General features: G+C 38.6%; 3 protein-coding genes and 2 pseudogenes across 12 annotated transcripts; 4 read left to right on the top strand and 1 right to left on the bottom strand.

Moving 5' to 3' along the window:
- Positions 1-39,551: 39,551 nt before the first annotated feature.
- PLAAT1 (phospholipase A and acyltransferase 1) lies at positions 39,552-60,768 on the bottom strand. 5 transcript variants are annotated; one of them, XM_067034241.1, is made up of 7 exons: positions 60,613-60,768; positions 59,927-60,054; positions 55,122-55,223; positions 54,286-54,419; positions 53,655-53,793; positions 49,058-49,326; positions 39,552-39,803 (listed from the first exon to the last, which is right to left on the bottom strand). In XM_067034241.1, the coding sequence occupies exons 2-7, from the start codon at positions 59,928-59,930 to the stop codon at positions 39,702-39,704; spliced, it is 750 nt and encodes a 249-aa protein (XP_066890342.1). In that variant the 5' UTR covers positions 59,931-60,054; positions 60,613-60,768; the 3' UTR covers positions 39,552-39,701. The 5 variants fall into 5 exon arrangements, with proteins under 5 accessions (XP_066890342.1, XP_058920015.1, XP_066890344.1 ...); XM_059064032.2 differs by lacking the exon at positions 60,613-60,768 and adding an exon at positions 60,212-60,482; XM_067034243.1 differs by lacking the exon at positions 55,122-55,223 and having other exon boundaries at positions 60,613-60,717.
- Positions 60,769-92,763: 31,995 nt separating this feature from the next.
- Positions 92,764-93,480, top strand: LOC131757569 (stAR-related lipid transfer protein 6-like; annotated as a pseudogene).
- Positions 93,481-284,399: 190,919 nt separating this feature from the next.
- MB21D2 (Mab-21 domain containing 2) lies at positions 284,400-390,448 on the top strand. 2 transcript variants are annotated; one of them, XM_067035342.1, is made up of 3 exons: positions 284,400-285,031; positions 387,393-387,817; positions 387,908-390,448. In XM_067035342.1, exons 1-3 carry the CDS (start codon positions 284,821-284,823, stop codon positions 388,655-388,657), a joined length of 1,386 nt encoding a protein of 461 aa, XP_066891443.1. In that variant the 5' UTR covers positions 284,400-284,820; the 3' UTR covers positions 388,658-390,448. The 2 variants fall into 2 exon arrangements, with proteins under 2 accessions (XP_066891443.1, XP_058920006.1); XM_059064023.2 differs by having other exon boundaries at positions 387,393-390,448.
- Positions 390,449-451,248: 60,800 nt separating this feature from the next.
- On the top strand, positions 451,249-1,025,467 carry FGF12 (fibroblast growth factor 12). 5 transcript variants are annotated; one of them, XM_059064562.2, is made up of 6 exons: positions 451,249-451,447; positions 451,594-451,736; positions 816,910-817,020; positions 845,675-845,778; positions 1,005,055-1,005,253; positions 1,022,080-1,025,467. In XM_059064562.2, exons 2-6 carry the CDS (start codon positions 451,724-451,726, stop codon positions 1,022,196-1,022,198), a joined length of 546 nt encoding a protein of 181 aa, XP_058920545.1. In that variant the 5' UTR covers positions 451,249-451,447; positions 451,594-451,723; the 3' UTR covers positions 1,022,199-1,025,467. The 5 variants fall into 5 exon arrangements, with proteins under 5 accessions (XP_058920545.1, XP_066890339.1, XP_066890340.1 ...); XM_067034238.1 differs by lacking the exons at positions 451,249-451,447; positions 451,594-451,736 and adding an exon at positions 648,726-649,491; XM_067034239.1 differs by lacking the exons at positions 451,249-451,447; positions 451,594-451,736 and adding an exon at positions 649,729-649,933.
- On the top strand, positions 503,429-504,403 carry LOC131757251 (splicing factor C9orf78 pseudogene; annotated as a pseudogene).
- Positions 1,025,468-1,153,433: the final 127,966 nt, after the last annotated feature.

The following is a 1,153,433-nucleotide window of genomic DNA, read 5'->3' as shown; positions in this document are numbered from 1 at the left end:
CGGTGGCCAGGAGTAATTTTTCAGGACCGTTCTTTTATTTTAAAAGTGTTCATCTCTCTAATTTTATTGCAATCATTTTTCTCTTTAGATTCTGGTGAATGGAATCATTTTTGCAAGAATGTCCCCTGGGCAGAAATCTAGACTCGTTGAAGAATTTCAGAAATTAAAGTAGTTGCTATTGCATGAAAAGAGTGTGTATTTGTTATTTATTGCTGTGTAACAGATTACCCCAAAACGTAGTGGCTTAGAATAACATCATTTTTTTTTTTTTTTTTTTTTTTTTTTTTACATTGCTGTGGGTCAGGAATCCAGGTGTGCTTAGCTGAGTCTTCTGGTTCTAGGTCTTTCACAGGTGTAATGAGATGTTGGCCATGACTGCAGTCATCCTGAGGGGGAAGGATCTGCCACCAGCCTCACTCATGTGTTGTTGGCAGGATTCAGTTTCTTGTGGGCGGTTGGGCTAAAGAGTCTGTTTTTTACTGGCTGTTGGGCAGAAGCCACCCTTATTTCCTTGCCATGTAGGTCATTTCATAAGGAAGCTCACAGTGTGTCAGCTAGCTTCCATGAGCGTGAGCAAGCAAGAAGAGTCAGAGGGAGAGAGAAAGAGAGGGAGAGAGAGAGAGGTATGACCATTTTTTATATCTTCATCTTAGAAGTAACATCTTATCCTGTCACTTTATTCCTTTCATTAGAAGCAAGTTGCTAGGTCCAGTCCACACTCATGGGAGGGCATTAGACGTCATGAATACCAGGAGGTGGGCCATTTTAGAAGCTGTCTACCCCGGAGAGCATTCCTTCTGTGGCCCAAAGGGCATATCTTAGAGGAAGATCCCCTGCTTGGATATAGAGTATAGAAACAACAGGGGTCTGTACAGCTCAGAGTGGAGAAAAATGGAGAAGTGTGTGAGTTATCACTTGGAATTATTTGAGGTTGGTCCATCAGAAGCTGTGTGAATAATTTCAGGTCCTCCAGGAAAGAGATGAAATGGCATTTTCACTGTTTTGGGTACAGAGGCCAAAGTCAGAAAAAGAAAAAGTCCTTTCTTATCTTCTTCAAAAATACAGATGACCAAGTCACATTAGAGTGAAACAGTTCTTCTTGAGACCAGACCTATGTATTACTTGCTGGGACTGTTACAATTTCTGGACTGCAGATTTCTGGAAAGTGAAAAGGAATGGAGAGTAGTGAAACTTAGATAATTGCTGATAAGTAGTGAGTAAAATCAAGAGACTGCCTTTGACTATTATTTTTTGTTGCCCAAGCATTCTTAGGGAAGTTTCCAAAACTGCTTATTAACTCCCACAATGCCTTTTGGCTGGGTTAGTAACCAGTGTCTAAAATGACTATTTTACTTACATGGTCATTATATGATATTGGCTGAAGAAGGTAATTTTACCCTTCTCAAATACCTGAGAACTGTTGCCAACTTAAATGTTATTTTTGAAAAGCTGTATTCCCCTAAAGAAAAATCAATTCAGGAGGATATATGCTGTCTCAGAATAAGTTATCCTCTCAATTTCCAAATCTTGATCTTCATTCAGAATTTATTCTTTATTCAGACAACACTAGAAGATGTAAGATTCCTCGTGTGATATAAAGACTAAATATGTACTTTATGCCTGAAGAAAGGAAGCCATTTTCAGCAAATGTGTATAGTCTTGATATGTACATGCACACAAACAAATGTTTATAGGGTGATTTTCATATATACTAGCCAAATAGTAGATTAAACCATATGAATCTCTTTACATGTGACCATTTTTGACCAATAAAGATGGCCGTTTCTTATGTGTCAACTAATAATAAGGAAATTCTCTGAGAACTTCATTTGTTTCCTGTATTGTGTTATTTCATGTGTTTTTGGCAAGTTACCACTGAGCCTTTAATAGTATTGCCATTAATCAATACCTCCAATGTATTTACTTCTAATAGAAGACAGTGTGTCTTGCATCAGAAACTCCTTTTCTTTAGTAACAGCTTTAAAATTTACTCTTCCCTTTATACTGTTGTGTTTATACACCAAACTGGTATAGGTGGAGGGCATGTTATCTCATTTTCACTCCAAGATGCATCAAGAATATGTGTATATATCTCTAGTTATATCTGTTAAACCATTTCCCAAATGTTTCTCTCCCTAGTGTCTACGTGTTAAACTTTCAGCGGCAGTCAGCAACCAAAACACAGATGGACTAGGTTGTGATCTGTGCATCAGGGTGTGGAAAGTGCTGTGATTATGACAGCGCACACTTCAGCTTGGTCTTGGTGGATATAATCCAACAGGACTTCTTTTGAAGTGTGTGATCATCTTTGTGGACATCCTTGGCAGTATCACCATCATTTCCATGTGATTGATTGATTGAAACAATTTAAATATACAAGGGCATTATCCCTCTGGGGATAGTTATATCCAGGTCTTTTTCTTTCAGCCTGATCCCACATGTGTTCAGGAGACACACACACTCACACATACACACACATCGCGTGTGAGTTAGTTATGATGGAAATTACTCAAGTGAGGCATTAAGCTTAATTAAAACTAAGCATTAATTTTTCTTATCATTTCCCCTGCAGTTATTATGTAGGCATGTGTGGAGATGGACCTAATGACTGTGGGGTGTGTAGAAATTACTTCTTCTAATGCAGGGGGTTCACTGATATCCCTTTTAAGGACCCCATGTCTCCTGGGGTCTGACTCTTCACCCTTCTGCCAACAATCACATCACTTAACCATTCTGATGTTTATATTCACTTCTACCGGAGTGTGGGTTGGACGTGGTTTAGAGTAAAGTGAGATGAGTCACTTCAGCTGTTTTCTAGCAACTCCTAGAATAATAAAGACAAGGAAAGGCTACATAGGCTCCCATATTTCAGACCCAAAAGGGACTTTTCAAGACTAGCTGGTTTAAATGTCTCCTGTTATAAATAAGGAAATGAGACTCAGGAAGGTGCATACTTTTTTTTTTTTTTTCCTGAAGTCACGCAGCTGGTAAAGGCTTAACGAAGGAAGAAATTGAAACTGATGGTAAAGCCTTGAATTATGTGCAAATTGTGTTTATCCCTGCCAGATTTCTACACCAGGGTTACTTTTTACAAGTTGGCTATACCCCAAAATTCTTACACTCAGCAAAATCATAGACCAAATTATTTGGTCATTACATACAATAGCAAACCTAAATTACAAGATTCTCAGCAGATTACTTCTCTAACACAATAGAAGACAGTGCATATTTTATAATCTGAGTTTCGAAGATATGGTTGAAACAGTAGCTTACCTTGAAGATTGTTGTACATAAGAAAATATTTTAGGAGCTAATTTGTGGAACAAGAAGAGAATTGCTTTGTATTTCCAAAGTCTATTAGATAGGTATTTGTTTTACTTCCTTCTTAAATATTTTCTTCAAAGTTCTGTGAAAAAGTATGTTCATAATTAGAGATCTGTTATGAATTTTTCTGCCTCATACTTCATGAGAAGAAGCTACTTGTTAGTTTCCTCTTCCAAATCTAGAGTGAGTACCCATTCTCATTAATTATGTGGAATTTAGAACAAAACAAATAAACTGGATGTTATAAAGGACATAGTCTCTTCCTCCGAAGAGTTCGTTATCTGGTGGGGGAAAAAAATCATGCATAAAACTAACCCTAACATAAAGTAGATGGTCCTAAATTACATCACAGAGATATAAAATATTAAGGGAGAAAGGAGGAAGAAGGAAATTTTCTAATATTAATTAAACATGAATTTAGTGTATACTGGCCATAGTAACCAGGTACTTTGCACTTTCTACAGAAATACAAAATCTCATTTTATGTTCATACAATTCTCATAGGATTAGGGGCTCAGTGGCCTGGTCACTGGCCACTCTCTGCTCTGGGCATTCTCTGAACAGTTTCCAGTCTTGATAAGAAATGAATTAGCCCTTATATCAGTGAGACAACATATATTCTGGAACGATTCTCTGATGTGTGCATCTGGTCCTTTCCTCCAGTGAAGATGCTGTATGCCCCAAACTTCATCCCAGCAGTTATTTGGTTGGCCGGATCAGGCAGCCGGCAGCCTAGGAAAAGGTGGGAATTAGTTTTTCCCATAGTTCATGAAGGTGGCCTGTTAAGTGTAAGAACTGTGATAGTAAAGGCCCTCACAAAGTTCCATCCAAATTCTGTCGCCTTTTTAATAGATTTCTGGAATGAGTCCGTCCACTTTCTTATCATGTCTACACCCCCTCAACCAATACACACACACACACACACACACACACTCTCTTCTACCACTGGGTATTGTCTACTTGGTGCCTCTTTAATTGGTGACTGTGTGTATCCAGGTGCAGGAGCAGCATAAACACAGACCCAGGGGTGGAAGAGTGCAATGTTATCAACTCTATAATGTGAAGAATAGCCTCGTGATGTTTGAAGAGTTAGAGCTTGGCCTGAGGAGTCATGGGTGTAACATGGCTTTATCATTCCAGGCTTTGAAAATGGCTCATGCAGGCATTTTGCTGTCAGAACAGGAGGCATCTGTGGCCTCCCCTTTCACCTTGAAAACAACCAACATTGAGTGTGTGTCTCATCTCATCAAGTAGGCCACCTATCCCCCTTCTATCCCCTGACCGACAGGCTCACTGTTTGGCTCTGGACAGAATTCAACTATAATTGAAAGTGATAAATGTCACAGCAGAGGCTTGAGTAAAGTGCTACTGAGTATCAGTTAAGGGCGCCATGAGTGCTGCTTGAGAATGCTGGTAAAAGCAACAAAAAGGTGACTTATGCTGAGCTTTAAAGGATACATAGCTGTGTCACGTGGACAGTTGAAAACTAGAGTTGATATTTAAAACACGATTGTATATCTACCTTCTCTCCTTTATTTTGTATGTTGGATGCTTACTGGAAACTTTATCTCAGGAGTTGGGGATGCAGGGGAAGCAGAAAAGGAACCCTCCACCAGAAAGCTTCCCCCAGTAGTGTTATGTCTCCAAAATACAAATTAGTGAATATCCAAAGTGATTGCACCAGAGACTTTTACAATGGATTGGCTATTGGATTAGGGAAGGGGAAGGAATTGAAAACTGTTTATTTTCCCAGTATAGCTCCCTTACGTCCACTGCACGCTCATTTCTGATCGTCTCTACTCATATATTTTTTGGTCTAATTATTATCAATTAAATAAAGGTTTTATTGGCTAAGTAACTAACAAACAACCATAAACCCTATGATGTGATCCAGGCCAGTAGCTATATGTAGAGATTCATGAATTATTATTCTTAACCAGTGTTTTGATTGCAATATTAGACACTCAGTATTTGCGTGTACATTTGCTCTAAATTAACGTTAAAGCACTTAAATAATAACATTTTTAGGGATCTCTGCTATGGCTCAAACTTCAGGCTGACAATGGAGAAGGATGATATAACATCCAAGTAGCACGTAAAGATATAAAACAATAGAAGGCCCGGTTTCTATGAACACTCCAAGTACTGGGCCTTGAGACTTCCCTGGCGGTCCAGTGGTTAAGACTCCATGCTTCCACTGCAGAGGGGCACGGGTTTGATCCCTGGTTGGGGAACTAAGATTCCGCATGCCACATGGCACAGCCAAAAAAAAAAAAAGAGATTTACTCATACAGTTAAGAATAAAACATCAGATTTTTTTTCCTTTAACATACCTTTTTTTATTGAAGTATAGTTGATTTGCAATGTTGTGTTAATTTCTGCTGTACAGCAAAGTGACTCAGTTATACATACAATTACTTTTTTTTAATATTCTTTTCCATTATGGTTTATCACAGGATACTGAATATAGCTCCCTGTGCTATACAGTAGGATCTTCTTGTTTATCCATCCGGTATATAATAGTTTGCATCTGCTAATCCCAAACTCCCACTCCATCCCTCCCCCCAACCCTGCCTTGGCAACCACAAGTCTGTTATCTATGTCTGTGAATCTGCTTCTGTTTCATAGATAAGTTCATTTGTGCTGTATTTTAGATTCCACATATAGGTGATATCTTATGGTATTTTTCTTTCTGACTTACATCAGGTTTTATACTTTGTGCATAAATTTTTTCCCTCTGATTTTTCCTGTAATACTGTGGGGTAACTTCAGGCCATCTTCACGGCCGATGGTGTGGAGCACATCACAGAATCTTGAGGTTTATACAAAAAAAGACAACCATGAAGTTCTCAGCATGTCCCTTGGTGCATCTGAATGTGCAGCAACTGTTGGAAATTACCTAAATGTGCTAGCCTCTGTGTGGCTGCAAAGCAGCAAGACAGCTTGACTCCTCTCCCTGAGTACTGGGTGCCTGTACCTATGTCCTTCATGCCCTCAAACAACATCACTTCCCCTGCCTTCAAAGCAGCTTCCCTTGCTAACTCCCATGTTTTCTGCTTCTGAGGACCATTTGGTCCTTAGAGTCCATCTTTGAGGCTCAGAACCTCAGAGTGCTTTTAACTCTTTCCTCTTTCTCATTCCTGGTGAGACAGGCATTGTTTTAGTGGTGTGTCTTTTGGAGACTCTCTCCAAGCCTTACCCTTACTGTCTCTATTGCCTTAACCTGGTTTGTGTCATTGTGAATACAAATCCGGAGTGCTTGGGACACTTGCCAGACTTCATGCTTCTCATCATCAACACAACCCATGCAGGTCTTTTAAAATATTGTGCTTGAAAATGTAGTGGATTAAGAATGAGACAGAGCCTTGAGCTGGAGGACTCACATTCCAGTAAAGGGTATAGATATATACAGATGTAACTGCATAACACAGAATCTTCTGCCTGATAAGTAAGAGGTGCTCAATAAATTAGCTTTAAATAAATGAAAGTCCCAATAATACAGTCATCGTTCCAGTAGTTCAGGATGATAACTCAAGCCAAAAGGGAAGGTTTCAAAGGAAGGTTGCAATTTTAAGGATGGATAGGATGTATGGAAACACAAAGGAGGTGGGAGGGAATTCCAGGTGGGGGAATGGAGAGCCATGTTCAGAAATGGGGTGTTCATTGGAGAGTGCAGGGACCTGATAGCCAAACTGAGCTGGAAGGCTTCTCAGATGGTATCTGTGGAGGGGAAGCTGGAGTGCCAGGTGTGGGGGCCTTGCATAGGGGGTTCAAACTCTAAGACAGTTGCACCAAGTGCCTACTTGATTCATCCAAAAGACAGTGGCACTTGAACTTTGAATGCCCTTTCTCATACCCAATGCATTTCTGGAGGCAATATCAAGTCAGGATGTAAAATTTCTCTAGTGGCAGATGGCTTAGTAAGACTTCAGGGTTAGGCTGATTTTACCCTTGCTGTTCTTGATGCATGCCTAGTCCTGAGAAAACATCCTCTAGAGGAGCAATGAGGTACAGTTTTAGGTACATGGGTCCAGATCCACAGGTTTCCATTTTTATTCTTTGAAACATGATTGACTTGTTATAGTTCAAGTCCTTTAGGTCAAGGACTATGCCTTATTCATTTCTCTGTTGCTGTGCCTACCACGATACCTCAGAGCATTTGATGAAAATTTGTAGAATGCATTAAGTAAATGAGTGAGCCGCTTAAAATTCACAACCAGGGCTTCCCTGGTGGTGCAGTGGTTGAGAGTCCACCTGCCGATGCAGGGGACATGGGTTCGCGCTCTGGTCCGGGAAGATCCCGCATGCCGCGGAGCGGCTGGGCCCGTGAGCCATGTCCGCTGAGCCAGCGCATCCGGAGCCTGTGCTCCACAACAGGAGAGGCCACAGCAGTGTGAGGCCCGTGTACCGCAAAAAAAAAAAAAAAAAATTTCACAACCATTAGGAATAGCAGTCATTTTGGAGGCCCTTACCAGGTGTGGAGGCCTCGCATAGGGGGTTCAAACATTCTTTATGCCTTACAATTCTAGATTTTTGCACTTTTTTGTTTTTTTAAATCTGGGTGTCAGTTTTCCTGGAAATGTACAACTGTAGGGAAAAAGGCTGAAATCACAAAGTGCATATGTCAGAAAACGATCCAGGCTTCACATGCTTGCCATTCTCAGCTGGTCTTCTGCTCCACCCTCTGTGCTGAAAGCAAAAAGGCAGTACCTCACAGCCTGGTAGAAAACATCCACCCAAAGCATCCAGGCTCATCTCCCACCAGAACCTTCTCATCTTGTCCAAGACAATGTGGTTGTTAGTTTGGCTCTTTGGGTTTTATTTCTCATGTCCCTGACCTGTTGACAAAGTTTGAGCAGCAGTGTCCATGTCACTGGGGACTGGAAACCAAGAGAATGTGGGCTGCCGCCCATGTGGATTCGCTTCTGCCTTGCTTGACAAGAAGAGGCTGCAGGAGGGCTTGTTTGCCAAGTTCCCCACTCCTCTTACTTTGGCCTGTCATAATCCACCACCAACAAGACCCAGTTAAAGGAATAACAGTTCAAACAGAATTTTCTAAAGAGGGTAATATTTACTTTTTTATTCTTATTTATTTATTTTTTGGCTGTGTTGGGTCTTCGTTGCTTCGTGTGGGCTTTCTCTAGTTGCAACAAGCAGGGGCTACTCTTTGTTGAGGTGCGTAGGCTTCTCATTGCAGTGGCTTCTCTTGTTGCAGAGCACAGGCTCCAGGCTCCCGGGCTTCAGCAGTTGTGACACATGGGCTCAGTAGTTATGGCACATGGGCTCAGTTGTTGTGGTGCACGGGCTTAGTTGCTCCACAGAATGTGAGATTTTCCTGGACCAGGGATCGAACCCGTGTTCCCTGCATTGGTAGGTGGATTCTTAACCACTGTGCCACCAGGGGAATCCAGTAATATTTGCTTTTTTCTTTTTTATTGAAGTATAGTTGACATACAATATTATGTTCGTTTCAGATGTACAACATAGTGATTTGACATTTATGTACATTATGAATTGATCACCATGATAAGTCTAGTAACCATCTGTCACCATACAAAGTTATTATAATATTATTGACTAGGGACTATTTACTTGCTAAGCTGCAATTTTTACCATTGTCTTTATCTCTTTGGGTTCCCATACCAGCTCACATTATTACCCTGTGTTCTTCCTGGTGTATTGAAGCCAACAAACCCATTTCATCTCAAATATTGGTGCCACATCTACTCTCCCTATAATGTGAGAGCACCTGGCCCTTAGCTTTATGTCTCTAAGGGACTTTAAAACACACACGGGGAGCAAGTGTTGCTAGGATGGAATGAATCACAGGTGAGTCAGTACTTGACATTTTGCACCTTGTCACAATGTATTGTGTTTATAATGTACATGTTAATCTTCTTAATTCATTGCAAGCTTGTTGAAAATAAGGACTGTGCCTGATTCATTTATATCTTCCATGACTCTGAGCATAATGCTGGCACTTTATAAGCCTTAAATAAATGTGAACTTATGAATCAGTGGGTGAGGTAATGATTGAAGGAAAGAATGAGTGAGTGAATGAGTGGTTAAATGAATAATTGAGAGGATGAATCAGTGATTAAGTGAATGTATATCAGCAGGCTATTAAAATGAGTTCCTTTTAAAATATAAAAGAGGCTGGGAGATGTGTGTCATATATAACCAGTTATTTTTATGTTTTCTTAAACAGAGAAGGCCTAACTGTTCTCGTCTCATCCTTCGGGGTATTTAAATACTTGACCATGTATGGCATAATCCAGTTTATGGGTACATCACTGCTCTACTGGGTATGAACCAAAATAATTTCTTCCCAGTTCTAATTGCATTTATATCCCTTGTTTATTTGGGGGAGGCAGTGCAGCTCTTACACAGGATTTAATGTTTTATAAATAAATGACATTTCTCAAAATAGATGTCTACAAACTTGAGAACTTGATATAGCTGTGCATGAAACACAGAGCTAGAAATAAGTAGATGTGGCTCAGTTTCTAGGAGTGTTGTTTCTCTCTAGATAACCTGAGACACTTGACCTCCTCCAGCCTCTATTTCTTCAGAGTATGGAAAGAGTTTCAGGGGAGTCTAAATATAACTCAGCAGGAAATGCATCAGTCTCCAACTATGGAATATTTTTGGCAGACTAAGAAGAGATAAAAAGAATGAGAAGTCGATGAATTTGACTTTGAAGGACTCAAAAACTGGAAAAATTCCCACACTGGAGCTTTAGTTATGAACTTGCCCAGAACTTACACGTCATTAGTAAAGGATTAACAATTCTGTAAAAATGTTTTGAAAAGACTTTTGAAATGAAATGATAAAAATAATCATCTAAGAATTAATTAGCTATATGGAAGAAATATGTATAGGTTGAAAGTGATCTGCATTGGTTCAGTCATAACTTATTCTACAGTAAAATGATCCACCAGGCTCAGGGAACACTGTGGGGAGGGAATTATTTTACTGCTTTCCTGAGACATTTGAGTGGTAAAAGCAGGGACCACAGGACTCCAGCCTCAGTGGGCTATTGATTGCAAGAAGCATACACAGAGGCTAAGGGCCATCTAGGTGGGTAGAAACAAGAAATGGATTGGGAGTCAGGAAACCTGGGTTCAAGAACAAATTAGATCTTGCCCTTGGCCGAGCCTTTATCTGCCTCCGGGAACTCAGGCTGACTGATTTCCAAAGCCCTCGACAGTTCTCTGAAAACTGCTCCCAGAATAAAAAGTAATGCTGTCTTTGAAAAGCCCTGTTCCATCTCACCCTGCTTATATATAATTTTGCCATTCTGAGGGCAAAAGAATATGAGAAGGAAATGTAAAAAGACAGAGAAAGAACTGGAGGATGAGAGGGACACTGAGAAACTATTTGCATTCTCTGAAAATTACAAAAGCAGAATTTCAGCTCCAGAGTCTCCATGGATAGAATTGGAACCAGTCTACTCTGAAGCCATTCACTCTGATGGTCTAGACCTAAGTAAGAGTATCCTCCAAGGACCTTCACCTGGAAACATCTTGGCCTTGAGTTCACTCTCCAAGGGGCCAGAAATATTTTCATTTGCATCAATGTGGTCTGTAATATGCATAGAACCAGATTATGATTTAGTGCTCAGTCAATAGCTATGAAGCAGAGAAACAGACTTGGCAGCAAAAGGTATTGCAACGCAAGTTCCTGGAGCGTATCAAGCTGACTTTCATGTTTAAATACTTCAATTCCATAAATGTGAACTGAAAAGGAGTTCTATGTTTACACAAACCTTAGAAAGGCAGGTGATATACCAGAAAGAAGTCTGCAATGGGCTTACTTGGGGTGGGGATCTTGTTCAGTTTGTGAAAGTAAATGGACTCCAAGAGAACGATGTTGTGAACTCAATCCATGGATGAGGATGGAGAGACAAACGTGTTGAATGATTTGAGGCCTTGGCTTCAAATTTTAAGTATGAAGTTCCCAGAAGAACTTTCAGGCTTGAGAGTTCAACTATCCAGGCTAAGTCTACAGCTGCCAGAATTACTATGGCCAATAAGGAGGGTGTTTCCCAACTGACTGACTCTCATTGCTAATATGGAATTAAGTTAAACACTGGGAAAATCGTGATTTGGTTTTATTCTATCCAATGAGATGCTAAAGATGTTAGGTAAGTTCCTTTCTTCCTAAAGTGGGGAGAAAAGTAACAGCTGCTCCCTGACTACTTTCAAGAAGAGTGTTGGGAATGATAAAGATGATATGATGGCAGAAGCCTCACTTATGTTTACTTTTCTTTCCTTTTCAGCAACTACAGCTCTTCAGGATTTACCAGTATCTCATGCCAGATGTTGCTACTACCTTGATGGTCTGTTTAACAAGTAAGCTCTTTACCAAAGTAAACCATATTAGTTGTATTTATCCATGAAATTCTAGAACTATTCATACAAATAAGAGGTTCTGACAATGACACACCTTAACTACCAAGACCTCATTACCTGTGAAGTTTTTGCAAGTGGTGTTGGCAGTAAGTTGAGGCTTGAAGTCCTCAGACTTGGCGTTAATATGTCCTGATAGAAAATAGGTCTTAGCCTCACAAAACTGTCAACGCATTCTCAGTTCTTTGTAGCTTTGTGTCTTGTACAAAGAAAAATGTACAAGAAATCCGGGAAGGGAAATCTTTGAAACCCAAAGGTCATTTTCCATTATTCAGCTATGCTTCACATTGACGTGAAACCAGACTTTTGCTAGGTCTTTGACGTTTGAGAACAAATGCTAGCACTTTATTGTAGTGGAATTCTCTTAAAAGCAAGGTGTGGCTCCCAGCAGCTATTGATTATTTCCTTCCTTTGAGATGACACTGATAAAGTATTTCCTACCAAGGAATTTAGAGCTTGATACTAACTCTTAGTAAGTGAGAAAGGTGACTGCCTCAACAGAGAGCAAAGAAAAAGAATGATATACTCATCTCCTTTTCCTTGTTCAACAAAGGAAGTGTTACAAAAAATAACAGATAAAACATGCAGCAATGCAGGATATTACCAATCTTGAGAATTTCATGTAGCATCTTAAAAATATGAAAGTGATATTGAGGTCATATATTATATTAACCCAAAGACAAAATTTACTAGTGTCAGGGATGTAAGTAATATCAATTTTGAATCTTAGGGTTGAAATGTCTATTTATAGCCCTCTAAAATATTTTCTATGTGTTATTAATATTCACGTGACTGGATAATTTTGAATCCTTGATATTGCTTCTAGAATGTTTACTATTTTTTTAAGGAATTTGCATGATTTACTTGTGAAGATGGACAATGATGTTAAAAAGAAAAAAAGAATACCAGGATGTTCCAAGAGCTAAGCTAGCAGGCAGTAGCGTGAAAGTGAAGGCCATGACCATCCTCTGCCACTCCCTATCTCTGCGACCTTTGGAAAATTATTTACTAAGTAAATAATTGACTCATATGAAAGGTCCTTATAAGGTTGTGAGGATAAGATAACATACCACATGTAAAGTGTATAGTACAGTGCATCACACCCTGTAAGCACTCATTACAAGATGAATGATATTGTGCTACACCCATCCTTTTTGTCTTTTTCTTTTGAGATGACTAATTTGGTGGGCCCTTGAAAAGACTTAACCTGTGTAAAAGTAGACTGTTTGATTAGAAATTAAAAAACATGGGTGGTAGCCTTTCCACAGAATTGCCAGATGACCTTGAGCAAGTTGTTTTCAGCTTTTGCACGCTTAATTCCATGATACTGTTTATGAATTTGACTCCCAATGTGATGGGTATACTTTATGCTTTCCCATGGCAATAGCCTGCTGACTCTCATGCCAGTTGGTCATGCTGTGAAACTTCCCCTCTCATCTCAGAGAGAGTTTGGTGGGAGAGTTGGGATGACTCAGGGCAGGACCACTGTTAGCAGTGGGAGAGAAACGTCTCAGAAGGGTGATAGATCAGAGGCATAGTGTTCTACTTAAATGACAGCACTTTGGCAATTATTATTCAACAGATGTGTAGCTGGCTAAATAAATGGTGAAGGTGAAAAAAGGAGGGTGGAAACAGAAATTTTTGTTTGTTTTTACCACCTGCCTTCAAACACTATTGCTTTCCCATCCCTGCAAGTTCAGTCATCCTACAGGCAGATCATTTCCTGGTCAATTCTATGTATTCAAATGACAGCATCTTTAGATATAAAAAGTCCAGGTATTATAAATTAACATTTCATGTTTTCATCCAATTCAAAGTTTTCTTCCCCAGATGAAGCCTGACCTATGGCTTAGAGCAGGCAGTGTGAGAGAAGGCCATGGTCTCTATTTTCCTTTGTTTTCTACTTTCATCCCTGCTTCTGCGAATATAAGTGGCAGGAGCCTAGGAGTTCTTGCTTAAGTGGGGGTACTCTAGTTCTCTCCTGTCAAGTGCCCTCTAACAGGGTAAGCATCTAAACTCAGGCACTTTGCTCACTGGTGGGGCTCACTGGTGAGTTCTTGAGTTCTTCAGAGATTCCCAGTCCAGCGGTCTGGACTAGACCACTCCCTGACATGTGTGACGCTCTCTCCTCTGACCCCTCAGGATTTCTTTCAGGATCTGTACATATCACAAAGCCTTTTTCTTCTGCTGGGCCCTCTAGCCTCAGCTGAACAGCCCACTGGGCAGATTCCTTCCAAGAAAGCTCTAGCCTGGCCAATTCCCATCCCTTCTACTTGACGTACCAGATAGTAGATGTGTAGCTTGTTCTCAGTGCTGCCCCTTCTCTCTTCCCTTTGGTATTACAGGAAGGGGAATGAGAGCCATTCCCCACCCTCGCCATTTCAGGTCTCTCCTGAAGTGGTTTTTATGACCTCGCTTCATTTGTGTTGTGATGCTGGGAAGAAAACCACAGTTCTTGCTTCTTCTAACAATTCCCGTTAAAGAATCTCTTGATCATCTCCATGGTTTACTCTTATATAGTCTGTACATAGGTAACTGGAGGAGTGGGGATGGCATGCTTACACCCCTGCTTGAGATAGGAGATAAAATTTGTCAAAGTAGGTTGGGTCAGATCACAGAATCTTGACTGACAGGCTGATAACTGTGGACATTTATCTGCAGACATTAAGAGTCATTGACGATTGGACGATCAATGTAAAATCACTCTCACCAAGGCATCTACATTTCCAGGTTAGGACTTTGACTTTAAGCCTGAATTAGTATGGGACAAAGAAAATGCCATAACATTAAGCTAAGTGAAATAAGCCAGAGAAAGACAAATACTGTCACTTATATATGTAGAATCTAAAAAATATAACAAATTAGTGAATATAACAAAAAAGAAGCAGACTCAGATAGAGAGAACAAACTAGTGGTTACCAGTGGGGAGGGTGAGGATGGGCATTAAAGAGGTCGGGGTACAAACTATTGGGTGTAAGATAGGTTACAAGGATATATTGTACAGCATGGGGAATATAGCCAATATTTTGTAATGATTGTAAATGGAGTGTAACCTTTAAAACTTGCATAAAAATTTTAAAAAATTAATTTAAAAAAACATAATGAAATAAATCTATCTAGTACATTCTGTTGGAGAATGTTTAAATAAAGACAATTCTATCACATTATTTATTTATTTACTTGCTTATCTATCCACATCCTGCCTTGTTCCCACAAGATTTTATTTTATTTTATTAATTTATTTTTTTAACATCTTTTTTGGAGTATAATTGCTTTACAATGGTGTGTTAGTTTCTGCTTTATAACAAAGTGAATCAGCTATACATATACATATATCCCCATATCTCCTCCCTCTTGTGTCTCCCTCCCACTCTCCCTATCCCACCCCTCTAGGTGGTCACAAAGCACCAAGCTGATCTCCCTGTGCAATGTGGCTGCTTCCCATTAGCTGTCTTTTTTACAGTTGGTAGTATTTATAAGTCCATGCCAGTCTCTCACTTCATCCCAGCTTACCCTTCCCCCTCCCTGTGTCCTCAAGTTCATTCTCTACATTTGCATCTTTATTTTTGTCATGCCCCTAGGTTCTTCAGAAACTTTTTTTTTCTTTTTTAGATTCCATATATATGTGTTAGTATATGGTATTTGTTTTTCTCTTTCTGACTTACTTCACTCTCTATGGCAGACTCTAGGTCCATCCACCTCACTACAAATAACTCAATTTCTTTTCTTCTATGGCTGAGTAATATTCCATTGTATATATGTGCCACATCTTCTTTATCCATTCATCTGTCAGGGGACACTTAGGTTGCTTCCATGTCCTGGCTATTGTAAATAGAGCTGCAATGAACATTGTGGTACATGACTCTTTTTGAATTATGGTTTTCTCAGGGTATATGCCCAGTAGTGGGATTGCTCGATCGTATGGTAGTTCTATTTTTAGTTTCTTAAGGAACCCCCATACTGTTCTCCATAGTGGCTGTATCAACTCACATTCCCACCAACAGTGCAAGAGGGTTCCCTTTTCTCCACACCCTCTCCAGCATTTATTGTTTGTAGATGGCCATTCTGACTGGTGTGACGTGATTCCTCATTGTACTTTTGATTTGCATTTCTCTAATGATTAGTGATGTTGAGCATTCTTTCATGTGTTTGTTGGCAATCTGTATATCTTCTTTGGAGAAATGTCTATTTGGGTCTTCTGCCCTTTTTTGATTGGGTTGTTTGCTTTTTTGAGATTGAGCTGCATGAGCTGCTTGTAAATTTCGGAGGTTAATCCTTTGTCAGTTGTTTCATTTGCAAATATTTTCTCCCATTCTGAGGGTTGGCTTTTTGTGTTGTTTATGGTTTCCTTTGCTGTGCAAAAGCTTTTAAGTTTCATTAGGTCGCATTAGTTTATTTTTGTTTTTATTTCCATTTCTCTAGGAGGTGGATCAAAAAGGATCTTGCTGTTATGTCATAGAGTGTTCTGCCTATGTTTTCCTCTAAGAGTTTGACAGTGTCTGGCTTTACATTTAGGTCTTTAATCCATTTTGAGTTTATTTTTGTATATGGTGTCAAGAAGTGTTGTAATTTCATGATTTTACATGTAGCTGTCCAATTTTCCCAGCACCACTTGTTGAAGAGACTGTCTTTTCTCCATTGTATATTCTTGTCTCCTTTATCAAAAATAAGGTGACCATATGTGCATGGGTTTATCTCTGGGCTTTCTATCCTGTTCCATTGATTTATTTTTCTGTTTTTATGCCAGTACCATATTGTCTTGATTACTGTAGTTTTATAGTATAGTCTGAAGTCAGGGAGCCTGATTCCTCCAGCTCCATTTTTCTTTCTCAAGATTGCTTTGTCTATTTGCGGTCTTTTGTGTATCCATACAAATTGTGAAGTTTTTTGTTCTAGTTCTGTGAAAAATACCATTGGTAGTTTGATAGGGATTGCATTGAATCTGTAGATTACTTTGGGTAATATAGTCATTTTCACAATGTTGATTCTTCCAATCCAAGAACAGGGTATATCTCTCCATCCGTTTGTATCATCTTTAATTTCTTTCATCAGTGTCTTATAATTTTCTGCATACAGGTCTTTTGTCTCCTTAGGTAGGTTTATTCTTAGGTATTTTATTATTTTCATTGCAATGGTGAATGGGAGTGTTTCCTTAATTTCTCTTTCAGATTTTTCATCATTAGTGTATAGGAATGCAAGAGATTTCTGTGCATTAATTTTGTATCCTGCTACTTTATCAAATTCACTGATTAGCTCTAGTAGTTTTCTGGTAGCATCTTTTGGATTCTCTATGTATAGTATCGTGTCATCTGCAACAGTGACAGCTTACTTCTTCTTTTCCGATTTGGATTCCTTTTATTTATTTTTTCTTCTCTGATTGCTGTGGCTAAAACTTCCAAAACTATGTTGAATAATAGTGGTTAGAATGGACAGCCTTGTCTTGCTCCTGATCTTAGTGGAAATGGTTTCAGTTTTTCACCATTGAGAACAATGTTGGATGTGGGTTTATCATATATGGCCTTTATTATGCTGATGTAAGTTCCCTCTATGCCTACTTTCTGGAGGGTTTTTATCATAAATGGGCATTGAATTTTGTCAAAAGCTTTTTCTGCATCTATTGAGATGATCATATGGTTTTTCTCCTTCAATTTGTTAATATGGTTTATCACATTGATTGATTTGAGTATCCACAAGATTTTAATGCAACATACAAAGGCCACGAATAAGACAAGATATAATATATGAAAGGAAAAATCTAGGACAAAAGCAAGATGAAGTCAGAAAAATCAATTAAGAAAATTCATGTCTTGAAGTCCAATTTGACCTTCATAGGTTTAGAAGCCATTTTGAAATGAACTTGTTGTAGCTGCATCCCTGTTCTTTTCAGTAAGACCCACTCAAATTAGATGAAGAAAATTGAGGAAGGGACTTGTTTAAGAATCTAATTCTCAAAAAAATTCTGAGAACAGAAAGTTGAAAGCATCAAGGCTTGAGGAGGGCTAGAGTCCTCTTTCTTTATTTCCAAGAGACCATCTTCTGTCTTTCTTCTTCTTTCTATCCTTCCTGTTTTCATCTGACTTCTACTCATTCACTTGGCAAATGACCCCAGATGGTGACTACTGTTGAGTTTCCATAACCTTTCTGCGTGTCCTCCTACAGCCAATTAGCTCAGCCTCTCAGTGTCATTTGCAAATCGTTTGGAAAGAAAATGTATCAACTTCTCTTGGGTAAGATGCCCAGTCAAGGCCAATCATTTCTATGAGTAAAGTCATGTAATTCAGTTCCATTTGGGCCAATCGCTCCAGCATATTGGAGGAGGTACAGTGTACAGAGAAGAAGGTTGTAGGAGGGATTGTATCTGTTATAGAAATACCTCTCTTAAGTTCCATCAGTGCTTCAATGAGTCCTTTCTGGGTCTTGGTCCCCTCGGAGAATCTGATGGAAGGTAGAGATCTTCTCACCTTAAAAATCTCCTGAGGCACAATCAAAATTTTGCATGTAGTTTAGATGAGTTCACAAGACTCCTGAAATTTGACTTACGTGACTTGAAATGTCCATAACACAAATAAGCCAACTATTTAGGAGAAACATACCTACATAATATCCAAATGATGACCAACAGTTAAAAACTATACTTCGAGAATAGAAATTAAAAGCTGCTAAGCCCTCCCATACAGCAAGCTCTGTGCTAGGTTCAGTAAGGAACAGAAAGTGGAACGAGACAGGATTTCTTCCTTTAGGGAGCTCACAGTCTGCTGAATACATATGTAAATAAGTTGATTTAATGCCAGACATTCTGAACTATAGCAGCAATATGGGTAATGTGCTGAGGAAACTCTGAGGATATAATGATTAATTCTGAATAAAATATAACACTTCACAAGTTTTTATTCCTCTGCATGCAATCTGATAAATATATCATTTTAAAGAAACCTAGACAATTTAGAAAAGTTCTTCTAGTTGCTGATAAACTGTTCTGCTGCCTGAGCTTGTATTCCAGGGCTCCTCATTTTATTCTTTTCAATTCATGAGCTCCAAACCACTGCAATCTGCTGTAGAGCAGAGAACATGGGGCTTTACAGTCAGACAGACTTGAGTTTACATCACCACCATGTCACTCACTAACTATGGGTCTTTAAGCAAGGGTTCTACTTCTCTGAACATCAGTTTCTTTACTGGTAAAGAAAAATACCTATTTTGCATTGCTTCTTAAAGAAATAACGATAATGTTTATAAAACACTTAGCACAGCCTCTGGAACCTATTAGGGACTCTAAAATGGTTGTTATTATTTTTATTTTTATTTGTAGTCAAGTATACAGATTCCCTGTCAGAAAGTATTAAACATCTCTATTAGGGAAAAAGTTAAAATAATCTTTTTTTTTTTTTTTTTTTTTTTTCGGTACGCGGGCCTCTCACTGTTGTGGCCTCTCCCGTTGCGGAGCACAGGCTCCGGACGCGCAGGCTCAGCGGCCACGGCTCACGGGCCCAGCTGCTCCGCGGCATGTGGGATCTTCCCAGACCGGGGCACGAACCCGTGTCCCCTGCATGGGCAGGCGGACTCTCAACCACTGCGCCATCAGGGAAGCCCTAAAATAATCTTTATGTAAGGATTCTGTAACAATTGCCACAGTAATTGTCATAGTAATGCTGCATAAAAAACCACTCTCAAAACTCAGTGGCTTACAACAGCCATCATGGTTCTATAAGTTGACTACCATTCAGTTGATCTAGGTGGGCTTACCTGAGCCACTCTGCTTAGGATGTAGATTAGTTGGTCTAGGTCCAGGCTTTGGGTTTAATTCAGGTTTGTTCTACATTTTTCTTTCTGGGGCTGGACTGAATGGACAAACCTGGACATGCTATGAGTACAGATCAAAGACAGCAGAGCCAGAGAGCAAGCCCAGCCATGCAAGCATGCCTCAAAACTTCTAACATCTCTCCGGCCAGAGAAAATTACACAGTATATACCAAAATTAAGGGGAGATAAAGTATACTTTGCCACAATGAGGCCAATAATTCAATCTTCCACAGTCCCTGTGTAAAAGAAAAGACAGAAACTACAATGAACATCTGAGAAAGAGAAGACCAAAGAGGTAGAAGCCAGATGCCCCGAGGTGCAATTACACGTCTTTCCACTACCCACAGCCTCTCTATGAACTCTGTGGCCACATTCTACCTTGGATACTGGACTGCAGAGAGAACTCCAAGCACTGCGGCCTCTGCTTTCTATGGCCGCTGAGCGGTCTCCTTGCACCCCTCCCCCAGCATTGACCACGGTCCACGCTGTGTACCTCTTCTCTGTGGGCCCATGCAATGACTTCTGACACCAACTACCTGGAGTTGGGCCAAACCTCACAGGTTAAAGGACAGCCTTCACAGACTGCCTTCACTTTAGGCACCAGCTGTAAGTTTGGGGGTCTTCATGCCACTCACACTTCTGACGTGCTGGTTATAAATGTGGGCGTTCTCACTAGTCCCTCAGGTTCACTCATTTGCAGCAACAACTCACAGAACTCAGGAAAGTGCTATCCATCTGATTACAATTTTATTATAGCAAAAAATATAAATCAGAACAAATCAAAGGGAGAAACATAAGGGCAAGGTCTGGGAGGATCTCAAACATGACTCTTCCATTGTCCTCTCCCTAGGGAGTCAGTCTGCCTTACTCTCCTGGCACATGGATGTGTGACCATATGCAGAGTATTGCCAAGCAGGGAAGCTCACCTGAGCTTTGGTGTCTGAAGTTTTTATTGAGGTTTCATCATAGAAACATGATTGATTGAATCATTGGCCATGAGGTTGAACTCAATCTTCAGCTCTCTTCTTCTCTGAAGGCCCCAGCTCTCTAATCACAGTTAGTATTTTTGGCATGGCCAGCTCGCATCCTGAGTCATCTCATTAGCATGCACTCTCTTCAGGCCCACTATGAACAGAAGAGATACTCCTATCAATCAGGAAATTCCAAGGGTTTAGAGGATATATCCCAAGAAGTGGGGACAAAGGCCAGTCAAACTTTTCACTCCAAGGGTCCACCTGCGACAAAGGCTAGCCACATTCTTTATTACACACCCCATCTGTGTTTTCCACTGGATTTCAAGCTCTTTAAAAGCAGAGGAGATGTCATCCTCAACTTTGCATAACTCACAGCCGCTAGCCCAGCACCCTCCTGGGAAACACTGATTAAATTGATAAAGGTAAAGCTTTAGACAGTCAGAGAGATTTAGGATAAATGAGTTGGAAGAGCCTTTGGAGACCTTTTAGACATTCCAACACATTCATTCTATGCATGAGAAAATGAAGAACCAAAGAGTGTTTGTGATTACCCCAGAACACGCACTGAGCAAACGAAAGACCTGTTTTAGAGTTTTATTATCTAAAACTGGACACTCACTCCCCGCCACCCTGCCTTTACATGCATGAACACAGACCTAAGGATATATACCTCACTTTCTTACATCAAAGAAACCATTCATAAGCTATGAAAATGGGAGAAGTAACAGATGTAAAGAACTGAAACATCCTGACCTCCCCGTGCTTCTTTCCTGCTCTGCCCTGAGAAGTAAAGTACATTCCATTTTCATCAGTTTGTTAGCATATAAGGCTTCTGAGATGGATGTAATCATTTTTTGTGTGTGTGGTTCTGTTTAATCCCTGCCCATTGCAATCCCTTAAATGTTAAAAAATAAATCCTAGGACCAAAATATATTTTAACATCCCCATCTGGAGGGAAAATTTCTTTAAGTTCTTTTTGCTAACTAATTCTAATGTGCTCTAGCAGTCTTCCAATTACACACTTGTCCAGGAGGGAGCAGAACATACTTCTAGCATCTATTCTGGTACACTGAAGTTCTCAGAGAATGTTGACTAAGTGAATAATAGAGGGTTTTTTAAAAAATTTCCCAGCATACGAAGATTAGTCCAGTTAGATGCCTCCTTACTCTCTTCATCTTAACTCTCCACTTTTCCATCATCACTGAGAAATAACAGTACTGTTACCTGTGTGGAAAGTCATCTTTCTCTTTTACATACCATTCCTAGCCAGTCTGGTTGTGGTGAAAATATTTGCACTATGCAATATGGTACATGTATTAATTATAGAACTTTTGAACCCATTAATTTTCATTTCTGAAGATGAAACCAAAGCATGGAAGAGGCAAAGTCCGGTAGCATTGGACGTGCAGTTAGGCAGTGAGCTTACCTAGATGTAAATCCTCAATTCATGTTTGCTGAGTCTGAACCCTAACACAAGACTCAGGGTAACATGCATCTCAATCTTTTATTCTCAATAATGAAATTGTAACAAGGAAAAATGCATTTGTCTTTTCAGTGAGCTCAACTCATGCCTACCCGAAGCTGGCTCCATACCAACCAGCAGGACAGCTCCTTTCTCCCCCTTTGCTGTTGTCAGTCTTTTAAAACACCTGCTTCACCTGCATTGTGCAGGTCTGTGCATTTCTCTGTGTGAAGCAGCAGCCCTGGTATTGTGAGGTCTACAGATACAGGTCAAGTTTGGTTTCTTAGTTTTCCTTTCTGAAGGTGGTACAATAAACACCCAATGACACAGTTCAACTTGGTTTGAATATATATTCTAAAATTTTAATTAACCAAAGTTGTTTCCAGACTGCAAAACACCAGTGATGGGATAGAACACAGAACACAGTCAATGAGTGGAGTGCTGGAGTGAGGCATGTGGAGTGGGTGGGGAAAGATCTTCACATTGGCTGTTGATGTATAGATGTGACGTCTGGTTGACTGAATGCATGTATTCATTTGCTGGTGGTTTGGACATCATATAGACCAGGGGTCAGCAAACATTTCTTGTAGATGGCCAGGTAGTAAATATTTCGGGCCTTGTGGGCTCTGTGGTCTCTGCTGGAACTACTCAACTCTGCTGTTGTAGTGAAAAAGCAGTCAGAGACAACATGAAAAAAGTTAGTGTGACTGTGTTCCAATAAAACTTTATTGACAAAAACCAGGTGGTGAATCGGATTTGGACAATGGGCTATAGTCAACCAGTCACTGATATACAAGAGAGATTTGCTTAGTTTCAGTTTTTCAAATGAGTGTTAAAATGTTCATTGATGGTACCATTGTTCTGATTGAATTGAACAGTAGACTCAGGGCAAATCTCTTCATCTTCCAGGGCTTTAATTTCCTTAACTATAAATTAAGGGTAAGATGAGGTGAATTTAGATGTTCAAATATTTTTTTGACAAAGGCTGCCAGACTTCCAAAAGGAAAGGCAGAAAGAGCTGCTCTTTTTAAGGTAGGGCTTGTACAAATTCCCCTCACTCCACTGTCATCCGGAGGGCATCAGAGCCCCAGGGATCAGTGAAGGACAGATTGAAAACTACAAAACAATGTCTAAGACTATCATTTAGACCCCCAATTCAGCAATTCAAGTATTACTTAGAACATAGAATTCATTTTTGTTTCAAAACTAGATTTTTCCCCAAATTGGAGGGCACGTATTCAGAGAAGTGACCTTTTGATTGAATCTAGGAAACATGGTATAGCCCAAAGGGTGATGGATGGGTAGTCCTATCTCTGTCATTAACTAGCTATGTCATTCTAGCCTTCAACTTTTTTTATATATAAATTTATTTATTTTATTTATTTATTTTTGGCTGCATTGGATCTTCATTGCTGCACACAGGCTTTCTCTAGTTGTGGCGAGTGGGGGCTACTCTTCGTTGCAGTGCGCGGACTTCTCATTGGGGTGGCTTCTCTTGTTGCAGAGCACAGGCTCTAGGCATGCGGTCTTCAGTAATTGTGGCTCATGGGCTTGGTAGTTGTGGCTCGCGGGCTCTAGAGCACAGGCTCAGTAGTTGTGGCACACGGGCTTAGTTGCTCCATGGCATATGGGATCTTCCAGGACCAGAGCTTGAACCCATGTCACCTACACTGGCAGGTCGATTCTTAACCACTGCGCCACCAGAGAAACCCTAGTCTTCAACTTTTTTATCTCCCATGTAAGTATACTGGATTGGATACATTTTGGTGTTAAATTCTGTAATTCAGGCCTTCTAGTCTGTCTGTCCTCTTTGTGCAAGAAAGCTTTGTGACTGCTGATTGTTTCATTAGTTTATACTACAGACAGTAATTGAACATCTACTGTATGCAAAGCACATTTTGGGAGCCTAAAGAGCCAAGGATAATATGACTTAAGTCTTGCATTTGAGTTCACAATTGAAAAATGAATTTTATCTATAAACAGTTATAATAGTAGTAAAAAGTTTCAAGCTGAACAAGAAAGCTGATGAAAATAAGTTTATTTGTGGGCTTGATTATTGAAAAAACTGAATATTGCAAATGGATCAATCCAGACTGGGAAAGCCCAGGTCTTAAAAAAATATATTCTTCTGAGCAAATATCATGTGGCATCACTGTGCTAGGTGCTAAGGATTTGTTATATAGTCGAGTAAAGCAAACAAACAGAAGTAAAACCAAAAGAAACATTCCACATTCAAAGAACTCTCATCCCAGGGGTGGAAAATAAAAATATGTGAAGGAGTAATTGCAAAACAATGAGCTAAATGCAGCACTAGAGAGAAGAATAGGGAGCACTAGTTATGCTTTTGCCACTGAATGTAAAGATGTTTCAGATACAGTGATCTTAGAGGAAATAGGATATCTGGACCCAGAGGTGTACAAACTGGGGAACAGGGAATATTTCCCTATGACTGGAATATAAGGGCTTGGGAGGTCTAGCAAAAGATGTCTCAAATCGCTCCTTGAGATCAGAGTGTGAAGGTCTTCTGGGCCTGCCTGAGAAGTCTGAACTTAATTTATTAGCAAAATAGAAACACAGGGCTTCCCTGGTGGCGAAGTGGTTGGGAGTCCGCCTGCCGATGCAGGGGACGCGGGTTCGTGCCCCGGTCCGGGAGGATCCCACGTGCCGCGGAGCGGCTGGGCCCGTGAGCCATGGCCGCTGGGCCTGCGCGTCCGGAGCCTGTGCTCCGCAATGGGAGAGGCCACAACAGTGAGAGGCCCGCGTACCGCAAAAAAAAAAAAAAAAAAAAAAAAAAAAAAAAAAAAAAAAATTATAAACACAGACACTCATAAGCAGGAGAATGTTCAGATCCTCAGGAAGAGGCTTTGCTTGTGTGAGGAGAGTTGATTAGAGTGGGCACATTCAAACTCAGGACCCATGTTAGGAGACTTACGTTAGTCCACTAAAGAAAACACACCACACACACGTGCACTCACACACACACACACACACACACACACACACACACACACAGAGTTCATATGTTCCGAACTGAAAGGGATTCCACAGGAAATTGTCATCCAAGCCCTTTCAAGACAGATCACTTGCTCCAGATGGAATTCTGGACAAAGAACAATCTTGACTTCCTCTGCATTTTATTCATGCTTTGTCATTGCAAGAGGTGAACAAAATATGTCCTGGCAGTTACTGGCTGGAACAGCTTGCAAGATGAGGTCTCCTGGTTGTGATTAATTTTTTCCTACCAGCTGGATAAAAATAAAATTAAAAGTTCCATAAATGCTGGTGATTCTTTTCTAGTAAGTGCTTTCTGGACAACCAGAGTAATTTCTCAACAAATGTGAGTTTGGAAAGAAACTGGACTGGAAATGCAACTCTGATTCCCAGTTCAGTTTTAAGCTTTGAGAGTACCACGCTATGGCCCATCACCACCATCAACTGTATCACAACAGCATTTATCTTTTCTAAAGGAGAGCCATTTCAAAAACCCATCTATACAAACTGTAACTATGAAGTTTAATTTGTCTTTTCAAATACTTTTTTCTACTCTCTCACCATCCCTAGAATTGCAACTCACTGGTGAAGTGATTGGCTGAGAAGGAAACAACTGCATTACTCTAAAATTGAGTACTGAACGATAATTGTCATAGGTGGTAGAGCCCATGGGCAGGAACCTGCTCATGTGCACATAAGTACGTGCTATATTGAATGGTCACATGAGTCCTGTCCTAATTTGAGTCATCAAGAATTGTTTTAAGCACATACACATATGTCAAGATATTTTGTAAAAGGCTTTCTAACCGATTCAAATACAATTTGACCTCTTAGTAGTTTTATACTTTAGGCAAGTCACTTTAATCATTCTGTGCATTTTTTTGATCATCAGTGAGGACGAATGTATTTTCATGTTATTAGTCTTTCTTCTTCTCTGAATGGTCTACATTTTTGATCCATTTTTTTTTTGTTTGGCAGCTGTTACATTTCTTATTTATTTGTGAGTTGTTTATTCCTTTGTGATTTTTTTCTACTGCCTTTATGCATAAAGAGCGTTTTTCTCATTTCAAAATCAGATAGATCATCACTCATTTAGTTTTTAAATTTATTTTAATGCTTTTTAAATCTAATGTTAATTTTGGCATATAGTTTGAGGTAGAGATCAAACTAGTTTATCCAACTAGTCACTAGTTCTCCCAGAAGATTTTATTATTTAACATTCCTTTTGGTCATTTATTCAACCGAATATAATGCCACCTTTATCATACCTATATACATGTATATTTATGGTTTTCTGATATATATAATTTATATGTTTTCATATTATATTTATGTTATATATTAATTTATATATAATTAATTTGTTTCTAGACTGTCTTTTATGTTTCATTGATAGGCCAGCCTATTCTTTAATCTACTATTATACTTTAGAAATTATAGTTTTATAATGATTTAATAAGTAATAAGATTGGTAATCATCATTACTCTTCATTTTTCAAAAATTTCTTACTTTTCTTTCTTCTTCATTCTTCCAAATAAACTATAGAGTAAATTGCCAGGCTTTTAAAAATTCTCCTTTCGGATTTTAATACTAGGAGAAAAATGTATTTTTTTACACAATTTAGTGTTCACATTTAAGAACATGTCATGTCTTTCTTTTATGTCTCTTAGTAAATATTTGTAGTTTCCTCCATTATAGATCCTGCACATTTATTAAAAAAACTAATCCTATGCTTTTCATATTTTTGTTTATATTGTGATTGACTTTTTCCCATGATATTTTCTAATCAGTAATCACAGATACATGTGAAAGGTATAGTGTTGTTTATTGTATTTATTTTTCTACTCTGAAGCCTTTCTGAACTTTGCTGTTAATCGTTGATTTTTGAGTGTTCTACAAAGATAATTACTATTGTCTGCAATTAATAATGTTCCTTCTTTTCAATAGCTAAAAGGCTTATTTATATTTTCTGTTTTGGTGTACAGTCCAGAACTTCCAAGGCAATGTCAAGTAATAGTGGAAATAGCAGACAGTCCTACTCCCTCATAAAAATACTCCTAGTAGTTTTCAATTGTAAATATGATTTTGAATATTGGTTCAAAGTGAGCTACATCATGTAAAGAAAATACCCTTCTATTTCCAGTAAATCAAGACTGTTTTAAAATAAAAAATGGGAGATGTATTTCAACAAATGTCTTCCTATCACCTATTGGGATGATTATACTTGTCTTCTATTTTGACCTATTGCTAGAATGTATTACATTAATTAACTTATTATTAAATCATCTTCATATTCTTGAGCAAACTCTACTAATTTGTGGTGGATTACACTTTTACTGAATTGAATTTTATTGGTTTTTAATATCTACAGCTTATATGGGATTGATCTGAAATTTTTTGTGTAGTGTTTGGTTAGGTTCAGGTATTAGACTTGAAAACTCTTGGACTTTTTCTCTCTTTTGGAAAATATTTTATAAGTAGGAATAGTCTACTCCTTGACCATTTGCAAGAACCCAGTAAAATCATCTGGTTCCAAATCCTTTCTTTGAAAGAGTTAATTTTTTGAGGATTGATTTAGGTTGTCCTCTTTGTAAACTGTTTTTCAAAATACATTTTTTTTGCCCAGATAATTCTATTTCATCGATATTATTTTGTCTTAGCATAGGGTTTGGGATGGTATTTTCTTACAATTTTTAATGACTTCTACAGCTCTTTTAATAGCTTCTCATCTTAATCATGTTTATGTGTGTTATGTTTGTTTATTCTTACCAGAAATGTATTTTTACTGGTTTTCTTTAAATAATTTAAAGAATTATTTAATAATTCTGTATGCTTTCTATTTTCTAATTTGTTCATTTTGCTTTTCTCATTTTTCCCCTCTTCTTACTTTCTTTGAAAAAATTTTTAACGTTTGAATTGATTTTATAATCCATGTGTTTTCTTTTATTTTTGTGATATTAGAAAAGCATTCAAGGCCAATAATTGTAGTTTGGGTTACTTCTTTACATTTTCTTATGTCTCTAATTATGCCTTAATTTCCTCTTTGCTCCACTAGTTTCAAAAATAGTGATTTTTAACTTTCAAGTCGGAAGGGATTTTGTTTTCATTCTTCTACTCCTCTTTTTCTCAATAGCTTCCAAATGGACTTGGTTTCCTTTTTGACCAAACAGATCTTTAGAATTTTGTTTTTAATTTGTATGTGGGGAGATTTTTCATTTAAATTTGGTTACTAATTTCTAGTTTTATTGTCATGATCAGAGAAAATCTAGCCTGTAATATTTCTGCTTTGGAGAATTTACACCAGTTTTGTACATCATGTGTCATAAACTCTAATTTCTAATTTTCGAAAAAAGTCATAGATATTCGAGAAGTCAGTCTCATTGCTATTCTTAAATATGAAATGTAATTTACCATACAAAACCAGTTTTAGCAATTATATTATTCACATTCTCTCTGTTTTCATCCTCCCAGATTCTTTTTGTATAAGCTGTTTGTCAAAGATTTTGAGAGCATGCTAAGATCTTCTTTTAATTATAGTTTTTACAAATTTCTTCCTGAATTTCTTATAATTTTTCTTAATTTTGACATAGTATGTGGTAATGCCCTTGGCTTCTGTCACAACAAACAAGATTCTGTTTTATATTTTCAAGTTAATCTCTTATAGCAATTTTAAAATCATAGATATATTTTACGAGGATATATTACATTGTCTAGTACTTTAATTTGAATAGTAGCTGCAAAGTCCTTCTACATAAGTTGAGTTAATTGGAGCTGGATTAGTTACATCATAGTGACTTAAAGTTTGTGGGTAAATTCAAATCCCTATGTCAAACATAACTGATAATTTTAAATGAAAAAGTTTTATAAACATATTCTAACAAACATAGTCTTATAATAAATCATATACTCTCAAGGCTACAAGTCCAAAGTCCTTGGAACTACTATTAAAATATGCAAGCAATTTTATTCTGATGTAACATTAAAAAGTCTTTACCTTTCTTAACATCCTTTGACAGAAGATCAACTTTATGATGATAAGACGTAAGAAACGTACAGGTTTAATTTTTATGGAAACAGGTGTGAATATTCACTAACCTTCTTCTTATCAGAATAATCTGTAATGGCTTGCCCAGGGCTTGTCTTCCTAAATCACCTGTGCAAACCGAGCCCATTCTTTCAACTTTCCTCATCAATAGCAACTAACCAAGGAGGGCAACATTCACTTCAGTTCTTTATTACGTTTTCCAGTCAAAGCTGAATTAAAGAAGAGAGCCTTATCATTTTGTTTCTACACTGCTCATTTGTGCCCTAGCCTGGCCTGCTTTTCAGTTACTAGTCTGAGTACAGTGTGATGTGCACAGCAGTCAGCCCAGTTCCAGTGAGTACCAGGCCTTCATCAGGATGGACTTTTGGGGCATCATGTTCTTCCCAGCATCTGTGTCCTTGGGACTTGGAAAAAATGAAGTAAATGAAAAATCCACACAGCCATCTCCTGGGGGTTTTCTCATCACCAAGCTGCTCAGATTGCTTTATTTTAGGAGATGCAGCTCCCTCTTTTCTTCTGTCTCACACCCCTCTCAAGCAAGCCTGGGTATTCTTCCAGGAGGTGCTACCTCTAGTTATATATATATAAAGTGAGGCATGGATGAATATGAGGGTGGGTGTAGGTTGTGAGGGGGAAAACCGAGCCCTTGTGGCTTCAAAAAGTAGGGTCTGCTGTAGAGGGACAGTTGCCTCTGATTTCTGGTTGGTATGGACCTCTATGGAGTTGGGAGCCAATAGACCACAAACACTGGAATAAATGAGGTAGAGAGACTATAAGAGAAAATCTAATTTGTTTGTTTATAAATTTTGAGTATTGTAAGAATCATTTATATCATATCAACACTGATTAAATGCTATTGTTTCGGCCTGAAGGTGCTCATCCCATCAAAGAGCATATAAGGCACCGTCTACACAGCACCTGAAAGTTCTGATGGATACAGGAGTGGATGCGTTTGGGGGATAAGAACAGGGATGTTGGCACAGTGCATCCTGAGAAGTTGAGGGCTCCAAAGTAAAAGCAATGTGGGCAGGTGGGAGATAAAGAAGCCAGCAGATGTGCACGCTAGTTTCTCACTTCCTCTTTCTATTCGAGTCCTGGAAAAGCAGATACAAAGTCCCTTTCAGGTGGTTACAGCCTAGTGGATACATAAATGAAGACCATGTAAAGCAGAGTGATAGACACCATATAAAATATAAGTTGGTAAGGGAAGACTGGGGAGTTTTTAAAAGAAAGTGGTGTTGGAACTGGGCTTTTTAAGAAAAATTGGGGGTTTCCCTGGTGGCGGAGTGGTTAAGAATCCACCTGCCAATGCAGGGGACACGGGTTCGAGCCCTTTTCCGGGAACATCCCACATGCGGCGGAGCAACTAAGCCCGTGCGCCACAACTACTGAGTCTGCACTCTAGAGCCCGTGAGCCACAACTACTGAAGCCTGCATGCCTAGAGCCCGTGCTCCGCAGCAAGAGAAGCCACCGCAATGAGAAGCCCGAGCACTGCAACGAGCAGTAGCCCCCGCTCACCGCCAACTAGAGAAAGAAAGCCTATGCGCAGCAACGAAGACCCAACGCAGCCAAAAATAAATAAATATTTTTTTAAAAAAAAAAAAGAAAAATTGGAACTTGCGAAGACTGGAAGAATATCATCTATGCAGGGTATTTTATGAGCCAAGGCACAGAAGTGTTGGGCCTCTGTGGAAGCAGCAGGTTTGTGGTTTAACTTTCCTGGCACATAGGGAAGAGCAACCAGAGATCAGTTTAGAAAGGCTGATTGGAACCAGAATGTGGAAGGCCTTGAATGTCAGTCATTCAAGACCCTTGGACTTTATTCTTTAGGCAATGAAGAAGAATGAGGTGTCACCAAGAAGAATGACTGTTTATTTATTCATGAACGACACTAGACCTCAGGTAATAAAGCATCAGGATCTCTCTGGTGACCATTTACATGGGCTGGTCACTGCAGGGTATCCCAGCCCCAAGGACTCCTCAGTTGAGGTAACTCCTTTATGGAGTTTACCAGAATACGTTTAATTAACAGCTTCTAGGCTCAGCCTCTGAAGGAAAGATTTTTAAGATATCACCTTTGTCTTGTAAGCATTAGAACATATTTTAGAACATATGAGGATATATCAAAACATCTGAAGATGTATCCGGTATTTGCCCAACAGAGATAATTGATTCTGCAACGTGTGTGCCAAATTATAGGAAACATTCCTTTAGCATCTAAAAATACTGTTTGCTGTTTCTTCAGATATATTCTCACTTCTGCTGGTATCTGCCTTGGGCCTCACAATTGCCATTCTGTTTTCCGATTTTCAAGATATATACCGTGGGATGGAGGCACATGACATCCGTGACTCTCATGTGCAGTGGGACCAAATTTGCACTGTAATTTGCAGCTCAGTTACGCGGATATCCTCTCTGGCCACTGAATGTTGTGAGGCTATTCTCATTTACTAGAAGAGCAAATAACATGTCTCCATCGCACACATGCTAGCCTCTGAGTGTTTTCATGTTATTAGGGTCATCAGTTGGGTTCATTTGTTCTGTTCATATCTGGAACACCATGTTTGGATATTTTATTCTTCCATGTTATACTAATACAATAATTAATCCTTCAAGTTTATTTTTTAAATCATACAGTAGAGATCCTTTATAATATAAATTGTGAAGAGTGAGAAAAAATAAACTTATAGGGCAATCGTGTTCTGTCTGTAAGACAGTGGCTGTAAGGAATTTCAATTCAGTGGGCATCACTGGATCCAGGGCGCACTGCGTTAAAATTAAATTTATTAAGAAGTTATTGAGCCCATTTTTGGACCCAGCATTGTGAGAGACATAAAAGAAAGAGAAAGATTGACTCTGGCCCTCTACCTCTTGTTTTGTTTCAAAGATGAGCCATACCCAAGTGAAACGATGGCATGGCCACCTGAGGCAGTCCATGCTTGAAGAGAGTGTAAAATAGAAGTGGGAAGGACAGAGGAAGGAGGAGCTCTCCCTCGGTCAGGATCCTCCTGCCATAGGAGATTTCATGCAGGAGATGAAACTTGATCTGGGTCCAGAAGGATAGGCTAGATTTTGCTAAATGGGAGGCGGGTATAGTCCCCAGCCAGGACAACAGCCTAAGCACAGACAGAGAGGGCTGAATGACTCTCTTTTGTCTTAGAAATGGAAAGGAATGTAGGGTGGCAGAGAGAGAAAAATCAAAAGCAAGCCTTGTTTCACAGAACACCTGGAAAATTAGCTAAGACTGAGGCAGCATGCTGCGGAATAGGCACGGATGGAGGTAGGCGGATAGTGATGTTTTGACTCTATGCTGAGAACAATGGGAGTCCTTGAAGATATCGGGCAGGTTTTTCAGCGGGGCACTTAAGACAGATTCGTTAGATGACAGCGGGAAGTCTGTATGTGAGAGCAGAGAGGCTGTGGAGAGAGAAGCAGTTAGGAAATGAAAACCCGGACCATTCAGTCATTTACAAAACATCAAGCTCCAGGGTGGGCTTGGCACTGGGGTTACAAAGCTAAGATGTAGTCACCACTCTCAAGTAGCTCAGAAGCTAGGAGCGGAGAGCATCACAGAAGCAAATTCCAAAGCAGTGTGGCCAGTGCCTTCCAGGCTAACAGATGGAAAAGAGACCTCCCAGATCAGGGTGGTGGCAGCAGGAGGGAAAGGGCCAGTCTATCCACTACCATCTGACCCACTGCCGAATCTTACAGCCTTCTCCAGACCACCCTTTTACCTAGGGAGCCTATTTCACAACCCTAATAAAAGCTGTCTCCACTTAGGGGAAAAAATAACATAGTGTCACTTTGAAATAACCCCTATCAGAATAGAGATGAAAATCAAAGGTGAGCATTTAGACACTGCGGAAGGTCTGCGGCTTTAGTCCTAAAGGCAGCTCACCCTCTTCACAGTCATCCTACGTATTCTACACCCTTTAGGGTCTGAAAGGGGAGCTGCATAACTATTCTTTTGCTATGGAAGCAGCCATGGAAAGTTGTAGCTCTCTCACCTATTAAATAAGTGTATCTGGTGGTCAAGGTGTATCCTCTAATCCTTAAAAGGATTGGGCAGGTTCAACTTTCATCAAGCCATTAGATTTAGGGCTGGGAACATTGTTCAAAATTTTTTCACCTAGTTTCTGTCAAAATAAACTTGAACTTCGGTCCCCCTTTTGTTTCTTTAACTCATATGTCAATTTTACTGATAGAATGAACCCCAGGTAGCTTTTGCTTTGGGAGAATTAGAAGTAATAATATTATTAGATGAAAAATTTAATCTTCCCTCTATTTGAGAAGATAAAAATGAAGAGAGACACACAGGCTCCAAAGTGTCCAGTCTCATGTCTGCGACCCAGGGCACGTTTACTCTGTGTCTATTGTCAGGCAGTGGAGGGGACACAGGGCAAGAGGCAGTCAGATCTGATATGAATTCTGGCTGTGCCATTTATTTATTGGCATTGATTCCTTGGGCAAGGTACTGACCTTCTCATCTGTAAGGTGGAGAGAGTAATGCCAACCCTCCAATCCCAAAGAGTTGTTACAAATACATAAATTAAATTAGATAATAGGTGTTCTTTTGAAGTGTAAGGTATGCAAAGTATAAACGTAGCATTTCTTTTTCAACAATTCATCCTAACCATCACATCATGGAGGATTTCAATTTTGGTGGCAGCCCTCACCCAATTCTGTGCTGCCTTCTTTGTACAGGTAAAGAAATCTCTGTATGGCTCTTATTATTTTTCTGGGGAGATAAATAAAGGACTGACTCTCAACAGATTCTCATTTTTTTAGAGCAATCACTTTTATTCCCCCAAAGTGATACTGCACATGTCCTCTTTGGGGGAAATGAGAAATTCTTTGAAGACTGCATAGAAATGCTGTCAGTATCTGTAGTGTAGAAAGCAAAACATCAAATTAACTAATTTTGTCTCACATGAAGGCATTGTATTGTACTTTCCTAGTATTTTTAATAATCTGGTAGAGACTAGACCAGGTGACCTTCTAGCTCTAAAATTCAATGAGACCTTTTAGAGTGAAGAACTGTCTTCAGGAAGGCTTCCTTAATTAAGAGAGAAGGTAAGCCATTGTTCATTCTAGTCAATTCTTACCCTTTGAAGGTCTTCTCCTATAGTATTTCTCTTCTACTCAGTGTCACTAAATGACTTTACCTACTCAGTGAAAGGCTCAGGTACTATTTTTTAAGGGACAGTTTAAAAAAAAGATTCATGTACTGAAGTTCCTTGGGAAAAGCCACCGACCAAATTAAGAAAAAAATATGTTTATATACAAATATCCCATTGTACACAATGCACATAAAATTTCTCACAGTCAAAGAAATTCCATTTTTGAGACTTTATTTTTAAAAACAACCTAAAAGGAGAGAAAAAACTTGTATGTACGAAGGTTTTCATCATAGTATTATCTACAGTGGTAAAATATTAAATTCAACTCAAGTGTTCAGAAGTAGAGATGCTGTTTAAATAAATAGTAATATAGCAATTTGAAGAGATGTTATACAATCATTAAAAATGATTATTGAGAAGATGGTAGCTACAAACTGTATATGACAGAGTCTAGTATAAACAAAAGTGGAATGCAAGATTTGACCAATTCTATTATTATAAATGCATAAAAATTGTGTGTACTTATAAACATAGAAAAAAGAGACCCCCCCCAAAGTGGAAAGTAAAACCCATTTGCTTTCTAGAGTTCATTCATTCATTCCACAAACCATTATTTGACACCTTCTTTGTGACATGGGGCAGGTAGCAGTGATTTTTTTCTTCTCTTGATTTTGAGTACATTATTTTGTTATCATTTCAGTCTGGCAGTAAAATAATTCTAAGTGAATTGCCAGCCAGGATTGGACTAGGAAATCTGTGGAAATGAAAGGCTGTAAGCTTTTGGAGATTTCTGTGAACAAAAGCAGGCTCTCAATTCTCAAGGGAAAGAACCCGGGGAGCTGCTAGGCTTCGTGGGGCTGCAGAGAGAAGGGGCCACAGAGCATCAGTAATAAGCACCTTTAGAGCAAGGCCTGGGAAAACAGGGGGCGGCAGTGAGCAACCTGGCTGCCAGGGGAAGTGGATGATGGTTTAATTGTTTTTTCCACCTGATTTTCCAGGATGCCATCCTTCAAAATCAAGAGCTCTGGCTATTGATCAAGAAACAATTTGGAATCCATTCTAAAAGTCAATATAAGAACTGGCAAAAAAAAACTGGCAGAAGACCCAACCTGGCCTCCCACAAACAGGATAGATTATTCAGGCGATGGCACAAATGGATTCTACATCAACCAAGGCTATGAAAGCTCTGAACAGATTCCAAAAGAAAAACTCGAATTGCGAGGCCAAACCACAGCACAACATTTTTGGACCAGATTGTAATCAGAATTGTTAACAGCATCCCTCTTTTACCCAGAAACTAAAACACTGTAGAGAGGTGATGATAGTCTACCCTTATCTTTTCTTTCTCCATCTGAAGATTCAAAGTATCTTTTCTTTCTCCATCTGAAGATTCAAAGTGCACTTCTCAGTGTATTGAGCCTTGCAACAAAGGACCTTAAATATGCTTATTTTGACTGTATCCTCTACCATTGAGAAAAATAATGCATTTCCTAGAGTATCGTTTTTTTCCTAACAAACTTTATTGACAATGCATAGCATTATCCTGGTTAAAATGCACAACTTTTCACTGTAGTAAAATTAATAGTATGAACATCAATAGAAGAAAGAAGAATTGAAGGACAGTTTGATCTTTGAAAGTTTCACCAACATATTTTTACTTTCATCTATGGAAATAAAGGAATCTGAAAAAAAAACCTTCTCTCAATAAATTGTGACATGTTTACCTAACCTTATATTCATTTGCAAAGAACATTATGCATATATCTTTTCCCAAGGTCACAGAATTCCTCCTTTTGCTTCTTTATATGGTTTTAATAGAGAAACAAGAATTGAAATTTACTTCAGAAAATTCAGCTCTAACTGTGGTAAGTGTGGAAGTGGAGAATGATGGAGGTGTCTGATATAATTGCCTATAATCTTGGCTTGGGCACAGCTAACATCTAAGCAAACTCCACCGAAGCTGGCATCTCCCAAAGTATATTGTTTTGGGGCCTGTGAGCTAGAAGGTCCAGAGTAGATCACAAAGGTAATGAAATAAACTATTAAAATGTATTTTCGCTCAAAGAAGCATGGCACCTTTATTTGCTTTTTATTACTGACAGAGGAAAATCTCAAGTTCGAACTCCAAAAGTTGGCCCAGACTCAGCACTGCTCATCTTAAAAGAAGCAATCCTAGGGAAGGGACCCATAATGTTTTTATCTACAGCATGACAATTCTCAGGATGCTAAACAACTTAAGTTCCATTTCATCTTTTCATAATCTAAATCAGTTATCAGATACACATTAAGGACCATAAGAACAAGTACATGCTTTACAAATATATTCTGCACTTTATTACCTTTAATGTATATCAACCTCACTGTGACCTTGAGAGGATATTTATTCCTAGTGAACACTTTAAATTCCCTACTAGGCTTTCCTTGTAAGCATAAATCTAATTTTGCGAATTAAACAGATCTTTAATGTGTCATAGGCAATTAGTTAACCAGTCCCATTCTAAGAGTTCCCATTACGTGCCTAATGCTGTGATGCATGGATTCAATCATGTCTTTACAATTCTGAAATCTTTAGGATTGAAAAGATGTTTTCAAATTTCAGTAATTCATTGCTGTAAATAGTATTATATGCTTTTTACACAAACCAGCAGCATAAATGCAAATTCCTATTCAAACAAACATTTTATATTTATATTTTATTTTATTTTTAATCTTTTCTTGGATGTGCAGCTCTTGGAGAGTGACAATTTTTAAATGTATCTAATTTAGCTTATGATTAAGAAATACATGTCAACCTAAAACACAGCAGCTCAGGTTACTTGAGCTGAAATACCTGTATTTAGTAATTTGACCTTTAGAATGAAAAGATTCAGTTGATACACTATGATATGTAGATAGCATAAAAAGATTTTCTTTAATCTTTTTTCAACAAATGTACAGCCTACCCCCACTCAGGTTTTCAACAACCAATTAGGTATCTGGTAGGCAATGATCTTTACTTTACACATCTTTTTTGAAGGTGGGGACTGCACATGCTAAAGTTGGACTCTACACTAGACTTCATTAAAAATACATTCAGCGAAAGGTTAAGTAGTCTTGGGAAAAATGTTTGACGAAAGCACAATGAACATGGCCACATATCAAATGATCACCTATAGGAAAAACAAACCAGACAGCCTTAAGCGGCTCATCACCAAGAGTGGCCACTTTTTGAGAAGACTGATGGCTAACTTTGTGAGCTTACCTCTAAGGCTGAAAACTGCTAGAGACTTGAATACTACCTGTGAAAAATGAATCCATGAATTTAATTTAAAAGCACACTTTGGGCTTCCCTGGTGGCGCAGTGGTTGAGAGTCCGCCTGCCGAGGCAGGGGACACGGGTTCGTGCCCCGGTCCAGGAAGATCCCACATGCCGCGGAGCGGCTGGGCCATTGAGTCTGTGCGTCTGGAGCCTGTGCTCCACAACGGGAGAGGCCACAACAGTGAGAGGCCCGCGTACCGCAAATAAATAAATAAATAAATAAATAAATAAATAAAAATAAAAGCACACTTATGACTTTGCAGTATTATTCAGTATTGCTAGGACTGCCTTCTGGAGTGGACATGTTCAGAGTCCTCTAGAAGGGTTTGACTTGAGGATCCTCAGGATGTCCTCTGTGTTGCCAATTCCATTCCCTCACCCATAGGCCAGTGTGGAAATTCCACCACACCCCAGTCTCCTGTTTAGGGCTAAGATTTGTCCTCTGCAGTTATCTTTATTAAAAAGTAAGCACACACAGGGAGACAGAACACATTAAGCTGCTGCCAATCTCACCCTGATTAGACAATACTAGGAAAGAAACTTTTTTTTTCGTTTATAATTTTACTATTGAGAGTAGGACATAAAAGGAATATGAAACTGAAATTAGAATAAAAATTCAGGGATAATTTTGGATCATGCTATCAGGTAGGAGACACACCTCACAGAAGAATAGGGGAGGAAGAGAGTTTGGGGGTTTATCTGCAAACAGAAATGGTGCCATAAGAAAGGGAAGGGATTAGTCAGGGAACAGGAAGAGAGACAGGGTCTCTACTTGCCCTGATGGTAGCACATGACCCATTCTGTTATCATTATTCTTAACCCTGCAATTAGATTGTAAAGTATTTCTGGCCTGGGAGTAAAATCTAAATCAGTTTGATAGGTCCAAGACTTTCACTGAGTCATCTGTTTAGTTACTTTATCTACCATATTCCTGGTTCCCTCATTCCACCCCCAACCCCCTAAATTTACTTAAACTTTTCCTTTATTTAATGCAATACTTTATTTTTTTATTTTTTATTTTTTTAACATCTTTATTGGAGTATAACTGTTTTACAATAGTGTGTTAGTTTCTCCTTTACAACAAAGTGAATCAGTTATACATATACATATGTTCCCATATCTCTTCCCTCTTGTGTCACCCTCCCTCCCACCCCTCTAGGTGGTCACAAAGGACAGAGGTGATCTCCCTGTGCTATGCGGCAGCTTCCCACTAGCTATCTAATTTACATTTGGTAGTGTATATGTGTCCCTGCCACTCTCTCACTTCGTCTCACAATGCCTTTTAATGATGGCACAATAAGGATGTCATTAGCTGGCAGTGTTGTTTGTAGGGTAATGTTATCTGATATAATCCCAGGGTATAGAGACCTGCATCCACTTCTCCCCACCTGCTGCCGATAAGAATTCCACTGGAAAGTTATTAAAAAGTACTGTGTTTCATTCAACACATAATCAATAAAATGCAAGAGTAAAATCATGACACTCCTTGACATAGTAAAAGCCTTAAAAAGTAACACAGGATATTGTTTTCTAAATACGGCACCTTAAACCTACATTTAATGATCTCTTGCTAAGGTTAAGAGAGTCAAACTCTTGAAATACTTCAAAATCCAAAGGGAATGATGGAGCATTGTAGAAGTAACAGCCCACTCCAGCTTCTCACATATTCCTTACAAATGAGTCGCTTCCAGGGAAATCACTGGATCCGAAACACTGGAGCTGAGAGTTCCTTCTCCCATTCACCCCCTGCCCCCATCTACACAGGAGCAAGGAGATGGGTGTCCACCCTCAAATGGTTTATTAATCAAAAGTTTTTCAAGCTGCCTAACCAAATGCTAAATTTCCAAAATTCTTTTCTTACCAGAAAAGGAATATGAATTTTGAGGTCAACCCCCAAATTTGGGGCTCTTAACATTTTTTTTCAAAATCACATATAAAAGGTTCTTTATCCCTCTGGCAAATACAAAATAGTTACCCTCAGGGGAAAGGAAAACAGTATTTATAGAAGATAAATGATGATGTGATATTAAGATCCTCTGCTGGCTCACTCAAAAGGCTACTGCTTCTTACTCAAGCTGCCACAGGAAATCTATGCTAGTAGGGAGGAAAATTTCCACAGCTCAATGATGAGATAATACCAGTAAGCAATTTATTAAAGAGCCTGCCATCCATCATTGGAATTTGGAACAATAATGATACATTGAAAATAAGTATTCATCCCAAGTTTCTTTTCCTCCTCACAAATTCCTTCAGCTCCAATATCTCTTCAGTAAATTAATAGTATTTTGCTCTTAGTCTTTTTGGAAACAAGCCAAGGAAAGAGAAGGCACCAGCAGCAGCTGTCACAAACCCAATGGTACTTATTGCTCGGCTGGCCTATAAGGAAACAGGAAACAAGCAAAAAACACATCTTATTCTAAAAGCATCTCAGTGTCCTAAACCCCAGCTTTAGCTTGTTTCCTAAACTGAAGACCCATTTTAATGTAAAATGGATGAATTTAAAACTCAATGCAAAATCAGAATTCTGTATGCAAATGAAATAAATTTATAATTATTATAATTATGACAAAGATAGACATACACATAGGTAGAGATTCCTCATATTTTTATAGCTTCTGAGAGTTTACAAACTCATTATGCCACAATTCCTAATAATTGTCATAGTAAACCTGGGAGGTAGCATTACTCCTGTTTTGTAAAACTCGAGAAGTTAAAGGTGATTTGCCCAAGGGAGGTCGTACCACCAGGATGTTTAGATATAGTTTAGTCTTGAACCATGTGTTCTCCCCTATGAAACCCCTACCCACTAAACACATACTGGTTTGGTTGATTCTATATCAAGGTGAATATCGTGTGTGTGTGTGTGTGTGTGTGTGTGTGTGTGTGTGTGTGTGTGTATTGGTTGAGGGGTGTAGACATGATAAGAAAGTGGGAGCACTCATTCAAGAAGTCTATTAAAAAGATGACAGCATTTGGATGGACGTGTGTGTGTGTGTGTGTGTGTGTGTGTGTGTGTGTGTGTGTTCCCTGACTTAATGTCTGTTAGGAAAATAATTCAGGGATGTGACTTGAGCTAAATACCTATAGGCTCTTATTTGGTAGATACACTTTGTATTCTGATAAACAAACTTCAAGAGAAGTCAATACTGATGTTAACTATCATGTCAAAAAGTAATTTCTCATGTAGACAAACGAAAATAAACCACTCTCAAGCTCAACTGTCCATAAAGGAGCTCAGACATTTATATCTTTAAGGGTATTAATCATCATCATGATGATGGAACTGATGAATATTCATGGTTTCATGGCACTCAACTAATATCGCCTTCCATCTGCAGTGCAATTTTATGACCCAAAGGTCACATTCAGATACTTCAGAGTCATCAGGTATTCTGAAAACAACAGTTATTCTCTGGGAGTTAAGAATCGGGCTTTCAAATAAAGCAAAACATTTTTCCTAAATTACTCTGGAGACCAGCCCCAATGCTGGAAAGTGTGACCCAGCTCATACTGGAGCATGCCCTCTGTCTAACCCACAGCCCTCCACCACGGAGCCTGCCACCCCCTAACCCACAGTTAGGGAGGGAACATAATGTTCCCTCCAGGAACATTATAGCCAGGACAGAGCACAATGGCAAGAGTATTCACTTCATTACATCATCCTGTGGTCTGTAGGGATGAGGCCTATAATTATAACTCCCTGCTCTGTTACCATCCCCAGCTGCCAAGGAGAATGACACTGGCAAACAAGTGAAAAATCCTATTTTAATTTACAATTCTAATTTAATGTATTTAGTTGGTTGGTTATTTCTTTTATTTGTAATTTTTAATTAGTTGCTACCTAAGTTGCTTCCCAGGAGAGAGTCAGAATTCACTATAGCATAGAGCTACCCACATAGCCCATGTGGAGCAAAAGGGGCTGAGAGATACAAGATACCAGACAAAATTCCAAAGAGGGGCAGAATCAATAATCAGATGGAGTAAGGATTATAAACCAAGCCCAAACCTCATGCAATTCCAGGCAGATGCTGAAATTCCAAGGAGGGCTGATACAGGAAAATATGGCAGGCAATGCAAAAACAGGAAGGTGCAATTGGTATCTTTAAACAGAGATATCAAATGGCAGCAGAGGACAGCCCTGGGAAAATGGCAGGATCCTGTGGGTGGGGTGGCCCCAGCTAGACGCAGTCCTAACTCATTGGGTATCTTTCAGCCACTAGAAACATAACATGGGAGAGAAATCCCATAAATCTAAGAGAACTGGGGAGGGGACAGACAACCTAATCCTAACTCAAAATCCCCTGAGATTGCACAGGCAAGATACAATTATAATAAAGCCACTTCCAGCATACAGTTTCCCAAATCCCAAACATTTATTTTTTTCAAGTTGCATTCTAAATGGAAAAATCACATGTAATTTGGACAATCCCTTTGAGTTATGTGTAACGGGATCTGACCTGCAAGATTATAAAATCCCAGGATCTTTGTGGTGAGACAGCGTGAACAAGAGCTTTTACTTCATGGCTGATTTAGGATTAGAAGATCACCAGATCCCATCCTGCACACTTCATCCTTTACAGGGCTTTCGAGGTGGGGAGGGTACATTGTAAACATCCTTATTGTGAGGATCTATATACACATGTCCAGTGAAATGTTAGCTATAACTGAAGCAGCTGGGTCCAGACATCAGTGGAGCTGGGTCACAGATGACTGTAGGGGTTATCAAAATCCCTCTTCCTCCAAGACTCTAAGGCTGCAGTGCTATGCAAAGAAACACAGTCAGGGTGTACTGTCTGTCAGCTTGTCCAGGCCCATTCAAGGGTGCTGCTATCTTCCACAAAGATAGACACATTTTAATAACTTGTTTAGACTCGAACAGTGAGAAATGTTGATTTTAGGAAGTTGTAAAAATAAGGAAAAGACAAGCCACAGGCTGGAAGAAAACACTGGTGAAAAGGCATATTTGATAAAAGATTGTTTTCCAAAATATGCTAAGAACTCTTAAAACTCAACAATATGAAAACCAGCAAGCAACCTAATTAAAATTGGGCTAAAGATCTCAAGAGACACGTCACTAAGTGTGATATGCAGATAGCAAATAATACATGAAAAGGTGTCCAACATCATACATATTTAAGGAATTACAAATTAAAACGATGGAGATACAACCATGTACCTATCAGAATGGCTAACCTCCAAAATGCTGACAGTGCCAAATGCTAAAGATGTGGAGCAACAGGAGCTCTTGTTCTTTGCTGGTGGGAATTCAAAATGGTACAGCCACTTTGGAAGACAGCTGGGCAGTTTCTTACAAAACTAAACATACTCTTATCATATGATCCAACAATCATAATACTTGGTGTTTATCCAAATGAGTCAAAAATTTACATACACAAAAAACCTACACACAAATGTTTCCAGCAGCTTTTTTCATAATTACCAAAACTGGGAAGCAGCCAAGATGTCCTTCAGTAGGTGAGTGGAAAAATAAACTGTGGTGCGTACAGACAAGGGAATATTATTCAGCAATAAAAAGAAATGAGCAACCAAACCATGAAAAGACATGGAAGAATTTTAAGTGCATATTGCTTAGTATGATTTCAACTATATGACATTCTAGGAAAGATAAACTATAGGGCAGTAAAAAAAAAAATCAGTGATTGCCAGAGATTTAGAGAAAGAGGGAATGATTAAGCAGAGTATACTGGATGTCATTATACAGTTGTCACAACCAACAGAATTTACAACATAGAGTGAACCCTTATGTTAACTATTTAGGGGAAGACAATTTTTTCCTTTACCCATAACAAGTTCTCAGCTGAGGCTCTGTAATAAGAGGAAAGCAAACAGAAGTTTATTAACATGTATATCTCATATACTCATGGGAGAAATTCAGGGAAGAGTAACTCAAAGAGAGAGAACAAACAAAACACAACGTTAGTAAAAGGAAAGGAATCATAAAGATCAGAGCAGAAATAAATGAAATAGAAACAAAGAAAACAATAGCAAAGATCAATAAAACTAAAAGCTGCTTCTTTGAGAAGATAAATAAAATTGTAAATCTCTAGCCAGACTCATCAAGAAAAAGAGGAAGAGGATTCAAATCAATAAAATTAGAAATGAAAAGGGAAGTTACAATGGATACCGCAGAAATACAAAGCATTGTAAGAGACTACTACAAGCAACACTATGCTAATAAAATGGGCAACCTGGAAGAAATGGACACATTCTTAGAAAGGTATAATCTTCCAAGACTGAACCAGGAAGAAATAGAAAATATGAACAGACCAATCACAAGTAATGAAATTGAAACTGTGAGTGAAAATCTTCCAACAAACAGAAGTCCAGGACCAGATGGCTTCACAGGTGAATTCTATCAAACATTTAGAGAAGAGCTAACACCCATCCTTCTCAAACTCTTCCAAAAAATTGCAGAGGAAGGAACACTCCCAAACTCATTCTACAAGGCCACCATCACCCTGATACCAAAACCAGACAAAGATAATACAAAGAAAGAAAATTACATACCAATATCACTGATGAATATAGATGCAAAAATCCCCAACAAAATACTAGCAAACAGAATCCAACAACACATTAAAAGGAGCATACACCATGATCAAATGGGATTTATCCCAGGGATGTAAGGATTCTTCAATATACCCAAATCAATCAGTGTGATACACCACATTAACAAATTGAAGGAGAAAAACCATATGATCATCTCAATAGATGCAGAAAAAGCTTTCAACAAAATTTAACACCCATTTATGATAAAAACTATCCAGAAAGTGGGCATAGGGGGAACCTACCTCAACATAATAAAGGCCATATATGACAAACCCACAGCAAACATCATTCTCAATGGTGAAAAACTGAAAGCATTTCCTCTAAGATCAGGAACAAGACAAGGATGTCCACTCTCGCCACTACTATTCAACATAGTTTTGGAAGTCCTAGCCATGGCAATCTGAGAAGAAAAAGAAATAAAAGGAATACAAATTGGAAAAGAAGAAGTAAAATCATCACTGTTTTCAGATGACATGATACTATACATAGAGAATCCTCAAGATGCTACCAGAAAACTACTAGAGCTAATCAATGAATTTGGTAAAGTAGCAGGATACAAAATTAATGCACAGAAATCTCTGGCATTCCTATACACTGACAACGAATGATCAGAAAGTGAAATTAAGGAAACAATCCCATTCACCAATGCAACAAAAAGAATAAAATAACTAGGAATAAACCTATCTAAGGTGATAAAAGACCTGTACTCAGAAAACTATAAGACACTGATGAAATAAGTCAAAGATGACACAAACAGATGTGAGATATACCATGTTCTTGGATTGGAAGAATCAGTATTGTGAAAATGACTATACTACCCAAAGCAATCTACAGATTCAGTGCAATCCTTATCAAATTACCAATGGCATTTTTTACAGAACTGGAACAAAAAAATCTTAAAATTTGTATGGAGACACAAAAGATCCCGAATAGCCAAAGCAATCTTGTGGGAAAAAAAACGGAGCTGGAGGAATCAGACTCCCTGACTTCAGCCTACACTACAAAGCTACAGTAATCAAGACAATATGGTACTGGCACAAGAACAGAAATATAGATCAATGGAACAGGATAGAAAGCCCAGAGATAAACCCACACACCTATGTTCAACTAATCTATGACAAAGGAGGCAAGGATATATAATGGAGAAAAGACAGCCTCTTCAATAAGTGGTGCTGGGAAAACTGGACAGCTACATGTAAAAGAATAAAATTAAAATACTCCCTAACACCATACACAAAAATAAACTCAAAATGGATTAAAGACCTAAATGTAAGACCGGACACTATAAAACTCTTACAGGAAAACCTAGGAAGAACACTCTTTGACATAAATCACAGCAAGATCTTTTTTGGCCCACCTCCTAGAGAAATGGAAATAAAAACAAAAATAAACAAATGGGACCTAATGAAACTTAAAAGCTTTTGCACAGCAGAGGAAACCATAAACAAGATGAAAAGACTACCCTCAGAATGGGAGAAAATATTTGCAAACGAATTAACGGACAAAGGATTAATCTCCAAAATATATAAATAGTTCATGCAGCTCAATATTAACAAAACAAACAACCCAATCAAAAATGGGCAGAAGATCTAAAGAGACATCTCTCCAAAGAAGACATACAGATGGCCAAGAAGCACACGAAAAGTTGCCCAACATTACTGGTTATTAGAGACATGCAAATCAAAACTACAATGAGGTATCACCTCACACTGGTTAGAATGGGCATCATCAGAAAATCTACAAACAACAAATGCTGGAGAGGGTGTGGAGAAAAGGGAACCCTCTTGCACTGTTGGTGGGAGTGTAAATTGATACAGCTAATTTGGAGAACGGTATGCAGGTTCCCTAAAAAACTAAAAATAGAATTACCATATGGCCCAGCAATCCCACTACTGGGCATATATCCAGAGAAAACCATAATTCAAAAAGACACATGTACTCCAGTGTCTACTGCAGCACCATTTACAATAGCCAGGTCATGGAATCAACCTAAATGCCCACTGACAGACAAACAGATAAAGAAAATGTGGTACATATATACAGTGGAATATTAGCCATAAAAAGGAACAAAATTAGGTCATTTGTAGAGACGTGGATGGACCCAGAGACTGTCATACAGAGTGAAGTTAAGTCAGAAAGAGAAAAACAAATATTGTATATGAACACATATATGTGGAATCTAGAAAAATGGTACATATTAACTGGTTTGCAATGCAGAAATAGAGACACAGATGTAGAGAACAAACGTATGGACACCAAGGGGGTAAAGTGGCAGGGCGTGGTGGTGGTGGGATGAATTGGCAGATTGGGATTGACATATATACACTAATATGTATAAAATACATAACTAAGAACCTGCTGTATAAAAATAAATAAACAAAATTAAGAAACAAAGAATTCAGGCTTATATAGTATCTTCAACAAAGAACAATAAATTTGTAGAGAAATGACAGGACACAGGAAAGTGGTTCGCCTTCCAAGGGCAAGTCTGTGGGAAGGTAAACATACAGGAAACTAATGGTAAACAGAGGCTTGTGAGTAGTTTGTTATGTGGATACCTCTAGTGCCCTCTCTAGGCTGATAAGGGTCTTACATTAACCACTGGTTGTCCCTGATGATTAACTTTTGTCCTTCCTGGTAGAGTGGGGAGGAGGAACACCTTTGAAAATTTATGTCCTGCTTTTAGGCAAACAGGGGGAGGGCAGAGAGCTTTTCTTGAATCCGCTTCTACTCAGTTGTCTCTCAGTTGCTCAAAATAATCCTTATGCCAAAGTGACATATTTGGGGGTGGCATATTCTGGTTTCCTTCACTATGGACTCTGGTTGATGAGGATGTACCAATGTTGGTTCATCTTTTATAACAAATATACCACATTGCTGTAGGACATTGACAGTGGGGAAGGACACATATATGTGGGTGGGAGAGGGAGTATGTGGGAACTCTCTATACTTTCAGCTCAATTTTGCTGTAAATTTAAAACTACTCTAAAAAGTAAAGTCCATTAATTTTTAAAAAAATACAGAAAAGTACAAAGAAGAAAAAGATGAGGCCACCATCCTTCCACCTTTCTAACCTTTTCATGTATTTATAGTTTTTAAATTGGGGGAAATACACAGCCATTTCCCAAGAATACTGTTCTATGCTCAAGACCCCCAAGCCTTAAAGGGACCCTGAAAAACAAACCTAATATTAGTTATTATTAGTACTAACACTATTAATTATTGATAGTTAAATAAATTAATTAAATAAAAATAACAATTCGAGTGCTGTAGTTTTTTAGATCAACAGAATTTTACTGAAGAGTGTCAACAAAGATCTATAAAATTGCTAAAATACTGAAATTAAAAGTAGTCTATGAAAGTACACTTTTTATTGGGATGAATAATATGTAATGGAGTATGCTAAGAGACTTTAAAAATCTCTTAAAATCTATAAAACAACCTCACTTTATAGATTAGGAAACTGATAAACAATGTGTCCAAAGTCATCCAGCTATGAAGTGGTGAAGATAGGGCTCTAGCTCAGATCAGCAGAATTCCAAAGCTTAGGTGTGTCCTTAAGGCTGTCACTACACACTACACCATCTTCATCAGAACCTGCTAAAGAATAGTTATATTAGTTGTTAAAAAAATGGTTACTCTTTCATGGGTCTTGATCTGGGTATGAAACGTGGAAAGATGATAGATTACAAGTGAGAGTCAAAGCAAAAAGATGGCTCTAATTCCTTTTGATTTAACCACATTAAAAAAAAATACTGATTGAGTGCAGTGGACAACTTTGTCATTAACAAACTATATTTCTTAGCTATACCACTACTTTTCAATGCAAAGGTGAGCTGAAACTTGTGTGCACGTCCTCTGTGTTTTGGCTCAGAAGCAATTTATTGCTACATGTGAATAGAACATTCATTATGGTAATGTACTTCCTAATAAAAATGAATTTCCAATTAAATTATTTCTTAATAAAAACAAATGTATCTGTTCATTATGTTCCATCTCCCATTTTCCCAAGCTTTCGTGAGCAGAATTGTAACTTCATTCCTCAGAATAGACACTTATATAACAGATCCACCATTTAAAGATATTGGAAGCCTTTATATATTCATTTTCTCACACCACTTTAATAAATCTTTCGGTTAAAACATCAATGACGGAATTGGATTGGTGGGAAAACAGGTAGGGAAAGGGCATGCTTTTAATGCGGAATCTGACATACTACCGAATAGTGATGGTAAATAACAAAACTATAAGCTACTTCCTCTGGTTGGGGAAGTCCCCCACCAGGGACTTCCCTGGTGACACAGTGGATAGGACTAGGAACTCCCAGTGCAGGGGGCATGGGTTCAATCCCTGGCCAGGGAACTAGATCCCACATGCACACTGCAACTAAGAGTTCGCATGCCACAACTAAGGAGACCTGGAGCCGCAACTAAGGAGCCTGCCTGCTGCAACTGAGACCCAGCGCAACCAAAAAATAAATAAATATTTTTTTTAAAAAAAGTCAATTAATCCACTGAAAATCATCCAAAAGCTCAATGAATCAAAGGATCTCCTCAAAAGCACAACATTTCTTTGAAACTAGCATTGCAAGGAAACAGAAGACATTTACAAAGCCACCAAGCTATGGTATCAGTTAGCCTCTTTCAGCTAATGGAAAAGAATCTCACTGTTACCATCTATGTTTTCAGCAAATGAACTCCCACTCAAAAATGTCAGCGTTCTTTTCAGCATATTTTTTTCAGTATATAAAGTAACTGATTTAATTGCTGTATGGTGGGGTAATGGGAAAAAACTGAAGGACATAAGGCAATAAGAATGACAGAAAGCTATGGTCTTGACTCTGCTTCAAGTCCCTTCTAACCCAAATTCATGATATGAATGTTCTAGTCTCAGTGTGGTCATGAAATTGCTGCATGACCTTGAGAAACTCGATTCCCTCCTTTGTCCTGCAGTGTTCTCATATTTTCTTTTTCTTTTCCATTTGTTTGAGGCCTGAAAATTTGATCATAGTCAGTAGCTATTATTTTCCCAAACTTCCATTTCTCCTAGAGAAAACTCACCTGTTCTGAAACTCCTTCTCCATAGCGGAGCAAAGTCACAAAATGCTCACAGTTGTTGACAAGTAAGTCATACTCCACCTCCTGTCCAGCAACAAACTCTGACCGTTGCATGACTTCTTCCACGGGGAGTGGTGGGTATGTTTCATCATATTTATTGTTTATTCTGTATGTGTCATTTCCCACAACATCCTTCAAAAGCTGTATCTTCACCAGGGCCTTTCTGCTGAATACAGACTTGGCACTTGTAAACGGTGCAGAAATGCCATCATCTATAAGGAGAATTCTGGTTAGCAAGATATAGTGACTCAGCCCGGTGAACTCCACTGCCATCCTAACTTATCCTCAAACCAGAAACCATTTAATCTTACTAACAGTAAACGCTCATTCTCTAATTTATCACTAACACTTGTTCAATACTATATGAGTGAGAATATAAGAAAACTTTTTGAAAATCTATATCTATGACCCAGCAATTCCACTTCTGGGCATATACCTTGAGAAAACCATAATTCAAAAAGAGTCATGTACCAAAATGTTCACTGCAGCTCTATTTACAATAGCCAGGAGATGGAAGCAACCTAAGTGTCTATCATCGGATGAATGGATAAAGATGTGGCACATATATACAATGGAGTACTACTCAGCCATAAAAAGAAACAAAACTGAGTTATTTGTAGTGAGGTGGATGGACCTTGAGTCTGTCATACAGAGTGAAGTAAGTCAGAAAGAGAAAGACAAATACCTTATGCTAACAGATATATATGGAATCTAAGAAAGAAAAAAAAAATGTCATGAAGAACCTAGGAGTAAGATGGGAATACAGACACAGACCTATTAGAGAGTGGACTTGAGGAAATGGGGAGGGGGAAGGGTAAGCTGTGACAAAGTGAGAGAGTGGCACGGACATATATACACTACCAAAGGTAAAATAGACAGCTAGTGGGAAGCAGCCGCATAGCACAGGGGAATCAGCTCGGTGCTTTGTGACCACCTAGAGGGATGGGATAGGGAGGGTGGTAGGGAGGGAGACACAAGAGGGAAGAGATATGGGAACATATGTTTATGTATACCTGATTCACTTTGTTATAAAGCAGAAACTGACACACCATTGTAAAGCAATTATACTCCAATAAAGATGTTAAAAAAATAAAATAATTTTTTAAGAAATCGCCAAAAATCTATATCTACTTATCTTTTTGAAAATTCATAGAACAAATTGGGTGTGAAAACTCTACTTATTTTTGAGGAATAAGTTCTCTATCAATTGGTATTATTATTAGGGATCTTGGCGTATGTTTCTAACAAAGTACAGATAAGATCATTGCCCCCTTTTTCTATGATGCAGTCTATTTTTCAGCATTTGAACACTTCCAAACTAATACCATTGGGCTTAACAGTAGTGCATTATGATTAGTGCTCTTGTCCTGCATCTAAGCAGCACTCCTTACCCCCAGCTCTGTTTTTACACTTGTTCTTTTAATTAGACTTCACTTTTAAACCTGCAGGGGACCCCAGTCTTCTGAGGGGTCAGTTGGGGTCAGGCTGGGGCCCTGCCTTTGTTTTGTTAGTCCCTTTAGCCAAGAAACTAAGTCCTAAAACTAAACCTAATGTTTTAGTCCTAAAACTAAACCTAACTGTCCACTCTATGTGGCCCCTAGCTGTGCCCTACCCACCCGTCACAATGCCCCATGCCCTACCACTCCATCTTACTGCCTCTATTAGTAAGCATTGGTCTAGACCGCCTGAAACCTCTGTATCCTGGCATGCCGTGGTCAGCATCTGAGGCATCTGATTCCTTAGTGTTCAGCTTTAACACCAGGCCCTAGGCCCTCTCCATCTGCCCAAGACTGCTATGCTTGGCCATCATTCAAGTAAACCATGAGATGAAGGGTCTCTGTATAACCAGTGTTATGACACTTTTCCTTTCAGTAATGACTAAAAGCAAACTTTTTCTTCCACTCCTCTTTTTTTCTCTCCTCCAAAATCCTTTTCATTGGAGCAGCATTTCCAGTTAATTATCTTACACGTTGAAAGTTCTTACACATTACAAGTTCATAGGACACATATATCCTAGTTAGAATTATTCAATTTTTTTTTTGACTAGTTTGATGCAATCAATTTACTGATGAGAAAATCAAAGCTTGGAGAGATAAACTGGCTTGTGGAACATCCCACAAGTAGTTAACAGAAAAAGGAATTTAACTTCAGTCTACAGGATCAAAGCTCAGTGCTTGAACCACATTAAGATGGAGCTTAAGATGGGAAAAAAGAAAACAGCACAAAAACCTCATATTATTTTCCAAATGTGAAAACTGCAGAGATAATGTAAAGAATTGCTTAGCGTTAATTATTAGACTCTACAGAATGAATGGCTCTGTATCGTAAATGTCATTTTATTTGCCATTTCCACTTCCAATATTCTAGAACAAGAGGCAAATAGCTCAAAATCCTGCAAAAATCACTTCATTAACAGTTCTCAGAAGCTCTCAAGATAGTAAGACTTAGGCCTATAAACACTTCTTTATAAAGGTATCTTGAAGAAAAAATATTCTAGGCTATTTGTTATTTGCATATGTTTTTTCTTAATAGTTTGTGCCCATTTCTAAACCTGTAGAAAATACAGAAAAATACAGCATAAACACATAAATAAATATAAACTACCTATTATCCTGCCACTCAGAAATAACTATTATTATTATTTTGATGTATTTGTACTGTCATTTATTATCACTTGTATATGTGTGTGTATATTTCTGCATTAACATGTATGTATGTATATATGATTTCTTTGCAAACCAGGTACCGTATTACACAATGCACTTTTAATCTGGAATTTTCCAAGAGCTATCATACAAGATCATCTTTCATGCAATTAAAGGTGTCCAGAAATGATTTTTAGCTGTTAAAGTATTACTGTTTTAGTCTGCTGAGCACCCCATCTTACCACTGCTTCTTTCTTTCTGGAAAAGACTCTTTCTAGGCCAGTCATACTATCCTATTCCTGGACACAGTGATGGTTCAGTGATGGACATGGGACCCACACCGGACAGAGTCATTCTCCATGATTTTTCTAACTGCAGTGGGCAGGGAGTAACTCTCTCCTGTGGGTCACAAGCCTATAAGGATGAGAGCCTAAGGATGCTTATGCTCATCAGTTCAGCTTCTTAGACATAGCCTGGGATAATGAAGACAATATATAGCAAAAGAATGCAGATGTGGGATGGAGAATTTTGATAGTGTTCAAGCCCCTAGACCCGGGCATCCCTGAGGCCAGCACCATCTCTACTCTTTCTGTAGTTTCCTTCACTGAAGCAATGAATTTGCCTTTTTGTTTAAGTGAATTTGAATTTGATTTATGTTACTTGCAACTAAAAAATTCTGCCGAACACAGATACCTTATATCTTGTGGCTAAATCATAATTCACTTAACCATTCCCTTGCTGGCCATTGATCCATTCTGTTTTTTTAAACCATTATAAATGAGATAGAAGTGAACATTCTCATACTCAAATATTAAATAAGTATCTCTGAAAGTATTTCCCAAGAATAGATTCATAGAGGTAAAATTACAGGGTCAGAGCATATGAACTCCTTTAAGACTCTTAGCACATATTGTTAAATTGTTTTTGAGAACAATTTTATCAACTTATATTTCTGTCAACAGTATCCTTGTGTTCATTTCATTATACCTTTATCAACAGATTATCATTTTTTAAAATGTTGCTAATGTGAAAGGCATAAAATCTGTCATTTTATTTTATAATTCCTAGATGACTGAAAAGCTGACACCTTTAAAAATGGGTATTAGATTTTTGTCTTCTACAAACTGTTCACAATCTTTTACCCATTTGTTTGTTGGGATTTGGGTGTTGGCTGTTCCCTCAGCTTAATGAACTCTTTCCCCAAATATCACGTGCTGGGTTTCTTCACCTCTTTCAAGTTGTGTCTCAAATGCTACTTTCTCATGAGATTTTCCTGACCAGCTAATTTAAAACTGCAGCAGCCACAACTCCCCAGCACTTCCTATCCTGCTTCTATGATTTTCTCCATTATCACTTATCTCTAATCTAACATTACTTTCTGTATTTTGTTCATGCTCCCTCTCTCAGGCTTGCTCTCTCCCTCTCTCGCTCTCTCCCTCTCTCTCTGTCTCTGTCTCCCTCTCTTTCTCCACTAGAATGTAAGCTCCACTGTGTAGGGACTGGCTTATGTATCCCTAGCATTTAGAAAAGCCTTTGGCACATACTGGAAAATCTATAAATAGATGTTGAATGAATTGAAATAATCTATTTGTATTATATATAAAGACATTGTGACTCTTGTCATGTTTGTGGCAAATATTTTCCCCAGCTGATTATTTACTTTTTAACTGTGTTTTTTTAATCCAGAGGTTTAAAATTTTAATATTAATTGGCTTTTGTGATTTCTTCAATGGCACTTTAGTCTTAGAAGGTCCTTCTGTAAACCTAGATCAGTTGGATTTATCTACTTTCTACATTTTATTTCTAGTCTGTTTTATTTTATGATTTTGTTCATGATTCCTTCTTGTAACAAGAAAACTAAAAAGCTCCCAGGAGCTTCTGGAAACAAACCTTACCTAGAGGTGCTATGTTGATAACATACCCATCACCCAAGTACAGTGCCCAGTGTTGATAGCCAGGACGAAACACTTCAATCAAGTCACCTGGCTGAGGGTTGCCAGGATAGTTCAAACTAAAGCAATCATTAAACGCCATCTGCAATGACAGACACAAAGAAGATCTAGCTGATATGACTTGGCAAAAGAAAATCAGTTCAAGGCTTCTATAGAAACATGGCAATACAGAATTTATTGGGATTGCATTTCTTATTAAATACTTAGATTCACGCCACTGTCCTTTTCTTTCAATGATTCCTACACAGAGATATGTGTGCACACATGGACAAGTGGAGAAAGAATTTCTCTACTATTGCTTAATTTTCTACAGCAATGCTTCTCATACTGATTAACCCCAGGGCTACTTTATTATAATAAGCATTTCATGATAATATCTGTTTTACTATGTAAATGTTCAGTTCATGACTACACAAAAAATATAATAAAGCACTTAGCATGAAAAAGTCAGGATTCAGAAGCAGAAGATCAGAAGTCTTTCAGCTTTTCATATAGCGACTTAGTAAAATCAAAAAGAGGTTTGGGTGTTCACTAACATTCTGTGCAAAAGTATACTTTATCCTGTAAAACTTACTCTGTGCTTTAAGCGGACACAAGTTCCAGGCTCAGATGAGTGTCCAGTCAGATATTCAGGCATACTGTAGGACACAGGACCTTTCTTCCTTGTGCTGAACTGTGCTGTGCAGACCCAGGCACACTGGCCTCCACCTGAAACCACATACAAGTACCTGTGTCCCTGTCCTTTGAAGAAAAAGGCTTTTGCTTTAGTCTCCCAGGCTTCCTCTGAGTCTTAAAAGGCTGGCTCAAGAGTTAATGATTAGGAAAGGGGAAGAGGTAGAAAAAAAGAAAAGCTGTTGGGTGGGGAAACTGGTAACAATTTAGACTATAAATCAGCCAGATAGCAGAGTCACCAAAATTCCAGTTCCCTGAAATATACAGATAAATATCTGACACACATTCCTAAGTTGTTTTTACAGGAAGCAGAACCCCATCAGGTGAAAACTACTGACTTCAAGCACATAGACCCAGACTGGTTGAAATCAGAAGATTAATGATGCTTGAAACTTCACCTTGATGCCAACCAAGCTGAGAATTGAGCATAAGCTGATCACACACCCTGTGGCCCCTCCCTCACCTTGCCTTTAAAAACGCTTCCCTGAAAGCCATTGGGGAGTTCAGAACTTTTGAGCATGAGCTGCCCATTCTTCTTGCTTGGCACCCTGCAATAAATGCTGTACTTTCCTTCACCACAACCCAGTGTCAGTAGGTTGGCTTTGTTGCATGTCAGGCAAGGGGACCCAAATCCAGGTTCAATAACACACCCACTAAATATCAGTAAATGCCCTTTGTCATTGTGGCAACCACAAACACCCCCACAGATTTCCACCACTCTCCAACTGCCCCACTTACTGGTTGATTCTTCATTTCTGATTCCCAAAACAGTGCAAGGTGGTTGATGCAGAAGGGGGACAACTTGGAAGGTTGGGGAGTTCATCATATTGATGAGTATGTCTGAAAATTCAGTTTGGTGAATTTTTTTCCTTTTAAATCAGTACTTTTCAGAAAGAACATATAAGTCTCTGATGGTTGATTTTTATGGAACATTACATTTTCTATGTACAGCATCCAAGTAGAATGACTCAGTAAGAGGAAGTTATGTACATTCACTGATAATCAAAAGGAGATTTCATGCTACATCCATCTTGAATATCTAATTGACAACAGAATATTCCTCTGCATCTCTCACTCTAATGTAGATATGTATACTCATTTACAAAATAAACCCAAGTGCCAGAAAGGGAAACTTCCAAATCATCTGAATTATAATTATAATAGCATAGGCAAAGAGCTTGGGAATACAGACTATCATTTTCCTGGCACACTAAAAGTCTTTTTTACGACAATGAATATTGGGAGGGTGTTTTCCCAAGTATTTGTATGCCATCTGTTGAAAACTTCAGTCATCATACTGTCACAGAAATGAGGCCAAATGCAAGCTGTCCATCTGTTGAAAAATAACTATTAAAACAACTTTATGGAAACTATTAAGTCTAACCACCCTCTCAAATATGTTTGAGTCTTATTAATATGGCAGTTCACAATTTGGCCACATGGGCACTAAAAGGAAAAATAGATACTATACTATGATATAAACAAACACATTTCCCATGAAAAGGAATCAGCAAGCACACACAGCTGCCTGTTAGCATTCAGAGACCTAGCCAAGCTTACAATAATAACCACCATTTGAACAGAAAGTACTGTGTAGTGTAACGGTTTTTTCAAGTGCACTATTCAATTAACCCTAATTCATTTTTTAAAAATCTACCATGATTTGAGTTTATTATGTTATTATCCCATTTTACAGCTAAAAAGTGATATTAGCAAATGCCAACCTTTTTAAAATACTCCCTGAAACACCTGTATTATAAAATACGGAGGGAAAAATAACTAGCCTAGGTGTGAGAGACATGAGCTCTTGCTTCAGGTCTTCTACATGCTAGTTCTGTCACTTTGGGACCTAAATGTAAAACATAAAATTATAAAACATACAGGGAAAAATACATAAGAGAAAATCCTCAGGATCTAGGGTAAACAAAGAGTTCTTAGACTTGACACCAAAAGTACTATTCGTAAAAGGAAAAACTGACAAATTGGATGTCCTCAAAATTCAAAACTTTTGCAGCACAAAAGACCCTATTAAAAGGACAAAAAGACAAGCTACAGAGCAGGAGAAAATTTTTGAAAACTACATATCCAAGAAAGGACCAATATCAGGAACATACAAAGAACTCTCAAAACTTAACAATTAAGAAGCAAAGAATACAATTAGAACTTGAGCAAAAGATACAATGACACCTTTTATCAAAGAAGAGCCGCAGATGTCAAGCCATGTTAAACATCACTGGTCATTAGGGATATTTAGATTAAAAAACCATGATAGCACTACATACCTATCACAATAGCTAAATTAAAAAATTGTGACCAGAGAAAATGCTGGCAAGAATGTGGAGTCACTGGATCACTCATTCACTGCTGTTGATAATATAAAATGTTGCAGTCACTCAAAGCAGTCTGGAAATTCCTTTAAAAACTTAGCTTGTAACTAAAATATGGTCCAGCACTTGCACTCCTAGGCATTTATCCCAGAGACTGAAGACATTAAAGACTTATAGTTGCACAAAAACCTGTACATGAATGTTTATAGCATAATAGCCCAAAACTGGAAACAACCCAGATGACCTTCCATGGGTGAACAGTAAACAATTTGTGGTACACCCATACCACTCCTAAGGAATAAAAAAGAACAAACTATTAATAAATGCAACAACACAACCAAGGGTGAATTTCTAGAGAACTGTGCTGAGTGAAAAAAGCCAGTGACATGACATGTTATATATATGATTCCATCTATACAACATCTTGACATGACCTAATTATAGAAACAGAGAACTAATAATGGTTGCCAGGGGTTAAGGAAGTGGTAAGAAGGAAGTGGGTGTGGCTATAAAAAGGCAACATATGAAAGATGCTAGAAGTGGTGGAATGCTCTGCCTCTCCATGTGGTCCATTTCAATAACCTGCTTGTGATACTGCAGTGTGGTTTTGCAAGATGTTACCACTGGGGAAAACCTGGCAAAGGTACAAGGGATCTCTCTGTATTATTTCTTACAACTGCATGTGAATCTACAATTATCTCAAAATAAAAATCTTTAATAGTAATAAAAAAAAATCAATGTATTTTTTTTCCTACAGAGCACAGAAGAGGACCAATATGGGGAAATTACAATGAGGCAACTTTTAGCTTTATATGAGGAAAATTTCTCTTTTATTGAAAGTGATCCAACAATGGAATGGAGCACCTTGTACAGATATCAGTCTCTGTCACTGGGAATGTTTAAACATAGTCACAGTTGATAAAAATAAGATTTCCGGGGGGGGTGTGGCACTGGTAAGGTGAGGAGGCCTTTCAAGGTCCCTTTCACCTCTAGTGTTCATCTCATTCTATTTCCCAGAAACTGTGCAATCCTCAAATCAACAGCACAAAGTAGATGTAATTATTTCCCCAATTTTAAATATGAGGAACCTGACGTTCACAGCAGTTCAGGGACTCATCCAAAGTTACACACTGGGAAAGGGCAGAACCTACATCTGGACCCAGATTAGGCTACATCCAAGGTCAGGCTCCTCATCCTTAACTGCTTGTCCCCATGTGCACTATACCTCCTCCCTTGCTGACCTTTCTGCAGCCCTTCTTGCACGCTGTGAGACTGGGTAACAGTTGTGAGCTGATGATTACAATCACCTTTTTACAGGTGAGGAAACTGAGACTGAGATGAATTAAGTAGCAGAATTAAAAGTCACACAGGTAGTAATGGACAGAAATAGAATTCAATCCCAGGTCTGTCTTCTTATTCCAGACTGCATGCTCCTTCCTTACTCCACTGATTAACATCACTAGCCAAAGGAATTGCTACTAAACAATGTTTCATCTTTTCCCCCTTCTCAAATATTCATTAGATAGAGAAGCTGCAAAAGCATACAGAATGTATATTTCATAAGACAACACAGGAAGTTTTTTTTTTTTTTCGGTACGCGGGCCTCTCACTGTTGTGGCCTCTCCGGTTGCGGAGCACAGGCTCCGGACGCGCAGGCTCAGCGGCCATGGCTCACGGGCCCAGCCGCTCCGCAGCATGTGGGATCTTCCCAGACCAGGGCACGAACCCGTGTCCCCTGCATCGGCAGGTGGACTCTCAACCACTGCGCCACCAGGGAAGCCCAACACAGAAAGTTTTTAAACATTCATACGTGGAACCAGTGAGTAATAGGAAGTGGAGCCTTAGGAAACCCTTGCTCTTCTGCAGGGGAGGTGTCAAGATGAGAAGCTTCTAGAAGCATTTAGAAGGTTCCCAGACTCATACCTTAGGGAAATGGCTAAAACCTGTCTGCTTGGGTAATTTGATTTACATGGACATCTACCCATTCCATTCAACTGCAAATGTGTTATGTAGTGCTTCATGAACATGATAATACAGAACCAATTAAAGATACATTTTTAAGTCCTCTGCTGATATCTCTGTGTGTCACCTTTAAGGTAAAAGTACTTCGTCTGCACAGAATTGTTTGACTAGTTTATAATAAAGAGTGTCTGTAATCCTTGTACAAGAAATTTCCTGTTTCATGCCAAAACAAGCTTCCTTGTTTATAGCTCCTTGTTGGTCTCCCTGGATGCATCAAAAGAAATAACGGCCCCCTGCACAGATAGGGATAGGCTGATTAACCGCTGCTTGTGTCCCTGGGGCCACCTGTGTTACAAGAATACTAACAGCACTTTTTCACAAACTACTCCCAAGGATGCTATTGGCAGTCTGAAACATGAGCACGGGCTATCCCTACAGTCCAACAGTCTCCCAATTCAGTTTGGACCACTTCCCACTAAAGCTGCATTTTTTATCCATAGCCCTGCCACAATGAGATGGCTCCATGAAGCCCTGTGCTCCCAGAACGGCTAATTCACAGACCCTCAGAGCTGCCAGTATCCTTGCTCCAACATCTCTCCCTACAGTTGAGGGTTCCAACTCCCGGCCAAATGAACCATCCTGAGCCATTGCCCCCTCATTCCTCGCTTGGAATCCCTCCGTGGATCCCCTGTCGACTCCGAATCTCGCTCCCTCTGTAATCTTGGACTCCTTATTCATCCCTACATTCTGGGCAAATCAAACCATTATTCCTCACTCTCACCTGGAGTTATGTTGCTAATACCGAAACTTCTACCTGGAATGCGCTGCCCATTTCCAAATGACCCACTCTTAAGGATCCAGATCAGATGTCACCTCCTCCCCAAGGTCCACCTCCTCTCAGCCACAGGTGACGTCTCCTTCCGAGCTACCACTCCTCCTCTATCTATCGCCCATTGCGTTTCCTACACCTGCGTGAGTTACTGATGTCTGGGGAATTTTCTCTTCTGCTCCATGTGGAGGGCTGGTTCCTGTTTATCTCTGCACCTGCAGTTTGCTGCAGAGTGCCTGTCACATATAACTGCCCAGGGAATGTTTAATAAATGAAGGAACGAGGATCCCCAGCCCAGGGAGGACAGAGTGGCTGGGCTTTTCCAGCACATAAATTACATTAATAGTCCTGAATGCCAAAGTGATTTCACCATTCATAGTTCCAAAACCTAATATATTATAATAATAAATACTTATTATTCATACTCATTTCAGTGAGGACGGTGGATAGAAGGCCTTAGTAAGCAAGACGAGGTCCAGTCCTGGTTCTGCCACTTGATAGCTGTGTCACACGGGAAAGTGAGTCTCTCTTCACCATGGACTCTGTTCTCCCACTTGCAAAAAAAAAAAAAAAAAAACGGGGCGGGGTGTGGGGAGAGACATGGGTTAAATGAGACGCTCTCTACTGGTCCTTGGGGCTCTCTCGTTTGAGAGTCGGTTCAGCAAGGCTGTCGGGGTCCTAGAGGTCCTCCCTCCTCCTCCCCAGCACACCTCACTCTGAAGCCTGGGTTGTTCTCCCCACCGGTGGCAGCGGCGAGGGTCCCGGGGTCGCGCCGGCCACGCCGCTGCTGCCCCTCCAGCTACCGGCCGGGGGTCCACTCCGTCTGCGCCCGGGGGAGGGCACGGCGGCAGCGGCGTACTGTCGGTTACCAAGGCCGGCCTCCGGCGCCAACGCCACCCCGCCGCGCGGAGAGGCCCCGGCGCTCCGACGCTGCCGCGCACGCGCCCTGCTCCTGCCGCCTGGGCCGGCTTGCGCCACCGCCTGGGGACCCGCCCGCCCGCCTCCGTCCCCTCCGCACCCGTGGGAGAACCGACACCACACCTGCTCTCCGCCCGCACAGACACACACACAAACCCAGCAGCCGAAGCGCAGCCCCAGCGCCGTAACTAACCGAGGACACCTTGCCCCGCCACTGGGACGTTCCTGCATCAAACTTTCCCGGTACCAAGGGCTGGTCTAGGCGCGGCGGGTGTACCGTTAACTTGTCTTGTTGAGCACAGAAACGTTCGTGAGCATGAATACACATTGCGTCCACTAGGAGTGCGCCCCTCCTCACTGTACACAGATTCCACTGAGGCAGCAGAAAGGATCCTGGTCCCTGTGCTCCAAGAAAGCATCTCAGTCTAAGCCAAGGTGGGAGGAAGGAGTGGCCTTAAAAACCCTCCCTGCTTCCCACCGCACATACCTACAGAAGGTGTGCCCGGGAGCCAGCTCCGGCGTCCAGGACTGTGGGGGCACACGTGGACCCCACCCCCTTTGGACTCCTCCTTGTCACCCCCCTCCAGTCTAAGATCAACTTCAGAAGTGGGAGGAGGGAGGAAAGGAGGAGGGAAGGGTGCCTAGGGCCCTAGATGTCCAGGCACCAGTTTCTCCCAATGGGAAATGTACCTGGCTCCGTCTGATGGGGCCTTCCTTGAAGACACGACTCCCTCGGGCAGCCCATTCCCCTCCCCACTTGCCCTGCCCTGTCCCTGACAAAGGTCTGGTTCTAGATAGAGGAGCAGAGCAAGTCCCTTATTCTGCGAAACTTGCGACTCAGGTGCGCACTTGACAGGGCAGGGCCTAACTGACTCTCTTTCAGGCCATGGGCCAGCAGAGGCCTCCAGGAATATAACCGTAAGAGTTTAAAAATAAAGTTGGGGCTTCCCTGGTGGCGCAGTGGTTGAGAGTCCTCCTGCAGATGCAGGGGACACGGGTTCGTGCCCCGGTCCGGGAAGATCCCACATGCCGTGGAGCGGCTGGGCCTGTGAGCCACGGCCGCTGAGCCTGTGCTCCGCAACGGGAGAGGCCACAAGAAATAAAAATAAAGCTGGGCGTGAAGAGTATCCATTTTCTCCTTGCTAAAAAAGGGAAGCCAGGAATAACAAACCAGCTAAGTAAGGAAGGCCCGCAGACTGCTAAGTGAACTTTTTGGAGCACAGCACAAGGACTTGCCTTCAAACAAGTCGTAACCTAGATTTTTACTCTGATATAAATGGACTTTCAGCTAGAAGGAAGGATTTTTTCCCTACTGATTCAAAGGCTGAAATAGCTGTCTAATTTTATGTTGTTTTGTCCCAATGGGATAAGAACTACTTAATGATGCAGCCGCCTTTATAAAGGAATCAGGTTCCATAGTGAAGGTTAAGGGTGAATCTGCAGGGTCTGAAATTGGGGACTGGCTTTGGCATCTTTGGAAGCAAAGTACTAGAAAGACATTGAAAACATGTGGGATCTAGACATACTTATTGGTAAAGCAGAAACTCAAACACTACAAGAGGTTGTAGCTTTGTTTTTATGAGTTAATATTTTTCTTACATGTTCCCTATTTAATGTATTTTTAGTTATAAACTGAATCAGATATACCTTTCAATACTCTTTTAATGTCTCAAAGAGAGATCCATAAACATGCATTTGCTTTATGTTCTCCAACTATTTCAATTGAGTCATCACTGAAGGCAGTGGTTCATGATTTTATACAGGAGAGTTATTGTGAGCATTTTTAATGCCATCCTGCTTATGAGCTAAATTTATTATGTTTGCCAGGTTAATCTGTTTTCTCTAATCAGACACTTAATCATCCACGCTCCTCCCTGCATTATGGATTCATGAATCTGAACCTAGGAGGGTTGCTCAGTCAGGGCACAAGGATAAATTATCTTTTCATTTTGGGGGATATTTGTGATTAAATGCATCATGATAGAATCAAAATGAAATAAATCCTGTAATTTTACTTCTAGATCCCTGCAAGGTATAGATAAAATGCATTCAGTTAAGAGTAAATTCAGTTCGATAACTGAATGGAATTAGTAGGGGAAACAGAGAAAGCTTTGTCGTTCAGGAGAACTCTGAGTTCTCCCTTCATTCCTACAGATTGGAGAGATAGTTAATCATTCCTTGGCAGTACTCTATGGATGACCAGTATAGAATTAAAATTTCCATCCTGAAAGAATGAGAAATTAGCCTCGGGTATTAATAGCCAAAGTTTGTCTGAATCTGGAGTTGTAGTCCTGGGATGCCGAGGGCTATACATGGTATGTGATGGGAGCAGATGTTATAAAACAACCAAATAACTAATTCCCATTACTTTGGCTTTTATATTAAGTGAAGCACCACATGGATGACACCCTCAGCTGCTGCCTAGTTATGCTGAAATGGTTGAAACATATTGAAATAACCATAATGGAGATACTTTACTCATGTTTCTTGTAAAATGAATAGTCCAGCAAAAGCCCAGTGTTAACAAGAGTCATTATTTGCCTTTTTAACATATGGAGACTAAAATCAATTGGCAATATGTGAAGTTAGTCCTCAAAAGAACTCTGTTTTGTTTTGTTTTGTTGTATTATTTTTTTTTATTGAAGTGTAGTTGATTTGCAATGCTGTGCCAATCTCTGCTGAATAGCAAAGTGACTCAGTTATACACATAGAGACATTTTTTTAATATTCTTTTCCATTATGGTTTATCACAGGATATTGAATATAGTTCCCTGTGCTATACATTAGGACCTTGTTATTTATTCAAAAGAACTCTGTTTTTTAATGCATATTTTACAATTAGCAAAGCACTTTCATATCCTTTGTCTCATTGGAGCCTCACAACAAACCCATGATTACTCAGGTCCTGGCAGCTGCTCTGAGTCCTGATCTGTGAAGCTCCATACTCAGGATCTTCCAGGGAAGGGCCCAGATCAGGTCTCTTAGTCAAGAGCTCTTCCTCTACCCAGACTCCCTCTTTTATTAGACATTAAAAGCAAAGCCTTCCTTTTAGGTGAAGACCCTGCACAAATACAAGGTGAATGAGAGAGACTTCATGCAAAAATGGTCTTGTAAAGATCTCATGGCCTTAACTGAGATACTTGCTCAGATGATGCAGAGGTTTTTGGCTCCAGAGCATAATAAGTGGGAGTAGAGACAGTCAGTCATACAGTTCCAACCCTGCACCCCAAAGTCAATGCTGTAAAAGTAAAAGCTTTTTTCTCTGCTTGACTATCCAGGCAACATGTCTGCTCACACTGAATTTTGGTACGAATTGCTCAAGCCTCTCTCTTTCAATGGGCTTTGTACATTCTTGGTCAATATGGTTGGAACTAGAAATCTGTTTCCCTACTGAGTCCTCGTGTAGTGCACATCCAGGCTGTGTGATATCTTTGTGACTGCTGCTTCCCGATAGTTATGTGCATTTGAAATTACTAAACTTGGTGAGTTAAGCTGAGCCAAGTGTCTGGGGCAGTCAAGGGGACTGAATAATTGGAGAAATGATTGGAGAAAAGAATGATTTGATGGCGCCCAGGTCAGAGACACAGAAAACTATCAGCCTGTGGCAAGGAAGGAAGGACAGGGGTATGCCTTCTATAGAAGAAAAAGGACAATGGAAGACTCCTGACAGTGAGTTAGGAGTCTTGGGTTCTAATCCCAGTTCTACCACTTGCTAGCTTGTGACACAAGGCATATTCCTTAAACCAGACCTCAGTTATACGTATATGAAATGGGAAAAGTAATGACATAGCCTGCCATGTTCACAGATTTACAAAAAGGTCTTTTAATTATACAAAAAAAAAATGAATATGAAAAGAGTGCATTCAACCAATGATTTGTTGATAGATGTGACACAAGGGTGTCCTTGAAACTGACACTTACATCTCACCCTGTTCAGGAAGAGAAATGGCTAAATATATACATAATATTCGTGTTCTTGCTTTCCTATTTGCTTCTTTCCATTTTAAATTTAGAGCAAACTGTCTTATTCATTAATTGTAACATTTACACAGTATAAATATCTATCCCTTAAAAGTGATATTGACAAGGTACGTAGTTAAACCTTTATTGTCTTTTATTAGTCTAATAAATAAAAGTCCATTAGTAAAAAGAGGCCACAAATGTAAATGATTTCAGGGACTTTGCCCTAAGGGGAAATGATACAATTCATTTGGGAAAACGTAATTCTGACTTGGTCCTCCATAAAATGCTAAATTTCTGCACAAAATCTTAAAGCACAAGTGTTTACAGGACTCTTGGTGACAAGAAAAACGATAGTCAATGTGCCTTAACACTGAAATTTCCATATCCATGGAAACCTCTGAAGTTCTGTAAGCACAGGCACACCGCCTATGTATCCATTGAAGGTCTGAGGCAGTGATCAGTGAGTTACTATGCTGTGAAAAGCTGACAGATTCCTGGGATCTGCTCAGCACAGTCATGGATGTTTTCTCGCTGCTAAATGTAATTACAGAGAAATTCAAAAATCTCAGACATTATGAAGAAGAAAGATGTTTATGTATTTACATTTATATTATATATTTATGTTTATATTTACTTATATCTCTCAGAATACAGTAAATTAAATCAGATTTTAATTCAGAAAAGTCTTCAGAAACCATCAGAATTTCCCGTTCCCCCATTTGTTGCTACATTAGAAACTCTCTAGATTTCCCGTGTGTACAGACCCAGATATTTCTTGAATGTTGGGAAAGGTCACCGTTTTTATCAAACTGATTATTCCTAGGGCTTTAAATGTGTTCCCAGTCGGTGTTTCCTAATGTATAATTGTTTTAAAAACAAAAAGCACAATCATATTGGAAGGAAAGAATCATCTGCAGATTTCTGCAGTGTTTATATAACCAGGGACCAATATTTGAATAAAACAAGGAAGTAATACTATTCATATCATAGAGGCATATTTATACCGTGCTCTATTTTTTTAAATATATATATCATCTCATTTAGTATGTACATCAACTTAATTTTCCCTTGAATTGCCAAGTCCTGGATTTTTCTCAAATATTCTTCTACATTTTAATGACTTAGAAATGGTCTGAGTTTTGGCTGGGATACATTAAAACATGTAAAATTATTACTGAGTTTTAAAAAATACTTTGTGTTTTATCCTTACAGAAGTTTTCTATTAAAAAAGCTTCTTTTCATATTTGGTTCTCTGAAGATATGTTGTTCAATATGGTAGCCATGAGCCACATGTGGCTACTGAGCACTGGAAATGAGGCTTGTGTCACATGTTGAAATGATAATATCTGAATATATTCAGTTAAATAAAATATGTCCTTAAATTTACTTGTTTTTACTTTTGTAATATGCTTACTAAAATATTTTAAATTATATATGAGGCTAGCATTAAATTTCTATTGGATAGCACTGCTCTAATGAAACTATCCAGAGCCTTCAAAAGGGGTTTATTTTTGATCATTTCCTATATATCAGGCTCACTGAGTCTTGGAATTGACTTGTCATACTTTTCACCAGAATAAGGAGATAAGCAGCGGTGATTGCTTTCTTGCAAAAGAAGTCCTTTCAACCATCGTTTTCTTTCTGGGTCAAGTTTCTTTCATTTGCACCCTCATGATTCTCCTTGGCAAAATCTCAGCAAGCGAATGGACCCTCTTCTCCTTTGTTGTTGCTTCCAGAGAGGCAATGAGGCCTTTGTATATGCTGTTTCCTCTTCCTGGAGCACTCCTACCCACCCCCTCAAATATCTGCCTGACTTCCTCCCTCACTTCCTTTAGGTCTCTTAGTTGTCACTTTATCAGATAGAATTTCCTTTATTCACCTGTATAAAATATCACCCCATCATTCCCCAGATCCCTTATCCTTCGTAATTGTTCACCATAACTCTTAACTCTAGCTGACTTATATCTATTATTGGCTGTCTTTCCTCCTACTAAAATGCAAGCTCCCTGTAAGCAAGGACATTGTTTATTTTGTACAATATGAACCCCCAGCACTAGTACAGTGCCTGGTGCATAATAAACATTCAACAAACTGTTGTTGAGTGAATACTTCAGCAACTGAATGATATCAATCCCTCTGTCAGTGTCTCTGCAGTTCTCTTGGCATTCTCCTTGCTGCAAGATGGCTGCAGCAGCTCCAACCATCATGGCCTCACATAACCACCTGCAGAAGTAGGAAGCAGTAGGGAGAGAGCCTTCTCCACCTGCACTGGCTGCTCTCTTAAATAGGGAGAAAAATACCTCTCCTAGAATCTTCCAGCAGATTTCCCTTCATATGTTATTGACTAGAACTGGGTCAGGGGCTACTCCTATTCGCAAGAGAGGCTGAGAACGTTAAGTATTTGGCTTTTCTAGGCTTTAGGGACGGAAATAGGCAAGGGAGAATAGTATGACTAATAAAACCACCATGCTGATAAAATGCCGTACTTAGTATACCCCAGTTATATCACACAGCTTATTAGAAACTTGGTAAACCATGAGACCCAGAAGCACTCAACAGAGGGCTTTCACCCTGTAATGCCCCTGTTTCTTCCACCCTTCACATCTTGAAAATGTAGCCATTTACAGGACAGGAATAAAGACGCAGATGTAAAAATGGACTTGAGGACACAGGGATGGGGAAGGGTAAGCTGGGACAAAGTGAGAGAGTGGCATGGACTAATATATACTACTAAATGTAAAATAAATAGCTAGTGGGAAGCAGCTGCATAGCATAGGGAGATCAGCTGGGTGCTTTGTGACCACCTAGAGGGGTGGGATAGGGAGGGTGGGAGGGAGACACAAGAGGGAGGAGATATGGGGATATATGTATATGTATAGCTGATTCACTTTGTTATAAAGCAGAAACTAACACACCATTGTAAAGCAATTATACTCCAATAAAGATGTTAAAAAAAGAAAATGTAGCCATTTAAATGTGTTATCTTTCTAATTAAATTGCTGTTTCATTAAATGAAAACATTTTCATATAACTATGTGGAAAAAAATTACATACATAATTCTATTAGAGAAGGTTGCTAGAAGGGTTATAGCAAGGGGAGAACTGGGTTGATAGATGAAGAAAAATGGCCAAAGGACAAGAGGAGAATAGCTGAGAAAAGGTCTGCTGTGTTGATGGTAGGGCTTGAGGAGTAAGGACAGAAGCCAGAGACCATTTTCCTACTTGATTTCACACCCTTATTCATGATTTGCAAAAGAACTAAGACCAGGTTTTTATGTAACATTTGTAAAACAGACATCTGGAATGTCTTTTTCCCTTTAAATAATTTACCAAAGCTTGTTCTTGGCCAGTTGATGCTATAGCCCAGGACAGTGTCCTCCAAGTTCCAAGGGAGCCTGGAAAAAACACTAGGATTTTGATGCCCAGATAAGCTTCCCTCTTCAGGCCTTTCATGAATGATCAGTGGCTTAATGTATCAACCACAGCGTGAAGACATAATTCAGGCCTGAAATGTGGGGTAGTAGAGGAGACAGCAACCTGTACAGGACACCAAGCAGTGAGGGAGAGAGGAAGCGAGGAAAGCCTCCTTACCTTTTCTCCTCAAGCACTCTGTGTTCCATGCTTCAGTGCATGATGTGATCATAAGGCACTGTGTAACCCCACTGTTTTCTCCTGTAGCCAATTAAAGAGTAAGGAGAGCTTTTTACATTTGTTTTGGTTTTTTTTAAATAAATTTATTTATTCATTTATTTTTGGCTGCGTTGGGTCTTCATTGCTGCGCGCAGGCTTTCTCTAGTTGCTGTGATGGGGGACTACTCTTCGTTTCTGTGCATGGGCTTCTCATAGCAGTGGTTTCTCTAGTTGCGGAGCAGGGGCTCTAGAGCACAGGCTCAGAAGTTGTGGTGCACAGGCTTAGTTGCTCCGTGGCATGTGGGATCTTCTGGGACCAGGGCTTGAGCCCGTGTCCTCTGCATTGGCAGACGGATTCTTAACCACTGCACCACCAGGAAAGTCCCCTATTTACGTTTTGTAATGACATTTAGGATGACATGTGAGGCAGGCATTTTGAAAAAAATGATATTTGAATGCCTAGCCACTTATTTCTTTTTCAACAAAGCATGGATGAGAAACAGGTAAAATGGAATTGATAAAAAATCAGCAACTGCTGTGAAATCTTTTGTCATATGTGACATCTGAGATGAGGACACAGGCTTGTTGCCCCCCAGTTCACATATAATACATCTCATCAAGTTGGCACGTTCTCCAGTCTATTAGAAAATGGCTTTCAGTTCTTTCTGTGGAATGATTAACAAAGAACAGAAAAAGAGGTTGGACGTTAACGGTGAACACTTTGCTCTTGAGATGATTCGATTCTAGTCCTTGCTGGGTATGAACCCTTGGCCAGGCTGTGCTCTGAGAGGTAAGAAGGACAGATTGTCTAGTGGTGTGTCCCAGCTCTGCCATGTATAGCAGCGTGATTGTGTAGATTACTTAATCTCTCTCTTCCCCAATTATCCCATCTATTATGAAGAACTATCTTTTTAGGTTAATGTGAGGATTAAACAAATTAATAAATAGTAAACACTTAGAATAATACCTGGCAAATGCTATGTAAATGTTAGCCATTATTGTCATCGTTGCTACCCAAAGTAGACATGTGGTCAGCGCATGGAAACTTGGAAGAATATGGTGGTAATGGATCTTTGACTAAGCAGATTTAAGGACACAGGGAAAACATAACTATTTTATTTCTAAGTAAAAAAGAATCTCAAAAGAAATTATAGCATGATATTTATTTCCAAAGATATAAAAGACATTGCCTTATGTAAAACGGATCACAGATGCCCACATCTCTCTGGCTTGGACTATTCATAAAACTTGACTGCCTGAAAAATTATGCATATACATATGTATATGTAAAATTAGGCATAAAACAGTGACTTCCAGTTACTGAACTGCCTGGAAAATTTAGCCAGAAACCAGTCATTCAACCCAGGAAACTAGATCATTGAAATCAAGTTTTTGGCTCGAGTGATGTTTTTCTCTCTGTCCACACTTGTCTGATTGATTCCATTAGGACCACAGAACCAGTTGAACAGGTAGGTATCTTCTAGGCTACCTGGAACAGCCTCCTTCCCCCCTTTTTCCTTTATTTAGCAGATAACTAATCTTAACTTTTCCCAGGGCTTCCTGAAGCTCAGCTTCTTCATGTTAAACTTTGAATAGTGGTTCTCTGTGGTTTATGGCTAGAAGAAATGTCAAGAATCCTTGGGCTACGGATTTTCAGTATCTGTCTTATCCAGCTAATGCTGTCATCTTAGAAGCCAGAACCTGGGATTTTGGCCATAAACTACAGCGAGGTTATTTCCACAGCAAATTGACCTGAGATGGGTGGAGGGCCACAGACATACTTGAAAGTGCGTTGTGTGGAGAATGGGGCTGCCGTAAAGTAGTCCCCCCATGTTTGCCTGTGGGTCTCTGCAGTGCTGCCCCAGGACTCTTTAAACTCCTCTCTAATTACTCATGTTAAATGGTATTATGGTCTGTCATGAATATTCAGGTTGACCATTGGCGGTAACTCCTGAACTAGTTGGAAATAGCACTAATATCTCCAGAATGCCTGTAAACTACTGGGAAAAAAATACATAAAAGAGTAGAAGCAAATTTAAGGGAAAGAAAATACAAAAAGAGCTCTGCTACAGAGAAAGCATCCATTGCTTTGCTGAGTTACTTTTTCCTGCCCCTCCCAGTAGCACTTATCCATGTTTAACCTTCACGGGGCACCAGAATTGTTTCTAAGGCAGCTCTGATCATGTCACTCCCCTGATTAAACCCTCCTCTACCACCTGTGAGATAAAGTATAAATTCCTCAGCCACACACTTCCGCCTTGATGTCAGATCCCATTACACCTTTCAGACTTCATTTCTCACTTCTACCTTCCTCTCCCACCCTACCAGTCCCTACACCATATGTTCTAGCCACAATGAACCACTTAAAATTCCCTGACCATGACAGATGTCATCTTGTCTCCATGTCCATTACGTCCTATGCCTCCTGTTTCAGTGATAAAAGCTCCTCATTTTTCAAGCACCAGTTCAAATGTTACTACTCCAAAAACGAAGCAGTCTTTCCCTCTTCTTTTCTTTCACTGTACTTTATTTATAACTTTCTAAAACAGTACTTGTCAGATGTGCTTTTCTCTCTTTCCTAGTCAATTATGACCTCCTCAGAATCAAAACTATTGATAGTTTTGTAGTCTATTATTCATATTTGTGTCCCCAATACCTAAATCAGAACTACAGATGTATGTATGGTGGTTAATCTTAGCTGAACGAAAATATGAATGAGCTTGTCTTTGTTTTATTTTCTGTCTCCCTACAATCATCTGGCACTTCACCCCAGGGATTCATTTTGCTAATCACAAGTACCAGTTCTCTCTGCTCTGATAGCACATCCCAGCAAAACCTCAGATGTCAGTGAACGTAAGGTGACTCTCACTAACTCCTCCAGGGTAAATGAAGGATGTTCTGTGGAAGCTACTAACACAAAATTATAACCTGATAAAAACAGCTGCCCTGTCTCACCTGCTGTCATCTCTACTGTTCCAGAAACTGCTTGCAAATTTGGCTTTCTGACAACTCAGAAGCTGTTCAGCGGCCTCTCCGCTGATTTGCTTTCTGGCGGGACTGAAAAGGTACCAGCTTGTAGTCAGAGGGCCTGAATTCCAGTCTTGGCTCTGAAGCTTGAAATCCGTATGACTTCATGTAGGACACTTAGAGCTGTGTCTCTGTTTCCTCATGTGCAAAACAAGGAAAATAATCCTTTCCCCAGCCTTACTGACCTTGCTGGATTCTTATGAAGTTCAGAAGATGTAAAGAATTAGAAATCACTTTACAAAATAGAAAACTCATTAGGGGGACGGTGAGTACTAATACAGTATTATTTATACGTTAGCCCTGGTGATCAGTTTTTCCACCGGGGTTTTCTTCAGGAAGATCAAATTAAGTACAATGTCCAAAATACAGGAATTTCTACAGGAAGGTCAAACTAAATACAATGCTTGAGACATATTCTATCAGCCAGGTAAAAAACCAGCCTCTACCACCAGCAACCCAGGATCTTTGCTAGGTTGTCCCCATTCAAAGTACATTAACCAGTTGTCACCATTGGTACCATTGATATGTGAGACCACATGTCCAGACTCAGTTTAGACACATGAGACTAGAGATCAAATGAAAGCCATGTCCTAGAAATATCTGTGCACCTAACAGAGAGGTGACTACCTAACCTGTACGGGCATTTCTGATTATATCCCTTGAGCAATCAAGTGGTTCCATATCATTAGACATACAGCAGGACACAAAGTCTTATTCTGCTTAGAATAGGACTGTACATCTATTTTGATTAAAGTCATTAAAACTCATGTGGGATAACTGATAAGGAAAGCTGCCGTAGAGAAAAAGAACAATCCCATCCTCTGGGATTGTCCTACGTTCTCTTAACCCACAATCCTTTGAGGCAGATTGACAACCCTATTTCATATTTGAGGAAAATTAAGTCATATACCTAGAGAGTGTAGAGCGAGGGTTCAAACCCATCTCTGCCTGACTCTACAGCTTGGATGCTTTACTCTCAGCCAGGTTCTGGCCTATGTGAGGTCCACTAGCAGCTAGAATTTCCCTGAGGATTATTGAGAGTTATTTGGGTAAAAGTGTCAGGTGTTTGTTTACTCTGTATGGTGTACAGTCAACTTCAATAAATTGAGGTGAGAAGAAGCACCTGGATGATTATTTATTTTTTAGATTGCTGTCCAGTGGCTAATTGCCTATACAAAAACCTTTCTTTACTTCTGGTTCAGTAAGAACGCCACTTTTATTTGAACTGGCAATATGCCCATCTAGAACGTATAATTCCCAGGCTCCTGTAATGCTGTGTGTGGCTATGCAACTATGTTCTGAGCAGTGAGATGGTGCTGGAACCATTACGATGGAATAATTTTGTGGTATTTCCAGAAAAGGGAGTTAATACAGCTGGGAGGTACAACACCCTTCTTTCACCCTGCTTCTTCCTTTCTGTACATGAGCTACAGACATGGCTACAGCTCCAGTAGTTGTGTTGGACCGCGAATGCCTTGAGGATGAAAGCCAGAGGCAGAGAGAAAGAAGGACCCTGAGTTTCTCATTATTTTTGGAGCATTCATTTCAGTACTGAAGAGTCTATTCTACCTTCTTTTCTATTAGAAGAATAAATCCTGAGTGTTTCATGTTATTTTGGTTTTCCTTTTATATGCAACCAGAACTAATCCTAACTGAGAAAGATTACTTGGAAACTTTCTGGGTTTGTCTCTGTTCCATCAACATTGCACTCTAGATTAGCACTCCAACTATAAAGAAATTGTGTAATTAATTCCATTCATTTTGCTTGGTTTTTAATACAACTCAAAAAAGGAACTTTTGGGTAGAAAAAAAAGCGCTGAATTTATTGATTAAAATGAAATCTGGAGGTTCACTTCGTTTTCCTAGCTCTAATTAAAATCAACTAGCCAAGAGCTATTCGATTTGAATCCAACAAAGAGGAACCGTCTTTCCTCTTCAGTGCTCCCCAAGACAGGCACGCAGTAAGAGGTTTGTCCTTCCTTAAACTGTACTTCAAATATATTTTCTATACTATTGTGATAAATCTCCTAAGTCAACCATATTGAGCCTAGCTGTGTGAATTGATTATTGCAGGCCAAAAAGTCCAGCTGGAATTTGTCAGGGTCTAGGCTAAACCACAAAATGTATAAAGCCCAGGGCATTTCAGCACCTTGTGAAACGTACCCATTGAAAGTGCTCTGAGGAGAATGACTTCCGGTGTCACAGAGGTGACCCACTCCCCAGTGAAAACTTGTGAAAATTATATTTTAAAAAAGTAAAGCTCCTGGACATGGCCCTAAGAGCAAACAGCAGATGAAGAAACATCTATTCAAAAATACTTATGAAAATTCAGTAAGAGAAGTGAGAGTCTGTGGTATCTGAACCACATTTAGGCAGATCGTTTCTTGCCATAAATTCTAATTCTGTTTTTAAAATCTTAAATTATATTCAACTTTTGCTATTACATTTCCTCCCTTTGACTTGGATGCAAGAATCTTAGAGCTTAAGGAATGTAGAGTTCAAATGTAGCAAGCACCTCAACAAGTAAAATGCTTAGCATCGTGAATACTTAAGTAAGTAACCAAAAACTAAGAACTCCCATCATCACCAGGACCACCATCATTATCACCTCCACCACTACCCGTGGTGCTTGACTTCTCATCTGTGCCCCTCTTCTGCCTGGTTTCTTCTGTACTTTATTTTTATTTTTTATTTTTTATTTTTATTTTTTGGCGGTATGCGGGCCTCTCACTGTTGTGGCCTCTCCTGTTGCGGAGCACAGGCTCCGGACGCACAGGCTCAGCGGCCATGGCTCACGGGCTTAGTTGCTCCGCGGCATGTGGGATCTTCCCGGACCGGGGCACGAACCCGTGTCTCCTGCATCGGCAGGCGGATTCTCAACCACTGCGCCACCAGGGAAGCCCTCTTCTGTACTTTAATCTGAATTTATTTTTAGTTACTCCTGGTGTGTGTATGTGTGTGCACATCAATGTGCATGTGTGCCTGTATCTTTATACGTGTTTGTATGTGAATGGAAGATTCCTAAATCTCTTAAAGAAGTAGTTGTGTTAGAATCAACCTCATTGAGGAATACTACAGAAGTCTGTGATTAACTAAAAGTTATAATAGCTTTGCTAACAAACTCAAATGTGTTGTCACCCCTTCTAGCTGTAAAGTGTAATAGCTGTGAATGTCCACCTTTCTGCTCCTTTTATTGCCAGATGATTGTGTGAGGTGTCTCTGTTAGGCCTTGGAGTGACATTCAGCTTCCTGTTAGAAGGAGAAAGTGGAGAATGTGGTCTTTCTCTTTATTAGATATGTGATATTTAGGTGTTATGATTGTCCATTTTGGAATATAGCACCAGTGAGACTATTCATGGTCTACGTAAAATTTCAAATATATATCTTTTTAAAAAGCCACTAGGTAAGGAAGGCCCAGAATTTCTCAGGACAAAGAATAAAGGTTAAAACTGTTTTACTCTGTCTCACCTGATAATAATTCCCTCTTTCCCTCCTCCAATTCTCCAAAACAAATAAAATGAAACCTTAACTGAAGGTTCCTCTCAGAAAAGTTTAAACACGGTTTTGTTGTACTTGACTATCATTGAACCCCAACTCAGGCATCTGAATAATTATTTTCTATTTTTGTAACTCAATTAAGTGTTGACTAACTTCACATTGAATTAATCATTAAAGCAAAGCTCATTAAAATGCAGATATAAAATGTTTTGATTGCTTTCGAAGAGTAGGAAAATTTAAATTTATTCATCTCAATATTCAAAAGAAAGGGTAGCGTGAAAATATGTATGAAGAAAGTCAAATGACCTTAATGTGCCAAAACAAATACTTCTATTTTATAAATATTGGCATCTTTTACAAGGAGGTGAAGAGGAAAGCATTCCATTGTTAAGAGTGGAGGATGTTGTATTTTACTAAACTTAAATAGTGTTCCAATGAGTAAGGTCTATTTCGGTGGAAATTGGTTATACAGAAGAATATTCCATTTGTTCTTGGGGTAGGGGGGTAAAGGAGGTGAGACTATGGTCATATATGGGGAATGAAGTAAGTCAGCGAGGACTGGAGAAGCTGAAAAAAGACATCAAAGTATAGAGAATTGTACCAGGAACAGGAGTTTGGAGTAATGGATAATACATGAGCCTCAGGAACCCTTTGCAGGGCTTTTTGAGGTTAATTGAGATTGTGCACAAGTTTTTTTCTTTTTGGAGGGGTGTGGGAGATAATTATAATAAATAATAGCAACAACATGAACTACAGCAACTAATACTGCATATTTAAAATGTAGCATATAATCTTCTAAGTTCTTTTCAAATATAATCAACTATAATCTCACAGCAACTCTGCGAAGATGTATACCCCCCTTTCATAGATGAATCAACTGTACCCCTAGAGGTGCTGGGAGACAATTCTCTATGGGTCTCTCATGTTTCTGTACATCTTGTGAGCAGAGGCACTGGCTGCTTTTTTTTTTTTTTTTCCAGACTATCTATTCAAGGGTGCTTGTTAGAAAACAGGCTGGGAAAATAGAGATAACGTCTCCCTCAGGTGCAAAGGGTGGGTTTGTTCATTGTCCAGTGTAATAAAGATAACCTCTTTCAAGGCAAAGGTCAGGCAGACTTACTGCTCGTTATAAAATATTCAGGTTCCGTACACTTGATGTTCCTCTCCTGTGGACACAATCCATGGCACATGAAGTCATCTTTTGCCCTCCCATCACCCTATAATAATTGGGGCTCAGGGACCTGGCACAAATGCTGGCACTTTGGCTACTGCTGTTGCCATGAGTAATAAAGTTCTTTGTCTCTGACTCACAAGTCTCGTGTCTGCTGCCAGTATCCATGAAACTGTGGCAGGCCAACCTGTTAGCTCGCAAGTAGGGTAACATCTCAAACTCCTTAAAGTTCTGATAAGAAGTTGACAGCTTGTCCAAGGCCACTCAGCTAAGAAGTTGTGGAGCCAGGAACTGGACCAGCCCAGGTAGTTCCACTCCCTAGAACATGCTTCCCCCCACCATGCTATATTAAAAGACTCCAAGTGGCCAAAAGACATGGAGATAATACTCAACTATGTGTTACATTATAGAAAAGTTAATAAAATATATATGTATCCTTAATAAGTCAGTCCAGCTGTATTTGATATAGGCCGCCAACACTCAAATTTAGAGTGAAAAAATGTATCCAAAAATCATTGGCATAATTTGACATCAGGCAGAAAAGCTCTCTATCCTGTCCTAACCATTACAAACCTCCAATTCTCTACTTTTATCATTCTGCAGAGATGTAATTTAAAATATTGTATCATGCATGAAACCCCTCCTATTCCCTCAGTAAATCCTAATGTTACATTTCTGTGAATTCAGGAACATTTTACATCTCTCTCCAGAGTCAACACAGCAGAGTGATTAAAAGCATGGGCTCTGGAGCCAGACTGCCTCAATTCTAGTCTTGGCCCTGCCACTTCTTGGCTATGTAACCATGGGCAATTATTTTAAGCTCATTGGCCCTCATTTTCCTTTCCTATAAAATGGAAATAATAATTTTGACAGCAACTCATAGGTGTGTTACTACATCCCTATAGCTTAAGAAAAAATACCCACATATTTTCTATGAGGACACTTTGACTTTTTTTTATTGGCTCTGCAACGCACAACATAAAAACCTTGTGTTACAAGATTTAATGAGTTTATCCATTTAAAGCATTCTGAATACTACCTGACACTCATTAAGTTCTCGATAAATATCTGCTATCATTATCCATCTCTTATGTCCCTTTTCAATTCTCCCTGACTTCACAGCTACTTATGTGTGTTATCTGAGTGTCTCAGGCTTCTGCAGTCGGTAAGCTAGTTCCATCTGTTCTACCAGATATCAGTGACTCTGATCCTCTGCTTGATTGTTTTAGAAATGCAACAGGAAATCACAGCTTCTTCTCAATTACCCTCAAGGTTGTTTTCATGTTTCCATAATCAAGTCCTGATTAGAAATCATCCCCTCAATCAGCCTGAGCTCTACAGTTCCACAGAGGTGTCACTTGGATTTGAAACTCTGCCCCCACCAATACCACTGCCATCACAGGAGACCCAGTGGAGCTAGGAAGCTGCTGCACCCAATGTTGGTGGATCAGGAACAGTGAGCACAGAGATCCCTGCTGTCACCCTGATAAAGTGAAAATGATAACACACCTTCCGTGTGATACTTGGGTGGAGAAGATACCTTTAGCAAGGTGGCTCGCATACTTCAAGTACTGCAGGCTTCGGGGATGGAACAATTCTCTCCCCTGTGCATGTGTGGAAGACCAGCAAACTGGCGGAAGATGAGTTCTGCTCTCGCCACCACACAGACCCCAGGACCGACAGTCTCCTCTGGCTCCATTCCTGAGTCTGGTTCCCTGTGACACACTCCTTTTTCCTTTATGATACATTTTTTTTCCAGTGGTGCATTTTGTCTCACTCTGCATATATGTCTGAACGTAAATGACAAATGGGGTTCAAGGTTTTTTTCCAAAGAGATTATCAGCCTCTCTGTAAATCAGTGGGATATATAAAGATATTTTTGTAATTGCTGAAATTAAAAAGACTGACCATACCAAGTATTGCAAGGATGTGGAGCAAGTGGAACTCTCATACATTGCTGGTGAGAATACAAAATGGTGCAGCCATTCAGGAAGACAGTTTGGAAGCTTCTTCAAAAGTTAAACATCCACTGACCATATGATCCAGCCATTCCATTCCCTACTATCTACTCAAGATAAATGAAATCATATGTCTACATAAATAAAGACTTGCACATGAATGTTCATATCTTTATTTGTAACAGTCGGAAAAGAGAAGCAACCCAAACTTCCAACAACAGATGAATGGATAAACATATTGTGGGGTGTGTGTGTGTGTGTGTGTGTGTAGTCATTGAATAAAATATATGTTTATTTATATATAATATTTATTTATATTATAAATATTGTAATATTTATAGATAATATTTAATTATCTATATATAAGTATTTATAAATTATGTATAAATATTTGTAATATATTTTTATATATTTATACATTTATTACATTATACATATATAGTCAGTGGAATATTACTTAGCAATAAAAAGAAGCAAACTGTTGATACACACAACAGTGTAGATGGATCTCAAGATAGTAGATGGAGCTCAAGATAATTATGCTGATTGACAAAAGCCAAACAAAAGAGAGTTTGATGATTCCATTTACATAAATCATAGAGAGTGCACCTAATCTATAATGGCAGAGAGCAGTCCTTGTTTTCCTTGTGTCTGGGGAGTGGGGTCAGGGATGAGTGAGAGGAGGGGATTACAAAAGGCACTAGCAAATTACAGGGTTGTGAGTATGTCATCATTTTGACTTGACTGTGGTGGTGTTTTCATGGATGTCTACATTTGTCAAAATGTATTAAATTGTTCCCTTTAAATATATGAGGTTTATTGTATGTCAATCACACCTCAGTAAAAGCTATTTTTAAAAATGGATATCCAGGGAGAATGTGCCAGCTAACATTTTTCTCCAGAAACATCTGAGTTCTCTCCACTCCTACAGAATCAAAATACCCTGTTTGATATCCACTACTTAGTGTTTCTCAGGTGACCAGAAGCCAGCTCATTCAGGGCAGACATGGACTTACCTTTGGGTTCTCCATGAACCTTAGCACAGTATCTTGCCAACGTCACAGGCACTAAATATATACATATGAAATGAGTAAAGAATGAATTAAATAATTAATTGAATAATCAGTTATCAACCTTAACTGTCTTCATACAACTATCATTTATATGCAGCTCTACAATTGCAAACTTCTATCTCTCCAGGATAAATTCCTTTTTTGGACAAGCCAATACTTCTCACTCCAGATTATCAGGCAGCAAATCTTTGTTTGAGGAAGATCTATGAGTATAAAGGATGCAATTCATAAAAGAACCCAAGGAACACTATTTTTTTCTCCTCAAATAGAACATTGAGCTTTCCTCTTCAGTGTCTTTTCAGCAGCGTTAAAACTTAGAAATGTAGTTGAATACCTACTAGATTCAGCTGACAAAGTGTCTATCAACATTCAAGAATCTCACTGTAAATGGAAAAATACTTATAAATAAGAGGAAAGCTCTGAAACAGGAGACAAGAGCCTGGGGTTCTAATCCTGAGTCTGATTTTTGCTAGCTGTTTGAACCTGGTTAAATTGCTTCACCATTCTTGGGCTTAATTTTTCAGTACTTAAAGCAAGGGGGTGAAGCAAAATCACTCATGGAATTTTCCTATCCCAACCTTCTGTGATTTTGTGATTTCCAGGAAGGATCTATTTAGCTTGGACCAGGGTTTAAATGAACTCTTTTGGGGAGCGAACAGAATGATGTAGGCAGTTGAGGGATTAAGTGGAGAAGGAAAGGGTTAAATTTGCAGAGAGTATTTACAAAAACTCTTGCACATGGGTGGAAGCATTAAGAGCCAGTTCTTTGCCACTGAACTTTCTACTTGGAGTATACCTCTCATATCATATCAGATTATACCTCCTCCAGGAAAAATATATAGCTCTAGTTTTGTGTCCCACGTGGATAAAGTGTGTAATGAAAAACAACATGGCGATTTTGTTCTAAAGGAAGCATGAGCCACTCATTCTGCAACTTTTCCGTGCCTGTTTCATATCCAGGGACAACAGGCAAAGATTTGGCATAATCTATGTTCAGTCACTGTCAGAGACCAGAATTGCATTTTCTGCCCCTGCTTCTGCTTGGCAAGAGTCCTTTTTGTGCTGATGCCTAATGGGATGCGGTCTCCAGAGGAGTGATTGATTGCCAGGTGCAGGAGTGATTAAGCCAGTGCAACTGTGGGTCACCCCATCCCCACAGTGGAAGAAAAAAGCATGCATTTTCTATGAGAACACTGTAGCTTTCTTTGGCTTTGCAGTTCATGACATAAATACCCTAGAGTTGAAAAGAAATAATAATAACCTATGTATATACTGAGCAAACTGGGCTCCTTCATGAAAACAGAAAATGGGGAAAACAAGCTACTACCAGGACTTTGGGGCAATTTTTAATTGTAAGAGATTAAAGCATAATACTTATTTTAAAAGACTGAGTCACTAGTGGTGTCTTTCCTATGCTGTGCTTATTTAGCCAAATAAATGGGATGCGTGTGTAACCCAGTCATATCTCAACCATTTTCTCTGCCTTAAAACGTATCTCTGCCTGGGGGAAAAAATAAAAATAAAAAGCAAATTCATCTCTGAAAGTGTTGAAAAATATTCAAGATGTTTGCTGAAGACTTGAAGAAGAGAAAAAGGAGAATTGAATAAGTCAATATAGAGCATAACTTCCTAGTATCTTCTTTACCCATCTGTTCCCCAAAGTTTCACTTGCCTTCCTTCCAAAGTGAGACAGTCCAAAGTCCCATCTTATCATCTCTAAGGCCAGAATCTATTGGAGATATGTGGTTCTTTCCACCTCTTCTGTTTATGGCACCTTGAGGTTGGGAATATAGAAAAGACAAGTTCCTGCCACCAGACCCCCTGGCCCATCATACAGCGACAGTCCTGGAGAGGGCACCCAAATGAAAGCTCCTTTTCAGGGTGAGGAAGTAAGGCCAACTCAAAAGGCAGTGGGTCATGGCAAGGATGGGATACTGAGAGATGGGTCTTGTGAAGAATCTTATTCTATAGTGGAGAAAATTCTTAATAAACCTTGGACCTGGTTTCTGGGATGAACTCCCCAGTCTACTGTTTTCTATGGCCCCTAACTCTACCTTCTGGGAAGTTGGAGGCTCAAAGATTTTTACTGTCAAGAGTTTTTAAGGGGCTTCCCTGGTGGCGCAGTGGTTCAGGGTCCGTCTGCCGATGCAGGGGACACGGGTTCGTGCCCTGGCCCGGGAAGATCCCACATGCCGCGGAGCGGCTGGGCCCGTGAGCCATGGCTGCTGAGGCTGCGCGTCCGGAGCCTGTGCTCCGCAGCGGAAGAGGCCACAACAGAGAGAGGCCCGCGTACCGCAAAAAAAAAAAAAAAAAAAGAGTTTTTAAGACCAAGCTTACAGTTTTGTTTGTTTGTTTTAAGCAATGTGTTTTACTCAAAAGCACTAGACTTCTGATCTGTGTGTTGCCTGTCAATTCCATGTGCCAGTGACCAATGACCATACCCAAAGTTCTTTCCTGGACTTAGTGCTCCAGCTGGCTGTATTTCTTTTTTTCTTCACACCTATGTTGAATTCTCTCAACCTAATAGTTCCTTAAGCTGATCTAAAACAATAGGCTTTGGCAGGTAGGAAGCATTCTTAATATGATCTGTGCTACAGGACTGAGTTTCTTCATTAAACTGGTAAGTTCTTATAGACCTTCTCTGCTCAAAGCCCTTATATTTCTTCCAGTTTGGAATCCAGAGGCAGTGAGCTTTTCAGACCTAAATTTTTAGATGCTTATCACCTTTTATTTCTACTTACAAACCAGCCAATCCTTATACAGGCTTATTTCTTCTTTATAATATCTTGTTAAATGCACTAACACACGTAATGCACATGCAAACATTCTTGTTTTTCCTAATCTATCCCCCTAGAACTAAAGATTTAGAAGACACTTGTTCTGACTTCCAAGTTACTGAAGGTGACAATATTACCTAATATTTTGTCAGTGTGTAATGTGATATATCTGCTTCGTCCTGAGCAGATGCTTGACCACTAAGTCAAATCTAAATATTTTAGGGTTTTGTTATAGCAAGGTCCCACCTCCAGAATCAATTTCTGGTTGGTGTTGGAGAAATAATCCAATCCTGCCAACAAAAAAGAGCCTTCTATACCAATGTAGGAGAGAGCGAGAGAGGAACACAATTTATTATTGAGTGAACATTAACAGATTTCCATGCACATAAGGTAGAAAAGTGACTACAAAGTCTGAGCAGAGTTTCACTCAAATTTATACAGTAAAATGGTGGAAAAAGCAATGAAAACTGTTTTATCTTCTTGAGAGATGAAGGGGACGAAGCTTGTGACAGTCTTTGCTCATCTCATGAGAGGCCCCTGAGCTAATTCCAAAGGTTATTTGGCTCATGGCCTTGCAGATACCACAACACTGTAGAAACTGTAGCCTGGGCTTAATTCCTAGGGAGATTTACATTTATTCCAGAGGTTAGATCAAAACCTCAGATTCATTACATCTCAAAAAAAATACTAAGAAATGGGATAAAGGGGGAAATGGTCTCTTTGCCCTTTATAAATAGAGAAACTAATTTTCATTGATTCTTACATTAGTTAGGGTCATGATAATAAACGGATGTAATGGAAACAATGGCTCCCAAAGTATGTTTCTTGTTCACATAATAGTCCAACGTAGATGTTCCTGGTCTGCAGTTCAGCTCTCCTCCATGCAGTCATTTGGAGACCCATGCTGACAGTGCATCTGCCTTCTGCAACTTGTGATTTCTAAGATCACCCTGGGGTTGCCATCCCAGTTAGCCATAAAGGGAAAAGAGCACGGAGGAGACATTCCTATTTCTTAAAAGCCTTAGCTTACAAACGATAGCCAACTCTTGTGCTCACATTCCACTGATTGAGTCATATGGCCACACCTACCCGTAAAAGAGTCTGGAAAATGTGGTCAAACACTGCCCACAAAAATTAATGGCCAGAGGAAATTAAATTGGTAAACAGTTAGCCAGCTGTACTACAAGAGATTAGGCCAAGCGATCTGAAAGGCAGTTTATAGGGCCTGTAGATAAATTAGCGAAAAGGCAGTGCCTTTTAAAAGTGCTCACTTTTCTTATCGCTAGAGCAGCCTCTCCACCCACCTGGTTCACTCCTCCTCGGGTTACAACCTGGCAACACCACAGGCAGCGCTACTGTAACGATCTCTTCCGCGCCAAGTTCCTCTGGCTCATTTAGAAGTAGGTCTCAGTCTGGATGAACTTGGTGCCGAGGGAGTCACTCACGGTTGCCCTGGCCTCCACCTGTTCTAAATGGTCTGAGGTCTGAGTTCCCAAGAGCTTAGATTTCCCCTGGCCAAGCTTCTCTTTACTTCAGTTACCAGTCTCAGCCCTGTCAAACTTGTTATGATTTTGCCAGCCTTTTAGTAGGCTTGTAGATGTGAAAATTCCCACTGCTTCTCTCCAGGCATTCATTCAATTCTAATATCAGAGGACTGAGTGCAGGGGACTCTCTGGTCTCTGTACATCATAGAAGCTTCTCAGTCACAGCTACTGAAGCATTTTTGTTTGGAGATATGAATGACTCCCAATCTATTCCATCAGTTTCCCATAGCTTTCCCCTTTCTCACTTGTATTAACCAAGTATCTCTTTATTTTCTTTATTCTGATGCTTTGACATTTGAGGCCTTGCTGACACTGAAGGGACTGCTGCTCCCAGGCTTAGTTAATTCGGAGAGCGTAAACAGTTCTCCTGGGAGGGTGCCTTTTGAACACAAACCAACCAATCCACATCTCCAACCACCACCTTTATGGACACTCACACTGCTGGCTGCTATCCATCTGCCCTGATCACCCCAGGTCCAGTGAATTAGTCAGGGTTTTATAGAAACAGAACCAATGGTGTGTGTGCATGTATGTGTGTGTGTTTATGTATGAAGAGAGATAGAGTTTATTTTAAGGAATTGGCTCTTAAAATCTGCAGGGCAGGCTGGCAGGCTGGAAACTCAGGGAAGAGTTACAGTTTGAGTACAAAAGACAGACTTCTAGCAGAATTACTTCTTGCTCAGCGGAGACCAGTCTTTGTTCTAGTCAGGCCTTCAACTGATTTGATGAGGCCCATACACATTATGGAGGGCAATCTGCTTTACTCAAAGTCCACTGATGTAAATGTTAATCTCATCCAAAAAAACACTGTCACAGAAACATTGGAATAATGTTTGACCAAATCTCTGGGTACTATGGCTCAGCCAAGTTGATACATAAACCTAACTATCATAGCCAAGTAGCAGATAACTGGCGACAGCCCTTAAACCCTGGAGCCTGCTGAAATTATTCAAAATAGCCATTCTAAGCCTGCTTACCCTGATTCATCCACTCCATCCCACAAAAAAATCACAATAAAGGCTCTTCCCCATGTTTTCCCTCTCTCCCTCTACCTCTGATTGACTCTGGTGCTTCTCCACGTGGTCCCACAGCGTGGCATGCTGTGCCTCCTGTTTCTGGGGATATGTGAATATACCAAACTTCCTCCTCCATCACACTCACTTCCATGTCTATGTGTCTCAGCATATATGATTAGAATAAACCCTGTGTACCCTTAAAACATCCCTAAATAAGGTACTCTTCGTACTTTTCCTTCAGTAGAAATTTTATTCCTGGAAAACCATCTCAGATTCTGGAATTTAAAACCCTCAGCATTCCTATCATAGGTTGAATGGCTTTCTCCTGCAATGTGCTAGCTCTTGCCTCAGATCTTCATATTTTCAGGCTGGCAGCATAGTAGTATCTGGTACCCCAAGTATAAGAGCAAAACCAACCACTGTGTGCTTCTCCTCGTCCAAGAAGAGTTACACTCTGAGGCCTACCCATACTCCTATTGAATCTTGAAGCTATGCTGAAGTCTCCATGCCCTCCACCTTTCAAATACAATCAAATCATTCTCCAGTGCCCTAGCTTTTCTGTAAGAAAGATCTCTGTGGAGGTAGTATTCAGACTTCATCCTCACTGCTTCAAATCCAAAGCTTATGGTTTTAATTACCAATGGGTTGGCAGGGCAATGTTGGTTGATACACTTGAACTGGCCAGTCTGCTCATAAGCCCTCCTAAGAAGACACATCAAACCTAATTAGATAACAATATCTTTTTCCAGTAAGGATCCTGAACTATTGTCCACTTTTCTTCGAGCTACTGCCTCCAAATCCAAATCTAGATGTTGATTCTGGTTCCCAGGCGGTGATATATTTGGACTTTATCATACTGAACTCAGCCTACTGACTGAAAATTATGCCTCCCTCCATCCTCTCCTTCTCAGGGGAGAGGCTCCCTCAGTCCAAACCCAGGGAGGCTCTGCACCTGTGGTCAACTTTGGGAACAACTCTGGGTACTAAATACTTGGAGAGCTCCTATTAAATAACTTCCACTTTTCTCCCTTGTCCCTTATATTCTGGGTATCCATCTATCCTTCTGTCCACTAATTCACTCCCTCATTCAAAATTTTTCAGAATTACTATACGCCAGAAGCTATGTTAGACTCTTGGACTAAGACAGGGTCTACATCATCAAGTCTACAATGTAGTGGTAGGGAACAACTTTTAGAAAAAGAAAAATAGCATTAAAAGGTGGTGTGTGCTATAATAAGAAGTATGAACAGCTCACGGTGGGAGGCCACTGGTGACTAGCTGCTTTCCTGCCCACCTCCTTCAGCCCTCTAACTCCTCTCTGACCCTCTGCATTATCCTCTACCAACACAGTCGTCAACTCCTGAGCTGCTGTTTGTATCACCACTGACATGCCTTCCATTCACCCATCTTTTCTCTCTTTTCCTTGCCTGTGAAATGAGGTCCCACAAGAGACATATCAAAACATGGTAGTCATCCCACGGACAGGGCTTTAAAGCAGAATTCAAGTGGCTGAGTCTCCGTGTGGAAAATTTGTGTCAGGATAACGAGTTGTCTGTGCACAGATACTCTCTACTGTAGAAGAGCAGATGAAGCGAAATGCCTGCTGTAATTGCTCTCTTTGGGGAAATATATGGGAGACAGGACAAAGTGATATTACTACTCAGTTGGCCCAGCACCATGAATTTTAAAATGGTTATGTGAAAATACCAAAGAGGGATACATGGTATACTCCCACACACATACAAAAAGAGACTTGGACCAAACTGCTGGAAACTGTAATAAAAAGCAAGTACATTTGCCTGCATCACTAGAGCCATATAATGTGAATGATCAGGCATGTGTCAGAGTCCCTGGCCAAACCAGGCAGGGTCAGAGACCTTCACCTTGGGATGCGCTAGTGTTTGGTGGCTGCCTGACCCTCCCTCACAGAGATGGAGGCAAGCTGTCCAAGAGTGCTGATTAGAAATTCGTTCATTTATTAATTCATTTATTTATTCAGCAGTTATTCATGAAGTACCTACCATATGCCAGGTACTCTACTAGGCTAATGATACAATCCTGAACCTGAAGGATGTGATCTGTGCCCTCTTGGAGCTTATATTCTAGAAGCCACTAAGAATAGCTAGAAGCAGTCAAAGCTAGAAGGCAGTAGGATGTGATTGTACTAGTTCTAATGTTTAACTTTGATAAGCCAGGTACTAAGCAGTTTACTTGCATTCTTTCATTTAATACTCCTCACCATCTTAAGTTTAAGGTTATTATCCTCTCATTTATTTTGATTATATTTATTATCCTCATCTTACAGAGGAGGAAACAGAAGTTCAGAGGAGTTAAGCAACTCGCCCCAGTTCATATCGTTAGTAAGCGGCTGTCTTTGCCACAGTCGGTGCTTAGCCACTATGCCCTATGGGATTCCAAAACAAGAAAGCTGAACCAATGGGCTAGCAAGGGGACAGTACTCTGTTCCTCATCTTCCTTGAGTTAGACTTCAAGTCTCCTTTTCCCGTCATGGACTTGCCTTGACCCTCAGGGCTAACCTCCTGCTGCATTTCCACCCGTGAGCCCTGTCTCCCGTCTGCACCACCCTCAGGTAAGGCGCTCCACCACTCTGGGGAAATGCATTGCCTTGGGGAGTGAAGACCCAGGAACCACACCTTGCAACTCCGCAGGTTCACCAGGTCCTTGGACAGGACAAGAACACAGAGCATCCCATGGTGTCCATATATAATACTCCTACAGATAGATATACTATCGGATGCATCTGAGGCCCCAGGGAAAACAAAGCCTTGATCTTTGATTTTTCTTTTCTGCTATAATCTAAACCAATAATGCAGCTGAAGATAATGTAGAGCTGTATCAGGAAATCCTTTTTCACTTTGTGCTGAGCTTGGCTAATGGAGAAGTAACATAGCAACTGATTTTTTTCTTTCTCTGTCTTTGTTAGCAACTAAAACCAGAATGACTTATTTTTTTCCTCCTGGCTTCATTTAGGGATTTAAAAACCTTTTGTTCTGGTTCTCTGCAAAATTCTATTGTATCTTTGGGGAGAACGTCTCCTTCCTGCTTTATAATCTTCTGCTATCTGTAGGAAGGAACACGGAATAAACTTCTAGGAGAAAAGCAATCACCTCTGTCACTTGACAAGGACTGAAATGTGAGGTTTTGACAGATGACAAATTGATTGTGATTAAGGGAATTATTTAAGTCATGAAGGACAAACATGAAGGGTAAGAATTTTTCTGTTTACAGGCGTAAAGCTAAAATGAACCCACAAATTGCTCAACAGCCATATTTTCCAGTGTTTTTCAGAACACATCTCTCCTACTCCAGGCATAGAGGGAATGCTTTCTAGAAGTGACATTCTTGCCACTTTTTAGTTAATATAGTATTATTCAACAAGATCAGGAGAATTTAAGAGCTAGAAAGAAACTCTGAAATCCCCTAGTCCAAGGAACTCATTGTCCTGTTGGGGAAACTGAGGTCCAGAGAGGAATGCTGCTTGGCAGACGTTAACGGAAGAATGAGATTGCACCCTGGGCCTTGAATTTCCCTCAGTCAATCGTGCTCATGTCTGTAACCTCTGCTGTTTCCATATAATTCCTAGACTTGTGGTAGGAATTCCTAGAGTTGCTCCCTAACCAGACCAGCTGTGCCCAGATCTTTGTGTGAGCTGTAAGAAATACTTAAAATAATTTAATTATTAATGATGAAGAGATCCAACAGCTGCTGCTGCTGCACCTGAAGGCTCATCATTCTCACATCTTTAGTGATACCTCGTTTATCAAACAGCACAATAAGACAATAACTTCACCAAATGAAAAATACTGACATAAAGTATCTCAAAAAAAAATGCCCTTTTCTTTTAGAAAAAAAAATGTCAGAATGAAACCCATGTTTTCATAATGTAAAATTACACTTCTCCCTTTAAAACTCTCCTTTTTTCATGATACATAAAATATTGAAAGGGCCCAACTGCAAACTTAACCATTGGGAATCTACGTATATGTACACGTGTATCTCCATAGATTTCTTGAGGACTTCCTGGAATAATTTTGGCTGGAAGCAGATTAGAAAGAGGAAGAAGAAGCTAAGCTTATTTTCCATCTAAAAATTAATTTAGAAGATAGTTATAACCATACTTGCCTTTTAATTAGGTGTATAAATTTTTAATAAAATTAATAAATAGCAGCCACAGAGCAGCATTACCCAAAAAGTGGTCCATGGTCTAGTACTCCCATAAGGCAATCTGTTAAAAATGGATACTGTGGTCAAATGAATTTGAAAAATGCAAATAATATAGTCCCTTGAAAATTTACAATCCATATTAGCTTTTTATGGCTCTGAGGTGTCCTGCCGTCAAGACAAATGCATTTTCCAAGCTATTTTAATACAGAGTCTTTTTAATTTTTCATGGAACACATTTTGGAAAATCATGCCACAGATAATACTTTTTAAAAGATCAATAAGAAGTATTTAAAAAATTATGACTACATTGAAAACCGAGAAGTAAAAGCAAGCAAACTAGTCTTCACTTGTGGTAACTGTCAGGTCTAGACTTATGCTTTAAACAAACACAAAAGCAGGCATAAAACATGAAGTAACTGTTCTCAGACATTGGATAACAGGCAGCTCAAGAATCTGACTGTTAAGAGAAGAAAAAGTCATTAAGTGAGCCCTTGATGCATGCATAGCCTTTAGCCTGAGGCACTGTCTGCTGGGAGGGGGAGGGGAAGCCCAAGCAGTTTCACTGAGCTGACTGAAGAGCAGACATCAGAGTAGGGATGCTGAGGCAGCTGGGACTTGTGGGCCAGGGTACCAGGAGCAGGGAGTCACACAGAGAAGGAGCTCGAGAAATCCACCTATTGGTCCTCTTATCTTCGTCCAAATACAATTCTTACACACAGTGCAGCTCAGTGAGACAGGCAGAAAACAGCTACAGGGGTTCTGTGAGCTCATGGGAGGTTTTGGACTTCCCACAGAGCACGACCATCCCGAGTGAAGAGACTTTGTTGAACACTGTGGGCTTTCCCCTGGGAGCCAGTGGGACCAGGCTCTCCACTAAGGGCTGCACTAGACCCCACCTAACAAAGCTTAAAAACAAGCCTCCAAGGTATCCCGCTGATCTGGCAGTCAATTATTCCTGCCGTAAAAAAATTCAACATTCCTTCCTGGAAGAAAAACAACCAGACTCTTAAAAATGCAGCATTTCCAAAGTCTAGCATATAATTTTAAAATTACTAGGTAGTTATCTTAAAAAAGCCAAAAAGATGTGACCCATAACAGGGGGAAGTGAGTAGTAGTCAATAGGAACAGACCCAGAGATGAATGAGGGGTTGAAATGAGCAAACAAATGCTTAAAACAGCTCTTCTATTTAGGTTTATAGACTTCAAGGAAGATAGACATAATAAGTGAACAAATGGAAATAAACTGAAAACTCCCATTATGCTTGCAAGTACATATTATTCCTTTCAGCAAAGACTTAAAACCATCTAGTTATTAATTATCAATACTTTCTATAGGAAAGTTTTCAGTCTTATATTGAGATTCTGTACTTGAATTTTGCAGATTTTGAGGGTTTAAAAGAACCCCCAGAGCAGTTTAAAAAAATCCTATAAGCTGTGTCTGAAAAACACATAGAAATCATATCTAGACATATTAGAACTTGGCTGTTAATGGCAAGTTATAAATGATTCATTAGCTGGCAAACTATGGGGAGTCAAAAAGAATAGTTTCTTAGTGAGAAGCAATGAGAGAAAATATTTCAAAGCTAAAATATGAAGCAAGGGCAAGTAGTTGATAAAGATGGTCCACCATAGAAGAGTTTCATTAAAATTTCATCTTCAGTCAAAGCCAGCTCTTCACATTCCAGGAGACATTGGCCTCCCCAGATTTGCTCTTTCCAATTCGGCTGCCGGTAAGCATGGCAGAGCCCCAACTTTTGTAGACAAGCTTCTGTTGCAAATCTTATAAGATCCTCTAGATCTTGGGTCAGGAAGGTCAAACAGGTACTGCTAAATGAGGGTGTGTGTGTGTGTGTGTGTGTGTGTGTGTGTGTGTGTGTGTGTGTAAAGAGGTGTTGTGTCCTATAGCCTGTAGATTGTCCTTGCAGGAATGAAGTTCTAGCTCTACTCCTGAACACAGTGCTATAACAAGGGCAGGGTCGGGGACTGGGCAGAGCTGTGGTCCATCCTGAAAGGGATGGTATATGATCACTGATATGGTTTACAATCACTAGCACATGGTAGTAATAAAAAAGTAGGTTGACTTTTTGTTGGTTTTAGTATTTTTTAAATTCTCTGTAGGGATTATTTCCACTGCCCCCTCTCTCAAAACTTATCCCACTGCCTGAATAGTTTGCTTGTTACTTTCACAGGCCATCCTGTATTTAATCAGGCATTAAATAGTCAATTGGGATAGTGCTCTTACACTCTTTGCTCTGCAGCAGACTTCATTAAAGGACTGAGTTTATCTCCAGGGCTTTAATCTGTATTATATGGACTTATTTCTAATTGTCTTCAACAGATAAAATGTTCCCCTGCGTAGATTCTAAGAATGATTTTATAGAAAATCTGGTAAATTTAATACTGTTCTATTTATACAGCAACACGTAAATCATTTAAAAATTCATTTCATTTAAATCTCTTAGTGCTTTTCTATCCTTATAGACACAGATGGATATTATTATTTTCATTTGACACATGTTGAAACTAAGGCCCAGAAAGTGATTGTCTAAAGTACCAAAGTTCCTTAATGACAGTGAGGGGACTAGACTCCAGTTTCTTATTACCCACCTCTTTTCTTTTTACTGAATTATACTTCATCACTTATATGTCTATCCAAGTTAATTACCCCTTTTAATAAGAGACTATCAAGAAAAGTATTTTGGGGATATATGTATATGTATAGCTGATTCACTTTGTTATGAAGCAGAAACTAACACCATTGTAAAGCAATTATACTCCAATAAAGAGATTTTTTTTTTAAGTATTTTGTAAATTTAGATTTTTATCTTTAACATTCCCATTTAACCAGTAGGAAAGCCAGAGCTCAGGGATGTTAACCAGCTTGCAGGAGATAGATTGTTCATTGACAGGACACGGAGTAGAATACAGGTCCTCCATTTTGTTCATTGCACCACGGCCAACCTGGACTCTGGGCTTTTGCAGGATCACTGGTTTCCATAAGTCCTAGGAAAGAGAATTTTACACCCAGGAATAACAGAGTCATAACAAACATTATATAAGATAATTAGATCTCCTGGTGTCTTTGCTGCTTTAAATATCTTAGATCAAGCTGCAGTTAAATGCCCTAAGGCAGGGAGTTAAGCTCTATACCAAGACAAAGGTCTAACAACTAAGACGGGGAGTGTATCTTGTATGGATGCAAGACTGGCCCACCAAGAATGGCTCGCCTTGTGGCGTGAATGGAAAGGTAGGAGGAAGGGATCTGGAGGAAAGTCTGCTCTCCCTGGGCCAGAAGGATGGTGGGAAAAGGAAGGTACACAGGGCACAAAGACAGTTGGGGGTAGTGGGCAGACCCAAGTGTCCTGACTTCTCAGCTCTGGGCTTCAGCCTGCAGAGAGGAGCTGTATTAGTTAAGCTCTGGTGAAGCCTGAGAGCAGAGCGAACATTGTCCATTCCCATTTCTGACTAAGGAAAGAGATCCCCTGGTGGGCTGAATTCCACATACCGACCATGTCAAAATAAATTTGGCGATGGGTGGCGCTCGGGCGCTGGGGGCTAGCAGGGCGAGGGGCGAGGGGCGAGGGGCGGGAGGCAGGGGCAGAGGCAGGGGGTGGGGCGGGTCGTTAGGTCGCTCTCCCTGGAAGTGTAGTTTCTCCCTCCGGGTCTTTCTGGGGTGGGGAGGTTCTGGGGTACCTCCGCGTAGCTACCCCGCACGCCCTCCCCACCTTGGCCACGGCTCTGCGCTGCCGGTCTGCGCACGACAGGCTGAGGTTCCTTCGGCCAGTTTCCCGGGACTTCGAGAGGGGACCGGGCGGGGATGGGGACCTGGGGCACTGGCGGCTGCCGTTTCGGTCGCTGAGAGCCAGCCCTACAGCCCCAGTCCTTCCAACACGCTCGGCCTCCCCGCTTTCAGAGCACCCGCTCCCAGGATAAGACACCGACTCGGCCAGAGGGGCAGATCCCCCGACCACTTTTTTCCCTCCTCTTCAGCGCCTTCCCCTTGCCATCCCTGAGCCCGGCTTTCCTGGGTTTCCAGCCGGCCCCTCACCCTCAAAGCAGACGCGGAATTGGAGGAGGGATTTTGGCCAGGGATGGCACTTAACAAACTCCTTGGGGACCTAGATTCCCAGGCAAGAATGGCAGTGATCCAGTACGGATTGGGGACCCAGTCAGGCAGCCTAGAAAGAGGGAGATTATACAAACAGATATAAAGACCCACTTAACAACATGTGTGAACCAGTATACAAGGCTGGGACAGGATATGAGGTGCGAAGAATCCAGTTTCAACTTATCAGAAAAAGATGCCATCTCAATCTTGGTTTGTGTTTATTTTCCGCTGACCCTGTGGGTGAAGATATCCTTGACCATTACTGTATCTGAATATGTTCCAGCTCATCCGATGTTACATCACCAGGTTGAAAGGTATGGAGATCACCACAAGGATGTGGAGAAGAGTCCTAATAGTTATTAAAATTCTGGACTAGATCTACTGGGAAATGTAGATGGACTAGAAGGCACTTGCCCAACAAACTGCTCAAGAAGTTTTAGGTTACTATCAAGAAACATCAGGCTGGAAAGTGGTTAAGACTTCACTAATTTATTTGTGGATTTTTATTTTATCTTTGAGAAAAAGATAACTGTTTCCAGCAAGGCTTCTAAAAAATTCCTTGGAAATCTATATTGTGTTGAAGGAATAATTCCGGAATAAACATCTAAACTATCTGATTTCCTCTACAAACCTGAAAACAGAATTACATGGGACAAATCATTGAAAAGTGTACAGCATGGTACAAAAAATTGATTCGGACACATTCATGTGTCATACCATTACACAAAGTTTTGCCATGGGCTCAATATCCCCCCGAGACTTTATCGACTTAGTGTATTTGAAGCACTACAGAGGGAATATGGATATTGTCAGTTCTACCAGTGTGGATTTTCTAGCACATCCTCCATCTTCAAATTATATTTGTGGTTGTAACCATGCTTGTGGCTATATGTGTTCACCTCTGCCAGAGAACCCAGCGTATTCCAAACTAGTGATATTTGTCCAGGAAGAAATGAGAGGAAAATTGGCCCTGTCAATAATTTAAGCAACCATGTCTTCCAATTTAGTAAGCTTCATCCTCATTGTAAAAGATGGAACAAAGGCAAACAAAATTCCATCAGGACGTGGATGTCCTCATAATAGGCATTCATCATTCTTAAAGAAGAAATGAGGGGGCTTCCCTGGTGGCGCAGTGGTTGAGAATCCGCCTGCCGATTCAGGGGACACGGGTTCGTGCCCCGGTCCGGGAAGATCCCACATGCCGCGGAGCGGCTGGGCCCGTGAGCCATGGCTGCTGAGCCTGTGCGTCTGGAGCCTATGCTCCGCAACGGGAAAGGCCACAACAGTGAGAGGCCCGCATACCACAAAAAAAAAAAAAAGAAGAAGAAATGAGGTCATTTAAAATCAAGTGTGGCAGTTACTGCCTTTTACTTCTAAGTCAATATGCATAAATACTGTTACACTGTTCTAAACAGTATTCTTGAACAAACTACTGAAGGTACTTTGTGAAAATAAGAGCTCATAGTTGTACAAGAGAAGCATTAAATATAGTTTTAATCTCAAATAAATAAATAAATTTGGCAATACAATTAGATAGAGAAAGACCATGATATTTCGTTTCCCTAAGCAGCTCTAAATCCTCATTTAGAATACACCACATTATTTCTATTTAAATACTAAGCACTTTTAGATGATCTGAAGAAGCCCATGAGGCCAGGGGCTCCTATAGATGTAGAACTGCATTACCTCCTAGAAGGAAATCTCAAGAATGGCTGATTTTTTGAGGCAGATGACTTGCCCCAGGGCCATATAGCAAGGGGAGGGGAAACTCCACAGTAAAAGTTGGACTGAACTGCTTGTTTCAGGGGGCCAGAGAGAGGGCATAGAGACTCAGAAGGGTCTAAAATGAGAGTAAAAGCTAAGATAAGGTAGAGGCAGCCAGGGAGTATCATAGATTAACCAAGCCCAGAGAGAAATACTGGTTGATGGATATTAGCTACAATCAGTGACAAAGACAATGCCTCAGAAACCAGAGGAACCAGCAGATGGTACAAGGAAACCATGTGGATCTGCTGATTCTCCTTCCTTCCTCCATATCAAGATGTCACATAATCCCCTTTTCTCCACTCACACAAGCACCTCAAACTCCCAATCTTTTGTTGTTGTTGTTGTTAGACATATTCTTATTTTTTTAAACTGAGGTATAGCTGATTTGCAATATTATATAAGTTTTAGGTATACAGCATAGTGATTCACAAGCAGATAAAGTTAGAGAAACAGAAGCATGGGAAAGGCAGGTCGTGTATTTTGCCTTAAAGTAGAACGTTATCTCTAGGAACTGTTTAAATCATTGCATCCGATTAGAATTTTTTTTTTTATTTTGAAATTATCTCAAACTTACAGAAGAGTTGCAAGTATCATACAAAAACTTTTCCCCCTCTGAACTATTTGAGAATACGTTGCTGACATCATACTTTTTTAACCTCCCCACCAATGTTTCCAAAAAACAAGGAAGTTCTTCCCCATGAACACAGCACAACCATTAAAATCAGGAAATTCACATTGATAAATTGCCACCATTTCCTCCTCAGGCTCCATTCAAATTTCACCAATTGTCACAATAATGTCCTTTATCCTTTATAGGATACAGTTCGGAATCACACAATGCATATCTCTTTAATTATTTCTATTTGAAACACTTTCATGGCCTTGAAGTTTTGAGATTACTGCTTAGTTATTTGGTAGAATATCCCTCAATTTATGTTTCCTCACAACTAGATCTAGGTTATTCATCTCTGGCAGGAATATCACAGGAGTGATGCTGTGTTCTTCTCATCACATATGATCTTCAATTTGTTCCATTACTGTTGATGTGCACTTTAATCACTCAATTAGAGTATGCCAGACTTATCCACTGTTAAGCTGATCTTTTCCCCTTTGTAATTAACAGGCATTTCAAGGTACCTTGAAATTATGTAAATATCCTCTTCTTCCTCACACTTTCAGTTTATTCATTTATTGACTCATAGTCAACATGTATATAATGTGGCTTATAATCTTTTACTATCATTGTTTATTTTGATGCTCTGTGTCCTTCTGATGTGTCCACATCATTCTTTGAGCACTTCCTTAGCTTTCTAGCACAATCAGATGCTCTAAGCTCCAACACCTACCCTGCTTGGACCCATCAATTTTTATTCAGGATCGAAATGGTCAGGAGAGGAAGAGAAGGAAAGGACAAGCTGGCAAGTTCCAAGTTCAAGCAGACAAGCTAATTTCTATCCTCATTAGCTCCCTATCCAACGTGTGGAATTTAAAAGGAGACAAAATCAACTGCTTACCCTCTGCTAATGTGAATGGGAGTGTGAAGAAATTTAAAACCTTGCTACCTGTATCTTATAAGGGAGACTTGTGTTCACAGCTCCCTGAGACTGTCAGTTCTTGGTTGGTTACTTACGTTACACCTTTTGTTCCCTCTTCTGTAGTGTTTAGCAACAGATCTTTGAAGCAGAGCAGTAACATGAACCTGTTTTACGATCTTCAATAATGGAAGAACTGGTGACATGGTAATACTTTTCTAATGTCAGTTGGAGAGATGGCCACAAAAAGGAAGGTAGAATGGAGGAGTCACTGAAAAGGTAAACAAGCCCCAAACTCTGAAGTTTGTTTAGGGAAGAACAAGTGATGGAGAAAACCAAGACTTGTCCAGAACCAAAAGGAGACCTGGGCTTAAGAAACTTGAGAACCAGGGGACAGTGTGGCCTCCAATAGCAGCTTGTCACCACTTCTCCACTATTTCCTAGAGATTTTGAGCCAGGGGGCAACACTTAGTACTTCTGTACTCTCAAAGGAGCTGCTTTTTAAAATGAAAATACACCCTAGGAATAATAAAATTTTAACAATATTTCTTCTCTAGAGAATGACATTTTGAAAGATATACATTATCTAAGTTTTTACATTTCTGATATGTTGGAATTTTTACTATGTATTATTCTGTAATCAGAAAAATTGCAGACATGTAAGAAATAGAAAGAATAAAATAATGGATGAGGAACTAGGTAGTTTCATTAAAATATTGCATTTAGTTTTTTCCTTTTTTCTGAAGAGTAACATTATAATTAGTAAAATGTGTAAATCTTAGGTGTAGAACTGGGGAATTTTTACATTTGTATACTTTCCAGCAACTACCATCCAGATCAAGATAGAGAATATTTCTATCACCTAAGAGAATTTCTTCCTACTTCTTCCCAGTCAATCTCCCAACCAAGATTACCACCACTTTGACTTGTATCACATAGATTAGGGTCAGGAAGCAGCCTTCAGCTCTGACTTGACCACTAATGTATAGTGCAAATCTATACAAGTCCCTCTTCCTCTGTGTGTCCCAGGAAATAGACTAAATGACCTTTATGGATCCTTTCAGTTCTATTATTCCAGGAAAGAAATGATACGTAACGTCTTTTCCCCCAAGGGTCCTTAGTAAATGAGCAGTAAAAAGCATCTCCCAACTTCCAGACCTAACTCCATCTACTAAGCCAGAGGGCTTCTGTATAAATTAGTTCCTAAAGTTGAATCAAGTAGAGTTATTGAAAAGAAAAGGTGATATTGAATTCTGAAATATTAGATTAGTGCTTCATTCTTTTCTTTTCTTTTTACTATTTACTATACACCGAACATCACTCTGGCAGGCAATCAGCTCAGCTCGGGAGACAATGATGGTCACAGCAGTTCTTGCTCCTTGGTCTAGTGAAGGAATGAAAACACAGCCCAATCTCATTTAGTGTGGAATCTAAAAAAACTGAACTCATAGATACAGAGAATAGATTGGTTGCCAGAAGCTGGGGGTGGGGGTGGGCAAAAGGGGTGAAGGTGGTCAAAATTTCCAGTTATAAGATAAATGAATCCTGGGATTGTGTACAACATGGTGGCTGTAATTAATAATACTGTATTGTATATTGAAAGTTGCTAAGAGAGGAGATCTTAAAAGTTCTTATCACAAGAAAAAACTTTTGTAACTATGGGAAGTGAGGGATGTTAACTAGACTTATCATGGCAATCATTTCACAATATATACATATATCAAGTCATTATGTCATATACCTTAAACAAATACAATGTTAAATGTCAATTATATCTCAGTAAGACTCGAAGAAGGAAAAAAAAGAAACACAAGTCCAAGTGACTGTAATGGAAGGAAGAATTTCTCGGGGCCTCAAGAGAGAAACCAAGTTCTAAGAAGGGAGAAAACTCACTTTCAGCTGGGTGAAACAGGTGACGAGAACACCTTTATGGAGGGGGTTGCCAGAAAGCTGGATGAGAACAGGCTTTATGGAGGGGGTTGACCAGAAAGCTGGACATTGAATGAAGAGCAGCAGTTGGATACACAGAAAGTTAGTTCCAAAAATGTCCTAATCTCACAGAAGATGATAGACTCCATTCTCCAGAGCATTCACAGCATATTCTTTTTTCAGCAAGATTAATGGTTTTGTGCTGGGGTCTTCATAGATTTTACCTGATTTATATCTGCAAATAAACAAGTCCTCATTAGGGAAACTATATTTGTGTAACAGATTGACATCAACAGATCCTTCATATGTCATATCAACAGATCAAGATTTATAGAGAAAATCATGTGTCCAGAGAGCCTTCAAATCAGTGATTCCACTCACAACCCTCTAGGCTATGTTCTGTCCACCTGGAGGGCTCTAAGGTTTTCTGGTTGGGCTGGACAGTAAATGGCTTTCACTAATGCCACAGGAGTGGAGGAAAATAGTTCATCATAAATGCTGTCTCTTCCTTGTATTGCTGGTGTGAGACCTTCCATCATGATTTGACATTTGTGTTATTGACTCTGAAAGTACTGAGTGACCAGAGACCTCATTTCCTCACCAGTTTCCATGTCAAAAGCCATGTCCTGAGATCTTCAGATTCAAGCTCACTTGGGGTGCTCCTCTGTGTGAAAAAATCCCTTTATGAAGGCAATGAATCAGAAAACACATGGCTGAGGTCTCCAGCGAAGACTGGGAAAGGGCAAGTCACAATGATTTATTTTCTTATATCTATTTATTCATTTTAAATAATATGGTTTAAAAATTATTAACTCTAGATTACCCACAATTCAAATTGTATTATCTGAAACTCTTTATTACTAGTAAAAGGAAATCATTTCCTTTTTAATAAACATGTACCGAGCTCTACTTATGTGCTAGGAGTTGATATTCTATGAAAATGCAAAAGACAGATGATAGTTTCTCATTATTACGTATCCGAGTTCTTTGAATGGTTATCAAGCACCTTTTATGTCCAAGGCACTTTTCTTTTTTTTTTTTAACTTTTTATTTTATATTGGAGTATAGCCGGTTAACAATGTTGTGATAGTTTCAGGTGCATAGCAAAATGACTCAACCATACATATACATGTATCCATTCTCCTCCAGACTCCCCTCCCATCCAGGATGCCAAATAACATTGAATAGAGTTCCCTTTGCTATATAGTAGGTACCTAAGGCACTTTTCTAGGTGCAAGGGAAAGAGTAGGTGAGCCAGAGACCCTCGGGTGTCATCTCTTACAATTCCCCCATTTTTTAGATGAAGAAATCATAGCTCAGAGAGGTTATTTAATTTTGCCAAGGTCACATAGCTAGTAAGTTGCAAAGCCCAGAATGTTCTCTCCTAGATTAGTAGGTTTTTCCATTACCCCCCTCCCAAAAATTGCCTTTTTCATAGGAATAAAAGCAAACCTGACAGATGTTTTCCTGAAATAGGCCTATGGTTTGATAGACTAAGAACTGTTGACTAAGGAAATCACATTATCTCTTCTCAAGAAAACAGTATGGATGACATTGGATTCACCAGAACACAGAGTCAGTTTGCACAGGTTGGATGGGAGAGTCTCACTCACCCAGCTCAGTCCATTAGGAAAGAATACATATTGCTGAGAGCAGGACATTTTGCTATGGGGTTCAATTTGTAAGAATTTATTTATAACAAGTAAAAATGGAAAGAATCAGAATATGACTTGTTCCTAAAAGGGAAAATTGCTACCCATTGTGTAATGGCAATTACCCTAGGTCAGCTGCATAACTGGAACCAGAAATGGTTTGGAGCTAATCAGTACTTTTTTTCCTTCATTTTCTACCCCAGTCTTCATCAGTTGAAATGTGACTGCTGCTATCATCCAGGTATATATAAAATAGATAAGCAACAAGGATTTACTGTATAGCATAGGGAACTATATTTACTATCTTATAATAACCTATAATGGAAAATAATCTGAAAAATATAAACATATAATTGAATCACTTTGCTGTACACCTGAAACTAACACAATATTGTAAACCAATTAAACTTCAATTGAAAAATTTAAAAAACACTAAAGCTCTCTCAAAGTTCATATTTGGTCTCTAGATTTAAAATTCCCTTTTGCACCCAAGAACTTTCCTTAACACATAAGTGAAAGAACTGCTAATATTTATTGAGTGTTTACTACATTCTAAGCATGTCCTAAATACTTTACAATATTTTAAATAATCCCCTCAAACAAACATATGAAATGGGTATTTTTAGTATATCCATTTTACAAAGAGGAAACCAAGGAACAAAACCATGAAAATTTATCCCAGGCCATGCTCCTAGTAAGTGATAGAGCTGGGACTGGAACCCAAGCAGTCTTGCTTTATAGACAAATTCTTTTTTTTTTTTTTTTGGAAGTCCAAGTTTCCTCTTAAGAGGGAACCACAGGGAAAGGTGATCTTAGATATTGTTATATCTGGATGTGATGTCATGTTTGGGATTTCTGTCATCTTGCTACTAGCTCTAGGGTGAAGCAATGTTCTCTTTAACATTATGAGCTGCCAAATAAACTATAGACAAATTCTTAATCATCAGTGGTAACAATATATGTGAAGAAATAAATGAAGATTTGACCTTAACGCTTACAAGGGATGATAATAGCTCCAACTCGCTATTGGATCTGGATCAGGAGGTGGTGCACTGAAATATCACATGGCCGGCAGAGCCAGAGGACAGATGAAAGCCCTGGGCTAGGGAGTGCTGAGCAGCAAGCCATGGAAACTCACTTCTGCCAGCAAGTCCCACAGGCAAGCATGAATCAGGGTGAGGGTCAAGGCCTCAAGGCCCAAAGCTGTTCGGGCACTAGAGACAAAGCGAAGAAAGGAGTGAAGTTTATGCGTCTGCCCCATCCCGTCTAAGAGATCAGTCATCTATCAGCATTGTGCCTCCCTGCTTTTCCGTTTCTCAAAGGATGGGGTCACATCTGCAGGGGAGGCCTTGGTTGAGATGGGAAAATATTCCCTCTCTCCTTCCCACCCCACCCAATCAAGAGTGATTGAGTGAGCAGAGGATTCCAGACAGATAATAGGAGGAGGGCTGCAGTGCCCAAGGCTTGATTTCATTTATTAAAGATGCAAGGTTTATAGGTGGACCACCTGGTTTAATGGCATCCGGTTAGGGAAAACACTGACACCAGAGTAAAATTTGTAATAACACACTTTACTTGGTGGATTAAACAATCACATGCTCAGAGTAAATTTTTCAGTAACACATTTTACTCAGTGTATTAAACAGTTACACATGGTTTGTAGACTTTAGCTTAAAGAGTCTTTTAAGTGATACAAAAATTTCTAAATGCACATTTATTAAAATCAAGGATAAAGACCAGAATCAATAAAGAAAAAAATGAAATTATATTCTACTGAGCATAAACATCATTTATAATAAGAATTGGAAAAACAGCATTAAAGTTTTTCTGCTTAGTAGAATGATACAATTTCCACTTTCTGGATAATGTAATTGCAAGGTGGAAGGAAATTTTTACATATGAGAACCCAGAGCCTCATCTGCCCCAGGCCATATAATCTCTCTCTCTCTCCCCCCTCCACTGAGATGTGTTTGGCCTCACAGCGTATATATTATGCAAATGAAGTAATGGATGAGAAGACAGGAAACTCAGAAAAGATTTCTTGATTTATATTGGAAAGAGATAATATAAAATGGACTCCTTCCTTAAAAGATATCTTTGAACACCCCTGTATGCCCTTCCCCATCCCATTCCCATTCTACAAAGATAACCTACAAAGGTAATAGTCTTACCATATATGTATTTATTTCTAAAAATATATTGTTTAATATAGATGTTTTGAACATTGGGTAAATGAAATCAGATTTTACGTACTTTTCAGCAACATGCTTTGTACATTCCCTCTCAGTTCCTAAGGTACATCTGTGTAGCTGGAGTTCATTCATGTTTGTTTTTCTATTGGGTAGGATTCTACTACAGGCCTCATGCACATTTTCTTTGTTCATTCCCCTTTTGTGATGCTTTCTGTGAACCACCTTGTACATGAATCTTGGTGCACACATATATGAGTAACTTCCAAATATGTATCTGGGACTAGCATTGCAGAATTGTGAAGGATGCATGTCTTCAGCTGCACTCCATAATGTCATTTGCTTAATCAATTACTGAGAGAAATGAGCTAAAATCTCCCACAGTGATGATGAATTTTAAAATTTCTCTTCGAAGTTCTAGCAATTTTGGCTTTATAGCCTTAAATTGAGAGAAGATTCCCTTCACATTTACTGTGAATTTGTGAATAATGACATGTTTGAGTTTATTTATATTGCTTTATTGTCTTATTTTTGCTTTTTCTGTGGACTTTCTCCCTCTTTTCTTGACTTCTTTCTGATTTATTGAAATTATAGAGGATTTTTCATCCAAAATGTGATACAATTATGCCTTTCCCTATAAGCAAATCCCGTTGGCAATAAGACCTTTTGGCAATTCCTTCCATTAAGAAGTGAAAGAGAATCTAGTGCCAGTTCTAAGTCAAGGCCAGGGGTCAGAAAACTACAGCCCACTGGCCAAATCTGGCCTGCAGCCTATTTTTGTAAGTAAAGATTTATTGGAACACAGCAAAGCTCATCCACTTACATATTGGCTATGGATGCTTTCTTGACAAAATGGCACAGTTGAGTGGTCTAGTCCATAAAGCCTGAGATATTCACTGTGTGGATCTTTACAGAGAAAGTTTGTCAACCTCTGGTCTAGGCTTTCCCTCATTCTGTTGGAACTTGTCTAGTTGCCAAGTGAGAAGAGCATACTAGTCTGCTGGAGGATAAGAAACCACATAGAGCAGAGATGAGTTGTCCTACGTAAGATGGATTCAAACTAGGCAGCTCCCAGGGAAAAAGCACCTGATGACATCGCATAAGTGAACAGCTGAACTAGCCCAGATTAGCAGAACTGCCCAATAAATTCACAGGCTCATAAGCAATAACAAATGATTGCTGTCTTAAGGCACTAAGTTTTAGGCTAGTTTGTTACACAGCCATTACAGAAGGTTTGGTTTGGTTTGGTTTTTTTTACTCTCATTTTATTTTTCCCTTTAGCAATTGGAAGTTATATGCTCTATTAACTTTTTGAAATTCTGTTAGTACTTCTATAAAAATTTTAATATGCAAAGTTTAGTCATTATCTTTTCCTTCCTCATAAACAATGCAAGAACCTCAGATGACTTTAACTCTGATCAGCTTCCTCTCAACTGATATACTATTATTGTACAAAATTTTGGTTCTACCTTATTTATTTAATTCTGTAAGTTAGACATTATTACTATTAATTATTATCTTATACTGTTGATTTTTTGTTTAGATTTACTCATGTATTTATCTATGTCTTTGCTCATTATTCCTTCTTGTACCTCAAACCTTCCACCTTTTTGAATATCTTGTATTAAGAGTTGGTTATTGTCACATTCTCTTGGTTTTTTTAATCTGAAAATGTTTTAATTTACCCTCATTATTGGAAGATATTTTTATGAAATGTTCAATTTTGGAATGATAGTTATTTTCTCTCAATATCTTCAAGGCATTATTCCACTCTTTTCTGACTTGCATTTTTATTTTTTCTTGAGAAGCCAACTGCCATTTTAATATTCATTCCTCTTGGAAAATCTGCCTTTTCTCTCCATATCAATAGGTAATCTGTCTTCTCCCTTCTTGTCTTTGTGTTCTGCTATGCTGATTCTCTTTATGGATTTTTTATTTATACTCTTCAGAATTTTTTGTTTTCTGAAATGAGGACTGCTTTTTTTTTTTTTTTGCGGTACGCAGGCCTCTCACTGTGTGGCCTCTCCCATTGCGGAGCACAGGCTCTGGATGCACAGGCTCAGCAGCCATGGTTCACAGGCCTACCCACTCTGTGGCATGTAGGATCTTACCAGACCAGGGCATGAACCCATGTCCCCTGCATCAGCAGGTGGACTCTCAAGTACTGCGCCACCAGGGAAGCCCAGGACTGCTTTTTTAATACATTTGAAACTTCTCACATGTTAACTCACTTCTATTGCCTCAGTGCTCTTTTTTTGTACTTTAGTTAGAAGTATGCCAAGCCTTCTCTCTGTCTTCCATGTCACTCACTATTATATTTTCTGTTACTTTTCTTCTCTGAGAAGTGAATTTTTCTATCTTTCAGTTTACTGATTCTTTCTTGTTTATATTAAATGTGCTATAACATATATTAATTTTTTTTAATTTTTCATGGCCTCAAGAAGAGATTTCCATATCCATTAGAACTTACTTCCCTTTCCTCTGTCCCCTAGAGCCTTGCAATCATTTATATACCTTCTTTCTCTACTGATTTGACTGTTCTGGACATTTCATATAAATGAATTCATATAACATATGATCTTTTTGTCTGACTTCTTTCAGTTAGCATTATGTCTTCAAGAGTAATCCCTGCTATAACATGTATCAGTATTTCATTCCTTTTTATGGTTGAATAATATTCAGTTGTGTGGATGGATCATATGTTGTTTATTTATTCATCTGTTGATAGACCCTTGAATTGTTTCTACTTTGTAGCTATTATGTGTAAAATGGTTTTGATTGCTATGAACATTAATGTACAAGTCTTTGTTTGGATGTATGTTTTCAATTATCTTGGGTATATACCTAGGAAAGAAATTGCTGGATCATATGGTAACTTTATGAACTTTTTAAAAACTCCCAGATTGTTTTTCACAGAGGCTAACCATTTTACATTCCCTCAGCAGTATATGAGGGTCCCAATTTCTCCACATCCTTACCAACACTTGTTATTTTCCACTTTTTTTTTTAAATAGCTTTCCTACTGTCGTGAAGTGGTACTTCATTGTGGTTTTGCTTTGCATTTCCCTAATAATTAATGATGTTGAGCAACTTTACATGTGCTTATTGGCTTATCTTCTCTGGAATAATGTCTGTTTCAGTGCTTTGCCCATTTTTTTAAACTAGGTTGTTGTCTTTGTTGTTATATAATTTCTTTATATATTCTGGATACTAAACCCTTATCACATATATAATTTTCAATTATTTTCTTTTATTATGTGGGTTTTTTCACTTTCTTGATTGTGTCCTTTAATGAACAAAAGTTTTTAATTTTGATGAAATCTAATTATCTATTTTTTCTTTTGAGACTGTGCTCCATTGAAACCACCAGATTATAATGTGCCTAAAAAAAACTAAAAAACTGCATCCTTCATGTAATTTCTTTTTTTTTTCTACTTTAGTTAGAAGTATGAGCTTTATTAAATTATTTGAAAGGACTATTAGTTGCTCAAATAAGGAAGCGTTTAACTTTCAGAATATTCCTATAAATGAATCGAATGTGATAAAAGGTACAAAAGCACTATAAAAAGACAAAAAAGCACTGTAGGAGACCTTCAAGATAGTGGAGGAGTAAGACATGGAGATTACCTTCCTCCCCACAAAAACATCAGAAATACACCTATATGTGGAACAACTCCTACAGAACATCTACTGAACACTGTCAGAAGACCTCAGACTTCCAAAAAGGGAGGAAACTCCCCACGTACCTGGCTGTGTGGCTGACAAGGTCTTGGTGCTCTGGCCGGGTGTCAGGCCTATGCCTCTGAGGTGGGAGAGCCGAGTTTAGGACATTGGTCCACCAGAGACTTCCCAGCTCCACGTAATATCAAATGGCACAGATCCCAGAGATCTCCATCTCAACATTAAGACCCAGCTCCACTCAACAACTAGCAAGCTACAGTGCTGGACACCTTATGCCAAACAACTAGCAAGACAGGAAGACAACCCCACCCATTAGCAGAGAGGCTGCCTAAAATAATAATAAGTTCACAGACACCCCAAAACACACCACTGGACATGGGCCTGCCCACCAGAAAGACAAGCTCCAGTCTCATCCACCAGAACACAGACACCAGTCCCCTCCACCACCAAGCCTACACAGCCCACTGACCCATCCTTACCCACTGGGGGCAGACACCCAAAACAACAAGAACTACAAACCTCCAGCCTGCAAAAAGGAGACCCCAAGTGCAGTAAGTTAAGCAAAATGAGAAGACAGAGAAACACACAGCAGATGAGGAGCAAGGTAAAAACCCACCAGACCAAAAAAACTGAAGATGAAATAGGCAGCCTACCTGAAAAGTAATTCAGAGCAATGATAGTAAGGATAATCCAAAATCTTGGAAATAGATTGGAGAAAATAAAAGAAACTTTTACAAGGACCTAGAAGAACTAAAGAGCAAACAAACAATGATGAACAACACAATAAATGAAATTAAAACTTCTCTAGAAGGAATCAATAGCAGAATAACTGAGGCAGAAAAATGGATAAGTGACCTGGAAGATAAAATAGTGGAAATAACTACCACAGAGCAGAATAAAGAAAAAATAAATGAAAAGAATTGAAGACAGTCTCAGAAACTTCTGGGACAACATTAAATGCACCAACATTTGAATTATACGGGTCCCAGAAGAAGAAGAGAAAAAAAGGGGGACTAAGAAAATATTTAAAGACATTATAGTTGAAAACTTCCCTAATTTGGGAAAGGAAATAGTCAATCAAGTCCAAGAAGCACAGAGAGTCCCATACAGGATAAATCCAAGGAGAAATGCACCAAGACACATATTAATCAAACTATCAGAAATTAAATACAAAGGAAAAATATTAAAAGCAGCAAAGGAAAAGCAACAAATAACATACAGGGGAATCCCCATAAGGTTAACAGCTGATCTTTCAGCAGAAACTCTGCAAGTCTGAAGGGAGTGGCAGGACATATGTAGAGTGATGAAAGGGAAAAACCTACAACCAAGATTACTCTACCCAGCAAGAATCTCATTCAGATTCAATGGACAAATCAAAACCTTTACAGACAAGCAAAAGCTAAGAGAATTCAGGACCACCAAACCAGCTCTACAACAAATGCTAGGCAAGAAACATAAGAGAAGGAAAAGACCTACAATAATAAACCCAAAACAATTCAGAAAAAGGTAATAGGAGCATACATATCAATAATTACCTTAAATGTAAGTGGATTAAATGCTCCCACCAAAAGACATACACTAGCTGAATGGATACAAAAACAAGACCTATATATATGCTGTCTACAAGAGACCCACTTCAGACCTAGGGACACATACAGTCTGAAAGTGAGGGGATGGAAAAAGATATTCCATGCAAATGGAAATCAAAAGAAAGCTAGAGCAGCAATTCTCACATCAGACAAAACATACTTTAAAATAAAAGCTATTACAAGAGACAAAGAAGGACACTACATAATGATCAAGGGATCAATCCAAGAAGAAGATATAACAATTGTAAATATTGATGCACCCAACATAGGAACACCTCAATACATAAGGCAAATGCTAACAGCCATAAAAGGGGAAATCAACAGTAACACAATCATAGAAGGGCACTTTAACACCCCACTTTCACCAATAGACAGATCAGCCAAAATGAAAATAAATAAAGAAACACAAGCTTTAAATGACACAATAGACCAGATGGGCTTATTTGACACTTATAGGACATTCCATCCAAAAACAACAGAATACACTTTCTTCTCAAGTGCTCATGGAACATTCTCCAGGATAGAGCATATCTTGGGTCACATATCAAACCTTGATATATTTAAGAAAATTGAAATCATATCAAGTATCTTTTCCGACCATAATGTTATGAGACTAAATATCAATTACAGGAAGAAATCTGTAAAAAATACAAACACATGGAGGCTAAACAGTATACTACTTAATAACCAAGAGATCACTGAAGAAATCATAGAGGAAATAAAAAAATACCTAGAAACAAATGACAATGAAAACACGATGACCCAAAACCTATGGGATGCAGCAAATGCCATTCTAAGAGGGAAGTTTATAGCAATACAAGCATACCTCAGAAACAAAAAACACCTCAAATAAATAACCTAACCTTACACCTAAAGCAATTAGAGAAAGAAGAACAAAAAAGCCCCAAAGTTAGCAGAAGGAAAGAAATCATAAAGATCAGATCAGAAATAAATTAAGAAGAAATGAAGGAAATGATAACAAAGATCAATAAAACTAAAAGCTGGTTCTTTGAGAAGATAAAGAAAATTGATAAACCATTAGCCAGATGCATCAAGAAAAAAAGGAGAAGAGTCAATTCAATAGATTTAGAAATGAAAAAGGAGAAGGAACAACTGACACTGCAGAAATACGAAGGATCATGAGAGATTACTACAAGCAACTATATGCCAATAAAATGGACAACCTGGATGAAACGGACAAATCCTTAGAAAAGCACAACCTGCTGAGACTGAACCAGGAAGAAATAGAAAATATAAACAGTTGAATCACAAGCACTGAAATTGAAACTGTGACTAAAAATCTTCCAACCAACAAAAGCCCAGGACCAGGTGGCTTCTCAGGTGAATTCTGTCAAACATTTAGAGAAGAGATAACACCTATCCTTCTCAAACTCTTCCAAAATATAGCAGAGAGAGGAACACTCCCAAGCTCATTCTATGAGGCCACCATCACCCTGATACCAAAACCTAATAAAGATGTCACAAAGAAAGGAAACTATAGACCAATATCACTAATGAACATAGATACAAAAATACTCAACAAAATACTAGCAAACAGAATCCAACAGCACATTAAAAGGATCATACACCATGATCAAGTGGGGTTTATCCCTGGAATGTGAGGATTCTTCAATATATGCAAATCAATCAATGTGATACACCATATTAACAAATTGAAGGAGAAAAGCCATATGATCATCTCAATAGATGCAGAAAAAGTTTTTGACAAAATTCAACTCACATTTATGATAAAAACCCTCCAGAAAGAGGGAACGTACCTCAACATAATAAAGGTCATATATGACAAACCCACAGCCAATATTGTTCTCAATGGTGAAAAACTGAAACCATTTCCTCTAAGGTCAGGGAAAAGACAAGGCTGCACACTCTCACCACTATTATTCAACATAGTTTTGGGACTTTTAGCCACAGCAATCAGAGAAGAAAAAGAAATAAAAAGAATCCAAAGTGGAAAATAAGAAGTATAGCTGTCACTGTTTGCATATAACATGACACTATATAGAGAGAATCCTAAAGATGCTACCAGAAAACTACTAGAGCTAATAAATGAATCTGGTAAAGTAGCAGGATATAAAATTAATGCACAGAAATCTCTTGCATTCCTATACACTAATGATGAAAAATCTGAAAGAGAAATTAAGGAAGCACTCCCATTTACCACTGCAATAAAAAGAATAAAATACCTAGGAATAAACCTACTTAAGGAGAAAAAAGATCTGTATGCAGAAAACTATAAGACACTGATGAAAGAAATTAAAGATGATACAAACAGGTGGAGAGATATACCATGTTCTTGGATTAGAAGAATGAACATTGTGAAAATGACTATACTACCAAAGCAGCCTACAGATTCAACGCAATCCCCATCAAACTACCAATAACATTTTTCACAGCACTAGAACAAAAAAAATTCACAGTTTGTATGGAAACATAAAAGACCCCGAATAGCCAAATCAACCTTGTGAAAGAAAAACAGACCTGGAAGAATCAGGCTCCTGGACTTCAGACTATACTACTAAGCTACAGTAATCAAGACAGTATGGTACTTGCACAAAAACAGAAATATAGATCAATGGAAAACGATAGAAAGCCCAGAGATAAACCCTCACACATATGGTCACCTTATTTTTTATAAAGGAGGCAAGAATATACAATGGAGAAAAGACAGACTCTTCAATAAGTGGTGCTGGGAAAACTGGACAGCTACATGTAAAATCATGAAATTAGAACACTCCCTAACACCATACACAAAAATAAACTCAAAATGGATTAAAGACCTAAATGTAGGACCAGACACTATAAAACTCTTGGAGGTAAACATAGGCAGAAAACTCTGACATATATCACAGCAAGATCCTTTTTGACCGACCTCCTAGAGAAATGGAAATAAAAACAAAAATAAACAAATGGGACTTAATGAAACTTAAAAGCTTTGCACAGCAAAGGAAACTCTAAACAAGATGAAAAGATAACGCTTAGAATGGGAGAAAATATTTGCAAATGAAGCAACTGACAATTGATTAATCTCCAAAATTTACAAGCAACTCATGCAGCTCAATATCAAAAAAATAAACAACCCAATCCAAAAATGGGCAGAAGACCTAAATAGACATTTCTCTAAAGAAGATATACAGATTGCCAACAAACACATGAAAGGAAGCTCAACATCACTAATCATTAGAGAAATACAAATCGAAATTACAGTGAAGTATCACCTCACACCAGTTAGAATGGGCATCATCAGAAAATCTATAAATAATAAATGCTGGAGAGTGTGCAGAGAAAAGGGAACCCTCTTGCAGTGTTGGTGGGAATGTAAATTGATACAGCCAATATGGAGAACAGTATGGAGGTTCCTTAAAAAACTAAAAATAGAACTACCATATGACCCAGCAATCCCACTACTGGGCATATTCCCTGAAAAAAGCATAATTCAAAAAGAGACATGTACCACAATGTACATTGCAGCTCTATTTACAATAGCCTGGACATGGAAGCAACTTAAGTGTCCATCAACAGATGAACGGATAAAGAAAACGTGGCACATATATACAATAGAATATTACTAAGCCATAAAAAGAAATGAAATTGAATTATTTGTAGTGAGGTGGATGGACCTAGAGACTGTCATATAGAGTGAAGTAAATCAGAAATAGAAAAATAAATACTGTATGCTAACACATATATATGGAATCTAAAAAAAAAAAATTGTTCTGAAGAACCTAGGGGCAGGACAGGAATAAAGATGTAGACGAGGAGAGTGGACTTGGGGACACGGGGTGGGAGGAAGGGTAAGCTGGGACAAAGTGTGAGAGTGGCATGGAGTTATATATACTGCCAAATGCAAAGTGGATGGCTGGTGGGGCACAGCCGCGTAGCACGGGGAGATTGGCTCAGTACTTTGTGACTGCCTGGAGGGGCGGGATGGGAGGGTGGGGGAAAGACGCAGGAGGGAGGAGATGTGGGGATGTGTGTGTATGTATAGCTGATTCACTTTGTTGTGGGGCAGAAACTAACACACCATTGTGGAGCAATTATACTCCAATAAAGATGTTATTAAAAAAGAAAAAAAAGCACTGTAAAAATGAAAGGAATTATTTTCATTATCAGGGTACTAATATTGAAACTGATAACACTTAATAGCATAATAAGCACTTGGCATTTGCTTTTCTTCTTTGAGGCAATTTTAAAAGCTAGAAAGTAATATTTTGAAGATTTTCTCTAATTATTGCACCATTTCTAATTAACATCATCTCCTTTATATCTTGAGAGCTAATAAACTACAGTAGCATTCAGAGAAGTAAGAGCTTATTTTGTTTTTAACCCTTAGGAAATTATCAAGTTCATGTGCCAGAAAAGTCAGGGATGAAGCTACAGCATGTATTCACAACTCAGAACTTGTGCTGTGAGAAAAGGAAAAAAAAAGCTCCCTAGGCCAAATAATTAAGAAATGACTCATATTTGAAAAACTACCTGCCACTGCATGTTGGTATGTAAGTTGTACTCAATATTCTTTGGATGTGACATGGGGAAAATCCCCATTGTCTACATTAGCCTATACAGAAGTTTTGTTGAAAGCTCTCCCCAAGGAGTACTTCTGCACTTTGTCTTTGGCCTCATGCTCAGGGGTGGTAAATGGATTAACACAGCAGTTTCTGATGGTATGATGGATGGAGTAGGATGATTGATTTTCTAAACACCCTTTCCTTACTTGATGGATGTTTCCATTGTCATCTCTTCCCTCGGGGGTCTTTGTGTGCACAATCTCTCTTCTGAAATGAGTTTTCTCACGCTATTAGTACCAAGTGAATTTATGATGTCCTCTCATGCAAATAGCCTGCTATTCTGTAGGTAGAGTCTGCTCTGACAGTCTATGCAAAATGATGTCAATTCTCTGATCAACAGCTTCCACTGTATTAACATTTTAAACTATGGGACACAATTGAGCTCCAAAAAACAACACTTATTTTCTCCTAATTAGGCCCAAGTGTAGCCAAAACTCATCATCCATCTAGAGAAGCATTTACCTTCTTAGACATTTAGCTGAATCCTATGGCACTCCTTTGTTACGACCAGTATCTCCACCAATAATCTTACTGGGTTCTATCATAAATATCAGCTGGGGCCAGAGTATAAATTTTGATTACACTAATCAGAATGCATTTCTCCTCCATGACCCCTCTCGTTTGAACCCTGAAGCATGTGGATCCCTTTGAAGGTTGAGAAAAAGTTGTCAAGACTAATGAACAAAGACATCAAATTTGGGAGTAAGGGGTTTTTGAAAACAGTCAAAGATTTAGGTATAAGGTAGAGAATTTGAAAATAGCTACCATCCAGCTGAACCAATTTTTTTTCTCACTTTTCCTCACCTTCTTTATAAAAAATAATCTCTTGTATTAGAGAGCTGAGAAGAGGGTTAGGTGTTTAAATAATTGGGAATTAAAAATAATGGGTAGGTGACACAGGGGTAAATACTCTTGAAATTTGGGGAATCCCAGAACCAGCTTCCAGCTGAGGGTTTTCAGAAAAATTTCCTTTCTGGCAATAGTCCCTGCACACCTCAGCTTTGGGAGAGAAAATTAGGTGACAGAATAATGAAGATAGATAAGAGATGCCTGAAGATAGCCCCTTCCTGATTTTGTTTTATTTTTTGGTAATTCACAAATGGTGAGAAAGAGATTCAAAATTTTCATGCCCATAAATGGAATATGGAAATTTACTGAAGGTGAGAGCCATTCCCTGCCCAAATTTTCCTTACAAGAAGTGAGGAAACTTAGAGTGAAAAGGGTGTGAACCTAGGGGCAAGATGGGAATAGAGACACAGACCTACTAGAGAATGGACTTAAGGACATGGGGAAGGGGAAGGGTAAGCTGGGAGAAAGGGAAAGAGTGGCATGGACATATATACACTACCAAATGTAAACTAGATAGCTAGTGGAAAGCAGCCGCCTAGCACAGGGAGATCATCTCGGTGCTTTGTGACCACCTAGAGGGGTGGGTTGGCGAGGGTGGGAGGGAGGGAGACGCAAGAGGGAAGAGATATTGGGTTATATGTATATGTATAACTGATTCACTTTGTTATAAAGCAGAAACTAAGACACCATTGTAAAGCAATTATACTCCAATAAAACATTTAAAAAAAAGAGGGTGTGATGTTTCAGTCCCTGGCTGGACTTAAGTGTCACTCCTGGCATAGAGTCAAGGATGGCAGCCACATTCTCTTCTTGCCACAGCAGTCACCATGCAAGACCCAGACGACCGACAAAATATGTTAGTAGCAGACACACTGGAGATGTTGTCAGAGACCATGAGCTTACCGTTACTACTCCTGCCTGTCCCCACAATGTACATCTGCACAAGTCCAACACCATCCCTGAAGGAGATGGAGAGGAGTGAAAAACTTGAATTGACATTAACTTAACCTAGACTGACTTGGAAATCTACAAGAGGGGCTGGATGGTTTGTCTGCTTTTCAATAGGTTGTGTAATGCAAAGGGAGATCAAATTGAGCTGTAGAAGTAAAGTTCACCTTCCAAGGGGGGAAAGGGAGGGTAGGGTGAATTGGGAGATTGGGATTAACATATATACACTAATATTTATAAAATAGATAACTAATGAGAACCTGCTGTATAGCACAGGGAACTAACTCTACTTCACTTTTCTGTATAGTAGAAACTAACACAACATTGTAATACCCCAATAATAAATAAATAAATAAATAGGAAAAAACTGTGAAATTTAAGATGTTAAAATTTATGTTCCTTTGGTTCCTAAGGAACATTACAAAGTCAACAAAATGAAATAAGTCAGTCAGTCCTTTTAGAGAAAATGTGAATTTTCAATATGTGGGATTAGGAGAGATGGCAAGAGAATTATTGAAAAGTTTATTAAAATGTTGACCATTTTTAGAGAAATAACAGGTTCGGAAAAAGGAAAAGACTGGATGAAAGCCAAAGGGAACAGGAACTGGGACTGTTCATCATTGAAAAAGTAACATACTGTTAGATTTTTAAGAGCTGATTCTAAGAAAGCAAATTCCCATGAATTCAAGGACAATCTTAATTTTAATTGTAATCCAAATTAAGCCCAGATCTCAGAGGAAGAAAAAAAAGAATGCTGGCTTTGAAATGAAGAAGAAATAAGGATGAGCTAGCAATGAACTGCAGGATCTTGAAATGCCCAAGTCTACAATTTGCCTAATTTATATTTTAAGTAACACAATTCTGTCACAACATAGTTTGTGTGCTTCAGTTGACTCACTAGCAACTTATGGAAAATGGCAGAAGGATATTCCATGAACCCAGGCAAAGGCTATCTGCTGGAGGAAAATTATTGGTGTTGAAGCTGAATCCAGCCTCTGTACCCTGACACTAAATTAATTCTCAGAGAGAGAGTTTTGGATGAAGTAGAAAAGAATCACTTTATTGCTTTGCCAGGCAAAGGGGGCCACAGCAGGCTAATGTCCACAGTGTGTCTGGACCTGGAGGGGCTAGTGAGAACTTTTATAGCAACGGTTCAAAGAGAGTGTGATCAGCTGTGGACATTCTTCTGACTGGTTGGTAGTGAGGTAAGTGGGAGTCAGCATCATCAGCTTTCTGGTTCCAAGCAGTCTGGGGTCTAGCGCTTGTAGGCAGCACACAGTTAATTTCTCCCACCTGGTAGGGGTCAGTATCTGCAAAACATCTCAAAGGTATTGTTATGTGTATCCCTTGATGGGGAGCCAGGACCCTGCCTCAAGGCTGCACTATCATTTCTTCTGACTCTTCCTCTCCTTTTCTCCGCATCCCCTCCCTTCCCTAATGAGCATCTGTTTGAACCTGCCCATTGGAACTCAGGGAAGATCATGGAGGCTGAATGAAGCCTATTTCCTGTAATCAAGAAATGGGGACACAGAAAGGCTTGTGTGCCCAGGAACCCCACAGGGTTCTGCTCTGTATCAGTGTAAGATAAGGAATTTTCAATTACAAACAAATCTCTTCTGTTTAGATACTTCTCAAGGTCATGTTTTATTGAATATTATCATTTTATTTTCTGCACTCAGAAAATGTTAGTCTTCAAGCCTGTTTTCAGTGGCCTGTGAAGAGTAGAACAATAATTATTTGAAAATAATTTCAGCTCTGGATTTAATAACCAGAAACTCCATTTCTCAACATATACTAGAAGAGCAACTAGAATTTAACAGCTTGTCTTTTTGAAAATCCTAATTCCAAAATTGAATGCAGCTGGTTGGTTTTTATTTTTGTTTTGAATATTCTTCTTTTATTCATATATTCCAATATCTTTTTTCTGAAGACTAAGGAGGGGAATAAAATAAAATAAACCCCAAAATGTTACCTCAAATGAACTTCAGTTTAGACATTTCTAGCAAGTTAACTCCATTTGGTACTAAAAAGTGAAATTTACAGAATATTGTAAGGAAATTTCAGCTTCTATTGCCTCTCTTTCATTAGAAGGTAAGAGCCAGTTCCTCAGCTACTATTTTATATCACAAGTTTGCTTTTCTGAGCAATAGATTAAAAGCCTCTGGCTTGGGCAGAAATGAACATGTTTTTCACCATTGTGTGGAAACTATTGCAAAGCACTGAAGAAATCTTTTACACCTCAGTACTCTGAATAACACATTCCACGTCAAAGTATGCTCAATATCCAAGGGAGCATGCTGGAAAACAATACTACTAGATTATCTCCATCACCCACCCTTTCAGATATATTTCCTGAGTGCTTGAAAAATTAAAATCACAAAGAATTTTTCAAAGAAGAAATATCTTTGTCCTTTACATTTGTTTTCAAAGCCTTAACATATGGTGAGGGTGATAACTCAGTGCTTTATTATTATAATCGGTAATAACAAATGGAAAATGAAGTCCAAAGCAAACTTACAACAGAATGAATCATTGGTAAATGAAAAGGCTTTCAGAGGTAATCGGACATACTGGCAACCAGAGCAGCTTAGCTGCTTCTGATTCTCACTTCCTGTCCCTTCTCCTTCCTTCTACCCCAATCTCTGCTTTCACCTTCTCTTACTGAAACAAAAGCAGCTGCTCCTAACCGAACTTCCTGCCTCCAAAATCTCTCCTTCTAATCCATTTCATAGCTCATTTGTTTCCTCCGAACGTACTTTTACTATTTTAATTTTTTTTTAATGGTTGAATTCGATTTTTTTTTTTTAACTTTTAAATCCCTTCATGGGACTATCTCAAGCTAAACCTCATTTTAAATGAAGGCCCAGAAAGCTAAGATTAAAGGGCCATCACTGCAGTCAGCTAGTCCTTTCACAAAGAAGTTACAATGGCCTCATTAAGTATTCTATCTAGTGCTAAATTTTTCCTCTCATTCAAGTCTCTCTGCAGGCTCTCACCACCCACCCCCCATCTCTCAAACTTCATTTCCCATAATCTCAACTCCTATATCTGACATTCCTGCTTTCCTCCACTGTAATCCCCATCTAAACTTTCCCAAATGCGATAAATAATAAATAATTGGTAGAAATATTTTACCACCACTATAGAATAATTTGATTCAACTTCATGCACTGCAGAATAATCCTTTCTTTTTCTAAATACCTTTTTTGAAATTTCAAGTGACAACAAATGTCTAAAAATCTTTATATTTCCCTTATTTTCAATGGAAACAATATACACTTATAATATCATAATTAAAACCCTCATATACTCTTTTTAGAGTCCAGGCAAATAATTTCTCACCAAAATTGAGACTATTAACTAGAAATACGCTGCATCTATTACCCTTTCTGTTCTAAAACAGAGGAACCGTGTATTTGCAAACTCCATGAGAATGAATCTGATTAATGTAATAAAGTTTATTTCAGTTCAACAAACATTCATTGTTTACTATGTGAAAATGACTGTCCTGGCCAAATTGGAGAATACAAAGATGGCTAATGTACAGCTTCTGTCCTTTAAGAATATAAAATCAAATGGAAGAAAGAGATACAAACATGAATATTAGCTAATACATACACTGGAGGAAAAGAGAGATGAAAGAAAGATTTATTTTGGCTGAAGAGAGCACTCAACTATTCTTGGGGGAAGCAGGATTTGAGTTGGCCTTAAAGGATATGCAGGATTTTATAAGGCAAGGTGATCCTGACAGAAGCAAATTTTAGTGTATTTCCCAGAATCACATCGTATTGTAACTATTTAAGTTACCTCTACCTCAATAATAGTTCTTCCAAGGACTGTCCACTGAAAAAAAAATGCGCACAACCTGAAAGCTGAGAGTTATGTTTTATTCGGCAAACATTCTTAGAACTTCAAGCCCGGGAGATAGCCTTTCAGATAAAAGCTGAGAAAACTGTTCCGTAGAGGAAATGGGGGAAGCCAGGAGATATAGGAGTTTTTGAAACACCAGGTAGTCAGAACAAAAGGCTACTGTTAATAAAAGAAAACCACATATTAAGGAATTTAGCGCTTTTCTATGTATGGGAAGATGCAAGAGTCTGGGCTCACTGAAATCATTCCTTTGATATGCACCTCAGCTATTGGGGCTTGTATCCTGTGTTTTCTCATCCTGAATTTCTTCAGGCTGCACCGGTGGTGGTGGTGGCTGCAGTCTGATGGCTGCTAGATTGCAGGCATTCCTTATTTCCATCCTGAACTCCCTCGAGGCTCACCACTGGTGTGGCTGCAATCGTTGATGACTGTGACAGCTTTTGTTTGCTGATATGGCAGGCAATATTTTATTTCTCAGCATCATGGTTTACCTATTTTAAAACATTACAGCAATATTTTATATCTTATTAGATTTTTAGCAAAGGCCATAGTATATTGTAAGTTCTCAGGAAATATTTGTTGAATTACTCAATTGATGGCTATTAGGTGCTTAAAAATTTTCGGTGCCATGAATCTGTACCAGGAGTTCTTAATGAAGTTTCACTAAGGCTGTACCAAATATCATGTTCAAAATATTAAAAATACAAAAAAATTATATCTGCTATATCTGTGAAGGCTGATTCCCACCTGGTTCCCTGTATTTTAGTGGGAGTGTGGTCACAGTTCTTATGAAAGATACTGTACTGGGCACCATTGTACAAAGCCAAGACTTTCCAGGGCAAACCCATCTGGTTGAGACTTTTCTGCTCAGTGGAGAGTCTCATTCATGCTGCTTTGAGGGGTTGTGTGATGACATGGAAAGCACTGTGTGAGCTGGTATCTCTTAGGGACCAGTGTGAGGTTAGGGTGGTATTTGTGATGCTTATGACAGTCCCAAATGAAGAACCACCCAAAACCCATTTTGTCACGACCTCTTCTACCTATACGGTTTCCCAAAGAGGAAACTAGATTCAAAGAACATTAGCAGATGGAAAAAAAAATATTGCTTTCCTAACAGGTATGTGAGAGCTCCGTAACTCCCAATTCAGGGCCTTCTTGTAAGCTCTGCTAGAGTACTTGGGTTGTACTTTTTTTTTTTTAATTTATCTTATTGAAATATTGTTGATTTAAAATGTTGTGTTAGTTTCTGGTATAACATGGGTTCTACTTTGAGATAAGAATGGGGTGTCTGATTCTTTACCTTTGTAGGGCCTCAACTATACTCACACCCCTACTTCCCTATCGATACCCAAAAACTTTTGGGGCTTTCCGGCTGGCGGGTGTAGATAAGATACTGGAATGTCCCTCTGGGCAGAAACCGTTCCGAGAAAAAGGCCTGGAAAACAGGACATGTCTGAGACATGCCCTAACCGCGAGCAAACAAGTACGGCGGGGGGGTAAGAATGATTAAGCCAAAGAGTTTAAAGGTCGCCCCAGCCAACCATAACTCATGTGACTCAACCCCCCACCACAAAAACACGAAAATGTAAAGTAGGCATCCGACAGCTAACCAATCAAGGAACTAGAGCCAAGTCCCCACTCCGGTGGTCCGGAACAAACAAACCAATCAGAAAAACCCTCGATATATCCACACTTTGCATAATGAAAAATGAAACCTATAAAATGTATGTGATTCCGCTTTTACGGGGTTCCTCTTCGGCCTCCTGCGTGAGGACCAAGGAACCCCGGTGCACCGGCTCCTAATAAACCTCTTGCGTGTTGCAACGACTCTCAACTCTTGGCGGTTCTTGGGCGAGCTGGGATCCCTCGGAGACCGTTCAGGTCTAACACCTTCTCTTTAAATTCTGAGATCAGTATGTACTTTCAGGGAGAGAGATACGCAGGACAAGCCCTGCCATAACTTACCACTCAGGTGCAGATTTCAAAAGGATGGAAAAGAAGAAAGAAACCTGGTTAGGTCTGCATCTGCAAAGATGCAGACCCTGTTTATATCAGAAAAATGAAGAGAGGGCAACAGTCAGAGTTGCTAATCTTTAGGGGATATTGATAAACGTAACCCAGTGAATGTTCTAGATTCTGACCAATGGATCCACTCTTTCTCCCTCGAGGGAGCAAAGTTAACAAGGGTATGGGCATAGTAGGAGAAGACTAAGGTACCTATTCCCTCTATAGTACCTATTATGTTCATGTGCTGAAAAGCATTTTCAATTATACTTGTCTCCCCTGATTTTCATTTTTATTCATTCATTCATTTATTCAGCAAATATTTATCAAGTGTGTTTATGTGCTTGGCACTCTGGCAGACACTGGACATGCAATGGTGAATAACAATCAAGTTCCCTGCCTTAATAGAATTTGTAGTCTAATGAGGAATAAAAAGAAGCAAATAGGAGATTATAATAAAATCTAAAAATGCTGTGATAGAGAAAGTACAGGATGGTATGGAAAAATTTGATGGTATGGGGATGGCCAGGAAAACTTCATAGTGGAAGTAGTACCCAAGCTGACAATTGAAGAACAAGTAGAAGACAGTCAGGTTTAGGGGACATCAGGTGTTTTTTGGTCTGATCAGCATCCCTTCCTCCAACTTTGGGTATAGCACCCTGATTTCCCTTTGGGTGACTACCTCTCCCCCAGATTTAATTCATGTGGTTTGGATAAGGCTGATATCAGCCCCACACTCCAGGAGTCAGAGCATAGTTCAGATCTGGTCCATCAGAGTATTTCATCCCTCTGGTCTTCATTCTTGGTTCAGTTGCTTGCATGTTACCTAAGCGAGGCCAGTGAGATTGACTCCAAGGGCACATGTTGAAAACCATTGGATGAAAGGCCCTCTGGTGCACTGGAATTGCCAAACTAGTAGATGTAAGGCTGGAGCTTTGCAAAGACGGGTACCACATCACATTTTTGTCTGAGGCTGAAAGCAGGAGAGGGAGTGAGATGTACGTAGACCACCTCCATCTGCCTTCTATCAAGAAAGAAAAAGCTTCCTCAGAACCCCCACTGAAGACTTTCTATTGGTCTCATTGGCCAGAACCTGGTCATGTGGTCAACCCTGCTTGCAAGGGATGCTGGGAAAATAAGGAATAGGATTTTAACAATTGGCTGAGACCAGTCATGGTCCAAGTGATGGGCAGATTGCTGTACTCACCAAAGAACCAAACAAACAAACAAAAACAAACAAAAAACCTGAGTTCTATTAATAAGGATGGAGGGGAAAATGGATATTGAAAGGAAGTACCTGTAGTGGCCACAGTGTATGAAGATATTTTTTAAATTCATGATCTATGTATTTATTCTCTAGGGCTGCCATAAATACCAAAGACTGGGTGGCTTAAACAATAGAAATTTGTTTTCTCACAGTTCTGGAGGCTGGAAGTCCAAAATTAAGGTGTCAGTAGGCTTAGTTTCTTCTGTAGTTTCCTCCTTGTTTGCAGATGGCTACCTTCTTGCTGTGTCCTCACATGATCTTTCCTCTGTGTGTCTCTTTGTGTGTCCAAATTCCTGCTTCTTATAAGGACACCAGGGCCCATTAGGGCTCATCCTCATGGCCTCATTTTAGTCTAATCATTTTTTAAAGACCTACCTCCAAATATAGTCACATTAATATAGTCACATTTTGAGGTACTGGGGATTAGGGCTTCAACACATGAATTTGGGGAGAACACAATTTAGCCCATAAAAGTCTATAACATTAATTTGGTCCTAGAAAGTTTATAAAACGTATTTCTATTAGCAGCGGAGCAGGCAGGGTGTGGGGAATTTCTCCTCTCACTAGATCTTTAAAACGTTAAGAATTATTTAAAAATCACTTTAAGTTTATAAGAGGAAAAGATATTCATTGTTGCAGTGATTTGCACTGCTTTGATTAGTAATGAAGGTGAACACTTTTCAGGAGCATTTTTCTCATATAATTTCATCTTTTATATGCCTCTCAGTCTCACCCTGTTTCCAGACGTGGCATTTCCAGGCAGGTGACTCACTTAGTTGGCACTCAATGCCTGCTGTGCTCCTGTCCCTAGGACTTCTCCCAGTGTGGACTGGGAAACTCCACTCTGCATGCAGGCCTTCCTAGCTCAGAAGTGCTTGGGAATTAGCAGCCCTGGGACAACTTTCAACCAATAGGATATGGCAGACAGTGAGTAGATGCCTCTCCCTGACCATCCTTGGGGAGATGATTCTGAACATTCTTTCTATTGCCGAGGACATCCCAGTGGGACTGAACCTTAGTTCCCAATGGTGGTGGCCAAATCAACACACCAATGTACTGGCTTTTTCTCCTTTCATATTTGAACCTGCTCAGTTCCTTACTTCTGTCCCCTAGGTTCATCCCCACTCCCCCAAATAAATTACTTGTTTTCATGAATGTTTCGTATATCAAGGATATTAACATTTTGGGACAATGTCAACAGAGTTGGTAAGGGAAATATATCCTGTGAACTCTATGCCACACCAAGTTATATTTGAAATCAAGAGAAAATATTCTTGTATTTGCCTTAATACTTTAGAAATGCAGTGTTTAGCAGTATCCATTTCATATTAGTTTTACAGATAGAGTGCCATTTTGAACTGTATTGAGAACATGAGTGAAACAGTTTTTAAATGTATTTACTTCTTCCAATCCATCTGTTTTAGGTGGAGAGCAATTCTTAATCTTCTGCGTGGTCCATTTCATTTGAATTGCAGCTTTAATTTTGCCCAGATTCTCTACTTTTACTGATTATTCCTCCATAGAGAAGAAGGTCTATGCTTTTCCAGAATTAGCTTATATCCCAGGAGGAGTAGAGGGTGCATTCTGTCAAAATTGCTGGGTTCTTGCCCCAACCTTTAGGGTCCTTCAGCTTCAAATAATTCTGAGATTCCTGGAGGTATCATCTGATGTGACAGTCAGTCTTGAGGTGGGAAGTCCTCAGACATTTTACACTGAATTTAAACAGAGCAGACCACAAAGAAGGCGCTTAGGAATAGCTTATAAATAGAGATACTGAATATAATTCCTGTGGCAACAAGAAGGGCTTAATAACTGGAGATAAGACTGGAATAGAGGCAGTGATGAGTACAAAGATGGATTTATTACCCCTACTTATAACAGTCAAGGGAAGAATCTACATTTATCTTACCCTCCCAGATTATCTTTGTTTAAAACTCAGTCTAGTCACTTTGATTTGAAAATAATTAGCAAACATATGGTGTTCTCTAAGTATTCCCCTCCCCATGATATAGATTTTTCTCACTTGGCTGAATGTCAATGGGATTCCCCTGTAGTGACTGCTCCTTTCCAAGGAGGATTTCTGTAAGCAGAAAACCATGGTTGAACTGGGTGCTGTTTCTTATGTAATAGGATGATCTATCTTGTTCATCTATAGCTCCAGTCATACAGTTGTGAGCTCATTATGCCATTTTAACTGCCACTGATCATGATAATCACAAGTGTGACTTTGCAAATGTGTTAAATTTTAAGGATGTAACAAGGAAGTAATAAATCTAATCATTTCATCATTTCTTTATCATAATTTTAACTCTCCTCCTGGATAAACACGTAGAAATTAGTGTTTTGAACTGAGGCAGGAGGTATTGAACCATCTATGATATATGATATATATATATATATATTCTTTTTCAGATTCTTTTCCTTTATATATTATTACAAAATGTTGAGTATAGTTCCCTGTGCTATACAGTAGGTCCTTGTTGGTTATCTATTTTATATATGGTAGTGTGTATCTGTAAATCCCAAAATCCTAATTTATCCCTCACCTCCCTTTCCCCTTTGGTAACCGTAAGTTCGTTTTCTATGTCTGTGAGTCTATTTCTGTTTTGAATATAAATTCATTTGTATCATTTTTTTTAGATTCCACATATAGGTGATATTTTATGATATTTGTTTTTCTCTGTCTGACTTACTTCACTTACGTTAATCTCTAGGTCCATCCATGTTGCTGCAAATGGCATTATTTCATTCTTTTTAATGGCTGAGTAGTATTCCATTGTGTATATATACCACATCTTCTTTAAACATTCATCTGTCGATGGACATTTAAGTGGCTTCCATGTCTTGGTTATTGTAAATAGTGCTGCAGTGAACATTGGGGTGCATGTATCTTTTAGAAGTATGGTTTTCTCCAGATATATGCCTAGGAGTGGTATTGCAGGATCATATGGCAACCGCTGAACAATTTCTTATATCTGATTTTGCCTCAGGCTTCAGTCCTGAAGCTTGTTTCTGCTTCTTTTGCTCTGAGTTATGAATTCTTTCCTTGACTGCAGTTTACATTTACTTATTTAGGTAAACACTTCAACCAGTTCAACATAGTCCCAAAGATGCTCCACACAGGTGCAAGCCCTTAGGTCCATCATTCCTGCTAACTCACCTGCAGAAACAGGGAAGAAACCAGTCCAAGCAAGTCATGGTGGGGCTCCAGTCTTGAAGGGGGAACTTGAGAGAAAGGCAGTTCAAGGGAGTGAAAACTTGGTCTTTGAATGAAGTCTGGTCTTGTAGAAGCAATCAATGCTGAGAGATCATAGAGAAGATTAAAGGACTTGAACTTGGGGTATGCAAGGACACCCCTAAATTGTTCCTGGGAATGGCAGATTCTGCCATAAAAGAGACGGGGCAAACAATAAGCCCCCTAGTCCTATCTGGGATCCTACATCCTAGGTTAGAGGAAACTGACAAATCCAAATTTCATCAAAAGCAAGTCAGACCATATGACCCATCAATTCCACTTCTGGGTATACACCCCAAGAATTGAAAACAGGGACTCAAATAGATATTTCTACACCTATGTTCATAGCAGTATTATTCACAGTTGTCAAAAAGTGAAATCAACCCAGTGTCTATCAACAGATGAATGGGTAAATAAAAGGAGGTATACACATATAATGAAGTATTATTCAGTCTTAAGAAGGAAGGAAATTCTGACACATGCAACAGCATGGATGGACTTTGAAGATATTATTCTAAGTGAGATAAGCCTGTCACTAAAAAAAAGAAATACTATATGATTCTACTTATATGAGGTACCCAGAGAAGTCAAATTCATAGAACAGAAATGTAGAATGGTGGTTGCCAGGAACTGCAGTGGGGTAAGGAGGGAAACAGGAAGCTCTTGTTTAACTGGTACAGAGTTTCAGTTGGGGAAGATTGAAAAAGTCCTGGAAATGGATGGTGGTGATGGTTGCACAGCATTGTGATTGTACTGAATGCCACTGAACCATACACTTAAAAAATGTTTAAAATGGTAAATTTTATATTATGTAAGTTTTAACACAGTTTTTTAAAAAAAGAAAAATAAGTGAGTTGGGGCTGGGTGGGTGTGGGAGGAGTTGGTGACAGATGTTAACATCTGCTCTGTTTCCTAAGGGAGAGGGTCATCCCTGAGATGGAGGTCATTATTTTTTTCTCTCTTATTTTCTTTGTTTAAAAAAATTATTTTGTGTCCCTTATGACTTTTAAAGAGGGCTCTGTTTTTGTTTTTGTTTTTTTAATTTATTTAATTTATTTTTGGCTGCATTGGGTCTTCATTGCTGTGCACGGGCTTTCTCTAGTTGTGGTGAGTGGGGGCTACTCTTTGTTGCGGTTCACAGGCTTCTCATTGCGGTGGCTTCTCTTGTTGTGGAGCATGGACTCTAGGCATGCAGGCTTCAGTAGTTGCAGCACGTGGGCTCTCTAGTTGTGGCTCGTGAACTCTAGAGGACAGGCTCAGTAGTTGTGGCTCAGGGGCTTAGTTGCTCCACAGCATGTGGGATCTTTCCGGATCAGGGCTTGAACCCGTGTCCCCTGCCTTGGCAGGCAGATTCTTAACCAGTGCGCAACCAGGGAAGCCCTGGAAGTCATTATTGAATCTAGCTGTGAGGGGTAAGAGAAGACAGAGGAAAGTTAGCGGCGTTCAATTCTTCCTAAATATTGGCTCAAAAGTCCAGAAATAGGTGAATGGGTTCCACAAATATTCTGAAGTTGTTGCATTGATTAGCGAATCCTGTCTGATCTGTTCAAATGTCCACTAACATCTTTACCACATACACACAGACAGACATTACATGTGTGTTGCTCCTGGAATGCTTGTGTAATTCCATAGCTTACTAAGCCATGGGAATTTGCACTCACTATGTCCTTGGCTCATTAGCCTTCTCATCAGGGATGCCCTACTGAAGGCCCTCAGGTATCACATGGGTGAGTGAGTGGTCAGGTCAATGGGAGAAGCAGCACTAGAAGCAATCAAGAACTGCCAGGGCTGAAGGAAGCTCATAGGATTGCACTTCAGAGCCTCCTTAAGCTTGTGTTCAGTGGTCTCCAGATAGGCACACAGCAACATAGAATTTTGGCCTCCAAATTTAGCCAATATCTGCTCTTCAGCTTTGGCTTCAGCCTCAGCCTTTAAGAAGCCAAATAGCTGAACACCCAGTTGTAGTGTCATTCCTGGCATCTCTGAAAGTATGTGTGATCAATGATCATGAGATTGCCTAAGTTACCCTTATGTAATCAATGTATCAACATCAGTAACAGAAATACGGCACATCACTTATATATATTATTATGTATTGTTACAATTTTCACTTTCAAATATGGGTAAGCATGAGCCACAACTAAGGGGCTCACCTGCCGCAACTAAGGAACCCACGTGTTGCAACTAAGGAGCCGGCAGGCTGCAACTAAGGAGACTGCAAGCCACAACTAAGACCTGGCACAACCAAATAAATAAATAATTTTTTCTTTTTTTAATGGATAACCAACAAGGACCTACAGTATAGCACAGGGAACTCTGCTCAATATTATGTAACAAGCTAAGTGGGAAAAGAATTTGAAAAAGAATAGATACATGTATATGTATAACTGAATCATTTTGCTGTACACCTGAAACTGTCACAATATTGTTAATCAACTATACTCGGATATAAAATTAAAAGTTTAAAAAAAACCTAGAAAAATAGAAAAAAAATGGGTAAGCATTTTAAATGTAAGTAAGACTACAATTTCCTTGTATGTTTTAGTTTTTGAGATTCTGTCAGTTGAAGTATAAATATATATTTATGAATTCAGAGTAAAATGCTGCAATAATTAATGTTGATTGTGAACAGCACATTCATTTTATACTGAAAAATAATGAAAGATTTTTCAAAAAGTTAAAAAGATAGAGAAATATTCAGTTTGTCAACTTGCTTCAGTGAAACTGCATCATTATCAGTGACTAAATTATCAAGCACAGGAGTTGGAAGGAATGAAATCTTCACCTCAGTCATCGCTATCAGAAAATATAGAAAATTGGACATCTTGGTTGTCATGTGGTAGAGCAGTTGCCTGTACTGACAGATATAGTCCAAAAGATCTTGCTCTTCCACTCATTTCAGTTGGAAGCAAAGATCTGTTCACAGCCCAAAAGTGTGGTTCACTGACCACACATGTGATCTGAAAACTGACAGTGCTGAGAAATTATTGTCCCCATGGTTAGGTCAAACTCCTACATTTTGACAGCTGAAAATTTGAACAATTAAAATTTTTATAACATTCCAGATTTTCTTATTCTGAGATATTCACTCTGTGAAGATAAGGGTAACCATCATATCCTGATGTGCCTGAAACTGAGGGTATTCCTGGACACGGGATTTGATCAAATCAGGAGAGTCTGGGGCAAATGGGAATGAGCTGGTCACCCCAGTGATGGTGTTATATTCATCCTCAGCCTTGGATTTGACTCTATGTTGGCTTTAATATTTAGCCAAAAATCTGCATTTGGTGTATTTCTACCACTAAAATTTTGCAGTGTTTAGTCAACACACACACATACCAACTAATATGATGCTGACCACTTCTCAGCATAGGAGAAGCTAGGAGACCAGGTCTGGAGGGAAAGTGGAGGGCTAAGCAGTGACCCATCAGACCGGACGTGGGGTACCCAACTCCCAGCACCTCATGGACTGACCCCAAATCCCGGGGCCCCATGAATGAGCCCTGATACCATGCACGTCACCCATTTCAATACTCTCTACTCTCCTTATGATTCCAATGGTTGATTTTCCTACAGGACAAGGAATCTGCCTAGGTTTTTACTTCTTAGTCTGCATAGTACTCCAGTTTTTATTTGCCAGGCCCTATTCCCCGCCTGAGTCCTTTGAATAAATGTTTTTGTTAGTTGAAGACAAGTCAGTGCATTGCTTTGGAGTTTTCAAACATTGCCTAGATTAATGAGCCAGGACCAGTGTTCTGCTTCCTCATTGAGCTGGAATACAGTGCAACAGGTCAGTAGGTGTGTTTCTGTCCCTGAAATGGCTTCTTAGATAAAAGGTTATTTGGTTGAAACTCAACCTTCAATTTGTGAAGAAAAAAAGCTGGTCAAATGTCCCATAAGATGATAAGTCCCTATTTGGGGGATTTTAAAAGATTTCTTTTTCTAAAAAGGAAGAAGAAGATGTTGATGGGATCATGATAAATAACTAACATTCGGGCTTCCCTGGTGGTGCAGTGGTTGAGAGTCCGCCTGCTGATGCAGGGGACACGGGTTCGTGCCCCAGTCCGGGAAGATCCCGCATGCCGCGGAGCGGCTGGGCCCGTGAGCCATGGCCGCTGAGCCTGCGCGTCCGGAGCCTGCGCTCGGCAAAGGGAAAGGCCACAACAGTGAGAGGTCCGCATACTGCAAAATAATAATAATAATAATAACTAACATTTATTATGATAAAGTTCTTACTGCTTTGCTTGTATTAATCTACTTAATCCTCCTGGCAATTTAGTTAAGTACTGTTATTGTTAGATTGTATTGTACTGTTATTGTTAGATTATAACTAGTACTGTTATTGGTTAGGAAACTGAGACCACAGTCACAAAGCTAGGAATTTGTAGAGTCATGATTTGAACACAGGTACCCAAGCTCCTCTACACTCTGGTATTTTTCATAATTGATAGAATATGGTCTTTAATTTTTCAATAGCACAATTTTATAACTAGGGTGTGAAAGAATATTTTTTCAAATTGTAACTTTAAAATTAATTTTTCACTAGAAATGAATTTTACTCACCCAAGGTATTCCAAATAAAAATTTCATGTCAATCATGGAATGATCTTGAAAAGTTTTATGAGATTCAGCAACCAGCTACTTATGATTTGAATCAAGGTCAGTGTTCTCTTGGTGGTAAAAAAACATATAACCCATCCTACATAGCAAGAGGGGAGGGGAGAGGGTTGGGTGTAGGAGAACAGGCAGGGAGGTAAGTGGAAACCAAAGAAACTGAGGCTATTTGCTTAGAACATTGTTTCATCTAAGAGAAGAAAAAAAATCATGATCATATTTTTAAATGACTCTGAACCCATATTATAATAATGACTCAAAACTCATCATCTGAATTTTAGGCACAAAGTAGCCTTGTAAGTAGGCATCCTCAAAATCATCTGCCCATCACTCTAAACACAAACATACTTAGTATAATACAAAACACACAATGTTCTCTCTCCTTTCTGCTCTAACATTTGATTATTCTAAATCAGACTACTTCACTGCTTGACTACATTCTCTACTGCCCCAAACAGCAAAAAGAAACAAGTATTCAAGGGGCTGTTTCCTATACTGGTTGGGGTAACATCTAGCCTACAAAATACCTAGCCTATAAAATGCTATTACTGGTGATAAATAGATCAAGGTGACTTACCACCGTGAAAGTTAATAGTAATACCTCTGGCCGTATTAAAACTTGTTTGAGATATACAAAGCACTCTCATGGAATCATTCAAGCCTCGTAACAACCTGAGAGTTAGGAGCTAGTATCTCCAGCTCATAAACAAAGGGAGAAATAGAAATGCCAAGGGTCTCTTTAAAGTCACACAGTATTTTGATTACAACTTTGCACTATACATAGACTGATAATTAGACATGCACATTTAAAAAAAGAACAGACTCGGGCTTCCCTGGTGGCTCAGTGGTTGAGAATCTGCCTGTCGATGCAGAGGACGCGCGTTCATGCCCCGGTCCGGGAAGATCCCACATGCTGTGCAGCAGCTGGGCCCGTGAGCCATGGCCGCTGAGCCTGCACGTCCGGAGCCTGTGCTCTGCAACGGGAGAGGCCACAACAGCGAGAGGCCTGCGTACCGGAAAAACAAAAAAACAAAAAACCAGACTCCTTCATGTTTGTGATATTAGTGGAGGGCGTCAAAAGAAATAACCAATACTGTGGCATAAAGCTAACTTCAAAAGAGGCAAAGCAGTATTGAAAAAAATCCTGTCATTTATTCCTGTTGCTAACACTCTTTATGCCTCATAAGGACATGAGTAAAAATCTCAAGGCTTTGGGAATGTATACCAAATAGGTATGTTTTTATTCTCTCCCTCTCTCTCTCTCTCTCTCTCTATCTATATATAATTTAATGTTAATCTAGGCAGAACACCTGCATATAGAGTTTTATATAAATGAATGGTGCCCATGTTCAACTTTATTAAAAATTGATGTGCTTTGTGCATGGAGGTGCTTCATGGAAATATTCATGCTAATGGAAATGATTCAATGAAAACCATGTACTGTCAAGAGTGATATACATATTATTTATTAAAGAAAAAATTCCATTTGCTATAAATATAGAAAACAGCTATCCAGTTTTCAGTATGCCTAGATAACTATTGCCAGGGATGTCTCATTGTGTTGACTTCCATCTAGTACATATAATGCATATTAAAATTGAAAACTCACAGAACAAATAAATATTTTCTGTCATGTTTACATTTGGAAGGTAAAGGTCTACCATTTGGTTGAGAAAGGAAGATTCATGTGGAAATAACATCACTAATAGAAACAGAAATTCCCCAACCTAACTCATTTTTCCCCTTTTATTCTAACACTAGACTGGAGTGACTTGTCAATGTTGCCTGAAGTTGGAGCTCTGGCTGCACCTGTTATATTCACCGTTGGGTTAAAGAGATACTTTAACTTCAATTGAAAATCACCAGAAACCAAATAAAAAGTAATCAAGAACAGAATTAAGCTTGTTTCTTTATATTTATGTGTTTATATTTTTCTTGATATGTGCTTCCTGTTTTTGTTTATTTATTTCTTTTCAATAAACTTATTCAAATTTCTTTAGTCTCATATATTTGAACAAAATGCTATTCAAAAATATTATTTTCAGGTCCTGAGAAAAAGATACATTTATGTCAACAATAGCCACTACAAGATCACTTTGTTTACTATGACTAGAAACCTAAGAAATTCCAAAATATGTTATGGCATTAAAAATAAACCCATTACCTGTATGTCTGGGGTGGATTTTAGTCAGCTGGACATATGACTGTGAACTTCCCAGTAGTTCCCATGATTGATGCTAACTCACTAAATTGTAAAATCAAGGCTTTCATTTTTGTGTGTGTCAGAAATTACTGTAGTTGAGGGAAACATTTTTTCTTTGATTACTCATAACTATGACATTGCTCTTAGAAAAACTCAGACAACATTTTCAAGGGTATAAAAATCCATTACAGTCACAAAACCATGATATCTAAATTTTAACCCTGAAACTGATGCTCATAGTTTTTTTGTCTTTTCACAAAAAGGCTTTTTCCTGTTTGGAGAAAAAAAAAAAAAAAAGAGTCATTCCACAATCACATCCATGAAAAGTATATTATAAAGGTGGCAAGTAAAAAATGCATTATACTCATCATAGTACTGGATTCTCTATTCTCAGCATTGATGATTCACAGACATGCACAGATTATTCATCTCAGTACTACCCACAAAACCTAACATAATGCCTTGCACATAGTAGGTGCTTTATAAATATCTGATTATGTGTTGCATCCATAAGCTAACACTCTCCATTCTGCCAGTGTTCATAATGTTCTCCAGTTAGACTTGGGTAAGAGTAACATCTGCTGTGAGAGACATTTATTCACATGAAGTTGCTTTTGTACTGTTACCCTTGACAATACAAGGAGTTGGAATTTGTTGTCATATTTAGAACAATCTATGAGTTTAGAATTATAATGACAAGTAGGATGTAGCCCAGGAAACATGAATGGTCATGGATCGCAAAAAGAATGATAAATATTGACCTTAACTTAATAGATGTAGAATTAGCCAGGGTTCTCCAGAGAAACGAAACCAACAGGGTAAAGAGAGAGAGAGAGAAATAAATTTATTATAAGGAATTGACTCACATGATTATAGATGCTGAGAAGCTCCAAGATCTGCACTCAGGATGCTAGAGACCCAAAAAGTTGATGGTGTAGTCCCAGCCTGCATCTGAAAGCCTGAGAATTAGGAAATCCAATGGTGTAAGTTCTAGTCCAAAAGCTTGCCAGTTTGAGACCCAAGAAAAGAAAAAAAAGCTAAAGTTTCAGTTCAAGTTCAAAGTCAAGAAAAAGACCTATGTTCAAACTCAAGCAGTCCAACAAAAGGAGGTCCTTCTTATTCATGGGAGGGTTGGGCTTTTGGTTCTCTTCATGCCTTCAACTGATTGGGTGGGGTCCACCTACAATAGGGAGAGCAATCTGCTTCACTCAGTCTACCATTTCACATCTTAATCTCATCAAGAAATACCCTCATCAACATGCACAGAATGCTTGATCAAATGTCTGGGCATGCTGTGGGCTGGTCAGGTGGACACATAAAATTAAGCATCACAGACACGAAGGATTCCATCATTCCATTCCCCCATCATTCCATTTCATTGATAATTCTTCAACTTGACAAGCTTATGTGTAACTTTCAGCAAGGTCTTTATCTATGTTTTCTCAGTATATATATATATATATATATATATATATATAATATATACACATATACTATATATATTTTATATATACATATACTATATATATTTCTATTTAATTAATATTACTAAGAGATTAATTATCTCTCTCTTTCTAGAAAGAGAGAGAGAGAACAGTTGTAATTTTCAAGGTGCCATGGATGAGCTGTGAAGGATTGAAAAGTGTCTAAGAAAAAATCATTGCCTACAAGGTAACTTACATAATCACTGGGGAGAAAAAACACATGCAGTAGAAAAAATAGCTAATACAAAGTAGTCTGTTTTGTATTAGTACCACCTCTCATGGTTTTGTTTTAGAGAACATTTTAGCTTGTAAATAATCTTTCTATTTTTTTAAATTTTTTAATTTTATTTTTTTATACAGCAGGTTCTTATTAGTTATCTATTTTATACATATTAGTATATATATATATATATGTCAATCTCAACATATGTCAATCCCAATCTTCCAATTCATCCCACCACCCCCACCACTTCCCCTCCTTGGTGTCCATACATTTATTCTCTACATCTGTGTCTATATTTCTGCCCTGAAAACTGGTTTATCTGTATGATTTTTCTAGGTTCTACATATATGTGTTAATATACGATATTTGTTTTTCTCTTTCTGACTTACTTCACTCTGTATGATGGTCTCTAGATCCATCATGTCTCTGCAAATTACCCAATTTCGTTCCTTTTTACAGTTGAGTAATATTCCATTGTATATATGTACCACATCTTCTTTATCACTTCATCTCTCAATGTGCATTTAGGTTGCTTCCATGTCCTGACTATTGTAAATAGTGCTGCAATGAACATTGGGGTGCATGTGGCTTTTTGAACTATGGTTTTCTCTGGGTATATGCCCAGTAGTGGCATTGCTGGGTCCTATGGTAATTCTATTTTTAGTTTTTTAAGGAACCTGCATACTGTTCTCCATAGTAGCTGTATCAATTTACATTCCCACCAACAGTGCAAGAGGGTTCCCTTTTCTCCACACCCTCTCCAGCATTTGTTGTTTGTAGATTTTCTGATAATGCTCATTCTAACCAGAGTAAGGTGATACCTCATTGTAGTTTTGATTTGCATTTCTCTAATAACCAATGATGTTGAGCATTCTTTCACGTGCTTCTTGGCAATCTGTATGTCTTTTTTGGAGAAATGTGTATTTACGTCTTCTGCCCATTTTTTGGCTGGGTTGTTTGTTTTTGTAATATTGAGCTGCAAGAGCTGTTTATATATTTTGGAGATTAATCTTTTGTCTGTTGATTCATTTGCAAATATTTTCTTCCATTCTGAGGGTTGTCTTTTCGTCTTGTTTGTAGCTTCCTTTGCTTTGTAAAAGCTTTTATATTTCACTAGATCCCATTTGTTTATTTTTGTTTTTACTTCCATTACTCTAAGAGGTGAGTCAAAAAAGATCTTGCTGTGATTTATGTCAAAGAGTGTTCTTCCTAGATTTTCCTGTAGGAGTTCTATAGTGTCCAGTCTTACATTTAGGTCTCTAATCCATCTTGAGTTTATTTTTGTGTATGGTGTTAGGGAGTGTTCTAATTTCATTATTTTATATGTAGCTGTCCACTTTTCCCAGCACCACTTACTGAAGGGACCGTCTTTTCTCCATTGTATATCCTTACCTCTTTGTCATAGATTAGTTGACCATAGGTGCATGGGTTTATCTCTGGGCTTTCTATCCTGTTCCATTGATCTATATTTCTGTTTTTGTGTCAGTACCATATTGTCTTGATTACAGTAGCTTTGTAGTGTAGGTTGAAGTCAGGGAGTCTGATTCCTCCAGCTCAGTTTTTTCCCCTCAAGACTGCTTTGGCTATTCAGGGTCTTTTGTGTCTCCATACAAATTTTAAGATTTTTTTGTTGTTGTTCTGTAAGAAATGCCACTGGTAATTTGAAAGGGACTGCATTGAATCTGTAGATTGCTTTGGGTAGTATAGTCATTTTCACAATATTGATTCTTCCAATCCAAGAACATGGTATATCTCTCCATCTGTTTGTGTCATCTTTGATTTCTTTCATCAGTGTCTTATAGTTTTCTAAGTACAGGTCTTTTACCTCCTTAGGTAGGTTTATTCCCAGGTATTTTATTCTTTTTGTTGCAATGCTGAATGGGATTGTTTCCTTAATTTCACTTTCTGATCATTTGTTGTTAGTGTATAGGAATGCCAGAGATTTCTGTGCATTAATTTTGTATCCTGCTACTTTACCAAATTCATTCATTAGCTCTAGTAGTTGGCATCTTGAGGATTCTCTATGTATAGTATGTCATCTGCAAACAGTGATGATTTTACTTTTTCTTTTCCAATTTGTATTCCTTTTATTTTTTTTTTTTCTTCTCTGATTGCCATGGCTAGGACTTCCAAAACTATGTTAAATAATAGTAGCAAGAGTTGACATCCTTGTCTTGTCCTTGATCTTAGAGGAAATGCTTTCAGTTTTTCACCATTGAGAATGATATTTGCTGTGGGTTTGTCATATATGGACTTTATTATGTTGAGATAGATTCCCTGAATGCCCACTTTCTGGAGTTTTTTTTATCATAAATGGGTGTTGAATTTTGTCAAAAGCTTTTTCTTCATCTATTGAGATGATCATATGGTTTTTATTCTTCAGTTTGTTAATATGGTGTATCACATTGACTGATTTGCATATGTTGAAGAATCCTTGCATCCCTGGGATAAATCCCACTTGATCATGGTGTATGCTCCTTCTAATGTGTTGTTCGATTCTGTCTGAAAGTATTTTGTTAAGGAATTTTGCATCTGTAATCATCAGTGTTATTGGTCTGTAATTCTCTGTTTTTGTAATCTTTGTCTGTTTTAGATATCAGGGTGATGGTAGCCTCAGAATGAGTTTGGGAGTGTTCCTCTGCAATTTTTTGGAAGAGTTTGAGAAGTGTGAGTGTTAGCTCTTCTCTAAATGTTTGATAGAATTCACCTGTGAAGCCATCTGGTCCTGGACTTTTGTTTGTTGGAAGATTTCTAATCACAGTTTCAGTTTCGTTACTTGTGATTTGTCTGTTAATATTTTTTATTTCCTCCTGGCTCAGTCTTGGAAGGTTATACTTTTCTAAGAATTTGTCCATTTCTTCCAGGTTGTCCATTTTATTGGCATAGAGTTGCTTGTAGTAGTCTCTTATGAAGCGTTGTATTTCTGCAGTGTCCAATGTAACTTCTCCTTTTTCATTTCTAATTTTATTGATTTGAGTCCTCTCCCTCTTTTTCTTGATGAATCTGCCTAAATGTTTATCATTTTTGTTTATCTTCTCAAATAACCAACTTTTAGTTTTATTGATCTTTGCTATTGTTTTCTTTGTTTCTATTTCATTTATTTCTGCTCTGATCTTTATTATTTCTTTCCTTCTACTAACTTTGGATTTTGTTTGTTCTTCTTTCTTTAGTTCCTTTAGGTGTAAGGTTAGATTGTTTGAGATTTTTCTTGTTTCTTGAGGTAAGGTGATATGGCTATAAACTTCCCTCTTAGAACTGCTTTTGCTGCATCTCATAGGTTGTGGATCATCATGTTTTCATTGTCATTTGTCTCTAGGTATTTTTTCATTTCCTCCTTGATTTCTTCAGTGATTTCTTGGTTATTTAGTAACTTATTGTTTAGCCTCCATGTGTTTGTGGGTTTTACATTTTTTTCCATGTAACTGATTTCTAATCTCATAGAGTTGTAGTTGGAAAAAATGCTTGATATGATTTCAATTTTCTTAAATTTACTGAGGCTTGATTTGTGACCCCAGATGTGATCTATCCTGGAAAATGTTCGGTGTACACTTGAGAAGAAAGTGTTATCTGCTGTTTTGGGATGGAATGTTCTATAAATATCAATTAAATCTATCTGATCTATTGTGTCATTTAAAGCTTCTGTTTCCTTATTAATTTTCTGTCTGGATGATCTGTCCATTGGTGTAAGTGAGGTGTTAAAGTCCCCCACTATTATTGTGTTACTGTCAATTTCCTGTTTTGTTGTTTGTTTGTTTGTTTTTATGTGGTACGCAGACCTCTCACTGTTGTGGCCTCTCCCGTTGTGGAGCACAGGCTCCGGATGCACAGGCTCAGCAGCCATGGCTCAAGGGCCTAGCCGCTCTGCGGCTTGTGGGATCTTCCCGGACCGGGGCACAAACCCGTGTCCCCTGCATCGGCAGGCGGATTCTCAACCACTGCACCACCAGGGAAGCCCCAATTTCCTGTTTTATAGCTGTTAGCAGTTGCCTATGTATTGAGGTACTCCTAAGTTGGGCACACATATAGTTGTAATTGTTATATCTTCTTCTTGGATTGATCCCTTGATCATTATTATCCCTTGATCATTATCATTCCTTGTCTATTGTAACATTCTTTATTTTAAAGTCTGTTTTATCTGATATGAGTATTGCTACTCCAGCTTTCTTTTGATTTCCATTTGCATGGAATATCTTTTTCCATCTCCTCACTTTCAGACTGTGTGTGTCCCTAGGTCTGAAGTGGTTCTCTTATAGACAACATATATATGGGTCTTGTTTTTGTGTCCAGTCACTGAGCCTGTGTCTTTTGGTTGGAGCATTTAATCCATTCATGTTTAAGGTAATTATCAATATGTATATTCTTATTATCATTTTCTTAATTGTTAAGGGTTTGTTTTTGTAGGTCCTTTTCTTCTGTTGTGTTTCCCCCTCAGAGAAGTTCCTTTAGAATTTGTTGTAGAGTTGTTTTGGTGGTGCTGAATTCTCTTAGCTTTTGCTTGTCTGTAAAGCTTTTGATTTCTCTGTTGAATCTGAATGAGATTCTTGCCAGGTTGAGTAATCTTGGTTGTAGTTTCTTCCCTTTCATCACTTTAAATATATCATGCCACTCCCTTCTGGCTTGTAGAGTTTCTGCTGAGAAATCAGCTGTTAACCTTATGGGAGTTCCCTTGTATGTTATTTGTTGTTTTTCCCTTGCTGCTTTCAATAATTTTTCTTTGTCTTTAATTTTTGCCAATTTGATTACTATGTGTCTCAGCATGTTTCTCCTTGGGTTTATCCTATATGGGACTCTCTTTGCTTCCTGGACTTGGGTGGCTATTTCCTTTCCCATATTAAGGAAGTTTTCATCTATAATCTCTTCAAATATTTTCTCTGGTCCTTTCTCTCTCTCTTCTCCTTCTGTGACCCCTATGACATGAATGTTGTTCTGTTTAATGTTGTCCCAGCAGTCTCTTAGGCTGTCATCATTTATTTCATTCTTTTTTCTTTATTCTGTTCTGCAGCAGTGAATTCCACCATTCTGTCTTCCAGGTCACTTATCAGTTTTTCTGCCTCAGTTATTCAGCCACTGATTCCTTCTAGTGTTTTTTTCATTTCAGTTATTGTATTGTTCATCTCTGTTTGTTTGTTCTTTAATTATTTTAGTTGTTTATTCTTTAGTTCTTCTAGGTCTTTGTTAAACATTTCTTGCATCCTCTCGATCTTTGCCTCCATTCTTTTCCCGAGGTCCTGGATCATCGTCACTATCATTATTCTGAATTTTTTTCTGGAAGGTTATGTATCTCCACTTCATTTAGTTGTTTTTCTGGGAGTTTATCTTGTTCCTTCATCTGGTACATAGTCCTCAGCCTTTTCATTTTGTCTTTCTTTCTGTGAATGTGGTTTTCCTTCCACAGGCTGCAGAATTGTAGTTCTTCTTGCTTCTGCTGTCTGCCCTCTGGTGAATGAGGCCATCTAAGAGGCTTGTGCAAGCTTCCTGATGAGAGGGACTGGTGGTGGGTAGAGATGGGTGTTTCTCTGGTGGGCAGAGCTCAGTAAAACTTTAATCCACTTGCCTACTGATGTCTGGGGCTGGGTTCCTTCCCTGCTGGTTGTTTGGCCTGAGGTAACCCAGCACTGGAGCTTACCTGGCTCTTTGGTGGGGCTAATGGAGGACACTGGGAGGGCTCACACCAAGGAGTACTCCCCAGAACTTCTGCTGCCAGTGTCCTTTTCCCCACAGTGAGTCACAGCCACCCTCCGCCTCTGCAGGAGACCCTTCAACACTAGAGGTAGGTCTGGTTCAGTCTCCTATGGGGTCACTGCTCCTTCCCCTGGATCCCAATGTGCACACTACTTTGTGTGTGCCCTCCAAGAGTGGAGTCTTTGTTTCCCCCAGTCCTGTCGAAATCCTGCAATCAAATTCCGCTAGCCTTCAAAGTCTGAATCTCTAGGAATTCCTCCTCCCGTTGCTGGCCCCCCCGGTTGGGAAGCCTGATGTAGGACTGAGAACCTTCACTCTAGTGGGCGGACTTCTGTGGTACAAGTGTTCTCCAGTTTGTGAGTCACCCACCCAGCAGTTATGGGATTTAATTTTATTGTGATTGCACCCCTCCTACCATCTCTCATTGTGGCTTCCCCTTTGTCTTTGGATGTGCGGTATCTTTTTGGTGAATTCCAGTGTCTTCCTGTCGATGATTGTTCAGCAGTTAGTTGTAATTCCAGTGCTCTCCCAAGAGGGAGTGAGCGCACGTCCTTCTACTCCACTGTCTTGAACCAACATCTCAATAATCTTAAATATATATTTAATATCTTTGTCAATTTATGAACTGTTGTGAAAACCTTAGCCATCTGAGAAATGTATAAATTTGAAGTAGCTTTATCATTCATTTTATTTATAAATATAATCCAAGTGTTGCTCAAAATATTCAGAAGCCTCTAAAGAAGAGAACAAACAGCACTGAAAATTTCATCACTCAGAGTTAGTAACTATTAACATTTTTATATAACCGTCTGTGTTTTTCCATACAAATATAGATATAGATATAATGGAATTTCAATACATGCCATTTTCTGACCTGCACTTACATTGTTCTGCACTCAAAATACATTGAACAATTATAACATACTGTGAATATTTTTCTTGTGCATAATTTTTTAACATTCATTGTTTTAAAAGTCAAATAGTATTACAAAGCTTATAAAGAAAACCATTGCTTTCCTGAATACCTCCCCACACACTGATTCCCACTTTCCAGTAGAACCATTTTTTACATTTTTAGTTATTTATTTTAGCACATATCTCCATTTTTCCAAATCACAAAATTATAATGTCAGTTCTTGATTTTTCTGTTTTAACATGTTCATTTTATACAAAATGAGAATTTTATTCTTTTGCTTTATAGGTCTTTAAAAAAAATTATTTATTTGGCCTCACCGCACGACATACAGAATGTTAATTCCCTAACCAGGGATCGAACCCATGTCCCCTGCAGTGGAAGCACAGAGTCCTAACCACTGGACAGCCAGGGAAGTCCGAGAATTTTATTCTTTATACCCTCCTCCCTTTCTCTATCTCAGTCTCTCTCCCCAATATAGTTATAGGATCTTTCTTTTGGTTCAAACAACATCTTAACCTGCTTTCCCCTGAAAGCTGTGCCTAAGGCAAAGTTTTCCATGCTAATGTTTTATTAGAGGTACAATCCCAAGATGCAAGAGTGAGGAGGTAGAGTTAAAAAGGAAGGAAGCAAATGTAGGGGTGGTACACTCCTGAGCATCTCTAGCTTCATAAGAAACCTGGCCAGTTTCTTGGTCATACATGAAGACTCCAGAATGAGAGATTAGAACCATTTAACCTCAGAGCTGTCTGGCCTGGAGAAAGAAGGGTAAATAATTTGTTAGCTCCTTCCCTTCTGCTGTTTTTCATGAGTCATCAGAATTTGTCCAATGGGGTCTTAACACTGCCAGGTTGTGTTACCAGCCCTTCCGTAGGGATGTGCTGCCCAGCTCTCAACCCGGGGAGAGGCTGACCTTAGGTGACAACCTGGTAGCCAGGACTCTCCACTGAGCAAGCAGCCAATGTAGGAGGGTGACAGGAGATGAGGAACAAATCTGGAGCCATATAAACTGGGTCCCACACAGTCAACATTCAGTGTTTATATTTTTAAGTATTCAGAGTGGAGTAATACATTATTGTAGATTACATTTTCTTGTATAATTTAAATTTTTTCCTTCTTCTTAAAATTTACTTACTTTCTTTTCGTTGTTTTTATTTACCTATCATTAACTTATTCCTAAACCCTGACAGAATTGTAAATCTCTGTCTGTTCAAGCATATCAGATATTCTATCAGACATTTATTCTTCCACAGATACACTACTTTGGGCCCTTTGACCTCTTTCTCTATTCTCAACATGCTGCCCTCTAGACCTGTTTAGATCTGTTATTCTGGGATGTCACTTTCCCATCATTTTGAAATTGTCCTTTGATTCTTCCATATGTGGCTCCCTGTTTCCTTAGTTCAGCATCTTCCACTTTCATAGTTTATGTTCCAGTTTTGCTGGAACGAATCTTCTGGTAGCATTGTGGAAAAGATAATATCTTTGAGGTCTTACATGTCAGAAGACATGTAAAAAAAGAGATATCTATGTAATAGATATTTGTTGAGTACTTGGTATCTCATCAATTTTATCTGCTTGCTTGCTTTTTAATTTATTTTTAACAACCAGGGATTTTTCTGACTGATTGAGCTAAATATTGGGTTGGCCAAAAAGTTTGTTTGAGTTTTCTGTACCATCTTTCAACCCAAAAGAACTGACCCAGAAACAAAAATAAGTCTTACTGGGTTGGGAATTTGACTTACCTAGTTTTAGGAGCATGCTGATTACCCAGAAAAAGTCTTCAAATAAACTTTAAGAATGATATAAGAATAATTTTGAATATTGGAAATTTTTGAAAGAACTGAAAAAATTAAACAAACAAATAATAGTCTTTAAAACACAAGGCTGTGTTGCAGCTTGAAGATGATGTCATTTGAAAAATTTAGAGTTAGCATAGACAAAAAGTGTCACATTTTTGGCTAGCAAGCATCTTAACACCTCCAACCCCATGATTGAGGGAGTTTCTTACCTTATGAATTTTGAAGGGAAACAGAGCCAGATTTCTACTTTATTAGCCAACAAGACCATATAGTGATTTTCCCAGCCTCCTCTGCAACTAGAATGTGAACACATAATCTAGGCTGGCTGATCATGTCCACCAATGTGGGAATTTGAATCAGGACCCAGTGTTGCAAAGAAGAAGGGCCTAGGGAGAATCCATTTCATTGGCAGCAGTGGCAGGCTGGCCAGGGGTTGTACCCAGGATCCAGTGACCATAGTGAAGATAAGTTCCAGTGTCATCTGTGGCCGTAATGGCAACAGATTCCTTGATTAGTTCTTCCTTTTGTTCTGGCTTTGCTTTTCCAGCCTTCCTGATAACTACCCATATATATATATATTTTTTTAATTTAATTTTTTTTTGTGGTACGCGGGCCTGTCACTGTTGTGGCCTCTCCCATTGTGGAGCACAGGCTCTGGATGCACAGGCTCAGTGGCCATGGCTCACAGGCCCAGCCACTCCGCAGCATGTGGGATCTTCCCGGACCGGGGCACGAACCCGTGTACCCTGCATCGGCAGACACACCCTCAAACACTGCGCCACCAGGGAAGTCCCCCAATATATTTTTTATGAATTACTTTACTGTGGAAATCAGGCAGATTCACTTTCTCTTGCTTTAAACCGAAAACACTAATACTAAAACACTGTCTATGCTCTAACAACGACCGTTTAAACCACAAATACATTATTATTGGTGAAGATTGGAGTTCATCAAAAAGAATTGGAGTGGGGACTTCCCTGGTGTTCCAGTGGTAAAGAATCCACCTTACAATGCAGGGGATGTGGGTTTGATCCCTGGTCAGGGAACTATGATCCCACATGCCACGAGGCAACTAAGCCTGTGTACCACAACTGTTGAGCCCACGTGTCAACTAGAGAGCCCCTGTGCTACAAACTACAGAGTCCACATGCTCTGGAACCCACGCCACAACTAGAGAAAGAAAAAAAAAAAAAAAACCCACACCACAACTGGAGAGAAGCCCCGTGCGCCACACCAAAAGATCCTGCGTACCTCAATGAAGATCCCGCATTCTGCAACTGAGACCCGACAGAGCCCAAAATAAATAAAATAAATAAATAATAAATAAATCTTTAAAGAAAAAAAGAATTGGAGTGAGCTATATTAGAAGCTGAACTTAGGGGACATTGGACATGTTGGCCTATGGTCCTCTTCTCTTTGATCTTCAATGTAAAACTCTCCATATTTTTATGATGTTCAAATCCCCTTTGTTGTAGAGTATATTACTGCCTCCATTTAGGGGAAATAGTTAAAAGTGCCCTAGCAATTTTGTGACCCCAGAGCTTGCTGGACATTACTGAAGCAATGTATCTTTGGCTCCAGTGTGGAGAAAGAAGACAGATTCATCTCGAGTTTTTCAGGGTATGATGCCAAATGTCCACAGAATGACTCACAGATCAAAATGAGACTCCCCAAAATAGCCGTATTCAAATGGGCTGTCCATTAAGGTTGCATTTGTAGGCTTACACTTTCTCCTTGCCTGTGTCCTCAGCTGCTTGTCCTGTGATGTAGACTGTCGTAGTGGAGGCAGTGAAATGAATTGAAAAGGCTTATAAACGATGTTACAATATGGACAGTGGCCTCTATAAATCTTTGTGAATGCTTTCTCCTTAGAGCTGTGGTTGAGATGCTGAACCACCTGCTCCCATCATGCTCAGTGAGCACTATGAGGTCAATAAAATTTCCTTAGATTTTACAAGCAAGCCAGACAGTGGTACCCAGGGAGTTGTCAACTACTAAATGAGGTCCTTGAAGCTCAGGAAGAAAGGAGAGGAGCCTTGGTTGCCAATGGTGCTAAAAACCAATGGTGTGATATATAAACATAAAGAAAACACCTGAATTTACAAACAGCTCAATATCAAAAAAACAAACAACCCAATCCAAAAATGGGCAGAAGACCTAAATAGACATTTGTCCAAAGAAGATATACAGATTGCCAACAAACACATGAAAGGATGCTCAACATCACTAATCATTAGAGAAATGCAAATCAAAAGTACAATGAGGTATCACCTCAGACCAGTCAGAATGGCCATCATCAAAAACTCTACAAACAATAAATGCTGGAGAAAGTGTGGAGAAAATAGCCACTATGGAGAACAGTATGGAGGTTCCTTAAAAAACTAAAAATAAAACTACCATACGACCCAGCAATCCCACTGCTGGGCATATACCCTGAGAAAACCATAATTCAAAAAGAGACATGTACCACAATGTTCCTTGCAGCTCTATTTACAGTAGCCAGGACATGGAAGCAACCTAAGTGTCCATCAACAGATGAATGGATAAAGAAGATGTGGCACATATATACAATGGAATATTACTCAGCCATAAAAAGAAATGAAATTGAGTTATTTGTAGTGAGGTGGATGGACCTGGAGTCTGTCATACAGAGGGAAGTAAGTCAGAAAGAGAAAAACAAATACCGTATGCTAACACATATATACGGAATCTAAAAAAAAAAATTAAAAAAAAATGGTTCTGAAGAACCTAGGGGCAGGACAGGAATAAAGACGCAGACATAAAGAATGGACTTGAGGACACAGGGAGGGGGAAGACTAAGCTGGGATGAAGTGAGGGAGTGGCATGGACATATATACACTACCACATGTAAAATAGATAGCTAGTGGGAAGCAGCTGCATAGCACAGGGAGATCAGCTTGGTGCTTTGTGACCACGTAGAGGGGTGGGATAGGGAGGATGGGAGGGGGATGCAAGAGGGAAGAGATATGGCGATATATGTATACGTATAGCTGATTCACTTTGCTATAAAGCAGAAACTAACACAACATTGTAAAGCAATTATACTACAATAAAGAGGTTAAAAAAAGAAAAGAAAAGAAAACACTTGGCAAAATCCACTGTAGGTTGTTGACATGACTAAAAAATACTTAGAGTAATGTTATTAAATGTGGTTCACCGCCATCAACTTACTGCCCAATTGCTACATGTAATGAGAAGAATGTTGAGAGTCCTGGCTAAGCACACAGGCTTTGGAGCCAGGCTTCTGTCTCAATCCTGGCTTGCCTCCTACTAGCTGTCTGGCCTTGAATAAGTCACTGAATCTCTCTGAACCACAGTTTTCTCATCTACAAAAATTGTCCTTAAAAAGAATCAATTCAGAGTATTTTGAAGGTTAATAAAATAATATTTATAAGTCATCATACACATGCCATATACATAGTAAGCATACGACAAATTACAGCAATCACTGTTATGGTGGACAAGCTCAAGCTTGGGCCCTATTCTGTAGCACCTACTGGGCTGGTCTCTGGCTCTCTCTGTGAGTCACCTGTGGGGATGCGTCACTTCCTTTGTTTTGTGTTTTGTCAGTGACTTGCCTTTACTATTTGGCCCTATGTCTCATCACTGGTACACATGTTCCCTTCATTCTTAAACATGTCCAGTCCTGGATAGACAGTTTCCATTCCCACTTCGACTAGAATTTGCATTGTAACAGTCTGCATTCTCAGAAACAACAAACTAAAATGTGTTGCCCTGCCACTCTGCCATAGTGGCAGACCTTAACCTGTTTACTTTCTCCCAAATGCCACTCAGACCACAGCAACTAAGCTAGAGAACCAGTAGAAGTCCATCCTGGATGGGTTTCAGGTACTTTCTCTCCACCAGCATGGAAGGCTACAAATTGCCCTCTTTGCTTCTGACCTAGTAAACCAACCACTGACTGAGGCATTACAAAACTTCTAGTTTCTAAGGTATATGCAGATCAATTGTCGGGTTTATTCTCAACTGCTTTTGTTTGTTGTCACCTCCATCCAACCCCAAACTTGGCATCTCTGGCTTCTTTGGATTTGTTCTCTCTAATACTTATTTAATTCTGAGACTTCTCACGTTGGCTCCATCTTGGCTCACTCTTCTGGTCCCAGGCATTTCTAATAGGTAAAAAAAAATGCCCTTATCTAGTTTCACAGAAAAAAATCCCTGTCTTAAGTCACTCTTTAGGTGGGCATGCGGCTGTAAAGAAGACCGTTCTAGGAATCAGCTTATATGGATTCAAGTTGTATTTTTTGCACTTTGCAGCTATGTGACCTTGGCCACATGGCTTAACCCACATGAGTCTCCACATTTCCTCTGAAAGTTGCTGTTGATATTGCTAAAACTGTAATGTGAGAATCAAGTGAGATACATACACTGAAAATGTGCTTTATAAACTCCAAGGGAATTGTTCTTTTTTTTTTTTTTTTTCAAATTTGGATGTAACTTTATTGTTGTTAAAACCATTTCAGAGGTGGTGTTGTATTTCCACTGGAGGGTACATAATGTCTGGTTATCTCTTTTTTTTTTTTTTTTTTTTCATGAGACAATACATGTTTTTACTACATACAATGCATTCAATTTCTTTTTTTTTTAAACATATTTATTTGAGTATAACTGTTTTACAATAGTGTGTTAGTTTCTGCTTTACAACAAAGTGAATCAGTTATACATAAACATATGTTCCCATATCTCTTCCCTCTTGTGTCTCCCTCCCTACCACCCTCCCTACCCCACCCCTCTAGGTGGTCACAAACCACCTAGCTGATCTCCCTGTGCCATGCGGCTGCTTCCCACTAGCTATCTATTTTACGTTTGCTAGTGTATATATGTCCATGCCTCTCTCTTACTTTGTCCCAGCTTACCGTTCCCCCTCCCCATATGCTCAAGTCCATGCTCTAGAATTGTTAACCATTCAATACTAAATTAAAATTAAAATTTAAAAATGGCTTTAAAAAAGGGTCTGCCGGGAATAAGGGGAACTATAATCTCCCTTTTCCAAATTAAAGATCCATTTTTCTTAATATATATTTATTGAATTGGACCCTAATGCCAGAGCCTTAAAGCAAATACAAGTAACAATCTCTAGGCTCATAAAAAGAATTTTTGCCGCTTTTGTTCTTTGCATTATTATGAGCTTTTTAGCTTCTAGAACTTAAAGAAGTATTTATTAACATGAAAATTGTAAATCGCCTCTGAAAATTAGACTTTGGTTATTTCTGCATATAAAACACATTTGTTATTTTAATTAAGAAAACGTGTTTATACATAAGTCTTTCTTTACTCATATCCCTGATGACACAAAGCAGAGAGCAGTACCCTTCATCTAGCTTGGGTAATGGGCAAGTGCAGTTTCCCATGAAATGTGAGGTAGCTTGACCTTGGTAAAAAGTAATAGAGTGGATCATCTCATGCCAGGCAAAGTCACACCAGGACTGAATAAAAGACAGAGTTTTCCATTTGCAAGCGGGGATGCTTGACAGGCACAGATCAACTTCTGTTCATTCAGGATGATGTCTGACAGCTGGATTGTCATAGAAGGACCTCTGATCACTTCCACTCGGCTCCTTCCAGAACTAAAATGAGAGCAATTTTAATATTAACTTCTGTGTACTCTGTAAGACACTCTTCTTCTCAAAGCCTAAGGAAAGAATTGATTCAACTGAGAATCAAAATGTTTTCTAATTATCCTATCTGATAGGGAAATATAGAGCAATTAAGAGATTGATCCAGTTACACGGTATACACACTCCCACAAGTTACATAGCTAACTTGACATTTGCTGCTCAGTCCCAGAGCCTTTGTTCTCTCCAAAACCCTTTTACACATCTCTTCAGACAATTTGATTTATCATAAATTGTACTGTTGCCAACATTTCCCTGAAGATTTGATTTTTTCTTCCACTATGAAATTAACTCAGACATAACAAACACACGCTTGAGCCAGCGCTGCTCTGTTTATGTGTGTGTTGACTGAGGGTGTGTCACGCTAGGATGTCAACGTTATATACACTTGTGTGGCATCCCCTGTGTATCCTCAATCTGGACAATAGATGACAGAGTCTGAGACACTTTGGCCACACATCACAGGGGTGGCCAGTCATCTTTATTTCCCATGCCACCTTCATCAATTGATGGTAGCTGCTGGAAAGTTATAGTGGGGATTTTGAGATTGGGTCCAGACTCAGTAGGAAAAAGTGTTGTTGTACATTAGCAATGCCAGCTGAGGGCACAGGAAGGAAAAAAGCTGCACCTGTACCAGGTATGTACCTTCCCTGTGAGCACTCGGGACCTTGAGTATTGCAAACTTATCTACCAAGAGGACTACCATTATAATTCCTGTGTCAGAAGGTTCAGAGCCAGGAGGACAGGATTTAAAATGTGGGATGTTTATATAGCACTTTGCCCTTTACAAAGGGTTTTCTTCACGTAGGGTCTTATTTAATCCCCCCAACAATCCCATGAGGCAGATATCAATTTTTTGTCCCTTTTGCAGCAGAGGAATTAAAGCCCAAGAAGATGTAAAATGGTTAGCCTAAGGTCCTACATGAATCATAAATGGTAGACTCACTCCCCAAGCCCAGACTTTCTGATTCCAAGCCTTGGACCGGAAGGTTGTGAATCCACCGAGCCCTAAGTTTTCTCTAGAGTCAAACGGTGGACCTGAAGGTTTGGATTGGATGTGTACCACCCCTAAGGAACCTCTGGACCTCAGCAGAGAAGTGCATGGGTGGACTCGGACCAAGTGTGGACACACTCATCCTCTTCCTTCTTTTCAGACAGTCTTCTCTGTGAAAGCATTAGAACAGCTGTCATTACACAGAGCTAGAAGAGGCAAGGATGCCGCCAGCCGAGGCAGGTCCTCAAAGTGCAGCGACAATCGACGAGAGGGGATAGGGAATTGAAAGCACCAAGGTATGGGATCAGAAGGGCGCGAATAACTGAGGGTTGCAAGGCAAATTCAATAGCAAAGCACAGCCATCTATATACCCCTAAAGCAGGGACTTTGCATAGACATTGTAAAGCAGGGACTTTGCATAGACATTTTTCTATAGAACTGGGCTTCCATCTCCGCTAGTCGCCACCATATCTGCATCAGCGGGTTTATTGCTTGTTCCACAAAGGCACCAACTTCCCCTCCAGGGTTGCTTTTCCTAGCTTTAGGGAACAAACAGGGACTCCCAGTAACTGAGCAGGTCTCTGGAGCGATCTGGCCAAAGGCCATCTCCTTTTCTACGTTCATACCGTAAAGTCCAGGATGCATACCAAGGAGAGTACAATCGGACCCTGAGGCTTATGAGGGTCTTAATGGCACATTCCTCAGGGGGCAATGCTCTCCACACAAGGAACTGTTGCTAAATAAACTATAATGTGCTTTACTTCAAATGGGTTATACTGCTTCGTTGGTAAATGGATGTCAATCCGACTGCTCAGTCTTATTTCTGTAAGTAACAATGATGCCTTCACCACCTCTTTTCTGCAGCATGAAAATGGGGTGGCTGTTTGGAGAGAATTATCTTCTTCCTGAGGGCAAAATCCTAAATTCCTTTCCTCGGATTCTTGCCAAAAATTCTAATTAGGACATGCAAATATACTTCTGTAAACAAAGACATGAATAACAGAATTTTGATGCTTTGGGAAAGAGTTTGGATAAAATAAACTCCCTCTATGATTTTGTCCTAATGGCCCCCCAAAGTCTTGCTTTTTTGAAATTAAAAAAAAAAAAAATTTAAAGAAATTCCTCATTCTTATGTTGGAGAATGGATCATATGTTGGAGAATGACAAAAACTTACATGAGCGAAATATGTGTGCACAGTGATTTTGTCAACATTAGATCTAAGTCTCAAAACAATCTACGAGGTAGGTACCATTTTCCCCCTTTTACAGACGAGAAAACCAATGTACAGAGAGGCAAAGGAGTGACTTGCCCTAATCCAGACAACTGAAAAGCCGTCAATACAAAATGAAAATCTAGTATTCCTTATCCTCTGCTCTTTCCCTCTAGAACACTCTCAAAAGAAGTAAATGCTAACTTTCATGTACATAGTGCTTCACAGTTTATGAATCTTTTTCATTAAAATATTTCAATTCAAACATTTATTGAATCTACTAGTTTAACTCAAATATTTATTTTCATCTACTATGTGCTTGCCGGACATAATTCCAAGTACAAGCAATATGAGGTCCCTGCTCTATTAGTGTTTATATTATTGATTGGAGGGAGACAACAAATGAACAAGTAAGCAAACAAATCAGCAAAATAAATTCAAATGGTGATCACTGCTATCAAGAGAATGGAACAGAATAATGTGATAGACCATGACTGGTTGATGGTAGGAACGGACGATATACATGTGAAAAATTTAATAGCGTGGATGGAGGAAATGTCTTTGAAAAAGATGTCATACGAGCTGAGGCCTGGATGGCAAGGAACAAGCAGGGAATGTCAAGGAGAAGATTACTGTAGCCCTGATGTGGGAGAGATATTGAGCAATAGAGAGAAGGTCCACATTGCAACTTAAGGAGTAAGGGGAGAGAAATAAAAGATATTGACCAGACACACAGGGGCTAGATCAAAAAGAGTCTTTCAGGCTACTGTGCTAGGATTATATTCTAATTGTTATGATAACTTAGCTGGGTTTTAAGATATTTTGTTTCCCACAGTAATGAGTTGAGGTAGTTGTTATCCTTGTTTTACAAATCAGAAAACTTGGAGATGTTTGCAGATTTGCCAAAAGATACTCAACTAATAAGCAGAGAGATTCCTGTCTTCAGGATCCTGGTTTAGGATTATTTCTTTATCTTTTGAAGGAGGGGCTGGAAATAAACACACAAAGGAGGAAAACAGCACAACAGGTGACTGTTACGCTTCCATGAGTATAATAGTTGCGTTCCCTAGGCAGACTAGTAACTCCAATTATTCTGGGAAGTCCTACAACTATTTGGGTCCATCTGGAAGGAGATTTTAAATTTCTGGGGGTCTTGGTTTAGACTTAAGACAAATATTCTACTGAATATTTAGCATTATTGAATTTCTCCTGGAGTCTAATTTGCTTGACAGATTGCTTTGGGAAAGTAGCCAGTGAATACCAATGACTAGGGAATGAGGAACTGTCACAATCATCAAGCCACAGGCTTTGCTCCACTGCTCTCGCTACCTTAGCTTCCTATCCCATACTGCTGACTGGTGGATGGTAACCCACGAACGTATATGGCTAACATGGAAATTGTCCTTCCAGCATGTTCCAAAATCTAGCTCATTCATATATCACTCATATAATTATAGTCAAATTTTCTCTTTTCCTCACCCTCTCTAGGAAAAATTTCATGGGATTAATTACTCATTCATTTGTGGAGTGTCTACTGGCAATGGACTGGGCCCACTGAAGTGTTGGTATGTCAATATCACGGTCTGGGATTTTAAGGCTCTCACGGCCCAGTGGTCTCATATTTCTTAGGTCTGCCACCTCTTGTGACTCCTTTAGTTTTTATTGTTCTCTTTAACATGATTCCATTTCCTACAAAAGTATTGGAGATGAAACAGAAAAGTATGATTTGTGTTCTGCCCCATCCCCCTAAGAATATTACTAGTTGCCATTCAGACTTTAAGATCCTCAGAGACATCAAAGAGAGAAGATAGATATAGTCCCTTAATTGGTTCATTTCTGTATACTAAGGAATCACTGTGCTGTTTTCCTCCTTTGTGTGTTTATTTTCAGCTAAATGTCCCCACACCTTCATTTTTAAAAGTCCTTCCTCTGAAATTGGTTTCCCTCCTCTTTCTCACCTACCTTGCTTCCTAGCACTCCTGTGGCTCTTGTCCAGAAGAAAGCGAGATCACCTTTACTACTTAGAATTCCTGTCTTTTTTGCAATTAATTATGATTCATTGGCCTTTGATTGCTTAGCTTTGTCTCCTGAATTAGAAAGCCAAATTCCTTGATCCCTCTTCAACAAAATTTATACTATGTGTATTTTTATTTCATTATGTGGTTTAAGAAAAGGCTGGCAAGAAGCTCTTAAGAATGGCTAATATTCTAGCTGAATGGGAAAAACCTGTAAACAGCCAGGAATGATCGTGATTGTAACCTTTTCCATGCTTTTGTTGTTATGTTTTGTTAATATTCAGACTCAGAATGCTCTATGTGAAGGAGCCCTTAGAGATTATCTAAAAATGTCTTCATTTTATGCAGAGGAAACTGAGACATAAAACAGAAATATCTTAACCACAGGAACTACTATAACTTTAAACTGTGGAGAAAAATAACTACTCCATATACACAAAAAGTTTTAAATAAAGAGATGCTTGTAAAATTATTCCTTGGGTTTGTCTTATCATACCAAGTCCTATCATTCATTTTCTCCAAACCATCCTTCCTCTTCCTAGGTTTGCCGCGTCCATGACAACAGGGAGGCTGCCCCATTTGCACTCCACTTCCAGGCTGGAATGGCATCATCTCCAAATCCCAGTCTACTTGGCTAGAACCCTGAGAATCTACTTAGCCCTTGCCATCCAAGGGGCCAGGACAGGACAAGGGAAAACCTCTGCCTCATCTTCTCAATCAATGTCACTATCCTACTTCAAAAATATCCTATTCCCTGGAAAAATGAATCAATACCTGCCCCTCTATTCTCATCATGAGCAAAGCTTATCACCTGCAAATTGGACGCTATGGTTAACAAAACAAGTCCCAATTATACACAAGTTGTTAAACTCAGGTTGTTATATTCAAGTTCCTGGCCAGGTCCTCTTTTCCTCAAGGTGCATCCCTAGGGCTATGTTTACCCCTTTCCCAGTCCCAACTCATTCTCCTCTCCCTTGGCCTTACTACTGAAGGCTTAATAAGCCATAGGCAGAGGTCATACAAGTTGTAATGGTTAAGAAAGTATGTTTAACTTCTAGGTGGAGACCAGGACCCATCCTTGGCCAACTTTATTCTTGGTGATGCTTTCTATTCTGTTTTCCTCTGCACACTTCCTGCCTTGAGTGAGAAGACACATCAGACACTGGTATTTTAATATCTCTGTCAGGTGTTTGTTCTCTTCAAGAGAGATTGATATTGTAAGCCTTACTCTTATCCTTTAGTGCAGTGGTTCACACCCCTCACTGTGCATTAGAATCACCTGGAAATCTTTCTGGTGATGCCTGGACATCATCATGACTCATAAATCTGCATCTCCAGGGTGTGGAGCTGGGCATTAGCTTTGATAAAACCTCCCCAGTAGATTCAGAATTTTAGCCAGGGTTGAGAACCACTGTCTGGTTTAATGTTGTTCTTTGGAGCATTGTGAATACTGAGTGGGTGACATTTCTTTGAGCAGGGCTCTTCTCCTGGTGCCCTAAAACTATACCACATGAACTGCTACATATTCTGCTCATATTCTAAACAAGTTTTACTGAAAGTCTATAAGATTTAACATGAGTAACATTTTGACTTTTTTCTCAGGAGTTTCAGAAAGGACAATCAAGTCTGCAGTTGGTTTTTAGAAGGGAGCTTAAAGTATTCCACCACTTGGCCCTGGCTGAGGGCAAGGAAGGATTGGTAGGAGCTTGGAACAAATAGAAGTAGCAGAAGAAATCTCAAAGATGGGGCCAGACATCATGTCCAAAGAGAAGCAGGTCACAGATCCTGTTTGGTTCAAAGGCATGAGGCAAGAACTAGGAGAAATTTAGCCTATGGGAAGAGGATAGGAATAAGGATAGGATAGGAAGAGGATATGATAAGATGGACATGACAGGAATACAGGGCATGATTGGTTCATTCAAGGACTCCATCTAAGTATGAGGAAGGAAACGAAGGGAACTGGGGCTCAGGAGAAAGATGGCAATGGAGGCCCATAACAACTGGTCTGAGTAGAGGATAGACGTTTATTTTAGGCTGTCAAGCTTTGGAGAAAATGAAAACCCAAGTACCCAAGAGACTAGAACAGGAGGAGGCATGGGAATTTTTCAGCAGTAGAGAGATTTCTACTTCAGAGAGCTATTGAACTGGCATGTTGAGATTAATTCCAAGTCCACCAATTCCTAGGAGGAAGGTAAGTGACACACTGATCTGCTGTTCCCAAGTTGGCCCCAGGAGAGGGGACAGAGTAGCCAGCAGAGAGGCCAACTTTCATTATCAAAGCTGACATGGTGTTAGGCTGAGGCAGAGCCTGACTTCAAGGATACCAGTGGCCAAGGAAGTTACTGAGCTTGCCACAGGATGCCAGGTGGGAGCTACAGTCTTCCAATTTGGATATTATGTGAGAAATTGACAATGAAGACTAGAAAACTTGAGAACACATGGTGACAAATGTCTGGGTGACAGAGGGTTAAAAAATGCTTTATTATTATGAATGAATAAAAACATTTTAGCATTTATATGGAATAGCCAGAATATCACTGTGATGGAGGATGAGTTGGTTCCCTGTCACTGGAGGTGTTTTTGTTAAAGCTGCAAGACTGAGCACATGCTTTCCTTTGTGAGGCTCTACTAAGAAACTGCAGGATGTTCTGCAACCAAACAAGGACAGAATACAAAGAAAGAAGAAAAAAAGACATAAGAATCAGAAGAAGAACAGTGGGAAGTCTTAGGATGACAGCAGGAGTACACACTGTCCATATTGTAGTGAGAGGATGAAGAGTTCTGGAAAGATGGTCTTCAGAAGGAAGGAAGTAGGGGTGGGGGGCTCAATAGAATATAACAATATCAGATCTGGTGGAATGTTTGAAACATTTTAATGCATAGTCAGAATTTATATATTCACAATGATTTTTTTTAGCTATAACCCATGATAAAACTGTTAGGAAGATGGGGTTGGGAGGACCTAGAGTGTTTCTAAGAGCACTAAATTCTCATCCAAAGTTATAAAAAGTCAAGCGTTCATGTTTAAAATGGAGAAATAATGAAATGTGTAATATTAACATATTTACCAAAATAAAGATGACTACTGGAAGAAACTGCTGAAAGGGGTAAAGAGGAGTTCCTTTGGGGAGTGTGCAGCTGTGGGATAGGGGATTGTTATTTTTCATGAAATTTATATCAGTATTATTTCATTTTTGTTTTAACTGGATGCATGGATTACTTTGATAAATACAAAATTTAATAAGAGTAATTTAAGAATGTTTTTAAGTAAAAATAAAATAAAATAAATAAAAATAAAAAACAGAAGATACAGATAGACCTCTTGGTGATGGAGATGTTGAAGAGGAAATTTGAATGGTTAGCTGCACCAGAAAACAAGGGAGCTTTCTGTCCCTGAATGCCTGTGTTTCTAGGCTCTCTCTCCTTTTTCTTAACATAGTGAGTTTAGTCCAGCCCAGCATATGGGCTGAGAGGTTGGAGGTGTAGGTGGTCAGCTTAAGTTGTGTGGGGAGCACAGAAGGTTGGAGTAGGAAAAAAATCCCAACCCAGTTCACCCAAATACTCATGCTGAAACCCAAGTCTGAGTGCCCAGGCAGTATGGAAGCCCAATCCCAGAAATGTGCATGTGTCTGGGAAGAGCTATGAGGAAATGCCCACGTGTGCTCAGGTCGTCTGACGATGGTCCAGCTCTAGCATTGTGAAGTTGATTTTGATGGCACATTTATAATTTAAGAGACCAGTCTTTGTTCTCAGAGCAGTGCCTTTGTGGGTTTGGCATCAGTATTTCCACAGAGACTTGAGTCCGATAATCTCAGCCATATACAGGCCAGTGGTCACCATGGCAGTGCCAAGGAGTTAGGTACCTGGTCTTTACGTAACTCCTCGGATCAGACAAACCTACATTCAAGTCCCAGCTGTGTGGTGTCAGGCATTTTACCTAATCTCTGTAAGCTTTGGTTTCCTCAACCATAAAATGATGATAACAACTATTATTACCATGGAGATCCAGGCAGGGGGGAAATGAGGCAAGTCATGTCAAGTGATGGGCACAGTGCTCTGTGGATGTTAGCACTAAGCACTAGCTTTCCTGTCATCCCCGTCCTTTGTTCCTCCCCCTGTCTCATCCAGTTAGATGGTCCTGATCAGACAGGGCACTCTTCCAGCTTTCTTGAATGGTACAGAGCACACTGCCTTTTTTCAATACATGTTCATCATTACGGTGACCAGTTAGATGACACGGCCAATACTCTCCTTTCTGGCAATAAGACTCTCATAGAAAGAGCAGCAAAATCTATAGCCCTTCGCAGAAATGTGGTGCTGAGCCCTTCCATAACCCATCCTGAACACTGATACCCACACGGGGAATAGAAATGCTGGTTTCCCTGAGTACATTTAATATCATTTTATTCCTTTTGTAAATTAAGTATCTGCCCCTGTCCCAAGTTCTCCAGCTTTCTGGGGTCACTCTTTCTATTTATACTAAACTAGAAATGCTCAACCCCTATTCCATTTGCTCTGAAAGCCCAGGACATCATACCAATATTCTTGCTGTCAGGAGGGGTTTATGTTTCTCTCCATGTTCTTGGGATGCTTTATCTTCTTTGTCTCTTTGGATTTCTCCTGTTGAATCCTCAGTTCTCAATTTTATCTCACTCCTGCAATTACCATCCCCTTTTTATACCACTTTGCCCTGGCTAGGTAACACCCTTCTTTCATTCCCTTAAATCAACATAAATTCAAGCTATTGTGTATATCAAATTTGTACTGAAAATTTGAAGTCACCTAAGATTCTTATAGCAAACAAACTAGAGCAGCTCAGAAAAGGTTTTTGACTATACTAAAATTGTTTTTTACTCCTTCATTAAAACACTTTTTCTCTAGACAAGATTTCTAAAATGGTTGTTCATGGGCCAAACATATTTCACAGACATATTTTGTTAGCCAGCACAGTAACTAAATACATTTTTAATTAGTTTTCAACCTTTTAAAATGAGGAGCTTTTTCCAGATTTCTGGTTTTTCTTGAAAACCTGGAAGATCTGATGGTGCCGGGCCTCCACTTACACCTGGCATCGACTCCCTGAGGAGAGCAGCAGCTACCCTTGCCCTGGCCTTGCCCTCTGCAGTACTGTGGTCCCTTCCTGCATCAGCTCCCCCAGCTGTATTACCAGCATGGAGCCTGCATGGCTTGTAAATTTCGCTCTACAATTTCCTTATCTTTGTTTCCAGGGGGCTGATGTCTTTCTCCAACAAAAACTCTAGCATTCCTGTCTTTTATCTTGCAGAGCATTTTATTCTCTTTGAGGCAACCCTAGTCCTCTAAACTAACACTGCCCCCCATCCTCTCACAACTAAAAAGGCCTACTGAGATCCTCAAGATATTTTCCTCAATAGAATATATCCATCCTGATGTGAATTGTGCCACTCTTGTGGAGAGCAGGAAGCAGTTGTGGTCATTTGGTTTCTGAGTTGCTCCCAAATCATATGGTTCATAAGTGGCAAAGCCAAGATTCAAACCAGGTCCTCCTGATTCCCAGCTCAGTACCTCCCCACCCCCACTAATCCATCTTGATGGAGTCCATAAACTGGGAGAGCTTTGTTATGGGAGGCAGATTTAGAGAGGAAGTGGAGAAGGAAGCAGCTCTGCCAGCTGGTGTTCATGGGCATATATCAGCCTGTGAATCTTCTCCTCTTAGCAAGGAAGTAGGTGATCTGCTGTTCATTTCTAGAAAGTCCTTGGCTTTCTCTGGTGACTTTTTAAATCCAGAAAATTCAGGATGCTGAGGAACCCCAGAGACCTCCTAGCACAGCAACCCAATGTTTAAAATGAGAAAGTTGAGATCACTCATCCTTCTGAGCTGCTCAGATCTTCTTTTGAAGCAGAACATGCTCATTTTGCCTGTACTCAAACTGCTGGACAAGGTGCAGCAGGTATTTTGTCATAAATCTTTAAATAGACAATGCTCAAGATGGATTTGAGTAATGGTAGAAAACACAGCAAAACAACTTGGGTAACAATAACAGTAAGATACACTAGAAACCATTTTAATGTTTAGTGAACTATAGAGAAAGCATTTATGAATCTCTTAAAGTGCTGTCAGGCATTAATTTATTAATCCTCAAAGTAGTGCAGAAATTTTATTCAGAAACACCTACTCTCTTAAGGCCACTGAAGGCCAAGAAAAAGAAAGAAACAGTATCACTGTGAACATCTAGATTTGAAAAATAACTGAGCAGATTAGCAAAAGAGAGCATGGATGGTTTAACCCACATTGGTGTTAGAACAAGTGAGTGAAACAAAAGAAGATATCAAAGATCTAGTTTCAGCCTGCACCCACCATGAGTTAGAGTAATTCTGAGCCACAGCTCTTAAGGAGACTGAAGCAGAGTTTCTCACATTACCTGTGATGGAGGACCAGTTGTCCAGCACCCCGACCTAGGGTTTTCAGATTCAGCAAATAAAAATACTGAACACTCAATTAAACTTGAATTTTAGATAAACCTAAAATAATTTTTAGTAGAAATAGCAAAAACTCTCTACCAAAAAGAGCTTACAAAATTTTTTAAAATACAAAATAAAATTGTTTACCATGAAAGAAAGAATCAGCATACATAACAAGACTTTAATATAATAGAAAAATAGGAAAGAAACTATAAAATAATATGATTTAATTATTATTTTTGTTTGTTTGTTTTTGTGGTACGCGGGCCTCTCACTGTTGTGGCCTTCTCCCGTCGCGGAGCACAGGCTCCAGACGCGCAGGCTCAGTGGCCATGGCTCACGGGCCCAGCCGCTCCGCAGCATGTGGGATCTTCCCGGACCGGAGCACGAACCCGTGTCCCCTGCATCAGCAGGCGGATTCTCAACCACTGCGCCACCAGGGCAGCCCTGATTTAATTATTAAAGAGCTAAATGAAGGAACATAAACTATAATAAAATAATAGACTATTACAGAAAAATAGAGAGACTTGGAAGTAAAATAACTTCTAAAAAGAATAAAGGGTAATTGAATACTTAAAATTCATGAATGGTTGAAATAACAGATTAAAAGCAGCTGAAGAGATACATAAGTATACTGGAAGATGGACCTGAATAAATAGCCAAATTGCACCACAGTAAGATTTTTCAAAAGAGTAAAAATATGATAGATTATTGTCTTACTAGCAATCAGGAAGATATAAATAAAAATAGGATAGCATATGACACTTTGGAGAGTTAACATACTTGATAACATGAGATTTTAATGAGAATGTAGAGTAACAGGAACTTTAAACATGGCTGATTAGAATATAAACTGATACAATTTTAGAGAATAATTTGTCAACAACTTATATGCTTATACACTTACAGATTTATATTATCATTTGGCCATTCAACATTTAATAAATATTTTAGAGAAACTTTGACACATGAGTATTAGGATATTTGTTGCAATATGTTTGAAATAATTTTTTAAAAAGTCAGTACCTAGTTTTGAATCTATGGGGATAGGCTAAAACAATTTCAGCATATTTTACTCCAGTATTCATTTCCACTATTCAACAATTTCCTATCTTCCATTTTCTAAGCACTTTGTAAGACTGTACTTCCTTATCTACTTGAAGTTTGATCTGTCTATATGGCTTGCTTCTACCCAGTGAAAGAGAGTAGAAGTGATATTTGTCACTTCTAGGTAGGACATTTAAGGTCAGTGCAGAATTTCCTACTGTAAAAGACCATGGAAACATGCAACAAAATGAAGCCATCATTAGCGCAGGTCCTTGAATGACTATGGATGCACAAAGCTAACCCGTTGCTTGCTGTGGACAGACAGGTAGCATGATTGAGATGTAATATTTGTTGGTTATTTGTTCTCTAGGAGTATCTTTATTTCCCAAAGAGGAATCTGAGAAACTAGGCAGAGATTCTGAAAGACTCTTAAGGCTGTGGGTACAATAACAGATGTTTAAGGACTACAAAGGAATGGGGCCCTGGATTTAGGTTGTAACCCTCATGGATCATATTCTTGGAAAATTGAAAATAGCCCAGCCTTCACAGATGTTGAAGCCCAGTTTTAAAATAACTGAATTTCTGATGCAATTAAAGTGATTACTAGGGATTAGTAGATTTTTCAGCCATTCACAAAGCAATTGTAATACACTCTTAAAAGAAGAGAACATAATTCTAGGCTTTAAATTATCTCTTCTAGTTTAAGTATGCAACATCTGGCAGTCAATCAGTGATAAGCAGGCATAAAGGAGATAAGACAGTGTTAACTTAAAAGCCAAAAGAGTCAACAGTCAATAGCAACAGAGACACAGGGAATCCAGAGACTGGGTTTATCAGACACAAACTTTATCAGAGACTGGGTTTATCAGACACAAACTTTAGAATTATTTGAATAATATATTCAGGTACATGAGAAAAGACAGAAAAATTCAGCAGAGAATTGGAAACCTTAAAAAATTGAACATTCTGAAATTGAAAAATTGAATAGTAAATTAGAAAGAGCTGAAGATTCAATTAATTGTTATTAGATTAGAATAAAATATTCACACAGAAGCTCCAAGAGTCAAAACAAAAAAAAAGGAAAATGGAGAAGTAAGTATAAGGAATATATGATGCATCATTTCTTTTTTAAGAATCTAATAATACGTGATTTTAGAATCTCAGAAGAAAAGGACCAAAAATGAGGCAAAGAAATTATGTGAAGAGACAGTGAATGAGAATTTTTCAAAATTGATAAAAACATCAATCCATGAATTAAAAATCACTAAGAAACCCAATCAGGGTAAATATAATGTAAATTAAACATATGTACATTAAAGTAAAGATGAAAATTAAAGGGAAACCCCAGAATACTCAGAGGAAGAAAGGAACCATCATCTTCAAGGAGATTACAAAACAACTAGTATTTGACTTCTCAATAGAAATAATGGAAGCCAGAAAACATGGAACTTTAGAGTGAAGACACCAGGTAAACACTGTCTTTACCAATTGATCAAAGCTAGCATTCTAACAGGGAAGAACAAATCTGACTCCATATTGGATCTTTGTCCTGTACTTTAACCTTTGTATTCTACTGCTTTTACTACAAGTTAATCACTAAAGGAATGTTACCTATAGCTTAAAGGATACATAATGGTCCATCTCCAGGAATCCTGCCGCCCATGCCTGACCTTAAGGTAAAATACCTTCATTTAGCTCACAGAAAACATCCTGACCAGGCCCACCTGTGCATGGTTGCAGGAAAGAAGAAATTAATATGTCCCTTCTGGAGTCTGGCTGGAACCAAGAAATATTTGCAACAACTTACCGCCTTTTTTACTTTACGTCCTCACCTCCCCCTCTTTGCTCTATAAAAGAAATTAGCAACCAAACCCACGCAAGATGGTTCTTTGGGACCTAGTCCACCATCTACTTGGTCTGCTGGTTTTCTGAATAAAGTCACTATTCCTTGCCCCAACAACTCATCTCTCAATTTATTGGCCCATCGTGTGGCCAGCAGTAAGAGCTTGGACTCAATAACAACATCACCAGTCTTGATATATTGTACTCCATTATTATGATGTAAGGAGAGGCACTTCACATCTTTGACAATCTTCCTAAAAACTCATAACCCTAGTGATCATGAAAAAAACATCAAACAAACCCAAATTAACAGGAATTTTATAAAATATTTACCCAGTACTCTTCAAAACTGCTAGGGTCATGAAAAACAAGGAAAAGCAAGAAATTATCACAGAACAGAGGAGACAAACAGAGTATGATAATCAAATGCAATGTTGTGTTGTGGATTGGATCCTAGAGCAGATGAACTGCATTAGTAAAAAAAAAAAAACTAATAAATCCAAATTTAAGTCTGGAGTTTAGTTCAGAGTAATGAACCAATATTAATTTCTCAATTTTGAATAATGTGTCATGGTTATAAAGATATAATACCAGTGAAGGGAATATAGAACTCTCTATACTATTTTTGAAACTTTCCTATAAATCTAAAAGTTTCCAAAAGAAAAAGAAAAACATAATGGGATACTGCTACCCACCAAGCTGAATGACTATAACTAATGAGTCCTCAAATAACGTTATTTTAAGAGTAAATTTGTACAACTATCTTAAAAGACCATTTGGCACCATACTTTAAAGTAGAAAATAAGCATAAATTTGAAAATACACATGCCATTTGATCCAGAAATTCTACCTCTAGGTGTATATTCAACAGAAAAGTGTGTACATGGACCTCAAAAAACATGTATGCTGACTCAAGAGGGAAGAGATATGAGGATATATGTATATTATAGCTGATTCAGTTTGTTATAAAGCAGAAACTAACACACCATTGTAATGCAATTATACTCCAATAAAGATGTTTAAAAAAACTGTATGCTAATGTTCATAGCACCTTTTAAAAAAACTTTTAAAAAATAATTTATCCTTTTATTTTTGAAAAGTCTTTTTCAGCTTTATTGAGGTATTGACAAATAGGAATTATATATATCTAAGTTATGTGAATTGATGTTTTGATATATGTATACTTTGCAAAATGATTACCACAATCGAGCTAATTAACGTATCTATCACCTCACGTTACTATTTTCATTCTTTTTTTTTCTTCTCTCATCAGGTCGTATAAATCTTCACCTTTTCTTTTTTAACTTTATACCCATTGAACAACAACTCCCCATAACTCCCCCACCCATCCCCTTGGTAACCACGATTCTACTGTCTACTTCTATACCTTTGACTATTTAAATGCCTCACATAACGAATCATCCAGTATTTGTCCTTCTGTGACTGACTGCACTTAGCATAAATGTCTTCTAGGTTCATCTCCTTGTTGCCATAGTAGCTTTATTTGTAATAGCTGGAAACAAAAACTGGAAACAAACCTAAGGCCTATTTACAACAGAGTGAATAAATACACTGTGGTAAATTCATTTCATGGAATATTATACTCAATAAAAATAAATGAGCTACAGCTATATGTAACAACAACATGAATAACTCTCCCACTTGATTTCTGAGTCAGAGAAGCTAGGCACAAATAAATACATATTATGTGATTCTGTTTATACAAAGTTTAAAATGAGATTAATCTATAGAATTTAAAGTATGGATAGCGTGTCTGTGGGTTCTGTGAACTTGGGCAGGGAAGAAGTGTGATGTAAAAACCAAGGACTGGGCTTCCCTGGTGGCGCAGTGGTTGAGAGTCATCCTGCCAATGCCGGGGACACGGGTTTGTGCCCCAGTCCGATAAGATCCCACATGCCGCGGAGCAGCTGGGCCCGTGAGCCATGGCCACTGAGGCTGCGCGTCCGGAGCCTGTGCTCCACAACGGGAGAGGCCACAACAGTGAGAGGCCCGCATACCAAAACAAAAATAAAAACAAACAAACAAACAATTGTTGAATTTATAACATTCTTAGTTTTGCCTCTTTCTCTTCAAGGCCAATGAGTCATTGCTTCTTTTTCAAATAAAGCAAAATCCTTTAGCTCAATCATAGACATATCTTAAGATGAAAACAAAATTAACAAATAAGATCATTAAACAAGCATCTAGTTTATTGCGCAATCAAATTTCAATCATATAGGATTTACCCCTGATTTCAAAAGTTAGAATTTCTTCATACAAGTCCACCTCACACTCATCAAGAATAATAGATATTTGTATTCAAGGAAAACACTCTGGATATTTTGTTGTAGTTCCCCAGTAGCTGAGTATTACTAACGAGGCACAGGTGGGTGAGAATCCCTAATTAAGGGGGTTGGGGGGCGGATTTAAGTTATACATTGTAATCCTGAGAAGAGAAGGCACATTATTCCAAATCCTTCTCCAAAAACGTTGATACCAGCACACATAACACACAGCTGGCATTTCCCTTCATGAATCCCAGGAGCCATCTTTATTTCGCCCTTCATCCTATTGCAGCTTAATAATGAGGGAAATGACTCTTGTTTCTAATATTAAACAGGTAGCATTGAGAAAGAATCCCAGGATGGTGTGAGTGTCAACTGCTAGTTCTGAAAAATTTGTAAAATTGATTTATACAAAGTAGTTGCAATTACTTTATAAAAGTGCTATAAATAATAGATGTCCTTTTTTGGCTGTGCTCTGGAGATTAGATGCAGAGACCAACTTGTCCATGTAGCAGAGCTGATCTAGGACAGAACACAAAGCCTGGCCTGGGTCCCAAAATCTAAAATATGATGACCCAGACTTGGCTTGAGGTTGTATTTGTGTCAATTAACTATGAACCAAAAAGCAGAGCAATGAATAAAGATCAAATGTGAATTCAAGTGAGTGGATGTGGCTTCCCGTTGCTTCCCTAGCTCTCCTGGAAGTTCAGTGGCCAATGTAACCAGTGCAGAACATGAAATCTGCTGGGAGAGAGGAGCTCAGAGACCTGGCTCTCTCCCTTTGAGTGGAGGGGGAACCAGCTTAGCACTCAAGCCTGACCAACAATGCCTGAGGACATTTTTCTTCTGCTCAGGCTGGGGAAGGGCAGCACCAGCATGGAAGTATACCTCCTAATACATAAAGAAATTCTTGTCCTACTATAGTTACATGTTTCCTATTGCATCATCGGGGTTACTTACAACAGGACTAGCCATTGTCTCCCAAATACAGCCAAAGAGGGATTGCTTTGGAAGCCCCATGAGTCCAAAGGACAGCAACAAGGACCTATCAGCTTATGCACATGATATTCTTGTTATAACAGATTTTGTTTAGGTAGCAATTACTACTTGTTTAAGTGACACATGGTTGGGATTGTCACTTTTACCATTAAAGAACGCATTGGGAGTGAAAGTTAATGTTTATGAAAAAAAAGATGCAAATACTAAGAATAGGACTAAATCCTTAACTTCCAGGTGGGAATTATAAAAGGAGGCTGTCATCTTTATTAGAGATTCCCATAAGAACATAAAACAAGTGGACAGAAAGACAGACACTAATAGTCATCATAAAATAGTTATTATAAAGGAAGGATATAGAAAATGACTGGTTCTTATCATCACTGAGGATCAAACTAGAGCAGGATTATTGACATTTGTAACTGGATTATTCTTTGTTGTGGAGGGCTGTCCTGTGCATTACAGGATGCTTTGCAGCATCCCAGGACACTACCACATGATGCCACTAGTGACATCCCCTCATCATGACCATCAAAATGGTCTCCAATTATTGCCTGAGAATATTCTCAGAGTGGAGATCTCATAAAAGCCACCAACCTAGTGGGTAGGTGGATGGAGTTGTTAAAATGGATGCAGGGAAGAGGAAGAAAAGAGAGGCTGAAGCAGAATCCCAGAGATGGCAAAACCCAGGCAATATCACTCCCTGTTGGGAACCACTGAAGAAAGATCCAAGGGAATTAAGGAGGACTCTCTGAGAGCAATGATTAAATCTTTTTAAAAATATCACAGATGTAACAGGGAAGAACAAAATCTGGTTCCAGGTTGGATCGGTTTCTTTTACTTTAACCTTTGCTTCCCGTTGCTTTTGTTACTATGATCACTAAAAGGATGCTGTCTATAGCTATAAGCGTACATAATGGCCTCCCTCGGGGAGCTCTGCCCCTCTGCCTGAATGTTAAACCAAAGTGCCAGTTGTTCAGCTCATAGGGGAACACCCTGAGCCTGCCCACCTGTGAACGGTAGCAGGAAGGAAGAAATTAACACATCCCCTCCCCGAGGCTGGACAAACCAGGAGATATATTGCAAGACTTATGGCCTTTTTACTTTACCCCCTCACCTCCTACCACCCTCTGCTCTATAAAAGCAACTGGCATCCAGACCCCGATAAGATGGTACTCTAGGACACTAGTCCGCCATCTTCTCGAATGCCCAGCTTTCCGAATAAAGTCACTATTCCTTGCCTCAACACCTTGTCCCCCGATTTATTGGCCTGTCATGTAATGAGCAGAGCCAGCTTGGACTCAGTAACACAGAGAGTGGAAAATAAACATTTCTGACAATGAATTATTTAACTTCCAAGAAACTCCAGCCCCACCTAGAAAAAGGATGCTAAAAAATTAAAGTCCCACTTAGCCCTATCTAGGCAAAGGAGTAATGTTGTCAATGAATTAATTTTAATTTAGTTACAAACTAAAGAGCAAATTTGAAGAAGGTAATAACCTTAGAAATAAAGCCTCATTAGAGCTAATTATGATAAGGGTTTCCTTTTCAGAAGTGACCTTTTCAATGACAGGACACTTTGGATTAGCTAATGATATTTACTGTGGAATTTTCAAATGAAATGGAAACTGATTCTAAGATCTTGTGATTTACATAAAGAAAAGTGGTTAACAAACCAAGGTTAATCTGCCAAACTCATACAGTATTTCTGTGCTATTATCTGTGAATACTTCTTATGGAATTTGTTCATGCTAGAAGTTGTATCATCAATTCAACTCAGTTTAACCAGCATCTGATATAAGCCTGGGGGGATAAAGAGATGCTCAGGACAGCCTTCTTGGCCTCAATGAACTTATTATCTGGTGATAGAAATACTCTGAAATAAATTATATTAATTTCTTTCCAAGGAAATTAATAAGTTACAAACAAGGAATAAAAATGACCTTGGGGGCTTCCCTGGTGGCACAGTGGCTGAGAGTCCACCTGCCGATGCAGGGGACACGGGTTCGTGCCCCGGTCCGGGAAGATCCCACGTGCCACGGAGCGGCTGGGCCCGTGAGCCATGGCCGCTGCGCCTGCGCTTCCGGAGCCTGTGCTCCGCAATGAGAGAGGCCACAACAGTGAGAAGCCCACATACCGCAAAAAAAAATGACCTTGGAAATACAAGGAAGGAAGCATTTAATTTCAGCTGACTGAGGTTGGGGTGTGGGACACAGGGAGGTAGAGAGTTGGGTGTATTAATTAATATAGATTTGGAACTGAATCTTATAACTGGTAAGAGTTCAACAGTTAATGGTGGATGGTGGGCACTAAATAATATTATAGGTGGAAGGAACAGAAGTGGCAAAAACTGAGAGGTCAGGAGGCATAGGCTCTGTTTGTGGAGTGAAGAGTTAATCTATTATGACTGGAGTGTGGAATGTGTGATCACATGGTCAATGTTGCTAGAAAAATAGATAGGTTAGCTATGCAGAGGTTTGAATTCCAGGGTAAGGTATATATGATAACGATAAAACTTCTGCCTTATTACTTTGGATATTTTAGTTTTATTTATTTTTTAAATATTTATTTATTTATTTTGGCTGTGCCAGGTCTTAGTTGCAGCATGTGAGATCTTTTTAGTTGCGGCATGAAGGATCTTTTTAGTTGTGGTATGCGGGCTCTTAGTTGCAGCACGCAAACACTTAGCTGCGGCATGTGGGATCTAGTTCCCTCACCAGGGATCAAACCCAGGCCCCCTGCACTGGGAGCATGGAGTCTTACCCTCTGGACCACAGGGAAGTCCCTGGATATTTTAGTTTTAAATTATAGACTGCTCTCACTGCTTCCATCTCTAGACATATTGATTATTAATAAAGAGTATATTGTTACTAAATTAATGTTTTAATCTTTTCAAAAGCATAAATGCACCTGAGATGACTTGACTGGTAGCAGTTCCAGAATTTATATCATAAGAAAATGGCTTGTCAGTCCTAGCCTTGTTGTTGAATTTGTATAGCAAACACACTATTTTCACTAGAATTATAAATCCATTTGGAGTGGCTTTGAGGAAGACAGTGGAGTTTATAGAGGTACTAAACTTTTCTGAAAATCTGATTTGGGTACTACCATTATACTTGGTTAATTAAGAGTTAGTAGGTTAGGGATTAAAGAACAATGTGTTTGTTTATGCCCTATAACCAGAGATGAAGCAATACTTCAGGTAACAAAACTCAAAACATTTATTTTGTGTACACAGAGAATAGCAGAAAAGGGATATTTGAATATTATGGTCCACCTTCTCCAAAATGTCCATTGGCTAATAAGACAGAAAAAGCAAATACTTTATGTTATCAGATACTTTATATTAAATAAGTAAACATCCTTACGTTAGCCTCTAAACCTTTAACCTTCCCCAGCAACCTTTTTCCTGTGGAGTTAAGAATCAAGGTTTCAATGTAGTGTTGAGTTAATGTCAAAAAGAAACTCACAGATTTGTCAGGAACTTTCCCACTGAGGAGCTCACCTCTGAAAGCCCTTCTGTCAAGAGAGTTTGACCTATCCCAAAATAGTCTGAATAATCACTCCTCTAAGAAAACAAAAATGCCTTTGTGAAAGGTGTCATAAAAATATAGTTATGTAGATTTCAATATCATTGCCTTTGCTCTATCTATTAATAGCATATTTCTGAGATGCTTCATGTACACAAAATCTAGACAGGAGGTTAAGGTCTACTTGAATAATTGAACCTTCTACTGAAGTGTGATTGAAATAGTGTTCCTTATTGAATTATATCGTGTGTCCCATATACACCAGTCTTTTAATCATGTGCATCTATTATATGCTGCCTTGTATATATATATATATATATATATATAAAATATCAGAATTTGTCACTGGGATCATGCAGTATATATTCTTTTGTGCCAAGCTTCTTTGTTTCAGTATAATGTTTTTGAGATTTTTCTGTGCTGTGGAGTGTGTCAGTAATTTATTTTTTTTATTGCTGAATAGTGTTCTATTGTATAACTGTACCGCAATTTGTTTATTCATTAACCTGTTGATGAACATTTCGGTTGGTCCATGTTTTGCTTGTTATGAAAAAGGTGCTGTATACCTCTTACATAGGTATTTCTGTGAACATAAATGGAATTACTGGATCATATGATAGGTATATGCGTAACTTTTAAAGAAATTGGCAAATTGTTTTCCAAGTGGCTGTATAACTTTACACTTTCACCCGTAATGTATGAATCTTCCAATAGCTCTACATCCTCACCAATACTTGATGTATCAGACATTTTATTTTAGCCATTCTAGAGAGTATGAAGAGGTATTTAATACTTATTTTAATGTACTTTTCCCAAAATAATTAATGATGTTAATAATCTTTTCCATGTGTTTATTGGCCACTTATATATCTTCTTTTATAAGGTGTTTGTTCAAGTCTTTGTCCCATTTTTATTGGGTTGCTTGTATTTTTATGTTGAGTTCTTTATATATTTTGCATATAAGTCCTTTGTCAGACATGTGAATTGCAAATAGTTTCTCCCAGCCTATGGTTTGCCTTTTCATTTTCTTAATAATCTTTTTTCATGATACATTTTTAATTTTGATAAAGTCTAATTTGTTTTCTTCCTTCCTTCCTCTGCCTCCCTCCCCCCATCCTTCTTTTTTTTTTTTTTCACAACTTACAAAATGAATTGGTAAGCATTTTCTCTTCTCTAGTTTCTGAAAGAGTTTGTTTAAGGACTCTCTTCTTGTGTTATTCTACTTTCAGGGGTCAGATGCCTGAAAACAGTTCTTGCATATACTTTTTTCCAGTTTTATAATTGTTTGCAGCAGAAGGGCAAATGGCAAGGACATGATAGGTATTCAACAAATGGCAGGAGTGCAGAGGTTAAAAGAATGGATTTGGAGAAAGAAGACTTGACTTTGAAAACTAGTTACAGTTGCAGCACTTAATCTACTGGGGTAAAATACTTAGCCTCTCTAAACTCTAATTTCTCAATTATAAAATAGAAATGATAGTACTAGTCACTACCTCATAAGATTGCTTTGAGAATTCTATGAGAAAATACATACAAAGTACCTCCCGACATACCTAGCACATGGTAGATGCTCAATAAATATCACAAGTTGTATTATTATTCTCTTTCTTGTCCTCTTTCCTCCACCTACCCCTTGCCATCATCAGAGGTGACTTCCCATCACATACATCATTTTTTCCTTAAGATCTTCTGGCCTTGTATGGCCCCACCACTCCACTGATTGCTCACTCTGTTCTTCTCCAGCAGCCCACACACTAGTTCCAACTTGTACCAAATCATTTCCAAAAATGTCATTTTTTCTAAAAGTTTTAATTCCAAGTTTCACCTCTTTAATTACAACCTCATGTCTTTCCACCTCTCCTATTCTTCAATCCCAATTTCCCTGCTCTCCATATAGTTCTGCCAGGACCAGTTATAAACAGTAGGATTTAGGATAGCAAGACTGTCATTAAATGGACATAACTGCCACCAGCCTCATCATTTTTTTAAAATAAATTTATTTATTTTATTTAATTTTTTGGGGGGGGCTGCGTTTGATCTTTGTTGCTGTGCACAGGCTTTCTCTAATTGTGGCGAGTGGGTGCTACTCTTCGTTGGGGTGCGTGGGCTTCTCATTGCAGTGGCTTCTCTTGTTGTGGAGCACAGGCTCTAGGTGTGTGGGCTTCAGTAGTTGTGGCACATGGGCTCAGTAGTTGTGGCTCGCAGGCTCTAGAGCACAGGTTCAGCAGTTGTGGCACTTGGGCTTAGTTGCTCCACAGAATGTGGGATCTTCCTGGACCAGGGCTCGAACCCGTGTTTCCTGCATTGGCAGGCGGATTCTTAATGACTGCACAACCAGAGAAGTCATTTTTTTTCCTTTTTTAAACTAGTGTTTCCCTTTAGTCACTCAGCCTTAGCATAAGACTTACAGTCTGGTCAAACACATTTGGTCAGTCATGGCCTAATCAAGACATCTGCATCCTTCAGTAGGTTTGAAATTCCTGTAGTCCACACACAATTATCTAGTACATTGGGGAATCAGCATTCACTTCTACAAGTTTTACTCTGATGCTGTTAGTGCTCTCTTGGCAGGAGGAAGAATCTGAAACATTGAATGTAATCAGATTATTTGGCATCATGGCATTGATGGCAAGAATGTTGATGCTTTTTTTTTCTTGGCAGCACATTAAAACCTGAGGGAGTTTTTTGCCAGTGCCTCTATCCCAAGAATTTCTGATTTAATTGGATTGGGATGAGGCCTGACCATTAGTGTTTTTTAAATGTTGCCCTGATGATTTTAATATTCAGCCAGAGTTGGGAACCACTGCAATAGAGGGGGAAAACAGATTATTAGAACAGTTTCTCCTATCTAATCCCAATAACTCAATGATAGGAAACTTACTCTTCAGTGGTGTGATAGAGCTGGCTTGCAGGGGCTCATGAAAGCTGATTGTTAAAATTTCACAAATTTTGCTAGACAATTGCTATCACATTGGTAGATTGAAAGTGGTCATGTAGGAGCATTTACACATTGGCAAATACTACATCATGGTTTGCCCCCTGATTCGGATATAATACCCCAAAATGGGATTATTGGATGGATTAGAGCATAAACTTTTTTGCACATAAAGTAGCCTTGGGATTTTGTTGAGAGTCTTTAGTTAATTTCCCTTTCACCTTGAATCAGAAAATTATATGTAACTAAAAGCACTCTCCTTTTAATATTGTGTCTGATGAAAGTTTTTTTCCTCTGGCTCACCATGAAATTTCTCTGCTTCCTCTTCTTTTAAATAGAAATGACTGCCCAGGGTGAATAATAAACTTCATAAATAACTTCATAAACATGAACTGACAGTTAAGGAGAACACGCCACTTTCTATGCAAGTCTATTTACTCTCATTTTCTCATTGGTCTAATAATTTACATCTATTGATCTGTTAGATCTATTGATCTAATTTTCATGGCTCTCCAGACCTGCTGGCAATTCTTCCAGTACTACAACACAGGAGCTATTGTTTTCCATGGGTTTTATTGCAGGTGTGTAAAAGAAAATAAAACTTATCCAAGGCAGACATGATAGCACAGAATATCAGAGACTGAAATGGCCTTAGAAGTCATCTAACCCAAGTCCCTCATTTTGTAAATGGCCAGATGGGCCCAGACAGTTTAGATGACTTACCCATGCCCATACCTTCAATTTGTGGCAGAGTCAGAACTGTACATAATTCAGGTATCTTCACTTCTAAGCTATTTTACTTTTTTCTATGCCCTTGAACATCAAAGTGTGGTCAGCCCACCGGTAGCACTGACATAACCTGTAAGCATGTTAAGCCCTACTCCAGACCTACTGAAGAAGAATCTGTATCTCAACAAAATTCTAAGGTTATGTGTATGCACATTAAAGTTTAAGAAGCACTAATCCAACCAATAATTCCATTTCTGGGTTTACACCCAAAGAATTAAAAACAGGGTCTCAAAGAGAATTTGTATACCCGTGTTCATAGCAGCATTATTCACAATAGCCAAAAGGTGGAAACAAGCCAAGTATCCACTGATGGATGAATGGATAAACAAAATATGGTATAGACACACAATGTATATTATTCAGTCTTAAAAAGGAGCGAAATTCTGACACATGCTATAATATAGATGAAATTTGAGAACATTATGCTAAGTAATATAAGCCACTCACAAAAAGACAAACACTGTATGACTTATAGGAGATACCTAGAGTCAAATTCATAGAGACAAAAAGTGGAACAGGGGTTGCCAGTGCCAGAGGGAGGGGGGATTGGAGAGCTGTGATTTAAAGGGTTCAGAGTTTCTGTTTTGCAAGATAAAAATGAGTTCTAGAGACTGGTTGTACAACAATGCAAATATACTTAACTCTACTGAACTGTACACTTAAAATGATTAAGAAGATACATTTCATGTTATGTATATTTTACGATAACAAAAAACAATCCTCACTGTAAAAAAAAGAATCACTAATCCATACCAATTAGATTCTGGTTTTCTGTGAGGTTTGATTCAACAACTGAAGCTGATGTCAAATAGAGTTAAAACCAAGTCAGGAGACTATTGAAATGAGTTGAATAAAAATGTTTTTCATTTATTTAAAATTTATTTTGATTAGGCTTTCTGCTGGCTCGGAATCCTCACAACAATTTAATCCTCGTGTTGTTATTAGGGTGACCAATTTATCCTGGTTGGCCTGGGGCTCCCACTTTCAGCACAAAAAGCCCCACGTCCTAGGAAACCCCTCTGTCCTGAGCAAGTCAGGAGCATTGGCCACTCTGTTTATCGATGCATCTTAAAGGTGATGCAGCAGCTAAGCAGAGCTAAGATTCAAACTCAGATCTGACTGACAAAAGAACCAAAAGAACTCCAATTCAATGAATAAGAAAAAGAGAGGAGTGACCATAAAACCTTTCTGCTGATGTCTATGCATCATGATAAGATAATATCACTGTGATATGTCTCACTATAGTTTGGATTTAAATTTTAAAAATTTAATCTGTCATGTCAAATATTCTTAGTTGATTGGCTTCTCTGTCCCTATTAAAGATGTCATTATGACCATTAATATGCAGGATGCTGGTCATGGTAAGCAAAGACGAATTTTCGATTTATGTGTTGCATTTAGAATGACGGTGAACTACGGTGAAGAAAAAACAGGTAATGACCCCAGGCACAGAGTATCATCAGGGCTGTAATTGGTATTTGTCCAAAGCCTTCTTAACAAAGGACTTTTAATCACTGTAAAAAAACCAACCAAGCAAACAATCATTGTAACTGGTAGTAATGTTCAAAATATAGGCAGACAACTGGATGGGCAAAAATATTTGGATTGCAGTCAAGAGAATGACCTTATTTGATTTTCCCTACTGGGGTTCACCTGAGTCCTAATAATCCATTTAAGCTGAGAAATCTCAGACATTCACAGACTAACGATGCTATAAGATCGTGCTATAAGATGATGCTATAAGAAAACTTTGCCATTGCCCCATACTGCTGTGTTTATTTTCATTTCGTTTATTCACTGTGGTTAATAATAAAACCCTTAAGTCATGGGTAAAGGAAGGCAAGCTGGTGAGACCGTGTACTGCTCTGGTACCATCTCTGGATTAAGGTAGGTAGAGGATTGAGAGAGAAATCTCCAGGTAGTACCTGTGAAAAGACGACGATACAATGCTAGCTCCTGTGAGCCTGTAGAAAGAGAAAATGTAGCTCTTAGAGAGAGCTGGCCTTGAACAAAACAAAGAAGCAGCTCAGAAGTCTTAACCCAAGGCATCCCCCTTGTAGGTCCACTGAAAAATTCTCTTATCCACTTAGAGATAAACCCTGTAGAAATGAGGGCAGCCAAGTGAATGAATGATAGAATAGAGCTACTCTCAAACTTTTTCTTCCACAGCACCCTTAACAAATGATGTTCACATGCTGGTAAACTCCTGTGACTGCTCCCAAGGCTGTTCCAAATTTTTGGTGTGATTTCTGGAAATACACTCTTGCAAAATAGGATGCAAGTGAGTGACAGTAATGTTGCATGGATATACATTGATGTCCCTCAAATTTATTATACGACAAAAAAGACAGCTGTTGCAAGTCTTCACGCTTTAATTGTCAAGAATGATTTCTCTCACACAAAGATCTGTACATGTATGTTTATAGCATCATTATTCTCAGTAGCCAACAAGTGGAAACAACTCAAATGTCCATCAACTGATGAATGAATAAACAAAATGTGGAATATCCATGAATACTATTCAACAATTAAAAGGAAGAAAGTACCATAAACGGATGAATCTCTAAAACATTAGGCTAGATGAAAGAAGCCAGACACAAAAGAATATATTCTATGATTTCATTTATATAAAATGTCAAGCAAAGACAAATTAGACACAGAAAGTAGATTAGTGGTTGCCCTGCGGCTAGGGGTGCAAATGGGGAGGAACTGTAAATGGATATGAGGTTTGCTCTCAGGCTGTTGGAAATGTTCTAAAATTAGATTTTGGTGATGGCTGTGCATCTGTAAATATACTAAAATTCATTGAAGTGTATACTTAAAAACAGGAGAATTTTATGCTCTATATATCTCAATAAATTGCTTTTAAAGAGAAAAAAATTATTTGGAAAAAAAAATGGCTCCTGACATTTCTCATCACCAGTAGAGACTGGCCTTGCATATGTCTGCCAGAATCTCCTGCTTCCAAAGCTGCTCTCTGCCATCTCCTGGCACTTAGTTCAGGATTTTTAAAAACATGTTCTGTATCTCATCCTTTGTTGATAGAAGTGTGGCACCATCCTCTGTGGCACACTGTCACAGTTTTATAAATATAATCAACCCCATTACATTTGCAGGATTGCTTGAGTCTAAACAATCTAGAGACAGAGAAACCAGGAGGTATTGTGCTGGGTTTCATCTCAAAGACAAAATACAGGAAACACAATGTAAAATGTGATGTCATGACTTTTATCTGCTTTGTCTTCTTGGGGCATTTTCCCCACTGGAAAAAAAGATAATGATAATGCTTTCTGGACATTAGAGACTGTCTATATTAACAAATTTTGCATATGTGTGAAAAGACAGTATAAAGGTGATATTTTCTATTGACACTTGATATAAATAATATTTTATTGCAAATTACTTGAAAACTCAGTTTTCATAAATCCTTATTACCATACATAGCTCTGAAAAAATGTGATAAACAGAGTATAGATTTATAGTTGCTTTTGCAGTGGTACAGTGGTATGAAACAAAGCTTAGTGTGTCTAAATGTGACTTAGGTCACATCTCTGATTACATTTTTTTTTTTTTTTTTTTTTTTTTTGTGGTACGCGGGCCTCTCACCGTTGTGGCCTCTCCCGTTGCTGGGCGCAGGCTCAGCGGCCATGGCTCACGGGCCCAGCCGCTCTGCGGCATGTGGGATCTTCCCGGACCGGGGCATGAACCCGTGTCCCCTGCATCGGCAGGTGGATTCTCAACCACTGCGCCACCAGGGAAGCCCTGATTACATATTTTTTTAAAATCTAAAATGTAGAAGTTGAAAAGACACTAAAATATCATCTAGCCAATCTCCCTAACTGAGGGAACGCAGGAGTATGATAAGTAGTTTGCTCTGACTCTCACAGAAGAGTGAAGGCTATTCTGGATGTAGAGACCAGGTCTCCTGACTCACAATCATGAGCTCTTCCCATTATAACCATAATTCCTAAAGCATGCACAAGTAGGTTGCACACTGGATTAGTAAGAATAATAGAGGGGCTTCCCTTCTGAAGATACCTCATATTCAATTAGAAAGAATTAGGTAGAAGGGGCAAACTGTCATTCCATGGACTAAATCCAGTCCATAGACAAGTTTGCCTGACCAACAAGGATTGTTTAAACTTTAAAATTAATCATCAAATTTTTAAAATTGGCAGATTTGATATATAAATTCAGATTTCTCACTTTTTTGGTCGTCTTTAGAAAATGGAACTTTGGCAATGCTGGGCCAGCGGTCACTGGGCCGGAGTGGTGGTTGCCCCCTTTAGAAGGTGATTTCTCTTTTCAGTGTGTTTGTTTGTTTGTTTTTCTCTAACACCTGATCTGTTTCTTCCATTTTAATTACCCAGACCCTTATAGACATTCAAGTTTGTGACACTGAGTTAGGGGATCTGGGAATACTGACTCCTAAATTATATACATCAAGGTAGACCTTCAGAGACAGATGCGTGGAGCTTAGAGGCTGGCTCAATTCTTAGTCCCTCTGGTTGCATATAATTTATGCAAAGCACAACTGTTGGGAATACACATCAGCATCAGATTTATTAAGGATATTCTGAAACTGACTTAGGACTTGGTGGGTTTGTTTCAGAGAGAGCACTGGATGGATATCCTAGGACAGGATTGCTCTCAGCATCGTGGGGTCTGGAGTAAGAATTCAAATACACACCCATGTACCCGATGACTACATTTTTCAGAAGTTCCAAACTTAAGCTAACAGACTATTCAATGAAATAAGAATCTATATTCCACTGACAAATGTACCTATATGACATGAAGGCCAGTTTTAAATTTAAAATTCTCAGACACCTTGGAGTTCCAGACCAGAACAAGATACAAGGGATAAGCTGCAAGACCACAGAGCTGACCCCATCTCTTCCCCCATCCTCTATAATAAGGGCTTCTTGTACTTACGTATGGACATCCAGCCTTCATACCAATCTTGCCCACCCCACTCCCCTCAGGCAACATTTCCTGGCCACTCCCTGGGCCTAGGGAATCTCACACAGGTGGTTGGCAAGGATTGGTGAGCTATGGCCTGTGGGCCAAATCCAGCCCATAGCTTGTTTTTGTATGACCTATAAAGTCAGAATAGCTTTACATTTTTTAAAGGGTTGTAAAAAAAAAAAAAAAATACAAAGAAGAATATGTGACAGAGACTCTAAATAGCCTGCAAAGCCCAAAATGTTTACTCTCTTGCCCTTTATAGAAAAGCTTTGCCTACTCCTATTCTAAGGTCCAGGGCAGAGTTTCCTCTTAACTTTGATCTAAGAGCAATGCTACCCTAGGATAACCCAGGTACGTCTAAAACTCTCATGGAGCCAATTCAAAATCTACTTGCTTCCTCCAGAATCCTGCAATGACTCTGGAACCAGTGCTCTAATCCTCCAAATCAAAGAGAATTCGGATGGGGGTGGGGGGTAGAGGCAATGGGCAAACTAGCACCTGTGGAACACCTATTTTGAGTGAGGCACTGTGCTAAGTTTTTTACATACATTATCTTATTCAACCCTCTCAGGCCATCTCCAGTGAAGAGTAGAAACCTAAGCCATGCAAACACAACTGGTGAGTATGGAGACATGAAAAAGTCTTCTGTTCGTTGAAATTGGCATTATCATCAACAGCATTATTTTAGTTAAATTTGATGATGATGATGATGAAGAGGAGAATCAATCATTTCAAAAATAAGTAGAGTTTGAGTTAAGTGCAGAAATGAATCCTTTTTTTCCTTTCCACAGCAAAAGGATTCGAGAGCTTAGCTGAAGCTCAGCAGTTGATAGTTGAATAGCCTAGAGACCACAGTGATTAAATTCCACCTTTGCTTCTCCTCTGTGTCTCTCTAAGGAGGGAGACAGATGGTGTGTCAGGAGAAAGAAGATCATGTGGAGATGAATATCTCTGACCCTGGCTCAGAGGCAGCTTTATACGAGGTCTGGGGCCCAGAATGGAATCAAATACTTACATTAAAAGAGAAGGCATCGGGGAGTTGCCACATGATAAAGCCTGGCACCTTACCTGCAAACTGCCTGAGGTACTGTGATCTGCTATTTCCTTACACACAGAAAGCAGCACTTTCCCAAAGGAAAATGAGTTCTTCCTTCTCACAGAAAGGCACCATTTCAGATCCCTGAACTGAATTAAGAACAAAGGAACTTCAGAGAAAGTCACTCATGACCTTTGAGGTTTATCTGATTTTCTTATTCACAGCAATACAGATGGCTTTTTTTTTTAATAAACGAAGGCAAAAGCCTCACTATAATTGAATGAATCAAAGGAGTAAGAGGTTGATTTTTACTGGCTTTCTTCAGTAAGAAATAGCTTTATCTATTGCTAATACAGAAATCCTTGGCTGTAATCTAGTAGAGAATTGGGTGAAAAATTCCAAAATCAGAAAAGCACATACAATAAATGCACATAAGCTCATCACCCAGACTAAGATTTTATCATAGTTGTTTCAGATCTTTTTAAAACATAAAATCAGTTAAATACTACTTTTCAAGTTGAATTCCCCTTTCCACATTTCCCCAGAGTCCTGTTAAACCTGTTATCTGATAAATTACATTAGTAGAGTCTTAATGCTGAATTACTGTTCCTTAGAATAAATCTTATGTGCTCAAATATATTTGTATATACATATATATTTGTGTAGGACTGTGTTACATTCTGTTTTATGATATAATTTATGATTTGTGCATTTGTGTTCATTAGTAACATTGGAGTATAATTATAGCCTTTAAAAATGAGTTAGGTAACTGACCTCCTTTTTCTATTCTCTGAAACAGTTTGTATTTTAACGGAATTATTTATTCCATTTAGGTATAGAGAAATTCACCTATATAACTGTCTGATGTTGATAAGGTTTTTTACTATTAATTCAGTTTTTAAAGTTTTCAGTCCGTTGGCTTTTAAACATCTTCTTTGCTCAGCTTTTAAATTTGTATCTTCACCATGTTTAAATTTTTAAAATTATTGTCAAAGTTGTTCATGGTATTCTTTTGATGAATCTTAAAAATTCAGCTGTGTTTGTAATATTTTTCTTTCATATTTCATTTAGTATTTACTTGTGATTTCTAACCCTTTCTCAATTTTGTCAGATATGTTTGTTTTATTATTCAAATAATCAGCTTTTGACTTTTGATCATTTCTTTCTCTTTTATTCCTTATTTATGATTTCAACCTTTTCCTATATTCTTTCTGTTTGTTTTGATTTTTTTTCTTTTTTAGCTCCTTGAAACCGTATCCCATTTATTTTCATTATGCTTTTTAAATAAATGCAGCATCACACAATTTTTATATGTTTTGTTCAAAACTAAATATTTCACTTTTTAAATCACAATTACCTCTAACTTATGAGTTAAGTGTTGCCTTGCTTTCAAATAAATTTATTGTTTAAAATGTTTCAATACTTCATTGTTTTTGGTAATTGATTTCACTCTGTATGATATCAATTCTTTGGAATCTCTTGGGAGTCGCATAGTGCCATCATATAAGGTCAATTTGGGAGAGTGTCTTTTGTGTATGCTTGAAAATAATTTAGGTCCTTTGTTTGATGCTAAGTTCTATATAGGCGCTAAATTAAGCTAATTAAATGCATTATTCATATTATTACAGTGCTACTATTTTTTGTCCATGAGCTTCAACTTCTGAAAATGTATTAAAATTTCCCTCTGTGATTATATTAATGTAGTAAATTGCACTGATAGATTTTCTATTGTTAAACTACCCTTGCATTCCTGAAATAAATCCTGTTAGGCCATGATTTCTAAAAAATTCAATTTGCTAATGATTTAAGATTTTTTAATATGTTTATAAGAAAAATTAGACTGTGTATTTCCTTTATTCTAATATCTTTGCAATAAAATGAGTTGGGAAATGTCCCATCTTTTTCAGTTCTCTGGAAGATATTGAGTAGGATTGTTATTATTTTTTTTCATAAATGCTTAGAAGATTTATCAAAGAAACCATTAGGACCAGTTGTTTTCTTTGTGGGAAGGTTTTGGAAAAAAGATTCAGTTTCCTTGGTAGGCATGAGAATTCAGATGTTCTCTTTCTTCTTGGGTAATTTTAATAAGTTGTATCTTTCAATGAAATTATCAAATTGGCATAAAGTTCAAAATAATTTTACTATCTTTTTAATATCCATAGGATATATAGCCACATCCTCACTTTTATTCCTAAAATAAGTAACCAGAGTTTTCTTTTTCTTGATCAGTCTTGCTAAGAGTTTATCATTTGCATTGGTTTTTTAAAGAAATTTTGGCTTTTTTTTCTATTTCATTGATTATTACCTTTATAATTTTCTTTCTTCTGTTTTATTTGGGTATGATTTGCTATTCTTTTTTTAGCTTATTAAGTTAGAAAATTTACTTTCTCTTTAAAACATGAGTTATTTAAAAATATATGACCTAATTTCCAAGTAATTGGGAAATATTTTTTGTTATTGATATATAGCTTAATTCTACTGTTGTATAAAAATATGCTCTACTTAATTTTAACTCTTTGAAACTTGTTGAGACTTACTTTATGGCACAACATATGGTCCCTTTTTGGTAAAAGTTTCATGTGCACCTGGAAAAATACTCTGTATTATTCAGTTTATGGGTGTAGTTTCTACAGATGTCAATTTTGTCAAACTAAATAACCATGTTAGTCAAATCTTTTCTATTCTTACTATCATTATTTTTTTAAATCTGCTTGTTCTATTAGTTACTAAGAAAAATATGTTAAAAGCACTAACTATAATTGTATGGTTTTCCATTTCTCCCTCTAGTAATATCAATTTTTCTTTATATATTTTGAAGTTATTTTATTAGGTATATACAAATTTTTACTTTTTTCCTGCATTTCTTTGGGTAAAATTTCAGTACAATGTTAAATGAAAGTGGTAATAGCAGCATCCCTGTCATGTTCCATATCTCAAGTGGAAAGTTTTTAATATTTCACTATTAAATTTGATGTTTGCTATAGGCATTTTATAATGTACTTTGTCAGTTAAGGAAGTTCACTTCTATTCCCAGTTTGCTAAAGCTTTTTTTTTATCATGAGTAGAAGATAAACTTTATCAAGTAATTTTCTTTATTTCATAAGATCGCATAATTTTGTTTATTTCTATTGATGTGGTAAATTATATTAATTGTTTTTTAATGTCATATCACCCTTAATACCTAGAATAAACTTTACTTGATTATGATGTATACCTTTTTATATACTGCTTAATTTCATTTGCTAACATTTTCTTTAGGATTTCTCTCTATATTCTGTATTTTTGTTCTCAGGATTTTTGTCTATGGTCTGTATGTATTTTTTTCTTTCTGGTAATACTCTTGTCAGATTCTTGAATCAACACTATGCAGTCCCATAAAGAACTGAGAAGAATGCACCAGTTTTTAAATCTCTAAAAGAGTTTTGTGAGATTGTTTTTTCTTCTTTAAACATTTGGAAAAATTAGGCAATGAAGTCATTTGTATCTGGGATTTTCTTTTGTGATAGGGCTTGAAAAAATGATTTAATTTATTTAATAGATATAGGAGTGTTTAGGCATATTATTTTTCCCTTGATCAGATATGACAAGCTGCATTTATCAAGAAATTTGTCTATTTCATCTAAATTGTCAAATATTGGCATAAAATTGTTTATAATAGTCTTTTATCATCTTTTAAAATATCTGTAGTATCTAAAGTGATATCCTCTTTCACATTTCTTCTATTGATAATTTTGTAAATTCTCTCATTTTTTTATTGATCAGTTTTCTTAGTGAATTATTAATGGTATTAATCACTGCAAAGAATCAAATTTTGGAACAAATGATTTTTCTCTACTATATGTATGTTTTCTCCTTTACTGATTTCTGCTCTTATCTTTATTACTTTATTCTTCCATTTCCTTTGGGTTAAATTTGCTGTTTTGTTTTCAAGAATTTTAAAATAGAAGCTTAGAACATTGATTTTGAGCCTAACTTTCTTTCAAATATATGCATTTAACCTTATAAGCATCCCTATTCCTATTAGCACTGCTCAGTTAAAAATATGTCCTTATTTCATTTTTATTTCCTCTTTATCCCACAAATTATTTTAAAATGTGCTATGTAATTTCCAAGTTGTTAGAGATTTCTTATTGTCTTTTTTGTGGTTGAATTATATATTAATTCAACTGTGGTCAAAGAAACTATTTTGAATGATTTCAAACCTTTGAAATTTCTTGAAGTTTACCTTATGACCTAGAATATAATCAATTTTAGTAAATGCCAAGTATACTTGAAAAGGATGAGTATGCTGTCATTGTTATGTGCAGTGTTCTCTATGTGTTCATTATGTTAGGTTTGTATTTCTTTTCAAATCTTCTATACCCTTACTGAGTTTATCTTTGCTTGCTTGTTCCATCATATGTTGAGAGAAATGTGTTAGTGTCCCTTTATGTTTATAAATTTATCTCAGTTTAATTCTGTCCATTATTGTTTTGTATATTTTGAGGCTATAATATTAGATACTTGAAATTTTGAATTGCTATAACTTATTGGTGAATTTATCTCTTTATCATTATAAAATGTCTGTCATTGTCTATAGTGAGCTTTTGTCCATAAAACCTTCATCTGACATTAGAATTTTCACACCAGCTTTTTTGGTTAGTGTATACATGGTATATCTTTTTCCATTGTTTTACTTTGAATCTATCCATGTACTTGTATTAAAGTATGCATCATGTAAGTAGTATATTGTTGAGGTTTTCTTTATGAACTCTAACAATATTATCTTTTAATTTGAGTATTCAGTCCACTTACATTGAATGTAACTAATGTTTTTAATTAATGTATTTAATGAAATTAAGTTTAATGAAATTAAATACATTAATGTAGTTAGGTTTAATTCCACAGTTACTCTCGGTTTTCTATTTGACTCATTTTATGTTCCTTTTTCTTTTTCTTGTAATTTTTTTGATTAATCAAAATGTTTTATTATTTCATTATTTCTCCCAGTTAGTGGTTAGTTATATATTTCTTTTTTATGCTTTTAGTAGTTACTCTAGAGATTATTGCATGCATCCTTAAATTATTATAATCTAATACAATTTATCACTTTTAACTACTTCTCCAGTATTGTTAGAACCTTAGAATATGTTAACTCATTCTTCCTGCTCTTGCCGTTTGCATTATTTTTTCATGAATTTTAATCCTACCTATGTATTTTTAACCCTACAGAACATTACTATTTTTTGTAAAGTTAATATTCATTTGCCCACACATTTTTCTCTTTTCATTATTCTTTTCTTTGTTCTGTAAATCTGCACTCTCACATTATTTGTTTTAGTGGAGACTGCTGGTGACAAATTATTTCTTTATTTTACTCTTAAATATATTTATCTTTCACGTTTGAAGAAAAAATTTTGCTTAGTACTGAATTACGGGCTCCCAATTATTTTCTTTGGTTACTTTTAAACTGTCTTACCATTGTCTTCTAGATGCCACTATTTCTGTTAAAGGGTCAGTTGCCAACATTTTTGTTGTTCCTTTAAGGTATGTTTCTCTTTTCTATGCCACCCTTTAAAATCTTTTTTTAAAATTTGTTTTCAGCTGTTACACTATGATGTGTGTTGATGGAGTTTTTTTCATTTTTGTTTTTGTTAATCCTATTTGGAGTCTGTAGACTGTCTTCAGTCTGTGGATTGATGTCTTTCATCAACTTGGGAAAATTCTTGGCATTATCTATTATGTCCTCCAATATTATTTTGCTTCATTCACTCTCCTTTCTTCCTGGGACAGCAATTACATGTACGTCCTATTTTTTGACTGTGTCTCACATTTTGTTTACGCTCTTTTCACTATTTTCCATTCTTTTTTTTTCCCCTCTATATTTCAAACAAAGAAATTATTCATCTCTTCATTTATTTTATCTGTTTTCCCTTTATTTTATTCTACATAATAGTGAATAATGAGGTATTTGTCTCAATTCCAACATCTAGATAACCTATGGGTTTGCTGCTTCTCTTCCCACCTCAACCCTGAAACTTGACTTTGAGTTTTGGGTTTTATGGTCTTATGTCCTGGTATGCTTGCTTTATACTTTTTCTTTTAAGTGAGTTCTGGATATTATAAATAAAGAAAATACAAAATATTTGCATCTTTGTATGATGCTATCTTTCTCCAGATAAGGTGGGCAGGTACAATACAAACAAACAGATCATGATGATTCAATTCGGGCTTGAGATGTTTTCAGGTTGTTTCAGGTTTTTTGATGGTTTGTCTATTCATAGTCTGTATTTATACCTAAGACATGACCCTTCTGTCTTCCCAACCAAAAGTCTTATATGTATTTCAGTTCCCCTTATTCTTGGCAGATCCTTAACTCCCACTTTTCTCTTTCTGTCTTAGTCAGCTCAGGCTGCCATAAAAATACCATAGACCAGGTGGCTTAAACAACAGAAATTTATTTTCTCACTGTGTGGAGGCTGGATGTCTGAGATTAGGATGCCAGCATGGCTGGGTTGAAGTGAGGGCTTTTTCTTGGCTTACAGATACCTACCTTCCTGCTGCATCCTCACATGGCCTTTCCTTAATGCATAATGCAGAGAGCAAGGAGTCTTTCTCTCTCTTCCTCTTCTTAGGAGACCACTAATTCCATCATGAGGGCCCTGCTCTCCTGACTTAATCTAACCTTAATTACCTACCAAAGACCTCATCTTCAAATATCATCACATTGGGGGTTAGGACTGTGAATACAAACTTTGGATGAGACACAAACATCAAGTCCATAGTACTCCCCAACCCAGTAAGACTTTCAGATGCTCTGTTAGCAATTTAGCCTCTGAGCAGCCGCTTTATGTTTGGTTTCTCAGCCTCTTTCCTCACATATGTGCAGCTTAGGAATTATCAAATGCCTCCATGGAAAAGTATGTGCCGGACTTACTTCTCCAAAGTTTGTTTTTCTTCATTATCATGACCCCTCACATCATGGCTGCTTTGGTGGCTCCCTGGTGTTTTCAACATCTGTGTTGTGTATTTTATTCACTTTTACAGTTGTTTTCAGCAGGAGTTTATTCTAATACAAGCTACTCATTTTTCCCTATAAGGAGTAGCACACTCTTTGTTTTCTGAATTGCATGGGCGAGAAAGAATAGACAAATGCAAGAAAGACATTTTTTCCATGAATAAGATTATGTAATTAGCAGAACTTGTGTTTTGCTAGGAATTCAGATGCAGATTGTATTGATTCCTTTCTCATGCACTCTCTTTACTTCCAATCTTTAAGTTAATATCATTTGGGAACTATTTGATCAGTAAAATTTTACTTACCCAAACTTACTGAACCAAACTTGGCCACACTTGCTCAATGTGCAGCAAAGCCAATCTTCTGACACCAGGCTGTGGTAAAGCAAAATGTAACGTTTATTGCAGGGCCAAGCAAGGCAAATGGGCAGCTCATGCTCAAAAGACCCAAACTCTCCAATGGCTTTGAGGGAAGGATTTTTAAAAGCAACATAACAGTGAGTGTTGTAGGGTGCCTGATCAACTCATGCACATTCTTCTGATTGGTTGGTGGTGATGTAACTGGGTGGTATTTTGGGAATTAAAAACATCAACCTCCTGGTTCCAACAGGTCTTTGGTCTATATGTTTGTGGTCAGTATGCAGTTAACTTCTTCCACCTTGTGGGGGTTTTAGGATCTGCAAAACAGCTCAGAGGATATGGCTTAGGATATTATCTGTAGCCCTTGAGGAAGAACTAAAGGTCTTTGACTTCATTTTATGGCTAAACTATTATTATTTTGTCTCGCTTGACTGTTTTCCTTACTTTCTTCATCTTCTCCCTTCTCTGATTAAATTTGCTCCTTGGAACACAGGGAAGGCCTAGGAGGCTAAAGTTTTTTACAAACAAGACGTGGGGGACACAGGTGTTTTACAAACAAGAGGTGAGTATGTCCCTGGGAAGTATGTTTTACAAACAAGAGGAGTATGTCCCACAGGTTCCTGCTCAGTTTCAAAATTGTATATTTACTCTTTAATTCTATTTTATTGAATGCCATATAGATTAAAAAGGGAGGTTGAAAAATAAATTTAGACTAAAATGGCAAAGGATGTCTTTGATACACTCACCTCATTTAGCTATTATGAAGCAAGAGAAAAATTGGAAATAAATCAGCTGTACATAGAAAAACACAGATTTCAGAGTCTGGGACCTTATTGTACATTAGTATTACCGTGTTTCTGCAACACCAGGGTACTATGCTAAAAATAGATAGATGATAGATAGATAGATAGATAGAGATATGAACTGAAGAATACAAAGAAGAATATTTCAAATTTCTACTCATTATTCCAAGAATGGAAATTTACTAAACTTTCAAGATACTCTATTAGCCAATTAATTAGAACATTAATTAAGTGTCAAACTACTCTCAGCATAATAGAGTTCCAAAATATATATCCAATCTATAAGTAATGGACCATGCTGTTTTATTACTGTTACATGTCAACTTCATGTGCTACTATGCTATTTCTCACTAAGCTTCAACAAATTACTGTCACCTATACAGCATTAAGATAATTTCTTATTGATGATAAGTAGCAAGAGCAAAACTACTTAGCACTTGACTAGTGCTTTACATAGATCAATCCTTACTTGGCAAGTATTATCTTGTTCTCCTTTAACAATTAGGAAAATGGAGACAAAGAAAGATTAACTCTGGAGAGGAGAATTAGCAGGACTAGCTTAAAGAAGACATTTGCCTGGATAATCATCCCACTCTTGGAAGTACTTCCTAGGCCAAAATTAAATTAGACCATCAACCCAAACCAACCATTGAAATAAATAAACAAACAAAATAACTCATCTTTAATAAGGCTTTACAGATCTTTTTTAACACTTGACCAAGAAAGAAATTTAAGACTCCATTCCAAGGAATGGAGCCTTGAATTTCCAGGGAGATGATCTCCTTAGTTGTGAGGAGGGAGTATGTGGAAAATCCACTACTAGACAGGACAAGTATCCATGAATTATTATTGGGAAGACTTTTCATGTGCAGTGTAGTAACCTTAATATTGATGCTTCAGATTGAGAAATTAAGATTCTGGTTAGTATATAAACAGGATTAATTTTTTAGCAGATCTTTATCATTCCAGATTATGTTAGTTTGCTTGATGCTCATATATTTTTCATGAATCCTGGCAGATGTGAATGCTGTTACTCAAACTGTTGTTCACAGGAGATTAGGATAAGATCTCTGAAAGATTGTCTTGGCCCAGTCTTACATCATACTGGAGAATAGTCTTGATATAAAATTTTATTACTGCTGAATCTTATTGAAAGGATGGAAGTCTCAGAGATGGTGTCATTCAAGATTGAATAACTTAGACTTTGAGGATTACACTGATTCTGAATAAGCATGTGTGAGATATAGATTGATGAAAACTATAATAAATCATAGTTTTGATTTTTTGGGGGGATCAAAAGAGCTAAGATGGTATCACTGTGTATAAAGTTGAAATTCCCTCTCAAGAGAAATGACATTCCCATTGACAGTCATACTGAATGAGGTATAAATGATGGTAGGAGGTGGGACTTTGACTGGGGGAGGGGGGACACTATTTGCTTTCTGGGATTCAAAAAATTGGGCCTAGAATTCTGGAAAAGAGAGCACGATTAGGGGAACTTTGTGGGGTAAAGCAGGCTGCATCCTGTCACAGCTGCAATCCAGAGATTAAATAGCCTGGCTGACTTTAAAACAGTGAGACCACAGACAGCAAGACAAGAAGTTGCATAGTAGGGGGTGAGTGATGAGGGTTCCTATCTCAGAGCAGCATATACGTGTTTAAGTTATCTGTGCTATAATTTCCTCCAGTGACTGACAAGCCTTTAGTAGAGTCCTCTAATTGCTTTAGTGTGGTCTCAGCTCTCACCTTGCAATGGCAGAGTCCATGGTCTGGCTGAAGTGGTGCTGGGAGAGCAACCACCTGGACAACTGAGCAAAGATTTCTCAGGATTGCAGAGAGCAACACTCCAAAGCAGAAACTGGGGTGACAGACAGCAACCTGGGTGGAGTGGGAACATCTAAGCATTCCCTGGGGGTTTCTAGAACTTCATGGAGAGGGTAGGTTTGTTAAAGTCTGGACTTCCTACAGATAAGTGTAACAGAGACCCTTGATAGAGTGATTTTGGGAACTGCCAGACTAGGGAACTCTAGAATATTTAAAGAACGCAACAGAAATGCTTTCACAGTTAAACCACAAAGTACAGAGTAAAAATAAACAAAAACTTACTTCATTCTTTTCTTTTTTTTTTTTTTTTGATGATTTTGGGAGTTTTTATTGCTTTGGCTTTTTTTTCTCTGCAACATGATGATCAATTTTCAAATTAAGGATTTTCTTTTTCAGATTTACATTCCATCTGATTAGACTAATATGTTAAAACAAATAATTGTTCTTTAATGTTAGAGTCAAAGAAGCTATTTCCTTTCTTTTGAATTATAGATATTTCATTTCTTTGACCAATTATGATGAATAGTAAAAGTTATTAGCTATTGGCCTTTACACATATTTACTTTTAGCAGACTAATTCATGCACACTCATACACAAATGTACTTTTGATTAGCAATAATTTTGCTTACAGTTAAGTGTTTTATAATTAAGTGTTAAGCTAGTGTTTTTTCAAAATTCCCAGAATTTAGATTGTATCATAATAACATGCAGTATATATTAACAATACAGATTCCTGGGTCATACCTCCAAAAATTCTGATTCAGAAGGTCGAGACTAGGGCTCACAAATCTGCATTTTAACAAGCTCCTTGGCATTTATGTTGTCAATAATGTTTGTGAATCACTGCCAGAGGCTTGTTCATGTGTTGGACGTTTATCACTTAAAAAATTGACGGCTGGGCTTCCCTGGTGGCGCAGTGGTTGAGAGTCCGCCTGCCGATGCAGGGTATACGGGTTTGTGCCCCGGTCCGGGAAGATCCCACATGCCACGGAGCGGCTGGGCCCGTGAGCCATGGCCGCAGAGCCTGCGCGTCCGGAGCCTGTGCTCCGCAACGGGAGAGGCCACAACAGTGAGAGGCCCGCGTACCACAAAAAAAAAAAAAAAAAAAATTGACGGCTTTTTCACTCGTAGATGCTCACAGCTAAACAGTCAAGTTTTTTTTTTTAATGTGAACAAAAATTCAAGACCTGAAAAAAATGCAAGGAGAATCACACTTTTTACCAGTACACTAAAAGCACTTGTATTGTGCAATTTTAACCCCACTTTATAGCATTACCACTTGAGATAAATTCTTAAGTAACTTTGGCCAATTCCCATGCACCTATCACTGGCTCATACCTTACACCACTGCACCGTCTTTGAAACAGCTCCCTAGGAGGTGGAACGAAGGATTTATCCACTTTGTGCAAATCCTGAGAATGGATGGTTTCTTGTCTCTCCCTGTTCTCTGAACCCTCAGCCAGATTGGATGTATTCACACCATGGGATGATGGCTTTCCTCTCAGATGGAGAACTTCTAGCCAGTCAATAACATTTACTAATTACTACTTATCACTTTTATTTTCCTGTGGTGCTTGAGTAACATCTGTTATCACATTGGATTCACGTTATCACTCTTCAATTTTTTTCCTAAATGCACAGTATACATCCTGTGTTGGAATCTTTCTTATGGCATCTTGACTTACAGCTATTTGTGTGAAGATCTCTTTACTTCCTCCCTCCCTCCCTTTCTTCCTTTCTCCCTCCCTTTTTTCACCAGCCTCCCTTCTTTCCTCTCTTCCTCATTTCCTTTCTTTTTCCCTCAAAACAGCTAGGAGCTGTACAAACTGTCTCAGGGTCGCCCAGGGTTTGCTCCTCAGATCATTAACTCCTGGCACCTTTGGATCCTGCACAGGTGGGCATTGAGTCTGGGCAGTGAGAGGCACACATGGGGACCTGAAGCAAGGCACTGTCAGCTTGCCCCTGCAGGAACCTGGTCAAAGCTGGCACAGAACCACTGCAGCAATTGAAATGAGAGAATGGTGAAGCCAAGAGATTTTGAAGTCATGCACAAGAGATGCTGATACAGATGGTTTTGAAGAGATGAATAGGAGCTTCCAGGCAGACAAGTCATGGCAGGTCAGGGGACTCCAAGTAGAGAGACGAACATATGGAAAGAAACCAGCGCGTGAAACAATGGGTTGTATTCGGAGACCTATAAGCAGTTCTCTTTTGACAGAACATAAGATGTAAGAAGGTAATGACAAGAGGGCTATAAGAAAATCCTTATAGCTCTTAACAGTCTTGAAAACTAGTCTGGGGCTTCCCTCGTGTCTCAGTGGTTGGAAGTCCACCTGCCGATGTAGGGAACGCGGGTTCGTGCCCCAGTCCAGGAAGATCCCACATGCCACGGAGCGGCTGGGCCGGTGAGCCATGGCCGCTGAGCCTGCGCGTCCGGAGCCTGTGCTCCACAACGGAAGAGGCCACAACAGTGAGAGGCCCGCGTACTGCAAAAAAAAAGAAAACTAGTCTATTATTTGTTTAATTTTATGAATACTAGAATTTATTGTTTGTTTAATTTTATGGGGCTTTTTATGTCCAGTAAAGGCAAGCCCATGGCTGTCTCCTCCATCGTAGTCCAGGGCATGGTAGGCATCTTGAATGAAGGATGCAGGTTGTCAAGGGCCTTGTATTCCATTTCAGGAATCTCCCAACACTCTGTGACACTGGAGGACATGTGTCATATCTGCCTCATTCTCCTCAGTATCTAGCGCAGAGCTCTTCACTAGTAGATACACAGAGACTGTTTACTGAAAGAATGCTGAATTACCTAATCACTGGATTACATTGATTTAATGGAAAGGTATGGAAAGCATATATATGCTATGAGAGGCTGCTGCACTGTTAGAGAGATGTCAGGAAGCATGATTTGAATAATTTGAAGAAAAATTAAAGACGATTTTGACATCTAGCTACTTTCCAAACTACCTTGACTAGTCAAATCATTTATAACACTCAAACTAACTCATGCTATCAGATCTAGCCTCAGAGTTTCTTTTCTGGACTCTGGCATATGAACTTCCCAAGATATCAGAAAAAAACACTTGCTAATTTTTTATTTTATTTTATTTTTTCCTGAAGTATAGTTGACTTATGATATTATTTTAGTTTCAGGTGTTCAATATAGTGATTCAGTATTTTTATAGATTATATTCTATATAAAGTTATAAAATACTGGCTCTATTTCCTGTGCCGTACATTAGAGGTGAAGGGGATTAGGAGGTACAAATACTTGCTATTATTTAACATATATATTTAAAAATCAACAGTTATCAAAGTGGTAAGATGTTATGTAGCTTTTGAATGTAATTGTATTTAAAGACATTAACTGGTCATTGACATCTGCTTTTAGGTATAGTGTTGTCAATATAAGCATAGAAGTAAATGTGTCTGAGTTCCAACAAACTAATTATTCTTGCGTCAAAAACACAGGCCTTCTCCAGGTGTGTACTTATAGCTGTGACATCTCTGACAAAGAGTCAAAGAAAATGTAAGGCCTAAATAATGTAAAGGATACCATTTCATGTGTTTTATTTTTTCTTTTCAAAGTGTTAACATTCAGAATGAATGGATCTAGCCCAGAAAAGACACAAAAGCAAAGGAAACCATAAACGAGGCAAAAGGACAACCCTCAGAATGGGAGAAAATATTTGTAAACAAAGCAACTGGCAAAGAATTAATCTCCAAAATATACAAGCAGCTCATGCAGCTCAATATCAAAGAAAAACAAACAACCCAATCAAAAAATGGACAGAAGACCTAAATAGACATTTCTCCAAAGAAGATATACAGATTGCCAACAAACACATGAAAGGATGCTCAACATCACTAATCATTAGAGAAATGCAAATCAAAACTACAATGAGAAAAAAAAAACCAAAAAACTACAATGAGGTATCATCTCACACCAGTCAGAATGGCCATCATCAAAAAATCTACAAACAATAAATGCTGGAGAACGTGTGGAGAAAAGGGAACCCTACTGCACGGTTGGTAAGAATGTAAATTGATACAGCCACTGTGGAGAACAGTATGGAAGTTCCTTAAAAAACTAAAAGTAGAACTTCCATATGACCCAGCAATCCCACTACTAGGCATTTACCCTGAGAAAACCATAATTCAAAAAGAGTCATGTACCACAATGTTCACTGCAGCACTATTTACAAGAGCCAGGACATGGAAGCAACCTAAGTGTCCATTGACAGATGAACGGATAAAGAAGATGTGACACATATATACAATGGAATATTACTCAGCCATAAAAAGAAATGAAATTGAGTTATTTGTAGTGAGGTGGATGGACCTAGAGTCTGTCATACAGAGTGAAGTAAGTCAGAAAGAGAAAAACAAATACCATATGCTAACACATATATGGAATCTAAGAAAAGAAAATGGTTCTGAAGAACCTACGGGCAAGTCAGGAATAATGACACAGATGTAGAGAATGGACTTGAGGACACGGGGAGGGGGAAGGGTAAGCTGGGACGAAGTGAGAGAGTGTTATTGACATATACACACTACCAAATGTAAAACAGATAGCTAGTGGGAAGCAGCCACATAGCACAGGGAGATCATCTCGGTGCTTTGTGTCCCCCTAGAGGGGTGGGATAGGGAGGGTGGGAGGGAGGCGCAAGAGGGAGGAGATATGGGGATATATGTATATGTATAGCTGATTCACTTTGTTATACAGAAGAAACTAGCACAACAAGGTAAAGCAATTATACTCCAATAAAGATGTTTAAAAATAGTAAAAAAAAAAGAGAGAGACACAAAATGTTGAGATGAAAATCTGTGAATGACTCCATGGAGGTGCTTGAGATTAGGCAGGGCTTTTACATGGTTAATTAAGCCCATCAGTTGTTCTCTGGAATATCTCCTCCTTCTCCTCCTCCTCCTCCTCCTTCTTCTTCTTCATAAAAGCTTAAAATTTATCATTTACATGAAGGCTTAATAATTTGAGTAAGAGTAAGGCAGTCAACATCTGGCAGAAAATATGGAAAAATACCTGCTAACTAAATTATGTACTAGGCAACAGGATCAAAATCTCTCATTTCTCTAGGAATTGAGACCTATAGAATTAAATCTGACTTACAGATAGGTTTTCTTTGATCTACACTTGTTTTTTACCCCTCCCCACCAAAATAAAATCTGAAGCCATTTAAAACTAAAGATATTTTCCACAAATGTCTACTATTGACACCTCTCTTCTTCGATGACAATACAGGTCTTTATCTCCACGTGGCACATAACCTGGACCTGCCGTGGGCTTGTCCCTTTAGAGGAGGCTCACTCCTCCCCATCATATTTTACTGACCTACTTAGAAGCTTTTAGGTTTCTGGCCTGGCCTGGGTAGGCATTTGATCTTCTGATTCCTGTACTAGGTTAATGCTAAGGGGTATTTTTACTCTCATATCTCGAATCCCTGGAGTTGAATAATATATGTTGTACTTTTATCTGGCTAACATGGGTAATTTTTCTTCAGTATGTTATTATCTGACACTATAAATATTATAATTTAACATGTTACAGCTTTAATTAGGGATTTACTCCAATCTAATGAAATTTGCTTGTAGCAGTTTAATGTCATCTTCTTAGTACATATTGCAAATACCAAATTCTTCTAAAATATCTTTTCTTTTAACGTCAACTTTAACATGTGAGCAATGAGCCAGGAAAAGCCCCATTCAACAATTATATATATATATATATATATATATATATATATATATATATTCTCACATTCTTTTTTTTTTTTGTGGTACGCGGGCCTCTCACTGTTGTGGCCTCTCCCGTTGCGGAGCACAGGCTCCGGACGCCCAGGCTCAGCGGCCATGGCTCACGGGCCCAGCTGCTCTGCGGTATGTGGGATCTTCCCGGACGGGGCACGAACCCGTGTCCCCTGCATCAGCAGGCGGATTCTCAACCACTGCGCCACCAGGGAAGCCCCTCACATTCATTTTTATTCTGAGTGGTTTTCAAATTATAATACCGACTTGAATTAGGATTAATTTTTGAAAGGTAAAATAGTTGACAATGAATCCTCTGTTATGTAATTGGAAATCTGATGCTCACTCATGATAAATGATTTGGCCTACTTTACTGAATATTTGTTTAGCAAATGCTTATCATATTTCAAAGTCTCTGCGCAAAGGGCAATTAGGGAATATAAAGGTGAATGAGACATGGTCTCTGCCCTCCAAAGAACTTACATTCTGGTCAGGAATACAATAAATAAATAATTCAAGGCAGCTGGGCAAGGGGCATGCTAAAGGGCCACCAGCAGAATAGCAGACTCAAGGTCGGAACTGGGGTAAAGGTGCGGGGGGAGAGGGAAAGAAGCCAGGGTGCTGCCAGTGACCTGATGAGTATTAGAGAGTCTGCCCAGGTTTGGGACAGGATTCCAGATCAAATGGATGCTGAATGCTGCCCCAAAGGCCCTGGTTTCAGGCTCTGATCTTGTCAGTAAGATTTTTTTTTTCTATCAGCTTAAATAGCTTCATAAAAATGCAACTTGAAAATGTTAAAGGTTGGCCTCAAAAAAAATTAAAATACTAAGAAGAGAGATGAACTATAGTCTACCTTTCCGTTTGGAGCTGCTTTGACTTGTTTTTCATAAGGATTGGTGTGGGTAATCCAGGCAGGTGTGGGTTTGGTGGTGGCTGCAATATTTGCTAAGAGGAAAGATAATAATCCTCTTAAACCAGGTCTTCACAACACTGGAAAAATTGCCTGTTCTATAATGACTTTACTCTGGAGGTAAAATCAGCCAGATTTACTGTTTGGTATCATAAATAAAAACAAAAAACAGTAACTGTTGCACTAAAAATTTCCCTTTTCAACTTTTGCAGATTCTTCTATCTGTATAATCTGGTGACATTAGGAAATCTCACTTTTAATGATTAAGACTCATTTCCTATCTCAGAGGAAGGAGATAGGAATTAAAAGAAGTAGGGAGTGTCACTGATAAATGTGGTAGAATATAAGCTTTAAATTACAAAGCTACTGTAAAATGTCATTTCTGATTATACATTATTAGTGTATTCTCAGTAGAACCAGCTGGCCAAACACGGACAGGAGAAAAGTGGACAATATTATCTCACAGTGATAACTTATAATTGTCTTGTACTTTTGTTTAGTACATCTTTTTCCATCTGCTTACGTGCCTCTATTGGGCCTAGGTACTTGATGATTTATCTTTTGCTCACAGAGCTTAGGTCAACTCGTTCTTTTCTAAAAATTTATTTATTTATTTTTGGCTGCGTTGGGTTTTCGTTGCTGCCCTCGGGCTTTCTCTAGTTGTGGAGAGTGGGGCTGCTTTTCTTTGCAGTGGGACGGCTTCTCATTGTGGTGGCTGCTGAGCATGGGCTCTAGGAACGTGGGTTTCAGTAGTTGTGACACGTGGGCTCAATAGTTACAGCTTGAGGGCTCTAGAGTGCAGGCTCAAGAGTTGTGGCACATGGGCTTAGTTGCTCTGCAGCACGTGGGATCTTCCCGGACCAGGGATCAAACCTGTGTCCCTGGGCTTCCCTAGTGGCGCAGTGGTTGAGAGTCTGCCTGCCGATGCAGGGGACACGGGATCGTGCCCTGGTTTGGGAGGATCCCACGTGCCACGGAGCAGCTGGCCCTGTGCATCCGGAGCCTGTGCTCCACAGCGGAAGAGACCACGATGGTGAGAGCCTCGCGTACCCCCCCAAAAAAAAACCAAAAACAAACAAAACCAAAAATAAACCTGTGTCCCCTGCGTTGGCAGGCAGATTCTTAACCACTGTGCCACCAGAGAAGTCTCTCTATTTTTCTTTCTTCCTTTTTTTTCCTTTGTCATTTTTGGTCTTTTCCTAACACAATCAGTGAACTATCCCATCCATATTTATTTAGCATAATTAAGGCAAAGCACTAGAATAGATATACAGGACACAGTGACAGCAAGACTCAGTCCCTGCCTGCAATATGTTTACAGTGTGGGAAGGAAAGGAGAGAGGAGGAAGGAGGAAAAGTAATTCTTGCAGAACCTGTAACTTCCAAGCACTGTTATCTTAAGTAAGCCTCACAGAAGTAGTTAAACTTACCTGCATTATTTATAAATGCGTTCACAGAGAGGTCAGGTTAGAAAATGACACCACCCCTCCTAAACAGCCCTTAATCTAGTAGCTTTGTTTATCCCTTTCTTATTGCACTGGTAGATTTCTGCCTTCTAATATATTTAATTGTGTACATCTGTCGCAGAGACTATGAAATACATTTTCATAACTCCAGTTCCTGGCCTAGGGTCTGGCTCATGCTTGGTGAATATTTATTGAATTAGTTGAATTCAGAAGCTCTGATTTAATGTCTGCCTCGCTGCAGGGTTGGAGCACTTCCACAGAGGACACAAAACACCTTGCCATTAATCACTGAGCAATCTCCCAGGTCATCAGTTTTCCCCAAGAAAATACAAAAAGTGCAGGTTACTCTAGCTTCAATTGCTGGTGGATGCTCTGAGTGTATGAGTGTACCTCACTTTAGGAAAACCTAATGTGCTAATGACTGGATGGAAAAGGCTTTCTAAAAATAGAAATTTTCCAAGTTGGATTTCTAGTGCATTATGAGCTGTCCACTAATTGTCCTGGCTGTATCCATTGTGTTAGGCATGAGGGATAGCAGGATAAGACAGAGGAGGTTGACGTGTGAACCCATGTGTACTATGGCTACTTTCCTGGACACACAGCCTGGTCCCCGAGTATCAACACTGGCATTCTGACTTCCCCATGTCACCTAAGCTCAGGATTTGACACACTCTGTTGACTAAGCACATCCTTACCACCGTAAACTTAGGTGAAGTTGATGTTGCCTCTCTGAAATCATGTGAAAAATGTATCAGTGCTTACGCTTTGTTTGGGAATCATGTCGAACTCAGAGTCCACATAACCTCCTCCTGCCGTCTTTCCAAAAATCTCCAAGCTCCTCTCTGCTCATTTTCTTCTTCTGGACCCTTCAGTTCGTGATGTCCCAGCCCACCCCGCAAAAGGGAGAAATGGTGCAGAAATGAAGCAGTTAAGATCAAGGTTAGGTATCAGTTTTTGTGCTAATCAAGACATTCTCTCTTTCTCTGTATGTACGTGTGTGTGTGTGTTTTCCCTCTTGGTAGTCTCTCTCTTTCTTCATTTTCAAGACTACCAAAGTAAGACAGGCCTAGGATTACTCCCGTTTCAGTGCTCCCTGTCCTACTGAGACTCTGGAGCTTCTACTAGGTCTGCCTAAGCAGCTTACCAAGGGCCGGAGGTGAGAGTGAGCTGCCCCAGGTCCAGACAATAAAGGAGTGAATTATCTGTAGTGATAAAAAGTAATAATAAGGACAACTTTAAATCTGTTTATTATCACCACACTCCAGCAATTCTAAGCAATGTCTATAATCAAATATTTCTCCTGAGCTGGAAGGGGCAGACTGACTGTTCCCTGAGCCCAGCCCCTGATATACCTCTGGCCAGCCCGGCTCTGGAACTTAGAGAGAAATTCCCTTCCTTGGCTTGCTTTTCTCATGGAGGAATGGTAAGCAGAGCGGATGTAAGGCAGCACAAAATGTGATCCTTTGACCACTGGTGGTCTCTAGTTATTTAGACCATCAAACTGGCAGTTTCAAAGGAAAAAGAGATGAAACAATATACTTTTCATATATTTGAAATTATTAGTTTTCCCAGGAATCATGTTACAGCCTTCAAATTCCATTCCTAACCTCTACACAATGTGCTCTAATAGCAAAGTTGGTTGTTCCTCTCAATCAACAGTGTACAGTGTTTTTAAAAAAACCTATTTCCCCTTGTTTGCATGTTATTGATTTTGATAAAATTAATGGTGTTAATTATTTCTATTTCTTTGAAAACAGCTCAAAAGTGAGTCATTAAAACATTAAAACAGTCATTTAAAGGGGAATGTCAATACACCTGTGGTGAACCTGAAGGTGTGATCATTTTACACAAGTATCCGGAAAAAGGAAAATCCACACAGGAAGTAAAGAGTGAATATTTGAAAATCAAACATAACTGGAGAAGTGATCCATTTGCTCCCTGTCCCATTTTGTTGTCTATGAAACTGTCATTCAGTGGCGTAAAGCGATGAGATTTCACATCATTCTAAAACAGAACAACTACCTCTCCAGTATACCAATCACAGTTTCTTGCAATGAGCACAAAATAATGCTTTGGAATAGCAAGCCAATTGACTGATTTTGTTACTAAAATTGGATATGAGATACTATTACTCATGCATCTAAACTACTCAGGCATCAAAATAAGTAATTTTCATTACATATAGCAAAAAATAGGTATAAGTCACTCTATTTCCAAGAAGTATGTAAAACCAGAGGCAAAGTCATCAACAATATTTTATTTGGAGAGAAAACAGAATGAGTTCTTGGCAAGCTTGTCGAACAGTACTTTTTAGACATTATATATTGTCAATGGCATGTGATGTGATGGAGCAATCAGCATCTCATGGACATGCTAGGAGATGCCACACTTTACACTGAGATGAAAACATTTTTTTTGAGGAGAGTGTTGATCAGCGTTTGGTATATGTACTTTAATACGAAAAGTACTCAGTAGCTTTTTATTCTGATTATCCCTAAAAACACACTCTGTGGAAGAGAGATTTCTTATTTAGATAACACCTGATTTGTGAGCCATGCGGTAGACTGGAAATGGCACAATGGGATCAGAATTGAAGAGGCACCAGCTGTGCCTCTTCTGTGCAGCAGCAAAGAAGGGCTTGACCATAAGGATAAAAGAGAGTGCTCCTGGGTGCCAGTCCGTACACCAGTTTATTCACAGAGAACTGGTGGCTGTCAGTAACATACCTCCTGATCTTGATTTCATGTTGAAAGAAATAATGAAACCTATGACTGCAATTCAGCGGTAGACCTTGATTTTATGTGTCTTCAACCTGCTATTTAAAGAAATAGGCAGCAAGTATGAGACTCTCTCCATATATAAGTTTGCCAATTGTTGAGGGGAAAGGTGCCTACAACGAGTGGTTGACTAAGGTATAAAACATTTTTTTCATGGCATTGTTAAAATTAGCAGACTATCTCTGCAATTTTAAGTGACTTGCCTGAAACATATACAATAGCCTAATACCTTGAATCTATTATCCTACAGATAAAATATAATTTTTAAGGTTTAGGAAAATATATCACATTTATTAAAAAGACTGAATTATGATGAAGCCAGCTTTGCCGTCGGGGATTTGGGTCTTTCCCAGAATTGACGGTTTTTTCCTCCCAGCAAAAAAAAAATTAATAATATATAATAGAGCATCTTTTAAAAACACATCCAAATGCCATAGCAGAAGACTATAAGTACATTCAGAATTAAAGCAAGTAATAATTAACACTGCTGTATATTATATATGTAAGTTGTTGAGAGTCAATCCTAAGAGTTCTCATCATAAGGAAAAAATTTTTTTCTCTTTTTTGAATGTCATATTTATATGAGATGATGGATGCTCACTAAATATATTGTGGTAATTGTTTCATGATGTATGTAAGTTAAATCATTATGCTGTACACTTTAAACTTATACAGCATTGTATGTCAATTACATCTCAATAAAACTGTAAGAAAAAAAAGAAAGCAACTTGAGAATGGATCATTAATTTACTTCCTGACATCATCCAAGTTAAAGCATTCAGCTTTCCAGTTTGGGACATGATATTCCAAGTTAGTACATGACAGAATGTTGAAAGTAGCCTTCAATGAAATATCTCTCCATCTTGCTGGGCTCTTTACTGATTTCAATACCCATAATTATCGACAGAGTCACCAAACACTTGCTCTCATTTCTAATGACCTACAATTGTAAATTAGGACTTTTAATTTTCATTTTGTAAAAAAATTAAGAATACAAACCAAGTAGATATGAAATGTGACCAGCAGCTCAAGGTATATTTATCATAAAGCCAGGTGTCCATGTACTGATACTTTGGTGAAGGATAGAAAACTATATTGTCCATTATACTGATATGAAACAATTATTATGAACTTTTAGTTATTATACTTTATGTACTATTTACCTTATTGAAAAGATGCTTATAGAATGTTACATATGCACCTATATCTGTTAAAAGTTTGCTGATGCTAAAATGCAAAAGACACAGCTTCATTCTGCTGCAAGTCTGGACAAACAAAATCACAAGGAATTACACTGAGGTTTGGAATAAAACAGTCCTGGTAATAAAACAGGTTACTTTGACCTCTGCCTGCAGATCCCTGCAGAACCTCTACAGAGAATGGGAAAGATGGGGGTGGGGCTATAAGAGGTTAGGGTTCAAGGATCCTGGGTTTCTGGCCATTTCCCCTCCTCCATCATAATTTATTAGGATAATTTTAAATTTTGTTCATAAATATCAGTATTTTTTGAAAAAATTGTTATCTAAGGGAAGCTTTTGTAGCATTTATGCTAAGTCTTTTTTACTCTCGTGTTTTAATATCTAATGTTATTGCTTATTGCAGTTTAAATCATGAGAATGCTTCCTACTCTCATTGTCTATTGAAAGTTGGAATTTCATAATCATGCAGTTAAATTCTTGCAATGATAATAATTGTTTTGCAACTGTATATTTCTGGGCAGAACATTTTTATTGCATATGTCTTCATTCCAGTAATGCAAGGGTAAGCATTTGTTTCCAATAGAGTTGCAAGCTGTTCTTAATGTAAACATCAGTATTCCATCAACCTTACAAATCCACAAGCAATAGCACTTCAGTGAGCATGAGCATTCTTATCTCTATTCCTCCAGGGAATACATTTTCTCTCTGGTAATTTTGCATGTATTTTTAGGATTAATCGTATGCTTCTCTCACATTGGAGTGAGGAGGGGCATGCTCATTTATCATTAAGCATGCAGTCTGTCTTCTAACACTTAAAAAAAGAGAGGAGAAAAGGGAAAAAGAGAAAAAGAAAAAGAAAAAGAAAAGACCCTGCTGTCCAACTTCACTTCTTACAAGAAGTTTTCTAGCATTTTGGACCAACCCATGAGGAACAATTTCATCTCTGTCCATGGTAGCACATTCCAGGCTGTCCTCTTTTAGGTGACAGAAGGAAGATTAGAGAAGAAAGATATTATTTCTCCTGTCAAGTGACCAATCTAGTCCTTGGTCCTACCACTACTTTAGTATCTATAGTCAGCATTAAGGTGTTAATTTCTAGACTAGGATGGGAATCAAAGGGACTGGCCAGGGCAGGTAGCAGCAGGTGTTAGAATAGAGCCACTTGCTTTCTTTTATTTTGTCTCTGTTTTAAACATTTGAGCCCAATGCTCTTGGGCTCCTTTGTGTGTGTGTGTGAGCCCAAGAGCTCAGCAAACCATGTTACTAACACGACCACTCCCTAATAGTAATTAATAATAATAAATATAATTTAATAAGAGCATACCATATGCAAACAGCTGTGCTAATTACTTTCATATATTACTTCATCTAAAACAGTGATAAACCCTGTGAAGTAGGTGTTACTTCCTCTAATGTTCTGATAAGGTCATCAAGGATAGAGTTAAATAGCTTGCCTGAGACATACAGCAACTAAGTGTGGAACTGTCATCCCAATATGGGTCTTTGAGATTCAAAAGCTTTAAGAAATGTAATGTGATAGATCATTTTCCTAAGCCTTTATATTATTTGTTACACACACACATACACACAAATTTATGAGTCCTTCAAGAAGAAAAGCTATATAATTTCCTTCAATCAACATTAACTAAATAAGTTATTTTATTAAGCTCTCTAGGGCATGCATATGTAAGACATGGATCTTTTCCTCAAGCAACTCAGGATCTAGATATAGAGATTATACAGATGCAAAAGTAATCATAACCCAGCAAAAAGTAGTAAGTATCACAAAAGAAGTACAGATGAGGTTTGTTTGGTAGAGAATTAACTTGCAGCTAGGGAGATGAGAGAATTTTTATAATACCGACAAGATATAGCCTGATATAGAAATGTAAAAGTGGAGATACATATTGACAGGCAAACATGGATACCCTACACAACTGCACAGTTTAGAAGATTCCCCCAGCCTCCATCATACACAGGGCTGGCAAAGGCTGTGTGTCTCTGAGCAAATTATATTCTCTCTTTGATCTTTGTCCTTACCTATAAATTGAAGGGAATGGTCCACAGGACCAACACAAGGCCACATGCTATGGCTCTATATTCAGATGCTGCGTGGATTTGTTGCCAAAGGGAGAAGCAATCCAGGGGAGGGAGGAGAGATCTGTTATATATTCTTGAACAACTATTGCAAAGGGAGGGCAAGGTGGACTTTGTAAAGCTGAGAGAATATGGAAGCTCTCCAACAAGCCCAAAGAAAGGCCTGGTTCTGGGAAGAACCTGCCAATAGTCACGAAAGGATAATGCTTGATGTTCATCTTGTCCCCACCCTTTGGGGAACTGTATTCTCGCCTTTCCTTTCACTTACATGGTTTACAGGGTAAAAGAAATTACAGGGTAGCCTTTGAACTCAGGCTACTTCTTGGAGCCGTTTGGTTGGCTGCTTGGACTCAGATGAACTCCACCATTTCCATTTCTAAGGGGGATTGGGATGATACTAAAATTCAAGGAATATAAATGAAGCACCAAGCACAACACTGGTATGTAGTAGGTATCCAATGAGTATCTACTGGAAATCAAGAAAGATGTGCTTGAAACAAGAGAAGTGCATTTTCCAAATGATCTATCACCTCTTTTTCTGTTGATAACAATTCAGAGATTTGAGACTTTCTCTCTCATCAGTCACCATTCTTTTCACAAATTTTTGGCAAAATTTACTCTATAATCTCCAAAGGAAACTATGCCATAAAAATAGAACTTGAATCAATGGACAATTAAGTATCCATTAATAAAAATATGCAGACAATGTTCTTAGAAAAGTGCAAATGAAATAACATTAAGTGGAAAAGTCAAATAAAAGTTATTCTATACACTCTATAATTACTATATTGGTTACACATGGAAAGATTTTAAATGGGCCAAGGAATAATGTAAATGGTTAAGTAAAAGGAATAAAGAAAAAATTCCTTATGAAACTGACACTACTAAATTCTTTTTCTAATGAAAATATTATTGTACTTTTTTTCTCATTGCTAAAAACCCGAACCATGCAGAGAATGTAAAAATCCCTGAATAATCTCACCCCTCAAAGGGGTAACCACTTTTAGCAGACAGCTGGAATGTGTTCAGATTTTTAATGCATATATAAGCATACTTAAACGTATTTCTCCATGAAGGGAACCATATTCTGCATTCTGTTTTATATATTTTTTATTTTTAATATCAGTAGTCTTTTTACAATAATAAAACAATATAAGCTTATAACATCTTCAAACAATAAAGGGGAAATAATCAATTTTGATATAAATAATTCTAGAAGTGCAAACACAAATAACGAGGTATCGTCTTTTCCTTAATTGGCATCAAGATTCCAATCAGGTGGAGCCCACAGTTCCTAAAGGCAGCAGCCTAGTAATAAGACTGTGTCCTCCAAGGTCAGGAGAGAGGGCAATAGAGGAATTCTGATGGGGTGGGAAAAGGGGAGTGAGACTTTAGCCCCATCTGTCATTGTGTGTCTGACCTGTCAAGACAAGGCTCCATGGACTTCTCCACAATGAGGAAGGAAGGAGAAGTTGCCTCTTTTGTTAATTAAATAGATGTGGAGCCCAGGGAGTTCATAAGTGAACCGCAAAGAGGTAACTGGTGAAAAGCTGCCACGTATGTGCCAGTGGAACCCACAGGTTCAGTTTTGATTTTCTGAGTCTACCCCTACTTTCCAAGGAGACCTGCAATCCATATGCTCCGGGTCTCGAGTCTGTGTGCCTTCTCTCCCAAGGGATGTTTCTCAGCCAACAAAGGTTATTATTCATGATCCTCATGTCATTCCAGCTAATAGGACTGAGGTTTTCCTGAGGTCACATGGCAGTGCTGCTCCATCTTTGAGCCAGGCAGCCTGGAAAAATGCCTTCCCCTTCTGCTCTGTAACTACGAGAGTAATGAAGTAACTTGAACTTATGTAGCTCAGCATATGGCATTTCCTTGGAGAGCGGAATTGCGGGAACAGAGGCCTAGGAGTTAGCCTTTAGATAAGACAACCTCATTGAAGCCTCCAGGACACACTAGAACTGCTATTTTTAACACAGGCCTGGTGGGTTTGGGGACCTATGAATGCTCACTAGTGTAAGCATTTGCATTTTTTTTGAGACAATAGTCTAATGCATGCATCAGACTCTTACAGTGATTTGTAATGTCCTAAAATGTACGACCCCACCCCTTTTTAAAATAAATCCTAGACCTGCCATGCCAGACACTGTTGGTACTCTGGCCAGATTCCCTTGGATTCCTTCTACTGTTTCAGCACACCCTTCCCCTCAGTTCCATTGTGCTTTTGCTTCTAAAGAGTCCCACCTGTGACTCTTTTCAGACATACCTTGCTTACTCATGCAGAAAGCTGAATATCTATAGTTTACATCCCCTGGGATGGCCCTTGGCCAATGCCAGACTGGGGAAGAAGTATGAAAGCCGGCTCCCCTTCCCCCAGTGAGACAATCTGATGTGTGTTACCCTCCAGTGTGCCTATGGAATCAGGCTGGGGTTGGACGTGGCCAGAAATTGCTTCACTTCTTCAGCTTCCACGTCTGAATTCCCTCGCTACCTTGCTAGGTTCTCCTTGGATCACTGTCTTAATAACTCACTTACACACACTCCCTGTCTCAGAGTCTCCTTCTGGGGAACCCACCCTAAGACAGCTGCATACAGAATGCCAGCAGATGGGGGTCAACTGTCTCTTTGCCCCTGAATCTCTTAAAAATCACAGCCTGGAAGTGAGGTAAGTTGTCACTGACAAGTTACAGCCATAGTAAGAGGCAAAGAAAGACTATGGATAATCATTGGTATCACCTAGGGAAATTGTTTAAACCAGACCAACCTCCTGAATCAGAATCTTTGAGAACTGGGCCCAGGAATCCTATTATTAACAAATGCTCAAGGGATCTTATGAAGCCAGCCTGGACCTGGTGCAGTTAGAAGCATTTGGGAACCAATGGAAGAGATGATCTCTGTGGTCTGCTCCAGCTCTCAAAATTTGATTTAAGAATTTAGTTCAGTGATTCCTGTGTTAGTAATAATACAAATAGTCATATAAATAAAATCTTTATGTCAGAATATGTCAGCCCAGATTTTAAAGGGGGCAGTGGGGCAGGGTATCACTAACAATGTAAAGATTGTTTCTCTAACTCTACCCCTTTCTGCTATTGCAGATGCTCTATCCCCCTCGTTCCTGGTATTTTGGGGGTTCACTGAGGCATACACTCATAAACATCCCATTTCAGTTGCAGTGTTTTTCTGCTCTGCTTCTCAGGTTCTAGCTCCCACGTATGCTCCTCTTCCCTGGAGTGACGCATGTGTCATCTCTGAAACCCAAGGATTCCTCTAAGAACTATCATGGAGCTACTGTTCCCACTACAGCCTGCTGATGGCAATTATACTACGTCGTGCCAGAAGTGCCACCCCAAGTCAAAGCCACTAAGCCTGCTGAGAGTGCTGATGAAAAGGACCAGAGACATCACTAAATTCCAAGTAGGTCAAATGGGCTTCCTCTCATCTGCTAATTCAGATCAATTGCTGTTGATAATTCTGAGGCTGCACCAGAGTTGGGGGAAATGCCATGACCAATCAATGATGTCTGTTATGGGTACAAGAAGGAAAAATGATGGTCTGCCATGGATTTACCATCCAGTCCAAATCCCCTCTTTTAATTTTGACTGTTTGTTTTGTTTTACAGATGAGAACCCTGAAGCCCAGAGACTTACCCAAATTTCTACAAGTACAGCAGAGACTCTGATTCTCCCAGGCAGTATTTTGGTTGGAGGCAGCTGGCCAGTGTCCAGAACTTGAGGCTTGTGGTATCCTTCTGTGTGTGTGTATGTGCGTGTGTGTGTGTGTGTATGTCCCTTTAGGAACCCAGGCAATAATCCACACTACAATGCAATGCCTCAGTGCATAGTCTGTGTGGACTTTCCAGATATTTATCTATCCTTTCAAAGTTAAAAAAAAAAATCTCTATAAGGATTTATCCAGCAGCATAATCCCAGAACAACTACTTACTGCATTTACTAACAGTTGCTATTTCCGCTTTGATAAAGGGGCAGCTATAAAATAACACTTCCTTTGCAGAAAGTCTGTGCTGCTAGACAGATTAGGTAACTCAGGGGATTTGCAGCAGACGGTGGAGCCTTTAACCCCTGGGTCACTCTTTCATCTCTCATGCGGATTAGGCCTGACAGCTGTTCAGGAGCCTCTTTGGAAGGGAATGCCCAGCTGCTTGTCTTCAGACAATCAGCCCCAAGTAATGGAACTTTTTTTGAAAGTCTTAAATTATATTTTGTCATTTCTTTTACTCCAGTTGTCTGTAGTTCCACAAATCAACAGAGATCCACAATGCCAGGATGAAATTCAGTGGGCACAGAGCAAGGAGGCTCTGACCTCTGAAGCAGATACTCATGTCCGGCCCCAAAGCTCTGTCCACGGGCCACATGCAAAAAAGTTCACCACATATAATCCTGGGTCCATAGTAGGTGTTAGAAAAGCATCACGTCTTGAATTGAAGAAGAGTTTCCAATAGTGTGCCTTCTTCCCCACTTCCCTGAGTGATGCCCAGTGCAGTTAGTTGCTCTACAACTTGTGGGTTCAAGTTGTTCAATGTCTTGATTGAGTTTGACTCACTCAGAAATATAACAAAGAATTCACTTCAGAAAATATCAGTTTACATGGTGATTACTGTGATTGTTGACTTTATCATAGGAATGGAGATTTAAGTGGAAAAGAATATATCATAAATGGGATTTTTAAATATTATGGACCTAGAGCAATAATTCACATCTTTTTATATTAAAGCACACTTCATATTCAGAAACCCCTCCACCCAGAGCTGTGGTCATGCTTTAGTACTCATGGAATAGCAAGATCTTTATATACTTACACATCTCTGGAATCCATGTCATAACCCTCAGTCTCCCCAGTTCTCCATCCACCTCCTCCAGACTTCTCACAGATCAGAAGGCTCTGAGAGGGAGGATTTGCACATACGTGCGTTCCTACAGGTTACAGTCTCCGTTCAATAGCTGGTGGAGTCTCTGTTCCTACAATTATGCTTTATTTTCATAAATGTACAACAATCCTAAGAGTAGGGTGTAGAAAAAAAGCAAATCAGTGACAATTTTGCAACCCATAACTGTTCATTTATATTTATTAACAACCCAAATCTTTCCACAGGAGACTAAGACAGCTCAAATAATCCCTGTGAAATACTTGCTCTCTGATATTGCTGCTGTTATTGTTATTGTTATTCCTTCTACTTTTATAAGTATCATTAATAAATTGTTGGGGATAATCATAGAGTATTGTTAGACTCTTCTTTATTGAAGGAAGTATTTTGGAGAATTGTGGTATAATCGAGCAATCATTGGATTAATAGTAGAAGATCCATTCAGATTATTAGGCTGAGTATTTGGCCATGTGACATAACCCCTCTAAGCCTCAATTCTGTCATCTATAAATTGAAAAATGTAATTCCTGTTCCTACTTCACAGTATAGTGGCAGAACTCAAATATAATATATTAATGTACATGAATGAACCTTCAAGCTATTCAAGTTTTTTTGTATTACTTATAATACATGTTTTGGATTATAAAAATAATGGTAGTTTATTATGGAAAATCTCAAAGCTGTAATAATGTATAAAGTAAATTAATACAACTCATAGTCTCACAATTCAGAAACATCACCTGTTAAAATTTTGACATGTAGACGTTCACATTATTTTTTCTCTGCATACATGTTTGTGTGTTTTAAAAATTGAAGTCATATTATAAACATGGTTTTATGATGTACTTTTTTTACTTAAGATATTTTGGGTGTTATGGACACCCAAATACGTTCCCTCAAAATTCAGATGTTGAAGCCCCAACCCACAACGTGACTATGCTTAGAGAAAGACCCTTTAAAGAGGTGATTAAGGTTAAATGAGGTCATAAGGGTGGAGCTCTAATCCATGCATGACTGGTATCTTTTATAAAAAGAGGAAGAGACACAGGGATGCACACACAGAGAAAAGGCCCGATGAGGACACAGGCAGAAGGCAGTTATATGCAAGCCAAGGCCAGAACTGTGAGAAATAAATATCTGTTGTTTTAGCCACTCAGTCTGTGGCATTCTGTATGGCAGCCCTAGCAAACTAATACACTGGGCATTTCCTGGTAAATATTCTTAAAGAATTTGATTTTTTATTTTTATTTATTTATTTATTTTTGCGGTACGTGGGCCTCTCACTGTTGTGGCCCCTCCCGTTGCGGAGCACAGGCTCCGGATGCGCAGGCCCAGCGGCTGTGGCTCACGGGCCCAGCCGCTCCGCGGCACGTGGGATCTTCCCGGACCGGGGCACGAACCCGTGTCCCCTGAATCGGCAGGCGGACTCTCAACCACTGCATCACCAGGGAAGCCCAAGAATTTGATTTTTAATGGCTACTGATTCATTATTTTGATAACATTGTGTAATAAATTTTCTATTTTGTAATATTTAGGTCATTCCCAATTTTTTGTTATCACTAAGAAATTTTCTGATATCTTTTTATTTTGGCAAATCATTTTTTAGATTCAAAATACCCTCCAAAATGCTGTAGTATAAATTAATAAACTATGGGAATAAACTATGGGAATTCTTTGTACTATTTTTACAACTTTTCTGAGTTAAAAGTTATTTTTAAATAAAAGTTAGGAAAAGAGAGAAGGGGAGACAGAGAGAGAGAGGGGGAGACAGAGAGAGAGAGGGAGAGCACATAACAAGGCTAGAATAGCTCTAAATATTTATATGAGTATAATTCTGCAGCCAATATTATTTAGGTACAAGACCACACAAGCTTTCTTGGAGATCAATATTCTGATTGCAAATCCATCAATCAAACAGTGACCCTAACATAAATACTTTCTGTTAGCAGGAATTTGACAATTTGGTACAGAAGTAAGGGTGGGGGAGGGGAGAAGGATGTTCTACAAGAAAAATCTCTCTGAACAGTATTGCTCTTGCACTGAGAAGAGCAAATATAGGAGTGCAGGTAGGGTCCCTGTCTTTTGGTGATCTCTTCTTTGATTTTATAAGCAATGACATGGGCACCTGTCTCCCTATGTCCCCCATATTATGAAAAGATTTAACCCTGTCTCTATGATCAGGGTGGTGTTTCCTGAGGTTTTCTGGAGTTGTGAAAATTCAGTTAAAGTCAAATATTTACTAAGCACCTAACGTCTGCAAAGTTTTGTTGGAAGTTACGGAAATTATTAAGGATGAGTTCCTACCCTCTAGGTGGACAAACTAGTGAGACAGAGTAACAGAAAGGAAAACAAAGAGCTATCATAAAAACTGAAGGAAATAAGCCCACTGGTGGCTGGGAAAGTACTGAATAAACATTAAAGAGATCAGAGCATCAATTTTTCAACATCACTAATTTTTAGAAATGCAAATCGAAACAACATTCACACTGGTTAGGATGGCTATCACCAAAAGTCTACAAAAAACAAATGTTGGAGAAGGCGTGGAGAAAAGGGAACCCTCGTACACTGTGGGTAGGAATGTAAATTGGTGCAGCCACTATGGAAAACAGTATGGAGATTCCTCAGAAAACTGAAAATAGACCTACCATATGATCCAGCAATCCTACTCCTGGGTATATATCCAGAAAAATATGAAAACACTATTTCAAAAAGATACATGCACCCCAATGTTCATAGCAGCATTATTTACAATAACCAAGACATTAAAGCAACCAAAGTGCCCATCAACAGATGATTGGATTAAGAAGACATTGTACATATATACAATGGAATATTACTCAACCACAAAAAGAATGAAATTCTGCCATTTGCAGCAACATGGATGGACTTAGAGAATATTATCCTTAGTGAAATAAGTCAGACACAGAAAGACAAAAACTGTATATCACTTACATGTGCTGTCTATAAAATAATACAAAAAAATGTGTATGTGAAACAGAAACAGACTCACAGATATAGAAAACAAACGTGTGGTTACCGAAGGGGAGAGGGACAGGGAGGAGGGACAAATTAGGAGTATGGGATTAACAGCTACAAACTGTTATGTGTAAAATAGATAAGCAACAATGATATACTGTATAGCATAGGGAACTGTAGCCATTATCTTATAATAACCTATAATGGAATATAATCTGAAAAAATACTGAATCACTATACTGTACACCTAAAACTAATAAAATATTTTAAATAAATTATAATTTATTTATAATTTATAATGAATTAAATTCAATTTTTTAAAAAGACATCAGAGCATCATTAATGGAGGAGGTGTCATTGAAGGATACATAGGGTATTTTGCTAAGCTGAGTCAGAGGAAAATTTGCTAAAAATACCTAACATCTGAAAAGGAATGTCCAGGGTCAGGTGAGATAGGGTGCATGGGGTTCATTGTGGGAGATGAACCCTGGTGTGGGAATCATATGGATCTGGGATTACTAGGAAGCCACCAAAAGTTTTTTTATTCAGTTTGCATTTAAAGATTGCTGAAACAACTGTAAGGGATAAAAAGAGTAGAATAAAATATATCTTACCTTGTTCAAGAGTGATAGAGGAGGATTTGGTCCCTACTTCACTCCACCAAAACCCAGTTCAGGAGGAAATGTACTGAGCAGAGCCAGAAAGTGAGAGTTATGTGTCCATCACATATTATAAGGCTGTGTTATGAGATGATTAGACAAAAGAATCCACACGTTTCTGCTGAATGCCTGGCAGCTATGATTAATGTTTGTCAAGGCATGGAATAACAGTTCACTCTTTAATTGTGTTAATGCATAATGCATCTTCACTTGTAAGGTTTAATTCCTGCATCTGCCAAACACGCTGTGACTTTCTGAAAGTTACATACCCTCTCTGAACGTCGATTTTTTTTTCTCTGTCTAATATGGGTAATGGTACCTACCTCATAAACATCTTGTAAGCATTAAACGAGTTAATGCATGTGAAAGTGTTTAACTGTAAAGCTAATACTATTGTTGTTGTAATAATTCTTTCTTTCTTTGTTCTCTTAATGGAAACAACAGAAAAAATATTCTGTACTATTTTACCAGAAGGTGGCAGTATGTTGTTTGCTAGGTATATCTTAACCCTAGGGGGTATGTTTTTAGACACTTCTTCAGGCGACCGTGAAAATCTCATGGGGAGGTATATGAGTTTGATTCTTCTTTTTTGTCTTATTTTGGTTTGTTTTAGACTTATACTCTAAATATATAATATATAGAATATATATAGAACTAATATATAGAAAAATTACAAGGAGCAAATTCTTCTTAGATGCTCAATTAAGGAGAAAGCATTTGTTCCCTGGACCCACCCCTGCAGGATATGTGACATTCCAGGCCTCACATTTGTTTGTGGCTTTTTTGAATGCCATCGTCACTGCCTGGTATTGGAAGCATGGACTTGTACTTTGGTTTTATGGATCTGATTAACACTTTTATCTGATTGCCTTGTTTCCTAACTGCTAATCCACATCAACATAAGCAAACATGCGGCAACTGAACACTTTCTGGCTGCAGAAGTGATCTGCAGAGCATTGCAGAAGTGATCTGCAGAACCTTTCAAAAGTGATTGTATCCTTCAAGATCTTACAGTCAGTCTTGTTGGGAAGACCACGTATAAAAGGTCTCGAAAACAGTTACAAAATAACATAGCAACATGAATAAAGGAAGGTGCTACCTGATGAATATTAGAGGCCTTGCAAATGCAGAAATGGCCAGAGTGAGAAAGGTGATGAGGCTTCTGGAAGAAACGTGGTCTACATGTGATTTCAAATCAAAATTTCTTTGTGATGGTTCACAACCTATCCCACCCCACACATACCCCAAACAAACCCAACACACCCTGCACACCACCATTCCCCAAAATACTCTATTTATGTACATGATGTGTAGTCTTAGAATAATGTTTTCTTTTGATGTTGTTAAAATATATTATTTCTCATAATAATATAAGACAATTGTATGGTTATATTGAAAAACTAAGGCTTCAGAGAACAGAGAACATCTGTCCAAATATCTCTGTAGTATGTCTAATAAAACAAAATAGCTTTGTGGCAAGTAATTTTGTTGATAATGTAAAGATTTAATATATGTCAAACCTAAGAACAGCTTTAACCATCTTTTTAAAAAATTGCTTTCCAATTCTCAACTTGGATAACCAGTATTCCCTAGCCCTAGATTCGCTTTCCATCCTGACAACGATGATAGTACAATATTGCTGGTGCTGTAAAGAAATCCAAATTGACTATGAAGTATAATTTGATTGATGCTTTTTTTATTAATCAAACTTTGGAACAGTGAAAGATTTTTTTAATTTTAGGAATTATTTACCATGTGGCATGCGGCACATAGTCTTGTGCCTATGAATCTAAAGTTGACAGCACATTAGATTTGGTTTCATCAGGGAAAGACATAGACCTCAATCATATTTCAATCTAGGAAATATCCAAGTCTATAAAATTTTTCCTTCAGTACATGAAATGTGTCATTACCACTGCCACTATTTTCATTTCCAAATTTGTATAAAAATGTATCTGCTTTTTGCCTAAGATCCAGTTTAAGTGGCCTGATATTGCAAAATAAGGAGAAAAGATTTATTTAGCCAGGGATTTCTCTTGATTGTGAGATTAAACAAATAAGTAAACCATATTGAAAGAGCTAGTTCTAGACCGCCTGAGACATTTGCTAATGCACAAATTGACTTGTAAAAGGAATTTCTCTTCCCTGAATCTCATTTTATCCATCTGTACATAAAGGAGATGGCATAGACTATCTCTGAGGTCCCTGCCAGCTCTGACCTTCTGTGATTTGGGGAGAAGTCAAGTTCTGGTGCTTGACCTGGTTTCGGTATCGGGCCCCTGCAAGGAGCAGTGAGAGCCTTTTCCATGCAATCCTTTTTGCTGTATGTATTTATATTAGCACCAGAATTAAGCTAGTTGACTGTTCATTGCTCAATAATGAGAGCAAATATGAAGACTCCTTCCCCCTCCAGTTAGGAAGCACCATTCAGGCAGTGAAAACTGCATTTCCAAGCTGCCCAGATTCCCCAACAAATGTGGAAAAAAAGAATGCTGCCTCTGATAACGATGTCACCAAGCTAGGGCAATTATCACCCATGGGTCAGCAAAAAGAACATTTGCCCTAGAGTGATAGAGCTTCAGTTTGAGACCTAGCTCTGGTCCTAACTTGGTGTTAGTTCTTGAACCTGAGCTTTGGTTTACACATATTTAAAATTTAAGAATAACACCTAACTGCACTGGCTCCAGTGTTCCTCACTTAGGTGGCATCAGAGATGTGATTTTTTTTATAAAGATGATTTATTCTGGTATAAAGGTGATGATAAAGGTGACATTTATAAAATTCAACATTAATTGAGAATCCACAATGAGAAAGTGATATGGTTTTCAAGGATACTTCAGGTTGTTTGGGGGGAACAGGAGTGTGGCAGGCAGGCAAAAAAGTAACATAAAAAAGGTTACAACTGATAAGTCTGTAGAAGGAGTACAAAATGGCATAAGCAGAGACAACATGCATGTAATTCACTGCACTAACAGAGAAAAGAAGTTAAAACATAAGAAAATCTCAACAGACAAGAACCCAGTTCAGAGAAAAAAAAATGATAAAATCCAACAGCTATTCCTGATTAAAATCCATCGGAAAATACTTCAAAAAACTTCCAAAAAACTTCCCAAGATAGAAAAAGACCATATGCCAGGAACCAAAGATAAATGTTATAATAACATTAGAAACATTCCCAGTTAAATACAAAACAAGTTACAGACACACACCACAGTCCACTCTTATTCAGCACCATGCTAGAGATCTTACCCAATGGCATAAGACAAAATAAAGGGGCAAGCCAATGTATTAACTATGAAAAAGGAAAGTGAAAACAGAGTGTCATTATTTGCAGATAATATGATCAGCTACTCAGAAAATTCATGAGAATCTATGTTTTAAATTATGAAGATTAAGAGTTCAACAATGTTTCTATAATTAATATCAATCGCTTTCCTAAACATTAGCAAAACCAATTAGAAAATATAAAATAAAAATTTCAATTACAATAGCAACCAAAACTATAAATTTGCTAGAAATGCGAGTACTACATGATGTGTTAAAAATGCATAAATAAAGACCTGAATAAATGGAGAGAAAATCAGTATTTGTGGGAGGGAAGACTCATTGTCAATAAGCAGTTACAGGTGACAGTTAAAAGAACGAGGCAGTTAGTTCCACGCATGCTGACATGTAAAGATCTTCAAGACATTTTAAATGAAAAAAGGAAGTTGCAAAATAATATTAAAGGAGAGTATCCATGTTAAAAAAAAACATGTATTTTTATGTACAAGAATGTGAGTAAATGCCTAGCAAAAACTGATGTGGTTACCTCAGGGAAAGAGGCATAGGAAGGGATTCAGCTTTCTCTGTATTCCTAGAATCTTTTTTTAGCAATGTATATTTCTGTGTCACTTGTGAGAGGTATTAATACCAATGAGGAAAATAAAGGAAAAATGAACAAGAGGAATTTCTTAGAGCAGCTCTTTGAAAGATGAGGAGGAGGTTTTCAACAGGTGGAGACAAGTGGAAAAGCATTCCAGAACAGAGGAAACACCACGAGGAAAGGTGTGGGAGCACACACACAAAAGAGCCAGAAGTTTTGCCAATTCCCAATTCATACTGTGCACATTTACAGTTTACAGAGCACATTTCATCCAGCGTCTCTTGTGAGTAGCACTCTAATGTAGAAAAACATCAGTTCTGCTATATTCAGTATCCTATGATAAACCATAATGGAAAAGAATATGAAAAAGAATATATATATTTATAAAGGAGTCACTTTGCTGTACAGCAGAAATTAACACAACGTTGTAAATCAACTATACTTCAATGAAATTTTAAAAAATAAGAAAAACATCAGTTCTGGATTTGGACCCCAACTCTGCCACTAGCTAGCTGTAAGACCATCGGCAAGTTACCCAACCCCACTGAGTTTAAGTTTTCTCAACTTTAAAGTTGGGCTAATAAACGTACCTGACTTATAGTGACATCCTAACTAGAAGGCCAAAAAGGAGAGGAAAACTTGAAGCATAGCTATGTCTTTTAGGGCATTCTACCTCTTTTAGGGCATTCTAACCTTTTCTAGTCTTCTCTGAAATTTTGGATAATTTCTTCATCTATATGAAAACAGCATATTTTCCAATTTTCTATTGTGGAAATCATTATTGTTTTTAATATGAATAATAACTTTACTGGCCTCTTTCCTTTAGATGCCATGTGATGAAATGGCAATGGACTAGCTGTGTTTTAGAATCTGCATTAGACAAACACACACTGCGTTGAGCAGGGCTGTTCCTCTAATGAAGAGGAAACTGGTCACAGAAAATACTGTACAGAAGATTCCACAGCAATTCTTTTCTCTCTGACTGTTATAGATTAAAACCTTTCTCTCCTCCGTGAAAGAAATGGTGAAAAGGATAAATGAGAATTCATAAGGCAAGTCAGCTTCCAAAGGAAAAAAAAAAATCATTCCCAGATATGAAGGTAGACCTCCGCCAGCACAGCTGCAGGTGAGACAGAAGTCAGTCACCATGTTTAATATTTTAACAAGGACGTGAGCATAAATAACATTATGACAAAATGTAATTCCATAAACCAGAGAGGCTGTACCTGTGAGTTTTTGCATGATTAGGCTTTGGGACAATGAAGAAGAAAGGAGATAGAAATGCAGTCACAATTTGATTTTTATCATCTCAGAATTACAGGAGAGAAATGGGGAGCCAGTAGAGCATAAGAATTAGTGTTCAGTCTCCCAAGGGAATTATTTTTATGTTTGGAAAAAACCATACAGATTGTATACAATTAAGAAAGTACCTTCCATGAATTATGCATGTTGGAATTGAATCTTCCAAAAGCCAAATGGGAGATTCACTGATCTATAAGAACACAGGTTAACTTCTGAGTTAGCATCAGTTTACTTTTCCCATTGTTGTTCTTATATATTCTGCAACATCCACTCCTAGGTTCAGGAAAAAATTCAGTGTTCTCTACAGCTCCTTTTTAACTTTAAAATCTCCTAAAGGGCCTATCTAGCCATTATATAAAGAAGTTGATTAATTTTCAAAGATGTTAGTTAAGAATATTAAATGAGGAGCTGAATGAGTTTACTTTTCTGCTCAAAATCCCCCAAATACATGCATCAGGTTGTTCTCTTTGACACTAAACCTTATTGTTAAAGATTTCATATCAAGCTCTTATGAAAAAAATAGCATAATATGCACTAGAGTAACAAAATATCTGTATCTAATATTCTTAGTCTGTCCTTTCACACCTGCCCTGAAACTTTTTCTCTTTATTTCACTGCCCTTTCTTTCACAAGCCCGGGAGGTTCTCCAATAGCCTCGGGTTCCTCAGAGGGTACCAGGTTCCAGGAGAAGCTGAAGAACTCTTTCAGCCTGTGTCTCATTTGCATCCCTGACTCCTGGCTTCATCCTGTCACAAGGCCCTCTGTGAGAATGCCAGGGCCAAAGCATGAAAGTCCCCCAGAGGCAACAGTTACATTATACATTACATTTAGTGGCTATTTATCATGCTATCATCATCAAAATCATTTTTGAGAGGCTTTTGCTAGAGGCAGTATGTGATACAGAGTGCTTGCTATATTGACCTGTATTTCAATGGCTGACTTGGGAAATTTTTCTGGAGCAGTACGGTCCTTAAAGAAGTTGTAGAGTTAATAGATTATCACAGGTCTGGGTATCACCAAGTTGACTGGTGTGATCAATTCTGAGTCCAGCCATAACGTGGAGTGGCTGATGTTCGATCTGTCCAAATCTAGAACTAATATGATAAAGGTCAGGTTTGATCTTGTTGGAATCAGAGGAAAGTTCTACATAGACTCAGCCATGCACAGTAACACTGGGTCCAGCTTGTCATTTACAGATGCCTCTTCTTGCTCACGATGGGGATAACTGAGAGTGTACGAGTGGCTTCGTGGAGTCTCCCATCACACCTGAAGACAGAAGCAAACAAACTCACAGCATGCACTCTGCCAATAATAAGAAAGGAATACCGGGCTTGGAGAGAAAAAACATAAGCTTGAGTTTAGGTTTCATACTGACCTGCATATATCATGGGCAAAACTATTAACCACAATGAATTTCAATTGCTTCAACTGTAAGATGAGAATAATGATAATTACCTACTTCGCAAGGTTATTGGAAAGCTCAAGCTGGGTAATCATTGTGAAAATGCTTCTCATCAGATACAAAAATTTATACACACGTATTTGGAATTATTTGTGTTATATTAACATCTTTATTACTGGTGCTGATCAGCACACTTAATGTGTCTAAGAACGACCTGGAAAGCTTGTTAAAAAGCAGATTCTAATTCAGCAGGTCTGAAATGGGACCCAAGAGTCTGTATTTCTAATAAGCTCCAGGGTAATGCCAATACTGCTTGGTCTGGGGACCATACTTGACATTGCAAGGACTCAGGACAACTTAGGACCCTTAAAAGTGATGCAAGTCTAAAAAGCTTCCACATACGACCCTAGGAATACGGATCTGAACATCTTAGGTTATTTATTCTGTTTTGAACATAAAGGCAGCGTTTACTTGCACGGATTGCGTGTGCTGAAGGTGCAGGAGTCTGACACATAACCTCAGTTGTGGACGGTTGGCTTCTATTACCATAACCATTAATGCAATAAACGGAATATTGATGAACAACTTCTACACATTTTTTTTCCCGTTAGAGATTTTGCTTGGCCTAAATACTCATCTAACCTTTAGAGAAAATTCAATTTGGCAACTCGCTCTTGGCAGTCCCAAGAAATTATTTCCAGTAGAGAAGAGCTATGACTGGATGGCCTGAGATGGGCCTTTCCATTACACACATCCACCAAGCCCAGCAGCCTCTCAGCAGCTGTGCTCACTGTGAAATTCATCTTTGTCACAAATAGCAAATCACATGCTATGGAATATCACAATCTCATTATGGGATGTCATCTCACAGCACAAATACATTATTTTCACCAGATTTACAGACAGTGCGACCCATGTCACCTCCAGCCTGTGATGCATGGGCTTTCTCTGGATGTATCTGGATGTATGATTTACACATGGCAGGACCCTGACGGACGTGGACTGCAGCCAGCCCCAGAAGTGCTCTGGAGAAGGTTCCTCCTTCACGGTCTCTTAAAAACAAAACCTAGTGGTTGGAAAATGTTGTGGCACTGACGTTAAAGGAAAGAAATAGGGAGTACTTCAAAAGTCATACAGTAACACTTTCCTTTGCTTCTCATGTATTAGAATTTAGACCTCACAAGGGGACTTGGTGGAATTCACATGAGACCCCACTGGATGGGCCAGCAAAGAAACATCTGGTACTAAATTCCATTCTATAGGAAAACCTTTATTTAACAAGGCATCGTGTCTTACATGAGAAGAAGCCTGTGCTATAGCATTTTGGAACTTCTAAAGTGAGCAAGGAATCTTACCAAAGAATAAGACTTAAAGAATTACATGGAACCTTTTACTTGTGGCTACTTTATCTATTTGGAAAGAGAGGACCAAATCTCGAAAAGAAATGGAACAGTGTAAATCTCATGATGGAGAATTTCAGTAATAAATGCATCTAACACCCCTCATACCTTCTGTTCAGAGTTTTAATCTCTTCCCCACGTTGTAGTTGGCTGAACTCTGCTTGAATACCTGGGGTACTGGGGAGATCATCATCTCCAAAAATTTTTCTTTTTATTTCTGAAATACTTGGACTGTTAGAAAGTTCCTACACATTATGAGTCTGTGTCTCCAATTCCCACCTGCTGGTCCTGGTACCAAGTCTGGGTGGCTCACAGAATAGGTTTACCTCATCATCTTCCCAGCCCTCACCTCTCGAGAGTCTGCCTGCCACCACTGAGAACTCTAACAACTAATATCTCTAATGCTGTGTTGGTCCCTATGAAAAATTAATTTTATGAAGGAGTAGCATCATGTTCACATTGAATTTAAAATTTTTTTCAAAGTCAGTTGCATGTGCTTATCAGAAAGACAGAGACAGTGACAGAGACAGAGAGAGCAAAACAGAATACCAAGCAAAAAGGATTTACCATCCTAAATAAAGCTAGTGATTCTGTCTGCCATTTGCCCCAGTGAGTGCAAACCCCAGGATAATTTGAGAATCAATTTTCTCTGTTGGCTCAGTTCCCAGGTATCTCCCGCAGCAGAGGCAGCTTACCACAGTGAGCATGCTTTAATTATTTAAGATGACTTGTTTTGGTATAACATGGCAGCCAAACATGAGCCAACTACTTCATCTGGCAAACTACTAATATTTGGCAGGCAAATAATAATTTTAAACTAAGTGTAATAATTTTCTATTGCTGCTATAACAAATTACCATAAGCGTAATGACTTAACACAAATCTATTATTTTCTAGTTCTAGAGGGTCAGGAGTCTGAATTATGGGTCTTATGAGCTAAAATCCATGTGTCAGCAGGACTTCGTTCATTCTGAAGGCTGTAGGGTGGAATCATTCCTTGCTTTTTCCAGCTTCTAGAGGCTGTCTGCACTGCTTGGCTCACGGCCTCCTTTCAGCAATGGTATCATTTCAGCCTCCACCTCCATGGTCACATCTCCTTCCCTGACTCTTCCTGTCCACCCTCCCTCTTTTAAGGACTCTTGTGATCACATTGGGCCTGACTGGAACATTCTAGACTCATCTCCTCATCTCAAAGTCCTTAACTTAATCACATCTGCAAACTCCCTTTCACCATGTAAAATAACATATTCACAGGTTTTGAGGATTAGGATGTAGACTTCTCTTGGGAGTCGAGGGACATTATTCAGCCTACTACACTAAGTTAAGGCAGAGGCAATTCTGCACTTTGTAATATGTGTGCATTTCCTGACCTATAAAGATGGTGGGGTGAGGAAATCACAGGTGCCCCAGATTCTGATCTTAACATCTCTCCTCCCACTGCCTAACTGTGTGCAGGGGGGTAACTCACTTTCAGAGCCAGAAGTAGAGTGAGATGAGGTACCTAGGGAGCACAACATTAGGTGGGATTCACACTCAGGTGCCAACCTGTACTTGCACAGCCCGGAGAATGAGGGCGTCCTTCAAGTTCTAGGTGCTTTGCTGGACTCACCATAGGCCCCGCAACACTTCATCTGCCTATGGGGCCTACAACACTTTATCTATCTATGCCTTGGTTTCCTCACCTGTAAAATCAGAGTATAAAGTTGACAGTCATTACTCTTTTCTATCTCGTTTTCTTTGTTTTGCTTTGTCTCTTAAGAAACAATTGAACTAGTGGACATGAAAGCACTCTGTCAACAGTAAAATGCTATGCATATACTTGTGACAGCTAAAGTTTTTTGAAAGCATGAGGGTAGAATAGTGATACTTCTTACTTTTCACCCAATTAATGTAAAAGTTAACTCATGCAAACAAAAAGAATTAACATATATGTTTACAAAGATAAATCAGGAATGTCCAAAAGGAACTACATCAATTTAGAACAGTGGTTCTTCAACCTTGGCTGCACACTGGAATCACCCAGGCAGGGAGCTTTACAAAGTGCTGATGCCTGGGTCTCATCCCCAGAGACTCCCATTTAATGTGTGTGTGGGGTGCAGCCCAGGAACTAGGATTTTTAAAGCTCCGCAGCTGACTCTAATGGGCAGCCAAGGCTGACAGGCTCTAGTTAATGACTTCTTTAGAAGCCTCAGAAATGTGTTTTGAATTGATTTCAATTTTATGGAGAATAGAGAACATACTTTTTCTGTTTGCAGAATGTATTCCATAGAATCAACATGACAGGCAAAATTCACAAAATCATATTCTGATTCATACACAAAATTTTTTTTCTGTTAACATATAGGAGGCATCTAAACATCAAAATGTGAGTAAATGCTTATTTTTAACAAAAAAAATATTGTGGATAAGTTGAAAAACAAACAACAAAAAACAGCCTTCCACAGTGTCTCCTTTAGAGATTAAATCTTCTCTAATAATCAGTTCTTGATCTTGGCCCAGGCAGTAGTTCTAGATTTTGGTGGCACTTTAGAACCAACTAAGGAGGTTTTAAAACCTTAATGCCCTAGCTGCTCATTGAATCAGTTAAGTTAGAATCTCTGAGTGAGACCCAGGCATCAGATTTCTTCAAAAAATTTCTCCACGTGACTCCCATATGCCAACAAAGCTAGAACTCCTAACCTAATTCACTTAAAATCAGAATCAGTATGACTAGCATTTATTGAGAACAGGCCATCTATTATCAGGAACTGCACAGAGCTTGCTCCCTACCCTCAAGAGGCACCCAGTCTACTGAAGGAGAAAAACATGGCAACACATGGTCATTAAAGGTAAGAACAGATGCAGTGAGAGCGTTGAGGAAGGCAAGTATGCCATTGCTTCTTTGACAAGACAGGGGAAAGAGGAATCAAACAGACCACTGTGAGATTCAGCAACGGATTTTGTGAAGGTGAAATCTGAACTGGGGCCAAGGTGAGAAGGGCCATTCTAGGAGATGATGCGGCCTGTGCAGAGGATCAGAAACCCTAAAGAAAGTAATTGACCATATCATATAGGATTCCTAATTTTCTCAGAGTTAGCATAGAATTATCTAAACAATGCTTTCTTGAATAGAGAGCATTTTAGCACTCATCAAATTATTTAAACACAATTCTTGAAATACTTCTCAGCAATAAAAAAGGCACAACTACTGATAAACACACAGAAGGATAGATCTCAAGGGAATTATGTCAAATGGAAAAAGTCAGTCTCCAAACACTCTATAGCATATGATAACATTTATATAACATGCTTGAAATGACAGAATTATAGAAATAGAGAACAGATTGGCAGTTTCCAGGGGTTAAAGATGGGCAGGAGGAGGAGGGGGGTGGAGAGGAGGAATAGAGTGTGAATATAAAGGGATAGAAAGATAGAGATCATTGTGGTGATGGATTAGTTCTGAATCTTGATTGCAGGAGTTATATATCAATCTCAAATGTGATAAAATGGCATAGAACTACACGCTCACACAGTACCAATGTTGATGTTCTGGTTTTGATATTGTACTCTAGTTATAAGATGGAACCATGGAGGAAACTGATGAAGGATGCACTGAACCTCTTCACACTATCTTTGCAACTTCTGGTGAATCTATAATTATTTCAAACTACAGAGTTTTTTAAAATGAACTAAGAAACCAAAATAGATTGTTGCAAAAGAAACCCCATAATTCTAATGTTACTATGATTCAGAAAGCAGTGTAGGGCCTTGAAAAGAGAAACAAAACATGTCTTGGTTTTCTTTTTATTCCTTTACTCTATTTCTCTGTCCCTCCTCTTTGTTTTCCTTTTTTTCTTCCTTCTGTTCTCATACTTTTTTTTCTTTTTTCCTCCTGTCCTAACATCTTTCCCAAAATTACATCTTGAAACCTACATTCGAAGATTATTCCAAACAATAGAAAGAAGAGAAACAATAACAAAGGGCCTAAATGATAGAGAAAAGTTAGTGATGTTCCAGGAAGTCTCAGTTGTTATTGGACTACAAGCCCATTCTGAAAATTTAGTTTATAGTTTACACAGCAGGGCACTCATATGCTACTTTATTAATATGCTAACTTTGGGCTAAAATAAGAAGCAAATAACATCTCAATTACAATCACTTTAGCTTCTTTAATCTAATGGTGACCTATTAACAGCAAAGAACAAACTTTTGGGATGAGAATGAAAAACGCAGCTTAAATTGTAGAGTTTAGAATATTTATATATTTATAAAAGTAATTATAGATTGATATTTAAAACTATGTTTTGCTTAAAATTTGTTCATATAACAAAAATAAAATGTTTTTTTATGGTGAGAATTCCTATACTAACCCCACTAATATATCGAATAAAGATAGGCACCTCTGTTGTAGCTAAGTGCTCTTGAGAAACTACCTATAAAGCAAAGCACATTTTTCTTTTGATTTCCACGTTAAGAACAAAATATGTTTTTCTAGCAGTTCTTGCCAGTGAGAAGCGGAGTGATTAGAAGTTCCTCCGAGGATTGGAAGCAGGCCCAGGCCTCAGTCTGAACCCAAGCCCCAATGTAAGGAGGCCCTGCTCTTGACCTTAGACAGATGGTGAAACTCAGAAGTTTTGGCACCTTCTCCATGAGATACCAGTGCTATCAATAAATCATTCCTTGATCTTTAAATGTCATAGTTTATAGTTCTAAGTAAATAAGAAATATACACCTAAAATAATTCAAAGGGATAAGTGGGTTTTGTTCAAATAACAAAAAGGAAACAGAGCTTTTTCTTTTACAAAGGAAATCACATACTCCAGAAAACCTAAAAATATGTTTTAACTGAAATGCATCTGAATATTCCTTAAGGAAAAAGGAGTAGCTAATTACACTAAGAAATTTAATGAGATTATCACATAGCTTAATGGTTCTGGAGTCACAGTAGACTTTTTTTTTAATTGTTAGAGAAATCTGTAACTTTGCTGGCTTAAAGAAAATGGATAATGGCCCACTAGATTATTGGAAACCATTTTATTAAGTTCTTCCAACTCAAAGCGATAAAATGAAGTCAAGTCATGACAAATCTAGAAAAACAAGTTGTGAATTTAAAGAGGTACTGAGCCTTTCTGAAAGTGAAATATAAAGCAGATGTGCCAAGAGCTATACCTACGTTCAAAATATGAAACCGTGGACCAAGTTTCAAATGCTAGGATGCATGCACAGCCCTTCGTGCCTGAGTCTCTTGCTGACAGCAGTTTAATGTGATGTGATGGGGAGCCAACCGCAGAAGACCCAGAGGATCAGTTCTATCACTGGAGATCTTCTGTAACCTGGCGAGGACTTTCCTTCCAGGTTTTTTTCTTGTTATCTCCTGCCCAGCTCTCCTCACTCAATTACCCTGGATTCTCTCTGGTCCAGATCTCACCCAGTGCTCCCTGTTTTCTGTGCCTTTCCCATAGCAGGTAATATCTCTGCTGGAAAGGCTTCCTCACTCCCTCAGCATCCATTTGTTGAGCATCTGCTATGTGCCCAAAGCAGAGAAAAAGATAGATAGGGTCCTTGCCTTGGTAGAGCTTAACTGTAAGTGGGGTATACAGATCACAAACAAGTAAACAAAAAAACAAGATAATTTTGGATTCTGATAAGAGCTGTGAAGGAAAGCAACAGAGCAATGTGATAGAGAGTAGCTGGGGCAGAGAAGCAGGGCTTCAGGGAAGGCATCTCTGAAAAGATGACACTAAACCCAGAATTGAAGAATTAAAAGGAGCTTGCAGTACAAAGAACAGAAATAGAGCTTCCAGGCAGGAGGAGAGAAAATGTGATGGCTCTGTGGTGGGAGTAGAATTGGTAAATTTTGGCAATTGAATTGAAACAAAAAGGCCAAAATATAATAAGTGATTCCAAGTGAGGTCAAAGAGGTGGGATTGCATAGGGTCATGTGGGATCTATAAGGCCGTGAGAAGGAGGTTATGTTTTATTTTTAGTGAGATGAAAAGTGATTAAAGAATTTTAAACATAGGAATAATATGATCAAATTTATATTTTAAAAATATTACTCTGGCTGCAATATAGAGACAACATTTGACTTAGGGAGGTGGGAAATAAAAGCAGGAAGATCTGTTAGGAAATTAGTGCCATAGACCAGGGATCTGTTAGGAAATTAGTGCCATAGACCAGGTAAGAAAGAATGTTGCCTTGCACCAAGGTGGTAATGGTGAAGATTTGAAGAAAGTGAATGGATTCTAATAATAGTTTGAAGACAGAACCAGCAACACTTACAGAGTGTTTGGTCATGAAAGACAAGAGAAAATAAGCGATACAGATGCCTTTTGGTTTAGAGACTTAAAAACTGAGATGATAGTGGCACCATCTAATGAAGTGGGAAAGACTGGGAAAGAGAAAGGGTTGGGGAAGAAAATGGAATCATATTTGGGACATTGAAATACCTGTGGAACACCCACGTGTAAATGTCAAGGAGCAGTTTTTTGTTTTGTTTTTTTTCCCCAAGTTATTTATTTATTTATTTATTTTTGGCTGTGTTGGGTCTTCGTTTCTGTGCGCATGCTTTCTTTAATTACGGCGAGCGGGGTCTACTATTCATCGCGGTGGGCGGGCTTCTCATTGTCGTGGCTTCTCATTGTGGAGCACGGGCTCTAGACGCGCAGGCTTAGTAGTTGTAGCACACGGGCTTACTTGTTCTGCGGCACGTGGGATCTTCCCAGACCAGGGCTCGAACCCATGTCCCCTGCATTGTCAGGCAGATTCTTAACCACTGCACCACCAGGGAAGCCCAAGGAGCAGTTTTGATGACTATGGATCATAAAGCATAGAGTGAGTTCCAATCACCACTGGTGAAATCCCACCCATTCTGTTTTCTATCTACATTTAAATATTTGTACACTTGGAGCAAAAATTCCACTTCTGGGTGTCTCTCCTCCAGGAAATACATATATGTGTAAAGAGGCATGTACTAAGATATTTATTGTAGCATTGTTTGTGATAGCAAAAATTGAGATCAACCTAAATATTCACAAAAAAAAGGGAGTGCCTGATAAGCTACAGCATATCCATAACATAAAGTCTCTGACAGTAGTTGACAGAGAGTTCTAGTGTTGCGAAATGAGATCACAGTACTATACTTTCTAGTAAAAAAAGAAGTCAAGGGACTTCCCTGGCAGTCCAGTGGTTAAGACTTCACCTTCCAATGTAGGGGGTGCAGGTTCGATCCCTGGTCAGGGAGCTAAGATCCCACATGCCTCACAGCCAAAAAACCAAAACATGAAACAGAAGCAATATTGTAACAAATTCAATAAAGACGTTAAAAATGGTCCACATCCAAAAAAATCTTTAATAAAACAGAAGTCAACCTATAGAATTACATATAATATAATGTCATTTATGGCAAACAGTGGTATAGTACAAAGATGAATACATATGCAAACAAATCTATAAACATAAACTTACATCTGGAGTGGAGAAGAGGGTGTGGGTGAGGAACAGGACTTGGGCTCTTTATTCTACTCAAATATTGCTTGAATTTTTACCCAAAAAAATGTATAGTGCATAATTTTAATATTTTAAATAATACTTAAGCCAGTAAGTCCTACCCATTGACTTCAAAAATGACAGAATCATACTCCCTTATTTTATAGAAGAGAGAAACAAGGACCAGAGAAGCTGAAGTATTTTATCAAAATTGCAGAGCTGGTTGAGACTGAACTCAGGTTTCCTGATAGACTAGATTAGACTAGACTGCTTGGCTCTTACAGACATTAACTGTGTCTCAGTCAGCTCAGGCTGTCAGGCTGCTATAACAGAATACCGTAGAATAGATGGCTTATAAACAACAGACATTTATTTCTCACAGTTCTGGAGTCTGGAAGTCCAATAGAAGCCTGCCAGCAATGTCAGTTTCTGTGGCGGCACATCTTCCCAGATGCAGACTGCCGATTTCTCATTCTATCCTCACACGGAGGAAAGAGGGTTAAGGAGTTCCCTGGGGTCTCTTTTATAAGGGCACTGATCCCATACATGAAGGCTCTACTCTCATGACCTAATCAGCTCCCAAACACCCCACCTCCTAATACCATCACATTGGGGGTTAGGACTTCAAAGTATGAATTCGGGGGGGACAAACGTTCATCCATCACAACATGTTAGTATATTTTGTTAGCACATGTGCAGGTTTCATTTCATTTATTAAGCATATATCTAGCTGTAAGCTGTGGATTTTGAGGATAAGATGTATGTAGGTATTCTACATACAAAGAATAGATGTATATTTCTCTCTAGCTATAGGAGTAAGAAAAGAGGGATCCAGGGAATTTAAAGTAAGCCAGACAGTTCTTGAATAAGTAGGAATTCCACTAAGAACGGAAGGGCTGATCAGAACCTGGGATGACACATACACCAGGTAGAAAGAGAATCTAACAGTTTGGGGTAAACTGATGGACTAGCCTCATACCTTAAGGAAATAATTGACTTTAAAGACCCACTTCCCTCTCCATCACGTCCTGAGAGATGATGCCTCTCATGATAACTACTCATTAAATGAGGTCTTGAAGGTATAATGAAGCAAACAGTAAACTGAGGCAGAATTTTCTTGGGACCTTGCTGGGGCATAACCACCTGACACCTGTCTACCAAGAAGTGTTCAAAATCAGAAGAAAATCAGCATATGTTTTAGGGTTTATTGAACAAATGTCACTATAGAAATAAACATTCTGTTATTAGAAATTTGTATGCACTTAATGTAATTAAAATATTTTTATTGCAGTGAAAATAAATCTTACTGCCTGGATGGTTTTAAGTCTAAGAAATATATCAGCTCAACCACTGAGTCTTCCTTGCTGTCAACAGAAAGATATGCTTCCTCCTGCCTCAATTCCTAAAATGCATCCTTTGTATCATTCAAGCCACTTGCCACAAACAGCCTTCTATGGCAGCAGCTGTAAATATGTCCTCTCTCCCATTTCTGGTGTTGTTAGCTTCTGCAGCCCAGGAACCTTATCTTATTCATGGCTGTGTGCTTTGCAGCATCTATTATAGAGACTTGAAATTTGTAGATAGCAAGGAAATGCAACTTTAAAAGGTTTAAGAGCAAGCAGGTCGTAAACCAAAAGGCTAGAGCTGATGGCAAATCATACCATATACTTATCCTCTCCATAACCATTTAACTACATATTTAAAAATCAATTGACAGCAAGGACAGTCTTGAAAAGGAGACTTTTCTAAAAAGCAGTCTTGGGCAGTTGAGAAAGGGAGAAAGAGGGAGGGGCAGTGCCTCTTCATCCTATGTTATTTCATGTTTTTCACTATTTCTTAACCTTCATAACCCATATTTCTCCATCTCTTGCATCTACAAGAGTGATATAGAAACCCACACCCCCTACAAAGTCCTCCCCTCCCCATCACCATTCCCAAATGGGTATCTCACGTGAACTCATAAACATCCCTGTCAACGAAGTCCCCTGCCCACAAAGCTCCTTGATTGTCACGGGGTACCTCCCTCTTCTACAGCTGCCTCAGTCCTCGGCCAAGGCTCCTGAGCCCTTTCTCTTAGGACTCCCAAAGCTGCATTTTCAAGCTACCAGATGCATAAAGAGATAACGGGGTCCTCATAGATGCTGAGGAATCTGCCTCATTTCTCCACTACATTACTTGGATTCAAAGAAGGGATGCTTATATTTATTGGTCTCTTGCAGAACTTCAGAAAAGCAGTTCCTTCAGCTTCTACCTGGAGTCCTAACATTTCTCCTCATCCCTCCATCTGCTAGATGCCTGTGCAAACCTCTTCCTCATTTTCTTTCATACAAAAGAATAATCCCTTATGAAAATTCATGCTTGGAGAACATGCTCTTACCTCAGCTATGCCCAAAAGCTCTTAAGACCTCTCCCTACATCAGCCATTCAATGCTTCAGGCCTTGCCTTATCCTACCCTGACTGGCTAAAGAAGAAGAGCAGAGCCTCAAAATCCTCTGAGAAGTCATCCCAAATTAACCATACACTTCCTCCAGCTCTCATCCTAGGGGCTGAGAAACTTGCCCCTCCGGTCCCTTCTCAGTGCTCACGTAGGCAAGTCATCCAGCTCCATCCACAGTTCAGGCTCAGCCATGTGGAGTGGGGTTTGAGGAGTGTGAGAGTATTGAGAGAACCCTGGGTGGCTGCAAATTCCATGGTCCCTCATTCTTGTTTCAATTGTGCTGGGAAAGTAAATAATTCCCTAGTAATACTCCATGTTCCTTGACAGGCTTTCTGACAGGTCTAGGAGTAATTTTTTTCCCCCTAGGCCATATCTTAAACAGCCAACCTCAGCCTTTTCATAGGAGTTCAAGAATTCAAGAAATAGCATGGGTTGCCCATGTTCATCTTCTTTCCCCAGCACAATTATTCATACTTTCTTAAAACTTCTCTACGTATCATCCTACTTAGGGGAACACATTTCCGTGGCAGGGAACTCATGACTTCTTCAGTCAATCCCTTTTGTTTTTGGATAGCTTCAATAGTCAGAAAGTTCTTAAGAATCATGAGTCCAAGGGACTTCCCTGGTGATCCCCTGGTTAAGACTCCGTGTTTCCACAGAAGGGGGCACAGTTTCAATCCCTGGTCGGGGAAATAAGATGCCGTGTGCTGCACGGAGCAGTCAAAAAATAAAAATGAAAAAAATAAGCATGAGTCCAAAATCTGTCCTCTTACCTAGGTTCCAAAAGTTTACCTTAACTTATAAACTCTTAGCCTACTTTGTCACATAGTGAATACTTGATAAATAGTAAGTCTGACATGGGTATCATTCTGAAGTAGTTCACTAAAGTATACTAAGATCATGGATGTTGAAGGCAGACCGACCTGAGGTGAAGTTTAACCTGGGGTAAATTATTCCTTACACCTCAATTTCTTCATCCGTAAAATGTGGAAAATAATAACACTTACCTTACAGTGTTGAGAGGATTAAATGATATCATGCAAGCCATGCACTTAATACAGTGGCAACAGTAAGTTCTCAAGATATTTTGTTATTATTAATATTACCATCAATAATTTTTTCTGGCAATCCTCTCTTTGATTGAAAAACTATCAGGCATATCCACTAAAATGAGATGGACAGAAATAATCTGTTGTGAGAATTAACAATAGAAAACCTCCAATTGTTGGCAGGGACTCTATCTTAGTCCAGCTCTTGATCTCTTGTGCATAACATAGTGCTTTTCTACATCCTTTGGGATCTTGGGCCTATTTCACTATTGCTTATGTAGATGGATATCACAGTCTATTTCTACCAGTCAATGGTCATAGAGTTGGAAAGGTCTCGGTGACTAATTCTCTCCTCTATAATTTACATATATTGAAGCTAAGACTTATAGAGAGGGAATAATATGACCAAGGCCATCTGGGTTTTTATTAGAACTAGAACTAAAAAATAACTTCTGACTCCCAAGTTAGGATTCCTTAAATATCAAGAAATATATAAATATTCAACATCTTTGGATTTCTGAGCTCTGTTCTGTGAGGGTGACTAGATGTGTAGCCTCCCTTTATAGCTGCTAGAGGCATTTAGAGAGATATTGGCTATCCTTTCCTCCCCCTTCCCCACCCCACCCCCAGTTATTCCCATAGATTTTTCTACTGATCACCCTCTTAAATCATATTACTTAAATGAATTGGGCCTCTTTAAATGCAGGTGAAAGAAAACCAATGCAAACTAATGAAGACAAAGGAAAATTATTAGGAAGATTGGTAAAAGACTTCCAGAATTGAAGGAAGTGTTGACTTTGAATTTATTTATTTATTTATTTATGGCTGCATTGGGTCTTCGTTGCTGTGCACGGGCTTTTCTCTAGTTGCGTCGAGCGGGGGCTGCTCTTTGTTGCGGTGCGCGGGCTTCTCACTGCAGTGGCTTCTCTTGTTGCGGAGCATGGGTTCTAGGTGCGCGGGCTCAGTAGTTGTGACTCACGGGCTCTAGAGCACAGGCTCTGTAGTTGTGGCACACAGGCTTAGCTGCTCTGCGGCACGTGGGATCTTCCTGGGCAAGGGCTCAAACCTGTGTCCCCTGCATTGGCAGGCAGATTCTTAACCACTGCGCCACCAGGAAAGTCCCAGGAAGTGTTGACTTCGGAAAGGAAAGAAACTTCTGGGGTTCATCGACCTTTAGCCCAGAGTACTGCCATTAATGCAATGTGATTCCAACGACAGCCAGCCTCTGTCTTTTTTGTTCTTAGCTTTAAATGAGACATTGAAAAAGAGACATACAGACAGAGAGGGAATAGATAGGTCTAGCTTGGATCCAGTGTCTACCCATGGACCAGTTTGCTATTGTGAGAGTTGGAAGCTTACCCACATTGTGTAACTCCACTAGAGACCTCCTTCCCCTGGGTATGAAGGGCTCTAAATTAAAAGTATAGAATCTTTGTGAGCAAAGCAGCTGCCCCAAGAAGTATGTACTACATTCCATTATGTGTTTCCCCAAGCAGATTGTGAGTTTCTATTAGTCAGGGACTCTGTCAATTTCACCTTTATTCAGTATTTTCTTTGTGTGTGTGTGTGTGTGTGTGTGTGTGTGTGTGTGTGTGTGTGTGTGTTTGTGGTATGTGGGCCTCTCACTGTTGTGGCCTCTCCGTTTGTGGAGCACAGGCTCCGGATGCGCAGGCTCAGCGGCCATGGCTCACGGGCCCAGCCGCTACGTAGCATGTGGGATCCTCCCGGACCGGAGCACGAACCCGTGTCCCCTGCATCGGCAGGCTGACTCTCAACCACTGCGCCACCAGGGAAGCCCTATTCAGTATTTTCAAACAATCACCTTCCTAGCCTGTGTGTAATAAGTATTCAATGAACATTCATGGAATTGAATGTATTCGATCTGCAGTTTTTCTTGATCCTGACATACCAGTCCAAGCTGAGAACACTATGGTCTCCAACTAACAAGAGGCCTCTGTGTGTTTTTGGTCCCTTGGACAACACACATCATACCCAAGTACCCAACTAATGCGACTTGGCTCATACATAAGTAATACGTGTATCTTGGCTCTAAGAAAAACTGTCCCGATTGTGCTTCTCTCTCCAGCTTCCTGGAAGGATAGGACACTTCTTCCTCAGGCTACTTTCCTCCTGGAAACGTCTCTTCCTGATAGCCTGGCACTTGCCCACAGTTCTGTCTTCTGTGGTGGAAATGGAGCCCTGCTGTGCTCGGGTCATTAGGATTCTCATCTTCCCTCCTCATATGACAGACATCGGAGGACATGTTCTCGTCTCCTGAGAAAAAGCCCCAATTAAATATGCTCATTAGAGCCCTGTGATTCTAGGCTTTCTTCAAATGCATAACAAAAATGAATCAATTTCTGCTGACCTGAAGTCTGGCCAGAGAGTGCTTGGCCCTGGCCGAGGTGTGGGCTGACTGCCAGAACCTTGTGGGATGTACTAGGCAGTTTTCACTGTCATATGCCAGACATTCACTGCTGCCCCTACAGCTGGTTATTAGATGCTGGCAGGCAACTGCATAAAGAACCCTGAACAGAATATCACACTTTACCCAGAATCAGAAGATTGATAACAAATCAAGATGAAATTGAGTGCAAATCTGCCCCTTCTAGCCCCTCACTGGCCACATCTACCATGCCTGGCTGTCTAAGTATAGGCTGTGATGCATTGTGGTAAGGAGGAGGCGTAAGACAGGAGGTCAGAGCCCCCAGCTGGCCCACAAACCCCATCACTAACAAGTTGTATAATCTTTCAGCTTCAGGTGCCTCATATGAAAGAAGATGTCGCTAAGACCTTGTAGTTCACAGGCTTCAACTTAAGGTATGGTCCCAACCGACTTTACTGCCATTGACACCACCACTAGTAGCTAATATATACAAAATATTTGCTCTGTGTCAGACACTCTGTACTTAATTACTATGCATAAATTCATGTAATCCTTAGAACAACCCTTTGAAGGAATTTAGTAATATTACTATTCCTATTTTACAGATGTAGAAACTGAGATTTAAAGAGTGAAATAACTTGGCCAAAGTTACATCAGCTAGTCAATGACAGAGCTCCAGAACTCATGTTCTTCACACCTAGGGTACCCCAATACTGTCTCAGGTTCCAAAACCACTACGGTCATGCTTAGCTTCCTTTTGGCCTCCTCTGCCTCAAACACTTGGTTTCTCATCCTAAGTACATGATTTCATCTCCTGCAAATTGGTTCACTATTTTTGAACTCACTGGACATTTCTGGGGACTTTATTCCATTTAAAAATCAGCCCATCTTTGCCTTCTAAAAACCACCAAGGTATAGCTAGTCTGTATTTGCTCTGATCTCTATAAATTCACCCATCTATAATTTTCATTGGCAGTGAATGTGTTGCTTCATTAAGTCATTACTTTTATTATTATCATTTATCTCTTGGCCATCTTTTGCTATTTATGTCGTATCTTACCAATCAGATTGAATACCTTGAAGATGAGGACATGGATCATACTTCTTTGATCTATTCTTAGCCCCTGGCACAATGCCTTGTGCCAATCTTTTTTTTTTTTTTTTTTTTTTTTTTTTTTTGTGGTACACGGGCCTCTCACTGTTGTGGCCTCTCTCGTTGTGAAGCACAAGCTCCGGACGCGGAGGCTCAGTGGCCATGGGTCGTGGGCTCAGCCGCTGCGTGGCATGTGGGATCCTCCGGACCGGGACACGAACTCGTGTCCCCTGCATCGGCAGGCGGATTCTCAACCACTGCGCCACCAGGGAAGCCCCTTGTGCCAATCTTTAAATGTTAATTGGGTTTGGTGTAGCTTCTCTTCCAGCTTCAACTATACTCCTCATTAGGCGGTACCTGTATGGTTGCAGGAGCCCTCTTTGGAAACTATGGTAATAGAATTGTCAACTAGAATCCTGGTGACTTTCATTGTGCAGGCAAGACTGGGAAAGGGCACCCTGACCTATGCTCATGCCAGCTGAGGTGTGTTACTTGTGCCAGAGCCTCACTATGTCCTTATACCTCCGTGTGTCTGATGGGATCAGGGCAAGCTTTTCTGGTGATGCCAGCCAAGAAAAAACAGCTGGCAAATGTAGAAAAGCTGGTACCAGGCACCAGGCCCACTTAGATCAGTTTTCTGTGCCAGCTTCACATTTTGTATGGAGGCCTAAGTTGAGAGTAGGGAGTGACTATATCTTCTCTCCTCGCCAAAAGCTGGTCTGTGGGTTCCAGGTTCATAATGGTCATCTGTTGGGCTGTCTGTCCACAGCACCTGCAACTAAAACAACCAAATCCAGAGGTTGCCAAGATCTTGGCACTCCCAGGGTATAATAACAATGCCAAGAGTTGAGGGGGTAATGCATGTCCAAATTATCTTGTCCCCTCCTCTTGGAGTTTCCAACACCCTAGTGCTGAAGGAAAGCTGAAAGGTTTTCCAGGTGCATTGTATTTTACAAAGGTCATGTATTTCAGCAAACAGAAGAGATACAAAATGATTTATTTAATGCTAACATTAAATGAAAAAAGAAGAAAGATGGAGTGGCTTGATTAATAGCAGACCAGGAAGATTTCAAAGCACAGAATATTACCAGGGATAAAGCGGATCATTTCCCAATGATAATGAGACCAACCTTTAGAAGAGCTAAAAAACTGATAGAACTGAAAGAAGAAATAGACAAACCCATAACTGTGCCACCAGGGAAGCGCTGTAATTATCATATTTTTATTTGCTTATTTGCCTACTGTCTGCCTACAGCATATAAATCTTTAAAGGTATATGAATATTAGATCAAAATATTTTTTAATTGTGGTAAAATATACGCAATATAAAAGTTACCACTTACCAGCATATAAACTTTTTGAGGGCAGGAACCTTATCAGATTTTTCTGTACGCCAGTTCCAAGAAGAGAATGCGGCAGCTTCTAAGAACTCAAAATCTATTTGTTGAATTAATGAATAGAACATTAAAAGGAGGATAATTCCTACACTGCCTACTTCACAGAACTCTTATAAGAGAGAAAAACGACTCTGAAACACTACCCGCTTAAAAATAGAAAGGTATTGATGTTTTTATTATTTTCAGTGGATTGCAGCTCAGAGTTCAATGCTGATTAGTTAACGAGCACAGTTGAAATTGGGCTGGATGGATCAGGACAGCTTCCTCATAGGGACAGGGTCTAAATCGCTGCAAGGAATTGTACCTTGCCTGCATGCACATGTCTGGATCTAACTTTGAGCTCTTTCCCCTTGTGGCTTCACAGGTAATAATTTCACTGCTGTCTCTTATTAAGGATGTTCTTTCCCTTCCCCTCAGAAGAGCAGGCGGAGTTGGCATTTCTGAGGGAGCAGCCAAGGAGCATAACTCTAGGCACACTGAGATAATTCTAATGACTTTGTGTCTTTCCTCAAAAGGCTGGCAGTTTTCAGATCTTCTCTGCATTTAAATAATAACAGCATTCAGTTATACATACATACATATTCTTTTTCAGATTCTTTTTCCTTATAGGTTATTACAAAATATTGAGTAGAGTTCTCTGTGCTATACAGTGGGTCCTTGTTGGTTATCTATTTTATATATAGTAGTTGTGTATCAGTTAAACCCAAACTCCTAATTTATCCCTCCCCCGCCCCTTTCCCCTTCTGTAACCGTATGTTTGTTTTCTATGTCTGTGGGTCTATTTCTGTACACCTAAAACTAACACAACATTGTAAATCAACTATACTTCAATTTTAAAAATTAATTAAATTTAAAAATTTTTTTAAATTAAAAAAAAAAATAATGACAGTATTGAGGCCAAACTAGCAATGAACCTGTGGAAGGAGGAGCCCTTGGTGTTGCTGAGAATAAGGGATCTCGCTCACCGCTTTGAGTCCTTGAGGCTTGCCAGAGAAAACTGGCTTTCTCTTGAAACCTGAAGGCAAAACACCTTACCTAGGCAAATACAACTTACAGAGATAGGAATATTGGGGGTGGGGTAGGAGGTTAAGTAAGAACCCTGGATTCGTAGGTGCAAAAGACAGACTCAAACTGAAAAAAAAAAAAGTAAACAAAATGATGTACGAACCAATGCACAGTTTGGATGGTAAGGAAAATCCTGAAAAGGGTGTCGGAGAGACATGAGTCCCATCTCTGGACCTCACTGTGTGATTCTATACAAGTTATGTCCCATTATAACTGGGTTTGGCCTTCTGAAAAAATGAGAAATTGTTTTGGATGAAATCGTCTCTCAGTTCCTCTCTGGTTCTGCTATTCTTATGAAACCCATATTCTTCCTGTGAAAATCACAGAGCAGGAGTCATAGAGAGCCTTTGACCCCATTTGTTTAATCACCTTAACCATATTGAGAAGTTAAGACTTAGGACTCTTCCTGACCTTGTTTAATCCAGCTTTTCAATCAGGGTTCTTATTTGCAGAATTGGGGGTGGGGCACCACGTGACAGATTAAGTTAAAAAGGAGCTCATTGAAAGGCTAGTGAGCACCTCACAGAACCACAGGAAGCCTGAAAAAGCTGGAGAGGATGCTGGGCCTGGGGCCAGCCAGGGCTGCAGCCATCATGTAACCCATCCGGTGCCCTGAGGACCCATCAGTGCCACGAGCACTGGATGCCAAGTGGACACCACCGTACCCTTCATGTTTGACATGGGAGATCACAGTGTCAGCCCTGGGAGCTCCAGCAGCTGCTGCTACCACCTGCTTCTAGATTGCACTCTTGGCCGCACCTGAACCAAGCCAAGTCACAAGCTCCCAACTGGGTCTTGGTGGCTGGGACAAATGGCCTTCGCTTCTGTCATGTAACCTAGTTCTAGGTCCAGGAGAAATGGGAAAGTGAATATTTGGATTTTTCAACGTCTGCAGCGGAAGACAAGTTCCATCTCTCACCAAGATTTATGAGGTGGAAAATTCCACCACAGATGTGGAGGTTCAGATATGTTGCAGTCACAAAAAAAGATAAATATTTAAAACATCTAAAGTATTTATAAGTAGGAGAAGAATATGTCTCCATATAGTGCCCCATATCATTTAGGACTCCAACTTCTAAAATCTAGACCTGGAAAATAGACTACAAACAACTTCATCTGGCTCCTTTTGTTTTCCAGATGAGAAAGCAGTGCTTTAGAGAGGGATGATAACCAGCCCAAGTTCACGGCTGGACCAGAACTCAGGTTTCCTATTTGGGGGCCAATTGTCTTTCCAGTAGATCAGGCTGCCTTCCAAGACAAAAAACAGAATCCCTTCTTTGTCAGATTAGATTCAATGCCAAATGTTCACAAAACATATTTATTTTTGCACCTTAGCTTGATTTGACGTATTGCAGAGATTTTGAGATTAAACAGATGTAGACATGATTCCTCCCCCTCAAGTTTCAGATTCAAGTCATCTTTATTAACGACCTATCACAAGGGCAGACATTGAGCTGGTGTTTTCCTTAATGTTGCAGGAAGTTCAGGGATCTGTTTGGGCCTGAGGAACACCTGGTGATGGGGACTAGAGCACTGCAGAGCTTCTCTTGCAATCTGTCAGCTCTGCTTCTCTCTAATCATCATTTTATTCTTTTCGATAGATACCTCTGCATCTGGTCCTCTTGGCTGAAAACAAGATCTGCAACAGCTGTGAAGAGTTATGTTAAAGTGTCAGTAAATGGCCTGGCTCCCTTGGTCCCAGTACCATATTACCAAGGAAGAGAAAATCGGCCCAGGATGTCCATCCCTAGACCATCAACTGTAGCCAGGGGGTCAGAACCACATTGTACAACACAGCAGCTCCCAGAGTAACTAAAGGGATGTGGAGGACACTCAAGGAAAACCTGGGAAATGCTCAGACAAAATATTGACTTCGGGACATACATACACATTAATTTAACACTCACAGTAGCCCCATTCATTCACTTATTCGTTAAATATTTACTGAATGCTGCTGCTTTCTAGGTCCTACTTTAGATAAGAGGGATACAGCAGTGAGCAAAATAAGCAAAGAAGACAGAAAAAAAGGATAAACAAGGAAACATACTGTACATCAGATGGGTAAGTGCCACATAAAAAATAAAACAGGGTAAGGAATAAAGCTGGAGGTGGATGTATGTGCACACATACACTAGTTTAGGAAGCATGGACAGAAAAGGCCTCATTTAGAAGAGGATATTTGAGTTGAATTTTGAAGGAAGAGAGAGAGCAAGTCATGAGGCTATGGGGTAAAAGCATTCCTGGCAGAAAAACAAGTGCAAAACCCTCCGGCTGAAAAGTGCCTTGTGTGGTCGAGAAATAGCCAAGAGGTTGAATTGGCTCTATCAGAGAGTGAGAGAAAGAGTGTCAGGAGATGACGTCTATGAGGTGAGAGAGACCAGATGATGCCTGGCCTTGGGCACTTTAAGGACTGTGGCTCTTATTCTGAGTGAAATGGAAGGTCATTCAAAGGTTTGAAGACTAGAAGTAACAGAATCTTGCATATGTCTATTGTGTTGAGAGGGTACTAGCAAAACAGCATGGTAGTGAGAAGGCAGTCAGATTCTGGCTTTATTTTGAAGGTGGAACTGACAAGATGTGCAAATGGATTGGATATGAGAGATGAGGAAAAGAGGGGATTTAACGATGAGCAACTAGAAACGTAGAGTTGCCATGTACTATGATGGACAAGACTAGAGGAGAAGCAGGTCAGTGAGGTGAAGGAAACTAAGAGTCCAGCTGGGGGCATGTTAAGCCTGCGATGCTGCTTAGACATCCAGGTGGACCTTGAGGGGGCAGCTGGCTGAATGAATATTGACTTCATGTGGGAGGTTCTGCCAGAGATACAGATTTTGGAATTGTCAGTACATAGATGGTACTTAAAGCCTTGAAACAGAATATCGCCTTGAAAGTGAATATCAGTAGAGAAGAAATGAGGGCAGAGGAGTCATCCCCAGAGCAGTCCCCAGAGTAGGTCAAATCAGAGAGTGAAATGTATATGAGATATTGAAATCAAGAGTTATGATTAGGAATAGGCATAAGTTAAATAATTTACCTCAGATCTGGTGAGTGGAGGAGCCACTTGCCATTCCAGTCTATCTGATTGCAATGACTTAGCCATCATCAACCTTCTCCTGGTTGAAGATTCTCAGATGTTCTCTGCCTTCTGGCCTTCATTTTTCCTCCCATTACCGCTTTTCTCCTAACTTCCTCATCATAAAACACTTCCTACATTCACAACAGGAAGCTGAGGCTCAGAGAGGCTAAGAGACATCATCTAAGATCAAAAAACAGCTAGAAAGTGGAATCGTTTGCTACACAAGAGGTAGGATGAGAAACATGCCAAAGAGCCGAATTCCCAAATCAAGACGAAAATGCCTCCTGTGAAGGAAATAATAGTGGTGAAGGATTCAGACAGGCAAGAACAAGTTTTTATGGCAGCCCAGATGTCTCAGAGCCCCTTTCGGTTTCCTCTCATTTATTCACTGAATATTGTGTGATGAGGGGTTGGCAAGGGTGGGAACCTGGAAAGATTTAATAACAGTTTTTGTAAAGGTCATTACAAAGTGCTTTACAATTGTTCATCTTTATCTTTTAATTCCTGATTTTGAGAAACAGGAAGAAAAATAAACAGGAAAAGTACATGAAAATCCCCGACAGGATCCCATTGAATAAAAATAGTGCTGACAGGAAACAAACATCTTAAAACTTTAAAGGGGACAGAGGACGATATGGATTGAGAAATCCTACAGGACTGATTACTTTTCATTGCTATAAAAGTAATCAGTTACTGTTAAATGGAACCGTGACCAACATTTGGGTAACCGCTTATCACCTACTTGCACCCCTTTCTGCCATGTTAGACATTTCTCCCCAAACTGCTATCTGCCGATACCTGTAAAGGAAAGAGAATCAGACTTGGCAGGGCCTCTGTCCTGGTGGCCAAGTTATACCACCATATCTTGGCCTAGTAAGCAAGTGCCTAAAAATAATAGCTAACATTTATTGAGAGTTGCTGTGTGTGCTAGGCTATGGATTTTACATGTAAGATTTGAAAGGGGTTAGAAAAATTGCCATACCTGAAAAGTTTCTGCTTCATTCAAATGATTTCTACTTTATCAATTCTAAGCCTCGATGAGCTTTTAGTGCCTCAAATGTGAATTAATTAATCAGGTTACCCATAATTTATATGAACTTTTATAGGATACTACTGTATACAGGGTGTCCAGATTATCACTGTGAATGCAGAGGTGGACAAGACAGAGCCCCCCGGGAACTAATAATCTGGTTAAATATTACAGTTAGGATTTGTCAAACCTGTACTATATTGCTGTCTATCATGTGTTTCTTACTAAAAAAGACACGAATGCAAATCAGGAGACTGTATTCCTACTCCTTCTACCATCGACTTCATCAACTGTGAAGACTACAGGTGAATTACTTCCCCTCTTTGGAACACAACTGCATCTCTTAAAAGGAATGCTTTGGTCCCTTTTCCCTATATTCTCCTCCAAAGCTGACAATTTGTGAGTCTACTGCTATTTTATTTTTATTCATTCAACAAACATGTATTTAGCACCATGTGCCAGGCACTTCACAAATATTAACCTACCTATTCCGCACAGCAATCCTATTATGTAGGTACTATTATTATCCCTAATCATATAGTTATATTAACCCTATAAGAAAACTATTATCCCCTTTTACAGATGATGAAACTGAGGCACAGAGTCATTTTAAAATACTTAAGATATATTTTACTCTTAAGACACTTAGAATTTTTTACTTTTGCTTTGCTGAGGGATTTAAAAGAGATCTTTGAAATTTCGTTCTAGGTACAATTAGGTTATCATTTTTGTTTGCTACTTGTAGAACAACTGCAGTTATCCAGCAGAGACCGTGGAGCAATTAGGAGTCTGTGTCACAGTCACAAACACACAGGAGCAACCAATGGGGAACCCCTTTTTGTCCTTTCTGTCCTCTAGTACCTACATTCTCTCCTTCCCTCTCTGGAATGAAAGAAAGAATGTGGAAGTGCCTAACAGAAACCAGTTCATTTTACACTAAAAAAAACCAAAACAAAACACCCTTGCCTCTTTCCTTTTCTCTCTCCTTCCCTCCATCCCTCCATCTTTCCTTCCTCTCTCCTGCTCAGCCTTTCAATCCCACCACTTCTATAGAGATGCTCTTTCTGCCTTTCTAACCATTTCCTACGCAAAAGTGATCACCAATTTCCACCCTCAAACTATGTACCTGAACCACGTGATTCTAACTTCCTCTCTGCTTCTCCTCCCACCTACTTCCGAAGTCCGTTTATCTACAGTACTACTGCTGTGATCACCCTGCCACTGGATCCTCCACCACAGTCCTGAAATCTCTCCCCAGGGCTCCCCTTTCCTGCTACCATAGGCTGCCTCTCCCCACCACCTTGTCCCAGCCATTCCATCTCTCTATGTTGCTTGTGTGCTTTGAAATTTTTACGTAAAAGGACCCTGTAAACACCAGGCTTGATCTGATCTAAACCTTCTCAACCAATTTGACGGCACAGAGTACAATTTTATCATTGTGGGTTCATTGATATATTATCAAATGGTGGTCAAAAGACAGCAGTTTTAGACACAGCAGCATGTGCAAAGCAACAGTTTTTTACAAGTCACTTGATACTAATAATATTTAAAGTACTGATATTTGCAACTTTTCAAAAATCAAAGAGGAGGCAAGATGATACATGATTGTGACTCTCACTTGCATTATGACATCTTTCTTGAGCGGTCCGGATAGATGGTGCTGTACTGCTCTCTCCAGCATTGTAGACAACCTAGCTATGCCCAAGGGAGAGCCTCATTCGGGTGAACATCATCTATCAAGTGTGTCACGGGCTTCCCTGGTGGCGCAGAGGTTGAGAGTCCGCCTGCCGATGCAGGGGGCACGGATTCGTGCCCCGGTCCGGGAAGATCCCACATGCCGTGGAGCGGCTGGGCCCGTGAGCCATGGCCACTGAGCCTGCGCGTCCGGAGCCTCTGCTCTGCAATGGGAGAGGCCACAACAGTGAGAGGCCTGCGTACCGAAAAAAAAAAAAAAGTGTCACAGGGGTTTCAAAGTACTGGGGAAGGGGAAGGAGCATGGACTTCAAGTCAGAAGACTTGGGATTAGACCCAAGTCTAATCTTTTCATGTACATATAGTTTAACTTTGGGCAGCTCACTGCTTCCATTTAAATCTTGGTTTTTTCATCTGTAAAATGAAGATTATGGTAATATTTTTTATGGGATTATTAATCCCATATGGGATTATTATGGGATTATTAATCCCTGAGGTCCCTAATGCTTTGAAGTTCTAAGATTGCATGGTTCTAAGCATATTGTGAAAAATATCCAAGTATCCAATTTTGTAAAATTGTGTGTAACAGCAACAATTTCTAAACTCCCTACTAAGGGGCCCTCAGTGATGAGCATCACTGTACTAGGTAGAGTCTGAGGATATGAAGAGAAATATAAAACATGGGTCCTGCCCTCCAGGTGTTTTGATCTATGTGTGGAGAGAAAGATTGATAAAGATAACTAGCATGAATAAGTGGGAAATAAAATTATTCTAACTGTAGTTAGAACTAATATTCAGAATCATAGTTGAGAACTGGAGTGGTCATGGTATTGGCTCTAAGCTGAACTTTACAGAGTGGGCAGATTTTCACTGGAGGACAAAAGAAAAGACTTGGGTAGAAAGAAAGCAAATAATGCATGTTTGAAAGGATGCATGGAAAATATGTTTGGATAGTAAGAGTGGGACTATATTAAGAAGCATTTAGAGAAAGCCATGCCAAAAATTTCAGATTTGTTTCCATGAATGATTGGATGCCATTAAAGACTTTTTTGGGGCAGATAAGTAATATAATAAATGTACAAACCAAATAACAAGTAAAGATGATGAAAGATACACCTATCCTGGAAGTCTTAAACTTAGCAGTTTCCAGATGCAAGGGCTTGTTAGAAAATTTTAAATATAATAAAAGAAAGAAAGAAAAAAAGGAGTGAAAACCTCCTGCCTCTCATTTTCTGGTGCTGTGATCTGAGATCCATAAGCTGGAGCATGGGGAGGGAAGTGATTGCTAAGGTCACCAGGTCCCAAGCCATATGGGGCATTGCATAGTCATTCCAACTCCTTGAGCTACCCTTGGAAATGAACAGGCAGCCCTGTTAGACTGGTCAATCCATGGCCGAGTATCTGCTCCCAACGTTCACCCAAAAGAAGGCAGGACCTTCATGTGTGCCAGCCGACACTTCTGGGTGGTTTTAAAAGAGAAGTTTGGGGCTTCCCTGGTGGCGCAGTGGTTGAGAATCCGCCTGCCGATGCAGGGGACACGGGTTCGTGCCCCGGTCCGGGAAGATCCCACATGCCGCTGAGCGGCTGGGCCCGTGAGCCATGGCCGCTGAGCCTGGGCGTCCGGAGCCTGTGCTCCGCAATGGGAGAGGCCACAACAGTGAGAGGCCCGCAAAAAAAAAAAAAAAAAAAAAAAAAAAGAGAAGTTTGATGCTGAAATCTCATCAGGAGATGTGAAAAGATAAATGTGTCTCACTGAGCCTCAATCTCTCTGCTAAAACAAAATTAAGTTAAAATTTTAAACTAAGGCATCCGAGAAGTGTTTCAGCAGAAATTTGTAGCCGCAAGTGTTAGACCTGCAATTGCTCTTAGATGCCAACACTCATTTGTCAGATGGGGAAATCAGTCAGTGGAGAAAGAAATTTTTCAAGGTCAAATTTTAATAAATGACCCACCTGGGATTAGACCCCAGTTTTGCCGGCTCCCAAGCAAAGTGTCTTTCCAGTTCATCAGATGGCCTCTCACATTATTGCTTGTTGAATTAAAGAAGAAATTCCAGGCAATCTTCGAGATCAGTGTGGTAGTTAGTAATAATGAAGGTGGGAGTTGGAGTGGGACCTCTAGTTCCTTGAAATTCCCGTACCTGTAAGGTACTGTTTGTGAAAAAGACTCTCCAATTCTGCCAGTTCACTAGCTATTACTACGAGGCTGAGGAAGACCTTATCTTTGCTGATTATTCCTTGACAAATCAACCTCTAGACTTCTGGATATTGTGATAAAACCATCTTATTTAAAATCCAATTTCAAGTTATCCCTCCTTGCTCCCTATCCTCCTTTTACACTGCTTCTTTTCCCCGTGGGACTTAGGACTTTATAACTTACTATGTGACTTTGTATTAAGGTGTTTGCATATTACCTGACTCTTCACACTAGAATATAAAGATCCCCCAAGGATCTTTGCTTGGTTCACAATGTATCCCAAGGACCTGGAGTGCTCAATAAATATTTTGAATGAGTGACTGAATAACAACTGGATCTACCACTTACTTTGAAAAATTAGCATATTTTAAGTAGTGGTTTCTTATCTGTAAAATGGACAGAATAATTCCCACATAACCAGGGTGTTATGATGATCAGTAGGAGAAATATCTTTCACAGCACTGGACCCAAGGCCTAACTCTTTGACTGTTGGCTCTCTTGCACGAGATGTTTGAAATCACGGACACCCATCTCTCAGCCATCTTACTCCCTCACCAATTCAAACCACACCAGGTACTGTACATCTTCCTGGTAGATGCTTTTACATTCTTCCTGTGGCTTTAGACAGCAGGATGGGGCTTGGTGGCGTACGGGGTAGAGGCAGTACTGATACTGTGGGACCAGGGAGGAAGCACTGGCTTTAGAAACGGATCCAGTGTTGAGTCTTGCCTCTGCCACTTTTTAGCTATATGACTTGGAAAGTGTTCTCACTTTTCTGAGCCCCAGTTTCCTCCTATGAAGAATGGGAATAATACTTCACAGCGTCAATGAGAATAGCAGAGCATATAATGTTTGTAAATTACCTCTATAATCATAGATGCTTCTGAAAAAAATAAATGCACCTAGTAGCCCTGGAAAATTGATTGATTTATTAAAAAGTTGTCTTTCAGAAAGATGACATAAATCAGCATATCTGAATTCCTCTGTAATTGTGTGTTGACATATATCTCATCAGGGATTATGTATTAAGGAATTATAGAATTTTACAGCCAGGTTTTCTACTTACATTTCTCATTTTGCAAATAATGAAATATTGCAGAGAATGCTAGTATGAAAAACTCTATTTACTGAGGATTTTTTTTTAATTGAAGCAATTCATGGATGTGAAAATCCTTCTAGTTTTCAAGGCACTTTGTAGTTTACAAAACACTTTCATATCCATTGTCTCAACCAATCATCTTTGCAACCCTGTACATAAGTTAGAACTCCGATTTTATGCCTTCTGCACCATCCTCCCCATTTTACTCACTATATGTCCTTACACTCCAAACATACTGGACTTCTCCCCATTTGCAGATCATGATTTATACTTGGACTCTTTCTTGTTCCATACCTTTGCTCAAGCTGTTCCCTCTGATTGGAATGCCCTCTTTTTCCTAGTCCCCCAAATCTATTCTCTAAAGTCCTATCCATTTATCAAGGCCTAACTTGAGCCCTTTCCCTTCCAAAATCCTCCCCAGTTCCTTTTAGCAAATGTGTACAGAGGACAGCTGTAGCTTTTGCCTTTCTTTCTTTCTTTCTTTCTTTTTTTCTTTCTTTCCTTCTTTCTTTCTTTCCTTCCTTCTTTCCTTCTTTTCTTCCTTTCTTTCTTTCTTTCTTTCTTTCTTTCTTTCTTTCTTTCCTTCCTTCCTTCCTTCCTTCCTTCCTTCCTTCCTTCCTTCCTTCCTTTCTTCTTATGGTATCAATAAACCTTTGCCGAATGGTTTTAGTGGGAAAATAAAATGCAATGCCCACTTTTCCCTCTCTATGCCCTCCTAAGCTTTACATCACCACTGCTCACAAGCACCAAAGTTGGACATGTGGTCCAAGCCAAGCAAAAAGACTCTCTGCTGAGAATGTGAATTTGAATCATAGGGCAGAGAGCTGTTCAGTTGTGAGCTCTTGAGTCTTCTGTTATTCCAGTAGTAGAATCTTAAAGATATTATATTTCTGTCTTTCCAAGACCTTGTCATTATCAACTCTTCCTTCCATTCTGAGAACCATCCAGTTTCCCTCAATAAATTTTCCATCTTATTGATTAAAGTTTCTGTTGTAAGTTACCAAGGAAATGGAACTGTTATATTTTCTCAAATATTTCTAGAGTTCTTTCTTGGTCACCCTATTCTAATCCTCCTTTTTCTGCTTTAGATATAAGTTGTAGAGACATGCTCCTGCCTCTCCCATTGAATTATATGCTCCTCACTGGGGTGTGTATCTCCTTCAGTTCTTACTACTGTCACTTACACACTTGAGTCCTCAAAAAATGTCAGTTGAATTGAAGTTGAGGAAATGTATATTTTCTTTAGATTGGAAACTGATTCAAATTCTCCTATATTACTTAGTTCCAAAAGAGGAAATTTCTCAAATGCTGTGTTAATTGAATCTTAGGACTGGGAGAGACCAGTAAGTTTGATAGTTGTGATTTGATTATTTTAGTTTTTTTATTTTTAATAAAGTTTGCATTTCTTACTTTCTTTGACATTTTATCATCATAGATAAGTAAGAAAAGTTTTTGAAAAATTATATAGTACTTTACAGTATATAAAATGCTTTCATATACATTATTATATGTAATACTTACATCTAACTTCTTACCATGTCAGATGATGGAAGGTCTTATGGGCATTATTTCACAGGTGTGAAAGCTGATTATTCATAAAAGTTCACATACACGGCCACATAGCCATTATGTTGTTAGGATCTGTCCTATAACTCGGGTCTTACAAATCCAAAGCCAGTGCTTTTTCCAGAAGGACCATGTCCTTTTCCCCTCCAGCTATCATGCATCACAATAATTACCATGCTTATTGTTTTAACAACTAATCACATCTTTAACAGATGTACAGTCTTCTTGGTTTGTTTCACAAGTAGCATAACTATCTTCTCCCTACTTAAAAAATTAAAAGGAAAAAGACCTATGATTACAGCAGTCAGCAGAAAATTATTCAGGTAAGAATACTCATTAAATTCAACTGACTCTTTTTTCCCAAGTAAGTTGCTCCAGATTTAAGCCTCTGGGGAAGTGTTAAGTTTTTCCAAGAACTGTAAGGTATATTTCATACCTCACCTATTAGAATATTTTGTATATTACATCTTTCCCATTAATGTAGCAATATTAAAGAACTTAAGAATCCGTAGTTTTTAATGTTTTAAAAAACCAATAATTCAGTATATTATAAACTATACCCACAAATAGTTTTATAGAAATCTTATTATTTTATATTGTTCTGGATGAACTACCTTGGCTTTCACTAAGAAATATTTCCTCAAACATAGTCCTTAAAGGAAAACTAACCAAGTTGATTATCTAAGTTTCTCATATATTGCAGGAATCTAATATACATAGCTACGAATTGATTTTTATGTCCTTATCACCTCATCCATGTGAGGAATGAAGTACAAATAGATACCACTGGAATCATAATGGGCAAAGTGACAGTCATCCCAATCTGGGAGAATTACTCTTTCCCTCCTCCGGTGATCAAGGGCCAGACCACAGGCAGGATTGGTATAGACAGGAGCAGAGAAGGAATAGAAATGTTCAGTCCCTGGAAGAAGCAGGATAGACCAGAGAAAGTTGTGGAAATGGTAAAGGCACTACCAAGATTTTAACTTGCTTATAGGGCTTCCAGTCTCACATACATTTAAAGATTGTTAAAATACATCTCAGCTGTGTGTGAGGGAAAATAAAGAGCAGAACTAACAGCTTCAGATGGAGCCAAGAGTCTGGAGAACTGGATTCCCCAGAGAGGTCTCTAGTCTTAACAGAGCCCGTCCAGCCTTTGCACCAGGGTAGAAAGCAGGATGCATTTAATGTTGTTTTTTGATTTTTTGTTTTTTGCGTTACGCGGGCCTCTCACTGTTGTGGCCTCTCCCGTTGCAGAGCACAGGCTCCGGACGCGCAGGCTCAGCGGCCATGGCTCACGGACCCAGCCGCTCCGCGGCATGTGGGATCCTCCCGGACCGGGGCACGAACCCATGTCCCCTGACTCGTTAGGCGGACTCTCAACCACTGCGCCACCACAGAAGCCCACATTTAATGTTTTAATGGGATTTCTCTGTCTTTTCTGCTTTTCTTTTCAACTTTATTTCATTTCAGGCTTCAGTTATGATCAGATGGCATTTCTTTGTATTTTTCTTGGATTTTCTGGTTCTCTTGATATATAAAACCCCAGATGTAGCCAATATACATTTTTCAAACATTACATTAAAACTTCATTGTAACAGAAATAGATCCACAGACATAGAAAACAAACGGGAAGGGCGAGAGGGATAAATTAGGAGTTTGGGGTTAACATATACACACAACTATATATAAGATAGATAACCAACAAGGACCTACTATATAGCACAGGGAACTATATTCACTATTTTGTGACAACCTATACAGGAAAAGAATCTGAAAAAAATATATATATATATTATATATATGTCTGAATCACTTTGCTGTATACCTGAAACTAACACAACATTGTAAATCAACTATACTTCAATAAAAAAAGATAACATTTGACAACTAAAAAAAACAATTAATTATAAAATTTGATAAATTATGTCTCTCAATCTAATAAGTAAATCAATTTGTTAATTGGACTCTTGAAAATAATCCTCCATATGTAAAATAGATTGAGATATAAAGTGCATTTAATATTTTTAAAATAGGAGTATGCTGTTTTCTAATATATAAAATAGTAAATTTATCCTAAAGCATATTTGACATATGAAATGTAGGAAGGTAGAAAGGAAAGAAAGACAAGGGGAAAAAATCATATTTATTTAGTCTCTGATGTATGTGGTACATATTTATTTTACAAATGGGGAACTGACCTGCCTTTTATAGGGTGGTTGAATGAAGCCAGCTAACAGATGCTCTCTTACCCAATCACTTTTTTTTTTGATGTGGACCATTTTTAAAGTCTTTATTGAATTTTTTACAATATTGCTTCTGCTTTATGTTTTGGGTTTTGGGCCCTGAGGCCTGTGGGATCTTAGCACCCTGACCAAGGATTGAACCTGCACCCCCTGCATTGGAAGGCGAAGTCTTAACCACTGGACCACTAGGGAAGTCCCCCAGTCACATTTTAATAGTTTGTTTGTTTGTTTGTTTATCAGAAAAATGCTTATGATCAGCCATGAAACAAAGGAGGGAAACTAACTCCAGGCCATTAGTTCAGGAAATGACAACCAAGGAAAGAAGCAAGTTTCTGGCACAGAATGGTGAAGCTTCTCACTCTGTCCCATTCCCACAAACCAAAAAAGACTGAGGAAGGATGCCAAGCCACAAATCTCTTCTGATTTGGAAGATGCAGACTAAGAGGGAGAGGATTTAGCCCTGGGAAAATTCATGGAAACATCTTGTAGAGCGCTCCATATACCTTCCATCACCAGGGGCTCAATCTCTGCACAGGATGGGTTACTGAGGCTCGCAGCCAATCAGAAACCCCAACATGTGCTGAGCTCTGGTTGTGAGGTGCAGGTTCACAGGGTAGGGTATGCCCCTGACTGGGTGGAGGGGACCCCACACCCCAGTTAGGAAAAAATGAGGTCAGAAAGGAGAGCCTTTCTTCTTTTTGCCACTGCCTGTAGGTATCCAAAACAATGGATAGAACCTCTAATTTTATTAATAAATTAATAGGGCTTCCCTGGTGGTGCAGTGGTTAAGAATCCGCCTGCCAACACAGGGGACATGAGTTCGAGCCCTGGTCCAGGAAGATCCCACATGCCGCAGAGCAACTAAGCCCATGCACCACAATACTGAGCCTGCACTCTAGAGCCCATGAGCCGCAACTACTGAGCCCGTGAGCCACAACTACTGAAGTCCGCGCACCTAGAACCCGTGCTCTGCGACAAGAGAAGCCACCGCAATGAAAAGCCCACACACCTCAACGAAGAGTAGGTAGCCCCCGCTCTCCTCAATTAGAGAAAGCCCATGCACAGCAACAAAGACCCAACACAGCCATAAATAAATAAATAAATAAATAAAAATAAATTAACTAATTGAACCTATGAGTTCATTAATAAATTATTATGTGGAATCATTTACAAAAGAAGGATCCGAATGGGGTTTCTTGTGTGTCTGATCAACAAGAGTTGATCAACAAGGGCAGTTTGTCTCTGCCCCCCAAACCAAACTGCCCTTGTGTGAATGGATTGAGAAAGAAATTAACCATGGGTGTAGCTGAAGATCAGATGCAGGCAGAGGGGAGGCTGATCAGGACACCATAAATCTGTCTTGGTGCACTGCCCATACACCCACAGTTAATCTACCAAATGCTAACAATTCAATCAAAAGTATGGGAATGTCTACTGCCCTTCATCACCCAAGTAATACAATGTATTATCAAAAGTTTTGATCTTTGCCTTTTTCGTAGGTAAAATTTTATATATCATTGTGCTTTTAAACTGTATATCCTTATATAGTACTAGGAAAAAACATGGTGAACTTATAGAAAAGATAATTTTGAGATGAGAAAGTTCTTTTGAAGCATGAAATGAAACCCAGAATTATAAAAGAGTGACAAATTTAAGTATGTAAAAATTAAAATTTCTGAGTGTGGAAAAATAGCATTAAGAAGGTCAAAAACAAATGACAAAGGAAAAATATTATCAAAACACATAAAATACAAAAGACTAATTTTATTAATTTAAAGAAAGACTACATAGAAAAATGGGGAGAAGGGAATAAAAATATCTCTGAGTACGAACTCTGTTTCTCCTCCTTTAACAGTCAAATAATTTCACACCATTCTTGGAATGAAAGTCAGAATCCTTGTGTGGTTTACCGTCCCATGCATTATCTGGCTCCCCTCCAGCTCTCTAATTTCATTCCTTATCACTCTTCCCCTCACTTCCCTGTTCCAGATAGACTGGCCTTCTTCCAGTTTCTTGATTTCTTCAAGCATTCTCTCCCCCTTGGGACACACCCTCCTCCTTAAAAAATAAAAATAAAATAAAATCTTTACCTTCACAGACATTCAAATCTTACCTTAAATAACACTTCCTTAAAGAAGGCTTTTCTGAGCATTGCAACCCCCCATCTCAAACTGGATGAAGTTCCCTGTTATTTGGTCTCACATTTCCCTACCCTTTCCCTTCATTGTACCTATTGTCTACTATCATATATCTGTGCTGATTCCTGTATATCTCCTCCACTAGATGGTAAGTTCTCCAAGGAGTTGATCACTCTATGCCCAGGACTTAGCATATTGCCTGGCACAAAAAGCAGTTAAACAAATACTTGTTAAATTAATGCTTGTTTTAATGTTCTTACTCCTCAGATCAGATGGTTAAACATTCTGTATACAGTTCCTTTCTGTATTATTGCATTATCTCCCACAGTGATCATCAAAGTATGGTGAATCAGCAGGAACAGCATCACCTGGGAACTTGTTAGAAATGCACATTCTTAAGCCCCTACTTAGACCTACTGAATCAGAAACTTTCGACTGGGGCCCAACAATCTGTGTCTTAATAAGCTCTCAGGTGATTCCAATATACCCCCAAGTTTGAGAATCACTGCTCTAGGGTGTCACCAGCTTCAGTAACCAACAAACTGAAATACCAAATGGCTTAATCTTTCTAAAAATTTATTTCTCACTTGTGTAACAGTCTAACAGGTGTGATCCACAAAGTCATTCAGGGACCTAGGCCAACAGAGCTCTGCCAGATTCAACATGTGGCTTCCAGGATTGCCCGGAAAATTGTATCCAATGGAGGCATAAAGAAAGAGAGCCTGGAGATGGTGCACCAGCTTCTTAAGCATCACAGCTTGGAGGAGGTGAGGTTACCCTTCCATTTACACTCCACTGGCCACAACAAGTCACGTGGCCCCATTTCAAGGTAAGGGGGGTGGGAAATGTAGTCCTCTACTCGGCAGCTTCTTTCAGCAACAGCTCTATACCATGGAGGAGAATACAAGTGTCTGAAGGACAGTTGGCCATCTCCACCACAGTTATAGTATAAAGATGTCACTTTTAAAACTTACTTTTATATGACTAGAATTTTTGAAAGGCATATCATCAACTCCCTGACTCAGTGAAATCCTTGGAGGGCAGGCAGGCTCTAAGTCTCTCATTCTGGTTCTCATGGTGTGACTCACACATGCTAGTAAGAGCTAGGTCAGCCATTTCACCCATATGGTGGTATTTGCTCCATCTCACACATGGTCCTGGCTATAGTTTCGGTTCCTGATGCATTTCTTGTCATCTGGCAACCTGGATTTTCCATAGCCACTCCCCCATTACATTATAGCCACCATCATGGCATAAAAGTAGGCTCCTCCAAGCCTCCAAATGTTCCCTGCCCCCAGGCAGGGGAAGAAAATGGCTCATGCTGGTCAAGAAGGAGCAACAAGCAGGACACAGATTTCCCTCCTCTTCTCTCTTCTCATCCAACTCTCCAATCATAGGCCACCAAACAGAGATGCATTTGGTATTTAGGTTTATTGTTTTGAATTTTTGTTTATTTATTTATTGTTTTGTTAAGTAATTTCCAAAGTTCTGACGTACATGCCCAAAACACTAGTTTGGAAGACAAGGTAATCTCAATGACCCATCCTTCTTACTTTTAACTGTTTTCCTCTTATCAAGCTAGTGTAACTGTCCTCTCAGAACAGACTTGTTCCCTCTCAGATGTCTTATCAGCAGCTGGCAGGGATGGGGAGGAGGGTAAGGGAAGGCCTGTTACCTACCTACCAGTGAGAACCAGACTTTGGTTCTGACCTGCTCAATCTCTATCATTAATCCCTCATTTAAAATTCTCCAATAACATATATATGTGCACAAAACCAAATCCCTGTGATGAGATATCCACATGCAAAAGAATAAAGTTGGAACCCCTACCTCACACCAACTACAAAAATTAACTAAAAATGGATAGACAACCTACATATAAGAGCTAAACCCATAAAACTCTTAGAAGAACATCTTAGGAGAACATCTTCAGGACTTTGGATTTGGCAATAGATTCTTAGATATGACACCAAAAGCAGCAAAAGAAAAAATTTTAAAACTGTAGTTCTTAAATTAAAAACTTTTTTGTATCAAAGGACATTGTCAAGACAATGAAGAGACACAGGACAGGATAAGATATTTACAAATCATATATCTGATAAGGGTCTAGTATCCAGAATACATAAAGAATTCTTACAACTCAACAACAACAAGACAACCCAACAAAAAGATGGGCAAAGTATTTTAAAAGACATTTCTCAAAAGAAGATATACAAACAGTCAATAAGCACATGAAAAGGTTTGTAACATTATTAGTCAAATGAATTGCAAATCAAAACCACAATGAGATGCCATTTCATACCCACTAAGATGACTATAATTTACAACAACAACAACAACAACAGAAAATAACAAGTGTTGAAGATGCAAAGAAATTGGAACCCTCATACACTGCAGGTGGGAATGTAAAATGGTGTACCTGCTATAGCAAACAGTTTGACAGTTCCTCAAAAAGTAAATATAGAATTACCTTATGATCCAGCAATTCCATTCCTAGGTATATATCCAAAAGAACTGAAAACAGATGCTCAAACAAATGCATGCATATTCATAGCAGTACTATTTACAATAGCTAAAAGGTGTAAACAACCCAAATGTCTAGCAACAGATAAATGAATAAACAGATTGTGGTATATACACCAATGGAATATTATTCAGCCATAAAAAGAAATGAAGCACACTGGAACATGCTACAGTGTGAATGAACCTAAAAAACATTATGCTAAGTGGAAGAAGCAAGACACAAACGGTTACATATTGTATGATTCTATTTATATGAAATATCCAGGGTAGGTAAATCCATAGAGACAAGAAACATATTGGTGGTTGCCAAGAGCTGGAACGAGGAGAGGATGGGGAGTAAGACCTCAGTGTGTACACAGTTTCATTTGGGGGTGATGGTCTCACAACAATGTGAATGTACTAAATAACAACGAATTGTTCCCTTTAAGATGGTTAATTTTAAATTATATAAATTTCATCTCACTTAAAACAATATCTGGGGCCCTCATTCTTAAATCTCAACTACATTTTTATGAGGCCCTATTTAATCATTGGTTTAAAAAAACTAACATTCAAACAAAAAAGCATGCCTCTTTTTAAACAAAATTGCTTGTTAGCTGGTGCTATGATCTGAGCTGTTGGAAATAAAAATTCTGGCACTAAAGAGCCATAAGAAATATTTTCAAACAAAAATAAATAAAAGTATATTAATAAATTTGGATTTTTTTAAATCGCAGGTTAAAACGTTTCTTTTCTTGGGACTTCCGTGGTTGCTTAGTGGTTAAGAATCTGGCTGCCAATGCAGGGGACGTGGGTTCGAGCCCTGGTCCAGGAAGATCCCACATGCTGAGGGGCAACTAAGCCCACGTGCCACAACTACTGAAGCCCGCCCACCTAGAGCCTGTGCTCAGCAACAAGAGAAGACACCGTGATGAGAAGGCTGCGCAATGCAACGAAGAGTAGACCCCGCTCGACGCGACTAGAGAAAGCCCACGCCGCACAGCAACAAAGATCCAACGCACTCAAAAATATTTAAAAATTTTTTTTAAGTTTCCTTTCTTCTTAATACATGCTGTAAAAATGTTTAAAAATAAACTTACAACTTATTACAAGATACTAAGATAAGCTGAGACCTTATCTTAACCGTAAGACATAAATTATTACAAAACTACGAAAAAACAAGAAAAATGTATGACGACAGGTGGTGCAGGGCTGTATTTGGGTATCAGAGGTCTGGTATGAGCACAGTGAGAGATCTGAATTAATAGAGGCCTTCTGGATGTCCTGGAAGTGTGTCTGAAGTATATCGAAGTCAAAGTCTGTGTTACTGGGAGCAGCTCTGCCATGACTGGGCTCCTGAGCAAAGTAACTGACAAATCTGATGCTTACAGTGTGGTAGGTAACAGCTAGTCCTCAGCTACACCTGGACTTGTGATTGATCAGACATAATGATACCCACTGACTTGAACTTGAAAGGATGAAATTTACTGAAGATTGATATTTTTCCTCAAATCCTCACTGACTCTGGGGACGCAGTGTACTCGGCTTCATCAGAAGCGCTGATATATTATAATGTTATCAGCAGCGTTCTGCAGGGCATCCTTGTATCCTCCCTTTATTTTTGAGCTTAGACTGACAGAATCTTTTTCATGACCTTCATCCCTTGCCACTTTCTTCTTCCCCTTTCTCCTTCTTCTCCCTCTAGTTCAACAGATAGTTTTGTTGCCAAGGGTTGAAGGAGGATGTGTTCTAGTTGGTACCCATTGTTCACAAAATCAGACCCGAGTAGGGAGTCAGGACAGATCTTAAAACAATATGGGATCTTTTTTTTTCCCACCAAGTTTAAGCTAACTTTTATCCATCTATAATAATTGATGAAGATAATCTAGGCTAATGGATAAAAGAAAACCCAAAAGTTACCACTAGAATTTATCTTGGGTTCTCATTTTGATGCACTCTTTCCCAAGTATTAAAAGGGATAAATTTTAGAGTTTTCCTCCTTGCAGCATCTGAGAAATATAAATGAGGTGTGAAATGATAAGGGAGAAAGGTGAGAGGAAAAAAAAAAAGCTTTGGTCTAACCACAGGTAGAATAATCAACTTCTGAAAGATTCAGCATGAATATTTTTGAGCTCCTATCTTAAGCCAAGTAGTGACCTAGACCCCTGGAGTGGGTGGGACAGGGGATGCTAAAATGAATAAAGATAAAGAAATTATGGTCACTACCTTCTAAGAGACAGAATTTGAGCTGGGACTTAAAGTGCATGATTTTTGACAGTTGGCGAGGTAAAGCATAGTACAGCGAAACAGTAGTAAGCATACAATACCTGGCATAATAGACTCTTAAAAATTTAAGTTTGACTCTTGCTCATTTAGAGGCTGAGTACCTAGTCTGTTTATAGTTTTTAGTCATCTTAGAATTTAAGCTTTTCTTTCACTGGGACAGATTTTCACCATTCCAGCTTTGAACATATTTTGGAGATTCTGTATGGTCTTAAGTACTTTGCTGATTACAGCTGAAACTGATTCTTCCAGGCAGAGTAATTCATTCCCTCTTCTGAGTTCCCACAGTGCTCTGTTCACACCTTTATGGAGCAGAGATTACACTGTATATTAATTATCTGTCTCCTTCACAAGAGTGAGAGCTCCTCATGGACTGTGATTATATCTTGTTGAGACAGGGAAACATAGCAGTTAGGCATTTGGGTGCTCAGCTCATTCTGCCCAAATGCAAATCTCTGCTCCTTTTCCTACCTTGCTGTATAACCTTGGACAAGGTATTAGTTAACCTCTTTAGCTTTCAATTTCTTGCTGCAAATAAGAATGAACCTACCTCATGAGGATGTGTTGTGAGCATTAGATTAGATACATAAGGTACTTTCGACGGTGCTTGGCACACAGGGGGGCAACCAACAAATACAGGCTCTTATCCTGTAACCCACAGTTTCCTGCATGCAGTAAGTATTGAATAAAGTTTGTAGAACATGAAATGAATAAATTATTTTCCAAGAGCTGCCTAGATTGGGGAATAGTTTTTAGCCTATTTTTCCTGCCCAATTTCCTTCAGATGGAAAGAGAAATCCCCTTTCAGACTCAATGATGCTGCGGTGAATCACTCATTTCCCTTTGGTTTGGTGGGGAAGGGTCAGTCTCTGTTTCTTCCTCACCCTGCCCAGAAGCTGCTGGACTCAGCTGAGAACTGAAGAAGAGAGCAATGGTCAGAGGTACAGCTGAAAAAAAAAACAAAAGCAAAAACATCCTTGGCCTTTCAGTTCTCGGAGGGCTGCTTCTGATCATTCTCACGGAACAACGTACTGTGGTCTGGTAAAGAGGTTTGGGCAAGAAGTTTCGCCCATGGGCTTCCCCGGTGGCGCAGTGGTTGAGAATCCGGCTGCCAATGCAGGGGACACGGGTTCGTGCCCCGGTCCGGGAAGATCCCACATGCCGCGGAGCGGCTGGGCCCGTGAGCCATGGCCGCTGAGCCTGTGTGTCCAGAGCCTGTGCTCCGCAACGGGAGAGGCCACAACAGTGAGAGGCCCACGTACTGCAAAAAACAAAAAACGAACAAAAAAAAGAAGTTTCGCCCACAAGAAAAGTTGTTTCTATACATCTCGATCTTGTGAATAAATGTAGGTTACCACCTGCTCCCAAGATGAGTTAATGCTCCTCTTCTGTGCTCCCTTAATACCTAAAGCACAGCCATTACTAACCTCAACTGAGCCCATACTACATGCTAAGTGCTGTTCTAAACACTTCACATGTATTAACTCATTAAATCCATGCACAAATCTATGAGGTTGGCATTGCTCCCATTTTACAGGTGAGGAGACTATGATACAGCAACGTGAAGTAGCTTGCTCCAAATGACACAGCAATACATGGCAGAGCTGGGACGTGAACTGAGGCTGCCAGAGTTTGATGCACACGAACAGTATGTGAAACTGCCTCCGCACCTGCTCTGTCACTTATTCCCCTGTTGCGTAGAAATCCTTCAATGGCAGGTTTCCTTATCTGCCTCTATAACCCATGTGAGCCTCTTGAGGGCACAGTCCATATCCCCACTGATTCCCCAGCTCCTGTCACAGTGCATGATGCATAGTAGGTGTTCAATACACATTGAGTAAATGAATGAATGATTAAGCACATTGAGGCAGCGTTTTAGGCAGAAGATAATTTGTTGGATTTGAGTAAAGGATGGGAAGAAGAGGAATCATGCCTGCCTCGGGCTCCTGTAACAAGTTGATATCCCTTCAGAAGAAGCCTTAACTCTTCCAGATCCAATGGCCCTGAGATGGTGAAACTGGAGCCCTCCTTTTCATACCCTCAGCAAAACATTTTATACAAATCAGTAGGTAGGAATTTTGTTTGTTTGTTTGTGTTTGTTTTTTTTTTTTTTTTTTTGCAGTATGCGGGCCTCTCACTGTTGTGGCCTCTCCCATTGCGGAGCACAGGCTCCGGACACGCAGGCCTAGGGGCCATGGCTCACGGGCTTAGTTGCTCCGCGGCACGTGGGATCTTCCCAGACCAGGGCACGAACCCGTGTCTCCTGCATCGGCAGGCGGATTCTCAACCACTGCGCCACCAGGGAAGCCCAGTAGGAATTATTTTAACTGACCTTTTGCCACATTGGTTTCAGATCTCCATATGGAGCCTTCACTACAGTCTCTGAATGGTCCCTTGGCCTGTTCAGTGCCTCCTGGTTGGTTCCATTTCTCCATCTGCCATAGTAACTGAGATGCCAAACATCTGCCAAACTCTTTCAAAGGAAATAGTCCTCAGTGGCTGGATATACAGTATGTCCAAGAATTTGGCTTCTGACAGTCTCTGAAGAAGGCTTCCTGCACAAGTCTTCCTTCCTTCTTTTTATCTGAAGAATTGAGCTCCTTTTCCTGCCTTTGGTGGCTTCTCTCCAAAGATGTCTAAGGGCAGAACTGGGCCCTTCTACTAAGCTACCCAGCTGGCTACAGATTTCATTAAGAATTCGATGAGGATTCAAGATCCCAAGGTATTTTGCTGAAGAATAAATCCTGACTTGTTGCCAGGAATCCAAGGGTTTACAGCAGGCTTTTCATGAACTGAAACCACATTTTCTCAACAACCTTCCTCAGTTCCCTCTGGGAGATGGTGCCCCGCTCGGGTTGAAGTTCATTTCTTTCCAACTTCCTATGACCATACAACTGTTAAACAGAATGCCTTTCCTCCAAACAACACACACACACACACACACACACACACACACACACACACACACCATCATCTGTTCCAAAAACAGCTGCATCCCGGCCTGACTCAAGTGATTTTGATACACATGTAAGTAAAGTGAAGAAGCCTGGCACAGCAAGCATCTTTGGGTAACCATGGGAAACATTTCTAACATTAACCTTCATAAAATTGAGTTCGTTTAATGCAACATTCTCAGAAAGAATCTCAGTGTTATTTAATTTGTAAAGAAAAAAGACAAATAACCAATTCACTTAAAACAATTTTTTTTACTCTTCTCCTCCATGGTTTACTGACAGTAAAAAATGAAAATGACCCTTTCCGTTCACCTGGTATCATCAACCTCCTTTTTCTCATCAAATATTTATTGATCCTCAATATGCAGAGCACAGGATACTATAGGGGTTCTTACCCATTGTTCTGAATAGCCAACTTAGAGATAAAACTAAAGATGAGTTCATATTAATAATGGATGGTAACTAAAGTTCAATGGAGAGGTGGTACCCTATCAGGAAAATTTAGAGAAACTCATGAGACCATCTATACCAGTGGCTTTTCTAAAATTTTCTTTAGCTTCAAAAACTCCTCACATAAAATTCTATTTGGCAGTCTGCTACATCAAATAAAAGTCATTTCCTAATTGAGACAGCTGAGGTCCAGAGAGGATTCAAGATTGGCCAGCACCTCCAAACCAGTTCATAGCATTCCATTATGTCTAGTCCTCTTATCTGTAGTCACGAAAAGTTGTGCTTTCCTGCTGAATTACAGGCTCCATTATTGCAATAAGCTGAGTCTTACAATGCTGTTAATAGACTCTGGAGACTTTAAACTCTGCGTCCCGACTCCTGGGTCTTGGCCTCAGTTGCCAATAAAATATCTAATTAGGTTGAGCGCTATTATTCTCAGAATTTAGCAAATGTATCTATGGTTCAGGAAATCTTCTGGATTTAGTGGAAAATATTTAGATCCTGAAGCATTTCAAGTGAGACTGTAGTGGAATGGAAGTGAAAGAACGGATTGCTTAGATGGCAGTAGGAAAACTGGAATAGTAGTATTATATGAAGAAATATAACACTGTAGCCCTACCTTATACCATATTCAAACATGGGCTTCAGGTAGATTAAGGACCTAAATGCTAAAGATAAAACTATAAAGCTGCCAAAAGAATATGTAGGATATTTTTGTGAAAGGTAAAGAAAGTCTTCCGAAGGGACATCCCAAAGCACAAACCAAAAAGCTAAAAGTTGATGAATTTGACTCCATCAAAATTAAGAATTTCAGCTCAGTAAAAGACACAATAGACTGAGGACAGACTGGAAGAATGTATTTGCGACATCTGTAACAGTCAAGGGATGAATATCTAGACTATGCAAGGAACTCCTACCAATCAACAAAAAAAAGAAACAGAAAGGGCTTCCCTGGTGGCACAGTGATTGAGAGTCCGCCTGCCGATGCAGGGGACACAGGTTCGTGCCCCGGTCTGGGAAGATCCCACATGCCGCGGAGCGGCTAGGCCCGTGAGCCATGGCCGTGGAGCCTGTGCTCTGCAATGGGAGAGGCCACAACAGTGAGAGGAAGAAAGTACCTGGTCCAATATAGCACACCCAAAAAGCAATGGAATCTGGATTCAAGGTCTCAGTATCAGTTCACATTTTTCTTAATTTAATTTTTTTAACCTAACATATAATGAAATTGACCTTCTTGGTGTACAGTTCCATGAATTCTAACACATGCATAGATTCATATAATCACTACCACAATCAGTATACAGAACAGTTCCATTGCCCTGAAAAACTCCCTCATGTTCGCAGCCACACCCTCCTCCCACGCTGACCTCTGCACTTACTAGGCTTGTCTTTTTGAGAATGTGATATAAATGGAACCATGCAGCCTAGAAACTTTCAAATGGGCATCTTTCACTCAGTACAATGCCTTTGAGCTGTATCCATGTTGTTGCTTCCCTGTCTGTTTCTTTTTACTGCTGAGTAGTTTTCCATTGTATGGATATACTGCATTTGTTTTTCCATTCTTCAGTTGCAAGAAATTTAGATTATTTTCAGTTTGAGGTGGTTATGAATAGAGTTGTTATAAACATTTATGTACAGGTTTTTGTGTGAACATAAGTTTTCATCTCCTTAGGGTAAACACCTAGGAGTGGGGTTGTTGAGTTATATGGTAAGCTTAATCTTATAAGAAACTGCCAAACTATTGTCCAGAATGGATGTATCATTTTTGCCTTCTCTCCAACAATGCAAGCGAGTTCCAGTTTTTCTACATTGTCATCAAGACTTGGTAGTGTTAGTTGTTTTTGTAAATTAAAAAAAAATTTTAGCCATTCTAATAGGTGTGCAATGGTAATCTCACGGTGATTTCATTTTCATTTTCCTATTGCATCCCTTTATATGCTTATTTATCATCCATATTTCCTCTCTAGCAAAGTGTTTGTTCAAGTTTTCTGCCCATTTTTAAAATTAAGTTGTTTGTTTTCTTATACTTGAGCTTTAAGAGTTCTTTACTAGTCTACATAAAAGTATTTTGTCAGGGATAAGATTTACAAATATTTTCATTCATTCACTTGTCTTTCATTATCTTAATAGTGTCTTTCACAAAGTATGAGTTTTTTATTTTGATGAAGTCCAATTTATTTATGTATCGATTTTTTTAATGGATCATGCGTTTGGTGTCATGTTTTGTTTTGTTTTGTTTTTTTTCTGTACGCGGGCCTCTCACTGTTGTGGCCTCTCCCATTGCGGAGCACAGGCTCCGGACGCGCAGGCTCAGCAGCCATGGCTCACGGGCCCAGCCGCTCCGCGGCATGTGGGATCTTCCCGGACCAGGGCACGAACCCGTGTCCCCTGCATCAGCAGGCGGACTCCCAACCACTGCGCCACTAGGGAAGCCCATTTGGTGTCATGTTGACTAATGAACTCTCTGACTGAAGGGGCAGGGGCAGAGAGAAAGAGAGAGAGAGATTGGAAGATGCTACAGTGCTGGCTTTGAGGATGGAGTAAGGGGGTCACAAGCCAAGGAATCTTCTAGAAGTTGGAAAAGGCATGGAAACAGTTTCTTCCCTAGAGCTTCCAGAAGCACTGCAACCCTGCTGACACCTTGATTTCAGCCCAGTGAAACCCAGATTTCGACCTTCAGAAACATAAGATAACACATTTGTGTTATTTTTAACCACAATAAAAAGGACTCTACCTAACTCCAGGTCAAAAAAAATATCCTGACTTCTTCTAAAGGTTTTATAGTTACATGTTTTACATTTAGCTCTACGATTCATTTTGAGTTTTCTTTTGTATAAGGTATGAGGTTTAGGTCAAAGTTCATGTTTCTGCTTATGGGTCCAATTCTTCCATCATCGTTTGTGGAAAAGACCATTCTTTCTTCACTGAATTGCCTTTGGAACTTTGCCAAAATCAATTGGCCATATTTGTATGGGTGTTTTGGGGCTCTCTGTTCTGTTCCATTGATCAATGTGCCTATCATATCACCAGTCTATGCCACACTGTCTTAATTCCTATAGCTTTATAGTAAGTCTTTCTTTAAATCTGGAGCTGTGTGTGATTCTTCAGCCAGTTCCTATTCTGAGCCAACAAACTGCAAGGCACAGGTGGATCAGCCTTGGTGCCCTCCTTTTCTTTGCCGCCTGGAAGGTGTTAATAACATATTTTTTGGTGTACAAAGGGGTATAAAAGCAATGTACCTGGCCTACTTTCCAGCTCAAGAGAGAGAAGAAAGGCTGTCATTTGCAGTTTTTCCTCTGCCTGAACCACCTGGAAATTCCTGCCAAACACACTTACTACGTATTATACATTCATGCCATATATTTATCGAGTGCACTGTGTTGGGCACCACTATAGGCTCTGAGGAAGAACAGGAGAACAGGACACACATGGTTCTCCCTCCTGTGAGGTTTATGCCAAATGGTAAATGAATAACAACATGAGAACACTGGTTGACTATTCTCCAAAGAACTGCAATTGGGTCATGCATAAAAGAGTGACTCAGGTATCTTAGACCACATGGCAGGGGAATGATTCTCTTGAGAGATCTGAATGACAAGAGGAAATCGAATGGGTGAACATCGAGGGAAAGAGTATTCTGGGCTCTTAGTCTGAAGAGCCTTAGGTGAAGACAAGCTTGATGCATTTAAGCAACAAAAAAATGACTGGTAGAGCTAGGAAGGGGTGAGCCAGGGAGAGAGGTGTAAAATAAGGACTGAGAGGTAACAGAAGCAGGTTGAAGAAGGGCTTTGTAACTGAGACAAGAAGTTGGGTTTAACTCTAAGTGCCTTGGGAAACCATTAGAGAGTTTAAACCAAGATGGGTCATGTGACCAAAGACAGACCTGGGCTCCCAGACAAACAAATGGGGAAGGAGTCTCCCCAATTCCCATCCCCACAGAAACATGTTCCCTGCTCACATTAACCTGTTCTCTGTACAAGGGTGATGTGCATGAGATTCTAAAGAAGCCAAGTTCAGGGCTTCAATCCTCATAATTTGCATATCACCATTTCCTAGCCTAGACTGCAAGGGGACTGAGAGGACAGGGGAGAAGTCAGTCTCTCGCTGAACGGATGATTTGCCAAGGAACCCACTACCGAGGAGATCGGTCCCTGAGTCGGGGACAGGAGCCTGCTGTGTCACAGCCCTATGAAAAGTAGAAACAGAGACCCCTGTTCACGGGTAGTTGTTTCATCACAGCAACTGCCTCATGGTTTCCAATGTTCAGAAACAGTGAATTATGGAAATTGGCTTAAAACTGCAGTATAATAAAGAAAAGACCTACCTGGAAGGGTTTTCCAACTATGAGGAGTTATAAGCACTGGCTTGAATTTCTGAGCAGAGTTGTGTGCAGAGTCTCCAAGAGACTGTGTCCATTCTGTATATTTAAACCCCACTTTGGATAAATAACCACCTCTAGGGAAACATAAACACAGCACCTCTTCCCCATTATAGAGTAACAATTCCAACTCCACGTCATCCCTCCTACCACCAGGGGGTATATATAATTTTTATAGAGTTATAATCCATGTGATGCTTTCTTCCTAGTGCAGTTTTTTGCTTACCATTGTTTCACATACATTTTTCCATATAGTGGCACCATCTAAATATGTGCCATTTTACAGAGCTACACAGTGATGCAGTAGATAAAAATAGCTCATACTTACAAAGTAATTACTATAGTGTCAGGCACAGTTCTAAGCACTTTACCTATTTTTACTCATTTAGTGTTTCTTCCCTTTAACCCTCCAAGGTGGGTACCATCTATCTTAGCCTGGCTTCAAAAGAAAGTAGAGCCTGAAGCCAAGGGTTCCATAGGTTACTTTATTCAGGGTACAATCCCAAGGAAGCAGGGGTGAGGGAAAAGTGAAATGAGGTAAGGAAGCAGGAAGAGTCCATTTGAAGGTGGGTTATCAAGCTGGTTACCATCAAGTGTGATCAATTGCTCCATCTAACAAGACGGTCTTCCCATGAGACCATCCTGCAAAAAGCTACATAAATTGCACCTCAGACGTTCATACAGGGGGAGGAAGGAGGAACTGTTTATCCACCAGTTCCCATCTGTCACATGAGACTTTTTATTGCCACACACTTCGGGGTTGGCACATGTCACACTTGAGTATCAGCAGGGAAGCCTCAGGGTAGGTGACAAGAGGCAGGCTTAATGCCTCTTGAGGCATTAAGGGCTTAAGGCTAGGTACTCTGAGGGATTAAGGCTGGGTACTCTGTAGTTTGTCTGCACAAAGTCATGGAGTCAGTCAGAGCCTGCATAAGCCTGGTGGGGCAGCAATGGTGGAATATATAAGGGATTCTCTTATTGCACTGGTTTAGCTGATAGAACACAGAGATTAAGCATCTGCCCTAAACCCCTTAGCCAGTAACTGGTAGAGCCATGATTTGAACCCAGAAAGCCAGGCTCTTAACAATATGTTAAACTAGTTCTTTGATTTGGGGAGATCTGGGCTGTATTTAGCTCTTCACTGAAATGCCTCAGAGCATAACAGAAAGATTCTTGGACAGAAATCTTAGATTCCAACCCTGGCTCAGAACCTTGGATAATCATTTCTCTGTGGGTCTCCATTTGCTCATATGTTTTTGAAAGAGCTCAGACAGCATGATCTTAGAGGTCTCGAATTCTTAATCACACTCTTCTAAAAATCTTTGAACAAAATTTACAAATCTTTAGGATGTAAGGATTAGACTACTGGGTCACAGGTTAGGACCATTTTTATGACTCATGGTTTAAATTAGCAGATTGCCTTTGAAAAGAATCTTATCACTTTAACACACTTACTATATCTTCAGTGGATGAATGTGCCTCTTTCCTTGCCTGATCATTGAGATAAAATAAAATTATATATAAAATATTGAATTCTTGGTGACTTGATAGATGTGAAGTAGTGTCACTAGATTGCTTTGTTTTCTATTTCTTTAGTGACTAATTAAGCCAAACATGTCTCTAAGTGTTTTTCATGTCATTTCCTCTTGTGTTAATTTACTTTTAGCAAGTCATTTCCCCTCTCTGGAGGATCAGTTTTAACATCTCTCAAATGAGAAGGTCGACTAAGATCTCTAAGGTTGCTTTGAGAATTAAGTGAGACAATACCTACCAAAGTCCTACTTCAGTTCTCCAAAGGGAAGGCTTTTCCATCTTCGGCATTTCTACAAGTGTAGAAACCAGTAAGCATGTCCCTTGACCAGACTCTAAGACATGTCTTGGTCAACCAGATCTCTTCTTTCTGGGATGGTTCATATGTTAGTCCTTCCTAAAAGAAGGACAGATGAACTTAAATGACCAGCATGGTGGTTTTTTCCCCAAAATCTGAACAGTTTGTAATATTACTGTATGATGAGAACACATATCAAATGCCTTTCCCAAGGTAGTGGTTATCTCCATTGGCTAGGACTTCTAGTTTTTCTCTAAGCCTAGAGCTTCTGAAACACTCGACACATTTGTTCTGAACTTGTGGTGACCTACTTATTCTAAGTTTCATTCTTTTAGCAGCTGAGATTAAAATGGTCAAAGCAATGAAATCATTGTTGTCATTCTTTGGAGATTTAAAAGAAATAGGACAACACTCTCAGACACTAGGGGAGTTTGGGGCCTGGGGATTGGGAATCTGCAAGCAGATGACCATGTTTCTATTTTGGGACAGAATTAAAAGAAAAAAAAAAAGCAGGGGCTGATTCTTGAAGAGCTCCAGCCTCCTTTTTCTAAGCCTTTTCCTCCACTCTGCCATGCTCCTCCTCCTTGCGTTTCTCTCCTGTGAAAATCTATCTTCAGAACTAAATTAGGAGGCAGGAGAGATGGGTTCAAGACCATTACTGCCACTTGATAGCCCTGTGGATTTTAGTATATCCCTTCTCTTCACTGAGGGTCAGTTTCTTCATCTGTTCCCATGATTACAGTCTCTTTTTATTGATTATTCATGATCTCCCATCAATTAGTAAGTAAGATTCTTGAGTTAGATGCAATACCTTGTTTATCTCTGTGCTACCGACAAAGGCTCACTATGGAATTTGTCATAGAAAAGTGCTCTCTCCTTGTTAATATATTGAGTTTTTATAAATCTCTCCTTGACCCTGACATTGATCACCATCATTCGCTCTAAGATTTACCAGGTAGTTTCCTAGAGCTGCTGTAACAAATTACCACACAGTTGATGGCTTAAAACAATAGAAATTTATTCTTTCATGGTTATAAGGGCTAGAAGTCCAAACTCAAGGTGTCCACAGAGCTATGCTCTCTGAAAGCTCTAGGGAAGGATCATTCCTTGCCTCTTCCTAGCTATTGATGGTTGCCAATAATCCTTGGTGTTCCTTGGCATGAAATAACATCACTTTAATCTCTACCTCCTTTGTTACATGGCCTTCTTCCCTCTGTGTATCTGTCTTTTCATGTCTCCAAATCTCTCTTGTCCTGGTAAAGGCAACAGTCATTGGATTTAGGACCCCACCTAATCCAATATGACCGCATCTTAACTTAGATCTGCAAAGACCTTATTCCAAATAAGGTCACAATCATGGGTGCCAGGTGGATGTGAATTTTGAAGGAACACTATTCAACCCAGCACCTCAGGACATCTCTGTATCCTTACTCCTCCCATCCCAAATCTTTGGACCTTGTCTCCTGACCTCATCATGAAGAATCCTTCCCCCAGAATGACCCCGCTTACTGGAGTCATAATGAGCATATTCATTGTTCTTCTTGACAGTTGGCTCTCCCTCCTTCTATCCGTGTTCCACTGGAGCCTGCTGTCAGACTAACCGCATGAAAAGGACAGTTTGGTTGTCTTTGATTCCCAGCTCAAAACCTTTTTGATGGCCTCCATTACCTATAGCATAGAAGCTGTACTTCCTCAGAAAGACATTCACAGACTTTATCACCTGATGCCAACTCTCCTGTCCAGTCATAACATCACAACTCTCCCCCATGCACAATTCAGATTATCCTTTAGCTCTACCATCTGCCCTTTTCTCCTCTGTCTTCATGTCTTTCTCTCCATCTAAAACCCATTCTCTTGATCACAAGATGTATTATTCCCTTCACTCTTGACAATCTACCTCTTTTCCAAAGTCTACCAAGATCCCCACCCCCCACACCCAGGCAGAATATCACTTCTGCTCCAAACCCCCATAATATTTATTATGTCAATTGACACTTTTCATCCTTACATTATTTGTGATCATGCTATTTCTTTTTTGATTAAAACATGAGCCCTTAAGAGCAGAGTTCCTTTCTCATTCCCCAAGTTTCTGGTTCTTAGGAGAAGACTGTACATTTTGAAGAGAAGAAGGAAAGATTCTAAAGTAATAATTTTCAGAAGGTGCTTTAGGGGATATGCAAATATTTAGTATTTCATTAATAGTCAAGCTGATAAAAAATTAAAATGCCATCGTTACTCCTAATTTCAAATTTTCATATTTATAAAAACAGCTCATTTCTTTATACTAAGCAAATGCTACACATTTGAAGTTTGTTTTTTTGTTGTTGTTGTTGTTGTTGTTTTTGTGGTACGCGGGCCTCTCCTGTTGCAGAGCACAGGATCCGGATGCACAGGCTCAGCGGCCATGGCTCATGGGCCCAGCCGCTTTGTGGCTTGTGGGATCTTGCCAGACCGAGGCACAAACCCGTGTCCCCTGCATCGGCAGGCGGATTCTCAACCACTGCGCCACCAGGGAAGCCCAATGCTACACATTTGGATTTACCATATAAATATACATTAACACAATGTGTTTCTACCTTATAAGTCAGTTCTGGATAAGATTATTTTTACATTTAAAAAATTATGAAAACCACTCTAGCCTCGGGGTCCTGTATGGCCCTTGGAAATGAAGTATTTGCATTTCCTCTTAGATGCTTTTAATCCCCAGAACCATAATGATGGTTGAGATTTTTTTAATCCTACGTGTGAGATTAAAGAATAGAAATGCTCTAAGGCCAGAGCAGAAATGTAATGGACTTTGGAGTCACAAAGACCATTACAACTTTGCCATTTATTAACTGTGTGATTTGTGGGAAATTACTTAACATCCCCAAACCTGGTTTTTTCCTGTTCACATAGAAATGAGCTCTGACTCATAGGGTTGTTGAGAGGATTAAATAATACATCTAAAATGAATAACATATGAGACACTCAATAAATGACATCTACCTTAATTACAAAGATTAGTTCTGACGAGAGTTGTCTTTTGTTTACTTGTTTTTTTTTTTTTTCTTTGCCTGGTGAAATGCTGCTGTAATTCTAACATCAGCTAAGAGAGTGGATGAGAAGGGCCTTAACCTCTAAATTGCCCTAAGGGAGAGTTAGCTAATGAAAAGCCACAGGAGTGAATTATCTGCTGACTACACCCTTTTGCTGAGGTAAAAAATTACTTTTATATAGATATCCAGTTTGCTAATTATCTTTTAAAAATCAAATGAGAGCTCTTTCTAAAGTCCTGGTAGTGACCAAGAAAATGTATTAAAGGAAAAGTATCAAATTTTACCCAAGAATCAAGAAGAACTCATTCTGAAATAAAATAAGGACTTGAATACTTAATGTTTGGACTGACTCTGGAATAGATAAAATATTTTCTTGATGTGGTCCCCTCCTTTAAGATCTGGGTGGAAAAATTTGACAGATGACTCTGGGAAATAGAGAAACCCACTTCCTGAATTCATTTGGATCTTTAAGAGGAAATCAGTGACTGATTTCTTTCCTTACTACCTGGGTTTCAGATCGTCTTTTTCTCCTTTCATGAGGCTGCCCTTCTCTATTCTTTTGTGGACATTGGTACGTGTGGATGTTGGAGCCAAGAGTCTGTGTAAGCATATGCTCTGCTCTGTCCTGTAAAGGTCTGACTTCTTAGTCCTAGAGGTTCTTACCCACACAGCCAGCAACATCCATGTGCCTGTGGATGTACTTTCACTTTTATGACCAGAGCATCTGGAAGTATTCATGCCCTTATAGGGTTTTTCAGGAACTCTCCCCCTGCTACATGTTTTTTTCTCACAGTAAGTCCTCAGACACAGGATCTTTTTCATCTCCATTGCCTTAAAACTCAAAGAACTACTGTCTCTCCTTTTCTTTTTTTTTGTTTTGTTTTGTTTGTGTTACGTGGGCCTCTCACTGTTGTGGCCTCTCCCGTTGTGGAGCACAGGCTCTGGATGCACAGGCTCAGCGGCCATGGCTCACGGGCCCAGCCGCTCCGCGACATGTGGGATCTTCCCAGACCGGGGCACGAACCCGTGTCCCCTGCATCAGCAGGCGGACTCTCAACCACTGCACCACCAGGGAAGCCCTGTCTCTCCCTTTCTAAAGGTTCCCACCACTTCCCACTCTATCCCTTGGACAAGCCACCAGAGCTCTGATTTTAAATGTTTTACTACCAAAAAAGAATAGGGAAAAGATATTAGCTAAGAAAAATTATACAGGAAAGATGGAAAGTTTCTGGCATCTTGCAAAGTACGTAGAGCTAGTGTCCAGAGTTAGTGTTGATTTCTAACCCTTTGCTTTCTATCCTTTGCTTTCATTATTCCAATAAATCATGATCCAATTTCCACCCGCGGAAATTACCCTGCCACACTACATTCACACACACACGCGCACACACACACACACACACACACACACACACACACACACACACACAGAAGCAATCAGACAAAATAGATGTTCCTGGCTGCTATGAGTATACCTTTTGTCTCTGAAAACTCCAGATGGGGCATCTCTAAATTTTCCTAGGAATGGTTGACACAGGGCACTCAGTGCTATGGAGGTGACAAGACTCAAATAACTAGGGGATCAGATTATTTAGAGGGACTTTATTCTGCTCATTCTTATACCCAGATCTCTTACCATCCTGCAAACCCCACCATCAAGTTTGATTTTGAATCAAGCCAGCCCCTCCTTGGTGGTTCTTAAGTTGCCTAGCTTGGTGTCTCTGAGAAGTTTGCTGCTTTTTCCTACCTTCAAACTGCCAGAGGGTACTCAAATCACCAGCTGAACATGACATATCTTCCTGGTCCCCAAATTCTACTCAAAGATAAGGAACTTAAAATTCTATCTTTAGATGAAAATAAACACATGTATGTTGTAAATAGAAAGGAAAATTCTTATATTGGACTTTATGCAATTGCCAATATTCAACCATTTTTGACCTATAAAAATGGCAACTGCATATGGTTTAACCTAACACATTTTAAAGGTAACAAATGTTTTCTTTGGACTTTATTCTCAGGCCCAGGGATAAAACTTCTCTTTCCATTGACATTAGGGATATTTCAAATAAAAGTTTGAAAAGCAGCATTTTGCACAGTGTAATTTATTCAATGATTTTTGGAATATTCAGGGATTGTTGGAATAATTCTCTCTAACTCAGAAATGGCTAACTGTCAAACTAAACAGCACTGGATTCTGAGAGCAAATGGGAATGAATTCCTGTTTTTGAATTCTCTGAGAAGCATCAGCTTCTTTAGAGTCCTTCCATCTCTCACCCCACACCAACATTTTCCCCTTTTCTCTTTCACGGGTCTTGTTCGTTTGGATCTGTAGGTTCTCTCATTTTTTCCCCATTAACCAGAGCCTAAGAACTGATGAAACATAGACAAATCCACATCACATCCGATGTGTCTCCAGGTGAATCTCTCTATATACTTTCTCCTGGGAGTGAGGCAAACATAGTATTTTCTTAAAGGACTGAGAGGAGAAGCTGTGTTGGAGGAAATAAAATGTCTTTATGAAATGTTGGTGGGGCAGACTGGAGGGTGTCCAGAAAACCTTCACTTATTATTCAAGTCTACTTCTCATTTGCATTAAAGTTTTAGTCATGTGATCAGGAATCTCTTTCTCCCCTCTCAACCTCTCTCCTTTTTGTGTGTGTAGAATGTAAGTATTTAACTGAATGAGATAACCCTTCTAGGTTTGGCATTCCAAGACTCTACAACCTAAGAGCATTCACCCTGTTAGTAAAGCTAAGAACAGTGTAAAATTGTATCAGGTGGGCTCACCATCAACAGAGGACATCAGCTGTTGTCTTTGGGGTGGGGTCAACACATTCCTTTTCATATTCTACTGCATATTTGCTTTATGTGCCTAGGTTTCAAGCTGTTTTGCAAAGATTATTAATCCATGATATTCACTAAATGCAAAGGCAAGGAAGGTATTGAAAGTGCTAATAAGAAGAGGCACATGATAATTATGTAAATGAGGTAAGGTATATTTAAAATTTTTAAGTGGCATAATTCACAAGACTGCAGAAAATTTTCTGAAGACAAAGAGCTATGCACAAAGCAGGTGCAAGGATCTGTGTCTACCTGGGCAATCAGCAAGAATCATTAAGAGCAACAGAAAGTGACTGATGAACAAAATATCACTTGAGCATAGGACTCTAGTTTTAGTGGCAATGTGTTTATTCTGAACAAAGAAGGCCATGAGTTCGTAAAAGAATTTAAAGGGGAAGCAGGGTAAACTTGCTGATGAGATCTGTTACAAGCTATGAATAGTGTGTGGGATGAAGAATCTCAGTGAAGAGGGAGGGAGTGTAGGAACTATAACTACTGAAGGATTCCCCATACTTAGAAGAATTATCAAGGAAGGAGGTGTCCTGACTCAACAGATTTCCTGCATATGAAATAAATTGGTTATTTTTGGAAACAATGTTGAAGGAAAGGTATATCTGTAAGAAGAAGTGAATACTTGGCTTTAAATTTTGAAGATCACACTCACGATTGTATGTGGTAGAAGTGAGGAAGTGGACGATAAGTTTAAACCTCTTCTGTATTTGTTAAGGTAAGTTGCTAATTCCTGTTGGTTTAACACAATAAAGGTCTATTTCTCACTCATGTAAGAATTCAATGTGGGTGATGCTTGTGGGTGACATTTCAGGTGCAGAGAGCCAGAAGCTCTGTTTCTCATGACTAAGCTCTCCTTTAGATCCTAGAAGCCTCTCCATTCATTTAACAGATAGAGACAGGGGCTCTGGAAAAGGCACACCCACCTCTTAACCATCCCACCCAGAAGAGACACACATCACTTCCTCATGCTTCGCATTGGCAAGAACTAACCAGATGCCTCATGGTCCAGATGTACAGGAGAAGGAGCAAGAAATATAATCCCAGGCTGGGCATCACTTCCTAGTGACAAACTTACACTATGAAGGAGTCTTTGGGGGTCAATTATCTACCTTTGCTACACCTACTGATTCAGTTATGAACAAAAGTATTTACAACTAACTTTCAGAACCCAACCTATCTATGTATAAAGAAATAGGAAACTTCTGTGGTAGGTATTCAAAAATAGGAGCTATGACTCACAGCATTGAATACCTATAAAATGAATGAATAAAAGTAATTTTTAAAGGAACAAACTACAGTTTAAAGAAAAGAGACGTGCTCTATTTTAGACTGTAAATGTCTTCAAGTCAAGCTTGGGTAATACACGTGTGTGTGTGTGTGTGTGTGTGTGTATGTGTGTGTGTGTATGTGTTTATGGGCACAGTATCTCTTCCTTTGAGAAACGACTCCACCCTCATTCTGTAAATATCTTACTCACTTCTTGCAGTTAAAGGAGGTGGGGGAAGGACTGACCAGAGTCACTTCCTTACCTCAGGGCTTGCATGTGACCCAGTCCTGGCCAATCAAGCAGCTTCATCCCTCTGGTCACAGTAAGTTTTCGGAGATGAGCATGTGACCTAAGCTGGGCCAATCAGAGCTCACTTTGGTGCCTTTTCTGCAGAGGCTCTTTCTCTAGGGCCATAATCTCTAAAACCCATGTAAGCCTGGCAGACATTGTAATATTACATGGAGATAAACTAAGAATGAAGCCAATCGAGAGAGCTGATGACATTATTTGAATTCCTGGACAACCAAGACCAAAGTCCATTACTTGAACTTCCTGTTATATGAGCCAATAAATTTCTCTACTTATACTTTTTCTTACTTTTCTTAATTTGATTTATTTCTGATAGTAAAGCCTTTAAAATGAAAAATGTCCTAACTATGACACTTGGTTTGGAGTTTTCATATCTTTTCATCATATTACTATTCTAAACCTTTAATGGCCTCATTAATTGCCCACGAAGCCAAATTAAATCTCCTCTGCTTCATTTTCAGAACCTTCCACAAAAAGCGTTCACCTTCCTAATCCAAGAACATAAACCTTAGAATGCCCAAGCACGTCTTTCTCACATTGACATCTGGTTTTGGTCAGGTGTTTTAACCTGTCTCAACCTCTAAAATTCCACTTGTTAGCACAGCTCCTGTGGAAATTATTACTGCTCTGACGTCATGGACCAGGTCTCACAGACAATGGTAGTCAACATCGCCATCTACACCCTTACCTCTTGCAACAGTTCAATTCTTAGTGTGGTACAGAACCCATAAAACACTCAGCAAATACTTGTTGAACTACTTTTCCACAGTGATATTTATTTGGGATGCAGACATTAAAAGTTTGAACAGTCTTTTTTTTTTTTTTCTTTCTGAGAGGGAAATGACTATCTAAGTAGACAATTTGGGAATAAATTTACAGCTTGAAAAAGGTGCTGAATTGACTGAAGCCTTCTTGGAGGTTAGCATTAGGGTGACCTTTTTCTTTATTTCATTTTGAACACAGTTATAGCTCAGATAGCAATTCAGAGAGGGTTTCCCAGTAACTTATCTAAGTGGTCTCTTAAACATGAAAAAAGAAATCAAGTTCTCCACTAGGTCGTCACATGTTTTGGGAGGCAACCAGGAAGGCAGCTCAGCGTAGTGGTCAAGACCATAGAGTTTTACTGAAGTAGATACAGATGAAAGTCCAGGTGTGCTGCTTACATAATGTGGCCTTGGACGAGTTACATGATCAATTCAAACCTCAGTTTTCTACCCTGAAAAATGGGAATAATCCAATAACCTTTTATGGAGATCATGAGGCTTGTATGACATGCTGTCTGAGACTCAACAAGAGCTTGGAAATCACTAGCTATTAAAGACAAAGTTGTTGGGGAAATGAAGAGTCACGCAGGTACAGACAGTGGTTACCACAGGTCTGAAAACTGGACTTCGATCTCCATTTGGATGAAATCAACTAGTTATCGTGTCTATTTAAGGCACTGTAAAGGACTGGACCTCTACTGTGGGAAATGCTCCCTCTCCGGAGAACATCAAGAAGAAGTTGCTGGCATTCACCCTCCCCCTTCCATGACTTTATCATTGAACTGTTATCCCTCGGTGAATATGCAAGGGAACCCGCCTGAACAAACTCAGAGTAAAGTCTCCCAAGGAGGGCAATGGCAGGATTAGAATCCCCGGGGTGGAGGGGCTGGATTTCCGCTAACCCCATTGCCACTTGGAAATTCCTGTTCCCAAAGGAATTTCTTGCTAAAGCACTTGTTGCACTCTCCCCATGTGACAGCACTTCCTCCTTTAATGATCAGCTACATGGGCAGCTTTTCCCACCCAGCTCTGTGGTGTTCTCAAGTCCTGGAAGAAACAGATGCCTCCCCCGGCTGCCACCCCCCCGCCCACCCCACAGATGGGAGCCTGACCCATCCGGAAGTGACTTTTGACTTTTCACACTCTTCCAGTTCCAATATCAAGCAAGTGAGGCTTCTTATTTTCTACCTACCTCAGCCCTGCCTTTTGTACTTTTCTGAGGCCCTCTACCCTGATGATTGTCTTTGAGAATGTACACTCTTTTCAGGGGATATTCTTCCTCTGTCTGAAGGGATGTGACCTTATCCTGAGACCAGAGTGAAAAACAATAAGCTAAACCTTGTTACAGTAGATTAATACCCACTCTTGAAGGAGAAATTTTATTTAACAAAGACCATCAGTCAGTTCGTGTGATTACCATTTATCTTCACCAAGATGCTCCACGTCTATCTCTCCACACCAGCCCTTCTGAAATACACACAGGTACCTTCCTAGACACACAGCTAACCAGGTTAGTCACGTGCTGTGGAGGGTTGAACTCTGCCCTCCAAAATGTAATCCAATAGTCTGTGAGGCTATGGTTTGCCTGTCCTACAGGATTGTTGTGGAGATTAGCAATAAGCTGATCTCATACACAATAAATCTAAAGCATTGTGTAAATTTAAAGTAATGAGATTCTAAATCTTTAGACAGTTTCGGATTCTCCCCACCCTTGGAAATAATAGGACATCATCACAAGATAAATGTCCAGTTATCCACTCAGGAAGTTGAACTTTGATCTCCCTTGAGTCGTCCACACATCTGTGAATATCCACTCCTTGGTGATGTCCGTTTATCTAATACCTTTGATCAATAACCTCATTTCTCACCAGCCTCCCTTTTACTAGCCTCTTTGATAGATTTAATTAAAGTAATGCACTTTATGGAGATATGAGACCAGACACTTGATGATGTCACTTCCTGGTTTGGCTCCTCAGCTTCCCTTTCATAAAGCAGAAAGTAGGAGGGGCAGAGGGGGAAGATAGGTCTACTTTGCTTCTGCTCAATTCACCGTGATATGAAACTGAGTAAAGACTTGCTTGGCAGATGTCTGGAATCCTCTAATTCCTATAATTCTCTTAATTTTTAAAAATGTTATACTAGTCTCAGAACCAGGCACATCGTTTTGAGTGCCATAAAACCATCAGTTTGGGGAAAAAACCCATGGCTGGTGAGGTCATTAGTAGAAAACATGAATTCCTAGGTTAGCAAAAAGATGACTGACTTTAATGCAGGGATGGGGGAGGCTGGTAGTGGAGTAAGGCACAGGCAATATTTATTTCATAGTGACTTGCTAGACCAACAGCTATTCCTTGAAATAAGGGAGGGGCTTGGGGCATGGAAACGTGATGGCTGAAAGGAACTGTAACAAGTGGAATATAAAAACACACAACTGTGAAATAACAGGAGTCCTGGGTGAACTTGACTTTCTGGTGAACATGGTGGCTCCTATATGTACTTGCTTTCTGCATACCATTCCCCTGACCATGGCAATTTAATTATAGCACAAACCAAGAAATACCCTCGACTGAGTGCTAAAAGCAATGTTTTAATTTTATGATATATAAATCCCTGACCATCTTGTTCGGGGCATTGATCCCTATATGTTCATTGAAAGCCAGGACCTAATAAATTTCTTCCACTTATCAAAGAATAACATGACTTTTTCAAATATAAGTAATTGAAATAACAAAGATAAAGCATAGTCTCCTTTCTTAGGGATGGTAAAAATCTTTTTTTTTTTTTCTTCGGTAGGCGGACCTCTCACTGTTGTGGCCTTTTCCGTTGCGGAGCACAGGCTCCAGACGTGCAGGCTCAGTGGCCATGGCTCACGGGCCCAGCCGCTCCGCGGCATGTGGGAACTTCCCGGACCGGGGCACGAACCCGTGTTCCCTGCATCGGCAGGCGGATTCTCAACCACTGTGCCACCAGGGAAGCCCTAAAAATCATTTTTGAAGCGTCAACTGTAGCTTCTGAAAGAAAATGGCACTGACTTGTATGTGAAAGTTTTCTGTGTGACTTTGGAGGAGCCTCTTGATCTCTCTGTTTCATCTGCAAATGTTTTAATAATCTTTGGAATAAGTACTTGAACAAGTACTGAGTAATCACTAGCTAAATAAAAGAGGTTTTGATGAATGCTCTATATTTCCAGCCCAACTGAACCACTCCATGTTTCTATATACATCACACATTTTCCTGACTCTACACTTTTGCTTTTGCCATTTCTTCCACTAGGAAGTCACCCTCCTGTTTTCCTTGTTCTAATTTTACCCATTCTCTAAGGACAAGGTCAACTGTCTTTTGTGTTTTCAGCTTTTCCCAGCTTCTTTACCTAAAAGTACTGTTTCTGGGCTTCCCTGGTGGCGCAGTGGTTGAGAATCCGCCTGCCGATGCAGGGAACACGGGTTCGTGCCCCGGTCCGGGAGGATCCCACATGCCGCGGAGCGGCTGGGCCCGTGAGCCATGGCCGCTGAGCCTGCGCGCCCGGAGCCTGTGCTCCGCAACGGGAGAGGCCACAACAGTGAGAGGCCCGCATATCACAAAAAAAATAAATAAATAAAATAAAATAAAATAAAAGTACTGTTTCTTCTTCCAGACCCTCAAAGTTAGCACTTGTTCTTTACCTCTCTTATAGGTGTACAGAGCTTCATATTTTTATGTATTTATTGAAGTAAATGGTTTATGCCCTTCCTTCAGAGGGCAGGGACTGTGCATGATGTTTCTCAGAACATGGAATGTGATCAGCACTTAATATATTTATAGGGTAGATGTGTGATGGTTAGTGTTATGTGTCAGGTTGGCTGGGCCATAGTACCGAATTCTTTTATCAAACACTAATCTAGTTTTGCTGAAAAAGTATTTTGTAGAAGTGGTTAATATCTATAATCAGTTGCCTTTAAGTAAAGGAGATTACCCTCAATAATGTGGATGGGCCTTATCGAATTAGTTGAAAGGTCTTAAGGACAAAAATGAAGTTTTCTAGAAGAAATTCTGCAGGATCAAGTTTTGCTTGAGTTTCCAGCCTGCCAGGCTGCCCTACAGATTTAGGACTTGCCTGCTGTACAGATTTTGAGATTGTTAGTCCTCACAATCGCATAAGCCAATTCCTTGAAATAAATCTCTTTATGTATATATACACTATTAGCTCCATTTCTCTAGAGAGCCCTGACTGATATACATAAAGAGGTTACTTGCAGCACAATGTATCCAGTTTATCATTTAAATTAAGTGACTTACAAAAAAACTCATCTATATCCGTATAGACCGTTATTCTCCAAGTAACATTTTCTACTCAACCTGGAAAACAAATTTAAGTGACTTACATGAACTGTAAGCTCCAAGGGGACACGAATTTTTGCTTTGTTCAATGCTGTATTCCCAGTGCCTGACACATAATAGAAGTTCAAGAAATACTTGCTGAAAGAATGAAGGAATAAAAAAGACAGCTTTATGGAAAGTATCACTTTTGTCTGTGTAGTAGGTTTCAACTTGCCCTTACATACTTTGGCTCTTGTGCTGACATATATGGCAGAAAAAAATCCCAGTCCTGCCATTCGGTGTGTTCCCATAGGCAGTTACATGCATTCTTTGTATCAATGCATCATCTTTTTTATCTGAATGATTAGGATTTTGATCTGGTAGAATTCTGAACTCCCTCCTACCCTTCTTTAATACCTGTGATTTGAATACATGGCTATAATATCGTTAATTTTGCATCTATTTTTGTTATCATACACATTTGAATATTATTTATTATGTGATGATTGCTATTTCTTTCATGGCTCATCATGCTATCATCAATTACTACCTGAAATTTAGAAATTTGCTCTTCTCCAAAGTACCTAAAGAAAACTTCAGCCTAGATTTCTGGGAGCAGACTTCTTTTATATCTTGGTTGTAAAGAAATAAAAAGCCTCCTTAAGGCTTTTTGCCAAAACCACAATTCCTTGTCTTCAAGCGCTTTATAAACTGGTTATAAAGGCCCATATATACATTCATCCTGCACCTGAGCTTCAGAACATCAAACCTTTGCTTCTAATTTTAGGGTCAGAAAATTATTTTATAACTGTTTTGCAGCCTCTTGTAAATACTTCCTGGGGTACTTTCTTTGGGTACCTTTGTTTCCTCTCATCTTGAAGGGAAAATTTCTAGAGTCTGAACATACCTGCTGAGCCCTGGCTGGTCCCTCAGAGCCCAGAGGCCATCTATCTGTGCCCCAGGGCCAAGCTGCTGAGTGAGTTTCCACAGCAGGCTTTGCTCTATCCTGCCCCCCAGCAGAGAATAAGAGGCTATTAGCCAAGACATGCCAAGGAGGGGTTCTCCATGCACTTACAGATTCTCCTCTCTTGATTTCAGGTTAATTCTTTTAAAGCTAGGAACCTCAACAAAATTCTTAGGACGTCCAACTATGGAGTGTCCAACTGTGCAGGAAAAGACTGGGGAAACATAAACAAACAAAATGTGCTAGAAATTGTACTGAGCACAAGATTGCTTTGCTTGTCTTTTCCTATCAGAGTCACAGTCTCAGAATGTCACAGCTGGATGACACCTTATTCTATTCATTTACACTTGAGGAAAAGGAGTTTCAGAAAAGAGGAGAGGATTTTCCTCTGATCATGGAACTAACAGCAAAATCCAGATTCGCATCTGTCTCCTGACTTCTGGCCCTTTGCTTTTATCTGAATGTATTTATCCATAATGTGTATCTATATGGCTCCACCATCCCCCGCAAAAATTCTGAGGCACAATAAGGTGCGCATAACTCACATTCGCAGGGTAGTTTAAATAGACATGATTCATCGGAAATTAACTAGAGAAAGGGGGCTGTGGGGTTTTTTCTGTTCTTTTTTATATTTCTTTCCTTTCCCCCCCCTATTTTCTTTTGTTTTTCCACTAGATGATGTAGAAGCACTGGATAATTATTTAAGAGGTTTGAGGGTTTGTTTGTTTTCCTGCTTAGAAACTACTAACAGGGAAAGTAGAATGAGAAGACATGGTCCAGAAAGTATATTTATGGTTGTGTCTGATAATGTTGTCAGAGCTGAAGGAGTGTCAGCATTTTCCTTAAATGCCCTCTCTCCAGGTTTTGCAACTTGGAATTTAAAATGAGATTTGGGCCACAGCTAAACACGCTGGGTCTTGGACAAAGGGAAACAACTCCTTCTGTTCATGTACTGTGCTGGGCATAGTTGAAGGGAAAAAAAGCCAAGGTTTTCAAATAAACTTGTTACAGTGCAGGGCTTAGAGAATCATTTTTTGACAAACTTTAGAAAACAAAACAGGCATCATTACCATTCCCTGCTCAATTTTACAGGTCCACTCAGAGAACCAGCTTCTATCATTATATGAAGTATGTAAATAAATGTGTTCAAAGAAATCCCTTTCTTTTCTTTTTACTGAGAGCTCCTCTGAATGTAAATTTGGGTGTGGAATTTGTGTTTGATGTGTGGGACAGGTGTCTATACAAAAAGAATTTCTTTGTAGGCAGTGGAATGAAATTGCCTGCTAGATTGGACAGTAGGAAAGCCAGAAACAACGAAATCCATGGATATTTTAAGCCGAGAAAAAGAAAGACACAATCCTTTATCTTGGGAATTTATGTGAAAATGGATATAAAACACCTTGTGTTCAGGGTGCAGAATATAGTTCTGTTGTGAGGTGGATCCTGACAGGAAACTAGTTCTCAGTTATTGCATTAACTGAAAAAGTATCACAGTCTTAGGTTCTCAGAGCTGAAAGGCACCTCAGGGGTCAAAGTCTAGGCTCCTTACCAACTCAGTGACCTCTTCTGGTGTGACCCTGACAGATGGGTACAGGGCTCTCTGAACACCACCCGTGATGGGGAGTTTACTAATTCAGAAGACAGCATATTCTGTGCAGAGCGGCTCACGTGGATAGAAAATGCTTCTGTATCCTGAGCTGGAGCCTGCATTTCTGTAACTGCCACCCATCTCTCCTGGTTCCATCCTCTGTAGCCACACAGGAATAATATACATTAATTTCCCCTGTGACACGCTTCATTTAATTGCTCACAGCAAACCAAACCGAACATCTCCAGTCTTCACTGATAAGGTATTGTGCACCCTCCACCCCCTCCCCCCACCCCCTCCATCAGTACCTAACCCAGCACCCAAGGTACATACAAGACAGGATATGGATTGGTGTAGCGGACCCAGAGCCTGGCCTTTTGGCAAGTTCAAGGGCTAGATGGGGATAGTGCAGTGTCCAGGGATTGCTAAGAGGGGTCCCACAGTTTCCCCAGAACAGTGGATGAGGTTAAGTTATTTGTAAAGAAATAGGATTTCTAGGGCAATTATTCCATTTGCTTTTTTTTTGCCTGATGTGTGGAGGTCAAGTAGACTTAAGTTTCCCCAAAAGAAGAACATATTGAATATTTAGACTTAATTTTTTGTAAGTTATTTTGTCATAAAATTTATTCAACAAAGAGCCTTCGCTCACACTTTAAAAGACAGAGAAGAAAAGGTTTGTTTTGTTTGCCATGATGGAACTTGAGCTTTGGGAGCCTGTTTGTGTATGCGAAATGCTAGGTAAAGTGTAAAGCTTTCAAAAGCATAAGAGATGGTTGGTGTTTTTCTGGAGGCTCGGTGGTTGCTGATAACAGACCCAGGGAGGTCTGATGGAAAGAACCTGGGTCTAAACCAAAGACCTGAGTTTGGGGCCTGAGCCAGCCACATGGTTCATTCATTTACTTTCTCCTTTATCAAACTTGTATTGAACACTTACTGTGTGCCAAACACATTGGTGATCAAGAGAGACACAGTCTCTGCCCACATAGAATGTACACTTCTGTGAGGGAGACAGACAAGTTATGAGGCAGCTACAACAAAGTGATACAGTCAAAGGCAGAGTCTATAAGGAGTCTCCAGGACCTACACGGGTGTGGGGAGGGGGCGGAAGAGGTTCAGGAAAAGCCCTTAGCAGATGAGGGCTAAATAGATAGGTGACAGACAACAATTAGTCAGGTGACTTCACAAACATCACCATCTCTCTGAGCCTCAGTTTCTTATCTCTAAAATTGGAATAATAATCAAATCCTGCCCAACCTGCTTTATTCAGTAGGAGGTTGTGAGGATAAACATATTTATGTGATAAGTTCCTTGAACCGCAAAGTGTTCCATCATTGGAAGGAAGACAATTGTTAATAATTGTTATCAGATATTGTTATCTCCCATCCTAGAGTCCATTTTCTTCTTTCCACAGGTACAGATTTGGCTTCCTGGGGCAGAGAATAAAAGGACAGATTTGGGTGATTTATATGCAGTTTCTGCACAGCTAGACCACCCAGGCCTCCAGGGCTATTAGGGCACAGGGTTCAAGGAGAGGGTGAAACGAGTCCCCATGAACCATGTGAGTGTCAGAGGGGTGGGGCTTCACTCTGGGGTCACCTTGTTAGAACTGAATAAACTAAGTCATGACTTATCCACCCTGCTCTGGGGACCTCACTAACAATTCACTGGCCTAATCTTATAAGAGGTAAAATTAGCAATTTATCCCAGATGGGGTCATAGGCACCTGAATGACTTTGTGAGATACCCAGGAAATTCAGCTCTAGTCCTGATTACTACCTATTAGTGGCAAAAAGCTGTAGCTAAGTAATTCCAAATGTCAGCAATTCCTGATATATCGAAATTTAAACTTTCAAGATCAGTGAGTCCATTTTGCCCAAGGGCCACTCTCCTCTTGTTTTTTTACGAATCTGGTTCAATTTCCTAGCATTTTCCACACCCCCTCTGGTGGTCTGGAAACACAAGAAATATTTACTAAATTTGAAGTTAGTTTGAGAAATAGAACAGCACTGCCTCTACTATATAGGCAAGCCTCTCCTTTTCTGTGTCCCAGTTCTCCTATCTCAAAGTGAAGGTGCTGGATGGAATTTATCCCCCAAGTCCCTTCTGCTGTCAACATTCCACATGTCTGTGGTGTTTGCCTCTCTTTTTCCTGCCTACATTTTCAAATCATAAGAAGCTCAGGCTACCTCCGCTGGTTAGACTTTTATTGAAAATGGAACTGCCCAAGAAGGCCAGATCTTGTAGCCTGGGCTGCTCTCAGACCAGAGAATCTTTGTTTAAAATTATATTTTGTTAATCCATCATGTGGGTGTGGAGCTTGCTATTTTTACTGCATGGGCTGCACAGACCAGTTATTCATGGCTGAGAGTTTGAGAGCCATATTTGAAAACAAACAGCCCAGAAAAGCAAGTAGAAGGCTTCTCTCACAAGCTCATACAATTTGGGTGTGGGAAAGTAAGGGGCCAAGTTCTGCCTCTAAGTGGGACAGCAGTCTGGAAAGGCAGTGAGTTTCTTTGGTCTGTTTGATGCCACACAAGCAAGTAAAGGAATGACCTATCTTAGTGCTTATTTAGATGGTACACTCCATTGACCTTTCCTGAGTCATCTGTCAAAAACTCTAGAAACCTGGACTTTTATTACAGGTCCGAGACACTCTTTAGTATCTTCTAATAATTTTCTCTTTCTCTTTCTCTTCACCTTCCTCTCCATTTCCCTTCCTTCTCTTAGGCCATATAACATACACAGGGAAAAATAAAAGGCACACAAATAGAAACATTTCATTAAACTTAAGCAGAAATACATACATTTATAAGAACTCCAGTGATTGTTGGGAAACCATAGATAGCTTGCATTGAGATATTTAATTGTAGCAAGAATCAACTAAATGTTGACTTCCTGGACTTTGAGAGATGGTATTAATTTGTTCATTCATTCATTCATTCATTCAAACACATTAATAAAGGTCATAAGATGAGCCAGGAAATGTATTAAATGTGGTGTTTACAAAGGTGAAGAGACAGCACTCCCCCTTGAGGAGTTCACAGTCTACTAGGTTAAAAAGTCTCCCAAAAGGGGAGCCTCACTATGAGAACTGTCCCGTGACTGGTCATTGGCTCTGTTACTACATTAATTTGGAAGGATGTTAGATGGAAGCTGGCCATGTAAAGTGGTCTGGACCTTCTGAGAGCTTTCATTCTGCTATACAGCCTAATGAGAGGAGGCTACCCAGTCAGTGATTTTTTTTTTTTGTGGGGGGGGGGGAGTTTCTTACAGCTTAAGTAATTCCAATTTGGTGGATGAACCAATCTTTGGCAAAAACAAGATACTTCAAAAGAGATCTTTTCGTTTGGTTCTGTGGATTGTGAAGGACATCTAAATCTTTTAAAACTAATTATTTTAAATTAGAAGAGTAATACAAGCACATGTAAAGAATTGTAGAAAGGCAGTAATACAAAATAATCAGTCACTCATAGGTAATCACTGTTGAAAGTTTCTCTCTTTAACTCTTATCATAGTTACCATTAGAACTTCTACCTATTGATTTATCAACTTTGGGTAACATCTATTGACTCCTCACTATGGGATATGAAGTATTAAGTGCAATTGCAATATCATTCATGTGCCATCTTCCACAACATTCTCAGTTTTTGTTAGTTATATTTAATTATTACGAAGAATATCTTTGTAATTTTAATACCTCTACTTCTTGATTCATTGAAATTAGACTTCTATTTATTTCCTGCTATGTTTGGTTTTCCTGTTTTGTTTTATGATTATGATGTTTTCTGTATTTAGTTTGTAATTTGATTTAAAATAATTTAAAACCAAAAAAAAAAAAAGTCTCCCCAAAGAGCAATTCAGGAAATTACGGTCTGATCCTCTTTCCCTATTTTGCCAATCGGACAAGGGATATTTATATCATCTTATCAGAGTTGTATAAGAGCATATAAAAGGTATTTAGTTTACTATTCAGGACATTCTCCAAATATATAGACTCACTGAAGGTCAGTGATTCATAGAATTCACATCTGGCTGATGGAAAGTAAACAGAAAATGTAGAAGAACAGAGAGACCATTTGTTGACTCCCTCATTCAAAACATCCAAAACCCAGGGCTGAGGCACAATAAGGCACAATTCCTGCTAACTACTTGTTTTATCTCTATGAATATAAGTATCACAAGGGAGGAGCATTGCCTCATTCACATTTTTGGAAATTAACCAAGAAAAAGTGTCTTGACTTTTCTGCCTGAATTCTTTCCAACTGTATTAGGTTGGAGGTTGTTGCTTGCATGGGTGAACTAGGATCATTCTGATCTATGAAATGACTGTGCCTCAGCCAGCTGTCTCACAGATGCCTACCACTGATCATGAGAGAAGCACTGACAGATGGGAGTGGATGGATGTGTTGGAGTTCCGACCACTTACATAGCTTATCCCAAAGCCCAAGTAATGGTAATACCCTCTCAGATGAGAAGTCAGGGCAGCATAGCAGACCTGCAAAAGCCAGAGTTTTAAGTAGCTCCCTCGTCAGTTCACCAGCGTTCATGTGGACATGTATCCTCCCTCTTTAATATGCAGTAGGTAGGAAATCTTGTTTCAAAGAGAAGGAAACCAAAAGCAAAAGAAATTAACTGGTTATGCCAAAGTTCTTCACTCATCACTTGGTTCAATAAACATTGAGGACCTTCCTGCGGGGACAAATCTGAAGATGAGTAAGATGTAGTTCTTATCCTAGGGAAGCTCATAGTTTGAAACTTGCATTAACAATGATAAAGTAGGGTCAAAATTCATCAAAGGCATTTGAAAGTTTCTGAAAGGGTGCAGTGGAGGTTCTAAGGAGGAAAATGTTGCCATCAGCTTGGGGGAGGGTCTTAGGGAAGGCTTTCGAAAAAGGCGTGTTATGGAATTGGCTTTGGTATAAAGTTGGGAAGGGAGTAAAGAGGAGAAAAATCCAGGAGGATGTCAATACCCAGATCTGTGTTTTGTAAAAATCACCATGGCAACAATGTGGATAGGTTGGAAAGAGGAAAGAGTTAAGTTTATAACAACAATAGTAGCAGCTAACATTTAATTAAATATTTATTATATCAGGCATTGCACTTAGTGCTTGACCCACTTTATTTAATGTAATCCTTGAAACAACATATGAGACAGGAATTATCATCTCCATTTTATAGGGAAAGGCATAACAGAGCCTGGACGAAAAAAAGAGTTTGTATTATTGGCCATGAGAACCCAGGTAAGAAAAAGCTTTTATCTTATATCAGGGACTGTGGGATAGAGATGAGTTGGATTTTGGAGAATTAGGGAGGAAGATAACCTTTTTTTCTAAGAACAAATAGGTCTCCTTAGTGTCTGAGTCAAAAACCTCATAAACACTGAAAACACCTCTGAGATCCTATTCTGTCTAAAGGACCATGACTTAGTAGAATCTGTCTTGTCAAGTGAGTGTGACTCCATCTCAGGAACCATGTCCTTTGGCTTATCCCTGTCAACTGAGATTCTGGCACTCTGCCTGGCAAATAGTGGATGCTCAAATTGTATTTGCTGTATGAGAGAATTTTCACCTGTCATTCAACATTCATTGGAACCTGGGGCAATTCATTGTTCTTCCCCCTCCCCCACACCTACACTTGAGTTTTCCTATCTTTATATTGGAGGGGGCTGAACCGCATTAAGTCATTGTATGTTAAGTTTAATAGGCTGTTATCCAGGAAAAATTAATTACCTCTGGCAAAGGTTGGGATACTTTAGTGGCTAATGGGCGTGTTTATACGGGACGGGGTGTGGTGTGCACTCTTTTTTTTTTGACACGCTTAATCATATCATATTTAGCAATCTGTGCAGAAACGGCAGAAGATTGGTTTATATTCCTTAAGGCAGGTTCCTTCACCACCTAAAGGCGTTGGAGTTCTAGAGATGGAAACGCTCCCATAGGGATGCCCTCGCCCAGGACACCGCCCTTAAAATCAGACAGAGGAAGGCTCCCTTATGAACGCGCTTGGCAAGCCCTGCCCCCAAAAGGGGTGGAGGTAGAGAAAGAATACGTCTACACCTCTCTCGTCTGCCCGAGTACAGATTGGCAAGTGGCTTAGGCGCGCAGACCTCTGTCATTTATTTATTTATCTTTCCACTGGGTGCGCTGTCCCTTTAAATGGGGGACGCTGGTGCTGGCTCCGTAACACCGGAGCCGGCAGCTTGTTGATTTCAGAGCTGGTGAATTTCACATTGTTTCCACTTCACTTTCCTCGCCCGGGGTAGGCTCGGGTTGGCTCCACAACCGCTACCGCAGTTGCCAGCTAGGTCCAGGGGAGTGCAGAGACCTGCAGCATCTGGGCCGGCGTGGGGCCGCAGGGAAGGGTGTCGGGGCCACACACGCACTCTCGCTGCAGTCCAGATCCTTCTGAAGCCCGGACGCCCGGAGCGCACCGAGCCGGAACCGCTCGCCTAGACTCCCGCCCGCCAGCCCGCCCACGGGCCGGGGTCACAGCCAGGGAGCCGGCGAGGGGAGGAGGCCCAGGGGGGCTGGGGGGGGCGGGGGTGGGTGCTGCCGCCGCCGCGGAGCTGCTACTCGGCGCGTTTTGTATGAAGATGGCGGCTCCCACCGCCAGCAAGGCAGCCTCCCTGGGCTGTAACAACAAGCCTGCGTTCCCGGAGCTGGATTTCAGGTCGGGAGCTCGGGTGGAGGAATTGAACAAACTCATACAAGAATTCACGAAGCACGACCAGCGGGAATATGACGACCAGAGAGCACTGGAGATTCACACAGCCAAGGATTTCATCTTTTCCATGCTGGGTAAGGAGGAAAAAGAGGGAGGTGTGTGTGTGTGTGTGTGTGTGTGTGTGTGTGTGTGTGTGTGTGTGTGTGTGAGAGAGAGAGAGAGAGAGAGAGAGAGAGAGAGATGGGAAGCGGGGTAAAGAACCCATTCCCCCTTCTCGCGCGCTCTTTCCTTCTTGATTTTCTTCCCGGAGCCGCCGGGTGCCTGGGGTATAACCCATCTCTGTTCCGCCTCTTCCCTTCTTTCTCCGCGGCAACCTGAGCTGCCTTCCCTCTCCTCCCTACTATACTTTGTGTCGGGTCCCTTTTCCACCCCAGTTCGCTGGCTCTTTTGTTAATTTCTCACCGACTGGGGGCTGGAAGGCAGGTGAAGTGTTCGTGGTGAAACGTCTCACTGTTTGGGGGAAGCCCCTGGAAGACGCGCGGTCCAGGTGAGAACCCGCTGCGCCTGTCAATTAAGGGATTTGTCTCCGGAGACACGGACCAGCTCCTTCCCAACGCCGAGTCTCGGGTCCTCTCCAGAGCTCGGGGCGCGGAGACAGCTTGGGGCTCTGGCTCGGCGCCCGAGCGACAAGTTGCTCTCTAGTCTCTCTTGCGGCGCGGCGCTGTCAAGCCGGGCCCCCGGTGGCCAAACTTGTTGGGTGTTCCCTGGTAACCCGCTCAAGTAGGCTGGGCGCAGGGAGTTCCTGCAACTTTGATTTGCAAATAGATTTCCCACTGAAGCGGTCGGAAGCATTTCCGGTGCTTCTCCGGGCTTCTTGCTGAGCTCGGAATTCCTAATTCCCAGCTCGAAAATGACCACGCTCAGAGCTCTGACCCCGAGGAGCGCCAGCCCCTTCCTCTTTGTGTGCTGTCTATGCACGGGCCGAGAGAGCTGTCCTGGGTTTCGAACCCCGGCGACGTCCGGGTTTAGAATAATGCTGCCCCTCCCACCCCCCAGCCTGGCACCTAAAGGTCCTTAAAAGATTGTTTAATGTTGTGTAAAGGAAAATAATTGAGTCAGGCTGGGGAGACCGAACCCCTCCCCAGGTGTCCTGTAGTTCGGATTAGTGCTGTGAGTGTCCGCTGCTGGGAGCCTCCCGCGTAGCTTGCGGCGCCGCCAGTGCAACTCTGGCTGCATGCAGTACGTGGCCTGGCTGTGAAACACTCCGCAGAACTGGGGCTCCAGTGTAGCGCTGCCCTACCGCGTGTCTCTGTGCGTTCGACAAATACATTCTCAGGCAATTTTCCAGGTAGTGGGAAATTTAATTGAAAAAGGTCTTGGACCACAAAGGAAGACTGAGCTTTTGCCTTCCTCCTGCCGTCTACTTGGATTTCAGCCGGCTGTCTGCTGTCCTTGCTGGTTCTATCGTCGGGTATTACCTCTCGGTTTGCTTCCTCCCCACAGCCCAGTTTGGGGGTAATACAAATTGAACGTGTGCCGGCGGTGGGTAGTAACGCTTTGGGAAGTTGGATGAAGCATGTTAAAACTTGGGGCTGGATTTTACTTTTTGCTCCACACTCCCCAAGTGTATCCTAGTTGTGTATGGGGTTGAAAAGCTCTCCGTTGAGAGATTCGACCATTCAACTAATATTCAGATGAATTAAATGTGGGGTGGGTGTGTGTGCGTGCGCGCGCGCGCGTGTGCGCGTGTGTGTTTAAATAACTCCATAACCTTGCGATGGGAAGCTTACAAGCTTACAAAGCTTTCCGATCTGAAAACCAGCACAGTGATTGTCAGAAGGGTGAAGATATACAGAGAAGGCTCAGGGCAGTTATTTAAGTTGCTTAATCATGGCCTTTCTCTTTGACGTATATAGTGGAAGTCTGCCATTGTGTTGTTATAGCGCCGGCCTCAATTCCAATGTCTCCTGTCCTAGGTCGTTCACTAGGAAAAGGTGCTGGGTCACCATCAGTCAGGATAGTCACGGAACAGAAAATGGGAGGCTGTTGGGAGGGGTAAGTTTAAGTGCCCAACTCATGAGGAAATCCTGTGCTAACCCCACTGCTGGATACACTGATTTCTCAAAGCCTTTACGAAGGGTGAATTATTTAATTTATTTTGTGTTTAATGTCATGAGTGGCATGGTGTTGACAGGTAAACGAAATTCCCTTTTATTCCTTTTTACCCAGTTGATCTTGCAAGAGAAGTCTTTCTTGCCCCCTGGGAATTTGATGTTTCCACCTGCGGGAGAGAGAAAATTCAGGAGAATGTTGTTTAAGCCTCTTGCCCCTCTGGACACTAGAAGGCAGATGGCGAAATGAGCTTGCCTGTGTGTGGTGCTGCATTCATTTGTGAGTTGCTTGCTTTCTTTTAATGAGGTGCTGGTTGCTCTAGACAAGTGAAGGTTTGGCGACAGCAAGAGTCCCTGTGTGGATTTACTTTTCCTAAAGCGGATTTTCGCTTGGCTTGAAAAAACAAAATCTCTTTTTGTGCACTTTGTTTCACTTGCCACAGTCCACAGTCTTTCATGAATATGCGAATGATGTGTCTTAATGACCCTCAGCTTGTTAAGGTGTTAACAGGGGTGGCAGCAGGCCCTTATTTCTGGGAGTTTTTTGGGGGTGGGTGTGAGTCTTCTTGGCTTTGTTCTGCTTCTGTCTGAGCGGCACCTGAGAATTGTCAGCAGCCTAAAAACATTATCCCCTCACAGAGAACGAAATGGCAGAGGAGTTTAGTGCAAACCTCTTTAATGGAGCTGTGGATAATGCTACCTCTGTTTATAGGCAGCTGGCAGGGGCAGCCACTTTCTCTATGAGATCGTTAGCCTGGACTAAAGCCCCCTGCCCACCGGCTTCCCAGATCCTTTTTGTTTTATCGAGATTGGAGGCAACTTTACGCAGAAGGGCAAAGTTGCTGTAGGCCGTTGTCATAAACAATGACCTGTCAGCACCTGGAAACTTCACTGTCCTATCAAAGCAGGGGTCTGCATAGGCTGTGGAGTTGATCTGAGCCTGCTACTGGTCACCCAGCTGTCCAGGGTCTGTCCTGACCACCTCTGCTTGTCTGGAGATTCTGATTCCTTTGGAGGCAGGTATTTGTGGGAGTCATCTAGACTCACTATTTATTTCTCTACACCTTGGTCTTTTAGGAGCATGATTGCTGTTATTATCTAGCTAATATGTGAGAGCCCAGATTGTGGGAGAGGCTGGCAGTGCATAATAAACACCATTTATCAAAATTCAGGGAAATTGCCAGAGTTCATTAATATTTTAATAATATTTGGTATTTGCATAATGTCTCTGCCAACTCTTTTATTACCTTCATTCCCTGGTGAGGTCGAATGAAGACTGGTTGTGTCCCCATTGAACAGATGCAGAACAGGGGTTATGAAGAAGCTAGAAGAGCCAGGAAGAAGTAAGAAGTCGCTTTCCCTTCAGTCCAAATGGTTGGTACCATGGTGTGGTCATTAGAGTGGTTATCACTTACTGACTGCCTTCTCTGTGCCAGGAACTTCACACAACCTTAGGAGTGGTATTGCTTTCCCATTACCCAGATGAGGATATTGAAATTTACTAGGGTTAAGAATCATCCAGGGTCCCATGGCTAATAAATGGAAGAGATGTTGCTAAAACTCTCTTGCCGATTCTAAGTCTTTTTCTTTCTTTTTTTTTTTTTTTTTTGTGGTATGCGGGCCTCTCACTCTTGTGGCCTCCCCCGTTGCGGGGCACAGGCTCCGAACGCGCAGGCTCAGCGGCCATGGCTCATGGGCCCAGCCGCTCCGCGGCACGCGGGATCCTCCCGGACCGGGGCACGAACCCGCATCCCCTGCATCGGCAGGCGGACTCCCAAACACTGCGCCACCAGGGAAGCCCCTAAGTCTTTTTCTATCAAGAATTGATGTATTAAATCCATAGGGGAAGGGCTTTGTTTAAAAGAAAAATATTGTCTCTTCTTTCAGAAATTTGTTTCTGATTTCAGCTGTATTAGGGTAATCCAATCAGCATTTGACATGAGTTCTGGAGCCGTCTGAGTTGGAGTATTTTATTCAGTAGAAAGATCATTCGTTTGAATTTCAGGTTAAGAAACTGATGGTCATTAGAATAAAATGTTAAAATCTATAGTTCCTGTCTCAGTCTGCCACTTGCTGGCTAGGTGGTCTTAGTTTTTTCAACCATTAAACACAGATAATAGTATTTTCATCTGTTAAACATGGAATAATAGTAATGCACTGTTTCAGAATTATGTGTGTGAATATGAAGTTATTTTGTAAACTGAAAAGGAATGTATACGTGATTTTATTATTTATTTAAAGAAATGGGCATTGTTAGAAAATCTAGTAAACTTACACTGGAATTATTTCTGCAGCTTCCTATCAGAAAGACTATAGAGTATGATTAGAGGTGACCTAGGAGAATATAGGCTCTGGCTGGAGAGGGCATGATTAATTCCAACCCACATTGCCATTTGTTAAGTTCACACTGTATGCTGGCCCTTGTGCTAGCTACTTTGCATAAATATATTCATGTAATTTTCTTCCAGAAACTTTTTAAGGATAAATACCTTCATGCCTGTTTTAGAGGTGTGAAGTAGGTGGTATTAATCCCCCTTTAAAGATGAAACACTCAGGCTCAAAGAGGTCGAGTACTTATGCCAAGATCATACGGAGTTTGAGTTTGAACCCAAGTATTCCTGACTTGAAAGCTCATGTTCCTTCCACTGTATTGGCAATCAGTTTCTATCGCTCTTGGGCCAGACAACCGAAAAGGGCGCCACCCCGTGGGGAATGCTATACTCAGTACCCTGCTTAGCCTGCAGGAGCAGAGATGGTCTCTTTTGGCCTTTCTTACTTTCATGCGTTCAACAAATATTTACTGAATGTTATACTGTTTGCCAAGCAGTATGCAGGGTCCTAAGGATAAAATAATGAGCAAAAACTTTAATTCATATGGGCCTGTGGAGGCCCCTCCCTCTTCTGCTTTGCCCATCAACTTTAAGAGAATAGCTTGCTGACTCTTGTCTCCTTTCAGGCCCATGGCTGTGGTGTTTCTGAGTGCTGTGGGAACTACCATATTTTTAGGTACTTTCTATATCTACAGAGGAGGCCGTTTTGAAGCCCTGTCTTTCGAGTGTTTGAATGTCACTTTTCCTTAATGAATTCATCCAGCAATCTTTACTGAGGGAATTTATTGTGAATCTTTGCTTTGTGGGCCTCCAAGTCTTGGTACGTTCCTTAGTGTGCTAGTCACTAATGTGCTGTGGTATCTGTATAATGGACGTCATCTTTGAAGTCTGTTCCAGCTCTGAAAACATTACGCATCTGGGGCAGGGAAGTCCCTCTGAACATTTATTTTTGCTTCTGGTTTGAGTTGGTTTCAATTCTCCCTCCATGGTTCTGGGTGTTTGCTGCCCTTCATGACAGAAGAGCCCTGGAACCATCGATGATCCCTGGTCTTCCTATGATGCCTTGTTGGGCCACCCATTGGATAATGCATTGCTTGTGATGAAATAGTAGAGTCTCATGTCAAACTAGGAATTTGTCCTTGAATGTTAACTCTTTAGATTCTCCTGGAGCTTTTTAACAATTTGGAATCTCTGGTCCTGTTTTAGACCTATTGAATCTGAATCCCTAGAGATCCCCAAACTGGCGGCTCAGCACTCTGATGTTCTGTCCCGTGTTAGGCCTGATGTTTTTCATTCCCTGTCCAGTAGAGCTGCTTGTGCACACGATGAGCTGATCCCAGTTGACTTTTGAGACTAGAACTGGGCTGCTGTGTCTAATGAGCAGATATGTCTGCCAGCTTTGGTAAAGCTGGAGTCCTTCCCCCTGGGACAGAGACAGGGAGGCATAGTGATTGAGATGATTATTAGAATGATTCCTCTGTGTCAGAGGTTGTAATAGGGTTTCACATCATTGGATCTTTTCCCAAGGACACCATAACCCTTTGAAGTAAAGAAGTATGGAGAACTCTAGGATTAGAAAAATTCAGGAATTTGTCCAAGTTTACTCGCAAGTAAGTAGTGTAGCTGGGACTTAACCAAGATCAGGCTGATGCAAAACCCTTGCTTTCAACAGTGATACTATTCTGCCTTCTAGAGGGGCAGGAGAACTGGATTCTAGCCCCAACTCCTCCAGTTAACTTGCTCTGTGATGTTGGGCAAGTCACTTAACAGACTCTGAGTCTCAGAGTCTGAGTATGTAAGTTGGGGCAAATAATTATACCTACCTCCTGTATTCAGATGCATTCAGTTCTGAAGATGAAGGTACAAAAGTACATTTCTGAGTTCTAGTAAAGCTCTATTTTGTACTGTGTGGAATGTGTGTTACCCTAAGTCACCTAACCTTTTTTGGGCCTTTTTTGGGCCCACTTTCCAATTGTAGAACATACAAAGAAGAAAGTAAATCACCTCCAAATTCTAATTACTGTTAATATTTGATGTACATTTTTTCTGGATGTCTGTTTATAAGACACGCTTACGCCCACTCATACTTACATGCATACAGTTTTACATACATAATCCTATTGGGTATGTGGTGTTTTGTTTTTTTTTTTTTAGTAAATATATCAATGTGCTGTCATCTGCTACACTTTTGGAAAGGAGCTATAACCTGTGTTAAGATGTTTTTTTGCTTCTTTCATTCATCTTTTATTTCAAAAGAAGATTCTGTTCTGGAACTTAGAGCACATTCTGTGGTTTAATGATTGGGGAATGAAGAACGTTCTTGGTGACTTCTGAGGGTTTGGCCTGCCTTTCAATACCATTTCCTATTTGTGTCTTTGCATGTTTTACATGGTCTCATAACATTACCCGAATTTCTCACTTTCTTCTTTTGCTTGGGCTGTTTTCTCAATCAGGATTTCTTAACCTGGGTCCATGGAAACAAAAACTTGGAATCTGTGAAATTGATTGGGGAAAAATTACCTCTATTTTTATTGACCGCGAATTGCAATATTGCATTTCCTTTCATTATAAAAGTAGGTAACAGGGGCTTCCCTGGTGGCACAGTGGTTGAGAGTCCGCCTGCCGATGCTGGGGACACGGGTTCGTGCCCCAGTCCTGGAAGATCCCACATGCCGCGGAGCGGCCGGGCCCGTGAGCCATGGCCGCTGACCCTGCGCGTCCAGAGCCTGTGCTCCGCAACGGGAGAGGCCACAACAGTGACAGGCCTGCATATCGCAAAAAAAAAAAAAAAAAAAAAAAAAAAAAAAAGTAGGTAACAAACCATAGTAGTATTAGCAGTACCTCTGTTTTTTGCTTTTGTTGCCAATAGAAATCACAGATATTTTCACTTCACATTACAGATATTACAGACGTCTCAAAAAGCCATTCACTGCTGCTTTGAAATTATGGTAGATGTTAGACTTGCTGCTAGATTTTATTGACTACGTTAATAAAGAACCACATATGGTACTCTATCACAAATTTGTTTTTTAACTGCATTTTGTGTTTTAATACCAATTTTCTTTGAAGTCCTACGTAATCTTATCATTCATTTAAGTATACTTGTCGTTTTTGCAGGGGTCGCCAGGCTTTTCCAGCCTGTCAAGACATCTGTGTCACAGAAGCAGTTAAGAGGCTCAGCATTCTGACATCTCATCTCTGCTTTGTTTTCTTCTCCCAGCTCAAATGCCACTTGACTCATGAAGCTTTCCTATATCTCTCCAAGGAGAAAAGAAATTTCCCTTCCCTCTGTGTTCTCCTAATACCTGGTCCCCTTTCATAGCCCTTACCACATGTTCCCCATGCTGTAGGCTAAATAATCCCTGCTCATTTACCTTTGCAGCGCCCAGTGGGCTTACGTAAACAGTAGGTGCCAACAGAATGACTTCATGCATTTTAAAAGAGCCTTTCTGTGCATAGCTTCTTATTTCAGACTCTATTTAAGGCATGAGCGCTTTCTGACATTGTCTCTTTGTGGTTGCTCCCCTCATTAAGCCATATTCCGTCATCTTCTCTGGAGTCAAGAAAATCTTGATCTGATCTCCTCATGTGGTAGGGGAGTTTTTTCCTAGATTCCAGTAATAACATCCTTAAGACTTCTCATAGGGCAGTTTAAGAAATGTCCCAATTAATTGCTGTAGCTTGTTGACCAAGAGCGGCAAACCTTGGCTTGTGGGAAATTCCCCTTTCTTGTAGACCCTGACTTTTCTTCCCTGGGCATCCGGGGTACTTGTGAACCTCCTGCACTCCCACACTTGGGGCTTTAAAGGATGCATAGAAAGCATAAGTCATCTTTCTCATGAAGGTGTTCTTGTGCTTATCAGTCAACCTCCTGGTGTTTGGTTGCCTATTCTGGAATCCTAATTGCAGCAATTACTTATGATTATAAGATAATTTGCCATCAATACTTTATCTTTGTGCAGTGCTTTATAGTGTCAATACATATTAGCATCTGATGTGGTGTGGTATTATTCTTTGGACCAGCCTTTGAGAAAGGAACTAGTAACCCCCATTGATAGATGGGAATACTGAGACTCTGGGAGGTGATATGACTTAGTTGGAGGTTATAGAGTAGGTTGTAGAACAGAACTCAACCCAGATCTCCGGTGTCTTCTGCTCCAGCACATAGCCTGCAAAGAGCTTGTGGCTTTTCTACCCAGATATCTCTCACGGTTGCTGGAGTGTGTTCCCAGACCAGGCAAGGGTAGCAGCTTTTGTACCTCTCTGGTTTTTCTGCTCTCCACTGGGCCAAGGGTACATAGTGGCTAAGGCTGGCTGAGGGCAGCGTGGCTCAGTACATACCCTGTAGGCATGCATTCGCCATGTCTGTTAGCCTCGCATATCTGAGTGCCTGTGACAGCATTCACAATGGACTTGGGTGACTACTTGCCAGCTGAGTGATCTCCTTAAGGACAGTTCGTAATTATGCCATTATGTGAGGCCCTGTCTCCAGGAAACAGCTATCTGTTTTTCGTCCACTTAAGTGCCTTTTCATGAATTCCCTCTGCACAAGATAAAGAGACAGATTACTAGGGACAGTGCTGCTATGAATAAAGCTGGCACGGGGAGCTGTTGTTCAGTTTGTTTATTTTTTATATGTTTTTTCCTCAACACAGGAAGACATGATTAATACTTGTGAGTTAACTCAGTAGTGGGAGTTGGTGTAAGACTTGCTGAGGTTTTTGTTTCTTCTAATGAGTATCTGAATATCTACAGTGTGCATAGAATTAAGCATTCATTCATTAATTCATAAAATTCATTCAACATATGTTGGAGTGCCTACCGTGAACTAGTGTAATTACTGTGGTGAAGTTACTGTATTGTAAGAGCACAGGGTGGTGAATTAGAGAAACAAGGTCACTACCTCCATATGACTTGTGTTCTCTGGGGAATTCAACAAGATTTAAGCACGTGAGTAAATAGGGATGTGCGCTTAAAAAAAAAAAAAGCACAGACCCTTATGATGGAAGGTCACTGGGTAGGATGGAGTGAAGAGTGATAGAGAAGGCCTCTCTGAAGCAGAGACATTTGAACTGGAAAGATAAGAAGGACCTGGCCACCTGAAGACTGATGGAAGTGTATTCAAGTAGTTAGAACAGCATGTGCAAAGGCCCTGGGGTGGGTCCATTTGAAAGCAGCTTTCAAGGCTGCTTAAATTATACCAAGTCTGATTTGATCTCTACAAGGAGGAATGGTCTATGTTTGGACTAGGCCCACGGTGGAAGGAATGGGCTGCCTGCCTTGGAATATAGCGAGTTTCCTGCAGGTGGAAGTTTTCCAAGTGGGGCCACCCTTTGGCTAGGCTCTTGTTGATAGCATTCAGGGACTGGAGGAGAGGGGGACAGTGTAGAAAGGTTGGGTTACAGGTCCTCAAAAGGCCCTTTGTAGCCACGTGATTCTCTGATTTCACCTCTGATAGCCCTAAGCTAACAACAGTGAATTCTGTATTAGATGGCTTATGCGTCAGACTGCAGTTTTCATGGGAAAAGGATAAACCTGTATTTTTTCATCTGGACTTCCACAGTCTACAAAATACTTTCATGGGCATAATCTAGTTTTGACTTCTCACAACAAACATATAGAGTAGGTATTATTATTGTCTCTATTTTAACATAGGAAGAAAACCATGGTCAAGAGAAGTAACTCACTCAAGGTCACTGAATGGTTGAGGTGGAATCAAAATCCTTTGAAGTTCACCCCAAATTCTTTGTATTAGGCTGATTCTAGAAGCCTCCCTTATCCCATGCCACCTCAAGGTATGGAAGGAGGATTTCTGGTCCAGAGAGAGGCACTGAGGATCGGTAGGAAGAACCAAGCCAATAGAGTGCAGGTCTGCACGTGCCCGTTGTCGGTATGCAACTTGGCAGCACTTTTCTAGGCTGCTTAAAGATCACCCTTTTAGCAGCTGCAGCTGTTCCTAATAGCAGCTGCTTGTACGGATGGAGCTGTGATTAATAAAGAAATCTCAACAGTTTGTTCTCAACTCTGCCCTTGGTATGCGCAGCCTGCTTTAACACAGGCTGTGTTTCTGATCTGGAACAACAGAATCCTGCTGGCATATGGTGCCCCAGGAGCTCATAGCCCAGTTGTGAGAAGGGGCGGTCCCTCTAGATCCGAACCAGGGAGCCAAAGGCCCACCAGGGACTGGGTGGTAAGGAAGGTGCGTGTGGTGTGCCGGCGTGGTAAGTGCCAGCTAGTTCTTGATGTCAGAGTCAGGGATGCCGGGCAGTAGGGGGCTGCACTGGTGAAGGAGATCACCTCTCACCTCCCTTGTAGGTCAAACTGTGGCTGCCAGTTTATCACCTCTGATTTGGGATCTGAGGCCCCAGAGAGGGGCCATAGTTCATCCACTACTGTACAGCTAGTTTGGGGGCAGAATCATGGTTAGAACCCAGGGTTCCCATCTACTTGCTGTGTGTGTTTGTGTGTGTTGGTGTTACTTCTAGCATGCCATTTCCAAATAAATTTTCCCTTTGAATGAAAAACTGTGTAACTGAAAATAATAATAACCACACTCAAATAATGTCTACCATGTTCCAAGAATAGTTCTAAGTGCTTTATACTTTATATACATTATCTAAATTAATCCTAGCAACAACCCTATGAGGAAGGTATTATTCTTATTTACTGATGAGCAATCCAAAGCACAGAGAGATTAAGCAATTTGCCCAAAGTCACAAAGCTCGTGGTAGACTGGCAATTTGAACCCAGGAAACCTAGCTTCAGGCAGAAAATTGCAATTAACTATGGATCTTTTTTTATCTCATTAAGAAAAAACCCTTTCCTCCTGCAAAGTGGAAATCATTGATAGAATACTACAATTTTTAAAAATTTATTTATTTATTTATTTTTGGCTGCATTGGGTCTCTGTTGCTGCGCGTGGGCTTTCTCTAGTTGCAGCGAGCGGGGACTACTCTTCGTTGTGGTGTGTGGGCTTCTCATTGCAGTGGCTTCTCTTGTTGTGGAGCACGGGCTCTAGGCGCGCGGGCTTCGGTAGTTGTTTTTGGCTTGCGTGCTCTAGAGCTCAGGCTCAGTAGTTGTGGTGCACGGGCTTAGTTGCTCCGCGGCATGTGGGATCTTCCTGGACCAGGGATCAAACCCGTGTCCCCTGATTTGGCAGGCGGATTCTTAACCGCTGTGCCACCAGGGAAGTCCCAGAATACTACAATTTTAATGCTGTTAGGAAACTTGGAAGTTAGGTGGCCTGAGTTCCTCCTTCCTCCATTTAACAGAAGTGGAAACTGAGGCCCAGAAGGGAAAGGGGACTTGATCATCCTGAACACTGATTTCACTTTTGGGCAGAGTGGAGGTGAGTTAAATGTCTGGCAAGTGACTGCTTCCTGAGAAAGGTGTTTGCACCTAAGGCTGTCCACTCAGTAGCATCTGCTCCCTGGGAGCATCTGCCTGGGTTTAAAGTGACGCGGAATCACTTTGAGAGGGCTGTGCTTCTAGATAAGGAACATTTCCCTGCTACAGAGCTGCCTTGTAGTTGGAAGTTTTTTTAAGATATTAGGTGAAGAATGCTGAATAAATAACCTGGTGGGCACAGTGTATTTCTGGTGTGTCATGTTTGCTTTTTGTCTTTTGATTGTTCTTGTCTTTCTCTCTGGTTCCCCCTACCGCCCACCCCGTGATGTGTGTCCTTTTCTCATATCTCTGCTGTCTACACAGCTTTGAGTATCACAATGAATATTTTTGCCTCTGAACAGTCTGTATCTACAGTAAGGAAGGGGGCTGGTTGAGTAGACTGTGGGACGCTGGGTCCAGCCTATGTTTGGGAGGAGTTGAAGCTCCATGGGCTAGTAAGACTCCTGGCAATGGACCTTCCCTCTCTGCTGCTGGTCTGAGAGCTCAGAGCCTTAGGAGGATTTAGAGAGTTGTAATAGGATTTGAAGAATTATAGAGGAGTTAAGCTAGTGGGGATCTTCCTGAGATCAGTTCATCCACCCCATCATGTCGCTGGTGGGGAAATTTAACCCCACGGTGGACAGTAACTTGCTCAAGGTCACGCTGGTGGTGGTGATGGTAATGACTGTATTGGGAAACTCTTCCCTGCTGTTTATCAGGCATTGTTCCAAGTGCTTTGTAATCATTAACCCATTTAATCCTCACAACAATACTGCGATTGGTAACAATACTGCTACCATCCCCCTGCTTTACCTGTAAAGCAACTACAGCAGTTAAGTCACTTGCTCAAGCTGGTGAGAGGCTGGATTCAAATCTAGGCAGTTGAGCTCTTAACCCTGTGTACCTTTCCATAACATGAGCGCCATCACCATGCCAGGCGCTGTGCTCGTTGCTGGCATAAAACGGGAGGTGATGCTAAATGTTGAGGGAGAGGATGGAAGTGAGGGAATAGTGGGCAGAGTGGAGAAGAGGTTGGTTTGATTGTCCGGCCAGCCAGTTGCTAGTATGATTCTTCTGGCTCCTGGTCCAGACCCTTTTCATTCTATCATTTGGCCTTTCTTGGCAGCCCTGAGGACAAACATTCTTTTGATGCTTGTGGTTTATGTTTATTGAAAGTCCTTTGTGTGAAATACCATCTTATCCATGCCATCTCCTCATTTTGAAAGTAAGAAGGCGTGTCTCAGCTAATTGATTGATTTAAGGATCTATAAAGGTCAACTGGGCCCTTGATGCTAAGTAAATTAGGGCAAGTCTTATGAAGGTACAGGCTCTGCCCCCCTCTTTCCCCCCATGTCATTCCAGATTTAGAACATTTAATTAGGACATAGTTAATGTAGTCTATCATTGTGGGGGGAATGGGAGCTCATCTTTGTTCAGTGAAAGGCAGATACCACACGTACTCTTAAGATAGTTACTGTGAAATCAAAATTTATAAATTGAATTGGGTTTTAAGTGAACTAAGGGATCTGACTCTTTAGTGCAGTAAGTGACTACTTTTGGAAAGGGAATAATTTAAGTAAAAATTGGATCTAGTTGCCCTGCTTTGTAAGGGCAGATGTTTGTACGTTGACTTGACTTACAGCACTGAAGCACATTGGCTTCATGCTACAAAATCAGTCATTGGGATGAAATCACTTCTTGAAAATCTGGTGCTCATGATGCAGAGGATTGGAACTGGAATCCTCAGAGAAACCTCATCCCCAACCTACTTACTCATTTTTTCCTGGAATAAAATCTCAGGGGAATGGAGCATCCGGGATGGGCAAGCCCATCTGGACCAGTGTAGAAACTCATGGGAGAGAATTTTATCATCTCTGGTTCTTGGGGAAGAGGATGGATGGGAAATTATCTTTCTGAGTATCTTTGTGTCATTCAGGACCAACCTACCTCTGTTCCTGTCTCCTGGGTCCCATACTCTGTGCCGGCCCAGCCTTCTTCCCTGGGGATTATTTCTGCCCCCTTTTATCTGCAGTTTCTCCTTCATTACTGATTCCTTCTTTTTTTTTTTTTTTTTTTGCGGTATGCGGGCCTCTCACTGCTGTGGCCTCTCCCATTGCGGAGCACAGGCTCCGGACGCGCAGGCCTACTGGCCATGGCTCACGGGCTTAGTTGCTCTGCGGCATGTGGGATCTTCCTGGACCAGGGCACGAACCCGTGTCCCCTGCATCGGCAGGCGGATTCTCAACCGCTGCGCCACCAGGGAAGCCCCTGATTCCTTCTTAAACACTCACGTGCATTCTCCATATGCCTTCAGCAGAGATCTTTGAGAACTTCTGTGCAGCAAGCCCTCCGTGCGCAGTAGTGCAGTGGGGAACAAACCTTCTTATTTGGTTACAAGTCTGAGAAGGAGATGGACAGTGGAAAACATTGTAGGCTATGATTAATGCCCTGAAGGAAATACCAACCAGAATGGAACATGGTGCTGTGATTTGTCTTTCCTTCTCCAACTTGACATTGTTGACCGTTCTCTCCTAAACTCTTTCCTTGGCTTCCATCCAGCATACTCTTGCTGGTTTTCTCCTTTTCCTCAATCTCCATGTAAGGGACAGATTTGTATTTCTTTGTCCAGCCCTTGGTGATCCTTCTGTCTTTTCTCCCCTCACACTTTCTCTGATCCTCTCGTAGTATCATTTTCCATCTCTCTTGCTGCCTTCCGAGCCTGTGCCCCAGCCCGGACTTGACTGCCTCTTGGACAAGTCCGCTTGGTTGACCCAAAGGTGCCACTAATTGAGTGTCCAAAGTGAATCTGTCTGTGCTTCAAGCCTGCTCCTCCTGGATCAGCCACACCACCTTTCACCAGAGTCATAAGACGGGAACTTGGGAATCCTCCTGAGCCCCTCTCTCGTCCTCCTACCCCGAAGCTGAAAAGGACCTTAGGCCTGTCCATTCTGCCTCATCCTTTAGGCTCTGTTTTCTTCTCTCCATTCCCACTGTCACCACCTTAGTTAGGGTCACTACTGTCAGTTTCCTGGGTTACTGCAATAATCTCCCTGGGTTTTCTGCTTCCAATCCCTTAAATCCATTCTCCACGCTGAGTCACCTTTTAAATAGGCCTAAACCCTCAGGGACAACCCATCATTCTTCACAGTAAAGTTAAACTCAGCGTATTTTACAGAGTCTTTGGAGACCCAGCTCCCGCTCACATCTCTGGCTTCACCTCCTGCTACCCCTTCAGTTTCACTGTATGTTTCTTTTTTTTTTTTTAACATCTTTATTGGAGTATAATTGCTTTACAGTGGTGTGTTAGTTTCTGCTTTATAACAAAGTGAATCAGTTATACATATACATATGTTCCCATATCCCCTCCCTCTTGCATCTCCCTCCCACCCTCCCTATCCCACCCCTCTAGGTGGTCACAAACCACCGAGCTGATCTCCCTGTGCTATGCGGCTACTTCCCACTAGCTGTTTTACGTTTGGTAGTGTATATATGTCCATGCCACTCTCTCACTTTGTCACAGCTTACCCTTGCCCCTCCCCATATTCTCAAGTCCATGCTCTAGTAGGTCTGTGTCTTTATTCCTGTCTTACCCCTAGGCTCTTCATGACATTTTTTTTCTTAGATTCCATATATATGTGTTAGCATACGGTATTTGTTTTTCTCCTTCTGACTTACTTCACTCTGTATGACAGACTCCAGTTCCATCCACCTCACTACAAATAATTCAATTTCGTTTCTTTTTATCGCTGTCACTGTATGTTTCTTATACACCTGCTTGGAGATGGGCGCTCTGTAAGGTGCTGACACTGCAATTTCTCTTGAAGTAAAAGCCTAAACATTCTGAACAGGATTAGAAGAACTCAGTGCTCTGTTTCCTAAGGCCTTTTCAAGCCCCATCTCTAAACCTCAGATGTCCTCGCTCTCTTGGTTTCAGCCATACAGGTCTTTCAGTTCTTTGGAAATACCATATCCCCACCACTGAGGCCCTTTGCTGGAATGCACCATCCCTCCTCCTACACACCCATGCAACCAATGCCTTAACTTCTACTTCTCTAGATGATCTCAGCTCAATCCAAATGTCACTTCTCGAGGAGGCCTTTCAGGCTAGCCCAGGACAGGTCACATTCTCCTAAACCTGCCTTCTATCTTCATAGGTGTCTTAGCTGCACTGATCCATTATGAGTTTGCTGATGTCTGACGTTTCCCATTGTCATGAAGGCTCAATGATAGCTTATCTCAGAGCTATTCTTGCTTGCCTTAAACACAGTTGTTCAATAAACATTGCTAGTGTGGTTGGCTACTTTGCTTTTGTTCTTGAACTTGAACAGTTAGGTAGAACACAGTTCACAATAGGCATTGAGTTAGTCATTGTGTGCCGAGTTTTAAGGACATACCTTGGTGTGTTCAGGGGACTTTTCCTAGACTCCCACCTCTCTGCAGCTTATAGCCATGGAATTATAAAAATGTACACTTTAGAAATTATCTAGTTCAGTCATTTCCAACCTTTTCTAAACATGAGGGTCTTTTTTTTTCAATTAAAAATGATGAGGATTCAAATGGTAGTGGTTATATTTTTACTGTCAGTTATAGGAGAAAAATGAGTAGTTATAGAAAGCTACTATGAATTTAGCTAACCATGTGAATTACTTTGAATTTTTTCATAATAGCGTCTATATATACTTGCAAAATAGTAGTATGTAGGCTTGAGAGGTAGTGCTTAGTGGGCACATAGATTTCTAGCACCAATAACTCCATGCCCTTGTGGTCCCTTAGTTAGGAACTAGCCACTTGGTCTCGCCCTTTATTATGCAAATTTACATCAGATTTAGAACTGGTTACCTGTGGGTTTGGTTTCCCCTATATGTGTTTGATTTGACCAACATGGTGTTTTTAAATATTTAGAGCAAACATTTAACAGTTGGGAGATTTCTCACAAAACCAGATTTCCAGCTTGAAAAATGAGAAGGACTACACTTATTTCCTGTATGGCCATAATCTCCTGGTACTGAATAGCAGCTGTGTCCTTTAGAGGCACCACACTTTCTCCAGTTTGTCACAGTCCTCACTCTATCTCTGTCGCTATATAGCAAGTTCATGGTAGAATGGGGACTAGAAACCCAGTGACTTCACCTGATGTGAGCGAGTGAGGCCAACTCCATCTCCACAGAGGCTTGTGAGCAGAAAGAGCCCTGGGCTCAGAGTCAGGAAACCTGAATCCTTGTCTGCTCGCTGTTACTGACTAGCTTGGTGACCTTGAACAAGCTATATAACCTCTCTGAACCTCAGTTTTGTCATTTGTCATTTTGTCGTAAATACCTCTTAAGGCTCACCGAGTTGTTGGATCTCTGGACGGAAAGTTGTTTAGTCTAATGGAACATGTTTGTTATTAACTCCCTCATCTTTTCTTTCCTTGTCTTTTTTTTTTCCTCTCACTGTTATAGAGGAATCTACCATTTACTGTTGCACCTCGAAGTTCATTTTAGAAATATGAGAAGGGAGCTATTGATTTCTCTCCCCAACTCTTTCTTATCCACATCATGTCTGGAGGCAGCTCTAATCCTTTCATTCCACGCTGTCTGCTCCTGCTGGGGGTCCCATGGCCATAAGCAAGCTCCTGCTTGTGACATCCAAGACACCCCAAAGTTGAACTCCAAATATCAAAGAATTGGAGCCCACTGATTGCCTGTGGAGATGCTCAGTAACTAGCCAGCTTTGTCATTGCTCACATCTATGAAATACTAACAGGATACCAGGCTAATGTGGAGGATTTCATTTTTAGTGGCAATATCCTTGTAGCCAGATTTGTGGAACAAACAAATTTCATTGTTTCAGAGGAACCATACTGGTTATTTTTGTCCTTCTGGATCTGGAAGGGAGAGGAGGCATCAGTACCACAAAAGAGGAAATAAATAGGAGTGTCAGCCTCTGAGATTACAAGAAGCAGGGTGGGTGGATCCTGGAAAACAAAAATGGGGACTTTGGAGTCAGGCAGACCTGAGTCTGTTACTTCATAGCTGTGTGACCTTGACTAGCTTGTGTGACCTTGAGCCAACTAGCCTTTTTGATGCTTTTCTTCATTCATAAAGCAGGGATAAAAGAATGTATTTCATCTTTTAATTTTATACTCAGTTTTAGGTTTTTTTTTTTTTTTTTTTTTTTTTGCGGTACGCGGGCCTCTCACTGTTGTGGCCTCTTCTGTTGCGGAGCACAGGCTCCGGACGTGCAGGCTCAGCGGCCATGGCTCACGGGCCCAGCCGCTCCAGGGCATGTGGGATCCTCCCGGACCGGGGCATGAACCCGTGTCCCCTGCATCGGCAGGCGGACTCTCAACCACTGCGCCACCAGGGAAGCCCCAGTTTTAGTTTTTAAGGATTTTGAATAGAATGCCAACTTCATAGAGTTGTTTTAAGGATGAAATTAGTGCATTTTTAATCTGTTAAATGAGCAACACAGTACACGAAACTGCCCTTCTCTTCCAACTTTTGGCTGAAAATCCTTTTTCACTTCCTTTAAATAGGATTAATAGGTCAATCTGGGAACAGGCAAGAAGAACATAAAGTTGCCTGAATAAAGGTCTAGTGTACTTCTTTGTGCAGACCTTTTGGTTTAACATTTTACGGAGCAGGTAGAGTAGAGCTCCTACTGATTTTTTTTTTTTTTAAGTTTTGTAAATAAAAAGCTAAGTTTTCCAGGAAACTAAAATAAATTTTTTCTGCCTTTATTAGTTTCCCAGACATTTACAAAAGTATAGGACTGACCAGCAGGATGCTTACTGTGGCCACCTTGTGAACCCAGCCCGAGGGCCTTTGGAAGGGGAACAGAACACCCCTTGCTTGTCTGGATTAAAGTAATTGAAGTAAAGCCGAGGTTTTCAATCTGATGCTTATACGAATAATTTTCACTTAGAAGAGAGGGAGATAGTTTAGGGGAGACCTGACTTGGAGATGGTTGGGGTGTGTATTCAGCTGTGGGAGAATGTGGAACTCTCACTCAAAAGTCTGCATATGGAGTTTAAGGTTACACTAATCCTTTTGAGAATTCAGGGTGGTGCTGGAGATAGCGCACCTGCTGGTGAAATGTAGAAGGTGGGCACTGGACCGGAATTAAAGGTATTAAGAAAAGACATCCCCACTTACATATCCCTTGAGAAGTGAGGGCCATGGTGAGATTCCCTAGCAGGTCTCCCAGTCCCTCACCCACCCCCCAGTTCTCTTCATTTCCTGCATCTGTAGGAAATCCCTGTGGCCAGCTGGTTGTGTGGAGAGGGTTGATGAAATTGGATTGATCATGAGTTGGATACCAAGAAGAATCTTTTTTTTTTTTTTTTTAACCTGAAGTACACTTGATTTATGATGATGTGTTAGTTTCAGGTATATAGCAAAAGTGATTCAGTTATACATATATTTTTTCAGACTCTTTTCCATTATAGGTTATTAGAAGATATTGAATATAGTTCCCTGTGCTATACAGTAGATCCTTGCTGTTTATTTTATATATATTAGTGTGTATCTGTTAATCTCAAACTCCTAATTTATTCCTCCCTGCCCCTTTCCCCTTTGGTAACCATAAATTTGTTTTCTATGTCTGTGAGTCTGTTTTGTAAATAAGTTCATTTGTATCATTTTTTTTAGATTCTGCATATAAGTGATATGATACTTGCCTTTCTTTGTCTGACTTACTTCACTTAGTATGATAATCTCTAGGTCCATCCATGTTGCTGCAAGAGGCATTATTTTACTCTTTTTTAAGGCTGAGTAATATTCCATTGTATGTATATACCACACCTTTTTTATCTGTTCATCTGTCGATGGATGCTTAGGCTGCTTCTATGTCTTGGCTATTGTTAGTAGTGCTGCTGTGAACATTGCGGTGCATGTGTCTTTTCAAATTAGGGTTTTCATTTTTTCTGGATATATGCCCAGGAATGGGATTGCTGGGTCACATGGTAACTCTAGTTTTAGTTTTTTAAGGATACCAATTAGAATCTTGAAGAGACTGAGAAGGGCTTGGGAATGTGCTCCGAGATTTCAGACAAAGAAGAGATTTCTTACCAATCCTTATCTTTCTGATTAGTCTTACCTTTTTGCATTGTGATTAGATGAGAATAACTCTAAGGGAGTCTTCCCCTTGGGGTGTAGCTGCCTCATGAAATGGGGGTGTCTCTGTTCAGAATGCTTGCTCCTGTTGCTCAGGTGGGAGATGGAGGGGTGGGGTGCTGGGTGGGGAGGAGAAGAGGGCTTCTTAAAGAACGGAGAGGTGGGGCTTCCCTGGTGGCACAGTGGTTGAGAGTCCGCCTGCCGATGCAGGGGACACGGGTTCGTGCCCCGGTCCGGGAAGATTCCACATGCTGCGGAGCGGCTGGGACCGTGAGCCATGGCCGCTGGGCCAGCGCGTCTGGAGCCTGTGCTCCGCAATGGGAGAGGCCACAACAGAGAGAGGGCCGCGTACCGCAAAAAAAAAAAAAAAAAAAAAATGAACGAAGAGGTGGAGCTTCATCTCCAGTTTGAGGAATAGAAGGGGAAACTCTAACAATGTTCTCGGGGAAAAAAATTAGATTGGACATTATGGACCATGGGCAACAAGATTATAAGGTTCTGGCAGCTTTTAAATGTTCTTGGGTTTGGTGTTCTATTTACCTGTTGTCTCTCTGTTGTGATGAGACGTTGAGATCTTCCAGGATGAAAAAGGTCATGTATTTGTCTTCAGGGAAACCAGGTGTAGAGGGTTAGTCAGAAAGCTGGGCGACACAGTGCTGTACTCCAGAATCAGCTGGGGAGAGAAGAGCCTGCCTGGGCTGGGCTCTGAGAGATGGTCAGCAAAGCCTGCCTCAACAAGGCTAAGGATTGTTAAGGACGTTTCCCAAGCATTGCAGGAAACGGTGTACGGTTTTTTATGATCGGCGTTGGATACCTCATTCTGTTACTGTGTGTCTTCATCTTCAGCAAGTCACTTCCTCTCTCCAGCCCTGACTTTCCCCAACTGTCAAATGAAGAAATTGGGCTTCCCTAGTCTGTGATGCTAGGATTCCATAAGTAGAATCATCTCTCTCTTATCTGATACCAAAACTGGCATCAAATAGCTCTCCTTTTAGTCTTGGGATAGACATGGAGATTTGCTGCAGTGGTTGGTTTGGGGGCAGTTATTTATTTTTCGATGGAGTGTCTGGAGGGCAGTTTCTGTTCTGATTTGAGGCAGTCCTGGTGTCATGTCACAGGACACATGGGGAAGCCCAGATCCCCTCCTGTGGCTCTCAGAAGAGTGACTTATAGATTCCAGGGGAGTTTGGCCCCTGTCAGGGTTTGGTCACTTGGCCCCTTGTGCTGTCAGTGGTATGAAAGCTCAGGCTTTCTCCTGAGCAGCCTGTGTCGTTGCTATGGAAGACCCCAAGGAGGCAGTTTACAACTGAAGGTGACAGCCAAATCTTTTTGTGCAAAGTAGGACACCAAATGAGAAATTCATCTTAATCTTCTTTAAATACTTCCTGCTCATCTGCCAAGGTTCTAAGTAGTACAGTTTCAAAGGTTCAGAGGTGTCTAATATAATTTCCCCCTCTCTGTACGTAATTCTGTGCCCATTGTGTAGGTCTATTAGAAGCATTAGGGTAATTATAGAGCTACTTTCTGCTTTTCAATTGCTGTAACATTAGCTCCGAGTCTGCCTGGACTGGCCGTATTAATAAGCAATGACTGAAAATTAAAAAGAATTCAACAGAATTTTCTGAGGCTTTCTCCCTCAGAATGTGCTACTACAGGCAGGCAGTGTGGTCCATGGGGATGCACTTTGGGTTAGGAGTTCAGAGGCTCAGTTTCTAAATCTTCATCTGTAAAATGGAGACAAAAGTCTCTGAACTCTGAGTCACTGGTGGGTGTGAGGACCAGCGAGCCTGTTGGGTGTGAAGGTAGGTACTTTAGAAGCTCATGATGGATCATACATGTGATAAGCAGTGGGGATTGTCTGAGCAACAAGGAGCTGCCACTTTCTCATGTGCTTCTTATGTGTGTATTTTGTGGAATAGAAATATTTCATATTTGGGCTAATAATTGTAATATTTGTTTGACATGGAATAGTGTACAAAGTGCTTTTACCCCCAAACCCTGTGAGGTAAGTGGTTTTGTTTTTTCCCCTCCTACCAACCCAGCAATTAAGGTGTAGATGGGTTAAATAATATGCCTAAAATCAGATTAAACTATTGGAAAGTAATTTGTTAAAACTTTTGCCTTGTGTTCACAGCTTCTGGAGCTTTTCTTTTCTCAGCGTGTTTTTACTTTGGGAAGGGCTTCCCATCGCCTCTGTAACAATAACAATAGCTGACATTTATTGAAGCTTGGTCTATGCTAGCACATTTTATAGATGGGGAAGGTGAGGCACAGAGAGGTTAAGTAGCTTGCCAAAGGTGACACAGCTCATGTGGAAGACCAATTCGAGCTTTTTCTGTGCTATTACTACAACTACTAAGAACATTAACATTGACATTTCTTGTTAACTCCTGTCTTTGCCCCTGTCTCACAGTCGATTTGATTTTCAAAATCCCTCTTTTGCTTTCCTCTTACTGATTTGGAAACAGGAAAAGTCAGTGCTTTGCTGACTCTCCTATTAGATTTGTTATTCTAATCCAGATGTTTTGTGTCAGCTGTCTGCAACCTGAATTTTGCTTGTAGACCTATTGTATTTGGCCTTGATTGTATTAAAAACAAACACACAGTTGAATTAGATGACAACATCTCAGGCAACTATTTAAAACAAATCTAGTAGCTAGTGGGAAGCAGTACAGGGAAATCAGCTTGGTGCTTTGTGACCACTTAGAGGGGTGGGATAGGGAGGGTGGGAGGGAGTTGCAAGAGGGAGGAGATATGGGGATATATGTATATGTATAGCTGACTCACTTTGTTATACAGCAGAAACTAACACACCATTGTAAAGCATTTATACTCCAATAAAGATGTTAAAAAAATTAATAAATAATATAAGGAGAATCCAGAATTCAAGGTGTAAATTCAAGCATAGGGGTAAAATAAAGGGAGCGAATTGGATAAATTTATTGCTACTGCCTAAATGACCTGCCTTCTATTACCAAAGTCAAAGATTATGTAATAAATCTTTTGTGTAACTAAAAAAGAAATAAATAAAACAAATCTAGATTTCTGGTTTCTCATGTAAAATTGTGGCAATATGAGATCTGCTTATTCACACACTACAAAGGGAGTAGCATCAGACTACTCTCTTTAGCCTGGAAATGATCTTCATTTTTTTCTCCCTATCTCCTTTCTCCACCCCCCACCTAACTACTAGACTGAGATCCCTAGGAGTATGTACTTTATGTAAGAGAAAAAATAAGTAAATTTTGGCATAGAGATGAAATTCAGTAAGTGTATGTTGAGTTGAATTAAAGTGGGTGGCTTAAGAAATAGGCCTAGTTTGGTAACAGAACATTTGCTATTTGTGAGGTGACTTGTCCTTATGGTATTTTGTGCACGTGGGCATATAGGGCTTAATCTGTTATGTAAGGGAATAAGGGTTCTATCCCTCTCCTTGAAGGTCTGTGACTCATCAAAAGTTTTAAAAGGTGGTATACTCAGACCTGCTCTTAATAAAAGTACTTGATTATACTGCCCAGCATTTTGGAAATATGAGGAAATTATTTTCTTTAAAACAAATGGTAGAATTGATGAGTTAAATGAGATAACATATGTGAAAGCCCTTTCTATATTGTTGGGTATGAAACCAGTAAGTTATTGGAGACGTTTGGAGAGCATTATCCCCTTGTTACCATTTCAAGCTCAAGATAGCCTTTGAAATCTTTGCTCACTGCCACTTTGTCCCTGGCTCAACAAGCCACTTAACCTCTCTGAGCCATTTCCACAAATGTATGTAAATGTGGCTAATGCTATCTCCCTCCCCCCCTTTGCCAGTGCCTGGCAAAGAGAAAGTGTTCAATATACATGATGAATAAGTGAATGAATAAATAAATAAATATGGTGATTTTTGAGACCTTATGCACACATTTTTGAGACCGAGCTAATGCACTAAAGCATCAAGCAGAGTGTCAGCATATATTAGCTTGCAGTTTTTCGTTTAGGTTGGTTTTTAAACCTTTCTCCTGCGTGCAGGCTTGAGAATGATCTAAATTCTTGGATGAAGGGAGCTGGCAGGTGACAGGAACCACAGAGCCCCAGCTACATGAGAGACATTGGATAGAGAGAAGCAAACTCATACCAGTGCCAGAGCTGCCCTTGATGCTCTGATCCATGTCTTTTCCCATCCAGAGCATGCTGCAGGCAAATGATTAGGCACACGGGCAAGATGAGTTCAGACATATGGAAATCTGGACCTGGAGATGAAGACTATTGGAAATAAAATGTCAGATCTGGAAGGGCCCTTAGCAGTCATCAGGCTTCTGAACACTTTCTTTTTATGAAAGCTGTGTAGAGATGTGGAAAGAACAAAGAGCAAGGACTTTGGAGTTGGACAGTCCTTGGTCTAAATTTCTGTTTTGCCTTTTCCTATCTAAATGTTAGCATGAGTCTTAACTTCCTTGACCCTCATGGCAATTCACTGGATGTTTGTGAGGTTGAATTAAGCATAAAACATTCTTAGCCCAACACCTGATGTGTAGTTGGTACCTAAGAAAAATGGCCACCATCCTTGTTATGGAAAAGAAATGGAAGCCTAGAGAGGTAGGACTCGTTGGTCAAAGGTACCAGCCATGCGGGGGTGGAGTTGGTGCTGACACTTCCTGATGTGGGAGTGTGGTGGAAAAGGACAGGGTGAAGGGTAGCGGGGAGGAGATATGGACTTACTATGACCAAGATTGAGTTGCCTCTTTGGGGGAGGGAGCTAAGACAGTAAGTTTAGGACCATCAAGACACAGGACCTTACTCGCCTGTTTGAAATAAAATGGCTCAGCCAATTAATTTGAGCAGGAAGCTTCCAGTGGAACTTTCTATGAGTCAGAAGATGATGTGTGTTTTTTAGTCTAAGCCTCTCCCGTTGCGGAGCACAGGCTCCGGACGCGCAGGCCTAGCGGCCATGGCTCATGGGCTTAGTTGCTCCGCGGCATGTGGGATCTTCCCGGACTGGGGCATGAACCCGTGTCTCCTGCATCGGCAGGCGGATTCTCAACCACTGAGCCACCAGGGAAGCCCTAAATAAATCTTTTGTTTCATCTTCCCCTGAGTGGTCTTTTTCTTTGAGATAAGCTATTAAGAAATGATGAGAAAATGACCTCCAAAAGTACAACTTTGAGCATGTCACCATTTTTCCTCCACTGAAGACAGTCTTTGAATTTTTATTATTGATATGTTAAAATCTCCGTTCTTCCTCTCCCCATTGCTCTGCCTGGATCGGATATTTCTGAGAGGCCTGCACATTCTATAACATAACCACCTGCCATGGGAGATGTGAGGGCGGCTGTTATGACTTCACGCCATGTTCTCATGTCATATATCATTTTTGCTGAAATTCGCTTGTTTCAGAGGTTTTTACAAGATAGCACAATCACTTGGCTTCATGGCTTTCAGAATTTATGATCTTCTGCAGTCAGGAAGAGGCATGGTTTGCTAACTGTTAACTTTATAGGTAAGGTTTTTTCTTTACTCATTTCTTACAAAACAGACTTTTTCAGTATCTAAGAAAATATCTTTCAGGAAGCTCAGGTTGTTTTCCTCCTTCATGTATCATAAGTACCCGTGTTTCAAGGCCCAGCCTGAAAACCTTCTGAATGGAGACCTTAATCCTCTTGTCAGGATTCCCTCTGCTTCCTCTGGAGAGAATTATAGGATGTGCATGTGTGAGGGGGGAGTGAATAAATACTATTTTAATTTTTCTGCTGGTGACTTTCCACTCGTCTGTTTGTTGAAGGCAGGGACGGTGTGGGTTTCTTCCATACCCTTCCTGTGGCTGGTCCCCTCTCTGCCTGTGTGAATGGTGAGGGAGGGGCGTATTCTGAGTCTTTCCACTAGACCTTGGATCACTTGGATCTGGAGTTCAAAGGGCAGAGAGCTAGTGCCTTTTGTGCAACATCATTCCCTGCTGAGAAAAGCAAGAATGAACCTTTTAGGAAAAATATTTGCAAAGAGGCAAGGGATTTAGAAGCTTGTAATTAGATTGCAAAAGACAATGAGTGAAGACAAAGCATTTTAAGTGAAATAATTCATATAAACTGCTCAGTGCTTGCCTAGCACTTAGCAAGCTCTCAGGGAGCTGTGAGATCATATGGTAATGGCTTAATCACATATCATACTGGCGAAAGGAGGGAATCCTCGATTATAAATTATAATCCCTGCCCTCTGGGCATGCTTAATCTAACAGATAATAGAATAGTCTCTGAGGACCAAAGACTTTGTCCTCAAGTTTACCTGATGACCATAAAACATTAGACAAACTAATTGGATTTTGTGGTAGGATTTTTACAGGTAGAAATTCTTTTTTTTTTTTTTCTTGAGAGATTGATGGTTGGTTAGGAACACGCACACACTTAAATGGATTTTTTTGTTTCTTTTATCAGATGGAATTTACTAAAGTTTCTAAGATATTTTGCTCTTTTAACCTCACAGCTTTTTATTGATTCCCAAGTCTTGCCTTGGCCTCTGAGCTTTGACTTCTAGACACGTTTCTTTGGTTTAGTCATTACTTAATAGATTTAAAAGCAGAAAACTATCAGGTCAGGAATTTTTCATTGTTATTTAATGAGTTTAGGTGTACAGGACTGGCCCTGAAAAAAAACAAACTTCATTCCTGGGATTCTTCTGTTTTTGTCCTGTCCGTTTTGGTGGTTACCACTGGGTAAGTAGTGGTGCCTGGTGCTGGGGTGCAAAGGAGTGGGGAGACCTTGCTCCAGAACAGGGCAGTAGTGTTGGTGCCCTTCTACTCCCCAGAGAAGCAATCTAAATAAAGCTTTGCTGACTTCTCCCCTTGCAAACGCTTGCTGCCTACAAGCCTTGCTACTCAAGGTGTGACCCTTGGACCGGCAACATCACCTGGGAACTTGTTAGAAATGCAGAATTTCAGGCCCTACCCTAGTCCTGCTGAACAGAAACCACATTTTAACAAGGTCTCAAGGTGAACCATATGCACATGGTTGGAGAGGCACTGTCCATTCTAGAACTACAACAGGTGAAAAAGGTCTCAGAACCATTAGCATTTGAAAAATATGCTGCCTTTTATTTCTACTTAAAAGCAAAACAACTGGTTAAGCAAGTTGGGGGGAGTTGTGGCTGGGCTAAACCCTTATTTAAACTTTCTTATTTTGGAGAACTTCAAAGATATAAAAGCAGGGGGACTAGTTAAATGAATCCCCATTTACCTATCACCTAGCTTCAGTTGTTATCAACTTGGCTGATTTTGTTTCATCAGTAACCCCCATCCTACCCTGGATTATTTTAAAGCAAATTCCAGACATATAATTCTCCCCTAAGGATTTCTTTTTCCTTTTTCAAAATTGGTGGTAAAATATATAGAAAATAAAATTTACTAACTTAACCATTCACAGTTCAGTGGTGTTCAGTACTGCATTTATATTTCTGTGCAACCAATCTTGAGAACTCTTTCCGTCTTGCAAAACGGAAACTTTGTAAACATTAAGCAACATCTTTTGCCTTTTTAACATAGCCACAGTACCATCACACCTCAAAAGATGTTCCATTCATTCCTTAATAGCATCAAATACCCCAGCAGTGTTCAAATTTCCCAGAGTGTAGTTTAGCTTAAAGAAATCAAAGGCATTCAGTTTGGCATCTTTTCTGCATGAAGTTGGTGGCCTAGTTTGTTCAGTGAAGAATCTTGGGACAATGGTGAGAGAGGAGGTTTTTCTCCTTTCCCAACCTGAAGCTGAGTAGGATTTTGTGTGAAAACTTTGTAATTTCTAATCTTATTCTATTTTCACGTATCAAGAATTTTGCAGTAAAAAGAGCATGGGACTTTTGAATAAGAATTAAGTCAGAGTCAATCACTACTTAGTAGAATTGGGCAAAATATTTACCCTGCTATCATTTCAGGCACAAGATGACTATGAAAATAGAATTAAATTCTAATACCGTGTAGCAATCAGAATGTATGAACTACAGTCATATTTTCAACATAGGACAATGTCAAAATCATAAAGTTTAGAAGAGAAAGTTGCAGAACGGTTTATACAACAACACTGTTTATTTAATGTTCAACAACAAACAATACTATGCATTGTTTATGATTACATACGGAGTAAAAGTACATGAACACATGCTTGAGAATGACATCTACACGTTTCAGGGTAGGAATTAGCACCCTAAATGGAATGGAATAATCGTATCTGTATTCTCTATTCAAAAATCTGAAGGAAATGTGGCAAAGTATCAAGATTGCCTGATGGATACATGGGTATTCATGGTATTATCTCTGTTACGTACATTTGGAAATATTGTAAAAGAAAGACTTTTTAAAAACTGGTCAATTTATGTACACATATTCTATAAACTCAAGTACTCAAAACTGTTAGTGTGATTTATTGATGCACCCAGCTCATCACAAAAAATTGGATGCTGTGGACAAAAATTATGAAAATGATTTAACTGGTGGGGTTCAAGATAAAAATAGTGAAAAGGGACCACTGTGAAGTGTGGGAAATTTGTCTCAAATTTCCACTGGTCTTCTGTGCCCTGCTCACCTTGTCAATGTAGATTCTGGTGACGTTCCAAAGAGTTATAATGGTGGGCCAGGGCCATTTTGATTTTATTGGAATTTATAGCTCTGCTGCTTTGAGGAAGCTTTGAGGTGGCAAAGTCCCAGCTCTGCCGTGGCCTTGAAAGCATTTTACACTCCCAGAGCCTGCACATTGCTCTCACTTTCATCTGTTGCTGTCCCAGCCCGAGATAGCACTACTTCTGAGTCCTCTGAGACAGACGGTGTTTTTAAAGATCACTGAGAAAGGGGGCTTCTCGGAGGACTGTTTCATGTTTAATCACCTCTCCCTTCGGAATGGCCTTCCTCACATCCGGGTTTTCCTGCTGTGCTAGTGGAGACCACTGATCAGTGGTCTCATTATAATAATCCTTGCCTAGAGGATGTGATAAAGGTCACAATCTTGATATTTATTCATGAGCAGAGTATAGAACTGAAACTGATCATAGTGGATCTTCTTTCTGGCAAAAAGGAGGAGGATTTGGGCTTTTAAACCAAAATACGTTTGCTGGGGGTTGGAGCAGACACGTTGTTAATTGAGCCACATTGACAAAAATGATAGAATACGTCTTCCCAAGAGTTTAAATACTGTGCTATTTCTGACGTTGTCTAGCGGCAAGATCCCTTCGTGGTAGATGTTTTATTGTTAGTAATTAAATGGAGCTCACAACTGTAGTCACATTGGTATCTGAAGACAGCCCGAAGGTCTGCCTCTGGTCTAATGTAATGTAACCCTTGCTACTATGATTTTATTTGCCTCACGGAACCTATTTTTTGCTCTTAATCATATTTATTGCTCTTATCTCAACTCTCAAATATGTCTAATCTTCCAGAAACATATCTAATTATCTTTTAAGGGTCTGAATCGTGCCAGACGAAGCAGAAGAATTGCTTCTCGGCTCCCGCATGTCACTAAATCTTTCTGTACCAGGTTTTACCTCTTTGGAGGAGTAATGATACTCTGTCCTTTCCCATCTCTAAGTGACTCATGGATTTGTCCTCTTATTTAGTTATTCATCAGATGTTTTTTGAGCTCAGAAACATTCATTTGTTCATTTATTTAATAATTATTGAATGTCAGTTTTGTGCCAAGCAGTAGGGTAGGTGTTAGAGACACAGTAACTGAATGAGGCAGATGATCCTTGCTCTCTTGGACCTCAGAGGCTACTCCAGTAACATCCTAAAAGGGCGGCAGGGAGTTCTTTTCAGGAATTAGAAGCAGTGGGAATGATCTGTGTTGGCTCTCAGTCCCTTGAGGTCTGAGTGCTTACGAGGCTAGGATAAAGGGCAAATATCACAGAGAATGACAACCAGAGCTCCGTACATTTGGGGACAAGAGAAGATAACATTGATGCTACTTCTTTTTGTCTACAACGCATTTATATCTTTCTAGTGATAAAATTCCACAGGATCAAGGTTTTGTCATCTGACTCGGAGGGCTCCCACTCACCCGTCCTGCCAAGTTGCTCTAGAGGCTTCCCTCTGTTTGCCTCCAGAGGTACAGATATGCTTATTAATTTAACCAGTTTGTGACATAAATTTCTGTAGCCAAGACCTGCTGGAGAGCCTGCTTTTTCCCAGCAGGGTTTTGGTAACTGACAGCTCAGATTTCATGACTGTCAGTATAGTTTTCTTACAGCAAAGATATGCATTTATTTAGGGTATTTGGAGGGTTTGTCAGTTAAATTTAATTTTTCATTTCAAAAAATAGTGGTGTGGGGCGAGTGGCTGACGTTTCTCTTAGAACCATAAAACACTGGCCTGCAAGGACCTGTAGAGATCTTCCAGCTTCCCCCTTCCCCAGCTAACAGGTGGGGAAACCAAGGTCCAGAGTGGCTGGAAATTAGCCTTTGTTCTGGTGAGTCACTACCGGATCTAGGGCTTTTCTCTAGTCTTGGGTTCCTTCTTCTATTATGGTGGTTCTCACTTGGATTCATGGGTGGGATATACAAGTCCAGAAAGGATGCTTTTGTTTTGAGTTTGCATCTTTGTATCTGTTTACAAAGACAGGTGCTTGTTACAGAAAATTCAATTAATACTGACAGATATGAAGAAGAAAGCAAAAATCCTCTGAAATCCCAGCACCCAGAGATAATTATACTGAACATTTTGGAGATGTTCATATTGGGGAACATCCTTTCAGGCAATCCTCTATATAATTTTATACATTTATATCTGTCTTAGTATACAGTTACAGATGTATATAACTCTTTATAATTTTCAGTAAACGGGAAGAGCAACATTTCCTTGCAATTGTTTTTCCTTTAATCTGAAAAATGATTATCAACTTATTTTAAGTGAAGATGGAAATATTCTCCTATTGGTTTGTATTTTACTCATATTAATATATCCCCAGTAATGTAAATTATATTCTTACTATTCTTAAGTTTAATCATAAATATCAAGGCAGGTTATGTCTTTGAAGAGGTGGCTGTGAAGAGATGAGCCACTCAGGTCCCCTTTGAGGGAAGGGCTGGCTGACAGTTGCACACAGCGTGGTCTGCAGACAGCCTGTGCTAGCTGTCAGCTCTGTGAGGGTCCCCTGGGCTGGGCTGCGCAGAGAGCTGCTCACCCTAGGACATGTCTTCCTAGGGCCACCTGCATTGGGGTAATATCTGGTGACATCAGGCGATAAGGAAAGGAGTATGAAGGCTCCCCAGAAACCAGAATTCCCCCTGATAGACTGAGGCTTTGGATGCTTTGCTGCCTCCTTTTCTGCCCAATCCTGCTTCCTCCTCCTTCCCTTACAAGAGTTGACCCCTAATTAACGTCTTGAACCCCAAACTCCATCTCAGCTTCTGCTTCTGGAGAACCCAACTTACAACTGTGGCTTTTGTCCTCGTAGTAATCATTGATGCAGCAGGAATGCCTACTGCAGACCCTCCTGGGAGCCAGTGGAATCCTAGGGAGCTCAGGAATCTCCTCATCCTTTCCTCCTCTCCGAGTGAGCTCAACCTCTCACCCCTACTCAGAGGTTTGGCATTTGAAGAATTTGGCCTTGGGCAAGCTCACTGCTCTGTGGGTTTAAGGGAAAGCTTAAAGGCTTTCTTGCTTTGAGGTATTCTCTGCAATAAAGATCTATTTTATTTGTTTATGATATTGGTCAGTTAAAGATTCATCCACTTTGGGGACTTCCCTGGCAGCCCAGTAGTTAGGACTCCCCCTTCCAATGCAGGGGGTGCGGGTTCGATCCCTGGTCGGGGAGCTAGGATCCCAATTGCCTCGTGGCCCAAAACCCAAAACCCAAAACAGAAGCAATATGGTAACAAATTCAATAAAGACTTAAAAAAAAAAAAAAGATTCATCTGCTTTGGGAGAAATTTCTCTAGAACTGTTGAAAGCTCCTGCCTAAGAGTTGATTAAGAAGGGTTTTTTGTTGTTTCTGGTTTCTTTTTTGCCTCCAGCAGATACCCCTTTCTTTAGCTCTACCCCTTCTTCCAACCTGCTGCATGGTGATCGGCTTCCTGTCTTGAGGTTTCCTAGTTGCATAATCTCTCCAATCATTCTTTGATTTCTGGGAGAAATTAATAATCTCACTAATCAGCTAGAAAGGAATACGGAGATGGAGGGAGCAGTGAATGTCTTTTCGAGGCCCGATGGAGGTTTGTTCCAGTCACTGCCTTTGCTCAAATGCTGTGTCGTCTTGGTTATTGTTGGGAGCATCCGTGGGCCCCGCCTCTCCATCTTCTTGAGGTCCCCTTGGAGACTTTAATTTCAAGGCTGTCTGTGCTGCCAGACCTTGTGCTGGTGGCATCTGGCTTAAAAAGAGCCACATGTGCTCTGTGGTTCCCTTGGAATCTCTCCTTTCTCTTTACTAAATACTATTGGGGGCAGAGGGGGCCGTTCTTGATCTCTCCCCTCCTAACCCCCAAGATACAGTTTTTTTGGTGCTTTTAATCTTCAGCCCTAGCCAGCAACGGCTGTGTGCATTTTGGAATCTGTGAATTTTAGGGAGATAAGGAATGCTTGCTGAAGGTTTGGTCATTGCTTCTTTACTACCTATTCTGTCTCTCTTTTCCCTGCGGGTGGGGGGCTGGGGTGGGTGTCCTTTTGTATTTTGCTGACACAGTGATCCTGCTCTTCAGCACAAAGTGCCCACCGCGTGATCAGCATGCGTGTAGCTTGGGCTGAAGAGTGGAATTAGGACTCTCACAGTAAAAGGTCTGCGAGACACAGTTCATATAAATGCAGACATTCAAAAGCCTCACTTGCCTAACGGGTGTTTTTTAAGGCTCTAAAAAAGTTAGTTTTCCATGAAAGGGCAAACTAGACCAGAAGATGCTTCTGAATAAGTGTTTATTCTATAGAAGGTAATAGGCAAAAATCTGGTTTCAAAAAAGTTGTTACGCTTTTTATTTCTTGTCCAGTTTTCTCTATAGGGGGAGAAAGGTCTATAAAGGCACTCACCTGTGTCCACCTTTTTAATAACTTAGTCCTGCCACTGAATTTGCCTGGGGGAAGAGAACTTATAAGTAGATGAATCATCATAGCATCAGAAAGCCTTTTGAAGTCTTTTAGTTCACATTGACCACTTTGGATGTTGAGAGATGGGAAAAAGGGGATGGTAAACATTTGGTTGGGCGACACTCCTACCTAATTCCAGGTTTTTTTTCTCCACCATCATGCTCCCTCTCTGCGGTTTTTTTCTTTTGCAACAGTAGGTTTGTGTGAAAAGGACGTTATGATTTACTTGGGAACCCTGAATTCCCAACAACTGGTATCTTTGGTCCTTCCAAGTTCTGACAACAAAAATGCCCATCAGACTTTTGACATGGAAACCCCTGGAGGGAAAGATGTGTAAAACCTGTGCATCAGTCTGTAATACTTGCATATGAGTAGCCTGGTATCACTCAGTTGTCACTTGTTCTTGTTAATAAAGATGCGTTGGCTAGGAGTTTGATCAAGTATTTGAATAACTACAGGTAAATGTTGTAAAATATGTATGTATAGTATGTAACTACAAATAAACAATGAATATTTGAGTAATTTCAGATGAACAGTGTGGACCATGAGAAGATCTTTGTATGAAGCCTTAGTTGGGAGGACAGTGAGGTAAACTCTACCTTTATTCTCACTGACATGGATGGCCGGGGAAGCCTTTGCGGATGAGTTTATATTTGAGATGGGCAGAGCTTGGAGTAGAGAACTGAGAATGGCACTGAAGAAAGGTTCAGATACTGAAAAAGTACATACATCACCTGTTTGGTGGAGGGTACCTAGTTTGAAATGGTTCTGAACACTCAGAATAATTGTCAGACTTCCTTACTTTGAAAGCTTAATTTCAGATTTAAAAAAAAATTATGACCTAGATAGTTATGAGTATTACTTTAAAGATGAGCTTGGAATCATCTGGAATGATTTGAGGGTAATAACAGCTTGAGCACAAAATAATAGATGTAGTAATCTCTGAGAATTCATTCCATCTCCTAAGTTAGAACTCTGAGAAAAGGTTAAGTGTTCAGCCAAGGCCTTTATGGAATCTGTGGGGTCCTGGCTAACATGAATCCTGTGTGGTATACAGGGTCTTAGACTTGCCTACAAATCAGTTGCTTTTCATCTCCTACTTCTTTCTTCTTTCTCCCTCTTTTTCTTTCATGCATTCATCCATAATCATTTTTAATTACTGTGGGCAGACATAGTTCTTGATCCTGGAAAAAAGTGATGAGAAAGCCTCTGCCCTCGAGTTTCACTTAGAAAACAGGCTATTGTAATTCTGAATAATAAGCATAAGGTGCTACAAGAGCAACATAGGGAGAGCATCTAACTCAGATTTGGAGCCCTAAGGAAGTTTTTGGAGAAAGCTGGAGCCTTAGGGACCAGGAGTAGGAAGTAGCCAGACCAACATGTAGGAAAAATGTGGAAAGGAAGACCATTCTAACCAGAGGGCGTGTTGTGTTTAGAGGCCATGAGCCCAAGGAAAACGTGGTCCCTGGGGGAGCCGCAAATAGCTTAGAATGACTGACAATGGAGGGACAGGAGGAAGTGGCCAGAAGTGAGGCTGAGAGTTAACAGGGGCTAGATAATGTAGAGCCTGTGAACCGATCTCAGAAATATAGGGCATTATCTTCAAGATATGGGGCAATTGAAGGGTGTTTTTTTTTTTTTTAGCAGGGGTGTGAACTGCTCTTTAGGAAGACCACCGTGGCTACCATTTTGATAACAGATTGAATAGACTAACTGAAGAAGACCGGTTAGATGTGCGTTGCAATGGTCCAGGACAGGGATGATGAGAGCCTGAGCTGGAGTAGGAGCAGCAATTATGGTGAAAACAGGAGAGGGTCAAGAGACAGTTAGGGGACTTCCTTGGTGGCTCAGTGGTTAAGAATCTGCCTGTCAATGCAGGGGACATGGCTTCGAGCCGTGGTCCAGGAAGATCCCACATGCCGTGGAACAGCTAAGCCTGGGTGCCACAACTACTGAGCCCTCGCTCTAGAGCCCACGAGCCACAACTACTGAACCTGCGTGCCACAACTACTGAAGTCTGCAAGCCTAGAGCCCGTGCTCCACAACAAGAGAAGCCACCGCAGTGAGAAGCCTGCGCACCGCGACAGAGTAGCCCCCTCTCACTGCGACAGAGTAGCCCCCGCTCGCCGCAACTAGGGAAAGCCTGCGCGCAGCAACGAAAACCCAATGCAGCCAAAAATAAATAAAATAAGTAAATAAATTTATTTTAAAAAGAAGGTGAAACAGATCAGTTGAGGGGGTTTGATGTGGGTGGTAAAGGAGAGGCAGAAATCTAAGGTGATGTCCAGGTTGCTCTCTTGGGCACTAGAATACATGGTGGAGGCATTCACAGCAAAGAAAGAGAGCGAAGGGGAGCAAGGTTTTGTGTGAGATAGAGAGGTTGGCATTGGTCCTTTTTTTTTTTTTTTTTTTTTTTTGCGGTATACGGGCCTCTCTCTCACTGTTGTGGCCTCTCCTGTTGCGGAGCACAGGCTCCGGATGCACAGGCTCGGCGGCCATGGCTCACGGGCCCAGCCGCTCCGCGGCATGTGGGATCTTCCCGGACCGGGGCACGAACCCGTGTCCCCTGCATCGGCAGGCGGACTCTCAACCACTGTGCCACCAGGGAAGCCCGGCATTGGTCCTTTTGAGTTGGGCAGTGCCTCGGGAATGTCCTAGTAATTGTATTGACATTCCACCTTTGCCATCAGGTGTCCTAACACTCCAGGTAGTGAGCGTAGAGTGTCAGAAGTGTAGGGACTTCCAAGTTTGGCATGGATCCTCTGATTTTCCACATCAGGGAAGTGGAGTCCAGAGTCGTAGAACAACTTGCTGAGGGTCAGTCACACAGCTACTTACTGATTGATCTGGGCCTAGTATCTAAGTCTCCAGCATCTGTGTAGAAGTATTTCCACTTTGACTGTAGCATCTGAAAAATGTATAGAAGTAAATAAATGCATATAAGCATGTAGTCCCTTGCTTGGGAAGAACTACTGGCAGTAAAAATGTGGGCCATAAATCCATGTGGGGACTATGCCCTGTTTGCCTCTCATTTGCTTCCATCTGCCTTGACTTAACATGATTATGTCAACTTTGTTAGGCAAGTGGTTGCTTAACACAGTGGAAAGTCTTAATTACTCTTTAATGCTATGTGTGGAGGGAAAGTCAACTTTAATGTTTAATCATTTGGCTGTCTCTTGACAAAGTTTATTTTAGTATTCATTTGTGTACCCATAAAATATATAAATGCATATTTTTTTTACATTTCCCTTCTCATTCCAGATTTCAGTGACACAAAAATATTTTCTTTTTAAAGTATTATTGCTATATAAACACTGCGACTTTAATGAAAAATTACAAATCCACCCACAGTCTTTCCATAATAACAACAACAAAAAATCAAGCTTTTTGTTCTTTTACTTCTTTTCTCTCTACATCCATATGGTAATTCTAATTCATATTCAGTTTTCTGACTTTTTTCTTCCATCAGATATTTTACCATATTGTTTGTTTGTCCATCCATCCATGCATTCATTCATTCATTCATCCATCTCTTTGTCAAGCATCTGAGTATCTTCTAAATGCCGGGTCCTCTGCATGGTATTAGGGGATACAGCAGCATCAGTCCTCGCGAAGCAGACATTTGGAGAATAGGGGAATGGTTGATGGGTAACATATTAATAAGTAACAAAACCTAATAGAAAAAAAATTACAATTGAGTTATTAAACATGGTGCAGGCTGTTGTTTTCATGTTGTAGATGTAACATAGCTACTTTCTTGTATCAGGAGGAAACAGGTGACACACCCAAATTAGGGAACACAGAGGAGGTTTCCTAGAGGGAAATTTACAAAGGTGTGGTCAGCGTGTAGAAAACCCTGAGGATGGTGCAGTACTCCAAGGGCTGCGGACCATAAAGCACATGTTTGCCTGAAGGGGTCATAGGAGGAGACATTTTAAATGTAAACATTTAAAATGCATCTTTCAGTATTGTGCCCAGTGCTGAAGAGAAAGGAGGGAATGTTCTAGGGGAGTCTTCTGCTTCCAGGGAGTGGAGCTCACAGAGCAGGACAGCAGATCAGAGAGCGGTAAGGGAGGAATAACAGGGGAGAGGCACTAAGAGGCTGCTTGGTTTCTTCAGCTGTGAAATTGGCTGAATGGTGGGCATGGGGGGATGGGAGGAGAAGGGACGGAAGCCTGGGTTGACCTCAGTGGTTCTTGCAGGCAGAGCTTTTCTGATTGGGGCAATGGACGGGTTATAGATGAGGAGGGGGAATGGGCATGGAGGCCTCCTGGGTCTGGTGACTTCTGGTCCTGGAAGCCTCTTCCCCTTCACCCCAGTATCATACTCTCTTCTGTGTGCTATGACATAGTAAAGCTGGGAAGTATCCAGGGGCTCTTTGAGTCGTTAAGTACTGTCATTCTAGAAATTCTCCCTGTGGTGTCTGAACCCTTGAGTGCTGGTAACCATTACTCAACTCTAATGTAATCATATCGATAGTTACTTCCTGTACAGTGGCTTTCCATTGTCAAGGTGGGGGGAGGCAGATGGTGCCGGGGGAAGGGCTTCATTTTGGAGCGAAGCACATAAGCACTGCCCCCCACTCTTGGTGTATAGGACAGGGGTGGGGGGTTGCTTCCTTGGGGTTTGTGTCTTCTAAACTGGTGAATTTCATGCTTGGTGCTTTGCTGAGCATTGCCCACTTGGGAATCTGTTGGGCTTGGGGAGCTAATCACTTAGGCTGAGCCTCAAGGAAAAGGCAGTAGAGGTCAGGATCCAATGGCATGTTTAATAGCTGTGCCTGTGTGTGTGTGTGTGTGTGTGTGTGTGTGTGTGTGTGTGTGTGTGTGTGCGTGCACGCTCACGCACCTTTGTGTTTCTGAAAGAGGGAAACCTTGGCTGTGGCCTTTGTTTTCAAAGACATAGTGTGGGGTCTTTAATGTTATCAAGTTATTTATTCATCCATTGTTTTGTTCTCTTTGGCTCTTCTGAAGGAGGGAGAGGGGGTTGTCCCGACATGAGCCTGAAAAGAACCTGGAAATTGATTCTGTGTCTTCATTTCAGCCATCCCTTGACCCACGATTCTTTTCTCTCTATTGAAATGTTTGGTCCTAAAGTCAGAGCTTTGCCCTTTTGATCCAGAGGCCTCCAGGGGTGGTGCAGAAGGTTAGCAGTGAGCTCCCCTTTACCTTGGGATACATTTTGGTTTTTTGATCTCTTTATCTTTTTTTATTATTGCCTCAAATCCTTTTTGGAAACAGTTTGAGCAGTAATGAGTAAATGTTCCCTTTATCAAAATCTAAACGGCCAAAAAAGCAAAGCAAGCATTATTTCCATACTTTAGTATTATGAAACACAAACTTGGATCATGATTATAAAAAAGTGGGTGAAATGTCTGGGATATGTCACAAGATTAGGTTAGCTCTTTGTTTTTCTTTATATGTCAGTACCTTATGATGTCTCTGTTTAGTACCCAAAGGTATTTCTAGTTACTAAAATGCCTTTTGAACCATCCAATAGAGTCTAATTGCTTTCCCCATAGAGCTTTGCCCCCATCATGTCACTCCTCTACTTGGAAGCTTCCATGGCTCCCATTATCATGAAATTGAAAGTCATCCCTGTCAATGTGTCTTTAGGGACCTCCTGGCCTCTGCCCACTACCCCAACCTCATCTCATGCCTCTAGCCTCTTTGTGCTCTCCACTCTGGGTTCCTTCCTTCAAGGTCCTTTAACCCGACTCACTTCCTCTTGACTTCAGACCTTGGAACATGCTCTCTCTGCCCCCCCCCCCCCCCCCGCCTTCTCCTATTCTTCAGGTCTTTCCCTGACCCCATAGATGAGGCTAGATTTTTCGGTTCTATTCCCACATCTGTACCTGTACTTGTCAACTCTTCTCCATAGAAGATGCTCCCCATGAGGACAGGTTTTGTGTTGTTCTTGGCACCATTGTATGCCTAGCTTCCTGCACAGTGTCTTTTTTGTTGAGAAAAAGGAAGCATGTTTTACAGTAGTCAGGTTTTTTCTGACATTATTAATCCATGTTTAGTAGGTCCCATCATCTCCTAGATAACCATAATTTTTAATAAGTTAGTACCCTTCCTTTCCCAAAGAACGTGGATACCTTCAATCAACAAATAGTTGTAACTTTCCACGCTAGGGGACTGTCGGCATGGGTGGCATGGGCAGAAGGTGGATTGTGTATAGAGGTGAGTGACTCAGGAACATGCTTACCTTCCATGTGAATTAAAGCTTTATAATTGGAAATTCTTATTTGTATAATATCCATTGGTGACCTCATAATAACCTCTGAAAGTTTTTTATCCACATCTTACAACTAAGAGATGTTCCTGGTAACTGAGTAGTGTCTGGTCGAGAAGTTGTATTGGATATTTGCTCTGGGGATGGAGATGACCAATTAGGCCACATTGATTAGAAAGAGAGCAGTATGAGGGGCTTCCCTGGTGGCGCAGTGGTTGAGAGTCCGCCTGCCGATGCGGGGGACGTGGGTTCGTGCCCCGGTCCGGGAAGATCCCACATGCCGCGGAGCGGCTGGGCCCGTGAGCCGTGGCCGCTGAGCCTGCGCGTCCGGAGCCTGTGCTCTGCAACGGGAGAGGCCCCAACAGTGAGAGGCCCGCGTACCACAAAAAAAAAAAAGAAAGAGAGCAGTATGGAGTTATAGAAGGAGACCATTCTGTTTGGAAGTAATATATTTTAACCTAAACAAGGCATGTGATGAGAAGCTATCCCTGGACCTGCCTGTTACAATGTGTGTTTTGTATTTTTAAATATAAGGGTAGCATGGTCAAAACACCCAACTGATCTAGGGGACTCACTCATTGCCCTCACTATGCTATAAATGTTCTGGTTTATTTACCCATTTTACGGATAAGAAGCTGAGAGTCAGAGGATATCATTTCCCAGGGAGACTCAGTTGGGTTGGAGGTATGGAGTTGAGGTTCAGATCCAGGTTTCCTGACTCATGTTGGGGAAATCCTCTCTGGGCACTTGAGAGTAAAGGGCAGCCCTGACTGCATGGTTTGGGGATCATTGTGTGCCTGAGCAGTTCTGGGCCAAGATCATCAGATTTGGTTGTATTAATGTATTTCATGATGGTTGTTAATTGGCCTCCTCCAGAAAGTCATTTTGACAAATCTCAGGCCCTTGTTCCACTCGAGCATCATCCATCCAAGTACTATTGCTGTACAATTTATTTTCCTCTGGGAATTGCTTCGCATGCCTCTAATAGAACGTGAGTGCTGCAGCCGCCCTGTTTCTTGCTGTTCAGTTCCCTTTCCTTGCTCAGTTCAGCAGTTATAGACAGTGCTGGTGGCTGCCCAGAGAGCTGTGGTCTTTTCCATTATTCATGATGTTAGTGGCAGGTCGCTTGCTTTGGCCTGTGCAGGCTGGAATAGACTCACTGATGGCAGGGGGTGCAGCTACTGCTCTTTCCTGTGGAACTGGCCATCACCCCAAGTGCAGGCCGAGGTCTAGGGCTATTGGGGTGGGGTTTGCAGAGTGAAGTGTCTCATCTGGGTAATTGGCAGCCTTCACTCTCCTTTGGCACAGTCAGGAAACACAACTGTGATTAGAGTCTGGGCAGTGTAAGCCACATACTATGTTGTGCTTGGGGTTTATTCGAGTGATATGGGAAATAGTATTTGAGCATCAGACCTCAGCTGGAGCCAGCTTTCGGATTCTGGATCTCTTCCTTCACTGTGTCTGTCTCCTTCACCACCCAATCCAGCCACATTATTTTTCCTCCTCTTATCTCATTACTAAATACAGTACATTTATTTTAACAGCTAGTCTGTGGCCTACTTAATCAGTTAGTGTTTTATTAGCTGGACACATTTTCAGTTAGTAACATAGTCCCCAAAGTCTCTGTTTCATTGCCTCTGTCATTTCCCACTGTGCTTTCTGTGGTAGTTTGCTTAGCTAGCCCCTAATACCAGTCTGCTGGGTTACCTTCAGTTTTCATGATTATATGATGTAGTGAATAGCATGGAAGTGTTGCCCTCACAGAATCCCAGGGATGTTCTTCCTAGGGTTATTCTTTCCTAAGAAAGAAAGAATTCTTCCTTCTGTCAACATAGCTCAGTCCAGTCTTTCATTTTAAAGACCAGAAAGTGAGGCCCTGATGTGTTTTAAAATGTTGCCTGTATGTCTCCCCCTATTTCGTCTACCTCCAAGGATGATGTCGTTCTCTGCTACTGATGTCTGATTGGCTAGGAATGGAAGAAAGCAAGGGCCAGCGATACCCCTTTCTCCATTAACTGGCAGTTAGGAATTTCAGCAGCAGCAAAGTGTCGGAAAACTCAACATAAAGTTGCTTAAGCAAAATGTGAATTTACTGACATGCATCACTGACAAGTCCAGGGGTAGGTGTGCTCTACCTGCCTCTTCTGTTTCAAGTTCATGGGGGGAACCTCTGCCTTATTTATGTCTCATTGGCTCTGTGTAAATCAGTTACCCACTCCTGAAGCAGTCACTGTCATCAGAGGGTTGATCAGGCTAATGGGTATAGATAGGGGGTGGGACTACCCCTGGAGCAATGGAAGGGGAATCCCTTCCTTTTATGTGGACTGAGAGTGGAGAAGGAGTGGTTCCTCAAATGAAAATCTTGTTCCCGGGCTATGAGGAGGATGGACGCAGACAATGGCGGTCCACCATTAACATGCACCCAACCCTTCCAACTTCTGGTTTTGGCTGCCCTAGCGAGGATGGGGTGAGAAGTGGAGGACCACCAAGATGCTTAAAGGTCACAGAATCAGAGTTGTTCGAGCTGGAAGGGCTTTTATAGGTCCCTGTTTCAGGTACTGATTGCTGCATGAAAAACTACCCTAAAACCTAGTAGCTTGAAGTAAGGACTTTTGTATTAGACGACCCTGTGAGACAGGAATTCAGACAGTGTACATAGGGGATGGCTTATAATTGCTCTATGGTTACTGTACCTCAGTTGAGACCTGGCCAGACACCTCTCTCCTGTGCTCCTTCCAACCTCTCCCCCACCTCTAGTCTTTCTTTGTGACTAGTTTGGCTTGTGTCATAGAATGACAGACTCCGTGTAAGTCAGACTTCTTATGCGGAAGATGAAGGTTCCCAGAGAGAATGCTCCAAGAGGCTGAAAGTGGAAGCCGCTAGCTTCCTAAGGCCTGGACCTGAAAGCTTGCAAAGCATTCTTCCATGGTATTCTGTTGATCAAGTGGTGGCAGAGTCAGCCTAGATTCCGGGGAAGAGGTCCTCTTCCATTCATAGATAAAAATAAAACCTGAAGCCCTAAAGGAAGCAGTGATTGACCTCATTTCTCAAGAGCCCTCTTTCCAGAAATAACATGGAAACAAACAACAACCAGGACCAAGTCTACACCCTCTCCAGCCAGAATGCCTGCCCTCACCACCTTTTGCTGCCTCTCCTTGTGCCATCTGTGAGCCATGGGGCCCAGAGCAGGGGAAGTCAGGGCATAGGGTTTCCTCTCTGCAAATAAGATGCTGACAAAATGCCACTTGTTGGTCTGGGGAGCCACTTTGCATCAGCCTTAGGCCGCTTGGCTCTGCTGGGACTCCTTCCTCAGCCAGGAGCAGACGCGTGAGCCCATGAGCCCGTTTGAATTGTGCTGCAGAGGATTCCTTGTTGCATTTCTCCAACTGCAGGGGTTGTGGGTGTCGGGTGTGAGGGACTGAGGGTTCCACAGCTTGGCTTATCTGAGCTGCCTTTTCCTCCTTTCACCCCAGCGCTGCTCCCACTAATTAGTGAGGCACTGACATTCCTGTTTGAAAGTTAGTCACTTCATAACCTAATATTTAAATAGTTTCTGGGTTTATTGTCTCCCTGCAACCCCTGGCTTCATGCCATCTTGTGTGTATGTGCTCGGGAGAGGAGATGAGGGGAAGGGAAGTGGGTTTCTCCAATCCCTCTGTGTTCTCCCTTCTCTTCCAGGAGGAGGGAAAATTTACCACCTTTCCGCACACAGGGTGAGACATCTAGTTCTAGGTATGTGGGGCTGGAGGAGAAAGATGGTCAGAAAACATGGTTGTGCTTAGTATTTCAGCAATTTCCCAGGAAACCATTGGACTCCTCCGAAGATGAGAACTATCTTCTCTCCTTCTGAATTATCTCATACCTGGTATGAGGACAGATTGCTTTTTATGTCCTTATGTTTCATGTGATCACCCAAGTGCCTCAAAAGCAGGTGCTGCCTTCATGGAAATGCAAGACAATTAAGTTCAGAATTCATTTACAACCTGGGGCACCTGGAAAAGAATACATAACAATTCAGAATGATATGAGCGTGTGTGTGTGTGTGTGTGTGCGTGCGTGCGTGTGTGTATGTGCATGCACGCATGTATGCTGAGATGCACTGTGTCTTTATAGATGAGGCAAAAATAAATCCCTGAAACACACATACTGGGTTATGGAATAGGATGAGGTAAGGAGATTAATTAAATGTAAATGTCATTTATTTCCTTGCATTAATTCCCTTTTTAATCAGGGAGACATCTTAAAACCAGAAGATGAGATCTAATTGATGTTCTTTTTGTTTTTTAATCCTGGTAAAGAGACAACACCAGTAGTATTCTCAGTTCTTTCAGGAAGAATGTGATTCTGGTTTACACTTGTATGTTTCAGCTTTAGGCTGTATTTAAATTTTGCAGTTACTTTCTTAACTTGAGCATTTGGGAGAAATTCTGAGCCCTGGAAATAAACAATTAGCTTAATAGAGTGATACTTAAGGAAAAGTCCATGGGCACAAGGGTCAATGACTCTGTCCTCAGTTTCTGATGAGTTGATTTCCTCATTACCATTGGTATCAGCAACTTCAAGCAACCTCCCTTGCTTTTTAAAGGAGGCAGATACAGTCATATATTGGACACAGAAGTCATATATTGAACATAGGAGCATGGCAGGGGTGGCAGATCAGGGAAAGAATTAGAGAGGTCTGCTGGACCAGATCTGCTCCCTGAGCTCTATCGCAGGTACATGCATCCCACATCTTCAATACTTACTTTACCCTCAAGTTGTTTCTTAAGACACCCACATTCAGAATGTGGAGATGTAGTTATTTTGATGGTATGCATGAAATTCCTCTCACTTATAAGATGGAGGAAAGCAGGACTTGCTCTTTTTGCCCTGCCAGTAGACTCTTCGTGTAAGTTGAGTAGTTTCCTTTTACTCCTGCTGAACCATTTTCCCAGTATACCATCCTAGGAGTCCTTTTACATGCTTCAAAAGACAAATACACAGAGAGCTATGAAGGCAGGAACACCCTGGGGTCAGGAGACTGAGGTCTAACCTTGAGGGAGCCTCCAACTTGCAGTTCACTTAACCCCTGGGCTACCTCTTAACCTCATAGATGCTACTCGGCTCCCATGGTTGTTATAAGAATAAAACCCAGTGACACGTGAGAGTGCTCTGGAGGCGGGGAAGCTCTCTACACCAGAGGTTATATAATTATGTTCTGAGAGTGCTCACAGCTGTCATGTGTGACACACTGACATCTTCTCATTCTCCTCCACTATTGAGAAGCAGCTGTTAGTTTCATTTTTGCTTCTCCCATCTCCATATGCCAGAGTGAGGAGAAATGAATGGATTAAAAATCTGGTGGGGGAAAACCATCTGATGCGTCTAGCTTTTCATCCTTGAGTATTTTCAGTGTTGACATCCCCATTAGAACTACAAGGTTGACATGTATATGTATGGCTGAGTCACTTTGCTGTGCACCTGAAACTATCACAACATTGTTAATTGGCTATACTCCAATATAAAAGAAAAAGTTAAAAAAATAAAACCCTGAAAAACAAAACAAACAAACAAAAAAAAACTACAAGGTGGTATATAACCAGCCATGGGGGAAGGAATCTAGCACTCACTCTAAAATGAAACAATAAACATGACATAGTGTTCTGAGTGTGAGGGGGGCTAATTGAATAGGACTCTTAAAAATTGGAGTCAGGGTTGTCCAAGCACTTGTGAGGTTTCCTAGACTATTTCCTGCACAGGTTAAGATGCTTCCCCATAGCTCTAATTTTTTGTCCCTTCTTAGGCCCTAATCTACCCACATCTGGAGGACTTAGTCCAAGGCCTTTGTATTGGGCTGTCATGTCTAGAAAGCACTTCCTTATCTGGTTCACCTGGAGAACACCTACTTTTTAGAGATCTAGTGCAGATGTAACCTTTGCAAAAAGTCTTCCCTGCCACCCACTGTCACGGATGACATTCTATTCTTTTGCTTACCTCTGTGTTTATAAATGCCTCTGTTACAGCACCCATCACTGATGTAAAGGCATCTGTCAAGTTATGGTAGAAGGTGGATGGTGAGTTCTCTGAGGGCAGGAATCGTGTCTCCTTTATCCTGTGTCCTCAGGGCTTAGTAGAATTTTTGTCGCATGTTAAGCACTCAGTGAATGAGTTTTAAAAAAACCCAACTAAACCAGTTTCCTGCCATTCCTTCTGATTCAAAAATTAATGTTATTATTCCATCAAAATTCCCACTTGGAAAACAACTTTCAGTTCCTAAGACATAGATAGAATGTCACCAGGTTCAGGGATTGCTACGTTTATTAATTCTGAAGGGCTGCAGTAACACATTGTCGCGAATTGGGTGGCTTCAAACAAATTTATTCCCTCACAGCTCTGGAGGCTAGAATTCTGACATCAAGGAGCTAGCAGGGCTGTGCTCCCTCTGAAGGCCCTAAGGAAAAATCTTTTCCTTGCCTCTTCCTAGCTTCTGGTGGTCGCTGGCCATCCTTAGCATCCCTTGTCTTGCAGCTGCATGATTTCAGTGTGTGCCTCCATCTTAACATGCCGTCTTCTCTGTGTGTGTCTGTGTCCAGCTTTCCCTCTGGTTATTGGATTTAGGGCTCACCCTAATTCATAATGACCTCCTCTTCACTTGATTACATCTGCAATGACCTATTTCCAAATAAGGGCACGCTCATAGATAAGGGTGTTGGGGGGTTAGGACCTGATCTCTTTTGCAGGACACAGTTCATCCCAAATTGCACTTTGACCCCTTATGGAATCATGACTCCTTAACTCCTCAGCCTCTTTCTCAATGGTTGTCCAGCCCCTGCTTCAGTGCCTCTAGCACTGGGGAGGGACATTTCCAGAGGCAAATTTTCTATATTTGGGTGGCAGCTTTTGGGGAATTTCTTTCTTTAACGGGGGTCCACTCTCCCTCCTGCCATCTCTATCATTCAGCAATCAGGGTGAACATGGAATTAAAAGCATCCTCCTCTCGAGGGAGGAGGGAGGGCTTTCAGGCTTTGAAGATGGTGCTTCTGGCTTCCAAGGCTTCTCCTCTCTAAATCTTCCCAGTTTCTTCAAGTCTTCGTCCAGGTATAGTTTCATCACCAAGCTTCCTCCACACTAATGGAACTTCCCATTTGTCAGTGCGTTGGGTGAAATGAAATGAGAATCTTCCAGGTGTAGTGTGGACACAAACCAAAGCAGACACATCTACTTCCAGAGAATCCACTTCTGTTCATGCAGCTTCAGTCACACAATCTTAGTGGTAAACACACACCCTTGAAACATTTGAATTATTCTCGGTTGCATGTGGTGCTGCTGAGCTCCTTTCTTCTCAGTTAGCCTTTTGGCCCCTAGAGCAGGGCCTGGCCCTAGTGTGATTATACTTTTCTCTGCTGCACTTGGCCTTTGGCCCCAGCCTATGGGAACAACTGTTACCACACAGCTGTCATTGCACATTGGATGATAATGGACTGTGATGAGGGAGGGTGGTAGGAGGGGCTGTCACTAGAAATGGGTCTTTATTAGAGGTCATGGTGCTGCTTCTCTGTCCCCAGACAGCTAATCAGAACAGAACCCAGATATTATTTGGGGCTTTAAGGAGCTCTTCACTGCTTCTCTGATTTGCTACTGAGGTGGCAGACACCTTTCATACCATTATAGGTGGGAGGTCTCCTATTCTTGGGTGCTATTTGAATGCAAGTAGACTCTGGTGGCCTCAACCCTTTCTATTTGAATGAATTTACACAGATGAATAAATGAGTGCCTTAGATGGTCAGAACCAGAAGGGGCTTGGAGATGATAACCTGAGGGCAGTATAGGGTTTGGATTAAGAACATGAGACTGGGAATCAGGAAGATTCGCAGTCCTGGCTCAGTTAGCAGACATTTGATCCTGTCCAAAATGCTCATAACACATTTGGTCCATAAAACATTTGGTTCATGACAAAAGGTTTTTGATATTCGGTCATATTTGGTCCTGTCCAAAATGTCCACGGAGATGGAGACAGTTGATCCACACCCAAAGGTTCTTGATATTTGGTCCTGTCTGAAACCATTTGGCATGGAACAAATATGTTCATGGACGTTTTGGATAGGACCAGCTTTTAAGGGCCTTTTGGCGTGGACCTAATGTCTTATGGATGTTTGGGACAGGACCAAATGTCCAGCGAGGCCCGGCTCTTCCTCTTGCATGTGAGTTTGGAAAAATTATTTTGTTAAATGGGGTTAATAATAGTGTCAACTCAGAGGGTTGTTACAATTCAATGAACTAATAGTATGCATTTAATTCTCAGTAAGATGCAGTCAGGAAGGGAAGCTGAGGTCCAAGGAAGCCTAATGATTTGCCCAAGGTCACTTGGTGTGCACTGCCCCAAAGCAGGAACGAAGTTTAACCTTTTGGTTTTTCGTCCAAGGCACTTTCCTCTAAACCACTCCAGCGCTTCAGAGATCATCAGCTTACGTTATTTATTTACCAATCTGCTTTCGTTTACAGAATAAAGAAAGAGAAATAAAATTGGTATTTAAAACCTTCCTCACTAGAACACCGATTGTATTTCTCTGTCTATGGATTTATTTCAGATGTGTTTAAATTACTTGTGGGAAATTGCTGCCTTCTGAGTCAGGGATGTAAGTGAAAAAGTTGCCGTAGACATTGGTAATGTCGCCTGCTTGTCCTGGGTGGCTCTGGCAGTGCTGGCTCCTGCGGCGGGCAGGCAGACAGGGCACAGAGGCTGTCTGTGCCCACTCAGCAACTGCCTGCATCCTGAGGCCATGTTCTCTCCATTTAGTATGCAATGTGGACTATATTTTCTCTCAATTTCCTGTGAATTGGAGAGGTACCAATTGTGCCAGCTTTCCTAAATTGCCTCAATCAATATTCTACTGCCTTTATTTTTTATGCATGCTAATGACTTTTCTCCTTTTCAGATTTACTTGTTTCCCAAATCAGTCTTTGCAGCGTTAAAAAAATATATAAATAAAATAACTAGAAAAGAAAAAAAAAAATCCCTTTGCATCCCTGTGAGTTTCTGCCCAGTTTTGTGGCATGAACCTGAAATGGGGGTGGAAAACAATGCAGGAGAGACCCTGGCTGGCCTTTCTGGTCTGGCCAAGGCAGAGTGAAGAGCGAGGCGGTGCTTTGGCTCAGGGAAACACTTGGCCTCGTGAACAACAGCTTGAAGGCCTGTGCTACATTCAGTGGCTTGGAGCATCATTCTCTCCCCCTACCCTCCCTGCCTCCCCAGCTGAATTGCTCTTTAACAGGGTCTGTGTGAGATTGGGGCTACCAAAGTGGCCTTCTGAGATTGGGTGGTAGCCTTCCAGCTCTATTTATACAGAATTATGTGTATACACTGTCCCAGACATTTTGGGTTTCCGCCTTGTACGGTATCTCTGCTTTAGTTTTCTTTAATCATCTTGCATTTAGGACAAGGAACCCCTCACTGGTATGACACTGCTTCCTCCACCTGTAATGTCTACTCTGACACCTACTCATGTCAGCAGCTGTTTTTTGGTTTTGTTTTGTTTTTTTTTCCTGAATACCATCCATCATTTCAGGATGAGGGCAAATGATGTTTTCTTCATGAAGCCTCTGATTTCTGTGTTTATTCATTGTTTCCAATAAACATTTCATTGGGTGTCTAATACATGCTTGGTGCTGTGGATGAAGCTCTGAGGAAAACGGACAGAGATCACTGCCCATGGCCCTTCCATCCTACGCAGGGGAGAGAGAAAAAATGTATGCATAGGGTGTCAGATGGTGGAGCAGGGATGGGGTTGTCCTTAATCAAATGGTCCAGGAGAGAGGGCCTCACTGGGAACCTGAGACTTGAGTTGGGATATGAAGATGGAAATTCTGCCTTCTCTGACTGACCTTCAGGTGCTCTCTTAGCTCTGTTGTGGGCAAGGAATCCTTTTGGGGGGTGGAGGGAGGAGGGAGAAAGAAAGAAACACGAGAGAGCATGTGTATGTGTCCGTGTGTGCACACACTTGCCACGCTGTCTAGCATTTTGTCTCATGGTGCTTAATAAGTGACTTTGGAGTAAAGATTGATGGCCAGGCTTGTTTTACTGCTGTTCCCAGTGAGGTGAAGTGAGACCTATTCTGTATTGTGCAGTATTGTTCAGCGAGGGTCCATGGTCTTTGGTGGTGGTGCTGCCATTGCTGTGTAAGCCCACCTCCCAAGAGCCCCTTCCAAAGGCTTAGTTTTCTCAACCTTAAAATAATGGAGTTGAATAACTGACTTTTTTTTTTTTTTTTTTTTGCGGTACGTGGGCCTCTCACTGTTGTGACCTCTCCCATTGCAGAGCACAGGCTCCAGACGCGCAGGCTCAGCGGCCATGGCTCACAGGCCTAGCTGCTCTGCAGCATGTGGGATCTTCCTGGACCGGGGCACGAACCTGTGTCCCCTGCATGGCAGGCGGACTCTCAACCACTGTGCCACCAGGGAAGCCCAATAACTGACTATTTAAGAGCTCTCCCAGATCCGTAGTCCATCCATTTTGTGTTATAAAATCCTGGTTCAAATGTCATCCTGTGTAGGATCCTTTGTGGATGAGTCCAGCTCACAGATTTCTCCCCTGCCTGTGCTGTGGTCTGTATCCTGTAAGTAGAATCTGCATGTGCATCGTCTTCAGCCCTGTGTGTCCTGAGAGTGTGTCTTCTCCAACTAGATTGTGAGTACTTATGAGATAGGTCCAGGAACATATCTTGTCCCATTTATAACCTGTAAATAGATGATACTAAATTGAGGGTTAGCTGATTCATAACTTTATCCATTGATCTCCATTATTTATTGAGTGCCTGGAAAATCTGTCAGCTTCTGTGTTAGACCCTGGAAATACTCCTCTGTGAGTCCATTGAAAGTTCACAACATATGAGTTGAATAATATTATTGTAAAGCACTTGGTTGCTTTCACAATGCTTTCACGTCTCTTTTACCCTCTTGGTCTTTAGACATACCTCTGATCGAGGCAGGACTTATAATATGATGTTATATTTTGTGCCCTTTAATTACAGAAGTGTAATAATATGACTTGGAAAAAAATAGAAAGAGGGCAAGCGATTTAAATGGTGCTGGTGACTTGGAGTCTGGAGTCCCACCAAGAAGCAGTGTCCTTCAGGGGCAGGAGATGGCAGATGGAGACAAAAGTGTGCGCTCTCCTTTGGCCTCAGGTCCCGTGTGCTCTCATGGTATATGCATTAAAACATGTTGACCCTACCATCTGGGTGAGTGTAGGGATATCCAGGGCTGCTTTTTTTTTTTCAGTTCTAATATTTTAAATTTTTTTTAAGGTTATTTTTTTTTAAGTTTTAATATTTTTTAAATTGAAGTATAGTTGATTTAAAATATTGTGTTAATTTCTGCTATACAGCAAAGTGATTCAGTTATACATAGTATATATGTATATTCTTTTAAAAATATTCTTGTCCATTATGGTTTATCATAGGATATTGAATATAGGTCTCTGTACTATACAGTAGGACCTTGTTATTTATCCATTCTGTATATAAAAGTTTGCATCTGCTAATCACAACCTCCCGCTCCATCCCTCCCCCAACTCCCTCTGCCTTGGCAACCACCAGTCTGTTCTCTATGTCTGTGATTCTGTTTCTGTTTCATAGATAGGTTCATTTGTGTCATATTTTAGATTCCACATATAAGTGATAACATATGGCAGTTGTCTTTCTCTTTCTGACTTACTTCACATAGTATGGTAATCTTTAGTTGCATCCAGGTTGCTGGAAATGGTATTATTTCGTTCTTTTTTATGGCTGAGTAGTATTCCATTATATACACCACATCTTCGTTATTCATCTGTCAATGGACATTTAGGTTGTTTCCATGTCTTGGCTATTGTGAATAGCACTGCTGTGAACACAGGGGCGTATGCATCTTTTTCAGTTACAGTTTTGTCTGTATATGTGCAGGGCTGCTTTTAACATATTTGATTTTTGCACATTGACTTAGGAACGGATATCCTGATGTGATGTATTCCTCCTGCCTTTTCCCACATCAAAGGTGAGGAAACTGTCTCAGAGGGAGGAATTTCCCTCCTCTCTCTGCATGAGGGGCAGAGTGAGAATTGATCTCATGCCCTCCTAACTGCAGCCAGGGCTCTTTCCTCTTTAGCCACATTTCTGTAATTCCTCAGTGATAATGGACATGTGGACTAGCAATACCTGTGGGAGGAAACAGAGCCCAGGAGCTGGGTGAGATGCACAGGCTGGATGGGTTAATCAAAGAGTGGTTTTCCTTTGAGTCTTCAGCCAGCTCTGGGCTGCCTCAGGCTCCTCCTGGCCTGGGCTGGAGATGCCTGTTCAGAAATCTGCGGCTGCTTCTGCTCTCGCGTCTAATGAATTCCAACTCACTTTGAATGCTCCCTCAGCTCAACTGCAGTTCTCTCAAGCCCATCTTCCACGTGGAATTGGCAGGTTCATTTAATTGTTTGGGAGCCAGATAAAAACGCTTTGTTCTTTGTTCCTAGGTTGTGCCATTTCAGAATATTTCTTCTCCCACAAATTGCTGAGACTGTTCAATTTGGGCTTTCAATCGGTTCTCTCTGAGCTGATCTTTCAATTTATATTCCAAGGCCTGTTCTTTTTGAGTACACGTTTAGGATATCAGTTAGATTTCTTTATTTATTCATATTTCTTTTTGCCTTTCTCTTTTCTTCCTTTATATCTCTTCCATTGTGAAAAGTGTGCAGTCATGGTAGCTGTAATGAAATGAAAATACTTCTTTTTCCTGTTTGCCTGCTGTAGGATATTATTTTTTAATTTATTTTTGCTTATTTTTTTTCCTTATGTTTTAGGGTGGTGGTAATAATGATGATGGCGAATATGACGATGATGTTTTCATTATTTTTAGATATCACGTAGGCAGCAGGTTATTAGTGGACAAGAGAAACACCCAGGAAGCCATGATTCAGACTTCAGAATATGTGCCAAGTGCAATGCCAGAGGCAGGGGTAGAGCTGTGAAAAAGGTAAACCGGATCTCTTTCCTTGTGGTGCTTAGGGTCTGGATTCCCTCGTGTTTCCTTATTTCTCCTGTGAGATAGGCATTGCGATTCTCATTGAACCCGTGACGTAACTGAGACACAGAGTGCTGAAGTAATCGGCACCAGCTCACAGTGTTAAAAAGTCTGGAAGCTGGGGGCTAAAGCCAAGTGCGGAGGCTCCAGGGCTTGTGCCAAAGGAAGGTATCCCACATCTCACCTCCTCAAACCTGCCCTCTCATAAGACGTGGTGGGGGCAGCCCATCCTGAGTACAATCAGAAGCTCTTCTGATTTCCTTTATTCTGAGCATAGATCTCTGGCATCTTTGTCTTGCTTTACAACTTCTCCAAAGCTCCATTTTCTATCCATTACATGGCAGGGGGTAGGGAAGGGGGAGGGCAAGAGGGAGAGGAGTTTAATGTTCAAGAGAATGAGTTCTGGAATCAACAGACCTGGCACAGAATCCTGGCACTGCTGCATTTTGACTCTGAGCTTAGAAGCTGGAACCCTAGTTTCCTTATTTGTAAAATGGAAATGATGGTACTTACCTGAAAGGTCATTTGAGGATTTGATTAAAACGCACACACACACACCCCACACACAGAAAAACAAAACCAGAAACGTAGGTGAAGCATTTAGTATAATGCCTGTCATTTAGCATAGTGCAAAATAAATGTCCGCAGACATCATATTTCTGTTGGGGTCCTGTATTCATTGACATAGTCAGTGGGCATTTATTGAATGGTGCTCAGGTTGTAACCCCGATACTATTGTTGTAACCCTTGTGTTGGCCCATCATAGGTACTCAATAAGGAATTGTAAATAAGACGTGGTTACATTTGTGGTGAACTGAAACTTGTTAAGCATCAAGTGATTAAAGTCACATTGCATTAAATGCTACCTTAGTGTGAAAAACCACTTGCCACAGAAGTGCCCTGCAGGGAAAGGAGTGTTGAATTCTGACAGGGTCATGATGGAATAGAATGGCTGTGGAATGGTGTGGAGGTGACGAGTCAAGTGGACTTAAGTGGGAGAGGAGGGGATGTGGGTGTGATTGGTCTAAAGGTCAGGCTGAGGACTTCAGGCTTCACTCATGTATGCACACATGTATTCATTCATTTGCTTATTCATTTATTTATAAATACTGGGGTGTGTAGAAGATGGATCAAAGAGCTACACGGTAAGATAAACCAGGTCACTGGCAAGTCAGATAGTCTCAGGGGGAGGGAGATGTTGAGGGCTGGATTCAGGGTGATAATGGGAAAGAAAAGTAGCTGAGAGAAATCAGAGATGATGAGATGCAAGCACTTTTAAGAATCTGGATTTCTGAGTGCTCTGGAAAATAGAAACAGGCAAACCCAGAGTAATTTGGAAATAGAATAAGATTGCTACAGGCGGAGAAAATGGGCATCTTGATGAAAGTGACCTGGAGAGACTGTCCAGAGAGTCTATGGTGAGGAGTTAATTCTGAAAATTCTAAGGCACAGTTTGAGGATTTGCTGGATGACTGGGCTTCACCTGTTTCCTTATCCATCTTCTAATTATGTCGGCCATATTGATACATTTTCTTTGTTCTAATTGTTTTAAATTTCCTATATGTAGAGCCTTTGGAGTCTGGAAAATGCAAGAAAGAACATTTATTTTTTCTCTCCATTATAAAAGAAAAACACTATTTTCCTTTTCTTATTTGAGACTATAGCGCATTTCCCCTTCCTCTGTTTTCTCCTTCTTAAAAAATTTCTGTGGGGAAAATGACCTCTAGAATGTGTGTATGGGGCAGGTGGCAAGGATGGTTCAGCTGAGTGCTAGAATGTATTTAAGAATTCTTCACTGCCCGCGGGTTCCAGAAAAGAAACTGTTGCTTTGAAATATGTGCCAGTTTGTTTCCTATGCATTCTGTCCTTACAACCCTCCTTTCCAGTTCATTTATTTTTGTAGTCATTACATTGATTAAAGGGAGGCGGTATAAATAGGCCTGCATGTTGAAAATTGAGGCTGGGCATGCTGATGGAGGACTCTGATTATGACCCCAACTGAAAGGAGGAGATAGGCTCCCCCTCCCCAGCCCCCTTTTTAATCCTGAACTGATGCATCCAAGTTCTGTTGTTTGATCATTTCCCCTGTTGACACAACCTGGTTTGACCCTCAGCCTCAGTGAATGAGTGTGTGCTGGCATGACTCCAAACGCCTGGGAGACCAAACTTGGCCCAAGTTGGCCAATCATTCCTCGTGGCTGCTCAGTTGTTCTAGTCTTTGTTGATGTTTCCTAGAAAATTTTGGCTCCGCATTTGTCATTGGTACTTAGTTTATCTGATGTTTAGTTTGTCTTGCTTTTTGTTGGGGACTTTGAGGGATACAGTGCTAAAACTTGGGCATAGTTCTGGAGGCCGTAGAGGAGGAAGAGGAGGGATACTGCCCTTTTTCTTTAAAGTGTGCAATTTAGTGGTTTTAGTCTACTTACGGCGTTGTAGAGAGATCACCACTCTCTAATTCGAGAACATTTTCATCATCTTGAAAAGAAAGCCCATACCCATGAGCAGTCATTTTCCTTTCCTTCCTCCATAGCAACCCCTGGCAACCACTAAATCTACTTTCTGAATATAGATTTGCCTATTCTAGACATTGCATATAAATGGTATCATATAACATGTGGCCTTTTGTGTCTGGCTTCTTTCATTTAGCAGGTTTTCAAGGTTCATCCATTTTGTAGCATGTATCAGAACTTCATTTCTTTTTATAACCAAATAATATTGCATTGTGTAGATATACTCCATTTCGTTTATGGGAGTTTATGGGAGTATCTTGAGTATTTGCTTGAGGTGTTTCTGTGTTCACTGTTCCATGAGCTTTGCCTTCTTAAGTTCGTCTGTCCTCACACTTAACCTATGGTAGGTGCACTTGCAATCACCATTGTAAACCTAGTAATTGGCATAGCTAGTAACTGGTAGAGCAGGCTTGTTTTAACTACAGTCTGTGCTCTTAACCCCCACCCGCATTACAAGTCAGAGGATATGAAGCATTTAAAAGTGATCATAAACATAGAAGAAGGTTGCAAAAGTCTTAAATTGCTGTATGGGTCAGTAGCTCGGAGTCCGGGGTGGCTCGTGGTTCGAGGGTGGCTGATACAATGTGTGTTGTACTCTGAATCATTCTTAAATGTCTTTTGGATGATGGTGCACCGTGGATTTAGATCAGCAAAAGTGATCCGGGCCGCATGGCTGACTCAGACAATGGGTGGGGCTGAGCCTGAGGTTCTCAGACAGTCTGTGCACGTAGGTGGGGCTGGGGGCAGGCAGGGACAAGCAGCTATTTCAGTGGCACGTAGAGGAGTACATGCAGGGCTAAGGGTGGTGCCTGGCTCACCACACATGTGATGAGTGACGGAGTGAATGAGATACCATGGCTGGGTGCCAGATTGGAGATCCTTGAACCTCGAATTGAAGAGTTCCTGCAGTAGGGTGCCTTGGAAGGTGCTGAACCCTGCAGGGATGAGATGCTTGCTTTTTGGGCGGTGTACGTCTTGTCCAAGTCTGTCCATATTTCTGTTACTCTGCTTGAGCTTTTGTCCAGCATCTGCCTGGTGTCCTTTCCAGGAGTCCTGTCCAGGTCCTTTCCTGTGGCATTGTAGAGTAAACACCCTAGGAGATGGAATCTTCAGGCCTAGTCTCTGACTTAGCAGAGCCCCAGGGAGTCGTTCTGTCACAAAGCACTTCCATCTCTGGCAGTTCAGTTATTCATTCAGCCAATATTTGAGGCCCTACTATGCATCAGGAAGTGTTCTAGGCACTTGAACGAACTGGAGAAGGACTCCCACTCTCTTGGAACTTAAACATTCCAGCAGGGGAAGACAGACAATAAACAAGTGACATGGGCTTCCCTGGTGATGCAGTGGTTGAGAGTCCGCCTGCCGATGCAGGGGCCGCGGGTTTGTGCCCTGGTCCGGGAAGATCCCACATGCCGCGGAGCGCCTGGGCTCGTGAGCCATGGCCACTGAGCCTGTGCGTCCGGAGCCTGTGCTCCGCAATGGGAGAGGCCACAGCAGTGAGAGGCCCGTGTACCACAAAAAAAACACACAAAACACACACACACACACACACACACACACACACAGAACAAGTGACATGATAATAGATTATCATTTTGTTTTTTATTTATTTAAATTTTTTATTAAAAAATTGTTTTTTGGCTGTGTTGGGTGTTTGTTGCTGCACGCAGACTATCTTTAGTTGCAGCGAGCGGGGGCTACTCTTCGTTGCGGTGCACAGGCTTCTCATTGCAGTGGCTTCTTGTTGTGGAGGATGGGCTCTAGATGCGCGGCCTTCAGTAGTTGCAGCACATGGGCTCAGTAGTTATGGCTCTTGGGCTCTAGAGCGCGGGCTCAGTAGTTGCGGCTCATGGGCTTATTTGCTCCGCGGCATGTTGGGATCTTCCCAAACCAGGGATCGAACCTGTGTCCCCTGCATTGGCAGGTGGGTTCTTAACCACTGTGCCACCAAGGAAGACCCATTTTGTTTTTTATTGAATACAGTAAGTGTCATGAAAAAAAAAGGAAAAGTAGAGCAGGGTAAAAGGCAATGGGAAGAGGTTGCAATTTTGAATAGAGTAAGATGGTGATACTAAAGCAAAAACTTGCAGACGGTTAAAGATGAGCTGTGAGAACATTGGAGAAGAGTCTTCCAGCCAGGGCAGAATTCTAAAGATGTTCAAGGAACAGCAAGGGGCAAGTGCAGCTGGTGTGAGCAGAGCAGAGGAAAGTGGTGGGAAAGCAAGGCTTGTCACCCCTCTGGCCATTGGGGGAGGACTCCAGCCTTTCCTCTAAGTGGGATGGCATTTCAGGACTGAACAGGGGAGTGACATATTTGCACGTGTGCTTTAAAATGACTTTTCTGGCTGCAGCATTGAGAATCTTGGGCTTCCCTGATGGCGCAGTGGTTGAGAGTCTGCCTGCTGATGCAGGGGACACGGGTTCGTGCCCCGGTCCGGGAGGATCCCACATGCCGCGGGGCGGCTGGGCCCGTGAGCCGTGGCCGCTGAGCCTGTGCGTCCGGAGCCTGTGCTCCGCAACGGGAGAGGCCACAGCAGTGAGAGGCCCGCGTACTGCAAAAAAAAAAAAAAAAAAAAATTAAAAAAAAAAAATAAATAAAAAATAAATAAATAAAATAAAATGACTTCTCTGGCTGCAGCATTGAGAATCTTTTAATGGCATTGAATCTGTAATATGTTAAATACACTTCTTTGTGTAGACAGATTAACTACTCAAGAAATAAAAAAATCATAACTGTGGTGGATCCAGAACTTGGGGAATTCTAGAGTTCTCTGTTAGGCTCTCAGGGGCCTGCTGAATACCTTTGGTTTTCCTTGTCTGTGGTCAGTCAGAGAGCCTCAAGGGGAAATTAACACTTTCTATAGCAGAAGCTTATCCAATGCCATGGTCATGGGGATGGGTTTTCCTGCTGCTGGCTGTACATGACCAGGCTTCGGATTTTATTCTAGGAGGATTTGGCAATTAGTACTGAATCATTTGTATACCTTAAATGTATACTTTAAGAAATAGAGATGTGTACATACACACACACACACACACACACACACACACACACACACACACACACACTATGTAGCTCCTGGATGCTAGTGTATTAAACTGTTGTAGGTTGGTTTATTCCATTTTACACGGTTTTCTTCAGGTTAAAAATATGAACTCAGAAGTATACTTTTAGTCTGCAATATAGTGGGTCTGTCACAATCTCAACTTACTTTGTTTGGAGTAGGAAGTGGGTCAGGAATTATCTCCTATATGAATGGACAGCCTCTTGGTGGCATATGTGTATAATAATATTAAAGTACTGATGTCACTTTTAAAAATCTGGCTTGATATTGGGCCTTCTCTAGGCCAGAATATTTTTGAAGACATCTCCAGTGTTTGAAATTCATGTATAATTGTTGTATTCCCTTCTCCCCTCCCCGTTAGGGATCTGTGGGATAACTCTTTGGCAAAATGTCAATGCAAATGTTTGTAGAGGTGGGTGAATGAATGAGAAAGCAGAGCAGGCATTTAACTGGCAGGTTGAAAGGAAAATGTCAGTTTTTGTGGGTTAAGCAGTATCTTTGCAGCATATTTGCACTTGACTTCTTCCAGATTTGTCTACATGAAATAACCTCTGTGTTTTCATATAGGAAATATTTGCATAACTTTGAAATATGTGTGTAATGCTGGGTATGTGACCAGATGGACGAGCATTTTTTGGCTGAGACATGTAAACAAGCCGCTGCTAATGTTAATGTCACAGCTGTAGACATAAGTATATTTTGGTTGGTTATATTTTATTTTTGAGAGTGTACAGTACTTCGAAACTAAGCCCAAATGGAGTTTCTATTTGAATCTGGCTGATGGAATTTTCATTTGTTTATCAATTTTGCCTGCTCTGATTCAGCTAGAGTATTTCAACCCCATGTTAAATGGATGCAACTGTTTACATTTTTCAGATAGTGTCCAAATAATCATGTCCATCTCTAGATCCCTGGAAGATAGTGCTCTGCAAACAGCTTTAGGATGTTGTAGTCGGTGAAAAGTAAGTTGTCGACTAGGTTAATGGGGGTACTGAGTTTGTAAAAAGTCTGAGCAACTGATTTGCTGCTGTGTTGAATTGGGAATTGTTTGTCCTGCAAGAACTCTGATTTGGGATGTTATGGTGTTCCATTGTTGTATAACCTGGGAATGAAGGAAGATGAAGTACCTACTATGTATCAAGAAACATCCTGTCGTGTGCTATCTCATTTAATCCCAGCTCTTCATGAAAATTGATATTATTTCTATTTCATAATGAGGAAAATTACCCTTTGAGAGACACCATTCACAAGATGCCTAATTACTAGTTAGTGGCAGAGCCAAGATTTGGAATCAGTTCTAATCTACTCAAAAGCCCCTGTTCTTTTTACTGTCTCTGGTTGACTTTAGGGAGGGAGCAATCTGACGTTTGTCAAGCATGTCCCAAAAGATTGGGTCTGACAGGTCTAATGTTTCTTAATCTCTGGATAATTAAATGGAGAACCTATGCCTTTGCCTGATTGTGAGTTTATTTTCAACCCTTAATCAGCAAAGTAATATTGGGTCTCTGAGACCCAGTCATCTGGATCTTGTTTTGACAAATAATTGTGCGATTGTCTTGGGGACTAATAACGCCTTAGGTTCCTTCCAGCTCTGTGACCCTGAGACCGAGAAGACTCAGGAATGGCTTCTCCCAGGGGATTCCCGGAGACTCTGCTTCCATGTGGTTAGTTTTCCCTGCATCTGCTCTCTGGTTGCTACCTCCAAATAAAGGGGTTCAGGGAACCCTGAAATCAGGTCATCTGGGAGAGCTTAAATTAACTAGCATTTAACAAAAATGTTTGCAGGAATCAAGGTCCCATGCACACAGCTGCCTATACCATAGTCTCACAGGCCATTGCCTGAGTTAGGGATGGTGTAATGTGCTTCCTGAGACTAGCAACCAATGAAGTGGTTGGAGTTGCTTTTTCCCTGGCTCTTAATTACATATGGAAAGAAAAACCTTACTCAGTAAATTATGTCATTTGAAGAAAGTGCCAGTCACCCTATAATCCTTCTTTTACAATTCTTTAGGCTTCTCATCACTTAAGTCTGCAACTTCTGAGCTTCCTGAGGAAGTAGGACAATGAATACATGTGTTTCTTTTACTTTTGAATCCGATTTACTTAGCAGTCAAATCTTTGGTGAGTAGAGGATAACTCTTGTTAAGAGGCTGTTAATCACCCATTGTAAAAGTTCCAAGTGAGAACTAAAGGGCCAGAGCTTTAATCTTGTTGCCCTCCCTCTGGAGGAAATGAGGGAAGAGGTGTTGCCAACTGTCTGGCTGAGGGATGGGAGGCCTGGAGGTAGACTTTCTCCTGCAGATCAAAGAGGGGCTCTTTGCTTATTCAGGCTTCTCTTTTTTAGGCAAAACATGGGCCCCGTGTGAATGGTGTCCTTGTGAAGGAAGAGGCTGGAATGGGGCCCTGGGGGTTCATGTGGGGAAGGGGTCATGCTCTGGGAAGCATTTCATCTCCCTCTGGGGTCCCCAGCCTGTGGGAATGTGGGAGCTTTGTCACAGAGGCACTTAAACCTCCACCCTGTCTCCTTCAGGGGGTTTTGCTGGCTCCACTTGCCAGAGGAGAGAAATGACAGGGGAGAGATCTGCTGGGGAACAGAAGTGGGTGCTGCCATTTTGTTTACCTCCATCACCTGTGTTTCTGGATTGCATGGGCGCTTTGGCATCATGTTAGCGGTGTGGTGTATCTGCCCGTCAGTCTTTGAAAGGGCAGGAAAGTGCGAGGCGAGCAGCACCGCGGGGGAGAGGTGAATGGAGATTGCCAAGGGTTTTAGGGAAAAGGTGCTGATGTTTCTGAAGTAACCACATGATTGAGGGCATCCAGCTCACACCAAGGCAAGGAATATAGAGAGTGTTAATCACAGGAGCACTAGCCTTCCAGGGTAACAACAATTGTCTAAACCCATTCCTTCCAAGGGTAAAAGAAACTTGAATGTCGTTGGGCATTGTGTATCCAGGCCCGACCATCGCAGAGACTGGAACGAGGTAAAGTGTCTCCTGAGACTTGGCCGGTGGGGAGGGCCCCATTCAGGTGGTTTCAGTGTAGGTTTCTGACCAAGGGAGGCACCACTAGAAGGAACACAACTGAGCAGAAATCAAAACCTGGACGACAGCAGCATATTTCATAATCAGCAATGGAGAGTGGTCACTCCAGAGCTGGGAGGACAGGAGCTCTGGCCCAAATCTGGCAGTTTGGGACTCAGTCTGCAAAGGGGGGGGTCCATTTCAGGAGGCTGCTTGTCCGACTCTGCTAGGAGGGTTGCTCTGGCTGCTTACATCCTGGGCTGGGCACTGCTTGAGCACCTCTCTCCCTCAGTCTTCTTGACATGTGGGCAAAGAAGAAGGCATTTATTTCTGTTCAATGGATGAGGAAAACAAGGCTCAGGAAAGTGAAATAACCTGCAGGTTAGGTGGCTGGTAAGTCGCAGAACCGGGATGGAAATACAGGCGTTCCCTTCCAACGTCTGGAGCTCTTTCTTCCCTGACCCATCTACAGTTGTTTATATGTACGTACTGTACATGTGCCCTTTGGCAGATTTCACTGTTTCCCAAATAGAGAGGTGTTTATCTTTCTGTGACTTTATCAAGTCCAATTTTCAGGAGCAAACGTCCCTACCTCTATTGCTTTTGAACCGAGTAGGATGCTTGGCATCTCTTGAGTCCTGATATGGCATGGTGTTAGCAGAGTTGTCCCTAAGTGGTGATTACAGTCCTGTGTCATCACAGCAGGAGGAGAAGCACGGTTACTGAAGCTGGGTTCTTAGCACCTTCACTCCCTGGAAGGCTAATCGGCATTCTGCTAGGACATGTCAAAGACAGGAAGGGGGGCTTCCCTGGTGGCATAGTGGTTGAGAGTCCGCCTGCCGATGCAGGGGACACGGGTTCGTGCCCCGGTCCGGGAAGATCCCACATGCCACGGAGCGGCTGGTCCCATGAGCCGTGGCCGCTGAGCCTGCGCGTCCGGAGCCTGTCCGCAACGGGAGAGGACACAACAGTGAGAGGCCCGCGTACCGCAAAAAAAAAAAAAAAGACAGTCAGCCAAAGGGTGGGGCCCCTTTGTCAGTTGTCCTGCTATAATTTCACCAGAATGGCCCTCACCGCTCTCAACATTAGCAGCAGCTTCGGCAGCCTCTGAGTAATTGGATAGTGTCACTTCCCAGAGAACCCCAGGGATCCCACAATGTAAATGTTGTCTGAATCTCCACTGGCATTTTGGTGATTTTTCTTCTGTTACATAGATGACTGGGCGAGATTGATAGTACTAATATTGTTTCTTGGGGCTTTCCTCCTCTGACCTATCGCTGGCGTGAAGGATTGTGTTTGAATTTTCTGAGTGTCACTTACACAGTGTCCTCTTTTATTAGTATTTGACATTATTAAGGATAACAGTGTAATTTGGAGTCCATTCTTGCAGTCGAGGTGATTTAAAAGGAAACAAAGCTTACACATTCACTCTAATTTTGTGTCTAAATCATCTCCAATATTTATGGCATTAATTTCGTAGTGCAATGTGTCGTATGCCAGAACAGCATGTTATATGAATGACTGAAGGATGTGTCCTGTGGTAGTTGTTTCCTCAGGCATGTAACTGACTCTGCACACAGATTAAATGACCAAGTGGAGATTCAGACACCTCAGGCTCTGGCAGATGGCCATGCTCGACATGGTGGACCTTGTTCATGATGTGTCTCACATTCATTTCTTCTCTCCATTTTTACTTCAGCTGCACTCTAGGTCAGCTCCTTATATCCTCCCCTGGGGCATTACAGAAGACTCCTGCTTGACTTCCTTGCCTCTGGTTTTGCGTAGCTAATTCATCTTCTACTACATGCCCACCAGTGGGAACTCTCAGCCCTAGTTACTGCCTAGGCCTCTCCTTACTGAAGGATCTGTACTGAATTAGAAGTGGCAGGTGCCCTGGCTGGCATCCTTTCTCTCTCCGCACTGCACGTTGAACCTGTCTGATGCTTTCCTGCATCTCTGCCTCGTTCACTCATGTCTGCAACCCAGTGCTGCTCCCTCACCTGTCAAACTCATCCTTCCTTCCAAACTTAATTCTTTGACAAACAACTCCCAGCCTTCAGGGATCTCTTCCTCTTCCAAACCTTGCAACTTTTAGTGTAACCTACTGTAAAAGTGATTTATTGCGGTGTAACAGATTCCTCCATAACTTAAAACAACAAACATCTATTATCTCCCACAATTTCAGAGGGTCAGGCATCTGGGAGTGGCTTAGGTAGGTGTGTGGGTCTGGCTGAGGGTTTCTCAACCAGGGCTGCGGTCATTTGAAGGCTTGACTGAGGTCGGAGGATCCATTTCTAAGCTAAATTATGAAGCTTTTGGCCAGAGACCTGAGTTCTTCTCCACTTGGTCCTCTGCAGAGGGCTGTGCGATGATATGACAGCTGGCTTTCCCAAAGTGAGTGATGAGAGAGAGAGAGAGAGAGAGAGAAAGAAGCACCAACTTAGATGGAAGCTGAAATGATCATCAGGGGCCACCCTGGAGGCTGGTTACTGTACCTGCCTTGTCTTTTTCATTCATATACTCTGTTTTTCCAGCTAGCCTGGGAATTGTGGAAGATCAGAAGCTGGTGTCATTCACTGTTGTGGTGTCATTACTTCATTCAAAGTACTTTTTCCTCGAGATGCTTATTTTGTCTTCACAATAAGCTGTTGGCTTTAAAAAAAGGGGGGGAAGGGAAATGCAAGAAACTAAGGCCCAGGGGGTTTAGTTATCTAAATCAGTCAATCAGCTACTATGAGGCAGAGTTTGTGAATTCAGCCCTAGGTCCTTCTGATCTAAAACCTGTGTTCTTTCCATTATACATGTGGTTTGCTGATTCTGATTTCTGTAAAATATTTTCTACAATCTGCTTCCTGTCTGTAAGCTCTGGTGAAAATTAAGAGGTGACTCAGCAGCACCCAGTGATTGAAGGAAATATTTGTATGTAACAATCCCAAATTGTATGAAAGTTTCTAAGAGGTTGTGCTAATCAACTGAAACCTCATCTTCTAGGCCTTCGTTTATTCAGCAATTGCTTCATCAAAGCCTCTGATATCTGGCTGTTCTACTGGACAAGGTCGCTTAAGAGGCCCTTACCAGTGCCGTCTTTCAGCAGGATTTTTCTTATTTGGTCATCTGGGGAGATCCAGCCTGTCACCTCCCACCACAAGAAACTTCCTACCGCAAAACCTTGCTTATCTGTTTCAAACAACGAAGGCTCTTGAGAACAAACTCTAGATTTTTTAGATTTGGTAGGATTGGGCTATAATTTAAATAGGAATAACTCCTGATCAATTGCCCCAGATACTGTGACTTAACTTCACAGGGAGGGTGGAGGGTTTGTGGGAAGGGAAGAAAAGCAAAAAAGCAAAAAGGAAAAGTCCTTGCTGTACTCTCAAGCACAAAGTTATAGTGGTTGAATTAAAAGAGCTTTGATTTTCTTTTTCATTTCGAACAAACTCTGTCCCCCTTAGTTGACTTTGAAACTGTGGGATGAGTATAAGCGTTTCTAATTTCAGCCCTGCTCCCTTTATTCTCTGCGAAAAGGGGAGCGCGGCAGGTGGCTTTCTAAAACTTGAACAGCTAGCTCCAGTTTTTGTGTTCCCTCTCATGACTACCTTTTATGTCTGCAGGGGACCTTTACACTTATTCTTGTAATGCTGCTTGAATTTTTGACTTATTAACTAAAGACACATCAAAATACTTTTGATTTAGGTATGTCCTCCAGGCCTCAGTGCTTGGAAGACTTTTGAGTATTGTTTTTCAAGCTCTTCTCTGCATGAGTATGCTTTTTGTTTTTTATTTTTTTCACGGCCACGGGGCAGTTTAATATTACATGCCTTACCACAGTGAGTTTCCCCGAGATGGTGGAATTTCTTGGATCTCTTTAAAGAGTCTGAAAACCCTGGGGAGGAGGAGAAAGGGATTTGAAAAAGAATTGGGAATGAGCTTTCTCAGATGCGTTCCTACACCTCGGTGGTTATAAGTTTGTTTTCTGTGTAGATTGACGTTTCCTTTGGCAGCTGTACTCTGAATCAGATTCTTCAGAGCTCCAAGGAAGTTCCCATTCTGATAACAGTAGAATTCTGTCTCACTATTTTGTTTTATTTTTGTATATAGCAGGTTTAGATAAATAATACTTGAATATGTATACATAGACATACCCACAAACACAAAATATTTCCAGATGTTTCCATATTTATTTGCAGTTCTTCTCACTCTCTCCTTCAGTATGAATGGGCATTTACAAATTCAGGGGCACAATTGTAAGTCCTTGAGAGGCATTACCTGATCAGTAGCATTAAGCAGTTTAGATACATTTTGCAGGGCCTGTGCAGACATAATTGCTAGGAACAGCACAGGTAGGATGTGTCTGCCAGAAAGAATTTAGAGCAGGGAGGTTAGTGTCCCTGTGGGTGGGATTTCCTTAGAGAGGGCTAAGGCGCTGCTTTGCACCTAGAAGGAAGGTATACAAATCCAGAGAGGGACTATGCAAAAGGAATTAAGGTGACCTGGGTATATTGGCCTCATCACGTTCTGATGTGCATACCTTTGCTTATAATAAACATGCTAGTAATCATGATTATTCATATGTCTAGCACTTTGCTAACTTTGTCCCGCACTGTCATGGATTTTATCTTCTTTGCCTTTGTAGAGTCTCTGCCCCCAACTCTGCCCCTTCATCACTAGTGAGTAATAAATAATTTTCATTTTGTAAAGAAAGAGGGTAGTAGCTCAGTGGCTAAGTGAGGTGCAAAGCTAAAGCTGGGCAAGTCAGGTCTCACATCCAAGTCTTTTTGACTTCTAATTTATTACATTTATGTACCTCTGCCCCTAACCTAACTGACTGTTCGCTAGCTTGACTTCATAAAAGGAGAATAATGGATTGGGTATCCTGGTCCTTTCTTCTACGTCTGCTCCCAGATTGCATGAGGGCAGCGTCAAGACCAGAGATGCTTCTGTATTTCTAATTTCTATTCCATTCTCAGAGTATGACATATATTGGAAATTGTAGTAGTTTAAAATATGTCCACAAATTCTTTGACACTTCATGAGACCTATTCTCCATGAATGTGAGTTGGACTTCGTGACTCATTTCTAATGAATAGAAAAAAGTGAAAGTGATAATGTGTAACTTCAGGGACTGGATCATGAAAGGCACTGTGGCTTCCTCCTTTCTCTCTCTGTTGGATTACTTGCTCCTAGGGGAGGTACCTGCCATGTCATAAGGACACATAGGATGTCTTATGTAGAAGCCTAGGTGGGGAGGAACTGAGGCCTCTGCCAGCAGTCAGTGAGAAACTGAGGCCTCAATTTGGAAGTGGATTATTCGGCCTCAGTCACGCCTTCAGATGACTTCAGCCCCAGCAAGTGACTTAATGGCAACCTCGTGAAAACCCTTGAGCCAGAAATACCCAGCCCCACCACACCTGAATTCCCAACTTACAGAAACTGAAAGATAAGAAATGTTTGTTGTTACAAGTCACTAAGTTTTGGGATGTTCTTTTATCTAACAATGGATAAGCTAATATAGAAACAGATGGATGGTACCTCAAAGAACTCCAGGCTTACGATGTTTGTGATAGTTAATGATAATGACTCAATGATATAAACTATGATTTGTAGACACCGGCTACTTCTCAGTTGTTTTCTTTCAACTCTGAAAAATGTAGAGAGGTTTTGAGTATTTCCCAAATTTTATACTCACCCGAGGATCACCTAAAAATACACAGTACAGAGCCCCACCCTAGACCCGTGAAATAGCACAGCCTAAGGATGAGGTTTTGAAGTTTATATTAAAAAAAAACCCCAAACCCTTTTGAGATGATTCAGATGCAGACAGCCTGAACATGTCCATTTAGGAACCAGTGAACTAGGACCTTTCCCTTTTTCCTTAAGCCAGTTTTTTTTTTTTTTTTTTTTTTTCCTTTTTTTTGCGCTACGCGGGCCTCTCACTGTTGTGGCTTCTCCCATTGCGGAGCACAGGCTCCGGACGCGTAGGCTCAGCGGCCATGGCTCATAGGCCCAGCCACTCCACGGCATGTGGGATTTTCCCGGACCGGGGCACGAACCCTTGTCCCCTGAATCGGCAGGTGGACTCGCAACCACTGCGCCACCCGGGAAGCCCCTTAAGCCAGTTTTGATAATCAGGGTTTGCTATGGATAATTTCATATGAGTTCTCTTTCAGAGCCTCCATCTTCTGTGGTGGGGAAACATGCAGCTAGGTGCCCCCTGGAACCTCATCTCAGGCTTGGCATGGAGCCCATGTCAGCCCAGGGGCCCAGGGACTGCCTCGTCAGGTCTTGTGTGTGACCAGGAGTAGAGAATGGAGATGGGTTCCAGTGCAAATGTTGAGGCTCATGCCTGGTATTAGTCTCAAAAACAGTCATGCTTATGTTTGAGTGTCTCTCCCTGTACACAGACTTCAGGAGGCCCCTTTGGGAAAGAATAGAGCACAAAGGAAAGTCAGTAGCTAAGGTGAGCACTCCCTGGAGGAAGGTTGTTAGCCTTCTAGAGTAGAAGTCCTAATACCTCCTGGATGCTGACGGTTCTGGGTAAAACAGGGCATGTTTTTTTTGTTTGTTTGTTTTGTTTTTTGCGGTACGCGGGCCTCTCACTGATGTGGCCTCTCCCGTTGCGGAGTACAGGCTCCGGATGCGCAGGCTCAGCGGCTGTGGCTCACGGGCCCAGCTGCTCCGCGGCATGTGGGATCTTCCCAGACTGGGGCACGAACCCGTGTCCCCTGCATCGGTAGGCGGACTCTCAACCACTGTGCCACCAGGGAAGCCCTGAGGGCATGTTTTAAACATGTGTTTTCAGTTCAATGAAATACCATAATTTATAATTGGTCACTCAAGCATATTATGACTGTACACTGGGTATGAGTTCTTTGATGCATATGTCTATGCCAAGTTTCAGTGTTCTATTGTATGACATGGATTGTTTTTAAGGAAAAAGTCCAGGCTGTTGAATATACCTATTTCCCTCTATAAGCTCTGTTCTAGTGTCTCTTCAGGCACTAAGTACCTGTGTGACCTTGGGAAAGTTACTTTCCTGCTTTAGAACTGAAGTCTTTTCATTGGAGAAAGGAGAGATATAGGCAAGAAGATCCAAGTTCTTATCTAAACAGGTGAATCAGTTCAGCATTGTATTAGTTGACAAGGGCTGCTGTAACAAAATACCACAGACTAGGTGGCTTAAACAACAGACAGTTATTTTCTCACAGTTCTGGAGGCTGAAAGTCCAAGATCAAGTGGTCAGCAGATTTAGTTTCTCCTGAGACCCCTCTCCTTGGCTTCTCAGTGTGTCCTCAAATGGCCTTTCCTCTGGGTCTCTGTGTCCAGTTTCCTGTTCCTATAAGGATATCAGTCTGCTGGGATTAGGGTCAAATAGAGTCACATTTGGAGGTACTGGGGGGTTAGAGCTTCAAAATATGAATTTGAGGGGAACACACTTCAGCCCATAACAAGCATCCAGATTAACTTTGGATGTTAGAGATCCATTGTGAAGCAATGGCCGGGGTTAGATGCAGAGCACCCATGGGCATATATAGCAGAGGCAGAACAGACAGTAAACCCCCTCTAGATATCTGGTCCTTTCTCTGCTTTCCCAGAAACAAGCTCTGAGATTTTCTCTCTGTGTTAGTAGGGTCAAAGTTAGAGTCACAGGATGCTAGTGATAACCGGGACCTTTGAGTAATGCCCTTTGTTTAATAATAGAGGAAGCTGAGGTCCAGGGAAGGATGGTGCTATGTTTATAATTAGGTCTCTTGATTTATGACCCAAGTGTATTTACGCAAAGCCAAATCAGAGCATATAACCATACTCTCTGACATCACTGTTGCCTCACTCCAACACCTCTGAGATACCCCAGCTTAGGAGAGGTAGGACATTTTTTTCAAGCTCCAAGGAGGGGAAGATATAATGTTTTTTCATAGGGAATGTGCTAAGAACATTCCAAAAATAGTGACATCCTGTAATCAAAGCTTTTTGTCCAAGGGAGGGCTTTTCTCACCGCTTTGTCTTGGTCTTCCAAAGGAGGGCAGGTTTTTCACCGTGAGTTGTAGGATCAAGGCTAGTAAACCTTCAAACTGACAAGAGTTTTGTTATATTTAAACAGGTGAAGAAGAGGGAGAAACAGAAGTGAGCCATTTACTTCTTTAGTTTAATTCCAGAGTTAGAACTGGAAGCGATTTTTGATATCTAATTAAACTGTTTTAGACCCAACAAATTGTCAAAATGTTCTAAGCAATTACATCAAATTGTCATATTTCTTTCTGGAATCTGTAAGTGACTTGGGGATCAGAGATGTGACCTGGCCCTTTCTCTGGGTTAAGTGGAAAAAAATTGCAAATATTGCTACATGCTTTTAAGAAACTTTTTAAAGATGCAGGGGCAAATTGAATTAGAATAATCCTCTCAAATATCCATACCTGTTGTAGAAAGCAGTTGTCTACATAATCCAGATATTTCAGTCTATCCTGGGAAAGAAATTCTGCGAGCATCACACTGCTGGTCCCAGTTTGTCTTAAGCTCATGCTAAAATAACTAGCATTTCATGGTGAACCCATTGAAAGAAGAAGGCTGCCCAGCTTTTTCCCAGATCCTGAAACAGGGATATCCGAGTTTAAGCATCAGTTACATGTTATCTATAAAGTGAATTATCTGAACGCAAAAATAGCGATATCTTTTAATATTGTACAGGAAGGATGAGCTGCTTTTTTGCTATTCATGAGACAGAATATTTGTACAACTGACCCACTCCTTATTTTTGGAGAGTTTTTAAATGATTTATTCATTCAACAAATAATTAAGTCGAGTGAGGCTTCCTGCACTAGGGATATAGCAGTGAATGGCAGCAACAAATACATGTTTCTACTCTCAGGGAGTTTAGTGAGAAAGCTGGACCTTCATAAAATAGTTTCACTTTTGAAAGTATAATTTCAGGCTGGGATACATTCTCCACAGGAAAGAAGCATGATTCGAGGAGGTATGGGAGCAGATAATGAAGGAGCCTGCCCCAGGCTGGAAGGTTTCTCCCTGAGGACCTGATTCTGGGTTGAGAAATGATGGATGAGGGAGAGACTAACTAAATTGGAAGCTCCAAGAAGTGGTGGCAGAAGACAGGGGTCAGACAGATAGGTCAGAGGTCGTATAATAGGTCCAGTAAAGGAGAGTCAGTGGGTTGGGAATGAGAATATTTGGATTTTTGTCTGTCTTGTTTCCGTTTTTGGTGTAACTCTGGGAAAGATGGGTTCTTTGGGCCTAATGTCCTTATTTGCATAATGACTGAATTTGAATCAGAGAATCTGAGGGACCTCAGAGTCCCTGAACTAGATTCTGTCATTCATACAAATTGACCAAGCACCTGATGTGTACCGGGTAATCTGATTGGTCCTGCAGTTCAAAGAGGAATTAACTAGGATCACTGACCTCAAGCAACTTGGTCCAGCAGCAGAGACAAATAGATAAGGCAATCCATTGTGTTGCCATGTTGTGAGGGTCACAGGAAGACAGATGAGAATGGGATTAACCCTGATGGGAGGAGAGGGGCAGTTGCGAAGACTTCACAGAGTAAAGGATCTTTGACCGAAAAAACAGGGTGAAGTCAGCTTGGGTAGGCAGATGGTATGAGGAAATTTGTGGAGATTGGAAATATTTATTGGAACATCAATGAGTTAACACTACTCCGTACTCTATATCGATAACTTAGTCACATCCTTTTGAGCCTCTACGTGCACCTCAGACTCCAAGGTTGATTATGAAAATCCTTGCCCTGAGTCTCCTTGCTTCATAAGGCTGGGGAAGAGTAGAAGCAATTTGCATGTTCTGTCTTCGTATCCCATCTGTCAGAAAATGCCCTTTACACAGCAGGATTGTGGTGACTTAATTATTGTTTGGGAGATATTTAGACATTCAGGTCAAGGATGAAATTCTGTTGCAAAACTGAAAGCACATGAGTAAAATGTTGGAAAATGAAGTGGAAGATTTTTGTGTGTGTTTTGTTCTTATAGGGAAAGATTTTAATGGCCTGACCCTGCTGCCATAGTTGGGTCAGATTGTCAGAAAATTATGTTATGCACCAGAGAAAACAAGAAGAGGCTTTTGAGGAGGTGCTTTAAAATTATTTTCTGTTTATCTGCATAAGTATTTGGCTTGATTAGGAAATCGACATTCCTTGCCAAGATGGGGTTAGCATTCCTATGATGTTTTAAAAGCTGGCCAAGGGATTGGCATGAGAGGAGACAACCCACGTAACTCAGCGAAGAGTTGCTAGAAATTGGGTTGTGGTCGTTTAGTCTAAACGTGATTAGAAACAGAACAAAACAAACAGTATTCATTTTAAAATCTGTTTCTTGCCTACTTCCAAAAAGACTTGTGAGTATTAAGAAAAAACACATGACTATAACATGACCATTAAAATACACAAGTCGAAACCTCCCAAGAAGCTTTGTGCAGCAGCAACTATGTTTTTGACCAAAAATATTAATTATTTTTAATGTTGTTATCACTTGGGGGGCATGGATTTTAGGTGAAAGATTCCTGGCAGTCTAAGCAAAAAAGGAAAATATGGTTGCTTAGCAACTCTGATTGACTGATAAAAAAGGAAACAGGTCACAAACTACTATGTATAAGATAAGTGACAAGGATATATTGTACAGGGCAGGGAATATAGATATTTTATAATTATAAATGGAGTTTAACGTTTAAAAATTGTGAATCACCGTGTTGTACACCTGAAGCTTATATAATATTGTACGTCAGCTATACCTCAATTTTTAAAAAAGGAAACAGATCAGCCTGTTAGGAGATACATTGTTTAATATATCTCCTCTAATATTATGCAGATCTTTACACTATAAGCATTGAATAGTATAATTTTCCATGACTTCAGTAAGTTTTCTAGTGATGGCAAATTCCTTTGTAAGACAGTTTGTTTGTTTTTACATTGACCTTCAGTAAAATCTTATACCAGAGCGAAGGCCTTTTTTATATGGGGATATAGCTAAGGCAATCCAGACTTATACTTTCCTATTATGATTTGATGCAAGGAAAAATATTAATAAGGGATGGATATTATCTTGTTTTGATCAGTGTTTTAAATCTTGTGCGTTCATAAGAACTGCCTGGGGCCCTTGGTAAAATATAGATTCCAAAGCTCACTCCAGATTTACTGAATCAAAGTCTCTAGCAAGGGGCCTGGGTGTATATTTAACAAATGCACTAAATCATTTCTTATGCTCCAGCAAGTTGAGGGAGCACTGCCATAGATGGTTTTCCTTAACTATTTTCCCCTCTCAGTTGGGCTTTGTAGCAGTCATTTTGAGCATACATTGTGATAGGAGCCCGAGGCAAGAGCATTAAAAGTGAAATGATGAAGCCCAGCAGAGCCAGTTTAATTAGCTGGTCTGGAACCATAGTGTCATTTCCTTTTCTCAAGCAGTGGTGCTTCAGAATGCTGCCCATCACTTCCCGCCTTCTCATCTGTTGTGCCATTGATCCTTTTACATCTCCACGTGGCAGGCAGAACGAACATCATACTGTATTTCATCAATTTTAAGATGCACATCTTCCCACCATTTTACATTTTTTTTTTTTTTTTTTGTGGTACGCGGGCCTCTCACTGTTGTGGCCTCTCCCGCTGCAGAGCACAGGCTCCGGACGCGCAGGCTCAGCGGCCATGGCTCACGGGCCCAGCTGCTCCGCGGCATGTGGGATCTTCCCAGACCGGGGCATGAACCCGTGTCCCCTGCATCGGCAGGCGGACTCTCAACCACTGCGCCACCAGGGAAGCCCCATTTTACATTTTTAAAATTTGTATGCATTTGAGGACCTAAGATGTACTAATTTGATGACATCTTTTTTTCCTTTCTTAGTGATATATAAAGTAATGGTGCATCTGTACAGTCAAAGGGGTTGAAGATTGGATGAACTGTGGTTGTTCCTTTTGTAGATGAGGCATCTGAGGCACTAAGAAGATGATGTGAGCGTGGAAAACCACTCCTAGTAGGGGGAGCCCAGTCTCAGACCCAGCTCTCTGTCTTTGTACTAGTTATTTGTCACTGAATAAGCAATGCTGCAAAATTCAGTGGCTTAAAACAGCATTAAATGTTGATTCGCTCCCACGGTTTCTTGGGATCAGGCATTTGGGAGTGGCTTAGTTGGGTGGTCCTGGCTTGGGGTCTCTCATGAAGTAGCAGGTAAGGCGTTGACTGGATCTGCAGTCACCTGAAAGCTTGGCTGGGCCTGGAGGTTCCAGCTACAAGCTGGCTTGTTCATGTGACTGGCAGTTGAGCTGGGAGGCCCCAATTGATCCCCATGTGGAGCCTCTCCACCAGGTCTTGAAAGAGCCCCCCACATAGTGATGGGCTTTCCACCCGCCTCCCCTCCCGACCCCAGCAAGTGATCCAAAGGAACAAGCCAGGAAAATGTTGCGGTGCCTGTTATGACCTTGCCCCAGAAGTCTCGTGCTCTCACTTCTACACATTCGATTTGCCACACAGACCAACCCTGACTCTGTGTTTGCGGGAACTACACAAGAGCATGAATATCAGAAAGTGAGGGTCTTTGGGGCTGGCTCTTTCCTTGGCACCACATTGCCTTTCCAACATAGTTTTGTCCCGATCTGCTTGGCCATCTTATATGCTTAGGTCAGGCAATTGGAAAACTCTTTGGGGTTTATATCCCATTCTAGCACTTCTGAAACTTTAACGTGCCTACACATACTTGGGGGTCCTCTGATTCAGCAGGTCTAGAGTCCGGCCTAAGGTTCTGCATTCTAATGAACATTCTAATATAATTCCCTTGCTCCTGGTCCGTGAACCATGCTCTTAGTAGGAAAGTGAACTGAGCCAGGCAGGCCTCCAGTGGTCCTCTGCAGGGCTGCCCTGCAACCGGAACTCCTCTCTCCTCAAGGGGTACTTGCCCCCTCCTCTTATTTTGGACGAGAGACTAATGGTTCGGGGGAAGGAACTAGGGAAACCAGCCCACTTCACTACGTTGGTTAAGGGAAAGAGAGGCATGAAGCCGATAAGAACCCAGGCATTACTAGGTAGACAGCTTGCTGCAGCTGTGAGCCTCTTCACAGTGAAGGTCAGGTTTCAGACAGCAACAGCTGGGTGTTCAAAAGAGCAAGGCAATTAGCTTGCAGGGGGGTGGGCGGGTGGGACGGAACACAAACAGTGCTTAAAATGAAACGTGTTGATGCATTACTCAGAGCTCAGATGCCCCTCAGTGGAATCCCCATCCTCCTTTCTTGCCTCTCTCCCTCTTGAACACACACGTGCACGTGCACACACACATTAGCATTCAGGAAACCTTTAGACCTACCGTGTATTTCCCTGAATAAAATGGAAGTTAGAGCTACAGCAATCTCATAAATGCTGCCACACTTGAAGCTGCTTGGCTCAGATCTAGAATGCTGGCCCTGGCACTCTGCCTTTTTCCTTGCCCACGGCAAAACTTCTGTCCTGTGTCTTTCTACACATCAGTTAAAACGAACACATTAGACTCTAAGCTCAACAAGAGAGGAACTCTTTCTTTTGTTTATTTCTCTCTCTCTCTCTCTCTGTATTACGTATTTAATACATACACGTATACACACGTGTATACATTATAAATAAGGAGAAAAATAAATACACTAACATAATATGTGGAGAGAGGGAACTCTTGAACCCTTCGAATCTCTCAGGAAAACATGGTGAGGTCTGGGCAGTGGAACACAGGGCACTCCATTTTCACATTCTAGTTGTTGTTGGGGACTTTTGGAAGGGGGTCAAGTTTATCACCTACCATTTCTTTATCAGCCATGCCTGTCTCTAACTGTAGAAGCTAAAAATTGCTATTTACCGGGCACTTACTGTGGGTTGAGCACACATAATTACATCATTTAATCTTCCAGCAACCTGTGCGGAAGGTAATGATCACCTCCAGTTTGCAGAAGAGGAAATCAAGCCTGTGAGAGGTGAAAGTATTTACCTTACACAGCTAGTAGGTGGTAGTTTTGCAGGCCGTCCCAGACCGATTTCAGCCTAAAGCCGGTGTTTAGTGTCCACTGTCACAGAACAAGGTGTCCAGAGAAGGAAAAAAGAGAATGATAGTGCTGTCGGCCCCAGAAGGGCTCCCGACACTGAGTCCGTGCACTTACTTTGCATCTGTCCTTGGTGCTGTGAAGGTTACTGAGATGCATTTCATGGGACCTCTGCTCTGGAAGAGTCGAAATATTTATGGGACATTGATAGGAATCGCAGTCATGTGAGGCTACCCATTAAATAGCAACCAGTCCATATACATGCCTGGTGGGAATGCACAATGGCACAGCCACTTTGGAAAACAGTGAGACACTTTATAAGAAAGTTAAACACACACCCCACACTTAAAAAATGGCACAGCTATCATACACCTAAGTATTTACCTAAGAGAAATGGAATTTATGTTAACACAAAGACATACAGTTTTATTCATATTAGCAAAAAACTAGACACAACCCAACTGTGCATCACCTGGTGAGTAGATAAACAAAGTGCATGATATCCATACAAGGAAATACTGCTCAACAATAAGAAGAAGCCAGCTTTTGATTTGGTGAATTCAACAACACGAATATTAAAAGTTCCATGCTAAGTAAAAGAAGCCAGCCATGAAAGGCTATATACTTTGTCACCCATGTGCCCTTCAGGATATGGTGAAACTATAGGGATAGAAATTAGATCTGAGATTGCCTGGGGCTTGGAAGCGATTGACTGCAAAAGGGCATGAGGACATTTTGCGGGGTGATGGAAGTCTTCTGTGTCTTAATTGTGGCTATAGTTATCAAACTGTATACCTTTGTCAGACTCATCAAACTGTATCTGTCAAAGGGGTGAGTTTTATTTTAGATAAGTTATACCTCAATAGACTTGACTTTAAAAAATACATCAGGGCTTCGCTGGTGGCGCAGTGGTTGAGAGTCCGCCTGCCGATGCAGGGGACACGGGTTCGTGCCCTGGTCCGAGAAGATCCCACATGCCGCGGAGCGGCTGGTCCCATGAGCCATGGCCGCTGAGCCTGCGCGTCCGGAGCCTATGCTCCGCAACGGGAGAGGCCACAACAGTGAGAGGCCCACATACTGCCAAAACAACAACAACAACAACAAAAGAAAAAAACAACCATCAGTCGGTCCAAACCCACCATTTTCCAGATGGGGAAACAGGCCCCAGATAAGGGGAATGACTTGCTACAGTTGTGAGTTGGGAATACAGGTTTCTTGGCCCCAGTCCTGAGGCAAAAGCAAGCTGGAACCTTGGCCTCCTGTCTCGGTCCATGGCACATTCCAGGGAGGACTGGAGCACTGATCCTCAGCTCTGAATGCAGCTCCATGGGTGGCTTTTTAAAAACTCACACTCCACTGTGCCTCTCTCATCAGGCTGTTGACCTGCAGTTTGGCTAGAGGTCTCCTCATTAGAGAATAAAGTAAATTAGCATTCAGCCAGAACGAAAGCACATAAAGCTCCGATGATGAACTTCTGTGTACATATTCCATTGACTCTGTTGGGAAGAAAAGGCCTCAGTGTAGTACCATTAATTTATTCGGAAGAGTGCCTTGCAAGGCTTTGTCGTCCAGTCTAGAAAGAACAAAATATCCCAGAGATTCACACCAACATCTTGTTGCAGAAAGCTGGTGAGATTTGGAGTGAGCCAGACCTGGTTTTAGTTCCTAAACTTCTTACTTCCTCACTTCATTCCCTTGAGTAACCACTTCTCTGTCTGCAGAATAGTAATCCTAATACCTACCTCTTATAGTTTCTTCAAGGTTTAGGTAGGAGATTGGGAAATTAAGCACCTAGCCCAGCTATGATAGACTTCAGCGTGTGCTTGACACACATTAACTATCATCCTGCCCATTGTGGAAATGATCAAGCCCAGGGTAAGTAATCTGTCAGCCATTGTACCACCTGGCCAGAACCACTGGGCTATGTGTAGACTTCAGTAAATGATTATGGATCTGAGTCAAGTCCTATTTATAAAATAATTGATTACAGAGTTTGGAAAGGAGTGGAATTTTGCTTCTTAATTTGAGAGAAAGCCTTACTTTAACTTTTTTGCTTTTTAAGAAAGAATGGGAAACCATTGAAAACAAAATTAGGGCCCAGAGTCAGTGCCAAACTCCCAGTTGAAGGGAGGGTATTTTTCCCACTCAGACTCCTCTATCTTTGCCCAGAAAAAAATACCCCAACCACTCCAGACCTTGAGCTATTTAGGGCCCAGGGAGACTTCCCTCCCACTCCTCAGCAGAGCAGCTCTCTGGGGACATTCTCTGTAATCACAAATCATTTTGCCTTCTAAGATTGAGTCTGGTTTAACACTAATGGAAATAGGGTCAACTGGGCTTAGGGTTGACTTTTCTTAAACTTAATTGTTTTTCCTCTTTTACAACTGTAATAATATACCAAGTAAATTTTTCATCTTCACTTGAAAATATGTCTCATTCTGTCACACAGCCAGATTTACAAAACACCAACTAGTTTTAATAACTAAAGACAACTGGCAAAATACCAACTGGTAAACTTACCAAAGACAGTAGAATTAGTTTCTTTGTTTAAAAAAAGTTTTTATTGGAGTAGAGTCGATTTACACTGTTGTGTTTCAGGTGTGCAGCAAAGTGAATCAGTTATACACATGCATGTATCCATTCTTTTTCAGATTCTTTTCCCATAGAGGTCATTACAGAGTATTGAGTAGAGTTCCCTGTGTTATATAGCAGGTTCTTAAGCACTATGTCTGTTTAAATCCCTCCATTATATGCTTCATGTGTGTGGACTCAATTTGCCTTTCCTGACTACTATCTTCCAGGATGAACTGGTCAGTTACAGATTCTAGTGCATTCTCTCAAGCACAGTAACAACAATGGTTTAGGTGCCAGAGATTTCTCTGCTGCTCAGGGCAGAATTATCCTCTTAGGTAGTTAGGAGCCTGAGGACTAGAAAAACTGAAGTCAAGGCTAGTGGCAAAGTGGGACAGTCTCCCAACACCAGCTCAGAGCTGTTTCCACTAGCCCACACCACATTCCCTTTGTGTAGGTTATTTAATAAATTCATTTCACAACCCTTAGAGCACAGTAGGAAACAATGCAATTACTGAACCATAGGAACACAGCTGCCAACATCTTGTTGATTCAGAATTGTCCAAACACTTCCATGTGTGGGCGGGACTGATGCAATTTGCTGGTTCAACAGTTGACATTGATAAATTGGAGTTTCGTTTCTTCAGCCTTCTGTTGGAGGTGCTAATGAGCATGAAAAGCTGGAGAAACACAGGCAGGAGAGGAAGAGAGAATCTTGCCTGATCTACATACTAAGTAATTGAGCCTGGATGATGTAGACTTGACACTGCCAGGTAATAGATGGACACTTTTGAAGGCACTAATAGAAGCCAGATAAAATTAGCACTGTGAACATTTTAATTAAGTTCTGCTTGCAGATTGTGTGGGCTGGTATCTTCCTTCATTAGAGAGAATGTTTGCTTTTCCTAATATTCTTTCATATGTTTTCTGAAATATTCTTTTATAGTTCATGCAGCACTAAGCCAAGATTACTTGGCTTCTGGAAAATGAGGAGGTTGGGCCAGATGATCTATGAGGTCTTTTCTACTCTCCATGTTTTTACTTGCTTGGCAAGAGAAGTTGTCTGAAATGAATTGCATTTCCCCCCACACACATTCATCCAGGCCTCTGTTCTCCCCATTCATTGTTCCCATTCATCCAGTAAGCACTTGGATGCTTTCTCTGTGCCGGTTACTGTGCTAGGCACTAGAAGTAAAGAAGGGAACAGGCCACAACGCCACCAGGCCCCTACACCCAGGAGCTGACATTCTAATTGGGAGCTAGGTAAGTAAGTATAGTGTATCAGGGACATGCCTGGGGCAACACATGGCAGCAACTAGACAGAATCAAGGAAAGCTGCTCAAAGGATGTAATATTTTAAGTTGCTCCTTGAAATAAGGTGGAGACTGTGGGGAAGAAGAGTGTTTGGATAGACTTTCCTCTGTGTACCTCCCAGGACTTTTTGCCCTAAAGGTCATTTGGCTATCTGCAGGATGTCCTTCCAGTAGAAGTATTTCTGTTAATGCTTTGGCATAGGAGTCAATGATTACGTCCATGACTTTTATATTTTCTCAACCTCTTAATTTTTTTTTTTTTTTTTTTTTTTTTTTTTTTTGCGGTACGCGGGCCTCTCACTGCTGTGGCCTCTCCCGCTGCGGAGCACAGGCTCCGGACGCGCAGGCCCAACGGCCATGGCTCACGGGCCCAGCTGCTCTGGCGGCATGTGGGATCTTCCCGGACCAGGGCACGAACCCGTGTCCCCTGCATCGGCAGGCGGACTCTCAACCACTGCGCCACAAGGGAAGCCCATCAACCTCTTAATTTTATTCAGAAAAAAAAAGATTTGAATAAAATGGGTTGGCAAAAGTACTGAACTTTTGAAATTAACCTTTTACGTATACATATGTGAAGTCCAAACCAGCCATGAGTAATCTTTTTCCTATCCTTTCAGCTCTCAGCCAGGAGAGTACACTTATCTTGGAGAGATGCATTTTGTTAAGCTGTGATCGCAACCCAGTTAGGAATCCTCCAGCTACAAATCATTTTAGAGATTATCAGACATTTAATGACTCAATGTTTTTAAAGCAAATTGGATTCATTTTTGTATGGCATTAGTCAAAATTAAATCTGTTCTAAACAGAATTTCTTTGCAGGTAATCCTGATTTTTAAAAAAATGTTAAATGTGTTTGGTTAAAGTTACCTATAAATAGAGAACTCAGGATATTCAGTGTGAAAATAATGTTTTAAAAAATGCCAATTTAACTTTGAACGAATACTATAGTAGCTTCTAAATGTGTCAAAAACAACTTCTATTGTATTATTATATGCTATCTTAGCTGTTTGGTAGAAACCAGAGAAATCAAATGTTAACTGATTACTGGCATTAGTGTGATGGCCGGGCTGTCCTGTAAAGGATTTAGGTTTGTATATTTATAGCCCATCTCAGCAACTCTGTGTGGTCATACTTGACTCTTATACCAGAGTGTCAGTGCTGATCCAAGAATTAGGAGACCTTGACCCACTCCAGGCTCTGACACTCACTAGCTTTGTGGGTTTTAAGTACTTGCAGCCCTGCTTTGGCATTCTTGTCCGTAAGTGTTCTCATCCCTACAATGAAGTGGTGAGACTAGATGCTCTAAGGACCCTGGCACTTTTGAGAGGGATAAATGTGAGTGATGAATGCTTCCTTCCCATTTGCACGCAGAGAAGCAAAGCCATGAAGGAGAAAATGATCCACTGGTGGCTGTGGGGAGCGTCACTGGCTCAGTAAGAATAGGTCAGGCTCTCACCTTTTTTGGTCCTCTCCATCCCTTTGGATCTCATGCTCACTCTTAATCACCCTGATAGCACTTACCTGATATTGGATTTTATGGTTCACAAAGCCCAGTGATTTGCATTTACTCTTATGTTTGTGGGATAACTTCTAGGGGGATATTTAAAGGGCACGAGAGTAATAAAGTTAGTTGGCAAGATCTTGTTTTAATCGTGAATTCTATCCCACCATGCATATCAAAATGGGTGTCTGAAATGAACTAATATTACTTTTTAAAATGGAATCTTATTTCGAGGAGAGACGAATAATTAAAGTGAAACAGTAAGAGATACTCTCCAGGGTATCACAGGTTATCCTCTTCAACCACATTTAGAAACAATTTCCTCTAGGAGTGAAGCATTTAAGCAGATTCCCCCACTCCCCATTGCCTTTGGATTGATTCTGTTAAGCTTGTGTGTGCTTGTGTAATTAGCTTCTGTATGACTTGCTGTGAATAATGTCTCTTGGTAGCCTCACATTTAGGAATATGATGAATATATATTTGTTTGGAATCAGGTCACATATTTCCATGTAAAAACACCCCAAATAATGCCTGGGTTCATCGGTGCCATTTTAACTCAGTCATCAGCTGAGCCCTAATACTTGTCTTCTTAGCGTGGGTTGGGGGTAGGAGTCCATGTAGTAGGAAGGAAGAGCACTTTTGAAACCGGCACCTCATTTCCTTGGCCCGGCCTCTGGAGGCCTCCCTGTCTCTGACTTCTGTCCTCGGGGCCTTCAGCACAAATCACAGTCCACTGAATCAAAGCTCCCATCGCAGCCAGGCAGGTGGTCTCCACTGTGGTGAGAATGTCTCACTTCGATTGAACACATTTATACTAAGGAGTAAATGGTAATTAGCACCTTAACTTCCCAGAAGCAATTTCCATTTTCTCTTTTTAATTGTGAAAATGAACCTAATGGGTAGAATTTCAGGCAAGAGGAGAGGGAAAAGACAGAAAATCCAGGCCTGAAAATCTGTCTCCAGGTTCAATTCTCCCTAGATTTCCCAGCTCCTTTCATTTCTGGACCCCTAGTATTTGAAAGCTTTAGTCCCTTTGCCATCTCCCTGGAGCTGTGAGAAGGAGCTTAAGAAAAGGGGGAAACGAGATGTGGCGAGTCGTTCCCACTGACCTGTGTGAGATGTTTGTAAGTCAACTGTCTTCTTCATATATATATATATATATATATGACATTGCTTGGCATGCAGGGATCCCAATTCCCTGACCAGGGATCGGACCTGTGCCCCCCTGCCTGCAGTGGAAGAGCAGAGTCCTAACCACCGGGCCGCCAGGGAATTCCCAAGTTAACTGTCTTCTGAATCAGACACCTGGGTTCAAAGGTCAGATCCACAGACTATGTAACTTTGGATAATTATTTAACCTCAGAATCTCCCTTTCTTCACACCACTCAGGGGCAACATAAAGGTGAACAGTAATACATTAAAAATCCTTGGCTCAAAGTAGATGCTCAATAAATGGGCTATGTTATTGAGGCCAGGAGGGGTTGGATGATGGCATTAGCGATATCTGGAAGACAGCAGCATCAAGAAGAATTTTCATATCAGTGACATGGACATTGTTATTTCAAGGAGGCATAATGTCAGACTCTTCTGTGTGTGTGTGTGTTTGAAATAGATTTCTGGGAATGGAAAACAGGTGGTGAGGCTGCAATGTAGGTACCCCAGGGGTGGTACCTCCACATGTGTGCAGGTGAAGCCAGCTGAGCTGCTCCCGCAGGGAGGGGGATGGGCCTTTGCAGTGAGAGCCCAGGGGGAGGGGGTGTGCGGGGGGGGGGCAGGATGCTGGGGAAGCTTTCAGACACTGGCTGAACAGTCACCAAGGCATGCGTGCTTTCATCTGCAATCACTTGTTGTCTGTCTGAGGCGAGAATCAATACCAGAAGGAGAAGGTGACGAATCATTCATTGCCCAGAGGCTGGCTGTAGATCCAGCGCCCATTGTTTTCTTTCTAACCGCTTTAAAGAAACTTCCCCTCACGTCCTTCCCCTGAAACATGGAGCCTCACCACTGGACACGGAGACGTCCTTGGAAAGATCTGAAACGACCTTTTGTATTGTTAGGCATTATTCTCTCCGGGGGAATTAAAGATAGATGTATTCTGTCCCATTCTGCTTCAGTTATATCAGCACTCATCATATTTCGCTTTCTTTTTTCGCATCTGTTCCTTACTAATGAAGTTTAGAGAAACAACCCATCCGAAAGGTCTGTATTTGCCTCTGCGTGTATCTGTGGGGCATGTGCTTTATACCCATTACACCCATTTGCTTGCTCTAAACTCACTCTTAAAACATCTCCCCCTCCTTCCCTCAGCTCAGAAACACACTTTTCAGCCAGGAAGAACATTAAAAAACATCTTGTCCAACCAGCTCTCTTGGTGGTGAGGAGCCGGCCTCTCTTAGGGAGCACAGGACTGGGCCCGGGGGATCCCGCTCTCGGGTTCTGAGCTAGTTCGGAACCACCTTCTCCCTAAGGCATTAGCTGGAGGGTCTGCCCTCCAGGCTCCTGCACCTCTGCCAGCCCCCAACCTGCCTTCCAATGTCTGGAAAGGGGTAGAGAGAGTCAAATGAGCGAGTAAAGTGGGCATAAAGTGAAGTCTTTTTAGAGCTCTGGAATGATTAGAGCAGGGAATTTGGGGGACCCCCCCCTAATCCCACAACAGCATTTGTATAGAGTAGATCTTTTGTAAGTAACTGATTTATTTTTCTGAAGGCCAGCCTCAGGCAGAATTGGGAAATAACCAGCTTGATAGGATGCAGTGATTTTCAACCCTTTTTATGCCTCCCTTTTAAAACTGTAGGACTCTTACTTCAGATAGAAGCATCAGAGGAAGCCCAATATGTAAAACAGATAAAAGTGGTTCTAGCGGGGGCGGGAGGCCCAGGGGCTGCCCATCTGGCTCAGGCACAGTCTCCCTTACCCTTCACACACCCTCACCCTCCACTCGCTACAGGACCTGAGAGGAGCGCTTGGCCCTTGGCACTCAGTTTGGAAGCCACCATAGTAGTGAAAAGCCCACGTGTGGGGCTCGGGCAACCCTGTGTGAGTCACCACAGAAAAACCCTTAGCCACTGAGTCTGACTGTTTTCTTGTAAATTGAGGGTAGAATGTCAGACTGAAAGATTTTGCATATAAGTAGTGCGATAACATATAATATCCTTGGTTCGTAGCACTCAGGAAACAACAGGGCTTGTGGGGAAAACAGGGTTAGGAGCAGATCACTCCAAACCTATTTGACCTTGTAACCAGGAAATTAACAAAAGCAGTAGTAGTACTGAACAAAAAAAGACAGAATACTCTAATACAGGAGTTTACCGTTGAAAAAAGGTTGAAAGTGGCTTTATGAAAAGGGTTTTAGGGAGAAAAAAAGGGGGTAAAGTTGTTGAATTGTGGAGACAAAGATGAAGTGCACTAAAATCATACAGAAGCATTTCTATGACAGATCACATGCCAATTTGAGTCTCAAAGAATTTGAGCGTCATTCGTTCTGTGGGTTGATGCATTCTGCTGTGTTTGAGCATGTTTTGTTCGATGGCTATTCCTTGCTTGTACAAAATATTAACATTCTTGGAAAATTTCGTATGAACTAACACTACTTTTATTGTGCTGACATAATTTCGCTATTTGCTGTCCAAACTAGTTCATATTATAAGGACACATTCTGTATCAGGATGGACTGTTTCTAGATCTCAGTAGCCTAACCCCCAGGACTCAGGGGGACAGGGGTGAGTCCACAAAAAACTTATCTTGTGTGAGACTTGGGAATGAATTCAGATAGTTGTAATACAAGTCACCTCATAAATCTCATAAAATATCAGGTTAATCAAAAAGATTGTACAAAGAAAGAAAGGAAGTAACATGTGTGGACATGGGGGGTTAGGAGGCAGAAGCTTTTAGATGGAGTTGGCCGGATTTCAACAGGCAAGGATGGAGGGTCAAAAGGAGAGAATGAGAAAAGGCTTGGGAGCTGGAAAGCAAGGACATAGTTAGGAGACCAGTAGAGTTTGGGGGATCTACTTTGGGCCTGGAGCCACTGAGGAAGATAAGGGAGCAGTAAGACCCATGTTGAAATGGAAGTTGGCCTCAGAATGTGGGAGGCCCTTTTTAAAAAAATTAAGTAATTATTTTTATCAATATTTTTTGGCTGTGCCTCGTGTCATGTGGGATGTTAGTTCCCTGACCAGGGATCGAACCTGTGCCCCCCGCAGTGGAAGCACCAAGTGTTAACCACTGGACTGCCAGGGAAGTCCTCTGGGAGGCCTTGGCTACAGGGATGGTGGCCACCCTATAGGATTTGGAGCAGGTGAGTGATGTGATCAGATCCGACCTTGAAGGAGCTCTTTTTGGCAGCTTATGCTGGGTGGTGGTGAAGGGGAGTGGAGTCCAATTAAGAGGGTTTGCAGGGCTTCCCTGGTGGCACAGTGGTTGAGAATCCGCCTGCCGATGCAGGGGACATGGGTTGTGCCCCGGTCTGGGAAGATCCCACGTTGTGCGGAGCGGCTGGGCCCATGAGCTATGGCCGCTGAGCCTGTGCGTCCGGAGCCTGTGCTCCGCAACGGGAGAGGCCACAACAGTGAGAGGCCCGTGTACCATTAAAAGAGGGGTTGCAGTTGTCCTGTGAGAGACATGAGGGCTTAAGCTCAACTGTGACAATGACATACAGTGGCAATAGGATGTATGCGGAGGGCATGACACGGCAGGCATTTTAGAGACAGAATCTCAAGCATTTGTCAACTGAATGGATGGTGTAGGGCTCTGGTGATCTAATGATGACAAATGTAGTTTCAGTAATGATAGCCAATACGGAGCTTGGTTTTGGAATGTTTTAGAGCTCAGGCTGAGGGCTGGCAAGGCTATGGCACACCTGGGTTCTGGGACTGGTCTGGACTGAAGTGTGGGCCAAGGTTGTGGCCCTTAGGTTACTGCTGGGTGATCCATGCAGACAGAATAGAAGAACTTGCCCTCAGCTCTGGGAGGGGTGATGGTGTTCCCTAGATTGAGACCTGCCCGAGCCCCAATCACTGCTCATGTTCTGATCCTAGGACCATAGCATTTTTACATTTGAAAGACTTGAGGGATCACCTTATCTCTAAGCCTCTTGCTGGATGGAAAACTATGACCCATAAGGGTTAAGTGTGTGTCCAGGGTAAGTCAGGGGCAGAACCAAACTAGAGCCCAGGACTGTCACTTTCCAGTCTTTTAAGGAAATCTTTTAAGTAATGGCTATGTATTAGAGTTCTCCAAAGAAACAGAACCAGCCGGATATAAAAGGAGATTTATTATGAAGAATCGACTCATGCAATTATGGAGGCTGAGAATTCTCACTGTCTGCCGATTGCAAGTTGGAGACCAGGAAAGTTGGTGCTGTAATTCAGTCTGAGTCTGAAGGCCTGGAACGAGGGGAGCCAATGGTGTAAATCCCAGTCTGAGGATGAGAGGAGACGAGATGAGATGTGCCAGCTCAAGCAGTGAGGAAGGAAAAAGAGGGTGAATCCTTCCTTCCTGCACCTTTTTGTTCTGTTCAGGCCCTTGACAGATCAGATGATGCCCACCCACATTGGGGAGGGCCATCTACCTTACTGAGTCTACCAGTTCAAATGCTAATCTCATCTGGAAACACCCTGCAGACACACCCCCAGATTTGGGCATCCCCCTGATGTAGTCAAGTTGGCATCTCAGATGAACTCTCATAGGCTGTTAGAATTGTTGATCCGTTACTTTGTTCCTCCAGAGTAGTTTCTAATTTTCCAAAGTTTTAATTTACCCATTTCTTCTTTTGACCCTCATTTGATCTCATCAGTAGAGAGACATTGTTCCTCTTTCCAGGTAAGCAAATTGGGCATGACAAGTAATGAACCTTCCTCACCATACAGTGAATTAATGGAAGATCAGGATTTAGAGCCTAGATTCCTTAAACTGATTCCATTTTCTTTCCTGTAGTTGGATTGTAAATTTTGTGACGGTGCTAAACCAGTTCTAAAAGAGTCCAGGACCAGCATCAGCATCAGCATAAACCGGGAACTTGTTAGAAATGCACATTCCCAGGTCTTCCACCAGAACCATGGAATCAGAAACTCTGGTGGCCGAGGCCCAACAATCTGTGTTTTAATAGTTTCTCCAGGTGATTATTCTGCATGCTCATTAGAGAACCACTGTAGTTACAAGACAGAATCTATTCAGTATCAAGGATTTCACTACATTTTGTTCATATAACAAATTCACAGAGAACAAAAAAGATGGTATTAAGCTAAAACTGACCATAAAAATCAGTACATCTGTCTTTTCCTGTTCCTATCGTTTCCCTCTCTGCATCACTCCTACCAACCAGTTACTTTGTGCTGACTTTTCATTAAAAATGCTTTTCTGTCCCCTACAAAGCTGGCAGGGTTGTCATGAGCTTTAATTCATTCAACCCACATTGCTTGACAAACGTGGGGAAACTAAAATCAAAAGAAAAAAACAAGAAGGGAGGGAGGGAGGGAGGGAGATGGTTGAACAGATAGGCAAATACTAGAACATTTCCTTTAAAAAAAAAAAAAAATCAGATGCCCAAACAGCAAGGTAAAAGCCAGTAATATTAATTGACCCAGAGAAGTGTGAACAGAATGCTATTTTAGAAAGAAAATTACAATTTCTCAGCATCTGCAAAGTTCCGGAAATTGTATTGGGAGCTTTATGTAAGTGTTTCAGGCAAGTCTCATAATAGCCTTGTGAAAGAGGTAGTATTATCCTCATTTTTTTTTTTTAAATGGGGAAACTAAAGTTTCAAAAAGTTCAGTACACTAACCCAAATGTCACAAAGGTAATAAATCATGAAGCTAGGGTTCATCTTCAAGCTTTTCTATATCCTAAAATTATGATCTCTCCATCACATCATCCACATTATCTCTTAGGGTATCTTCCTTTTCCATATGCCTTCTTTACCTTAAAGCTGTGGAAATTTATCAGTGAATGTATGACATCCATCCCACTATTTCAAAAGAATTGCTGCAAGCAGCACGCGGACACCGGGGATTCACTGGTAAGAAACACTGTATCTGAAACCCAAATCCATTTCGGACTCACTTAAAAGCATATCAGTAAAATCAGGTATGAATTTTTAAAATTTATATCCAACCTTCAGGCTTTTCTCCAGTCCTTTGGCTTGGAGCCTGTCCGAAACCTTAAAGAAAAAGGAAGGCACGACCTCTAGTGGAAACATGGAAAATGTCCTATGGTTTTGCTCGAGGGTTTCTCCCCAAACCACCCTTTCCCCCTTTTAAAATGAATTCATGGAATTTTTCATCTGAAAGGTACTCTCATGACAAGACTTGGGTCAGTGCACAAATGTCATTTTCGTAACGACCTTAAAATGAGATTTCTACATCTCACAGTCACGTCACACTTGGGTTTGAGTCCTTTAATGACCTCTCTCAAGCTGGCACTACTTTTTAAAAGAATGCTTGTCATTTAGTCTTTTTCCCGCTTCACTAGAAAACCTAATCTCACTGGATTTTTGGAAGGGACACAGTATGCATATGGGTGTCTGTATTAAATCCACCGTGTCTAAATTCACCTCCCGGGCAGTTGACAGCTTTGGAGATTGTACACTTCTGTCTAAATGGTGTGATCTTTGATTTCAAGGACTGAGATGTGGTCGTGCCCATGGCCACAGGTGCATGGCTGGGCTGCCGAGTCATACGCCCTGACCCACATACATGCTCCCAAGCGAGGGTGGTGCTTGGGCAAAGTACCCTTAAGGATTTCGGTTGATTCCACAGTTGCTTTGTCCAAGCTTCAGATGGAACAGAAGACAAAAATCAGCCACTGTCTGATGGTTAGAGGGGTTGAAAAATAATTGGCAGGAATCTAACAAAAATATCTTTTTCATTCAAAGCAAACTGAATAACTTGGAGGTTGGAGATGTAAATGAGTTCCCCAGGTATGAGGCATGAGAGAAGTCTTGTCTTTCCTGAATCTCAGTTACTGGCATGTTTCCAAAAGTGCCACCAAAGTTGTATCTCTCCTTATTTGAAGGGTGGTTAATCTCAGCTTTTGAAGATTTTAGAGTGTCACTGGTCCAGTGAACCCCTTCCTCTAACCGGACAGCTCTGCCTTTTCTTGAGTCCATGTAATAAAACTTCCTGCTTTGAAATTGACGGAGGGAACAGGCAGTCTCCCATTTTTAAAAGCATTTAAAGATTTGCTAGTTTAAAACACATATCTCCTTAGAGATTATGCTTCAGTCCTTCTGGGGGGTGGGATGGGGGGGACCCATATTTTCCCCCCATTTGTTTAGTGACCCCGGCATGGAGTGGAGAGAGCCCTGACTGAGGGTCAGGACTTTGCGTTTGCTTCTCAGTACCTGTGCCAGGTGCTGTGCTGGGTCACTCTTGCCCTTTGGGCCTTAGCAACATGTTCTGTCCCATGACAGTTGGAGTACAGAACTTTGGAATTCATTTCTGGCCCCAATAATCTATGATTCATTCCCATTCTTCGTGCAGGGTACACACAAGTTCAGCTTCATCCCCTGGAGTCCAAGAGTTACCGAATTGGCAACTGATTCAAACAACATCCTTCAACAGTATAAAGCTAAAAAAAAAAAAAAGTCCAAACCCTTTTATATCTTTCTTAGCCACCATTTTAGTTTACAATCTCTGGCTAGAATATCGAATTTCCCTTTTCACCCTCATACCACTGACTCTTGCTCTAGTTTTTGATGGTTGGAGGAAAAGTAGGTGAAAGATGCCATTTTCAAAGTATCACTTGTGCTTGTCAGCATGAAGAGACTCCCTTTTTGACTTTCTCTTTGACTTTTTTTTTTTTTTTTAATTGTGCCAGCCTGGATTTAAAAACACTGCAACAATTTGACCCTCTTTCAAGTGATCCAGTCATGGTTTTCAACTGCAAATTTCAACCTCCTTCACAGGGCTTTTTGACTAGTTTTTTAAGTCTGACTTCTTTTGATGTGAACATTTTCAAGCTCAAACAATAAAGTATGGTTTCATCCAGTCATTGAAAGTAATTATCAGGTAGACAATTGTGGCCCAGAAGTAGATTCTGCTCTCTATTAGTGTGTCAGGCTGTCAGTACTTTTTTCCAGGTCTGTTTTCCTTGGAAATATTTATTTGATCCCCTCATCCTTCCTTAAATTTTATGTACGGGTGTAATTGTACTAATCTGATCTTTTGTATGGAATGTTCCAGCTTTCCACAGTGGAAAAACTTTTAAGACTTGTTAACTGAGATGTTATTTTTTTGAAGTAGCAGATTTTTAGGATGTTACTACTTTGTTGTTTGGAAACTTGATTGAGGGTATTAGTACAATGAAATAACATTTTTTTTCCCAAGTTAAATGAAGATAAAGACAATATAGACAAGGGGGTCATCGCTAATAATAGGTGTTATAACAATATGTGGAAAATTAATTACTAATTTTAGGTATCTCATTATTTGAAACTTAAAGACAAATTATTTTCTAGGAGTGATGTGTGTTTGTTTAGCAGGTGTAGTTAAGGAAAGAGGGGCATTTTGTCAGTAACCCAGTCAGTCTAGGCGTAACTCAGACCTCTAGGTTGATCATCCATAGATTGCCTCTGGCAGAGCAAGCTTTACATTTTCAGCCCTTTCTTTCTCCTCTGCTCACTCTGTAAGAAACAAATTGATAACCTGGTAAAGAACCCAAATAACACCCCCTTCCTTCTTTCAAAATAATTGTATGTGATCAGACTAGTTTTTAATCTTGTTCAGGCCAAAGAACTCTGGATATTTTGCACTCTTATCTTGGCTAGTCACTTAGCTGTCAAGAGCCAGCTTCCATGCCTGTACAATGAGAACTCTAGTGTTCTTCACAGCATTATTGCTGGGAACAAATGAGAAAAGGATCTGGGAACTGCAAAGCATCTTACAAAGTAAGGCAGTGTTTATTTGGATTATTTATTGATTGAAGCCTAGTTTAAAAAAATCAATTCCATCCTGGCTCCTGAAATCTTTGAGTGTGTTATTTGTAGTCAGAATGAAACAGTTTTGCAGAAAGAGCGGTGCCTTAAACCTCATACCATCAAAAACTGTTTACTCTGCCTTCTCTCTCCCTTATTCCTGGCACCTGAAGCTTTATTCATGGTTTTCTTGTTTTGTTTTCATCTCAGCTGCAACCGATGAGAGCTGAAACTGTACTTTGCAGCAAGGTCTTCAATATACTCTTAAGAATCGTTTGCCAACCATGTTGTCTGCCCAGACAAAGCATCTTTCAGCCTGGGCTCCGCCTAGGTGGAGCACATCAGCTCCCAAATAACCAGAGTGCCTCTGGGAGACCAAAAGACAAGGTTTTGAGTCGCTGAGGGCAAATAGGCCCCGGAGTGGTGCTTTAATATAGTCTTATCAAGTCTTAGCCCTTTGCTAAGCCTGTTTCCCTAGAGCTTTCTTTGGAGGATTTTATGACTTTGGTTCCAAAAACTCTTAGTAAATGAATGGAGTGTGGACGCCACCTCCTGGCAGTTATTGGGAATTGCTTTATAAGACGGAATCCATTTATTTACCTGGTCTGTTCTCGGACATCAAAGGAAAAATGCACTGTTATAATCTTTTTTAAAAACCAGGTATTAGACTATGATCTTAGCTCACACTGTAATTATATAGTAGCTTTTTAAAAATCTCTGGCTAAGGCTGTTGGCTGCAAATTGGTGCTTTGGAAAATGTCCTAGAGTTAAATTATTCTCATAGGACAAGAGGAGATGCCTTTAGGTAGTTACCATGTAGTTTATAGTCAGCTTATTAACAGGCTCCTAGTTTCTCCCTTCCATCTCTTCTGAGTATGTAATAAGGGTCCCTTAGGTTGCAGATATAGTGGCTCTGGGGTCTCTCATCATGCCAGGAAATAACAGTGTCAGACTGACGGTGTCAATCCAAGTATATCACTCTGAAAATGTTCACCCTTGAAGATTCCAGTAAACTCTTGATGTGGTAGCTCACTTGGGAGGTGATTGTGAGAAGCACAAGGGAGGGAGTAGAGCAGTTGAGACGGAGAAGGGAGAAAAGCCAATTAAGGGACTGTTCATGAGCAGATTCATCTTGTGGGACCCTCTGGGAAGTTGTGTAGAGCTCAGAATTGTCCCACCATAGTCTGGGGAAGCGGGGCACTTGTCTGCTGATTCCTGCCTTCCCCTGCTGTTGGATTAAAGTAAGTTCTCCTGCATGAACTCCCCTGCACTTCCCAGTGGTGCCAGAGCAGAGATGACCCTCGGGCCAAGGAGCAGAATCACTGGCCTTAAAGACGGAAGTTGCCATCTCACAGGAAACCGCCTACCGTGGCTGCAGGTGCAGGGCATCAACAGCCTGTCCTACACATACACACCCATATATTCACACATATTAGGAAAAAGGTAAAATCAGTGAAGTCAATAGTAATAATAATTAATCATTTAAAATCTTCTTTAGGTATGAAAATGGTGGTTACAGTTTTAAAAGGTTTTGTCGTTAGACAAATATTTTGAAGTGTTTTATGGGTGAAATGGTATAATAGCTGGGCTTTGCTTTAAAGAACTACAGCCAAAAATGTGTGAATAAATGAAACAAGAATGGCAAGCATAATTGTTGAAACTGAGTAGTGGGTACATGATGATTCATTATACTATTATCTCTACATTTCTGTATGTTTGAACATTACCAAAGTAAACTAATTTTAAGGCAGGACTTTTACTAGCCAGTGAAGTTTTAAAACCTTTAGCTGGGTCTTTATATAAATTGCAACCATCTTTGAGCTAATGTAGCAACTCTGAGCATGTCATGTAGACCACAGCTACACTACTCTACACTGTGGAGTCCCTTTTTAATCAACAGTGACATAGTTTCTCAGGCTGCTGAGTCACAACGGGCATATCTCTTATTGAGACTCAGGATTCAGGATTACAGTTAGGTTGTTTATGTTTGATTTGGGTTTGGATTGCTTTTTTTTTTAGAGAAGGCACAGAATTCGTCATGTTTCTTTCCCCGTGGCTCAGTGTGCCTGAGCTGAGTTTTGCACAGAGGAAAAAAGTGACGGTGGTAGATACTGCTGTGTCCACAAATGAAAACGATTTAGAACTCAGTAACAGCTTCTGGCTTTGTGGTTAGTATTTCCCTTGGTAATGATGTTCTCAGCCACTCTCTGTCTGCCCAGTCTAGTAGTAAAAACTTAGGGGATAGGACTTTAAAATTTAGGCTTTGCTGTTGGATTAAAGTAAGCAAATTAAACTATGCATCTGAATGTATAGGAACATTTTCAGAGTTTATCTTGGGGGCCTGAAAGAATTCCAAGGATGCCCTTGGAATTAAAATACTTGTGGAATGCTCTTTCAGAATTGTCTGAGTTAAGTATGCAGCACACACACGTGCATGCACACATGGCTGTGTGTCACAGCACTAGATACTCACTTTTTATTTATTTTATTTTATTTTTTTGCGGTATGCGGGCCTCTCACTGTTGTGGTCTCTCCCGTTGCGGAGCACAGGCTCCGGACACGCAGGCCTAGCAGCCATGGCTCACGGGCTTAGTTGCTCCGCGGCATGTGGGATCTTCCCGGACCAGGGCACGAACCCGTGTCTCCTGCATCGGCAGGTGGATTCTCAACCACTGCGCCACCAGGGAAGCCCGATACTCACTTTTTTTAAAAATAAAAAAGTCATTTATAATCTTGTCTCTCCTATAATCCTTGACCCATTTTGCTTATAATACTTCATTTCCCAGGGATGGCTAAAATGAGCTTTTAATCTGCTTTAAAAATCATTTTACTCCAAAATAGAATTTGTTTTATTTTTGGACAGAGAAATAAGCTTCCACTCTTTGTTACAGCGTTTCATGTGGCAGTTTTCAAGGTCCAAAGATATTAAATTATTTATCCTTTCAGGAGAGCCCAGTTAATGCTGGAAAGCATCACTGGGATAGTGAAAAGAGTATGAAATGAACCTGAATTTTCATCCCATTTCCGTTTTTATGGCCATGAACAATTTATTCGACTGTTATTTATCTTGATTTCCTCATCTGTAAAATGGGGACAGGATGACCTACTTCCAAGTGCCAAGAGGATAGAAGGAAATGACATAGGTGAGACATTCAGCCTGTGCCTTAATGCATAGTAGAGCCAATCAATGTTTGTGCCCTTCTCAGAGAGCCCTTGACATGAGATGTACATACTTTGAAAGTGTGCTTTGTAAAGTCAGTCCTTCTTTTGTTCTGATGTGTGTTATTGCTACTACTGTGATCTCTTCTTTTAAAATAGGTGGAGTTGGTTGGAGGATTGTGATAGCAGCTGTGTTGCAGATTAGAAATGACAGAGTAAAACAGATGAGAGGGAAGAGCAGCCTCCTCCACTGGAACATAATAAATGCTCCCCTGGATTTCTTCCTGCACCTGTTATGGGGCCCACATTGCACTGTCGTCGGTGGCTACAGCAGTCTACGTGGTATCTTCAGCAGGAGGAGGCTTTGGTGTTGGGCAGCCACTTTGAAGGACACCTATACTCAGACTCCATCCCATATTAGTATTTTTAGTCATCACCCCTGCTGAAAATGCTGATTGGTCATTTCTTGGGACAGGAAATGTACTCCCTCCACAGGCAGCCTTGCTAGAAGATTCTACTAGATAGATGAGCCTTTCATTTACCGTTTAGACTGATTTTTTTTTCTCTCTCTCTATACACCTTCTACTTATTGGAATCCTAAAGTCCGTTTCTCCTTTACCAGGGCAACTCATCACATATTTGAAGATGGATCTTATGGTCTTCTTGAATTTTTCATTCTCCAGGCGAAACAATTTGCAGTCCTCCTCATCCTCTTCTATGTTTTGGCTAGGACCTTTATTCACTTCCTTCAGAGTTATTATCTCAGCTTATAATTATATGTTCATTAGTGTGTGCTTATTTGATTAGTGTGGGTGTTGTTCATGCTGCTTATCAAATATTTCTGGCTCTCTGCTTTCCCAGCATGAGGTAGAACTGCAGTTTCTTCCCTGGGGTTGGGTGGGACTAGTTTTGGCCAGTGATGTGTGAATGAAAATGACGTATGTCCTTCCCAGGCCAAGGCATTTAGCTGCCGAAAAGAGATCCCCCAGGGCTTCCTTCTCCTCCAGTAGCGGGCCTGTGAGTTTCTAGATGAGGGGTACTGTAGCCACCTGGGTCCTGGATGAAGGAAAGAAGAGCCCTAGACAGCAACCTCCGATGGTCACGTTGCCTGAATGAAAAATAAGACTTTGTTGTTTGAAGTCACTGAGGTTTTAGGTTTGTTACTCAGCATAATCACATCTCTCCTGATTGATACAAATGTAGCTGGCTTTCTCGCTCCAAATAAGGACCATGCAATGGGGACAGTGTGTTTCTTTTCACTGTTGTGTCTTCAGTATCTGGCATAGTACTGGCTCAGAGGAGGCACTGATACTTATGGGTCACATGCATGAATAAATCAAACCCAAGTTTTGAATCCCACCACCATCCTTGCAATTTCCCAGACTTGGCCTCCTTCATTATTCCTCTTCTAAAATCTAGAGCCTCCCCCCTCACCCATCAAACCCAGCCTTCCAGTTTCAGAGTACTTAAGTAGTTGGCATATACATCCCCAAATGAGAAAGGAATACAAACCAGACTCAGCTGGGTCACAGGCTGAAGGAGGGTACATTTGACTTAATGCTGGACATCTCCATTAGAAGCTTCTTGCTGCTTCTGAAGATCAGGAGAGAGGTAATCTGGTCATCACTGGCATATTTCTGTATCCTTAGGTAGCCTTATGATACCGTATTGGCATCACTCTTACTTTTCACTTGCTACTACTGTTTTTATCTTTCAAGAATGAGCCTTCTAAAATGATCACTCCTTTTGTAAACTAACAACCCATCTTTCATGCCCTGTTGTAGCTGTAGGCGGCTGCTAGGTGGGGCTAATGAGACACTCCTTTGAGTCTTGCCAATAAGTCTTGATTGGCAGAAACCATGAGTTTTTAAATTATCCTAAGAACTAAAAGGAGGAAAAGGGCAAGACTTACTGGATGGGAAAAATAAGTGGGCACATGCCCAGAACCCTCTGTTTATTGACTGCCAAGTGAGTACCAGACCACACACTAAGTAATTTGGTGTGCATTTTCTTGTCTTATCCCCATGGTCACCCAGCAAACTTTTAATTGTTATTCCCCAATGTCATTTAAGGAAACCTAGGCCCACAATGTTTAATTAGGTTGGTCCTGGATGAATCGGACTTGAGTCCGGGTCTAACTCATGTTCATTCTGTTCAAAATAGCTTAGTAAACTTTGCCAAAGCCCACCAATTTTTAGAACTTGAGTTTTAATTTTTAAGAAAGAAAATAATGAAAGATTAGAGAGGCTTTTTTTTTTCCAACCTGACTTTTGGATGATTTTATAGAGATATGCTGATAGTATTTTCTGTTACATTATATGGCAAGTCTCATGATTCCCAATTTGTGATTGATGATGTAGTCAAGTTCACTGAGCCAAATGATGCACCCAACCCACAGTTGCCTTCTAATCCCAAAGTCTGTATTAGCCCCTGCAGTAGTAAAACCTTGACTGCAGGAGCTCATAGACTATTGACTGTGAGAGCATCTTTCATTTACTGACACTCTTTGCCAATTACTGTGCCAAATGCTTTATGTTGTTATCTCATTAAGGAGGAACAATAAGCCATGAGTACAACTCCCTATGATTATAGGTGTAGAAAGTGCTAGGGTAAGAACTCAGATCAAGGTCCTTCACGGGCGTGTATAGGTTGTTCATTTTGCAGGTCACTTGTTCTGAGGGAACACGAAAGGGCTGGAATCCAGCCTGCCTTCTACTGGCCAGGCTGTGCACCATGCTACCCAATGGCAGCCACCAGAGGAGGCATCCCTGGGCTAGCTTCAGTCTGGGTGCGGCTGGAGGAGAGGATGCTCCATTCGTTTCCCTTCATCTAACATGTTTTGTAGGCCTTACACATGCTTAGAGGCTTTAGATAGATTATCAACTCTGTGGAATAAGAGTTGTTTGGCCAAGCCAGTTTTTATAGGTGGTGGAGAAAGGGAAGACTATATGGGGAAAATGAACCAAATATCTACAGTGTGCTTAGACATTTCATGTCAACCCTAGAAGTGCAGTTTTATGGTTTTATTTGTTCATTTTGAATAGATGAAGAAATGGAAGCTCAGAGAGGTTAAATAACTTGTCAGGCTTACTTAAGTAGTAATTGACAAAACCAGGATTCAAACCCAAGCCTGTCTTGCTCTGACTCCAGTGTTCTTGCAGACATTATTAGTGTCAAGATGTGAAAAGATCAAGGAAGACTTCTTTGAGGAGGCATCTTTTTTTTTTTTTTTTTTTTTTTTTTTTTTTGCGGTATGCGGGCCTCTCACTGTTGTGGCCTCTCCCGTTGCGGAGCACAGGCTCCGGACGCGCAGGCCCAGCGGCCGTGGCTCACGGGCTTAGTTGCTCCGCGGCATGTGGGATCTTCCCGGACCAGGGCATGAACCCGTGTCTCCTGCATCGGCAGGCGGATTCTCAACCACTGCGCCACCAGGGAAGCCCTGAGGAGGCATCTTTTGAATCAGTCCTATTACTATATATATTTGGTCAATAGGTTATTACCATATGTGAATTAATCAGGTCTCTAAAAAGTTTAAATAAAATTACCTGCAGTTGTCTCAGAAGTTATGCCAAATAAAACAGACTCTTTGACTTATAAAACATACTATAAAGTTGTTAATACTAATGATCACTCAGCAGATAATTGAAAAGCTAGGAAGCTCCACTGGTGTCTTACTTCTGTATTTCCTGTGTCTTATAGTGTACTTATTTGGCAATATGGGTAGCTTCTGGTAAGACAGATCAGGTGCATTCTTCCTTCTGATAAATGTAGATGATGGGGCATGTTCTGCTGGCGGTCCAAGGTCACACGAAAGCTTTGACCAACAAAAGTGCAAAGCTGGCACTTTGCCTTGAGACCTCTGCTACTTTCCTTCCCAGCCAGTCTACATTCATGTCAAGTCAGGTCATTGTCATAGGGAGAACAGTGTGCATTTGCCACTCTGACCTTCACAACAAATGTGGGAATTAAAGGCAATGCTGTTAATCTGTCCCCAGGGCTGTGTGACCTTGAATGAGTTATTTCTCCTCTCTGAACTCAGTTTTTCACCTATAAAGTGAGGGACTTCATATAGATGATTTCTGGCTGTGAATAAGGAAAATGAAAAAACTTTCCCCAATTTGAAGTCATTAAAAATCTTATAGATTGGTGACTTTTTTGGAAGAAGATGGCCATGCCTACTTTTTAGAATGTTGGTCAGACTATCAAATAAGTTTGACAAAAATATTTGAAACATAGATTATAATATTTTTACAGGAAGGTTTATATTGTTTATTAACAGCTAAGGAGACTGCTACCCTAAGGGAATGTGTCAAAATCACAGAAGGACTTTGCAAAATCATCCCATTTTGTACCCTTCCTACTATTAAGGATCAGTGCCATAAAGGCACTGTTACTAGTGTTTCACATGAGTTGAGGTGAAAAAGGTAATACTTTTTTTATGAAACAATGAATATTATTGAGATATTCAGGTCTTTTTTATCTACATAGAAATCTCTCTTATAGACATAGTCAAAGATATATATATAGAGAAAATGTATTCTGTAGCTTTAATTACAAGATGTAAAAGTTTTCTCTCTTTGATAGATCTTTATCTCTTCAACATAGTTAAGAATTCTTTTTTTTTTTCGGGCTTCCCTGGTGGTGCAGTTGCCGATGCAGGGGACACGGGTTCGTGCCCTGGTCCGGGAAGATCCCACATGCTGCGGAGCGGCTGGGCCCGTGAGCCATGGCCACTGAGCCTGTGTGTCCGGAGCCTGTGCTCCACAACGGGAGAGACCACAAGAGTGAGAGGCCCGCGTACTGCAAAAAAAAAAAAAAACTTTTTTTTTTTTTTTCTTTAAAGGAATCTATATAAGTACTAATTTCACTTATCTATTTACGAATTGAGTTCTCATAGATGTACTTGAGGGAAGCTGTGAAGATGGGAGAAGACAAATGATACTTGTGCTCTGGTGTCAACCAGCTGGCATTATATGGTTTTTTGTTTGTTTGTTTGTTTGTTTTTGCGGTACGTGGGCCTCTCACTGTTGTGGCCTCTCCTGTTGCGGAGCACAGGTTCCTGACACGCAGGCCCAGCGGCCATGGCTCACGGGCCCAGCCACTCCGCGGAATGTGGGATCTTCCCGGACTGGGGCACGAACCCGTGTCCCCTGCATCGGCAGGCGGACTCTCAACCACTGTGCCACCGGGGAAGCCCCATTATATGTTTGAGTGATGGGAATTAGTAATCTGAATTCAACAGAATGTGATAAAGTTTTGTTCACTAGAATACAAGGGAGTCCAGGACAGACTTCAGTTTTTCACTTGATATTCTAAAGGCAGTCAGCAAAGAACTAAGTGGATGATAGAGAACTTATTCCTTAAACTTGGGGCCCCAGTACCTAAAACAGTAGTTTTAAGGTCTTCATAAGTAGATACTACGAAATAAACTGAAATCAAGGAAATCAATTATAGGAAGGGAGGCTGGGAGGCACTTTTGCTTTGTGTTTTTAAGAGCAAACCGTATGCCAGTGCTTCCCTGAAAAGAAGAGACCCACCCAGGGGAATAAGCTACTTCTCCATCTCTCCTTTTCTCTGCTGCTAACAAGCTCAGTGGTGTGTGTTCAACCTTTCTTTTGTTCCCACTCACTGTTTCTGATAATTTACTAATAGCTAAACAGCCAGAGGCACTTGATATCACAAAAATCTCCTGTAATTACACAAAAAACCTTGGATCAGTTCAGAGATGGCACTTGTTGGAACTAATGCCTACAGCCAAAGTGTACAGTAGAATTTTTTTCCCTCTCAGACCCTGCCTGTGTTTTAGTTGCCTGGCAACCCATCTGGGATGATAGCTGATGTCAGCTGATTTTTACTTAAACTTAGCCCAGGAAAGTTTTCAAGGAGGGCCTTTGAGTTTGTGTAGTTCTGGGGAAGGCTCCAATTTGTGCTACCAAATAATCTGTAAAACTGCAGACTGATGGGCTCAGGCAGACTAAATGTAAATGTGGAGGTCTCAGGGGATCAGCTTCCGGGACAGTGTGGCCTTAGGGATTTTGTTTCTAACTCCTAGGAGTTTAGCAAATGAGCTTCAGCTATATTCTCACTACTGCTAAAGTTCTGTCTGCCCTTTTTAAAGGAATAAGAAATGTCCAACAATATCCTAACCCCTGAATATTAGAATTTAGCCAAATACTTTATACAGCTCTTTTGAAAGAAGGGCCAACATTTTAGGTGCATAAGCAGTAATTGGGAGGAAAGAGGAATATTCTAACAAGTGAAAATATGTTAAAACTTCTTCCTTAATCCAGTAGAGGGCAGAAAGGAATTTTAGCTTTTTTCTCACCTGTAATTATCCGAACAAAACTGTGGCAATCCAAGGCAAAGTTCAGTGACATGTTTGTAAACAAGTTATCCCCAGCCCATTACTACACATGTTATTCTGATTGTGTAGACAGGTTCTGGCTAGTGTGCTCAGAGCCAGTTGGATCCTGTCTAGGAGAAAAAGATGTATATAATTTTGAGTTATTTATGCCTAAGAGGGGACAATTATGTAGTGTCCATATAACAATACTACTAATCAATTCAGATCTTATTTACTACTTACACAGCATGTCACGGTTTTCCCCATGTGTGTTTGGGGCGCTCCAGATGCTGGAATGAAACAGTATATGAAATAATGAGAAAATTGTTTCAAGATCAAATGTTTCCTTTTGAAAGTATCTGTACCTCCATGTGAGCCTGTAAAATAGTAAAAGTGATTTTCACCACCTACTCGGGATTCTGACAGTTCCATCTTATCCTTTTAGAGCTACAGCCAAAACTTGTGGTGGTAGTAGCTATTACTTCATAAAGATGAGGTTAATACTGAAACATGATGACAACTGAGAAATGAATCTTTTTCTCGGTGTTACAATTTCCACACTGGTTGCTGTCTGGCTTTAAAAACCACTTTTAAAAGGAAAATAAATTGTTCACTGCTGATTTGTAGTGAAGGCTGCTTGGGTTAGTATGTAGTTTTTTAGATCAGGTTCCCCAGGAAGCAGACCCTGAGATGGAGTGAGGATATTTACAAAGGAGCACCCTTGGGATCTGCACCTGTACAAGGGAGGGGGCGGAAGCAGGGTCAGGCGGAGGTAGAAGTGTGGTGTCCTCAGCAGGCCCCAGTGGGAACCCTGGGTGCCAGGGACTCATCAGATTACCCTGAACTGGGGCACTTCCACACTGATTGGTTACGGGATGTTTACCTCCTATCCTAACCCTAACCACAGCCCACAGTCTTAATTGAGGTGTCTCTTTGCGGTCAGACCATCCTTGAGGGATAAGCATTGACAGCCTCAGCAGCTGAGACAAGAAGTCTTTATTGAAGAGGGATATGGGTGCCACATCACAGCACAGGGAGCGTGAGAAACAGCACCCCCCCAAAAAAAAAATCAGGTACACTGAATTCTCTTTCTGATGAATTGTTGACTCTCTAATGCTGGATAACTTATTGATTGCTTTGAAAAGAAAGTGATCGTTCGCTCTTTGTTGTTTGGAAAATAGGATTTTAAAGAATGAAAACTCACATGTTTATCAAAGAGTGTCAGATTCTGAAATACAGTGGTAGCATTGACACATATACATGGTTTATTTATTTGCATTGGTATTGCCTTATGAATAAAAAACTATGCTGATTAAAAGTAACTACAGTGACTAATGGAATCATAGTTTGTGGTCATTCTTTCCAATCTTTCAGGAAAAATTGTTAAATAAGTCACGGAGTGATGCTGGTAGTTTGTCAGAGAATGAAGCACAGGTAAATCCATAATAAAAAGACAGGAAGCAGGGAAGGTAAATTTGTATGTTGGTCGTGGAACAGTCATTTCCGTCTCGCCTTTATGTATTTCATATTTAAGCCTATTAATTTCATCTGTTTGTTCCTTTGTCATTCAGTCATAGCTTCAATTGTGTGCCTGCTGGGAGCAGACCCCTGTGGCTGCCTCATACATCTTTGAGACATGTTCTCTCAAAGAGCTCATAATATCATCCCTAAAAGTCACATTGGTTCTATCACCACCAGTCTCATTAGAAAAGTATACAATTTGGGAAGATGTTAAGTTTATGGTACAGGAGATAAGTTTTCTAAAATAATGTTTTTTTCCTGAAAGATTTGTTTTCATTGGCAATAAATATTTCAGTTGTTTTTGTGAAGTCAGTCTGAATTTGTTCAGTTTTTAAGAAAATGTCTATTACATACTGAAGTCTAAATACCCATAGTTTATATGTAATTCGTTAAATTGAAAATGGTGTTCCATGAAGAAAGCAGCTCATTTAGCCTCCAACTCAAACATGAGTGCTTTTCTTGAAGACAGAGTTTGTATTTCAGTATGCAGCAGAAGTGCTTTATGGTTACTTCCTATTTTGTCACAGGAAAAGGAGGTTTGAAAGTTGGGATTCAACAAAATTAATCCATTTTTCCATTAAGGATTTTAAGTGAAACTGGATTATTACTAACTTTTAAATGCTAGTGCATGCCAATAAAAAAGAATCAAATGACTGGTTGGTGCCACTATCTTGACTAATGCTAAGGCACCAGCAATTTTGCCCTCCTTTACTTTTGTACCATTAAATGTCAGCTCAAGTGTCAACACAGTGAAAAAGGCAAATAATGTATTAGTATTATGAAAGGAGTCATGACCTCACTGTCCTCTGAAAGTGTCATACTTTCAGTGTCCACAGCCCACATTGAGAATCATCGGAACAGAGGAAAGTTTAAGCATGGGGAGGGTGTGGGGGAGGGAGACAGCTTTGGCAAGAGAGAGAAGAGCCAGGTGTTATATGATGGCAGCAGAGATGGAGAACAGGGAAGGAACAAGAAATGTTGCAGAGGCTATATAGATAAGATTTGGCAGTAGAAAGGCAAGTAAGACTTGAAACTTACTAAGGTTTTTCAGCCTGGGTGACTTAGTGGATGGCAGTGCCATTAACCGAGGTGATGACTGGGGGAAGAGGAGCCCTGGTTTATGATTGAAAATTATACTGCTTTCACCATGAGAAGAAGAATCTGCATAATTCTCCCATTTGGAAAAGGATGGATTCTAGCACCGATGAAAATGAACAATGTACTGTTGGCTGGGTCCGTGCAGCAGCCTAAGATCTGGTTTTGTATTGATAACGAATAGTGGCTCTTAGAAGCTCAGCACATTCTCGATTGATGCATAAGACTCTTGTATCTGTGCTTCCTGTAATAGTGTTTTCTCCTTCTGTTTTTAGGAATGGTGCAAAAGCTGGACCAAAAACTTCCAGTGGCCAATGAGTATCTATTGCTTTCTGGAGGAGTCCGGGAAGGTGTGGTAGACCTGGACTTAGATGAGCTTAATGTCTATGCCCGAGGGACCGACTATGATATGGACTTCACTCTTCTGGTGCCAGCCCTGAAGCTTCATGACCGTAATCAGCCTGTGACGCTGGATATGCGCCATTCAGCCTTGTGCCACTCTTGGCTGAGCCTTCGGCTCTTTGACGAGGGGACGATCAGTAAGTGGAAAGACTGTTGCACCATCGTAGATCACATCAATGGTGCCACCAACTACTTCTTCTCCCCAACCAAAGTGGCTGACTGGTTCTATGACTCCATCAGCATTGTCCTATCAGAGATACAGAAGAAACCCCAGCGAGGGATGCCAAAGGTGGAAAAGGTAGAAAAGAATGGGACCATCATCTCCATCATTCTGGGTGTGGGGAGCAGTCGCATGTTGTATGATATTGTCCCGGTGGTCTCTTTCAAGGGTTGGCCGGCGGTGGCCCAGAGCTGGCTCATGGAGAACCACTTTTGGGATGGGAAGATCACTGAGGAAGAAGTCATCAGTGGGTTTTACCTGGTGCCTGCTTGCTCCTACAAGGGAAAGAAGGACAATGAGTGGCGGCTGTCCTTTGCCAGGAGTGAGGTGCAGTTGAAGAAGTGCATCTCCAGCAGCCTCATGCAGGCCTACCAGGCCTGCAAAGCCATCATCATTAAACTCCTGTCCCGGCCCAAGGCTATCAGCCCCTATCACCTGCGGAGCATGATGCTCTGGGCCTGCGACAGACTTCCTGCCAACTATTTGGCCCAAGAAGACTATGCAGCCCACTTTTTGCTGGGCCTCATTGATGACCTGCAACACTGTCTGGTCAACAAGATGTGTCCCAATTACTTCATCCCGCAGTGCAACATGCTGGAGCCCCTGTCCGAGGAGACGGTCATGCTCCATGCGCGGAAGCTCTCCTCCGTCCGCTCAGACCCGGCGGAGCACTTGCGCACCGCCATCGAGCACGTCAAGGCAGCCAACCGGCTGACACTGGAGCTCCAGAGACGAGGGAGCACCACTAGCATCCCCTCCCCGCAGTCCGACGGAGGGGACCCCAACCAGCCCGATGACCGTCTGGCCAAAAAACTGCAGCAACTAGTGACTGAGAACCCGGGGAAATCGATCTCCGTCTTCATTAACCCTGATGATGTGACAAGGCCCCATTTCAGAATTGATGATAAATTTTTCTGAGCGTTTTTGCTGCCTTTTTTTCCCCTCTGGTTCTAAAACGCTCATAACATGTAGTGTGGTTTGTGATGCCATCTTTCTGTTTTTTACATATCCAGCCTAGATTGGATCTGTTAAGAACACATGTTAAGTTTCCTGGTTCTGCAGGATGGTGCAGGCTCTGAAACAGTATATTACTATTTCATATTCTGCCTCTGATTTTGTTGTTTCTTTTTGTAGTTATTACACATTGTTTTGGTGTTGGTTTTGTTTTTGTATTTTTTAAGGAGAATTTGAGCCATAGATGAAAATGCCCATGAATTCTCTTCCTTTTTTCTGTTTCATACTTTGTGCTTTCATACTTTTGTTCATGGGAGTGGGGAAACAAATCTCTTTCTCATGCTTCAGGATTCTCTTTTTATTTTGTTTTCCTTTTTTTTGTCTTTATTTTTTTTAATGAGCGTTTATCACCACAGATATTTGAAAATCATCTGAACCTGGGAACTACCTGGTACGTTAGTTGGATTTATTTCTTTCGACCAGTGGCCAGGGTATTTTCTCCCTCTCTGCCAAACAATGTAGACTCTGAAAGTGATAATGCTATAAATTGTGTTTGGAGCAACTTCATTGAATGTAATTGTCCTTAAATCAGAACTTTGGGTGGTTTGGAAGGGTGTCTTTGACAACTTTCCAGATAGAATTAAGGTTTCCAAATGGTAGTTTTAGTGTGTGTAATTATTTGAAGCCTTATTTAAATCCTATTAAAGAATATACCATTATAATTGTTATTTGCACTAATGAGAATTTTGCCATTGTCGGAGTTCTAATGCGTGTATTTCAATATAAATTGACATCCACTGTTGAAATGCTATCATTTCTTCATTTAGCCCATTTGTCTTAATCAATAGAATGATTCTTTGTATTTGTTTAGTTCTTTAATTGTGGGGTCCTGTTTTGCCCTCCTTGATATTCCTGGTTCCTGTCTTACTGAGAAATTTTTAAAGCTTTATATCTGCTAAGTGACTTTATCTGAAGCTGGGGAAAGTACATGCTTGATAAAGTAGTTGTCTTTGTATGTACAGTTGATCCTTGAACAACATGGGTTTAAACTGTGTGGGTTCACTTATACACGGATTTTTTCCACTAAATGTGTTAGTTCAATATATGGATTTGGTATCGTGAATAGAAAGTCAACTGTAAAGTTATATATGGATATTCAACCTCACAGGGGTCGGTGCCGCTGACCCCTGCATTATTCATGGGTCAACTATATTTCTTTTGACATTATAGAGGTAAGCTTTTTTGTAAAGTCTCTTTGCTTTTACTGAGAGTTTTGAGGAAAACTGGAAGGAAAAATTAATATCAGTCCCCACATAGAAGATACCATGCCTGTTCAAAAGCAGATTTTTCTATAGAGCAGGAACCAGGAGATAACTGTGGGTGGCAGCCTTGGTGTAGAGGTGTCCTGTCTTCATGAATGAAATTACTTGCCAGGGTTAGGTGCTGCAAGGCATCGATCGGCTCCCTGTTTTGGTATGAACTCATGGCAAACTATAGTGTTTGGGAGGTCAGGGGCCTGCTGATCTCTCAAAGGATGACCGTGATGTCTACTATTGGAAAGGTCAAGCAACATTTTGATTTTGATCTTGAATGTCCAGTCTCACGGGTTGGATTTTGGCCGATTGAAATTAGGCATATACGGTCTTGGTTTTTGCATGGGAATTATTGTAATGCTTATAAATGAAAATGAAATCATTCAACCATCTTAAGTCAAACAAAAATAATAATAATAAAAGAAACATACTGGCCTTGGAATTTTGTTGTTATTTTTTAGTTTGTAATCTGGAAATAATTTTCTTATTAGTAATCCCAACAGTAATTTTCAGTAGATATAGCCCTGGGCTTTCTGTTGTCTTTCAGGCCAGATGTCTATATAGTGAACAATCAGTATTCTTCCCTTTCTCCAATTTTCCTACTAGTATCTACCTATCATCCATCTAATCTGTGTCCTTCTTGGGAAATGACTTCATCCCCAGCTTCAGACATGTACACCGATTGGTATAGGCCAATCAAAATAACCATTTTCCTGGCCACAATCATTAGTTAGGGATTGGGCATACAATGTCAGCTGCTCCATTCGGGGACATGCTCAGGATTCTAGCTTGGGATGCTGTGGCAGCAGCATGCACCCTGGATGTGGAAGAGGAAGTACTTGGATTTGCTATCAGAACTGTAAACCTAGGGCTGTTAAGTCAGACATTGTTGAAGGTGAGTAGAAATGAGATGTAGTCTGATACCTTTTCTTGTCTGAAACATAAGCAAATCATTGACCTACTAACCCTCTGTCCTTTTGAAGCCCGGAAGATTGGTTAAAATAATGTTTCAAGTACAATATAAAATGCCTCAAGGCAACAGTCATCATTTTAATGTTACTTACATATACTTCTTTGGGTTGTGGGAATTTATAAGCTATAACTCAACAGGATTCCAGTTCTCTGATGGGACATGTTTTTATGTATTTCAAGAGTAGATTATTCTGGACTGTATGGCTTTCTTATCTGAAATGGAAGATCCAAAGATGCAAGTAAAGGTTCGTTTCAGAGTGGATGGAGCCTAACAGGACCAGACATTTTAAAAATAAGAATGTCCCTGAAATTACTGTGCAGAGTTATTTCAGAGAAAATAGAGGCTGGTATATGGGGCTAATTTTACTTTCAGGTGGAGATGTGAGCAAACAGGAGGCTTTGGGGGCTCGTTGAAGAGCCCCTAGTGACTTCTTCACCAACCCCTTATAACACACACACACACACACACACACACACACACACACACACACACACACACACACACACACACACACTTGCTTTCACATCATGAATTGGAGGTTTCTTTTTTTATTTTCTTTTTAAAATTTTTTTGTGGTACGCGGGCCTCTCACTGTTGTGGCCTCTCCCGTTGCAGAGCACAGGCTCAACGGCCACGGCTCATGGGCCCAGCTGCTCCACGGCATGTGGGATCCTCCCGGACCGGGGCACTAACCCGTGTCCCCTGCATCGGCAGGCGGATTCTCAACCACTGCGCCACCAGGGAAGCCCTGGAGGTTTCTTTAGGGTGTTTTGTAACACTTCCTGGAAGGATTAAGCCCATTGGCTGGTCACAGCTAAGTGCTGATTATTTTGGATCAGATCATTACCTTGCTGAGAAAAATTTCCTGACTTGGAGTTCAGCCTTGGACAGGATGGCCGGGAGGGAAAAGGAAGGCTGTGCTTAGCAGCAGCTGCTGGGTCAGGGAGCTTCCTGCTGCTCCATACCTCAGCGGCGGGTCTTTGGGGAAGGTACTGAACTCCATCCTTATAAGCTCTCTCCAGAACCTCTTCCTCTGAGTCACCCAAGGGACTGCTTGTGTGGCTATTCCACTTCCCATCTGGTCATTACTGGGAGTCAAGGAAAGACTCCCCATATTCTTATCTGCAGGTAAACCTTTTTACCATGAAATGGAGCACTAACTACTACCTATACTAAAGGAAGGGGATGGACATTATTTCCTGTTCCTGTTATTTTATTAATATCAGGTAAATACATATATAGTTTTAAACTGAATCGATGTAGCTAATGCTCCTCTCTGAGAAAAATAGCCAATTTTGAAAATGTACCTCTTATGCTGTAATTTTCATTAGGTAAACAAAAAATGTATGATCTAAACCCTGTTTAGAAAAAATATTCTCCAATGGAGAATTATTCGCAATATGTCTAAAGTTCTCTAAAGTTCTACCTTCTGTTAATTAACTGGAAAAATCTTTTTTTCATTTTTTAAGAAAATATACATTATACATGGTAGAAATCAAGCTATAAAAATTTTAACTAATTCTGTTTCTTTCTCTATGCCCATTTTATAATGATACCCTATTAGCAGTAAGTTCAAAAGCAGCATGTTTAATAAACTGGGGCATTTGCCATATGGCACTGAACTCATACTAATGTAGTGTGACCCTGGCTTTCTAAGTGTGGGCTGGCAGTTTTCAATCCGCACTTGGGTCCTGACATTCATCAAACTTCAGGGAGTCCATATGCCTGGGTCTGTGTGGTTTAGGGTAATGAAGAAATTTCAGAAAACTCAAATATTAATCTCCCATATAAAAGCATGTTTTTCAAAGATCTTTAAAGACACATTTAGCCTTCATTTGGCATGGCAGCTGAGATGAAAATATTTGCATTTCTAGACCACATTCCCTCTCTTTTCAGGACAAATGGATTCTTAATGTGGCTTGGGAAGGGAAGGCACATTTTTCATCTGCCATCTTCTGTTCCACCAGTTTATCACAGATGCTTAAGGGGGGGCTAAATGTGGGTAGAAGCAAAACCATGTTTCTTTGACTTTACATTCTTATCTGTAAAATGCAGAATTGAGTCTGTTCCCTGTCTTTCTGGCTTTCACAATCTAAGATTAATTACCTCTGTTTCCAAAATAATCTCAATTTTAGATTTATAAATCCATCTATTTACATACATAGAGTATTCATTTCTGCAGAATGTCATTTTAAAAAATCTTATTTATTGCATTGTCATATGTGGGGGGCCCAGCAAACATTTATTGAATACTTGCTGGTGCAGATCTTCTTGCTAGATGCTTTTACTCATGAACCTGTTTACGCCTCACAATAACTCTAAACATTTAAGGAAACAACAATTCAGACATTAGATAACTTGTTCAAAGTTCCAAAGACAATTATGTGGTAGGGCAGGGCCAACATTTGAAACCATTTGTCTGTTTCCAAAATTAAGAACTGTTTACTATGCCACTCTGCCTCTGATATTAGTATCTATTCTTATTATTTAGATTAAATTCTGTGCATTTATACAGGATCTTCATTTAGTTAAAAGGTAAACCATAAATAACAACCTGGGGTAAACTTTTCTTCAGAGCTTTTCATCAGCAGAGTAGATGGATCATTTAGAGAAAGTTAATTTTCTGTCACTGACAGATCCGGGGAGAAGAGAGATGACCATTGAGGGAAAGTTTCCGGTTGGGATAGGAAATGGACCAAATATGAAGTAGCAGTATCATCTATGAAGTATTCTTGCCGGTAGTGAGTTTATTCAAATTTTTGTTACACCTTCTATTTCATACAAAATTCAGAAACTAGACAAACAACTAGCACCACAATGAAATAAACAAATCTAGGATGCAGGTCATCTTGTAGACAACTGGTCTGGACTTTTCAACAATTAATACCATGGTACAAAAAGACAGTGGGGGGGGGGTTCCCTGGTGGCGCAGTGGTTGAGAATCTGCCTGCTAATGCAGGGGACATGGGTTCGAGCCCTGGTCTGGAAGGATCCCACATGCCGCGGAGCAACTAGGCCCGTGAGCCACAACTGCTGAGCCTGCGCGTCTGGAGTCTTGTTTGCTCTTGTCATTTATAAATTGAGGAGTGAGATTTGTGACCTCTAAGGACCCCTCCATGAAGAGTTGTTGGCTGTAGAGGGAGAATAAACACAAAGATAGGAGCTGGACATGAGGGAAGATTAATTGATGACACTTTATGACTGGTAGATGGAATTTGCAGACCCCAGCGGGCGCTCCAAATGAACTGAGGTGGATGGACATTTGGGGCAGTGCTCCAACAGGCCAGGTTAATGAGAAGACATTGCTTTTGCTTATCCCATCCTTCCCCTACTCCCCTTCCTCCTCCCCTCCCTCTTGTTTTAAAAATTCACTCCAGGGTGTCATCATTGTTCTGAAAGTTCCCCAAGGCCAGTCTCGTGGTCATAGGTACAAATCTCTCTGTGCCCTCTACACAGCTGTGTTTGTGACATTTTATAAAGCTATTGCTTACAAAAGGATTTTACTGGAAAGTTGAAACTGTTTTTGCTCTCAAGTTGCTAAATATAGCATTGACCCTGGCTAACTCACACATCAGTTTTGTTCAGCTTCTTTATACAAGAATTCTAAGAGGAAAAAAGCCATTTGGGGGTTTGTGTGACATGAAGGTAGATTGGGTGTATAATCCACTTAAATTTGATCTCTGACTACTATGTGTTCACCTCGTGGTAGAAACCTTTGGGACAGTCTTTCATCATAATCCTGCGACTGTGACAAGATCACAGCATGACTCCAGCCTCATACTGACCTTCCAGTCATTTTGTGTTTTTCTATGCTGATAGTGTGGGAAAGAATCATAACAGAAGTATAGTAGAGAGCCCAGGAATGGTTTCCTTATCGTCACAGTAAAGGCCCCGGCGTACATCTCTGGCCTTTGGCATTGGCCACTTCATTTTCCAAACGTTCGATGCCCAGACTCAATCCTCTTTCGATTGTTTTTAACACCACCTACGTAGAACGTTGAAAGGTCCCAGGTCATTACATGAAATTCCCTGTGTTCTACCTCCCACTTTTAAATATCCTGCAGTCTTCTGATAAACACAAAACCTCATGCTGCAACCTCTCCTTGTGAGGTTCTCTTAGACATCCCTTTTCTACTTTGCTATTATTTGTTAGAGAATCACTATCTTCTAAGTATTCCCACCCGCCAACCAAAAATATTTTGACAAGCTTTCTGAGGTATGTATTACAAAAATTATAGGTATTAGGGGGGTTTAAAAATAAATTTACAGGCTATGCTTTTTCAGACTACACATTCTAATTCCAAAATCCCATTATGCAACAACATTCCACCCCATTAAGAATCATTTATTTACATAGAAGGGCAAGTGGGTGTTGAAAGACTTAAAATTTTTTTGTCTAAATTAATCTCACAGAAGTACCTGTCTCACTAGAAAGAAGGATTCATAAAGAAATGTCTCTGTAGCTAGTTGATCCACAGATTTTGTTCGTCTTGAATTTCCATGGTGGTGAGGGGCCTCATGGAGTTTTTAGGAGGTGAATGTGGTAGTGGGGGGAATCAGCCCTAGTTGCTCAGATATAAACACACACACACATATATTAGCATAGTATAATATTAGGTTAGTTCAACATAATAGGAACCTTTGTTCTGCACCTGTCTTTCAGGGTGCTTAATGAATGAACACAGCTTCAGTTAGTGACCTAGCACTATCTAGCCTTCTGACTTTATCCTAGTTACTTTCACTTTCTACTTCAGTTTTCCTGATTGTTATTTGAGTGTAATTTGAGTGCATTTGTTTCTCAATGTCCACCTTAGGGATGGACTGGCCGTTGGGCTCTGGATCCCTCACCTTGACTCAATGGAGCATCTCTATTTTTATCTGCCTTCCATGTTAGAATTTCCCATAGGAAGTTTGAAGAAAAGTTGCCACTGTCTTGAATATTAAAAAGCACATGATGCACTTACCTCTGAAGGTCCTTCTAGATTGTTGAAGGGTCAGTCGTTCTAGAAAGTAAGTGTTAAACAAAAGTGTTGGGAAGAATGGATAATATTTCAAAACTTCATTACCCATTTAACAAACACTTACTGAGCACCTCAAAGAGGAGGGCCAGTTTCCAGCCTCATGAACGTATTAGCCTAGTGAAGTGGGAGTGAATGGGAGGGGAGAACATCAGCCCTAGATTCGCAGATATAAAAAATAAGTCAGATGAAAACGTCATAATTTAGAAGATGAAAACAAATACTGAGAACTATTTTTATATATCTCAGCCCACATTGGCACAGAAAATTACAGTTTCTCAACCTTGGTACTATTGACATTTTGAGCCAGATAATTCTTTGTTGTGGACGGCTGCCCTGTGCATTGCAGGGTGCCTAACAGCATCCTTGGGTTCTATTCATTATATGCCAATAGTATCCTGCACCTCCTAGTTGCCACAAACAAAAATGTCTTCAGATAGTGCTAAGTGTCCCCTGGGGAGCAAAACTTCCTCTAGTTGAGAGCCACTGCAGGAAATAATTCTACCTTACCTTTTATTTTCTGGGAGTAGAGACAATTTCAGGTTTATTTCTATGACTAGCCAAAACTAAGTAAATACCTAGGAAATGTTAGTTCAATTAAATTTGTAAGAGCAAAGTGTGGATGAGTCTTTTCATAGTCCTTCATTTATTACTTTTACGTTTGCAACTAAAAATACCTACTCAAGCAGTTAATCAACCAACATTTTCCAGTGTTTCAAGTATTGCCAGCAGGGGCTGTGGATTGTACTCTAAGATGTAACTTTTTCCCTCAAGAAATTTACAGCATATATGGGGAGATATTGTGTAGGTGGATATATAATAAGCAAGAAAAGATCAATACACAAAGGGTCAAATGAAAGACCAGATAATAGTTATTACAGGAGTTGAGCTTAGGGAGAAATCTTGGGCCGGGATGTTTAGGGAAGCCTTTGAAGGTTAAGAGGATTTATAAAATTATGAGGATGGTTGGGAGAGTGTTGTAGAGGGAGAATGTTAAAGCGGGAGGTATGGCGGGGCCACATATGGGAATAAAAGATAAGAAACACAGATAGTTCCATTCTTTCATACACTGAGGTCTGGAAAATACTCCTGGAACTGTAGTTTGAACTTGGGAAATATATCTGCCGCAAATTTGTGTGGAAATGGAATTTCATTTCTTGTTTTATCTTTGGCCAACATGGGAAGTGTATAAAGCAGTTTGAATGTACTTGAGATTCAAATATTAGTTGTCAATGAAATGACTTTAGTATTGAATAAGTTTCACACATTAGCACTGTTTTGCCCTGTTATTTTTGGTTGAATTCACTAAGAAACATTAGCAAATTGGTAGTAACAGCTTATTTCCAAAGCCGTTAAAAATTTAACAATAGCCAATGAGGGCAGTTCTTATTCAAAAAAATTTCAATCTCAGCCCTGTGCCCAAAAAAGTCACCAGAAAAGTTTACTAATGTCAGGTTGTTAACGTTCTATATGGTTGGGTAATTAAAGCTATTCAACTATTTCTGAACAAAAATTATCAGAATTGCCAGTGATTAAGTCAATAAGAGCACAAAAAGTTCACTGTTGATGCCACTGTGTTCATAACACACAATCAATTCAAATATCCTCTAAGTCCCTCTTGATGAATCATACAATGAGCAATAAAGGGTTTAAACATTACATTTTTCACAAGTTTTGCAAATTTGTCAATCTAAGCTTTTGTTCTGCTCCACATGTATTTATGCCACCATCAATTGTAATACATGTTGGCAGATTCCACACTTCAGGTTGTACAGAATTAGTGTTTTTCTTAACTTTGAAAATGTTCTCACCTGTAATTCTTCAGTCACATCAAACTCTGCATTGATTCCTCAAACGAACAACTCAGCAGTATTGATAAACCTACGAACACATCAAGAGCCAAGGAAAACCACTCAAAATCCTTTTCTTATTTTTGACTGTTGGTTTTGCTCCCCCAATGTCATTTTCTCTTCTGTTACGATTATCCCTCCCATGTTTTTTTCAAAATTTTCTCTAACATTGAAATTCCACATTAGAATAGGTTTTGGTTTGACCACTCTGAGAAATATTTACCAGTTCCCTGGAGTTTTACTTCAGCTAATATATTCAATACTTTTTTCTAATTTTAGAAAACTTTCTTAAGATATAGCTTTAAATATTTATTTTTGTTTTGATTTTTCTTCTTCTGAGATTCAGTAGTATCCATATTCCATTTCCCTGTTGGTCTTCCATATCTGTCATTGTCTTAAAATCTTTTTGTTTCTAATTTTTAAAATTTCTTTTAATTTCTTAACCATTTTTCATATTCTTTGCTCTGCTTTCTGTGTCTATTCTTATCTTCCTTCTAATTTGCTCTTTTCTTTTTTTTTGAAACAATGTCAAATTTACAGAAAATTTGAAAGTACAACACAAAGACATTTTCCCTTGAAACTTATGAGAGTAAAATGTAGATATGATGCCCCATCACCACCAAATGCTTATGTGCCTTTCCTACTAACAAGGACATTTTTCCACATAACTACAACTGTCAAATTTAGAGAATTGACATTGATATATTGTTACTATTTAATATCCAGCCTCAATTCAAGTTGGACCAATATCTCTAGCAATGTCCTTTACAGCAAAGAGGATCCAGCTCAGATTCTTACATTGCATTTAATTGTCACATTTCTTTAGTCTTCTTAGCTATTTACAACCATTTCTCAGTCTTTCCTTAGTTTTTAGGGCCTTGATGCTTTTGAAGATTACAAGGTAGTTAATTTAGACAAGTCAGTTTAGACTTGTCAGTTTTTCCTACATGTTTATAATTCATTTTTGCATCGACTGTAAAAACAAACTCTGTGCTGTTATGTATATATCTATATATATAGATATATCATGTCTTCTTTATCCATTCACCTGTTGATGGACACATAGGTTGCTTCCATGTCTTGGCTATCGTAAACAGTGTGACTATGAACATTGGGGGTACATGTATCTTTCCAAATTAGAGTTTTCATCTTTTCCAGATATATGCCCAGGAGTGGGATTGCTGTATCTTTTTTAAAAAGTTTTTTAAGGAACCTACCTACTGTTTTTCATAGTAGCTGCACAAGTTTACAGTCCCACAGTGTAGGAGTGTTCCCTTTTCTCCACACCCTCTCCAGTATTTATTATATGTAGATTTTTTGATGATAGCCATTCTGACTGGTATGAAATGATACCTCATTTTGGTTTTGGTTTGCATTTCTCTAATAATTAGTGATGTTGAACATGTTTTCATGTGCCTGTTGGCCATCTGTATGTCTTCTTTGGAGAAAAGACCTATTTAGGTCTTCTGCCAATTTTTTGATTTTTTAAAAAATTGAGTTGTACGAGTTGTTTGTATATTTTGGAAATTAAGCCCTTGTCAGTCGCATCATTTGCAAATATTTTCTCCCATTCCATATGTTGTCTTTTTGTTTTGTTTATAGTTTCCTTTGCTGTTACACTGAGTTTGCAATGCATCCCATTCCATAGTATGTTATTTAGATTTTCCTATTACTGGTAATGTTAACTTGGCCACTTGATTACAATGTTGTCTTCCAGGTTCCTCTACTAATTTTTTTCTCAAAAGTATTTTGTAAAGAGTTACTTTCAAACTATGTAAATATTCTATTCCTCAACATGTTATTACTTAGTTCATTTATTTAAATTAGGATGGATTTGTGGATTTTTAAGGTCTTATAATCCATTATTATCATGGTTTATTGTAATGTTCAAATTGTCCCAGATTTGGCCAGTGGGAATCTCTTAAAGATGGCTTCTGTGTCCTCTCGAATTGACTTTATTACTTCTTTATTTTCATGTACAACAAGATATTCCAGACTTATTTTGTACTTTACCTGCCCTAGGCCTGCAATTACTCATTTTCCCAAGGAACTCTGATTTCTTTTAGTAGAAAATAGTATTTAAAAACCAAGATCTGGGTTCTGAGTGTGCTAATTGCTACTGGTATGTCACTTCTCCCAGGCCCTCCCAGTGGGGACATGAAGCAAGAACCAAGAGATCTCTGAGAATAATTAAGAAAGAAAGAAAAAAAAACAAAACCTCTTTTTAAACAATTTGGTCCAAAACCATTAGATGAAGCCAAACGTGGTAGAGATTCACATGACGTATGTTTGTTTGTGTGTGTGTGGTGCATATTAGCTTGAAGGACTAATTTCTGAGATTCTCTCTTTCTGACTTGTGCTTTTCTCTCAAAAGTGCAATAATTTTCTTAATGTGTTTTATTTCATTTTGTAATCTCAGTTTTCATCTGCTTTGTCAGCCATTTTTCTGTGTTCTCATAGTCAGATTATGAGGTTCACTTTAATACTTTTTCTTATAATTTGTAATTTATGGGGTTAAATTGTATCCTTTGTGTTACCCATGTTTAAATAAGGTGTTTTTCTGGGTTATTAGGAGTTTCCTGCTGAATGGGAAGGATGGAGTAGGATATATTTCCTAGCTGCTCTGTTATTACCATAGAAAACTTAAAATATGGCCTCTCTTTGTAGCCTTGTTGGATTCTATAACATCGGATTCAAGAGCCAAGTTGGAACAATAACATTTTCTGCCTCTAGGCCTGTGTGCTCCAGCTTCCACCCTACTGGCATTGCTGCCAGGTTGGTGCTCTCCACTTTAGACTGTGTTTTGCTGTTGCACTACTTTCTGGGCTCTGCTTCCTCAGAGCCTTTCTTTTTTTAGTCTTTGTTGTCCTTGCTCTGCTCAATTTGGTATGTTTACAATATTTTCTCTCAAGATAGAGCTTTATCCTTCTGGAAAATAATTCTTTGTGGTTATTTCTGAGATTCTCAAAGGCCCAGACAGCCTTAGCACTTTTTCATCCATATGACTTTTGCTGCTGCTGCTGTTGTTTTTCTAGTTACCAAAACTTGGACCTCATGAAATGTTTCCCTATTGCTGTTTATTAAGTCAATACTGGTTTTCCATCAGGATGGTGTTTCCCTTCTTGTGGATGAGCACTTATTGGTAATTTTTTAGCTTTGGTATCTTTTAGGATACAGTAGTGAAATTCCACCACACAACAATTATTTCATGCAGATCCTATTGCTATTGATGGTTTGGCTACAGATGCTTTTGGGGGGATCTTGCTGAAACTGTTGTCCATGTCTTTTCCTCTCCTATACTGGTGGATGTATTTTCTTTTCAGGAAATTTTGGTAAAATTAAAAACTACACATGTGGTGCCAACCCACAGCAAGTGCCTTGGATTTTGACTAAGGTAAATTCTTCCTTGGCTAGTTATCTGCAACAGGATAGTGTGGAAAACCCAGGAATTCTCTTACTCAGAATGAATCTCATGTGAAACAGGGGCTGTGGTTATAAAGGGTTAAGTTCTGTTCATTTTGGCTGAGAAAGATTAGCTGCAGAGCTTCTTGCTCATCAAAATTCTTTCCAACCCTGGCACATAGTAGCAGATGTGGCATGTTGGAAGCTTCTTTTCTTCTGTCTCTTTCCTCATTTGTCCTTATTTCCTTTGCCTCTCTGTGATATTAAAAGGGATTCAACGAGGCTCTCAGATGCTGCTTCCTCATCTGCAAACAAAAGTTCATTGATTTTGCCCTCTTTCATGTCCCTCATATTTTAGAATCAGCTGCTTCCACTTGAGCTCTGTAGTGAGCATGCTCCCTCCACATTCTTCCTTCCCTGGTCCAATTTTCACCATTCCTGGCAGGAATTCTTCAAATATATGTGACTAGGGGCATGGGTGTTTCCTAGTTTTATCTCAGAAAGGATTTTTTTTTTCCCACTTCAATTGTTGCTTTCAATTGATTGCTTAAAAAAGTTAGCAAAGATATCTTTACTACACCATTTTACAGCTCTTTAGCTATTATTTATTGTCTTTTCATACACAGAAGTATTGAGTTTTTCTTTACCTAAAACCTACCAATCTTTTCATTTATGATTACTAAAGTTATTTTTAGAAAGGCCTTTAATTATAAGAATGCTCATGTATATTTTCTTTTCGTGTTTTATTTTGTATATTTTTAGAGATTTAATTCCCTAATCCTACTGGAGTTTATTTTTGTATAAGGTTATTGTAAACGTTTAATTTACTTATTTTTTAAAATAAATTTATTTATTTATTTATTCATTTTTGGCTGAGTTGCGTCTTTGTTGCTGCGCGCAGGCTTTCTCTAGTTGCAGGGAGGGGGGGCTACTCTTCATTGCAGTGCGTGGGCACTTCCTTGCAGTGGCTTCTTTTGTTGTGGGGCATGGGCTCTAGGTGTGCAGGCTTCAGTAGTTGTGGTGCACGGGCTTAGCTGCTCTGCGGCATGTGGGATCTTCCTAGACCAGGGCTCAAATCCGTGTCCCCTGCATTGGCAGGTGGATTCTTAACCACTGTGGCACCAGGGAAGCCCTAAATTACTTATTTTTATGAATGGCTAGTCTGTTTACCTCCTAGCATTTGTTTATATCTGTCCTTTCCCCACTGTTATGTAATGCCACAAAATGTATTAAACTCTGATATAGACTTTCTGGAGCTCAGTGTGCTATTTAACCCAATCATCTGTCATTCTGTTTCTGTTTCAGATCCACAGTGCCTTAATTATTGTATCTTGAATATGTGGTTTATTATATGAAAGAGTAAGTCTATCTCTGATGTTTATTAAATGACTGAATTAAGTGGATGGTTTTGTCTCTCTTATGCCATTAAATCTATTAAAAACTTAAAAAAATGCAAATGTAGCCCTCTCACAGCATGGCATCAGTCCTAGCTGGTTTTAATGGAATTTCTTTAAATATTCAAGGAATAGACCATTCTTAATATTTAAACACTCTAAATGGACTTTTAATGGCAATCTTTCCAATGAATTTCACAAGTCCAGTCTCAACTTGATATTAAATTTGTCTTTATTACTGTAGTCACTATTAAGAAACTGCATAATGGAATAAGAGTGGAAATCACATTTGCAGGAATGGGATCTGTGAAGAAAATCAAAAAACTTTACTGATATACTGACATAATGGAAATAAATTCCATATTTCTGAAAGGGACCTCGAGGGTGCAAAATATCAATTTTAATCAATTTAACAAAATGTCTCAAAAATAGCTGGAATAGCTAGGACAAATTTTGGGGGAAAAAAAGAGACAGACTTACTCTTTCATATAATAAACCACATATTCAAGATACAATAATTAAGACACTGTGGATCTGAAACAGAAACAGAATGACAGATGATTGAGTTAAATAGCACATTGAGCTCCAGAAAGTCTATATCAGAGTTTAATACATTTTGTGGCATTACATAACAGTGGGGAAAGGACAGATATAAACAAATGCTAGGAGGTAAACAGACTAGCCATTCATAAAAATAAGTAATTTAGGGCTTCCCTGGTGCCACAGTGGTTAAGAATCCACCTGCCAATGCAGGGGACACGGGTTTGAGCCCTGGTCTAGGAAGATCCCACATGCCACAGAGCACTTAAGCCCGTGCATCACAACTACTGAAGCCCGTGCCCCACAACAAAAGAAGCCACTGCAAGGAAGTGCCCGCGCACTGCAACGAAGAGTAGCCCCCGCTCCCCGCAACTAGAGAAAGCCCCCGTGCAGCAACAAAGACGCAACTCAGCCAAAAATAAATAAATAAATAAATTTATTTTAAAAAATAAGTAAATTAAACGTTTACAATAACCTTATACAAAAATAAACTCCAGTAGGATTAGGGAATTAAATCTCTAAAAATATACAAAATAAAACACGAAAAGAAAATATACATGAGCATTCTTATAATTAAAGGCCTTTCTAAAAATAACTAAATGTTGGTGATACTAAAGTAAGACATATTTTTTGCTTCCTAGTTTCTCAAGAATTTATTTTAACTGAATAAAGTGGCAAATATTCAGAAATTAAATAATGATTAAACTGGCAAAATAATCTGAGTTAAAGTTCTTTTGACAAGTCCTTCTTTTGAGGTTATCACTTCTTAAAGTAATTCTGGAAGGTTGACTGCTATAATCTTCAAATGAGTCATTGATTAGCTTTCGATCTGAGCTCCCACTATAACTTTTAGAGCAGCAGTTGTCAGTCTTATCTCTATCCCAACCGGCACACCCAAGGGATATTATGCAATACTACCAATGCCAGTGATTCATTGGGTTAGTTTGAATTGTTTGAAGAAACCCCAGCTTTCTCACCACCCACTCCACACATGTGAAATCACCTTTTTAGCGCTTATAAAACTCACATGTGTTTATACTTTTGTTACATATAAAATGATTCACAATTAGTTTTTCATTTCCTTCTCAGAACATTCTATGGGGTAGTTAAGGTAAATATTATTTCCTTCATTTTTCAATTGACAAAGCTGAGGCTTAAACAGAATGATTTTTCCTAGACTATAAAGCTAGTGAGAGATGGCTAAAAGGCATGTTGGAGGAGGTCATTAAAAGGAAGTAACCACTAGTTGACCAGTGAGCTTGACCCAGGCATTCGGAGGCTCCTTACTCCCTCCCCTGCCCTTGAAATATGTCTACCCACCATTCCCACAGTGGGAGTCATTTTCAAGGACACAGCCTTGAGGGAGTAATGTGGCATTGAGACCATATGGACTGACTACATGACAACCCTATTAAGACCTCTGTATAAACTTTTAAGATTCTGGTGGTCGCGGTAGAGATGACTCATCTTGACAAGGCTCATAAGTTAAAACTGCCACCCCGTCTGCTGTGGTCCTCCCCTTTCTCCTGTCTCTCCCTGCCTTCTTTGTATGAGGGCCACTCTGTGAACCAACAGGCATAGATCCAGACTCCTCTCTGCAAATGTCTGTGAAGAAAGTAGTTTTAAATTTACATAGTTTCTACTACAGACAGTGATGACTGTTTGGATCTAAATTCTGTAGTGACTAAATTTCCTTTTGAATTATCTTGTAACTGGATAACTGGATAGTTCTTCCTCTGTGCCTGGCAATGGCTCCTACCCTTCCTTTTATTTGGCCACACTGCTTGGCATGCAGGATCTTAGTTGCCCGACCAGGGATTGAACCCATAACCCCTGCAGTGGAAGCACCTAGTCTTAACCACTGGACTGCCACGGAAGTCCCAGCTTCTACCATTCCTTTTTAACAAGGAGCTGAAAAGCACCATTGTGTCAGCCTTCTAACTTGGCACGTGGGTCCTGACTAAATTATAGGAGTTGCTTCTTCATGAAGACAACTTTTTTAAATCTTATTAACCTTCCAGCTTTGTCCAATTTTATTCCAATTTGTTATTTGTAATTTTTTTTCCTGAGAAAAATTGGCTGTGTAATGAGACTAGTAGGGAGATATAATTTTGTATTATTGAGATATAATTTTCTGTCCTGTTTTGTATTTTATAATGAAAGAAGAACCTTAAAATTATTCCCTACCTTTGGGATTCGAATCTTTGAGTGAGATAATATTTCCAAGAGTAAGCTTGTAATTATAAACAGATAATGAAAATAGTTTTTTCACACCTTTTTTTGTGAAATGTAATATCGTTCAGAAAAAGGCATAAAATGTAAATACACAACTTAACTTTAACAAATTTTTAGAAAACTGAACACCCATTTAGCCACCACCCAGATCAAGAAATAGAACATCGCCAGCGCCCTGTAAATCTACCTGTGCTTCTTCCCAATTACAACCCCCGTTTGCCCTAACAAATGTAACTTTGCTAAACTTTATAATAATCTCTTCTTTGCCTTTCTTTGTAGCATTTCTGTACACTGCTGCAGCTTTAGATGATGTAGTTTAGTTTGTGTTTTTGAATTTTGTATAAATGGAATCATTCTTTTTTTTTTTCTTTTTTTTTGCCGTACGCGGGCCTCTCACTGCTGTGGCCTCTTCCGTTCCGGAGCACAGGCTCCGGATGCGCAGGCTCAGTGGCCAAGGCTCACGGGCCCAGCCGCTCCGCGGCATGTGGGATCCTTCCGGACCAGGGCACGAACCCGTGTCTCCTGCATCGGCAGGCGGACTCCCAACCACTGCGCTACCAGGGAAGCCCGGAATCATTCTTTTGTGTCTGATTTCCTCCACTTACCTTTATGTTTGAGATCTGTCCATGTAATTTTAGGAAGTTGTAGTTTGTTAATATCCAATGCTATCCAATATTCCATTACACAAATACACCACTATTTATTTCACTATATATTGTTAGTGAATATGAAACCATAGGTAATCATTAGTTAAATCATTATACCTGTAACCTGCCCTCACTAATCAAGGTCGTTTTAATGGTTGCTACAAAAAAACCTGCATGTCCTCCGAGCGGCGAGAACCCTAAACAAAATGTTCGCCGGAGCTGTTTTCCGGGAACCTGGAGTCATATGAGTCTCGTTCCAGCTGAGCTGGTTAAGACTAGATAGGACCAACTAACACAACACTGTAAATCAATTATACTCCAATAAAAATATTAATTAAAAAAAAAAAAGCCTGTATAGGACTAGTGACCCTCCAACTGGGCATGCGCATATGTGCTCCTGGCTTTTTGAGGACTCTAGCTTACTTACGCCTGCGCAGAATGACTACTGTTGCACCTTTTCCCAATCACCTTTCCCCACGCCCCTCATGCCCTCCACGCTCCTCACGCCCCCACGCCCCTCACGCCCTCCACGCTCCTCACGCCCTCCACGCTCCTCACGCCCCCATGTTCCTCACGCCCCCCACGCCCTCACGCTCTTCACGCTCCTCACGCCCTCCACGCTCCTCACGCCCCCACGCTCTTCACGCCCCCCACGCCCTCACGCTCTTCACGCTCCACACGCCCTTCACGCCACTCACGCTCCTCACGCCCCCCACGCTCCCCACGCTCCTCATGCCCCCACACTCCTCATGCCCCCCCCGCTCCTCACGTCCTTCACGCCCCTCACGCTCCTCACGCCCCCCACGCCCCTCACGCTCCTCACGCCCTCCACGCTCCTCACGCCCCTCACGCCCTCACGCCCTCCACGCTCCCCACACCCCCCACGACCCCCACGTTTCTCACACCCGTCACGCCCTTCACGCCCTTCACGCTCTTCACGCTCTTCACGCTTCTGAGCACCCTGGTTCTTTATCCCGTAAGTACCCGAGTTACTCGCCTTCCTTTATGGGATGCACGTCTGAAGTTTGTCTCCTTGCTTGTCTGCTTGAATAAACTCTCTCTTTGCTGCAGACCTCGGCATCTTCTCAGCTTGGCTGGCTGCGCATCAGGTAAAATGAACTTGTTTCGGTAACAAATATTTGACTTCTTTCTAACTTTTTAGTTATTATAAATAATAGTGTTACAAACATTCTTATCCATGTCTCCTTGTATTTGTATGCACACCTTTTTTTTTGCACATAAATCCTGGAATAGAATAGTTTTAAATATTTCAAATATCTTCTCCCACTCTGTGACTTGTGTTTTCATCCACTTAGTGATATCTTTTGATAAGTAGTTATAGTAATATAACATTTATCAAATTTTATATTACTGTTTAGAATATATTTTATATCTACTGTTTAGAAATTTCTTTGACCTGATGGTCAAAGCCATTTTCCTTTATTATCTTCTAAAGGGTTTATAGTTTTTCTTCTCAAATTTATGTTTACAATCCACCTGGTAATATTAGGGTTGTTTCCAAATTTCGCCTGTTTTTAACAGCTTTTAATAGTTAGGAATAAAACTCTTATGTATATTTTGTACATGTCTTTTTATTGAAGATATGTACTTGTTCCTCTTCGGTATATATACTGTATAGGAGTAGAATTTCTGATTCACATGATAGTAGATAATTCCAAACAGTTATCTAAAGTGTTGGCCAATCTATACGTCCACAGCAATATATGAGATTTCCAGTTTTTTCACATCTTTGCCAGCACATGATATTGCCAAGGCGCTTTATTTGTGGTCATTTTGGTGGGTGTATACTGGTATCTCATTGCCATTCTAATTTGCATGTTCTAATATTAATGATGTTGAATAATTTGTCTTATGCTTATATCTTCTTTGGTAAACTGCCTGTTTTTTGCCTTTTTTTGCCATTGTTTTGTTTTTCCTTATTAATATATGAATTCTGTATATATTTCAGAAACAAGTGCTTTACCATGTAAATGTAAACACTTTTCTCACTACATATCTTTTTTTAAAATATAATTTTATTTATTTATTTTTATTTTTGGCTGTTTTGGGTCGTTGTTGCTGTGTGCAGGCTTTCTCTGGTTGTGGCTAGCAGGGGCCACTCTTCATTGCGGTGCACAGATTTCTCACCGCAGTGGCCTCTCTTATTATGGAGTATGGGCTCCAGGGGCGCGGGCTTCAGTAGTTGTGGCATGCGGGCCCAGTAGTTGTGGCTTGCGAGCTCTAGAGTGCAGGCTCAGTAGTTGTGGTGCACAGGCCTAGTTGCTCTGCTGCATGTGGGATCCTCCCAGGCCAGGGCTCGAACCTGTGTCCCCTGCACTGGCGGGCATATTCCCAACCACTACGCCACCAGGGAAGCCCCTCACTACATGTCTTTTCACTCTCCTAATAATGTCTTTGATAAATAGAAACTTAATTGTAACAAAGTCCAATTTCTCTAGTTCTTTTCTTTTATGATTATTGTTATTTGTGTTCTATTAAAAAAAAATCTTTGCCTACCCCACATGTCATAGAGATATTCTCATTTGTTTCTTTTAGAAGTTTTGTTTCATCTTTGTCACTTACATTTATAATGTATCTCGAATTAAAATTTACATGTGAGGTGGGGGTCAAGGCTTATTTTTTCCCTATGACTATCCAGCTGACCCAGTACCATTCTATTAAAAGCTCATCCTATCTCCTGTGAATTGCAAAGACACCTATGTTGAAAATCAAGTGACTATACAGACACACACATATTTCTGGATACTTTATTCTGTTTTATGTTGATTTTTCCATCCTATGGCCAGGGCTGTTACCTACCCTTTGTTTGGTTCTTTCCCTACCTGGTTATTGTTCTCATCAATAAGGTGAAATTACTTTTTGTAGCAGCAAACAGAAACCTTATTTATTGGCCAAGGAATGGAGAAGGGAGAGCTCATCCTCTGAAAGCACCTTCTCCCTGATTACAAGTGAGAACAAGCTTTTTATAGACAAGGGTTTAGGAGGTTATGGGGGGCAAGGGTGTATTGTCATCCCGTTTAGTTGAAATGGGTGGCGATTTCCCAGAGTGCAGTTCTCACTTCTTTTCTGCCCTTGTATGGTCCTCTGGTGTCTGGGTCAGAAGCAGGTCCAACAACCTTGGTGCAGGCGGTGGAGATCTTATTATTACAATGAACTGTAGAAATGTAAGGAACTGTAGAGCTAAGGAACTGTAGAGCAACCTTTGTCCCAGTTTTGAAGTTCAGCCAATTTATGCCAGTTTCTTGTGGTTAAGGCCTGTTGTTTCCTGTCATGTAAACACAGCTAGAAGATACAGTCAGCTTTGGTTTTCTGCACGTTTGCCCGGAGGGGAGGTTTTTATTAGAAATGGGGAATGGCATTTCTCGCCTCTTTGCCTCAAGACAGGTGCACTTGTGTACTACTATACAGAGAGAGTTTAGGTATGGATTAAGGACCCTGGGGTTGTTCCCCTGGGTGACAGTGCTACACTGTGTGAATTACTGTGGCTTTAAAGTAAGTCCTGAAATCTGGAGATGTAAAACTTCTAAATTTGTTATTCTTTAAAGCCTATTCTGGGTTTTATGCATTTCCATATAAATTTGAGAATCCTTTGTCAATTTTCACACACACACACAAAGCTTGCTGGGATTGATTGGGATGCTGTTGAATCTACAAATTAATTTGTGGAGAAGGACACTTAATAATTTAGGGAGAAGATGCAATTTAAAATATTGCATCTTTCAATCTATAAATATGGTTTAACTCTGCATTTATAAGGTCATCTTTAATTTCTCTCAATCATATTTGATAGTTTTAATTAGCGATCTTATACATTTTATTAGATTTATTCCTAGATATTAGACTTTATTGATGCTATTGTAAAAGGTATTGTTTTTTAAAATCTAATTGTCCAGTTATGATTTTCTTATTATGTTTTCAGTTAAATCTAATCCTTTGGACACCTGTAATATGTTACTTTGAGAAGATTGTGTCTTTTCTAATCTTTCCTAGCTTCAGTTCACTTTTGTCTCACAGTTTCACTGTTTCTTTGTTTACTTCCATTCTGGGTTTTTAAATTTCTGAATTGAAATGCCCTTTCATATCTGCAAATTCTTGTTTAATTGTTTTGAACTCATATCAGAGCATTTGGGTACAGTTTTCTTTGTGATTGTTGTTTTGTGGACAGTTATCATTAGCTAAATATTTTCATTCTTAAATCCTGTTTTATTCTTGTAATTGCTTTTGCATGCAAAATTTTATTGGGGAGTACTCATTAAAAACACTTGTGGGAACCAACAAGGACTCTCAGTGCTGTACTTGGAGAGAAGTTAAAATGGACAATCACTTAGAACATTTAGAGAACTCAGGGGAAATAAGCATTTGAATGAATCATTGACTCAAACAAGAAAAGCTTCTGTATTACTTTAAATGCATCAGAAACCCTAAAATAATTAGTAGCAAATATGAGTATAGTGGAACTAGATCTTTGCTCCAAGAGCAAAATGGTGAATCATCCTTCTGGGGCCCATCTAAAATTAACATTCTTCAAGACTCCCTTCATAGCATTTACTGTAGGTATGTTTCACTTCAGCAGAGAAGAGTATGCATAAACTGGTGTTAAAATACGCAATCTAGCCTGAAAAAAATTATTCCTTACAATTTTATGTTTTTCTATAAAATGCCTCTTTTTGATATCACTATCCAAACAACTCCACTAAAAAAATAATGAAAATTAAAATGCTAATTGGCTATTGTCTCTAGTCTGTCCATAATAATATATCTGCTTGAAAGATCTATTTTTACACTTCTTCTTGAAATTAGTAATATCTGTGAATACCAAAAAAAATTTATATTTCCTGATCTGGATAGTGCTTACAGAAGTGTCTTCACTTAAAAAAAATCATGAATTTAAGTATGTTTTGTGTGTATGTTATACTTCAATAAACTGTTTTTTTTATTTTTTTATTTTTATTTTTTTTGCGGTACGCGGGCCTCTCACCGCTGTGGCCTCTCCCGTTGCGGAGCACGGGGTCCGGGCGCGCAGGCTCAGCGGCCATGGCTCACGGGCCCAGCTGCTCCGCGGCATGTGGGATCTTCCCGGACCGGGGCACGAACCCACGTCCCCTGCATTGGCAGGCGGACTCTCAACCACTGCGCCACCAGGGAAGCCCAACTGTTTTTTTTAAAACAAAAACCAAAACACTTGTGGGAACCAACAGGGACCTACTGTGTAACACAGGGAACTCTACTCAATATTCTGTAATAACCTGTATGGGAAAAAAATCTGAAAAAGAATGACTACAAGTATATGTATAACTGAATCACTTTGCCATACACCTGAAACCAACAGGACATTGCAAGTCAACCATACTCCAATAAAATCAAAATTAAGAAAAAAACCCAAAAAACACTTGTGTGAGGAAAAGAAGGAAGCAGGTTTGGGCCAGAGGAGAAGATGGTGCAGTCGTAACAAGCCCTCAACCTACCCTTTAGGGACCCCTGAAGTTGGGATGGCCCATTAGAGTTACCCCATTTGGAGTGAAGAGCTTATGCCTTGATTCCCTGTAACAACCCGTCACTGGATGCAGGCTTCCCTGGGAAGGGAGTATTACTCTAAGCTAGGCAGCTCTCTTTAGCCAACAACTTTCCCAGAAGCTGAAGGAATAAGTCCTTTGGTGCTGAAAGGGAGTCTGAGTGGTACAGCACCTCATGCTGACAGTAGCCTTCACTAAGATTGGCCCGCCAAATTCTGTTCATTTTTAAATGTCTTAGGTTTTCCTCCCCCAGCCATGGCAAGTGTTTCTGTGAAGAAGGTGTATGAGGGTTTTGGTTCTTGCTGTGTTACTTATGTATGTTTCTTTCAAGTGTAGTCTTGTGTCAGTTCAGTGATGTATAGTTTTATTAATAGATGATGTTCTTTGTGGGGGGCAAGAGATGCATTATTATGACTTATGATTTTGTGATATTCTCATTTTAATTAAAAAAACCTATCATCTTGGATTTGACCAATGAGTTCAGAATGTCTTTACCTATATCTGTTTCTTCAGTGACTGCTACCTATACTAATTCAAAATTTAGATAACATCAAATTTAAGGGTAAAAATTTTTCTCAGTTCTAGACCTTTAGACACTACAAAAATCTATTCAACTTATTCCTTTGCAGGCTTTATTGTGAATCTCTAGTAAAATGTGGATGTCTCCACTCTATCTATATTCAGTTCCTTGGTTGATGTTCTTTCTGTGATGGTTATTGGAATGCATTTACTTAAAGCTTCTAGTCCCCTTTACGGTAACACAGAAAACATTTTGCATCTCTGTACAGTGGTTACTTTCATTAGAGACTTTCAGAGCACTTTATACACATTGAACGGTGGATAATTTTATTAGAAAGAGTAACCAACAATTTAGATTCTTTCTATGTAACTTTATTGTGCTTTTCTTTTGGCAAATAGGAATAGAAGAAGAAACTGAACTCTTAGGAAGGATGAGAGACTCATCCTAGATTTTTATCATTTATGCTTCTTCTGGGATCAAACATTTTGAAAATATTGAAGATTAACCAGAAAGAAAATATCCAGATAGTGAGGAAGCCCAACTGACACCAATTTATCTCAATACCATCTTCAGAGTCTGAGATGCTAAGAGAATAGCTCTGTATTATGGAAGACAGTTTCAACCCTGCAGCTTAATACTCTTCTATCTATTGCTTGCAGTTGTTCACAGAGATAAACATTTTTTCTCATAGGTCCATCAATAGCTTGGATGCTTCCCTTCATGAAGTTCATTTCATCACCAGTAGAACAAAGCCTCTCTCTGATGGCCAAGGTCCCCTAGGGGCAGCAGAGTAGCAGGTGCCATCTACTTGGCAGTTACTGGAGGAGTCTGGAGGACTCCTGGGACTGTGGGGAAGCCCCAGTCTTTGAGAAAGACCAGAAGACAAGAGCAAAAAAGTGTCAGAACATCAGGATCAAGAAAATACATACAAGTGTGCTTTGGGGGCAGAACTGTAACTGAGCTAGAAATGAGAGCTGGGTTTGTGGCAGTTAAATAGAGAAGGTAATGTGTACATTTTCAGCCAGTGTTTCCTGAGTACCTGACCTGGGACAGGCCCTTAAGGAGTGTAATAAGGAGTTCTTTGCTCAGTGTGGTACTAAGACACATAAGCAAGTAATTAAAGTACAATGCGTTAATAAGCAAGTAATTAAAGTACAATGTGTTTAGTGCTCCTCAAAGAAATGCAAAAGTGCTGTAGGATTTCAAGGTGACTAAGGGGGTGGTGGTGTGGCGGTGAGGAGGGGCTTCAAGGGTGGATGACCTTGATACCAAGTCGTAGAGAATGAGTAGTAAGAGAACAGGGAGAGGTTAAAGTATGTACTGCACATCTGGGCAGTGGTGAGCCTTTGGTTGAGGGGCAACATAATATCCATATGAGGAAGTGGGAAGATGAGACGGTCAACTTTGCCATCTGTGCAGCTGCCCTCGAAAGCATATCATCTCTGTTACTATACTCTGAAGATAAGGTCCAGGAACCCCATGCATCAATATTTTATGGATCTTTGGGGTTCTTAAGAGAATGAAGACTAACTTGGTTTGTGGAACGTTGGGAGGTTTTATAATTTGGTCAAAGCCTGAAAGCCCCAAGGAAAATAAGCACCTGTGAGCCCTTCCTCAGCTACAATGTTGCAAGCCTAGGACATGGGGGTGGGGAGGAGGGACTTTACCAACAAAGATAAAATAGATCAACACATCACACAACCTCTGTTCATTATTCCCTTTGCAGCTTCTCTTTGTGAGATCTAGACATCATGAAATTCTAGGGCTTAAGTATTAAAGGATCCAGGTTTTTAAGATGTCTTGACAGTTGGGTGCTTTCCCTCACTTAGTATTGATATATAAGACATCCAGAAAAATATAGGTCTTGAAAATCAACTAGTGGAGGGAATTCCTTGGCGGTCCAGTGGTTAGGACTCTGAGTTTTCACTGCTAAGGGCCCAGGTTCGATTCCTGGTAGGGGAACTAAGATCCCACAAGCTGAGCAGTGCGGTTAAAAAAAAAAAAATCAATTAGTGGAGAGGTAACATAAATCTTGTGAAAAGTGAGTGTGGGTAATCACTGGTTAGCTTGTTTGATGTGATGTGGGATGTGGTAGTACCAATTGCTTTGTCTGGAGTTAAGATTCCAGACTCCCAGTGCCTAAGTAAAGGCTCCCAGAACCTCTGCTCAATTCCATTTGCAACAATATTTAGACTAACATTAGTGCCTGGACAGAATAACCACTTGGTCAGTAGTTGTCAAATAGATGGATGAAGTCATCTATCAATCAGCTGAACTGTATGAAAACAAAGATACTTGTGAGAGTTCCTTGTCCTGAATTTGCTGCTCTCTAGCTCTTGCCTAAGAAAATTCGAGAACATTGAAACCTGTGAAACAAAGTGGTAGAGACATGCTAATTTTTCTCTGAAGCAGAGCTTCCCAACCAGTGTACTGGGGATGGTTTAATGCATGAGCAGTGAGAAACTGATCAACTTAGAGCTGATGAGGTTATCCCACAGCTAAGGCCCTTAGGCTAGTTCCTCAGGACATATACAGCCTCATCTAAGGGTCCTCAGAGGGTAGCATGATTGGAGAAGAATTTGAGGGTATGCCCCATGGTGCCCACAAACTCAAAGAATGAAAGTTCGCGTTCTCTGCTTGGTGACGAGACCGAGCGTCCAGGAGGTGCTCTTCCACATAGATTTCTATCACAGCTGCCAAGTACAGAGTGTGGCTGACCATTTTGGAAAAGAGATGTGCGATGATATAGTAGTTCCTGTTCCAGTTGACCAGGAAGCATTGCCGATGTAGCTCAAGGTGCAGCTGGTAAGGGTTGGCGGAGGGCTGATGTGGGCTCCTGGTGATGCACTTTTCAAGTCTGTCTTTACTAATAGGGGATACTTTTGTCACTTTTGTGGCCGATGTACCCTTTAAGTGGAGTCCGAACTAGCCCCAGGGGGACTGTTCTAACAATGCATGTACCATCTGCAAGTTAAAGCATTATCACTATTTTGAAATATTTGATATTGAAAATTTTTATTGCAGTCAAACCCCATTTAAAAATCACATGAAAATTCACCATAGAATATGTTAATAAAAGTTAAGGAAAAGTTGTTAGATTCTTTAAATATTATTTCAAAAGTTTTAAATATTTAGATGGTTGTAAAAAAAAGTGGCTTTAAATTTTTTATCATTTACTTTTGTGAATGGTTTCTCATCAACAATGACTGGAGAATTTGAAAATTTCACTAAGAAACTTTGTCAGGAATAGCCATTTCAAGTATAAAACCTGAATTAAAACTTACATTGACAAATTTTGTCATTGACAAAATTTCAACTTTCTCTTCAAATTTTGGAAAATATTTTATTCATAAGTTTTATCAAATTTAATAGTATTTCCCCTAATATATAATTTTATTTATCTGACATATTAAAAAGAAAATCTAACAATTTTTTTTAACCAAACCCTCTAGAGAGTCTCCAGAATAATTCAGTTTTCTTCAGTGTGCCATACAAATACTGTCACTTACTGTGAGAACCAAGATGTGCACAGCCACCCCTCCACGGACACACAAAAGGGAGAAAACATGATCTAAGTCTCTGAGAGTGGTTAGGACACTTACCTTGACTTTTTTTTTTTTTTTTTTTTGGTCCCCTTGAGAACTGCCTTTAGGTCTTATGATTTATTTATATTTATTTATTTATTTATTTTTTTGCCGTACGCGGGCCTCTCACTGTTGTGGCTTCTCCCGTTTCGGAGCACAGGCTCCGCACGCGCAGGCGCAGTGGCCATGGCTCACGGGCCCAGACGCTCCGGGGCATGTGGGATCTTCCCGGACCAGGGCACAAACCCACATCCCCTGCATCGGCAGGTGCACTCTCAACCACTGCGCTACCAGGGAAGCCCAGGTCTTATGATTTAATTCTTTATGCTTGGCTTATGTCAAAAATCAGAAAATTGCTGCATTTTTAGTGTTTTAGATATTGCTTATTAAAATACCCAGATTGCATGTGATAGGAATATTTTTGAATGTCTTTTTCTCCTAATGGACTTGTACGATCTGATGTGGATTTGTTTTATCATCCATTGAGAACTGAGTAACCTATTGGATTTCCTTTTTCCATGGCTTCCAGTACAGTAATTCCTAACTGCAGCAACAATTATTGTTAAGACATAATAGAACTATTGCAGTTTGATATTAAAATAGAATAAATTATTCAGACAAATAGGCAAGAGTTACAATCCCCTTTCATTGAAAAAAACTTGATGTTATCTGAAGATAAAAAGCTTAATCACCCGATTTTTTTGCTATAGATTAATCACCCAAATTGATCTACATAACAGATTTTCCTTTTATTTTCCTGTTTTTTCTCCCAACATTTAAAATAATATCTTTGCTGATGCCTACACATCATTCTTTTTATTTTTAATTTTTTTAAGGTTGTCTTGCCTCCTCTCTTATTTATTTTTTATTATACAGCAGGTTCTTATTAGTTATCTATTTTATACATATTAGTGTATACATGTCAATCCCAATTTCCCAGTTCATCTCACCACTCCTCTCCACCCCACCCCCTGATTCCCCCCTTGGTGTCCATTACCTTTGTTCTCTTTATCTGTGTCTCTATTTCTGCCTTGCAAACCAGTTTATCTGTACCATTATTCTAGATTCCACATATATGCGTTAATATATGATATTTGTTTTTCTCTTTCTGACTTACTTCACTCTGTATGACAGTCTCTAGGTCCATCCTCATTTCTACAAATGACCCAGTTTTGTTCCTTTTTATGGCTGAGTAGTAGTCCATTGTATGTATGTACCACATCTTCTTTATCCATTCATCTGTTGTTGGGCATTTAGGTTGCTTCCATGACCTGGCTGTTGTAAATAGTGCTGCAAGGAACATTGGGGTGCATGTGTCTTTTTGACTTATGGTTTTCTCTGGGTATATGCCCAGTAGTGGGATTGCTGGATCATATGGTAATTCTATTTTTAGTTTTTTAAGGAACCTACATATTGTTCTCCTTAGTGGCTGTATCAATTTACATTCCCACCAACAGAGCAAGAGGGTTCCCTTTTCTCCACACTCTCTCCAGCATTTGTTGTTTGTAGATTTTCTGATGATGCCCATTCTGACTGGTGGGAGGTGATACCTCATCGTAGTTTTGATTTGTATTTCTCTAATATTTAGTGATGTTGAGCAGCTTATCATGTGCTTCTTTGCCATTGGTATATCTTCTTTGGAGAAACGTCTGTTTAGGTCTTCTGCACATTTTTTGATTGGGTTGTTTGGTTTTTTTTGATACTGAGCTGCACAAGCTGTTTATGTAGTTTGGAGATTAATCCTTTGTTGATTCATTTGCAAATATTTTCTCTCATTCTGAGGGTTGTCTTTTTGTCTTGTTTATAGTTTCCCTTGCTGTGTAAAAGCTTTTAAGTTTCATTAGGTCCCGTTTGTTTTTATTTCCATTACTCTAGGAGGTGGGTCAAAAAAGATCTTGTGATTTATATCAGAGAGTGTTCTTCCTAGGTTTTCCTCTACGAGTTTTATAGTTTCCGGTCTTATATTTAGATCTTTAATCCACTGTGATTTTATTTTTATGTATGGTGTTAGGGAGTGTCCTAATTTCATTCTTTTACATGTAGCTGTCCAGTTTTCCCAGCACCACTTATTGAAGAGACTGTCTTTTCTCCATTGTATAACCTTGCCTCCTTTGTCATAGATTAGTTGACCATAGATGCGTGGGTTTATCTCTGGGTTTTCTATCCTGTTCCATTGATCTATATGTCTGGTTTTTTTTTTTTTTTTTTTTTTTTTTTTTTTTGTTTGTGCCAGTACCATATTGCCTTGATTATTGTAGCTTTGTAGTATAGTCTGAAGTCAGGGAGTCTGATTCCTCCAGCTCCTTTTTTTTTCCCCTCAGGATTTCTTTGGCTCTGATATAATTCTTTTTTTAAAAAAAATTATTTATTTTTGGCTGCATTGGGTCTTCATTGCTGTGCATGGGCTTTCTCTAGTTGTGGCAAGTGGGGGCTACTCTTTGTTGCAGTGCATGGGTTTCTCATTGCAGTGGTTTCTCTTTTGCAGAGCATGGGCTCTAGGCATGCGGGCTTCAGTAGTTGTGGCTCATGGGTTCTAGAGCACAGGCTCAGTAGTTGTGGTGCACTGGCTTAGTTGCTCTGTAGCATGTCGGATCCTTGCGGACCAGGGCTTGGACCCATGTCCCCTGCATTGGCAGGTGGATTCTTAACCACTGTGCCTCCAGGGAAAGTTCCTGCCTCTGATATAATTCTTGATAGCAATACATACCACTCCCCTGCCCTCAATGTATATAAAAGTCAGGCAACTTAGGATCTGTCCAGCCAAGCTACTGATTATGACCTACGAGGGCTGAAATATTGTAATCGCCTTTAGCATCATTTCTTCTCTGGGAAGGAATAAGATCAAGCCCTGGGAAGTAAAGACGTCAAAAGTCGCATCTCCTGCCACACGTCAGAAAGCATTTTTAAATGATTTTATAAATGTGGGTCAAATTACATATCTGAGATGTGCTAAAGGTATCATATCGTCACGTCGTTTCTTCCACAGTGCCTCTTATTATTGGACCATCACAATATTTTCTAATACCTATGAACCAGCTTTGTCTTTTCTAGGTTGTTCTCAGAACCATTGGTTCTTCATGTCTTTCTCCTTCTAAATTGTGTCCAGTATATCTGTCCTTTTCTCTGTGTGCTATTTAGTAAAAGAGTTCTCAACTTTTGAGGAAGGATAGAAATCAGCAGGGGCTCTTATATAAGTATATTTTTTTCAGGATTATATTTGTTTTAGATAAGTGCACCACTGTTTCCTTCTGTTAATCTAAATTATTAGAAATATACTGCATTTTATTTTATCTTTCACATGTGTCTACCTGAGCTCTTCTGTAAGATTACATTCTTTTTGAGGACAGAACTTACGTCTTTTAAAAATCTAGCAACCGGTGTATCTAGTATATTCTGATGAAAACAATAGTTGCCTCTCCCACTCAGCACTGTTTTGCCTAAAGAAACATTACTTTAAAGAAGTCTGGGCAGGTCAAGACTCACTGGTATGGGAATCAGGAGAGCCGTGAATTCCCAAGTCTAACTCTGGTGTTAATTTACTCTGATTTTTGGCAGAGTTTTCCATTTTCCAGTATTGTTTTCTTTATCTGTAAAATTCAAGGACTTGGGTTAGAAGTTCTCTAAAATTTCTGTCATTCAGCAGTTCTGATGAAATTCTATAGTTGAGTGGAAATACATTATTACAGATCTTAAAATATATTTGAGTTAGCCTGGATTAAAATGAAATTTGAAGCCTGAGGCTGTACGTTATTTTTTTTCAAAGCAGGAAACTTGAGGGCCTGATAAGCTGTTAACACAAGTGCTTTTGAAAAGGGAAGATGGAGTAATTACTAGCTTATGCTTAAATAGACAAAGGAAAATGTTGGTAAATGTTTACATATCATCATTTATCAAAAAATTAAAGTAAATCTGTACTTACCTGTGTCTAGTCATTAAAGAAAAACAACGGAGTCTATATCTCAATTTACTAAAAGGGAGAGAGAAACTTTCCTAAAACATTAAAATTTTTAATAGTTCCAAAGGCAGTTGGCTTATACATTTGAGATTCTATTTATTATAATTGTATTTGATAACATTATTTGTAGAAAATTATATTTAAAATCATGAACTGTTTATCAGGGGAGATTGTGCATGCTTGAAAACTCTGATAATTAACCTGCAATGACCTTGCCAGTTTTCCTTAATTCACTCAACCAGTACCAAAAGCATATTCTTAGAATGAGAACACACCTGAGGTGCTATTCCCAATAAATAGTCATCTTACAAGTAAAATAAATGTCTCTAACAGATGAACCTTAAAACGTAAGATAGAATATAGTTACAGTTGTTACTAAGGAATCTAATAATCATCTCAACCTGTTGTTGAAAATGGAATAAGCGTATGCTCTTCTTTTTATTAAAAGTTTCACATTTGATCTCGTATGATGTGGAGTGTCTTTCCATATGCTTATTTGTCATTTGTATATCTTCTTTGGTAGTGTCTGTTAAGATCTTCAGCCCATTTTTAATCATTTTATTTGTTATTGTTGAGTTTTAAAGTTCTTTGAATAGTTCAGATAACAGTCTTTATCCGATATGACTTTTGCAAATATGTTCTCCCAGTTTGTGGCTTTTCTCTTTATTCTCTTGACTGTCTTTCACAAAGCAGACAATTTTAATTTTAATGAAATCCAGCTCATCAATTCTTTCTTTCATGGATAATGCTTTTGGTGTCGTACTTAAAAAGTCAGCATCAAACTCAAGTCCATCTAGATTTTCTTCTATGTATTCATTTGGGATTGGTATAGTTTTGCATTTAACATTTAGGTCTGTGATCCATTTTTTCTTTTAATAAATTTATTTTATTTGTTTGTTTTTGGCTGTGTTGGGTCTTCTTTGCTGCGTGAGGGCTTTCTCTAGTTGCGGCGAGTGGGGGATACTCTTGTTGCAGAGCGCGGCTCTAGGCATGTGGGCTTCAGTAATTGTGGCTCACGGGCTGTAGAGCGCAGGCTCAGTAGTTGTGGTGCATGGGCTTAGTTGCTCCGCAGCATGTGGGATCTTCCCGGACCAGGGCTTGAACCTGTGTCGCCTGCATTGGCAGGTGGATTCTTAACCGCTGTGCCACCAGGGAAGTCCCTGTGATCCATTTTAAGTTACTTTTTGTGAAGACTGTAATGTCTATGTCTAGATTCATTTCTTGCATGTGGATGTCCAATTGTTCCAACACCATTTGTTGAAAGACTGTCTTTTCTCCATTGTATTGCCTTTACTCTTTTGTCAAAGATTAGTTGACTATATTTTTGTGGGTCTATTTCTGTGCTCTCTATTCTGTGCCATTGATCTTTTTTTCTAATGCAAATTAAAACAACAGTGAGATACCACTAAACACCTATTAGAATGCCCAAAACCCGGAACACTGACCACACCAAAAGCTGGCAAAGATATGGAGCAACAGGAATTCTCATTCACTGCTGGTGGGAATGCAAAATAGTACCTCTGTTTTGTAAGATGGTTAGGTGGCTTCTTGAAAAACTAAACATACTCTTACCATATTATCCAGCAATTACACTCTTGGCACTCAGAGGCACTTAAAATGTATATTCACACAAAACCTGCACATAGATGTTTGTAGTAGCTTTATTCATAAATTTTTTATACCAAAATTTGGAAGCAACCAAGATGTCTTTCAGTAGGTGAATAGATAGATAAACTGTGGTACATCCAGATAATGGAATATTATTCAGTGCTAAAAAGAAATGTGCTATCAAGCCATAAACAGACATGGAGGAAACTTAAATGCATATTACTAAGTGAAAGAAAGCAATCTGAAAGGGCTACATGCTATATAATTCCAGCTGTAAGACATTCTGGAAAAGGCAAAACTATGGAGATAGTGAAAACTACGGAGACAGGGGTTGCCAGGGTTTGGTGGGGAGGGAGGAATGAATAAGCAGAGCACAGGGCATTTTTATGGTAGTGTGGATACTATAATGGTGGATATGTGTTGTTTATACATTTATTCAAACCTGTAGAAGGTACAGTACTGAGAGTGAACCCTATTGTTAACTCTGGACTTTGGGTGAAAATAGTGTCTCCATGTAGATTCAGTAATTGCAACAAATGTACCACTGTGGTGGGCGAAGTTGATAATGGGGGAGGCTACATGTGTGTGTTGAGGGGGGCAGGGAATATATGGATATCTCTGTACCTTTTTCTCAATTTTATTGTGAACTGAAAGCTATCCTAAAATTTTTAGGAAAAGAAATCCCATACCCAGAATATCTTTAATGAATTTATTTCATTTCCCGAAAACTAAAAGAAATCTCATGTTTAGTTTATGGTAATTCAAAACAACTGTTAAAGATTCATGCAAACCTCCTTCCTCCTCACTTAGCTCCTGGGAGAACAATATAGATGTGACTCTTGGCGCAAGGGAAGTAGTGCTGGTCTTCTTGTCCCCTCTTCACGCTATCTCGGATGCTGGTTGGTAGCTTCTCCGACCCCTGCAACTCAGGAGAAGGGTTAAGTATTACTGGACAGCATGGATGCTCAGGTTCCAGGAACAGCACATGCCCCCCTTTTGTTGTTGGCTGGTCTTTTAAGTCCACCTGGGTAGTGGATAAGAAGTTGAAAAAGTAAGAGAAAGCTTAGGTAAACTGTGAGGGAGTATGTGAAATATATAGCTAGTAATGACATTTTCTAGAATAATCATTTTGAAATACCAACCTTGTACTCTTGGAACCCAGCACTTGATTTTTGGAGTGGAAACCTAGGGATGGTCTCCTAAGGACTCCTTTCTGTAACCTCCCTTTCTCTCATCAACTTGCTTATTAAGAGAATCACTACATTAATGCCACATGACCCTAACCACTGACCCCAGTTGTTTGGCTCAGGAGTGGGTATACATAGTGCAAGCCTGGTCAGAGTCACTTCTCTCTGAGATTTTTTGATCTTCGGGCTAAGGGTAGGGTCAGTGTCTTTCTGTGGGCTAAAAGGTTAGCATGTAAAATGTCATTGGTGTTGGCAGATGTGTTTCCCAAAGTGTGGGGAAGTGCGATCTATTGCAAGACAATAATGAAGCCATTTTTAGAGAGAAGCAGTGAAGAGAGGGGAAGGGCATCCTGAGGAGTCTCACATCCCTGACTCCAGGTGTGCCTGAAGCCAGTTATGGCTTTGCTGTTCAGTTATTTTGTAAGATGCTTATCTATTCTTCCAATATATTGCCATTTTGCTTCAACCTGCTGACATTTTGTCACTTATGCCAAATAGAATCTAACCTAACACAGCTTTTTATTGCCCTGTGTTCTGATTATCAACAGTATCTAAGGGAACTAGACTGAAATTCCATGTTCCTAGAAAATTATATAAAATCCATGGTCTTTTCAGAATGGGCTTGAGTTTGAAGCTGAAAATTATGAAAACTGACCTACCAATAATTCTCTGTTTATCAGTAAGTTCATAATTTTGAATATCAAGTGAACTTGGAATAGTGGATATGAATACTCAAGCATAAGAAGAAATATAGATATGGATGTGAGTATATGATTCATATAGTTGCATATTCCTTTATGGGTGAGAAAAATGAATAAAAAATACCTTAGAGGTGGAAGTTCTCTTAGAGGTCATCTAATGCATTCTTCTCATCTTTTTCAGATGGGTAAACTGAGGTAAGAATGGGGAATTGATTTATAGTACTTAGCAATGTGACTGCATTTTTTTTTTTTTTTTTTTTTTTTTTTTTGCGTTACGCGGGCCTCTCACTGTTGTGGCCTCTCCCGTTGCGGAGCACAGGCTCCGGACGCGCAGGCCCAGCGGCCATGGCTCACGGGCCCAGTCGCTCCGCGGCATGTGGGATCTTCCCGGACCAGGGCACGAACCCGTGTCTCCTGCATCGGCAGGCGGACTCTCAACCACTGCGCCACCAGGGAAGCCCGTGACTGCATTTTTAAACTTCTAGATCAGTGTTCTCTATAGAATTATCTGTGGATAGAAGAATACAAACTTGCTGTTTAACCTTTTCTTTCTTGGTCTCAATTTGTGTTTTATAAACTGAGTGGTTTATACTAGATAATCACTAAGATTCACTCTGGCTCTAATATTCTATGATTCAATGACTTTATGATGTATAAAATCACTATACAATGTTTATAAAATGTCAGAGGACTTTGATTTTGTTTGAAAATTTGGATTGAAATTCTTCTCTAAAAGAGAAAGAAAAGACTGAGAGAGAAGAGAAGAGCTAGGCCAGAGGACAAAAAATCCCAGAAGTGACACAAACTAAGATCAAAATTTAATTGATTTATTTGTTGGCAATTTACAAGTTGGATCTATATAGGCTTTTTAGGAATCATCTTGTGTTTTACATCTGGCTTACAAACAGATTTTGCCATTTACTTTTTTGCATTTAGTCTGAGCACAGTGTTTTTCATTTAAAAATACATCGGAATCAGGTTCAGGGAATAATTCAGTAGAGAATACTTACAGTTTCAGCCTTGAGGCTGAAATGTGTTATTTTAAAAGGCTTAGCTAAATGATACTATTGAATTACTCCCATTGCGGAGCACAGGCTCTGGACGCGCAGGCTCAGCGGCCATGGCTCACAGGCCCAGCCGCTCCGCGACATGTGGCATCCTCCCAGACCGGGGCATGAACCAGTATCCCCTGCATCGGCAGGCGGACTCTCAACCACTGCGCCACCAGGGAAGCCCCTGAATTAGTCATATCTTAAAGCAACTTATAGGGAGGCTACTAACAATAATGTTTCTGGGTAATGTAGAAATTTCCATGATGTCTTAAGAAAGACATTTGAACATACTCATTTCATTGAGAGACTTTGGTTTGAATCTAGGTTCTATCACTTATTATCTGTGTGTCCTTGGGCAAGTTGCCCAACACTTTTCTAAGACTCAACTTCCTTTTGTAAATGGAGATATTACTTATACCTCATTCAAAGGATTGTTGTCTGTATTAAATGAGATAATGTGGGTAAAGAGCTTAGCATGCTGCTTGGCGTGTGGTGGGTTTTTAGACCTGCTCTCAGAAGTAGGCTGTATTGAAGTATGACATTTAAACAGTAGATAACTTGATAAAAAGGAAAATTGTCAAACAAGGTAGACTCTGTGTTTCTATTTGTATTCCCATAAATAAGTAACCTTATTAAATAAGGCACATGAGTCTTTAACAATTAATGGGAAGGTTTCAGTCCAAACATATATTTAAGATCATTGAAAAATTGTACTTTATAGAGTTGTTCATGGTTTCCAATACGTATAAAAGTGTGTGTGTATAATTTTGAATTTTTTCTGTCCACCAAATAACCATATAGTTATTTTCACTCTTCAGATGAAGAAACTGATCTAGAGAGATGATGTTTACATAGATAGTTGGGGTTGGTACTGGCACTTGGAATCAGATCTTCTGACTACTTCTGGCCCAGGGCTCTAATTAATGAATGTTTTTAAAGCATTTATTAGGAACAAAGCACCATGATGAGCACTAAGATATATATTGGAGGGTGTGCTCGTTGTTTTGCTTACTCAGCATTGCTCCCTCCAACTGTCCTTTATAGGAACTTCTCGATTTTCTGAGAACTGTGGCTACCCATCAATCTCTAACCATAGGATGACTGGCAGCTTCTGTGTCAGCCTCACCCCAGCCATAGTAACCAGCCAAAGAAACCACCTGATACAAAAATGTGAGATTCAGAAATCCTTTAATAGACTCTGCATCATAGTTCATAGAAGAGAGAGAGAGAGAGAATGAATATGTGTATTAAGTGTGTTGTGTGTGTTTATTTTAGGGAGAGTGGAACCTGATGCCTTCCAGGCCAATTCAAATCATCTCCTTGAGAATTTCGACTTCTAGAAGAGAAAGTTATCTGGGTGTATGTGGATTAAAAAGATGCAGCACTTTGGAAATGATGGCAGTTACGTCCTGCCACTGAGGAGAGGAAGAAGCCTATCTGAGGTGAGACAGGAAAACCAAATAGATATTCAGAAGCCAGTCAAGATGTGAGACAGAAAGAGTTCTGACTTTCTTGTTGTTCTCAAGCCCAACTGCATACTTTCTTGCTGTTTCATGATCCACTCTAGTGTCCTTAGAATAAATTCTCACTTTTTGGTTAAATTAGTTAGAATTATATTTTCATTACATGCGGAAAAGTTTAGAATTAATACCAACATCAGGATTAAAGACATGAGCTGTCTGCTCCTTTAAGAAACCCAACATTAGTATTTCCCAAATGACTAATATTAGGCTAACTGCTTAGGAAGTACTGGAGAACCTTGTTAAAATGCAGATTCTAAGGCATACTTTACAAGTTCCAGTTCAGGATGTCTGCAATTTAGCCTGGAAATCTATATTTTTAACAAGATTTTCAAGTGATTCTGATCACAGCCAGAATGGGAAATCTCTGGAAGAAATACTTTTGTAAATGTTTGAGGGACATGGCAGTATAACTCAAAGGTGGTGCAGGTCATGTCAATTATAATACATCAGCTATATTGCAGTTTGAGTACTGATTAGAGGGTAAAATTAAGCTTTTCCTCTTATAGGAAACACTTATGTGTTAGGGTAAGGAGAAGAGAAAAGGCAATGCAGTCAGACCTGGGGACAAAGGGTTTGGTGGAAAAGAGGGAAGAACTGAATATCAGAATGGAAGACCTAACTTAGGAAAGGAGGAAGAAGTGATGGATGGGCAGAGGAAGTGGTCACTTGTCTGCCTGACTCTTAAGGGCAATAATCACAGCATTAGGCATCTCTGGCCAGAAGCAAGGGGAAAAGCAAAGCAGCACAGAAAACTCTTTGGGTGGAAGAAGTCATTTCCATGTCTTTGTGTCTCCTTCCTTGACCTGGCCTCTGCTGGGAACGTAGTTCATAGATGTAGAGGGTATTTCCCTGATCTTTGCTTCCTCACCTCATGGGCTTTTGCCAGATGGGCATCTTGGGTACTTCCTACCCCCAAATTGACCCTGCTGTAATTTACATTTATCTCAGCATCTTTCAGAAATGGTGGTCATCAGCAATTCATGGAGCAGCTCTAACCACAATCAAACTTACAAGGACACTCATGAGACATTTTTCCATTGGAGCAACACAAACAACTCTATCGATCTTACTAACATCTAGAGGTAAGTGTGAGAACAATCAAAGTGGTCTTGGTGTTGAAGTGAGGAGAAGGGATGCCATAATGATTCTTGAGTTGTTTCCTGACTTTACCAAAAAGCATTGCTGGAAAATGGAAACTGGGTGTGGTTAAATTCTCAGTAGTATCTTAGAATGTCATTGCAGGAAGGGAACTTAGAGATTATCCAGTCCACAACTCTCTGAGCCCCAGAGAAAGGAAGTGCCCTGTCTAGATTCACACATCTAGTTGGTGGCAGAGCCAAGTCTAAAATTTTAGATCTTCTAACACCGAGTTCAGTGTTCAATAAATGCTCTACAGATAGTAAAGCCTTGTACTATGTACCCCAAACAAACTTACTATGAGTAAAACTCATGACTGTGTATAAGGCATAAGAAGATAGTCAGTATGAGAAGCAGAATTATAACAATGATTGTATTAGTTAATCTAGGCTGCCATAGCAAAATACCACAGTCTGGGTGGCTTAAACAACAGAAATCTATTCCTCACAGTTCTAGAGGCTGGGAAGTCCAAGATCAAGGTTCTAGTGAATCCAGTTCCTGATGAGGACTTTCTTCCTGGCTGGTAGGCAGGCAGCCACCTTCCTGCTGTGTCCTAACTTGGCTGGGGATGGGGTGGGGGCAGGGTGGAGAGAGGTGAGCACAAGTGAGTGAGCTCTGGTGTCTGTTCTAACAAGGACATTAATCCCACTGGATTAGGGCCCTACCCCTTATAACCTCATCTCACCTAATTACCTCCTGATTGACTGTATCTCCATACAGTTGCATTGGGGGTTAGGGCTTCAACGTATAAATTTTGGAGGGATGTAATTCAGTATATAGCAGAATCATCTTCAGACTAACCCTCAGCCTCTGTCTTTCTGTTTATCCCATGGCCGTACTGATAATTTAGATGAAGGCAGGTACTTGCTCTCACTGACACCAACAAAGATTTTGAAAGGAAAGGAAAGAAGAATTTCCTTTCATTTGCAGAATCCCATGACCCCACTCACAGTAACTGGAGTCAAGGAGATGTAGGACTGCCGATTCTACACAACTTAGTCACCTTCTCACCCATGCCTGTTCTGATGACTTTGGCAAAAGCTCATTTCCTGGGAGCTCTGGGCAAACAATTGTCTTTGCTTAACTTTGCTTCTCCCTCCCCCCTCCCCCCACGATATCCCAGGTAATTTCAGCCCTTGGAACAGAAGATTCACTTTAGTACAAACTCTAATTTCCCTATCCAAAACCTTTGGGGCCACATGTGTTTCAAGAATTCATATTTATTTGGATTTTAGAAAGACAGTTCAGTACCTTTCTTTATATACTACAGATATCCCAGCAGGGATCCCATAATCAAATAAATGCTTTACTATTTCTTTGACAAAATATTTGAATGTTCTCAATAAGTGGGCAAAGGAAGGACTATAAACAGCCTTGCATCATGACAGGCCAGGGCTTGCCACAAATTGAGTTTGCTGCACATTTACAGAAAAGCAATCAGATATCAGAGCTTTCTGGAATTTGGAATTGCAGATAAGGGATGTGGATCTGCACAATTTCTCAGTTTGTACAACTACTCAGTTCAAGTCAACCAACATTGATGTTTCCGTCTGTCTTTCTAAGAGAGTCAGTGTTAGTGGTCTCGTACTGGATTGATTTTTCCTGTGGACCTTTTTTCTCTTCATAAGGAAACACCACAAAACAAAATAGACATAAGGTAAGGTGTCATCATTTTGCCTCCTCTTTCCTTTCAAAAGGAAAGGATATCGTGGGGGGAGAGGGGAGGGAGAAGCAAAGTTAAGCAAAGAGGATTGTTTGCCCAGAGCTCCCAGGAAATGAGCTTTTGCCAAAGTCATCAGAACAGGCGTGGGTGAGAAGGTGACTAAGTTGTGTAGAATTGGCAGTCCTACATCTCCTTGACTCCAGTTACTGTGAGTGGGGTCATGGGATTCTTCAAATGAAATGTTTAGGTCAAAACACATGCATCTGTATTGTGCAGGCTTCTGGGGAGGAGAGCCATGGTGATTTGAAGCAGCAAAAGAATGTAGTCGTTTCAGGAATTTTGGTGATGCAGTCTCATCTGGCAGGTTGACCGGCAGGGAGAAGCTGACTTTCTGCCTTTTCCTTCTTATTCATCTCTTCTTGTTGGAACTCTGCCAATCACTTGATCTGTGTGCCTCCTTTTTAAATTTAAGTGTAGATGGTGTGAATAGCTTCCCTTACAATGTTCTGAATCAACACATAAAGTCTTTTCAAGTGATAGTTTAAGTTCCACACAGGCCTTGTTTGGAAGGTTACTTAATAGCACAGCCATTGGTTCTATTAAAGTGACCTCGGGGTTAGGGGTTGGGAGTCATGACTTTAGTTTCATCCTTGATATTTCCAGTGTGACCTTGAGCATGTCACTTCCCCTTTCTCTAGACTTGTTTCCTCATTTAGAAAACAAGAGGCTTGGAACTGATTATCTTTGAGGTCTCTTTTATGGTTAATACTGAACCTGTAAATAACAAGATGAGTAATAATAATTATAACAGGACCCCAGTTTGTTTAGCAATTTATAGCTTATAGACAACTTTCATATCCATTAAACCATTGGATACTTAAGACAAACCTGTTATATGCTGGGCAACTAGATATTATTATTCTCTTCTAAAGAAATTCAGAGAGAAGGGAAGTTACTTGACCAAGGTAACAGCAAACTAGTGTCTGTAAAGAAAGGACCAGACCAGGTCTTCTGACTACTTAACTGCCTAGCCTGTGTCCTTTCAACTCTGCCTCACTCATTCGCTGGTTTCAGAGTTGCCTTGCTCAACAGCGTCATGAAAGTGAATGCACACTTGTGTGTTCACAAGAAAGGAGCATTACTTACGGCCAGTTGTAGGCAGACAAATTACTTATACCTTGTTTTGGACTGCAAGAGTTGCTGGCGCCAGGCTCAGAGCAGGGGCTTGGGTTGTTACAGGAGATGTGAAGCAGCGAGTGTGACAGGGCCAGTGAAATGCTTAACCCAAGCATGCTGGGAGAAGCAGAGGGAGGTGAGAAAGCTCAGCATGGGATGAGGCACCATGGTCAAGTGCAGAAAGCTGGAGGGTTCCCGGAGAAGACACACTTGTCACTTGCCTCATGTCCAGAAATTTTCTAAAGTCTAATGTGTGGGCCTACGTTGAATACTATTTTCTACCTTTCTTTTTCTTTTTAAAAAATTTTTATTGGAATATAGTTAATTTACAGTGTTGTGTTAGTTTCTTCTGTACAGCAAAGTCAGTCCCTTATACACATATATATATCCACTCTTTTTTAGGTTCTGTTCCCATATAGGTCATTACAGAGTATTGAGTAGAGTTCCTTGTGCTATACAGTAGGCCCTTATTAGTTATCTATTTTATATATAGTAGTGTGTATAAGTCCATCCCAGTCTCCCAATTTATCCCTCCCCCCCTTACCTCCTGGTAACCATAAGTTTGTTTTCTACATCTGCAACTCTGTTTCTGTTTTGTAGATAAGTTCATTTGTACCCTTATTTTATATTCCACATATAAGCAATGTCATATGATATTTGTCTTTCGGGTGTTTGAGGAGAAAATAACCACGAACTGTTTTAGCTTTTATTAGTCAAGACATTGATTTTCCTTGTTAGTTGAGAAGGTATTGGCAGATGCAGTTTCAGAAATGTATGAGAGAAAAGGACAAAAAGAGGACAGTCAGATCTCTCTGGGCCTTGGTTTTTTCATCTGTAAATGAATCTGGCATTCAAGGCCCTCTGCCCTCTGGCTCCACCCTTCTATAACACCACTTCTCTGTATACAGACGTCCTTTGGTATATGCAGGGGATTGGTTCCAGGACCCCCTGCGATACCAAAATCTGCTTATGCTCAAGTCCCTTATATAAAATGGTGCAATATTTGCATATAACCTGTGAACATCCTCCTGTATACTTTCAATCATCCCTGGGTTACTTGTAATACCTAATACAATGTAAATACTATGTAAATAGTTGCCAGTGTGGCAAATTCAAGTTTTGCTTTTGGAACTTTCTGGAATTTTAAAATCTTTTAGTTCTTCTGTTGGTTACATGTGTAACCTGTGGGTATGGTGGCCAACTGTACTTTACTCCAGAAATCCCAACTTCTCTCCCTTGCCCACGAGGCAACCCGACTCTTCTTTTGCTTCTCTAAGCCACTCTCTCCTTGATTTGTTCTCACTGTTGTAATTCTCCCTGTTTTTAATGCCATGAAGCTTTCCCTGAATGTCCTAACTGGAAGCTGGCACTCCTTCCTATCCTACCAGTCACTTGTTTGACTTGCAGGTGCTGCTTGTCAATCTCCACCTTGTTTGTTTCATATCCTGTGCTGTTGCTCACCTGGGATCCTTGATGACAAACATCACTGTGTCCTGTCCCCTCCCCAGCACTGTGTATTTACTTCATAGTGACATAGGAACTTAATAAATATCTGAATGGATACATGAGGTCTGAGGTCTCTTCTAACCCCAATTCTCTATGATTTAAAAGCAACATAATATGTGTTCTGAAGCAAGGTTAACAAGAATCCATTTTACAAGTAGGACACTTTTTACAGTGTTATTGTTGAGACCTGTCCAGTCAAAAACTAAACTGCTTTGGCTGAATTATTCTTGTTTCTTTAAAAAGAAATCCATCCAACGGTAGATTCCATGTGGTAGAGGAAGTACTGCCTGGGGAAAGTTAATGTTGAGATCCTGTTTTGTTTCTTACTAGTGGGTGTTACAAGCCATGTCCCCTTTCTGAGCCCAATTTCTTCAACCTGACAGTGATGAGATCTGTTCTACAGGGTTGTTGGGAGGAGTTAATGTGATAATAATAATGTGAAAGTGCTTTGCAAACTGTAAAGAACTCCACATAAAAGGGGTTATTGTTATCATTATTATTATTTTAGAAGTCATTTCCATGGAATATAAATGCAGTCTCTAGAGGTCCTTTGAGCCTCTGAGTATACAGACTGTATTTAGAAGTTTATATCATACCCAATATGGGGTTGAACAACAGCCAACTAATGCTAACAGCCCTGGGTCCTTATTTACAGAGTGCCTTTCCTCTGAGCTCAAGAGCTGTTAAAAGCTGGATCCATCGTTCCGCAATCAATTTCCATTCAGTCATTCACTCAACAAATGTTTACTTTATGTGTCAGGAAGTATTTTTGATGGTGGCTGTGTTGCTGATATCATTAATGTCCTGTTACATTAGGGGAAACTGCAGATCCATAGAGGAAAGGGGACTTCTACAAGCAACATGCACAGACAGGATGCAGCTCAAGAGTTTAGGGTAGGTAGTGGCCAACACTGTGCTAAGACTAATCGTTTCAGGAACTGAAAATGGGCACCTTTGGTTTGAGTCATATGTTATTCATCTACAGCAAACTGTGCCTTTGCCTTATTTGCCCATAATAAGAAATGATGTCAGTGGCTGAAAGGCACATTGTGTGACCCAACTCACAGGGGTTAGGATTCTGAATTGCTTTGGTCAGCTCAGTCTCAGACACTTTGTAGAGAAAAGGTTCAAAGTAGCTTATTGATGGAGAGAGTTGTGAGTCTGTCCCAGAGCTGAATCCTGCAGAGTCCAGACAGAGCTGAATCCTGCAGAGTCCCGCACCTGGCTGAGACACATTGCACACCGTTGCAATTTCACTTTTATCCTCCAGAGAGAACAGGCTCTTTCTTCCAAGTGGAGGGTTTAAAGATGCTGGGATAAAAGCTCCCTTTTCATGTGTGGGTGACTCAGAGCATAGGGAGTCAGCAAGATGTGGTCTTCCAGCCCAAGGTGCTACAAAGGAGCATGAGGCATGTTTCTCATTTTCAACCTTGTAGGCTCTCAAAGACATTTCCTACCAAGGGTTCTGAGTGAGCTTCCACAGCTTTAGCTAGAAGAGGGAAATAACAGATCATTTGTACCATTTTCAATGGTATGATTGTTACCGTGAATTGACACAGTTGCTGAGGGATCATCGACCTAGAGAAAGACACAGAGATGACAAGACCTCCTTCCGAAAGCTCACTATGGGGTGATTAAGAACATACAAAAATAATCAGAAGGGGCCACTTATTCAACAAATAGCTCTCGACAGAATTTGTTTACCTGGATCATAACTCTTCAAAGAGTAAAAAGAATTTGGTAGACCAGGGAAGTTTTCCTGTTTTGTTTTATTTGTAGAACATGGTATTTGGGATAGTTTTGTAGGTAACTGAGAAGAATTTGGGCAAAGAAAGTTTGTTCAATTTGATATAAAGTTTCAATTATGAAAGATGAATAAGTTCTAGAGAGCTACTGTACAACAGTGTCTGTAGTATATAAGGTGTAGTATAGTAACAATATTATGTTCTGCGGCTAAACATCTGTTAAGAGGGTAGACCTCATGTTAAGTGTTCTTTCCATACGTGCACACACACAAAGACGAAACAAACAACGACCACCACCAACAATGAAAATAAAGGGACACAGGGAATTCCCTGGTGGTCCAGTGGTTAGGAGTCCGTGCTTCAACTGCAGGGGGCCTGGGTTTGATTCCTGGTTGGGAACTTAAGATCCTGTAAGCTGTATGGCACAGCCAAAAAAAAAAAAATCAAGGGACACAAACTTTTGGCGGTAATGGATATGTTTATTACCTTGATTGTGGTGATGCTTTCAAGGGTGTATGCATAGGTTCAGACTCATCAAATAATATACATTAAATATGTGACTTTTTTTTGTATATCAATTATACCTCAATAAAGTTGTTGGGCTTCCCTGGTGGCGCAGTGGTTGAGAATCCGCCTGCCAATGCAGGAGACACGGGTTCGTGCCCTGGTCCGGGAAGATCCCACATGCCGCGGAGCAACTAGGCCCGTGAGCCATGGCCGCTAGGCCTGCGCATCCGGAGCCTGTGCTCCGCAATGGGAGAGGCCACAACAGTGAGAGGCCCGCATACCGGAAAAAAAAAAAAAAAAAAAAAAAAAAAAAAAAAAAAAAAAAAAAAAAAAAAAAAATAAAGTTGTTAAAAAAGATTGAATAGGAAGGGTGCATTCCAGAGGTGAACAATGTCCTAGAGACAGGGGAATCAGAAGCCGCTCCTGGGTACCTAGAGTAGTCCTATTAGGACAGAGTGAAGGGTACAATAGGCAAGTGCTGTGGGAGAAGGTTCTTTTGGGTCACCTTGACAGCAAGCTTAACTTCTGCCTAACTGGATGCACACTACTGTAAAAGTGCTATTTGGAAGAATTTAATGATTGCCTATGTACAACCTAAATCTTTGGTCTGTAGTTACTATTTTACGATTCACCCAGCCTCTTGTATGCTATAGATTGCTCTGCGCAACTGGAAATCTGGCTTCTTAAATAATAAATGATATTGAAATTTCTGATAAATGAGGGCTCATAAAGATCTATCACAATGGCTTTTCTGACCACTACTTTGGTTGGGATTTGGTGTGAATACCACAAATACTTAGCTTGCTTTTGGCAAAATGTCTCTAGAAATTCAATAACCATAATAGGTCATTAGTTTTATTTTGATAAATAATATTTTGGCTTGGATGAGACAAAAAAAAAGAAAATTCTCCTACCTTCATTTTGACTATATTCATTTGAATTACAGAATCACCTTTCTCCTTGGTTTAAATATAGGTAAATATATAGATATATATTTTTGGAAGTAGTTTCTTCTTGTTATTTTTTTTTTTTTTTTTTTTGTGGTACGTGGGCCTCTCACTGTTGTGGCCTCTCGCGTTGCAGAGCACAGGCTCCGGACGCGCAGGCTCAGCGGCCGTGTCTCATGGGCCCAGCTGCTCCACAGCATGTGGGATCTTCCCGGACCGGGGCACGAACCCACGTCCCCTGCATCGGCAGGAGGCCTCTCAACCACTGCGCCACCAGGGAAGCCCTCTTCTTGTTCTTAATTGTAAAGATTACAATAGATTTCAGTTTTGTCAGTGATTTAGCAGTCAGTATATTTATCTGCTTTTCTAGTTTTTGTCAAACTAATGTATTCTCTTTAAGTATTTCTGTTTCAAATTCCTTAAGTTTATCAAATGAATACATATGAGTGTGTTTCTATAGCTTCACTCTTTCTGAAATACCCAGAGGACCAAACTGGTGATAGAGCAGTGTAGAATAGTGGAACCTGGCCCCAGGATGCAGGTAGAGTGAATTCTGCAGGGACTCTGCCACTTACCAGCTCTTTGATGTTGGGCAAATCACATATACCTGCTGTGGGCCTTGATTTTTTTCCTTCAGGAAAATCCCCTTTCCTGCTTTCAACTAATATTTATTGGTGTCTGTTAAATGTGATGCACTGTGCTAGATATTGTATGTATGAGTCTGTGGTGTTTTCCCTCTTAAAGCTTAAACTCTGCAAGGGGAGACCTAAGGTCATCGTGCAGTTTAAGGCATGGAGGAGGAATGTATGGGGTCCTATGAGAGCCCAGGGTGAGGAACATTGAATTACACTGGAGGATATGAGGAAGCTTCCTGGAGGGGCTGTCGCTTGTGCTGAATTTTGAGTGAGCTAGAAAGAAAAGGGGGCCTGGAGTGTTCACAGGCAGGGAGGGCAGCACAGATGAATGCACAGAAGCAGGACACAGTATAATGCACTTGGGGGGAATAGCAGGAGGCACATGGTTGGAGAGAAGGATAAGCATGGGGAGAGTTGGGACATGAACTGGAAATGTAGTGGTGAAGGCTCTTTTAGGCTAAGCTGAGAATAAATAATAATAGTAATAGTATATAATAATAAAAGAAAAAAATCTGTAATAATAACTACCTTTTGTTGACAGAATTGAAAATAGAAGTTAAGCATATCTGTAGATTTCAAAGATTGGCAAAATTAGTATTGCAGAGTGCCTAGCTTTGTAACAAATAGTCATTTCATATACATGTCACACCATTTCACGAATGTAAACAAGTTCATTTAAATATTCTCCAGAGTGCTTTGATAAACTAGTACAAATATTAGCATATTCTTAAGAATAATAAGAGTTCAGCTACTTGGTAGTATTTATCCTACTTAAGTTCTGAGCATAGACATTCAGGGTATTTTTCATTTCTTGGCATAATTTTATGAGCATTCAAATTAGAACAATTTCTCATGTTTATTGTAGCAGTAACATATTAAACACTAAACAGGAAATGGTTAAAGTTAGAAGTTGCAGTGGGAGAGAAGTGCTGAAATCCAGTTCACCAGTGATTACTGATTTCAACCACCTGTGAGGTCTAACCGCTCTAGCCAGCTTTAGTGACTTACGCCTTGTGAGCCGTAGGAATAATCATTCACAGACTTGAAGAGTTGTAAGCATTGGAAATAATATATACAAAGCACATAGGACATGGAGTAAGTGGCTAATAAACTGTACTATCCCTTTTCAGGCCCTGTGCCAAGTGTCCTCTTCATCCCCTGACCCGGGGAAGGGCAGATGGGAGAGGTGAGCCGGTGGGACTTCTGTAGGAGCAGACGGCCTGGGAGATGTAGCTGTGGAAGGGCTGCTCTCTTCAAGGTTGTTATAGAACTCAGAGTTAAGGAAGAGAGAGAAAAGCACAGCTGGAAGGTCAGAAGTTGGATCTTGCATCATGTTGATTAGGGAGGTGAGGTAAATGCAAGTCAGCTGCAAGGCTGGTGGTCAAAGAGAGAGAGAATCCCAGATCAAATTGCTGAGGGGGTGAGGTCAAAGGATGAAGATCTAAATTTGCGTGTGGCCCAGATTTCTTTCCTGCAGTCTCAACAACTTAGAAAATCAAGGCGGGACCCTCAAAGGAGCGGTGCAGGAAAGGGTAGGTCTGGAGGAAGACTCATGTGGGAGATTCAGTCTTTGCAATCGAAGAGCTAATTTGCTGGGACAAATAAGCATGAAAACAGTCAAGGGAGAGCATGCCCAAGGCTTTAGTAGAGGTAACTAAGTACCCAGGAAGGCACTTCCATGCAGGCAACTCCACTGATCCAACACTGTAACAACTACCTGAAATGGCAAAAGCTGTTAGAGCAGAAACTAAAATTGGCCCCTCAGATATGGTAATGGCCGTTTTCCTAATGGGAATCCTGGGAGTGTTAAGGTCTCTTTCTCAATTCAGCACCTTTTTCCTCTTCATCCCCTCACCACTCCAGGAGCATCAGACTATTTCACCTCAAATCCACCCTACACTCCCTCTCCACTTAAGAGTTTAATGCTGAAACTTCTGTTAGAAATGGCTTTCCCTTCTTCACTGGAAAGAAAGGCGTTTTCATCTTTCAAGGTTCCTTGCCCTTTCTCTGACTGGTAAAGAAATGCATTGTCTTTCTTGGGCTCCTATAGCACTAGTTTATCCAAATACTAGTGGTGGAAGATGTCTTTTCTACCAAGTATATGTCTTTGAGTCATGTGCAAAGCCCAAAGATTTAAATTCTGGAAGTGACTGGTTGGATTTCTAATTCTACAGCTCACTTGCTGTAGAATTATTTTGGGCAAATAATATACCTTCTTGGAGTCTCAGTTTCTTATCAGTGTTTTTATGGGGATTTAATAAGATAGTGGATACAAAGCACCCAGAATGATGTCAGACAAAAATTAAGATATTAAAATTCAATGTATGGAATTCACAATGTACATGAATATAAATATAAGCTAGTCAAGTACCTTATCCTGGGTTTTAGGGGCTTAAGAAAGTTGTTTGATTTCCCACATTATCACACTGCCTTTTTTTTTTTTTTTTTTTTTTTTTTTTTTTTTGCGGTACACGGGCTTCTCATTGTTGTGGCCTCTCCCGTTGCGGAGCACAGGCTCCGGATGTGCAGGCTCAGCGGCCATGGCTCACGGGCCCAGCCGCTCCGCGGCACGTGGGATCTTCCCGGACTGGGGCACGAACCCGTGTCCCCTGCATCGGCAGGTAGACTCTCAACCACTGTGCCACCAGGGAAGCCCACACTGTCCTTTTGAAAAATCCTCTGATGCTACACAAGAACAAGTCATTCTCTTCTCTTGATTTTACTAGTGATAAACTGGTGATGTTTTAATCGTATTGGATATATAACCCACAAAGAAAGATGCTTAAGTTAATTTCATAAACTTAGATTTTTTTTATGTTGAATCTCTTCTGAATTCTGATTTTCAGTATATCAATAAGATGGATGAATTATTCCATTTTATTTTTTCTTGGCTGCACTGCCTGGCTTGTATCTCGAGATCTTAGTTCCCTCACCAGGGATTGAACCTGGGCCCTTGGCAGTGAAAGCGCACAGTCCTAACGACTGGACCACCAGGGAATTCCTCCATTTCCTGTTCTTTTTCATTTCCTTTCAGCTTGATTGCATTCAGACTCCCGTGGTCCTCCGTTTAGAGCCTGGATGACACCTGTTGCTTGATCTCCATCCTTTAAAATAATTAAAAAACAAAACTCAAGTGTAACAAGGCACCATTCCATTAGCAATTCTCCCATCTCCATCTGTGCTGCACAAAAATGTCTGCTTTCTGTACTTAAAAGACATTAATCTTTTGGCACTATTATCCAGAGCAAATAATGCTGGATGTAATAATAGCAAATGATTTGGCATATGCATCAAAGTAGAAATAGTGTTTACAAATGCACATTAATGTATTCTGCAAGAATACATCATCTTTTAAAATGTGCTTCTTGAGAATACATATGTCAAATTGAGAAACACCACATCCATTATTAGAAAGGTAAAGTGGCTTTTTGTATTCAGGGGGGATTTTTTTTTAAATTTTAATTTTATATTGGAGTCTAGTTGATTAACAATGTTGTGTTAGTGTCAGGTGTACAGCAAAGTGATTCAGTTATACATGTATCCTTTTTCAAATTCTTTTCCCATTTAGGTTATTACAGAATACTGAGCAGAGTTCCCTGTGCTATACAGTAGGTCCTTGTTGGTTATCTTTTTTTTTTTGCCACACCATGAGGCCTGTGGAACTTCCCCGACCAGGGATCAAACCTGCACCCTCTGCAGTTGAAGCGATGAGTCTTAACCACTGGACCACCTGGGAAGTCCTGGTGATCTGTTTCAAATATAGCAGTGTGTACATGTCAGTCCCAAACTCCCAGTCTATCCCTCCCCTCCCCACCACCCATTCCTGCTGGTAACCATAAGTTCGTTCTCTGAGAGTCTGTTTCTGTTTTGTAAAAAAGTTCTTTTTTTTTTTTTTTAGATTCCACATACAAACAATATCATATGATATTTGTCTTTCTCTTTCTGACTTACTTCACTTAGTATGATAATCTCCAGGTTGTTGTTTCTTTTTTTTTTTTTTTTTTTTTTTATTTATTTATTTTTTTGTGATACGCGGGCCTCTCACTGCTGTGGCCTCTCCCGTTGCGGAGCACAGGCTCCGGACGCGCAGGCCCAGCGGCCACGGCTCACGGGCCCAGCCGCTCCGCGGCACGCGGGATCCTCCCGGACCGGGGCACGAACCCGCGTCCCCTGCATTGGCAGGCGGACTCTCAACCACTGTGCCACCAGGGAAGCCCAGGTTGTTGTTTCTTAATCAGAGCAAACTTTGAGAAATATTTGTACAAGGAGTTTTCCACATTTCAAATTATTTTTTACAATTGAAATTACTGGGTGTGAACATGTTTTAGAGCTCTTTTTTTTTTTTTTTTTTTTGTGGTATGCGGGCCTCTCACTGTTGTGGCCTCTCCCTTGCACAGGCTCCGGACGTGCAGGCTCAGCAGCCATGGCTCACAGGCCCAGCCACTCTGCGGTATGTGGGATCTTCCTGGACCGGGGCACAAACCCGTGTCCCCTGCATCGGCAGGCGGATTCTCAATCACTGCGCCACCAGGGAAGGCCTAGAGCGCTTGATACATATTTCCAAATTATTCTCCAGAAAGGTTCTATTAATTTATAACCTCAACAGTATGTAATAATGCTTACTTCAGCTCAGGTTTGGGCAGCACTGCCTAGTAGTGTTTACAATTTTTTTCTAATTTAATTGGCAGCAAATAGTTTCTCTGATTATTTTTCTTTTTTATTGATATATGGTTTTTTTTTTAACATCTTTAGTGGAGTATAATTGATTTACAATGTTGTTAGTTTCTGCTGTATAACAAAGTGAATCAGCTATATGTATACATATGTCCCCATATCTCCTCCCTTTTGCACCTCCCTCCCGCTCCCCTTATCCCAGTCCTCTAGGTGGTCACAAAGCACTGAGCTGTTCTCCCTGTGCTATGCGGCTGCTTCCCACTAGCTATCTGTTTTACGTTTGGTAGTGTATATATGTCAGTGCTACTCTCTCACTTTGTCCCAGCTTACCCTTCCCCCTCCCCGTGTTGTGAAGTCTATTACGTATGTCTGCGTCTTTATTCCTGTCCTGCCCCTAAGTTCATCAAAACCATTTTTTTTTAGATTCCAGGTATGTGTGTTAGTATACGATATTTGTTTTTCTCTTTCTGACTTCACTCTATATGACAGACTCTGGGTCCATCCACCTCACTACAAATACCTTCGTTTCTTTTTATGGCTGAGTAATATTCCATTGTATACATGTGCCACATCTTCTTTATCCATTCATCTGTTGATGGACATTTAGGTTGCTTCCATGTCCTGGCTATTGTAAATAGTGCTGCATTGAGCATTGTGGTACATGTCTCTTTTTGAATTATGGTTTTCGCAGGGTATATGCCCAGTAGTGGGATTGCTGGGTCATATGGTAGTTCTATTTTTAGTTTTTTAAGGAATCTCCATACTGTTCTCCATAGTGGCTATATTAACTTACATTCCCACCAACAGTGCAAAAGGGTTCCCTTTTCTCCACACCCTCTCCAGCATTTATTGTTTGTAGATTTTTTTTCAACTAAATTTTTTAAACATATTTATTGGAGTATAATTGCTTTACAATGGTGTGTTAGTTTCTGCTTTATAGTAAAGTGAATCAGCTATACATTTACAGATATCCCCATATATCCTCCCTCTTGCGTCACCCTCCCATCCTCCCTATCCCACCCCTTGAGGTGGTCACAAAGCACCGAGCTGATCTCCCTGTGCTATGCTGCGGCTGCCAACTAGCTATCTATTTTACATTTGGTAGTATATATAAGTCCATGCCACTTTCTCACTTTGTCCCAGCATACCCTTCCCCCTCTCCAAGTCCTCAAGTCCATTCTCTATGCCTGCATCTTTATTCCTGGCCTGCCCCTAGGTTCTTCAGAACCTTTTTTTTTTAGATTCCATATATATGTGTTAGCATACAGTATTTGTTTTTCTCTTTCTGACTTACTTCACTTTGTATGACAGACTCTAGGTTCACCCATCTCTCTACAAATAGCTCAATTTCATTTCTTTTTATGGCTGAATAATATTCCATTGTATATATGTGCCACATCTTCTTTATCCATTCATCTGTCAGTGGACAGTTAGGTTGCTTCCATTTCCTGGCTATTGTAAATAGAGTTGCAATGAACATTGTGGTACATGAATCTTTTTGAATTATGGTTTTCTTGGGGTATATGCCCAGTAGTGGGATTGCTGGGTTGTATGGTAGTTCTTTTTTTTTTTTTTTTTGCGGTACGCTGGCCTCTCACTGTCATGTCCTCTCCTGTTGCGGAGCACAGGCTCTGCGGCCATGGCTCATGGGCCCAACCGCTTCGCGGACCGGGGCACGAACCTGTGTCCCCTGCATCGGCAGGCAGACTCTCAACCACTGCGCCACCAGGGAAGCCCATGTATGGTAGTTCTATTCTTGGTTTTTTGAGGAACCTCCATACTGTTCTCCATAGTGGCTGTATCAATCTTCATTCGCACCAGCAGTGAAAGAGGGTTCCCTTTTCTCCACACCCTCTCCAACATTTATTGTTTGTAGATTTTTTGATGATGGCCATTCTGACCGGTGTGAGGTAATACCTCGTTGTAGTTTTGATTAGCATTTCTCTAATGATTAGTGATGTTGAGCATCCTTTCATGTGTTTGTTGGCAATCTGTATATCTTTGGAGAAATGTCTATTTAGGTCTAGTGCCCAATTTTTGATTGGGTTGTTTGTTTTTTTGATACTGAGCTGCATGAGCTGCCTGTATATTTTGGAGATTACTCCTTTGTCAGTTGCTTCATTTGCAAATATTTTCTCCCATTCTGAGGGTTGTCTTTTTGTCTTGTTTATGGTTTCCTTTGCTGTGCAAAAGCTTTTAAGTTTCATTAGGTCCCATTTGTTTATTTTTGTTTTTATTTCCATTTCTCTAGGAGGTGGGTCAAAAAGAATCATCCATGATTTATGTCATAGAGTGTTCTGCTTTTGTTTTCCTTTAAGAGTTTTATAGTGTCTGGCCTTACATTTAGGTCTTTAACCCATTTTGAGTTTATTTTTGTGTATGGAGTTAGGGAGTGTTCTAATTTCATTCTTTTATATGTAGCTGTCCAGTTTTCCCAGCACCACTTATTGAAGAGACTGTCTTTTCTCCATTGTATATTCTTGCCTCCTTTATCAAAGATAAGGTGACCATATGTGCCTGGGTTTATCTCTGGACTTTCTATCCTGTTCCATTGATCTCTGTTTTTGTTTTTGTGCCAGTACCATACTGTCTTGACTACTGTAGCTTTGTAGTATAGCCTGAAGTCAGGGAGCCTGATTGCTCCAGCTCTGTTTTTCTTCTCAAGATTGCTTTGGCTATTCATGGTCTTTTGTGTTTTCATACAAATTGTAAAATTTTTTCTTCTAGTTTTCTGAATAATGCCCTTGGTAGTTTGATAGAGATTGCATTGAATCTGTAGATTGCTTTGGGTAGTATGGTCATTTTCACAATGTTGATTCTTCCAATCCAAGAATATGGTATATCTCTCCATCTGTTTGTATCACCTTTAATTTATTTCATCAGTGTCTTATAGTTCTCTGCATACAGGTCTTTGGTCTCCTTAGGTAGGTTTCTTCCTAGGTATTTTATTCTTTTTGTTGCAGTGGTAAATGGGAGTGTTTCCTTAATTCCGCTTTCAGATTTTTTATCACTAGTGTAGAGGAATGCAAGAGAATTCTGTGCAGTAATTTTGTATCCTGCTACTTTACCAAATTCATTGATTAGCTCTAGTAGTTTTCTGGTAGCATCTTTAGGATTCTCTATGTATACTGTCATGTCAGTAAAACAGTGACAGTTTTACTTCTTTTCTGATTTGGATTCCTTTTATTTCTTTTTCCTTGTCTGATTGCTCTGGCTAAAACTTCCAAAACTATGTTGAATAAGAGTGGTGAGAGTGGGCAACATTGTCTTGTTCCTGATTTTAGAGGAAATGGTTTCATTTTTTCACCATTGAGAAGGATGTTGGCTGTGGGTTTGTCATATATGGCCTTTATTATGTTGAGGTAGCTTCCCTCTGTGGCTACTTTCTGCAGAGTTTTTATCATAAATGGGTGTTGAATTTTGTCAAAAGTTTTTTCTGCATCTATTGAGATGATCATATGGTTTTTATTCTTCAGTTTGTTAATATGATGTGTCACATTGATTGATTTGTGTATATTGAAGAATCCTTGCATCCCTAGGATAAATCCCATTTGATCATGGTGTATGATCCTCTTAATGTGTTGCTGGATTCTGTTTGTTAGTATTTTGTTGAGGATTTTTGCATCTATGTTCATTAGTGATATTGGCCTTTAGTTTTCTTTTTGTGTGACATCTTTGTCTGGTTTTGGTATCCGGGTGATGGTGGCCTCATAGCATGTGGTTGCGAGTGTTCCTCCCTCTGCTATAGTTTGGAAGAGTTTGAGAAGGGTAGGTGTTAGCTCTTCCCTAAATGTTGATAGAATTCACCTGTGAAGCCATCTGGCCCTGGGCTTTTGTTTATGGGAAGATTTTTTTTTTATCACAGTTTCAATTTCAGTGCTTGTGATGGTCTGTTCGTATTTTCTATATCTTCCTGGTTCAGTCGTGGAAGGTTGTGCTGTTCTAAGAATTTGACATTTCTTCCATGTTGTCCATTTTATTGGCATATAGTTGCTTGTAGTAATCTCTCATGAGCCTTTGTATTTCTACATGTCAGTTGTTACTTCTTTTTCATTTCTTATCCTATTGATTTGAGTCTTCTCCCTTTTCTTCTTGATGAGTGGCTAATGGTTTATCAATTTTTGTTTATCTTCTCAAAGAACCAGCTTTTAGTTTTATTGATCTTTGCTATTGTTTCCTTCATTTCTTTTACATTTATTTCTGATCTGATCTTTATGATTTCTTTCCATCTGCTAACTTTGGGGTTTTTTTATTCTTCCTTCTCTAGTTGTTTTAGGTGTAAGGTTAGGTTGTTAATTTGAGATGTTTCTTGTTTCTTGAGGTAGGATTGTATTGCCATAAACTTCCCTCTTAGACCTGCTTTTGCTGCATCCCATAGGTTTTGGGTCATCGTTTTTTCATTGTCATTTGTTTATAGGTATTTTAAAATTTCCTCTTTGATTTCTTCAGTGATCTCTTGGTTATTAAGTAGTGTATTGTTTAGCCTCTATGATTTGTATTTCTTACAGATTTTTTCCTGTAATTGATATCTAGTCTCATAGCATTGTGGTCTGAAAAGATACTTGATACGATTTCACTTTTCTTAAATTTACCACAGCTTGATTTGTGACCCAAGATGTGATCTATCCTGGAGAAGGTTCCGTGCGCACTTGAGAAGAAAGTGTAATCTGATGTTTTTGGATGGATTGTCCTATAAATATCAATTAAATCTATCTGGTCTATTGTGTCATTTAAAGCTTCTGTTTCCTTATTTATTTTCATTTTGGATCATCTGTCCATTGGTGTAGGTGAGGTGTTAAAGTCCCCCACTACTATTGTGTTACTATCAATTTTCTCTTTTATACCTGTTAGTAGTTCCTGTATGTATTGAGGTGCTCCTATGTTGGGTGCATGTATATTTATAATTGTTATATCTTCTTGGATTGATCCCTTGATCGTTATGTACTGTCCTTCCTTGTCTCTTGTAACATTCTTTATTTTAAAGTCTATTATCTGATATGAGTATTGCTACTCCAGCTTTCTTTTGATTTTCGTTTGCATGGAATATCTTTTTCCATCCTCTCACTTTCATTCTGAATGTGTCCCTAGGTCTGAAGTGGGTGTCTTGTAGACAGCATATATATGGGTCTTGTTTTTGTATCCATTGAGCAAGCCTGTGTCTTATGGTTGGAGCATTTAATCCATTCATGTTTAACGTAATTATCTATATGTATGTTTCTATGACCATTTTCTTAATTGTTTGGGGTTTGTTTTTGTAGGTCCTTTTCTTCTCTTGTGTTTCCCACTTAGAGAAGTTCCTTTAGCATTTGTTGTAGAGCTGATTTGGTGTGTTGAATTCTGTTAGCTTTTGCTTGTCTGTAAAGCTTTTGATTTCTCCATGGAATCTGAATGAGATCCTTGATGGGTAGAGTAATCTTGGTTGTAGGTTCTTCCCTTTCATCACTTTAAGTACATCATGCCACTCCCTTCTGGTTTGTAGAGTTTCTGCTGAGAAATCAGCTGTGAACCTTATGGACATTCCCTTGTATGTTATTTATCGTTTTTCCTTTGCTGCTTTCAATAATTTTTCTCTGTCTTTAATTTTTGCCAATTTGATTTCTATGTGTCTCAGTATGTTTCTCCTTGGGTTTATCCTGTATGGGACTCGCTGCGCTTCCTGGACTTGGGTGGCTATTTCCTTTCCCATGTTAGGGAAGTTTTCGACTATAATCTCTTCAAATATTTTCTCTGGTCCTTTCTCTCTTCTCCTTCTAGGACCCCTATAATGCGAATATTGTTGCATTTAATGTTGTCCCAGAGGTCTCTTAGGCTGTCTTCATTTCTTTTCATTCTTTTTTCTTTATTCTGTTCTGCAGCAGTGAATTCCACCATTCTGTCTTCCAGGTCACTTATCCATTCTTCTGCCTCAGTTATTCTGCTATTGATTCCTTCTAGTGTAGTTTTAATTTCAGTTATTGTATTGTTCATCTCTGTTTGTTTGTTCTTTAATTCTTCTAGGTCTTTGTTAAACATTTCTTGCATCTTCTTGATCTTTGCCACTGTTCTTTTTCCAAGGTCCTGGGTCATCTTCTCTATCATTATTCTAAATTCTTTTTCTGGATGATTGCCTATCTCCATTTCATTTAGTTGTTTTTCTGGGGTTTTATGTTGTTTCTTCATCTGGTACATAGCTCTCTGCCTTTTCATCTTGTCTATCTTTCTGTGATGTGGTTTTTGTTCCAGAGGCTGCAGGATTGTAGTTCTTCTTGCTTCTGCTGTCTTCCCTCTGGTGGATGAGGCTGTCTAAGAGGCTTATGCAAGTTTCCTGATGGGAGGGACTGGTGGTGGGTAGAGCTGACTGTTGCTCTGGTGGGTAGAGCTCAATAAAACTTTAATCTGCTTGACTGATGATGGGTGGGGCTGGGTTCCTTCCCTCTTGGTTGTTTGGTTTGAGGCAACCCAACATTGGAGCCTACCCTGGCTCTTTGGTGGGGCTAATGGCAGACTCTGGGAGGGCTCATGCCAAGGAGTACTTCCCATAACTTCTGCTGCCAGTGTCCTTGTCCCCATGGTGAGCCACAGCCACCCCCCGCCTCTGCAGGAGACCCTTCAACACTAGCAGGTAGGTCTGTTTCAGTCTCCCCTGGGGCCACTGCTCCTTCCCCTGGGTCCCGTTGCACACACAACTTTGTGTGTGTCCTCCAGGAGTGGAGTCTCTGTTTCCCTCAGTCCTGTCAAAGTCCTGCAATCAAATCTCACTAGTGTTCAAAGTCTGATTCTCTAGGAATTCCTCCTCCCATTGCCGGACCCCCAGGTTGGGAAGCCTGACTTGGGCTGAGAACCTTCACTCCAGTGGGTGGACTTCTGTGGTATAAGTGTTCTCCAGTCTGTGAGTCACCCACACTGCAGTTACGGTATTTGATTTTACTGTGATTGCGCCCCTCCTACTGTCTCATTGTGGCTTCTCCTTTGTCTTTGGATGTGGGGTATCTTTTTTGGTGAGTTCTAGTGTCTTCCTGTCAGTGATTGTCTAGCAGCTAGTTGTGATTCTGGGGTTCTCACAAGAGGGAGTGAGAGCATGTCCTTCTATTCCACCATCTTGGTTCAGGGTGTATCACTTGCCATTTTCTTCTTAGGGAGACTGTAGTTTTACCTTCACCCAAGGAAGAGAATGAAAACTTCCACACATAGTAGGTAAGCAAGTTATGTTTGCTCTTTGAGGGACAGTCCCCAATCTCTACAGCATTGTCATTCTTATATATGGCTTTTTCACATTGACTCATCATCTCTTTGTCCTTCGAAATTTTTGTCATTTACTTTATTCTTCCTTCCTCTATAACTAATTTCTTCTAGCCTCCTAGACTCTGTGAAGGCATAACCCTACTCTTAGCCTGCCTAAGAGATTCGTGAATATGTGCCTTATTATTTATGGTCTTTGTCCAAGAGCAAACAGTGAGCACATTCATTAACTGCTTGTGATCATCTTTCTGTTCTTGCAGGTCACTTATGATCTTGTTTATGCCATTAGGATTGCTGACTGATGCCTCCCATTTGCCAAATGAACTGGCTTTGTGGCTGTGGATAAAGCTTTATTTCATCAAACTCTAATTTACTCATCAGGTATTAAATAAAACCTTCTAAGTTCCACATACTGTTCTAGATGCTAGAGATACAGTAGTGAACACATGGACATGGTTTCTGTACTTGTGGAGCTCATACTTGGGTGACAGTTTAGAGTGATCCCCTCGATAGAGACTTTCAGCTGTTGCATCTTACAGTGAATATTCATTTGTAGTCATGAGTTGATCTTATTATCATCACCAAAATGAGTTCTAAATGGTCAACTGTAATTAAAAAAAAATTTTAAGGCAGATCGTCAGTTATAAAAGTTGAATAGTAGGAAAATAATTGGATGAAAAGAAAAGGTCACAAATTCCTCCTAGTTTATATTCAGCACTTCCAGAAGAGCATAGTAAATATGTGAGGAAAAAATCTCTGTGAAAAAAAAAAAAAAATCTCTGTGGACTGGTAATTGATTTGATGTATTAGCAAGGCTCTTTGAATTGTTAATTATAATTTAATAAGCTGATGTTAATTAATCCCAGTAATGTATATTTTTTCTGTACATTCTAGTAGAGAATAGAAAAGCTAGAGATTCTGAATATGCCCACATAACCAATCAGTTACATGAGTTAACCAGAATTAGGCTGGCATGTCAGTGTTGGTAGTGCTAGTCTCATTCAATTTTGTAATATAAATACTATGCCTGTGTGATTTGTTCAAACTAGGGCAGTTTTTGATGGTGAAAGGAGGTACCCAAGTACAAGGGATCTAGGCCCACCTAATTCTTGGCATGTTGAAATAGCAAATTACCAGGCTACTAGACTATTTTTCCTTTTCCAAATTCATCATCAAGCAAGTTCATCATAACCAGGTGAAATGATTTCTTATTAACACTTTTATGAAGAAATTCTGCCCTTAAATCCTCTCCCATTGGTGGGGTGAGTAGACCCTTTTCTTTTTTTAAAAAAATGGGGAAGACCTTGAAGGTTTCCAGCCTCTAATTCCTAAAACCTACAGGCTGGCTAACTGCCCAACTTTTGTGCTCCCACTCTACCTATGACAATCTCTATCTTATACCTTACCATGTATTTAAAAATCATTTATGTTTTTATCGCCTTTAATAAGCTTTATGTTTCTCTAGGGCAGAGATTGTATTTTATTCATACTTTAACTTCTCTGTGTCTCTGATTGCTCATCTTTAAAATACAGATAACAGTACTAAAGTCACAAAGTTTTATGAAGATAAAATTAATTAAAACATTTGGATACCTTATAATAGTACCTGGCACATAGTAAGTTCTTAGTAGTGTCAGCTCAATATTATTATCATCACTATTTGTTATCACAGTGCAAGTAGTCAGTGTCATGTACACAAAACATGTATACTAAATATTAATTCATCAAACATTTATTAGTGTTTTCTATATTCAAGTCAATCTATACGAAGATGAATCAGGAGCCTATTTTTAAGTAAGGATGGGGAACCAGGAATGAGATACGTACATAAAGATAATACAAAATAGAAAGCAACAGGTGATATAAGAGAGGTAAATATATAGCAACATTGCTCTTACTATTAGAGAATATTTTCAGACTGAAAGGATCAGGGAGGACTGTAGGAGTGAGAAAGAATTTTAGCTGAATCTTGAGGAAAGTATAAGATTTAGATACGTAGACATCTGTGTTAGTGGTGTAAGGAGGTGAAGATATTCCAAAAATAACTATGTAAGTAAAGGTACACAAAAGGAGACTCTTGAAGTCTTCTTAGGATGGTGGCAAGTATTGTCTAGGGATTAAACTTGGAGAAGACCTGAAAGGTAGTTTGGATCCAGCTAATAGAAAGTTGTTGAATGTCACACCACAGATTTTGCATTAAATTTGATTTATTTTTCTATTTAATAAAGCATCTGAGTTTTAAAAATTATGATTAAAAATAATGAAAATTCATGAACTTGGAGGTTCTCCCTGTTCACCTTCACTATAGATAATGGGGAGGTGGTAGTATGAGAAATCATCTTGGAGTCCATGCCAGGACCCTTAGGTTGTGAGCCTGGTTCTGCTCCACTGTGTGACTCTTACCAAGTCAAGTGCCCTGCTTGCCTCTCCATTTGTAAAATAATAAATATTAAGGGTGTACATAGAGGACTCTAAAGGTAACTCGTTTTCTAAAACTTTTGAGAGGGAAAGAACATGTAATGAGTGCAGTGCTAGGAGCAGAAGTTATTTATCCTAATGATATAGGCTGTTATTCTTGGGGGTCTTCTCTCACTCTTAGCCTACTTCCAGAAACTATCAAAATTTAAAGAAACACTGAGTTTTGTGATTTCCCCCCCAATATATATTTTAATTAATTAATTATTTTTTGGCTGCATTGGGTCTTTGTTGCTGTGCATGGGCTTTCTCTAGTTGCGGTGAGCGGGGGCTACTCTTTGTTGTGGTGCATGGGCTTCTCATTGCGGTGGTTTCTCTTGTTGCAGAGCATGGGCTCTAGGCGCTCATGGGCTTCTGTAGTTGTGGCATATTGGCTCAGTAGTTGTGGCTCACAGGCTCTAGAGCACACAGGCTTAGTTGCTCTGCAGCATGTGGGATCTTCCCAGACCAGGGCTCGAACCTGTGTCCCCTGCATTGGCAGTTGGATTCTTAACCACTGCACCACTAGGGAAATCCTCCTCCAACTATTTATTCGTGCATGTGATAGGAGAGCCGAAAGGTTGGTAGACCCTAGGCTGTGGCCTCTGTAATCCCATTCTCAAGCGTTTTGATTCCTCAGTGCTGAATCACAGCAGTTGATCAACAGGAGTCCTCCACCAATAGATGTCCATGTCTGGCTGAGCCATAATGATTAATATTTGTAATCATAGCCCTGAGGCATTGGAGAAGCCCCAAGATATCTTCTGACTCACCAGAGGAAGATGGTATTGTAGTCTGCCTCAGGTTTCTTGTTGGGAGTACATTTTATTGTATTTCAATATTTTGAAAATTGGGATTATATGTCTACTGTGGAGGTATCTTTGTGTAACCTGGGGTGTTTGATTAATTGGCACAGCTCTTCCATTAGCCATTCCGGATATTAGTTTTCTAGATTTGTTTTTATGCCTGAGAATAAGACTCTTTTTCTCAGGGAGAGACTGACTGTTCTCTCAGGACAATTTGTTCTATGGAAAAAAAAAAAGGTAGTAAATACACTCTTGCCCTATTAAACATGTTGCAGATAAACTAAGTGTAGTGTGGGCTTTTAAAATGTTCTGATATGAAAAGAGTACTTTAAGGGATTTTTGGCTTTGAGGCCTTCCCTAGAACCTTATACAAGAAAAACACTCTTCCTCTGCATCTTTATAAAAATGATTCTTTATACAGCTTTAAAGCACTTTTTATCAATAAAGGGCCTCCCCACCTGTGGGGACTCTGCTTCTTGGTAGACTGTTGGAAAGAAGCTAAAGCACCACAGAATGTCCTCGGTGGCTTTGTTCAGAGAACTTTAGAAGCCCTGGAGCCTGTTCATGGAAGTTTTGAGGTGGAGGCCAAAGGGATCTCGGGGAGGCAGGGAAACTCAGTCGGAGTAGCAAAGTGGGAGAATATTAATCTTTGGTAGCTCCAGGGCTACTCCCACTCTATCCCTGAGGAAAAAAACAAAACAAACATGGAAATGCAAAGAGAAAGGTAAAGTCAGTGGGGGAAGTGGGTAGAAGAGGAGGAAGTGTTCACCTGAAAAGTTACTGCAGCAACTAGGAAGAGAACCCCAAATTGTGACCATTAAATGGGATTTGTAAATACACTCTTCTTTTCTCCTTTCTGCTTCTGAATAAAACCATACCCAGCTCGGAGACCCCAGTTTCCTCCAAGGCTTCAGTAATCCATCCTGGAAAATCGTATTGGATTGATACACAATCCCAATCCAATCCATTTTCTAGTTTGCAAAGGAAAATCCGGTCCGGCGTTTATTTTTAGCAGCGCTCCCTGTGACCGAAAGCTACAGCTCTTCAGCGGGGATAACTGAGGACCGTATTGGGGAGAGAAGCGAAGAAGGGCGGGGGAGCGGGAGGCGGCAGAAAGGGCCGCCCTGCGCATGCGTGCCAGCGCCCATGCAAATCTGCTGTACATCCAGAGAGCAAAGTGGGATGATCTGTCACTACACCTGCAGCACCACGTTCAGAGGACAGCTCCTGCTTGCAGCTTCCAGACCCAGGTAAAAAAAACAAACTGAGTGGGCACCGTGCATGCATATCAATACCAGATCTCAACCTATCCCCTGAAGAGGCAATCTGCTGCTGCTGCTAAGGGTCCTTTGGTGGCTGATTGCAGCTTCAAGGTTTAAGAAATCCCATCTTTCAGGAAGCCTGAGGGGAAGAAAGGAAGTACGGGCGAAATCATCAGATTGGCTTCCTGGATTTGGGAATCTGAAGCGGGCCCACATCTTCCGGCCAACTTCCATTGAACTTCCCAGCACTCGAAAGGGACCGAAATGGAGAGCAAAGGTATGAGTCTGTTCCCATCGGGGGACTTCCCGCTGCATGTGCGTGTGGCCAGGGCAGCCCTCGGCGAGGGGACTGCAGTGCTTGGGGAGTGAGCATCATACTAGGTCGATAGGAGGAGATGCTATGTCCGTTGCAGCACCAGGGAAGTGTGGCAGGAAGGCGACTTCTTTTTAACTCCCACAGCTTGGAAGACAGTGTTTAATACTCCATCAGTTGCGTAGTGAAGTGTGATTTTTTTTTCTTTTTAGGTAGGGGGGTGGGAAGAGTCTTTAGATGGTGGGGGAGGTGAGATGTGTTGATAAAGCAGTTTCTTGTCTGTAGAATGGATGGGTTCAAATAAATATATTTCATTTGCTTTAGGGTTGCTGACAGGCACGTTTGTATCTGATATCCAATAATGCATTGCTATAGAAAAAATATTTGGATTTCTCCACCCCCACCCCACGAAGATGGTATTTCTGGGTGTGTATGACCACATCCTACTGCATTTTGAAAATATATCAGCAGAGAAATTGGGTCTGTTTGGAACAGTGTGCGTTAGAACTGACCTCTAAGAAGAACAGTGTATCAGAGTACTGCTTGGCTCCAGGCATGATGCATATACTAGTTTTGGATATGTATATATTAATATTCTCCTCATAGCAAATCTGCATAATATACACATACTAACTGGTAAATGAACTGTAAAAATCAACTTCTGATGGCATATTTAACTCATAAACAAAATGGCTATTAAAATTGTAAGATTGGATAGCCTTTGGGTTTAACTCCATCTATGCAGGTCTCCTCCTCCTCCTCCTCCTCCTCCTCCTCTTTAAAACGCCCACCAGCTTGCAAGAGTCTTGAGTAATGTGGTCATATATCCAGTAGGAATACTGGATGTATTTAATTGTGGTGAAATCAGAAGAAATTATGTCAACTTTTATGAAACTATATTCATTACCCAGAACTCGAGAAGCTATATTTGAAAAAAGGTTTTATTTTTAAACCAAGAATGTCAGTCATTGTGGTAATGTGCTCAGGATCAGGGAGTGGTGGTGGATTACCTATTTCTGGGATGATTAATAAAACTGGAGCATCAAATGATAGTAGGTACCTGTTCAATAAAGTATCTAATTAGAGGAGTTAAGTATTTCAACCTAGGTAAGCATTTTCAGTATGAAAATAACTGAGTCAACATGGATTCAGACAATCTGGCTAATTTTAATTGAGATAATTTTATTCTGATGGTTTGCTGATGGGCATTTCCTTGACTAACAATGATGTACATATATTAGAGATCCCATGTCAATAAATATACATGAGGCATATATTTATTAACTGTATTGTAGAATCCATTTTAAAATGAGAAGCCAAGTCTTAACTCATAGAGGTCTGTAATATTCCAGTTGATTAAGTATTTCTGGAACATGAGATTAAACAAAAGACAGAGTATCATTTTACTAAGAAGCATTTTTTTTTTGTATTTAGAGGACACCTGCTGTTTGATTATTAAACTTGGTTATTTGGCAGAGGTTCTTGGTAACATTTTTGCATCCAATTTATACACTAATTCCTGGGCCATCATAAAAAGAGGATGTATCTCTTAGTAATAATTTTTTATTTCTCCTCATTTCCCATAAAATATGTTACATTTTATGCAGAGTTCCAGGTGGTTTATATCTCATTCTGATAACAGTAGCATTCTAGCTGTTCTGCCAGTCTTGGGATTTTGCAAAGGAGAAGAATGTCAGAAGTTATCTGGGAAGAATCAGGCCAGAAGTTCTGTAGAAATCCAGATAGCAGTGATACAGGTGTGAATCACAGCACTGACCCAAAGGCAATTAATAATTTTGCCCCAAACCAATATGTGGTCATTTTGTGGAGGTACCGTAATTGCTTCAGGCAAAAGACATGGTGAAAGTCCTTATACATGTTAGTTCTCAGACTTCCTTTGCAAGACTGAATTAGCCAGGTGCTGATCATATGAAGAATGGCTAATTATTTACACATTGGTCTCACATTCTGAGTTGATGCAAATGGCACAGCTAAAAATGGTAGCTAACTTGAAATTTTATTATAGAAGAAAAAAATGTGTATTAAGAAGAATGTATCCATATCCCATTTGAATTGGTGCATCTTAAGTACTTTATGCTGCCATGTACAAACTTCTTCCCTCAACAGATTCAAATTTAATTCCAGGAAGACATTTTCAAATGTAAGTGTATATATTTTTTTCTACTAGAAACTCTTTCAATACTCAAAGCATTATTACATGATTCAGTTGAAAGTTCAAGAGTTCTCCATCCCAGAAGAAAGGCTAATGGCCCAATTAATCTTGACTCTTGTTGCCAGCATTTGACAACCTTCACATTACCTCCAGCATTTGAAAACCTTTCTTAGAGCGCTTGTCCAGAGTCTCCAGCAAGTTGAGCATCAGTTATTTACAAATAAGGTCAATGTTTTTTGCATCCTTACTTATTGCTTTGCATCACTTCCTGTTATCAGGGTAAAGAGGAAAGGAAAATAAATCAATTGACCTAGCAATCAATTTACAGTGTAATTTCAGTGATCCTTATGTACCATGGTAATTAATATTGCCTCAGAGATTTGGGTTGGTGCATAGTCTGAACAGCTTTGACAGAATTTGTTCCTTGCAGTGGTTCACAAACTTTGATGCACATTAGAATCATCTGGCATGCTTTTAGACATCCTCATGCCTGGTCACACCCTTTCTTAGTTACCTCAGAATGTTAGGGTAGGAGAGAGGCGTAGGTGTTTTTTTTGAAGATCTCAGGTGTAACTGTGTTCAGGAATAACTCATTTAGACTCTTGACAATCAAAATGTGGTTTGATTTAGAAATGCAGAACCTTGGATCTTTACTCCAGGCTTACTGTATCAGAATCTGATTTTTAATGAAATCCCCAGGTTATTTGTATGCACATTAGCTTGAGAAGCATTGATTTACAGTGAGGAAAGAACTTTCCCTCCCTCCCTCCCTCCCTCCCTCTCTCTCTCTCTCTCTCTCTCTCTCTCTTTCTCCCCCGATCTTCTCTTTTTTTTTTCCCCTCTACTGTAGCACATCTTTTCTTTGTCCAGCTAGGTTCTCAATCTTAGGCTGGTCTATTAGAAACACCTGCAGAGCTTTTGCAGCATAAAGATACTTAGGCCACACCTCTAGACATTCTAGTTTAATGGGTTCTGGAGTAGAACCTGGGCATAGGTATTTTTAAAAAGCTCCCCAAGTGATGCAAATTGATAGTCAAAGTTAAGCAATGGTCTAGGATCTTGCTACTCGAGGTGTAATCCACAGACAAGCAGTATTAACATCACCTGGAAACTTGTTAGAAATTCAGAATCTCAGGCCCTACTCCAGACATACTGAACCAAATCTGCATTTCAACAGCATCTACTTGTCATTTGTATGCATATTAAAGTTTAAGAAGCACTGGTTTAGACCTTAGGGGACTGATTGTATCTATGAATGAACCACTCTGTGGACCTCAGTGTAGAAGATTTGAAATTAACTAATCAATATGGAAGCTTCTGCATATGTGATCATGTTATAAGTTTTTGGTTGCTTTAGCAAAGAATGGAAACGAAATGCAGAAGAAATTGCTTGCCTCACGGTTATATCAGAAAAGGGACTCATTTAAAATACTCTCTCTGTTCTTCCTCCAGCCGTTTAATTTCAACCCCTTGATTACCTTTTTTAAAAATAAATTTATTTATTTATGTATTTTTAAATTTTTGGCTGTGTTGGGTTGTCATTGCTGTGCGCGGGCTTTCTTTAGTTGCGGAGCACAAGCTCTAGGCGCGCAGGCTTCACTGGTTGTGGTGCATGGGCTCAGTAGTTGTGGCTTGCGGGTTCTAGAGCGCAGGCTCAGTAGTTGTGGTGCACGGGCTTAGTTGCTCCGTGGCATATGGGATCTTACCGGGCCAGGGCTTGAACCCGTGTCCCCTGCATTGGCAGGCAGATTCTTAACCACTGCGCTAACAGGGAAGCGCACCCCCTGATTATCTTTAAATGCTTACTCTGTAGGTTTATTTTGAGCTCCTTAAGATGTCCTGGTATTAACCCATGGTAGTGTGATATTAGACTGCTTAAATTGAGGCCCATCTTAGAGTGAATATAGCATTGCCACCTTCTCATTGTCATGTGCCTCTGTTCAGTTCTTTTGAGTTCATTTGCTATCCCCCTTGCTATGTAAGATCTTCCCTGACCTCCCTTACATCTAATTAATATTTACTAGTATACTTTATATGACCTAAAGTCCTTGTTTGTCCCTCACATACTGCATTTCTTACAATCAACATTATAATTTTTGTGTTCTTTATTTAAACATTTATTGAGCATCTGCTATGTTCCCAATGTGCTTATTCTGAGAATGTAAAAGAAAACTGAGATGCAGTCTCTGATCTTAAACATCTCACTCTCAAATCTCCATTCATAGATAACTTTTTTGTGGGCATAATATGAATCTCTAATATTCATGTAGCTACTCAGGTGCCTGCATCAGATAAAACATTTTCATTTACATAGTAGGGACTCAGATTATATATGTTGAATTGGATAGCCTTCATTAGTTAATCATGCCATGTTCATGCATGCAGGAGATTGTAAATTAGGAGAGGTGAAAGAAGTTTGGCTATTCCAGAACATAGAAGGCAGTAACATGACCTGCTTTCTTTATAGAGAACTACACATACATTCCCAGTGAAGATTCAACTGTGTTCTGAGTTTCACACCAACATTAGAGGCAAGCCAGGGGCATGAACCAACATAGGTAAGGTATAGAGTACTCATTTCTCTGAAACCAGAATGGTTCACCCTGCAGGAGACAAAGGAAATGTCTATTCAGTAACTAGTTTATCAGAGCTGGGAAGTGATTTTTAGAAAAGCTACTTTGTGGTTAAAAAACAAACAACCAAATCTCTGAGACCATTGTAGGATAAGTAAAATATAATACGGTACAAAACATAACAGAATACACATTGGGCATAGGAAATCACTTCTTATCCCAGCTCTAATGGTGTAACATTGGACAAATCACTTTTCCTGTCTGAGTCTTAAAGATTCTTAAATATCAAAGGGAGTTCATTTCATTTAATTCAAAATATTTAATGAGTTGCCACATTGTTCCAGGCACATTGTTAAATGTAGGGGATGGTGATATGAATAGTGCATTGGGTTGCCCTCCAGGAGCTTACAGTCTGGGGATACATCACAGGCTCAAGAGCTGCCGATTTCTAACATCATATGTCTCTTCTCCATTCATCTTTCAGAGTTCTAGTAGGCTACCCAGGACGCTAGAATCTAAAGTCTTAGTGATTAATGACCTCTGCGGAGGCACTTAACATTCCACAACAATAATGCCTGCCTTTTGTTCCATTTTTGGTTTCTTTAAACAGAATTTTTGTGTGGCAGAACATTTGAACTCTTGCTAAGTACCTATTCTAAAAGCTGTTCCAACTGACTAGCTACCTGGCTAGTAACCTATTGTCTGAGTCAGGTGGTTGTTATGAGGCTTGTTAGTAATGAGTCTGGAGGTGGCCAGTTAGTTTTCTCCGTCATTCCCTTATCCTTGTCCTTTTATGCCTTTAAGCGTTTGACCCTATTAGGTGTGGTGTTTTGTGCTTACTGAATGACTAATAATTATGTTATACTGGATTTGTTAATATTGGGTTTCCTGATTCGTCACATTCATGAGACACTGTATTTTTTTAAAGGGCTTTTAATATATGTCATTGCCCTTAAAACCTTGTGATTAGACATTTTAACTTCATTTTGTAGATAACAAAACAGTGGCTGAGAAAGACGAAGTGACTTAGGCAATCCATCTTCTCTTTATTTCTCTGTAAAATAAGAATTATTGTGCCTACCCCAAGCCCCATACCTCCTATATCATGATTATGAAATTAAACTCGTACCAATAAACGATTTAGAGTTTAGAATCATAGTCTTTCATTATTATTAGCTGTGTTTGTCTTTTCATTAGGATCTCATCCTAGAGGGGAGAAATTAATCCTTTGCTATTTTTGTAGTTTTAGCAGCAAGCATACTGCATACACACTCAACAAGTTATCTCCTTTGACTTCTGCAAAGGCTTTAATTTTCCAAAAAGGATTTCATTTGTTCTTATTCTATGTATTTTTTTTTGCAGTAACTCCTCAAAAATGTGAATTTATCTCTATGTTGCTCAGATGTAGTTTCAAGGCAGTTATATAACATCTTGTGGGTTTGGTAATGGAGATGCATTAGGTCAAGTATTATACCTTGGTTGGGTTTAAAACATAGACTGTAAAATCTGGTCGCTAACAGGATTTTCAATCAGGGGTGCACATCTGAATCACGGGGCACCCCATGGTACATGGGACTTGGATATTTAAGAATCACCTCACGTGATTAGGATGTGCACTCTCAATTAGGAATCAGTAGATAAGCTACAGGGTGATTAATATGAAATGTAACAGGTACGTGTGTCCTTTGTCAGAAACACTACAGGACTCCTGCGGCCTGGACCTTGATTTTTATTATTGCCTTCTTTAGTGTTAAGAGAGTGAACATGTACAAGAGAGAAACTAATTCTTGTCTTACAGGTTTGGGTTAGAAAATAGACATGTAAATAGATGGTGTGTGTCTGAGGCCAGGAAGACCCATGACTTCCCCCAGTGTCTTCATCCTCATTGGCAACCCTGCATGCAGAATATGGTGGATTTTGTTCCAGGATCAATGTCTGTAGTTCTAATTTTAGTTTGCTATTCTCTCCAGTTACTTTTTGAAACAGTCTCTGTCTCCCTGTCTTTGGGAACGTGGGACTCCCACCCAGAGAGGCCATGGTATTTTGCTGCTGTGATCCAACTGATGGTACATTGGCAGGTATCCCAGGGGACACCTGTTGCCTCTCCACAGAGCTTTTCTTTTTCATTTTTTTAAGCATATACTCTGCCTGGCTTTTTACCTGAAATAAATCCCACCACCAGTGATTCAGAGAGCACAGATAATTGAAAGTGAGCTGTAAACACTGTAGAAAAAAAAAAAAGGAATGGTAAGCTGCTATTCTGCGGTCAGCGTTTCTTTCTCTACTAATTGTCAACTGGCCAGTAGCCTGAGAAGCAGTCCAAAGGGACTAGACTGCAGGAAAAAATCTAGAAGCTTTCAGAGGCCATTCAGAAGGTAACTAAACACATCAAAGATTCCCTTAGCTAGCAGGCAGGAGGAAGCAGCAAGTCAATCTGCCAGTAGCAGTCTCTCTTTCTACCCAGTTCATTCCTACAGGTATCGCCCATGTGAAACAATCGGGTTTTTATCTGTTCCTCAAATACTGATACCAAACATGTGGAGCAAACCTCATCATAAGACAAATTGAAAATTCTTTTTTAACTTTTTGAAAACAAAAAATCTAGATGATTCTGACTTCAAAAAAACAATGTTGAGGTATTTTTGCCCTTAGTCTCATTCACCTACTAAATTGGGTTTAGATGTTCTACGAATTAGAGAATTTCACAAGACTTATTACATGATCATTCTAATTGTTAAAAATCTGGAAAGTTTAAAATTAGATTATTTAAGCAGTTTTTCCAAAGATACTTCTTTCAAGATATTTTTAACATTTCCAGCACTACTTAAAATTGAATTTGGTTTACTTTTTTTTCTCTTCCGGGATTTAAAAGAGAAATATTTGCTATATGTCAAGAGAAAGGTTGTCATGTAAATCATGCTTTAGTTGCAAGCCCACAAATAATTCAAAATGAGAATGACATGGACTTTGCATCAGCATAAAAAGCAAACTGATAATGCAAGTATAGCAATACCCTCAATAATAGTGAGGTGAGGGAGACAACCAAAGCAATTTTAAAACAATATGATTGATTGATTTATTTAATAAGAATTATTTATTGAGTGCCTACTATGTGTTAGATTCTCTACAGGTAAGCTTTTTAAACTGGAGTCAACATACTGGTGGGATTATGAGGTTGTATACTAGGGTGATTCGCTGAGGCATGGAAAACATGGTGCATGTTCTGATGAAATAAAACTAATATTAGACTAGATGCTAGAAAACCTGGGTTCTGGTTCTGCTTCTGCTCCCACTATTCAGTGGAGGAACTTTGGGAAGAATCTTTATTCTCCTCTCTGGAGCTCAGTGTCCTAAGCCTTTTTGTAAAAAGAAATATATATATAACTCTATTTGCCTATTGATTTCTACTTTCTTATTACGAAGAAACTGCCTTTTCAGCTAGTTTGCATTCTTCCTTTACTTGATCCTTTTTAGACTTGATGTCTGTAGAAAATAAAACAGGGTGGTCCTAATTACCATATTAATTTTTAAGGCGCCCCTGTAAGGTTTGAGCTAGCTTTTTCATGCTGTGAGTTGTGTGACTGAATTTGTTGGGTCTATAACTAGTTTGAGCAATTGGACTGGATTGAGCAATTAACTGGGTTCCATGTGAGAAAGTACTAAGACTGGGTGAAAATGGCTACTTGGCCGGAGTTTGTAGATTGCATGATAGTGACCACATATAGACCTAGGTATGTCTGAACCAGTGGGTGGTTGCAGTGGCCTTGAGGAAAAAATCTTGACTTGGGAGTCTGGAGACTTGGATTTGAATCCTGATTTCTGCCCCAGCTCCTTGTGTGAGTTTTAGTTGGTCGCTTCCTTTCTCTGTCCATATTTCTTCTTCTGTGAAACAAGGGTGGATCAGAGGCAAGTTTCTTTTCATCTATGGGATTGTAAGAACCAGCATTTGTGAGGTGTTTGTGTAGGGACTACAGTGATTATGTTTTGTTTAAGGATTTATGGTCGGTGCCTTGTTCTCTACTATTTCTTTAGTTAACTCAGTGGCATTTTTGCTCATCAGATTATACATTATGTTTTTGTAATATTTGTTTCCACTCATCTCATGTGTCTTTACAAATAATATTAGTTTATTTATACGTCAGTCATATGTGAAGTTGATTTGGTGGATATGGTTTTCTCCTCTCTCCCAACCTTAATCAGCACATATCCCCTAATAAGAACAAAAAAAAAGAATAATGCCAAGGAGTCCAAGTGCTGAGTGTTTTACTCACATTATAGAAAGAGATTTGATTTTGTTTTAGTTCTCAATCATTAGTAACATACTATTCAAAAATAATTGCACTCAGTCCTGCATTGTCTTCAATTTAAAAACCTTTTCTGTCTTCTGATGTTTGATTGGCTACTGATCATTTTGGATAGAAGAAGCCTTTTTTATTTCCAGATAAAAGTTATCAAAAGTCTAAGGGTTTCATGATTAATAAGATGAATTTCTTGATTGTGCAGAGAATAAAATTTAGTGATGGGATGGATTTTTTAACAGCCATTAGCATGTTTATAAACATGAGTTATAATCAGAAATACTTGTGATATGATGGTAATTATAAAAAAGTGATGTGGATATATGTACTGATTACAATAATGTAAAATTTGTATGTCTGTGGACAAAGAATGATAGATCGTAGTATGTAAAAAGAGACAATATTTGGGTAATGATGATTGGATTGTGAGGGTTTTTTCCTTTTTTAAATCTTTCATCAATATTTCATTACTTTTTTTCTATAAAGTACACTAGGTATTGGGCTTAGTTATAAACATTTTAAACAGATCTGCCTAAACTGAACTAAAGCAAAAATCTTTATGCTTGATGTTTTCACGCTTTATTCATGTGAGACATTGAAAGGACATTTGAGGAGATAACAGTCTTTTGAAATTGTGCTTATATATATTTTTTACTATGTATAGGGCACTGTGCTTTACATATAGTGACTCTAATCCTCATAACAATTCAGTGAGGCAGGCGGTATTGTTATCCCTATTTTAGGGAGTAGAAAACCGCAAGCATAGAGACGTTGAGTAATTTGACCAAGTCACATAGCTAGTACATAGCAGACAAGCTTCGGAGTCTGTGAGCTTAACCACAACTGAACATCTGAGGCATACTTTGCTCTGGTCTGGTACTTCCTTTGCTGAAAACTAGGACAGCTGTGTACACACACATACGATGTTTACAGTTTATTAGCCTTCAGGATGGTGATCTCTGCAGGCTCAGGCTCACCGAAACCCTGGGCCAATCAGAGCCAGACTTGGGGAAGCTTGAGGAGTGTTCCTGGCTGCTGTCAGGTGGCTATGAGAGATCACCGGATGCTCATATGCCTGAGGTGGCTTCCAACCCCAGGGGCTTAAGTAAGCATGAGGTTGCATCTTCCTTCTCTCACATCACCTTGAATAGCTGTCCTGCTTACCTGGTAAGCTCAGTGGTGTTGTAGAAAGATTACGAGACTTGAAATCAGACACACAACTGGCAACTTGTTAGTCCTTGTGACTTGGGCAAGATATCTCTCTGTGTCTTCGCTTCCTTATTTGTACAATGGCTCTTTCAAGATGAATGAGACAAATAATATATATTATATATTAATGTGTAATAATATATAATAAATATATAATATATAACAAATGTAATAAATATATATTTTATATTTACATAATGAACCAAGTATAAAATCAGTACTCAGTATTAACAGCTGCTGCTGTTGCGATTATCCTCTGACCCTTAGGCTTACTATTAATACTTCCTCTCTTCCTGTATGGGGCTGGATTCCTGCCTTAAACTTCTCACTATCACGTTAGCCCCTTGCATGGAGCCGGATGCAACTTTCAGTATCCTTCAGTCCTTCGCATGTGAACATTCCTGATGCAAGATGAGATTCCTACCTGACGCTGATGCTGGCCGCTGCCACCATTCTTACTCTCACAGAACCATACTCTTTTCTTCCCCTGGTATCGCCTGCCCTCCCTACTTTGATACCAGCTGTGATTGGTCTAGAATCCATTCCTTCATACTTTTCTTTAGACTGCTGACCCTTGCTGCTTTGCTAGTTTTTCCTTCATTCTGTCTAGTTCTAGTTCGATCATTTTTTTCCCCTTAGGTTGGAACAAGCAGAATGCCATGCAGCTGTGGTATATGGCTTAAAATGATAGTTTTTAAGACCTACTGGTCTAAGTCGTGCTAAAAAATTAAAGAATAGTGACAAAAATGAAATAAATCCACTAATCTTTTTGATTAGAATTTTACTTATTCCCATTGTCTGGCCCAAGGTGAAGTTGAGTTTCCTCAGAAGAGAGAGCTTGACTGTTGTGATAGGAATGTTGACATTGTTGCTTAGGTCCAGGTACCATTCCATTGTTCAGGGAAGAATAGTGAGAATCACTTTCTTCCCAGTTGTACCTGGTCAGGGGTTTTCAACTGTAAGTATGGATTATAATAACTTGTAGGCTTGTTAAAACATATTTCTCGGTCTCCTATAGTTTCTGACTCAGTGGGTCTGGGGTGGGCCTGAGAGTTTACATTTTCTAACAGGTTCCCAGGGGATGCTGATGCTGCTAGTTAGGGGATCACACTTTGAGAACCCCTGGTGTAAACAATGTAGTCTATGATTCTCTTGTATTTGGGTATTGTATCTAGAAATAAATGTACATTTGGCTGATCATTGATGAATATCAGAATAAGGGATCATGGGGTAGCAGTCTCATGACAGAACTCCATAGCTTAAAAGAGTAAATAAGGGCTTCCCTGGTGGCGCAGTGGTTGAGAATCCGCCTGCCGATGCAGGGGTCACGGGTTCGTGCCCTGGTCCGGGAAGATCCCACATGCCGCGGAGCAACTAAGCCCGTGAGCCATGGCCGCTAGGCCTGCGCGTCCGGAGCCTGTGCTCCGCAACGGGAGAGGCCACAGCAGTGAGAGGCCCGCATACCGCAAAAAAAAAAAAAAAAAAAAAAAAAAGAGTAAATAAGATCACATCTACAAAATCACCCCAGTATTACCCATACCCACACACTGGTTAATTAGTACAAAGATGTTATTAATGGTGTATACAAATAATACATGTTTTCATTTATAAAATGAATACATGTATTTATTTATCTGTGCCAGGCACATTGCTTGTCATCAAGATTAGAAATGAAAAGAGACACAGTTTCTGACTTCACAGACTTGGTTTTGAAGATAGACACAAACAGAAGCCTAGGAAGAGCTGACAGCGGGGTATGCATGTGAAAATTTAGATTAAATTTAAAATTTACTTTTAGTATCATATCTTCTGTGTGGATTACTCTGCCTAGGTGTTATAGATCAGGAACCAATGAATAATACAAGATTTATACCCTCTGTTGTTACACCAGGTACAGAACTATAATCTGTGGGAATACAGAGAAGGGAGTTGGCATTTGAGCCTGGTCTTGCAGAAGGGATGGAATTGAAACATTGGAAAAATATTCCAAGCTGATGCAATAGTATGAGCAAAGGTATAGCATATTAATATACATGTAGCAACTAGGAAAGATTAAGTGATTGGTTAATTCATTAATCTGGCAAATATTTGATAAGCTGGGTACTGTTCTAGGTGCTGAATATAGTAGTGAGAAGACAAAGTCCCTGCCCCCATAAAGCAGGTAGGGTTAGGGACAGGATACAGTGAATGATGAATCCTGATGATGAAATGAAAGATTAGAAGAAAATTGTGGCAGCCTGTTACAAATTACATAATGTAGATAATGATAACTTACACTTCAAAAATATTAATATCAATTGTCTTTTTTATGAATTAGATTCCAGGGCTTTTAGAGTATAATTACATTTGCAAAGCTTTAATTATTCCCTAGATTTTCAAGAAAATATCCATCGCACAAAGCAAGGTATACCTGTAAGCACAGTTCCACAGCCAGAGGAAATGCTGTGATCCAGTATTGCACTCTGTGACTTTTGCCAACCTCTGCTGCTGACACACTTCCCTTGCTTAATGAAACAGTGAGTTTCATTTCTATTCACCTTTCTCTCAATCCCCTGAAATTTTTGCATTGAAACTTACAGATTCGTATTTTAGGGGGAAGATCCAAAAAATATTTTTGAAATGTATCAGGCTCAAAAATTGCTCTTCAGTGATCTATAAATTATTATCAACTCTCAGAATTACAGTAACAGGACAAACACTGTACAGGTACTAATATGCATGCATTTTGTAACTATGCTATATGAAGTTCTTCAAATTCTCCTTAAGTATATGAAGATTCATGTAAGATATATGTTCTTTTTCAACCTACCATCACTCTTTCAGTGGTGTATTTTAATATTTTGTCTGTCTTTCTTTAGAGAAGATGAAGAAATTAGAGCAGTTTTTTTTTTTTTTTTTTTTTTTTTTTTTTTTTTTTTTGCGGTATGCGGGCCTCTCACTGTTGTGGCCTCTCCCGTTGCGGAGCACAGGCTCCGGGCGCACAGGCTCAGCGGCCACGGCTCACGGGCCCAGCCGCTCCGCGGCATGTGGGATCCTCCCGGACCAGGGCACGAACCCGTGTCCCCTGCATCGGCAGGCGGACTCTCAACCACTGCGCCACCAGGGAAGCCCTAGAGCAGTTTTTAACCCAATTCTGGTTTTGATTTTTGTCTGTCTACTTCCTAGCAGAAGATATTGGGCAAGGTTCCTAATCTTCCTAACTCTATATTTTCTCACTTATATGATAGAGATAATAATAGAATAATAGTATTTATTCTTAGAGTTGTTTTGAGGATTAAATGAGGTAGTATATAGTATATGAACGTGTTTGCCACACTGCCTGGCAAATAGTAAGCACTCAACAAAATAGCTATCATTAAGTATGTCAAAACTGCCTCATTATAACTTGGAGTACAAAATCATAGCCATGGCTTTTGCTGAGTCTGATGGATTCAGTTTGCTTAAAGGTTTAAATGAATTCCAAGCATAATACTTCCAGTCTGAGCCTTTAGTTGTAACTCAACATAGAGCTGTTTTGGATCAAAGTCTTAAAACAGTTTCAGGAAGATACTTCCTGCCAAACTGGACAGCTGTAATCAGTGGTTGAAATCTAGAATACCACCTTGTATAGAGAAGGTCTCAGCCTGGCTGGTGAAAGGTTTATGTACAAGATTTTGAAAATGAAGGTCAGCAGATGATTTTCATCAAATAACCATAAGGAGCAGTTAGACAGATGGCAAGGACAGCCTTGTCTTTTCTCTGAGCAACCTCTTTTGATCTCTACTCCCCACTGAATCATGCAGGTCTTAGTAAAGGTGTGAGGGTGCTGGGGAACACACTGCAGCCTCTGATGCTACTCATTCCTTCGTAAATGCTTCTAGAGCAAGAGAGGTGTAATGATGATCCCTCATGAATAACATTTGAGGTGGTGTCTTCCTTTTCTTTTTTGTGCACTTGCCATTTTTGTCAGTTATGGAAAGTGTATTATCAAAGATAGCACTTCCTTGTCCCCTCCCTCAAATTTTTTTCTCTCCAGAGACATCACTCGCAATTCTTTTTGCTATTTACCTCTGTGTTGTAAATGACATTCTCTTCTTACCTCCTCTCAATTTCTCAGCTCTGTTTTTGATGTCCCATTGTAGAAATGAAGTTTTCATCTCTCTCACATCATCACACTCTCACAACAGGCATTCCTCCTATCCTACCATCTTCCCAGGGCTGTTACATTTTTGTTTTGGTTAGCTCAGTATTTATTAGTTACACTTTTATGACTATGTAAATGCTTTTCATGACTCTGATTACTCTTCCTTTCTCTTATGATTTTGTTTTTTTTCTGTGGTTGATAGTTGTCTTGTTTTTTGTTTGTTCAGCTTTCTATACATACTTTTCACTATTTAACTCCAACCCTCTGCCAGTGTTCTGAATCTCAGCTCCAGCCATTCTGATGCACAAATATCTTATCAAGTTCATCTTGAAGTAATCTCTCTTAGAACCTTCTGACTTGGTTCTATATGTGCGCTTTTCCTTTTATGCCCTATGCACTGGTTTGATCCTGGAATCTCCCTTTCCATCACCCTGGAAAATCTCTGCAGGTCTCTTTGCTTGGTTCTCTTGTTTTCTTGTATCCTCTGTATTCTGTCTTAATTCACTTGCTTATTTTGGTAGAATCAATTTTCCAGCAGCTTCCTGAAAAAAAGGATACACAGTTAAATTTTCTGGACCTTTGCATATCTGAAAATATATTCCTTCTTTCCTCATATTTTGACAATAACTTGGATAGGTATAGAATTCTAGGTTGAAAATAATTTTCCTTCAGAATTTAAATGGCACTGCTATAATGTCTTCTCCCTTTAGTTTTGTTGTTCTTGTCTGATGACATTCTGATTCATCATTTTTTGAATATGACTTATTTTTTTCTCTATTAAAAACTCTCTTATCCCAGAGTTCTAAAAATTTATGAAGATTTGCCTTCTTACGGTTTTATTTTCACCCATTATACTGGGTACTTAGTTGGCTTCTTTAATGTGGAAACTTATATTCTTTGCATCTAGAAAATTTTCCTGAATTTTTTTTTTTGATTTCCTATTCTCTGTTTCTTTTTTGTTGTTACTGTTATTTGGCTCCAGCTTTTTTGAAATCTTGTTACTCAGATTTTGATATCCTGAAATTTTTTTTTTAGTAGATTTTTTGACATGGACCATTTTTAAAGTCTTCATTGAATTTGTTACAATATTGCTTCTGTTTTATGTTTTTCTTTTTGGCCCTGAGGCATATGGGATCTTAGCTCCTTGACCAGGGATCGAACCCGCATCCCCTGAATTGGAAGGTGAAGTCTTAACCACTGGACTGCCAGGGGAGTCCCTGATATCCTGAATTTTAAAACATTTTTATTATTAATATGTTTTATTTCCTGTTTTCACCTCCTTTACATTTTTTCACCTGTTTTCTTGGTGATAGGCTCATTTTTATCTTCTATTTTTTCTGTTAGGTTTTATTTTAAATTTCTGATATCAGACTTTTAGTTTTCAAGATTCTTGTTTTCTTTGAATGTTTGATTTTATATTATGCTGTCTTGTTTCACTGAGGCAATATTTCTAATACCTTGTTAGGAATATTAATAATATAGCTTTTAGAAGTTTTCACCTCCTTCCATAGCCTTTCTTTCCAGTTAGCTTTCATTTAATTACTTGTTTTGATTTCTGTCTTTCATGTTAGAGACTTTGTACAGATGTTTTTATATTTGTTGCCTGTTCATGTTTAAGAGCAGGCTAAAGAGGCGACTGGAAGCTCTGTACACGTGGCTGGGGCTTATTGATAATGAACTTAGTTATAAGGTCACCTTCATGGGCTTTTCACTGTGGAACTCCTGATATCAGTATCTTTAGGTCTTGCTTCTTATTGTTTATAAGTTCCTCAGAGAAGACTCTTTCTCCTGCCTGTATGATAAAGACATGGCTGCCAGGATTCTGTGGGTCTCAGTGATCAGCATGTAAATTCACGTACTGTCTTAGTTTTCAATGTGGTACTTACTCGGCCCACTGTACAGAGAGCCTCTCTTCTGTCCTCTGCAAAGAAGACATCTGCAGTCTTCTGCTGAGATTGGGGAGGGCAGTTGTCTAGATGTTCAACGTTTAGGAGAGGGTTTGAGGTTATAATACCTTCTTAAGAACAAACTGTCCACCAGTTCTGTGTATTTTATCCTTTTCCCCTTCACCCTACTTCTAGACAAGCTTGGTACTACCGCTGTCTCAACTTCTGAAGATTCTGCAGTCCAAATTAGATTGCTTATTGTCTTTCCCCACTACTGACTTAGAATTGAGTTTTCTCAGGTCTGCTAAATCCTTTGTATCTTCACCAGCTGGCTTCTATTTCTAAAATTTGACAGTTGTTGTCCTCTCTCCCTTTTGCTGCATCTTTATAGATTTATCACACATACACACACCTTTATTATACTTTTAATGGTGTTTCAGGTAGGAATGAAAGTAAAAGCCTGTGTTCAACTTTCCCATCTTTACTTAGAAGTCTTTACTTTCAAAAGATACTGAATAATATTGTAGAAAGATAATCTCAGCTCAGAGGTCCTGGAGATAGCATTTCTCAGCAGTGTCCTAGCTGGTTTCCTCTGTTTATCCAGCATAGTTAGGGTGTCAGACATCAGGGTCATTAAAGTAGCCTTCCCATGAGGAAACACCATGTAAATACCTTAAAAGAGTTACAGGGTTAAGAAAACTACCAAGATCATGTCCAGACAATTTTTTTGTGTGTGTGTGGTATGCAGGCCTCTCACTGCTGTGGCCTCTCCCGTTGCAGAGCACAGGCTCCGGACGCGCAGGCTCAGTGGCCATGGCTCACGGGCCCAGTTGCTCCGTGGCATATGGGATCTTCCCTGACCGGGGCACAAACCCATGTCCCCTGCATTGGCAGGTGGACTCTCAACCACTGCGCCACCAAGGAAGCCTCCAGACAATTTTTAAAAATTGCTCTGAGATACTAATTTATTCATTCTTCCACTACCCGGCCATCCATTGGACACTTACCCTGAGTCGTGCATTGTTGGGCACTGGCAAAACATTGAACAAGACACAGTTCTGACCTCATGAACCTTCCACGCTAGCGTGGAAGACAGACAGCACTGCTCAAGGTGCAATATGGTAAATGCCATAATGGAGATATTAACAAGTGCTAGAGCCTCTATGGGATGGGAGTGATTAAGTCTGCCTTTAAATTCATGATGGGAAATGTGTCTTAGCTGTCACAGTTCAAGCAATAATTTCCCAGAAAAATCACCTTGCCAATTCATAACTGGCAAAGTTACTAGCTTTCCAGCACTGTGATAGCATCTTTATGGTCAGAAGATATTTTAGAAGTCATTTTTATGTTCGTCATTTTACCTGGAAAAACTGAGGCCCAGGGTAAAAGGGGCTCAATCCTGGTAAAGTAAAGAATGAAAACCACTTTCTTGAATCCCATATTATTTTCTATCTATGAAATCATATTAAGTCTCTACCCTAAAGCCCACTTATCTATAAATATAATTAAAAATTTTAATTAGTGGCTCTGAGTCTCAGAGATCTGGAAGTACCAGTTTTGAACCCCCTGAGGATTTCTTTAAAAACAGTAATTCAAATGAAAGAGCTTTGCTTTGGACATAGGTACAGGACTTGACACTTATGCAATGTCAGAAAGAGAAAATGGCTTTAGAGTTCTCATTACTTATTTTGAAAGCAGGGCCAGTTCTTAAACTGGAAGAATAGGACTCTGTTTATTTGCACAGGTTAATTTTGATTGAATTTCAATTCACCCAGCAAATTCAGGGGAGAGCTTCCCAAATGCAGCTTTGGTTTTACTATTTTACAATATATTTTTGAGATTTCCCCATGTTTGCATTGTCTTGAAAACATACAACAGATGTACAAACATAGAATTTAAACATTTTGGAGAGGCAGAGAATGTTGTCTTCAGTGAACATTTAAGAATGTAATGTGGGGGCTTCCCTGGTGGCGCAGTGGTTGTGAGTCCGCCTGCCGGTGCAGGGGACGCGGGTTCGTGCCCCGGTCTGGGGGGATCCCACATGCCGCGGAGTGGCTGGGCCTGTGGCCCATGGCCGCTGGGCCTGCGCGTCCGGAGCCTGTCCTCTGCAGCGGGAGAGGCCGCAGCGGTGAGAGGCCCATGTACTGCAAAAAAAAAAAAAAAAAAGTATGTAATTTGTTCTGTTAAATTTATGGTTTCATGACTCAATAAACTATTAGCAAATGGTATATTATGGGAAAGCTAGGAACTATAAATAACATAATGTTCAATAGTCAGTTCTTCATCAGTAATAAAATACTAGCAATAATTACATTATTCATTAAAAGCAAAACACAACTTGAGATCTCATAATATCTTCCCTAAGTACATTAACTTTTTATATCCACAAATAATTAGATTATAATTTTCTTACTAAAAATTTTCTTGGTCCTTCTCTGCTAGAAAAGTCTTCCTGTCCTCAGGCCCTTTGAACCCTCCTGCCATGTTGATTTCTTTCTTCACTATAGTACAAGGGTCCCCAATCCCCTGGGCTGCGGACTGGTATGGTTCTGTGGCGTGTTAGGAACCGGGCCGCACAGCAGGAGGTGAGCGGTAGGCAAGCGAAGTTTCCTCTGCTGCTCCCCATTACTCCCCATCGCTCGCATTACCGTCTGAACCATCCTGTCCCCATCCCCCCACCCCCTGCCCCTGTCCGTGGAAAAATTGTCTTCTGTGAAACTGGTCCCTGCTACCAAAAGGTTGGGGACCGCTGCTATAGTATACATGGTTCCTTGGTTGCATGTCAGGCTTGTCTTCTAGACTATGAGCATCATGAAGGCAAAGACTATGTCTTCTTTGTAATCCCAGTAACTTGGCCATATTAAGGTCATTTCAATTAACAGAAGAAACTTAATTGAGTGAATAAAATATAAGGTACTTGATGTATAATAACATTTACTTGTTTGGTTTTCGTAGCACTTTTCATTATATCCTTGGGTATAAAGTAGCTAAAGACTCGGAGTTGACATACATGTAGTACACAGCCTCCACTTATCTTTCTTTCTTGTTTGAATAGCACTCAGATCTCACCCTGAGCTCAAATATAGCTCTATAAATAATGGATTGTATTCAGTGTGACTTAACTTCTTGTTGCCCATGGAAGAGAACTATTGATCTTCCTCCCTATGAAATCTGGCTAGGCGTGAAAACTTCCTCCTCCTCCTCCTTGTTAGGAGCAATTTCTCTCCTGTTTCTGAAAATGAGAAACAAAACTGTCTCTTCTGTGTTGTTCTCATCCTGTCCCATGGGGAGTGGTATGATCCTTCATCATCATCTGTGCATGTACCTTGTCCCCAGTCTCCTGGTCCTCTTCCCTCCCATCAGAGACTGGCTGCTCCACTCCCCGTCCACTCGTGAAGACTGCTCTGCATGCCTCACATCCTAATTCTTGTCTTTAGATACATCTCTTGATCCCAGCGACTCTGGGGAACAGATTGTACTGCTCAGGACCTTTGGTGAGTGTCAACAAAAAGACTGCTGTATCAGTGCAAAAGGGTGGCATTTCCAGAGTCACGACTGTCATAACTTTTGTTCTTCAAGAAACCCTGGGATTTCTACATTTTAGGGTTGGGAGATAGAGGTGTTTTAGTTCCTTCAGCTCAAAAGTGGGGGCTGAAATAAGTAGATAATGAAGACCTTTCTTGTCGTTGATGTCTAAATCAATTTGCTGGACCTGCATTTTGGTGTCTGTCCTGCTATTTTTTCTCAGTTCGTCTATCACTTTTGCATAGTTTATGCATCTGGTTAAAGTTCTTTCAAAATCAGCCTTTCTACTTATAAACTCATCACAAAGTTATTGGGGCAGTCCTCTTAGAATCTTGACTTAATAGGATGCAAATGAGGGTTATGGTGGAAGAATTTTTTTGTTTGTATCTCTGAAAGAGAGGTTGCTGTGGATTTATGTACACAGACTTAAATTCATAGTGAGAAAGTCTGGGTTCAAATTTGGCGCTGTGACCTTGGATATATCACTTTACCTTTCTAGGCCTTAGTTTATTGTAAGTGGAGGTAAATTGTCTGCTCTCTGGGGTTTGGGGAAGGAATCAAGGAGAGAGAGAGTATATGGAAAGTGCTTTGTAAACTATATGGTACTATATAAAAGCAAGTTGTTATTAATAGAGGTCTGACTATTCCCAATTGTTTCTGCTTGATCAGTTAGTTCTGGATGAATAAATCGGAGAGGACAGGCAGGAAGGAAACAGCACTGGGCTAGGAGTCGGGTGATCTGGAGTCTATCCTGGTGCTGCTCAGCACTCACTCACTGACTTGATGTGACCTTGGCAAAGTCACTTTACCTCCTGTGCTTCTGTTGCGTCATTGGTAATATGAGGTGGGCTAAAGAAATGATGATATAGAGATTCTCTTCCACTTAAAAAAAAAATCTAATGTTTTATGAGTCTAGCTGACAAGAGATTATTATTTATTTAAGGGTGTCATTATGCTTAGATTACTGAATCAGAAGTCTTACCAATTATATGCCCAAATAATATATATATATATATTTTGATTTTATGTTTCATTTTTTTGATTTTATGTTTTATATTTTTTTCTTGAAGGAAATTTATGTTCTTCATATGAAAGTTTAAAGTTACAGGGAAAATTGTAGCATACACTTAAAGACAATCACTCCTAATATTGCTTCCGAATTCCTTCACATCCATGTAGCTTTGATTTCTTATTTTCTTATAACATGCATTTTTTCATTAACATTAGTCCAATCATACTTTATATATTTGATTTAAAAAATTTTATTTTTATACAATTTGTAAAGGTTACCTTCCATGTACAGTTATTAAAAAATATTGGCTATATTCCTCGTGTTATACAGTACATCCTTGATCCTAGTTTGTGCCTCCCACTCCTGCACTCCTGATACTGCCCCTCCCCCCAATAATACATTTTGAATACATGATTTTAAGGAATTATTTTAAAGAAGATGCCAAGGCTTAATCCTTCAAACACTGAAAAGGAACTAATGGACTCTGCTATCCACTGAATTTTTCTGTTTTCTCTGGGAGGAATGTGTATATGTTAAAAGGAGGCTAAGTACTAACAACAGATGAAATTCTGTATAAGAAATTATGGCTATGACACCTAAAGCACATTTAATAATATATTCTCTAGTAACTTTCTTTATTTCGTCAAAAAATTATTGAGTATTTGTTACAAATCTCAAACTATGCCAAGCCCTATAGATGCTCAAGTGAGTAAGATAATTCCTATTAGAAGGGATGGTAGATCTAGTGTAGAAAAGAGCACGGATTAAAAATTTATAAGAGAGGTGAAACAAAGTTCCAATAGTACAGGATAAGGAGAGATTAATTTTGCTGAGGAGATGGAAGGAAGGTAAAAAATATAGCATCTTTAAAATGCTTTATAGATTGTAAATGTTTTCCCATATACTATCCTGTTTAAATATAGCACAGACTCTGACGGGTATAGAGCAAGATACTGTCTTTTGGAAATCAGTTTGAAATCCCTGAAACCCCTGAGGCGCAAGCAATGTAGAGAAGATATCAGTAAGACATATTATTATTTTAAAAACTAAGGTGGGTGCCTGTAATCAACTCGAAAATTTCTGAGAGTTTTGCCCAAGGTGACATGGACTATTTTTTATATTTGAGCCAGCATATCATCCTGTTAACTGTCCCTTTTTTAAATGAGAAGGCTATAAGAAATGCCCCAACTTACATAATGCATTTAATTCCATGTATATTTTTAAGGTGAATTTATCTAATACTTATAGCACAGTGGTTTATGATCACAAAGCTAGAAGAAACCTCAATTCAGTTACCTAACTTGTTAGATAATGAATACAATATGCCCTTTTTCCACACACAAAAAAGTTACTTTCACAGAAGAAGTCTCCTGCCCAAGTACAAAATCAGGACTATAATCGTGGTCTCCTGGACCAGGTTTTCACCACCACATCACAGCCCAGAGTCATTTTAAAGATTGCAGCAAGTATACTTTCATTTGATATTAAAGATTCCTAAAGCGGCCTCCATCTCCTTTTAGCCGTTCACACAGTATTTTTCCATGAATGTCTTCTAAAATAATAAATGCTGTATCCAAAATTGTTAGAACTGTGCAATGCTGATATTTGAAGAAACGTGACTCTTTTGTGACACTAAACGCTTTTAATAATGTATCTACTCGAATATGGTAAGTGACTTCCACTCATAAAACAAGGAAATAAGGTGCTGAGAAGTCATTGCTTCATCACTGCCTCATTTTCAGTGACAAATCTTTTGAAAGAGGAAATGTATCTTTTTATTATGATGCTACAGGGCTTTATTTAGGTTTGTTTCATTGCAAAATAAAATTCTAATTTTATTTTATCTGAGCACATTAAATATAGCAAATCTTAAATTTCAGTAACTGTGGCTACAATTTATTTAAAGACACATAATTTTCTGGGTATGTGAATGTGATCTTTGGTTATAGTCTATATTATTTAGATGTTTTTAAAGCTTTGTGTCCATTTTCAGACTCCGCAGTTTAGAAGAACCTAGTAAAAATAGAGTATGCCTGTAAAATGGGCACTTTAATGATAGGTTAAGGAATTAAAGTTGCTTAACCTGAAGAAGGGAGAGCTCAGGAAATGAGCTAATTATCACCCTCGGGCTTCTAAGTGATTTTATGAGGAGCACTGTAGTTTCCCCTTCCAGCCCAGAGATGTTTTGGTCTTTGTTAGTGGTGACAGAGCATAGCAAGAATTCAGCAAGGAGGGACTCATGATGAGTCTTAGTTCACCTTTTAAGACATACTTATAACTGATTCACTTTGTTGTAAAGCAGAAACTAACACACCATTGTAAAGCAATTATACTCCAATAAAGATGTTTAAAAAAAATAGATGACCATGGGTTTTTAAATGATCTCTTCTTGTTCTGATTAAAATTATCTCACAAGTTATTTTTAAGTTCTCTTGTTACCTTTGGGACAGAGAGATTCAAACAAATTTCTTTTGCAATGAAAATGATTAGGTACAATGAAATGACTGACTCAGAAGACCTGGGAATTGTCTCACCAACGCCTCATCCTACAGCTGAGGAACCAGAAGCTCAGAGACAGCAGTGGAGAGAGACCTTGCAGGAAGGGCTATTGACTCTTCCGGCAGGGCTTTTCCATCTCTCTGCCCTGCTCCTGAGTACCTGACTTCGTGAACTAATGTGCAGTGGATTTGATTGGTCACTAAACAAAATTAAAGTAATGATTGGGGTGGAAGGTCAAGCTCAGTATAAACTGGGAAATGTACCTCTTTCCAAGTATTGCAGGTAATGGCTTATTCTGTTAGATCTGTGGCTTTCTGCCAGTGTGGCCAAGGACAAATAGATTTGTTGATTATAGATGATTAGCAGTTAGAAATTATGAAATTTTTATGTTCTAGATCATTGTGCTCTTCTCTCAAGAGCTGGAAATAAATGTGTAGGAGTAGGTATCTTGCACCCCACCATAACTGAACAGTTATTACTTGGAATTTTTCATACCCAGCAGTAATGTTAGTGTCCCAGCAGGTATTGCTTTCCGAGATACATGACTTACCGCTGATTTACCCCTTTTCCGTGACTTCAAATTGCATAGGAAAGGCAAGAGGAGAGAGATCCAAACAGATTTCCTTGTTGTGGAAAACACGCTAAGTACAGCAAAATACTAGAGTTGGAAAGGACATGGATGCTGTTTTGCCCAACCTCTCATCTGACAGATGTACAACCTGAATCCAGAAAAAAAGATGTGGCTGGTATTTGGTGAGATTTGAAACCAGAAATGAGAAGAAAAAAAGCATTTGAAAACTACCTAGTGTGTTATGTGTCCTCCTTAGGAAATGGTGATGGCAGCTTTTTAAGTACTGAAGACAAAGTTATCATACACATCTTTAGACAGGATGAGGGAAGACATCTCATCACACGTAATTCTCTTAATAGCGTTAACGTAAAAGTTTTTCTGAAAGGGACAAAGGAGCTAATATTTAAAAAGGAGAAGAACAGTCTGATGAGCGCTTGGAGAGGCTGAGGGGCTGTTGACAACTTCTCACCAGGGTTGTGTGGTTTCTCTTTGAAAAATAGAAGTGATCATCACCTTTTGGGAGAAGATAAAAAATAGTAAGCTCTCTGTTGCTATTTGATCATTTTTGGCAAGTATCTAACTTTCAAATCTCCAGAGAACCAAAGGTCAATTACAGAGCTGGCAGGAATATCAGAATTCATCATTCCTGCTCAATGTAGGAATCTAATCTATCTTTTGGATTAATATTTAAATTTTCATTAAATTTTTGTCTTTTCTCTTCTTGCTCTTGATAGTAAGTAAGCTATATTGGAGCCAAAATCTATGTTTGGCCACCTTTATGGCCTTCGAGTCTCAAGGATAGTGTCCTACACACAGTTAATATGCAGTAAATCTTTTTGTTGTTATTGCTGTGTATGAAACCCTGCTACTCTTACTTTTAGTATTATATCAGGTTGGTGTTTGGAAGAGACTTAAGAATCTGGTGTGATTCCTACATTTTATGGTAGAGACTGAGACTAGGAGAGGGGCCTATATAAATTTATATAGCTACATAGCCACAGACCATAAAAAGAATTTAGATATACCAGCTTTTTTTTTTTAATCTCCCAGTCCAGAACACTAAATTTTTTTTTCTGACATGTTTAATTTTATTAGGAAGAGATTTACAGAACTGGAGGAGAGGGGGTAAGGGACTTAATTCATGATTGAGTACATGGAAAACTAGAAAACCAATCAACTGACCAACCAATAACAAAAAGCTAACACTAGGGAAGCAAAAAATTGTGCAAGAAAAGAAATATGGAAATAGAAACCACAATATACCACATAACTCTGCTCTGAATATTTACGTAGTCATAAAAAAGTGAACATAGAATGTTAATTTAACCAAAATTATGATACAGCTATATTGAGTATCAACTCAATATGGATGGGAAGTGTGCATCTGTGTGTAGTTGGGGTGGAGGATGGTGCTGTGAAAACTGATTCCTTATATTTTATGGTAGAAAGTTAATAGGTAAAGCTTAAAATTGAAAGAAAAATTGTGGAACACTAAATTTTTAAGTTTTGTTAGAAAAATTCATATAGTTGTGATGAGCAGCCACATTGCCTGAAATTCAAGACTTTAGTAACCCTGTTATTAATTAGGTAATTGATTAAAAGATTTATTTATTCATTCATTAGTATTTCTTGGGACCTATTGTGTGCTAAGCACTGGTCTGCACAAGAAAGTGAAGAAAACCAACAAAATTTTCCGACTTCATGGCGTTTGTCTTCTGTTGTGGAGGAGAAACAACCAAACAAGTAAAACATTTTATGTCAGATAGTATAACGTACCATGAAAAAATGAGCTGGAGAGGCGAGCAGGGAATTCTAGGAGCCTATGCGGGGGTTCATTTAGAATTTTAGGTAGGTGGGTCATGGAAGACCTCACTGAAGAGGTAACATTTGGGCAAGGACCTGGACTAGGTAAGGGATCAGGCAATGAGCAAGCAAGGACCCACCCATCTGGGGGGAACAGCATTCCAGGTGGAGGGAACAGCCAGTGCAGATGCTCTGCTGTGGGAGTGTGCCTGGCAGGTGTGCTGAGAGCAAGAAGGCTGTGAAGTCAGGAGAGAAAGTCGGAGGTGAGGTTTGGTGAGGCCACTGTACATCTCTATCCTCCTGCCCCATTTCTCCTGCTTGTGGCTGCCATCACAGACACATCTCAGGTGTGCAAGAGGACACCCCTGGGACTAGCCAGCGTACACTTTCTCTAATGTTGGGTCTTTCCACCATCACCAGCTTCTTCAGACAACCAACACCTGAGTCTGCCGGGTTAACAGTGAGTGTTCTGGATTTCTGAGCTGGGGCTGGGAGTTGACCTGCTTGCGAATGCCCTTGTATACCAGAAATTTGGGATGGTATAGATAATTTCCCAGTAGAAAATGTGAACATCTCTTCTGATGTTGGAAGAGCCTTGCCTTCCTGGTAGGAGAGACAGAAATGCAAGCGAGTTTGCAAGAGGTGGAATTCCCTCTATCCTGTTTCCAAGAGCAATGCAAGTCCAGTGGAGACCTCTGAAGAACTGCTGGAGAGCCAGACTGAGTTTCATTTTTAAAGGAGGTGTGTGTTTTTCCACAAGGTTCCTCAGAGCCCCTGCAAGTAACCTTCGGGGATTCATTGCATTGCTAAATCACTGCATTAGCCTGCTGCCTTCTGGAAAAAGCTAATCTGACTACTTCTGTCAGCAGAAGTCAGCCCTTGGGCTGGAACCAACCACACTGAGAACAGACTGAGAAGTCGGGGAGAGCCGGGAAGCCCTTAAAAACAGGTTCAGATCTTCAGGGTAGGGTGGGGTTCAAGCACCCCTAGGAAATGCTGTACTGAAGTAGACCCAGAGAAAGCATTTTTGTTACTACTGTTTCTGTTATTGTTAATAATAATAGCTTTATTCAGTATACTAGTTTATAAAGCATTTTCCTAGCCTTTACCTCACTGTCTCCTCTGTAATTCTCTATAGTTTTGTTATCGAAATGATGTCTGCAAACCAGCAGCTCTGTGTCATGCAGGATCTTGTTAGAAATGCCCCATCCAGACCTTCTAGGCTAGAATTTGCATTTACTAAGACCCTAGTCCTTTAAAGTTTAAGAAGCTTTGCTGTATGGTCCATAGAGCAGTCATTTCTCCCTATAACAGTAAGGAAGTGGAGGAGCAGCATGGTTGGGTTACTGAGGCAGGGTCACCCACTTTAGTAATAGTGAAGGGGAGGCCTCATACCCAGGCTTTGTGTCTCCTGGTCCAGCAGTCTCTCTGCTGCACTCACTTCTTCCCTCTCCATGATCCTTGGCGGCTTACCTGCGATGTACTAGCTTCAAAGGAAAGGCAACCCTTTTTCTCTGAAGCTAAGCTATCGCCTTCTCTCATTCTCTCCATCAGCTGCCCTGGGCCCTCCCTCATCTGCTTGCTGGTTCTAGAAATGCAAACACCCTGAAAAGCTCTGCAGCTCACAAGGAGCCAATAACGAGTGAGTCTGATAAGAACTGCTGGCGTTCGTCACTTGCACTAGCCTTCTCTACAAAACCTTTCCAGCTTTGAAAGAGAAGGGTGCAAATTCAGAACAAGGCAACTGAGGGAATGCAGCTGGGACATGCTGATGGGTACGACTGGGTTTTTCCCCTCTTGCTCACAGTTATAGGATGGCAGATGACATCTGGTTCAGTACCACCGAAAAACAGTGTATGAAGCCCTCATGTCTGCAGAGAACTTCCCAGTCCACCATTCACCATAGCTTACTGCAGTCTTGAAAATAGTATTCCTGTTTTAAGGCTGCAAAACTATGCCTAGAAGTCACTTACGTTACACGCAGAAAGTGAGTGCTTCATCCTTTGCTGACTAATGGACCCAACAGGTAGGCGAAACTGAGTCTATTAGTAAACTGTGCTTCATCTACAGGAATCATGCTTTGGGTGAGGAAAAGTTCTAACAGAATTTTAAAGATGTGACTCATAGATCCTGAGCTGTAATTCTCAAAGTACCTGAAGCTCACTAACCACACGGTGAATCTTTGTATTTTATTAATTAGTTCAGTGAAAAATTTTATATTTAGTGTGAACCTACTGTGTGCATGACGGTCACCATAACATGTGGTAGGAAGGGCTCAGTAATGAATGAGATCCTCTCTAAGAGCCTGCAGGTTAATAGAATGTACATATGTGTATAGGACAAACTATGATGGGTGACAAAGGGACACTCCTTCCTCCACCCTAAAAATGAAGGCTCAACCTAGGAGGTGACATTTGAGTTCTTTCATGACAGATGGGTAGGCTTTGGACCTTCTTCAGAGTATGGAACTTCATGGGGGGTGGGGCAGTGTGTACAGAGACACAGGTGAAAATGCTAGGTTTGTATCTGGAGCAGCAGATGAACAATGCATTGACTATGACTTGTAACCTATGAACTCAGAGGCAAAAGAAATATGCTTTTACTTTCTTTCAATTAAATTGATCTAAATCTGAGTTTCTTTCCCTCTCCGTGGTGGTAAATTTATTATTGGCCCTATTCCCCTCCTAGCAGGTAGAGTCAAGGGGCTGCCTGGATCTTATGAGCCTCAGAGAATTTGCAGTTATTGACCACTGTCCTGGAGTGTGTGCCATGCTTGGGACATGAGCGTCTTTACTGCTACCAAGAACTGTTCTTTGCCTGGGGTTGGGCTCCCCATGCAGCCATCACTCCCCAGAGCACTGCTGCTCGCCTCCACCCTGCTTCCGCTCAGCACTCTGCTGGACAGGTTTTTAGTTCCAAGGGAAATTTTTACCCCCATCTAGATGTTCTTAAGAGACCCCTTTCATGGTCCCCTCAATGACTTCATTCTTTTCCAAGAGCTCTGGCCTTTAGATAGCTTCTATTTTCCTCACTGGAAAAATCCTTGGGTCAAGGAAGCACTACCTTTCCTACTTCAAGTAGCAAAGGCAAAGGAGAAGAACAAATGAGAGTCAATATTTTAATAAACAGCTGCACCACCTTCAGAGTTTCTGGGCATGAGGTGGGCAAAGGGGAATGGTGGGTGCTTGACCTGGGTGCTTTGTTGGGGAAGTGGGGAAGTGGGGGCAAGGGGGTTTCTTCCACTGACGTCTCCACTTTCCTGACTGAGAAGGGCCTACGTTTTGGTCTGAATCTCAACTTTCCAAAGCCTTTCATCATATATGAACTTGCCTGTATCTGTGCATGTTCAGAACAAGAGTTGGCTCACCCTCAATTCTGAGCTGGTCAGCTTTTACCCTGGATCCCATTACCTTCTGTGGCTTGTGCTGCATCAGCACCATACCCCCAAGTCTCTGGTATTTTCATCCCCGTTCTCTACTGCCTTAGCTTATCAACCTGCTCAAGTCTATCCTACTTAGAAACACAGCAGCAGCAGCATGTGAAAAGCCCTCTTTACCTGCCATCTCTTTCTAGTTCCTTTCTTAACTCTCTCCTTTCTTCACAAAAATCCCCGATCATGTCTGAGAAACAGCCTGGGCAGCTCCAGTCTTGGAGAGACAGATGGGCTCTGCCAGTTACTGTAAATTCTCGGAAAATATACTATAAGCCTTTCAAAGTCTCAAGTTGGTAATTTCAAAAATGATAACAGTGAGGCCAGCCTCGAAGTGCTCTTGTCAGGATTCAGTAAAAATGTGGGTAAATTACTTAACACAGTCCTTGTATATGATAGACACTAAAGATATGGCAATATTTTTATTATCCACGCATATTGTACCCTTGGCCAGAAGACCTACCCTCTCCCTCTCACATCTCTCCAGTTTACCTGGCTAATTTCTGCTTATCATTTAATGCTCTGTTGTGTGCTGGTATCTGCTCCCATCTCTTCCTCCTCTCCCCCAGTCCAGTGTACTCCCACGGTCCTCTCATGGTACCTGAGAAGTAGTCTTAGGTTTGTGGAATATCTGCCTCCCTCTCAGCACTCCTCTGGGAGCTCCCTGAGGACAGCAGCTCTGATGTAAATCTCTCGTCTCCGCATCCGCATTCAGGAGCTGACATGTCAACACTCAAATGCTTATTGAATTTAATTTTATTTCACAGACATTTTCATAATGCTTATTAATGTACCAGGCACTTTAGAGATATTAATTTGTTAATCTTCATAACAACACTATGAGGTGGGCACTGTTATCTTCATTCCATAGATAAGGAAACTGAGGCACAGGGCATTTAACTTGCCCAAGACCACACAACAAGTAAGTAGGGGAGTTCAGATTGGAACACGGGCCCAACCCTTCGCCCATGTCTGGGTTTAATACTGTCTGCCCTGGGTTAGTATTATATACCTTGTCTCTTTGAAGATTATCATGAAGACTATGTAAGATGTAAGTGAACTTTGTAAGTTGCAAAATGTTGGGAAGTGAGTTCTTTGATTCATGTTGAAAGTGCTATAAAAATGTATGTTATGACACTGACTAAAAAGAGATCAACGTGATCATAACACTGAATAGAAATCTGATTATTGTCAAAATGTCAAGATACTTTTTTTTACCCTGATTTTGAATTGCTGAAAGAAGAAACTACTTTTTATATTTTCTTTTCCATCAAAGGAAAGCAAAAAATGGAAAAGAGTTTAACATACGTCACCTCTGGAGTGTGGTCCCACAGTCTTTTTCCTGCAAGGATCAATTCTACTTGTGAGCAGCTGTTTAGAGCAGATGAACTTCCTAAAATGGCCCTGGAGAGAAGAAAAGCATACAGGCAGCTGCTTGACCTTTTTCCGAATGAAAAAACAAACCCTGATCAGTTGGTCTTGATTGGCATGTGCAGAGTCGAGGAGTCTTTGATCAGTTTTTATACCACATCACCCGTGATGATTACTCATTGCTCACTAACATTATGCCACAGATCTTCTGGTGGATCTGATGTGTGTTACCATTTTATCTTCAGAAACACAGCTGTGGACAGCAGGTGCTGGTGCCAGGCCAGTGGTGACCTATGGGGAGAAGCAAGAGAAAGTGTTTCTTAGTGTACAGATCACCTGGGTTGGGATTACCTGGAAGGGTTGAATCATGCAGGTATATGGGACCCACCCTGGACCTACTGGTTCAGAATCTCTGGGAGGGGATTCCCAGCTGTTAACATTGAGAGCAAACACCTCCAGTGCAACTTGCAGAGCAGTGCAATTTGAGTACCGTCGTCTTAGCTTGGGCTGCCTTAACAAAATTCCATAAGCTCGGTGGCTTCGAAAACAATAGACATTTATTTCTCACAGTTCTGGTGGCTGGGAAGTCTAAGATGAGGATGCCACAAGATTTGGTTCCCATGAAGCCCTGCTTCCTGGCGTGCAGACAGCCACCACCTTCTTACTGTGTGCTCATGGGGTCTTTCCTCAGTGTAGGAGCATGAAGAGAGGGAGAGAATGAATCTCTTTTTTTTCTTATAGGAACAGTAATCCCATGTGAGGGCCCCACCCTCATGACCTCTTCTAAACCCAGTTATCTCCCAAAGGTCCTACCTCCAAATACCATCATTTGAGGGTTAGGTCTTCAACATATGAATTCTGGAAGGGACACAAACATTCAGACCATTCAACCATGGAGGTGGGACCATGGTCTTCTGTGGTGTCATGGAAGGTGGGAATCAATCTAGAACTTAATTTGACATTTCCCAAAAGAATGACAGATTCTCATTTTTTTCCTGCTGGTTGTGATCAATTCATTGATGTTTAGACCTTCACAGGAGCTTAGAGACTGAGTTTGCATTAGAACAAAAAGATATTCTTAAATCTATTTTGGTTCAGTTGTGTCGGTGATTTCAATTCAAGTTGCCTGTGCCTGTAGGAAGGGAAAAAAAGGAATGAATTTTCGGGATGACCAACATTTGAATTGCTTGAGAATGATAAAAATAAGCCCCACAGAGTAGTGGTTAAAGAGATGATATATTAGGCAAGGCTGTAGTCACCACCTGAATGATGACAGCTGCCCCCCCGAAATTTTTTTTCCAACTTTGTAACAGCTGCTTAATATAGCAAGAAAGTGTTTCTTTTTTAAGCCCTGTTAGGAGGTGCCGGTGCAGACGAGTGTGTCCTCTCTGAAATCTCGGAACGGTTTTTCATGTCATTTGTCACACCAGCATAAGAACCACGGTTTTAAAGTGATGGCAGCATCAAGTCTCTTGAAATCACCTAACACTCCAGCTGCTGCCACAGCGTACCACCTTCTGTAAGCGAGGGAGTGCTTGTAGGTGTTTGGGATCCAATCATTGCTCTAAGGACATGTACAAACTATAACTGTTGTCCAGTAGGTATATCATATGCAATAGTGCAGTTCAATTCAGACACTCACCACCTCAGTTTAGGCCCTCTCTTTTGAGGATATCATCTACTCCCTGTCTTCAACTGCCTCCTATATTCCTATGACTCGTATGTCTCCAGGCCAGAACTTTCTCCTGAACTTCAGAGTCAAAGCACCTCAAGCTCCGCTGACCCAGACTGAGCTTTTTATTTTCTCCCCAGTCACTCCCCTTCCCCTGTTTTCTCAACTTGCCAAATGGCACCACGGTCTCCCAGGTACTCACAGCAGAAACTTAAGAGTTATCCTCAGGACCCCCCTTTCCTCACCTAGTCACACTCCCTGTACCCTTTTATCATCTCTAGTTTAGATGATGATGTCCCTCTAATTCTACTGTCTCAGTTCAGACACTCATCACCTCTTGTCTCCAGTGCTTGATGCCTCACTGGCCTCCTTTCTTCTGGTAGTGCCCCTTCTCCCCTCTACCATTTACAATAAAGTGCAAATTCTGTGCTCTGTATTGTACTGAGCCACCTGGCTTGCAGTCAGGAACCATACTGAATGGATGCACTACTTACAAGTCATCCCTGAGCTATGTTGCTGAACATCAGAACAACTTGAGGACTTGGTCAGCTGAGTCCAGCACCAGGCCCTTATTAAATATCTTTATGTAAATAAATTATTTAGCCTAATTTAGAGCAGGCTTCAAATCTCCCCATTCTGTAATTCTGGCAGCTTCTGAATCGGGGCTTAGTCATAGCCTCACTTTTGTTTATTATTATGGGTCTGGCACCGAACTATCTGGTAAATAGTAGGTTCTTATGTTTTTTGTGGACTGACTGCAAGAAGGTGCTTTCTCATATACTTGAGAGCCGAGAGACCCTCAGAGCAAATTGAAAAGAATCCATTCATTTATAAATGTGCACGCTGTAGTTAAAGGAGAAGAAGCAAGTCACATTGTGAACCTGAGCTTGTCTATCTGGGCTGTTCTGATGCCTCTCACGTCCCTGGCTGGGTTTCCTGCTGTGCAGTTGTCCGTCTTTTCTGTTGCTGAGTTTTCTGTCTGCACCAGAGCTCACCTCCCTCTCTAACCTCTTTGGCTTTCACCATGTAATGACCCAAATAACCCCTGCAGTAGCTTCTTCATTTTAATAATTAATTAATTTCATTTTCCTGCCATTACCTCCTAACCAAAGGCCACCACCTCCTGCTTTACCGCCTGAATGTGTTTGGGTGTAGCCCCTCAAGCTCCTTTTACCTCATCACCCTGGGCCCTGGGCAAGAGTCTCCTGTCTCTTTCGCACCATCTCCTTTTGCAGCAAGCGTCACCCTTCCAGTCCTGTTTGGCACATGGCTATGGCGTGAGTCTTTAAGTGCTCCCACTACCTCTGATTCTTTGTTGGAAAGGATTAAAGCAGTGACACTTCCAGATTTTGCTGAGGGTCCTACAGAATCCCTCACTTGCTTCTGCTTCTGCCTTTTGAAAACTGCTTTCTTAGCATTGAGGGAATAGGATACGTGGGCTAAGCTATTTTTTCTATTAATAAAAGTAGCCCACAGTCTGGAAATCTTGTGCCAACCTAGGAGCAAAAGAAAAGGTTTGTTTTTGTTATTTCCATCTTTTAAACTGTGAAGTTTTACTAGCACACATTCACCTGGTGGCAGAGAGGATGGGAGAGAGAATTTTACGCTCCTCCATCTCAGGAAACATTACTCTCCCCTGCCCTGCCACTTGGAACAACCTCCTGGGCTCCAAGTCTGAAGCCCCACTGCCAGTTCAGCTGGACTCCCGATATTGTACAGCTATATGGAGAAGCCACACACAGTAGCTGTAATGGTTTAGAAGCTTTAGAACAATTAGGTGTTTGTTTTTAGGTCTGATCCTTTGGTGTGGTGGTAGTATTAGGGGTGAGAGCTAGGGCTTCCTCATTTGAGAAGCTTTATCCAAATCTCTTTGTGATCTGAACTGTTTGTCTTCCGAGTCAAGCCCACATTCTCTGCTTATCTTCCCTGGCCCCACCATGCACATCTCACACCTCACAGCCTTACCCAGCCGCTCATGTTACCCGTACAAGTCTGACCTTCCATGCTTCCTTGATTTCCTCCCTACCCTTACTTTACCAGGATGCTGCTGCTTTATCTACTTCTTTCTGTTGTATTTTAAATACTTACTACTCTCCAAAGCTGGGATCTAGAGTAGTGCTTCTCAAAAGTAGTCCACCAGTCCTGCAGCATTAGCCTCACCAGGGAACTTACTAAGAGTACAAATCTCAGACCCCACCCCAGACCTCCTAAATCAGAAACTCTAGGAAAGGGCCCAGCAGTCTGTGTTTTAGTGAGCCCTCCAGGGGTTTCTGAAGCATACTGGAGTTTGAGAACCACTGCTCTAGAATGAATTCCACGTCCTCCCTTTCCCCCAGTGGGCACTGTCAACGGTCCTATTATAGTGGATATAAGTCAGGCTGCCTTTCAGGAAGGCCCTGGCATTCTGCATTATGCCATGGAACTGGCCCTGTTTTCATTTATGTCATAAATGGTTACGGAAGAAACCTTACTAAATGCCAGGGAATATGGTGGGCTTTGAGGAAATTTCAGGCATGACTCAGTCATGAATTTTACACATATATGAACAGTGGGGAAAGGAGGGAGGTTTAAGATCTGCTACCAACTACAGGGCGGAAATTGGCAAATGATCTAAGAGGAACTGAGAAAGGTAAATGAAGGGAGAGAATGTTTCTAGGTTAGGGCCCAGGGACACGGGTTTGAGTCATTCAAGGATAATCATTAAATTCAGGGGATGAGAGGACAAGGCTGAGAGAGGAATAGTCCCTGACCTACAAGAGCTCACAGCAGAGGTTGGGGGTAGGGTGGGTGAGGGAGACAGCTGCAGCAACTATCGCGGCTACCAGTATGAGAAGCAGTCTAGGTCAAAGTGGTGGTTAAAGTGTGAGCTCTGCAACCAGCCTGGCTTCACATTCTGCACCTGCCCTTTACTAGCTGTGTAGATTTGAGCAATTTCCTTAACCATTCTGTCTCTGCCTCAGTTCCCTCATCCATGAAGGGGAACAATAAAAGTGTTTCCCTCATAAGGTTGTAAGGATTAGCACACAATAATTGATGAAAAGCATTTGAAACAGCTAGCCTGACACGTAGTAAGGGCCTCTGTAGATGTTATTTATTTTGTCATTAACTATTGTGATAGCAGCTTGTATAACGCACGCGTAAGTGGGTGTTCTGTAGTTTAACTGTTCTGATGATATTTCACTCGTGGTGGAGTAGCTCTAGAAAGCATTTAGACAGTCAACCCAGCTGGGCCAAGTGGAATTGCTTTGTATTGGTCAAGAATACAATGCCAGGACTTACTTGAGCAGGAAATGATTCCAGTGTTTCCTCTTTTGGCTGATGGATTCTCAATCAGTCTGTTGCGAACTTATAGGCTAGGATTGCCTAATTCAGAACATCCAATGCCAGGCAGCCCACTCATGGTACCACTTTTGCGTAAGATGGAAAACATGCTAGAAGCTATCTTTTGCATCACCCACAGGTCTCTGAGTGGGGCGGTGGGGCAGCTTGCACTGAAAAATAGAAGGGTCCATTTCATCCCCACTGGTGCCAGGGCATTCTGCTCAGGCATAGACCAAATGGCTTTTTTTTTTCAATTTCCAAATTTAGAGTTTCTTAGTCTTTGTAGTCATTGCATCTTCCTGTTAGAAGACAAAGAAAAAAACAATATACTGAACTAGCTAGTAAAATGATTAGAAAATATTATTCATTGAAGGAGTTGGAAATACAGCTTAAAGAGAAGGGAATTCTGTCTTTGTGTAAGTATAAAATGCCCCAGGCCAGTGCTTTGAGTGCATCACTGCATGTGGTAGAGTTTGCTTGCTACAGCCTCCAGAGCTTCTCTCTGGCCTAGCCTTCTGCAGAGGTGAGATGAGGAATGGAGAGGAGGGTCGAAGTCATCTCAGCCCTGAAGTTCAAAAGATACTATAGATGCTGGGCTCAGGTTTGCCTACAGAACTAGGCTCAGTCAATTCCCAGTGTGGGAGCCGAGGGAGTTGTGTGCTTATTGTCTGCAGGGTTATAGTTTGAAAGGTAAGGAAGGAGTAGAGGCCATGTTTGGAATGCCATCTTTTGTATGTGTGTTGGGGTAATGGGCTATTCATCTGCACAAAATCAAGCCATCTCTGTAATGTGTGTGTGTGCTAGGGAATACAGGGCTGTCTCTACGGAATGAGCAAATCCAGGCTGCAGACCAGGGGCTTATCAGACACTGGAGAAAACTGTGTGTCTACCCAAACATTGTATTAGTCTGCTAGGGATGCTCTAACAAAACATAATAAACTGAGTGGCTTAATCAACAGAAATGTATCGTTTCACAGTTCTGGAGACCAGAAGTCCAAGATCAAGGTGTCAGCAGGGTTGGTTCCTTCTGAGGGCTGTGAAAGAAAATCTGTTCTATGACTCCCCCGCTAAGGTTCTGGTGGCTTGTTGGCAATCTTTGCTGTTCCTTGGTGGGTAGAGGCCTCATCCTATCTCTGCCTTCATCTTCATGTGGTGTTCTCCGTGCACATATCTGTCTCCAAATTTCCCCCAATTATATTGGATTACGGCTCATCCTAATGACCTCATTTAACTTGACTACCTTTGTAAAGACCCTATCTACAAATATGGTTATATTTTAAGGTACTGGGGGTCAGGACTGCAGCATATGAATTTTGGGGAAACACAGTACAACTCATACACTCACATATAATGAGTCAACTATGATTCAGTCCCATATACTATTAGATGGAGAGAGTCATGGACCATGAAACAGGAAGCCTGAGGGGTGATGCCAGCTCTGCCTCCAATTCGCAGTTTACTCAGACACGTAGACTCTGGGCATCTTCCGCTTCTATAAGGAGAGGGTTTGGCGGTGTTCTCTTAGATTTCTTTTATCTCTGGTCTTCTAGGACTAATTTGCACATCTCTCTCTGAAGTTCTCCCAACCTGTCGAGAAGTCTTATGTTGGTTTATAGCATCATACTTTGCCTTTTGGCTCCTGGTGATGTGAGCTGGGCCAGGGGCAGCCCTAACAGAGAATTCCAAGTACTTATCACAACAGGGGAGGAATAACTGGCTTATGCTTTTATTTGAACTGTCAACCTTCTGGTTTGGTGAATGTTTGATGTGTTCCCAGCAGTGCCTTCCTCATCCTCTATATTCTCTGTATGAACAGGCTTTATCAAAAGTGTAACCTCTTCAGTCTGGCATTACCTCAGGTATGTCATTCTGAACAAGCCTGATCTCCTGAAATGATGTCCTGGGTTTAGGACCCTTTTGGAATACAGCAGCACTAGATGTCACCAAATCTTCACAAACGATGCAAATAGTGAGCCACACTACACAGGCCTGAGTTGTTTCCACTGATCTGCTTAGCCATTTGTGAGTGCCTGTGAAGCACACCTGGGGAAGGTTGAATTTCAAACGTTTTAGTAACCTATTTTATAGGCACATATGACCTTTAGATTCTTAATTTGTGTTTTAATGTTTTATATGTGTGTGTATGCTTTATCAGAGCATACATTTGCAAGTAGCATAAACTTACTATCTGTGTGTATTGGGCAAGATTCTTCACCTCTCTAAGCATCAGATTCCTCATCTATAAAATCAGCATAAAAATCTCCATTCTGTCCCCTTCTAAGGATTGTGAAAATGGATTGGCTGAAATGGTGGATAAACCAAAGATGAAGCGAGAGACCATCTGTCCCTGTTTATATCTATTGTCTTGGGGTGGTAATTAATAGCATCTCCTTGTACTCTCAAAAATGTCTGTTTGCATAATGAATTATATGATCATCGTGTAAAATAATGAATGTGAAGATTCTTGATTTTATCATTCATGTCACTATATAGATGATCTTAAATTCTGGCTCTTAAATAATCTCACTTAAAAAAAGTTTTTTAGGGAGTCTGTTGACTTTTGCCCCAATTCAGTGCTGAATTGTCCTCTGCTCAAGCCCCTCCATGAATATGCATGTACCCTTTAGCTTAAAGTTTCTCCAGTTTTACTGTTTAGGGAGACACTGCTTTGGGAAAGATCCCTGGTGTTCTCCTTACTGGCTGCAAGTAATAAATCCTTCCCTCTAAAAAAAAAAAAAATCTTTTTTTAAAAAATATTTTTCCCTTACTTACTTTGCAGGTCAGAATAATCTATTTAATATGAGCTCTACAGATCCAGACCCATTCATATTATTGATGTCAAGGGCCCTGGTGCACCCCAGATGGACCCTGCTGTTGCTTTGCCCCAGGACTATCCCAGGCCCTGCCAGCACTCAGGCTGTCCACAGGCCTCAGTAACTCAACTGATGTCCCCCTACAGCTTACTGTACCCTTAGGATACAGGATGATACTAGTTTTCCTGGTTCACCCTTTTCTTTCTGCTCCAAAAGACACATACTCAGGCCCTGTCCATTTTGAGGGTAAAACCACTGAATACACTAGTAGACAGATGGTGATATAAAGACATGGGGAGGTTGCAGAGCTTAAGAAAGGGTACAGTGTTCTTACAAAGTCCTTGGTGTATATTTCCCTACTCTCTTGCTATGACAGTAACTGCAGACCTCAGCGGGCTTCTATCCTCTGCATTTATGCCTAAGGCTGGACACACCACAGTTCTTTTTTCCTTAGACTCCATTTTCTCCTTTACAAAAAGCATGCCTCCCTCAATGTCCTGTCTCTCAACCCATGCTGAATAACAGGTTATAGCCTTAACTTGAAAGAGCATTTGCATATCGGAGGATTTACAGACTGGAGAATACTCATTTAATGAGGACTTTTATTCATCTAATTGCATATTTCTTATTACTATTATCATTACAATTTTTGGCAGTGGAAAGCACAAAATCTACTGCGCCTCCTTCCCCTTTGTACAGTTGAAGAAAAGGGAGGCTCAGAGATTAGTAACTATCCTTTAATCACAGAGTAGCCTCATTCTAGGTCTTCAGGCTCAAGATTTCATCCTAACATACTATTCACAGTCATTTATTGAATATTTATCATTTTTGTTTTTGTAAGATGTTTGCCAATGAATAATGAAATCCTAGATGGATTGTATAGTTTCGAAGTGTGTATCACAAATGATTAGCCTCTTCCTTCTGTGGATTATAGTGGCCAGATTTTGGCATCAACACTTTTGACCTTCATGGGGTTTTGATTATTTACAAAGCAACTGACCAGAGTCTATGGCATGTGATAATTTGTCATGTAATTATTATGTAATTCTCATGTAATAATTATGGCATGTAATCATTTGTCATGAGGACAGTAACTGACACTTGGGTTGTTCTAGGGACTAAATGAGATAGGGCATGAAAAATCCTGAGCATCAATGTGAATTACTTGGGCTGCAAAGCTGGTAGGAGTGATTACTTAGTGAGGGAGCCTAGTCATAAAACACCCAGCATTGATATTTGAATGAGTTGGATTTAAGGATTGGGTGATTTGGAAAGGTCTCTGGACGTAGTCTTTATGAATGCGGAAGGTCTACTGTAATTCTGTGAACATAGTAGCATTCTTTACATTCTTCTTGCTAACACACTAGGCCTCTTTGTGGTTACCCCCTTTCTGGGGCTCTTCTAGGTGACCTGCTGGTGTGACCGTGTTACCTGCAGAAAGTAAATCAGTGATGAGAACACCTCCCCATGCTCAGGAGGTTCAGGGAGGTGAATCACCCAGATTTACCCATTTCATGGACAAAAACTACCCTTCTAATTCTCATTTTCCTACCAAGGTCTGGTTCAAACATCCACTTCTCCTAGCCAGAGCCTTCAACTTGAAGTGGTCATTCCTCTAAACCACAGCAGCTGCACCTCTCATATGCATGCATGCCTCTTATTGCCTTTTGTGTTGTGCTCTAGCCCATGCCTGATTTTTTTCTGTATTTCCCAGCATGCCTTGAGCAGAATATGATGCATAGTAAGAGCTCTTGAAATGGGCACTGAAATTGAGTTGAGCAAGGGAGGTAGGGTGAAGGAACTCAGGGGATCAGGGCCAGACCTCTACTCCTTGTGGAACATTTCCAACTCTTCTTTTTAGTGCCAAGAGTTCTAAACTTCATCTTTGTACCTGGGCTGCGTATTTCTGTGGCCTTGATGGATACCTTGGCAGCAGCCTGGTGGCAGAGAAGCTCAGAAACATTTATGGAAATTTAAGCAAATTGATTAATAACGGAGGCAAAAAGAAACCTACACAGTCTTTTCCTCCCATGTTCTATTTCTTTTAAAGAAGCCCGTTTGTATTATCACTTCAACAGTTTGGTCAATAACTGCCTTCTCACTTATCTGTCCTCTTGTGCTTGCAGTGGTAAAAGCTGTATGCATCTTTCCAGACTGCTTTGGCAATATGCATGCAGGAATCTGAGGTAGAGATGAGTGCATGGGTATCCACTTAGAGGTATGATTTTAATATGTGTTCACTGACTTGGAATTTTCAAGTTCGCTCATACCAAACTTAAAGAAAATAAGAGAACATTCTGACACTGTAGTGATTTTATTTTTTATTTTAATTTTTTGGCAACAGGAGAATCTTACTTTTCAAAACTTTTGTAGAAAGTCCAGAATTGTCCTCACAATAGTTGGGCTGGGAGGTGTGTGCTGGAGAGGTTGCCTCTCTTTCTCATAGGCTCCCACCCCATCCTAGGCCCTTCTCACAACTGTAGGGTTCTAGGAAACACAGAAAACTTCCTCATTATTTCCCATCATTATCATCCTCATGCAGTTTATTATAAGTGACTATTGGACTGGAAGTCGGGAATGATCGGTTCTAGTTCAGGCTTGACCATTAACCTGCTATAATATTAAGTCAAAGGGCTTCCCTGGTGGCACAGTGGTTGAGAGTCCGCCTGCTGATGCCGGGGACATGGGTTCGTGCCCCGGTCCGGGAGGATCCCATATGCTGTGGAGTGGCTAGGCCTGTGAGCCATGGCCGCTGAGCCGGCGCGTCCGGAGCCTGTGCTCCACAATGGGAGAGGCCACAACAGTGAGAGGACTGCGTACCGCAAAAAAAAAAAAAAAAAAAGAAAAAAAAATTAAGTCAAGCTCTTTCCCTGGGTCTCAGTTTCTTCACTGGTAAGATCAAGGAGGGAATTTGTCTGTGTGAGCTCCTTGGTATGGTAACCTAAAGAGTGATAGTTTTACTTTAGTCTATTTTATAATTAAAAGTTATTTATTCCTTTAAAACTAACTTAAAATCACATGATTTTAGCACTGGGTATGGGCTTGGTCAGCTTCAGATTTCTTAAATGATCTTGGAGTTTTATTTCTCTTTGTGGGCCAAGATGCTTTGCTGAATGCCTCTGCTTCACAATAGCCTTCAGCTTCTCACCTGACTAGAGGAGTGTTTCCAGTCCTCTAGTATGTACGTATGTATGTATGGACTTTCCCATTCATCACCTCCTATGATCTTTATAGGAAGTGTGTGAGGTATCAGGGAGGGCATTTCATGTCCATTTTACAGTAGGGGAAAGGGTTAAAGTCACCCAACTGGCCCAAGGTCACACAGCTGGTGAGTAACGATGGTTATTTCCACCTACTCATTTGATGCTTTTCTACTGTATATTGGGTATTTTGACCTTTTAGGAAACTGATGGTTAGAGAACATAAACTAATCCATGGAATTTTCATCAAAGCCTCATGAACTTCTTGTCTTTAAAAACTGACTTCTGGGCTTCCCTGGTGGCTCAGTGGTTGAGAATCCGTCTGCCGATGCAGGGGACACGGGTTCGTGCCCTGGTCCGGGAAGATCCCACATGCCGCAGAGTGGCTGGGCCCGTGAGCCATGGCCTCTGAGTCTGCGCGTCCGGAGCCTGTGCTCCGTAATGGGAGAGGCCACAACAGTGAGAGGCCCGCGTACCGGAAAAAAAAAAAAAAAAACTGACTTCTATGGATCCTGTTTTCCTAATCCAGAAGAAATAACGAGTGGACCATGTAATCTCTAAAATGTCTCTTAACTGTTTACCAGGTGTCCTGTCACTCCTGCCTCCTCCGATTATCTACTCTACAACCAGGGAGATTTTTTTTTCCAAGCACAAAAATAATCATATCACTCTCCTTTTGGGTTTTCCTACTGTCTTTCCTGGAAGCTCTGTAGGGTAATCTGAATTCCTCTACTTGGTGTATAAACCTTTCATAGTCTGGCTTTTGCCTTCCTCAGCAGCCCCTCTCCCCTTCCCGTTTCCATGCCCTCCATTCATGTGCTCATAACTGACCTTCACACCCATGATATTCCAGATTTCATGCTAGGATAAAGAAGAAAGGTGATAAATGAGATAGATCCAGGTGATGCCCTGTCTGAGAGAACTATCTAAAATCTAGCTGAGCCAAATGTCATGCCTTTGACACCACTCAGCTCAGAGTGCCTTCCCATTTCACCCATCCTCCCTCTACCTGGCAAACATTTTCTCATCTTCAGAACTCAATCTCCATCGCCTCTATGACGCCTCATGGAGAATTGAACTGAACTATCCTTTTGGCTCACATTGTACTTTGTATAGATCTCCATGATAGCACCCATAACGCTTTAACCATGTTCTTTGGTGTACTAGATTGCAGACACCTTGAAGGTAGGAGATTCAGTAAACATTTATGGAGTGCTTTAGCAGTTGTGAGTCAAAGTACTGCACAATCAATAAACCTCTGCCCAGAAATAGAAGACCATTTACTGTACTTGTATTATTTTTAGAAAAGTTGATCTGCCTGTAGATATATCCCAATGTGTTATCCTTTGTGTTAGATCATATCCTAGATCACTTGCCATTTCAACAAAGTATGCTGAGCCTCTTGACAGATGCTGCTGGTCTGAGTTACCCTTCATAGAACTGCAGAAAGTGACAGCTAACGGATGGGTGAACCAGAGCCTTATGTGTGCTACAGCCATTTACACTTACATTAACCTTCCTATAGCAGACATATGAATGAGGAAATAGCTAGATATGGGCCATACTTTTTGCCCAATTTAGGTTATTTTAGATCATCTACTATTATGTTAGTTAAAAAATAAATGAACGTTTACATACAATTCCAGCATTTATTAGAAGTTCATGATTTATTTTTAGAATTTTTAAGATTACTGATTTTTTTTAAAAAATAGCAAACCAAAATACGAGAGGATGAAAATGCCAGTATAAAGTACAGCAGAAAACTTGATAGCAAATGAAGATATGATTGCTATTCAATGTTGAAACCCATGCTGTGGATTTTTGCATTTCCAATAGGTGTTTTACTCTGAATTCAGTCCCTACATACACCTTGTGCGTTTGGTTGAGATAACCTTTTATATTACTCTCCAGACACAGGCCCAAAGTAACCTCCTTTAAATGCCTTCCTAGTTAACCCCATCCATCTCTAAGTGCATCCACATCTCTTTAGCGCTTGGGACACTTTCTGGAATTCTGTTCATTTCTGCTAGTTTGCATGTTTGATGTGTTTGCCTTCTGTCTTGTTTTCATGCTTAGTCAATCAATTTTTTCACGTTCCACTGGCGTGAGATCTGTCATGCATCCGTCTGTCTGTCTGTCTTCCCTTATTCTCAAACTAAATTATGTCCTCCACTCCCCCACCCCAGTTATTCTTTAAACTAATGAAGATTTATAACCCGATATTTAAATAGTGTGTATTTGATTTATTCTTAACTCCTCGCTAGACTGTGAGGTCCATATGAGGAGGGTCCATGTCTCTTCTGTTCACAACTACTAGCCCAGTGCCAAGATAACATTTGTTAAATAATATTTATTAAATAAAGGTAATATAGAAAATTCAAACGCACATAAAGAATAGAGGGAAAAATCACCTAATGGCTAGTAAGCTTCAAATAACCACTGAAACATTTTTATCATGTATACAAACTGCATACACACACACACACACACACACACACACACACACACACACACACAAATGTTTATTTAAAAACCGGGATCATACACTATATACTATTTAAATTTTTATGCATGATGTCATGACCTTTTATTATGTCTCCATATGTTATTTACATTAGTAAAAATATTGTTATTAAAGATTATCCATATGTCATCAGTTCTCAAGCTTTTTAGACTCAGGAGATCTACACACTTGAAAATTACTGAGGATTCCAGTGAGCTTTTGTTTGAGTTGCTATCTATTGATATTTACCTTATTTGAAGTTAAAACTGAAAACAGTAATTAATTCCTGAAAAATAAGTAATAAAAATAAATGATTACATGTTAATTTAAGCCACATGTTTTTCTTAAAATAACTATATTTTTCAAAACAAAAATATTAGTATGAAAAATAGCATTGTTTTATATTTTTACAAATCTCTTAATGTCTGGCTTAATGCGTGACAGCTGGGTTCTCATATCTGCTTCTGCATTCAACCTGTGGCAAACACTTTTGTCAAAGTATATTTAGAAAATCCAGCCTCATACAGATACATAGTTGGAAATGGAGGAGTATTTCAATAGTTCTTTCAAGTAATTGTGGATATTCTTTTCTAATACTATATCAGAACTCAAAAAGTTATTTTCTTATACTATTTCACATTGGTCTGTCTTCTACTTTGAATGGATCTTTTACCCCCATGCATTATGTTTTACATTACCTAAGGGCTACATTGATCATTTGGAAAATACTGGTTCACTGAGTTATGCAGATCTTCTAAATGTTGACATCGTTCATTATACAGTCATGAGCCTCTAGAAAACACATTATCATAAGAGATTGATAATGAAAAAGGCAAATAACACCTTAATATTATTGCAGAAATAGTTTTGACTTTGTGGACCCCCTGAAAGATTCCATGGATGTCTGGCATTCTCTGGACCACATTTTAAGAGTTGCAGCAGTCTGTCAATCACTTATGTCAGTGTTCAGTTCTGGAAAATTCTCAGCTATTTTAACATTGCTTCTCTCCTATCAATTTGGTCAATACCTATTATACAAACTAGAGCATATTTATCATTTTGCATTTTCTATTATACTAATTCTAACTTCCATTTCACCAATGCTGAATTCTACTCTAACTTGTATACTATTTAAGCTCATCTACTGAGATTTTTTATTCATTTTAAAGATTTCCTCTTTCTTTCTTATTTGCCTTTTCTTGTTTCCTAACTGCCCATTCTTATTCCATAAATGTCAGTTTTATATCATGATTAGTAATTTTTTAAATCTCTGGAAGTCTTAATGCTACTTTTTAAAACTCTTAATCAGATTAATCTATTTTCTCCATTTCATGTGTATGAAATATCCTGTTTGTTGGGTCAGATTATTTTATACCACATTGCTGGGATTTTTCATGTGGTTTAAAAGTCTTACTTGAGATATTTTCTTCTTTCTGGGAATTTCTCTCCGATTTGGGGGAGTTTCTCTTTAGTTCTGTAGGGGGGTTTTGCATTTGGATCTGGTTTCTACAAAATGCACAGTTCCAAATCAGGTCTTATGATAGAAACTCAGTTTGAGTTTCCCCTTCGGGGATAGTACAGTTCCAGTCTTGCATCCTTATGCCACATAGACCCAGATCCCACTTTTACATAGGTATTTCTGCTTCTTCCCACAGAGTGGCCCTAGGAGAATGGGAAGACTTTTGCCATCATCTTTTGCAGGTGGACAGTACAATCCCAACTCTGGATTCTTTGGGGAGCCCATCTCTGTCCCTCCTACCATGCGCTAGTCATAGTTGTTCCCCATTGCACGTTCCCATTAAGAATCCTGACCAAATGTTTGTATCTGTTCCCAGTGGCCTATAGAATGGTAGCTTTGTTTCTATTTACTACTGTAGGTTGCCTCTCTATTTCTGCCATGCAGAATTTTTCCATTCTTTTTTAAGAGTATTCTGTTTCGATTATACATAATTCATGTTGTCATTTCTTTTTGTTATTTTATCAGTTATTTCTGATTTCAGAGTGGAAGAGGGAATTTTTGGTATGAACTTAATTTGCCATCTTGACCCATTTATTGATTATAAGAATCTACCAACATTTATTAAAACAATTCCCCATTCTTGGACATTTAGGTTGTTTCTAGTTTCTTCTTTTTACAAATATCACAACGATAAACACTTTTATAACTAAATATTTGCATGTATCCATTATTATATCCCTAGATTACATTTTCAGAATTAAAACTGATGAAAACTTTTCATTATACATGTCTGATCATGCCCTTCTTCCAGAATTTCATGGGCTTTTTACTGCCTTCAGGATAAAGCCTTAACAACATGGTGTGGGGTTAAAATGCGTCAATATTTTACTCCTACTTACCTTTTTAACCTCATATTCTACCACTCTCCTCCATTCACCACACTTGCAATTCTGCAGGTATACTATGCTTTCTTGTTCATCCGTCTCTTTACCTGTGATGTTTCCTCTATCAAGGATACTTTCTTCCCATCTCTTTGCACCATGAAATTCTACTCATCCTTTAAAACACTGCTCGGGTGAGCCCTCTGCTGTGAAGTCCTCTGTGACCTTTCCAGAAAGCATTTCTCTCTTCTATGCTATTATAGTTCCTTTGTTATAGCATTTACCACAGTTGTTTACATGCTTATTTCTACCACTAGGTTGGTAAATCCTCGAAAATTGTTGTTTGAACTCCAGCAATTAGCACGGTGCATGACATATAGACAGTACTCAATGTATAATTGATGAATGAATGTTATATAACTTGGTGAGTAATATCATTGAATCACATAATATTTTTGGCTTCTCTAAATACATAGTAAACTTGTTTTGGGTCAGAACTCTATCATGATATTCTCTATCTATCTGGTTTATCATAGTCTTTTCATCTCTCATCTACTAATGCAGTATCAATAATATTCTTAGCATGCTCTAAATATTTATTATTTGATTGACTGTTAGGCTATACTGCAGAATCAGTGAGGTTGAAAAAAATGTACTGTGGGTTTTGCTGAAGGTCATTACATGCCAGGCCATCAGGACGTTTGCACTCAATACCCACCTTGGACGAGCCTTTTTTCCCTTTCTTAGTGTTCTCAGGTTAAACAAAGGCTTTGGACTTGAAGACCTCCAAGGCAGCTCTACTAGTTTATCTTCTTACTCATAATTACAATCCTATGTCCAAAACTTAGACTGTGGCCCCTGTTCTATGAAAAATGAGTGAGCACCATGTTTCATAAAAGCTCTTGTTTGCGGTATATTTTTAGAGTGCCAGAAGGGGAGTCATAACACGTGTATTTGTGTTTCAACTTGCATCTGGAGAAATGACTTATGCAATTTCTGGGAAGAAAGCTTATAAACTCTTCTTGAAATATTCTGACTACAAATGAGCACACATCTATATTTCTGGTGAATTTAGAAATGATAGCAAAAATGATAAACTCTGCTGCTTTCCAGAGTAAGTTCAGAGGGTGAAAGTAAATTCTTAAGTTAAGCAAATCTGAATGAAACTGAGTAGAAAACAGATATAAAACTCAAGATAGCATCCTTAATTGGAATAGGAAGGTATTATAAAATGACAGAGCACCCTTTTCCTTCACATTTATTTTATTATCAAACTGGGAGATATTGCTTTGGGTTCATTTATTTCTAAAACTCTCTATATCTTTCATTTCACAGCTAGCTTATATTGGTTTTGTTGAAGATTATTTCTTAATTGTATTAAATGATGTATGACCTCAGCCCAAAACAAACAAACATGCCCTTTGATATTCAATTCAATTTCACCATTACTGATTGTGTTTTCTCTGTGAAAGGCCTTCTTCCATAATTAATTGAACTGAGTACCTTGAACCAGAAATTGTGTTTGAGGTGCTGGTCCCACATATTTGAGACTTTAGACAAACCATACACATTTACTGATTTCAGATTTATCATCATGGTGATAGCAGCCTGTTTGGCTTATCTCTGGTTCAGTGTTCATTTCCTTCCCTGTTCCCATGATTGTTCCATGAACCATGACTTTGATCAATGATTTTTTTCATACTTAGTCACTTTTGAAATCCTATAAAAAGGAATTGTGTTTAATTCATTTTTTTCACTCTTTCCCACCATTTTAGTTCTAACATAAAACATGCATTCAGGAAGTATTTTGGAACTGCCTGGATTTCAGTGAAAAGCTCAAGCTTTCTGACTGGACTTGAAGACCTCCAAGGCAGCTTCCAGCTCTACTAGTTTATCTTCTTGCTCACAATTACAATCCTATGTCCAGACCTTAGACTATGGCCCCTGTTCTATGAAATGATAATTATGATTATCCTTAAATCGTCTATGGTCCTGATTTTCCTGGGTTTTCAGAACTAATGCATTAAAAATCTCACTGAATTCTGGGTGGGTTTTCTGGATAATTTGTTTTGCTTCTTTATGCTTTTCTTTGTATTCTAGTTCTTCTGTACTAGGTAGGTATTACTTAGCTGTACAATAACTAAATGTTACTAAAAGTTTGGAAAGTAGACATCATTTAGATTTGTACTGGATTCTGTATTCCCTGCAGAAGAAATATTAATAATAATAGACAATCAAATTGATGTGAGGTTGGCTTTTTGGTGATTTTAAACATTTTTTTGTATAAATTAAGGAAGTAATGCCAGTGGTCATGTTAATGCTGTAATCTAACTTAAAATCAGAATCTATGTGGTCCTAGAACGACAACTATGGGGAGTGGTTTTAACCACCTGGCAAGTCTGTTGCTCATTTAAAACAGGAAGTGCTCACAGCGCTGCTCAGTTGCTACTGCTTGTCTGATTCAAACAGGGATAATTTTATAAGATCTCTTCATCTCATCATTAAGATGTCTTTTTTGATATCTCGTGATGGGTTTATTTGGTTGGCACAAAGTGAAATGTTGAAGTATGCTACAATGCGGATGAATTGGATTAACTTCAAATTCCATCCACTTCCTTTTCCATGTACCTTGAGAAAAGCTGAGGCAGATAGTGCATTGGAGAGCAGGTTAGTCTCCGGGTCAGTAGACTCTGGATCTGCTCGTTCACTCATTAGTGGTAGGAATTAGAGCAACTCACGTGGCTTTTTTGGCTCTCAGGAGCTTCCTACATAACACGGGAAAATTATTACCTACCAGTTTACCTAATAGGGTTCTATAAAGCAAGCGAAAATGCTAGGTTAATTGCAAAGCACAGAACAGATGGATATTGTTATGATTATTGTAAGATCTATATGTACAGGCAAAAGTGAAATCCTTGTAAACATGCTGGAAGATTTTATTTAGCATCTCTTCTGCCAAAAATGTTTATTGATTGCAGCTGGAAGGAAACCATTCTGAGAGGGAAAATGATGCTGAATAGGAGTCAGAACCTGTTTAACATTCTGACAGCTGGAACATGTTTCTTTATGTATCACAATAATAATTTAGCTTCTAAGTGACTTCTCTGACATGAGAACCCAGTAAATCAGGAAAGCTATAAATTGCTGAAAGGTTACCCTCAGGGAAATGACCAGGAAGGGACAAGTGAGATCGGACCAGTGTGTTTGGCCAAGGGGACTTGACCACCTAAGGCTTTATAGACCTTAAAGGAGGCCAGTGTGTGGCATGTGAAAGATGAGAGAGCTAGCGGCCTACTAGCCTTGGACCTCATCTGTTGAGAGCCTACTATATGCTACACTCTGTGGTAGATGCTTTGACAGAAGTATTATATTTGACCTTCAGAACAACTCTTTTGGAAGAGTACCATTAATTCCTTTAGGAAAACTGACATTCCCTAAACTGCAATTATGCTCAAGTCTTCTAATTCTAAATACAGTACTCTCTTCATTTTATAGACCCTACCCCCCCACCACAAATAACTGTATCAGTAACTATGCATTTACAAAGTATTACCACACAAATTACCTTACTTGATTGATACTTCCTCTGTCCCCAGCCTTTCCAAAGCATGCTTATGTGTTGTTTCTTGCTGAGTTCTGGTGGCATGCCTGAAAAGAGTGCTACATGAGAACCAGAACTCTGGCCTGGCCTCCTTCACCAGTTAACTTTGTTACATCAAGTCCTGAAAGAGAAGGGGGTGGCCTCTAGTCTAGTTAGTAGAAGAATCTGGAGTAGAAGTCAGGTTTCCTGAGAACCAGGTCTCCCAAGCATCTTCGGAGATAAAACATACTAAACACACAAGTACAGTATTTGTGCATTCATTGAGGTCATTATTTAATTAAAAGTTGTAATTATGATTTAATTACAGGGAGCAGATTAAGACTTTGACTATAAAATGGGGTAGGGGAAAACGTTGGTAGAAAAAAGGTTTACTGTAAAGGTTTGATCCTAATTTATAATGAAAATGATACTCAGTAACAAAGAGGAAGCAGCTGCTTCAAGTTTGCATTATTTGTAGAAGTTGCAGTTTAGGCATTGCATCTGTACAAAGTGGGACAGAATCTGGGCTCTCTTTAAGGGAGTCTGACCACACCAAGCACTCCTCTTTGTGCAAGGTACAGGTTAGCCTACTCCAAAAGGTGAAAGCCTGTAGAATGTCAGCCTGTCTCATAGAAAAATAGTGTGCTGAAGACTTTCTCTAACCTAGGTTGCTTTCAGGTAAGCCTATGGGAAAGATCGTGTAGAGTGTTAATTAATGTGGTGGCTAATGTACTTATTAAAATTATTGGAGGCTATTAATTGGGATTTTTCCATGATTCACGTTTATGAAAATGAATTTGTAATGAAAATGAATGACAGAAATAAGCTAATGAGGGAAATGCTTAGCCTACTCAGGCAAACCTGCTTTTCCAGCAAGACAAGGTTCTTACCTCTGGAGGATGAAGATCACATATTTTGGGGGATATTTTATTAAAAGTTAGTCATGATTCTCTTTTGAGATCAGTTGCTGTTACTCCAGGGCGGATGATCTTAGGCTACTTCCTTTTTTCTCTGATCTTTCCTTTCCTTTCCTTACACCCTTCATTCTGGACACACCCCGGTGAATAAAGTCTGTGGGAGATGGAGTGAGGAATGAGGGAAGCCTACTCAGACCCAGGCAGATGCTATAGGAGATAGTGAAAGGAAACTTTCCTTAGGGAGGGGGATGTGTAGAGGTGAGAAAACTTATTGAAGTAGAATTTTTATGGCAAGCTTGCTGTTAATGCCCACAGTTTTACAGCCTGTTAAGTGGTAAAGCCATGATTGAACTTCATCTGTTTGACCTAAAGGCAGAGAACCCAGGGAATCACCAGGGCTGGCTCTCATTGGTTTTGGGTAGCAGAAGGCTCACTCTCCAAATGCCAGTCGTTATTTTCTTTGCCAGATTAGTTACATTTTGTCTGGACCGTGGTACTCTCACACTCTGGTTGGTCTTCTACTCAGGAACCTATTTCCTTTATTTCTTGCTTGTTACTTCTATTCCATTAGGTAAGACTTATTCTTTAAGGATAAAAAATATTGGTATAGATAGATCTATAGTCTTTGTTATATTTAGGATCTCCCCTTTCAAAATTTTTCATAGTTTCTGATTTGGGGGAGAATTTCTTCTTCATATCAGTGACTTTTTTTTTATAGTACCAATTTTGTTCTTTTCCCTTCCCAAAGTGGAATTAATTTGGCTTTTGCTGCTTTGCTAATCTTGGCCAGGTTCCTTAATAATTTCAGACTGGATCCTAGATATCAGTGCAGGGGCTTGGCGGCTAGACCGCGGGGCTGGCGCGGCTATGCCGGTCACCGGCAAGACTTTCCGCCAGCGCTGGGCTGACTCGGAGTCGGAGGAAGATGAGCAGGACTCAGAGGAAGTTCGATTAAAACTGGAAGAGACCCGAGAGGTGCAGAACTTGAGGAAGAGGCCCAACGGGGTGAGTGCTGTAGCCCTGCTGGTGGGAGAGAAGGTACAAGAAGAGACCACTCTAGTGGATGATCCCTTTCAGATGAAGACAGGAGGGATGGTGGACATGAAGAAACTAAAGGAAAGGGGCAAAGATAAGATCAGTGAAGAGGAAGACCTCCATCTGGGGACGTCATTTTCTGCAGAAACCAACCGAAGGGACGAGGACGCTGACATGATGAAGTACATTGAGATGGAGCTGAAGAAGTGGAAAGGGATCGTGGAACACGAGGAACAGAAAGTTAAGCCAAAGAATGCAGAGGACTTCCTTTACGAACTGCCGGAAAACATCCGGGTTTCCTCAGCAAAGAAGACTTGAGGAGATGCTGTCCAACCAGATGCTGAGCGGCATCCCGGAGGTGGACCCTCGGCATCAATGCTAAAATAAAAAATATCATTTCCATGGAGGATGCCAAGGCCCGTCTGCTGGCAGAGCAGCAGAACAAGAAGAAAGACAGTGAGATATCCTTTGTGCGCACCAACATGGCTGTGAATTACGTGCAGCACAACCGATTTTATCATGAGGAGCTCAATGCTCCCATACGGAGAAACGAAGAAGAGCCCAAGGCCCGACCGTTGAGAGTGGGTGACACAGAGAAGCTAGAGCCTGAGCGGTCCCCTCCCAACCGCAAGCGTCCTGCTAACGAGAAGGCCATGGATGACTATCACTACGAGAAGGTCAAGAAGATAAACAGGAGGTACTGAGGGAGGCTAAAGGGGAGAGGTGCAAAGTGGGATGTAAACAGTGTCATTCACTCCCTTTATCCCCCTGATAAAAGGCTTCCTGGACAGAAGCCTGCTCATTGGCTAGCAGACAGTTCCCAAAACAGACTCTATCAGTCCTGCTGCTTACCTGCTGGATTTTTCAGGCACTGAATTTGTAACCTTTTGAAACAATGTGTAGTTTTCCTATTTGGGTACAAACTCTATTCTTGAGAGCATTATTAAATCTCATTTGTAAATAAAAAAAATAATTTCAGACTGAATATAAATTATTTTTTAATCTCATCATTCACCCCTTACCCTAACAAGTCCACTATTTCATGTATTTACTTGAAAGAACACAGATATTTCCCAATTTTTCTTTTATTTTTCAAATGTTAAATATTTTTTTAAAAACTGTGGCTTTCTCCTGCACCTTCAGAGCAGTTTTCCCTCATTCACATATTGTAGCATGGGTCCCACTTGTGCTGTCCCCTCCTACCCCGCCATATACTTCTCCCTGAGCATGGAGTTTTCCAAAAGCTAGACTTCTCTGTTCTCCCTTATTCACCAATGATTTCCATGTGAATGTGATACATTCCATCTCTCAGGCATTAAGCTGGAGGCTTATTTGACATGCAGACATTCACTAATTTTTAGGAGATCAATTAGTAAGGCTCTGCTTTAATAAGAAAGTATCTTCTGCTTCTAATGCCTGTGTATTAATTAGGGTTCTCCAAAGAAATGGAACCAGTAGGACATATTTTGGCTCACATGACTGTGGAGGCCCATAGGTCCCATGGTCTGCTGTTCACAAGCTGGAGAACCAAGAAAGCTGGTGGTTCAACTCACTCAGAGTCCAAAGGCCCGAGAACCAGAAATGCTGATACCCAACATCTGAGGGAAGAAGAGCTCAAACAAAGAGCAAATTTGCTCTTCTTTTGTCTTTTTGTTCCATTCAGGCCCTATAAAGGTTGGATGATACCCATCCGAATTGCTTAGTCTACCGATTCCAATGCTAATCTCTTTCAGAAACACCCTCGAAGACACATCCAGAAATGATGTTTTACCAGCTATCCGGGTGTCCATTAGCCCCTTAAAGTTGACTCATAAAATTAACCATCACAGCCTGGTCCTTTTTCCTTGCATGATCTGAAACACTTTTTAGTTTTTAGTTTTTGAGGAATAGAGTATACAACTGTCAAGACTCTTCCTGTCTTCTCTGGTGCCCACTGCCAACTTTCCATTCCATTTTTTTCTCGGCCTTTCTGCCCCACTGGGCATTACAGTCTTCAGATTTTCATATTAGAGAACCCACTAATGCTGACAAATGTTAGGGGAGACAGACATTATCTTGGATAGCATAGGAAACTGTTTCCTTGCTGTATGTGTGGAGAGGTGGGTGTCAGATTTCTGATTTCTGCCTCTCTTGAGATGGAGGCACACAGTGAGAGGCAGTGTTGGCTTCTGCTGCTTGTCTGGCCCTGTGTGGACACCTAAGCTGGGGATGAGGTCCAATTCTCATCCCATACAGATGAGTATGGATTTCTCCCAGATGCTGACAAATTGTTGCTAGGTAATAGTTTCAATTGCTATAGTGATGTCGCCACATTTTTTGGTTTTTATGTATTTTAATGGAACGTGGAGGGAAAAAAAAGTACTATAACATGTATCAATACTTCATTTCTTAAGATGTCACACAAATGTTATCACCTCAGACTTACCTTCAGTAGCCATTGTAAAAAATTAATAGACAGAAATTTCAATTAAATAGAGTTAGGAGACCAGAAGGGAGAGCTCTCATGCCCTGCAAGGATAGCAGAGCCCAACTGGAAGAAGACTCTTCTTTCTTGGCAAGGACTCAGCCAATGAAAAGCCATGGACTCATTGTTTACTCTAGCCCTCCCAGCTTCCTTTTCCGCTCCATAAAAGCCTTTTCCTTCACTTGCCACTGTGAGACTCGCACATGGCTTGCAGTGGTTGCAGGTCCTCAATTGCAATTCTCTGCTGATCCCGAATAAACCCATCTTTGCTGGGGAAATATCTGTCAGTCTATTTGTTTAAGGTCAACACAATAATTTCTTGGAGTCTTTTTAGAAGAGAAGATACTTGTTCTTCAGCTCATGTTTTTCTATAAATGGAAACCTAGCAACAGCAGCTGAACCTAAAAATCTTGTGATTTTCAAACCTGATTTGTCCTGTTCTGTGTTCCCCTCAGGGCACGTGGGGAAGCTGCTCAGCATGGCTACACCACCAGTGCCTGGAAAGACAGGGCCAAATATGACTTGTCTTTGTATCCTAAGTACTTTACAAAGGACCTAGCATCTGACTTTCTATATGGTTACTATAAATCAAGTTACTATATGGTTACTGTAAAGCAAATGCAGGGCTCTGTAAAGATTTCAAGGGAAAATGCAGCCAGCTTTTCAATGACTGTATCTTCAATCCCTAATTGTATATCTATTTTGATATATAGCCAATGAGGGGTTTTTTTGTCATCTTAACTGCCATGGTAGTTTTATACAGACTCTTCCAACTGGAGAAATAAATTATTTTCATTGAAAAGCTAAGTTATGTAAAACTATGACTTAAGAGAAAAGCAGAATATTTATTTCTTCTCAAAATAACGCTTTATTTTCCAAATAAACCAAATGTCCTGGTTTCTAGGGTAAAGATAATGCACTCTTAAATTTCATTTACTAGTTAGCATGCTCCTAACTCTGCCTTGCTCTGCTCTCCAGGACGATCTTAGTGCAAAGACTGCAGTTTGCTCAGCCTCACAAAGTCAGGGCAGAATGTAATAAAACTGCTGGTAGCAGCATTCAGGTACCCAAGGGAACATTCTCACAAAACAGCAGCAGCTGATCTTGATTTGAAAGAGGCAAGTGACAAGCAGAAGCAATGCTGCGTTCTGTGCCAAGTTCTGAATACCCAACCACCAGCAGTTTCAGTACCAGCTTTCAGCCTGCCAAAGCATGGACCCAGTGTACCACCTATTGTTGATGTAAAACCATACAGGAAATCTATTTAAATGTGACAGTTTTAAAACAACGGACTAATGGGTTATTTAGCAAATTTGTTATGGTTTCTTTTTTAAATTTGTATTTTATATTTATAGTTGATTAACAATGTCATGTTAGTTTCAGGCATACAGCAAGATTTGTCATGGTTTCTTGCAATCTTCAAGAATCACTGATGGGTCTGACTGTATTTTATCCTAGTTAAACTTCACAGCATCTCTGTGAGTGCACCATTTTGCATCTGCAATTGCAAAGTGCTGATAAGAGTCCTTTCCATTCTCCAAAGGAACAATGGTGGAGTGAAAAAAAACACAAACAAACAAAACAAATGGTCTTGTGGGCCTCATTAGAGAAACAGATTCCTCCAGAGTAAAGCAGACTTTGAAACTTCATATTATCTTGTCACATTTATTAGTTTTGAGAATTTATCAGTATTTTAATCTTTTTTTAAATTAAAAAATGGGGAGGTGCATGTTTAAAAACTAAAGACATTGTTTGGATATGTATAGGAAATGTGTTTCTATTGATAAATTTAAGCTTGTGTTAAAAGACGTGCTTAGTGTAGTATAGGCATGGCACAAGGTCCCATTATAATACAGCCAAATGCAGGGTTTTCTAAATTATGATGATTAAAATGTCCATTATTGTAACACCTTATGAGTCTAAAGCTTACAGACCCAGCAAACTTAGCTAGCTGGAACCCAGCTGCAAACCAGGAAATAAAGCCAAAAGGAATTTGGAAGAGATAAAGTTGATACCTTAAAGCTTACATTTTCTTCATCCCTCTTCCCTCTTCCCCATCTTCCTTCCCTGCCCAGCCCTCCAGCCCCCCCACCCAACCCCCACCCAATACACTGTTGGAGATTCTTTTAGGATCGAATTTTACATACAGTTCTAATAGACCTGGTGATCTCTTTGTTTATTCCATAGAAGACTAGAAGCATCTGAAAGTAGGCACAGTAGCTATAGTTAAAAGAGGCAGAGAAAGCAAAATGATAAAAATCAGACAAAAACTCTAAAAGCATTGGGACCATCTAGTGAAGAGACAGGAAGCTCTGTACATGCCAGTAGATCCAGCAGATGTTGCAGTTCAGGACAGTGTGGATATCCCTCATAACCATCCTGACATATCAAGATTATGTCCAATATGGTATGCCTAATAAAGAGTAGAAATGTATAGTTCATTTTAGGAAGCGTTCTGTACCAGAAAGTTATTGTTTTATGAAATTTAAAGGGGGGAAAATCCCTCTCAAGTCACTAGAGAATGTAGGTATCCAGACAGAATTGCAACCATTTCATGACTGTACATTAAGCTTCCTGTAGTTTGATATTGATAAGTTCTGTGACCTTGGGCATGGGAGTTCATCTCTCATAGCCTTCGAGTTCTCTTCTGTAAACTGATTATAATAGCATCTACTCTTCAGGAGCATTCTATGGATTCAATAGGATTTCTTTGTAAAGTTTTTTCATTGTGCCTGCCAAATAATGTATATTTAATCATTGTAGCTCTTACTCATTTCCAGTCTTCTGTGAACAAGGAAATACGTTGGAAGCTGAGTAGTACCAAGAATTATTGACCGTATATCACATTTTTATGATCCTACACTGCTAGGTGTTTTCTTGTTGAACACTTTGAAAAATATTACATGAACTAAAAGACTGTCAACTCTAGGCATATTATGCCATACCCTTGAAGTAGCTGGCACTGTTACCGTATTCTGAGCAAGATGCTTTCTTGCTGGGGTGAGGGCTGTCCCATGCATTATAGGATGGGTGGCTAACAGCATCCACAGCCTCTACCCACCAGATACCAGTAGTGCCTCCCGCCACCTCACTTGTAACAACTGGAAATGACTTGAGACATTGCCAAATGTCCCTGCAGGGCAAAATCACCTCAGTTGAGAACCACTGTGCTAGAGAAACAAATATGTAAATATCAAGTGTAGCGTTTTAAACAGTAGTGACAAGTTAATGCTGAGCATTTTAAAATTCTTGTTCCCTTTGTGCTGTGAGGCTTTGGTGACATGTATCTGCTTTACTGCAACTACCTCTATGTGTATCTTTTCCTCTTATAATTTAGGTGTTCTTTAGGGACAGTTACTTTAGAGAGTGAGAAAGGATTGGGGTGAAGCAGTGTGTCCTGTGCAGTCTTTTGAAAATGAGGCTTCTCAGGTGAATTTCAATCACTGACTTCCTGGATGGCTTAAATTAATCAACATACCTTTATTGAACATGTGCCAATTTTTTAAGTCCTATGCCAGATATTGCAAGAGAAGGAAACATTTTTTTTCTGAACCACCTGGATAAATGAATTTCTTTTCTATTCCCATGTCTCTGGGGGCTAGTGATTCTAGCTCTTCCAGTTCTCAACAGCTTGCCTTTCCCTCTTGCTCTATTAGTCTTTCACTCTAAATTCCGCCTGCTTTAATTCACCTCTCCAACCTCCACTCCACCCCCACCTTATTGAATGATTATGCAGGGTTCCAGACACCATCATCTTTCTGGCATGACTCAGACTCCTGATTAAGTTCCATTTCTGGAGCCTCATTTAGGGAAAAATCATCCGCTTCTTTTAGCCCACAGTAGTAGGGAACACTGGTTCATCTATTAATCAGTTGGTCTTTAATTCTAAAATTCAATCATAATCAAATACTTCTGGCCCTTTAACCTGTCCACCTTTGGAGAGATTCATCAGTTATGATTAAATTGGTCAAGTAGCAACAAAGAGCTGACATTACAGTTGACTTAAACTAAATAGAATTAAATTTCTCTTAACACAATTCAAGAGGTAGGCAGCTTAAGGCTGGTATGATGGGGTTATGACTTCATCAGTCTCTCAGTTTTCCTCTGTCCGTCTGCTTTGCCATTCCTATTGTGTAGCTTCCATCCTCAAGGTCACCCCATGTTCAAAAGATGTCCATCTGTTGCAGTTCCATTCATCATATCTGAGTTCCAGGCAGAAATATGGAGGAAAAGAGAAGGGCAAAAGGAGGAACTGATAATGAAACACTTTCTTTTTTCCCTAAGTCCCTCTTAAGTTAGGAGTTTGGGGTTAACATATATACATTACTATATATAAAATGGATAACCAACAAAGACCTAGTATATAGCACAGGGAACTATACTCCATATTTTGTAATAACCTATAAGGGAAAAGAATCTGAAAAAGAATATATATACACACACATATGTATGTATATATATGTATAACTGATCACTTTGCTGTACACCTGAAACTAACACAACTGGAAATCAATAAATAAATTTTTAAAAATTGTTCAAATTTTAAATACTGTGTACAAGGGGGTAGCTGGGATATGTAGCTGGATGTATTACTGCTTCCAACAATATAAAGATAGTGTTAAAAAGGAGGAAATGAGAATAGTTATTGGTCTGGCACAGACATCTCTGCCACACAGAGACCTTTGAGATGAATGTGTATCATGGATGTTATATATGCTGTGCCTGAAATAGGACTTCAGTAAGATGTTTCATATTCTATACAGCAAAGATTGCTTAGTACTGAGTTATTATTCCTAACATGTTCCTCATGCTCAAGTACAGAGTTGGAAGGACTCATTCTCATTGCCCCAGGGAGTGAGGTGGAAAACTGTAACATTCTACTGAAAAGTGGAAGATGTGGTCAACCAGTCAATCCGGTTGACTATTTTTGTCAGATGTTCAGAAATGGCTGATTAGCTATGGGTTTTGTTTTTCTCTCATATATGTATCGAATGCCCACCTATGGCAAGACACTGTTATGGGACAGAGCTTTTGTGAGCCTTAAATGAAAATATCATATATGAAAGCATATAGAAATTTGAAATGCTATTGGGTTGCTAGTATTGATTTTATTATTCATATCCAGATCAAATTTTAGCCATTGTTGGCGGCAAAAGGCAACAAAATACACTGTTTCTCCAAAAATATTCTAGCAGTAATGAATTATCTCAAAAAGACTTTTCTCTCCTGTGTGATACCGCAACAATGTATTATCCATTAATACTAATTAAGGAGGACCTAGGAAGCACAGCCAGATAACCTGTTGCTTACTCCTGGCCTCCTTACTTGCCTCTCAGACTTCTACAAGACACTAGGTTCCTTCATGCCTACCTCCAAGTCTAAAATTCGTAAGTAACGCACTCTATTCTTTATCCCTTTAGGCAATGGAAAAATCCTGAGGTCCTTCATATGTTCATTGTGCAACATGCAGTATTTGTGAAGTTTGGGTGGCACTATCACATTAAAAAGTCCAGAATGAGGAATTATACCGAAAGGAAAGAGTTCTATTTATTCTGGTTTAATGAAAATTTGATCCATTGTCTTTTTCTTAATTAGAAATGATTTGCATCAAGGTTTTCTTACGGGGCATACAGGAACTAGAATATTTTTCATAATACAGATCCAGACTGTGTCCCCAGAGGCTACAGAGCTCTGTAAGAGAAAAATAATTCTTTGGGAGTTACTGTCTAGGAGGGAATTATATCTGGTTGAGGGAAAAATAGTGGCATTTGAGCCCAGCTTTGACAGGTTTTGATGGGCAGAGAAAGTGAGCCTGGGTGAGCATTCCAGGAAGGAACTCCTAAGGTAGGGACCAGGAGAAGTCCTGGGGGTGATTGGGGAAAGTGAGAGCATTTTTTGTGCATTCCAAAGAAATAGACTAACTCCTTGAAAGCTAGAACTGCGACTACTACCCATCACCACATCCTAACCAGTAGTGATGACATAAAACTTGATGATTAGTTATCAAATTGGATTGCAAACAGTTCTAACCCAAACTAGAAGATTACATAAAAAATGTGTGGGCCCAGCTTCTCCTCTAGAATTGTCATACTTGAATGTGACATGAGTGTTCCATAAAGAGTATTTCACAATCCTCATTTATGAGCCATTTGAAATATGATGTTATAGAATGGCTAATAGTAACTGCTGTTTCACAAAAGAAATTTATCCCAGGGAGAGCAAAGCCATAGATGGCATCTACTCAAATCAGCAACAGATGTGTAAATCTCCCCTTGAATAGCTCTGAAGAGTGGTGACTGTGCACCTCAGCATAAATGCCTAGTTCATTCCCAAATAATCCATTTTACCTTTGGCCAGCAGACTTAGACACACACACACACACATACACACACACACACACACACACACACACACACACAGAATTAGTCTGTGGACTTGTGGGAGAGTCAGGTAAGTTGGGGCTAGGATGGATGCCTTACAGTAAAAGGCGGGCATACTAATAGGCAGAAGAAATCTTTTAAGGCAGTGGTTCTCAAACTTGAGGAAGCAACAGAATCACCTATAGGAGGGGTCACCACCCCCCGGGCCATGGCCCGATAGGAACCAGGCAGCACAGCAGGAGGTGAGTGGCAGATGAGCGAGGGAAGCTTCATCTGCTGCTCCCTGTTGCACCCCCATCATTCACATTACCGCCTGAACCATCCTCCACACCCCCCAACACCCCCTCTGTGGAAAAGTCGTCTTCCATAAGACTGGTCCCTGGTGCCAAAAAGGCTGGGGACTGCTGACCAGTAGGACTTGTTAAAACACAGAGTTCTGGGCCCCACTCCCAGTGGAGTGATCTGATCAGTTTTTGATCTGATAGGTCTGTGACCAGGGCCTGAGAATGTGCATTTCTCAGAGTTGCCCGGTGATACCAATGCTACTATGGTGGACAACACACTGAGAAGCATTCTTTAAGGATATTCTGAAGCCAAGAGCAAGTGAGCATCCTCTTGGGAAAAGCTTGGAGAATGAAAGCATAGGGAGGATATTTTAGTTTGCAGCATCAGAGCTGGTCTGGCTTTCTCTGAACAAAGCTGGTGCCCACTCCATCTTCATCTTGCCAAAAGAACTGTCTCCCTAGGTGAGCCTTGCATTCTCACCCATCTGAGCTGTCACTCATGCTGTTCTTTTCACATTGGCATGCCTTTCCTTCCTGTGTCCACCTGTGGAAATAATCACTCTTCAAGGTCTAGCCAGAGGCTGTCTGTTTCCCATAAAGAGAATGAATTGTTCAGACAATGTACTCCCATAGCTTCTTGCTTATTTACATCTTTTAGTGGCACGTATAACTTCTGCCCATGTCATATAGTTAGTTTTATCCATTTCAATCTCTCCTTAAGTGTAAGGGCAGGGAGTCCTGCAGGTCAGGGTCTGAGAGGGGTTTGGTTTTCCCTGGCATCTTGCAGAGTGTCTGGCACAGAGTGGGTGCCTGACGGATATTTCTTGAATGAATAAATAAATCTTTTAATCCCTTTTTCTCTCACTTAGCAGTGTCTTCTTCATGAATAGTGTGACTGGAGGGAGGGGGAGCATTGATACAGAATGAGACTGAATTTGAAACCAAGAGACTGACAACAGAATCTTAGCTCCACATTTATTAGTTTCCTGACCTCAGTTCCATTATCTGTCTAATGCCAAGAATCCTAACTATCAGAGATTTTTTGAGGATTAAATGAGATGCTGTACTTGAGTGCTTTGCCAAACTATAAGTTGTATATAAATATAAGTATCGTGTTAGTTGTGTAAAGTTTCTGTGTATGACAAAAGGATGTACATCTTCCAGAAAGGCCCAAAAAGTAACGGTGGTTTGAACACATTTTGTGCAGTAATAATGCCCTAGACTCAGTGTTTTATTGGTCTGTATTAAATCTGTAGCCTACAGGAAAAGTATCTGGCTGGGGAGGTTGTCTTCAAAGGCTAGGGAAAGGATGGGAGAGTTAAATTGAGAAACAGGTCTGTTGTTTGCCATTTACCAGTAACTATCACTCAACCTCCCTTATCATTTTTTTATAATGTGAAGCAGTCCTGGGACTGTTAGGATGTGAGAGCTGGAAGGTGCTCGGGGATGTCCTCTATGCCCCTTATCTTACAGAGGAGAAACTGCAGTTCAGCAAGAAGTAATCTACCCAGGTTCACGTGGTTGGTTGGTACCTAGTTCACCCCTCCTGAAAATCCTGCCTGAAGGCTGCAACAGATGTCTATTAGTCTAAGAAGCTTAGTGTTCTGTGTTCCTCAGCCATGGGACTGAGGTTTCTATCAATTTACTGACCTGAGTAGTTTGGATGTCTTTTGTGTTGTGGGATTTTACCTGAATTTATACCTCAAGCTCCTGGTAGATGTCTGCTTCTATGACCATAAAGGACAGAGATGTACACATTTCAGCTGAAAATTTTTTTGATATTTAGGTCGCCACAGTCTTCTTGGCAACTTGAGACATTAGGAATAAAATAAGTGTAACTTAATATTTTATTCATTGTTTTAGGATTAAATATTGACCAGTGAAACCTATTATTTACATTTATATCTATGTTGTTCATATTTTCTCAGTAAAAATCAGGATATTACCTAACCAGTCTATGATAGGACAGAATATTTAAAGCCAGGATTGTTCCATTAGATGTATATTAATAAGTCACATATTATTTTAGATTTTTAAAAATTATTGCTCTTTAACCTATAACATTTCATTCTTTAGGTCATGAATACTTCAGCTTCATTAAGGAGCTTTTATGGAACATTTTCTGTGCTAATTGCTAATGATACAAAGTTGGATATATAGATCTTCTTCGGAAGAAACAGACTGATGAGAAAATGTACTTAAATTATTACAGTGAAGTATAATAAATGCAATAATGGAATAAATAAGAGAGGGTTGGCACAAAGGGGATGAGGTAAGTTGTTTAGATGGCTCATGGAAGCACTGCAGCCGGGAACTCTCTTCCAGAGAGGGTAGGAGTTCATTTGAAGCAGGAACTAGGAGAAGGGATGGTAGTTCCAGTATCAGAAATAGCAGGTGTAAAGGCATGAAGATGTGGAGCAGTATGGTGTGTTCAGGTGAGTGTAATTCTGTTGATGTCTCTGGAATGAAGAATTTGTACAGGTAACTAGTTGAAACTGAGGATGAAAAGAGAGGTAGGGGTGAGTTCCTGGAAGGCCTTGTAAAGGCCATTAAAGAGTTTGAATTTTCAGGCAAAGAGGAGTTTTCAGTATGTGTAATTTGGGGGTCATGTGACATGGTCAGATTTTACTTAAAGAAGATGCTTTTAAAAATATAAATTTATTTATTTATTTATGACTGTGTTGGGTCTTTGTTTCTGTGCGAGGGCTTTCTCCAGTTGCGGCGAGTGGGTGACACTCTTCATCGTGGTGCACGTGCCTCTCACTGTCACGGCCTCTCCCGTTGCGGAGCACAGGCTCCAGACGCGCAGGCTCAGTAGTTGTGGCTCATGGGCTTAGTTGCTCCGCGGCATGTGGGACCCTCCCAGACCAGGGCTCGAACCTGTGTCCTATGCATTGGCAGGCAGATTCCCAACCACTGTGCCACCAGGGAAGCCCAAAGAAGATGCTTTTCTCTGTTTGTTGCTTTATGCATGACTCTCCAGTACCTCTTGTGATCTGTAAAAGGAGTACAGAGTGGTTTCCTACATAAGGTAGGCAAGAGAGGGAGGAAACCGGTTTATATGTTGCCAAGTTATCAAGGAAAAAACATTTCCTTCAGAACCAATGATTTCCCCACCTAAAACTACTACTAAGAAGATATAAGCGGTGGAATATACTACAGAATAACCTTAAACTGCATCTTTCGAAAAGACTATCGTCCTGTATGAAAACAATACGCAAGTGAAAACCTTAAGATGAGATTTTAGTATAATTTTTTTTAAAAAAATAAATTTATTTATTTGGCTGCATTGGGTCTTCGTTGCTGCGCACGGGCTTTCTCTAATTGCGGAGAGCAAAGGTTACTCTTTGTTGCGGCGTGCAGGCTTCTCATTGCAGTGGCTTCTCTTGTTTCAGGGCACAGACTCTAGGCATGCGGGCTTTAGTAGTTGTGGCAAGCGGGCTCAGTAGTTGTGGCACGCGGGCTCAGTAGTTGTGGCACACGGGCTTAATTGCTCTGCGGCATGTGGGATCTTCCCGGACTAGGGCTCAAACCCGTGTCCCCTGCTTTGGCAAGCGGATTCTTAACCACTATGCCAGCAGGGAAGTCCTAGTATAATCTTAATAACACATAAAGCTCAGAATACTTATCACAACCCAAAATTAAAATAAGAAAACTAGATTGTCAAGGTAATCTATGAAATAATTCAAACTGCTGTTAATTAAGCAGCAGAACTCTTGCAGGGAAGTTAGTCAGTCATGAGATCTCTTGCACTTTGGGAGGGTCAGTCCCCCCCTGCCGTAGAGTACACATTATCATTTGAGCCACCCTGTTTGTACCAGTTGCTACTATTGTGCACAGTGGCTGAGGTTTGGGCTTTAGGATTAATCCTCTGCTAATGGGTGAGGGGTAAATGAGATGACTTGTGGGGTCACAGTAATGAATTTTCCATTGTCTGGGGACTATCAGTTAAATTAGATGGTGGCCACTTAGTGTATTGATCTGAGAGCTGAGATAATTGCAACTTCATAGAGCAACTCAAAGCCTTTTACTTGGACACCATGGTGGTGCTGATTTTCAGTATAATGCAGTGAACACTCAAGATTTAAACTCCCCTTCCTCCATACCCAACATCTGTTCTATCCCCCAAAGATAATAACTTGAAATAATTTCAAGGGCGAGTTTATTGATTTACTTGAAAATCTGTTTTGGAGATAATCAACCCCACATCTGAGGATATCCCTAACTGCCTTCTATCCCTATACTGTAAATTTAGTTCATATTGGATTGTTACTTAATTGAAAGCCTTATCTCAAGGATAAATTATTTGATTGCTGAAAGCATTATTTCTCCCCAGTGTTTCTTTCCTTTCTGTTGCTCCCTCTGATGGCATTTCTCATTTTTTTATATTTCTCCTAAATTTTGGAGCAGAAAGCAGAATCAACAGTAAATGGCCTCAATCAAGGCAATTCTCATTTATTCAGGAGATGCTTATCTAGTTGGAGAAGAAGAAAAAAACCAACAAGGCTGGCAATTTGGTAGGTTTAAAACAAAAAAGTTTGTTTCTGGCAAAAGAGAAAGCATCCACTATGTGAGAATTTGAAATTACGAGAGATTAAAAAATTCTAAATATTCTTTGTCACTATAAGGATGGAGTTGAGACTTGACCATATAGTGGGAGGAGACACTCATCTCATGTATATATAGGTGCCTTAGTGTCTTGATTTTCTTTATAAAATAAATAAAAGCAATTACAAAATCAACAAAATCATATATTTTTCAAAATACATTATTTTCTAGGCCACTAGTGAGTTTTTATACCATAGACTATTTTCACTGTACCATAAACCACTATTCACTTTCTATCTGATGTTTGTGTATATCTTTTAATCCTGTAATAATAAAACAGTCCTAAACATAACAATAGAATACTGTGTCACATCAGAAATGCACTGGACTTAAAGTTGAAAGACGTGAGTTGGCACACAACTGGATATGCCACTTTGTGCAGAAGTGTGAGTCTGCACAAAGGGGCTCTTTCTGTTCTACTTGTTTCACAAAGCAGATGTGAAGGTCAAATTTGTTAATGGATATGAAAATACTTTGACACCTATAAAATACTGTTTTTATTCATAAATATTTTCAAGCTGCTGCTTCTTGAGCAGCTCCTCTACTTAGTTTTTGCTAGCTTGCTTATCTATTATTCATTTATGTGCATCTCATTTTCTAAGGAATTTGCTAATTAGATGCAGTCTCCACCATATATATTCATGTATCTATTTTTCTCTAAATAAGCGTAATAAAAGTGTCAAGCCAAGTTCCGCATATTGATATGAATTCAAGGTAACTGTTCTTTAATTATTGGCTGTCAAGGGACAACTGAAAAACTGATAAGACTACTTTGTTTCTCAATATTTCCTGCGTATTTGACATTAGGGGGACTCAACATGTTGGTAAGTCACTGCATTTCTCACATTGGAAATATATTAAAAATTTAAATCTTACCTTGTCTGTTTTCAAAATGTTGGATGAATTTAAATCCCTCTCCATTTTCTTGACCGAAATAAACTAGTAGGTTAGTACTGGAAGGATAAATTGTGTGTGAAACACATCTTCTGGTTCATTGATAAATATGTCATGTTGGATAGAATCCAAAGCCTCATTAAAGCCCCAGTGTATTATGGCTCTGCCTCATTTTTAATCTATCATCCTTATCATTCAGCACAAGGGATAAGATTCCTTGATACTGCCTTTACAGGATAGTAAGTGGCAATGTTTTGTGAGACACGTGGACTCTGTCTTTTTCACTTTATTTATGTGATGGATTACTGAAAGCTTTTCCAGCATCTGTCCAGGTAAAAAATTAATATTATGGAACTGAACTTCCAAAGTCATTATTAAATATAGACGTAACTTATTCAGCCACAGCTCATCAAAGATAATATCAGCTTCAAAAAATTAATTCTGGCAAAATCCCGTATAAGCAAGCTATCTAGATCTGTCTATGTGTCTGTCTGTATCATCTCTTGAGACTGATAGAAGGCAGGAAGGTGTCCCATATGATTTTTTTTAGTAACAGCTTTATTGGTATATAATTCACATACCATAAAGTTCACCCTTTAAAAGTGTACAATTCAGTGAGTTTTAGTATATTCATAGAGTTGTGCATCCATCACCACTATCAAATTCCAGAACATTTTCATCACTGTAGAAGAAAACCCCGCACCCATTAAGCGGTTACTCTCTATTTTTCTTGGCAGCCATTAATCTGTTTTTTGTCTCTAAGGATTTTTCTGTTATGGTCATTTCACATTGATGGAATCGTACAATATGTGGTCTTTTGTGCCTGGCCCATTTCACCAGTCAAAATGTCTTCTAGTTCATCTGTGTTGCAATACATATTGGTATTTCTTTTTATGCATTCCATTGTATGGATATACCAGATTTTGTTTGTGCATTCCATGAGATCTTTAGTCTCACCAAAGTACCTCATGAAAACCTCCTCTAAACTCCTAGAATAGAACACTTCTTGTGGAAGAATTAGCTATGAATAATGACTCCTTTATTTATATTAATTTGAGCGAGAGGGGCTCATTATTAGATACCATACTGTGTCAGAAATTATAAAAATCTGTTTCTTTTGTAGGTTTTTCATCCCCTTCCCCCTTCAATTAAATGTTTTTATATATCCCATGATTTGATTGATGATTGATTGATTGATAGTGTCTCAAACTACAGACCTTCCCTGGATGAATGAATAGGTCTGCTTAAACTCACCTCTTCCTATCTCTCTTTCCAGGGCTCATGCATTATGTTCTAACCACATCAGCCTTCTTTCAGTATTTTGAATACAACTAACTCTGGCCTCAGGTCTTTACATATACTGTTCCCACTTGGAATGTTTTTCACTTACTTAGCCCTTTATCAGGCTGTAGGTCTCAGCTTAAATGCCTCATAGGTCAGAGAGTCCTTCCCTGACTATCCCGCTCCCTGACCCCAGTATAGATTAAATGTCCCCTGTTATTCTTTATTATAGCACTCTCTACTTTTCCTCTGTGGCATTTAACAGAATTTGTAATTGTGGATTTATTTGTGTTCTCTAAAATATAATTTCCATTAGACTGTTGGCTCCAAGAGGGCTAGACTTCTTTTTTTAATCTGTTTTGTTAACTGCCATATCCCTGCATTTAAAAAATAGTTTCTGGAGCTTTTCTGGTGGCACAGTGCTTAAGGATCCACCTGCCAATGCAGGGGACATGAGTTTGATCCCTGGCCCAGGAAAACCCACATGCCATGGAGCAGCTAAGCCCGTGGCTACAACTACTGAGCCTGCGCTCTAGAGCCTGTGAGCCACAACTACTGAGCCTGCGTGCCACAACTACTGAAGCCCGTGCACCTAGAGCCCATGCTCTGCAACAAGAGAAGCCACCGCAATGAGAAGCCCGTGCACTGCAACAAAGAGTAGCCCCCGCTCGCCACAACTAGAGAAAGCCCACACGCAGTAATGAAGACCCAACGCAGCCAAAAATAAAAACAAATACATTAATCAATTTTTAAAATAAAATAAAATAGTTTCTGGCATGATAATAGGTGTTTAATAAACAACTGGCTTTAATTACCACTTGTGCGCTGATGATTGCACATTTGGCATCTCTCTCCCAAACCTGTGTGACACTCCATTCTAGTGTGGGCTGCCATCTTGATATCTCTGTCCAGATGTTCATCACATACACCAAAGGTAGCATTTCTGAAATGGGGCTCCTGAGCTTTCCTCTCCAACTTCAGATCTACCTGCCCAGTTTCATGGCCTCTTATTATCTAAGTGGGAAACCTGAGCGTAACTTTAGATTCCTTTCTTTCTTTAGTCCTTTATATCTAATTGGACATAAGGTTCAGTTGATTCAGTCTCCTAAACATCCCTTTGATATGTTTTTTATTTCTACCACCGCTATCTTAGTTCAAGTTCTCATTTTCTCTCAGTTGAGCTGTTGTGATATCTTCCTAACTTTCTCTCTCTCTCTCTTTCTGGTCTTCTTTAATCCATAGTCCACACCACTGTGATCTTTCTCAGTTGAAACTTTGGCCATGGTACTCTGCTTCAAAGCCTTCAGTGATGATCCATTCCTTGCAGATGAGGTCCCAACTCCACAACTCAGCCTGTAAGGCCCTGCCTGCCTCTTCAGCTTCAGCAGGAACCGTTTTCTCATTTATTCCAATTATGCCAGATTTCTTCAGTCCCCCAAACATGCTATTTTTAAAAACTGTGTACCCTTTCTCATAGGGTTCCCTCTGTCCACAAAGCCCTCTTTCTCTTGTCTGCTTTACAAACTTCTAGTCATTCTGCCCAAATGCCCTATATTCCTCAATGATTTGGCTAACTGCCCTCTGAAGAGTTAGAGTTCCTTCCTCTGTGCTCAATGACCCCACATACTTGGCTGAATGACAGCATGCACCACAATGCTTTAATAACTGTGCTAGAATCTCTCCCTGATACTAGACACAAGTCCTTTAAGAGCAAAAACTGCCCTCTTGAAGGCTTGAGCTTCGGAAGTTGACAGACTTGGGTTCAAATCCTGATCCCTACTTGTGGTCCCAGACTTTGGATGAACCATTTAACATTTTCAGTGAGCCCATGTGTGTAAAGTGCCTCATACATACCTAGAATACAGTAAGCATTTACCATTAATGGTAATTATTGATCATATTATTTTGAACAATAGCATAAGTAACTATTGTCCTGGGGTAGAGCAGTGACTGATATACGCTAGCAACATTTGTTGAGTCACTGATTAAATAAAAATTGATTTTTGGTGAATCATGATTAAACTACAATACAACAAAATAGGAGTAAATATAAAATTATAAGGGAGTCCAGAAAGACAACTGTACAAATAGGAATGGAAGAGATATGGCAGGAGTTTCATCTACTGTGGCTAGAGAGAGGACTGGGTGAAGACCAGATCCAAAAATCTTAGAGGATTTGAACAAGACTCCATGATCTCCGAGGTATGTCCTGACTAAGCTGTGTAATGAAGTTATGGTTTCTTGAGTAATCTTCTAACACTGTACGTACGTCGTATTAACAGGAGAAAAGCACCCAAACACGTGTTTACATTTCGGCAGTAGACATCTAAGAAAGAATGTGAGGGGAGGCAGTATAATCAATGGGGAAAGTATGGGCATAAGGTGCCAGAAAACCCGGGTTTTAGTTCTGGTTAAGTCACTTTACCTCTTCAGACCTCTATATTTTATGTGTAAGACTAGAAGTTTGGCCTGGCAGATCCCTTAGGTTCTTTTAGACTTAAAAGTTCTAGGGTTACTTGAGCTACTCAAGTTACTCTTAACTGAAGTGCCCCTGAGATCCTTGAACATGAAAACTCCTGAGCAATCACAACCCACTATGTGAGAGCTAACGGATGCTGTTTATTACAGTGTAGGAACTCAAATATTTTTTTGTCTTCTATTATTTCACCAGAATTGATACACCAAAAACCTTCTATTGTACAACAGTCTTTTCAGTTTAAAAAAATATGGTCTGGCAACAATTAAAAATATTATTCATAAGCCTATCATTCATATAAAACAGTGAAAATTGGAAGTATAGATGAATCAAAGTAAGTGCCATTGGAAATGGCCAGCAGTAGAGTGCATTAGGAATTCAGAGGAGTAGAGTCTTGAAGAATGGGCAGGATATGAATATGAAAAGTAAGAGGAAAGAACTTGCATATTATATAGAAAGAACAAGGAAGCGAAAGCGTAACGTGGTTGTATGGGGAGTGGGCCAAACGATAGTGGGTATAGTTTGCATGAAGCAGAGCTAATAATGGGTGATAAGATTAAAAATGTAGGTTGAGGCCAGATTGCAGGCAAATTGAATGTATATATAATTTTTGCTTTCAGACTCACATTGGGCAAAGTCATCTTTGGTGGCAGTTTCCTCACTGATTAAGACGATTGGACTAGATGATCTGTAGTAGTACATTCAGTCGTAATGTTTGTAATTTTATAATTCTCCAGCATTCCAGCATCAATAAATGCATTCCAACTAGCTAGAGATGGTCTTTCTACCTATCTATTATCTATCTATCTATCTACCTACCTACCTACCTATCTATTCTTGAGAATTCCCAACATTTTCAGAAGATTTGAAGTGTAAAGAATTGCCCTAACTCTATTCTGAGTTTAAAAAAAAATCATGATTGCCAACTATGTGCAGAAAACTCTTGTGCAACATTTTTAAAAAGGAACACATAATAGTGAATATATTGCAAGGCAATTTGCTGCTAGTAAGACAATGTAACTTATACCTGGTCTTTCTGTAAATCATTAGCATTTAGTAATAAAAAGAACTAAAAAGAAAGAAAAAAGAGTAAAGAAAAAAGAGTAACACTCAAGATGGACTAATCAGGACATTTCTTCAAGCCCCTCATCAGTTGCCTGCCAGGGCTGGCATAGTGACAGAGAGCAGTGATGTCCTCCATCATTTTCTTTAAGCTACAAGTAAATGGCCCATTAAAACAGGCTTCATGGAAAGGGCTGCTGACCTTAGATTAACATTTAATTGGAAATTCTCTTTTCCTTGGGGACAATTGGAACCATATGGAATCTTTCCTCAAATAGAAAGAGGCAGTTCTTACTGGCAGGACATGCTGCAGCTTGGTTATCCTATATTAATTTGGAAATATAAAAACCTTATTCTCTGAATAAGTAATATATGCCCATGGTACAAATTTCAAACAAAAAGTTACAAGTACCCCTTAACTCTCTCCATCCAAACAGAGACAATCCTTCTAAGGTAGTCTTTCAGAGACAAACATGCATAGGAAAGAATTAAAACTTGTGTTTTTATAATGTCACATTTATTATGTCTTTGGCTTTTCCAATCTGAGCTGTGACTACGTTTGCACCTTCAGATGGAGTGGTTCCTTCCCAGGAGCCTCTGGGTTCTGGGTCAGGGCAGGAATCTTTTGCTTAGTGTGCAGTACTCTTAGGAAAGTCATGTGAATGCTCTGAGCCTCAGTTTCCCCATCTTTAAAGCAAAAATAGTTATTTCCATGGGCACCTCATAGGATTTTTGTGAGAGATTAATGGAATGATGGATGTGAAAATGTTTTAAACAGTAAAGAACCATATAAAATACAGTTTGGGAAGGGGGTGGTGATTGCTGAGAAGTCAGGAAAAATTCTCAGATGTTTGAAATCTTCGATGAAACAGTTTGATGAACTCATGGATGTGTAAATAAAATAAAGATAAATCAAAATTTGATTATCTCTAGTTTATAAACAAAAGATAATCTATTTGCAGACACAAATATATAACATAGCTCTAAAATGTGTCTTTTTTTTCTCTGAACAAATCTGGGAGTGTTTAATCCATGAAGTTGTAAAACTTTGGTAAGTTTATTGCTGGTATGTTTCCACATCTCTCAGTAAACTTTTTCTGTAAAGCCCTGGAGAGTGAATATTTGAGGCTCAGTGCACTACATGCTCTCTGCTGCTACTACTTAACTCTATGATTATAGCGTGAAAGCTGCTATAGACAGAGAACAAGCAGATGACCATAGCTGTGTTTTAATGAAACTTTATGAGTGCTGAAATTTGAATCTCATGATTTTCACTTATCACAAAATATTCTTTATATTCAACTATTTGAAAAAGTGAAAACTACAAATATGGGCTGCAGGACAAAGTTGGCCTATTGGCCATAGTTTGCCAACCACTAGTTTAGAACAGATTTGTTATCAAGAAAAATGAACTTTTACTAACCAAAATTTTGATTTACTTACTCAAGTGTTTAACATTTTCTATGCAGGACTGGCCTGACTGTGCCACCATTATACTCTGAGCCTCATTCCTCTTCCTGTAAAACAAGGCAGATTGATGCATTTACAATCTCTTAGGAGCTTTCCTTCTCTCACATCTTGTGGATTAGTGGTTCTGGATAATCTCCCTCTATTGGGGTCCGACAATACTTATATGTGATATATAAAATACACCTGTGAAAGCCCTTCTCCCAGCAAGCTTTTGGCTTCTAATATTTTAAACACATTTATAACTACAGGTTGATTTCTGCATCTTGATGGGCTCAGTTTTTCTTGGTTCTCAAGTTTCTGTGTATTAACTGAGATGTTTTGGGTGTGCATTAAATTCTTCAGTGTTTCCTAGCTATCACTTGGGGTACTTCCATGTTATCACTGCATGGCCTAGTGAACCTGAAAACATTTTATTTCAGTGGGATTTTTCCTATCCAATACTCCCACGAACATGGGCTATAATTCATACTAAATGAGCAGGTCTATGAAATGGAACTAATACCTACCTTGTGGCATGTGGTGAAATGTAATTAGTGAATGCTTCCAAAGAAACTTCAAATCCATGGATAAAATGTATTATTCAACTGCTAAGAACTATTATTGTTTATTATTTCCTCTAGGTGTTTCGCAGTCAGTGTTTTGCCCTTAGGATATAACAGCAGTAATTTTGAAACAAGTTGACATTTAAGTTTGTTTGCAGAGTGCATGAAGCTACAGGTCGCATTTTAATGCAGTCTTCCCTCCTCCTTCCCCCCCCAGAGTCCTTAGGTGTACAGTCACTGCCACCCTCTCTTAAATGTTTATACAGTTTATTAGTATTTATTAGTAACACTGGGCATCAGTATGAAAAAGAATTTTGACAGGAGATAGATGGGCTCCAGGCTAGGCATTTACAACTGGCCTCTTGTTTACATTTCTTGGGGCAAGAAAAAGATGGGCTTCAGAGGGACACTTACAACTAGCCTCCTCTTTGCATTTCCTGAGACAGGAGATAGGTGTGCTCCAGGTTAGATATTTACAACCAGCCTGTTTGCACTTTGAAATAGGAATAACAACAGACACAGGGTAAGTAGCCAGGCTTTGTCTCCTGAGGACACTTGAAGATACAGTCATGGCAGGAACAGAGAGGGGCTAAACCCTGTTGGAGTAAAGGATCAAGAGGTCATATGTTTCTCATCCTTGGGGCAAGGGAGACACTGCACATGTGCGGAAAGGCTCCTTGGGGGTCAAAAAGGAGGGAGCACCACCTCATAATATGTGATGCCAAGGCCCCCTCATAGGCCTCTGGCCTGGAATCCATCTTGGAAAAATGTTGCGCCCGCATGGTGAGGAGGGTCCTAGGGCAGGTCAGGTGTGGGAAAAGAAACCAAGTATTGGCCAAAGGTAAACAAAGACCTGGAGGAAGAACTGCCCTATATAGATGACTTAAGCACCTCTTTTCTGTGCTCCTCCTCATTAGGGAGGATGCCCACACCCTTTCTCTCCAGGTGTGCATCTCTGCCTTGCTTCTGTCTTAACAAACTGTTTCTCTGTGTGCTCTCCCACTTGTTGTGCTGTGTCTCTAATAATAAACTTTGTGCCTGTTTTTACAGTTTTTGCCTCCTTGAGAAATGTATTTTTCAGTGGGGGCAAGAGCCAAGGGCACTCTGCTTCTAGCCTTTAGTCCCTGGTGGTCTAGTGGCTAGAGTTTTCATCCAGGTTACCTACGTTTAATTCCTGGGCAGGGAATTAAGATCTCGCTTCACACCATTGCTCACTGCTGCCTCTCTGAGATCAGAATCAGTAGATCAGTGATTTAGTAACATATCTGTTTATGATTTTCTCAGTGCTAAGACTGTGTCTAAAGGGAGAAAAAAGTTATATCCAGTAATTTACTAATAGTTGTAATTGATCTTTTATGTTGGTCAACATTGTAGTTTGGATAAGAGCCTTTGGAGACAGACCCTATGTCCCTCTTCCATGATATGTAAGTGAGCTGGGTAGGGATTGCAATTTTTAGATGTTGTGCCATTTAATGTCCACTTACAAAAAAGTGAAAGCCAGTGGGCATGTTAAGAAAGAAAGAACACTGGGCTGGAGACAAGCTGCCCCTTTAGAGACTCAGCTCTTCCCCTCTAAGCAAGTTTCTTTTCTTTCTGGGTGTCAGGCTCCTTATTAAATTGGAATGTACCATTGGTTCTCAAACTGTGCCCCTTGGAGTTTAAGACTCAGACCAGATGCTTCACAGTTTCTCCCAACAGTTAGGTATTTTCCAACAAACAGTGATGATTTATAAGCCCAAAGACCCCATTTATTGCTTTTTATTCTTTTGTATATTAAGATTACTTTTCAGTTTGCATCTGAAGGTTTTCATTGCCCCTTGGAATTTAAGACTCAGACTAGATGCTTCAGGGTTTCTCCCAACAGTTAGGTATTTCCCAAGAAACACTGGATTTATAAGCCCAAAGACCCCATTTACTGCTTTTTCTTATTATGTATATTAAGGTTCCTTTAAATTTTGCATCTGAAGTTTTTCATTGCTTGGGAGAAAATTTCAGAGACACTAGGAGATAGAAAAGATCCCCTCCAGCTCTGGCATCCTATGATCCTGCATCTTAAATGAAGCTGAACAACGCGTGTGGGTGCATGCATGTGCACACACACACACACACACACACACACACACACACACACACACACACATAGCTATTAGAAACAGTCTTTGAAGATTTCAATCGTAGGCTCTGGGACCAAAGGCAACTTTAATTCTTGAGGCTTAAGCACTATAAAAGCTCTGTTAAATAAATAAAATATTCAATAAATAGCATTTGAAAGGCATATACTCTGTGAAACTGCTACTGGAATGCTTGGCAAATTACTTGCCTTAAGTTTTCTCAGTACCTTATCACCTCCTGAGTATTTAGTGTAGTCAAATTTTCACTTCCAGGGTGTCTGGACTCCTTTAAAGTCCTGTAGGTGTGGCTCAGGTGGGAAAGAGCTGTAATATGCCTGCTGAAGTCCATACTGTCCTGGGGAGTGAGGGAAGGCATGGAGGAGAATGAAGCTTAATCATTTGTGCAATATTAGCACTTCCCATTTCACAAGGTAGAGGCTTTTAATTAATTTATTTTATTTTTGCTGTGTTGGGTCTTCGTTTCTGTGCAAGGGCTTTCTCTAGTTGTGGCAAGCGGGAGCCACTCTTCATCGCGGTGCGTGGGCCTCTCACAATGGCGCCTTCTCTTGTTGGGGAGCACAGGTTCCAGATGCACAGGCTCAGTAGTTGTGGCTCACGGACCTAGTTGCTCCACGGCATGTGGGATCCTCCCAGACCAGGGCTCGAACCCGTGTCCCCTGCATCGGCAGGCAGACTCTCAACCACTGCGCCACCAGGGAAGCCCACAAGGTAGAGGTTTTAAAATGCTAGTTCCAATGCCTATTTCTTTTTCCTCTGTGGAAACCTCATAGTTCTGACCCACAATTTCAGGAACAACTGTTAAGAGCTGAGCCTGCATCTTTCGATTGCTATACAGAATAAAATTGTAGACATATATATATGTGTGTGTGTGCATATATATATTTATATATATATTTATATGCACACACACACATATATATAATAAGGCAGGAATAATGTCTAAATGCCAGTGCAAACATGTTATTTAGTAAACAAAAAAATTTTTTAAGTAAGTGCTCAGAAATGTATGTTGAACACTGTTGATGTGATAACACTCAATCCTAGGTCCTCTAACTTGAAAAATGACTCCATCCTTAATATTTTGTGTGACGCTTGAAGTTACCAATCTGAAAGCCAGACTTCGCAAGGTGTAATCATTGTCTGTCATTTGGGAAGATGTATTCACTGACTCTGTGACAGAGCCGTGACCCTATCTGCTATTTTTAGGTCTTACATGTTGAGTTATTTGTACAATAAAGAGAATCCTTCACCTGACATGTTTCCCCCATACAATGCCTATGGTGTACTCCATACACCCAAAGGGTCTCAGAGAGGCAGCGGATGAAGTGGAGAATCTGCCACTGAGGATCCCTGCTCTGCTACTGCCTGGCTCGTGAACTTGGGCAAGGACGTGCCGTTCTCTGTGTACCTCTCAGTTTGTTCATATGTAAAATATGGAGGTTGTGCAAGAAAATGTGTAAGGTCTCCCTTAGTTCTAAAATATCTATCATCAGGCACAGGGAAAATTCAAGCAGTTGGGTTTACTCAGTATTTATTTAATCACCAACAATGATCATTATGAGTATTTACCTTGTGTTGAACACTGTGCTAAGAGCTTGGGAGCTTTACTTTTTTTTTTTTTTTTTTTGTGGTATGCGGGCCTCACTGTTGTGGCCTCTCCCTTGCGGAGCACAGGCTCCGGACGCGCAGGCTCAGCGGCCATGGCTCACGGGCCCAGCCGCTCCGCGGCATGTGGGATCTTCCCAGACCGGGGCACGAACCCGTGTCCCCTGCATCGGCAGGCGGATTCTCAACCACTGCGCCACCAGGGAAGCCCGGGAGCTTTACTTTTATTATCTCTTTTAAACTTAACCATAACTTGGAGCTACTATTGGGTTGACCAAAAATTTTGTTCAGGTTTTTCCGAAATTATGTAACTAGAGGAAAACCTGAATGAACTTTTTGGCCAACCCAAAATATTATCCCTGTTTAATAGAGGAGGAACAGAGGCTTAGAGCAGGTAGTTCTGTCTCTCTCTGAAAGAAAGACATGGCTAGCAAGTAGCAGAGGTGAAATTTAAGCCTAGGTGGACTCCAGAGCCCCCCATGCAATGGCAACGCCATTTTGTCTCCAGTGGTTTGGGAGAACAATGTCAAAACCTGTCACATTGGCCAGAAAGACCAGTGTGACACAGTCCTGTCCTCCCACAGCCTACAGTTGTATTTAGGCTGAAAGGACACAAGAGTGAAAGGGTTAAGAGAAATGCCAGGCAGCCCGTGCATTGGTGGCCAAAGGAGAGGTGCAGAGCATGGCTATTATGGGAGTCCTGAGAAGAGGGCAGGAGGAACTTGGCACCACTGAAGTGTCATTACAACACCAGCCAAAAGCATTGTCAGCATTTAGCAAGATTTCCTTTGTCTTATCCAAAGGAGTAGGAGCAGGAGAGAGAAGTTATAAAAAGAAGAATAAAAGAAACATCTCTTTATCAGCTGTTCTTTCAGTCATCCACAGTGGGGCTATGATAATCAGGCTAAAGGTGGTTTGCCAGGTAATTCTGTACAGCCCAGTTGGTCTTTGCTTTCCTGCCACCTCTCTCCTCACTAGTGCACTCTCACTGCCATCACCCTTCTCCGCTCTCTGGCCTTTCCAAACACCCTGGCCACCCTGAATATCCTAGTTTCCATTTGTGCTTTCAGTTGAGAATTCTACCACTGCAGAATTTTACAACATACCTCTCTGATAACATCTCTTTTCTTCTTCTGGATGCCTGAGTCATTAGGGTGAAGTTCCCTGAAGTCATCTCTGCTGATCAGCGAGGCTAAGTCACCTTATAGCAGAGAAGGACTCAGCAGGCAGAGCAGCCGATAGCTATGACTCTTTACCCCTCCCCACCCCAACTCTGACACACTCACATGCACCCACACTTGTTTGCAGGAGACCAGCCCCTACTATATCCCTGACTCATGAAGGAGAGAAGAAATGTCACCTTGGAAGAAATTTATGAACCCATTTGTTATGGGTTAATTTGTGCAGATTTCAACGTCATGAGCTAATGATGTTTCATTTTGGTTGTTGAAAATTGTGCAGTGCTGTCCAATAGAACTTTCTGCAGTGACAGAAGTGTTCTGTATCTGTACCATCCAACACAGTAGCCACTGGCTGGGTGTGGTTGATTGAACACTTGGAATGTGGGACTTGAAGTGAGACTGAAGAAATGAACTTCAAATTTTAAATTCAACTAATTTAAATTTAAGTAGCCATGGGTGGCTAGTGGCTACCATAGGGCAGCTATGTCAAAATATCCAAATATTCAGAACTAACAATCTAGGAATATCTAGTCTACTAGTGGTAATATTAGTATGGTATCTTCATAGTCATATATGTTATAAAGTGATTTTCTGTACATAATTGTATTTGAGAATTAAGGTCCTAAGTATATCATGGATTTAGATTTTATAAATATTTATTGGAGTATATATGTGTCATCTACCCTCCAGATCCTAGGTGCAGTCTCAGAATCGTCTTTAATGAATTGCTGCAGGTAGAGCAAAAAATGTCAATTGGTAGCATTTGTCAAGAGAGAAAAACCTGTTTGCTATCTCCAAGGTAGGGACACAATGTATAATGTACTATGATATAGACATCTTCAATTAAGAGTGATGACCAGATGATCTTTAAAGTCTTGTCATGGATTCCATTGATTAAAAGAGAATCAGTTCTACGTCTTATCCACACTTTCTCATGGAAGTTCAGTGTCATCACTGTAGCCCTAAGATAATGGCCCCCACATAAAAAAGAACAGAAAGAAAAAATGTGCCACTGAGATGTTAAAGAATCAATTTATTGGCTGAAATGATACCAAATAATGGATTGTTCTCTTTTGTTTCTGGCTTAGTGTATACACAACCTCAGGCCAAGTCACAATCATTATAAAAATTTACTTAGGTCAAGCACTGCTAGTTCCTGGTATACCTAGGGGATTCCATGCCAAGTTATTAAGGTTGGTAAAGTAGTGTTGCAAAATCAACAGGCCTCTACTGGGTTGTACTTAAGTAAAGTGCTAACGCTGTATGACATATATAGCATCAATTTTAACATCACAATCTGTGGGGATTTTAATGATTTTGACAGAGAGATTCTTAAACACAACAAGGCTTGCCTGAGGGAAGAAGAGATATGAGTCTGGAGGTACTTGAAAAAATTTAACATTCTGAACACTGAAACAGAGGTTTGGACAGAGTGAGTGATTTGGACAGATCCTAAAATCATGTTATAACTGATTATTTTAAATTGTAAGAATTTTCCAATTATTTTGTGATTGTAGTAATAGGTCATGGTATTTTTATAACAGTTCTCATTACTTATTAAGTATGAGCTTATACTTAAAATCATTTTTAATCTCTCACAATTATATATACATAAAGACATTTACTCATTTATCCATGATTTATTGAACACCTTCCTGGTAGAGTGTACTGCTATATCCACTCTGCGAAGTAGATGTGAGCCCTCCTTTCTAAGAGTTTGGCATCTACTTTTGGAGCTAGGTGTGTGTGTGTGTGTGTGTGTGTGTGTGTGTGTGTGTGTGTGTGTGTGTGTGTGCGTGCACATGCATATATGTACATATGTTCCTGTGTGTGCATGTTTGTGTATGCATATGTGTATATGTGCAAGTACTTTATATACAAAAAGAGGAAGGAAGGAAGGAAATTATTATTTAAATTAGATTTTGGTTAATACCATCATAAAGCAAAGAGGCAGTGCTTGGGAAATGAAGGCATAGAGAAATTTATATCTGGCATGGGCTTTTCGGAATGAATTTGGAGTTAAACAGGTTTTGAGCATGCAGATATGGACTGAGGGGAAAGACATTTCCTTCCAGAAGAATAAATAAGGATATAAACCTATGAAAAGGCAGAGAGGAGAGGATGGGGCAGTTGGGTAACTCATCTTGTTTGAACATAAAGGTACATGAAGAGATGCTGAGATGTGAGAGCGCTTATTGGGAGTGATGGTCAGGTGTGAATCGAGTATCATGAGCTTTCTGCTGTTGGCTGAAGGAAGCTTCTGTAGGCTTTGCAGGGGACTGCACAGGTATTTAATTCTGTGTTGATTATTGTCGTTTAGAACAAGTCGAATGAAGCAAGGTCTCTGCAGTGTGGTACAGAATGACTCTAGTGCTACAGCTGCACATCCAGACTAGTGTGACCTGGGCAGCATAACCTAATGAAAAAAGTATGTGATTTGAATGTGGGCTCTATAGACCTTTGTTTGGGTTTCAGCTTCACAGCCTGTTAGCTGTATGATTTGGGGAAATCATTTAAACCTTCTGTCGTGGGTTGTATGGTGTCTCCCCCAAATTCATGTCTGTCCAGAAACTCAGAATGTGACCTTTCTTGGAAATAGGCTCTTTGTAGAGGTAATTAAGTTAAGATGAAGTCATCCTAGATTAGAGTTGGCCTTAAATCCAATGACTGGTGTACTTATAAAAAGAGGAGAGGACACAGAGGAAAACACCATGTGAAGACAAAGGCAGAGATTGGAGTGATGCATCTGTGAGTCAAGGAACACCAAGGATTGCTGGCAACCACCAAAGGCTAGGAGAGAGGCACTGAACAGATTCTCCCTCAGAACCTCCAGAAGGAACCAACCATGGCGACACCTTGATTTCAGACTTTGGGCCTCCAAAACTGTAAGAGAATACATTTCTGTTGTTTTAAGCCACCCAGTTTGTGTTACTTTGTTATGGCAGCCCTAGGAAACAAATACACTTTCAAACGTTAACTTCCTTCATTGTAAAATCAGGATGATGTTGCTTACCTCTCAGAGGTTTGGTGTCAATGAACCAGAATAGAATTAAGAAGAGATTTGTCAGTTGTAAAGTGCTCTACAAGTATTTGCAAATTTAAATACCAATTTTCTAGGGCTGTGAAATATCTCCAGCTGTTGCCGAGCATTAACTACGTGTCCAGGAAAGCTTGAAGCACGTTATGCCTGCTGTCTCACAGGAGAATTTTGCCTTCTTGGCATTTGAAACTTAATGGCAACAAAATTTTATAGGTATGTACTTACTGGGGGAAAAATGAGTGTTCTGGCCAAAATGGAATGGTTAATGCATTTGTACTCTCTGGCAGTGTTTTTCATTTAGTCAGAATCATTTCTTTTTCCCCAGAGATAAGCAAAATTGTTATATTATGGTTTAATGAGTAAAAATACATACATCAGTTAAAATAAAAATCTAAGTGGGTGTTTGAATTTTGTGCTCAGCTTTTCAATTACTACTCACTTTTTCCTAGTAAAACACACCTTCTCATTCCTTTCTGATCTGGATTAGATGGTGGTAAAGGAACACCATGTACCATGTAGTGAGTGTAATCTGCAGTTCCAGGAGAAAATGTATGTGTAAAGCTATTTAGCTCAGTTCTTTTTCAGATGATTTAGTACATATTGGCTAATTTGTTTTCATGGATCTCCTGAGAGAACTACGAGTGTGTTCTTTTGTAACACAGAAACTGAAATAGAGCTGTTCAGTGATTTACCAAGTGAATAAAAGGAATAGGTGTTGCTGGTGGACTCCTGGAATTTTAAGATTCTACTTGCTGATGAGTTCCTGCCCCCAGCTCCTGCTGACATGGGAAGACCCCAGGCAGTGCTCCTTCCGGCCCCTGACCACATTGCAAATGTTCAAAGAATTCTTCTAGGTTTACATTACATCATTTGTTGAAAAATCTTTTGCTCCCTCTTGAGTCTTCTGGTTTCTGTTCCATTGCCTTACATCTAGAAATACAGTGGTAAACGTAATGGACTCTGCTCCCTGCCTTCATTGTGCTGTGTCTAGTAGGGAATATAGGCAATTACAGAAGAGGGTGGGAAGTGGCATGATATTTGTCAGAACTCAAGATTAGCTAGACGAGGCCACTTACTTTCAGCAAGATGTGCAGAAATGAGTAGACTGAAACATCCTGGTGCTAGACTTGTTGACTGGTGTGGTACAAGGGTTTGGGAAAGTTATCCAGCTTTGGGTGCAGATAGGGGCTCAATCTGGTGAAAAAATGATGTTAGGAAGATTTTCAGTTATAGTTAAGCAGTTGTCATGGGAAGCCAGCAGTGATACATTGGATGAAGTAGCATTATATCCCAATCGGGCAAAATGTAATGACACGTGATCTGGGGTGGGCCAGTTTCAAACATCTGGAAGTTGTCATGAGAATAATAGAGCTTAGCCACTGGCCTGAGTTTTAGGAATAAGACTTTTCTCTATGAAAGGGGAACCGAAAAAAAATTAAGGTCAGCAAATGGACAGGGTATGTTGGAATTATGAGGCAGGTTAGCAGAAAAAGATCCCTGTTGTGAGAACAAAGGCAAAAAGAGTTGGCCATAGTTTGGGAAGCCGGGTGAGGGGGTGAATAAAATAAGGAATGGACTGCTAACAAGAAGGACTTGATATTTATGAACTCCAGAATCAGGACTGGGACCAGTTGAGTATATTGTTTCAAAATACTGAGGCAAAATTTTGACGGAAAACAAGGATTGGAAATTAGCCTACAGGTGTGAAACATAACCCTAGCCTCAGCTGTGGGATGGATGAAGGATAAAGTTTAGAACCAGGCTGAGCCTCAATATCCTGAAAAAAAAAAAAAAAAGTGGATTTTTTTGGTTAGAGGCCATGTGTCATAAAGGGTTAAGTGCACATAAAGGGTAACGGAGTTCTAGTTCAGTCTTTGTTAGTTATTGAATGCATGACCTTGACTTATCGGGGTAAAATTCTTTCTAGCCCTGAGTTATCTGTCTATAAAATGGAAATGTTGCTCTACATTAGTAGTTCCTAAATTCTAGGCCATGGGATGACACTGGGTTGCTAGTGAGAATCACCTGGAGAGCTTGTCCAAGGTACATGCTCCTTAGATTCTACCCTCCTTAGATTCTACCCTCTCAGATTGTGCTTCAAACAGTCGGTCTGTGCCTGTAACAGTGCATCAAGTGATCCTAAGAAAGGAACCTAACAGAATACTACGTAAGATTAGCCGCTGGGTTTTTAAATTATTCTGTTTTTATTATTTTCCCTCCCCATCATTTGCCTTTGTGCCTCTTTGTGTTCATGGACTGGGATGATGCTCAAAGATTGAATAAACAAGTTCATTGGCACGTTATTTCCAAGTGACACTTGAAGTCTAGGAGCCAAGTGATGCAGGAAAGCTAGTTTTTAATCACCTTCTCAGCTCCGGCATCAACACAAACCATCGCAGGTCTAACATGAAATCTTGTCTCATCTGACCCTGAGCCCATTTTTGCAGAGGCAGTGTTTGGCTTTCTTGAAATTGTTGGTGTCCCTTTTCTATGCCACGAGGCATTTCTGAAACTTAATTAATAACATCTACCTAGAATTTCAAATTCTTTAGAGAAAAAGAGTCTTCATAAATAAAGTTGTCATGGAGGTTAGGTGATTTCTACTGCCAGGTAGGTCAAAGGGGAGACTTTCTTGGAGTTCATCTTAGAGGAAGTAAATCAGCTTACTGTATGCAGTGGGTTATTTGGGGGAAAATAATATATCCTAGGGCTCACATGTTACCTGGTTCTAAAGAAAGATAATTTCCTCTTCAGTAAGAGAATTAATTTTTTTTCTGTTAGAAGAATAATTTACAGACTCTTCTGAAGTTCTCAACCTTCATAATCAGCCATAAAAGTCTGTTTTTATCCTAGATTCATAGAAAGTTAAAATTGAAAGGACAGTTCGGAATTTTCTAGTTTATCTATAGGGAAACTCTATGCCAGAGAGGAAATGACTTGCTCAGGATCAAGCAGAAAACTCGTGGCAGACAATCTCAATATCTGGTTCTTAGCTCTGTGTTCAGTGGCCAATAAAAATATCCTCTACACCAACCAGGATGACCAAAATAAAAAATAGTGACAATAACAAATGCTGGCAAAGATGTGAAAAAAACTGAATCATTCATACATTGCTGGTGGAAATAAAAATATTGCACAGTCACTCTGGAAGCCAGTCTGACAGGTTTTTAAGACTAAACATTGAGCCATACACCTCGCAGTTGTACTCGTACATTTTATTCCAGAGGAATGAACACTGTGTTCATATAAAAACCCATACATGATTGCTCTTAGCAGTTTTATCTGTAATAGCCAAAAACTGGAAATAGCTCTGATGTCCCTTAACAGGTGAATGACTTAACCAACTGGGGTACATCCATACTGTGAAATACTACTCAGAAATAAAAGAGAGCAAACTATGGATACATGCAACAATCTGGGTGAATCTCTAGGGAATTAGGCTGAGTGAAAAAATTATTCGTTTATATAACATTTTAGAAATGGAGACCAGATTGGTGATTTCTAGGGGTTAAAGATGGAGAGGTGGGGGCTTCCCTGGTGGCGCAGTGGTTGAGAATCCGCCTGCCGATGCAGGGGACACGGGTTCGTGCCCTGGTCCGGGAAGATCCCACATGCCGCGGAGCAACTAAGCCCGTGAGCCATGGCCGCTAGGCCTGCGCGTCCGGAGCCTGTGCTCCGCAACGGGAGAGGCCACAACAGTGAGAGGCCCGCATACCGCAAAAAAAAAAAAAAAAAAAAAAAAAAGATGGAGAGGTGGGGTGGGCAGAAGGGGGGTGGGTGTGGTTATAAAAGGGCAACATGAGAAGTTGTGGTGGTGATAAAACTATTGAGTATTTTGATTGTTGTGGGGGACACATGAACCTCTACGTGTTATAAAATTATATAGAAATAAATACACACAAACAAGTACAACTCAGACTTAGGAGATCCATGGGTTGTATAAGTATCAGTATTCTGGTTGTTATAAAATTTTGAAAATGTTACCATTGGGGAAAATTGGGTAAAGTGTTCATGGGAACCTTCTGTATTGTTTCTTACAACTGCATGGGAATTTACAGTCGTCTCACACAAGTTTCAGTTGAATAAATTAATAAGCAAGTTAAAATAAGCAAGTTAAAACTGTTAGTACTTTTTTTGTCACACTGGACAAAAGGATCTTTTTGTTACTCCAGTGTTGGTGATGATAGAGTAGGCACTTTTCTATATTGTACTTCTGGGAGTATAAGTTGCTATACTTTTGAAAGTAACTTTACATATTAATATCTTTTTACCCTATAATTTCACACCTATGAAATTGTCCTAGGAAAATATTCAGAAATATGAATTTATATTTATATATAAATATTTCCACTATAGTGTATAGTATTGTGATAGCAATGAAACTAAAAATAGCTCATGTAGTAAAAGTCTGTTTTACATCCTTCATTAAAATTGTATTTACCCAAAATATGTAATAATTGGAAAAAAATGTCACATAATGTTAAGTAAAAAATATAAGTTAATATGTTGTTTTTTGTATCACGAACTCCATAGCTACATATATACCTGACTCCTGTATTTACTAGCTGTGTGATCTTGGGTAAATTGCTAATCCTTTCTGTGGACCTGTTATCTGTGCAGTGGGGATATAATAGTACCTACTCATTCTTTTTTTAAAAAAAGACTAAAGCTCTTTTTTTAAAAAAAAATTTTATTGGAGTATACCAGCACATAAATTTTAGTTGACATTAAATAGTTTTACCTGAGTAGTAGTAATACTACCCATCTTCACACTCTTCTGCATTTTAAAACTCTTCCATAATGATCATGTGATACTTTCTATTTTTAAAATGTTATATACATATATAGATTAAAAATGTTTAACTTGAACTTACTTATTCCAATCACGACTAATTTCTGTTGATGCTTAATTCACATCCAGAATGCCTACAACTAGTCCATTTCTGAGAGAGATTGACTTTGGAAATGTATATCCAATTGAAACTTTCCTTAGAGATTCTTTGAACTGAGTAATTAATTTTTAAATTTTAACTATGATTAATTTTAGATGTTATAGTTAATGAATAGGATTTGATCTTGAAGAATAGAAACAAAGTGTTGAGAAATATTTACTATTCATTTTGTCAGAAGATAATTAACTTCTTGGGTAAGTAATCATTGATGCAAGCATGAAATAAGTAACATAGGCTGGTTACTTGGAAAAGATTGGTATATATATTGGTGAGTAGAATTGAGAACTCCAGTCATTTATTGGGTCATGTTCTGAAGAATGTAATCATTTACTTATTCTCAGAGAATCTTAATTTGCCTTAAAAATGGCAGCCCTTGTAGCACCATAGAAAATTTTGCAAACCTGACTCATTGCAACCATGTCAGAGAAAAGGTGATCCTGAGAAAGAAGACTCTACAGAATGCACATAAAACAGTAGACTAGTTCATCTATCGAATCTGATCTAATTTATCTAATCTCATCCACCAAGCTATCCATCAATCTGTTAATCTATCTTTAACCCTTTTAACATAAGATCCTGTGAAAAATTGCAATTCATGACATTAGACTTCTAAAGCTTAGAAACATATAATATTTAATAATTTTTCGTCCATTATTTACTCTCATTTTTTTGTTCACTTTCCCTTTGTCTTTTAATATGATTATTTTCAATATTTTATAACTTAAATGCTTGTTGGGATAATCGAGATGCCTACACATGTTGACAAAGTGCTTGCAAAAATACAGCTTTTAAAAAGAATATGTTTTCAGAGAATAGAGATCTATATTCATTGAGGCTCCAAGAAAAAACATAGAATCTATATTCTTCTATGGAAATCATTAGTGATTGCCACTAATGTTTCTTATCACCTTTTAAGAAGATATTAAAAGAAACTGAATTTATTAGCTTCCCATTTTTATTTCTAATACAGACTTTTTTTAATTTCAAAGAAAATTTAAATGGTGTGTAAACATTTGGAAATATGCTCAATCTCAGTAAGAAAAAGGCAAGTTGAAAATTAAAAATTAAACACTGATATACCATTTTTAAACTCTCAAGTTTGCAAAGATAAGAAAGTTGTATAACACACTCTATTGACTGAACTGCAGAGGAAACAGACCTCGTATAATGCTGGTGTGAGAATAAATTGATATAACCTTTATTGAGGGAAATTTGGCAATATCAGTTAAAATTACAAATACACATATCTTGATCCAGCAATTCTATTTCTAGGAATTTATCACAGATATACTTGGATGTGTGAAAGATGAATATATAAAATAATTCATCACAGCATCATCTATAAGGGCAAAAGATTGGATAAATAGTTAAATAAATGATACCACATCCTTAAAATGGAATCCCATGTATCTGAAACACAAGAGAGCATTTTATTTGCTATATAGAATAACCTCTAAGCTATCCTGTTAAGTAGGCAAAGTAAAGGTACAGGATTGTGAATGTAGTCTGCAGCCTATTTGCTTTTTACTAATAGATTCATAAAATATCTCTGAAGGAGTCCATTAACACATGACAAAATGGTTTTCCTATGGGAGGGTACTGTTGGCTGGAGGACAGGGGAATGGAGACTTTTAAAAAGGTCTCTTGTTCCTTTTGCATTTTAAACTATGTGAATATATCACCTAATCATAAATTAAATTTATATAATGATGAAAAATGTATATGTATATAATTTATAATCAGTGGAACTACCTAAAACCAGCTTTCTACTGTTACAGAGTTATTTACTTTCCAGTATCCTCTATAAAAAAGAAAGTGCCCTATAATTATTTTATAGTGGGAAATGATTTTTTAAACTTCAAAGAGAAAAATTGAGATCTACTGTATTGAGATAAGTTTATTATTTCTATTCATAAGTGGAAAAAATATAAATGTACCTAATAAATGAAGCCCTTCCTCCTCTTCCCCCTCCTCCTCTTCAAAAATTCTGTTCTGTACTTGTTCAGCTTTTCTGTAGCATTGATGGGAGAGGGACAATTTTCAACATGTACTCACGAAACTATGGGTACATAGATGGCCCATGTGAATTAATATTTGTAAATGAATATTTATATATTCATTTAAATTAGGTCATTTCCATGCTCATACTAATAGAGATAGGACTAAACTGTCTTTGTGCATATATCAGCCACATTTTAGTAGGAATTTTATTAATTCTTGATTTAGTTTAATATGAGAATTTGTTTTTGAAAATAGAGAGTATTCTACATTTGACAAGGGGATGTATGTCCTATATATATTTCTGTAAAGATCATCAGTGCATTCCACCAATTTTTTCTGTCAACTCTAGAGAAGGTATGGAAAAAAGGAGCTTAAACCACTTAGCCTCAATGCCATTCTGATCCAACTGAAAATACAGCGTCTTTTCATATTTAATTAGCCTTCTGTCTAGTGCTATGATAACCCAGTCTTAAAACGGATTATACACTCTTGAACATGCATTTTGAAGTCCATAAAATAATTACATTTGCAAACATGCCGTTTTGTCAGCTAGTCATGATTTTTCTCAACCTCCCATAAGTGATTGTTAAAGAGGGTCTGATGTACCCTGAAAAACCTCCAGAGCTAATGACAGTGGGGAGGGAGACAGGGTTATCAGACGTCACTTCCCTTCTCTGCTTTTCTTGTAGCTTCCCATGCTCGGGCTGAGTCTGCTCCAGGAATGACCCATTTATGTTCCACATACCTAATGAGACCAGCATTCTATGCTGGGCAAATACAGGAAAGAACGCAATGGAGGTCTGGCTTCCCACATTCATAAGGAGTCAGGCTTTCTCTCTGAAGCAACAGTGCATCTGGATAAAAAAACAATACAAAAGAGACACCAGTTCCCTTTGCACAAAACTCAAGGACAACAATTTTAGGGCCTAATGTTTAGAGGAACTTTGAAGGCATTAAGTTGACCTTGTGACATCATACCCAAATCAGTATTAGTAGCACCTGACACTGTATTCAGCTACCAAGTATCAGAATGTAATTTAAGCAAACATTTTAATCCCCCCCCATCAGAAATTTGATCCAGAGCTATTAACAAAAACCATATTGGACTTGTTGAAATTGTTTCTTTTGTCTCTTCAGTAAAAAAGATAATACCTCCCTTGGTCCTCTCCTCGTCCATTTAGTACTTACTTACCTTTTGCCTGTTAACAGTGCTTATTCTCATGTCTCTCCTCCCTGTTAGAATGTGAACAAGCTAGGTGCAAGGACTATGTTGTTTCTCTTTTTATACCCTACAGCTCTATCAGGGGACCTGGCACACAGTTGTTACCCAAGTCCATGTTCATTTGATTGAATTGAATTATGAGTGACACTTTGATTATGCAGATGAAAACAGCTAGGGAGGAAAGGTGGGAGGGTAAGCTAGGTATGAAAATATAAATTGGTTGTATTTCTCATATATTAAATATATATTGCAAGCATTGCAATCCAGAAGGACATTTGGTCGCCCCTCTGTGTCTGTGAGAGGAGATACTACTGACTTGCTCACCTGCCAGCCCCTTAGGTTGACGAGGCAGGCTGCCCAAAGAAACAACAAAGCCTTTACCTCTTCAACCATGTGTGTGTGTCTGGGTCTTAACATGGTAGAGAAGAGTGATAACCTGTTTATTTCTGGGTATGGGATATTTCACAGTTTACAAAGTACATCTATGCTTGTTCATTATCATGTTTGATTTCTAAGACAATATGGGTATACTTTCTCTAGTTTATACTTAAGTAAACTGAGCTTCAGACCAATTAAATGCCTTGCCCAGGTTCTCCTAGTTAGTGAGGGTTGAACTAACAAGACTGGCCCCTGGATCTGTTATTCCAGAGAAATGGAAAGAATGGCTTTTCAGAATTACCTGGAGACCTTAAAACTCTATATATGTCCTTCCTTAGTGGTGAACCCTGCTCCCCTTTTTCCCTTGTCACTGTTTCTATGAGACTGTGTTGCATCCCTTGGGTGTCTTAGGGTAGAGTGAGGATTGAAAACCTCTGACTCATATATACTAATATGTATAAAATAGATAACTAATAAGAACCTGCTGTATAAAAAATAAAATTAAAAAAAAAAAACAACACCTCTGGCTCAAACGTTGGACTCCTAGTTCAGTGCTTTCTGCTCAGGGCACTTTCTACCAGATGACTTACCTGTTGTCTCATCTTCTAGGTAATAATCCTTAAGAATGGCTCAAGGTGAGGTGGAAAAGAGCACTCGACTAGGCTGCTCAGTTCCAGTCTGTCCTTTTGCTTCCCTTTTCACTGGCCCATAGCCTTCCTATCTGTTGGTTGCTGTATTTTGCTCAGCATCCTTGGGCTGAAGGAGGGCGTGCTGTGCGAAATGATTACATCTACATGGCAGTTGGCACAAGGAAGCCATGCTGTGCATATTTATTTGTGCCCATGCCACTTGACAACTGTAAGATTTCGAATCTGGCTTGAATTTGTAAAGGAATTGGGAAGGAGGCATTTTTCTCAGTTGGCTACTCACTGACAACTGTAAATATCTGACTTTTCAATCCTAGTCAGCTACAACTTTATTCATGTAAGTCTGGCAATATTTGACTTCTCTGCACAGAATAAATATTTGGCATGGAAGACCTGAACCTATTTTCCTTATTGCCCCAAAGAGAATTTGCAAGCATGTTATTTCCACTATTGGCAGTGGAACACAGTGCTAAGCATCTTGCCAATCTTTCTGGATTTTTTGAGGTCCCTTCTGGTTCTGAGATCTATGATTCTTAGGGCTGAAGGCAGGAGGGTGTGTGTGTGTGTTTCCCTTTTCTTTGTTTGTATTTGGTTTTTGCCCACGCTCTTCTATATTTATTTAATTTAACCTTGCTACTTCCCTAAATTTGAGACAACACAGTTTCCCCACTAGTAAGAATATCTACATTGTGACAGACACTATGTTCCATGAGGTATCTAGATTATCTCTAATCTTTAAAATAGCTCTGCAGTGGGATAAATGTTATAATCAGTACTCAGTGGGAAGGTGAGGGACTTTATCCTATATTGTCTAAGACCACAGCTGCAGAACTTGAATTCCATCCCTGTTCTTGTCAGGTTTCAAAGCTTATACTCATTGTATGTAATACTGCATAGCTAAACCAAACAGAAACTTAATTTTAAAGAAGGTAACCATTTACTTATAGCTTGTCTTATTCAACCTGCTATCCACGGGGGAAAACTCTCATCATTTTGAGGAAAAACTTCTCTATGAAAATTAGCTAAATGCTGGCAGGAAATGTGAGGGAAAAGTGCACATATCATTTTGGGAGTGGGTGAAAACAAAAGCAATGGTAGGATTACAGTCAGCAATGGATTAAAGAGAACGTGGGTTTTAAGAGAGGGGATGTTTGAAATTTTCAAGTTACAAACCTGACCAGAAATATAAAATTAATATGTGAGAGTCAGATGGTGCCTGGTCCATTCCCCACCTTTACAGATCAGGGCTGAGAGGGTGATGCCCCCAGACCCCATACTGGTATGTATAGGCCTAGAACCTGAGCCTCCTTATCTTGAGCCCAGTTCTCAGTTTTGTGGGCTACTGTGATATGCTTTGGTCACCCACAAAATGTAGGAAAGGAGAATCTCAGCTTTTTTGGCTTGTCTCAAAGGTGAATCCAGAGCCCACCTCATTGATACGGAGTTCAGAGCTGAGTAGGGGGCAATTTAGACATTTTGAACCTAAGAATATAACCTGGGAAAAATTCTGGGACTGAATGGACCTCGTAAATAAAATATAAGTATGGGGGGTCGTGGACTGAATTTTCCCTCAATCCCTTAGATTTTGATTGACAATGTGGTCGGCCTCTCCTGTGGGCAGCTTGTCAGGCAAGGAGTTTGGACAGCAGGTTGGAAGCATGCTGGCTGGCTTAGGCAGGGTGATATTTTTTCTACCGTATAGTTTTTATGCAGAGCACACACCAAACAAATGATTCTCAGCAGGGAAGGATGCAGATTATTTCTTGTGCATTACATCCACTGGGGTAGATGAAATATGGATCCTGGAAACCTTTTTGGCAAGCTCTTCAATTAACTGCAAGGAGCACTTATTAGAAAGAAGGATGTGGGCTCTTTATCAGTCTGTTGAAACCCTGAAATGTTTTTTGATTTTGAATGCGCATGTGCATGTGTGTGTGTTTGTGAATGTCGATTTAATCTTGTTATACTGAATCATGAATTTTTTTTTCTAAATTCAAAGCCGGAAGAGTTTTTCATGTCTCCTTCAACTAGGGGTATGGGGATGGGATGGGCAGAAATGGAGTGGTAAAGGGAACAGATGCCAAAGAGAGTTGATGTGTGGATATGAGCTGTCAGAAGAGGAGCCCCATTAAGCTCTTCTCACCCATCAACCATAAATGACCACAGAATAGCCAGGCCTGAAACAATCAGTAGTTTTTTCAATAGATTGTTTTTGTCGTCCCAACCCATCTCAACTCCTTTTCCCAAGAGTCACAGAGAAGCCCTTGCCTTGTTGAACTAGGCATTGATTATTCCGGGTTGCTAAACTCTGTTCCTCTGCTCCAGCTGAAAAATCACCCAACTGGAGATGGTTTTCTGATTAAGGATATGACAAAAGAAAGCATAGAGCTAAGACATATTCCCAATTTCTTCTTCAGAATCATAAGCTTATGGTCAAATAAGTTTGGAGTAGAGAAGTTTATCTCAAACTTCTCACATTATAGAAAAAAGTAAACAATCAAACTTAAAAGACTTACTATAAGCAAGTGTCAGAATTGGGCTTAATACTTGGATTCCAAAATATCATGCCTGGGCGGGAGGAGGTAGTTATCCTCAAATTATGCCATACTCGGGGTTGCCAGTGAAACCTCTGATAAATGATAGATAAAGGCCATGACCTTGACAGTGAGTCCTCTAAGATGTCAGCAGGAAGTGCTCAGAGGAAACTGGGCTCAGAGGAGGTGCTCAGTGACTGGCAGGGATGCCAGGTAAGGCCCTCATGTACTTCTCCAGCCTCAGCCTGCACCTCTCTGCATGCACAGTAGTCAGGTCCCCCTCTCCCTGGTGGTCCTGCCAGGTACTTTCACTCCTCTCTGCTTTTGTACACGTTCTTTTCTCTGCCTGGAAGCATCTGTTCATTTTTTGAGGCCTGGCTCAAATGTCCCCTATTCTCTAAGGTCTCTTCTAGGTCCCTACCCTTGCGGGAAGGAAGGGGGATTAATTTCTCCTTCATCTGTGACTCAGGATTATATTTATAGCTCGATTTTCAGTAGTTAGTGTGTTACACTATTTTTTAAATTGGATATTTGTCTATAACCTTGATCAGACCAGGTCTTCAAACCTAGTAGGGACTTTTATTAATTTTTTTTTAAAACATCTTTATTGGAGTATAACTGTTTTACAGTAGTGTGTTAGTTTTTCCTTTACAACAAAGTGAATCAGTTATACATATACATATGTTCCCATATCTCTTCCCTCTTGCGTCACCCTCTCTCCCACCCTCCCTATCCCACCCCTCTAGGTGGTCACAAAGCACAGAGGTGATCTCCCTGTGCTATGCGGCAGCTTCCCACTAGCTATCTAATTTACATTTGGTAGTGTATATATGTCCCTGCCACTCTCTCACTTCGTCACAGCTTACCCTTCCCCCTCCCCATATCCTCAAGTCCATGCTCTAGTAAGTCTGTGTTTTATTCCCATCCTACCACTAATCTCTTCATGACATTTTTTTTTCCCTAGAGTCCATATATGTGTGTTAGTATACGGTATTTGTTTTTCGCCTTCTGACTTACTTCACTCTGTATGACAGACTCCAGGTCTATCCACCTCATTACAAATAACTCAGTTTCATTTCTTTTTATGTCTGAGTAATATTCCATTGTATATATGTGCCACATCTTCTTTATCCATTCATCTGTTGATGGACACTTAGGTTGCTTCCATGTCCTGGCTATCGTAAATAGAGCTGTAATGAACATTTTGGTACATGACTCTTTTTGAATTATGGTTTTCTCAGGGTATATGCCCAGTAGTGGGATTGCGGGGTCATATGGTAGTTCTATTTGTGGTTTTTTAAGGAACCTCCATACTGTTCTCCATAGTGGCTGTATCAATTTACATTCCCACCAGCAGTGCAAGAGGGTTCCCTTTTCTCCACACCCTCTCCAGCATTTGACTTTTATTAATTTGATGTCAGTTTTTTAAACTTTTCCGCCAAAGAACAGATAATCTTACTTTTTTTTTTTTTTTAGTGTTTGTGAGACAGTCAAGCTTTGATCTGTAAAGGCAGAAGCAACATTGGTTATTACTTTTCTCTTCCCCATCTGTGAATCTGATCTAAAAGTCTTAGCAGCTTTGAATGAGACTGAAACCAAGATTTTGAAGGCTTCAATTTCTGGGCCAGAGGGTTAGAGAGAATATTTTTGGCTCCACTTCTGGGGAGGAAAATATTCAAATTTATCATGAACATGCTGCCCTTCTTATACATTGCCTAAGTCTTCTCATCTTATTGTATATCATACGTTCTTTCTTTAATTTCTCTCTCTTTCTTTCTCTTTCCTTCCTCCCTCTTCTCTCTCTCCCTCCCTCCCTCCCTCCCTCCCTTTTCTCCTTCCTTCCTTCTTAGGAATGGTGATTAAGTTTTAAAATCTCTCTGTTTATTATCTTCCCTTACATCTAATGGTATTTATCGGCCAACAGTAGGTAGAATCTAATCTAAGGTCACAAGACACACAGTGAGCTTAGAGACGTCCATGGGTTTGGAATCAAATTCTACTGACATCACTCTCTGCTTAACAGTTCACTTTTAGCATTTTTCCTTGAATTCCTCAACCTGAGTTCTCTTCAAAAAACAACAACAACAAACAACAAAAAACTCAAACAGATTATGTGTTTTTTATAGCCTTGGTGATTCCATTGTAGAATAAGAAAAGAGTACAGTATGAATCTTGGCAATCATCTCAATGAGTCTTCTACAGTTCCCAAGATAAAATTTACTTAGGTTCAATTTGAACACCTCTTCAGAAAGCGATTTATTATCTTCCAAGTTAGCATATCCCTTTGTTAGTTAGCTTTGATCTCCCTTACTATCATGGGTATACAGAGGAGTCATACGTACATCAGCAACCCAGATTTATTGTCCTTTCCCATACACATGTTCTTAAGATGCCTAGACTGAATAGTATTCTGGGAGTGTCCAGCTCCTATGTGGAGGGCAGTTCCAGAGCCTCCATAAACCACCATGTCAGCCTCAGACCCTGTTCTACCTGTTCTTCCTCTTCCACTCTGGATTCTCCTTGTCAGTTTCTTCTCATCACAAAATCTCCACCAAAGTCTTACCTAGTGGTTGCTGGATCAGCACCATCAGCATCACTCATGAGCTTATTTGAAACACAGAAGCTTGGGTCCCACCTCAGACCTATTGACTTGGGTCAGCATTTTCATAAGATTCTCAGGTGAGTCATACTTACATTTAAGTTTGAGAAGCATCGCTCTGTCTAGGTAGTGCCTTATGATGACTATGGCTTTGCCCATTCTGCAAACGCTAATGTCAGAACTAGAAGAGGTGCTGCTGGCTGATTCCCAAATCAGAATGACCAAGTAAAGGTAAATCTATACAGCAAGTAGGAGATAACCTCTCAAATTTTGTGACTCACTTTGTCATCGGAGAGGGGCTCATTTACCCATGTCCTGAGTCCCTCCTCCTCAGTGGAGCTTTTCACAAAAACTGCTCCTTCAGCTTCCCCCTCTCCCCCTGAGTTTTCTTCTCTGGAGGCAGTCCAGAAAAGTAATCTACATTTTTGGGCATATGCCAACATATCCTTTTCAGTGATTTCTTTTCAGTTTCTCTCCAGGCTCCTAATATATCCCTTGCCCCTTCTCCTTTTGCCTAAAATCCAAAAAGCCTACCTAGAAATCAGTTCATGCCAGTAGACCCTTATGGACTCATGAATTCCCAACAATACATCAGACACACACAAACATGTCTGAATTCCTTTTAGATTTAACTAGACCATCCCATATTCACTTATATTGAACTGACACATACGTTACAAAATCTTCTCTATTTTCTAATTGTTGCCTTCTGGAGCCATGAAAAACATGCTTAAATCCCTCTTCCATATGACTGTCCTTTAGGTGTTTGAAGAGCATTTTTATGCCTCCATCTCCCAAACCTTCTCATCATTTATAGCCTGAACAGTCCCCTTTTGCCTTTTTTGTCATGTTTCATTTTCAGTTACTTACCCTGAATTTAGCTTAACACTCCAAGAATGGATGATATAGACTGATCACAAAATAAACTGATCACCATAAGCAGGAGACAGTGGAAGACAGAGGACATTCTTATAATAATTAGGGTTTCATATATAGCATGGCAGAAGACTTCCACTAGCAATCAAGTTGGAAAATGATTGTTACTCTGTTACCTTTCACGTGTCAAGCAGATGAGCTACTAATATTCCCTTCTCAAAATATCAATGTCCATATTGTCTTTTTCTCCAGGTTATTCGTATTCTAGAGTTTAGTTTCTTAGCACTCATTCTAGGAACTCTTCAAGCAATAAAATTCTAGGATTCTATTCTTCAAAGGCTCTGGTGTATCCAGGGCTATTCAAGTTATTAAAAATTAGAACCAATAAACTTAAGGATCATAATAACTCTGATTTGAGAATTTTTATGATTACTGAAGCTTTTATAAGTTGATGAGGTATATATCTAGGTAAACTGTTTTAGAATCATAGTCAAGAATCACTTATGATATTCTTTTGCTTATTAGATGGTAGATGTAATGCTTTAGAAATAACAAAAACAAACAAACAAACAAATCCAAATAAGTCATCAATAATTATGAAATTTCCGTGAGGCTGAAACAATGTGGTACACTTTCTTTTCTTTACCAATGATTCAAATAATAAAATACAACCCAAGTTTATCCTTTTGGTAAAATTTGTTCCATTGGAAGAGATTACATATGACAACTATACAATCTAGTATACAGTGTGACAAATGTACAATATAGTAATTATCAATAGACTGCATTTAAGGTTATATGTGTTACATTTTAAATATAAAGTTTTTTCTAGATATAATTTTTTTTACTGAAGTGTAGTTGATTTACAATATTGTGCTTCAGGTGGACAGCATAGTGATTCAGTATCTTTGCAGATTATATTCCATTATAAATTATTGTAAGATAATGGGTCTAAATATAAAATTAATAACTATTATCAAGCTTTTAAAATTATAATTTATTATAATCACAAAGAAATTTAAATGATTCATTATCCTACTGCTCTCAAACACAATATTTCGGCATACTGTTTTCTAATCCTTTAAACAATGAAATGTATGAACATATATGTAAGTATGATTATTGATTATATACAATTTTCTATTCTGTCTTTATCAACTGTTATATATTGCTATGTTATTATCCTTCATTTTAAATTATTGCTTAATATTTCAACCCATGAATATATAATAATTTATTTTACCATTCTTTTATTGTTGGACGTATAGGTTTATTTTCAGTTTTTTCTTCATTGAGATGAATATATTTTTATGTAAATTTTGACCACGTCTGTGATTTCCTCATAATGGATTCTGTGAATTGGCATTGGTAATTTAAAAATTATTGACGTATCGGGTATATCTTTTGGTTTTTTTCACCTTATTTTATTTTTTTTAACATCTTTATTGGAGTATAATTGCTTTACATTGTTGTGTTAATTTCTGCTGTATAACAAAGTGAATCAGCTATACGTATACTTATATCCCCATATGCCCTCCCTCTTGTGTATGGGTACATCTTTTAAACGTATATGGTGTTTAGTTTGTCAGTTAATTGAAATGTCATTAACACATGCCAGTTGGGTGGAGTAGCTTTTGTGTGTGTGTGTGTGTGTGTGTGTGTGTATTTGTATGTGTGTTTGTGTATGGGGGAGACAGAGAATTAGTTACATATTTTCAAAGAAAGAAAAAAATCATTTGTTAGTAAATGATTCAAGACCCTACCAGTTAACTAATCTGAAACACTCTAAAAATGTGAGATTTTTATAATGGGAAATCTAAGTTCTGTAATTACAGAAAAGGGAGAATTTCCAAACTTTTGTTTCCTAATAGAAAACACATACACACTCTCACACACACATTTAAATGTGTAATTAGTGGTTTATTTTTGCACAACATTAGAAGTTTTTGTAGTGAATAATCTCTTTTAAAATCTTTAAAGAAGGTTTATAATATTATCCTCATGTCATAAAGCAAAAACACAGAAAAACTAAATTCCGTGAGAACAGAGATGGCAGCTATTTTAGTGAGTCTGTGTCTGAGCTCCCAGTAGAGCACTTGGAACATGGAAGGTGCACAGTAGATATTTGAGCAGTATAGAGAGTCTCCTTCCTGTGACTATTTGAGTGAAAAAATAGATCTAGCCAAGATAAGTTTATTTTCATAAAAAATTCTTAAGCAGACAGCAATGTAATGGAAGAAAAAAAAAGGATCCAAAAGACCAATCTGAAGCTGAGGTCTCTTGAAGGCAGGAAGTACTCCTCTCTCAAGAGTTTGGGGTAGATGGAATCCAGGAATGTTCAGGAACTCACAGAAGACCTTTATCTCTTCCACTTTTCAAAGGCAAGTTACCTGAAACCCTGTTGACAGAAATCTCACTGTTCTTCCCTTGCCTTATTTCAGCATAGAGAATATTCAGTAACACTTCTAAAAGTGTTTTCTTTTCAAATTTAATTTAGTATTACCAGAAAAGATTAATGTTAGTTTAAAAGAATCTAAATACCTATAGCAACAAGAGGAAAACATGTTTTGCTCTGTCAGTGTATTTGAGGTAGTGAGTAATTTTAAGGAATGGCACAGAAAAAGACAGACTGTTTAGCTTAAACTAGATAGTGTCTCTCTTTCCTGAACAGCTCAAATCCTTTTCCAACCACCACTGAAGTTTTTTATAAGTTAAAAAGATGCTTGGGGGCTATAAGCTTTTTTTTTTTCTTTTTGTCACTGGTTAAAAGCATCCTGAATACTAAAGACCCTGTTCTATTATCTCCATTTTAATCTAGATTTAGAAATATAAGGGCAGATGAACAGAGGATTTATACAGAAGATTCATGTAAAAGGGAGAGTTTAGAGGAAATAATTTTAGCTTTAACCACAGTGAACATTGACCCTTAGAGGAAAAAAAATTCTTAAAATTCAATTAAAGAAATTTTAAAAGCATGGGGGAAATGATAACGTAGAAATAAAATGATCTGTAGTAGGAATACATAGAATGCCACATTGAATACTTCTCATCTCCATACTCCTGGGAGCTAGCCTGTTTGTGTGGGAGAGTTGAATGGTACTGTCTTTAGTGGGGAGCAATGGGGATGGAGAGCAACACTAGGATGCCAGGGGACCACATTTCACTATGACTTTGATCCAGTAAGTAACCCATCCATCATTCCAAGGTTGATCATTCTTGCTACTGAGAAATGAATTAATTTACATTCCTTCATTTAATGGCTGTATTACAATTGTAAATTTATAAGTGATGTTTTGAAATCTTATGCCTAATTACTGAGAAAAGTTTGCATTTTTAAGCCTATGCACATTGTTGGAATTTTACTCATCAAAGATTCCATTTTGGATGTTCCCAATAATATAAGTATTGGTGGGAATGTGTCTTTAAGGTTTGCTTATCCACTGCACTTGTGATCATTCATCTTCCACTTCCTTTGACTGGAAGGATGATTTGGGAAATTGTTCCATAGCTGATTTTTCTTTGAACGTGCCGTAACTCTAGGCAAATATTTGTAAATATTTGGCAAATTTTATTGAACATCTACAGGTCAAAGAGCATTTATTCCACCGAAGGGTCATTCCTTGGACCGTTTATTCATTGCACGTATTTGAAACCCAAACATGATCATTCGGTTAGATCTGGAGAAATGAAGTGGATCCCATATTGTTTAGCTCTTAACTTTCAGTGTCATATTTGTGCAGCAAACACCTTCTCATCACACTTTTCTAGAAAAATAAAACAGGTCAAGGTACCTGTGGTGCACCTGTGAGGAGGCTGTCTTCATTATTACCTCTACCAGAAGAGCCATTAATATTAAAATGCTCATAAACAAAATGAGAAAGAGCTTGGGGAAAATCAGTAAGGCACAAATTGCACAATAAAGTCACTAATCTCTTTCCTGAGAAATTTTTAGCAGGGAAATTGTGCAAAAAAAGTCTTCAAGGAGTAATTGTCTTCAACAGGCTTTCTACTGGTCAGCAAAACCTTTTTTGCTTTGAAGTAAAAAACAAAAAAAAGAAAGAAAGCAAAACAAAATTCAGCAAAAGAGCGGTAAATGGAGTAACATATCTTCTCAGCAAGAAAACTGAGCAAGGCAAGGTCTTGTGTTTTCAGTATTATTTATCTATCTCGAAGTCTGTGGTTCGAAAGCATTTTATCAACATTAGTTAGTTTCTTTCCTTCAAAAATCTGAGAACATTCAACTCTGAATAGTTAAGTCAATTTAAATCTCAAAGTGAAGTTTGGACATCAAGTAACATGTCTCTTGGAGGAGGGTTGTAAAGAAAACTAATTTCTATTTATTTGGTTTCCATTAAAAATATCAAATTATTGGCTTTGGCTCATCTTACTGTTTTCTGTTTTGAAATTAATATATGTTCACCTTAGAAGATTTAAGAAATGTATAATAAGTAAAAGGAGAAAATAATGCTCATAATCTTGTTCCATTGACATAACTTATGTGTCTTATTTTGTATCATATTATACATAGGTTTGCATCTTTTCTTAGTATATGGTAAATGTTTTTTCCATGATATTTCTAATTCCACAAAGTATTCCATCATATGGAACATCTTTATTTAATCAGTCTCCTTTATTAATCATTTATTTTTAATTAAGCATAATAACAAATCCTAACTTGACAGAATAAAGCAAACCTTGACTTCTCTCTCTTCCAAATGATGTAAAAGGCAGTCAAAGGAAACCTTATACAAACTCAGTAAATCAACAAATGTAAAAGTCTGGTCCAAAAATGTGAGGAACATACAAAGAAGAGAGGTAGGTAGGAGTATCCCAAGGGAAGGCTCATGGAAGGCAAACCAGAGCATACTTCCTCCAGTCACTTGAAGCATCTTTTTAAAACAGGAGCCATTAGTCTACTTCTCTGGCTGGTTTGTTTTCATGGCAAATAACTGGCTTTGGTTGCAACTCTCCCTGGCTGAGATAAATGGGTGTATATAGAGCTATGTGGTGGCATGAAGGCCAAGCATGATTATAACCCCAGAGATACTGCATGGCTGTTTAACAGGGGCCAAGCCTAAGAAAGGCTCTTCCTGCAAACTCTACCTCCTCTCTTTCAATTCCCTTGAGTGCAGAGAGATTCTCTGGGCCACTGAATGTCCAAGAAGGGGGATGGTAATAAATCCCCAAATTTATTCAAACATGGGGTTATATTTTCCCCCAAACCCAGGTGATCAAATATGTTCAGAGCCTGGATGAGCATCATCCATTCAGCGCTTGAAGCAGTTATCTGTTTATGCAGATATTAAGTTTATGCCTACTGTCCAGAATCAACACACCAGGCCTGTATAACAACAAATAGATAGAATTTGCAGAATTTTAGTTTATTTGACCTATCTATACACCAATAATTAAAAGTAGCCAAGGGGCAGAAGAGAGTAATAAAAGCACTATCTAGAAGGAACACAGAACTTCTGAAGTAACTATAGATTCTTCTCTTAAGCTGGATGCCATTAGAGCTCAGCCTTTTTTAGTATCTTCTTTAGGCCTGCCTCACTAAGTTGGTTGAGTGCCAGAATATGTGGAACTGACCATGCCATAATGGACTTCTGCATTAAATCTTTCAGAGCTGGTAAATTTAGATGACCTAAAGAGCCATGTTATGTCTGTACCGCTTATCAAATTGGTATAAGAGAGACTTAAAACTGAGACCCAGATTTTCCCAGAGGGCTGCATTATTCAATCGTCAGCAAACTAGAGGTTCACAGTAAACTAGAAATAATGGAGTTATCTGCTTCTATATGTGAGAGCATCTTCCCAGAAAGTCAGAAGGAATTTGCAACCTTTTCTGTTCGCTGGGTGGTCTGGGCCTTGCCCAGCATGAACTTTTTATCTGGCTGAAAATGTGAGAAGATTCTGTCATAGGAGAGTAGGTTCTGTGCAAATCTAAAAGTCAGGCTCTGCATCTTGCTGATGGCTTCTCATAAGGGGATAAAGCATCAAATTTGGTACATATTCCTCTCCTTCTGGAATGGAGCTATGGAGTCATTTTCTGATCCTGCTTCTGCCACCTACTAGGTATGTGACTTGGGCAAGCTACTTATTCCTCAGTGTCACAGTTTCCTCATCCGCAAAATGGGATGATAATGCATCTCCTTAGCAAGGTTGTTGTGAAGCTGAATTCAGTCTCCTTGGGATGGTGACTGGCTCAGAGTAAGAGCTCAGGGAATGTTAACTATTCTTACTTGCTGGTGTTAAAATGGAAAGGGCTGAAAAGAAAACTTCCGCTGACAAAATGTTTATGCCTGTTTTTAAGCTGTCAAAGTTCTGTTGAAATAGATGGAGAGCTTAAATGAAATTAATGAAGCATGCACCAGAGCAACACGAATAATAATCAACATTTTTAAAACAGTGGGTTGAAAATAAAGAAAATTCTTTACTCCAACAGAGAAACCAGGATATTTGGGGAGAACATGACATGTCCGGCATAGGTAATAGCGATCACATCACATTTAGCCTTCCTCTCCCCGGTGTTGCTGTCGGCATTTTTTAAAAGAAACAGAAGCTCTTGTGAGCAGTAGGATGAGGACTCAAGTCCAACATCTCTCAAAACCCTCCTCTTCCACTAACTCCAAACACCACCCTGTTCCTCCTTCCTTGCCCTCTTGTTCCAAGCCTCCATTTTCTTTTTGTGATGTTGAGAGACCCTCTCCTGGAGCTCCGCTCTCAGTGGAACTGCTCCTCTCATGCTGCCCCAAAGGACCCTGATATGGTCTCCCTGGACACAGGTGAGTTTCACAGGATTTGGTATGAGATGTGGCAGCTTCATATGCATTTTGCCCCCAACCTTAGCCAAATAGCGGCTTCTTATGTCCAAGAATGGCTGACTAGTGACTCACTTTGTGGTCCCATGATGAAAACATTATAAAAGTTAGGGAGAAGCAATCAGAAATAAAAGACAAATTGCGGCCAGATGTGTGTGTGTGTGTGTGTGTGTGTGTGTGTGTGTGTTGGCCTTGAAGCTGTGTCTTTGCATTCTTACTATGTTCCAGAAATAAACATTTGTATTCACATGGTTTGCTCAGCCTGCTGCTGTGATTGCTCTCAGATATAGCACACTGTTTTGAAGAGGAACATTTATGTTCCTGACTTGGAGGGAAGTCAGAAGTTTGCTGAAGGGACGTTCTTGGTTGGAAGCCATTTGGCAACCTGAACTTAGAGTAGTACAGACTTGGGTTCAAATCTTTCCGCTGGTATTTAGAAACTGTATGACCTTGAACAGTTTATATAACTTCTTAGCCTCTTTTGCTTCTGTGTAAAAGGAGAATAACCATATTTTTGCTAAAGGGCTCTCTGTGATGATCAATGAGGTAATGAGCATCAAATACATGGCACATAGATTAGATAGTGCCAAGTGAATGACAGTTATTATTAATGTGCACTGATTTCTTTAGAAAAACCAGATATTCATAATCAGCAGCATTTTGCCTGGGTTATACACATAGTGGAATCCTAGATTTTCTCCTCAGCAAGTACCTATTGAAATTTTGCCGTTTAGAAACTGATTTGCACACATACTATGGCAGTAACTTGTGTGCCCTTTAGAGTGGACGCTTCTCATCAGCCTAATCAACTCCATGTCACACCTCTGAGAATATGTGCAACCTTCAATGTGTCCACAGACACAACATGGGCTTAAAATTTGAGGGAACAGATAAGAGATGGGTTTGTATAATTGGCTCCTTCTCATCATTCAAGTTTTCCACAAACACCGTCTCCTCAGAGGGAACTTCCCTGACCCACAGTATCGCAACACCCCTCACCACCCTACCCACCCCCCATCAGCTGCTCTCTGTCCCCTTGACTCCTCTCTTTTCTTTTCTTTCTTTCTTTCTTTTCTTTCTTTCATTTTCTTTCATTTTCTTTCTTTCTTTCTTTTTCTTTCTTTCTTTCTTTCTTTCTTTCTTTCTTTCTTTCTTTCTTTCTTTCTTTCTTTCTTTCTTTCTTTCTTTCTTTTTCTTTTTTCTTTCTCTCTTTCTTTCTCTTTCTTTCTCTCTCTTTCTTTCCTTTCTTTCTTTCTTTTCTTTCTTTCTCTTTCTTTTCTTTTTTTTCTTTCTTTCTCTTTCTTTTCTTTTTTTTCTTTCTTTCTTTCTCTTTCTTTTCTTTTTTTTCTTTCTTTCTTTCTCTTTCTTTCTCTCTCTCTCTCTTTCTCTCTTTCTCTCTCTCTCCCTCTCCCCCTCCCTCCCTCCCTCCCTTCCTTCCTTTCTTATATTTTAAATAAACTTTATTTTTTACAGCAGTTTTAAGTTCACAGCAAAATTGAGCAGAAAGCATAAAGAGCTTCCCTTGTACCCCCTGCCCCCATGCATACCTAACCTCCCCTGTTATCAGCATTCTGCACCAGAATGGCACTTTTAAAAAATGACTGATGAGCCTACATTGACACGTTATAATCACCCAACGTCCATAGTGTACGTTAGGGTTAACTCTTGGTGTTGTACATTCTGTGGGTTTGGCAAATATATAATGACACGTATCCACCATTATAGTATCATACAAAATATTTCTGCTGCCCTAAAATCCTCTGTGCTCTGCCTGTTCATTCCTCCCTCCTCTTAAACCTCTGATCTTCTTACTGTCTCTTTACTGATCTTTTTACTGCCATAGTTTTGATTTTTCCAGAAGGTCACATAATTGGATGTTTCACTTTTAAAAAGCATTTATCACTATATTTATTTATATGTTTAATTATTTATTTTCTCCTCCCACTACAATGTCAGCTATTTGGAAGCATGGCCAATTTATGACTTCTTAAATGAGGGGTCCTTAGTTCTAGACTATGTCTGGCTCAGAAAAGCCCTCAATAAATATGTATTAGTTTAGTAAATGATAAATATTTCCCCCATAAAAATTACTGTCATCCTTCTGCTAAGATTAGAAACTAGTAATTAGAGATACTTGCACAAATGGCAATAATAATATTGATTTTCGTCATTATCTCCCAGATGCCAGGCGTGTACTATGTATTTTAAGTGTATTATGTAATCCTCATAACAACCTTCTGAGGTAGATACTGTTTAACAGGTAATATGGGTAGTATATAGGTAGTCTAGCCATTTTACAGATAAGAAAATGGGTTCAGAGAAGTTAACTTATCCAAGGTCTCAGAGTTAGTAAATGACAAAGTTAAGGCTCAAACTCAGGTCCATAGGATTCTAAAGTTGACATACTTAAAGAGTAAGTTGGAATTTAGAGCTGGAGGAAACCTACTAGTTCATGCCACTCCTTGGATTTGGAACATGGTTGGCTAATCTTAGTGCCTTTACTCTGGTCCATTTAACTTTATAGAGCATCTGCTCTTTGCTGTGCCATATACTATAGGGCAGCACCTGGTTATTCTTAGAAATGCAGAGTTTCAGGTTCTACTCCAGACCTGATGACACAGAATCTGTATTTTGATAAAATCCCTGGGAGGTCTGTAGGTGTGAGATGTGTATGCTTGAGACACACTGTTCTGTAAGGATATCAAGACCCAAAACCCACATGCCCCCAAGTAATGAATCAACCAGGATCTCAGCTTCAGAGCAGCTTGTACTTCAGAGGGGGAAAAGTTATCAAAGTACAATGTTTATCCATTCCCTAGCACTTGAAAAATACTTGGAATTATTATGAATTACCCAAAGAGCGAGTTATCTGCCAGGTAGAGAGCTCAACGTAGCTGAGTGTGAACAATCCAGCCTCTAGGGTCCCAAACAGTATAAAATATTCTCTTTCAATAATGTGCAGGAAATGCAGCTTGTTTTTCTCTCGCTGTGATTCAGTGATGGTGTTGGTGTCTGGGGGACAGTGTAATGTCAGGCTTTTCTAAGTGCAGTTGGTTAGATTTGTGTAATACAATTTAGACCATAGTATATCTGCAGTCATGCAGTAATGAGCGTTGCCTGGGAGGGCTGATGTTTTACTAAAAATCACAGAAATGCTACTGCATTTCCACCAGGGAAGTAGAGGGTGGTCAGTTTTAGCACAACTGGAGGCTGTTATGTTCTTACAATAGGGGACAAAGTGTTGTCTGTTTTCTAGTATTTCCAAGCAAACTCAATCTTCATTACCCATTTTATCATTTGTGAGCTTATACACCAGGGAAAATGCACGTAGCTACCCCAGGTGTGCCATCTATCCCAGCATCATATGCATCAAAATGCCGTGTTGCTGTCCAGTTGCATCTCCCTGTTTCCTCTTAAGGTGTTTTCGAGTTTGAGAATGAATTCAGCACTTTCATCAGTGCATTTGTTTTCTGCTTTGTGAGACACGTAACCAGCAAGTCTAGTCAGGGTGCTGTGTGCAGTGGAAATACCCCTGTGTCTGGAATGCAGAGTGGCCAGCTTCTCAGATTTCTCATCTCTTTCTCCCTTCCTGCAGCCACTCTTTCCATTTGCTCCCAGTTCATGCAGACTACAATTATGTAGATTTTCTTTCATGCCGCTCATAACTTTCTGCATCCAGGACAAATGCAATTCATCCAGTTTTCTCCCCTTTTTTCCTTTGTAATTCAAGCTGTTGCCTCGTTCTTTCTCATTGATCACTGTACCACACCATCAAATGACTGTACAGTATGTTACACCTGACTTATCCGTGTAAATCACCTGCAGTGGTGCTAATAGGTGCTGACAATTTCTTCATGTAACCATCAGTGGGGAATAGTGTCAGCATTGCAATGATACACCTGCATTCGCTTTTTCTGGAATATGCTGTGGTTTGATGCTTGAACAATTCAACAGAATTCTGATGATTCAGTGGGAATGAGCAATAGATATTCATCCAACATCTTAATGTTTAAATCCTAGTTTATTTTATAGGCAAGGAAATTCATATTCATGGAGGTGAGATGATTTTTCAAGGTTTCACGGCTAGTCAATGACAGAGGGGAGATTTCTTTGACAGCATCATCCATCCCCTTGCCACACATTCCCTTTCTATCTTCTCTCTCTGCAAAATTTTAAATTCCAGAAAGGTCAACATACTCCTTTGCTATCTGAAGCTGGTTAATTGGGTGCGTGAGTGTATTTTTTATTTTATCCCAAGTGGTCATTGACGAACTGCTGTATGAAATAAATTTTTTTAAGTTAAATAGATATTTTCTGCTATTTGTGAGCAAAAGTTTTTCTTTATTGTGGGCCCAGCTGTATTTTAAGAAACTTTTAGTTTACCATAAGGCCTAATGGTGTTATCAATCTCGTCATCACTGTGTGGCAGTAAACAAGAAGACAAAAAATCAAGTACTAGCCCTGGGTGTCGCCACACGTGTTGCTGTGCTTCCCAGGGAAAGCGACGGGACCGCTGAGATTCAGCGTATTTTTATGTAACATTGTGTAATACATATGCCCTATTTACCTCATTGGATTTTTGTAAGCATTGAAGGATATAATGACTATGAAAGGCTTTGGAAACCATCAGAATACATAGATATACACTGTGCTGCACAGGCTTGAGTGGCTTGTCCCTATTTTTAGGGTATGATTTTGTAGAACTTTAGGTTATTTTCCAGAGACACATATATTTCTTTACAACAGAACTACCTATATTATGGTATTTGAGGAAATCCAGGATCACCACCTGCTTTATTTAGACGCAGCCTAACTTCAGTATATGCTGTTATGGGGTAAAACTAATCTACACTAAGAGGTTAAATAAACTTTATTGCTGCTAAACATTTAAGAATTACTTTGTCAAACCAAAAAGAAAAAAAAAAGAAAGAAAGAATGAAAGAAATACACTGTAAGTCATTAGGTATTTGCCAGACTCATACTATGAGTTTATGTTAGGCACTGCTCTAGGGAGGCTACTAGGACTTTCTTGCCCTCAAAGAATTTAAAATGAAGACAAACAAAAAATGGAGTCATTGACCTGAGCCTTGACTTTATAATAAATTTACAATAATTGCTCTTTTCCTTCCTCAGTACCATCAACAGTTGATTCTCAAGTGTAGTAAACATGCGAAAAGCTATCCACTAGCTGATGTGTTATAATTCTCATTTTAAGAGTTTTTCAAGTGAAACTTACTTTACTGTGTCTTGTATTCAACTTGCCAAATTGTTATCGTGGGACAATATCTTCTCACCCATCAAGGCCAAGCTCAAGTCCCACCACTTACTACAGCAATGATTTTCCAGGTGAGGTCCCTGCACCAGGAGCTTCAGCATCAGCTGAGATCTTGAGAGAAATGCAAATTCTTGAGCCCCACCCCAGGCCTACTGAGTCTGAGCCTCTGGGGATGGAGCTTGGTCCTCTGTGTTTTAACAAGCCCTCCCGGACATTCTGATGCATGTTCAAGTGTTAAGGGCCACTGCTCCAATAAAACCTCAAGGAACAAGTCAGGAGTTGTGAATAGGCTAATAGAGGCCAGGAGGGACATGCACATGAGGGAGGGGGCTGTGACTGAGATTATAAAGAGAGGGAGGAGGGGACTGAGTTGAACTGGAGAGCAGTCCCTGCTTAATGGGAGCAGCTGCTGATTATTTCAGCCATTGGTAGCCTTTTAGGAACATGAAGCAAGTTCAAATATAATTTTCTAAAAGGTAAAAACATGACTGTCTTACAGACATATAGTGAATGACTGTCAAAAGTGAATCTAATTAAGAAATTAGCAAGATCATAAAGGTGATTCAAAGGAGAAAATGAGAGACTGGCATATTTATATAGTCAATAGAAGAAAGAATGTTTAAATAAGATTAATTTAGTTACAAAACCAGTTAATACCCTACCCGGTAATAAAACTGTTACCAACAGGATTATTTTTTCTACTGGACAAAAATAATTCACAACCAATCTTCTACAAGTGAGCATCTAACTTTAGAAAGTCTTGGCCCTAATCAATAGTAAATAGTAAATCAAACAATATTTCATCCCTAGAGTCCAGGGCCTAGGTTGCCAAGGGCTGAGACAATTGTATAAATTTTAAGAATTGTGTTAATCTTGTATAAATTTTAGACAATGCTCTATTAAGACTGAAAGAGCATGTAGGAATCTTTTTGAGTTATTTACAATGTTTGGATACTTTTTTCTTAACAAGTAAGACTAGCAGACCTTCCATTTTAAAAAGGAGACTGACAATCAGGACCTACCTGTGAAATTTTTCCAGTAACAAATATAGACTAGATAAAATGGGCTGGAGGACAGATGACTGTGGATTTCCACGTTGCAACCCAGGTATTAACCATTATAGAATTTGAAAACTCCAAAAATATTCTATTCGTCATTTGATGCCACTCATTCTGTTCATTTTCCCCACTTTGTCCAGTTAAGCACTCTGTGTTTCATTATTAAAGTCTGTTATCCAACTTTTAAAAGCAGAGCTAGCAGGGCAGTCTCTTGTTCAAATGTCCTTACTGGCTATTTCAGGCCTCAGCTCCCCCTGTGTTCTTCAGAAAATTTCAGCAGCTTTGCTTTGGTTCAGTCTGCTTTCTTTTATAATTTCAACCTGAGGTACAAGCTGCCTACCCTATCAATATTCAAGGAATTCAAGGCGAGATTGGGCATGAAAGAAGTGTCTAGCCAAAAGTAATACCAAAACCATTTAAATCCTTATTACAACATTCTTAGGTAGAGGGATGCGATTTGAGGATTTTCATAAAAGAGGATTTTTCTTCCTGCTTTTCCCCTTGTTCCAGTGTCCTCTACCCACTGAGCCAATATCTTTTAAGCCTCAGAAGAAGGACATATACATATACAACCCAGAGCAAAGAAATCAATGCTCAGCTTTGAGTTTCAAATTTGGCTTTTAAAAAGGGCACAAGAAGCAGAAACAGACTTGAAACTCAATGTAGGTTGCTTGTGGAATTTTTTTTCACATTCCAAAACACTGATTTTGCATATAAAGAGCCAAAGTTGGGTGGACTCTGAGTTTAGAATTCATTCATTCATTTATTCACTCATCCTACAATTAGTTAGGGAGCATCTACAATGTACCAGGCACGGGATATGCAGTAGTGAACAAAACAGAGTGTTCTCATGGAGTTTACATTCTGATGGGTGTAGTTGGACAATAAGTACATCACAAGTAAACAATAAGTCAGGTGGTAATAATTGCCACAGGGGAAAAAAGGGAAGAGGGCAGAGAGAAAGAGACAAGGAGTGTCACAGAGGGTACGGTTTCCATTTTATACACAGTTGTGAGGAAAGTTTCTCTGATGTGTGATAATTGATCAGACCTGAAGGCAGTGAGGGAAAAGCCATGCAGATTTCTAGGGTCTGAGGAAAGGGAACAGCCTAAGCAAAGGCACGAGTCAGGAGGTGGCTAGAGTATTGCCAGAGAGGAGGAGGGAAGGGCAGGTCACAGAAGGTTTCATAGGTCAACGTCAGAATGTTGGACTTTACTCTGAGTGAAGGGGAAGCCAGTAGAGAGTACGTATAGAGTAGACGAATGATGATGCCAGTTATGTAACTTGCATTTTTAAAGGAGTCACTGTGGCTGCTTTTCTGAATATCGACTCTAGAGATCCAGGGGAGGAAACAGAGACCAGTGAGTAGGCAATTACAGTGATACAAGTGAAGGCTGATGGTGTCTCAGACCATCATGGTAGCAGTGGAGGATTGAGGAATTATCAACTTCTGGTTGTATTTTGAATAGTGAGAACCATAAAACACCGAAGGGGACAAGACTGTGACTAAAGGGCTGGAAGGAACAATTGAAGGAGTTCCGGAATTGAGCTGACATGCAGTGTCTCCAGGAAATGCCCAGCACCCTTTCCCTTTTTGCTTCAGGTCAAGATCTGGAGATCAAGGGAAGATGAGACCTTTGGATAAGTTTGCGGGGATTCTGGAGCAGAATGTTTTATTTAGGCAACTATAAGCCTCATGGAAAAGTGTTGAATTCTGCATGATGTCAGGATGATAGAGGGGCTCCAGGGGGGTGAAGAGCCTGAGAAGATGGACAAGAGGACCACTTCTCAGATTCTTATGCACACTGCATGGTGAGCAACCAGAAATTTCCCATAACCCTGACAAGGAAACAATGGTAGGGGGAAAGAAAGCCAGCAGACCAAAAGAATCTGTGGCCAGGACCAGGAGAACACAGTGTGTAAATATTTGTTTACCAGAGTCCATGGCAGGGTTGGAGATGCTGGTTGCAGCAGACAAAGAAGGATTGGATTCTAATATCGAAGACTACGTGGTTCTAATGATGCCCTAGGGGATGCCAGCAAAGACAGGAGCAATTCACAAAAACAAAATCTCCTCTTCCGGTGAAGAGAACTTACCCTAACAGAGCTTTATAAAAAGTGTGCAGTCTCCAAAAACACTGATTAAAAAACAAACAACTCTAGCCGAAATTCCTGTTTACTCTATCAGGGTTGAATCAAAGGAAGAGCAGATATAACTCTAGAGTCTTGAATCAAGGAAAGATATTCAAGTATCCAGCATTATTTGCCCTATTAGAGATCTCCATCAATCTATTTTTATTGTTTACATAACCTGTAGCAAAATAGAATGAGAAGAGTAGTTACATAATTGTTTTTGTAAATTTTTCTGGCTAAACCATTATGATTAGGTACTGTGGCAAAAAAGTACTAATAGCTTCCAATTTTATTTGTGGTAGGAACAGTCTAGTCTCAGCTTTCCTTCTACCCACATCCATGCACCCATCCTCCTCCAAGGTCTTAAGTTCTCTATCTGTCAAATAAAGGGCTTGTGCAGAAAATCTTTATAATTCCTTTAACTCTAAAGTTATTGGACTTTAAGTTATTGCAACTTAAACCTTTTTCAGCTGTTTCCTTTCCCATCACTTGCCCCTGCATCTGGCTCTGTGCCTTGCTCATATTGGGTTTTAAATGACTTTTTACCTTCTGTGTGAATGATGAATGAGGAGGGTGACTGTACACTGAATCCACTGCAGTGCCTTGCTCAAGGTAAAAAGCCTGATTGACCCTCGACTGAACCTCACTGGTGATGAGAATAAGGCAGATTAAGCTTGGGCCATGGCCAGCTTATTTCATAACCTTTTCCCTCGGTGCCACCACCTCGCTACTTTCTAGTTTAGTCCCTTAGAAAATACAATACCATATTTGGATTCTACTCATCTCTTCTGTTTTCCTTCACTCTTAGCTATTCTAAGGCAATAGAACTAGGAGCTGAACATGTCATGGCACTTAAGACCCCCTGATGGTAGCAAATTTAATCTTTTATTTATTTATTTATTTATTTATTTATTTATTTATTTATTTATTTATGTATGTATGTATGTATGTGAAGGGACTCAAACCCATCATCCAAAGGGCTGGCTAGAAAGTTCCAATGCCCAGGATCACTCAGATAGGGGGGAAGATAGGGCTTTTCTTAGAGGAAAGTGCTGCACTGGTCTGATCATGTCTATTAAGGACCTGGTTCTGCCTGGTCTCTATAGATGCCACCTACTTCGCTGATTTTCTCTCTCCAAACGAAGCAGAAAACTCAGGCTCACATTGAGTGTTTTCTAAAACGAGGTAGGAATGGATATGAATAGAAAATGCAGAGAGGAGACCCCATGGGACTAAGGAAGGCAAGGCATGTTGAAGAGATGCATATATGGGTTGGTGTTTTGTTAGAATGTGATAGGAAGAGGAGGGAGTTTGAGATGGAGAGAACTGTCAAAGCAAGTGCGTGGAAGGGGAAGGAGGAAGAGCAGGGACACATAGGGAACAGCAAGCAATTAAGTCACCAATTTGTTTGGAATCTGCAGTTCTTGTCAAGCCAGAACCATAAGTTGATGGTGCCATGTTTAGTAAGTTTGAATTCTGAGGCCAAGAAATCTATTTTCACAAAGTCAGTAATTCAAGAAAATGTGGCAAGGTTTATGTGATAATCTCCTGGATGTGTGGTACAGAAAGTAGTGGAACATGAATAATTGTGACCCAAATCTCCATCTTTGGCCTTCAAGCAAAAGGAAGTGACTTGTCTTAAAGATGAATGTGTAAATGATTTTTGACGAATTTCAAGCAGCACTTGACTTTTGTGGGCTTTTTGATTTGGAATGAATACATGCCTACATTATCCAGTTGTTTTGTACTGATGGAAAATGTTTTATTGCAGAAAAGAAAAACCTTCACATTTTAATAAATCTTTTTGAAGTCTTTGCTGTTGCTGTTGACATATTAACACAAATTTGGGTTAAGGATAAATTAATAAGAATTGTAAGGATTTAATTTCCTGAAAACTATATGCATTTTTGGAATGAATTTACTCATCTATAAAGTACCAACAATGTGCAAGCAGTTTAGGCTTAAATTTTTTTTCATGATTTCAGACATTTCTCATTAATATTCATTCTTTTTCTCTATTTTCTGTATATTCTGATTCAATACACCTCCCTGGTTCTGTACACATACTAGTTCCAGGACACATCACTAGGGTATCTAGACCTTAACACTCATCCTGTAATTTTGCATGAATTGGATATCTGTAGCTTTAGTTTTAGAGTGAGTACAGTGATAGCACAGAAAGAGCAAAGGCCTTGGAGATGGAAGAACCAGGGTCAGAATCCCCTCTCTACCACTTAATAGTCTAGTGGCCTTGGGCAATTTTAAAAAACTCTCCCATGATTATTTTTCTCATCTGTATAGTGATACAAACAATGCCAACTTTCAGATTGTAAAGAAGAGCAATGTGAATTTCTCCCAAGTGCTGTAAGTCCCCTACATATGAACCTTCAAGTTGTGAACTTTCAAATATGCGAATGTGTGTTTGCATGTCCAGTCACTTAAGTTAGTTCACGTGTCTGGTGTACATTGTCACATGCATGCATCCTCTACAAGGGGTGGTGCTTTTGTGTACTTTACTGTACAGTACTGTATAGAGTACAGTAGTACAGTATCATTATTTCAGGCTAGATCTGTAAGAGGACGACTTCCTTGAACTCCTTGCTGTGCACCACGAGGAGCTTAGCTTACCAGTGAAGACCTGATGGAATTGGGGGCCCAGAGAAAGGACGAAGAGGGACAGGAGGAAGAAGTAACTGAAGAACCAAAGAGATTCATGACACAGGAAATGGCAAGGGGATTTTCTTTATTTGAGGAGGCACAGTTAGTTTTTGAGGCATAGGACTGGAATGTAGAACGGTACACAAAGGTTATAGCCCCTGTTCAGAATGCAGTCTAGTGCTACTGTGTCATCTATGATGTGAAAAAAAGAGCTACTACCCAGATATCACTGAATATTTTTTCAAGAGGGTAAATAGACTTGAATCCATCAAGGAGCCAGAACCTGTGCCATCAACATCAGGCATGAGTGACATTGCAGCTTGCCCTCTGTCTCCTATTGCTGACACTCCTTCAGCTCTACCATCTCCCACCTCCTCTCCCTCCTGCAGTCAGTAACTCTTCTTGCCTGTTCACTCCATGCAAACCCCTGTGTGCCAGCTGTTGTGCTGTACTACTGTACTTTTCGAGGTACTGTATTGTGAGATTAAAAATGTTTTCTTTATTTTTTGTGTTTTTTATATGTATTATTTTTGTGAAAAGTATTATAAACCTATTACAGTACAGTACTATATAGCCGATTGTGTTAGTTGGGTACCTAGACTAACTTTGTTGGACTTACGAACAAATTGGGGAACTCCTTGTATGTAGGGGACTTACTGTATATTTGTATAAGGCAATACTGAATACTATCTTGCCTCTTCTCCCTTCCTCACCCCTCTCCTTCCCCATAAAATATAGTACTTGCTTTCTCAGTCCTTTTCCAAAAGTCTTCCATTTTCACTGAAAACGACCACCCACTGTGTGACCTTGAGGAAGTAATTTCTGTGCTCTGGGCATCGGTCACTCTGATTAAAGTAAGAGGACTAAAGGTGATTGCTAAAGGACCTTACTTCTATCACTATCATTCAGCAAGTTTGGGGATCTCACCTAATTCCTGGCTCAGCTTTTTCTCTGCTGTCCATCCCCTCCCACCAGCCAGGAATACTATTGCATTCTAATGTAACTTACATAATAGCTACTCTATATCAGACACACCAAGCCTGCTGGTAAGACTTAAGCTTCGAAATAAGCTAATAGAATTTGCTGAGAGCTACCAAGGGGCAGTGTTTCTCCTCTTGTTAGCTAATTTTCTTTTTCATGATTTGCAAGTTTCTGAGAATTTTATATCTTCTGACAATTTAGCACAATCTGCTTATATAAATGATTTGTTACCCATTCCTGTAGCAATTACATTAGTTTCTAATGGTAAACTCCTAGGGCCACTATAACTGATTTGTATGTTTTAAACACAAAAACTATAAGACTAACTATAGTCCTGCAGCCTGTGGAACAAAAAACACATTCACAGAAAGATAGACAAGATGAAAAGGCAGAGGGCTATGTACCAGATGAAAGAACAAGATAAAAACCCCCAGAAAAACAACGAAATGAAGTAGAGATAGGCAATCTTCCAGAAAAAAAAAAAAAAAAATCAGAATAATGATAGTGAAGATGGATCAGGACCTCGGAAAAAGAATGAAGGCAAAGATTGAGAAGATGCAAGAAATGTTTAACAAAGACCTAGAAGTATTAAAGAACACACAAAAAGAGATGAACAATACAATAACAAATGAAAACTACACTAGAAGGAATCAATAGCAGAATAACTGAGACAGAAGAACGGATAAGTGACCTGGAAGACAGAATGGTGGAATTCACCTCTGTGGAACAGAATAAAGAAAAAAAGAATGAAAAGAAATGAAAACAGCCTAAGAGTCCTCTGGGACAACATTAAATGCACCAACATTCGCATTATAGGGGTCCCAGAAGGAGAAGAGAGAGAGAAAGGACTAGAGAAAATATTTGAAGAGATTATAGTCAAAAACTTCCCTAACATGGGAAAGGAAATAGGCACCCAAGTCAAGAAAGTGCAGCGAGTCCCATGCAGGATAAACCCAGGGAGAAACACACCGAGACACATAGTAATCAAATTGGCAAAAATTAAAGAGAAAGAAAAATTATTGAAAGCAGCAAGGAAAAAATGACAATTAACATACAAGGGAACTCCCATAAGGTTAACAGCTGATTTCTCAGCAGAAACTCTACAAGCCAGAAGGGAGTGGCACGATATACTTAAAGTGATGAAAGGGAAGAACCTACAACCAAGATTACTCTACCTGGCAAGGATCTCATTCAGATTTGATGGAGAAATCAAAAGCTTTACAGACAAGCAAAAGCTAAGAGAATTCAGCACCACCAAACCAGCTCTACAACAAATGCTAAAGGAACTTTTCTAACTGGGAAACACAAGAGAAGAAAAGGACCTACAAAAATAAACCCAAAACAATTAAGAAAATTGTCCTAGGAACATACATATTGATAATTACCTTAAACATGAATGGATTAAATACTCCAATCAAAAGACACAGGATTGCTCAATGGATACAAAAACAAGACCATATATATGCTGTCTACAAGAGACCCATTTCAGACCTAGGGACACATATAGACTGAAAGTGAGGGGATGGAAAAAGATATTCCAGGCAAATGGAAATCAAAAGAAAGCTGGGGCTTCCCTGGTGGCGCAGTGGTTGAGAGTCCGCCTGCCGATGCAGGGGACACGGGTTTGTACCCCGGTCCGGGAAGATCCCACATGCCGCGGAGCGGCTGGGCCCGTGAGCCATGGCCGCTGAGCCTGGGCGTCCGGAGCCTGTGCTCCGCAACGGGAGAGGCCGCCACAGTGAGAGGCCCGCAAAAAAAAAAAAAAAAAAAAAAAAAAAAAAAGCTGGAGTAGCAATACTCATATCAGATAAAATAGACTTTAAAATAAAGAATGTTACAAGAGACAAGGAAGGACACTACATAATGATCAAGGGATCAATCCAAGAAGAAGATATTACAATTATAAATATATATGCATCAAACATAGGAGCACCTCAGTACATAAGGCAACTGCTAACAACTATAAAATAGGAAATCAACAGTAACACAGTAATAGTGGGGGACATTAACACCTCACTTACACCAATGGACAGATCATCCAAAATGAAAATAAATAAGGAACCAGAAGCTTTAAAGGACACAATAGACCAGATAGATTTAATTCATATTTGTATGACATTCCATCCCAAAACAGCAAATTACACTTTCTTCTCAAGTGCGCATGGAACATTCTCCAGGATACATCATATCTTGGGTCACAAATCAAGCCTTAGTAAATTTCAGAAAATTGAAATCATGTCAAGCATCTTTTATGACCACAATACTATGAGATTAGAAATGAATTACAGGGAAAAAATGGTAAAAAACATAAACACATGGAGGCTAAACAATATGTTACTGAATAACCAAGAAATCACTGAAGAAATCAAAGAGGAAATCAAAAAATACCTAGAGACAAATAACAATGAAAAGATGACGATCCAAAACCTATGGGATGCAGCAAAAGCAGTTCTAAGAGGGAAGTTTATAGCTATACAAGCCTACCTCAAGAAACAAGAAAAATCTCAAATAAATAATCTAACCTTACACCCAAAGGAGCTAGAGAAAGAGGAACAAAGAAAACCCAAAGTTAGCAGAAGGAAAGAAATAATAAAGATCAGAGTGGAAATAAATGAAATAGAAACAAAGAAAACAACAGCAAAGATCAATAAAACTAAAAGCTGGTTCTTTGAGAAGATAAACAAAATTGATAAACCATTACCCAGACTCATCAAGAAAAAGAGGGAGAGGACTCAAATCAATAAAATTGGAAATGTAAAAGGAGAAGTTACAACAGATATCACAGAAGTACAAACCATCCTAAGAGACTATTACAAGCAACTCTATGCCAATAAAATGGACAACCTGGAAGATACAGACAAATTCTCAGAAAGGTATAACCTTCCAAAACTGAACCAGGAAGAAATAGAAAATATGAACAGGCCAATCACAAGTAATGAAATTAAAACTGTGATTAAAAATCTTCCACCAAACAAAAGTCCAGGACCAGATGGCTTCACAGGAGAATTCTATCAAACATTTAGAGAAGAGCTAACACCCATCCTTCTGAAGCTCTTCCAAAAAACTGCAGAGGAAGGAACACTCCCAAACTCATTCTATGAGGCCACCATCACCCTGATACAAAAACTAGACAAAGATAGTACAAAAAAGGAAAATTATCAATATCCCTGATGAACATAGATGCAAAAATCCTCAACAAAATACTAGCAAACAGAATCCAACAACACATTAAAAGAATCATACACCATGAATAAGTGGGATTTATCCCAGGAGTGCAAGGATTCTTCAATATATGCAAATGAATCAATGTGATACCATATTAACAAATTGAAGAATAAAATCCATATGATCATCTCAATAGATGCAGAAAAAGCTTTTGACAAAATTCAACACCGATTTATGATTAAAAACTCTCCAGAAAGTGGGCATAGAGGGAACCTACCTCAACATAATAAAGGCCATATAAGGCAAACCCACAGCAAACATCATTCTCAATGGTAAAAAAACAAAACATTTCCTCTAAGATCAGGAAGAAGACAAGGATGTCCACTCTCACCACTATTATTCAACAGAGTTTTGGAAGTCCTAGCCATGGCAGAGAAGAAAAAGAAATAAAAGGAATACAAATTGGAAAAGAAGATGTAATACTGTCACTGTTTGCAGATGACATGATACTATACATAGAGAATCCTAAAGATGCCACCAGAAAACTACTAGAGCTAATCAATGGATTTGGTAAAGTTGAAGGATACAAAATTAATGTACAGAAATCTCTTGCATTCCTATACACTAATGATGAAAAATCTGAAAGAGAAATTAAGGAAACACTCCCAGTTACCACTGCAACAAAAAGAAAAAAATACCTAGGAATAAAGCTACCTAGAGGGACAAAAGACCTGTATGCAGCAAACCATAAGACACTGATGAAAGAAATTCAAAATGATACCAACAGGTGGAGAGATATAACATGTTCTTGGATTGGAAGAATCAATATTGTGAAAATGACTATACTACCCAAAGCAATCTACTGATTCAGTGCAATCCCTATCAAATTACCAATGGCTTTTTTTATGGAAGTAGAACTAAAAATCTTAAAATTTGTATGGAGACATAAAAGACCCCGAATAGCCAAAGCAGTCTTGAGGGAAGAAAATGGAGCTGGAGGAATCAGACTCCCTGACTTCAGACTATACTACAAAGCTACAGTAATCAAGACAATATGGTGCTGGCACAAAAACAGATACATAGATCAATGGAACAAGATAGTAAGCCCAGAGATAAACCCATGCACCTATGGTCAACTAATCTACGACAAAGGAGGCAAGGATATACAATGGAGAAAAGACAGTCTCTTCAATAAGTGGTGCTGGGAAAACTGGACAGCTACATGTAAAAGAATGAAATTAGAACACTCCCTAACACCATACAGAAAAATAAACTCAAAATGGATTCAAGACCTAAATTAAGACCAGACACTATGAAACTCTTAGAGGAAAACCTAGGAAGTACACTCTCTGGCATAAATCACAGCAAGATCTTTTTGGACCCACCTCCTAGATTAATGGAAATAAAAACAAAATAAACAAATGGGACCTAATGAAACTTCAGAGCTTTTGCACAGCAAAGGAAACCATAAACAAGATGAAAAGACAACCCTCAGATTGGGAGAAAATAACTGCAAACGAATCAATGGACTAAAGATTAATCTCTAAAATACATAAACAGCTCATACAGCTCAATATTAAGGAAAGAAACAACCCAATCCAAAAATGGGCAGAAGACCTAAATAGACATTTCTCCAAAGAAGACATACAGATGGCCACGAAGCATATGAAAAGCTGCCCAACATCACTAATTTTAGAGAAATGCAAATCAAAATTACAGTGAGGTATCACCTCACACCAGTTATAATGGGCATCATCAGAAAATCTACAAACAACAAATGCTGGAGAGGCTGTGGAGAAAAATCTTGCACTGTTGGTGGTAATATAAATTGCTACAGCCACTATGGAGAACAGTATGGTGGTTCCTTAAAAAACTAAAAATAGAATTACCATATGATCCAGCAATCCCAGTGCTGGGTATATACCCAGAGAAAATCATAATTCAAGAAGACACATGCACCCCAATGTTCATTGCAACACTATTTACAATAGGCAGGTCATGGAAGCAGCCTAAATACCCATCGACAGACAAATGGATAAAGAAGATGTGGTACATATATACAATGGAATATTACTCAGCCATAAAAAGGAGCGAAATTGGGTCATTTGTTGAGAGGTGGATGGATCTAGAGACTGTCATACAGAATGAAGTAAGTCAGAAGGAGAAAAATATTGTATATTAACGCATGATGTGGAATCTTAGAAAAATGGTACAGATGAAGCGGTTTGCTGGGCAGACGTTGAGACACAGATGTTGAGAACCAATGTATGGACACCAACGGGAGAAAGCCACGAGGGGCGGTGAGGATGGTGGTGTGATGAATTGGGCGATTGGGATTGACATGTATACACTGATGTTTATAAAATTGATGACTAATAGGAACCTGTTGTGTAAAAAATAAAATAAAATTCGAAAGTTCAATAAAAAATCCAGTTATGTTTGTTAGTGGAGTTGCCTGGGGTATCTCGTCACATCCTTAAGCTTCAGCTTCCTCTGTAAAATGGGTATGTAATACTTTTCCTCACAGGCTTCTGGAAGGATTGAATGAGATTACATACTTAAAGTAGCCACCGGGGACTTACCTGGGGTTTTGTGGTTAGGACTCCGCACTTCCACTGCAGTGGCCCGGGTTTGATCCCTGGCCAGGGAACTAAGATCCCGCATTATGCATGGTGCAGACAAAAAAATAAAACATAATAAAAAATAATAAAGTACCCACCATGTTGTAAACTTTGAATATATCGTGATTTCTCTTGTTGCACTGGACACATTTAATCCCATTGAACATATCATACTGCCTATAAAAACAAAACCAAAAAACTATAAGATCAAGCTTTGAAAATAAGCTAACAAAATATGAAATTTTTGACCTTGACACCAGGTTGACACAGATGTCCAGGGACCTCTGTTATTTCCAGGGACTCTATTTTAGTCTCAGATTAAAAGAGTATACGGCTTCCCTGGTGGCTCAGTGGTTGAGAGTCTGCCTGCCGATGCAGGGGACACGGGTTCGTGCCCCTGTCTGGGAAGATCCCACATGCCGCGGAGCGGCTGGGCCCGTGAGCCATGGCCGCTGAGCCTGCACGTCCGGAGCCTGTGCTCCGCAATGGGAGAGGCCACAAAAGTGAGAGGCCCGCATACCACAAAAAAATAAAATAAAATAAAATAAAAAATAAATAAAAGAGTGTAAAAGATTCTCATGTAAGATGTCAAGATATGATCACAAATACAACTGCTAATAAGGTAAAATGATAATATGTTTTATTCTTTTAATCTCTAGAACATTATGAATTACTTATTGACTTTCTGTATAAGGAATTCTAGGATGCTTAACTGTAGTGAAAAGGGTCCTAAACCCAAATTGGAAGACCTAGAAATTAATACTGTCTTCCACTTTCTAGCTGAGTAGACCTTGAGTGGGTTAACCTTCTGAACTCCAATACTTTCATGTGTAAAGTGGGAATAATAATCCCTGTATCCTCAGATATTTCATGGATTAAAAGAGATGATATATGTAAAATAACACGCAAAGTCTACAGCCCGAAAATTGGCATTATTATAAAGTAACTTTTATTTTTGTTCATAAAACCATTATTATTAATATCATTTTCATTTTTATTATGTAATACCATATGCTGGGTTCCTTAATATGTCACTGTTTTCAAGAGTGCTATAAAATTCAAGGAAATCATAGGTGCCCAAATTTAATTTAGTTAATTCCTTAAATAGCCTAAAAGGAGAGTGAAGTTTATTAATTATCTTTTTCAGCCATCTACTGTGAAAATGGCACACAGGATTTTAGGATTGAAAATTCTTTCTCTTTCCTCACATTTGCAAGGGTATCTTGAGTGGATTTTGAGTATGAAATTATTTTTTCATTATTATACCTAAACATAGAGCTGATATTTAGGTGGCACCCACCAATACTGCTGTCCTGAATGTTATAATATTGAAATACACCATATTCTGCTGTCACAAGACTCTCTTATCACCACCACATTAACGTCTGCCAGGGCTGCCCATCTCTAAGCCTCCACAGTCCAGTTAAATCTTAGAACAGCTGAGGGACTCCAGGAACTAACTTGAGCACTAAAGGCATCTTTTCTGATTGATTGATGCCCCTGCAGTGCTGATGGGTAACCATTTTGAATACCACTCTTACCTAAGTTCTACATTGAACGTTGAGTGGCTCCATTACTACCAGAAGGTAATATCTGTTCATTGAGAGAAGTGCTGGATGGAGAGAATATTAACAGCACTTGCCCTTTGAATGCCTTGTTGGCACTAATTTTAAAGATTTAGTGTGATTCTGAAATTGATTTACGACCTAGAGTTTTTAACTTAGCGTCTTCGAGTCTCCAAAATTTGGGCAAGATATTTTTTTGTGTGTATGTTTATAATATTACATAAATATATTTACATATACTGTGTGTATATATATATATACACACACACACACATACACATATATATAATATGTACTAATATACGCATTATTTTAAGGAGACCCCCCCCCAGAGGTCAGTGACTCCAAAAAGTTTAGGACTCATTGTGTTATACTCTTTCTGAAATAGTAAATTGTTAGATTTACAAAAGAGAAACATAGGGGGAAATGTGTACAAATTGAAACCATACTAACAGGAAGTACCCTTGCCAACATTTTAATAGAAAGACCTTTAACAGGATCTGAATGATTTAAAAAAGAAGCGAAAATGAGTTTGGTCTAGTCTGCAGCTTGACATATACACATTTCCACCAGAAACAAATGGCTGTCAATGGAGTGGTCCAAACTTGCAAGTTTTTTTACTAAAGTTTCTCTACTAAGGTGAGGGGATGAAATGTACTCTAATACCTTCATCTGGAGGAAAATAGAGCCCTACTTAGTGACTTCCCACTCCCTCTCCAGTTCAGATGAAGTTATATTCCAACAGAGAATGTGTTAGAGGCAGTCAAGCTCTTCCTGGTGATATTAAAGTCAACTTTCCAAGTATGATTTCTGAATGAATTGATGATAATCATAATGATTATGTCAGTAATAGCTAATTGTACAGCTATTACTTATTAAAGATGTACTGTTTGCTGGGCACTGTGCTGAGTCTTTATTTACATTATTTTACTTAATCTTCATAAAAACCACTGAGATGGATATTCCTTTGTCCTATATGTAGATGAGAAAATTGGGGTTCAGAAAAAATTAACTTGTATAAATTTACAAAGTTAGCAAGTAACAGAGCCAGAGATCCAATGTAGGTAAGTCTGTCTGCCTCAATACTCCAATTGATCCATGGAATGCTCTGGATCACTTTTAGGGGATGTTGCATATTATTTATCTGTTTGTAACCCATGCCTGTCTCATCTGAGTTATCCAACCAACACCCCCCTCCCCAAAAAATCATCACTAGGGCATAGTAAGCAATGACTGCTCACCTCTTCACTTGACTTTTGTATGGTACCTTTTCACACATGTGTTTGACAGATTTTTATGTATAGTAATCATTATGATAATGGTTAGTTTTTCTTTTATGGGTTACTCCCCACTTTCCAATATCAAGCTCTTTTGATAATTTAGATCCAATATAATATATCTTCAAATATTATTACAGCTACTACTATATGCTCTCTTCACTAGCTCTTAGAGATATTGCTACATTTCAACTATATATATATATATATGTATTTTTCAACTAAATATAAGTAATCATGGGGTTTCATCAGTGAACCTGAACATTCCATTTCTGCAAGTACAGATAATGCCCTTTCCCATTTCCATATGAGGAAACTGACCATTGCCTGCAGTCTTCCACCTACAGTTATTATTTTGCTGGTTGTATGTTGGTGGGGGGGGTGTACAGGGAGCTTGGAGGGCAGAAAATGGCAGGCGACCCCTCCTCAGGAAGTGAGGAACTGAAGAGCCTCAGAATTCTACAGGCTCCATCTCCTTGGGTTAAGGTAGTGAGACAGGTACCAGAATCACTGCTACTGCCTGGAAATCCCAACCAGTCGTGGGCCTGGAACTCCTTGTGTCTTTAAGAGGAGCAAGAAAATTGCCACCAGGTGGTGCCAAACCACAGCTGAGAGTTGGATTTGATGGTACACACGCCTGAGACTGCCCCACCCCGACCCCTGGCCCAGCCTGAAAGAGGCAAGTTTTCATTATATATTGTAGAAAATGCAGGTATTTCAAGTTGGACAGACCTGGGTTGTATCCTTTTGCTCCCTGGGTTATCGTGAAGTTAAAATGGCACAGTAAGGCCAGTGTAACAGGCAGGAAGCACAGCGCTCAGCGGTTTTAGGCACTTTATAAGTGTTATTTGGTTCTGACCTAGAAGGAACTGACTTGGCTTGCAATTTGTTCCTTCAATATTGAATTAACTTTTGCTATTGCCACTTTTGCTTCATTGAAAGCAGGGTGACCTTTTCTCACTTGGTGTTAAATCCAACAGAGTAAACCTGTTTCCAAAATGAGAATTATCTCTAAATAATGGAACCACATTTTTTTTTTTTTTTTTTTTTTAACTGATCCACTGGCTTCAGCAAGGCACCCAGTTAGTGCCTGGCGTAAACTTGAGAAATGGATATCGTATGCCAGAGACATTTGGAGATGGGAATGCTGTTCTCTGTGGAGGAGCAGAGTTTTGCTGGAAGCTTTACAGGATTTGTCAATAGAAGAAAAGCAACACTGAGTAATAGCCCAAGAGAGACTTAGGACCTGAGAAGCTGGCTTAGCCAAGCAGAAGGACCTGAGAAAGGAAAGAATCTTAGAAGCAGATAACAAGACAGTGGTGGGGGGAGGCAGACAGTGCAGGAGGATAGGCTGGCACAACCAAGATGGGTAGGGGAGGAGTATCAGATTTTGTCTACAAATTTTGGTGATAAGGTCAGGGATGGAGGATGAATAAGTATAGGAAAGGTGGCTGAAATGTTGGTATGCTACTAGATAAAGCCAAACCACTATGAAAGGGTAACAGGCAACCCAAAGAGCCTCAAGCTCTGAACCCACAGATTGGACTCTGCTTCTGGGCCCATAGATACCTCTGACTTGGGTTGCGCCCTCAGGTTCTTTAGACTTATTTGGGTCTCTGTTTCCCAAAGGGATCGCTAGTGTACCTTACAGATAAAAATTCGTACAATTACATCTTAATGGATGGGGAAAAAATGAGTGCAAATATTATTATTTGTATAGTGATTGGGACAGTTTCACATGAGATAGAAGAAAATTGGCATACAGTAAAGAAAAATTGGTACAGCTTTGCCATATATGCAAGTGCCCTCCAGAAATGACTAGTTATTTGATGGGTTAACGAAAGTTACAGAGAAACAGTAATTAGGAATGAAGTGTGTAGAATGTAGACTAGCTAATCTTCTAGTAATCTTTCAATTGTTCTACTTCTAAAAAAGAATATAGGAAATGTCAGAGGAGTTATAAGCATGGGATAAAGCTCGTCTCAGATCCCTTAAAATGGGATTCAGAAACACCTTAATCATCCAACTGCATAATTCCGTGATAAATCAGTTTGATGTTCCTGTGTATTTCTAAAGAAGATTATGAGATCAGATTTTTTTTTTTTAATCAGTAGAACCTTATTCTTCAGAGCAGCTCAGCAGGCTTTCTGAAGGTAGCCTGTATTTTCCCCAGGATTTTAGTTACCAGAGAAAAAGATACAACAATGATGTCAGAAACAGGTTTTTTTAAGGCCTATAATACAAGCTAAACTTGAAATTCTGGATTAGGAGATAACATCTTTGTAAAAGAGGTCTAGAGAGACAGGAATCCTAGTATTGCTGCCTTCTCTAGACCCATGTCCTGGGGGGAGGTTTCCCCCAGAGGAACAGTTTAGATGGTCTAGGCTGTGATGGGGCTGGCTCTGCAGTTGTGATGAAGTCAGAGGGTCCAAAAGTTAAGGGTTTTATTTTTCTTGATCCATTTTATTAATTATTTATTTATTTATTTTTGGTGGTACGCGGGCCTCTCACTGTTGTGGTCTCTCCCGTTGCGGAGCACGGGCTCCGGACGCACAGGCTCAGCGGCCATGGCTCAAGGGCCCAGCCGCTCCGCGGCATGTGGGATCTTCCCGGACCAGGGCACGAACCCGTGTCCCCTGCATCGGTAGGCGGTTGATCCATTTTAGAAAGAGCCAGATTTGACATTTGCAAACTCAAAACTGCTTTGGTCTGGTTCTGCTATTATCTGTGACTTAATATCCACATCTTAAATTTTAAAACTGTTCTTACTGCTTCCAAAGGGCTGAAAACTACCACTAGAAGAAACCAAACTGACGGTAATGGGAGTCTCACTCTCATTGCTAAAATTATTTTAGACCAACAATATTTTCTCTACAAAGGAAACAGACCATATTGTGAAGATGCTTTGAAACGTATAAGTATTTTAAGCAATAACATCATTAAACAGTTTGTGTCACCTTAGATCTCATGTACCTTGTACATTTTCCACACTAGACTAGGCCCTGTGAAGAATGTAATAGAAGATGAGAGTAATGTTCACCAGGGACTTGGAGAGAAATTAAAGATGCATGTTATTTGAGGAAGTGTATAGTCAGATGGCAAACAGAGTTTCACTTAACAATATATAAAATAAAGATTTAGAAATGGGAGGAATTAATGTGAACCAAAGTAGATCACATCATGGGGGTGCTGAGATGTGAACTAGTACTTGAAGGAAGGGGAGTGTTTGAAAAGATTGAGGAACAGATAAAATCTCATGTAGGTCAGGCTCTATCTTTGTAATGAGAAGGCCTGGAGGAGGAACAAAATGAGAAAATTATAGAGTCAAGGGTAAAGAGTGTAGAATGCATGAGTTTGTTGGGGCTGGGGATGCGAAGAAGGAAGGAGACTGAGGGGTTGGCCTTGGGAGGGTACACTTTGGGAGCTCAGGCAGGGCGGGGTCAAATGAAGCTTAGGGGGTAGGCAGAGGCCTTTGAACTGACTTCACTGTCTTCACCTTGATTCTCATCTACTCCCAAACCTGTCTAATCTATGCTCACAAGGACAACAAGACAAGGCTTTTCTTGTTGTGGCTGGGAAAGCATTCCCTGCTCCATCTTCTAATCACACACATCAGGTCTGAGATTCTACCTTGCTTTAAAGCTATTCAAGCCATCGTGGTAGCAGACCTTTAGGACTGTCCTCACTTCTAAAATGTAATTTGAAGTCTTTTTGTTGCTCTTTGTGTTAGACCAGATCAAACAGGACTTAGTAGCTGGAAGGCTTCATCCTTTAGTGCTTTTTTTTTGACTCATTATTATTTTTTATACAGCAGGTTCTTATTAGTGATCTATTTTATACATGTATATATGTCATATGTTTATTGTATATATGTCAATCCCAATCTCCTAATTCATCCACCCCCACCTCCCGCCCAGTTTTCCCCCTTGGCGTCCATACGTCTTTCTCTACATATGTGTCTCTATTTTTGCCTTGCAGACCGGTTCATCTGTACCATTTTTCTAGATTCCACATATATGCGTTAATATACAACGTTTGTTTTCCTCTTTCTGACTTACTTCACTCTGCATGACAATCTCTAGGTCCATCCACATCTCTACAAATGACCCAATTTCTTTCCTTTCTATGGCTGAGTAATATTCCATGTATATATGTAACATATCTTCTTTATCCATTCATCTGTCGATAGGCGTTTAGGTTGCTTCCATGACCTGGCTATTGTAAATAGTGCTGCAATGAATACTGGGGTGCATGTCTTTTTGAATTATGGTTTTCTCTGGGTATATACCTAGTAGTGGGATTGCTGCATCATATGGTAGTTCTATTTTTAGTTTTTTAAGGAACCTCCATACTGTTTTCCATAGTGGCTGCATCAATTTACATTCCCACCAACACTGCAAGATGATTCCCTTTTCTTTTTTTTTTTTTTTATCATCTTTATTTGAGCATAACTGTTTTACAATAGTGTGTTAGTTTCTCCTTTACAACAAAGCGAATCAGTTATACATATACATATGTTTCCATATCTCTTGCGTCACCCTCCCTCTCACCCTCCCTATCCCACCCCTCTAGGTGGTCACAAAGCACAGAGGTGATCTCCCTGTGCTATACGGCTGCTTCCCACTAGCTATCTAATTTACATTTGGTAGTGTGTATATGTCCCTACCACTCTCTCACTTCGTCACAGCCCACCCTTCCCCCTCCTCATATCCTCAAGTCCATGCTCTAGTAGGTCTGTGTTTTATTCCCGTCCTACCACTAATCTCTTCATGACATTTTTTTTCTTAGATTCCATATATATGTGTTAGCATACGGTATTTGTTTTTCTCCTTCTGACTTACTTCACTCTGTATGACAGACTCCAGGTCTATCCACCTCATTACAAATAACTCAGTTTCATTTCTTTTTATGGCTGAGTAATATTCCATTGTATATATGTGCCACATCTTCTTTATCCATTCATTGGTTGATGGACACTTAGGTTGCTTCCATGTCCTGGCTATCGTAAATAGAGCTGCAATAAACATTTTGGTACATGACTCTTTTTGAATTATGGTTTTCTCAGGGTATATGCCCAGTAGTGTGATTGCTGGGTCGTATGGTAGTTCTATTTGTGGTTTTTTAAGGAACCTCCATACTGTTCTCCATAGTGGCTGTATCAATTTACATTCCCACCAGCAGTGCAAGAGGGTTCCCTTTTCTCCACACCCTCTCCAGCATTTATTGTTTCTAGAGTTTTTGATGATGGCCAATCTGACCGGTGTGATATGGTATCTTATTGTAGTTTTGATTTGCATTTGTCTAATGATTAATGATGTTGAGCATTCTTTCATGTGTTTGTTGGCAATCTGTATATCTTCTTTGGAGAAATGTCTATTTAGGTCTTCTACCCATTTTTGGATTGGGTTGTTTGTTTTTTTTGTTATTGAGCTGCATGAGTTGCTTATAAATTTTGGATATTAATCCTTTGTCAGTTGCTTCATTTGCAAATATTTTCTCCCATTCTGAGGGTTGTCTTTTGGTCTTGTTTATGGTTTCCTTTGCTGTGCAAAAGCTTTTAAGTTTCCTTAGGTCCCATTTGTTTATTTTTATTCCATTTCTCTAGGAGGTGGGTCAAAAAGGATCTTGCTGTGATTTATGTCATAGAGTGTTCTGCCTATGTTTTCCTCTAATAGGAAAGAGTTTGATAGTGTCCGGCCTTACATTTAGGTCTCTAACCCATTTTGAGTTTATTTTTGTGTGTGGTGTTAGGGAGTGTTTTAATTTCATGCTTTTACATGTAGCTGTCCAGTTTTCCCAGCACCACTTATTGAAGAGGCTGTCTTTTCTCCACTGTATATCCTTCCCTCCTTTATCAAAGATAAGGTGACCATATGTGTGTGGGTTTATCTCGGGCTTTCTATCCTGTTCCATCGATCTATATTTCTGTTTTTGTGCCAGTACCATACTGTCTTGATTACTGTAGTCTTGTATTATAGTCTGAAGTCAGGGAGCCTGATTCCTCCAGCTCCATTTTTCGTTCTCAAGATTGCTGTGGCTATTCGGGGTCTTTTTTTTTCCATACAAATTGTGAAATTTTTTGTTCTAGTTCTGTAAAAAATGCCAGTGGTAATTTGATAGGGATTGCATTGAATCTGTAGATTGCTTTGGATAGTAGAGTCATTTTCACAATGTTGATTCTTCCAATCCAAGAACATGGTATATTTCTCCACCTATTTGTATCATCTTTAATTTATTTCGTCAGTGTCTTATAGTTTTCTTCATACAAGTCTTTTGTCTCCTTAGGTAGGTTTATTCCTAGATATTTTATTCTTTTTGTTGCAATGGTAAATGGGAGTGTTTTCTTAATTTCACTCTCAGATTTTTCATCATTAGTGTATAAGAATGCCAGAGATTTCTGTGCATTAATTTTGTATCCTGCTACTTTACCAAATTCATTGATTAGTTCTAGTAGTTTTCTGGTAGCATCCTTAGGATTCTCTATGTATAGTATCATGTCATCTGCAAACAGTGACAGCTTTACTTCTTCTTTTCAGATTTGGATTCCTTTTATTTCTTTTTTTTTCTCTGATTGCTATGGCTAGAACTTCCAAAACTATGTTGAGTAAGCGTGGTGAGAGTGGGCAACCTTGTCTTGTTCCTGATCTTAGTGGAAATGGTTTCAGTTTTTCACCATTGAGAACAATGCTGGCTCTGGGTTTGTCATATATGGCCTTTATTATGTTGAGGAAAGTTCCCTCTATGCCTACTTTCTGCAGGGTTTTTATCATAAATGGGTGCTGAATTTTGTCAAAAGCTTTCTCTGCATCTATTGAGATGATCATATGGTTTTTCTCCTTCAGTTTGTTGATATGGTGTATCACGTTGATTGATTTGCATATGTTGAAGAATCCTTGCATTCCTGGAATAAACCCCACTTGATCATGGTGTGTGATCCTTTTAATGTGCTGTTGGATTCAGTTTGCTAGTATTTTGTTGAGGATTTTTGCATCTATGTTCATCAGTGATATTGGCCTGTAGTTTTCTTTCTTTGTGACGTCTTTGTCTGTTTTTGGTATCAGGGTGATGGTGGCCTCATAGAATGAGTTTGGGAGTGTTCCTCCCTCTGCTATGTTTTGAAAGAGTTTGAGAAGGATAGGTGTTAGCTCTTCTCTAAATGTTTGATAGAATTCGCCTGTGAAGCCATCTGGTCCTGGGCTTTTGTTTGTTGGAAGATTTTTAATCACAGTTTCAATTTCAGTGCTTGTGATTGGTCTGTTCATATTTTCTATTTCTTCCTGGTTCAGTCTCTGCAGGTTGTGCATTTCTAAGAATTTGTCCATTTCTTCCAGGTTGTCTATTTTATTGGCATGCAGTTGCTTATAGTAATCTCTAATAATCTTTTGTATTTCTGCAGTGTCAGTTGTTACATTTCCTTTTTCATTTTAAATTCTATTGATTTGAGTCTTCTCCCTTATTTTCTTGATGAGTCTGGCTAATGGTTTATCAATTTTATTTATCTTCTCAAAGAACCAGCTTTTAGTTTTATTGATCTTTGCTATCGTTTCCTTCATTTCTTTTTCATTTATTTCTGATCTGATCTTTATGATTTCTTTCCTTCTGCTAAATTTGGGGGGTTTTTGTTCTTCTTTCTCTAATTGCTTTAGGTGCAAAGTTAGGTGGTTTATTCAAGATTTTTCCTGTTTCTTAAGGTATGACTGTATTGCTATAAACTTCCCTCTTAGAACTACTTTTGCTGTATCCCATAGGTTTTGTGTCATCGTGTCTCCATTGTCATTTGTTTCTAAGTATTTTTTGATTTCATCTTTGATTTCTTCAGTGATCACTTCGTTATTACGTAGTGTATTGTTTAGCCTCCATGTGTTTGTATTTTTTACAGATCTTTTCCTGTAATTGATATCTAGTCTCATAGCGTTGTGGTCAGAAAAGATACTTGATACGATTTCAATTTTCTTAAATTTGCCAAGGCTAGATTTGTGACCCAATATATGATCTATCCTGGAGAATGTTCCGTGAGCACTTGAGAAAAATGTGTATTGTATTAAATGTCAATTAAGTCCATCTTGTGTAATGTATCATTTAAAGCTTGTGTTTCCTTATTTATTTTCATTTTGGGTGATCTGTCCATTGGTGAAAGTGGGGTGTTAAAGTCCCCTACTATGATTGTGTTACTGTCGATTTCCCCTTTTATGGCTGTTAGTATTTGCCTTATGTATTGAGGTGCTCCTATGTTGGGTGCGTAAATATTTACAATTGTTATATCTTCTTCATGGATCGATCCCTTGATCGTTATGTAGTGTCCTTCTTTGTCTCTTGTAATGGTTTTTATTTTAAAGTCTATTTGTCTGAATTGCTACTCCAGCTTTCTTCTGATTTTCATTTGCATGGAATATGTTTTTCCATCCCCTCACTTTCAGTCTGTATGTGTCCCTAGGTCTGAAGTGGGTCTCTTGTAGACAGCATATATATGGGTCTTGTTTTTGTATCCATTCAGCCAGTTTGTGTCTTTTGGGGGGAGCATTTAATCCATTTACATTTAAGGTAATTATCGATATGTATGTTCCTATTACCATTTTCTTAATTGTTTTGGGTTCTTTTAGGTCTTTTCCTTCTCTTGTGTTTCTTGCCTAGAGAAGTTACTTTAGCATTTGTTGTAAAGCTGGTTTGGTGGTGCTGAACTCTCTCAGCTTTTGCTTGTCTGTAAAGGTTTTAATTTCTCTATCAAATCTGAATGAGATCCTTGCTGGGTAGAGTAATCTTGGTTGTAGGTGTTTTTCCTTCATCACTTTAAATATGTCCTGCCACTCCCTTCTGGCTTGTAGGGTTTCTGCTGAAAGATCAGTTGTTAACCTCATGGGGATTCCCTTGTGTGTTATGTATTGTTTTTCCCTTGCTGCTTTTAATATGTTTTCTTTGTATTTAATTTTTGACAGTTTGATTATTATGTGTCTTGGCGTGTTTATCCTTGGGTTTATCCTGTATGGGACTCTCTGTGCTTCCTGGACTTGATTGACTATTTCCTTTCCTATATTAGGGAAGTTTTCAACTATAATCTCTTCAAATATTTTCTCAGTCCCTTTCTTTTTCTCTTCTTCTTCTTCTGGTACCCCTATAGTTCGAATGTTGGTACATTTAATGTTGTCCCAGAGGGTTCTGAGGCTGTCCTCAGTTCTTTTCATTCTTTTTTCTTTCTTCTGCTCTGCAGTAGTTATTTCCACTATTTTATCTTCCAGGTCACTTATCCGTCCTTCTGCCTCAGTTATTCTGCTATTGATCCCATCTAGAGTATTTTTCATTTCATTTGTTGTGTTGCTCATCATTGCTTGCTTCCTCTTTATTTCTTCTAGGTCCTTGTTAACTGTTTCTTGCAATTTGTCTATTCTATTTCCAAGATTTTGAATCATCTTTACTATCATCATTCTGAATTCTTTTTCAGGTAGGCTGCCTATTTCCTCTTCATTTGTTAGGTCTGGTGTGTTTTAATCTTGCTCCTTCAGCTGCTGTGTGTTTTTCTGTCTTCTCATATTGCTTATCTTACTGTGTTTGGGGTCTCCTTTTTGCAGGCTGCAGGTTCGTAGTTCCCGTTGTTTTTGGTGACTGTCCCCAGTGGCTAAGATTGGTTCAGTGGGTTGAGTAGGTTTCCTGGTTGGGGGGACTAGTGCCTCTGTTCTGGTGGATGAGGCTGGATCTTGTCTTTCTGGTGGGCAGGTCCACGTCTGGTGGTGTGTTTGGGGATGTTGGTAGCCTTATTATGATTTTAGGCAGCCTTTCTGCTAATGGATGGGGAGGTAGACCTGTCTTCCTCTTTGTTTGGCATAGGGTGTCCAGCACTGTTCGTTGCTGGTCCTTGAGTGAAGCTGGGTCTTGGTGTTGAGATGGAGCTCTCTGGGAGATTTTTGCCGTTTGATATTGCGTGGAGCTGGGAGGTCTCTTGTGGGCCAGTGTCCTTAGGTTGGTTCTCCTACCTCAGAGACACAGCCCTGACACCTGGCTGGAGCACCAAGAGCCTTTAATCCACATGGTCAAAATAAAAGGGAGAAAAAATAGAAAGGAAAGAAAGGAAGGAAGGAGGGAGGGAAGCAGGGAAGGAAGGAGGGAGGGAGGCAGGGAAGGAAGGAAGAAAGGAAGGGAGGAAGTAAGGAGGAGAGGAAGAAAGGGAGGAAGGAAGAGAGGAAGGAAGGGAGGAAGAAAGGAAGGAAGGACGGAAGGAAGAAAGGAAGGAAGGAGAGAAGAAAGGAAGAAAGAAAGGGAGAAGACAAAATAAAGTAGGATAAAATATAGTTATTAAAATAAAAAATAATTATTAAGAAGAAAAATTTCTATTAAAAAAAAAACGGGTTGGTCTAACTGTAGGACAAATGGTGCAAGCAAAGCTATACAGACAAAATCTCACACAGCAGCACACATGTACACACCCACAAAAAGAAAAAAGGGGAAAATAATAGTATATCTTGCTCCCAAAGTCCACCTCCTCAACTTGGGATATTTCGCTGTCTATTCAGGTTTTCCACAGATGCAGGGCACTTTAAGTTGACTGTGGAGCTTTAATCCGCTGCTTTTGAGGCTGCTGGGAGAAACCTCCCCCTCTCCTCTTTGTTCGCACAGCTCCTGGGGTTCAGCTTTGGACTTGGCCCCGCCTCTGCGTGTTGGTCGTCCGAGGGTGTCTGCCCTTCGCTCAGACAGGACGGGGTTAAAATAGCAGCTGATTCGGAGGCTCTGGCACAGGCCGGGGGGGAGGGAGGGGCACGGATGCGGGGCGAGCCCGCAGCGGCAGAGGCCGGCGTGACGCTGCACCGGCCCAAGGCACACCGCGCGTTCTCCCGGGGAAGCTGTCCCTGGATCCCGGGACCCCGGCAGTGATGGGCTGCATGGGCTCCCGGAAGGGGAGGTGTGGAGAGTGACCTGTGCTCTCACACAGGCCTCTTGGTGACTGCAGCATCAACCCTAGCGTCCCACATCCGTCTCTACTGTCCGTGCCGACAGCTGCGGCTCGCGTCCACTTCTGGAGCTCCTTTACGAGGTGCCCTTAATCCCCTCTCCTTGTGCCCCAGGAAGCAAAGAGGCACGAAAAAGTCCCCTGTCTCTTCGGCAGCTCCGCGCCTGTTTCTGGAGCTCCTTTATGCACTGCGCTTAATCCCCTCTCCTCTCGCACCAGGAGACAAAGAGGCAAGAAAAAGTCACAAAGAGGCAAGAAAAAGTCTCTTGTCTCTTCAGCAGCTCCGCGCCCGTTTCTGCATCTCCTTTAAGCGGTGCGCTTAAACCCCTCTCCTCGCGACCCAGGAAGCAAAGAGGGAAGAAAAGGTCTCTTGCCTCTTTGGCAGCTCCAGGCTTCAACCGGACTCCTTCCCGGCTAGCCGTGGTGCACTAACCCCTTCAGGCTGTTTTCACTCTGCCAACTCCAGACCTTTTCGATGGTTCCCTTTTCTCCACAGCCTCTCCAGCATTTGTTGTTTATAGATTTTCTGATGATGCCCATTCTAACTAGTGTGAGGTGATTCTGATTTGCATTTCTCTAATAATTAGTGATGTTGAGCAGCTTTTCATTTGCCTCTTGGCCATCTGTATGTCTTCTTTGGAGAAATGTCTATTTAGGTCTTCTGCCCATTTTTTGATTGGGTTGTTTATTTTTAAAATATTGAGCTACATGAGCTGTTTATATATTTTGGAGATTAATCCACTGTCCGTTGCTTTGCTTGCAAATATTTTTTCCCATTCTGAGGGTTGTCTTTTCGTCTTGTTTATAGTTCCCTTGCTGTGCAAAAGCTTTTAAGTTTCATTAGGTCCCATTTGTTTATTTTGTTTTTATTTCCATTGCTCTAGGAGGTGGGTCAAAAAAGATCTTTCTGTGATTTATGTCAGAGAGTGTTCTTTGTATGTTTTCCTCTAAGAGTTTTATAGTGTCCAGTCTTACATTTAGGTCTTTAATCCATTTTGAGTTGAATTTTGTGTATGATGTTAGGGAGTGTTCTAATTTCATTCTTTTACATGTAGCTGTCCAGTTTTCCCAGCACCACTTACTGAAGAGACTGTCTTTTCTCCACTGTATATCCTTGCCTCCTTTGTCATAGATTAGTTGACCATAGGTGCATGGTTTTATCTCTGGGCTTTCTATCCTGTTCCATTGATCTATGTATCTGTTTTTGTGCCAGCACCATATTGTCTTGATTACTGTAGCTTCGTAGTATAGTCTGAGGTCAGGGAGTCTGATTCCTCCAGCTCCATTTTATTTCCCTCAAGACTGCTTTGGCTATTCGGGGTCTTTTGTGTCTCCATACAGATTTTAAGATTTTTTTGTTCCAGTTCTGTAAAAAATGCCATTGGTAATTTGATAGGGATTGCATTGAATCTGTAGATTGCTTTGGGTAGTATAGTCATTTTCACAATATTGGTTCTTCCAAACCAAGAACATGGTATATCTCTCCAGCTGTTTGTGTCATCTTTTCTTTCATCAGTGTCTTAGAGTTTTATGAATACAGGTCTTTTACCTCCTTAGGTAGGTTTATTGCTAGGTGTTTTATTCTTTTTTTGCAATGGTGAATGGGATTGTTTCCTTAATTTCTCTTTCTGGTCTTTCGTTGTTAGTGTATAGGAATGCAAGAGATTTCTGTACATTAATTTTGTATCCTGATACTTTACCAAATTCACTGATTAGCTCTAGTAGTTTTCTGGTGGCATCTTTAGGATTCTCTATGTATAGTATCATGTCATCTGCAAACAGTGACAGTTTTACTTCTTCTTTTCCAATTTGTATTCCTTTTATTTCTTTTTTTTCTCCGCTTGCCATGGGTAGGACTTCCAAAACTATGTTGAATAAGAGTGGTGAGAGTGGGCAACCTTGTCTTGTTTGTGATCTTAGAGGAAATGCTTTCAGGTTTTCACCATTGACAATGATGTTTGCTGTGGGTTTGTCATATACGGCCTTTATTATGTTGAGGTAGGTTCCTTCTGTGCCCACTTTCTGGAGAGTTTTTATCATAAATGGTGTTGAATTTTGTCAAAAGCTTTTTCTGTATGTATTGACATGATCATATGGTTTTTCTCCATCAGTTTGTTAATATGGTGTTTCACATTGATTAATTTGCATATACTGAAGAATCCTTGCATCCTTCGGATAAATCCCACTTGATCATGGGGTATGATCTTTTTAATGTGTTGTTGGATTCTGTTTGCTAGTATTTTGTTGATGAATTTTGCATCTATATTCATTAGTGATATTGGTCTGTAATTTTCCTTTTTTATAGGATCTTTGTCTGGTTTTGGGTGATATCAGGGTGATGGTGGCCTCGTAGAATGAATTTGGGAGTGTTCCTTCCTCTGCAATTTTTTGGAAGAGTTTGAGAAGGATGGGTGTTAGCTCTTCTCTAAATGTTGACTTCACCTGTGAAGTCATCTGGTCCTGGACATTTGTTTTTTGGAAGATTTTTAATCACAGTTTCAATATCATTACTTGTGACTGGTCTGTTCATATTTTGTTTCTTCCTGGTTCAGTTTTGGAAGGTTATACCTTTCTAAGAATTTGTCCATTTTTTCCACGTAGTCCATTTTATTGGCATAGAGTTGCTTGTAGTAGTCTCTTATGATGCTTTGTGTTTGTTCAGTGTCCATTGTAACTTCTCCTTTTTCATTTCTAATATTATTGATTTGAGTCCCCCCCTCTTTTTCTTGATGAGTCTGGCTAAAGGTTTATTAATTTTGTTTAACTTCTCAAAGAACCAGCTTTTAGTTTTATTGATCTTTGCTATTGTTTTCTTTGTTTCTATTTCATTTATTTCTGCTCTGGTCTTTATGATTTCTTTCGTTCTGCTAACTTTGGGTTTTCTTTGTTCTTCTTTCTCTAGTTCCTTTAGGTGTGAGGTTAGACTGTTTATTTGAGATTTTTCTTGTTTCTTTAGGTAGGATTGTATTGGTATAAACTTCCCTCTTAGAACTGCTTTTGCTGCATCCCATAGGTTTTGGATCGTCGTGTTTTCATTGTCATTTGTCTCTAGGTATTTTTTGATTTCCTCTTTGATATCTTCAGTGATCTCTTGGTTATTTAGTAACGTATTTGTTTAACCTTCATGTGTTTGTATTTTTTACAGTTTTTTTCCTGTAATTGATATCTAGTCTCATAGCATTGTGGTCAGAATTTCAATTTTCTTAAATTTACCGAGGCTTGATTTGTGATCCAAGATGTGATCTATCCTTGAGAATGTTCCATGTGCATTTGAGAAAAAAGTGTATTCTGCTGTTTTTGGATAGAATGTTCTATAAATATCAATTAAACTTATCTGGTCTGTTGCATCTTTTAAAGCTTGTATTTCCCTATTAATATTCTCTCTGGATGATCTGTACTTTGGTGTAAGTGAGGTGTTAAAGTCCCCCACTATTATTGTGTTAATGTCGATTTTCTCTTTTGTAGCTGTTAGCAGTTGCCTTGCATATTGAAGTGCTCCTATGTTGGGTGCATATATATTTATAATTGTTATATCTTCTTCTTGGATTGATCCCTTGATCATTGTGTAGTTTCCTTCCTTGTTTCTTGTAGCATTCTTTCTTTTAATGTCTACTTTATCTGGTATGAGTATTGCCACTGCAGCTTTCTTTTGATTTCCATTTGCATGGAATATTGTTTTCCATCCCCTCACTTTCGGTCTGTATGTGTCCCTGGATCTGAAGTGGATCTCTTGGAGACGGCATATATATGGGTCTTCTTTTTTGTATCCATTCAGTGAGCCTGTGTCTTTTGGTTGGAGCATTTAATCTCTTCACCTTTAAGGTAGTTATCAATATGTATATTCCTATTACCATTTTCTTAATTGTTTTGTGTGTTTTTTTGTAGGTCCTTTTCTTCTCTTGTGTTTCCCACTTAGAGAAGTTCCTTTCGCAATTGTTTTAGAGCTGGTTTGGTGGTACTGAATTCTCTTAGCTTTTGCTTGTCTGTACAGCTTTTGATTTCTCTGTTGAGTCTGAATGAGATCGTTGCCGGGTAGAGTAATCTTAGTTGTAGGTTCTGCCGTTTAATCACTTTAAATATATCATGTCACTCCCTTATGGCTTGTAGAGTTTCTGCTGAGAAATCAGTTGTTAACCTTATGGGAGTTCCCTTGTATGTTATTTGTTGTTTTTCTGTTGTTACTTTTAATAATTTTTCTTTGTCTTTAATTTTTGTCTGCTTGGTTACTGTGTTTCTTGGTGTATTTCTCCTTGGGCTTATCCTGCCTGGGACTCTCTGTGCTTCCTGAACTTGGGTGGCCAGTTCCTTTCCCATGTTAAGGAAGTTTTCAACTATTAATCGCTTCAGATATTTTCTGGGTCCTTTCTCTCTCTCTTCTCCTTCTGGGACTCCTGGTACATTTAATGTTGTCCCAGTGGTCTCTTAGGCTGTCTTCATTTCTTTTCATTCTTTTTTCTTTATTTTGTTCCATGGCAGTGAATTCCACCATTCTATCTTCCAGGTCACTTCTCTGTTCTCCTGCCTCAGTTATTCTGCTACTGATTCCTTCTAGTGTAGTTTTCATTTCAGTTATTGTATTGTTCATCTCTGTTTGTTTGTTCTTTAATTCTACTAGGTCTTTGTTAAACATTTCTTGCATCTTCTCAATCTTTACCTTCATTTTTTTTCTGAGGTCCTGGATCATCTTCACTCTCATTATTCTGAATTCTTTTTCTGGAAGGTTGCCTATCTCAACTTCATTCAGTTGTTTTTCTGGGGTTTTATGTTGTTCCTTCATCTGGTACATAGTCCCCTGCCTTTTCATTTTGTCTGTCTTTCTGTGAATGTGGTTTTTGTTCCACAGGCTGCAGGATTGTAGTTCTTCTTGCTTCTGCCCTTTGCCCTCTGGTGGATGAGGCCATCTAAGAGGCTTGTGCAAGCTTCCTGATGAGAGGGACTGATGGTGGGTAGAGCTGGGTGTTCCTCTGGTGGGCAGAGCTCAGTAAAACTTTAATGTGCTTGTCTGCTGATGGGTGGGGCTGAGTTCCCTCACTGTTGGTTGTTTGGTCTGAGGCAACCCAGTAATGGAGGCTCCAGTCTCTTTGGTGGGGTTAGTGGTGGACTCCAGGAGGGCTTATGGCAAGGAGTTCTTCCAGGAACTTCTGCTGCCAGTGGCCTTGTCCCCATGGTGAGCCACAGCCATCCCCGGCCTCTGCAGGAGACCCTCGTAACACTAGCATGTAGGTCTAGTTCAGTCTCCTGGTCACTGCTCCTTGCCCCTGTGTCCTGTTGTGCACATTACTTTGTGTGTGCTCTCCAAGAGTAGAGTCTCTGTTTTCCCCAGTCCCGTTGAAGTCCTGCAATCAAATCCCACTAGCTTTCAAAGTCTGATTCTCTAGGAATTCCTTCTCCCATTGCTGGACCCCCAGGTTGAGAAGCCTGATGTGAGACTCAGAACTCTCACTCCAGTGGGTGGACTTCTGTGGTATTAAGTGTGTCTCCAGTTTGTGAGTCACCTACCCAGCTGTTATGGGATTTGATTTTATTGTGATTGCGCCCCTTCTGTCATCTCATTGTGGCTTCTCCTTTGTCTTTGGATGTGGGGTATCTTTTTTGTTTGTTTGTTTGTTGCAGTATGCGGGCCTCTCACTGTTGTGGCCTCTCCCATTGCTGAGCACAGGCTCCAGACGCACAGACTCAGCAGCCGTGGCTCACGGGCCTAGCCGCTCTGCGGCACGTGGGATCTTCCTGGACCAGGGCACAAACCTGCGTCCCCTGCATCGGCAGGCAGACTCTCAACCACTGCACCACCAGGGAAGCCCCTGGGGTGTCTTTTTTGGTGATTTCCAGTGTCTTCTTATTGATGATTGTTCAGCAGTTAGTTGTGATTCTGGTGTTCTCGCAAGAGGGAGTGAGTGCATGTCCTTCTACTCTGCCATCTTGAACCAGTGGAAGGCTTCATCCTTGTCTCGGGTCAGCTTGTCCTCTTTTGAGCTTGATAAGGTGCGTATTAAGCTGGGAAGTAGTAACTGAGAAATAAGAATAAATGACCATGATATTGATGGAAACCTTAACCTTAAGTAGGTAAACCTTATTTTTCTCCTCTTTTATGGGCCAGTTGCTCTCATTTGTATCTATAGTATGCACTTTAGAAGGAGTTAAAAAATGACATAATTTTTTTTATATTAATAGTCTAAGATATCTGCTAGAAGCCTAAAAATAACTTTATAAAGATTCTAAATACACAGCCATAATTATTTTTAAAAGCTTAAAGCTATTTTTAATGTTATCATAATTTGAGTAATTCTGAAATAAAATGGCAAAGCTTACTGCAAAGGTGAATTATGTTGAACTCAGTTTAGCATCTGCACAGTTGTTTTATATATGTATATAGCTTCTAATAGTCAAGGGTTCAGAGGAATCTGTTTCACTAGACTTGGCATTACTTTATTTTCTTATAAATTCTGAACAAGTATAAATGTAGCAGAAATATTGTCAGTGAGTAGAACATTGAGTCCAACAGAACACTTGAATACACCAAAGAGAAAAAGGCTTTCACAATTTTAGACATTTTCCTATCTACTTATAATATTTTAGCTAATTCAGCATGATTGTATTTTAGAGTAAATGTGCTCATCACATTGATGGATTAAAAATTCACTATACCATTTAGATTCTGAAAAATGTGGGGAAAGTTTGAATTGTAGTTTCCTTAGATGGATTAAGAAGCAATCATGCCTTTTGTATTCTGAAGGATAGAAAATGTTGAATACTTCTAAAATGTTTTCATTTATATTTTAATGAAGATCTTCAATGGCAATAAGAGCACATACAACATTTATCTTTTTTCTACTTGCAAAAGAAAAATAGATCTTTATTGAAGAAATTATGATTCAGAAAATAAGAAGCAAGATAATTTATTCTTTTTATAGATTTGTTTTTGAATATGAACTGTGTGTGTTAGTACCACAGATTTAAGCATGACAGACATAGTGGAAGTATTTGAGAAGTTAATTATCTCTTGGATGAGTGAACTAACAATTGAAATAAAGTGTGTAATGGTAGTGTAATGGGCAAAGTGCAGGGTGCCAAGGTAGGATACAAGGAACGCTTGATAAGGTGGACCCCAGTGGGTTGCTAGTGATGTAAGTGGACGCCTGAAAGATGAGTATGAGTTCTTTAAGTGAAAGGGTAGTGGGAGTTGATGTTTCAACTAGAGGGGACAGAACATTTGAAGCCCTTAATGAGAGACAGCATGACAAAATTAAGGAATATTAGGGAGTCCAGTTGATCACTTAATATTCTTGGTGGTTTTGCATATATTATTCCTGTCTCTTTTGAAAGATACGTTGAAATACATTTTAACACACTTTGGATCATACTTTTCTACCTACTTTATTCACTTAGTCATAAATTGTGTTTATTGGCCGACATCATTGCAATTCTCCTATACAATGTTAAATGGCAGCACAATTATCTGTGTAACTATAATCTCATAATTAACCAGTCCCCTCTCATTGAATATACTGTGTCTAATTTTTCTTTATTATAAAAAGAGAATATTTTAATAGACATTTTATACATACTTCTGATTATTGCCATAGTAGCAAATGTAATGCGGATTTCAAATAAACAACCCAATCCCGAATTTAACACTCACCAACAAGAATTAGTGTCCTTTAAGGCTCTTTACTGAGCAGCATTTATTGAAAAACCTCACATGTGGGACACAGACACACTGCCCTCAGCAGACATGAACTGACTTGGAGCCATACTCTAAGGCCTGGGTATTTAAATATTATGACACGTTCTCTTAGCAAAGCCTGTTCCATGGCTCAGCGGTCTCTAGCTGTATCCTAAAAAAATCCTGGAGTTGGACTTCAGGGAAAGCTTGAAGCAGTTTTAGTCTCTGATCACATTCTTTAAAATAAGGATTTCAGTAACATTTGCAAAATGCAGAAATCTTGACTCCATGACAAATTCCAGTAGTTTGCTCTCATACCACGGATTGGTGGTCACCTCTGCAGCCAGGGACATGGCACCTTGTTTAGAACTTGAAATGGTTCATTGCATAAGATCTTGTGTAAAGTACCTTCACACACAAAAAAGTTAAAGAAGCAAATAAAGAAGTCAGCTACAACACTGAATGTCTCAGATTTAAAAAAAAAAAAAAAGAGAGAGCACTGAATTCAAAGTCAGAAGGCCCAGTGTTGGTCTTCCTCCCTCCTCACAACGTAAGTTCCTTGAGGTCAGGGTGCAGGATCTGTCATCTCTATGTCCCTCTATTGCCTATGAGTGCCCATCAAGTGGCACTCAGTACAATCAGATTGATGAATGAATGAGTGAATATGGTTTCCAGCAATGTGGACATAGTTCTTGTAAACCTGCCAACCTGAGAGGGGCTATTAACATGGGGATAGAAGGGGTACCGACCCCAACAGTATTTCCACCCCTTTGTTCAGGGACATGTATGTACAATTTAGTTTTTAATCTCTTAAACATAACTTGAGGGAATGAGCCTTTGAGTAAATATAAGAGTTGTTTACACAGTTTTATCTTTTGTGTGTGTGTATGTTTTAAGCGTTGTTTTTCATTAGTGTTATTGCAACTAAGTCTTGTAACTTGAGAAGAGATAGAGCAACCTAATTTTCCTTCCTGGGTACAGTCTTAGTACCACGCTGCAGAGAAGGCTTTTCCTAAATGGTAAAAATTTTCCTCAAAATGAGGTGGGTGGAGGGATAAATTGGGAGATTGGGCTTGACATATATACACTACTATGTATAAAATAGATAACCAACAAAGACCTACTATATAGCACAGTGAACTCTACTCAGTACTCTGTAATGGCCTATATGGGAAAAGTATCTAAAAAAAGAGTGGATATATGTATGTGTATAAGTGAATCACTTTGCTATACATCTGAAACTAATACAACATGGTAAATCAACTATACTCCAATAAAATGTTTAAGTAATGTCATAATATAATACAAATTTTAATAAATATTCAATTTTAAAAATGAAGACAAGTCTTAGATGGAGGTGACACTGCAACCCTGTCATTTTCGGATCATTGTCTATTAGAGAAAACCTTGATCATGAACCTCAGGTACTTGAAAGAGAACTAGTGAAAATCATTAAAAGAAAAGTGAAAGGAAAAGAAATCATAGACCTACAGGAGTCTTAGAATAAAGATTTGGTGATAGACATTTTACAAACCAAGGCAGCGTGGGAGGTCTTCAATTTATATTTTTAAATGTGAGCAGATGGGCTGAGCATTCTTATAGAAAGTGGATGTGTGTGTCTGTGTGATGAAAGTGTAGTTCATGAAGGCTGTTCCTTTGCAGGTGGGAATAATATGAGCTTACTCACTTTGCAGTGATAGGAGAGCTAAAATTGAATCCTCAAAATATTTCACATATGGTGACCCAGTTCTTCTTATTTTCTTATTAATTGTCTGGAGAGTTGTTCTTTCTGCACATTCGACGATTTGAGTGAAAAGGTAGTATTTTCAAAAGAAATTTGAATGTCAAGCATATAAAGATCAGACATGTCATAGTAGAACCATATTGTGTGGCTCTAATGGTACTGGATGTCATGGGAATTAGGAGGGGCAAAATGTGAAGGCACACTTCCTGCTACAGATCTACTTTGAGAGGCAAAACTACCTTGGAATTAATGAAGAAGGCCAATTAATAAGTGTGTTTCTCTACACATCACTGTTGTTGTTTTCCCTTGAAAGATGGTATAGGGTTAAGAATGCAGACTCTGGAGCCAGAAAGCTTGAGTTCAAATCCTGGCTCTGCTGCTTCCTAGCTGTGTGACCTTGGGGAAATCACTTAATCTTCCTGTGCTTTGGTTCCCTCACTAGGAAAATGAAGGGGTCAGGCAGGAGAATAATAGTACCTAGTACCTACTGACAGGGATGTTTGGGAGAATTAAATTATATATATATATATATATATATATATATATATATATATATATATGTATGTATGTATATATGTATATGTATATATATGGGGGGGAGATAGAGAGTTTAGAGCAGTGCCTGGCACATTGTAATTGCTACATAAGCATAGTGATTGCCTTTATTATTTCTTGTTATTATTGTGATATAATACAGGTAACTAGAGTCTGATTTTCTTTTTTAGACAGATGTACCAAAAAGATATTTTTGTTGTCATAGACCATGATCATCCTTCATATGGTGACCGCACAGTGTTTTTTTTTTCAAATATACTTCCTCCTCGCAACCACCAATAACCCCTCTTACCAGACCTTACTATCTGCCTGCACCTTTCTTTGGAGCCAGATATATTTACCCACATTTACTGCTTTTCATGAAAAGAAAAATAACACCTTTTTTTAAAAAAGTTAAGACAAACTTTTAGGGCTTTACCTAACAACCTCACATTATTATTTTAAGATTCTTTTTGGATACATTCATGTTTATTCAACCTATAAATGGCAATTCAATTCAGGCACCTACTTGCCAGTACTGTGCCTGTCACTGGGAGTTTAGAAAGATGAATAAAACAGTTGTTATCAGAGAGATTAAGATCCAGTGGGTTCAGATATTCACATATATGATAGATTATTTGATAAACTTCAATCACTTCACCCATATCCCCTTAGTCTTGATCTATCTCCATTTACAATTCCTAATTTTTAAATGAGTCCCTCTACGCCATATGGCAACATTTCCTCTTCCTTTGTTCTCTGTCCCAGCTTTTTAAAAAAACTCTGTTCCAGCTTCATCTCTTTGGCATTGCCAAAATACACACAGTCCTCCAGGTAAATCTGGCAGGATCAGGTTCCACTTTGTTAGAAATACGCTTTGTGAGGATTTTGCTGCTGGAATTGAAATCAACCAGACAGTGGGCCAAATATTTAGGAAATCATGTGCAACAACTCTTAGAACTATTTTTTCATTAAAAAAATAATTCCTTTTCTTGTACTAAGAACAGCAATGTATGTCCATAGCTCAAAAGTAAGAAAATATAAAATAGAATAAAGAGACAAAAAACATTTATAGTCTCAACACCAGAAAGATCCTAGCTACCATTCATATTCTGGTATATTTCTTTCTCCTCCTCTGTCACCTAAAAGATTTGGGACTAAATTGTTTTCCTTTTCTGCTTTTGAAACTTAATGTTACTAAAATGTGAGCACATTCCCCATGACATGAACTATTCTTAAAGGCTCCATCTGATGTATTTTATTATGATTTACTTAATCACTGTCTTTTTATAAGCAGAGGCCATAGTACTCAGATAATACATTGACCTGGTTTCCCCTTAGTACCTTATAAAACATTACTCTTTGAGTCACACAGCACTTCCTTATCTCATGTTCTTTTCCAATCAGTCTCTCTTCTTAAACAGTTGAATGTTATGGAAAATGTACAAGACTTAGGGTCAGCTATTCTAATGCTAGATTGTGTGGTATTCAGCAAGTCACCTCCTCTGACTTAGCTTCGGCTCTCTCATCTGCGAGATGGGATAACATTCCCTTCCTTGGTTACAGTGCAGTTGCTGTGCAGATGAAATGAGATGGTGAATGTGAAATTGTTTTACAAATTATAAAACCAGGGTTTCTTCTCTTCCTGTGCTTGACTTTTCTAACCCAAACCCAAAGATAGCAGTGATTCTGTTTTTTCTTTTTAGCAGAGAAGGCTGAATTAAGGTGCTGAGAAAGAGCATTATTCAACTACTTGACCTCCCAAAGGATTTATTAATGTTTAACGTCAACTCATCCCTTTCCCACAGTGACCCGATTTATCTGACTATTTAAAACTAAGGTTACTTGAATGGTGAAAGTACAATCTGAAATGTCCATTAGGGAGAGCAAATCTGTTGATGAGAGAAAACCTTAGTTATTTCTTTCCAGTGACCTTCCTTATCCTTACCATAGAATAGAACCTTACAGTAGTAACAATAATATTAACATAATAATTACAATATATTAAGTACCTACAAAATGACACCTAGGTGCTTCATATATCAGTTTAAATCTTAACAGTCCTGCAAGTTGTATATTGGGGTGAAAAGTCTACCATTAGGCCAAAATCGCTTAGAAAATAAATCTAGAGAAGATCTTAACTATATCAGTCTTAATTAGAAGGAAAGTAGGCTTAAGAGGAGATACCAAAGGCAAATCTAATCACTAAGGGAACTAACAAAAGGAAATGTAAAAACAAGACAATTCTCCGGCATGGGCGCCCTCTAGTGGGAGGCAGAGAGCAAGAGACTTTGGATCCCTCCTCCATGTCTCTACTCTAGCCCGTCTCCCACTGCGCTGTGGGTATTGGCTAAGGGAACGTCCTCCATCCCAAACCTGAGTGCACTAGCACAGAACCAATGCCTTGATCACTTTTTGTATTGAATTTTTAAAGTTCTGTTAAGGTTGATAATTGATATATTATAAATGGTGCACAACTAAAGTGTACAATTTGATAAGTTTTGACATGAAACCATCCCCATGATAAAATTAATGAACGTAACAATCACACTCCTTTTTCCCTTTGAACTCCTCCTTCATCTCTTTGCCTCTGGCCCACCTCTAGGCAATCACTATCTGCTTTCTGTCATTATTGCTTGGCTCACCTTTTCTAAAATTTCATGGAAATGGAATCATACAGTAACTACTTTTTTTTTTGCATATGTTTAGCTTATTTTACTCAGTGTAATTATTTTCAAATTTTAAGCTTATGTCTTATGTATCAATAGTTGACTTTTTTTATTGATCAGCCGCATTCCATTGTATGAATATACCACAGTTTTCTTATCCATTCATCTATCGATGGATGTGTAAGTTTTCCATTGTTGCATTAACAGATTATCCCCAAAGTTAGTGGTTTAAAACAAGCATTCATTATCTAACAGTTTCTGTGAGCCAGAAATCTGAGAGTGGCTTAGCTGGGTCGTTTTGCCTCAGAGCTTCTCATGAGATTGCTGTGGATATTTTGGCCGGGGCTGGAGGATCCACTTCAAAAATGGCTTTTTTAATATGCTGTTTCAAATACTGTGCCTTGCACTGTTATGTATTCATTAAATGTGTGTTGTGGAGTACGCTGAGTTCAGATTATGGACATCCTTAAATTTTAGGCTAAGCAAACTGAACATACTATAACAATATGTTTTATAGAAGTCTGGGTTCAATGACAGGAGTTGGCACATTTTTTGGTGGGGTAAGCAATAACAAAGTGGGCAGTGCTAGTCAGAAAAGTTCAGGATTTTATTTTCTTGGTCTTATCCTTGAAGCAGAAGTTCCTATGAAAGAGGATCAAAATCATAGATTTTCAAGAGGTATCTAACCACATTCTCTTTTAATTCTTGAATCTTAAAGACATGCTAAGACTTAGTGTGGGCTTCATTATTTATTAGCTTTACAGATCTGGTAATGATGGCTGTGTGACACAGACAGGTAATATTTCTCTCTGAGCTTTGGTTTCCCCATGTCCCAAATAAACAATATTGACTAGCTAACTTCTGCACTCCTTTTGAGTTTTAGGATTATGTATTAGAAGTAGGTAGAATTATGAATTGCGAGGGATCACCAAAGTACAAGTCTCGTATATCTGACTCCCATATGTGACCACTTCCCAAAACAGAATGATGGAGACACTAATGTTATGGCTCAATGGTAATGTTTAATCTGTATGCACAGACATTTTCCTTACTCCTTTGATCCTCCATTAGGGGGTCAGCTTAGGCTGGAGAGGCTGGGAAAGGAAAGAAGTGGATTAAACCTGTCATTGTACTTTTGCTCCTAACTCAAGTGAGGGCCAAGTGTCATTTACTGAACATGGAAGGGGAAGGACATGCTCTAATAGCAATTAAATGTTGTGGACACACCAGCAGTGCTGATCATTTAAAACTCAGACCCATTAAAATATCTTCTTGCCCTGTGATTTTGTATATTTTGTAGATCACAGTTTTGTTGAGTTTTATTTTCTCTAGTATTATAAAGTAATAGATATTGTATTACTTAGGGTTCTCCAGAGAAACAGCACCAATAGATATATAATAAGTATATTATATATAATAAATGTTTATAAATAAATAAACTGTGTATATATTTATATATAAAGACTTATTAGAAGGAATTGGCTTATGTAATTATGGAGGCTGACAAGTCCAAACTCTGCAGAGCTAATATCTCAGTTCAAGTACAAAGACTGGAAACTGCTGTAGTACAAGAAAGAGCCAGTGTTCAGTTGGAAAGCTGTCTGACAGGACAATTCTCTCTTACTGGGGGTGGGAGGGTAGGCCTTTTGCTCAACTCAGCCTTCAACTGATTGGATGAGGCCCACACACACTATGAAGGGCAGTCTGCTTTCCTCAGTCTACCAATCAAAATGTTACTCTCATCCAAAAATATCCTTACAGAAACACCCAGAATAATGTTTGCCCAAATATCTGGGCACCCTGTGACCCAGTCAAGTTGACACATAAAGTTAACCATCACAGGTATACTGATTATGCTTTTTTTCTTTTAAACTACACAAAGCACCACCACTACCACCCCTTTCCAAAATTCTGCTTATAGCCAGTCCAAGGGTGTGTTGCATAAGCACTTGAGAACGAGAATCCTTTCCTAAAGGAAAGGAGCATCCTCCCCAAATTACATTCCTACATGTAACCACAGAATGTAGAACAGAACTCTTTAGTATAGACCTTTGTTTATCAGTTCAGAACTGGGCTGGTCCAAGCATCAAAAACACCTTTGTACATGCTGTTTCTTTTTTCCTAGAACTTCACATCATCATCCTTACCTCTCTTTCTTCTTCTAAAATTTATTATCTATTTATTAATATGCTATATAAAGTAATACAACTATAAAATGATCCCTATTTTTTCTCTGTAGGCTTTAAAAATGTTCTGTAAAGTGGCATCGTGATGTCAGTGAGTCCCCCTGGATTTTTAATTTTATGTAAAAAATTGGAGTGATGTGTGTGAATCATTGTGATGAGCCATGGTGTGCTTTTACAGCTCTTACTAAGGTAGTCTCGTAGAGAATTTCTAAAATAATATGAGAGGTCAGTTTGTAGCACTATGTTACTGTGTATTTAGACCGAAAGAGTGATGTTCATTGGTGTAAAATTTTAGCAAAGAATCCTTGAGTTTCAGTACAGGGGCTGAAATACCATAAGCTGGTATAAAGTGCTGACTTTGTACTTATTTGGGTTTTGTTGGTCATTATAAAACTTGGTGCTCTTACATGATGCATTTTCCTCTGTTATGCACTTCTGATGAGTTTTAGTAGCCGTTCTCCTAAATCACCTGCAAGTTCATCAGCATCACTAAACAACAAAAGGTACATAGAGCTTGCTTCTGTCTATGATCATGATGGAGTTTTCCCATTACAATAGTTTCTCAAATGGGCCTATGGATGATCGGGCACTCAAGGCAGAAAATCTAAGTGTTGAAGACCAAGAATCATTTAGAGAAGGTTGTTAGTTTCATGATCTGGGAGAATGGAAGAAGGGAAAGAGCTCATATTCTGCAATTAAAAAATCTCTTTCATGAAGAAAGGAAAATCAAGGGAGAAGGAAAATAGGAGTTGTGTTTATTAATAACTTCCATTCTGGATCTGGATTACTATATGTGAGGGTTCTGAAGAATCCTGGTGTCCTAACTCATCCTCATTATTTTTATTCATTTGTTCATTTAATTGTCTGTCATATTCTAGGCACTATGGATAACTCAAGAGATGTATAAGAAAGATTGTTAAGACCGGGACATTACAACATAATATAAAGAAAAATAGTACTAAGGACCACTGGGGTCCAGAGAGAGTTCTGAGCAGGGGAGATGACCCATGGATAGAAGCGCTCCAGGAAGACGTCTGGAGGCGTGGGCATAGGACGGGGTAGCTTGAACATCCAGGCTGCTCCTGGGGCTCCTGCTGAGGAGGGTGGTGAGCTGGCCTTGGGTGAGGGTGAAGAAGCGACTTGCGTTGCTTTAGTGTTGAAGAACAAGTTCAGGATCCTGAAGAAGCTGAATTGCTGCCCTTGGGGAACAGCCAGGGAACAGGGAGCAGATTCAGAGGCAGAATCCGGATGTGTCAGCTTTCCTTTAATAAGGTCCCAGAACCCTACCGAGTTGTCTATGCTGTAACACGGTGGATACTGAAAGCTCTCGCCTTCTTGACTGCGAAGCCCAGACCGGGCCGCGGGGACCCCGCGCGGGTCAGGTCCCGACGCGTCTTTGACTGTTGGTGGAGTGCCGCTTGGCTCGCGTGCTCGGATGCTCGGCGCTCTGCTCTGGCAGCGATCCTGGAGCGGCATGAGTCAGTTTTGCGCTGAACCTCGGCATAATGAAGGAAGGTGCTATTTTGGGATAACAGGCATATGATCAGCTCTTTTTTGGGCAGATCTCACAGGCCGCGATGTTTGCAGAAAGAGTGACTTTCCCGAATGCCTCTCTTTCTGCTAGAGCACAGAAAACAATTTCACGAAGTCATCCTTGCTTCTCCGGCAGAAAGGGTTTCGCATTTGACATTGACGGTCCATTAATTGTGTTAACAAACACTAACAGCTTCAGAGCAGTTTAACGGAAGATGTTTATGTGTGGTCAATAAGCTACATTTTTTTTTCCTCTAACGGTAGAAATGAAAGCAGAACCTAATCTGGAAGGTGTGGAGAGACTCTGAAGCATCAGAAGGTTAGTGGAATCAGGAAACCCTGAATGAATAGAACTCCCCGGCTATCCTCCCTCCCCTTTCCATGATTAACCTCGTTTGCTTTCCTAACCTTCCTTGGATGTCAAAAAGCGAGCCTCCAGCTTAGAATGGTTATTAAGGGATGTGCTAGGATTACAACTAGTTTATTTTTCATTCACATATTCTTACTGTTACAGTAAATATATATTCTTTTGGTAATAAGCCAAAACCAATAAAAATATTTCATAAAAAAATAAAAATGTGGTGTGTGTGTGTGTGTGTTCATTTCTAGGCTTGTGAAGTTTAGGGAACTTCATCCTACTGGATGTAGACAATATGGTGCCATGAATACAATACGGTGGATCTTATTTCCAGATGGTGTACACTCTGGTGTGTTTTGTTTCATAAATTTAGCAAACCATGCTTAGGAAACTCTTCTGGACTCTGTCTTGAATTAAGTGGAGAGATCAAAGGTGACTATAATGAAATCTCTACCCTCAGGACCTTTTAAACCTCTGTATTCCAGACAGGTTGCTCCATCTTTCATGGTCTTCTTGATTTTTGTTTTTGTTTTTTCTCTCTCCCCTGGCAATTTCATCAATCATATGATTTGGAATATCACTTTTGCATGTTTTTCCTCCAAATACTGACCTATAACCAAAACCTTTTTTGATAAATTTAAGATACATATGCCTGAGTGTCTGCTGGAGCTGTCTACTTGAATTTCCACAAGAAACTCAAATTCAAGATGTTCAGATTTGAACCATTTACAGCCTTCTCCCCATCAAAAACAAAAACAAGCACAACCAGCCTGATGCATGTCTTAATCCCTGTCTTGGTAAATGGCACCTCTGTCCTCCTAGTTTCCCAAATCAGGACCCTGGTCATCATGCCTGTCCCCCCTTTCTTTTTCATCATCTTGTATACCCACTTATTTATTGAAGCCTCTCTACTCTGATTCTTTTTTTCTTTTTAAATAAATAAATAAATGTACGTATTTATTTTTGGCTGCATTTGGTCTTTGTTGCCACGCAGGCACGGGCTTTCTCTAGTTGCAGCGAGCAGGGGCTACTCTTCGTTGCGGTGCATGGGCTTCTTATTGCAGTGGCTTCTTTTGTTGCAGAGCATGGGCTCTAGGCTCATGGGCTTCAGTAGTTGTGGCACCCAGGCTCAGTAGTGTGGCTCGCGGGCTCTAGAGAGCAGGCTCAGTAGCTGTGGCGCACGGGCTTAGTTGCTCTGCTGTATGTGGGATCTTCCCGGACCAGGGCTCAAACCCATGTCCCCCGCATTGGTGGTGGATTCTTAACCACTGCGCCACCAGGGAAGTCCTCTACTATGATTCTTAGTGGCCCTTAGATCTGCTGCCCCCTCACAGTCCCCAGCGTAGGCACTGCTAAGTTCAGGGCCCTATCATTTTCCTTCTGAAAACTGTCATAACAGTTCCTGGGGACTCACATCTGCAGTCTGGTCCCTCCCCCATCACTGTTTTCAGACACATCTTTCTAAATTACAAATAGGATTTGTATTCTCCCGTTATAGCTTTTCAATAACCTCCACATTACCGGTGGGATGAAGTCCAAATCGTTTGCATGGCATATGCATTTCCCAATAAAGAAAAGTCTGGGGTCTGGAGTGAGACAGATCTGAGTAGAAATGCTGGTTCTGCCAGTTGCCAGCTGTGTGACCTTGGGTAACTTCTCTGTGTTTCTATCTCCCCATCTGTGAAATGAGAATAATGGTAGCCACCTGTGGTAAGCAGCTTCTGTTCCCCAGTACCTGCTTCTCTTCTAATTCTGGGCATTACTTTTCTTTCTCTTCTGAAGTTAGGTGTGCCCAAGTCACCTGCAGAGCATGAGAAAAGTAAGCAGAAGTGGTGTGTGTCACCTCTGTGTGGAGGCATTCAGTTCCCAGGACCGAATTCTCCAGCCCACTTTTTCCGTTGATGAATGTGAAAACACGTTTTGATTTGAGAATCAAGGAGACTGAATGCTGAGCCAACACTTAGGAGACAGCTGCCCTGGAGAATGAACCAGATTCCAACAGATTATGTGTGGGTGAGAAATAAACATTCATTGGATGAAGCAACTGAGATTTAGGAGTTATTCCAGCACAGCTAAGCCTAAACAGACATTCTACCTGTAGCTATGAGAACTGAACCATGTATGAAGACATTTGGTGTGGTGTTTGGCACTAAGCAAGTGTTCAGTGATGGTAGCAGTGATCACAATTATTTTTCCAGACAATATCCTTTTCCTTTTTTCCCTTTGGCATACTTTCTTCCAAAAGCACCTACCCACTGGCCCTTTCACATCTTGGCATCTTTAGACATTGTGATTACTCTGTGTGAGCGGTTTTCTACTATCTTACTTAGCTGATGAAATTTACTCCACACTCAAGAACCAACTTAAGTGCATCCCCCAGTGGGGGCTTTCCCCATCCCTGCATCCACCCACACCCCAGAGTCGGTCACTTGGGTTTTTGATGCTCACATATACAGAGGATCTCTCCTTAGCACTTTTACCCTAGGCTGCAGGGATACCATTGTGTGTCTCTCTGTCTCTCTTCTTGGGTTGTGGGGTTCTCGAGAGCAGGATCCCTCCTTGTCCATCTCTACAGTCTGAGAACCTAGAGCCCGATCTGCTACAAAGTAGATATTTAATCAAATGTAAAGATAAATGACCTCCCAAAGCTCATGAGGAAGTAAGATATTCCACCAAGAGGTAACAAGTGATTGGCATAGCTACAAATACTCTTGTTTTTCTGAAGCCCACTCTGTTCTCTATTTCCTCTCAAACCCAGCATGCTTTTGAATTTGTGACCACTGGCTGGTCTAGCTTCCGTATTTTACAGACGAGGACACTGAGCCCAAGGAGAGGACACAGGTGGCATAGACTACAGAGCAGGAATCAGATGATATTCCTTTGTAGCAACTAAACATGAGGAAGGGTCAGGGGGTCTATAATATGTACGTTTGTGGGCTCCTCATGGGCGGGGGAAGTAAAGTCACAAGAGTATTGTAGTGGGTAGAATGGTGACCCTCCCCCAAAAGATATGCTTAAGTCCTAACCCCTGATACCTAAGAATGGGGCTTTATTTGGAAAAAGGCTCTTTGCAAATGTAATTAAAGATCTCCAGTTGAGATCAGCCTGGATTATCTAGGTGGGCCCTAAGTCCAATGTGTCCTTACAAGCAACACAGGGAGGGAGGCACATAATGGAGAAGACCTTACAAGGATAGAGGCAGAGCTTGGAGGCCTGGAGCCACCAGAAGCTGAAGAGACAGGAGAATATTCTCCCCCAGAGCATCTGGAGGAAGTGCAGCCCTGCAGACACCTTGATTTTGGACTTACTGTTTTACGCCACCAAGTTTGTGGTAGTTTGTTATAGCAGCCCTAGGAAATTTATGTGACTATCATTTGGAGGATAAATATCTCCCCCCTGGGAGTATTTCTTTCCAGTTTTGCTTTCTATAATTGTCTCTGAGAAAAATTTTAGTGCTGTTATAAAAATAATGAAAGCCCTGTCACTTTCCTTCTTTTATTCCTCCGAATTCCTTACAGACCTCAGTCCCTTAAAGCATTCTCAGTTCTACTGAAAATCTTAGATTTTTTTTTCTTTCTGAAGTTGAGAGTACAGTATCCCCCCTTCATGTTCTCTTTCCCCTGGAGCCCATCTTAATAGAAACAATGATAAAGTTCTGAGCTTTGCCTCACCTCCGAACCTCTGAAATACCTCTAGTACCTGGGGTAAAGCTACTCCTTATTCTCCAGAGAAGTCATGATCATTGATTGACCTGTGGACTTCACCACATTACTCTGAGGACCCGATAAGAGACATTATTGGTAGGAGTTTTGTAAACTGTGATGTGCTATGCAGAAACAATGATTATAGAGCCGTTAAAGCTGTTGGTTAGTATGCACCAAATACGTATACACAAAATTTATGAAATCTGAGAGTATTTAATAAAAAGCATCCTCTAGGACAGGGGTCCCCATCAGGTAGTGGTCCTCAGCCTGTTAGGAACCAGGCCGTACAGCAGGAGGTGAGCAGAGGGTGAGTGAGCGAGTTTCATCTGCCGCTCCCCACCACACCCCATCGCTCCCCATCGCTCCCCACTGCTCCCCACCGCTCCCCATCGCTCGCGTTACCAACTGAACCATCCCCACCCCCGCCGCCTTCCATGGAAAAATTGTCTTCCATGAAACCTGTCCCTGGTGCCAAAAAAGGTTGGGAAACCCTGCTCTAGGACATGTGCTCAGGCTGCTTTTATGCTATACTTTGCTGCCATCTTGTGGCCTTTCTGGTAATTGTCTGTGTCATTGGTTTTTTAATTTTAATTTTAATTTTTTTTTTATTATTATTTTTTTTTATAACTGTTAACGCAGTTTTATTCTTTCTCTTTATTTTTAATATTTTAGTAAATATGCAACAATACCTTAAAATTGTCTTAAATATTAACATTTGCTCATAAGGCTAATCATGTTTTCCATAGGATAATTAACCATTTTCTATATAAAATTAAAATGTCTGCTTATTATTTTATTTAATAGTGAGAATAGAAAACTATTACATTTTTAATGTGTAACTGGTTTTGTGCATATTTTGGATTGAGTGTTTGGTTACATTTCCCCATTCCCTTTCATTTCCTGTGTATTTTTTCTTGAACTGGCTAATGTTCTTCACCAGAAAAACACTGTACGGTGACCAAGCACCCTGCAATGACTCAGAAGTCAGAGAAGGGGAAGGGCGGAGAGTAGGGGTATTTAGGGCACTTACATCTCGGCCTTATGCCTTTATGGTTCTCCTGCTCTGTGCCTCAGAGACTGGACTCTTATGCTTCAGACTTCTAGAGTAGTCCTCCGCTTGTTTTCCACTTTTCACTTAAACTGTCCTTGTTTCAACTACTCCGTACCTTTTCAATCTCACTGGCCATGCCCACATTCTTCAAAGACATGTGTTCTGTTTCTTACTGAGTTCATGAACCGGAAAGAACTGCAACCACGAGTGTTGCTGGACATCACCCAGCTGGCCAGTGAGCTCTTATTGAGTCAAACTCATATCCGATAAGGAGAAGCTGTTATAGATTTGTTTTCCCATAGTTTTTGCCTTCTTCCATCCTTTTATCTGACTGAGCAAGAAACATGGTTAAAATCTTAAGAAGTTGGACAACAGGTCGCATACATAATCCTTTAAGATGCTGTCTCAGATGAGCAGCGACCTGGCCTTTTTTTTTTTTTTTTTTTTAACATCTTTATTGGAGTATAATTGCTTTACAATGGTGTGTTAGTTTCTGCTTTACAACAAAGTGAATCAGTTATACATATACATATGTTCCCATATCTCTTCCCTCTGCATCTCCCTCCCTCCCACCCTCCTTATTCCACCCCTCTAGGTGGTCACAAACCACCGAGCTGATCTCCCTGTGCCATGCGACTGCTTCCCACTAGCTATCCACCCTACGTTTGGTAGTGTATATATATCCATGCCACTCTCTCACTTCGTCACAGCTTACCCTTCCCCCTCCCCATAAACTCAAGTCCATGATCTAGTAGGTCTGTGTTTTATTCCTGTCCTACCCCTAGTCTCTTCATGACATTTTTTTTCTTAGATTCCATATATATGTGTTAGCATACGGTATTTGTTTTTCTCCTGCTGACTTACTTCACTCTGTATGACAGACTCCAGGTCCATCTACCTCACTACAAATAACTCAAGTTTGTTTCTTTTTATGGCTGAGTAATACTCCATTGTATATATGTGCCGCATCTTCTTTACCCATTCATCTGTCGATGGACACTTAGGTTGCTTCCATGTCCTGGCTATCGTAAATAGAGCTGCAATGAACATTTTGGTACATGACTCTTTTTGAATTATGGTTTTCTCAGGGTATATGCCCAGTAGTGGGATTGCTGGGTCGTATGGTAGTTCTATTTGTGGTTTTTTAAGGAACCTCCATACTGTTGTCCATAGTGGCTGTATCAGTTTACATCCCTACCAACAGTGCAAGAGGGTTCCCTCTTCTCCACACCTTCTCCAGCATTTATTGTTTCTAGATTTTTTGATGATGGCCATTCTGACTGGTGTGAGATGATATCTCACTGTAGTTTTGATTTGCATTTCTCTAATGATTAATGATGTTGAGCATTCTTTCATGTGTTTTTTGGCAATCTGTATATCTTCTTTGGAGAAATGTCTATTTAGGTCTTCTGCCCATTTTTGGATTGGGTTTTTTGTTTTTGTGTCATTGGTTTTTAGGCTCAATACTTTTAGCCTTGGTTTTTCTAACTATAAACTTTTGAGATTTTTGTTAAAAAAAACAAACAAACAGTGATTTTTCTTTCAGAAGGAAGATGGAAAATACAGCTCTGAAATTGTGTAGTGTCTTTCTGTGCTCTTATTTGACAGAATCTAGGAGGAATACATTTGGAAATATCATTTGAAAAATTATGGCTGGTAAATCTGGAGATTGAAAGACTCAGACTGGTCAGAGAGACAGCGGACAGTGTTGGGGAATTTAGAGGGGTGAAAGCACTGGTCCCATCCTGTTGTTGCTATTCCAACATTTCCTGCATATAAAGTACTTATTCAAGTATTCCTAGGTTCTCCACAGGCAGGTAGTCGTTAGCTCCTTTTATCCAGTATCTCTTTCATTTACTCCATGATCTCCAGCATCATTGTTATTGTGTATTTCTGGTCCTTTTTACTTCTTGTCTAGACCATTTCAATATCTGGTCTCCCTATCTCCACAATCTCTTCTTTTCCTTTTGTCTTGCACATAGTGCTAGATTACTTTTCATGAAGCACTGTAGAGGCAGTACAGAATAGTGAGTAAGACTAAGATGTGGAGCCAGACTGCTAGGTTTTGAATCCCGGCTCAAACCAGATACCTGGGGCAAGTTACTTAAGTACTCCATATTTTAATTTCTTTATTTGTATAATGACAGTATTACTGGTACCTACTTCTTATATTTGTGATAAAGATTAAATGAGTTAATCCACATCATAATGCTGAGTATTTAGTTAGTGTTCAATTAGTATTTGCTCTTATTAGTCCTCCCTATTAGAGTGTGAATTCCTTGAATGCACAACGGCCTTTGATTTGTCTTTGCATCTTTAGATTCATACGTCTTTTACATTTTCATCATTTGATAATTCTTTTGTTTATACAAGTAAAGAAGCACTAAACTGTTGATGGCACATTCAGATCCCATCTTGGAACTCCCATTACATCAATGTGTCTAAGGCCATGCTATGATTTTTTTAAAATACAAAATGTTTACAAAATTTTTCAAACTTGCTATGTTTACAGTTAATAAGCAGTAACATTTATTGAGAATTTCATATGTAATAAGCTTGTTCAAAACGTTTTACATGGAAAACCTTATTTAATACTCACAACAGCTTGAGATCGGTGCTATTATCACCATTCCCATTTTTTTTTTGAATTTTTGAATTTTGATTTATTTATTTTTTATACAGCATGTTCTTATTAGTCATCCATTTTATACACATCAGTGTATACATGTCAATACCAATCTCCCAGTTCATCACACCACCATCCCCACCCACTTCTGCTTTCCCCCCTTGGTGTCCATATGTTTGTTCTCTACATCTGTGTCTCAATTTCTGCCCTGCAAACCGGTTCATCTGTACCACTTTTCTAGGTTCCACATATATGCATTAATATGCGATATTTGTATTTCTGACTTACTTCACTATGTATGACAGTCTCTAGATTTATCCACGGCTCTACAAATGATGCAATTTCGTTCCTTTTTATGACTGAGTAATATTCCATTGTACATATGTACCACATCTTCTTTATCCATTCGTCTGTCAATGGGCATTTAGGTTGCTTCCATGACCTGGCTGTTGTAAATAGTGCTGCAAGGAACACTGGGGTGCATGTGTCTTTTTGAATTTGGTTTTCTCTGGGTATATGCCCAGTAGTGGGATTGCTGGGTCATATGGTAATTTTATTTTTAGTTTTCTAAGGAGCCTCTATAGTGTTCTCCATAGTGGCTGTATCAATTTATATTCCCACAAAAAATGCAAGAGGGTTCCCTTTTCTCCACAGCCTCTCCAGCATTTGTTGTTTGTAGATTTTCTGATGATGCCCATTCTAACTGGTGTGAAGTGATACCTCATTGTAGTTTTGATTTGCATTACTCTAATAATTAATGATGTTGAGCAGCTTTTCATGTACTTCTTGACCATCTGTATGTCCTCTGGAGAAATGTCTATTTAGATCTTCTGCCCGTTTTTGGATTGGGTTTTTTGTTTTTTTAATACTGAGCTGCATGAGCTGTTTATATATTTTGGAGATTAATCCTTTGTCCATGGATTCATTTGCAAATATTTCTTCCCATTCTAAGGGTGGTCTTTTCATCTTGTTTGTAGTTTCCTTTGCTTTGCAAAAGCTCTTAGTTTCATTAGGTCCCATTTGTTTATTTTTGTTTTTATTTCCATTACTCTAGGAGGTGGATCAAAAAAGATCTTGCTGTGATTTATGTCAGAGTGTTCTTCCTACGTTTTCCTCTAAGAGTTTTATAGTGTCCAGTCTTAGGTTTCTAATCCATTTTGAGTTTATTTTTGTGTGTGGTGTTAGGGAGGGTTCTAATTTCATTCTTTTACAAGTAGCTGTCCAGTTTTCCCAGCACCACTTATTGAAGAGACTGTCTTTTCTCCATTGTATATCCTTGCCTCCTTTGTCATAGATTAGTTGACCATAGTTGCATGGGTTTATCTCTGGGCTTTCTATCCTGTTCCATTGATCTATATTTCTCTTTTTGTGCCAGTGCCAGTGCCATATTTTCTTGATTACTGTAGCTTTGTAGTATAGTCTGAAGTCAGGGAGTCTGATTCCTCCAGCTCCGTTTTTTTCCCTCAAGACTGCTTTGGCTATTTGGGGTCTTTTGTGTCTCCATACAAATTTTAAGATTTTTTGTTCCAGTTCTGTAAAAAATGCCATTGGTAATTTGATAGGGATTGCACTGAATCTGTAGATTGCTTTGGGTAGTATAGTCATTTTCACAATATTGATTCTTCCAGTCCAAGAACATGGTATATCTCTCCATCTGTTTGTATGATCTTTAATTTTTTTCAACAGTATCTTATAGTTTCCTGCATACAGATCTTTTTTGTCCCGAGGTAGGTTTATTCCTAGGTATTTTATTCTTTTTGTTGCAATGGTAATTGGGAGTGTTTCCTTAATTTCTCTTTCAGATTTTTCATTATTAGTGTATAGGAATGCAGGAGCTTTCTGTGCATTAATTTTGAATCCTGCAACTTTACCACATTCATTGATTAGCTCTAGTAGTTTTCTGGTAGCATCTTTAGGATTCTCTATGTATAGTATCATGTCATCTGCAAACAGTGACAGTTTTACTTCTTCTTTTCCAATTTGTATTCCTTTTATTTCTTTTTCTTCTCTGCTCGCCATGACTAGGACTTCCAAAATTATGTTGAATAAGAGTGGTGAGAGTGGACATCCTTGTCTTGCTCCTGATCTTAGAGAAAATGCTTTCAGTTTTTCAGCATTGAGAATGATGTTTGCTGTGGGTTTGTCATATATGGCCTTTATTATGTTGAGGTAAGTTCCCTCTATGCCCACTTTCTGGAGAGTTTTTATCATAAATGGGTGTTGAATTTTGTCGAAAGCTTCCTCTGCCATCTGTTGATTTGATCATATGGTTTTTACTCATCAGTTTGTTAATATGGTGTATCACAATGATTTTTTTTTTTTTTTACACTTCAATCTTTTTATTATTTCTAAGTCAAAACATTATCCATTATAACAAAATTCATGTAATGATAGGTCATTAACTGAAAAAAATGTACATTTAAAAGGTGACAATTTTTTTAACATTTTTATTGGAATATAATTGTTTTACAATAGTGTGTTAGTTTTTCCTTTACAACAAACTGAATCAGTTATACATATACATATGTTCCCATATCTCTTCCCTCTTGCATCACCCTCTCTCCCACCCTCCCTATCCCACCCCTCTAGGTGGTCACAAAGCACAGAGGTGATCTCCCTGTGCTATGCAGCAGCTTCCCACTAGCTATCTAATTTACATTTGATAGGGTATATATGTCCCTGCCACTCTCTCACTTCGTCACAGCCCACCCTTCCCCCTCCCCATATCCTCAAGTCCATGCTCGAGTAAGTCTGTGTTTTATTCCCGTCCTACCACTAATCTCTTCATGACATTTTTTTCCCTTAGAGTCCATATATATGTGTTAGCATACGGTATTTGTTTTTCTCCTTCTGACTTAATTCACTCTGTATGACAGACTCCAGGTCCATCCACCTCATTACAAATAACTCAGTTTCATTTCTTTTTATGTCTGAGTAATATTCCATTGTATATATGTGCCACATCTTCTTTATCCATTCATCTGTTGATGGACACTTAGGTTGCTTCCATGTCCTGGCTATTGTAAACAGAGTGGCAATGAACATTTTGGTACATGATTCTTTCTGAATTATGGTTTTCTCAGGGTGTATGCCCGGTAGTGGGATTACTGGGTCGTATGGTAGTTCTATTTGTAGTTTTTAAGGAATCTCCATATTGTTCTCCATAGTGGCTTTATCAATTTACATTCCCACCAACAGTGCAAGAGGGTTCCCTTTTATCCACACCCTCTCCAGCATTTATTGTTTCTAGATGTTTTGATGATGGCTATTCTGACCGGTGTGATATGGTATCTCATTGTAGTTTTGATTTGCATTTGTCTAATGATTAATGATGTTGAGCATTCTTTCATGTGTTTGTTGGCAATCTGTATATCTTCTTTGGAGAAATGTCTATTTAGGTCTTCTGCCCATTTTTGGATTGGCTTGTTTGTTTTTTTGTTATTGAGCTGCATAAGCTGCTTGTAAATATTGGAGATTAATCCTTTGTCAGTTTATTCGTTTGAAAATATTTTCTCCCATTTTGAGGGTTGTCTTTTGGTCTTGTTTATGGTTTCCTTTGCTGTGGAAAAGCTTTTAGGTTTCATTAGGTTCCATATGTTTATTTTTGTTTTTATTTCCATTTCTCTAGGAGGTGGGTGAAAAACGATTTGATGTGATTTATGTCATAGAGTGTTCTGCCCATGTTTTCCTCTTAGAGTTTGATAGTGTCTGACCTTACATTTAAGTCTTTAATCCATTTTGAGTTTATTTTTGTGTATGGTGATAGGGAGTGTTCTAATTTCATTCTTTTACATGTAGCTGTCCAGCTTTCCCAGCACCACTTACTGAAGAGGCTGTCTTATCTCCATTTTATATTCTTGCCTCCTTTATCAAAGATAAGGTGACCATATGTGCGTGGGTTTATCTCTGGGCTTTCTATCCTGTTCCATTGATGTATATTTCTGTTTTTGTGCCACTACCATACTGTCTTGACTACTGTAGTGTTGTAGTGTAGTCTGAAGTCAGGGAGCCTGTTTCCTCCAGCCTCATTTTTCGTTCTCAAGATTGCTGTGGCTATTCGGGGTTTTTTTTGTTTCCATACAAATTGTGAAATTTTTTGTTCTACTTCTGTGAAAAATGCCAGTGGTAGTTTGATAGGGATTGCATTGAATCTGTAGATTGCTTTGGGTAGTAGAGTCATTTTCAGAATGTTGATTCTTCCAATCCAAGAACATGGTATATCTCTCCATCTATCTGTATCATCTTTAATTTCTTTCATAAGTGTCTTATAATTTTCTGCATACAGGTCTTTTGTCTCCTTATGTAGGTTTATTCATAGACATTTTATTCTTTTTGTTGCAGTGATAAATGGGAGTGTTTTCTTAATTTCACTTTCAGATTTTTCATCATTAGTGTATAAGAATGCCAGAGATTTCTGTGCATTAATTTTGTATCCTGCTACTTTACCAAATTCATTGATTAGCTCTAGTAGTTTTCTGGTAGCATCTTTAGGATTCTCTATGTATAGTATCATGCCATCTGCAAACAGTGACAGCTTTACTTCTTCTTTTCAGATTTGGATTCCTTTTATTTCTTTTTCTTCTCTGATTGCTCTGGCTACGAGTTCCAAAACTATGTTGAATAAGAGTGGTGAGGGTGGGCCACCTTGTCTTGTTCCTGATCTTAGTGGAAACGGTTTCAGTTTTTCACCATTGAGGACGATGTTAGCTGTGGGTTTGTCATATATGGCCTTTATTATGTTGAGTAAAGTTCCCTCTGTGCCTACTTTCTGCACATTTTTGTAATCATAAATGAGTGTTGAATGTTGTTGAAAGCTTTCTCTGAATCTATTAAGATAGATGATCATAAGTTTTCTCTCCTTCAATTTGTTAATATGGTGTATCACATTGACTCATTTGTGTATATTGAAGAATCCTTGCATTCCTGGAATTAACCCCAGTTGAACATGGTGTATGATCCTTTTAATGTGCTGTTGGATTCTGTTTGCTAGTATTTTGTTGAGGATTTTTGCATCTATGTTCATCAGTGATATTGGCCTGTAGTTTTCTTTCTTTGTGACATCTTTGTCTGTTTTTGGTATCAGGGTGATGGTGGCCTCATAGAATGAGTTTGGGAGTGTTCCTCCCTCTGCTATGTTTTGGAAGAGTTTGAGAAGGATAGGTGTTAGCTCTTCTCCAAATGTTTGATAGAATTCTCCTGTGAAGCCATCTGGTCCTGGGCTTTTTTTGTTGGAAGATTTTTAATCACAGTTTCAATTTCAGTGCTTGTGATTGGTCTGTTCATATTTTCTATTTCTTCCTGGTTCAGTCTCGGCAGGTTGTGCATTTCTAAGAATTTGTCCATTTTTTCCAGGTTTTCCATTTTATTGGCATAGAGTTGCTTGTAGTATTCTCTCATTATCCTTTGTATTTCTGCAGTGTCAGTTGTTACTTCTCCTTTTTCATTTCTAATTCTGTTGATTTGAGTTTTCTCCCTTTTTTTCTTGGTGAGTCTGGCTAATGGTTTACCAGTTTTGTTTATCTTCTCAAAGAGCCAGCTTTTAATTTTACTGATCTTTGCTATTGTTTCCTTCATTTCTTTTTCATTTATTTCTGATCTGATCTTTGTGATGTTTTTCCTTCTGCTAACTTTGGGGTTGTTTTGTTTTTCTTTCTCTGTTGCTTTAGGTGCAAGTTTAGGTTGTTTATTTGAGGTGTTTCCTCTTTCTTAAGGTAGGATTTTATTGGTATAAACTTCCCTCTTAGAACTGCTTTTGCTTCATCCCATAGGTTTTGGGTCGTCGTTTCTCCATTGTCATTTGTTTCTAGGTATTTTTTGATTTCCTCTTTGATTTCTTCAGTGATCACTTCGTTATTAAGTAGTGTGTTGTTTAGCCTCCATGTGTTTGTATTTCTTACAGGTCTTTTCCTGTAATTGATATCTAGTCTCATAGTGTTGTGGTTTGAAAAGATACTTGATACGAATTCAATTTTCTTAAATTTACCAAGGCTAGATTTGTGACCCAAGATATGATCTATCTTGGGGAATCTTACATGAGCACTTGAAAAAATGTGTATTCTGTTGTTTTTGGATGGAATGTCCTATAGATATCGACTAAGACCATCTTTTTTAATGTATCATTTAAAGCTTGTGTGTCCTTATTTATTTTCATTTTGGATGATCTGTCCATTGGTGAAAGTTGGGTCTTAAAGTGCCCTACTATGATTGTGTTCCTGTTGATTTCCCTTTTTATGGCTGTTAGTATTTGCCTTATGTATTGAGGTGCTTCTATGCTGGGTGCATAAATATTTACAATTGTTATATCTTCTTCTTGGATTGATCCCTTGATCATTATGTAGTGTCCTTCTTTGTCTCTTGTAATAGTCTTTATTTTAAAGTCTATTTTTTCTGATATCAGAATTGCTATTTCAGCTTTCTTTTGATTTCCATTTTCTTGGAATATCTTTTGCCATCCCCTCACTTTCAGTCTGTATGTTTCCCTAGGTCTGAAGTGGGTTGCTTGTAGACAGCAGATATACGGTCTTGTTTTTGTATCCATTCAGCCAGTTTGTATCTTTTGGTGGGAGCATTTAATCCATTTACATTTAAGGTAATTATAGATATGTATGTTCCTATTCCCATTTTCTTAATTGTTTTGGGTTTGTTATTGCAGGTTTTTACCTTCTCTTGTGTTTCTTGCCTAGAGAAGTTACTTTAGCATTTGTTGTAAAGCTGGTTTGGTGGTACTGAACTCTCTCAGCTTTTGCTTGTTTGTAAAGGTTTTAATTTTTCCATGAAATCTGAATGAGATCCTTGCTGCATAGAGTAATCTTGTAGGTGTTTCTCCTTCATCACTTTAAATATGTCCTACCACTCCCTTCTGGTTTGCAGAGTTTCTGCTGAAAGATCAGCTGTTATCCTTATGGGCATTCACTTGTGTGTTATTTATTGTTTTTCCCTTGCTGCTTTTAATATGTTTTCTTTGTATTTAATTTTTGATAGTTTGATTAATATGTATCTTGGCATGTTTCTCCCTGGATTTATCCTGTATGGACTCTCTGTGCTTCCTGGACTTGATTATTTCCTTTCCCATGTTAGGGAAGTTTTCAACTATAATTTTTTCAAATATTTTCTCAGTCCCTTTCTTTTTCTCTTTTTCTTCTGGGACCCCTATAATTTGAGTGTTGGTGCATTTAATGTTGTCCCAGAGGTCTCTGAGACTGTCTTCAGCTCTTTTCATTCTATTTTCTTTATTCTGCTCTGCAGTTGTTATTTCCACTATTTTATCTTCCAGGTCACTTATCCCTTCTTCTGCCTCAGTTATTCTGCGGTTGATCCCTTCTAGAGTATTTTTCATTTCATTTATTGTGTTGTTCGTCATTGCTTGTTTCCTCTTTAGTTCTTCTAGTTCCTTGTTAAATGTTTCTTGTATTTTCTCCACTCTATTTCCAAGATTTTGGATATCTTTACTATCATTATTCTAAATTCTTTTTCAGGTAGACTGCCTATTTCCTCTTCTTTTGTTCTGTCTGGTGGGTGTTTGCCTTGCTCCTTCATCTGCTGTGTGTTTTTCTGTCTTTTCATTTTGCTTATCTTACTGTGTTTGGGGTCTCATTTTCACAGGCTACAGGTTCATAGTTCCCGTTGTTCTTCGTGTCTATCCCCAGTGGCTAAGGTTGGTTCAGTGGGTTGTGTAGGTTTCCTGGTGGAGGGGACTAGTGCCTGTGTTCTGGTGGATGAGGCTGGATCTTTTGTTTCTGGTGGGCAGGTCTACCTCTGCTGATGTGTTTTGGGGTGTCTGTGGCCTTATTATGATTTTAGGCAGCCTCTCTGCTAATGGATGAGGCTGTGTTCCTGTCTTGTTAGTTGTTTGGCATAGCGTGTCCAGCACTGTAGCTTGCTGGTCACTGAGTGAAGCTGGGTCTTTGTGTTGAGATGGAGATCTCTGGGAGATTTTCACTGTTTGGTATTACATGGAGCTGGGAGGTCTCATGTGGACTAGTGTCCTGAAGTTAGCTCTCCCACGTCAGTGGCACATCCCTGTCACCTGGCTGGAGCACCAAGAGCCTGTCCTCCACACGGCTCAGAATAAAAGGGAGAAAAATTAGAAAGAAAGAAAGAAAGAAAGAAAGAAAGAGGATAAAATTAAATAAAATAAGATAAGATAAAATAAAGTTATTAAAATAAAAAATAATTTTTAGAAAAAAATTTTAAAAAGTAAAGAAAAAAAACAAACAGACGGACAGAACCCTATGACAATGGTGAAAGCAAAGCCTTGCAGACATAATCTCACACAGAAACATACACACAAAAAGAAGAAGAGGGGAAAAAATAATATATCTTTCTCCCAAAGTCCACCTCCTCAATTTGGGGTGATTCATTGTTTATTCAGGTATTTCACAGATGCAGAGTGCATCAAGTTGATTGTGGAGCTTTAATCCACTTCTTCTGAGGCTGCTGGGAGAAATTTCCCTTTCTCTTCTTTGTTCACATAGCTCCTGGGGTTCAGCTTTGGATTTGGCCGCACCTCTGCGTGTATGTCGCCTGAGGGCATCTGTTCTTCGGTCAGACAGGACAGAGTTAAAGAAGTAGCTGATTTGGGGGCTGTGGCTCACTCAGGCCGGGGGGAGAGAGGGGCACGGAGTGTGGGGTGAGCCTGTGGCGGCAGAGGCCTGCCTGACGTTGCACAAGCCTGTGGCATGCTGTGCGTTCTCCTGGGGAAGTTGTCCCTGGGTCACGAGACTCTGTCAGTGGCGGGCTGCACGGGCTCCCAGCAGGGGAGGTGGGGATAGTAACCTGTGCTCTCACACAGGCTTCTTGGTGGCTGCAGCAGCAGCCTTAGCGTCTCATGCCCATTTCTGGGTTCCACGCTGATAGCTGCGGCTTGTTCCTGTCTCTGGAGCTCCTTCAAGCAGCGCTCTTAATTCCCTCTCCTTGCACACCAGGAAACAAAGAGGCCAGAAAAAGTCTCTTCTCTCTTTGGCAGCTCCAGAGTTTTCCTGGACTCCCTCCCAACTAGCCGTGGCGCACTAACCCCTTCAGGCTGTATTCACGCCACCAACCCCAGTCCTCTACCTGCATCCGATGGAAGCCTGAGCCTCAGCTCCCAGCCCCCGCCTATCCCAGCGGGTGAGCACACAGGCCTGTCGGCCTGGTGAATGCTGGTCGGTACTGATCCTCTGTGCGGGAATCTCTCCGCTTTGCCCTCTGCACCCCTGTTGCTGCACTCTCCTCGGTGGCTCTGAAGCTTCCCCCTCTACCACTCGCAGTCTCCACCCACGAAGGGGCTTCGTAGTGTGTGGGAACCTTTCCTCCTTCACAGCTCCCTCCCACTGGTGCAGGTACCGTTCCTATTCTTTTGTCTCTGTTTTTTCTTTTTTTCTTTTTCCCTACCCAGGTACGTGGGGAGTTTCTTGCCTTTTGGGAGGTCTGAGGTCTTCTGCCAGAGTTCAGTGGGTGTTCTATAGGAGCAGTTCCACGTGTAGTTGTATTTCTGATGTATCTGTGGGGAGGAAGGTGATCTTTGCGTCTTACTCTTCCACCACCTTCTCCAACTCTGTTTCATTTATTTCTGCTCTGATCTTTATGATTTCTTTCCTTCTGCTAACTTTGGGTTTTATTTGTTCTTCTTTCTCTAGTTCCTTTAGGTGTAAGGTTAGATTGTTTGTTTGAGATTTTTCTTGTTTCTTGAAGTAGGCTTGTATTGCTATAAACTTCCCTCTTAGAACTGCTTTTGCTGCATCCCATAGATCTTGGATTGTGGTGTTTTCATTGTCATTTGTCTCTAGGTATTTTTTGATTCCCTCTTTGATTTCTTCAGTGATCTCTTGGTTATTTAGAAACACATTGTTTAGCCTCCAATGTATTTGTGTTTTTTACATTTTTTCCCCTCTAATTGATTTCTAATCTCATAGCATTGTTTGTTTGTTTGTTTTTCCTGTAATTGATTTCTAATCTGGTAGCGTTGTGGTCATAAAAGATGCTTGATATGATTAAACTTTTCTGAAATTTACTGAGGCTTGATTTGTGACCCAAGATGTGATCTATCCTGGATAATGTTCCGTGCACACTTGAGAAGAAAGTGTAATTTGCTGGTTTTGGATGCAGTGTCCTATAATATCAATTAACTCTATCTGGTCTATTGTGTCATTTAAAGCTTGTGTTTCCTTATTAATTTTCTGTTTAGATGATGTGTCCATTGGTGTAAGTGAGGTGTTAAAGTCCCCCAGTATTATTGTGTTACTGTTGATTTCCTCTTTTACAGCTGTTAGCATTTGCCTTATGTATTCAGGTGCTCCTATGTTGGATGCATATATATTTATAATTGTTATATCTTCTTCTTGGCTTGATCCCTTGATTGTTATGTAGTGTCCTTCCTTGTCTCTTGAAACATTCTTTATTTTAAAGTCTATTTTATCTAATATGAGTATTGCTAGTCCAGCTTTCTTTTGATTTCCATTTGCATGGAATATCTTTTTCCATCCCCTCACTTTCAGTCTGAATATGTCCCTAGATCTGAAGTGGGTCTCTTGTAGACAGCATATATATGGGTCTTGTTTTTGTATCCATTGAGCAAGCCTGTGTCTTTTGGTTGGAGCATTTAATCCATTCATGTTTAAGGTAATTATCGATATGTATGTTCCTATGACCATTTTCTTAATTGTTTGGGGTTTATTTTTGTAGGTACTTTTCTTTTAGGTCATTTTGTTCTCTTGTGTTTCCCACTTAGAGAAGTTCCTTTAGCATTTGTTGTAGAGCTGGTTTGATAGTGCTGAATTTTCTTAGCTTTTGCTTGTCTGTAAAGCTTTCGATTTCTCCATCGAATCTGAATGAGATCCTTGCCAGGTAGAGTAATCTTGGTTGTATGTTCTTCCCTCTCATCACTTTAAGTATATCGTGCCACTCCCTTCTGGCTTGTAGAGTTTCTGCTGAGAAATCAGCTGTTAACCTTATGGGAATTCCCTTGTATATTATTTGTCATTTTTCCCTTGCTGCTTTCAGTAATTTTTCTTTGTCTTTAATTTTTGCCAATTTGATTACTATGTGTCTTGGTGTGTTTCTCCTTGGCTTTATCCTGTATGGGACTCTCTGTGCTTCCTGGACTTGGTGATTATTTCCTTTCCCATGTTAGGGAAGTTTTTGAGTATAATCTCTTCAGATATTTTCTCTGGACCTTTCTCTCTCTCTTCTGTTTCTAGGACCCCTATAATGCCAAAGTTGTTGCATTTAATGTTGTCCCAGAGTTCTCTTAGTCTGTCTTTATTTCTTTTCATTCTTTTTTCTTCTGTTCTGCAGCAGTGAATTCCACCATTCTGTCTTCCAGGTTTCTTATCCGTTCTTCTGCCTCAGTTATTCTGCTATAGATTTTTTTCTAGTGTATTTTTCATTTCAGTTATTGTGTTGTTCATCTCTGTTTGGTTGTTCTTTAATTCTTCTAGAACTTTGTTAAACATTTCTTGCATCTTCTCGATCTTTGCCTCCATTCTTTTTCTGAGGTCCTGGATCATCTTCACTATCATTATTCTGAATTCTTTTTCTGGAAGGTTGCCTGTCTCCATTTAGTTGTTTTTCTGGGGTTTTATGTTGTTCCTTCATCTGGTACATAGCTCTCTGGCTTTTCATCTTGTCTCTCTGTGAATGTGGTTTTTGTTCCATAGACTGCAGGATTGTAGTTCTTCTTCAGCATTTCCATTTTATATAAAAGAAACAAAAATGAGGGGAAGTCCCACAGTGGGTAAGAAGATGAGACCAGTTTAGCATTAATGTGGTTTGTCTCAAGTTCACATTCTTAAGTGACCTCTGTGCTATAAATACTTTCTTCTTTATTGTCTGGTTTCAATTCTGAGATGCTGTTTCTGAACATCGAAAGACAGAAAACATTTAAAATATTCTGAACTCAGTGCAACACAGATTGCCAAGTTCACTGCCATATCCCTGTTGCATCAGACCTTGCCTTGCACTAGCCTCTTCTGTGAACAGTGCTCTGTTTGATAATGAGCTGTGATCACTGGTTTTAGGTGCACTTGTGTTGTTGTAAGTGTGGAGATGGTCTGAAGGCCACAAAGGCCAAGTATTTTTAAGTTTGTTGCAGAAGATAAAACAATGATCCTGTTCCTATAGTGTATTGTCTGACACACCACAAACCACCTCCTGCTCCAAGTGCTGGCCTGTGTTGGAAAGTCTTCCTGAGAAGACTGTGTCCCTGAAGTGCAAAGTGGACCTGGCAATGCATTCCCTGAGGTAAGTAGAGCAGCCAGAGCTTCTCGATGTTCCAGGAAGGGCACACATCATCTAGTTTCCAGACTTGGTCCCATTGTCCTGAGTTTTTACCCATGGGTGCATATTTTTATGGTACACTCATTCCTGCACCCTATAATTATTAAATGTCCTCTAAATTCAAGTTACATTAAGGTGACATAGAGATTGTATCTTCTCCAGGTGTTCCCCAAGGGGAATCTCATCTATCTGATACACCTTACTGCATGTATTAGTTCTCTCTTTTATTCATTCATTCCAAGTTTATTCAAAACCACATGTGTTCACCTTCTCTACAGAAAATGCTGCCAGGTGCCATCAGGGATACTAAGTATGTTAAAGATATTTTAAAAGTAGATATAAATATAACCTAGAAATCATTTTATCTTTTGAGATGGAATTTAAATGGATAGAATTTTTATCCCTTGTTCCTTGCCTTCTTTCTGGTGATTTTCTAGGGGAGCTGTATTTCTCCTAGATGCCCCAAACTTTTTTTTTTTTTTTTAATTTATTTATTTAGCTGCGTTGTGTCTTCGTTGCGGCATGCGGGATCCAGCTCCCTGGCCAGGGATCGAACCCAGGCCCCCCACATTGGGAGTGGGGAGTCCCAGCCACTGGACCACCAGGGAAGTCCCTACATCTCAAACTCTTAAGTCACTGCTTGTGCAGAATTAGTTCAATTTATATATCACGCTTTTTCATCCATTCTTGCTAGTCATTGCTTACTACCTCGTCCCTTCACTTTATCCGAGTATGAACTGACATGATCTTGGACTTCCCAGCCTCCAGACTTCTGAGAAATAAATTTCTGTTTTTTATGAGCTACCTTATTTTCTTATAGAAGTCGAGGCTAAGATAGACTCCATTCTCTCTCCCTTTTTTTTTTTTTTTCTCACATCTTCTCTTCTGTACTTCAGGACCACATCCTCAGTTGTTTTTGGAGATATGATCCTACTCCAAAAAAGCTATCTTCTTAAAAAAACTTTTCTTCTTTTTAAACTAACTGATATTTTTCTCTGCTATATACAGAAAATTTGAACTTGGAAAAAACACAGGCCCACTAAATGCCGATCATCCATTAATAACAAAAACACATATCTTGTTATACACTTCCTGAAACTTGAGATGAATTAATTCTTTTAATCCTTATAACAACTCTATGATATAGGTACTCTTATGATCCCTATTTTGTCAGATAAGAAAACTGAGGAGGGCTTCCCTGGTGGCGCAGTGGTTGAGAGTCTGCCTGCCGATGCAGGGGACATGGGTTCATGCCCCAGTCTGGGAGGATCCCACATGCCACGGAGAGGCTGGGCCCGTGAGCCATGGGCGCTGAGCCTGCGCGTCCGGAGCCTGTGCTCCGCAGCGGGAGAGGCCACAACAGTGAGAGGCCCGCATACTGCAAAAAAAAACAAAACAAAACCAGGTATAGAGACGTTAGGATTCCAAACTAGGCAGTGTGGCTCTAAAGTCTATGCTTTAAATCTTAAGATATACTACCTATCACTATATTTATCTATTGATAATAGCAGAGTTAAATATTGAACAATTATATAGTTTCTCTCTTTGTTTGAAAACACCAATGGTATATATTTGTTAATAAAGCACCACTCAGGCCCTTTATTTGGACGTAATTGTGTTCACACATTTAAACTCGCCAAGTCCTAATCAAGATACCATCCTCAAACATTACCATTCTTATTCTTTGGGTTTAGCTTGATTTTTCCTCTTTTAATAAGTAATCAAAATTGAAATTAACCTGGCTCTTCACAGTCTCTGATATCAAACCATTGACAGTAGTAGAACCAAGCCAGGAGGAAGATAGGATTGTGTGTGCAAAACCATTATTGTGTGGGCAAGTGCTGAATGTGTGAGATGTGAGCTTGCGGGGATAAAGAGCCTGGTGAAACACCTAATCCTTGTCATACAGTCTTGAGGTGGGAGGGACCTTAAAGTTTGGGTTGTCTAACCACTCATCAGATGCTTGAATTTTGTCTCTGATCATTTTTAGCTTATACCACCTCTTGATATATTCCTTTAATCTTGGATAGACCTAACTTTGTTATTTTGAACTGAAATCTCTTTAATTTTAACTTCAACCATGGGTCTCAGTTCTAAATCTCCTGGGATCACATAAACAAGTCCAATCTTCTTTTACATGGTGTATAAAGTATAAAGACCACTTATATGTCCAGTTTGGTCTTATGTTTGCAAGCTCCTTTGAGGGTTTTTAAGACAAGACTTTGAGTCTCCTCATTACCCTGATCGTGTAATTTGAACTTCGTCCTAGGGAGAACACTGTGTCTATGACTAGGTCAGCCAAACAGTGCTGGTTTCAGTGTGGGAGCTCTATGTGAATGTCTGATGGAGAGTGTTTAAAATGAGAACTGAGCGAACAAGAGAGACAGTTGTTAGTGAGAAAAGGTTAGTGGATAGAACACAGTAAGCTAGTAAGCTTCTTAGAGGTAGGACTGATATCACCCCAAATTTATCATTTTTTCCCCAATTTTTTTACTAATTGACATATTGAATAGTACACCTATTCACTGATGACAGATACATTTTATTGAAAATAATACATAATTCAGTTATTTATCCCAGGGTGACAAGACAGCCTATATAAATTTTGTTTGTTAGTAAGAGTTATGTCTGGTACAATTCTAGTTCATTGTGGGTTTTTATTTTCATAGATTTTTATAAAGTAAAAATGAATGCATCCTTTGTGTTTATTATAGTTTAAAGAGAAATTTAAAATCAGTAAAATACAGAAATCTTTCATGTGTAATTCATGGAGATTTGATAATGTAACCAACACATCAATCAAGATATATAACATTTCCATCACTCCAGAGAATATCTTCATGTCCACTTCCAGTCAGTTACCATCACCCCTAATATACAACCAGTCTTCCAATTTTAATCATCATAAATTAGTTTGACCTGATCTTGAATTTCATATGAATGGAATCATACAGTACCTACTGTTTTATATATGATTCTTTCACTCCACATATTATTTTTGAGATTCACCCATGTTGTGTTTCAGTAGTTTATTCTTTTTTAATTGCTGAGTATTATTCTATTGTACACATATACCACAAATTATTTATCCATTTTAATTTTATTAGACATTTGGATTATTTTCAGTTTTTGATTATTTTGAATAAAGCTGATAGAAACAATCATGTACAAGTTTTTTATGCTATGTTTTCACTTCTTTTGTGTAAAAGAGTGGAAGTGTTGGGACACAGTGTAAGTGTATTTTTGACTTTATAATGAACTGCCAACAACTTTCCAAACAATCTGATGCTATTGTAAGTGATTTTTAGAAATGTTATTTTCCAGTCATTTGTAACATGTAACATTATCCCCAAAATACGAGAGTTCCAGTTGGTCCACCTCCTGACCAATTTTAGTGTTTTCAGCCTTTTGAAAATGAAGTAGTATGGCATCATCATTTTAATTTGCATTTCTCTGATGACTAATGATGTTGCAAACCTTTTCATATGCTTACTTGTCATTTGTATATCTTCTTTTTTGAAATGACTGTACAAATATTTTGCTTATTTTTAAATTTGTGTTTTGTTGAATTTTAGAACATATGTATATATGTTGTAGAAATATCCATCTATCTATCTATCTATCTGTCTATATATATATATATTTGGAGAGAGAGAGAGGACATTCATTATATGTAGGATTAATATCACCCAAAATTTCTCTTTTGTCCCTCAATTTGTATACTGGTTGGTCATTGTATACTAGGTCATTCCCCATTCTCCCCTTTTCTCCATCCCTGGCCACCACTAATCTTTCTTTTTCTATAGATTTGCCTCCTGGGCATGTCATATAACTGGAATCATATGATATCTGGCTTTTTACAACTGGCTACTTTCACTTAGCATAATGTTTTCAAGGTTTGTCCATGATGTAACATAGATCAATACTTCATTCCTTTTTGTGGCCGAATATTCCATAAAATGGATATACTACATTTCGTTTATCCATTCATTTTTTAAAACTTTTTATTTTATATTGGAGTATAGTTGGTTGACAATGTTGTGTTAGTTTCAGGTGTACAGCAAAGTGATTCAGTTATACATATACATGTATCCTTTTTCAAATTCTTTCCCCATTTAGGTTGTTACATAATATTGAACGAGTTCCCTGTGTTATACAGTAGGTCCTTGTTGGTTATCCATTTAAAATATAGCAGCGTGTTCATGTTAATCCTAAACTCCCTAACTATCCTTCCCCCGACCCTTCCCCCTGGTAACCATAATGTTTGATTTGCTAGAAATTTATTAATGATATTTTTGTACCAATGTCTATGAGGATATTGATTTGCATTTTCTTTTCATTAATAGCTTTGTTAGTTTTGGGAGAAGTTTTCTTTCCTCCTTTAAGTTATGAAAGTTTATTTAAGATTAGTATTCTTACTTCCTAATGTTTGATATAGTTCAGCAGTAAAACCAACTGGGCCCGCAGCTTTCTTTTTGGGAAGGATTTTGTTTACAAATTAAAATTCTTTATCAGATACAGGGTTATACACATTTTCTTTTTCTGTCAATTTTAAATTTATACTTTTCAAGGAATTTATAGTTTTACCTCATTTGAATATACTGGCATGAGGATGTTCATAATCTCTTTTTGCCCATGTTACATGCATATGGGATTTGTGGTGGTGTTTTATCTACTTAGATGTGGTAGGTAGGGTTTAACAATTTTAGTACTTTCTCCAAAAAAATTTTTGGCTTTGTTAATTTTCTATACTATTTGTTTTATATTTCATTGTTTTGTGCTCTTTATTATTTCCTTTCTTTGATTTATTTGGGTTTAATTTGCTCTACTTTTTGTACCTTCTTAAGGTTAAACCTTAGATTATTGATTTTAAAATGTTCTTCTTTTCTAACATGAGAATTTAAAGCTTATATTATTTATTTCTAAGACCTGCTTAAGCTGTATCACACAGATGTATAGTGCTTTATTTTCATTTATATTTTCAAATATTTTCTAATTTCCCTTGTGAGTTCTTCTTTTGCTTGGGTTATTTACAAGTGTTCTATTAAATTTTTGGAAGACAGTTTGTCAGCCTTTACAAAACCAAACATACTCTTACCAAATGAATCACACTCCTTGATACTTATCCAAATAACTTGAAAACCTGTCAACACAAAAACCTGCACACAATGTTTATCATTTCTTGTAGTGTACTTTCTGCAAGCAACAAATTATCTCAGTTTGTATTTATCAAAAATTATTTTATCCTCATTTTTGAAATATTGTTCCTATAAGATATAGAATTCTGAGTTGAAATTTTAAAAAAAATTTCAGCACTTTAAAGCTGTTACAAGATTTTCTAGCCTCTATTCTTTTCTGATGAGAAGTCAGATCTTTCTTATTACTTTGCTGTATGTAATATTTTTATTACTTTATGGCTGCTTTTCAGATTTTCTTTTTATCATTGTTTTCAGCAGTTTGATTATAGCATACCTTTCTTTCTATTTATATGGCTTAGGGTTGGATATGTAGGTGTGGATATGTAGGATGACTTTTAAAACAAATCTGGAATTTTCACATTTTTTTTTCTGCTCCCTTCTCTCTCTCTCTTTCTCTCTCTCTCTCTTCTTCTTCTCTCTCTTCCTCTCTCTCTTCTTCCCCTCTGGGAACTTAAATTACACTTATTTGGATTACCTGAACTACCAAGGCTCTATTCTTTTTAAATTCTGTCTTCAGAATTGGTTAATTTCGATTCATATATCGTCAAGTTTATTGACCCTTTCTTTTGTTATGTCCAGTCTGCTGTACATCTACCCAGTAAATGTATTCAAGTACAGTATTTTTCAGTTCTAGAATTTAAATGAAAAACAAATTCATGATCATATATGTAAGAGCTGCTTTAAAGCCCTTGTCTTCTAACTTTAACTTCTTTGTCATCTTGAGATCTATTTATATTAACTTCTTTTTCTTTTGATTGTGAGCTACATTTTTCCTACTTCTTTGTATGTCTAGAATACTTATAAGTATGCCAGGTTATTATGGATGGCATATTGTAGGGAACATAGAGTATATTATTTTTCTTTGAAGAGTTTTGTTCTGGCAAGTAGTTAAATTACTGGTGGTATCTCTTGATTTAGTTACAATTGGTTTTATGCTTTATTTCAATATTGTTCTTAGTCTTTGGCATGGCTCTTACTATAGGGCATGATCTTTACTCCTAGGCATGATCTTTCTGGCATCTCATTTCAGTGTCCAAGTTGCTCAGCAAGGCTATTCCACTCTAGATGGGTTAGAATTTAGACATCTCCGAGCATTGGTTAATGTCTTGTTACCTCCATGCAGATGAACACAGGACTTAGCACTACAGCAGCTGCTGTATGAGGGCTTTACAGAGTCTTTAGCTGCATATGAGTAGAGCCTATTTTGGCCAAGGACATGAGGGCAATCTCTTAGAGGTTTTCTTGCTTCCCTTACTCCATGCAGCTACCTCTCTCCAATACTCTGTTCCACAGACTCAAGCCACTTCAGCAGCCCCAAACTCTGATTTATGCCTCCTTATCTCAGCGAAATTGACATTCTCCATTTGGGGTCTGGCTTCCATGTTGCCTCTGGAAAATGGCCCCAGGTGAAAAGCTGGAATTAATGTGGAGCTTACCTCATAGTTTCCCTTTCTCTCAGGGATCATGGTTCTGTGCTGTTACCCAACATCTAGAAATAGTTTCCTAATAGATTTTGTTCAGTTTTATAGTTGTTTGTGTCAGGAAAGTAAGTCTGATGCTAGTTACTTTGTCATTGCTAGAAACAGAAGTTCTGGAACTTTACCCATTATGTTTATATTTAATATGACATGCACAATCCATTCTTGGCTGCTATGGCTCCTGACCTAGGTGACTCTAAATCTCACAGTTACATGAATTCAAGGGAGAGGAAGCTAAATTCAGTGGAGCAAAAATTTCCTTCTTTTTAGAAATGAAAAAAAAAGATGTTTATATTATTCAGAATATTTGAAATATTTTAATATACTTTTAAAATTTCATTTTGTTAAATCTATTACAAAACTTTCTTTGACTCTTATTTTTTCTTGAATTAACTCTGAACTTTTAAGCTACGTATGAGAAATCTTCCATCATGTAGCTCCAACCTATGTTTCCGCCCTTCCCTCCTACATTGTCTGACCTGAAGCTCTAGTTTTGTGACTATTTGTTCTTTCAGAAACCCTTTCCGTTTCTTTATGGCCTAGCAAACGTGAAATACTACATTCCTTATGATTCATTTCCTTACCTCTCTTTTCCAATGTTAATTTATTTCCCATATATGGCACTTTCACACATTCTGCTGAGAATAGCCATTATTCTATCATGAATGAAAAATGTCTATGGAAGTCTCCTTTTTGATTTTGAGCTCCTTTTCTACTTACCATAATGCCAGGAGCTTGTATATCATTACTTCTTCCTCTCTTCCACTTTTCATATACCGTTAATTACCACATTCTATCAATTACATGTCCTAAGCATCCAAATCTGTTCTCCCATTTGCCACAGGGTAGGCCTGGCAACTTCTTTTCAGAACAACTTGGTCTTCTTTACTTCCATACTGTTACCAGAGTAATCCTTTTGAAACACATATTTGATTACGGAAAACTCTGAATTAAAATCTTTCGATGGCTTTGCCATGATAAAAAGTTGAAGTTTCTTAGCCTGGTTAATTAGCTCGCATGATATAGTTTAAAGAAGTATAACCTAGAAGATCCACTTTAATGCCTATTGAGTAAGACAGAAGTAGGTTTTAGCAGGAAAGTAACAAAGATTCAGGAAAGGCTTCTTTGTTGACAACAAATCAAGTTAACATTTTTTTTCAAAGTTTTAAGAAAGCTGTATTTTAATGAGTTATTTCCATAGGAACATATTATAGATCACTTTTGGGAATTAGTGTTCCTTTATGATTGTTTGGTTATTAGTGCCAGTTTAAAAAAAATACTGTTTGTTGTTATTGCTGAATAAAAATATCAGTACATGTGTTTGGAGGAATGTAACACTACAGCTCAGGAAGTTCATGCCTGTCTTAAAATCTTTCTGCTTCTGGCACAGAATGGGGATGTTATTAAAGAATAGTACCATCAGAATTAATAATGAGGATCAGAATCTGGCTAATGCATACTTTGAGGAATTAATTGACCCTTATCCTAAGTATGGTAGATGAGTCATGGTAGTACCAAGAAAAGTACAGGTGATAGCCACATAGTTGGTAAGCAGGAGGCAATGAAGTGAAATCCTTTGGAAATGGTTTTAGAAATGAAAGGCTTGAAGTCTGCTCCAAGTTGGATCACTATGTTGCTAGTTGTTAATTTTCTTGAGTGATTCATTTCCCTTCTCTGAGCCTCAGTTTTTTCCACTTATACAGTGAAGGCATTGGACTGTATAATATCTTAAATCTATCAATTCTAATATTCTTTTGTGAAATTGAAATTTAAAAAAATATTTCCACTTCATGCTTTATGTTGTAAACATGTATCAGTGCTTTAGGACTTAGGGCCTTTAAATTGCTTCATATTATCCATTGTCACCAATCCAGTTGACAAGAACTCTTAAGTTCTCTTTCTATGCATGCATGCTCTTTCTGAGACCAGCCTCCCCCTCCTCTGCCTCAGTGTATCCTAAAACAAAACTGGAAATGTGTATAGTTTTGGATATCAGTCAAAATTACTCACTTAGAAGTATAGCTAAGGAAGTCATGACCAAATCCTGTAATAATTTAAAAGTTTCTTATTTCAGTTTATTTTTTTTGACTTCACTTCTGGTTCTAGTCATGTCTCTTCTGCAATTGCAAAGGCCTCCAGTAAATTTCCTAGCTGATGCTTGGAAAGTATTTTCAAAGGAATACAGCATTCTTTCTTGGTATGTGTTGAAGAAAAATGTGGCAGAGGTTATAGAGAAGAAAGTGATGATTGAGACTGCAGTGACTAAGAGATAACCCTGGACAGTCCCATAGTCAGAATACTAGTTCAATGGATAAGTGCTGGTCTTGTGAACCTAGACCAAATATTTTGAAGAACTGTAAGTTGGGGAGTGTTTTCTGTTGGTTTTGGAATCAGTTTTGCATTTTGAAAGTTGAGAATTTAATATCATGTCCACGTGGCCAATTTTACTGCGCTATAATTTGTATAAAAACAAGGTCTGTCAGCTACAATATACCTTTGCAAATATTTTAGCCAAGTATAAAGTACAATCATGATTGATTTGACACAACTTTCCCTAAATGAGTTGGCCCAGTTAATATGATAGAAAAGAGAACATGGTACATAAAAAAAAATAAAAGAAAAAGAAAAGAGAGAGACTGGGGTTTTGCTGAAGGAGCAGAGGTATTGTGAAGAAAATAGTAAACTTAGGTGAGTTTCTCTATAGTGTAACCAGTCTTAGGAAGACTGATTCATGCTAATGCACAAGAAACAACATGCTGTTAATAGATCAGTTGTCAGTGGGTGCATTTGCACTGGGAGAGAGATCTCACGTGCTCCACTGCCACTGGAAATTGCCAGTCTGCTTTCTACAAAGGGTTTCATGTATAGTTCATAGAAAATTAAAATAGTAATGACATGCTCTCTTGGGATATGTGTAATTATTACAGAGAGGGTTGGGTATTTCTAAGGAATACTTGCCGAGGCTCAACTAAAATCAGGGTGGTTGCTCTTACCTTACCCCAGTGCCTGAACATCCTCATGGTTCTCAGGTATGGAGTGGACCATACCACTTATCTACTCATTTATTTATGAACAGATATTTATTGAGTATTTACTATGTGACAGATATGGTTCTGGTCTCTGGAAATATATTGATGAATAAGAGAAACGAAGTTCCTGCCCTCATAAAGCTTATATTCTAGGTGGAAGGAGAATAAGAATTGAATCAGGTAGCTACTGTCAAATCCTTACTCTCCAATTGTGGTTTTGGTATATTCTTTATCTGTCACAATATCCTTTTTTTTTTTAAAAGGCTGCAGTTTCCCATGACAATCATGTCGCAGATTTTAAAATTACAACCTATCTTAAATTTCTCCTTTATTTGTGAATATATCTGAAATTGATCTTTCCACAGATAATCTTAAAAGGCTGAGATTGCTGTGGTATACACTTGCAATGTTAAGATGATAACTTCAATTCATTTGGTTTCTATTCTAAGCCTAGCATTGTGCTAGGCACTGTATATATAACATCTCATAGGCTCCTTACAATACTTTATAATAAGACATTCTTATCTATATTTAAATGAAGCAACTGAGACTCAGAGAGGTTATATAAGTTGTCTTAAGATCACACAACAAAATGACAGAACCAGGACTTAAAGCCAAGTCAGCCAGACTCAAATTCAGGGTTTTTTTCCACACTATACTATTCTGTTCATCATTTAGTAGGCAATGGCTACAGCTAGCTAATTTTATCCAACCTCAGGTTAGAGAAATTTTAAGTTTTTCTCTGGTTTCTTTGGGTAGAATCTGTTCAGGACACAGAGATCCCTATGCCTTGAGTCAGTCTGGTTGGATCACTTTTCTTGTCAAAATCTCTGAGACTTAATTTGTCTCAGAGAATGTAGCCATGTGGTTCAACTTCCTTTGCCCAAATCTTAAATATCCTCTAATGGTGACAGGAAGCTCACTAAGAGCAGAATAAGTAACTTCAACTGTGGGTGGATTGGAGGGAAAGAAAGATTTTCTTATATTGAGTTGAGAGTTGTCTCCTTAAAATACCAGCATCTTGCCCTGAGTTGGCTGGGGGACTGCCACACTGAACAATTACAATATTTTGTAAATAAAAGCACCCTCTGGATATTTTATGGACAATTTTATTTTCTCCTAGGAATTACTTTCTCTAGCTGCTACAATTCCATTCTCTTTACCATGTGTCACCGAATCACTCTCCTTTAGACAGGGGCCAGTAGGAGCTAAGGATAGCAATGGGACAGAATCCACAGCTTAGCTAGAAGGTAAACATTTCACAAAAGGTGTGCACATGATTGTGAAGGGTTTTCTATGGGAAAGCAAGAGCAATAGTCATGTAGGCAAGATTTTTCTGAACATAATTTGCAGTTATTATCCAAAATTGCAGTTGAAAACTGTGTCCTTTATGACCCTCACTGCCCTTTTTCTGTGGATGCACATGATAAATACCTTCTGGAATTCAATGCCAAGGAAAATGTGTTTGTCATGATGAATTGGTATACTTGTCTCAGTAATTAGAGCTTATACATAAGCAATTGTGGGGACTAGAGTGCAGTGTTAGGTTGGTACCTACATGAAGGGACATCTTGTAGTATTTGATTCCTCAGCTATAGTTGGCACTGCAAGCCTGTGTAATGCTACACTGCAGACTGCTGATCAGAACCCTGATCAGGTGTTCCTCATCATCGTGGGGTCCTCTCCATCATGTGGGGACAGAGGGTGGGATTTCCTTCAGATGTGTCTCGATTGATCTAGTGTGAGTCTTCTGCTCACTGGGGATTCAAGTTCTTCTCAGGCTACCTCATCTGACTTTGCATCCAGTCCCCAGGAGAAGGAAAAGTCAAGTCCAGACAAGGTAGTTGTGATGATGGTCCCAGAAATAGATGCCTAGCTCTTACCTAGACATAATGACTCACAGACTGAAATGCATCACAGAGTTCAGCTAGTTTAATGCCCCCAAATGCCCCCCCAATTTTGTGCCCATACAGCTGGTAAGTGTTTGACAGCTGGAATGTAAGTCCAAGAATTCAGACTCCAGAACCAGTTTTCTTAAACACTGTACTATATTGCTTCATTTATAATACTTTAAGATGATAAAAGAAATGTGATATCCACACCATGCTTCCATGAAAAAAAAAAAAAAAACCCTGCAAAATTCAAACTTATCTGGAGAAAATTCCTACATTTTAGTATGTGTTCAGTGGCTCTTTTGGAGATATTTAATATTAAGATAGTTTAAATTTATAGTACAATTCTCAGAAAAAAAGGTAACTTACATGAGTAAATTTTTCAGATAGCAAAGCTTATTCCTTTTATTTCTTTTTAAAGATTAAAAAATTAATTTATTTACTTTTGACTGCATTAGATCTTCACTGCTGCATGTGGGCTTTCTCTAGTTGCAACGAGTGGGGGCTACTCTTTGTTGCTGTGCGTGGGCTTCTCATTACGGTGGCTTCTCTTGTTGCGGAGCACGGGCTCTAGGTGCGCAGGATTCAGTAGTTGTGGCTCACGGGCTCAGTAGTTGTGGCTCACGGCCTCTAGAGAGCAGGCTCAGTAGTTATGGTGCACGGGCTTAGTTGCTCTGTGGCATGTGGGATCTTCCCGGACCAGGGATCGAACCCGTGTCCCCTGCATTGGCAGGTGGATTCTTAACCACTGCTCCACCAGAGAAGTCTCAAAGCTTATTCCTTTTAGTATAAATTATCTTCTAAACATTTTTTAAAGGGCAAAAAACTTATCTCTATTTTTTTAAATGTAGTTTTTGAGTCTCATTTCTTTGGAGATTCTGAACGTATTTTACAACTTTGGTTTCTCAGCGTCATTATTATTAATAATTGTATTGCACTATAAAAATACACAATTCCACTCAGAGACTTATTAAGGTGTCTGACACTATTTATTCCCAAATGGCCGTTATTTTGTGACTTTGGGGGATCTGATATTTTTTGGTTTGGTTGTTTACTTTTTCTCCTTAAAATTATTATTTCTCACTTTTTAATAATCTGTCTCTTTCAGTTTTCTTTTTTTCCCCCTTCTAGACCAGAAGGCAACAACCTTCTTTTTTCTCTGAATTTTGAATTTATTTATTTTTATACAGCAGGTTCTTATTAGTTATCTATTGTATATGTATTAGTGTATATATGTAAATCCCAATCTCCCAATTCATCCCACCACCCCTGCCTCCCGCCGCTTTCCCCCCCTGGTGTCCATACGTTTGTTCTCTACATCTGTGTCTCTATTTCTGCCTTGCAAACCAGTTCATCTGTACCATTTTTCTAGATTCCATATATATGCGTTAATATACGATATTTGTTTTTCTCTTTCTGACTTACTTCACTCTGTATGACAGTCTCCAGGTCCATCCACATCTCTACAAATGATCCATTTTCATTCCTTTTTATGGCTGAGTTATATCCCATTGTATATATATATATACCACATCTTCTTTATCCATTCGTCTGTCAATGGGCATTTAGATTACTTCCATGACCTGGCTATTGTAAACAGTGCTGCAGTGAACATTGGGGTGCATGTGTCTTTTTGAATAACAGTTTTCTCTGGGTATGTGCCCAGTAGTGGGATTGCTGGGTCATATGGTAGTTCTATTTTTAGTTTTTTAAGGAACCTCCATACTGTTCTCCGTAGTGGCTGTATCAGTTTACATGCCCACCAACAGTGCAGTAGGCTTCCCTTTTCTGCACACCCTCTCCAGCACTGGCAACAACCTTCTTCAGTAAACAGCCAGGTAGTAAATATTTTAGGCTTTTGGACCATACAGTCTCTGTCACAATCACTCAACTCTGCAGCTGTAGCATGCAACAGCCATAGAAAACACACAAATGAACAGACATGGCTGTGCTCCAATACAACTTTATTTAAAAAAATAAGCCGTGAGCCATATTTTTGTCTGTTGAGTGTGGTGAGATAGCTATGTAGAGTTCTATGTAAAAAGTAAATAGAATTATTTTAAAGAGTAAATAAATATTGTAGCAGGACTTAATGTATTCCTACAAATGAAGTATACAATATCTTGTGCCACAATTTTATGTGAGTGATTTGGGGTACTTAGATGTCTTTCCCTCCCTTTCTCTATTTTTTGTATCTTTTTTCAGGCTGAGGTCTATGTTGCAGATATTTGAGGTTATTGGATAAGTGAACTCCAGATACGCGTGCTTCATGTGAAGGTGTGTTGAGTGCGTTCATATGTCTCAGGCATAGAGCTAAGGTCACTGGCCCAGTGAAGAGCTAGATAAGATTGGTTTGATTCCCAGTCTATGAATTTTAGAGCGTTCAATATCCCCCACCCACACCACCAAATTTAGGCAAAATTTCAGGGTGAAATTGTGTTTTTATGGTCCCCTCTGGCTCCAAATTGAAGTCTACCAAATCATCTCAGTATAGAGATTGTTTGGCCATCCCTGTTCTGAAAATTGTTTTGGTCGTTTCCGCACCTCAGACCCCAGCCAGCTACTGTGTTTCTCACCTTTCCACAGTTCCTTCCAGATGACCTGGGAGCTCCAAATTCTCCTTACTTTGTTATGCAGATTAATTCCACTTTCTCTACCCTCACCCCCAGACTCCTCTCTGACCCCCTCAGTATATTTTCTAGTCCAACAAATAACAAACCGTTATTTGTTTGCTCTGCCAAACAAAAAGGACCTCATCTCCTTTAGTTGAACCATCCTCCAAAGCAGGGAATTAAAATTTTATGTAGAATTTTTCCCCTTATGGATGTTTAAAAGAATGATTGGATGGATGGGTATATGAATGGCTAGACCGGTGTCATTTAGTACCATAAATCTGGACTAATATTCCATGTGAAGAATAATACCAAATGTGGAAAACCCATATTTGGTTTCTTAATCTTGTGATCTGGGAGTTATTTAGGGTTATTCTTCAACCCTTGTAGTCAAAATACGCCCAATATGCTGTTTTGATTGTTACTTGCATTATAGGGAGTATTTTATTCATTTCTTGTTTGCTTGCTTTTTAAATATCCCAATAATTATTTTATTACAAAAGGAGTCAAAATAGCATTTCCTATGACAGTCAGCTAAATTACAGAAATAAAATATAAGATCATAAACAGCATAAAGTAAAAGTTAGGCATTGTATCCCCTCAAACTTAAAATAATAGGGTGCTATTTCTATTTGTAGATATGTTCTCTAATCTCCAATATTAGAAAAATAGCTATTCCATTCACCTAGATATTTAATATAAGAATGCTTTATCTTTATCCATAATTATATTTTTCAGTCATATATTAATTCATTGAGCAACTCTCAATTGTCTGCAAAGAGTACTGAAAAGAATACAAAATAAGAAGATACATTTCTTTTTTTTTTTTTTTTTTTAGAAGATACATTTCTAATCTACTAAAGAGCATAAAACCTGCTTCAGGAAATAATCCAAATATGGTTAAATAATTATAGAAGAATAAAGAGTACAACATATGAGAAAGTTAATTTTTTTAACATATTTTTTGAGCACTACGCTAATCTAAAATTGGTATCTTTTGAAGTCTGCTCAGAGTGTTGAACTGGAATGAAAGCTAGTAACTATACTGCTTAAAATTTTTCTTAGCCTTTCTAGAAAGTATTTGATCAGAAAGATCCTGAGTAATGTTAAAAAACCACACAGAAACTGGTCATTTTGTAAAAATCCAGATTTATAAAGAGGAATGGAGATATGACATAGTACTTTGGCTTGCTTTGTCAATATTTTTGTGTTCTATAGGCTTGCTTCATTCAATGTATTTATCCTTTTGTGGAAAATACACTGCCAGGATTCACAGTACACAAAGGCAAAGCAGACACAGTGTTGTTCCTTAAGGAATTTGAAGCCTAGAGGGACAAAAAAACATGCAGACAACAGAAGAAGGACGATGTTTTTGACTTCAGGCTCTATGGAAGAGTTGACATTTGGACTGGCCCACGATGAAGTTAAATAAACTAGAAGAGATGCAGAGGACCTTCTTGGCTAAGGAAAGAAAATTAATAAAGGCTCAAAAGTTCAGAGATCTATGTCCAAGTAAAGCACATGCAGGCTCACAATGCATCCTCTATGGTTTCTAAATCTAAGAAGCTCTGAAAATCATTGTTTTCTTAAGTTTGCAGCAAACTTATTTGGTGTCACAACATGACCTGAACTGACATGAGACTGTTTATAATTTTTATTTACTCCACTTATGAGAATGTTTGTAGTTTTTGCTGCAGAAATATCAGTGTCCTTGATTATAAGTGCTGCTCCAACATACAGAGATTTTGCTAATATTTTATACATTTACTGTATTACTTTTTTTTTTTTTTTGTGGTACGCGGGCCTCTCACTGTTGTGGCCTCTCCCGTTGTGGAGCACAGGCTCTGGACGGCGCAGGCTCAGCGGCCATGACTCACTGGCCCAGCCGCTCTGCGGCATGTGGGATCTTCCCAGACCGGGGCACGAACCCGTGTCCCCTGCATCGGCAGGTGGACTCTCAACCACTGCACCACCAGGGAAGCCCGATGCTGATATTTTTAAACAAATATTTATTTCTGATTTTAAAAGTGTTCAATGTTAGTTGCAAAAAAATTAAAAATACAAAAATGCAGGAATAGAAATCATTGACAATGTCTACTGAGTGTTTTAGTGTTCTGCAGGCACTGTACCTCCGGCTTTACATACATTATCTCATACAAACCTTACCCTGTGATGCATTACTGTTCCCACTTTATGTAAATAGAAACTTACGGCTGGAAAGTTAAGTGACTTGTCCATAGTCATCATACAGGAAGTGGTCGAGCAGGAGTGAGCCTGGGAAGTCTGATTGTAGAATTCACACTGTGAACAACTGTACTCTGCTGCCTCTGCTCAATTGCCAGTAACCACCAAACTAACCACCGGCAAATAGCCACTGTTACATTTTTGTGTGTATGCTCACAGACTTCTTTCCACATGTATATATATATATTTAAAACATAATTGAAATCTTAGTGCAGGCTGTTTTTTCTCCTTCAAGGATGGTCTTTTTGATAGTTGCACCTATTGACTAATAAAATGGCTAAGGCATGATCTTGGTGCTTGTTAATCCAGAATGTAGCCCTGACGCTGAGTGTCTAGGTAATACCTTGGATTAAAAACAATGAATAAAAAAAAAAAAAAACACTCTCCAAATAAGCAGGTGTCATGCTAACACCTCCTCCTAAGCAGAAGCTACTTATATTCCTCATCATGAGGTGTCAGTGATACATCAGGCATGTGGCAGAAAATGGAAGGGGGACTGATTTTACAAATTTTATCTTCGTATTCTTTTCTTACCAAATATAAGAATCCAAAACATTGTTAATAAACTTTAAGTTTTAGAATCCATCTTTAAGAAAGATACTTGCATTTACATATTATAAATTTTAAATACAGGAATGGCCAGTGGGTGATTTATACCATGTACTGATTAAAAAACAAACAAACAAAAAAAAACCTCTCTTAAAAATGTGCCAGTCCTTATTAATCAGATCAAAGATCTCAGAAAAAAAGGAGACAAGAAACTCTTATTTGTGGGGAGTCTATAAATGCTAAACTCTGCATTAAACATTTCCTTTTCCTTTTTTTTCTCCCATATTTTGTTGCCAAAGCAACTCGGCAAAGCAGGTCATTAGCCTCACTTTACAAATGAGAAAAATGAAGTTGAAAGAAGTTAATTTGTCCTTGAACACACACAGCTGGTAACACTGGGATTTGAACTGAGGAAAATACAGCTCTGAAGTCTTAAATGTTTCCTATGATACAACCTTAGAGATCGACAGCTATAATCTGTAGGACCTAGAGTGGCCCTCCATCCAAATTGGAAAGACAACTAAAATGGAAAGAGAAAAGGGAAAAGAAATCACCACCTAAATTAACTTTGTAATTGTATACCATCTTGCTGAGGCCCAATTAGTTTTCTTATAGAATTTAAAAAAATTGAGATGTAATTCAGATATTATAAAATTCACTGCTTTAAAGTATACGGTTTAGTGGGTTTTTGCATATTCACAAGGCTGTGCGACCATCATCACTATCTAATTCCAGGACATTTATATCAAAAGAAAATTTATATCCATTAACAATCACTTCTTATAAAGTTTTGATGAAGCAAAAATCCTCAAAGCCTTTCTTCTAAAAATCCAATTTTCTAAGATTCTTTCCTTAAACAAAAATGATTCTTAATTATTTATATACATGTAGGAGAAAAGTTATGAAAATAATGTCCCATAACAGATGATTGATTTTGTTGTTGTTGAATATATCTTTAAGTATGAAAAAGACAATTAATGGGAGAGTTTCCCCAAAGTTATCAATGTCAGAAAAATCCCCACCACTACCACTTATCATCTTTACCACCATTAATTGAGCACTTACTCTCTGACAGGCTGTATACTGACATATTCATTTTATTTTATTCTGACAACAATCCTATTAAGTAGTTATTAACACCCACTCCATTGCACAAATGAGAAAAACTGAAGTTTGGAGAAGTGACATCACCTATTAAAATGTCTGGGTTGAGAAGTAAACCCAGGTCCAGGATGATTTGAAAGCACAAGTCTTTATCTATTCAGCTTTCCACCAAGTGAGAGGAAATGGATGCAAAGAGAACATAGATCTAAAATGAAAGTAATAATGAGTCCAAATGAAAAATTTACATAAGTCCAGATGCTGAAGAAGGTTATCTAGTGCTAGCTCCTGCAAGCATTATCCCAATGATTTACATATCCAAAGGATTGGGTACTTGTATAAAGCTATAGAAACCAGATCTTTCTGGTCTTTTCATTTTTCGTCATTTGATAATTAACCTGTCAAACCAGAAAGGGAAACAAGTGTGCAGTCGGAAAGTATGAGACCTTTCAGATTGGTACTATAGAAACCTCTTCTCCTAGGTGTTGGTCTGTTGGTCTTCCAGGATGATTGTGCTAGACTAGTCAATGAAATGGTTCCAAATGCTGCTTTTCTCTTGGCTTGAGTTTCTTTTCTCTCCTATCGAGAGCTCCTTTATTTTTATCATGCTTAAAACCATCTGGCAGGTGTGTAATTGATTTTCAGGAAAGATAGAATGCGTGACACATGTTGCTTTTGTATATAATTGCCACATAAGTTTATAATAAATTTGATTAAGGCCTTATCTGCAGGTGAACTATATGGTTAACTCAATCTTTGAAGAAACAGAATCATGTAACTAACCTGCAACTCTGCATGAAATTTTCAGTTCAATTCAGCAGCTATTTATTGACCTTCCCTATGTTTTGAGCAGAGTCTGTGTATGGAGGAAGGTGGTAGTGGTGTTTCATAATGAATAAACTTCAGAATTACCATGAAAGGGAATAAATTTTCATGTGCGGTGTGTGTGTGTGTGTGTGTGTGTGTGTTGAGTGTGTATGTTTGAGGTGAGGAAATGTATACGAAACATATGCCCAACTAATTGTGATACAAGATATGATGTGATAAATGCCTCAGCTTTTCTTGATTCCGACAACTAGATTAACCCCCGCCCCCTACTTTAGACATTACAGCACTGTGTACGCCTCTCTTTTTTTGCACCTATCACAGTTGCAATTGTTTGTATGATTATTTGGTTGAACTTTCAATACTATTTTGGTTCCCTTTATCAGACATAAAGGCTATATAAATAATACAAATCAGAGATAACTGTATAAATGTTCTATACTAAGAAATACACACAGGGAGAGCTCCAGAGTGGGACATCTAACCTTGTTAGGGAAAGGTTCTTGATGGAGGTGACCCTGGATTCATATCAGACATAAAGGCTATATAAATAATACAAATCAGAGATAACTGTATAAATGTTCTATACTAAGAAATACACACAGGGAGAGCTCCAGAGTGGGACATCTAACCTTGTTAGGGAAAGGTTCTTGATGGAGGTGACCCTGGATTCAATATTTGAAGAATGGGTATGTATTCACTGGGAGAAAGGAAGGAAGGAAGGGAGGGAGGGAGAAGGAAGGAAGGAAAGGAGGAAAGAAGGGCAATGAGAAAAGCATATGCAAAGATATACACATATGAAATAGCATGCCTCAAGGATACGAATGAAGTCAAGTTCTCGTAGAGAGATGGAAGAAGGTAAATCATCAGTGGTCTTAAGACTGACCTTAAATTGTTGACTTTATCTTCAATGCTATGAAAAGTTTCTGAAGAGCAAAATCCTCCAGCAGTTTGAGTTTTAGGGGTGGTTACGTTGCCAGTGTGAAGGGTGACTTGAAGATAGTTGGACTGTCTTTCATAAGTGTGTTATAATAAGACATGAAGTGATGAGGGCTTGAAAGAAGGAGGGCAGGAACAAAGAGGATGTGAGAGATGTTAAGGAAATAGTATCTATAATAGAGGTGATGTAGCAAGAGGAGTCTCTGATGGCTCACAGGTTTTTGAATTTGGAAACTGTATAGATGATGCAGTCATATGGAGCTCAACAGGTTTGAGGGGAAAGACATATATCGAGTCATAGATTTGTTGTTTGGGAAGGACTTGTGAAATATTTAAGTGGAACCTTCCAGGAAAGCTTGGAAATATGTAATTAACCCTATGGAGGGATCTGATTAGCAGACACAAATCCAGGAGTCATCAACAGCCTAAGAAATTTAACATGTAAGAAGATGTTCAAGAAAAGCAACGAGAGCAAAAAGATTAGAGGCTGCAACCCTGGGAACCAGTAATACTTGTAGGAGATGAACAGAAAGACAACCATGAGGTTAAACAGGGAAGTAAAAGAAAAACCAAGGGGAAAATTGTGTCTTTGAAGACATGGAGGAAGGGTTTCATGAAATAGAGAGTGATCAATAATTTTAATTTTTAAAATTGAATAAAAAATATTTAATAAAAAATAAATTTAATACATATAATTACTGTGTTAGGTAGAATTAGGACAGAATGTGTTCCTTGAATCCTAGTTTATGTTGATTTTATAAGGAAAACTTCAGTGGGGTAGTGTGGGCAAAAGGCAGCATTTAAGAGGTTAAGGAATAATAAAAAGTGGTAAAGTGGAGACAGTACATGTAGACTCCTTTTAAGGATATTTGTATGTTTATGGGAGGAAGGAAAGAAAGGATAGAAAGAGAATGCCCAGCTTGGGGGCGGGGGTTGGAAAATTCTGCATGAGGTTCTTGTCTGGTACATGGCAGTAACATTCTTGGCCTTAAGCTGTGTTCTGCACAGGCACAAAGATATGCATATTTGTATATTTGTGAATGTATTTGTGTGTATAACAAGTACCTTAAAGGAAGCTAAAATATTCATTTTCCAAAGTACCACATCTCCATCAAACCTTCAGTATGACTCTAATCAATGGCTCCAGTTGTCACTTTATCTCTTCCTTCCCCTGCCCCAACCATAGATCCATAACAACATATATTAGGACAGTTAAATTTCACCATTATGAGAGTTAACCCGAGCTGGAAGCTAAGACAGTCTCCCATGCCTGTTCTTAAAGTTGACACTAATAAAACCTCATAGCTTACTATAAAAGCAATACTTATTTTATTGTTGTCCTGTCTTTAAATGAATGGCTGCCTCCTGCTTTTGGAAAGCAGACAATATGCAGGGAGAAAATTCAATTTCCTGGGAAGGGAAAAAATACCCTGAAATCATTTCTATGCATTTATAAAATAAAATAACTTTGATTCTTACATTATTCTTACATTTTCAAAACCAGAAGCAGTTGGCATAATACTTTGTAAAGAATATTGCCCTGGGAGGCAGTGTCCTGAGTTAAGAGTCCCAGAGTTGTCCGTGGGAGCCAAGTGACTTTAGGGGAAATCACTCCTCCCTTTTTTGTCTTCTTTTCTGTTAAAGGATGGGGATAGATAATCGCCTATCTTGGTTTGACTTATGTTAAAATTTTATTCCCTTAAATCCTGAATGAAGTCAGTCCACAAATACATTTCCTTTTCCTGTCTTTCAGAAGACTTCTGTTCTTGACAAATGTCACTATATTGGAGTGTGTTTATTCATCCTTTACCTTCCTCCTAGGCAACTGGAATTGCTCCTCTCCTCTTTGCTCTCACAATCATTTTCACAGGTCTCTATCCTTATCAACCTTATTTGTATAGCTATAGATGAAAAGGTCTGCATTTATTCAAAACAACTTGTTAAAGCGCTACTAGAAGAGAATGGAAAATGTCCAATGGTAGCAGCAAATCCTAACGTATTATTTATTTGAAGATTGGGGTCTGGGGTGGGGAGGTTGGAGGACAGGCATAGATGTCTTATTTATTAACCTCACCTCAGCAGGTTTGCTCAGAAAGTAATGTAAAAGTAACAACAGTATACCATGCGTGTTTTTGAGTCTGGTACAATAAGATATACCTATGGTGAACATAGGACAGAACTGGGGGTAAATATAGAGTCTGAATTCTGGTTGCTGGTTTTGTCAGAAGCAGGATTTATTCTTTAGTGGAGGCAATACCAATTAAGTGTGGCTAGAAAGTAAGGTGGTGACATTTATTAAGCATTGGGCATTGAATATTTAAGTGAGAGATATCTCCTTCAGTTCACCTCAAGTTTCTTAATCTATATGATGCTTTTTCTAACAGCTTACTTCCCACCCTCAAAGATAGAATGAACCACTCACTTCCTCGTGCCTTCACTAAAATCTGAAGTGCTACCAGTGTGGCAAAGCTGTGTTTTATTTCTAGTTTAAATACCTCTCTTCCTTTGCTAGCTTTTAAAAAAAAATTGTTTTAACATCTTTATTGAAGTATAATTGCTTTATAATGGTGTGTTAGTTTCTGCTTTATAACAAAGTGAATCAGTTATACATATACACGTTCCCCATATCTCTTCCCTCCTTCATCTCCCTCCCTCCCACTCTCCCTATCCCACACCTCTAGGCGGTTAAAAACCGCCTAACTGATCTCCCTGTGCTACGTGGCTGCTTCCCACTAGCTATCTATTTTACATTTGGGACTGTATATATGTCCATGCCACTCTCTCACCTCGTCACAGCCTACCCCTCCCCTTCCCCATATCCTCAAGTCCATGCTCTGGTAGGTCTGTGTCTTTATTCCCGTCTTACCCCTAGGTTCTTAATGACTTTTTTTCTTAGATTCCATATATATGTGTTAGCATTCGGTATTTGTTTTTTTCTTTCTGACTTACTTCACTCTGTATGACAGACTCTAGGTCCATCCACCTCACCTCAAATAACTCAATTTCGTTTCTTTTTATGGCTGAGTAATATTCCATTGTATATATGTGCCACATCTTCTTTCTCCATTCATCTGTTGATGGACACTTAGGTTGCTTCCATGTCCTGGCTATCGTAAATAGAGCTGCAATGAACATTTTGGTACATGATTCTTTTTGGTTTTTTTGTTTTGTTTTGTTTTGTTTTTAAACATCTTTATTTGAGTATAACTGTTTTATAATAGTGTGTTAGTTTCTGCTTTACAACAAAGTGAATCAGTTATACATATACATATGTTCCCATATCTTTTCCCTCTTGCGTCACCCTCCCACCCACCCTCCCTATCCCACCCCTCTAGGTGGTCACAAACCACCTAGCTGATCTCCCTGTGCCATGCGGCTGCTTCCCACTAGCTATCCACCCTACGTTTGGTAGTGTATATATGTCCATGCCACTCTCTCACTTCATCACAGCTTACCCTTCCCCTCACCATATCCTCAAGTCCATGCTCTAGTAGGTCTGTGTTTTATTCCCATCCTACCACTAATCTCTTCATGACTTTTTTTTCCTTAGATTCCATATATATGTGTTAGCATACGGTATTTGTTTTTCTCCTTCTGACTTACTTCACTGTGTATGACAGACTCTTGCTGTGATTTATGTCATAAGTGTTCTGCCTATGTTTTCCTCTAAGAGTTTGATAGTGTCTGACCTTACATTTAGGTCTTTAATCCATTTTGAGTTTATTTTTGTGTACGGTGTTAGGGAGTGTTCTAATTTCATACTTTTACATGTACCTGTCCAGTTTTCTCAGCACCACTTATTGAAGAGGCTGTCTTTTTTCCATTGTATATTCTTGCCTCCTTTATCAAAGATAAGGTGACCATATGTGCGTGGGTTTACCTCTGGGCTTTCTATCCTGTTCCATTGACCTGTATTTCTGTTTTCGTGCCAGTACCGTACTGTCTTGATTACTGTAGCTTTGTAGTATAGTCTGAAGTCAGGGAGCCTGATTCCTCCAGCTCTATTTTTCGTTCTCAAGATTGCTTTGGCTATTCGGCGTCTTTTGTGTTTCCATACAAATTGTGAAATTTTTTGTTCTAGTTCTGTGATAAATGCCAGTGGTAGTTTGATAGGGATTGCATTAAATCTGTAGATTGCTTTGGGTAGTAGAGTCACACTCTATGACATAAATCACAGCAAGATCCTTTTTGACCCACCTCCTAGAGAAATGGAAATAAAAACAAAAATAAACAAATGGGACCAAAGGAAATTTAAAAGCTTTTGCACAGCAAAGGAAACCATAAACAAGACCAAAAGACAACCCTCAGAATGGGAGAAGATATCTGCAAATGAAGCAACTGACAAAGGATTAATCTCCAAAATTTACAAGCAGCTCATGCAGCTCAATATCAAAAAAACAAACAACCCAATCCAAAAATGGACAGAAGACCTAAATAGACATTTCTCCAAAGAAGATATACAGATAGCCAACAAACACATGAAAGGATGCTCAACATCATTAATCATTAGAGAAATGCAAATCAAAACTACAGTGAGATATCATCTCACACCAGTCAGAATGGCCATCATCAAAAAATCTAGAAACAATAAATGCTGGAGAGGGTGTGGAGAAGAGGAAACCCCCTTGCACTGTTGGTAGGGATGTAAATTGATACAGCCACTATGGAGAATGGTATGGAGGTTCCTTAAAAAACCACAAATAGAACTACCATACGACCCAGCAATCCCACTACTGGGCTATATCCTGAGAAAACCGTAATTTAAAAAGAATCATGTACCAAAATGTTCATTGCAGCTCTATTTACGATAGCCAGGACATGGAAGCAACCTAAGTGTCCATCAACAGATGATTGGAGAAAGAAGATGTGGCACATATATACAATGGAATAATATGTAGCATAAAAAGAAACGAAATTGAGTTATTTGTAGTGAGGTGGATGGACCTAGAGTCTGTCATACAGAGTGAAGTAAGTCAGAAGGAGAAAAACAAATACCGTATGCTAACACATATATATGGAATCTAAGGGAAAAAAAAGGTCATGAAGAACCTAGGGGCAAGACGGGAATAAAGACAGTGACCTACTAGAGAATGGACTTGAGGATATGGGGAGGGGGAAGGGTAAGCTGTGACAAAATGAGAGAGTGGCATGGACATATATACAGTCCCAAATGTAAAATAGATAGCTAGTGGGAAGCAGCCGCGTAGCACGGGGAGTTCAGCTCGTTGCTTTTTGACCACCTAGAGGGGTAGTATAGGGAGGGTGGGAGGGAGGGAGATGCAAGAGGGAAGAGATATGGGGAACATATGTATATGTATAACTGATTCACTTTGTTATAAAGCAGAAACTAACACACCATTGTAAAGCAGTTATACTCCAATAAAGATGTTTTTTAAAAAAGTTAAATACCGCTGTTGTTTTAAGAGTTCCTGCCTCATCTGTCTCTTCTTCTGTAACTCTGGCCGTCCCTTCTGTCCTGCCTTACTCCACCTGCACCTGCCTTCCCGTGGCACCTGTGCTAAGCTTTTCCAGGAGACTGGGAGGCACGGGGACAAACAAGGAACTGCCAGTTCTCTATTCTGCACCCTCTTCTCCGCCCTGATTTACGGAGAGAGAAAGTGACGCCCAGGGTGGTATGTAACTTAACCCAAGGTCACAGAACTCGGATCAGAAAATCCAGGTGTCCAGACCCCCACCTCAGCGCCCGGCCCATGTCTAGAGACCCCTTCGCTCTCTGCGCCTGAACCCAAGAGCTTTATTTCACATCCCCGCCTCCCCAGCCCCACCCACCAGTTCCCCGGAGTCGCTTCTGACGCTCGGCAGCCTCCAGGGTCCAGCCCTTCCTGCGGGCGCTTCCTTTCCGCCGGATTCCCACCCCGGAGTCGCCCTCGGCCCGCGGGAGCGCTGCCTTCCGGCCCGGGAGCCCCTCTCCGCGCCCCGCAGCCCCGCACGGCGGGGGCACAGAGGCGGGCGGGCGGCCAGGGCTCACCGCTCGACGCGGAGAATAGAAACTGAGGGGGTGTCCTGAGACCCCAGGCCAGAAGGCCGAGGACCCCGCCCTCTTCCCTCCCAGCGCCTGCCCCTGGAAAGGGGCAGCAACCCACGGTGACGTCCTCAGCGAAGCCGGTGCGCTCACCCTCCAGCCCGCAGCCCCGCCGCTTCCTTCGGGAAGTCCCAAAGTGTCACGGTCGAGCCCGCTGGGGTGTGGCCGCGCCTCCCGCTCCCCCAGGGGCTGCCCCCAGCCGGGCGGCCGTTCCTACTCCCCGCCCGGTCCCGGCCCTGGGCCCGCGTCTGCTGTGCTCCTGCTCCGGCCCCGGCTACGGCCGCGCCAAGGTGCGAACCGCTCTCCGCCCGGGACGCACGGACCATGGATTCGGAATCCTGCTTCTCAAGACAGGCCGCCTTTTGGTTGGACAATTAGCGGAGGTGGGCGGGGAGTTGACCATCCCCACACACGCGCTTCTCCATGAAGATTCTTGAGCTTTCTTTGAAGAAAGGAGTTCATATGCTGCAGTGTCTCTGTGGAAGGAGCCTGAGGTCCAGCAACAGCCTAAGTGGTGAGAAAATGTTCCTTCCTTAGCCTTAAACCTGCAGATGCCCACCCCTCTTCCCTCCTCCTCATCCCCTCTCTGCCCCCCCCCCCCCCCCCCCCAATCAGCGCTGTAAGTGATGGAAGGAAGGCGTTTCCTTACTGGGGCGAGATAATGGCCCCGTCGCCGCTTCTGTCTTTGGATTTTTTTTTTTTTTTTCTCTCTCTCTTAAATCCCTGAAGTCATCCGTGTTTTATAGAACGCTTTTGCTGTCGCCTAGCGCCTGAGCTGCAACCCGCGGGTCTCTTTGCGAGGGGTGCTTACAGTGACCTGCTTTCGCACTTCCTCGCGGCTGTCTCCTTGTGACCTGCGAGGGCAGCGTGCGACTTGGAGTTGCTCAAAGTCTTCTCTTGAGAAGTTGCTCGTGCGTTCGACAGGAGAGGGGACTTTTAAACAGGTGGCTGGCCAGGCATGTATCTTTTATTTTTCTTGCTTTGTCTGGAAAGTAGACATCTAGTCATCGTCAGTGAGTACGTTTTGCCCTGGAGATCAAGAAATTTCTGAACTGATGCTGAAACAGAAGAGTCCCAATTAGGCCTGGGTTTAACCAACTAGGTCCCTCAGGAAAAGCTCAGGGAGGGAAAGAAAGAAAATCAGACTCTTTTAATGACCTGCGATATTGAGAAAAACGAGTAAAAATTTTAATAAAAAAAAGTACAACCAAGTAAGTGTGATACTTCTCTGCTGAAGCCTTGCGGATGAGGCGAGCTGTTTCACCACACTTTCCATTGTCCATCTCTCTCTTTTTTCAGGTGTAAATTAGTGCTAATCCAGGTTTTGTGTCTTTGAGTTTCTGTTTACAAAATTGGGGTGGGGTGTGAGGAGAGAGGAAAGGCACCTTTATTATGTCTAAACAAATGTCTCTTTGTAAAATAATTTTTTGGTACATAAATTCCAAATAACTTTAATGTTCAAAAATTTAACAATATTATAATAGGCTTCGGGTTTAAAACTTAATATGTTATTCTGGGGGATCTGATTCGTTTGGTTAAGTACCTATTTTCAGTCTGTGCGGGAGCTATGAAGATTATATTTGGAAAGATTAGAATATATATAGGTTTCATTCATCCTTTCTAAAACTTCGACTTTCTGCTTACTCACCACTGTAAATGAAAAATAAAAGCATTGTAAAAGAACTAATTAGATAATTTAACTACATGTGAAATATGAGAATATACACTTTTGAAATGAAATCAGCAATGAGATCTCATATTTCTACTTTTGTTCAATTCAGAAGATTATTTAGACATTATCTTTTGCCAGCATATTTGTAAGGGCTGAAATATATCAAATAACTATATTCTAAACTAACATGCTTGATGTTGAAGTATTATGTTTTGAAAATACATATTTCAGGAAGCCAGCAGAGATGTATGTTAATATTATTTGTTTTTCTTTGTCTACATTAAGTAAAACATGAATAGATTATAACTTGGATATATGTTTCCTAGATGTGAAAATTTTTAAAGTATGTATGGTGTATGATAACGACCTCTTGTAAAAATAGATAACATGTTAATTTACATACAGAGTCAGTCTCTCAAATAGTAACAGATCCAAAAAGAAGTGGTAATATGTGTGAGGGAGAAGTATAGGTTGTTGCAAAGTCATGGGACTTAGAATCAGAAGACCTAGCTATAAAGCAGTCTCAATAAAATTACTAACAATCTTTCAAACTCAGTATTTTCATCTGAAAAAAAAGTGGAAATAATGATAGCTCTAGCCTGTTCCCTATTTCTTACTGGATCCTAGATTTAACATGTGATCCTATGAAAACTGTTGCGCTTTATATACGCATTGTTATTTAGTGGGGTGGTTGGTTATTTTAGGGAACTATCACTCTAGGGGAATTCTTGTAAAATGGTATAGTCACAAGTTGTGAAGATGAAGGTTCCTTTTGAGCGGGTTTTTATGTCATAAGCCTAATATTCTTCACTATTTCAGTAGTGGTTCAATGACTAAAACGAATAAGAATCATAAAATGTACAAAATGATCAACACTTCCTTTTAGCTTTCATTTTCAAAAGGATTTTTGTTGCTTTATGTAACATTTTCAGTGTTAATGTCAGAAAATTCAAAAAGTTAGTGCTTACTATTAGTTCATTTGTCTTGCAGTACTTAACAAAAGCAATTTGCTAAGTGCCTACTATGTGCAAACGTGTAGGCATTACTACTGTTCACTCGGTATTTTGGGTTCTCCTCTTGGGCATATTGCAGGATGGCATTATCGCATTCCCTTGAACTTACGTATGGCCATGTGACTTGCATTAGCAAACGAAACATGAGCAGAAGTGACATGCCTCACTTCCATGTGGAAGGTTTAATAGCCAGAGCACACTTCACCTTCTGCTGTGACTTTCTGATGATGTTCAAGGTAGTGGTTACTTCATCTGTCTGTGTCCCTGAGTATCTGTAGTAATAGGGCTTTACTGTGTGAACCATGATGGGCATTTAGCACAAATGAGACGTTAAAACTTCTTTTTGTAAGTAACTTAGATTTCTAAGGTTATTTGTTATCTAGCCTATCCTGATTGATACAGTAAGGCAGTACAGTTTAACATAATAAAATTTAATGGAAGATTATTGGGCTCTGTTTAAGGTTCTTTCTAGTCAAACACTTTAATTTCTCTATGATATCATCTGTAGTATATAATGAATTGATGTATTGGTTTCCTTTCCTAATATTTGAATAATTAGTTTAGCATACCAAAGTATGCATTTTTGTCATCAAGTAAGTTAGTGCCTGTCCTGAAACTAATGGGTACCTTGCTTCTTAAATGGTACTTATCATCCCCCCAAAGATATAATGAAGCTCCACTGATATTTGAGATTATTCTTTCAAAGTGGTAGTTTAACTGAAAGACCCTTAAGGACTCAGGTGCTCCTTTCTACTTACCCTGCAATGTAGAAACTACCTTTTGATACCCCCAAGTTCCTGGAAAGAAAGAGCTAGCTATAGTACCTGAAAAACAGTGCAAATGTGGCAACTCTCATCTCTGCTGCAGTTTTGCCAGACAAAAGAAAACGCAAATAAAATTGTTTTTCTCTTAGCTTATAAACTAAGAGCTGTGTGCCTGTGAAGAAAATCGGGGCAGTAGTTTATGGTGAAGAGATTGGGCTGAATGCTCCATCTGGGTCATGGACCAGCAATCCATTTGCCTGGCTCTGGGTTAAGTAAAGCAAAAGAGAGGAGGGAAGGCAGAATTTTCCAGAAGCCTAGGGTATGTGTGTCATGCCAAATAGCCCTCCACAGCTGGCACCCCTCCCTTCTTCCTGTCTTTATCCACCTTAGGATAGAAAGTTAAAGAAACATGTCTCTGGCTTTAGGGGTTGCCATTTTTCAATTTAACAAACACTCTTTGTGGACCGATTGTTGCTAGGCTCTGTGTTAGGCACAGGAGGCCCAGCAGGGAGAGATATGGACAAGCAAGAGGTACCATACTAGGCAGGATATGGTACATGCCAAAAGTGGAGTACCTGGGACCCTCCATTTATTTCAGTTTAACAATCTCTTACCTGAGTTAATGGTCTATGGTAAGAATCATCTCAAAAAAGGAATAATTAATTCTGCCTGGAATTCATGTTTATCTCCCTGAGCTTGAAAAAGCATTTAGGAATTCAAAAGGTAGTGCTGGGTGAGGCAGATGGGGGCTGTAATGAAAAGGAATAGTATCTCTGTATATTTTACCGGAAGAATGTGTTTGAATAAGACATAGATATAAAAAAGCAATGTTTTGCAAAGAATTAGCCTACAACTCATTAAAGCCTATCCAGCATTGCTCATACTCAGATATCCTGCCTAGTTATCTGTTATACCTCTCCTCTGCCCCTCCTTCAACCTAAGTCCATTCGTTCACAGCCAGATATAACACATCAGCTTCTAAGAAAGGTGCAAGTTTTATTCTCTGGTATTGGAGTTAGAAAGAGACATCCAGGAAGTACTTTTAGGTCTGTTCTCTCAATTTCCATGGAATATCTTGAAACAATGAAGCTTTCCTTTGTACAGTTTAGTGTGTGAAATTGCTACCTTTATGCTGTGTTACTTTCATTGCACAATGTTATGAATGCCATGTCCGAATATTATTTCTAATGCCAGTAAGTGTTGCAGGGTATTTGCATTTCCTAGGGTGAATATCAGAAAGATACTGTGAATCTGCCAAGACAATCTCTCTTGCTGAAATGATCTTTCTTGTTTATACATAAGCTTCTAGTACCGTCCTACCCTCTCCACTCATTACTGTTTATAGAAACGATAGCATTGCAGTTGGTGTCACTGATTGCCCACGTTGCTGCTTCAATGAAGCCAGCTGGGATTCGATTGCATGGTCTTTAAATAAAACTTAGTGGCACAAAATGAATCTCTTTTTTTGAGGGGAGGGGAGTTGTTGCTAGCTGGATCATTCTCTAAGGCACTCATTATTTGCTTAACTTGGAGGAACTTGAGAATCATTGAATCACCATGTTGGCTCAGTGTCTGACCTTGGCACTGAGGAACTTGTGGGTAGGTAGCATAGATAAAGTCTTTATGAAGCCATTCTCACAATGACAGTGATGAACCACTTACCCCCAGCCCATTTTAGCACTCTGTAAGTAGCTCACGGACTGGGGATAGTGAATGTGCCTGTGGTTCCAGCTACCCAGAGACTGGAGCCAGATTAATTGAGAACAGGCATTCCAGGCAGTAATGTTCTGTGCCAGCCTGGTACAAGGGGATGGCCTGGAAATGGTGAGAAACAGAGTGAAAGATTGGTGGTGCATTTTCTTAAACTGCCACAGTATGGAAAGTAAAGAATATCTGTTACTGCTTTTGGCCTTTGGCTTCCAAACTTCACTACAAGTTAAGCAGGATAGCATTTTTTTTTTTTTTTTTTTTTTTTTTGTGGTACGCGGGCCTCTCACCGCTGTGGTCTCTCCCATCACGGAGCACAGGCTCCGGACGCGCAGGCTCATTGGCCATGGCTCACGGGCCCAGCCGCTCTGCGGCATGTGGTATCTTCCCGGACCAGGGCACGAACCTGTGTCCCCTGCATCGGCAGGCAGACTCCCAACCACTGCGCCACCAGGGAAGCCCTAGCATTTTTCTTTATAGTTATATAATACAGATTAGGGAACCAAGCCTTATCCAGGTGAAGATTTATATGTCTAGGTAAGTTTATTTTCTCCTGAAAAATTTTAAATTTATAAATGTATCTATATCTATTTAAAATATCTGTGCACTTATGCAAGTGTGTGTGTGTATGTGTGTATCTCTGTGTCTTTGGTTAAATGTGTTCAAAATTGTTAATGGCAGTTACCTTTAGGGAGTTTGATGGCAGAGACTTGCTTTCTGCTTAACATATTTCTATATTATTTGAATTTTAATGAAAATGTGTTCCCTTTTTAATTTAAAAAACTAGTGATATATATTTTAGATTATGCAGTTTTCTGCTCATAGCAGGAAACTTTGAAAATATAAAATCTCTGTAGAATAAGAAAATCACTTATAAAACCATAACCTCAATATAATCCCTTTTATACTTGGTGTGTGAATTTTAAAACAAAAGTTATCACATGAAAGTTATATGCTTTGTTTCTTTTCCTATGTGCTTAAACAATTATTCTAATTATGGAAAGAGATACTCATATTGAAATATTTGGAAAATACTTTTTTCTAAGAGGAATTACAAGAAGCTGTTAATAGTGCTTAGTAGGAGAGAGATATTTTGGGGACAGTGGAAAAGGAGGGTTCTTTTTAGCTTTGTGCATTTCTGCCTTGTTTCTAATGATTTGTACATATTGACTTTATATATATAAAGCAGGATATAGCTGGGTGCGAAACTGTGAACCATTTGTATTTTCTGTTTTTAAAACTCATATATATTAAAAAACACTAACAGATATGTCATTTTGCCAAAAATTCTTCTAAATATGACTTTAAATTATAGAATGACCTCACATATCTATGCTATAATTGTCATCTGCCTACTGTTGGATCACATCCATTTTTCTAAGCCTTTAAATTTTGTTTTAAACAATTTTTGACGAATATCTTTGTGTAGTGATCTTTGTGTGTGGTGGGCTTAGGGGATGGTAATCAGTGATAACTTTTCTTTCTCCTCCTTCCCTCTACCTTCTACCTTAATCTTTTTAAAAAACTTTTAAAATTTTATTTTATATATATTTTTTGGCGGTACGCGGGTCTCTCACTGTTGTGGCCTCTCCCGTTGCGGAGTAGAGGCTCCGGACTTGCAGGCTCAGCGGCCATGGCTCACGGGCCTAGCTGCTCTGCAGCATGTGGGATCCTCCTGGACGCGGGCACAAACCCATGTCCCCTGCATCGGCAGGAGGACTGTCAACCACTGTGCCACCAGGGAAGCCCTACCTTAATCTTGAGTTCAAAACAATTGAGAAAATAAAGTTGTGAAACAGATAGCTATTAATGTATCTGCTTTCTTACTGGATTGCTGGACTATTGGATTAGAGAATGGTCAAAATTGAATTTAACACCAAACTAAATCTTGATGTATGCAAACCACTAGAGGGAAGTTTGGATCTATAGAGCAGGTCCACCTGCCAAGAAATACACCTTTACCCCTGCTGAACCTCAGTAGCAGAGCAGAGAGATTTGCATTCCATATTTACCTCTAAAGACAGGTCTGGGACCAGAGCTATTTTTGCCTACCCAGAAGCTCAGAATGTGTCCAGCCTGTGAGTAGGCAGATCCACAGAGACAGAGAGAGACCACAGCAGGCTAAGCTTCACTGGCCCCATTTTTTCCCCTCAGTCTCACCAATCAGATAAGTTTTTCCTCTTCCTTGGAAAGGAGTGAGAAGGGTGGATGGAAGGGCACAGAACTCTTTTCCCATTTGTTGGAAAAGGCAAAAGAGCCACTTTCGTGGACCAAAAGTAAATGAGGAAAGTGGGAGCAAAAATTTATTCTCACAGTGTGTAACTTTCAAAGGCATAACTATTTTTACAGGTGTTGATATATCCATATATTCTCCAGTAACTTACACTTTCGACCACCATATAATATTTTCCTGGCTCTCTGTGACTGTGGGCTAGTTCCCTGTGTCTCATATGTAAAATGGGGCTTAACAATAGTTCTGAGTTTATAGGGTTGTTCTGAAGATTACATGCATTAATATCTGTAAGGTTCTTAGCCTGTGAAAGCCTGAGCACTTGGAATTTAGAATTTCCTGCTCTTCTTTTTCTTGCCTTTTATCCCTCCTGGTGTTATAAAATACCAAATGCATGCTGTTAGTATGTGATTTATCCCATCTTAGTCTTTCTCTTAATTTAAGGTAAAAAAATGTGCACCATACTAAATCTTAGGATATATCTAAAATTTTGATCTGTATGCTTAACTTTCCTTTATTGTTTAAGACAGGACTTTATTCTGGTAAAAAGCTATAGGAGTCTGTATCTAGCCAGTTTCATTTGTGAAGATTCCAGTTTGTTTTCTTAAAACTAATAATTATCATAATCACAGCATTAAGGAGAATTCTGGATTTTATTTCATCCATAAAAAATGGAATTGCAGAGTAATTTGGCTCTAACAGGTAATTTGGATGATATTCTTTTTTTTTCTTTTAGTTCCAATAACATTTTATTTAAGGACATGGAATTTGAATTTTATATAATTTTTACATGATATACAATGTTATTATTTTGATTTTTTTCAACTATTTAAAAATGTAAAAACTGTTTTTAGCTTATGGGCAGTACAAAAACAGGCATCAGGCTGGATTTCACTCACAGGCTGTGGTGTGCCGACCCCTGCCATTTCCATTACTCGTCACTATACTCGAAAGTCTGCGTGCACCTACACTCTTGGCAACACCAGGCATTACCAAACTTTCAAATCTTGCCAATTTGACAGGTGAAATTGTATCTTAGTTTGGTTTAGCTTTACTTTGCATTTCTCTTTTTATAAACAGTAAATGATCTTTACTTATTGGATGATATTCTTTTAAGTGACTTTTGATGACTGAAGTTTTGGAATTAAACAGAGTAGCATGAACCTTATTCTTAGGAGTTCATGTTGCTCGAGTTTTAACTCTCTGTTGTGTTGGTAGATTATTTAGAAGATCAAAACAGGAAGCAACCAAGAGTCACATTACATTTTAATACTGTAGAATCAGTGTGACTGAAAAAATTCCTGACCTCCTCAGTACTAAGTAAAATCATTTTAATTTATTTTCAAGTCCTGGCAGCTAGGCTCATTCAATAGATTGCTGTTTTTCCATTCTTTGTTGTGTTTCTCTCACCAGGTAATTTCTAGGAAGTACTGAGGTGTATTGCCACGTTCCACAAACATGTCCTGGTGTTATTCAACATGTCTGCCAGTATTCTTCACCCTGAAACACTGAGATGTGGGAGCTGTTACTCTCTTTTCAATTTTAAAGAAAACCAGACTATGGGTCTTCTGAATAATTTACTGAATACTTGAGGAAAGCAGAGGTGTATAGCAGCACAGAGAGTGGAAATCTAAAGACAGACATTAACTATCACTGCTCCTAAAGTCCATGGGTCATGTCTTTCTTTAGGAGAGCCTCCTGGTCATCTCTGTGTAACTCCTAGGCTATCTCTGCATAATGGATATTCTTTGTTTCCCCCAGCATTTAGGAACTACTCCTCCAGGTTCCAGAGAAACAATAAGGTAATTCTCATTCCTCTTCCAAGGCTCATTGATTTTCTTATTGCAGGATGCCTGAGAGTGAAGCATCCATGTGCTTTAGGAGAAACACAGCACAGGACATGGTCTGGCCACTCCTGGTCCAGAAAAAGCAATCATGGTAGTTACCAGCACATTTCCAAATGTTTAGGTTATTCCATTTTAAACAGTACCAGATGAGGTGTACCAGATATCAGCCCAGGTAGCCTTACACCTTTCTATCATCTGTCTTTCAAAGTAGATTGCAAAGAGCATCAGTCCTGCATGATCTCATCTCACAAACTCTTGGGACAAACAAGACAGCTCCTCTAAGAATGAACAATGATTTTCAAATAGGGCAGCCTAAATGCAGGGGAGAATTCTTTAACTCTGCATGAACTTGGTTCTGCTCAAAATATACCCAATTTAAATTACTGAAAAAAATACATAACATCTCAGATAGAAGCATCTGCTTCAATGGTTGGAGCAGTTTTACAGCGACAGAGACTGGGAAATTGACATATTTGTATGATTAGAAAGGCTCTACAAGGTAGTCTGTCTGAAAACAGGGTAGTATGTTTCTATGACAAGGGGAAATTCTAATTTTTACCTTAGGGAATATACATCACTAACATCCCCCTAAAGTGCTATCTATCCAGTTACAAGAATTTTAATGTTCAGCCTCGCTTACTACCCTATTGCTTGAAGAGTTGAATATTTTTAGATTTTTAAACCAAAGATATTATGGAACATCACTTCATTTATATGTCTGTTCATCCAGCATTTAATGAGACCCACACTATGTGCCAAGCAATGGGTCTGCATGAAACCTGTTCTAAAATAACTCATACTTAGATAAGGGAGATAATAACTGAGCACAACTTATCTTAATTAAGGTATCAGTGATGTCTGGTGTCTAGGTATAGTGTGTCATTCTTAGTTATAATTGTCATTATTCTAGAAGGGGCTGCTATGTTTGTAGTAGAGATAAACTCTCCCCAGTATTTTTTTAGGTTGTCTTCTCTGATGATTACTATTTGCTGCTGTGATTGTTTACATGTGCTCTGTTCAAGTTCTAGTTGAGTAGATTGATTTTTAATTTGTTTTCATCAAGCTGGAAATATTCTAGCTGTAGTTTACATTAGGCTAACTAGCACTGGATGGATCATCATTATGATTTTGTTTTCCAAGATGCAATATTCTGGATTCTATTTTTTCAACTGAAATTGGAATTGGGAGGGCACAAGAAGGAAAAGGAGATAAAATATATGTAGTTTGTTTTTAAGGTTAAAACACAGAAATGGCCAGAGATTAATATAACAAACACTAATATACGTAAGACTCAAAATGAGCAAATTATTAACATTATGCGATATGCATTTCAGATTTTCTTAAAATTAAGAAGTCAAACACTACTGATAAAATCACTTAGAACTATCCCCAGTTCTATTCCAGAATCCCTTCCTCCTCAGGGGTAACAACTATAATGACTTTGGTGTGTGTCCCTCCCATCCATATGGGAGGTTCTGTAGAGCTGAAAATAGCCAGCTTCCTCAAAAGATGGAAGTACATTTCTAAGGCAGACATGAAGACTGATCTTAATTTACTATGTATCATATATGATACTGTTTTCAGTGTTTCTAAAATTTATAGACGAGGTCTTGAACGGTACTTATCTCTCTGCATCTTATTTTTTCACTCAATTTTGTGTTTTTGAAATTCATCCCTATTAAGACAAATGTATCAAGTTCAGAAACATGAAGCTGGATGTGAGGGAATCTATATTTGTAGCTGAAAGCATGGACCATGGAGCCAGGTTGCCTGGGTTTGACCTGACTCTAAGACTTACCAATTATGTGACCTTGGACAAGTTTCTTAACCCCTCAGGGACTCACTTTTCTGATTTGTAAAATGGTAATAGCACTTACTTTATTGGGATGCGGTGTGGAGCAAAATGAGTTAATATATTTGAATCTCTTGGAATACTTTCTGACACTAAGCGTAATATAAGTATTTATTATCTGTATGTTCATTTGAGAATGTGTATTGACTTATAGTAGGAGGAGCAACCTGGCTTGGCTAATATTCCCTGATTTTTTTTTACACCCAGCACCATGCTAACTAGAAAAGAAACCTCTGTGTTCAGGCTTGGATTCCTGTGAGAGGCAATTAGGTATTGAGAATGAGAGGTCACCTAAGCTGGAGAGGTTAGTAAATCAGTAAGAAACAGTCATCTTGGTGAGCTGCTATATTTAAAATGGATAACCAACAAAGACCTACTGTATAGCACAGGGAACTCTGCTCAATATTATGTAACAACCTAAATGGGAAAAGAATTTGAAAAAGAATAGATACATGTATATTTATAACTGAATTACTTTAATGTACGCCTGAAACTAACATGATGTTGTTAATCAACTATACTCCAATATAAAATAAAAAGTTTAAAAATAAAAGAAACAATCATCTTTTGATTAAGGCTGTTGCATAGTGGACTGGCATCAAAGGAATTTGCAGCATCTGCCTTAGTATTTGGGTGTTTGGTTTGATTGTATCAAACAGATACAGCACTCAGGTGCTACAGAAACACCTGAGAATGGTCTGATGTTCAACCCTATTTCCCTTTGATTGTATGCTACACCGCCTCTCCCCTCTCTTGGGAATTGTAAATTGGTGTACTTTGTCAACCCACCTTTTGAATTGAGAGGAAGTGGTTCTTGGTTGAGCTGGAACTACAATGAGTGCTTGAGACTGAAGCAGATCCCTCTAGATATTCAAGAGGAAAAATAAAGAACAGGTAGAGGTGAGACTGTCCGATGACTTCAAGATCTGTGTCAGTCCTACTTTTCAAGCCACCTGGGCCTCCTTAGCAGGTTCTGCAGAGCTGAAAATAGCCAGCTTCCTCAAAAGATGGAAGTATATTTCTAAGGCAGACATGAAGACTGATCTAAGGCTTTGTTCTGATTGATCTCTTTACCTCCTGAAGCTTTTTGGTATGACCAGGTTTCAGTGATTCTAATGAACCTTGTTGTCATCCTCACACCACAGATATTAGGAAGCAAACATAATGCCTGTGTTGTAATCATCTCACAAGGAGGGACCAATTATCATATGCGTAGAGCATAGTGACTCAAAATGTAGAATTGTAATATTTAGGTCCTAGCAACAATTTTAGGAATTGAATACACACTTTCATTTGACAGTTGAAGAAACAGTCCCAACAAACTTGAGACAGTTATTCAAAACTCCATATCTGTGTGAAGTGGCTGGGTCTTTGAATCCAGGACTTCTAACTCTTAGTATATAGAATTTGGACACTAATTTGCAATGTTTCTTTCATTCACTCATTTCATGAACTTAGGCAAGTTTTTTAACCTCTTTGAGCCTCAAAATCCTCATCTCTTGTATAAGGTACATAAAATCATCCTTGTATCCATCAAAGCACTGTTTGAAATCTAATTGAAATAGTGTGTGTGTGCTAACTGGCAAAATCTAAAAAGCATAATAGAGATATAACATTTATTATTACTAGTTTATTATATTTGATGCATTTATGACACAAGACTATATTGGAGATAAAATAAATCTCCATTTTATATTGTCTTGGAGAGGGAGTTAATGGCAGAAGCCAGTTTTATCAGCATGAAATTTATAGCTTCTTTGGCATAAGAATTGTATCTTCCAGTAGCTATCACATCTTGCTGTACACGAAGTTTTCTGGTCTACCCTCTTTTGATGCTGCTTGAAAAGGATGCTTTTCCCATCAACAGTATGGAACCTTTTCAGTCTGTGTTGTAAAGTGGGACAATATGATATAGGTTAAGGCATTTTGTTGATTTAACCTTAACTTTAAACTCTTTCACCGATGACTACTAACTAGGGTCTTGCAAAGGGTGTGGTAATATATTCCAATATCCAGAGTAACTTCTATTATTGAGGGCTTGTGTCACTTAGTTCTCAGTCAATGGTGAGCAAATATACACTATATTAGAGATTAATTCCTGGGATCTACAGGCACTTTTGTCTGTGAGGCAGAAAGAGTAAATGAGCTACTTTTAGGTAGAGTAATCACATGAATTGACAGCAGCTTCTAATAAAAATCACAGCATAGACAGGAGGAAATAGTAAACACTCGTGTGAGCACTAGCGGTGAGACATATTCTAGACATAATTGGGTTCCTGGTTTGTGCTTGGCATTGGGCATATAGAGATAAATCAACTCCTGCCTTCAGTAATTTGTAGTATGGCAAGGGAAAGAAGATAGAAGCAAAAAACACATCTTCATGGGTAGGTGCTAGACCAAAGGTAGAAACAATTTATCTTGGAAACAGAGAGAGATGAGGGCAGTTCCTTCTGCTTGGTGATGTGTGTGTGTGTAGTCAGGGAGGCTTATCTGGGAAGGCTTCAGCGAAATGTGCTACCAGAGATGCATTTTAAAGAATAAATAGGCATCCACCTTGAATAGAAAATGATAAGGAAGGGCATTTTAGGTAAAGGGGAAAACAAGCGCTGAGGCATAGGGCCAAGAAAGAGCATGTATTTTGGGCTAAATTGGCTCATTCTTTCCTTCATTCTTTCACTCGTTTATCAACGACCTACTCTTTACCAGGTACTGTTCTGATTGCTGGGGATTCAGTGGTGAGCAAAACAATCTCTATTTTAAGAGCTGACTTTCTGGTGCAGAAGTAAAACAATAAATAAATAAACAACTAACATGCATATAATATAGTGTCAGGTGGTGGTAAGTACTATAAAGAGAAGTAAACACATTAAGGGGTTAGAGAGAGAAAGGAAGATGTCTTTAGATACAGCAGTCTTTTCCGAGGGAATGGCTTTTAGGCAGAGACCAAAGGAAGTGAGGGATCAAGCTTGCACTACTCAGGGAAAACTTGCTCTAGCTGGAAAGGGCAGCAAGTGCAAAGATCCTGAAGTAGGAACAGGCTTGACATATTCGAAGATGAGGGAGAAGGGCAGCATGGCAAGAGCACGATGAGGTGAGGAAAAATGGTAGGAAAGGATGTTGTTTATGGTATTGTAGACTGTGGCAAGTGTTTTGCAATTTATTTTGAGAGTTACGCAAAGTCATGAAAGGGTTTTGAACAGGAGTGTGAAAAGCCATTTATATTTTAAATGGATCACTCTGGCTGCAGTATGATAGTAGACTGTATCAGGGAGACTGTTTAGGAAGCTATTACAGTATTTCTGGCAAGAGGCTTGGAAGAGAGTCAAAATGTGGTAGGTGGTGAGACATGATCTGAATTGGGATATATTTGGAGGTAGAGTTGATAGGATTTGCTAATTGAGAGAAAGAGAGAAATCAAAGGTGACTCAAGTAATATGCCTGAGCATCTAGGTGAAGAGGGATGTCTTTCATTGAGTTGGGAAACAAAGAAGGGTAGAGTTACTTTGGGGAGATAAACTCAAGTGTTCTGATTTGAATATGTTCAAAGTGACATAGAATAAAAGATAAACATTGAATAGAGAGATAAAATTCTGGAATTTAGGGGAGTCCAGAGCCGGAGATATGAATGTATGAATAATCAGCATATAGATGGTATTTAGAATCCCAGAACTGTGTTCAGTTACATAAAAAATTAGTCTTGGGACTTCCCTGGTGATGCAGTGGTTAAGAATCTGCCTGCCAATGCAGGGGACACGGGTTTGAGCCCTGGTCTGGGAAGATCCCACATGCCACGGAGCAAGTAAGCCTGTGAGCCACAACTACTGAGCATGCACTCTAGAGCCCGCAAGTTGCAACTACTGAGCCCATGTGCCACAACTACTGAAGCCTGTGTGCCTAGAGCCCGTGCTCCACAACAAGAGAAGCCACCACAGTGAGAAGCCCGCGCACTGCAATGAAGAGTAGTCCCCTCTTGCCACAACTAGAGAAAGCCTGTATGCAGCAATGAATACCCAACATAGCAAAAAATAAATAAATAAATTTATATATACATAAAAAAAAGAATTAGTGTTGATACGGAAAAGAATAGATTTGAGGACTACGCCTGCATTACTCCTGTACTTAGCCATTAGGAGCTAAATGCTACCAAAGAGGCTCAGAAGGACTAGCCTAAGAAGTGGAAGAAATTCAGGAGAGTGTGATAATAGGAGTTAAGTGAAGAAAATGGCAAGAAAGAATGACCAACTGGGTCACATGCAGATGAGAGATCAGTATGGTGTAGACTGAGAATGGATCTTTAGATTGGGAAATGTGGAGGTCATCCCAAACCTTGGCAAGCTGTTTCAATGGAGAGGTGGGTGTGAAAGTCTGATCGGAATGGGATCAAGAGACTAGAGGGTGAGAGAGTGGAGAGAATGAACATAAAAGAATCTGCATAGCACAGGGAAAACAGCTAGGTGGTCTGTGACCACCTAGAGGGGTGGGATAGGGAGGGTGGGAGGGAGACACAAGAGGGAAGAGATATGGGGACATATGTATATGTATAACTGATTCACTTTGTTATAAAGCAGAAACTAACACACCACTGTAAAGCAATTATACTCCAATAAAGATGTTTTAAAAAAGGGCATTAAACCCTTAAAGAAAAAAAAAAATAAAATCTTTGCCCTTTAAAAAACAAAATCTAAGAGTTTCACAGTGAAGTTGTATGGAGAAATGAGGGAATGTGGGATCAAGGGGAACATTGTCTTTATGAAAATATTTTGGCATATTTATTTATATGCTGATGAGATGATTGACTAGGAAAAGGAAAGTTGTTACAGGAGAGAAATTGGGAACATTGCGAAGATTAATTGACTTCCCATGATTAACACATTCCAGGCTTGGACCAGATACATCATAGCCGCATCAGACTCTTGTTGAAAAAAATAGATTGCCTTGTCCTACACCATACCTCCCATGTGTTAGAAAGGTCCCATGTGCTTATATTTTGTAAAAGCTCCTCTGGTGGTTCTAGTGTGGAGCTAGATTTGGGAAGTTTTATTTTAGGCAACACAGTGTATTGCAGTGGTGGCAAGGGTCCATTGACTTGGGGTGGCAGAAGGTGGGGCTGTAAATTTTGACTTTTTATAAATCTTTAATCTCTTAGCTTTTCTTGTTTTTGGATTTCCCCTCCTAAGAATGCTCTTAGCATGGAGCACTAGAGGCTGCTAATGGTTTTTTTGGAGCCCATGTGGTTTCTCTGTGGGGATATTAATGGAAGTATCTGTCTGTCACAGTCTGTGGTTAAAATCACTCTGATTAAGATTTTAAGCAAATAGTTACCCATTGAAAAAGTGATAGTCATATGCTTTCCTCTTTTGGGGAATACACAGAAATATCCATTAGACAGCCAAATCTAGCACAAGCATTTTCAAGAAATTGGGTCAAAGGGGTCATTAAAATTTATACTTGATAAAATATTGAGTCTTAGAACCAAACTAGGTGCTCAGATGCTTGATTATTTAGGGAGAATAATACTGTGAAGTAAGATTAGATCTGGAATCCAAAGGCCTGGGTTATATTTTTGGCTCTGTAATTTACAAACCATATGAATTTTGGGAAGTTTTGTGTGTTCATATGAAAATGAGTGTGCTAGCCTTACCCTACTTCCATCTTAGAGTTATCAATACAAAGATCAAATGAGTGGAAAACATTTCATGACTATAAAGGCTTACAACTGTATATGTGTGTGTGTCTATGTATATATTTTATATAGTATTTGTATGTAGTATATATATAGTTGATGTGAATTGTGAAAAACGGCTTTTATAAACACAATTTAACACTACATGACACAAGTATCTTGGAAAAGTGATCATTCACACCCCATCATCATTTGTGATGCAAAGTAAGGCTGATTAAAATGTATTTGTTTACATATATGTACATACACATATATACATGCATATGTAGGTGTATAGCTTTGTTCAGTATTATTTTTATTAGTTTTCCTCAGAGATCAGGATTATTTTTGAATTATACTTATTGCATTGAATTATATTTTTGAATTACATTCAAATTTATAATTAGAAATGATATGTTAGCCTAAACCCCCAAATTCTTCCCACAGCAGTTCAGATTTTGAGATAAGCCCTAGAGCTTGACTGGTGCCTGTCTCTGCACTACAACTGTATTTCAGTCCATGTCCCATAAATTTGTGAAAGAAATCACAAATGAGAGAGGGAAGAGAATGATACAGCAGGTTGTACCATTGTACACCATGCTGGTTACAAGACACTTGAAGGTGGGAAGGAGAAGATTGTATTTGGTCTTGGGTAGCATGTTTTCCAAGGGATATTATTATACTAGAGTACACACAGGAGATGATGACCAGGGTATGAATAGGGTTTGAAATCGTGACTTAAAAGGTAAAGGCCATAAAGATGAAGAGAAGATCAAAGTAGACTATGATATTTTGGTGATTTCAAGGGAGTAGAGGTAGGTTTGATGAATTGAGTTTGAAAGGAAGTGAATGCAAGTATAGAGAACACCCAATGAATACTTTGGCTGGTTATGACTTTCCAGTCACTCACTCTTACTGTACCAGCAGATGCTGTATGACTGTTGAGATATTGCAGAGGGATTTGAACATCTAATATGAAGCAGAAATAGATGACCTATGAAGTCTCTTCTAGTTCTAGTACTTTGTGTCAAATCAGACTTTATGTGAGGAAGAGCTAGTACATTTTCAGAGCTCTCATGGAGGTTGGGGGAAGGTTACAGAGATGTGAATAATGGTTGGTTATGCTAAGCAGTAGAAAAGATTTTGAATTTAGTTCCAAGATGCCTAGGAAAACAAAACTTGCCTCTTTGATTCTCAATCTTTAGGTAAATTCCTGAGTACATGTTGTTCTGTCATTCTGTTCTGATCCAGGAGTCAGAACTGTGTCACTGTTGTGTAGCTTGTTCTCTACAAAATGACGGGGAAAAAAAATGTTAGCTTCTGAATACTCTTCATATCTTCCTTCAGTGGGGTGAAATTCACTATGAAATAATAAAGCTCTTTAACACATAGCTCTGAATAAGTGGATAAATTGAGTGGAAGAAGCAACAATTTAATTTATGGGCCACTTAGTTAACAATAAGTCCATTTGTCATACTTAACAGCTAACTGTGCTCCTAATGCAGAGTTAATGTTTTGTGCTTTGACTCCTACATTGATGTTGTTGCAAGGAACCTTAGAGACAATTTAGTCCTTTTACAGATGAGCAAGCTGAGGTTCTAGGAGGCAATGTGCTAAAAGGCACCCAGTCTCAGAAGTGAAACTGGCCCTGGACTCCTGCCATCCATTGTCTGGGTCAGGCTCTAACTCTCCACACTTCCATTTGTCTCCTAGATTTGTAATTCCCATCCTCACATGTTGAGATGATTATTTTTCAATTATACTGGAAGTAATTTTATCTTACCGCATCACTTTGTATCTCTACCATCCCAGATATGAATTAGAGTAGTGTTTTGGAACTGACCCAGAGGAGATAGCATCCTTAAAGTGACTTTTCTCACATCTAGTGATATGTCAGGAGCAAATATCAACTATCCCAGGAGCCCAAAACTCTAGAAATTCATGCACTTCCTGTGTAATTTTGCTATATCTATGTGCCCCCTGTCATCATTTTCCTTTAAATCAACACACTGAAGAAAATCAATTTAGCCTTTTCTTGGCAATTATATCTGTAAAATCACAAGTTTAATATGCTGGGGTTTTTTTCTAATATAAAAATAATTATTTTAATATAATCATCTTATTTTAAAGATTTCATCTGGATGTCACCTAAAATAATTTTTCATACCATGCTTTGGGGAATATTGAAAAAGTGAACTCTGAGCAAACTCTCTGCTATGTAATGATGGATGATAGTCATTTCTTCCTGTCCACCCTCCCCATCCCATTACTGATGTCTCAGTAATTTAAGAGAAAGAACACCAAATCATACCCTCATTCACACACACACACACACACACACACACACACACACACACACACACACACACACATTTAAGATTTGTTTCCTTTCTCATGGAGAAGTAGGGAGGAAAGAATTAAGAAATAATTTGCTAGAAAAATGAATGAATCAGGTTATATTCATACATTAACTTATGATAGGGATCTCCTGACAAGAAGAGGTGATTAAGAAAGTATGTGAAGTATTTCCCTCCTGCTGAAATATTGACTAGTTGTTTACAAATTCTCATTAGAGATGTGAGATGTAAATAAAGACTTCTTAGAGGGCTTCCCCGGTGGCGCAGTGGTTGAGAATCCGTCTGCCGATGCAGGGGACACAGGTTCGTGCCCCGGTCCGGGAAGATAGATCCCACATGCCGCGGAGCGGCTGGGCCCGTGAGCCATGGCCGCTGAACCTGCGCGTCCAGAGCCTGTGCTCCGCAACAGGAGAGGCCACAGCAGTGAGAGGCCCGCGTACCACAAAAAAAAAAAAAAAAAAAAAAAGACTTCTTAGAGTTTTTCTTCCTGTAGTGCCACCAAAAGATCCACATAAACATAAATAAACACAGCATTGTAAATTTGGTTTTGAGAATTTGAGTTTGTGGTGTGGTTGCTTTTATATGATGTAGGATACTGTTTGGTTTCAGATGGTACTTGGGACAGTCTGTCTCATAAACCCACTTTTTGTGATTGAGATCGGTTTACCATTGGAGACACCCATATTACTTGAAAGAGAGACTAAAGTCTTGATCCCATTTGAGCCAGAATTTTTAGTTCTAATGAATTAATGGTTTTCTAGAATGCAGCTTTCCACCCAGTGTGCATAGTTTCTGTCCTCCAGTCCTAAGGAGCCTTGTCATTTTACTCTAGTGTGGTACAATAATTGTACTTTTCTAGGTGTGCCATGTTCATGACATGAAAAAGGCTAAGAAATACTAGACAATGAAGAACAATACATCTAGTTTGTATAGTGCTTTGGAGTTTAGAAAACACTTATGGTCATCAACTCTCTTGAGACACATAGTGTTTCTGTGAGGCAAACATTATTTTCCCCATATTTCAGGTGAGGAAACTGCAGTTTCGAGAGGTGAAGTTACTTGCATAAATCTCCACAGCTTAAACAAGTGGCAAGTGAAGATTTGCAAATGTCATCGTTACATTTTTAATCCAATGAATCTTCCATTACACTGCAGCTGCCTTCAGAATTTCAAATTTTCATATTATTAGATTATATAAACTCAAAAACAAACAAATAATCTTTGCTACATGTATTTCATAAGAAGCTATTTTGAATTAAAACACCATTCAGAGATGTTTCCTGTTCTTTTCATTGAAGGATGGATGACACAGATGTGATCCTTGCCTTCAGGGAGATCACAGTCTTCTGGGGCTGGAGGGAGTTACATATACAAACACTTTAATACAAAGTAGTCTGGCATATGTATTATGAAATAGGTAGAGACAAAACTCTATGGAGGGATAAGAGAGAAAGAAATTAAATTTAAGTAAAGAGGAAACCAGAGGAAGGATTATGGGAGAAATGCAGCTATGTTAATGATTATTTTTGCCATGGGTATACTTTTTTGTTTGTTTTTGATTACTTATTTAAATGTTGTATATAGAGAAGTGCATAAATTACAAACCTATAACTCGGTATAATTTCACAAAGTGAACACACCCATGTAACGATCATGGAGACTAGACCAAACATTACCTGCATCCCTGTAACTCTATCTTGTGCCTCCTTCCAGTCCCCAAAGGCAGCAGTTATCTTGCTCTGACACTATAGTTTAGTTTGCCTGTTTTAAAACTTCAAATGAAGTAATACAGTGTATGCTTTTTTAAAATTTCTGGATGATTTGTTCAATGTTATGTTTGTGAGACTTATACACCGTTGCTTGTAGATGTAGTTCTAGTTTGTTCTGTTTTTTCCTTTTGCTGTAAATATTCCACATATTTATTATCCATTCTACTGTTGGTGGTCATTTGGTTTGTTTCCAGTTTGTAGTCATTGTGAACAGTGCTTCTATGAACAGTCTTGTATCTCTTTTTGTGGACTTACATATGCATTTCTGTTGGGAATAGTCCTAGGAGTGGATTTGCTGAGTCATGGAATATGCCTATACTAACATAGCTTTGATGAGGAAAAATAAGGATGACAAAAGACTTCACTGACAGAGGAGGGCTCATTTAGAAAGACCCATGCCTGATGCGCTGCAGAGAGAATTCAGAGTGATGAGCAATTTAGGTGGCAGGAATATACTGTGTTTGTGGAATGTAGATTTGGAGAGAGAGACAAGGAGAAAGGGGATATTTTTGAGAACCCCTGAACTATTTTACAGAAAGATAATTGTATCAGTTAGAAAGGCATTCAGCTGCAAGTCACTGAAAACTTCATTAAGTGTCTTAATCAGATGGATTGACTTTTCTCAAATACTAAGAAGTCTAGAAGTAGGCTGGCTTTCACTCAAAACTCAACAAAGGCTTTAGGATCTAGGAGCTATCTTTGCTCTTTGGCATCCTGAGCATGTTGCCATTTATATACTTACTTGCTCTTTATAGTCTTAAGGTAGTTGCTGTAGCTCCAGATATCAAGTCTAAATTCCAAGCAAAGGGTGACAGAATGATGCCAGCCACATCAGTTCTCTTTCATCAAGGGAGTAAAAGTTTCCCAAACATCCCAGCAAAGACTTCCACCAATTAGTAAAAGTGGGTGACCCATAGCTGAAAGTGAGGCTGGGAAATTGGGGCATAGTACAATATTAAGATTATCTTATATTGGTAATGTTCCATTGCCTGAAACTAAACACACTGTTGCCCTGAGAACACTGGAACTCTCTTAGCAAAGATGAAATGGATATTAAATAGTCAATTAAATGAGCCTTCCATTGTAATACTGGCCCCAGAGGGAAGAATGGACTAGGGGATAAAGTTTTATGTAATGTACCTTTTTTATTTTCACATGGGATAATTGGACATTTTATAGAGAAAATTAGTATATCATTCCATTTGATTATTTGAATTTCACCAGGGCTTTTTATTATTACTGTTGTTTTTGTTATTATTATTTTTGTCATTTTTGAGATGATGGAGTAAAAAGAATCAGATAATATCTCTTAAAGTGATCTTGCCTTTGCAACTTTTCAGTTACGTAAAGTGAATTTTTACCAGCTTTTCTAGAATAAAGTGAAACTAAAGAGCAAGCAAGCATTGTGAGCTGCTGCAATTACAGGCAGAGTGGTGTAAAGAGATTTCTATGATGCATAAATTAAAACATCCCATCATAAGGCTTACAGGTCCAAAATAGCCCGAGTTTGGTCTTTCATGTGACTTTATTTCTATCTCTGACCTGCAGTTGTTGTTTTGTGAAAAATCTGTCATGAAATCAGTTGAGTTAGTGCACAGAAGGACAGAACATTGATTCAGATGTTGTTTCAAAAACTCGCATGTATTGCCCTAAAAAGAAAAAAATATTCATATGTGGTTCTTTTTGTTTTAAGCAAGTCTTAGAAATCAGCTCAGTCTATAAAATTGGTTTCCTGACAATTTATTTCCTACCAGCAACAAAGTGAAGTGCTTATTCAATTAAGGTTCACAAAGAATGGAATACTTCTGTAGGAACAGAATACTTCTGTTCCTACAGGTTGTTCATCATTTGTTTGGTGGAATGGTGGCATTATTCATTTAGCAAGGGCTAAAGTTTTCTGTATTGGGTGGAACCAAAGAGAAAGAACAGAATCATAACAGTGTCATCTCCAACGTGATATTGATACAAGAAGAGCTAATGGACTGGGAGAATTTCATTTTACACTGAGTGTAATGAATATCTGCTCTGTCCAAGAAGTTTTGCTCACAGAGAGGAAGAAGAGAGAAGGAATGTGAATGTATTTGGAAGGCACAATTCAGACCTGAGTCGTCAATATTTGGGTAACTCTATTTTCATATGTGATTATTAGCGATGAGTGAAATGTTTCCATATGCGGAAGTGTTCCCCAGATTGTTTCATAATTACGTGTCCATTGGTCTGTTTCAAGATTATGTGTAGAACCAATAGAAGTGTTGCTTTTATCAAGAGGTAATTAATGGACAAATTTCATTATTCTTAGGGATGTTACAGATCCATAATATAAATAGGCTTAGGAAAAAAAGCATGTGAGCTAAAAACTGTAGCTCACAGTTAAGTAATTGGGGGTATTTGGGGAGGTAAGTGTTATAGACTATACTCTTAATAATATGGAGATTTTATCACAGAGTACAACCATGTTTTTCCATTTTATAACCCCATATGTCCAAAGCATAATACTAAGCTGAGTGTCTATAGAGCTTATTTACTTATTTATTTACTTTTTAATTTGGCCATGCCATGTGTATTTGGGGTCTTAGTTACCTGACCAGGGATCAAACTTGCATTGGAAGCGTGGGGTCTTAACCACTGGACTGTCAGACAAGTCCCAGGCTGAGTGCCTAATACCCTAACATTTGTTCACTAATTTAACAGAATATTCACTGAGAAGCTTACCATATGCCACTGTTATGGGTACTGGAGGTAGAGCAATGAATAAAATGTCTGACCTAAAGCTTCTACATTTTTTAGAAGCATGTTTTATTCATGGAGTTTTTCATGGCAACAAAATGGCTGTGCTTTCTAAGTAGATGAAGTAAAAGGGAATACAACTAGAAACAGGCTTCAGCTAATCTCAAACCAAGAGGTTGCACATGATATACAATAAGAATTATACTTTTATTGCTTTTAAATTTACAGTTAAATTCTAAATAAAGCACTTTAAGCAGTCCTACAACACTTGATTGTACCTACAGTACAACACACTTCCAAGGGCCCAGCGATGACTTGAAGGGTAGATGTAAACAGTGCAGAGTCCAAGTGTGAATGTTTTCAGAGAGAAGCATGGTCAAACAGGTGAGCTTGAGCCCTAGGGTAATGGCTTGCAGAGCTGAAGCTAACGACTAGGCCATGGATGAACACAAAGACAGGATAAGTTAGTATTTCATGTTTGGGTGTGGTCTTGGAAGGACAAATGGACAAAGAATCAGGGAGTGGTAAATGACCAAAGGTCAGGTCTTGAAAAAGATCAGGTTAGGTATGATCGATACCAGTTTTGAGTCAGCACTAGGGACAGCTCCCAAGGGCTGTGCCTGTTAGTTGCTGTAGTACCTAAGAGGATGTGACAAAATAAATCCATCTAGATACATCTAGCAGGTGGGAAAAGTGAATGAAGTAGGCTAGTAGTTAGGCAATGGGGGAGAACTGTGACAAACAGGAAATTACAGAACTTTCCAAATGGAGAAATGGAGCAGCTGCTAATCAGCTCCATCCAGCCAACTGGTCTTAGGCAGGCATGCAGGCTACATATTACTGGATTTTCCAGAAATTAAAAATAAATTCCAGAGTTGCAGAAAACTCAGATATTTTAGGTGACATCTCATAATTTTAATAACTTGGGCAACTCAAAATTAAAACAAAATGCACACTTGTAAACACTACTTTGGTTCCCATTTCTTTTAAGGCAGTTTTGGTCCCAAGTGAAGGAGGCTGCATCCTTGTCCAACTGTGCGTCTATGGTGTTTTGTCAGTGGCATATCTAGCTATTTTACCCACTTTAGCCTGATATTTTAAAAATATAAATTAGGTCATGTTTTCCACTGCTTGTACTCCTCAGTGGCTTCCTATTACATACAGAATAAAATAAGAACTAATATGGCTTTCAAGACTCTGAATGATGCTTTTTGCCTACCTCTGTAACCTCATCTTATCCCATTGTTCCCCAGCTCACTATTTTCCAGACACATTCTTCTTCTTTTACTTCCTGGAACGTGCCAAACTTTTCCTACAGCAGAGTTTTATAAATTTTAATTCCCTCCTCGGGAATAATTCCCCTTGCTGCCTGTGTCCACTCTGTTTAGTTGGCTTGTTCTTTCTTCTGGAGATCATCTTAATATGTTCTCCAAGAGGCTCGCACTGATCATCTAATCTCAACTGGTCCTCCAAGTTACTCTGTTTATCATAGTACCCTCTCTATTCATACCATACACTGAATGCAGTTTGAATTGTTAAAAATTACTTATTCGTATGTTAATATCTGTCTCACTTATTTGATTTTAAGCTCCCTAACGATAGGAAACATGTCTGTCTTGATCACTGATAAAACTTCGATGTTTAACACACAGTAAGCATTCTATAAATGTGAATGAATAGATCATTGCATAAGAGGACTTGAAAGATTTGTGTCTTTCATATGTTGATTTGGTGCTGAATTCTTTGGACCTAGATCTTCTAGAGCAATATTTCTCAAATTTAGGTAAGGTGCTCGCGTCTGTAATGAAAAACTGTATTAATGGCCATTCAGTGCAATTCATTTTTATTACATTAAATATATATATAATATAGAAAAATAAATATATATTTATAGTATATAATATAATAAAATATATTGTACAATAAATATATAGGCATAAATGTCTCTTGTTTATAGCTCTTATAAAATTATGAAATTAATTTACAAATTAAGTTATAAACAAGTCTATACAAAAGCAGTTCAAATTAATACTATTCATTTAATGTTATATGTGATATTTTGATGACATAAAATTGCCTCAGTTCAGATGCAGTTCTATATTTAATGTTTCTGTGCTTTTATTTCAATAATTCTTATACAGATAATACCTGTTCACATAAGTATATTGAATAGAATTAGTAATTTCTTGGTTTTGTTTGTTAATTGAAAGTATTTGACCTTAACCAAATCTCTGCTTGTTAGAAACTCTAAAATGTTAAATTTAATTACGTGTCACTCCAAAATTTTTTTTTTCCACTTGAAGATAAAGGCAATATTACTGAAAACTACATTATGTTATGTGAACTAGTTGCTGGAATTGGGAAGAGAGAAATTTCTTATTGCACATTTGCTATTTATTCTTACTGTGAATGAGTTGTTGCAGTGTGGTATGCTCAAAGCTGGGATTTCAGTAATACATCTGCCAGCAAAATAAAATGTCTTCTTACTGCTGAGACACAAGTACTTTTGAGTTTTCAAAAATCAGATGATTACTCCATTTTTCTCTGTTTAAACTAGCACAAACAATTTTTATTGGCTGCACGGTGATTTCATTTAACCTTTACTTTGAGTGAAACAGATCATAATCAAAACCAAAAACATTTGTTCCAAAATTTTGTGTCAATAATCAGTTATAAAGTCATCATCCAGATGCCCTGGAATATGTCTACCTGCAAATATATAGATACATATACATACATATAAAAACACATAGATTTTTATATATAGTATATGTGGATATATATATGTTTGTGTGTATACATATAAAATTTTAAATTTAAATTCTCTTGGACACCACTTACCCTGCCCCTTACCTAATTTAAGAACAGTATACTAGAAGATGCAACTATGTTTCAACTCCCAAATACCTGGGCATTGACTATGGTAGGTGGGGTTCTAGACCTGTCTTGAAACATGTCGGCTTAAAATAAAAATACAAGTATTATGAAACTCTCTCTAGTAAATGCATTGTTGTCTTTGAACTGAGCTTTGGTCTGGGGAAGGGCTAACATTTCTGGGGACATCATACAGACAGTTTTGTGGAATTGTGCTCCAGGAGATGGCATTCAAGTAAATACAATGGGAATAGCATCCCCCTAGAGCTGTTTAAGGTGGACCTGTTCATTCAGGAGTGAATGAGCACTTAACCATTTATCTGCCTCTGCAGCAACTGTCCTCACCTTCCACCCAGCGAAACCTGCACTTTTCCCATTCTAGCTCTCATGGCCAACCATTTGCTTTGATATTAGTTTAAAAGAGAATCCCACCTCCCAGAGACATTTACTTTCCAAAAATTAATTTTGTATATTATGAATATTTCACATTAGAGAGTAATGAAAGTAGAACAACAGGCTGTATTTTGCTTTTTGTGGGGAGGTGTGACAGGTGGTCAGCATCACTTATACTTCTATCATATGTGAACCTGGATTGAAGGGTCTGTGTGGTGTTTCAGATTCTATATTTATAACAGGTTCTAGAGCAAATTCTAGATCAATAAAAACAGATGTCTCTTTTTTTAGAGGAATGGAATGATCTCCTTATATCTGATGGTGGGGTGTTCCTTTGCATGGAAATCAGAATCTTTGCACCTTAGTGGTGATAATAGAGAGAGCTCCCTCAGAGGTACACTGACTCTTACAGTATCATTTCTCTCCTAGATGCCCTGCCTCTTTGATTCAACACGATCAAGCTAGAGTTTGCTATCTCACCTACTTAACTGGGACACCTGTGGGTATTCTTCATTTATATTAGGGGTATAATCAGTTCTTCAATTTTCTAGTCTCAAATTCTTGGATTTACGTTTAATACTTCACTTTATTTTCCTTTGTTATCAATAAATCACGTATCATTAAAACTTTTTTCTTTACAATGTGTATTATGCTACATGTGACTTCTTAAGAATGTAATGGCTCCCTGATATCTAGAGTAAAATGGCCAAAGACTTAAACTTTGGGTTTATTCATAGTTTGGCCTTACAACAATTCTTATTTCCTGTTGCTATTTAGCATAGCCCATGTGACTGTTACAGGGTTGCTTCTTTGCCTTTGCCACATACGAGAAACTAATTTCTCCTCTAGGCTACTGCATGTGTATGTGTGTTTATATATATATATATATATATATATTTTTTTTTTTTTTTTTTTTTTTTTTTTCTTTTCTTTTCTTTCTTTTCTACCTGGAATGCCTTTCAACTTCCCATCAATTAACCCAAATACTATCCTTCTCTCAAGCTATGCCTTAACCACACTTCTACTCGCTGGCAATTGACTCTGCAGTGATCGCTCCATAGTGTGAATTATTTTCGTCGTTTACATACATAGCTTATAATATCAATTCATCCCTGTATTTTAAGAGTCATTTCTCCTTCTTTTATGTGTATGTTAATTGAACTGATATTAACTAAATACTTATTTGTGAACTGTTTCATTTTAGCATCTCAAGGAGATGGAACCACATGAGACATAATTCTTCCCATAGGGGGTTCGTAGTCTACTAAGGAAATAAAGGTGAATCACCTGTAACCATTATGTAAAATTTTTTTGTTGTTGATTCACTTTGTTTGCTTCAAGGACAAGCAAGTTACATATAAAGGGCAGTAGGAGTTTAGAGAATAAGGGATTACAATTAGTGATGGTATGTGAACCCCCATGAAGGCGGTGGCATTTGAACTGGGCTTTGAGACATGGGCAGATTTTATGTAGGCAGAAAGGGAGGATCCTTAGAGGAGGAATAACAAGAACAAATCATCTAAGTGGCTATATGCGAGGAAGGCGGAGAACCATGGGGTGCTTAGGAACGAAGGACTGCAGGTTCCTGGCAATTAGAGCTTGTAAAGAGGAGTAGTAGGAAACAAGACTGGAAACATAAATTGCAGCCAGGTTGTAGACTGTACAAGATTATAAGTCCTATTCTAAAGTATTTCCACCTTATTCTTTAGGCAATGGACAGTTGAAAACTTTAAACATAGAAACGAGTCAGTCAGTGTTTTACCGTGCACATATTGTCATTCCAACCAGGTTAGATGCTACTCATTTTGAGGAAATCATGTCATGTAAATAATAATTTATTAAGCTCTTTCACATTATCTCACATCATCTTATTGATAGCTTTTTTAAAATTATTGAAGTATAGTTGATTTACAAAGTTGTGTTAGCTTCTGGTATACAGCAAAGTGACTCAATTATATATGTATATAGGTATATACATATTCTTTTTCATATTCTTTTCCATTATGGTTTATTGCAAGATATTGAATATAGTTCCCTGTACTATACAGTAGGGCCTTGTTGTATATCTGTTTTATGTATAGTAGTTTGTATCTGCTAATCCCAAACTCCTACTTTATCCCTCCCCCACCCCCTTTCCCCTTTGATAACCAAGTTTGTTTTCCTTGTCTGTGAGTCTGTTTCTGTTTTGTAAATAAATTCATTTGTATCATATTTTAGATTCCACATATAAGTGATAGCATATGGTGTTTATCTTTCTCTGTCTGACTTACTTCACTTACTATGATAATCTCTAGGTCTATCCATGTTGCTGCAAATGGCATTGTTTCATTCTTTCTTATGTCTGAGTAGTATTCCATTGTGTGTGTGTGTGTGTGTGTGTGTGTGTGTGTGTGTGTGTACACACACAGACCATCTTCTTAATCCAACTATTAATAGTTTTTGAAAATTATGTCATTATCCTTTTCTTTTACTGCTGAGGGGAATAGTCTCAGAAAGCTTTAATAATCTGCATAAGGTCACAAGGCTACAAGGAACAGTCAGGAGTTTAACCATATCATAAGATTCATATTCCATGTTTTTCTTCTTTGCCATGGTACCTGCCCTCTTCTCAATTGAATTTTTAGTCCTCTAAAGAGATCCTCATTTAATAAAAAATTATATAGTATATAAATATGTTTATGTATGTTGTTTTTCTCACATGCATTTTGTTTAGTTCCTTTAAGATGCTAAAGCACTAAGGATGCAGTCTCTTCTATGATTGAGATTCAAATGTCAAATTTGGAAACTCATAATGATCCCTATAGTGAGATGCAGTGTCTTCACCATTCTCAGCAGTGGTGAGGTTGGTATGTGATAATGACATAGTATTAAGCTCTTGGGCCCAAGAGACCCCATTAGTTGCAACTTCTAAAATCAGCCTACCTTCTTCATCTGGCCTCTTTGCCTCTTCATATTTAAACAAATAAAAATATGCTCATCAGAGTTTAAGATTCATTTTCTTGGCCTCTGATGAAGTACAGACTCTGAGAAGAATTGAGCATCACATATGGTGTAGTGGTAGGTGGCTTAAATACCAAGGAGTTTACCTGGCTCATTTTACTAAAAATTCCAGAAGTAGACAGACTTCAGGGTTGGTTGGTCGAGTGATGTAACTTTCATCAAGAACTTGACTTCTCTTCATCTCTTGCTCAGCCGTCTACAGTTTTGATGCCTTTATTCTTAGGCTGCTTCCATTTGTGGTCATAGATAGGATGCTGCATGAAGCAAACTGGGACTATATCCAGTGGGACTGTTTGTGTATAACTGAACAAAAATTTTTAAAAAATCTCTGTGACTGGAGAACTGTTATTCATTAATTGGTATAGACTTAGTTTATTTTAAAGAAACAAAATGGGTAGGATTACCTTGACTGATATAGATTACTAGGATTTAGCCCTAAACTTGGGGGATAATGGTAAATCCTAACAAAACAAAAGTTTTGCTGTCCAGTGGATACTGAAAAGAAAAACCAGTGTCTACTGTACATCAGGATAAATTATATTTTGTAAACCATTCAAGCTATGTATGCTTTTTCCCATTTCAAAGAGTTTTAAAAAAAATTCATGTCAAAATACCTTTATATGAAATTTGTTTTGGAGACTGCTGATGAAGTCATTACTCAGCAAACCCTAGAGGCCTCTGAAGTGAAGTTTCTGTTATATACTATATTCTGAGTAAGACATGCAGTGAATGAAAAATTTCATCTATCAGCAGTGTAGTTATTTCATTTTTAGGAGGAGGTTAAATTCAGTATGTTGCTTTAGAAAAATAAATTAAGCATATGGAGCATTAAACAGTGCTACTCTTCCCTGCTTCCCTGATTAGATCTAACCAATTATAATGCCATCTCCTTTGATTTAATTTTAAGTGGATATTGGAGTAATTAAATGTTAGCTCAACATGTAGACAAAGAAAATAGTTTGATCGATCAATAGCAATTGGCAAATGTCAAAAGATAAACTGCTTTGGATTCCTTTCTAAATTTCAAAATGTACTGACCTTTTTTTCTTTTCTTAAAACATAGAGTACATGCAGCGTGACTGTAGATGACTTTTGCCATGTCCCATATTGCTAGTATTGGGACTTTGGGCAGAATCTTTTTTTTTTTTTTAATGGTAAAACATTAAAAGTTTTATTTTCATATCTAGAATAAGAATTAGATAGTAATGCCTACCATCTCAACTATTAATATTATTCTAGAAATAGCACATGAAATTTGACATGAGAAATGATAATTTAAGGGGTTAATATTGGTAAGGATGAGAAAAACATTATTAATTGCTGCTTATGTTATTGTATTCCTATCAAATCCAATATAATCAATTGAAAAATTTATAAAATCATTAGTTAACATAAAATATCACTAGGAATAAAATAATCAGTTTTGGCTTTTTATCTGTTCTCTCTTAAAAATTTTTTTTTTTTAATTTTTGAATTTTATTTTATTTTTTATACAGCAGGTTCTTATTACTTATCCATTTTATACACATCAGTGTATACATGTCAATCCCAATCGCCCAATTCATTACACCCCCCGCCGTGGCTTTACCCCCTTGGTGTCCATATGTTTGTTCTCTACATCTGTGTCTTAATTTCTGCCCTGCAAACCCATTCATCTGTACCATTTTTCTAGGTTCCACATATATGCGTTAATATATGATGTTTGTTTTTCTCTTTCTGACTTACTTCACTCTGTATGACAGTCTCAAGATCTATCCATGTCTCAACAAATGACGCAGTTTCGTTCCTTTTTATGGCTGAGTAATATTCCATTGTATATATGTACCACATCTTCTTTATCCATTCATCTGTCGATGGGCATTTAGGTTGCTTCCATGACCTGGCTATTGTAAATGGTGCTGCAATGAACATTGGGGTGCAGGTATCTTTTTGAATTTTGGTTTTCTCTGGGTATATGCCCAGTAGTGGGACTGCTGGATCATATGGTAATTCTATTTTTAGGTTTTTAAGGAACCTCCATACTGTTCTCCATAGTGGCTGTATCAGTTTACATTCCCACCAACAGTGCAAGAGGGTTCCTTTTTCTCCACACCATCTCCAGCGTTTGTTGTTTGTAGATTTTCTGATGAAGCCCATTCTAACTGGTGTGAGGTGATACCTCATTGTAGTTTTGATTTGCATTTCTCTAATAATTAGTGATGTTGAGCAGCTTTTCATGTGCTTCTTGGCCATCTGTATGTCTTCTTTGGAGAAATGTATTTAGGTCTTCTGCCCATTTTTGGATTGGGTTGTTTTTGTAATATTGAGCTGCATGAGCTGTTTATATATTTTGGAGATTAATGCTTTGTTCATTGATTCATTTGTAAATATTTTCTTCCATTCTGAGGGTTGTCTTTTCATCTTGTTTATGGTTTCCTTTGTTGTGCAAAAGCTTTTAAGTTTCATTTGGTCCCATTTGTTTATTTTTGTTTTTATTTCCATTATTCTAGGAGGTGGATCAAAAAAGATCTTGCTGTGATTTATTTCAAAAGAGTGTTCTTATGTTTCCTCTAAGAATTTTATAGTGTCTGGTCTTAATTTAGGTCTCGAATCCATTTTGAGTTTATTTTTGTGTATGGTGTTAGATAATGTTCTAATTTCATTCTTTTACAAGTAGCTGTCCAGTTTTCCCAGCACCACTTGTTGAAGAGACTGTCTTTTCTCCATTGTATATATCCTTGCCTCCTTTGTCATAGATTAGTTGACCATAAGTGGTGGGTTTACCTCTGGGCTTTCTGTCTTGCTCCATTGATCTATGTTTCTGTTTTTGTGCCAGTACCATATTGTCTTGATTGCCTTAGCTTTGTAGTGTAGTCTGAAGACAGAGAGTCTGATTCCTCCAGCTCAGTTTTCTTCCCTCAAGACTGCTTTGGCTATTCGGGGTCTTTGGTGTCTCCATACAAATTTTAAGATTTTTTTGTTTTAGTTCCGTAAAAAATGCCATTGGTAATTTGATAGGGATTGCATTGAATCTGTAGATTGCTTTGGGTAGTATAGTCATTTTCACAATATTGATTCTTCCAATCCAAGAACATGGTATATCTCTCCACCTGTTGGTATCATCTTTAATTTATTTCATCAGTGTCTTATAGTTTTCTGCATACAGGTCTTTTGTGTCCCTAGGTAGGTTTATTGCTAGGTATTTTATTCTTTTAGGTGCAATGGTAAATGGGAGTGTTTCCTTAATTTCTCTTCAGATTTTTCATCATTAGTGTATAGGAATGCAAGAGCATTCTGTGCATTAATTTTGTATCCTGCAACTTTACCAAATTCATTGATTAGCTCTAGTAGTTTTCTGGTGGCATCCTTAGGATTCTCTATGTATAGTATCATGTCATCTGCAAACAGTGACAGTTTTACTTCTTCTTTTCCAATTTGCATTCCTTTTATTTCTTTTTCTTGTCTGCTTGCCGTGGCTAGGACTTCCAAAACTATGTAGAATAATAGCAGTGAGAGTAGACATCCTTGTCTTGTTCCTGATGTTAGAGGAAATGCTTTAAGTTCTTTACCATTGAGAATGATGATGTTTGCTGTGGGTTTGCCTTATATGGCCTTTATTATGTTGAGGTAGGTTCCCTCTGTGCCCACTTTCTGGAGAGTTTTCATCATAAATTGGTGTTGAATTTTGTCAAAAGCTTTTTCTGAATCTATTGAGATGATCATATGGTTTTTATTCTTCAGTTTGTTAATATGGTGTATCACATTTATAGATTTGTGTATATTGAAGAATCCTTGCATCCCTGGGATAAATCCCACTTGATCATGGTTTATGGTCTTTTTAATGTGTTGTTGGATTCTGTTTGCTAGTATTTTGTTTAGGATTTTTGCATCTATATTCATCAGGGATATTGGTCTGTAATGTTTATTTTTTTGTAGTATCTTTGTCTGGTTTTGGTGTCAGGGTGATGGTGGCTTCATAGAATGAGTTTGGAAGTGTTCCTTCCTCCGCAATTTTTTGGAAGAGTTTGAAAAGGATGGGTGTTAGCTCTTCTCTAAATGTTTGCTAGAATTCACCTGTGAAGCCATCTGGTCCTGGACTTTTGTTTGTTGGATGAATTTTAATCCCAGTTTCAATTTCATTACTTGTGATTGGTCTGTTCATATTTTCTGTTTCTTCCTGGTTCAGTCTTGGAAGGTTATACCTTTCTAGGAATTTGTCCATTTCTTCCGGGTTGTCCATTTTATTGGCATAGAGTTGCTGGTAGTCGTCTCTTAGGATGCTTTGTATTTCTATGCTGTCTGTTGTACCTTCTCCTTCTTCATTTCTAATTTTATTGATATAAGTCCTCTCCCTCTTTTTCTTTTTCTTTTTTTTTTTTTTCTGGTATGTGGGCCTCTCACTGTTGTGGCATCTCCCATTGTGGAGCACAGGCTCCGGACGTGCAGGCTTAGTGGCCATGGCTCATGGGCCCAGCCGCTCCACGGCATGTGGGATCCTCCCGGACCGGGGCACGAACCTGTGTCCCCTGCATCAGCAGGTGGACTCTCAACCACTGAGCGACCAGGGAAGCCCTCTCTCCTTTTCTTGATGAGTCTTGCTAATGGTTTATCAATTTTGTTTATCTTCTCAAAGAACCAGCTTTTAGTTTTATTGATCTTTGCTATTTTCTTTGTTTCTATGTCATTTATTTCTGCTCTGATCTTTTGGATTTCTTTCCTTCTGCTAACTTTGGGTTTTGTTTGTTCTTCTTTCTCTAGTTCCTTTAGGTGTAAGGTTAGATTGTTTATTTGATATTTTTCTTGTTTCTTGAGGTAGGTGTCATTTGTCTTTAGGTATTTTTTGATTTCCTGTTTGATTTCTTCAGTGATCTCTTGGTTATTTAGTAACATAGTGTTTGGCCTCCATTTGTTTGTGTTTTTTATGTTTTTTCCCTTGTAATTCATTTGTAATCTCATAGCATTGTGGTCAGAAAAGATGCTTGATATGATTTTAATTTTCTTACATTTACCGAGGCTTGATTTGTGACCCAAGATGTTATCTATCCTGGAGAATGTTCCATGCGCACTTGAGAAGAAAATGTAATCTACTGTTTTTGGATGGAATGTCCTATAAATATCAATTAAATCTATCTGGTCTATTGTGTCATTTAAAGCTTGTGTTTCCTTATTAATTTTTTGTTTGGAAGAACTGCCCATTGGTGTAAGTGAGGTGCTAATGTCCCCCACTATTATTGTGTTACTGTCGATTTCCTCTTTTACAGCTGTTAGCAGTTGCCTTATGTATTGAGGTACTCCAATGTTGGGTGCATATATATTTATAATTGTTATATCTTCTTGGATTGTTTCCTTGATCATTATGTAGTGGCCTTCCTTGTCTTTTATAACATTCTTTATTTTAAAGTCGATATTTTATCTGATATGAGTATTGCTACTCCAGCTTTCTTTTGATTTCTATTTGCATGGAATATCTTTCCCCATCCCCTCACTTTCATTCTGAATGTGTCCCTAGGTCTGAAGTGGGTGTCTTGTAGACAGCATATATATGGGTCTTGTTTTTGTATCCATTCAGCAAGCCTGTGTCTTTTGGTTGGAGCATTTAATCCATTCACCGTTAAGGTAATTATCGATATGTATGTTCCTAGGACCATTTTCTTAATTGTTTTGGGTTTGTTTTTGTAGGTCGTTTTCTTCTCTTGTGTTCCCCACTTAGAGAAGTTCCTTTAGCATTTGTTTTAGAGCTGGTTTGATGGTGCTGAATTCTCTTAGCTTTTGCTTGTCTGTAAAGCTTTCAATTTCTCCATCAAATCTGAATGAGATCCTTTCCAGGTAGAGTAATCTTGGTTGTAGGTTCTTCCCTTTCATCACTTTAAGTATATCGTGCCACTCCCTTCTGGCTTGTAGAGTTTCTGCTGAGAATCAGTTGTTAACCTTATGGGAGTTCCCTTGTATGTTATTTGTCATTTTTTCCTTGCTGCTTTCAATAATTTTTCTTTGTCTCTAATTTTTGCCAATTTGATTACTATGTGTCTCAGTATGTTTTTCCTTGGGTTTATCCTGTGTGGGACTCGTGGTCCTTCCTGGACTTGGGTTGCTATTTCCTTTCCCATGTTAGGGAAGTTTTCGACTATAGTCTCTGCATATATTTTCTCTGGTCCTTTCTCTCTCTCTTCTCCTTCTGGGACCCCTATAATGTGAATGATGGTGTGTTTAATAATGTTGTCCCAGAGATCTCTTAGGTTGTCTTCATTTATTTTCATTCTTTTTTCTTTATTCTCCTCTGCAGCAGTGAATTCCACCATTCTGTCTTCCAGGTCACTTATCCATTCTTCTGCCTCAGTTATTCTGCTATTGATTTCTTATAGTGTAGTTTTCATTATAGTTATTGTATTGTTCATCTCTGTTTGTTTGTTCTTTAATTCTTCTGGGTCTTTGTTAAAAATTTCTTGCATCTTCTCGATCTTTGCCTCCATTCTTTTTCCGAGGTCCTGGATCATCTTCACTCTCATTATTCTGAATTCTTTTTCTGGAAGGTTGCCTATCTCCACTTCATTTAGTTGTTTTTCTGGGGTTTTATGTTGTTCCTTCATCTGGTACATAGCCCTCTGCCTTTTCATCTTGTCTATATTTTGTGAATGTGGTTTTTGTTGCATAGGCTGTAGGATTGTAGTTCTTCTTGCGTCTGCTGTCTGCCCTCTGGTGGATGAGGATATCTACGAGGCTTGTGCAGGTTTCCTGATGGGAGGGACTGGTGGTGGGTAGAGCTCAGTAAAACTTTAATCTGCTTGAGGGCTGATGGGTGGGCTGGGTTCCCTCCCTGTTGGTTGTTTGGCCTGAGGCAACCCAACACTGGAGCCTACCTGGGCTCTTTGGTGGGGCTAATGGCAGACTCTGGGTGGGCTAACACCAAGGAGTACTTCCCAGAACTTCTGCTGCCAGTGTCCTTGTCCTCACAGTGAGCCACAGCCACCTCCCACCTCTGTAGGAGACCCTCCAACACTAGTAGGTAGGTCTGCTTCAGTCTCCCCTGGGGTCACTGCTCCTTCCCTTGGGTCCCACTGTGCACACTACTTTGTGTGTGCCCTCCAAGAGTGGAGTCTGTTTCCCCCAGTCTTGTCGAAGTCCTGCAATCAAATCCCACTAGGCTTCAAAGTCTGATTCTCTAGGAATTCCCCCTCCCATTGCTGGACCCCCAGGTTGAGAAGCCTGATGTGAGACTCAGAACCTTCACACCAGTGGGTGGACTTCTGTGGTATAAGTGTTCTCCAGTCTGTGAGTTACCCACCCAGCAGTTATGGGATTAGATTTTGCTCTGATTGCGCCCCTCCTACTGTCTCATTGTGGCTTCTCCTTTGTCTTTGGATGTTGGGTATCTTTTTTGGTGAGTTCCAGTTTCTTCCTATCGATGATTGTCCAGCAGCTAGTTGTGATTCTGGTGTTCTCCCAAGAGGGAGTGAGAGCATGTCTTTCTACTCTGCCATCTTGGTTCAGGCTCCCAGAAACTTTTTAACTTGGTTCAGTTTAGGGAGAGTTGGAAGAGATCTCTTAGTGTTTCCCCATTGTGAGATATTTACTTTCTGCATTTAGTAATTACTCCACTCAATCAGCAGCATTATTTTAAAAATATTTTGTTCTTTTATTGTTTCTATACATGGCAGCACTATTTGCCTTAGGTTCCTCTTAGAAGAGAAGACTATCTTCTCTATTAACCAGCATATCCTTTTTCCTATTGGTGAGCACAGAAATCATATGTCTTTTCAGTCACTGAGTGACTGCCTAGGATTAGTTATGGACTCTCAAACTGACTTTCAGTACCTTAATTGTATCTGGAGGAGAAAGAAGGAATTTAATGTTGATATTTAAAGTCTGATCATACCAAGTGGAATGTTAGGATCCATAGTATTGATTTTGTGGAAGAAAGAATGGATGTTACAGGCAAGAGTGAGAGAATGGTGAGGTATTTTTGCGAAGTCCCATTATTATTTATTTTCTCTATTCTGTTTCTCCCATTATCAACATTTAGTACTGAGATTATTTCAGTTGGATCATCACTAGATTCTTTGATTCCCTTTCTTTATCCTCATTAGTTCTACTTGCTGGTGCCAACTGAATTTTCCCAGGGTACTGATGTGCTCTCTGCTATTATATTTTCACCATCTGCGTGACAACCCAGAAAATCCTTATCACTTTTCCCAATCCAAATTCTGTCTTTTAAACCCAGGCTGCCATACCTGTGCTGCAAACCCTTCACCAATACTCTAGGCTATAAAAAAATTCCTAAATTTGTGTGCTGTAGTCTTTAGAGTCTTCATCATCCATACTTTTTATTCTTTAGCCTCCCCATCTGGCTGTTTTTATAAGCATTGTACATCTTAATATTCTAGGGGATAGGGATACAATTTAGATTTTACAGTCTCCTGAACTGAATACATAGGAGGCACTCAATTTAAATGAATTGGATGAACCAGTCAGCATTATTATGAGAATAGAAAACACGATTTTGTTTAACCAGACTAGGTTAATAGATTTATTCTATTTTCTCCCCATCTTACACACACCCACCATTCAGGAGCAAGGAATATGTCTTTATTTGTTTGGGTTTATTAGTGAGAGACAGGAGAGTTTGTAGACTTTTTTTTTTTTTTTCATTAATCGTTTTGTTTGGTGAACAAGAAACTAGGAAATGTGTAAGGTCTCCCAGGTTTTCTTGAGCTGGACAACTGAAATAAAGAAGTTGACTAAATTGGTGTTTCTCAGACTCCATTGGACTTTACTGGTCACATATTGCAATAACATCTGACCTAGATAGAGGCTGGGACTTTGGGCAGGTGGTCATCTGCTCGGGGACCCGTCCTACTGCTCTTTCTCTTGAGTTAGCTACTGCTGCCTGCTGGAAAGATGATGGTGCAGGACTTTATATGTAGACTGAACTGTGTGGTCTTCTGTGGCCTTGAAAGAGACTAGGAAGTAGAATAATTCCCTTTATTATGAGGAGAAGAAGGCTGACCTAGGCATATTGCCTGTGCAAAAGAGAATTCGCTTCCTGTATCCAGCAAAAGAGCAACTGGAAGGGGAGCAGACTTGAGCTATAGATGAGAACAAATATCTGCATAACATTTGACAGTGCTTTTCAAACAGCATGCCTTCTTTAGGCTTCCGTGTTTGGTCAATGTGTACAACTAGGGATTATTCTGTTTTATTATGTCTGTTCTGTGGAAAAGTGGGCTGAGCAGGTTCAGAGCAGAGAAAATTTGTAGTAAGAATTCAGACACATAGCAGAACACCAAGATCATGCCACTGAAATGTTGCATGCTTACTGGTGTAGGAGAAAGTGTTTCTTTGGCGTTTATGCAAATCAGCGGTTATACTGATACAGTGACTTAAATCTCAAGAGCAACTAAATAAATACTATGATATTATTGGAAAGCGTATAATTTTTGGTTTTCTTATCTTCCTTTTTATTTCAGCCAGTGTTCACCCTTTAATGACTTCAAGTATTCTGTCACACAATCTAGTATTTGAAAATTTTACTTCAATCACAGGAAGACTGAAAACCATTAATATACAATAAAGATATATTTGTAAAGAGTGAAGAGAAAAATCTCTTTGAAAAGTTATACTCAAGGAACAGTAATGGATGTTGGAATTTATTAGACAAAAATCTGTGTATTTTTAAATACTTTACCTTTACACAGTACTTTAACATATGTTCTTTCATTTGAACCCCAAAAGATTACTATGGGGTAGGGACATAGTAGTATAGTATATGGTGTGGAGTCAGGCTAGGGTCTGGGTTTAAATTCTGATTTTATCACTTACTAGCTGCAAGATTACAGGTAAGTTACTTAACCTAAATTAACGAGAGTCAGTTTTCTCATTGGTAAAATGGAGATAACAGGAGTACCTACTTCTTGGGTTGTTGTGATAAGTAGGGGAGATAAAAATGGTACTTGGAAAGTAGTAAGTGTTCAATATGTTTTCTATGAGAGGTTGGATAGGGCAAAGATACTAGCTTGAAAATGTCAAAAGACTTGCCCAAGATCAGAGAGTTGAAATGGGACTAGGTCTCAAGCCTACTGCCTTCCAAGGGTATTTTAATTTTATCAGTTATTGGCAGAGCTAAATATAGAACTTTGATCTGTACTTTTCACAAGCCAGTGTGCTTACCAGTGGCATAAAAGTGTAACCCATGGATACCCATGTGCAGAATCAGTGTCTCAGGAACTGAATCAAGTATCTAATTAAATGATGTAAAATAAAAATAAAGTATTTATAATCACTTAGCTCCTAATTAGGAAGCACTAAAGTTTCTGTTTATGGAAGCTTCCTTTTCTGTTATGAACTTGAAAGATGTAATTGTTCAAACATCATATTAAACTATTAATATCAATATGTGGTTTCAAGTGAAGTTAATTCTTAACTATCCATGCTCAGTTGTCTACTATGAATAATTCTTAGTTAATTTTTTTCACACGAGGTCAAATCATATTGTGTAACTTTTGAGCAAGTCTTGATTCTTCTCCATCCCTACCTTTGCCTCCCATCTTCTCCATCCCTACCTTTACCTCTCATCTTGTATTTCTTGTAGAGAATTGAAATACAATATAAATGAACCTGATGTTTAAAAATAAATATAATTATGTTACATAATCACTGGGAGTAAAGTATCTTGTACACTGCTAGTAATTTCAGCTGTTCTATCATTGTTTCTTCTCACTCTTCATTGTCTGTTAATACAGATAATTAAAGTTGTCTGTACACCCTACTGCAATAGAATGTTCTTCATTATTTGGAAGATTTTGAGCCAGATATCTTCTGTTTGTGCTTCCATATCCCCTTTCTACTCTCTTATCTCTGCTTTCTACCTGGGATGCTGACCGGTATAAATTCTTGAAGGGGTTCCTATGTACTCTGGCTGTCTGTTGGGTCTGTCCAATGGGGAACCTTGGCAGGAGATGGAAGGGAGAGAGAGTGAAATCAGAGTGTTCGTTCTTGTGAAGCCACCTTTAGCTGTCTGGGGCAGAAGGTCACAACTCATTTCTGGGTAGCATTGGTTGCACAACTTTCTCTCCCTCTGGATTTGAGTAACTCCTCCCTCTTTTCCCTTCAAGCTAGTAGAGCTCTGCTGGGATAGCCCTGAGTTTCTACACTCTCCTTGTAGTTTCCCTACACTTTGCCCTCCCTTACGTAATTAGTCCTTTGTAAGTAAAGCCTCCTCAAATTATCCTAATTTAGGAGTGCCATATGGGATCCAGTCTGACACCCCTCAATCATTCAAAAGCGTTTATTGGACGTTTGCTCATATATGGCTCCAATTTTGTTACTCCTTTACTCTGGACCCATTCAGTATCTCGCTATTGCTTTCAGGATCAAGATCATCCAAGCCAGTTTATAATTTGGCTAAAATCAGTCTTTGCTTCTTTATCCTCACTAACTTCTTCCGGATGCCCTCTATTCTGACAAACCTAGACAGCCCAGTACCTCGCCAATCCTTAGTGAGTCACTTTGGGAAAGTCACTTTACCCTTCTGTTCTCAGATCCTAAATTTTAAGCTTCTTTTCCAGCACTTTTTTGTGACGGTGGTACCTGTGGTGGTAATTACACAAAAAGGGGCCGTGGGAATTAATACCATCAAAATAGGAGCATATTGCAGATGGCTTTGAGGACTTTAGACTTAATGCTATTGATTCATTGGATATTTATTAGGTACTGCCTGTCTGTTGTTATAAAATGATGGGTAATTCATCAGGGGTCATGGAGAGTGGTGGTGAGAGTCGGGCTTTGAAGTCAAACAGTTATGGTTCATATTTGGATTCTACCACTTATTAGCTGAGGACCTCAGAGCTCCATTTTCTCATCTTTAAACAAAGAGAACATTTTCCTCAACGGCTGCTATGAGGAATAAATGAGATAGGCTCTGTGCCCAGCCTTTTAGGTAAATGGATATAGAAAAAAGGTATCAAAATTGTTGCTATCATTATTATTTTTCTATTTTCCTGCCCTTTAAAGTATAGAACCTCCCATGTGAGCCCTGAAGCCAATATTTAGGTGACGCATGGAAGGTCTTTGTCCAGGTGAGGGACCTGGGGTCTGTCTCAACATTCAATATTAGACGTCAGCTCACCTTGAGCTTTAGGCTCTCATGGGGATCAAATAATTTTATTTCTGTACTCTTTGATGATAGTTTGGGGAGTTCATAGGTTGTAACATTATTTTCTGGATTTCCTAGGCTATGTTTCAGCAGGATTTTATCTATAGCTATCTAGCTATTTGACTTTAATGATTTTAGGTTTGCAATTAGTGAACTTCTGGAAGGATGTTTTATGGCTCTCCAATCAAGATCATATTTTAGATATATAGGGGCTGTGATCTGTCACTCCAGATGTCTCTGTCACAAGAACAGCTTCGGCAGTGATTTTTAATCTTTCCATTCCTTTGTCATTAAAAAATCATGAAATGAGAATATTGTGTCTAGAAGAACTGGGCCTGTCCTAATGATACTGTAATCCATAATCACTTTATGGATTCTGGCTTTTTCCATTATTTTAGCTTTACAACCTCCCATTAATGGGTAAAAACATCTTTGCATTTGTGCTTTACTCATATTTTCTGCATTCATTTCAGTGTTTCTGAAAACAAAATCTGGGAATAATCTGATATTCCAGGTCCTCTATGGTTTGCAATCATGTTCTTTGAAATCCCTAATAAACTTTATTGACATCTACAAAGTTGCCTGTTTCTCGGTACATCATTTAAGTGATCAGGCTTTACAGATTAAGGGAAGAGGATCTTCTTTGGGTGTGGATGGAGGCTCTGGGAATGCCCAGGAACAACCCATCCTCAATCCTCACTAACTTTGAGCTACAACAGACCGAGACCTTTGAATTAGGGTTCTCTTGCATGCTCACAAGAGCATCATGTTTTACAACCAGAGTTCTTGGATTGGATCACTTTAATGTTTTGCTCTGTGTTTGTTTATAAAACCAGTGGTTTAAAGCTACTTTAACTCGAGCTGTGTTTAGTAGCATTTCTTTAGTTAGAGATGCAGAACCTCAATTTGAATTTACTTAAGTAAAGAGAGAATTTTTAGAAGGATACTAGGATTGCTCACAGAAAGAAAGAGCTGCATGAATAAGGTTAGATATGGGATTTCACGGACTGGGCAAAGGACCTAAGAGCCCTTAGAACATTCTGTCACTCCTACTATTCTTTCTCTCTCTCTCTTCATGCCATTTGGGCATGGCTGCATACCACTGCAGCTGTGAAACCAGAAAATAAAAGATGGGAGTTTTCTCCAACCACCTCCGTATATGAAAATGCAAGACAAGAAAAAAAAAAAGAAAAAAAAAAAAAAGAAAATGCAAGAAAGGCTATCATCTTGGCTCATATTCCTGCCCTTGTAACAATCACTGTGACAGAGAAAATGAGGTGTTATTGACTAAATGGGTTATATGCCTACTATTGTGGCCTGGGAAGCCAGTGTTCTGTGGTTGGAAACTTTATAAGAATCACTTGCCCCTGAAAATGGATGGTTGTTGCTACTAGAAGTAGGGGAAGAGATTCTGAACTAGGAAAACAACAGATGTCCAAGGCACCAAGGGAAACTAATTTTTAAAGTTTTAATTTCTACATCATTAAACAAAACCTGTCTTACTTAATTGTAGTTATAGTCATTCAAAAATATTTATTTAGTACTTTTTGTGGGCCAGATCATAAAGAGACATATGATATATTCCCTACTCTTAAATTTAAAAAAATGTGTATTAATCAGGTTTTCTTTCATGTGCTGTGTAACAGACAACCACAGACTTACAAAAATAAATATTTAATTCATACTTGCATTCTGTGATTTCTATAGGTCATGAGTTCTGGAGTCAGGATAGCTCTGTTCCATATATTTTTCATTCTGGAACCCATGCTGAAAGTGTAAACCCCTATCTGAGACATGATATTCACATGGTGGAGGGCAAGAGCAAGAAAGCTTGAGTCAAACCATGCTTCATGTTGAAAAGTTCTGCTTAATCATAGCAAACGTCTGCTCCCACAGTTCTTTTGGCCAGCACATGTCACACAGCCAAGCCCAACATCAATGAGGTGGGAAAGTGGTCTTTTACCATAGAATGTATGACAAGTCACAGGACAGTGAGTAGAGAGGGAACACATTATGGAGGACACTACGACTACAGTTTAGAAAGCAATATTGGGTTTTCACTCTTTTATTCATTTAGTATGTGTTTGAAAAAACCAAAATATTAGTAAATAATTAACAATTGCCATTATTTTTTTTTTTTTTCTTTTGGCCACACTGTGTGACATGCAGCATCCTGGTTCCCTGACCGGGGACCAGGGATCAAACCTGGGCCCCCTGCAGTGGAAGCACTGAGCCCAAACCACTGGACCACCAGGGAATTCCCCCATTACTTTTCTTTTGAATAGATGGAGATTAGATGGAGTGTAGTCAGCCTACCTATGTCACCTCTATTTAGTATCCTGGATTTCCCACCCATGTATGCAGGTTTTGACTACCAGTGTGTCTTTGGTTACTTTATAATAATCATCTACTCATGGTAAAGGATTTCAAGGAATGTCAGCTGGTCTTAAAAACTTGTTGGAAGTAGGTATGGGAATAAATCAGTAAAAGCATACATAAACCAGTCTCAGCCATTCCTAAGGTTAAGTCAAGCCTCAGTGTTTTGAAGGGTGAGGTGCAGTTGAGAATTTCCCTCTAATGCTAAGTTTTAGTTGGCCCCAAAACATACCCTCTGTCTTCTGTTTCCTCTGTTTAGTCAGACATTTATTCATTTATTGAACATATAGTAAGAGTTAGGATTACAATGATGAGTAATATCAGAGGTTCTGCACTCAAAGAAATCACAGTAAGTAGAGTGAAAAGCATGTAAATTATAGAAAAATTTTTGAGTACAGAAACAGCATTAAAGAGAAAATAACTAAATTGCTTTTGATCCTGGCATGAGATGGCAGACATGGACATAGGGAGAGACTTCCCAAATGAGTGATACTTGAACAGAATTGTGAACAATGAATAGGAAATATTTAGGAAGAAATTGAATTTATGCTTAGGAAGGACCAAGTAGTGGGAATAGCAGGCACAAACTTGAAATCATAGAGACATAGACTTTTTGTCTGTTTTTAATACCCTTGGGATAAATCAAGGACATACATTAAAAAAAGAGGAGGAGACAGGGCTGAGGAACCAAATAGAAGAGAGGAAGAGTTCGAGACAATGAGGTCAGTCCCCCCCCCCACCCCCCCAGAGTAAAGAGATTGGTAATTATTTCCCCTTCCCTTCTCTTTCTTCTTTGGAACAGCTGGATGTTCTTTAGATGTTTAGGTTATTGGCATTTGGGGAGTTTCTGGGAGATTTTAAGTCTTCAAGCTTTTATTTTGGAGCCCCTTGAGCTGTGGGCCTTTGGGGATCTTTGGACTCTAGGAGATGGCAGAAATCAGACGGAGAAAAAGCCAGGTAACAACATGAAATGGCATCTGGCTTCCCTATGAAAGGGGAAGTGTTATCAAAGGAAACATGAAAGTTTCATTCTAACTGTTGGTGCCTACACAAGAGTATATAGCAAGAGGGGGTGATGGGGAGGTCCATCTCAGTACAGGAAACAAGGGGGTGCAATTTCTATGGAAGATTTAAAAACATCGATAAATCCAAATCAAAGTCCACATGCATTTTATTATCAGCATGTGCAGGCAATTTTCAATAGCATCGGTGATAGCGTACTCCTCCCCTAAAAAAATCTGCAGTAGCTTACTGTTGAGTTTTAAGAATATATACATAAGCTTGAAATTAGCACATTTAAAATTACTTATCCTTTAAGTAAAACACTGTATTCTACATGGATATTAATTTGGAAACCTCTCAGTAATGCAGTCAGTCCTCGAAAACTGTAAACTCAGCTACATGTATTCATTTTGAGAGTAAATTAGTAATGGTTCAGAGTATTCCACTTGACTTTGGGTGCTGTGTGCATCGATGTATTCCTGGATCTAAAGAGTAGATTTGAAGTAAACAATAGTAACACGGAATTTGATGAACAAAAACTGAAGTTACTCCAATTCTGTGACTTCGTAAAAAGTTTTTGTGTCTAAAATTTAAAACAGTGAAATAGAATACAAACCGTGGTATATATTTGTCCCTTTAAAAAAAAGGGGCATTAATACAATTATTTTATTTTTTATTGTTGTATTATTTTTTATTGTTACTGGCTTGATTATACATAGAGGCCAATAAAATACATCTTTTATCACTTATAATTTTTTTCTATTATTACTACTAAAATAATTTTGTGGCCTATTGGAGGGAATTATTTTAAAAAATAATCTTCCCTGAGTGTCAAAGGTACTAGTCACATCACTACCTGGCTCTTGAAGCTAGGAATAGAGGCAGGGACACTGGGCAAGCTCTGTCCTAGGGATGGAAACTGCGCAAATGAGTGAAGCCTTCTCTTTGGAGTATGTCTCTGCCACTTGAGCAAAGCATTTATGAAACACCCGATCCTTGCAGACACTGTTCCTAGAACTGACAATGTGATGGCGATAGAGTGTCAAGGGCCATCCATTCTAGCAGGGAGAGAGCGAAAAATAATCATGCAAAATAAAGGACTTTAAATAGGAGCACAAACAAAATAAACAGCTTGGGGATAGTAAGTGATGGGGGAGCCATAGTTTAGATGGGGAGTCAGGAAAGGTTTTGGGAGAAGTGCCATCTGATAGAAGCCGTGACATGAGCATGTGGAGGAAGAGTGGTCCAGAGGGCGGGGTTGGCTGCAGCAGAGGTGCAAAGATAATAGGCTTCGTTTGTCCAAAAGGCTGAGGAAAGACCATAGAGCCTGGAGTAACACGAGGAAAAGGAGTTCATTTTGTCTTGTGGAAGGAAACTGACCTTTTAGATCCTAGAAGGATATTAGGTGAACTCTCATAATGGTGAATATTCATGATAGTTATCAAACTCCACTGTGCTCATGATATATTTAATAGACCTAATGTTGGACTTTCAAAGCATTGTAATGCATTTATACATTTCTCACATGTCATTTTGAGTTAGAGTCTCTTCAGTGCTGAGTTAAAAAAAAAATGTTCCTACCTTTAGCTTCTTGAGGCTTTGAATGACAATAAATTTAATATGACCAAAAAATTTATTTTCAAATCAAATAATTAATTTTATTATTGGCCTTTTGATTTTTTCACTGACTTCTTATCCATTGCCTATTTTTATATTAACCTGCAGTGAGGAAATCAGAATTAATTACACCCTTCAGTTCATTGCACATTATCATCTCGATTCAATGAAAATGTATCTCATTTTATTTTATCCTAAAGTACTTCCTCCCTTTATATCCAGTTTCTACTCCAATTCCCCTTCCCACCATGACATGCAGGATCCAATACATGCTAAAATATACATATATATTTTTAACATATATAATATTTTATGTAGGTATGTTATTTATTTCCTTCTGATTTTTCTCATTCAGCACTGTGATCAGGGTCTATCCATGTTCCCCTTTGCCTAGTGTCTTTCACAGTAGCCCACTTTTTGTATCTGTTACATTTTCCTTTTCCAACCCAGTGATGGACACCTAGGTTGTTTTCAGTTCCGGCAACTACAAGCAATACTGCGGTAATCATTGTTACACACGTTCTTTTATAGATCTGGGTGCATGGCACAGAATGGACTCTCTGAGTCACAAGACATATACTTACTTAATTTCACTTAGCCTAGTTTCCATCTTACACAGTTCTACACAGTTTGTAAGCACACAACCCTTTGTCTTGTCTGAGCAGGTGATTTGTGGAGGCCAGGCTCTGTAGTTGATTGTCCTCTGACACCCAGGTCATCATCACTGGAGAAAGTTAGAAATAAAGAGGAAGGCTAACATGCACCTATGGTATTCTGTTGGATTTAGACGGATTGATAGGAACTCATAGTATTTACTGTACATACTTAGATGAAGAAGGATAGATGTGTAAATATGCATCTGTTAGTGTAGGTACACATATTTCCAAGATCTATTGACTAAGTGGTTTTAGAAACAAAGGCACCCCAGCTGCAATGAGCACACTTAGCACCCAGATCTTAGTTACTAAACAATATTCTCCAGTGAAAGGAACCAAGATACCCTGGAGAATTGTTTGGTTCCAGGGCCGGGGCACACAAGTTATAAGATGAGCCTGGCACATCTAATGATACTAAAACACATGGAAGTGTTCACAAAAGGATGAAGCCTTGTCAGAAGAACTCAGGGGCCAAGCTGAAGGGGCTCTTAATGGTCAACACTGGGACAATTTAAGCAAGAGAATAAATAATGATAGTATTAGATTTTAATCCATAAGCTAAAGTAAGTACCCATGAGTCCATACAGATATAAATAAATGATCAAATAAATAAATAAATAAACGGAGGAGAAGGGATTGCTCTTTCTTACAGAAGAATTCCAGTTAATAAGTGTAGAGGGAAAGAAGGAAATGGAAAAATCACTATTAGACAAACACCACAGTAGTAATGACTGCAGGTAAGGTGCCTGATGGATGCTGAAATCAGTGGGTGAATGTTCTAGGAGAAACAAGATATTTGGACAGTTTTAAAGTATCTTCCCCAAGATATTTATCAACTACACATGGAAAGATTATAACTTTATGGTCGAGAAACCTAGATGTCACCTTAACCAAGTGATCAAAGTTAACATCACTGGTTGTAATACATTGATGTCACTAACTCCTTGATATGATGAGATGGACACACCATTACTTCTGTGGTTTTCTTTCCAAAAAATGCATAACCTCAATCTAATCATGTGAAGATAACAGAAAAGCCTGAATTGTGGAACAGTCTACAAAATTACTGGTCAATATTAAATAGTGTCAAGATCATGAAAGACAAGGAAAGATTGAAGAACTGTTGCAGAATGGAGGAGATGAAGGAGAAATTGCAGCTAAATGCAATTTGATAATAAATTCTGGAGAGGGTGTGGAGAAGAGGGAACCCTCTTGCACTGTTGGTAGAAATGTAAATTGATACAGCCACTATGGACAACAGTGTGCAGGTTCCTTAAAAAAGGAAGAATAGCACTACCATAGAACCCAGTAATTCCCTGCTGGGGCATGTATCTGAAAAAAAAAAAACCACCAAAAACACTAATTCAGAAAGATATGTGCACGCACATATTCATAGCAGCACTATTTACAATAACCAAGATATGGAAGCACCCTAAGTGTCCAAGTGTTCATCAACAAATGAATGGATACACACACACACACACACACACACACACACACTGGAATATTACTCAGCCATAAAAAAGAATAAAATATTGCCATTTGCAGCAACATGGATGGACCAGAGATTATCATACTGAGTGAAATAAGTCAGATAGAGAAAGACAAATATTATACGATGTCACTTATATGTGGAACCTAAAAGTGATACACATTATATTTATTTACAAAACAGAAACAGACTCACAGGCATAGAAAATAAACTTATGGTTACCAAAGGGGAAAAGTGGGGGAGGGACAAACAAGGGATATGAACAGATACACACTACTATATATAAAATAGATAAGAAGCAAGGATTTATAGCACAGGGAACTATATTCAATGTCTTGTAATAATATAAAAAAGAATCTGGGGCTTCCCTGGTGGTGCAGTGGTTGAGAGTCCGCCTGCCGATGCAGGGGACGCGGGTTCGTGCCCTGGTCTGGGAAGATCCCACGTGCCGCGGAGCGGCTGGGCCCGCGAGCCGTGGCCGCTGAGCCTGCGCATCCGGAGCCTGTGCTCCGCAACGGGAGAGGCCACAACAGTGAGAGGCCCGCGTACCGCAAAAAAAAAAAAAAAAAAAAAAAAAGAATCTGAAAAAAATGTATATGTAAAATGTATATATGTATAACTGAATCACTTTCCTGTCCATCTGAAACTAACACAATATTGTAAATCAGTTATACTTCAGTTAAAAAAAATGCAATTTGGGATCCTAAATAGGATTCTGCGATAGATAAAGGGCATTAGTGAATAAATTTTGAATAAGGTCGGTAGTTTAGTGGATAATCTGGTACCAGTGTTAATTTGCTGGTTTTGGCAATTGTACCATGGATGTATAAGTGGTTAATATTAGGAGAAGCTGGATGAAGTGTAAACAGGGACTCTGTATACTAATTTTCCAACTTTTTTATAAATCTAAAATTAGCTTAAAATAAAAAGGACTGTATATATATATATATATATATATATATATATATATAGAGAGAGAGAGAGAGAGAGAGAGAGAGAGAGTGTCCTTGAACCACAGACAGGCAGGAAAGCTTGACCTCTGCACTCACAGACTCCAGGTCTCCTATATGTTTGTATAAAAGTGGCCATTTGTATCTCTGTGTCAGGATATGCCCACTCTCCAAAAGGGGCCACTTGTACTTGGTGTCCCCACTGAACACCAAATCCAGTAGGCTGAAGGCACAGAACTTCTCTGTGTATCTCTTCGAATTTTCATTTTAAATTCATGTTTTGAGGAAGTTTTGCTATGTGTTAAGTCCAGGATATTGGCCTGGGTGTCAGACAAGCTATTTTCTAGTTCTAGCTCTGCCATTACCCAGCAATGAAGCATTGGGCATGCGCATAGGATGCCTTTTTTAAGAAAAGTACGTACTCATTAAAGGCTTATTTAGCTTCTATTTCTATGAATTTACAGTGATCTTTCTACTTCTATGAATTTACAGTCATGTCCTCTTTTAAATTAGAAAAGAAACCTTCTCTGTGTAGCTGTGTTTCCTGACACAACGTGTGGGAGTCAGTTCACTGGTGAATGCTTCTTATTTAACAAAGGTACATAATTGCAACATAATCTTCTGTATTTTTTCCTTTTAGTACGATGCTCTGGGTGTCCTATTCACCCACCAAGCTCACAATCTGGCTAAATTGATACTCTGCTGCCATCCTGTGGTTAATTCTAGGTACTGCAGAGCCAGGAGACTTAAAGAGAAAACAGATCCAGGAATTACAGGATCATAGACTTTTAGAGGTGCAAGTTCCCTCAGAATACACCTACGTGAACCCCTTTATTAATAAGTAAATTGATTTCCAAAGACAGGCAGTGACTTGCCCTGTGATTCTCAGTGATCAGTGACAGAACTAAAAGCAGAACCCAGGCCAGTGCAGTTGGAAATTATTTGTCAGGCATATGTGACAGGGGGAAAAAGATTCTAAGACTTTGAAATATAAGTAACTGAAAAAGTGCTAAAACCTTTTTTGATCAGGTCTGTATAGAATTGCCTTCTTTTTATTCTGACCTATTAAGACGTTACACATAGTTAGGCAAAAAACTAAAAAATGTGACTGGAAACAGTTACTGTCTGTTGTTTGTACAAGCTTCTAACAGAATAGGTATTTTAACCCTAAAAAGGCAGAACATAACTAACAAAGAATATATGGCAATTCTTTTATGTAACATCTTAATTTGTCTCTCACTTCACTGGGGGCTAATGCAACTTCTTTGCTGGTATAAATGCCCATGTACAAACTAGATAAATTTGAGGGAACTACTGGTAAAGAAGGCAGTGGCCGGGGATTTGAAGAACTGGGCCTGATTTCAACTCCTTCATATTCTCTGAATGTGGAGTAAGGTAACCCTGATAAACACACTGATTTCCTTCCTCTGGTCCTCTGTTTCCTCATCTATAATATTGTATACCTTCCTCACAGGAGTTTTGTGAAGATTAACCAGGAAAATTAAGATACAATTGGTTGTAAACTGTAAAGCACAATAAATATGCTTATTATTTGGTTGTAATCATGGACTGAATTGAGATGAGGCAGAAATTCATCAATGATTTGAAAGCCCTCAGGTATTGCTGTTCCTCTCCTGCTGAGGAAGGATGCTTTGGTCATGGTAAATACATTTGGTCTCACACTTTGTGGATGTACATGGTGTCTTGTGCTCTGGGCTGGGGCCCTGTATATGAGTGAAGTGATTAATGCTTGATTTTGTCTCTGAGTGTGCATATGTGTGTTCAAGTGCCTGTTTCAGGGATCCTCAGGACTACCCACACGTTCTGTTCTTTGCTAGAAAGACACAGGGCTCAGCATATGGTCGTACCCACCACCAAAGTTTATTGCAGGGAGGGACACAAGGTAGGATCAAAGGGGCAAAGACAGAAGGTAAGATCAAAGGGGCAAAGACAGGAGGAGTCTGTAGAAATCCGTGCAGAGGCTCTGGTGTGCTTTCTCCCCTCTAAGGGAATGAAAGTGTTCTACTTTCTCAAACAGAGAAAAACACGGTACCACATTGCCATATTTCTGTCCAGATAAGTCCATTCCAGACTCAGCACCCAGGGATTTTATTGTGGGACTGGTCACATAGGCCTCCTCTGCTGAGCAACTACCAAAATTCTAGACTCTCAGAAGGAAGTAGGTATTCAACATAAATCGCATTGTTTCTCTGCACAGTGAACCACCTTTATCAGTTAGAGAATAGAGGGAACCCTCCTAAAGCCAGGTTCCTGGATGCCAGCTGAGGGCTAATCTTGCAAGCCAGCCTTTCCAGAGACAGCAGTCTTGGGCATATTTTATTAAAATTTTTCTGTATAGTGCTCCAAACTGAAACAGTCTAACCAAGATAGCTGTGACAGATTCTGAGTGCAGAGGAAGTCTTGGATTTATTTTATCAGTATTGTCATAGAACCTCATGTATTCACATGATCTATACATTAATTTTCAGCTGCTACCTGAATTGTTTGTATATTTGTATGATACGTTTTAAAATTGGGGGTTTTTGGAAGGTATTTAAGTCTTTCACTGTTGCCATGCTGAGTACTTCTTTGAGAAGTTCAGTTTTTCAGTGGATGCACACATCAGAGAACTTCTGTAATGCCTCTTAACCAGCTAATTTGCATTTACCTTAACAGAAAGTTCTGCAATGTAAAAATTCTCCTATAGCCTTTAGTGAGTGACTGGGACTTTTTCCCTAGCTTTATTGAGATATAATTGACATAACATTGTGTAAGTTTAAGGTGTACAGTGTCTTGATTTGATATACTTTGTGTTGCAAATAATTAGCACCATAGAGTTAGCTGACACCTCCATCCCATCACATAATTACCATTACTTTTTTGTGGTGAGAACATTTAAGATCTTAACAACTTTCAAGTATATAATACAGTGTTATTAACTGTAATCATGCTGTATGGTAGACTAGCCCTAGAACTTTTTCATCTTATAACTGGAAGTTGGTACTCTTTAACTGGGACTTAATCTGTTCGAATTTAGAGGCCCAAAGGGAATTTACAGTAATATACACCCATGGAAATGTGGTTACATTATGTTAAGTAAAAGTTGTAACATACTATATTAACTCTAACATATGTGGTCTCTAGTAGGAAGCCCATGATTAAAAATCACTGGAGACTTGGCTTTTTCTCATTAACCTCAGAACTGTGAAAATGAGCTAGAAACGTTTTCTTTTTTGTTTGGCACTTAAGCTTTACTCTTAGTTCCTGGGCGTTTCTCTTCTTCACATCTAGACCTTTGAGAGGTGTTTTCAGCACCCACCTTCTCCACTTCCACCCCTCTCCCTCTATCTTTAACACATGCAAACAGACTTGCACCACCCTGGTCCCAGTCCACTGGAGAGAGCTGCGATCCAGATGTAGAAAGCAGAGATTCTTTTTGCTAAAGGAAACAAAGAACAAAACAGATGCATAGAAGCTGCTCTGGTTGAAGTGAGTTAAGGAACTAGAGATCTATCCGCAGGCTCTTCTCCCTCTTCCATCATCCTTTTCAGGGATTCCTTATCATGCCTACACCTTCTATCAGCAGAGTCCACAAGCCCCCATCTAGGTTAGAGTCACCCACCATGTTGGCCCGAGAAGATGGCTCATGTTTGTTGGAAATCAAATGCACAATTGGTGATGTTAACTTACCTGAAAGACTAGGTAAACTTGAAGAGTTCATTCCCCAAAGGTTAAACAATAACCAGCCTTCTCAATTAATGGAAATAAGGTTTATTTTTCCACTATGGACAGTATTGATAATTCCAAAAGGAAGACAGCAACAACAATAAAATCTGTCATCCAAACTTTGAACAGTTTGGTCTATTCCTTTCTAGTCTTTTTGATGTTGTTGCCCCCTATACTCCTGGGACTTTATTAGTTACAGTTTTGCAGTTGGCCTCTTTTCATTTAACACAATAACACGGGCATGATTTCATGTCTTCACGAACTCCCCATATGCCTTATTTTTCATGCCCCTACAAAGCTTTTCATAAGCCATTTTAATTGTGGGTTTTATAAAGTATTTCTCTTATATGGTCTGCCATTTAAATTGTTTACATTTAAAAATCAATTAAAAGGATAATTAATATATATCATTATCATGTGCAACTTTATACATAAAATTTTAAAAAAGTGTTTTTTTTCTTTACTTAAGGCTATTTCCCCTGTGAACTCCTAGATCAAAAGTTAGGGACTGTTGTATTTAATGCCCTCACAGTGAATTCTCCCATGAGGGACTTGGTAATGCCTTCTTGACTAGATAGATCCCTGTCATGATCTCTGTCAAGAGCAATTTATATTCCCATCATTTCATTGATATTAGGAATTCTTATTAATTATAATATTTGTCAATTATATACTTTTAAATGTACATGCTTTTGGTTACTAGTGAGTTTTTAAAATAGATCTTTTCTATTTTAAAATGAAACAAAACCATATTTTTTATTCATTCCCTTATTGTTCAATAATATTTATTTATTTTAAACATTTCACACATACATACACCTTCTATTTAGGGTCAGATAGATGGAAAGTGAATTCTGTTATAACCTCTGTTTTATGCACTGTTGTGATAAAACATAATATTTCTTTAAATTAAGAAATTGGAAACTACATGGTATAAAAATATTGGCTAGGATTTGGTAGATACCTGCTTGTAATTTTCTTTATAAATACAGTATAATTTAATCACTATTAATCCTTCACAGGAATTGTTTTTCTTTTACTTTAGGATATTTAAAAGAATTTGGGTATGTTCTGTAGTACTGATCATTTTTGATATAACAATGCCAGTATTTTCAGTTGTCAGTGTAAATTTGGCAAATGTGTTCCGGGAAAATTCTGTTTATGTTTTTTTTATGGTGTCAGGCCTGTGTTTTGTGAATTGGAAAGATGCATGTGGGTCATGATTTTGGCATGTTTTCAACTCTTAAAAGGTGTCCCTGCTGGTGGAATTCAAACTGCATTTGTTATTTAAAAAATCACATTTTACAGTGTGCATCCAAAGAAATATCCTATTGTTTATGGTTGCATTTTCCAGGTAAGCTTCAACCAGTGTGTCCTTAATGGTGAATACTTTATCATACTGGTGTCATTAAGCTCCTTGAGGCAGAGATTGTGGCTTACTGATTTTTAACTACTCTATTCCTGGCCCATGTCACTTAGAACAGACTCTGAAACATACCAAGTGTTTAATAAATATAGTACTTTGGTTGAAAAGGAAAGATTAGTAGCAGCACTGTATGGTTGGGGGTACATAGTAATTTAAATACTTGGCTTCTTATCCAGTTGGATTCAGGTGACTCTGGGAAATTCAACTTATCTCTCTGAGCCTCATAAACCTTGCCTTGATCACCTTAAAGTGCTCTTATAAGAAAGACGTTATATAATAGATGGGAAATAAATTGCCAACTATAAAATATTTTCTAAATACAAGGTGGATAATTTTTAGGGCAAGAAAAAATAGTACTTTTCAAATGTTCAGGAGAGACAGAAAGACATTCCCTCCCAGTTCTCTCTGCCTTTTATATTAGATTCAATAAACATTTTTGAGTATTGTGCTGGTCACAGATGGTGGGAGAAAGATTTCACAGACCTTGAAAGGCACAGTCCCTGAATTCAGAGAGCCCAGAATCCAGTGGGAGAGGACAGTGCTATTGCTGTGAACACAGGGTCGGGGGAGCGTGGTAAAGTGATAGCTGTGGAGATTCAGAGGGGAGATGGAGGAGCCTCTCAGGTTGCTTGCTGGCTGCAGATTATGCGCTCTACTTTGGGTTCTAGGATCAGTAGGTTTATGTGACATTTGTTTGAGGGGGGACCCCCAAAGGCCTAGTACATGAGTCTTTTATTCCTCTATTTTTTTCACATTGAGTTTTTAGTGGTCATACTGGCCATGCTGCATATTTGTGTGTCATTTGTTATTATAAATATATAACATATATAAAAATGTATGTTATATAAAATTCATAACACATATAAAATAGTGGAACAGTTTTAATCCAGAAAACTTCAATTTCTTCGAGTTGGTAATCATATCATCTGCTTACAAACACTTCTTCCCGCAAAGCAGCTTTCACAGATGCTATTTTGATGTGATGGCTTGGGGTTTTTGTATCCTTGGTTATTTCTTATGGGTTTAAAATCCTTCTTTCCTACTTTTGTTGCTTGCTTCAAAGCAAAACTGTTGAAAAGTGTATACTGTAAGGATCTGTCTTAAATTCATTGGAGGAATCTGCAATTTCCTGCTGCAATCCCAATCAACTTTTCTGAAAACCTCCTGTCGCAGAGTGGGAGAAAGAAAACACTGTAAACAGACCACAGCGGTTGAAAGGAGAGAACGTGATCTGTCTCCTGAAAGTGGTTTCTTTCTGCAAAACTTTCATGGTAACCATGCAGAGGTTGCCTCTTGGGAAAGGAAATTCTGACAGTGATGCAAGAACAGTAGGACACAGGGACCACGTTGAACCTGGGGAGAGGTGAGGATGGTTAGTGGAACAGGAAATGCAGAGTTTGTTACAGTCAAGCATCCACTGCCTACACATATTTATTCTTAAACTGGTTTTCCTCCCAGCAGTCTGCCTGTTCAGAACTGCCCATCAGTTATATAGCCTAAGCAATATAATGTAGGTGTAAGCCTATGGAAAAGCTCATGTCTTGTTTGGGTAACTGTGCTGCTGTCCCTCCAAATGCATGGGTCCTTGAAAGTTGCTAAGAGCAAGGGTTCAGATCTCCTAGGAACTTGAAGAAACTCCACTCCTTAAACAGTCTTTTGTGGTCAAGCATGGTTTGGATGTGACCAATATATTGAAGTTTTAATTTGTGATGTAAGTAAACATTACCTAGAAGACCTCAAGTATGACTCAAATCAACTTTTGCTTTCTGTAGGCCTCCTTTTCACATAGTTTATTTTATTTCTATGTCAGGAGGTAAAATCCTTCTCTGCTCTGGAGAGAGCTCTGGATTTTGTTGCCAGCCAGGTTGGCCCAGTAGGCCTGTGTGTTTTTCAGCAGACATTCTGAACTTTACTGTCATTCATCTAGCTCAGTTCTGAGACTATGGATAAAGCTCAGACAGAGAATCCAGGCAGGTTTCTGAATTAAGAAAGGACTCTCTGTTCTTGCCCAGTTTGAAGATGAATAGGAGTAAATTTGTGTGGTCCAATGTTAGTGCAGTTAGTTATTTTGGGAAAAGAAGAAATTCAAACAAGGAAGAAAAGATTGGAGCATGCTTTTTTTTTTCTTTGCCTATATGACCAAAGCTTTAATGTTTTCCTTTCTCATTACATCCCTAACAGTCATCGAAGTGTTCCCAGTTCTCTCCAATACCCAAGGTAGAGTTGATTTCACCTTCCCTCTTACCCACCCACCTGTTCGTTTTATTTCCATTATCGCCATATCATAAATTGTGTCTCCTTATGCTATAGGACTTGAAAGGGAGATTTGACATAGTTCATTTTTGTAACTAAAGGTCTTTTGAATGTTAAAACACACACACACACGGATTATCTTTAGGATTAGTAAGAATTTTTGAAAATACATATTACAAATGTAAGCATCATGATATTTTAACCAATTCAGATGAAGGCACATACATTTTCAAAATTAATTGATTTTTTCCTTTTGGAAACCATGCAATCATTCTAAAATTGGCTCTATTATTAGTCCATTTTAACATTTGAATCACAGCACATGGTGTGTCTAAGTGCAAGCCTCATGCAGAATGGTGCCTTTCTTTAAAACAAACAGGTTAAAAATGTGTCTGGTTCCCATGGGAACCAGGCCACAAACACAGGAGAGATTAAATAAGATTCATAGTTTTGTGATTGTTGCTTTTGAATAGCATTTTCCAAATCCTTTTATTTTGAATGTGGCATTCACAATCAGTAGGCGTGAAACAACTTTATCTGACCAACTTTTGTCTCCTAAGGGCTAGGCAATTCCTTTGAAATGGAAGAGAATCAGAAACAGAAAATGGCAAATATCGTGGCCTTGCCATTTAGCATTTGCAACAAGAACTGAGGCTTAATATTTAGATCTGATGGGAAGTTCATTAACTTAGTGAAACCAAGCAGCAACTCTCTCTCTCTCACTTTCTCTTCCTCTCTGTCTCTCTCTATATTTGAGAATTTCATACTAAATGCCTACAAAATGCAAGGAATTGTGCTATAGAAATAAATAAGATGGAGCTCCTGTGTGCATGGATTTTATATCTATAATCTACAGGAGAGTGACTAGCGTTCACGTGTACAGGGAACATAGCTTCCCACAGTGATATTTCTATCACTGGAGAATGGTTTAACCGAGTCCCCAGGATACTTACTAAGCATCTATAGTTACCATGACTTAGAGCTAAACACTGCAGGATACGGGACTTGCCTTTGGTCCTTGCCAGCGAAGAGATCAGAGACAGAAACATAAACTGACTTCTAATACAAACCAGACTCAGTGAGTGCCAACATGGGTTTAGGAAGAACAAATAGGTTACAAAGAGGGAGAGACTCTTTCTCACTGGGATGATCAGATTGGTGCCTGGCATGGAGTAAGTGCTCAGGAAATATTTGTTCTATAAATGAATTGTTGAAGAATATTTTTACTCAAATAAAAATATTTGTTAATCAAAGAAATATAAAAATAAAAGAGAGATACCACTTTTAGTATAGCTAATTAGCCTTTTTTTTTTAAAAAAAGAAAATGGTTAGAGCTGATGAAAATACCTAGAGCTGAGAGAGGAAGAGAGAGAGATAAAGATGATAGAAAGTGAGTGAGAGAGAGGCAGAGAGAGAGAGACAGAGGAAGAGAGAAGGAGAGAGAGAGGACGAGAGAGAGAGAGAGGAAGAGAGAGAGGAAGAGAGAGACAGAGGCAGAGAGAGCGAGGAAGGGGGGGAGAGAGAGAGACGGGAAGAGAGAGAGAGACAGGAAGAGAGAGGGAACGAGAGACAGGAAGAGAGAGAGACAGGAAGAGAGAGAGAGAGAGAGGAAGAGAGAGGGAGAGAGACAGAGGAAGAGAGAGACAGAGGAAGAGAGAGACAGAGGAAGGGGGGGAAGTGGGGGGGGAAGAGAGAGAGAGCAAGAGATAGAGGAAAAGAGGAAGAGGAAGAGAGAGGGAGAGAGAGAGAGAGGAAGGGGGGGAGAAAGAGAGGGGAAGAGAGAGAGAGAAGTCAAGTGGGTAAACTATAAAACTATGAGGAAGGATATACATAAAATGTTAAATGTTAACTCTAGTTATCTCTAGATGGGATTTAAGTGATTTCATTTATTTTTTAAATATACCCACTATATTTTTATATAATAAGCATGTATCACATTTATAATAAGAAAGATTTATCTTCTGAAAATATTTTTAATGCATTATTCAGAACTGTCTACATGTAATGAGACTCTATCCACTAGCTCTGCTTGGAACCAGGCTTCTGGTTGAGATATCCCTAAGTCTCAGCCAACCTTCTGCCTCCTAATTCCAAGTGTGCTCCGCAGTGTAATAAATTTGGTTTTCCAGATTATTTTATACATAGCCCTGGAAAGCAGAAATGGATAACTGGATTGATCTACAGCATGATAATAATGCATCTTTAGTTTTAGAACGCAATTAAATGTCAAATATTCTATCTTATTAGAGATAGAATTTAGTTGTGAACCTGTAGTGTCTCTTTTATAATTGACTTCGCAGTTGATTGTCTGGTTATGTGCTAGACATCTTCTGAGTGTCATTTGACCCTTTCCCTACAGTGACATCTTCCCCTCCTCAGATCTGCAGGAATCAACCACCAGCACCATTTCTTCACTTTGGTGAAATCCTGGCTAACGTTTCATACCTTTCATTGCTTTCTAGACCTTTCCTCACCATATGAAAAGGGGTTGAACATGTAGGTTGGTAGACGTGGCTTTCATGCTTTGCTATGTTTCTATCCTTACTGCCTCCCAAGGAAATTTTCCCACTTTTTCATGCAGAATTTCCAAACTGCAATATCCCTTTATATCCTATTACCATTGAGCCTCATTTCGTTTTAAGCATCCAAGGTAGACCTTTTATTTGTGAACTTTTGCTATTTCTTTTCCTTCTACCAGACATTCAGTTATTTTTCCTTCTTTTATGGATATCTCTCTTTTTGAGTGTATAACATTCCTAAACTACATTTGTACCAGGCACTCTCCATGTTCATTTTATTCTGCTGATGAAACAGAAAAAATCTCTGTATTTTTATGTGAGGACTATGGAATTAGAACATGCAAGCCTTTCTTGTTCAGAGAAATACGGATATGTACATGTTTATCTTTTTGGCAAATCTTGATTAGAAAGGAAATCATAGACCAAGAATATTACACACAGAGATCAAAATCTCCTTGGTCTTAAAGATGTATTACTTATACAGATGTCATACTGTTCTTTTAGAAAAATACTTTGAAATGATAAAGAAATGGAATTTAAACCTAAATTAGTTAAATTTGATCTAAACAAATGGACTTGGTTAACTGACTAATCAAGGCAAAGGTAAATGAGTGTGAGATTGGGAGACTAATACTGGGGGCCATTGTGGTGGCCCAACTGAGGCAAAGATTCCTGATTTAAGTAGAGGCTTTCCCTCACTCCCAGACAAGCAGAAGTGGTCCCTGATAAGCAGTATCCTCTGACTCTTGACCAAAAAAAAAATTGCAAATCTTCTCTGGAGGGAAGGAGCCACAATTATCCTTTTAAAATAATACCTTAAACAATTAAAGCACTTTTACTTCCTTTATTAAATTTGACTTCTTAAGAGACAGATCCTATAAAGAGATTAGAGTCAATCAAATTTGAGCTTTCAGTCAAATATTATCGAAGTCTTTAAAAAAAAGCCATTCTTAATCAGAGTTACCAGGTACAATAAATAATAGATTTAGACCCTCAAGAACCAAGAATTTCATATATTAGAATTATCAGTTCCAGAATATTAGAGTTCTATATAAAATATTTCAGAAATAAGATTTAAAAAACCATTTACATGAAGTAAGAAGGGATTTTCAAATGTGACAAAATTAGTTTCTAAAAAGAAAAAATACAACTTTTAAAAATGAAAAATTCAATTAAAATTAATTGAAGTTAATTTACAAGCATATCCGACACAGCTAACAAGAGAATATGTGAAATGGAAGCCATATATGAAGTGATTACCCAGATTATAATAATACAGAGAGACAAGAAGATAGAAAATATGAAAAGTTAAATGATATGGAGGACACAATACATATATAGATAAAGATAGAGTCCCAGAAGGAAATAATAGAGGTAATTGAGAAAACAATTGACTGAAAATTGTCTGGAATTGGTGAAAGACATCATAGATACACAGAGGAACATGTCTACTAATGTCTTAGTTCACTTGGGCTGCTGTAACAAATTACCATAGACTCAGTGGCTTACAAACAGCAGAAGGGGTCTCTTTTATAAGGGCACTAATCCCATTTGTGAGAGCTCCCCCCTCATGACCTAATCACATCCTAAAGACTCCATCTCCAAATACCAACACATTGGGGATTAGTTTTCAACACATGAATTTTGGGGGGACATAAACATTCAGTCTATAGCAACTAGGTAGGATAATAAAAAGAAATGTACCCCTATGCATAATGCAATAATAGATTACCAAAGAAATTACAGTGAAATTAAAGGACCAAAGAAGCAGCCAGAGAGAAAAGACTGATCAGCTGCAAAGGAACAATAATTAGGTAAGGAGAGGTTTCTCAAAAATGGAAGCTAGGAGACAGTGGACCAATATTGTCAAGGTTCTGAGAAAATCACTGCAAGGTTACCATATGTAGTTACAAAAGCTGTGCACTGAACAACTCCAGGGGGTGCTACTCACACAGACTTGTTTGTATACTGCTCCCTGGAGTTGGCCAATGTGCAGTAGATAGAATTTAGGATCCAACAAAACTATCTTTCAAGAATGACCCCAAATATTTCAGGAAATAGAGGAAGAAGCAATTTCAAACTCAGTTTATGAGGCCAACATAACCCTGTTACTAAAACCTGTCAAAACTATTATAATTAGTACAGACATAACATATCGCCATAAAAAAATTCTTAACAAGACATTGACAAATCAAATTCAGAAGTATATAAAAAGGATAATAGGGCTTCTCTGGTGGTGCAGTGGTTGAGAGTCCGCCTGCCAATACAGGGGATACGGGTTCATGCCCCGATCCAGGAAGATCCCACATGCCGTGGAGCGGCTAGGCCCGTGAGCCATGGCTGCTGAGCCTGCACGTCCAGAACCTGTGCTCCGCAATGGGAGAGGCCACAACAGTGAGAGGCCCGCATACCGCAAAAAAAAAAAAAAAAAAAAAAAAAAAAAAAAAAAAAGACTAATAAACCACAGCTAAGCGGAATTTATCAATTTATCTTTGGGAAACAAGCTTGGTTTATCATTTGAAACTCATTAATCAATGTAATTCACCATATTCACAGCATCAAGGTTTAAAAAACACATGATCAGGGCTTCCCTGGTGGCGCAGTGGTTGAGAATCCGCCTGCCGATGCAGGAGACACGGGTTCGTGCCCTGGTCCGGGAAGATCCCACATGCCGCGGAGCAACTAAGCCCGTGAGCCATGGCCGCTGAGCCTGTGCGTCCGGAGCCTGTGCTCCGCAACGGGAGAGGCCACAACAGTGAGAGGCCCGCATACCGCAAAAAAAAAAAAAAAAAAAAAAAAAAAAAAAAACCACATGATCATCTGAACACATACAGAGAAAACATTGACAAAATTGAACACCCATTCATGACAAGACAAAACAAAAAACCCTCTCATCAAACTAGAAATATAAAGAGCTTTCTCAATTTGATAAATAATATCTACAAAAAACTATAGTTTACTTCAAAATGAATGGTTAATTATTGAAGGCTTTCCTGTTAGAATTGGGACTAAGTCAAGGATGTCCAATTTCACTAGTTCTATTCATCCTGGCCAAAATAAAAAATGGAAATGAAAGGAAATGAAAAAAATCTGTAATACTGAAAATATGCATATCCTATAATTAACTATTTTACTTTGAGGCAAATGCTGTAGATAAAACTCTGGCACACCACTCAGATACACGTATGAAAATGTTTATATAGCATTGCATGGCAAAAAGTCTGTAAAACAACCTAATTTTTATCAACAATGTAATGGATAGAGAAATTTTAATGGATTTGTACAGTGAAATATTATAAATCCATGAAATGAATAAATAAAGGCTATATGTTATTGTATGGATGAATCTTAGAAACAGATTGTTGAGTAAAAACGCAAATTGCAAAAAAAAAGCAAATTGCAGAAGATTCAATGTAATGTACAAAAATACCTGCGATGCCAATGCCAGATCATGGCACATTTGTGTGAGCAGTTTAATAACCTTTTTTTTAACATCTTTATTGGAGTATAATTGCTTTACAATGGTGTGTTAGTTTCTGCTTTATAACAAAGTGAATCAGCTCTACGTGTACATATATCCCCATATCTCTTCCCTCTTGCGTCTCCCTCCCTCCCACCCTCCCATCCCATCCCTCTAGGTGGTCACAAAGCATCGAGCTGATCTCCCTGAGCTATGAGGCGCTTGCTTCCCACTAGCTATCTGTTTTACATCTGGCAGTTTATTCCAGTCCAATAGATACTAAGGACCTAAAAATCATCACAAACATAGTTTTTTATGTGATAATCCCCTGCTTAATAGTCATAGTGACACCAAATGAATTCCAAGTCCTGTAGGCTGGTTTCAATTATCATGGTTTGGCCTTGTCAGCCTTTAAAATTTCTCCTGTTGTCAAACAATCACGTTTCATATTGTGCTGTCAGACTGGTAATTCTCATAGTCCTTCCATTCCTTCAGCTCCTCCCCAGCCAAAGCCTGATGTTCTTGTCTTTAAATCTTGTCTCTTGACACTTACAAGGGCACAATACAAAGAGAGTTGTTAGAAAGTCAAGAGATTTGAATTCTATTCCTGGTCATTCTCAGCACCTACTGTGTGACCATGGGAAATTATCTAAATATTTACCAGTGAGGACTGTCAGTGTGGAAACAATTGTGTTTGCAGTTTTGGCAATAAAACATAGCAATAAAGGAATTCCTGTCCCTGAGTAATGTACAGCTCCCAGGGAGATGAAGGGAGATACATATGTGGTGACCATGCAAAGCAGAGCACAGTACACATTATAAGAGAAGCACAGACCATTCTATGGGGCTTCCAATGGTGGTGCCATCACATTTCATATTGTCAGTGGAGACTAGGAAAAGCTTCATGATTGAGGTGGTATTTGAAGTGGGAGTAGGAGAGTAGGAAATGTATTACAGGTAGACGAAAGATCATGCACAAAGATACAGAGCTGTGTTGAACATCCATGACAAGCTGTAACCAAGGGTGAATCTGGATAAGGATTTTGGAGATTGAAGGAAATACAGGATCGACATAGAGTTTGGTATTTTTGCTCTATTTGAAATTAAGACCATTGGATACAGATGCTAAATGATGTGTTCACTATCAGAAATTGAGATGGGACCATGGCCAGCCTGGTAACTCTGGATGCTTAATCCACTGAACTGTATTATATTGAGTTTTCTTTAGATCCTGGTCTTAGAAGCCAATTTTTCTTCATATGCTAAATAAATGAACCTTGACTACTATGAAGAATCATCTTTTTAATTGTTTTGTTTTAGTTTGGTTTATTTGGGTGAGCCATGAAATGAGTACCTGATTACATTGTGTTCATTACAACTGTGCAGTAATTTCATCAAAAATTAAGATGCTAATCTACCTAGTGTCTTGTGTTGAGTTTTACCAGTGATTGGTGTTGAGTTTTACTTGGTGTCCCGTGTTCAGTTTTATTTGTGTTGAATACTGAGAGTGGCTTCCAGAATTCACTTTATGATTAAAACTGGATATAGTATCTGATTTTTTGCTCCATAATAGGGTCCTGCAAGTTTATCTCTGTGTAGTAGGTAGTCCCAATATGGCATATACTATGGTGTGATGCTTTTGTCTTTGAGTGTCTAAGAGAATGAGTTGGAAGGGGAGTGCTGTAAAGTGACACTGATGTTAATCATTTTAGAGAATTTCTTTCTTTCTTACTTAATATGCTTTTTTATTCATGGAAAGACTATTTTGGTGTAGTGGAAAAAATCAAGAGATTTCGGAATTAGAAGATCTGGATTTTGGTCTTGGCTTTGTCTGGGCTGAAGTTGAATTTCTTCATCTTGTAAGATTGGGTATCAATTAGAATCTAATCAAGAGACAGAAACCACACAGTAATTTGAAAAGGGAAAGTTTAATGTAAGACCTGTTAACTAAAACGTGGATTGAAGTAACAGGGAATTGGCTAGTAAGAAGCAGAGAGAGTTCTATAGAAGTAGAAATAGCATATGTAAGGAGAGGCTGCTATTCACAAGGCAAAGGAAGAGCCTTCCACCCCCGTCTTCCCCGACAGAGATCCAGACCTCTTTGGAGAAGGCAAGGCATAGCTCATTGGATGATGGAAAAGACACTGAAGTACCTCGCCACTGGGACTTGTTTGAAACCTGCCTCCTGGGGTACTGGGAGAGCAATCCACAGGGAAGTGTTGAACCTGAAGACTTGCTGCATAGTTGCCCAAGTCCGCGCTGGGGGAGGCTACTTGCTTTGGGGCACTGCTAGCCACCAGATGCTGCAAGAACGAGGAGCTAGAGGAGCCCTTCTTTGTAGGAATGGGGCGTTGCAGTAACTGTACTCTACGGAAGTCTGATGCTCAAGAAAGCATAGGTTCTGCAGGAGCTGAGCATTGGCAGGTCCACAGAGAGAGATGGATTGTCAGGAGCCTGTTCACCTGCAAGATGATGTAAGGCCTGGGGTGCGTAGTATCCGTATTGGCAGATCCATGCCAAGGTGGCCACTGGGCTGAGGCCAGTGCCACAAGCTCACTTAGAAGCCAGAAGGAAAACACACTGGAAGCCAGAAGGAAAACACCTTTCTCCAGTGCCCTCTACTGACTAAGCTTAATATTGTGCTTCCTGTAGAGAAATATAAAAGGGTTCAAGTCCATTACAGAGCAAATAATGAGGAATGGATTTAAACTGAGATATAATAAATTGACAACTTGCGCAGATGAGGACCTATCCCCAAGGGTATCAAGGTGATTAAATTAGTATAGAATTTAAAAGCACTTTGTGAGCTCTCAAACAGAATACAAAAATGCACTGTTACTACTATTATGATTTGCTGTAGTTAAACCTGATACTGACATAAGTTTGCAGTGCCAGAGTGGGACTGGATAGATTGAAATCTGCAAATCTGCAGCATCCTGATTTTTAGGGAATTTATTTCAAGATTCTATTTGAGCAATGTTGCACCTGAAATTAAATTTATTTGGGCCTCCTAAGCTAAAACACACTGCATGTTGATGGCCATTAGTTAGTATAAAAATAATATTTATTGAAATCTAATTATATGGCCGGTATTACAAATGCATTTAGTCTTAGTATTATTAGCCCCATTTAAAAAATGAGGAGATGAGATAAAGTAATTTACCAAGACCATGCAAATAGGAGGAGTTGAATCAGAATTCATATATAGGTTTTTCTTATTCCAGAATCTTTGCATCTAACTTAGAAACAAATCTCTCCTCAGGCCAGGATAGTTACCAAAGTGCTTTAACTTGGGTAAAATGTATATTTACTTTGGACTTTTAATGTCTGTTTGCCACTTACCATGCTGGTATGGTGCTTCATCCCCCCTTTTTAGGTGAATGTTTCCTTTTATGTTTGGTGGCTCCTCAGTAACTCACGAATCTGGCACTAGAAGTAAAGAGCAGGTAAGCAGCAAGTGATTTCGAGTTGGTCATCTAACTCTAACATCAGAAAGTGATTTATTCACAGGCTACAGAATAATTGGATCAGGCATGTTCAGGAAAGTACAATCCTTCTTCCTCAACATAGGTAGATTTCTGCAACCATTTCACTAAGGTGTGTTTTAGGCTAAATATATGACTAGATTTAAAATATAGTTAATAATAGGAATTTATATGTAATAGTTTCCACCTGGAAAAAAATCCATTGTGTCCATCAACAGTGGAATGGATACATAAAGTGAAATACTTTAAAGAAGTGAAAATTAATAAAGCACTGCTACACACAGTAGCATGGATGAATCTCTCAGACATAATACTGAGCAAAAGAAGTCAGGTACAAAAGATTATAAATTGCAAAATAAAGTTCAAAAACAGGCAAAACTGATTTCTGGTGCTATAAGTCAGAATAATACTTTTGGAGGGTATTGCCCAGGAAGGCCACATGGGAGGCTTTTGGGTACTGTTAATATTTAAGTGCTTGATCTGAGTTGTAGTTATGTGGGAGTAGATATTTGTAAATTTCACAGGAAAGAAACCATTAAGATTTATGTACTTGACTGCATAATATTTCAATAAAATATTAAAATGGTTAAAAACCTAAGTTTTTAAAAATAGGAAAATAATAAGTAAAAGTAATATAGTGATATGAATGAATGTTGGATAGCCATTGAATGAAGCTTACTAAAGGTTTTTAAATGATTAAAAAAAATGCTTAGTTTACAGTGCTGAGTGGAAACAAAACAGAGTCGAAGTTTGGCTGCACTATATTATTCCCACTGTTTAAAACAAATTAGTAGGGAAAAAACCCATCAGATAGTAGTACTGTAGAAATGGGTGGTTTTTCTTTTCTCTACCTCACTACATTTGTCAAATTTCCTGCAATAAATGCTTTTTATAATCAGCTGTAATAGTTATGGAAAAATATGAATATCTGGAGAGCCTCTTCATCTGTAAAGACCCCACTATTTTCCCATTACTTAGACAATAAACAAAACTTAGTTATCTGAATGCTCAAGAACTCTGAAAAATGGCTCCAACCTGACTTTTTGGCCTGAAATTTCCTGACTGCTCCAAGCTTCTCAATGCCTTGCCACATTGGACTTAATAATTTTATTTATTGATTCAACAAATGATTTTAAAGCATCAGTTATTTGCCAAGCACTCTAGGTATATAACAACAGATAAGGATGACAATGATTGATGTTCTCTTACCTTTCGTTCCTTTTACCGGGGGAGAAAAAAACATAAGTAATTGTCCTAAAGATTAATTAAGTTGAAGATGGGAGAAATCCAGGGCACTACAAAAGTATATATATCAAGGAAACCACATCTGGTCTAAAGGAACAGGATTGCTGCTGGAAAAGCAGTTTTGTTTAAGCGAAGACTGCTAAGACAAGTAGACATTTGCCAGTTGTGAAAGGGTCGGGCATGATGATGGATAGTGATGAGAACAATGGATTATGCATCACAGTGAGACTGAGGAATTGTTGAGGAGTGATGGGAGCAACGATAAGAGACCATGAGTCAGAGCTGGATTTTGAGGTGAAGATTTCAGGGGGGGTACAAGTCCACAGGTGACGTGGAGGTGGGCTGCTGGGTGGGGTGGAGGAAAAACTCATTCAAGGTGAGGATGCCAGTGACCCGAGAGCTGCTGTTGGATGAGTTTTAATGTACATGCCTCACTGAGAAAGACAAGGGGGTGGGGTATAAAGGAAGGAACATCGTTGCTTGTTGGCTGCTGTTTGTGCTCTTTCCTCTGCCTCAACTCCCTAGATTGTGCATAAGGCCAAATAAAACATGACAGTCTATCACACCATCCCTGAATTACCCAATTTGATAGGTCCCCTCCTTCCTTTGATTCCATAGCATGGGACGGCTCATTGCATGAGCTGGTGTTCAATTAACATTTGCTGAATTCAATACTTTTGTGGGGCATCACTATTAGAAACAGATACGTTGAGCTCAATGAATTCTGTGTTTAACCTGGAACTCTTGTTATGTTCCAATAGTCCAGGCAAATTGATTTACCTATTCTGAAAGCAGTTTTATCTAGAGAATAACAATCTGAGTTTTTCATTTTGCATACAGCAGCATAGTTTAGGAAAAAAGTTTCCCAGCATTTGTGCTAAGAAGACAAAACTATGGCTTTTTAAGTAGTCAGTGTTTGTACTTCTGTTCAGTGTCTGGCTATAGTCTCACTTTTCTGTTGATAAACCTGTAACATCAAATGAGATGCCCGGATTCCAGACAGATGCTTCCAATGTCTGGAATCAAGACAAATCATATCACTTGCCTGTCACAAAGAATGCCTCGTCTGTCATTTTGGAACAGTCTGTTTAATGACACAGCTGCTAGGCTGTGGAGCAGATGACTGTCTCCTTTATCACTCAGAATTCCTGGGGTACTCTGCAAAGAGCCAAACAGCTGCAGCATGATTGGTGTGTCTGGGTAACTTGGTACTCTTGGTGCCCGAGTAGGGATGTGTTTCACTGGGAGCAGTTGGTCTGCTGCTTTTAGGGTGGATGGGAGGTTGTTTTCTGTGCCGCAAGTTTTCTTGCTGGCTAATTATTTGAAGCCAGAAGACTCCTAGTGCAATTTCAAGCAGAGTTTGGCCATGTGCAGAATGCTGCTGCATGTTGTGTTGTGGGTCCCATTAAAAGATGAGTGAGAGCCCACACTTTCCAGGGTGTCTCAGCAAAGATACAGCTCTCTGAAGAGCTAAAGTAGAAAGACTACTTATAACAGGTAGAAGGATGTGATTAGGCTGAAGGACTCAGAGCCAGAGGCACGTGTTTGAACTTGCTGTAATAAATTGGGAAAGCTTCCTGGACAAGGTGTTACAAAAAGCTGAGCTGTGAAAAAGTACTGTAATAGTAATAGTCTATCACGTAGGAACGAGGGCAGTTCTCTTCCTAAATTGCTTAATTTCTGGAGCCAACGCAGAGAGCATTGCTGTCTCTAACTGGAGTACACAGAAAGGGGTGCTAACTTCAGATGCTCATTCCTAGGTTTAGCCCCAGAGATTCTGATTTCCTTTATGTAGGGTAAAGCCCAAGAAACTGCACTTTCAGGAAACAGTATAGTTGATTTCAATGGAAATGGTCCATAAACGATACCTTTTATGATCACCGGTGTTAGAAAAAATAACTGGTTTTTGTAAAATGGGTGGTAGTTCCAGGGAAAGAAGAGATACCCTCGGGGAAGATGTAACGGAAGAGTAGTAATTAGGGCTCTACTTTAAAGCATGGGTGGAATTTCCTGCTCGGATACTATGTACATTTAAATTTGAACGTAATCTGCATAGTTAGCTCTCCTTTTTCTTTGAATTTCTGACTACGCCAAATCCTTTATTTAAAGAAGGGAAGCTAGGGTTGTCCTTCACCTTAAATTTTACCTGAGGACAGATTCATGATTCAGATATTTCTGCTGCTACTCAGAGAATACCTCGGACAGAGAATTCATAAATTCCAGCTTCGCTTCAGTGACTGGAAAGTGTTCAAAGCATTTTAAAATCCAGTTCTCTTAAACGTGTTTTGAGAGCCCAACGGAAATTCCGTCTAGTTCTGAGTGAAGCGTGTTGCATCGAGCCCACGAGGTGGCGCTCTCCCACCATTCGTGGCCTCCGTGCGGACAAGCTGGCCTGGGGAGGGTGTGTCTAAAAGCAGAGAACTGGGGAGATCCTGCCAGCATTATGAACAAGGCTTCCCGGAATTATTCTTAGAACATTAGGAATGACAGTATACTCTGCTCTTTCCCCACTTGCTCCAGTCTTGTCTAAATGCTGAAGGTCACATTATCCTGTTACAGAAACAATGTTAGGATCAATTGGCTAAATAGAAAATACAAGTACAACTTCACACAAAGGCAAGGGGAAAAAAGACAAAAGAAAAAAATAAGACCCCCCAAAAAAGAGAAATGAGGTCTGAGAGAGGAAAACATATACGCACACACTGAATGGGAAATATTAGGAGGTGAGAGGAGAGAAGAGTGGGGTAGATGGTGAATCAAGGTTCAAAGAAAGTTAACTCAAGTCTTTCTTGCCCTTTTCCCAAGGTCAGCTCTCAAGGTCACCTTGGACAGCCCTGGAGGGAACGTGGGCCATGGCATGCTGGTCCAAGATGTAGGGCTTGGCTACAGAGCCCAGGGCAGCCAGACTGAGTCATTTTTCTATTTCCTCCTCACAATCAGTTCGTTTAACGTTCATGCAAATGTCTATGATCCAGTAAAACCGTATTACTTATAAACCCCTGCAAAGACTTCTGGACCTCCGAGATCTATGGTTCCTGAATTTGAAGGTAAATGTCTGAGTCCCTGGATGAGCCTGGTGCATGGCATTGTGCCAGTACTGCACCCTTAGTACCCATGCTTCTCAGCTATTTTGTTTGAACCCATTGCCACCTGCCCCACGTGCTGCTCTCCCAAGTTCCCATAAGCTACAGAGCCCTGCACGTACATCAGGTTCCCATAAGCTACAGAGCCTTGCACGTATGTCACGGAGCAGCACTTGACCATGAGAGGGAGTTTTCATCCAGACTTACCTTGTGTGAAGCAAATAAATGCCTTAAATATGAGAATGAAGGGTAAAGCAAAGTCTGCCCGAAAAGGTATATTTTGTTGACCTGGAAATGATGTTTAAAACGATTTTTCATTTCCTAAGCTTATGAAGAATATGGAGATACCTTCTGATCTCTGGTCCTAAACAAATGTTATTTGAAATAGAAAGCCAAAATAAAATTATTCAGCTGCACTTCCTAAAGCAGAAGGCTGATTATGTCACACCTGCTTTTCAAAATCAACAGTCTGAAAGATAAAGTCAGATACTCAGCTAAATATTCAAAATTCTTCATCAGCCTTTCCAGCCCTATCTCTTACTACCCTCCTATAATATTTGAAGTTGCTTATGTTTTTATAAAATGTACAGATCTTATGCAGGGTTATCTACATTTTTTGAAGATTTTTATGTAAGAGAAACAAAGAGTATTCCATTTTGGCTATCACATTCCAGTGTTGACTCAGATCTGGATTTAGGAGCTATGGTGAGAACTGCACAGAGCAATGAAAACCTCATGTAAGGTTATTCCTGAGTAACTATAATATTTACACAAGTTACAAAGAGAATGGATATCATTGCAGATGTCTGAATTTCTCCGTAATAAGCTTTAACTAAAATCCAGTTTTCCCAAATAAAACTCATCCTTTTGGCTATTAAGCTATCATTAGATAGGTCCCATTAGTAATAAAAATCATGTGGCTCTGTGTTTCTATTTGATAATAATAATGGATTCTTTTGTTAGGGCTCATCTCAATTACCTTGGAGCATTACTTTGGTACCATTATTTTGGCACCATTTGATGATACTGGAACTTTGATCTATGTGATATACAGTAGGTCAAAATGAAGCTTCCAAAATACAGGTATAAATAGTGTGATTAAGGTGAGGCAGCAGCAAAAGCAGTTTTTGTTTTTTTTTTAAATTGTCTTTCTCAAGGAAAAGTAAGTGGTATTGAGTTAACTGGACCTCAAGAATACAACTCTGATACAACTATGTACCTTTAAACTACAAACAGGGGAATTCTATAGTGGTTGGAGTTGCTAACCTGGAAGCCCAGGCCAAACTTTGGGAGGTAATTGGTATCTGCCTGTCCCTGCCCACACAAGGTTCTGGTGTTAGAATTGCTGAGGACTCACTGGTTGAACAATCCTGTCTCCTAAAGTAGAATTTCTCTTGCTGTCCCTTGCAAAAGGAGAAGAAAATACAAACTGGATCTAAGGGATGCATCTAAGTGCTGTCATTTCCCATTTGAAGAGGGCTTTTTACACTGGAAATGAACAATACTCTCAGTTTATTGTCCTTCTCTTCATTCTCAAAGGGATATTGAGTACAGAGCTTCTGTCTGTGGCTCCCTGGCTCTGGGGCTATGGCAGTTAGGATGTCAGAAAAAATGTGCAGCATCACATTTGAGGTTTCATGGGGAGGAAACCAAGGCACAGAGGAGAGGAGACTGACATAGAGAGTGAGTCAGTGGCTGAACTGGGATTAGATCCTGGTTTCCTGACCACCTAATTAATACCCTTTCTACTCACTACATCCTCCATTAGCATCACTCATTCAGATATACATTGATTCACACCTTTATTGATTCAACATTTAATCAAGTAGGATAAGGAAAGCTGTTATGGCTTCTGTGATAAATGCTTATGCTTTAAGGTACAGGATCCCATTGAACTGAATCTTCAGAGATTAATAGTTAAGGCAACTGAAGCCCAGGGAAGTGAAATAATTTGCACACTTTTACGTATCTAGCTAGTTAAGGGACAATACTGGCTTTAGAATTCAAGTCCCCAAATATAATTCTCATTTTATTATGCCATATAGCATTTTACCCTTAACAATGCTCAAAACACTGTCAGAGATTGGGAAATGTATAGTATTTATTATATCTGGATTGAGATACTTTATCCTAGAGCATTTTCTACAATGCCTTCGAAATGTGACATGTGGCTCCTACCATCAGTGAGCTCATGCTTAATTTGAGAGAGACGTTAGATACATTAAAATTTAAGTAAAACTGTAAGTCAGATGTCATTATCAAATTAAGTGTATAATATTTAATGGGCTGGAGAACTGTTATCAGCCTCCTGATGGATGCTCATAGTGACTGATGAGTTAGATTGTGTGGCTGGTGAGTAAGGCATCATTTGTTTCATTTTGTTGAACAATTAACATGTATTAGAAGAGTAAACAGAGTTGGATTTTCAAATGTGGCAGATGTTTGAAATCCTCTTACCATCTGCAAAAGAGATTTAAAGAGATGCTGCCTATATATTTGAGCCCTCTTTTTAATTTATAAGTTATTCCCTCTTTCTTTTTAATTTGTAGAGATCGTTTCATGGAAAAGATGCTTAAAAACTAAGGTAAAGAAGAGGGTTAGTGGACTTCCCTGGTGGCGCAGTGGTTGAGAGTCCGCCTGCCGATGCGGGGGACGCAGGTTCATGCCCCGGTCTGGGAAGATCCCGCGTGCCGCGGAGCGGCTGGGCCCGTGAGCCATGGCCGCTGGGCCTGCGCATCCGGAGCCTGTGCTCCACAACGGGAGAGGCCACAACAGTGAGAGGCCCGCGTACCACCAAAAAAAAAAAAAAAAAGAAGAGGGTTAGTGAAGGAAAATCTTGAAGCTCAACACATCAGAATTCAAACTTATAATCTTATTCCTCACAGTATGTCTGTTGGCAGTGTCATCATGTTCAGTGAGTGGTACCCACACTATCCTGTTATTCCGGAACCTAGAGATCACTCTTGACTCATTCTGTTGCTCCTACCCCATACTCCATCTGACTAATCATGAACTGCTCCACTGCCACCACTTTAATCTTGTTCCTTTCACATAGACTATTGCAAAATACTCCCAGCCAGTGCACCCTGGGACTAAATGCCCCCTCGAGTTGATATTTTCCCAGACTGCAGTCAGAGTGACTTTTCAAAATGCAATTTTTTTTCATTTCATCTCACCAACTCTTTAAAAATCTTTCAACAGATTTCTTATTGCTCTTGTAACAGTCATTTTTCTTCCAAACGTCTGCAGAGACAACTTTTCCCAGTACTTTAAAATAATTATCTTATTCTTTATACTCTTACACCACAGAGTCTTTCTACATACTGTTCCACCTACCTGAAAAAGTATTCATGTAGGTTCCTCCATTCTGAGCCCTTAGACTTCAGCTCAACATTTCCTTCTCCAGTAAAGACTTCCCTGACTGCTTTTTCCTTGTACCATACTCTCACACAACCATGCACCTCTCTTCACAGATGCAATTTTACCTTTAACTAGCGTGATTATTAGATTCCCATCTGTCTCTCCCACCACTAGATTCTGAGCTCAGTTGAGGCAAGAATCAGATCTGGTTTTGCTCACCATGGTATTCTCAAGCACAGCACAATGCCCAGCACATAGAAGGAAATTACTAAATTTTTGTTGAATGAATGATCTAAGGAAAGGGGAATATTCTGATTCCAAGAACGGAAGATTAAAGTGTGCCTTAAAGGGGATCTTCATTGGAAGCTGCATTCCACTGAGAAAAGTCTGAAGTTCTTTTTAGCTCTACTGAGAATGGGTAAAAGAGCTCTCCACTGTGTAGGACATAAAGAAATATTGGGCTGGATTAACAGTGGAGGCTCTAAAATCTATATAAAGAATATTGACAGTGGCAGAATGTGTGTTAACAGGAAAGAATAAAAGCTGGATCAGAAGGGGCCATTGTAATAAGCAAAGTTATTATTTCAATAAAAAGCATTAAGGCAATTTTACTTTCCTGCTTGTGTTCTAGACCTAAAGTCTGAATTTGATTGCCATTTATAAATACCCATAAGAATGTGATAAAGGCAAACAACCCCATGTTGGTTATACTGTGTTTTGTATGATTCTCAAAGGCCCACTGCAAAGAACAATCACAGTTGTGATTAGACCCACACACTTAGTGTTGCAGTGCAGGACAAAGTGGCTGAGGGTTACCCACACTTTGTGACTCTCTTGTTTTAGATTCAGCCCTCTGGAGGTGCTTCTCTCAGGCCAACCTCTATTTCTCTGAAACCAGAAAGCTTTATAAAGCCAGAGTGGGCTGCTGGCCCAAGGAGCTCTGAAGTGTTACAGCACCTGCAGACTGACTTCCTTAGTAACACTGCAGATGTCACTGTGATGATGTACTGGTGAAGCATAAGCTTCTTTTGTTGCAATTCTGATAAACAGTCTGCCTTTGACATGAATGTTTTCCTCCTTAGTGATATCTGCCTGATTATAGCAGCAAATCTGTCTCTTCTCTGGGTACTTTACTCTGGTTTTTACCATTCTGAGGCTGGAACAGAGGGAGACTTGTTAACTAGTGATCTCATCTGATTGGCATCAGGAAATAAAAAGCCTGGAATCCCTGGTTCTGCCTCTTGACTGGTAAAAAGAGCCAAATCTGTTCTCCTGTTTTCCTGTGGATGGTTTCTTCTAGATTGGCTGTAAGTTTTCAGGAAGGCTTAAAATAAATCCTTTGTAGCAATTTTTACATTCCCAAATCAATTTAACAAATGATAAGTGCAAGCCTTAGGTTGCAGATATGCAGATGAACAAGTCATGTTTGTTGTCCTCAATGATTTTAACATTTGGAAGAGAGGTAAAATTAGAAGATCATGAACCATCATTATACTGTTAGAGGAAGGAAGAAAGTACAAGGTTGAGGATCATACCCAGCTAGAATCAGAGATGCTTTTGTAGTACATTTGAGACTTTTTAAAGAATGGCAGGATCTCATCAATGGTTAAAAATGAATAAAATAGTATCTTCCAGTTTGAGGTGTCTAAGGTATAATTTGGAGGATACATCCAGAAGGCCGCTGGAAATAAGAGGCTTAATCCCAGGATAGTTAGTTGTAGGTGAGAAAAAGGCTGGATTCATCCCTACGGAAAAGTTGTTTTTAGTCAGTTGAGGTGATATGAGTGCCAAAGAAGAATAGAATTTAGAGAATACATTTATTCAGGGACAGGAGAAAGAAGGAAAGACAGGAAATGAACAAGGGAATGGCAAAGAGGAGGAGGCAGTGCCTGAGGCTCAAGGAAGCTGGAGATTTTAAGTAGAGTGGTTAGTCAGTGGTGTTTCCACATTATGGGAGGGGGAAGAAATAAGTAAATTTGGAATTGGAGTTACCAACAAATATTCTTTTGACTCATAAATTCCACTGGCTTTTCCTTAAAACTTCTGGCTAAAGGGCATTTCTTCTACCCAACTAGTTCTTCATACAAGTAGCATATTTCTCTTTTAATGAAAATAGTATTTCTATTTTCCTAATGATCTTGAAACTGGGATTGTCAGTGTTTCACTGAAATCTTTGTAGCTAAAAGCCTCTTGAGTCACTATCCTCCTTAATGACTCCTATTTCCTCCTCTTTTTTTCCAGAGTTCTTCTTCCTCCCCTCTGCTATTTAATTATGACCCTTTCTCCCAGCCTCTCTTGCTCCAAGGACCTTCTAGTGAATCTAAGGTGCACACTACAAGATGCAATTCAGATTCCATCACTCTCATCCTTAAAAATCTCCGTAGCCTCTCATCTTTAAAGAGAAAAGCCTGAGCTCCTTGGCACAGCAAAAAGTGAGCACTAAAGGCATGTTTTCTGGATGAATATGTTATTAAATAATCTTTTTGTCCTTTAGTGCCTGCTCAGTTTGGGATGGGTCCCCATCTCTATGTTCTCCAGCACCCAGTGTAATGTTGGGAGACACAACACCTTGTGTGTATTCAGCAGTCAAAAAGTATGGGCTGCATTCTGGTCTTTGGAAAATGTCATCCTAAGCATAACTTTATCTAGAGGTTTGAACCCACAGGGGAAGAAATCATTAATCAGGCGAGCTGCTCAGAAATAGACATGAGCTTAAAAGTATTTTGTAAGTGCAACTATTTTGGGAAAGTAACACTGCCTGATCTATTCCAGTGGCTGTCCTCTCCCACTGCACATAGGTACACGTGGGGAGCTCTTTAAACCTATCAGTATAGAGCCTTCTCCCAGACTAATTAGCTCAGTTCATGATCGTCCCTTCCAGCAGAGGTTCTCCGAGTGTGAGCCCCATATAGCAACACCTGCATCCCCTGGAACTTGTTAGAAATGCAGACTCTTGACCCAGCCCACCTCCTGAGTCAGAAATCTGGGAGTGAGGCCCAGCAGTCTGTTTTAACAAGCCCTCCAGGTGGTTCCGATGTGTATGAAGGTTTGAGAACCTCTGGTTTTCAGCACTAAACTCTGCCTCTTGCCCATTGTGTCCCAAGGGGCAAAGCTAGAGGCAAAAGATGGTAAGTATTTCTCTCTGGCACCTCACTACAACAAAATGTATTATTTTGGGCCCAGGGGCTTCTACTCCATATCAGTTTATGTGGGATCACCATGTAGAATGAGACTGAGATTCTTGAAGATGGGGACTCTGACTGCCTCATCCTGGGGCCATGTTCTTCTCTTGTCCTCAGAACCCCGGCACTTAGCACAGGACCTGGCATGAGGTAGGTGTTCAGTAAGGGTAAGAAGAAAACTCTGAGGATTACTTAGGCCAACTGAGAGAAGTAGATGCATTAGTCATGATGTTTTCCTTAAATTGTGTTGTTTTAACAGTACTCTTTGAAATAAATATTCTTTAAAAAATGTCAGAGAGTCAGGACTTCACAGTGAAGTTGTAGCAGTTTTTGCCTGGTCATCAGAGAAACATGTGGTCTTGCAGTATCCTGATGGAAGATTATACGTTTTCTGTTGACTAATTCTGGATGCTTTTCATTGACTGCTACTTTCAGTTGGTTTAATTGGGAGCAGTACTTGTTGGAATTAATCATTTGGTTTACCAGAAGGAGCTCATAATAGAGGACTCCCTTCCAATCCCACCATATACACATCACCTTCTTTGGATGAAGGCTGGCCTTTGGTATGGTTGGTAGTGGTTCATTTTGCTCACCCTATGATCTCTTCCATTCCACATTATTGTACAGTATCCACTTTTCATCTCCTGTCACAATCTGTTTTAAAAACGGAACGTTTTCATTATGCTTAAGTAGAGAATCGCATGTGGAAATACAGTTGAGAAGGTTTTTTTCGCTTAACTTACGTGGAGCCCAAACATCAAAGTGATGAACATAACCAGGCTGGTGCAAATGATTTCAGTGCTTGATTTGGATATTTTGAGCATGTCGGCTACCTCCTGATTGTTCTCGACTAATGTCTCGATTTGATGGCTACTTCAACTGGTGTACCCAACCATGGCGCATCATCCAGCGAGAAATCTCCAGCACGAAACTTGGCAAACCACTTTTGACACCTTCAGTCACAGCACCATCTCCATACACTGCACAAATCTTTTTTTTTGCATTTCATTTGCATTTTTACCTTTCTTGAAATAATAAAGCATAACATGCTGAAAATGTTGTTTTTTGGGGTCCATCTTCAATATTAAAATGGCTACACAAAAATTCACCAATTTTGATAAGCCATTTTTTTAAATGCACACTGATATGAAGTTGTCACATACAATCTAACAAAATTGTTTTGAATGAAGTTAAAGACAACTAAGTGCTACTAGAGCCATCTTATGGAAAAAAACTGAATGAACCTTTTGGCCAACCCAGTATTTCAGCAGCAAAAGCAATAGCTTATTTCACTTCTTTTTAGTAAGAGAATTTCTGATATGGAAAGACCTAAAGGTGTAACTAGGTAAGCATCCTTCCTTTACAGATGAGGAAAGTAAGGCCCAAGAGACTCAGCCACAGTCCCCTGGCTGAGTAGTGCCGTTTGTTCCAGGCCCAGAACTTGGTCTCCAGTACTTCATCTATCAAACCAAAATGGTGCATTGACTTCCTGAAACTTTCAAGTAGAGGAGACCACTGAACTTGGGGATTATTATAGTAAAAGCCTTAGGAGTAGGGAGCCTGAAGGCCAGGGCTCTGTCAAAGACTTTTGCTAAGATTTCCTATTTCTTGTCAGTGGCTTTCAGTTTCAGAACAGAAAATTCTCACTGTTTTTCCTTTAAAAATAATTAAAAATTCATTCTTCATTTAGCATTCAAAGAAATCAAGTTAGTTTGATCAAGTTTTTTTTAAACTAGTATTGTTCTAATTGGAAAGAGATCTGTGATTAAGCCAGGATATTCCCACTACGTCATAGCCTTGAATGTTTTCTCTTCTGAAGCTTTCTATTTATAGTTTAAAGATAAAAATATAGATCACAGAACATGGGAGCAGCTATATAATCCCATCCCATTGAGGAAACTGAGACCAAGAGAGGGGTAGGAGTTATCCAAGGTGTCATAGATGGAGTCATTGTGAGAATGAGACAGAACCATACCTTCTAATCCTCTCTTCAGTGTTTTTTGAACCCTTGCCTGGCTCAGACGTCACCACTAAAACTTGCTCAGAGATCAAAAAGCAATTTGATGAAAAAGCACTGCTGCTCCCACAAAATGGAAAGAGAAGCCACCATGACTTAGTTTATCCTCTTAACTTTTGATACCCTAATGATGGGAGTTATAACTAGCCTGCTGTGTTCTGGGGAGAAAGCCTTGAGATGGGCTTTCCAATCACTACTGAGTCAAACTAGTTTTCAAGTAGCACTGACTGCTTTTTTGGTCCCTAACATCAACTCCAAGACCCATTCTCTATTCCTATAAGCTGTCACTATCACTGTAAGAAAGTAGAACAAATAAGAACTCAAAAAAAGTCAACTTACATTAAGATTGAATCACAGTGCACTTGTTTTCTTTCCCCTCTGCCAAACTCACATACATGTATATATATGTACATGTACACACACACACACACAGGTATGCACACACATGTACAGTCATAAGCTTGCTCCTATGGCAGAATGGGTAGCATACTGGTAAAGACTGTGAAATCTGGGTTTAGGCTGCTTGGGTTCAATTCCACCTACACCCTTTACTAGTTGTGAGACTTTGGGAAGTTATTTAACCTTTCCATGCCTTATTTTCCTCATTCCACAAAAAACTTGATTTGTCTCGCAGTTTTCAAAGTAAAACGGGTGTTCTTTACCTTCACTGATCAGAGGCTACTTAAGCTTCAGCTTCATGGTTTCCTCACTTGTATAGACCCTTTGTAGGGGAGGGACGCTAGTAATGTGTTCACATGTGCATGTATTTTTTGTAAATTTACAAAAGTAGGGGGCTTCCCTGGTGGCGCAGTGGTTGAGAATCCGCCTGCCGATGCAGGGTACACGGGTTCATGCCCCGGTCCGGGAAGATCCCACGTGCCGTGGAGCAACTAAGCCCGTGAGCCATGGCCGCTGAGCCTGTGCGTCCGGAGCCTGTGCTCCGCAACGGGAGAGGCCACAACAGTGAGAGGCCCGCGTACCGAGAAAAAAAAAAAAAAAAAAAAAAAAAAAAAAGTAGGATATTTGACTACAATTGTTTAAGGTTGCTAGTTTTTTTTCCCTTCCAGCCACCTCTTTATCATTCTTCCCCTGCTGAAGGACAGGGGAGTTGTCATGCCATTTTGGGGATCTGGCTAAGAAGAAGTTGAGTCGGGGTACATTTAATTTGGGTTCAGTAGGATTATTATAATTTTTGTTTACAGTCACCTCCAAGTAAATCATTTTCAGCCATCCTCATGTTGAAATGGCCAGGAATACTCCAGTGGCCTGCTAGGCTGACTCAGTGGGGCACATGACACCCAGATGCAGGGCCAGAGATCCTATTGTGCTATGAACTTACCTGACATGGAGGAGAAATATACAGAAATTAGTCTGTTGAAAATTCTTTCAAATTTTACAGCTCATATCTAGTAGAAATTCAGTTTGTTTTTAAATCAAATTTGACAAAAATCCTAAATATTTACAAGATATTAACAATAATGAGTGGTAGTTGAGTTAAACATTTCTTAATAATTAAAAACAAGTAAATCATCAAGTTAGAGGCAAGATTGAATCATTTATTTTCTTTATAGAAAATATAGCAAAATTGTTATATAAAAACTATGAAAGCACATATGGGCAAAAATTAGGACGAATAATTATTAAAGCTATGTCTGGATTTTGTGATGTTTATGTTATTTTTAATTTTTAAAAAGATGTGTAATTTGGTCTGATTTCTTTTCTTATTTTAAATAAACATTTACTTGATGAGTAATGTATTTGTAATTTTATATTTTCTTTAAAGAGGGTCCCCTAATTGCACAAGCTTCAGGTCATACAGAACTTGGCTGTATCCCTGCAATTGACTACTTGTGAGAGCTTGCGGAAGATATGTCCTGGGTCTCATCGTTTCCATCTATAAGATGAATATAGGACAAGATTACTCCGAAGTGTCTCTATGTATCCTTCTAGCTCTAAAGTTCTGTGATTCTGTCTTCTCAACATGATAACTGGTGTGCTAGTTATTTCCCTGGGAAATAACTAGCCTAAGAATGATGAATCAATACCCTTTCTAGGAATTCCCTGATAGAACACAAGGAGGGATTGATGACAGCTAGATTCTTGAGTGTTTGGTGATCTGAAGGGTGCCATTTCAGGGAATTGTGTAGGTGATCAGACCATTACTAAAATGATTTGACATCCTTAGGAAGCTCACAAATCCTGTGGACCACTCTGGCTCATTTTGTTTAGGGAATGTATATTAGTTTTCTCATGCTGCATAACAAATTATCATAAATTTAATGGTTTAAAGCAACATAGGGTTACTTTGTTTCTGTGGGTCAAGAATCTTGGCATCACTTTGGTGGGTCCTCTGCTCAGGGTCTCATGAGGCTGCAGTCAAGGTGTCTGTGGTTCTCAGGTGGAACTCGAGGTTCTCTTCCAAGTTCATTCAGGTTGGCAGAATTCAGTTCTTTGTGGTTGTAGGACTGAGGCCCCCATTTTCTTGCTGGCTGTCAGCCACGACCACTCTCAGGTACTACAGGCTGCCCCCTCAGGGCCTTACCATGTGGCCATTTCCATAGGCAGTTCACAGCATGGCAGTTTGCTTCTTCAAGACCAACAGGAGAATGTTTTTTTTCCTGGTAAGTAGGAGTCTTACATAACATAATTGAATCCAGGGAGTTACTATCCTATCATATTCACAGTCCCACTCATGATTGAGGGGAATGGATTATATATTAGGGAATGGAAATCTTTGGGCCATTTTAGAATTTTGCATACCACAGAAGGGAAAGGGAGTATTTTTTTTTTTTTTTGAGTACCAATCATGTACTACTTTATTTAAGTTATTTTATTAATTTCTCAGAATAATTCTGAGAGGCAGGTATGATTATCCCATTTTCCATGATCAAGATACTAAGACTTGAGATATTAAATAATTTGCTCAGAATCAAAGAAGCAGAGCCTAGATTTGAATCCACGTCCCTCTGACTTGGTAGCTTGAAGTCTTTGCAACATACCCCATGGCTTAGGGAATTGATTACCTATCTACACGGAAGGCCTGTAAAGAGAATGTAAATGCCATGAGAGCAGGGCTGCTCTGCCTTGTTCACAGCTAGAGCCCTGGTACCTAGGGCAGTGCTTGTCCCCAGATGGTAATACAATGTTTGTTGAGTCAATGAGTGAATAAAGTGCAAGAACTCGAGTTAAGGAGGTCAGTGAGGAATCTATTGTAATAATGAAAGTGTATTTATTTTCTTGTGATGACATAGATCTTTGTGGGATCCTATTGTGGACTCTTAAGGATTAAGCTTTTCCCATGGCCATGTTTTACCTCTAACAAGCATACCTTCACTCTATGATGTCTTGTAAAGATGGGAATCTTGACTGTCTTCTCATTAACACTATCATTTGTCATCTTTTGATTAGAATGGACATTCTTAAAATTCCATGAAAAAAAATCCATGAAAGAAATGCCAGTGTTCTAAATGAAATTTAAACAATTGATGTTGAGTAATTTACTCAATGATTTCACTTCTGTGGATCACATAGAAGCCCCTCACGTACCATGCACTTTCGTGCTTTTTGTCCATAAGGTTCTCTTTGCATAGGATCCCCTTCTCCAGTTCCACACTTTTGTCTGTTTATCCAAGTCTTATTTCTTCTTTAAAAATAACATGTATTGGGGAAAGGAGTTTCTATTTATAATTTAAAAACCTGTTTATTATAGAAAATGTAGAAAATAAAAATATTTAAAGAAGAAAATTTAAATCTTTCGTAAATTTACCAAATAGAGATAAGCACCGTAGCTATTTACTGTTTGCACATCTATTCTTTATATACTTATATAAGATTATATTTCCTCTGTGTACACATCTACATCATAATGGAGACACATATTGCCTATATGTAAATTCACTTTTAAATTCTCATATATAGATATGTACGTGCAATATGAAATTTTAAATGAAACTGAGATCAAATGTGTTGAGTTTTGCATTCTACATTTTCTCTTAATACTGTATTCTATTTCCTTATTTGATTTGATTTGATGATATGCTTTTCAAAGATTTCTCCATGTTTCTTTGTGTATTTAACATACTTTTAAATTCTTCTACTTTTTACTTTTTTTCAGATATATAGGTTGTTACCTTTTCACAATATCTCTTACATATTCCAAATTGTCTTCTAAAATGCTTGAAGCCCTCTTACCTCTTACCTACCATGCCTGCCTCACTACTTTTAGCTAATTCTGGTCTTGCTCCTTGAAAACATGAACTGAGAAGAACTCATTTTAAATCGTATTTTTTAAGAATGTGTCTTCTTCTTTAAGGCCTAACTTCACTGACATCTCTTCCTCCATCTGAATTAAGATTCCCACAGAACTTTGAACAAGATTGTATTTGTTTCTGCTATCCCATAGTACAATTATTTATTAAGTTCTGTGACCCTCAGCTACTTAAAGGCAGAGATCATCATTCATTTTTGTATCTCTATTGGCACTTAGGCGAGGGCCTAGAGCATCATTGTTGTCAGTAAGCATTGAACGTTGGTTGTTGAAATAAGTCCCTTGAAGAATGGGAACCGAAGGTGAGAGACCATCAACCCTCACCTGGGCAAACCTGGTCTGTAGAACTGCCCACATGAGTGTTGCTGGAAGCCTGGATGAGGAGGTAGCTATGGGAATAGAAAGAAGGCAACAAGAAGACATTGTGGGTATAAATCAAGTAAAGTGTGCCTGTGTGCAGATGTGTGTGTGCTGTGGTTGGGGTGTGTGAAGGAGAGGTTATAGTCAAAGAGAAGGCCAAGGGGCTTCCCTGGTGGTTCAGTGGTTAAGAATCCACCCGCCAACACAGGGGACATGGGTTCGGGCCCTGGTCCTGGAGGATCCCACATGCCGTGGAGCAGCTAAGCCTGTGTGCCACAACTACTGAGCCTGTGCTCTAGAGCCCGTGAGCCACAACTACTGAGCCCATGTGCCACAAATACTGAAGCCTGCACGCCTAGAGCCTGTGTTCCGCAACAGGAGAGGCCACCGCAGTGAGAAGCCCGCACACCTCATCAAAGAGTGTCCCCCACCCCCGCTGCAACTGGAGAGGGCCTGTGTGCAGCAATGAAGACCCAATGCTGCCAAAAATAAATAAAATAAAATTAATTAATTTTTAAAAAAAGAGAGAGAAGGCCCAGTGTTTTTGTTTAATGGCCAGGTGGAGGTTAATGCTGCTACCTGATAGGTGATGGGACAGGTTGACATAATGAGTTTAATGTTTCATCAGCATTTCTAGATAATAAAAAAGATTTGTTATATTTTATAGTAATACATATTGAAATACACACAAATAAGTAATTTATAGCCTTTAGGAAGTCAAAAATTTTTAAGTCATTTTTTCATGAGTAGAGTTGAAATTGACCCAAACTCAGGGCTAACTTATTTAGAGGTGACAGAGATGTTAAAATCAAGAAAGGTATTGAAAACAAGGTGCATTCAGGTAGGAGAGGAGAGACTGATTCTGTGAGGAATGGCTGAAGGAACTAAGGGTGTTTTGTTAACAGAGACAGGAAGAAACAGAAAGGGTAACATTGCTCTCTGCAAAAATCTGAAAGGCTGCCCTGCGGAAGAGGTGCTAGACTAATTCTGAGTGCAACCAAATGGTGGAACCTGGGCCAGGACAGATGCATTTTCTTTTAATATTAGAAGGACATTTTTATAGTCATAACTGACCACAGATGAAGGAGAGGTCTCAGGAGGCTGTGACAGTCCATCAGTGGAGATTTTTAAGAAAGGCTTGTCACTTGATGAGGAGTTAGATGACATGCCCTTCCAACTCCAGGATTCTGTGATTTTATCAGAATTGTTTTCCTTTCAGCAGGTTTTGTATTTTGAACCCATCTGTCACTTTTTCCTGTCATTTTTGATTATAGGAAGTAGAATAATTGTGTAAAAACAGCCTCTTGGTTTTATTAGTTTTCTAGACACATTCACAATGGAAATACAGGAATAAAATGGTATCTATCTATTTTTTTTAGTGGTATATATTTTTAAAATTCTCCACACTTTTTTCTTTTAATACAGCTTTACTGTCAGAGAACCAAGCTATTTTGCTTCTCCCCTTTAGCTAAGATCTAATCAGCTCCTTTCTATTATGACTTCCAAGAAAATCAACCTGATACAAACTTTAAATCAAAAGGTTTCACCTACTACTTACTGCTTGCAGGTACCACCAAAGTTTCTCTATTTAGATCCCAGCTCCCATGTAAGTAGAGAGCTTATTTCTGAGGTTAGTTTTGGGTGGTAAAAGTGGTGTTTGCCTTTGTTAGAGTGATCCAAGTAATTTCTCCATTTGGATCCTGTTAGTGTTGGAGTTCTCAAGAAAACTCATGTCATCACTGTTCCTTCATTCCTTTGGCTTACAAGATTTCTTCAAAAAAATGAAATGTTTAGTGCTTGGGGGAAGTAGTTTGACTCCATTGTAGCTTGGGGCTGGCAGGCAAGCTCAGATATCTCTTGAAATAAAGAAGAATTCAGTGGAATTTAGAAACTGTTGATATTGAGCACAGACCCAACTGTTAACTCAGGCCTCCAGAGATTCAGATATTAAGATAACAAATATGCCCCAATATACTGGTTATAGTATTGAAGGAGTTTCTTGATTCTTTATCAATTCGAATTTTGTCTTTCCTTACTTGGGCTAAGACTTCTCCAGGACTGCCCTCCTGGTAATGTTTTCTATTAAAAAATAGTAGTTACTGAAATGCTTTCCTTCTTTGTTCCTTTCATCCAGTACCTAATACATTACATTACACATAACAGGAGCTAGATAAATAAATCTAGCCGACTTCTTTATTACTTTGAGAAATATTTGTACGTTGTGAAGTAACTATTTAAAGAGTAGCAATCAAAAACTAAATGGTGGGGGTGGTTTAAAATTGATGCAGGCATTTTGTTCCAAAGAAGGTCCAATTATTTTTTTAAAATTTTCTATTATGATAAAAAAACACATAATGTAATATTTACCTTCTTTACTGTTTTTGATTGTTCAATTCAGTAATGGTAAGTACTTTCACATTGTTGAGCAATAGAACTCCAGAACTTTTTCAACTTGCAAAACGGAAACTCTACACCCACTTAACAATGACTCCCTTTCCCCTTTCTCCCAGCTCCTGCAAACCACCATTCTGTTTTCTATGAATTTGACACCTCTAAGTGCCTCATATGAGAGGAATCATGCAGTTTTTAATCTTTTTTTGTAATTAGCTTATTTCACTTGGTATAATGGCCTCAAAGTTCATCCATGTTGTGGCATGTGTCAGAATTTCCTTCCTTTTTAAGGCTGAATAATATTCCCTTGTATGTATGTACCACATATTGTTTATCCATTCATCCATGGACATTTGGGTTGCTTCCACCTTTTGGCTATAGTGAATGGTGCTGCTATGAACATGGGTGGGCAAAGGAAGGCCTGATGCTTAAAGTAATTATAATACCTCCCCAAAGGAGCTTATCTTAAAATTGTTTAAGGCTTTTTAACAAAAATGGTATGGTGGCATCTGAGGTAATAATTTTATCACCATGGAAAAAACCCACTGTGTGTGGCTGTGAAGGAGGCATATGGAACATCCTAGGTATTTTGGTTTGTTTGTTTACTTGTTGCAAAGAATATCTTAAATGGCTTTCACCTAATTTTTTCCTTTTCTAAAAAAATTGAAGTATAGTTCGTTTACAATATTGTGTTAATTTAGGTACACAGCAAAGTGATTCAGTTATACATATACATATATATTTTTTTTCTGATTCTTTTCCATTATAGATTATTACAAGATATTGAATATAGTTCCCTGTGCTATAAGTAGGTCCTGTTGTTTATATTTTTTATATATAGTACTGTGTATCTGCTAATTCCAAACTCCTAATTTATCCCTCCCCTGCCCTTTCCCCTTTGGTAACCATAAGTTTGTTTTTTTATGTCTATGCTTAATTTTTTTTTCTTGATAGTATTTTCTGGCACCACACACCATCACTTGTTTTTTTTTTCAGAATGACATGAACTGATATCTTCTCAAATCTGTAAATATTCTTATTTACCTTAACTCATGTGTTAAAATCAACATACACCAAAATGTAGGCCAACACACATCAAAAGTAATAGAGATTGTGTTTTAAATCAGCAAACGTCAACATGTGACCACTTATTTTCATGATATCCCTCTAGAAGTACACCTGGCCTTTGGGGTAAAGTGCAGGAGCACAGTTCTGGAGAAGGAGTAATAGATGTAGAAGTTGGGGAGATTTTATAACTTTTAAAGTTATAGTTATTAATACCTCATTTTTTTCTAAAAGAGACAGAGGAGGAGCACATGAAGGAGAGGTGGAGGAAGGAGAGGAGAAAAGAGTGGAGTTAAGAGAAGAAAGCATTGTTTCTTTCAATCCATTTCTCTTTCCAAGATACAGTACTACAGAGGTGCAGCTCCTTCCCTGCTCTGACAATAGAATCTACACTTTTAGTTATCCCTCACGAGCCTGTCTTTAAGAAGGTGTCAATGTTTTATGATTTTAAATGATTAGTCTGTGAGGGTTTCATTGGTAAGAGTCAGGTGTTGTAGGCTCCAGGAAGAGGTGAGCCTGATGCCAACCTCTTCCCCCATCTCTTTCTGTGAACTTGGATATTTCAATTCAATATCAATTTGTGAAGTACTTTTTTTTTTTTAGGCATTGTGCTAGGAGTTTGGGGGTGGGTAAGATAAACATAGTTCTTACCCAAAAGGAGCTCATGGTCTAGTTGGGAAAACCAGCATATATCAGTGTATAAATGAAAGTATATAAAAGTGATCCAGGAGGCTTGAAGGAGGATTAATAAACTGAGAGGATCAGGGAAGGTGTCAAAGAGGAGGTGACATCTGAGTTGGGACAAAGGAGTAATTCCAGGAAGAAGGGTTACCACCTGCAGAGTCATGGAGGTTTGAAGGCTTAAGAAATATTTGAGGGAACAGTCTCAGATTCTCTATCTAAAGTTAAGGTGCTAGAATAACTGATTCCTGAAATCCCTTCTAATTCTGCCTATGAGTCTGTAAAATATACAGGTAGGCTAATAGGTTTTTCTCTCATGTTTTACTGTTTCCAAACTGACGTCATTACCATGTAGGGGAAGTGTGGGATTAAATCCAGATTTGGAGTTCCTTCTACCATCTCCTGAGGCACCGCTAAATTGTGAGAACAAAAGAGAAGATTCACTGACAGGTTTTACATACTTTAGATGTTGATAACATCCCAAGTAGTGTTTTTTTTTTTTCTTCTTCTTTTATTTCTGATATTTTGAATATCTTGCAATTTTAAAAGAGAGCTCTCTCTGAATTATTTGTTTGGCAACTCAGAAGTATAAAAATCAACATCATTATTGGAGTGGTTATCCTCCATCATAGAAATTCATTCCTCTTATTTTTGTACATGTGAACTTGTTTTCTCCCCCATCAGTCCTTCCTCCACTGCTTCCTTCCTTCCAACACATATTTAATTAGAATGCCTGCTTATAAGTGAGGAAGTTAGATTCCCTGGCTTCTAAGAAACAGTCTAGCAGAGGAGCTAAGACATGACTAAGATACATATCCATAAAATGCAAGGCAGGAAGCTGCCTTTGCTATAAGAAAGCTGGAAAGCATCCTTGACATTCATAAGACGGCAGAGGGAGAAGTCCTGTTAAGAGTTTCCAAGAGAAGTTGCAGTTGTGAAGGATCCTGAGGGGGTTGAATACGGAAAGCATTTTCCACCGGACCCAACTTTTTACAATATTAACATCCTTTTGTTCTCAGTTGGAAAAGCACAGTTGAGGTTCTAAGACATTCTTTGTGGCTGGTTATCTGAGTGCCTTGGGCCTGCATTCTGGTCAAAACAAATAGGATATACGTTCAGATGGCATCAGGTATAAAGAGAGGCCACATTTCCCATACCTGTTACTCTGCAGGTGGCTGCAGTAAGTGGGCTGTCTCTATGCTTCTCGGAAATAACACTGAAGGGTTCTGCTCCTTGCTGCTGAGTCTCAGTTATAATTCTGCTCTGTCAAGACTGTACCAGTGAATGCACTTTAAGTGCTGCTCAGTATCTTCTCTTGAAAAAAAATTTTTTTTCTCATTGTGGTGCTTACATCTCCTCTCACAAACACCTACTCTTGGGACACTAAATGAAATGATGTGGGAATCACTATACCCTTATTCATGTTTCTTTCCCAAAGGAAGGAAATGTTCACTTTATTGATTAGAATTAACTTCAGATTGCCCTACATTTTCTTTTTCCATCCAGATAATGCAAATTATAGATTGAAAATCCTATGCTGATTTAAAATATTGCATCTTTATGTTTACTGAGTACCTAGAATATATTAGATACTACCACATATATCATGCCAAAATGTTACACTTACTCTTACCTACTCTCATAGCTCTTTGCAAATGTTATTGAAAAGTCCCAGGTCATCGCATCATTATAAAAATAGCTACTATTTATTCACACCTACTATGTGGCATGAACCATGCTGAGTGACTATTTTCTCACTTATTCCTCAAAATAATCATATTAGCAAGTATTTTTATTCCCGTTTCCAAGGTGACAACCAAGCTAAAGGACAAAGCAGTAATTAACCTAAGGTTCTATAGCTATTTAGTTAAAGAATTAAAATCTAAAATCAGGATTCTGATAACAAGTCAAGCACTCTTCTCTTGAGACATTTGGTTCTTTTGAATCCTGATATTTCTTACATAAATGTCTCTCTTTCAAACACAGCTAAAGAGAAAAGTTAAGAGTGTGCACTGTCTTTCCATCTCTTAATATAGTTACTGGGGTGTTACCATCTTTCTTTTATTTCCTACAATTCTGAAATAATTTGGGAAGTTAACAAGGAATATTACTATATATGCTGAAATGGGGTCATCTCTAGGGTATAATGAAACATCTGTTTGAATGGCTACACAGATTTCTAAATTTGAAGCCTTTCTCAATTGTCTTAGTCCATTTGGGTTGCTTTAACAAAAATACTGTCACTTATAACTGGGTAGCTTATCAACGACAGCAATTTGTTTCTCACAATTTTGGAGGCTGGGAAGCCCAAGTTCAAGATGCCAGCACATTCTGTGCCTGGAGCCCACTTTCTGTTTTGTGCCATGGATGGTGCCTTCTGTCTATAACCTCACATGGCAGAAGGAAAGGGCTAGCAATCTCCCTGGGTGGGGTGTCAACTATAATCACCTCCCAAAGGCCCCACCTCCAATTACCATCACATTGGGCATTAGGTTTCAACATATGAATTTTGGGGTGTTCAAACATTCAGACTATAGCATCTATGGAGCTTCCTGCCTCATCTTTTATGTAATACCTTCATTTGTTTATTTTTAGATGAACAAAAAAGAGGATGCATTATTTTTTCCTAAACAGATACTGTGAGGTTCATTACTGGACAGAGTATACCCCAGCCTTCTGCTGTGCTGTGTGGAAACTGATGGAGGCCATGTCTACAGTCCCTATCCCAGCTACCCTGTTAAAATCATAGACCATCAGAGCTAAAGCAGACCATGGAGGGTGCCAGTCTACCCCTTCCTTTTATAGATGAAGTGTCTGGGGTCCAGAAAGGGGAAGAAAGGCCCAGGGTCTTAGGGTAAATTAATGGTAGAAGTTAGTTAATGGTAGAAGCGGAACTAAACCCAGGTCTTTCACTACTAGTCCTGTGCTGTTTTCCATTGTGACCTTGAGAAAGCTTGTGAATATCTATACCTATTTTTCTACTTAAGAAAACAGGCAAATGTGGCCACCTGGGATTTTTTCAACAACATTTGTAGAGAACTGTTGAGTTGGTGTAAGTGTAACACCTTGGAGCTTGGTCTCTTGGAGCTTTGTCCCATGTGCTACTTATATCAATTTAAGGAAATAGTGGTAAAACACTTCCATCCTCATATAATTTTAATGTGTTGAATTTTAGTTTAATGTAATTAAATTTTAATGTAATGAGTTGAATCTGATTACTACTAACTCTGTTGTACCACACTTACACAATCACTTTTATTAAAAGATGCCATAGTAGAGAACTTTATTGATTAAATTGTATAAAAATCATTAAAAAAAACCCTTTCAATAGCTCTCTGTTGCTTTCAAGATGAGGCACTAATTCCATAGCAATACATTCTATTCCCTAGTGATGTCCGGTTCACCAGACATTTTTTGGAAACTGATTTCTACCATGTGTCTCCATACATCTTATTTTCTGAACCCACTAAATATCAGCACTCTTCAAATACTGTTCATTAATTTATTGTTTTGTTTGATCAGTTTAGTTTTACTAATCATGCACATGAGATATAATAATGCACAAGACACACAGGGTTCCTCTCCTGGAGGACTTTGTGACCTGACAGAACCCAGCTGTTTGACATATCTGTGCTTTTCTTCTCCTCTCCTCTCCATTTAGGAGACCTTTCCAGCCCCTTTTCTGGGAGGTCACATCCTGCTTATTGTAGAGTGGGTGGTTCTCACGTCACTTCCTGAGGAAACCTTGCAAGGTCTCTTCCAACTGAGGACAGTAGTGTTCTCTCCTGAACATCTCAGCACAGAGTCCACCCGTCATTAGCAGGTTTTTTATTCTCACAGTTATCACATCAAGTATCAGGTTCATGCACAAGATAGTAAAGTATTTTGAGGGATTAAACAATGATTTATTTTCTTTATGTTCCCTGTGTGCTAAGCAGTTTGGCATGTAGTAAGTGCCCAGTGACTGAGGAAAGGATAAAGTGTATGGCTAGATAAAAATGGAGATACAGATAAGTGTAGAAGGAAAGGAAAATAAATGCTTTAGTAGAAAACTGGGCAATAGCTCACATTTCATCCCTTCACCTGTCTCCTTACCTTAGCAATTAAAAACTTTTTATACACACACACACACACACACACACACACACACACACACACACACACTGGAGGTGAGTTGTTGCAGAGAACAAACACGGCCACACTCCTCCCCTGGCATGTGATTCACATTACATATGTTCAAGACATAGTCAAATCCATTTCTTCAATAAATTTTCCCTAAGCTGTGATTGTTTTTAAAGATGACTTGCAGGCTAATGACTACTCCAGCAATGAGCTGCAAGTTTTGTGTTTAATCTTTGAAGCCAAAAAGCACAAGGGGCAATCTAATTAAAGAAATTACTTATGTGACTATCATCTAATACATATATTAAAGATAGTGCCTGCCATGAAATTACCTGGCAGAGAAGATCCTGAGGCAAGGTTAGTGTCCCGTCTTTCAGCTCACATGTATTCTTGGCCGGCTGAGCCAGATGTTTTGCAAGCAGAATGACCTGGTGAAGAAAATTCTCATTAGCATCACAAAGAATCCTGTATTTTGGTGATACTTGCATGGTTACAAAGAGAATTATGTCTTTTATCCTATGCAATAAACCAGTGAGAGAAATTCTTATGGTTCTAAAGAATCCTGTTTTACTGGAAAATAGATGTTGGATGAAGAGGATGAGGAGAAGTGGGCAGTGAGGCAAGATAGAAGAAATGCCTGCCATATATGCTAACTGGGAGGCATTTGGGGGGACAGTATTAATATTATTTTTTTTAACATTTATTTTATTGAAGTATAGTTGATTTACAATGTTGTGTTAGTTTTCTATGTACAGCAAAGTGATTCAATTATACATATATATATTCTTTTCCATTATGGTTTATTACAGTATATTGAATACAGGTCCCTGTGCTATACAGTAGGACCTTGTTGTTTATCCATTCTATGTATAATAGTTTGCATCTGCTAATCCCAAACTCCCAAACCATCCCTCCCCTATCCCCCTCTCTCTGAAAGCATTAGTATTCTTTAATGAAGATTTTATAATTAATTTGATCTTACCAGAAACAGGTAAGTTTAAAAGTTCAAGGGTGAGGAAAAAATCCAAAGAAATAAATAAAGAATTTCAAATTTAGAAAATCAGAGCTAATGCCATCATTTACCAGGAATGTTACCTTAACCCACTCCCTCAGCAGTCTGAGCTTCTGTTTATGCATATGTAAATCAGGCATATAACAATATGAATAATAGTTATTAACTAGTGGCTGTGAGGACTGAATGGGAATAATGCTATTCACAGTAGTTTTTATTTTTTTAAAAGCAAACCCTAAGTTATGATCTTTAATTGAAAATTTAAATGTTATACCAGAGAGACCACTGATCTTAGAAGGAGGAAGTCTGAGCTGTATGTTGGCTTCAGTCACCAATGACTATGTAATTTAAGGTATGTCTTTCCCAGTCTTCAATTTCAGAATCTTTAAAATGAGGGCAGTGGCTTGGTTGATTCTTAAGGTTCTTTCCATTCCAGTTCTTGTGTTTGGTGGTTCTATATCTAAATTTTTGTAATAAAAGTCTGCCACTTTTATTTTTCCAAATAAAATATCCTAAGGAACAAATAGGTTAAGGTGTTTGCCCAGGCTCTCTAAATAAGCTAACAGCAGTTATGCATTAAAATGCAAAACCCCAGAACTTAGTGACTTAATGCTGCGTTAAGTTGCTCTTTTAGAGACATACTTATTACAGTGGCTCCCTAAGATTAAATACTCTGAAAAGAAAATTAAAGGTTGGCATTTTAGGGATACTGCCAGTACACTTCTCTTGAAATCTTACACGCGTTTTACTGGCTTTAGGAGAATTAGTTAGCAAAGCCATGCACACTTTAGTTACACAGAGTATGCAACAGGGGGCTCTCTAACAAAGAGGAAAATTAGTGAGACACACATTTAGGCCTGATTCTGCTTCAGAAGCAAAATTAATCTTGCTTGCAATTTTCAAGGAAGTAGAAGTGAGATGCTGTGCTATTACAGGGCTCAGTTAGGATTATAAACCACGGGGATGTCAGTATTGAAGATAACTTTTTGATGATTGCAGGACAACAATGTGATATTGGATGGTTAGTGTTCTGTCAGACAGAGGCAGCCATACCCCAAATCCTGGTAAGGCATTCTGTGCAAGCTCAGAGCTGCTAGCATCCTCTCCTCGGTGAATGTCTGGGTTGAACAATAGGAAAGATAGAGAAGAAGATTAGTTCAAGGGATCAGAGGAAACTGTCAGACCTGGAAAGGGGCATTAGAACCAAAGTGATAGAGTGGAGAGGACATCCCTTTGGAAGTCAACAAACTTAAGTCCTAGTTTCATTACTTTTTAGTTCTTATCTTGACTGATTGAATTTAATCCTCTGTCAACGTTTTGTTCTGCAATAGTATAATAATAATCTCTATCATGCTTGTCCTACAGGATTTTTGTGAGGATTAAATGCTTGAGAACACTTAAATCATAAGTCATATCATAAGATATGACTTTTTCTCAAGCGGTTCATGCAGTCTCCCAGTTCATACATATTTTCAGCTACTGAGAAGGAAATAAGATGGGCCTGCTACCAGCCACTCTTAGATGAGAGCATCCTTCATATCACATTTTCCAACTCTGTGCAGCTACATGTAGGACAAAAGGAAGAGCTCCAACAACTATCACCAGCACACCACCATTCCTTCTTCCTCCATTGCCACCAACACCACATTGCGGGGAGGTGACTGATCTATTAGTAAGAGGCAGGATCCAGACTTCCTGTGTTCAAATCCTGGTCATTCCCTTTACTAACTTAGAATCTTAGCCAAGTTACTTAACTTTTTTGTTCCTCTCTTTCCTTGTTGATAATAATGATACCTACTTCATAGGGTTGTTGTGAGAATTAAGTCAGTTAATATATATAAAGTGCTTCCACCAATTCCTGGTAAATAATTAGCTATCAAAAATATTTGTTTTGATTATTATTGCCTTTTTCCAGAGTTACAGAGAAGTGCTGTGGTAAAAGATAACCAGTAAAGTTTAGTTCCAGGGACTGAAGGCATCTAGCTATGAGCCAGCGGGTGAAGGATAACTGATCACTCCTTTTACTCTAGTTAACTACCCTGAAGTTAAAAGGAAGATAAAAGGAAATATCCTAGTTTGTGTCACATATGTGGTATGATGTGGGTTAGCATATAGAGTCACAGGATTGTAGAGAGGGAGGAAATCTTGGCATTCGTCTGGTTAATCTCATTTTAAGTATGAGAAAATGGAGACCTAGAGAGGAGGAATAATTTGTCCAAGGTTCCATATTGAGCAAATAGCATGAAAATGAGATTTCAGCTCAGGCTAGGAGTAGGCCTGTTGGAAGAGACTGCTTCTGTTGACTCTCCTCACTATAGAATTATCTCTTTCCTTCATCTGCATTTTTACAAAACTGCTTCTTAACAGTCATCCGAGATATTGCACACTGGAAAAAAAAACGCAGCAACAACAACCATCTCTGAAGTCCACCTATGATGGGAACAGCTTTATTTTACTTTGTGCCATCTTTGCAATTAATAGACCACTTCATCGTTTCTTATTCCTCCTCCACCACCACTCACTCAGAGATAGAGGAACCCATTTTGAACCAAAATTGAGAGAATTTAGCAGCTTCAGAGAGTATTATTGGGATCAGTCATTTATTCTCATGACAGTCTTTGCTACAGCTGCTAATGTCCTTTCTTTTTCGAGTAAGTGATCACATAGAACATATTTGGATACTTTATATTCTATACTTTTTTTCTTGTTATATAGAATACCTAACTAAATGTCACTCCTGGTTTCAGGACCCTTCCAGAAGTAACCTTTCATTAGAGAACTTAAAACATACAGATCATCAGTTATTCTTTTAAAACTTTCTAATTTTATAGACGAGTAAACGGATGCCCCAAGCTTAAATGACCTTTCTGTGGTGACACAACTTTCTTCTCAAAAACGCCTCCTAGTGGGACACATGCTTACTCTCCAGTATTGAAAATAATACTTTGTATATAGTAAATTAAAAATTATCAAGCAGGAAGCGGGATGGTTGCCTTACCAAATTCCTAACTTCATGAATGTGACAACTGGGAATCCACCATCCAATATCTTGCCGTCTTCCTCGTCATGCTTTGAGATATTTAGTTCCAAATCATTTTGTAAGAATTTTTCTCAGTTTATAAGTTTTCTCAAACTGGTTTTGAGTTTTCCAGAATTGTGATTCTCCTTTTTCATTCTAAAAAGTGAAGGCAAAGATACTATATGTACAAAGATTTAAATATTTCCTTCTTTCTACCATAAATTGAGTCTCCAGATTTCTCTATGATTACTCATGGTAGAAGTCATTGATCTTGTAGCAGACGACTGCATCTTCAGGACAAATAAGTATTTACACACTCTCTGTGGTGGGCCTAACAGTTTACCTACAGAAGCCCTTCTGTGCAGGGAACTCATAGAGTTGCTAACACTATTCTTTGCCCTCCTAATCCTTTTTCTTTGTTAAGATAATTAACTTTTGGTTACTTCTAAGTCTCCTATCTCAATGTGGGATCTTTCCTACAGAGGAATCCAGAAGGGTCAATGACCATCCTCTGCAGAATTCACTGTGGTTTTGATTCACACCATAGGGGCTTCTTACACTGGCCTTTCCTGGCGTGCTTTCCTCACTTACATTTTCATAGGTTCATATGTTTTCTTTCCCTTAGTCTAGAATGCCACAACTCAGGGGAACAATATCATTTAACCTTTCAACTGTTAAGAAGTGACACCTTTGATCAGCTACGCAGCTGATCAGCTACGTGGCCTTTGCGACAGATGTTCATGCCATATAAAAGAAGTCTTAGCCCTGTGCTTTCTTCACAGTTATCCTGATCTGCTTCCTTTGACTATCTCCTTGAATCTTGAATCCATTTTACTGTCACTCTTTCCCAGTAGCAGTCAGTTTCACCATTCATTAATCATTACCTTTTCACTTTCTTAAAAAAAAAAGTTTTGACAAGTATTGCTTTGGATGCAGCCTACAGTGATTTTGATTCATTGTTTACCCCAGCAATGCTGACTGTAACCATTTTATAGAATACCCATTTCAGCTCTTGGAACCCTCCTCCTGTGGTTTTGTCCCTGATCTTGACTTGAAAGTCTCTGGTGATGGGAAACTTACTTTCCCATTTTGGGAAGCAGTCTATTCGATGGTTGGTCTGCACATCCTTGTATATAACTGCTTAATAGAATCCAAGTTTGCCTCTGGACACACAAGATGCCTTTCTTTTTTTAATAAGAATGTTTCAGATGCTTGAAGATAGACATCAGCTTTCCTCAATTTCTCTTTCCCTGGCTCTAGTTATTAAACTGGTACATCAAATGAGGTCATGATCACCAGAGAACGAGCAATGTGGATGCCTGTGACTTAGATTCTGAGTGGCCTTAACTCATGGGTTATCTTAACTTTTCTTAACACTTACATTCTGAGTGGCCTTAACTCATGGGTTATCTTAACTTTTCTAACACTTTAAGAGTATAGATAGTCCCCTTATAAATTCATATTGTGGTTTCATCATCTAAAAAGTCATGAAGAAATCTTTGGATTTTGTGTCAGCTAAACTAAATTTGAATTCTTGACCAGACCCATACTTCAGACAATTAATTTACCTTTCTGATCTTTAGTTTTTTTCATTGTACATGTGGATAACAATACTGGCCTTATGTGGTTACCCTGAGGATTAAGTAAAAGAACCTGTATTGAGCCAGTACTGTGCTTGGTGCATTGCAGGTGCCTAATAAGTCTTATTTTCCCTTCTCTTTTCTACCCTATCTTTCCTTTGCCTCAAATACTATATTTTTAATTGAAGTATAGTTGATATACAATATTTTATTAGTTTTAGCTGTACAGCATAGTGATTCAGTATTTTTACAGTTTATACTCCATTAAAAGTTAACAAGATAATGGCTATAATTCCCTGTGCTATCCAGGATATCCTTGGTGCTTATCTATTGTATACCTAAGTAGTTTGTATCTATTAATCCCATATCCCTAACGTTCCCCTCACTATTTCCCTCTCCCCACTGATAACCACTAGTTTGTTTTCTATATTTGTGAGTTTGTTTCTGTTTTGCTGTATACATTCGTTGTTGTTACACTTTAGATATGTGATATCACACAGTATTTGTTTTTCTCTGATTTATTTCACTCAGCATAATATTCTCTAGGTCCATGCATGTTGCTCAAAATGGCAGAATTTCATTTTTTTTATGGCTGAGTAATATTCTATTCCATATATATATATATATATATATATATATATATCACATCTTTTTAATCCAGTCATCTATTGATGGACACAAGATATGGTTGCTTCCGTATCTTGCCTATTATAAGTAGCTATGAGCTTTGGGGTACATGTATCTTTTTGAATTAGTGTTTTCATTTTTTGTGGATATATACCCAAGAGTGAAATTGCTGGGTGGTATGGTAGTTCTATTTCTAGTTTTTTTTTTTTTTTTTTTTTTTTTTTTTTTTTTTTTGCGGTATGCGGGCCTCTCACTGTTGTGGCCTCTCCCGTTGTGGAGCACAGGCTCTGGACGCACAGGCCTAGCGGCCATGGCTCACGGGCTTAGTTGCTCCACGGCATGTGGGATCTTCCCGGACCAGGGCACGAACCCGTGTCTCCTGCATCGGCAGGCGGATTCTCAACCACTGCGCCACCAGGGAAGCCCTATTTCTAGTTTTTTAAGGAACCTCAATACTGTTTTCCATAGTGGTTGTGCTAATTTACATTCGCACCAACAGTGTACATCCTCACCAACATTTATTTGTAGACTTTTTGATGATAGCCATTCTGAAAGGTGTGAGGTGATAGCTCTTTGTTTGAATTACATTTCTCTAATAATTAGTAATGTTGAATATCCTTTTATGTTTCTGTTATTCATCTATATGTCTTCACTGGAAAAATGTCTACTCAGGTCTACTGCCCATAATTTTGGTTGGGTTTTTTTTTTCTTTTTTTGATACTGAGTTGTATGAGCAATTTATATATTTTTAATATTAACTCCTTGTCAGTTATATCATTTCCAAATATGTCCTCCCATTCTATTGGTTATCTTTTCATTTTGTTGATAATTTCCTTTGCTGTGCAAAAGCTTTTAAGTTTAATTAGGTCCCATTTGTTTATTTTTGCTTTTATTTCTTTTGCCTTAGGAGACAGATCCAAAAATACATATAAATATTGCTAAAATGTATGTCAAGGTGTTCTGCCTATGTTCTCTTCTAGGAATTTTATGGTTTCTGGTCCTACATTTAGGTCTTTAATCCACTTTGAGTTTATTTTTGTAAGTGGTATAAGAAAATGTCCTAATCTCATTGTTTTACTGTAGCTGTCCAGTTTTTCCAGCATCACTTATTGAAGAGACTGCTTTTTCTCCATTGTATATTCTTGCCCCATTTGTTGTAGATTAATAGACCATAGGTATGTAGGTTTATTTCTGGGCTGTTTGTTCCATTGATCTCTGTGTGTTTTTTTGTTTGTTTGTTTTGTTTTGTTTTGCTTTTTGTTTTTTTTGTGGTTCGCAGGCCTCTCACTGTTGTGGCCTCTCCCGTTGCGGAGCACAGGCTCCGGACGTGCAGGCTCAGCGGCCATGGCTCACGGGCCCAGCCGCTCCGCGGCATGTGGGATCTTCCCGGACCAGGGCATGAACCCATGTCCCCTGCATCGGCAGGTGGATTCTCAACGACTGCGCCACCAGGGAAGCCCTATGTGTTTGTTTTTATGCCAGTGCCATACTGTTTTAATTACTGTAGCTTTGTAGTATAGTCTGAAGTCTGAGCGAGTGACACCTCCAGCTTTGTTCTTTTTTCTCAAGATTGCTTTTGCAATTTGGGATCTTTTGTGGTTCCGTATGAATTTTAGGATTATTCTAGTTCTGTGAAAAATGTCATGGGTATTTTGATAGGGATTGCATTAAATCTGTAGATTGATTTGGGTAGTATGGTTGTTTTAGCAATATTAATTCTTCCAATCCAAGAGCATGGGATATCTTTGCATTTCTTTGTATCATCTTCAATTTCCTTCATCAGTATTTTATAGCCTCCTTGGTTAAGTTTATTCCTTGGTATTTTATTCTTTTTAAAATAATTAAATACCTGTTTAATGTGATTTTAAACAGGATTACTTTTTTACTTTTTCTTTCTGATAGTTCATTATTAATGTATAGAGAAGCAACAGATTTCTGTGTATTAATCTTATATCCTGAGACTTTGCTGAATTCATTTATTAGTTCTAATAGTTCTAATAGGGTGAAAACTTTAAGGTTTTCTATGTAGAGTGTCATGTTATCTGCAAATAGTGACAGTTTTACTTCTTCCTTTTCAATTTGTATATCTTTTATTTCTTTTTCTCATCTGATTGCTGTGGGCAGGACTTAATAATATGTTAAATAGAAATGGTGAGAGTGGGCATCCTTGTCTTTTCCTGGATTTATCAGGAAGGCTTTCAGCTTTTTATTTTTGAGTATGATGTTAGCTATGGCTTTTTCTTAATGGCCTCTTTTATGTTAAGATATGTTCCCTCTAAACCCACTTTGGTGAGAGTTTTTATCAAATACTTTTAACCTATACTTCTAATGTAGAGGTTTCAGTTTATCTTTTTGAGTGATTTGAACTAAAAGGCCTGAACTAAAACCCCATGATTCCTTGACTGACATAAAAATTGGGGTTAATATAATACTTTACTGAAGGCCAGTTTGTAACAAAGGAGATTACAAGACAGAGATAATTTGCAACTAACATCTAGATAACTTGATATGGTTCATTCTCTGGAGTCCACAGCTCTAGACTAGTGTCTTAGGAGTCTCTATGAGGTTGTTTTCCTATATAGTTTCTGGACCGATTCTGTTTGGTAGAGTATTTCTTCCCTTGATGGTCAGGAAAACTTTAAGTGTGGATGGATTACTCAAAATCCAGGTACAAAAAAGAAGAGCATACCTTACTCCATGAGTTAAATGCACCTTCCCAAGCCCATATATATTTTTTTATCTGATGCCTGAAACTATGACTTTCTACTCACTTTAGGGAATAACTCTTCCCCTTCTGAGAATGTTGTGGGTTTACACTAGGGTTTTATCAGCATAGCATCATCAGAAAAAGGTAGCCCAACATCTGTGCTTGATGCACAAAGGGAATAAGGGAAAACACATTCCCAAATTAAGACCATGTGTTTTCCTCTATATCAGACATTTGTTTGTTTCTTTCTTTTTTTTCATAGCCATTACTTAACTGATGCTATCAGAGACTAAAGGTGATACCACTATTAATAAAAATATGCCTAAGGTTTTGCTTAAGGTAAAACTTGAGACTGTTCTTACTCATCCTGAGCATGTATTACTTTCAAGTCAAAATTAAATCAACACACATTTACAGAGCATCTACTATAGTCAAAGTGATGTACTAGATCTAAACAGGAACAAGAAATGTAAGTCATGATTCTCACTCCCAAATTCTATTTCTACTCTTATATATAGATCATATTTAGAATCTATTTTATAATAAAATCCACTTATTTTTAATATAAAGTCAACATTCTTTCCCTGGCTTTTGTCCTCAGAAAATAATAAATGCTGCTGGTTACTTATCTTTTAAAAGCCAGCTATGGCTATTTCCTTGTCTTTTCCCTTTTTAGGGATGAGAGGAAGAACTGTCTAAATGAAGAGAAAGGAATGGCCCTCTTCTCCATTGCTGTATTCTCAGCTTACTCAACCAACTAGAGACAATTTTCTAGCTTATGTTTCTTTTCTATGGTTTCTAGTGATTACAATATGTATACATTGTCTAGAATGGGATTATGACCTCATGAAATCCCTTCTAGCTAATACTGCATGTTTAAAAACTAATATCTTGTCGAAAATATTACAAAAATATTATTTCTCCTTCTTGCTCCAAATGCTGTTTAAATAAATATGCTTATGCAGTCATCTTATTCCTTTCTGGATATCTGAGCACTGAAATACTTATTTACAACTATCTTGGCTTTGGTTGGGTAAACACACAACCATCTACACCAGTATCCTCTTGATTTCATGTTGCATATGCTGTATTAGTGGGCAAAATTAAGCACAGGGGAGTATAACTTTATGTGAAAATGATTGTTAAGTGAATAACTTAGAACTTTACTGAGTGCTTTCATTTACTACTCTGGAATTTTTGAACATTTTCTTGTCTCCACAGCATTCCAAAAGGAAGCTTGCCAAATATTTTTATTTTTTCTTTTGAGCTATTTTATTTAGCCTAACAATGTGAATTTAGAGGTTTGTAGATGAATGATGCTACTTTTCATCCATCCATCTACTCATCTACCCATCCACTCATTCATTCATTTATTCATTCATTCGTGCATACTGTTCCTTGTTTCAAAAAACGGTGTTATCTTTTCAATATATTATTTTAAGTAATCTGGGTCATTTTACAGGCAAATAAACTTAAGCTTAGACAAAGTAACTTTATGCAAAGAAAGATAATCTATTTTAAATCACATATTCTTTCTACTTTATATTTTATTTTAGAGATTTCTAAAAAGTTAGGACTAGAAAGGACCTTACTGGTCACCTTGTCCAAACTCCCATTTGATCCCCTGACAGTTTTCTCTAACCAGATTGTATATTTCAGTTATTTCCAATAAAATCTTATTAAATATCAAATAGGATCAGTGAGGTCTTTTGCTACTTGTTATTTTCGCAGAGCCCAGTGCTATGTGCACACAGAGGACAAAATGTGAATTTATGACAATTTTAATAATATAATTTGAGTGTCAGTCATGTGCTGGGTGTTGTAAGAGACTGCTATTTCAACAAGAGCCATCCCCTGAAAATTTGGAATCTAAAATTAGAAACGGAGCGACTAGGTCCACGGAGAAAGCAGCTCAGTACAGATGGCTGACAGCATGAATGTTAGGATTATCAAACGATTTTAAGGTCATTTTGATCATATTCTGAGACTTTTAAAATTGACCACTCTGGCTTCCCTGGTGGCGCAGTGGTTGAGAGTCCGCCTGCTGATGCAGGGGACACGGGTTCATGCCCCGGTTCGGGAAGATCCCACATGCCGCGGAGTGGCTAGGCCCGTGAGCCATGGCCGCTGAGCCCGCGCGTCTGGAGCCTGTGCTCCGCAGGGGGAGAGGCCACAACAGTGAGAGGCCCGCATACCGCAAAAGAAAAAAAAAAAAAAATTGACTACTCATTTTATCTGATGTCTGTGCTCTCTTTTTTCATTATTATATTCCTTTTCTTCTCTGAATGTGAGTGTGCGTGTGTATGTGTGTGTGTGTGAGAGAGAGAAAGAGGGAGAGGGAGAGAGAGAGAAATTGAGAGAAGAGAGGGAAAGATCAGAACTGAAACTCTACACCTAAATATAGGGGTGGAGGTTGGTCAGGGCAGAAATCTAGGAACCATGTACCCTCTCAGGCTATCCAATTTTATTAGATGGATTGAATTTAGGCAGATTTTTGAGAGTACTGATGAAGCAAAATGATCAAGTTGGAAATGTGGAGGCTACCCTTGAATTAGCTGAGTTTGTTTCTTGATATAAGAATAAATGTTTCATTTTAAACTTAAAAAGACAGATGGATGGATGAATTCATTAATTAATTCATTTAAGTATTTATTGAACATCTGCTGTATACTAAGTGATATTTTAGGCACTGGAGATAGGAAAGTAAATAAAATAGACAATCTTCCTCTCCTTATGGGTTTTACATTCTTATGAGGATCTTCTAGCTACATTACTCATCTAGAAGGAAGGGGTATCACTGAATTGGTGACACTGGAAATTAGAAAAGGGCTAAAATGATGGAGAATCACTTGGGGCAGTTTTCTAATATCTTCAATCCAGCTCGGAAGGAAAATAACCAAGTGCAAAATGTGTTTTAAGCCAAACCAATGTACATTTTTTTAGGAATAGGAATGGAAAAAGTGTAACTTTATCCTCTTACAGATTTCTCTAATTTCTGTTTTGATTTAGTTTCCCTGTAGTTTTCTCATGAAGTTCAACTTAAATTACTGAACTAAGGAGGAGAGTATTTGGAGGCCACAATCTCAGAACCAAAGAATACCATCTTATGCCAAGGGTGAGAAAACCACCATCTTAGTTCCCTGGCCCAGAGAGATGTAAAAGCTACAGAGGGAGGAGATTTGGGACACTTGAGTCCCCTGGTTCTTTCCAACATTGAATGATCTCTTCAAGGTCATTTATAAGATGTGAAACCCTCCTAGGGGAGCACGAGAGGTCAGTGAATGAAAGGACACATAACACTCCCATTTTTTCTTTATGTGACCTTAATTGGGACATGAGAGGCATTGAAGTTAGAAGACCTGGATTAAACTCATGTATCTTCACTCATCTCTTGTGTGACCCTGGGAGATTACATCACTTACTGGAGTCTCAATTTATCTGTAAAATTGAGTTACTATTATCTCCTTAATTTTCCTCACAAGGTTGTTAAGAAACTCAGTGAGATAATACATGTGAAAATGATTTCTAAACAGTAAAAGACTATATCAATGCAAATGATAATTACATTCTTATTTTAAATTGTATTACATGAATATAATTATTCATGATATCATGTTTTTATTGGCATATAGTGTAACATAGAGGATAAAAGAGGAGCTCTGGAAATAAATTAGTTACACTTGAACTCTACCAATTCTTAACTGGGTGACTGACTAAGCAACGTAACCTCTCTGTGCCCCAGTTTCTTCGTTTATAAAATGAGGATAATGACAGACCATACCTCATAGGGTTGCTATAAGGATTCAATGTGTCAATAATTACAGTGCAGTTAGAACCCTGCAGGGAGCTTAGCCCTGGCTCACATTATTTATAGCTTATGTTTCTTATTAAAACAGACATTCTCCAAAACATTGATAATTTCTTTACTTGGGCAATAAGGATACTACCCTTAATCTGTGTCATAAAGAATAATTAAATATACTGTCTTTCTTATTTTGAGAGATGACCAAAACCAGACAAACATATAGCATGTAGTAATTCAATTTTGAACTATTGAATAAAGCACCATAAAGGAATTCACAAATTATTAGAAAGTAACTGTTTATGTTGCTGTTGTCAACCTATTTTTTTTTTAAAATAAATTTTATTTATTTATTTATGGCTGTGTTGGGTCTTCGTTTCTGTGCAAGGGCTTTTTCTCTAGTTGTGGCAAGCGGGGGCCACTCTTCATCGCTGTGCGCGGGCCTCTCACTATCGCGGCCTCTCTTGTTGCAGAGCACGGGCTCCAGACGCGCAGGCTCAGTAATTGTGGCTCACGGGCCCAGTTGCTCTGTGGCATGTGGGATCTTCCCAGACCAGGGCTCGAACCCATGTCCCCTCCATTGGCAGGCGGATTCTCAACCACTGCGCCACCAGGGAAGCCCCCTGTCAACCTATTTTAACTGACAATCTGAAAGAGAAAAGGAAATGGAAGTAAAGCCATTGTATGGGATAATATTCATGGAGAAAAGGTCTTCTGCCCATCAAGCTTGCGGTGTCAGAGGCTGGTGAGCTCATATTCACCAAGGTTTGAGTCAGGGGCCTGATCTCAGAGCAGGATGATATATGAGAAGAGACTGATTGCCCTCCACATCTGGTTGTTGGCTTCCCTTGCCCACAGTCACCCTCTCACTCCACCTCCATCCTCCCCTCTGTGCAGGGTGCTCACCTGGTTCCTCATTTTAAGGATTGAGCCTGTTTTGCACGTTTCCTGATAGAAAGCAGAGATCTAGGTTCCTCAAATATGGAGACACTTTTTCTTTTTGGCTCCTTTGTGTTCCCAACAGACAAGGACATTGACAATATTCCGCTAATGAAAATTTTGTTTGCCATTACAATGTCAAGGTTAATCATTCATTTCAAGTAGATTCCAGCCTTTGTTAAATACATTATGTCCAGGAGTGAATGATGGTGTGTATGAATCACAAGCTATGTTTTCCTGTTTTGGGAAGTCTGGATTTTATAGGAGGGACTTGATTTAAATGGATATTTTAATGACAGCATGCTTATTCTAATACTTTACATTATGGTCACATCTTCTTTGAGCCTTGCAGTAGCCCAGTTAGATAGGTACTGCTCGTGTCGTTATCATTGATGTATTTTACAGATGTGGTTTGGAGATTGAATAAATTGTCCGGTAGCATACAGCAAGTGGGTGATTAAGACAAGTGCCAAATAAGATCATGATGGGATGAACTGTAAGTTTGTTGAGGGCAGGGAGAATGTAGAGGTGTAAAGAGTTCCCCTTGGTAACTGAAACAGGGCCTTGGATGCAATCTGTGCCCAATTCAGGGTTTCAAGTGAATGACTGCAGTGGTCCTAATAGTTTGGTTTAGGAGTTGAAAGACTTGGCCTATAAATAAGGATGACTTAAAAAATATATGACTTAAAATATAGAGATAATTAAGACTGTCCATGTTTTATTTGTTTGAAGGGAGGTCAGAAATATAAATATAATTATCCTTTCAATGTGTATCTGGCAACTTTCTCCAAGTAATTCAACTGCTTCCACCTATGCTGTCTTCAGAATTGTAAATGGAAATTCTCAAGTTGTTCAAAAAAAGAGCAAAACAGTCAAGGTATTGTTATCCCTGAGATATTGCCCTTCAAAATGACCTGATTATTTTAATTAAATCATCAGTAGGTTGATGTAATCTCATTCCTGAACCCCAAATGCAAAGATATTGGAAATGTCCTAGTAACTATGAAGGAAAACGAGAATTAGTGGCCCAGGTAGGAAACTAATGAATTTCTTTTTTTTTTCTTCTTTTTTCAATGTGGACCATTTTTTAAAGTCTTTATTGAATTTTTACAATATTGCCTCTGTTTTATGTTTTGGTTTTTTTGACTGTGAGACATGTGAGATCTTAGCTCCCTGACCAGGGATCAAACCTGCACCCCCTGCATTGGAAGGCGAAGTCTTAACCACTAGACCGCCAGGGAAGTCCCTGAATTTCTGAATATAAAAAAATTAACTAGGGTATTGCTTCTGATCTCAACAGCCATGTAAATAGGACCTAACTTCTCTGATTTCCCTGTATATCTTCTCACTGGAGAAATGAAGTAAATGATGCTGATGATGAGTTAAAGGGCTCAACGGCTAACAATAGCCACAGGAGTGCAAGGGAAGAAGTAAAGTTCTTGTTGTCTAATTGAATCGAAAACACCACATTCTCTTAGTAGCAATCTAAAAACATGGAATGTCACTTTCAGAAAGCTAGCATTTATTGTTTTCATTTTGTTCCTTAAATGCCTAATGATACTGTCATGTCAAGACAAAGAAAATTTCAAACAGCAACTGTTATCTGCTTTTTCATCTCTTCCTCCATCACCCTCTTCTATCCTGTGCTGCTGCTTCACTGGTTACCTTTCTGCATCAAAACATCTTTCATGTCTCATAAACCTACAGGAAAAAAAAAATTAACACACTCAAAGATTAGAGAACACACATTCTTTTTCCGGGCCCTTTTTTTTGGGGGTGGGGGCACAGACTGTAGTTCTAGTAACATGTGTTAAATTTTTGAGAGTCTGAGTTTATTTCTCCCTTCTAGGATTATGTGTTATCTAAAATGTATCTATGTCTATATATCTCTCAAACACCTGAAGAACTTGTCAAAAACCCAAAATTCCTGGGCTCTACTCAATAGAGATTTCTGTTTCACGTTCTGAGGAACCATCAGGAATCTACATTTAAAAAAAGCATCTCAGAAGAATATCATGCATTTTCTTTAAAAAATAAACACTGTCATCATCTCTTTTACTCATTCGGCATTTTCCACTTTTCAGAATGCTTGCGCATACATATTCAGTTCTGTGAGGTAGATGGGAATGATTATTCCCATCTTGAGGATAAGAAAAAGACTCAGAGTTTAGCAGTAATTTTCTCAAGGCCTCACCATACACCCCTCTCTCACCCATTTCTCTGGATTCCTCACCTTAGCTGACCTTTTTCTTTTTGGGTGTTGAACTGCAAGAGGCAAGGAGCCACCAAAGCCAGCCAGTACTATTTGTACCTGCCTTCCTCAAGAATAAGACAAGCCTTGTGGTAGCCAAGGAAGGAAAACATGTAATTTTATCTGTGAAATGTGAACATTTCCCAGATATTCCCATAACATTTCCCATATCATTGACAGTGATAGCAATTGATTTTCAGTAATGTCCCTTACCACATCCAGATGCGCTTTTGAAAATGTATTTGTCTGGCTTCACTTTCGGAGAAGAGGTCTGTGTGTGGTCGCCTGCATATGTGTGTGTGTGTGTGTGTGTGTGTGTGTGTGTGTGTGTGTGTCTTTTCCCCCTGTTATGCTGTTATGTACTGTTAGAATCCCAAATTCACTGCCCTTATTCAGGCACAGTGAACAGCTGCAAAGGATGTGGTGCTCCCCATTGACAACTGGGATTTCCCCCTCTCAGGGCGCCTTGCCTATTTAATCCTCTTCCCAGCTGTCTGCCTCAAAAACCTTTCTGCCTGTGTTACGTCCCGCTGCAGCATGAAAGGTCCAGGCCACCAGACATGGTGGGGCTGTTTAACACAGTGCTTGCTCGAAACAGCCTCACAGGCCTCAATTCTTCTCCTTCTACCAGGCCCACAGGTTTTTGCCCACATCTAGAGAATTCCTGGGCCCTCTCCACAGCCCACATCCATTCTCAGTAGCTGCCAGGGCTTTCACGTTCCTTGCCCACTCTTAGGGTATTTCCAACATACGTGTTTCTGCTTGGAAATCATCCATTAAATCTTTTGGTACTACCCTTGATGCTTAGTGGAATGTCTGTTAAGGGGAGGGACTAGGGATATTTGAAGACTGATTGAAGAGAGATACTAAGTATGACTGATAGCCACTTCCAGGCCTTAGCATGAGTACTCCTTTATGTTTCCAATTTTTTTTATGCTGCATTTTAACTTGGGTGACATTATCTTCTCCGCTGAGTTTTCTGTTGCATCCAGCTGTCACCACAAGCACTCCTGGAGACCCGATTGCCCTCCACAGCTGGTTGTTGGCTGCCCTTGCCCAGTCACCCTCTCACTCTACCTCCATCCTCCCCTCTGTGCAGGGTGCTCACCTGGTTCCTTATTTTAAGGACTGAGCCTGTTTTGCACGTTTCCTAATAGAAACCAGAAATCTGGGTTCCTCAAATATGGAGACACTTTTTCTTGTTCCAAAATGTGCTGAAGGTGGACCCGACAGGCCATTGTTACTTTCTCCAGTGTCCGCTGCCTTCCTTTCTAAAAAGAGAATTCTTTGTGCTTCAGCTTATTGGAGAGACGGCAGACTGCTTTGTGGGCGCCTCACCCCTAGCCCCTCTCTGTGTACCCGGGATCCTTTAACGGGCCGGTAGTGTTTTCTCTTGGGGGAGGGATGGGACAGAGCCGACCGGAGCTGCAGTTCCTTCGTTCTGCCTCTGAGAATTTCTCATGCAAACCTCAATCACGTAGGATTGCGTAGCGAGGAGAAAGGGGGAAAGACAGAAAACGGAGAAGGGGGAGAGGGGTGACGGGAGGGAGGGGGAAGAGTCTGGGAACAGAGGGCGCGAGGGAGGGGAGGAGGACCCGAGCTCTCTGCGCTTCCTTGCGCTCCGGGAGCCTGGCCCCTAGGCTGGCCCCACCTGGGCGCTCCCAAGCTCTCAGCGGGTGGGCGAGCAGTGCCAAAGGTACACCGGCGGCCGCCCGCTCTTGGTCCCACCCTCCGTCTAGGTGGCGGTCCAGGCGTCCCTGCCTGGAGTTTCCTGTGGAGCTGGCGCTCCAACCCAGCGAGCCGGCTAGGCGGCGGCGGTGGCGTCCAGGAGCCGGTGCGGCTCGGCGCGCCTGGAGCCTCAGCCCCCGAATAGGACTCAGCCCTGAGCGCCCCCTCCGGGGCCTGGGGAAGAGGCGGCGGGGGGCACCCCGCTAGCCCTCAGCTCCGAGCTGCCACCCGCGCAGCAAGTTGGCCGAGTTGGCGGCAGCCCGCACCTGCTTCCTGGCCCCGGCCCCAGAGTCTGCGTCGGGCCCCAAGGGCCCCAGTGGTACACTCGGCCGCCTCCCGTCCCCCAGACCCGGCGGCCTAGGGGGCCCTTCTTGCGCCCCGGGCGCCAGACCATGGTGGGCAGCTCTGAAGCGGAGCCGCAGCCGCCTCGAGCCGACGTCGCCCGCAGCCAGCCCCCGCCCCACCCGAGCCGCCGTGCGGGTGTTCGCAGCTCGCGGGTCCTTTCCTTCCTCGGCCGGGATGGGCCGCGCGGGACTGAGTGATCGGCCTCGCGTCCGGCGGGTAATCCCCATCTGATGTGATGCCTGTGAGCCGCCGACTGCCGGGCCGCGCGAGCCTGGGGGCCCCGGGCAGCGCGGCGATGACCTGATCCCGAGCTCGCTAGGGCGCCCCCTCCTTCCCTCGCTCCCTCTGAGCCTGTGCGGAGAGCTTCTCGGTGCGGCGGCCCCGGGCGGACCATGGCTGGGAGCTCCAGTTAAAGGCGTGTGGGCGCCGAGCTGGAGAGAAGACCTTCGGCATCGCTGCCTTTTGAGGGGGCTTATTTAAACTACTGAGTCATTCCAGATTTAGGATTCCCTAAATAATCACCAACTGTGCCCGTCTTGTGCCAGAAAGAAAGAGGAAAGAGAAAGAGCACCTGCTCTCGGGACCCCGCGTATCCGCGGCGCTCGCCTCTCGCGGGTTTCTCCCGGAGGGGTGCCTGGCCCTCGAGGATCTCCCTCCCTCCCTTCCTTCCTCTTTCCCCGTCCCTCCTTCCCTCCCCCCTCCCTCGCCTCCCGCGCCTCCCGCTCTCCTTGCAGCGCTGCTGGCGGGGAGTCGCGCTCGCCGCAGCTGGAAACAGCTGCCCCCGCCTGGCGCCCCTACCCCGACTCCGGCTAACCGCTCCCACTTCGCGCCTCTCGGAATTCCAGAACTCGGGCGGTGGGCCCCGGGAGAACCGCAGCCGGTGCGATGCATTCCGTAGACCTCACCCAGCCGGGACGGACCTCCTAATCTCCAGAACTGCGGGCCGCAGGGAGTTAAATTGCTGCCTTCCTCTCCTCTCTTGCGGTTGGTGGCTTGTTTTCTAAGGGAACGTTTTATTCACTTTTTAGTATTTTCTACCGGGGGCACGCTACCCGCCTCGGTCCAGACTGCTTTGTAAACGGGTTTTATATGTATGTATGTGTAGATATACTTTGGACACCTTACAACGCTTGCGCCTCTCCAACAGGGGCACGGCTTGTTGTTTTGGACATCCTTCTTCCCTTTCCACTTGGTACTCCGAACGCAGTGTGACCAAACTCCCCACTGCCCCTTGGACACGGATCGCCTTGGGGTGCAAGTTTGGGGTGCAAGAGTCTAGTTAACAGGAAGGCCTGGGACCGCCCCGCCCCCACCGCCAGCGGTTGGGGAAGTTTACATCTGGATTTTCACACATTTTGTCGCCACTGCCCAGATTCTGACTAACGTTGTGGGCGCCGGGTTTTCGGTACTGCGGCCTTCTCAAATATTAGCACTGCCTCCACGCGCCTGCCCTGTCCCTCCAGGCCGCCGAGGTCCTGCCCTCACCCCGGCGGAGCGTGATCCCGAGGGCGCAGTGGAACCCGGGGCCTGGGGCCCGCGCTGAGCAGCTATGGCTGCAGCGATAGCCAGCTCCTTGATCCGGCAGAAGCGACAGGCGAGGGAGTCCAACAGCGACCGGGTGTCGGCCTCCAAGCGCCGTTCCAGCCCCAGCAAAGACGGGCGCTCCCTGTGCGAGAGGCACGTCCTCGGGGTATTCAGCAAAGTGCGCTTCTGCAGCGGCCGCAAGAGGCCAGTGAGGCGGAGACCAGGTCAGTAGAGGTACAGACGGTGGGCTCTCTAGAGGCTGACACCCCCCTCCCCTTCTGAAAAGCACCTGGGGGCATCCATGGAAGAGAACCAGGATCCCCCTCTTCCATTCTGGCCCCCGTTCTGCAAAAATGTTCAGACATCTTTCAGTCGCTCTCTGTTAGTTAATAGCGTCTTGTCCCATATTCAGGAAAACACTTTATACCTTGATGAAACCACGGTTTGACTAGGATGAGAGTTACATATATAGATGCTCCTGGTCCCATAGAGCTTGTAGAGTCCTTGAGGGCAGTGACCACCTCATTCTCCCTCACTCTCTCTTTCTCATCCATCGCTTCATCCGTCCATCCATCTAGCCAGCCAGCCAGTGTTTAAGCTGCCTACTGAGGACCTAAATATAAATAAACCTTCCTCCCTATATCTCTCATAACACTTAGCACAATTCTTAACACATAATAGACACTTAGAAGACACCAGATGAACTTAAATTTACTGTCTTTTTCTAAATCTTTCCTCTAGCAACACATCATGTCCAGTCTTTCTCACATTCTGATCAATTTCTCACCTCCCCATTTTTACCCATGCCCTTTTACTTCTTTTTACACAGACCTCCTTTTCCTATTCTCTTCCTCCCATTACTCTCATTGTTTCCAGTGGCTCTGCTCATTAACGTTTCTGTCCTATTCCTCCCATCCTTTGCACACTCACACTTACTCTTGGGACATTACGGGAACAGCGTTGTATCAGCAGTTTGGTCTCAGGGAGTGCAAAGAAAACTTTAGACTTATCAGAGATCTTCTAGGCCTGACTTTTCTGAGGCTGATTCTCTTCTTTGGCCCTAAATTCAAACGGTTGGTCTTTGATTTGTCTCTGTTTACAAAGGGAAATTGGATACCTCAAAATTCCAGAGTGATTATTCCCATTTTAAGCCAGGCTACCTTGAGAGAATGAAAGCAGAATTTCCAAGGTCTGTGTTTCCATCAGACTTTATTGATCCTCTGGGTGTGGCCCACAGGGTCATTTGCAATCTGCAGATGATCTACCCTTGCTTACTGTGGACAACTGAAAAGGAATACTGTCTCGAGAGAAAGCTTGCTCTGTGATCAGTTGACTAGTTTAGGTTAGCATCTTTGCAACTCTGACTGTGATGTTCTCCTGGGTTCCAGGAATAAAGCATATGGGCTAGGGTCATTGGGTGAAGAAAACACTTGGAAAGACTGGACAAGTGGGGCTCAGAATTACTTTAGAAATTTGGGATTAAGCCTTATGAAAAGGCTGTCTCATCTCATTTTTCCATTGAGTTTTCATGACGTTATTCACTCCCTAGTGGGCTCATTTTCTTATTCCGTGATGTTGATGAAATAGTAAATTTCAGGAGTAAACAAAAATAATTATGACCTGAAGGCAGGAGCTAGTAAAGCCTATTATTTTATATTCAATTAATATGGCCTGTTCATTTTATAAAGGGAAGGTGTATGCAAAATACTAGAGTTATCTCTGCACAGTAAATAATTCATATTAGGGGGAAGTCAAATCCCTTGTATTGTTGTGCAAGTATCATTTGGGGGCCATTTTCTCTCAGGGCTTATGTGGTCTGCAAGGGACTTCAAGGCTCTGAATTCCATGTGACTCTTATATCTCAGTCTCTGAAGTATGTTCTTGAACTCTAGTTAAGATAATGTTTGTGAATAGATCCTACTCAGCCTCCTCAGTTACAAACAAGGTCATCAAGATGATAGGTAGATTGTTTTTGTGAATGGATAAGATAAACTTGACTGATCTTTGTTGAAGTTGATTTGGAGATGAGTGATTTGCATGGCTTAATTTTGCATAAGGAAATTGCTTCCTGTGACCTTTTCCTTAGCATCTCATTAGAAAATAGAGAATTTGAGGGAATTGCTGAGTTTATTGTTCTTTTCAATATTCATTTAATCTTTCCCTCTTTTTCATCTACTTAGTGTACATTTCGGCAAAGAGATCATGACTGGTGAATTCCTTTAGCTTAAGTGTCACAGTAATAATCTGGCAGAGAGGTGACAGGACCTGTTAAGACATGCCCAGTGCAAATGCAGCACACATGTTTCTGTCCACTGTGGACTTCAGTTTGTTATGAAGCTTAGCTTAGAAGAATGGGAGCGTAGGGTGCAGCAAAGCTTTTGGGGAAGATGATAGTGTCCTGTTATTGTTACTAACAAAGCCAAACAATTAACCTGTTGATATGCTGTCAGTGACTATGATTCACATAGTATGGGATGAGCCTACATATTGAGATATAGCACCTTCCACATCTCAATTCTAGAGAGGATTCTTTAGCTGGATTGGGAGAAAGTTGTTAAACACCAAAAGGAAAAAAAACTATCTGAGCAAATCTGTTTTACAAGCCCTTTGATGTTATGTTCACTTAATAATTTGAGTTATCCTTGAACTCACTAGCCCTTCTAAGCTATATTCTTTGAACTACAAACTGAGTCACAAATGGTAAAGTGGAATAACTTGTCCTGATAAAGAATTTCCACTCTGAATTTCTGTCGAGACACAAGTTCCATGGACCAGGCTTGCCAGGGGAGAGAGCCTGAAACAGTGAAGCTAAATCAGGTATTGGACGGGAAAGGCCACGGTTGTATTTCTGATTTCAGGGCTGACACATTGAGTGTCTCTTAATCCTTGTCTTAGCTCACCAAGTTCTGATACATATCATGTTGAAACCTCATAAACACAGAGGGAATACTGAAATTACACAGTAAAGGTCTCAGATTTCAAAATCATGATATTGCATTATGAAAATGTGAGAATTTGCAAGGCAAGACCTCCTGTTGTGCAGTTCCAGGACCACAGGGCACCTCAGATGCTTTGCGAATACCCTCCCTGGAGCACAGTGATGACTTACACTGGGATTGCGTAGCAAAATCCTTCCTAAGATAAGAAATCCTTGAGCCATAGCAAGTCGGTTTATACAAGATTGCACAGCTAGATTGTGGAAAGATTGGGGCTAGAACTTGATCCAGTTGATTCTTCTTGCCTGTGCACTTCACAACACAACACAGAACAAAGTGGTATGATGAACTGGGTGTCCTCTGTCAAAGAATGGAAATAATTTTGTGCATTATTTATTTTTACCATTAAGGATTGTTATAATTATTATTTTGTAATTAGAACAGGAATACGGTCTCATAGAGAAGATAACGGGTAGAAGGAGACATAGGCAATTGGGATTCTAAAATGACCATCCTATGAAAACTATTATGCATAGGATGGATAAACAACAAGGTCCTACTGTATAGCACAGAGAACTATTTTCAATATCCTGTGATACTGAATAATGGAAAAGAATATGAAAAAATGTATAATATGTGTATAACAATCACCTTGCTGTACAGCAGAAATTAACACAACATTGTAAATCAACTCTACTTGAATTATAAAATAAATTAAAAGAAAATAAAGTGACCATCCTATAGCAGCCTGCATTATAAAAGTAAATCCAACAGTGAAGACATACAGACCGTGCAGGAATAGTTAGCCCCTTAGGCACTGTGTGGGCTCTAGCTCTTTGGAAATGAAATGTTGGAGACCTTGAACTGGCACATTGGCCGAGGGCACTGAACCATAAAAAAGCCTTTAGAACAGTTCTGTTTGTGGACTTTCTAATAAAGAAAGAGCATTCCTATGGTCATTATTACTTGAGTAATTATTTATATGTGAAATACCTGTATGAGCCAGACCTGCTGGAATACTTGCTTAAATGTTGATACTACTTAATTTGCCACATCTAAGCTATTAGCACATCCACGTGAATGACATGGCTTATTTATTTCCAGTATTTGTTTTACTTTTGAATAGAAACATCTGTACAAATGATTGACTCTAGAATTATTTATGTTTTGACTCAGGAGTTGCTGCAGGTAATGGATAGCATTCACCATCAGGAAGGGAAAGGTGTTTATAGAATCTCTGAATGTTGGAGCAGCCAGGAATCTTGGAGGTCATTCATATCACTCTTTGAGTTTTCAAATGAGAGCCTCTCTGGAAAGTACAGAGTAGTTAGATAAGCCTAAATCTATGTATTTTAAGTGATTTTTTGATTTTATTATTTTTCTATATAATTTAATTCCTTCCCTCAAACCAGAGCATTAAAAAAAAACAGAAGTGGGCTTCCCTGGTGGCGCAGTGGTTGAGAGTCCGCCTGCCGATGCAGGGGACGCGGGTTCGTGCCCCGGTCCAGGAAGATCCCACGTGCCGCGGAGCGGCTGGGCCCGTGAGCCGTGGCCGCTGAGCCTGCGCGTCCGGAACCTGTACTCTGCAACGGGAGAGGCCACAACAGTGAGAGGCCCACATACCGCAAAAAAAAACAAAACAAAACAAACAAACAAAAAAAAAACAGAAGTAATCAGGAAAATTCCTCACCTAAAAAACATTAGATGTTTTTCATAACTTAAGTTTTTGATTTTATATTACCTCCCTCTTAAAGAATGATGTAGTATATTTATACCAACTGGATAAAATAAATCAAAGAAGTGATTATAATTTTACTAAATTTTGTTGATTTTCATTTGTCATTTTTCTGAGTCCCTGTTTCTCTTGTTTCTGAGTCCTTGTTTCTATTATAAAAATTGAGTTTACTCAAAATATTTTAGTATTTTTCTGACTTGTTTTGGTAGATGTATAGTATTTAATAGCATACTCATTCAAAATTTTACTGTCAAATATATCCTTTGTTTGTTTGTTTGTTTTTTGCGGTACGTGGGCCTCTCACTGTTGCGGCCTCTCCCGTTGCGGAGCACAGGCTCCGGATGCGCAGGCTCAACGACCATGGCTCACGGGGCCAGCCGCTTCGCGGCACGTGGGATCTTCCTGGATCGGGGCACGAACCCGCGTCCCCCGTATTGGCAGGTGGACTCTCAACCACTGCGCCACCAGGGAAGCCCCAAATATATCCTTTGATGTTGATGAAGGAAGCTTCACAGAAAATAGAAACTTCAAGAAGAAAACTGACAAAAAAAGGAGAAATGCTTAATCATGTAATTTATGGAATATAAGTTAATTTTTATAAATTGAAATAATTCTCGTCAGTATATAGGTCAAGGATACATTCACATGACAGGTGATACTTTACATTTAGAGCAAGTAGTTTTATTGTATTTTCTCCTTTAAAAGTATGACTCATATCTGAACTACAAAATCAGCCTAATTAAATGATATTTGGCTTAATGTCTTGTTAAAAAAAACCCACCCTAGGGTTTAAACTGATATTTTGTATGTGTTTTTTTAATCCTGTTTTCTCTACAGCAGTGCATTCTCATCAACAAATTATGTTTCCATTGTAAGATCATTTTAAAATAGCAGGTACTGTGATCTCTTGATTTCTTTCATCCTATAGAGATCTCATCAAGCCATAACTCAGGATTAAGTCTTTAAAGTTTTAATGAAGTTGATATTCTTGAACACTTAGAAAAACAATTTGCAGGAAATGAGGCAGTCTGTATTTGAGGAAGCAATAGGAATATTTTAGAAGATCTTTAGAAACTAAAGCTTTGTCTCATGCAATTATATTTTAAAGAAAGTACTGGGCTTACTAGTCAAAAACTATTGCTTTTAGTCTTGTTGAGAGCATATTTTTACATAGGTATTACAGTGTTGATTTGGTTTGAAAAATTTGTTAATAGTAATTAGTCTTTTCTTGTCTCTTTCTTGAGTACTTTGTCATAATGTATATTCGCTATGACTTCTTTCTAGAATTATTATAAATTTTATGAGAACTCTCATAAACAGTCTCATTAGACATAGGAGACCAAATTAATATACTACATTTTGGATTCTATCTGATGGCCTACCCATCAAGCTACAGAGCTTTACTTGTTGTCCAAAGAGAAATGCAGCACATCTAAAGGGCTCTGACAGACATAGAGACACAGACCTAGAGAATGACGTATGGATACCGGGGCAGAGTGGTGGTGTGATGAATTGGGAGATTGGGATTGACATGTATACACTAATATGTATAAAATAGATAACTAATGAGAACCTACTGTAAAACACAGAGAACTCTACTCAGTGCTCTGCGGTAACCTAAATGGGAAGGAAATCCTAAAAAGAGGGGATATATTAATATGAATATGTACAGCTGATTCACTTTGCTGTACAGCAGAAACTAACACAACATTGTACAGCAACTATACTCCAATAAAAATTAATTAAAAAGATAAAAAGTTAAAAAAAATAAAGGGCTCTGGTTCTGAGGCCACTTTCTAAGCATCTGTGAGAGGGAGGGGGCCTTAGATGCAAAATGTCTCTAAATTAATCATATACGATAATAACTTTTATTTATTTATTTATTTTTTGCGGTACGCGGGCCTCTCACTGTTGTGGCCTCTCCCATTGCGGAGCACAGGCTGCGGATGCGCAGGCTCAGCGGCCATGGCTCACGGGCCCAGCCGCTCCGCGGCATGTGGGATCTTCCCAGACCAGGGCACGAACCCATGTCTCCTGCATTGGCAGGCGGATTCTCAACCACTGCGCCACCAGGGAAGCCCCGATAATAACTTTTAATGACAACTTCCTTGACTGTATAACTTCAGGATTTACGGAGTTTCTTCACAACTTCTGCCCCTTTTATTCTTCATAGCGATCCACTGACATAGTTAGCCCCATCTTTGAAATAAGAGAACTAAGCTTCAAAGTAGCAGACAGACTTGTTCAGGTTTATGGAGTCAGGAAGTGGCTAAACTGTTTCAGAAACCCCAGCCTGCACCCTGCGGATCATCTGTCTTTATCTCCCACCACCTCGAGCTAAGGAGGCTGAATCTGAAGAACTCAATGTGATTTGAAGCTGGGACACTCCCGTTGGGGGGAATCCGATGAAGAATTCAAGGAAATGTGGAGGGTCATGTTACTTTGCTCTGGGTATGATCTGGAGCCCCCAGGGAGGATCTCTAGTGAGGAGGAGGAGTGAAGTGGGAAGGCTGCTGGAGGTCTGCAGGCCGGTACTGCAGAAGCAGTCCTGTGGCTGTGTTGTCATGTGCTGTTCCCAGGCTCCTGGCTGGGATGTCCCTCTCTGCATGCTGGAGCCTCGGAGACGTCAAGGGTGCCACCTGGGACACCTAAGGACCCACTGGGAGACTTGGGTCCAGAGGGGAAGACTTTCTTGACTATAAACATAAACAGCTGCTTCAGATGTTTTCAAAAGTAAAGAGGTTAATAACAAGGTCAGGAGAGCCCTGTAGGATTTAGCCTTTCCAAAAAAAAAATTTTTTTTTTAATTTTAAAATTTTTTTACAGTTATTATTTAAGCGACTGTGTAGCAGAGTGATTAAGTTCATGTATGTTGGTGTGGGATCTGAATCCATATTCTGGAGGTATTATTTGTGAGAACATTAGGCAAGTTTCTTAATACTTTGAGCCTCAGTTTGCTGATTTGTAAAATGAAAATACTGTCTCTAGCATTTGTTCAGGAAACATCTCTCTGAAGAAGAATCATGTAAGCTGAGTTCTGAAGGGTGAGGCAGGCAGAAAAGGATAGAAGAATATTCAAGGCAGAGGAGAATAGCTTGCATGAGACTGAGGTGAGAGGGAGTTTGGTGCCTTTAGAAGAAGTTGAAGTGTAACTGGAGTGACGGGAGCAAGGGGTCCAGGTGATGTTGGAAAGCTTGGCAGGGCTGAGTTGTGCAGGGCCTTGGAGACCCTCAGAGAGATTGCATATTTTAATCTAGGGTCCAAAGAGAGTCAGAAGTAGGTGGTGATATAATGTGACTTGCATATTTAAATGGACACTCTGGCTTTGGAGAGGAAAGTGGATTATAGGGGAGCCAGAGTGGAAGCTAAGGAATCATAAGGAGGCCAGGGCAGCAGTCTGTGAATTTGAGAACCCAGATGATTTGTATTAAGGCAGACATTAAAGACATTGGAAAACACATAAACTACTTGCTCACTCATTTTGTTTGTTTTGGAAAATATAGTTAGGTTTCATTAAAACACCTATTTATATTAACATTTGATGGGCTTATTGTTCTTTTTAATAAATATTTTTAAAAATTTGTTGTAATTTCTAAACATGGTAAATATTGAAAGATATAGGCCACATAAACAAAAGCTCTTTGGGGTATTCAGTGATTTTTAAGACTGTAAAAAGGTCCTGAGAGCCAAAAGTTTGAGAACCACTATTCCAGGTATAGATGATGTTGACACAGAACATTATGGCAGTGGTCATGGATGTGAAAAGAGTAGGTGGAGGTAGAATGACCTGAGCCTGATAATAGACAGGTATGGGTCAAGAGAGCATAAGGTGCCTGGATGATTCCTGCCTAAAAATTCAATAGTGAGTGGTGCCTTTGCTGAGATGGAGGACAACTAGGGGAGAAGCAGGGTTGGTATGCATCAGATAATACTTATCATTCCCAAACTACAAAACACTGTGGAATGCTAAGGTGAATAATTGGGTAATGGTATTATTTATTGGTTAATAGTTTTACAATATGATGAATATCCTAAATACCCCTCTGTGTAAGGCTATCTACCTTACTCTTGAACTTTTCAGGGAACTTTTCCTCCTCCATTGATTTATGGCTACTACCTTGCCAGGGTAATCCTATAAGCAAATGTATTTTAGGCAGAGAAAAATATTGAGGAAAGTAGAAAACCTTAATAGTTTTTCTAGTCCTTTAAAATTGAAACAAAATATTTCGTGTCTAACAAACTTCTAAAGATACTTGACCTAATTTAGTTGTGAATATATTCTGAATATGGCTTTTATATGTGTGGCACCTAGGTGGGTTTCATACATGAGTTTGGGCCAAGTTCAGTGGTTTTTGCATAATTAAGTGCCTTTGACACGACAAACTTTGTAATGTCCTCCTTATTTGTCCACCTGTTGTTAGTCATTTGATTAGTTTGTGGTACTTATACACCCCCAGGCTCCCTGCTTCTAATCATACTTCTGTTAATGCCTCTTCACTGGAACTTAAGTGTGTACAGCCTTTTCTTAATGACTTTTCAGAGGTCATTAGAGGAAACCTTAAGGTCGAAGACCAAACCTAGTTTCCTAGAAAAGAATGACATGGGACAAATAAATCAGTAGTAAAATCACGAAACGTTGGAGCTTAGATATTATACAGGCCAGTGGTTCTCAGCCTAGCTGAAAATGAAATCACCTGGGAGCTTTTATAATGTGCTAATGCCACACAACCAGAAAATCTGATTTCTTGTATCTACTCTGGGGCCCAGACATCAGTTATCGGTTTTGCCTGCTTGTTTGTTTTGAACCTCCAAGGAGATTCTGATGTGCGGCCAAGGTTGAGAACAACCAACCTGTTCAAGTCCCATCACTTCACACCTCGTGACCCTGAAACAAAGAATAATTATTTTATTCATTAATGCCTTTAGAATACATTTATGAGGCCTAGAAAATGTGCACACTAATTTTAATTATAATGATGGTCCCTTCCTTTTGCTTATTGTTGAGTCTTTCCAGTGTTTAATGGTGTCCAAAACCTGAGCCACATTGTATGATATGTTTATGTGCCTCATCTTCCTGACCAGCATGTGAGCTCCTAAGGATGGGACCTTGACATGTTCATTGCTAGATTCTCAGCACTAGCATCTTGCCTGTGTCACTGCAGTTCTTTGATCACTGTTAAATAAATGAGTAAATGACACAACGACTCCTTGAACCTTACCTTTACCACAAGCCTCAAAGGAAAAGGGATTCTGAAGTTACTATCTCCAGTTCTCACATAAGGATGCTGAGGTATAGCAAGCCTGGGGCTTCTCAAGTTCACGAGACTAGTGAGAAGTAAATTCTGGGTTTGAACTCAGGTTTGTTTTTCCTAGTCGACTTTTCTTTTCACTCTGCCAGCACTGGAAATGGGTCTCAGTGTCTTTCTTTGCAAAACAGTGGTACTATATTAAGGGATATCTAAGAGCCTTTTTAGCTTGAAAAGTCCTTAAATAGCTCCCCTCCTCCCAGGAGGAACACTTATGACCATGACCCGTGACATGAAATACTCATCTGCTCCCTGCTTCCTACTTACACAGGAAATATTAAAACTATTTTCCTAGTGTGCTGTTTAGAACATTCCTAACTACATCCCATGGTTTAATTACCTGAAATGTGCTATTAAACATCTCTTTGCCTAAAATATCAGTACTTATTTCTTTTGACTCCAATTTAGGCCTTAAAAAATTAGGAATTAAATCCAGTGTACTGCAGCGTTTTAGACATTTTTTAAACCTAAGGTAAAAAGGGGAATTAAAACGAAGTGTGAATGAGATTCAGGAGAGAAAATCTGTAAGCTTGTATAAATTATTATAAAAAGAAAAAATAAAAATTTCCAGAAGATGTATTTTTTATTGTTACTGGTGACTTTAATGTTTTATTTTAATTTGGGGAATTCAAAAGATGACCCAGGTCACCTTCACAGTGCCCTAGAATCAGATAATACTTCTCAAATAATTAAGAATGGGGGAAAAATTTAAATAAGTACCAAAAGTAGGGATCTGTAGTCAAATTGCCTGTGTAGAATAAGTGTCAGATTCTGTTTTTAGATAAATAGCTCTAGCTGAGCTGTCTACATATTATTATATTATCCATACCAAATGTAATATTATGTTGGGGAGAAGACTTTCAGATAGGATAACCACCTAAAATCACCTAAAGAGGCTAGAAAAGATTGGTCAGTGTCTGTAATTAATTAAAAAATGATGAAAAATAAGCAGAATCTCAAATTCCAAGGAAGCCCAAGTTTCTTACGATGGAGAGAGTTAAAGCAGTGTTATTGTCATGCTTTATCACTTCAGGGAGGACTGCAGAGGAGTTTTGTAACCAGCATGTAGCCATGAAGTTAAACATAAGTGGCAAATAAGGTGATGATTCTGAAGATCAGAATTCTAGAAAGGAAGTCACGTTGATAGAAACCCAAGTTTCCTATGCAGTCTTCTTCTTGTGGGATACCGCTCTGAGAGACTGGAAATTTACTTTCCCTTCAGAATGGTGGAGAGGGTTCCTGTTTGTCTCCTTGCTGAACCTGTCTTCTGATAGGCCCCAGGGCCCTTCTCCTCTGTAGCTTTTGCTCAGGAAAGTATCAATAGTTGATAGCATCTTGAAGTTCTGGTATCCTGAGAGGTCTGCCTCTCCTCCCTCTCCACCTACAGGTCATGAGAAAAGCAGCACGAAGGAGGAAATGCGCTTTGAAATCATGCTTTTCCTAGTGTTTCCACATAATTCCCTTCTTTGAGGTTTTGCTGGGCTGCATTTCTGGGTTACTATATGGCTTCTTGAGTTCGAATTCCACTCATGGTTCTGCCAATGGGACCACCATTTTGGTTGGAAACCTGAAGATGGAGGATCCTTGGCTCCCATTACTTTCACCTAAAGCACAGTCCTGCCTGTTCTCTTTATCATGCTTGCAACCACATTCAGTCTGAAGCTTTTTTGTGTGTGTGTGTGTGGTACGCGGGCCTCTCACTGCTGTGGCCTCTCCCGTTGCGGAGCACAGGCTCTGGACGCACAGGCTCAGCGGCCATGGCTCACGGGCCCAGCCACGTGGGATCCTCCCGGAACGGGGCACGAACCCGCGTCCCCCGCATCAGCAGGCGGACTCTCAATCACTGCGCCGCCAGGGAAGCCCCCCAGTCTGAAGCTTTTGTCTCATGCTATTACACGTCTGCATTTGAGAATGAGTAACTGTGACATCAGCCTTGGGATATCCACGTAGTGGGGTATGTGATTTAAAGTGTTATTGGGTTTGCATTAGAAAACATCGGCATTCATTACAATCACGCACCTTATGGGGGAGGGAAGTGAGCCTCTGAAGGGGTAAATTAGGTCATATAACTATGACAGGCAGAGCAAACATAGAAACTAAGCCTATAAACATAAGCCTGTGCCTTACTGCTACACCATAGCTGTCTCCTGTGGGACATTGCCCATTGATGGTAGCAAGATTATCCATCTGCTTCTTTGTTTTGAGAAACTTAAATGTGGGTAGTTGCTTTTAAATATCTATAGTCAAATTATATTGTCAGACACCTATTGAATAGCTGTTTTGTCATGTGCTTGGGAATGGGATATGGCAATAATGAAGAAGTACCTTTTCTTTTCCTGTAGGGCAATCTATAATTTTGTTAACTCTGGCCAGATTTGTATTACTGCATTCCAAGTTGTAGTTTTACTGTGTTCTTCTGGACAGTTTCTCCTGTAATGTCTAAATTTTAAAAAAAATAATAATTTCTTAATTACAAAAAATTCACTACAATTTGTCTTTCAAAAATACACGTGGGCTCAAGACCTGGCTGAGAGCATGCTGTTTGATTATATATATTATCAACATGAATATGCTGCATAATCAAGGTTCTTTCTCTACGTCTCTTCCCACAGTGCTCTAGCCAACTCCAGCCTTGTTGCATACATAGAACGTTTACAGCATCTGACCATTTCAGTTCCATAATTTGGTTTCCCCACAAGGCATGCTGATAATTTCCATACCTGTCTTTCCCTTACTCAGACATAGCCCCACATTTTCCCACCCTGCGGCAGTCCAGCCCAACTCCCATCTCTTATGCCAGATCTTCTCAGATCCTTCCAGGTAGAATGAATCACTGCTTGCCCCTTCACTTGGCTTTATACCTGTATTGTCGTCTGCAGTTCAATCTGTCTTGTCTTATAATTACTGCGTACCTGTCTCTGCCTTTGGAGTATGAGCTCCTGTAGGGAAAGGACACTATCATTTCAATGCTATATCCATAGTAGGTGGTCAGAAATAACTCATCCAAATGAAATGAATTCTATTGGTGACTAGTGTGCTCATGGCATCAGTACTAGTCAGGTTTCAATGGAATTTCTGCACAAATGTGAAAATGCTGAGCAAGAAAAGGAATTAGTATTTTAAGCTAATATTAATTTCCTTTTGTTCAATATTAAAATACAAAAATATCATTAATCCATTTTCATTTGGTGTATAGCTATTAGATAAATACTTAGCACTTACGTCTTCCCTTCCTCCCAACCCACCTCTCAGTTGCCACCCTTGTTTCACTCAGTATATACTTTCTTCTTTCTCAGCAGGGTAACTACTTATAAGGGGGGAGTTTCTATGGAAATGCTAAAAAAGAGAGCATCTTTATATCAATTTATCTCTTTGCTCCAGAAACGGAGGGGAAGTGGGTGGTGTAGCCAGTTTGGAAAAAGGCCCATTTCTATTTTGACTGCCTTTGGTTTCTTAACATTGGGTTAATGAGAAATAACCTTTGCCATTGATTTCAAATTCAGGCATACCTGGTCCTTACATTTACAGTTGAGACCAACAAGCCATTTTAGTGTTAAATAATCTTGAGGGAACATATTCACTCTGGTTTCACTTTCCTTGGTGAAGCTCTAAGTGATGGGGGAATACAGTATTGATTAGGTCTAATGAAAAAGCTTCTTTCTGTCAACTCTTTCTTACCTCATTGGCTTTTCTTCTTTTCTCTTCTTTTACTCTTAAAGCTATTGATAGCACATTAAGTAAGTCTTCTGTGTATGCTGCAGTCCTCTGTATTTATTCTTTTGCTGGGTTTGAAACCCAGCCTTTTTCTTAAGAAGATATGAATAAAAGAGGCCTTTGATTCAGTCTAAGGTAACAGTATCATAAAAATAGCATTGGACTTTTTGACCTTGGGGAAGCTTTTTTGTCTTCTCTTCAGCTTAGCTTCCTCATTTTCAGAATAAAGGGGTTGTATCAGGTGGTTTCTGAGATCCCTTTCAGCTTTATCATTCTTGATGTGTATTTCTGGTGTTAATTCTTACAGGAGGTAGGTTGTTGGATTCCAAGATATCTGTATGTCAGATGTAAGAAAATAGCTTAATGATATGTTGGACATGAAATTGCAGAAGACTTGACATGTATATTAAGGGAATAGCAAAAAATTAATACCTGCATTTTTGTTTAATTGATCTCCTCTATATTCTTTATTTGTACTTAGATCCACTAATTTAATTGAGCACAAATTGACTGTATTTCTAAATTTTCTTTGTATTATTTTAGTTTTTGCATTTCACTGGGCATTCAAGATAGATTATTACATACATTTGGACTTCAGCATTGAAGGGATTTAATAAGATGGTGGAACTAGATTTTGTTGTAATGTAGATGACATTTATTTATTTACTAGTGCAGCCTCAAAGAGAAGATAAAAATAAAAAATGGAGAGCAAAAGGGACTGTGATACTGAGTGCAAGTTGAAGACTGATTTCTGAATAAGCTAATGTGAAACATCATATTCCATGACAGTTTTAAATTAAGCAGTGGAAATGTGCCATTGGAATCGGAATGATAGTAGAGAGAAAAGTCATGCCTTAATTATCAAGTTTTTAGATTTCTCAGACTTTAAGACATACCTTTTTGATATATTTCTACCAAGACTTCATCAATTAAGGAAGAAACCAACATTTACTGAATATCAGACTTGACATACTCTTAGCAATCATCACATTTATATTATGGAGAGTTGGTGAAATTTAATTGTGCTCATTAGTGGTAAAAATATAAGATTTAGAAAAGAAGGGTGTAATTAAAATATTGCATAAACTGAGATCTTTGTATTTCTGTGATTTTCACTTATGTATGTCACCCATCTCATCTGTTCTCATAGGTATTATTGGTATTTGACTTTTTTCTTCTTTAGTTTTTCCCAATTCTTTATCTATGCAGTATGGTTACAATATACATAGGGGAAATTCAGTTTCATCTTTTGAACCATTGATCATGTTATTTTACAAAAAATAAGTTTGGCCTGTTCCTTGAATTTGAAGCCTAATACAAGGTCACGTTTAGGATTTATAGCACCTAAAATTGCATAACATATAGTAGGTGTGTTGATAAACCTGATTACCTGCCTCTGGATAAGCTCCTATTTATCAATATCGTTGTAGAGGGTATTGCTTGGAATCAACATTATAATCCAGGTTTGGTCTGATAAACCCAGAGTAAAATACCCTCAGTCTAGATTAGAATTTCTGTGAGGGCTTTAGGAGGTCACTTTATCCCTCTGCACAGTAATATTTGGTTAACTGTTCTTGCAACTGCTGTTTATAATGTGCTTTGAGAAAATAACTTTATAATTTCACAGTAGGGATTTTATTATTTTTTTGTGTTAACCAAACTCTTAGGATTTTCAAAAGTGGTTTTTGCCTGCATTCTAAATTAGGTCTCCAGTTGGTCTAGACCTCATCTGACTTGATTCAGGCACTTTCATGGGTAGTTCTCCCAGCATGTAAGCTATATGCTCAAAGGCCTTATTGTGTCTAATTTTAAGAGTTCTGAGCATATCTTGTTCACAATTTCAATGTTACAGTCTGTGCACCAATGTAATGAAGAGGTGCACATTTTATGAGTCCCAAGACAGTGGCTCTTTTGGGTCTCCTTGTGCTCATGCAAGCCCCATTCATCATTCAGACCTATTTCCCAGGTAAAATTCTCCATCTTCTCCTTTATGCACCCATTTCCTCTGTAGATACATTAGTCATAATACTCATAACACTTTTTCAAATTGTTTTTATAGTTTTTGTTCTTCTATTAGACTTTGAACCTGTTGACAGAGAGTCTATGAGACCAATGTTATTTGGTGAATATTAGTGTTTGCTGAACGATGTCCTTAATAGAGGTGTTCCTGATTTTTTTTGTTGTTGTTTTTGTTTGTTTTTTTCTCCTTGGGTGAACTCACCTTTATTGACTTCACCTGTCTCCTGTATATTTCTGACTCACAGGTTGACATCTGAGTTCCTCATCCAAATTTCCAGTAACATGCTGTTTACTCCCATGGGGTTCCACTGCTAACTCAGATGCAACCTTCTTCATCTTGCATTTAATTATTATCATCCCCCAAATCTCAGTCTGCTTTGTATCTTGAGTTTCCCATCTCTGAATGACATTTTTTTTTTTTTTTTCGGTATGCTGGCCTCTCACTGTTGTGGCCTGTCCCGTTGCAGAGCACAGGCTCAGCGGCCATGGCTCACGGGCCTAGCCACTCCGCGGCATATGGGATCTTCCCGCACCGGGGCATGAACCCGCATCCCCTGCATCGGCAGGCGGACTCTCAACCACTGCGCCACCAGGGAAGCCCTGAATGACATTCTTTATGATAGCTAGTATGTACTTAGCAAATATTGGCAGTTTCCTGACGCCAACTTTCTTGTCTGCCAAGTTGGGAACCCCTCTTATCTTTGACTCATCTCTCTTTATTGTCATATCCAATCACCAACCTCATTGATTTGATCTCTGCAAAGTTTTTTTGTTTTGTTTTGTTTTTTTAAATTCATTTATTTGTCAGGCACTAACTGAGGACTTTCTGGGAACTGAGGAAAGTAAGATGAATCAGGTACAGTTACTAACATCAGGTAAACAGATAATCTTTGTTCCATATTATCTTTTCTCCATCTCTCTTGTCACTGCCAAGATTTAGGTTTTTTTTTTTTTTTAAATAACATGCAGTTCTAATGCATTTTGAAAGGTGGATCTTATACTTAATACACTTTTGAGAGAATACCTATTTATTAACCTGAATGCTGTGAAGTCTTAATCTCCCTTTTCCTGAATCCTTAATCAGTCTGAACAGAATTTTTTAAAAACATCCTTAATATCACATTACTTCCCCATAAAAACCTTTGTAAAATTTCCCAGTTGCTTACAAACGCACCTTTAAATGGCCTGAACATTGTTATGATTTCCTGAGATCTTGTTGTCAATCTCTTTATCTTCCTCTTAGTGATTTATCCACAGCCCCTGTACTTTGAGTGTGGCATTTGAGCCAGGCCAAGGAAGATTAGAAAGATTTCAATAGGAATAAATGTGGGTGATAAGCACATGAACAAAGGAATAGAGATGGGAAACCTTGTGGCTGCATTTCCCAGCAGTTATTGATACTCGAAAGTACACAGCACAAAAGGCTCTCCCCCATCCCTCCATTTTGATATTTTCCACTCAGCCTGCAATCTGAACAGTCAATTTGAATGTGTTCTGTGGAAGGAAAACTCATGGACATTTGAGTGTTTTGCATAAATTAAGGCAACCAAGTCAATGATTATGAGTCAGCCTATGAGAACTCTTTCTTTATATTCCTGGGTTACCCTAGCACCCATCTTAGTTTAGATTAAATATTTAAAATTGAAATGAGAACCTTAGAATATGATGTTTAAGTATATGTAGTTCTTTTTATTACCCAGATTATGGATGATGATTTTAATCAGACATATAATATTTATTTCATCATTTGTTCCTTGGGTTGAATTTTCTGCCATCATGTAGTTAATTGTAGCTTGTATTTGACACCCCTGGGTTTTAAACTGTCATAGAAATAATGCATTTTGAAAGGTGGAGCTTCTACTAGTACACTTTTAAGAGAATGCCTATTTATTAACTTCTTGTGTCAAGTAAAGATTTAACATCAGTTTTAGTTAGAATCAAAATAAAGTAGAATTGATCTAAAATTTTGTTTTCTTTTTCTTTTCACTTTATGTAATCAATCTAAGAACTAGGAATGCTCAGTTGCCTTTTTAAAATCTAGAATTAAAAAAGAGGAAGTGCTCAGGCTGAAGCTATAATGTTAAAATATATATTTTGTATATATATATAATATATATATTTATATATATAATATATATAAATATATATTTTTTATATATATAAAATATATATTTTTATGTGGTTCCCAACCTTTCCCTTGAGGAAATGGTAAATCCAGATGGTCCCAGATTTCAGGGGAAAACTGTGGACTAGATATTGTTTAATTAAGTCTTTTCACATTTGTTAGCCATTCAATCCTGTTTCATTATAACATTACCTTCTTTTATTTTTTTCTTGATTAGCTTTGTTTCCTTCTTATTTTTTGACTTCCTTTTTCAATAATTGGGTACCACAGACATCAGTATCAGGAAATAAATGAAAAAAATTTGACACTGCTTTATATTTCCTAAGATATGAGTAAAAGTTTTTACTTATTTTTTTCTTCTTTTTCATATGTTTAATTTTTTTTAAAAATTGAATTTAAAAAATATATTTTCCAAATGACTACTTATTTATAGTATTTCACAATTGGCAACATATAGCAAGTTGCTTTCAAAAAGGTAAAATATATGAAAAACAGATAGCTTTGATGGCTTTGATTAAGAAACAAATGGTAGTAATTTAAAAATTTTGTTTTTTCTTCTGTACTACCTTTATCTCCAAGTCATTCCATTTATCACTGTATTGAAATTATGTATTTGTAAGTCATATATCTCCCATAATATTATAGATTGAATTCTTTTTAGTATGTGATTTCTAATTGTAGCCCCACAAAATGTAGCACAATATCTGGCATATCATTATATTTCACTAGACAAAAACCAAACAAGCAAAATATCTAATATATGTCAGTTTCTATAACTTCGCATATTTTAAGTAAAACGCAGTATAACTCCTGAAGCCCTCCAGTATAACAATTCCTTTTCTGTAGTAGAGATTCCATGACACTGATTTAGATTGTTTTGTCTTTGCTTATTTTCATAAACACTTACATTTTATGTATTTTTAATTACTTCAATTAAGAGTAGCTACAATCAAACTTTAAACTTATTCCATTTCTGTTTTGTTACTTATTGAAAATAAGGATCGTAAATTAATGAAAGAATGAGGTAAGACATAAAATAAAATCTGTTTTCAAAAATGTATCAAAGATTATTCAAGCAGAACTAGGCTTTCTGAATTAGTTTTATTAATAAGTCATTTTCCTTCTCCAAACCTGAAAAAAAAATACTTGGATGTCTAATCATCTAACAAAATGGTTAGATATACTTACAGTGCCTTAAAATTCGAAGCTTCTGAATGACTCCTAACTGGTCTTACACTTGTCACTTCTCTTCTGTGAAATCACAAAAGGGCCAACTATGAGGTGTCATTCGAGTTCTTCCTCTGAGATTTCATCATAAAATATTCACCAGCTTCTCTGTAGGGCTTTCCCACAGGCAGGCACACCAGGACACGTTCTGATTCACTGATAATAATGGGATCTGGTTTCGATCCTTGAATTTGCAGTGCAGGCACCTACGTCGGAGACAGGAACACTCTGGATGTTTCCCTACATTCTTTCTCAAACACAGTGCAGATCCCTACTAACATTTGCCCCTTTTTCATATTCATATCACTGTTATTCATGTTATTGTTACAGAATTCCGTGATGCCGTGTAAGTAGCTACTACAACCGTCTGCAGTGTTTAGGGATAAGGGAGTACCAGGAAGGTTAGTGTCAACCTTATGGAAGACAATAAAGTATAGAAAGGTTCTAACCCTTTGCCTGGAATGTGGTAAGTATTTAATAGCTTTTAGTTTCTTTTTGCCCCTCAGCTTTTGACATTAATTCCAGTGTTCTTTCTATTACACAAGATTGTCTCTCCCAATAGCCTCTTTGTTGGGTAGATCAGAAATAGTTTTATTTTTGCACCCACCCAATTGGTCATTTTCAATTTGTGTTCTTTACATACTTCTTCGTTTCTGTTCATGCATTGCTGTGGATGTAGAAGGAAAAGAAGAAAAATGAAAAATTACATAAATCACTTGAATAATGACAATATCAGAGCCTTCCTTTAACTTTTTTCTGCATTTCAGTGGATGATAGGACTTTATTTCTACAGTAAATTTAAGAAAATGAGAAAATAATTTTTGATAAGATTTAAATGTTTTAGAGAGTGAGATGTGTAAGTGTTGCCTCCCTGAGTCATAAATCAGTCAGAACTTATGACAGATGAAATTTGTGTAGGGAAAAAATTAAATAATGAAATTGGTTTCAAACAGTAATTGCCACAAACCATATTTAAGATATAGTTCTGCAGCTAGCATATTGTGTGTTTGTGTGTGTGTGTGTCTGCAGCTAGCATATTGTGTGTTTGTGTGTGTGTGTCTGCAGCTAGCATATTGTGTGTTTGTGTGTGTGTGTGTGCGTGCATGCACACGAGCATGCATAAGCATGTATGTACTTAGACATTAACAAAGTGTGTGAGTACATAAACTATCAAAAAGAGTATCCAGAATCATGAGAAACCCACATAGCAATATGTATTTAGGTCAGCTTGGAACCAAAGAATTAGCTCTGGAGAGAGGGAAACTGTGTTCATCTTCAGACAATGCCACTAACTAGGTGTATGTCATTTATTCTCCATTTATTCAGACCATATTGAAAGCTTACCATGTACTAGTGATGGGCTAGGTAATAGTTACCTCACTTTTCTGAGCCCCAGTTACCTTCATGATAAAGTAATATAGTACAAATACTAATGAATCTTCTAATTCCAAGAGAGAGGGCCTTTGTTCTGACTCCATTCTGGCCTTCCTCCAGGAGCAAGGAGTCCAAAGGGCTAAGGGTTTATGTCCATCTAGAGCCCATGCTTCCTCATTCTGTACCACATTCTGGGGATCTGGAACCCTAGAAGGTCTGAGCTTTGAGACGAGCGGCATGTTCTCCCAGTGCTGCCCTGTTTGACAGAAGATTCTGCAGAATCCACAGAATTTAAGTTCAACCCTGGGCTACTTCTGGGTCATTAGGAAGGTATAATTTTCAAATAGCAAAACCAAATGTTTTATTATACGGCTAGTTACCTTGATTTACAAATTTAAATATTCAACATATGGTTTGTAGGTTACCATTTATTCTGTTGCCCTGGGTCCCACAAATATTAGGGGTGGAATTGAATAATACCTACCTTAAAAGTGTATTTCACGGAACAAATAGGAATATGTATGTATATGTATATATATATAAAATTCCTACACAAATATGGAATATGTTATTAGTATGCCATAATATAAAACTAAATAGTAACAGAAGGAGCCCCGTGGTAATGAGATACTTGACACTTTACATACAACCCCAGTACGCAGTGTTCAGGATGTTGTAGGAACTCACTGCCACAGTCACAATGAAATTCATTAAACATGACAAGCCCTTTCATATCTGTGTCTTTGCACATGCTTCCTGAACAACCATTTCTTCTTCCTTCTTCTCTGAATCTATCTCTCTATCTATCTATCCATCAATCATCTATCATCTATCACCTGTTGCTACTCTGTACAGATGAGGACATTATAAAACAGAGAAGGTAAGTAACTTACCCAAACTGAGAGTGACAGAGTTAGGAACAGAATCAAGTTCTTCTGACACTTAAATCAGTCCCTTTTTGCTCTTCTAGCCTGCCATAGGAATACACAGGTAACGACGGTTCTTCCAGGTTTATCTGTGCAGATGGTGCTCTGAATGATATCCCTGGGAAACTTGTCATAACTCAGTAGATACTCAGTGTAGTTAAGAGAGTACATACACACACACACACACACACACACACACACACACACACTATGAGATATCAGGGAGTGTATATATATATATTTCCCCCCCCCGCCCCCCAGAATTTTCATGTATGTACTGGGAAACTTGAATGAGAATTACCTGCTATAAAGGGGAACCGCCATATTTGGGAGCTTTTGCATCTGAATAAGCAAATTGACATCTGTCCTCTCCTTTCCTTCTGTTACAATGAAGTTATTTTTTCTTCTAGCTGAGACCAATCTCCTGTGTTTTAAATTGCATCCCCTTCCACCTTCATAGGAAGGATACTTTACCTTTAATTCCTCTTTCTCTTGGATTCTTGTTGTTTTCAATTCAGCAGGCTTAAATCTTTCTAAAACAGTCGAACAACCTTACCACAATCCCCAATCCTTTGTCAGGTCCTTAACTTTCTTCTTGTTCATGTTCAAACTTAAAATCTTCTATTTATTGTCACCTTTTCTTCTTTCCTTCCTCACACCTCATATCTTTCTAATCTGGCTTCTACCCTCAGTACTAAAAAATACTCCTCTCGCCGTGGTTACTAATAACCTCCAGTTTACTAACTCTAGTGGGTATTTCCCAATCCTCCTTTACATGACCTCTTGGTAGCACCCAACACTGCTGGTCAGTCCCTCCTTTGGAAATACTGTTTACTCCCATCTTTCTGGTTTCTACTTAGTCTCCTTAATTACCTTATCCTTATTTATTCCATCTTTAGAAATTCTCAATGTTCAGTCCTGGGTACTAAACACTCACAATGTACTCTCAGTGCTTTACTTCTCAAAGGTCAACTATTGCCACATTTATATCCTCAGTAAAGACCTTTCTTCTGAGCTCTAAGTTTGTATATCCAACTTCTACTTGGTGCCTCAAACTGAAAATACCCCAAACTGAATTTGAAGATTTACTCCCAAATCTATTCCTCTTTTAATGTTCCTCTTCTCCAAAAAAGGCACCAATATCCATCTTGTTTAAATCAGAAAGCTTGGATTCATCCTTGACATGTTAAGCTAGGTCTGACCACCAAGATTTATCTGGGTTCAGAGACTGCTAAGAATGACAACTTTTAGGATTGCCTTTTCATCTCTTGGTTTACTTTCATAGTGTATGAACAGTGCAAAGATGTACACACAAGAGCAAGGATACAAGTTACCATGCACAGTTTTCCATTGGCTCCCTGATATCTCATAGAGGCACTCCAAGCTCAGTGGTCAATGTATAGCTCACAAGGAGAGAGGGATCTTCAGTCAGTCAGAGCAGTATGAGCTCTGGGTTTTGTCTTTCATGCCTTGCTGCGAAGTATATGCTAATTTGGGGGGAATATTTCAGTTAAGGATCTACTCTATTTCTTATAAGAATATTCTGGAGGTGCCATGGTTCCATACTTCCACTTTCAATTTTTACTGCCCTCCCACACATCTTCTCTTCCCACATGCAATTAATAACTATGTCAAGACAATTTTATATCCTAAACTACCTTCTGTCTCCAAACACTCTAATCCAAGTCTGTCATCTCTTGATTGGTCTACAGTTTTTACTTCCTAACTCATATCCCTGCCTAGCTTTCTATCTGTTCTTCCTCTTGCAATCTTTACTGAGCCTTTAAAATATGGGTTAGATTATGTCATCTTTATTCTCCAAAGATTTTAATGTCTTTCCATTACTCCTTGTGAAAGTTAAAGTTTAAAATGTAGGCTTTCCTTCTACAGGGTAATTTTTATAATCCAAATTTTATAATTACAGTATTGGAATACTACAGTTGGGAAATAGTCCATATAAATTATTTAATTATGAATTATAAATGTTACATAATTATAATTATGTAACTTGCTCTAGGTTAGTAATAACAAAGGAGGGAAAAACAATTCCATTGCTTGGGCAAGCCAGTTGCTTTCTTTGACATGTGCTTTGTTTTTTATAGCATTGCATTTTATACCATTGCATTTTGTTATTGCTACAGGCAGTATTGAAGACCACACTAATAATTAGTATGAAAAGGAAACCTATTATTCTTGGACAAAAGGTACATAAAATCAAAGGCTAGATTAGTACAGTGATGTTTAGATTTTTTAGCTATGTATTTGAAGTTCTGCACCATTGGCATAGATGGGAAAGTGGTGGCCAGACTGGGTTATAGATAGACCTCCATATCAGTGGTTTATTGATGGACAAGTACAATAAAAAGTGTACCCTAAACTGTCTTTTCTGTGTGTCCCATATTTCTTCTTTTTTGATCCAGAGCTCCTCAGATGACTCTTGCTTTCACACTGCTTCTTCCAGCATGGTCTATAGCATTCTGAATGATTGGGGCACGTCTTGGGCCATGTTTCATACTCCTAGTGTCTAAACTCCAGCCACAGTTTCAATGTTTAAACTCACCAAAGTCTTTTGTCTTTGAACCTCTTCTCTTATACTGCTGCCATTGTGTAGAATGTTATTAATTTCCACTCCCCACATTTTTTTCTCACCCACCTGCTCCATTAAGCTAATTCCTCCTTGTTCTTGAGGACTCATTCATCGTCAATGTTAAGTCCCAATGGAAGCCATTTTTGACACCTGTCTTACTTTGTTTAGGCTGCTATAACAGAAATTCCATAAAATGGTTGGCTTAGAAACAACACTTACTTCTGACAGTTCTAGAGGCTAGGAAGTCCAAGATCACGGGGTCCATAGATTCAGTGTCTGGTGAAGGCCTGCTTCCTCACCGATGGTTATCTTCTCCCTGTAACCGCACATGGTTGAAGGAGCAAGGGATCTCTCTGGAGCCTCTTATAAGGGCACTAATCCCCTTCATGGCCTCATGACCTAGTCACCTCCCAAAGGCCTTGCCTCCTACTATCATTACCTTGCAGGTTAAGATTTCAACATAGAAATTTTGGGAGACACAAACATTAAGCCACAGCAACTCCCTTGAGACTAGGTAAGTTCATCCTCCATAGCAGCCAGGAGTCCTTCAAAGCCCTTCTCATATTTGTAACTAATTCATTATAGACTTATTTAATTAAGTTCTCTCTTTCCTGTTACACGGTCAACTTCACCAGGGCTCTGACCTTAACTGTCTTGTTCACACTTGTATTTTGACCTTAACTGTCTTGTTCACACTTGTATTTCTTGGCATAGTACCAAGGCCAGAGTGTTGGTAGAATGAAAGACCAGTGTAAGAATGGAAGGAAAGAAGGCAGGCAGGCAGGCAGCAGACTTATGATATAATTTTTGTCTTGCATCTTCCTTTGATATATATTTTTCAGAACATATGTGGTCTTTGGTTTAACAAACCTCTACTTTGGAGAAATATGTCTGTTAAGATGAGCACAGAGGGGATTCCCTGGTGGTGCAGTGGTTGAGAGTCTGCCTGCTGATGCAGGGGACACGGGTTCGTGCCCCAGTCCAGGAAGATCCCACATACTGCGGAGCGGCTGGGCCCGTGAGCCATGGCCGCTGAGCCTGCGCGTCCGGAGCCTGTGCTCCGCAACGGGAGAGGCCACAACAGTGAGAGGCCCGCGTACTGCAAAACAAACAAACAAAAAAAGATGAGCACAGAGCTGTGCTGTCCAATATGGTATTCATTAACTTACGTGGCTTTTGAGCACTTGAAAGTGGCTAGTGCAAGTTGAGATGTGTTGTAATTGTAAAATACACAGTGGATTTTGAAGACTTGGCATGAAGAAAAAAATCTAAAATATCTCTTTAATACTTCTTATGTTGATTACATATTTTGGATATATTAGATTAAATAAAAATAGTGTCAAAATAATTTCAGCCATTTTTTTCCTTTCTTAAATATGACTGCTAGAAAATTAAAATTATCCATATGACTTGAATTATATCATCTTTGGATAGCACTGACTTACAGAACACAGCATTCCTTCCCTTGCTACTAGACCCTGAGGGAGAAGGAAGCCATCCTGGTAATGAGGTAACTGCCTTGAACAGTGTGTGCTAAGACATCTAAGGAGTCCTATTTAATCCTTACTAGACAATTAGGGGCTGATTTCCCCAGGTTATATTTGCTGTCTCACGATCATAAATAGAATTTCTAGACAAGACACCATTTTTGAAATAGCATCATTGTTACCTTCCCATAGTGTTTATAGTTGAGTTTATTTATTTTGTCCTGTGAATTTCTACTCTGATAACCACTATCTCTATATCCTTCTTCTAGATTCTAGAATGTGGTTTGGAATGTTTTCACTTAAGCAAATGAAAGTTAATAAAGTTTCAGACTGTGAAATAGACTGAGAGTTTTCCCAGTGTGAGAGGATGTTGAAGTCAACCGTAAATTATCTCACAACCAATATTAAGTTCCAGAACTCTGAATTCCAAGAAGATGCCAGTCCATTAAGCAAGCAGATGAAATATGCTTTGCTTAAAGGTTTATCTGCAGCACAGTCAATTGTAATTCTTAATATTGAGACAAGAAAGGGAAGCTTGGGCACCTGGAACTGAAACTACATATTACCCACTTAAATACTAGTGGATATTAATTATTATTGCTTAAAGTTGGAACTGATTTAGTGTTCTTACAGATTTCTGGCACAGCCTTTAATTTAAATCTTATTATTAATTTCTGACTATTTTTTCCCCAAGCACTGTGCTATAAAAGATCATTGTTATACATCACTGTGGTGTATGAATCTATTCAAATCTTGGTACTTTGTGGTATCCAATAACTAAAACATAATAAAATCATAAGCCAAAAGCTTTATAATTATCACCATTATTGTTTTAAAACCATAGAACAAAATATCTAAAAATGATCTTGACAATCCAACTCCTTTAATCTTACCTGAGAAAACTGAAGAATGAAGTGAATTGCCTAAGTGGCAGAGCAAGGGTTAGAACTTAAACCTCTGACACCTAGCCCAGTGTTCTTTCTGTTAACTTCTGTTAAGAGTATATTGGTGCCAACGTGTAGTGACTAGAAACTAATACTGTTAAACTGGGTAAATAAGGCCTTAGGTATGTGAAATTTAAGAAAAATCCACAGTTATTTATTTGTGTGTGTGTGTGTGTGTGTGTGTGTGTGTGTGTGTGTGTGTGATGAATGTGTTATGTGTGTAAAGTGTTCCATTCTAGGTAGTAGGCACTTTGTAAATTTCATTGCTTTGTTGAATATTCCCAAAAGAGCTAAAGTTTTTTAGTGTTCCTTATGTCCTTACTGCAGATATCAGAGTACAAAGGGACATTTTTGACATTTTGCCTAGGTTATCTCCAGAATGTATGTTATAATTTGTATTTATTAACATGTAATATGGATAGTCATATGCACATGTATTTATTACATAGTTGTATGAGAAACATAGGTATGAATTACTGAAGCTAGATAAGAAGTGTTTCTGATTCTGCAGTGTGGGGGGAAAGATTAAAAATGCAAGAAAGAACAAATAAATATTATTTTCTTAAGTTAGAATGTACACTTATGCCAGTCAGAGAATGTTCTTGGAGAGCTACTTTGCTAAAATGTAAAAAATGAATGCCTTCTCTATTGCTTTTAGAAATCTTGAATTTAAGCTTACCAAAATTATATTTATTAATAATCAGGGACTTATCTATTCAGTTTCTAACTGCAAAGTAGTTGTGTCCATATCTTTGAATTTTTAGAAAAACTATTTTAATATTTAGGAAAAAGGGTTCTGGTAAAACCTTGATGAATATATAATACAAGAAAAGTCATCTTGCACTGGGGCTCTACTCCCTCACTTGTAAAATAAAGAAGGGGAATAAGAATTGTTTTCCCAACTGGGGGTTTGCAGTCCTCTAGGGAAAATGATATCTGTTTATATGTATTATTTTCCTTAAAGCAATCAAATGTATGATTTTAAAAATTATTTTTCCTTTAAGATTTAACGTTTGGGAACATATAATTAATGAGCTCCCCACTGTACTCCCATCTTCTTGCTTAGTTCCTGGCTCTGTTAGGCTCTCAATTACTGAATGAATATCTGACACACAGAAGGGATCAGATAGGTGTGCTTGTGACTTTAGTCCTTAAAGGTGTTTCTTGGTTTTCTCTTATTTGACTTCACAGTTCTAACTACAATGATTGTTTTGAAGATTACACAGTTTTAATGTTATCCCCATAATGTACCATTTGTTAAAGATAGCAAGTGTAGGAAACACTGATGTTGAAATGATAAGACTTTGAGTATTATAATCTGAGCTGTTACAAAAGGACTCTGCTTCCTATTTAAAAATAGATGGTTCTGCTGGAGAGAGTATAACAACAACAGCAAGAATTAAAATGCATAGTTGAGCTGAAAACCAGAGGGGAACTCCTCAGCTGCCAGAAATGAAGAGGGTATTTATAAGCATGGAGATGAGCAGGAACTGATTTCATGTGCTTCAAGGGGGATTATAAAAACAGACATGGCCATCAGTAGTTGGGCACTGGGTTTAGCCCTCATGCAGGCCGCAGGAGATGAGGCCTCAGGCCTGTATTAGGCAGACAGGCACCTGTAACAGAGACACCGCTCTTTCTGAGAAATGGTGAGTTAGAAAAACTTTCCACCTGCCAAGGAAAACTGAAAGGAGCTTGATGCCCACCTAAGGTAGCAGGTGGAAAGTGTTGCCTGTAAGGAATTAGAAACTTTGACCTGGACCACTTCCTGGGTGTGGTCTGAAATCAAATCATAAAAATATTAACAATATCTCCCTGTTAAGCAGGAATTCCAGTCTGAGAAGTTAATATAAAAGCTTACAGCAGTTGGAGAAATCCACAAAGTATTATGGGAGGCCTTTGTCAACCTTTCTTGAAGGTTTCACAGTCCAAGGAAGCCCAAAACAACTCCCTTTGAAGAAAATCTTATTGTCAAATAATAGAAACCACACAAGGATAGAACACAACAAATTGAAGAATTCATATCCCTAAATTCTAGATACTAGATCAATGTGAACTAAATTTTAAATTAAGAATATTTTAAACATTTAATAATTAAAAGAAGCAGAAACTATAAGCAGGAACAGAACAATATTGGAAAAAAGTAGAGTAAAAATATAAAAATAATTATATAGTAATTGCAATGGTAGGAATAAAAAGTCTATACATGTGTTCAAAAGCAAGCTATACACAAAAGAAGAGAAAATGTTTGAGTTGGAAATGAAATCATAGAAATCACTCAGAATCAGAGAGGTGGAAAATATTGAATGAGAATTTAAATTATATGGGATGGGGTATATAAGGAGAAGTTCCAACATGCATAATATAGTAGTTCTGAAAAATAAAAAGATAATGTTAGATCATCTAAAATTAAAAAGACTGAAACAGAATTTTCAGAACTGAAAAATTCATGTGACCTTATCCCATCAAGTTCTTAAAAAAATTCCCACTTGGAATTGTAGTAAAACCATATTACAATGAAGATAAAATATGTTAAAAGTGGCCAGAGAAAAAATATTTAACTACAAATGATAGATAGGTAGACCTACTGCAGATTTATCAGCAATAATGGTTGCTAGAAGACAATAGGATATTATTTTCTGAATGCTGAGGGAAAATAAACATCATTTGATTCAGTTTATCCATTCAACTATAATTCAAGAGAGAGAGAGAAATAAACAAATGGTATAAACTAAGAAATGTAACCATTTATAGATTCTCATTGGTTCACAAAGAGCAGGTTGAATCTAGAGGGAAGAAGGGGTGAGCAAAAAATAAGGAAAACATGTTGGTGTACCTAATACATAATCATTGAAAAAGATCCTATGGCAAGCCTTTCATGGGCTTAAAAAGAAGCTAGAACTCTATTCAGTGATAGGAGTGGGAGGATTTCAGAGTTTGAAGGAGGTGCTTGCAGTATTTGGTAGGGGCTTAATGATAACAATTATACTTGGAGTTTGCTAAATTACAAATTTATGTTAAATATATAAGTGTAACCACTAAATTAATAGAAATAGAGTGTAATTTTCAAATCAAGATAAGGGGGGAAATCAGAGAGCAAACGAAAACTAAATCAATCCAATTGAAAGAACAGAAGGATAAATAAAGAAGCAAAGAAAGGCATTGTAAATAGAAAACACAAACTAAGATGATAGAAATAAAAACAACTAAATCAGAGATGACAATGAATGAAAAGTGATTATAGTCATCTATTAAAGATGAGATGAAAATTGAAAATTCAAACATATAATGCTTATATAATGTTGATAGAGATAATCAGATTGCTGAATGATATGTACAGCATGATTTTTTTATGTAAAAATGTACAATGCACAAAATAGCAATACATATTTTTAGGAGATACATAAAGAAGGAGTAAAGGAACAAACATATGAACAAGAAAACTACACATAAACCAAATTCAGAAATGTAGTTGGGTCTGATCAGGAAAAGGAATGGAATTAAGGAGATGACTAGAATGTTTTAATTACGTTAAAAGATTGGAGGCAATTATGGAAAATGTTAGTGTTTGTTAAATGTGGACGCTGAGTTGATGGATACTCAAGAGGCAGTAGAGAATGGTAGCTTGCACTGTGGGTTCTGAAGCGAGACTTCCTGAGCTCAAATCCCAAAGTCCTTTTACTTAATGAATTATGGGATCTTGGCAATTATTTCACTTCTTTGTATCTAAATCTCATCATTGTAAAATGAGGAAAAAGAAACAAACAAAAAACTTGTAGGGCTGTTGTAAAGGTTGAAGGAGTAAATGCTTTGTGTAGAAATTTCACAGTCCCTGGTTCATGGTAACACACTTGTTGAGGTCTATTGCTATCTCTATATTTTTCACATGTTTGAAATACTTATTTCATGTTAAAAAGAGAATTCAAAGAAATGAAAGAGTTAATGAGCATGTAAAATTATAATAAATCTGCAAATTGTAATCAAGATAATCTACACCAGAACTTAAAGTCACTGATCAAAATTCTTATATGATGCATCAAAAAGTTTATAGAGCCTCAATGCAAAGTTAAAAGAGAAAATCTCATGAACATTCTATCTAATTCGGTTTCCCATTTATGACAATAAAGATGATCCACATGCAGTGCCGCCAGCCGCTGTGGGTCCTCAAAGTGCAGCAACAATCGATGAGAGGGGGTAGGGAACTGAACGTACCAAGGTATGGGATCAGAAGGGCACAAGCAACTGATGGTTGCAAGGCAAGTTTAATAACAAAGCATAGCCATATATATACCCCTAAAGCAGGGAATTTGCTTAGTCACGCCTTATCGGCATCAGCTGGTTGATTGGCTTCTCGGCTTAGTCAGCCTTATCGGCATCAGCTGGTTGATTGGCTTCTCGGCTTCTCCCTTAAAGGCACCAATTTCCCCTCCAGGGTTGCTTTTCCTAGCTTTAGGGAACAACCAGGGACTCCCAGTAACTGAGCAGGTCTCTGGAGCGATTTGGCCAAAGGCCATCTCCTTTTTTACGTTCATACCATAAAGTCCAGGATGCATACCAAGGAGAGTACAATCGGGCCCTGAGGCTTATGAGGGTCTTAATGGCGCCTTCCTCAGAGGGCAATGCTCGCCACATTTCCCCCTCTTTTATTTTTTAAAGCTTGATAATGCAATTTCAACCCATACACCTCCTGACGAAGAGCAGCGAGTCGGCCAACAATAAAGCGTAATAAACAAGGTAAGGCAATTAACATCAACAATACGCATGACCCCACGGTAATCAATCCTGTGAGTCCATTTTGAAACCAATGCATTGGGTTTAACCATTGAAGCTGATCCAAGAGTCCTTGAATTAATTGTTGGGGCCCGTCTTCTTGTAGATGAGCTTCTTGAATTGCTTGTATTTCCGCATTAAGTTTTTGTATGTCCAAACTAATGTGTCCATCAGTCCATACACTTAAAAAGTGCATTTTTACTTTGTTCCAATCCCAGTCAGTTTCATTATAAGCGTGTTGAGTCACACAAATCCAAGTATATTTAGCATGGCAAATCAAACGCATTTTCAATTTTAAAGCCATAATTTGGTCTCCTAAACCTATGAGAGCATTTTTTAACTCATCAACCTCAGTTTTTAGTTGAGTATCAATATGACTTTGTAATGCTAATGCAATACTGGTATTTTTAGACAATTGATTAACATAATGTGCTTGTTGTACAGTTTTACTTAATGCTAAACCGGCGGTAGCGGCTGTGGCTGTTAAAGTGGCTAAGGCTAATATGCTACATATTAATATTCCAATGAATCGTTTAGGTCTTTTTAAAGCTTCAGATAATTCTAGCCAAGCTTGCCTGCTAGTACTATGATACCATGGTTCAGAAATATTTACAGGCAGCATTACATAGGAAGGTTGTTTTAACATCATAATAGAAAAAGTTCCTTTCATAGGCAGAATGCAAGTACTAAAAATACAATTCTGACAAGTTATATTATATCCTAAGGAACCAGAAGTAAACTCAATCTGTAAATCTCCTATTAGCAAGGCATATGAGGGTGTAACACAATAACCGGTTGATAAGAATTAGACAATGCAAACTTCCCCAAATCCCAATGCTTATAAAAAACCAAACTATTATTAGTAACAGAAACTGAAGAAATTAAAATGGTACCATTATTATAATTTAAGGTGCACCAGATTTGAGAATTCAAAATCAGATTGGGGAAAATCAAAAGGGAAAAAGGAGGGAAAGTTCAAGCTTGTAACAGCTTTAACTACCTTTAAACTATGGCCAGCCAGTAAAGTCCCTTGTCCTCCTACATATATTTCAACACAAAAATAGTATCTTTGACTTTGCAGCTTCTATTAGAGCTCCACTTTCAGCTTTATGATTAGACCCATCTTTGTTGCTGTAATTACCAGTCTCATTTTTTCCATTTTTGTTATTGTTGCCCTGTGAAATCATTTTTTCTAGAACAGCAAGAAGATGTAAAGCTTTCTCAGCTTGGTAGGTTAATATATACAGGTGTACGAGCAAAAAACACACTGCTTGGGCAAATTTTTCTTCAAAAGGTTCTATGAACTGATAAAGTTTTTCACGAATGGATATGGCTTCTGTATACTGTCGGACATGATACAGGATGACTGCTTGATTGTAATACAACATACTGTTTTCAAGATCATCTAGTCCATCCATTTCTTCAACAGCCGAGTGCACCTGATTCTTCAGTTGGTTAAGTGTCTGTCTTAAACTATCTGTTGTTGTCTGGTTGGTTACTTTTGAAAAACTCAGCTACTGCCGTATTCAAAATTATTTTATAATCGTCTTTGTTTATATCTTGTAGGCAGGCAAGATGTTGCAGACGGACATCATAATTTCCAGCTGTAAAAGCCTGGAAAGCACTGGTGGACAACTCCTTCTGTTGATCAGTGATTTCTGGTCGCTTCTTGGATACTTCTTGTCCCATATTTTTTTACTTCTGACTATTGCCCTGAGTTACTATGAGGCCACACTTTCACTCTTAACTCCGGGGATTCACCTACCAAGATTCAGATGTCCCTCTCGTCCGGTCCCTGTTCAGGCGCCACTTGCCGCCAGCCGCGGCGGGTCCTCAAAGTGCAGCAACAATCGATGAGAGGTGGTAGGGAACTGATCGTACCAAGGTATGGGATCAGAAGGGCACAAGCAACTGATGGTTGCAAGGCAAGTTTAATAACAAAGCATAGCCATATATATACCCCTAAAGCAGGGAATTTGCTTAGTCACGCCTTATCTGCATCAGCTGGTTGATTGGCTTCTCGGCTTCTCCCTCAAAGGCACCAATTTCCCTTCCAGGGTTGCTTTTCCTAGCTTTAGGAACAACCAGGGACTCCCAGTAACTGAGCAGGTCCCTGGAGCGATTTGGCCAAAGGCCATCTCCTTTTTTATGTTCATACCATAAAGTCCAGGATGCATACCAAGGAGAGTACAATTGGGCCCTGAGGCTTATGAGGGTCTTAATGGCGCCTTCCTCAGAGGGCAATGGTCGCCACAATGCAGAATGGGTTTTATGTGGATACTTGCAAAGAGCTTTACATTTATTCTCCTAACTTGTCATTTAGAAACAAAACACAAATTCTAAAATTAAGCCAGTTTTTTATAGAACAAACTGCAGGATTTTGAAGCATCACATAAAAAATGAATTTTTTTTCTGTAAAAGAAAATGAATTTTTGGTTCTGTAACACATAGGTAAAATTTAATGTATGCTTTAATGTTTATTTGTTTTTCCAAACAAACATATGACAATTTAAAATTTTATTTGTTGACAAATCATGCCTTTTGTTACTAGAATGTGTCACATACCTATGGGAAACCATTGACAATTTTAAAAATAAGTGTTGGGTATTATAGTCAAGCTGACCTCCTCTGCAAAGTTCGGGGGAATCATTAGCTATGGATAGATCAATCCCTGTAGCACTGAACCCTGCTTCTTGGGCATTGGCCAGGAGAGAGTCAGGCAGGCTTTTTTTTTTTTTTTGGACATGGGTGTTTGGAATTAGAGTGGCCACCCTTGAGAGTATTGTGTTGACACCCTTGTCTGAAACCACAGGTTCATATCTTTGTCCAGGGAATTTTTCATCTATGCTTTTGTAATGGCCCCTCATAATCAGTCACAGTGACAATTCCTTGTACCTCTGATTCAGTTGCTTTCAAGTTGTCCCCAAGAGCCTCCAAATTCAATTTGAGGTATAGCATGCAATCCACATTTACATCACAAGTATACATAACTATTTCTACTTCTTTTTTGTGTATTGTTATATCAGGTAATAGTTTAATTGCATTATTATAACTTGTGTAATTATATTTTAAATTGAATTTTAACAATCTTTATTAATATACGGTGGTGAGAGATGTAATCTCTCTAAAATCTATTAAAAATACTTTCTCCATTTTCAGTTTTACTTCATTGCAAATAACTTGTATCTATGGCTACTTGTGAGTCCCTTAGGTTTCTAAGGGACTTCTAGCCACTGAATTGTTCCAAAGCCGTCATTTTATATATGAAACCTAAAGCCTAGAGAGAGGAAACCAGCACATTGAACACATATGTGTTGGCTTCCTAAGTTGTGTTAGTGGCACTATGCTAAATAAGTACTGGGCATATTATGATGGCTAAAACTAACATGGCCTCACCCTCATGGGTGCTACAGTCTAGAGGAGGAAATAAATATTAAGGAAGTAAAGAATAATAGATATCTAATTACAAATTGGGACACGCGTTATGCAGGGGGAAAACAGTGTGTTGACAGAGAATCTGAATCTGAACATGAAGGCAGATTTAGATGGGGAGCCTAGACAAGACCTCTGTGGAGTGACATTTAAGCTAAAACTTGAATTTATCTTAGGACAAAATCAATCCAGACAGAGGGAAATGCATGTGCAAAGATCCTTCGATCTGAAGAGAAAGGCGCGTTTGCCTAGCTAGAGCTTGGTGAGCCAGGGAGAGAGTAAATTGAGATTATGAGGGAATGGTAAACAGGAGCCACATGGTGCAAAGCTCTCCAGGCCATGCTAAGGGTTTGACGTTTTATTGTAGAAATGGAAGCTATTAAAAGGTTTAAGCAGGAGAGTGACATGATCCAATTTATGCTGTAAAATATTACCTCCACCGTAGTGTGGTTTGGAAGGGAAATAGGGTAAGAGTGTTAGTGAGTGTTGGAGGAATCTAGCTGGGAGCTGTGATGGCCTCGACCAAGGTGGTGACAGTGGGGATGGAGAGGAGCCAGTCGCTGGGAACAGACCCCTGGCACATACTGCCCATTGCACCATCCTGCTTGGCCTGAGCTTGCAGCAGAGTCGAAGCTGACTGATGTGCTGTTGGAGCTCTAAACTGCTTGTTTGCAGAAAGTATTATTACCTCTTCAACACACTCTGGTTGACTCTGCAGATTTTTCTTGGTGGATGCTATAAAAAAGATGACAGACAGAAGATCACATTTTACAACAATGGCATTTTACCTGCAGGTAATTTAGATTTGTGGTGTATGAGGGAATTCCCCAGGCTTGCCAATTTGGATGAAAAGATTTCCTCTGAGACACAGGACAGTTTTAGGACAGGTCCAACATCCTGCAGTTTCTCTGATGTCAGGAAACTGTCATGCCTGTGCTGTCCTGTTCATTTATTTCTGCTGCCAAAAGATGTGTCTATGAAAAAGGGCCTTAAGACTAACTGAGAAGATTTTTTTCTATGCCAAGTGAGGATGCTGTTATTACAGAAGACTATTTGGATGAATGGAGGTGTCTATACTTTCCCCCCATTTTTGTACCAGGAGGCCAAAAGCTTTAACTCCAGCTTAGTGTTTACTGTTTTTTCTAGGTCCCTTGCTTCATAGGTTTCTACCATTTTTGTGGGCTGATCACCATAAAGGAAGAAGAGAGAAGTATCAGCATGTTAGATTTCTGTAAGAAGCAACTGATGATTAGCAACGAGAAGGTGTAAAGAGCAAAGGGTTCTGGCTTCAAAACCTGGTTATGGCATTTATTACCTCTGTGATTTAGAGCAAGTGACTTAACCTCTGTAAGCCTCAGTTTCCTAATCTATAAAAAAACGCCCAATGTCTGCTTCAAATTATTTCTGTGAGAATTTAAAGGGATAATCCACGTAAAGCACTTGGTATGTGGTAAATGCTTGACAACTGTTATCTGTGAATAAAACTCAGGAGAATTTGCCCATTGCTACCGCTCCTAACCATGGGTCTTCCAAACCACATAAATTCTATCAGAAAGTTAATCTACTCCACAGGCAAGGCCACTTGCTGGTTATAGAACATGCGACAATGTGTATTCTTTAAAAAACAATTTAAAAAATTTTATACAATTTTTAAAGGTTACTTTCTATTTACAGTTATTACAAAATATTAGCTCTATTCCCCGTGTTGTACAATACCTCCTTGAGCCTATCTTACACCCAGTATTTTGTGCCTTCTACTCCCCACCCCTATATTGCCCCCCATCCCACTGGTACAATTTGTATTCTTAATTCCTTAGAACAGTCTTCAGAAGCAGGTCCTAGTCATTCAAACAGTTTCACAAGAAGCAAAGTATACCTGTGTATAAAGAAATGAAATAGCTCTCTGGATACCACACAGCTCATTTGGGATAAAGCCAGGATACCTGTGAGAGGATGAAAAATGGTTTTCATTTAAAGGGGTGCAGCACAGAAGGATCATGAGGTATTAAATAGCCCCGACTCCTGGGATTGGAAGACATGCTTTCATGGGTTTCCCCTCTCTCTGGTGTTCTGCTTCTTTATCTGTAGAATTAGATCATCCTGAAGGGTTTTTCTGGTTCTAAAATCTTCAGATTCTAGGATTTTCATGTGTGAAATATCTTGTGGTTATCATCCTCCATAGCTCATTCCTGAGTTGCCTGGAAGATAAGGTCCATTTCTTGGATGACAGTCTGAGACGGACCAAGGGGCTGACTCAGTGAGGTTGACCAGAATCAAACTCCCCTTCATGAATGGAAATCCTTAGAAAGGCAAAGAAGTCATTTGGCTTCCTAGGAATGCTCACATTAAGCTTTTTCCACCCTCATTTTCCATGATATTCTACACTGACACAGGGATTTCTTAGAAGCCTAATGATAGATTTGGATTTAGGGAAGGAGAGGTCACACATTTTTCCAGAGCTGAAGGGACTCTACACTTCCTGTCATCTACCAGGTCCCACCAAGCATCAATCCTCAGGCTGATGTCTTCTCTCCATCCTCATTGCCACTGCCTACCTAAGGCCTTATTATATGTCACAGCTTCCTACGTGGCTTCCACGACCGCAGCACCACCCACTCTAAGTCATCCTTCTCTATTGTTCCCCAGTATGACTTTCTAAAATACTGCCCTCATAATTTATCCCCAGGCTTAAAATCCTTCAGTTTCCCTATCATCTGATGCAGTGGTACCTAATGCTTCTCTTCTCTGAAGTGAGCAGGGCAAGACAAACTTTTGTCATGTGGATATTTTAATTTTTGTGTGTGTTTAGTATTGGTCCTTTTTAAACATTTGAACTTTCATTTACAATATATGCATAATATATGGTATTTATAAATTACCTACATGTAATTTATAAATAATAAATACACATACATGTGTTACCAAAATTCAGGTCTGGCTGCTTGCTGCTCAAAAGCCAATACCTGAGAGGCAAGGTTGGTGGAAAGGAAAGTTTGCTTTTTTTTTTTAATCTTATTTGTAAGTTTGGATTTTCTTTTTTTTAAAAATTTTATTGGAGTATAGTTGATTTACAATGTTACAGCAGAGTGACTCAGTTATACATATACATATATCTGCTCTTTTTCAGATTCTTTCCCCATATAGGTTATTACAGAATATTGAGTGATATTCTGTGTTATACATTAGGTCCTTGTTGGTTATCTATCTTATATATAGTAGTGTGTATATGTTAATACCAAGCTCCTGATTTATCCCTTCCCCCAATGTTTCCCTTTCGGTAACCATAAGTTTGGAAAGTTTGCTTTATTTCGGAGGCTGGCAACTGGGGGAGAGGGTAGCCTCATGTCCAAAGGCCAACTACCCCCTGACAATCAGTAGGCAAGTGCTTTTAAAGGGGAGATTCGGGTGTGTATGGGGAGAGGGAGGGAGCTACATGTAGAAAAGACACAGCTCTGACAATCATCTTGAAGTTAGTCATGTGGTGTTCTGATCAGTGTCATCTTGATTGTTTTAAGTTCAGTTCCAGGGTTGGTTTGAGTTCAGTCCCAGGTGCCTTCAGTTCCAGGGTCGTTTTTTTCCCCATTTCTTTGAGGCCAGTTCTCGGAATTGTGGCAGCTTATGTCATGGCTACAGTCTAGTCATCATGCAGTTAACTTGTTCCACCTGGTGGGAGTTTCAGTATCTACAAAACAGCTCACAGGATATGGCTCAGAGTACTATCCATAGCCCTTGAGGAGGAACTAAAAGTCCTTGACTTTATTTAATGACTAAGCTATTATTATTTGGTCTTGTTTGACTGCTTTTCCTTTGTTTCTGCATTTTCTCATTTCTCTGATTACGTTTATTCTTTGACTAAAGTTTTTCTACAGACAAGGCAGAGGACATGGGAGGGTGGGGGGGGTCTGTCCTGGGAAGGCCTCAAGAGTGTCCTGCTCCATTTCATATGGAGGCTGTAGATTTAACATTTTTTTTTTACAGATGGAGATGTATGCTCAAAACAGTTTGGAGATCATTGGTTTAAAAGGTAAACTGTATTAGTTTTGCTTAAAGAACCTCAAGTGTCCTGGGACCATATTTCCCTTCTGCTGTCACCTCCAGCCACTGCGTGCACCCTCTTATTTCCCCACACCTGGCCATGCCAGTGTGCTTGCCCAGTCTCTGAACATGCTCAGTTTGTGTGTCCTATGGGGCTGTCCCTCCTGCTCATGCTTTTCAAAGCACAACTGCCCTGCCTGTTCAAGACCAAGTCTGAAATGTTGCTTCATCTTTGAAGCCTTTCTAAACTGCTTCTTGTCCCAGAATTCACCATCCCAGGTAAAGTTAGCAGCCGCGCTCTGTGATTCCGTGGCATTTTGTTTGTTCCTCTAGGACAGCACTTTCCATGTTCACTGGGTAAGGTTAGTTGTGTGTGCATCTCAGTGAGGAGGCCGTGGGTGCCTTCAAGGCAGGAATTGCATCTTACTCAGCTTTGTACCCAGCACCTAGTACATGCTGGAAGTCAGTAAATGGTAATTGAGTTATTCTAAATTTTCATGAGCATCTTATAGAGAGGAAGCTGGGAGGGAGGGGGTTAATGGTATGAGGAGTAAAATTGGCTCAGTACAGAAACCCCATCCTGATGGGCATTTCCCTGCCCTGCTTCTCACATCTTCCCCAGCTCAGACTGGTTTAATGAAGAGGATATTCTGGAAAAGAGTGTCCTCCTTTCCATTTAGCTTTGAGGCAGCATGAAGGTTAAGGATTGCCTGTCTCAAGGTCACTTGATTCCCGCTGAGCAGGGTTTTGGAGACTGTTCAGTTTATGGAGGACGCTGCTGTGCTTGTCAACTGTGTTCAGTGTGGAGAGGCTGAGTCGAGACTGAAAATGGAAAGAAAGGCACTGAAGGCTGGAGGCATGATATTCAAAGGCTATAAACATCTTTCTTACAAATGAGGAGCTCCTCTAAAAGTCACAGGTCACAGTGGAAAATCCCAGATATAACTTATCTCCTTTCTCTCCACATACACATACCTCTTAGCTACCTGGTGCCTGGCACTGTGCTACATGTTGGGACAGGGTCATGAAATCATTCAAGGTCCTTGCCCTTGAGGAGCAGTACCTAGTTCAGCAGCAGAGACAGATTATATGCAAACAGCTGTAAGAGTGTAGGGAGTCCTCTCCTAGCCTGTGCCTGAGGGAGCTGTGCAGAGGGAGTGATTAATTTAGCCTCAGGGTGTCAGGGAACGCCCCGTGGAAGACAGCTGAACCTGGAAGACTGAGGAGGAGTTCTGGTTAGAGAGAAGGCCAGGCATGGGATGTACGTTTCAGGCAGCGGGAACTACATCGGCAAGGGTCTGGAGCAAGGGTTGGCCAGCTTTTTCTGGAAAGGGCCTGTTAGTAAATATTTCAGGCTTTTCAGGCTGTAGGGTCTCCATTGCAACTACTCATCTCTGTTGTTGTAGCACGGAAGTAGCCAGGGGCAAATGTGTGAATGAAGGAGCACAGGCTGTGTTCCAATAAAACTTTATTTACAGAATTGGCCGCGACAGGACTGTAGTTTGCCAACTCCTGGTCGAGAGGAGGATCTTCAGAGAGCCTCTTATCTGCTGGTTCCCAGTCTTTTCAAGCATTAGGATTACTTTGCATCTGCTAGTCCCTGTTTCCGGATGCTCTTAGCGATTACCGCACGGCTCTTCATCAGGTCTCGGTGAAGTCCACTTCTAACCACGCTGTTCACAACACATCCATCCCCTGGACCCTCCATCCTTTTTCATCGCTTTCATTTTCATCATGGCACCTATACGAAAACCCTTATGTATGAATTGTTTGTTTACTTCTTGTCTTTCCTGCTGGAATGTAAGCTTCATGGCTTGTTCTCTGTTGTATTCAGTGCTGTGCTTTATCCTGGAGCCTGGGATGCTCATTTCTTCTGCTCCAGGTTTGCATCCAGTGAGGTCAAATGATAGTTTTAAATCAGCCACGGTGGGAAGATTCACCCTGTGGAAATCAGTCCCATGGAAATCAGGTTTGGGGCATTTTTTTAAAAAGAGCTGTTTAATGAGCATATCACTGGTTCTCCCCTCTACCTAGAATACCCACCAGAAAGTCTGGTGCTCAGTAAATACTTGATTTTTTAATAAAAACGTGCTACCAGTATCTGCTGATTGAGAAAATAGATCTCTGCTTAGAGATACAGAATCCTCTTGCCATTATTAGTGCTTCACAGGGATTTCCATGGCCCTTAGATGAGTAACTGCTGAGGGCACCATCACCTTCACTTGACCTATGGGAAGACTGAGGACTCAGGACAGGATGTGGTAATCTTTACCCCACAGAGCAGACAAATTCTGCTAGGCCATGATGTCACATCTCCGCCTTATTCGCTGCAGTCTCCCGAGTGAATGTGAGGTCTCATGTCTGTGTCTCTTTTACTAAACAACAAATATTTTTAATGAATTCCCCCAGTTTAGTGTGATTGTCATTTCTGCAGAGTGTTCAAAAGTCCAGATAAGTTCTGTCCTCTTTCACATGTCTTACTGTATCCATTGCTGATTTGTCTGGGGCTTTGATTTATGGTATGTAAATGTGCCCTAGTCTATACCCTTTAGCTGTGATTATCATAAATATATCTGTTTATGAACAGTCTCCTACCCTGACAGTCTAAATCTGAAATCTGCAGTGGTATGAAGCCCAGAAGCACTTGACCAGAATCACAATTTAACAGCCTCTTCAATCTCAGTTCCTTTAAGTGGGCAACATTAAACCTTGATACCAAGGGTCTGGTTTGTCAGCCCACGCAAACTGATTAAAATGCCCCATCAAATTACTACACAATGCATGCTTAACTTTTACAAAGTACTCTCCATTTGCAGGATGCCTGCTAAACAGTCTTTTCAATTCCCTGTCCTAAGCACACACTAAGAAACAGAAACGTGAACTTGTATTTAATGGCCATCTGGCTTATCTCAAAGCTTTCCAGGACCTCAGGGCTAGAAAGGACCTTGCATTGCCATGCAGAATGCCTTAGCTTTCAGAGATATCTGTGTCCTTCATAGCTGTCCTGACCTGTAGTTTTTTCTGCTTCTCTCTGCTTCTGTCCAGTGATGGAGAACTCACTCTTTCCTTAGGCAGCCTGTTTTCTTTTTGAATACAGTTTACAGAAAGTTCACCTGCCTCCCTGTAACATTCAGCCATTGGCCCTAGTTCTATCCCTGTGGAGCCACTCAGAACAAATTGGCCTCTTCTTACTTCTGTCTCCTCTTCTGTCTTACTTCTGTTCTCAAGAAAGTGGGGACAGCTCTTACTTCCCCTGCATCCTCCTTTCTCCAGGCTGCATATCGACTGTTCATTCAGCCATTCTTCATATGACAGTCCTTTGTACCACCCTCTTTATTTGGCTCCTGTTCCTCTGGACATGTTCCAGTTTTGCCGGTGTCTTTCTTAAAGTGACTGAACAGTGCTGGAGAACAGCTGGGACCATAGAATGTTACGCTAGATCTGCCTCTTCACTTACTAGTTCTGTAACCTAGGGTAAGTGATGTAGCTTCTCTGAATCTTGATATTCTCACCTGACAAATGAGAAAAAGTACCTTACACATTGAGTCGTTGTGAATACCAGATACAACTGTAGTGAAATCATTGGGGGAGTGCCTGGTACAAAGTAGGTGGGTTCATAATACAGCCATTGTTATTATAATAAATACTATTAATTCTCTGGATATAGCTCATAATAAAGTTTGGATCACTTATATTGTTCATTTTAGATTGGCGTTTACATGGGGGCACTTTCTCTAAGTTTAGGTGCAAATATTGAATAGTCTGGCCCTAGATAAACACAATGCAATTTTAGTATCTCATATATATATGCATGTATATAAAATATGTCAATATTAAATACATATTTCTTGCACGGTTTCCTACAACTCCTTTCCTTTGTCACTCCCACACTTCAATAACTGATGCACAGCTAGGTGCTCCTCCCCCTCCTTCTCATCTGTTCTCTACCTTCTTGCCCCCCAGTCCTGCAGCTTGCACAAGATATATACAGATATGCCTTGGCTGCTCTTGGGGAAGGAAAGGACAATGTTCATTCAGTATATCAGAGACGAGTCTTTTCCTAACTCATCCGTGTGTTGGCTGGATGACCTTGGACAAGACATTTTCCCTCTGAGGCTCAGTTTTTCTTTTTTATCTTTGAACTTGATGAAGGAAGGTATTTTGATGAAGGAAGGTATTGGATTCTGAGTTCCTTTCCAATTCTAAAATTCATTCTATTTCTACAATCTACTATTCATTTTGAGATGTGTGATTAGGCTTCCTTGGCTCTGTCTGTGTTCTGGTTTCCAGCGTCTACCTAGGTAACTGCTCCATAGCACTATACTTTAAGGCAGCAGGAATGTCTAAATAATTCTGTCAGGTCTCAGCTTTTCTGAGTGGCTTTGAAGTCAAACCTTCTATGGAAATTGCCACGTCATCCTGAAGGGAAGCAGTGCTGAACATGAGTTGCTATGCTTTACCTTCTTTCTCACCAACCTCTTTGAAGGTAAAATTTCTTATTTGCTTTTGTGGCTCTAATTATTATTTTTAATAAACTTTTTATTTGAAAATGGTTTTACATTTACAGAAAAGTTAAGATAGTACAAAGAGTTCCCATGAAGACTACACCGTTTCCCGTATGAATGTCTTACATTCGTTTGGTATGTTTGTGACAATTAGTGAATCAGTATTGATACCTTATGAATAATTAAAGTCCATACTTTATTCAGATGTCCTCAGCTTTTTACCTAATGTCCTTTTTCAGTTCCAGGGGCCCATCTAGGATACATTACATTTAGTTGTCTTATCTCCTTAGGCTCCTCTTGGCTATGACATTTTCTCAGAATGCTTTTTTGAATTTTTGACAGTTTCGAGGGGTACTAGTCAGTTGTTTTGTAGAGTGTCCTATAGTTGAGATTTGTTTGATGTTTTTCTCATGATTAGACTGGGGTTACGGGGTTTGGGGAGGAAGATCACAGAGGTAAAGTACCATTCTCACTATAGCATATCAAGGGTATCAAGGTATCAAGGCTATCAGCATGATTTATGACTGTGGACCTTAACCTTGACCCCCGGCTGAGGTAGCATTTTTTTTTATCAGGTTTCTGCACTGTGAAGTGACTCTCCACCCCTCTACCCCCTTTTCATATTCTCTTAGGAAGGGTGTCACTGTGTACAACCACTGCTAGTTCTTATTCACCTAACTGTCCAAGGTGGGTATTTCTGATGGCTCTTGTCTTTTCTTCCACCAGAATTCTCCTATTTTGTTGACATCTCCTAGGGCTTTATCATCTAAATCCAGCCAGCGTTAAGGAAGAGAAAATGTGGAGGATAATGTTTGCTTTTAAAAGCCTTGGCCTGAAAATGGCACACATCACTTCCACTTAACATTCCATATGACACTCATTCATCTGCCAAACCTAACTTCAAGGGAGGCTAGGACATATGGTCTAGCTGGGTGCCCAGGAAAAAGAGGAAATGGATTTTAGAGAAAATCTAGCAGTATTTGCTACACTACTTTAGAGTACAAAAGGGAACAAACTAAACCAATGTCTTATCATCATCAAATAATATAGCCATTGCTTCATAAAAAAATGAAAAAATAATGGGAAAACATAATCTTCGAATCAAGTCATATAAATTGAAAATAAAATTAGCTTAATAAAAAACTTACTCTGTTGACCACATTTTTCTTACTTCACTGTTTACCTTTGAACATTTGTTGAGAATAGGCACTTACCTGTGTGTCAGCATTTGCAAAACTCTGCTGTATATTATGCCTATACCAGATTCTGCATCATTCCCAAAGTCTGCCATGCTGTTTTTTCCTTCACTGATTGTTTTTCTGGAATGCGCTTCCTCTGGTTTCTTTGCCTATGAAAATTCTATTCACTCCTTAAGTGACAGGTGAGGTGCCTTCATCTAACTTCTAGACAGAATTAGTCCCTTGCTCCTTGTGACATCATGTCACTTTGCTTCCATTCATCATTTAACAGCTATCTCACACTATGTATACATATGTTTCATTCATTAGACTGGGTGCTCCCTGAGGATGGCACAGGTTTTATTAATCTGTTAGATGCCTAAGCATGGTCTGAAAAATAAAAAGCATGTTTTGTTGAATGCACTCAGGATGCTAGATATCCCAAAAAGTGGTCTCATTTTTTTTAAACCCCTTTCTTTAAAATACAACAAAACATTTTCTTTTTTTCCCCCAATTATAAAAGTGATCCTCCCTTATGATAGCCTAGCCTTCCTGGTGGAGGTGATCTTGAGCTGAGCCTGAAAAGGTTGATAGGATTTGATAGTAATAAAGGTATAGGCCTGTCAGACAGGCTATACTGCTTTCCATGACACATCCTAGGTTCAGGGCATTTGTTTAATAGATGGTCAGGGCTCCTTTGAAACAGCTATAGTGTAAAACATTCACTTTCATCGATCATCACATAATTAAAACTCAGACTCTGAGCTTGTTCTGCACCGCTCTTGGGTGGTGGGGCTTGGTGTACAACCTCATGCTCATTATCTTGAACAGGAGTTACCAACCTGAATTCCCAGGGTTCCAACAGGGGGATAGCTTCACTGTAGCAAAAGGAGTGTTTAATTACAGCTACAGAAAGAGGAGCATGAAAAAAAACCAAATAATCATTTTCAGGCTTTAATTAAGATTCAGCTGCCATGCATCTCATTACCTATCAAAACATGACTTCTTAAAGTGACCTTATCAAGTTTATTAGAGATAAAGTATGAATTATAAGACAGTTGTTCCTTTCCTTCCTTCTATCCTTTTCTATCCTCTACTCTTAATCTTTTGGTTACTTTAGTGACTCTACAAGCTCAATTAATATTTTACTAAAACTTGAATCAGCAAAGTCTATTTGTAAAATACTTCCTTTGGTTTGCTTACACTGTTTCCTCAATTTTCAGGATTGAAAAATTAGACCTTAATTAGGATTTATAATTTTATGGGCTTTTTATTTCATATTATCACGTTTATTTATTCATCTGAAATTCTAAATTATTATAGTTAGCATAGAAATTATTTTTTCGCATTACACAGATAGGGAAACAGCCTCAGATACTAAGTTACTTGCTCAGGACCTCACAGCAACTGTGGTTCAAAGCTGGGTCTCCTGATTACCCATCTAGAGCTGAACGTACCGCATTAGCATCTGCCTGTCAATCAGTTAGCCTTGTGGCAGAGGCTCACACATTCTTTTATTTCTCCTAATTATAAAAGTGACCCACACTTATGATAGCCAAGTCTTCCTGAGGAGGTGATCTGGAACTAAGCCTGGGAAGGTTGGTAGGGCTTAATAGATGGTAGGGGTACAGGATATTTTTTTGCAGTGAGGTTAGCTAGCTACATGCTTCTCCGACATGTCCCTTGGGAGTCAGGGGCATGGAGACAACACAGTGAGAATGAATCCATGCCTTGATTTCTGGCACTACTTAGAGGAGAAGATTCTCAAATCAAAGAGACTTTAAGTCAAAGGTGCTCAAATTATAAACATTGAATTTATTTAACCACAGTAATAATACATAGTTATCAATCAGAATGCCTAATTTCCAGTTTAGTTCTTTTTTTAATACCCTACTTCCTCATTACCAGTTTTTTTGGCAACTTTTCTACTTCTTAGGACTGCTTTGAAGAAGACATGTTTATATAGGCATTGCCTCAAACTCCCAAGTATGTGTGATCTAGTCATATGTGCAAAAGACATATGTCATAGGGAGCAGGTCCATTCCCAAAGAGTTTATTGCATTGGATCCTTATCTAGAACTCTTATCTAGACTCAAACATCAATAAATGTGTTTAGTTTAACACACAGTACTTAGCATATTGCCTACCCAAAAGAAGAGGTTCTGAGTAAATATTGGTTTAATAAATTGGTGAAGGAATGACACTGTCAGTTGAAATTCATTGATTGTCCTTTTGAGGATAACACATAACTACTTCACCAGTCATATGATTTCTATCCTTGCCTCAATTTTTATCACCAGAAGCAGCATTTTTCTTTTTCTACTAATTTTTATGAAATAGGGCTATAAATGTGCTAGAGTAGTCTAATTTTTGCCCAAAACGGAAGTAGAGACAAAGATAGTGGTGATGTACTGGTCAGAATGGCCATCATCAAAAAATCTACAAACAATAAATGCTGGAGAGGGTGTGGAGAAAAGGGAACATTCTTGCACTGCTGGTGGGGATGTAAATTGATACAGCCACTATGGACAACAGTATGGAGGTTCCTTAAAAAACTACAAATAGAACTACCATATGACCCCGCAATCCCACTACTAGGCATATACCCTGAGAAAACCATAATTCAAAAAGAGTCATGTACCAAAATGTTCATTGCAGCTCTATTTACGATAGCCAGGACATGGAAGCAACCTAAGTGTCCATCGACCGATGAATGGATAAAGAAGATGTGGCACATATATACAATGGAATATTTACTCAGCCATAAAAAGAAATGAAACTGAGTTATTTGTAATGAGGTGGATAGACCTGGAGTCTGTCATACAGAGTGAAGTAAGTCAGAAGGAGAAAAACAAATACCGTATGCTAACACATATATATGGAATCTAAGAAAAAAAAAAAAAAAAAAAAAAGTTCTGAAGAACGTAGGGGCAGGACAGGAATAAAGATGCAGACATAGAGAATGGACTTGAGGACACGGGGACGCGGAAGGGTAAGCTGGGACGAAGTGAGAGAGTAGCATCGACATATATACACTACCAAATGTAAGGTAGATAGCTGGTGGGAAGCAGCCACATAGCACAGGGAAATCAGCTCCGTGCTTTTTGACCACCTAGAGGGATGAGATAGGGAGGGTGGGAGGGAGACGCAAGAGGGAGGAGATATGGGGATATGTGTATATGTATGGCTGATTCACTTTGTTATAAAGCAGAAACTAACACACCATTGTAGAGCAATTATACTCCAATGAAGATGTTAAAAAAAAAAAAAAAAGAATGGTGGTAATGCTGTAGAAAATAGATTGTTGCTGGCAGCTAGTACCACAGTGAGAAAGCTTTAAATATTTATGTTAGCTGCTATACAAAAATTCAAATGTGGTATACAAAGATCAGTTTGATTGTATTACTGTGTAGGGTGTTTTTAAAAGCTGAAGACCACTTCTGGTTTGAAATAGAGAAATATGCATGGCTTGACTTTTTTGTGTGTGCTGGAAAAATGACTTTTGTAGTATTGGGGCTCACTCGGATGAAGTATTTACTGAAGGTGAAATCTGTTTCCACATACTTTCCAGTGACATCTCACGGCCATGGGGGTTTGGCTTTTTCCTGTGGTTCTCAACCAAGCCTGAATTTGATCAGAATTTCAAAACCCAGAAAAGATAGATAGTTGTCATTCAGCAGAAATAGAAGTATTCCAGGACCTGATTATGACTGCTGAAAGCTTAGCAATTACAGTGGCAGTTTGGTCTGAATGGTGATTCTGGAATGGGACCACAAACTTAGTGGCATCTTGCAGGCAGACACTAGATGCAGGAGGAAGAGACATAATTCATTTTTTAGTACACCTCTGTATTTTCTAATCATAATTAGCTTTTTTTCATTTACATTTGGTTTACTGTTGCAGAGATTTATTTTAAAAAAATTTTTTTTAACATCTTTATTTGAGTATAACTGTTTTACAGTAGTGTGTTAGTTTCTCCTTTACAACAAAGTGAATCAGCTATACATATACATATGTTCCCATATCTCTTCCTTCTTGCGTCACCCTCCCTCCCACCCTCCCTATCCCACTCCTCTAGGTGGTCACAAAGCACAGAGGTGAACTCCCTGTGCTATGCGGGAGCTTCCCACTAGCTATCTAATTTACATTCGGTAGTGTGTATATGTCCCTGCCACTCTCTCACATCGTCACAGCTTACCCTTCCCCCTCCCCATATCCTCAAGTCCATGCTCTAGTAGGTCTGTGTTTTATTCCCGTCCTACCACTAATCTCTTCATGACATTTTTTTTTCTTAGATTCCATATATATGTGTTAGCATACGGTATTTGTTTTTCTCCTTCTGACTTACTTCACTCTGTATGACAGACTCCAGGTCTATCCACCTCATTACAAATAACTCAGTTTCATTTCTTTTTATGGCTGAGTAAATATTCCATTGTATATATGTGCCACATCTTCTTTATCCATTCATCGGTCGATGGACACTTAGGTTGCTTCCATGTCCTGGCTATCGTAAATAGAGCTGCAATGAACATTTTGGTACATGACTCTTTTTGAATTATGGTTTTCTCAGGGTATATGCCTAGTAGTGGGATTGCGGGGTCATATGGTAGTTCTATTTGTAGTTTTTTAAGGAACCTCCATACTGTTGTCCATAGTGGCTGTATCAATTTACATCCCCACCAGCAGTGCAAGAATGTTCCCTTTTCTCCACACCCTCTCCAGCATTTATTGTTTCTAGAGTTTTTGATGATGGCCAATCTGACCGGTGTGAGATGATATCTCATTGTAGTTTTGATTTGCATTTCTCTAATAATTAATGATGTTGAGCATCCTTTCATGTGTTTGTTGGCAATCAGTATATCTTCTTTGGAGAAATTTCTATATAGTGCTTCTGCCCATTTTTTGATTGGGTTGTTTGTTTTTTTGTTATTGAGATGCCTGAGTTGCTTATAAATTTTGGATATTAATCCTTTGTCAGTTGCTTCATTTGCAAATGTTTTCTCCCAGTCTGAGGGTTGTCTTTTGGTCTTGTTTATGGTATCCTTTGCTGTGCAAAAGCTTTTAAGTTTCATTAGATCCCATTTTGTTTATTTTTGTTTTTATTTCCATTTCTCTAGGAGGTGGGTCAAAAAGGATCTTGCTGTGTCATAGAGTGTTCTGCCTATGTTTTCCTCTAAGAGTTTGATAGTGTCTGGCCTTACATTTAGGTCTTTAACCCATTTTGAGTTTATTTTTGTGTGTGGTGTTAGGGAGTGTTCTAATTTCATACTTTTACAGGTAGCTGTCCAGTTTTCCCAGCACCACTTATTGAAGAGGCTGTCTTTTCTCCACTGTATATCCTTCCCTCCTTTATCAAAGATAAGGTGACCATATGTGTGTGGGTTTGTCTCTGGGCTTTCTATCCTGTTCCATCGATCTATATTTCTGTTTTTGTGCCAGTACCATACTGTTTTGATTACTGTAGCCTTGTAGTATAGTCTGAAGTCAGGGAGTCTGATTCCTCCAGCTCCATTTTTCGTTCTCAAGATTGCTTTGGCTATTCGGGGTCTTTTGTGTTTGCATACAAATTGTGAATTTTTTTGTTCTAGTTCTGTAAAAAATGCCAGTGGTAATTTGATAGGGAGTGCATTGAATCTGTAGATTGCTTTGGGTAATAGAGTCATTTTCACAATGTTGATTCTTCCAATCCAAAAACATGGTATATCTCTCCATCTATTTGTATCATCTTTAATTTCTTTCATCAGTGTCTTATAGTTTTCTGCATACAAGTCTTTTGTCTCCTTAGGTAGGTTTATTCCTAGATATTTTATTCTTTTTGTTGCAGTGGTAAATGGGAGTGTTTTCTTAATTTCACTCTCAGATTTTTCATCATTAGTGTATAAGAATGCCAGAGATTTCTGTGCATTAATTTTGTATCCTGCTACTTTACCAAATTCATTGATTAGTTCTAGTAGTTTTCTGGTAGCATCCTTAGGATTCTCTATGTATAGTATCATGTCATCTGCAAACAGTAACAGCTTTACTTCTTCTTTCCCTATTTGGATTCCTTTTATTTCTTTTTATTCTCTCATTGCTGTGGCTAGAACTTCCAAAACTATGTTGAATAAGATTGTTGAGAGTGGGCAACCTTGTCTTGTTCCTGATCTTAGTGGAAACAGTTTCAGTTTTTCACCATTGACAACAATGCTGGCTGTGGGTTTGTCATACATGACCTTTATTATGTTGAGGAAAGTTCCCTCTATGCCTACTTTCTGCAGGGTTTTTAATCATAAATGGGTGTTGAATTTTGTCAAAAGCTTTCTCTGCATCTATTGAGATGATCATATGGTTTTTCTTCAGTTTGTTGATATGGTGTATCACGTTGATTGATTTGCATATATTGAAGAATCCTTGCATTCCTGGAATAAACCCCACTTGATCATGGTGTATGATCCTTTTAATGTGCTGTTGGATTCTGTTTGCTAGTATTTTGTTGAGGATTTTTGCATCTATGTTCATCAGTGATATTGGCCTGTAGTTTTCTTTCTTTGCGACGTCTTTGTCTGGTTTTGGTATCAGGGTGATGGTGGCCTCATAGAATGAGTTTGGGAGTGTTCCTCCCTCTGCTATCTTTTGGAAGAGTTTGAGAAGGATAGGTGTTAGCTCTTCTCTAAATGTTTGATAGAATTCGCCTGTGAAGCCATGTGGTCTTGGGCTTTTGTTTGTTGGAAGATTTTTAATCACAGTTTCAATTTCAGTGCTTGTGATGGGTCTGTTCATATTTTCTATTTCTTCCTGGTTGAGTCTCAGCAGGTTGTGCATTTCTAAGAATTTGTCCGTTTCTTCCAGGATGTCCATTTTATTGGCATACAGTTGCTTGTAGTAATCTCTAATAATCTTTTGTATTTCTGCAGTGTCAGTTGCTACATCTCCTTTTTCATTTCTAATTCTATTGATTTGAGTTTTCTCCTTTTTTTTCTTGATGAGTCTGGCTAATGGTTTATCAATTTTGTTTATCTTCTCAAAGAACCAGCTTTTACTTTTATTGATCTTTGGTATTGTTTCCTTCATTTCTTTTTCATTTATTTCTGATCTGATCTTTATGATTTCTTTCCTTCTGCTAAATTTGGGGGGTTTTTTGTTCTTCTTTCTCTAATTGCTTTAGGTGCAAAGTTAGGTTGTTTATTCGAGATGTTTCCTGTTTCTTAAGGTATGATTTTATTGCTATAAACTTCCCTCTTAGAACTGCTTTTGCTGTATCCCATAGGTTTTGGGTCGTCGTGTCTCCTTGTCATTTGTTTCTAAGTACTTTTTGATTTCCTCTTTGATGTCTTCAGTGATCACTGCGTTATTAAGTAGTTTATTGTTTGGCCTCCATGTGTTTGTATTTTTTACAGATCTTTTCCTTTAATTGATATTTAGTCTCATAGCGTTGTGGTCAGAAAAGATACTTGATACGATTTCAATTTTCTTAAATTTGCCAAGGCTAGATTTGTGACCCAATATATGATCTATCCTGGAGAATGTTCCATGAGCACTTGAGAAAAATATGTATTCTGTTGTTTTTGGATGGAATGTCCTATAAATATCAAGTAAATCCATCTTGTGTAATGTATCATTTAAAGCTTGTGTTTCCTTATTTATTTTCATTTTGGATGATCTGTCCATTGGTGACAGTGGGGTGTTAAAGTCCCCTACTATGATTGTGTTACTGTTGATTTCCCCTTTTATGGCTGTTAGTATTTGCCTTATGTATTGAGGTGCTCCTATGTTGGGTGCATAAATATTTACAATTGTTATATCTTCTTCTTGGATCGACCCTTGATCATTATGTAGTGTCCTTCTTTGTCTCTTGTAATAGTCTTTATTTTAAAGTCTATTTTGTCTGATATGAGAATTGCTACTCTAAGTTTCTTTTGACTTCCATTTGCATGGAATATCTTTTTCCATTCCCTCATTTTCAGTCTGTATGTGTCCCTAGGTCTGAAGTGGGTCTCTTGTAGAAAGCATATATACAGGTCTTGTTTTTGTACCCATTCAGCAAGTCTGTGTCTTTTGGTGGGAGCATTTAATCCATTTACATTTAAGGTAATTATCGATATGTATATTCCTATTCCCATTTTCTTAATTGTTTTGGGTTTGTTATTGTAGGTCTTTTCCTTCTCTTGTGTTTCCTGCCTAGGGAAGTTCCTTTAGCATTTGTTGTAAAGCTGGTTTGGTGGTGCTGAGCTCTCTCAGCTTTTGCTTGTCTGTAACGGTTTTAATTTCTCCATCAGATCTGAATGAGATATTTGCTGGGTAGAGTAATCTTGGTTGTAGGTGTTTTTCCTTCATCACTTTAAATATGTCCTGCCACTCCCTTCTGGCTTGTAGAGTTTCTGCTGAAAGATCAGATGTTAACCTTATGGGCATTCCCTTGTGTGTTATTTGTTGTTTTTCCCTTGCTGCTTTTAATATGTTTTCTTTGTATTTAATTTTTGACAGTTTGATTATTATGTGTCTTGGAGTGTTTATCCTTAGGTTTATCCTGTATGGGACTCTCTGTGCTTCCTGGACTTGATTGACTATTTCCTTTCCTATATTAGGGAAGTTTTCAACTATAATCTCTTCAAACATTTTCTCAGTCCCTCTCTTTTTCTCTTCTTCTTCTGGGACCCCTATAATTCGAATGTTGGTGCGTTTAATGTTGTCCCAGAGGTCTCTGAGACTGTCCTCAGTTCTTTACATTCTTTTTTCTTTCTTCTGCTCTGCAGTAGTTATTTCCACTATTTTATCTTCTACATCACTTGTCCGTCCTTCTGCCTCAGTTATTCTGCTATTGATCCCATCTAGAGTATTTTTCATTTCATTTATTGTGTTTCTCATCGTTACTTGCTTCCTCTTTATTTCTTCTAGGTCCTTGTTAACTGTTTCTTGCAATTTGTCTATTCTATTTCCAAGATTTTGAATCATCTTTACTATCATTATTCTGAATTCTTTTTCAGGTAGACTGGCTATTACCTCTTCATTTGTTAGGTCTGGTGTGTTTTTATCTTGCTCCTTCATCTGCTGTGTGTTTTTCTGTCTTCTCATTTTGCTTATCTTACTGTGTTTGGGGTCTCCTTTTTGCAGGCTGCAGGTTCATAGTTCCCGTTGTTTTTGGTGGCTGTCCCCAGTGGCTGAGGTTGGTTCAGTGGGTTGACCACGTTTCCTGGTTGGGGGGACTAGTGCCTCTGTTCTGGTGGATGAGGCTGGATCTTGTCTTTCAGGTGGGCAGGTCCATGTCTGGTGGTGTGTTTGGGGATGTTGGTAGCCTTACTATGATTTTAGGCAGCCTCTCTGCTAATGGATGGGGCTGTAGACCTGTCTTGCTCTTTGTTGGGGATAGGGTGTCCAGCACTGTTCGTTGCTGGTCCTTGAGTGAAGCCGGGTCTTGGTGTTGAGATGGAGATCTCTGGGAGATTTTCGCCGTTTGATATTATGTGGAGCTGGGAGGTCTCTTGTGGACCAGTGTCCTGAGGTTGGTTCTCCCACCTCAGAGACGCAGCACTGACACCTGGCTGGAGTGCCAAAAGCCTTTAATCCACACGGCTCAAAATAAAAGGGAGAAAAAAATAGAAAGGAAAGAAAGGAAGGAAGGAGGAAGGGAGGGAAGCAAGGAAAAAAGGAAGGAAGAAAGAAAGGGAGAAGACAAAATAAAGTAGGATAAAATATAGTTATTAAAATAAAAAATAATTATTAAGAAGAATAATTTCTATTAATGAAAAAAACAAAACAAGCAAACAAACAAAAGACGGGTCGGTCTAACCCTAGGACAAATGGTGAAAACAAAGCTATACAGACAAAATCTCACATAGCAGCACACACATATACACTCACAAAAAGAAAAAAGGGGAAAATAATAGTATATCTTGCTCCCAAAGTCTACCTCCTCAACTTGGGATATTTCGTTGTCTGTTCAGGTTTTCCACATATGCAGGGCACTTCAAGTTGACTGTGGAGCTGTAATCCATTGCTTCTGAGGCTGCTGGGAGAAACCTCCCCCTCTCCTCTTTGTTCGCACAGCTCCTGGGGTTCAGCTTTGGACTTGGCCCCGCCTCTGCATGTAGGTCGTCCGAGGGCGTCTGCCCTTCGCTCAGACAGGACGGGGTTAAAGGAGCAGCTGATTCGGGGGCTCTGGCACAGGCCGGGGGGGAGGGAGGGGCACGGATGCGGGGCGAGCCTGTGACGTCAGAGGCCGGCGTGACGCTACACCGGCCGAGGCGCACCGTGCATTTTCCCGGGGAAGCTGTCCCTGGATCCCGGGACCCCGGCAGTGGCGGGCTGCACAGGCTCCCGGGAGGGGCGGTGTGGAGAGTGACCTGCGCTCGCACACAGGCCTCTTGGTGGCGGCAGTAGCAACCCTAGCGTCCCACACCCGTCTCTGTTGTCCGTGCCGACAGCCGCGGCTCGCGCCCGTTTCTGGAGCTCCTTTACGTGGTGCCCTTAATCCCCTCTCCTCGCGCCTCAGGAAGCGAAGAGGCAAGAAAAAGTCTCTTGTCTCTTCGGTAGCTCCGCGCCCGTTTCTGGAGCTCCTTTAAGCGGAGTGCTTAAACCCCTCTCCTCGCGCACCAGGAGGCAGAGGGAAGAAAACGTCTCTTGCCTCTTCGGCAGCTCCAGACTTCAACTGGACTTCCTCCTGGGTAGCCGTGGTGCACTAACCCCTTCAGGCTGTTTTCACTCTGCCAACTCCAGACCTTTCCCTGGGATCCGAATGAAGCCCGAGGCTCAGCTCCCAGCCCCGCCCAACCCGGTGGGTGAGCAGACAAGCCTCTCGGGCTGGTGAGTGCCGGTAGGCACCGATCCTCTGTGGGAATCTCTCCGCTTTGCCGTCCGTACCCTGTTGCTGCGCTCTCCTCCGAGGCTCCGAAGCTTCCCCCTCCGCCACCCGCAGTCTCCGCCCGCGAAGGGGCTTCTAGTGTGTGGGAACCTTTCCTCCTTCACGGCTCCCTCCCACTGGTGCAGGTCCCGTCCCTATTCTTTTGTCTCTGTTTATTCTTTTTTCTTTTGCCCTACCCAGGTACGTGGGGAGTTTCTTGCCTTTGGGGAGGTCTGAGGTCTTCTGCCAGCGTTCGTTGGGTGTTCTATAGAAGTTCCACATGTAGATGTATTTCTGATGTATCTGTGAGGAGGAAGGTGACCCCCGCGTCTTACTCTTCCGCCATCTTCTTGCTCCCCCGCAGAGATTTATTGATCTGCCTCTAGAAAGAAAAAAAAGTACAGATATGTTACCAAAATGCCTTCTTTTCAAATAGTTATTTCAGAATTTAAACCATTGACATTTATGCATTTACTTCAGGAATGTTTTTGACAATTTGCAAGTGTGCATTAAAAAAAAATTTCAATAATCATTTCATTTTGTTCCGCAGAACCCCAGCTGAAAGGAATTGTGACAAGGTTATTCAGCCAGCAGGGATATTTCCTGCAGATGCACCCAGATGGTACCATTGACGGGACCAAGGACGAAAACAGTGACTACAGTAAGGCACATTAGCTTCTTGCAATACAATTACAATCAAATGTATGGCCCAGTGTATCTTAGACTTAAAGCAGGGCCAGACTACCTTTGGAACTATTAAACTACTAGTAAGCTGGTGTCTTTTCCTTTATCCTTTTCGCTATGATTCCCTATAGCCAGGAGACAGTAAGGGACAGAAATTATGTACTCAATAAGAAGGTAGGAGGCTTGAAGGAGTTCTGACTGGTCAGTGGACAAGAATTTCCTCTCATCCCATTGTTTGTAGTCAGGATGATGTTAAGTATTCATAGAAGCAAGGCAGACCTTCCAGCACAAAATGGTATTTTAATTCTGGAACCAAACAGTAAACATGTTATAGTAATTCTTAGAACATCCTTTCTGGAAGACCAAAGTTACTTCTCAAGGTAAACATTGAATATATACATATGTATATTACATGTTATTTTATTTTGATTGAGGACAAAATTATTGATTTAAAAAGGAAAATACATTAAAATATTATGATAAGATAATAATGACTGGTAGAACTGCAATTTTGTTTATAGTTTTTTGAGATAAAATGCAAACATTAAAAGATTATTGATAATATCCCTGGAAATAATGTTTAACTAATTTAACTATATAGGTGACAAGTTTGATAACTAAACAAATCATCAAGGTCTGAGAGAGTATATTTGCATTTCAGAAGAATTTTGATTGCAAGCCTCAGAGCCAAGAATGATCACTTTCATCATATCTTTCAGTTTCTGAATAATCTTGTACAGATACCTAGGGGGAAATTCATGTTGTTCTAAAACTATACACGGCATCATATTGTTTCCCAAAGTTTGTCCGTATTCCCTGCTAGATCTTTAGTACTAGTCACATAGTAAATGCTCATTAAATCTATATCCAATTGAGTTGTCTTCTGATGGAGGTGATTTTGTGGTTAGACTGACATTTTACCCAATTGCATAAGATAATCTAAAAAGTCTGATATTTTATGGTGAACTATCTTTTAAATTAAAAATAAAGATCTCAGGAAAGATCTACAATCCCTAGAGTGTGAAAATGCTCTTGTCCACCCCTTCTAAATTATTCTTTATTCACCTAATGTTACACATTACAAAATATGAATTACAATAAAGATCTTATTATAAAGAATTTCATCCCATTTTCTGCCAAGTAGATGATTAGCTTGTTGTGGTTTGCATTGTTGGTTTATGTTTGTGGGAATGCATTCTTTAAATTATTTAAGATTTAATTGAGTACAGAAGAACGAGGATGCTTTCCTCTCCATGTAGAATTTTCATTTATTTCATGTGAACTTGAATTCAGATTTAGTGAAGCTACAAGTATAGGTGGAAAGAATCAAGGATGTGGCTTAGCTGTGTCACCCATACTATCTCTGGGGTATCCCTTGTTCTGGTCTCTTTTTCTATAAAATGATGTGGCTGGAGATGATAATATTAATATCCTTTGTCAGACAGAACCATCCACCCAACTTAAAAAGAGATTGAAAAATTATAAATTGATGAAGATAGATTCAGTCCTCAAGTGAGCCAAATAGCCGTAGCCACAGGATACAACTGTTACCTAGACAGCTGTCCTGTGGATCTGTGACGTTTATCACGGGGCAGTGGCAGAGAGGTGAGGGTGAAAGCGTGGGGTCAACCAACACAAATACCATCCTTCAATGTTTTTAGAAAAATAATTGAAAGTGCTTTCTCTGCAGATGCTGGGTCAATGGCTAATATAGATCTACAACCACATATAAATACACACACTTATATGCACATATACATAATATATATATATGTGTATATAGAGGCATTACACATAACATACATAATGAGGGTGCTACATTTTGTCAGAAACTTCTAGAAACTGTCTGAACTCACAACTTTAAAATATCTTATTTTTTATTAAGATAAACTACTGCATACATTTATTGATATGTTGGTATTAAAAGGAGTTTAAATATACAAAATAATAAGACTTAGATAAATTCATCTGGATACCCACCGCCTGGCTTAAAATTTAGTTAAAAACATCAATACATTTGAAACCCTTGTGTGCTCTTTCTGGCGAAGTCCTGATTTTCCCTTCAGTACCAGACATAACAACTATCTTGAATTTGACAATTTTTATTTCTGTACAGTTTTATAAATACATTTTTTCATATATATATGCATATACTTACATCAGTCATAGCATCATTTTGCATGTTTTTAAACTTTTTATAAGATGAACATTACTATATATAACTTTTATGTATTTTTCTTCCCCAGTATTATGGTTGTGAGATGCATATATGGTGATATATTTGCTTTATATTATTCATTTTCATTTTTGTAAAGTATCCCGTTGCATGAACATACCCAAATATATTTATCCATTCTCTTTTTGGTGCATAATTATCATTTCTATTTTAAGGCAATTACAAACAGTGCTGCTAAAATATTTATTGTAGATGTTGAAGAGGCCTTCGCTGACCATCCTTAATAAAACTAAATATTTCACCTTGACCTATTCTGATACCCTAGTTTTTTTTTTTTCTAGTCATAGCTCCTATGATGACCTGATACACATATTGTTGCAGTTTATTTGTTTATTTTTGATCTTCCTAGCAGGAGAATGTTTCATGAGTGAAGAGATTTTGTTTTGATCTTTGATGTATATTTATTATTATTTTTTCACATCTTTGTTGGAGTATAAATGCTTTACAATGTTACGTTAGTTTCTGCTGTACAACAAAGTGAATCAGCTATATGTATACATATATCCCCATATCTCCTCCCTCTTGTGTCTCCCTCCCACCCTCCCTATCCCACCCCTCTAGGTCATCACAGAGCCTTGAGTTGATCTCCCTGTGCTATGCAGCAGCTTCCCACTAGCCATCCATTGTATATTTGTGTCTTTAGAACCTAGAATGATCATTAGTACATAGTAAGCACTCAACAAAAATCGAAACGAATGAATGAATGTGTCCTTGTGCATGTGTAAAAGTTTCTCTAGATCATTGGCTAAATATTCTATCCACCTAAATATTTTTAACATTTTCTATTGAAATATTGTTAGACTTCAGAAAAATTACAAAAGAATACAGGAAATTCCTGTGTACTCTTCACCCAGCTTCCCCTAATGGGTACCACTTTATATAACAACAGTACAATTATCAAAGCCAGGACATTAACCTTGGTACAATACTATTAATTGAGCTATAGACTTTATTCAGGTTTTGCCAGTTTTTTGACTAATGTACTTTCTTCCGATCCCCCCCACACATATTTTAATTAAAAGTATCCCATGAAAACAAATAATTTTTATTTTTATATTTTCTGAGTATGGATTGAGATAAAAATATCAGAGAAGGATTTAAATTCTACTCATGTTTTTTAATAGAAAATTATAAACCTCTAAGTTGTTAAAATGCCTTTTCTTTCTCTACTTTGTGTGGGCAGGAGTAAAAGCATTTTATTGTTTGGAAAAAAAAAAATCTTGTTACTATGAGCATCTGTCAGAAGTGTGCTGTTTGGTTCAGTAGACATCATTAGGTCCAACCAACCTTACCCATAGTATCTTGGATTGAATTGATAGGACACCTGTTCTTTTGTTCATGAAGAAAAGACTAATTACATGTAATTGAGTACAAAACCAAATGGGTTTGTCAGCAGCAACAGATACAAATCTCTGCAAGTGTAATGATACCAAAGATGAAAACCAGTGTTGGAACACTAACACAAAAAAGCCAACTGCGGTTTGGAGAGTATTAATAGGAACATTTTACATAAAATTAGAAAGGTAATTATTCTGCTCCACCAGTTTCCATAGGAGAAGATACATTTGAAGAGGTCAAACATGCTGGGGTGAAAACAATTAAGATATTATAACCAAATGCATTGTTGCCTTTTTCTCTGAACAAAAATATTAACAGCCATTTCACTGTGGCATGAGCTGCCTGACAAATGAGTACAATGGTGAAACTGAAGATCTTCAAGCAGGTGCTGTACTGGTACGTGTAGAGGGTTTATGAAAAAACCCCTTCAGTGTGGGATGGGAAGAATGCGGTGGTGGTTGAGATAGTTTCAAAACTCAGTGACTTTTAAGATCTCCTTCAGTCTTGAGATTCATTTAAAAAATATTTTGAATAGATAAGTATATGGTACAGAATTGTAAAGGCACAAAAAAGGATATATAGTTGAAAAATAACAGAACAGTTCTTGACAGCTAAGAGCTGGCTCGGCACTACCAGCAGGCCAAATGTGAACAGTTTCGCAGGACACCAAATCAGGCAAGGCCACTGTGACCATGATGGATCAGGACAAAAACAAGACCACTCTGTAATCATATCTGAATGCAGACAAATACACGAAAGTTGTCCAGACTACAAAATGATCAAATATTGCTGTATCCTGGTTTATATAGATGGGTGCTGCTTCATCACCAGGAACAGGATGTTGCTCTGTTCTTCTTGCCTTCTAGATAAGAATTATTAAGATAACCAATTATAGAATTACTCAAAGAGCATTCAACTTGGAATAAATCTGCTTTCTTTGAGCCCCCTTAAAAATCACTTAACATGAGACCAAATCCTGGAAGTCCTTTCTTACACCTTACTAAGACACCCCAGTTCTGCCATGGTGTATATTTTTCCTCCTTGCTGAGAGTCAGTGAACCCAACTTTGTTCAACCACAGATGTGTGGATGTGTTTCTTTGACTAGAAGACATTAACATAGTCAAAAGCAATTTTCTGTTCCTCCCCTCTCTGCCACCTGGCCACTTTTCTTGGTAGTCTTCCAGATGCAGTGTGTGAATTAACAACATACAGAATATTATATATCTGTATATGTCTATATCTATCTATCTATCTATCTTTCTAATCTTGTTCAGTACTTTTTCTTAACTTAAAATGTTGTATTTATAAGACTTTTCCATATTAGGACATATTTAAATGGGATATTTTATTTAACCTAGTTTCCTCTTGAAGGACATTTCAGTTCTTTCTAATATTTTGCTGATACACACTATCCTATAAACAATATCCTTGTACAGAAGTCATTCTGCGTGTGGGCAACTATATTTAGAGGATGGATACTTAGAAGAGGAATTGTTGGGTCAAGGTTTTATGCTTTTATATTTTTGAAAGATAGCTATTTCCTCTCCATCATACAAATTTACACTTAGAGTGACTGTTTCCTTATCTTCTAGTCAACACAGTGTGTTATCAGACTTTTGGTTCTTTGTTACCTAAAAACATAAACTTTAAGTTTTCTTATTATGAGTTAGGTTGAGCACTTGTTCGTATAGTTTATGAGCCACCTGCACTTCTTTTCCTATAAAATGTCTGTTTATATTTTCTATTAAGTGTCTGTTTTATCGTTTGCAAGAAATCCATTTATATTTTAAAAATCAGCTCACTGTTATATGAGTTTCTAATATCTTTACTCATTTTGTTGTTTGCCTCTGAATTTTTTTGCAATGCCTTATTTTATTTTAAATACGCTTTTATGCCCTCAGCTTTTCTTTCCTATTTAGAAGTGTTATACTCATTCCAAGATTATAAAAAAACCCTCCCATGTTTTAGTAAGGAATTGTTTCATTTTTATACTTCATATTTAATTAATCTAGAATTCTATTTCTTGACTTTTGATTCTAGACCTCTAATATTTAGTGTTCCTAACTACCAGTTACAAGTACAAATACAGTTTCTTCAGATTTTATGAATGTATTAAATTCTCCATGAGTTCAGCATTAAAAATATATATTTCAACAGGGCCTGTATCTGAGTTTCAGAAATCCAATTGGAAATTTAAAAATTTAGTCATCCAGCTATGTTTTCTATACAATACCAGACATATGATGTTTTGATACCACCAATCACAAGTATATAGACACAGCCAAAGCCAACAGAAGCTCTGTATTGCTAAACTATGAACAAAAACATGATCCAAATGGTTAGTTGGAGAAAATCATTAAGGACATAGGGGATGCTGCAAAGAATTATAAAGATGCTCTGTCTTCCTAACAAGGGGCCTTTGTGAGGTGAAAGAGATGACATGGAGTTCATCTCTTTCACCTACTCAGACATACACATTATAGTAGTCATGGGTGAGCAAGGGCTATGCCATATCCAATTATAGGGATATTATTTTCTTCTAGTGTCTTCTATACTTTAAGAATATATCACAATTTGTATGCGTGAAGTCATACCTACAAGTTGGATGAAAAGAAAAAGAAATGCGTGCGTTATCCTGCTCATTTTCTTTAAGCAAGCTTGTTTATATAATCTTGAGCAACACTTTGGTACATGTAATGTTGTTACCCTTACAGTGGCATGCCTTTTCAAGAGCAAAATTAATATTCAGCCTTAGCTTATGAATGCAGTTACCTCACTTGATTTTTTTTAAATAAAGAAAAAATATTGCCTTTTGACTTTCATAGCTAGAAGAAAAGTAATGGACACTTGTTAGAAATTTGTTTTTGTTGATTGTGTTTCAATTTTAAAGACTGTTCCTTCAAATAATATTTATGGAAAGCTTGAACAAGAACCAATTATTTCCTTGAATAGTTTGCCCATTCACATATGTTCATAAGGAAATAACTCCTCAGACTTTTTTTAACCTTGGCTTTGTATCTTTTTATGTCTTATATTTCCTATCGATCCTAAGATGCCCTCATGTGCCCCTCTGTTTAGTAAAGTAAAACATGAGCCATTTGAAATTATCCTTTTTCCTAGTTGCTCTATGACTATTTATGGGCATATTGATAGGAGGAATTATACATATACATAGTGGTTAAGAATCTGATGGGAGGGGCTTCCCTGGTGGCGTAGTGGTTGAGAGTCCACCTACCGATGCAGGGGACACGGGTTCGTTCCCCGGTCCGGGAAGATCCCACATGCTGTGGAGCGGCTGGGCCCGTGAGCCATGGCCGCTGAGCCTGCGCATCCGGAGCTCCGCAACGGGAGAGGCCACAACAGTGAGAGGCCCGCGTACCGCAAAAAAAAAAAAAAAAAAAAAAAAAAAAAAAAAAAGAATCTGATGGGAGCCACTTCACCAAGTGTATTCCCAGAAGAACTAAGGACTGAGATTATCTTTAGTCTATTCCTGGCTCTGTGAGGTGACCAGTGCTTTGGTCTTGGGCAAGTCACACAAATTTTGTCAGATTTATATAATCTCTGGTTTTACAAAATGAGAGGAACAGAGAATCTCTAAGCTTTTTATAGCCTTTCCTTTAATTCTCATATAGAAATAAATGTATGCTCAGAAAAACTGATCGACACATTCCATTTCCACAAATACCATTTGTTCTGAAAGGTATGTCACTGACAGGAAATCTTCAGTTGCAAATCCCTATGTGGTATTCTCAAGGTGTATGTATATAAAGATCTGGAGAGTCATACATATAAGCGATAGAGCCAGAATCGAATGCAGGATATCTGACTTGAGGTTCTTTGCCTTGGAGTTAGTTATTTAATCTCTTCACATCATACTTCCCTCACTTGTTAAGTAGGGCTAATAATAGTACTTAGATCACAAGGTTATTGTGTAGATTAAATGGGTGATTCATGAAAAATGCTTAAAATAATGCCAAAAAACTGGTTAAATGTTGTCGGTTGTCGTTATTATTCTCATCAGTCGGGGTAAGAGTCCTTGTTTCCAAGGAACTTATAGATAGTGACCATTTTAACAGAAGTAGAATTCTTACTGGTGGTAGCTGTTGTTATGTGAAAGAATTTAAAAGTGCTTAAGCTAGAGGGTCTGGAGCAGTACTCTTAAGTTAGTGGTCCCTAAAGTGTGCAGTCCCTGGACCACCAGCATCAGCATCATCTGAAAACTCATTAGAAGAACACATTCTTGAGCCTCGCCCTAGACGTGCTGAATCAGATAGAACCCCAGGGCTGGGGCTCAGCAGTGTTTGTTTTGACAAGCCCTCCAGATGATTCTGATGCACTGCAGGAGGTATGAAGGGGCACGCTCCTCTGCACCCAGGATTTGGAGTGTTCACATTTGCTAATGGAGCAATCTCTGTCTTGGGACTGTCATACCTAGTTCTACGGGAACCTGATTCCTGATGTAATAGGGAAAGCATAGGTCTGTAGGTAGACTGAAAAGCATACTGAAATCCAGACTTTCTAGTATCTTAATCATGTGTGGAATCTGTTCCATTTTGATGTATTTCCTGGAGAGAGTCAGAGCTCAATTCTAGACAGGTTATGTGATCAAACACAGGTTTGGGGAATGATAAAAAAAAAGGTATATAATGATATAAGTAAGTCTATACTATATAGTTTTATGTCTTGGAGCTTTTACACATGCTAATTCCTTTTGCTTGGAATGACTTCACCAATCTTACCACCTGAATAAATCACTCTTACCCTTCAGAACCCTTCAAAGCTCTTATCTCCTTTGTCAGTGTGAAGCCTTCTCCAGCCATCACCCTCAACCGCCACCCTCCCTCACACAAAACTCCACATTAATTACTCATTTCATTCTACTGTGTTTGAACCTCATGTGTATATTTACAGTTGCAGAAGTCACATTATATTGCAGTTCCTTATATGCATTTGTGTAGCTAAGGAATAATGTCCTTATTTGCCCTTCTGCCTAGAACAGCAATGGATATTTTCCAAGATCCTATACTGGAGGGTATGCAGATATGTTTCATTTAGCTGGCACACTTCAGAAAAAAAATCAGTGTATTTAAGCAGTGGATGCAACTACTTTCTCCCACATTTTCCTCCTAGCTGCCTGTGTCCTAAAGACTCTTGAGTTTGGGATACCTGTGGTTCTCCCTCAATGTTTATGAAATAAAAACAAAACAAAGCAAAAACAAAAAACTTAAAAGGAAGAATATCCACCACTTAAATGTCACCAATTATAAGGCAAAGTAGCTTGGGCTGTGAGTCAGATAACCTGGTTTCTAGTCTAGGTTCTGCCTGTCCCTAATTAGCTGTATGATCTTATTTCAGTCATGTAAGCTCTCTGTTCCTTGGATTTCTATTCTGTAAAATGAGATTTTGGAAAAGATCATCTCCAATATTGCTGATAGATCTGAAACAAAGCCTATAAATTGGCAATGATTTTTGTTTTTACCTTTGAAACTTCCCTTTTAAACACATTGCAAAAAAGGGGCAAAATTGTGAGAACAGATAGTGCAATAATTTTTTCATTGAATTTGAAAACAGTAGTACATTTACTCTACCTTCAAAATATATACAGAATTTGACCACTTCTCAATACCCCCATTGTCACTACCTAGTCCAGGCTATTCTCATCTTCGGACTATTACAATAGCTTCCTAACTAATCTTGTACTTGCAACTTTCCCCCTTCAGTCTAGTATCCACACAGCAGCCAGAGTGACCCAGTTAAGATAGGTCAGATAAACTGACTTATCTGCTCAGTCTCTTTCACTACACACCATTAAAGGTAAAAGCCAAATTCATCCCATGACCAATAAGGCTTTACATAATCCTGCCCATTACCTCCTGACTGTTCTCTCTCTCCTCTTTATTTTGACTAGTCTCCTCCTAGCTGTTCCTTTAACACACCAATCATGCTCCTTCCTATCCCCATCTTCTAAAATGTTCTTCCTCCAAATATCTAAATAGCCCACTCCCTCATCTTCTTCATTCCCTCACTCAAAAGTGAAACCTTTTCTCATGGAGGACTTTTCTGATTAATCTATGTATATTTCAACCACTGTCTTCAACATTTCACTCTCCCTTGGCAATTTGACTATTTTTCACTCCACTTACCATTATATAATATACTTATTTATTTATTTTATTAAAAAATATTTATATGTTTATTTGGTTGCACCGGGTCTTAGTTGCGGCAGGCGGGCTCCTTAGTTGCAGCTCGTGGGCTCCTTAGTTGTGGCATGAAAACTCTTAGTTGCAGCATGCATGTGGGATCTAGTTCCCTGACCAGTGAACGAACCTGGACCCCCTGCATTGGGAGCGTGGAATCTTAACCACTGTGCCACCAGGGAAGTCCCCTTATTTATTTTATCATCTCCTTCCTCCACTAAAATGTTCCCTACATATACCACACATTTAGCTCATTCATACTTGCTTATGTTATTTTTTCCAGTAATAAAGTCATCCTCAAAATAAGATCAATTGCCTTTTGTCTTTGAGAACTTTTCCTGATGTTTTTAACTGGAAATCCTGCTTTTTCCTCTGCATACACAGTATATCTCAAGGTATTTTTGCACTTTAATCTGTATTGATGTATCTACTCTCTTTAACTTATAAGTTTCTTGAGGCCATTGACCATGTCTGCTTATCTCTATGTTGGCGTGTAACAGGGCCTTAATAATGGATAGTGCCTTAATAGTGGATATGGATAGCTTAATTCATAGTAACAATAGTATAATCAGACTATCATTTAAATTTAAAAGCTAATTAGAGTATAAGCTCCACAGGGCAGGGAGCTTTGTCTGCATTTTGTACTGTTGTATCCCCAACACTTGGAATAGTGCCAGGCACATACTAGGTTTTCAGTATTTGTTGAATAAATGAATAAAAGTGAGTTCTCGGAACAGCCTCATCAAAAATGAATATGATTTTGTCAAACAACACCTAGCTTGAACGATTATTGCAAATTAAATCACATTTGCTTTTGTTTTTCTTTTTGAGAATGACAGTTTAAGAGACTTTAAAGGATGGATAGGGAAGTCATTTTCCATTATGAAAGTAGGAGGAAAATTGAGTATGCTTAGCCTGGAAAAGTGAACTCCATAGCAATAATAGTAAAAGAAGACAGTTTTAAATAGATCTTCAAAGTGTTATGCGAATATATATTTATGGTGATAATTACAGAGGCATCATTTTCTGAAAGTATGTAAATGGTACATTTACCCAGAAGGGAGGGAGCCATTGCTTTTATTATTCAGCTAGGACCAGCAGCTACATTTAAGCTTATGTTGCAGGAAAAAGAAAATATACACTCAGGTGCTTTAAGGGTAAGAAAAAACGGCAGCCAGGGGGTCTTGAAGTAGTGGAAAAGGGTATTAGAGTTGTGATGAATTAGAGATTATTAAAATCTCCCCGAAATTACCTGATTCTGAGACTCTGGAAAGTGAGTTGATTTGCTCAAGACAGAATAAGGAAAATTCAGTTCTACTGAATTTTATCCATAACCTGTGTTCCTTTCTCTATATAAGTTATTGCTTGAGAGATTATACTGATTTACCTACAGTCTAAAACTGAATGGATTTTAATGAATGGAATTGGGTTTGTTTTATGTGCTGGTTCAATTAGGCATTCAGTCTATGGCCTCCAACTAAACAAGGGATAAATTATAACTTTATTCTCATGTGGACCAATATTTTCCAGAGCATACTGCCCACCCTGAAGTACGAAATAACTATGTATTTACAGTGAGGCACTTGAAAAATAAAACGGTCACCTACGTGCCAAGCATTATTTCTTTTTATTTATTTATTAATTTATCTATGGCTGCATTGGGTCTTCATTGCTGTGTGCGGGCTTCTCCTTGCGGTGGCTTCTCTTATGGCCGAGCACGGGCTCTAGGCGTGTGGGCTTCAGTAGTTGTGTCCCACTGGCTCAGTAGTTGAGGCCCGCTAGCTCTAGAACACAGGCTCAGTAGTTGTGGCACACGGGCTTAGTTGCTGCGCGGCATGTGGGATCTTCCCGGACCAGAGCTCGAACCCATGTCCCCTGCGTTGGCAGACGGATCCTTAACCACTGAGCCACCAGGGAAGCCCCAAGCATTATTTCTTAATGTATGAGTTTGGGCCACATTAGATAATAATAGGTAATGTTTACTGAGTACTTGCTAAAGTGTGTAGTACAAGTATGAAAATTTTATAAATTTTACTTGTTTAAGTATTATAACCATACTATAAAGGGGGTACTGTAATCATTCCTACTTTGAAGATGAGTAAACGGAGGCATGGGAAGTTTGAATAATTAATCCATGGTCACACTGATATTAAAAGATAGACCCAGGATTTGAACTCAGTGAGTTTAGTTCCAGAGTTAATGCCTTTAGCATTTTATGCTGAATACCTAATTTCTCTTTTCTCATTAATATTTCCTAGTGCATTAAAAATCATATCACTGCATTCTTCTCACAACACTTTAAAAAAGTATTATGAAGGGGATATGACTTACTTATAAAATATTATGGTGGTTTGCAGGCTAAACGTTGAACTTGAGAGGATTTTTCTTCAATATGTTCAACGTATTTCAACTATAAATTAAACTTTTTTTGAAATAGTAAACCATTATACAATAATTTTAAAGATCTTAAATAATCTGGTTGCCTTTTAAATATGTCTGACTTGGGAAGTTTGAGGTGTGTAGGCTGTGTGTGTTTGTATACATATTTCCATGTATTATTCAGTAGCCTAGATAGATAGAGTGGTACTGAGTAGGCATCCTGCCAGGATCTAGTGAAGTTGCACTTAGTACATCTGCTTTCCCTGACACTGAGACAGAATGTGGAGCACACACCCATGTCAAAATATGTCTGTATAACATTACTAAGCCCACTTCACAGTATTATAATTGAATTTTTTAAAATGTCCTAAAGAAAGCCTCTCTTTGCTTCCTCTTACTTAGATATTGGCAGAGACATCATTTTTATTGTTGCTTTTGTATGTTCCAGGGATCAGTCCTGATACGTGGGGAAGCAGTGTGGTGTTGTGGATAGTCCATAGGATTTTAGAGACAGACAGTTTATGGATATTAATATGCATAGGATTTTAGAGACAGACAGTTATGGATATTAATATGCATTTCTCTATTTAGCAGCTTCATAAACTTGGGCAATTTGCTTAGCACTTTGAAACCATAGCTTGTCATCTGCAAAATGGGAATTATATGTAAAGACTTCAAGTATATAATATCAAATTTACCCTCTTGAAAGGAAGTGCTTTGGAATGTCTAGAGAGGAGAAATCTATGCTACCTGAAGTATGATCCAGAGTAATCTCAGGGAAAATGTAGGACTTGAGCAGAGCTTTGAGGAACTGTGTAACAGCCTTTTTGGAACCTCATCTACAGTTTCAGTGCTCATCTAGGTCCTGCACCCAGCCTTCCCATCTTCTGGGGAATTTGATCAAAGTCTAATTTAAATAGGATTAATCCTATTTAAATTACTTGGTATTTCCCTCAAGGGTGGGGGCAGTGGAATGAATCCAGTTACATATCTGTCCTGTCCTTGGATTCTTCTGATAATCTGAGAAGGGAAAGTCCTATTAAGACGCAAGGGAAGACAGTCCACCTCCCACCTATATCCAAGTCCTCTAGAACAATGACTCCAAAATTTTTGCGCATTAGAATCACCTCGATACGTTTTAAAAAACTTGAGGCCCAGATCAATAAATTCAGAATCTCTGAGGATGGAACCCAGGCATCAGTATTCATTTAAAATCACACAGATGATTCCAAAGTGCAGTCAAGTGTAAGAACAGTGATTTCTTCTAGAAAATTGCTTCTTATACTTTAGTCTGTATTAGAATCACCTGGAGGACTTGTTAAACTACTGATCTGGGGGCCTTAACCCCAGAATGTGTAATTCAGGAGGACTGGAGGAAGGGCCAGAGTGTTTGTGTTTCTAACATGTTCATAAGACCACACTTTGAGAACCACTCTATAGAACAGTACTTCTCAAACCTCAAGTGCATAGTGATCATCTAGGGATCTTGTTGAATCGCACATTTTGATTAAGTGGGTCTTGGATGGGACCTGAGATTCTGCCTTTCTGATAGGCTTCAGGAGATGCCAATACTGACCACACCTACCTTTGGTCTATGGACTGGTAAGATTTGCTACGCAATGGCGTCACCTGGGAGCTTGTTAGAACCACTTCAGACCTATTGAATATGAAATTGCTTTTTAACAATGCTGCATGTTGGAATCATCTGAAGTGGTTAAAAAAATACTGGTGCCTAGGTTTAATTCTGAAGGACTTTTATTCATTTGGCATGGGTATGGCCAGGGCATCAGAATTTTAAAAAAAGGATAAAAACTCCTCCGAAGGTTGTAATATGCAGCAAAAATCTTTGAGACAGAGTTATACAATAAGATATTTGTTTTAAGTACAATGCAAATCATTGCTGTCCTGGTATGGAATATTCCATGATATTTTATTGTAAAAGGAGGCCCTCGAGATGGAGATGACAAATAAATGGCCCCTCCTGGGTCTACAACAGCTGTCAATAAATTCTCACATTTCTTGTGGCCAAGCCTCAAACGACTTCTTAAGACATAGCTTTAGGCAGCTACAAAAGAATGACTGGAGTTTCATGGATGCCGTGCTCGTGCCTCATCTTCATTAACTCCAACATACTGAGGACCAACTGGGTTCTAGTTACTGGGTTACAAAGATGACTGCAGTACAAATTCTGCTTTCTAGCTGCTCCCAGGATAGTAGACGAGGTTGAACGTGTATGTAAAACAAAATTTAATAATGCAAGGTAGCACTGGTACTGCCAAGTGATTAGAAAATCACCAGATTCCGGAGATGGAAGCAATCCTCACAAGCCATAGTACTCAGAGAATTTTAAACTGAATCTGGATTTTAAACTGAATCTTGAAGAATAGTAACAAAATATGTAAGCTAAGATTAGGAGAACTGCATTTCAATTAAGGAGGCAAAAAATCACCTAGTGGAGGGCTTCCCTGGTGGCACAGTGGTTGAGAATCCGCCTGCTAATGCAGGGGACACGGGTTTGTGCCCCGGTCTGGGAAGATCCCACATGCCACGGAGCAGCTAGGCCCCTGAGCCATGGCCTCTGGGCCTGCGCGTCCGGAGACTGTGCTCCGCAACGGGAGAGGCCGCAACAGTGAGAGGCCTGCGTACCGCAAAAAAAAAAAAGAAAAACAAAATCACCTAGTGGAGAAAGTTCCTGCCATGTGGGGGAAATTGAGCTAATTTGGGTGAAGCAAAGAGATTATGTGGAAGTGTCAAAGGGACCATATTTTAGAGTGCCTTAACTGACACATAGGGGAGTCTAAAGTTTACATTTTAGGATGTGGGGGACCAATGAAAGTTACTGAACATTGCAATAGAGTAATAGGTGAAATGTGGTGGGATAATAGTAGTGATGGGCTAAAAGAGAGATTTTAAGGTAGAGAAGAGTAATGACAAAATCATCATCTTATTTTTCAAATTTTTTTCTCTATTTCTAAAAATATCTTAACACATTTATTTCTATAGATCCACTTAATATTTGGGGAATGGATATACGTATACCACATATATATATATATATTCATTGGGATCAGTAAATATAACATTTGAGTGTCAATGACAACATAAATTGAGTGGAATCATGAATGTTTCCTTTGTGGCTTTTTCACTGGCTTTCCACACTTTAAATATATAATTACTCATCAATATTAAGTGCATAAACTTTCAAAAGTGCTTTCTTGTTTTGGTAATTAGTGATAATGAAATGTAAAGCTTTGGTTGAACATACCTAAACCATCTCAAGCAAGTTAACTTGTGTTGTCTGTGTGTAATTTTGACTAAGAACTAAAGGTTTTATATTTTCTGGGTGGGGCATTTCTGCTTTGCTGAAAAAATTCTTTTAAGGCTTCCAAATTTATTTATTATAGTTTCATTTTTTTCTTACTTTCTTTACAACTATTTAGGTTGTGGTTACTAGAAGTTCTCTTATATTTCTTAAGAGCAACAATATTATATAGCCTTACAGCCCTCGGCACCTAAGTGTACCTTCCTTGGCTGACTTCATGACTCTGGCAAAACCACATTTTTGAGCTGAATTCAGTGCCCCCATATGTAAAAATGGAGGCAGAGTACATGTGTGGAGTTATTTTTTTCTATTTTAGACTTTCATCATCATGATGGCAGGTACCGTGCCTGTCTTTTACACCACTGCAGTGCCTGGAATACAGGTGATGAATTCATGAATAAACCTAATAGGCCATAGTGTCAGTTTTGGCAACCTAGTGTTTGATGGAAGATTTGTAGAAGATACAAATCTAAAATCTTCAAAACATGCAGAGATTTCCTGGAGGATGTTTTTGCCTATTGATCTTATGGAGTGACACCTGTGCTGTTCACTGAATTCTTCAAATGGAATGTGAGATGTGTCTTCTGTATAAGACAAATAGGCTGCAGCAGATGAGAGATGTCAGGCATTTGCTTTCATTATCACTAGTGACATGCTTCATTTTTCACTTTAATGAAAAAAAGAATCACATTGAACTGACTTGTTAATTATGCAAGTTTTTGAACATCTTTGAAGTTAACACAGGAAAGGTTATACGATAATATCAGGATTAGAAGCCAGTGATGGGGGCTTCGCTGGTGGCGCAGTGGTTAAGAGTCCGCCTGCCGATTCAGGGGACGCGGGTTCGTGCCCCGGTCCGGGAAGTTCCCACATGCCGCGGAGCGGCTGGGCCCGTGAGCCATGGCCGCTGAGCCTGCGCGTCCGGAGCCTGTGCTCCGCAACGGGAGAGGCCACAGCAGTGAGAGGCCCGCGTACTGCAAAAAACAAACAAACAAACAAGCCAGTGGTGGCCTTTCTACCAAAGCTAAGGCAAATATTTCTACTAGCTCCTGTCAAAGAAAGGGATCATAGTGTTGCTCATTTTCACTAAGTTGAAAATCCACAATGTTTGCTCTCAGCCAATGCTTGGAAGAAAAAATTTAAGTCTCTAAGCCCCAAACTACTAATCAGTCAGTAAGTTCACTGGGCAAACTAAGTCAGACAGTTGAATTATTGGACCAGTTGTTTACAAAATAAGGCACGCTGACTGAAAGCACTGAATCAACATAGGCTAAACTATGTCAATTTTTACATTTTATTTTAAATATATAGTTATTTTAGCTTACTGGATCTTACATATATAAAATGAAATACATTTTTTTTTTTTTTTTGCAGTACACAGGCCTCTCACTGTTGTGGCCTCTCCCGTTGCGGAGCACAGGCTCCGGACGCACAGGCTCAGCAGCCATGGCTCACGGGCCCAGCCGCTCCACGGTATGTGGGATCTTCCCAGAGCAGGGCTCGAACCCGTGTCCCCTGCATCGGCAGGCGGACTCTCAACCACTGCGCCACCAGGGAAGCCCTGAAATACATTTTTTTCTCCCATGACATTTTAAGAAGTTTAAGTTAAATTATGAGATAGTGATGACCCAGGCATCCACGACCCTTGCTCCTATTATGAAAGCTCTAGATTTGGAGGTTTAATAACAACGCCATTACCAATACCAATAATACCTTGTATTTTATTTACTTTTATAGTTTAATAACAAGTTTTTAAGAAAATTATTATCTTAATTGATTTGCATAGTAAGTCAGTGAAAAATTCAGAGAGGACGTGAAGTCTCAGGGAGGTTACCTTACTTCAAATCATCAAGGTCATAAAGCTGTCAAATGTTAGAGCTAGCGCTCGTGAACTAGAGCTGTGCTTTTTGGACTGAAGTTTAGTCCTCACCTTGGTCTTGTTTTCTTGACTCAAAGCTAAAGAAGTAGGGACAATTACATCTTTCCCTTAATTTCTGTAAGAAATGTTGTTTTCAAGGTTAAATTTGATGATCACAATTATTTTAGTTTCTACTGTGCAATGCACTCTGGATGGAAAAGAAACATAATTTCATACTTTTAAAGAATTCCTACTTTGCAGGGAGACTGAGGCAAAGACCTAAATATGAAAAAGCAATGTGATAAGTGCTGTGTATGGAATGCTGTGGAATTAGGATGAGTGAATAATTAATTTGTCTGAGTGAATACTCCATTGTACCATAATTTAAGTACCTGCTTTTGTGTTGGAGGATTTAAGAGCTCAGACTATCTCCTAGTTTGCTGACTATTCAATGATAGCATTTTCCTATTGAAAATGGGGAGGGGAGGAGAATTGACCTTATTAAATGATAAATAAATGCCAGAAATAAATATTAATTTCATGACTAATGGAAAACCAGGTGAGTGACCTACAAAAATTATAGTAAATATTATAATTATACGTGTTATTGTAAGAGACTATAGGATTATAGGTGAAAATAACCTGGTACCAACTTAATTTTAGGTTAAGATTTTGTAGGATATGATATTACTTACACTTTAACAAAACATCTTAATTGAGAACATTTTGAAGTGTGGGAAATATGAATTTTCAAGACAATCTGATATTGAGAATGCACAGATTATAAACCCAAATATCTCTGTTCTATCTCAGTTATCTTCCACTATAAATTTATTTGGGTTTTAATGGGTCATAAAATGCATCTTTTTCTCTGCACGTTCTGCAAATTCAACCCAGAATTTCAAAATACAAGTGTACTCTTTTATATCTGTACATTTTTACAAGCAATAAGAGTCTATCTTTAGAAGTTACTTGAGAGGATACTGGATTTACCTGTTGTAAAGAAGAATTTGTAATGAACTTTTCTCTCCCTCCCTCCCTATTTCTCTTCCTCTTCTCTTTCTTCTTTGCATCTTCTTTGGTTGTAACATTAAGTACTTTCTGATGTGTTTTGGATTGTTACCTTTTTGTCACTGGGATAACTTGTGTGGATAATAGGCAGATCAAAATTAAGTTGAATAAGAACACAGCACTTTTATTTCACTTAGCAGACAGACAAATACTGTATGATATCACTTATGTGTGGAATGTAAAAAATAAACTAGTGAATATAACAACAACAAAAAAAGTAACAGACTCACAGATATAGAGAACAAACTAGTGGTTACTAGTGGGGAGATAGAAGTGGAGAGGGGCAAGATAGGGGTAGGGGATTAAGAGGTACAAACTACTAAGTATAAAATAAATCAGCTACAAGGAAGTATTGCACAATACAAGGAACATAGCCAGTATTTTGTAGTAACTGTAAATGGAATATAAACTTTAAAAATTGTGAATCACTATGTTGTATACCCATAACTTACATAATACTATACATCAACAAAAAAATGAAAAGTAAAGAAAAGGACCTAGCTCACAGAGTTGTTCCAAAAATTAAAAATTAAAAAAGAAAGGGACCTAGCCCACAGAGTTGTTCCAAAAAAAAAAACCATAGCATTTCTTACAAAGTACTTTTTTTAGTCCAATATAATTTTATGAGATGTCCAGTATCTTGGTTGTAATAAATTCCCCCAAATCTTCCCTTCCTCTTCATTTTCTCAAAAAGATGCATCACCCTACACATGCACACACACACCAGCCCTATGCATCCTATGCTCCTGCCGTCTCAAACTTTGTATCATGCAGGTTTTCTGGCTTTCCCTTTAGATTCCATATTTAAATACATTCCATATGTGGTAAATATTATCTTTGATTTTTTTCTTACATGCTTAAGTATGGAAATATGATCTAGAAAAGCTATGAATAAGCAAGCTTAAAGAGAAACCACTGCTGAATCATTTATTTATTTGGCAATTATTGAATAGTAGCTTCTAAGACCAAGATGCTTCTAAGACCTCGTTGCTAGGCAATGAGGATAATAAAAGTTTCCTGTGCCATCAACTTGCCCACAGAATAGTGGGAGCCTCAGGGAGATGTACAGATGTAGGTATATTCCTCAGGGACCATATCTGTTGAATATGTCACTATTTTCCTAGCCTAAGCATTCCATGTGACCTATACTAAGTGCTCAGTAAATATTTGTGGAAAGAATAAATGACTTTTGAATAGAGATATTTGCAAGGAGTTGTAGGAGAGTTCTGCTAAGGCCATGGAAACTTACTCCAAAGTTTTGGATGGCACTTTTCATTCCCTTCTTTTTTTACTTTGTACCCACACTGCCCTCAAATTAGGGCTTTTTATATCCTGAAATAAAGCCAAATAGTCAATTTAGTTTATTTATTTATTTTTTAAAATTAATTAATTTATTTATTTTTGGCTGTGTTGGGTCTTCATTGCTGTGCACAGGCTTTTTCTAGTTGCGGTGAGAGGGGGCTACTCGGCTACTCTTCATTGCAGTGCGCAGGCTTCTCATTGCAGTGGCCTCTCTTGTTGTGGAGCACAGGCTCTAGGCTTGTGGGCTTCAGTAGTTGTGGTATGTGGGCTCAGTAGTTGTAGCTCACAGGCTCTAGAGCACAGGCTCAGTAGTTGTGGTGCACGGGCTTAGTTGTTCCGTGGCATGTGGGATCCTCCCGGACCAGGGATTGAACCAATGTCCCCTGCATTGGCAGGCAGACTCCCAACCACTGCCCCACCAGGGAAGTCCCTAGTTTATTTTTAAAATGACATCTTACATGTCAAAATGCCTACCATGATGCCTGAAAAAAAATGTAGACATTGAAGGAGTATAATCTCTTCAGTTTTTCCTTTCTTATTAGTTACTTTTCTTTCATTCTCTTCTTCCATTTAAATTTCAACCTGAGACTGACTTAAGTTTTGTAGGTCCTAAAACTTATACAATTTGGGGCATCCCCTTTGAAAAAATAAAAAAAATATATAACAGTGAAATGAAATTGAGGTACAAAGATGAGTAGAGTGAGAAAATAAATCATAAAAGGTTAAATTTTAAAGAGCTGAAACCTATCACAAACATTATAAAATCCAGGGAAGTAATAAAATATTTTAATTAATTACTTGATGTATAAAAGTCTATACATCTCTTTCCCATTATTTTGTTTGTATAATCTTTGAACATCTTTTCATATTTTATAATACATTATCTGTAGAAAAATGATTCAGTCCTTCCTGTAGCATGAGTAATCAACATTGGCCTTTTATTATTATTATTTTTTAATTTATAAAAGTTTACTTAGCTTCACAGCTTATAATCATTTCAGGCACCTATTGAGGATTGTTATCAAATTTGAGAATTTTTTGTTATAAGATTGAAGGAAATTTCAAATCCACCACCCAGGTCCCCCAGTGAATAACTTGCTATTCATTTTATATATTATTATAATAATGCTATGTACCCAACAATCACATAGCCCCATTTGCATGTATCAGCAAATATTTATGTCTCATGTGTCTGGGGTGGTTGGCTAAGCAACTCTACTGATCTTGTCTGGCTTACATATCTAGGGGTCAGCTATCAGTCAATTAATCTAGAATGGTGTTGGGTGGATTACAGAGGCTACTCTGTTGTTTTCTAGGTGTCTTACATCCTTTTCATGGGACCTGCGGGTTAGTCTGTGCATGTTCTTCTCAATGCTGTGGCAGAGAGAGAAGCATAAACAAGACAACCTGAGCTCTTGTTCAAGACTCTGCTTGCATTGGCTGACATCCTATTGGCCAAAACAAGTCACATGGCTCAGCCCAGTATCAAGGGGTAGGGCAGAATATCCTTTCAGAGAATTGCAAATTTATATGGCAAAGCACAGATACAGGGAGAAGTGGAGAACTGGGTGTATTATTGCAATTCATCTACCATTTCCTTCATTACTTATTAAAAAAAAAAGCAGCCTTACTGAAATATAACTGACATACCAAAAATACCTGAATGTTTAATGTATGCAATTTGATGAGTTTGGACATATGCATACACCCATGAAATCCTCTTTGCTTTTTTTTTTTTTTTTTTTTTAATAAGAACACTTAACATGAGATCTACTCTCTTAACAAATTTTTTAAGTGGACAATATAATATTAGTAACTGTAGGTACTATGTTTTACAACAGATCTCTAGAATTTATTCTTTTTGAATAACTGAAACTTTATACCCATTTAACAACAATTACCCATTTCTTCCTCCCTCTAGCTCCTGACAACCACCATTCTACTGTCTGCTTTCATGAGTTTTTTTAAAATTTTTATTTTTATTTATTTATTTATTTTTAAAATTTTTTTCATGAGTTTTATTTTTATTTCCTCATATAATGGGGATAATGCAGTACTTGTTTTTCTGGGTCAGGCTTTTTTCACTTAGCAAAGTATCCTCCAGGTTCAGCCATGTTGTTACATATGACAGGATTTTTTTCTTTTTAAATGCTCACATTCCATTATAAGTATATACCATATTTTCTTTATCCACCCATCCATCCATGGACATTTAAGTTGTTGCCATATTTTGGCTATTGTGAATAATGCTGCAGTGAACATAAGAGGACAGATATAATCTCGAGATCCTGATTTCAGTTTTTTGGGATATATGTCAGGAGTGGGTTTGCTAGATCATATGGTGGTTCTACGTCTAATTTTTTGAGGAACCTCCATACTGTTTTCCATAATAACTGCACCATTTTTCATTCCTACCAATAGTGCACAAAGTTTCCAATTTATCTGCATCCTCATTAACGTTTGTTATCTTTTTTTTTAATAGTGGTCTTTCTAACAGGTATCAGGCGATATCTCATTGTAGTTCTGATTTGCATTTCCCTGATGATTAGTGATGTTGAGCATTTTTCATGTACTTACTCATGATTTGCATATCATCTTTGGAGAAATGTCTATTCAAGTCTCTTGGCCCTTTTAAATTGGGTTATCTGTGGGTTTTGCTACTGAGTTGTACTTGTATATTTAGGATATTTACTCCTTATCAGATGTATGGTTTGCAGATATTTCCTCCCATTCTTTAGGTTGCCTTTTCATTCTGTTGATTGTTTCCTTTGTTGTGCAGAAGCTTTAAGTTTAATATATTCCCACTTGTTTATTTTTGCTTGTGTTGCCTATGCTTCTGGTGTCTTATCCAAGAAATCACTCCCAATATCAATGTCAAGAAGGTTTTCCTCTATGTTTTTTTCCTACAAGTTTTACAGTTTCAGGTTTATGTTTAGATCTACAATCCATTTTGAGTTGATTTTTGAGTATGATTTAAAATAAGGGTCCAGTTTCATTCTTTTGGATGTGGATATCCAATTTTCCTAGAACCATTTGTTGAATAAACTATCATTTCCCTTTATTACTTTTTTTCTTAACTTTTTCCATGTGGTTCAGTGATTGAGTTTGTTTCGGACCTCAACAGCACCGATTCCATTATTTCATTTTTAAATATGAGTCAGATTTACATAAGATTTAGAGTGAAATACTCGTTTGGGAAAGAACAAGGTTGAGAATATGCTTGAATGTCAGATTAGATGCATGGATTCTTATTTGGCTTATAATTGTAGTCTTTATTCACCAAATGTTTACTGGGATCCTGAATCTTGAATATAAGCAGAATATGTACTACTATCCTGCTTATTCTCTCTCTTAATCTCTCTCTGTTTCTGTCTCTGTCTCTCTCTTTCTTTCTTCCTCCGCAGCTTTCTCCTTTTCTCCATGTTATACAAGTGTGGTTTAGGTGTGATCCTTATCTTGGAGAGCTTATAAACTAGTTGTGATTGGGAAAGAAAAAATATTTTTTAAGGAAAATTAAAAATTGTGATAAATACAGTATAAATCTAGGACTAGGGGAGCTGAGAAGTGAGAGAAGGCACTTGGTATTTGGTGTATCATTCAAGCATGGAAGGGGCTTCGGTATGAAGATACGGAGAGAGTAACATTGCAAGCAGAGGCAGTGAAGTAAGCAAAAACATGAAGTTAAAAGGAAGAAGAAGATCAAATTACTAGAGGCAGTAAATGAATATATTAGAGTGAGTAGTGCAATGGAGCAGAAATGTATGCTGTGACTATATGTACATAACCTTGAATATTGGGCTGAGACTTGCCGCCAGCCGCGGCGGGTCCTCAAAGTGCAGCAACAATCGATGAGAGGGGGTAGGGAACGGAAAGCACCAAGGTATGGGATCAGAAGGGCACAGACAACTGATGGTTGCAAGGCAAATTTAATAACAAAGCATAGCCATATATATACCTCTAAAGCAGGGACTTTGCATAGTCATTGTAAAGTAGAAACTTTGCATAACCTTTGTTCTGTGGAACTAGTCTTTCATCTTAGGCTTAGTCGCCACCATAACTGCATTAGCGGGTTTATCCTCTCTCGGTTTAGTCGCCACCTTATCTGCATTATCTGCATCAGCGGATCTATCACTTGTTCCGCAAAGGCACCAATTTCCCCTCCAGGATTGCTTTTCCTAGCTTTAGGGAACAACCAGGGACTCCCAGTAACTGAGCAGGTCCCTGGAGCGATCTGGCCAAAGGCCATCTCCTTTTTTACGTTCATACCATAAAGTCCAGGATGCATACCAAGGAGAGTACAGTTGGGCCCTGAGGCTTATGAGGGTCTTAATGGCGCCTTCCTCAGAGGGCAATGCTCTCCACAGAGACGTTTAAGTTTTTAATTTTCTTTTTATCTTAAAAGGCAACTTTTTCCTAGAAATAATGTTCCTAGAAATAATGTGTCTTTTCATGACCCTTATAATCAATAACATTTATTGAATATAAGATATGTACATAGAACTGGGGTAGACATTGCAGAGACTTACCCTCAAGAGTCCTTAAGGATGGCGACAGATGCGTAAACAAATAATTATAATACCATGTTCCAAATACCATAACAGAGATATGCCCATGAAATAAATAATTATGGAAAAACAAACAACTGTCTCTGAAGGATCTGGATAAGATTTATGGTTCAGTTAAATAGGGAAGATAGGATTTCCTAAAGAATAATAAATCCAGTCTAGTTAAGATCAAGGAGGAAACTTAGAACATAGCAAAAAGCTCTGTGAAGCTGCTTATGGTGAATGGAATGAGTGACAGGTGATAAACTGGAAGTGTGGTTTACAGCTAGGTGCTAAAGGGCAATTGAGGGTCAGAGTAAAGGCTTTGGATCTGTCTTGTAGACAATGAGTATTCAGTAGAGGTATCAAGCAGGGAACTGTTAGCAGGGAAGTGGCATGAGTAGATGCAAGGGACTTGGAAGAATGGTGTGGCCCCGTTCCTATGAGTTAGGCCAGTGGCTTTGAGGATGTAGAGGAAGACTGGAGATTCAGGAGGAATTGTCACTGCGTAACAAAAGACTAGAGCCAGTGTGCTATGTGGAAGATAAATAATAGATAAGGGTAAGTCATTTGCCATTTTTCAAGATTTTAGGAGGCAGATGCAGACCCTCCCAAAGAGAATAACTTTTAGCTTTTACCGCTAAAAACTCTCATTCCAAATTGTTTACTATTTTGTTTTTAATGAACTTGCTAAATCTCCCAAAGCATACCATCTAAAAGCCATTATCACCTTATGGTTTCTATAAAACTTTCACACAGGTTTCTTGTTTTTGTCCCTGCCTAGCTTTAGTAGTTTTCTCACTTTCCTCAGATAAGAAAAGCTTTATAGTTGCTTTTTTTACCCCTGTTTTAGCTAAATGAACCAACGTTCTCAGGATTTGTCCTGGGAAATCTTTATTTAGAAAGACGTTATGTACAATTTTGGATTTCATTTCTCTTTTTCATAAGAATCATCATCGAACTTGATATTTTCCAATGGTTACATTTATTTACAATATATAAGTACCTAACGTGTTTGTACCTTACGTGTTGACTCTGCTTTCATCAGCAATTTCTGTCAGTTAGGATTAGGGTTGGCTCATCGTTGCACAGACTAAAATAACAAGGACTTATTTTTCTCACATAAAAGCCAGACCTACGTAATTGGAAGCTAGACTGGTGCCATTGCTCCACAAGGTCCTCAGGGAAGACCCCACTCTTTCCAGCTCACCTGCCATCACTCTCTCAGGGGGAAGCCCTTGTTTTCATGCCCTGAGATCATCTAGCCACCTCAACTCATCCCCCTCCAAATAGCAGTAAGGCAAAGGGTAGGGAAGAGGGCAAAGGCCAGTTGTCTTTAAGGAAAGGGTCTTCAAGAGTACAAAGACCTTTCTGCCTACATTTCGTTGGCCAGTACTGAGTCCATAGCCACATTTAGCCGCAGGATATGCACAGAGATGTAGCTAAATTGTCTATTACTTTTTGAGAAGGTGAGAATGACTATTAGGGGAAATTAAACTTAAAAGGGAAGGAGGAGGAAATAGGATATTTGGGGCAGATAACCACATTAGCGAGCCAGAAAACCTTTGGTCAGTTGTACTTCCACCTGGGTTACTTCTCTGAATCTGTTTACCCTTCTAAAAATTAGGATAATCATTCTGTCCTAAATTCTTCATAGTATTTGTGGTTGAGGGTCAAATACAATGATGAATTTATCAACACTGAAAACTGTGTTGCACAAAGATAAAGTATTATTTTATAAGTATTAAGCAATCTTCTGAATCAATAGATATTAGTGATATGTCATTTTACATCAGACCCTTTGGTAACCTTATTTGACAAGCAGAAGAATCATATATTAATGACAAATAACTCATATAGAGAGAACACATCTCTGTTTATGAAACACTTTCAAGAACATGATAATGCATTTGATTCTTCTTTTAGCTCTGTGCAGTAAGGATTGTTATGCCCATTTTACAGACAGGAAAACTAAAGCAGAGAGGTTAAATGAGTGGCTTAAAGGCATGTAGCTTCTGAGTGGTGAGTTTAGAAACTACTTTGTCTACAAATCTCTCCCACTTTTTTGTAATCTGTGTTGCTGCTTTAATCTTTACATATGCCACACTTCTTGTTGCCCATTTGGTAAAGTCTAGATCTCTAAGACTAGAGTGACAAACTCTCAGTTATTTATCCCTACTTTGTCTACATGGTGTTCTTTCTCATTCCTCCCCAACATGAATCAAATCCTTCAATCTGCCAGTCCCTTCCTGTACACATCCACTACCCCGAAGAACCACTTACTTCCTGCCCTACTATAATGTTTATGATCTTCGCCTACTCAACTTCTGTCCCTTCTTTAAGTGTCAACTTGGGTCTCATCTTCTGTGTGAGACATTTCTTGAACACTTCGGAACACAGATCTTCCATTTCCCTGAACTTCTGTAACATAGAGACTATATATAGAATGCATATATTACATTTAATTATAGATATACATTATACACTGTATCAGATTATTCCATATGTCTTAGCTCTCTCTGACAGTGGTAAGAATATTGGAGGAACAAAAACTAGTACAGATTCAACTTAAGGCAGCTATTAATTCTTAAGTGTCTGCTAAGATCTAGTCTCAACTTTCATGACAGATGAGGGAAAAGGTTCAAGGAGGCAAAGAGATGGGTCTGATGTCAAATATCTAGGAATTGAATCCTGCTATACTAAACTTGTGGTCTTAGGCTTGATCCTTTACAACTACCAATTGAACATGTGACTAAAAGCCAAAAACTGAGTGGGTGTGTTTAGCTTACTATCCCACGTTGAGAGAAGCCCAGAAAAACAGCATTCCTGATTAATGGTAATCCCTAGGTTAATTTATATATATATATATCTTATATTCAAAACTGAGAAGTTGACCAGAACGATGGGAATTTTATCAGTAGAAAAGATAGACAAGAACTTGTAACTAAGTCAGGATGTTAAAGTGAACTGCAAGGCTATTCTCTTATGCACGCTGTCATAAATATTTAGTTCATATTCACGTTGCCATCTATACAGCCTAGTTATATGATTGCTTTCCTCCTTTATGTAATATAAATTCTTTCGGGATGGGGACAATGTCTTATGCTTATGCTTATTTTGTAATATTAATGTTCACTAAAATAGTGCTATATAGGAATATATAATTCATAGAAATACATTTTTGACAGAAAAATGGATTATCTTCTTATTTATCTTCTTTCTGGTGTTTGAGTACTTTCTCCAAGTAGACAAGTAGACTGTTGAATATTTTCAGTGATGGACAACCCAAATATTTAAAGACTACAAGCATGTTTTCATTTTATCTTAGGATATTGAATTAAATGTATGAAGTTGGTTTTTAATGGTTTGTGCATAATTATGCATATATATATATTTCCCAAGATATAAAATCTGTCTGTTAGAGCTTAAGCTATCTAGCAACCATTGATATATCTATTTATCTATCTATATTTACATGTAAAAATTGAAATATGAAGAGAAATGTTCTCCTGCCACTAGCATAGTTAAGGATGAGCCAAGTGTTTTTTGTGTTCATCTTGTGTGTTTAAGACAGTGTTCAGACCACAAGGGAAAGAAGCTCTGGCATATGTTATGAAGATCATATTTTATTATTACTTATGATTCCAAATATGTTTTCTTCTGTTGAGAATTTTTTGGTTCAAATTATTTGTTTGGGGCTTCCCTGGTGGTGCAATGGTTATGAATCTGCCTGCTAATGAAGAGGACGCAGGTTCGAGCCCTGGTCCGGGAGGATCCCTTGTGCCGCGGAGCAACTAAGCCTATGTGCCACAACTACTGAGCCTGTGCTCCAGAGCCTGCGAGCCACAACTACTGAGCTCACAAGCCACAACTACTGAAGCCTGCGGGCCTAGAGCCCGTGCTCCGCAACAAGAGAAGCCTCCCCAATCAGAAGCCCGCACTGCAATGTAGAGTAGCCCCCGCTCGCCACAACTAGAGAAAGCCCATGCACAGCAATGAAGACCCAACGCAGCCAAAAAAATAAATAAATAAAATTTTTTAAAAAATTATTTGTTTGTTAGAAAAAATCATCTTATACTGTTTGAGTATATGTTCATTTCACAGAGCAGAGATCCTAGACTCTTAGATCCATGTAGGGCCCTTGGAGTCCTTCTAATCTAATCCCTTTATTGCAGATGAGTTTATGTGATTTACCTGAAGTCACATAGTAATTAGTCACAGTGCAGAGGCAAGAAGCCAGTTCTCCTCACTCTTAGAATTCTTCTCTCTCTCCTAATTTCAATTCATAGGTTTTAATATTCAAAAAGAGTCATTTTAAGAAGCAAGATGATTTATTCAAAAGTTCACTGATCCTTTCCTCTCTCTTCCTTTTTTCCCCTGTAGCCCTCTTCAATCTAATCCCTGTGGGACTGCGTGTGGTGGCCATCCAAGGGGTGAAGGCCAGCCTCTATGTGGCCATGAATGGTGAAGGCTATCTCTACAGCTCAGTAAGTACCTTATTGTGTGTTCGTGTGTGTATGTGTGTGTGTGCGCACGCACATAAACTGGCATGGAGAGTAATGAACTAAATGTTATTTTAGGGAAGAAAATTACAAGTTGAAGTCAATGTATATTTTCTGACCCAGTATATCAGGATTATTATGAAGATTTTATAATTTACAATGTTAAAGATCATGCTCTGTTGAGAAGGAGCTAGCAACTCTCCATGTGATACAAATTCTCTTTTTCTGTCTTTCACTTCTAGAGGATAACCTTTTGAATTTTACCTTTCTGTTTAATTCAAGAGGTAAAACATTTTTTCCTTTCTCCTTTTACCTCTCCTTCAAGCACAGAGGATGGTTTAGGAAGCTAAATTCTTGAATTTGTCTGGGAGTCTTCTCTGGCTTGTTGTGGAGAAAAAAATCTTTCAGAATAGACTATGTTTTTGTTTGTATTTAATAAAACTATATAGTACCTAATTTGTCAGATTCCTGGGATAACTGGTCATTTTAAAGACATGTGAATTGATGGAATGAGCTTTGGATTAGGGGCTGGGATATTTGAGTTTTATGTGCATTTCAACAATATTGCTTTGGGAAAGTGGCCTTCTCTCTTTGACTTAATTTCCAAACTTTTAAAATGAGGGTGTTGGACCTCATGTTGTCTAACATCTCTTTTGCATCTAAAACTCACAAAATTAGGTGGCATCAGTGGCTATGGGTCCCACTCTCAAGATAATAATTTGTGCATTGAGAGAATGCAACTGCACTGAATCTTCTGTATGTATATAATTCCTGCTCTGTCCTAAGGGAATTGCCTATTTGTAGTTCATGAAGAAATATTCTTGAAAACCATGGTTACAGATTTCCACCCTTGCTTTCTATGATCTCACTAAATAAGACAAGGTTATTCAGGAAGTTCACTTATGTCCACTAGATTCTCAATTAATTATTGAATAGCTTTTATTAAACTTTTTCCACAACCAATTAAATGAATCTCTGGTACCCTGTGCTTGCTTACTAGTAGTACAGCTGTCATTCATATTAGAATTCTTAAAGTTGCCATTTTACTCTTGAACATACTCACATCTGAATGTGCATTTATATATCAGATGCGTACATACACTTTTTTTCAATGGTCTACTCAAAATAATACTTAAAGATAGATACATTTTTGGTCAAAACAATGGGCTTTCATTTTTAATGTGTCATAATTCTAACATTTCTTAATGTCCAGTTATTGTGAATCTATATTTTAAATGTGAGAATTAAAATAAGAAAAGGACAGTTAACAGATGTTGTTTTGAATAATTCCAGTTGGTTAAACTTTTTTTAAAAAAGTTTTGAATGCAATACAAACTAAAATATTTAGGTGATCTTAGGATAGTATTGATTTAATAATTTAATCAGTCATCAAGTAAACAGCTAAAGGTAGACTATATTTATATTTAGAAGGTTGTTATTCATTTTTATATTTATTTAAAAGGTCATAATTCTGGTTGTAATTCTACAAAAACAGTAGAGTTCATATTTCTGAACCAGAGTTCATTTCCAAAGGTCTGGGAAGAAGAAAAACACTGATCATCTGACAACAGTATTGTAGCAGGTGGCAGCTGTGTAGGAGCCCGTGTGTGTTTTGTGAGTGTGAGTGTGTGTGTGTGTGTGTGTGTGTGTGTGTGAGTGTGAGTGTGTGTGTGTGTGTGTGTGTGTGTGTGTTAAGGGAGTGCAGGCAGGGAGGGGTCCCTGTTGTTGGGTGCAATCCCAAAGTTCCTGGGCAAGGAGCCTGAGTATTCAGCATGACATAACTGAACTTCATATGTGGCAGCATTTTTAGAGATACATTTTTTCTTTTTTTCTTGCTCAGAACTAGGCTTAAGATATAGGGAGCCCATAGGAGAGGTTTTAAGAAATTCTTGACTAGAGAATTTTACTGTAGGTACTTTTTTGTAAAGGATCTAACACCTTAGTAAAACCAGTAATGACCTGTTGAGTTACCTGTTTTCAGCTTTCCTCTTCACTTAAGTCAAATTTGCCTCATACCAAGAATTGCAACTCTTTTCCGTGTATGGTACTGTGAGGCTACTGGAATGATTTTTCTTAATTATAAGCTTGGCCTCACTGACATTGAACATCAGGCTCCCTACTTTGAAAATCACTCTCTTTCTGGATAGGACTAACAGTATGAAATTCTGGGTTTTAATTTTAAGCAGGGGCATGGGCCTGAAGATTTTGTTATAGGACTAAAGGGGGCCAATATTGGGAGAGACGGACCTGAAGGAGAATTGGGTATCAAGGCTTCATCACACTGGTTTTGCTGCCTGTCTGTGTGGCATGTCTCAGCAAGAGAGCACCAGTGTGGCCAGGAACCGTGTGGGGAGTTAAAAAACAGGCTGTTACAGGCTTTTGTGATGTGCTTTTGGTATATGTTAAGGCTTGAAGTTATTTGAAAAGCAGTTTCCTACTTGATGTTAAACAGTGTAGCTGAGCATACCATTAAGGCCCATACCTGGAATTATTGGCGGGGGCAGGAGGACTGGTGGTGTGTGTCTGAAGGCAAACCCTAGAGGTCCTAAAGAAGCTAACATAGAATCCAAGAGAAATTCTCAAATGGTATCATTTATCTAGTGGCATTCACCTTGTCTGTATTCATATTTAAGCTAGGAATTAATTCCCCAGTTACTTCTGATTCCTCCTCACCCCACCCCCTTTACCAGGAGACAAAAGAGACAGTAGTAAAGACCGAGTGACCTTTAGGTAGCATAGAGCTAAAGTTTCTGGATCCATTCTGAAAATATTTTAATAGGTGAGTTTAATCCATAAGCATTTAATGAGATTGTTGATGCATCTAGATTTGTTTTTACCCTTGCAGTTTGCTTTTCATTTTGCTTCTATTTTCTTCTTTATTTTCTCACATTACTGAAACATTTTCCTATTCTATCTTTATTCTTCTGCTAGTTCGTAAACGTAGGTTATAATTCTAGTCTTTTAATGATTTAGACTTTTTTAACAGACATACATATGTATATAATTTGCTAAATAATAAAACATGTTATTTATTTCTGTCCTTCTTCCAAACAGCTGATAGACCTTAGTACGTTTTCTTGCTTAGTAAACACCACCACCCTTCTCACCAATTGGATTATTTACACTTTAAAATTAATATGCACAATTAGTTATTATTCTATACTAAAAGTTACATTTATCAATCTTTAAAATAATTTCTGTGCACACAGGTTTTGTTTTTGTGTTTATCAAATTCAGTCCCTCTGAGTTTACTTTACCTCTAAACAAAATCTTCCACTGTTTTCTGTGTGTGCGTCTGTAGATGGTGAATTCCCTTCGTTCTGGTATCTGTGAAAATGCCTTCCTTTCACTTTCACTGTTGAATTACAGTTCAGATAGGTATACAGTTCTTAGTAGACCTATATTTCCCCCAGCACTTTGAAAATTATATTCTATTGGCTTCTGGCATGTACTGTTGACTGTTTGCTGTCAGTTTAATATTCTCTCCTTTGTAGGTTATCTATATGGAAAATTTAAAGGACTTTTTCTCTTTATACTTTATGTTCTGCAAATTCACTATAATGTCTAGTTGTAAATCTAATTAAGTTATCTCGTTAGAAATTCAGAATGCACTTTCAATCCAAAGAATCAGACTTCTCTAATTCTGGAAAGTTTTAACTCTTCCCATTTACATTTTATTTCTCTGTTATACTTGCCCCTCTCTTGTGCTGATAATATTTAAATCACTTTCACTAGAAAGTTGCAAATTTATCTGCTCTAGAAATGATGCCATCTGTTTTGTGATTTCAGTCACTATGCTCTAAATTTTTGGATGTTTAATGGTTTCCATTCCATATCTACCTGATCTTGATTGATTTCTTCCTGTTTTTACTATCTGGCTCTTTTTACAGAAAGTTATTAACTCATTTATCTCTCTGAGCTTTCTTATAATACTTGTTATACTTTTCCATAAAGTTAGTTTCTTTTGTAATGAATTCATGTTTCAATCGTTGATTTTGTTGGCTGTCATTTTTATAATTAGACTGAGATTATATTAGAATTTAGAATTTGTTCTGCATGTGTTTGGAATTTTGGTCTGTAGGCCCATTTCTCTCTTTCTTTCTTCATGATCTTCTTCTTTTGAAGTCTGCCCTCAATTTCTAGCAGATTTTTGGTTGCTGCTATCCAACCTCCAGTGGTCCTAGTTTAGAATAAGATTGTAAGAGTCATTTCAAGGCTGCATCCTAGGGTAACATTGGGGTTAGGAAAGGGGGCCTGCGCAAGGGTATGGCTTGGTCTTGTTTCTCTCATTGTGAGTCTATGTCTATCATTGCATCTTGCTTAAAATACTAGCAGCATTTTAAAAAATACAGTTGATATACAATATTATATTAGTTTCATGCAATCTACATAGTGATTTGAAATTCACATACATTAGAAATAATCACCATGGTAAGTCTAGTAACAATTTGTCTCCATACAGTTATTACAATATTATTGATCATAGTCCTTATGCTACATATTACATCTCTGTGTCTTATTATTTTATAATTAAAAGTTTGTACCTCTTAATCCCCTTCACCTACTTTGCCCAACCCTACACTCGCCCTCCCATCTGGCAACCACCGGTTTGTTCTCTGTATCTATGAGTCGGTTTTCCTTTTGTTTTGATTGTTTTGTTTTTTATATTCCACAAATAAGTGAGATCATATATTGGGTTGGCCCAAAAGTTCATTCGGTTTTTCCATAACATCTTATAGAAAAACCCAGATGAACTTTTTGGTCAACCCAATAGTATTTGTCTTTCTCTGTCTGACTTATTTCACTTAGTGTAATACTGTCTAGACCCAACTATGTTGTTGGAAATTGAAAGATTTCTTTTTCTTTTAAATGTTCCATTGTATATATATATACCACATCTTTTCTATACATTCATCTGTTGATGGACACTTAGGTTGTTTCCATATCTTGGCTATTATAAATAATGCTTCAAGCTTGTTTCCATATCTTGGCTATTATAAATAATGCTTCAGTGAACATTGGAGTGCATATATCTTTTCGAATCAGTGTTTTTGTTTCCTTTGGGTAAATACCAAGAAGTGAAACTGCTGGATCACATTTTCTATTTTTCATTTTTTAAGGAACCTCCATACTGTTTTTTTATAGTGGCTGTACCAATTTACAGTCCCACCAGCAGTGCATGAGTGTTCCCTTTTCACCACGTCCTCATCAACATTTGTTATTTGTTGACTTTTTGATGATAGCTATTCTGATAGGTGAGAGGTTGATTTGACCTCATTGTGCTGTTGATTTGCCTTTCTCTGATGATTAGTGATGATGAGCAAGTAGCAGCATTTTTTATTTCAGCCTTTTAAGAGTTGGAGCAGGAAAATTATACCAGTCCCTCGTGTGAGCAGGTAGCCTGGCTCTGGTCCTTTATTTTACACAGAGGGCTTTTACTCCCATTGACCTGACCAGAGTGGAACTTGGGGTCACACCACCCCCTTCAGGACATGAAGCCCAGTAGGCCTGCAGCTGCCACTTGCTCAGTGCTTTGTATTTCCATTCTATAGGGATGATTAGCTTACTTTGTTCCTGGTTATGTCATTTACACCTTACATTGCCAAATTCAATGTCATGAAACTTTTCTTTATTTTCTTCTAGGGCTTTTATGTTTTTAGGTCTTACATTTCAGGTTTTAATCCCTTTTGAATTAAATTTTGTGTATGATATAAGCAAATACCAGTATAGAGGAGGTAGGTCAAGAAAAGGAAATTCTAGTTCAATCTTCATTAAAAAAAAGTTTTTTTTGATTGATGTATTGTTGACTTACAATGTTGTATTAGTTTCAGGTGTACAGCAAAGTGATTCAGTTATACATAAATATATATATGTATATATATTATTTTCAGATTCTTATAGACTATTATAAGATATTGAATATAGTTCCCTGTGCTATACAGTAGGTCCTGGTGTTTATCTATTTCAATGTTCACTTGTAAAATCAACATTTCTTAACCTATTTGCTGCTACAGGTAAGGATGTGTCACTCCATACTGTTACAACATAATATCAAAAGCATAATTCTTTGACATGCCTTTAGAATTCCATGCCTAAATCTGATGGTTCAGTGAGAGCAGACAATGTCAATATTGCAATAATATACTGACTTTATATTGAAAAACTGAGTCAAGAGTTATTGAGAAACATAGAAAGGGTCTCTGAGGAAGAAGAAAAGAGAAGGCCAATATTGAAAGTTATTGGAAGAAGACTGCTTTATACCCACAAAATGACGATAGGATAAGATATTTTTTATTTTCTCCTCTAATTTCTTTTCTTCCCCACTATCATAGATGTCCAGAATTCCTCATCACTGAGGATGAAATACAAATTTTCTCATTTTCTGCAGCCAAAAATAACTTCCACATTTTGCACTTTGGTAGGACATTTATCTGTATATTTCCTTTCTTTCTTTTGTTGGAATTATTTGTTTTCATGCCCTATCTATATAATTAGATGCAAGTTCCTTAAAGTTAGTAATCATATCTAATATAGATTAATATATACCATAACACTGAAAACTGCAATTCCTATTTAAAGATATCTGTTAAAATTTTGTTGATCAGTTGATGGATGCATTTCATGCAGTTTAATTTTGACAGTAATTCATTGGCTATCTGGTCTTAATGGTTGTTGCAATAATTTTCCTGATTGTAACTTTATACACTTTCCAGTTCTATTAACTGGCTCAACTTTGAATAGGCTATGACTATTCTATGGAAACATGGAAAATTTGCTAAAGGAATCTTATTGTGCATGCTTCTCTGTGTTGAAGCTAATGTTGTATTGTAATTTTAATAGCTGATGTTGTCGTGTTTTCCTTTCTGTACTAAATATTGCTTATAAAAGAAAAAAAAGCAAAAATTGGCTAGGATATCTTCTTGGGAAGCCACTTGGTCATTACACTTCATCTCTCACTGGAAGGGTTCTGTTCTATAATGAAAAGAAGTGGCAGTTTTTTAAAACACACATATATAGAATAGAGGTACAAAATAGTTACCCACTCTGGAATTTGAGTTTCTCCATCAACTGACTTCCTCATGGAATGTTCCAAAATTGGAGGCATATGCAGCAATATTTCTTGGGTAATGGTATCTCTGAAAAGTCTCTAATATTGAAGGAGAGCAAGAGGGAGAGAGGGAGGGAGGAAGAGAGAGAGGAACACCTTAGCCATTAATGCCAGATGAATCACAGAGTTTTGCAGTTACTGGTGCCTGAATAGAGGGAAGTCAAAAGCCAAATTAGAGGCTTGTTCAGCAATTAGATTGTTAAATATTCAGTTAGGGTCATTTGCATATTTTTTCCTTCCACATAGTTGTGGTTTTCTTGAATTTTATAACATTTATTTTTCATCATAGGTTGATTTTTGGCTATTGCACCTAGAAAATAATTGCTTATTTTGCCTACTTTTTTTTGCCTACTGAACTGGGTTGTTTTTAATCAACTAGAAAATATATATGTGGAATCCTCTTAGCCCAAGAATCTGGCTGTGTTGCTTACAAATGTGTGATGTGAATTTTTGTTGCTGTTGTTGGAATTAGGTTGCCTTTCTTTAGAAAGAATCAACAGGTCATTAGTTATATGTTCAGTAAGGACTAAATGATGGTAAGTATCCATTTTTACCTTATGATGTTTTCAGTAGTAAGTGGTATTGGTTTTATTCCAAGAAATTATAAGTTCTGGAAAATATTAATACTTTAGCTCCTGGGCTAGCCTTAATTGTAAAAATTAACTAATAAGAACCTGCTATATAAAAAATAAATTAAATAAAATATACTGAAAAAAAATTAGCATATGTGTTTCCAGTAGCATTTTTCATTGAAAAGTAAAAATAGGATTAAGCTTCTAAGAGCAGCACGAATGAGGACCTTTGGTTGAATCATTTGAAAATGATACGTTTTATATTTTTTATTTCTACCTTGCCATGAGGCACATTAGGCCAACATGTAGTCATATATCCAAAATTTCTCAATTGTATTTCTTAGGTCATTAGTGAATCAGGCAGTATTAAGCAGTATTTAAGAATGAAAACTTTAGAAATAAAACTGGGTTTGAATCACAGCTCTGTAACTTACTTCCTTGTGTCATTGGGGAAATTTGTTAACCTTCTAGACTCAGTTTCCTTATATATAAATTGGAGATAATTATGAAAATACCAGCTTTATAGGATTATAGCAAGAATTAAATGAAACAATGCAGTAAAACCCTAGTACTGTGCCTAGTACATAGTCAATGCTCAATGTCAGCCGTATGTAGTAGTAGTAGTAGTAGTAGTAGTAGTAGTAGTAGTAGTAGCAGTAGTAGATACATTAAATAAGATGCTCAGTATATCCTAAATCAGTTTCTTACCATCACTTCAAGAAGTTCACATAGGGTAATTCTACCCGAATTTTCAGTGGTGATTCCTGGTTTGCCTAATCCACTATCTTTAGCCATCCTGGCCATGGGAGGTTGGTTGCAGAGCATCTCCCATTTAACTGGAGCCAATTAGCTTCAGGCCCAAGACTTGACTATATCTGTTGAAGGAGAGTTGCTGTTTGTTTGTTTGTTTGTTTTTAACTGAATTTAGAGCCGAGAGGATCAAGGACTACAGCCATCTTAAAAACACAAGGAGAAATCATATCTTAGAATGATTCCAACATTTAAAGGACAGAAAGTCTCTAGGTAGAAAGATGGAGAACCCAGTTCTTGTTCACATCCTTTGACGTTGTACATGAAGACATACCTGAAGCCAGCCCTACCTCTGAATTTTCAGTCTTAGGAGCCCATAATTACCCTTCTGTATGAACCAGTTTGGGCTGTATTTTTTTTTTTTTTAACCTGCTAAACTGATAAAGAAGTGAACCAATTTTCAGATTGTTAAGACTTTCCAAGAAAGCTAAAGCTCCATTTGTTCCATGTTCTCTATGTCATTTCTGGTGAAGAATTTCCCAGTGGCCTCCTTCTAAAGAGTTATAACTTTACTATTGCTCTCTGGGCCAGCCTGATTCCCCAGAGATTATCTGTTCTAATTCGTTCTGCTTTCCCTTGCCTGGTGCCCCTCCAAAACCAACGTAAGAATTAGTCATTTTCATATGTAAATGTTTCTTGGGTTTGTAACAAACAAATCATCGAAAGATAGGAATCAACTTTTCTTTCCTCTTGCCCCCCAGCATGAGCCAGTTTTTCAACTTTGGGGGACTTCTTCAAAATATCTCTTTATATAACTCCCTTGGAGGGAAATATATTGCATAAAATAAGTGTGTAAGCCATGACTTTCATAGACTTCAGGGAGGGGAAAAGAGAAGAAATTATGAGTGCTAAATGCAGAGGGAAAATCGGTAGGTTTTCAGGTGAGATTTGAATGAAATAGAGATGCAGTGAAGCAGAGAAACAGAAGCAATTCATTTTTATGACCAAGTCTGCAGATAAGTTCACGCTTTGAATAGACAGCACTGAGGAAAAGAATATGAAAAAACAAAACAAAATATTGTGATAGGTGGCCAAATTAGAACAATTGTCAGAGAAGGACAGTGGGCAAAGTGCTCCATTTTGAGGAGATTTCAAGCCGACAGCCTCCTGCATTTATGTTGTACCTGAAGTTTGTTTCTGCACCACAGAATTTTTAAATCTAGTAGTTAAATTGGGGAAATGGTTTAGCTACATAGAAATGTATATGTCAAAAGTGACATATATTTCAGCTATCTCCAAATGGAAAGAAAGACATTTATTTTGAGTCCACTGAATACGTCAGTCTCTCATGGGGTACCTATATATCATGGTTCATCGAGAAGAGTTCCAGTTTATGCCTGATGTCTTAGTGCAATTATTGACACTACCTGTTTGACCCTCAGAAGTGTCCTGGATTAGGGTTTGGACAATAATTATACAGTCATGTTACACATGATCCTACATATAACTCAGTGGGTGATCTGAGGTGTCAATATATGCACAAAATCTTACTGAATAATTTGAAAATTTCCTGTTCTGATTTACTCCCCAAGACCAAATCTTAATGATAAATTTCTTAAGTTCACTTTCCTGTATCACCCAGTGATTGAGTTTGGCTGTGAGTAAAAAAGACACCCATAACAATGATTTAAAGGGATCAAAGGTTTAAGTTTTCTCTCATAACCAGAAGTCTGGAGATAGATAGTTACTGGTATTGGTTCATTGACTGGCTAAACAACCCTTGGCTAAAGGGCCAAGGTTTTTACATTTATTTGGCCTTTTCCTCGTGGTACAAGATGGCTCCTATCTCCCCAGCTAACATGTACACATTCTGGGAAGTAAAAAAGGGGCACAGGGCTTCCCTGGTGGCGCAGTGGTTGAGAATCCGCCTGCCGATGCAGGAGACACGGGTTCGTGCCCGGGTCCGGGAAGATCCCACATGCCGCGGAGCGGCTGGGCCCGTGAGCCATGGCCTCTGAGCCTGTGCGTCGGGAGCCTGTGCTCCGCAACGGGAGAGGCCACAACAGTGAGAGGCCCGCGTACCACAAAAAAAAAAAAAAAAAAAAAAAAAAGGGGCACAGAGAAAGAGATGGTGCCTTTATCAGGAAAGAACACTTTCCCAGAAGTTTCAGCAATGTCCGTAGTGATGTCCAGTGATGACCATAGAACTGTGTCACATGGTCATCCCTAGGTGGAAAGAGTGTGGGGAAATGTCTCAATTTTTTAAAAAAAATATGAGCTAAATATATTGCCATATTCATCAAAACCAGGGTTCTGTTAATATGGAGGGGAAAATGGATATTGGGTAGACACTTGACAACTGCCCCACTTCTCCAGGCTGAGAATATAAATGTAGATAATGTAAAACTTTAGCACAATAGAGACAGAGAGCAACTGAACAGATTGAAGAATAGATATGCATGTGTAGTTTCTTCATTAGGTAATGTAAAATCTTTTGAATCACTATAAATATTGGTTGAAAAATTTATGAATCTCTACTAGGAAGCTAAATATTGAACTCTAGAGACTAATGGGAAGAGATCTTACCTGTAATTTTATTCGGGTCCAAATAGATTAGAATTTCCCTGGGATTTGGTGACAGAAGCTTTCTGCTTGTTGAGTTTTCATGATGGATCGCTGGGTATTTCCTCTGAGATTTCTCTCTATAGCTAGGGCAAAAATGAATAAGCACTGCAACTTCAACTTCCATTCTTCTATTTCACTGGATGGGTAAAAGTTCTCTCTGTGGGGAGCTGTGAGAAGTCGTGATGGAACTGAAAGTCACCATGGAGTGGGATATAGCATATTGACTTGTAAGGGTATGCTTGCCTGTGGTTTCAATACAGATATTCCTGAAACTCCAGGGATCCATGCTCCCATTTAACCAATAATTTACCTATTTATTTAGTGTAGATAGTGTGGCACACATTGTCTTAGGCACTGAAAATGAAATGAAAAACACTTCCACTGTAGTGGGAGAACAAGACAACACATAAATAAATATGGAAATTTACTATATAGGATTGGTTTTTATAAAAGAAAATATATATTTCAGTAATAGGGAATAATAGAGAAAACTAATTTAGACAGGATTGCCATGAAAATTTCTTTAAGGAGATGATATTCACGCTAAAACCTAAAGGATGAAACGAAAGACCAAACCAGAGGAAGTGTACTAGCAGAGGCAGAAATAAGTGCAAAACATTCATAGGAGTAAAATGTTTATAAATCTTATTGTTTCTCACACATTCTATCATAATTCTTGTACCTGAAGTGCTAATTCTAATAACTGTTCATTTTCATTTGCTCGTCTATTTGATTTAAAATATTTTTACATATTGTGTGCTGAGTACCATTTTGGGTGCTCCAAACATGAGAGAGGAAAAGGACAAACACTGCACTTTCATACCATAATAAAAGAATGAAATTGTTAAGGGTTATAAAGGAAGGAAGCAGGGTTATAGAAACATAATACATTTATGTCTTGGCATATTTTTTTAATTTTTAAATTTACATTAATTCTCATCATGAATTTCTTTCTGTTATTTGGCTATCCTTGTATTTTGACTCTTGTTACATTGAATCCAGGAATAAGTTTATGTTTTCAAAAAATTTGTATGCTGTTTATTGAATTCTTTCTTTATTATTAATATTCCTAAGGGATTTCCAGGAACTTTCTCAGTAATTTCAATGAAAAGACTTCATTGGCATTATCTTAAAACCTTGAAATTGTATTAGCAGCATGTTGCCAAAAATATTTATGTTTTAAAAGGTCCACACCACATATAAAAAGTAACTTAAAATGGATCATAAGCTTAAGTGTAAGAGCTAAAACTATAAAACACTTACAAGAAAGCATAAGGCTAAATCTTCATGACCTTTGGTTAAACAGTAGTTTTAGAGGTATGAAACCAAAAGCACAAGCAACAAAAGAAAAAGTTTCATCGTAATTAAAACATTTGTGCTCCCAAGGACACAATCAAGAAAGTGAAAAAGACAATCCAGACAAGGGGAGAAAAGTTAGCAAGTCATTTATCTGGTAAGGAATGTGTATCTAGAATATATAAATAACTCATACAACTAAAAATAAAAAGACAAAAGTGTACAAAAGATTTGAATAGACATATTTCCAAAGAAGATATACAAATAGTTAGTAGCCACATGAAAAGATGTTCAACTCCATTATCCATCAAGGAAATGCAAATCAAAATCCACAAGGACACACCACTTCACACCCACTAGGATGGCTTTATTAAAAAAGATAATAATAAGTGTAGGTCAGGATATGGAGAAGTTGGAATCCTTATACACTGCTAACAGGAATCTAAAATGCCATAGCCACTTTGGAAAATAGTCTACCAGTTCTGCAAAAGGTTAAAGATAGAGTTACCATATGACCCAGCAATTTCACTACTAGGTATATACCCAAGAGAAATGAAAACGTAGGTCCACACAAAAACTTTTCTATATTAATATTCATAGCAGCATTATTTAAAATAGCCAAAAGTGGAAATAACCCAAATGTCCATCAACTAACAAATGGATAAGGTGTGGCACACTTATTCAATATAATATTATTTAGCAATAAAAGAGAGTGCTGAGGCATGCTACAACATGTATGAATCGTGACAACAGTATGTAAAATGAAAGAAATCAGTCACAAAAGACAACATATGATATAATTCCATTTATATGAAATGTCCAGAATAGACAACTCTATAGAGACAAGAAGTTGATTAATGATTGTGATGTGATAAATGGGAACAGACTGCTACCAAAGTGTGAGAGTTCACTTTTTGGGGTAATGAAAATATTCTACAGTTGATTGTGGTGATGGTTGTACAGCTCTGTCAATATACTAAAAACCATTGAATTATACACTTTGAATGGGTAAACTGTATGGTATGTGAATTATATCTCAAAAGTGCTGTTATTAAAAAGTTAATTCTATTTAAAATATCAATTTAATCATGATTTAATGGAGATTAAAAAGTAAATAAGATAATTTTCCCTAATGGATTCCATACACATTAATTGAATTGTGTTTTTTGTTTGTTTAAAGTAACACAAAGGTGTGAATTTCCTCACAACTGAAGGGGCGTGACAGAACTTTAATACTCTGGTGCAAAAAGTGGAAAAAGGATTGCGAGCAGAGTAGAATTTGTTTTCATTGTGAAGATGTGTCCTACAACTGTAAACACCATTGATTTTGACCACAAAATACTAGCTATGAGAGAAGAGTTTTTATAATTAGATTAATATTTGCTGTGACATTTTAATTTACTTACTGAGCTTGGACCTTTAAATTATTACTGTCAGGGCTCTAAAAATTTATACCTATCTGTTCATGTGTTGGTACTTTTGGAGGTATATGTTTAAATCACAGAATATTTATATTTTTCTCTCTTTGGCTCAATTTAAAAATGTTTCGTGAGGAAATCTTGAATATTTTGTACCTTAAAATTGCATCTTGGAATATACAAGCAGCTCATGCAACTCAATATACAAAAAACAAACAACCCAATCAAAAAATGGGCAGAAGACCTAAATAGACATTTCTACAAAGAAGATATACAGATTGCCAACAAACACATGAAAGGATGCTCAACATCACTAATCATTAGAGAAATGCAAATTAAAACTACAATGAGGTATCACCTCACACCAGTCAGAATGGCCATCATCAAAAAATCTACAAACAATCAATGTTGGAGAGGGTGTGGAGAAAAGGGAACCCTCTTGCACTGTTGGTGGGAATGTAAATTGATACAGCCACTATGGAGAACAGTATGGAGGGTCCTCAAAAACTAAAATTAGAACTACCATATGACCCAGCAATCCCACTACTGGGCATATACCCTGAGAAAACCATAATTCAAAAAGAGTCATGTACCACAATGTTCATTGCAGCTCTGTTTACAATAGTCAGGACATGGAAGCAACCTAAGTGTCCATCGACCGATGAATGGATAAAGAAGATGTGGCACATATATACAATGGAATATTACTCAGCCATAAAAAGAAACGAAATTGAGTTATTTGGAGTGAGGTGGATGGACCTAGAGTCTGTCATACAGAGTAAAGTAAGTCAGAAAGAGAAAAACAAATACCAAATTCCATATATATGGAATCTGAAAAAAAAAGAAAGGTTCTGAAGAACCTTGGGGCAGGACAGGACTAAAGACGCAGACATAGAGAATGGACTTGAGGACACCGGGAGGGGGAAGGGTACGCTGGGACAAAGTGAGAGAGTGGCATGGACAATATACATATATACGCTGCCAAAGGTAAAACCGATAGCTAGTGGGAAGCAGCCACATAGCACAGGGAGATCACCTCGGTGCTTTGTGACCACCTAGAGGGATGGGATAGGGAGGATGGGTGGGAGATGTAAGTGGGAGGACATATGGGGATATATGTATATATGTAGCTGATTCACTTTGTTACAAAGCAGAAACTAACACACCATTGTAGAGCGATTATACTCCAATAAAGATGTTAAAAAAAAAAAGAAAGAAATACGTGCCATGCTAACGCTAATCAAAAAAAATATTTTATTGAAGTATAGTTGATTTACAGTGTTGTGTTAATTTCTGCTGTACAGCAAAATAATTCAGTTATACATATATATATATTCTTTTTCATATTGTTTTCCATTATGGTTTATCACGGAAGGTTTAGTTTTTTGTTTTGGGGGTTTTTTTTTTGGCATGCGGCATCTTAGTTCCCTGACCAAGGATCGAAACTTGCCCCCTGCAGTGGAAAAGCAGAGTCTTAACCAGTGGACTTCCAGGGAAGTCCCCAGGGTTTAGTATTTTTAAAAGCCTTATTTAGCTTGAACTTTCCTTTGATATTTTGAGTTGTCTGTTTTGCCATTAGATCTGCCAGTCACTTACCCTCCAACTTGGTTTAACATTTTATTCGTTTTGAGTGCTTGGGTGATATGTGAGGTACTATATGATTGGGACGGTTGCCAATTGGTTTCTGGGTTTTTTTCTCAGAGTTTACTTGTATGCCTTTCTAATGCCTGATTTTTAATATAGGTATTGTCAAGGTGTGGTTTTTATTCTTGAAAAATTTTAATGTATCTGCTAATTAATTATCCCAAAAGTAATTTGGCATTATTATAATAATGTGAAATATACATAGATCTGGAGTATTGAGTAGTAGATTATTATAATAAGGATAACTTTCTTAAGACTTTTTAACTGTGTTTCCTGGTTCTCATTCTCAAATCCATACTTACAAACAGGCTATGTTTTTGGTGCCTTATTATTTACAAAATGAAGAGATGCAGGCAGAGTCCTCGCTAAGATGTATTATGTGAGAATGGAAAATGGAGTTGTATAGCCCTTAAGTCTCAAGTGAAAAATGCAGAGGGAAGTAATTGGCCACATTCCAAACTCTTTTGAGAGACTGACCCAGTAGTCCAAAATGGAAAATGAAGTTTCCAAAAAAACATTCCCCAAAGACGCATGATTCATCTTGTGTGGCAATAAATATTACTCTTTGGACACTGTTATTTATTTGGCTAGTTCACTGGAGTCCAAGTGTACCTAACTCTGCAGATCAACTTCTCAAAAACTCTTAAAGGCCATCCCAAATGCTTCCCCTGAAAATCAGCTGTTTGTTGTTGTTGCTGTTATTTTAATTATCTTTGTAGTATCGACAGATCTTCCGAATCTACCAGTTCTGTCTCTGCTGTCTAGCACTGTGGCCCCTCTGGCTTTATTTTTATGGGCCCTCAGTTAATAAGAGTGATCATAGAGGTCAGCTAGACTAAATCAGTGGCTCCTTTCCTAATATTCACAAAAATTAGAACCCGATTATTACTGAAACATCTCTGAGAGTGAGGGTTTTATTACCTGAATTGTATACTGGAGATGACCATTAGGATCATCTTCTTTTCACTGTGCCATTTTTCGTTCTAGTCCTGCAATGTGGAGTCACAGAGAATGTGTTAATTGCTTAGTAGCGCTTGGCACATGGTGAGTGTTCTAAAGCCGTTGCCTGTTGTGATGATCAAATGAGTTTTTCTACCTCTATGTCCATTTTATCTCCATCTCAATCATTATCCATATATCTATCTATGTATCTGTGTATCTATCTATTTATTTATCTTCCATTACTTAGAATGATGACTGACACCCAGTAAGGGCTTTAAAAGCTTTTGCAAATATTATTATTTCTTTCTCACGTGATGTTTTCAACTATTTGTTGAACACAATTAAATATTATAGGGAGTGGTCATGGTTTCATGAGAACATTAACCAGTTCCATTTTTTCACAAGAAAGTTAATAAATACTGTGTATTAAATAAATTAATGAGCAATAGAATCATTAATTTTGTAAATTGAAGGAAAGCTATAAATAATTTGGTTCAATTCCTCCTTTTTTTTCAGATTAGAAAATAGAAATTTAGACTGAACTTTTTTTCTTCCCTTTATTATTCAGAGCTCACTCTTACTATATATCTCCCTGAAAGAGTGGTATTATAATCTGTGCAAATGATATTTTATTAGTTTCTGCCCTGGTTTAGCCCTTGCTGAATACTAGTTGACTCTCTGGGACCAGCAAGAAACCATTCATGGTCAGGAAGGATTGGTCAGCAATACAGGGCTGCGGGAATTAAAATTCATTCACTTGCCTCTTAGAAATATCTGTTTAAGAAATTCTTTGATATTGATTTACTTTCAAGCATTGATTACTTTTCTCCCTGAAGGTAACAGTTTTATGATCATTCTACTGGTTTCTAACAATGGCTTACCTGATTTACTGATACATAAAAAGCCTACAGAAATGTATTTTTTCATTGACTTTATACTTGCCCAGTAACAGCATTGGTCTTTATTATGTTTCAATGGGTGGCTTGAATTAGATCCATAATAAGCTGAATCCACGCTAAGTACAGCTGTAATGTAGGGGAACCAAGATGGTATTCCTGGCAGCGTTCTCATTATATGTGCTTTACTTCCATTTGGTAGTCATTTCTGTAAGTCCCAAGGAAATTTCCTGCTATGAAAGGTTTTCTCTTACTGACATTGGCTAAAGAGACATTAGACCCTTATTAGATGTGTGTTTTGCCTTTGCTAATTCTTTTCCCTTGAGCCAGCCCCAGCCTTCTTTCAATAGAGTTTGCTTTGCTTCCCATTACATTACATTCCAAACAAATCCCTACTTTGTATTCTCACTTGTTCCACTTATCACCAAAGCCTTCTGATAGCTCAATCTGTATCTAATTTTTCCTCCATTTATCTACCAAAACCCCTTTTCTAGAATGTCTCATTTTATGCTTACACAGAGGATATTTCCTTGGCCAGATCTTTGGTGGTCAACATGATGCCTCTCAGAAAAATATGTCCTTTCTCCCTCATTGGAGAGTCAGAACCTCCAACTCTTCTCCGTTGGGGGTTGAGGCATATTTCTATATGAATCTGATAGAGGTTATGGGAATCAGTAGGTTAATAAGCCTTCTATAATGGATCAATCTGTGCAGAAGTTTCCAACTTACTTTTCTTCTTCCATATGATAGAGACCATATAAACAAAAACATTCAGCCAGAAAATGTTCTGCCTGTGCATTTTTGTGTGCATTGTTTTTATTTATATTCAAGCAACTTTCATGTTTGTAGTGTGATTAGATCCACACAAAAACTCCAGAGAGGTTGATCAGACCAGTGTAATTATCACTATATTATAAATATGGAAAATTACTCAAAGGTGATAGGGATCATTAATACCAGTGTCCAATCTAAGATTTTTCTATTTCATACCTAAGCCTCCTTTCCCTTCCTTACTTGAAAAATGAATATTCCTTTGCTTGCAGTAGTAAAGGATTTCTATTTAAGAATGTTAACTTCTTTGTTTATTTTCCATTTGAGACAGAATATTGGTTATGGTGTGTCTGGAAGGGTAAAGACTGCTTTGAAGATGTGAGAACTGGGAAGAGAGAGTTTGGCTGGGAAGTGGAGAAGGAGGCAGTCGGAGAAAAGGCATCTCAACCTGTATTTCTGAGAAGGAAAAGAAAAAAACAAAAGAATAATCTCTCTGCTTAAAATTTCTTTTATATTTAGCCTTTTAAGTTTATATGAGAATTAAGTGTGTTAAATTTACTTTACTTTTTTTTTTTTTTTTTGGTATCTTGTGGTGGTGCCTACCATCCTAAGCATCAAGATATGGTATACAAGAGGGCCAACAGGACACAGTATTGTACTCTTGTGCAAAGTGATTCAGGGATTCTATTTAAAGTAGTTGAGCATCTGTGAGACTCTGCTTAATGTGTTTATATGCTTCTTGTTTTCTTTCTTCCATTTCCATCTTTCCATTCTCCTTTTTCCTCCCCCTCCACCCTTCCCTCCTTTTCTCCTTTTCTCTCTCTCTGTTTATCTCTCTCCAGCCCTCCAGCCCTTCCTTCTTTCTTTCTTTCTTTTTTTTTTTTTTTTTGGTATAATCTTTATTTAACCGACATTCATTAAACATGTGCTATATATAAAGTGAGCTAAATGCTTTAGATGCCTGTAATACAAAAAAGTATATAGAACTTATGCTTTCAAAGGAGCTTATAGGCTGTCAGAGTAGTTGGTAATACAAAAATCAAGACATTCAGGATGGAATCTGCCCAAGTTCTGAGTACAGAATAAGCAATATTGTAGATATTCTAAGTGCAATACTGAGGTCATGGAATGGAGAGGATATTTTAAAATCTTGGCCTGAAAATATATTTCATATCAGTAAGTCCTAGTGATTTGCATCCAGGAAAATACTGGTCACTGTGACCTGTTCTAAATCATATTAAAGATTCTATTGTCATATCACATAAAGTAGGTATATGTGATAATATATATCACATCTTTTAATATTATAAATTACTATGTACAAATGGAGTTGAATGAGAAATTGACTACTCTAGGTCCCTTAATTAAGATCTCCTATCGCCTCCTTCCTATGTAGGAGAGCAAACTGGTAGTAAGACAGATAACAGATACTCTATTTTGTAAGAACTATGAGCAACTGGGTGCTTGCCACGGTTGCTTACTCAAACTTGCAGAGACTATCCCACATTTGTATTTATGTGTGGAGAGGGAAAGTGATAATTTCAGAGAATAATGGAGAGGTCACATGAGGAGGGGACAAGTGAAAGCAAAGTCATTTTTTAATGCCCAGTAGGAAATGTAGAAAGCTTGGGGATAAACCTCTTGCAGGCACAAATGTGTCAAAAAGCTGTGGAGGGTTTATACTGTGCCAGATCACTTAGATATGTGTGTTTTGGTTCTACAGCCCATTGCTTTGGGGCTACTGAGTAGGAATAATAGCTCTATCCAATTTAACAACCCCTTAAGTTCTCATAGTATTAAATGAGAATAATGATAATAATTATGTTAGTAATCATATTTGAATGCTTACTACATGTTTGGACTCTATAAATTTATTCATTCAATCTTCATGGCGACTCCCTAAATTATGTCTTAGCATTATCTTCCTTGGACACGTGAGGAAATAAAGATGAAGTGATTTACTCAAGATTACCCATATGGGAGATGAAGCTATTAACTATATTAAATACTGAGTCTCTAATAATAAGAAAATGTCACAATATTTATTTACATGTGGTGCTTGGTAGTTTCAAAGAGCTTTGACATCCACCATGAGGTATATTAGGTCAGGTTATTTATCCCTTTTTAAGAGATAAGACATTTAACTTCAGGCCTATTTACTCCAAAACCTAAGCAGAATTCACTGCACTCTGAGGTCTACTCATAATTTAAACCTACATAGATGTGTCTAATTTTAGGCAAATTTCCAATCATATTGGCTAAAATCTAATAGTTTCTTATGCTTGGGAATGTACATTTTAGTCTCTTAGTAATTATCTTATGCATTATACAGTCTTCACTGGAGTTACCAGATAAATGAGATGTCACTGCACTTAACAGCAAGGATCACTGCTGCTAGCTTTCGATTGGTTTCATCTGTTGCTGGGAGGAGTTGCCATCTCTCAGCAGCTGCCAGCCAGGCAGGCATTTCTGATGGAGCTGAGCCCAGGTTGACAGTAGCTAGAAAAGGAACGTGTCCTAACCTGGCAAGGACATCCTTCAAGTCAGTGTTTTTGTCCACCAGGCTGACAGAATCCCCAATTTTGATGCATTTCATTGCTTTTCATGAAGCCCATTTTTGTCCTTTTTTCTTTCTTTTCTTTGCTTAAATTTGTTTAGTTGCTGACAGACCATATTCATGCACTGTACAAAAGAATAAGTAAATTCCAATTAGCATCTGAAATGCAGAACTTGGTTCCAGCTCTAGTGGGAGAATGATATATTGTTTGATTAAAAGAAGGAAGAGACATTTCTTCTAAATAAGGGTACACATCATTTTCCTGGCAATTACAAAAGGGAACTTTAAACGCTCTCTTTAGGATTTGGATGAAAGAATGAGAATTGTTCTATTTGGATGGCTTCCCCTGTTTAAAATCCTGTTTATCTACAAGGTGACTGAAATAGATGCTGGGGAAAGAAAAGCATTATGTTTGTTCTTCCCCTTCTTGACTTTACATATCATTAGCTGTCTGCCTGGAATGTTCTACACTCTGTTTATTAACTCTTCTTCACCCCTTAAGGTCAGGCTCCAATGGAAGACTGGTGGCGAAACTTTCCACATGCACCTCTATTCACTCCCTTCTTTGTGTCCTCAGAATGCCTCAGTTATATTCCTGTTTTGGGACTTCCCATAGCAAACTGTCCTTTTTGTTTTTTTTTTTTTTTTAATGTGAACTATAGTTTTCATTTCTTTATTTACATGTGGTATTTTCATTTTGCCAACTGTCTTTATGTCACTCTTTTCTTCTTGGCCATTTCCATTACTAAGTTCTTGTGTGTCTAAAGGTTCAAGGACCACATTTTATGCACTTTTGAATTCTTAGCACCTAGTACTGTGTCTGGACCTAGTAGACACCTGTTCCTAACCTCCCAGTACCAACCCCAAGGTGTTTGGTAAATCAACAAATGCACACTATGGTGCAATATTCTCCTCAATCTTCAAACAGCTCCATTCAGGAGTCTCAAAAGCCAGGCTTATGAGAACTAAAAACATATTTATATCTTTGACCCCTGAAATATATTAACTGCCTCCAATCATACCCCCGTGTGGAGGGATTTGAGTGTTCTCTAATTACAGAGTCTGGGAAATGGAGCACTGTCTGTCTAAACTGGAAGGGACGTCAGAGTGTCAGTGGGCCCACATGGTCTTTGACCGATGTAGAAAAGAAGGCCTGTAGGGGAGACTCCATCTGCCCAAGGCCACCACCCAGAAGGCTGGTGGCTGAGCTGTGCTTCAAACCCTAGTGAGCATTCTATTAGGTTGTTACATACACTTGGCATGTAACACTGAAGGCAGCTTTGTGATTCTGACATTGAAATTAAGTCCTCCCAGTAAGGAAATATCCAGTAGGAGCAACATCATATCATGGCACATTGGAAAGTACCTTAGTCTTGGAGCTAGAAGAGTTGAGTTCAAATACTGATTAAGTGCTTTGTGCCTTGACCACTGAGCCAAGGATTCTATTTAAAACTTTATGGGACATTCTAGTCATTCTTGTTGTCTAGAGTCTCCCCTACTCTCCTCAGATTGTAAACTCATCAGGGAATGTTTAATTTAATAAGGATTTGTTGAGCATTTACAGTGTGTCAGCACTGTTAAGACCTCATAATAAGACTATACCATATCTTGCATAATACCTAAAGCAAAATTAAACATACAGTGTGGATTTGAGGAGTTATTTTACACTTATTACATGTTTCCATATAAGTAATAATGGTGCCGGACACCTTTCAGCCTTATGTTCAAGAGAGGAGTGAATTCCCTCATTTTTTATGTAATATACATTAGGAAGGAAAAAGGACAGGAATATTTAAAATATATGAAAGAATAAGTTCTATCCTCAAGAACTATAGAAGCATACATTTACAACCAACCAATTTATATGGTAATCACAAGCCATTCTCACCCAGAATTTCTCAGAGACATGAATCCAGTTTGAATGTACAGGGTGTAGTCAAAAGTGATACTGTGTTAGCTATAAATTTCCTCATACTGATGGGAGCAGGAAAGCTGTTCCTACATCTTGGGCTTTCCTTAGTCTGAAGTAATCTTCTTCAATTTCTTCTGCCTGTCCAAAACCCAAGAAAAAACTACCTCATTTGTGAAGTGTTATTTTGAATCCTCACCAAATAGAAGTATATGTTCCTCTTTCATGTTCCCATCCCTCTATTGTGGTCCTTAATCGTCTTCATTTTTCATTTATCTGTGTCTCTGGTTAATTATAAACTCCCTGAGATCAAGGGAAAGGTTTTTTCTTCATCTTGCTAAATCATCTAATTCAGTACCTTGCAAATAGCAGTGCTAAATAATTGAGAAATGAATGAATGAATAAATGAGTGAATAAAGTCAAAAGAATATTAGTGATTTATTCAATAACGATTTCTGGAATGACTACTAAGCTTTGGTGTGCCATGCACTGTATTCAATCTTGGGTGTACATAGCGTGGTGAACTTTTATCTGCTGCCTGGCACTGATGGGCTAAGTTATAATAACATATAAATATCCTCTCAGTATTAAACAATATATATCTAGAAAGCAGGGATGCTGCCATTTTGAGAATGTATGAAAAATCTGCAGCTCTTAAAAATTTAACAGCCTTTGAAATATAGAAGTGAACTTTTGAGAAATACAGTGGGCATAAAGAAAACAGTGTGACTGCTATCAGAGCCTAAAAATTATTAGATATATGAATTATATCAAAACAGGACTGCTGATTTGGGGGATGCTAGAGATTCTGTTTTGGTCTCAAAACGGCTCCTTTATGGGCTTATCCAAACTATTTCTTACTTGAAATCCTGTTTTATAATCTATTTCTCCCCCTCCCCCCACAAATGTGTATTCTGAGGATTAATTATTGTAAAGTACTTTGCAAATGAAATAAATAAATAAATAAATTCTAAGTGGTGTTGTTATACTGTGGGTGATGTGCCAGTGAAACATTGACAAAAGTCCCTGTTTGCTAAAGCCTGCATTGCTAAAGCCTGCATTGATGTAGTAAACTGCTGCTGTAGCTCTGGGGAGCCTCATACTTTCTTTTCTTTAGATACATGAATTGGCAATTTAAAATAATTATATTGCAGCACTGCTTGTGATGCCAGTCAAGAAATCCACATTGAACAACGTGGGATGTTGTCTTTGAATTTCAATTACCAAAGGGTACACTTTTCTCTTCCCTCTTCAAAGTATTGCATGTCAACCAGTCTAGCAATTCAAAATAATGTTTTCTTTTTTCTTTAAACAGTTTTTGCTTTTAACATATCTTCAGAAAACTGAATGAAAGAAGTTAGGCTATCTCATTCTGGGGCGTTCTGCCGACTACCGGGATTTTATTCTGTTTGTAAACCTGTGTGTAAGCCTGGGTTTGGGCTAAAGGTGTTCAGGAATAATGATATCAGTGCAAATGAGATAAGAGGATTAGACTGTACCACTCCAATACTCCATCATGTTCTCTTCTGAAATGTAAGGTTGGGACTTTAACGATCTTTTCTTTTGATTTCAAATTTGAAAGTATCAAATTTGGATAAAATTTCTTAAGGGATTGTAAAAGTTTCCTACAAAAATATAGATTACTTGTGTGTGCTAGCTTTGTGAAGAACAATTATCTCATCCATTATGAAGGCATAACAATGTTCTTTATAAAAAGCTAAATAATCTATAAAACTAAAAAAGATAAATATTAATATATTTTGAGATTTTCCTTATTAAATCATGACAATTTTTTGAAGATTTGGTTTAAAAATAGAATGAAATATTTGTATTGCAGTGTTTTTATAAACCAGACCTGTATTGGATATATTGGAATGGCTGTCAAATATGGGAATGTTTGTGATAAAAATAGTCTCTGTATAAACTCTTGATTCTGACAATTTTTCAGGGATGAAATGATTTGATTTGATACGAGATTGACTATTATTTAAAGAGCAAGTCTAAATTTGCCTTGAAAAATATTCCATCAAAACAGCCATTCTGGGTTGTTATATTTTGCTGTAGTTTTCTGTTAAAACACTTTATTAGTGTCTAATCAGTAATGTCCCTGCTGTGATTATATTCGGCTCCTCGAGTTGAACAGAAAATCAGGGGAGAAATATAGGCCTTAATCTGATCCATTCATATTTGGATATTCTGTCTTTGAATTCTTCTTAAGTTTAACATATTTTCTTTTTTGAGGTCTTGTCTGTTCTACAAGAGAGGTGGCATCTAAAGTCTGTACAGTCATAAGGCAGTGATTACAGTTGGGTGAGGCCTGGAGATGTCTGGTGTACAATTGATGCCAAAAGGTTTTCAAAGGTCATGATGATCTAGTAACATAAATGTTGATAAAATTTTCACCTTGTTTTGTAGTGGAAAGATAAGTGAACCAGGAGTGAGGAAATCTGATTTCTAGTTCCAGCACTGCCACTGCCCCAGGCCAAAGAGTGCCGTGCATGGCCAGAAGACTCCAGGTAGGGTTCTCTTGGATAGGTCTGCCTTGTAAGCCAGAGAGAGTGAGTGAGACCTGGAAAGACAGCACAGGAACATGGCAGGGTTTATGCCACCCTTCTCTGGATAGCTCTGAAATGCAAAGCCCCATCATTTTGCGTCACTAGGCACAATATACTTACATACTCATAGACCTCTAGTCTTTGTTGGGGTCTGCTAGATTCCATTGGTATTATTTGAAGACAGAGTCCTATGGGCAACATTTTGAGGGTCTGTGTTGCAAGAAACCAAAGCCTCTGCATAACTTCCTTATTCTGTATGCCCAAAGGAACCCTCTTAGTGGTAAATAATATGTATTTAAGGAGAGAGATTATATTTTATCTAGCAGTAATTACACAATCTGATTAAGATTCCTTTGACCTTATTCACTTGGAATATTACTGTTGCTTATCTTATTCTTTTATTTAATATTTACATACGTTTAGCTATTCAGCTAATACTCTCTCTAAACTGAAATACGTTGGAAAACCAGGAAGAAAGCAAAAAATAAAAAAGAAAGAAAGAAAAGAAAAACCCAACAACAGCAAAAAACACCCTAAATATTCAAAAGAGAAATTACTGTGTCTTTGCACAAAATCTTTTATACTTTACTTATAAGTGAGTAAATTATTATGTTTCCATATGATCTGATATCTATAATTCTTCCAGCCTAGATTGTTTTGTTTCTTTGTCTAGGGAGATAGGAAGCTACACAGAAAGAGGAAAGAGTGATAGCCATAACAGGTAGTGAGATCTAGAAAAAGCAACCCTGAATGGAAAGAAAAGGCAGAGGACTGTTTAGTACATATTAGAAAAATTTCCACAGAAGAAGGAGACTTTGAAAGGTACCAAGAATACCCTCCAAATCCTTAATTGATCATAAATAGCAATCCAGCATATGACACTCTGAGAATTCCAGTTTCCTGAGATTTTACTCAGCTGAATTTGGCACTTCTTTTTGGTATAGGAGATCTCAAACTGGTAACAGATCAAAGTAGTAGAATCACACCTTAAATCAAATTGGCATCGAGGATGTGTGGATGCAGCAATGGAAAGATGTGTTAAGTTTTACTTTAGAAAAGCCTTTTATATTAGGTTAGAATTTAGCAGTGGAGAGAGGACTGGAAATCCCCATACACGTATATTTCATTTTCTCTTCTGTTCAAAAATTGTAACAAGTAATGTTTCATAGAATTTTCTTTTATTTCCTGAGAAAAAAGGTTTTTCCTCTTCCACACACTGCCTTTATTTTTCCTTCAGAAGACAGCACAAGGGCACAGAATTAGATTAACCAGAGAAAACTTTGGCTTAAATAAAATCTTTCCCCCCACTTTTATCTCTCCTTTTCATCTGTTGGTGGAGGAAATCTAAATGAAATTTTGAGAGATTTCTGATCAAAATCACCTCATAAGAAAGTCACTTGTTCAACTAGTGTGTGTGTGTGTGTGTGTGTGTGTGTGTATCTGTATACACATATGTATGTACACACGTATACACACATACACATATATATGTTTTTAGATAGATAGAGACAGTCAAAGAGAAAGCAATTGAAATTGTATAGCTCTTTAAAATATTTTTCCATATTTATTTCAGGCAATTGTATAGATGTTTGAATAAATGAATATTTTTTTCCTTTAATATTCCTGCATTATTAATTTCTTTTACAAAAATTGGAAAAGAAGGATGCTGACTCGGTGGAACATACTGTTTTATGTCTGTAACTGTATGATGCCAGACGGGTCTGTGAACACTGAAAAAAAAAGACTGCTTTGTATTCTTGATACTATGCGCAACACAAAACTACTACACATTTGAAAAGAAAATGAATGGCTTGGCTATAGCTAGTTGGGTCAATATGTGAACAAAGTAAGGCCTTAGAAAGTGGCTTCTATCATGCTGAACAAATTTCTGATTTTGAGCAATGATAGTGAGTGGTTTTAAACTTAGTGTGGGTGTAACTAAAATTTGGCGTGAATTTTAGCCATTTTCGTATTTTGATTGGGTGCCACTGCACATATTTTGAGCTTTGACTGTGAAATCATTATCCATTGCCTTCCTATTTCCACTTAAATGGTATTTTGAATTGGTTTAAGACACATGGTTCCAATGCTAATTTGATACAAATATTGTCAACTATAGCACACTTTGCTTTTACGAGGACTTTGGGAAAATACTTTCTTTTTTTCCTTTTAATTAAGATTCACCATCTGTTCCTCCATGAGTTTATTGTTAGAGGTTACATCATTTTAGTATTTTGTCTTAAAACTTGGAAAGAATGTATTTCTATGGCTAATTTATTTTTTATGTACTTATTTTCCCTTATTTCCAAAGGCTTCTCACAATTATACCTATTAATATATACCTTTTGATCTGTATTAGTAAACCAATATTTCCTGAAGTATTTATTTGAAGAAAAAGTCAGATTTGTGGGGAAATACCCTGGAACACTCCTCTGGCTATAGTGCTATTTAAAAGAATAGTAATGCCCATAAGAATTCCAGACTCTTGTGTGCATAGAATAATTGATAAATTGAGTGTTTAATATATTCAGATATTTTTAATATCCCTAAATTCTACTAGTCAATGGGTATTAAGTCACCAGCTGACCATGGAAAAAGTCATTTATTCTATACAAATAATGTACAGTCATGAACTGGGGAGATGATAATTTAATGCCATTTAATAAACAAGGGCTGGGCTTCCCTGGTGGCGCAGTGGTTGAGAATCCGCCTGCCGATGCAGGGGATACGGGTTCGTGCCCCGGTCCGGGAAGATCCCACATGCCGCGGAGCGGCTGGGCCCGTGAGCCATGGCCGCTGAGCCTGCGCGTCTGGAGCCTGTGCCCCGCAACGGGAGAGGCCACAACAGTGAGAGGCCCGCGTACCACAAAAAAAAAAATAAATAAATAAATAAATAAATAAATAAACAAGGGCTAATGACAGGGTACCTGTAGGTTAATTGATAAATAGATACACATGGATATACATATATGTATAGATGTATGTGGATGTGTTTATGTATGTGTGCATATATATATATATTTAGTTATTTATTAATATTTATTTATTTATAGTTTACAAGAGCAGAACTGATTCTAAGCCCCTCAGATTACTAAAAAGGGCATGGTCTGTACATAACTAGGTGAGGGCATTTTTATTTTTGGACAAAGGGGCACTTTACTAAAATACAGCATAAGAACCTGTCCTGTATAGCAAGTGGGATTTTCCAGCTTATCATATGAAAAAATATGTATCATGATGTCACAATGTGGTGGAGATCTGAGAGGTCAAGTCCTGACCCTGCTACTTACTAGCAGCTCAGCTTGAGCAAATCAGTTCTCCTCTGGGAGTATCTGCTTCCTATTCTATAAAATAGGAATTCTAATCTTTACCGTGCCACCTCCTTGGGTTGTTGTGAGGCTCAATGAGGTGATGACTGTGAGGACTCTGGAAGCCCTAAGTGCTACCCGTAGGTAATGGTGATATGGTTATTGATTGCTCTAGGGCTCAATAAGTTATAGGGTGTGTCACAAAATAAAGGGTCCTTATAATTTTTTCAGGCCACTCAGAACTGAGGTCAGAACCCTCAGCCACAAAATGCCTATTTTGCCCCAAAGTCTTGCACATTATCAAGAAATACCCTTTTGTAAGGTTTGTAACTCTTCTAAGGGACTCCACGATGAATGTAGCATGAACCCCACTGTATCACATTAACCTTGTGATGCCGGATGTTGGGCATCGGCAGCAGTAGCAGTGGTAAGATTCACAGGTCAGGCTTCTAATAGTTCCACAAATTTGTATGGCCTTTGACTCCTGTGTGTTACGTAGATGGGAAATCTTAATGCAAAATTAAAAAAAAATTAGGGCACATTATTTAGCTTGAATATGTATACTTTTTCATGCGGGTAGTATTACTGTGCAAAAGTGAGAAATCATTTGATATATTTGGTGATATTCTGAAATGATTTTTTTTTAATTGGCAGTTATAGATTGGTGAAATCTTTTAGCAAATGAGAAGTACCATTCTACTACCTATAACTACTAATTATTGAATGCTTGATACATGCCATACAGTATGTTAGGTGTTTTATATGCAGTATGTTATTGAATCATTAGCACATTTTAGTGCTGTAAATACTGCTATTAACTCCAGATGAGTATTAATAGATGAGAACCTGAATTTCTGAAGAGAAAAGAAATTTATCTAGGTTGCATGGCTAATACATGGTATGCTGCAGAGCTGCGCTTTTCTGGCTTCAAAAAACTTGCCCTTGATCCCGTTGCACTTTAGAGTTGTCCTCTATAAACACATGTAACAACCACAACTTCCCTTTCATTCACTATTTTATGAAAAGCTCTTACCCATTTATCTAAAGCCATTTTGATGTGTTAATCAAACATATAGATATGATTAGTAGGAAGTTCAGTGCTGCCAAAGGTCTTGGAATGAAATATTTGAAGACCTGGGTCCAAGTCCAAGCTCCCAAACATGCAGAGTCATCTTGCAAATGTCAGCTGATCTCTTTGAGTTTCAGTTTTCTCATTCATAAAGGGAAGATGATAAAAACCTATTCTGTGGGGGTTATTGGAAGGTTGAATGAGGCACGGTCAGCTGTGTTATAAAATAAGTTACTGTAATTCGATCTGATATATCTTTTTAATCCCACCTGGGTAAATCTACTTACTTTCCTGGTGAAGAGGAAACTGCCATGTGTTGAGCATCTAATATGCACCAGGTGATTTATTTACACTAATTAATATTAACTACAAACTGAGAAATTAGATGCCATTGCCCCAATTTTACAGTGAGTAAACAGAGGTTTTAAAGTGGCTAACTCTCTCACATGATGCAAAAAATAAGCGGTAGAGTCCACAGTCCCACTCTAGACTCAGGTCTCTCCTTCTGTAGGCTGGAGCCAGCTCTCTGCAAAGCCAGCAAGATCCCAGTCTGTTCCTGACATGTGTTGACTTCAGTGTTCTTTGTTTTTATCTGTTTGAATCCTCTTCTTGTTTTTTTGTTCTGTTCTGTTTTGTTTTTATTTTTCCCACCCCTCCATATCTTGCAATGAATGCTCTTTCTTGTTATTCTTGTTACCTTTCTTTTTGGCACAAAAGCGGAGAGTGCTATCTTGTCTCTCCCAATTGCCAGTCACATTGCCTATATTGTTTTTCTTTTGTAGCACTTGTCAGTGTCTGAAATCGTTTATATGTTTGTCTAAGTACTGATTGACTCCTCTAGTAGAATATAAACTCTTGGAGACCAAGACTTTGTCTGTCTTATTTGTTCCTATGTCCCAGCACTTAGAGTGAGCCTGGCACACAGTAGGTGCACCAGCGATAATTGTTAAATGAATGAAAGACGTTCAGCTGTCTCTTAAAGTCTATTTTCAATGTAGGCTGAGACTAAGCAAATCATATAAAGTGTAACCTTCAGTTTATTGAATGATTATCAGTGTTTTTCCTGAAAAAAATTTCCTGAAAAAATGTACTGGTGCTAATAGGCTTGAGTATTGGTGAATAATTTGAATCTTAGCTGAGACAGCAAGGGCACTCTGACATAAGATCTCCTTTAACATCACAATTGCTGTTTCTTGGTGTGATATAAAGCTAAGCATATAAGACATGGTATACGGGAAAGATCATGAGGAAGTTTTGAAGACATTTAAAATGCAAAGAGAGCGCTTATATCTTGAGTATATACAGTTTGCATTCAATCTTTAAAGTGCAGTTCCAAATACAAAAGTGAATTTTAAAAAATGGTCCATGTGCCTTGGTAGCCAGCATGAGCTAGTTTTGAGACAGACTCATTACCTGAAGATTTTGTCTACTTCATTATTGACAACTCATTACTAAAAGTGTTAGTTTGATATCTACCTGCTGACGTATGTCTATCATAGTCAGAATCCTAACTATGAAAACTTTATAGTTTGATGATTCAAGAAATGGCTGTGGATGAGATTTCAGCCTTTTCGTTGAAAATGCGGAATCATCAGTTAATATAAATATCATTTGGTTTCTGAACATATATTTAATCTGAATATCATCTATAACAAAAGATTATACTATAACTTAAAGATTTTTTTAAAATTTAATCATAAGTATAAGTCTAATTCTTAAAGGAAGATTCACAAATCCCATGGAGAATAGATTCTCTGTTTTGTGTTCCTCTTAAATGACACCTAGATGGTTTATGTAATTGTGCTTTGGCTTTGATAATATTTCTTGATAACTAGGCATAATCTGCATTAAGTGCTATAAATTGCTCTGGTTCCTTGCTGTGAATATTTTTCTTCTGTTGGATAATTGTATTTTGTGAATGATGATGGGTCACACAGAGTAGTATTGCAATTCACAGACTTATTTTTCAAGACCTGCATTTTGCTTGAAAACTTGTCACTTCTACCTAAAGTTTTTTCTATAATAAACACCCCCCCAATCCTGAAGCAGTTTTGGCAAAATCTTCATCCTAAAGGTCTTTCTTTAACTTATTTTGGGGGATGGCAATGCCCTTGTAAACAGTGATGGATAATAACTACTTTTGTCTTGGTAGCTGGAGTCATCAAGGAAAGTTACTCCACCAGGGAACCCTAGTCTGAGTTAAGGAAGTATCTTTGATGTGTGCTCCTTTAAGATGTTGACATCTATCATAGCACTCACCACTTTGTTTTGAAAGCAATATCATGTGTCTCTTTCCACTAATAGATAGTAAGTTTCTCAAAAGCAAGATATCCAAACATCATGTCAACCTTTGTAAACTCAGGTTCTAACATAGTTCTTGGCACATTGTAAGTATTAAATGCATAGCTGTTGAACTTGAAATCTAGCTGAATACTTTGCTCTTTTCAGTTACAATCTCAGTGGCATTTCTGGTCTTGCATTTATTTGTTCCTCCACTCAGTGACACCAGTCTCTTTGGGGTTAGTGGTTTTACTGCCTTGGCTAGCCTTTCCCATGTCATCTCTTCTCACTTGCATTAGCTTTCAGAGCCTTTTTCATAGTTGCTGCTTCTAATCTTCCTTGATGCAACAGACCAGATAACTAAGCACATTAAAACAATAAGCTAAATTTTACAGACTGTCAACTTCTGCACAACTTCTGAACAAAACTCTATGCTTAGCATCGTGTTAAGCATCATGGTGGTACGCAAAAAAAAAAAAAAGGCATGGTTGCTCCCCAATTTATTTGGGAAGGCAATATATAAAAAGAGAACGCAACTGGAGAAGGAGATAATGTATATTTCATACCGAATTGTTCAGTGCAGATGAAGGTGAAGGAAATAAGACTAAGGGAATTAGGGTATTAGGGAAGGTTTAAATTATGGTGACAAGGTATATGATTAGATCTTAACCTGGGAAGTTAAGGAAAGAGAAACATATGGGGTGATTGGCAGTATGGAAGTTATTTGGAGGAAAAAGTCTAGTATAACCAAATAATAGATTTTTCTTATTTTTAGGCCCAGAAGTCTCTAACTTCTTCTGGGTCATTCAGGGAATTCCATTTATATTTGACCACTAATTTTCCATTTTAGTGTCATTTTTTATTTGTAGATTGCCTCTATTTAGAATTGGATAGAATATAAATTCTAAAGAAAATATTTTGAAAGTTTAGTATAGATGATAATGTTTTGTACAACAGAACTGACTCACATATTTGTAAGGTTTACATCTTTGCAATAAACAGTAACACTTCTATACATTACAGGTGTGTATTAGGGCTCAGAAGCAAATGTATATGCCTTGGAGTTCCTTATAAGTAGCTAGCAACCTCTCCTGCTCTTGCAGAACAATTGTATTGTTTGATCACTTGCTAATAAAATGAAGACAATTTGACAAAAATAATAAATTTCAGGAGCACAGTCAAAATAAAAATTATCCTAAGTTTTTAAAATATAAATTATTACAATTAATAAAATGAGTTCTTTCTTCATTTGGCTTTAAGCATATGCTCATCCCATCCTCTCATATGTGCCTTTTTGAGGACTGTTCAAAAGTTCCATGATGGAAACCTCTGTATGTATTTGTATGCCCACCCAACTGAAACAACCGAAACTCTGGTCATGATTTCAGAAATCAATCAATTCAGCCAGACTGTAGATCACTCTGAGTAACTGAAAAAAGAAGAACAGATTTCTGGGTGTTTTAAATTCTCTGTAGTTCAGTAACACCACAGTGCTCAGCACTAGTAACTGTGAATGGAAACTCTTCCAAACCCTTCCAATCTACCATTGATGCATATTTGACTTGGAGGGTTTTATGATTTGGCAAGAACCTTAAGGAGGCTAACAGATTAGGGAAAAAAAATAATTCTAATAATTCCATCACAAAATTCACTTCTCTCTGATGGGTGCCAGGAATACATGTGATGGAAGATATAGCCAGATGTCTGATGACATACTATTTGGAGCACTGGGATTAATCCTTTTTCTCCTCAGCTTCTTTAAGTTTACACTGTACCAAAAGCATCTCACTTCAAGACTCGGTTAAATTATCACCTCCTTTTTGAAATCTTCACTTGAGTTAGCAGAATTAATGGCTTCCCCTCTCTAAGTCAGACATTCTGTGCTTATATCAGGAACTAGGATACATTTTGGTTTAATCAAATATATATCCACCTCTTCTAGGCTGATCTCAGGGACAGGCACCAGCTTATGTTCATTTCTATATCTCTAACACATATTAGATACTCAGACATTTGTTGTCAGAGTGAATGAGCACACTTAGTTATTACTTGGCTTGATGGTCTCTGGTTATTTCCACCAAAAACCACTATTACCTTGAAATAGTCTAGAATCTGACTTAAATACTCTCACAACAAGATATAATTGCAGAGAGGTGGTATTTCATTTGCTTCATGCAAGAAGTTTTAACTACTAAGGGTATCCATAAAAATAATTATGCTGGTCTGACCTAAAAGGTGGTTCACAGCATGAACACCAAAAATAAAAGTATAATTATGTTCTAGTACATTTCAGTTTTTATTATAGAGGGTGGGAAATGAAGCAAGAGCTTCAGAATTTAAAAGAATTTCAATTTATAATGAGAAAATAGTAACAAAACTATATTCATATGATGGATTCTTAGAGAAATGCTTATTTATTTACATAAGCCATTTAAACAAAAAAGGAACAAATTACATCTAATGATATTTCATTTACTCATATTGCTTATTCCCTATAATAAGTTGATATACTTTATAACTCATTGATCTAGAAACTAGTTCTTGACATTAAGAGATTTGTTTGGGATTATAGTGAAAAGAGCACTAGATTTGGAGGCAGGAAGCTTGAATTTCAGTACTGGCTTGTCCCATTATGTATTATATAGTTATGACCAATTCCTCTGTTTCTTTGAGGCTTAGAAACCTCATCTGTAAAATGGAGATAATTCCAGTCTCAGAGCAATTAATTGCTTACCTACCACTAAGGGCCATGGGGACTAAATGAGATGACATTGTTTTTCACATCCTGAGACCAGTGTATAATTCAAGGCTTAAACAGCTCCTTCTTTGCCAGGTCATATAAATCCCACATACTGGAACAGATGGTTATATGTTTATACTATAATCTATCTTTGAATATAGGTTACATCTCTACTCACACATTGGTGGAGCCTAACTGGGGTAGCCCTCAGGTAGTCTATCCAGCTTGTTGAGTCTTAATTCCAAGTAACATATATAATCCAGTGTCACCACCAATCTGATGGGAACTCAGAGCTCTCTGCATACCCAGGACCAATGAGTCAAAGGTCTGTCTTCCCCAGTAGTTTTCTAAGTGGCTTCAGGTGCTTAAGTTAAGACTTCCAGTCCAATGATTCTATGACTCTGTGAAAACCAATATATTACAATAGAGTCTGTCCAAAGTCTTGAATGTTTTCTGATTTATTGGGAACTTGAGATTTGGAGTTTTGTTCTTTTTACTCCCTCACTGTATTGATCTGCCATGAGAGTCACGACAAACATTACTCTCTCCCCCATGGAATAGTAGACAAAACGCAATTCTGCAGTATGACCTGATTCTCAAAAATCCAAATAGATCAATACATTTTGTTCTTCCCTCTTTTTTAACCTCCTTCCCACCCCTAGAGCTAGCTAGAGACTCATATCATTGGGAAGCCAAATAGCAAAGCTAATGCTATTCTTTAAACAGTTAATTTGGAAATTTCTGATGTAAAGATTATTTGAAGGACATGATAGGGGGCAACTGTAATTGAAGAATATTTCAGCAAAGATCTCAAAGTGTTTGAATAACAAGATGTCCATTTCGCAATGTTAACTGATCATCCATGATGGGCAAGGTGCCACGTGGTCATCAAGATATCAGCAAAGGTAAATGGCAAGTACTTCATACTTCTCTCCATCAAGAACTTTCCAGTTTAGAAAGGATGTTGAAGTTCTGGGTCTTGATTACTGATGCCTCTTTTCCAGGTTCTGACCAGTAGAAAATTAAGGACCACAGTGCAAATGAGGACCAAATTATCAGTTTTATTTTTAGTGGTGGCAAATGCCTAGTAGTTGGAAAAGCTGCAAAGCAGAGTTCAGTGTTGGCCTGAAACAAAAGTGTGGAGTTATTTCTGCGTCTCTGAATATAGACCTTAGAACTAGAGCCTACCTGTGAGCAGAGCTATGTCAGTAAAGTGGTCCTAAGGCCTCTTAGCCACTCAGCTATACAGAGGTTCTCTGGCAGAGCAGGAAGGAAAGAAAGAATGGCTGGCCCCTCTTTGTGCCTCAGATGGAAAACCCAGACTCTTGTTTCAGTGGTGTTGACCACATGGGAATAGGAAGGGAAGGAGGATCCTTGGTCTCCATGAAGCAGGCAGTGAAATAGAATTGTGCTTTTTCACCCTTTCAACATAAAGGGCAGAAATTAAGCTCTATATATCTCTGCACTTTCCCTTCACAATCCTATCTCATTTAGTACCCTACATAAGATAAGTCTTCAATAGTCATTAACTTTTGACTAATACCTTCTGTCAGTTAGAAATTAGGAGGACTTTTATCCTTACAATTTGAATTTTTATTTGTTTAAATATGTTATTAATTCATATAATTAGCCTAATTATATGAAAGGTAAATATATTTCTTTCTCATGCACAGCAAAATAACTTATTTCTGACAATAATTTAACATTTTAGAACTTCCACACTGGACATTATGTAGTTTATGATAAACTTTTCTGTACAGCCTAATCCTAAATTTAGAAGCATTAGTTCCTATTTTGGCACTTTTGTTCGCTAGTATCTCCATCTTCTAAGATATGTAGAATAATCATAAGGAGAGAGAATTTGCTGGGAAAAATCATCATGTTATTGAAAGGTCACCTGTTAGGCAATCAGGAACCTTGCTCTATTCCCAATTTAGCTTCCAATTTATACTGGAACTTTGGGAAGTCCTTTTATTCTTATTCAACTAATACTTGTGAAATACTCATATCAGTCACTATTCTAGACTTGAGATACTGTAGTGAGAAAAATGTACAAATATTTCTGCTTTTATGGGGCATAAATTCTAGTTTCCCCTTTTGGCCTTTGGTATATTTCCCGATAAAAAAGAAACTCCCCACTTGATAAAATGAGAGGATAGGATCTGAAAATCTCTCAGGATCCTTAATGTTTAACATGCCAGAATATGATTCTGATATATATATATATGTAATTCTTGTGGCAGTTAAGGACTAGAAACTATGGTTGCAAAATGGGAAATATTGTGCTTTTCCAAGATAACGCTTTAGTTGCATGTATACCTTGGTAACCATACGGACAAGTATCTTCCTATCACCACCAGCAAGGAAGCCAGTCCCCAGATAGGGACTTTGTCTCATGTCCAAGCTAGGCAAGCTTTGATTCAGAGTTTTCAATCTGGTTTCTTATTGATCTGCTAAAATCGAAAATGATTCCAGTCTTCTAAGGGAGGAATCACTAAAAATGGCAAGATGATTGATGTTAACCTACATTTATGCGGCAGCAAAGTTTGGGATCATCTGCAAACTCTTTTTACCCTTATTAGGAAATTTAATGAATACTGGGCAACAATAATCAATCTTCAGAATCTCATGATTGTATGTTACTAATTTGCATTATTCTCTGGAACCCTCTTACTAACTTTCTGTGACCTTTACATAAGAAATAAGACTGAACCACAGGGTTCCAAGCTCAAAAAATATTATCTCAGTGACAAACTGACCTAGCTGATGCTGAAAGGAAGTATCAGGTGAATCAAAGCCAGACCTGAGAGAGAACAACCATGGAATTAATAAACAAGGAAATTATTTACTCATGTTTAATTCGAAGTACACCATAGTTTATAGTCACTGCCCACAGTATCTAACTATATCATAGATAATGTTGTAAATAATATAAAATAAACATAATATAATGTGATAAGTGATATAATCAGCCTGTGTACCTAGTGGTATGAGAACATATAGTTTAGTTGTGAATAAATCTCCCTAATGAAGATGTCAGTGTAGATATTAACACATGAACTGATTAATGAGAAATGATGAGGCTCTTACTCTTCTGTGAAAAAGAGGAAGGACATTCCAGGCAGAACAAATAGCACATATCAATGAAAAAAAAAAATACAAAAGTGGTATGGGATGACCAACAAAAAGTAAACTGCTGACTTCTGATTTCTGGTTCTACATGTAGAGAGCTTAGAAGTCACTGCTCCCATCCTCTCAATAAGAAAAAAATGTTGAACAAATTGAAAATCAACAACTCTTCCTAGCTCTGTCAGAGAATTGAGGTCACAGGACCAACCACCAGCTGAAAACTGGAAAGACAGGAAAACAGACTCAGATCTTACTGGCAGCAGAAGCTACAGCTGGATCTTTGTAAGAATATTTGAAGAGTAATTGACTAATTGCTGGAGACAGAGCATGGGCTAGCTTGAGAGAGAAAAACTCCTGGGGACCCAGCTTTGTGCAGGGGCGGAGGGTCAAATTTCATGAGTTTTAGCGTCAGGAGCCCCACCAGGTACTCAGGGTGAAGATTAGAGAAAAAATGCCCCCATATCATATAGCAGGGGAGGGGAAAGTAATCATTTTAAAATGAGCATTTGTTCTTATTGACAAAGGACGGACCTCAAGGAAAACTGTTTTACCAGAGCCTAACCAAGAGGGAGGGAAAGGCCCAAATCCAGTTTCCTCTAGCCTTTCCAAGTCACACAAAGGTATAGTGGGAATAAGCTGAGAAGCACTTGTGAAGGTTACAGCCCAGGCACAGACCCACTAAAAGACTGAGAAATAATCATAGGAATAAAATGTTTTTCTACCCCACCTCCCACTCCATCTTACCACTCACTACTATATCTACAGGGCTTCTGTGGTATTATAACTGTAAAGAGCTAAAAGCTCATACTCTTATTTAAGAAGGAGCCTCTGGGGAAAACCACAGACAACCGTAGAGACAAAAACAAGAACAATAGAGGCAGTTTTATCCTCTGATACAGATATAGCAAACAGTAAAAACAGTCTGACTCCTAGCCAAATAATTATAAAACCTCACACTAAAGCCCTGCTGCTTTTACCTGCTACGTCATGTTTGGCTTTTGACAAAAGTTACGGGGCATGCTGAAAGTCAAAAAATGCAGTTAGAAGAGACAAATCAACAGACTCAGATATGGCAGAGATTTTGGAATTATTAGGCTAGAATTTTAACATAAATATGATAATTATAATTAGGACTCTATTGTAAAAAGTGGACAGCATGTAAGAACATCTGGATAATGTAAGCAGAAAATCTAAGAAAAAAACTTAAGAGGAAACACTAGAAATTAAAAACACTAACAGAAATGAAGACTGCCTTTGATGAGCTCAGTAACAAACTGGACATGGCCAAGGAAGGAATCAAGGAACTTGACTATATGTTAAAAGAAATTCCTCAAACTGAAAATTAAAGAGAAAAAAACCCAGAATATACTATCCAAGAACTGTGGGACAATTACAAAATGTGTAACATATGTGTAAGGGGAATGCCAGAAGTGGAAAATATAAAGAATGAAACAGAAGAAATATGTGAAGCAATAATGTGTGAGAATTTCCCAAAATTAATGACAGGCATCAAACCACAGATCCAGAAGTTCAGAGAACACCAAGCAGGAAAATGCTAAAAAGTCTACACTGAGACATATCATATTCAAACTGCAGAAAATCAAAGAAAAAGAGACTTTCTTGAAAGAATCTAGAGGGGGATGGATAAACACCTTACCTATAGAGTAACAAGTAAAATAATTATATCAGAGATATCTTCAGAAAACATATAAGCAAGAAGAGAGTGGAGTAAGATATTTAAAGTGTTTAAAGAAAAAAAAAAGCTACCAACTTGGAATTCTGTATCCAGAAAAATTGTCTTTCAAAATTGAAGGAGAAATAGCGATTTTCTCAAACAAAAATTGAGGAAATTTATTGCCAGTAGACCTGCCTTAAAATAAATTTTTCAGGGAGAAGGAAAAGAAAGGTTAGAAACTTGTATCTACATAAATAAAGGAAGAGTGTAAGATAAGGAATAAATGAAGGTAAAATAAAATCTTTTATTTTTCTTATTTTAAATTTATCTTTTCAAATTAGTAATAGCAACAATATATTTCATGATTATATTAGCTTATGGATAAATGAAATGAATGACAGCAATATTATAAAGGGATGGAAGGGCAGAATTGGTAATATTATAAGGTACTTGCATTACTTCTTCTAAAATTTTTTTTAAAAAGAAATATAATTGTTACGCTAAGAGAGGAGAGAAAATGCATTGCTGTGGAGCTTCTATATTTGACAAAACAAATTGACCCAGAGCTACTTGGAAGCCACAGTTGAAACAGGGATATAGTAATTCACATGTTTATTCTTTTCTTTTCTTTTTCTTTTTTTTTTTTTTTACTATGACCAGTATTTATTTTTCAAGCATACTTAAATAGGCAGATTTCTTTGTTTCACTGTTTTCATAAATAACTCTTTAAATTTTTTTAAATTGAAATATAATTGATTTACAATGTTTCAGGTGTACAGCAAAGTGATTCAGTTACACACACACATATATATATATATATATTCTTTTTCAGATTCTTTTCCATTATAGGTTATCAAAAGATACTGAATATAGTTCCCTGTGCTATACAGAGGTCCTTGTTGTTTATCTTTTCTACGTATAGTAATGTGTATCTGTTAACCCCAAATTCCCAATTTCTCTCTCCCCCACGCGCTTTCCCCCTTTGGTAACCATACGTTTGTTTTCTACGGCTTTGAGTCTATTTCTGTTTTGTAAATAAGTTCATTTGTATCATTTTTTTAGATTACACATATAAGTGATATTATAATGCTATTTGCAGCAAAATGGGTGGACCTAGAAATTATCATACTAAGTGAAGTAAGTCATACAGATAGAGACAAATATAATACATATTTATTGTTTAATTTGGGGGCATAGCAAATGTAGCTCTTTTTAAAGGAATTTTTCAAACAGCATCCCACAGGGGGAGTATTGAGGGATGACACACAACAGAAAAGAATCCACAACAAAAAAATAACTCTATTAGTATAAATTATTTTTTACTCTTTATAACAGTGAATGGAGATATATTTCATACTTAAGAGTCTAGTACTTTTGCAGTTTTCTCTTTCTCCTCTAGGTAGAGTTTATTCATTCATTCATTTTTTTTCAAAAAATATGTGTTGAACACCTACTATGTCCCAGAGATTTATCTAGATATTAGGAATAAATCTGAGAATAAATGCGGCTTATACTCTAGTGAATTAATTGGATAATTATTTATAAACATTTAGCAGTGATAGGTCCAAGAATAAGTGTTGAAAATATAATTCTGTAATAATTTAAAATACACATTTTACTCATTAAGTCTTTATGAAAAGTATCATATATCGCTTTTTAATGTTCTCAAATCAGAGACAGTAAATGAATAAGTAGAAGTTTGCTCGGTCTGTCATGCCATTGAGATGAGTTTAGGTTGTTTTTGCTTCTAATGTGTCCTATTATCGGAGATTTATGGGAACAGCTTTGTATAAGTCTCCAAGTAGACAGTCATTCCCATACGAGCCTCTGCAGTGTCGCAGGAGGCCATTACAGAAAGTGTGGGGACTGGAAACTTCAAAGCCTTTCCACCCCAGTATTGCATAAGGACTGCAGGGAGTAGATTTGGAAGGGCTGAAGCCACATATTTGTTATGCTTTAGGTGAACCCTGGGTGTATTTCACCCGGAGGACTACCCCTAATCCCTCTACTCCAGTCTTATGAGATCTCTGAAACCTGTTTTCCCCATGTGTTGCTAATTGCCCAAGCTGAGGTCACAGTGCTACCTATGGAAGGCATGGGGATCTCTGTGAAGTCGTTACATGGATGCCATGTTTGATTGAGGGAATCTCAGATGTTACAAAATGACAGTTTATTGCCAGGCCACAATATCTCCACACCATGTGTAGTGGGTTGAATAGTGTCCCCAAAATTCACATGGACCTTGAAACTCAGAATGTGACCTTATTTGGAAATAGACTCTTGGCAGAGCTGACTAGTTAGGAATCTCAATGTGCTATCATACTTGATTTAGAGTGGGCCCTAAATCCACTATCTGGTTTCCTCCGAAGAAAAGGAAAGGATGCAGAGATACATAGGGAATTAGGCTGCAAGAAGACAGGCAGAGAATGGAGTGTGAGGCTATCAGCTCAGGAACGCCGAGGATTGTTGGGAATCCCCCCAATTAGCAACAGGCAAGAAAGAATTCTTCCCTAAAACCTTTGGAAGGACCATGACCCTTCTGATATACTGATTTCAGATTTCTAGCCTCCAGCACTATGAAGGAATGAATTTCTGTTGTTTTAGGTCACCCAGTTTGTAGTAGTTTGTTATGGTAGCCCTAGGAAACTAATACACCCACACATACTGAATGAGAGAAACTAGAAAATACAAGGAAAACATGCAACTGAGACCTCATAAATCAGTGTGGTAAATAAAAAGTTGAAAAAAAAACACAACTTCTCTGGAAAGCAGGATCTTTCCAAATCCTTTTGGAATGAAACAGAATCCAATAAATAAATAAAACTTCACAAAAGGAATGTATTTTTATACTTTTAGGACAAGCCTTGAGGGGGGCGGTGGTGGTAGGATGAATTGGGAGATTGGGATTGATGTATACACACTAATATGTATAAAATAGATAACTAATAAGAACCTGCTGTATAAAAAATTAAATAAAATTAAATTTTAAAAAAAGACAAGCCTTAGGTGAAATTCATCTGATGTATTACTTCTAAGCATAAAACATTTTGACTAAAAATTAGAATATTTCAGCATATATTATTATCTGTACCCTTTTGCTGTTTGTTTTATTCTGCACCTATCAATGGTCTGGGTCATATTCTAGCTCATCTGCTCACTAACTGATTAACTTCGAGCAAGTTACTCCTTCTGCTTCAGTTTCCTCATATGTCAGATGGGTTGATAATAGTTCCTAATTATAGGATTGTTGTGAGGATTAAATAAATCAATAAACAAAAAGCATTCAGAGCAGTATGTGGCATATAGGAAGTTCCTAAAAAATGCTGGATATTATAAATTTCTGCACAGCTACTTAAGATTTGTTTTGGAGACATAGTAGCATCATAACTATTGACCTTAAAATAAGGAAAGACTTACATGACAGGAAATGAAATTCTGAACAGTAATATTCTCTAATCACAGATACTATCATTAAAATATATGGAGAGAAAATATTGAGTTATTTTCTAATCTTATAACTAGCAAGTAAAAAAGGTAAATAGCATGTTTCAAATTTTAAACTCTGACTTCTTGCATTTCTTATTTAATGCTAAGCTACGACAAGGAAATAAATGGGTTATCTGCTCCATTAACTAAAATTTGTTCAGAAAAAAAATACATCTCATTACATTTGCAAAGTAGAATTCACAAAACAAACTGCCAAAACAGCTGTGCAGTTCTAAAAATAATAATAATGAATCTAAGTATAACCCCATCACACTCTTAAAAAATTACATTTAGGCTTCTTCAGTCTTTGAAGTTGTTTTACATTTTCATCTAGTTGACATGTTATAAAAAATATTTTTTTGATTGCATGTTATGTTAACATTTTTCAAAAGAAGATCTCTTAGGTAATTGTAAATTTCAGAAGTGTCTCATCAGCCACATCAGTCAGACGTTGAGCTAAATTGTTTACATAGTTTAATATGCATATACCTGTCCACCACACACATATTCTTTCAGAGATGGAAATCAAATCCACAACTGGAAGGAACCCTTGGAGACTCCCCAGCCCACTCCCCTAATTTAATAGATGTGGAAACTCAAACCCAGAGAAGGGAAATTATTTACCGCACACCACACAGCAGAGTAGTGACAGACCTGGTGTCGTCCCTTCTTTCCTTTTTGTCTTTTGCATTACTCTTTATGATACAGTTGAGTCCTTACTAATTGATAAAGGGGAAAGCCCATTCAGAATTGCTGGTTGAGATTAGACTTTGCTGCGTCTTCTCTAGGTCACATGCCCAATGTTTAGGACTGTGGGCTCTGGAGCCTGGCTGGTTGTGTTTGATTATCAGCCTATCCGTTGCTGGCTGTGGATTTTTATAATTCTGGACCTCTGTTTTTCTCACCTATAAAATGAGGTATATCATAATGACTATCTCAGTGTTGATTTGAGAACTAAATGAGTTAATTATATAAAATACTTAGAAGAGTGTACAACATGTGGTCATTCAGTTAAAGTGGGCTATTAATATCCTTACAGGCTCTCCCTTAGACTCAGTTTTCTCAGCTATAAAATGAGAGGCACATTTACCTCACAGAGTTCCTGCCAGGATTAAATTAAATTCTCTATCAGAATATATATGATGCATAATAGAAATATATGTGAACTCATACATTAAATAAGCATGATTTATAAGATGAAATCAAAATAGACTGATTTCTTTCACTGTCCTTTAAAAGTGTATACACTGGGGAGGTTTTTCCCTATATGCCTGGATCACACCAATCACTTTTCTTTAAGTTGTAGAACACTAATTCATTTAATAAATTTACATTGCCCAGTCCAATATAATATAAGCACTTCTTTATTCAGAGGTTATTCCTTCCCCACTCTTACCCTGAGTCAGGCCCTAACTGGGCCATGAGTGCAGGAGGCTACCTAACTTTGCACTCACCTCCATGGCCCGTACTGTAATCATTATGATCAATCCCTTCAGGGGTCCTTAGAGAATGGAAAGGGCGGAGCAGGAAGGGAGGCAGAGAGTTCTTACTTAATTGGCGCTGCCACAAGAATGTATTGGAGGGTGACTTCTACTCTACTGTGATTTTTTATGGATTTTTAAAGAGGCTTTCCCTACTGGGCTTTCCAACTGCAGTTCCCTCGGGTCAGTTATGGTTTCTAATCTTCAAACCACCCCTCTCCTTTCATCTCCTGGTTTTTCAGTTTCCACTCTATATAGACATTTTTGTGTTGGAGACACATTACCCTCCCATCCTATCCTCTTGGATTGGAATTAGAATGACTCTAGCCTGGCTCTTTCTACCATGTGGTCCACACCTGGTGTATGAGGCACACTCAGTTTCCTTTGCCTTGACCAACTTTGGGAATGCAGCTCAGTCAAAATATAAACACTCAGTGAGCTCCTCTCCCTTTTTCCCTAACTTTCCCAGGGCTTGATGCATTTTGACATTGGTCTACTGTGGTCCCCAGTATGATGGGAAGAAAATCAAGGTCTCTGAATGGTCCTACCAAAGACCTTTCTCTAGGTCTGAGATGAAGAAATTATTAAGCCCTATCCCATCCTCAAACTTTCTGTATCTTCCTTGTGGAATTTAGAGCAGTATAACCAGTTTTCACATTACCTATTTTTAAATTTCCGTATTTTTTACCATCATACTTTGGAATTCATATCTATCATATCCAGATGCCTTAATTAAAATTTGCAGTTAAAAAAATTCTGTTTTCTAACGATGCCTATTCAATCAACATTTGTTAACAAATTGATAATTTTCAGTTTTCCAAGAACTGGTTATGGTGACTGTCTGGAATACAGTGCCTAGATAAGCTGAAGTGTTTATCACAGCATCAGACTAATAAGGTGGAAATGTGTGTGTATGGGGTGGGTTGGGGAAGAACTGTGATGGCCAGATTGCCATTAAAAGGTTGGGCAGCAGGCAGGCTCCACTGCTTTGAACACACGCAAGGAAGGAAGAAGTTTAAATACTCATGGAAACAACAGTAAGTACTGCAGCACAGTCATAGCTTCTGTAAGCAACATTCTTGGTTACTCAGAATCAGTAAAAGGTTTTCTTCTCTTGAATAAAAAGAATGTATTAATAGATTTTAGGTGCTCTCATCACAAATAAACACAAATGGTAACTATGTCAGGAGATAATATGTTAATTAGCTTGACTATAGTAATCCTTTTACTATGTACATGTACATCAATGCATCATGTTGTATACCTTAAATAGATACAATTTTTATTTATTTATTTAGTTAGTTGCGGTACGCGGGCCTCTCACTGTTGTGGCCTCTCCCGTTGCGGAGCACAGGCTCCGGACGCGCAGGCTCAGCGGCCACGGCTCATGCTACCAGCCGCTCCGCGGCATGTGGGATCTTCCCGGACCGGGGCACGAACCCGTGTCCCCTGCATTGGCAGGCGGACTCTCAACCACTGCGCCACCAGGGAAGCCCACAATTTTTATATTTAAAAAATTCAAATGAAGACCCCAAAGAGGATTGACCAAATAGGTGCCCCCACTGCAGGCCAAACATCATTCTTTGTCCACTTTTGGAAACCATCTTAATCTTCTTTTGGTTTTGCAGTCACAGTTATGTCCGTGGATGGAGGTATCTAGAGTGCTTTCTCATTAAGCCAATGAAAAGTAGTAGATGGTTTCTGACTACCCCTCAAATTTGGCTTTCCCTGCCAGTTTATAAACCTCTGGCACAGGTTTATCTGTTACATCTGGATAAACCTGAGGCAACACTTTCACTTAGAAATAATCTATTCTCTGATACGAAAGCAGTGAACCATTGTATCAATGGAACGAGAGCATTAAAATAAGGATCACTTTCCCATAAGGCATTTTGGTTTTCTGTGAGTTTGTGAGAAAAATAGAAAAATTTAAAAATATGTAACAACCAGAACAAAATTTAATGGATCCACACCCTGAAACCATGTCAGACTCCATTCAGAATATTGTGATTTGCTTTGGATGGCAGTTTAAACAGGATTGTTACTTGGCACTAGATTTCTAGACTTCATCTCATTGTGTGGGGGCCTGAGGTCCATTTATTTTCCCCTCACCTTTCCTCTGAGAGGTGTGCTATTGTCAGTGCTTATAGATGGACCACAGTTCCTAGAGTTACCAGAGCTGGTGAATCAGTTCTCCTGTCAGTGGGCATTTGGGTGGTTTTGAGGATTTTGATTTTGAACACTACATATGTGAGCCTCTCTGAAATTCATTCTTAATGAATTGCTTTTAACTTTTATAATCTAGAAAAGTAAGTAACTGTTGTTGCATCTCTCCTAAGTAGGTGCTGGGTTTATATAGAGTGGTTTGTTGTGTACAAGAAGCTCTTGACAATAGAATTTCTATTAGTTTCAGATTCCAAGTAAACAGGGATTCCAATCCAACCCAACAGGGTCACAGTAAGACATCTTTTGCTAGGACGTTGGGATGTGGAATTACCTGGAAAATATGATCAAGTCAATTTCATGATCTATAACTTTTAATTATTTCCCAGAGAACAAGGAATAGCCTGACATTCATATCTTTTTCCACATTTTGTCCCTAAAGTACATTTCTAGTTGTTCTTCTCACCCTAAGCTTTACTTAAACTTTACTGAAGGATATCTGACCGTATATCTGACCATTGAGCAAACTCTTCATTCTTTTTCTATTGCATTTTCCTTTATTGTTTCTATCAATCTGTCAAGATCCCAGAAAGCATCTCCTTTAGAAGCCTTTTCCAGTTCCTACAGTCAGATATATTCTGACTTTCTCTTTTATATATCTATGCGATAATGCCTGCACCCTATGAAAATTCTGGTGTCAGGTACTGAACAAAGGAAATAAGATACTAATCATCTTTCCTCTAAAACAGTAATACTCAGCTTCATCGCCATGTTATTCAACAGATGGATTTTCACTTTTTTTTTTTTTTTTTTTTTTTTTTTTTTTTTTGTGGTACGGCCTCTCCCGTTGCGGAGCACAGGCTCCGGACGCACAGGCTCAGCGGCCATGGCTCACGGGCTTAGTTGCTCCGCGGCATGTGGGATCTTCCCGGACCAGGGCACGAACCCGTGTCTCCTGCATCGGCAGGCGGATTCTCAACCACTGCGCCACCAGGGAAGCCCGGATTTTCACTTTTTAAGGATGTATGTTCCCATTAAGAATAATCAAAGGATCATTTCTTGGGCCATTCAAGCGTCTTTTAAAAAAATATCTCAATTGTGGACTTAGTACTGACGGCCCTATTGGAAAAAAGAATGTGAAGCCTTCTATGGTAACTAATATAAGGGAACAAAGTTTATTTGGAAATGGCCTGTTTTAAGCAGCTTTATTTCTTTAGGGTCACACTGTGTCCCCAGTATATCCCTAACTGGAAGTCACTCATGCCAATTTGAGCAAATGCTTATATTTACTTATTTACGTATTATTGGCCTTGACTTCAGAAAAGCCAGACAATTAGATTACCAGTTGTTAGTGGAAGACAGCTCTTTTTCTGTCTCTTTTCCATCCTCAGTCTCTTTCCCCTGCCCCCGCTTCGTTTGTCTGTCTCTGTCTCTGTCTGTGTCTCTCATCAGAGTGAGTTCTTAAACACTGACTCTCTTAGCTACCAACAATTTTTTTTATGGTTTGCCACCAGGGTAAGCATTTTCCAATTTTTATTGCTAAATAGCTTCTCTGAAGTGAGTTAATAACTACACTCTGAAAAATTGTGAAGTATATAAACAGTTGGCAAATATGAAGTATTTTATGAGGTTTACCAAGTCATGTATTTTTGGTATAGTTTACTGTACACATTTTATTTATGTATATAATTGTCACTGAATTCCTCACTCTAATTTGGTAAGGGTGCTTACTGGAATAATATGTTATTGTATTGAGGAATTTGTACCCTGTTCTGCCTAGATAGGTAAAATTGTATGGGGATGATTTATCTGATAATTTCTTTATCTCTATGGATATAGGAAATTATCCTCATTAACTTCATTTTCTCCTATCTTTTCCAGACTTACCTTCAAAAATAGAGAAGTATTTATATTATGTCACAAAAGCTAATTAGGATGTGTTAACCTTGAGGCATCTATTTTAGGTTTCATGTTTGTAACAATCTTCCTCAGCCTGTATAATTATCTGGCTAATGGTGATCAATCATTATGATGCTGACGACAGGTATTTTTCAATGTTTCCAGTTTTACTTTTTTTAATCACTTACTTGACATCCTGAAGACTCAAATCCTTGAATCAAGCTGCTGAGCGGGAAGGGCATAGGCAGGAAGCAGACAAACCAGTCTCCCAGCTTGCTGTCTCAAGGCTGTACTCAGAAATTGAATCCCTTCATCTATTATTTTTGCCAGCTGTTTTTTTTTTTTTGCGGTACACGGGCCTCTCACTGTTGTGGCCTCTTCCGTTGCGGAGCACAGGCTCCGGCCACGCAGGCTCAGCGGCCATGGCTCACGGGCCCAGCCGCTCCACGGCATGTGGGATCTTCCCGGACCGGGGCACGAACCCACGTCCCCTGCATCGGCAGGCAGACTCTCAACCACTGCGCCACCAGGGAAGCCCTGACAGCTGTTTTTTAAAGAAAAAGTTTTATAGAAGTGGAAGTAAATTTTTCAAAGTCTGACAGACTGTCAGAAGTACATTCATTCATTTAACATTTGCTGGGGGCTGGCCGTGTGCAAAGTCTTGAGAAAGAATACTCACCACCTTGAGTATGTGTTTGCCGTCCAGACACAAACATGGACCACAAACAGCCAGTAATGGGAGGAGATGAAGCTTAACTCCAGGAGCTTAAATCTGAGCGCAATATGAGCTACCGATGAGGTTCAACACTAAGTGGAGTCCAGCATGCCGGATGGACTCTCTGAGAGCCTCCAAATTCATCTGTGTTAAGAACCACCTTTAGCCCAAGGGAAGCCTGATGTTTTCTGTTTATTCGTTTGTTTGTTTTTAATCAGTAAGTATTTTGTGAAGTTTTCTTCTTACTCCTTGTGTCATAGAGTTCTGTACATATTTGCCCTGTTCCACTGGTGCTCTTTAACGTCAGGAATGGCAGTGTCTCTCAACCGTGGCCATGTCTGTAAACTTAGAGTGCCTAGTGCAAATGTTTGCATGGATTTCCCCCATTAACTCATTTATATAACAGTGTGAGTGGTTCAGTACCTTTGTTAGAAGAGGAGATTGATAGTCTTATGAAAAAAGAAAATCCCTTCAGAGAGAATTCTTCTTTGCTGTGCACAAAAGTGATAAAATTAGCTTGCTCTTCTATCTGTGGGAAACATGGCCCTGTAAACTTTACCCACTCTTTTCCTACCCTGAATCCAATCTAAAGAAACTGGTTCTTAAAATTTATTCATCAGTGCTTTCTGCTCATCTAAGAGGGTTTTGAAAAAGAGAGGGTAACTGAGACAGATGCTATTTTTCTCCTAAAATACACCGGACAGGAGTTTGTCTGTAAGGTAGGGTATGAAAGTAATGCCTCGTCAAGTTCAGGAAATCACAAGTCAGAGGACGTCAAACCAGGAAGGGACCTTCCAGTTTTATCCATGAATGTGTTTGCAATGGCTGTGGTTAGTTGGACTCTTTTGGGCACTCCCAGTGATGAAGAACTCTCTCTCTTTCAGTGTGCAGTTTCTCTGACACACAGGAAAAAATCAAGCAGCTTGGGGCTTTGTGACAAATACACCATAAATATCTAGCCTCATCTGTATGTAATTTCTTCTTTATCTTACTCAAATAGGGAAGGATCACTTACAGTCCCCTTTTCCATCGTGGAGGATTTATATCCAGTTAGTGGACTGGTTTGTAATTTTCTGATAATTAAATTCAAGTTTCTATGTCTGTAATCATGCAGCAATATTTCATAGATTACATTGTGGCATAGCAAATGCACAGACTCAGATTATGGATACACATAACCTCCCTGCTGCCCTTTTCCTGTCTGAAAGGGGTACAAAGGTAGGCTTGAGAAGAAATGAGCCCTTTGTGAAGCTTAGGTGCCACACACACACAAAAAAGCAAGTTATTGAAAATTCCTGGAGTAAATTGTGTTTGTATGAAACTTTTTGTTGTTGTTGTTTATTTTTTTCCATTTTGGATTTGTCCTGGGTGATTATTTCATTTTCAGATGGATCCAAGGAACTTGGGCCATTAACGTTTTTTATGCAGTACTTCGAGTTTTCCAGGACTTGCCAGCATTTTTATTAATCATTCCTAATAACATCACTGAAAGGAAGGTCAGTATTCTCGCTCCTCTTTCCGGTATTCTCTTTTCTTTCCGGTCCACCTGGAAAACCCTAGACCAGGAGAAGAGAAATGAGTAGGGCCAGGTCATTCCAGACCAGAATCATTCTCAGAGGAGCAATTTTTAAAAGCCAATTTAGGGACTTCCCTGGTGGTCCAGTGGTTAATACTCCAGTGCAGGGGGCACGGGTTTGATCCCTGGTCGGAGAACTAAAATCCCGCATGCCTCACGGTGCGGCCAAAATAAAAGGCGGCCAATTTAAGGGGTCGGAGTAAACCAAGTAGTGGTCCATAGCCTGGAAAACTGACTCCTTGGGTCATTCTTTCCATAGTCCCTCAAAACTGATGTCCCTGGCTTCTATGTCTCCTCCTTGGGACACACTGAAAGTCTTTCCTCCTCCTGCGTTAAATTACTTTCACGTTTGTTTCTGGTACATCCAAAACCTGATAAATGAGAGTGGGTTGATCTAATTTAGGGATGGGGGCTGGGAAAGACTTCCCCAGAGTAGCAATCTTTGAGTAGATACCCGAGGGAAAAGTTAGGAGTAACCGAGATGGATGTTAGAGGTGCCATTAGCAGAGAGAGGGAATATGGAGGATGGTGATAGGGAAAGCTGGGTCAGGGAGGTAGATGGGGGATGGCAAGTTAGGTCTTATAGGCTGAATTTCAAATATGGGTGGGATACTCTAATGGAAATTTTAATTCAGCACCTCAGGGCCAAATCAGGCTTTTCCCAGCCATGCTATTGGAACTTCCAGCAAATGGATTGAGAATCCGTCACAATATATCTGGTTAATAAAGTGATTATAGCATTGAACAATGCAGGTATTGATGTAGGCTCGGGAAATGGTTAATGAGTGAATGATACAGATCACAGGATAAAAGAATTGGAAGAGAATTTGAACCTATAAATTCATATAAAGCCAGAAGATCTTTGGAGATCAGCAAATACATTGAAATGAAGAAGGCCCTGTAGTTTCAAACATGAGGCTCATTCTTCCTTGGTATTCCAGAAAGACTCATAGATCTCTTACTCATAAAATGGCCATCATGTTTTGTGCTCAAAGTTAATGACTTTTAGATGACACTTGGAGAGAGATTTGTGGCAATGTCTAATTGATTGATCATTGTCCAGTTTTCTAAAGAACCATCTCCATGTCATGGAATGAGTCAGCCTGCCAATAACGCAACTGAGAAACTCAGAATGGCAAGAAAAACCTATTAATCAATTCAATTTGAATTGAATTTGAAGTGATTTGAGTGGAATTCTACCATCTTGTCAACACCAATTGTCTCTCCCCATTATTCTTTCCATTAAATTAGTGGGTATTTTTCTTTTTAAAATTTTCATCCTAGCATTGCCCTATCTATAATCTGGAAAAATATGCAGGTTAGATACGTATGGAAACATATTTGTCATTTTAGTTTATCTTTGCTGAAAGTATGAAAGATGTATAAAGTGTAATACATATGGATTCTCATGAGCTTTTTGGATCTGATTCATCCAGAATTAATTCATCAACTCCTGTAATGTACTCACTTTATTTCTCTCCCAGGACCCTTCAGGAGTCCTGCTGTGATTCATAATAATTTAGATTGAGGGATTTGTTTTCCTTTTTTCTCTTTAGCTCATTTTGTCAAATGATAGAAAGGAAAAATGAGGATTTTATTAAATGTTGACATAATTAGATAACATGAGCAGAGAATTTCATGAAAAGTCTAGTTCTTTGCTCATGAATTTATTTAACAGTTGCCAGTTTAGATGCAGGAAATTAAGTGCCATATTACATGCAGCCTGAGGCTCCTTGGAGGGAAGAAAAATGCTTTCCCTTTTCAGTGAGCTGTGGGAAATTGTTCCAAGACCATCAGGAAAAGCTTTATTTCTGTGAGAAAGAGCTCTGTGGTCATCAGAGCAGAAGAGCCTTGAATTTTACATTGTGAAAGCTTTTTACTTAACACCAGGTCTTAACTCCATTGACCTTTGGACATGGGGAAGGGTATGGAGCACAGAACTGGAATTGTAACCCCATGGAAGTTATTCTCTTTTAGTAATACTGTAGTGTCACCAATATTTAATGTTCTACCTAAATGAATGAAACACCTAGCCACTAAACTGAGCAAATGTTTCTCTTTGTCACATAGGACTCAGTAACAATGTTCAAATTCTTTGACTCATCTGTTCAACTCATAGAAATTTATCTTAATAAAATAATTTCAAACAAGAAAAATAAAGCCATATACCTGAAGATATTCTTTTCAGTATTAGCTATAATAGTGAAAGATGGAAACAATTTATCCAATGGTATAGAAATTATTAAATAAATTCAGCTATACACAGGTAAAGAAACATTCTGTAGCCATTAAATATTATTAGGTAGACTATGTAACTATAGAAAATTATTTCCATTCTAATGTTAGATAGAGGAAATGGATAACTAGTCATAATAAGTATAGCTAATTAGGCTTATTAGTTTATGTAAGCTTATATAATATAGCTTATTAAGTCCTTTCCATGTGCCAAGCACTACTTAAGCATTGTACATTTATACAATCTTCAGAATAATTCTATGAGGTAGGTACTATTATTATCCCCATATTATACACATGAAGAAACTGAGCAAGGTTGCAGAGCTAGTAACTGCTGGGTCTGGGATTCAAAGCCAGATAATCTGTCTCTAGAGGTCACACTTAACTATCATTCTGTATAAGATCAGCAAACAAATGGGTGTATTCACATTGATTACACCTAGTAACACTCTGGGTGCATGGAAAAAGCTGGAAGAGAAGATACAGAAATAAAATTAGTTAACATTGTTGAAATTTGGAAGAGATACATTTTTTTAATTTCCTTTAGGGGAAGGGGGATGGGATGAATTGGGAAATTGGGATAGACATATATACACTATTGATACTATGTGTAAAATAGATAGCTAATGAGAACCTACTGTATAGCTCAGGGAACTCTACTCAGTGCTCTGTGGTGACCTAAATGGGAAGGAAATCCAAAAAAGAGGGGATATATATATACGTATAGCTGATTCACTTTGCTGTACAGTAGAAACTAACACACATTGTAAAGCTACTATACTCCAATAACAATTAATTATTAAATAAATAAATAAACAATAAAATTTCCTTTAATGTTCTAATATATGGCTTTTACTATTTAAAAATATGACTTAGGGCTTCCCTGGTGGCGCGGTGGTTGAGAGTCCGCCTGCCGATGCAGGGGACACGGGTTCGTGCCCCGGTCCGGGAAGATCCCACATGCCTCAGAGCGGCTGGGCCCGTGAGCCGTGGCCGCTGAGCCTGCGCGTCCGGAGCCTGTGCTCCGCAACGGGAGAGGCCACAACAGGGAGAGGCCCGCGTACCGCAAAAAAAAAAAAAAAAAAAAAAAAATATATATATATATATATATATGACTTAGTAATGCATAACATTTGAGTACAAAGTTCAAACTTTATTAAAAGAGCTCTTTCACGTATTACAAAAGAGAGACAATCTCCATCCCATTTAGCTACTTATCCCATTTGAAAACCTACTCCCAGAAGTCTGATATTAGGTTTAATGTTTGGTAAAAGGCACCAGAGAGCCACAGATAGTGGGAGAGTAGATGCTTGAAGAATGAGGCTTTCATGGAAAATTGCAAATAGCAGGATTTGCTAATATGTAGGTCAGAGAACGGTAGACTGGGTAATCCATTCATAATGCAAAAATGGCAAGGATAATAAGTGTAACTGGCACAGGAAAAATTAAGTTAAACACTAGGAACAACTTCTGAGCTTTAATAGTATTGTGTTGGGTTGGGTAATCATGTTTTTTGTTTTTTAATTATAATCATTTTTCTAACATCTTTATTGGAGTATAACTTCTTTACAATTTTTGTGTTAGTTTCTGCTGCATAACAAAGTGAATCAGGTATATGTATACACATATCCCCATATCCCCTCCCTCTTGCGTCTCCCTCCCACCTTGCCTATCCCACCCCTCTAGGTGGTCACAAAGCACCTAGCTGATCTCCCAGTGGGATGCAGCTGCTTCCCACTAGCTAGCTCTTTTACATTTGGTAGTGTATATATGTCAGTGCTACTATCTCACTTTGTCCCAGCTTACCCTTCCCCCTCCCCATGTCCTCAAGTCCATTCTCTATGTCTGCATCTTTATTCCTGTCTTGCCCCTAGGTTCATCAGAACCAATTATTATTATTATTATTTTAGATTCCATATATATGTGTTAGCATACAGTATTTGTTTTTCTCTTTCTGACTTAACTTCATTCTGTATGACAGACTCTAGGTCCCTCCACCTCACTCCAAATAACTCAATTTCATTTATTTATATGGCTGAGTAATATTCTGTTGTATATATGTGCCACATCTTCTTTATCCATTCACTGTCAGTGGACACCTAGGTTGCTTCCGTGTCCTGACTATTGTAAATAGTGCTGCAATGAACATTGTGATACATGACTCTTTTTGAATTATGGTTTTCTCAGGGTATATGCCCAGTAGTGGGATTGCTGGGTCATATGGTAGTTATGTTTTTAGTTTTTTAAGGAATCTCCATACTGTTTTCCATAGTGTCTGTGTCAATTTGCATTCCCACCAACAGTGCAAGAGGGTTCCCTTTTCTCCACACCCTCTCCAACATTGATTATTGTTTGTAGATTTTTTTTGATGATGGCCTTTCTGACCGGTGTGAGGTGATACCTCATTGTAGTTTTAATTTGCATTTCTCTAATGATTAGTGATGTTGAGCATCCTTTCATGTGTTTGTTGGCAATCTGTATATCTTCTTTGGAGAAATGTGTGTTTAGGTCTTCTGCCCATTTTTGGATTGGGTTTTTTGCTTTTTTGATACTGAGCTGCATGAGCTGCTTTTATATTTTGGAGATTAATCCTTTATCAGTTGCTTCATAGGCAAATATTTTCTCCCATTCTGAGGGTTGTCTTCTCATCTTGTTTTTGGTTTCCTTTGCTTGGCAAACAAAAGCTTTTAAGTTTCATTAGGTCCCATTTCTATTTTTGTTTTTATTTCCATTTCTCTAGGAGGTGGGTCAAAAAGGATCTTGCTGTGATTTATGTCAAAGAGTGTTCTTCCTTTGTTTTCTTTTAAGAGTTTTATAGTGTCTGGCCTTACAGTTAGGTCTTTAATACATTTTGAGTTTATTTTTGTGTATGCTGTTAGGCAGTGTTCTAATTTCATTCTTTTACATGTAGCTGTCCAGTTTTCCCAGTGCCACTTATTGAAGAAGCTGACTTTTCTCCATTGTATATTCCTGCCTTCTTTATCAAAGATAAGGTGACCAACTCAAAATGGATTAGAGACCTAAATGTAAGACAGACACTATAAAACTCTTACAGGAAAACATAGGAAGAACACTCTTTAACATAAATCACAGCAAGATATTTTTTGATCCACCTCCTAGAGTAATGGAAATAAAAACAAAAATATACAAATGGGACCTAATGAAACAAAAGCTTTTGCCAAGCAAAGGAAACCACAAACAAGACGAAAAGACAACCCTCAGAATGGGAAAAAATATTTGCAGATGAATCAATGGACAAAGGATTAATGTCCAAAACATAAAAACAGCTCATGCAGCTCAATACTAAAAAAACAAACAACCCAGTCAAAAAATGGGCAGAAGACCTAAATAGACATTTCTCCAAAGAAGACATACAGATTGCCAAGAAGCACATGAAAAGCTGCTCAACATCACTAATTTTTAGAGAAATGCAAATCAAAACTACAATGAGGTATTGCCTTACACCAGTTAGATTGGGTATCATCAGAAAATCTACAAACAACAAATGCTGGAGAGGGTTTGGAAAAAAGGGAACCCTCTTGCACTGTTGGTGAGAATGTAAATTGATACAGCCACTATGGAGAACAGTATGGAGGTTCCTTAAAAAAATAAAAATAGAACTATCATATGACCCAGCAATCCCACTCCTGGGCATATACCTAGAGAAAACCATAATTCAAAAAGAGTCATGGGCTTCCCTGGTGGCGCAGCGGTTGAGAATCTGCCTGCCAGTGCAGGGTACGTGGGTTCGAGCCCTGGTCTGGGAAGATCCCACATGCCGCGGAGCAACTAGGCCTGTGAGCCACAACTACTGAGCCTGTGTGTCTGGAGCTTGTACCCCACAACAAGAGAGGCTGCGACAGTGAGAGGCCCGTGCACCACAATGAAGAGTGAGACCCGCTCTCTGCAACTAGAGAAAGCCCATGCACAGAAACTAAGACCAAACACAGCCAAAAATAAATAAATAAATAAAAATGTTTTTTTAAAAAAGAGTCATGCTCCCCAGTGTTCATTGCAGCACTATTTACAATAGCCAGGTCATGGAAGCAACTTAAGTGTCCACTGACAGATGACTGGATAAAGAAGTTGCGGTACATATAGTCAATGGAATATTTCTCAGCCATAAAAAGGAACGAAATTGGATCATTTGTAGAGACGTGGATGGAACTAGAGACTGTCATACTGAATGAAGTAAGTCAGAAAGGGAAAAACAAATATTGTATATTAATGCATGTATATGGAACCTAGAAAAATGGTACAGATGAACCAGTTTGCAGGGCAGAAATGGAGACACAGATGTAGAGAACAAACGTATGGACACCAAGGGGGGAAGGTGGTGGGGGTGGTGGTGGTGGTGGGATGAATTGGGCGATTGGGATTGACATGTGTACACTAATATGTATAAAATAGATAACTAATAAGAACCTGCTGTATAAAAAAATAAATAAAATTAAATTTTTAAAAAAGTTACAAGAAAAAAAAGATAAGGTGATAAGGTGACCATATGTGCATGGGTTTATCTCTGGGCTTTCTATCCTCTTCCATTGATCTATATTTCTGTTTTTGTGCCAGTACCATACTGTCTTGATTACTGTAGCTTTGTAGTTTAGTCTGAGGGTATTCATGTTTTAAAATAAAAGCTTTTATCTGAAAACCTATAGCTACCCATCCCTTGGAGGAGCAGAATTGCTCATAGAGAGAAGGAAAGAATATTTACAGATGAAGGCAGGAGGTGAAGCACTTCATGAAATATAGACTATATGATTGAGAAGGAGAAGCATGATTTCTGTTAAATTTATTAAAGGTGCATTGTGGGAAATTTGTGATTTTTGGTGCAAAATTATCTATAATGGTACTTTAATGAGTTTGAATAATGTAAAATTTATATTTTACGATTAAAAATTGTTTTGTAAATATTTTTAAATTTGGAATCCATGAATGGTTTTAGATTGATACATAACTCCCTGAAATTGTACAGCAAGTTTAAATATGTGCAAATGAGCAGTTTCGGCAAGGTGGTGGGGAGAGTGTTCCTGTGGGTTTTATTAAATATTCTTAAATGTCTACAAGCTAAATTTACTACTATAGCATCTACATTGATATGTTACAGTAAAAGAGAAAGCTGGACAGTAGTCCTAGATGGGTAGATAGATAAACAGATAATAGATAAATAGATGACATAGATCACAGATAGATAAATAGATAGATAGATAGACAGGTAGATAGATAGTCTATTGCATAATAGTTTCAGAATCTTGTTGACTCCTTCTAATGTGAATCTTCGAAATACATTGTTGGAAACTCTTAGTTGGAATGAAAATAGGTAATACAAACATTTACAAGCCTCTAATTTATGGTCATTGAAGAGCATAATACATAGAAATTTTACACTGGGGCTTCAACTCTACCTTGCACCTTGTGCTTGGCATAAAACTAGCTTAGATCTTTGGGATGATGTTTGGGGTTTTCCTGTGGCTACCATGCAGCAATGGGGTCAAACTTAGCTATCTGAGGTGCATAAATCATCAGAGTAACCTGTGATGCCTTCTCAGACAAAGTCACCTCTTCAAGGACCAAGGCTCAATTAAATTTCCTTTGCATTTTTGTGACATTTGTACTTTTCATTGTTGGGAAATCTGTTGTCATTGTTTAGAAAGCTATCTTTCAGGTTTCACGTAATCAAAACCTACAGGTAGCAAAAATTTAAATAAGCATGAAACATAGGTCTGATTCCTCAAGGCACTGGCCTCTTGAAGCAAATAACCAATGAGAAGAGACTTAATCCTCTTTTAAAATCAGTTTTTTTTTTGTTTTTAACTTTATTAACAGCTTTATTGAGATATAATGCACATTTGTTGCTTTTCCCTTGAGTTTCTTTTCCCTTTTATTAGCTGTAAAAAAGTGTGCGTGTGTGTGTGTGTGCATATGTGCGTGTGCATCTGTATGTGTTTGTGTGTGGTATTTTAAAATAGAGCAAATTGACTTTTAAGAAGAAGTTAATAAAAACCTTGGGTTGTAATATAGGAGGGAGTAAGATTAATTGGGTGCAGCAGAAAAAAGTGGTATGTTTTCAAAGTTTCTAATTGACATATTAATTTTATTGGTTACCTTTTTTTCTTCTTAATTCTTGCACTAACTCTGACAATTGCTATTGCCCTGACATTTTATAATTTAGACAATAAGGCTTAATTGATGTCTTTGTAAGGAGCATATAGCAAGATTACATACTTGACAGAGTCTAATGTTTCATGTTGGTTGGCAACAGCCTTTCCCTGCATTCCTGTAAGACTCCCAGCTTATATGTTGTCTATTATTGGGGAGGACAGTAAACCTATTTAGACACCTCCACATGCTTGTCCACTTGTGAATTATTTCAGTTTTTCATTTGTGCAACCAATATTAATTGACTGTCTCCTCTATGTAATGACTTATCTATGTGTGATGTTATGGGGGTTACAAAATTAATAAGAAATAACGCCTGCTTTTAAGGAGGGACTTACAAATAACCAAAGTACAGGGAAGATTGTGGATCATACTATAACAGACTGGTAAGCAGAATGCTATGGGAACACAGAGGGAACAACTTAAATTGAGAGGTCATAGAAGACTACATGTAAAGGAAGCATTTTATCATGACTTTGAAAGACAGATAGGATTTTGATAGGTAGAGAAGGGTAAAGGGTGCTAGGACTTCCAACTTGACAAAAACACTGATTTACTGAGTGCTTTCTGTGTGCAAGACACTGGGCTAAATGGATTTTTCCCCTATGAAACAAGTTCTTTTCTTGTCCCAGCAATACAGAGAAAGAAATGGAAGCCTTTAGAGGTTCATTTTGCTTTCAGGCCAAAAGGGAGTGCAGGTAGCAGAACCACTGCCAGATTTGCTAAACTGAAAGATCATAATTTTCTTCATCATCATGTCTAGCACAGTGGTTGGCAAACTTTTTATTAAAGGTCCAGATAATAAATACCTTAGACTTTTCACATTTACACAATCTCTGTCACACTCACCTCTGCCATTGTAACTTGAAAGCAACTATAGACCATACATTAATGAATTGACATGGTTGTGTTCCAATAACACTATTTATGGACACTGAAAATGGAATTTTATGTAATTTTCACATCTCATGAAATATTATTTTTTTGATTTTGCATAACCTTTAAAAGTGTTCAAACCATTCTTTGCTCATGGCTCTACAGCATCAGGTGGTGGGTTGGGTTTGTCCTGCAGGACATAGTTTGCTGACCCCTGATGGCTCATAACAGGAGCTTAATAAATACTTATCATGGAAAATAATTAATGGAAGATGAAACAGCCTGCTCCTGGGTGCATCACACAGCTCCTGGGTCCTCCATTTGACTCCTAGTCTCCATAAATGGCACTGCCAGCAATTCTGGACTCTGCAACTTGAGTGGCCAGTGGCCCTGTACTCCAACACTAAGGCATATAATTTTGGTCACTACTACACTTTATACAGATGCATCTGTTGAAAAATAACAGGTAAAGAAATCAGCTGAGATATTGCTTTGATTCTGTTATTGAACCAAGAAATACATCCAGGCCTGCTCTCGAAGTGAGCAAAGATATGCTATACCTTAAGTCATCTTGTTTATCCATCTTTAAAGATCAAGATCTTTTTTGTGTTATCTCCTTTAAGAACTATTGAGTTATCTTTACTCATCTCCTTTTGATTAAAAAATATGAAAAAAAAGCCCTGAAGTTGGATGTAAGTCTGATGATATTCCTAGAGAACACTGATGAAATCCAATATACTTGAATATACTTAGCAAGATCCAGTACACCTGAATATCTTTGAAGCAGACCATATGTCTCTTATAGAGACAAAGACAAAGCTGTTGGCATCAAAAAGTGGATCCCAGGGACATTTTAAGTTTTATTAGACATTTTGCTATAAGTTCCTCAGATTGGACTTCTGGAATTCTATCCTTGTTGGTCTAAAAGTAGAGTCTTAATAACCACTAGTATATTAGAACTTTTCTTATAAGATGTCTGATTTCAAAGTCTCTATAATTATGAACATTCCACTTAATATAGTGTAAAGAACTGCCTTGGCAACTTATCTATTCTCCTTTTTCATTATATTCTACCTCTGGAAAGTGGAATAATAATAGCAGCTTCTTTGGGTTGATGCATGGATTAAATGAGATAACAAATCATTTGAATTATTTTAATTACCCTCTTTTAAGAATTTTTGTTTTGCTTTTTATCCATGACAATTAAAAATAGAATTCAAGTATTCCAGTTCCCTGCTATGTTTATTGTGAATACAAGTTTTTCCTTTTAGTTCCTTTTGGATTTCACACTGAATGTGAACCAATCATTTCCTATCTTTGTTCTGACAATACTTGTCAAAAAATATGATGTACCCAGCCAATTGTATTCTATGGCTTTTAAGAAAAAGCATCCTTGAAAAACATTTTATTGATGGGGTGAATGAACACAAACTATTAGATCAGTTTAGTTACTGTGTGCTAGAAGAACATTTATTTATTCTTCAGATTTCTGATTATGGTATATAGTTATGATGATTTATGAAAACAAACCTGAATATCTTATGCCAAATTCTTAGCAAAAGCATAACTCAAAATGAGATATTAATTTACATGATGGAAGGATTGATTCCTTTGATTTTCCCCAAGAGAAAAGAGTGTTTCAGCCTTTAAAGATGGAATATAACACAGTGTTAGCTCCTCTTTAGTCTCAGTAAGGAGAGTTTGCTGTAATTCTACAGAGCTGTGCTCTAAAGCTCATTTCCACTATGCATATTGATGCTTATAGCTTAAGATGGTTTTGTATCAAAAAAGGATTGTAATAGTATGCTTTGTTAGATGGCAGAAGAGTTACAGAGGACATCTTTAGACTCATATGTTTCTCCATTAGACCCTAAAATCAATAGACTTCTGAGCAAGGTCTTACTTGAATTTTTATATATCATATCATTTATATATGAATTTATATATATCAGAAATTTATTTCTTCTGATTTGAATTTTAAAACTCAATTTGTTTTTCTTCAATTCAGAGAATTCCACGGCAGAGTCAATATATTCTTTAAATCAGTGCTTCTTAACTTGGTTGTATCTGAGAATTCCATAGACAGTTAAAAGTAAAAAGAAAGGTCATCCCTGGACTCATATGCATATTTAATTGGTTTGGAGTGTGGCCCAGACATAGGTTTTCTTTTTTCTCTTTTTCCTTTTTTTTTTTTTTTTTTTTTTTTCTTATTTTTCTAAAGCAATACCAGAATACTTTAACATGTAGTTTTGGTTAAAATACAGTGATATAAATCAGCACTTCTCAAATTTTAATGTTCATCTAAGCCACTTAGGTGTCTTGTAAAAAGTCAAACTGACCCTTCTGTAGGTCTGGGGTGGGACATTGATGGGGCCAACATTGCTGATCTAAGCATCACATTTTCAATAAGAAAGATCTAAATTAAGGTCTGAATTTGTTAGGAAACTTTTTATCTATGAATGCCTTGACTAAACTACTGTCTATGATGTAATGATCTTTGGCTTCATTAGATACTCAAAATGATCTCATACTTTACCTGTCAAAAAATTACCACTCTTATGGTCACATTGCTTAATTCAATCCTACATTTATAGAACACCTATTACATGCTCTCTCTTTTGCCAGGATTGCAGGGAATATACAGAGTAGAAAAATACAAATCTTACACTTAAGTAGGTCAAAGAGGAGTGAAGGGCTTGATGCTAATGACCATAATTTAAAGTGCAAAGCATTACACTTTGAGACACTTTCCAAGTTTTGAAAATTCTTGAAGTCTAAAGTCCTTTTTTTTCTTTCTTTTCTGTAAAGGATGTACGTGTGTATGGGGTGGGGGATGTAGGTTTTAGGAATTTTAATCTAGTTTGTTGATGGGCATGTCTAGATTACCTAGAACAGTGGTTGACTAAAACCTCTTGAAAAATGTGAGTGGAATGAATGGTTGCCACCTAATATTTCAGAACAGTGACTTTTGAAGCAGGCAGTGTGACAGATGCCATAGTAAAGGTAAAGAACCCTAACATACCATGTCACACCTGGGACAGTTTCTTTATGGGAAAGTAGAGAAGGAATGGAAGAAGGATATGGGCAGAACAACTGTTATAGATCAGGCATTTCAAGACCATACAGAAGGATAGATATAACACTTTGCCCATTTTATATATCAGGTTCATGTTATCAAGTCCCTGAAGTTCAGTGGAAACAATGATTAAGAAGATAGTTTAAGTACTCCCAGACTGGGTGTTTGGAACACTTAGTCGTCTGTTGGAAACTTTGAGCCTACAGATGAGTAGAAAATAATGGGATTTTTGTGGAAAATTTATAAATTTCTCTTGGTCATTGATGAGAAAGTTCTCTAAATATATTACAAGATCTTTTCTTCCAGTGTATTACCCTATTTAACCATAACCAGCTATTTCTCTGTTTTCGTTTTTGAAATGGTCAAAAGCAAGCGGTAGTAATCTCTAATGTACTTTTAGGATTTAATGAGGTTATTAAATTATAATAAAAAAGACTTTGATTATTCCTCAAAAAATAAACGTCATTTTATGTTATTTTATAATATCTGATTATAGACTCTAATTATATAAAATTATCTAAGTATCTCCAGCCAGATCTAAATACTTTTGTGAAAACTTTTAGTGCTTAAGACATGTTCAGTGGAAGTCATTGTGTTAATCACTTATTTTTGTCCTCAAAAAATATTTTTTGAATCTCTTTCAAGAAATTAACAAAGTGATCAGCAGCTCACTTGCCAAGGGAATTAAGAGCAAAGGTTATGCCTCCCACTGCTGGCTTACTTGTACAAAACAAATGTCAGAGGCAGCACATGGGGAACTGGTAATGGTTTAATTTACATGGATGGAGTCAGCACAAAATTAATAGCAGTCTGTCACCAAGGTTTGTTAGCTAATTGCTGGGTTTTCATGTTAAGCAAATGAGTGTGAATTTTAACAACACTGTTTAGGAGCCTGTTTGGGAGCCTGTTCTTTCTATTCCTCTTGGCATGCCTTAGGTTTCAAGCTGTTTTCTGAATATGTTTTCTAATTCTTCAGATATTAAGGTAGCAACCTAGGTTGTCTTTGGCATTTGACCCCCTCCCTAATAAAATCAGCTAGTCACCTTCTCAGAAAAACAGGCCATAATGCAGAATTTCCAGGGGCACTGCTACTGTTTTCTTTTTTACACATCTGTTTTTCTGTAAAGGACAAATAATTCAGATTTTCCCACAGGCTGGAGGAGAAATGACTTACTGAGTTTTCTATAATATGACTCTACATAAAATTACTGTAGGTAGGGAGAATTCATTTTACTAATTTAAAGCCTAATCTATTTGTAAGGAGTGTGTTAAAAACATGTCTTATGATGTAAACAAAAGAGAGTCTTTTCTTTCTCCTACTGCCCCCTTTACATTTCATTCAGTGAGGAATAATTTTAATCTATTCCTAGATGTAACCTCCAGCAGGCCCATGGCATCTCTACAGCCCTACAGACACAGTAAGTCAAAAACAGTGTAGGTCCAGTAATTAGAATATAGCCCAAGGGATTAACCCACACTTTGAACTCGATTTATCAACAGTTAAACCCTTCCTTCTTAGAGTCTCTTACTATCACTTACTATCTAGCCGCTATATTAGCTCCACTGGGGTCAAGGTGTTTTGTGGAGGGGAGGGGAGCTGTAAACATATAGTACAGGTCTCCTTTGTCTCGTTTGTCTCAGCTTTGTAAACCCTGGGCCTTGGCAAATATTAAAAGTTGAGGCCTTTGGGTAGACCAGGCTAATATAAAAGCTGTCTTTTTCTTTCATGACTGCTTTCATGAGGTCGTTAAGTATTCCCTGACAGATGCTCTCCCCTGCAGTTCCCTTAACTGGCATCTCTATTGCAGGTGGTTCCTTTGTAGATCTTCCCTCAGCTCCTGTATACCCTGTGATGCAAGGTCAACCTCTTTGGGGTGAAAAGCCTCTCTCCTTGTACTCCAGTTTAGCCTATCCAAGATGACTCCTCCCCTCCCCTCCCCTTCCCTCCCCTCCCCTTCCCTCCTCTCCCTTCCCCTCCCTTCCCCTCCCCTTCCCTTTCTCTTCTCTTCTTTCTCTCTGTCTCTCTCTTTGGCACAGCTTAGATCTTAGTAAAATTTAACTTTCTTAGATGTGAGTCAGTCCCCAGTGCTCTGTGTCTTTCCACTGCTGAGAAGTAGCACCCTTAACCCTTCCTCTATATGGGTGGGGAAAAGAGAACTTACAGCACAGCAGCAGCTTTCTCTGGAAAAACCTGATAACCAGTTTTCTCCAAAATACTACTTCTGACCCTCGGACCTCTGTTTAAATCTTGTTGTACCTAAGGGGGTCCAAGAGTAATAGAATATGTTCCTTTTCATAACCTATGTAAATTCTGCATATGGAGATTTGTGTAATACACAGAATGTATTCTGACAGCCACTGTATGTGTTTCTCAATTAAATCTGAGGCAGGAAGAATCCCAGTCAAATATGTTACATATTTAAACAAGTTGAGAATGGAGAGAATTCCATTTATTGTGGTTTCTTAACCATTGACTTGGCACTAATAATTAGACATAAAGACTTTTGTGGGAGATCAAAGATGTATAAAACATGGTTGTCTTCATGGGCACACAACCTAATTGGGAAATCCAGATATGTTCAGTATAGAAGAATTTGCCTCTGATATTATTGATCAAACTACCCTGATAAGGCATCTTGTAGTTTGGCAATGCATTTGGTTTGGCACTTGCCAAAGGAAAAGGCTAACTTGGTATGCATGGGAACATCTTGGCATGATGATTTGGATTTGGCAATTGGTTATTGATCGTTAGCATGGAGATATTTCAAGAAATGAAAGATTGGGGTGGGGAAGAAAAAAAATCAAAGAGTAAATTAACCTGGAATAGGTTACTGGTTGTATAATAAACTTATGCTAAGTCTATATATTTTATTGCAATGTCTGTCTGAGGAAGAAAAAAATTCTCAGTGAAGGCAGTTAAGCATTAGAGACAAAACTAAGGTAGTATCACACACAGTCTCTCCTACAAGATGGGCTAATGATTAAGAATTCTGGCATTGGACCCAAAGTTCTAGGTTTGAATCCCTGGCTTGATCATGAAATCCAACACCTGGGTTATTTTCATTGCTTTATCACATGCTTAGACAAGCTTTCTCTTTAACCATCACCTAAAGTTAAATTGTTTTCATTACTTTTTGACAAAGAAAGATTCATATATTTCTTATATCCTATATGGAAAGAAAGAATATTTATTGTGTTTTTCCTTTGAGGAAATATTTTTAAGCTACTCTCAATTTACAGATTTCCTTAGAGAAGAAAGTATAAACCATCCCTCCTCCATTTATAAATATTTCCTTGAATTTTTTTTTTTACCTTTCACCCATACATATGTCGTATGTTAGGGACTTACTGCATTTTACCCATGCACTTAGAATTTCCTTGTTCCAATCTGATTACTCGTGGTTTTGTAATAACATGATTGTGTTTACCTCACTCAATTCTTTTCTTTTTTTTTTTTGCATTACGCGGTTCTTTCACTGTTTTGGCCTCTCCCGCTGTGGAGCACAGGCTCCTGACATGCAGACTCAGCGGCCATGGCTTACGGGCCCAGCCGCTCGGCGGAATGTGGGATCTTCCCGGACCGGGGCATGAACCCCTGTCCCCTGCATTGGCAGGTGGACTCTTAACCACTGCGCCACCAGGGAAACCCACAATTCTTTTTTTTTCCTCCCTCCATTCTATGGGTATGTTGGCAACTGCATTTTACGTATATAAAGTAAGTTGCTTTAAAGCCATTCAGCCGTAGCCCCAACATCTATTTTCACTATAGTTCTTGTTCATCACCCAAAATGATAAAAAAAAAAAAATGCAATTGTTAGCTTATTATGCAATATTTTCATTATAAAGATTTCCTCTTTTCAATTTCTTTGATGCTAGACCAATATTTTTCTCTTCTGATTCTGTTTGGCAGTCATATTAATCAACTCAAGTCCATGACCTTGAAAAAGGGACTAAATAGAGGAATTGCCCTTGGGTGTAATGAATTGACACAAGAAAAGCCAGTCTGGTTGGATCTTAAATGCAACAAAGTAATTTGCTTGGAATCTTGAGAGAATGATTTTGTATCCTTTATTAGAATGTATTCAGCTGAGTAACTGCAGTTACATAAGTAATACTATTCTAAGACTGCTTACTGTTCTAAGGAAGACTGCTTACAAGGTAGTTTATTCTTGCTTAATTGTGAAAAAATTCCCTAGTCAGGTGAGTAGAACATTTGGTTAACCCAACCAACTGGCAAAATCAGCACCAACAATTTCTACATTATATAGATGAACTACATGTAATTATCATTGCACCAAAGGTGGAAGCCAAAATGGGTCTGATGCAAAGAATATGGAGAAAGCCACTTACTGAGAAGAAAACTTTAAAAATCAAAACCCTAGGATAACATGGGATAAGGATTTAAACAAAATTACTCAAAACTCAAATTAGTATGCATCATTTTTAAAGTAAAGAAACATGAATATGTATGCATATCCTAGTTTCTTTACAAAATATATATTAACAAGTCTGTCAGCTGTAGGTTTGTGTGTGTGTATGTGAGTAAATACAATGTGAAATTTGAATAGAGAGTAGAAATCAGTGAGGATAAATTATTGCAAAAATATCAAAAGCTTTCTCCTCCTTACATATAATCTCTCTTTAAAAGAAAAAAAATGAACAATGTATATTTGGTTAGATTGTTGAAAGTTTCGATTATTTAACTCTTATAAAATTACCTAAATTTATAAATCAAAAACTAAAAACCAAAGGAAAGACTCAGTCTCATGGAAAGTAAGACTCTGCCTCACTGTAGTTAGTTGGATACCATTATGATAGAAGACAGCACAAGGACCAGCTAACTGGGTTCACTGTTCTCTGGCCTGAACTTGAGTATTTATGACAATGAATTCATCATCTGGCATAGCACAACCAGACAAGCCATAACAGTGACATGCAATTTCTCTCCCAACCAGAACTCGAGTCAGAAAGGTCTATAAATCTCATTAAATGGGCTGTTTTACCTCCTTGTAGAATAACAAACTAGTCTGCCAGGTGGATGTACTCATTAGATGCCCTATAACCTCAGGAAGAACATTAATGGCCACTAGAGAGGTTCCATAGGTTTAATACACACCTCTCTAGGAAAAAATATATGTGCTTGGGTGTGTTTAGATTAAATGTAATTAAATTCTCTCTTTATGTTAAAAACTATCTGGGAGTCAGAAATGAGAAATAATATAACTTAGTCCTTGGCAAATAAAATTTTTAATGATTGCTTTTAAACAACTAAATTAGGTTTGCCTTTGATGATTCATCAGAGGTTTCAATAAAAAAAACAAACAAACAACAGAAATAATCGTGGGAAGTCAAGTTGTGCCTATATTTGATATGTAAGACAGAAACTCACTTGAATCCAAGTGTTTTTTTAATCACATTAAGTGTGAGTTTAATTCATTGTAAAAATTTATGCTACGATATACACATCAACATTATGACTTTAGTGCATTGATAATTCCAACTTTCCTGGGTACCATAATCATTTTTCCCCCTATAAATCAACTTACTCAGAAAGCACCTAATATAATAAAATTCAGAAACATTTTCTCTCCTCTGATCCTAATTTTAATATGTATACCTCACTCCTAGACCTATTTATTGGCTTTTTCTGGAAATTTTATTAGTGGAAAAGTTCACAGTGTTCATAATAATTTTAATTTTTTTATTACTTTAACAGTAACAGCAACCCTCTATTGAAGTCACACACAATGTGCCCAGCAGGTTGATAAATGCTCTGCTTGAAGTATTTCTTTTAATCCTTTCTATAACCTGGTATGGAAGTTTAGTAACTTCCATTTCTCAGATGAGGAAACCAAGGCATCTCCAGATAAAGAGTTTTTTCCAAGGTCTTACAGTTGTAAGTGGTGGAATCAAAATTCGTTCCCTTCTCAGTGTGCCTCCTGAGTTTAAGTTGTTCTTACACTTCACATTAATACTTCTCTTCTATCCTAGGCTGTGGCCTGATATACATTACAGTAGAATGTTAGCAAAAATTTTGTAATGTTACTTAATATTCCAAATATTAGGTATATTGTTGAAACCAAATCATAAGAAATTATTCAATCAAAACCAAATCATTAGAAAGTATTCACTTGTTTACTTGTTATAACTTCTTTTGACTGAATTGTTAAACTTTTCATAGTGCAAACTGTTAGAGGAGTTTAAGTCCATATTTAAATGTAAACATTTAATATCTTCCAACTCAATCTTTTAATGTTTACACAGGTAGCTCAAGATTCTTGACTTTTGCCTGTGGTGGAATCAGATAGTTTGAGTTCAAAGGTAAATTACAGATTATTGCTAGTCCAGTATCACATTTAATGCAGTTATCCTCTGTACTTTTCCTAAATAGCTTCTGTGATTATCTTAAGTGATCAATTTATCAAATATCCTATACTGTCTGTCACTGTGCTGAAAATAGCAGTAACACATGCATATAATTGAATACCTGTTATTTCTTTTACAAAAGTACATTTTAATACTAAGATGATACTAGATATAGCTGTTTTAAACAGTTGTAAATGAATAACAAATATGTTGACAGTAATACATGATTCTTTCCCTTTATAAAGTGAATAATTTTCATAGCTGAAGTCCTTCTCTGAGAAAAATTTCCTGCATTTTTTATTCTGGGAATCTCAAGAAAACTTTAAACTTTCTCTGGATTAATATGAAATGGCAGGGTTCAATATATAGTTTAAATAACACCATCTTCTCTTCCAAACTCAGGCTTTAGCCACACCCAACCTTTTTTTTTAAAAGTTATTTTTATTAATTCCTGTATTGACTCTAGTTTGTGCTTCTGGACACATCTTACAGAAAATCAATAGAATATCATAATTTTCTCAAAGTCTTGGTTTCTTACCTTTGGCTAAAGCTAAATTAAGTAATTCCTTTTCCTTTCCATCTTTCCACCCTTCTTTCTTCCTTTTTTTCCTCCCCCATTGCCACATTTTAATTAAACTAAAGTAATACATATTGCTCTTGCCAGGATTCATGATTTGTCAATATTGTCTTATTTCCTCTTTCCCTTTTGTTCCATATGATTAGTTCCACGTCTGGGAGCAAAGTCCAGGATCAACAAAATGGTCTATCTGCTCTAAAAATATTAACCCCTTTTGGAGGTTAAGAGTAGGTGATCGAGCACTTTTGTAAAGTATACGATTGGGAGGAAGGTGTTAGGTTCCAAGAGCTCTGGGAATTCAGACCATATCTTTTTATCCAGAGTCAGGTTATATTTCTCCTTCAGTGCAAAAGTAAGGAGATCAGATGATTTTTTGATATATTTTACACGCCTTTGGTCAGAAATTATCTCTGAGTTTATTGATCAATTCATAAATACATTTTCAAGGGAATGGATTTTATACTACTAAAGTATTTACTAAGTAACTAACTTGTCAATAAGATTTAGTTCCTTTTTTTTTGCTTTCCTTGGCATTAAGAACAAATCAGTTCCTTGAGGGTATAATGAGAGCAATGTTAGAAAGGCAATAATATGAAAATCACACTTGATGTAATGCTTTTTATTATCATTAATCTTTCTTGTGTTCTTTTTCTTTTCAATTTCATTGAGATATGTGTCTCATGTGAATTAAGTAGTAGTTTTCAGAATATTTCTCCTGACTATCCACTCACAATTTTTTACCATGGCAGACATTGATCAAATTAAGATGATTATTGTATTACTTAGAGACAAGTAATTATTTCTGAAATTGGCAGTAAAAAGCACCTGGACAGAGCCATTGATTCTAGTTAGAGGCAACCAACCTAGGTACATATATTTTTATTCCCCCTGTCGCTCTAGGGTTGGAAATACCATATTCTTTCTTAAGAGCCTATGTGTTTCATCATCCTATTGATGAAGAATTTCTTCCTTGATTCCATTTAAAATATCTCTGATTTGCTTATTTTTGGATATATCAAATATTTGGTTATAATTCCCATTATAAAATATATAATTTCATGATTTTGAAGATAGACATCTTTTTAACTGTTTTCTCTGTAGATTAAACTTGATCTCTCTTAAGCATAACTTCATAGGGACAATGTGCTGTTGTTAAATTGTCTTTATTTTTTCCATTTAGAAGACAACATACATGTCATAGGTTGATATTTGTGGTGGTGAACAAATTATATTTAAGAAACTCTACCAAGGGGAGATAAGTCTAAGATGTAGTTACTGATTACAGTGGTAAATAATTCTTTTTTTTTAACTCATGAAGACAGAAACCCAAAACATTTAGTGATGACCTAATGTGTGTCTGCTATTGTGCCAGATATAGAGAATATAAAAATGAACCACGGTGGTCTCTGGCTTTACATAACTCCCAGTCTTTGTTAAAAGGAATCAAGAAAAATAATTAAATGTGTTATTGCTATCTTGTTCACCAGGGTATTACCAGTTCTTATATGAATACCTAGGACAGACTGGGTCCTAAATAGTTATATATGCTTTATATTTGCTCAAATCTTAAATGTAAAACTCCTGTGTAAAAACCACTCAGATATATGGAACCTATCCATCACTCCAGAAGTTTTCCTAGTGCCCCTTCACAAACTCCCCACCAAAAATTAACTACCATTCTGACTGTTATCACCAAAATTACTCTTGCTTGTTCTTGAACTTCATATGAATAGGATCATACTATATATGCTCATTTGTATCTCTCTTTTTTCATTCAAATTAATGTTTCTGAGATTCATCATGTTTTGTGTTTGTTTTTATTTGTTTTAAGATTTTATTTTTTAAAGCAGCTTAAGATTTACAGTAAAATTGAAAGGAAGGTATGAAGATTTCCCATACAAATCAGTTTATCTCTGGCTAATTCATTTTATTACTATGTAGTATTCTTTTGTATGAATATATCACAATTTGTTTATCCATTCTCCTGATGATGGACATTTGGGTTACTTCCAGTTTGGGGATATTGTGAGTAAAGCTGCTATGCACATTCTAGTCATGGTTTATTGGTGGGCATGTATAGTCATTTGTCTTTGGAATTTACATAGGAATAGAATTTCTGGGTCATTGGTTGGTATATGTTTAGTTTTAGTAGATAGTGTCAGATATAATTGCAAAGTTGTTGAATAAGTTGATACTCCTATGTTACAGTCAAATTTAGGGATGTAATAGTACAATAGATTTAAAGGCAATATACAACATGATTATTAAGAAACACAACTTATTCTCCAGCAGAATCAGGGTAGACAGTACCAGACAGTATAATCAATGACAGTATTTGAATGGAGCACTCACTGCTCTAAGAAAGAGGGAAAAAAAGGTGAGAGAGTAGATTTCAGATGCTCTCATCACACAGAAAACTATGTGACTAGATATGTTAATTAGTTTGACTGTAGTTATAATTTCACTATATATATTTATGTCAAATCATCATGTTGTATACTTTAAATACATACAATTTTTTAAGGAGAATCTTGTGCTAAGTTGTATGAATTGTATGTTCCTGGAATATTTATTTGGTCAGCAGCAAATGTGTGCTGTGGAGAGACAAAAGAGTTTCCTGAGAGAAGGACAAAATATGTCAATTTTTATTCCAATAGCTTTACATTATTGACTCAGATTCAGCTTAGGACCTTTAATTTCCTTTACTGAAAGCCCACTATCATAAGCAATGACACATTTTCACCTAGAAGAAGTAACATCTCCTGCTTTTGCTCTTTCTGGGTGCCAGTATCTTGAGACCAGTAATTAAGTATGGTACACCTGATTTCTGCATCTAAGAGAATTCTTTCTCTACAGAAGTACCTATGGTTTTTTGGCTCTTGTGGATTTTATTTTCTATGTTTGATTTTAAATGAACAAGCATCCAAGTTTTATCATTCTTTCGTAGCCCACCATAAATTTTAAAACCTTCAAAATATATTTATTTGTCCCATAATTTATTGAATTGTTTACAGCATAAAGAAAACATCCATTTTACACTGTGGTTAAGTTCTCTAGGAAAAGGTTGTAGATATAATCACCCCCTTTTTTTTTTTTTTTTGCGGTACGCGGGCCTCTCCCTGTTGTGGTCTCTCCCGTTGCGGAGCACAGGTTCTGGAAGCGCAGGCTCAGCGGCCATGGCTCACGGGCCCAGCCGCTCCGCGGCATGTGGGATCTTCCTGGACCGGGGCACGAACCCGTGTCCCCTGCATCGGCAGGCGGACTCTCAACCACTGCGCCACCAGGGAAGCCCTCCCCTATTATTTTTGATACAGTTTCTAAAAAGCAATTTTCTGAATATATTATTGTTATCATTGAATTAATGTTAGCAAGGTTGGAACATTTATTTTCATTAATTAGGTGTATAAAGTATGATCAGAATTTTAAGGCAGAAAGTAGACTTTATAATTTAACATATAATACTTTAATATTATTTATTTATCAAAACTCACTTGTGCATTATTTTCTCTTGAGGATATTCTCTGGTGACCAAGTATGAAGGTGCTCTATTTTGTTGTTGTTTTGTCCTAACTGTAACTTATATCAAAACCATCAAAATCATGACATTGTTTTTTCTGTGTGCCTATTTAACAAGCTAATGTCAAATGTTATAATACAGCCCACAATCAGAAGTATATTCCCAGGAAATTTTTCCCTGCCCAAATGTGGCATATTCAAGGCCATAGAATCAAATTTAAAAGGTTATCAGAATAAAAAAAAATAGAAAGGCACATTTTGGCATACCCTAAAAAGTTAGGGTATGTGTCAGATTTAATACAAGTCCAGATTTAATATAAATGTTATTTGACTTCTCAGTGTTTCAGATTATCCACATGAGTGCACACTTCAACTACTAAGAAGAATGGAAAATTGAGTATATATATGAATCAATAATAATATTGATTTAAAAATACATTTTTAAATATTAGAGCCATTACCTCCATGTCTAAAACATTCTCCTGTTCTGACTAGACTCCAGCCTTTTATTGGCTGGATGCTTTCTGTATTACAGCAAAGGTGATGATGCCATTTAATGACTTCTGATGCAAACTGCTTGAAAGGAGCCCAAAATTGCTTTTGGTCAGTGTCACATACAAATGGATAGAATGTGAGTTATAATGATTGCCTCATTTTCAGACAGCACTGAGAAGGTCACCCCATATACCTGTCCTGTTTTTGTAATAATAGTGCCATTAGAAAAAGAGAAGTTTGTTCTTTCCATTCTGAAGATACTATGTGTGGGACTAGTCTCAACTCATCAAAAGAATCAGAGCAAATAATGCCTTTTCAAGCACCACATAAAATAATCTATGTTCCCTAACAAGGAAAGCTGGAGTTTTCAGGAAGTCATTCAGGAGAACCAGATTCTATGTGTTGAAAAAACAAATTTCTTCTGTTCCAAAGGTCTCTATATTGCGTATCTAAAGATAATATTCCCGATCTTACCCACTGTTCATGAAGTGTAGAGAAATCCATTTAGTGCATTACTATATTTTAAATATTCTGGAAGGGCTGAATCAGGAAACTGTACCACAGATTTGGCTCACAGCAATTATTTGAGCAAACAGTCTTTTCTCACGTATATTTATCGAGTTTATTGAGTACCTGCTGTATACACTGTTGTATGTAAGTATAATTACAGGCAAGTTTTAAAAACAGAATACTTGATTCACACCAGAGGTTTCTATGATAGTATTTTATTAGTTCAGCTGGCAATTAATGAACATTCACTTTGTGAAGATTCTGCTAAGGGCCATGAAGGTGATTTCACATACTCTTTCTCAAGGAGCTTATGATTATAATTATAATAATACAGTGTACTGCATTTATATAGACTTTACAATAAAAAAGTGCCACCACATTCATTATTTAATAATTAAACAGTTCCATTTTAGTCATGGTGGACTGATTTATCGTGAGTTGTGCATTTGATAACCAAGTCTCATGTTGAGTACAGAAAGGCTGCTAAAACGAAAATATTGAAAATTCTTGGCTAACCAATGAATAATCACCAATTGTAACGACAGGTAAAAAGTGGCACTAGTAAACATGATTCATCAACTAGGTAGGACTTGATGATAGTCCAATTTATTTACATTAGGCAATAATACTGTGCCCTCTAAAAAATTGCTATCTGAAGGTTTTATAATTACTATTAGCCTAGAAGCCTATTAGAGAAAATTAAAGGGAAACTATTGGATAATTTTAAAAGCTTAATTATCTGAAATACTTAAGATAGCTTAAAGCCACGTTCCAGTGAATGTAATAAGTATATTCAGTGTTAATACTTGTACAACACGAACAGTGATACTTCCTATATTCAGATAAATTGAGATGTCAGGCTAGGTGAAAGCAGTTGCATGGAGAACATGAAAACTTCCATATTGAGCCACGTCTATACATCTTAAAATAGCTTCAAAGAACACATTTGAGAATTGTCAAGGTGGTTCTCCATGACAGCGTTTCAAGTTCAGTGTATATCTTAAACATGTCTAGGTTTTCTAAAGGCTCTTTATTAGTTTCCCATTTGTGATTTTTATTTCAACCCATTTTGAACCTGTATATCATACCTAATAGTTGGGTGAAATTTTTCCTCTAGGAAATTGATGTTGATAATTCGGCTACATTGATACCAGATAGTAGTATGCAACAGAAAAAAAATGCTCAGCCATTTATCCCTCTCAGAATTTTCGTGACCGATCATAGAATATGAAAAGAGACAGTCTAGAAGGGTCAAATAATTAAATGCATTAGGCAATGTATGGGTCTTAATAAATGATATTTTTAGGTATTAATGTATCATCTGTTTTACCCATGTAGCAGAAATTCTGCTTTCAGAAGCTAAACCTTTTCCATTTTTCAACATCCTTCATTATTCGTAAGGTCCTATTTAGGACCAAAATCCACCTCACTCATTCGGTCTTAATTTCTCCACTAAGCCACACAGAAGTTATTGACTCTGTCTTCCCTGGGTCCTTTCCAGATTTAACATCTTCAGGTTTTTATACATTCCTCATTAAATATGGTAGAATCCATAAACATGTAATAGAAGCATTAATTAAAGTCTTCACCCTGAATCGTTTTGATCCTGCTACTGATTTCTAGGTGTGGATTTCAGAAAGCAGACATAGAGAATGGACTTGAGGACATGGGGAGGGGGAAGGGTAAGCTGGGACCAAGTGAGAGAGTGGCATGGACTTATTATATATACTAACAAATGTAAAATAGCTAGTGGGAAGCAGCCACATAGCACATTATACTCCAATAAAGATGTTTAAAAAAAAAGGAGTTTAAAAAAAAAAGAAAGCTGTCAGCAAAATATGTGCCATAATACAGACCCACATCGCTGGTATTCTCTCCATATGCTGTTTTGACAGAGTGAAAGTTGGCTGACCTTTAAATAGTATTTTATGCATGCTTGTGAGGTGAGCAGAGTCGATTGAGCCAAATCTGGTTGCATGCATGGATAACTACAAAATACAGTAACCTTTAAGCTCATAGCCTCTGAATGAATGTTTTTGTAGCCAGGTAGAAAGACAAAATTCCCTACCAATTTAATACTTTATAATGAAAAAACAGTTATTCAGTTCTGAAGCCTTTTGGGGATGCCAAATTAGTAAATCTGCTTGTTGAGGATTTGGGATTAGACTGCAAACGTGCCTACTGGATTGGGCAAGCAGTTCTTGTCAGCGTGTCTCAGCACACTCTCACCTCACCAAGCTTTTATCCTCAACATTCTGTTTTGTTTCTTGAAAGCTGCTTTAGGTTTTCTTATCACTTTAACATTTATATCAACTAGAACCAGGCCCTATATGGAAAACCCTGTCATGATATCTAAGAAGTGAGTTCTTAAAATCTTTAATCAAGGAGAGTATGTCTCCATCTACAAAATATTCAGACTTTCAGAACTCCATGGGAAGCACTACAGGATTCAGTATAATTTGTATTTATAATTATTATGCTTGGTGGTGAGTCCCTAAAGATCCACAGTAGAAAAGAATTTGCTTCTTTTATATATTTGCTCTATACTATGTTGTTGTATTTGCTCCATTCATGTTAAAGATGAATTATTTCCCTTGTACAGTTTTTAGTGGTTATTGATGTCACCTGTAGTGACAGTGATTCTTTTGTTGTAGTGACAGTGATTCTTTTGTTTTCCTTTTAATACTTTTGTAAACTCATGATAGTAATTATTATTCTATGATTATAAATGATGATATTTATATTTTTAATTCTGTGTATTTACCTTGGATTGGAGCATGCTTTTTGAAGAACTGTCTTAACACTAAAGCTATAATTTCTGGTAGATGTTTTGAAACTGTGTTTATGTTCTGAAGGTACTAAATAACATGGACTTTTCTACTGAGATGAGATTCATTAGAAAATTCTAGACTGGGAGTTCCAGAGACTTGGATATGAATTATCCCAAAGTACCTAATGTTTTGGTTTTGGTGGCTATTGCCACAATCACTATACTTTCCTAAGCCAATTTATTGGAAGTTGGTGAATAAACTTTAGGGGGTCTGGGAGAGGTAGAATGTTCTCCAGTTTGTGAAGCCCTTTCTACAACTTCAGTAATTGTTATTGACTCACTCTTCCAGCCTCCCACTGTACTTTTGTTCATGACTACTATTCTAACACAGATCAAATTGCATAAATTTTACCATTTCCTGTTCTCCCTGTATGATTACCATGTGAATTCCTTAAGAGCAGGGACCATATCTTTGCATCTTTCTGTTTCAGGACCTTTCATCCTACCTGGCATGTAATTGATACCCAATAAATGTTTGATGAATAAATAGTAAGTTGTGCTTAATCAAATGTGTAACTACTGCCTGCTTAAAAATTGGGGAGGATTCACACTTAGTGGAAAGGGAGGGGCATCACATAAGAGTCTTGGAATTAGAGTCTTCAAAAAGGGAAAGTGTTGATTCGTTTGGGAGATAGTGTCCTGTGTATGTGGAGAAAATAACCATTTGGTTCAGGGAAAACTCAGACTTGTGGTGCTCTGGATAAATAGAGTAAAACTGTTGGATTTATCTGGAAACATGCATTTTTTTTTGAGCTTACAAATACATTTTATCTAGTTGGTGAATTCACAATTACAGAATCTGAGAATAATGACAATCGAGTGTGTCCAATGACACAGCAATTCCTCCTGACCCAAGAGAAATAAAAGCATATGCCCATTAAAAAACACTTACGTACATGTTTCCAGCAACTTTTTTTTTTTTTTATAAAAGCCAAAAATTTGAACAACACAGTCTTTGAAATATTCATCCACATGTGAGTGGGTGAACAAACTGTGATATACTCATATAATGGAAAAACACTTGGCAATAAAAGGAACAGGCTTGGATGAATGTGGTGATTGAAATGAATCACAAAACAGTGTAGTGAGCTAAAGAAATTAAACACAAATGAATACACATTGTATGATTTGATTTACATGGAGCTCTTGAACAAGTAAAAAGAACCTATGGCAATTAACACCAGATCAGATGGGCTAGTGATTAGAGGAAACGGATTACAAGGGGGAAGTGACAAGTTGGGAGGTGACACATATTCTCTATCTTAATTTTGGGTGGTGACAGGGGTGCATACAGTCATCAAAAGTTATACAACCATGTCTTCAAAATGGAAACATTATAGGGTAGGTAAATTATGCATCCATCCAATTTTAAAAATTAAACTAAAACCTGTAGCCAGAGAATAAAAGCTCATTGCTTGCAAATAATACCAACAGCTGACATCTTGGCAGAAATGATGAAAACGAGAAGTCAGTGGAGTGAAATCTACAATGTTCTAAAGACAATAATGCTAATAGAGAATGCTACATCAGTAAAAAAAAAAAAAAAAAAAAACACATTCAGAAATAAAGGGAAAGATACAATCCAAAGGAGGGGGAGCTTGGTTGTTGGTCTCCTGTGGGAATATTGCCCCATGGGTGCCCAAGAAGGAAGGGGGACCGTGTACCAGCAGACCCTCTGAAAACTTTGAGTATCTCCATGTCACTGTGATACACTTTCCCTGGTGTAGGCACTCAAGCAGTGGTACAATCATTGCCAGACACCCTGGCCGTGGGGTCAGGGTCTCTACAGAGTCTTCCTGTAGAAGCCTGGCCTCATCTGCCAGCCCTGGGTCTTAGGTCGGAACACCAGCTCAGGTCTGGAACCTGGAAGAAGGGTCATGACCTTGGCAAACTGTGTCCTGTTACAAGGAGAACAGATTCTTATTGAACTCATGTAACTACATATATTTCCATGAAGAATAAGAATATTTACTAAGAGTTTCTGGAAGAATCAGGAAGGGAGAAAAATATAAATGTTTCAACTTTTGTTTATAAAAGTACACTTTACCAAATTGCTGTAACTTATAGACAACTTAACAGAAAGAAGAAAATGCATCCTCTAAATCAGGAAAACAAAACTAATGTTAAAGAAACAGCAGGGTTTGAAATACACTCATAAAATTATAATCATTTTCATCAGTTCATTTAGCCTCTTGCAGTTAATTCTTGTATGGCTTGGTCTTGCATTAGCAGCTTTGTGAATCAATGAGTTTTCCATTACAGTTTTAGAAATTCTTACCCAGTTCCATGTTATGATCCTAAAGTTATCAGAAAACTACATTCTACAGTCCTTGTCAGTCAGGGTTTTTTACCATGAGCCACTTTGAAGAGGAAGCATTTTTTCCTGTAGTTGATGGTAAATTTTTTCAGAGAAGAATCAAGAGTAAAGCAGTAACTAACTTCTGTGATTTTTTTGAAGTTTACAAGTAGATAACAAATCTCAAAGCCAAGTGCAAGACTAGGGTCTGATACTGTGTACACCATAGTTTTTCTTGAAGAATATGTTTTTAGAGCCGTCCCATTTCTATCAAAGATATTTACAATATTTTCCTAAGACACAGAATCCCTCTTCCTGGGCAGATTACACTAAGGAGAAAGAAAACATTTAATATTTTAGTAAGAGTAAACCAATACCCTAAGAAATTTTCTGGCTTTAAAGGAGAGAAAATTTAACTTTCGTTCTGTATCAGTACATTATTGAGCTCATTTTAAAAATCCTTAAAAACAAATCTGTATAATTTTAGGCAGCTTTGACCTCATGACATAACATTTCTTTTCAACAAAACTTCTGCAGCTTTCTATACCCATTTAGATTTTGGTCTTCTTTTCCCTTTATTTTTTTTTTTTTTTTTTTTTTTTTTTTTTTTTTTTTTTTTTTTTTTTTTTGCGGTATGCGGGCCTCTCACTGTTGCGGCCTCTCCCGTTGCGGAGCACAGGCTCCGGACGCACAGGCTCAGCAGCCATGGCTCACGGGCTTAGTTGCTCCGCGGCATGTGGGATCCTCCCGGACCAGGGCACGAACCCGTGTCTCCTGCATCGGCAGGCGGATTCTCAACCACTGCGCCACCAGGGAAGCCCTTCTTTTCCCTTTATTAATCTGGAACAACCAGTCACTTTATTTTAGGAAAAAATTACTCTCTTTTTTCCTTAACAAAACACATTTTATATTTCTTGCATACTCTTCATATAAAAATAATCCCATTTTCTTGTCATATTTTGTATACGAAGTTGTTTCCCTTCATTGTTTTTTTAACATCTTTATTGGAGTATAATTGCTTTACAATGGTTAGTTTCTGCTTTATAACAAAGTGAATCAGCTATACACATACATATATCCCCATATCTCCTCCCTCTTGCATCTCCCTCCCACCCTCCCATACCCACCCCTCTAGGTGGTCAGAAAGGACCGAGCTGATCTCCCTGTGCTATGTGGCTGCTTCTCACTAGCTACCTATTTCACATTTGATAGTGTATATATGTCCATGCCACTCTCTCACTTTGTCCCATTTTACCCTTCCCACTCCCTGTGTCCTCAAGTCCATTCTCTGCGTCTGCATCTTCATTCCTGTCCTGCCCCTAGGTTCTTCAGAAACAATTGTTTTTTTGTTTTTGTTTTTTGTTTTTTTTTAGATTCTATATATATGTGTTAGTATATGATATTTGTTTTTCTCTTTCTGACTTACTTCACTCTGATGACTCTAGGTCCATCCACCTCACGACAAATAACTCAGTTTTGTTTCTTTTTATGGTTGAGTAATATTCCATTGTATATATGTGCCACATCTTCTTTATCCACTCATCTGTCAATGGACACTTAGGTTGCTTCCATGTCCTGGCTATTGTAAATAGAGCTGCAGTGAACATTGTGGCACATGACTCTTTTTGAATAATGGTTTTCTCAGGGTATATGCCCAGTAGTGGGGTTGCTGGGTCATACAGTAGTTCTACTTTTAGTTTTATGAGGAACTTCCATATGATTCTCCATAGTAGCTGTATCAATTTCCATTCCCACCAACAGTGCAAGAGGGTTCCCTTTTCTCCACACCCTTGCCAACATTGAATGTAGATTTTTTGATGATGGCTATTCTGACTGGTGTGAGTTTATACCTCATTGTAGTTTTGATTTGCATTTCTCTAATAATTAGTCATGTTGAGCATCCTTGCATGTATTTGTTGGCAATCTGTATATCTTCTTTGGAGAAATGTCTATTTAGGTCTTCTGCCCATGTTTGGATTGGGTTGTTTTTTTTTTTTGATATTGAGCTGCATGAGCTGCTTGTAAATTTTGGAGATTAATCCTTTCTCAGTTGCTTCATTAGCAAATATTTTCTCCCATTCTGAGGGCTGTCTTTTCATCTTGTTTATGGTTTCCTTTGCTGTGCAAAAACTTTTAAGTTTCATTAGGTCCCATTTGTTTATTTTTGTTTTTATTCCATTTCTGTAAGAGGTGGGTCAAAAAGGATCTTGCTGTGCTTTATGTCATAGAGTTCTGCCTATGTTTTCCTCTAAGAGTTTTAGAGTGTCTGGCCTTACATTTAGGTCTTTTATCCATTTTGAGTTTATTTTTGTATATGGTGTTAGGGAGTGTTCTAATTTCATTCTTTTAGATGTATCTGTCCAGTTTTCCCAGCACCACTTATTGAAGAGGCTGTCTTTTCTCCATTGTATATTCTTGCCTCCTTTATCAAAGATAAGGTGACCATATGCGCATGGGTATATCTCTGGGTTTTCTATCCTGTTCCATTGATCTATGTTTCTGTTTTTGTGCCAGTACCATACTGTCTTGAATACTGTAGCTTTGTAGTATAGTCTGAAATCTGGGAGCCTGATTCCTCCAGCTCCGATTTTCTTTCTCAAGGTTGCTTTGGCTATTCTGCGTCTTTTGTGTTTCCATACAAATTGTGAAATTTTTTGTTCTAGTTCTGTGAAAAATGCCATTGGTAGTTTGATAGGGATTGCATTGAATCTGTAGATTGCTTTGGGTAGTCATTTTCACAATGTTGATTCTTCCAATCCAAGAACATGGTATATGTCTCCATCTGTTTGTGTCACCTTTAATTTCTTTCATCAGTGTCTTATAGCTTTCTGCATACAGGTCTTTTGTCTCCTTAGGTAGGTTTATTCCTAGGTATTTTATTCTTTTTGTTGCAATGGTAAATGAGACTGTTCATTAATTTCTCTTTCAAATTTTTCATCATTAGTGTATAGAAATGCAAGAGATTTCTGTGCATTGATTTTGCTTCCTACTACTTTAGCAAATTCATTGATTAGCTCTAGTCGTTTTCTGGTAGCATCTTTAAGATTCTCTCTATATAGTATCATGTCATCTGCAAACAGTGACAGATTTACTTCTTCTTTTCCAGTTTGGATTCCTTTTATTTCTTCTTCTCTGATTGCTGTGGCTAAAACTTCCAAAATTATGTTGAATAATAGTGGTGAGAGTAAACAACCTTGTCTTGTTCCTGATCTTAGAGGAAATGGTTTCAGTTTTTCACCATTGAGAATGATGTTGGCTGTGGGTTTGTCATATATGGCCTTTGTTATGTTGAGGTAAGTTCCCTCTTTGCCTACTTTCTGGAAGGTTTTTATCATAAATGGGTGTTAAATTCTGTCAAAAGCTTTTTCTGCATCTATTGAGATGATCATATGGTTTTTCTCCTTCAATCTGTTAATGTGGTGTATTGCATTGATTGATTTGTGCACATTGAGCAATCCTTGCATTCCTGGGATAAACCCCACTTGATCATGGTGTATGATCCTTTTAATGTGCTCTTGGATTCTGTCTGCTATTATTTTTTGTTGAGGATTTTTCATCTATGTTCATCAGTGATATTGGCCTATAGTTTTCTTTCTTTGTGACATCTTTGTCTGGTTTTGGTATCAGGGTGATGGTGGCCTCATAAAATGAGTTTGGGAGTGTTCCTCCACTGCTATATTTTGGAAGAGTTTTGAGAAGGTTAGGTGTTAGCTCTTCTCTAAATGTTTGATAGAATTCGTGAAGCCATCTGGTCCTGGGCTTTCATTTGTTGGAAGATTTTTAATCACTGTCTCAATTTCAGTGCTTGTGATTGGTCTGTTTATATTTTCTATTTCTTTCTGTTTCAGTTACTGAAGGTTGTGCTTTTTTAAGAATTTGTCCATTTCTTCCAGGTTGTCCATTTTATTGGCATGTAGTTTCTTGTAGTAATCTCTCATGATCCTTTATATTTCTGCAGTGTCAGTTGTTACTTCTCCTTTTTCTTTTCTAATTCTATTGATTTGAGTCTTCTCCCTTTTTTTCTTGATGAGTCTGGCTAATGGTTTATCAATTTTGTTTATCTTCTCAAAGAGCCAGCTTTTAGTTTCATTGATTTTTGCTATTTGGAAACATGAATTTTAATTTTAAAAATTATGAATCATCTTGGCTTGGATTCTGGATTTTAAAATCAGCATTTGTTTTGACTTCATTCAATCTTATTGTGCATATCTTCTTTCACATTTAACAAACCAAAGTTTTGCCAGTACTTTAAAATGATTTATTCCCTTTTGAAGAGGCAATATGTTCATTTAACCTAAAACCATAAGATATAAAACAGTATTCACTCAAAATCTTCATTCCACCTGTCTCGAGCCGCTCTTTCCTATGGGCTACCAATGTTATCATTTTCTTATGTGTAAGTCAGATGGTTTTTTGTTTTTTTTTTCATATGTAAGCAGATGTGCCTAATTACTCCATATTGTTAAAAAGATAGACACTCTTCATACTGTCACCCCACTTTGCTCTTTCCACTTAATTGTATTTCTTGGAGATTATTCTGTATCACTATACAGGAAGTTTCTGTACTTTTAAAGTCATGTGGTATTGCATCATAGACTGCCTTATGTGGTTTATCAATCTTATTTTGGGGAAGATTTTCTTCATTTTTTCTTGCAATATAAACAATAATGTCTTCATTAAATATAAGTATTTGTGCACACTTTAAAGTATATCTGTATGGGCTTCCCTGATGGCGCAGTGGTTGAGAATCCGCCTGCCGATGCAGGGGACACGGGTTCGTGCCCCGGTCCGGGAAGATCCCACATACCGCAGAGCAGCTGGGCCCGTGAGCCATGGCCGCTGAGCCTGCGCATCCGGAGCCTGTGCTCCGCAACGGGAGAGGCCACAACAGTGAGAGGCCCGCATACCGAAAAAAAAAAAAAAAAAAAAAAAAAAGTTAATAAAGTATATCTGTAAATTCCTAGAAGTGAAATGGAAAGCAGAACATTTGTGTTTGCTAGATATTGCCAAATTGACCCCCATGGGTGTAGTACAGATTTATACTCCCTAAAGCAATATATGACACTGTCAACTTTTCTATAGCTTCACTAACACAGTGAACAGTGTAACTTTTAAAATTTGATGGGTGAAAAAATGTTATTCATTGTAGTTCTAATTTTTACTTCACTTAGGACATTTGGCTTCTAGTATATTTTATGAGAATGGCTAAGAGCTGCTTAATTTTAATCTTTTGGGTCACCACTCTTTGCCCTTTTCTTATTTAGATCTTGGACTTTTACTTTTTGGTTTAAATGAACTGTTTATATATTAGAAAAATTAGCCCTTGAAAATGCTTTTTACTTTTCTTTTTAACTTTTGACTTAGTTTATGGTGTCTTTTGTAATACAAAAGTGCTTGCATTTTCTTGAATACCAAGTATTTGACAGATTCAACAACATAAAGAAGTTAACATTTTATTAATCTTTTATAGCTTCGAAGATTTATAAAAATCACACTGAGAATGCCTTCCTTACTCCAATGTCATTTAAGTTCATTAAAAATGCCTAAAGTAAATCTGTGGTTTAAAATTTTATACTTAAATCTGGTGTATTTGGAATTTATCCTGAGAAAAGTTTTTTCGAAAGAGCTGCCAAAATGTTTCAATACAATTTCATAAATAATTTATCTTTTCTCATTAATATTAAATGATGCCTTAGAAACACATTTTTACTTGTTTGGATTTCTGTACTTCTAACACTGTCTCATTGGTCTATCTATTTGAGTCCCGGTACCACACTGATTTAATTATTGTAGCTTTCCATTATTTTTTTAATATCATAAGTTTATCTTTTCCTTCTCCCCTCCCAAATTAATCTTCTTTTTCATGATTGTCCTACATATTCCTTCTGACTTATTTTTCTATATGAATTATAGAATCAGTTTTTCAATTTTCTCAAATGTTCTGTTGTTTTTTTCTTGTTATTTTATGAAAATGTATTATCAGTAAATTTTCACTAGATATTTTGTGTCTTTTTCGCGTGATCTCTTGTAATGGAGGTTATTGGTGTACATAAAGGATAATGATTTCTGTATGTTAGTTTTATACTGAGCCGATTTATAAATTCTCTCATTGTTTTCAATAGTTGCTTGGTAATTCCCCCTTTCTTTTTTTTAAGTTATCACCTGCAAAACATCATCTAAGTAAAAATACTAATTTTTTCTCCTTAATATTTTTTCTAAGATTTTTTTCTCTTATCCAATTATATGGCCAAGTGTATATAAGAGAATGGAACAATGTTTAAATAAGAGGGGTCAAATAATTATTTTAGATGGTTAGAGTTTGACAACTTTCTGTCTTTCTTCTTTGGTAATCCATGCATTAGGTTTTCTATTTCTGTTAATTTGATTGTTCTATAATATTATCAATTTTATCCATGTTTCATATTCATTTACAGAGTTTAATAAAATGGTCTCTTTTTTAGTTTTTTATTTTCTCTAACCAATTATTCCTTCCTTATAATTTGTTATATTAGGCATTTGAGCTTTTTCTCTTTATTTTTGATTGGGCTGGTTTAGTGGTTTCAGTTGGGGCAATTTTGACAACCCCCAGCCCAAGGGGACAATTGGCAATGTCCATAGACAGTTTGGGTTGCTAGAAAGAGGTGAAAGGAGTGGCTGCTGGCATCTATTAAGTAGAGGCCAGGGATGCTGCTCAACATAATGCACAGAACAGCACCTACAACAAAGAATTATTTTCCCTGAGTGCCAAGGTGCCAAGAAATCCTGGCAGCTAAAAGTGTATTCATGTATTTATATAATTTTATTCTTCAAAGATTCTGCTTTTGTATGTATTTACTATTCCTACCATTTCCTTTCTAATTCATTAGCTTTCGTTTTGATTATTCTAATAGTCTTCCTTCTGCTTTTGTTAATCTTTTACCTAATTTCCAAATATGGATGCTTAATTCATTTATCTTCCTTACTTGTTTCCTTATGTAAATATTTAATGCGGTGACTTATTTCTTTGAGCAATGTCTCAGCTATGTCCCATAGGCTCTGATGTAGTGTATTTTCACTGTGGTTTTGAGATATAGTGTAATTTGGGTATTGATCTCTTTTTTGACTGAAAATAACATAAGAGTACTTTAAAATGTCAGATATTGTTTTCCAGTTTCATTATTAATTTCTAGTTCTATCAATATGTGATCAGAGACTGTTGCCTTTGCTTTTTCTCCAGTTTTGATTTTATTCATGGTTTGTCTGTAACCATAGCAAATAAATTTTTATGAATGTTATGGCCACTAGTAAAAAAAGGTCTGTTTTGTGTTTTTATTTTGGTCTGCCTTTATTATGTGTTGAAGTTTATGAATGTTGCTATTCTTTTATTTGGTGCCTATATAATCTTAGCTCTTTAATCTACATAGTTTCATTAAACATCTATTTTATCAATTATAATCACAGTTCTTTGCCTTCTTTAAGAACATATGTTTTGCCTTGAATTCAACCTTGACCATTATTACAATAATGACTTTTGTTCTCCTTTTGTTTGCATTTGCTTGGTATATTTTTTGCCATTGTTCTATCTCAAATTTACTAACGCACTTTGTTTTAGGTGCTTTTCTTCTGTATAGTACAGAGTGGGTTTTGCTGCTTATTGCCACTTGAAAGTATTTTTCTTTAATATGTGAGTTTAGCCTATATACATTTTATGCCTTAAAGGTTTTGTTTTCATGTGAATCAAGAGCCAGACACTGTGACAGGTGCTAGGGATACAACAGTGAGCAAAAGAGACCACCTTGCCTTCTTGTTGCTGTTATTAGGGAATACATATTTAATATCAATTGTATATTATTTCATGTTATGCTTTTCTCTCTTTAAAGCTTTTTGTACTCTGTTTTTGCTTACTGTGGGGTATGTGTGGATATGTATGTATTGCTTCTGACAATTGGAAAGTTGGTGTTCTTGACATAGTAAAACTTTTATGTTCTAAATTCTCTCAATTCTCTATTTCTTTAAACAGTATTTGATTCTCCTCTATAACCAATGATGGAATTAGTCTTTTTCCTCTTTTTTGTATCTCCCCATCCTCCACTCCTCCACCTGATTTCATTTAATTACATAATCTTTCTTAGTGTTTTACTTTGAGCTATTAAATACTTATATCCCATTACTTATTTTGAAGAATTAAAAATATCTTTTAACCCTGGTTTTGAGTTGGGAAAATTACCATACTAATTCACTCTCCCACCCATGGTCAGGGTATGTAACATTTACATTCTCTCCTGTCACCTTAATCCTTGCATATGTTTAAATCTTTGTTCCACAGATAAGTAGATTCAGCTCTCTGTACTTATCTTTTTACATAGTCTTTCCAAAAATATCTCTTTGCTGGATGAAATTCTTCCTCAAGAAGGACTCATGGGAACACTATCTCCTGAATATTTGAATGTTAAAAACTGTTTTTTGTTAGTGTTTGTACTTGAACGATACTGTGGCTGGATATTAAATACTTAGGTTATTTTTTTCTTCCCGTGAAAATTTTTGTGGGCATTGCTCCGCTGCTTTCTAGAATTGAATGTTGTTCTAGAGATCTCTAAGGTCAACTTTATTTTTCCCTTCTTATGATTGACTTGTTCCTATTTCCTGACATCTCCAAAGGATCCTCCTTTCTTTATCCTTGAGATTAGTTGCTTTAAAGGGATATACCTTAAAAAATAAAAGATATGTCCTTTTTGTGACCAAGAGCATAATGATAATATCATAAAATGAGAAATTATAAGTAATAATTAAAAACAGAGATAAGGAGCCCTGAGAAATTGGAAGTAGAAATTTTTTCAGACAAAATATTGGGCTAAGTTTTTCATAAGACTTCAGCTGCACCTTGAAGGATTAGGGCATGGGAAACTGGGAGGGAACAGGATTCTGGTTGATGGAAATGGAAAATTGTGTGATATAATCATTGTGCACTAGGCCATCTATTTTACTAGATTCCAAGAACCTTGAAGTCAGCAAATACTTCTGATAAAACTTTTTATCCCTTGCAACTCCTAGAAAAATCTTTTGCATATAATAGGAGCTAAGTTCGCATTTATTGTTGCATATAATCATCCTTATTTGTAGCAGGTAAACATATTTAAATTGGTTTTCGGAACAAGAAACAATTTTATCATCAGAAAATCATCTTAATTCAGTGAAAAGTCGGGATTCCTAAGTAGATGTAGGATATTAGGGAAAATCAGGCTAGTCATCGTACCCTTATACTAACATTGATTTCACTTACTTTTTTGAATGACAATTATTTTCACTGCTGGGCTAGAAAAATCTGAAAAGCTTTCCAATATATGGTAATTAGATATAGTATTCATCACTCACTGTGCTTCTATTGAATAACAAACATGGAAAAATCAAGCATGAATGCACCTGTTTTCCCCTATTTCCTCTGAGCTTTTAGCACTCTAATGGATTTCCATAAGGGTAGGGGTTTAACTTGCACAAGGTCTATGAAAAATTTATAAGACAAGTTTCCTTGTTGAGTTCTGTTCTACCAACAAGGCCAGATCTTGAACTTCCATGAAAAGACTTTATTATTTCTGAGATCTCCACCCCTGCTCACTTATTGTCAAATACAACTCCCTCGCCTTTTATTTTACCCACTCCCACTAAGCCCTCAGATATTCAATGGGGTTTTCCAACCTTAAACTTTGTTGTGATTTTAGTTCCACGGTCAGCAGGATTAACAGTCTGTCACACACTTGGAGAGCTCTTGCTAGAATCAGCTTCACATAATTAATAGTTTTGTCACAATTTGGCATTAAATAACAAGCTGAGTTGCAGTAACTTCTCCCATCATCAATCTCTTCACTAAAATTCAGTGTAGGAGTTCAGGGATTAGTCCTTAGTTCCTTAGTTGGACAAACAAATTTATTGAAATCAGTAGTTCTAAGACAGTCAATGCAAACAAAATAAATCCATTAGCATGTTTATTTTCTTACCATTAATCTTGAATAGTGTTATAATGTATGAGTGCTATCATTTGTATATAAGCCAAATAGAGAATGGAAAAGAGCTAGCATTTTATTCATCACACACATACTTATTAGGCTCAATAGATATTTTTAGTCATGCATACTTTTGGATGCTCTATGTATGAAAGACATATGAAAGACAAATTTCTTTTGCAAGTACAAAGACTGGGAAAAGTTCTGCAGTGAGCGAGCTCTTTGGGATTGGAACTTTGATCTGCATGACTCTAAAACCTCTGCTCTTTCCAGGACTGTGGGCTTCCTTCCCAACTTAGCATTGTTTGTAGGCAATTTACTTCCCATCAGACTTGGGAGAATTAGATTAGCATAGGCTTGACTTGGCATGAGTCACAATAAGCACCGTCCAAAGACTGCCTTTGATAGTGTTTTTCAGAAGGATTACATGTGGGGTGACCAGAGGAGTTCACTGAGTTTGAATAAACTCTGGAACTGTCAGGAACCTTTGGAGCTGCTGTAGGATAATAGAAAGAGCAAGATACTTGTAACAAAAGGACCTTGGATTCATTCCCAGCTCTACTCCCTTCAAGGAGGTAACTCACTTCATCCCCTGAGCCTCCATTTACAATGCTGTCTACTGGCAGGGTTTTTATGCACGTCAAATAAGATAATTGAAGTATTTCCATTTAATGAAACTTCTTTTTTCTTTTTTTTCTTTTTTTCCAGTCCTGCCATCTTATGCTTCAGGTAACAAAACTAAGGTCTGGAGAAAAAAAGATCACTTCACCCCTGGAGATAGGGATCATTAGAGAAACAACAAGGGCTAATAGATTAATAGCTAAAATCATGCTCCATCCACTATCTTCATTGTTAGAGTGAAGGAGCAGCCATGCATCTTAAAGTCTGGGTTTCAAAGATCTGCCCTTGTGAATGGAAAGTAACAGCAACAACAAAAAAGATGTATTTGATTTACTACTGAGTTCTAGAGATATTTTATGAGTATTTCTTTAGAATTAGTTACGTTTGAGGCATTGAGCAATGAAGTGCATCAAGAAGTCCATCAGAGGAATTAGCTCTGTATGATAATAAGCAGTAGACAGTGCTGAGTTTGGTCTCTGTTTCCTGCTGGTCAGTCATTCTTATTGTATGAGCTGATTAATCTAGGCTTGCTATATGATTGTTTTCTAGTTTTACGTACACCTCCTTTCGCTGTAACAGCCCTACTTTAGAGCTCTACACAGCACCTCATAACTCGTAACATCTTCTCTCGGTGCTATTGATGCTCTGTGGCTCTTGATTTTTAAATATTAGCTTAGTAAAAAGGGGACCTATAACCTGTCCAAATAGTTATTTTCAGATTTTCTACGCATTTCAAGGTTTATTCAGTATGACTTAATGCTACATCACTAATATATCAACAGCATTTTAAATAAAGAGAATTCAGGGGCTTTGCTGGTGGTGCAGTGGTTGAGAGTAAGCCTGCCGATGCAGGGGACACGGGTTCGTGCCCCGGTCCGGGAAGATCCCACATGCTGTGGAGCGGCTGGGCCCATGAGCCATGGCCGCTGAGCCTGCGCGTCCGGAGCCTGTGCTCCGCAACGGGAGAGGCCACATCAGTGAGAGGCCCGCGTACCGCAAAAAATAAAAATAAATAAAATAAATAAAATAAAGAGAATTCAGAATTCTGTCAGAGATAATTGCCAAGGCCTGATAAAATGGTGTAGATTTTTCTTTCAGAGGTAAAATGAATCAAGGCTTTTATTCCAGGTGAACTTTCATTTTTTCACATTTAATCAAATTTAGCAATGTCTAGAGACTATAAATCTAAACTATTTGATTTAGGTGCTTAAAGATTAAAAAGGTAAGTGATTTTCTTAAGTAGGTCATCCTTAAAGTGTTTAGTTTTATTAATAAAGCTTTCATTTCTCATTTTGAAATTTGGAGACCATATCTACTATCTTTATTTTTCAACTCTATTTCCACAACCTGAGAGGTCATCTTTCCTGATATGCTGCATTAATCTTACTTGTCATTCGTTGCATTTCAGGGCTTCCTCTTGTCCATTTTGAAATTATATGTTGAGGCTTTTACCCTTATGAATGTAAAAAAATAAAGAGGTAAAAAAGAAGAATGCTTTTTATTCCATCTGAAATTTCAGGTCATTCTGACATAGGATCTCATCAAAATTAAATATGGGAGTTCAAGAATATTAAATAATAACCTTTTGTTTTTTTCTATTATGAGAATCTCCAAGTGCACTGGAATTATTGTTACTGAGAGTTTCTTACTATTAGCTCTGCATCAAAGATATATTTTCTCTCTAATTCTTGCCAGATTATAATATTATCATTATTTCTCAAGGTGTATTTTACATATTTGTTTGATATGCAATGAACTAAGTATTTGAAGGCAATCCCTGCCCTCCAATAATATGAAGTCTAAAATATGTCAGAGTGATACAAAAAACATAAATCAAAATAACCCCCTATAAATCAACATACTCTTGATTTGTAGAGGATGCTTAACTAGGATAACAGCAAATATGTGTCTCTGTAAGTGGCCATGGATTCACCTAAGTTTCACATCACATAAGTGGGATAGCCGCACATTGCTAAAATTGGACAATGAGCTTGTTAAAATGTATATTCTGATTAAGTAAGTCTGGAATGGGGTCTGGGATTCTTCAGTTCAGTTCCTACGGATGTTGATACTGCTGCACTGTTTATGTAGGAGGGTATTAGATAATAAGCTACGCCATGTGCACAGCACTTTAAAGTTTACAACATTCTTTCTCACATAATGTATCAAGTAATTTTTACAATTACATAGAGCATGTAAAAGGAGATGTATTCGTTTTACAGATGAGAGAACTAATGTGAATGTGACTTTTTTCAGGCTTTTCCAGTGTGTGAACTGCTAGTCAGTAAATATAGTACAAGAACTCTATTTTTCAGACTTCCTGAACAGATCTCTTTCATTTATATAGTGTTCTAAAGCTCTATGAGAATAATATGCCTTAGTTTATATACCTTGATCATTCAAATTGTTTATAGCAGCAATTTTTGTGTTTTTATAGGATTTTATATTAACCTCATTTTATGCTATTAAAATTGATTTTCTCAGTCTGAAGGATGTTATTAATTTTCAAATTGTTGCATTGTATTATTTAGTAGTAAGTGATAGTTGGCCTCTGACCTGGTAACACTATTCTAAAAACAATTTTAGAGTGTCTAAGAAATCAAAATCTGTAATTATCAGGACATACAGGATTGTCTAAGAAGCAGTAAGGAGGTGGTAGAAAAACATTGGAGCCAAAACATCTGCATACGAATTTTAGCTCTCCCATGTCCTGTGTGAATGAGGTCAATCAGTTACAAAAGCAAATGTGAAGGATTCCCTACCCACAATTGGAAAAAGATATTGTTTTTCTTTTTCTCACTGATTCTTATTCTAGATAGTAAATAAACATTATACCAATACAGCTTGGTAAGGTAGAAAGACATTTTAGCGTTCAAATCTTAATCTTCCATCAATTAATTATGTGTGCTTAACCCTCCAGTGCTCAGTTATTGGTAATTTCATTAATTTAGATTCATAAAATTTATTGTGCTTCAACTGAGTGCCCAATGCTAGCTAGACCCCTTATGCTTGGTACAGGGATGTCCTTCCTCTCAGAGAGCTCCTAGTGGTGGGGTGGGGAATCTCACAATACTGTAAGCTCTAGATAGCCTGAAAGTTTTTGATCAACTATAACGAGGATTATGCTACCTATGTAACTCAGAAAATTATTGCGAGAATTGAATAGGTTAACCTAATAAACATGATGAGATCTGTTACTTATAGCCTCTCATAATGCCTGGTTTCCCGTATTTCCTTTCTCTCAAACAGAGAATTAGACAGTTGTACTAAATAATTATTTAAATAATGTAACCAATGCTAGAATGTCAATCTGTGGAGCAAGTGATCTTCTTTAATATAAATCTTGGTTGTTCTAGTGCCTTAAGCAAACATGGATTGTAGATTCTCTTGGAGTATGACTTTCGATTCTTAGTATAATTTTTTTTCCTAAAATAGTGACACTGATTTTGTTTTTATCTTTATTACTACAAAAAGATATCATTTCCTGTTCTGAAGAAAAAAATACCAATACCTGAGGGCATCATGATTGTGATAAAGTTCTCATTATTTTTTAAGGATTTTGCCTGTGTTTCCTGTGCTAAGGTGATGAGCCTTGACAGGTTGACTTGGCAGCCTTGCTAAGTAGATAGAATACATTTGTGGTGAGAGCAGAGTTAGTTACATTTAAACTATTTAAATTTCTATTTACTGTTAATGTCTGTAATGCAGTTGGCATGACTAAGAGTATATACATGCTTAGCAGAATGACCCTGTCAGGACTTAGATAGGATTTTTACCTTGGTAGTGAATGATATATGCTTGATGTCATCTTTAATCATTTTTTAAAATTTATTATAAACAAAAGGACATTTTAAAGATTTTTTTTGATGTGGACCATTTTTTTTAAAAGTCTTTATTTCACTTGTTACAATATTGCTTCTGTTTTCTGTTTTGGTTTTTTGGCCACAAGGCATGAGGGATCTTGGCTCCCTGACAGGGGATCAAAGCCACACCCCCTGCATTGGAAGGTGAAGTCTTAACCACTGGACCGCCAGGGGAGTCCCCAAAATGACATTTTAAAATAATATGTGCTCTTGTAGAAAATATAGACAAGTAGAAAATAGAAACTAAAAGTTTGTTCACTTAAAAAAATATTCCTCTTGCTCCAGCTATTTACAATTCTCTTTAAATTCTTCTTAATTTTAATTTTTTGCTGAAGTTGAATCCATTTTAAGTACCAGTTGAAAGGAATGAAGATGTATCATGGACTTCAAGAATTAGGTGACCTCTATTTGTCAGTGATGGATAGTTCGGAATGAGTCTCCATTCCTAGACTTTGCTTTGATTTTCAGTCAATTCTTCCTTCAATTTCATATGCCTGTTAGTTACCTCCTGTTCACTTACTGTGGTGTGGTAGACTTTTTTTTTTTTTTTTTTTTCACCAAAAACTCAGTGGGATTTTAGCTTTACCATGTAGAAGGGAACATTTTCTCTTTGGTTACACATAGCTTTCAATATTCCAATAATCAGATGAAGGGGAATGAGGAAGCAATCAATATACATTTCAGATACTGATTCTGCTTACTCGCCTACTTCCACAGACAGAGGAAATGGCACTGACATCCTCATAAGAACAGAGGAAAGGATATTGCCTAAGCGAAGGACATAGGCACAGGATATGGGATTAAGTTTCTAAATGTGAATAAGAACAAAAGTTATGCTTCCTGGGTTTTACTTCTCTTTCTAAAATTGCTGATAAAATAGTGATTATACTGATTGCAGCATGAGAAAACAGGATAGTTGTAAGACTGTATAAGATCTTCTTATTCATTCCTTTATTGCATATGCATGTGTCTATGCATGTGGTTTTTGTGTGCAGTGTGCATAGGCATGTATTTATTTATTTATGGCTGCACTAACGGCATTTTACGATCTTTTTTGCCAAGGACAGAGTACTGCTTTATTCCTATTTTAAGGATTTCCACACGTTCATATTGAAATAAAGATGGTGCCATATAAAAATTGAGGCATATTGTGTTTTTGAAAAAAAAAGTTTGCTCTGGGCTTCCCTGGTGGCGCAGCGGTTGAGAGTCCGCCTGCCGATGCAGGGGACACGGGTTCGTGCCCCGGTCCGGGAAGATCCCACATGCTGTGGAGCGGCGGGCCCATGAGCCATGGCCGCTGAGCCTGCGCGTCCAGAGCCTGTGCTCCGCAACGGGAGAGGCCACAACAGTGAGAGGCCCGCGTACCACAAAAAAAAAAAAAAAAAAAAAAAAAAAAAAAAAAAGTTTGCTCTTTTATTCAAGTATAGAGTACTGACATTGTGTGACACATTATGGTAACTGCACATGAAACAAAGATATATGAAATATGCTTTCAACCAGGGGAAAACATGTGCTAATACTTGGGAAGAACAATGGTTCACTTAGGCAGGGGAATAGGACACATGAAGAGGGGCTATAGAAAAATGAGTCTCACATGCCAAGGTGGGAAGTTTAGAATTTTCACTGAGACAGTCAAGAGCCATTGGAACCTTTTATTCTGAGATAAATTCATATAACAAATATTCACCCTTTTAAAGTGTACAATGCAATGAATTTTAGCATATTCACAAGGTTGTACAACCATCACCGCTATCTATTCCAGATCATTTTTATCTCTCCCCCCAAAAAACCATACCCATTAACAGTCACTCCCCATTCCATCATCTCCCAGCCCCTGGCAACTGCTAACTTACTTTCTATTTCTATGGATTTGCCTATTCTGGACGTTTCATATAAATGAATCACACAATATTAGGCCTTTTGTGTCTGGCTTCTTTCACTTAGCATAATGTTCTCAAGGTTCATCCATGTTGTAGCATGTGTCAGTATTTCATTCCTTTCCATGGCTGAATAATATTCCATTGTATGCATGTACCACATTGTATTTATCTATTAATGAGTTGATGGACATTTTATCTGTTTCCACTTTTTGGCTATTATTAATAATGCTGTTATAAACATTTGTGCACAAGATTTTGCATGAACATATGTTTTCAATTCTCTCAGGTATAGATGTAGGACTGGGATTTCTACTCATATGGTTACAGCATGTTTTTTTTTTTTTTTTCGGTACGCGGGCCTCTCACTGTTGTGGCCTCTCCCGTTGCGGAGCACAGACTCCGGACGCGCAGGCTCAGCGGCCATGGCTCACGGGCCCAGCCGCTCGGCATGTGGGATCTTCCCAGACCGGGGCACGAACCCGCGTCCCCTGCATCGGCAGGTGGATTCTCAACCACTGCACCACCAGGGAAGCCCTGGTTACAGCATTTTTAACTGTAGGAATTACCAAACTGGTTTCCAAAGCAGCTATACCATTTTATATTTTTACCAGCAATGTACTAGGGCTTCAATTTTTTCACATCCCCATTGGAGGATGCGTACATTGATGTTTGAGGTAGAAGGGTCATCTACAAAAGTTTCAAGGTTTAAGGTAAATTCAGCTTGGGACATACTCACTTGCTGAAAAGATATCCAAAGCGAGATGTTAAGTGATTCACTATGTATTTGTAATGCAAAATTTCAGCCTTGACATTGTGGCTAGGCTTCATTTCTTCATTTTCTCTAACTTGTATTTGTGCAAGTGTGATCTGTGGTAATGGCTGGGCAAGTGCTAATAAGAAATAAAAAGTCCTGGGGCATCTTCCAGACATAGAAAATTAGAATTTTCTAGGTGGGATTAGGAATTTGTATTTTAACAAGTCCTTCAGCTGATTCATTTACAGACTAGAGTTTAAAAAATGCTCTAACCTACTAGCCTTAGAAGGAGTCATTGCAAGAACCTCACTGACAGGTTTTACCCTGACTACTCTGGTGATTATGTGCATTTGAGAACTGATATTCAGGTTCAAGTTTTACCAACATCATGCCAGACACTCCACATTTTTTCTTTCATTTCATCCTAACACTTTTTTTATTATAAAAATGAGATATTTAGACTTGGAAGGTCAAGCACATAGAATGCAAAGATGGCAGAATTGAGATTTGAACCCTAAAATGTCTTTTCATTTTACCAAGTCATATTAGTATACTTTTTATTTACTGTATATAACAAGGGTTGCTGAGAAAAGGAAAGAAAAATAACTTATTTCAGTTGTGGGCAGGGGGCCCTTCATGTTTGTTTTTAACTGACTAGAGTAGAAGTGTAAACTGGAAAGAAATGGAATTCTACATCATTACCATCATGATCACCACCATCATCACCCAGAAGCACTTTTCAGGCTCCTTTTTGCTGAGCTATGTGGTGCATGGCACCTTGCAAATATAGAAATGCGATATCAGTTTGCCTGGTAGTAATAATGGACTTGGTAATTGGATTTCAGAAAATACTGCAGCAACTCTCAGGGTATCTTACAAAATCCTAACCCTGAGGCAGTCTCTTAGTGGTAGATTTAGCATTGGGCAGGAGCCAAGGTGACCTTGATTTTGTTGCTAACCAAGCTGCTGTGGGTTTGCAGAATCATAACAACCTACTCTGTATTTTTTTTTTTTTCATTTTATGAGCTATGGAGAAGTGTCTTCCTGACACAATTTGTTACAGTAGACAGAAAAATTTGGAAAAATTATTTTTGTCACTTTGTAATAGTGAATAATGTTAACAGCATTATATTATTTTAGTATTAAATGTAAATAATATAGTATACTACTTTTTACATTTTTTTCAATTAGGGTACACATTTTTAGCTCCTTGAGCACACTGATTATCCTGGTTCAGTTTTATATTCCTCAATACATTTTGCATATTATAGATAATTAAGGCAACCATATACTTTATCATTCAAACCTGGATAATTTTCAAGTAAAAGGGCTCCATTAAGAATCTTGCCAGGATTTCAGGCAAAACCCAGGATTATACTCAACAAGCTATATGTATGGTCACCCTAAATTAATGAATGCTTAAAAGACATACAAATTATCACCTCATCTGAGGAACCTCAGGGTCAGAGCTCATGAAATGCATCATAGCTGATATTAGAAACCATTGCCCATGATCCATTATTATATTCTTTACTTCTATTATTTTAACAGCAACTCAGTAGCAGAAATAGAAGGCAACTAAAGAATAATGTGAAAAAGAAAACCCAGATAGAACAAAATCTGTGTGCTAATATTTACTTGTTAACTATTTTTTTCTTTTACCATTCCCAAAATAGAATTTTTAAAAATGGATCTGCTTCAGTAAGAGGGCTTTGTGTTGTTTTTAAGTGTAATCACTGTAAGTTTCCTAGGTAACATGTAATATTCAGTGTTCAGGCGCCTTTGATAAGGAAAATGTGTTGAAAGTGCAGAACTGTAAGAAACTGGTTTTATCTTAGATGATTCCAAGACTCCTTTAATGTGATTTTACTTGATCTGAAAATATTAATGATCTTGATTCACTCTGCTAAGCTACCCACCTCTAGTCTAGGGGAAAGTATGACCAGAGGTGTAGTACAAAATATATAGGGAGGAAATAAAGATGGTCTATCTAACTGAAAGGGAAGAAAATAAAATGTCTGAAGGAGATTCTCAACTGCATCATTATGCAGATACAGAGTTTTAATTCAACATTTATTTTTCTGAACTCTAATGCCTAGTTCTTTTGCAGGGAAGATAAATGAAACTGTGTTGTGTTTCAGCCTGTGTTTAAAAAGAGCTAGAATGAGCAGTCTTTTTGGTGACAGTAGTAGCCAAACTGGTGGATTGAATACATTTTCCATTTTCCAACCTGTTGTATCAGGGTGAATTGAAATGTACCACCCAATGTAATCATAAAAACACGTTTGAATTTTTGCCTGTGTCATATACTATGAACGTATCATGTATTGATATAGCCTTTTTATCTTTTAGCATCGAGAAAAGAAAAGGCATATTTTCACCATTCAGTTGGTATCTGCTAATCTATCCCCCCAGGGAACACCACACTAGAGTAATGTAAAATCTGATATGCAAGAACAAATACAAATTATTCTTTCCCATTGGGTTCCCAGATGCCAACCTGTTAGTACTGAAATAAGAAATCTGTAATCCAAGAATAATCATTTCCAAGGAGCTTATAAAATTCTTCACAGTAAATGCAAGGATATCTGATATGCAAGCTGATTCTCCTCTGGACATTCTCATGAGCTCTTCTCAGCGAAAGAACCTTATCGGAGTCTCTCCAGTAGAGTGGGTTATCATTAATATGTCTCAGGGGGTTTTTTTGATCATAAGAGAACAGGAAACCTGCCTTTCATTGGTTTTCCTTCACTTACCCAGTTAGTACTGTTATTCCCACGTTCACGTCCCATTCAGTATAACTCCATTGAGTATTCCAGTCCCATCTCCTACATCCTTTTTCAATTTACTTATATTCTCTCCCAGTTGATGGCTAGTGCCTGAATATACATCACACTTGGCATTTCTCTTTCTTTTTGTTCCTGTGGTTTCGTCTTCTTACCATGCCTTTTCTGATCAAAATTGAGTTTGAATTATAAGGCATCTCAAATGCATATATTTTTCTTTTAGCAAAGATTTTCTCTTGTTTTGTTTTGTTTGTGTGTGTGTTTTGTTTTGTTGTTTTATTTCTCCAAATCTTTACACCATTTAACTTTATGGTATTCAAATTACAATTGTTCTTTTATAATTGTTTATCCTATCTTACACTGCTAGTCATCACTGGAAACTAGGAATGCATCTCAAATATCTTAGTAATATTTTTTTCTATATTTTGTAGATCAGTAAATGCTTGTTGACCCGAATTGCATTTTACTTTTATATTTCTAAGTGTTGAACTGTTTTTCTTTCTATATATTATCCATGCACATTGTTCTCCCAGTTTGCTCCATGTTTAAATTGTCCTGAATCACTTCATCTAAAATTGAGTTATTTGAAGGACTATTTATGATGTTCTGAAGAACTAGGCACTTGGTTCTTATGCTCTTGGTATCTCTTTCACCTTCTCACAGCACTGGTGTTTGAGATGTGTCACAGCCTAAAGATACCAAATACCTCCCTGGGCTGTCACGATGCCCACAGACATACCAGAATCTCTCATTTGAGTAAGGGCCATGGCACATGAAACAAACCCCATTAAACTTTAATTACTATTAGGAAAGCATAACATTTAAACCTAGTTATCATTTTCCCATTGGCTGACCTCTGGAACATGGAAAATATTTAGAAGAAAAAGAAGCACTAATCATGTAAAAATAGGGGAGTTAGTGTTGGGAGTGGAGCTTTATCAAAGAAAAAATATCACCCTATCCAAATAAAGAGGGAATCCAGAGAACTGCATGTTCGTGATAGAATCCAAGTAGCACCAAATGTAGACAAACTGCCAGGTTTGACTAAGACCCAGTCTTATTCCATTATCAATACTTGTCCTTTCATATCATCTTCTCATAGAATCATGTAAGTGTGTTCATTTGCTCCTTTGTCTTTCACATGCTTGGGCCGAGATCTTTTAAGGTGCTTGCAGTTGACACATGCTCAGAAGACTTTATTATGTCTCATTTCACCTGATAGAGTGATGATAGAGGAACCACCTGGAAGATGGAAAGGAGAGGTTTCCCAAATTTTCCTTTTCAGTAAACTATTGGAATGTTGAATATCATGTTTCCAGTTGTCTTTTAATTTTTTTTGTCTTTTAATCTTTTAATGGAACTTTTTGAAAACATTTTGGTCCATAGATTTTTAGGATATTGTTTATTTAACGAACTGATATACTTACCAATTATCTAGAGCTTAGCACAGCTCTTTGTTCATAGAAGACAATTATTAATTTTTTGTTAACTGAGTAGATAAATGCTAGTTCCTGATTGACTATGAGACAGTTATAATGTGAGAAGAATTTGGAGTAGGTGATAACAGAAGATGAAATCTGAACAGTCCATAACATAAACAAAACATAAACTTAAAAATAAGTACGGAGTAGGAAAGTTTAGGGGATAGTAAATCATTTAGAGTTTAAGGTTCAAAGAGAAGTGGAATGGTGAGAGAAAGGTATGGGAATATAGTCAAGAACCAGGTCATGGAGGGTCTTTGGTGGTGGACAGAGTAGATGGAACTTATTCAATGGTGAGTCACCGAAGAGTTCTGAGCTGAGGGAGTTTATGACCTGGCTTGCACTTTAGGAAGATTAAACTGTCAACATTATATGTGATGGATTGGAATGAGTAGGTACTAGAGGCAGGGAAGCTCGTTGGGAAACAATTTCAATACTGAAGATAAGAAGTAATGAGAGTCTGAACTAGAAAGCAGCAGTGGACTGTAAAGAAAGAATGACTGTGAGTAATATTGAGAAGGTAGCATCAGCACTGGAAAGGAAAATGATGGCTGAAGCTGGGTTGGTATCCTTTTATCATACTCAGAAAGAGGAAATTTACATTTATCTGTCATAAATAGAAACATTAAGATTAGGAAAGTGGAAGTGAACTCAGTTAGGGGTTTTCATATGCAAACTAATGCACTAGGTAGGCCACTTAATTGAGTGGGAACAAGCTACAGTAACCAACAGAGATACGTGGGGGTCTATGGTTTAGTGCAGTGGTTCTAAAACTAGAGCATGCACCACAATCACCGGCAAGACTTGTTAAAACAGAGTTTAAAGTTGGAAGAGAAGTGGAATGGGAAGAGAAAGTGGTAGGAAGATAAATAGCAACCACGTCAGGAGGGTCTTTGATGCTGGACAGAGTAGAGTCTTCCCACTCTCAGAGTTTCTTGTGAAAAGAAGATTGTGTAGGGCTACATGTGGTCTAATAATCTGTATTTCTAACAGATTCCAAGGTGATGTTGTTGTTGCTGGTAAACCACTTTGAGAGCCTCTACTATTCTGTGCCCCAACTAAGTGTACTGTAAGGCACATGAGAATCATCTGAGGAGGCTTAAGAGTGTCCCAGTATCTGGGCTCATGCCACATCTATTAAACAATTCAGGATGGCTTCTTTTTTTTAAGTTCTTTCCTCATGTGATCCCAATGGGTAGCCAGACTAAAAACCATGAGTCATACCTTCTGATATTTAAGAAGTTAAACATTTGAATGTTATGTAAATTTCTCTAATTTTTGTAACATTGCATTGTCCAAATAAAACAAATATGTGCACTTCCAAGTTTACCAAACCAGTTGCATGATTAGGTGTAACATCTGGCTTAGGTACACAATAGACAGCTGAAGTACAGGACCAGGACCTGGAAGGTAAGTTTGGATTGTGACCATAGATTTGAGTACATGAGTATAACTTTATAAATGTGAAGCACATCCAGCAGGAAACCAGAAAGTTTTATATTGTCCAAATAAAATGATTATTTTAAAAATCTTTCCTACCTTTGCCCATTTTTAGTAAAAGTACCTTGTTGTATAAGCAGCCAATAGCTACATCATCCACATTAACTGACCCAAAAGATGCCATTATCTCTTCTTGATGTATTCCCCACATATCACATATACCCTCCCACAAGACGAACTCACATCTAGTGATTTCCATTTATCTGTATAAATTTCACTTTTTAGGTCTATTAATGCAATAAGGTTTCCTGACATAGAATATTGGCCAGAACTCATTAATATGTCACAAGTTGTATATTACTGGCGGAATTAATCAGCCCTTGATCCTTTTAAAGTAAGATTGGAGAAAGAACTAGACACAGTGTGTATGTTTACAAAACTTTATAGCAAAGCCATTTAGAAAAATATCTTCCAATTTGACTTTACATCTTTTCCTTAAAAAAATACTAAGACTTAATTATATGTTATTCGTAAAAGCATTTTTTAAATGATGGTAAAAAGATTCGATAGTCATTGAGAAATGTCCCCAGATGTCATATAGCTCCACATGCTTTCTTTGATTTCTCGGTTTTGTCACAAGTAGAGAGCATTTACCCACAGTACAAACTCTTGTGCCCACTTCTCCCCCTGGATTAGCTCCTTTCCTTTGGTTTGATATTGATGGCCAGCTGGTACCAAGTAAAAAGAGTGACAATTAAAAATGAACTTGTGTTGGGCTTCCCTGGTGGCGCAGTGGTTGAGAATCCGCCTGCCGATGCAGGGGACATGGGTTCGTGCCCGGGTCCGGGAAGATCCCACATGCTGCGGAGCGGCTGGGCCCATGAGCCATGGCCGCTGAGCCTGCGCTTCCAGAACCTGTGCTCCGCAACGGGAGAGACCACAACAGGGAGAGGCCCGCGTACCGCAAAAAGAAAAAAAAAAAAAAAAAAAAGAACTTGTGTTGAGTGTTGAAAAAGTTAATTCTTGAGTCTAGAAATAATGACAAATAACAAAGACAAAAACATCAGCAGACACTCATGTAATGTACTTACTATGCCAGGCACTGTTTTATGTGCATTACACATATTAACTCATTATATCCCTAGAATAAGCCTATAAGGGATGAGGAAACTGAGGCCAGGAGTAGTGATTTGCTCCGTGTCAGGAAGCTGGGTGGGAATTGGAACCCAGGTCTATCTGATTTAAAGCAAATTTTCTTAACCATTGTCCTACTCTATTATTAATGTATATCAAGTACCACTCAGTAAATGTGTTTTCCTTGACACACAGATTGTAAAATAAAACAAACACAATTAGAAACATCAAATTATCTGCTTCAATGGATTCATCTTGTCATACCCATAATATTCAATTATTAAAACATTTATCACCCAATGCAGTCAAAGGAAATATTGTTGTGAAATGAAGTATGGATTGGATGCCAGAGTTTATGTCCACATCGGCCATGGCTATACACTTTCTGTAATAGATTTAACAAATACTGTATTTCTCTGTGCCTCAGTTTTCTCATCTCAAAATGATGGTGTTGAAGGTTCTTTTAGGCTCCCAAATCTTACGAATTAAACTTTATTTCTAAGGTAAAATCTAAATAGGACAAGAGCATTATTGGGCAATTGTTTTCTACCCTAACTGCTATTTCCTGGAAAAAGTTGTTGATGATTTCTTTTAATATGAAAGTTTTCACAGAAGTTTCTGATTGTCTGGCATTTTAAAGCTATTGTTTATTATGTGGTTTGAAGACATTTGTATTTTAAGGAAGAACAAGGCTTTTTTATAAATATATGTAAATCATATAGTATATACTGCATTTTATAGAACAATGTGTAAATTCAGTTTTACATTCCATGCAAGAGAGATCCTGTTTTGCATTATCAGACTAAGAGTTAGGAAAACAATATTTCTCTTATTCTTATATACAATGGACAGTAAAACAGTGTGGGCCAGGTTTGACAAGGAATAACCTCCATTACCTGAATATGTAGATAACACATAGCTTGAAGTGACGCTGTCCAATTTACAAGATGTTCAGGTTAACAGTAATTTGGGAATATTTCTTTGTGCCGGAAAAGAAAGGAAATAATCACCTGGAAGAATGTCAATGGGAGGAGATCAATTACAGATTTTATGCAGAAAAATATTAGGGTTATTCTGTCACAGGATATAAAAATACACTGCAGTGTCTTTGTGACCATGGCCTGGAAATTGGTTTCAAGGAGGAAAGTAAATTTTCTTAAACTTACTGTGGACTTTGAGCTCTCTGTGGACTCTATTCATAGGGTCTAGCATGGTGCCTTGTACATAGTAGAAAGTCAAGTGCAATTGCCACGAATGAATGAATCATGACCACATTTACCATTCTAATACTGATAGTAAGAAAGTGGGATGCATACAGAGGAGGCCAGTAGGATGGGAAGGAGTCAATTTAAGTCCTTTGAGGAAAGACTAAAAAACCTGAGAGTGTTAGATGAAATTTTCAGGGAAACTAGAAAGCTGTTTTTGTGTAGTCAAAGAATTATGTCAAAGAGTTGGATTTGTTTCATATGACTTTAAGGAATAAAATAAGAAAAAAATTGTCAGAATCTCCTCAGTAGGGGGAAAAGATTTTGAAGGAAATAAGGGAGGGCAATCTAAGCCATCCAAAGATGGCCTTCAGCTGTGAGAGAGCCTTGTAATTGGAGACCTGTTACGAGAGAATAGATTCAAATCAACAAAAGTGTTGTGAAGTAGGTCCTGGCATTAAATATTCTTCGATTTATTGGGATTTTTTGGCCTTTGAGGTGCATGGGACTGTGAGTCAGGCACTTAAGTTTAAGCCCCAATGCTACGGGTAATGAATAGTGAACAAAATCTTGATTGAGGAAACTTAACTATTCTGATGAAATATTGCCATGTGAAGTCCATCGGTTGTAATGCTAACTTGCAGTAGTGGGGTGAGGATGAGACATGTTTCTTACATTCCTGGAAAATGAGTACTAAGCGTCCCTCTCCTTTCTCTTCATCATTGGCTCAGGAAAACAGACTCTGAAATGGAGATTAGTGGGCTGTGATCTTGGATAAGGCAACTCTTCAGTGGGTTTTGGGGGAACTGAGAACATGAGAAATTTCTGCCAGCAGCAAAGAATAAGTTCTTCATTCCTAACAGGCACCTGGGTTGCAGGTGAAGATATCCAAAGAAATTGCTCTCATATAACTTAAATCTAATTGGCAGTTAGTATTCTTTGCAGAATAAAAGATCCTAACATCATTCCTTTCCAACCATTCCTACCTGGTCACAACTATCCTCGCTATTTATTTGGCCATTTGACCCAACATCAAGCTGGATAATCTAATGATGCTTATGATTGACATTTTTTAATAAGTTTTAACAAGTCAGTCACCAACTCCCTTCCTCTGTGTTGGTTTTCACTCTCATGTAAGTTGCTTAATGATAACTATTTGGAACACAGGGAAATGTGAATGAACTAGAAGCCAGTCTGTAGTTAGAGCTCCCCTCTTCCTACTGTTGTTACGAGTGTGTGGACCGCATGAAGATGGTGGCTCTGTGCAGTCACTTCCCCTCATTCCAGATCTTCCTTTAATAAACATATTTGACAGCACCATCACCTCTCCCCAAAACAGTATTTGCAAATAAAAGAAGCCTAACACACCAAGATTTGTGGAAGAAAGTTATTGTGCTTGCTCAAAGATTCACTATTATCTTTCATTATTAATTATAGCTTTGATTCTGGGTTCTCACATTTACTAAATATGAAATATTGGGTAAATGTTTTATCCTTTCTGATCCTAATCTTCTCATCAGCAAAATGAATATAACATTGATCTCACATGGTTATTGTGAAGAATAAACTAAAGAGAATTAGTAAATGCTGTGATGCAAGATGTGCAATCATGTAGGTGCTTGATTACTGTTGCAGCTCCTGTCTCCAAAGAAGAGAGTGCATCCTGTGGACTGAGAAATGGCCTAATTAAGCATTTGACAGTCTTGTAGCATGCATCGTAATATCTGTAAATTACACTGACCCATAGGGAGGAAGGTAACTGTTTAAGGAAATACGCCATTCCATTTCCTTGACTTGGGTTTGTTTTGCCCTTGCTCCCCAGGAAGTCCTCCAATCCTGGGCTCGGTTCTTGGAGACCAGGCTGAGCTCACTCACAGTCACATGACCACAGCCTCCATGATAATCAGTGGAACTGGAAGCTCCCTTGGAATAAATGGACCATGAACATCCAATTTATTGAGAGACACCCCAGTCACGTTAAATAGGGGACAGTTTAGTTGCATCACATGGTCTCCGGGTCGATTTTAGCTGTATTCTGTCTGTTTGTTGGGCCACAGAGAGGCATGATTCTTGTCATATTTGATAAATCAACTCTTGGGACTGTAAAATCCCTAACAGATACTGTAAGTTCCTTAGACGAAGAGGTTAAAATGTAGTAAAATGAGAGCTAGACTGGACCTAAGACCTGGTCTTGCCCCTTCCAAGCTGGATGATCTTGGGTAAATCACAACTTACTGAAAACTGTTTTATCATCACAAAAGCGGCATCATAGTACTTACCTTCAAAATGGCTTTGCAAATGAAATGAGATGGATACTTATACATGAAGAAATAAAATGAAATGAGCCTTTGTAAAATACAAGACCTTAATAATTCCTGCCAGAGGATATTTTTATTGGTTGTAGAGTTCCAAACACATAGAAGCTGTTCTCTTTTCAAAGGGTGATTCCTCTTCTGATTTATGTAGAGCTTTTCACTGACTACAAATGCAATTTCCAAAAAAGAGTGGGAGGCACACTTATTGCTCTGGCTCACTGGGAAAGTTGTGCTTTGAAGGAAGAAGGGAGAGTGACAGCATTTGGCATTTCCTTGCTAGAAGGGTAAGAACATTCTGTGTGGAACCCTCTTCTACAGAATTTTTGACATTGTTTAAGGATTGTCACAGCATATGCTGGCAAGCTACACTGGAGGAAGAACACGGGATACAAACTGTTGGTATCATAGCATTTCCAGGACTAGCACACAGCACACAGCTCTGACAAGCTCAGTTGCCACAGAAGACAAGTCATTGGTTTCCATATTTCTCTTTATGTTATAGATCTTTTTTTTTTCCTTTACTCTTTTTTTTTTAACATCTTTATTGGAGTATAACTGTTTTACAATGGTGTGTAAGTTTCTGCTTTACAACAAAGTGAATCAGTTATACATACACATATGTTCCCATATCTCTTCCCTCTTGCATCTCGCTCCCTCCCACCCTCCCTATCCCACCCCTCTAGGTGGTCACAAAGCACAGAGGTGATCTCCCTGTGCTATGCGGCTGCTTCCCACTAGCTAGCTATTTTACATTTGGGACTGTATATATGTCCATGCCACTCTCTCACTTCGTCACAGCTTACCCTTCCCCCTCCCCATATCCTCAAGTCCATGCTCTAGTAGGTCTGTGTTTTATTCCCGTCCTACCCCTAGTCTCTTCATGACATTTTTTTCTTAGATTCCATATATATGTGTTAGCATACAGTATTTGTTTTTCTCCTTCTGACTTAGTTCACTCTGTATGACAGACTCCAGGTCTATCCACCTCATTACAAATAACTCAGTTTCATTTCCTTTTATGGCTGAGTAATATTCCATTGTATATATGTGCCACATCTTCTTTATCCATTCATCTGTTAATGGACACTTAGTTGCTTCCATGTCCTGGCTATTGTAAATAGAGCTGCAGTCAACATTGTGGTACATGACTCTTTTTGAATTATGGTATCTTTGACGCTAACCATTTAACTCCCACCAAAGCTCAAGGACCAGCTTTTGAAATCATTAATAGAAATTGCCAAGTTACCTTCTCATCTTTTCCTTTCCTTCCTTTTTTCCTTAAACTCTGCATTTCTGTGACTTTTTGAGTTGAAGAAAATATGAAAGGAGAGATGAACAATCTCCAGGATGCCACAAATGGAGGCACATTATTTATGACTTTTAAATGACAAATCCTGAAATGGTTTTGAGTCCAGGCAGGATAAAAGGTTGGTATTAAATGTGACCTTTGATTTTAATGGTCTCAAACAGAAACCTTCATTTTATGCTGTGCAAATTGCACTGTAAATTATTGGCCCAGTTCACTGCACTTTCAAGCAGTGAGGGAAAGGAGGTGAACAGACAGCAGCAAAAAACAATTTCTTGTCACCTACAGTCTTCAAAATAACAAGTTGTTTGAACTTAACCATTTTCCTCCCCACACCATTTTTACATAACACAGTTAAGTACATTTTTTCCTGAAAGCAACTGGCTGAGCTAAATCAGACTTTGACATTTATGGCACATTTCTTCTCCACTCCAGTCCTCAGTTTCCACATCTGTAAAAGGACAATCTACCTGATCAGTATCTTTGTTTCCAACTCCAAATCGTAGGATTGTATAACCTTCCTGTTCTTATTGGCTAGAAAATAAAAAACTGTTAATCATGACAACAACCCAGCAGCTTGAAAGCAAACAAGTGATGCTAAGAGCATCCACTTGCTTGAGATCTCAGTGTTTAAAGGTACGCCCTGCTGTGCAAGTCTACATAAATGACAGCGTTGCAACGTGAAGAGGATGCATTTACAAAATAAAGTTAGGCAAAACAGAAGTTAAATTGCAAATACATGTTGCTCAAGTTACACAATGGACTATTTGGGGGAACACTGTAGGCTGTTTAATGTTCCTGTGTCTAACGTGGGAGACTTCACTCTGCAACAAGAGTCTAAACTTTTGTGTTTTCCTATTTCTTTTGAAATATGCAATTATGTAGGGTTTATTATGTTCTTTGGAAAGAAAAAAGATTTTGTGTTGTGACTTTTAAGCACTTAGAAATTATCATGCAGTGGATCTTATACTTTTTTTAGCATTTCTTTTCAAAGTAGGTTTTGTGGCATCACTAACTCAGCTGTCACTGATTTGCCATGACCAGAATTGATCTTTTGTCCCAGAGGCACTCAATCCAGTCTTCTCCTTTTCAGTTAATGGTTACTCTACACTTCCAGTTGCTTAAAAAACCAACCAACCAACCAACCACAATTAGAGTCCTGAATTCATCCTTAATTCCTCTTTTTCATCCCCCACATATATTCTGTTAGGAAACTCTCATGGCTTTATTATTTTCAACTATAAGCATAATCTGAGGCATTCCCACTTTGTTTACAGTTTCCAATCTAATCCACACCATTAGCACTTCTCCTCTGGAGTATTGTAGTAGCCTACTCACTGGTGTTCCGGCTTCTTCCACCGCCTCCTTGGACCCTAATCCAAACAGCGGCCTGAGTGTCCTTTCAAAATACATGGGGCAACATTGCATATCTCAGCTTTAAACCCTACAGTGTCTCCCCTTTCCACTGAAAGGCAGAAGTCTTTGCAATGGTCTTGGAGAATCTGATCCCTTGCTATGTTTCTGACCTCATCTCTTTGTTGCTCTCTTCTTTGCTGATTTCTCTCCAGTTATTCTGGGCATCATCTCTGGGCTCATCTACCTTAATGAATCTATCAACCTATTAAAATTATAGCACCCCCAACATATCCCAACACTTTTCCCCCATTTATATTTTTTAATTAATATTGTATTTTAGTAGTACTTCTTTCCTCACATATAGTATTTATTATGTGTATGGTCTTCTTACCACTTTCTGCCAAAATATAAATTCCATGAGGACACAGATTTGTATCTCTTTTCTTTGCTATACCTCAGTATGTAGAACAGTGCTTGGTTCAAAAATAATAAATAGCAATTATGTGGTTAATTCTTTGATATATACCAAGGCTAAGCAGGAGTACTGCATTTGTCATCTATGTTCAGTTTCATAAAGTCCTGGGTGGCCATACAACTGTTCATTCTTCCATCTGTTTTCTGAATCTATAGTGTTGACTTTTCCAGAATTTTATTAACATGAAAATATACAAAGTAATTCGCTCCTTAGAGCTCTTTCCAAAGCCCCTTGTATTACCAGGTCTTTCCATTCTGATATGTGAGGAATTGAACTACTCCCAGCTCTGTGTGAGTTCCAAAAATTATTTCTAGTGGTTCCTTCACTAGACTTGGGTAGTTTCCTCTCCCACATGTTCAGGTCAGTACCCATCCAAATACTTAAGGGGCTGTGCAGAAATTAAGTTTTCTTCCTGGAGTTATAGACACTTGGTTCCTGAACTCCAATTTCTGTTTCCTCAACTCAGTGAGTTTGTGGGCTGTCCAAGTTCTAGACAGTTTCTCTGCTGCTGTCTAGAAACTTATTCCTGGAGCAATGGTAACGTTCACCACATTTGTTTCCCTTCTGTCAAGGATGACAGAAGAACATGTTCACTGCATGTTTTCCAATGTCTGAAAACCATTATCTGGTTTTTGGTTGTTTAAGGCGGGAAGATAAGTCTAATCACTGTTACTGCAACATGACCAAAATAGAAACCCAGTGGAAAACTCCTGAAGCCAAATCTTTTTTATTTCCTCTAAACAGAAGAGCATATAAGTCAACCAGGTAATTAATGGCATAAACCAGTGTGACTGATGTTCATGTTTCATGTAGAATCTGCAAGTTATCAGAGGAAAAGCAATAAATTATGAATCAAAGGGTTTGATTTTTAACTCCATCAATTGCAATTGTTTGACCTTGGGCAGGTTACTCTTGAGTTTTAATTCCATCATCTGTTTACATGGGGAAAAGAAATCCTGCTGCTTTATCACAGATTATACCAAGGATTAAATGTGGTCATGGATAGAAAAATTCCTATCTCTAAAATCCTGTCCTCATATGAGGGTATATTCTTATTCTCATCATCATTATCTGTCAAACTAGAAAACTCAGAATGATAGAACATTTCTCCTTAATTCATTTTGTGCTTTCTTATCCTGATAATTTATGTAGATGAGAATATATTCTGATACGATGTGTATCAGTTAAGATTAATTTTCACTGTACTATAACAACAGAAATTTATAATACTATTAGTTAAAGCAAGACAGAAGTTATAAAATGGTCTGTAGGGATACAGTCATAGCTGACATAGGATTTTCAGAGGACACTGGAGACCCAGGTTTCTATTTTTTCTGCTTTTCCATCCTCAGTGACAGCTTTCATTAACTCTTGATTCAAGATGGCTGCTGAAATTCTAGCCATTACATCTACATTCCACGATGGCAGAAGGAAGAAGCAGAGAATAACAAAATGTTTTCCTCCAAGCCAAATGAGCTAATTTTAATCAGCTTTTCTGAGAGTTCCATAACATATTTTTGTTCATATCCTATTAGCCCTGATTCAGAGAGATGGCCACATATAGATATAAGGAAGGTTTATCAAGGAAACCTATAGTGATGCAACTTTCAGTTTGCCGCATAATTTTTCTTTAGCAACAAGGGATTCTCTGAATTAGTTCAAGGTAAGGTACTACATAAGACATACTATATATTTATACTTTATGTGTGCACAGTGAGACACTCATAGGCAAATTGCTAAGTTAGGATAGTTCAAAGAATATTCTGAAGGCATTCCTCAAAGAGATTTCTCAACAATGTTTTGAAATATTGTGGTTGAAATTTGTAGGGTACATTCTATGGAATATCATGACACATACTGACCTCATCTTAAGAAAGAACTGTTTCTATAAATTACCTCTGAACATTTTTGTAAATCAAATTCGTTTTCCCACTGATACACGATAACTTCAGAAGTTTCATTTTCATTCCATGATGATTTTTAATAAGAACTCTGGAAACTATATCTTTAAGATTTTCTTGACTTCCTCCACCTTTATCAGTAGTTAATGAGCTGTAAAGGGGTGTCTAAATGCACTAAAACTTTTTCTATTTAAAGGAATTCTGGGATCACAAAGTAAATCCTCTTGTGAAGCAAGGTATGTTTTGCAGTAGTTACCCTGTAATCTGTCTGGCTGTAAGTGGGATTTTCCTATGTTTAGCTTTGTGAGTGTGGTTTGCACTGGGTATTCTGCAGGCATCTCAACTAGCAGTGTATCTAAAGTGGTGGCAGGAAGCCCAGTTAGGAGACTATTGCGGTAAGTCTTGACACCAGTTTCTCACCACCCTAATTCATCAGCTACTCTGATGCCAGAGAAATAATTCCTAAAAGACAAATCCACTCATTTCACTGCCCTGCTAAAAACCTCTGTTGGATCCCCATTGCCTGATGGATAAACGCCAAGCCCTTTAGCAGAGCGTTGATGGTCCTTGACATTTTGGCCCCAACTGCTTTTCCAATAACATCTCCTGCCATTCCCTCCACGTGTCATATGCTCCAGCCACACTTCACTTCTCCCCACTCTCCAAATATATCAAACATTTGTACTTCTCTGCATTTGCTTTTGACGATGCCTGGATTGCTCTGTGTCCAACACCTTTTCTACTTGAACAATTTCTCTTTCTGCAAGACTCAGCTCAAATATTTCCATTCCATCTCCACAAACAAAGTCAATCATGTCTCTTTATTTTCATAGCAATCTGCTTGTATCTGAGAGTATTAGTTACATTTTATTGTAATTATTGTTGTATGTCTGTCTCCGTGACTAGACTTTAAGTTTAGGAGCTGTGACATAATAAATCTTTCTATGTCAGATGTGGGTAACATTTAGATGTATACTTAATCCCAGATACTATATACTTTACAAATAATATATCATTAAATACTTTCAGTACAATTATAAAGTATTATTTCCATTTCACTGATGAATAAACAGATGTTTATGTTCTGACCATAAACCAATAAAGTTTATAGCCTGGATTTAAACCCATGTCTGTTGCCAAAGCCTAGGTATTTTTTCTTAATATAGCATTCTCCATCTTCAGAACTTAGCACTGTGATTGATGTCTGAAGAAAGGTGACCCTTGTTATTACGGTACCTGGGTAAATGGCTACAGCCTGACTTTACAGATCATTAAAAGGCACTATGTTTACCTGGTTGAGGCATGGCCCTTCATAATTCTAGTTCCAGGAAAGTGTGATTAATCTCTAATTAAAGCTGAGGTGCCCAATAAACACTATTTACAGCTATTTAAGTTTAAATGTTAGATGATATTAAATAAAACTAAAAATTTAGTTGCTCAATCATAATAACCACATGTCATGTACTCAGCAGTTACAAGTGGCTTGTGGATTCAGTATTGGACAGTGTAGAAATTGACCATTTCCATCATTACAGAAAGTTCTATTGGAGACTATTGCATGGTGAGATTCTTATTATATGATAAGGAAAATGGAATTTTCCTCCATCTGTGTGCTCACATCTGCTAGTGTGAGGCTGAAAGAGGAACAAGGATTGACATGGACTAGATAGATACCGTTTCAAGATGTTTTTGCAACTTAATGTTTAGCTTTTGTTTGGCACCTCAACTAATTGAAAAGTGAAAATTCCCATCTATCAGCAGTTGATAATTTGGATCAAGCAATTGTAAATAATAAATTTGTCAAATTTTCTTTATTTAATCTTTAATGAATTGTTCAAATCAACTGACTGACATGACTAATTCTTTTCAGCCACATGAAGTCCTGACCTTTCTTTACTAGAAGTAAAATCAGGTATTCAGGGAGGGCTCAGAAACTCCTAAGATTGAAACCATAGTTAAGAACATAAGTTAAGAAATAAGAACTCATTTATTAGACATGCTTAAGCTATTTCACATGCGACATGTTTCCATGTTCTTAGGCATATAGACATTAGGTATTTACAGAAAAGTTCAACTTGGTCTTCCAAGTCTTAATTTTGTTGACACTTTTCAGTAAAGCTGTGTGTAAATGAATGAAAATGAAGTTGTACCTCATTAGTCAATGTCACATAATCTAATTACTTTTCACTAGAGAAGATCTTATTTAGAAAGATAATTAAGTTTCGCCAAGGTGAAAAGAGGTTATAGGACAAATGCATATAAAGTAACAACTTATTAGGAAAGAAAATTCCCAGTTAGTCCTACTAGACTAGAAAAAGACATTATTTTTATCTAGTGCCCATGTACACACACACACACACACACAAATATGCATAGGTAAACTTTTTGAAAACATTTTTTTGAAAATGTGACATTTATTAAATTGAAGTGTAGTTAATTTACAATGTTGTGTTAGTTTCAAGTATAAAGCAAAGTAACTTAGTTATATGAATTAGTTATATATATACCTATATATATTCTTTCTCAGATTCTTTTCCATTATAGATTATTACAAGATATTGAGTATAGTTCCCTGTGCTACACAACAGGTCCTTGTTGTTTACCTATTTTATAGATAGTAGTGTGTATAGGTTAATCCCAGACTTCTAATTCATCCCCCCTAATGAAAACATTTTCTAAAAAAGATCCAAACAACTGTCCTAACTAATCTTTTTTTCCCTAATACATGGACCAATTTAAAAAATAAAATAAGCATGTCTGAATCAATGAAATATTTTAGCATTGTTTTGTCACCATCGAGCAAATTGTCATTCTCATTTTCTTTCATTGACAGAGGAAACACTAAAAATATAGAAGGGATGGGGGGATGAATTGGGAGATTGGGATTGACACATATACACTAACATGTATAAAATAGATAACTAATGAGAACCTGCTGTATAGCACAGGGAACTCCACTTCGCTGTACAGTAGAAACTAACACAACATTGTAAAACAACTATATCCCAATTAAAAAATTTTTTTAAATATAGAAGGTAAAGATAAAATAATTGTAAAGTTTTTATTTTTTGTCTTTATAAGTTCCACACAGATAACTGCTCATTGTTCTATAGCACTATGTAAGTTCCCATTACATAGGCAGAGTAATGTACTTCCCATTACTCCATTCCAACAATGTGGTCTTTCTGCTACTCTCTAGATATGAGACAAAATTCAATGTTTTCTAGATTTTTCCTTCCAATTGAAGAAGCAAGTTGTCAACAACAAAAATAAAATCCTGTTCCCCATTTTAATATTTTTCTCAAAGTTGTATGAAAACAGGAGGATATTAAGTGCATTAATAAAAATAGCATCTTTGCCCACATTAATTAGTGAGAGCAGGCACATAGCAAATCTGTGTCTAAGACCAAACAGAAAATTTTTTCCAACTTTAAAGACTTTATTTTTTATAACAGTTTTAGGTTCACAGAAAAATAAGGAGGAAGGTAAAGAGATTTCTGATATACACCCTCTACCACCCATGGGATAACCTCCCTCATTATCAATATCTTCCCTACCAGAACGATATATTTGTTTCAGCTGATGAACCTATACTGATACATCATAATCACCCAAAGGACATAGTTTATATTACATTTTACTGTTGGTATAGTATGTTCTATGGATTGGGTCAAATGTATAATGGCACATATCATCAATCATTCTAGTATCATACAGAGTATTTTCACTGTATGCCCTAAAAATCCTCTGTGCTGTACCTATTCATTCCTTCCCATTCCCAACCTTTGGCAACCACTGATCTTTTTACTTTCTCCTTAGTTTTGCCTTTTCCAGAATGTCATGTACTTGGAGCCATGCAGTATGTAGCCTTTTAAGATTGGCTTCTTTCACTTTGTACTATGTATTTAAGGCTCCTTCATGTCTTTTTATGGTTTGATAGCTCATTTCTTCTTAGTGGTGAGTAATATTTCATTGTGTGGATGTACCACAGTTTATCTAGTCACCTACTGATGGTTGTTTCCAAGTTTTGGTAATTTTGAATAAAGCTGCTATAAATATCCATGTGCAGGTTTTTGTGTGGGCATAAGTTTTCACCTCTTTTGAGTAAATACCAAGGAGCACAGTTGCTGGGCTGTCTAGTAAAAGTATGTTTAGTTTTGTAAGAAACCACCAAACTGTCTTCCAAAGTTGCTATACCATTTTTTTTTTAGAAGATGTTGGGGGTAGGAGTTTTTTTTGTTAATTAATTAATTTATTTTTGCTGTGTTGGGTCTTTGTTTCTGTGCACGGGGTATTTCTAGTTGTGGCAAGCGGGGGCCACTATTCATCGCAGTGCATGGGCTCTCACTGTCGCGGCCTCTCTTTCTGTGGAGCACAGGATCCAAATGCGCAGGCTCAGTAGTTGTGGCTCATGGGCCTAGTTGCTCCGCGGCATGTGGGATCCTCCCAGACCAGGGCTCGAACCCATGTCCCCTGCATTAGCAGGCAGATTCTCAACCACCGCGCCACCAGGGAAGCCCCTGCTATACCATTTTGACTCCCATTAGAAATGTATGAGAATTCCTGTTGCTACATCCTTCTCAGGATTTGCTATTGTCAGTGTTCCAAATTTTAGCAATTCTAGTAGGTATAAAATGCTGTCTCATTGTTGTTTTATTTTGCATTTTCCTGATGATGTGTGATGTGGAGCATCTTTTATATGCTTATTTGCCATCTGTATATCTTCTTTGGTTAGGTGTCTATTAAGGTCTTTGGCCCATTTTAATCAGTTGTTGAGTTTTAAGAGTTCTTTGTGCATTTTGAATAACAATCCTTTATCAGATGTATCTTTTGCAAATTTTTTTCCCATTCTATGGCTTGTCTTTTCATTTTCTTAACATTGTCTTTCACAGAGCAGACATTTTTAATTTTAATGAAGTCCAACTTATCCATTATTCTTTTCATGGATTGTGCCTTTGTTTTTGTGTCTAAAAGTCTTTGCTATAACCAAAGTCATTTAGATTTTCTCCTGTGTTATCATCTAGAATTTTATGATTTTGTGTTTTATATTTAGATCTGTGATCCATTTTGAGTTAATTTTTGTGAAAGGTATAAGGTCTGTGTCTTGACTCACTTTTTTGCATGTGGATATCTACTTGCTCCAGCATAGTTTTTTGAAAAGATGATCTTTGCTCCTTTTCTAAAATTCTGTTAACTATATCTATGTAGGTATATTTATGAACTTTATTCTGTTCCATTGACCTAGTTTTCTATTCTTTCACTAGTATCACAGTGCCTTCATTACTACAGCTTTATAGTAAGTCTTGAAGTTGGGTAGAACCAGTTCTCCAGCGTTGTTCCTCTCCTTCAATATTGTATTGGCTATTCTGTGTCTTTTGCCTCTTTGTATGAACTTTCTAATCAGTTTGTCAATATTCACAAAATACCTTGCTGGCATTTTGATTGGGACTGCATTGAATCTATAGATCAGTTTGGGAAGAACTGACATCTTGATAGCATTGAGTCTTCCTCTCCATAACATGGAGTATCTCTCCATTTATTTAGTTCATCTTTGATTTTATTCATCAGAGTTTGGTAGTTTTCCTCAAATAGATCTGACCATATTTTGTTATATTCATACTTAAATATTTCTTTTTTTTTGGTTGCCAATGTAAATAACATTGTGTTTTCAATTTGAAATTCCATTCATCACTGGTATATATATATATATATATATATATATATATATATATATATATATATGAAAGCAATAGATTTTTGTATATTAACCTTATATTCTGTAATGTTGTTATAATTGCTTATTAGTTCCAGGAGGGTTTTATCATTTCTTTTGGATATTCTACATAGATGATGATCATGTTATCTTGAGAACAAAGGCATTTTTATTTCTTCCTTCCCAATCTGTATACCTTTTATTTTCTTATCTTGTCTTATTTCATTAGCTAGTGTTTCCAGTAGGATGTTGAAAAGAAGTGGTGAGAGGGGACATACTTGCCCTGTTCCTGATTTTAGTGGAAAGTGTTGAGTTTCTCACTGTTAAGTAAGATGTTAGCTATAGGGTTTTTGTAGATATTCTTTATTCAAACACAGAAATGTTAAGATTGAAAATTTTTGGACAATTACATGTAGCTTCAAACATTTGGATATTTGCTATCATGTAGACAGAGCACCATGACTTTCCAAAGCCTGGTATCAAAACTCTATTTACCTTTCCTCTAGTACTTTCATTACAGCCACAAGGCCAGTCTCTGTTCTTGGGAACTATGCCATCTTCTCAATCTCTGTGCATTTTCTCTTGCTGTTTCCTCCACCTTGCATCCCCTCTAAATATGATCTGATCTCCTTGTGTATCTTACTTTTCCTTCAAGAGCCCAGCTCAAATGCCTCTTCCACTGGAAACATTCTTATATAGTTCCAAACTGCAATGAATTCACCTCTCCTAAATTGCTGCGTATTTATCATTTTATTAGTGTCTACAGTTTACTAGGCATTATTTTATTCATTTTGGGTGATGCAGAGCTAATTAAGACATGACCTGTGATTTTATGGCTTATGGTACTTCTAAAAATGTATTATATATGCTTAAAGTCATGTGGAATTTTTTAGAATTTATTTTTTGGGGGTGTAAAATAAAGGAGAATTGAATGTTCAATCTGATTTTCATATCATTTGTTGAGTAAGGATTTAAAGAGAATCATGTTATATGACTTTAAGATGTAGACATTTCAGACTTCCAAAATCATATTAATTTGTTAATTACAAAACCCCTAATAGGAATAGTTTTGTGAAGTTGTATATTTAAATTTCCTCTAATTTTACTATTATGTATTAAAAACTCAAGTGCCAACTACAGAGGAATTTCAGCAATAAAGCTCTTTATGTGTAGGAAGTAACTTTGATACATCTACTTGTATCATCTGAATGAAATAAATGCAAAATTTTGACAGCATAAGGGATTCAAAACCAATTAGTTATTGACATTAAAGGAATGTCCATATGTAAGAGGTTATTAGGGATAGAACTTGTAAAAGAATATATATTTTAATAACTATTTATTCTCAATAAATATCTGAAAATATTTCCATATCTGAAAATATTCCTATCTGAAAATCAATGTGTATGAACATGAGACTGTTATTAATAAAGTCATTAATTACAGTCCTGCTTGTTCTTCTGTTGTGAAGGATGTTCACTCATTTACTTCCTGACTGACAGGCAGTAATGACTCCAATAAGCTAATGAGACATCAAGTTAAATAAATATGATTTTAAGTCAATAAAAGTGTAAACATGATTTTAATGAGTTTCTGTGCTAATAGTTTCCCTACTTATGGATCAGTGTTGATGGTATACAAAAAGGGATGAATATAAGACTGGGTTCCATGTCCAGCTCTATGCTTTATCAGATTTGTAACCAGAGTTGAGCTATATCAGCTCTCTCAGCCTTAGTCTTTGAGCTTACCCCATGGAGTTATGGTGAGGTTCAAGTGAAATAACAGACATTGACATTTTTTTTTTAAAATGCAAGTTTTATTTAAATGCATGAAAATAAAATTTATAAATCTATGAAGTAGGTATAATTTGATGACACATTTTTAAAGTTTTTATTTTGCCCCCTTTCACCATATCTCCATTTTAGCTGTTTTCCATTTCCATTCACCCATTCATGCAATGGATATTTATGGTCCATCTGTAACATGTCAAACTCTATGATAAACTCTGCTTAGCTCCTTGAATCCTATGCCCCTTCATTTCATTGTCTAAGGGTCCAACTGTTAACTAGCTAAATTGGTAAACATATATCCAATGGCCTTCTCTAGATGATCTTTCACAATTACCAGACAGTGTATGGGGCTTTCTAGGGCTGTGGAACTTTTTATGAAAACGTTGTATGTTTTTATTAGCTTTTTCACCTCGCTGTCAAAAGTAAGATATTTTTTACCATCCATTAAAATACTCAGGTAGCTTACCCACTTATTTTATCTATGCAAAAGCTAGTAGGAGTCTATTATTGATCCGATCAGTAATATAACACAGAGCCTCTCTTTGACATCAAGAAACTTAAGGAGCACAGGCCTATCAAGATACAACTAAATTCATGGTGCTGAGAAGAATCTCCATATAATCTGTGCTTCCACTCGCTATACCATTTTAATGGCCGAGAGAGGGAGAGTATGTTTTTTTCAGGATCACATAGCATATTACCAAGAGAGTTAGATCCACCTCACCAAACACTTGTTGATGTTGTAATCTACATTTGTAAGCCTTTGATGATTGCTGGAATGTGAATATACTACAAGAGTTAGTTTACACACAAGGGGAAAATGATTTGAGAATTTATTTGGCCTCCTATGTTGAAATTTTGTTCTTAGTGTCTAACATACCTATCTCCTGGGTCTAGTATTTTTCCAGATTAAACCGGAGAGGGAAAAAAAAAAATAGTACATAGCAGTGTTTTTCATTTCTGCTTGACTAGTATTCTCATTTTCATTGTGACTTTAATATCTTTATGTTCTAACACATGAGGAATTTCCATTGCATTCTTGATTAGTCTCTTTAGCACTGCTGTTTTCTAGAGTCAGGAAACAAACCTTTCATCTCTAGGAAATTGACTTGATAATTCCTCAGTCAGTACATATATACAATTGGCCTTTGACAGATGAATCATTCTGGTCATCAACTGAGAAAATACCCTTCATTCCATCAGGATTGTGATGGTTTTATCCCTGAGCTTTCCTGGCCTAAGAGTTCATGATACAAGTACTTCATTTTCACTATTTTGAGGGAGGGAGGGAAAGAGAGCAGTTAGAGCTCACAAACAGCTAGACTATCTTTTTTCTTCACCTTTCCAAATCGACAAAGAATGTTGTTTATGTTGTCTTTTAACAGCCACTTACAAGATTTAGCTTTTCCCATATGGTCAAATATTTCTTCTTTATTCCTAAACTTTATGCACTGACTCTCAAAGGAGTCACTGCTTAGGTGGGCTTTCTATATTCCATGGCATGCTTCTGAAGAAAGGCAGCATCTATATCTGACCTCCACCTGTCTACTGGCTTCAGAAAGCTACTTGATATTTTTAGACAGTACTACTTTTTTTTACCCTAACCCCCATGCTCCCCCAAACCCTGCAAAAAAGAACAGTAAGAAATGTCAAATATAGAAGACATTTGATCTGATCTGATCTGATCTATGAAATTTAGAAATGCTACATTTCTACATGAAATGCTAGCCGTGGGTGATACATTGCGGTGGATGAACAGAACAAGGCTAGCTGCACTCACTACTCAGTTTTCTTTTCCAGCCTTGTTAGCATTTCATTTTAGGCTCATATATTCCTATACCTGGAACAGATCTTAAAGATTATCTTGTTCCTTTTAGTCTCCTTCCCCATTTTACAGATGAAGCAAGCGAGGCCAAGAGAGGTGGCATAGCATCTTGATTTCAGGTAGCATTGTTATTAACTTCAGCTGTTTCCCATTTGTTCATGTGTCTTGCACATATTTTCCTTGATATTGTTCTGGGACAAGCTTCATTAGTTTACAACTTAAGTGGACTCTAATTTTTCTAAAAAGTGCATATGTAAAATTTTCCAGGATGGAAAGTTTACATAAGTTGGAAATAGTCTGTTAATGAGCTGTTGCCTGGTAATAAAGAAATTACCTTAAAAGGTAATAAATTTGTGCCTTGTGCCACTGAAAGTGTCCAAAGGCAGGTTGAGTAAAACAGTATGAAACTTCTCTTTGAGAATGAGCACTAGCACATGAATCGTATTTACCTCTTTATTATAAATAATTAGGACTTCCCCCAAACATTTCTAAGTTGTTTACATATGTCTGGGCAATTGAATGGAGATGTTAGTTATTATAAGCTTCAGGAATTTGGGGAACATCAGATTTAAAGAGCTGATTTTTTTTGAATTTTTATTGTATCACTGATATCCATTTCGACTCAGTTTTCCTTTTCAATATCCTTAGCACTCCATTTTGAATTCATAGGCTATTGTACCTAGAACAGCTAGCTATTATAGATGATCTTGTCTCCTCCTTCTCTCACCCCATTTTACAGATGATATAAGCAAAGTTACAAGAGGTAATGTAAAATCTGAACATTTACAAATTTATTAAACATTATTATTGATTTTTGTTTTTTCACTCATTTTCTCAGTGGTTTCCACCCTCAATCTAATGTGCAGTTTCATTTGTACTTAGGTTATAGGATAAATAATAAATATTAAGTAAGTAAAGTAATGAAAAAACTATATTGTCAGTTTTAAAGGCCATTAATTCCCTAATGGCCATCAGTGAACATTTCACTTCTAATTAGGTTCTTGAAAACACTGTGGTCTTAAAAAAGTTGAATATCCTTTCCTTATCTTATTTGTGTGATTAATTTGCTTAGCATATCTTTTTATCATAATGCAAAGTGCTCAGCTCTTTGTCTTTGGAATTGCTGCATTTTTCTGAATTATCTCTGGCTTCTTCTTTCTATTCAAACTTTATAACAAAGCCATGGGATGAAGAAATCTGTTGACAGCAAATATGTAGATATTATCAGAGCTAAAATTAAAAGGGAAAAAAAGTAGCTTTGTAGGTTGGCATTCAGAAGTCCCTGAAGGAATTTGTAAAGAAGATAATCTCCCTTCACCATACTGTCCTGATTGGACAGTAATGAAAACTGTAGCTTTCCATCCACTGTTCTCTAATTCAAGGACTAGTAAGACCCTTATGATCTCTATGGTGCTTACCTGAGAGTATTCTATAAAAACTTGGCAAGAAAGGAAATAGAACAAAGAAATACTGCTCTCAAATTATGAAACATCCAAAGTTAAATCTCATATAATTCAGACTTTGTTTCATCCCCAATATGAAAAATTACATCATATTAAAAATTTTTAAGGATTAGTAAAGGAAGACAGTGACAAATATTGAAAATTGGTTGCCTGATCCTGAGGTTCATAGTGACTGTCCAGAGTGTTTTATGTAGGTGCTGAGAAGAACACAGAATTAAAAAACAAAAATGTCACTAAAAATACATTTTTCTTTCATAAACAGGACTTTCTGTAATGACTTATAGAAAATTACATATGGACTTTCAAAGTAAAGACTGTGCTTGGCCAATTCACAGCAAGCAGTAAGAATAGTAGTTCATTATTGTCATTTTTGATAATTAGTTCCAATAGAAATATTTTTACAAAGTTACCTTTCCTTAGATTTCTAGTAATTGAAACCCATATTATATGATCTGCAGTCTTAGAGTCCATTCAGTACATACTGATTTTTTTTCCTTAAGGCTCAGTCCACTGTCACATTAAGTTATTATTTTCTATAGCTAGTGCTTACTTTATTTATTGCAAAAACAGACACTTGTCTTTGCAAATACGGCTTCTGAAAAATTAATCTATAATTTTATTCTGTATCCTAGTTTGTGTTGAAGAAAGAGTGCTTAAGACTGTCAAATTGTCACAGAAAACTAAATGGACTCAAAAGGGGGGAAAGAATGCTATAAAATGCTGTCAAATCTACTTGATGGTTCACATTTAGAGTGTTATTCTTGAAGGAAAGTAAGAAAAGTGAAGCCTAGAATATTTTAGTTATTAATTCCATCTATATTTGACATGCTTAACAGGGAAACTTGCTGCTAAACACTTTCATGTATGAATGGGATTTTCTTTCTCCTGGCCAATTAAAAAATTCTACTGTACCATTGAGTATTCTCACCTAATAAGCTCTAAATATTGGCTAAATAAGAAAGGTGACATTTCACCTCTCAATGGTTTATAAAGATCTCTCACTTTCAGGGTTCTATATCTCATTGTGTTGTAACACATCCATTCAAAATCTGTGCCTGAGGCATTATAAAACATGTTATTCATCCTGACCTTTAAACAAAAAGAAATCTCAATTTTATTTTTTGGTATGATCTTTGAAATAGCCTTTTGCTGTCTTTTAATATTCATTGACCCTGATTTTTCTCTTTGATCATATAAATGGTATTTACTTTAGTTGAAATAAAGTCTTTATGAAAAGTTAAACTTAAGGACAATCATAAATTAAATGTAAAAGAAGAATTTGTTTTCTTTCTGCTTCAAAATGAGGGTTCAAAGTGCCTTTTTGGAATAGGTAAGCAATTGGTGGACCCTGCTGGCCATATGTGGGAGAGCCAATATCCATCTTAGCTCTGGCTCCAAGGTAACCTCAATGGTAGAGAGTACACCTAGTAAGATTGCTTATCCCCATTATACTCTTAGCTACCTGAGGACAGAGTCAATCATTATCACTTGTTCACCCCAACCCTTGGCAAAGTATCTGACCCAAAGCAAGAATACTAAAAGTCCTTGGTGTATGATTTAATTAAATAACCTTGAAAACTAATATTGGTTGCACCAGGATTATTTTAATTCTTTATTGGTGAGAAATCTGAAAATATGTTGTATAAAAGTAATCAAGTTCCTTACTAAAAATCATACATATTGTTTTTAGAATACCTCAGATTATAGTTCAACGTGAAGTGAATTGGAACTTGATGAGGTTTCAAGCATAGTACTGAGTTTTCGACTGTTAAGAAAGGTACATTTCTATGATTATCTTCTCAGGAAAAAAATAACACACACTCCAGATATACCTATATGATATTCATGCACAGGAAGAGAAAAATTTTGCCAATTATTTAATATTTTATTTTTAGGATACCAAACATCTAAATATATGAAAATAAGCCCATATGGAACTACCCTGGTGTTTATAGCTGTGAAGGAGAATTTTATCCAGAGTAATATGAATAGATAACTCTAAGATATTATCAGTATCAACTAGAGCATGCTTTCATTTTACAAGAGGAGAAATGAGTGTCTCCAGGGTTCCATAGCTCCCCCCATCCTGTTTCACTACTTTAGGTTATCACTTGTCCCTCTAGACACGTGCATTTACTATCCTTGCACTAGACAAGAATATATTAATCTCTGCGCCAGTGAGCTGAAAAGCCTCAGCACACTTTTAATTGCTTTGACCATTTGGGCAGACCACAAGGTAAACCTAATGAGCGAAATCTCTATCCATTTTACAAATTTCTGGCCTATTTGAATGGAATTCTGCTTCATACAGATCAGCTTCATGAAGTAATAGAAAACTATACCTTTATTAAAATATGCCTCCAGGTTTAAATTCTCAAGTTTATTTTCAACAGTTATGTCAGGAGAAGCACAAATCCAGTGCTATTTAAGTTGTGAGGAGCAGAGATGTTGTTCTAGTTAGAAAGATGCTGCTTGTCTTTTTTCCACATATTACACACACCTACTGGCTCAGTGTGTACCATTTGGTAGAAAAGGAACTTGAGAAGGACCAGCATCTTTTACTCACAGTCAGACTCGGGCACATGAGGGTGAGCCAGCAACAATTACTTTGCATGTCAGGCTAATAGTGCTTATGGGAGTCACGGTGATGGTGCATATACAAATTATAATATTTGGAATCAAAATGTCTTTTAAAAAGAGGGAGGACAAAGGCCATTTCCTAGGATTTGAAAGTGTTTCAGTATGGATTGGGAACTCATCCCAAGATAAGTGGAGTCATGATATTAGACCTGGTTGTGTTGAAAATGACAGATGACACAGGATGAGATCATGAGATATAGCTTTAATTGTTACCCAGTCTTAACCAAGGTAACTTTTACTACCAGTTTTTAAGAGAAGAGGTGCGTTTGGTAAGACAGAGTCAAATAAAAGAATTACAACACTAGGCTGTTGGGGAAGAAACTGATTATGGGAACCTACATAAAAGAAAAAGAAACTTAAATCATTGTTGAGGGATGGGTCCTTTATTGCCTCAAAAAGAAAATGAGCGCCCTTACACACAGACCAGTGTCTGGGTCCAAGATAGTGGACAGTGTCAGTAGAGGACCAAGGTATAAAAATTGAAGTCATTCCTTTTCACTTCAGATTAGCTTATGTCTAAAATAAACATCTACTTCTTGGAGCCATATTTTAATAAAACATTGGCAATCCTGAACATACCTAATACAAGGCAAGCAAGACTGTAAGGTAAGTCAAACCATATCTTGCAGAATGGTCAAAATATTGAGAAGATTTAAGAACACATGTGGCACTTATGATACCTTTTCTGGTCTCTGAAAAATGTGAGTCATGGGAACTCAGATCATCAAGACCAAACTTCTGATTTACCTGGAGCAAACCATGTTCTGCTCTATGTACTCCTTACCTCTCAATGAGACAGTTATAGCAACCAAATCTAATACAACTCCTCTCACTGTGTAGGTGCTAAAAGTATTCTTGACATTGTTATTTAAATGATTATTGTCATTAATTCCATTTTTATTGGCAGTTCCATGATGCAAAATGCTTCCTATTTAAAATGGCAAACATCTCAATGCAGTATGTATACAATGATATATTATGTAGACACAGATGTATTTGTGGATAAAAAATAGCTGCAGGTGTTTATAAACACTTATTGAACTTTCACTTAGTACCACAATATAAAATGAAAGATGCTTCTTCTTTCATTTTCAAAATGAACCTCCAGGAAATAATTTCCCCATTCAGGGCCTTATTTCTTTTTAAAATCAAATGGTCTCCCCTTTAAGTTTTAAAACATTGTGATTCTGTGATTCCATGAAAAACAAATGTGTAATGTAAATGTGGAGGGGGGAAAATCATTGCTAGTAACATTAAAAATATCTTTTGAGTGAGAAGAACTTTCTTGTTGCTTGCTTTATGTTTTAAATATAGTTTTAAGTTTGTTCTGAAAAAGTATGTGTGTATAAGTGTGAGAGACAATGAGAGTGAGATAGTGAGAAATAAGAGAATTTCTCTTTATATTGGAAAGCTCATAATCAGTAGTTCCTTTTTGGTCAGTTTGTAAGAAAATCACAAAACCAGTAATCATCTGATTTTCTCTCAAGTAAATGAAAGTTTGAGGACCAAGACTTCAATCTCTAACCAGGCTAGCTCTTCATTTAGCATGTAAGATTTTGTATTAAATGAGATTGCAGCGTGATTTCTACAGAGTTTGTCCTTAAAATTTATGCTAGAACACCAGAGGTTACCAATACTGTCTACTCAGTGTGCTTAAAGGCACACAATGTTATCCCATGTCCATGTGACAAACATAGAATATGAAGAATCCAGAAACTTTTGCAACACCACTTTCCTATTTTCTTCAGAAGCTTTCTCCTATCTTGTTTGTGTTTCTCTTTATCCCTGTTATTTGTTTAGGGCTTCATTATTTTACATGTGCAAATACTAGTATAATTCTCCATATTAATGTCAGAAGAATCATCAATGCTGGAAGTACTGATGAAGAAAAGATAGACCTCCAGAAAAAATTACTGGGGTGTCACTACAAGAATTCTGTCTAATTTCACTAGATCTATTGTTGCTTTCTCATGGGCTCACTCTTATGAAAGCCTAAAGAAATAGACAGAAATAATGAATTCTTTTTGAAGAGGTCATCTTTCTTCAGAATAACGAGGATAAATGATAATCCTTTGTGCATATATGATGCATTTTAATTTACAAGACCTTTTCACTAATATCATCACATTTGTATTCTGATGCTTTTCATGGGTTCTGGGGCCAGTATTGACCTACTGAAATTTTGGAAGAGCATTTCAAAGAGAGAGTTGGAATTAAAATTTGTAAGAATCTAATCATCAGTATAAAGTTGGTCATATGAAAGCATGTTATAGCTCTGTTAAAGAATAGTTAAATTTTTCTTCTAAAATGTGATTGCTTCAGAAAATTTTCAGTGAACAAATCACTTGCCCTTTAAAATAGTTTTTATATCTATGGGAATTTTTGAAACATAAAACGTCCTGCCACATGCAACTTGTAAATGGCATTTTGTTTGTTTGCTTGTTACTGAGGAGATACTATTTGTAGAATAATTATAAAGCTTTGACCACTGTGTTTGATGCTGGAGAAGTGATAGCAAGAAAAAAGCAAAGTCTGTGCAACAGAATCTCAAAATAAAATTCTTAATCTTTCTCAAGACTTCCTTAAAAAAACAAAATGTTCCTTGTCATAAACTATGTACCCCACCCTAGGTGTTCCCAAGCTTTTCTTCAACCTGCCCTCACCAGCAGAAAATGGAAAACTCCTCCTTGACCTTCTATGCTTCACACAGCCTTCCTTTCCTTGCCTTCTTGCTCCTGACTCTCAAACACAAAACGCTTTAAGACATCTTTCTCAAAGGAAAGATAAATGACAGAGACCAAGTAGCCAAATGAGAATCTTCTCTGGAGGATGTGTTAGTTTGCTGGGGCTGCCATAACAAAATACCACAAGCTGGTTTAAACTATGGAAATGTATTTTGTCACAGTTTTGGATGCTGGAAGTCCAAGATCAAGGGGCCCGCAGGTTTGGTTTCCTCTGAGACCACTTTGCTTGGCTTTCAGGTGAGCACCCTCTTGCTGCCTCTTCCCACGGTTGTCCCTCTGTGCATATGCACCCCAGGTGTCTCTCTGTGTATCTTCATCTCTTCTTATAGGAACATCAGTCAGATTGGATTAGGGCCACAACCTAACCGGCTCATTTTAACTTAATTACCCTTTTGAAGGCCATATCTCCAAAGGTAGTCACATTCTTATGCACTGAGAGTTCCCTAACTCAACATATGAATTTTGAGGGTACACAGTTCAGCCCAAAACAGAGGACAGAGGGAGAAGAGAAGCTGGTTAGACGTACACATTTAAATTCAATTCATAGATGAATGACTCTAATGAACAGCTAATTCCTGCTTGGATGAGTCAAGTTTGTCTCATTTTGAAACTGAAAAATATGCCTTTGTCACAGAGAAGAATGTTATTCCTAAAGAGAGTGTCTAGTTAACATTGACTTTCTCTGTTGGATTCCTCCAGGTATGGGAAATAAAATAAGAAGAAACAGAGGAATCAAGGGGAATTGAAAAGCCCCTTTTAGATAACTCTATCAGGACAGATTTCATGAAATAGGCTGATGCTCAGAAACGCTGCAAGCTGTTGACTCGTTTGAAAATGCTGAAGTGTTGTTTTTGTGTTTTTTTGACACAAATACACCAGAATCCCAGGGAAATTGACTCTAAGTCCATGATAGCAAACCCAAGTGCCCAGAGCCCAAGGTGGAGAGAGGGGCGCCTAGGTGATTTAACTCCAATAATTCTCAGGTATGGTAATGAAGACCCAATGTAGCCTGAACTTCAGGCTTTTCATGGGAAGTTAAAAATCATATTTCTGGGCCTCCCTGGTGGTGCAGTGGTTAAGAATCCACCTGCCAATTCAGGGGACATGGGTTCAAGCCCTGGTCCAGGAAGATCCTACATGCCACGGAGCAGCTAAGCCCGTGCGCCACAACTACTAAAGCCTGCACGTCTAGAGCCCATGCTCTGCAACAAGAAAAGCCACCACGGTGAGAAGCCTGTGCACCGTAATGAAGAGTAGCCCCTGCTCGCCGCAACTAGAGAAACACCGCTCGCAGCAACGAAGACCCAACGCAGCCATAAATAAATAAATTTAATTTTTTAAAAATCATATTTCTATGTGAAATTTTATGAATTTGAAAAAAAAACTTTTGGAATTAAATCAAACATATCCTTGGGTCATAGCTGCATGGTTACCCACATTTTTCCTCAAGCTGCAATGAACCATATGGCTCTGTTCATCTTCTAACAAACATGTAAAATAAGTATGATCATTCAAGTTTTACATATGAGAAAGCCAAGGCTTATAGAAATTAAGGAGCCTGCTGGCTTTTACCCAAGTAATAAACAGCAGAGGCAGCAGGGAAACCTTGCATATGATACCAAAGCCCTGAGTTTTCCTTTGTTTCATTCTACCTCTCAGAAAACCTGTTTTAATCCAAGTATTATACCACACAATTAATTCTTTATAAAAGCTTATTTTTGAAGTGTATTTCTTAAAACTGTCCAATACAGTTTTTGAAAGAAAAATGAAATGAAATGAAATAGGAATCATGAGACCCATACCTCTTTCTCAGTCTAACCAGAGCCTGTTCCCACTAAGCCACCACCACTCCACCTAGTGGCAGCATTGGAGGTCAAGTACCATCTGGAAAACAACTTAAAATTGAAAGAAAAGCATGAGTCTAGTTGCAGTCTGTAATCCCACACTAACCTTTCGAAAGGCCAGCAGAGTCTTCTCCTAAATGCGTTAAGTTTTGTGGAGCATGGAAGTTCTATGCTTAGAATTTATGCCATTTTAATATCTTTTAGGGCAAGCTATCTCACTAGTGACTCTTTGGACTCTAGATTTCATTTATAGGATCATATGATTATTGGAATATTATAAGTTGATTATTGGGTATACAAAATATTTTCTTTCCTTCCCTTTACCCCTCATTGTCTTTCTGCTGAGTTCCTATGCATTCTTCAAGGGTCAAATATAGCCTCTTCCAGGAAGCTCTTCTTGACCCAGATCCTTACTCAAGAGGAGATTTAATTACTCAATCTTATGCTTCACAATATTGTAAACTCTGACTACAAGGGGTATCTATTAATCTCTATATCACTAACTGATTAGAACACGGAGAGAATTTAAATGTTAGCTGAAAGAGTACATGAATTATATAATTATTTCAGTGGCTACACAAGCATTAAATACCAAATGTGCTATTTTGTCAACATCACATTAACCTCCCTTTTCTCTACCAACCTTGGATGATTTACATATGAAATATACATTGAACTTGAGAATACAGGCAAACATATGCTTGTAGTTTTATTGACCTGTTGATGAGAAATTATTTAAAAAGTTATACTATATAAATTTTTGCTCAGACTGTATAACATGTCAGAAACTAAAACTTGTCGAGTCTAGCATAATATCTGCTTCACATATTGTTCTCCTCTCTCACACATTAGTTTTAAATACAGCTTTTCAAAAGATGAATGCTAGAAATTTGCATGCTGATTCTATTAGAGAAAATGGTCAGATTCTATTCAGAATGAATACAAGCTAAATTGGTAAGGTGCTGTGATACTTTGCCACTTGGCTTCAAGTTAGGACAGCATCAGTGTTGAGGTTGGCTTTCAATTCTGGGTCTTTCCCTTTTATAAAAAGGTTTAGGAAAACTCCAAGTTTCCTTTCAGCTCCATCTCTAATAATCCAGACTTCTACTAAGGAGAAAAAAATATTTAAATTGCCAAACTGCAAAATATCTGAAAAGAGCAAAGACTATGTTTGAGCATTGGGCACACTTTCGGGGAAACCAAAATCAAATACTAACTGCTCATCAAAAATTAAACCCAAACTTTGAGACTAAAGTTATAGGCAGGTAAAAAGAATTTGAGATTAATGACTCAAATTAGACAATGGATTTTCAATTGCTTTTTAATCTGTCAACCCATTTTTTTTCCCATAAGGGCAGGCAAAAAAAAAAAAAAAAGCAAGACTAAATTATTTTCCTTTCAGATAAAGTAGAATTCCGCAAAATAAAATTTAAGAAAAGTTGAATTGAGGGTTTTTGTAGTCAGTGACCTGAACATAAGATTTTGTTATTTGATAGTTCCTTAAAATGGCTTCAATAGAATAAATTAGTGTGAAAAAAGAAGTACAGCTTTCTTGCTATTCAGGTTAGTATGTGCAGAACCATATATATAGGAAAAATTATGTATAGTTCACTAAGTGTTAAACAGCATTTTATGACTGACTAATATTCCATTGTATAAATACACCACATCTTCTTTATCCATTCATCTGTCAATGGACATTTAGCGTGCTTCCATGTCTTGGCTATTGTAAATAGTGCTGCAGTGAACTTTGGGGTGCATGTATCTTTTCTAATTATGGTTTTCTCCAGATATATGCCCAGGAGTGGGATTGCAGGATTATATGGTAGCTCTGATTTTAGTTTTTTAAGGAACCTCTGTACTGTGCTCCATAGTGGCTGTACCACTTTATGTTCCTACCAGTAGTATTGGAGGGTTCTTTTTTCTCCACACCTTCTCCAGTACTTACTATTTGTAGACTTTCTGATGATGGCCATTCTGACTAGTGTGAGGTGATACCTCATAGTAGTTCTGATTTGCATTTCTCTAATAATTAGCGATGTTAAGCATATTTTCATGTGCCTGTTGGCCATCTGTATGTCTTCTTTGGAGAAATGCCTATTAGAACTTCTGCCCATTTTTTGATTGGGTTGTTTGGGGTTTTTTTTATATTAAGATGTATGAGCTCTTTGTTTATTTTGGAAATTAATCCCTTGTCTGTCACATCATTTGCAAATATTTTCTCCCATTCTGTAGGTTTGTCTTCTCATTTTGTTTATTGGTTTCCTTTCCTGTGCAAAAGCTTTTAAGTTTAATTAGGTCCCATTTGTTTATTATTTTTGTTATTTCCATAACTCTAGGAGACGAATCCAACAAGATATTGCTGCAATTTTTGTCAAAGAGTGTCCTGCCTATGTATTCCTCTAGGAGTTTTATAGTGTCTGGCCTTACCTTTAGGTCTTTAATCTATTTTGAGTTTATTTTTTTATTTTTTTATTTTTTTAAACATCTTTATTGGAGTATAATTGTTTTACAATAGTGTGTTAGTTTTTCCTTTACAACAAACTGAATCAGTTATACATATACATATGTTCCCATATCTCTTCCCTCTTGCATCACCCTCTCTCCCACCCTCCCTATCCCACCCCTCTAGGTGGTCACAAAGCACAGAGGTGATCTCCCTGTGCTATGCAGCAGCTTCCCACTAGCTATCTGATTTGAGTTTATTTTTGTGTGTGGTGTTAGAGAATGTTCTAATTTCATTCTTTTACATGTAGCTGTGCAGTTTTCCCAGTACTGTCTTTTCTCCATTGTATATTCTTGCCTTCTTTGTCATAGATTAATTGACCATAGGTGCATGGGTTTATTTCTGAGCTTTCTATCCTGTCCATTGATTTAAATGTCTGTTTTTTTGTGCCAGTACCATACTGTTTTGATTACTGTAGCTTTGTAAGTAGTCTGAAGTCAGGGAGCCTGATTCCTCCAGCTCCATTTTTCTTTCTCAAGATTGCTTTGGCTATTTGGGGTCTTTTGTGTTTCCATACAAATGATATTACTCAGCCACAAAAAAGAATGAAATAATGCCATTTGCAGCAACATTGATGGACCTAGAGATTATCATACTATGTGGAGTAAGCCAGACAGAGAAAGATAGATATCATATGATATCGCTTATATGTGGAATCTAAAAAAAAAAAAATGATACAAATGAACTTATATACAAAACAGAAATAGACCCACAGACATAAAAAACAAACTTATTGTTACCAAAGGGGGAGGGGGGAGGGATAAATTAGGAGTTTGGGATTAACATATACACACTACTATATGTAAAATCGATAACCAACAAGGAACTGTACTTGATATTTTGTAATAACCTATAAGGGAAAATAATCTGAAAAAATAGGTATATATGTATGTGTAACTGAATCACTTTGCTGTACACCTGAAACTAACACAACATTGTAAATCAACTATACTTCAATTTTTTTAAATGAATTAAAAAAATAAAAACAGAAAATTATGTAATATTTTATGCAACATAGTGGAGGTATGTAGACATGAAGTGGACAGGAACTGTGACATTTGAGAGTATGTTAAAAGAATGGGTTTATTTAACATCAAAAAAGAAACATTAGGATTCTATATATATTCCTCAAGGCCCAGTATACCACTTGTTTGCTTTGCTTAATATATATTAATGGGTTTTACCAAGTTAAAATATATTTGAATTTTAACATAATTGGTTCTCAATTCAAGAAAGGACTAGTATCTCTTATAGACACCCTACATGAAATCTTTCTTTTGTAAGCTAACATAGAATGTGAAAAGGTTGCTGTTTCATACCTGTGCTTATTCTGTCATATTGTAGGCTCCCTGAGAATGTATACTACTGTTTATTTTTTTAAAACATGTTTCCCTCTTTTTCAGATATTTATGAAAGGATAAATGGTATTTTCTTTTAGGCAATTGAGCTGTTGATTGTTAGCTGTAACTTTTAAGTTTTAGATGTAAAGCAAAGAAATAAATTTAAAAATACAAATGGTTGGATTTTGAATTTTGTTTGTATGCTGATTCAAAGGAAGCTTAGCTCTGGAATATATCAGTACTAAGTTTGATGAACCATCGCAAAGACTATTTCATCAAACTATTTCAGACATTTGGAAAAGGCTATATTCATTCATTCATTCTTTCATTCATTCACAAACATTTATAGAGAAGCTACCAGGTGCAGGTACTGCTAAAATTCAAGGAGAAATGAGAGATACCTTGATCACAAATTAGTTGTACTTAGTAAGGTCATATTTGCAAATATATATATATATATATATATGTATATATATATATATATATAAAACATGAAATAAAAAGTGAACATGATGTTGAAAGCCACAGATACATTGCTGTTGTTGGGATCAGAAGAGGATGAGATGATTTTGTGAAGGGAGTTGAAGTTATATTAGGTCTTTAAGAATAATTGAGATTTGGTTTTGAAGATATAGGTGGGAGGACTTGCCACATGTAAAAGCACAGCAGAAACAACAAGTGAAATATTGTGATGGAATCTGTGGGAGATGAAAAGGTATATAACAAATGACCTATGAAGATAGATGCATGCATATGAGGTGATTTAGCAATCTGATGGTAAAGAACATGAATTATCCACATATGTCTGAATCTTTTCTTTTTATGGATATGTAACCAAAAACTATACAAGCGGGAAGACAGGTAAATAAACGTTCATGTTTGCAGAACCATTTCCTTGGTCTACCATTTTTGTTGGGTCTGAGAAGATGCTTTGATTAAGTGACTTGTCACCTTTTAGTGTGCAAAAGAAAATTATTTTAGGATTAGGTCATGAGTCCTGAATTACAATGAACCAAATTAAAAATTTGCATTGGGGCTTCCCTGGTGGCGCAGTGGTTGAGAATCTGCCTGCTGATGCAGGGGACACGGGTTCGTGCCCCGGTCCAGGAAGATCCCACATGCCATGGAGCGGCTGGGCCCGTGAGCCATGGCCTCTGAGCCTGAGCATCCGGAGCCTGTGCTCCACAACGGGAGAGGCCACAACAGTGAGAGGCCCGCGTACCACAAAAAAAAAAAAAAAAAAAAAAAAAAATTGCATTAATAGGACCATTGGGTAGTAGGATGGTTATTAACTTTCAGAGCTGAATTGGACTGCCCCTCTTCTTTCACCCAGTGTTGTCTTTATACACAAATGCCAGTTCCACTTGGAAGAATATAATCCCTTTTCTGTTCACGATCCCTATTCAATCCATCAGTCAAGCTTACTCTGCTTTTAAACTGTTTACATAAAAATGGTCACCTCTATTTGCCTTCTGCCTCCTGTTTTGCCAATGCCTGTCTTATGAAATCATAGGAGCAAAATACTCACTACCTACAATCAAAATGTCTAAAAACAGAGTGTGCTCAATGTAACAGGTAATCCAAGTGATGTTAACCATTATAGTAACTGAAGCACATTGATCAAAGTCATTTGATTACTGGAAAATATGCACATTTATAAGTAAAAGCCTATTTTACCTGGTCATTCTTATCAATGAAAGGGCATATATCATAACCAGAGCATCATGGCATAAGCAGGGAAGATCCCCAAACTGGAGACTGTATTCCAATCCTGACCCTCATATTACCTGGCAGCATGATCTTGATTGTGCCATTTCCTTCCCATTAGAGACCTTGATTTCTTCGTCTGTAAAATGGAGAGTCAGACTATATATTTACAAGCTGTGAATTTCAAGGATTCTGTTAATCATAAGAACAGAACTTATGAACTTCCTTTGTTTTATGAAGCCAAACAAATATGCATGTCATCTCTTTGTATGAATGATAATATATTTGAAACATGATAGAGGTAAATTATATTCGATAACCTAGGACTTTAGAAAAGAAAAGCAAACAGCAAACCAAAGCCTCTCTCTTCATTCCTATTTAGTGGTGAATATGTTTACTTTGAATTATCCTTCTGAGGAGTCATTATCACAGCAAGAAGCATTGCAGCAAAGATGTTTTTTAAATAAAACACAATTCTAGTGTTTTAGTTCTGTCAGAACTGTTTGTCTAGCAGATTACTCTTTAAGCTGTTGAAATGAAAGTGGCTGGTGTGATGGTTCATGCAGGCTTGATTGAGACTGAGCAGAACACATCTGTGACAGGTGGTTTTAGAGCACTGCTACGGATATAATATCAGGTCTCTATCTACTCACACCTGCTGGGTACCTGCATGATACCAGGATTCTTTTGTTTTGCCTCATTTTTTTAATCTTAATTTTAAGATTTTTTTTCCAGATTAATAAAAGGATTTGTAGTGTCTGCTATGCCTCACAGCAACATCACAGCAATCCCACATCACAGGTGCTCTGTAGTCATGGTGCATTCCAGCCTATATTTCTCATTCATTGACCATTACAGTAGTTCCTCACTGAGAAATGTTTCAGTCACTGAGCATTGTAATCACTGCCAAGAAGATGTTTAAATGAAAGTGTAATTTAAACCCAACAAGCAAGTAACACAAGCAAATTCTGGGGTTGTTTCTCCTCAATGACAGTGGGAATAGTTATAGAGCATCCCTACAGTGACACATTACCCCCAAGAAAAGCCCTTTACTGCATATATTCAGAGGCAAAATGTCATCATCCTCTGGAAAGCCCACAATGTTATGTCAGCTTTGATTAGAAATTTAGGTAGTATTGGAGGAGAAATTTTGGCTCCTCTGGTTTTTGGAATTGATCCAAGTCATAGAAAGGCTGAAAAAAATAAAGCAAGTAAAGCCCAAATAAGGGTGAGGTTTTAAAAAATATATATATTCCTTGTACTGAGGCCCAAGGTTATTTTGGTGGTCTAATCACCAGGACATGAAAGATGTGATAGGTAACCAGGTTTATTCTCATTCCCTCCTTAACTAGTCCATTTGGGGTTGTTTATTTAATGGGGATTTCATTGATCTTCTTTTGGTAACTTTTCACAGCAAGTACCATTCTTTTATATGGGATCAGATGATCTTACAGTATATCCTTGTAGTCATGAAGCTTTTGCTTGTTGTGTGAGCCTGGGTTAAGCCAATTCCCATTTCAGACTCTAAATTTTCTCAGATTTAAAATAGAACTATTTTAGCAACTGTACCTTTTAAAATTTAATTTTGTTATTTTTATACAAATTTTAAAGGTTGCTTTCCATTTATAGTATTACAAAACATTGGCTATGTTCCCTATGTTGTACAATACATCCTTGAGCCTATCTTACACCTTATAGTTTGTACCTCCCACTCCCCCACCCCTATATTGCCCCCCCATCCCACTGGTAACCATTAGTTTGTTCTCTATATCTGTGAATCTGCTTCTCTTTTGTTTTATTCACTAGTTTGTTGTATTTTTTAGATTCTACATATAAGTGATATTATACAGCATTTGTCTTTCTCTGACTTATTTCACTTAGCATAATGCCTTCTAAGTTCGTCCATGTTGCTGCAAATGGCAAAATTTCATATGTGTATATAAACCACATCTTTATCCATTCATCTGTTGATGGACACTTAGGTTGCTCCCATATCTTGACTATTGTAAATAATGCTTCTATGAACATTGGGGTGCATGTATCCTTTCAAATTAGTGTTTTGGGTTTTTTTAAGGATAATATACCCAGGAGTGGAATTGCTGGGTCATATGGTAGTTCTATTCTTAGTTTTTTGAGAAACTGCCATACTGTTTTCCACAGTGGCTGCAGCAATTTACATTCCCACCAACAGTTTACAAGACTTCCCTTTTCTACACATCCTCACTGACATTTGTTACCTGTGTCTTTTTGATGATAGCCATTTCTGAAAGGTGTGAGGTGATATCTCATTGTGGTTTTGATTTGCATTTCCCTGATGATTAGCAATGTTGAACATCTTTTCATGTTTCTGTTGGCCATCTGCATTTCCCCTTTGGAAAAATGTCTATTTAGTTCTTCTGCCCATTTTTCAATTGAGTTGTTTGTTTTTTTGACGTTGAGTTGTATGAGCTGTTTATATATGTTGTATATTAATCCCTTGTTGGTCATATCATTTTCAAATATTTTCTCCCATTCAGTAGATTGTCCTTTTATTTTGTTAATGGTTTCCTTTGCTGTGCAAAAGCTTTTAAGTTTAATTAGGTCCCATTTGTTTATTTTTGTTTTTGTTTCCTTTACTGTAGGAGGCAGATCAAAAAAAAATATTGCTGCAATTTATGTAAAAGAGTGTCCCGCCTATGTTTTCCTCTAGGAGTTTTATAGTATCTGGTCTTACATTTAGCTCTTTAATCCATTTTGTATTTATTTTTGTACATGGTGTTAGAGAATGTACTCCAAAAACTATAAGATACTGAAGAAAGAAATTGAAGATGGCACAAACAGATGGAAAGATATACCATGTTCCTGAATTGGAAGAATCAGTATTGTTAAAATGACCATACTGCCCAAGGCAATCTAAGAGTCAGTGCAATCTCTATCAAAATACCAATGGCAGTTTTCACAGAACTAGAATAAATAATTTTAAAATTTGTATGGAAACACAAAAGACCTGAAATAGCCAAAATGATCTTGAGAAGGAAGAACACAGCTAGAGGAATCAGGCTCCCTGACTTCAGACTATACCACAAAGCTATGGTAATCAAAACAGTGTGGTACTGGCACAGAAACAGACACATAGATCAATGAAACAGGATAGAGAGCCCAGAAATAAACCCATGTCCTGTGGTCAATTAATCTATGACAAAGGAGGAAATAATGTACAATGGAGAAAAGACAGTCTGTTCAATAAGTGGTGCTGGGAATATTGGACAGCTATATATAAAAGAATGACAGCAGCTGCACTCTCTATTAGAGGTCTGAGAGCCACATTTTGCTAGTACATTAATTTCACTTGACCAACAGTTTTCTCTCCCTTAATTTAACTTACTGTTTGAAGCAGTAACACAATTATAGAGAAGAGTAAGTCTATTTCTTACAGCTCTATTCTCCAACCACCCAAATCCCTTCCCAGGAGGCAAACAATATTGTCATGTTCTTGTATATCCTTCAAAAGACTTTCTAAACATCAAGCAAATACCTATTTGTGCATTTGTACATATTGAACACAAATGGTAGAATGTACAAATATATATATGTTTGCATTGTGAGTGTTTGTGTATTTAATACAAATGGTAGTATGTACAAACACACACACATTTATAGATTGCTTCTTTTATTGAACAATGCATCTTGGAGATTTTTCTAAAGCAATACATAATTAGCTGCTTTATTGTCTTTAGCACCTGTATAACATTACATTGTATGGACATTCCAGAATTTATCTAACCAATCCCCTATTGAAGAACATTTATGTTTTTTTTAAGTATTTTGATGTTACAAACATCTTTACCATGAATATAATCTTGAACATACTCCATTTTGCACATGTGCTACGATATCTGCAGGTCATATTCCCAGAAGAGGGTCAACGGGTAGGTATGTACATTGTAATATGAGATTTTATTCCCATTTCCTAATAGTATACCTTTGGCTGCATCCCACAAACTTTGATATTTTGTGTTTCATTATTGTTCAGTTAGAACTATTTTTAATATCCTTTGTGATTTCTTCTGTGACCCATGGGTTCTATATGTGTGTTTAATTTCAAACATTCAAGGATTTTTAAGATGTTTAATTTTATTAATTTCTAATTTAATTTTGTTGTTGTTAGTGATCATACTCTGTAAGGTATGTCTTTTGTCTTTTTATAAGGACCAACATTTGTTTTAGCGAATGTTCTATATGCACTCAAAAAATATTCATTCTGCTGTTGTTTGGAATCATGTTCTACAATATTGATTAGGCCAAGTAGTTTGATAGTGCTCAGATTTTATATATCTTTACTGAGTTTTGCTATATCTTCTAACAATTGTTGAGAGAGGAGTATTAAAATCCCTAACTATGGTTGTGGAATTATTTGTTGTCTCCTTTACTTATGTTACTTTTCACTTCATAACTTTTGAGATACTATTATTAGGCACATACATAAGTAGGGTTATTATGTCTAGATCCTGATGCCCTGACCCTTGATTATTATGAAATGTTCCTTTTACCTCTGATAATACTCCTGGTCTTGAAACACCCTTTATCTGATATTAATATAGCCATATCTATGCTTACGGTTGACTTGGGTGTATGTACTCCACACTTTTACTTTCAACCCCTATGAGACTCAGTGGTATCACTTCTAGACAAGATATTGTTGAGTTTTGCATTTTTGATCAGGCAGGCAGGCTCTGCCTTTTAGTTGGAGTGGTTGCTCTTTTTGCAATAAATGTGGTGATTGCTATGGTTGGGTTTAAACTACCACCTTGCTTTTTGTTTTCTATTTATCTCATCTAACTTTTATTTTTCAATTTTTCTTCTTATTTCTTTTTGTTTAATTAATGATTTTTATATTTCTTTTTTTTTTTTTTTTTTTTTTTGTGGTATGCAAAGGCCACTGTTGTGGCCTCTCCTGTTGCAGAGCACAGGCTCCGAACACGCAGGCTCAGTGGCCATGGCTCACGGGCCTAGCTGCTCCGTGGCATGTGGGATCTTCCCGCACCAGGGCACAAACCCATGTCCTCTGCATCGGCAGGCAGACTCTCAACCACTGTGCCACCAGGGAAGCCCTGTATTTCGTTTTTATTCCTGTGTTGCCTTCTTAGTTCTTTTGTATTATATTTATAGCTCTTGCTCTAGAGAGTATAACAGGGATTCTTACTTTATGATAGTCTACTTAGAATTCATATTAAACACCTCACATAAAATAGAAGAACCTTAAAATAATATATTTAAATTAAACACCTTTCTGCAATGTCATATATATGTTTTTGCATTATAACCCTCTCAGTGCAATGTTATGATTTTTGCTTTAAAAATTAAAAGAAGAAAAAGTATGTCCTTTTATATTTATCAGCATGTTTATGATTGCCAGTAGTATTTATCCCTTCCTATATAACCTAGTTTTCATCTGGTATAATTTCCCTTCAGTCCAAATAACATCTTTCAGCATTTATTATAATGCAAGTCTGCTAGAAATGAGTTCACTCATTTTGTTTATCTGAAAATATTTTTTACTTCCGCTGGGTATAGAATTATGGATTCAATCCCTTTTTTATTTTAGCATTTTAACGACATCCCTCCATTGTTTTCTAGCTGCCATTGTTTGCCTGTGTTTCATGTGTCTTTGTTCCTTCTCTATTTCATTTAATTTTTTCTTTATTTTTCGGAAGTTTAGTTATAATGTGCCTGAGCATAGTTTTGGTGTATTTCTCCTGCCTGGAGTTTGCTAAGCTTCTTTGATATGGATCAGAAGAAATTTTTATTTTTACCATATTTGATAACTTTTAAACATTACTTATTTTTTTCTACTTTATTCTATTTATTTTTCTTCCACATAGGTTAGATAGTTTGATATTGTTGGTGGTTACTGAATCTGTTTTATGTGTTTGCAGGGGAAAGGGGTGTTAAATATTTATCTGTCTGTTTTAGCCTGGATAATTTCAATTAACCTGTCTTCAGGCTCATTAATGCTTTCATTTGCCAGTTTCTAGTCTGTCAATAAATACATCCAGTATTTTTTCCTTAAATATTTTTCTTTTCACTTTTAGAAATGTCATTTCTTTCTTTTTATCATTTCTAATTTTTTGTTGATATTTCTTATTTGTTTACTCATTATGTCCATTTTTTTAAGTCTATAACATATTAATAGGAGCTGTTTTAAAATTCTTGCCTATTAATACTAACACCTGGGTCATCATGTGGTCCTTACTGCTGACTGCTTAATTGGTGGATTATGGATTACATTGCCTTGCTTGTATCTATGTTTTGTAATTTTTTATTGTAGGTTAGATATTTGTATAATATGAGTGCTTCCTTTTTTTTGAATTTTATTTTATTTAGTTTTTTTATACAGCATGTTCTTATTAGTTATCCATTTTATACATATTAGTGTATATATGTCAGTGCCAATCTACCAATTCATCACACCACCACCACCCCGCTGCTTTCCTCCCTTGGTGTCCATACATTTGTTCTCTACATCTGTGTTTCACTTTCTGCCCTGCAAACCGGTTCTTCTGTACCATTTTTCTAGGTTCCACATATATGTGTTAATATATGATATTTGTTTTTCTCTTTCTAACTTACTTCACTCTGTATGACAGTCACTAGATCCATCCACGTCTCCACAAATGACCCAATTTCATTCCTTTTTATGGCTGAGTAGTTTTCCATTGTATATATGTGCCACATTTTCTTTATCCATTCATCTATCGATGGGCATTTACATTGCTTCCACGACCTGCCTATTGTAAATAGTGCTGCAGTGAACATTGTGGTGCATGTGTCTTTTTGAATTATGGTTTTCTCTGGGTACATGCCCAGTAGTAGGTTGCTGGGTCATATGGTAATTCTATTTTTAGTTTTTTAAGGAACCTCCATACTGTTCTCCATAGTGGCTGTATCAATTTACATTCCCACTAACAGTGCAAGAGGGTTCCCTTTTCTTCACACCCTCTCTAACATTTGTTGTTTGTAGATGTTTTGATGATGCCCATTCTAACTGGTGTGAGGTGATACCTCATTGTAGTTTTGATTTGCATTTCTCTAATAATTAGTGATGTTGAGCAGCTTTTCATTGCTTCTTGGCCATGTGTATGGCTTCTTTGGAGAAATGTCTATTTAGGTCTTCAGCCCATTTTTGGATTGGGTTTTTTTTTTTTTTTTTTTTTTAATATTGAGCTGCATGAGCTGTTTATATATTTTGGAGATTAATCCTTTGTCCATTGATTTGTTTGCAACTATTTTCTCCCATTCTGAGGGTTGTCTTTTTGTCTTGTTTGTAGTTTCCTTTGCTTTGCAAAAGCTTTTAAGTTTCATTAGGTCTCCCTTGTTTATTTTTGTTTTTATTTCCATTACTCTAGGAGGTGGATCAAAAAAGATCTTGCTGTGATTTATGTCAAAGAGTGTTCTTCCTATGTTTTCCTCTAAGAGTTTTATAGTGTTCGGTCTTAAATTTAGGTCTCAAATCCATTTCGAGTTTATTTTTGTGTATGGTTTGAGGGAGTGTTCAAATTTCATTCTTTTACATGTAGCTGTCCTGTTTTCCCAGCACCATTTATTGAAGAGTCTGTCTTTTCTCCATTGTATATCCTTGCCTCCTTTATCAAGAATAAGGTGACCATATGTGTGTGGGTATATCTCTGGGTTTTCTATCCTGTTCCATTGATCTATATTTCTGTTTTTATGCCAGTACCATACTGTCTTGATTACTGTAGTTTTGCAGTGTTCTCTGAAGTCAGGGAGTCTGATTCCTCCACTTCCGTTTTTTTCCCTCAAGACTGCTTTGACTATTCGGGGTCTTTGGTGTCTCCTTACAAATTTTAAGATTTTTTGTTCTAGTTCTGTAAAAAATGCCATTGGTAATTTGATAGGGATTGCATGGAATCTGTAGATTGCTTTGGGTAGTATAGTCATTTTCACAATATTGATTCTTCCAATCCAAGAACATGGTATGTCTCTCCATCTGTTTGTATCATCTTTCATTTCTTTCATCAGTGTCTTAGAGTTTTCTGCATACAGGTCTTTTGTTGCCCTAGGTAGGTTTATTCCTAGGATTTTATTCTTTTTGTTGCAGTGGTGAATGGGAGCATTTACTTAATTTCTCCTTCAGATTTTTCATCATTAGTGTATAGGAATGCAAGAGAACTCTGTGCATTAATTTTGTATACTGAAACTTTACCAAATTCATTGATGAGCTCTGATAATTTTCTGGTGGCATCTTTAGGATTTTCTGTGTATAATATCATGTCATCTGAAAACAGTGACAGTTTTACTTCTTCTTTTCCAATTTGTGTTCCTTTTATTTCTTTTTCTTCTCTGATTGCCATGGCTAGGACTTCCAAAACTATATTGAATAACAGTGGTGAGAGTGGACATCCGTGTCTTGTTCCTGATCTTAGAGGAAATGCTTTCAGTTTTTCACCATTTAGAATGATGTTTGCTGTGAGCTTTTCATATATGGTCTTTATTATGTTGAGGTAGTTTCCCTCTATGCCCACTTTCTGAAGATTTTTTTATCATAAATGGGTGTTGAATTTTGTCAAAAGCTTTTTCTGTATTTATTGAGATGATCATATGGTTTTTATTCTTCAGTTTATTAATATGATGTACCACATTGATTGATTTGCATATATTGAAGAATCCATCCCTGGGATAAATCCCACTTGATCATGGTGTATGTTCCTTTTAATGTGTTATTAGATTCTGTTTGCTAGTATTTTGTTGAGGACTTTTGCATCTATATTTATCAGTGATATTGGTCTGTAAATTTTTTTTGTAGTATCTTTGTCTGGTTTTGGTATCAGGGTGTTGGTGGCCTTATAGAATGAGTTTGGGAGTGTTCCTTCCTCTGCAATTTTTGGGAAGAGTTCGGTAAGGATGGGTGTTAGCTCTTCTCTAAATGTTTCATAGAAGTCACCTGTGAAGCCATCTAGTCCTGGACTTCTGTTTGTTGGAAAATTTTAAATCACAGTTTCAATTTCATTACTTGTGATTAGTCTGTTCATATTTTCTATTTCTTCCTGGTTCAGCCTTGGAAGGTTATACCTTTCTAAGAATTTGTCCATTTCTTCCAGGTTGTCCATTTTATTGGCTTGTTTCTTAGGATGCTTTGTATTTCTGTGGTGTCTGTTGTAACTTCACCTTTTTCTTTCTAATTTGATTGATTTGAGTCCTCTCCCTCTTTTTCTTGATGAGTCTGGCTAATGCTTTATCAATTTTATTTGTCTTCTCAAAGAACCAGCTTTCAGTTTTATTGATCTTTGCTATTGTTTTCTTTGTTTCTATTTCATTGTTTTCTGCTCTGATCTTTATGATTTCTTTCCTTCTGCTAACTTTGGGTTTTGTTTGTTCTTTCTCTCGTTCCTCTAGGTATAGGGTTAGATTGTTTATTTGAGATTTTTCTTATTTCTTGAGGTAGGCTTGTATAGCTATAAAATTCCCTCTTAGAACTGCTTTTGCTGCATCCCATAGGTTTTGGATCGTCATGTTTTCATTGACATTTGTATCTAGGTATTTTTTTTATTTCCTCTGATTTCTTCAGTGATCTCTTGGTTATTTAGTAACATATTGTTTAGCTTCCATTTATTTGTTTTTTTTCTCCCTGTAATTGATATCTAATCTCATAGTGTTGTGGTCAGAAAAGATGCTTGATATGATTTCAATTTTCTTAAATTTACTGAGGCTTGATTTGTGACCCAAGATGTGATCTATCCTGGAGAATGTTCCATGTGCACTTGAGAAGAAAGTGTAATCTGCTGTTTTTGGATGGAATGTCCTATAAATAACAATTAAGTCTCTCTGGTCTATTTTTTCATTTAAAGCTTGTGCTTCCTTATTAATTTTCTGTTTGGATGATGTGTCCATTGTTGTAAGTGAGGTGTTCAAGACCCCCACTATTATTGTCTTACTGTCAGTTTCCTCTTTTATAGCTGTTAGCAGTTGCCTTATGTATTGAGGTGCTCCTATTTGGGTGCATATATAGTTATAATTCTTATATCTTCTTCTTGGATTGATCCCTTGATCACTATGTAGTGTCCTTCCTTGTCTCTTGTAACTTTCTTTATTTTAGTCTGTTTTATCTGATAGGAATGTTGCTACTCCAGCTTTCTTTTGATTTCCATTTGCATGGAATATCTTTTTCCATCCCCTCACTTTCAGTCTGTATGTGTCCCTAGGTCTGACGTGGGTCTCTTGTAGACAACATATATATGGGTCTTGTTTTTGTATCCATTAAGCGAGCCTGTGTCTTTTGGTTGGAGCATTTAATCCATTCATGTTTAAGGTAATTATCAATATGTATGTTCCTATTACCATTTTCTTAATTGTTTTGTGGGTTTTTTTGTAGGTCCTTTTCTTCACTTGTGTTTCCCACTTAGAGAAGTTCCTTTAGCATTTGTTGTAGAGCTGTTTTGGTGGTGCTGCATTCTCTCAGCTTTTGCTTCTCTGTAAAGCTTTTGATTTCTCCATCGAATCTGAATGAGATCCATGCCGGGTAGAGTAATCTTAGTTGTAGGTTCTTCCCTTTCATGACTTTAAATATATCATGCCACTTTCTTCTGGCTTGTAGAGTTTCTGCTGAGAAATCAGCTGTTAACCTTATGGGAGGTCCCTTGTATGTCATTTGTCATTTTCCCTTGTTGCTTTCAATAATTTTTCTTTGTCTTTATTTTTTGTCAATTTGATTACTATGTGTCTTGGCATGTTTCTCCTTGGGATTATCCTGCCTGGGACTCTGTGTGCTTCCTGGACTTGGATGGCTATTTCTCTTCCCATGTTAAGGAAGTTTTCAACTATAACCTCTTCAAATATTTTCTCAGGTCCTTTCTGTCTCTCTTCTCCTTCTGGGACCCCTATAATGCAAATGTTGTTGCATTTAATGTTGTCCCAGAGGTCTCTTAAGCTGTCTTCATTTCTTTTCATTCTTTTTTCTTTATTCTGATCCATGGCAGGGAATTCTACCATTCTGTCTTCCAGGTCACTTATCCATTCTTCCGCCTCAGTTATTCTGCTATTGATTCCTTCTTGTGTATTTTTCATTTCAGTTATTGTATTGTTCATCTCTGTTTGTTCGGTCCTTAATTCTTCTAGGTGTTTGTTCTTTAATTCTTCCTGGTCTTTGTTAAACATTTCTTGCATCTTCTCGATCTTTGCTTCCATTCTTCTTCTGAGGTCCTAGATCATCTTCAGTATCATTATTCTGAATTCTTTTTCTGGAAGGTTGCCTATTTCCACTTCATTTAGTTGTTTTTCTGGGGTTTTATCTTGTTCCTTCATCTGATACATAGCCCTCTGCCTTTTCATCTTATCTATCTTTCTGTGAATGTGGTTTTTGTTCTCCAGGCTGCAGGATTGTAGTTCTTCTTGCTTCTGCTGTCTGTCCTCTGGTGGGTGAGGTGATCTAAGAGGCTTGTGTGAGTTTCCTGATGGGAGGGAGTGGTGGTGGGTAGAGCTGAGTGTTGCTCTGGTGGGCACAGCTCAGTAAAACTTTAATCTGCTTGTCTGCGTTGGGTGGGGCTGGGTTCCCTCTCATTGGTTGTTTGGCCTGAGGCGACCCAACACCAGAGCTTACCTGGGCTCTTTGTTGCGGCTAGTGGCAGACTCTGGGAGGGCTCACGCCACGGTATTCTTCCCAGGACTTCTGCTGCCAGTGTCCTTGTCCCCACAGTGAGACACAGCCACCCCCCACCTCTGCAGGAGACCCTCCAACACTAGCAGGTAGGTCTGATTTAGTCTCCTATGGGGTCACTGCTCCTTCCCCTGGGTCCCAATGTGCACACTACTTTGTGTGTGCCCACCAAAAGTGGGGTCTCTGTTTCCCCCAGTCCTGTCGAAGTCCTGCAATCAAATCCTGCTAGCCTTCAAAGTCTGATTCTCTAGGAATTCCTCCTCCCATTGCCGGCCGCCCAGGTTTGGAAGCCTGACATGGGGCTCAGAAACTTCACTCCAGTGGGTGGACTTCTGTGGTATAAATGTTCTCCAGTTTTTGAGTCACCTACCCAGCAGTTATGGGATTTGATTTTATTGTGATTATGTCCCTCCTACCATCTAATTGTGGCTTCTCCTTTATCTTTGGATTTGCAGTATCTTTTCTGGTGAGTTCCAGTGTCTTCCTGTCAATGATTGTTCAGCAGTTAGTTGTGATTCTGTTGCTCTCGCAAGAGGGAGTGAGAGCATGTCCTTCTACTCTGCCATCTTGAACTAATCTCGAGTGTGTGCTTTCTTTCCTGACATTTAAATTAAAAAGTAATAGATCCACTTGATCGTGTGTGTGTGTGTGTGTGTGTGTGTGTGTGTGTGTGTGTGTGTGTGTTTAGGTCTTGACTATTTTGCTTCTGTCTTTAGTCTGAGATCGGGAGGAGACCTTATTTAGAGATTTACAGTGTGGTCCTAAAATGGCCTTTTGAGGTCTCTAACGAAAGTCCAATGTGTTTATTGAGGTCTCTCCTTTCTGGCTTGTCTAGAAGTTCATCATATCCCAGCCCTGCCCAGCCATGGTATATCCATTCAGTTATCAATTTTTCAGTAGTTGTTCTATGCTAGGCTTGAGGAATCTCATTCTGAGCATATGCAGTCTGCCCATAAGCCCAAGACCCTCAGGAAATTCCCATACAGACTGCTGCCCCCAATTCCACCAGGTTCCTTTTCTCTAGCACCTTGCTCCACAAATCCAAGTCTCCTTAGCAGTCCCAACCTCCAGTTTCTGACCACAGCTCCAAAAAACCCAGAGTGCTATACCTCAGCTTCACCTTTCCATTTCAGGGTTGAACAGTGCCCATTGAAGAAAGCCACAGTTGTAAATCAACTATACTTCAATAAAAGTAATTTTAAAAAGAAGAAAAAAGAAAAGAAAGTCAAGGTTAATATGGTGCTTACCCCATGCATTTTCCTTCTCTCAAAGATCAAAACCCTACAATTCCAGTTGACAAGTGCTTGGAAACTACTGTCTCATATAGTTTGTCCAGTTTTATAATTATTTATAATAGGAAGTTAAGTTTGATACCGATTATTCTGACTTCATGGAAGTTGACAGATGAAATTTTTAAAATTGGGAAATTTCATGTTTTAAGAAAGTATTTCTATCATTAGTTGATCATTTCTGGGGCTGTTAGAGTATTCAGAATGATTTTCCAAAAGGTATAATAATGTTTAAATTGAAATAAGGGAATTTGAAAACATTCCCACTTTCATCCTTATCCCCAGAAAAGAAGACAGAGGCTGAGGCACACATCCTTTCACATAAAGTGTTAGGGGTATTCAACGTACTTGCCTTGATTTTCAAACTTAGTCATAGGGGGGCATTTGGTTACATACTGTGTACATGCTCACTTCATAAGAATTAATGGTGTTTTTAATTGGAGAATTGCACTGTTCCCCCAATATCTGCTCTCTGTCCCTAGAACATTCAGACTTCTGGAAATAATGTTTGTGATAACAGTGAATTGCAATATGATATATGCCCTCATCCACTGGTCTTCTTCTAATTCCCACTCCTCACCTTACTTCTGTACTTGCTGGCTTCTGGCTAAAGGATAAGTCAAATGGCTTTGTGGTATTACTCCTCATTAGAAGGTAATATCATCACGTCACTTATTTTAAATAGATGTCAAAATCATCCTTTACTAGAAAAAGAGAAATGGTCAGATTTATCTGTGTGCTCTGTAAATAGATGACCAAATTGAGCCTTAAGCAAAATAGCCTTGATTAGCCTGTTACAGGGAAGAGAAACTCAGGACACATGATTTGGAGTCCATAGGAAAGTGACTTTTCTCAACCTACTGCTCAGGCGAACCCATTTTCATTTGTGATATCAGATATCACCTGAAAATTGTAATGAGAAAGTAAGTAATATGCCAGATACTGTGTTTAGCATACCTACATTGTCTTGTTTAATAATCAAAACCTTATAGTGAAGGTATGATTAGTGTTAACTTACAAGTAAAGAAACTGAGCTTTAGGGAAATTAAGTAACTTGTCCAAGTTTAAAAATTAGGGAGATGAATATTTTTGTCTATCTGCCTCCAAAATTATGTTTCCAATACACTACAGTTTTCATGATTTTATGATGATACAAGTTTACCTGGTTGCCTTGTAAGATTTTGCAAAGAAAGCATTAACAAAGAACCTTTACTTTTAGAGAAATTAGCTCAGGAGTTTTCCAGTAAAAAATATCTCAAAAGTATATAAAGATTCCCATATCTACAGTTTAAGTTATAAAATTAGACTTATTCTAGTCAAAGCAACCAAGTGTTTAAAAAATGCTTCGTTTGAGATAATGTATTTCAGCATTTTCTTTACCTCTTGTCAGGATGGGAAACAATAGTTCTCTTGCTTGATTTAATATCATTATGTCTGACAACACAGTTAACAAAGCAACTGCTAATATTCCAAAGATTTTCAAGTTCTGTGCATCTAAAAGTCACTGATGAGGTTAGTGAACCAGAAGCTTCACAGCCAAATATCCAAAGGTTAAGACCAAAGGAACTGTGTATCTCTGGAGTTGTTGGATGTAAATCGTGTTGCAAGAATCAAGTATTTAATTCCATCCTTATACACAACCCAATAAACAAGGTTTACAGCAAACAGGGAAGATGCATTTGTGCATTAAAAAGAGTTTAGATTTTGGTTTCCAACTGGAAAGGAAAAAATCAAATCAAGAGGTTTCTTTGTACTAGCATATGTTTGAAAAATCAGTAATTTTTACATTTCGTAGGGAGAATCTTTAGTCATAATTACTTATATAATAGCAAAGTTTATTTTCTCTGATTACTTTTTCTTTTACATTTTACATTTTGTTTTCTTAATAATAATATATCACTACTATTTCTCTTTGGTAATTAAACAATATTTTTGAAATAACGATATTTTATCATGACTGATTAATTTCAAGAAATTATTTAACCGTTTAATATGAATGATAAAGCTATAGAAGGTTTAAGTCGAAGTGACGTTTTAGATTTCCTGGTTCAACAAACAACTCTCTTTTACATTTAGGGGAACAGGGAGCCTAAGAAGGAAACTGATAATCCCAATTTGAACACAAATTAGAGATATACAAGAATAAAAATCCAGGTCTCGGGCTTCCCTGGTGGCTCAGTGGTTGAGAGTCCTCCTGTCGATGCAGCGGACACGGGTTCATGCCCCGGTCCAGGAAGATCCCACATGCCGCGGAGCAGTTGGGCCCGTGAGCCATGGCCGCTGAGCCTGAGCATCCAGAGCCTGTGCTCCACAACGAGAAAGGCCACAACATTGAGAGGCCTGCATACCGCAAAAAAAAAAAAAAAAAAAAAAAAAAAAAAAAAAAAAAAAATCTAGGTCTCATGATGTCTTTTCACCAAATTATTTTGTTGGAGTAGACATTTTTTTTAATTCCAAGAACTATTGAGAATTAGAGGGGAATATAACAATTATAGTAGTTACCTTTATAAAGCTTAGACAGGTAGTGTTAGATTATGAAAAATGAGAAAACAAGGTAAAGAATTAGAAAGTGACTGGAGGAGGTGCTAAATTATGTAAGATAATCAGGGGAGGTCTCTGAGATAGTCACGCTTGAGCAGTGACTTGAAAGAAATGAGGGATCAAGCCATGTTAATATGCTATTGAAGAGGTTTCCAGGAACAAAGAATATCAATTGTGTAGGACTTGAGATGGTTTATGCTTGTTATTTTTGGGAAACAGCAAGGAGACCAGTGGCTGCAGTGTGATGAGTATTCATTCATTCACTGCACATTCATCCCATGGATTATTATAGCCAGAGCAGTGAGAGGGGAAATGGGGATCCACAAAGAAGGGGATGAAGATGAATCATAATTATGGTACCATTTAATTTTATTAATCATACAGGATTATAAAAGTTGTGGATGCCTACTTGAGTTAGAAAGTATACGTTTTACACGTAAAGCTAGAAGGAGCAAAAGTGGTTGTGATTGAGTCACATAACATTCTTTACTTCTCAAAAAATGTATTCCAAGCAATTGTCACTCTAAAATGTAGAAACTTTTCAGGTTATGATGTCAAAGACTTCTATGGAAAAGAATTAATTTCAAATAATTGTATAGATCTTCAAAGAGCTTGCACATAGGTTATGTAATTTGATCTCTATAGCCCCATGAGTCTGTAGTACAATAGAGGAAGTTGACGTTCAATGAGGTTAACTGATTTGCCAAAGGTTGCTTTGACAGTTTGGAAAATTATTAATGGATAATAAACCAGAAATTTAGAAACTCCAAATGGTTTTCCAGAAAATAATTTATTGTGTATTTCTTCATGTGTTGTGGGCAATTCTCTTTTTCTATTCTGTTCATTTTAAGTTTTGATATTATTATTATTATAGGAAATTACAAATGGTTAGTTTTAAATTATGCAGTTTTATAAGCACTATTTATAAATAAAACATATAAACATGTGCATTATATAATGGACTGCAATAAAAAATGACAAGTAGAATAAATGAGTTGGAGAAAGGATGGAAAATCTTTTTTGTGAATAAATTATTTGATCCAAAAATATTATATTTTCATCATGAACAAAATTTGTCTGCAACCTATGAATGAATGATTGTTATTGGTATAAAATTTTCATGCTGTATATGTTAGCTAATTATATGGGAAAAACTTGATTTTAAAAGGACAGTGATTTTGAGAAGTAATATTTATCATTTTACTTAACCTTCACCACATGCTTTGACTCTTCTATGGATTTTTTAATGACAAATATAACATACATAAATAAGTATACAAACTGTATAGAATTCAATGAATTTTCATAAAGTGAACACACACATGTAGCTAGCTACCAGATCAAGAAATACATCATTGCCAGCACCCAAGAGTCCTCCCCTTGCTTCATCTTACTAATTACCCTCCCTGAACAAAGTTACTGCTTTCCTGAGTTCTACAGTAGATTAGTTTTACCTGCTTTTGAGCTTTATATAATTGAAATAATATAGCATGTAGCTGTATTTATTGTTAGGTTTATTTTTTTCCACATTATGTTGGTGAGAATCATCCATATTATTGCTTATAGTTGTAGTTTATTTGTTCTCACTGCTCTATAGTATCTTATTGTCAGAATACATTACATATCCAATCTACTATTGATGGTCATTTCAGTTGTCTCCATTTGGGGGCTCTTATGAATAGTGCTACTATGCCCATTCTTGTACATGTCTTTTAGGGGATAGATAGTTAGAGATAGATAGATTGATTGATTAATAAATAGATAGCCTGATAGGTTTTATTGGGTATAAGCCCAGAAGTAGAATTGTTGAATTATAGGATATACTTATATTTATCAATACTGCCACACAGCTTTTCAGAGTGGTTTTACCAATTTGTTCTACCATCATTTACATATGAGAGGTCCAGTTGCTCCACATCCTTTCCAACACTTGGCATTATCTATTATCTCATTTTAGCTGTACTTAAATATAACCCATGATGGATTTTTCCAGCTTTATTGAGGTAGAGTTGGCAATTAAAAATTGTACAGCTTGATGATTTGATATACATATACACTGTGAAATACTCATCACAATCAAACTAATTAACATATCCATAGCTACCTTTTTCTTTCTTTTTTTGGTTTTGTTTTTTGTTTTTGTTTTTTTTGTGGTGAGACACTATCTTATGATTCAGGAATCCCACTTAGGAATATATCCAAAAAAATGAAATCAGGATCTTGAAGAAATGTCTGCATTCCAATGTTTATTTCAGCATTATTCACAATAGCCAAGATATGGAAACAACCTAAGCACCAGTCAACAGATGATTAAAAAAACGTGATATACATATATCTATATATAGATATATATAGTTCAACCTTAAAGAGAAGGAAATCCTACCATTTGCTACAACATGGCAGGTATTAGACAAAGTGAAATAAATCAGATGCAGGAAGACAAATAGGTTGAATTTAGATTTTTGGAATCTAAAATAGGCAAACTCATAGAAGCAGAGAGTAGAGTGATAGTTACCTGGGGAGGGAGAAATGGAGAGATGTGGGTTAAAGGGTACAAAGTTTTAGTTATGCAAGATGAATTAGTTTTGGAGAGCTAATGTACAAGAATGTGACTATAGTTAACAATATTATATTGTATACTTGAAATTTGCTGAAAGAGCAGATCTTAACTGTCTTCACCAAATTTTTAAATGTGAAAATTATTGCCCCTACTTTATAGATGATAAAACAAAGATATATCAAAATTAAATAGCACATCCAAAATTATGCAGCTAAAGAAACAGAATCAATACTGTCTCTCAGCTCTATCTTATCACATAGTCTTTGCTATTTCCTTAAAATATTTTTATTATTTACTTCAACAAGAATAAATTGAGTGCTAAATATGCTGGACTTCCTAGTAAGCACTGATGAGGAACATGTCTTTGTGAGCAAAAGCTTGCAGTGTATAGGACAGGAGCAAGAAAAACCATCATGACACAAGGCAAAGTGCATTAAATACACTTTGGGAAGAAAAAAGTAAATACCATGAGAAGCTAAAGGAGGGAAAATTCAAAATAACCTGCAATAACTGAGGAAAACATTTGCCATTATTTTATTGGATAGAGAATTAGAGAGGACAGTTGAACAAAGTACAGTTTGAGGGTTAAGAGGTGTGAGCATGTCAAGGAATTAGTATGTGATGAAAACACTGTTGGCAGTGATAGTCAACCATGAAGGAAATATAACATCCCTACAGCCATCAAATTCCCTAAATTTCTGTCTCCTTATTCCTCATGATACTTATATCTAAAGGAGAATGCCATTCAAATAGGAGTGGGATGGGCCAAGACTGGCACAGTTAGAGGCTGGCTAAGAAGGAAGTGTCTCATCTTGTGCAGTGGCGGAGCCTAAGACCGATGGGAGAATGAATCCAGAACCTGAGTAGGTTGTCAGTGGTCTAAGTGCAGAGAGAAGAACAGGAAGAAATACGGGAGAGGGATCAAGGTAGAGTATGAAGCTATGAAGTTGGGGATCAGTTAGAAGAATTCTGGAGAGAGTAGATTAGAATCAGATAGATGGGGAGAGATTGAAAAGGGTCCTGAGTGCTGGTCTTGAGCTTAAGTGGTGTTCCATTATTCACTCACCATCTGGAATGAAATGGGTGGGTGATCCAACTTTCCAAGACAAGGCTAGGGTGAATAGGCATTTGGAATGTGAGAAGAACTGGTCATATAATGACTTGTACAATGCTAGAACAACAACAACAAGTTGTGCAAATGCTGCTAAAAAAGTGAGTGCTCAAAATTAATTTCAAAACACTATCAAGGGTCATATTCATATTCTGCTGAAATTAAGGTCAGTTTAAGTTGAACAAATTAAAGATTTGGAAAGATTTTAGAGTAATAAATGTGAAAAATAAACCTAGCATTTCACATACTTACACACATGATGTACATGTGGGTGTGTTTCTGTTTCATCAACAAACGTTTATTCTATAAGCCTTGCTATGTACCTACATGGAACTGAGCACTCAGGATTATAGATATAAGTAAATACTATTCATGAGATGCAACATGACTACTAGTTAGTTTTACAAAAGGAAAAAGAATCTTCCTTATACTAGGTATTTACTCTGCTTTCATTATATGTCCCGGATTGAAATAGTCTAGGATTTTGTCACCTTGGCTCAAAGCCTGCCTATCTCCATTACACGTTAGAGTTATTATAATTCTGAACATATTTTTTATAATCTCAGAACCTCTTCTGAATATATGTGATTGCCCAAGGTTTTGCCAAAGATTTTTTAAATGTATGTGTATATGTTGTTTTAGCTATAGTAGGAACAATCTATGTAGGATAAAGCTTAACTTATGGTATAGGGTCCTGGATGCTGGAGCAGATAAAATCATCTATGACAAAAACACAGAATTAAATGTCTAGTTACATGATTGATTGTATTTTTCTTGCTATAAAAAAAACAATAATAATGCATTGGAGTTTTTGTAAAAATTCTGTAAGCTTACAACATGCTTTCATATCCCTCCTCTTATTTTCCTTAAAATAACTTATTTTGCAGTTGAAAATATGAAATTCAAAGAAGTTTAACCACTTACCTAAAGTCACACAGCTAATATGTACGGGTCCAGAAGCAAAACCCTGATTTTCCTACTCCAAGTAGAGGACTCTTGATTTCTCATTATACAAATAGAATGATAATAGCAAGTATATTGTAAATTCTTTGATGCCCAACTTTATATTGAAATTGTGAACATATTGTAAAGGTTGCACTTAGAATGATTGTCCAAGCTGGCTCAGTGTTCTTAAGGTTTTCCTCCCCATTTCTAGGAAGTTGGCTGTGCCTCACAGAAGTGCCTGCACTAAGCTTTTGCCATTTTTTTCCTCCTGAAATGTTTTTCCCTGGCCGGGTATTATCAATTGCCTAATTTCTGAATCCTGACTCTGCACAGTCCCTTTACAATATTAAATGGGATACTTCACTTGACTTTTTATATCTGATTATCACCTGGATACTATATCTGGGATCCCCATTCTCCAACTCAGAATTTCAAGGTTCAATCCTTATGTAATGCTATTCCTGGCACTATTCATGCTCCCAGGACTTCAGTCCGTGCCCAATTTTCTGGACTTTTGCTCTTCTAGGAGCAGACTTTAAACAGTTGTGAAACTAAATGGAAACCTATGAGTTCACTATTTATTAAATAAAAATATTTTCATATGTATAAAAGACAGCATAGTAATTATACCTGGTGGGCATGGTTGTGATGATGGCTTGCCTCCAATCAACAGCTTGGTACCAAAAGTAGGCTTGGTTAAGTAGTAAAGAAGCATGGTGTGGCATTGGAAGAAGGACTGAACCAGCAGCCAGGGGCCAGGGTTCTAGCCCAGGGTCTGGATCTGCCTCTAATATACTATGACTTGCAGAACAATTATTTAACTCTCATGGACTTCTGTTACTTTGTTAAATAAGGGAAGTAAGCAGCATTCTCTGTACAAATTTTCATATTTCTGTGAGGTATACTTATAAGTAAATAGGTATTACACGTATGATAAGATGTATTTATACACACAATTCCTTGCTCCGTATGTTTCTCCCACCTTCTATTATGAGGTCTGAAGTCTTATATGTAGAATTTATTCACTGAACTTTGAAGAGTCCCTTAGCATCTAGAGTTCATGAATATTGAGCTAGACCTAGAAACAAAAGCTTTGAGATTATTTGGATTAGTTTGTTTTAAAAAATATAACTAATAAAATCTGTGCTAAATTTTTAGCTTTTTCTAGATCTTTTTAACAAGTCCTAGAAGGAAACCAGAACTTTTAGATTATCTTATAAATTTAATGAGAATCACTTTGATTCCTATACTTGGCAATGGTTAAACTCTGTCCTAATAATATTGAGACAAGGTCATAGGAGAGCCCATTGTTCAGCACAGAGGACCATAATTTAGGACTTTTGTGTTGCCAGACAAGGAATATGCAGTAGTTTCATTTTTTCCCCTTACTTTCTCTAGTTACTTCATTTATCTGATTCCTCATTTTTTATTGAGAAATAATTCACATACCATAAAATTCATGTATTTACACTATATGCTTCAATGGTTTTGTTCATATAGTTGTGCAATCTAATCCTAGGACACTTTTGTCTCTCCAAAAAAGCCATCACTTCCCATTTACCCATCTCCTCAGCCCTTGGCAACCACTAATCAATGTTTTGTCTCTGAATTTGCCTGATCTGGATATTTCATATACATTGGATCATGCAACATGTGACCTTTTGTATCTGGCTTCTTCCACTTAGCATAATGTTTTTGAGGTTCATCTGTGTTGTCACATGAATCAGCACTCCATCCTTTTTAATAGCTAAATAATATTTCATTGTATGGATATATCACATTTGTTCATCCATTCATCCATTGATAGATGTTTGAATTGTTTCCACATTATGAATAATGCTGCTTTGAATATTTGTGTACAAGTTCACACATGGAGATATATTTTCAATTCTCATATGTATGTACCTAAAAGTAGAATTGCTAGATCATATGGTAACTGTATGTTTAACCTTTTGTGGAATTGCCAAACTATGTCCCACAGCTGCTGCATTATTTACATTTTTACCAGCTAGGTATTAGGATTGTAGTTTCTCTAAACCCTCAGCAACACTTTTTGTTGTCCATCTTTTTTGATATGGCCATCACAGCAGATGTGAAATGGTACCACATAGTCAATTGTTTCTCTGGTTATTAAGCCACTAAGTTCACTTGAAACTGAGAGTATTCTGTGACATCATATTTTTATTATCAATATAATTATTATTGAAATATTATTATTATTTTAATGGGTACAACCACCTTTCCATCTCCCATCCCATATTTTTTTAGTCTCATTTTTTTGGGTCTATAACTTTTGAACCATTTAAAATCAACAGAGTCCTTTCGGCAGTGTCTTTATCCCTGAAGACCTTCATCCGTCCCCACAGATGCATCACCGTAGCTCCCTAGAAGTGAAGCCAGGGGATTAGTCTGCAAGAATCACCTCCAAGGACATGGTTTCAACAGCTTTAGTCCCACATATTCCTCAATAACTTAACCCCAGGTGTAACTGCATTAAATCACTGGGGCCTTTCATTGAAAGGGTTACAAGGAAGAGATTCTTCTAGCACTTAGTGAAGACAGCAGTGACTATTGTGAATATATTTGACATGTAGGATTCTTATTTACTTGTAGCTGAAAAGATGCTATCACATTTGTTTTTCTTCTGCTTTTCTTTGAAGGGGAGGAATTTCTTCTTTCTATGAAATACATTTTGTTCATTTGACATGTTAGGATTTGATTTTATTGTATTGATTATAAAATCTCATTGTAAGTCACTGAACAAGACTCAGGCAGAAAAGGTGAACTTGAGAGGCAGTGATTGTGAAGCAATAAATGTGAGTTCTGGCATTGATGCATTAATTTTGCTGTTGTTGTTTAACTTTGTATTAATCATATAACCTTTTGGTTGTCTCACTTATCAAATGGTGACGGTGAGGTAGAGGACTTTTAAGGTTCCTTCTTGAACTAAAACTCTCATATGTTTCACTGGAGATCATACAGTATAGTAGTAAAATTTTTCTACTACTTTTTCCTGATATTTTTACCTGAAATTTTTATTACTAAGTAAAAAAAAAATGTTTCAAAGAAATTAACAGGAAAGTTACTGACGTTAAGCAAAGAGGTAGTATATACTAGTGATTTTATGGAATAAGCTTTGAGTATTTCATAGATTTGTGAACATATAGGGTAGTCCTTTCAAAAACGTCTGCTGAGGCTGTGTGTGCTGTGATTGTGTTATATTTTGATTCCCAGGGTTACATTTTACATGCTAAGGGCCACAAAAATGCACAATGGCTATTCTCTTAAATTTACAAAACATTATACTGAGATCAGAGCTTGGACATGGGCACAGTCTTGAGTAATATTAACTGAAGAAATGATTCAAGCCTGACAGTTGTGTTCTGTGGAGTAAGGTTGTTTAGAAGGTAAATCTTGTCTCTTGATTTTGTGTGATAAATCTTTAAACCAAATCCTAATAGAAATTACATGCAATTTTTTCTCATTTTTTCTTAACAGAGGACCTATATTTCAGGCTCATTGGATTTAAATATTTGCTGATTCATTATTAAATCCTTTCTCTCTTTTGTATCTTCTTTTTTTCTTTTTTTCTGCAGGATGTTTTCACTCCAGAATGCAAATTTAAGGAATCTGTGTTTGAAAATTACTATGTGATCTATTCTTCCACACTGTACCGTCAGCAAGAATCAGGCCGAGCATGGTTTCTGGGACTCAATAAGGAAGGTCAAATTATGAAGGGGAACAGAGTGAAGAAAACCAAGCCCTCATCACATTTTGTACCAAAACCTATTGAAGGTACAAGACAAGCTTATTTTCTTTAGACCCTGACCTGTGTGTTGAGGCCAGTTCCACTCCTTGTCCTTTCACGCAGTAGATTGTTTGTCATGCAACAGATCAGAACAAAGATTCAGAAAACACAATAGTACCTCTTCCTATCAAAAAATAAAATTCCATTAAAAATACTTGACACTTAGAAAACACTGCTTGAATATAGAGGCTAGCAAGTTCTTGAAAGTAGAAAAATAGTGGTAGTGACCATTCGGAATGTAATTTCCTTCTTTATTGAACACAATAATTTAATTTCTCAGGTTATACTCTTGAAAAAACAATAATACTATTATAATGCTTTAAAGTTTTCACAAGTCTTTTAGAAATATTTTTATATCCTAATTGCTACATCTTTGTGAACAAATCTCATAATATAATGTATTAATTTTTATTTGTATTTTTTAAGGAAAGAAAATAATATTCTATTTACTCTGCTAATAAATATTACAGTTTTAAAATTTTATCCCTCTCAACTGAGCCTGTAACTTCCCCTCCCTTGATCATTTAATATAGTGTTCATTTATTTCAATTGATCAGTGGAATAAATAATTTTATGCTGAGGAAACCCATTTTTGGCAACTTGTTCACTAAGCAGGATGAGAATCTCCCATTGAGGTGACCACATTTACTGTATTCAGTCAAGCTTTTTAATACAGGCTAAGAAAGCAGCAGTGGAGTGGACATTTACCAATATAACACTCTTCTCTAAAAGTCACCTTTTAATCACTTAAGACATTAGTTCAGCTTCCTCGTCCAAAGAAATGAGAAAGTTGAGGCAGTGCATTGCTATTCTGTGATTTAGCCAGGCTTACTGTCCCCTAGATATCTATAAGGTATGGTCAAGTCCACCAGTGTAGGAGCACAGTGCCTGCTGCAGATTGCCTATGACTGTAACAGTCAGCAAACATTTCTTAAATCAATACTATGTTCAGAGCACTGGGGGGAAATGTGACATTCAAAGCTCCTAGTATTTCTCAAGCCTCCCCTGACACCCTGTGCTTTTAACCACACAAAACAGAACTTTCTTCAGTTCTACATTTTTACTACTTGTAATACATTTTTACTATTTTGAGCTTTATGTAGGGTTTTTTTTCACCCTTCTGTCCTCAAAATTTCCATTCATGTGCCTGGAGAATGCCTATCAGTCCTTGTGAAGAATTAATTCAAGAGTTAATACTTCTATGACGGCCTCCCTGACTTTCTTCAAGTAGAATTAAATATTCTGTCACTTTATTATTGTATCTTGTTCTCTCTTCTAGAAATTATCACATTGTATTAAATTCACCTATTTACCACTCTGTCTCTTCTTATCCATAATTAGATCACTTGTTAAATGACAGAATGTTTTATTTTTCTCATATCTCCTTGTATCTTGTACAATACCTGGCATATCATAGAGAGATATTCAATAATCATTGTCAATTGAATAAGTGAACAAGTGAATGAACACATAGGTAAGTATAAAGACAAAGAATAACTATATTCTCCAGGAAACTTTATAATATTCTTGGAGATATGAAGTATGTTTACTAATGGCAGTAGTATAATGTAGAAAGTTATGGACTAAATGTTGCTGGAAGTGATATTGGGATTTATAGAAAGAGCCAGCACTTCCACCAAAAGGAAGATATTGGAAAGTTGATACTGAAACATACCTTCAGGGCTAGGTCAGGTTCAGAACATTTGAGATGAGAGGTGGGGATTAGGTAGACAAAAACACTTCAGGTGCAGGGTGAGTAAACTATTAAAACTATTGCACCATTTTTATTTGTGCATTTAAGTTGATTTTTTTGTTGTAATAAAAGTAGTGCATGCTCATTAACAATTTTTGGAAAATTCAGAAGAGTATAAAGGAAAAGTAAAAAATCCTTGTGTTTTGTTTATTCCTTTTATGAATAATGCATTTCATACTAAATCCCTCCCCCCCACCCCCCCAAAAGAAGAAACACCTGTAACCTATCCTCCTGATCATGACTTCTGTCTGCATTTTGGTTAATCAAGCTTCTTCTTGGGTCTGTATGATCATCTACAAATTTCTAAGAGAAATGTATACAATTACCATGTTCCGAGTTTGAGAGCTGCCTTAATTCTTCATATTTGCTACATTTCAGTACAAATGTGGGAAAAAAAAACCAGACATTCCTAGTTGTATACGTTAGAATTAGGTTTGGTTGTGTACAACACAAAACCTATGTTAAGAGCAGCTTAATCATACAAAGTTTTATTGTCTCACAAACCAAATCTAGAAACCTGCTGTCCAGGGCTGGTTCTGCGGCTCTGCAATTGTTAGTGACCTTGACTATGTCCAGCTTTGAGTGCCACTCTCATTTTGTTTTTGTTTTTCAAATAGCTCTGCCTTTTTCCCAGTCCTGATGGCAATATCATTTTGAATGTCAGGATTCCCAAAATTAAGCTCCATCAGTGTGAGGATCTTTAAGTCATGAACTGGTTGCATGATAATAATAACCCACCAGCCCCTTTCCCTTCACAGCTTCACCCTCCATCCTGTGTTTAGAACATAGGCATGTTAATAAGGGGTTGCAAAGGCATCTGTTCAGACAGATGAATGGACTTGATATTTAAGCCCATTACCACGTACATTGCACATCAACCTTTACTTACCCTCCCCTGGAATTTAAGACAACAGTGCAGGCTTCACCATTCCCAGTTTTGTTCATTCAGAGCATTGTTCACACCACAGATAAGTAACTTCCCCAGATTTAATTGTCTGGATGGTGACGTCCCCCTTTAGCTTTAGATACACCAGCCAAATACTCTCTGACAAAGAACAAGAAACAATCTCTGCCTTTTTCTCCTCCCTCCTCCTTCAAGGAGTTCATTGCTCAGCTCTTGCAAGTGGTTGGATATTCAGAATCTAGTTCCTTCCCCCTGAAAATAATGTGTGTGCTTTCCAAGATTTAAGCTTCAAGAACTTAATCCTGGAGTGAGGAATACGTTTCCAAAGTGACATTAGTAAATATCAATTGTGAGCCATTGCTATAGACATATTAAACTTGGACTAAAGGAACACCTAACCAGTTTCTACCAATTTATTTTCTAGTGGAAAGATAAGACTAACACAATATGCACATACACTCACACACCTTTAGGACAGTTACAGATTACCCTTTCTGTCTGTTAGAACTGTTACTTTAAGCTAATAGAACCTAATTGAAGTCCCAGCAGTATATAATGTAGATCATTGGTTCCTAAACATCAGTATCAAAACCATCTGGAGTGGTTTTAAAAGCTACCAATTCTCAGATCAAATCTCCAAAGGATTCTGATTTTATCGTCCAAGTTATTTTGATGGCAACCAGGTTTGAGACTCAGTGTTCTAAACTGAATTTGGTGTTTCAATGCTCATTTTGATCCAGTCTGGCCATAGGCCATTATTTAAATGTATTCAAATTAGTATGATCTATATATTGGACTAAGCCTAATCTAATATAGAGTAAACTGTCACTCTGACGCCATGGAATTAAACATATTAAACACATTAATATATTTAATTACCTTTCCTACTGCTATTAGGATGGCTGTACTTTAGTGCTGGGTTAAACTACTATACGGAGTTAGTGGAGGTAATACCAACTATTGTACCACATTGATCACTAAGAAAGAGTAACTTGATAGTAATCAATTAGTTAAAGATAAACAAATGTCTAATTCTTCTAATAAAAATTTTACCAATGATTTGCTAAGTAATTTTGCGAAAATAATTTTTTACTTCAACCTAGGTAATCTCTGGAGATGCAATTGATTATAAATTCCATCTATTTCACAGGAATAATATGAAGATTGGCATTGTAAGAAAGTTGGGTCTCTCAAATCTGTCAGATCAATGCAAAGAGCCTTTTTCATTTTCCCTTGGAAATTGGACATTGTGTTACTGTGTTATGTACTAGAGAAAGGCAGTGAGGCGTGGTATTGAATAAAGTATTAGAGACAATGAAAGTTGAATTTGGAGGGAAAATAATAATCTCTTCAAAACCTATGTGCTAAAACACCAAAGAAGTGAATAAATCAGGAGTTCTGATTTTGTAAAACTCCTATCAGGAAGATACTAACGGCAAATTATTTTGATGTTTTTATTTCAGTTAACTTGAAAGAGAACTAGACGGTTTGTTTTCCAAAATCCTCTTTTGGACCCAACCATACTAAAAGACAGAAACAGAAAGATGGAGTAAAAATGTACTTTTGATGCTCTTGAATGTTTCTATTACAGAAAAGATAATAGCAGCATCTCTCTCTCCACCTTTTGAGTTTGGGATCTCTGCCAGCCTGTGACACCTTCTTTCCCCAAACCAGTTAACTCATTCAAAGCAGCTTTTTCCTGGCTTTGAATTTAGTCTTTAATAAAGCCCTCCTACCTCTCCCTGACATATTCTTCTTCTATATCTATCTCTTGCACACAAATACTGCTTCTGATCTCTTTCTAAATGAAGATATAGATCTCTTTGTTCACAATGTCTCTTAACTCTTTATAATAAATATTTACAGCATACTGGGTACATCCTTTTGACAATACATTGCATCTGAACCAGCACATAAAGTTCTGCTACAGTTCCAAAAGGGATTCTACGTGACATTAATTAAGGTGTGAAATTGCTTCCTGTTAATTTCCCACACCCTTCCATGATCTACTATTAAGACAATTAAATTTCTTTAATGGTCCATTAACTAACAGAGCAATCTAACCTTTCCACTTGGAAATTACAGAGGGCCAAGGAAAATTTGATTAAGTTGGTAGTAATAAAAATATTAGTCATATTTCATTCTTCTTTGATGGAAACTGATAGAGCATGAAGGTTCTTTTTTTTGTTTTTTTTGTTTTATTTTTTTATTTTTTTCAATTGACAAGGAAATTTAGTTATTTCTGAAATATACATTTTAAAGTAATAACTAGAATTATGACTTATAACATTATACCAGAACATATAAGATTTTTAGAAATTTCATGTAATGTCTGAAACATTTATATTAACATATTTCCATACAAATAACCCAAAGAAAGTTTAGTATTAGTTGTTTTTGTTTGTTTGTTTGTTTGCTTTTATACTGCAGGTTCCTGTTAGTCATCAATTTTATACACTTCAGTGTATACATGTCAATCCCAATCGCCCAATTCAGCACACCACCATCCCCAGCCACCACAGTTTTCCCCCCTTGGTGTCCATATGTTTGTTCTCTACATCTGTGTCTCAACTAGCATGAAGGTTCTTTATAAAGTGTCATTTATGAGTTTTATTAGACACTGGAGTTATCTTGCCTCCATTTGGAAAACAGAATCTGTCAGCAACAACTACAATTGCCCTCCACTCAAGTTTTCCGGCTCTCAATTCCAGAGTAATGTTGACACTTAAAGAGTTACACCTAGTTCTTCCATAACTATAAGAATTTTCCATTTTTAAATGATTTACAAGAATCCAGCAGTAATATAAAAGTAATCATTAGTAGCAGTTGTACTACTTTACATTTGGATGATTTGTTGTTATTTTCAACATTCTTCCTTAACAGGAGTATCATTTGATAGTCACTGACATTTGGAAGGATGCAGATTAAAATTTCCAATTTTAAACATGAGGAAACTGAGTTTAAGAGAGGTTACATAACTCACCCAGGTCCATTCAGCTAGAAAGAAGCAAAACTAAGACAAGAACTGTTACCATTACCAAATACTGCTAGAGCGTCCAGCAAGCTGGTGATTGAGAATGACCATTGGGATTAGAACATACGTTCAATAGTGACTTGACCTGAGTGATTTCAGTGAAGTAGTGGGGACTAAGTCTAATTGGAGTAGATTCAAGTTATAACAGGAGGTAAAGAAAGAAGTAAGTAATATTAAATGACACTTCTGAGGAGTCCTGTTATAAAAGGGAGGTAGAGAAATGGGGCACAAGGTGGAGAGAAACATGGTGGTTGCATGGTGAGGTTTATTTGTTTAAAACTGTTACAACGTATTTATAGACAGATGGGAGAGAAGTGAAAATCGGTATTATAGGAGAGAGGGTCACTGAATAACACTGACCAGCAGGGATGGCATCAAGGACACACATGGCAGGGGGAGGGCTAGATTTAAATAGAAACAGGAAGAGTTCAAGCATTTTAACAAGCAGGGAGCCAGAACATGTATGAGCAGATGTGTGAGGGTTGGTAACTTTTGTGGTGGAAATATGAAAACTTTCTCTTCTGCATTTCTTTTCTAAGGGAAATACAAAGCATGGTAGTTTATTGATGAAAAGGAAGGAAGGGAGGGAAGAAAGGAAGGAAGGATAAAGGGAGAGGGAGAAAAAGAGAAGAAAAGACAAGAAGGGAAAAGGAAAGAAGGCAAGCCTATTACCTGAGTCTGAGGAGGGTCTGAGGCAGTTTTCAAAGTTTGAGGAGGGAAGAGATTTATGGAATAGTCACTTGGGAAGAATGAGAGAGGAAATTGGGTAGAAAAATGTAGTAGGACTCCACAAAGTGCTGAGCACCCCAGAGGTTTGGGGTCAAGACTTTGACTGAGACCAAGCAATTAAGTGTTGTTTTTCTCCAAACTCTTTAAACTATTTGACTATAACCTTAGGGCAGGAACCCTGCAGCTAATCACACATGAATTTGAATGCAGATTTTGCCCTTGTCAGTGCACTACTTTGAACAAACTACCCTTTTTGCTCTTCAGTTTCCTTTACTGTGAAAGAGGTCAATTAAAGTATCCACCTTTTAGGGTCATTTAAAATAAACTTACTGTATATAAAGTGCAGATGTTTAGTAAGTGCTCAGTTAATATTAGCTATGATTAAGAGGACAGTGGCTACTTAGAAGGAGACTACCCCGGGATGGTACCTGAAACCTGGTTTATTATTGTTGTTTGATTTATAAATAACAGCAACCCCTAAGATGTCACTTTTTCATACTTTTAAGAAAGGCATTATTTTAGTTTAAGTTTTCCAAGAGAAATTTATGATAACTAACATAAAACTGATTGTTGCACATTAAAAGTCGCAGACAGGGAATCTGAGTTATTATAATGGCAAGGGACGCCTGCCTATTCTGATAACTGCATTTGCAGCAGAGGTACCAGTGAAAGAATATAATAGAAAAATATTAAGTGGAAAGCCTGTCCTGGAAAGACCCATAACTAATCTTACAAAGAGAGGATGGATTTATTTTTAATAAGACTTCAAAGCTCAGTGATATGTATTTGGTCCTTTTCTTTTCTAATGGCACAATCTTGCATTTAAAAGTAAAGCAAAAAATAAGTTGAGCAAATACCATATATTATTACAAGGTTGGTAGCTTATGGTCTTGTTATGACCAAGTGTAGCATTTTATTTGATAACAGGACTGCAGGGCTTTCTATAGAAAAATGGACCACTGCATCTCAGGCAGCTGTGAAAATGACAGCCTTCACTACGCCAAGTCACTAAGTGACTAGGGTCCATCATACGAGTGTGTTCCATTCACATTAAAAGGGTGAACTGGGGATTCCTAGCAGATGCTATGTCTTAAGGTAATGCATAACGTTGGCTATGTTATTAGAAATCCGCGCTTGTCCTTGTGTCTGCAAGGACTCATGAAATCTCTACCTCATTCTTATTCTGAAAGCTGGGATCAAACCCTCTGCTTCAATATCCTATAAATCAAGAAAAGACAAAACATGAATAAAAGGAAACATTCAGAAGAAAAAGAAGAAGAGAAGGAAGAAGAGGAGGAGGGGGGGAGGAGGAAGAAGAGGAAGAAATTGAAACGTATCAGAATAGTGGAAAAATAGAAAACTGATTTGAAGAAAGAGATCTAAAGAGCCGTACAGCAATACTTCCCTTTTCAGAGCATTATCTCCTTTTTACCATTTATCCAAAACTATTATGATACCACATATGTTAGAAGAAGAAGAATATTTATCTCAAAAACATTCTGTGGGCTGAAAAAAAGAGCAAGTATATTTTTTCATACTTTAAGGAGGAAAGAGGGCAAGAAATATGATCAGGACAACCCAGAAGAGCCAAGTGAAAGAGATATAACGTTGTGAATCATGAAAGTATTGCATTATCAGGACACTGAACATTCTTGAAATTTGGTTATTGAAACTTTGTTGGAAAGATAGTATAAAATTAAATCAGAAAGAAGCACAGTTAGAAACCAGTTCCATACCAACAGCTGGCCATTAAATCATGACCACTGAAAATAAAGCCTGTATCACAAGTGGAGCCCACAAGGTCCTGAATGAGAAATAGATAGTTATATCCCAAGTTCCCCTCACTGGATTGGTTTTCAGTTGTTAAATCTGCAGTGGCACTGAATCTGAGTTTCTGTGAAACAGGTCTGGGGAGCTGGGAGGACAAGAACGATAGGGAGTTGGATTTTTTCCTTGTTATTTCACTTTATTCTCAATTTGGAAATTACTCCTCATCAAAATAACTAGAATATCAAACTTTGCTCTCATAGCTATAGTGCCCCAGAATGCATAAAACAGAGCACTTGGGAAGAAAATATTCAAGGATTTTTAAAAACTTCTAAAGCATTGACTAAAAACTATTTTCTAATGAAATAATAGCTTACAGTAAAAGAAAGTGATGGAAAAGCCCCTTCTTTGCTTTTTTTTTTTTGCGTTACGTGGGCCTCTCACTGTTGTGGCCTCTCCCGTAGCGGAGCACAGGCTCCGGACGCGCAGGCTCAGCGGCCATGGCTCACGGGCCCAGCCGCTCCACGGCATGCGGGATCCTCCCGGACCGGGGCACGAACCCGCGTCCCCTGCATCGGCAGGCGGACTCTCAACCACTGCGCCACAAGGGAAGCCAAAAGCCCCTTCTTAAATACCATTTTAGTCCTTTGAACTACTGCAAACCTAGAGACTAGGGTTCTTTGCAATTACTAATAAGGAACTTATTAATGGGAAGAAAAAAACTTAATCTTGTATGGGACAGTAATAATTTGAGAAGCACAATTTAGGAGCTATAGAATTTATATAATTGTTGAAGATCAGAACCTCGATAGTTCCCTGGAAATATTTCTTAAAGATTTCTCAGAATTGCCTAGTAGTATATGATTGGAAATTAATACCAGAACTCCAAATTCTAGTACTGGTAGCTGTAAAAAAATTGCAATTAATTTTTACTGTACAGTATACAGGAGTCTCATATGCGGGATTAGTAATTCTTGATTTATCATTTGTTGTTTGTTTAGTCGTCTTAAGTGCTAAGCTAAATTACGCTTCCCCAAAAACAAAAGGATAACCATTCTCAACATGTTAGTTAGCTTAACAAAGAGAGCCCCACTTTTCAATTGCAGTCAGAGTCATGGTATTTGAAGTGTGTTAGATGTTGAGTACAGTCATCCTTCAGTATTTGCAGGGAATTCGTTCCAGGAATCCCTGTGGATACTAAAATCTGCAGATGCTAAAGTCCCTTATATAAAATGGCATAGTATTTGCATATAACCTACACATCCTCCTGTATACTTTAAATCATCTCTAAATTATTTATGATACCTAATACAATGTAAATGCTATGTAAATAGTTGCCAGAGCAGGGCAAATTCAAGTTTTGCTTTTGGGAACTTTCTGGAATTTTTTGTTTGTTTGTTTGTGGTACATGGGCCTCTCACTATTGTGGCCTCTCCCATTGCGGAGCACAGGCTCCGGACGCACAGGCTCAACGGCCATGGCTCACGGGCCCAGACGCTCCGCGGCATGTGGGATCCTCCCGGACCGAGGCACGAACCCGCGTCCCCTGCATCGGCAGGCGGACTCGCAACCCCTGCGCTACCAGGGACGCCCTGGAATTTTTTAATTGAATATTTTACAACCCGCAGTTGGTTGACTCTGAGGATGTAGAACCCACAGATACAGAAAACCAACTGTATAGGAGATAAGCAGCTGGTCTCATACATCATGGCGCCCAGCAAGGTTTGTTCCTAAGAAATTAAGACGGTGTTTGCAAGGCATCAGAACAACGCATAAAAGTTTGAAACGCTGCTAACCATTTCTTATGTAATCTATGCAGTAAGATTCAGTTTGATTTTTCTTGACTACCCTGACTGGCTGTATGAATGTCATGTAAACATAGTTAGACATTTTTCTAGATAAAGAGATTGAATAAATAGATTTTTCCCTATACACTCATATACTTAATGGACGTATTATTAACTGTTCATTCACTAACAGATCAAGGCTGATATGTATCAGGATCATGGCTTAAATCCTCTGGCCTGGATTCAGGAGGTCTGATTCAAGCTGGCCCTGTCACTCATCCCTCGCCACCTCTCAGTTTTACCCCATCCTTCAACTGGTCACTGTTTCTCTTATACAACCTGCGCTTCATCCCTTCATTCTTATTTACTAGCTCATCCATTTCTCTAAATTCTCTGCATCCTTCAAGGCTAAATCAACATCAAAGAACTATTTTATATTCTCATTTCCATTAAACTCTGCTATGGCCCGTTCTACCCTGTGATTTGTGTGAATGGCCTGTGCTCTCTTTCTTAGCCTTGAGCGCCTTCAGGGCAGGAATCAAGAGAGCATTTCTTGCAGTCGCCGCAGAATCTAGCAGAGTGCCTTGTACAAAGTAATTTTTACCTGTTCATAAAATAAATGAACAAATCAATGCTGAAGCAAATTCATCTCTGGATATTAGTCAGCAAAAGAGTAAATGGAATTTGAGGAAAGAAAAAAATGAAAAGACAGTAATAGAATCAAATGGATACAATATTATTAATAGTTAAGCCAAGTTAAAAGGGCCAATAAATGTTTTGTGAACCAGTTCATTCCATCAAAGAATTCTAAGATACTCTGTCTCTCCTAAGTTTGCCTATGGAGGTCAGGTCCAATCAGTTCAGGAAGTTTCCTCAACTCCCCTCCCCATCATATAGTAATTGATAGCTTTGACTCTAATCAAGACACTTTTCCAGAGAACAGCAAACTTCTAAGACAGCACTGTGTAATAGAAATATAATACAAGCTACATATGTAGTTTAAACTTTTCTGGTAATCATATTTAAAAAATAAAACATATGAAATAAATTTTAATAATGTATTCAACCCAATATATTCAAAATATCATTTCAATATGAAGCATTATTACTGAGATATTTAATTTTTGTGTGGTCTTTAAAATTCAGTATTTATTTTATACTTCTAGCACATCTGAATTAGGACTAGCCACATTTTAAGTGCTCAATGATCACATATGGCAAAATGGATACTGTACTAGGTAGCACAGTCCTAGGATGTTCTCATTAGATTTTCCTATCCTCTCACCAACCCTGTACCCTCAGTATATCTCAATTCTCTCTTTTGCAGTACAGTCCTAAGACTAATATTGTTGACTATTGGGGAATTTTTGGCTCTGCCCATGCAAAAAGGACATCTCTGGCTTTAATAGTCACTTCTTTGCTTACACTTAGGGTGTTTGTTTCTGTATGTGTGATTTTTAAAAATTATGTGTAATTGTTAATTATGTTGTATAAAATATACACAACATAAAATTTACCATTTTAACTAACCAATTTAACAGTACATTTCTCAGTCCATCCACATCTCTACAAATGACCCAATTTTGTTCCTATTTATGGCTGAGTAATATTCCATTGTATATATGTACCACATCTTCTTTATCCATTCATCTATTGATGGACATATAGGTTGTTTCCATGTCCTGGCTATTGTGAATAATGCTGCAATGATGGACCTAGAGTCTGTCATACAGAGTGAAGTAAGTCAGAAAGAGAAAAACAAATATTTAGATTAAGACATATATGTGGAATCTAGAAAAATGGCACAGGTGAACCTATTTGCAGGGCAGGAAAAGAGACGCAAGCATAGAGAACGTATGTGTGGACACAGTAGGGGAAGAGGAGAGTGGGATAAATTGGGAGAATAGGTTTGACATTAATACACTACCGTGTGTAAAATAGATAGCTAGTGGGAACCTGCGGTATAGCACAGGGAGCTCAGCTCAGTCCTCTGTGATTACCTAGATGGGTGGGATTGGGGGGAGGTCCAAGAGGAAGAGGATATATGTATACTTATAGCTGATTCACTTCATTGTACAGCAGAAACTAACACAACATTGTTAAAGCAATTATACTCCAATAAAAAAATAAAGAACTGCAATCTAAAAAACAGAAATTCTTGATAATGTAGACAAAAGGACAGAGGAGATAGAAAATATCACAGGGTTCAAGACATACAGAATAGGAAGTGAGAAGATATAATACTTATCTAATTGGAATCCCAAAGAGAGAAACAATTATACTCCAATTAAGAAAAAAAAAGGAGTACATTTCAGTGCCATTAAGTACATTTCTGTGTATTGCAGCCATCACCACTATCCATCCCCAAAACCTTTACATCTTCCCCAACTGAAACGCTGCACCCATTAAGTATTTACTCCCATCCTCCCTTCCCTCAGTGTCCAGCAACCACCATTCTACTTTCTGTCTCTATTAATGACTACTCTAGGTATCTCACATAAATGGAATCATAAAATATTTGTCCTTTTGTGCCTAGCTTATTTCACATAGCCTTAGTTCCTCAGGGTTCATCCATGTTTGTGTCAGGACTTTCTTCTTTTTTAAGGTTGAACAATATTTCATTGTATGTATATAACACATTTTGTGTATCCATTTGTTCAACCAACCAAATGTGCTTCCACCTTTTGGCTATTGTAAGTAATGCTGTCTTGAACATCCATGTTTGTGTCAGGACTTTCTTCTTTTTTAAGGTTGAACAATATTTCATTGTATGTATATAACACATTTTGTGTATCCATTTGTTCAACCAACCAAATGTGCTTCCACCTTTTGGCTATTGTAAGTAATGCTGTCTTGAACACGGGTGTACAAATACCTTTTCATGTCCCTGCTTTTATTTCTCTTGGGTGTATATCCAGAGGCGGAATTTCTGGATCATATGGTAATTCTATGCTTGATTTTTTTTTAGGAACTCACCATATTGTTTTTCACAGTGGCTGTCCATTTTAAATTCCTGCCAGCAATGTACAGTGGTTCCAGTTTCTCCACCTACTTGCCAACACTTGTTATTTAATTATTTATTTTTATAATAGGCATCCCGAATTTGTTTTCATTACCATTTTTGGATGACATTAGGAATATTTGGTAGAGGTGAAGCCAACTTGGATCTACATTAATATACAGAAATAACTTAAACATTGGTATAAGACAGTCATTTATACCATTTATTTGATGAATTATTTTTCTGCTTTTATTAAAAACTTTTGACTAGGACCTCAAAATCCTATACTCCCATCTGGCTCTGCTACTACTCACCATCTGACTTTGGGGAAGTTGCTTAGTTTCTTTTATGTTTAAAAAACGGGGTAAGAATTTCTCACCTACTTTATTCACCTGGTTATTGTAATTATCAAATGAGTTGGTCAGTTTACAATGGCTCTGAATATCCATTTGGGCAGGTTTTGTCACTCCCCAGCAGCATCCAGGAAAATCTTCACAATCAAATGCCAGCTTGGGTTCTATACTACAATCTAGTCTCTCTGTGATCATTCAGTGCCTGAGAAAGAAGTCCAAGTCCCAGTTAGGGTTAAATGTAAAATTCTGTCTGTTGGTACAATTCATTAAAAGTCAATTTGCCTATAAAAAATAAATAAATAAAATGGCTTTGAAAATTCTGAAATAGATTTATTGACGGGATTAAAGGTTTATTTAAGAGGTTATGATTGTGGTTATTGTGTACATCACAGTGATTTGGGTTTACGTTTTGAGTTTATAATGCACTTACACTTACACCTTCTTGTTTTCTTCTTGTATTTTGTGTCATCATTTTATTATGTACCATTCAGACAGAATAGCACAGTTACGGAGTGTTAATACAACTATCAAAGGAGGTTACATTCCTGAAGAGAAGTGTTTTGTCCTTTCTTTCTTTGCTTTCTAATTGGATCATGGTCTTTTAATTACATTTTATTTCTAAAACTTGATTGAGTTTCATACACCTTGATTTGTCAGCTTCTTAAGTTAGGTAGTATTACTGACATCTGAGAGTCTGTAAATAACAATGAAAATTAAAGCCCAAGAAATTAAACTGAATCTATTGGTTTAATTACTCTTAATTTTCCAGCTATGACATGTAATAAGACATATTTTTCAAAACCTGGAATTTTATTACTCCCTTTAATGGAAATATTGGAAAATTAGTGATTGAGTTGTCCTAGAAGAAGAGCAAGTTGCACATTTTGCTATGACACTAGTGAGTTTTGTTCTTTTTGAAATATTGAAAAATTTTAGATGCCATTTTGGAAAACTCTATGGAGACTTGATACTAGGATGGTCATCAGGGTTAAGTTATTAGAAAAGCTATCTGCAATGATAACTATAATGGCAACATTTGTGTTGTCATAACTTAACTATTTTATGTGTAAGTGAGAAATAGCAAAAAAAAGATAAAAGTTAAAAACAAATGTCTTGAGTAGAATCTATGATACAAGGAAACAAAAAAGAAATTGCAACAGTAAGAAATTCAGATACAAAAACTATAAACTATATTATTTAATGGAAATTAAAGAGTAATATTCTTCAAGTGCCTGTAAGTTAAAGTTTAAGAAATTCACATGTCAAAATCTACTGTGTGTATTTTTTAATTGTTTTTTTCATTCTTTGAGACTGATTTAACAGTCGGTAGTCAGGTCTGGGGATTTTCACATCTGATTAGGTGACAGAGTAGGGAAAAACTGCTTTATGGCATCATATGAATAACTTTCCAACTGAATCACTTCATTACTTCTGAGTTCCCCTGTGCACTAACCAGTTATAAATACATGGCGATATTTTGCACATATAAACATATTTTTTAATTTGGGGGATTTTAATACTTGTGTATAACAGAAATATAGGTAACAGACCTTAGGCTTGAGGAATTTCAAAATTTCAATAGAATCTTAAGGATCTTCTGCCTTTTGTAAAAGAAAGGTAGAAACTTGAATTACCTACTGGCACCATCTGAAAATTACAGGATCAATTCTTTCAAGTTTCCTCTGTATACTTTGCTAGTGAGGCCAAAGGCAGTTAGTCCTTTGAGGATATCTGAGGGACCATTCAGTGCAATAACCGAAATATTTTAAAATCTCATTTAAAAATATATATGTATAATAATTGTGCACAATATACTTAACAAACATGCTTTATATATATATATTTTGTACTGGCCACAGTGTGGTTAAGGTTTTGCCAGCATCAGCATCACCTGGGCACTTATTAAAAATGCAGAATCTCGGGCTGCCCTGGTGGCGCCGTGGTTGAGAGTCTGCCTGCCGATGCAGGGGACACGGGTTCGTGCCCCGGTTCGGGAAGATCCCACATGCGGCAGAGCGGCTGGGTCCGTGAGCCATGGCCGCTGAGCCTGCGCGTCCGGAGCCTGTGCTTAGCAACGGGAGAGGCCACAACAGTGAGAGGCCCGCGTACCACAAAAAAAAAAAAAAAAAAAAAAAAAAATGCAGAATCTCAAGCCCACTATAGACCTTCTGAATCAGAGTATTCATTTTAACAATACCCCTAGGTGATTCAGATGCACATGGACATTTAAGAAGGCCTACTACTGAGATGTTGGAAGAGACCTATCTCTTCATCACTGAACTAGTCTGAGGAGGTTACTTGTATCTTAACTCTCCTAATCTAGTTTTGGATTTAGAATATACCTTCAACCAAAACAATTTATCAGTATGTTCTCTGAAATCTTTTATTCAAAATGTTCATAAAGAGATCAGCTCATTCATTCTTCTTATACATCTTTGATGTTTACTGTGTGTCCATTAGACAGAGCTAGAAAGTGGCTGAGGATGTAGACCAGGCAGTGTGGCTCCCAAATTGGTGCCCTTAACTACCATGCAACATCTATTTATTCATGGCCATGCTCGGATCTCCAGTTCCAGGGCAAAGCCCATCGGCAGAAGCAACTTGATTGGAAATAACATTCAGATTACGAAGGTATTGTAGTGATTGTTCAATAGATGGGAGTACACAACTATTTGTTTCTAAGTCAAGGATAAAAATACCTCCTGATATTTAAGTAAATATTTCATATGCTCATATACAGTCACATTTGTCTCACAACAGAAAAATGAATCTGTTTTAATGGACTCAATATGCTAATAGATACTATCTTATCTGTGAATTGAAAAACATTTTTCTTTCTATGCAATAATCTAGCAAGAGCCACGATAATTCACAGATGACTGAGCTTTAGAGCCAGACAAAACGATAAAGATAAGAGGAAGTGTTTATATAGATGTGAACTGAAATCTCACGGTTGCATAATCACATTTCCTATTGATGAAAAACTATTGATGAATACCCTGAAAGTTGGCAATAAATATTTCAATTTGATAAAACAATGTCATATTTCTTGCAGTAGGGTAAAGATTAGGATCATGTAAATAAGAATTTTTTTCCCTACCTGAACAAGATTGCAGGCTAAAGGCTAAAAACCAAAATATCTTTTTCTACCCTTTAAATGTTATACTCCCAATGTCTCCTCTAACTCTAGATGAAAATCCTATTATATAGGTTAGTAGACAGTAAAAACTTAAGCCTTATCTATACAGGAACAGAAACTACCCATGTGTCTGCCGTTCAGGAAGACTTAAAAGGTTGTGACTGATAGAACTAGAAGAGAATTATGTGTATCCATTAAATGTTTTAAGTTAAACTCATTTTCACAATAGGAAGAAGAGCTAGTGATGAGAGTAAACAATATTATAAAGTCAAAATTGAGCTGTGTATTGAGGCCAAATTTATGTCCACTATGGTAAAGAGTAATTAATGTGATTTTTGCCTTCCAGTGTGTATGTACAGAGAGCCATCACTACATGAGATTGGAGAAAAACAGGGGCGTTCGAGGAAAAGTTCCGGAACACCAACCATGAATGGAGGCAAAGTTGTGAATCAAGATTCAACATAGCTGAGAACTCTTCCCTTCGTCCCTCTCTCATCCCTTCCTTTTCTCCCCTTGCCCTTTACCCATTTCCTTCCAATAAATCCACCCAAGGAGAGGAAAATAAAATGGCAACCCAAGACCCAGTGGCTAAGGTTCTGCACTCAAAATCTTCCTTTGTGTAGGATAAGAAAATCGAACCAAAGCTTGTCTGTTGCAATGTGGTAGAAAAATGCACATGCACAAAGATTAGCACACCTAAAAGCAGAGGAAAAAATAAATCAAGACTCCACAAGCATTAAAATAAACTGTGCTGTTATTAATAGAGGGCTAACTGTAATGAAGACATAACTATCATAAAGATGAAATAAAATTATTACCTTAAAGAAAAGGGTTTTGGAAAATTGAACTTACAAATCGATGTAATACCCTAAATACCTTAAGCTCCAGATAATTCTCTGGTGTGTGTTTTGTTTTGAATTTGTATTTTCTTTGGACATCTGGAATTGACACATAATTGTATTCTGTTTCCAGGATTTTTTTTTACCATGATATTGAACATGTATGAATTATAGATTCTTCTATTGGCTATAAGGTATATAGCCAGAAATCATTTAACATCAAGAAAAGTTTAAAATTTTATTCTTAAAATCGATATTTAAAATTGTTTAATGCAAAGGATAGCCTTATGATGAATTTAATGCTATTAGCTGATTTCATTCCTTCCTAAAAAGAGTTTCAGATTCTCCTAGGAGAATATATTTTTTTCAAAGGTATTAAATCAGGGGCTCATTTGTTTTCTTTAGCCATTTAGAAAAAAATTTCAGGTTTTAAGGCTGATGTAATTTTTAGGAATTCTTTGTCATTGCCATGCCCAGGCAGTGATAAATAAGTTATATGCTCATACCATTTTGGTCTGATTTTTTACTTTGTGGACACCTTTGAGAGTATAGGTGTATGTCTAGCTGTCCTAGAGAGTTTTATACCATCTCTTGCAGCAGGAAAGAAGGAAGAGGGGTTTCATATAAGGAAAGAAATCCTAAGAAATTGGTGAAAGCAAATTGTATTTGTCTTTGTACCTTACCAGAGTTTTCTGTATGTAGCATTTTCCAAACTTCACCAAGGAATTGGGAGGCATGGCTGTGAAATTCCTAACTTACTATCTTTTGAAGCCAGTGAATTGTTTGTTACTATATATCCTCATTTATAAATCTAGTTGAAAATCAGTCTGTCTCCTAGAGCATAGAAGGAAACTTGTAATGCGCTGAATTTTCAAGGGACATAGAGAAATAATACGGAATTAACAGCCATGGCTCCAACAGACAGGGTTGTGTGAGCGGCTTAAAGTAGTCCCCCCCCCAAAAAAAAAACCAACCACCTCGGTGTAAGACTAGGCAAATGCATATTTAGGAATACTAAAGTGTTAGAAAAATGTTAGGGAATAATTGAACGTTATACAATTGCCTTGGAAAAAAATAGATCTACTTAGTCCTACAAATCAGGAATGGTGTAGAGACATCCAAATCAAAACAAAACTAAAGAGAATGTTAAAAAATATATGTAGATTTATGGATATTATCAATGAGAAGACTTAGCATGTTACTTCTCCTATAGCTCTACCGTCCAGCATGTATTGTTCCAAATACTCCCTAAAATATATATACACTTTGCAGAAACTCTAGGCCCTCACTTCAATGACCTTGCCGTGGGTTGCTGTATTCTTTCAAAGTCACTGTAGTTTCCCTCACTCTACACAATCATTATTCTTCAATAGTGGTCCGTGTCCTTCACCATGTATTCTGTTTCTGTTATCAGGAGGTTAGCAGAAAATGAAATGGAGGAATTTGTCTAACTGGTTGCAAAGAAGAAAAGTTATGCATCTAGGCAAGGATTTTGAACATACATTTTCAAGAGATATTTGTTTAACCGAAATACTTGGAAAGTAACAAATACAGATATTTAAATTAAAGAGAAAAAAGGAATGTTACTCTTCTAGGAAAAGAATGCCCTTGTCAAAAGAAATACAGAAATACAAATCTGGTTGTATTTATCCTTGTCACTCTTGATTCAACTTGATTATAAATGCACCTCTCACTTCCAGGACCAAACAAATCCCAAGCACAAAGCCTTATTTTCTTTGAAAAAATAAAAAAGAGACTTCTACAAAATGGGTCACAGGCTCATTTAGCATAAAATGATTTGTGCTTTTTGGTCATATACACATACACACATATACATAGGCATCACAAGCTCACAAGTAACACAATTGACAGTTTCTCAAAGTGTTATCAATTATACTAATGATTTCATGACAGAATATATCTTTATGGAAAATATGGTAGAGGAATGAATTTCCAACAAAATTCTTCCCTTTTTTTTCAATGGCTGTTCATTCTTTAGCATCTAGACTCACATCTGTCTCCTTCATGATAGCACTGAAGAAACAGCTCTAACTACCCAATTTGTATATTGTTTTTCTCCATATCACTTAGGCAAATGTTCACCACAATAAAATGTTTTGGAAACTTACTGTCAGAGAATAAATTGGAAACCTCGTATTTTTTTACACATTAACCTGATAAAAAACTATGGTTTAGAGCACAGGGTGAACATTTGCCTAACTGCTGCTTACTTTTTAAGTACATAAAACCTTTCATAGAAAAAGTCAGTATTTACTGTCTAGGTTTTTAAAATATTACCATATATACACATATAATTATCCTATTTTCTCCAAAAATATGAGCCAGTTTAAATAGTTTGTTTTTCAGGTTTTTTTCAGGTTTACTCCAAGTAAAATAATTCTTAACTTTGATTTTCATCATTCCAATTTCTGGGTCTCAATTCACCCATCACTTATTCTCCTACAAGTAAAATAAGCCTGTTTTTCTTAAATGCATTGGGATAGTCTCAGGAAAATTATGACTTTTAGTAAAGCTTTGTAATTGGCTATGTAAATATAAGGTAAAATATGTTTATTCTAAGAGTACTTATTGTAACATGTTTCAAAATCATTGGGCTTAAGAATGAAAACAAAACTGAGAATCTCACAAAATAATTTTCTGGTCAATATACCTTACTCGATGTTTAAGCTAGAAGTCAGAGGTGTAGAAACAAAAATGGTGCTGAAGTTCCATTTGCTAATTCAGAGATTTTGTGCTTCAGGAAACTGGAGGACAGCGAGCCAACCTATTCTTGATCACAGTAATAGTTTGGGTTTTGAATTTAACATATGAATTTCATACCACATTTTTAGTCATTATGGTCAGCACAATAAAAAGACATCAATTTGTTACAAATGATGATGCTTTATGGGCCTCATTCTAATCCAGATAGCTTTTAAAAGAATTGTTCTATTTAAGAAAATGACAGTGCCATTGATAGGTATTGAATATAGGTTGGTGGTCCTGTGGTGCCACTAGTAAGACATGAGGGTATTAAGACAAAAGTAAAGTATGAAGACTGTCTCTTTGTGTATTGAAAAGTTTGAAGGTCCTAATTTTGGACCACTAATTCCCTGGCAGAGAAGCATGACTACATCAACAGTAATTGTTTTAAAACATGGACTCAGAAAGAGCAAATTTACTATTCTGCCTTCATGGCTTTGTCTATAAGGCTGTGCTCTGAGAAGGTTTTCCATGATGTTGCTCAACTTCATCTGCACCAGGTGAAACACATTCAAGCATACAAATCCCCTGCTCATTTTAATATCATAAAAAGCTGAGATTATTTCTCTGTCATAAAATTGTAAATAGCATTTTTTAAAATCAGAATCACATTTAAAACAGTGGATTGTTCTACAAATATATATGTGTATATATACATATGCTTCTGAAATAGGATATATTATATAGGGTTTTTATTTGATTTGTGGTCTTTAGTCCTAGGTAATCAAAGATTAAAGAGATTTGAAGGCAAAACTTTATATATAAATGTATATTTCTAATGATAGTATAAATTGCCACTTTATAATAAAAAAAGAAACAGGTGGGAACAATAATCAAAACACATGCTCCTTCAGAATGCCAGTGATTCTGAATCTCCTCTTTGATGCAGAAGTGGCTATTTTTTATTTCTAAAAAGGTATCTTAAAGACCTGTACTTCCTGATACAGATTCCCTGATAAGTCATGTCATATTGAAAATTTATAGTTGAGGGCAAGAAAAAAAAGCTAAATGCAGATATTTTTCAAGACTTTCTTCTGGAACCCAAGTTAAAAATTCAATATTTAAAATCTAAATTAAGTGAAACTAGCTAACATTCAGGGATGATATATTGAGCTTCAGTAACAAACAGAAGCAAAAATATATTTAACACTATGATAATAACATTAAGATAATGTCATAGTAGAAACTGCATCATTAGATGTTTGATTAGTTGGACAGAATTAGTTGATGTTTCTTTGTCTTTGCTCCAAACACAACCTAAAGACAGGGGCATTAATTTTACTTTTGTTCAAAAGTCCAAAATATACTCCCACGAATAGAACTGGTTTTAGCTCCATTACAAGGTTAAATGTTACAATCTTAAGAAATTATTGAGACCGAATTGTTTAATAAACGCATTGTGTGAGAAACTGAACAAATTAATGTTTTGTTTTTACATTAAAGCACAGATTATTCAAATCATTGTTTTTTGAGATCAGATTTGTAAAATGTTTATACATCACAACCTTCCTAAGGCAAAAAGTGATTAAAATCTTGAGATGCTCATGCATGCAGAGAAAATACTTGCACTTTTTTTTTAACATTAAATTTCTTTGGGAGTCTCTTTCCTTTTTAAAATGTATTTAACATATAATGTGTCAATGAAAAAGTGCTGTGTCTCATAAAAAGAAGATCAAAACTGGATTTCTGGATGGAGAATGAGTCAAAATTTTTATTGAACACTGAGGTCAAAAGTAAAAATTACTTCCTAATTATGAAGCTACTTGTGGTAGACCTAATAACTTGTTTTTTGAGAATTAAGAAGTAGAGGACATTCGTTTGTACGTAATTTACTAACTAGTCACTTCCTTGAGTTTAGGGATCATAAACTAAATTATGGTCTCGAAAAAAATCCAAGAAGGCTTGACACATAAATAACATAATATCCAAAGGTAAGTGCTACCATAGGTGTGTTACTAAGAATTAATATACAACAGATGATGCAACAATCAATCCTAGATGAAAGACAGGGATTGAAAAGCAGATAGATATTTACTGAGTAATGAAAAGACAACCAAGGGCCCCTCTACTAGAGGAAATAATTTGAAGAAAAGTTGTGGAGAAATGAAAAATACTATTGATACTTACGTGGGAAATACTTGTGAATGAAACAAGGAATGAGTGTTCAGAGGAGGAGGTGGGGGGCAAAACTGAGTTGAGATTAATAAAAAGTAAACGTTATTCAAAGTTTTGTCACTGCACTGCTTGGATGGGTTTGAGCCTTTGTATCTGTTAGGATGCTTCTGTTTGCTCATATCAGAATCCCCCAAACCAAACCAGCCCTTCATCTAGAGGTTCCCAGGAACATCACCATGGAGACTTAATTTGTCTGTAGTTCTCTCCGCTCTACCCACTCCATGTTTAATAACTTCCCTCTTGGAGTTCGGAATTCTTTTACAAGTTGCAAAATGTCACATATTTATATCATCTAGTCTCTCTTACAATTCCCCAGAAAACATCTCCTTAAATCTCCTTGGCCCAGTTTGGGTCATGTGTTCATACAACAAACCACTGTTGCCAGGAATTTGAGATGTGTTGACTGCTTTAAATCAACCAGAGCCTTTTCTTAGACTTCTAGGTTGGATGTGCTTCCCCAAAGATACAGGTCTGCATAGATGAGAAGTGACTATTGAGTGAAATTCAAAGTCTATTTAGCAAGAGGAAATGGAAATGCATGCTGAGTAGCAAAAACGGCAACTTTCCATTATCTGTTAATGAATGTATTTCCTATCACAGCTCATTGGATATTCTAAAAACTGGCAGAAAAATGCAAATACTGATAAATTAAAGCTATAGCCATAAACCACAGGGGACAGACAAAAGCACTGAAGCTTCAATTCCCAAAGCATTATTAAATGTCTGCTATGCAAAAGGCACTGTGTGGGTCACTGAGGAAGATATAACGAGCTGCAAAGAAAAGTGGTGCACTGGACAATAACTCAATACACCTGGTATGTCCAATGCTTTTAAATGACTGTCAGAGGACTAGAAAAAGAAGCTTCTAAACCAGAGGTCTATGTTATATCTACTTTTTGGTACCTAGGATTAGGCCATTACAAAATTCATCTCAAAATAGCTTTCAATAGTCAGTCCAGGTCCTAAATTCAGGGCTATTTGGTACTTCAGAATCACCTGGGATAGCCATACATAGCATTCTTGAATTTTCTCTACAGATTATAATGTATGTTTGAATACTTTGAATGATGGTTAAATATATTAATCTCTCAAGCAGCCTATTCCATTTGGGAGCAGTACTGGTGGTGTAAAGTTCTTTCTTATATGAAGTAACTTGTTCTGTAGCATCTACCATTGTTTTAAATTTCACTCTCCAGGGCTATTCAATGTCAATTTAATCCTCCACCTACAAGAAAGTCCTACAGATGTTTGAGGATCATTGTATTTCTTTATCATTCTTCAAGTATTCTCTACTCATGTGAAAGATTTTCAGAGATTTAAAATATTTTGTTTCTGTACCATTCTGTTTTATTCAGAACAAATTTTATTAATTTGTAATGCATAATCCAACATGGTATTCCTTATATAATCTAACTGGTCAAGACATTCCCTCACTCTTGATATTGTAACAATAGAACATTAAGATTGCATTCGTTTTTTGATGACCTCATCAAAAAAACGTTAACATTCCAGTTCATTTCTATCAAAACACCTAAATATTTTTTTCACCTTTTCATCTTTATGACTTAAATTGAAATGGAGGTTTGTTAATAGACTAAGAATAATTCTAATATGGTCAAGTCTTTGAGAAGCATAGACTCCAAATATACAAGCTCGGCATTGTCCAGATATACTACAAAATACTTCCAAAATTTCAATGATTAAGCATGGATCCTCTACTTAATTTTGTGTGATTATACCTAACTTTGTGTGATCAGGTCAGTCTGTTTTCAGGAATTAACCACAATGCACTTCATCTTCTCACCTCACCTGGGGCAAGGTTTTAGAGCTGACTGTTCTGATGGAAAATCTTACCTTAGGAAATATGTGCTATTATAGAAGATACATGGTTTGGTTCTATTTTAAATTCTCTCTCCTCTTTTTAGTCTCCATTAATTTCATTATCAATCTCTCCAATAATTACATTAATTAGACTTATCAGAATCAGTTTCTCATTGATCTCATTATGTTATTCTGAAAGTTTAAATCTTTACTTATTTATTTCAATAATAATTTCCAGATCTCTTCGAATTTCTATTTAAAGTTTTCTTCTCTAAGTCAACTTGCAGTGTTCTGGCACACACTCTAAAAACTTTCTAAGCTGATAAATCTCTGAAGCGTTAAGAACCTGAGAGTGCTTTTTGTTTGCCTTCACCTAGGGAGGACAATTGGGTGTGCATCAAATCTTTGGTTTATATTCTTCAGCAAAATTCTCCTGATTTTCCATAAACATCCAGCTTTGTTTTTTGCAGAGGAGATAATATACTCTATTTGAAAGTAACATGAATTCTCTGAGCATGAGTTTTCACAATTATTTTTCTTGGGAATTTAAAATATTATTGGTATTGTTATTTTTCTAAATATTATTGGTATTGTTATTTTTCTAACACTTTTTGACAAGCTTATCTAGAAGATAATATATCAATCACTATGCTATGTCTCTTACAATTATACTCATGTATTAGCCTTGCCATTCCGCAATTTGTTGTCCTCAAAAATATGTCTCTGACCCAGAGAAGCACACAGAGACAAAAACAAGAACACAGTAAGAGGAGGTCTTTAATGTACGAATTACATGTCAGCCAGTTGATGCTTTGGCTTGTCTCTATCAACCACATTTTTATCCCTTGCATCATCATTTTCCTCCTTCTATTCATTTCCAGACTATCTTACCACTTGGATGACTGCCTTAGTTCTGAACTAGTTTACTTCTTTAAAAAATTAAATAACTATATAACCCCCTAGGACAGTATTTGCCACATAGTAAGTCTTTAATCGATTTATTATTATTATTATTAGCTATGTGGCATGCACGATCTTAGTTCCCTACAAGGGATCGAACCTGTGCCCCCTGCAGTGGAAGCGTGGAGTCTTAACCACTGGATGGCCAGGGAGGTCCTATAGTTTACATTTTTTTCACTAAGTTTTTGAGTTCTTATTTTTTTTGGTCAGGTAACCCTGAAATGCACTATCGCAGATTCTGATGGCTCCTCATATCTGGTTAAACAGGAGAACGGCCAACACAATACCCTTGTTTAATGGTCTTCCTGAGGTACAACCCACTCACTATTATCAGATAGCCTGCACTGGCACATCTCAGCACACATGCAAACTAAGCATGAAATTATGGACTAGAATGATCTTGACCTGCTTGACTGACCTGTTCTCCAACTTAAAGGCTTGAACTATTTCTGACCTGGCTGGAAAAAAACAGACTGTTGTCTGTTAGAATACAGACAATGCAATTGTCTGCGGACTTGCAGGTTGCTATACACTTCTCTGATGCACAATATGTAGTTATCCGGATCTTGGTTCTGCAAGCAGGAACTCCAGTGGTTAGTTCTACCCTCTTCCTGCCTCCCCAACCATTGTCTCTACAACTAGACCTAAGTTCTGGTCAAATGTGTGTATCTGGCTTCCAGGTGAAGGAGTCCAACAATTAAATCATCAATCAGACCACAGAAAGTGATTTAATTTTCAGGACTTTTCCATTTATTTAAAGGAATGAAGGGACCTACTCAGTTTCTATTGTAGGACCTCTTCAGTGGTTCTTTAATCCTGGTTGCATATTAGAATTATCTAGGCTCACCACCCCTCAAAATCCAATTGCAATTTGTTTGGTGAGAAGACAGGTGATTCTCATCTGTAGGGGTTGTGAACCACTTTACTCAATAAACTCCTAAACAAAAATAACTCATACTTATTAAGTGCCTATTCAAGGCTGGATGAATCTGGATTTTTAGACAACTTGTAAGTTGTAAATGTCTATGAGGGTTATGAGCAGAATACGCCCTTTCTGATGAGGCTTAGACAATTTGAAATGCAGATGCTACTAGATGCCAAGCCACTGCTATGTCCCTGACATATTCTGGCACTGCCTAATCTCCCAGAGATAGTGTTGTGATATATTTGGAGATTTCTTGATAAGGAACTTGGCCTTACATTAAATACTTGTCTATATATCTGGAGGTGATTCAAAGACAATTCTGTCTGAGTCCAGTGAGATGCTTGTTTAAACAGCCCCATTTAATGGGTGCTCACTTTCTACACAAGATACTTAGATCTAGGTGAGGTCAGTAAGTGTGGCTGCTGTCTTGAAATAGTAGCCCCATGGACATCAAGGACATCCATAAAATATCTGGACCTTTATAGAAAACTGACTTTACTTGCCTCTCCAATGCCATTTTATTTACAGCAAAAATTCTAAGACAGGCTTCGCTGCTACTTGGAAAAAGTTCACTTTTCTCTGATAGTGCAGTCCTAGCTATGAGATATCTTTTAGTGTTCTGCTCTGTCTTCTCTGGATCAGACCATCAATTCCCAGGACAGAATTAAGTTATAATAGCTTTTTCCATGCTTTCACTCAGAGCACTCTGTCCCCTGAAAAAATAAATTGTCACCCCTGATATTTTATTCTCTGCCCAGCACTACACTCTAGAAACCAAGTAAGAGGTAACATGTGACTCTTCCTATACTATATGTACACTGACTGACCCTGACACAAGAAGAAGAGTTCTCTGTATCTGTTACAGAAAGCTAAATAATTCAGTGGTGTTTGTTTCTGTGTGTTACTGTGTAGCCCATCTACCCTGTATTTCACTTGTCCTTACCCTTATCTTTTCCATCAGAAACACAGCTTGTCTGATTCCTCCAGCTCTGTTTTTCTTTCTCAAGATTGCTTTGGCTATTTGGGGTCTTTTCAAAATATACTACAAAGCTACAGTAATCAAGACAGTATGGTACTTGAACCAAAACAGAAATATAGATCAATGGTACAGGATACAAAGCCCAGAGATAGACCCACACACCTATGGTCACCTAATTTATGACAAAGGAGACAAGAACACACAATGGAGAAAAGATAGCCTCTTCAATAAATGGTGCTGGGAAAACTGGACAGCTACATGTAAAATAATGAAATTAGAACACTCCCTAACACCATACACAAAAATAAACTCCAAATTGATTAAAGACCTAAATGTAAGACCAGACACTATAAAACTCTTAGAGGAAAACATAGGAAGAACACTCTTTGACATAAATCACAGCAAGATCTTTTTTGACCCACCTCCTAGAGTAATGGAAATAAAAACAAAAATAAACAAAACTTAAAAGCTTTTGCACAGCAAAGGAAACTATAAACAAGGCAAAAAGACAACCCTCAGAATGGGAGAAAATATTTGCAAACAAAGCAATGGACAAAGGATTAATCTCCAAAATATACAAACAGCTCATGGAGCTCAATATCAAAAAAACAAAAAACCCAACCAAAAAATGGGCAGAGACATAAATAGACATCTCTTCAAGGAGGACATACAGATGGCCAAGGGGCACATGAAAGGATGTTCAACATTACTAATTATTAGAGAAATGTAAATTAAAACTACAATGAGGTATCACCTCACACGGGTCAGAATGGCTATCATCAAAAAAATCTATAAATAATAAATGCTAGAGAGGTAGTGGAGAAAAGAGAACCCTCTTGCACTTTTGGTGGGAATGTAACGTAAATTGATACATCCACTGTGGAGAACAGTATGGAGGTTCCTTAAAAAACTAAAAATAGAACTACCATATGGCCCAGCAAACCCACTACTGGGCATATACCCTGAGAAAACCATATTCAAAAAGAATCATGTACCACAATGTTCATTGTAGCTCTATTTACAATAGCCAGGACATGGAAGCAACCTAAGTGTCCATCAACAGAGGAATGGATAAAGAAGATGTGGTACATATAAACAATGGAATATTACTCAGCCATAAAAAAGAACAAAATAATGCCATTTACAGCAACATGGATGGAATTAGAGATTGTCATACTGAGTGAAGTAAGTCAGACAGAGAAATACAAATATCATATGATATCGTTTATATGTGGAATTTTTAAAAAATGGGTACAAAAGAACTTATTTACAAAACAGAAGTAGAGTCATGGATATAGAAAACAAACTTATGGTTACCAGGGGATGGGGGGAGGAGAGATAAACTGGGAGATTGGGACTGACATCCTAAATGCCCATTGACAGGTGAATGGATAAAAAAGATGTGATACACATATACAATGGAATATTACTCAGCCATAAAAAGGAACAAAATTGTATCATTTGTTTTTTTGTTTGTTTGTTTTTTTGTGGGTTTTTTTTGTGGTATGCGGGCCTCTCACTGTTGTGGCCTCTCCCATTGCGGAGCACAGGCTCCGGACGCGCAGGCTCAGCGGCCATGGCTCACGGGCCTAGCCGCGCTGCGGCATGTGGGATCTTCCCGGACCAGGGCACGAACCCGTGTCCCCTGCATCGGCAGGCTGATTCTCAACCACTGTGCCACCAGGGAAGCCCAAAATTGGATCATTTGTAGAGATGTAGATGGACCTAGAGTCTGTCATACAGAATGAGGTAAGCCAGAAAGAGAAAAACAAATACCATATATTAACGCATATACATGAAATCTAGAAAAATTGTACAGATGAACCTATTTCTAGAGCAGGAATAGAGACACAGCCATAGAGAATGGACATGTGGACACGGGGTAAGGGGACGGTGGGATGAATTGGGACATTAGGATTGACATATATACACTACCATGCATAAAATAGATAGCTAGTGGGAACCTGCTATAAAGCACGGGAAGCTCAGCTCCATGCTCTGTGATGACCTAGATAGGTGGGATAGGGAGTGAGGTGGGAGGGAGGTCCAAGAGGGAGGGAATATATATATATATACATATAGCGGATTCACTCCATTGTACAGCAGGAACTAACATAACATTGTAAAGCAATTATACTCCAATTAAAAAAAAAAAAAGAAACACAGCTGTCAAGGCTCATAAGCCCCCTTGACTTTCCCCCAGTGATGAGAAAAGGAGAGTTAGAAATTCACATCAGGTTGTCATGAGTTCCAGTACTTAGAACCTGCTGAATGCTAGGAGTGCACATCAAAAGAATATACCTGGAACAAGCTCAGTTTCTCTGCCTGTGCCAGAGTGCCAGCCAACTTTTTTCAGTAAAAGCCTGGGGAAACTTTGTCCTTTATTTTCAACAGAAGGAGACTGGAAATTGGGTCAAACCTAGTATGACCTAGTATGACCACTATAAAGCTTAATGCCAGTTCATCCATCTTGGACTCTCTCCTAGTATGGTGATTGGTTTTTCCAGTGGGTCTCCAAGTAACAAACTCCCCTGGCTCAGGCTCAGGCTCAGGCCCCCATTCCAGTGAGCTCTGAATTTAGTGCTGACAGGATACAGCCTAGTTGTCTCCATTCTCTCTCTCTCTCTCTCTCTCTCTCTCTCTCTCTCTCTCTCTCTCTCTCTCTCTCTCTCTCTCTCTCAGCCGTATCCTAGAGGGCTGGAATACAGTATTTGGTAAAGTAGTAGGTGATGATATCTAGAAAGTTAGAAAAACTCTCATCTAAATCTGATTGCTGTGGATCTTGAACAAGTTAATTCTCCTCTATATCTGTTTCCTCATTGTAAAATGGAGATAGTTTGCAGAGCAGGGATTAACGTGATTGTCTAATATTTCTTATCTATCCTGAAAATCTGTGTCTCTTGTAAGTATGTTTTGACCATTAGAATTTAATGTAATTATTGATATGTTTGGATTTCGGTTTACTATTTTATTATTTGCTTTCTGTTTATTTCCTCTGTTTTGCATTTTGGTTTTCCCTTTTCTGACTTCTTTTGGACTCTTTGGTGATTTCTCTAGGGATTACAATATAAATATTTTAACTTATTACAGTTTATTTGCAATTAATATTTTACCACTTTGCATGGAATGTAGAAACCTTACCATCATAGAGATTCCTTTAGCCTCTCCCTTTAAAAAAATTTTTATTTATTTATTTTTGGCTCTGTTGGGTCTTTGTTTCTATGCGTGGGCTTTCTCTAGTTGCGGCAAGTGGGGGCCACTCTTCATTGAGGTGCACAGGCCTCTCACTGTCGCGACCTCTCTTGTTGCGGAGCACAAGCTCCAGACGTGCAGGCTCAGTAGTTGTGGCACATGGGCCTTGCTACTCCGCGGCATGTGAGATCTTCCCAGACCAGGACTCGAACCCGGGTCCCCTGCATCGGCAGGCGGACTCTCAACCACTGTGCCACCAGGGAAGCCCTAGCCTCTCCCTTTATATTATGGTTTTCTACATATACCAAAATCCCTATCAGACAACATTATAATTTCTGCTTACAACTCGCAAACATATTTTAAAGAATGCAAGAATAGAATCATCATTTTGGGTACATTTACCCAAATGTTTGCCATTTTGTTGTTCTTTCTTAATTTCTAATGTTCAGGATTTCCTTCTGATATTATTTCCCTTCAGTCTAAAGAACGTCCTTTAACAATGTATTTAGAGCAGGTCTACTAGCAATGGATTCCCTAATGTTCCTTCATCTGAAAGTGTTTTTTATTTCATCTGTATTCCTGAAGCATATGTTCATTGGATATAGCATTTGGGGTTGACAGTTCTTTTCTTTAAAGCTGTAATGTCACTACTTTCCGGCCTCTATGGTTGTTCTCCTATTGAGAATGCATCATTTTTCTCTGGGTGCTTTTAGGAATTTTTTTCTTTTTCTTTAATTTTTAACAGTTTGATTATGATATGTCTGGAAGTGGATTTGTTTGTGTTTATCCTATTTGGAATTCACTGAACTTCTTGAATCTGTAGGTATAGTTCTTTTGTCAAATTTGGGACATTTTCAGCCATTATTTCTTCAAATACTTTTCCTGCACTACACTTTTTCTCTTCTCCTTCTGAGGCTCCAATGACATAAATGCTGGATTTTTTGGTTATGATCCCACAGATCTCTAAGGCTCTTTTTACTTTTCCAATCTTTTTTTTTTTCTCTCTCTCCCCCCCCCCACCCCCCGATGTTCAGATTGAATCACTTTTATTGGTTTATCCTCAAGCTCATTGATTATTTCCTCTGTCACCTCTATTCTGATACTGAGCTGGCCAATGGAGGTTTTGTTTTTGTTTAGGTTACTCTGTTTATAAGTCTAATATTTCCATTTGGTTCTTGTTTATATCATCTATTTATTTGGCATGATTTCTATTTTTCCTTTTGTTTCAAGAATCAGATAATTCCAACATCTTTGTCATCTCACCAATGGTATTTTGATTGTCTTTTCCCATGCAAGTTGAGATTTTCCTGGTAGTTCATATGCCAAATAATTTTTAAATTGTATCTTGGACGTTTTGAAAATTATATCATATATGAGACTCTGGGTCTACTTTCAATCCTATGGAGAATACTGACATTTTTATTTTTATAGGTAGTCAAACTGATTAGATTTAGACCTTAAGTTTCAACCAGCTTCCTGAATTCCTGGTTCCAATACACTTTTCAAAACATTCACATGTTATTTGGATCTGCCCAGTGTATATGCCACTTAGTGGCCAGTCTTGGACATGAACAGTGGTGTATCTGTTCAGTTCTCAAAGTCTTTTGTATGCTAAATAGTATAAGATCCATGTGTGCACAGTTTGGGAATGAGTCCAATGCTTATAAACAATTATTTGGGATTGATTTCCTGAGTTCCTTCCTCTCCATAATCTCTCCATACTTTCTGGTTCTTTGGGACTCTGATATTTCATCCTTCATTTAGAAAGCTGGGAGTTTATTTATCTTGCTCTGCAGTGCACTTCTGAAGTATGCCCACCTCTCCAGTTAAACAATGGAAGGACACACAAGACAAAAAACAACAATGGTTGGTCCCACTTTTTTGGAACTACAGCTCCTCTGTTGAAGGTAGAGGAAGACTCTCCCGCTCAGAGCTTTGGGTTCTGTGGGCTCCCATTATACCACATGATTATTTAGGAACTGAGCCTTGGTAGAACAGAAAAAAAGAGAGAAGACTTCAACAGGGTGTTTCCATACTCTCTCTAAAAATGTGCATTCCCTTTCCTGCTCCTTGAACCAGTACTACAGGGCTTCTCCTAAGCTCTCTCTGTCTATTCCTTTGTGCCCACTGCAGTGTTGATTGAAGGATACTGGAGAGAAAAATTGGTAAAGTCACCACCAATTCATCAGTAAATCAGAGACATCTCCTCCAATTTGCCTACTATTTTTCAGAGTCCTCAAAGAGCTGTTCTATGCATCCTGTCCAGGTTTTATTCAATACAAAATACAAAGTGACTGGTACTTAACTCCATTATATCTAGACTGGACCCCTGATATTCTTAAAAACTCCAAAAATTTAATGATGCTTATTTATATGTGAATTATCCTATCTCATCAGTTTACTGTTACTGAAAATCTTCCCCTTTCCCCTCAAAGTCCATACACCAAATAAAAGTGTAAAATCCAGGAGAAATGAAAATCAAAGATTAAATATTTCAATACTCTACCAATCCTGTATGATTTGAAGAAGAATGAAATGTCCCCATCCAACCCTGTTGCTACCTGAATATAAAATGTGATATTGTATGACTTTCAAAATATGATTTTTGAAATAATATTTTTAAAAGTAAGAAGATAGTTAATTTCAGCCTTTCTGTTTAGCCCACTGATTCAGGTTTAATAATTTGGGAGGAAAATGGCTTTTAATTCAACATTTTAAAAGATCATCATAGGGCCCTCCTACAAGCCGTTGGAGGCTTAGTGCTTCAAAAGAAATATAAAAGCTGACCACCTATGGAAAATGAATAGAGTCAAACATCTGGCCTCCTTTTCTCCAGCAAAATATACAGTGTGTCTTAGAGTAAGTGGGCCCTGAGGGGTACCTTTGCAGTGACTGTCATTCATGGTGCATTCTTCTGTAAATCAATAATCCTCATTATACTTGATTATGTCAGGGCCATAGTGACTAAGGAAGACTCAAAAATATTGGGAAAAACATTACTTCCCTGATATCTACATAGTAGTTACAAAATATAAAATACCAGTAAAAACACATATGCACTATATCATTCTTGACAGATCCTCTAAAGAAAATATTAATTTATTAATCAAGGCTCAGTTCCCATATTGAGCTCATGTGAGACAGTTTTTAAAAGTAAGTGAAGTTTTCTGGACTCTAAGCAGTCATCTGGTTTTTAAGAAAAACATAGTGTAGGTAAATAATATGATTTCTCTCACAAAGAATCATGTTACATTTGTACCTTTAGATGTAATTTGATTATTCAACTTTTACACTATTTTATTTATTTGTGTAGCAATCTCTTCTATTGGACTAAGATCTTTGAAAGCCAGAATGAAGTTTGTTCAGCTATTTGGCACAAAGCAGAATTTAATAAATGTTCTTCAAGTTGTTTCAAATGTGCAAAAGATCAATCATAAAATTTCAGTAAGAAGTAATGGGTTTTTTTTAAGCTGGCCATATCAAAGAAAAAAATCCTGGCAAGATATTTTTTTAAAGAACACTCATGAAAAATTCATTTTCTGCAAAACAATCCTTGCCATTTAACTACAGTATGTGGCAGCACTGTACTATTGCTAGCTTTTTTTCCTCCTTTATTCAAAGTTACTTTATGGGTGGAAAAATTTAAACCAGTATTCTAAGTGGTGTGTGGGAGTCTTCTCTGAGCACATATCTTATTGATATATAATAGGCTATGTGCATATATTTTAACTCCCACATAATCTTCTAACTGCTCTCCTAAAGTCTGTACAGCATATAATCTAGTTAGATGGTTTCTGCCTGGGATTCTGGTTGAAATCATCTTAGGGATAAATGTAACCTTCTGTAGTGCTCAGATTTGATATAAAGAAAATCCCCCCTTTCGGTCAGCAAAATTTTCACTCTAGATGAATCATCAGCATTCTATGGTTACCCAGGAAGCAAATGATTTAGAGCAGCATTGACAATAGATAAATAATGAGACCTGCATATGTAATTTTAAATTTTCTAGTAGCTACAATATAAAGATAAAAAGAAAATGATGAAATTAATTTTTATAATACAATATACATAACCCAATATATCTAAAACATTATAATCTCACATAGAATCAATATAAGAATTATTAATAAGATATTTACATCTTGTTATGCTATGGCTTCACAATCTGCTGTGTATTTTATACTTACAGCACATCTCAATTCAGACCAGCTGGGAGGGTGGGATGAATTGGGAGATTGAGATTGACGTATATACACTCCTAGGTATAAAATAGATAACTAATGAGTACTTACTGTATAGCACAGGGAACTCTACTGTGCTCTGTGGTGACCTAAATGGGAAGGAAATCCAAAAAAGAGGGAATATATGTATATATATAGCTGATTCACTTTTCTGTACAACAGAAACTAACAGAATGTTGTAAAGCAATAAAAATAAAAATTAATAAAAATTAATAAACGAATTCAGGCCAGCTACATTGCAAGTGTCAGTAGCTACATGTCACTAGTGGTTATCTTATTAGAACTAACATTTAGAAGAAGCAGAATGAAAGGGTGAGAAGAGATCTTTGAAATTCTCACCCTGCCTCTTATCTTGTATTTGAATATTTCCATACTATCTATAGACAATTTTCTCTAATCCAAAATGCTTTTCAAGTCCTGCAGTTTCCTACATGGTCAGGCACCACCTTCCTGTTTCTCTGAGCCTCCTGTTAATGCCATTGTCTCTTTTTTTGACTCATCTCTTTCCATTACTGGATCCCAGCTTGGGGAATGTGGGATGCTCCCAATGTTTGTTGCACTCACTGATTTCTCTATGCAAAATATGTTTTATTTTTACCATTCTCAACTCAATAATTATCTATTTTCTCCACTTTTTTGTCCCTAGTTTCTTGACTAACCAGTTACTTTCAGGTCTCTAATTAATTTTATCTTTCTCAGGCAAGACTTCCCCAAATCTCCAAGAGTTCTCTGAGAGCAAGGATGGCCCAAAATACTGACTGACAAGTTCATAGCACGTACTATGGAGGGTCCCCTTCTAGTGAAGAAACATATATATATTAGGTGATACAATCAAAAAACTAAATACATAGTTGGTGCGCAATCAGTACTGCTTGAATGAATGCATAACTGATTAAATGAATGAAGAATGGAAAGATCAGAAAGAGAAAGTGACTTGCTAAAGCTCTCATAGTCAATAAAGGGTAGATCCTGGTCAACTGAGCTCACACAATTTATATATTTAAAGAGATTACATCTAAAAGGAGATGCAGTCACTGCAGTATGGACAGTAAAGTTACAAATATTTATTCTGGAACTTTTGGTCATGGTAAGTTTCTCATGTCTAAAGACATTATGAAGTATAAACTGCTGATAGGAGTGTAGATTGGTGCAGATATTCTGGAAAACAATGTGTCAGTACCTAGACCATACCTATGATCTAGTCAAGCCACCTTTAGGTATGTATCTCAAATTCTAATACAGGTTCATAATGAGAAAGGGTGATCATCCCAGTGTTGTTTGTGTTGGCAAAGAATAGAACAGCTTGGTAAGTGGACACAGCAGCCATGTTTTCCACCTCCTAACAAATATTGCCTAAGCCTTCCCCAGCATTCATCCTCCTTAACTCAACTCCCAATACTGCATCATCAATTTTTTTCCAGTGTTTAATACTACTTTTTTAGATGCTCTGGACATAATCATTCAATGAACAAACTCAAATAGTCACTATCCTAGATGATAGACATATAACGATTGCAGGATATAGTTCCCAAATTCTGGAAGAGCCCATTCTAGTGGAGAGTATATAACAAGTGATTTCATCATAAACTAAGATTTATAGGCTTGTTTAAATGATATTCTGATACAGTTATTTTATCATAAGCCATTTTGACTATAAAGTTAAGTTTTCATTTGCTGACATTCAATTCATAGCCAGGGATCAAATATCAAGGAGTTAAGAACAGATGACCAATACCACAGACTCTTAAAATTAGTGCCATTTGTATACAATGTTGTCAAGATGGAGGGGGAAAACATTAAGACACTACCCCACCTTTACTGAGAAAAATATCTAGTAAAAGTTAAGAACATATCTAAAAATAATGAAAACATATGACAAAGATGAAAAAAGTAACTTACTTGTGCCACTAATAATCTGATGTGTTGATCCAAAATAGGCAGGCAGTTCTATTTTTAGTTTTTTAAGGATCCTCCATACTGTTCTCCATAGTGGTTGTATCAATTTACATTCCCACCAGGTTCCCTTTTCTCCACACCGTCTCCAGCATTTATTGTTTGTAGGGAGACGCAAGAGGGAAGAGATATGGGGATATATGTATATGTGTAGCTGATTCACTTTGTTATAAAGCAGAAACTAACTCACCATTGTAAAGCAATTATACTCCAATAAAGACGTTAAAATAAAAAAGTAAAATGCTTAGAAAAATAATCAATCAATCAATCAATCAATAAAATAGACAGGCATTTTGTTTGGATTAGACAGGATTAGTAACTGTTTCAGGAAGAAGTGACATTTGAATCACAAAGGCAGAATTTATAAGAAAACATCAGGGACAACATGCCCAGAGGCCAGAATGTATGGTATCCATGAAAAATAGTGGACAGAGAGTTTACTGGGACTAGGAGAAGATGTGTGAAGGACAGTATTGAGCGTGGAGAGATAAGCTAGAGACAGATCTTGCAAGGACATTGAGAGATGGATAACAAAGATCCATGATAGATTTAAAACAGATGATGATAGGTTTACTAAAAGTAACAAGGACATAGGGATGTTGCTTAATTTATAACTGATTGATACACCTGATTACAGAATTGATTTTTTAAAATGCTGGAAATCATGACTGTGTAAACCACATTTAATCATTATGCTCTACAGCATTTTGATACTGACTAAAGCCTCCTCTAGGTAATATTACGTAGTTGATGTTTGTTGCCATAACTTTTATTCCCTTTTCATGGGAAGAAAGCATGATTAGTGTCCTTCTTTAGTGTCAGTCAAGCTGCTTGAAGTTCCCCTTTTGTAACACCCTTCCTGTGCTCACTGTTGTTGAGATTTCTTGCTCAGTTTCCTCATTCAAACTGTCCATTTAAGTGTTTTTCTATTCAGGGTCCTGAGGACTGGCTTAAAGAGTATTTTAATTTATCTAAGTTAAGATAGTAGAGAATAAAAATGGCTCAGTATGTGGTATTAATCCAGATGAATTGACATTGCCACTCACTGCTCTTGGATAAGTTTCATCTTGGAATTCTGCCTATTTTAGGGGCCGTTTGTTTCCAGTTGCCATGGTGAAAATTCAGAAATCTGCTCTCTGGTGAAAACTGATCCTTGGTTATGGATAAATTGAACTATAAGATAGGATTAGTCCAAAAGTGACAAACTGAGAAAGTCAACATATTATATGATTCAAACAATTGTTTTTCTATAACCATGGTGAGTTACTTAATATGGATTCTTGTTATGCAGATATAAATGTGAGATCTTGGAATCGATCTTCCTCTCTGATAACTAAATATTGTCATTTATACTGTGTTTAGTTAAAATTTCTCCAGAGTTTAGAAAGTAGATTCCATCCAAAATATTTTAGAATCAGAATTTCTCCAGGACATACATTCTATTCACTTGATGACTTTGATACACTAGTGCTTCAAAGAAATTTGGACTCAAAAAGCTTGTGTTTTGTTTTTCTTTTTCTCTGAGTCAACCTGGCAAAACTAGAACTACATTTTCTAGGATTCATTTCCTATATGCTTCCATGTCAGAGTTGACCAAAACCAAAATTTCACAAGATGTAGAAGGCAGAGTGAAGCAGGAGTCACTTGGCTCTGAAGGTCATTGTGGTTAGATGGACCTTGAGGTGCTGGTGGGTGTCAGTGTGTCCTTCACTGACTCAGGCTTTATGTAATTTCTTTCTGACTGCTGGCACTGAGGGCCAACTTCAACCCTAGACTCACCACAAGATACAGAGGCAACATCATTTCATAGCCTTTCCCATCAGCTCCCCACCTTTAGTGGTCACACGCCAACAGACAGGTTTGCAGTCAAACCTTCCCAGATTCCCATGCAAGCCTTAATATTTCCATCATTGCCAGTGCTTCAGGAGGGCTGCTTACGAACTTTATCCTGATCCTCCAGCTTCTTCATTCTAAACCTAATTTCTAGCTTATCCCACAGTTGGGTAACATCCAACTTCTCTAATAAAACCTTTATTCCATAGTACTCTTAGTGTTTCTACTTCCTGGATTGAACTCTATCTGATACGTTACTTAAGACTCATTTAATTCTAGCTTTTAGTAAAGAAAAGCAATAGGTTTTTTTTTTTCTGAGAACTTTCCTTTTAAAGGAATGAAGTCTCTCTTTTTTTTTTTTTTTTTCACGGTACGCGGGCCTCTCCCTGTTGTGGCCTCTCCCCGTTGCTGAGCACAGGCTCCGGACGCACAGGCTCAGGGGCCATGGCTCACGGGCCTAACATGGGATCTTCCCAGACCGGGGCACGAACCCGTGTCCCTTGCATCGCCAGGCGAACTCTCAACCACTACGCCACCAGCAAAGCCCAAATGGAGTCTCTCTTTGACTCATGATCTTTTTGACAGTTTTGGCTTAGAAGAAACTTATTCAGTTCCATGAAAACTTACTTCATCTATGCAGTGTAGGAAAAAAGAAAAAATATTGCACACATATCCTATGAAATGTCCTGGAAATGTTTTTCACTAACCAGCTTTGAAATAAAAAAGTAGAGGGACTTCCCTGGCGGTCTAGTGGTTAAGACTTCGCCTTCCAATGCAGGGAGTGCGGTTCGGTCCCTGGTCGGGGAGCTAAGATCCCACATGCCTCGTGGCCAAAAAAAACCAAAATATAAAACAGAAGCAGTATAGTAACAAATTCAATAAAGACTTAAAAAAAAAAAAGTAGACATTCATATATATCAAGTGCTTAGAAGCAGTCTTTAGTCCTCAAAACAATTTTCCAGCTCATATACAAATCTGTTTATTAAAGGGGATATGCATACATAGTGTGTGTATAATTTAAATGTATATCTAAAGAGGATAATTTAGAAACTAACTTTACATAATTTTAAAAGTTAATTTCCTCTAGTGAATTCCATGTTTAGCCAAATGGAAGGGCTGATGGGATGACAGCTTTATGAATAGAGTATGATACACATGTGTAGGACTGGTCTTCATCTTGATATAAAATTTGACCTAAAATAGTTATGATTTGTGAGTTAAGAGAATAACATAAAAGTGAAAATCCACAAAATAAAGAAGGCAGGAAGGCAAGGATGCAGATTGGTACTTTATTTTCACCATTTGTGTCATTTCAGTGGAATATGAGAATTATAATAATACTACCACTAATAATAATAATATCTATCACATGGATAAAATGACCCAGAGGTGAAGAAAGTGTAAGAAAATGGTAAAATTCTATATAAATGACCATCATGATTATGATGATTTCCCCTTTCCTTTTTTCTCTCTTTTTCTTTCTCATACTCATAGGGGTTTCTTGCTGATATGAGCTAACCTGATAAGATAATCTATAAAACTGCTAGTGGGACTTGCTCTGTTCCAAGGCAACGGATGCTTATTTTAAATATGGTCTTTCAGAAGCCATGATTCATCACTGCTGTCTAAGTCTGAAGTGACATTTAACAATGGAGACCTGTGGGAGCTCAATCTTTCAGTGGCCTAGTTAAGTCAATTCAGCAAATAGTAACTAAACACCTACATTGTAATTTCACATTCATTCACTCAGGGGAAGTGTGAGCCATGCCCTCTGCTCAGAACAGACCTATAAGTCTTCCTCTCATGGAGTTCCCAGCACTGAAGGGATGACAACTATACTAAAAATTATTTTAATACATAATAGAGTATATATAAAGTGCTATAATAAAAGATATAAACTAGGTGTTAGAAAAGGAGGTGATAACTGAATAAAAGAAACCAGCATTCCAGACAAGAAATGGCACAAGGCTATGAAAATGCAAGATATGGTCAAGGTTTCCTGAAGTGTTGTCTGGTGTTGTTTGATAGTGAATATCCTAGAACCATCTATTACAATGGCAGTTTCCAAACTTCAGTGATTTAATGATATTCACACCTTTGCTCCATCCAAACATTTGGCCAAATATTCCAAAATACCATTATTTGCTTTTCATTTAATTAACTCTACATTAATTTTTGTTTTTTAGTTAAAATTATTCTAAGCATTTGAGCTTTCTATACTAGTGGTACTTTTTCCTAAGAGACTACAGGTGACTAATTGGATGAATTTATTAATGGTTGCCCACTGAAATGCAGTTGTATTGTAGTGGAAGAACCAATAAACTGTTCTCTAGTTTTGGCTCCGTCACTAGTTCTCAGAAAATTTCAATACCAGAATGAGTCCAATAATAACTCCTTGCCTTCTTTACATGTTCCAATGAAGTAATGATGTGGAATGGTTTCGGAATTTCTTTCACTCTTGTATCCACAATAGTCCATTATGGATAAAACAATCAAAGTGTGAGTTTTAGAAAGCATAAACCAAATTATATTACTTTCCTGATGAAAAGTTTCAGTAATTTCCTATCTCGGGTTAAAATCTGAATAGCTTATTAGGACTATAGGTGGAGCCCTTGCACATAGTGCAGCCCTTATTTGTTTAGCAGTGTATTGCTAACACCTAACGCATTTCTTAGCGCAGACTATATGCTAATAAGTATGCAATGAGTATATGAATGCATGATAGAATAAATAAGTAAATGAATGAGTTGCCTCTGACTTCCTAGCTAATTAGTGGTGGAATCAGGGCTGGAAGATTGGTGTGTTGATTCCAAGCCCCTTTATTTCCGTTGTCCCCACATTGTTCTCATTCATGAAATTCTCTTCTGTGACCACCATGGGACCTATTGAAAAAGCATTCAATTTTGACGTGTTTGCCTAAAGTGAAATGTGTGGTCTTTGGCTAAAGATCAAGTTACAACACAGATTTGACCATGCACTAGGGCTTTCAATCGCAGCTTTTTGGCTTTCTGTGTTTACCAGCTGATCTATGTAGTTCACAGAAGCTGTTCACTTATTTTCATTTCATAATGTAGCAATGTGCATTTATCTGCTTCTTATTCATACATTTTGTGAGACACCTCCATTTCAAATTTATTTTGACAAAGTGTGATACCATTCCAGCATCTTATAAATGATAAAGAGCAAAGTGGAAGAGGCATTGACTTCATCATGCAAAGTTTAAATAATTCTGATTTTGAACAATGAATATTGATTGCTTTTTAAAGAAGTGTTTGAAGATTCCTTGTCATTGAGAAAAACATTTATCAAGGGTCTCTTGAAATCCATTCAAGTGCAAAGAGAAGGGTGAAGAAGCTGTGGTAAACAGATGACTATTTTGCTTGGTAAGTTGTTTAGAAATGCAATTTTCTTGCTGCGGGAATAATGGGTATCTCTGAGAAAAACTATAATCAGCTATTGCAAAATTGTAGCATAGCTTTGTGTTAGCCTGTAATATGCAGAAAAAGGATTGTTGAAATGGGGAAAAAAAAGTCAATCCCTTTTCTGATGAATTTCTGCCATGCCAACCCTCAAACTCAGATATGTCCCAATTCATAATTAAAAGCAAATTAAGGAATTCAAAAAACTGCTCATCGGGTTCATTGCAAACCCATGCTATTGTATTATAGCTATTTTCCCAATGTCTTTCTTTTTTTCCTCCAGTTGACTCTCTAGTCATGGAAAAGTTGTTTTTCTACTTTCATAAGAGTCTTACTGCTGTCTCTACATTTTTGTACAAACTATTGTCTCTCTATAAGGGAAAGTGCAAGGCAATTGGAACTCATTTTAGCTACCTCTCCTTTTCATTATGTTTTATACATATTTTTATAAATCCATTAAGCTTTTTCCCCCCATCTTGAGAAGAAAAACCTGCCTCTACTTTGGGATTTTTTTTTCCATTATTTTAAAATTTCCCTTGTATTGTATTCTCTCCTGATCCCTAAGACCACTGAAATGTTTATGTTCTTAACAGTATTAAACAAACAAATGCACAACAAACCCTCATGCCTTATAGATGCTCACACTATTACAGCATCTCCATTTTCACTACTAAACAACTTGGAGAGACATTGAAATCTTCCTGTCTCCAAGACCTCAGCTCACACTCGGCCACTTCCTCTCTGTACCCTGCCTTCATCATTTGTTATGGTAGATACATAGAATGGATTATGGAAGTCAGATAATATGATTTGTTTCCGTCTGTCTATATTCTTCCAAGACACTCTTGCCAGGTGATTGGCGATTACTAGTAAACTTGCTCTTGCCAAACACACTAATGTACAGTTAATTAAGTTTTTTTTTGTTTTTTTCAAACTTTGTTTTCAAAATTCCTTGTAATGTTTATCAGTTGACTGTTCTAAAATTTTCGATTTTTAAATGTTCCATTTCCTTTGGTTTCCATGACCCTTCCTTGTGTTGTTTCTTTTCCTACCCATTCAATAATTTTTTTTTCTTTTCCACTCACTCCTCTTACCCCTCCTGCACATGGAAAATATGGACATTTTCCAAGAATATGCCTATGATCTCCATCTTATATATTTTTTCATTTCCTAATGATCTTACCTACTTTCTTATCAGTCACCACCATATTCATGAATCACTCCATCTAATGGTGATAACTTTCCATTCAACTTCTTAGATATTTTCACATGAAGTTTCTGAAAATACTCTGCCCCAAATTGTAGCCACTAGCCACATATGGCTGTTGAACATTTGAAAGGAGCTTAATCTCAATTGAGATGTGCAAAAATTGTAAGATACACATAGTTTTTAAAGACATAGTACAAATTCTAGGGTAAAATATCTAATAACTTTTTGTGCTGATTACACATTGAAATAACAATAGTTTGGATACATTGAGATACACGAAATATGTTGTGAAAATTAATGTTACCTGCTTCTTTTTACTTCTTAAATTGTGGCTACTGGAACATATAAAATTAATATGGGATCACATTATATTTTGATTGAACAATGCTGTTGGAAATAATGCAAAATATTTTCTACATTCCCTCTCAAATTAGTGCCTTCACCTGATTTTTGATTTTGGATGGAAAAGAAACTCTTTTCCTGGCCCCTGGGTTTTAGTCCTGGCTCTTTTTGACATATTTGTCTCACAGCTTTTCTCCATCACCTACTTTCATTCCAATTTGATGGCACTTTATCTTTTAGGGCATTTCCCACTTTTTAACTTGCTTGGAGTTTTCCCATTCATTATTCACTTTCTACTTAAGAGGTTCTTTAAGAGCAGGAATCATAGTTTAATTATGTTTATACCCATCCCCAAGTGGCTATCATGGTGTCTACCATGACAGATGCTCAAAATTATTTATTGTATAAATAAACATGTAAATGAATTAATGAGTAATGATATAATGACGCTTTCTAAAATTAAGGATTTCTTTTGGAAATTTTCTTCTCTATAGCAGTAATGACCGAAGTTTTAAATTATTGCCTTATGTGTTTTTCTCCCAACTTAATATGCAAATCATTGACTTTAGCAAAACAAGTGAAAATGCTTAAGATGACAAAAAAGGGGCATATTAAGAATTGAATGAAGCTGCTACATCTGTATCTTTTTAACACCATCTGTCTCCCTAGTTGTTAGATGAATCCAAAACCCATCCAAGTTTTGCTGGTCTGCAGTAGTAAAATGCTTCAATGGCAACTTCAGACAGATTGAGCATATTTCAACTAGACAATTTCGTTGTAAGAGCATTGTCTTGGTGGATAACCCTCCAGGGATTATAATGAATACAGCTTAATTGGTTTATTAAGTAAAATTTACAAAATCCAGGAGCCTTAGTTTGAAAAACTTTTAGCCATCAGTGAGGTACAGTTTTGCATATGTTAAATGTGACAAACACTTCTATTGTAGAAGGGTTGGTAAGTAATTGTAGATGTTAGATGACTCTTCTAGCTAAGAAGCAGCACCTATAACCACAAGTACATTTTAAAATAATTAAGAAACGATAAATATGTACCTAGCACTGAAGCCGAAAATTAAGCCTCAGTGTGGTACCTTGTCAGGAGACTCTGGTCTGAGAACCAGAATTCCCAGATTCTAGACCTAAAATTATAAAATATAATTAAATTTCTTATTTATTACACAGTCCATGATCATAAATAGCAAATAAGCTTTCATATTTGTATATAGTAGTAGGTATACAAAATAAGATCTGGAGTTTAAACTTTACATAATTATGCCTGTATTCACATAATTTAATTTTTAAGAATATCTGGAGTTAGTTGTAAATATATATGTTCTTAATGTGTATTTGTTAAAATCAGATATATAATGCTGCATGATGGCATGAATGCATCATAAAATGCAGAAGTCGCTTCTGATTGGAAAGAAAATTTTATATTATATACTTCTAAATTTTTCATTTAACAGCTAGGGAAAGAGAGGGTCAGAAAAGACAAGAAAATCCACTATGGAGATAGTTCTCCAAAGTCAGACATCTAGATAGTCGGCTATGCTGGTTTCAAAATTCATGTAATCAGCTTCCCAGTTGGCTACTTAGGTGACTTTTACAAGTAACTAGCAAACTCAGGTTTCCAAGACTGTGACACAGTGAAGAAAAATCAATAGAGCCTCTAAAGGTGAAATAGTGATTTGGGAAACTAAAGAAAAATGCAGAGAAATACAGTCTAGAATTTCCTGACTCCAAAAATTTACACTCATTTTAACAGGAAATTAACCATGATTTCCAGAAAAATCCTTGTCATCTCACTAGATAACAATAGTCATCACTAGGACCAGATATCCTTTTTAACTTAGAGCTTTATTCTGAATAAAGGAAATATAATGTAGCTAATGTCACCATGGGGGTAAAAAGCAAATTAAATTCAAATCAGTCTGTATTCTAATATCCTACTACACGTAAAGCATTATTCTAAGAAATTTGGGGAAAATAGATATGAAAATAATATCTAATATCTGCATTAATATTCTACTTTATAAAATCCCTTGTTATGGGTTGAATTCTGTCCCCCAAAGAAAGTGTTGACATCTTAAACCCTCGTACTTGTGAATATATCCTTATTTGGAAATAAGGTCTTTGCAGATGTAATCAACTTAAAATGAAGTTATTAGGGTAGGCCCTAATTCAATATGTTGGGTGTCCTTATAAGAAGAGGAAAATGCCACATGAAGACATATACACATAAGGAGAATGCCAGGTGACAACAGACAGAGACTGGAGTGAGGGAGCTGCAAGCCAAGAAATGCCAAAAATCTATGGCCACAACTAGAAGCTAGGAAAAAGCAAGGAAGGATTCCACCCAGAGTCTCAGATGACCCTTCTGACACCTTGAATTTTGGACATGTAGCACCCAGAACTCTGAAAGAATAAACTTCTGTTGTTTTAAGCCACTCAGATTTTGGTGTTTTGTTATGGCAGTCCTAGAATACTGATACTTTCTTTTTCAAATTATATATATATATATATATATATATATATATATATATATTAGTTACAATTAGACATTCAATTGTCAACTTTTCAATCATTTAGGGCCTACGCTAATTTGAGCTTAGATTTCCAAAGTTTGTGGTAGGGTATTCCAGAAAAAGGAGCTGGCATGAGGAGCCTCACAGGGACAAGGATGACAGGTTCACATGGACATAGTTTGGAGTCTGGTTGGTTTTGGCACTGTTCCTAGTGGGAATTGTGGAAAGTGAACAGGGTACTGTCAAAATTAAGTACAGCTCTTTCAGAAAATGAACACCAAAGCTGAAAACAAATGGGCTGCTTGTTTCCAATTAAGCTTACCTCCTATTCTTTCTTCTTGGTAACTCAATTGAAATGTAATTGGAGAATAATCACTGTGGTTTCTAAGGAGAAAATAGGTCAGAGTCATGACAAAGGCAGTGGTCTGCTTATTACCAAACCTTTAAAGATAAGATTCTACTTTTACAATTGTTTTCTGGGAAGTATTTTAATGTTATCATCTTGATCCTTTTTAAATAATAATAATAGGGACTCACACTGACGTGTGTTTTCCATTTTCTGGGAAATAAAAGCTTTACATGAATTAAATTTTAATAACCATCCTCTGGAGCTTTGCAGATGATGAAACAAATGGATGGTGAAGAAACATACCCAGACACACCCTAGAAGAGGCCAACCACGTTTCCCTGGCAATCGTGCACTAAAGAGCATGTACTGATCTACTATTCTCTTCTGCCTCTGAGAGCTGGATATTGTATATGCTAAATATTAAAGTCTTAGTTACATTGTCTGACATCTCTTTTTTTCAAGCCAAATATCCTTTTCACATATAAACAGTGTCATCTGCAAGAAGCACAGGATAATGAGACTGTGAGCCATTTCCTCTTAAGCTTTATCCTTTCCTCCATAAACTATAGATGATCTCTCCCTGCCTGTTCTGTGAGTCTTCCTCCGTATTTGAGTCATTAAATGCACACAGCTGTAGCTCTTACCATCTTAACGTGACACTTCATCCTTCACCACAATGTAAACTCCTTCATATCATGTCTAGCAGGATCATGTCAGGTTTACTGCCAATGTTCCCAGAGTGCCAGGTAGAATGACTTGTTTTTAGTGTATATACTCTTAAATAATGCTGTATAAGCTAAAGAAGCAAAAATAAGAATCAATCATTAGTGCATGAGGAGTTACTCAGGTTACCATGTCTAGAATATTTTTGATTGGGAAAGAATACTTTTCTCCATCTTTATGTTTATAAATCCCATCATCAGTAAGAAAGACCTTATATTATCTGTCCTGACAATGTCACACAGATGTAAGTAGATCAAACTCTAAACTGATGTATAAATAAATATGAGATGGTGTCACCAACGTTTTGCCACTATCTTCTGCTGTTTACTTAGTACTTCTATATATTTCACGTATTTTCCAACTTGATTCTTTCTTCCAAGCCAAATGTTAAACAGATTTCACACAGTAACATTTTCCCCTGCTTTATTTACTTTCTTATTCTGATTAAAATGTGAATATGTTAACAAATGACATTTTCTAAATATTAGATTTTTTTATTACCCCAAAGAAGTGATCATTTGTAAGTGTATATATATCTCTACATCTTTTTCCTCTGTTTCATCCTTGGAATTAAAATATACATTCTCTTGAGCCGCAGGCGGTGCTAGCATAGAGGGAATAAATTGTCCCAGCAAAAGAAAGAGGTCGTTTAGCACAGCTGGTCTGCCTGAGTGTCAGTAATCATCTAGGACATCATTGAGCTAAGGTTTCTCCCACTATTTCTTCAAAACAGTACCTTAAAGCTGTAGACAGAGAACATCTGCATCTGTTGGTCCACTCACTAATTAAAATAAGGGTATCTCTACCTCATTAACATAATGCAATCTTTTTCCAAAATTTTTAATATCATGTTCATGAAGGAGAAAAAATTGTAAGTAAAAAATTGGGCAATGTTTTTTTCCCCAACCTTCCTAACTCAGCCTGGAAGTTGATTCCTTTTCCATCTTTTCCTTTCCAGAGCTTTAGTTCTCTAGGCCAGAAAAGAAATGTTGGGAAGTCTACTAATGATAATTCTCATGGTGTGCTTATGAAAAGTGTTTGAGAAAATGAGGTTTGTCCTAAAGGTCTTGTAAATAATGGTCAGGCTTTCCTTCTCTAGTTCTGTGCACATATTGTATTTTGCTGGTGAGATAAATTGCTTTTTCTCCCTACTCTAAAGGAATTTACTGTGGGATTTACGTCCTCGTGAGCTCCTAGAACTGCCACATTAGAAAAGTACCTGGAGACTCCTGAAGACTTTAACTGAGGTAGAGTAACAAGAAGTTCTTGCAAGAGATGCACAGAAGAGGCCCCTTTCATCAGGGAGAGGACTTGAAGCACAGCAGATAACATCAGCTCTCGCCGGAGACGGCTTAAAGATGGCGGAAGAGTAAGACGCGGAGATCACCTTCCTCCTCACAGAGACATCAGAAATACATCTACATGTGGAACTTCTCCTATAGAACACCCACCGAACGCTGGCAGAAGACCTCAGACCTCCCAAAAGTCAAGAAACTCCCCCACGTACCTGAGTAGGGCAAAAGAAAAAAGAATAAACAGAGACAAAGAATAGGGACGGGACCTACACCAGTGGGAGGGAGCCGTGAAGGAGGAAAGATTCCCACACACTAGAAGCCCCTTCGCGGGCGGAGACTGCGGGTGGCGGAGGGGGAAGCTCCGGAGCCGCGGAGGACAGCTCGGCCACAGGGTGCGGAGGGCAAAGCGGAGAGATTCCCGCAGAGGATCGGTGCCGATCAGCACTCACCAGCCCGAGAGGCTTGTCTGCTCACCCGCCGCGGCGGGCGGGGCTAGGAACTGAGCCTCGGGCGGATCCCAGGGAAAGGTCTGGAGTTGGCAGACTGAAAACAGCCTGAAGGTGTTAGTGCGCCACGGCTGGCCGGGAGGGAGTTCGGCAGAAGTCAGAAGCTGCCGAAGAGGCAAGTGACCTTTTCTTCCCTCTTTGATTCCTGGGCGCGAGGAGAGGGGATTAAGCGCGCCGCTTAAAGGAGCCCCAGAAACGGGCGCGGAGCTGCCAAAGAGGTAAGAGACTTTTTCTTGCCTCTTTGCCTCCTCGGGCGCGAGGAGAGGGGATTAAGAGCACCGCGTAAAGGAGCTCCAGAAACGGGCGCGAGCCGCGGCTGTCGGCACAGACAGTAGAGACGGGTGTGGGACGCTAAGGTTGCTGCTGCCACCACCAAGAGGCCTGTGTGTGAGCACAGCTCACTCTCCACACCGGCCCTCCCGGGAGCCCGTGCAGCCCGCCACTGCCGGGGTCCCGGGATCCAGGGACAGCTTCCCCGGGAGAACGTGCGGTGCGCCTCGGGCCGGTGTAGCGTCACGCCGGCCTCTGCCGCCGCGGACTCGCCCTGCCCCCGTGCCACTCCCTCCCCCCAGCCTGAGTGAGCCGGAGCCCCCGAATCAGCTGCTCCTTTAACCCCGTCCTGTCTGAGCAAAGGGCAGAGGCCCTCAGATGACCTACACGCAAAGGTGGGACCAAGTCCAAAGCTGAACCCCAGGAGCTGTGCGAACAGAGAGGAGAGGGGGAGGTCTCTCCCAGCAGCCTCAGAAGCGGCGGATTAAAGCTCCACAATCAACTTGAAGTGCCCTGCATCTGTGGAAAACCTGAATAGACAACTAATCATCCCAAGTTGAGGACTTTGGGAGCAAGATATACTATTATTTTCCCCTTTTTTTCTTTTTGTGAGTGTGTATGTGTGTGCTGCTGTGTGAGATTTTGTCTGTATAGCTTTGCTTTCACCATTTGTCCTAGGGTTAGACCGACCCGTTTTTCTGTTTTTTTTTTAATATAAATTTTTCTTCTTAATAATTATTTTTTATTTTAATAACTATACTTTATTCTACTTTGTCTTCTCCCTTTCCTTCTTCCTTTCTTCCTTCCTTTCTTCCCTCCTTCCCTCCCTTCTTCCTTCCTTCCCCCCTTCTTTCCTCCCTTCCTTCCTCCCTTTCCTCCTCTCCATCTTCCTTCCTTCCTTTCTTGCTTTAGTCCTTCCTTTATTTCTTCCTTCCTTTCTTCTTTCCTTCCCTCCCTCCCTCCTTCCTTCCTTCCTCCCTTTTCTTTCCTTTCTATTTTTTTTCCCTTTTATTTTGAGCTGTGTGGATTAAAGGCTCTTGGCGCCCCAGCCAGGCACCAGGCCTGTGTCTCTGAGGTGGGAGAACCAACCTCAAGACACTAGTCCACAAGAGACCTCCCAGCTCCACATAATATCAGACAGCAAAAATCTCCCAGAGATCTCCATCTCAACACCAAGACCCAGCTTCACTCAAGGACCAGCAACGAACAGTGCTGGACACCCTATTCCCAACAAAGAGCATACATATCGATAATTACCTTAAATGTAAATGGATTAAATGCTCCCACCAAAAGACACAGACTGGCTGAATGGATACAAAAACAAGACCCATATATATGCTGTCTACAAGAGACCCACTTCAAACCTAGGGACACATACAGACTGAAAGTAAGGGGATGGAAAAAGATATTCCATGCAAATGAAAATCAGAAGAAAGCTGGAGTAGCAATTCTCATATCAGACAAAATAGACTTTAAAATAAAGTCTATTACAAGAGACAAAGAAGGACACTACATAATGATCAAGGGATCGATCCATGAAGAAAATATAACAATTGTAAATATTTATGCACCCAACATAGGAGCACCTCAATACATAAGGCAAATACTAACAGCCTTAAAAGGGGAAATCGACAGTAAAACAATTATAGTAGGGGACTTTAACACCCCACTTTCACCAATGGACAGATCATCCAAAATGAAAATAAATAAGGAAACACAAGCTTTAAATAATACATTACACAAGATGGACTTAATTGATATTTATAGGACATTCCATCCAAAAACAACAGAATACACATTTTTCTCAAGTGCTCATGGAACATTCTCCTGGATCGATCATATATTGGGTCACAAATCTAGCCTTGGCAAATTTAAGAAAATTGAAATCGTATCAAGTATCTTTTCCGACCACAATGCTATGAGACTAGATATCAATTACAGGAAAAGATCTGTAAGAAATACAAACACATGGAGGCTAAACAATACACTACTTAATAACGAAGTGATCACTGAAGAAATCAAAGAGGAAATCAAAAAATACTTAGAAACAAATGGCAATGGAGACACGACGACCCAAAACCTATGGGATACAGCAAAAGCAGTTCTAAGAGGGAAGTTTATAGCAATACAATCATACCTTAAGAAACAGGAAACATCTCAAATAAACAACCTAACTTTACACTTAAAGCAATTAGAGAAAGAAGAACAAAAAAACCCCCAAATTTAGCAGAAGGAAAGAAATCATAAAGATCAGATCAGAAATAAATGAAAAAGAAGTGAAGGAAACAATAGCAAAGATCAATAAAACTAAAAGCTGGTTCTTTGAGAAGATAAATAAAATTGATAAACCATTAGCCAGACTCATCAAGAAAAAAAGGGAGAAGACTCAAATCAATAGAATTAGAAATGAAAAAGGAGATGTAACAATTGACACTGCAGAAATACAAAAGATTATTAGAGATTACTACAAGCAACTGTATGGCAATAAAATGGACAACCTGGAAGAAATGAACAAATTCTTAGAAATGCACAACCTGCCGAGACTGAACCAGGAAGAAATAGAAAATATGAACAGACCAATCACAAGCACTGAAATTGAAACTGTGATTAAAAATCTTCCAACAAACAAAAGCCCAGGACCACATGGCTTCACAGGCGAATTCTATCAAACATTTAGAGAAGAGCTAACACCTATCCTTCTCAAACTCTTCCAAAAGATAGCAGAGGGAGGAACACTCCCAAACTCATTCTATGAGGCCAACATCACCCTGATACCAAAACCAGACAAAGACGTCACAAAGAAAGAAAACTACAGGCCAATATCACTGATGAACATAGATGCAAAAATCCTCAACAAAATATTAGCAAACAGAATCCAACAGCACATTAAAAGGATCATACACCATGATCAAGTGGGGTTTATCCCAGGAATGCAAGGATTCTTCAATATACGCAAATCAATCAACGTGATACACCATATCAACAAACTGAAAGAGAAAAACCATATGATCATCTCAATAGATGCAGAGAAAGCTTTTGACAAAATTCAACACTCATTTATGATAAAAACCCTGCAGAAAGTAGGCATACAGGGAACTTTCCTCAACATAATAAAGGCCATATATGACAAACCCACAGCTAGCATCGTTCTCAATGGTGAAAAACTGAAACTATTTCCACTAAGATCAGGAACAAGACAAGAGTGCCCACTCTCACCACTCTTATTCAACATAGTTTTGGAAGTTCTAGCCACAGCAATCAGAGAAGAAAAAGAAATAAAAGGAATCCAAATAGGAAAAGAAGAAGTAAAGCTGTCACTGTTTGCAGATGACATGATACTATACATAGAGAATCCTAAGGATGCTACCAGAAAACTACTAGAGCTAATCAATGAATTTGGTAAAGTTGCAGGATACAAAATTAATGCACAGAAATCTCTGGCATTCTTATACACTAATGATGAAAAATCTGAGAATGAAATTAAGAAAACACTCCCATTTACCATTGCAACAAAAAGAATAAAATATCTAGGAATAAACCTACCTAAGGAGACAAAAGACTTGTATGCAGAAAACTATAAGACACTGATGAAAGAAATTAAAGATGATACAAATAGGTGGAGAAATATACCATGTTCTTGGATTGGAAGAATCAACATTGTGAAAATGACTCTACTACCCAAAGCAATCTACAGATTCAATGCTATCCCTATCAAATTACCACTGGCATTTTTTACAGAACTAGAACAAAAAATTTCACAATTTGTATGGAAACACAAAAGACCCCGAATAGCCAAAGCAATCTTGAGAACGAAAAATGGAGCTGGAGGAATTAGGCTCCCTGACTTCAGACTCTACTACAAGGCTACAGTAATCAAGACAGTATGGTACTGGCACAAAAACAGAAATATAGATCAATGGAACAGGATAGAAAGGCCAGAGATAAACCCACACATATATGGTCACCTTATCTTTGATAAAGGAGGGAAGGATATACAGTGGAGAAAAGACAGCCTCTTCAATAAGTGGTGCTGGGAAAACTGGACAGCTACATGTAGAAGTATGAAATTAGAACACTCCCTAACACCACACACAAAAATAAACTCAAAATGGGTTAAAGACCTAAATGTAAGGCCAGACACTATCAAACTCTTAGAGGAAAACATAGGCAGAACACTCTACGACATAAATCACAGCAAGATCCTTTTTGACCCATCTCTTAGAGAAATGGAAATAAAAACAAAAATAAACAAATGGGACCTAATAAAACTTAAAAGCTTTTGCACAGCAAAAGATACTATAAACAAGACCAAAAGACAACCCTCAGAATGGGAGAAAATATTTGCAAATGAAGCAACTGACAAAGGATTAATATCCAAAATTTATAAGCAACTCATGCAGCTCAATAACAAAAAAACAAACAACCCAGTCCAAAAATGGGCAGAAGAACTAAATAGACATTTCTCCAAAGAAGATATACAGATTGCTAACAAACACATGAAAGAATGCTCAACATCATTAATCATTAGAGAAATGCAAATCAAAACTACAATGAGATATCATCTCACACTGGTCAGATTGGCCATCATCAAAAACTCTAGAAACAATAAATGCTGGAGAGGGTGTGGAGAAAAGGGAACCCTCTTGCACTGCTGGTGGGAATGTAAGTTGATACAGCCACTATGGAGAACAGTATGGAGGTTCCTTAAAAAACTACAAATAGAACTACCATATGACCCAGCAATCCCACTACTGGGCATATACCCTGAGAAAACCATAATTCAAAAAGACTCATGTACCAAAATGTTCATTGCAGCTCTATTTACAATAGCCAGGACATGGAAGCAACCTAAGTGTCCATCAACAGATGAATGGATAAAGAAGATGTGGCACATATATACAATGGAATATTACTCAGACATAAAAAGAAATGAAACGAGTTATTTATAATGAGGTGGATGGACCTGGAGTCTGTCATACAGAGTGAACTAAGTCAGAAGGAGAAAAATAAATACCGTATGCTAACACATATATATGCACTCTAAGGGGAAAAATATGTCATGAAGAGATTAGTGGTAGGACAGGAATAAAACACAGACTTACTAGAGCATGGACTTGAGGATATGGGGAGGGGGAAGGGTGGGCTGTGATGAAGTGAGAGAGTGGCAGGGACATATATACACTACCAAATGTAAATTAGATAGCTAGTGGGAAGCTGCCGCATAGCACAGGGAGATCACCTCTGTGCTTTGTTACCACCTAGAGGGGTGGGATAGGGAGGGTGGGAGAGAGGGTGATGCAAAAGGGAAGAGATATGGGAACATATGTGTATGTATAACTGATTCACTTTGTTGTAAAGGAAAAACTAACACACTATTGTAAAACAGTTATACTCCAATAAAGATGTTTAAAAAAAAAAATCAGCTCTCACTGTGGTAGTCTTTTGGTGATGTTGCTCAGAAGTTCAGCTTTGCTTATGTCATTTGAGGACAGAAGAAAAGCCCTAAATATTATACCTTTTGTAATTACTGTAGGTAAAGTTCTAAATCTACTAAATATTTGGTGTACCATGGAGGCTCTGCTGCTATGGGGAGTTCAGTATAGGGGAGGGAATCTGTTGAACGTGTTTGAAGGAATTCAACAAAGTGGACAATCATTTTTATACGAATTCAGCATGGGCTTTTATTCTTTAACAACCAAACGCCTGCTAGTATTAGACTAACCCAACGCTACAACAGCTCATATTTAGATGAAAAATTCCTATCTGTAAAGTTCTGACACTGTCAACTGTACTCTTACTGGCCGTTTACTTTGTGTGAGGTCTCATGCTAAGCAATTTGGGGAAATGGAGGTAAGCAAGACAAGTCATGCCCCCAAGAAGCTATTATCTGTTTGAATCGGTGGTCTCTTTGCCAAAGCACCCTGTCCTCTGAAACATTCCTTGCTGTGACTTCCCAAGTTTAAGTGTAATGTGTTTTTATTTTTGTTTAGACTTTCACAATGATCTTTGAAATAATTAGAATTACCAGTTATTGTAACTAGATACCAAAAAGCTTGAGTTTAATATGCATAAACAATTTTTTAATGTATAAATATATTTCTCTATATTAATTTTGCACATTTACAGGATAATCACCAGTGCTTTGGATGTTGACCCTATGGCACTGAGAAATCTTATAATAGCTTCTAATGGAAAATAACTATGCAAAGTAAGTTCAAAATCATAAGGAAATGTATTTCTATTTGAAAAATAGGCAACCTAGATCGACATATACAGTTACTTTCAAGTAATCAGAGTACTTTATTAGACTAAATATTCAAATCTTAAGATATGCCTGAGGGCAGCTTAATATTTTTGTGTACCTATATATGTATATATTTTCACTTTCCCGAATAGTCCATCTTGGGTAATTTCTTCAGCATGGATTCTGTTCAGATAACTGAAATGAAGATTTTGGTTTTCTTTTCCATTTTTCTGATGTCTAAAATTCCAGCACTCAAGCCTGAGAGAAGAGATGTGACAGTTGCTTCACTTAATTACAGATGCTGATCATGTAGCCTATTTTTTCTGTCTGTCTCCTAGTCCTCTTCATAAACTGGCAGATAATATCATAATTATTCAAACCGTTCTGGTACTGCACATACCACCTGATAAAAGACTAGCACACTATGCTTCAGCAGTTCCATAGTCATTTATTATCAAGATTAGAAATTCCCAGGAAAATCATGTTTTAACTAATTTTACTTTGATGATTCAGTAGGGAGGAGAGGAAGAAATAGAACAAGGCAAATTACATTTTTAAAAACTCTGGTACTTTCCATTATCCAAGTAATAGTGAGGAAGGTATTACATGAGGAAGGAATATAGTGTTTAAACATTTTTAGTGAAAACACACATATTAAGTCTGAAGTCTACTCATGGCTGAATAAAAGCAAATGGCTTTTTCCAACTAAAGTCTTCATGAGGCTAAAAAATGGTGTGTACAATGTAATGTAATGAAACACATGTACTAGTATTAATATAACAAAGTAAGTTTGATCCCATTAATAGTCATGAATGTTAAACTTGATTTTAACATTGTTATGGGAAGAACATGATGTCTTCTACTTGTGTATTCAGCCATGATCAGAGTAGATCACCAAATGAGTTTGCTTTCAGGAGATTTCAAAAATCAATCCCCCCCATCCCCACCCAGCAAAGACTGATAATTTGGTAAATGTAGTTAAATATCTGAATATTTTTGCAAAACTTAACATTGCTGAGATATTTCTTAGAGCAGAACTGTTAGTGAGATGCAGGTGGAAGAGCCCTGGACCTGGACATAAATGCTCTGGGTTCAAGTTTTGGATCCCTTAGTTAATAATTGCAACATTAGCCAAGAATTAATTTCTGTGAATGTTAGACTCATTTTCTTGAACACAGGGATATTAATTTGGTCTTACAATGCTACAGTAATACACTAGATCAAAATCACTTTGCAAACTGAAATTCTTTGCATGGTTGCACATTATTATAGCACATAAATAGTTTGTGTGTATATATTGATAAAGAAAAATAGAACCGGGTACTTGTTCAAATGGCAAGGAAGACTTTATTTGAGACTATTACAGTAGGGGTCAAGGTTATTGCAGTATGGGAGAGAGACTGAATTTCATTCCACTGAAACAAAAGGCAAGAGGATTTTTTTTTAACATCTTTATTGGAGTATAATTGCTTTACAATGGTGTGTTAGTTTCTGCTTTACAACAAAGTGAATCAGCTATACATATACATATATCCCCATACCTCTTCCCTCTGGCAAGAGGATTTTTAAATGCTTGGGTGTGTTAATGGAAAAGTACTGGAGGACTTCAGGGGAGAGATTGGTCATTGTGATTAGGTTATCTGTTTTTGCTAACTGACACTTATTGAAGTTAGGTTTCTATCTTCACCACAGAGACTGGGAGACAGAGGTGCTATCTTTCTTGAAGATTATATCTAAAAGGGAAGAGACCAGAAGTAGATTTACATCTCAAAGTGGCAGAGAAAGAAATTACAATGGTAAGTTTTTCTAAAGTAAACACTGTAAGAAAAGGGACCTATAGTCAGGAAGAAACTTGCCTAAAGTTTAGTTAAGCTGAGGGGACCTTTAAGGATGCCTTGGTCAATGGGTGTCAAAATCTTATAATTCCACAGGCAAAACCAAACAGTTAAATCATATCATCAGTCACAGATCTACCTTTTTTTCTTTGTTTCTATTTACTGCTGACCGACATTCAGCCATCATCAGTTATATACTGAAATTTATTTTTTTAGTGTTGGAGTTGTAAATGCATAATGAATGACAGGGAAAAGCTTAATAAAATAACAAAATGACATGAACTTTTGCAGTGAGCTGTTTCTTCTGAGATATATTGACGTTTGTATCCTGATGAACTTATGTGGTGATAAATATATGCAGGTTCTATCCTTTGATTCAGCTAAATAAAGTAAAAGAAGTACACAACATTGACAAATTCACTCAGACATTGCTGCCAGGAATGGACTATTACCCATGTAGAGTCACATGCCTCTGAACAGCTGAAATTTTCTTGGGTCCTTGTTCTTTGGTTCTGTGGGAAGAAGTATTTGACCTTCCTTATCCTTTTTTTCAATGGCCTTGCATTTTGAGCACATGGCTGAGCTCAGAGTTGCTAAATAGCACTTGTTTAAACAAGGGTTGGGGAGGGGCTGTTCTCTAAAGATGTTGACTCGACAATATTTTCAGAAATAGCCAACTTGTGAATTTCTGAAACAAAGAAATCCTACTGAGAATTTGATTGAATTTACATTTAATCTATAGATAAATTTGGGGAGAATTACCATCTTAACAATATTAGGTGTTCCAATCTGCGTATATGATATATTTTCTATTTATTTAGGTCCTTAATCTCTCTGAGTGATGTGTATAGTTTTAGTGTTGGTGTATTTATGTTGGTGTATTAATGTTTTAATGGTGTGTTTAATGTTTTCCCAGAGGTCTCTGAGACTGTCCTCAATTCTTTTCATTCTTTTTTCTTTATTCTACTCTGCCCTAGTTATTTCCACTATCTTATCTTCCAGGTCACTTAGCCGTTCTACTGATTCCTTCTAGATAATTTTAAATTTCATTTATTGTGTTGTTCATCATTGTTTGTTTACTCTTTAGTTCTTCTTAAATGTTTCTTCTATTTTCTCCATTCTATTTCCAAGATTTTGGATCTTCTTTACTATCCTTATTCTGAATTCTTTTTCAGGTATACTGCCTATTTCCTTTGCATTTGTTTGGTCTGGTGGGTTTTTACCTTGCTCCTTCATCTGCTATGTATTTCTCTGTTTTCTCATTTTGTGTTACTTACTGTGTTTGGGGTCTCCTTTTTACAGGCTATGGGTTCGTAGTTCCTGATGTTTTTGGTGTCTGCCCCTAGTGGGTGTGGTTGGCTCAGTAGGTTGTGTAGGCTTCCTGGTGGAGGGGACTAGTGCCTGTGTTCTGGTGGATGAGGCTGGATCTTGTCTTTCTGGTATGCAGGACTGCTTCCGGTGGTGTGTTTTGGGGTGTCTGTGACCTTATTATGATTTTAGGCAGCCTCTCTGCTAATGGGTGAGGTTGTGTTCTTGTCTTGCTCATTGTTTAGCATGGGGTGTCCAACACTGTAGCTTGCTGGTCATAGAGTGGAGCTGGGTCTTAGTGTTGAGATGGAGATATCTGGGAGAGCGCTCACCAATTGATATTACGAGGGGTTGGGAGGTCTCTGGTGGACCAGTGTCCTGAACTTGGCTCTCCCTTCTCAGAAGCTCAGGCCCAACACCTGGTTGGAGCACCAAGACCCTGTCAGTCACACAGCTGGGTCATCCTGGAGAAGATGGACTGAAGCCAGGAGAAAGCTAGAGGATGGGAGACATGTCAGAAGGCTTGTTTGATGAAATCAGGCAAAGGATTGTGACATTCTGTACCCAGGATCTACTCACAAAGGGGAAAGGGGTGCCTTGGGAAGTCGAGTGCGTGCTTCCTTTAATTCACTTTTGTTGTCCAGATGACCATGGCCATGTGTAGGAAATAACACCATCTTGATTTTACCCTCAAGAAATCAGGGTGATATAAACCTATAAACCTAGAAAATATATATTATAGAAATTATTTCACTCAGGTATTCTTTTTCTGCTTTTAAATCACATTCAATATCATTCATTTCAAATTCACTATTCTTAGAATTATATTTTTCAGTAATTAACTAGACAGTTTTCATTGAAGCTAAAAGAAAAACAACTGCATTATTCTAGTGAAATGAAAACCAGAAAAACAAATGAATAAAATGAAAGACATGAGAAAAATATATTTGTTTTATTGTATTTCAAAATAACCTCCATTCCCTTTCCATATATTTAGTGTTCATTATGCAGAAATTTTTATTTAATTATAAACTCACTCTTTGTCTCTATGATAACCTATAGCCTCATATACTCTATAATAGCCTTTGTTTATACTGGTACAGTACTCAGAATCTTGTCTTTTTTAAAACTTTTTTTTACAGAAGAGTACCAAATTTTTTGTTTTTTGTTTTTTTTTTTTTTTTTTTTTTTTACAGAAGAATACCAAGGGTAGCAAGTTCTTTGGAAAGTAACTTGTTTAAGGTCATACAGACTCAGTGTTCCTCAGGAGAAGAATTCAGTAGATGCAAACTATTACATTTAGAATGTATAAACAACAATGTCCTACTATATAGCACAGGGAGCTATATCTAATCTCCTGGGATAAACCATAATGGAAAAGAATATTAAAAAAAAGAATATATATATATATGGGGTGTGGTAAAACAGTCACTTTGCTGTACAGCAGAGATTGGCACAACATTGTAAATCAACTGTACTTCAATTTTAAAAAAATGAAGAAGAATTCAGGTCTGATATTTATTTTTAGCCTTCTCTCCTTCCTATCTTGCTGATTCACACTGGAGATGATTAAGAACAATGTTTTATTGAGTAGTTCTGGGTGAACATATCTGTTATGGACTGAATGTTTTGGTCACCTCAGAAATTTATATTTATATGTTGAAACTGTAACACCCGATGGAATGGTATTAGGAGGTGGGACCTTTGGGAGGTAATTGGGTTTAGACAAGGTCATGAGGGTGGAACCCGTATGATGAGATTAGGGTCCTTATAAGAAGAAAAAGAGGCTAGAGCTCCCTCTCTCTGCCATGGGAAGAAACAACTAGAAATCAGGAAGAGGGCCTTCACCAAGAACTAGATTATGCTGGCATCCTGATTTGGACTTCCAGCCTCCAGAACTGAAACAGAAATGTTTATTGTTTAAGCTTCCCACTCTATGATATTTTTGTTATATCAGCCTGAACTAAGACAATATCTCACAGTGATTAAGGAGTGATGGTGGTATAAAGACATGGAACAAACTAGAGGAGGTTAGTAATTTGAAAAAAATTATTATAAAAGAAAAACTGGAACTTAGATTGGTAGCTAGATCAAGTGATGTGTGTGCATGTGCATGTGTGTGTGTGTGTGCACACAGCCCCATTTTATTTTCTAATGGGAACTAGAAAAATACCCATTAGAAGATAATGGGTATTTAGGGAAAAAAAGGGAATTATTTGTAGATCTTATGACAGAGGGTAATAGGTCAGTGAAGGAGAAGAATTTTGATAGTTGCTTGAGAAACTACATTAAGGGTAAGGATCTGAAAGGAGTTGGACATAAAGTAGAAGGTACATATAGAATCACAAGCTTATTTATCTGAAGCTAGAGGACAACTGACACTTCTAAGAAGCCATTAATTTCAACTCTACTTCTTAAGAGCATCTCATACATTTATGGATTAGGCCAACAGAACATTTCTTACAGTCTCATGTTGGTGGGTCCTTTTCCAAGGCATTAGAAATTGAGGTAAATAAGCAAAAGGGCTCACTGCTGTTATTCATTCCAAAGAAATCCACAAACTTATTGGTCAAGACTAACCACACTAACCTGCATGCATAGTTAAAACAGAATCAGTAGAGTGACCTAATCCTTTAAAACTCTGATGATGTTTTCTTTTCCAATATACAAACACAAGATCATACAGTCTACTCTCCTTTAAGGATTCCATAATTCCAGGCAGGCAGGAGCTGAAAAAATTCAAAAGACAAAGAAAATAACTTTTCTTTCTAGCAAAAATTTCCTTTAGATAAATCAGAGGCACCTCAAATTTATTATATTAAAATTGAATTTATTGACTTTCAGTTTCAGCTCTGAGGTGTAAAGAACTTAGAAGTCATCATTCCCATCATTACACTAAGAAAAAGCTGAAAAAACCCCTGAAAACCAATGATTTTTCTAGTACCCATTAGAAAATGGAGTCTGTAGGGCAAACCTTCACCCTTAAATCTGAAGAAGACAAGACAACCCAGAGGGTAATAGCCAAGATTTACTTACATGGAGTACAAGCTACTGGAACCATTAGCTAGTAGGAACACCTAAATGCTAATTTTGACAAATTGCTGGAGATTGAGTGTGGACTAACATATGAGAATGAGAACTTCCTTGGGACAGTTAGTGAGGAACACACATTCATGGGCCTTATATCTAGGAACCCATGAGATTCTTAAGGTGAATTCCTCTGGTAAGCAAAAGATAAGAATAATTATTGTAGAATTAGTCCAGAGCATTTTTCATAACAAGTAACTAGCCTCCAGGAGTAAAGATTTTACCAGAACCTTAATCCACCTGGAGTAAGGACTTTCTTTCTACTCCAGTCCCCTCTAAGCTTCTTGCATCATCTAAGAGGAGAAAAACTGTGTTACTGGATTGAGATTTGTGATTGTTTGTCACAGTCTCAAGAACAGGCCCATTAGAATTTAAACCTAATATCATACAACACTTCCCCTATCTCACACCTTACCACCATCAAAAAGGGTTCCAGTATAACAGCAGTGAATTAGAGCTGAAAGAGTTTCAATATTCAGATTCCTTCTGAGGAGTATAAAGGGAAGCCCAACATCAAGAGGGAGACAAAAACAAGGACAACAGATGAATTTGAAATCTCTGACACTTAAAAGCTTGAGCAAACATTAAACACAGCCCAACTCCTAGACAGAGTAACATAAACTCTAACACCAAAGCCTATTTATCTATTACCTCAAACAACACATGACTCACTTTCTGCAACATATTGCAAGGCATGCTGAAAGGCAGGAAAAAACAGCCTGAAGAGATAAAGCAATCATTAAAACCACATTCAGGGGCTTCCCTGGTGGCGCAGTGGTTGAGAGTCCCCCTGCCGATGCAGGGGACATGGGTTTGTGCCCCGGTCCGGGAAGATCCCACATGCCGCGGAGCGGCTGGGCCCGTGAGCCATGACCGCTGAGCCTGTGCATCTGGAGCCTGTGCTTAGCAACGGGAGAGGCCACAACAGTGAGAGGCCCGCATACCGCAAAAAAATAAAATAAACAAACAAACAAACAAAAAAAACCAAAAAAACAACACATTCAGATATAAGAAAGGGGTTGGAATTATCAGACATGGAATGTAAGATCACTATGATTAATATGTTAAGAGCTGTAATGAAAATGGTAGACAACATATTGGAACAGATGGGTAATGTAAGCAGAGATTTGGGAACCTTAATAAAGAACCAGAAGAAAATGCTAGGAATCAAAAACACTAACAGAAATGAAGAATGCCTTTGATGTGCTCATCAGTAGACTTGAAATAGCTGAGGAAAGAACCAGTGAGCCTGAGGATATGTCAGTACAAACTTCCCAAAATGAAATACAAAGAGAAAAAGGAATGAAAACAAACAAACAAAAAACACCCCAAATACAGAACATTCAAGAACCATGGGAGAGTTTCAAAATGTGTAACATATGTACAATTTGAATAATAGAAAAAAACAAAAGAATGGAGCAGAAAAATATTTGAAATAATAATGGCTGAGAATGTTCCAAAATAAATGGCTGATACCAAATGGCTGAAATAAATGGCTGATGTTCCAGGAAACTCAGAGAACAGTGAGCAAAATAAATGTGGAAAAAAAATCCTGACATCTAGGCATATCACATTCAAATCGAAGAAAAGAAAAGAGAAAATCTTAAAAGAAGCCAGAGTAGTGGGGGAACACCTTACTTAACAGAGAAACAAGGAAAAGAATTGTAATGGACTTCTTATCAATAAGAAAAAGAAATGGAGAAAAGAAAAGCGAAGAAAAGACAGAGAGGAATGTAAATGTATGTCACTAAATGGAAGAAGTCCATCTAAAAAGACTACAAACTGCATAATTAAAATTATACTTCATTTGGAAAAAGCAGTGTAGAGATGGTAAAAAGATCCATGATTGCCAGGGGGCTGGGGGGAAGTGAGGAGTATTGAAGAGGTGGAGCACAAAGTACTTCTTAGGGTGGTAAATCTATTTTAATGATACTGTAATGGTTGATACATGACACTTTGCATTTGTCCAAAACCATAGAATTTACATGCAGTATTCCTTAAAATATGCAAATATAAAAAAATATTTAGGAGGTTAGGGGAACCCAGGATATAATGCAGAATGTGACAAAACAATCTACCTGTATTAAAAATGTATGAATCAATCTCACTGAAAAGTATGAGGGGTGGGGGAAGTGTTGACCTAAATAACTTTGGAAATGAGTAGAGTCTTTAAGACTAAAGGCAAAAGAAACTGAACATAAACTGTACTCTAGCTGATAAAGTTGTTTCCATTGGGGACATGGGTTACCAATCTGGAAATGGCTATACATTACACTGGAAATGAACAATTAAGTAAAAGGATGATAGATGCTGAGAGCCAGATTTTTCACTATTGGAGTGGAGGGTACAGATAAGAAGAAGAAGCTAGAATTATCCATGTGGTAATCAGTTGGAATCAGAAACATCAGTATAAACTCATGTTTAACTTAATGTAGGCACAGATCATTAAGCATAGAAATATTTGCAGATATACATATATACAAGGTTAGAGTACACACATATAGCACCTTGTCATGTCAGCTAACTTAAAAGAAATTATCCCCTCCAGTAGCAATGAGCACACTTAGTGCCTTGTGATTTCTAATACCATTATCCAATGAAAGGGCTCCTTAGAGCAATGACTGATTCTAGGGTTGGGGAAGGAAATATACAAGAGGGCCCTGGAGCATCTTGTAGTGCCAGATAATAAGGAAGTGCTCAAAAATGAAACAAAACAAAACAATGAGAGCGATATGCTGAAAAGACACAGGAACCAATTGAAAGCACTTCCAACGGCCAAATCTGGAACAGTTTGAGAAACAAAATAAATAAAAGTAGTACTAGATTACAAACCAAAGTAAAAGATTATTATTTGGAGTTTATACTGATGTAAATAAATGATTGAATAAAAATAAATAAATGGCAGAGGAAAGACAAATCTGCCTTGCAGAAGAAGTCCAAATAATTTATGTAGAAACTCTGCCTTTAAGGGAATGGAGCCTGACTCTCCACACCATAAGTCTCGCCTGCACAAAAATTACAGTGTGTGGTGGGAGGTAGTAACATTAGAATGGAGAAAGTTGACAAACACTACCTCATCCACATGGTCAAGTGGGTTACTTGATTGCAATGATAAACATGCTGATAAGATGTATTCTTGATAATATACTATAACCGGTGCTTTTCTTTAGTGATCTTCCTTTCAAAATTCCGGAACTAACCCCAATCTAATCAGAAGAAAAACATCCCACAAATCCCAATTGAGAGACGTTCTACAAAACCACGGATCACAGTACAGGTATCCCCCGCTCTTTGAAATTTTGCTTTACACCCCTTTGCTTTTAAGAAGGACCTACATTAGTACCTGTTTTTGCTAACAGAAAGAAATCCGAAGAGAATTTTCACTTTTATGATGAAAGGTGAAAAGCAAAAATAGCATTCCGTGTTTATTTTGCAGCCAGCAGAAAGAGTGGCACGGTGAAGATCCCTTCCCAGGAGCTACACTTAGCATCTCAGCATCAAGCAGACATAGCTTTGAATTGTGTCTGTGAGCTTCTGCGCTTTATCTCGATTTATTTTGTGCATCTGTTAGTAAGGGAGTTAACCCAGGGCGATTGCTTCCCCGCTTTACACCATTTCAGCTTACAAAAGGTTTCATAGAAACGTACACTTTTGGATAGCGGGGGAAACCTGTATCAAAACTTCAAAACTATCAGGTCATCGAAAACAAGGAAAGACTGCCACAGCCAAGAGGAGCCTAAGGAGACTTGACAACTAATTATAACCTTGTGTTTCACATGGAATTCTGGAACAGAGAACAGATATTAGGATGAAAACTAAGAAAATCTGAATAAAGTATAGATTTTAGTTACCCATAAATTATCAATGTTTGTTAAGTAATTCTAACCAATATGCCATACTAATGTAAGGTATTAATAATAAGGGAAACTGAGTGTGGGTACAAAGGAACTTTGTACTATCTTCACAATTTTTCTTCAAGTCCAAAACTCTTCTAAGATTAAAAATTCATTAAAGAAAATAAACTTATCAACTATTGCAAAATATCATCCATCCAAGCATTCAACTAGAAGTTGAGCAGTTACTCTCCCAATTTCCATCTTCCTCAAGGATACATGCATCAAGTTTTAATTCTACTTCAATTTATCTTTTTTTTTTTCTCTCCATCTGTCATGTTTGCTCCAACTCTCATCAACTTATCAGGTCTTCCTGGACTATTTAATTTAAAAATCCTCCTAATTAGCATCATTTTCACCTATCTCAAACTAAGAAATTCACTTATGTCAAACTAAGAATTAATGGATTAGAAAAGAATGGGACATAAACAACTCTTTTAAAGTTAGGGATATTGATTTAATAAGTTTGGTGGTCCTGAGGTCATTTGGGGGGGAAAAAAAGGTGTGATAATTAAGAAGAAAAGATTAATTAAACTGCTTGCTTCCTGCTTTGGTTTTGTTGTTACACTTAAGCTGCTTATCTTTCTAATGATTTCTTAGAAATATTATTTCTCAAAATTCTTTGCCAAAATGTAATTTACATGATTGTCTTACAACATCTTATGAGATCTTGCTTTGTAGTTAGCGCCTTTAGATGATTGGCTTTACCTGCTTATGGCCTTGGAGTTCTAGGCACTGACAAATAAGCAATGTAGAATATTTATAGTATTGTATATTTGACAGTCTGTTGAACTGTTAGGAGTTAGTATTTAAGTTACTTAAGTTGTCCTTGTTTCCTGAAGCTAGAATAAATTCTTGATGAAGTAGCAAGCCACAGAATGATTTGTTTTACTATGTATTTTTCATGAATGCCCAAAGATAATCTAGATGGTCTATGATTGCTTTTTTGTGGGCTGTGACATGAGAGAAATAAATATACATGATTGCAAATTATCCAAGGCAGACTTTTTAAAATTGCAAGCTATGGTATTTAAATTTGGCCTTTAATCTTCTTTCACCTTTGTAATAGGCTTCCATAGTTACAGTGCAATCCTATGACAAAATGTGATTCACCCCATAAATATTCATTTCCATTAATCTTTGGGGGAAGCACAGTTAATGCATAAAGTAAAGGCAAGCTACACTGGCTATATTAACTATTCATATCCACAAAACCACACCTGTTCTCCAGGTAACATGTCCATTGATCCTTCTAGGGTTAAAAGATTTTGTTTCATGTTGTGAAGCTTGGTGCTTTCAGTCAGTCAGAAGGTTTGACAAGGGAGCCTGAGGGGATAGCGAGGAAATATTTGATATTGAGGCTCAGACTTTTTTATCTGGAAGGGAGTTAAAATGGCTTCTACTAAGAACTGCACTAGTGGACTTCAAAACTACAGGGCTCAAAAAGCAGCCTTTGATTTCTCTTATCTCCCTGTAAGCCATGTTTATCAGAAAAGATTAGGAGCAGAGTTAATGCTTCCAGCAGTACCGCTGTCCCAGAAGCTTTCATTAACCAGCCTCCACAGTCTATTCTTTCACTGTTATGAAAAAATTGTTAATCTGCTTTGTATTTCTCAATCTACCTGGCATTTGTGAACATACTTTGGAGACTAAACCAAAAAATGGAGCCTTAAACAGGAAACATATGCTTAAAAAATATATATATATATACATATATATATTCATATACATATATATATTCTTTAAATAAATTCCAAGGAAAAAGAAGTGAAGAACTAAGATGTCCATATATCATAAAATGGAAGGGGGTGGATTGGGTAGAGGAAGGTGTACCTTCCTGGGAAGAAATAATAAATTATTTTGGTTAAAAAAAAAAGGAATGGAAAATAAGTTCCAACAAATGGAAGAATGGAGGTAAATTAAGAAAGTGTTCAGAGAAAAATTAGTGTAAAGGAAAAGAAAGAGAACAAACCATACATATGAGTAGCATGAAAAGTGGAAAAAAAAGAACCAGTTATCCAGTAGTTATTGGCATTCTCAGAAGGAAGGGAACCAATGGTAGTGACACCCTCAGAACCTGAAAGGCTAGGAGAACAGTCTGTGCTTCTCCTTACCAACCGCCCACGCTGCTGTCAGTGCTTAACTCTCGAAGATTTCTGCTGCCCCAAGTGCCATGTCTTTCTAGTTTGGCATGTCCATGACTAGTTGTGTTGAAATAACTATCTAGAACTTTCTAGACCCCAGTTGGAGCCATTCCTGCCCAGAATGCTGAGTCATCAAACTAAAACTATGATAACTTCCCTGTCTCTGTAAATGGTCCACCTGACCAGAAATGCAGTATATCCACATCAGCTAATCCCCAAATGCCAAGTCAATTCTGGGTCTTTCACCCCAGACAAAGTTGACTATGTGACCCCAGCCAAGCAGATATTTTTCTATTTGTCTCTTCCTTGTTCCTTATTCTTCATCCTATAACAGCTTCTTATCTTGTGCCCAATTTTGCAGTTCTTGGAAAGGAGACCATCTGCTTCATGAAGGGTTAACGTTTGTTTGTATTACCTAAATTGTCTTCTTTGATCATTTTTTTAAGTTAGGCCAGCCAGCCATACTATGCACTTGTCTCGACATCCATGCTAAACCAGTGTGTTGATATAAATGGTCTTCAAAAAATAGTGATTTTTAAGCTGTAGGGAAGCAAAGCGGTAGAGAAGGGACAGGGGATGGGACAGGAGGGAAGAAAAGAGGTCAGGTCACCATTGGGCAATGTCCAATCAGGGTGAAGACCAGGGCAGAGGCAGGGGCAGGGGCAGGTTGCTGGGCAATCAATCCTAGCATTCCTTTCCTTTTTTTCCTTAAGAAGTTTGGATGGTAAGCATCATGTTTTTATTTTTATTTTTTATTTTATGTACGTATGTATTTATGTATTTTGTTTTATACTGTTTTATTTGAGCTCTTGATTCTCAAGGCAGGACTCACAGAACCGTCACCAAGGAAAATCACATGCAAAACTGCAGTCAAAGCAATTACTGATGGAAGAAACTGCAGAATCCACAGAGGAGAAAGCAGTACCAGCTAAGAGGCAAGAGTCAAAGGACATCATGTGGAACCAACAGCAGCATATGTAGCACCTTAGGAAGAAATAGGAAAACGTGCCCCTTCCCCAAGTTAATTTACAAATCTACTATCTCTGAACAATTAACTCTGAACTCTAGTTTCAGATGTCTCCCCAGAATTACGCAATGTACGAACAAACATGGAAGTCCTCAGAAATGGGAAAAGATGCAGTGGGTTAGCACCTGAGGATAAAGGGGGAGAAGTGGGTCCTTGCTGTGTGACTGTGGAAAATCACTTCACCTCTCTGAGCTCAATACTTCTTTCTCAAATTGAAATAATAATGATAACAGCTGCCAATCCTGGCTTGTGGTGATGATCAAAAGAGAGAAATATGGGACCACTTTACAAAGCTATGGGTTGTTATCTGAGCTTGTGTTCTCTGCCAGATTCACACAAGCAAAGCTCAGAAGCAACTACAAGTCACTGCCAAGTAAAGTCTTTGAACTTGATTTCCCTAATCAAAGCTTTGAATACCATAGAAAAGATGACTGAACACTCAGAGGTGGGGGTGTTAAATCCCAAAGGTTTCAAAAATGTCACTTTTTGAAACTTCATGTTTTTATATTATTATTGTAATTAACAGCAGCCAGGCAAATGTTTCTTCCCTTTCTCCTTTACTTCTCCAGAGTAGCACAGTTCTTTTCTAAATTCAAGGATCAGTTTAACAGGCTTGAAAAAAATTCACCAACCTACTTCTACACTTTCAGTCTGCTACAACCTACTAAACACAGGAAAATATTCAAAAAGAACATTTTACACATGGGCAGGAATAAAGGTCAGAAGTCAGAATGGCCTTTCCTTTCTTCTCACTTGGACCTTTATGAAGGGAAGGTATAGCTATGGAGCCATGATTTCAGCAGGGGCTGTCATTAGTGGCAGACCTAACAGGGAGGCATCACCGTTTGCACCAACTTCCAGCCTTCTGTTGCAGCTGCCAGGAAGTGGAGGGGATGATGGAAAGGGCTGACTCACTGGAGCGAGCCAGGGGGAGTGAAAGGCTGACAGGTACCTCTCTGCTAGGAAGAGCCAGGCTGCAGCTGGGCCCATCAAACAGCTCCTCGGAGTGCCTGCAGTGAAACAAGAGAATATTGGAAGGATTGGTCAGGCCAGGTTTTTCAGAAACTCAGATGCACTTTTCAACCATATGATAATCTCAATAGATGCAGAAAAAGCTTTTGTCAAAATTCAACACCCATTTATGATAAAAACTCTCAAGAAAGTAGGCATAGAGGGAACTTACATCAACATAATAAAGGCCATATATGACAAACCCATAGCCAACATCATTCTCAATGGTGAAAAATTGAAACCTTTTCCTCTAAGATCAGGAACAAGACATATTTTTATTCCAAATAAGTCTTTGTGGACTGTGCCATCTGTGGGAAATCCCTTGGCAAATGTTTACATTTTGTATACACTGAAGAAATCTTTTTCCTCCTACTAATTTGCCTAATCCATAATAGCATTTCTGAGTGTTTTCCTTTTTCCATGTGTATAGTTTTTTAAATCTGCAATTAATAATATTCTAAGAAAGTATTGCAATTTGAAAAAAAGTATTCTTATTTTGAAATAATTTTAGTCTTATAGAAGAGTTACAAAAATAGCACAAGGAGTCCCTATTACCTTTTAGCCAGCTTTGCCTAATGTAACATCTTACATAATCATGGTACCATTATCAAAACTAAGAAATCAACATTGTATAAATACCACTTAAATGACAGACTTTGTTTGGACTTCACCAGTTTTTTCCACTAATATGTCTTTTTCTGTTCCAAAATCTAATCCAGGATCCCACGTGGCATTTAGTAATGTCTTTCATTAGTCTTCTCCAATCTGTGACGCTTCCTCAGTGTTTCCTTAGCTTTCATGACTTTAGTTTGAAGAGCTCTGGTCAGGTTTTACGGAGAATGTTCCTCAATTTGGGGTTATCTCATATTATCTCAAGATTAGATGGCATGGACAAAAATAACACAGTGGTAATGTACCCTTCACAGTGTATCAGTATATTTTATTACTGGTTATATGAATATTGATAACTGGGTTAAGGTGGTGTCTGCCAGTTTTGTGCACTGTAAATTGCTATTCCTTCTCTATAGTTCATAAATATTTAGGGCAAGATACACTGAGACTATACAACTAGGTCATGTTTCTCCTTAAACCTTAAACTAATTTTGGTATTCCATGGGTCTTGCCTGTAGCAATTGTTATTGTGATATTCTAATGGTGATTTTCTATTTCTCTCTTCTTTCTATATGTATTAATGGGAATGCTTTTGTAAAGAAGAGATTCAATACTCCGTGTCCCTCTTGTACTTATTTAATTATTTGTATCAGCATGGAATCATGAATATTAATTTTATTCTTCATGTTATAATCCAATAGTTATTTTTTAACATCTTTATTGGAGTATAATTGCTTTACAATGGTGTGTTAGTTTCTGTTTTATAACAAAGTGAATCAGCTATACATATATATATATATATATCCTCATACCTCCTCCCTCTTGCATCTCCCTTCCACCCTCCCTATAACACCCCTCTGGGTGGTCACAAAGCACAGATCTGATCTCCCTGTGCTATGTGGCTGCTTCCCACTAGCTATCTATTTTACATTTGGTAGTATATATATGTCCATGTCACTCTCTCACTTCACCTCAGCTTGCCCTTCCCTCTCTCCGTGTCCTCAAGTCCATTCTCTACGTGTGTGTCCATTCTCTACATCTGCATCTTTATTCCTGCCCCTAGGTTCTTCATAACCAAATTTTATTTTTAGATTCCATATATATGTGTTAGCATATGGTATTTGTTTTTCTCTTTCTGACTTACTTCACTCTGTATGACAGACTCTATGTCCATCCACCTTATTACAAAATAATTCAATTTTGTTTTTTTATGGCTGAGTAATATTCCATTGTATATATGTGCCATGTCTTCTTTATCCATTCATCTGTTGATGGACACTTAGGTTGCTTCCATAACCTGGCTATTGTAAATAGAGCTGCAATGAAAATTGTGGTACTTGACTCTTTTTGAATTATGATTTTCTCAGGTTATATGCATAGTAGTGGGATTGCTGGGTCATATGGTAGTTGTATTTTTAGATTTTAAGGAACGTCCATACTGTTCTCTATAGTGGCTATATCAATTTACATTCCCACCAACAATTCAAGAGGGTTCCCTTTTCTCCACACTCTCTCCAGCATTTATTGTTTGTAGACTTTTTGATGATGGCCATTCTGACTGGTGTGAGGTGATACCTCATTGTAGTTCTGAGTTGCATTTATCTGATTAGTGATGTTGAGCATCCTTTCATGTGTTTATTGGCAATCTGTATATCTTCTTTGGAGAAATGTCTATTTAGGTCTTCTGCCCATTTTTGGATTGGGTTGTTTGCTATTTTGATATTGAGATGCATGAGTTCCTTGTATATTTTGGGGATTAATCCTTTGTCAGTAGTTTCATTTGCAAATATTTTCTCCCATTCTGAGGGCTGTCTTATCATCTTGTTTATGGTTTCCTTTGCTGTGCAAAAGCTTTTACGTTTCATTAGGTCCCATTTGTTTATGTTTGGTTTTATTTCCATTTCTCTAGGAGGTGGATCAAAAAGGATCTTGCTGTGATTTATATCAGAGTGTTCTGCCAAGGATCTCCTCTAAGAGTTTTATAGTGTCTGGCCCTATATTTAGGTCTTTAATCCATTTTGAGTTTATTTTTGTGTATGGTGTTGGGAGTGTTCTAATTTCATTCTTTTACATGTAGCTGTCCAGTTTTCCCAGCACCACTTATTGAAGAGGCTGTCTTTTCTCCATTGTATATTCTTGCCTCCTTTTTGAAAGATAAGGTGACCATATGTGTGTGGGTTTATCTCTGGGCTTTCTATCGTTTTCCATTGATCTATATTTCTGTTTTTGTGCAAGTACCATACTGTCTTGATTACTGTAGCTTAGTAGTATAGTCTGAAGTCCGGGAGCCTGATTCCTCCAGCTCTGTTTTTCTTTCTCAAGATTGCTTTGGCAATTCAGGTCTTCTGTGTTTCCATTTAAATTGTGAAATTTTTTGTTCTACTTATGTGAAAAATGTCATTGGTGTTTTGATAGGAATTGCATTGAATCTGTAGATTGCTTTGGGTAGTATAGGCATTTTCACAATGTTGATTCTTCCAATCCAGGAACATGGTATATCTCTCCATCTTTTTGTATCATCTTTAATTTCTTTCATCAGTGTCTTATCGTTTTCTGCATACAGGTCTTTTGTCTCCTTAGGTAGGTTTATTCCTAGGTATTTTATTCTTTTTGTTGCAGTGGTAAATGGGAGTGTGTCCTTAATTTCTCTTTCAGATTTTTCATCATTAGTGTATAGGAATGCAAGAGATTTCTATGCATTAATTTTGTATCCTGCTACTTTACCTAATTCATTGATTACCTCTAAGAGTTTTCTGGTAGCATCTTTAGGATTCTTTATGTATAGTATCATGTCATCTGCAAATAGTGACAACTTTAATTCATCTTTTCCAATTTGGATTCCTTTTATTTCTTTTTCTTCTCTGATTGCTGTGGCTAAAACTTCCAAAACCAAGTTGAATAATAGTGGTGAGAGTGGGTAACCTTGTCTTGTTCCTGATCTTAGTGTCTCAAATGCTCATGGAACATTCTCCAGGATAGATCATATCCTGGGTCACAAATAAAGACTTGATAAATTTAAGAAAATTGAAATTGTAACAAGTATATTTTCAAGCCACAATTCTGTGAGACTAGATATTAATTACAGGAAAAAAATCTGTAAGAAATACAAACACATGGAAGCTAAAAAAATACTACTTAATAACCAAGAGATCACTGAAGAAATCAAAGAGGAAATCAAAAAATACCTAGAGACAAATGACAATGAAAACATGTTGACCCAAACCTATGGGATGCAGCAAAAACAGTTCTAAGAGGGAAGTTTATAACAATACAATCCTACCTTAAGAAACAAGAAACATCTCAATTAACAACCTAACCTTACACCTAAAGCAGTTAGAGAGAGAAGAACAAAAAACCCCCCATAGTTAGCAGAAGGAAAGAAATCATAAAGATCAGATCAGAAATAAATGAAAAAGAAATGAAGGAAAGAATAGCAAAGATCAATAAAACTAAAAGCTGGTTCTTTGAGAAGATAAAGTTTTCTTTTTTTCTTTTGTCCTACCCAATACGTGGGGAGTTTCTTGTCTTTTGAGAAGTCTGAAGTCTTCTACCAGCCTTCAGTAGTGGTTCTGTAGGAGTTGTTCCACATGTAGATGTATTTCTGATGTATCTGTGGGGAGCAAGGTGATCTCCACGTCTTACTCCTCTGCCATCTTGAAGGTTTACCCCCCCCTAGTAGTTATTTATAGGGTTGCTCAAATTGCTCCAGAGTTGATGATTGTCAGCTTTTAGGTTGGGTCCACTATACTTTTCAAATGGCTCCATCATTCATTCATTCATCCATTTATTCTTTCATTTATTCATGTATTTATTTATCCTGGCATCATATGATACTTCCAACTTATACCCCAGCCCTGGAATGAAGCACTTCTCCAAGGAGCTCTGGTTCCTTTTATTGGAGAATGGTATTAAGAAACAAAGATGTGTGCTAGGTGTTATTGCTAATGGATGTCACTGCTTCTAGGCTCCTTTGGAGGACAGAGCTAGAAAAATAAAATATATTATATATATATACACACACACATATATATTTGATCTTAAAACATGTATATTCAGGGTTTCCCTAGTGGAGCAGTGGTTGAGAGTTCTCCTGCCGATGCAGGGGACATGGATTCGTGCCCCGGTCTGGGAAGATCCCACATGCCGTGGAGTGGCTGGGCCCATGAGTCATGGCCACTGAGCCTGCATGTCCGGAGCCTGTGCTCCACAACAGGAGAGGCCACAACAGTGAGAGGCCCACATACCGCAAACAACAACAACAACAACAAAATGTATATTCATAGGTATATTTATATATATTTCATATCTGTAATAATATGCATATATAATGAAAGAACCAAAAAGCAAAACATAAGTTCATACAGGTATCTCCAACTCCAACCAGCACCACAGGTTTTGTTTCAGCATTCTCCTTTTATTTCTGTCCTCTTATTTCCCCTTTATTTTACCTTCTTTATCTTAGTGTAAGAAAACTAGCTCTCATTATGTCATATATTTATCTGTTCAACTTTAGCACAAATAAAAAGCAGTTTCAGAATTGATAATCAGTACTGTTGGAAATAAATTTATCAGCTAGATCACAGTGTTTGTGTAGAGCTCTTTTTATTCAGAACTTTTGCTCAGCTTTTTTTAAGAATGTTTGTCTTCTTAGAGTTCTTAATGTGTTCTGGATAAAAATTCTTTATTAGATATGTGCTTTGTAAAAACTTTTTTCGTCTGTGTCTATCTTTTCATTCTCTTAACAGTCTTTACTGTACAATTATTTTTAATTTTGAAAGTCCCATTTATTATTATTTCTATTATTATCATTGTTTTTTCTGTTGTTATTTATGGATTACATTTTGGCATTGTATCTAAAAAAGAAAAAAATGTGCCAAACCAAGTTCATGCAGATTTTTCTCCTATGTTTTATTTTAGAAGTTAGAAGGTTTATCATCTTACATTTTACATTTATATTTATGATCCATTTTAAGTTAATATTTATAAAAGTTGTGAAGTATACATCAACATTGATTTTTTTAAAAAAATTTGCATGTATAGAACACTTCCTACAGAAAAATAAACATACAGAAAAATAAACTCAAAATGGATTAAAGACCTAAATGTAAGCCCAGACACTACAACACTCTTAGAGGAAAACATAGGCAGAACCCTCTTTGATGTAAATCATAGCAAAAGCTTTTTTCATTCACTTCCTAGAGTAATGAAAATAAAAGCAAAAATAAACAAATGGGATCTAATTACACTTAAAAGCTTTGGCACAGCAAAGAAAACCATAAACAAAACAAAAAGACAACCTGCAGAATGGGAGAAAATATTTGCAAACTAAACAACTGGCAAAGGATTAATCTCCAAAATATACAAAGAGCTCATGCAGTTTAATATTTTTAAAAAACCCCAAATAACCCAATCAAAATATGGGTGGAAGATCTAAATAGACATTTCTCCAAAGGAGACATACAGATGGCCAAAAAGTACATGAAAAGATGCTCAACATCACTAATTATTAGAGAAATGCAAATCAAACCTACAATGAGGTATCATCTCACACTGGTCAGAATGGCCATCATCAAAAAATCTACAAACAATAAATGCTGGAGAGGGTGTGGAGAAAAGGGAACTCTCCTATGCTGTTGGTGGGAATGTAAATTGGTACAGTCACTATGGAGAACAGTATGGAGCTTCTTTAAAAAACTAAAAATAGAACTACCATATGACCCAGGAATCCCACTCCTGGGCATATACCTGGAGAAAACCATAATTCAAAAAGATACATGCACCCCAGTGTTCATTGCAGCACTATTTACAATAGCCAGGACATGGAAGCAACCTAAATGTCCATCAACAGAGGAATGGATAAAGAAGATGTGGTACTTATAAACAGTAGAATATTACTCAGCCATTAACAAAAACAAAATAATGTCATTTACAGCAACATGGATGGAACTAGAGATTGTCATACTGAGTGAAGTAAATCAGAGAAAGACAAATATCATACAATATCGTTTATATGTGGAATCTAAAAAAAAGTGTACAGAGGAACTTATTTACAAATCAGAAGTAGAGTCATGGATGTTGAAAACAAACTTATGGTTACCAGGGGATAAGGGGGGGAGGGGAGGGATAAATTGGGAGATTGGGACTGACATATACACACTACTGTATATAAAATAGATAACTAGTAAGAACCTACTATATAGCACAGGGAACTCTGCTCAGTAGTCTGTAATGGCCTATATGGGAAAAGAATATTAAAAAAAAAAAGTGGATATATGTGTGTGTGTATATATATATATATATATATAACTAATTCACTTTGCTGTACACTTGAAACTAACACACATTGTAAGTCAACTATACTCCAATAAAAATTAAAAAGAATTTTTTTTTTTTTGCTCATGGCTATCTTCTTTTGAGTTCTGTCAGTTTTTACTTCATGCATTTTGAATCTCTGCTGTTAGATACCTTCACTTTGGGTATTATTATATCTCCGTAGGGCATTGACCCTTTAGTCTTAAATTTGTCCCTGTTTAACTCTGACAATGTGCTTTATTCAAAAGTCTAATTTGTCTCTTACTAATATAGCCACCCTAACTTTTTTTTTGCTTAGTATTAGCATGGGACATCTTTCTTCATATCTTCACTTTGAATATATGTCTCTGTATTAAATTGATTTTCTTGTATACAGCACCTAGGTTGATGTTGTGTTTTTATTCAATCTGATAATCACGAATTTTAACTGGAGTGTTTAGATGATTTCTACTTAATGTTATTATTAATATGATTGAATTAAAATGAATTCTCTTGTTAGTCAATGTGTTTCATCTATTCTTTATTTCTTTTTTCCTCTTTTTGTACGTTCTCTTGGATTAGTTGAGGACACTTTTTGTTCCATTTTATCTTTTCTATTGGCTTATCGTATATTGGCTTATTGTCCTAAGGGTTACTATATATATTTAATTAATCAGTGTCTATCTTCAAATAATATTACCCTGCTTCACGTTTTATAAGTAATACATTTTCATTATCTCTCTCCCATTCTTTGTGCTATTGTGTTTATGCCTTTTATTTTTACATATGCTACAAACACAAAATAGATTGTTGCAATTTTTGCTTTCAACATTCGTTTATATTTTAAAATAATTTTAAAAAATTGTATGTTACCTCCATTTACTAATTTTTAGTTTTCTTTATCTCTATTTAGATCCAAGCTTCTGTCCGTATCTTATTTTTTCTGTCTCAATAAATTCCTTTTTCATATCTTATAGATATCTTTTAGCCATACATTCCCAGAGTGTTTTTTTCTGAAGAATTTCTTCTTTATTCTTGTAAAATAATTTTGCTCAATGTAAAATTCTAGTTTGACTTTTATTTTTTCCTTCAGCACTTTAAAGATAGCACTCCATTGTTTTCTGCATGATTTCTGAAAAAAGATGTCTGCTGTCATTCTAATCTTGGTTCCTCATTGTGTGATGTATCTCTTTTTTTCTGTCTACCCTCCCAATTTCTGTTTTTTGTTTTCAGTCATTCACAAACAATATGCTAGGGGTGTGTGTGTGTGTGTGTGTGTGTGTGTGTGTGTGTGTGTGTGTTTGGTGTTCCCATTCCCAGTTTGCTGCACCTCACAGGTGATCCATCTCTAGCAAGTTATTTGCTACTTGATATGTACAAGCCTGCCAGGGGGTGGAGGGCATTCTCTGTCATGATTAAGCCTCATCTTTAGCTAGTCACCATGTCCCTGGTACTTGTATATGTGATCTTTTCAGTGTTCCTTCCCCTTTCCCTGTGTAGTTCTGAGCCCAGCATGCATTTAATCCTCATTATAGCCCTATGTGTTCATTGTAATAGCTGTGAGTAATTTCTTCTTGGCAAAAATCCCCATTCTATGTAGTACTGATGAGATACAGGGCTCTAAAATTATATCTGTAAAGTGCCAGGCACATAGTAGGTATTTGGCAAATGATGGTACTTTTCCTCTTGTCTCAGTTTAAGGTGTTGGGAGCTGATGGGATATTTTCAAGAGGGAATGGGTATGTGGGCAAGGAACAGATTTTCCTCTATGCTACTATTGTTTTTGGCCTAGGTGGACCATGGAGTTCTTTGCTTTGTCATTCAATAATTACTTATTTACAGACTCAGCAATTGGCAAGGTCAGTTTCACCTTCCTTGAGACGAAGTGTCCTGTTAGAAAGCCTACTGAGCTCTAGCTGTTTGGCTAATGTGGTTTCTGGGGTTTGTGGGAATCCTACCACATTTGTAAGATTATTTACATTCCCTTTGCATTTAGGTACACAGCTAGCAGAATTCACAGGCATATTCCATAAACATTTACTCCAAAGAGTGAGACAAGGTTTGTTTTTCCAAATAAATGGCTTTCTTTTTCTTCTTTCTTTCTTGCCTTATTTTTCTCTCTCTCTTTCTTCCTTTCTTTCTTTCAAGTGATTTGTCACAGGCAGATTTTTAAAAAACTAACATTTCAAACATCATCAATGTCCTTTTCTATATTCTATAGGATTCTCTTAATGTATAGAATATATATAAAATGCTTTTAGTATATATTTGAGAATTTTCCTCTCTTTTGATCAAGTTGATTCCCCCAGTCTGTTAAACATTGAAGATTAATAGAAATGAATGTAATTACCTAACTAGAAAACAAAGGATTCCCATGTAGCCAGTTAATTCTTATCTGACCTTTTCAGAATAGTTTTATTCTATTTATTACTTGAAGAGTAGATACTGTTGATTGAGACCTAGATTTAGAGCTGCAGGGCATTAAAAAAATTAGAGAGATGGATGGAAGATGAATCATACACCTTCTTGTATTAATTTTTGGCATTGCATGAGAAACTCTTTTTTTTGAAAATGATACATTTACTTCAAAATACTGAAGTGCAATATGTGGTGATGTGGGCCTGGTGATTATAGTATTCAGACAGCCTGTATTCCTCCTTCACCCATAACATGCTCCTTTATCCTTTGGCATGGCTGCTTCAAGGTCTTCCTAGAGCAAGATGATCCATTCCTTTTTGTCTGACTTCTCTTTGACTTCCCTGCTCTACTTTTGCTTTTATATTAGGAGATTTTGTCTCTTACCCTTCATAGAAATAAGCTTTTTGTGGATGCTTTGATTTTCTTGAGTACATCAATCACTAACTGTTCCTTATAGTAGAGTCATTCTCTTCATCTGTATTGGTTGCTGTCCACAGTCTACCTATATTCACACATTTTCTCTGTATTTTATACACTGTACTCCACGTGCCCTTCCCTGCCACACCTTGCACACCAGCATATTGCCTTTTGTATGTTTTCCCCTAGTCATATCGAATTAAGCGTAACTGACATCTGCTTCCTCACTACTTACCTACTTTTCTTAAGCTTAAATTTTTAAAGTTAATCATGTGTTCAAAGAACAATTCTACCAGACTCATTAAGACAAACAATAACCCATACACCCTTATTCCCCATTTCCCCATTTCCAGAGACAATCACTTTCAGTTAACTTTTTTTAAGAGAACTTTCACTGTCTGGATATCTTAATATCTCTAAGTACCCTGGGTGTATCACTACTTGATAATTTTTTTTTCAGATTTGAGCACTGTTTTTTGGCTCCCACTATGATAGATGAGAAGTTAGCTTTCTCCCCACTCCACATCTCTAAGGATATATGCAAATTTCCATCTCACCATTCTCCCAGTAGAGACTTATAAATTTGGTTAGATCAATATTCAGTCTTGGAAATTTTTCTGGAATGATTTCAATGTTATTTTGCTCTACTGTCTCCATCGTTTGAATTGCCTTTTTGAGTTATCTTCAACCTTATCTTACAAACATTCTATTGAGTTTTATATTTTTCTTCTTATATTTAATTTTTATAGGATATCATTTGTTTTCAAAATAGTTTTTTTCATAGTATCCTAGAGTTTGATGAATGCAATATAATGTCTGATTTCTTTGAAAATATCAATGACAATTTAAAAATTTTCTCTTCTCTTCATTGTCTCAGCTTTTTCCAAGTTGTTCAATCTAGTGGTTTGGACTTCTTCTGTGTTAGAGATTTTCTTAGATATAAGCCATCCTGGTTGTCTCTTCATATTCCAGAATGCTGTGAACTAAAATCCTGACTAGCAACTCTATGCATGTGGAAGGGTCTTAATTGACTGGTGGTTTCACTGCAACATGATTAGTCTAAATCATTTGTTAGGGAATACCTAACAAATACCTAATATTTAGGCTTTTCTTCTTTGGGAGTCAGACTCCATCAGAGGATACTTCCCATCCTCTTGAGTGTTCATTATGCTAACCACAGTGGGCTCAGACCCACTTCTAGGACCTTTGAAGATTCACAGGGGCTATAGCTACCTAAAAGCAATAAATTCCCAGAGACATTTCCATGAGCTTCCGCTTTGCTGTCCCACTCCATTCTTGGACACGCTTGGCTTATTTATTGACTGTGTGGTGAGTTCTCTGATTTTCCCATTCCTCCCACAGCTCTGTGAAGTCTAATTACTATAGCACACACCCAATCACATAATACTAATAGTCACTCTGCCTCCCTGTCTGAACCCTGACTGATAGACCCTCAGCCTTGTCCTCTACAGTGGAGAGAACTGCCATCTTCTGCTCAGAGTGGTGCTAAAGTAGAAGGGGCAAATGTAAGCTATTTTAGAAACAGTTGGATTCCTAGATGGAATTCATGTGACTTGAGAGGGGATTACCACCATCACCCCCAAACACACACATCTCACTTCATTTCACGACCACTCTTCAGCACCAAGGTTATCCAGTGCTATTGATTCCACCAAATGATTCCTGGATATTCCCACTGCAGCCTTAGGATTTGGCTTTCTCAGTGCTGCTAAGTTAGTTGTCTTCATTCCATATGCTTTGTAACATCTACAGTTTATTAGTGATGTCTCTGCTCCTACTCTCCCCATCTGTGTAGATCTATTCCTTAAACATTACTTGATATTCAGTGCAGCCACTGTGGAAAATAGTATGGAGATTTCCCCCAAAACTAAAAATAGAACTACCATATGACCCAGCAATCCCACTCCTGGGTATATACTTATAAAAAAACCAAAATTCGAAAAGATACATGCACTCCAACATTCACAGCAGCATTTACAATTGCCAAGGTATGGAAGCAACCTAAGTCCATCAACAGATGAATGGATAAAGATGTGAGATATATATATATATATATATATATATATATATATATATACACACACACAATAGAATACTACTCAGCCATACAAATGAATGAAATTTTGCCATTTGCAACAACATCAATGGACCTGGAGGGCATTATGCTAGGTGAAATAAGTCAGACATAGAAAGACAAACACTGCATGATATTACTTATATGTGGAATCTAAAAAATACAACAGACTAGTGAATATAACAAAAGGGAAGCAGACTCACAAATATAGAGATCAAACTAGTGGTTATCAGTGGGGAGAGGGACAAGGGAAGGGGAAATATAGGAGTAAAGGAGTAAGAGGTATAAACTATTATGTAAAAACTAAGCTACAAAGATATATTGTACAACATGGGGAATATAGCCAATATTTTATAATAACTATAAATGGAATATAACCCTTAAAAATTGTGAATCACTATATTGTACAGCTGTAACATATATAATATTGTACATAAACTGTAACTCAATAAAAATAAAAAAATTGATATTTCAATGGGAGTTTGTTTTTAGTGGGGTTCCAGGAGAGAGTGAATAAGATACATGTGTTCAATCCACCATTTTTACTGAAACACCCTCATTCATTTTTTAAACTTTGTAATCTGGTTACTGGCTCTCAACTCTACTATTGCTCCTTCCTTATGAATAACCTAGATGTCAAATCAAAAGTCCTCTTTTCCAGTCCTTTTTGCCCTTATTTTTTCAACAGTATTTGACACTACTGACTCTCCTGCTCATATATTTCCTCTTCTCTGTCCCTCCTTCTCTTCCTCTCTCCCTCTTGTTTGCCCTTCTTTCCTTTGCTACTACCACCACTTATGAAGCATCAATTTTATGCAAGATTTTTAGTTAGGCATTACCCTTCAGAGGATGCAGGAAACGGAAACCAAAAAGTTGGAGAGTAGAAGAACACTGTAAATTATCCTGTGCCTTCATTGATAACATGTGAAGCATTCCTCCTACTCAGGGAGGAAATGACAGGTTGTAACTACCTCATGCTACTTGGGTCTAAAGCAGACAGCAAATCAGTCTGCATGAATGCTTCCTTCTAAGGGGGCCTGGCTGTCCATTATTTCAGGGTTTCTAATTCTCTGCAGAGCATCTGGTTAATATCATGTGGGCTTTGGTTCTGCTAGGCTAAACACCGAACAGGAAAATCCAGTGAGGGTGTGGACAGAGGTTCTTTTACATTGCACCGGAGACAAATGTTCAGTCTGAGGGAGGAGATGGCCTTCTGTTTTTGTCACAAATCCTGAACTGAAGGACAAAAGAAGCAACAGTCATTGAGTGAGTAACCACCACTATTGTCACTCTGTGTCACTCATAAAGAGAAAGTTTTTTGCAAATAAAAACCATAATTAAAAAAAAAAACACCCTACATGTTACCTTTTTATAGGGGAAATAAAGAGCATTTCTTGGGCTTCCCTGGTGGCGCAGTGGTTGAGAATCCGCCTGCCGATGCAGGGGATACGGGTTCATGCCCCGGTCCGCGAAGATCCCACATGCCGCGGAGCGGCTGGGCCCGTGAGCCATGGCCGCTGAGCCTGCGCGTCCGGAGCCTGTGCCCCGCAAAGAGCATTTCTTTAGGTTCACTTTAATTAAAAGAAAAAACTTACCTATAGAAGCAAAGGGTATTTCTCAAAGCAGATTAGAGCAAATAAAAGAAGAGTTGTTGGAGCATTAAAAGAAAAGGAAGTCTTTTTATACAAGCAAATTTAAATAGCAGCAGCAGCTGTTTTAATTACAAGTATCAGGGAAGCAAGCATTCAACGTCTTCTATGTGGTGGCTGATCTTCACAAATTGTCATTCCTTTTTTGATCCTCCCTGCCCTGACTTGGATAATCTCCAAATAACACACTTGACCTCTCCAGAAAAACAAACAACAAATAGGTGAAATAATGTATTTTATAGTTTGGAAAAACACTGCTTGCTAAGGCAAGACAGGACAAGTCATTTTTTCTCTCTTGAATATTCCAAAACTAGATTTGAATACAGGCAATCCTCATTATTAACCTCTTCTGTATTTTCAGATTTGCCTACTCACTAAAATTTATTTGCAACCCCAAGTCCATCATCATGGCTCTTACATCGTCATTCTCAGCAGCAAAAATTTGAGTCACCCAACACGTTCCCACCTAAGCGTAAAAAAAGCTATGCTCTACCTTCTTGTTTCATCTGTCATGCAGTAAACAAGTGTCCTTACCTTGGTGTATGTAGTGCCACATCTTTCCCATTTTGTTCTTTTTGTTGATGATGTCACGGTTTAAAAGAGCCCCTCAGGGCTTCCCTGGTGGCGCAGTGGTTGAGAATCCGCCTGCCGATGCAGGGAACACGGGTTCGTGCCCGGGTCCGGGAAGATCCCACATGCCGCGGAGCAGCTAGGCCAGTGAGCCATGGCCGCTGAGCCTGCGCGTCCGGAGCCTGTGCTCCGCAACGGGAGAGGCCACAACAGTGAGAGGCCCGCTTACCGCAAAAAACAAACAAACAAAACAAAACAAAAAAACAAACAGAAGAGCCCCCCAAGTGTCGAGCTGAAGTACTGCCTAGTGTTCTAAAGTCCAAGAAGGCTGCGATGTGCCTTAAAGGGAACGTAAGTGTGTTAGATGAGCTTCATTGAAGTTAAGCGTCTTTCAGGCATGAGCTATAGTTATAATGAGTTCAACATTACCGAAGCAATGATTTATATTAAGCAAGGTGTCTTAATTTAAAACACATACAAAATAAGGTTATGTATTGATTGGTTGACAGAAATATGACCTGGCCTTGCAGGAAGTTAACTTTATATTTCCCCTCAAAGCAATGATTCAGTATTTGCTAATTCAGTGTTTGCTCCAACTTTATAGAGCATAACTACTGTGAATAATGAGAACGGACATAGAGTGAGGTCCGAAAAGTATTTTGAAGCCCATGATATCTGTACTACACCAAGTGCTTTTTCCTGTAATGTATGTGTTTACATTTTGTTCTAAAATTTCTGAGTTCCCTCTACGGGTTAACTCAATATTCATTTCTCACGTCTTGCAATTAATGAGCGTGCCTTCACGGCAAACTGGAAGGTTTTCTCTTTTCCTTAATGTTCTGCAAATTTGATAGTATTGCTCCTTCTTGGACTATGAAACACATTATCTAATTTTTCAGGCAGCTAGAGTATTATGGAAGACATTTTTAAACTCTGTGTGGTAAAGGAAAAAAATCAGAGAATGCTCTTTAAAAGAGGTAATAGTTTAATTTCAGGGTGATTAGGTGGTAGTTTAAATTAAGTAAGTGAAAAAAGAAAAGAGGGAGATTCCTAGCAAAAGGGAGCCATATTGCAATAGGAAGGACACATTTGGGAGGAAGGTAGCTGGCAAGACTCCAGGACAGGTGCATGAGAGGATACAGCAGCAGATTGTGTGGGGAAGTAGGCAAAGCTCCCTGTATTAAATGGCTTGACATTTGGGCAAGGAATTTTGTCTTCATAGAAAGCTTATAAAGCAGAAATAGCATGATAACTTATTTATGTCTTTGCTCCTTATTTATTTTAGAATGATATTTCTAATTATGTTGTACAGAATGAATTAAGAAAGTGATTAGGAAGCTATTTTATTATTTTTTAGTGTAAAATCATGAGGGCCTTTAAACAATAACAATGTAAAGAAAGAGGAAAATATAAATTGTAAGGGCAAGTAGGCCTTAGAATTTAAAATGCTAACAGCTAACTTGATGTTGAAAGTAACTTCAAAGGTGGAAACTAGATTGGATCCCAATTTTTATTTATTTTAGCCCTTTCTCTCCCCAGCTTTTCTAAGTTCCATAAACAAATGCTAAGCAAAGATTGTATTCAAAGTACTGAATAGAAACTGAGAACATGACAATGATTTAGACATGACCCTGCTCTCAGAAGATAGCGGAGAGACAGAATCATCTAAGCAAATAAGTGATGTATCACACAAATGAGCTAAAACTCTTCATCTGTCAATTGTGAAATTTTGATGATTGCCATGCTATGTTGTTGGTCCAATGTTTAGAACTCTCCAAATTCTTGCAAACTGATGAGAACTAATGCAGTTATTGCCAGACACTAATTCCTTGGTGGGCTATGACCTTGAAAATCTATTAAGCCATAGAATAGTGTGAGATCACTAAGGGAAAATATTACTGCTTTGCCACCTGTGAAGTTCACCCATTGTCAGGGCTACATAATGTGCTAGAGAAATTCTAGTTTCCAAAACGAGGTAGTCAGACCAGAAAAAACAACCATACGGGAGTGAGAGAGGCAGTAGTAATTGGTCAAAAGGAGAATTTAGGCTGTGAAGTAATTAAAATGGAGGTCACAGCCCACTCCTGGGATGGAGTGGTGGTCTCTGGAATTGCCATGGCTCTTAAATGTCATCCCCCAAATAGGCAGAATCTGGCTTTTGTACTCTGACTTTTATATACTCAGCCCACTAATTATTCAAAGTGGGCTGCCCTAGGGAGGGCTTATAAATTTAATTTCAGCATAGTCAGGACAGTATAGACAAAAAAAGAGATGTGAGCCACCGACAATGAACACTATTCACACCAGCTGTAGTACTGTGTGCCTGAACCCTGAAAGGTAGATCTGGAATGAAAAATACAAAGCTAGTTAGATTTAAATAACAAAATCTCCACCAGCACTCCCATTTCCAGCCACCCTTCCTTGAAAGTATACTAACCCCATGTCTGTTACACCTAGTATAGCCATAGTAATTAATTATCCCTTCTCAGATTTACTTCTTTTTCTTAGGTATTGAAATATGTTTTTTCACTTGTCATTTTATCCTCAAGCAAATGCCTCTTCTTTTCTAATGTCTTTCCTAGCAATCTTTTGTTTCTTTCTATTTTTTTGCAGAGACTGACTTCTCCCTTTATTCCCAGGAATGTGTTTTTTATCCTTCTCCCCTTTTCAAGGTTAGCAGTGATTTTACATGAGACCTCAAGTTTCGTACAATTTTAAATAGAATCTAGAGGTGGCTCCCCTGAAATCTAGTCACTCTGTAATACTAGGGATTATATCTTGCTCAGTTTTTGTCTATTATACCTTTAGTATCCAGTAGAGTAACTGGCACAGAGGTGATGGTGATAAAGATCAATAACGTACTTCTATCTTTTAATAATGGAAAGTAGAGTTTTAGGTGAGTATGTGAGTACCTTACTACTGATTTTGTTGTTGTTGTCTCAATTAGGTGTGCCCATCTGACTAAGTCTGTACCTGTGCTACACAAGTGGAATTAGTGTATACAACTTCCTGGATATCTCCTTTAAGATTCTTATCTTGAACTCTGTTTTCTCCTCTGTGGTAGCTGATTAATGGTAATGACTTAGAGCATATTTGGAAACTTCCCTACCAGTCTTGGACTGCTCACTTCTAAACCTTCTAAACCAGTGTGTTAGACACAAAAACACTTTTCTTATATAAAGCCAATGCATTTTGGGATATCTTTCTAGAGCTCTAATTGTTCAGAAATCCTAAAAAAAAAAAAAAAAAAAAAGCCCCGGAAGTGGGTTGCTATCATGAAAACTATGACTATATGTGAAATGCACAAAGTGGAATGTGGAACATTCACAAATATTGTGAGCTGGAAACTGAAGAATGCCATTACGCTGTGGCAAAATGTTCGGTAAGACGGCTGTTGCCATAACTTGGAAGGCAGACCATGTGCTCCTGGAACTATGGCTCTGAGGAAATTAATTGGCAAAATTCAGAATGAGTCTGTGTTTTGGCTGCTACTTATGCCTCTTTGTTGTCATTGTTTCATTAAACTCAGAACAAGGATTTTCTAGTTGCTACCTAACCTTCAGAATTACCATTTTAATGTTTTATATTCCATAGAGTAGGTGTACTTTACTTTACATCTCTACTGAATGATTTCCAAATATTTGAAAATAATGCTGCAATGAACATCTTCTCATATGTACCTTTTCCCCATCTTTTGGGTTAAGTAACATTTTCAGTAGTGCAATTGCTTTATCGAAGAATAGGAACACTTTTACAGTTCTTGAACCATATTTCCATAATCCATTCCTAGATCATACCAGGTTACCCTGTCAACAACGATGCATAAATATTACAATTTTCATTTTAGTCTAGACCAGCAATGAGTACTAAAACAAAATAAAATTTTGCTACTTTAATTGGCATAACATTATATATTGGTGTTAATTTGTATTTTTTTTTCCTTCCAATTTTACTGAGATATAATTACCCTACAGCGCTTTATAAGTGTGCAGTATGATGATTCAACTCACATACACCATGAAGTGATTATCACAATGAATTTAGTGAACATCCATCATCTCGTATAAAATTAAGGACATAGAAAAAAGATATTTTCCTTGTGATTAGAATACTTGAGATTTCCTCTCTTAACAACTTCCATATAAAACATAGAGCAGTGTTCATTATTATATTCATCATGTTGTGCGTTACATCCCTGGTACTTATTTATCTGACAACTGGAAGTTTGTACCTTTTGACCACCTTCATCCAATTCCCCCTTCCCCGACTGCCAACTCCAGCAAGCACAAATCTATTCTCTTTTTCTATGAGTTTGTATGTTTGTTCCTTTGTATATTTTTGAAGTATAATTGACCTAGAACACAGTGATTCAATACTTCTATACATTTCAAAATGATCATCACTGTAAGTCTAGTTACGATCTGTCACCAGACGAAGACATTACATAGGTATTGATTATCTTCCCCACACTGTACATTTCATACCCGTGACTCATTTATTTTGCAGCTGGAAGTTTGTACCTCTTAATCTCCCTCATGTATTTCTTTCTTCCCCCATCCCACTCCCCTCTGGCAACCATTTGTTTGTTCTCTGTATCTATAACTCTGTTTATGTTTTGTATGTTTATTCATTTGTTTTGTTCTTTAGATTCCACATATAAATGAAATCATACAGTCTTTATCTCTGTCTGACTTATTTCACTTAGCATAAGCCCCTCTAGATCCATCCATGTTGTCACAAATGGCAAACTTTAATTCTTTTTTATGGCTGAGTAATATGTCTATATATCTACATATATACCACATCTTCTTTTTCCATTCACCTAATGATAGGCACTTGGTTTGCTTCCATATCTTGGCTATTATAAATAATGCTGCAATGAACTTTCGGATGTGTATATCTTTTCTAGTTAGTGTTTTTGTTTTCTTCGGATAAATATCCAGGAGGGAAACTGCTGTATCATATAGGTCCTGACACAGCAGGTTGACGGGCTGCTGTGGTCCTGGGGCTAGGTGTCCTCCTGCTGGTGGGTAGGGATGGGACCCAGGGGGTTCCAGGGCTAGTGCCGGGGCACTGGTGTGAGGGCTGGGTCCTGAGCACTCTGGTGCACAGGGCTGGGTCCAGGGCGGTTGTGGGTTCAGTGGGCCTTCAGGAAGCCAGCCTGCTGGAGGGTGGGGCTGTGTCCTCAACCAGCTAGCTGCTTGGCCTGAGGCATTTCAGTACTGGTACCCGCAGGCTGGTGAGCAGTACTGGGTCCTGGCCCAGCACTAATAAGCTAGAGCGAGGCCTCCAAAATGGCCCTTGCCAGCACCAGTGTCCTAGTGGTAGAATTAGCTCCCCCAAATGGCTGCTGCTAGTTTCTATGTCCCCAGATGAGCTCCAGTTGCCTCCTGCTTCTCTGGGAGAATCTCCAAGATCAGCAGGTAGGCCTGACTCCAGCTTCTTTCAAATTATTGCCACTGCCCGGTGGTGTGAGATTTTGTGTGCACCTTTTTAAGAGTGGAGTCTCTATTTCCCACAGCCCTCTGACTCTCCCAAAAGTAAGCCCCACTGATCTTCAAAGCCAAAGGTTCTGGGAGCTTGTTGTTCCAGTGCAAGACCCCTGGCCTGGGGAGCCTGATTCCAGGCTCTGACACTTTGCTCCATGGAGAGAACCTCTGCAATCGTAATTATCCTCCTATTAGTGGGCCACATCCGGGGTTATGGGTCTTGTCTACCCACTTCCCACCTTTGTCTCTGTGGTTCCTTTTTCTTTTTGTTGTTGTTGTAGGAGATATTTGCTGCTAATCTTCCGGCCTTTCTCATCAATATTTGCTCTGTAAATAGTTGTGGTTTTGGTGTGCTCAGGGGAGGAGGTGAGCTCCACATCTTCCTACTCTGCCATCTTAGCTACGCCCTTGGTACTTACATCTTTTGGAGGTAACTACAAGAAGATAATGGACACAAACCAGAACTGGCCTGGTTTCATGTAGAGATGGACCTCATAGGAGCACACAAATGGAGAATCTCTTTGTGGCTAAAAAGTTAGAGTGCTGGAAAGTCCAGAAATTTGGGGTCTTTCAAAGTCAAAAAATACAACTATATCTGTGCTTCAAACAGCAAGAGCTAAGAGAATGCCTAGAGTTATCCAGATGTAAAGATCAGATCAAAGACATCTATTGTTCCTGTTATTTCTGTTGCCTTCATGGGGCCACCTAAAATTTTTGGCGTAAAAGAGGTAGGCCTAGCATATAAACCAGTAAATAAAGGAGGAATATTGCAATAATGGCCTGTTGAGATATTTGGGTGTGCTACATTTCACATGAACTAAACCCCTGAGGAATTGTATTGCCAATGAAACCACAAACCTTTCTTATAACAGAGTTTGTGTTTGATCCCTAGAACAGCCCTGGAGCCCCCAAACTTTCACTGGCAGAAAGTGGGTTGTGAAAGCTGCCTAGTCCCCAAAGAGGGGCCACTCTCCAACTCATCCTACTTCGGAGTTGTCACACAAGACAAAGGACAAGGATATTCCAGAGCAAGGACCCCAGTGAACAGTGGATAAAGGAGGTATGCCCAGAAGGCAGAAACCAGGGAGAGCAAGGTAGGTGAACCAAGTAACCTACGCCACAGTCTGGGGAGGGAGTCTGTGTGATTTCTGTCCATTGAGCTTTGATAACTGCTATGAAACACTGACTACTCTGTTTCCCCTTCTTTCCTTTTTTCCAAATTCTCATTTTATTATGGTTATAGCTGTTCTTATGCTATCAACATATATTAGAAGAGAGAGAAGCAGCTAGCTTGTCAGTCAGTTAACAGATTGATTTTTGAAGAGCCAAATCCAGATATGATGAAGAGGAATGCACATTACAAAATCCAGGATTTTGGTCTGGATGCAGTAAATTCATAGATACTTAGGTAACCAGAATAGTTAACTGGGGGAAATTCTGAAAACCCCTAGTATAGATTTTCCCATGATTTCTTTAGCAACAGATACTCTGATTTTTAGCTAGACTCATTGTCATTCAACAACAGACTACGTTTCCTGGTGTCTTTTACTGCTAATTGTGATCATGTGGCCAAATTTGACCAATGGCCTATGAGAGGAATTGATATATGCAACTTTCAGGTTTTCTCCTTAAAGATGCTTTTCCTGGACTTTTTCTCCCTCATCATTGGCTATGATATAGCAAAAACCAAAATCGCTGTGAAGGTGTTAGGTTAAAGATGGCAGAACTTCGCTCCTGGCCCAGACGCACTGAACACTTACATGGGTCACTCTAGATGCTGGTTAAGAACAGACTGCAATTGGCAAAGATGGAAACAAGGCAGTTAGGGAGTTAGTGAAGGAATATGAGCAAGAGATTAAGACAGTGGCTTGAACAAAAGTTGTAGCAGTGGAGGTGATGAGAAGTAGTTGGATTCTGAGTATATTTTGATTTTTGAGTCAACAGGATTTCTTGACATATTTATATGGAGTTTGAGAGAAGAAGTGGTATAAAGAATATTTTCTAAGATTTTAGCATAAGCAACTGGAAAGGTAGAATTTCTATCATCTGAGATGAGGAAGACCACAGATAGATATGTTTTGGAGGGAAAGGTCACAAACTCATGTTTGGTTATGGAAAGCTGGAGATGCCACTTTGATATCTAAATTGAGATTTTGAAAAGTTGACAAAACACATCTAAAGGTCAGCAAGCAATCTGGACTGAGAATATACATTTAGGAATTGTCAGCATTTATTTAAAATTCATTTCCTCAACTTTTATTATAAAATATTTCCAATATAAAGAAAAATTGTTATGCACATTAAGACAATTCATCCCTAAGTACTTCAAAGTGGATTTCCTTATTAGAATGGCATTCTACTAAAAAAAGCACAATATCAATATCATACCTAAAAAACTGGATACTTCCCCAAATAATTGGTAATTATTTATTATCAAGGCCATATGCAAATTTTCCCATTTATCCCAAATGTAACACTTACTACATTTTCTTTCTCCAAATTAGAATATAGTCAAGGTTCAAACACTACACTTGGTTATTATGCCTTTTAATTAAGAAGAGTTCCTTCATATTTTTGCCATGACATTAACTCTTTTAAGTCACCAGGCCAATTTTCTTACAGAGTACCTTATGTTTCATATTTGTCTAATTGTTTTTTTATTATGTCATTAACTTGTTTTTATATCTCTTGTATTTTCAGTAAACTGAAAGTTAAGTCTAGTGTCTTAATTCTGTTTTGGTTAAACACATTTGGTCAGATAACATTGATGAAGTTGTGTACTTTACATTGTGCTATAATTAGCACAAAATTTCAGTTCTTCCCATTACTTGTGATGCTAAATTTAACCACTCCTCTAAGGGAGTGATGAGCAGATATTTTGTATAGGTACACACACGTGCACACACACATACCAATACACTTTAAAAGCCTGTGTGTGTGTGTGTGTGTGTGTGTGTGTGTGTGTAGAAGGAGGGATGATATTTGCATTGTGTGATTATAGCAGATTACTGGTGGTTATGACAGAGGCAATCCAGAATACCTGAGGCCTTTAATAAAGAACAAAATAAAATTTTTTGTCATTCAACAGGACCAAGTTTTATAATAATTTTGATTAAGACTTAGACAATTTAAATGTGGTACAATAACTTTTGCTGGACTTATTTTGTAAAATAAAGATACTTGGACTCTTGATTTTCCAAATGAAAATAGAACTTGAAAGCTGATTTTTAAGCTGTCCTTTAAGAACAATTGCCCTTTAAATACATTTGGAATAAATGCAGAGGAGACAGACATGGCACTTAGAATGAATCCTTGTACATCACATGAATAATGATAATTGTGGTGCCAGACTTTCACAAATGAGATAAATTTAATTGACAAATGGGCTGCCAGGAAAATGACTTTCAAACCCAACTTTCATTTATTCAAGGTTATAACTATGATTTGTTTGCAATCATAATTTCTTGTTTCACCTTTAATATCATTTCATTTCCTTTTTATGGTTCACACTAAAAAATTATATAGTTATACAACATTGTCACCAAAATATAGTGGCTTTTTTTGGGGGGGCAGTATTTATACCTTACCTAATTAAGTAAAAAACAGAACTTACGAAGCAGCAAGAATAACTTAGGCTGATTATAATAAACTTTTAAGTAATTATGAAATATATTTTAAAAAATATTCTGATTGGTGGAGGTTTCAAAGCTTAGAATTCTAAGGTATTTGTTAAAATTCATATCTATTAATATTTCTACTATTCAATGAACAGATTTATTTCATTGATTTGCATTAGTGTCCAATTTATTTTCTTGCCATATATGCAACAGAGGGCATTATTAAAATCAATGCAAAGTGTTTGCCAAGATGAACAAAACCACTCTTCATCCATTCAGCCACATTATTCTTATCCAAGAGAGGTTTGTTTAGCTTGGGAAAGGGGAAAATAATGTCATATCCAGAGAAGAAAAATAAAAGATGAGATTGAAAAGCCACACACCATAACAAAATTTCAAATAACATTAGACTTAAAAATTGATACTGACAAGAATGTCAGAGAAAACACAGTTTACTTTAGTGGTTTGAAGATATGTGAAAAATACTCATGTTCACCCTGTATTAGAATATATCATATATTATACATGAGCTCATTTGTTTAATATATGCAATATCTAATTTTGAGTTTAGCCCTAAGTTTATAGAATTTCTAGACAGGTGCAGATGTCTAACTTGTGGAGCTATTGTGGAAATAGCTACATCAGCACTAACCAATAGAAAAATAATGATAGTTAAGTAGGTAATTTAAATGTCCTAGAAGCCACGTTAAAAAAGTAAAAAGAAACTAGTGAAATCCACTTTATCAACATATTTTATTTCACTCAATCTATTCAAAATATTATTTCAACATGCAATCAATATAAAATTATTAATGAGATATTTTACCTCATATTTTCATAGTAAGTTTTTTAAATTTATTTATTTATTTTTATTTTTTTGCGGTACGCGGGCCTCTCACTGCTGTGGCCTCTCCCGTTGCGGAGCACAGGCTCCGGACGCGCAGGCTCAGCGGCCATGGCTCACGGGCCCAGCCGCTCCGCGGCATGTGGGATCCTCCCGGACCTGGTCACGAACCCATGTCCCCTGCATCGGCAGGTGGACTCTCAACCACTGTGCCACCAGGGAAGCCCCATAGTAAGTTTTTGAAAACTACCGTATATTTTACATTTTTAGCCCATCTCAGTCAGGGCTAGTCATATTTCAAGTGTTCAATAGCCACATTCCACTAATGACTACTCTATAAGATAGCACAGCTCTATACTGTAGAATTGTGTAAATTGTGGAGTTGCATGTCTTTATCAATATTATTCATTAAAAATTCTTTGCAATTACTTACCCTTATCCCTTCATTCAGATTGTATAGGCACCTACATTAGTTTCCAATGGCTGTTGGAACAAATTTCCACACATTTAGTGTCTTGAAACAACACAAATTGATTATTTTACAGTTCGTGAGATCAGCAGTCTCAAATGGATCAGCAGGGCTGTGTTTTTTTTTGGAGCCTCCAGGGGAGAATCAGTTCTTTGCCTTTTTTCAGCTCCTAGAGTCTGTTTACATTCTTTGGTTTGTGACAGCATTGCTCCAATCTCTACTTCCTTGGTCACATTACCTTCTCTGACATTGACCCTCATACCTCCCTTTTATAAAGACCTTTGTGATCACATTGGACCCACCTGGATTATCTAGGATAATCTCTCCATCACAAGATACTTAACTCAATCACATCTGCAAAGTCTCTTTTGCCCTGTAAATTAACATTCACAGGTTTGGAGGATTAAGAAATGGACATACTTAGGGGAAGCATTCTACCTACCACAGTACCCAGTCTGTTCAAGGCATGATTTGTCTAGAAAATTCTCCAGTAACTATAGATAGTATTAGTCCCAGCTCAAAGGACTAGTGTTTGATTTCAAGTAGACACTGATATGAATATAGTCCTTTGCCATAGATGTGTCTAAAATAATAGTGAGATGGTCTTTCACTTTGCAAAATGCAGTGACCCATTAATTTTCAGTAATTAGCAATGGACAAATGTGTCAATTCTCAAGTTTTGCTCAATCTGTGCAACTCTGCTTATTTGTAGCTGTTTGTGTACATGGTCTCACACTCTGTCGACTTCTAGTTTCTCCAATTCTAGTCTCTCTCTTGCTTCCTCATCTCTCTTTCCACTGGACCTCATTTGATTCCCCTAAAATGTCTGGCTTCCTCCTATGACAGAATCTTTGCATACGATTCCTCGCTGTCCGAGATGCTCCTTATCTGCCTCTTTAACTAATACCAGTTTTAAGACATATTTTAAAAATGCAGATCCCATTAAATTTCTCACCTCCTTGTCTTTCCCTTTCTTTCTGTTGTTGATGCAATCATCAGCCTGAGTTTATCTTTTGTGTGAGTGTGTGTGTGTGTGCGTATGTATGTGTGTTTATGCAATAAGCATGAGGCACAGGCCTCAGGTTACAATATCTTAAGAGATGTTTTCCTCACTCCAAGCCCAGTTAGAGATAGGCAACTTTTCCTAGATTCCTAGTCTCCAAAATGGCCAGACAGATTGAGATACTATGCAGGGATCTCATTTCTAATTCTTCATTTCATGTGGGGCCCAAGGCCTCCTCTGCTCCCCACGTGTGGCTGTCAGAGCACAAGTGCTATTAGACCACCACCGTCCGTGGGCAGTGCAGCTTCAGCTCATTAGTCCACTGCTTTAGTATTAGATGTCCCTGCATTTCTCATTGCGTGGGTTTTTTTTTTCTTTCTTACAAATTCAGCTATGCATATAAAAGAATGTTGGCTATCTTTTATTGCACATATCTAGATTGTTTGTGGAAGATTTCTGGCTTTTTCTTCCACATTCCTAGAACCAAAAGTCCTCTGTGCTTATGTATTTTCATTTATGTTACGTGGCTTAATTCTGAAAACAACATTGTCATCTAAATTCTAGAGAAAAAAAATGAGTCATCTACATTTTTGAGAATAAGAATGGATACATGTTTATGTATAACTGAATTACTTTGCCACACACCTGAAACTAACACAACATTGTAAATCAAATATACTCCAATATAAAATAAAAATTATATTAAAAATTAAAAAAAATCAAGGACCTACTGTATAGCTCAGGGAACTCTACTCAATATTCTGTAATAACCTATATGGGAAAAGAATCTGAAAAAGCACATATATATATATATAAAATGAATCAACTATGCTCCAATATCAAATACAAATTTAAATAAATAAATAATAAATAAATAAATGGACATCACAAATATGCACACTCAAAAGAACTAATTATTTTTGGTCATTATTTCATTAAAACACACACACATTAAGATATGTAGGTCTGGGCTTCCCTGGTGGTGCAGTGGTTGAGAGTCCGCCTGCCGATGCAGGGGACACGGGTTCGTGCCCTGTTCCAGGAGGATCCCACATGCCGCGGAGCGGCTGGGCCCGTGAGCCATGGCCACTGAGCCTGAGCGTCCGGAGCCTGTGCTCCACAACAGGAGAGGCCACGGCAGTGAGAGGCCCGTGTACCGCAAAAAAAAAAAAAAAAAAAAAAAAAAAAAAAGATATGTAGGTCTTCATATGATATAGTTGGTAACCACACATTGACATAAAAGCATTGAAAACTCACTAATAAACCAGAACCAGTGTAAAACCAAAAAAAAAATAAATAAATAAGTCTATGAAGATACAACAACAAAATAACAAATAAAGAAGGAAAGTAACAAAACAATGTCCACAAGAAGGTTTTATATTTCCTTCTCCTATGTATATATGAGACAGATTCTATGTCACTGACATTACTATGCATTAGGCAGCTGCCACTGTTAGGCTGGTGGCCTCCCAGGGCCAGAAAGTGAGGAGGAGAAAAAAGATGCTATTTTAACTGAGGTAAGAGAGAAAGGAAATTCACACCAGTTTCTAAGACTTAGCTCATACAGAGGAACCCAAGGGCATACTAGGAGACTGGCATGCTTGGCCCCCCTGTATTCCCATCTGAAAATAGTTTGTGGTGTGTTGGATGCATGTTGCACAGTCATGTTGCCCAGCAATATTCACTACTGGTTATTTGCAGTTGATGTATCTACTGTTATACAGTACTGAGTCCATTCTATAATTTTGCAGTGGTAGTACATGCCTTCTATTCTGGGCATTTGCTGGAGTGCTAGGAAAGAATAATATAATATTCAGAAATCATTTCAAAAATGCACAGAGTGTGACATGTTAGTTAAACAAATTCAATCTTAGAAGGACATCAGGAAAAGAAATATATAATTTAGCTACATATCTGTATATTTCTTTAAATTGAAACATTAGGTTAAATGTTCTAGCTTTTATTCCTTTTTTACTTTTCCTTTCCTCCTCCTCCTCTCACTCTCTCTCTCTCTCTCTCTCTCTCCACGCCCCCCCACCCCCATCTCTCACTCTATCTTATCTTATCCTTTCTCTTTGTCATCCTTTTTCACATCCCAGGGTTAGGAAACAATGGCAGCTGGCCTGAAATCATAAATGGCAGATAATGACTACCTCTTTTGGTGAGAAAGAGGATATGGGGCTTGAGAGAAAGTGGTACATCAAGGACAATCTCAAGTGCTTTTGGTCTAAGACAAATGACAGGCAGAGGATGGCTTGACTGAGAATGGGGAACACTTGTAGATGTAGATAAGGGAGGGAAGGAGACTAACAGAAGCCCATTTAAGACATATTAAGTTTGAGACACTAATTAACCAAGTGAAGATGTAGAATACAGCATTGAAACATGGAGTTCAGAAGTGAGGTCCAGGCCGGCATGTAAACTGGAGCATTTTCACCCTGAAGATGGTAGTGAAAGCCTTGGGACTGGATGAGATCACAAAGGAAGGGAAGGTAGGTAAAGGGAAAAGAAGTCTGATACCTGAGCTTGGGGTATAGTCTGAAAACTTTCAACTCAGAAAAAGTCTCCCTTCTTCTCCCTCTCCCTTTCCTTTTCCCTCCACCCTCTCCTCTGCCTCCCTCCCAGCTCTATATCCCCCAGTACCTTAATCTCTTAGGTACCTACAATACCTTAGGAGGTAAGATATTGTAGTTATATTGACCAGTGGTAAAACTCCGGAAGAGGGCTTTCCTGGTGGCGCAGTGCTTGAGAGTCCGCCTGCCGAGGCAGGGGACACGGGTTCGTGCCCCGGTCCGGGAAGATCCCACATGCCGCGGAGCGGCTGGGCCCGTGAGCCATGGCCGCTGAGACTGCGCGTCCGGAGCCTGTGCTCCGCAACGGGAGAGGCCACAACAGTGAGAGGCCCGCATACCGAAAAAAAAAAAAAAAAAACTCCAGAAGAGATGAGACATAGCTGATTGAGATTGTAAGATGCTACTTAACCATCTTTATCAATATCTAACTCTTAAAGTGTAATTTAGATGCTAAAGAGAATTTAAAATTCTAGCATTATACAATTTAAGAATTGTATCTTGTTTATGTTATAAATATTTTAAATAATTAAAAAAAATATTTCCCTTAAATTCCTCAGTAGCTGCTCCTCTCTTTCTTCATCTCAAAATTTCTGCTACATGTACAGCTTGATCAACATTTGTGACAATTAGCATTTAAAACAGCATGTGCTACATGACTCTAAACTGCTCACCAGCACACTAACTCTGATTTGTTAGTGTTGGACAGTCATCCCCTCTTGATTGAGCACAGCTGTAACTGCGGTCAGGGATCTGCAGTTACCCAGTTTACCTGGTTCAGCAAGGTCAAACTTCAAGTTGCTCACTATTGAAAAAGAAAATTTACATATATATATATATATATATCGCCATTCTTTTTCAGATTTTTTTCCTGTATAGGTTATTACAGAATATTGAGTAGAGTTCTCTGTGCTGTACAGTAGGTCCTTGTTGGTAATCTATTTTATATACAGTAGTGTGTTTACGTTAATCCCTAACTCCTAATTTATCCCTCCCCCTCATCTTTCCCCTTTGGTAACCGTAAGTTTGTCTTCTAAGCCTGTGAGTCTGTTTCTGTTTTGTAAATAAGTTTAGTTGTATCATTTTTTTAGATTCCACATATAAGTGATATCATATGACATATGTCTTTCTCTGATTTACTTCACTTAGTATAATAATCTCTAGGTCCATCCGTGTTGCTGCAAATGGCATTATTTCATTCTTTTTATGGCTGAGTAATATTCCATTGTATATGTGTAACTGAGTCACTTTGCTGTATACCTAAAACTAATACAACATTGTAAATCAACTAAACTCCACAATCAAATAAAAATTAACTTAAAAAGCAAAAAATAAAAAATAAAAAAAGAAAAGAAAATTCATATCCACACCCTCTATGCTCTCCTACCCCGAAAAGGGCCTTCTTGCCTTGATCCCTGGCAACCTACTGTCTCCACAGTAGTGTGTGTATTTAGTGAGCTCTTCTGTCACCAGGTGAACAAGCTGGCTTTAAAATGACTAACAGAAGACAAGATGATCAAGATGAGCAGAGCTAGAAAAAGAGAGGTTTAAAGAGAAATTTAAAGTCTGCTTCTAGGTACAGATGACAACTTGCCCCACTTGTTTGATAAACCAAGAAAACAAACAAAACAAACAAATGATAAGTGTATACATACCTTTGTGAGGTAAAAGTGAAGGTCAGGCATCGGACTTATCTTTCTCATGTGAAATATCTGTAAAAAAATAATTCAAATTACCCTATGGTTTTTATATGTCTTGCTTACCTTCCACGTTTGAATTGGAAGCAAAGCTCTCTGAGCTTACATTTTAGCTCTCCAGTTAAACAACTGCATTAACTTTCCCTTATCATTTCATCCTTTGAATCCTTAGTTTCCTCATCAATGAGAAAGAAGTGTTGGATAATATGGTTTCAAAGACCCCCTCCAGCCCTAAAATCATCTCATGTTGTGGCATTATATCTTGTTCATTTGTCTAGGGTCCTAGAAAAATAAAACCTTAATTTAAAAATAGTTTTTCAAGCCAGTTAAAAAAAGGCAGTTTATATTATGGTCTAAATCAGCACTTTTAAAACAGTAATGTCCATTTGAATAATCTGGGGATTTTATTAACATGAAGACTCTGAATCTACAAGACTGGGGTAGGGCTTGAGATTCTGGATTTCTAACAAGCTCCTAGGGGATGCTGATGCTTCAAGTCTAAGCACCACACTTTGATCAGCAAAGATCTCAATAACTGTGGAGTTTCCCACTTTAGAGACACATTCACACATGTTGTCTCTCTCAAACATACAGACACAGTTATGATGACCCAATGTTTTATTTTAAAGATCAAGTTTAAATGCTTTTTCTCCCCCATGCTAACATCAAACCAAATCAATTTAGAAACCAAATCAAACCAAATAAACTTAGAATAATTTTAGTTAATTTTCAGAATATTTTATTTGCATTCAGAATTAGATTTAATTGTAATTGCTTTTTATATAATTTAGTGATTTTTTAAACTGTTTGCTCTCCTGTCAATCCAATAAAAATATGATGCACTGTCTCAACTTGACACTTCTCTGTCCTGCAAAAGAACCCCAGGTGCCACATTCACTCTTTAGAAAGTCATCCTAAAAATGCTACTGGGAATAGTCACTGTACAAAAAAGCCCAGTACAGGTGCTATGGGGTTTACTTTCAATTTCCATTAAATTTTCTCCTTCCTCTCACTCTAATTTATGTCAAGTCTTGGACCTATGAAATTCATATTAATTTGGACAGCTGGTCCCTGCCTTGAAGCTAAAGAACTGGAAGATGTTTTATTAACTACTGCCCACCTGCCCCGTCCAAAAAATAAAAAAACACACACTGACTACCCTCAGAAATAATCAGCCAAACTGCAAAGGCAACATTAGTGCCAAGTCAATTAACAGATTGCTTCTGAGAGGAGTTTTTACATTTTTAACTTGATAATTATGCTCTATTCTTGAAGATAAAAATCTTTTCTGAACACTAGCAACTAACATTGCCAAATTTTTCTTGTAATTATCCCAGTGATTCCAACTATATAAGTACTTCCTAGACTCACACTCCTGTTAGTAGGGATCTTCTAAGTCACTGAATTCACAATGTAGATTCTCTTTCTAATGAAGAACTGAGGGCTTATGTCAGTTCACGTTCTAGAATTATTTTATTGTTGCTGTTATTATTGTTGTGGTTTTCCTTATGGTGGAGCAGATCCCAGAGATTCTGACAGAGCTAGTGAGGACAGCTGGTTGCTTTTACTAGATGGAGGGTGTGAAGCAAAAGAATCAGCTAGGGAACTTATCTAAAACGCAGTCCTGTTATTTTCCTCCATCTCAAGTCCTTCATCTCTGGCATTCTGATTCATTAGGTTTGAGTAGGATCTCCAAAACTGAAATGTTAACAAGCATCTTATGTGATTCTGATGCAAATGTGCATGAGATCATATTGTGATAGTGATTTCATTATTCCAAAATATCTTAGCTCTTGAATCATTTAATATAAAAGTTGACGTCTGAAAATGCATCTGTTTAGAGTAGCAGAGACTCTTTGTGATATAGATGGTCACTATTCACATCAAACTCTCTACTGAAGAGAGTCCTTTCTGTTCCAAATATGAAAAGTATTTCAAATCATACATCTTCATCACTCAAGCTTGTAAAGGTTTCCTTTACACTTTCTAGAACTGATGTAACTTTCATTTTAGCATTTGACACTGCTTAAATTTCTCTGGAGGATTTACTATTATTTTGTAATTGAATAAGGGCAAAAAACAAATCCATTTCAACAGGAGCATATACATTCTGCCTACTTAAAATTCCTGGGATGAGCAAAATGGTTTCTGACACAGTATATATATTTTTAGGCTATAGAACACTTAAAGATCAACATGCTGTATAATACAAGATCGAACCTCTTTGATGAAATGTAGCAATGTAGAAAGAAAAACAGGCAATAATTGAACTGATTTCCTAGAACTAATTATAAAAATGTGTGTAACTAAATATACCTTCATATAATTCTTTATAGGGCAATTTAAAAATAATTATAAGTAAAATGTTATTACAAATTGTCCTCCTCTAGAGATTTCAATGTGAGTGAAAGGTTTGAATACAGGAAGCACTAGAAAAGCTAAACTGAATTTTAGAGCTTAATGGGGTCTTTGAGAGCAGGAGTGAGGAGACCTGGGTTGCAGCACCAGCTAAGCCTGTGACTCAGTAATTGGAGACAAGTCATATCTCCTTTCTAGATCTATTTTCTTCTCCAATTTGACTTCTTATGAGTGGGATTATTCAATTCAGTGGTTTCCAGCTTGGAAAACACTTTCTGGAACCAGAGATACCTTCAGAATTTGAAAAACACTTATCAAAAAACAAAACAGGGCTTCCCTGGTGGCGCAGTAGTTGGGAATCCGCCTGCCAATGCAGGGGAAGCGGGTTTGTGCCCCGGTCCGGGAGGATCCCGCGTGCCGCGGAGCGGCTGGGCCCGTGAGCCATGGCCGCTGAGCCTGTGCGTCCGGAGCCTGTGCTCCACAACGGGAGAGGCCACAACAGTGAGAGGCCCGTGTACCACCAAAAAAAAAAAATAACATATCACACCGATACACACACACACACACACACACACACACACACACACACACACACACACAGAATATGTAGTCAGAATAAAAATGAACTAGAATATTAAATTGACATATTTTTTCATCTTGATTAGAATTAATTTACTTACTGGGACAATACCAAGTACCATGCACAGATCAGAAAATTTGCTGATGACTTCGTGAGAAGTTATAGATTAGGAGAGTAGGACAGTTACTTTTACCAGTGTCACAGGCCACAGAAGTCAAATTGCAAAACAAAAAACAGCATAGCATTTTGTTCTGGTAAAAACCAGGGAACCACTAATTTAGTTACAAACCCTGTATTTTACTTTATTTATTTATTTTTACTTGTGTAAAAATAAACAATCTTAAGACTCCACACAAAAACTACCAGAACTGATAAATGAATTAAGCAAAGTACCAGGATACAAGATTAATAAATGGAAATCTGTTGCATTTCTTTACACTAACAATGAAATATCAGAAAAAGAAACAAACAAACAAAAAAACAACCCCTTTAAAAATCACATTAAAAAATATTTAGGAATAAACCTGATCAAGGAGATGAAAGACATATATGTTGAGAACTATAAAACATTGATGAAGGAAATTGAAGATGGCTCAAAGAAATGGAAAGCTATCCCATGCTCTTGGATTGGAAAAATTAATATTGTTAAAATGGCCATACTACCCAAACCAATCTACAGAATTAATGTGACCACTATCAAATTACTCATGACATTTTCACAGAATTAGAACAAATGATCCTAAAATTTACGTGGAAACAAAAGACCCAGAATTGCCAAAGCAATCCTGAGGAAAAAGAACAAAGCTGGAGGCATAACCCTCTCAGACTCCAGACAATACTGCAAAGACACAGTAATCAAAACAGTGTAGTATTGGCACAAAAACAGACATATGGATGAAGGGAACAGAATAGAAAGCCCAGAAATAAACCCACACACCTATGGTCAATTGATCTTTGACAAAGGAGGCAAGAATATACAATGGAGGAAAGACAGTCTCTTCAGCAAGTGGTGGTCAGACACTTGCTGGATAGCCGCGTGTAAATCAATGAATTTAGAACACTCCCTCAAACCAGACACAAAAATAAATTCAAAATGGCTTGAAAACTTAAATATAAGACATGACACCATAAAACTCCTAGAAGGGAACATAGGCAAAACATTCTCTGACAAAAATCATAGCAATGTTTTTTTAGGTCAGTCTCCCAAGGCAATGGAAATAAAAGCAAAAATAAACTAATGGGACCTAATCAAACGTACAAGCTTTTGCACAGCAAAGGAGATCATAAACAAAATTAAAAGACAACTGGGAGAAAATATTTGCAAATGATGCAACTGACGAGGGCTTAATTTCCAAAATATACCAACAACTCATAGAACTCAATAACAACAACAAAAACAAACAATGGGCGGAAGACCTAAGCAGACCTTCCTCCAAAGAAGACATGGAGATGGCCAACAGGCACATGAAAGTATGTTCAATATAGCTAATTATTAGAGAAATGCAAATCAAAACTGCAATGAGGTATCACCTCACACCGATCAGAATGGCCATCATTAAAAAGTCTACAAATAATAAATTCTGGAGAGGGTGTGGAGAAAAGGGAACCCTCCTACACTGTTGGTGGGAATGTAAAGTGGTACAGCCACTATGGAAAACAGTATGTAGGTTCCTTAAAAAACTGAAAATAAAGTTACCTTATGATCCAGCAATCCCACTCCTGGGGTTCTATCTGGAGAAAACCATAATTAGAAAATATACATGCACCCTAATGTTCACTGCAGCACTATTTACAATAGCCAAGATGTGGAAGTAACCTAAATGTCCAAATGACAGATGACTGGATAAAGAAGATGTGGTGTATATACACAATGGAATGTTACTCAGCCATAAAAAAGAATGAAATATTGTCGTTTGTAGCAACATGGATGCACCTAGAGATTATCACACTAAGTGAAGTAAGTCAGACAGAAAAAGACAAATAGCATATGATATCACTTATATGTAGAATCTAAAATATGATATAAATGAACTTATTTACAAAAACAGCAACAGACTCACAGACATAGAAAACAAACTTATGGTTACCAAAGGTGAATGGCGGGGATGGGGGAGGGTTGAACTGGGAATTCGAGATTAGCAAATACAACCTGCTATATATAAAACAGTTAAACAACAAGGTCCTACTGTATAGCACAGAGAACTATATTCAATATCTTGTAATAAACCATGATGGAAAAGATATGAAAAAGAACATATATGTGTATATATGTATATATATAACTGAATCACTTTCCTATACACCAGAAATTAACACAACATTGTATATCAACTACACTTCAATAAAAATTTTTAAAAAGAACTAAGCCTGCTCTGTGCCTGACACACATTGCCAATAAATAAATTTTTGTTTAATATGTTTAAACTAATACAGTCAGATGATTTTTTTATGCACACTAAATATTGAAATACTCAGCTTCAGGTTTAAAAGGCTTCCAGATTATGGGAAGAATCTCCATCAGGAGTCATGGATAACTGTATGTTTGACAATTGTGGTAGGTATTTTTTCCCCTTGCTTATTAACAGAAGAATTATGCCATGTTTTAGTTGAGTTTGCAAAAGAAAAATTTTAAGGCTTTGATACCAAGTAAAATCAAATTTGTGAGAAAATGTTTATTCACATCTGTAGAGTGTTAAATGCTCAAGCAAGGCTGGGCAGCCAAGTGACTTGTCAAGTTGTCCATGCTGATCTCAAGCCAGGAATCTAGAGAGACACAGGATCCAATGGGGTACGGCAGATTGCTGTTCCTGTTCCTGGTGGGATAGGAGGAGGATCTTAGCCGCTCTTGAGGTGGAATTTGTAGAACAGAGAAGTCATAGGGCCAGGGGAAGTGAAGTTGAAGGAGGGAAAGATGTAGACTAACATGCAACTAGAACAACATGACTAGCTCTAAGCTAGATCTGCCTGTGGGTAGCAGATAACGATCTAATTTACACCTAGAGTTTGTATAACACATGGGCTCTAACACTTGGCCTTGGGTTCCTGAGTGGAAAATGATGAGATGATGAACATCTGTTGAGAGCTTATTGTGTACTAGGCCCTGAGCTATTTTATTAATACTTACTTCTCACAAGAACCCTATATCAGTAATCTTATTATTCTTATTTAATAGATGAGAAAATTGCAGTTTAAAACCTATAAGAAACTTCAGATTCCAAGTTTGTATTATTCAAAGCCCCTAAACTTAACTCTCAGGCTTTATGTGCTAGTTAAGGAAATATAAAATAAAGAAAATGATTTTCTCCTTCCCAGACCAGTGGAAGGGTTCAGTTTATTCAATCCATCTGTTTGCTACTAACAAGGAAGTAAATTACAGGTCATAAGCATATGACAATATATTCCAGATTTCCTTTCGTAGCCCAGATTTTAAATGCTGTTCCCCATGGTTCTAATGATATTTGACAATGTCCTGAAGAGTTGATATTGGACTACAAATTTTACTGCCTAGATTTTCCCTTGCTGTTGAAAATGTCACAAAATTGAGAAACTTCCTCATGTACCTTCAGGGAGAATGCATTCTATGAAGATGATGAAAACTTTATGGCAGTGACTGGTTAATCCTGAGTTCCAGTGGTCTGTATAATTGTCAATCCAATGTGGACCAGTATGGTCACTAGTTATTGGGCCACAAAATTTCTGCACATTTGAGGGCAAATGATTTGCCAACCACTAATGATACTAAGGAATGTAAGACCTGATTCCTAATTTGAAAGAGACTAGACCTCATATAAAAGAAATATGTATGAATTAATCATATATTTGTATATCTTCTATTCCAGAGGTATATAGAAAGGACTGTGTTTGGGGATGATTTAGGCAAAGAGGATTGAATTGAGGTCAGAGAAGCTTCACAGGGGAGAAAATGTGTCTTAAGGAACAATATTCGTTTCCAGATTGAGAAATAAAAGATGTTAACTTTTGGTACCATCAATACAACTGGTATTGGCTGGTTTGAAATTTTATAATTGAAAGAAAAGTAGGGTGGTTGGAAGTAAGCCTGGAAAGGTAGGGAACAAATAATAAAGAGCTTTATATGCTATATGGATAAAATTCCATCACACCAAAGCATCAGCAAATGTTTAAAATAAGAGTTCAGGAAAAAGTTGTGGATATAGTTTAAAATATTTCTTTGGATTAGTTTTCTTTATGGGATTTATTTTTTCTTCTAACTGCAGCAGACTGTTGCCTTATTTAATTTTTAAGGAGTTCATTTTTTAACAAAGGTGTAAGTTAACAATAAGGAAAAAATTTCTATGCTTTGAGATGTTTTAGAACAGAAAGAACTACAAAAGAGGTTATAAACTCTCTTTCCCTTGAGAAATTTGAGACTAAGAGAATCTTCTCTGTCAGAAATACTTTAAGGAAAGCTGACTAGAGATAGGGTAATGAACGCTGTTAGTCAATGACCTTATGGGGTCCTCCAACCAAACGTTTCAGTGATTCTATGATTTTTAGAGAGCTGCAAACAAGCTTTGCAAGTTCATGATAAAATTTGCAAAGCAGTTTATGGTTGGCAAGGATTAGCAGGGCTCTGTGAGCCTGCAGATTAACCTTTATGTTTTAATGTGCTTGCCCTCACAGGCAAATGACACTGCTCTTTCAGCTTTAATAGGCTATGTGCTGTCAATTATTTTTCCAGTCCTGGAAATACTCAACTCTTTATTACTCAGCCAGGTCTGTTGTGGTCAAGGTCATACATAGTGTTGCTAGTTGGCAAATATACAAAAACGTGAAGTTAGTTGACCTTATAAGAGATGATTAGGAGTAGGTTCAGAAAGACACCGAATTTCTGAATGGTAAATTGCCTTAAGGTTACTTAATTAAATCTCCAGTTGAATTCAGGAATCTGCTCAGGATCTCATCTGATCTTATCTTTAGGAATATCAGATTACCATGGAGACACATCGTAGGGAATTCCTTAGGAAAATCTTTGTGCTAGCTCAAATACACAGCAAGGTTTTATCAGGTCACCCTCAGAACCAAAAGCTTAGATATTCCCCCCAAAGGGAAATATCAGACAAGAGGAAGAAATTCTAAGAAGAATTCTTAAAAAGCTATTAGAAAAAAGATGATGCATTTTCAATTACTAACCCTCAAGGACGCTAATATCAAAGAGTGTCCTATATGTAACAGAGGTACTGGTATTCAAGAGATTAAAATTGATTCCAGAATCACTCATATTTGTGCATGGATGCCCTTGTGGAGGTTTAATATAAGAAGAGCATGATTCTTAGTTTGGGTCTCCCACCCCCTTCAAAGACCCAAGAGGGAGGAGGAGCCCTGCCATCCACACCTTTAAGAGGTTAGTGTGTCTGTTAAGCAAGAGTTTTAATCCATGTGTACCCTGGAGCCATAAAGTCCTTCTTCACATCTTATTACTAGAATGTATCATGAAACTGTGGGTCAGAATAGCAACCACTTATAGAATACTCTTGAGTTAGTGTGAGTGACTGTTCATTCCCAGGGAAGTGATGTTTAGTAATTAACCATAATAGGAAAGTACTTGGTGATAGCAGTCTCTCCTCATCTTTGAAAAATGGCTCATGAGGGACTTCCCTGGTGGCGCAGTGGTTAAGAATCCACCTGCCAATGCAGGGGACACGGGTTTGATCCCGGGTCCAGGAAGATCCCACATGCCATGGCGCAACTAAGCCCGTGTGCCACAACTACTGAGCCTGCATGCTGCAACTACTGAAGCCCGTGCGCCTAGAGCCCATGCTCTGCAATAAGAGAAGCCACCACAATGAGAAGCCCTTGCACTGCAACAAAGAGTAGCCCTGTTCGCCACAACTAGAGTAAGCCCGTGCGTAGCAACAAAGACTCAACACAGCCAAAAATAAATAAATAAATAAATAAATAAATAAACACATTTTTAAAAATGGCTCATGAACGTCCCACAAGACTCTGTAATGATATATGTAACTTGTTGGTAGTGATTCCTCATAGATTCAGTTCTTTCCTTATTCATTTTCTTCTTCCATCTGAAGAAGCTATGGGGGCCTAGAATCCAAGAACCATTTATTTGTACTTCCTTTGATATTAGCAAAATGAAAATTATATAAATTCTAATTAGATGCTATTGTGACATATACTTTTATTTCCTACTACTGAATGATTACACATGGTATTACTAGGTTTATATAGTACCAAAATCTAAACATGTTGTAATGATTCTTGAAGGCTTACAATACCCTGCACCCTCCAGCCTTTATCATACAGACTGCATCTCATTCTTAACCCATTCATAAACAGATGCCTACAGACATTTCACATTCTTGATTTTGGAGGATCTTGGTTTTCTTACAGATCTGAGAGAATGATTGATAATATAAATATGTCTTCCAGCTTGCAGGAATTAATTTTTTTAAATTGTCTATTTTATTTTTTTAATCAGGACAATATTCATCTATTATACTTCCACTTTGCTTTTACTTGTGTTGTTTGGATGGTTGAAATACTTGTCTTGTTCTGTGTTCTGCCACTAAATAACCAGAATATCATCAGCTGAATTTTCATAGAAAAAAAATTAAGTAATGTGCCAATTGCAGAACAAACTTTGGTTGCATAATAGTGGTATTCATGAGCCTTTCTGTGTTATATGTAGGATTCTTCTAACACTGATAAGGGGAGCTGTAAAGTTTTCCTATACTGCCCATTATTAATAAATGCCAATTGAGGCAAAAAGAAGAAAATGGCTAGTCTGACAGAAAGTACATAGACTCTTGATGAGAAAGATTAGAAATGGGGATGGAATTCAAGGGTGTCTCTAGATTCCTAGCTTTCTTCCCAGCTGTCTCATCTTAGATGGAAAGTCTGCGTGTACTAGAAGAATTTCCAAATCTTATATTGCAAGGTCTTGAATTCAATAAATTCTAGAAAAACTGAGAAAAATGAGAATTGGGAAACTATGGAATTTAGCTTTGAATACCTTTGAGAAGCTTATAAACATTTTTATCAAACAATTCATCTCTACCTTTGGAGTGAAAAATTTGTACCAATAGTTTGAGAAAGTTTTTTGGTGGAATTTTCCTGATAAGGTTACTTTAAAAAAAAGTAACCTTTTATATAACATTATTTGGTTATAAATTATTTTGACCTCTATGGGACACACTTCGGCCTGCAAGTAGTGTTTGGGAGATCTGTATGGAAGGACGTCAAGGTAATTACAGAGGGAGGAAGTGCCATTGCCAGAAGATGATTCATTAATTTCCAGACAGATTCATGGTTTGTGAATCAACAGCCGAGAACTCAGGACCTCTTGGCTAGGAGTAGAAGTAGATGCAATAGTTTCAGTGACAGGCATCTGTTATGTCTGACAGGGAGCAGTATGGTTCAGTGTCAGTGTTTTCATCCTTCATGTGTTTCTAGACTTGAAGGAAGATTTTATTTAAATTGAGTTGAGCTAGAGGATTTTTAAGAGTAATTATGAACTTATCATTTCCTGTTAATATTGCTGATACAAAAATTGTTATCTCACCAGACTGGTACTAATATTCTAATAGTTAATTTGTGTTGTACCCATATAACTACTTTCTTAACTAAATCAGTTGTATGTTACTTATAAGTGGTATATCAGCTGGATTGTTTGATTGTAAGAAACAGAAACCTACTGTAACTAGCTTAGACTAAAAGATAATTTGTTAGTAATATAGTGGGCAGGCTTTAAAGGGTCAAAGGAAAAAATTGAACAACCAATACTCAAAAAGAAAAATAAAACAGAGTAGTATCTTAGAATAGCTAAGTGATCCACCTCTGTCAGGTGATCCTCTCCTCATTGTGGAGGGATCCATATGTTGACCTTGCCTCCAAGATCACATGCAATGTGGGAGAGGTAGTTCCCTAAGTGAAAATCAAGGTGTTTTCATCAAAAAAAAGAGGGAAAGATGTTGGCAGTCAAAAACAACAAACAAATTTGTAACTGCAATTCTTAATTAACTTCATTGAAGAGGGTTTGGTGTTAATCTCATTAGCAGAACATTCATTCATTCATTCATTCATTCAAGAAACATGTGAATAACTATTTTTATCAGATCTAATGCTAAGCTTTGAACTGTAAAAAAGAGAGATGTAGTCCCCACTCTCATAGAACACATATATCTTCTACAGAGATAGCATCTCTCTTTACTAAGTACTGTCACTGGCTAGCATCAAATAAGACCTTATTAGATGGAATCATCAAAAATGTTTCAGAGAGCACCTTTATTGTCAGTTAATTCTAATTGGTAGGTAATGGGTTACCTCTAAAGGTTTGGGGCATAGGATTAACTTAAATAAAAACGATTTGAAGGAAAATTAATCTAATAATGGTCTGAAGAACAAATTGGTTAAAGTGTAGAGAGTGGCAGCAAGAAGGCTGGGAGGCCAATCAATTACTAGAGACTTAACAGCTTTCCTTCTAATATAATCCACAAAAAAATATCAAAATAAAAACAAAATACTAATATGAATTTATTGTGAGCTAAAGTGATTTAATGCATAAATTTACTCTTTCCCACTCTACTAGGGAGATACAGATAAGGTAGTTGAGATGGAGAAATATTTGTCTTAAGTTGCTTATCTAGTAGGTGGAAGAGGCAGGATCAATTACAGGTTAGCCTACCAGCACTTTGATTCTTTAACTTTCCTTAACTATATAACTATTGATAAGTGGATAGGATGAAAAAAATATATTAGTAAACTTCACATTTTTGACTGGGACTAACTATGGAAGATCATAGTTAGGTGCTTGTCTCAATTAAAGCTGGATCTCAATAGGAAATAAACTTGTTCTAGAACCTTTGTAATACAAATATTAGCATACATTTCGTCAATTCATTTTTTAAATAGATTTATGTGAATTTATTTTTAACAGTGGGTCACAGCCACCTATGGTAGAGAATCAGATAAAAAAGCTCAGGTCTTCTGTCACATCTATTGACTTATGCTCTAGAGAAATGTGTGGCTCTGAAGTTTGAATTTTATTTCTTAACATACTTTGTTTTTTTTTGTCTGTTTGTTTGTTTTCATGTATAAAAGATGGGATTCTCTGTACTTGTTCTTTTGGCATTTAAAGTGCCTCATTTGAAAAAGTTTGAATGGTCTGTTTTCCTTATTTGTAAGGTTATTGTAAAGGTTATTTATCACCTTTCCTATTTCCCTTTCCCATTTCTCTGCAAGTCACACTCATTTTTAAATGTGGCAGGCAAGGATCTATTAAACCACATTTCTACCTTTGTGAAAATGAAACACTTGTGGTTCCCTGAATAAAGTTGATCTTTTTTTGTAACTGACCGCCTACTGTGGCATATAGGAAAGAAAAATAGAATGAGTATATAGAATGTATTTATAAAGCAGTGTTTTTTATACATACATAAATGAATATTATAAATAAAATGACTCATCAGCTCATAATGCTGCAACATGAAGGGAATATTCTAGTTATCCTGTCCTCCTAGTTTCCTCTCAACAACAGGGATAGAATAAGAAATTATGGACTCCATACAAAACTTATAAAACAAACCAGAAACTCCTCAACCTTGATTGATATCATCCATCTTTCTCAAAAATATAAATACTGTATGGCTACTTGTATAATTTTTTTCTAAACAGAGATGTAATAAAAGTAGTCAATTAATTTTTCCTTTCTCATCTGAAAGGAAAAAAAATCCTCAAACCAGCTTTGAGTTTTCCTTTTTCAGTATTTGTCAATCAAAAAGTGTGAGAATTTATCTTATGGAAAGGCCATATGCAAAATGAAAATCCATTATCTTTGAGTAGATATGAGAAAAGACTTTATGGAGAAGGGGATATTTAAACAAATTATTTTGTTATTATGCCTCCCATTGATTTATTTAAAAACGTTTATTCAGTGCTGCGTATGAAAATGAATAAAACAAGGACTCTGCTCTCATGAAATTTAAATTCCATCCAGCAGAAAGATACAGTATCACATGTGTAGTAGAGTATGATTAGTGCTGTAATAGAGATGAATACTAAGTCATCTTTTGGCACTTTGTGGGCAGTAAACGCCTTGACTCATCTAATCTGTCCCCCTTCAGAGCTTTGTATTAGAGGATGCTCAATACTTGAATGAAGGAAATAGATCCATCCATCCAAGAGAATAGACTTCCTTGATATACATGTGCACTCTATCCCAGGCAGTAGTCAATAAATATTCAAAACATGGCCCAGTCTGAGATGCAGTTGAAGGCATTCAGAATTGGGAAGAAGTTTGAAGTAAATAACCACAAAGAGCTCTCACAGCTTTAAGTTTTGTGGGCCTATGCCTAAAATGGGAAAATGGATATACATTCTTCACTTTCTTACCATCTCAGCCTTAACAGGTATAGTTCTCTATGGAGAGCTCAGAAAATCTACTCATAAGAAACCTCTATAATATTAAAATCATGATAACTATTTGAATGCAAAGTAGGTAATATAAAAATAATTAAATATTAAGTCCAATTATCATGTCTTATTATTAATATTGAAAATATTTTCCTCAAATAATGTACTGCCTGTATGAAAATAGGCTTGGCAACAAAAGCAGCCAAGTAGTCCCCTAATATTGATTATGTTTGTGAAAGCTGCTCTGTGAACTACGTTCCTCTTAAAATTCAGAATCCCAAACAAGGAAAGGTTAGAATAATGAGGTCATTAAAATGACTTATGCTGACTGTGATCAATTAAGGTATATTATATCTATATAGACCTTACAGGAACCTGCTTGATTGGGAAGACTACTTGTAGGACACAGCTCTTCATCTTAAATAAATGTTTTGTTTGTGTTTATATATGTCATCTTGTAGGTTTAGATGATATACCCAAATTCCACAGGAAGGAAGAGAAGAGAGAGAGAGAGTGCCCAAGAGGCACTGATCCTTGCAGGGAAATTCCACTTATTTGTAATTTATTTGTACTCAAAATGTAGTATTATGATAGTTGTTTACAAAAAGGGAGCATCTGGAGCAAAATTTAGAGGTTTGGGGAGTGATACGGTTTTAAGAGTTTTGAGTCAAGTAGTCCTAGAAGGAAAATAATTTGAAGAAAAAGTACTTTACTTTGTGTGCCTATTCCAGTTTATATATGGAATTTTTTTTTTTTTTTTTTTTTTGGTACGCGGGCCTCTCACTGTTGTGGCCTCTCCCATTGCGGAGCACAGGCTCCGGACGCAAACGCTCAGTGGCCACGGCTCACGGGCCCAGCGGCTCCACGGCATGTGGGATCCTCCCGGACCGGGGCACGAACCCGTGTCTCCTGCATCGGCAGGGGGACTCTTAACCACTGCGCCACCAGGGAAGCCCTGTATAGCATTTTAACAGCAAATTTAATCTCTCTTATTAATCTTCAAAGATATACTGTTAGAAGATGTCAGGCTCAGAACCAAAGTCCAAGCCTTCTGGATCCAATTTTTTGTGTTTTTCATTACCCTACATTGATGAGGAAATCATGTTGGAAATTGTATGTAAAGTCGGCAAATTATGGTTAGAAAAATGACTCCATCTGATTAACATTTGTTTGCCACCACTATTGCATTCAGAGGACCACATAAGACACTTTGAATACATTTTGAGTATTGTAGACAAAAATCTCCTTTTCTAAGGACCATGTGAGCTTATAGAAGAAAGTGGAAAATGGTAATTGCCTATGAAGAAAATTATAAGAGAATCAAATATATTACACTCAATTTCCCTTTTTATTGAATAAGTTTTTGTTCCTTTCTCTTCTTCTGATTATAATAGTACCTAGAAGCCAAAAAGAAATTATGCATGATCCAACTATCTAGAAGCAATCACTATTGACATTTTGGCTTTTTTCCCTTGTTTTTATTCTATGCATTTTTACATAGTTGAGGTCATGTTATAGTTACACATTATATCTTAATATGTTTACATATATTGTCACAATCATTTTTCCATGTCACTAGAAATCTTTGTAAGTAATATTTTAATTATATGCACAATATTCCACTTAATGGGTAAACAATTTCACTTCAACACTTGCCTAACGTTAAATATTTAGGTTGTTTTCAATTTGTCACTCTTTTAGGTAACACTATGATGATGTTTTTATTCTTGTTTTGAGAGTAGAATACCATTCCCTATATTGTATTGTTATATTATATAAACAGATTATGTTTATATAATATACAATTTATGATGTGTACTATATATTTTTATCAATATATAATATATTATTTATATGACTTTTATAAATGTAAATCATTAGAGTGAGTGGAAATTATGTAGCTAGCCTGGAAATGCTTTGATTAAATGGTAAATCAAGATAGATAAAGAGAGAAAGAAAAAAGGAAAAGAAAGAAAGAAAGAAAGGAAGGAAGAAGGAAAGGAAGGAAAAAGGGAGAAAAAGAGAAAGAAAAAGAAAGATTGATAGATAATGATGATTTAAGTAAGGAAGCATAGAGAGGGAATTATAAAACTATATATATATATATATATATATATATATATATATATATATATATATATATAAACCAGAGGGAAGATATTAGGATATTAGTATTTTCTTGGAAGTTGAGGGGCATATATTTTGTAAAGCAAGAATTAGAACTGTTAAGGATGGATACACTTTTTGGCACATGTTTAATATTTTGAGATGTTAGCAAGAGGCAAGTGAAGTCCTCTTTAGATATTTTATTAATAGGGGAATCTTAGGAAACCTGATGGTTTAGGGTCCAGACAGGAGACAGAAACCACCCTAGTAATTTGATAGAGAATATTTAATATAAATAATTTTAATTAGGTAGAAAATTGCTGATTATTAAAAAAGAAAAGGAAGAATTCAAAGGTGTAAGAAAGGTGGCAACTGCCGGAAGCTGCTGCCATGCCACCCCTACATCTGAGGGAACAAAGGAACAAAGGAGGAAGGGTCCTGTAGATCCGAAAATGAGACTTCCTGAGGAGAGGGCTCTGCTCCTCCACTGCTGGTGTGTCTGAGCTCAGAGAAGGTGCCTCAGACCTCTGCGAAGGGGATATTGCTGCTATAGGAACAACTTTTGCCATCACAGGGACAAAGCTTTGCGGAGGTGCTACTCGCAGGAACTACAAGCTGACAGAGATCCCCCAAGAAAACAACAAACTATGGCGCAAGTCCTGCCTTCCTCTTCTAATCTTGCAGCCTCCCTCTAGCGCCCTCTATTGACAGAGTCTGTCGGGGCAAAGCCGCCAAAGCAGAAGTCTGCAGTTTCAGGTGCAGCATCTCAGAATACGGGAGGGTGGGATTGCAGCTGAAAAATATCCTAATAACTGGCATAGTTCATATGTTCTGACATGGATTAAATAAATAGATAATTGCAGGCAACACCTCTATTTAGAGTGAGCCACTTAGAGCCAAGATCCTTTCCTTCATTCTTGGATTGTGGAAATGGAAAAGCTCAATTCTGACAAAATCCAATTACCATCTTCGTATGCTTTTAAAGGAAGAGAACTGTACTGACCCTATGCATTGGTCAGTTTCTACTCTGCCTCTAGAGTACCTATGATCGCCCTGAGCAAATTATTTACGTCGCTTAGGCTCAGGTTACTTTCTAATAACATGAAACTATATCTTTTTTATTTTAAAAAGTTTTTTGAAGACCAAAATCAGATAATATCATGAAAGCATTTTGTATGTCAACAGATCATTTGTTTCCTTTCCAAATCCATATAGTTTCTAAGCAGGACAGGGTGAATTTCTACAACATCTCAATTCTATTTTCTGTTTATTTTTATGATAACTACATAAGAAGAGGTTTATGTACATACTAAGTAAACATTTTCCAGTGGACTTTAATCCTTGATTTTAATTTCTTTTCTTTTCAATGTGTGCTGCAAACATTGATGGATTTTATGGATTAATCTTTTATAGTATTGCTTAAAGTGCATCACTTTCTTGCCTGCCCACTGTTCGCTGACATCAGTCTACACTGCCCACATACATTGCGGACATGCTATTTAAACAACATCTCATTACATCTTCATCCCCATCTACATTTCTAAAGTCTTTCTCCATAACATATTTTTGTATAATAGACAATTGACATAGCCTCCTTTGAGCTTCTACAAGAGAATGGTTTATTCTGCATGAACGTACTGCATGTGCATGTTAGAGAATCTTTTTATTCTGTAGTATATTAGGCATTTGTTTGTTTGTAATATTCTTCGTATGAGACTATAAGCCTTTTGATATTAGAGGTCATTTTTGTATCAGTGCCTCTTACAGTGTCTTGCAGGTCATAAGCGCATCATAAATACTTGTTGCATGATGTATTTGCAGAAGAAGATTTGGCAGAACTTTATGTTCAACTTGATGTAAGATGTGAAGGAGACAAAGCAACCAAAGATGACTCATGTTTGTGAGCCTGGGAATGATGGGAAGTTTTATGTAATACAGAAATTCAGAAAGAATAATGGATTAGAGGAGGGTTTGGAATTCCATTTGTCAACATGCTCAGGTTTGGCTGTTAGGAGAATGCTTAGCTGAAGTGTTTTATTCCATTAAGAGAGTATTTTGAGAAATTTGGTAAAAAGAGGATAAGTAATATTATAGAGTTATACCTTAGAGGTTGAAATTGAAACAAGGGCTTTATTTCCCGAGGGAGGAAGAATAGAAAGCCCTAGGGGAGTGTCATTCAACTAATAAAAATTATTGAACACATACCATGTACAGAGATCCATTGGTGAATTCAACAGATAAGGTCCCCAACTGTTGCGAAGCTTACAGATTTACTGCTGTAAATCGTTAGAGGAAAAACATAAAACAGGAATGGTCAGGTGGTTAAAAAATATTAAACCCACAGGTTGGTGTCTTTTCATATTCATCCATTCAACAAATGTGTGTTGAGTGCCATTCATAAACTAGTTGTTGACCTGTATTCTTTGGGATATAGCAACAAATAAATCAGAGAGCCTCAGAGACACTGCAATTTAGACTTAAAACCCTGAGGAACCAGCCAATGAGGGTGTTGAGACTGCTAGTGGCTGAGGCAATTTCAGCCTTCAATTGTGTCTTTGCCTGGGAAGTTTCTTCTATTTGTCTTGGACTTCTTATGAGCAATAATGCAGGTTCCTTAGCTTCAGATATATCTGACCTAACCCTCAATGCATGGGAAAGAGTATAGACACTATCTAGAAGAGTATTCCTAGCCTAACAAGGAGAGTACCCTAGATCCAGGGGATTCCTATCTTGAACTTGGTTCTGTGCAAACTTGTTTCACAATTCAGACTTTAGTGGAAAGCATTGTAAAGAGTTTTGGATCAGTACTAAAGAGGCTCACACTCAAGTCAACTTGACTGTCGGTTCATATGTCCCAACTCTAGTAAAAGAGCCCCTTCTTAGTTCAAGACCACCTACTTAAATAACTAGACTCTTAATTCATTTTCTTGTGTCTGGGTCCCTAAGATAAATTGTCTCTTTTTCCAAACACGGCCTTAGGTGTTTGGTCCCCACATCCAGCTGTAAGGGCATGTCAAGTACTGGAACTGCTTCCTATATGAAAGGCATAGATAACCAGCAGAGGAAAATCCTCAGCATCAAATTTTTATACGGAAATAATGAAAATGATGTTTTGGTAGAGAACTTACACAAATGTCCAGCCTTTCATTCAACATAGTAATTCAACAAGTACTTATTAAACACCTATTATATGTGATGCATTGTTTTAGGGGCTAGAAATACAGTAATAACAAAACAGATTCTTTATCTTCATAAAACTTCCATTCAAATGGGTAGACAAACAATAAATAAATATAAAGAATAGATATAGAAGATAATGTCAGGCAATAATATGACCTATAAAAAAATAAAGCAGGGTTAAGGAATACGGAATGACAGCTGTTTTTTTTTTTTTTTTTTTTTTTTTTTGGTATGCGGGCCTCACACTGTTGTGGCCTCTCCCGTTGCAGAGCGCAGGCTCCAGACGTGCAGGCTCAGCGGCCATGGCACACGGGCCCAGCTGCTCCGCAGCATGTGGGATCTTCCCAGACCGGGGCACGAACCCGTGTCCCCTGCATTGGCAGGCGGATTCTCAACCACTGCGCCACCAGGGAAGCCCGACAGCTGTTCTTTTGACACAAAGACATTTCTGAGGAAATAGTTTTTGAACAGAAACTGATTTATTCAAATGTCTTTCTTTTTAACTAAGCTCTAGAAACATAATAATAGGGACAAACATAGTCAAAGCATGCTGAACAACTGCTAAAGATGAGTTCAGGTGGTCTGATCCCCTGAGATGTGAAAAAAATGTACTAAGAAGAGAATTTAAGATCCGTTGGCTTCGTCAAGATATATCAAGGAATATGTCACCTGTCACACATGCCGATCACTGGACACAATCTTGCAAAAGGACACACGACTCTATTTCTTACAGTGTGAAACTTGTCATTCTCGATGCTCTGTTGCCAGCATCAAAACTGGCTTCCAGGCTGTCACAGGCAAGTGAGCACAGCTCCGTGCCAAAGCTAACTAATTTGCTAATCACCACTGATTTTGCAAAGTGTGTTGTGGAGATTTGAGTGGACAGGTTTACCATCAGAGTGGATATACAACTGTATTAAAAACAAGATAGGGAAAAAAAAAAAAAACTAATTGCACAGAACTAATCCTGAAGTGGAGGGTGAAATGGCACCAGATGGGGAGAAAAGCCATTGAACTATGAAGAAGCAAAGAAGGACATTTTGGGTTCCTATGTGGCTGTGGCTACAGAATACCCAAATAACAAGTCAGTTCACCAAGACGTTCAAATTAATGGTTACCTGAGGGGTTACAAGGACTTACTCCTTGACCAAAGTGACAATAAACCTAAGTAAAAATTATCAATTCATAAAAGCTTTTAAAACATTATTCAATGAATGGTCATATGTATGACCAAGGACTACAGAAAGATTTTGTTTTTAGAAGTTCCAGTGATCATTTCTTCCTGGTGTTTAGCATTTACCATCCAATGAGCAACAAGTACTTTTCTTTTTTCTTTTTTTTTTTTTTTTTTTGCGGTATGCGGGCCTCTCACTGCTGTGGTCTCTCCTGTTGCGGAGCACAGGCTCCGGACGCGCAGGCTCAGCGGCCATGGCTCACGGGCCCAGCCGCTCCGCGGCATGTGGGATCTTCCCGGACCGGGGCACGAACCCGTGTCCCCTGCATCGGCAGGCAGACCCTCAACCACTGCACCACCAGGGAAGCCCAAACAAGTACTTTTTAAGCAGCATTATAGTTGGAATCTAAAGCCCATTAAATCTCAGCTTGTGAGTATCTGGTGTTTCCCTAATTAAAGTTTCACTCTACTTCTCAGTAAATACTTAATAGAGAAATAATGAGGTGAAACCCCAAATTACTAATACTTGAATATGAGTACTAAATATGCTTTGGCATGTATCCAAAATTTCATTCAGTGTCATTACTATAACCGAATTAGTCTGGAGCATGTGGTCAGGAATGTCTTTAATCTCGGAGAGGGTACCAGAATGGGGTGCTACCTCACTGGTGATGCTGAGCTTATATGTCCTTGGCTGCCTTCTTTTCTTCTAATTCAAGAAGAATCGAGTTTTGTTTTAAGGCTAGACAATATTACCTCTAAGATGGTTCTCAGTCTCAAGTTTCTTGTGCCTTTAAACTGTGCTCTTTGGAGTCCTCTGTGTTCCTGTGAGAACCATCAAGCTCCAGCGTGGACATTGTGGAGAGGGTTCTGGTCAGCAAGCATTTCAACCAACCTCTGCTTGTACCTCTTTTACATACTGGGGTTTGCAGTGTATTTTCATTTGAAGAAAATGTTTTGTGTATAAAAGCAAAGTGTTTTGGGGACAAGGAGGATACAAATGGGAGTGGGTATATGGCAATGAATCTCCAGAAAAATGATTGATTTTTGTTAATTATTGCTCTATCTTTCAACTTGATTTTTTGATTCCAGTGGTCTCTAACCAAATTAAGATGTGGTTAGCTCTCTTACCTCTATTACTTGATTCATATTTAAATAGGATTTGTTGTATTACTCAGTTACCAATGCATGAGACCAGGGCAGGAACTCATGTTTTGAGGAACATGAAGGCATGTTAATAAATACCTTCCATAAAAACAGCAATTTTCTGAGGAAAGAAATATTAATGTATCTAGTCATGGGATAATTAATATATCTTAAGTGGGATAATTAATTTATCTCTGGAATTAGCTATGTATCATAGACTCTGATGTCTGTCAGCAAAACATAACCAAAGTCATTCCTAGGAATACATTAACTATGTTTAAAAAACATATTATGGCGACTCATTAATTTAGTGGGAAAGCTTGCTTCTTCATACTGACACAATACATTTAATTATTACAATGAGAGTGCAAGGAAAATGGTATTTAAAGAGGGGAGTTAATGGGGTGAGGGAAATTGAGAATCCAGAATAATCACAACCTGAACCAAATAAGGTAAAGCTTTTGAGTAAGCTATATTTTAACAACTATTTGGTATAACACCTTTTTTAACACAAAAGTATTTAACTTGACATTAATTATTAATCTTAGGTTCTGTGCCTTTGAGAGAATATGGATTATAATGTGACATACATACTTGGGGAAATACAGAACAATGGCAGTGGTTGTAGGGAACTCTGACTTAAGAGGAAGATTGAAAAGTCACTGAGTTAGATGCCAAGAGATTGAGGTTTTGAGCGAATCTTTACCAAACATTACTGACCATGGACAATTAACATTCTTTCTCTAGAGTTTCCATAGTTTAAGGAAATTGAATTAGTGATTTCTAAAGCTGTTTCCAGTTATATAATTATATGAATTAAAACAAAATAGAAAGCTTAGAGTCACAACATGTTATTCCAAAGAATATATTTATGAAAAAACCTATCTAAGATAAAAATAAATTTGATTTTATAGCAATCTCTGTGCAGAGGAAAAAAGATTTGAAAGCTAGAAGATAAATAGAGGGAGTGATTGTCAGAGATATTAATTAAAAAAAACACTGAAAATATCTGGCATTCATTGGGAAAATGGACACTGCTCCTCTCAAATGATTTTTGCTTGAGAAGAGAGTGGTCTTTTGTCCCTCATACCTCTTTTTATTGACTTTAATAAGTGGAATTTAAGTTCCACCAAATTTGAATTTGATTTTTAAAATTGTAAGAAAATTCCACTTCTCTAAATGCCTCCTTCCCTAAATCGTCACTGTGTATGACAGTTCACCATTTGAGACATGAGTCTCAGATATTTGTTCCTATAATTTTTAAAAAACTTTCATCATAATTGAGGAAATTATTTTTTATCTAATCCTATTTTTGTATAGCCAAGAATACGCAGTATTTTTTCTTTCAATGATACCAATTACTCTATAATAAAAGGACAACCATTTTGGTATTATAATTTGATGTTAAAGAAATATGTCAAGATTTTTTCTATTGCCCTATTCTACCAAATAATTGTTTCTGTCTGAAAAGCTAATATTTTATCTTTATAATTTAAAATGTTTCACAGGGCTTTTTCTTATTGGTATTAACCCTGCTGTATGAATTATATGTACTTGCCAAATATGTTAATCTAGAATAACATATTACAATTTTAAAGTATTTTCAAGAAATATTTCCTCTTTCTTTTTCAAATATATTAGTATTTCTCAAATACTAACATTGATTTAACTTTTAGACATGACATTTTACCCTTCTGGAAAGCTCTTCTAGTTTGGGATGCAAAAAAGTCAATGTTCATACTAACTTTTAATAATTTAGCAGTTATTTAGACAGCTAAGTTTTTTGTTTGTTTGTTTGTCTTTGTGGTATGCAGGCCTCTCACTGCCGTGGCCTTTCCCGTTGCGGAGCACAGGCTCCGGACGCACAGGCTCAGCGGCCATGGCTCACGGGCCCAGCCGCTCCGCAGCAGGTTGGAGCCTCCCGGACCGGGGCAAGAACCCGTGTCCCCTGCATCGGCAGGAGGACTCTCAACCACTGCGCCACCAGGGAAGCCCGACAGCTAAGTTTTAATAGTGTTAACTGATTTATACTTTACACTATTTCCAGTGTGATCAAATACAAATTTTAATTTAGTAGATAATGTTTCTATAAACTTCCTCATAAAAAAAAAAAGCATAATCTTTGTGCCTGCTTGAGATTATACTGAGACTTTTACCTATTGGCTTTTCTTTGTTACAGAAATGGGTAGAGAACACGTATATAGTAAGCCTAGAATGGAACAGAATGAGTTATATGTTAACAGCTGTCCTGAGAAGCAGTCTGATTTCCTGGGCCTGTTGCCAAGGAGAATCATCTGGAGCCCTGGAAAGTGACTCTGGGGCTTAATAGTATAAAAGTTTGGGGCTGGCTAAGAGTAGCATAACATCTGACACCAATTTATCATTTTGCTTACCACTTGTCATTTTGTTTGCCTCTTCACTATACTTTACATTCTTACTGCATGGGACCATTCACCATTTCCCAAACAAAACCACATTTTTACTAACTACAGGCACTTTGGCTTATACCATCAGCCTGAAGCACCATTACTTCTCCCTCTTCTCTCTCCAGGTGCTCAAATTCTAATTCTTCATGGCCTTGTGCTTTAAACTAACAAGTAGATATTCCATACACCGCAACAGCTCTTTACAATGTTGAAGAGCCTTTCAAATCTATTACCTTATTTGAGTCTTACAAGAACCTTTTCAGGATTTTAGGTTACAATCAAATTAATTTAAAATATAATTTTTCAGATGAGGAAAAAGAAAACATAGATGTGTTTTGACCAACTATAGATCACACAAATATTTGATGAAGAATTTGAACTTAAGTAATTTGTCTTAAAGCAAAGATTTTTTTTCTTCAATACCATACGTAACCCCATGACATCTTTCATTTTACAGAATAACATAACTTAAGAATTGGAATAGCTCTGGTAAATTTAATTTAGCTAAATTTACTTTCTTGCTTTCACTTAATTTTTTTTTTTTCCGGACAGGCTTCCTTGAAAGGTAAAATGGCCCAAGGCTGTCTTCAGTGAATTAGAGTTCAAAAGGTATTCCTGGTTGAATATATACCAAGTCTGCACTTTATGCTACTGAGAACTGTGGCTTTGTGATTAAGTTTGTCACATGGTAACAGTGAAAAAGAAAACAGTCTCCATGAAGTTGCAACATGATTGGCAAAGACTGGGTTTTGAAATAGCAATTTGCTGTTTCCATGTGATAGAACAACATTTTATTTATCCAGAAATGTTAAAACAAGCTACAGTTCCAAAGGGGTTAGGAATTATAATGTAGGGTAAGAATTGATTTGTCAAAAGTGCTGATTCACATTTAGTGTTTCATGAGGAACTTTGATTTTACCAAAGTGATACATGAGCCTTTGGAACAGCTTTGCTCTACTCAGTCATCCGATTTCCCTGTGGAGCATACAGGCTTTGTGGTAAGTATTTTGATTCCCAAAGGAATGCCTTTGGGAAATGCCAGACCAGCACAAATCATAAAGCTTAAAAGTGCCTGACTCTCCACTACTACAATTACTACTGGGTGTCTTGCTGAAGTTTCTATACCTTTATGTTCTGCAAAAAGTTGAAATGAATCAGAAAACTGTAGCTGGGGGTGAAGGAAAATAGAAGAGATTACATTTTGTCAATTCTTTTATTCTTTATCTCTAGTTTCTAGGTTTTGGACAAGTAGAGTGAGATGAAAGAATGTCCCTGCTGTCTTACTGAAAGACAAAGTCATGGTTCCTGGAGCTCAGGTACAAGACTTAGGTTGAATATGTCACAGTTAAATCTTGGGAATGACTTAGTTCTATGCTGGCAAAGAAAAATGCCACTGTACATTTTATAGGGTTTGCAAGTAGGACAAGAGAAAAAAAATTAAAATGACTTGAGGATTATTGTGGCCACAGAGAGATTTGAGAGGGCAACTGCAAGTCTTAAGATTTGTATTTGATTATTTCCACTCTTATTGCCATATATATATATATATATATATATATATTTTTTTTTTTTTTTTTTTTTTTTTTTTTTTTTTTTTTTTGCGGTATGCGGGCCTCTCACTGTTGTGGTCTCTCCCGTTGCGGAGCACAGGCTCCGGACGCGCAGGCCCAGGAGCCATGGCTCACGGGCTTAGTCGCTCCACGGCATGTGGGATCCTCCCGGACCAGGGCACGAACCCGTGTCTCCTGCATCGGCAGGCGGACTCTCAACCACTGCGCCACCAGGGAAGCCCTGCCATATATATTTTGAAGCTTGTTGAGCTATTCTTCACCGTGTGTTTGAGAAAAGAATGTTTCATAGGATTTATAGAACTTGGTTTGAATTATTGCTTCAATACTCTCTACCTCTGTAACTTTAGCCAAATCATGTAGTTCCTTTACTTATCTTTTTTCCTTTTCAATAGAACAAACTTGACAATATCTATCTTTTATAACTCACAAAACTATTGTGAGGCTCAAATAAGATAATAAATAATGAAAGCCTTGACATCTCATAAAGCAGTAAAGAAATGTAAGGAGTCATTGAGATTACATCATAGAAAGTGAGTCTAGCAAACCTTCAGTATTTTTTTACATTCATGTAATCACATTGCCCTACCATATTTTATGTAATAAGATTTCAGCTTTCAAAAGGCACACGCACAAAATTGAGAATCTGAGACTAGGACAGTAATCTGGCACTAGATTTTTCCTGGTCGTTTAAGATTTCACCAAAAGAACATTAAGATTTCAGGTGTTCGTTTCACTTTGTTTACACTTCGGGTTGGGTACAAAGTTCCAAACAGGTATGCCATACCCTTATAAACCCCCATAATCTGCTAGAAGGCCCTTCCGCAGGAGCCAACTATGGAACAGTATGGTAATGCTTTTCTCCCTTCCTTCTTTCCTTCATTCCTGCCATAGGTAGCCAAGTACTTACGATTTACCTATATGAACAAAGACAATATTTATTCTAGTGCCCAAACTTGTTTGTAGAAGAAGTCAGAATTTCGTTATTACGAGTTTCTTTTAAGTCTTCAGAAAATGATATATTTGATATCATTTAATTTTTCAATTTATACATTTCATTGAAAAAAACTCACTCTACTGAAAGAGAAGCATCACTGAAATATGAATGAGATTTGGTGCACTCATTTTTAATTTGGCCATTCATCTCCTCGCTAAAGTGGGGGGACAGATGAAGATATCTGCTTAAAATGGACTAGGAAACCCCTTTATTCTGGCACTGGGGGTCAGAGGAGAAGGGTTCCTCCTTGCAGTGTGCATCACACCTCTGAAAACCCCTTTAATCTGGCACTGGGAGTGGGAGAGGAAGCACTCCAACTTGTTGTGTGCATCAAACTAGGAAAACCCTTTTATTCTGGCACTGGGACTGAGAGGGGAAGGGCTACTCCTTGCTGTGGGTATCACACCTCTGAAAACCCCTGTATTCTGGCACTGGGGGGTGAGAGGGGAAGGGCTGGTCCTTGCTGTGGACCACTCAAATCTGAAAACCCCTTTCACTGACACTCGTCTGGAAAAGGGAAGGGCTCCTCCTTGTTGTGGGCCTCACACCCCTGAAATCCCCTTACTTTGGCACTGGGTGTGAGAATGGAAGGGCTCCTCCTTTCTGTGAGCACATACCTCTGAATACCCCATTATTCTCTCACTGGAGATGAGAGGGGAAGGGTTCCTTCTTTTTGTGGGCATCACCCCTCTGAAAACCCCTTTATTCTCACACTGCTGATGAGAAGGGAAAGAATCTTCCTTGCTGTGTGCCTCACACGTCTGAAAAACCCTTTATTCTAGCACTTGGTGTGAGAGTGGAAGGGTTCTTCCTTGCTGTAGGCCTCACACCTCTGAAAACAACTTTATTCTGGTATTAGGTTGCCAGGCACATTATTATCCTGGCACGGACGAATGGATAAAGAAGATGTGGTACATATATACAATGGAATATTACTCAGCCATAAAAAGGAATGAAATTGGGTCATTTGTAGAGACATAGATGGATCTAGAGACTGTCATACAGAATGAAGTAAGTCAGAAAGAGAAAAACAAATATCGTATATTAATGCATATATGTGGAACCTATAAAAACGGTACAGATGAACCGGTTTGCAGGGCAGAAATGGAGACACAGGTGTAGAGAACAAATGTATGGACACCAAGGGGGGAAAGCAGCAGGGGGTGGGGGTGGGGTGTGATGAATTGGGTGATTGGGATTGACATGTATACACTGATGTGTATAAAATGGATGACTAATAAGAACCTGCTGTATAAAAAAATAAAATAAAATTCAAAAATTCAAAAAAAAAAAAAAAGAGACCAGAGAGCTAGCTCTTTCTCTCTCTCTCATTCTCTCTCTCCTTCTCCCTCCTCTGCCCACCAAGTAAACATACAGCATCTGTTAACCAGGAGGAGGTGTTCACCAAGAACCTGATTGCACTGGAATCCTGCTCTTGAACTTACAGCTTTCAGTCCAGAACTAAGAGAAATAAATATTTGTTGTTTAAGCCATCCAGCCTATGGTAATTTTGTCATAGCAATCTGGATGAACTTGTGTCAGTTGCAGTTGACCTTAATTTCCAATTCGATGATCCGTTTTGGGCTTCATTCTATTGATACATATCATTAGACCCTACTGATCAACCCCTAAAATTCTCCCCTACGTATCATACAGGACACTACTCTCCAGGTCTTATATCACTCTCTGATCATCCTTCTCAGTCTCTGACCAACTCCTTTTCCTTTACCTGCTCCTTAAACTGATGATGGGTTCCACCATCATCTACTCCTTTTCTTCTTCTGTTCTGCTAATGAGGTGATATTATTTTCTGTCATAATTTCAGCTGTTACCCATTTGCACCTGATTCCAGAGCTATATTTACCACCCTAACGTCTACCTTACACTTATATTTCCAACTGGAGATATTTGTCATTTCTCCCTGGATACCCTTCCAGCATCTTATATCTACTAATAAGAATCGAGCTTATTATGCCCTGAATCCACCAAAATAATGAATTAAATAAATGAAACAAAATTAAGATATACCACTAGATCTAAAAAAATACTATTTATAAAAGTATATTAAAAAAAGAAAGAATTTAAAAGGACATGGGAAAGTAAAATGAGGAAATACAGAGACAAATTATAAAAAATCAAAAAATGTGAAACTATCTGGGAAATAGTCTTCAATGTTTATTTCATATGCTAAGAACACCCAGACATACACACACATACAATCAAAATGTTAGCATCAGGCATTAAATATGCTTAAGATGGCACTTTTACCTTGTCTTAGTAATCAAGGAAAAGATCTGGATTCTCTTAGAGTTGATTAAAAAATTATTATGGAAAAGACTCAACATAGATGATTTTTAATCATTCCTTTATAAACTCTATGTTTCTTAGCTAATGTAACTCCTTGATTTTATGCCCGTCTTTTTTTATTTTTACTTTTAATTTTTTTAACATCTTTATTGGAGTATAATTGCTTTACAAAGGTGTGTTAGTATAATTGTCAATAGACACTTAGGTTGGTTCCATGTCCTGGCTATTGTAAATAGAGCTACAATGAACATTGTGGTACATGACTATTTTTGAATTAAGTTTTTCTCAGAGTATATGCCCAGGAGTGGGATTTCTGGGTCATATGGTAGTTCTAATTTTAGTTTTTAAAGGAACCTCCCTACTGTTCTCCATAGTGGCTGTATCAATTTACATTCCCACCAACAGTGCAAGAGGGTTCCCTTTTCTCCACACCCTCTAAAGCATTTATTGCTTGTAGATATTTTGATGATGGCCATTCTGACTGGTGTGAGGTGATACCTCATTGTAGTCTTGATTTGCATTTCTCTATTGATGTTGAGCATCCTTTCATGTGTTTTTGGATTGGGTTGTTTGCTTTTTTGATATTGAGATGCATGAGCTGCTTGTAAATTTTAGAGATTAATCCCTTGTCAGTTGCTTCACTTGCAAATATTTTCTCCCATTCTGAGGGTTGTCTTTTTGTCTTGTTTATGGTTTCCTTAGCTGTGCAAAAGCTTTAAAGTTTCATTAGGTCCCATTTGTTTATTTTTGTTTTTATTTCCATTTCTGTAAGAGGTGGGTCAAAAAGAACCTTGCTGTGATTTATGTCATAGAGTGTTCTGCCATTTTTTTTTTCTAAGAGTTTTATAGTGTCTGACCTTACATTTAAGTATTTAATCCATTTTGAGTTTATTTTTGTGTATGGGGTTAGGGAGTGTTCTAATTTCATACTTTTACATGTACCTGTCCAGTTTTCCCAGCACCACTTATTGAAGAGGCTGTCTCTTCTCCATTGTATATTCTTACCTCTTTTATCAAAAATAAGGTGACCATATATGTGTGGGTTTTTCTCTGGGCTTTCTATCCTGTTCCATTGATCTATATTTCTGTTTTTGTGACAGTACCATACTGTCTTGATTCCTGTAGCTTTGTAGTATAGTCTTAAGTCAGAGCATCTGATTCCTCCATCTCCATTTTTCTTACTCAAGATTGCTTTGGCTATTCGGGGTTGTTTGTGTTTCCATACAAATTGTGAAATTTTTTGCTTTAGTTCTGTGAAAAATGCCATTGGTAGTTTGATAGGGATTACATTGAATCTGTAGATTGCTTTGGGTAGTATAGTCATTCTCACAATGTTGATTCTTCCAAACCAAGAACATGGTATATTTCTCCATCTGTTTGTATCATCTTTAATTCCTTTCATCTGTGTCTAATAATTTTCTGCATACAGGTCTTTTGTCTCCTTACATAGGTTTATTCCTAGGTATTTTTTTCTTTTTGTTGCAGTGGTAAATGGGAGTGTTTCCTTAATTTCTCTTTCAGATTTTTCATCATTAGTGTGTAGGAATGCAAGAGAATTCTTTGCATTAATTTTGTATCCTGCTACTTTACCAAATTCATTGATTAACTCTAGTTATTTTATGGTAGAGTCTTTAGGATTCTCTATGTGTGTAGTATCATGTCATCTGCAAACAATGACAGCTTTACTTCTTCTTTTCCAATTTGGATTCCTTTTATTTCTTTTTCTTCTCTGATTGCTGTGTATAAAACTTTCAAAACTATGTTTAATAATAGTGATGAGAGTGGGCAACCTTGTCTTATTCCTGATCTTAGTGGAAATGGTTTCAGTTTTTCACCATTGAGAACAATGTGGACTGTGGGTTTGTCCTATATGACTTATTATGTTGAGGTAAGTTCCCTCTGTGCTTACTTTCTGGAGGATTTTTATCATAAATGGGTGTTGAATTTCGTCAAAAGCTTTTTCTGCATCTATTGAGAAGATCATATGGTTTTTATCCTTCAGTTTATTAATATGGTGTATCACATTGTTTGATTTGTGTATATTGAAGAATCTTTGCATTCCTGGAATAAACCCCACTTGATCATGGTATATGATCCTTTTAATGTACTGTTGGATTCTGTTTGCTATTATTTTGTTGAGGATTTTTGCATCTAGGTTCATCAGTGATATTGGCCTGCAGTTTTCTTTCTTTGTGACATCTTTGTCTGGTTTTGGTATCAGAGTGATGGTGGCCTCATAGACTGAGTTTGGGGGTCTTCCTCCCTCTGATATATTTTGGAAGAGTTTGAGAAGGATAGGTGTTAGCTCTTCTCTAAATGTTTAATAGAATTTGCCTCTGAAGCCATCTGGTCCTGGGCTTTTATTTGTTGGAAAATTTTTAATCATAGCCTCAATTTCAGTGCTTGTGATTGGTCTGTTCATATTTTCTATTTCTCCTTGGTTCTGTCTCAGAAGTTTGTGCTTTTCTAAGAATTTGTCCATTTCTTCCAGGTTTTCCATTTTATTGACATATAGTTGCTTGTAGTTATCTTTCATGATCCTTTGTATTTCTGGAGTGTCATTTGTTACTTTCCTTTTTCATTTCTAGCTCTATTGATTTGAGCCTTCCCACTTTTTTTCTTGATAAGTCTGGCTAATGGTTTATCAACTTCGTTTATCTTCTCAAAGAACCACCTTTTAGTTTTATTGATCTTTGCTATTGTTTTCTTCATTTCTTTTTCATTTATTTCTGATCTGATCTTTATGATTTCTTTCCTTCTGCTAACTTTGGGGTATTATTGTTCTTCTTTCTCTAATTGCTTTAGGTGTAAGGTTAGGTTGTTTATTTGAGATGTTTCTTTTTTCTTAAGGTAGCATTATATTGCTATAAACTTTCCTCTTAGAACTGCTTTTGCCACATCCCATAGGTTTTGGGTTGTTGTGCTTTCATTGTCATTTGTTTCTAGGTATTTTTTGATGTCCTCTTTGATTTCTTCAGTGATCTCATGGTTATTAAGTAGTGTGTTGTTTAGCCTTCATGTGTTTGTATTTCTTACAGATTTTTTCCTGTAACTGATATCTAGTCTCATAGCATTGTGGTTGGAAAAGATACTTGATATGATTTCAATTTTCTTGAATTTACCAGTGTTTGATTTGTGACCCAAGATATGATCTATCCTGGAGAATGTTCCTGAGCACTTGAGAAGAAAGTGTATTCTGTTGTTTTTGGATGGAATGTCCTATTAATATCAATTAATTCCATCTTGTTTAATGTATAATTTAAAGCTTGTGTTTTCTTATTTATTTTCATTTTGGATTTGTTCTTTGGTGAAAGTGGGGTGTTAATGTTCCCTACTATTATTGTGTTACTGTTGTTTTCCCCTTTTATGGCTGTTAGTGTTTGCTTTATGTACTGAGGTGCTCCTCTCTTGGCTGCATAAATATTTTCAATCATTATATCTTCTTCTTGGGTTGACCCCTTGATCATTATGTAGTGTCCTTCTTTGTCTCTTGTAATAGTCTTTATTGTAAAGTCTACTTTGTCTGAGAATTGCTACTCCATCTTTCTTTTGATTTCCATTTGCATGGGATATATTTTTCCATCTCCTCACTTTCAGTCTGTATGTGTCCCTAGGTCCGAAGTGGGTCTTCTTTAGGCAGTATATATATATGGGTCTTGTTTTTGTATCCATTCAGCCAGTCTATGTCTTTTGGTTGGAGCATTTAATCCATTTACATTTAAGGTAGTTATCGATATGTATATTTCTATTACCATTTTCTTAATTGTTTTGGGTTTGTTATTGTAGGTCTTTTCCTTCTCTTGTGTCTCCTGCCTAGAGAAGTTCCTTTAGCATTTGTTTTAAATCTGGTTTTGTGGTGCTGAATTATCGTAGCTTTTTCTTGTCTGAAAAGGTTTTAATTTCTCCATCAAATCTGAATGAGATCCTTGCTGGCAATTTGGTTGTAGATTTTTCCTTTCATCACTTTAAATATTTCCTGCCACTCCCTTCTGGTTTGCAGAGTTTCTGTTGAAAGATCAGATGTTACCCTTATGGGGATTCCCTTGTATATTATTTGTTGCTTTTCCCTTACTGATTTTAATATTTTTCTTTGTATTAATTTTTGATAGTTTTATTATTATGTGTCTTGGCATGTTTCTCCTTGTATTTATCCTGTATGGGAGTCTACACTTCCTGGACTTGATTGACAATTTTCTTTCCCATATTAGGGAAGTTTTCAACTATAATCTCTTCAAATATTTTCTCAGCTCTGTTCTTTTTCTCTTCTTCTACTGGGACCCCTATAATTAGAATGTTGGTGTGTTTAATGTTGCCCCAGATGTCTCTTAGACTATCCTCAATGCTTTTCATTCTTTTTTCTTTATTCTGGTCTGTGGCAGTTATTTCTACTATTTTATCTTCCAGGTCACTTATCCGCTCTTCTGACTCAGTTATTCTGCTATTGATTCCTTCTAGCGAATTTTAAATTTCATTTATTGTGTTATTCATCATTTTTAGTTTGCTCTTTAGTTCTTCTACGTCCTTTTTAAGTGTTTCTTGTATTTTCTCCATTGCATAAAATGACTTTGGATCATCTTTACTATCTTTACCATGACTTATTTTTCAGGTAGACTGCCTATTTCCTCTTCATTTGTTTGTTTTGGTGGGTTTTTACCTTGCTCCTTCATCTGCTGCGTATTTCTCTGTCTTCTCATTTTGTTCAACTTACTGTGTTTGGGGTCTCCTTTTTGCAGGCTGCAGGTTAATAGTTCTCATTGTTTTTGGTATCTGCCCCCAGTGGGTATGGTTGGTTCAATGGGTTGTGTAGGCTTCCTGGTGGAGGGGACTGGTACCTGTGTTCTGGTGGATGAGGCTGGATCTTGTCTTTCTGTTGGGCAGGATCATGTCCAGTGGTGTTTTTTGGGGTGTCTGTGACCATATTATTATTTTAGGTAGCCTCTCTGCTAATGGGTGGGGTTGTGTTCCTGTCATGGTAGTTGTTTGGCATAGTTTTTCCAGCACTGTAGCTTGCTGGTTGTTTAGTGGAGCTGGGTCTTAGCATTGGGATGGAGGTCTCTGGGAGAGCTTTTACTCTTTGATATTCCATGGGGCCAGGTGGTCTCTGGTGGACCATTGTCTGAACTCAGTTCTCCCACTTCAGAGGTTTAGGCCTGACACCTGGCTGGTGCACCAAGACCCTGTCAGCTACACAGCTCAGAAAAAAGGGAGGAAAAAAAAAGAATAAAAAATAAAGTAAAATAAATAATGTTATTAAAATAAAAAATTAAAAATTTTAAAATGAAACAGTAATAAAAATGAAAGAGGACAACCAAACCAAATAACAAATCCACCAATGATAACAAGCACAAAACTATACTAAAACAAACAAACAAAGAAGGACAGACGGACCGTAAGACAAATGGTAAAAGCAAAACTATACAGACAAAATCACACAAAGAAACATACACATACACACTGACAAAAAGATAAATAAAGAAAAAAAAATATATATATATAAATGAAGAGAACAACCAAATCAATAAACAAATATACCAGTGATAATATATGCTAAATACTAAACTAAAATAAACATAAAACCAGAAACAAATTAGATGCAGAAAGTAAACCTCAAGTCTACAGTTGCTCCCAAAGCCCACTGCCTCAATTTTGGGATGATTCATTGTCTCTTAAAGTATTCCACAGATGGAGGGTACATCAAGTTGACAGTAGAGATTTAATCTGCTGCTCCTCAGGCTGCTGGAAGAAAGTTCCCTTTCTCTTCTTTGTTCACAGAGTTCCTGGGGTTCAGCTTTGGATTTGGCCCTGCGTTTGTGTGTAGGTCACCTGAGGGCATCTGTTTTTCTCTCAGACAGGGCGGGGTTAAAGTAGCAGCTGATTAGGGGACTCTGGCTCACTCAGGCTGGGGGGAAGGAGGGGTACGGAATGCGGGGCAAGCCTGCAGCAGCAGAGGCCAGTGTTACACCAGCCTGAGGCACGTTGTGTGTTCTCCTGGGGAAGTTGTCCCTGGATCACAGATCCCTGGCAGTGGTGGGCTGCACAGGCTCCTGGGGGGAGGGGAGGTGTTGATAGTGGCATGTGTTTGCACACAGGCTTCTTGGTGACTGCAGCAGCAGCCTTAGCATTTCATGCCTGTCTCTGATGTTCGCGCTGATGGTTGCAGTTCACTCCCATCTCTGGAGCTAGTTTAGGTGGTGCTCTGAATCCCCTCTCCTCGCACACCCTGAAACAATGGTCTTTGCCTCTTAGGCTGTTCCAGACTTTTTGTTGGACTCCCTCCCGGCTAGCTGTGGTGCACTAGCCCCCTTCAGGGTTTGTTCATGCAGCCAACCCCAGTCCTCTCCCTGTGGTCTGACCTCCAAAGCTGGAGCCTCAGCTCCCAGCCCCCACCCACCCCGGCAGGTGAGCAGACAAGCCTCTTGGGCTGGTGAGTGCTAGTCGGCACTGATCCTCTGTGCAGGAATCTCTCCACTTTGCCCTCTGCACCCCTGTTGCTGTGCTCTCCTCCATGGCTCTGAAGGTTCCCCCCTGCCTACAGCCCATACCTGCCAGTGAATGGGCTTCCTAGTGTGTGGAAACTTTTCCTCCTTCACAGCTCCTTCCCAGGGGTGCAGGTCCTGTCCCTATTCTTTTGTCTCTGTTTTTTTCTTTTTTCTTTTGCCCTACCCATGTACGTGGGCAGTTTCTTGCCTTTTGGGAAGTCTGAGGTCTTCTGCCAGTGTTCAGTCTGTGTTCTGTAGGAGTTGTTCCACATGTAGATGTACTTTTGATGTATTTGTGGGGAGGAAGGTGATCTCCACGTCTTACTCCTCTGCCATCTTGAAGGTCCCCTGTATGCCCTTTTTGGCCAACCGAATAATAATTGGTGATATTGAGCAGCCTTTCATGTGCTGTAATCCATAGTAAGTTTATCTGCAGAACGTGAACCCAAACCTGTTGACACCACTTATGGTATATTTTACATTGCAGTATAGTTTCTAGTAATTTGGTAAGGTTCTGAGTAAGAAGAGCTCATGAACTAGTTGGCAACACTATGTGAAAGCAATTTCTTGTCCTCAATAGCCTCATTTTTTAGATTTTGGTTAAAGGCTATTTTGAAGAGGGATAAGGTCTGCAGAAGAAGATCATTGACTAAATGGGTAGTGTGCTGTTTTTATCTAACAAAAGTTGCAGTTTAGCTCTACAAGCTATAAAATATAATTCTGGACATCTTGAATATGAGACGTAGTAAGTTCCTAGAAGATGTGGAATATGGATGCTTAATGGACTTAGAGCCCACCAGTGTCATGTTCATGGGAACTCAAAGAATTCTTTTTTGATAAACAGTTATTGAAAACAATACAAATTTCGAGTAGCAGAGGTTCCTAGTTGAACCCAAACTGAGTTGACATATAGCAGGGTACTTGCGTTTGAGGACTAAACTCTCTGAAGAGAGCAGGCTTCCTCCTTTCCTACCTTCATCTGTCCTTTTTGTAAAGCAAAACAAAGGAGAGATGGGGAAATGGGAGAATTGACATAGGTTCTAACTCCCCACTCAAAATGGATTTAATGCCCAATAAAGAAAAAGATTAGTTTTGAAGTTGAAGAACATACCTTTATAAAATATTTTATAAGTCTCTGGGTATTAATTCCTAGTTCAGATGACAAAATATGACTCACTTGAAAGAGGATGTTCTCTCTTTTATATGAGGTCAAACATACTAGAGTATTCTCCTAGAAGACTTATTTTCTTGGTGGTTTCTTGGAGAGCTGAGATTGATATGAAAATGGGTTATATGAAGCAAGAGAATAAAAACATGGGGACCATCTCATGATGATTATCGCTGACTTTCATTGTGAGACACTCATTTATGAGTCCTTGAAGGAGAAATATGAGTCAGGATAGGAAGGGGAGGTGTGTATGTGAAAAGAACTGGAATTTTAGTTTATTGATGAATATAGAACTTCATTAACAGCCATAGTCTGAAGAGGTCTGGAAGCATTGTTAAACACTTAAAATACAGATTTTTCTTAGTCACAAATGGGTCAGCAGGATATTGTTGAAGTTTTCTATTTTAGGATGAAGCGAGTGCTTGAACTTTTAGAGGTTAAAAAATAAACTAAGAATCTTAGTTCTCCTGTTTGAGAATATTCCGAACAAAATGAGAAGAGACCATTCTACTCATTAACTAAATATCTATTTGTTTACTTCTCTGGGTAGAAGATTGATCTTTAGGCTGGACCACACAACAAACAATCTAAAAGAAGAATTTTACCCAAGATAGGTAAAACAAGAATAGCCAGCTATTTTTAAAAAAATTTAGGTTCCCAGTTGTATAAAATTATCAAATAATTTATCAAGGATGTGTAGAGAATCAGGTGGGTGTTTGAAAACTGGGTTTATCTGGAGTAGTTTATGACTAAATGCACTAAAGAAGAGCCATCTCCTAGAAATCATAGAGAACTCAATAGAGAAGGGCCTTAAATATCAGGTCTGAGCTCCTTTTAGACATGGGGAAACTAAACCAAAGAGAGGGAAGTTAATTTGGCCCACGTGACTCCTAAACAGAAGTATCAAGCTCTATTGATTCTGCTTAATTCTTTTTTTTCTCTTTGTTGTATTCTTATTCTTAGTAAAATAATTCCAAGGATGCTATTAAAAGATAAAATATACAAATTCCTAAAATCAAAGCTAATCATATTGATGCTACAGTGGGGCAACTGATCATTATGGAAAGAATTTAGTTTGGTAGATCTAAAAATTACTATCTCATTGACACTTCTAATTTTGACTTAAACAGCAAATAATCTGTATCTGTCTCTGAAACGTGTATCACCTATATAACTGCTAAACCAAATGGTAAGGATAAATTTTCATCACATTAAATAAAGAAAACTGGAGACGGATCAGGTTTATTTATGAACTTTATAACACAAAATAGGAACTAGCAAGTTAGGGATGTAGATGCTTTTAGAGTTAAATCCTGTGTTAAATCCTATGAAGGAATAAAACAAAAGGAGAAATCAGTTTGCTAGAGAAGAGCTATTAATTGGTTAAAAGGCATTTGACACTAGGAGCAGAAAGAATGTAGTTAGTATAGGATTTTCCTTTACTTGAGTGATATATTTCCTTGCTGCTTTAATAATTACATTGAAGTAATTGTATTTCCTCAAGAATGTTTTATGCAAAAGATGTTGCTCAATATGAATGCCTGTTTATAGGCTATAGCTCATAAAGCAATAACTTATCTTGGTACATTAACAAAAGGAGTATAAAATTGTATAGTAAAACCTTCTGGTTGGACTGGCTATCAAAGAACATAGTTTATGGCTTTGAAAATGGAAAATGAATTTATAGTTTGAAGTGCAAAAAAGATAAGCTTGTATCCGAATATTTTGTCCTCAATTAACTGATAGCATGTTTTCTATTTTGGGTAAAAGTCTAGAATAAAGTTTAACATATATTATAAAAGACTGTCTTACATATACATAAAAATCAAATTATTATAGAGGCCTGATCTGTGCTTTGACAAATATATTAAAAATATTCTTCAGTTTAAATTCTATTGACCAAATGTATACATTACATGCCAAACATGGTCACAGGGACAATTGAGAATCCAACTATGGTGACTGCTCCTGAAGGGTTTATCATCTATAGGAAAAACACATGCTAACTGACATAAGGTTGACAATGATCTGTTGAAATAGCTGTACAGATGGTACTATTGAAGGACAAAGAAGGATTAACCTCAACTTGGGTAGTTTGGAAAGGCTTTAAAAAGTGGTTTGAACAGTTAATTCTGAGGCAGGACGTGAACAGAGCATTCCAGAAAGGAGAACAAATTATGTCCAGAAACAGAATGTTAAGAATAAACTTGGAGACAAAGAAAGTAATTGGATGAGGCTGCAGAACTGGGAGGAAGAGAGAGATGGCGAAGGAAGGGAGGCTTGTGTGTGGTGCTTCATATGTGGTCACTGTCAACCCAGTGAATTCATTGCGTGGAGGTTGTAGGAAATCACACATGTGAAAGCTCCAGAGACAGCCTGCAGACCAGAGCACTGAGCAATCATGCACTTGAGTCCTGTAGCTAATCATCAGCAGAGACTTCTCTATATCACTGGTGCCCTCCTTTCCATTTCTCTATCTACCTTTAGGCAGGAGTTATCTAAACTCAGTCTATCCTAGTTCCTGGTAATATTCAATTTATTTCCATTCTCTATATTTGCCAAACAGTCCAGTCCTTGACGTCTTATGTTCACACCACTCCCAAGTCATCTTTCACTGAAACATCTTTCATCCCTTGCTTTATCTCTTGTTTCATCCCTTAGGCAGCTACTACTCATGCTTCAAGATTCATTTCAAATGACACTCTTTTGTGAAGGATTTTCTGACAGCACATAAGTAGAATGTTTCTCAGTCTACCCCAAATTCTTAGACATTCTGTATCACGTACCTGTATAGCATGTGTATTTGTGCCAACTCAAAGAAGAAGGTATACCGAAGTGAGAACCTTAAGATCAAATGCCTCATAAAACATGTTAACATCATCAACCTGTTTTAAATAAATCATGGAACATGTTTACTATGTCAACCCCTGTTAAGTCCCAGAAGAGCAAGTCTTTCCATATATCTCTGTTGCTAGGAAATAGCCTGGTTTAGCCAGGCTATGTATTAGCTAAATAAATGATTGAAAAAGGGAATCTGAGGATGCATTCTTATTAGGTTTCATATTATAGCTTAGGAATATTTCCTCACATAGTGTCAATTAAACTGAAAACTGGTATTTAAAAATCTTCTGAGTATATAATATCCCAAAATCGTTCCATCACAAGAAAAAGCACAGAGAACATTTCCTTAACCTCTTGTACATCTGTACAAGCAAACATACATAATAATACGTATGCGAAAGCATTCCATTTTAATTATTAATCTCAACGAAGGCTTTGGTTCATTTCCATTGCAACATTAATCACTTCTTATCACAAAGAATGTAATGTTCACACACATGTACACACACTTAAAGCAGGGTGATAGTTTACCTACCTGCTTGGGAGGAAAAGCAGAGTAGCAAGTCTATGACGATTTATTATGTGACTGTATGGTGTAAGAAGCAAGTTACTATCATATGTTTAAAATATTTACTTTCCTCCAACGAGTTGCTTAATCCTTCAGAAATGGCTTAGAAAAAAGCAATGTGTTTAAGTTGTGTTGACACTACTTTTTTATCTCATACATCTAATATGTGGAACATTCCATTAATGCCCAATAAGTTTTGCATGGGAAAGAGGACAGATTATAAGATTTAAAAATGAAAGGTTGGAATTGGAGAAGCAAGTCACAATCTACTATAGTTCTAAGGCCTTTAGTACACAATTGGAAGGTCCCCAGGATATAAGACTATGAGTATGACTGATTCATGAGTAAATGGAATGTAGATGATGCTTTAGAAAATGGACTAATAAGCTATTGGACACATTAATTCATTGCCACTTTTTCCAGCCACTTTTTTTTTTTCCCCAGCCAGGGTATGTTTCTGATGCCACAGTCATCTTTTCCCTCTGTGCCTACTTTGTGGAGAGCAATCACAGAGGAGAGAGCTTTCCCTTCAGCCACACTTCCTTTGCTTTATCTTTTCCTGATTATTCCATTAAAAAAAAAATGTCTTAGACCCTTTACATAAAGAGTAGGAAGTAGAATCAAAGTGCTCCTAGAGAGCATATTTGGTATCACTTTCTGTGTAGTAAAGAATATGGCTGGGCTTTGTCTCCACTTCCTGGGATGTAATCTCTAAATCTTTGGAATTCCCCAGAATGTCTTTGTTATTCATGGTGAATGCTTTAGGCCACATCTGATAGTTTATACTAACAAGGTGACTCAACAGTGGGCCCCTAGATAGTTTATGCTAAGGAGATGACTCAGGATGGGAGCTGGCCATGCCAGAAAGACCAGTCATGTGATTAGAGGGTTGGGGCTTTGAGCCATGTGATATCAGCCCAACCGAGATGAGAGGGGGCCTGAAGACTGAGTTCAACTCTGTGGTTAATGATTAAATCAATCATACTTATATAACAAAACCCCAAAAGAACCTTTGGACACCAAAGCTCAGGTGGGCATCCCTGGTTAGTAATGCTCCAAATATTTTGACAGATCAATGTGCTGGGAAGGTAATGCAACCCTGGGAAAAATGGAAGCCCTACATTTAAAACCTTCATAGGCTTTACCCTATGCATCTTTCCCTTTGAGTTGTTCTGATTTGTATCCTTTTTGCTATAATTCAACTGCAAAATTAAGTATAATGTTTCCCTGAGCTCTGTGCATCATTCTAGCATATTATTGAAACTGAGCAGATAGTAGGAGCCCCTAAATCTGTAGCCAGCTGGTTAGAAGCAACGGTGACCCAAATTTATGGCTGCTGTTTGAAGTGAGGACAGTCTTATGGAGGATTTAACCTGTGAAGTTTGGCACAAAGCCAGGTGGTTGGTGTCAGAAGTCATTGTATCCACCTTATTTTTCCATAAGGGTAAATTTGAACTCAGGCAGGGTTAGTAATGTTCTCAGTGTCATATTGTATTAGCAGAAAACCTTGGATGAGAGTCAGGTCTCATTTTCCTCGTGCCAGTGTTCTTTGTTATACTATGCTAGATATCAACTCAGATTCCATCTTCATCTCCACAATAGAATTGTAATAGAGAAGAAACCAAAGCAAGCAAAAGAATGGGATGCCAATGTGAGCAAATCTAATATTATGATGCCATCTGATAGCAGTTGTATTTCCTATTTACGAAAGGCTGAGAAGGTGCTGGGCCCTTGGCTAAGTACTTTCCAGCCATGATGTTATGCAATCCTCACAATTTAAATATCTCCATTTAACAGATGAAAAACTGAGGCTCATGTAATCTAATAACTTGCTTCAGGAAGCAAAGATAATATGTCATGGAGCCAGATTATTAGGGAGACAATGTGGGGTCTTGACAAAACAGATTCTGGAGGCAGCCAACTTTGATTCCTTATATTGGTTTGAGCTGAATTGTGAGATGTTTTAGGATTTATTTTCGATCCTTTCTACAGAAAAATATCAGATTTGAAATTAAAAGTATTTCTTTAAAACTAGCTAGGACATGAATGCAAGGCAATCTCTCCCTCCCTTACCTTTTCCCACTTAATTTTTTAATACTTGTATTTAAGAGATGAAGTTTAAGAAATATAACTTACATGAGACTTTATCTTGTCAATTACAATTTTTTTTAATAATCAAAGAAATAACACTCCATTCAAAATAAAAATTTAGACTGAAATTTATGTGGCCTTGAGCAAATATCTTAACCATTTGATGAGTTAGCTGTTTCTTCTATTAAATGGAGATAATAATGGATGGGCCTCACGAAGTTGCCATGAAATATGAACTCCTTAGCACAGTGCCTGGCACATAGCAAGTGCTGACAATAATTATTATTCGTGTTTACATCATCAGTAATCATTATTATTAATAACACTCAAGTGACTCCACTGTTATTGTTTAGTAAAATACGTACTCTTGTTTTGTATCCTTGTTTGGTAGAAGAAAGACTATTAAGAAAGGAATCAAATGATAGAGGACTTAGCATGATACTAAACTAGCTGACTCCAAACTAGCTATGTGTCTGAATAAAGAAAATTCCCTAAGTCAGTGTGAGTGTCAAGTTCAGCAAGAAGCTCTGTCTTCATGAAATCATTAAAGTCAAATGATTCATAGAACATGTTACCACCATCGATTCAGTTTAAATAAATTGGAGATGTAGAAATCTTCCCATTAACTTCACCAGCATATGTAGTAAATTGGTGAGATTTGGCTAATAAGAAAAATAATTTTAAATTGGAGCAGATGCAAATTGATAACTTGAGGCAGTAAACATATGTGAAGGAAACAGTAAAGTACCAAAAGGGCTGCATTCAAAGGCAATTACAAGTGAAAACAAAGGAGCCAGGATTCTTCCTCACTAAGGCCAGATCCTCACGGCACTGCTGCTTTACTCAATTCCTTTTGGCATCTACATTGTCATGATTAAGTAGAATAAATGTTTCACACTGAGTTTTGGAGTGTGCAATAGAGAAACAAGGCTGAATTACCAAGAATAGCAAAGAGCCACTCTAAATTACTTTGTGTCTCAAGGACACAAGTCTGTGTGCAGAGGTGAAAAGCTGATAAAAGAAAAACAGACTACTCACACAGCAAACACTAGTTGTGAAATTTAACTTTTTTCAGTTGATGGATAGAAAGAGCTTAAAAGACTTGTTCAGGCTTTTAAATAGCCTGATGTCTTTCTTCTTTTAATGATATGTGTGAGTGCTAGATTCTTATTTATTAATAAAAGCCACAAAGCTATTAGCAGCATAGTGTGGGAAATAAATATATATTTTTAAATTAGAAGGCATCCCATTAATTAGAAGATTCATTAGACAGCCAGGTGGTTCAGTGAATCAGCTTATGGTTAATTCAAGAAAGATAATACTGTCACCCAAATTGTGGATACATCTGAGGGTAAACTTTAAAAATAAACAAACAAAATGATCTGGATAATGGGATTCATTAATTACTGGAACTGTGTGTGTGTTTTTGTAAGTGTGTATGGCAAGAGGGTCAAAGCTGTCAGCCTGGGAAGCACATTATTAATGTTGAAATTAGTGTGTCAGAACTTGTGTCAATAAAATATACCTGTAAAAAGTAGCATGGCTACTCCTGGTATAAGATACCACTAAGCACCTTCTCACAACTTTTCACTAAAATATCCATGAAGACAAAAAAACTGTAAAAATTAAAAATGATTAAAAAACAATAGTAAAACTGAGGAAGATGCAAATGAATAATAATAGTAATAAATTATCTAAATTTTAGCTTATGGTATATCTTATTTTCTTCCTAAAATACATTGTTCCTCCAAATATTAGTTTATTCATATTTATTTATCTAGATAGAAGTTAAACAGCCCAGAATTCAAGAGGGCAATTTGTGTGAAAATAAATGAAGACCATTTAAATGAGAGCAAGCAAAGACTATTTATTCAGGGCTTGCTACAGCAAGGGAGTTAGTTATCATCATTTGTGTTTGGCAGAGACTCAAAGGCAGGTAGAGGAGTGGGAAAGCTTCATAGTGGATGTTGGGCTGCACCCATAAGTCTGCAATGCCTGTGCTTGCACAGCTTCAAGACCGAAGATAGAGCCCAGAGTCAACAACAGAGGCATCAGTGGTTTAATGGATGGGGGATTTACACGTCTGGGGCAAAGTCCTGGAGTGACATCCCACCACGTGTGGTGGACGGGCAGGACAAAGTGGCAGTGTTAGCTGGGGTGAGGGTGGGGGGAAGGGGAGATTATCAGTTATAAGGAAATTGAAGTCAGGTGGTCTCATTGGTTACCAGGGAAACCAGCAGAGGGGCACAGCCCTCACCACCCCTTTGATAAGCTATTATTAGCTGGGGCCTGGGGCAAATACATAGGAAGGTCAGTTATGTGAGTAGAGTGTAGGTGAAGCAGGTCCTGGTTGGGCTGGGGATGTACAGAGATCAAGAGAACAGCCATCTTGAGTGGCCTGACAATACAATAGAAAAAAAGGAAGGCTTCAGGTATGCCCTGATTGGGATGCTGTTGGCATAGGGAAACTGGAGGTGGGCTAACTAGAAGCAGGGTGTCCTATGTGATTGGTTGGGCTACCTATTTGGCTTTCTTTGGTTGATCCTAAATTAGAAGTGGGAGCAAATATTAAGAAAGCTAACAGTTATTAATGAAGTCCTGGCCTTTTTGGCTGATTGTTACAGGGGTTATTGTTTGCCTTATTGGTTGCTGTAGTTAGTAGTTGGCCCTCCTTTATCGATTACTGTGGATAATAGGTTGGCTTCTTGGCATGGTTGCACTAGGTTGTGGGTCAGAATTCTATTTTTACACATAGACTGGTTATGATGCTTGTGTATATTCAGTTTCTTATAAGTATTGGATTCCAGCAGTGGCATGTGGCAGTTGGGAGGAATGATCCTCGCAAGAAAAGTACCATAGAAGTCAACAGAAATGGGCAGGCCATAGTAGCAATGATTGCTAGAAATTGTGCTCTTCATATGTTACATCAATTTAGATTAATGAAGAACCAGCCCAAAGGAGTTGGAGAAAGTTGCTACCTCAGTAGTGCAGCAGTACATTGGGTGAAAGCCCGCTTGAGATGCAGAAGCTATATACATTAATCTTTCCTCAGCTAAGTATTTGAGGAAGGTTGTGTCACCTCCTAAGTGGACTGAGAGAAATACCAATTGCTGTCCAGTGACAAAGGCCTGGTCTTTTTTGAACATGAGTCAGAAAAAAAAACAAAACAAAACTTTAAAAATCATGATGTTCTTCATAGAAAATTCTAAAGAATAAGAGAGCAAACACAGCATCCAGGAGACCCACAAGAATAACATATGCTACTGCAGGATCCAAAGGAAACTTCAAGAATCTGTTTTAAGATCTTCATTAGAATCAAAGAAAACATGGCTTCTGTGAAAAACATCTGAAAGTCATAAGGGAATCAGACTGATGGAAATGGAGGTAGAAGAGATGAAAAAAGATGGAAAAGGAAAAGAAAATTGAAAGCAAAACAGTAGTATATGAATCTTCATCAAAAGTATCAGATCAGGGGCTTCCCTGGTGGCGCAGTGGTTAAGAATCTGCCTGACAATGCAGGGGACATGGGTTCAATCCTTGGTCTGGGAAGATCCCACATGCCGTGAGCCACAACTACTGAGCCTGTGCTCTAGAGCCCGTGAGCCACAACTACTGAGCTCATGTGCCACAACTACTAAAGCCCTTGTGCCTAGATCCCATGCTCCACAACAAGAGAAGCCACCGCAATGAAAAGCCCGCGCACCACAACAAAGAGTAACCCTGGCTCGCCGCAACTAGAGAAAGCCCATGCACAGCAACGAAGACCCAACACAGCTAAAAATAAATAAACAAATAAATACATTTATTTTTTAAAAAAAGACAGTATCAGATCAATGATGTAGGTCATAAACTTGAAACTCTTGTAGAGTGAGGAGGAAAAGGAAACTTTCTGTAAAAAATGAAAGATATTATTGTTATGGCCAGTGAATAAACCAACAGTCTGTAGATAATTGACCATCCTGAGGGAGAGATAGAAGCAAGGAAAGAAGAAACTTATTAAATAATAGTGATAATAATAATAATATGAAATAATTGCAGCTAACATTTTTTGACCATGCCTCAAACTACATGCTCTGTATTTTATTGGGATTATTAAATTTAATACACATGATGGACCCATAACTAGTCTTATGTTAACTCTATTTCACAAATGAAAAAACTGAGCTTAAAAGGGTATACAAATATTCCCCTAGGTTATTAAATAAAGCTTTCCTCATAGAATTTTATTTTTTATAAAGTCAATACAAACATGGATTATATATATATATAATATATCCTCTCAAAATAAACATATATATCCTGTCAAAATTTTTGTATTGTTGATTAAAGAAAAATAAGATACACGTATTCTAGCTTCATTTACTCTCTCTCTCTCTCACCCTCTCTCCCTGTCGCTCCATCAGTAAACACTTCTAACTTGATTTGTCTAACCACCACAACAAAATAGTCATTAGCAAAGACCTCTATGTATCTCTAACAAACAGCTATTTTCCGGTGTAGTTTTCTTGACCTGTTACCTATATTTGACACTGTTGATCAACCCTTCTCAAAGCTCTCTGTCTCCTTGGATTCTATGGTGCCATACATTTCTGCTTTTCACATGCTATCATCTTTATTGAGACTCTTTTAATTTGAGGGCAGGGGTTGGTGTTCTTTCTTAGCTTAGGCATTTTATCTAACAGCATTTTCCATTTTCAATCACCATCTCTCCCTGTGGGAATTTATTTGGCCTTTGCCATTTATATGCTGATGACTCTCAAGGTTGCCAAATCTCTTCTCTCAGCTCCAGACTCGTATATCTTCTCAGATGTCAATATGCATCTCACACAAAATGGACTTCTAGATTCTTGTCATATTTTCCCACCAAAAGCTTGCATCTCCTTCAGGTTTTCCTGACCCAGGAAATGGCATTGCACCATTAAGTGCAACTGTTCAGGCCAAATATCTTACAGGCATCATTATCAGCTCGCTTTCTCTGACACCAGCATCTAAACTGATGAAATTCTTTCCTCACTATGTTCACATAACCCAATTAGAACCACATCTCTCCTCCTCTACTACTACCACTTCATGGTGAGCCACCTGGATCACTGTATTAGTTTCTCAACTGTTCTACCCATTTCTACACTTACAGGATCCTCTCCCATCCTCTTACTATCCACCATTCAGCAACTGTAGGAATTATTTTAAAAGATAAATTAGAGCATGTCCCATCTTGATCTCAAGTTTTCAATGGCTTTTCATCACACTTAAATAAAATCCAAAATCCTTGATCTTTTTCCTAAGTATCTCTCTCCCCATCTCCTAGATGCTTCCCATTCTCCATTCCATTCTAGCCATCTTCACATTGCTGACCCAAAAATATCTCACCATGAGGTCCTCAAACTCCCTGTTCCTCTGCTTAGAATATTCATTCCTCAGGTATTTGCCAAGTTCATTCCCACTGCAGTTAGGTGTCTGTTCAAATATCATTTCAAAAAACTATAACTTTCTCCCCTAGTATATAAGCTTTATGAAGTCACCATGATGTCTTTTGTTCACTGGTATATTGTTTAGAACTTAGTGTATATTAAATAAAAAAAATTTTTTGAATGTATGCGTGACTGGACCTCAGACTCAACATTTCTACCAACAGGCAACCATCACCTTTTGTCCAGATTTTAAAACTCTCAGTCTTTATCCTATCACACCCTAGTGTGTAGGTAGTTTACTAAATCTTACCACCCTCCACTAAGCCTACTGGAATGTATATACTTTTTTGCATCATCTCTTCAAGAGTCTTCTTCCTTCCTTCCTTGGTTGATTTATTCAGTGTATTTATTATGTACCCAGCACCCAGAGTCTCCTATTAAAATGCAAATACTCTAGGTTAGTGACAAAGTAGGCCATGGTGAGTCCTTCCTTTCTAGGAAGGCTTTACACGTGAGAGTTTTGTTCAGCTGGGACCTCAGGAAAGTAGGAGCTAGCTATCAGGTCCTGAATACAACCCCATATGGGAAGTAGCTTTCAAGTTCTAGTCCAACAGAATCACCTGAAAGATTTTTTACAACACATATATCTGGGCTGGGATCTCTAACTCCTCTGATACTATAAATCCAGGGTGGGCCCAACAATTTGCATTTCTAACAAGTTTCTAGTAATACTGATGATGCTGGCTCAAGGACAACATTTTGAGAATAACTGCCCAGGAAGGCATTACTGGAGGGAAAAAAACTTGTAAAGTAGAAGGAAAATAAGACATCTACCAAAGATAAATCTCCCCTTGACATATGCAATCTCTTTTGTCTGACACCAAGCTGTATCTGAAGAGAGAGGGACAGAGAGACAGACAGACAGACAGACAGACAATGACATACTAGAAGACAGGAACTCTAAGCTTCACTCTAAACTGGTTGCATGACCTTAAATAAGTCTTTAAACTCTTTGAGCCTCAGATTGTTTTTGTGTAAAGGGACAAACTTTTGTTTCACTCACATTAGTTGTAATAATTAATGTTTCTCTGTAAAAAACCCTGGCACAAATTAAACTCTCAAAAATATGTGCACTATTTTCATTTTATACCTTCCCCAGAGCTTTCACTTTCCATATACACACTCATTATTATTTTTTATGCTCTGATCTTTTACCTCTAGCCAGAACTAAAAAAGGAGTATCTTAGTGTGTCTATCTCCAAGTATTTACACCATTTCTCTTCCAAACCTGTCATCACTGTGATAATTTTCTTTGTCTTTATTTATAACTTCTCAGGCATGACAAAATATTTCCCAAGAGTTTCCTAAGTGAAATTTTAAAATGATACCGCATTGCATCTACATGATGTTTTGACCTGGGGACCTATATTTTTGACTGCAGAACTGACTCTGCCAAATAGGTAGCTGCATGAATTGGCCAAATCAATTTACTTCTGTGTCTGTTTTACCATCTGAATATTTGGATAATACCTAGTGTTCCAGCATCTCAGAATGTTGGAGGTATATCAGTTAAGAATGCTTTTAGCTGTGAGTAATAAACACTGCTGGCCTGGCTTGAATAAACAGGGCTTGATGTTTCTCTTATTTAAAAAAAAAAACTGAAAAAAGGCAATCCACAGTAGTAGTATAGGTAATCAACAGCATCATCAAAGATCTAAGTTCCCTTTATCTTCCTGCTCTGTAATCCTTAGATAGGGAGAGGTTGACAATTTTTTTCTGTAAAGGAACATATTTTTGGCTTTGTGAGCCATAAGGTCTCTGTTGCCACTACTTAACTTTGCCCTTGTAGTGTGAAAGTAGTCATAGACAATATGTAAATGAATGAGTGTGACTGTGTTCTAATAAAGCTTTATTTACATAAACAGGCGATGGGCCAGATTTAGCTGACAGGTTCTAGTTTACTGACCTATCTGACCTCAATATGGCTGCTGCACCTCCAGAAATCACATCTACATTCCAGTTAAAAAAAAAAAAGTGTACCTTCAAGAGGGTGAAATGCAGAAGGTGCATGTCTACCAAGTCTATTCCTCTCCTAGAAGACCCCACTCACTGACTTTCTATCACATGGTATTGGTCAGAACTGCATCTGTGGTGGTCCTTATAGCTGTTCACTAGTATTCAGATTCATTTCTTTCCAAGCACCTTCCCCTCTGCCTGCCCCCTCCCCCCACACTCAGAAATTAAGTGTAGTAAGTCACTTATATCAGTCAATGAAATTTAAACAAAAATGATATATGTTATTTCT

This window comes from Kogia breviceps, chromosome 5 (genome assembly GCF_026419965.1).
Source record: "Kogia breviceps isolate mKogBre1 chromosome 5, mKogBre1 haplotype 1, whole genome shotgun sequence".
Classification (NCBI taxonomy): Eukaryota; Metazoa; Chordata; class Mammalia; order Artiodactyla; family Physeteridae; genus Kogia; species Kogia breviceps.
The sequence above is the reverse complement of the archived record's forward strand: the minus strand, read 5'-3'. Positions and strand labels throughout refer to the sequence as shown.

Bases quoted from the DNA above. Each gene is read 5' to 3' on its own strand.
- PLAAT1 (XM_067034241.1), bottom strand. The intron at 53,794-54,285 runs GTAAGTTTTACA...CTGTCATTGCAG, and splicing joins GTGTCCGCTTAAAGCACAGA to ATGGCGTTTAATGATTGCTT. The intron at 49,327-53,654 runs GTAAGGTTTGTT...TTCTCCTTATAG, and splicing joins TATCAACATAGCACCTCTAG to ATGATGGCATTTCTGCACCG.
- MB21D2 (XM_059064023.2), top strand. From the start codon at position 284,821: ATGAAGATGGCGGCTCCCACCGCCAGCAAGGCAGCCTCCCTGGGCTGT. The intron at 285,032-387,392 runs GTAAGGAGGAAA...TTCTGTTTTTAG, and splicing joins TTTCATCTTTTCCATGCTGG to GAATGGTGCAAAAGCTGGAC.
- FGF12 (XM_059064561.2), top strand. From the start codon at position 761,266: ATGGCTGCAGCGATAGCCAGCTCCTTGATCCGGCAGAAGCGACAGGCG. The intron at 845,779-1,005,054 runs GTAAGTACCTTA...TTTTTTCTGCAG, and splicing joins AAGGCTATCTCTACAGCTCA to GATGTTTTCACTCCAGAATG. The intron at 1,005,254-1,022,079 runs GTACAAGACAAG...TTTGCCTTCCAG, and splicing joins TGTACCAAAACCTATTGAAG to TGTGTATGTACAGAGAGCCA.